Here is a 992558-nt window from a genome sequence, read left to right on the forward strand (position 1 = left end):
ATCTAGGCAGTGAAACTTTGTAATGTTGCCTGTTGTATAGACCATATTTCACTTGTATTAAATCTCCGGGAAATAAATCTTATTTCCCCAGAGCCTAGCAGTGACTGGCACATGTTTGAATGAATGAAGTAGACGGAGAATGTCAATATTCATTTATGTAATAATTAGTTAAGAAAAAAGTACGTTTCAGCATAAGAACTTCGGACAGCCCTTTGCATAAATCACACTTGACTTTTCCTGTCAGGCAAGTTGACGGCTTGTGAAATTCCTAGAAAAGCGAGGGGAGAGGACTCAGAGACGAGCCGGCGTTCCGGACCCAGCGCGGTCTGGGGACCTTACTGGGCCTGAAGGGAAACATTTTGTCGCGGAGGAGTTCGGAAAGCCAGCGATCCCACAAGTCCTGGGCACGGGGAAGAAGCTGCCCTCCAGCCTCGGGTTGGAGCTTCGCCGAGTCAAGCGCAGGCGTCGCGCAACCTGCCGCAGGGGCGGCTCCGAGGCCGGACCCGCGGGGCGCGCCCTCGCCCCACCGCTGGAGCGCCGGGCCCGCGCGGCGCGGGGGCGGAGCCGCGAGCGGGGGGCGGGGCTCCGAGGCGGCCCCGCCCCGCCTCCCCGCCCCGCGGGTCACAATGTAGGGTTAGGGCGGCCGGCGGGCGGGGCTCGGCGGGGCTCGGCGGGGCGGGGCGGGGCTCGGCGGGGGCGGAGCCGGCGGTTGGGGGAGGGGAGGGAGGAGGAGTCGCGGTGGGAGGAGGACAGCGCCATTCCGGCCGGCCGCTCCCTGCGTCCCCTCTCCCTGCCCCGCAGTGGCCCGCGAGCCGCCAGCGAAGGAGCGCGCGCCTGACGCGGCACGCCCTGCTCGCTCCCCGCCGGCGTCCGCCGTCCGTCCGCTCATGGCCCGGGCCGCGGCCAGCGAGCCGCTCTGAGGCGGGCCGCGCGGAGTCGTGGGGCCGCCGCCGTGGCCCTCGCTGTCGGCGCCTCGCCGCCCGCCCGCGGTGCCCGCGCACGCCGGCCGCCATCGTCTTCGCGCCTGGCTGGCGGGGGCGCTGTCCTGCCCGGCCGTCCGCGCCGCGCATTGGAGCTCGGCGGAGCGCGGCAGCCAGGGCCGGCGGAGGCGCGAGAAGCCGGCCGCCGGCGCCGCGGGGGCCATGACCGTGGAGCAGAACGTGCTGCAGCAGAGCGCGGCGCAGAAGGTGAGGCGGCCCCTGGCCCGGCCCCCGCCCCGGCCCCGGCCCCGCCGCCAGGGCCTCCTCCCCGCGCCCCCCGCCCCGCCGCCTTTGGGGCGTCGTTCCCAGGGCGGGCTGCGTGTGGGAAGCGGGGTGCACTTAGCGGGCTTCCATCCGCTCCCTTCTGGCCGATTGTTTTCCTGGAGCAGACGGTGCCGGGTCTTTATTGGGAGCGACCCTTACATTCCTACACTCCTCTATCTGGCTGCTTAATTAAACTTTCTCCTCCTCCTTCCTTTTTAAAAAAATAGAATAGCCACTGGTCATCCCTGATGAGCACGGTTTGTGTTTTGAAGGTGGGAGCCTTCTGGGCCTGCTCTTTGCAAAAGGGTCTCCAGCAGGACCGAATTGCCTGCCTGGCGGGGCAGGTCCGTTTACCAGGTGACTCTCTGTGGAAGTAGAGGGTTTGGTTGGTTCCTTTTCCTCTTTCTGTTTCTTTTTCCCGTTTTTCCCCCTTGAGTATAGAAACTGTCCTTAAGAAGGGAAACCTTTCTGGCCATGTTTACTCCAGGAATCTTTTGTCCCCTGAGTTTGACCTTGTTCCATCGTTTACCCTTTGCTCTTGACTCAGCCACACATTCAAATGGTCATTCACCTAAGTTAAAAGAAAAAAATCTGTTTTTGAAGCTTCAAATCTTTTATAGTGAGTAATGAGAAATGCTCATTTTGTTCTGGATTTTGCTTTCAGGATGTCAAGTGCACTATCATGGCTTGCACCATATCCTGAAGAGTAGTTGGCTATGACTTATTTGTCTTTTGGGTGAAAAGCATTTTGGGCTAAAGGATAACATTGCTTTAGTCGTGTTGGGGTTAGGCGGGTAACTGGAGTTTATTGTGAGCAGCTCCCGAAGCTGTGTTGGTTTATCAGGGTGAGTAACGAACGCCCCACCCTGTTGTAGTTTTGGCATAGTTATCTCCTACCTGTGCTTGGTTTTCGAATAGGGTCTGCTGTCCTAAAATGGACTGTGTATATACTCACAGCCTGCTAAATTTCTGCTTTCAGATTATTTTTAGAATTTTATGGTAGTACTTGAGGTAATTGAAGATGCTCAAGAATTTTGGAAAGCAAGGATAGTGCATTGTTATTTTAGGCACTTTGGGAAAGTTGATTTTGGAGCTCTTGTGTGTTAGTTAACTGTTACTGGTTAAATTTAGAAGATTATTGCAGGCTGCAGTTTATTTACAGGGAAATAATTTTGGATTTAATATTGGGAGTTAGAACAGTTTATCTGCTAATCCCCTCTATTATACTTTGAATACCTTAAACTTTAGTTTTTGATGTTGAGTATGTGATAAAGTGTTAATACTTAAAGCAGGATCTCGTGGTCATATGTATACTAAGCAATATTTAATAGATTTGGTATCATTTTTGTTTATAGTTCTCTTCAGTGTTGAGTATTTATTCAACACAGCCAATTTGTTTCAAAGTGGGAAAAGTAGCTCATATTTTTCACATCTCTTAAATTTGAACAGTGGAAAGAAGTTTGTGAGTTTTTTAAATTGGTTTTGACTAGAGTACTTCTTTAACATAGAATCAGATAATGCAGATCTGCCTGCTTCAGAAGTTTAGGCATAAAATTGTAGGATCGAGAATCAAATTACTGAAAGTGGTCTTGGCCATCAAGTTTAATTTCCTAGTTTAATGAACTCCTCCTTACACAAAGGCAGTAGTTGTTAATCCAAAGTATTACCATTGTGCTGCTGTTTTCAGTGTGTGTGTCAGATCGTCTCACTGGTAATGGGGAAATTTTTTTGGTGAGGAAGATTGGCCCCGAGCTAACATCTGTTGCCAGTCTTCCTTCTTTTGCTTGAGGAAGATTGTCGCTGAGCTAACATCTGTGCCAGTCTTTCTCTGTTATGTGAGATGCCACCACAGTGTGCCTGACCACCGGTGCTAGGTCGCCGACCACATAGGAACCTGCAAACGCCTGGCCACAGAAGGAAGTGGAGCCCGAACTTAACCACTACCCCATGGGGCCAGCCCGAGGGGGGAAATATTTTTGGAGCAGTATAATGCGTGTATTTTTATACTTCCATCAAGGTATTTATGTGTTTTTTAAAAAGAAACAATATATTTGTTTGCTTTCCGTATTAACATAGTATTATATTTTTACTCATTGGAACTATTTAAAAAATATTTGTATGGGTATAAATACTTTAAGCCATCTACTTCAAATAAATCGGTAGATTTAAATCCACCAAGCTAGTAACTAGGAAGTGGACTTAAGCTAGTAACTAGGAAGTAAACTTCAAACTTTAGAAGAAACAAAAGTGAAACTCTCTGTTTTCACTTAGAAACTTTATGAATTGTCAGTCAAATGAGGTAACTAGTGCGTATTGCATAACCAAAATTGAGCCTATTTTCTGCTCTCCTCAAAATAATTGTGTGTGTGTATGTATGTGTACAACATTAGTTTTATGTGAATAGCTGTGTTCTGGGGATTGGAACGCTTCCCTATATTTTCAAGATTCTTTTTTTTTCCTTCCAGAAGGATGACTCTTTCATAAAATAATATAATAATCCTTTATTTAAAAAAAGCATGCCACAGAACTTTCATAGATCTCTTTTCACCTGCAAGGTAGTTTGTCACAGTATATTGGTAAGGAGAGGGGCTGTATTTTCCTCTGATGTGTTCTTTGCGTGATGGCTGAAGTTTGGCCATGGCCGGGCATTGTGACATGTAGTAAAACTGCAGAGAGCTGCTTTTCTGTTTAAAGGATACAAGTGAGGTGGAGTTGGGGGGAGATTAGCTGCAGTTAAATCCTGTCAGAATTTTGGTCTTGAACATGTCTTCAGCCTTTGAGCTTGATATTTACCTAAGTGTAGGATCTTTAGATCTCAGAAATTTGATACCTAGATTCAGGTCCCAAAGAGGATTCTTTAGGGAGGCAATAGATGGCTTCGTCCCAGGGACCAAATTAATTTATAGAGTGAAGTGAGCTGGATACCATTTACATTAAATGTATCTTTCTGAGTTGAATAAAATATAAAGTTCCTAAGGGCAGGTATTTTGCCTATTTTGTTTCACCCTGGTTCCTTGAACATAGTACGTTTCAGTAAATATTTGATGAGTGAAGCAGTGAGTGAATGTTTTCTAAGAAGAATGAGAAGTGCAGTAGTTATTTTAGTTCCCTAACTGAATCTCAGATTTAGGATTATTGAGAAACAGTGAAAGCTCAAGACTGCGGACAACTGTTGGAATTTAGGCAGTGTAGTGAAAAGATGGTTGGATCTGTATCACCTTTCTGTGACCTTGGGCAAGTCACTAAATGCCTCTGAATCTTCTTTTAAAGCCTTAAAGTTAGTATGATTAGACATTAGCAGCTTTTTTAGATCTGCGTGTTCGGTGGAGCTAAGCATACATTTATTCCAGACAGGGAGTTTAAAAAAAAATAGTAGGGGATGGCAGCAGAAGGAATTTTATGGATCAACAATTTTCAGTTAATTACGGGGGGGGGAGGGAGGGGTTAGGTGGGCAGGATTAACCAATCACAGATTAACCAAATTAAGAGTTTAAAACAAAACTTGAAAAATAATACAAACTGGATTCAGAGTAAATTTCTTAGTTAAAATAATGCAGTATTTTCTAATTTAGGTTATCATCTAAAGTTATAAAAATAAAGTAGAGCCTTTCAAGGGACAGTTAACATTTTGTAAATTGCTGTAAACATTATATACAACTGATATTCCTTAGTACTAAATAGTTGGTTATCTTGTTATCAGCATATGCCTTCGTTTGGGCAGAGAGATGGGGAGCCAGCTGCTTATTCCCACCTATTCCTTCCCTTTCTCACCTCATTTTGATTTGTATACTAACATTGTATCCAGCTGCCTTAATGAATTCTCATCAGATCTGATAAATATTCTGTGAGTTTTCTTTACTTTTCTGTGTATACAGTCCATATCATTTGTGAATAATTATCATTCTGACCTCTTCCTTGTCAATATTCAGATTTATTTTTTCATTTACTATTTTATTGCTTTAGCTAAGATTGCAGAATACTCCTAGGATTGATGTTAGTGTCTGTATGTATTGTTTCGTTATGATATGGAAATTTCCCTATAGTCCTAAGTTTTAAAAATATTTTGAAATCAGATTTAGATGTTGACTCTTTATCAAATGTCTTCTTTTGTTGTTGTTGCAACAACTGATGTGGTGTTTTATGTGTCAATAAGAACAACAATTGTAATAGATAGCATTTATGGGATATTTACTATGTGCTATGTTAAGGAATTGTAATAAGAGCAACAATTGTAATAGATAACGTTTATGGGATATTGACTATGTACGATGTTAAGGAATTGTGCTGAGAGTTTTTTAGACTGTTTTTCATTTCATCTTCCTAACTGCCTTATTAGGTGAGCACTATTTTTTCCCTTCATATTGTGGTTGAGGAAACAGTACTAGAGAAGCTAAGAGCTAAAGCAGCATTTCACTGCTGGTGTGTGTGAAGGGTGGGATTTAACTCAGGGCCATGAGACTCTTGAGCCCCCCCATTATGATGGATTGCATTCTGGTAAAATCTCATGTAGTCGTGATGCCTCCAAATTCAATATACTAAATTTTAATCTGGAATTTAATATCTGTATTCTTAAATGAGATTGGTTACACGGTTTGCTTTTGTGTAGGTGGGTAACAAGGTAAAATTAACTCATAAAATTATTAGAAAGCTTTTTGTGTTTTCCTATGTTTTTGGAATTGTTTAATGTAGGATTGGGTTAAACCATTCAAAATTGGGGATATTTAAGCATTTTTTTGTCATTCAATCTAAGTACTTGCTACTTTGAAAGGTTGATGAATATGACTATATCAGGCTGACTTTTATCTAGAGCACATTTTAGATGAACTTTCCACATTTTATCTTTTTTTTAGGTTTTCTACCTCTTCCAGTGTCAATTTTAAAATTGTTTTTTAGATGTGGATTTTATTTCATTTAGCTTTCTCTCCATTTAGATATGTATATGGATCTGATGTTTTCTCTTAAATCTGTGCGTATATAGATAGATCTCTTTCTCATTCCTGTTAGTTTTGTTCTGTTCTCAGTGGTGTTTGCCAGATGTTGATCTATTTTATTGGTCTTTGCAAAATTCAGCTCTTTGTTTCATTTATAACTTTTGTCTTCTAATTTATTTTTCTTTTTCTTTAGTAATTCCACCTTTCTACTCTTTTTGATGGTAATTATTCTTTTTATACTTATATTCAACGTTTAGTGAATTTCCAATCATGTTTAATGAAAAACATTTTGGGCTGTGGATTTTCGTCAGTTTTGTTTTGAATTTGATTTTATTTTTTGTTCACTCTTTAAAAGATTTTTTTTTGGTTTACTTTCCAAGATGTTGCATTTTTAAAATTGTTAACTTTTAGTTTCCATATACTGTGTTTAGAGAACATGATTTGTAATAGTTTTAGAAATTTATTCAGATTTTCTTGGGGCCAGCACCGGGGGCGTAGTGGTTAAGTTTGTGCGCTCTGCTTAGTGGCCCAGGGTTCGTGGGTTTGGATCCTGGGCATGGACCTGCACACTGCTCATCAAGCCAGCCTGTGGCAGTGTCCCACATACAAAATAGAGAAAGATTGGCACAGATGTTAGCTCAGGGCCAATCTTCCTCACACATACAGAAAAAGATTTTCTTATGTACATGAGGTTTTAAGGAGCATGTGAAAAGGATGAGTATTCTTTGAAAGTTGTAGAGTTTGGGGCCAGCCCCGTGGCCTAGTGGTTGAGTTCGAGAGCTCTGCTTCAGCAGCCCAGGGTTTTGCCAGTTTGAATCCTGGGTGCGGACATGGCATTGCTTGTCGAGCCTTGCTGGGGTGGCATCCCACATGTCACAACTAGAAAGACCCAAAACTAAAAATACGCAACTATGTACTGGGGGACTTTGGGAGAAAAAGGAAAAATAAAAATAAAATCTTAAAAGAAAAAGTTATAGAGTTCTTTATTTGTATATTAAATGAACACAGTGTGATTTGAATATTTCATGTTTTTTTCCTTTATCTCTTAAATTCTGAGGGATGTGATATCTCTACTTTTAATATAATTTCATCAAATTCTCTTTGTATTTCTAATGGATCTAATCCAAACTTGTGTGTCTTTGCTGTTGTTTTAGTAGCATTTCATCATTTACATATATGGTGATAATTGATAAATTTTTTTATTGTCATCTGAGTTTCTGTTTATTAGTCTTGTTTTCCCTACTCAGTTTTTTTTTTTTTTTTAAAGATTGGCACCTGAGCTAACAACTGTTGCCAATCTTCTTTTCTTTCCCCCCTGCTTTTTCTCCCCAAATCCCCCCAGTACATAGTTGTATATTTTAGTTATGGGTCCTTCTAGTTGTGGCATGTGGGACGCCGCCTCAGCATGGCCTGACGAGCGGTGCCATGTCTGTGCCCAGGATCTGAACCAGCCTGCTCAGTTTTCATGGATTGATCAGATTTTCCTTGTGTCACTTCCCTTACCCTTTCTTTTTTACAGCCTGTAATGATGTAGAAATCTCTTTCTCATTTCTGCTCTTTTAATTTTAAACAAATATATCCAAACATGTATTTTTCTGGTACAGTCAAAAATTGATAATCAACTTTTCCTCCTTCCCTCTACTCTCAATAAGATAAAACTTTTTAGCTTATTTTTATTTACAGCATTCCTGATTTTGTTGGGATAATATTGAATGTGATTCTGAATGATGACTTCTTAAAAAAACAGTTCTTTTGTTGAGGTCATATTGGCTTACAACATAGTGTAAATTTCAGGTACACATCACTCTGTTTCTGTTTCTGTATAGACTACATTGTGTTCCCTGCCAACAGTCCAGTTTTTATCCATCACCATATGTACATGTCCCTTTCCCCCTTTGGCCCTCCTCCCACCCCCTTCTCCTCTGGTAACCACTCATCTGTTCTCTAAATGATGACATTTTAAATTTCTTAGGGTATACCTTATGTCAAAAATATTACTTAATTGTGTTACACATTAGCAGTTAGTTTTTAAAAGTTATTTTAACTATATGTTTTTCTGTATAGTATAATACTGTTTCATGTTACTCTTTGTTTTTATTGTTGTTGACTCTTTGTGTAAGCTTGTATGATTTCCCCTTTGGTTTTGGAATCCAGAAATTTCACTGTGTGTGTGTGTGTGTGTGTTTGTGGTGTGTGTTTATCTTTTTAACAGTTCTGCCTAGGATTTTTGATCTGAAAATGTTAGTGTTCTTCTCAGTAAAATTATTGCTTCTACTGTATTCTTTTTTTTCCTTCTATAACTGCATTATTTGAATATTAGATACCATTCATGTCTTTTCCTTGCTTCAAATTTTATTTTATAATTTCTTTCTCTCCCTTTTTGTCCTATATGCTCAGATAACTTTTCAGTTTGATCATCTATGCTAGTTCTATATTTACTGCCTCCATGGGTGGTCAGATCTTTTGGGGGTTTGTTTTAATAGTATACATTTTTAGTTGGTTCTAAAGTGCATAATAATAATAATAGAATTATAAACATTGGTTCATAATAGCTGTCCATGAAAATATTTATGAAATTTCTTATTAATTTTTAATAATAAACACACATGAACCCCCTACTTAAAACAAAAGCTGCAACTTTGAAGGTAATCTATATCTAATCATAGTCCCCTTATCCCATCCCTCTCTTTTAATTTGAGATTGTAATCATCTTGAATTCTGCGTTCATTCTCCCTGTGGTTTCTTTTTACTGCATCTCTATATGAGTTCTTGAAGGTATATATTTTTAATTTTAGTTGTTTTAACTTTAGGAACGTTTTTCTGCCTCAATATCTAAAAGATATTCACCTATGTTTTCTACTAAGAAGTTTAAAGATATGTTTGCAACACTTAAACCTTATTCCATCTTTACTTATTTTTTGTACTTGGTGTGAGATAGGGATCCAGTTTAATTTTTATTATGTATATGATTTATTGTTGTTAGTCGTAGCTTACTGAAAAGTTAATGCTCTCCCCCAATGAACTGACATGCCATCTCTGTCATATACAGAAGCTTTATGTAAAGTGTTCTTTTTTCCCCCTGCTCAGTTTTGTTCCATCATCCATTTTGTGAATAGCATCCTGTCTTCATTGCTGTAGCTTCATAATGATCTCTAGTACTGGAAAAGTAAGTGTGCTCCTCCTCTTCCAAGGTTTCATGGCACTTCATTCTTCCTTGGAAATTTTAGAATAATCTTACCAAGTTCTCTGAAAAACTCTTGTTGGAGTTTTTTATTAATTCCATTGAATCTTAGACCAATTTGGGATCATTAACATCTCTACAATATTGAGTCTTCCTATTTGTGAACAGAGTATACTTTTTCCTTTATTTAGATCTTTGTTCATTTCTCTTATTCAGTTTTAATTTTAACTGTAGAATTCTAACACATCATTTGTCCTAGATAGTTGCTAATTTCTTATAACAATTATATGTAGCATTTTAAAATATTTGTTATTGGTTACTGGTGTGTACAGATGCAACTGGCTCTTGTATGTTGCTCTTATATCAAGCCACCTTGCTAAATTTTTCTATTTTAACACTTTTCCAGAGATGATTTTGGATTTTCTCTGTAAAAGATCATACTGTGCGTAAATCATGAGAGTTTTGTTTATTTCCAATTTTTATGCTTATAATTTCATTTTTTTCTTGTTGTGCTAGATGAGATGTCTAAGAAGTAATAATATCGACTAGAAGCAGTAATAGTAGATATTGTCTTATTGCTGATTTTAAAGGACAGTTCCTTACTTTGGTACCTAAGGCATTTCTAAAGTATTTACAAGTGTTAGTTGTACAAACTCGTATGTTATAAAGAGGGTTCTATTTCTAAAGAACTAAAAGATATTGTAGTATTTTAAATTCTGATGCTTGCACGTACTTTTTCCTTTGAGTGCTGGTGACTCTTGTGAAAATTTTCACTCTAGGCATCCTGGTGTGGAAATAGCTGGTTTGTCAGCCATTTCTCTGTCATCCTAGGGCCTATAAAGTCAGGCATTGCATTTCTTTTTTATCATGGGCAGTCCTTTCTCTCTTTTCCCAGCGACCACTTCACAATCGTTCATTTCTGCCCTGATATGCTTAGTGTAAGAGTGGTTACAAGAGTCTTTCCCCTGACACTACACACACACTTACTCTCTAATGTCACAGAACTACCATTTTTACTGAAACCAAAGTGGGTTCCTTCCTGGGGAGTTGAATCAGACCCCCACTAGAAGCAGTTGTCACACAAAGTAGGGCATGTTTGCAGCAAATAGGAGGCCACGCGGAATCATTTCCAAAGTCATGGCATCCCCAACAAAGGGAAGCAGGGGCCTTTTATTTTGGATGGGAATGAATATTCAAAACAGAGAGGTGGGTATTCGCTTGCGCAGGCTCAGTTGGAAAGCATGCTTCCACATACACTGCAGGTTAAGGCAGTAAGGCCTAAGCTCCTCCCAGAGCGGATATTTTAGCATTAAAAATGAGGCAAAGGTCATAGGCCTCGCTCTTGTGCTGGGGCTCGGTCTGCTTCAGGTTGGTTGGTGATTGCATCTCTTAACAGTTAAATGCTTCTGACCCCACCCTTGAGTTCCTTGGAGCAGTGAGTCCCTGACACCATGAGCACTGACTTGCAGCAGTGGCCTGCCTTTTTCCTGCAAATATAAGTGATGAGTATGGTGACATAGCTCGTAATAATTGTTGATTTGTATTATACAGGCATACCTCATTTTACTGTGCTCTGCCTTATTGTACCTCACAAATATTGCAGGGGGTTTTTTCTTTTTCTTTTTTTTTGGTGAGGAAGATTGGCCCTGAACTAACATCTGTTGCCAGTCTTCTCTTTTTGCTTGAGGAAGATTGTCGCTGAGCTAACATCTGTGCCAGTCTTCCTCTGTTTTGTACGTGGGATGCCACCACAGCATGGCTTGATGAGCGGTGTGCAGGTCTGTGCTTGGGATCCGAACCCGTGAACCCTGGGCCGCAGAGCGGAGTGTGCGTACTTAACCACTATGCCACTGGGTTGGCCCTCAAATACTGTATTTTTTACAAGACCCTCAACCAGCAAAAATATTATGACTCGTTGAAGGCTCAGATAATGGTTAGCATTTTTAGCAATAAAATATTTTTTAATTAAGATATGTACATTGTGTTTTTAGGCATAATGCTCTTGCACACTTAATAGACTACAGTATACTGTAAACATAACTTTTATATTCACTGGGAAACCAAAAAGTTCGTGTGACTTGCTTTATTGCAGTATTTGCTTGTTGCAGTGGTCTGGATCCAGACCCACAATATCTTCGAGGTATGCCTGTTTATGAAAGACCAAATCTGGCCTCTGAAAGCCAGTTTTGGAATGTCACTATGCAGTGTGGGTAAGTAGATGATGTGAAAGTTGAATTTATAAAATGACCTCTTGCGTTTATTTTGGCAAACTTGTGTAAGTAATTTTTCTAAGTTTTCTCTCTCTTTTTTCCTCCTTGACTAACTATTTTAATACAGTTTATCTGCTTTATTTATAGTCTTGGTCTTTTGAGCCACTGAATATTTTAAAATGTACGTTTTCCTTGTTTCCTTAGCCTTGTTCAAACAGGTGTAGATCAGAGCTTATTCTTACAGTGTGATTTGTGGACTATCTCCATTTCCTCTAGTGCTTGCTAAAACTGTAGAATTCTGTGCCTCACCCCAGACCTGTTGTTTCAAGACTCTGATGGTTGGACTACTTTCTTAACAAGAATCAGTGATTCTTCTGCACTTAAAGTTTGAGGAGCACTAGTTGAAAGTATTCTTGAAGATGAGAGTGCCTTAGCACTTGTGTGAATTGATTGCAGAGGTTGAATTATTACAGTACACCCAATTTAACACGCAAGCAGAGTCTCTTTGAACACATTGGCTTTCTTACATTTCGAGTGTTTGTCCCCATCAGTGTACTTACACTGACCTGCTTTTCTGTTGTAAGGGAAATGCCGCCTCCATCAGGCTATCATGGCCACCATCTCTTGGAAACCCAAAGCTTCAGGTGCCCAGGGGACACTGGAACCCTGAACCCAAGTAGGGCAAAGTTAGTTGTCTTTTTATTCATTGAATCATATGTCAGGGAGTTGGGAAGCTATTGTATATGCTAAGGTTGCAGTCTCCCTGTTTCTTTTCTTTTTGGGGTCTGTGTGTGTGAATCATTTTTGAAAGATTTTTTTGTGTGTGAGAAACATAGCGTATGAGAACTTATGTATACCTCAGAGATACGTAATAAGATTACTGCCCTTTGTACCACCTCAGATGTGAAATAGAACATCTTATTATTACAGAAGTTTTCTTTGTGCCTCATCCGAACTGTCCCTTCCTTCCACATCCCTCTAGCTGCTATCTTGACTTTTCCAGGTTGATGTTACCATAGTGTAATTTAGAAAATATAAAATGAAAACACCCATTTAAACTGTTTTAATTAGATGAATTTTGGCATATGGAACATTTTTGACACTCCAGAAGATTTTCTTGCATCACTTTTCCCATTTAGTATCCCCACCCTCCCTTTCCAGATAACCACTGATTGGATTTCTATCACAGTAGATCACTTTTGGCTGTTTTAGGTCTTCACATAAACGGAATCATAAAAATTCCTTTTTTTTTTTTTGCATTTGACATTTCTGCTCAGGAAACTGTTTTTGAGATTCAGCCATGTTATTGCATGTGTTAGTAGTTTGTTCTTTTTTATTGCTGAGTAATATTTTATTATATGAATATTTTGAAACTTGTGTAAATATGTACCTATTGGTGAACTTTTGAGTTGTTTCCAGTTTGTGGCTTTTATGAATAATATTGCCACGTGTATGTTTGTAAGCAAGTCTTGAGTAGACATATTTGCATTTCTCTTCGGCAAATACATAGCAGTGGAATTGTTGTAAAATATTGCTAAATGGTTATTTAAAGTGGTGGTATCACTGTCCATTCCCATCAGCAATGTATGAGAGTTCTGGTTGGTCAACATTTTTGGGAGCACTTGATATTGTCAACTTTTATGTTTTAGCCATCTTAGTGAGTATATAGTGGTACCTCATTGTGATATTAATTTGTATTTCTTTAATGGCTCATGGTTTTAAAGTCTTTTCAGGTGCTTATTGGCCATTTTTGGATGATTTTTAAATATTGCTTCTCATGCATTTTCCAGTTTTATGTTCTTAAAGGATTAGCAATAACAATAGCTAGTTGTTCTTCCAAGTCTGAAAATGGCAAAAAAGTTGAAGATATTGCTAGAGTTAAAACATTTTAGGAGCAAGTACTGATATGCTCTCGAAACAAAATGAAATTGCACAGTTTTTTCTTCATTTTATTTTTTTTAAACTAATACGTGATAAAAAGGCTCACTGCTGAAGAAGGAAGGCCTTTCTCTTCTTCATACCTCAAACTAGCATTGAGTTAATCTCTTAGATAGTTAATTGTGCGCATAAGAGAAATCTCTATGATGTATACTTTGTTCACAGGGTACAAAATACTTTCACACTGTAGTTGGTTTGGAAGTTTGGAAAGGGCCTGGAGGACCAATGGCAGGTGGGAGGAACTGTGGAGAGGTAAGCAATTGGGCAAAGAAAGACTTTTCTTACAGTTTCTGGTCCATGTGAGAATCAGAAAGAAGAGGAGCTCATTTTGAACTGGAAAAGAAAACACTTCCTGTTTGCTGGGTTTTTATTGGTGCTGTTCAGCCTGGAAGTGGGTGGGGTGGGGCGAGCTACGCTAGGCCTGAGGGCAGGATTGACTTCGAGCTGAGAGCTAAGTCCTCAGAGAAGCAGGAAGGATGTAGAGGAGTAGGGAGAGAGGGACCAGGAATGAAGAGCCATTAGTGGCCAGGATCTGTTACTATGGTAACAGTAACGTGAGAACCACTCACATATACACAAGTTGATGTGTTATAATTCATGCCAGAATACATGCAAGATCAAATGTTTGATTTCTTTGAGGTGGAGCTACAGAAGCGAGTTTGGGCTGGAGGTGTGGGGCTTGCTGTGTCCTCCACTGAAGCATCTGAGCTGGTCTGCGTTTCTCATCAAGTAGGCCCCACTCTTCCCATTAGGCCTTACAGAAAGGTTCTGGGGCAGAACAAGGCCAAGGAAGAGGATTGAAAGGAAACCAGAAGTGATACCACATCTCTTAATCTCAAGTTCACGTGCCCGATGTACAGCAAGCCAAACACTGAGACATTGGTGTTTGTAGATGGAGACAGATTTTATTCGAATTGGCCAAAATGAGAAGGTGGGAAAGCCCCTGGACAATCTGACTTCCGCAATTCCATGGCTGCTGAGTGCATTCTCCTTCTTCTACAAAACAAACTCACAAATCTTTGAGACCCCTGAGTCATCCCCTCAAGTTAAACAGGAAACAGCAAATTGGTTTAATATCTACAGTGACCCTCAGGTACCCGGCTTCGGCCCAGTCCACTGCCTCAGGTTTAAAATTCCCAGTTTTTGGAGGACGGAACAGCTCTCTGCACAGGCCTCCTGGGGTCAGTGGACGCTCTTTGTGCCTGTTCTGGTCACATCATTCAGGTTCTCAGAACTGACTTTTGGGCTTCTTCCCCAGTAGAGCGGGGACTTCCAGTCGGTGAAAAGACTGCGGAACTAAGAGAACTGACAGTATTTCCGTCCTTGCTGCTGGCGTCAGAGGGAAGGCTCACTGCATCTGCGCTGTGGGGCTGTGGCTGGATAGACGAAGGTGGCGTAGCTCAGGCTGGAGTCAGCTTTGTGGTTTCTGTGATGTTTGCTGGATAGGGGCCCAGGCTTCTGGGGACGTGGGGATCAGAGTAGCCTGCCAAGGGCTGGGGTCCCGTGCGAGGAGCTGTGGTGCTAGGGCCCTGTGAACATTGATGTTGCCATTAGCTTACTTGGCCATCTTGGGGGTTGCCTCAGGCGAATTCTCAACTCAGGGTCTGCAGTTTTTGGATGGAAGTGAATGCCCTTCTGTGCGTTCTTGGCTGTGCCGGTGGTGCTCAGGGACCCTTCATACCCCTTGCACTGCTGGAAGAGAGGGTAGAGCTCTCTGGGTTTAATGTGCGAAGGGAGGGGCTGACTAACAGTGCCTCTGTTCCTCCTCTTCCGCCTGTCTTAGGGCCTCAGGGGGCTTTCTGTGGGGGCGAGGGGGAGCGAGGGTGGGAGGTGGTCAGGGAGTGTGGCCGGGAGGTACTGGGAACCTGCTGTCTTTGTCTTTTCCTTACTGACCGTTGTTATATCTCTATAGATATATCTTGTTATTGAGTTGCAGGGATTTATATATTCTGAATACGTCGTTATAAATTATAAATATATTTTTTCTCAGCATGTAGGTTCTTTTCATTTTCTTATTAGTTTCTATGAGGTCAAGTTTTTTAACATTGGTGAAGTTCATTGTACCACTTTTTTTTTTTACGGTTAATGCTTTAACAAATTTTTGAAACTTAATTTGCAAAAACTTTTTTCCTGTGTTTTCTTCTAAAATGTTTTATCATTTTAGTTTTTACATTTACATCTATAATTCATGTGGAGTCTGTTTTTGTGTGTGCTCTGAGGTGGAAGAGTTCAGGTTTATATGAAATAAATGACCCTTGTGTTATAGTTCATCTTTACTTCTGGATGCACCAGAACTTAACCATCCTGCTGTTGGTAAACTATTTGGTTATCTTTTTATGTGTTTATGGACCTTTGAGATTTTTTTTGTGAAATATACGTTTGTTTCTCTTGTTTGTTTTTTCTTTTGGGTGGTTTTACCTTTTCCTTTTTGATTTGAAGGAGTTCTTTAGTCTACAGATAATTTTTATTTTCTACTTAGATATTTTGAAAATATCTTTTCCCATTTTCAGGGTGTCTGTTTACTCCCTTTATGCTATTCTTTCATGAATGGAAGTTCATTTCAATTTAGTCTCATATGTGATTAGTTTTCTTTATTATTTGAACTTCCATACTCTTTCATTAAGATGGTCTCTCTCTCTCTCTTTTTTTTTTGGTGAGGAAGATTGGCCCTGAGCTAACATATGTTGCCAATCTTCCTCTTTTTGCTTGAGGAAGATTGTTGCTGAGCTAACATCTGTGCCAATCTTCTGTTTTGTCTGTGGAATGTTGCCACAGCCTGGCTTGATGAATGGGGTGTAGGTCCATGCTTGGGATTCAAACCACTGAACTGCAGGCCGCTAAAGCAGAGTGCTGAACTTAACCACTATGCCACCTGGCGGCCCCAAGATACTCTCTTTTATTGTCCTCTAGTCTTTTTCTTGTTTTGCCTTCAGTATTTGTCTTATTCCACTTGGATTTGAAGTTTGGGCATATTGTTTGCATAGGTGTCCAAATTCATGATTGGAGAACCAGCAACTGTATTGAAAAATTTCTCCTCCTCCTCATTAATGCTCCACCTGATGACAATATTTTTTATCCTTGAATTGGGACTTTTTAAAATAGGTCTCAGGGACTCTCCCTTGAATTAAAGTATTTTTCATTATAGTTTTACTGAAGTGTGCGTAAACGTAAACGAGGCATAAATTTATTATGTTATATAGCTCTTATGCACCAAGACCAAAACCCAACTAATAACTTAGATATAACCAAAACTAAAAAATTAGTAAAATTTGGAAGAATAGGTTAACTTAATTTTAACAGAATGGTAGTGTTTTACAGAAGCTAATTTGGCACTTCCAACTTCAGCCAAGGAAATTAATATATGTGCATCAGGATATTCTTGTAATAGTTATTGTTAAAGTTTGGGAGTAGATTTTATTGCCATTGTCATCCACTTTACGTCTTTGACCCTGGTACTCAGTTGACAGCCATTGTCTTAGAGTGGGGTTCTCAGCCTTTTTGTTGTAGTTTTCACAGATGTGCCTTCAGGTTTGATCATAGTTTAAAACTTTTTTTTATTTTTTGCTATACCTCAGTATAGTAGTCCCATTTTATCCGCAGTTTTGCTTTCCATTGTTTCAGTTATCCACGGTCAACCGTGGTCCAAAAGTATTAAGTGGAAAATTCCAGAAATAAAGAATTCATGTTTTAAATTGTGCATCATTCTGAATAGCCTGATGAAGTCTCACTCCATTTCACCTGAGATGTGAGTCATTCCTTTGTCCAGCGTATCCACACCGTATATGCTACCCACCTCTAGTCACTTAGTAGCTGTGGGTTATCAGATTGATGGTTGTGGTATCACAGTGCTTGTTTTCAAGTAACCATGATTTTACTTAATAATGGCCCCAAAGTGCAAGAGTAGTGATGATGCAATTCAGATATGCCAAAGGGAAGCTTTAAGTGAAATGGTAAAAGTTCTCAACTTAATCAAGAAAAGAAAAAAATCTTATGCTGAGGTTAAGATCTTGGGTGACTTTTATTATGCCATATTGTTATAATTGTTCTATTTTATTATTATTGTTAATCTCTTACTGTGCCTAATTTATAAATTAAGCTTTATTATAGGTATGTATGTATAGAAAAAAGCCAGTATATATATGATTTGCTACTCTCTGTGGTTTCAGGCGTCCACTGGGGGTCTTGGAACGTATCTCTCACAGATAAGGGGAGACTACTGTAATTATTGCAGTATCTCTCAAGCAGAATGTTGAACTGAACAGGTTGTGTGGTTTAGTGTAGAGTGGGATACAGATGATCCTCAACTTACTATGTTTCTACTTAGGATTTTTCGACTTTCATTGGTGTGAAATTGATAATGCATTCAGTAGAAACTGTACTTTGAATTTTGAATTTTGATCTTTTCCCAGGCTAGCGGTATGTGGTACACTCCTCTGTTGTGACGTTGGGCAGCGGCAGCGAGCCACAGCTCCCAGTCAGCCACGCGAGGACGCGATCACGAGGCTGATAACACTTACAACAGTCCTGAACCCATAAACCATTATGTGTTTCACTTTCAGTATGATACTCAATAAATTACACGAGATATTCAACACTTTGTTATAAAACAGGATTTGTGTTAGAGGATTTTGCCCAACTGTACACTAATGTGTACTATTTAGTCCTTTTTTCTGGTCACTGTTACAAGGCTCCTGTAACTCTTGAAATTTACTGTCTTTTGTATGCTAATGAGAAAACTTCTGGTTGGAGGACAAGATAGCTTCAGGAGAGGGGCTGGACCTCAGAAAAACCAACCACTGTGATTAGAGGGTTAGAACTTTCAGCCGGTTCCCCAGTCCAGGGAGGGGAGAGGGGCTGGAGAGTGAGTTCAGTCACCAGTGGCCAATAATTTCAGTCAATTGTGCCTACATAATGAAATCTCTGGTGCTTTATATACTTTTAATAAGTGCATAGTAAATGAGAGTTCTAGGATAGAACTTTGCATGTATGGTTAACTTTTTTCCTTCCTAATTTTTTCTGATGTTTAGTCTCCTAAGAATACAGAATTACATCATGAATATATTGTTAGAATACAAAAATTGCTTGTAAGGAAGTTAGATCAGTAAGGGTCCAGTTAGGACACGGAAAACACACAATAATTTGGACAGGGAAAGTTTAATACGATTCACTAGTAACCGGTGATTGGCTACTAAAGACTAAAAACTCTAAAGAAGAAAAGGAGGAGTAAATTTTGGAGCGGTCCTCCACGAGCCCCGAGGCTCAGATTCAGGTTTTGTTGGAGAGGTTGTGATTGAAGCCCACTGGATAGCGGGCAAGTTTGCTGAGGTGCTGGAGGTGGGGACACTTCTGCCAGTAGCTGTTTTATGGGTCCAGGAAAGAAAGTGGTATAGAGCATATGCTTTTTTACACCTAGCATTTTATCTAGATGAATGGAGTTTCTGATAGTCTGGAGGGTGTGTTATGTGTGTAATTAGTATGACCAAAAACTATATTTGCTGTAAGGAATTGTTTGTGACAGATGTAGCTGCTAGGAATCGTATAGTGTTGTAGTTTATTTTGTTTTATTAGTATAGGGATTTTATTTTTGGACTGTAAGTTAATTATGAAAATTTAAGTATGGAAACTAGAGATATGTAAAGATTTAATTGGACGAGAGAGATATATTGCTGATGTCATAGTTCAAGGATGTCATTTGATTCACAAAACTTTTTTTTACCCACATGTTTTCCAGAATATAGGCGCTCTAATTTAAAAGCACACTGTTCCAAAAGCTTTTACAAGTTGGGTTTTTGAAACTTAAAATGCATGTTCCCATAGAAACCATGTTTCATCATGTTGGGTTCTTATTTGGCCTGGAAATGTATTTAACTCTGTATGGACTTAGCTTATAGTGCAGTGAAACAATATTTTTTGCATGTAGAGTTTCTACTTATGATGCATTCTTTTGTCTACTAGTTAATAGGGATGGGGGATTCTCTTAGGGGCATGGACATTATGTGGATGTTAGATTGGTTGAAGGGTTGAGGTGGCAGGTGGGGTATGAACTCTGAGGTGAGGAAGGATGGAAACAAACATTTACTGAGGACCAACTATATCCATTGCTCTTTGCTACCTGTTTCCCGTAAAGCATCTCATTTCTTTACTTTTCTTCCTTTTTCTTTTATTTTGGATTATGTGAATGCTTAAAGATTGTTTGTAGCTCTGGGATTCTGTAAAAAGGTAGGAAAAGGTTTTTTAAATTCAGAAATTCTGGCATTTCTAAGTCTAAATGTAAATAGTGAAGTATAAAAAAGCACATCTTGGGGCTGGCTCCGTGGCCGAGTGGTTAAGTTTGAGTGCTCCGCTGCGGCAGCCCAGGGTTCAGATCCTGGGCGCGGACATGGCACCGCTCGTCAGGCCACGTTGAGGCACCGTCCCACATCCCACAACTAGAAGGACATGCAACTAAGATATACAACTATGTACGGGGGGTTTGGGAAGATAAAGCAAAGCAGGGAAAAAAAAAAAAAAAAGATTGGCAACAGTTGTTAGCTCAGGTGCCAATCTTAAAAAAAAAGAAAAAACTACCTGCTTCATTTATATAAAAAAAAGAGCACATCTTCAGATTTTTACACCCAGAGGGATATATGATTAATTTACTTTAACACTGACGTGCTGTTAACCCAAAAAGGTTGAGATAAACCTTGGCTCTGTGCCAGTAGAAAGTACAAGGTACCCCAGCCATTCATGAGATTGCTATTTGGGGTATTTGCAGTGGAGAATTTCAATAATATTGTCCTGTACACTCACCTTCAAGCAGGATTGACAGGACCAGAACTAAGAAAGGAAGCCTTCTGGGAAATTCTAGATAGACTGTAGGAGAGTGTAGAAAGTTTGTTTAGTAAGTGGGCCTGATTTAGGTATGCCTCTTGTTCCTGTCTCCAGTAATTAGTACCTCTTTCTTGTGGATGAGTTCAAGCCCTGTGATCTGACTTAGTCCACTTACCCTCTGTAAACTCTGCTATGTTCATTTATTCAGTCAATATTTATTGAGTGCCTACCACATGCCAGCACTGGTACTAGTTGCCAGGAATACAGTGATGAGTGAAATAGACAGACTGTGCTCCTTTTGGACTTAGAATCTGGTGATTAACCGTAGTATATTATTATAATCTGGTGAGTGCCAGGAGAACCTCTAACCTTAACAGAAGGCAACTGAATATACACAGATCTTTGAATTAGGAAGCAGAGTGGTATTTTGTAGACCCTGAATAAAAGTTAGAGGGAAGAGGAAGATGGGAAAGTAGTGCACGGTGAGGCTAGAGAGAGCCTCAGCATGCAGAGAGCCCGTTAGGCCATGATAAGGATTGTACTACAGGAAAATTCTCAGAGAGTTCACGGAATATTACATGTGAAGGGAAATGAAAGATCATGTTGTCCTCCTTAAAATTAGAGATAAAAATAAAAGACAGGGCTCGGGAAATGAAAGTTTTTTGTTTTTGTTTTTTGCTTATAGCTTTTAGCTGGCCAGGGGCAGGTTCGGGGCTTACGAAGAGCTATTTGAAGGACACGTGTACTAGGAATTATCTGTCAACGAAGTTTGGGGATTTCTTGTTATGGTGAGATAATACGAACTAGGGCAGTTTAGTGTTATCAGGTAGGCGCAGAAGGTATTTGTGGAAACACATGTGCTTATGGTTATGTACTTTAAAGGCAGTGGTGTTATTAATCCTTTCATTGATAGGTAACTTTGACCTGCTTACCACTCAGTGCTGGAAATACTTTAGTCTTTAGTGCATATGATTCGAAGTTTAAGAATGCCTTGGGATTGTCTATCTCATTGGGGTTTTTTCCTTTTTTCTAAGAGAATTTGGAAGTTTTTTTAGAGGTCTTTCTAAGAGTTGCCTTTTTTCCCCCTGAAGAGGGAGACCTTTGACTTTGTTTCTTTTGCGCTAAACCAAGTTTTATTTATATTTGGAAATGCAGTTAAAGGAACCAATGACTGACTTATGAGGCATTCACCCCTTAACACAGAAAGCTTTCCTGCCTTCTAGTGAGCAGTGCTCCAGTCTTCTCGTACCGCTATCTAAGTGTTTTACATCAACATGGTAGGAGATTTTTCTACCGCTTACATTTTTTACTGCATCTTTAATCTTCAAAATCAGGTACGATAGAGGAGAGAAAATATGGAAAGGACATGGGCTGTGGGATTTGAAAACCCTGTTTTCATTCCTGTCTCTGCACTTGTTCATCTCTTGAAGCCCGTTAGCTATAAAATGAGAGGAACTTCCTAGAGGGTGTGTGTGTGCATGTGCACATTTGCATGTGTCAAATGAGATTATATGCTGGGAACACTTAAAGCAGAGTCTGGCATACAGCAAGAGCATAATTGCTTATCTTTTTCCTTGGCCTAAACCAGTGATCCCCTTTTTTTGATCCTCAAAAAGTTATACCAATGTTAAATATTCTGTAGTCTTTACTGAAACAGATTTAAAACAGACCCAACATTAAGTAGGGTCAACTGAGGGAGGAAAGAATTTCAATGAAACCCTCTGATCTTTAATTTATATTGAAATTACTGATGTCTCCTTCTCCCTGAAGTGTATACTACTGTCTTTTCCACAGAGTAGGCACTTAAGGATGTCATCATGTAGTAAAAATTACTTTGAAGAAGGAATCTGAAGGTCTGTAGGTAGTCTTGGCTTGTTCCTTATTGATTTTTGTGAGCAAGCCACTGAATTTGCAAGCCACTGAATCTCTTTGAACATTGTGCCTTGCCCTTCTTGGTCGAGCAGTGTGTTAAACAACAAAAAATTCAGCTCAGGGGGCTGGCCTGGTGGTGCAGCAGTTAAGTTCACGTGCTCGGCTTCGGCGACCTGGGGTTTGCTGGTTTGGATCCTGGGCACAGACCTACACACCGCTTGCTCATCAAACCGTGCTGTGGCAGGCATCCCACATATAAAGTAGAGGAAGATGGATGCAGGTGTTAGCTCAGGGCCAGTCTTCCTCAGCAAAAAACAGGAGGATTGGTGGTAGATGTTAGCTCAGGGCTAATCTTCCTCAAAAAAGAAAACAAGGAAAAGAAATTCAGCTCAGTCAATTTAAAAAGTCAAATTGACTTTATTGGGCCATAGTTCTTAGCCATAAAATAAACAGGTGTGCCAGAAGGTGGCATGCTTGACTCTTTAGAATTTAAAGATCCCGTTAGCTAAGACTTTGGGTTTTTTGGAGCCAAATTAATGTGTAAAAAGAGTGTGCTGCTGGGTTGAGGATTGTGTGTGTTTTACAGTATACCTCATTGCATGGAAGTTTTCTTGAGGTTGGCAGGTGGCCTGGTGTCAATCTAACCTGTTCCGTGACCACCTTCTCCTGACAGGAGTCTTTGAGTTAGGTGATGAACTCTAACAGCCTTTAAATACTTGATCTGTGCCCATGATTTTTGTGATTTTTTGACTTCAGAGATTCCCGTTAGCCTTTGTCTACATGAAACAAGACAGACAGGTGCACCTTAATGTATCGGCAGTAACCAAGAGATGTTACTGTTCCTGGCCAAGAAAAGGCCCTGTGTGCAAAACCAGCAGTTCCCAACATTGGAACCTGAGACTGGGGAACGACTGAACCAACAGACCTCAACAAATGGGGACTGTGGACTGATTCCAAAAAGATGGGGAAGTGCACTTGCTGCTAGCAGTTCCCACCGTGGAATCTGGGGAAGGATCCCAAACAAATGGGGACTGCAGACTAAACCACCGGCAGTTCCCAACACGGAATCTGGAAACATAACCAAGGGCTAGACTTTCCAATCAAATAGGGCATTGTGGTCCAAACTGCTAGCAGCTCCCAACGTGGAACTAGTGATTCTAGACAAATGGGGAACTAACTGGAAAGCCAGTTAGATTGGGAGCTCAGTGCAAAGAGAGCCGAGCTCAGAACCCAGAGGGAACTTACCCACAGCCCTTGGAAATGGTGAGAAGGACAGTGAACTCAAAAACGGGTTTGCAACTACCATGCCTGTGTTTCTTGTTGTCCCTGAATGCCACTGGAAGTCTCCTTTAGTTCTGCTGCTGCCACCAAATCTTCTAAACAACAAAAAATTCAACTGAGTAAATTTGAAAGAGCAAATTGGCTTTATTGAACGATTCATGAATCAGGCAGCATCCTGTCTACCAAATAGAAAGGAGCTCCATAGAGTTGCAGAAAAGAAATGATTTTAAAGGCAGAGAGGGAGGGGACAAAAGGCAATTATTACCAAAGAATGCATTGTTTTAGGCAAGGTTGCCCTCCTAAGGGGAATGGAAGTGGTCTATCAGTGGATAACCCACTAGGGCTGACCAGGAAATTCTGTGTTGACTGGTCCAAGGTTATATTCCTGGGGAGCTGAAACTGCAAATTAGGTTAGGTATTAAGTCTTGGTTTTCTGACTGTGGGGCCTTAACATTAGTGACTCCATTTTGGGCCTGCTGTCTCATTTATTTATTTATTTAGGAAGATTGGCCCTGAGCTGACATCTGTTGCCAACCTTCATTTTCTCCCCAAAGCCCCAGTAGTACACAGTTGTATATCCTAGTTGTAAGTCACTCTAGCTCTTCTGTGTGGGTTGCCGCCACAACATGGCTTGATGAGCCATGCTAAGTCTGTGCCCAGAATCTGAAGCTGCGAACCCGAGGCCGCTGAAGCAGAGCAAGTGAACTTAACCATTCGGCCACAAGGCTGGCCCCTGCTGCCTTCTTTTTAACAAGTGTGAATATGTTGCACCCACCTCCTTATGCTTATTAGATATGAAATCTGTACAAGGAAGACCTCAGAGCTCAGAAGAGGAGCTCTAGACATGCAAGTGGGTTGGATCCACCTTGGATCCCAAATTGCTAGTCAAGGAGGAGAGAATCATATGCAAGACATTTTCAGTTGAGAATCAGGGTGTATCACAGACCAGAAGTTTGGTAAATAGGAAAATGCAAACCTTGAAAGAAAGACCAGGGTCTTAATCACAACAGAAATAACAGCAATAAAAACATGATTACGGGAAATGAAGGTGCAGGTTTTCAAAGACAGGAAAAGCACAGCTGTAAGATGCCAATAAAAAAGGGGAAAACCTTACAAATGAGGTGGTTTTTCTGCCATAAACTGAGAATTTTTCTCATAGGTCACCTCTTTCGATTTCTCTCCCATTTCTTGGTAACTTAGCTGAGAAAGTTCTTTCACCTTCTCTCCTTCCTGCTCAGCCTGCTTTGGCACCTTAATCCTTTTCTCTTCATTGTTTCATTTTCAGTCAAAATTCATGCAGTCATAAAACTATGCTAGAGATACATCTGGATTATTTTTTTTCCTAGGTTTTAGCTGACTTAATCGTGAAAGATAATAAAATACCAAACCATAACAAAATTTCAAAGATGTTGCTTTTCTTGATAAAATACTCAATGTTCTTATTGCACTCTGTATCGGTCAACTAACATCATAACAGCTCACTCCAAAAGTTGGTGACATACCAAAATATTATCATCACGTTCACAGATTTGTGGGTTGATTGGAGTGGCTCTTCTCTACAAGTGCCTCATTCTTCTGGGGCAAGTGGGCTTCCCAGGTCATGTTCTTCTTAAGGAAGAAGATGAAGAGGGCAAGCCCAACCATGTAAGCACATTTCGTGTTTGCTTGCATGCTGTCTGCTATTATGTCATTGGTCAAAGTGTGTCACATGGTCAAGCTCCTCAATGCAGCAAGGAAATATATGGTATCTCTAGTGAGAGAAAGGGAAAAGTTGCAAAAGGTGTGAGAGCAGAGATGGGAGAATTGGGAGTCTAACACAGGCCCTGTAATGTTTTCTGGGTTTTACATTTGTATTTACATTTCATCTTGTCATTAATGTATATGCATACTATTTTGTGTCCTACCACTTCAGCTTAATGCGATTTTGTAAAGATAACCTTCTATATAGATTCACTACTTAAAAATATACAGTTGTTTGGATTTGTCCATCTGTATCAAAATCATTTGAGATGCTTATTAAAAATACAGATTTATTAGCCTTAACTCACACCCTTCTGGAATCACAGTCTCTGGGGTGGGGCCGGGGAATCATCATTATTAGAAAACTCATCAGGTCATTCTTCTGTACATTAAAGTTTAGAATGTCTTCCTTAGTGGAAGGACAGTTGCATTTTTTTTCATTTTTCCAGCATTATAAATAATAGCCAGCGACGTTTGTACAAATGAGTAGTTTTTTGGGGTATTCAATAGTCTTTCCCAATGCACGATTGAATAATTCGCAGTTGAGGAAAATAATGCTCTGTGTAAAGGATGGAGTTTGGAGTGCTGGTGGTGGTGAAATTGCAAACAGCCTTATAAAATCTTTCAGGTATTTTATGTTCACTAAAATAAAGCATTGAATTAGATAAGGAGAATTTCTGTAAAATTTTTATACATCTTTAATTTGTAATGTTGGGTATTATGTAACTTAGTCATGGTTCTGTTGCTTAGTTATTGTTAACTTTTTAAAAGAAAGTAGAAAAGTTGACAAGTTTAAAAAGAATTTTATTTTTCTTGTATTTCAGCCCTGGAAATTTGGTAATTTGGTTCTTTTATTCAACTATTTTGATTCTTCTTGGCATTTATATGACCTTGTTTATGTACTTTATTATCTATTTTATTGTTAGATAGTCTTGGTTATCTCAACTCTTTAATAAGATTTTTATGGAAATGAAAATTCATTGATGGCGTGGCAGATACTGCCAATGCCTATGCAATATACGTTCTTTCTTTTCCCTCACAAACAGAGCCTTGATTTCATTTTCAGAGTGGCTTTGTGCGTAGCTGAAAAATACCTTTCCCAACCGCCTTTGCATTTATGAGTGTCCAGGAGGCTTTGTTCTGTTCAGTGAGGCTTTAAGTGGAAGTCACCAGAAAGGGCTTGATAAAGAAGGCAGAATCATTTGGCAGACACCTTTTGTCCTTTGCCCTTCCCTTTGTCCTACCTAGAACTTGGACAGGATGCTGGAGGAGGAGACATGGAGTGACAGACACTTGCTGAATGTCATATATAGGAATGTTTAGTGGGAAGACAGAAGGAGCTTAGCTCTTTGATATCTTGTGGGCTGTCCTTATCAGATCTGGACTGCCCACCTCCAGTCTAATTATATTAGGAAAAGACACTGCAGTATGTTGAAGCTACTATTTAGATGGGACGCTGTTAAATGTAGCTGAATATAATTTGTGACTCATATGTGTGGCTTTTGTAAAAGATATCTCGACTACGTTTTCTCAAACCTGACTTTCAAATTGCTTTTATTTATTTATTTTTTTCATTTCATTTTGTAATTTCTTTAGGACCCTTCACTTCTGAATGTATATACATTATGCATGTTTAAATTGTCAAGCATGTTTTGAAATGCACGTTTTACAATCCTGGCATCAATAAATCTGTATGCATAACATTTTAAAACTTTATATTTTGAAGTAATTTCAAATAAGTTGCAAAATTAGTACAAAGAACTTCCCATAACTTTTTTCCTGAACCATTTGAGAGTAAGTTGCAGACATCATGTCCCTTTACCCCCTTAAATACTTCAGGGTGTATTTCCTAAGAAAAAAGATATTTTCTTAAATAACTATAGTGCATTATCAAATTCAGGAATTTAATATTAATAAAATATCATTACTAAGCAGTCTGCGTTCATCTTTCTCCAGTTGTCTGAATAATATCCTGTATTGCGTTTAGTTTGAGATGTAATGTGGTCTCCTGCAGTACATTTGGTTACCATGCCTTTTTGGTCCCCTTTAAAAATCTGGAAACTTGTCCTTTGTCTGTCATGATATAGACATTTTGAAGATAGTATAATAATTATTTTGCGAAATGTTCCTCAGTTTGGATGTCTGATACTTCCTCAAGATTAGATTCAGGTTATGGTTTTTGGCAGGAAAACCACAGGTGATATTGTCTTCTTGGTGTATCATATCATATCAAGAGGCACACGCTGTCAGTCCCATTATTGGTAATATTAGCTCTGATCACTTGGTTGAGTTGGTATCTGTTAGATTTCTTCAGTATAAATTTACTTTTCCTCCCTTTATAATTTGTAGGAAGAATTTGAAACTGTGTAACTATACTGTTTCTCATTAAACTTTCACTCCATAAAATTATTACTGAGATGACTGTAAAACATTTTCAAGAAAGATTTCTGCAGATCCTTTCATTCTAGTGATGACTTGTCTTCCAGATCATATCCATTGAGCTTGCATTATGTCGTGGTGCTGTCTTACAGTTTTTGGGAACTTGTTTTGAGAAATACAGAGATGTAGGGAGGAACATGGTTCTTAATTAGGGAAGTTCAGGGAAGGGTTTGGTAGTGGGATGCTATCCCCCCAATAGAGTGTAATAGATTATATGGTACATAGACCAGTAGACTGTAAACAGATCTGAAGCAAATGGGGGCAAATGATCAATTCTGTTTAGGATCTTTTATGACACATGGGAGGATGAGATGGTCCTCTTTTTCCTCAGACAGATCGTAGGATGCCAGTGATATAATGTACTCACCTAGTGCATGGCCTGCCAAAAGCGTGTCCTTTTCACATATCCCAGGGGCCTGGATGTTGGCTGTCCATAGGGACAGGGAGAGATTACCAGAGCTGCCTCGATCTCCATCACTGGTCCCGTGCCCTAGTTAAAGTAACCCAATGGATACTTGTTTTCCTTAGTTTCTCAGGCTTAGCCTCATGCTAACCACTCCTTTTCTTGTTGGGTGGCATAAATGAGGTGGTGAAGAATGGACCAGAAATTGTTAATTCAGTAAGACTTCTTCTTGGGAAGTAATGTAGAAGTTCCCTTTTGGAAACATGAAAATGGAGTAAGGGCTCCCCACAGCATGGTTCCTTCTTCCTAAAAGAATGATTTGTTCAGTCTCTCTCAAGTTAGTTTGTTTTTTTTTCTTTTTGAAGAAGATTAGCTCTGAGCTAACATCTGCTCCCAATCCTCTTTTTGCTGAGGAAGACTGGCCCTGAGCCAACATCTGTGCCCATCTTCCTCCACTTTATATGTGGGACACCTACCACAGCATGGCTTGACAAGTAGTGCCATGTCTGCACGTGGGATCCAAGCCAGTAAACCCCGGGCCGCTAAAGCGGAGTGTAGGAACTGAACTGCTGTGCCACCAGGCCTGCCCCTGTTTTTGTTTTTCTTTTTTACTCTAGTTTATTTTGTTTTCTGTTTGTTTGCCCAAAGGTCATTTATTTTCTTGTCCTTGTATATTTTCAGATTTCAGAGTGTAATGATTTTGGTTTTTCCTCTCTTCTAGCACCAGCAGACATTTTTGAATCAGCTGAGAGAAATTACTGGGATCAACGATGCCCAGATACTACAGCAAGCTTTGAAGGTATGGCCTCTGTTTTATGACCTACAGTTGTGTTACACCCTCATCTCTACTGCCTGCCATATTTGAAAGTTGAGTTTTTTAGTTATACTGTGTGGTAGTAGTAGAGATATAGGAAAGAACTTGTATAAAGTAAGAGCCTTAGCTAACATGTACTGCAATTTTGAGCATGTTAGCTTTCAGCAACCTAATGTTCCAAGATACCTTGGAGTGACAGATGACTTCTCTCCATAGGAAACACTTTTCATGCAAAATAGGGGGATGTGAATCCAAATGCTAATGGCTGGTTTTACTCAAGAACCATGATTTTAGAGTTTAAATAGGGGCAGAGGGTGCGGGAGAGTAGAGAGAGGAGGAGGAGGGAGAAATAGAAAATTAATAGAGAGTCAAAAGCTTACATTTTTTCCTTCCAAGAAGGAGAAATAGAAACTGGCTAACATTCAAGTAATTTACCTTAAGAACATTCAACATCAAACTTTTGAGTATATGCAACAGATAAGATGCATCATTTTGTTGTATCTTATGAAGTACCCTCATTTCCACACAGAGGCACTCAGATGAGTTAAATCACATGGGTATGCACATGGAAAAGATCAAGCGAGTGAAAGATGTTCAAGAACTATATATATATATATATATATATATATATATATATATAGCTACAAAGGCTAGCAGTGAGAGCCTTTTTGCCACTGTAGGCATACACACAGCTTCAATCCTTTGGACTTTGCTCCATGAGACAAAATTATGTAATTTTTGATGTTGACACAAAAGTTCTTCATTTGTGTCTGGAAGCAATTTATCTTTTACGTGAGTGTAATCTTAATCCTCATAATAGTGATAACAACTAGCACTTAGTAAGCACTTACAGTACTAGGTGCTATTCGTAATAACTCCATGGGATATTATTTTCATCCCTTTTTAAAAGATAAGGAAACAGAGGTTAAAGTGTCTTGATCAAGATCACACAGCTAGTATGTGGAGGAGTTTGAAATAGAAACCAAGTGGCCTGATCCCAGAGCACCACACTTAATTTCTGCTTTCACTAGAGGCTTTGCTTCGTTTTGGCCTCATCAGGACAGTGATGAAGCAGTACTGTTTAGAGCATTAATGCAGGGTTTATGAAGCCACTGTAAGAATTTAGGGAGGAAACAAAAGTGTCGTATGTCGGTTTATATGATGATGTTTAGATGATTGCCAGTCCTTTCTTTTTTTTTTTTTTAAAGATTTTATTTTTCCTTTTTCTCCCCAAAGCCCCCCGGTACATAGTTGTGTATTTTTAGTTGTGGGTCCATCTAGTTGTGGCATGTGGGATGTTGCCTCAGCATGGCTTTATGAGCGGTGCCATGTCTGCGCCCAGGATCCGAACCAGCAAAACCCTGGGCTGCCAAAGTGGAGCACGCGAACTCAACCACTCGACCAGCCCCACTAGTCCTTTCTTTATTCTGATAAATATGACTAAATCATGTCTATTTTCAGAATGTACTCTTTCCATTCTGTGTCAGTGAGTGTGACACTACACTCGGTACCTTGTCAGGGCACTTTTCTTTTTCTTGACTTGGGAAACGTGTAGAATATGTTTAATTAAATAAATGTAAAGAATTAATCAAATTAATTCCTGTCCACATTTCCTTTGAGGTAAGCTGTGTGACCTTAGTTTTTTTTTTAACTTTCATTTCAGTTCTCAGTAGCTGGAAGTGAAAACAGTGTACTTAAACCTTAACTGTTGCCCGGTATAAATTTGTAAGAGGTTTATTAATGAGTTGAGTCTCTCAGTAAAATACTGATATGGAGTCTACTTTTGGGAACCACATGTCGTTGATTGATTTCAGCACTTTTATTTATTTTGAGCATCTATTTTTAGCTTCGCAAAGCAAGTGACCTTCACGTTGTGTAAGACCCTGTTGTAGTCAGCTAATTATTATATGAGGTAGTCTGTGAAGAGTACTTGGCACATGTTTTGGCACATATTACTGCTCAGTAAATCTTAGCCATTGTTATTGCAAGTTGTTTTACTATAGTTTAGTTATCTAACTATAGGATATGTTATACCTGTATTTTGGATGAGTCATTTGAGAATCTTACAGTGGTTGTGACAGATAAAGGTGAAAGCAGTGGTGCTTTTCCAACTGCACTCTTACTTTATCTCCTCAGCAGCTCCTAGAGTTGGAGTTGAGGTGGGTTGGGGACTTCATTCTTCTAGTTGTTCACTCCTTAAATCTTGGAATCATTCTAATCTTTGTCCTTCTATCACCCCCTACATTTAATATGATAGCAAATAATAGACTCTCTGCCCTTTCTCTCCTATAGTCTCAACACACAGCCAGAATGATCCTTTTAAAATGTAAGTCATACCAGGTCATTTCTAGGCAGAACCCTTGACTGGCTTCCTATTACACTCCTCTCGTATCCTGAAATTCTTAAGGCCTACACAATCTTAATGTGTTCTGGCCTTGTGTCACAGAGATAACTTCATTATTAATACCTGGATTTCCTAATGTTGTTTCAACTAGCTGTCATAGAGCTAGTGTTATATTTATTGTTAACTGGACAGAAAATATAGAGATATAACTGGGCAGGTCTCTTATTATTTTACTGTTTCAAAAATTCTTAGTTTTTTAGCAGCTACTTCCTTCTAAATTAACTTTAGAATTTTGTCCAGGTATGCTTTTGATGAGAACTACATAAAATTTATATTTAATTTGGGCAGGATTGTTATCTTGACAGTATTGAGTATTTCTGTCTAGGAGTTCTTTGTGTTTCTCCATACTGTCAAGCTTCAGAACATTTTGCTATTTTCTTCCTACAAGTCTTTGACATTTGCTTGTTAAGTTTACCTTTAGGTATGTGTTCACCCATTTTAAAGGGAATACCTTTTTTTGTTCTTATTTGCAGAAGCACTGTTTTAAATATTCATTTTTCATCCTTGTATATGGCAAGTTCCAGAAAACATGTTTTAGTTTGTTCATTTGTTTAGAAGTATAAGTTTGTGATTGGCTTTTGTTAAGCAGATATGAAAGTAATGGAAAACTGAGAAATTAGTTATAGAGTTGATTTTTACATTATATTAGTAGTTTTAATTAATAGAGAAAGGAATTACCATTGATATAGTGTTCTTTGTTTATGATGAATTTATACTATAAAATCAGAATCACACAGAATGATTTTGAATCTGAAAATGATTTTTGCTTTGAGAATTAGTTGTTATGGAAAAGCTTACATAAATCATGTGAGAATGTACAGAGTTATTCCAAAATATTTGATGTTCTGTTCTTGATCTTTGAAGGATAGCAATGGAAACTTGGAGTTGGCAGTGGCTTTCCTCACTGCGAAGAATGCCAAGACCCCTCAGCAGGAGGAGACAACTTACTACCAAACCGCGCTTCCTGGCAATGATAGATACATCAGTGTGGGAAGCCAAGCAGATGCGAGTAAGTTTACTTCTTTCTTAATATTTTGATAGGAATGTAATGAAAAATTTTCCTTGAGGATATATTAATTTTGTTGAAGCAGAGGTAAAGGACAGAAAAAAAAGACTACTTTAACCTTGGTTCTTCTTAGTGTATTTGAAAGGAGCATGTTTTAATTAGCTGCATTATATTTTTTTCCAGATTGTATTTCATTGGTATATCCTTTCATAGAGCACCTCATGGAGTATTCATTGTTTTGAAATATGGAACAGCTACAGTGTTACTCATTAAAGAAACAAAAATTTCTAGAATTTTAAATGGGCAAAATCATTTGTTTTATGGATTTTAAATGTTGGTAGAGGCTTAGTATTATTTTTGAAGATAAAGTAGTATTTTTAATTACTGATAGCTTTACCATTTAGTAGAATTTCCCTTCTTTCAATCCCTGCCCCTCCCCAAAATAAAGATTTTGGAGAAAGGTTTATTACCATGTAACAAAATAAGCACACATATATGCGCACACACAGGTACATATGGAAAATTTTATGGACTAATTTTTATTCATAACATGAATACTTTGTGCTTATATAGCACTGAGTTTTTCAAAATACATTCAGTTACCTCCATATCTCATTGTGGTGTAACTGTATTATATAAAATGTAGGTATTTATTTTTATGCATTCTCAATTAGAGAAGTTTGATTACTAACTTGTATTGGAAGAGAATTTCTGATTTTGTTTATAGACTTTCTCAAAGTTAGGAAATAACCAGGAAGAACCCATTCACATAGATGTTTATAGCTATTAATTGGCATTAAATACTGTTTAATGTTGGTTGATTTCAAGTTTTCAGGATAATCTTAGTATTTTTGCTCTACAAATGATCTTATGTCGGCTAAGCCTGGAATACTCCTACTTCACACAGATAATAGGTGATAATCGGGAGAAGTTTTATGTGTCTAAGACAGACCCAGTTGCTGTGTCCAAGTTGAAGACACACTGTGGCTTGACTCCTGTCTGCATCTCTGACTTCGTTTTCTACTGTTTTGTTCTTTTCTCTTTACACTGTGATGATGCAGAATGGCTTGAAGTTCTCATCCACCCAGTGCTATTTAATTTCTTTTGTCTTTATGCTTGCTTTTCCTTAGAAGGAATCCCTTCTAGCCTTTACCCCCAGCCTAATTTCTTCTGGCGTTGTAGGATTTAGCTCAGGAGCTAATGGCTCTAGAATGTTTCCCCTGGCCTCTAGTTTGGACCAAGTGCTTTTCCAGCACCCAGAGCATACCTGTGTCTTAATGAGTACTGTGTTATTTTAAAATTATTTGCTTGTGCCTTTCTTGCTTACCAAACATGAAGCCTAACAGGGCAAGAGACTATTGATGTTCCCATCATCATATTAGAATGTCATAGTTTCTCAAAAAGTGTTTGTTGAGTTATTTTTGATAATATGTGTAAAAACGCCATCCCCAGAGGCCCACCTCTGAAGACAGTTTGGTGGACTGGACCCTCCTCAGGGCCACCTTGGAAGCTTGTACTGAAGATGGCAGGGCCACATGAGGAAAGGAGCCCTGGTCACTGTGTCACCCCAGGAGAGTCACTTCCACCCAGGAACACTTGGATTGAATGAGGACATATTGTCTCAACCAAAATCCATAAAATGTTAAGATTGCCAGTTCATATTGATGACTCTTGAGTTGTTTGGATTGGAATCCTGGTCTCTTAGTTCATACCTTTGGGGACACCCTTCAGTCCCTGCCCTTGCTTGTCCCCAGTGACCAAACATAAGGACAGAGGGAGCCTCAGAGTAGGAAGATTGGGGAGCTCTGTGGGCAGTCCCAGGCGTCCCTGCACAGAAGGAAACTTTAAAACTGGACAGTGGGCCTCACCCAGGGACGGCCCCACCACTTGCTCTTGTGCACAGAAAGGGACATGGCCTGCCACTGCTTTGCCCCCTGAGTGTGCTCTAGGGCCAGGTGGGCCTAGACTGGCAGAGCCAGGCTGCCATCAGCCCTGTCCACCTTCCCCAGTGCTTGGAGAAGTGAGACCTCTTCTACTTTCAGAGCTCACTTAGGGGTCTGTTTCCTAGACCCTAGCTGGCTTCCCCTCCCCCAACCAACTGACCCACCCTGGTCCCGGCCACCTGTTTACTTGGGAGATGGAACGCTTCTCAGGGTTCCGAGCGGTCAGTTGTGGCCCACAGGGCACTGGCACTCAGAGGCACAGCTGCGGAGCTCTCCCCAGCCATGGAGGGCCTGCTGCCTGCCATCGCGTCCGCTTTCCAGCTGATCCTGGGGCACCTGTGGTGTGCTCTGCTGGTGATTTCAGAAAGCTTGAGCCAGAGGCCAGGTCTCCCTGCGTTCCCCTGGGAGATCCTGGTATGTACTATGGTGGTGGCTTTGATAGTAAAGACAGGACACACTTTGAGAAGAGGGAAGTCTCCAGGCGAAAGGTGTTCTGCCCGTGCTGAAGTCAGTGGAGAATGTGGGGAGAATACCGGACCTGAGACCCGAGCCGAGGAAGCCCTTCAGTGCCCTCGGGTGGAGGCCAGTCCTCTCCCTTTACGAACCTTGTGCTTGGCAGCGATGAATACAATCCTGAGCACATCAGCACTTCAGGACACTGTCGACCTTCTGGAAAAGGCTTTGAAGAGCCTGCCTCTTAAGGTTTCCAAAGCGACTGACACAAAACCCATCTTAAAAGCATCACAGAAGGATGGAGAACAACTTCAGAAGAACACAATGAATGATTTGAATGAAAACACTCCTTTTCCAGCAAGTCCATTAGTGCTCCACCAAGACATGCCGAGATGGGAGAAGACGGCACAGGAAAAGGAGGAGAAGAAAGGAAGGCTGGAGCAGTCGAACACACAAACACTGTCCATCCTGAAAGATCAGGTCGGCCAAATCCTGTCAGCGGTCGCAGTCCCGCTGCACACCATCCCTTTGCCTGACCTCCTTGACCAGCAAATGGATGACGGGAATGCAGAAGTCCAGCAAAAGAGGGAAGCAGGAAAGGGGGAACCCTCCATCCCTAAGTCAGAAGTTGGTCTGAAGGGGGTCGCTGATGATGCTGACCTCAGTGTGCCCCTTCAAAGTCCCGAAGAGGAACATCAAGAAGGAGCCAGATGGTTGTGGCAAGAAAAGCAAATGAAGGAAGAGCTTCCAGGACAAATCCCCTCCTTCCAAACCGAGGAAGCAACTTTGCAGCATGAAAACGCCGAGCTTGAAAGTGAGATTCAGAAGCTGAAGCTCAAACTTCAAATTCTGCATGAGCTACATGATGAAGAAGTTGGGCCACTTTAGAGAAAATTCTTTGAGGAGGAAAGGGTCTGCTCCGAGTTGGACAAGAAGCTCCTCAACCTGTGCTGGGAGATGAACTCCACGTACCAGCTTCGCAACCTCTACAAGAAGATGGCTGAAGACCTGGCCCAAGAAGTGGAGACGTGCACTTCCTACTATCATAAGGAGAACCTCTTCCAGATGCAAAGAGCCGAAGAAAGCTGGAGGGCAGCCGTGTTGGCGGAGAGAAAGCTTGAGGAGCTAAGAAGAGAAAATGAGCACAACAGGCAGAGGCTGGCCATGTTGGAGGCCTCGTTCCAGCCTTTGCCAAGAGGCAGTTTTCCTCCAGCTGCTCCTCCCACGGTCCCCAGAGGCCCAGAAGTGTGGGGGATCCCCTGGGCCAGTAGGACCCCCAGGAAGGAAGATGGCCCTGCCACGAGGCCTCAGGGGCCTGGGGTCACCTGCAGATTTGACTCAGCATCCACAGCAGCTGGGCCCTCAGCACCCCAGCCACGGCAGGACATCTGCACGGGTGTTCTCTTTTTAAAGGAACTTTGATTTTTCTCTTTGTAGTTTAGCTATTATTACTTAATTGATTATTCTTATTCAAGTAGATAAAGCATTCTACTGTGTAAGATATTTTTTCAAGTAAAGTTTCATTTAATACATTTCTTATCAATAATTGCTTTCTCTGTCCTTGGACCCTCTAGAATGAGACAGTAGGAGGGTTGAATTTAGATTTAAATGAAAGGTCACTATTACATAAGCCATCACTGAAGTTGGTCATGGAGATGCAGAATACAATAAAGACCATTTCTGTGTGCTCTGAGCTCTTATTAGAAATCTCCTAAGTAACTGAATATTTGCCTGAGTAAATTAGATTTGTATTAAAAACCAGGGAAAAATAAGAGAAAAAAGACCTCAACATACCATCGCTCATATTTCCTAATCTTTTTATTTATTCCCAAATTCATAGATTAATTTAGAGGATAATTTTCAGTTGTTTTTTGTTTTGTAATTTTTTTTAAGTTATGTTGTATTGTTTAAGATACTGTTTGTTGTTGAAAGTTCTCTCCATTTCATGCAGTCAAAATAAAGGTTTTCCCTTGGTGGCAATCACATATGTGCAGACACACACACACAAAACACAGCACAGATATAGAATAGTTTGTTATTTTAGTACCTAAGGAAAATGTAAAATTACAAAATTCCAGTTTGAAAGTTTTTTTGAATAAACAAAAGAAACAGACCATGCAATCCACCTCGATGTACACACAAGAATCCTAAATCCTGTACAGAGAAAAGGAGAGGTGCCTGATGTATCTGACAAAATTCCCGTTAGAAACACTTCATCCCAATGGTGCAGATGAAGAGACTGAGATGGAGCAGTTTCCGGAGCTGAGACAGGGAGGAGGGAAGGGCCGAGGATGCGGGGCTCCCAGGGGCCAGCGAGAGGGAAGCTGTTCCCAGCCCTGGGCTGGAGGGAGGAGGGGAAGTGGTGTCCTCTGGGCCCATGAGGGGCTGTCAGGGGAACAGGGAAGACTGCCCCCACCCTCTGTCCTCCTGTCCTCCCACCTCCTGCTGGAGCCTGGGAGCCCCCCAGAGGCCTGGGCAGTGCAGGCAGAGGAGTCAGCCCGGGCACAGAGCCGTCCAGAGAGGGGCCCCGAAGGAATCTGGAGAGTGACCAGCACACTGGACTCTGCTGAATCTGAAGTGTGAGGGTGTTATTGCCTTCCTTCCCATCCATTCATTGTTACACTTGGAGCTTCTGTGATGTCTTCTGCGCTGTTCCAGGTGTTGGGGATGCAGCGATGCATAAAAGAAAACAGCCCGATGAGGACTGGGGGCCCCAGAGCTTACATTCTACTGAGGGGCAAGGTCAGATCATAAAGAGCAAGAGACGAAGGAGGGAAATACGTGCTCTACAGACGATTCCTATAGGGGGATGGTAAGGGCGGTGACAGGCTAATACTCAGTGGGTGACATTTATGCTGAGATGAAAGGTAAGAGGAGTTAGCCTGGGAGGTCATGGGCAGAATGCTCCAGGCAGACAGAACAGGAAGTATAGAGACCTGAGAGGTGGCTTCTGGGGCAGCGGAAATAGGACTGAGATGAGGGGGAGGGAAGGTGGGCAGGGAGCAGGGCCCACTGCATAGATGTCTCTGTAGTGCAGGGGAGTGACACCAGGGAAGGGTGTAGACCTGGGGAGGAGACAGAGGGTGGATGGGGGTATACTGTGATGTGCTATCTACATAGATCTCTGTGGCTTCGAGACAGTGGAACGTGGGGTGGGGGAAGAGGGGGCAGCATTTTGGTGAGGGGCCTCACAGGGGTCTGCTGGGAGCCCTGGGGCTGGCACTGGGGTGGTCATCACAGAGATGGAGGAGCAGGACTGATGGGGCTGTGTTTGACTGTTCTGGGGTCTGAGAAGAGGAATGAAGGAGGACTCAGAACTTTTATGATCACACGTGTATTATATGCGGAACTTTAAGAAAAATCATAGTAAAATCTTTTCAGGGAAATCTGAAAAATAAAAATCAGCTGTGTGTGGATGTAGTACACTGAGTGAAAAGCTTTTTTCGAAGGAATAGAGAAGGGAGTAGTCATGTCCATTTGGACGTCCATGAGGTTTCGACCATCCCTGAAGGCCCTGGGGATCAGAGGGTCTCACCTCTTAGGCGCTCCTACAACAGGGGATCCCAGGGCAGCTCCAGGAGGGGCTCGAGGGCAGGGTGAGGGTTCCCAAGGGTGATGCATCCACTCCCTTAGTGGAGCCGATATGATGCTACTCGTGGAGATGCCAAGATGAATACTCAGTGGACCCCAGCAGAGCGCAGAGCCAGTGGAAGAGGAAGACCCACGGACTAGAAGTGCTCGTGGAGGTGGCGTGTGCACCCACTGCAGGCACTGTGCCCTGCTCTCTACTGTCCCTGCAGCAGGCTGGGCGGTGGGTGGGAGGTCAGGGAGGGTCTCTGGAGGACGTGGTCCTGAGCTGAATGCTGAAGGAGAAGGAGGAGTTATCCACGGTGCTTTACACACTTTCAGGGGCATATGAATCACTTGGAGATCTCGTTACAAAGCAGATCATAATTCATAAGGTCCTGGGTGGGCCTGAGTCCCTGTACTGCTCCCAAGTGATGTCCATGCTGGGAATCCACATAGAATAACAAGGATCTTGAGATGAATGAGAGGAAAAGTGTAGGGAAGATAAAGAGGGCAGTGCCATTTCTGGTCAGGGTTCTGCGCAGACACAGACAGGAAGGTACAAACAGCCTGGCAGAGCAGATGTACAACTTCTGCAGGAAATCTACTCCCAATTATCCTCTCAAACGCTGCTAACTACTTGGACGGATCCTGTCCCAAGTACACGACCTGTTTCAGAGAAGCATGAGGAACCACAGACTTGAGGTCGCTCTTGGGGAAGCCAGCCACGGAAGAGTTGCTTTAGCTTCAGAATGCTCTAGTCAGTCCACAGCCCCACGTCCCCTCACTTTCAGCCCAGACCTGGAAACCCCTCTTGACCTGTCCTTGTTCCTCGCCGTCTACATCCAATGCATCGGGCCGTCCATAGATATTTCCCTCCAACTCCCTCTGTTCTCTTCTCTCCATCTCTGCCACCACCCTCCAGTATAAACCACCACTCTCTCTCTTCCCTGGGTCACTGTCACTCTGCTGACCGTCCTTCCTACTGGGCCCAGGTCACCATGCTTCCTCCCATCGACCTCCTCTCGGCAGACACAGCAGACTCTTTAACCCATGACCTGGGCAGGGCCAGAACAAAGCCAGGCTTGGACGTGTCTGACCAAGGTGGGGCTGACTCCTGCTCTCACCCCTATGTCTCCTGCCTCTGGGTCACAGATGGCAAAGGTGGGCTCACATCCCACTGCTGTCTGGACAGCTCTGTTGGTGCTTGTTTTGTCCCTGGCATGTTATGGATAGCTCCCCTTTACACTCATAAAATGGCTCCAGTTATGACAAGAAATTAGATAGTTACAAAACTAATACCTTGCACGAGTTCAAACTTTTCCAAATAGTAGTGCAACATTTTAAAAAATATATAAGCTCATGAGAGAAATAGACAACATGATTTCAATCCAAATCTAAATGCAGCCTCGGACAGTTGAAGAATCATCACTATTTTGTCAATTTAGCCAGAGTGAGGACATCACGTTTTTGGTTCAGATGATTTCACATTCCTTCTTCCAGGCCAAATAGAAGCCATCTTTGTTTTGAGAAGCTCACAGTAAGAACTGAATGATATCAGGGATAACATAACACCAAATATGTTGGATTAAAGTCAAGGCCTTTCCAACTTATTGAGGAACCAGAAGGGACTGCTCTTGAAAATCTTTTTGCAAGAGTCCAAGTGATGTAGATTTCAAAGATTGAAATCATCTTGTGAATTATAGATAAATAATGCCTGTGTATGTTAGACTCAGTTACAAGCATGTTTTGTGGGGAAGTAAGAGATTGAGTCACACGGTATAAGGTAAAGACATGAAGTTGCTATACCCAGAAAAGGGCTCCTAGAAAGACAACACAAAGAGAAAAACAGCACAGTAGTGATCTCCTTGTGCTGGGGTTCCTCCCTGCCAGGCTCTGATTCAGTGGTCTTGGGTGGGGCCCAGACATCTGTATTTTAAATATATTAAATATGAATTAGTATCCTGGTTAGAAGCACAGCACGTTTTATTGATAAAGAAACCACAACAGCAAGCATTCTGCTCAATATGACAATTAGTTGAGATAAACCAGAAAGTCTATTTCTCTACCATTTCTTTCAAGTGGAATATAAAATTACTTAGTGGATATTTTTCAAGAGCTACACACGCATACACACCCACAATGAAAAGATGCTCAACATCATTATCTATCAGGGAAATGCAAATCAAAACTACAATGAGGTATCACCTCACTCCCGTCAGAATGGCTATAATTAACAAGACAGGAAACAACAAATGTTGGAGAGGATGTGGAGAGATGGGAACCCTCCTGCACTGCTGGTGGGAGTGCAAACTGGTGCAGCCACTATGGAAAGCAGTATGGAGTATCCTCAGAAAATTAAGGATAGATCTACCATATGATCCAGCTATTCCACTGCTGGGTATTTATCCAAAGAACTTGAAAGCACAAAGGTATAAAGATACTTGCACCCCTGTGTTCATTGCGGCATTATACACAATAGCCAAGACTTGGAAGCAACCTAGGTGTCCATCAAGGGATGAATGGATAAAGAAGATGTGGTATTTATACACGATGGACTACTACTCAGCCATAAGAAATGATCACATCCAGCCATTTGTGACAACATGGATGGACCTTGAGGGTATTATGCTGAGTGAAATAAGTCAGAGGGAGAAAGTCAAATACCATATGATCTCACTCATAAGTAGAAGATAAAAACGGCAAAAAAAAAACCACATAGCATTGGAGATTGGACTGGTGGTTACCACTGGGGAAGCGGGGAAGGGGGAGGGCAAAAGGGGTGATTAGGCTCACATGTGAGGGGATGCACTATAATTAGTGTTCGGGTGGTGAACATGATGTAATGTATCCAGAATTTGAAATATGATGTACATCCGAAAAAAATAAAAATTAAAAAAAAAAAAAGAAAAAAGAAGAATTCAATAATTTGGATAGTGTGTCCATAAAGTTGCTTTGAGATTATTGAGGAAAACTGTTGTAGAAATATAATGTGGTGATTTCATTATAATAATATTAGTATCAAAATGGGAAAAAGTAGCCGATGAATAACAATAATTCTTTTCCAGTTAACAAATTTGTACCATATTTTATCAAGTTCTAAGAAGTACAGCTGCCTTTTGGAGATAGTCTTGATCCAGCGTTTAAATTTAGTAGTGTCATAATAGTGTTTCATAGTTTAAAACTGAGAAAGTAAGGAGATGTCATGCATTTAGCAGATTCTTTAAATTATTATGGTATATTGCTGAGAAGAAATGAAATCTTTCATGTATTTTTAATTCTTGAAAGGAGTGGTAAAACGTGGGAAGGAAAGATGTATATTCAGACACAGGCCTCCTTTGAAAAGACTACCTGCGCGCTGAAGGAATGTGGAGTATTGGAGTGATGAGTGTGAGGAAGTTTTCAAGGCAGTGTTCTAGATACAAAAACTCTTTTTGAACATTTTCTTAACTTTATGTGAAACATATTTTTATTTGAAAGTTGACCATGGCTTAACTAATTCTTCAAATATGGCAGGAGTTTTTATTTTTTTTAATTCCTTGTTTTCTTTTTTAAGTAAAATGTCTATTACAGACAGGACTATAGCATAGACAGAGCCTGGCTGATTTTAAGTGTGTCATCTATTGGTTGTAGTACTGACAAAACATCTGTATTTTGACGTGAAAGTCTCTAATGCTAAATACATATGATTACTTGTATAAGCTAGAATATAACTGTTTATGACTGGGCGTCTCTTTTAGAAGGAATAAAATACATGTTTTTTTAATGACTGGAAAAATTTAGCTTTTAAACTAAAATATCCCATAGAAGTTACATTTGGGGCTTGTGGGGAAATTTTCATTTATTCATACCTGGGTACATCAGAAGATAAAGTAAATTATGTCACTTGATTTGAAGAACATATATTTTTGAACCTTCACTTAATATTCAAGAAGTTGTTACATTTTCACTAGTTAGTAGGACAATGATTGGCCTTTAGTGCATTTTTACCTTCCATTTTTGAGAGAAAAAAAGAAACATTTCAAGGAAAGCTTGTATTCTGTATCATAGAGAATTAAGAAGTGGTGTACCTGGTGTTTGATATTGTTTTGGTAACATTCTATACTGTAATTTAATACTCTGTTGAATTCTGGGAAAAAGCCCAAATCATTTAGAGTATTAACAACAATTTTAGGTACTTTTTTTCATTACTTGGATTTCCTGTCCAGATTGGATATTGTGAATTGTCAAATGAGTGCCTCCCACCTCCAGCTTAAATTGGAAATAAAATTGTGTTGGAGTTTTGCAGTAAAAAATGCAAATGCAAGGAGGTAGCAATGCAGGATACTAAGATATCGTAGGTGAACTTAAGAGTCAGAGGAGAGATTCTTCGAAGTTTTTGTGTCATGGCAAACTCTGTCATAGACATGACCATACCAGGCTTTTGCCCACTTGAAATTAAATAGTAATATTCTTTCTTTCATGATCATTAAATTCTTTTGAACTTTTTTAAAACAGGAAAAAAATAATATATGTCCACCAGAACGAGATGTGCTACAATTGAGCAATCAAAGAATGGATCAAAAGATAAGAGGGATTTGGGTAGGTAATTTTAGCAAAGAAAATAATGCCACATATTGGCTTAAGTTTTAGAGAAATTGATATAACACATTGGAATAAGTGTTAAGTGTTACCAATTTAGAATCAGTTTATTTGGTAAGGATTGCATAGAAAGTGAGAAAAATGTTGAAGTTCTGTCCTAGAACTCTGCTCGTAGTTATGTTGCTTGGCCAGCCTAAAAGTGATTTAAAGGACAAGTGACAGATCCAGGTCTAGTGCTCTCATCTCTGCTGAGAGCAGATCACATATGTTCAGCAGTTTAGGAGTTTATTAACTGAACCCTGGTATTTTTCCCACCCCCCACATTTGTTAAACAAGTAACTTCAGATAGAAAAAAATTAATGCCATGAAAGTTAAATCTCTTTTTCCGTAGAGATTTCTAATGTATAAAACTGTTTTGATGATTCACTGAAAGTTAAGGTTAAGCTTAAAAATGAGATTCTACAATGCTCTGAAAGTTACTTGTAAATGATTGCATGCAATTAGGCTTACATTCTATTACAGTGTTCTGTAGAATGACTTGTATAACTTTGTGAGTTTTCTTTAATTTTAGGGCAGAATGGTAGCCATGGACCTTTGTACTTTTTGTTGACCCATATAGAATGTTAACTTTAATTTTTTTTCACAATTTTAGTTTGAAAACATAGTAAAGTTGATGACAAAATTCACAAATGGCTCCTTTACTATTCACTTTCCCTTCTTACCACTGCTGCCATTATAATTTTAGCAGGAATTATTAAAAACAGAACAAGACCATTTGGAGCTGAGCTGTTCAATATGGTTGCCAACAGGCACATGTGACAACTTAGATTTAAATATAAATTAAAATTAAATAATATTAAAATTCACTTCCTCTGTTTCACTAGACACATTTTAAATGCTCAGTAGTAGGCAGATGTGGCTAGTGGTCACCCTACTGGACAGCGCAGATAATAGTACATTTCCATCATCATAGAAAGTTCTAGTGGACAGCACTGTTTTAGAGAATCTGAGTTCCGCAGTAAGAAGATTAGAAAAGTAGGAACATCTTAAGAGAGCTGACTGAGGGCAGAGGAGAATGGGAGAGTCAGGTAGGAAACACAATTTACATTACTTATGTCTTCTTGATTTTAAGTATTCTTTTAACGTGATACCTTATTCTATTTGTCCTTTGACTTATTAGAAAAAATTTTATATGGATAAAGCCTATGTTCTTAAGTCTTCTAGTTAGGGCCACTATGAAGATGACTCACTAATTTTTATCTCTATTCCATAGTCTAGATATCAACCTTTATTTGCTTAACAAATATTTATTGATTGCCTAATATGTATTAGATACGTTTTTAGGCCATTAGAAAAAACACAAAGTGTCAGTTTACCTAGGGGGAAGACAGACAGTAAGCAATAAATAAATAATGTCAGGCAGTGGTAAGTTCATGAAGAACAAGAGAGCAAGGTCAAGGGACAGATGGTGACAGGGGTGCGGTTGTAGGTCAGGCATGGGATATGCTATTTTAGATAGAGGATCCGTCAGGGAATGTTTCTTGGATGAGGTCACATTTATACAGATACCTGAGTGAAGTGAGGGAGGGAAGCTTGTGGATGTCTGAGGGAAATGCATCCCAGGCTGGGGCCTCCAGGCAGGAGTATATTTGGCTCAGGAGATGAATAGGGAGGACGTCACTGTGGCTGAAGCAGAATGAGTGAGGGCGAGAATGGTAGTATTCTCCCTTCTCAGCTCCTGCTGACCATCCCTATGTTCGTATTTGCCTTTCTCTCTTAAGGGCATCCCCATCCTTCTGGGGACCCAGTGATTTTATTTTTTATTAAAGGTTTTGTTTTTTTTACTGCTCTTCCTAATCTCCCAAGACAGCCATTTAGTCTGCAGTTCTATGAGTTTTTGTCTGCGTACTTTTCCTGTAGTTGCTCCTGCCCTGATACATATTCTTACTACAACTCTTCTCCAACTGTTGTTCAACACTTAACCTCCTAACTCCCAAAACAGAGTTCCTTCTGCTCATATCATTCCACTGCCTAGAGATCTTCGCTGGTGGTAAATATAAATGTGGTTATATAAAAAAGTGTTTCACCTATGCCTAGGCTTATGTAAATAAGGAAAGCAAGGAAAATCACTTTCTTCTAAAGTCAAAATCTCTGCATATATTGTAGTTCAATTAGATTATGGGCTAAGTGGATTTTTTTTGAACTAACTTGGAAGGCTTTTGTCATTTCATACACTGTCTTCATGGGAAAATGAGTTATGAGTTGTAAACAATGCATACAGTTGAAGTCTGCTTCATTGACAAGTTGATGATTGCCTGTATTTCGGATTTAGCAGAAAAATGTTTGGGAGTTGGTATTTAAGTTTTGCTCAAATGCTAACTCTTTGGAATGTACAAGATTTTTTTAGGCTGAGTGTTATGTTTTGGTATATATACTTGTCACCTTACAGAAAGAATGTTTTAATTTGAGCAGTCTTGAACATGTTGAAGATTCCTGTTCATAGGCTTTTGTAATGTGTGATTTTCTACACTGGTATCCAACTAACACTAACATGCTTGTGCCCTTGAGTTGTGTTCACACTAATACTAGAGGGAGGGTTGGTTAAAACAAAGTTTGAGTGTTTTACCAAGGTCCTCGGCTTGGTACAGATATAAAAATATTTGTAATACTTTGGTATTTGGATGGAATTTTTACATAGGCTAAACTTTTATTTAGTTTGGCCAATTAGAAATTGTTTACGCCAAGTTTATTCTATGTTCCTTTTTGAGTGTGAGCATATAAGAAAATCATAGAGGGCTAGTTTTCATTGTGAAATTGATAGTTCATTACGTGTTTTTGGAAGTCATTCCCCTAACTCCAGAAAAAGAAGAAATTCAGGTTTTGCCAATCTAGTGAAATAACATTTTATTTTCTTAATATCTGGTTTTAAAATCATATCTGTATTTAGTATGCGAGTAGGTTATAATAGTCTTTCACGATTGCTGTATTGTTCTAAAATATCTTCTGGAAAGAAGAGGATTTATGGAGTAATGGGAACATCCTGGAAAAAATTATGATAATTATAGTGAAGCTACAAATAATAAATAAACTTTCTCTACTGCTTAAGGAAAAAGTCTCAGCTTTTCAGTTAAGGACCAATAACTTCTCGCCAACCAACCTTTCTAGCATGAAAGGCTACTATTGCTTGTTTCTTCCTCTGCCCTCACTCAATACTTCTGACACCAGATATGTGAGTCTTTACCCCACACCCGACCAATTTTCTGATACCAGCTGAGTGTCCTGCAATTCAGTTCAATTCTGACACTACCTGGAGTTGGTATCGGATCCCACAGGTTAAGGGCTCAGTTGCACACAACTGCCTCCACCTAAGATGCCAGTTACAAGTAATGGGTTCCCAGGTTACTCACACTTCTCTCTAACTGGGCTACAAATTGAGGGTTCCCATGACCCCCTCCTCAAGTTTGATAATTTGTTACAGTGGCTCACAGAACTCAGGGAAACACATTTACCTGTTTATTATATAGTAAAGAATATGATAACGGATACAGATGGATAGCCAGATGAAGAGATGCATAGGGCAAGGTCTGGAAGGGTCCTGAGTGCAGGAGCCTCCGTCTCATGGATTTGGGGTACGCCACCCTCCCACCATGTGGATATGTCACTAACCCAGGAGCTCTCGGAGCCCTGTACTTCAGGGATTTCTATGGAGACTTCATCAGGTGGGCTTGATTGATTATTAATTTAATTTCCAGCCTCTCTCTCCTTCCCAGAGGATGGGAGATGAGGCTCAAAGTTCCAAGCTTCTAATCATGGTTTGGTTTTTCTGGTGATCAGTGCCCACTCTGAAGCTATACAGGAGGCCACCAAGAGTCGTCTCATTAGAACAAAAGATGCTCCTATCACCCAGGAAGTTCCAAGTGATTTAGAAGCTCTCTGTCAGGATCCAGGGTCAAAGACCGAAGATGCTAGAAGTGTCTTTATGGCTTACCTTGCTCTTTGAATGGATTGTTTACCTATGCATGATTTTGTAATACTGTGCGTTGGTAATTTGGAAAAGATTTCCTTCCAAATCTTGGAAGAATGTCTGCATCATAAAACAAACTAAAATTGTTAATATCACCTGATTTCACCAGAAATCCTTTAAGTATTGGGGAAATATCAAGCTCATAATGGTAGAAACAAGTTTTCCAAAATTCTGATTTTTGCTTGAAAATTCTGTGCTAATCATTGTCAACAAATGCTGTCATTCATTCTCCCTCATGTGACAGGTTCACTTTATTTTCGAGAAAACATCTGTCAAATACTCAAGTCTGCATAATCATAGTTTGTGGTTTGTCAGTTGTTCTTTCAAGTAAAAATAGTGTTCCATGAAAAAAAATCAGTTCAGTTGCAACTCAAGCGTTGCACTTGTGTTTTTTCTTTAGCAACAGTGTGCTTTGGATATACAGCAGAAGTACTGTGCATACTTCTTATTTGTCATGTAGAATTAAAAGAAAATTTAAATCAGTATTTGAGATTTAATAAAATTGATTTTTCCCTTTTTATCAAGGACTTAAGAGAAACTGGCATTTTTTTTTTTTTGAGTAACGAGTGTGCCTATTTGTGAGTAATAACAATGAATTGCTCACACAACTTGGTGCCACTGCCTTGATTTGTGTGCTAAGATGCAGCAGTTTTATGCATTGTTGTTTCGTATCATCAGTGCCAATATGACCACGGTAGAAAAGGCAGATGACACCTTAGTATTATTATGAGAATATATTTTACTTAAGGACCTCCTTTCCCTCATAGGGCCATAGGGGATCCCTGAGGATCCATGGACTCCACTTGGAGAACTGCTACTATGGAGGAAAGCCACTGGATTTAATAGAAGACTTAAATTTGAAGTCTCGCCGCCATTTTTTATTCTTATGATGATATACTTCATTTCTCACAATGTCAGTTATCTGTCTCTTGTATCAGATAGAGTTAAAAATATCTTGCCTTGTGTTTTGCTTTTGTGTTGCTTGAGTTACAATTGATAAATTATGAGAAAGCTCTAAGTTTAAGTTGTTGCTATTTCTGAGTGAGTTTCTGCCTTAGCTGGTTTGGTTTACTTGTCAGTCACGAAACAGTAAACACTCTAGATAGTTTCATAGAAGAAATTTAATCCAGAGGATTAGGTTCTTAAAAAAATCACTGGAAGCACTGGAGAGAGGATCTCTAGCTCAGCTTTCAGAAGTGACTCCTGGATTCTTGTGGGACTCGCCAGCCGGGGAAGCTCTCCCTCTGCCACAATCAGGAGGGTAGTGAGTGAGTAAATCAGGAGGCTGCCTCTGGGACTCCTGGGTTCAAGAACATGCTTCTGTAGCTGCAGCCCAGAGAAGAATAAGCATCCAAGATTAGGTAACTGCCGCTGAGCTATGCCCGGACATTGGAATGCAGAGTCTAGTTGCCACTTCTACTCTTATCTCTTGACATCCCTGAAGCTGGAAATTGGACACTGGAATGCCACTGTGGAACAACCCACATCTCTTCAGTCATGCTGGAGAGAACAGCCAAAAGCAGCAGGAAGAGGGCTTCCCCCTCACTCTGCCTTCCAAAGCTCATGTTAGTGCATCCAGTTGGTGGAACCTAGGTTTTATCCAGAACCTTAACTGCACATGAATTGGGAAAATAGATTTGTTTGTATCTTTTAATCTTTCCAGCTTCTGTAGTTGAATAAAGCATACTTGGAGGATGAGAGAATGGAGTCTGAGGGCTAATTGATCGTATCCCCAAAACCTGTTTTTCTGCTGCTTGGTGATTTTCAAATTGTTTCCCTTACTTCCATTATTCTCTCTTTTCTCACCTCTATTCTAGTCATTATTTAATGACAAAGGTAGTTCTCATTTTTGTAAGGCCATTTCATCCCTCTCTAGTCCTAGCTTCTGCTTCATCAATATTTAAGTTGGATTGGATAGTTATACCCCGGTGACACCCATGTTCAGCCGTGGTCGACCTGTACTTAGGTCTTGTAAGCCGGACTTAGAAAGCCTTTGGCCTGCTGATAGATCTAGGCATGCTCCATCATTTCAGTTACCTTGCTATGTGTTCTACATTTTACTTGATTGAATTTTTTTGGACCCTACTTACTACATTTTTGTAAGGTTTGATTATACTTTCTAAGAACATTAAAAAAAAAAATCTTCCATGGCCAACTATTATTTCTAATATTTTTAATATCCTTGTAAGCTACCCTTTGGAGAAAAAGTGTGGATAACAATAGAAATAGGCCAATATATGTTATTTATTTCTTATTAAATGTGGAATATTCTTCTCCAACCTCTGTATGTAACCCTATAGCTAGATGGTAAAATGCAAGCATCTTATCTCCCATCACCTACTCCTTTTTGTTTGTCTCCCTTTTATAAAATTCTAGGATTACAATGAAAAAAAATTAGTTTTTAACATGTCTCAAATACAAATAAACAAAAGGAATGCAAAACTTGTCCAAAATACCCAGAAGCAAAATCCCAACCACACAAAGATAAGGTAATAACAGATATGCTTTTTTCTTTCTCATCATATTGTTTTATAATCCCCTACTTGGCAACATATTATGGTTCTCACCATTGTTTAAACAATAATGTATTATTGGCATCTTTTGGGTTAAGGAAATTGATGAATATCTACTGGGAAATTGGTTAAAAAGTGTTTTTTCTGTAGGTGGTAATAGTTGTAGCCTTTATTCTTTGGAAAAAGAAGACTTATAGCATCAAAACTATTTTCTTTGCTTAGTGTATTTCTTTTTGTGAAATGCAAACTTTTGTTAAATTAAAATTATTTAGTAAACTGAATGATTATTAAATAATTCAGATGGTAGAGAAGTGTTTGAAATAGAAAGTGAGGGATCCTTACACTTCCTCCTCCATAACCCTCTTCATCAAACTTAGCCACTGTTAACAATTTGGCACGTTCTTCCAGACTTTAAAACAATGTGGATATGAACGTATATGTATCTGCGGTCAGTTAGTTTCTGGAACATGATTTTTGGGAGCTCAGTTGTTAGTTGTTGTACTTTGACAGACAGCGTCTAGGGGGTCGTGTGGAGGAACTGTAACGTGTGGACATTTGGATTAACTTCCAAAAGCGGAAATGCAAATGTTTAATTACGTTAATTTCAAATTGTTTTGTAAAGAAATTTTTTAGCAGTCTTTCTGCTTATTATATACTTTTAATCAGGGACTTCATAGTAAATATTGTTTCCTCTGTAATGAAACATATTTATGCCCTTACTGCTTTCAGCTATATTTCACAGAGAGGAACAGTGTTTCGAAGTATGTTCCATTTCAAATGTTCGTATTCTCTTCAGAAAGGATCTTATAGAGAATTCTGTTGGTGCTGACTTTGGTTTGAAAGGGTATAGAAGGTGTAAAATCTCCATGATAAGAATTACCTTTCATTCTGTTTGACTTTCCATTTTGAGAAAGTTAGTTTTGCTTTTCAGATGTGATTGATCTCACTGGAGATGATAAAGATGATCTTCAGAGAGCAATTGCCTTGAGTTTGGCGGAATCAAACAGGGCGTTCAGGGAGACTGGAATAACTGATGAGGAGCAAGCCATTAGCAGGTAAAAACATAATTTATATAAAGTGGATATAAGTTCTGTTTATAATAGAAATAATAATTGGCTTTAATTAATTTCAAGAGGCACAAAAATATACTTTGTTATTCTAAATAAATTATGAATATATTTCAGTATTTTTTTTATATTTTATGTAACCAAAATTTTCATTTTCTAGTTCCAATTGCATTTGAAGCTTAGATTTTTAGGACTTTGGAGTGGCATTATGGGCACTAAATTTAGGTGTATATTTTAATGTTTCTCTGGTTTTTTTTTTTTCTCCTAATCCCTTTTGGATACATTGTCCAATTCAGTTTATAGTCGTTTATAGAAGGCGTCTGCAAACATTTTCCTGTAAAAGGCCAATGGTGAATATTTTAGGCTTTGTTGGCCATATGGTTTCTGTTGTAGTTACTCAGTCTGGTGTTGTAGTATAAAAGCAGTTATAGATAATACATTATTTAATGAGTGTGGCTGTGGTCCAGTAAATCCTGATTTACAAAAGTAGGCTGCCAGCTGGATTTGGTCCATGGGCTGCAGTTTACCAACCTCTGATCTATAATATGGTAGTATGTTTATAGGGTTTATTTTTTTTTAAAGAATTAGGCAAGATTCCAAGAGATGTGATAAAATGCATCTTTTAATTTAATAAGGAAAACTTTTTAGTTTAAAGCAATTTGATCTACTGAAGGATCAAATAAATAAATTTGATTTTATCACAAAAGAATGTCGACTAAAAAAAGCTTTATAACTAGCTACAGTCATGTGCTGCATAATGAAATTGTGGTCAATGATGGACCGCATATATGATGGTGGTCCCATCAGATTAGTACCATATACCCTAGGTGTGTAGGAGGCTATACCATCTAGGTTTGTGTAAGTACTGTCTAGGATGCTCACACGATGGCGAAATCACCTAATGATGCATTTTTCAGAATGTATCCCTGTCGTTAAGTGACGCATGACTGTGTAATCTTCTAAACAACTCTTTGCCAGCAGTGATAACTCTGTCTTACTGAAGAAGAAATACATCTTTTAAGAGGTTAAATGATTGTCCAAAGGTACGCAGCTAAGATGGGTCTTACGACTCCAGTGTTCTTTTCTCTGTAGCAGAGTTGTTTGGTAGCAGAATGTGCCAGCTTCCTCACATAATTTCCCTTGGCACAGTATCAATAGTATATTTCTTTCTAAGTAATCTGAGATTACTGTATCGTAGGAGTTGTCTCATAATGCTCTGTTTAGCAAAGGCACATAATTTTTATTAGTAATACTTTTTAATGTTTTTAATGATACTTCGGAAAGTACTTTTTAAGACATTATTTTAAGACGGAAAGACAGTTAAAATTCATTATTCTCTTTCATTGCAGTTAATAGCACTTAACGCCAGTAATTTTAAATGAAAGCCAAAAATACATAAACTATCTTCAGACATTTTAGTTAGGCTTATTTTGTAAAGGATTTGGAGAAATTATAAAATTAGGTTTTGTCTTAAAGAAATAGATTGGAATGAAATAATTATCTTGAATATTATAAAACTTGACAGTACTTCAGCTTTGTTGAGAAATATTTTAATCATGAAATACATGAGTTGGATTTCATATTTAAGGGGAGTGATCTATTATGTAAAAAAGAGGTTATAAAACAATACATACTGTGTTACAAATATTATTTTAAAGAGTGTATTTTTTATGAATTTATAGTAGTATGTAAATTTTAAAAACTCTGGAAGCTTATATACCAAATGGTATCAGTAGTTTTATATTATGTGTTTTCTAATTAAAAGAACATGTACTAATTAATTAGATAATAAACAGTAGAAATAACTTAAAAGTTAAGGGATTGAAACTATTCCTAATCTGTTACTAACTTCAATGTATATGTTATATATTGTTTTAGATACTTATTTTTGTCCAAATGGAAAAGAAAATAAGATAATGCTCTTTTTTATTCTTGGTCTTTTAAATTTTAATGTACTTTTAAAATAGTATATATTTTATAAATACTTTTATTGTAGATAATATTACAGAGATTTGGCATAGTGTAATATGCTGTAAAATTTTACATAAAATTATACTCTGTAGAAGTAAAAAGTCATATTAATTTACTGTTGCTAAATGTTATTTTTTTGTTATGTGTAAGTTTTATAATTTACAGTTAACAGTGTCAAATGCAAAATAGGCAGTTAATAAGCACATATGTAAATCACATTGTATCAGTAAAAAGGAAATGTCAGGATTCTAGCTAAACATCTAGCAAAGATGTGTTTGTTTCCATGGGTTTTATTAAGGCTTGGAAGTCTAAATTCAAAAGGGAAAATGATGCAAATTATATATCATGCTTAAAAGTAAATTTAACTACTGGTTCGTTACCCAAGTTCATATGACAAAATCTTGCCAAAATAAAATCCTAGAATCATCTGACTGTGGTTATATTTCAATAGATATACTTTAATATGAATTCACACAATTGGAATACTGCGTTATTCTGTATAATTAGATGAGATAAAGCCTATCTTTTTATATCTTACAATCCTGTGTTTAGGCATTCATAAATTTCATGGTAAAATTTTTTAAGTTGAACATCTTGGAAGTGTAATTCTTAATATAATTACTCCTTAATGTCTGCATTGGATGTATTATATTATAGTTCTCTCTTGGTTGTCATTGCTTAGATAGAGAACAAGTAGAGTATGGTTAGTTGAAATTTACTAATAAGCTACATTGTGACTGGTTTGTGTCTCTGGCATATTTCTTGTGAAAATGGCTTGCCTCATGAAATGACTTTGAACTAGCTGGATAGAAGGTACGGCTAGGTTCTAGTTAAAACTGTTACAAAAAACACATCTCCAACTATTTCAAGAAATATAGTAGACTGAGACACATTTTCTAGTGGAAACAACCAGAATTTTATGTTGTTTCTGTTGGATATAAAATATTGTAAAATTTTACTAAAATCAGGGTGAAAGCAGGAACCCAAAGAAGTAAGTTCAGCACACTGAAAGTCAGTTTTTGACATGATAGTATTTGCTTGTATATAAATTGGCTTGTGTGTATAAACTTCAGTTATGATATCCTTGTTGAACGTGGAAGAAATAAGTCAAAGAACATTGTGTATGGTAAGGAACTTTAATAGGAGATCTTGCCCCTTATTAAGTTGTTTGTCAAAGGGTGACATATTCACAATAAGGGTAAGTCAGAAGTATCCCCCTCTTTCAGAACTCCTAGAGCACTACAAAGATGGTTACCTTGGCTCTGAAGGGTGCTGTTGGAGGTGATGAGACTTGCCCCTGAGAAGTTGTACCATGTTTTGCAGCTAATTTGTGTCACTTCAATGGTCCAATAAATACCGACTTGGGAATTTAGTTTTAAATGGTGTTGGATTTGTGTTGTCCATAGGTCCTGGCAGAATCAAAAATGCGTTCTCTCTCTAGGAAGTTGTCTTTCTCCTTGGCCTCAAAGAATCCCCTGCAGTAACTTTAGAAGTTCTGCAAGTTCCACGAGTCAAAATTACCAAGCATAATTGGAAAAAAGTCACTGTGAGAATCAGCAGAAATAATAGGCAGCAAAAATGCACTCATGTATTTAGATATGGTGATCGATAGAACTATAATTTAGCTTTTAAAGGAGACAAGAAATGCTTGAAAATATGACCTGACAAATTTGAAAAAGAACTGAAAATATATTCTGAAAATGAAAACCAGAATTACTGTAGTAAAAAAAAAATGTACAGGACCTAGGTTTAATAGCAGATTGGATATAGTTAAAGGACATAGTAGTAGACTGGAAGATACATGAGGAGAAATTATCCAACTTCTAAGACAGCTAAAAAGATGGAAAATATGGAGAAGAAAGTGAGTAGGTCTAACATACATTAATTGGTGTTACACACAAGGAGAGGAGAGAGTGGGTTAGGCAAAATTTAAAGAGAGAATCACTGAGAATTTTTCAGAAGTGAAAATATAACCTGTAACTTCATGAGGCCCAACAAATCCCAGTCAGGAAAATTAAAAGAAACCGTTACGCAGATTCATTATAGTGTTAGTCCAGAACACTTAAGACTGAGAAAATCTTGGGCCAGCCCTCGTGGCCTAGGGGTTAATTTTGGTGTGCTCCTCTGTGGCGGCCTGAGTTCAATTCCCAGCTGTGAACCTACATCACTCCTCTGTCAGTGGCCATGCTGTGGTGGAGGCTTACATACAAAAAGAAGAAGATTGGCGACAGACTTTAGCCCAGGGTGAATCTTCCACAGCAGAAAAGAAGAAAAAAAGGAAAAGACTAAGAAAATCTTAAAAGTTTTCAGAGAAGAAAGGTGGAATTATCCTAAAATTAGTGACAAATGAAACAAATTGACACAGCAATAAGACACATGAAAATAATAAAATGATTTTCAAAAATGAATGGAAAGAAAATAACTGCCAGAATTTTATACTCTGAAACTGTGTGGGGTAGTCTCACCAAGGCACTTTTCTTTGTGATTAAGGTTTCAAGGGCAGTTCTGAAAGACAAAGATTATTACTATCCCTCCTGTTTCCATGTTTCCTACACCCCGAGACGTGGGATGCTTATATTGCCTCCATTGCCACAAAATTTGTGTGTCCCAGTAATTTTACCTTTTTTCCCAATAATTTCCTACTTGTACCTGACTTTTCGTCCAGAAGGGCAAGTACAAGAGGAACAAAGACATTTTTATAAAATTAACAGGGACCCGTTGTGCCCTCCCACTTTGGCCAGCATGGGCCACTGTAGGGGAACTAGGTGAGCAGTGTCCTCAACCAAATAATGGTTATCTTTGCATTCTAAGACCATTCAGTTCAACACAGAAATCCAGGTATCTGAACTGGAGTTAAGTTTGGGAGCCTCCTGGAGGGTTTACCAACCAGGACAGCCTGGAGTTGCCCTTTGGAGAAAGAAAAGAGCATCATATCCAGGAATGGTTAGGGTAGAATTCTGAATTTTTAAGTTGGTCTCCATAACTCCTCTCATTTTCATTCTGATCATTACCTGGGAAGCAGCTGTGAGGGGGAGCTGCCTTAAGAATATGTGTGGAACAGGAGTAAGTGAGGGAGGCAATTACAGCCTTTTTAAAGTTGATTTATGAGGAGAATTCTAATGCTCAACAATACCAGATGTCTGGATGATAGGGAGCATAGGAGGTCCATTGACTGCTTTGACTATCATTCATTTTTGAGTGGTTTTTATGGTAAGAGGTACACCAGTGTCAGATTACAAGTGGTCTGGAATGGTTGAAAATATGAAGCATATTAGTTCTAAGGGCCAGAATTGCCTGATCAGACTGGAACAGCACCAGTGTCACTTGAAAAAGTGTCAACAATACTGAAGTACCACTGATAGTCCTAAGAAGGATTGGGGCAGGAGGGGGCTGTTCAAAGGTTTGATATAGTCAGTCTGCCAGGAGTGGGCAGCCACACCCCATACAATGTGGCCTCCTTCACCATGAGAGAAACAGGTCAACTTTTGGCAGGAGTCACATGTCTGACATGCAGTGGTAGCTTCTATGTTAGAAACAGAGAGTCCCTTAAATGGTACTTAGTATATGATTGTGGACATGTTGCTGTGGTGGATGTGATGATAGATTGAAGCAGTGGTGGCGATCTGGGTAGTGCAAGCTTGAAAGTCATCTCATTAGAGAACAGGCACCGCTGTATATCCATCACAATGGCTAAAATTAAAAAGACTGACAATACCAAGTGTTGAGCATGTAGAGCAACTGGAACTGTCATAGACTGTTGGTAGGAATGAATAATGGCATAACCACTTTGGGAAACTGGGAATTTCTAATGAATTTCAACACATACTGTGCTAGGACTTAGCATTTCCACTCCTAGGTGTGGACCCTTGAGAAAGGAGTGTAGAGTAGCTTTATTGATAATAACTAAAAACTGAGCGACCAAATATAAGAGCAGAATAGTAAACAATGGGTGGTATATCCACACAATGGAATAGTAAGCAGTATAATGGAAAACATTTTCCTGGTACTGGCAAAAATGTGGAGGAATCCTCAAAGCAAAATGCTGAGTGAAAGAAACTTGACATAAAAGAGTAACTGCTGTGTGATTCCGTTTATGTGATGTTTAAGGACAGGCAGAACTAATTTATGGTGATAGAAGTCAGGATGGTGATTATTGGGGGATGGAGAAGACGGCACTGTTGGCTGAAAAAGGGCATGAGAGGCTTTGCTGGAATAATGGAAATTTTCTATATGTTGGTCTGGGTGGTGGTCACATGGGTGTATACATATCTAGAAAAATTTCACTGAACTGTCCATTTAAGATTTCTGTATCTTATTATATGTAAATTATCCTTAAAGTACTCCTACCAAGAAAAAAAGAATATTTAGCTATGTTGATTAATAATCAATATAAAAAATTATATTTCTATGTATAAGAAAGAATGAGAAAGTGAAATTTTAAAAGCTACCATTTAAAACACATAAAACTATTAAAGACCAGGAATAAATCTAATAAGAAATGTGCAAATACTCCAAGAAAATTGTTAAATATCATTGAGACACATTAATGAATATGTAATGATTGGAAATATAGTCTATTTCACAAATTGGAGGACCGAACGTTGTAAAACTGATCAGTGCTCCTTAAATTGACTTACAGTTTAGTGTGATCTAATCAAAATACCAATAGGTTTTTTTTTTGTTCTTTTAAGACTGGCACCTGTGCCAACATCTGTTGCCAATCTTTTTTTTCCTTCCCCCAAAACCTCTAGTGCATGGTTGTATATTCTAGTTGTGGCATGTGGGACACCGTCTCAGCATGGCCTGATGAGTGGTGCCGTGTCCTTGCCCAGGATCCGAACTGGCGAAACCCTGGGCTGCTAAAGTGGAGCGCGGGAACTTAACCGCTCGGCCCCAGGCCAGGTCCCGCAATAGGTTTTTTTGAAGGCAGTCAACAAGATGATTCCCTCCACTCTCTTTCTCTCCTTCTCTCCCTCACTTCCTGCTTTTTTCTTTTCTTTTTGGATGATCTATACAGCTTAAATGATAATGCATGTTTTCCAGTGAGTATGCTGCTTCCCCAAAATGGACTTAGATAATCTAAAGTGGAATGTTTTCAACATTACTGCTATAATTCGGTTTAAATAACAGTACAAAACAAAGTAAAACAAGCAAACCCTCCCCCCCCCCCCCCCAATCACTGCAATAAAATTTCACTGGGAAGGTGAACATTTACCCTAAGTTCTCTGAACATTCAGTATGGGAGAAAAAGAGAAGCAAAACATTTTGTCGTCTTTTTCTATTGCTGAATGCCATGGTCATGACCAGTGTTGGGAAGATAAGAAAGCAGGTGATGTGTAGGGGGTTTGGTTTTTGATTGTGGCTTTTGGGGTTGCCTCTCTGGGCATTTTGTTATAAGCTGTTTCTGAGCTCTCTGAGATTTGCATTGTTTTTTGTTTTTCCTTTTTTTTCTTTCTCTCTCCTGGCAGCTTTAATGCCTAGAATATAGTTATTGCATACTCTTTACTAGTTTAAAGGCTGGCTGGTATCACTGGCTTTAGTCTGGTGAGTCCAGGGAAGGGACCCTTATGTAGAAATTGGCGTTATACAAAGTTTATGTTCATTAAACCAGTACTGGACTATAGAAGGGGTCAAGGGCTTGGGAATAGAGTAATATTTAGCTGGAGATGGGCTTTTGCTAAAAAATAAAGAGGTATAGCATCATCTAACATCTTAATCATCCATTTACTTTAAACACTCGTTTAGCCCCTATATTTATCATGTAAGCTCTAGCGAAGAAACAGATCTGTGTTTCTACCCTCCACATGCTAATGGGAGAGACTGAGTAATTAATAAATATTTTTGGGGCTGGCCCCGTGGCTGAGCGGTTAAGTTCGCGCGCTCCGCTGCAGGCGGCCCAGTGTTTCGTTGGTTCGAATCCTGGGCGCGGACATGACACTGCTCATCAAACCACGCTGAGGCAGCGTCCCACATGCCACAACTAGAAGGACCCACAACGAAGACTATACAACTATGTACCGGGGGGCTTTGGGGAGAAAAAGGAAAAAATAAAATCTTTAAAAAAAAAATAAATAAAATAAATAAATAAATAAATATTTTTGGTGCAGTGTAATAGATGTGTTTGTAAAGTCCTTCATGATCCTGGAGGAGGCGGTAGGAGGAAACCCACTGAAGCATGTTGTAAGTCCCCGGTGATACAAAGCTGAATGAGTTGTAAGCTCTAAATCAAGGAGACCACAAAGTCGTGGCATTCTTTCATCCACCATCTTTTAGTACCATAATTTCACCATATGGTGTGGCTAAGGAATTTATAATAAACCTATTTCTTTAACACCTATACTTTTGTGATAATGAATGATGTTTACCATATGACAGAATTGAGTTATATGAATAATTATATATATACACATATACACACAAAATATAATTTAGGAAATGGATATTCTTTTATTTTTGCATCTTAGGTAACTTTGAGCAGCAATGAGCAGGTATCTCTTGAGTCCTAATCAAACAGTTATTACAATTTGTACCTAATTTTACCTCTGTAAAAAAAGGGTACATAGGAATGCTGGGGAGATGGTATCTTCAATTTATATCCTTGACTTTCTTTCCCTTCCCACTTGCTTTGACGAATAGTATAACAAACAGTGCAGGCAAGCTACTTGGTCCTAGAAAGTACATTTGAGGCCATACATTCTCCCAGTCCTATGGGGAGAGATCAGGCAAGGGAACCAAAAAGTTTACGTAAGTTAGCTCATTCTATTAATGTAATGTTTAACATACAAATTTGTGTGTAAACATACAAATCAAGAGGTGTATTTTCTTTGTAGGAGAGGGGCAGAGAAGGAGGGTGAGGGAATTGATTGCATCAAAACATTAAAAAAAACCTTCCTGGATTTTAGTAATCTTAACCAGATCTAGAATAAGAAGAATATCATTATCTCAGGGCAGTCTGGATTGTAGATTTGGGTTGGGTTGTTGACATTTGTGGGCAATATGAGACCTAGTTTAAATCAATCTGGTCTTGAGGCTGAATTTCCTTTTGTTATTACTTTGTGTGACTCATATATGGATTTTAATCTTTGCAGATTGGGTGTATTTTGTAGAAATTAGGTATTCTCATGTTTTTCATAACAAATGTCTATGTGACCCATTGCCTGGTCGTTATGATGGATGTGATCTGGTCTGTTGACATTATTAAGGGTTCATTTCTTAGTGGTATTTTATTATAATAGTAGGTTAAAAATATGTAATGGTAGAGGTTTATCCACCAGGAGATTCAGGATTGAGTGTAGTTTTCCTAGACTTTTGACCAGTTTATACTTTTACAGTATGTTGTAGAATCCTCATTTTAAATGGTGATTGTACATGCCCACAGGTGCTGGTCAATTGCTGGATGCCTCTTCTCTCTCTTGTATATGACCTCTGGCACTAATTCTTCTTTCCTGTTTGTGGTATTGTTGCTTCTTCCCCCAGAACTCATTGCTTGTTTTTGTTCATTCATCTTGAATTGCCAAGATACAAATAAGATTCCTTTATTTAAACTTCTAAATGTACATGTGCATTACAAAAGGAACAAAACTTTAAAATGAAAACACTCCCGTTTATGAAAGTCAATAAGAAATTAAATATACCTTTCTATATACAGCAGTCTTTGTGTTACATATACCTTTTGCATACTGTTAACTTTTCTCTTTTGAGCATAACCTAGTTGCTTTGTACATAATCCATTGTATTATTGCTATTGTTCTGTATTATCCTGAACTGTGCAGTTGAACAGTAGGAAGCCTCTCAAGTTGGCTCTGACTTTTTATCTTCCCTTATGTTCTTGAAAACTTGCTTTCTGGCCACAGTGGGATGTTCTAGATAAATTCTGATTTTCTTCTGACCCAATTTATCTGCCTAAATACCTTCCAAGAAATTCTGGTATACTTTAGTAGTAAATAATTTAAGAGAAAAAGCCCAGGGGTGGAGGGTGCATGTGAGAGTTAATTTTGGGGCAGAGAATACTGCTGCTAATGATGGATCACACTTAAAAGTGACAGAGGTGTAACCTGTTTATTTTTAAGTATATAAGGTTACTCTGACCTTTACATTTTAACAACTGTTGTTGTTACTTACTTTCTTTTAGTATGTGGTTTCGTTGTGTCCCAAAGAAAGACTTTATTCTATATTCACATAAGTTATTTTAAGTAATGATGATTTGGAGTCCTATTACATTGTGTCTAATGTCATGTTGCAAATACTGCAGTGAGAGCTAATAGAACAATTCACTTTTTCCCCATCATTAAGAAATATAGCTGTATTATTTTGACATTGATCTAGTCGGACAAAATCTTGAGCATAAAGATGATGTAGCATGAATGAGATTATCTCAGGAAGCCAAAAAATTGGAAAAACTCATTCTTGCTGAGGTTTTTGTAATTAACATAAAATGGGTTAAGACACCTGAATATTACTTAATGCTTATTTAGAACACTAAGTAACATATGTCTTGAGCAGGCAATTTTCCAGCATGTAATTACTTGCTTAAGAGCAAGAAAAACGTCATTGAGCAAAGTAGCATTACTCTTGCTGCGTTTAGATATATTTAAGATATTCTGTAGGCTGAGTTTATTTTCAGGAGGTTAACCTTTTATTATTCTGACGTGTAGATATTTGTTTCACTAGATTTTTCGCTAGGCAAACTTTTGGGTGAAGAAGTGAACACTAAGTATTCTCTGCCTTATTTAACTGTCATAGAGTCATAGATCTCTAGAACTGAAAAGAATCCCAGAGTTTACGTTATTTAACATTTTTTATAGGCAAGGAAATTAATGGTCAGAGGAGTAAAAGTGCAGTTTGTCCAGTTTTTGATGTTTTCTTGATGATTCAAAGTAATTGTTATAAAAACTAGTCATTATATTTTAAATATCTACTTTAATAAACTGATTACTCAGAAAACTTGTCTAGGTGCTATATTCCTGGTACTAAACTTGTAATTTGTTGACATAATTTAACGTACTTTCTATATTATGTAACATTGTCTTTTTGTGTTTGAAATTTCATTTTTCTGAGGAAAACTGCATGTCTCTTGATCTGTTGGCATTGCCACTGCTATATTCTTAAAGAAAGCTAACCTCTACTTGAGTAAAGTCGGCATTAAATATTACTTCCTCAAATACGTTATCCAGAGCTTAAGTAATTAAAATAGTTAGTTTGTGATATGCTATTTCCTAGGGTACGGCACTAGATTAATACTTTATTTTTTTTTCATCATTTTCTCCCCATGGCTTAAGAGTTCTTGAAGCCAGCATAGCAGAAAATAAAGCCTGTTTGAAGAGGACACCTACGGAAGTTTGGAGGGATTCTCGAAACCCTTACGATAGAAAAAGGCAGGACAAAGCTCCTGTTGGACTAAAGAATGTGGGCAATACTTGCTGGTTTAGTGCTGTTATTCAGGTAAGGGTCTTTTTGCAGATCTTATTTGGTGGGCACGATAGCAATAGAAACTTGCTTGGGGTTGTGTTTCTTTTAAGTTGTATACTTGAAACATAACTGCAGGCTAAGTTTTAATATGCCTTTCTATCTAATAAACTAGTTTGGGGATTGCAGTATTCCCCACCCCACTCTGTTCCTTCTCCCAGTATGGAGTTTTAACAATAGAGTACTATCTGTGCTTTATTTGAAATTATTTTGAATTAATTTCTCCTCCTTCCCTGCTAAGAATTGTTGTCAGAATGTAAAGAAAATATTTTTGTATGTCTTGCAAATTAAGGGAAGGATGTAACCAAGATGTGAAATTAGAACTGCTTTTTTTGTGATTAGATTTATTTGTATATAATGGAAAGTGTTATTCGTAGAATTATAGTCATTTAAATACTATTTTTAATACAAGGAAGCATTTCATTTGAGGAGGGTATAGATTGGCAGATAATTCTCAATGTATAGGTGAAAATGATGTAAAGAATAAATATTGATGAATCAAGAATAACACATTTTCCTTCTAACTTGGGAAAGCCCTTAATGGAATGTTTTTTGAGCCCCTTATTCTAAAATGAAAAATCTTTGTATGCATAGATATCTATCCTCTTCTCAATTTGAACTAATTTTCTTTTCTTTTTTTTCTTACTCTTTTATGTGATGACTATTGCCATAATTCTTTATCATTCTCAGTTAGACATTAATAATGTTATTAGATTGCAAAACCTTAACGATCTCCTTAATCTATGAATAATAACCCTTTAGGAAAATTAATATTTATGTTTATTTTGGTAATACAGTAGAATTGTAGCTTATTAATTAGTGTTCCTGATGAGTACTTTTTAAATCATTAGATGTAGGGGCCGGCCCAGTGGCACAGTGGTTAAGTGCGCATGTTCTGCTTCTCGGCGGCCCAGGCTTCGCCGGTTTGGATCCCGGGTGCAGACATGGCACCACTTGGCAAAAGCCATGCTGTGGTAGGCGTCCCACATATAAAGTAGAAGAAGATGGGCATGGATGTTAGCTCAGGGCCAGCCTTCCTCAGCAAAAAGAGAAGGATTGGCAGTAGTTAGCTCAGGGCTAACCTTCCTCAAAATAAATAAATAAATAAATAAATAATAAAATCATTGGATGTCTATGCCACTTCTTTTTATATTAAAAATATCTCTTCATTTGTAGCTTTCCAAACCTGTATGTATGACAGTGTAAATTTTCATGTGATATTAAAGTAGCTAACTTGGTTATGTAGTTCATTTTCTATAAGGTTAATTGTGTTCTGTAGGATATTAATTTGTAATTTTACCATTTTTTCCACTTCAGTGTAATAAATTTCAACTTTTTCCCCCACTTTTTTTGCTTCTGGCACATGATACCATGCAATTTGATTTCCTTTAGCTTTCTGGATTTATGCCTCACTCTTCAATATACTATGGTAAACACTAGTTAGCATGTAGTATGTATGTATATTTCTTTTCCAAGCTATTGAAATATTAAGGAATACCTGGATTAAGCTAAATCTGTAATAATAGCTTTGTTCCTAGCCTTGATTACACATTAATTATTCACTTACCTCCCAACAATATCTAACATTTTCTTTGCTATCTTAGAGTCTCTTAGATCTTCCTGATAGGCTATCTTGCTTTACTTTACTTGCACTGTTAGTAAGGGGTTTTACATTTCATTGTCCAAACTAAATTTTATAATTTAGACATCATTTTAAAATATGAAGCTCACTATGAAGGCTGTGATCTGAGTGTTCATGAATATGCTTCGCTGCCTCTATTTGGACAAGTGGATGCTATCTCTGCACTATTATGGCCAATAAGTGAGGCTCATTGATTAGACGCTTCTCTTAGAAAACTTTAAGAAGAAAGAAAGTACTTGGAAATAATCAATATTTGTTAGAAGAGGAGTTCTTTATTTTTCCACAGCATATTGTAAGAGGCCTGTTTGAAATGATAACTAAATTAATATTAATAGGTATGGGGATCATAACTTATCATTTTCATAGGCTAAACTCCTCTCATATCTTAATTCAAATTTGAATCAGTTGTCTATCTGTTTCTATCTTAAGTGTTATTTGCTGACCTTAGATTTTGCTTTACATTTCAAATTTTTGGTGTTTTTTGGTAGAGAGCAGAATGAACTAGAAAAATCTCTTGTTTTCAAAATTTGAAGTAATTTTACTAATTTTTAAGTTTTAGATTAGTGGCTACTTAACTGGTAGCATGGCTTTACCACTCTCCTAACATAGGCAAGTATAAGGTTTTCGGAATTACTTATTTTTTCTTTTGGAGAGATTTAGACACCTAGGAGAAGTAACCTCTAACCTTAAAAATTTTGAGTTATAGTGAATTATTAAGATATTGACTTGGGGATTTGGAAAAAAATGTTAAGCGTCAAATTTTGGAAAATTGTGGATGGGAAAAAATTTGTCTGAAGATCACTTCGTGGTTTTTTTTTTTCCTTACTATAATTATTCTATTTTAAGTAGTTTTTTATTTTCATCTCTAGTAATTAAAACTTTTTATTTTTTCATTTTCTTACATTATTCCTTAATTCCATAGACATAATCTGAGATATAACAGTTTATCATCATAATTGGAACTTCTCACTTATGAAAGAAAAGTTAGGCAGGAAGTCTGTATTAGTGTTGGAAGTGTTTTATTATATTTTCCAAAGTGAGTTGGAGCTTGTTCAAACTGTGACGTAAATGTACTATAAAGTTTCAATTACAAAATTTCTCAGGGATGGAATTTACTTAGTTGGCAGGACTTGTAGGAAGCAACTGGGATTCTTTTCCTTCTAAGTATATCTACCAATTATAGAAGGTTACTGAGATTATAAACTGCTAACTTCGGAGTAGGTAGTGGGAGTAGGCTACAAAAGGTAGAGCTTTATTGTACTTGTTCTTTTAGCTATTGGGACCGATAATTTGGGAGAAAAGTGGTAGAGTATCAGAAAGGGATTATAAGAAGCAAAGAGAAGATTTTACAGAGAGTAGCTTAAATAGTCTTTTGGATGCTAGCAATATTAGCCTGACTGTCTTTAGATTGAGCATCGACCCCTTATCTAGTCAGGACTGTTTTAATCCTGTTCAAATGGAATTTTTATGTAAAAAGTACTAAGTGGGGCTACTTTCTCCACTAGGGTATCCGTGAATGAGGTAGTTATTTAGAGGTATGTATTCTCCTCTCTCTCTAGTTTGGAGTGTAATCCATAGATTCTCATGATGATCCTTAGCACCTTTCCTATTTGGATGCTTCTGAGATGCTCAGAAGTAAGGTGCTCATGCTTCTCAGTTTGCCTGGTACAGTCCAGTTTATTCCTCTTGTAGATCCACTAGTGCCTATTAATTAGTCATAAAGCCCTCTTTCATCCTTGGATAATGAAGGATATGGTCACCCTACTCATAACTCAGGTAACTACAGGTTGACTAAAATACAAGCATCCTGAGGGCAGAGAACATACCTTCTAGGTTATTGTTCTATACCAGTATATAGTACAGTGTCTGACACATTGGAGGAGCCTTTTAAGTAATTATTGAATGAATGAGTGAATGAACCAAAAAGGACCATATATTATTTATGTTGGAATTGAAGACTTTAATTGCTTCTATCACCCTAATGCTGTGTGGGATTGAAAAGATGTGGCCAGTTTTTAAAAAATCTCAGGATATCATTTAACATGTTTATTCACATTACTTGCTCTTATCTCTTTAATCTTCATCAAAGAACGTAAGTACATAGTTCAAACAGAAAACCAAAATCCCATAGCAATAAAAGGCTTACAGTGAAAAACAACAGTAATCAGCCTCAAACCTCCCTATCTCATACTCCTTACAGGCAACTACAACCACTTCTAGCTGTTTCTCCTATCTCATTTTTCTAAATGACATGCCTTCCTGCTGAGAAGAATGAGGATTTAGCTCTTTCATTTCAGCTACCTAGAATTGCCTTTCCTTTCATCTCCCAACATAACTTATATTACAAGTTAAAAATAGTCAGTAGTGTTGATGTTTTCTGTGACTTTAAATATTACACTGATTTACTACGACTACCCCTTTGAAATCTTTTGTTTTCCTGGAATTGTCAATTGCCATTATTTTTCCTTTCTGTTTTCTATATACTTGTTCTTAAAACTTTCTATATGCTCCAACATCTCTGTTATGGTCTTATCAATAATATATTTTATTTGCTCGAACATATTAGATCCATTTTTAGGGGAGTTGGGGGAGTACTTTACCACAGAAGATTGCCCTGCCTCAAATCCAGACTGGATTCTGATTCTTTTTGTTTTAAGCACTGTTGCTGGCTTTCCAGAAGCAGGTTTAGAGAAAGGGGATCCGGGAAGGGTCGATTGGGGCTCAGTTGGCGAGTTTTTACTTAATCCTCCTATTTGTAGCCCAGAATCTCATCCCCTCTCCCTACCATGACACACACTGTGACTGATTTTTCTGAACCTCAGTCACTTAAGTTTAGTTATATCCAAAGACTAAACTTTCTGTATCCCACACAAGGAGGTAGTAGTTGTCTGATCTTCTGGGTCTGGGAAGGACAGAGGGATTTAATTGCTCTGTATACAGACTTTCATCTTTTAATCAGGCCATCTACGTTTAGTCCCTACCTTACCTTGAAACTTACGTGGTACCATTTCATTTTTTTTTAAATCTACCAAGGAGAATTTATCTTGCTTCTCCTTGGTATCCTCCATTACAGACAGTTGATATCTTCCTTTGCTCTCTTGTCATTATTCTTTTTGTTTTCCACAAATTGTTTGAATTCTCATCTCTCATAGCTCTCTGCTGTTAGCAGGAGTTTAGCCAAAGTCCATTTTGGCAAGTGCTCTTCAGAATTCACATTTTAGCTTTAGACTGAATGAAAGGATACTTGTTTTCAGTGTGCATCAATCATAAACACAATTTAGGCAGTAGTGATATTTACCCTTTCCCACCCCTTTTGGAGGAATATGTTGACCACTACTATTATGACTGTGATTTAGAGTACAGAGTGTTTTGGACTTTAAAAAGTTAATCTCTATGATTTGTGTGATGGTCACAAGTTCTACTTCGGGTGATAACTTGTTAGGTTGTTCTAGACCATCTTCTTGATCATATTTTCCTGGACTGCAAAACAAAACAAAACGAAAACAAAAACAGCTTTTTGAAGACATCACATAACCCTAAAGCAGTGAGTAATTTTGAGGCTAAGCTTTGAGAAAACAAGATGTTCAGAGAGTAAGCTTCACATTTTGGGCTGATTTTATTCTCGAGGCAATTCCAGAAATAGTTGCTGAATGGTTGGGAAACTAAGCAAAGTTTTGCACAGATTTAGAGCCCTAGTAAACACCTCAGACTTTCAGTTAGAATTATAAAGGGCTGGAACCTAGGATTAACTGAGACCCGAAAATAAAGCATGCTTTATAGTTTCTGAATTCCAGCTTCATCTCAGAATTGATTGGATGAAATTGATCTTGGATTGCAAATGGCCTCACTCTTGCTTCCTGCCAGAAGCAAATGTAAATTCTTTTGGAAGATAGTATCATCATTGAATTTTCTCCAGTTTGTCGTATATAATGTCTAGCACTCACATCAGCTGTAATCAGTCATATCAGCAAATAAGATGTGTCTAAAAATTAATAGAAAATAATGGGCAATAGAAATATGCCTACAGGAAAACCTGAAAATTGAATTAATATAATAACTATTAATATGCTCAAGGAATTAAAAACCAGAATGAGGATTTTTTTCTTGATTTTATTTTTTTTATTTTATTGAGGTCTAACTGGCTTTGAACATTGTGTAAATTTCAGGTGTACATTATTATATTTCAGTTTTTGTATAGATTGCATTGTGCTCACCACCAATAGTCTAGTTTTTATCCATCACCATTCACATGTGCCCCTTTACCCATTTTGCCTGCCCCCTATCCGCTTTTCCTCTGGTAACCGCTAATCTTTTCCCCTTATCTATGTGTGTGTTTGTTTCAGATTGAGAATTTTGATAGAAAACTAAAAACTATTAAAAAAATTAGAAATTTTAGAACTGAAAAATATAACAAAGTCACAAAATCAATGGATGAATTATAGCAGCATATTAGAAACAGCTGAAGAGAGAATTAGTCAGCTAGACAGTTGGTCTGAAGAACATTTTCAGATTAAAGCCATGAAATGCAGATAAGAGCATATAAGAGATTTTGAGCATGGTGAATAGTATTAACATAGTGTATTTGTGGTTCAAGGGAGAGTGAAAAGAGAATAGGGCAAAAGTAATATTTGAAGAAATGACTGAGAATATTCAAAACCTAATGAAAGAGATTGAGCTACAGATTCAGGAAGGAATAGGAATCAAGTAGTATGGACATAAAGAATACTGTGACAAGGCATATCATAATAAAATGGAAAAAACTATAGACAAAGAGAAAATCCTAGAAGCAGCCAGTTGGAAAAGATACATATCACCTCTATGAAGGAGCAAAAATAAATCTAACAGCTGACTTCTCAACAGAAACGCAATCTTTAAAGTGCTGGAAATATTAACTGGCCATATAGAATTCTAGAACTAGCAAAAATATTACAAAAATGAAGAAAAAGCAATTTTTATTTTAGCAGATGGTGAAATAATTCACCACCAGCAGACCTACGCCAGATGAAATTCTAATGGGTGTTCAGGAAGCAGGAAAATGTTCTCCAGCGGGAACTCAGAGCACAGAAATAGGACTGGGATTCTCCTAATTTGTCCATATTCTCTTTCCAATTTAAATTCCTCATAAGAACAGCCCATACTTTGACCCCTTTAGTTATATCTCATTTCTTCAGTACTTATTACTGCTGTTCTTCTCCCATTCTACTGAAAAGATGGTTTTCTAATTGACAAATCCAAAGGTTATTTTTCCTGCCCTTACTTTACTGGAATGTGGCAACCTTTGAGAGTAATGCTCATCTTGTCCTTCTTAAAATTTGCTGGTATTCTTTGATGTGCTTCAGAATCTTCTGTGGTACTTTGTGTCTTTGTTGAGAGGCCCCTGGCACAGGTTCCTTTTAAAGCACTGTTATTCTGATACACAGCTATATGTGAAAGCCCTTGGTTTCTCTACTCCTTTTTCTTCTGTGATCTCATACTCTCCATTTCCCTTACTCTTCTTATTTTGTCTTTCTCATCGTTCCTCTGGCCTTTAAATGATTCTTTTTCCCTGGGGTTCTGATCTTGGTCTACTATTATTGTATTCACATTTTTTCTGATTTATAACGTCTGTACTCATTGTTTTAACTTGTAATCACAAGATTGTGATCAGGGCGGAGACTTAATATATTTTATTCTCTTTTGCCTGTCTTCCTTGTGTCTGGCCATGTAGTGAGTGCTCCATAAATATTTGCTAAATGAATAAATAAATGAATTATCTCATGTTCATATTGTTGCATTAAGAAATACTTCCAGATCGCAAGATAACCAAAATATTTTCCTACAGTTCCTGTTATCAGCTTTATGGTTTTACCTTTCATATTTAGGCCTTTAATCCACATCTATATCTATATATCTATATCTGACTCTATTTCTTATATATACTAGGCCAATTTTCCAAACACCTACCTACTAAACAAAACTTTGTTTTTATTTATAGTGCCACCTTTATCTATGTGTGAGTCAAGTTGGCTAACCCATCTTTACTAAGATTTAATACATCGTTGCCTCCTGTCCAGTGATTTTCAAACTTTATCAACTGTGATTCTCAGAAAGGAAGACAGTCTACATTGTAAAACACTTTACGAGTACACATGTATATAAAATATATACAAGAAAAATTTTACAAACAATATCCTGTGGTGAATTTACAGTGTATGATATGTTCTGATATTTTCCATTGCATTTTATTTCATTTTTTAAACATGTTCATCGTGATAACATTAATGGATTATAAGTTATAGTTTAAAAAACAGCTCCAGGAAACCTTCCCACGGGTGTCTTTCATATGCTCTCATTATGCTCTGTATGATCTGAATTAGAGTATCTTGGAATCATATTTCTATTGTTATAATTATATGTGTGTCTCCTTCTAGGTTGTGTGTCTCCTTGAGCACAGAGATAATATGTAATTTCTTTGCTCTGCTATCACTGAGCATCTGACTTATTTATTTATAAATAAATTTGTTTATGTTAAATGAATTAGAATTATTTATAAAATAAATTATGTATCATTATATTATAACATAATATAATAAATAATATATTATAATAATATAATAATATAGTATATAATAATACTATTATTAAATAAATTTAAATTATTATAAGTTTATTTGTGCTATATCCTGGTAGAATTGATACGTCTAGATAACTCATAGTGAACATAACGTGTCTGAAAAGTTGTAGACTTTACATTTGTTCATCTTCTATTTTGAGGAAACTGTTAAGCACATAGTAATATAAAGAAAGCTTTAGTAATATAATATGGTATGGAGTTTTATTTTTGCATTGTCCATGTATACTTTTCTGCTTTGCAACACAATAAATATTGTTAATGATCAAGAATAGTATGTTAAGATATAAGAAATTTGACTTTTTCTTGGGGAGAAAATAGTCTTTCTTATGCTAATTGCATCTGTTCTGTGTATAAGCAGCATAATTGTCAAAAACAAATCTCTAAGACCCGTCATATTTTTACTGTTTTGTTAATAGAATTTTCACTTAGTTATCTTAAATTGTTGTTCTTTTTCAGTCATTATTCAATCTTTTGGAATTTAGAAGATTAGTCCTGAATTATAAGCCTCCATCACATGCTCAAGATTTACCCCGAAACCAAAAGGTAAAATACAAAAAGATTTTTAAGCAGAGCATGTATGATATGGTCTTCCTGTATTATCTGTGCTTGTTTTAGGAGCACTTGCCCCGTCAAGTGTGAAACAGTGTCAAACTTGAAGGTCAACCCATTAATCTCACTTTAGTAATTGCTTTTTTCCTTCCTTTTGAGTTGTCAAATTTCAGTAAACTTTATAGGTTACAATTTACCATTCAAGGTCTTTCCTCAATTGTCTGCTGAAAACTTGTGTGGAAATCAAAAAGTTTTTCTATTGTTTCTGTAGATAAGCCCTTGAGAAGATTAGTTTTGCACTGGCTGTCTTTGCAGTACAAATGTATAACTTATATTTTGTAAGTTAATGTTGTTAGGCAATATAATGTGAGAGCTCAGACACAGGGCCAGCTTGTCTAGGTTCTGGCTGTGACCCTAGAGCAAGTTACGTGATCTGTCTTTGTTCAGTTTGCTTATCTGAAAAGTGTAAGTAATAACAGCAGTTATTTTATAGAGTTACTGTAAGAATCAGATGAGATAAAACACATAAAGGGCTTAGAAGGGCCTGGTACATAGTAAGTACCAGATGTCAACTCTTGTCTGTTATTATATTGTTTATATTAGCTTTTAAAAAGATAAGACTTGATTTGCATGCAGAAATTCATACTTAGTGGAAAAAAATTGCTTATGGAGATAGTATGCTTGAGTATAGGGCTTTTCTGGTCTTGTCATTAAAGAATTTGTAGCCCTATAGGGAACTAGTCTCAAAGATATAGAAGTTAAAATTTTAGGTTTCAGTAAAGTCTTGAACTTTGTGTGACCTATTGTTAGTAGTAATGATACATTATTAAACTATATTTTTCTTTTAGTGTATAATTTTGAAAACTACTTTTACTGTAAACATATGAAACATTTATAATACAAGCCAGTGGGAATATAATTTGATTTATAACTAGCTTTTAAAGCTATAATCATTGGACTATAAAAATGTCACGCTGATAAACAAGCCATTTTTAAAAGGGAACTAAGATCACCTGACAACCCCTCATACCTCCAGAGAAATTAAGAAAAACTCCTTCAATCATTACAGTTTGTACATGAAACTTTTTGGACCTATTGCTTCCTGTTATTGCAGTTTGTTATTATCAGTGGTTCTTTCTTCTGATGTCTCAGTTGAATTATATTTATAATATATGTGACATTATTTAGAATTATTACTTCTGGTTAGGTATTCATATGTATATTGACCTTTTTTTTATGTTCCGGGATTTTAGTGCTTTACAGAGTTTTAATTTCTCAGTTGTAGCAGATTTTTGGCAAACTGAATCCTTAGTATATATAAAGGATAATATCTCACTTGCAAGTGGGATTTTTGTAGGACTGCAAGATTGGTTTAGTGTTTAGAGTTCAGTGTAATTCACCGTTTTAACAGACTGAAGAAGAAAAACCATATGATCATCTCAGTAGATGAAGAAAAAAGGATTTGACAAAAGCTAGCATCTATTTGTGACAAAATCTCTCAGAAGCTAGGAATAGCAAGAAGCTTTCTTATCCTGATAAAAGCTCATTTATGAAAAATCTACAACTTATATAATATTTAATGTTGAAAGACTGAATGCTTTTCTCCAAAGGTCAGGAGCAAGCAAGGATGTTGGCCCTCACTACTTCTATTACCGATTAGACTGGAGTTCTCAACCAGTTTTATACAGCAAGAAAAAGAAATAACATGCATGTTGGAAAGGAAGACAGAAAGCTGTCTTCTTTATGTATATGACTTGACTGTCTATCTACAACATCCTAAGTACTCTCCACCTGCAAAAAGATGCTAGAACCAAGAAATGAATTCAACAATATTATATGATACAAGGCGAACACACAAAGATCAGTTGTATTTCTAAATACCAGCCGCACACAATTGGAAATTTAAATTAAAAAAATACTTATATACAATAGCATAAAATATGGAATATTAGGGCTAAAGTGGACAAAAGATATGTATGAAAACTACAAGATATTGTTGAGAGAAGTTAAAGAAATAAAGTGATATATTATGTTCAAGGATCAGGGGATTCAATATTGTTAAGATATGAATTGTCCTCAATTCAATCTATAGATTCAATGCAATCCCAGTCATAAACACAACAGGCTTTTTTATAGGAATTGACAAACTGATTCTAAAATTTATATGGAAAATCAAAGGATATAGAATAGCCATAGCAATTTAAAAAAGAAAGACAATGTTGGAAGAATTAATCCTCAGACTACAGTGATCAAGACACTTTGTTATTGGTGAAAAGATAGTCACATAGCTCAATGGAACAGAATAGAGAGTCCAGAAATAGACCTACATGTACAGGGTGAATTGATTTGAGTCAAAGTTGCCAAAACAATTCAATGGGCAAAGGGAAAATCTTTTAAACTAATGGTGTCATAGGCAGAAAAATAATTCTCAACTCTTACAGGACACTATATATGGGAAAAGAAATTCATAATAGGGTATAAACCCAAAAGGAAGAAAACCATAGGAATTCTTGAAGAAAACACAGGAGAAAATTTTAGTGTCCTGGGTTAAGAAAAGATTTCTTAAGTAGGACAATAAGAAGGCACAAATCATAAAAGAAAAAAGTGATAAAATGGACTTCATCAAAATTAAAAACTTTTAATCTTTGAAAAATTCATACCAAATGAAAAGACAAGCCACAGACTGGGAGAAAATATTCTGAAAACATGTATCAGATAAAGGAATTGTGTCTAGAATATATGCAGAACTTGTACAACTCAATTGTAAGACACATATTCTGTTATGTATTGGAACAAAATATTTGAACAGATAATTCACCAGAGATGATATGCAGATTGTAAATAGCTACATGAAAAGATGCTCCACATTATTAGTTACTAGGAAAATGCAAATTAGAACTAGAGGTGCCACTGTGTCCCCATAAGAAGAACTAAAGTTAAAAATATAAGCCATATCCAAGTCTTGTAGAATATGGACCTAGAACTCTTGTTGCATTGCCAATGCAAGTATAAAATAGTACAATGCCTTTGGAAAACAGTTTGGTTGTTTCTTAAATCGTCTACCATGCAACATAGTCCTTTCCTTCCAAGTTTTTACTCAAGAGAAATGTCACACAAAGACATGTACAATAATATCCACAGGAACTGGAACAGGTTAGTGGATAAATAAATGTAGTATAGCCATACAGTGGAATACCACTGAGCAATAAAACAGAATGAATTATTAATGTACACAGTCATATGAATGAAGCTCCAAATAATTATGCCTATTTCAAGAAATCACACTAAAATGAGTATATAGTATATGATTTGGTTTATATAAATTGCTAGAAAATACAAAGTGACCATGATGACCTAAGGATGATTTGGAAGGGGAGTGAGGAGTGAAGAAACTTTTGGGGGTAATGGATAGGTACGTTGTCTTGATTGTGGTGATGCTTTCCTGGATGTATATGAGTCTGAAGCTCATAAAATTGTATACTTTGTAATGTACAATGTACAATATTGTATATCAGGTATGCCTTGATAAGTCTGTTTAAAAATAGATAAAGAATAGTGTTTGCATAGTTTATGTGTTGGTATTTTCATAATTTAGCCAAATGCAGTAGCTGCTCTTAATATCATTTACGGTTTTGCCTTTTGAAATTCAAAAGGATTTTCTAGCCACAGGAATTGGATGGGAGCAAAAATGTTTGCTTATACTGAAGTATTTTACTTTTCAATACGCTTCTCAGCAGAATTTTACTTCATTTTCAGAAGTTAATTATTTCATCTTTGTTACTTGGCAAGTAGTCTCTCAAAAAACTGCAATGACTTAGGTATAGTGATAAATGAAGAAATTGATCTCAGGAAATTAAAGCTATTTCTGGAAATTATTTTGTAGATTAAAATTCTTAGTATTTACACTTTTAGAACCTATGTATACATGCCAAAGCTGGGGGAATGGGAAGTCCCACAGAAAAATTATGGTTTACTCGTCTATCTCATTTAAAACTTTTGTATTTAACCTTTATCATTGATGATGGAATTTATTATACTTAAATAAAATCCAGGTTTTCCATAACTTAGCACTTTTATGTCAACCAATGCACTTTGTGATTGCTGTAGTGGTATATAGTTTTTGGGTCAAATAATAACTATTTGAAGTAAATTTTGTTCTCTTACACCTGTTCCTTTTTTAATGCATTCTGGGAGAAACTGTTTCTACATTGATTATATTCTTCTGGACAGCAACTATAAACATATACACACACATTCCCTATAATTTTATAATGTTGATAACGCCAACTATGCAAACTTGGAAATTTTTTCTAATATTTAAATAGTATATATAAGCTTTATATGTTATAATTGTTATTGCAAGACCTAACTGTAGTAGGAACTGCTTGTCTGATTTGTTGCCATAAAGTATTTCACTAAGGTATGTGAATTACATTCTTTTAAAAAGGTCTCCTTCTTGTTTTAAAGTAAATTGTTTGTGATTGGTAATATTGGGTTGTTTCTGTTCTTTTTGGAGCATTTGGTTTAATCAGCCAGTAAGAATTGAATGCCTGCCTTGTGTAGCAAAAAGTTGTGGAAGAGATATGGAAGTTCTCTTTGAAAAGCTTAGAGTCTTATTGAGAAACAAAAGTCAAGGATGATTTCAAAGGAACACTAGGAGGATGCTACTTTAGTCTAATATTAGGATCTAGTCCAATTACTTATCAGACTAATATTAGTCTGATAATAAAGATCATCATATGACAGTGGCAGGTGGTGATTCATTGCTGAGTCAAAGACATTCATTTCAGTAGGAGTTTGAAGGGATCACTGACTTTGAGGGGTCTGGGAAGGCTTCATAGAGGAGGAGGGATTTTTGCTTAAATGGGTTTATTGAGGTAAAGTACTTAACGGTGCCTGGCATGTAGTTAGTGCTCATTGAATGTTGGCTATTGTTATTGCTGTCCTCAGCAGCAGCTGGGCCTTGCTGAATGGAAAGGATTATAGTAAACTGACTTGAATAAGGGAGATATTCTTGGCTGGATAATGACATGATTTGCTGTGAATATGTGGCATTTATGCTGAAATTGTGAGCTTAGCGTAGGTCGTCTACTGTTTTTGTGCTTGACTCCTTTGACACCAACACTCTTCTTTAATTATGATATAGGAGTGCTGGACTCACCCCTAATCTGTATTAGTTACATTTTTGGTTCTTTTTAAAATGAATATCTATTTCCCAGTAAAGGTTTTGTTAATCTTCACTTAAAAGTTTTTTCTTTTTTTCCAATAGGAGCATCGGAATTTGCCTTTTATGCGGGAGCTGCGGTATCTATTTGCACTTCTTGTTGGTACTAAAAGGAAATATGTTGATCCATCAAGAGCAGTTGAAATTCTTAAGGATGCTTTCAAGTCAAATGACTCCCAGCAGGTAGCTTTATTGTGGTTGTTCGTTTATTAACCATGTGTATTTTATTTAATCTGATCTTTCCATAAGCAGTTTTTTCAAAGATACAAGACAATTGAAGATGCTGTTATTCATCTTTATTAAAAGTAAGCTGGAGCTATTTAAAATATTATTTGAAAGATTTCCTTTTAAATTAAGAAAAAAGTAATAATGATCTTGAAAGTTAAGATAAATGAAGCTGTGGTTAAAAAATGATTGAAATTGATAAGTGAAAACCATGGGTAAAATTAAGAATGTTTGCAGACGTGTAATTAAAAATCTTCACAAATGTGTGCTAACCCAGTGCCAGTATAGTATCCATGCTCTTGCTATGCCTGTTTCTGCTGCAGGGAGGAGCTCTCTTAATTACTCAGAAAAGGTCTCTGAAATACATCAGCTTTCTTGTTGTTGGTTTCATTTTCCAATCTTTATGTAGTACTGCTTGTGGCTTTTTATCCATTTCTTAAAAAGAATACTAAGAATTTTCCTATAAGGTGGAAAATGTCTACAAACAAACCAACATTTTCACATATAATTTGAGAAGTCAGAGAAATTAAAGAAGGAAAACAGAAGAGAAGCAAAGAAAGTAGCTAAGAATTATAGCAACAGCATTGAATATACAGCAATGAAGAAGAAATGGGCAGAATTATAAAACGATATTTCAGAAGAGTTGCAAAAAGCCACTACACTAGTAGTGTAGTTTCTGTAGCATTGCATGTGTCTCTGTTGTGTGGCTGTGTCAGGGTGTTTAGTGGAGGGTTCTGAAAGATGTCTGATTCTGCTACTGCCTTCCCTGTGCTTTTTATTTTTTTAATTTTTAATTCTTTGTGGTGGGGAAGATTCGCCCTGAGCTACCATCTGTTGCCAGTCTTCCTCACTTTTTCCTTGAGGAAGATTAGCCCTGAGCTAACATCTGTGCCAGTCTTCCTCTGTTTTGTATGTGGGATGCCTCCACAGCATGGCTGATGAGTGGAGTAGGTCCATGCATGGGATCTGAACCCATGAACCTCGGCCGCCAAAGTGGAGTGCGGAGAACTTTAACCACTTGGCCATGGGACCAGCCCCTTATTTTATTTTTTAATTCAGCTTTTATGGAAAAGGTAAATGAACAAAAAAGGTATTCACATCAGGATTTGCTTTTATTTTTTTGTTTGTTTTTAAAAAATTTCTAACACTGTCCTAGTGCACTTCAGGTTTTGTGTTTTACTCTTATCTAACAATGCTTAACACAAGTCAAAAGAAATAATATTCCTGAAAATGATCCCAACCCCCCCATTTTAGGTGCTCCTGGTTCTAGATGTGTTTTTTATTTTTTGTAGCATTATTATTTAGTATGTGCACTATATTCTCTAGTGGCTTTGAGTATACACTTATGTTTAAAAAGTCACTTCTGTTCCTTTACGTATCTTTTCTTCTGGAATTGCTTTTTCTTTCTCTTTTTCTGGGTTACTCTCTTTGGTGTTGAACCTTTCTATAGGTGAATATTGATCTTTGGGTATCTTTTCTTATTTAAAAATGGGACAGCACAAACTTATAGGTACAGAGGTAGACTTTTCAGTTTTGTTAGAATGGACAAGGAGACAACTAGCTGCTGTGCTGTTAGCTACTCCAGAATGCCACAGTGTGAATGAATGCCTTTGCTTCACGCTAGCAGTGTAGACCCACTGGTTTTCTCATTGTTGATTCTTTTTCTCTAGAGGTCTTTAAAGTAGTTGCACATTAATTCAGGTTGGTATAGGTTTGGTTCTCTTTTATTCTCAGACACTTGAATATGAAGTACACATTAGTGATATAGTGGAATAAATCCATAAGGAAAGTAAGCCTCATTACTTTTTTAAAAAGTGAATTTATAGTTACATTTCATATTCTTCCTGAATATATCATGTTTTGAAATAGGTGAGAGTCTAGTAGGATACCTTTTTGTATATAGTGCTATTAATTTTTAATCACACCTATAGTTGCTTCAGTTTAAAACTAAAATGTTATACTAAAGGCCTCATCTTTTTTCTCTCCATGAAAACAGATGGAGTTATCTTATAATTGTTAATTTTAGATTGAATGCTAAAAAAGATAGGGATTAATTTCTTCTGAAAAGTATTGTGATGACTAGGAAACATTTTTGTTTCTTGTCAGATACAACCTTGTAAGATAAGGAAAGTTAGAGAATTTTAAAGTTATGGAAAGTTGTTTTAAGGTGTTACGTTAGTTTGCTAGAACAGCTGTAGCAAATTGCCATAAACCAAGTGACTTCAAAGCAGTAGAAAATTATTCTCTCTCAGTTCTGGAGGCTAGAGGTCCAAAATGAAGGTTCTGGCAGGCCATGCTCCCTCCAGTTGCTCTAAGGTGGAATCCTTCCTTGTCTTCACTGTCTTCTGGTGGCTTGTGATGTTCTTGGCTTATGGCAGCATAGCTTCAGTCTCTGTGTCTGTCTTCACATAGCCTTTTCCCCTGTGCGTGTTTCTGCTCCTTTTCTGTTCCGTATAAGAGTGCCCATCATTGGATTTAGGGCCCACCCTAATCCAGGATGATCTCATCTTGAGATCCTTACCTTAATTACATCTGCAAAGACCCTTATTCTAAATAAGGACACTTTCTGAGGTTCCTGGTGGACCCCTATTTAATCCACTCCAGATGGTATGGATGTTTATAACTGGCTTTTTGTGCTGAGTTTAGTTGTCTTTAAACATTTGGCTTTGGAACAATTTAAACTTCCTAGACCTTAGTTTCAACATTTTAAAGGTGAATAGGTTGGCCCAGATGCTTCTCAAAAAACTCCTAGCTGGAAAGATATAGTAAGTTTGTTTTATACTTGGGCCTATTGTGATAATTAAAGCTGTATCGCTTATACTGATTCATGTGTCTTTGACTGGGCAGTCTGAGTAGGACTGATTTACTTTTTCCCCCTGGGTTCTATGAACCTATTTTCTATGTTCCGATCACATTATTGAAAGAATTGTAGTAGTTGACGAGTACAAGTGCTACTGCCTATTCCTGTTTTTTCTATGTTAGGGGAGCTAGGAGCAAAGGAAGGGATGGCAAAAGGTGATGTGTGGGCGGGGTCTGAATGCAGACTCAGTTTGAAGTTCATGAGATGGTGGGCTCAGTAGCCACGGATTGATTGGACTCAACCTGTCCAAGTTAACAGGTACCTTAGTGAAAGTGGAAATGGCTTAAAAAGTTGATTGGAAAAGTTGAATTAAGAAAATGGATTGTGAGAAAGAATGTCTTCCTTCTAAGAGAGAAGCCAGTAATAATTCTTTATATAATGAAGAACTCTTCGGTAATATGAACCCTTCATTTTATAAAGATTCATTACAAAGCTCTTTGGTGATAATTCTTAAAAATCTCATTTGTAAGTGTGAATTTTAAGTTGTGTATATATTTTTTTTCTTTTTTTTGGGGTGAAACCCAATCACAGTGATTATCAATATAATGCTTATTTTTCTCAGATACTGATTTCATAGTCTGGTTAAGTTATAAATATTTCTTGCATTTGATGTGAAACATTTCATATGATACCTTTGTGAGCAGTCAGTAATTCTATGTTTGAAATGACTGGCTGTGTTTTGTGTTGTAAGATTTAGTATTTTTATTAGTAGGCTCAGATATCAACAAGAATTTTTCTTTCCACAGCAAGACGTGAGTGAGTTTACACACAAATTATTAGATTGGTTAGAAGATGCCTTCCAAATGAAAGCTGAAGAGGAGACGTAAGTTATCATGAAATTTAGTGATTGGTTTTTAGGAGATTGATGAATAACACTCATTGTTTTCCTCTTATGTGTTAATGTCAACAGAGAGATGGGAATGGGAGATAGGTGTATGGGAACCCAAATGTTAGCTGTATTATTGAGAAGCTGTTTGGAATTTGTGGCCACAAATGCTGGGTAGTTTTAGATTTCCACCAGAAGATCAGAATCTAGCGAGAAAGGTCTAAAAAGCGGTCCCTGAAAGGGCTAATCCCACATGCCCAGTTCTTTTCCTTAGATTCAACAATCAGTCACTTTCTATGAGAAGGAAGAGGTTAGTGGTGGGGAAATGGCAGGAGTGTTAATTCTGCCTGCTGGAGTCCTTTTACATAGAATCCTGAGGAGAGGGGTATGAAGTTCCTCCTCAGCACTCCTGAGCTTTTTATTTTCTACCCATTAGGCTGAGCCGTTAAGACTTTGGTTATTTAAAATATGTGGCAGGCCTCCCTAGAGAAAGAAATGCATACACTTTCAGGATGTCTTACTCCCACTCTCATGAGGCCACTCTCCTTATACCAACCACTGGTTCCTTTGTGTGTCTTCTTGAAACTTTGGTGGAGTGTTGAGGATTTGCCACCACAGAATCTGATGGGATCCTACAAAATGCAGAACTCAAATTAACACCTAGAATCCAGGCGGAAATCCAAGGCTGAAAATCCTCTCCCTTCTCTTTTGTCTACTTTTAAATTATGACCAGTTTCACTGTCCAATAAAAGTCATTATAACATGATCTGCAATGAGATTAAAGTAAAAAATATTCTAATTATGCAATGTTAACAACTAAGAGATGCCACAGTCTTTGAGACCTCTCTTTGATTCTCAAATTCCCAGGGAAAAAATAAGTTCCCAAATTACATTTTCTTGATCTTTTAAGATAATGTCCAAAGAAATTATACTTAAAAATCAGATTCTTTTCCCTTGTGGTTGCAGTCTAACAAAAAGAAGAGTCAGTTGTGAGTTGCTGAGTTTCTGCAGTCTCAGCTGCAAGCACGTCGTTTCTGCGTCTGAGTAGAGTGGGGGTCTACAGTGCAGCCTGCACCTCTTCCACTTGATTGTGTGCGGTTCCTTCAGTCCTTCAAATGTTCAATTTCTTATGCTTTAATTTTAGATTTCAGAGGATTATGAGAACACACACAATTAATATTGGTCTCTTACCTTTGAAATTTTGAAACAAAAGCAAAACTTCAACCCTTTAGCTATTGGCCTAACTATAATATTCCCGGAACTTAGTGCAATTCAGACTCACACTGTTGCCGAAAACTGTAGCAGAAACTTAGGATAATGTTATAAACTGAAGAAATCATCTTGGCTTTGGTTCTGCCAGGGTGCCTGTCATTGAGGGCCAGTTGGTTGCAGATGACTACCTGTGAGCTTAAACTAAGTTGGCAGAAATTGCCCAAGAGATTAATTATGGCATTAAATCTACAATATCTGAGGGAAAAAAATTCTGTTTTAGCAAACTGTCTCTATCTTTGAGTCTTGCATTTGAAAGCTGTTTCCTTTTGGCGTGTTTAGAAGTTTATGATGCTGACAGCTCTGGTCATAGGTGCGCTTCTTTCCTGTCCACCAAAACTGTTTAGTTGCATTTTCCACAAGCTTCCGTTTGCTGGGCCCCAATCCTGCACTGAGTGCAAGCTCTTTCTAATGACATGTTTTTATGCCACAGTGGTTGCTGCCATTGCGTTCTAGTATGGAACTGCTTCGGCCTGTGAGACCTGCCTCCTAAGTTAATTTCTTTCATCTCTTCATGTTAATATCTCTTCTCTTCATGTTAGTTTCTTCTGGAAGATGTCCCCATTGTATCCTGAACTGAATCTGCTGCTGATGCTTCTGAACCCTGAGTCCCAACATCCAGTGAAGATCATTCTCTGTATGATACTGCTCTTTCCTTAGCTTTTGAATGTTATAGGCCTTGAGTATATTTCTTTCTGCTTTGTCTTTCTCCTGGGTGAGATATACTTTTAAGAGGCTGGCCCCGTGGCTGAGTGGTTAAGTTCATGTGCTCTGCTGCAGGCGGCCCAGTGTTTCATTGGTTCGAATCCTGGGTGCGGACATGGCACTGCTCATCAAACCACGCTGAGGCAGCATCCCACATGCACAACTAGAAGGACTCACAACGAAGAATATACAACTATGTACTGGGGGGCTTTGGGGAGAAAAAGGAAAAAGTAAAATCTTTAAAAAAAAAGATATACTTCTAAGGTTCAGTTACAAATATATATTTTCATTCTTCTTTTAGGAAAGTTTGGCTGAATTTTTAACAGTTTAACCTGTTTCTTAGCCTCTACCTCATGCAGGACCAGCCCTGTTGATGGATGAGTTTCTTCTCTTCCTATTCTTTGACTTTTTCTGGCTTATACATTTGTTTTTTCTAACTTATTTCTCTGATATTGTCTTGATAGGTTCCTCATCTTGAGAGTTAATGAGCTCTGGTCACTGAGGAGAGTTGTACACCCTGGTTCCTCTTTGGTGAAGCTCATGTTCCTTGTACCTTTCCGTAGAGTTCTAATACCAAAAATTTATTGCACATGTTCCCTCAGTGTGAACAATATCTGTATCCCCATCTATAGTAACTGATAACTTCTCTTTGAAGTTCTTTCAGTAATTCTTTGAATCTTTTACCCTGAAATCTTTATTTCCTCCTCTCAAATCTCGCCTGACTTTTTGTAAGCACTTGATATCATATCCTGTGTTCAGCATATGACTTGCCAGTTGCTTTTTATCTGTAGTCTTAGAAGAGTGCCGCTTTCTTGTTTGCTGAATTGTTGTTCCTTCTGGAGGGGTCATTCTCTTCTGATTTTTTCACCTTTTCTGATCTAGTAACTAACACGTTATCTCCCCTTTTTCTAAAACTGTTTTAAAATAAGCTAGAACTTTTCCACTTTGTCTGAAATCTGAAGTCTTATTTGAAATATGTCCGTCTCCTCATTCGTTTCTCAGTAATTTTCTGTTTGTTCTTTACTGTTTTTGAACCACTTTGCTCTTCTTGTCTAGAACAGAGCTTTCCAGGTGGTATGCCATGGCAGGCCAGACTATGGGTATTTGGAGATGTTGATCCTGTTTGTCTGATCATGAGAAAACATGTATTTTTACGCCAAAATTCTCTGCATATATTATCTGTGTACCAATGGCATTAAAAAAATTGGGAAGCACTGACCCAAAGTGTTCTAGGTTATTCTATCAGCTGCCCTAGACCTTTGAACTCTTTCTCTACCAACCTAATTCCCAAGGGTAAAGTGTCCCTGATACAAGTTTTCTTTAGTGATTTCTTTTGGCCTTGGATATTTGTGTCAGTCTGTCTTTTCTTCTGCCTTTGTGCAAGTGGTGGATATATCGTTTCTACTATAGGAGTCTCATGTCTTTTTAATTGTTCTTCAGTTGTGTTCCTCACATTTCTGTTGGTATAAGCACAGTCTGGGCCCTGAGATTCACAGCTTAAATTCATAGTAAACAGTAGGGCCTCTGAGAGGTTGCAGAAAAAGGACAAGGTAAATAGTTTATGGAAGATTCCTACCTAAGTCCTTAGGGAAGGTCAGTGCTTACCATAGGTCAGTGGAGAGCAGGCCAAATTCAGGCAGGAAGATTTGAAAAGATTTGGAAAGAGAGTTCAGAATTAGTAGATACTCACACCAAGTTCCTTCTGCCAAAGTTACCAACCTGATAAGTCATTGCTCTTTCCATGGGGTATGTATGTGACAATACGGGGAGAAGCCAGGACTGTTGCTTTCTATATGGAAATATGAGGCCACGGAAAGGAGACTCTGACTAATAGTTACATCTAAAGATTCATAGACTTTTACGTCAAGAGAAACAATTTTTGGATCATTCCTCTCCCCCTTATAAGTCTCAAGTCCTTTTTATTATCATAGTATAAAACATAAGGTGTGAAATAAATTGTTTCCATAGAGTTAAAATGCCCAGAGATAAAGTATAGGTAGTTGGAGGATACATAGGTTTTGGAGTCAGAGTTGATTTCACTTTGCGGCTTGAGCCCTTACTAGTTGTATGAATTTGAGCAAGTTGACAGCCTACTCTACAGCTTTATTATCAGTAAAATAGAGCACTGCCTGTTATTAGTCAGAGTGGGCTAGGTAGTCCTGTGGCAACAACTCCCACACTTTAGAATCTTATATCATATCCTTAGATGTGCCCAGTGAGTGTGAGCAAGGGGCTTTGCTCATCTGTTCATTCGGCTCCAGGCTGACAGAGGTTCATTTCATCACAGGCTTCTGCAATCACCATGGCAATGAAAAGTATAGTGGTTCTCAGAGCTTCTGCCCGAAAGTGGCACACATCATTTCTGCTCACATTTTGTTGGGCAAAGCAAGTCATGTGGTCCGCCTAACTTCAAAGTGAGAGGGAATGCTCATGCCCATCAGAGGAGTGGCTTTCAGTTTTTCTCCATTGAGTAATGATGTTGACTTTGGGTTTGTCATATATGGCCTTTATTATGTTGAGGTACTTTCCTTCTATACGCATTTTGTTTAGAGATTTACCATAAATGGATGTTGGATCTTGTCACATGCTTTCTTTGCATCTGGTGAGTTGATCATGTGATTTTTATTCTTTATTTTATTAGTATGGTATATATCACATTGATTGATTTGCAGATGTTGAACCATCCCTGCATCCCTGGAATAAATCTCACTCGATTGTTGTACATGATCCTTTTAATGTATTATTGTATTCTATTTCCTAATATTTTGTTGAGTATTTTTGCGTGTATGTTCATCAGCTATATTGTAATTTTCCTTTTTTGTGTTGTCCTGGTCTGATTTTGGTATCAGGGTAATGTTGACCTTGGAAAATGAGTTAGGAAGCATCCTGTCCTCTTCAGTTTTTTGGAATGGTTTGAGAAGGATAGGAATTAAAAATCTTTGATTGTTTGGTAGAATTGACCAGAGATGCTGTGTGGTCCTGGACTTTTGTTTTTTGATTACTATTTCAATCTCTTTGCTTGTGATTAGTCTATTCAGATTCTCTATTTCTTATTGATTCAGTTTTAGGAGGTTGTATGAGTCTAAAAATTTATCCATTTCTTCTAGGTTATCCAGTTTGTTGGCATATATCTTTTCATGGTTTTCTCTTATAATCTTTTGGATTTCTGTGATGTCCATTGCAATTTCTTCTCTTTCGTTTCTGATTTTATTTATTTGAGTCTTCTCTCTTTTTAGTGAGTCTGGCTAAGGGTTTATCAGTTTTGTTTATCTTCTCAAAGAACTAGCTCTTAATTTCATTGATCCTTTCTGTTGTTTTTTTAGTCTATTTCATTTGTTACTTCTCTGATTTTTATTTCCTTCCTTCTGCCAACTTTGGGATTTGTTCTTCTTGTAGCTCTCATAGGTATAGAGTAAGGTTGTTTATTTGAGATTTTTCTTATTTGTTGATGTTGGCCTATATTGCTATAAATTTCCATTTTAGTACTGCTTTTGCTGTATCTCTTAAGTTTTGGTATGCTTTGTTTTCATTTTCATTTGTCTCCAGGTATTTTTTGCTTTCTCCTTTGATCCAACATTTGCTCAGTGGCATGTTGCTTAGTCTCCACATATTTGTGACTTTCCCAGCTTTCTTCTTGTAGTTTATTTCTAGTTTCATACCATTGTGGTCAGAAAAGATGGTTGATATAATTTCAGTCTTCTTAAATTTATTGAGGCTTGCTTTGTTTCCCAGTGTATGGTCTGTCTTTGAGAATGTTCTGTATGCACTTGAGAAGAATTATGTATTCTGCTCTTTTTGGATGGAATGATCTGTACATACCTATTGAGTCCATCTAGTCTAATGTTTCATTTAGGGCCACTGTTTCCTTGTTGAATTTCTTCCCGGTGATATATCCATTGACTTAAGTGGGGTGTTAAGGTCCTCAACTACTATTATGTTGCTGTTGATTTCTCCCTTTAGGTTTGTTAGTATTACATACTTTGGTGCTCCTGTGTTATGTGCATATAAATAAGCATTATGTCTTCTTGTTGACATGTCTCTTTTATCATTATATAATGCCCATCTTTGTCTCTCATTATGTTTCTTATCTTGAAGTCTTCTTTGTCTGATATAAGTATGGTGACGCCTGCTTTCTTTTGCTTGCCATTTGCTTGGAGTATCATCTTCCATCCCTTCACTCTGAGCCTTTGTTTGTGTTTAGAGCTGAAATGTATTTCCTGGAGGCAGCATATTGTTGGGTCTTGTTTTTTAATCAATCCAGCCACCCTGTGTCTTTTGATTGGTGAATTCAATCCATTTACATTTAGAGTGAATATTGCTATATGAAGACTTAATACTACTATTTTATCTTTTGTTTTCTGGTTGTTCTATATTTCCATTGTTTTCTTACCTTGTATTTCTGTCTTCCATTTCAGTTTGGTGGTTTTCCGTGATGATTTTCTCAGTTTTCTCTTTGTATATGCTTTGTGAATCTTTGATTTTTTATCCTGGGGTTATCATGAGGTTTGAGTAAAAGATCTCATAGATGAGATAATTTTTCTTTCTTTTCTTTTTTTATTATTTATTTATTTGAGGAAGATTAGCCCTGAGCTAACATCTGCTGCCAATCCTCCTCTTTTTGCTGAGGAAGACTGGTCTTGAGCTAACATACATGCCCATTTTCCTCTACTGTTTATACATGGAATGCCTGCCACAGCATGGCTTGTCCACACCCAGGAGCTGAACTGGTGAACCCTGGGCCGCCAAAGCAGAATGTGTGAACTTAACTGCTGCGCCACTGGGCCGGCCCTGATAATGTTTTTTCTGATAGCCTCTTATCTCCATTAGCCTATATGGGTTCTATCCTTTTCCTCATCCCCTGCTATATTTTTGTTGTCACAAATTATTCTTCTTGGTGTCATGAGTTTGTGACCAAATTGAGCAGCTTGTGGTTATTTTTGATGCTTTCTTTCCCTTTATCCTTTATTTTATAATTGTTTGCTAACCTATTCTGATATAGAGCTGCAATTTTCTGATTTTGTCTATTTGTCTCCTTGGTCAAAGCTTTGTAAACCTTTGCCTTTTTGTTTCAGGTATGAGGGCTCACTTCATCATTTCTTGTAAGGGAGGTCTAGTGGTGATGAACTCCTTCAGCTTTTGTCTGTCTGGGAAAACTTATTTCTCTGTCATATCTGAGGGATAATTTCACTCAATAGAGTGTTCTTGGCTGATAGTTCTTGTCTTTCAGTATTTTGGATATATCATTCCACTGTCTCCTAACCTGTAAGTTTTCTCAGAAATCTGCTGAAAGCCTGATGGGGGTTCCTTTGTAGATTATTTTCTCCTCTCCTGCTGCTCTTAATATTTTTCCTTCGTCATTGACTTTTGACAGTTTTAATATTATATGCCTTGGAGAAGGTCTTCTTCTTCTTTTTTCTTTTTTGTTGAGGAAGATTAGCCCTGAGCTAACTGCTGCCAATCCTCCTCTTTTTGCTGAGGAAGACTGGCCTTGAGCTAATATCCATGTCCATCTTCCTCTGCTTTATATGTGGGACACCTACTACAGCATGGCGTGCCAAGCAGTGCCCTGTCCACACCTGGGATCCGAACTGGCGAATCCCAGGCCACTGAAATGGAATGTGCGCACTTAACTGCTGCGCCACTAGGCCAGCCCCAGGTCTTTTTGCATTGATGTAATTAGGAATTCTGTTAGCTTCCTGTACTTGCATGTCCAGTATCTCCCTCAGGTTTGGAAAGTTCTCAGCTATTATTTTTTTGAATAAACTCTCTGCTCCTCTCTCCCTCGCGTCTCCCTCTGGGATGCCTATAATCCTTATGTTACTTTTCCTAATTGAGTCAAATAATTTTTGAAGAATTTCTTCATTTTTTAAAAAATCTTAGTTCTCTCTCCCCCTCCACCCATATCATTTCTAAGTTTGTATCCTTAAGCTCGGTGATTCTCTCCTCCTTAAAGTCTGCTCTATTTTTTATGCTTTCTACATTATTTTTTATCTCATTAATTGTGTTTTTCATTTCTAGAATTTCTATTTGGTTCTTTTCTAGAGCTTCATTCTCTGTGGTGAAGTGTTGCTTCTCTTCATTATTTTTATTCCTGAGCTCATTGAAATGTCTTTCTGAATTTTGTTGTGACTTGTAGAGTTTCTTTATGACAGCTGTTTTGATTTCTTTGTCAGTCAGATTGTGATCTTCTGTAACTCCAAGTTTGGTTTCTGGAGAGCTGTCGTTCTGCTTCTGTGCTGCCATGTTACTGTAGTTTTTCGTGGTGTTTGACGAATCGGTCCTCTGCTGGTGCGTTTTTGGTAGTAACCACCTTTCTTATTTGAGTACAGCTTTGGTTACTTTGGTTCTGAGCTGCTTCTGGTTGTATTTGAGAGCCTGTACTTTCCCCCTACACTGCCTCTACTAGAGGTGTCATCAGTGCCTGGGTTGTGCTGCTTGTGCCACTGATATTGCTGGTGCCTTGCTGCTTTCGATGTCACTGCAGGCTCAGGTCTTTCCACTAGGGTCACCAGGCTATGAGCACTTCTGCTGCTTCCAGGGTTGCCTGGGTCTCGTGTTCCCCCATTTCTCTCCATAGGCTGTTTACAGGCTTGGGTTCTGTTGCCCCTTAGACCCTCTGCACTGCTGCTCTTGGGTTATCTGAGGGTGCTGGCTGCACTGCTGCCAGGGGCGCTGGGTTCACAGGTGTTGCTGTTGCTATTGGGGCCTGGCTTCTTGTATGCAGCCCCATTGCTGGGAGAGCCAGTGTTGGGTTGCCAGCACTGGGTTCTGGGTCTTACATTCTACTGTGGTTCCTGAAGCCTCACGTTGCAGGTGCCACTTGCCACTGCTAGGGGAGGAGTAGGGGTAAGCCACAAGTTTTACTGTTGGCCCTGCAGTCCCTGGTCACTGGTGTCTACTGATGTGCTTTTTGAGACCTCTGGTAAGGGCACCCTGCTCCTGTGGATCAAATATGCACTTTATTTGCAGTCTTTGCTGCTGGAGAGACCAGCACCACTGCCATGGGAAGAGGAGGGGGCTGGGTCACTGGCACCACTCTGTGTCCTGAAGCCTCAGGATGTTTGTACCATCTGCCACTGCTGAAGGGGAACAGGGCTGCAGCCTCTGCTTGCCGGCTTTGGCATGCGCTGGCAGCCTGCTCTGAAACCTCAGTTCAGGACACCCCACCCCTGCCAGGGAAATTTATGTCTTGGATATAGTCTCCACTGCTGGAAAGACTGATGCCCCTGATGGGGGAGGGGGAGGGGGCCGAGTTGCTGGCTCCACTGTGACCTGGAGCCTCAGGGACATGTGCCCCTCCTGCCACCACCGGTGGGGAGGGCAGGGCCTAAGCCATGAGTGACCTGTTTGCCCTTGCAGCCTGTGGTTACTGGCGTGCACAACAGTGTTAGAATCTATGTTTTGGATTGCCACTGCCAGAGGAGAGGGAGGGGACTGCTCCCTGAGTTCCACTGCCTCCCGGAGGTCCAGTCCACCCACCTTCAGACGTACAGATACATGGATACTCAGGTGTTCTGGTGTGCTGTGCAGGGAGTCCTTCCTTGGTCACTGGATGTCTGAGTGGTTGTAACTTAGAGGGGAGAGATGAAGGGAGTGACTCACTCACCATGTTGCTGACATCACTCCTAGAGTTTCAGTTTTGCAAGATGAAAGAGTTACGAAGATTGGTGCACAACAACTTTACAGTACCAAACTGTACACTTAAAAATGGTTAAGATGGTAAACTTTGTGTGTTTCTTATCAAAATGAAAATTTTTTTTTAATTTAAGTAAAAAGTGAGTAGGAAAGTGGATTTTATCATGTATCCATAGGATTGTTGCAAAGATTAATTAAAGTACTTCCCAGCAGTTGTTTTAAGGATTACATAATAATGTATATAATGCATTTATCAAGAGACAGCACCTCTGCTTTTTTTTTTGAGGAAGATTAGCCCTGAGCTAACATCTGCTGCCAGTCCTCCTCTTTTTGCTGAGGAAGACTGGCCCTGAGCTAACATCTGTGCCCATCTTCCTCCATTTTTTATGTGGGACGCCTACCACAGCATGGCTTGCCAACCAGTGCCATGTCCACACCCAGGATCCAAACTGGTGAACCCCAGGCCACCAAAGCAAAACGTGCACTTAACCACTGCATCACTGGGCCGTCCCTCCTTTTTATTTAACAGATCAGTTTTACTAATTTAAACACAAAATCCATGAAGAAAAATCTATACACGATTGTGGATACAGCGCACTTTTATATATTAAAACCAAGATAAACTTTTGTTTTCTTGCAGAGTACAAAACATAAAAATAAAAGGTTTAAAAAATTATCAACCTCTGTTTGCTTCAAGCAAAAAAGGAAAAAACCAAATCCATGTATTAAACAATTTGGAAAATTCACAAATGACTAATTTTACGAGCAACATAAAACTTCAGAAAAGGATGGTGTAGCTCTTTAGGTACTCTGGATCACAGCTGGTGTTTGGTTCCTTCACTGGCAACGGCTGTTATTTTGGGATGGTGTGCACTCTTAGATGTAAATGTGGGAAATGACATAATTGAAGTTTTATAGAAATTTCCTTTGTTTAAGATTGGCCTTTTGCCCTTCCTGAAAAGTCCAGATAAGCGTATATTGTGCAGACTGAGAGTCCGAGATCGAAATGTGTAATGATAATAGAAAGGTCAGGTACTTGATGGGCACAGACTCTGTTAGATCCTCTGGCAAGGGCATTCCACATAGTAACTTATTTTAACCCTTAACAACACCGCTGTGAGTTCAGTTACCATTATTATCTTCAGGTGACAGGGGAGGAAATGGAAGAATGGATTTAAGTACCTTTCCCAAGTTAACACTATAAATAGCAGAGCTGAGTACAAAATAATCACATAAATTTATCATCTTGGTATATAATTGTTCTTTTAATATTTTCTCTATTATTTACAAGTCCAAAAATTATAATCACATTTATATTTTTTAACATGCTTTAGGGATGAAGAGAAGCCAAAGAACCCGATGGTAGAATTGTTCTATGGAAGATTCCTAGCTGTGGGAGTACTTGAAGGTATAGTTATACGTGTTTACTTTTAATTAGAATTGAAGTGAGATTATCTGTTAGCTCCTTTGTCTTGTTGTGACTCTTTTATTTGTTGAATAGTTTTTCATTTTACTTTGACTTACTCTGTCTAGAAGTTTGTGTTGCAGTGCTACAGCTAATCATTTATTTAGAAACACAGGATTGAGTGAATGAAAAGGAAGGTATGGAGTGCATTATCACATGCTAATTGATACTTAATGTTATCCTGATGATCTTTCCCTGGGAAGGCTTTTGTGGTTCTGTGAATTGTTGAGAGGCGGGGATTAAGGGGGAAATCGGTGGATCTTTTGAAAATAATTTTGGAGTTGAATACTGGGCTTGGTATGATGGTTGCTGTTTTTGAGGGTTTCCAGTCCATGAATGTTGAAAGCTGCATTTAGCAATTTAGCATAGTCAGGGTATTGGATTGTTTTGTTGATAATAAAATTCTTTAGACTTTAGTTTTCAAGAAAGAGCTGTACTCATCTTTTGAAAAATCAATTGAATGATATTACTCCAATTACCCTAAATGCCTGTTGCTTAAAATCTGGGCTTAACCAGTTACTCTCTGGTTTTCCTAACAAGGGAAGGAAACTGACTCATTAGATATACTTCAAATAATAATATTACTAAGTCCCAAAGCATATATTTTTGAAAAATTACTTTTCCTGGATGGCCAAATGCATCAACTTCTGAATGTTCATCCAAAGTGTAAAATTTGGAAAGTGGGTTTTCCTTTAGGATCTTAAGTAATGGATTTCCATGAAGTTTTGTTTGAATATAGTTTTAGTTTGGGATTTGGAAAAAGGCGGACACTAACTCAGAATTTAGTCATGCAGTTAAGAGGTTATGTTGAAGTGTCAGTATAGTTTTGTTTGCCCTAAATATTCATTATATAAATAGAGGAATATTTTACATAGTACGTTACATTCCAATTTGGGATGTCCATAATGTCACAGTGATTTTTATTTGAAGTAGAACACTGTCTCTGAAGTGGTAGAGTAGCTCTAATCAGGTGACTCGACACTATTTATAATACCCTTTGTGAGCATTTCTTCCTGTGTTATCTTGATTCTTAAAAGTGATTGTCGGGCCGGCCCTGATGGCCTATAGTTTAAATTTGGCTCACTCTGCTTTGGTGGTCCAAGTTCTGTTCTGTGCAGACCTACACCATTCATCTGTCAGTGGCCGTGCTGTGGCAGCAGGTCATATACAAAATTGGAGGATGTGCAGCAGATGTTAGCTCAAAGCGAATCTTCCTCAAGAGTGATTGTTATTAAAATACTTAATTTGTTAAACAGTGTTGAAGTCTTTATACTTGTATTAGTAAGTTGTTTCAAAGCTATTGTGCTATATAAATGTGATTTTACTACATTTCCAGTGAAATGTGTTTTCTCTAGTAAAAGTTTATTTTAGAGCACTTTCTTACTGCTTTTGCATATATCTTCCTAATGCTTTCTTATAGACCAGTGACTCTCAATTGGGGGTGATTTTCATTTTGTTTACTAAAGTACTCCCGTTGCAAAAGTTCCTCAGCTTTTCCAGAACTTCGATTCCATTGATTTCTTCCATTTTGTTCCTCAGCCCTTTTCTTCACTTCCTTCCTTGTCCAATATGATCATTCTTATAAGTGTCTAAAACTCCCTTTCCTTCATTCCCTTCTGGCACCGCCTCTGGCTATTCTCTGACCTTCATTAAGCTATTTACCTCCTCTCTGCATGTACTGAGTACCTGACTATTGCTGAGGAAAAGTCACTCAAATGGGCAAACTGTAATGGATGCTGAATTTGTAGTAGATACTGAACTTCACTGGTCCCAATCTTTTAAGCCTACCTGGCAGTCATAGTTGTTTTGTTTAATCACTGTCTTTTACCTCTTTCTCTGCAATAACAGTTTCCATCTTTTCTACTTCTAATCTGACTTCTTTGTCTCTTCATTCTCTGAGAAAGACCTTAGCTCAGATTTTGTGGATTTACCATGAAACTAATGAAACCTAATCATGGGTCCTGTCTAAGGCCCTGAATCTAATTTTGTGATTATAGTTGTGTATCGCAGTTCTTAAAAACGACTTCCTCAAATATACGAGCTTCAGGCTCCACAACCTGGATCCATTGCTAACTCCACCACTTTCATTTTGTTTGTCTCTCCAGATAATAAAGGAATTGTTCAGTCTTATATCAAAAGGATATTCCTTCTAAGTGCTTAGAATCTCATCCCTTCATGCTTTTACTCAGACCTTACTCTATCCGTTATCTTGCTTTTTTTCTGTATATTCAGCTCCTGCTTCTCCAGTGTGTCTTCCTCATCAATATTTAGACATGGTCTGGTATCTCACATCTTAAAAAAACAAAAACAAAAAACCCTTCTCCCTTCACACACTCTTTTTCAGTTAATCTTAGAGTTAAGATTCTTTAAAGAGAGGAGTGTATTTTTTTTTTATTGAGGAAACATTAGTTTATGACATTTCATGAATTTCAGGTGTACATCATTATATTTTGATTTCTGTGTAGGGTTATGTCATGTTGACCACCCAAAGACTAATTACCATCCATCACCGTACACATGTGCGAATCACCCCTTTCGCCCTCCTCCCTCCCCTCTTTGCCTCTGGTAACCACCAATCCAATCTCTGTCTCTAAGTGGTGGTTTCTTCTATTTATGAGAAAATATGGTATTTGACTTTCTCCCTCTGACTTACTTCACTTAGCATAATACTCTCAAGGTCCATCCATGTTGTCACAAATGGCGAGATCTCATCTTTTTTATGGCTGAGTAGTATTCCATTGTGTATATATGCCACATCTTTATCCATTTGTCTCTTGATGGGTAAAGAGAGGCATTTATTTTCACCTACTAACTCCCTGTGTAATCACAACATCCCACTTTTGCTTCTGTCCCGAAACCTCTTCTTAAAGGGATCTTTTTAAGGTTATTGATTTTCTACATGTGTTCAAGTCCTTTGGATCCCTCTCAGTTTGCCTATTGAACTCTGATCAACTATTAATGCTATTGACTCTACTCTCTCCTCCTTTTCCCTACTCTTTCCGTAAAAAAACTTCTATGGCACCATATTCTCTTGGCTTTTTGCATGCCTCTGTGGGTACTTCTTAGAAGTTATATTTATAGTTTCTTCTTTTATCTAAAGGTAGGCGATCCTTGGGACTCAGGTTAGGCCCTCTTCTTTTTCCTGTCTGCTGATCCCCTAGGCAGTGTCGTTCACTCCCTTGATTTCCTGCTATCAGTAAACCAGCAAGTCTTTATTTTATAGCTTCAGAGTAGAAGATTAATCTTAGTTACAGACTCATATATCCAACTCTGTTCTTAACTTGACATTACACGGGCCATTCTCAAACAATGATTGCTACTACTGCCTTAAAACAAAAGGGAAAAAATAATCCTCTGCTTTTCCTTCAGTGGTACCCCTTTCAGTGCATAAACCTCAATCCAATTGTTCATGCTAAATCTGCATATCATTCTCCATAACTTCCTTCCTCTTCTATCCCCCATCCTGCCTATGAACCAGTCAGTCAAGTCCTGTTGGTGCTCCCTATTGTATCTATGTATAAATGTGTGTGTGTGTGTAATTTTATCTGTTTGTACACTCTTATTATTAATGCCTTATTCCACCTTTATTTCCAGATAGATTCTGTAAGTCTCCTAATGGAATACCACCCACTTAACACAGAAGCTATAAGGATGTTTCAAAGACATAAATCTGATTCTGATATTCCTAGAAATAACTATTCAGTGACTTTCTGTTATGCTTAGAATATACTGAAAAGAAAATTTTTAACAGGAGCTGTTAAACTTTGTGGATTTTGACCCCCTCCCTCATTCTTCATTGTCATCTCCACATTGCTCCCCTATGCTGTACTGTCCTCCCCTTAGTTCTTCAAGCACGCAAGTTCTTTGAAGCCTTAGAGTCTTTGTGTGTGCTATTCCTTGGCCAAGAATCCTTCACAGCTCCCTGACATTCTGGCCTGGCTAACCCCCACTCTCCATTCAAGTCTCAGCGAGAATGTCACCATGCTCTGGAAGTCCTCTTTGCTCAACCGTCCAGCCCCAAAGACTAGGTTAGCTCTCTTTTTTATACCCTCTCACTGCACTCCATCTCACTGTACCTTTTAAAACACTTATTTGTTCATAATTGCATGTGCAAATAATTTGTATAATGTCGTTCTTCCAAAAGAGGCTGAAGGCTTTCTCAGCTTAAGATCCATATCCCTTTTGTTCACTGCTGTACATATTCTCAGTGTTTAGCACAGTATCTTGCCCTTAGAAGGCACTTTTTGAAAGAATAAGCATATATATATATACAAACATACGTATGTATGTATAAAATTATATGCATACGTATGGGTGTGTAGTTAATATCTGTGCTGGATATGGATGCACATGCATAAACCAACAGGAAAATTACATTAACCCACTACTCTCTGGAACATCATCATTTGGAGTTAGAATTTTCAGGTTCAGGAGATAATTTATATAGACATTTACTTTTAGTAGCTAAAAGACCATATTGAGGAACGTTAATTTAATTAACTTTCCCCCCCTCCTATAGGTAAAAAATTTGAAAATACTGAAATGTTTGGTCAGTACCCACTTCAGGTCAATGGATTCAAAGATCTACACGAGTGCCTAGAAGCTGCTATGATTGAAGGAGAAATTGAGTCTTTACATTCAGAGAATTCAGGAAAATCAGGCCAAGAGGTGAGTTTAGCATCTTCATTATTCCCCTTCCCCCAGGTCTGTCTTACAGTGCTGTAAAGCACAACTGAAGGCTTTAATTATGTAGCTACCTAATAGTTGAGCAAATACTCGGAATATGTGTTTGGATTTCATTATGGTAGTTTAGACATATTTGAGAGACCCATGCACTCAATACAGTCTATAATCTATGTTAAATTCTCTCACAGTTTATCTCAAAATTTTCTGTTAAAATCCTTCCTTAGTAGATTGTTCAGTCTTTTCAGACTTCTTAATCAAGGTACCAGTCATTACAGCATGCTAGTCCTGGAAGTAAAGAAGAAAAACACTGATGTTAAGGTGGAATTTTATGAAGACATGTTACTTACATCAAACATTATTGGAATTTGTTCATGCCTAAATAGGCAACATGAGACTCCTTTTTTTTGTAAATTTGCTGTATAATTGCTTGAAGGGCAGATGGAAGAACTTGCTTTCTCAAGAAAAAAATAATTTAAAAAATATGTTATAAACATATTTATCTTTGTCCAGTGGTCTCTGTTTCGTCACCCACCTCTGTCTCTCCATTCATCTCTCTAGCTCCGTCTGTATATCAATCCACCCATCCGTACATTCATCCATCAGAGAGTGTTACTGTAATAGAAAGCAAAGGACAAATCATGTGCTCCAAACATCATTTGGCAGTTGCTGGCAGTTTGTCTGTTTGTAAGTGCCATGCTCGAGGATGGGGTCCTCTGTGTCATTCACTGCTCTGTCACTAGTGGTTAGTACGGTGACTGCAAATAGAATTATGTAACACATATTTATTGACTGAATGAATGAAGTGTCCCAGTGCTATCAAAAAGTTTCTGAGGTCTCTATCCCTGAATAGGTGCTTAATAAATATTAAGTGATAATATCTCTGTGTTTATCTGAAAAGGGACTGAGTTCTTGTATTTTTGAGAATAAATTACTTTTATCTGAATTGTGTGCTTTTTTTTAAAAGATAGGATTAACTTTTTCTTGTTCTAACTCCATCCTCATTTCCTTCTCTTCCCTCGCACACTCGAACAGAAAAAGAAATAATATTGACTATCTTTTGACTTTTTGAGAGAGAGAGAAAGAGAAAATATTTGAAGTAGTTTTTCTTTCTGCATCATAGATCATCTACTTCAGTGATTCTCAGCAGATGCCTCGGCCCCAATTCAAAGCTATCAAATCAGAATCTAGGTCGGAATCTGGTACTTTGGCATAAGAGCTCCATGAGTGATTCTGACGTAGACCTCTAATTAAGAATATTTAAATTACGCTTGTTTACTTTATTGATTGGGAAACAGATCTCTAAAGATTGGGACTCCCCCAGGATCCCATGATGGAACAAGAAAGCAGAGCCCCCCCCCCCAACCCTCGGCCCAGAGTATGATCTGCTTTCTGTTAGATAAGAGGATGGTGGGTTTGGGCAGGGGGAGGAGGGACGGCATTTTCCTTACGTTGTCAAAGTAGCTTATAAATGAAATACACTGTGGCTTATTGGTAAATGTTTTAGTAATTAATTGGTAAATAATCTTTCTCACATATTCCTAGCTTTTAAAAATGTTTTTCTTACATTGAATCTGAATTTCATTATTTAAAAAATCTAATTTGTCCTCCATCTTTGGCTTCACTCTGAATGCCCCGTAGTACAGTATATATTTTCTGCCTAGGTTTTTCTATCTAATTGAAGGAATATAGTGGTTGGTTATCTTCTGTGAATTCAGCAATTTCTAAGCAGTCTCAATTGTAGTAAATTTGATTACCTGTGATTCCTAGTACCAATTGCCTGGATTTGCCGGACTCATAGTTTCAATAATAATTCAGCTAGGTTTAAGAGACTGTCACCTGCTAGAGTAGACTATCTCAAAGTTTTTAATAATATACTTAAATTATAGTCTTATATTATTACGACCTTCAGAATAACTGTTTTATTTCTTCTTGAGTCTCTATAAAGACCAATGAGTAACATTTTAGGCTTATTTCTAAATTTCCAGTCCCTGATGGTAGTAACCTTTTATCTCTTACACTGTTATTTAGTAAAAATTGTTGATTTTACTTTGATACAGAAAACATATCTTTTGCTGAAGTAGCTGTGCTCAACCAATATAGGAAGACCTCTTGTTTCCATAATAACTCATATTAAAAATCCAGTGGACTATAAGAGTTTAAATTTCTGGAGTGATATACTAGGAGACAACTGAGTAAACTGAAAACGATCATGTGTAAGATATTACTTACAAAATATTTTTCTAAATCATGAAATTTTAAATTTTAATTAAGTAATCTGCAATTTATAGATGAGTCAAACTCCAGGAAACCTGGAGATATTTTTTGATCGTCTATTGAAGGAAAAAAATTTCAAATAGTAAATACTTCACTTCTGGTGTGGCTATTCACTACTGATAATGTGTTGTACTTTTTTAGATTATTACTATGCTTGCATAAATATTTGGATTTCATCTGTTCATACTGTCCTGAGACTTGCATTTTTTTACTGACCGCTATATTGTGAGCATTCCTTCCATGTCAATATATAGCTTTATACCATTCTTTGTAAAACCTGCATAGTATCACAAAGCTTGTATTAATAAAATTAAATTGATTTAATTCTTCTATGAGACAGTAGTTGGACAAAGATTATTTTAAAGAATGTCATTCTGTGAGTACCTGGAGCACTTAGGAGTGAAGGTTAGTTAGAAGTGGAATCTGTGGGTCACAGGGCAGACTCATCTAAAAATGGAAGGACTGCCAAATTTCCCTTCCCAAAGTTGTACTAAGTTATAATTAGAGTACTGAAAGAAAATTTAACAGAACTTGAACTAGAAACTAAATTAGAGAAACAGTCTCTACGTTTGTCATATTAGATATATGTAGATGTTATATGGGAAACTGATCTTTAAAAAGAAAAGGGCAAATGAGTGAAGATGATTAAATGACTGAAACTGATTTTTGAATTGGAATAGGAAGGTTTTGCTTTCGTGCTTAGTTTACATCTGGCTTTATTTGGTGTTCTGTGGGGTATTTGGAATGGTAGGTCTGCTTTTTCTTTATTTTTCTTGGCATTCTTGGCAATCTCACAAAAGCAAGGTATTTACAACATATTAATAGAAAAACCAGGTATTATAACTCAAAAAAATGACTACATTCTCTTTAGAAAATATTTCTATTTAACAGGTCAGATTTATAGTCGTGATAGATTCAGGAGCACTTCTGTGGCTAATGCAGATTATGTAAGTGCGTTACTCAGTAACTGCATTAATCTCTTACCCCTGTGGGATCCTTAAATAATGTAATAATAATATGTGCTTAGAGATGTGCAGAATCTAAGCATTGTTTTTACCTTTAATGACCTGTGGCTCACAAACCTGGCATACTAGTTATCTTAGAGAAGTAAATGCAGTTTTTTGTTGAATGGAAACATATTTTGAAAGAAAAAAACCTTGTTGTTTTATATTATTTAAAATTCTAGTTACATACTGCTGTACTTCTAATCTGAAAATCACAGAGCTAGATATACTCCTAATATTTTTTTAAGTGAATTTAGGGAACTTCTGGCTGTCTCTTCTTGTCCCCATCAGCTTTGGAATGAGAAATTGAAATTCTCTACTCCTGTAGTAGGAAAAACCTGTCGTCGATGTTACAGGAAATGCATTCACAACAGAGACATATTACATCACAAATTATGAACATGCTTTTGTGATGAATGGAAGCTATTTTCTGGACTTTAAATGATCTACACAGAAGCATACTTCTAATTTGGGTTATTTGATTTCTCTTGGCCTTCGTAGGTTTCCATGAATTAAAGTATGTAACTATTTAATTGTAGTGATGGCATGTGCAGTATTGCAATAAAATGTGAAAGTAATAGTTTTTGAAATCTACTTATTTATTTGTTTGAGTATCATGAAATGGAGTAGATAATTTATGCTAAAGCATCAAAAGTTTTCTTTGTGATGTTTATGGGGTATTCTTTAATTCTTAATCGTAATTTCAAGTGTGGATTAGAACTAACTAAAATTCTTGCCACTGTTATGTAAGAAGAAAATAAACTCTGCTCAAGAAATTTTAAAACTTGAGGTGTTTCTAATGTTAGATCTTTCATAACTTTCTCTAGTCAATTTCAGGTAATATCCATATAAAGCAAATTCCTTAAACTTCAGCTTTCAGTAAAAGATAAACTAAATACAACTCAGGAAATCTCAGTTCGGGTAATCATTAGCATTTTTAGAGGGAGAAATAGTTTTGAATAACTATTAGCTTTAATTAGAGAAAAGTAGCAACTTTCAAGATCTTAGTCAAATCCAGTTTGCCAAATGTGCATCATTCCTGCTTTTTTCCGACATTTGAATTTGATTTAGTGTACTCCTAGCTTATTGACATTTGTGTGGTGGCATTTTGTGGTGCTTGAAAATATCACACAATATAGTATGTGGCAATTTCTTTTTATAGTAGTACATTGCAAGGCTTATAATAAGCACTTTAAAAATATTTGTTACATTATTGTATACTTCTATATTTGTTGATTCACAGGTTTGTTCATTTCTCTTTCCCTTTAAATAAATATTGTTTATGTAAAACTTGAATCTGTTTTATGAAAATAATTTTCTTTTCAAGTGTTGTTGCATTTCACACTTAACTGAAGAGTTGCCGAAGTTTGTGGAAGAGTTGGCTCATATCAGTGAGGCATTTAATTCTTTAAACACTAGTCATTTAAAAAGATTTTAAATATAGTTACTATAAGTATAAACTATATATTTGTTAGTCATAGATGTTTTCTTAAATTAGTCAAAATTCCAATAGGAAAATTAAATTTAAAGCAGGAAAATATCAGTTTCTAGTTTTTACCATGAGAACTGTGATCATTTATGCTATAAAAATAGCTTTTTTCCTTTGTGTATTGCATCTTACAGCTTAGATTGTCCTAAGTTTTTGGCAATGTGGTTGATTGTAATAACTATTAGTAATAGTGACATAATATTGAAGAAGTCAGAACTTCAGCTACTAAGCCTTGATTTTAACCAGTGTCTCTCTCTTTGGGTTAGAAATTCTAATGTAAAGAATTATCATGGAAAAATGAGAGTTGTTAGAAGACTTTTCTCTTTCCTGCTTGTGTCTTATCCCCATTCTTGGAATTTTCAAGAAGTGTGGAAAACTTCTAGAACCAAGTTGAGTTTTCACTAAATTACATAACCAATCAATTATTTGTACCATCAGCATTGTGATGATGTATATAAAAATGCCAGTGCTAACATCTCATGCCGAAAGTTGCAATGGAGAAAACAGAAGGGAGATATTACAATTTTTTGTTGTTGTTTTCTTTCAGCATTGGTTTACTGAACTACCACCTGTGTTAACATTTGAATTGTCAAGATTTGAATTTAATCAGGCATTGGGAAGACCAGAAAAAATTCACAACAAATTAGAATTTCCTCAGGTTTTATATCTGGACAGGTATGGTTTGGAATACAAGATGACATTTTTGAAACAGTTTAGTAACCAAGTGAAGAATTGTTACTGTGTTTAAAAAAATTTTGCTTAATTTCCTTAGAATTAATCTGTGTTTTTTGCATAATAATTCCACTTGTCAAGGAAAATGGAGTTCTCTTTTTATTTAGAAAATTATAGTTGCTGGGAATAATATTCTAAGGAAGTTTAAAGAAAGATTATTTTTGTATTTGTATTACAATTCTGTCAAAATTTTTAAAAATATTATTTTATATTGTCTGATATTTTATCATAAAATTTCAAATGAATTGATCTTCTGTGGTTTTGGCTCGACTTATTATATCTATTTCCATGATATTTAGAAATACTAATGATTGCTGTTTTTCTTTGTCCTGATAGATACATGCTCAGAAACAGAGAAATAACAAGAATTAAGAGGGAAGAGATCAAGAGACTAAAAGATTACCTCACAGTATTACAACAGAGACTAGAAAGGTATTGTAATTTTTACAAAATTATGAGCTAACTATAGGAAGTCATATTTGTAGTGGCTATCTAGACTCCTTAGTTTTAAATTTGCTTTTGGTGCTTTATAGTTCTAGGAGTAGATAATCATTCTGGATTTCTATTTTGCTAGAGTAGTTTAGTTTTGAGTTTTGTTAGAAACTAAAATAATACATAATTGGCATAATTGGAAGAAGATAATTTTAGTGGTTTAAGATAAATATTCTCACTGTCAACAGGTAATACTCATGGTGCTGAAAATAGATACAAAGTGAAACTAATCAATAGTCAAAGTTTCTTCTTGCATGAGACTAAGTGTTACTCTTAAGATCTCCATTGAAACGATTGCCGACTTTTTCTCCTTAACACGGAAATGGGTCACAGAGGTTTGAAGGGAAACAAGTCATGTGTAAACTGGTGGGCAAGGGTTGCCTAGAAAGCACATCCCTGGGGAGAGCGAATGGCTGCCCCTCGCACTAGTGGGTCGTGGCGTGCATGAATATCATCTCACTCTTGTCTTAAGCTGCGGATTGTTTCCAAAAGACACCAGAGTCTAGACTGTCAAATGTTCTGTAGTTCAGACAAAAGTCTACAGGCTGAAATATGGCCGGGGAGATCTAATCTGATCTAATCCGTATTTTCTTGTTTTAGTGTTAATTTGAAAATTAACAGCCTAAAACTTTTTTATACAAAAATAATGTATCATGTTTCAATAATTTTTATTCTTAAAAGGTACCAGTAATCATACTGAAAAATAATCAGAGGTAAAAGGTAGGAGGATAATATTAGTCACTATCTTGATCATGAGACCAGATGACAGATCTAAAAATAAAAACAGGCTCAGGAGATGGAACTGTCAGTTTTCATTTTCCTATTGGATTACAACTTAGAGCATTTAAAATTTATGACAGTTTATATGCACATTCAGTCTTAATCAGCTTTGGTTTTCTTCCTTTGGAGAACATTTATTTCTTGAATGTGTATTCAGTTTTACTGTCTTCATTTGAAAGCAAAATTAATTCCATTGTTGAGGAAGATTATTGAAGTGTTTTTATCATGTTTTGTAACAGCTATTGAAAAAAACAAATGTGGTTTAGATACAAATAAAAGCATTCATACGTTTTATGGTTAACAGATATTTAAGCTATGGCTCGGGTCCCAAACGATTCCCCCTGGTAGATGTTCTGCAGTACGCCTTGGAATTTGCCTCAAGTAAACCTGTTTGCACTTCTCCTATCGATGATATTGATGCTAGTTCCCCACCTAGTGGTTCCGTGTCATCACAGACATTACCAAGGTAAAAAGTTTTCTTGATGTAAGAGACGGGTATGTTACCTATATTAACTAATAATGTAACTGATGCCTTTAAAGAAGATTTTAGAAAATGCATGTTGTGATTTATTTTAGTGGACTCTAAAAAGATTAGATTCACTTAGAAGATTGTATGTCTTTGAGGGGCTTATTTCATTGTTTCACTAGATTTTATAGTTGTGGATTGAAATTTTCATCGTATTTTTTTCTGTTCAAAATTATACTTTAGGTTGTTTTGGTATGTTAAATGTTTCAACTTTTTATCTGTGAAAATAATACTGTTAAGTTAGATTTTTTTTTCTATAATATGAGCTAGTAAATATTAGCAAGGAAGGTTTTATAATTCTAGTATACAGAAGATTTGTTTTCTTTAAGTAAGTATGATTAAGCCATTTCTACCATAAAGCCACAGTTTCATCCTTAGAATAATGTAGTCCTCATATATTAAGAATCTCATTAGGATATTTTATTAATCCACATATTTCTCTTTTTTTAAAGAAGACCTTTTCCTTTTGAAATTATAAGGCAATTTAATACTGTGTGATTGGCATAGTCTTTGTCCAAAGCTTCATTTTGGAAAGTTTAATAGTAAACATTCTGTGATTTAAAAATACAGTACAACAGAGCAACAGGGAACTCCTTCTTCAGAACTGCCAAGCACGTCACCTGCGTCAGTAGCTGCCATTTCATCGAGATCAGTAATACATAAACCATTCACACAGTCTCGGATACCTCCAGATTTGCCCATGCATCCAGCACCAAGGCACATAACAGAAGAAGAACTTTCTGTGCTAGAAAGCTGTTTACATCGCTGGAGGACAGAAATAGAAAATGACACCAGAGGTAAGAATCTTCTCACAGCATAGCTACTGTCGCCTCAGATGGATCTGTATAATGTTAAAATTGAGAAAGGAAATCACCTGTTGATTTCATCTGTAAATACTATAAAGTATTTTTTTTTTTTTTTAGAAAATGTTTTCTATAAGATAAACTAGTCTGGCTTCCAGTTTTTATGATCTTACTACCAGGTTCAGAGAGACTGAAAGATTTTCCCTAGATTGCTTAGCTGATTAATGGCATAGCAGATGATCTGATTTTCTAGTTTAGTGCTCTAAGTTTATAGCAATCTGGTATTCACAGCTACTCCATTGGTGAAACATACAGCATCCAATTTTGTACTTAGCAATTATGTACTTCCCCTGATATTTATACAATGAGTTCAAATGATAAAAAATTTTCTTTAATCATTAGAAATGTGAATTTTAATTTTCAGTCTACTTAACAGAGATTTCCAAATTTGATCTATGAGGTCACTGCCAGTCTGTAATGAGTTTTAATTGGCATGTAGCAAAATAAGAAAAATAAGGACAGTGCTCTGTGGGGCACATATGTGTGTGCACGCACAAGTATGCGTGTTGGTGTAAAGTTGTTGTCTGTCCTTTCTTGGAAGGAATTCTCCTTTTTTCTGAAGTATCCTCTTCCTACTCTACTGTTGTTAAAATGTCCTTTTTTTTTTTTTTAACGAAGTGCTGTTCATATTTTATGGTAGAGTTTATTATAACTTTTCCTTACATGTTAAAATATAATACCCTGTTCCCCAATTTTATCCTAATTTTATTGATCTTGAAAAATTAAAATTCTAGGAGCTACTGTTTTATGCCAAAAGGTTGGAATTAAACAGTAGTGGTTGTTGGATTTTAGATGCCCAACTTGACTCTTTATAGGCAATATGTAAATAAAGAGCAGTCCTAATTTAATAGAGAGTAAATAGGATGTGATGGTGACTAACAATTAGTATTAGTAACTGAAATGATTACCCTTAGTATTTTTTATATATAAGGGAATTTTTTATGTAAGAATTCATTGGCAAACCTTAATTATGTAGTGTTTCCTGAACACTGTGCTAGGTATTGGATAATTTTCTCCTGGACTTGGCAGATTGTGTTTGTTTTTATAAAATTACATTCAAAAGGATGGAAGCTAGGAAGCTTTTGACACTAAGGTAGTGGTTGAGGGAGGAAAGAAATGAATGAGTTTGATACTCTCTTTGAAGACAACTGACAGATGTAGGTCATTGACAAGAGGTAAGAGAGAGGAGGGAATCAGGCATGATTCCCTTAGTTATTCATAATGATATGAGTAATGATATGAATAGCTAAGTAGAATGCATTTTTGAAAAGGGCAGCCTAATGGATGAGCAGGTCCCCACCTCAGAGGACAGAGTAGGAATATAATGAGTACACTTTTGGCCATTTTAAATTTGAGGAACTTCAGAGTCATTCATGCAATGAGATTTTGGACCTTAATAATAGTAATTTTTTAAAGAATAGTTTTAGGAATTTTTTCTTATTCTTCTAACATATTAGTAGGAAAACCTTTAATCCCTACCTTTTAAGTCCTAGTAGAAACATATTTAATGTTAATCATTACGTGATGTCTTCTATCCTTAGATTTGCAGGAAAGCATATCCAGAATCCATCGAACAATTGAACTAATGTACTCTGACAAATCTATGATCCAAGTAAGTGAAATTTGGAGCTGGTATTATCAAAATTATATACATATTTTTATTTATCTTTATATTATTTATCTTAATTGTCCTTACCTGTTTTGTTGTAAAATTGCTGATCTTAAAGATTCCATATTAATATATACCCCATTCAGTTATATTCTCATACTGTATTTATTGCTTACTCTTATTATTATTTTACAATAAAATGCATCAAGATTTTCCAAAAGGCCTTAATATTTAAAAGAAAAAGTCCGATGGGGGAAATTATATGGTTGTTTAAGGATATTAAGATTATGGGAGAAAGTATAGGGCTCAGTAACATTTTAACTTTTGGTATACATCATATCAGCCATTTTGCAAAACTCAGCCATCAATTTATGATTGTGAACATTTAGAGAAATCATGTGCTATATATAAACATGTTCATTATAAGTTCTTTATTTGCAAAAAATAAACAGGTCAACAAATAGATGCATAAGAAATACATTTTCAAAGTTTTGAAAATCACCCTGCTTACACACCTGTCTACTTTACATGTCTTTAGCTTATTTACCTTCCCCCTTTTTTTAATTTCATAATTTAAGTTTTTCAAAATTTTAATCTCAGTCAATTTTCTCCCATTAAAAGCTGGATGATCCTATGGTATCCTCTAATCAGAGAGTTTGTGGGTTTTATGGAATGCGGTCTCGTAGACTACTTAACTGCACTTTAACTCTTCTGTTTTCATATTTAGGTTCCTTATCGCTTACATGCTGTTTTAGTTCATGAAGGCCAAGCTAATGCCGGGCACTACTGGGCTTACATTTTTGATCATCATGAAAACAGGTGGATGAAGTACAATGATATTGCTGTGACAAAATCATCATGGGAAGAGCTAGTGAGGGACTCTTTTGGTGGTTATAGAAATGCCAGTGCATATTGTTTAATGTACATAAATGATAAAGCACAATTCTTAATACAAGGTAAGAATATGAAATATATAGGGTGACATAGATATTTTTAAATAATATGACTCTCTTCTCTGGTGTGATTAGTTAAGCATAATTCACGTAGAGGGTGAGAGATATCATTAGGAAGCCCTCTTCTGTTAAGTGCAAAAACTGGAATTGAAAAGTGATATGACCAGGACTGAGAATTGGAATATATTTTGTATTCAAAGTTTATTTAGTAACTATTATAAAATGTAAATCTGACTGTTTCTTCTTGCTAAAATCCTTTTAATGACTACATCACGCGTTAATCCATATTCAAGCTCATTACCCCAACATATAAGGCCTCCATTTTCTGGCCTCTGATTGTCTTTCCAGCTTCACTTATAACCGTTGTCCATTTCAGACCTTTGTACTTTACTTGCATTTGAAGTTTTTGCTGTATTCTGCTTACACCAAATCATTTCACATATTTATATCTATATGCTCTTAGGTTTTTTATTTTTATTTTATCTGGTAATATTATTCTTTCTTTCTTCTTTTGTCTAATTCCTGCTCATCTGTCAAGATTCAGTTGAGGCTGATAAGCTTTTCTTGACCTGGCAGGCAGTCTCCCTCCCTGTGTTCTCATAGCATAGCTCTTTCGGGCACTGATTGTGCGTTGGGATTATATGTTGGCTTGTGTTTCCCGCTTTACTCTGATCTGCTCAGAGCTGGGCACCATACCATACTATGTCTTAATCTTTTTATTTCTCACATTCTAATATGGGCTTTGCATAAAGAAAACACTTAATAAAAGTTTCTTTGAAATTCATAAAGTTGATTTTCCTTTAGTATTTAACAATTAAGCAGAACTAATGAGGCAGTGGACTTATGACCGAAAGCTGAAATTTATTTTGTATGTGTGTAGTAGAAGTTGAGTAACTCTTTTAAATACTGCTTATGCAATGTTTTAAAAAATCTTGCTGTACTCATTAGTTGTGATTTAGAATTGCATGTAAGTATGGTATTGCTGCTTAACTGCTTCAGATAAAAAAGAATTTTAGTTCTATTTTCAGCTTAATTTATGAGTTATTCTCATTTTGTGATAAGTTTTACTTAATGAATAACCAAACATCTAGTATTTTCTTAAAAAAGTAGTACTATGTCAGTGTTTGAATAGCAAACAATTTTGGTTTTATATCTTGTTCCATTTTTTACTCTTCAGATTAAAAATAAAAGCTGAGAACATTACTTATATTAGATTGTCAAATATTTGCATCATTGCTTTCCTGAGTATTTGTTGGAGTTTTCTTTTAATTTTTGAGTAATATTGCTTTACCAAATGGTAATAATTCATACTTTAAATCCCATTTGAAATGCATTCAATTTTGAGCTTTGCAGTTTTCCTTTAATTCTTAATTTTATATTAGTTTTTGAAATATGATTTGCAGAGGAGTTTAATAAAGAAACTGGGCAGGCCCTTGTTGGAATAGAAACATTACCACCGGATTTAAGAGATTTTGTTGAGGAAGACAACCAGCGATTTGAAAAAGAACTAGAAGAATGGGATACACAACTTGCCCAGAAAGCTTTGCAAGAAAAACTCTTAGCATCTCAGAAGTTGAGGGAGTCAGAATCTTCTATAACAGCAGGTTAGTCCATTTTTATTAATTGTATTTTGTTATTAATATCATATTTATTATTGATGTTTTATTATAAAAATAAGATATACTCATTGGGGAAAAAAAACTTTAGTTATCTTAAAGTATGAAGAAGCCAGTAAAAATCATTTGAAATTCCATCACTCAGAGATAACCACAGGTAACAATTTAGTTTACCCCTTTGCCAGACACCACTGTATACATACAGACCTTTTCAAATTAAATGAGGTAATTCTGTTAACTCCTCCTCTGTGTATCCTGTCTAGTTTGATGGGTCTTCACCCTTCTTGACAGGAAGCTTGGAAAAGCTGTGAAACCAGCAAGTAACCAAAGCCAGCTCACTAAAGCTATCGAGGGAAGGAACTGTAGTAATTTCGTGTTTGAGCAAAATTGCATTACTGTTATATCCGTGTATATTTTGTGTAATACTATTATTAATATAGAGGATTTATTTGATTTTTTCAGAATTCTTAAAATTAACAAAATTAGTCAAAACTAAATATTTAATATATTCTAATTTAAAATGTGTGCAGATCTTAAAACAGATAAATATATAAAAATATAAATATTAAGAAAATTCTAAAATTTTTGGCTGATGAAATCAATAAAATAAACACTGTAAAAAATAGAGAAAATATGCTTTAGCAAAATTGAAAATAGAATGTCAACTGATTTTTTTTTTAAAGATTAATTTCATCATCACTGAGTTGTTAATATATTTTAAGGCAACATATTTCCTACTGTAGAAAAAGTGCTATTTTTCTGTACTAGTTAGGGAAATGAGAAGAGATAAATTAAACACAAATATTTTGCTCAAATTCCTTTGTCTCTTTTTTTAACTGACTGGATCTTTTCGGATATCCTTTTTTGGTTTTTGCAACGTTTGCATGTTTTTTTGTTGGTTTAAGGAAGCATTTTAGGTATTGGTTTAATTTCGTCTTTACTGACAGATTCCCATGCAGCATTACCTAGGTGGGTCTCAGCATTTTCATTTGAACTTTAGAAGGAATTTTTCTTTCAATGGGAGATTCACAGTACCACAGTACGGTATTGTGACTGATGCAGGCATGCACACATCTCTCCAGACCTGTAACTTGTTTTCATGTAAATTGAATAGTTGAGTCTTTGATCTCAGTCTTAAGAGGCATTGATTCAGAATTTTTAAAAGACCAAGACAATGGTATTATACCAACGTTTTGAACCTTAAATGCAATACAGTAGTCTGGTGAGCTTTATTATTATGCATGGCTGCACTTTCTTCTCATACATCAAGGACCACCACATAGAACAAGTGAGCTCTGTGGTTTCACAACAGTGCACTTTCATTACAGTGACTTTGTCCACATTAGTAGGAAATGAAATAGCTAGGCAGATATCAAGAGGTTCCTGAGCTCAAATCGCAGTGTAGTAACTACGTTATAGTTCCTTTCATTATTGAGCTAATTCCATCCCTTCATGCTTTCATCCTTGTCTTCTGTACATATCCTTCCCAAACCTGTCCCTAGAACTTGCTCCAAGATGGAGCTACGGTGTTATTCCACCTTGACTTTTATGTACTCTATTTGCATGTGGCTGTTCTTACTATTGGTAGGAGGACGGAACGGCATAATTGGCATAAGTGGTAGTGATACCTAAGCACTCAGATGAAGGTGAATCCTCTTTTCATTGGCTAAGCTCCAACTCTATTCTTGGCCCACCTGTATTTTGTGACACAAAATATTAAATTCTGTCTATACAGTCTCTTCCCCTTCATCTTGTCTGTTTCTCGTAAGACTTTCTAAATTTACAGACTTAACATATGTTATTTCTACATCTTAAGTCAAACTAATACTATTCCCCACTAATATTCCTGTCTGCCAGGACTAGCTAACTTTGCCCCACCGTTTACGTTTGTCTGTCTTATACTCCCTCTGTATAAAAAGAACCTCGTCTATATGCCACACACCCTTTTATCCTGATCATTTCTTTCTACTGTACACTTGATATGCTGCTTTGTAATTTAAAAAAAATTCAGCAGTAGGTATAAGGTGTATATTTTTATGTCTCTCTTTTTAGTATCTAAAAAAAAAACTTGAAGAGATGCAGAAATACTTCTGAAAGGGGCCAAAACAACTAAAAAATAGACGGAATCGGTCAATTCACATATAGCTGTTATGATGACCGTCTTCCAGACTGGGTTTTTAGAAAGCAGTGGCAATGCTGCCTCAGTTGGAAACGTTGTATGCTCTATAGAATTGCTAAAAGTAGGCACTTTGTTTGAGTTAGTGGAATTAGTATGTGCTAGGACAATAAATTTGGGGTGTGAGATTATCGTTTAGGAGGTTAGTTTCTATTACTATATTATCATACATATCATAATAAGAAATCCATCCTCTGTTGCAGGGGAATTTAACAGATCACAATTGAATAAGGGAACTTAGTATAATGTTTATTGGAACCACTTATCCCTTATTATTAGTAGAGAAATTTTACTTTAATACCCATGTCATCTTCTTCCTAGTTCTCTTCACAGTTTTCTATACAGTTAAAAAAAAAGTAATTTGTTTAATTTAGTATAGTGTTTTCAGAATATCAAAGAGAACCTATCTTTAAATCCCTCAGGTGTACATTAGGATTATGAGTGACTAATGTAAATAATACAAGGATATCTTGTTCATAAAATCAGAGTGATTCTTCTTCTCTCTCTGCAAATCTTCTCAGTGAAGCTGTAACATAAAAACCACTAAAATCCAATTTCTTCTGAGTGACACTTCTAAATAAGAATATTAATTTATATGGTATTAATTAAGTGAATGTTTGTTCCTCTTCTGCTAACATGTCACCAAGAAGCCCACAGGCATCACTTCTTTAGTCTCATTCATTGTCTTACTGAAACTAAGTAATAGATGATGAGAGAGTATTGTCTGGTCCATCTCACGCTACCTCCCTAAACCTACTTCCTGCAAAGGAACACTTACCTGAACCCGTATGCTTAGAGATCTAGCCAGCAATTCTCTACTATGGGTGTAGACATCAGAAATACCTGGGGGATTTTTTTCTGTATATAAACAGCACACCCCAGGTAAGACCACAAGACTTACTGGGATCAGAATCTCTGGAGGAAGGGTCTAGAATATATATTTTTAAAAAGATCTTCAGATAATTCTGAAGTGTACTTCTGGTTAAGCAGCATGGCTCTAGGCTGTATTTATAAAACAGAGAATTTACTCAGAAGGAGAGAAGAGTTTTGCCGGAGTGATTTTGCTTGTGTTACTCCTCTCTTTTTCAAAAACTATTTGAAGTCCTTACAACATACATAGCATACCCAGATTTAAAAAAAAAAAATCAGGGTAGAAAAGAATAGGGTAAAAATCATTAATGTTGGTATGAAATGCATTCCATAAGATTTGATGAACTTGGCAAAAGGTGGCATGCAGAATTGATTCTGAGTCTTCTCTACAAATACTGTCTACAAGTTAAAAGTAAGCTGATGTTCCAGGAAAGTACAGTTGTTTCCTGAGAGTGAGACTGATAGAATGAACAGTATCTTCGATATTTTCAAGTTACGTAAAGCAAGGACTGGGTGATGATTTTATCTATATTTCCAGAATCTAACATAATAAATGAGATATGGTGGATGCCTCTTGAATGTGATCACCATTTGTATTCCAAATTGAAGCCTGAATAGTACATTAAACTGAGAGGCTAGTTAGTATATGAAGTATCAGTTAGAACATAAAGAAACGGTGTGATCTCTTGAGTCCCTACCCTTTATACAGGCCGGCAATGATCAGGCTTCTCTAGGGTGACAGGATGAATAAAAACACACACACACAAAAAAGCCAAACTTTTTGTCCTACTATTGTTTTTAACAAAGATATGGAAATTGCCTAAATGTATGGTAGAGTATTAGTTATATGAGCCCTCCAAACAGAAGAACACAATATAACCAGTAAAAGTTATATTGACATGAAAAATGTCTGTTATATTAAGTTAAAAACAGTGTGTTCAGACTAATTCTTTTTGTTTGAAAAATGTGTGTGGGTAAAGTCTGCAAGTATATAATACTAAAAATATTCATGGTGCTTATCTCTGGGTAGTGGAAAGAGCTTTTGATTTTCCTCATTTTGGTTATATGTCTGTTCTACTCTTTTTTACTCTTCCAGTTTGACAAAATGAAGCCAAAACCTCCTTTCTTTTTTGTGAAGACCCTCTATTTATAATCTTCCAAGATGACTTCCCTTCCTGAGAGTATCTTATATTTCATCAAAACTGAATTATTCCCCATTGCTCTTGCTTATCGGGAACTTTCCTGTAATTATGGCTTTGCTCATGAAGTATCTTTCATTTAAAAAATGTCCTCTAGTCACTGATTCTTCACATTTTGCCTATTCTTGAAGACCTCCCTCATACTTCAGTCTTTATCAATCCCCTAATATTACCCCTATAGCAACTGTTATGTTTTTTCTCTTAATCTGTTCTCACTACCAAATTTATATTATTCTTATATTGACTTGCTTACTAGTGTAAAGGCTCATTAATAGCAAGGATTTTATTAATCTTTTGTCTGTCCTTACAGTGCTTTTACATATGCTATTCCTTCTGCTTGGAATCTTCTTCTTTCTCATCTCCAAGATAATCCTCTCTACAAATCCTTCAAGACTCAGCTCAGTTGGCATTTCTTCTAGAAAATCTTTCTTAACAGGCAACATCATCTCACGTGTGTGTATTGGGTCCACAGTGCTTCTGTAGAACCTTGTGCATAACTCTGATATTGCATTAGGTATTTTGTTTTGTAGTGGAGTATATATTTACCTGATTTTCTCGAGAGTTCCTTAAAATGAGTGAATTTTATGTCAACTTCTTTTTTACATTGTTAAGACCTAGCACAGCACTGACAATGGCACATGCTCAATAAACATTTTGGGAATGAAATTTGGGTTTTTGTTTCCAAATTCCCACATCTTGAATCATTGTAGTTTCACCTACTGTGACTATAGCATTTCTCAAATAAGCCGTGAAAGATATTACACAGGGAAAGCTCAAGAAGAAATAGTTCTGTATGGCATTTAGGCAAAGCCTTTCAGCATTACTCGTAAGGTTTTTGTACTCAAATCCCTATATGGAAGGAAACCTTGACCCTGGTGACCTAAGTTGTATTTGACTGTGTTGATCAGATAAAATTACTTTTGCTCCTAAGGACGTTTTTTACGTAGACTGTCCAGATTTCAGTGGGTTAGACCATTGTCAGTCCAGATGGATTTCTTGGCCCTCGTTGCATTAAGCTCACATCTTACTATCAACATTGATGTTTTATCTGTTATAGTAAGAAGAGACAAAGAAGGGCAAATACAAGTAAAAACTTTATCTCCAAGAAGTTTCTCTCTGGTAAGCCTGAAAGCAGCTGGCTTAAGCCACTTATCACGAAGCAAGAAGCCTGCTAAGCTGAAGGAGTAGCCTCAAATTTTTTTTATCTTATTCATCATGTGAGGGCCCTGAAAGAACATTGTATTCCAAAGTGAGGAAATACAGAAATGAAGACGTTAACATCTTTTAACTGCTCTCCTTGATACTCACATTGTAAACATTCCTGCCTCTAGTTTGCCTTTTCATGGTATAGTCACCTCCATCATCCTAGTTACTCATGCCGAAAACTCAGAGTCATCTTCACATCACTCTCCAAAGCTTTATGTCCAAAATACATCTCGAATCCAACCAATTCTTTCTACCTCTCTTGCTATCTCACTTATCCAAAAGCATAGTCATCTCTTGCTCGTATTGCTCTAGTACTTTCTAGTACCTTCACTGACTTCTAGTTTTAATTTCCTCCTTAATCTAGTCTTCACAGTGTAGCCAGAATAATTTTTTTAAACTTGCCACATTGGCATTGTATTTAAAATGTTTATTCACTTCCTTTTGCTCTCAAAACTTTTATGTGACTACAAGGCCGTTAATGATTTTTGCCTCAGCCTGCATCATCTCTTGGTGTCTCTCTCCTCCTGTCCTGGAGTCCAGCCACACTGGCCTTTGCTCACATCCAGCTCATGCTCACCACATGGGCTATTCATTCTTCCATTAGGCAAACTCAACCCATCATCTTTCAGCTAAAATGTCAGTTTATCTCATATCACATAATCTAAATTACCCCTCCCCCATTTGATTCCTAGAGTATATTACTGTAATGTTGTCCCAATTCATACGTGTGATTCTTTGGCTAGTGACTTTCTCCATAGGTGACTATTAGCTTCATAGGGGCAGAGACTGGCTGCTTCATTTACCTCAGAGTCGCCATGTCTAGCCTAGTGCCTGGCACATAGTTAAATGCTTAATTAAAATTTATTGGATAGATTAGTGACCATGAATGCATGTTGAAATTATAGTATTTCACTTTGAATAATATTTCTCTTTGAGATATTTTTTAAATTAATCATTATTGGAAAAGTTGACAGGGGCCCTGTTATGTCCCACCATTTGATTGAGTTTAAGGACTTACCAGTTGATTGAGCTTAAGGACTCACTTAATGAATCCCAGTAACATTGTAGAACATTTTAGTGCACTTTCTTATTCATCATATCCAATCATTAATTATTTATAAAATTCACTTGTTCCATTAAGCTGTTGTGTGCTTATTATATGCTAGGTGTTGAAGAAATAGCAAAGAAAAGGGAGAAAGCATTCCTGCTTTTAAAATCCTTACAGTCTAGCAGGAGATATGGGCTTGAAACAAATACTTAGAACAATAATTATGTCATAATTGTGGTAAGTGCTATTAAAAAGAAAGTATGTTACTTTAGAGCAGTGGTTCTCATCTCAGAGTGATTTTTCCCCCGGGAGACATTGGACAATACTGGAGAAACTTCTGGGTGTCACCACTTCAGACACTACTACTGGCTTCTAGTGGGTGGAGGCCGGGATGCGTAGGACAGCCCTCCACACCAACGAATCATTTGAATCAAAATGTCAGTAGTGCTGAGGCTGAGAAACCCTGCACTAGAGGTGGTGTAATCAGGAATGCTTCCATAAGGAACTGGTATTTAAACAAAAGGATATATTGAAGTTATTAATTGGGGGAGTGAGAGTGGGTGAGCATACACGCAGAGGGAAGAAAATGAGGAAAGATCTGAAGGTTGGAAGGTAAACCTCTTCTTTGATGTGTTTTAGATAAGCTGAAGAAAAGCTAGTGTATGTCCCTTTTTGAGCAAAGGGCAAAGGACAGAAGATATGTTGGAGAGATAGGCAGAAGCTCACTTATGTAAAACCTTTGGGATTGTCTAGAGAACACCTAGTGGACGTTCAGCATACATTGTTGCATCTGTGGCTCTGGACCTCAGAACACAGGTAGTTGGTATAACTTTGTGAGTTCTTTGCAGGGCTGGTATTTGAAGTCTTGAACTTATACTGATACCATTTTGCCAAGTTCTTTTTCCCCTAACAGCGCTCAGCTACCAGAGGGAAGTTCAGAAAAAACAGCAAGTTGGCTTCATTCAGGGTTAGGGTTTTGTCAATTAGTTGTGAAAAAGGACACCGGGGCCAGAAAAACAGCTCCTGTGCTCTCTGTGGAAACTCAGACTAGGATTGTTGTACAAACCACATTTTTTTTTTTTTTTGGTAGAATTCTAATGATTTTCTAAAATGAGATTTTGGTACTTATCATGGCAGAAAAGTTTACTATGAATTCTTTACTATATACTGTAATGAGTACTTTCTTCAGTAATTATTTGACTACTTTTGGATGTGATTTATTTATTTATTTGGTAAATTCTGGGGAAGGTGTTGTATATTGAAGGATATATTACTTTAAATAGAAGATTAAAGTTGATTATTGTATGACTTCGAATTAGAAATAAATAACAAATTCATCTTAGTATAGACCCTCTGTGATTTATATTAGATATACAATTGATTCTTTTCTTGTGAAGCACAAGCAGGAGAGCCAGAATATCTAGAGCAGCCATCAAGAAGTGATTTCTCAAAGCACTTGAAAGAAGAAACTGTTCGATTAATTACCAAGGCATCACACGAGCATGAAGATAAAAGTCCTGAAACAGTTTTGCAGTCGGTAAGAACTTTTCTTTTAGCTCTCTTAACATAGTCATGTTCACGTTTCCTAGCAGTGTAATGGAGAACTACCCATCTGGAAATCAGGAGACGGGGGGCCTGGGGGTGGCTCTGCCGTGAACGTGACCAGTGAATGACAGGGGGTGTCACCTAACCCCTAGGCTGTAGTTTCCTCAGCTGTAATTTTTAAAATGCTTCTCTTTTGAGATAAGTTTCTGTCTTCCTGTTAGAGAATTATGAAAAATCATAATCATTGGTCATTTGATTTGGAACTTAGAAGTATAAAATTTAGCATTATTTCTCATTTCCCTCACCCCTCCCTCCATCTTTAGTCATACTACATTGGAATAGTTGGAAATGTAAGGTATAATTTTCATTGTTCCATGGAGTGTGTTTAACAATAAAATACTAGATACTGTATGTTAGAGTATTATTAGCAGGATAAATATGATCTTACAAGATGGTTTATCCATATTTCAGTAGAGCAACCTGTACAAAATTGTCATTATAATCCTTCGGTATTATAGTTCTCAAGTGTGTCTTTTTATAGCAATGAATTGAACACGTTGCTATCAAACTATGTTTTCAATGAGTATGACATTCTGAGAGATGTTATTTCAAGAATTTTGTACGGCAAAACCATTCAGTTGCTTAGTAGTTTTTTTTTTTTTAATTTTGTTAGTGACGACGAGCAGCTCTAATGCAGGTTTCATGATAGCCAATTTTAGTATTTGAAGATTGCACTCCTGGAGACCTAAATAGAACAGGATGTATAATTTTTCAACACATAATTTTCTATTTAGTGAACTTAATCCCAACAATAACCTGCTAATTGCAATGAAGTCTTTAATATGATAAAACCTTTGTTAACCAAATGTTCAAATAATAGGGTATTCTGTTAATTATGTTTTGATCAGTGAAATAATCAGAAATTACGTTTTTATTTTACTTGCTGTGTGAAAATTTTTGATTATATATCATCTTACCATAAAAAACAATATGTTAATGTAGAGTAGGTTTTTTTGATTATTCCGAATTTGGCAAATGCTCTAGAGACTCTAAGTGAACTTGAGGTGAACGCCTGCTAACTCTAAAGCAGCTCCTGGAAAATGCTTCTTTTCCCGGATCTGGGATGTCTACTTCTTGAGGGTGATAGAAGAGGAAGACCTAGGGAGAGAGAAAAGCAGAGAAGAAGATACAAGGGAGAAATAATTTTGCCTAATAGAAACTTTAATTTGCCGGGACCTTTGCAAATTAAAATTAGGCCTGCATAATGGTTAATAAGTATCATTCTTTTAACTGGCATCAGAAAGCTAAAAGCATTACTTAGCTTAATGTAGAATCGTGATGTTTTTAGTTTGGCTAATCATGTGTAATTTAAATTTGTAGAAATCAGTGCTTAAATTTTGATTGCTTTTAATATGGACATCATTTTATAAGCTAGCAACCTTCCGCGCTTTCCTTGAGAAAGGAGGACGGCATTGAGAGAATATGACAGACAGCGTTTTCTATTTGGCTTTTGTTCTGGAGAAGCACCAGAACAGTTGGCCCCACTGTCGGAATAAATCCTGCAACATGTCTTAGAAGACGTTAGTCATGGCTGCCTGTTAATCGTGGCTGTCTGAAGCAGCCTGTGGTTCTTGATCTCATGGGCAGTTGCTTAGGAGCATGGTAACCACTTACTGCGTTTTCTCATTTAAAGGTATAGTTTAGAAACTAATTCCATAGATGAAAAGAGTCTTCAGACTTTGGGATTAGATAGTCCTGGGTTTTTGAATATTAGTTTTACTTCTTACTAGCTATGCAGACTTTAATAAGTTGCTTCATTTCTCTAAACCTCACTTTTCTTTTACATAAAATGGAGGTGATTGTGGGATTAAGATCATTTTTTTGAAAGTGCCTAGCATGTAATGTAGACACTAAGTAGCTGTTAGTTTTCTTCTGTTACTTAAATCCTAGTAATTTCACAAATATCCAATATATTAAGTTCCAACCTTAGTGTAAGAAGAACTCCCTGGAAAGCATGGAATCACAGAAACCATGGAGAGAGACTCTCCAGATGTTCAGACAGCCTACTTTTTAGAAGAATGTCTTTAATTTTAAATGAAATATTTTAGAAAATTTGAAAAATGTAGAAGAGTGTACTCCAAGAAAGAATCATGCATAGTCCCAGTACCCAAAGTTAATCACTGTTAATATGTTTTCTTTCGTTCTTATTTTTATATATGAGTTCGGGATTTAGTTTTGTAGTTGAGTTACTATTGCATATAAAATTTTATATCTTGCCTTTTCTTCTTTTAATCACTTAACATTTTAACGTAACCATTTCCCTATGTTAAAAAAACTCTTTGTAAAAAATATTTAGTGGTTGAGTATCGTTCCATTGAGTGATTAAATTCTTGTTTACTTACCCATTTCCCTGTTGTATATTTGTTTCTACTTTTGCATTATTATAAATAGGCTGCTAGAAATGAAACTTTTTCCATATTTCAGGTTATTTCTTTAGAAATAGATTCCGCATAGTTGAATTACTGGTTTGAGCATATTAAGGGGGCCAGAAGGGATGTAGTTATATTAAGCTTTCTAACAGTTCTTTTATGAGACCACTTTTTTAAAACTCGCATATTTAATGGATTTTAGGCAATTAATAAAAATCTTTTTATTTTAATAATTTTTGCAACTATTAACTCTAGAACTTATTTTTAACTTTTTCAAGATGTTCAAAGATGCCTTTGTTAAGATGTTCATCTAGGGCCCAGTAATAATAGAAAAAGATAAATACACATTTACTTTACTTCCGTGAATCCTTAAATTCTTTATATGAAAAAATTTTGTGGTACCTTAGGGTATCTAAACTTGATAAATGATGCAACAGAATTATTATATGCACCAAAAGTTTTCTTCCCTTTTTTAACTTTCACCCATATAACTTGTCAGTATTATGCTGTTGAAACTCTTCTGTGGTAACTGGAAAGGTTTATAAGACATTTATTTCTCCTAAGTGCATTTTTTGTTCAAAGGGAATATGTTGTTTTGTAAGATCAGTATTCTAAGTAATACATTTTCCAGTTGCTACTTGGCTTAAATTTATATTTTCTCTTCTTAAGATCGTATTGTTTTAGGTTGGTTTGCTTGTGAGAAATTTTTCACCACAAAGACCAGACAAATTTCTTAATTTACCTGCTTATATTTCACTCCTGTGAATGGAGACCTAGTACAATTATTCTTCTCTCCTGTACTAGAAGGATTAAAAATCCTTAATTAAATGTCATAGGCCAAGCATATCTCTATAGGATATATTTGATAGTAATATTGGGTTAGAACTATTTAAATGTAAGCAGTTTAAAGTAGCATCATCATATAATAATATTGGTAATGCTTGTCGTTTGTAGAACAGCTGTTATGTACCAGGTATTGAGTTAGCAGAATATTGTCTCTCGTGATCACAACAAACATGCAAGTTGGTTATTTCCTCTTGAAAAGTTGAGGACTCAAAGTAAGGAAACCTTGTCTAAATATGTTATGGTTAGCATTTCTTTTAAAAATAATAATGTCAGTCTTGACCGCTAGTTTTACTTTATGGTTTAATTAAACTCTTTCTGCATTTGTGCTTTTGGAAAGTAAGAAAATGTTCTCATCACTAAAATCTACCTATATTTCAAATTAAAATAAAACCCCTTTTGTCAAAATTGAAGTTTATTTTGTTTAGGAAAACTTTTATGATGCAGATTCAAATTAAGCAAACGGCTTTCAAGCACCTTAAGTACTTTCAAAATTTGTTTATAGGTAAATAGTGAATCTGCTAGTTATAAATCTATTCAGTAAAATAAGTTCTTTTGAAATCTGAACAGTATTTTGAATGAACCATATTAGTGTCTTTGAGTGGACTTTGCTGGATTTCATACTGGCTTCCACTGTACTAATGATTAGTGAAATTCGTAGAATTTGTTAACAAAGAAAAAATGAAATAAAGCTGATTGAGTTGTTAAAAAGGAGATCACTTTCCAACAGCTTTTCCAAAAGTGAGTTATTCATTGGACACTTACGATATAAATATATCATCCAAGAATCTCATAGGCTGTACAGAGTGAGGTAACACAATAGAGTATGTATAATAAGTGGATATACAGTGGAATACTAGAAAGGATAGGTGAAATCATAAGAAAACCTACAAATTCTCCTGGGTTCAGAGGAGGTCATATCTTATTTGAGGGAGATATCAAGAAAGGCTTTATGGAGGTAGTGGAATTTTTAAAGAATAAAACCTTCAGCTGTAAAGACAACAGTAGGAAATACGACTCTAGTGTTTTTTAATTTTTAAGGATTTGGAGTCCAAAATGCTTTGTAGAAAAAAGTGAAAGTTTAGTGGTTGCGATGTAAAGGGAGAGATGTGAATCTTGTATTATTACTTGATTAGTGCATCTGCTCCTGATGTTCAATTTGATGTTCACTTTCATGCTAAGCAGGTGCAGGTATTTTTAAAAGACTCGAGTCTATACACTTAAACTTGGTGCTTTCGTTGTTCTCCTTTCTAATGTTCATACTAATGATTTTCTTCTGCAGAAACCTGAAAATACCACAAGCCAACCACCTTCTAACCAGCAAGTTGTAGAGGTGGCGATCCCTCATGTAGGGAAATTTATGATTGAGGCGAAGGAGGGGGGTTATGATGACGAGGTATCTTTATTATAGCCCTCTGCACTAGTCAGAGCCCTCTGCACTAGCCCTGCTTATTTTTTGCTGTTTAACACAAGTACTTCGGGCATGTCTGCACCATCACACTTGTGTCTTTTGCTGCATAACATTCAGCTTTGCCACCCATGGTCTGAAATTACCTTACTGATTGCTAACAGAACTTTGGATTTCAAATGAAAATTTAAGTAGAAAGCTTATGGAATTTTTCAAAAGAATAATTTTGTGTTTTTAGAGTTTATTCTTTTATGCAGACATAGGATCATTTAACTCTCAGGTTGGTAGATTACAATAAGGTTTAATTAAATAGCAAAAAGTTTGAGCACTTAAAAATAATTTTTATATTCCTTTTCTGTTTTACTTGAATTATAATACTTTGCCCACCATTTCCTGCCGGAAGATCCTACAGCCTGATTGCAAACAGATAATGGATATTGTTGCTCCTGCAACCTTGAGTTGTGAATTGAATCAGCACTACTGAATGTCTACCAGTGTTTTATACACTGTGGCACCTCCATCTCAGTTATTCTTATCTCTTCACTGTTAATTCTCATCTGCTTAGCTTTCTAATAGTGTGGAGGCGTTTTTGCTTCTCATGATATGTTCTTGAAAATCCAGAGGAACATGTGCTGTTGTCCTGGTCTCATCAGCTTTTGCTCCTCCTTTTCCATTTTTTCCTTAAGACTCTCATGTTTGATCTTTTCCATATTTGCGGGCAGGCCAGTAAAGCTGTTTCTGAAGAGTAACAACAGAGAAGACCTTGGATTCTATCATTTGTTAGTTTTTACTGGCACGGATGAGAATTGAATATATATTAAATAGTTTTTTCCAAATAACTTTTTTTCAGACTTATTCCAAGATTATAATTAAGCTATTGTATAAGAGTTAATCGCCAAAATTGGAGGTGTCATAAGGTGATTAATGTTACTGTGCCAGTGTGAGAAAGCACGGGCCATAAAGGGGATAAGTAGCAGGTTTGTGAGAGAGGAACTGGTCGGAAGGATGTTCTGAAGCAGAGAATGTTAGGTATATTGCAACTCTCAGTGTATAATCCAAAATAGGGGTAATAGGTTCAGTGAATCAGAAGTAATGGATGCAGTCTCTTGGTTGCTGTGATACAATAGCTTCATAATGCCTTCAGTTTTGCCACTTTGCAGATATTTAAAAGTTACTGCAGGGGCCGGCCTGGTGGCGCAGCGGTTAAGTGTGCACATTCTGCTTCTTGGCGGCCCGGGGTTCACAGGTTCGGATTTTGGGGGCGGACATGGCACCACTTGGCAAAAGCTATGGTGTGGTAGGTGTCCCACAAACAAAGTAGAGGAAGATGGGCACGGATGTTAGCTCAGGGCCAGTCTTCCTCAGCAAAAGGAGGAGGATTGGCAGTAGTTAACTCATGGCTAATCTTCCTCACCCCAAAAAAAAAAAAAGAAAAGTAAAATTGTGATTAATCATTTAGCACTATCTTTTGTGCAAGTGCTTATGCTGTTGGCAGAGTTCTGTGTTGTTGTGTTGTTTTTTTTTTTTTGATTTGTTGGAGCAACAGTTTAACAGTGCATGTGCCTTGGAACTTTTGAAAATAAGTCACACGGATATGGGGCTGCTGCTTCTGGATGTTTAGGTTGTATGATTGTGCAGGAGTGATGAGCCATCAGGCAGAAGTGGAGTTGAAATTGAGCTCATGCTGAGCTCCCTAAGCCTTAAAGAAGAGGCATCTTTGTAAATAAAAAGAGTGTTGCTTTTTCTAAATGGTTCTCTCAGAAAGCAGCACATTTTTCTAATTTGCTTATCAAGAAGGGGGTACCTTTTTAAAATTCTTCAGTTCTGAGAGGATGCCTTTTTGCATTGTGCACAAAGGCACCATATGAGCTTGCTGTGGCCCTGTGTGGATGATTTTGAAAGATACTTACATGCATATCAGATCACATTTGCTATAAACAAATGCAACGTTTGATTTATATATAGTGAAAAACAGAAGACTTTTAACTTGCATGTAAAGAAGTTATTTTTGATTTTGGATTTTTTTTATGTTAACCATTCAAAAACTCTTACTTTAAATCCCTTGTGGCAGATCATGATGACACCGAACATGCAAGGTATTATCATGGCGATAGGTAAATCCAGGAATGTATATGACAGGTGTGGCCCTGAAGCAGGGTTCTTTAAGGTACAATTAACATTTTCGTTTTATTTTCTTAGTTTTTTTAAATTAAACTTCTTAAAATGTTTTATTTCCTTGAATTAAATTTGACTTTGTGTATAATTTCTGTTTTCCTTTTGTAGCCATGGCCACCTGATGTTCTGGGGGTTTCTTTTATGCATGAATTTGACTGATTTTTTTTTTTTAATCCAGATCATTCAACAAAACAAAGCATTTTGCTCTAGTTACCCTAATAGTGCACTTCTAATTTGTTAACAGAAATTTAAATTGTATTTTTATTTGAAGGAAATAAAGGCTATTGATGAGCCAAAGTACAAACTTGAGTGATTGCTTCTGGTAGTATTTATTTTCTCCTCATTGGTTGTACTCTTAGTCTACAATTACAATTGTAATTGTAAAAAAAAAAATACAATATTTTTATTTAATTAAATTTAACTAAATTTAATTAAAATATATTACAATATTTTTATTTAATTTTTTTATCATTTGGTACTAAATTGCTTTCTTCATTTGATTGCTTTTAAAATAATTTGTTTATTTATAACCTTTTCATATTTCATATTCACTGTTTTCCCCATAATTAATTTTTGATACCTAGTCATTTCAAGATATGTGAGACCGTCAAGTTGATGCATTATTCCATAGCTAGATCTTTTTTCTCTCTAAAACCAGATCTTTATACTGTTTTGAATACAATGTCATTTGCTTTTACAGATTCAAAAGATGAAAACACTATGTTTTGTCATTTTATTTAGATTAACCAAAATCTTCCAAGTTTTTTTCACTCTTTCCCACTTTTCAGTGTTTGTTTTTCTAAGAAAAATCCCCCCAGCTTTATTAAGGTATAGTTCACTATAGTAAGCAACATGCTCCCTTTCTTGACATTAAAAATAGAAAGTTTTCCCTTAGTTTTCTTTACTTTGCCATCATCCAACTTGATCTTCACGACACTGCTTATTTTCACTATTTCTTTCAGTACGTAGTACAGAACAAAGGCCCTGTGCATCGTGGCCTCCTACAGTAAACGTTTCAGCTTGTTAGGATTCCAGTGACCAACCATCCTCGTGTGCCTGAGACTCAGGGATTTCCTGGGATATGGGACTTTCAGTGTGAAACTGTGGAAGTTCTGGTCCCAGGATGAGTTGACCACCCTGTTAAGATCTCCTAAGGAGAGGATGAAACACTATCTTATTAAAAAAAAAAACTTTTCTGTTTAAAAATTCATCCTTATTCCCAGATAGTCTACATTTTTTTTCCTTAAACAGCACTGAATGTATGTCTTTTAAAGTTTTCATCTATTTTTTGTGGAAAGGTTATCTATTGTTTACAGTGCCGTTATTTTTTATCAAGTTGGGCATCATGATGTTAAATTGGAAATCTCACTTTTATTAAATTAATATCTGCATTTATTATAAGGAGCCAACTAATTGTACGTACTACAAAGAGCAGTCACCCCGCCTCTCCCCGCCATGGTAGTGGCTTTCCATTATTTTATCTAATCCTCCTGCTGTTAAGTTAATTCTGTATCTTTAAGTAGAATGCTTTGTTTTTATGATCCTTAGTTTACATATTTCCTGCTGAATTCCCTACTATGGGATGTGAACGATGAGGATGAGCCCTCTGTCTTGCCCTGCCCACATAGACACACTGACACATACACAGTTCCCATCCTTCCCTCTACATACACACACACACACACACACACACTCAGACCTACATGTAGAATCTTGTCATTTTGATTAATCACAATTCTCAGTTTGTATTTTTATTTCTGTGTATGCTACTCAAAATTGAACTAAATCATAAACTCATAAACATTATTACTGTTAATTTTTTTCCCACAGTTTTCATTTTCCTTGGAGTTAGTTGTTTTGGTGTTTGGTTTGCTTAGTTTTCTGTGTGTATCACTGATTCACTTCCAGACTCTCCACCATTGGCCTAAATCTCCTCTTATTCTGCTCTTTGTCGATTTTTCTTCTTGGGGAAGTCTGTTTTGGAGCTTTGTGACCTGCTCCAGTCTGCACTGGTTCTCCTTGCCTCCTGGTGTGTAACTAATATCTTGAAGTCTTCTTTCACCATCACCTGGGGGATGCCCTTTGCATTCTTTATGTATTTTCTGTATCTCATTTATTTCTCTTTTTGGTTTACTTTCTGATTGTGAGACAGCCACAGATCTCTCTGAAGTTTATATCTGCACATTCTCACCCATCTGTAATTGAGAAGTATATGTGTGTGTATTCTTACATAAACATTATCAGTTGTTTATAATTAATGTGTGTATTTCATATAGGTAAATGATTAACCTTTGAAAAATTCTAGCTGGTAGTATATGATTTTAGAAAATTTGTCATGTAAATAACAGTAATATATACAAAATGCAGTTGTTCAGTAATACAGTGGTATCTAAAATAAAATTAAATAACCGCAGTCTCTGCCACTGCCTTCTTATAACCACTCTTAACACTTGTGTAGCATCTCAGGTTTTCCTTTTGTTTATACAAATATGCATATATAGAGAAATTTTTTTCATTTTTAAAATTTCACTATTCATTTTATTTGTAACATATCACTCTTATATATTGTGGCATTCTTAATGTTAAGACAGTATATCTACCACATAACCTTTACTACCTGCATTTAATATTACATGGTATAAATGTAGTCTCATTTGTTATATGTTACCCTTTTTATGGACGTATGTCCTGTGTTTTTTCCTAGTCAGCCATTTCTCTTTGAATTAGTTTATGGTACCTTTTCCCATAAAGAAGATTTAAAAATACTTTGCTTTCAAATCTTTTTCCTCCTTTCTGAATTCTAGAGTTTCATTGCTATATAAAAAATTTTCTTCAACCCAAAGTATTATAAATTTTCTGCACTACTTTCTTAAAACACTTTTCTTAGTAAATTTTTATTTTATAAATTCAGATGTACACACTGTTTACATTTAACTCACTAGCATTTTATTTGAGCTTTCTGCATTCTGTATTAATAGAATAATGTGTTTTTTTCTTTTTTCTGCTGTCTTCATCAGGTTTGATATTATGCTTATGTTAACTTTAATAAATGAATTTGAGAGCCTTCCTGTTTTTCTTATACTCTAGTGTAGTTTACGTAGAAATTATTTGTTCCATACGAGTAAGTTAGAACTCACTTTAGAACTATTTGAGCCTAGCCCCTTCTTTTGTTGCAGTTTTTGTTTTTTAAAGCTTGGCACCTGAGCTAACATCTGTTGCCAATCTTCTTTTTCCCTCCTTCTCTCCAAAGCCCCCCAGTGCATAGCTGTATATTCTAATTGTGAGTGCCTCTGGTTATGCTATGTGGGACGCCGCCTCAGCGTGGCCTGATAAGCCATGCCATGTCCGAGCCCAGGATCTGAACTGACTAAACCCTGGGCCGCCAAAGTGGAGCGTGCCAACTTAACCACTTGGCCATGGGGCCAGCCCATGTTTGTAGATTTTTTGACAATTTTTTTTTCGGTTCCTTCTACAGTGATTGGCCTATTTAAATGTTTTATGTTTTCTTGGTAATTGATTCTAATCAATATCAGCATTCAATATTAATACACAATATATGTATAGCACAATATCTAACTTATGTGGCTGCTTTTGTCTTCTTATTTCCCTAAATTAGATATTATATATTTTTAGTTTTTATTCTTTTTAATGCTCAGTTTATTATGAATTGAGGGAAAAGAGTTTATGTATCTTCTGTCACATTATCAAAAAAAATCCTTGTTGAGTTTATTTTGTATTAGCTTTTTGGCTATGAGAAGAAGCTTTTCAACTCTGTGCCTGTTTCTAAATATGGATTTCCTTATGTATTATGATTAGACCAATTTTTTAAATGTTACGTATGTTTGCTAGTGATAAAACCGTTAACTTTGTTACCAATAAAAAGATAAGTTGGAGAATGAAACTTACATCTGGGTAAGTGGACTTGCTGAGGTTTACCCTCCATTAGGAAGAGTTACCAACCGCTCAGGCACTGTTACTATTTCCATCAGAAGCCCTCCCACATGGAAGTCTGCCCCATAAAGATACAATATAGAAGAGTTAATAGATAGGCAGATCTGGAGAAATAAATGAAGAAAGACACTGACTTGGATTCTTCACTCAAATTGACTTTATTTGTTAGGATTAGTTTCCACTGTTAACAGAAAATCTCCAAGTAATAGTGGCTTAAAGAGAGAAGTTTTTGTCACGTAAAAATGAAATCCAGAGAAAGGCAGTACAGGGCTGCTATGATGAGCAAAAATAAAAGCCAGAAGAAAAAAAAAGGAATGAATGTTCTCGAAGTAGTAGTTGCTTGTGTGTGTGTGTATCTGGGGGTGGAAAAGGGACGGTCATATCATAATTGTGGCATTAGTGTAACTTTTTTCATTTACTTTGAAAAACATTAAAATTTCTTTTTTGTACTTTTTTTGGTCTATACCTATTAAAGTGCCCTTAGAATTTTAATGTCATAATATTTTTATATTAATGAGACTTTAACTTACTGGTTATTTTAGTGCTTCATAACAGTTGTTCCCAGTTGACATAACTTTATCACTTTTTTTACTTTCAAAATGCCTATTATTATTACCCCTTTGTTTACTCAAAAGATATTAAAATATATTTACTACAACATAAAACATGCTGAAAAGTACACAGTGTGTGAGTGTACAGCTCAGTGAATTATCACAGAATAAACATATCCATGTAGCTACCAACCAGGCCAAAGAATAGAACATTACAGTACTGCAGAAGCTACCTCTGTTTCTTCCTCCTGTCACTACACTCTCTCCCTGCTCAAAAGTAGACATTATCTGGACCTTTTTTTTTTTTGCTAAGAAAGATTCGCCCTGAGCTAACATCAGTTGCCAATCTTTCTCTCCTTTTTTTCTTCCCCAATGCCCCAGTTCATAGTTGTGTATTCTAGTTGTAAATCCTTCTAGTTCTTCTATGTAGCCACCACCACAGCGTGGCAACTCACAGACGAGTGGTGTGGCTCCACACCCGGGAACAGAATCCAGGCTGCCAAAGCGTAACGCGCCAAACTTGAACCGCTAGGCTAACAGGGCTGGCACTCTGTGGACCTGTAACAACATAAAAATAAGTTTTCCTATTTAACTTTATACACCTGGAATCTTTTACTTCAGGCCCTTTTTTGTCTGGCTGCTTTTACTCAAGAACATGTTTAGAGCTTCATCTCTGTTACTAGGTAGAGTTGTAGTTTGCTCTTTCTCATTATGGTATTCCGTTGTATGAATACACTATAATTTTTTTTTCCATTCTGCCGTTGATGGACATATTCAAGAGGTATTTATTACCTGTTTATGTCAAGGCATTGTCCTAAATCTAGAGGCTGTAACTGGGGAAATGATGGACCGAGTTCCTGCCTTAATGAAGCTTATTTTCTAGTGGGGAAGAACACACTAGTTACAATATAGTCAGTACGTTAAAGGAACTCTTTGACGTGGGAGAACATATGATGGGAAAGCAGAGCTGGTATCTCGAGAGATTCTTAGAGAAATTGATGTTTAAACTAATAAAATAGACATATACCAAAACAAAGAGTATAAACGTTTATTTCTCACTTTGTAATTCTCACTCCGTAGTTAGCTTCTATTGTTTCTTGTATAGCCTCCTACATAGAAAAGACTGACATTCAGTATGCATCCATACATTTATAGCTTACATAAAAACAGAAGTATTCTCTTTCCACTGCTTTCTTCTTCAGTACTTCTTTTTTCATATAATATGGTGGGTGATTATTCGTTTCAAGATTTGTAGATCTATCTCATTTTTCATGGCTCCATTTTATGTCCTATTGAGCTTACTAAAATTTACTTAAACATTCTCTTTTTAAAGCAGGGCATCCCAGTTTTTTCCATGGTATGACAAACGTAGGAAATGATAATGTATGTACAAAAGTGATGGACCTTCTAGGCACCATAAAGGCTGATGGATTAGTGTCTCAGTATGCCTATAACTTAATCATGCTCTAGGTTAGGAAGCTCTGTCCCAGACTAGTTGTTACCAGCAAGGGCTCTATGGTTAGATGCCTAGGTTTAAAGCCTAGCTTTGTCACTCAGTAATTGTGTGACCTTAGGCAATTTACTTAAATTATCAGGGCCAATTTTTTCATTTATAAATGAAAAGTTATTGAGAATTAAATGAGATAATCCATGTAGAGCTCATTGAACAGTGTCTGTCACGTAAGAAACACTCAAAATTGTTAGCTATTATTAAATTCATCATTTCCATTGTTTTTGCTGGATATTTGGGTCATTTCCACTATTTTTCTGAACATTCTTATACATGTATTACTGAAAACTTATGTAAACATAGCAAAGTAGAATTGCCAAGTCAAAATGCTTATGTATTTTAAATATTGATAGTATTTTCTAATTGCCTTCAAATAGTTATACTAGTTTGTACTTCCATTGATGGTTATCTGAAATCCCACTATTTTGTGTATTTCTTTAATCTTTCCTGAGGGTATCTTTTTGTAAGTTTTTTGGTAGTTGATATTTATTATGTTAACTGCCTATTCATCATGTTTGTACATTTTTTATTTTGAGGGGATTTTTGTTTAAATGAGCATTTGGTCTGCTAAGAAATTTGATTCATCTATAATTTGTAAATTGTATTTTGTGGTTTTTTGTTTAGATTTGTTTTTGGTCTTTTTGTGCAGAATTTTAAAATCTTGTAAAATTTATCAAACATTTATAAAAAATTTATAAAATCTTATTAAACAACAATATTTTCTTTATTGATTGATTTGAGGGGCTGTTTGCTTCTAAAATTATTCAAGTCTTTAATTCTAGTATTTTCATGATTTTACTTTTTGTTTAGATTCCTAGATAGGGGATTTTACTTTTCTCCAAATAGAGAAATCTTCAAATACTGCAAACGTAAAATTTTGATTAATGCCATCCTTTTTACACTGGCTTGAAATACCATCTTTATCACACAGTAAATCCAATTTATAGGTGGGTCTGTTTGGGTCTCTCTGTTCCACTGATGTTTTCTATGTTTGAACACCTATTTACATTATGGACCATTTGTAATGTATTTTGACATTTTGTAGGAAAAACACTTTCTCATTTTGCTCTTATAAACAAAAAGTTGGCAAGTCTTATTTTTCTTTTTTGATGACTTTTAGAATCAATTGCCACCTTCCCAAGTCTTTTCAGAATTTGATTGTACTTGCATTATATTTATGCTTTAATTTAGGGGGAGGTGGAGAATTAGGTTTTTAGTGTTTTAAATCTTCCCCAAAAGGAACATGATTATGCTTCTTCAATATTTGGTCCTTTGTTATGTCCTTTACTAAGGTTTTATAATTTTACTTCACAATGGTTTTATACCTTTCTTGTTTAATTTACTCCTAGATGTATAAAACTTGTTTGTTTTTATGAATTGAGTCACTAATCCCCACTTTTTCTACTAGGTTATTCGTACGGTAGGTAGTGGGAGAGGTAGTTAGTTTTATTTATATTGTACCCATTTACCTTACTGAACTCTATGTTTTCTAATAATTTTTCAGTTGACTTTCTTGATTATTTCAGTAAACTGTCTACCAATAATTACCTCATTATTTGGATAATTTTCATTTTACTTTTTATTTCATTTCTGGTTTTATTAATGTTGACTCGACTTTTCAGAATATACTTAAATATTAAAAGAATGTAGTAAGCTCCTTTGTCTAGTTTCTGATTTTAATGAGAATATCTCTAGTGTTTTATTATTAAATATGATGTGTAATATTTGTTTTTTATAGATCCCTCTTATAAATTTAAAAACACTTTCCTAAATTCATAGTTAAGAGTTTTCTTTTAAACTGATTGATGTTGGAATTTGGAAATTGTTTAAGGCATCTGTTTGAGATGCTGAACAGATTTCTCCGTAATCCTTGGACTGTAAAGATCATTGTTTGTTTGTTTGTTTTTTGCAAATCATTGTAAACACTATTCCTGTATATACTTCTTTGTACACAGTTTAGTTTATCAAAAATAGATATGGGTGTTGGCATCTATGTTCATAGGTAAATTGATCTATAGTTTCTTTTTTTATATTTGTCAGTTTTTGATATTCAGATTATACTAGCTTTGTATATCCCCTTTTTTCAGGCTTTGGAGCAGTTTAGATATCATAGAAATCATCTGGTCCTTGAAGATTTGACATAGCAGCACAGCTCTAAAACAGTGTGGGCCTGATTCCTTTATTGGGTACAGATCTTGGGCAACCTTTTCAGTTCTGTAGTTTTTCTGGGTTTCTGCAGTTTTTATAACTCTTAAAGCAATTTTGGTAATACATATTTTCCTAGATGATTATCTGTTTGGAGAATTATGTGACTTGTTTTATGTCACAATTAGTAAATGGTATACCTAGCTTTCTGAATCTTAGTCTGGTCAACTTTTCCTTAGATCTAACTGCCTCCAGAGTATATTGTATGTTTGTATGTTTCCTATCTTCTAATGTATACAAATGGTTATATCACAATAAAGTTTGTAAGGAGTTACAAATTTAGAATATGATTTGGAAAAGTTGAAAAAGTCTAGGTTGATCTCATTTGGATCTTTAGAACTGAAGATTTCAAAAGAGAGAGGGACTTAAACTAGTCTTATTGAATTGGTCATCTGTAGATAGATGAGGAATGAACAAGAAAGGGCATCCTGCATCCAGAGAACTTAAGGAAAAAAAACGCTTGTGCATCTGTGTGGGGTCGAGCCTCACCTAGGTGGAAGGAGGTCTTTGTTGAAGAGGAACAGGAAATAAGACTGAATAGGTAACATATAGAGTCTGATTAGTAGGACCTTGTTAAAGGTCTGGTGAAAAAGAAGTTAAAAAATTAAATGCAAAGCAGTAGCATCACCTAATGACCAGTATTACATTTCGTTTTGTAAATGTGTGGTGGTTTTATTGCAGTATCTGTGACAGGTGACTTAAATAATTACCTTCATAGGCAGCCACAAGGTATGGAAAGGACAAACGTAGTTCTAGAAGAGGATTCTGAGGGAATAGTATGAGTCAGATTTAACAACTCAACAATGTTAACTTCTGTCAGAACAATAGATAGTGTAGACCTCTGCTAAATATACCAGCATAAAACATCTGTTTAAAATTTGAAGAACTAGATATGATTGCAGTATATCTTGAAAACTTCTTAAGAAGAAAGTTCATAAATAAAAAAATATTGAGAAATGAATTTATGTTGATAAAAAGTGTTGTTTTTTTTTTACTCCTCGAAATTTAGACATGCCTTTCTACCTCTGCTGGTTTGAATACTTACAGAATGTAACCTTGTGAATTTACTTGTGAAAATTAGGAGAATCTTAAATAGAGCAAAATCAAGGGATAAACATAATCTTAGAGTGAAAGAGGATATATTTTCCAGCTCTCTAATAGAAATCTATTTGCTATTTATAAAAACACCACCGCCACTGTTTTGAAAGTAGGTGGGAAAATGGATAACCATTTAGTGTAATTCCTTATCTCTAAACCTACAATACTATTTTAAGAGACTCAATACAAATTTATTTTGTTTCGGTCATACTAATTTTCACCAAAAGCATGATGCCTGAAATATTTGAATATTCAAAAAATTTTGTAATAGCCTATGACAATCATTGTAAGGGCCATAATAACGAAGAACAATTATTGATTATTTTTATTTTACGTTTATTCTCAAATTCAGTCTGGTTTGGTTATTAAATGAATATGTGCCTTATTTTTCAAATTGGGAAAATAAGAATATTTCAGAGAGTTCTAAGCAAAGCTTATGTGTGCTAATTAGGTATGCAGCACGTGAGCCTTGATAACCTTATGTGTCAAAATATAGTTAATTTTCATGGCCGTTGTTAACCAAAGCAGTAAGACTTAAGAATGACATGTATATCCTAAAAAAAAAAGTTGGAATAATTTATTTTAGCTGTAAAGTAATTTTGTTACTCTATTTATAATGCTAAACTATATAGACTTATTAGCCTTCCTTTTAATGAAATATAAGAGTATATAACTAGATTATTTCATTTAATGTTTGTTAGTTACATTCTCTTTCTTTTATAAAATACAGCCACATAGGTGTATTTGGATGGCCAATAATTACTTAAGAAAGGCATGCATTTTTTAAAGAAACGCTTTCCAATAGAATGGATTTTTTGTAATATATTTTGCATGTGGTCCCAAAGTGTTTTATGGTTAATAGAATTTGAATTTAGATATAAGTCTAATATAAATGAATTTTTTTTAAAGTATTATCTTTAATCATGTGGGCTTCTTGTACACAGCGGTATTTGATGTATAACTCTCTATATATTTCTATGTGAACAAATATTTTCCAAATCATTTGCTCATGTGTGGAAATATGTATTAGTATTTATTATTTCCCATTATAATTAGTTGTAAATTCTGAGGTGTTTCTGTTTATAAAGAAAAAGTAAGCTCAAGCATTAAGGTAGTAATAGTGGTAATATTCATTAATAATTATTACACTAATAACATGCAAATATTTTTGAAGCAACAGGGAATTCATCCTGTGGTAACTACAATCTCAGGGTTTTCTTTTTCATCCCTTATTCCTGGGCTATTCAGCTAAAAGTTAACTGTAGTAGTATTATGCACTCAAGAGCCAGCCATTTTCTTTCAGATAGGAGTATTCTAGGGAGCTGTATTTCAGCCCTGGAATTGGAATGTTAGAGATAGACATCAGACTGACACTGGAAAGCGTCTGATAGGAGGTACTTAGAATCTCAGTCTTAGGATGCCTCTGAGCAGACTTTGACCAGACTCTGATAAGTTTTACGCAACTTCGCCTGGTGAGCTTCTATGTATCGTTCAGTTTACCACTTCTCTGTGTGGAAACAAAAAGATCATTTATACAGTGAAGGGGTAAGGAGGGCATGTGTGGTTAGCTTTTAGAAATTCTTTTCAACTGTGGAACATGAGACAGTATTCTTGGGTGCACTACCTTGTTTGTAATACATTAAAAGGAAAAAGGCGCGTTTGAATGCAAGAATAATTCAAGTTATCATATTGAAGGATTTTAATCATTATAATTAACCAAAATTGACATTTTGTTGCATTTTCTAGGCAATTAAGTTGGAGTATTCAAGATTGGTTAAATTGAGCCAAGAAGACACCCCACCAGAAACAGATTATCGTTTACATCATGTAGTGGTCTATTTTATCCAGAACGAGGCACCAAAGAAAATCATTGAGAAAACTTTGCTAGAACAATTTGGAGATAGAAATTTAAGTTTTGATGAAAGGTAATTTGAAAATGTGAATGTGATTTGTATGCTCAAGTTGTCCTTGTCTTTTTATAGCTCCCAATACAATTTTTGACTGTTCATTTTACGTATATACAAAGATATAATTTCAATAAATACAGCACAAAATTTGACTTCACTTAATTTGAGCAGTTGCTGTCTAATTCCTCTGGAATTTATAGTCATGACCTTTAAAAGTTTGACTGCAAATAATTTAGACTGTTTTAGTACGTTTTAATTGCAAGCCAAGGTGCTGAGCTAAGCAATATAAGGATACACAGAAGAGTATAATATAATCACTGTCATTTAAAAGGGGCTCAGTATTTTACAGAAATAAAGAATTTCTCAATCTCTGCACTATGGATATTTGGGGGTGAGATAATTCTTTGTTGTGGGGGCTGTCCTGCAATTTGTAGGGTATTTAGCAGTGTTCTTGATCTCTACCCTGTAAATGCCGGTAGCACTCCCCCAAGTGATAACAACCCAGAATGTCTCCAGATATTGCCAAAATTCCCTTGGAGCAAAACCACCTATGTTTGAGAATCACTGGAGAAAAATATTTAATCATATGTACAAATGAAGTAATTAAACATCTTCTGACATAAAGAGAAGCCTTAGAATGTTGAAATTAATTGTGGTTTACCCAAAAATGTTTTCTTTTAGAAACTCCTATAAAACTATTTACTAATGTTAAAAATTAAAATTAAATCTAGTTAGTATACGGTTAAGAAAATTAGACCTGAGGTAAAGATCCAAAGTATTAAGAGTTATTTTAGAATACAGAAACGTTTATTTTATCTTGGAGTTCACTGTAGTCACATTTTAATTCTGAAGTAAATGATTATCCTTATATGAATGTCTTAAAAATGCTGAGTTAAAAATATGTGTAGTGGAAGAGAATATGGGGAAAAACAAAGCATGTAAGAATAATTCCTGCCTCACTGTGTATCTGCTGTGAAGTTTAGGATTAAGTGAAATAATGCAAGTAGATAGTTTTGAGTAAGATCTAGTAGACAGGAAAAGCTCAGTGAATGTTGGCTATTGCTGTTTTCACTATTAGTAGTATGGGCATCACTTATTTTGTTACATTTAACTACAGGGAGCTCAAAAATGTGACAGATTATGACCCTCATTATCTGGGTTGTCAGTGCACTATATTCCAATGAATATATGCTGTTGAACTTGGGGAAGATATTTATGGAGTTATCACATTGACTTTTCAAAGTCTTGCAATTATTTGTTCTAGGGACTGCAAATAGTCAATTTATTTTGATAACCTAATTTCTCTTATACTTAAAAGACAGCTTAAGATACATGTGGTAACTAAATATATTTTGTGTGGATTTCTTTAGTAATGGTTCTGATCATAAATCCATTAGAATGTTTCCTTTCTTACCTAAATTGACGGCACATATTGGAGTCCTTTTTACTATTTATGAATAATGCCTTTGGGGGAAAATAAGATTTCATGTCTCTTGAGCTTGCTTATGGATATATATTTTTAAAAATTTTCATTTTTTTACTTATGCGGTTGTTATTATTAGAATATAATTTAAAAGCCATATGTAAATATAACATGGCAAATTTGAATTAGAATTATCGATGCTTTCTTCTTTATATACTTTGTAACTATCGAACATTGGTCCAATAAGCACACTTTTCACTTAAGGTTATTTAGGAGCTATCTCTTCAAAAAAGTATGTATTGCTCAGTGACAGTGAACTTCATTGTCATAAGTGTTGGATAGTTTAGCTTTATGCCACATACATTTTTAAGTTTTGATGGATTTTGCTTTTGATTTAGGAATAATACATTTCTTTTATTTGAAGGTGTCACAACATAATGAAAGTTGCTCAAGCCAAACTTGAAATGATCAAACCTGAAGAAGTAAACTTGGAGGAATATGAGGTAATGTGCCTTTTGAGAGAGTGAACTGTAGACTGAGGAATTCTGTAGTTCACTGATCTTACTTTCATTTCAGCTCAGCTGTGCACATGAGAAAATGAGGCATAGAGGGGTGGAGTCACCTGCCCAAAGTGTTCACAGCCAGCAGGTTACAACTTGGTTAACAGAGCCTGCGTTCTTAAATGCCATAGTACACTGAAGCCAGGCTCTATTTTTTCTTTGTTTGCTTCATCAGATATTTTGGGGGGAAATTAAAAATTTGTTTTAATCATTGTATGCCGTGTGTATTTGTCATTATTGGACAGTGTTGTGGTGTGAGAGAGAGCATACATATGAACACTCATGCTCGTGGTGATTTTTTTGCATAGAATTCTCTTTGTGTTAACTTTGGCTTTAAAATTAATGTTTTTTTAAAAATTTGTGGATTCAAATACCTAATATTTCTTCTAACTTTTAAATTTAACTTTACACATTATCTTTTTGAATTTATAAATCTAGTAAATTTTTAGTTGATTTCATGAATGCCTTTGATTAATGTTTGGTCCCATTTACAAGCTTAATTACTTTAGATTTCCTTAAACAATTATTGTAATTCACCACATTAATAAATAAGAAAGGTACAGAAAACACTCATTTTTGATGCAAACCCTTAGCTAGCCTGGAATACAAGGTAGCTACCTTAATCTGCCGAAGAGTGTCTCAACAACAAAACTATAGCAAATACATAGAATTGTAAATATTGAAAGCTTTCCTTTTGTGATCAGGAAAAAGACAGGGACGTCTTCTATTCAGAATTGTACTGGAAGTTCAAGTGGGACAGTAAGATAACAAAAATAAGCAAAAACTAAAGATTGGAAAAGAAGTAATAAAGTTATCATTATTTGCAGATTTTATACCTAGAAAATACAAACAAAATCTACAGATAAATTTATTAAAACCAATGAGAGCTTTGCAACATGCAAACCTATGTCAAATATCAATTTTATTCCATTATGCCAGTAACAATCAGAAAATTAAATTTTAAAATAACGACACCATTTACAGTAGCATCCAAAACTATGGAGTACCTAGAAATAAATTTAACAAAAGACGAGCATGACTTTAGGAGACATTAAAGAAGAGCTAAATAAATGGATATACATATCATGTTTGGAAAACTTGGTGTTGTAAAGATGCCAGTTTTCCCCAAAATGGTTTATTGATTCGGTGCAGTCCTGTCAAACTACTAACAAGTTGTTTTATGGAACTTGATAAGCTGATTCAAAAATTTTATGGAAATGCAAACATCTCAGTCTAGCCCAGACATTCTTGAAGAAGAACAAGATAGAAAGCCCTATTCTACTAGAAGTCAAGACATACAATCTTAACTATTATGCTTCATAATAATATTAGCATAAGAATAGGTAAATTAGAATAGAAAATCTAGGAACATATCTACAAATAAATGGACACATGACATGTGCCAGGGATGGCAAGTTAATTGTGTACCCACTCTACCCCTGTCGCCAAGATTCAGGTTTCGTGGGACTTGATTTTTAATTATGATTTGATTCTTCAATCTTTCCCCAAAGGTGCTTCATTAGGTTGGATTCACCCTCTTTTTATTCTGAAAACTTGTCATGCTCTAACTGCAGAGCCATTAAATCTACAGGGATTTACATGTTTTTGGATTCTGTATATCCTGCATATCTTTGCCTTGCTCTAAGTCAGAGGTCGGCAACTTTGGCCCATAGACCAAATCCAACTCGCCACCTGTTTTAATAAATAAAATTTTATTGGAACACAGCCATTTGTTTACATATTGTGTATGAGTGTTTTTACACTACAGAGAGCTGAGTGATTAAAACAGAGACTGCATGGCCTCCAAAGCCTAAAACATTTACTGTCTAGTCCAGTAAAGTAAAAGTTTACCTTCTCACAACTTCTAAGGCAATTGGAATGACAAGAGAGTGGCAATTTGAGTACTTGACCCAGGGAAGCTAACTTTATACTTGCAAGACAAATTTTACCTTCATGTGTTACTGAGGCTTACTAATAGTGTGAAAAGTATTCCTCAAAAAATTAAAATTAAAAATTAAAAAATTAAAATGTTTTGTATTCGAGGAGGTTGGCCAGTAACAGGTCTATATGTTATTTACTTTCATTTCCTTATAATAATGTGTATGTAAAAGCTTTAACACTTCTTATGAGTGTCTCTTTCAGGTTAATCCTTTATTGAATTTTAGTTATGATTTTCCTTGAATCAATTTTTATTAAATACGTTAAGAAAAATTTTGATTTTGTTATTTTCTGGAGTTATAGGATGTCAGTTCTGCATTGTTTTAGCCCTGTTAACGTGCCCTATAATTGGCTTTTGTGGAGGGAGAGGCAGGTGAAATGTGAAATGCTTCTATCTTTTCACCTTATGTCAGGTTAATAAACTATTCAGCTGCCACATTTAAAATCAAATTTAGCAAAATTAAAAGGTCAAATAAATTTATTATGATATAACATTTTTCTTTTAGTTCCTTAAAAAATTCTGCATCAGATAAGTCTTCCAAGTTGATTCATATTAGTGTAGTAACTCCATTTACCTCCTACATTCAATGTGATGTAGATCTCTAATGATATTTTAATCATATGCTTTTATACCGAAGAATTTTTGAAAGAGAGGTAACCTGGTTGATTATCGTGACTTTGTATTTCTGTTGTCTTCTAGTGAGATCTTTGTTATTTAATTCCTCACCAATGTCTAATAAGTTTTATGTCTATTATTATACTAATAAATAGTCTCGTTTGTCAGAAATTAGTCTTGATTTAGGTCTAATTTGTCTTAATTTTGAGCTCTTTTCTTCTTTTCGAATAGTTATCAGAGCCATGTATTACTTTATAAACGGTTTTAAATCTTACTCTGCATACTTGTGATACTTCTCTCACCTGCAGGAGTGGCATCAGGATTACAGGAAGTTCAGGGAGACGACCATGTATCTCATAATTGGGCTGGAATATTTTCAAGGAGAAAGGTAAGCCAGCATGGACAAATATGAAAAGAGCTTAATTTTTGTACTTAATTGTATTTAGATATGATCTCATCTGTAGAAAAGATTTTATTCACAGTGTATATTTTTTAAAAACTTATTTTAGTAAAGTTGTAGATTTACAGAGAAATTGCAAAGTTCATGCAGAGAGTTCCCATATACCCCACATGCAATGTATTTTCCATTTTAAATTAAATCTGTAGAGTTGACATTAGTGTCTGTTTTTATAGCTCTCAAACACTACAGTTGAAGCTTAGGATGAAATGGTATTAGATTGAAACCTGGATGTTTGCTGGGGACCAAAGAAGCTGTTAGCCCAGCACATGGAAGTCTTTGTATTCCCCACCGTCTGCTTTCAGTCACCAGCCTTTTTCATACTCTTTCTGAGTCTAATCTTGGCTTCAGATCAGATAGTCCATTCTGTCTCTCTGTCCAAAGTTCCAGTTACTACAAAAAATATAGCTGTAGAAGACTGATCACGTCTTTTAAGTATTCTGACTGCAAACACATTTTAGGTTATTTTTTATTTAAATTACAGATATTTTTAAAAGTTTTAAAGGAATTTCTGCTTATTAAACTATAATATTGTTACTTTATTGATATTTAGTATTTTTTGTTGTTAAGACTGTAATTTACCATTACAGATTATTCACTAGTTTGCATTTACTTATTATTCACATATTTCTTAATTCATATCCTTTAGCATTAATTTACTTAACTAGTGATTTTGGGGTTTTTTTGGAAAGTACTGTATTTCAAATATACTGTAATATTGCAGTCAGGTAAAAGAGATAGGAATTTTTTTTCTTTTCTTTTCTTTTTTCTTTCGTGTTTTTTTGTTATAAAGTGTAAGAAACCTCCACTGAGGTAATAATGCTATGTTTTTTTTTTTTAATGACTATATGTACTACTACTCCTAGAGCTATATTGTCCAACATGGTGGCCATCAACCACATGTGACAATTTAAATTTAAATTAGTTAAAAATTTTAAAACTAAAAACTTAGTTTCTCAGTCACACTAGCCACGTTAAGACTGTTCAGTAGCCACATGTGGCTAGTGGCCAACACAGATAGAACACTTGCATCATTGCAGCAAGTTCTGTTTGGATACTGCTGCTCTGTTCATTGGACAGTGCACAATGCCATCATTTTTACACTTATCAAAATTTTAACTTTATCACACAAATTAAAAGTAATGTTATTACTTGGATACAAATTATTAAAGTCCTAGTCATTCTGTAATCTATAAGATAATTCACTTTGGTCACTGAAATAGAAAACTGTTTTAATCAGTAGCTCCATTTATGAGTTATTGTTTTGGTCAAACTTTTGTTTCTTTAATAGGAATATTCAAATTCACTTTAGGATATCCAAGATTATTTTTTCTGAGAAAAATATTAATATGATCTGACAATTAAACAGAATGTCTAAGATCAAAAAGGCATTTCCATTTTATAGATAAAGAAACTAAGCATCTATAGACATGCAATAACTTTGTGAAAGTCACACAACTAACTAGGGAGGAAAATTTAAAGGGAGACCTCTGTATTGTATAATTGAATGAAATCAGGTAATTACAAAAAGCATTCACTTATCTCAATAAAAATTAAAAAGATGAAACCGTCACTTTCTTGCTCTCTGCACTCCTTCTGCATGAGCTTTTCCTAGTTAACATTTGTTGAAGGACTTTAAGACATAACTTGGAAGTAAGATTAAATTTCATAATTTGCTTATTATCAAATATACTTGTTTGGAATGGGAACATTCTAATATAGCAAATGTTTATTAAATTGGAAAAATCAACTAGAAAATTAGTAATGGTGACAATATTTATGGAATATTGTAAAAAGAAGTGTTGTTATACTTTAAATATAGCAGTTAGCATAGCTAGCAGCATAGAAAATATTGCCAAAAGGTTCTGCCAAACTTGTTTTTAATGAGAACATAACACTTGAAAGCCTTGAATAGAATATTTATTGATGGGCCGTTGTCAAGTCTGTGAGTAGTGACATGAAATCATGCTTTAAGGAACCATGATTTTACAGTAGTGTAAGTGAAGATAGTCTTCCCAGACGTACATGGTCTTATTTTATCTTAAGTAAGAAAGTGGTAACAGGAATGCTGAGTCTTATTCTGAGTTCTGTGAAAATATGTTTGTAAGCACATTTAAGGTTGACAAATATGGAACATTTTGTGTACCTTGGTAGATGATTGGGACGAAGTCCTGGTTTCAGAGCTGTTTTCAGAGAGGCGACTCAGGGCCAGAAGGGCAGGCACAAAGGGCATTCGGGAAAGCTCTTCTAACAGGAACCTCAATCGCTGTAAGAGAAGGTGTAGACGTGCCAGCAGACTGCCTGACTGAGTAGCAGAAAACAACATGTAACATTATTTTCACACCCTACATTTTTTTTCCTTCATAAATAAAACAATCCTTAGCTGAGATTATGCATTATTATTTCAAAATAAAATTTCATGCTCTTAAGTTTTCTCAAAAACAAATTCCTGGCAGAAGCCATTTTTTAAAATGTTGACAATTTATTTTTCATGAAATAGTTTCAGGTGTGTAGTTTGATTTGTCACAAATGTGTACATTAAGTTCCTATAATTCTGTAGTTAACATTTGGAGTAGAAAAGTGATTTATATCTGAGGACATGAAATTAAATAACAAACAGTAACACTGATTGGCAGGGTAACCTAGAGTTTTAAAATACTGTTTCTTTACAACAGTTTACCTTTAGGAAGTTACATTTTTCTGAATTAATCTATGAGAAGATATAATTGGAAAAACTGACACAAAGGAGATATCTTAAAATATCTTTTATATTTGTTATACAAATATGTAGCTGTATATATTTTTTATGACAGCATGTTAGGAGAAGGATAAGTATTCTAAAGGCAAATATAACACTCAGACATTTTTCCCCTCCTCCCGCTTTAAAGCCTAGTTTGAACTTCATAACGTCTGGACTTATATTAATATAGCTTGTTAATATTACTTATATTCCATATAAAACAAAGGCCTACCCCTGTGAGCCTTCTGTGTTAGTGTTTTCTTCTGTGTGTTTGTGTCTCACCGGATTTCCCAGGTTGAAGAGCATTCTTTCCCCTTCTCCTCCTGTCTCCTCTGGGTATTCTCCCCTTTGTCTGTTACATTGTTCTCGGTGACTAGAACTGAGCCTGCACATAGAAAAAACCTGACTAAATGGTCACCAAATTACCCAAATGGTGTTTGTGATAAAGAAGCAAGTTAACCTAATCTTTTCTTCAAACAAAAATGACGTTATATTGTTAAAAAAGTAGATTATTGACCTTCACATCAGTCTTAATTTTGAGTCTAGAAGGAAGACATCAGGAAAATAAATATCAAAGAAAAGAGAAGGAACTATTTGAATTCATCAATTAGGGCCTTTTTCTCCCTGTCTTTTCTTAATTCCTGGCTCCATTTTTTTGTTTGTTTGTTTTTTTCTTTTAAGACTGGTCTCAGATGCAGCTGTTGCTAAAGAATACTCTCAGGCATATAGCGCATCAGACGGTATTTTTTATTGTAATGTTGTTCTGGATAATCAAAATTTAAACCTATACTTAAAATGTTTTATAATTGTAGTTGACTTTTTTCTTACGAAGATGAAATACTAACGCTTCGTATTTCTCAATTTTTAAGGTATATAGATTCCTTGCTGTTCCTTATCTATGCTTATCAGAATAACAAAGAACTCTTGTCCAAAGGCCAATACAGAGGACATGATGAAGAATTATTATCACATTATAGAAGAGAATGTTTACTAGTAAGTTTAATGTACACAGTATGTGCTTGCTTTGTCATTTTGTCTTAAATTGGGCAAATTTTCCAGACTCATATATAAGTGATTGACTCTAAATTCTGGTGGGGTAAGTGTCATGATGATGTCTCTAATTTGGATCTGTTCCCTTAAGATGGGAGAATACACTCAATTCTTTATCCCCTTCTTTATGGATCCTAGTATTGCAGATGATAAACCAGAAATGTTCTTGAGATGGGATCAGAATGATTATATTTTTATATTTAGATTTCTTCTTCGTTCTACCATTCCCTTTTTTGATAGGAGAGGAGAAGCTGCACAAAGCATGGAGAATTATCATTATTATTCCAGAAAAATGATAGATTTTTCTGAGTTTTTATAAACAGCAGTGTATTTGGTGTACATAATGTCAAAGGATTCATTGAAATACAGTATCCTTTTTTTCACCTAATCATTGGTATTTTTTTTCCTCAAATATTTTCACTGTCTATGTGCTGAAATAGTACTATTGTTATAAACTTTAACAAATCTACTTAGCAGTTTTTTTTTGCACCAGTTTACTCTCTAGATGTCTGGAGTATTTTGTTAGTGTTCCTTGAGTCAGCTAACTTTTATGTATAAAAATCACAGCTTCGGTCTTTATACTACTTTTTTCTGATTAGATCTCATTCTTAGGTAACTGTTAAAATCACTCTATTCTACATTGTGAACTCCTAAGTTGCGATTTTTTTTCATTAAAAAAATAGAGACATATATTTAAGAGTGTATGATTTTTGAAACTATATAAGTTACCTGGTTTAAGTGTACTTTAAGTGGGTATGCTGGTGAAATGTTTTCTTTCAATAAGACTATATAGTATGTGCTAACTGTAGTCTATAATACGTCTTTAAAATTTTTAAATGGGAATATTAGGTGGTTGTGAGCTTATTTTTTTCTCATCTGATTTTACTGCATTTGAGTGTGTCAACTTCAAAAGCAAATTTGCCAGTTATTTTATCTCAAAATTAGTTTATTTGGGAATAGCCAAAAGAATTACAATTTGGGATTTGCGTGCTATGGCAAACCATAGGCAAATTCAACAAACAAAGCAGGGGAGCTGTCTTTATAGAGAGAAAGGGAGGATAGGGAGGGGCTGTTCTAAACGAAAGTCTGTTCGGGGAAAGTAACAGTTCAGAGCAGCGACAGCTTCTCATTGGCTGAGCTGTGGCATTTCTCATTGGCTGGGCTCTTGCTAGTGGGGAGAGAAATATTCTTTCAGTAGTAAAGTAGTTTTACTTCCTGCCAAGACCCCAGCCTCCCTCTCTACCTGGTTGGTGTAATTGACAATATATGAAAGGGTGTGAGAGCTCCCCCTAGGGGCCTTCTCGACTCCAATTCAGTTAAGAATTTTTTTATTAGTTTCCAAGAGTGTATTTTAAAACTTTAATTGTTGGTGGTTTGTTTCCATCGAGGGTGGCATTCTTAATTTGGCCAATTTCAAAAGGTTTTTAATCAACTACCGAGAAGGAAGACCTGAATTATATATATTTCAGCCTAAAAAAATGTGAAGTTTTATATAAACATATAAAATCTTACATTGAATGAATTAAAGCAATTTTTAACCTAAAAGCATTGAAGGCTTGGGATATGGAAATATTTTGGTAAAGCTGTTTTAAACATAAATGCAACGAAAGCTTGATGGTTACTTTAAAATTTTAAAAAATAGTAGGCAGTTTCTCTTACTATTTTTTTATACTAAACCAGCGACACGTAGTTTGTTGTTTTACACAAGGATTTAAATGAAACCTCTTGAGGATTATTGTAGTGTTCCTTTCAGTTTTTTTCATATTCAGTATTTACTGAGTGTCAGATTCTAAGGGATACAAAGATATGTAAGACCCATTTCATATACTCAGAGAACTCAATATGGTGGGAGATGTACACAAATAACTTTTATATTCATAATAAGTGTCATTATGAGAAATATGCAAAATAATATTCCTGGAATTGTTGGGGAGAACCTTAAGAGATAAGATGAACACTGATCTGGATCTTGATGGATAAATAGGAATTTTATGCCTTATAGAGAAGAGAGAAGAACATTCCAGTCAAAGGGACACCATATGAAAAGGCAAGGAAAGTATGTGACAGGAAATGAAGATAAATGCATGTGACTATGTTATGAGGAGCAAGGGTAGGTGGAAGTGATGAAGCTGACAATACTTGTTGATGTCAGACTCTGAAGAAGCTTATGTGCCATTCTCATGAGTTTGCACCATTGTAAATTTGATTAGATTTGACATGATCAAGTTTTCAGAAAATAATTCTAGCATTAGTATACTAGAAGATGGACTGGAAAGGAGTAGAGACTGAAGTCGAGCACCCTAGAGGAGACAGACAAGGGAACGAGGATGAGAGCCTCCACTGAGGCAGAGGTACAATGAGTATGAAGAAGAAGATATAGAGGATGCTGAGGGAAATGAAGTCGAGGGACTTGGTAGCTGTTGGATGAGCGGAAAGAAGGAAACAGAGTCATCAAATCTGCCTGACATTCTAGTTTTGTGTTTGGCTTTAGGGACTCTAAAAAGAGGATGACTAAGGTTGGCTTTGGATGTACTATATTTAAGTTGATTTCAGGACAGGTTTTGATTCAGTGAACTTAACATTAAATTTCTTAATAAGAATAGCAGTTAATATGTCTTCGAATGCGTATTGTGAGAATTATACTAGATACTGAAATATGGCTTAATCCTCTAACTACTGTGTAAGGAAGGTAATGGTATCCCATTTTTCATATAAAAAAATTGAAGCTAAGAGATTATTTGCCCAAAATTAGATAATTTCTTAGTGACTAGTTGGACTTTGAGCATAAGCCTCTCTACAAAGTCAAGATAAATTGCACAAGAATGATTCAATATAAATATAAGAAAGAATATAATTTTTGTATTTGAAATACGGCTTAAAACTGATTTAGTTTTAAAAAATAAAAATTCATATTTATCATGCTATAAATGTAAGATTTCAGACATAAACTCTTAAATAATATAGCCCTTATTATACCTGTGTTCGTTATCTATCTCTTTTATCTATATTTCTTATCTCGTGGATTTCTCTCTTCTACTAGATCAGGGGTCAGTACACTTGGCTTCTGCTGCTCTGCCTATCACTTGTTTTTGTAAATAAAGTTTTATTACAACATAACCATCCCCATTCATTTACATGTTATATATGGCTGCCTTTGTGCAACAATGACAGAGTTAAGTAGTTGCAATGGAAACTATAATGGCCCTCAAAGCCTAAAATATTTCCTATCTTGTCCTTTACAGAAAAAGTTTGCCGATCCCTGTACCAAATTGTAAGCTCCATGAGAATTTTTTGTATTAATTACCTGGGTACCCGTGCCTCTAGAATAGTTGCTGGCCCATGGCATGTACTCAGAATTTTTTGAAGAAATAAATGAATTAATTGATTACTTTTATATTTTTGTATCAAGAAATACGACAGTACTTATTCAGTTGACATTTAGGGAGATGCTGATGAAGAGTTTTTCAAAATTACTATGGAGTATGAATTTCTTTACTTTTAAAATCACTTTGAGTGTTTATCAAATTTTAGAACTAGGGGAGGTTCACCCCTCGAGAATAAATAAAAAGTGACTCCTTTAGGGATGATCAAAGTAATATAAGCTGAACATGAACTTTACAAACATGACAACATTTCCCCACTTTCATTGCTTTTGTTTCTCTTGCTTTGTGCATAGCTTTTTCTAAGAAACTTTCTGTGCTAGAATAGCTGAGATTGCTTTTCCTGATTGTCATTTGTTCTGGTACTGTTTGTGAACATACATATTATGTTGTCTTCAGTATCAACACTTACAAGTGTTCTTATTTAATTAAAAAAGAAAACAAACTTGTTCTTTTTCTCATTGCATCGAGAAATTAAATGAGCAAGCTGCAGAACTGTTTGAATCTGGAGAGGATCGAGAGGTGAATAATGGTCTGATTATCATGAATGAGCTTATTGTCCCAGTGTTGCCCTTGTTATTGGTGGATGAAATGGAAGAGAAAGATATACTCGCTGTGGAAGATATGCGAAATCGATGGTGTTCCTATCTTGGACAGGAAATGGAATGTAAGTTTAAACAATGATAGTAGACACCTGAGTTATTGGGATTAAAAGTAGTTTAAAATTAGGTGTTATTAATTCTAATCATTTTTATATTCTGTAATATTTTTACATTCACATCATTACTTGTTTTTCTTATTTACAAACGAAGTTGTGCACGCTGCCGTTGCCATTTATATTTTCCTCTTCCCCCTAAATGGTAATTACTTTACATATTTTGAAATGAAACATCAACTGACCACTCCAAGTTAATAAATCATTTTGAAGATGGTGATTATGCTCCCTCTCTCTCCATCTCAGTTACATCTGATTGTTTGTATTTGCAGCAAACCTCCAAGAGAAGCTGACAGATTTTCTGCCCAAACTGCTTGATTGTTCTACGGAGATTAAAGGTTTCCATGAGCCTCCGAAGTTACCTTCCTATTCCACGCATGAACTCTGTGAGCGATTTGCCCGAATCATGTTGTCCCTCAGTCGAACTCCTGCTGATGGAAGATAAACTGCACACACACTTCCCCTAAACACACTGTATAAACATTTTTTAGTTCTTAACCCTTGCCTTCCTGTCACAGGGTTTGCTTGTTGCTGCTATAGTTTTTAACTTTTTTTATTTTAATAACTGCAGAAGACAAAATGACTATACAGACTTTAGCCAGACTGCAAACAATAAAGCTGAGAATCGCATGGCGCTCAGACTTTGTTTTACCCAGAACTGATGTATAATTACAAATCTGATTGATCTTATTATGGCAAAACCATGCTTTTGCCACCTTTCTGTTACAGTATTACCTTGCTTTTATCTTTTCTTTATCTACAGCTTTCCATTCAGTCTGGATCCTTCCACGACTACAGCCATTTAAGTGTTCAGCACTGTGTACGATACATAATTTGGTAGCTTGTAAATGAAATGAAAGAATAAAGTTTTATTTATGGCTACCTACGTGTTTGTAAGCAGGTATATTGTATGCTAGTATATTATTTTAGTTATAAATGAATTTTGTCTGGGGATTGTTTAAGATTGGGTGATGAGTAGATTAATACAGACTTTTCATTTTGCTTTAATGTTAGCACATTGGAAATTTACTAAGTATTCGACACTTAAATATATCTATATTTTTGACTAAGTTGTTAAACTTAGTATGGCACCTAAACCTGTTTTGTGTTCAAATCAGGTTTTCACTGAAGTGAGCGGCTGATATTTAAGTCAACCACACTGAAACTTTTAACCTTTTCTTAGATTAATCTTTTATTTTTTTATGTATTTACAGATAATATAGCAAGGTGATTATTTTAAGAGATACTAGAAAAAAGTACTTGAATAAGGGCTATTTAATAGTGAAACTTATAAGAAACATATATATGTATATATACACAAACATACACACACGTGTACACACACACATATTCTTTATAATGGAGGACAATGTTTTGCATTATATAATCATTCTATTTTTGTAAGTTGTATACCACTTTAATTGAAAATGTTCTCTACTAATCAATGCTGTGAAATGAAGTTGATATTGTTGAACTAGAGGTTCCAAGAGTACCTTACCTGCTTTTCATAAAGGGAAAAGCTGTAGAACATTTTGTAGATGGAACTGCTGTTTAAGATTAATGAAGTAATATTGTGAATGAAAATCAGTGCTTTAAAGCTAATCATGTTACCAACAGCCTATTTTTGAATTTATAAAAGTTTCTTTATAAATGATACTTTGTTAGCATAGTAAAATATATCATTATATTATGCGTATGTTTTGTTATAGCGTCGCCAAAACTAGTGCTCTTTATAAGTGCCTCTCACAAAAGATCCTGGATGGATGAGGAAGAAGAAAATATTAAGCTATTATATAATGCTCCTTATAAAGGTATCAGTGTACTGCGGAGGTATTATTGACAAGGAATTGATACTATTTCTTTTGTAAAGTTAGATTTTTGCATAATATAGCTGTCAAAATGTGTTCTGGTTTATATTTTAAATTCTCCCCTGAGTAGAATTAGTATTTTGCATTGGTTTTCAACTTCTGTCAAAAATTTTAAAACTTTATTCACGTGTATCATCAAAACGTTTGTTAAATGTCTTCAGTATTTATGATATTCTACTATAACGGCAAAGTTGTTTGTGTTTGTGTGTATAATTGACCACTGAGACACAAGTGCTCAAACACCACATGGAAATTTCTCCTTTCACAAGGCACATCCAGGGAACATATGTGGCTCTTGTGCTGAAGGTACGTATTCTTATTATATTTACTTTGTATTCATTGCTAGTAATGAGTCTGAAGTCCTTATGAAGAAGTGACCTTTTTCAAGACCTAGGGAAACAACTTGTTTTTATATCAGCTTTTAATCTAGAGATTTAGGTCAGTGAAATTTCCTTACATTATTTACTGGGTTAAATATAACATAGCTAGGAATTTAAACATTGAAACCTGATAGAACTGTTGACCACACAGGTCTCACTTTGATTTAAATGACTCTCATTTTGATTATTACAGTAGCCCCTTCCCACCCCACAAAAGTTACATTTTGAAATAATTTAGGGCAGAATTCAAATAGATCAAACTTAAGACTTGTAGGAACTTCTTATGAACACTGTGTTTCAGGAGACTGTAGCCAGGAGTGAACCCCTGAGATCCTGTAATTACTTTTCAGATTCATTAAAATACAATAGTGAGCATACACTAAATCAGTAGCTCTCAAAATGTGATTTCCTGACCAGTGGCTGCAGCATCATCTGGGAACGTGTTAGAACTGAAAATTTTTGAGCCCCACATCAAAACTATGGATTCAGAAACTTCAAGTTTCATCAAGTGTTTTAACAGGCTTCAGCAAGTCCTTCAGGGGACTGACGTCTGCTCAATTCTTGGAACCACCCCACTAAATAAAACTTTCAGTAGCGTTTTATACACCTTCCACGGATGCTGTTTTAATTCCATTCACTTATCCCTTGTTTGTTGGAAGCTCTTCAGTATTTCCCTCACTTGCAATTTCAAGGAAGTAACTAAAAATTCTTTTGCTTAGTTTTAGATTTATTGAGACTAAGGTGTATTTTCTCCTCTTATATCTGCTTCTCCAGAAGTTGTCTTTGTTTATGATTCAGAATTGTTGACTTCTGCCTCTCCGTCCTACTGTCATCCCCAAAAAGTGCAATCACTCAGATGCTTTTGGGAGTGAGTTGGGATGCCCTTATCTAGTCGTTTTTTTAAAAATTTATTTTGTGTCATTAAGCAAATTAAATATCATTTGTTGTGTCCATCATAACTTCATCCAAAGTATGTGTATTAGTGTGTTCAGGCTGACATAATAAAATACCACAGACTGGGTGGGTGGCTTAAAAAACAGAAATTTGTTTTCTCACAGTTCTGGAGACTGGAAGTGCAAGATCAAAGTTTTGGCCGTTTTAGTTTCTCCTGAGGCCTCTTTCCTTGGCTTGCAGACAGCAGCCTTCTTGCTTTGTCCTCGTGTGGCCTTTTCTCTGTGCACTTGTCCCTCTCTGTTTCTCTTCCTTTTCTTTCTTTTTTTTGAGGAAGATTAGCCCTGAGCTAACTACTGCCAATCCTCCTCTTTTTGCTGAGGGAGACTGGCCCTGAGCTAACATCTGTGCCCATCTTCCTCTGCTTTATACATGGGATGCCTACCACAGCATGGCTTTTGCCAAGCAGTGCCATGTCTGCACCCAGGATCCGAACCAGTGAACCCTGGGCTGCCGAGAAGCAGGATGTACGAACTTAACCGCTGTGCCACCAGGACAGCCCCTCTCTTCCTTTTTGTAAAAGGACACCAGTCATAGTGGATTATGGCACTGTGCTTATGACTTCATTTAATCTTAATTACCTCTTTAAAGACTCTATCTCCAAATACAGTCACATTGTGGGTAAAGACTTCAACATATGAATTTGAGTTTGGGTAACACAATTAGTCCACAGTATGTAATGGCCCACTTTATATATCTCCTTTCCAGACACAAAAGTATGATTGTTAGCATCTTCCCTTTAGCCTCAAGGTTAGAGTGCAAATCTCTATAGTTCTGCTCTTACACCTGCTTTATTGTTTTCTCTCACTTTCACTTTATTCTAAAAACTGTATTAAAGTTATAGTATACCAAATTAGAAATTACTCACAATACATTCATCTAATCAGTTCACTGTGTTTTCATTGAACAAATCTTTGCTGAATGAATAAAGTGGTCCATGTTGACTTGTCTTTGTTCATGTGTTTATTTCATCGCTTTCACTTAACGTTATGCCATGGATCTGTTTTATTTTGCTAGTGTTTTTGTTCTTACCTACTCCACATCCCTTTTCCATCCCCCATTCCACCCTCAGCCTGGAGGTAGTACTGTTAACCATTGTGGCTGCGTATTTTCCATGTTATACAGCGTATACACGTAAGCAGTGGTTCATGGTTTTTATGGGCGAAGTGGAGCAGAAGGGGAGAGGATCACTGCTTTTACAAAAAGGAAATAACCGTCTAGTTTACACATCTTTTCTCCTTCACCCTTCTGTACTTTCTAGCCTCCAGTTCCTCCTTTTTCTTATTAGCTTTGATAGAGGCGAGTTACAATAATCAAATAATAATAAATACTGTAACACTAATAATAAAAGTAAATGAGCCATGATTGAAGGAACTGTGTATGCAATTGAATAGACACGTGCACTCATGCCAGAATTTCAAACAGCCATATTCATTCCATGCACAGTTCTTCTCAATGACTATTTCAAACCGTTACTACCATCCTCAACCTCCAATTCAATGCCAGCTCTCGTAAAACAGGATGATCCTGTTTTTTCATTGCCTTTCCAACAAAATCGGTGGTATTGGGTATGATCCCCTTTAACTTTGCACCTTCATACCTGTAAATTTACAGTTAATTATTAGGAATCAGGATGCAATAAGGAGATGCACGTTATTGATAATCCACTGTTATGAAGAAAATATAAATAAAATCAAATATAAAATGAACATAAATTTAGTTAAAACCTCATCCATTGCTTGGGGGACATATTTGTCATACAGAATTCATTCAAAAAGCTCACTTTTTTTGCCTTAAACTAGCCCACAGCCTGTACACCATCAGATTGTCCCTTAGCAAATGGTTCTCACATCTTCAGTAATCTTGGGCTGCATTCGTATTCTTAACCCTGGTTGTGAATCAAAAACATGAGGGGTGTTTTCTGAAAAAGATGTCTAGGTCCTATTGTGTGGATTCCTAAAGGCTTTTTTTAAAGTGAGAACTGGTTTGAGAACATTGGGTAGGTGTTTCTCCAACTTAATCTTTCTAAGAATCACCGGTAGCTCTACCCTGAGAGACAAGTTGAGCCTGGCTAAAGTAGGGTGGAGAAATTTGCTTTTTGCAGCATTGGGCATCACATGAAGAGGCAGGGGTTAAATTTGCAGATGGCCCCCTCAGCTGTGGCGCATGCCCATTTTGTCATGTGCTCCAGCTGAAGCTGCGCTCAGAGGGTTTTCAGTCCTTCACTTACTGGATTTTTCTCCCTCTCCTCTGAGAGGTTGAAAGTACAGGCTCTAGAACTGCACTGCCTTGGTCCAGGTCCTGGCTACTTCCTACCTGTGTGTGGACCTTGAGTGAGCTCTTCAGCTTGTCTGTGTCACAGTTTCTTCATAAGTTTACGGTATAACCTTCTTTACAGAGTTCTTTGGTGGAGTTTTTTGTGGGGAGGGGATTGTATAGTAAGTGGGTTTCTATATATAAAACTCTTAGGAAACGTCTGCCACTTAGTAAGTGTTCCATGATTGTCAGCCCTTTTTACAATTTGTCACTATTGGTTACTCCTGATTTTCAGTCTTTGCCATCCTGAGGCAGGCTTCTTTGGGCTACACTCATTCCTACCTGCAGTCCCTGTCATTTGCTTTCTGCTCCTTAAACATCAGTGTTGTCGAGGTTCTGTAGTTGGCCCCTTTCTAACTCTTCGCCTTTCCTGGATGGTCATGTCTACTAGTTCGTCTTCCATTGCCTGCATGCTGATGATTCACAAGTTGGTGTGTCTAACCAAACCTCCCTTGTGAGTTCTAGACTTGTGTGTTTCCAACTGCCTGTTCAACGTACAGACTTGGATGTTTCACAGGCACTTTAAACTTTGCACATTCAAACTGACTTCACCACTTCTTCCCAAACCTATTTCTCTTATATTCCCTTGGTGAATGACATAATAATCCAGAAATGGGGAATTATTCTCAATTCTACTTTTATTTCCCATTGATTAACAAGTGTTGACAAGTCAGTTTTTTGATACCTTCCTACTGCATCCCTTCACTACTGTTATTGATGAGGTCTCTCATCTCTTAATTTGGACAATTGAGTCCGGCCCCGAGTGGCCTTTCTGTCTTTCTTCTTGCCCCTACAATCCATCTTCCACACTGTTGGCGGAGTAATCTTTCAAAGAAATTTTACATGTCTGTCTTCCATTGCTGGACTGAGCTCCTTTCGAGGGAAATAGTGTCTCGTTTTTGTAACCCCAGCACCTGTTTAAATATCTGGCAACTTAATAGAGGTGCCATCTTGCGGGTTCGCTGGCCTTCCAGTCACCTTAGACCTGCATTGTCCAGTATGATAGCCGCTAGCTGCGTGTGGCTGTTTAAATTTAAGCCAAGTAAAATTAAAATGACTTAGTCATGCTAGCCACATTTCAAATGCTCCATAGCCACGTGTGGCTATTGGCTACCGTACTGGACAACATGCTTTAGAACATTTCCTTTGCAGAAAGTTCTGTTAAACAGAGCTGCCCCAGATCCTTGCTGATATAGACATCTTCCTCTGTTAACACTCCCGAAATATTCGAACACCCTCCAAAGTGCTAATCTGAGCAAATCGATCTTGAACATTTATGTCTCTTTATCTTGATCCTGCTGTTAACCCCTTTACTACATCTGCTCTTCAGATAGCACCTCTAGCAGCACGTGTCCAGTCAGGAAAGCCCACACTAAGTATTTCAGCAGAAGAGCTGTGGTAGAGGCACTAGGGGGTGACCCAGAGACCCTAAGTGCATGATGCAGCTGCTCTTCTTGCGGGTGGGAAACAAAAGGGGAAAAGTTGGGCTTACCAGAGCCTTGGAGCTCCACAAAGGGGGTCCCCATGGAGTTAGTATTCAGACCTTTGAGGATATTTGCCAGCTAACTGCTCTTGCTACTTCTGAGGGATGCAATGAAGATAATTCTAGAAGTTCTGAAAGTAGTTGAAGACTGGAATCAACTGACATTATTAGGTCAACACTGGTAGGAGTGGCACGCAAAGATGAAGAAGTCAGTCTTGATCTCTTCCTGCTTTCCAACTTCCCTGTAACGCTTCATAGTGGCAGAGCCGAAATGGGATGCAGCGGTCACAGGGGTCAGGGAAACGCAGTCTGCGGAGTCCCAGCCCCAGCATCACGGAGTGGAGGGTTAGAGTGTCATTGGAGCTGAGAGACAACAGGTAAAGAAACCAACACACTAGCTTCCTCTCCAGATTGCTTTTCTATCCAAAGATCTTAATTCCTAAAATGCTAACTACTGAGGAATGTATTTGTAGACTATCTCTGGGACCTCAAGAGTAAATGCACTAGTTCTGGTTAAAATCTCGTTGCTCTTTTCTATCAAATGAGACCTGTTAATGATGCTATTTAGTGCTTTATTTTTTAAATCAGCAGTGAAGGGAAGTATAGATATATATAATATGCATCATGCCCATCCATTTGTTCACACATTTGTGTGTGTGCCGCATGCCACACAATCTGCCAGATAGTACATATATAAAACAAAATAAACTTAAGTAGTGAGACCAAAGTAATAATCCATCTAAATCCATTTATCTACCCAGAGTTAGACACTGTTAACATTTTTGTGTTGATGCCTCTGGACGTCTTTCTATGTGTATGCACACGTACGCACACACACACACCCCCAACTATACCTAAATGGCTTTCATAAAAATTTTTAAAATATAGTAAATGTAGACGTATTTCCAGGAAAGTGTGTTTAGATCTGTCTTACTGCTCTACAGTATTTGAATTTAAGGAAAATGTACTACAATTTATTCCTGGACATACAATGTAGGCTGCTACTTATTTCTATATGTTTATTATTGTTATGCCTTTTGTCTTTCTGCTAAATTTCTAGATGTGTAATTTCTGCCTGAGTTACTGAGTATACAGATTTAAAATTTTGAGCTAAATTTTCAAACTGTCCTTCACCAAAACTGTTCCAGTTTACACTGCCACCACTAGAGCATGAAAATGTGTTTCTTCACAGGTTCAACAACATAGAATATTATCAGCCTTTAATATTTTTCAGTGACAGCCAAAAGTTTACTGTATTTTGTTTTGTCTTTAGTAAGCATTAGTATATTTCAATATGTTAATGGCTGTTGGTACTTATTGTGTACTTAACTACCTGCTTATGCCCTTTGCACTTTTTCTTTTAGGTGTTCTTGTTTATAAATTTGCAGTAGCTCATATTAAGAATCGTTAATCATTTATTAGACACATTGCAAGTACTTTTCCATCTGTCATTTTAAGCTTGCTTATGATATTGTTTTATGACTTCTTATGTGATCAAATCTGTTGACCTGCTTTATAATTTCTGCCTTCAATATCTCATCTAGAAAGAATTTTCCCTGTCCAAGATTACAAAAATATGCATGTTTTCTTCTATTTTTATGATTTTGCTTTCTGTGTTAAGTCTTTAATGCAGTTGGAAATTATGCTAATTTAAAAGAGTGAGGTAAAGATTCACAAATTTCTGCCAAGATGATCTAGTTGTCTACCACCATTTATAAAATAATTTCTCTTTTCCCTTACTGATCTAAAATGTAATCTCCACTAGATAATAAATTTTTATATTTGATATTTATAAAACACTCTATTCAGTTCCATTTATGTTTTTGTCTGTTTGGCTACCATTACTAATTTAATTACTGTTGTTTTAACATTGATTTGAAATATTTGTTTTATAACAATACTCATTCTCCTAATACCTCATGTTACTTCCTAACACACATGCCCTTAATACTTTTTTCCAGAATTTTCTGTATTCTTTTACAGATAACTTTAGAATTGTTTAATCTTCCTTCAAATAAAAATTCTATTGGCATTTTGATTGTAGTTACATTGGCTTACATAGATTAGCATATGGAGAAATCATGGTACGTTTGTAATATTGAATTTTCCTATCCAAAAGAAAGTTTTATGTTCTTTTATTAGATTCATATGTCCCTCAGTAGAGTTTCAAAGTTATTTTCATTTGTCTTTAATTGTAGGTATCTTAATGTGTTTTAATGTTTTTGTGGTATTTATGAATGAGTTTCTTTTTCCCACTTAAAAAAATTGTTTTCTAATGTGATATTATTGGTATAGAATGGAGCTCTCTGGATTTTTGGTCTCAGGACCTCTTCACACAATAAAATTATTTAGGACCTGAAAAAGCTTTTGTTTGGGCAGGTTATCTCTGTTGATATTACCATATTAGAAGTTGCAATTGTAGAAAACAGTAATTTTAAAATGATAAAATAACATTTGTGTTAACAAAAATAATATATTTTAAGTGAAAAATAGCTAAATTTTCTACCTGGTCTTTTTAGAGGCTGGTGTGCTTAAATCACAAGCCTGAGTGTTGAAAGGACATAAAGTACTAATTATAACTCCCCCCCTTACAATAATTATGAAAATTATGCTGTACTCTTCCATGCAACACATAGAATTAACTTAAAATTTGGGCGAGCAAGCACTAAAAAATTGATTATTTAGAAAAGAGAAATCATTTTTCAAAGTAGTCATTTAATTTCTTAGAAAAATAAAGATGGTCGAAGTGGAACAGTGTGGAACTCCAGTATGCCTTCAGTAGTGCTGGAAATTTCACCCAATCTGACACCTGCTCTTGGCTTGGGTCGCACTTCCCTTACACCAGATTTTGGAAATATCTCCAGGAAGAAAATTTACCTGGTGTGCTTCACTGCCCTTAAGTGTTTCAACCTTGCACTGTCCATTGTCAAACACTGAAAAGAGTTGCTTCACATATTTTTATCCAGTTTTCTGGTCATTGATGACGGGAAGGTTATTCTGATGCCAGCTGTTCTGTGAGGGCTAAATCATAGAAGGCTAGAAGTCTTTTGGAAGATAGCATAGGGGAGTTTCTTTAAGATCTTCAAATAACGAGATTTCTTAACACATTTCTAACAGAAAAAGAATTACACATGAAGGAAATTTTTGATGAAATTAACCACATTAAGAATTCTGTTCGGGGGCTGGCTCCGTGGCCGAGTGGTTAAGTTTGCACGCTCCGCTGCGGCGGCCCAGGATTCGGATCCTGGGCGTGGACGTGGTGCTGCTTGTCAGGCCACGTTGAGGCGGCATCCACATCCCACAACTAGAAGGACCTGCAACTAAGATATACAACTGTGTACTGGGGGGGTTTGGGGAGATAAAGCAGAGGATTAAAAAAAAAAAGATTGGCAACAGTTGTTAGCCCAGGTGTCAATCTTTAAAAAAGAAAAAGAATTGTGTTCATCAAAAGACTCCCTAAAGAGACTAAAAAGACAAGGCAGTGCAGTGGGAGAAGATATTTGCAACGGGCAGTAATAAAATCATATAAAGCATAGTCTTATGGCTTGCATGAGATAATTATGATGACATGCTTTCTGAAATGTTCCCAGATCTTTTTTCATTTAAGGAAAAAGCAACAAGGGTAGCTGAAGAAAACCCCATGGCATCTTTCAATGAAATTAATAACAGGGCATTCTCATAAGCCACAAAATACAAGTGGATGGATCCAAACTACAAATAATTATAATATTTTTGCAAGACTTTGGCAGGTTTAGCAGATATGAGGAGGTAGCAGAGTAAATAAAAGGAAGTTCTGTGCGTCCTAAGACCCTAAGAAAACAGAAATTGTAAATATCCATAAAGCAAGAAGACACCAATCTGGAATGTTCTGCAAGTAGGTCTGAGAACAACTAGCAAAACAGAAGGCTCCTCTGGCTTCAATTTGTGGATGAATACAAAAAGACATGACACGAAGATGTTGCAAAAAATCAGAAGGTGCTGAGACAGCCTAACCCTCAAGGAATTTAAAAATGCTTAAAAGCAAAGTTTTCAGAAGGTCAGGTATCTTCCTGAAGAAAAAGCTGCTGGGAATAGAAAGTAGTTGAAATGGACCTAACCCAAAACTCTGTTAGTCATCTGACCTCCATAAATTCCTACTCTTACTGTTGTATCATACATTCCTGGCATCCCCAGAGATTGGTATCAGTTCAGATACAGTGTCCATCATGCCTGAAATGCCTGATTATATCCTTTCCCCAATGCACAGTCACCTTGGTAAATGGGCACAGGTCCCTTTAGGGAAAAGTTTTGACTTAAGAGTATGGATACTTCTGCTGCACAATTGGGAATTTTCTCAAAGGGACTAGCTCTCCCTTTCATTCAAGAGGCTCTGGGGCTGCAAACTGGCTCAAGTCTTGGAATTGGTTGAGACACCATGACTTTTCATTTTGATGATTCAAGTCAAACTTCTATTCAACAGATTTACAAGCTTTTCTTCTTAAATAGGTTACTTAGCTACTTCCTAGGGCACCATAACAATTAGACGTTGCCAAAGATTAAACCTTCCAGTTATCTTAGTTGTGCTGCCATTAAAGTTACCATGCCCACCTTGTCTAAGCTAGTTCAGTGGTACTACTTGACCCCTACCTCTCTGGGATCCTGGTATTCCTGGTGAATTTCTGGGAACTGATTTTGAGGGCAGCACTTCCCATTGTCATTCCTGGTGCACAGGGAATATCTACAAGATCTCTTCAAGGATGCTGGTGATCACCAATATATTTCCTAAGGATTTGATGAAGCAAGTGTCTTCTGCACTCTCCAGTGAGCATAGCAAGTGGGCGAGCAGGTCTTACATAATAAATCTACTCCAGCATTACAATCTCCATAAACTTTTGGATGACTACATATATGGTATACCAAGCAAGTTATTGCATCTCAACTTCATTCATTGGCAGCCACTTATGAGTCCAAGTTTCAGTCAACCAACCATGAAAACTGACAGAGCTGCTGCTAGCCATTGAAGCCAACATCTGAATATAGAGTCTATGCTTGTGCTTCCGTATCAGTAGATTCAGCCCAATCCAACATCATATTCCCTTACCCTGATAAACATTCATTCTCACACATAGTCCTCAGATTTCTCTCAATATAAATTGGCAGAATTTTGCATTACTTTCAATGTGTATGGTGTCTCCTCTTAGGTCACACTTTGTAGTTTAACCCTGGAGCCTGCTGTGACTTGAGTCTGAATGTAGTCCTACAAACAATGAGAAGTGCTAAGTGGGAATATTGAAGAAGATCAGTTCCCTACAGGACAGCTATTTCAGGTGAGGCCATTACTGGTTCTTCAGGCAAGGGAAATCTAACCTCAGACAGGAGAGGAAGGCTGCTGTTATTGACAAGGTTCAACAGAACTTTGGGGTTAAAGATCCTCAGCTTCATTGGCAGTTGCCCATGTGTTCCCATTCCAATTTTCAACGCCCCACTCTTTCACAATCTGTGACCTAACTTTAATGCAAGAGATCTTGCAATACTATGAATTCAGTTTCTTTTTTAATTCAGCCACTCACAGAATTAAACTTTGGGTATGGTTTTAAAAACACCCTTGTGGTTAAGAGACAAGGGTTTCATTTAGGACAGTTGCAGAAACTTTCTTATTCTTTACTCCAACTTTGAAATGGGAATTTAAGGACTTGAGCTCATCATTTTCTTCCTTCAAATTCTTCAGTGCACTTTGAAGCAACCAGTCAATCCGTTTATATTCCAATTTTCAATAAAATATGGCAGGAGCTACATAGTCATTCAAAGTCTTGCCTTCTATAGGCATTTAATCACAGGTGATTTCAGGTGATAACTTAAGTCCCAATTTTGTCACTGCAATCCATGGACTACCAGTATCCCCTTTATGATAAGCAACATTAATTCATTTTTATCTAATCAGATTGGAGATAAAAGTTATAGATTACCATATTCAAGATTCTGTTACCCTGTAACCAGTTCTGATACCAATAACTACATTCATGAGGTTAAATGAGGGAAGCAGAGCTACTGTGAGTTGTGAAATAAGACAGTTAGAATAAATAAAATTTACACAATTGTTGGAGGAGCTGAGAGATGAAGTTCTAGGACTGAAGTTGGAGAATCAGAGAAGTTGTCACTGACCGGTCAGCCTGAGAAGCTAAGCATGCCCAACTGCTGACGTGGGACTCACAAGAGGAGGCTCATGGGGAGCTCTGTGAACATGTGTGCCCTGCATAGCTACTCCTCCTCCCATGAGGATGGGCCTGGGCCAACTGATGGTCAGCAGAGTGAGCAGTCAGACAAAGGTCTAGGTGGGGAGTGGAGGAGAGCAGGTACCAGCTAGAACCGATTGGCACCTCTGCATGTGTCAGTCACCACATCTAACTAAGGGCCTTCAGGGAACAAAGGCTAATTCTTTACTTCTAATTTCCTTATCTTGCAATTCTTTTGGCCAATGCTAGCTAGCAATCATACAGAAAAGGAGATTATAGGAAATGAACTTACAACTTTAACAGTTGACCCAGTTTGGGCTACCACAGTTCAGGCCATGATGAAGGCATAGAAGAAAAACATAGTCACAAAGCAAAAAAAAAAAAAAAAAAAGCAATGATTAAAAAGATTATATATATATTTACACAAATATATGTATATATATATATAATAAGAAAATGCCTTAGAATCCAATTAAAAAATGGACTTGAACAGGGCTTTACAAAAAAATATATCCAAATGATTGATAAACGTGGAAAAGTGTTCAACCTCATCAGTAATCACGAAAATGCAAATTAAAAACACAATGAGGTACCACCAAACACCCACAAGATTGGCCCTAAAAAATTAATGTTTGGTGCTACCAAATGTCAGCTGGGATGTATATGTAGCATTAGGAACCCTCAAATTATACTCGGGAGTGAGTAAATTCGTACAACCACTTTGGAAAAGTGTTTAACATTATTTAAAACATCTGAAGTTATGAGTACTCTATTCAGCAATTCCAAAGTATTTTTGCTAAAGATATTTGAGTACATGTGTATTAGTTTACACACACAAAAATGTTCTTAAAAGCATTATTTATACTACCAACAACTAAGATTACCATATAAGGCAGGATAATGATAACTTCTCATAGGGAGGAAAGGTGTGATTTGAAAGGGACATCTAGGAGGTCTCTGGACTTGCTTCCAATTTCACATGATTTGATATGTTTTAATTTTCTATATGTATATTTCTCTCTACATATATTCTATATGTATATTTCTATAAGTTTGCAGCTGGAAATGTAAGTCTGGACTTGAAGCAGTATTGTCCCCTAGAGATATAAACTTGAGAGTAATCAGCTCTGAGACGCAGTTAAAGTCAAGGGAATTCATGATATGTATACAATGATGTAGAGAGAAGAGAAGAGGGCCCAGGACTGAGTTCTGAGGAGCATTAAAAGGTGCTATGTTGGAGGGAAAACCAGCAAAGGCTTTAGAGAAGAATATCAAATGAAGTAGGAAAGTCTGGTGTCTCAGTCCAGGACGGAAGAATTTTTCTAAAAGGAGGAAATGGTCACCTATAATAAGTGATTCTGAGTAAAATGAGGACAGAGGGCAGGTTATCTTGACAAAAGTCATTTCAGTGGGGTGGTGTAGAGAGAGGCATGCAGAAATGGCTTCAAGAATTCAGCGGGGACTTAGACTTCCAGGAACATGGCTGACCACGCAGCTAGAAAACACTCCCATTAACAAGATACTTACAATATTGGATAAAATATTAAAAGTTTTAATGCATCCCTTAGACTGGGAAGGAAACGAAGAATACTCTCAACAGCCAAGAATCAAGAAAGCCTGAATTCATTTTGACCAACTATGCCAAAAAGAAAACTGAATTACTTTTCTAGTCTCCCCATAGAAAATATTACAAAACCATTAACATACGAAGGGATGCTGCCAAAAATATCAGAAAAAATATTATTGAGGTGACTGGGTTTAATTATATTTGTTGGTATTTGTCATATTTTTATAATTTTTGCTATTTATTTTCCTATTCTAAGTAAATATTAATTTTCTTACATAATTTTATATTTTTCATTTAGAAATTCCTCCTTCCACCATAAACTGTATCTTTGGGTCTGTAAAACTTAATCTCGGCCAGTAAGCAGAGGAAAGAACATAAAACCCAGGACCCAGGCAAAAAGAAAAAGCATCAGGAAAAAGGGAGAAAACCTTCTCCCAATGAAGACAGTAAAGAAACGTCTTTTTCATCCTTTCCTGTGGATGGAGGGAGGAATTCACAACCACAAGCTGCTGACCTGGGGATCTGGGTTTGAGGCTAGAACTGCCATTGCATACATGTTCTAAAAAATCTCAAGATGAAAACTTCTTCGTTTGAAATGACTCCAGGTTGGTAGTAAGAGCAGGAATCTGGTAGTAGCAAAATCGAATACTTTGTAGGTCAAGCAACTTACATTACACCCAGAAAGATTGAAAATAAAAAATGAAAAGTCCCTGAGGAACATGGTTTTTAAATTGATTTTATATAAGCCATGGACCAAGAGGTAAATACAGATGTTTGCAGAAATTGGCATAAAGAGTCTTTTCAGATGTTGATACTGGAAAACAATTTTTCCTCTGTTTTTGTGGCAGTTACACATAGGCAAGGAAGAATTTTAGAAAGGCAGAAGGATTGAAGTAGAATGATAGATTGGATCACATTTATTAGACTGATAAATCTTCCAATAAACGTGGCCTTAAGATACCTTTAGAACCTCTCTCTACTCCCAGGTTGAGGTGGACACAGAGAGGAGGCCCTCAGATCTCCTTTCTAGGGGATGCTTGCTGGCAGGTCTTTCAGGGTCTGCCTCGGTGCAGAGGGCTCCTTCACTCAAGGGCATGCCCTTCTTGGGGTCACCCACAACCGAGATCCCATGGATGCATGGAGTAAATGTCAGGCCATTTTGGCCCAAGGCAGGGCTGTATATGCTGCAGAGTTCTCCACCGGATTGGCCAAGACTTTGCTCCACACCAACTCGGCCTCAGTGTGGGCTTCCAGAAAAACCCAATCTGTGACACACATTCATCTAATTAGATTTGACTGGGTTTCTCAAGTATATGGATGCAAAAATAGAACCAAATTCATCTTATAAGTAATTACGTCTCGTTATAAGTTAACAAATTAGTGTTTTAGTTAATAAGTAAGTCTATTATCAGTTTCATTGATCCAAACTAGTTCATCAAGGTATGTCATCCTGGCTAATAGTGAGTACCCAAAATAGCAGAGAAAAATGGTTGAACTAGAGGCTCCCCTAATATGAAAATTTACTAATAATTTTGTCAAATGTCTCTGTGCCGTCACCAGTGTGTGTATATTGGACCTTCTCATGATCACTTTATTGATAATTTAAAAAATGCTTATGGTTGAAGAAGGAATAGTTACACTGAAATAATTTGATTGTTGTCTTCTAAATTCCCAGTAGGTGGTGTCATAATACTGTATATAGGGAAGAGGGTTTTTTTAATAAAGTGGAAAAAGAAGAAAACACTAACATGCTTGCTCAAATACATGTATTTTCGTTTTAAAAGTTTCTAACTTTTCTTCTAAGATGACATTATTATAAATGCCTTAATTATCTATAATACGTTTCTTCAATTCACATTTTTACAAGAAAGTATATACTAAGTGACAACATTTTATTCTTTTATTCTCTAGAGTTATACAATATTACACAATCAGTCGAAGAATAAGATTACCAAAAGATTTCCCCCAAAAATTTCCCAGGATCTTTTTTTATTCTCATATCTTAGACATACAAAAACAAAAACTGTTCTTGTCCTGGAAGTCAAACAGGAATGTAGGACCTGTTATATAACCATTATTTTGCACCCAAAGTGTTTTCTAGTTTTAGCTATTCTCTTTTATTTATTTATTTATTTATTTTGAGAAAGATTAGCCTGAGCTAACATCTGCTGCCAATCCTCCTCTTTTTTGCTGAGCAAGACTGGCCCTGAGCTAACATCCGTGCCCATCTTCCTCTACTTTATATGTGGGACGCCTGCCACAGCATGGCTTGATGAGCGGTGCATAGATGCATACCTGGGATCAGAACTGATGAACTCCAGGCTGCCGAAGCAGAACGTGTGGACTTAACTGCTGCTCCACCAGGCCGGCCCCCTTTAACTCTTCTTTTGAACTACCTATGTCATAAATAATTGACATTGCTGGAAATCCAGCTATTTCTGGTTGGACTGAATGTAGTCTTAATTTTCTTGCCTCACATGTCAGTAATTCTTGTATTTGCTTTGGCAATACGATACACACCCTAAGATAGTTATAACTCAGAGGATAGTAGGGCCTCTGTGTAAGGATGACTGTCAACATTCCATGTTTTTAGTGTCTCCCCAGCTAGATTATATACCCTTTGAGGATAGGGCCCATGGATTTGTGTTTGTTTGTTTTTCGTTACCACCACAATGCCTGTTTTACTATACAAAATTATATAGTAGATGTTTGGTAAATGTATGTTGAATAAATGTGCTATTATTTAAGTTTAAATAATTAGCTTCTCCTTGAAATCTTCCTACACCTTAGAGATTAGGTGTCTACAGTGTGAGATCTATTATTTTGGGAATTTGATGCTTGTGATACTTCAGCAGTCTGGAACCTGAAGACGTGTGCTCTCCATGGGGTTAGTCTTTAATGGAATGATATAGTTTTCTTGAAAATATTATACATATTTTACTTATTTTTAAAACTGTGCTAAAGAAGTTGAAGCATTTTTAACTTTCTATTGTTTTCTGAAAATTAAGAAATTAAGGTGAGATAGTTTTAAGTTAAAAAAAGATAGCTTTACAAATACTGAGACATCTCATTAAATTCAAGGAAACGTTAAACACTCAGGCCTTTGAAAAGGAAGAAAGTATGGGAATCTCAGGGACTTCGCAATAAGAATCCATTGACTTTCCCTGGGCAAGTTGCTTCTTCACTTTATCATGGAATGTAGTGGTTTGAGGAGCCATTTCCTGAAGGCTCTGTAGGAGCTCTCTAGTTTGACCCTAAATTGCAATGGCCTCCAATGTATAAAAATAATATTTCTCTCTGAGAGCCAAGACCCATTACTCTAGGTGTTATGGGCTGAATTGTGTCCCCTTAAAATTCAAATATTGAAGTCCTAACCCCGAGGTACCTCGGAAGGTAACTGTATTTGGATATAGAGTCATTAAAGAAATAATGAAATTAAAATAAGGTGACTAAGTGATTAGGGCCCTAATTCAGTACGACTGGTGACCTTATAAGAAGAGGAAATTTGTGCACAGACATGTAGAGATAGAAGACCATGTGAAGACACAGGCCGAAGATGGCCATCTACAAGCTAAGGAGAGAGGCCTCAAGAAAAACTAATCCTGTCAATACCTTGGTCTTGGACTGCTAGCCTTCACAATTGTGAGAAAATAAATTTCCATTATTAAGCCATTCAATCTGTGGTACTTTGTTATAGTAGCCCCAGCAAACTAACATGGTAGTCATATGGTAGAGGATAGAGGTGCTTTTGGTCCCTTCCATTGGTGAAAATGTTCTCAAACCTTTCCTTCCTTAAAAATGAAAGTGACATTTTGTAGAATGCAAATCTGGGCACTACACACAGCGGTTGGCTCAGCAGTCCTGATTCTAATCAAGGTGGTCTGTAGCAGCTCGAGGAGTCCAATATACTCTTCTTTGAATTCCAGAAACCTAGTAGGAAGTGAAGGTTCCTTGAGGTTAAAAAAAATAAATTCCCCCAAATAGATTCAGAAACCCAAGGTCAAGAACTAAAATTTTGAGTGGAATTTTTATTTCTGGGAATGGTACAATCAGTTGCTTCGGAGCAATCTTTTCTGTTGTTTTTCTTTTTTAAAGAAAAAGCTGCACAAAATAAAGTACATATATCTATGTGAAGGCATTAAAGAAGTAGCCAAGGAACGAGGATTGAGGATTTGCGCACGTTTGAATCCAGGAAAGAATGGAAGCCAAGGTAGATAAGCCGAGAATCAGGTGCTGCTTTTCTCTTCAATGCTTTTACCAGTTCCTAAAGAGGCAGCACAGATATGGGGAAGCTGAGCAGCTGACTCATGGGGATGAAGGTATGGGGTGGAGGGATGGGAGTTCAGGACCCATATCTGAAGAGAGACTTTGGAAGAAACCTTGTGCTGTCACCTTGAAGCGTTATACTCTAAGAATACAAGTAAATCTCTTTGTATTCTTGATTTCATGTTCTTTGGATAAATACCCAATAGTGGGATAGCTGGATTGTATGGTATTCCTATTCTCAATTTTTTGAGAAATCGTACTGTTTTCAATAGTGGCTGCGCAAGTTTGCATTCCCACCAGCAGTGTATGAGAGTTCCCCTTGCTCCACATCATCTCCAACATTAGCTATTTTCTGAGCTGTTAATTATATCACAGCATTACTCACAAGAGCCAAGACATGGAATCAACTCAGGTGCCCATCAACTAATGAATGGATAAAAAAGATGTGGTATATATATGCAATGGAATACTACTCAGCCATTAAAAAAGGACAAAGTCATGCCATTTGCAACAATGTGGATGGACCTTGAGGGTATTATGTTAAGCAAAATAAGCCAGACAAAGACAAACACCATATGATTTCACTCGTATGTGGAAGATAAACACATGGGTAAGGAGAACAGATTAGTGGTTACCAGAGGGGTAGGGGGTGTGGTGGAGGGCAAAAGGGGTAAAGGGACACATATGTATGGTGACAGATAAAAACTAGGCTATTGGGGGTGAACACGATGCAGTCTATACAGAAAGTGATATATAATAATGTACACTTGAAATTGCACAATGGTATAAACCAATGTGACCTCAATAAATAATTTAAAATAAAAAGAACAAATGTAAACAAAAATGGGCCCTCAAAGGGACTAAAGCCCAGGTTTGAATAATTTCAATGACTGATGAGATTACCGTGAATTGGAGTTGCTACCACACCTAGCCAAGCTGCCTGCCAGAAATAAAAGTAAATCTTCCATGGGTAAAGATACATCATGCAGAGCCTGAAATGGTCTCTTCAAACTTTACATATAATATCCTGCTCTCAAGCAAACCAAATCAGACAAAGCAAACAAATACAACAAAAACTAGTGTAAGAGAAGACATGACTTTGAATTTAAATGACAAGGAAAAAGTCATTAGAAAAAGATACACGGAAGATCCAGATCATGGAATGATCATACAAGGACTTTAAAATAACTGTGGTAAATAAATTCAAGGAATCAAATAGAAAATTTCCAATGGCAGTTAGAGATGTAAGAAAAATGGAGAGCAAAAAAAAAAAGGGAAATATATCAGAGAAGAAGCACTTCTGGAATGGTGGATCAGAGACCTCTGAAAATATATTTCTCCATAAAAACTATGAGAACTTTAGAAAAAATTATCAGAAACAACTTTCTCTTTTGAAATTTTTGAAATTAATCAAAAGATTGTGACAATCTGACAAGTGTTTATTCATGAAAAATGACAATCTTGATAAGAAGAGTGAACTCTCTTGCATTTTAACTTGACCTATTCCTATCTCCTCCCCTAGCTCCATGGTAGCCTTGAAAACGGGCAACTTAATAACTCCTAAAGGAGAAAGAATGGGTTTGGTACTCTCCAAAAAGCCCCATCCCCAGATAATTACTACTTCACCTGCCTGGCAGCTTCCTGGAAAAGCCCTCTTCAAAGGGCTTATCTTTATTTGAACGAACTCAGGACTTGCTCAATGGGAAAGGTCCTATGCCCAGAGCATTTGTGAAGAACAATCAGCAGCAATTATTTAACATCCAGGTAGCTGACAGAGGTGGTAATACCAGTTGGGGCAAACAAGAGGCTGGCGCAAAAACGTAAAAGAAAAATTTGGAGAATGAGATGTCCATATGGGGTGTTTAAAAGTCCTGGCATATTCCTGGGGATCTAAAAGGTCACACGTGTGGCAGGGCTGTGGTGTGCCCAGACAAGGAAAGACCAAAGAAGTTCCTAATCTCTCACAGAAAGGAAACCAAGCCGAGTATAGTGGTCTTGCTAAATTGAGAAGACAGGGATTAGAGTACACAGAGGCTGAATGGCTGGAAATTGTGGCAGCAGATACTTGAGAGGAGGTGGACATTTTGAGTCTGTTCAGAGGAAAGATGTGGATTTTATCTTCTTTCTCTGGCTCTTTCCCTTCTATGGTCTTTTCTCGCTTCAGTGGTATTTTCCTGGCATCAGTTTTCTGGCCCTACACCCCCCATAAACAATACGATTTTTCACAAGTGCCTCCCACCACCACTGGATGGCCTCAAAGACTGCAATTAACTTTAGGCTAAAAGTGATAGAAATAGGTGCTTACTTCATTCAGCTCCACTACCTTCCCTTGAGGGTGTATTCCACATCTAAACCTGTCTGCTTCAGTTCACTTTCCAGTGCCTTTTTGTATTAGTCCAAGTTTTACAGTTTCTTCCTGGGAGGTGAGTCCTCTGATATGCCATTATTCCACCATTAATGGAAACCTCTGATTGAATAATCTCCAGAGTTCTGAAAAAGTTGATACTGATTGATACTTAACTTGTAAGCGTGTAACATCTGTAGTATACACTCTATTTACTCTGAGTCTAAAGGTACTGGTAAGGTTGACATTAATTTGAACCAATAGAATGTAAGACATAAAATATGCCCAGGTCCCTAAGTTAGCATAAAGTGCCTAGCCTGCCACCCAATAGACAAGAACAACACTGTACTCCCTGCCTCTCTCTGGAGTACGTTGATCTTGCTGTAAACAGTTATGTGAGGTCATTACAACCACCTGCTGCTGCTTGGGTAGAGAATACTTGTGAACAATGGATCAGCTGGGAATAAACAACAGCCAAAGGAAATAGCATGTCTGGCCAAATAATGGGCACAAGGTAGTGCATCCCTTCCCAGTCTATCAGCTGTCATACCTTGTTTGCTTAATTGATTGATTGCTTAATTATCTTGGTGAATCAAAATAAACGTATTTTGTAGCAATATGTTATTTTCTTGATTATTTCTTTTTTTTTAAATTTTTATTTTTTTCGGATGTACATCATATTTCAAATTCTGGATACATTACATCATGTTCACCACCCGAACACTAATTATAGTGCATCCCCTCACATGTGACCCTAATCACCCCTTTTGACCTCACCCCTCCCCCCTTCCCCAACGGTAACCACCGGTCCAATCTCCAATGCTATGTGTTGTGGTGTTTTTTTTGTCGTTTTTATCTTCTACTTATGAGTGAGATCATATGGTATTTGACTTTCTCCCTCTGACTTATTTCACTCAGCATAATACCCTCAAGGTCCATCCATGTTGTCACAAATGGCTGGATTTCATCATTTCTTATGGCTGAGTAGTATTCCATCGTGTATAAATACCACATCTTCTTTATCCATTCGTCCCTTGATGGGCATCTAGGTTGCTTCCAAGTCTTGGCTATTGTGTATAATGCCGCAATGAACATAGGGGTGCAAGTATCTTTATTTCTTTGTGTTTTCAAGTTCTTTGGATAAATACCCAGCAGTGGAATAGCTGGATCATATGGTAGATCTATCCTTAATTTTCTGAGGATACTCCAAACTGCTTTCCATAGTGGCTGCACCAGTTTGCACTACCACCAGCAGTGAACAAGGGTTCCCTTCTCTCCACACCCTCTCCAACATTTGTTGTTTCCTGTCTTGTTAATTATAGCCATTCTGACCGGAGTGAGGTGATATCTCACTGTAGTTTTGACTTGCATTTCCCTGATAGCTAATGATGTTGAGCATCTTTTCATATGCCTGTTGGCCATCTGTATATCTTCTTTGGAGAAATCTCTGTTCAGATCTTTTGCCCATTTTCTAATTGGATTGTTGGTTTTTTTGTTGTTGAGCTGTATGAGTTCCTTGTATATTTTGGATATTAACCCCTTATCTGATATGTGGTTTGCAAATATCTTCTCCCAGTTGTTAGGTTGTCTTTTCATTTTGTTGATGGTTTCCTTTGTTGTGCAGAAGCTTTTTAGTTTGATGTAGTCCCATTTGTTCATTTTTTCTTTTGTTTCCCTTGCCCGGTCAGACATGGGACTTGAAAATATGCTACTCAGACCAAGGTGATAGAGCGTCCTGCCTATGTTTTCTTCTAGAAGTCTCATGGTTTCGGGTCTTACATGCAAGTCTTTAATCTATTTTGAGTTAATTTTTGTGCGTGGTGTAAGGCAATGGTCTACTTTCATTCTTTTGCATGTGGCTGTCCAGTTTTCCCAACACCATTTATTGAAGAGACTCTCCTTTCTCCATCGTATGCTCTTGGCTCCCTTGTCGAATATTAGCTGTCCATAAATGTGTGGGTTTACTTCTGGGCTCTCAATTTTGTTCCATTGATCTGTGTGTCCGTTTTTGTGCCAGTACCATGCTGTTTGGTTACTATGGCTTTGTAGTATAATTTGAAATCAGGGAGTGTGATACCTCCAGCTTTGTTCTTTTTTTCTCAGGAATCCTTTGGCTATTTGGGGTCTTTTGTTGTTCCATATAAATTTTAGGATTCTTTGTTCTATTTCTGTAAGAAATGTAGTTGGAACTTTGATAGGGATTGCACTGAATCTATAGATTGCTTTAGGAAGTATGGACATTTTAGCAATGTTAATTCTTCCAATCCAAGAGCACGGAATATCTTTCCATTTCTTTGTGTAGTCTTTGATTTCTTTCAACAATGTTTTATAGTTTTCAGTGTACAGATCTTTCACCTCTTTCGTTAAGTTTATTCCTAGGTATTTTATTCTTTTTGTTGCAATTGTAAATGGGATTGTATTCTTAATTTCTCTTTCTGCTACTTCATTGTTAGTGTATAGAAACGCAACGGATTTTTGTACATTGATTTTTTATCCCGCAACTTGACTGTATTCCTTTATTATTTATAAAAGTTTTTTAGTGGACTCTTTAGGGTTTTCTAGTTATAAAATCATGTCATCTGCAAAGAGTGACAGTTTCACTTCTTCTTTTCCAATGTGGATCCCTTTTATTTCTTTTTCTTGCCTGATTGCTCTGGCTAGGACTTCCAGTACTACGTTAAATAAGAGTGGTGACAGTGGGCCTCCTTGTCTGGTTCCTGTTCTTAGAGGGATAGCTTTCAGTTTTTCTCCATTGAGAATGATATTTGCTGTGGGTTTGTCATATACGGCCTTTATTATGTTGAGGTATTTTCCTTCTATACCCAATTTATTTAGAGTTTTTATCATAAATGGATGTTGTATCTTGTCAAATGCTCTCTCTGCATCTATTGAGATGATCATGTGATTTTTATTCTTCATTTTGTTAATGTGGTGTATCATGTTGATAGATTTGCAGATGTTGAACCACCCCTGCATCCCTGGAATGAAACCCACTTGATCATGATGTATGATCTTTTTAATGTATTGTTGTATTCGATTTGCTAGTATTTTGTAGAGGATTTTTGCATCAATGTTCAGCAGTGATATTGGCCTGTAATTTTCTTTTTTTGTGTTGTCCTTGTCTGGTTTTGGTATCAGGATAATGTTTGCTTCGTAGAAGGAGTTAGGAAGCCTCCCCCCTCTTCAATTTTTTGGAAGAGTTTGACAAGGATAGGTATTAAGTCTTCTGTGAATGTTTGGTGGAATTCACCAGGGAAGCCATCTGGTCCTGGACTTCTATTTTTTGGGAGGTTTTTAATTGCTGTTTTGATCTCCTTACTGGTGATCGGTCTATTCAAATTTTCTACATCTTCTTGGTCCAGTTTTGGAAGGTTGTATGTTTCTAAGAATTTATCCATTTCTTCTAGATTATCCAATTTGTTGGCGTATAGCTTTTCATAGTATTCTTTTATTATCTTTTGTATTTCTGAGGTGTCCGTTGTAATCTCTCCTCTTTCATTTCTGATTTTATTTATTTGAGCCTTCTCTCTTTTTTTCTTGGTGAGTCTAGCTAAGGGTTTGTCAATTTTGTTTATCTTTTTGAAGAACCAGCTCTTGGTTTCATTAATTTTTTCTATTGCTTTTTTAATCTCTATTTTGTTTATCACTCCTCTGATTTTTATTATTTCCTTCCTTCTGCTGATTTTGGGCTTTGTTTGTTGTTATTTTTCCAGTACCTTTAGGTGCACTTTTAGATCATCTATTTGGGATTTTTCTTCTTTTTTGAGGTAGGCCTGAATTGCCATAAACTTCCCTTGTAGAACCACTTTTGCTGTATCCCACAGATTTTGGCATGTCGTGTTTTCATTTTCATTTGTCTCCAGGAATGTTTTTATTTCTTCTTTGATTTCTTCATTGACCCAATCATTGTTCAGTAGCATTTTGTTCAATCTCCACATTTTTGTGGCCTGTCTGGTTTTCTTTCTGTAGTTGATTTCCGGTTTCAGACCTTTGTGGTCAGAAAAGATGCACGGTATTATTTCGATCTTGTTAAATTTATTGAGACTTGTTTTGTGGCCTAATATGTGATCAATCCTGGAGAATGTTCCATGGGCATTTGAAAAGAATGTGTATTCTGTGGTTTTTGGATGGAATGTTCTGTATATATCTACTAAGTCCATCTGGTCTAATGTGTCCTTTAAGGCGAGTGTTTCCTTATTGATCTTCTGTTTGGATGATCTATCCATTGGTGTAAGTGGAGTGTTAAAGTCCCCTACTATTATTGTGTTACTGTCTATTTCTCCTCTTATGTCTGTTAATAATTGCTTTATATAGTTAGGTGCTCCTATGTTGGGTGTGTAGATATTTACAAGTGTTACATTTTCTTGTTGGATTGTTCCCTTTATCATTATGTAGTGCCCGTCTTTGTGTCTTATTACAGTTTTTGATTTAAAGTCTATTTTGTCTGATATAAGCATTGCTACCTGCACTTTCTTTTCTTTGCCATTTGCATGGAATATCTTTTTCCATCCTTTCACTTTCAGTTTGTGAGTGTCTGTAGGTCTGAAGTGTGTCTCTTGTATGCAGCATATACATGGATCTTGTTTTTTTATCCAGTTGGCCACCCTATGGCATTTGATTGGAGCATTTAATCCATTGACATTTAAAGTAGCTATTGATAAATATGTATTTATTGCCATTTTGTCACTTTTCTTTTTTTTGGGTATTTTAATGGTTCTTCTCAGTTCCTTTCTTTTTCTCTTGCTCTCTTCACTTGTGGTTTGATGGCTATCTTTAGTAATATGTTTGATTTCTTTTGTCTTACTTTTTTTCCTGCTTGTTATAGGTTTCTGGTTTGTGGTTACCATGAGGATCCTATTTAATATACTATGCATATAACAGTCTATATTGAGTAGCTAGACTCTTTAGCTTGACCTCTTTCTAAAAGCTCTACTTTTTCACTCCCCTCCTCCCACATTATATGTTTTTCACATCATATATAGTCTTTTGTTTAGTGTGTGTCTATCCATTACCCTCTTGTCATTGAAATAGGTAATTTTAGTACATTTGTCTTTTAACCTTCATATTACCTTCACAGGTAGTTGATCTGCTGCCTTTACTATACTTTTACCTTACAAGTGATTTTATTGCCTGTTTTTTCTTGTTGTTGTTTTGGATTTTTTTGATAATTTTTTTTTCTTTTATCTCTATTTGTGGTCATTACTTTCCCACTTAAATAAGTCCCTTCAGCATTTCTTGTAGAACTGGTTTCTTAGTGATAAACTCCTTTAATTTTTGCTTGTCTGGGAAGCTCTTTATCTCTTCTTCCATTCTGAATGAGAGCCTTGATGGATAGAGTATTCTTGGTTGTAGGTTTTTTCCTTTTAGCACTTCAAATATGTCATGCCATTCTCTTCTCACCTGTAGGGTCTAGGCTGAGAAATCTGCTGACAGCCTGATGAGCTTCCCTTTATATGTCACTTGTGGCCTTTCTCTTGCTGCTTTTAGGATTCTCTCTTTGTCTTTAATTTTAGACATTTTGATTATAATATGTCTTGGTGTTGGCCTCTTTGGGCTTCTCTTGTTTGGAGCTCTCTGTGTGTCCTGAACTTGGATGTCTGTTTCCTTCCTCAGGTGAGGAAAATTTTCCTCTATTATTTCGACAAATAAATTTTCTGCCCCTTTCTCTCTCTCTTCTCCTTCTGGGACCCCTATAATCCCAATGTTAGCATGCTTGATACTGTCCCAGAGTTCCCTTACACTGTTCTCATTCTGTCTAATTCTTTTTGCTCTTTTCTGTTCTGCTTGGGTGATTTCCTCTAATCTTTCATCTTGTTCGCTGATCCATTCTTCTGCTTCCTCTACTCTGCTATTGAGTCCCTCTAGTGAATTTCTCATTTCAAGTATTGTATTCTTCATTTCTGATAGCTTCTTTTTTATATCTTCCAATTCTTTGCTGATGTGCTCACTGTGTTCATCCATTCTTCTCTGCATATCTGTGAGCATCCTCATTACATTTTGTTTGAATTCCTTGTCAAGGAGGTCACTAGTTTCTGTTTCACTTAGTTCTTTTTCTGGTGTTTTGTAGTGTTCCTTTGCTTGGAAAGTATTCCTTTGCTCCTCATTATGCCTTTTCTCTGTGCTATTTTCTTTGTACTAGGTGAGTCGGCTATGTCTCCTGATCTTGGAGAAGTGGCCTTATGTATGAGATGCCTTATGAGGCCCAACAGTGTGCTTCCCTCTCGTCACCAGACCATAAGAACCAGGAGTGACCCCTTTGTGGGCTACTTGTGTTCTTCTGCTGTGGCAGGGTTGCTCCCACTGCAGGTACCCAGGGAGTCTGATCTTTCCTTCCCTGGCCAGCTGTTTGTAAATCCTGTTTGGAGGGACTTCAGCACTGCTGGCTACAAAGTCTATTAGCACATTTTTATTGCAAGTGTCCTCTTAATTGGGTTGGTACCCAGTGTAGCTGGTTGCTAGGCTCAGGGGCTTACAGTTGTGATAGGCCTGAGGCCAACAAGGCTGATGTCAGTTCTCTTAGGAGTGCAGCTGAGTGGGGCTAGCCCTTGGCAGGGAGGTACTCAGTTGTTTCAGGCTTTGGAAGGTGGGGCTGATCCTTTTTATGGCTATTTGTGAAGCACAAGTCTTCCACCGCTGATAAGCCTCACCCCACTCTGGACCACATACACTGTCAACACAGTCCTGGTCCGTGCACACTTCTCCACCCCCTGGAGCGTACCCCACTGCCACACTGCAGAGGCCCCCACCTCTGCCCCAATGCCCCCCACAGTTCACCTGGTCCTCACACAAGCCCTGCCCCACAGAGGCAGACACCCTTGCCTGCCTGTAGAGGATCAAGGCACTCAGTCAATGCAGGCTGAAAAGTAGCCTGAGGGCTTGCTGTTAGGTGGGGCCAGTCCCTAGGGCGGGTTGCCTGCCTTGGCTGAACTGGATTAAATCTGTGCTGTAGTGGGTGTGGCAGACCCCTGGGCTAACAGCCCAAGGGATGCACCTCAATGGCCCCCACCTGTGTCTGTATCAGCACACCTGAGCCAGCTCAGAACAACAGCCCCCACCAATGTCTCAGTCTCAGGAGAGGATCCTCCTCTCACCAAGATGCCCCCAGAGCCCACCAGATGAGTCTTGTTTCACCAAAGGACAGTCAGCCTTCTCGCTGGTGATTTTAGGTTGCTGCAATGAGTGAATTTGTGCGTGGGCCCTTTAAGACCCGGATCTTTTTGGCTTTCCGCCGATAGATAGCTTTTCTGGGGTGTCCTCGCTGCAGTTAATAGCCAGCAAAGCCAGACAGTAAGATACCCCTCTCAGTTGGGCTGAGTCCGAAGGATGGTTATAGCAGTACTGCCCCCGCTCCGGACCTGACTCCTCCAGGGAGGGCTGCGTACCTTAGGGTGGCTCCCGCCTGGCCAGCTGAGAAGCTCCGCTGCTCCCAAAGGTGGCTTTTTTCCTCTCCGGCTGGAGTTACTGCCTCTTCTGCTTTCGTCAGGACTGTCCCTTGTCGTGGGGGTTATTTTTATCCAGTTTTCAGTTTTCAATCCAGGGTGATTCTTCCCAAAATTCTTGTAACCTGGTTGTGTTCGTGGGAGGAGGCGAGTTCAACATCTGCTCACAGTGCCATCTTGACGAGATCTCTTGATTATTTCTTTTAATAGGCATCCTCAGATGGGTCTTTGCTGTAACCTGAGGTGGAATCTAAATTCAGAGTGTACACTGAAATTTATTTATTTATTTGAGGAAGATTAGCCATGAGCTAACATCTGCTGCCAATCCTCCTCTTTTTTCTGAGGAAGACTGGCCCTGAGCTAGCATCTGTGCCCATCTTCCTCTACTTTATATGTGGGACACCTACCACAGCATGGCTTGCCAAGTGGTACTATGTCTGCACCCGGGATCCAAATCCTGGGCCGCTGAAGCGGAACGTGCATACTTAACTGCTGCGCCACTGCGCCGGCCCTACAGTCAAATTTAATAATTGGCAGTTGGCTCAAGTACAACAGTCTAACAGCTCACTCCACTACTCTAGCTACTCAGTAGTTTAGTTCTGTTCTTTTTTTTTAACTTTCAAAGTTAAATATTAATCATTAATAACATACATACAAATTGTTTTATATTTATGGACAAATTTATAATTTTATTTGTTCAATATTTCTTATGTTCCAACTGTCAACGTGTATCCATTTTCTCCTTATTGCAGTACATCTGAAATTCCTTTAGTTAAGGTGATAAACATTCAAAGGTTTTGGTTTCTAAAATACCTTTTCTTCATTCTTGTTCCAGTAATGGAGTTTGGCTGGGTACATAATTCTTAGTTGATACATGTTTCCTCTCAACACTTTAAGGTCTTTCTACTGTCTTCTTTCTTCCCTTGTTACTGTTGAAAATTCTATCGCTAATCTAACTGTCATCATTCAATCTATCATGCCTTTGTAGGTGGTCTATTTTTTCTCTCTGATGTCTTTAAGATCTTCTTTATGTGTTTGGTGTTTGCATTTTCACTATAATTCTTCCAGTTCTATGTTTCTTGTATTTTTCCTGTTTGGGATATATTGGCAGATACCTTTCTTTCACACAACCATTGAGGGACTCAGGTTCTTCCTTTTTGTGTCTCAATGAACCACTTTTCATAGTCTTAATCCAGCCAGCAGAAGGGAAAAGAGACTGTTGTGGAGGCACACTAGCTTCTTAATAATTTGGCCCAGAATGACATATATCAGTCACTTCCACCCACTTTCATTGGACAAACCCTAGTCACATGGTTACATCCAGATGCTAGTGGGGCAGGTGCTCCATAATCTCTCTTTTTCTTTCCAGAATACATCATTTTTTTTCTAGAATACATTTGCCCTGGCACCAAGGGAAATAGCCCAAAGTCATTCAGCATTACATCCAGAGAAAAGTCAAAGCTCTTTGGGTGATGCTCAGTGCAGTAGGCTGAATGATGGCCACCAACAGATATCAGGTATAATCCCCGGAACCTACAAATGTTACCTTAAAAGAGGTCTTTGCATATGTGATTAAATTAAGGATCTTGCCATTGGAGATTATCCTGGGTTATCTGAAGGAGATTTAGATGCAATCACAAGTATACTTGTAAGAGAGAGGCAGAAGGAAAATTGAGACAGACAGAAGAGGAGAAGACAGAAAAGGAGAAGGCCATATAAAGATGGACGCAGACATTGGAGTGAATGGTCACAGCAAAGGAATACCAGCAACCACCAAAAGCTGGAAGAGGCAAGGAATGGGTCCTCCCCTAGAGCTTCCAGAGGGAGCACAGCCTTGCCAACACCTTGATTCCAGCTCAGGGAAACTAGTGTTCTATTTCTGGCCTCCAGAAATGTGGCAGAATAAATTTCTGCTATTTGAAGCCACCAAGTTCATGGTAATTTGTTACAGTAGCCACAGGAAACTAATATACTCAGACAGCAACTCCTCACGACCATTCGAGCATCTTTTTTAAGTGGGTCCTAAGGACAGTGAAAGAAATTAAGTAGTCACCAGACCTTCTTTTTTCTTCTTGGAGAAGAGAGAACATTTTAGCCATAGATGCCACATTGCCATCGATGATATTTTTGATCTGGTGGGATAAAGGTTGATAGTAGTTCACCATGGGAAATGCACTGGGGAACATACAAAGTAGGTCTGTCTCTTCAGTGTTCTTTGGAGTTTCCAAGTTCCCCTTTTAACATATAGTTAGCTCACAGGAGACTAAGTTTATCAGACTTTCAACTATTGTAGTCAATTATTGTTTGAGTGTATTTCATCTAATACTTACCTGCTAGCTGTGGTGCTTAAGGAATGACAGACTTGATCTCAGTGGTCTATGTAGTGGAAAAGTGGTTTGAGCTCCCAGTATCCTTTCACCCTACTTAAGCTAATATCATCCTGATTTCCATTGAGTTAATTAATTCTCCCAATTTTTGCCATTTTGGTGAGACTGAAAATCACAATGCTCTCTCTTCAAAGCAAGGAATGGGCATGTGAGTCAGCTGGAGAAACTGGGCTTGCCCTCTGAGGACTCCGACTTTCGAGTTGAGAGACTTAGGACAGAAGAGAGTTCAGAGCTCATTACTTCTTCCAGTTGTCCTTGACAGAATGATGGATGGCATGCCTGCTGCATGGAACTCCAGAGAAGCTCTTGTTCCAAGCCTTTCCTCAGCCTGACTCTCGACTTCCTGCCAATTTTGTAAGCTGCCCAATAACATTAAAATAAATTTCATACTTGCTTAAGTTGGACATCATAAGTTTCTGCTAGCAACTAAATAACCTTAAATCTACAGGAAGTTATAAAACTAAGTTCTGACATCTTGAGAGTATTCTGCACCTGGAGGAGGGGAAGGGAGGGCACCTTTAATGGGAAAGTTGTGAAAGGGAATGTTACCCTACATACATATTTATTTGGCTAAGGGCAAAAGTGGCCCTTAATATCTCTAAATATTATCTCAGTTCCTTTGATCCAAGCGCTTTTAAGTGTCTACATTAGTGATAGGGAGTAGCCTTCTGTTCTGGTAAGTTCAGAGGTGTTTTAAGTTATGTAATCTAACGTGTATACAAATCTACTTCTTTTAAAAGTACGTAGTTGATCTCATTTCATTTGGCATTTTTACTGATCGATACCTACATGCATATTTCAGTAGCATTTCCACTGAAGGAAATTTCGTTTCAAACAGCAGAGATAAACAAATTAGTTTGATAATATTTCTTAGATAGTTTATTTATGTTGGCAGTAAGTGGGTACTTTAAAAATAATATCTACTTAAAGAAAAGTTGTGGGATCATATTTTCTCGAGATATTGCTTAGAATTTCCTACATTATAATGTCATGAGTTTTTTTTGAAACAATTTTGTATTTGTATTGACAGTTACTATTGAATTTAAAACTGAAGGTATCATTATTCAGGGTCCAATCAGAAGATGGGAATCACATCACAATTTTAACAAAGAAAACTTAATATAAATGATTAATAACTATAACCAATCTAGATTACCACCAACAGAAAAAACTCTAAAGAATAAGGGAAGAACAGATATAAGGAGAAGCCATTCCCTCTAGTCCTGAGGCAAAGCACCAAAAGAAGGAACAAGTCTGGAAGAGGTACTCCTCCCCTCCAGTGGAGAAGGTGTGGCCATGGCCATGGCCCGTTGGATGGTGAAGCTCTCTGAGGGACATCGCCAGCCGAAATTGCTAAGAAGCCACCTTGCGGGTGCTTGGAAGACTGTCCATAGGGAAATGCTGCCTCATGGAATTTGCTGGGAAGCTGCCCTCTGAAGTGCCAGAGGAAGTTGCCCACAGGGAGGTACCATTCACCAGAGCTCACTGCTGGATATTGTGCACCACAGTATCAAGCAGACAAAACCATCCTGGAACAAAGCCTCTTTTTCCTGCAGTGTTTTCTAGAGCCATCTGTTGACAACACTTAACATTATGCCATCTGAAAAAAGAGAAATATTCACAGGGTCCAGCTCCAGTATCACAAGCAAGGCAGTAGAAGGTGGATTTGAAGATGAGAGGTAATCAATTGATAACTGGCGCAAGGTAAGTGAGATTACTTTCTTTTTTCTAAGTGAAAGCAAGGGATTTTGCAAGACTTGGAATCCACTGATTCATCCATAAGGGAAATCAGTCCTCAAGTAGAATCTTACATAGGGCTTCATAGAGGTATTTAAACTGCAAAAACAAGAAGATAGTTCATGTTTAGTCTTTGGAATATTCTGTTGAAATATTTAGGTACATTTATGCAGTGAAAGTACTGGAATTCTCAGTTTTAGCCTGTGAAAATGCTCCGTTGGAAAATAATTTTCTTATAAAAGAGACAGCCTGCCCACAAACAGTCCATTTCCTAAGGGGAAAATCTGTGGTTTCCTAAAAATTGAGTTCAGATTGTATTTGCATGGTTAGAGCCAAGCTGGTTTTATGTACTGCTGAATCATCTAAGACATGGAATTGTATTCCATCCAACGTGATTGGATGGGAATGAACAGGCCATCTCTGAGGCTGCATGTACAACACGTTGTAAACTGTAAAGTAGTGTGTAAAAGCTGTTCCAGAAGGATTTCTGTTTCGACTTTGCTTTTTCTAATGTCATTTAACTCCCATAACATTTTTCCAGTTCAACTTGCAGAAATAATTCTCAAAAGCTGTTGAAGTGCCATGGCAGAGCACAACAGGTGGGCCAATTTACAATTTACTCTTTTATAACTCTTTGACTATGGGAGTTTACTATAAAACAACAGATTCGAGATATCATCTGTAAGAAAACTAACTCCTTTCCAAGTGGATCTGAACATTATTAGAACTTCAGATAGCTCTTACCCCCCAGGCATTTCTCCAGAAATCCTGGCATTTCATACCACCCTTGTAATGTTCTGAATCATTATTGTCCAGAGTTTGTTTTGTGGTGTTTGCAGAACCAAGCAAAGAAGAACTAAATTGGAGCAAGAATTTGCTATTTCCCAGGATATTACACAGAAATATGACTGAATCCTAAAAATCTGAAGGAAGGTTTTATACATTTGAGCTTATTTTTGTGCTAAGATTTCTAGAATTTACCTACTAACATAAAGATTAACCATATCTCAAAGTTAATTTATAAAGGTTTAAGAGTTTCCAAATATCATTACCATGTTTTCCAATCATGCACAATCAATTGTAATTTAAGCAGAAAGGAAAATACAGCATGGGTGAAGCTCAAATGTTTGCATCTCACATTTCTGTCGAAACCATATAGCTGAAAGGGTAGATGTCTCAGATACTGGAGAGTGGAGCTGGGCTGCTTAGCATATAATGTTTTTGTAAAGTTTCTACAATTGTGTTATCTAATTAAGTAGATTCCCCCTCCTTAAATTAATTCCCCAAACTCTTCATCTCTTAATTACTATAAATACTAGTTCCATTTTGCTTGCAAGTAATTTTCTGCTTCCTACATTTTTGTGGTTTACTCATTTGGAAAGAATTATAATTATTGTACTCTACCTCAGATAACTCTGCGATACTACAAAGTCCAGGGTAGAAAAGTCCCATTTTCTGTGTTTTGGGCAATTTTCAAAAACCCTGTTCACAACACAGTCAGATGGTTTTATTTGTTTTATAAGACAAGGAACAATTCCTTACAAATATGGTAACGTTAGAAATGCTGCGTCAGAGAAGAACTTCATTCTTTTCTTCCATTCTTTCTTCCTTCTTTTATTTTATATCCAAATTGAATACCCTCCTTTTTTTAATCTAAGAAGACTCATCTGTGAGATTCACAAATCTCCAAATAAAACCAATAAAATTGCAAAGTGATAAATTCATCTTTTTACATTTGTTTAAATGGAAAAGTTAGTCATCTATGATTTTTTTTTCTCTTGAGATTAGAAACCAGGTGAAAGGTATCATGTTAAGACAAATGACCACACAGTTGAAGCTGTCCAATGGTTTTGAAACCCTAGAAGGATCTGCCAACTCCTCCTTTTAAGAGTGGGAGGTTTATGAGAACTTTTACAGTCCTATCTCAGAGGAAAAAAATTCTATAAAAAGCCTTGTATTGCTTCTGAATCATGATATTATCTCATAAATAAAGACAATAAAATTTGACTATAAAAAGCAAGAGAGAAGAAACAGCATTTGCAGTGAAATGGTATCTTCAAGACTATCAAATTTGGTAAAATAATTTTGGGCTTGTTTTTCAAGGAACTAGATACTGAGAACCCTGTAAGGAAGGAAAGTAATTCAGAGCAAATAGAAATTAATTATTTAACTTAGAGTTTGATGGACCGCTTGACTGGAGTGTGGGGTACCCGGATATTTGGCTAAGCATTATTCCTGGGTGTGTCTGTGAGAACAGTTCTGCATGACATTAGCCTTTGAATCGGTGCACTCAGTAAAGCAGATGGCCTTCCTCAAAGTGTATGAGCATCATCCATCCATTGAATAGAACAAAACAGGCAGAGGAAGGGAGAATTTGCCCCTTCTGCCTGATTGCTGAGCTGGGACATTGGTTTTCTCCTGCCCTTGGTCTGGGACTTACACCACAGATTCCCCTGGTTCTCAGGCCCTCGGACTCTGACTGAACGACATCATCAGCTTCCCAGGTCTCCAGCTTGCAGATGGCAGATTGTGGGACTTCTCAGTCCCCATAATCTTGTGAGCTAATTCTTCATAATAAGTCAATCTCTCTCTCTCTGGACATATATACAGATATATAGATATAGACATATAGATATACATACATACAGCTATATAGATATAGATAGAGGTATATAGAGAGATTTATAGTATCTCCTATAAGTTCAGTTTCTCTGGAGTACCCTAACATATGTTCACTAGGTTCCATTCTCACAAATAATATTCATAATTATGTTTGACTATATTTGAATAATTCTAATTTATAAGCAATTATGTATGTAGGCACTTGTAAGTGATTATGAGGTGTATGTGCAGGGCTTGGAAAGAATGGTGAAGGAGAACATGAAAATAAATGTTTGTGGACAAATGAACCCCAATCCATAACTCAGTTGACAGTGGTTTCATGTGTAGACGGAGTGAAACATGGATGCTTTATCACCTGATTCTTAATTTTTTAAATCTAATTCCAGTCTCACTTGTAAAAAGCCATCAGTATTTGTGGTCATCAATTTCTTTATGGTTCTTGGTGTTAAGTGACCATTTTCATAAATACATTTCATTAAAGGTGGATTATAATTCATTAGATGTATTTTACGTGAGCTTTCCACTTCACTGAGAAACTAACAGTTATAGTAAATCTGCCAAATAAGAATGATATTAAATTCCTTGTCAGATAATTCCAGCATCTGTGCCATCTTGGAGTCGGCATCTATAGATCTTCCTTTCTCATTCAAGTTGAAATTTTCCTGGTTTTCAGTATGATGAGTGATTTATGATTGCATCCTGGACATTTTGAGTACAATCGTGTGTCACTTAAGGACAGCAATACATTCTGAGAAATGCATCATTAGCTGATTTTGTCATTGTGCAAACATCATGGAGTGTGTGTACGCAAACCTAGATGGTATAGCCTACTGTACACCTCAGCTATATGGTACTAATCTTGTGGAACCAGTTATATATGTGGTCCGTCATTGACCCAAACATTGTTATGTGGTGTGTGAGTGTATTATGTTATATTAATCTTTTGTTGTAGCAGGCCTCCTCTGAAACTGGCAAAGGATGTGGGAGCACGTCTTCATTGCTGCTAGGAGAGGGTAGAAATCCAGGTTTCTACTAGGCCTCTGTTGACAGCGTGATGTCGGGTGGGTTGTTGAGGGATGCCGCATTACTTCTGGGTGGAAGTGAGAATTGAAGCTTCCCACTAGACCTTCACTGATCTCCCTGGCTAGAATGCCTGTTTGTTGCTTCCTACATGGCTTCCACTGACATGTGGGCAAGGGTACGAGCAGCCTCATTGCCTCTGGGCAGTGGTAAGAGTTCTGACTCTCTACCAGGCCTTGTCTGACACCGCTGAAGCATGGACAGGGAGGGGGGCTTTATTAACACAACGTAAGGGTAGAAGTTTAGATTCCTCATATGGTACCCACTGATAGAGGAGTAGGGTGAGATTCACTAATGCTTCATGGATTTGGACTTCCCAACTCCTCACTCAGCCTTCTGTGCCGCCGTACCGACAGATGTGGGGCATGGAGGGGTGCATCTTCGCCTGGGTCAGGGGAGAAGTCTAAAGTTCCCACTAGGCCTTTGCTGACCTGGCAGGTGGGGTGGCATGGGGCAGCAGTTTTTTCTGTGGTGTTTGTTTGGAGTTAAATTGTTATTGTGTAGGCTGCCCCTTTCCTGGTCCTTTGGGTAGAGAAAAATGACTTTTTATTGAGGCTTAATTATCTATATCCATTAGCATTTCCTGCTTGCTGGCTTCTTTAGCTCCAAATCTGGGATAAATGAGGCAGAAAGAAAACCCAGGGATCTCATCACGGTGTCATTCCTTGAGTCCATAGTCCTTAGCCAGTCTGTCTTCTTCTCTCCACTGTTCAGAGCCTTCTTTTGTTTGTCTAATATAAGCATCCAGGATATTTGGCTGTCCTTGGTGGGAGAAATAGGAAAATGTGCCTCTCCTCCATCTTTCCAAAACTCAGAATGATTTTTCAGTGACCAGTAGTAAAGGGATTAAAAGAAAGAAAGAAAGAAAGAAAGAAAGAAAGAAAAGGCTTGAGTACATGGGAGTGAGATGGAAGCAAGTTACTAAGAAAGCCAAAAGAAGTGGGAGAGGGGAGACAGGGATTAATTTGCCTAAATCTGGTGAAACAGCACATTGGCTGTTGTAACCAGCATGTTCCCACAATAGTATTTCCCAGCTGCGGCCATACTGTCTACAAATATGCAAACTTACCGCCATGCTCTCCCCTAGGACGACGAGACGTGAATGCACAAATCTTTGGGGAGAAAGTGTTTGAAGCAATAGTAGTCTGGCTTCTTAGACCTTCCTCCAGGATTCTTGCCCAAGTGCTGGGCAGACCCGGCACCAGTGTGCCTGCCTGCTTGCTTGGTTATGTGATAAACAAGTGCCATTTGTTTATTTTATCTTTTTTCTACCCATATGCAAACTTTACTTCTCTCATTATGGTTTCAGATGAAAGCAATGCAAAGCTTGGTGTTGCCAGAAATTCCATTTAAGACAGAACTTTGTGGTTTTACCAGACTTGTGAGTCCTGAGATTTTATTTTAACCCACAGCCCGTAACCTCAAAATATCCCAACCCGTGCAAATCAAGTTGTTTTTGGAAGAAGGAAGTTCTCCAGAAGCCCAAAAATCCCCTATCCTTCAGTTCTCCAATGTTCCATCATTGAAGTCACAATTCTCATATTTATTACATGAGAATTATGTCTGATTTTCATTTCTTGCTCTCTTGGCCAGCTAGAGTGAGACTTTGTACAACATTGATTGATGTTTAAAACCAAGACAGAATCATGACTGAGAAACCAGTAAAAAAATTATTTTAGGAAACTTAACACCCAACATATCACCTGGGACCGATGTTGGAATTTACTCTGCATATTTAATCAGGAAACTATAGTTTATCCAAGCATGTGTGAAGTATATGGTTTGAATATGTGCTCCTATGCTCCAGTTTAAGGAGTGAGGCAGACCCCAGAAGAATTTGAGGCAGTTGGCCATTTTCCTAAGTATCTGTGTCCTACATCAAAAACCCTTGTGATTACTTTCTGCAGACAGTGAGGAGGTGAGGAAATGTGTCTCAGGACAAGAACTGGACTTCAGCAGCCCATGGCACTAACTACTTCCTAGAAGCAATGCAAGGGGAACTACACTCGTCTTTTCACATATTAGCACACCTAGATGGTTCCAGGGGCACATGAGCAACTTCATGAAAATATCTGTGGAGAATTACAGAAACTTGCCGTGGTCTCTGTCTTGTTCTGCTATCTCAGAATGGGTCCTGCTTGAAGGAGGGAGGGTAGCTCCACTGGGTACTTGCATCTTGGGAGAAAAATAGAGATTCTTGGTCCTGCCCTACAAGAATTTGTACCTCTGGATATTTCAACACCTAGGACACTGACTGGCATATGTAGCAGGTATTCAATAAACATTTGTGCATTGACCAAATTCTTCACTATCAAAAATCATTTTCAAGTATCATAGTTCCCAAAATTCTGAGTAGGACTCAAGCTAATTACTGAGACCCTAAGAGATAATGCAGGTCTTAGGCATGTGGTCCATTTGATGGAGGACCGCAAATGTTGGGAGATAATATTTGGAAATATTAATAAAGATTGCTCCAATTTTGCTTTGGTTTGTACTCTTTGCTCTTCTCTCAGTCAGCTAGAGCACTGCTTATTTATTTTCTTACTTATTTCCAAAATACTCAATTAATGATATTTTAATCTCTTCAACATGGTTAGAAAAAAGAAGTATTTGATGAGTAACACAAGACTTTCTGCCTCCCCACCAAAATAATAAAGATTCTTGGAGCTGGGGGAAAGAGGGGAGCAAGATGGAGAAGCAATGAGTGGATAAATATGGGGAGTCCTTTAGAAAAGAGGGACGACCTCTCTCCTGGGTGAACTCAGGGGGTCATTCAGACGCTCCAGATAGGTTTGGGGGATTGGAGTGCAAATGATGCCTGTATTCTTTTCCCCAAGTGCGCCCCATGAGGCATCAATGTTACAGAAAAGAAGCCACTGTTTAACATACCTAATCAGATGTGTCTGTGTATTATTGAGGATGCACTAGCCTGTGGCTAAGAAACACACAATCTACTAATGGCGAGACAAAGACAGAAGTTTATTTCTTGATCAATAACAGTCCTTGTGGGTGTTCCAGATTATGACTCTCTACTCTATCATTCAGGAAGCAAGGTCTTTCCCAGCTTGTATCTCTGCAGCCTCTAGGGCCTCATTTGTCTGTGTCATGACAATGGAGGGGGAAAGAACAAAGAGGAGCAGGAGTGGCAGTTTTAGGGGCCAGGCTGGAAGTGGCCTGTATTATTTCTGCTCGTATCTCATTGGTTAAAACTCAGTTACGTGGCCGCGTCTCCCAGCAACAGAGGATGGAATATTGGCCCAGGAAAGAAACAAAATGGATTTAGGTGGAAACATCTCTGCTCAACTTATGATAACACACTCTTTCCTCACATCCCACGTTGGTACCTGAGAAGTACAAATATCCCGTAAAACTAAGAGGATCCAGAAAGTAACAGAGATGATAGCCTCTCATCCTGTAAGTCTCTGTGACTTGTGTGACGAGGAACACCCGAAAGATCCTATATTCTCTGAAAGGAAATGGGAGGTAGCCTAGAGAGAGCATGAATGAAGGAGCCTTTTGGATGGGAGGGGCCAATGACTTAGCAGTGAGCTACCTGGACAGAAATCCACATATAAATGTGGATTTCTCAGGTGATCTCAGGAGATGCCAGCACATACAGATTATAACACAAGGGCCATATGCCCAGTAATTCCCACCCATCGCAGGATTTGAAATCCAATAATAAGACAAATGGATATTTAATGGATATTAAATTTTTGTGACCTGATTGCTTGGAAGCTTATGATAGAAAACAAATGGAGTAATAGAGAGATAAAATTGTGTTTTGTTCACACCTGAATTTTTATACTGCACTTTGTATTACAATTATCATTTAAATCATATTGCAAAAGAAATTAAGGCTCTATTAAGTTTTTTTTGAATACACTAGTCTTCCGAATGCCTTCATTGGCTTCTGAAAAACTTAACTGACATAAATAGCCATGAAAATTACATGAAATAGTCATCTCCCTGAAAGTACGTTCTTTATTGCATAATAAGTAGCATGTAAGCTGTCATGTTCTACTCGGGTTCAATTCCTACGCCTACTATGGAATAGCTTTGTGACTTTGGACAAGTTACAAAACCTTTCTGTGCTCCTGTTTTCTCACCTGTAAAATGGCAATATTGAAATACTTAACTCTTAGGATTGTTGTGAGAATTGAGTGAGGTCAGATATTAATGACAGCACAGTGCCTAGTGGAGAGTATGTATCCCGTAAATATTACTTATGATTATTTGTACTTCTAGAGATTTATGTGTGCTCTAGCCACTGCCTGGAATGCTTTCATTGCCACCTCCCACTCCCACCTGTCTTCCTTTCTGCTGAAATTATTCCTGTTCATCCACTCTCATAAACTCATACCATATATCACCTTCTTTTCAAAATGACAACCATTCTCTCTTGTCTGTTGATAAACCACTTTCTACCTATTTTATTGGGAATGATGATGTTGATGAAATAAGAAGAGCAACTATTTTTGTTTTGATCACTGATTTTTAACTACGTTATCATGAATCTTCAAACTCCCGAAAACTCTTTCAATTATGTTTTATTGTTTGCATTTTATGGATAATACAACTGAAACTTTGAGAGGGTAACTAACTTATCCAGCATTATATTGCTAATGAGCAGTAAATCTAGAATACAGATCTAGGTTATTTGTTTTCTATTTATCACATCACCTTGCTATTATTTCTTGCCTGGATGTCTCCTTCTGTGATCCCCTTGATATTAGGAGGAATATTATTCATCTTTGAATCCCTAATGTCTAAGTCAAAAAGGATTAAATAACCATGAAACTGATTATATAGCATCTATTATCTTAAAGAATTTTATGTCAATTATGTATGTCTGTGTGTGTCCATGTGTGCATATACGAATATCAGAGGAGAAAGAGTACTAGACCTGTTATCAGCAGACTGATGTTTAGTTCCTACTGGATTATATTAGTTATATGATTGTTAGTTACATATTTTTAAAAACCTTCAATTTTCTCATGCCTCATTTTCTCCATCTGTAAAAGAGGATCTGGGAATTGCCAAAAGATAAGACCACCACTCAATATCTGCAAAATAAGTGCCAAAATTACAGCATAAGCAGGGGAAAGCTCTGATGGTTAGGCATAATCTTGTAGAACAAAGCAGATTGATAGCCATTAGGAAGACTTTGTTTTGGGTTGTGCTTGTTATAGAAGTGGGAGTGGGTTGGAGTCAATCTTAGAAGCTAATTTCATGTTGCTGATAGAAGCAGAAGTAGGGCGGTAGCATTCCTGGAGCCTGTTTTGTCTTGTTGCAGAGGTATGTTCACTGAAGCGAATTGTCCCTGATCAAGGAGACAGATTGAAAACTAATTCTGCCGCTACCATTGCTGTAGAACTGTCATTGATGGATCAGACAAGTTTAAAACCAGTTCTGGCACTTATATGTTCCCACGACTACAGAATAATCAGTATTTCCTCTGGAGTCTGGGCTGTCTTTATTCTCGAACCCTCTTTTTGTCCTTCCTAAGCCGAAGCTTCAGAAGAAAACACAGGGCACTGACAGGGGCAAACCATTGTTGTTGATTTGCCTTAAAGGGAGGGCATGACAACATCGGAGACTCTAGAAACAGATGGTAACACAAACAATTATAACAAAAAGTTCTATAATAGGGGACTGGAAGGCACTTTAGAACCACGATAGAGTTTTCCAACTCTGACCAAGAAAACAAGTCTCAATGACTTTCTATATTTACCTTTTTCAATGTACTATTTTGACTTTTTAAATAAACTTTATTGGCAAATAAGTACATACAACGAACTGCACCTGTTTTAAGTATACAGTTTTATGAAGTTTTTTTTTTTTTAAAGTATGCTATTTTTGGTGAGGAAGATCGGCCCTGAGCTAACATCTGTTGCCAATCTTCCTCTTTTTTTTTTCTCCTCAAAGCCCCAGTACACAGTTGCATATCCTAGTTGTAAGTTGTTCCAGTTCTTCTACGTGGGACACCACCACAGCGTGGCTTGATAAGTGGTGTGTAGGTCCACACCCAGGAGCCGAACCAGCAAACCCCAGGGCCACCAAAGCAGGAGCACAGACTTAACCATTTGGCCATAAGGCTGGCCCCAGTTTTATGAGTTTTGACAAACGTATATATCCATGCAAACACCATTGCAATCAAGATATAGGACATCTTCATCATCTAAAAATGCTCCCTCCTGTCCCTTTGCAGTTAATTTCTCCCTATTCACCCCGAACCCCAGACAATAACTGATCTGCTTTCTGCCACTATAGTTTAGTTTTGCCTGTTCCAGAACTACAAATGAATGGGATCATACAGTATATACACTTTTGTGTCTGGGTTCTTTTGAGAGCATAATATTTTTGAGATTCATGTTGTTGTGCATATCAGTAATCTTATTCTTTGGATTTCTGAGTGGAATTCCACTGGACACATGCACAATCATTATTTGTTTATCTGTTCAACAGTCGGTGAATATTTGGATGATTTCAAGCTGTTATTTTAAATAAAACTGTTATAAACTTTCATTTAAAAGTCTTTTTCAGACATCTGTGTTTTTATTTATTATTAGGTAACATGGTAAATATACGTTTTCCTTTATAAGAAATTGCCAAGCAGTTCTCCAAAATTGATGTGCAATTTTATACTTTTACAACATGTTTGAAAATTTTCATTGTTCTACCTCCTTGTCAACACATGGTGTTGTCTGCAGTTTAAATTTTACCTATTTTTTAGGGTGTATGATGATATTGTATTAAAGTTTCAATTTGTATTTCTTTGATGATTAATCGCGTTGAGCATCTTTTTGTGTTTATTCAGCCACTCATATATCTTCACTTATGAACAGTTTATTCGAATTGCTGCTTTTTAAAATATATAGTTTTATTTTACCCTCGAGTTACAAGAGTTCTTTCTATATTCAGGGCATGCTTTGCTAGATAGGTAAATTGCAGATATTTTCTTCTAGACTGTGATTTGCATTTTGACTTTGATAATGGTGTCTTTCTGAGAGCAAATGCTTTTACATTTGATGAGGCCTTTTTCTATTTATATCTATGATCTATTTTAAGTTAATTTTTCTGCATAATGTGAGGTGAGCATTGAGAGTAGTTTGTTCTAAACTGATACCTAGTTGTTTCAGTATTGTTTGTTGAAAAAAACGATCCTTTATTGAATTACCTTGGTATCGTTCTTAAAATAAATCGATTATATATGTGGATCCAGGTGTAGACTTTCTAGTCTATTACACTGATCTATTTGTCTTTTCTTGCTCTGCATACAACACTGTCTTAATTCCTTAGCTTTCTGGTAGGTACCAAAATCAGGTAGTTTAACAATCTTTCAAAGTGGCCCTTTTTTTAAAAAAAAAATTGTTTTGTCTGTTCTATGTCCTTTGTATTTTAATACAAATTTTAGAATCTTTTCCATTTCTACCTCACACTGCAAGTCATCTTGGATTTTACTTGGGATTCTGTTGGATCTATACATCAATTTGAGGAGAATTGACCTTTTGACAAGATTTATTCTTCCTACCCATGAATATAGTCTCTCTCTCCATTCATTTAGGACTTTAGTTTCTCACGTCAGTATTCTGCAGTTTTCAATATTTGGGTTTTGCTCATGTGTTGTTAAATTATTCCCAAAGTATTTTTTTTGTGATAACTATTTCAGAATACATTATTTAATTTAATGTGACAGATCATTCTTTTTCCTGAAACTAAAATGCTGCCTACGAGAGTATAATTCTGACTCCTATAGTATGTTAAAGAATATTTAGCGTGTCTCTATTTGCATGTACTGCCTGATAAATAAATTCTCCCAGGTCTTTCTCTCTTTCCAGGAGACTTCATTCATATAGTATAACTTGATATCTTTTAGGTTTTACTAGTGGGAACACATCAGTTAAGCGTTATGTTGGTTTCTGTTTTCTCTTTAGTCTGTACAAGGAAGGTGGTATCATTAGAACTCACATATGAGAAATGCAAGCACTGAGATCAGAAGGCAGTATTGGTGCTTGTGCAATTAATTAATGATTTTTAGAGTATCAACAATAGGATAATAAAACAATTAATAAATAAAGCAACTTTTAAAATAGTCTAAAGAACTCGCAGGGGCTCTGTTGTTGAAAAACTGACCTAGACTGCACTGGTGTCTATAGCAGAACATAGAGCGTTTGTCTACATGGAATGGTCAGTCTTTCCTTGCACTGATCTGATTCTGAAATATACTAATTACTTGGTAAATCATCTGCTGACCCTTATTTAGGTTGTGCGATTTGTATTATGAAAATCACTCCTACAGAAAAAATAATGCCACTTTATTATCTTTTTGCTACACATTCTCAGCTTTTTTGCCATAAAATTTCTTTGAACTAAATTAATTTGAATCACTGCCCTGTCATTTACTCAGGAAAATTATGTGTCTCTGTTTCCTCATTTGTGGAACAGAAATAATAAAACCTGACTCATGAGATTGTTGTAAGGACTAAAGAGAAAGCGTTTGAAAGATCCTGTGACGTAGAAGATGCCAGAAGTATTAGTTTCCTTCTTTTTTTGACACTAGTGGGTAAGTAATAGAAAAAAATGGTTTACCTGATTTTGGTTAGATGTAATCAAGAGTTTGTCTCTACAGATTCAGGAATGGATGAATTTTAAAGTTTTGTGTGTATTTTTAAAAATTATTTAAGGTCTTTATTAATTTAATGGCATAATAGGACAATTTCACTGATATAAGCCCTATTTTGGATATCCCCACTTCGATACTATTTCAAACACTTTCCAGGCACCATTTAACTCACTCAGCTGAAGAAACTTGCATGAGCGGACTGCCGAAGACTTTTCCTCCCGTCGAATAGAGTTAACACTGACTGGGCATAAGTGCCTCAGAGCAGTCCGGATCCTGCAGGGTAAGGGAGAAGAGCAATCCCTTAACCACGGCACAAATTCAATTATAATTGTGTCTTATATTATAAGGTGTAATTAGGCAAAAATTAGGTTATGATTTCAGTTTATATAATTGCTTTGGTAAAAGATATAATGTTTGAGCTAAGTACAGCAATTGTTTTTTCTGGGTTTTTGTATTCTGATTTTCTGTTATAGTTTCTGCTTCCCATAAGTCGTTTTCTGTCCCCCTCCCCCCTTTTCCAAGTCACAATACACAATTTTTCATGTAATTTCTGCATAATTTCATTTTCTATGAAAGAGCAAACAGCTCGGCAAGGAAGAGAGAATTACAATAGCAGCCTTTATTTTTAGATAGTGTGGGCAAAACCGAGAGGCACTTCCCTTTCAGCGCTGCTTTGACCTCAAGTCACTTAAACTCTTCCTGGAAACAATTTTGTGTCAATTTACCCACATAATGTGAACACCATCCAAATTGAAAATGTTAAATCCTTAATGTATTTAGGAGAATGAGACTCCCTAGGTAGTTAGGAGAATAAAACAAGGTGGTGTTTCTATAGTATGATTAATATTCAGAAGGATGGCCAATAGCTCTATGGTATTTTGTAGTCTTTGATCAAGAAAAGAGGCCGATAAGTTGAAAGTTTTTGTCTTGCATTTCTAAGCTTCCTCACATACTGTTCTTAGCTCCTACTGACCTTGAGTGTTGTTTGTTGGAATTGCCATGTAAAAATAGTATGCACACATAAGGATGTGTCTTTTAAGCTATTGATTTGCTAGAGTCATTCAAAATCCTTGAGTTTGAGAAATAACAAAGGAAATTACCGAATTGTAGCTAATAGGTATTTTCCGGTTAAAAGTAATGGCTACATTTTTTTTACTGGTGTCTTTTAAAAAAATCTTCTCTTGTTTAACACAGTTTTAAACACATTACTGCAAACTTTAAATACCAGAAACACAGCATAAAATATATTCTGTTTGTCCCTCCTGAAATTCCAATCATATCTAAGTAAATATTTTCTCTCTTTCTAAAATCATTTGACAGAACACAGTCCACTGGGTTCTGATTCACTTCAATGTATTATCACAACCTTGTTTTTAGAGGTTATTTAATATCCAAGAACCAATGTTCTTAAGAAGCTTTTTTATTTGTTTTTTGGTAATCTATTTTCCTATTGAGTAAAACCTTAAAACTCCTTTCACTAAAGGACATTTACCATAAGACTAAAAAATTATTTGGTTCCTATTCAAACCCAGAAAAATGAATTATGAAGTCAGATTTTATTCAGTTATTTCATAGTTATAATAATATATCAAATTAATTCAGCCTTTTTTAGATTTTAAAATACTTTCGAAAGTGTTCCTTTTTTTAAAAGTCTACACATTTAAGTTTTCTGTTGTGATTATGGCCATTTTGTCACAAAGAAATGAAAGTGTTGGCCTGTTTGTGGTCACATAGTCCTGATTTGTGGAAAAGAGTGTCCAGGTCCTCTGATTCTCAGCTCGCCTCTTTCCACAAGACTTCACTGCCAAGTCCGACCTCCACTCATTCTTGTTGCATGGCTTTCTTTTCATGTCCCCGAGTAAGCAAGGGTAACACAGCTCTCTGTGTTTTTGCAGCTGAGGGAAGTGAAGTGAAGGGGTCACGAGGGTCGAGATGACAAGGGAACTCTCAGCACTTTGCTCACCAGGCTGCAGCTTAGCCCTTCCCGTCCTGCTGCCTTTGAAAACACACTTCTTGAGAGTAACTCCTTCCATTCCAAGTGTTCAAAGGTGGACAAGTCTTGGGGAGTTTAATAAACGTAAAAGGATTATCAGCTTCACGTGAGCAGTTTGCAAAGGATAGTAAGAGAAAAGAGTGTGCATTAATGTGTCTCTTATGGGTGTTCAGGATGTGGTGACAGGTAATGAAATGATCCAAGTAATTAATCAATATCTACGTGGACAAGGGAGATGACTAATGCTTAAGAGGGTGATTAGTGGTTACCCTATCTAGCATTGTCTGAACTATTGATTAGAATGGTTTCTTCATAAATACAAGGGAGGGCTTATTAAAATTCCTCCACAATCACTTTCAACCCAAAAACTATTGTTAGGAAAGCATTTTTATAAAGCTAACAAAAATCAGACATGTTGATGGAACTGACTTATTTAGAATGAACAGTACAAAAACAAGCAAAAGAAATGTGTGCTATTCTGAAACTAAAGCTCAGGCAAAATATAAAGTGAGAATGATCAAAGTGTAAAACTGCTATCTCGACCAACTGTGAGTCACTTCACGTAACGTTTTTTGTTGGATTTTAGGATAAGAATCCCTCCCGTTTGGGTGGCAATTTCGAAAGCAGCACTTTTGTCCCAAGAGATTTCTCTTCTAGAAATATACCATTAAACTGCGTGCCTAATGGAATCAGTGCTGATAAGTTTAGAATATACCATATCATTGTTGTACTTAATAAAATTCTGTTTTATAAACATAATAGCAAATCTCAATAACCAAACACTCGTACAATATCCTATGCAATTGAAATCTTATACCTTTGAACTAATGGATACCGTTTAATAAAATTCTAGCAAAAAGTATTGTTTTGATGAAGAACACCTTTATATCCATTCACAGTACTTTGCAATTTATTTTTTTCCATGTAGTATTTTATTTACTGAATGATCAGAATATAAATGCTGTGGAAAACAGAAGTTTATGAAATTCACTGGGCAATCCAAGATAAAGTTCACTTCTTTTCCTCCTCACTTCTCCATCCATATATTTTTGTCCAAATCCTTCCAAGAAAAAGCCTTCAGGCTGAACTGAAGTTGAAGAAGAAAGGTAGAAAGGGTACAGCTGACAAGAAGCCTCTGTCTCAGCATCATTCCTCGTATGGCCCTTCATGTACCACGCTTCATTCAGATAAACGTCCCAAAGCGCAATTGCTAGGTTGTATGGGAGTTACATGTTTAGTTTCATAAGAAACAGCCAAATTGTTTTAAAGAGTGGCTGTATCGTTTTACATTCCCACCAGCAATGCATGAGTGATTCTCTCCATGGATCCTCATCAGCGTTTGATGTTGTCACTATTTTTTATTTTAGCCAGTCTGATAGGTATGAAGTGATATCTCGTTTTGGTTTTAATTTCTATTTCCCTAATTGCAAATGATGTTGAACTTTTCATGCACTTATTTGCTCTCTATATATGCTCTGCAGTGAAATTTCTGTTCATTTTCTAATTGTATTGTTTGTTTTATTACTGTTGGGTTTGAGAGTTGTGTGTATATTCTAGGTATTAATCCTTTGTTGGATATGTGTTTTACCAAAGTTTTCACCTAATCCATAGCTTGTTTTTTCATCCTCTTAGAAAGGTTTTTTAACACAAAACTTTTTTTAAGTTCAATGTGGTCCAATTTATCAGTTTGTATATTTATGGATCCTACTTTTGGTATCAAGTCTAAGAACTTTTTGTATAGTCCCAGATCCTGAAGATTTTCTCCTAGGTTTTTTAAAAAGTTTTATAATTTTACATTTAGCTTTGTGACCTATTCTGACAATTTTTGTATAAGATGTGAGGTTCAGGTTGAGATTCAAACTTTTAATAATAGATGCCCCATTGCTCTAGCACCATTTGTTGAAAAGTTTCCCTCCATTGAATTGTTTTTGTACCTTCGCAAAAAATTAGTTGGCAGAATAATGTTCTGTTATATTGATATATCACATTTATTTATCCATTCATCGGCTGATGGACATTTGAGCTGTTTCACATTTTGTTTCTGCAAATAATGCTGCAATGAACACTTCTGTACAAGTATTTGTGTGGACATGTGTTTTAACTTCTCTTGGACATATACTTAGTGGTGGAATTACAGGGTCTCGTGGTAACTTTATGTTTAACATTTTGCAGAACTGCCGAACAATTCTCCAGGAGGCTGCATCATTTTACACTCTGACCAAAAGTGTGTGAGGGTCCCAATTTCTCCACGTATTAACCAATGCTTGCTATTATCTGATTTTTTCATGACAGCCATCCTAGTGGATGTGAAGTAGTATCTCATTATGGTTTTTATTTGCATATTCCTAATGGCTTATTAATGTTGAACATCTTTTCATGTGCTGGTTGGTTATTTGTGTATCTATCTTCTTTGGAGAAATGTTTATTCAGATCCTTTGCCCATTTTTTACTTGGGTTATTTGTCTGTTTATTATTGAGTTATAACAGCTTTTATATATTTTGGATACAATTCCCTTATCATATACATGATTTACAAATATATTTCTCCCATTCTGTGAGTTGTCTTTTTGCTTTCTTGGTGATATGGTTTGCAGCACAAAAGTTTTTAATGTTGGTGAAGTCCAATTTATCTAATATTTCTTCTGTCTTGTGCTTTCATGGCATATTTCTGAAGGTTTTGCCTATTCTAAAGTCATGACGGTTTACTCCTATATTTTCTTCTAAGAGTTTTACAGTTTTAGCTCTTACATTTAGGTCCAGGATACATTTTGAGTTAATTTTTATGTATAGTGTAATGAAGGGTTCCAACTTTACTTTTTTGCATGTGGATATCCAGTTGTTTCAGAACCATTTGTTGAAAAGACTTTCCTTTCTCCATTGAATGATCCTGACACTCTTGTTGAAAATCAATGAACCATAAATGTAAGGGTTTATTTCTGGGCTCTCAATTCTACTGCATCAATATGTATGTCTATTCTTAAGCCAGTACCACACTGTCTCGATTACTGTAGTTTTGTAGTGAGTGTTAAAATCAGGAAGCGTGATTCCTCCAACTTTGTTCTCCTTTTTCAAGATTGTTTTGGATGTTCTGGATTCCTTTCACTTCTACATGAATTTTATGATCAGCTTGTCAAATTCCAAAAGAGAAAAAAACAACGAGGATGTTGATAGGGATTGTGTTGAATCTGTAGATCAATTTTTGGAGTATTGCCATCTTAACGATATTAAATCTGTGCCAATTGATTTTTGATAAATGTGCCAAGGTAATCCATCTGGGAAAGTCTGGTCCTCTCTGTAAATGGTGCTGGACCACAGACCTAAATGCAATCACTAAAACTATGACACCTGTAGAATAAAACATAAGAGGAAATCTTCATGACCTCAGGTTAAGCAAAGATTTCCTAGATATAACATCAAAAGCATAATTCATAATAAAGAAAATTTGATAACTTGGACATAAAAAAACTAAATAAACCTTAAATGACATCAAGAAATTGAAAAGACAAGCCCATGGGGAATACTACTATAGATACTGTCTCTCTGTCTGTTTTCTTTAATGATTGCTTCTTTTTTGTTTGGTATCTCTGAGTCAAAAGGAGGGCTGATTCCTTTGTATTGCCTGAAGTTTAACTCTCTCATTAAGCTGTCTTTTAGTCACTGACATACATCAAGTGATTCTCCACCTGTATATCCTTGGTTGACTCTTTCTTGCCTATCTGTCCCCTTAAAACAGATTAGTTTAATATTAATGTTTGAACAATGTTCAACACAGCTGTGTTTTAGCCCCTTACATCCTGTTATCTTCCCATTTTTGTAACTATGGGCATGGTTTGAATAGAAAGTGTGAACTGCATGTTCCAAGGGGATTAAAAAGGTCAATTTTCACAGATGACTGTTATGCTTTGGATTGTCACAATAGTCTTTCTCCAAATACCTGTCACTATAGTCACTACCCGACTGTCCATCACAATCGGTACATGCCTCCGGGGCACATATTTAGTCTTTGCTTAAAAATACAGCTCGATAAAATTTCTTATGGCTATAGAACACTCAGTTCTCTTGGCAGTAGTGATTTTCCACCTATTACGTACTGCTTATTACTGAATTTCAGTGGATCTCTACACAGGCCTTTTCCTCTCTAGTTTCACTTACTCATTTTTATTCTCAATACTACAACTGATATTTTTCTTACTGCCAACATTTTTATAGGTCCAACTCCATAGTTTTAACTTATTATAGACTAAAAATGATAATAATGAAGGATACTGAATAAGGTCACAGAGGAAGGGGCTTCAGTATGACATTTTTCTTTTCAATAAGCAATACAAAATAAAATATACATGAAAATTGTGTGTTCTTTCATTGTATTCTTATATTCTCGATTTAAAGTACTTATATGAAATAATTTTTAAAAAGCTTAGCTGATTTTCATTATCATTTCATGTCTTTAATTTTGGACGTTCTTTCTTAAAAGGCTAAACTTATGTGGCAGGAGGGTGTGATAGCCATGACTTAAGCCAAAGGTAAGATTCAAAATGGTGGCTCCCTGGTTATAGTTTATTTGCTCTAACTAGGATGATCATGATAATAATGATAATGTTGATGATGATGATGGCTTTTGCTGTGGAGGAGTACAGGCATGTTGTTCTTGAATGGCATCCTGGAAACGCTTTTTCAGAATGACAGAGACAAGAACACTATTCTGGAAACTTAACTATAAAATAGATAGCAAACACCAGAATAAGGAAATGCATGCTATATATTATAAGTTGATTGTCTCAAATGGCAACATTTTTGGTGTGCCTTTATATCTATCTCTATTTAATAAAATTAGCACAAATTAAATTTTTCATCAGATAATTGTCTTAAATCAATATACAATTCAATCCTACCGGGTGTAATATGAAGTCATTCCATTTCAGAGTGTACCCTGTCAGAAAGAGAGGAGAGGAGCAAATTTAGTAGTTTTCACTTTATGACGCTATGCTGGTAAATGATAACTCTACCCCCCGTTCCACCACCCACAACCCCACTTGGGGTCTGAGGGTTGTGGGAGATTACTTCTGTTGGCAGTGCTGTCATCCAACCACCTTATTGTTACTTCTCTCCTAAAACATATAGTGAGTTGTGAATAATACAAAAACTTCAATGTTTGCTCACCAAAGAGAAAATATGAATTATAATGAAAACCCTCAAGATATGAGGCATTCCTTGCATGTAATCCTTGCACGTAAGAAGTAGTTGAATATTTCAAACTGTTGTTAATAGTTACTCATTAAAATACATTAATTGTTTTTGACTAAGGCCAAAAGGATAATACATTAAATTTAATGTAAATGGAGATTGATTGTAATGGAGTATATTATGAAATTCTGTCTGTTTTTCTTCAAGGAATAACTGAATAGAATCAGAGATTTTTCTACTCTTCTTTTAAAAAAGTAGGACTTTTAGTTAAAACAATTATTCTCAACCCATCTCATCCCCTCCCCTATCAGCAAGCATGCTGGACAGTAGAGCCGGGACTAAAGAACCTGAGTCTTGCATTTATTCACAGATGATGATGCTGACACTATTGATGCCTGTGAGACAGGCTAGATTAACAGAGTAAGTTCAGAGAGAAAAAGTATTAACCAATACGATGGATAGTTATTATAGAAAAATCTTTGTATTTAACAACAAAAATATACTACACATTTTCTTGTGTTTTGGTCATGAATACTTATTATTCCTCTATCATGTTGGTTTGAGGTATAACTTGAGTTCCATGAAATACGTATTTGTTTCTTTAACAGGCTGTTGCTATGAGAATGGCTTAAACCAACAAATTACCTCAGATGGTGAGGCTTGAAAACATTAACTTCCTTAAACCACAAATAGATAGTGTACAAATAAATTTTGAACAATCAAAATATTTTTATAACTTTAATACTTTGTCTTTGCAGAAATAAATGTTCACTGTAGAATATTTAAAAAATAAAATTAAGCAAAAGAAATCCCTAAAATTGCCCATAATCCCACTACCCAGAGATAATGACTGTTAACCATGTCTTCTATATCTTTGAAGTTTAAAAACATGCACCCACATCTCTCTAACAAAACTACAAGTTTTGTACATATCTTATTATATCCTACTTAAAAAAAAACTTTGATTAAATTCAAGTATTTCTGGACCTCTTTTGCCTTTGGGTTGAGATGTGGATACGGTAGTCTCTCTCATTTTTCTGGCTTTTGGCTTCACGTTCTTCATAGAACCTGAAGTCTTGCTCAAATTGCAACAAAGTCGTGTCTGAGAATATTGTAGTGGTTACTCCCTTTGTTCCCAAGATGTTCTCTGGCGTTCCTTGCTGTGCAGTCTCTGGTGTCACCGTGTCCTACTGGTACTACTGTATCCCACCAGACTGTTGCAGAGCATTACTATGCCCACCAGTCTTCTCCATTGCTCCACTGGGCATTTCCACTGATGTCATGGGGTCTTGCAGGGCAAATTATGCAGGAAGTTCAATGGCACAGCAGAAAAGTCTGCCTTTGCCTTCTTTGTGTTATGGTCTGTTAGAGGGATATGAAAAGAATGCTGCTCTACCCCAGGGCTGTGAGAGGGAAATGGTAAACAATCCAGAGTAAAGACATTGGATAGAATGCAGCCATTTAAACCGATACGTATCATGACCATGCCTTTTATACTGTTAAATGGCCGAATCACGTGTATCCTCAGGCCTTGTGAAGTTGGAGGCACCTGCTGCTCTGAAGGTGCTCCAGGCCCTGACTCAACACAGCAGAAGAGAGTGAGCAGAACACTCATGTGTTGTGAAGAGAGGGACTCTATGTGACGACAAGGAGATGACACAAGAGAATTTGTCCCAACTCAATTCTTCCCACTGAAATCTCCACCCCTTCTCCAACACTGTGGCCCAGCTGTCTCTGTCTTGTTTTTGACATTTTTCACATCTCCTTTTCCCTGGGGGTGCAATGAGAATATTAGGGGAAACCAGAGCATCCTCTACAGTGTGCCTCGGTTAATGTAGACCTTAAACCTTACCTGAAAAACGCTCAGGTTGTGATTTGGAAGTCAGGTTAAATAATGGTTTGTTCTCGCGTGCTTTCCATGGATCTCTGCAAAAACCTTTATATAGTTACTTGCATTTCTCCTTCCAGGACGCCACGTTCCTGATGATAATGATCATTGTGCTACTGTTTAGAAATACATTTCCCAGACTTTTCCCAGATATTGGGATATAGTGGTCTGGGTGGGTGTTAGGAGCTTCCCAGGAGACATGGATCATCAGGCAAGTTTGGGAAACATTTTTTCACAATTCTTATTACCTTCCCTTTGTTTGCAGACCTCAGTTTACAGCCCTGGCTGGACTTTAGAATCACCTGGATCTTGCTCCCAGAAATTCTAGCTCCCTTGGTCTGAGGTAGGGCCTGGGCATGGGAATTTTTTTAAAACTCTTCTGGTAATCCCAATCCTCAGTCAGTTTGAACAACCATTACCTTAGGAAATGCAAATACCAGATGCTTTTGTAGGCATAGCGCTTGTTCTACTGGGAGTATCCTTTGGAGCATCTAGTATAGAGTTTTCAGACTGAGATTGCCTTAAAATTGAAATTTGCCAGGAAAATTTGAAGTTCTTTTAAAAAATGATTTTTCATAGTTTTTTGAAATAAATTGCTGTTTCCTTCATTTCTCATGCCTTAACATGCTGAGTTTCAAACTAACTTTGTTTATCTACTACGCCTCCAGCTTTAAAGAAAAAGTGGTCATGTTTGCTTGTTGTGTTTTTAAGTATGAAACCATGTGATTACATCCATTTTAGGATTTGGGGGATGAAAACATGTCTGAAATAGCTGCTATTTAGTTTACAGCCCCAGGCATATCTTAAAACATGCAAACCCACAATGAGGTGATTTGAGGACTGATTTTTTCCACTTGCTGTTGTTGGGACCAAGTCAAAATTTGCCTGTCTTTGAATGAGCCCGATGGATGTATTTGCTCTGGCATTGCTAGCCAAACTAAGACTAGCACTTTGGGCAAGAAGCTCACTACATTTATTCTTACTGGTTGACAGTTTTATTTGTGGTCCCTATTTAAAATGGAGAAATTGAGCCCAGCCCTTAAAGCTTTGGCTTTGGCAAAGCTGCTTTGGACAAGATACAGAAGGCTAAAGGAGAGGCTGAAACTTTTCCTTAATAAACCTTTCCTTTGTACAGTTGGCAAAGTGTAACCTACTAAATGGTGGGCGTGTTTGAGCTAGAATTTCTTTACCAGTGAGCACACTAGCTCCTTGTCACTGACAGTGTCAGTACTTTTCAGCCACATATCCCAGAAGAACCTCCTTAAACTTTTGAAGTTTTAGAAATACTAATTTTTGGCTTTGGCTGATGTGTGGGGAGCCATATGTGGCTTCATAGGTGTTTGATAGCTGTTTGCAAGCTTTTTTCTTCTAGGTACAACTTAGAATAATGAGTCAACAAGTAGAAAATGTTAAAAGATAAGCTCAAAGTGAACAACTTTTTTGTAACAATGAGAAAGAAAAAGTCTTCTCTAACTTTTACAGATTTCATCCTGGTATTCCTGGTATAGGAATGCCAAGGTCAAAATGGTTTAAAACAAAAGACAAGGGAAAAAATGTCACTAGTGTATTGAAGGGTTTCCCAGAAAGTAGACTGGCAGCAAATAGGAATGGCATTGGGGAAGTAATAAATATTGCATTCAATTAAGAATTAGTTTTGTGTCTTTATTGAGACATAAAGGGACAGTTAGGGAAAGGATTTTATGAGTATGACTCATAAACTGTTCTGTTCTCTCTCAAGAATTCAAAAGATGTTCATTTTTGGTGGCATCCTATATACGCAAGGTTGACACTCATTTCACCAAAACCTATCTAGTCGTACTTCCCATATATCCAGACTAGTCCTAGAAGAATGCTGGGCTTACCAGACACTTGACAATTGTGAAGTCCTAGGCCCATTTCCTGTTCTTAGCAAGGTGACCTGGGGATCTACCAGCAAATCTTCCACTTTTTATGGACATCAAATGAGTTATGCCAAACTCTACTCTATAAATAACTATTGAAAATATGTGATCTTGATAACATTCATTCAGTGCTCTACAAATACTTATAAAGGGTCTGTTTACTAGGAGCCAGGTACCCTTCTGAGTGCTTGGGATAACTCAGTGAATGTAACAGATAGAAGTCACTTTCTTGTGTAGATTATATTTCAATAGGGAAAGGGAGAGACAACACCCAACGGAGATAATAAATGAATAATATAGTACATTAGAAATTGCTAAGTGTTATGGAATAGGGATCGTGCAGGGATGGGGCAATTCAAGGCAATGGAGGCGATGGTAGTTTGCAGTGTTCAATAGAATGGTCAGAGTGGGAGTCTTTTAAAGAGCAAAATGTGGCAAAGACTTGAAGAAGTTGAGTGAGAGAGCCATCTGGGTATCTGGGGGAGGAGAGTTCCAGACAGAGGGAAAGGTGTCCTGGAGTATGGAACCATGAGTTCTAAGGTTCAAAGGTATGAAAGGAACCCAAGGGTTAAAAAGCAGCTGATGTCGTGTCTGGCTGGATCTTAGGGGGCAATGGAAGAATTACAGGCAGAAGGCAGATGATTGGACATTGTTTATGCCACGTGAAGGCGTTTAGACTTTATTCTGTGAGGGTCAGCTCATCTTCTATACAAGGAGTCCAGAGATGGGGATCTTTCATATCCGCTAGAGACCTTTGGACATAGGAGATGCCCAATAAATGTCTAATGAATAAAGACATGCTTGGTTATAGAAACCTTCTAATAAGAAAGAGGTGGAGGAACTATAAGAAATGTAAATTCTTAACCGTGCATACAAAAAAGAATATTGATGTTAACCTCAACCAGAGGTGTCTTTTTCCTCAGAATTTTTTTCACAAAAAATTTTATGAGTGAATTATACATCTATAAGTAGTTTCCTATTGCTGCCATAACAAATTACCATAAAATCAATGTCTTAAAACAACACAATTTTATGACCTCACAAATCTACAGGTCTTATGTCCAGATTTGCTTAACAGGTTTGTTTGCTCCGGGTCTCACAAAACTGAATCAAGTTGTCAGTGCCCTGGGCTCTTATCTGGAAGCTCTGGGGAAGAATCTGTTTCTAAATTCAGGTTGTTAGCAGAATCCAGTTCCTTGAGATTGTAGGGCCAAAGTCTCCATTTCTTTACTGGCTGTGAGCTGGAGTTTTCCTTTAGCCCCTAGGGACACTTCTCAGCTCCTTGCTTGTGGGCCACTGCATCTCAGAGCCAGCAACATGCGCAGTTGAATCCTTGTCTTGCTTGGAATCTCTCTAACTTCCTCTTTCTGCTACATCTCTCTTCTTCCTTCTCTAATGCATCTCTATAACTGGATCTTCTATCTTTCTCTTCGCGGGATTGTATTGAGCTCACTCAGGTAATCCAGGATAAACTCCCTATTTTAAGGTCAACTGATTCATAACCTTAATTGCATCTGCTAGCAGTGCCTAGATTAGCGTTTGAATAACCATGGGATGGGAATCTTGTGTTGGGGGGGAATCTTTGGAACTATGTCTACCTCAATGTCACATCTTGGGATAATTCATGCCCAAATATCAATGGCCTTTCTACAGCAGGACAGAGCAGAAAAGTCCTCCATAGGGTTAGGTGGTAGCACAAACCCTTCTCTAGGGAAGAGCTGACATAGGGGAAATGACTCAGATACAGATGCTGATGGTAAAAGAATGATACGTTGGAGGGCCCAATTTTTGAGGAGTGCTACAGTCTAATTTTAATTGCAGAAAAATGTCATTTTCCAGTTGGATCAATAGAATAAACAAGAAAACAGCAAATACTGAGAGCCAAGTGGAGAGGTGGTCATTGTTCATATAACTGACCTGTCGATAGGCCTAGGTGCTCCTTGCTAGTCAGGGTTCAGGACAGGGCTTCAGTCCTTAGGCAATAGAAGGCTACACGGGTGGCATGGGGGATTAGGCAGGGAACAGGTTAAAACCATATCTTAGGGTCAGTTACAGAATGGAAAGACAAAGAAAGCAGAAGTGTAATAATGGCAATTTATGGACAAAAATTCAGCTGCGTGCAACTGCTGATGGCAACAATTTCTGGCTCTCATTTGAAATAAACAAAAAAGCCTAACAGTTCCTCAATCATTCCATATGAATACAAATGTCTGGTCTAAATTCTTCTGTCTCTAGGAAATATCCCAATTCTCCCCTTGTCAATGCAGTGACATACTTGATTTAGTGTATATCAGGGTCAATATCTTCCTGTTTCAGAGATGGAAGAGGGCACCATCCCTCAAACAGCTTTTGTTATATTGACATTAAAGCATTGTTTTATTCCTATTGTTTTACTTTTTCCATGCATTGTCAAGAATTTAAGGACACACAATATGAATGCATACAGATACTTACAGAGTTAGAATAAAAAGGACATTTTTTTCCCCCTTCCTAGCTGTAAGTACTTTAAAACATTTGTTTTTGGTCTGGAAAAAGAGAATTTCTCTTGGTAACCTAGAAGAATTCTTGGACCTGGGAGGAAAATCTTAATTGGTCCTTAGGGGACAACATCGTTGATAAGCATAGAGAAGCAAAGTGAAGATTTTCAGTGTTTGTTTTTAGGGTTCTTTCCTGGGGCACATTTCCTGAACTCTGCTTTTTTGTCTTTTGGCCAAAGACTTTCATGGCAGATATCCACTCATTAGTTGGGTGTGTGGATGGTGGGGGCAGGGGACAGTTAGGGAAAAGGTGATAATTACTAAGTAGCATTACTCTGTTTTTAGTCAACTCGCACCTCTATAATGAGCAAGTTTCTCCCTCACATTTTTCCTCCCACTAGCTGACCTGGCCAAAACTTAATCTAGCAGATGATTGAGTGTGGCATTAGCCAACACTGTCCTGCTTCCAGCTTCCTGTTGTGGGCCTGCTCTCCTGGGTTTATTATAATTCAAGTCTGGTTCTCCTTCAGCTGGCTCACTACCCCAAATATTGCTTCAATTGTGATATGGACAGGCCATAATGTGAGTTAAGTCTCAGAAACATCAGAAATCCTTCCCTTTATCCATTCACTGATGGTCTCTGTAAAGTACTTAATGACCTGAATTTGAACCCATGCATTTTGATAAAAAAAATGGCAAGCAATAGGATATATTGGAGTATATGAGGAAGCCATTTGGTGTAAATCTAATTCTTCCTGACCTTGTTTTTCCAAAAGGGCCTGATGTGGCAGTTGAGCGTGCATGTAGTTCCGCTTTAAGCATTTGCTGTGTACCAAAGACAAGAACAAATACCCTTAAGATAAAGATGCAACTTCCCCCACATTGGTATTTCCTTAAGGATAAGCATCTTTCCCTAGGCTAGGAATTGATTGCTGTGCCCACCCTGTGACCACCAAGCTCAAAACAACAGATTGACTACCTGCTGTGTGCATCAATCTTTGTTCCAACAGGGCAACCTCATGACTATAGTAAAAGGGACATTTCAATCATGTGTGATACATGCTCTTGGACAGCATACAACCACTCTGTACACCTCCACTTCTTTGATTCCCTTCTTTCCGTGCGGAAGGAAGGCCCTGGGCTAAGCTAGTCCTCAGATCTGGCTCCTAATAAATTCACCCCAATTTTGATTTATAGATTGGTTATGGATTATTTTTGTTGACAAATTGTACCAGGCAAAGGGAAAACAAATGCCTTAATTGGTGTTGACTAATCTTTTAGATCATCATGTAGACATAAAATGCTGTGCATTTTGATGTACATTATTGAAATTTTTGCTAAGAAAAACATAAATCGATGTAATAATGATTACGATTAGTGTAGCAGGTAGTCAAAGTAGAAGAAAAACAATAGAAAAAGGACAATGATCAAATTTTTTAAATACATGGGAGAATATTAAAGGGGTATTGTCTCAATGTGTTGCTAGCATTACCCAGGGATCCAGGTCCTGCCTGGTAGCCAAGAGAGGCTGCCTTTGTAAATAACGTCTGGGTTCATAACCCAATGAGTGGGCAGTAAGTACTAAGTAGGCTAAAGTTAGGGGTTCATTCTCCCATAATTGACCATAGGTTATACCCTTATTCCAAAAATTGAGTTTAAATTATATTCTATTGGTACAAGGCTATGTATTGATGGTTCAGCACAATCTACCCCAAATTCTGGAGAAATTACTAGATGCCTCTTATTAAGAGTGGACTAGTGATGTAATTTTCATATTCAGAGGTCAGTGTGGGATAATGGACTTGTAAGAGGTAGAAAAAGGGGTACAGCTGGCCCTCTGGAAGTTTTCTGATATGGTCACCATGTTCTAGTTTGGAGGTCTAGAATGTATATAATGGCTGTTATCTAAACTAAACTAAATTCACAGGAGTCTAAGGCATAGACTGGAATGCCATTGTTTTGTTTCTTTTTAAAAGATGCATGTTCCTTCCGTATGAACCAGATATGATGTCGGTAGGCTATCCTGTTCTTTACATATAGGCACCTGCAGCCAAAACATAACTGGAAGTTTGCTTAGTGAGTATAGAGTCAGAATAAGGAATTTATCCTGGACAAGAAAACTTTAAATACTCCTCTCCCCTGTAGACAGGGCCTTGCTAATGTGGTCCTAGTGTTCTAGCCGAAGGGCGAGATTCTACTGAAGACTCTGGGTCAGGCTCAGTATCTCTTACCCCACTCTTTTAAAAAAATAGTCTATTTTGGCTAATTCTCTTGTTGATAACTTTAAAACTGTGTTATTAATATTGTCTATTCTCAACTCAAATTTGGTCATAGAATTCCTCTCTTGATTAGAACACTGGTGTTTGGTGAATTCCTGTCAACTATACATTTTGCTTAGTTTGATCAGTTAACATACAGCCAACTTTAGTCATTGTATGTTGATTAAATTGGGTTAATTCTGGCAGTGAGATGCATTATTGTCACCCCCATGCTTAAGGCTATAAGCAAATGACAGGTCCTTAACTTAAAAGACTTCACTTAGCTTCTCTGTGACCATGCTCTTTACCTTTAGAGCTGTAGTGACACTACGAGAAGAATCTGACCTCCTATCTGTTACCTAATTGCTCCCAGCCATAATAATATTAGGCAAAGAAGTTCCTATTTTTTCAAAGAGCCTTAGCATATTTAAAAGAACTCTGTAAGAAGTTATAGAAAGCTATTAAATGAAGGATTTTATTATATAACTTATTTATTCACTCTTTTCTAGTACTATTATTTAACTGCCAAGAAAACTATTTTTCCGTTAGATATAATAGCTCCCAAAGAAATGGAATATATCAAATCATGGCATCACCAGAGAATTAAAGGGCTTTAACTAAAGAGAAATCGTTACGAGATTATAAGACACGAGATTTCTCATTTAATTTTTTTCCCACGTGATTCCTGTCACTTCATATAATGAGACTTTTTTCTTATAATGACTTTTTAAAGTTGTGATGGAAAGAGATAAGATAGCATCTTATTTCTTATTTCTTAATATAGTTGCTTCATCTGGTGGTCGTGGTGCTGGGATTTCCCGGTGAAGGTGGGAGGGGTGGTTACATGTGTGGTCTCTGTTGATTGCTCATCAACAATCAGTGTTAGTGCCTCTCTGGCATTTGCGAGACTCATGCTAATCTTACGACAGTACCTTTTTCTGCTTCTTATTCTTTAGGAGTAAAAAATTGGAGTTATTCCATACAGTGCTTATAATTCAATCTCATAACTCCTACAAGAGGTGCTTCTACTTTCTGTCAGAAAATATAGACATTTTATTTTATGCACAGCTATAACTCTATTGCCACATTTTCATTTGGTTAAAGATAAGAAATAACTGCTGTCCATATTCCAAATATGTAATAGATTGCTTTGGGAGATAGTCACTAGAAGCATTGGAACTCAGGTTAGGCAATTTCTTTGATGAAATCAGTGAACGTTTCTTTAATCAAAACTTTCCAAAAATTTAGAAAAACTTTTGCCACGTTTCATAGATGCCGTGAAATTATTACATAATACACTGGAGGAAAGAAATGTGAAAACATTGGCAGTCATCCACAAAGAACAATATATAACTTTTCATTTTTTCTTCTCTTCTGTAAATTTTAGTATTTAAGATTTTTCATAATGAATAATTTGTAGTCACTGACTGGTAAGCACAATGGCTTATTCAATACCCATTTCTCTCTTCTTCCATGTGACTAGAACCCTGATTTGTGGAGGATGCCAATGTTCCCAGCTCCATTATCTATCTAAGCCACACATAGCACTTATTTCTCCCTTTGCCATATACTGAGTTTTAGCACTCTATTGTACCTAAAAGAGACCAGGTGACCAAATTTCAGCAAATAAGATATAAGGAAAATCCACTGATGAATTTGGGGAAAGATTTTCTTGAAAGTGAGAGGTATATCTGATGCTGCCTTCCTTTTCCCTTTCATTGCCTAGAATGTAAGCACGACTGTTGGAACTGCAGCCGCCATTTTGTGCAGCAGGAGGCTACACGCATGAGGGGAAAAACCTCACTGTACTAAGGATAGGAGAACAAAGGCTGGAAAGAGCTTCTGGCCTTGATGTTATCCTAGAGTAGCCAGCCTAAATCCAGCATCAATCTACGCACAGACTTCTTCTTACATGACATAACCGAATCTCTGTTTAAGGTACTGTGATCTGGGCCACTTTTTTCTTTCCTAGCATATTGCCTTCCTAACTGATGAACTAAAATAGCTAAATAAGCCTTCAAAATGAATTATTTTTAGGGCATTATTATTATTAGTTCTTACTTTGACTCCGACTGTAAACAAGAGCTGTTGACCAAATTATCAAGGAACTTGGTGAGTCTTCATAGGTCAATTATTTTGTGAAGAGATTTAAATAATAACAAGAAATAAAGTCTTCTATATTTACATACAAATTTACCCTTGCAGCACTCTTCATTCTTATGGGTACACAACGTTTCATCTGATTTTTTTTTTTCTTCTTCCTGAAGGACTTCTTTAATAGATTTTGTGCTATAGATCTGCAGGTGATAAATTTTTTCAGCATTTGTACATCTGAGAAAGTCTTTATCTCGACTTTGTTTTGAAAGATAGTCTCACTGGTTATAGATTTCTATGCTGTTTTATCTTTTAGGACCTTAAAGATATTGATCCACTGTCTTCTGACTTCCGTTGATTCTGATGTAAATCTACTGTCATCTTTAACTTTATTCCTCTGTAAGTGATGTCTTTTTCTTTTTTTTCCTCTGGCTTGCTTTAAGATCTCTTTATCACTAGTTTTAAGGACTTGCACTATGCTATACTTTGGTATACTTTTTGTTTCTTGTTTTTGGAGTGAATTGAGCTTATTGGATCTGTAGGTTTATAGTTTTCATCAAATTTGGAAAATCTTCAGCCATTATTTCTTCAAATATTTTTTCTGTCCCCTTCTTCACACATACACATATACTAGGCTGATGAACTCGTTCTAGAGCTCATTGATGCTGGTGCAACTCTCTGGTCATCTATGAAGGGCTCATTTTTCATGGAATCAGTTATTTAAGGTTTTCTTGCATCCACTGCTCTCCTCTAGCCCCATCAAAATATATAGTTTTTAATGTTATCTGGGGTTTTTTCTTGTTATTACCGTTGGAGAAAAGGTCTTCCATATCCTTCAACATCTAACTGAAGGTGAAAGTTCATTGGTCCATATTAATGTTGCCATTTAATACCACTCAAAGGGCAATAGAAGGTGGATGTTAGAAAATAATCATCTTTCCTACTTCTGGTAATTTTCAGAAAGTTGGGGTAAGTGATTTAAAATTCTGCTGTTGAGAGTTCTTAATTTTCTACAAATTTAGGTCACTGTGCTATAGGGGTTATTTTTATTCACTTTGGGATTTTTATTTACTCAAAATGATTTCATTCATTGGAGAAATGAGATGTGAATAATTAAAATTTTGAGAGAGGACTTGATAAATAAGAGCACACTCCAGCTCTAAAAATTTCTATTATTCCCTAGCTGACCCTGTAAATATTGGCGTCCTTTAGATTTCTTAGATAGATAACCTCCCCCCCCCACCCTTTTTTTTTCAAGGAAAGATTCACCCTGAGGAAACATCAGTTGCCAATCTTCCTCTTTTTCTCCCTCCCTAAAGCCCCAGTGCATGGTTGTATATCCTAGTTGTAAGTCCTTCTGGTTCTTGTACATGAGCCACTGCCACCGCATGGCAACTGACAGATGGGTGGCATGGTTCTGTGACTGGGAAATGAACTCAGGCTACTGAAGTGTTGAGAAGGCCAAACTTTAACCACTAAGCCATCAGGGCTGGCTCCCCACAAGTGTTGTAAATCTTTCTATATATGTTCACAAAAACATGTAAATTTTAATTATTATTTTTTTAATGTTGATCTTTATAATCAGTTATTATCTTTTTTTAGATACAGAAAATATAAGACGTTTAACTGAATCTACTCTGTCATATATGCACACTCTCAACTTCCTTCTTGTTTAAATTCCTTATTTGAACTTAGTGGAACTTCCTGGTTTCCATCAATTACGGACAAATATCTGACCTCGTGATGATTGAGCAAAGTAGACAGTTAACTGAAGCAAAGGCTGAAGGAAGCTTTCCTTAGGCTGCTTTTTTAGAATCAGAAAATTACGATCTTTACTGTTTTAGTCAATGTCCTTTGACATTTTATCAGCATTCAAGCATATTATTATTTCAGCAAAAGCAATTACTTCAATCACCTAATCAACCTCACTAGCTTCAAATTAAAGGAAGTGTAAATTATCATCCTGTAAAGTTTTAGGAGCTGCCCTGGGAAGAAAACGAGGAGCAGATTTCTCTCTGAAAGTAGAGGCAGTGGTCGACTTCGCTCTTCCTTTTCTCTTGGGTCACTGTTATTCTAGTCCTTCAGAGGGCCAGATCTCTGGATCGCCCATAGAGAGGTGACATCTTACTATTCAGGAAGAAAACTATGAACTACTGGATCATCTTCCTAATAAGCCAAAAGTTGGTTTCTATGGAACCAATTTAATCATTTGAGAGTTTCAATTAAAAATGGAAAAGTCAGGGGCTGGCCGGTGGTAGAGTGGTTAAGTTCATGTGCTCTGCTTCAGTGGCCCAGGGTTTGTAGGTTCAGATCCCAGGCATGTATCTACACACTGCTCATTGAGCCATGCTGTGGCAGCATTCCACATACAAAATCGAGGAAGATTGGCACAGATGTTAGCTCAGAGACAATCTTCCTCACTGAAAAAAAAGAAAAACACAAAAGGAAAAGTCATAGGAACCATTAGACAACACTTCGAAAATCAGTATTTTTAGAGGGTTCCATCATCATTTTCACATTTGGAATGGTAGCCTGAATGTAATCTTTCATTGCACATTTTAACCTGTAAAGTCTTCTAGCTTTTCTCCAAAGAACATAGAGTCAAACTACAGACAGTCTCCAGTTTTCCTAAATGTAAGCATCTTGAAAAACCAGCATGAAGGAGTATGTCTAATTAAAGATAAAAACCCACACTACTGTTTTCTTTTTTACAGTGTGCAATCTCAGAGGCACAGTTTAGGAAAGAGATCTCAGGACACAAAATTACCGTTTAAAGAAATTTATTCATCCTCAAATTCCTCCTCTGCCTCCCATCCACGTGTTTTCTCATTTGGGTTTGGATTAGTTCAACAAAGTGGACTCTGCAATCTACAGGAAAGGAAGTGTCAGCCTTGGGTGTGGTGCCAATAGAATGCTCCTGAAAGGTTCTGGCTGTAAGCACCTTCTCTTAAAATCCAGGGGGACTTCACTGGTCTCTCTTGTCGGTGGAGGGCTTGTACTTCGGCCTCGCGTCCTGTTTCGGAAGGTGCATTGCCCATTGAGGTGACTTATCGACAGCTTACAGGGAAAGTTATTCTGCAGTGTGTTCAAGGTCATTTCCCCGATTAATAATTCTCTGGAGGCTGGAATTTGAGCTCATCACTCCGTTTCCAGAAGACTGTTACTTGATGAGAAATACTGAGAAACATCCTCAGACGTTCCGTCTCCTGGCAGATTCCCATCGTCCTCTCATCTTTTCTACAAGCATATAAATGCTATCCATCCATATAATATTTTTACTTATTCTCTATTATTGGCATCAATTCATTTTAATAACAATAACAATAATTATTATTATTAATAATCAACATTATGAAACTATCATAATCACTTCTATAATTATAATTAGTATCTAAATAATAAATTTGATTATTTAATGTCATTCAACACATTACTAAATTGTTGCCATATAATCTTATCCCAGATGTTAAATCTTATAAGAAGAGATCACTTCTGGAATATAAAAAATATTTTATTAATATATTTAAATTTTTTATATTAATAAACTTTTTCTGAGAGATTCTGATTCTGTGAGGGAAAGGAATGATCATATGATCACTGAATTCTATTCCTGGAAACAAACTAACAAGTCATTTAGTCCCAAAGGCCCTTTATTACAAATGAAGGAACTTAGGTGACTGACTACTCCTCATTTATTAATGAAACTATTAACAGGAAATGCAATTTTGAAGGAAAGCACAAACTGAATGCACAAAACTCTTTCCAAAGGGTAAGCCTTCACAAATAATTGAATGCTAATTATGAGTATTCACTAAAATCTGGTTAAGATTGAAAGAGTTAATTTTAGGATTCTCTCAGGAGAATTTTTAATAAAGTCTTTAGGGTCATAATCACCCCAGAATGAACTCTGTACAGAATGAACATGTAGGCCCAGCCGGTTACAGCGCAGACTATGTTTAGAGAAGTGGATTTGCTGTCAAGTGGAAGGAAGAACACAGGATAGAATTGGGGCATTTGGCTTCTGATTCTGCGTTTATCTTTCTTTGTGCAATGCAAATAATTAAAGAGAAAGTGTGTGCGTGGGTGCAGGGGGTACAGGTGACATCTCTGTACCTTCCGTTCAATTTTGCTGTGAACCTGAAACTGCTCTAAAAAATAAAGTGCGTAAAAAAGAGATCAGTAGTTGTCAAGGGCTAGGGGGGAAGGGAGATCAGTAGGCAGAGCACAGAGGATTTTTAGGGCAGTGAAACTATTCTGTATGATATTCTAATGGTGATCCATGTCATTACACATTTGTCCAAACCCACAGAATGTACCACTAAAGAGTGAACCCTAATGTGAACTATAGACTAAGTATGATAATTAGGTGTCAGTTCAACAATGGTAACAAAGCTATCACTCTGGTACAGGATTTTAATAGTGGGAGAGGCTGTGCGTATGTGGGGCAGGAAGCATACGGGAAAGCTACAAAGATTTCTGTACCTTCTGCTCAATTTTGCTGTAAACCACTCTAAAAAATAAAGTCTATTTTTCAAAAAAGAGAGAAAAAGTAGGAAAGAACTGATAAGCTTTGTTATTATTTTAAACTCAAAGGAAGGCATGGAACTTTTATTAAAAAAAGTTTTATATCACGATAGATTTCTATTTCTGAGAACTTTTCTATGAGGAGAATTTAGGTTAAATATAAACCCAAATATTTAATTGGACTTTAACATATAATACCAAAACATATTATGGGTTACCCTGTGCAGCATATATATTTAAAATAATTTAGATGTTTCAAATGTTCTAGGAGAGGATTGTTGAAGTCAGGCTGAGAAAATGAAAGGATTGATCTCTTTGGGCACCGTCTCATAATTTCTGTGGTTACAATGGTGCTCTTTTCTTAAATAAAGATTTACAATAAAAATGATTTATTTCAAAGTTACTATTCATTTATTTATTTCTCCTCTAATGAAATATTTATTGAATAATGGAATACTCAGGGACTTCCCAGATTTTGTGAGGCAAAAAGATGCAATGGCTCAGGGCCAACCCAGTGGCGTAGCAGTTAAGTTCACACGTTCCACTTTGCTGGCTCAGGGTTTGTGGGTTCAGATCCTGGGCATGGACCTACATACAGCTCATCAAGCCATGCTGTGTTGGTGTGCCCCATACAAAACAGAGGAAGACCGGCACAGATGTTAGCTCAGCGACAATCTTCCTCACTGAAAAAAAAGAGGTGATGGCTCAGTGTTTGCCTTTAATAACTCATCATTGTCATCAGAGCAAGTCAAGGACACAATTAAAATGCAGTCTAAGAAGTGCTGTACTACAGGAACAGTCCTATAAGGGAGACTCTGAGGAAAGGGATGTAAGCCAGACAGAGGTAAGGGAAAAATGCTTCCTCTTTCTGAATAGCCAGGGATATTTATGACTTTGGACTGATAAATGCATAGATCTCAATCATGCATACTTGAGCTCATGTGTTTCCGTTATTCATGTGCAAACTCCTTAAAGAATGGAAACCCATCTTCTTTCTCTATAATATCTAGCACAGTGCTTTACACAGAGTAGATATAAATGAAATAATGGTACACATAAATTGCTTTCCCCTTACACTTAATATATAGAAGATACTCAATAACAATTCGGTTTCTTTTCACTTGAGAGCTGGCATATAAATTGTAGCATGCATAAATTTCATGTCTTTGTATGATTTTATTTTCCTGTTTTGTTTTGTTTATTTCTAAAAAGAGTAAATTATGAGGAATTTCCTGGATTGCTGAGGATTAAAACCTACTTCTTTGATTTTAATAATATTGATAAAGTATGAGATTTGTTCATGACTGAAAATAAAAATAGATTTTTAACATATAAAATTCAAATTGCAATCATGAGGAGTTTCTTGGATGTGCTGGTGATTAAAAGCTGATTTTCTCGTTCTAATAATATTAGTAATGTACTGAGATTCGTTTGTGACTGAATCTAAAAGTCAGTTGTCTTTAACTTACATAAAATTCAAATTGCATAAGCCTTGGCAGAATAATGATGGTATAAAATAGAGTGTCTGAAATTGCAACCTGTCCTTTTATCTGACTTGTGAACCTTTATTAATATGATCTTATCCACTAGAATGTCCTATACAAACATCCATTTGTCAAAACTCAACGAGCACACTTTTCATTCTTGAAAGCTGCCTAAAATACTATCTTCTCTAGACAATACCCTAGAAGTAAATATTCCCTTCTCCGAACTACCACAGTTCCCTGGTTCTTTTGTTCCTGACTTACTTATCATAGTCTACTTTGCTTTTCTGTTTATTTATATGTACATCTTACTGTCTAATCTGGATTGTAAATTCTTTTCAAGGCTAAGAACGTGTCTTATTCACTTCCTGTCTCCAGTGGTGCCCATCTCAGGGCATGTGACAGGTCTTCACCAAAGTTATGGAATAAATAAATGATGAGATATTGGAGGATTTCCACAGGTAAAATTCCGTATATTGCGAGTAGTTAAATACTAAATTGAAGATGCTAAGGCAGTTTAAAATTTTTTTCCATACTTTTGCTTTAAGAGTCATATTCCTCTAACCTAGATTAATTCTTATTATGATACTTTTAGGCCTTAAGATCAAAGGTCCAAGTTCATAGTCTGAGCTGACTTTTTACGGAAAGCTTTTGTTGATGAGAGCCTGATAATGATCTTTCTTTCCTCCTGGCTTTGCAGACAAATAACTGACTCTCTCTGTACTAATCTTTTCTAGATGATTTGCTCAGCGAATATATGGAGGAGAGCGGGTTCCAGGTAGCATGCCAGCACCTGGTATTTATAAAGAAACAGACGTTTACCTTAGCTGGCAACTTTCATCATTAATGCTTATATTTCAGCATATATCAGTCCAGTAAATAATAATAACGACAATAATAATAATTTTAAGCCAGAGACGTAAATGTGTTTCACTCTTTTTTTCTGCCGTTTCCAGTTGGCTGTCGTTTATCCAGTAACTTTCTCATTTAAAATATTGTACTTTCTTGTCTTAGATATTCCTTTTCATTCTTTTTTAGATTTTTCCTGTTCTCTGCTATGATTTCCCCCATTCATTCATCATGTCCATATTTTTCCTTAAGTCCTTGCACATATTTATAATAGATGTTTAAAATTCTGGTCTGCTAATTCCAACATCTGGGTTATTGGGCTGGGGGATTAATCTATTATCTGCTTTTTCTCCTCAGAGACTCTGGGTTCTGTAATCTTCTTCTGGAGAGTGCTGATTTTTGTTCCAGTAGGCAGTTAGTTAACTTGACTGGATTTGAATTCCAAAATCTGTCTTCCCAGAAATGGACAGCTCAGTTCTTTTAGCCATCCCAGCTGCTACATTTGACACAAACCTTGACGTTCCATGTTGGAGGAGGTCATCCAGACGATGTGACCACGAGTTGACCCATGAGCTGGGCCTGGGCAATGGGAGGCTCCTCACCGTCTCCCCTGTCTTTGGAATGTGTGTCCTGCCCGCTTTTGCTGCACTGGGAGCCACCACAAGGACAGACACAGCCTTGAGAGAACAATGTGTTATTGGGACCATCTGGACAGTGTAGGCAACTGAACCCAGCTAAGGCCTCTATATAAACTCTCAAGATTCTGGATGGCGGTGCAGAGATCTACTCATCTTGTAGCACCCAAGACAAGCCTCCTAAGTTCCCATGTTCGTTAAAACTGCCATCCACCAACCTGGAGAGATCTGCTTCTTTCTTCCGTCTCTCATTCCCCTCCTTGTATGGGGGCCAGCTTTGGACTTCACCGCGGGAACTCCTGAGGTTGTGAGCCAGCAGTTCCTCATCTCGCACCGAGGCACACCCAGGGACCAGCCAAGAATTTTGGTAAAGTATGTATGCAATACTGAGGATCTCCCATTCGGTGGTCTTTGATTTTTCCCCTCTCAATTTTCAACTACTTGGCATCCCAAGCTTCATTCTCTGACTTTTGAAGCCAGCAAGTCTGAGCCTTTGCTTGAGTTTTGGCACCATCATACCCCACCCCTAGTGTCACCTTGTGACTGTCCTCAATGAAAAGCTGTGTCAACAAGGATCTTACCTGGTGCAGCTCCTTTCTTGCATGAAAGAGTCAGACGCTCGCCACTTTCTTCCTGCTCTTGATCACCCTCCAGATTTTCCTCAGAGTTATTTTTTATATTTGTTCAGAATTTTGAATAGTTATCTGTAGATGAGTCCAATATAAGTGACTCCATCATTCTCAAAGAATAAATTTATTTATGAAGATTCATATTGTGTTTCATCCCTGAAAAGGAAATTCGAAACAAGGAGAGTAAAATAGCTTAAACTCTCTGTGAGTGACTTTATTATTAGAGGAGATATAAAATTAACCCAGCAGAAATGCTCTGCTTTCACTGAGGAAAATTTAGTTTTATTGTGATTGGTATATAAATTAGAATTTAGCTATTTTTTTGGATTAGTTTTATTAACATATGTAAAAAATAATTGACTTTTATTAAAGATCAGAAAGAAAAAAGCAATAAATAAAGCTAATAATCATTTACTGAATGCATACTGGTTTTTAAAAAGTCACATTCCAGTTTACAAAGAGAATACAGAATGTTTCTTGTCTTTCCAGGTCCTCTTCATCATTCAGTTAAAAAAAAAATTAGCCTGAGATTTTGCAAAGATGGAGGCAGTGGCCTAAATTTTAATTCTCCCTGAATCTTCCCACCAATACAGAGAAAGAAAGCCAACTGGAATGTGGCAATCTGAAAACAGAAATCAAAGCTGGAGGGATTTCTCGGGATCTAATTTCCCGGTTAGTGCCTGGGGACCGCTGTAGGGTCTGGACCTTCCGAACTCTTGACACTAAAACATGGAATCTCTCTTCTAGGTCAAAGCCTTGAACTAGAAGGAAATTCTGGGAGTAGAATCCAAACTGAACAGGACAAAGTCAACAAGTCCAAAGGAAAATGTTGCTGCAGGACTCAGGAGATGACAAACTTATTCTGGAAAGTGCCAGATAGTAAACTTGCAAGCTTTATTGTGGGCCACATGCATTCTCTGTCACATAGTCTTCCTTCATTCTCTCCTCTCTCCCTCCCTTCTTTCTTTTTTTTTCCCCCCACAATGTTTTAAAAATGTGAGAAACATTCTTAGCTTGATGTCCATATTTGTTCTATAGGTGGTGGTTTTCCTGTCTTAATCTAGGTTTAAATGATCAAGAGAAGCAAAGGAAGCCCATCTCAGAAAGTAGGACCCCATATTATTGTAGGCACTTTGCAAAAACTACAAAAGAGGGAGCTGTAGAGCTCATCCCTTCTTTCAGAAAGGACCTGAACTCATTTTACTTAAAATTAGGTGTTAGAAAAAGTAAGTTGAATCTCATACCAATTTAACATAGGAAAAAGGAGAGTATGGAGTAGCAGACCGTCCCTACAGACAAGGAAAATAAGAGAGAAGCCCTCAAAGAAATGAAACCATAACTTATTTCAAAACAAAATACATTAGGACTATAATGTGGAATATGAATAAACAGCATAAGCTACAATGACGAAAATGGAGAAATACACTACTCTGAAGAAAACTGATAGCAAAGTGTTTTCGAATATATGTATGTAAACTGTTGAATCCTGATTTCAACTGTCTAATAATGTGAGCATAAGAAAGTAAGCTTCCCTTTGTAGTTTCTTATGTCTTAGGGAGGATCTCTGGTTTTGTAAAAGATATAATCTAACTCTGTCTTAATTCTTGTTCCTTCTCTTACCAGGTCTTTTGTCCAAGAGGGAATCGCCTTTTCTTTGAAGCCATCCATCCAGTGGATGTATTAAAACGGTAGAAATTTATTTTGTGAGTAACTTTACTAAATAGAGCATGATAATAAAAATAATATTTATAATTTCAGAAGTTACAATAAATTAATCCTATTTTTAATAAGTAAATTATATGGGTGAGATGGATGTTATGTCTTACTCCAGGGTTGTTTTGATCAAATCTCAAGGGGTGATTAAATCTACTGAAATTCATCAAATTTATCATTTGTCTGAAAGATGACCTTTTCTAAACTACCGAGTGCACTTAATCCATTATACGAATGTACACCATTCCGGGAGGAGAGGATTTCCATTTTCCTAATATTACCCTTCTTGCAATCAATGCTGTTCTCAAGAGGATTTTTGTTTCATGGACTAGATGTTCTTTGTAAATTCTCAACATGACCTAATATAAAAATCAATGCATCTTTAGGTAAGTTCATTTCTATTATTAGATCTCACTGTAGCTTCATGCTAACGTGTTTTGAAATATAAGCAGAGCCCTACCACAGGGCACGGCTTTTTCCTGGTAATGCATTAAATTTCGTTATGGTAAAAACCATTATAGTAACAATAAAACACACCACAGATTTTTAAAAAGTCTCTCAGCTCCAGACGATTGCCAACAATGTTTTTGCTTTAATGTTCTCATTACAATATTAGTCTTAATTAAGTTAAAAAGTGCTTTTCTCCAGGTGATGTCTCTGTGATCTTCCCTTATGATAACAGAACACAGATTTTCTGGCTCAGCAAGGACCAAAGGAAGCTCTTTCTGTGACACTCAGGTGAGGAGGGGTAAACAGCTTCTCTGGAAGCCCACAGCAAAGGAGGAAAGCAGAGCAGTGTAAGCTGCGACACTTAGGTGATAAATTAGCACTAGGAATTTATTTTATGGAGTAAAGAAATGATGACTAATTCTGTATTTTGCATATTTATGAAGGAACCTACCAAAACTAAGGAAAAGGTGCTAACACAAGTCCGGGAGCAGTTGAAGTCTGTTTTATTTTAGTCTGATTCTGACGGAGGAGGTGATTAATTATCCTGCAATTTGGTTTTTCTAGCTGTAATAATTAGAACATTCCAGCACCAGGAAAGAATTTAGACAATCTTTGAAGTGGTTGTAGAAAGATTTGCCTTAGACTATAATTTTTCTAGAATCTAGAGCACACAGAACTCTTCAGTGACTGTGTTTTCTATTGATCTTATTCTCCCATCAGAGGACAACTTTCTGTAATTCTCATGTGTATTTGAAGCTGTGTGGCTTTCTATTGATCCCTCGTGTTTTTCATTATCTGTTAAAAAGTCTCACTTTCATATTCTAGGCTTCTTCATTTTGTACTTAATTGAAACGGTCATCTTATGTTTTTCAAGTTTAGCATAGCAAGGAAAGAGAGACTTTGGAAGCAAAACCATTCCTATCTATATTGAGGAGAGGCGTGAGTCAGCAAGTGTGCAGGAATTCTTTGGGCCTGAGCGCAGTGCTAGTCAGAATGGTGCTCTCACAGCAAGCTGGAAAATGGTGTGGAGACAGTTATGCAACACAATAGAGAAAACCAGTCTTCAAAGCTTCATAGAAAAATTTCAATACTTAGTTTGAAGTATTTCTAGAACAACAGACATGCTCAAAATAACTGCTTGTAAAAATGGTCTTTAAAGACAAGCAAGTAATTCTTGGGTTGTCCACCAATTTGGATAATTAATGCTCCTATGTCTTTTGATTAGAACTGATTACAGTTTTATGCCATTGTTGAAATGGCATGGTTTCTCATTGGTTGGTGTCCTGTCGTTAGTGCTGTAACATCGCTTTGAATCTTAAAAGCATAGGTATACAGAATGTACCTTAAATTTCCATTGCTTAATGCAATGAGCAGCATTTTAACATTTCATATTTTCTTGTTTAAGAGAAAAGCATTGTACAAATCATAGCCCTAATGTTACCCACTCATGGGAGATGTGGTACAATATTTTTTATCTTCCAACAGGTTTAAAGTAAGGAGGAAGATCTCCACGGCTGTCTCAGGAGGATGGTGAGTCTTCTTGTGAGGAAGTGGAGTGAAAGTGGTGAGAAGCTCTTTCAGTATCTTCAAGAGTCCTTGGGTTTAAGGTTTCCTTCTCTGAGGGGAGTGGAGATTCCAATGACTGTCCCTTCTTGTATTCTTCCCCAGCTTTGCATCACAATAGGCTAGTAAATTTTCCAATATGATACAATTTGTCTTGATCTCGTGAACAAATAAATAAGGAATAGAAAAGATTATTGCAATCTATTACAAATCTATAGAGCATGAAACTTGAGGACTACAGCCCATCCAGTGAGAGACCTAGATGCTACGAGACCTTCAGAAGCTATCTGAGGGGACCTTTTATTCAGTGGAGAGAAGATAAGAGTAAGCATCAGGAGCCTGATGATTTTAATCCTAAACCTGCCAATTGCCAGTGACATGACCTTAGGAAAGATCATCAACCTTTCTGGGTCTCCATTACATGGAGAATCAAACAAGGAGATTTCTCAGGAAACTTTCCATTATAACATTCTGTGAGTGGTTTTTATTCATTATATTGTTACAAGAATTGTATATTTTAGGGCTGGCCCAGTGGTGCGGTAGTTAGGTTTGCATGCTCTGCTTCTGTGGCGTGGGGTTCACTGGTTCGCATCCCAGGCACAGACCTTTGCACTGCTTAACAAGCCATGCTGTGGCAGGCGTCCCACATATAAAGCAGATGAGGATGGGCATGGATGTTAGCTCAGGGCCAGTCTTCCTCAGCAAAAAAAGAGGAGAATTGGCAGTGGATGTTAGCTCAGGGCTAATCTTCCTCAAAAAAAAAAAAAAGAATTGTATATTTTAGTTTATAAGAAAAGATCACATTTTTGTTTTGTGCAGTTCACCTAAGGAAATTTATAGAGAGATTAAGACTCAGGCTAAAACAATTCTAGAAAGTTAGGCCACTTTTCTCCATGTCTCTTCTGGACTCTATAGAAATATTCAAGAGACTGAGGAGAGAAGACCAAGAAGAAAATCGGTGTTCTTCAGCTACAGATCTTTTAGTGTCAAAGAATTATTTAACATTTTGAAGGTATTTTCTACCAGGAGTCTTGACTGGTCATGGAATGTTATTAAATTCATCATTTTGCTGGAAAAAAAATAATTTTACACTAATCAATGTTCTTTGTTCAATTCCTGGACAAAAATCTTAGCTCTTCAATAACAGGCTTTTCTAATTCTGTTTTGTAATTGCAGTAAGGCATCTCTGAGGATTTATCTCTACTGATGCACGCCAGCAGTATGTGGCCTTTTCTTGAACTCGTCAGAATTGTGACTTTTCTTTGAACTCCTGGCTGCTTGGCGCTACTGACCTTGTTGCTCGTTTATAACTCGGGTGCCATTTATCACTCCCAGACTTACAGATATTGTTGTGGAAAGAGACTGAATGCAATCATTCATGCCATTGCCTCTTTCTCGTGGTGCCTTCCAGCTTCCTTCCTTACAGGATAACTGATAGGGAGAGATTAGTGACAAAGCTGTAATTCTATTGAGGGATTGTGATGTAACTGTATCATAAACCATGAAGTGAGACTCCAGAGGTTTGAGATCACGAATGCTGAGATTAAGTTACAGCAGCCGCAGTCAATCTCTGTCAATATGTGTCTTGTGATGGTTTGTAATCTGCCTGTAAAATATTAGCTACCTGTAGAAAATAGCTTTTTTTCTGGTATTGACTTTATTGTATAGCTTCTGCAATTTCAGAGCGTAAAAGAAATATTGATTTTTATTTTTACTAATACATACATTTAGAGAGCATTAAGAAAACTTGCTCTTTTGTTTGGTGATACTTTTTTTTTTTAAATTGAGGTAGAATTGACATAATGTTCTGTTAGTTTCAGGAGTACAAGGCAATGATTCAATATTGTGGTAATACATGTTTTAACTCTGTGAAACTTTTAGGAGGTTTCTCATTTACCACTTGAAATATTTAGGTTTTAATACTTTGAACTTTTTATGAGCATGTAAAATTTTAAAAGAGAATTTATCGAGGTGAAATTCACATAGTAAAATTAACCCTTTTAAAGTAAACAATCCAATGGCCTTTAGTACGTTCACAGTATTGTGCAATCACCACCACCAACTAGTTCCAAAATACTTCCATCACCCAAGATCAAACTTCGTATCCATTCAGTGGTTTCTCCTCACTCTCCTTGTCTCCTAGCCCCATGTGTGAAATTTTCAAAGTGAAAATAAATTAATTGACTTGATATATTGTTTATTTAACACTTAGAAGGAATTAAAGCCATTATTTTTGAGTTATCCATATCGTTTCAGTTATTTATGCCTTTAGCAGCATTTTCTAAGTGATATCCATATCATTTCATTTTTGGGGGAGGAAGTTGTCCATATAACACAAATTTATGGGAGTATTAATAGACATTATTTATTAAGTGTGCCAAAGAAACTGATTAAGCTAGTATACACAGATTTCCTTCTGGCAGGATTTTCAGAAACCTTTTGGATGATAATAAAATTTGCTTCTCTTTAATCTGAGCCATGGTATACAGCATTCCTGAATTATTTGCCTCATTTTTTGTGGAGCATCCTGAGCCTACTGTTGAGATCCGTTCTTTGTCAAACAATAGTCTAGCCCTAATTATGACATGATTAGAAGATGTATCAAGAAATAGGAGATTTTTCACTAAAGTAATTTTAAAAAATATGAATCAGAATTTTAAAGCTCATGCTGACATCATACTCTTAGAAAGAGCAAAGGGCTGAGATTCAGGATTTCTGGAATTTCTTCTAGTAAATCGTTTTTGTACATTATCTGTATTTCTATCAGTAACCCTATCAATAAGTATTATTGTCCTAATTTTATAGATGAGGTAACTGAAGTGCATGGATACATTATTTACCTTTAACCATCTGAAAATATTTTGGGATTAAGTGACTCACCCAATATCTCACAGTAGTAAATGGTGAAGTAACGGTTTGAGTTCAGATGCCTGAGCTTACAAATCCTGCAAACTTCCTTTTTACTCTGCAGCATCACTGTGCAAGCATGAGCTTGGGCCTCTCTGGAGCTTAGTTTTCATATTTATAAAAATGAAGAAACTGAATGACCTCTAAGCTCTGTTCTAGCTTCGAAATTCTGTTGCTTAAATTCTGTACTATTTCACAACCTGTCTAAAGGCTTAGTTAAAAAAAATTATATCCCTATATTTGGAATCTCAAGATCCCAATAAAAATGTTAAAATACATTCCCAAATAAATCAACAATTATGACAACTGACCTTGATACAAACCTTCCAGAACTCAGAATAAGTTATAGAATCAAGGGAGGAGCTCTGCTTTGCTTTTATAAATATAGTTAAGACCAAGGTAAATACATGACTTGCCTTAAGCACTGGGGTGTCTTAGCCATAGACTGAGCTTTCAGAGAGGGTGCGTGTGTGTTTCCCTTCACCTGGCCATCCTTGTTCATCAAATAAAGGAGTCAATTCTGGAGCCTAGGTCTGTATCCAGGTGGGAGGAGAGAGAACATCAAAAAAAGACCCACCACCTTTAAATCAACTCATTTGTTATTTTATTAGAAGAAAAGATTAGAGTGAATAGATTTAGTCAAACCTCAAATGACCAAATGGATTTTATTTTATCCCCAACTTTAAAATATTTTTTGCCTATTTAGAAAGATCAGTGTTTCTTCTCCTTTTTGTAAACACGTGCATCTCAAAAAAATTTCTCAAATTTCCCTTCCCTCTGATTATGATAAACCATCTTAAAGTTGCTGTATCATATCCATCTTACTACTTACGAAGAAGCTTTCATAAGCTTTCTGTTCTATGATTTGTATTATTTATTATTATGATATGACAAATTACTTTTTGTTTGCTTTGTAAAATTTCAAATAAATATCATATTAAATATGGTTTTCAAACGACAAACCTCTCTTTCCCTCACCTTTCACCCTGATAGTCTATATTACAAATCACCAGTTGAATGTGACTCTTTCCAGGATAGACAGTAAATTTCTGTTCTCATTTCATTTTCATAAGAAACATTCCATTTTTAGATGAGCAAACTTAAAACAGAAAGTCTGCGTAGAAGAGAGTTATTTGGTAAATCAGATTGTTGTGGATTAACTGGATCACAATAAGAATGGGAATAAACTCTCAGAAGATTTAATTCTTTCAACGATAACAGATCTCTGACATGTTCTTGAAGACAAGTGGGCTTTAACTTCACATTTGACTTTGATGGCTATTAAGAGTTATCTTTGAAAAAAAAAATGGAAGCTTCATAACTCTTCCCGAAGTCCTCTCCTGATCTTCTGATACTTCATCATTTGCTTTGGAGTCAATTGTCTTTTCTTCAATTGTTAACTAGAGTAAACTCGCAAAATTTTCCTTGTCAGTTTCTGTGCGTGTAGTAAATGCAGTCCTCCAAAATTACTTTCATGGACTTAATGAAATCTCACATCTTTTGCAAAATTCATAATTTCACTTAGCAATCAATTTCCACTGTCATATTTTCATGCCTCCTGAAAAGGAATTGATACACTGGTCCCATTAAGTGGTTGGTATGATGGGTAAAAATGGAAGTTAGCATCAGGTGGGAAGGAAAGTTTTGAGTAGAGTCTTTTGTTTTTATTTTTGAGGAAGATTAACCCTGAGCTAACATCTGCTGCCAATCCTCGTCTTTTTTGCTGAGGAAGACTGGCCCTGGGCTAACATCCATGCCCATCTTCCTCTACTTTATATGGGGGACGCCTGCCACAGCATGGCTTGCCAAGCGGTACCACGTCCACACCCTGGATCCAAACCAGCGAACCCTGGGCCGCCGAAGCTGAACGTGCGAACTTAATGGCTGCACCACCTGGCCGGCCCTGATTTTTGTCATAATTTTATGAAGATTTTATTCATGTTGTGTGGCTTGCTGACAGTAGTAGGTCAGAACATAAACATCTAGATGTCACAGACACCTTTTACATCACAGGTCCTTCTGGAAAAATAACGTGTATGTAATGTAATTTATTCTTCATATTTGAATATTTTATTCTAATAAAATTGCTTCTCTTCTTGGATATCTCACCACTATCCAGATTAAGCATTTGATTTCATTTGTGAGCCCACTCAAATATATCCGTCCCCCAATCCCAAAGAGAGAGGCATGAGAAGTATGCCACTAGGGTCACTAATAACTAGCTCTTGAATGTATCCTAGGGCTCACAGCTTACCGACTATAGAATATGTCAAACACTTCATATAAGTAGCGCTGGATTTTGACTTCCTGTCTATGGGCAGGCAGACTACAGCTCAGCAGTACCTGGAGGTCTATAAAACCCCTTTAGGAACATGTGGCTGGTTCTGACATAGCGAATGGATCTATGCAAGGACTCATAAAATCTGAATGATTTATCCAAAGCAAACCCTAGGATATTGCCCCCTCTGGTCCTTTCTACGTGGTGGAGGCATATAACAGGCTGTCCTTGCTTTTCACAAGAGGATGTCCATGGAAATTGTCATAACTTATTTCATTGTCAAAAAGATTGATTTTTCCCATGGGGACAATTGTAATAGGGAGTAGGTGTTGTATTTCTGACCAAGGACCCAAGATAAAATTAATCAGAGCCAAATATACAGCTATAAAAGTCTACAATAATTTAAACTAGCAAAAGCTTGCTCAAAATCATAGAATAGGGAAAAATATACTGAACATATCAGTTATATAAATAAAACTTTTATTATAGATTTGACTAAAAACGTACAGCTAGCTGTGATAAACACTTACTAAATGACTGTTTTATTTGTTTTCCTAAAAAGTAGAAAGTATTCTTTCATATGATTTGTTTTTTTCAGCTGGCTTTAAAAGCTGTCCAGGGAAATTTGAATCAATGTCTTATTTTTCTTTCCACACTTTTTTCTATAGCAAGCAGATGTGTTCTGCAAAAATAATCTACAGTTTCTTTTCTTTTGCCAAGCCCAGCGTATCATTAAATATTGACTGAGACTTCCAAGGGTATGAAAGTTGCATTAGGGTAGTGGTGAAGATTACCAAAAGCAGGTAGTCAATGGACAGCAAGGGCCTCATACAAGAATATTCAGGGTAAGTCCCTTGAAGCAAATTTTTGTGCTTCTTAGTGGGGGCAATGTCAGCTTTGCTTATGGCATGTTCAGGTCACCCCAGCGCTCTCTGGTGATGGGTTACTTCAGAAGGCCATGAGGATAATGCCTTCCTGTAGGCATTGGCATTTCTACTCCCCACCCTCCTTGCAGTTGAGTACCTTGGCACCAGCCCAGTATTTACTCCCTTCCCATCTTGGGGTGGACTACAGAGGGTTCTCTGTGACTGACCCTCATGAGCCAGAGGCATTCTGCTCATCTCTCCTGGCCTTTCAGTGCCATACCTTCTCTAAAACGTAAGTATACTCCTTGTCCAGCACAACAACTTGTCTTATGCAGCCAAACACACTCATTCTAAAAAAAGGATTGGTGCACAATAAATGAAAGGGGGTGTATGAATTAGCTTCAGAGATCATTGTACATGTTAAACCACTCAAGTGTGGAAAGAGTGTGAAATTGGAAGCCTGGTGTGAAGGATAGAACTCTAGACTAGAATTCAGAAAAGGTGTGCTACTGACGGTTCTGCGACTGATTTGCTGTATGTCTTCAGGAAAATGTTTAATCTCACTGCATTCCATTTTCCTTAACTGTAAAGTGGACCGACTTTAACGTCCATGATTGTATGTTTATAGATTGGATTTGCCTTTGCTCCCTATGCCATATCTCAACTGGTACATGTCAAACATACAGACTGGACTGAGTAGGTATGAATACTACATTCTATTCTTAGCTACCTTATGGAATTCTTGTCTTGTTTATATCAGTTGTATTAGTCAGGGTTTTCCAGAGAAACAGAACCAACATATATATATATATATATATATATATATATATATATATATATAGCAATTCAGCATTTTGGAATTTTTAGAAAATTGAGTAGTATAGATAATCAAATCCTCCAATGAAAGCATAGCCTTGTTTGTCTTAGAGAAAACATCTTTAAGAGTGATTTCAGTTGTGATTAAAGACATAAAATTCTATCTCAAAAGTAATTATGACTATTTTGAATGTGAAAAGAATTGTCTATCAGAAAAAGCCTTACATTTCAACTTTCCTTTGACTTGGAGTACAAATTCCAAAGGAACACTAGTGAGATCTTCTTTTAACTTAAGAATATGTTTAGATGTGGGTATTATTAGTATTGTAATTTATTCTTCTACTTTTTGAATATATCTGCATATATTTTACAATTAGGATGAGTCGGTACTTTCAGTTATGGAAAGTTAAAAAAAAACATGAACTAAAGAGAGCTCTGATTCTTGCTTCAATGAAGGTGAGATATTTTCATTTTCAAAGAGGAGAAAACTCATACTGTGAGTAAATTTCACTTGTTCTGTATGCATAGCAAATAAGTTTTAGTAAAGGAATGATGATAAACTCAAATTCAACATGTTTGAACCTCATTTGTTTAACAGAACGATGATATTTTGTACTACACTCTCTAGTGAGGTATGAATTCATATTGCAGATGTACAATTAAACTAAATATGTAAATTTTCTTGCCGTTTGTTAAGACTAGACATGTAAATCAAACAAAATTTCTTTAAAATTTGTCTTATTATACAAAGTTATGTCTTTCTCTTTATTTACTTTAAATATTGTGATTTAGAGCATACGGTTAAAATGACATTCAGCGATATGTATTTCTCAGTTTGTTTCTTTTTAAAAAATTATTGAAACAAAATATAAAAATGGAGAATTCAGGCAATATCTGTTTCTGGAAAGTTTTAGAATTGGTTCTCGCTTATTTGGGCAGACTTAGATATGCTTCTGTCCTTCTAGATGAGACTTCTAATTTCCTAACAGCCCAGTAGAAGATATGATGACTTTTGAATTCACCCAAAAGAAGCCATCATAGAGTAGAAAAAAATATGCTCCATGAAGGCTCACGTTTCAAGAGTGGGGAATAATGAAAATCTATAAAAGCTCCTTAGTGACTCACTATAAAGATATTTCCCTCCAGTTTTTGCTCTTCAGCTAGATGTTTAAAACAATAAGCAAAAAAAATTCTCCCTCTCCCTGCCCCCAAAGAATTATTTTATGCAAGCCTCACTCACTCGATCAGTAAATTTTTATTGAAAGCCTAACACTGTGAGTGCCAGATGCCATGGTATATTATAGCAAGGATATGAAGAAACAGATAAAAACACACCTTGCCTTGATTTGGGGAAAATATTATGATAAATGCTGATATTATAAGCAGGAATACAGTGCTGTAGGAGCAAAGAGGTGGGCAATAAACTAACCTGGCTTGAGTGAATCAGGAAAGGAGTCAGAAAGCCTAATGAGCACATGTTCATGTTAAAGTCACAGAACTTTAGAACTGGAAGGGGATTTACCTAATCTACAGATTAGGTAAAAATTTAAAAGTAAAAGATTAAAGTGCCCAGTACAAAGTTGAAACTTTTCACTGATTTATTCAACAAATAAATATTGAGTATCAACTATGTGCCCAGCACAGCTCTAGGCACCAGATTAATACCGTTCAAATAAAAACAAGCTGACTGGACTAAGAATGTGATAAAGAAGCTCCTGAACTAACCCTTCTCCCACAGATACATCAAATGTACAGCTACACGTGGAGTAATTACCTGTGAAAGAAATCCAGAAACTAGCTGAGTGACTCCTACACATTAGGTGAACGAGAAAATACCCACATCAAAATGGGTAGGAAATGCTGACACACACTCTCATCATAAACCCTAGCCCTGGCACAGTGCCTCCAAGAGACTATCTTCAGCTCTAAGGACACACATAGACTGAAAGTGAAAGGATAGAAAAAAAATACTCCATCTAAATGGAAACCAAAATACCGAGGTAGCTATACTTACATCAGACAAAACGGATTTTAGGCCAAAGAACGTGACAAGAGACAAAGAAGGTCATTATACGATGATAAAGGGATCAATTCATCAAGAAGATATAACATTAGTAAATGTTTATGCACCCAAGATAGGAGCACATAAATATATAAATCACACATTAATATAATTGAAGGGAGAAATAGACAGCAATACAATAATAGTAGGGGACTTCAATACCCTACTTTCAACAATGTATAGATCATTCAGACAGAAAATCAATAAAGAAACATTGAACTTAAACTACATGTTAAACCACATGGACTTAACAGACGTTTATAGAACATTCAATTCAACAGCAGCAGAATGCATATTCTTTTCAAGTGCACATGGAAAATCCTCCAGGACAGATCATATGTGAGTCCACAAAACAAGTCTCAGTAAATTTAAAACTGAAATCATACCAATCATCTTTCTTGACCACAATGGTACAAAACTAGAAATCAATTACAAAGAAATCTGGAAAATTCGCAAATATATGGAGATCAAAAACACGCTCCTGAGCAACCAATTGGGTCAAAGAAGAAATCGAAAGATGTCTTGAGACAAATAAAAATGGAAACACAATATACCAATGTTTATGGGATGCAGCAAAAGCAGTTCTAAGAGGGAAGTTTATAGCAATAGATGCCTTCATAAAGAAAAAAAGGATCTTGAATAAATGATCTAACTTTACATCTCAAGGAACTAGAAAAAGAACAAACTAAGCCCAAAGTTATCAGAAGGAAGGAAATAACAAAGATCGGAGTGGAAATAATAGAGACTAAAAAAGACAGTAGAAAAAATAAAAAAAAAAAAGCTGGATTTTCAAAAAGATCAACAAAATAGACAAGTTGTACGTATGGAATCTTAAAAAAGAAGTTGAATTCATAGAAACAGTAGAAAAATGGTTGTTAGGGGCCAGCAGGTGGGGAAACCAGGGCGAGGTGAGTTAAAGGGTCCAAGCTTTCAGTTATTAGATGAATAAGTTATGAGGATCCTATGTATAATCTGGTGACTACAGTTGATAACACTGTATTGTATAATTGAAATTTGCTAAGAGAGTATAGCTTAAGTATTCACACCACAAAAAGGTAAATAGGTAAATATGTGAGGTGATGGATGTATTTTCAGTGGGGGGAATCCTTTCAAAGTGCACATTGTGCACTTTAAATATCTTACAACCTGTCAATTATACCTCAGTAAAGCTGAAAAAATAATTAGAACTTAAAAAAAGACAAAAAGCAAAACAGAACAGAAAATTCCTGCCCTCATGGAGTTTACATTCTAGTGGAAATGAGAGTCACACAAGTAAACCAACAGTACATCAGATGCTGATAAGTCAATAAGTGCTAGGGATCAGCTATACAGGAAATGGGTATAGAGATTATGAGGGGTATTACAATTTTAAATAATTTGGCCAGATAAGGCCATTGAGCAAGACCTGAGTGAATTGAGAAAGCAGCCATTGGAGATATCTGAGTGTATTGGGGGGAGTATTACAAAAGCATTTCCAGCCAATATAAGGACCCTGACATGACATCTTATCTGTAGCTTCTAAGAAAAGCATTGGAAGCCAGTATGGCTGGAGAAGCATGCATGATGGGGAAGCATAGAAAAAGAGTTACGCAGAAAACGGGGAGTTAAAACACACAGGATCTTATAAACAATTGTAAATCTTGTGAATTCTGCTCTCAGTGAAATGGAATATAGAATTGTTTTGGGTAAAGAAAAGGTAAAATATGATATATATTTTAAAATGCTTCCTCTGGCTTCTACTTGGATATAGACAGTGAGAGAAGAAAAGAGATTCATTTAGAGCACTGTTGCAATGACCCAGGTGGACAGTGATGTGCCATGGACTAGGGAGGAAGCAGCGGAGGCAGGGAGATGTGGTTGAGCTCTGGAGATATTAGTAAGGGTAGAATTAATAGGGCTTGCTGAAAGAATGAATGTGAGGTATAAAAGAATGAGGAGTCCTAGAGGATTCTCGGGTTTTGGGCCTGAATAGCTCGAAAGACAATGAAGATGAGATGGGGAAGACAGTCTACAGAGCAAGTCTGCTGTAACCAAGAGTTTGTTTTCAGACACATTAAGTTTGGAATGCCTAATGGATGTTCGGCTGAGATGTAAAGTAGGCAGTTGGGTATGAGGACACTGGGGAGGAGAGAAGAGCTGGAGATTTGAATTAGTTGGTCCGCAATATATAGATGATATTTAAAGCTTTAAGATAGATTGAGAACCAGACAGGGAAGGAGCACAGAGAGGAGGTCCAAAGATTGAGTGCTCAAGGTTTGCTCGGAGCCTGGAGCTTGGCTAGAGAGGAGAGGCCAGCGAAGGGGATTGAGAAGGACTAGCCCCCGGAAAGCTTTAGCCTAGAAGTGAGTGTAGAAAGTGTGTAACGAAGGGAGGAGCGATCGCACTACTGCCAACGGCAGCCAAATTCTGCTGAAGCACCGAAGAAAATGAAGCCCTGGAACTGGCCATTTAACGTGGGGCCACACAGATTACTGGGGCTTTACGCAGTCCTGAATATTTAAAGGAAAAGGCACCGATGCAGGACTGGGAATGCTCCCAGTTTATCTTTAATAGGGTCATGACTTTCTTTCACTGGAATGGAAGGATGTAATTTTTGAGTTTCTTGACTGAATCCATCTTCAGTCTCTTGACTGAATTTTGAGTGTCTTAGCTGCTTTTTGATTAGTGGAAAAACTAAAGCAGTTGTTCTCAGTCTTGGCTGCCCAGTAGAGTCACCTGCAGACTTGAAAATTGTCAACGCCCAAGCCCCATCCAGGACAGATAAATAATACTGTCTGACTCATTCTGTAGTTTTTGAGAGCTCCCTAGGGGCTTCAAACCTAAAACTAGCCTGAGAACTACAGAAGTAGAGTAACTAGATAACAATGAACAGTGAAGATATTACAGTGTACTAGGGCATAGACTTTTTTTTACCGTGTCTCAGTCTAATAGAACCCTAGTCTAATAGAACCCTAATAGAACCCAGTCTAGGAGAAGAAGACCACTGCTTCACTGAAATACGTGCAGCATAGCATGTCCCGATTTATTTAATTTCCAAAGATAATTTAACAAACATTTGTTTTCATTAGGGAAGATCTCAAGATGATATTTGCTGAATCTTTGCAGCTCAGAAGAGGGAATTTCTGAAAAAGCAACAGGCAATTAAAAAGTCAAATCTTCTGGACAGACTATTTTGCAGCAGGGAAATTAAATGGGAGGATTTTAGAAAGGTTGGGAAAAAAAAGAGAAATAGATCCATATAATAAATGGGTTCATCTATGGAGAAGTTTTTCTAACTCTGAACAATTATAGAAATATAACTGTGCTATAATTGGTTGACGATTAGCTACCTTGCTTTGGGGATCTGATTTACAAAGTGTTTCTACCATATTTTGTTATTTACCTGTTTTTGTTGCCGTTGTTGTTAGTGCCCTCCAGTTGACTCTGACTCCTAGCGTCCCTGTGTACAGCAGAGTAGAACCTGCCCGGTCTTCTTGTGCCCTCCTCTACCTTCCAGTGCTGTATCAGACAATACTCTGCCGCTATTTGCAGGGCTTTCATGGCCAATTTTTTCAGAAGTGGGTGGCCAGGTCCTTCTTCCTAGTCTGTCATGGTCTGGAAGCTCCACTGAAACCTGTCCATCATGGGTGGCCCTGCTGGTATTTGAAATACCATTGGCATAGCTTTCAGCATCATGGCAACACGCAGCCACCATAGTATGACAACTGAGAGATGGGTGATATGGTTCTCTGTCCAGGAAGTGAAATCTGGCCATAGGAAGAGTCCCCTTTCCAGCATAGCAAAACTCGGACGCAGATTTGGTCTTCCAACTCTGAAGTCTCTGCTCTTCGCACAGTTGTTGGCTAATTTGATGAACTAAGCACCAGTTGAGGCCATAGGGAATTTATCAATTATACTGAAAGCCCTGGACATCTCAGAGTTCCTGAACGAAATGTATTCTTAACTCAAAATTCAGGAATCATAAAGAATTCTCCATATTACACAAAAATTAATATGCCATAATTTTAAAAACTACAAGAGTACCTCAATTTTCATCTGGCCTCTAGCTTGGATGTAGTTTATGCATCTAATGAATGTGATGGTTAATCTGTGAAACTGTGAATTTTCATATATCTGGGAGGAAAATGTTTAGATTGTTTTCATCTTCCAAATGCTAAAGATCAACCCTGGAAATTTCTGTAATGTTCCCTCCTGTTCTGGTTGATGACCTTTTTTTCTCTTTAACCATATCCATTTCCAGAGTGCCGTGACTCCCTTCGCTACGGTGTTCAGCTCTTCTTTTCTTTCCCTTCTCTCTACCCGGTTTCCTTTTTCTCCTTTTGCTGTTTCTCCATGTTCTTGGAGATAAGATTTTGCCCCTATTTATTTCCTATTGTGCATTGGTCCATGATGTACTTAGTTGCAAAATCAGCTAACTGAGACTCAGACAGCATTTTTTAAAAAGAAATAGAAGAGAATATAAAATACCAGAGTGTATAGCATGTAGTAAGGATACTTATTGTTTTATGAAACTTTTTTCCATTTTATAATTTCACATACGTAAATATATAATGTTTACATGTATATAACTGTGCATAATACACACATACACATGTATATAGATACATACGTACATATATATGTACATATATATACTTGACCATGATGTAAAATGTATTTGTTGTAAAATGTACATGACTACATGTAAAACGTAGTCACAGTAAAAAATTAAACGCCACTGGAGTAATGAGTGCTAAGGACTTGATAAAATTGTGTGGAATCATTTTGAGTAGCATGTTTTAAAAACTCAACCAAGCATGGGCCATAAGCCAGGGATTATGACTATTTTCCTTATGGTGATTATTTGTTTTAAAATTTTTGTGGTAGCACATTTGGCCTTGTTAACACATTTGCTATAATGTTCATTCACATTAAGTATATTCAGGTTGGAATGGGTTCAGTTCACAGAACAATCCGGCCCTCAGGAAAGAGGTGAAACGAGGGGAGATTTTTACGTTCATACCTAAGAGCCCGTTAGCTTTCTCCTCTGGGAGCTGCTTTCCACCTCCTTATCCGTGCACTCTCCTACACAAGATGTATTTAAAGGCCGTTTTCATCACGAAAAAGTTCCTTAGCAATAATTTATGTACAACTTACTACTAATAAATGTTTAACATGAAAACGCCGGGTGCGGTCTTATATCAATAAAATTAGAGTGTTGCCCACTCTTATTTTGGAATTTCATGTTTCACTCTTTTTTCTTTACCTTTTTTCCCAGTAACTGTTGTGAGAACAGAAGTGAGACGTATTATTTAACTTCTTATTTTGTATTTAAGAAATCCACTTCAGAGTGTTGTCTAAAGTAAAGTGGGTAAAAACTCTATGTGCCAAATAAGTGATTATTTTTAAAGCTGGCTTAGAGATAATCAAGAAGTTACTGAGAACCTGCTGTCTGGATGGCAGAGTAACAGTATGCTGTAATTCCTACAATGTAAATTTGCAATCTGGGATGAAATAATTTTATGCAAAATAACCATTAGAAGACTAAGTACTACAAGACAATATTGAGTATAGATATTTATGAATATGTACCCTTCATTAGCCCTGGTCCACCATTCCCAATTGCCACCAACCTCATAAATTCCTTGAACATGTGCTGGCAATGAGCAAACATAATCCATTATTATACTGGTGTACTCAAAAGACTGTGCTCAGACGGTGGATTTCCTGTGCTCTTGAGACTCAATAAACATCCAAAGAAACCACACAGAAACACAGAATGTGAGAATGTGAGGAGCCTGAGACCCCATTTTAGGAATTTGGACACTGTGACCAACGTCCCAGAGGCTCAGGGCCTTAGCCACAGCTCCGGACTAGGTGGAAGAGAGATCATCCAACCCAGGGCTTCTATATCTGTTTGAGTGTTTCTTCTAGTAGTAGTAGTTGTTTCAGATCTCTTGAAATATACCCAAATAGGCTGTGATCATGTGCTCCCAAGATAAGGCCACAACCAGACATGGCCAGTCACAAACACAAGTCAACCGTGTAGTTATATATCCAATCACGAAATTTCATACAAATGTATGCATTCTACATAATCTATCTAAATGTTTCAATTATATACAATTAGGTAAATCTTATGTGCCAGGGAGGTGAGCTGTATTTTTACTCTGATTGGGTGAGCTCTCAGACACATCACCACATACCTCTAAGAGTATGTATATGCTCTACCTCTTGCTACCTTAACCTCTCTGTGTTAAAAGAAGACAAAAGAAAAGAAAATTAGTCATTTCACTTCATTGCAAGATGACACTTATTGGGTTGTTGTGCTTAAAATAGAACTTCCAGTCTCAATCATGTCAACCTTGTATCGCGTGGTGCTCTTTAAATTTGTACAGGATCATGATAAACCAAATTAAATTTTAAACTGGTACAGTACACTTTAAAAGTATATTTGGTTCGTATATCATCTCCTACCCATTTTAGTTGCTATGTTCTTACTCTGTCTTGATTTCAGAGAACCCAGATATATTTATATGATTCACGGAATCTCTAATAATCTGCACTTGGAATGAACCCATCCATCACAGAAGATGCCCTTTCAAAGTTGTATTGACTTGCAACTATCTGTACCAAGCTTTGTTTGTAAGTCATTACTAACGTTTTTAGTAAGTTTTAATTTTTTATGAACTGTTTTTAGTGGCCATCTAGGATTTCAAATAATGCGGGGAGAACAAATGAGTTATGATGTGATTCTCAGGGCTAAGAAATAAAACAGATGCTTTTCAAGGTTCTGTCTATGGTGTAATCTCGAGCCAAATCATAACAGCCTGAATCTTTTCAAAATGTTTCTGAAATTCAGGACTCACATAGTGTGCTGTACCTCTATCATATCACTCATCACACTTTACTGGACTACCTTGATAATTGCTAGTCTCTCGTAAGGGCCCTTATCATCTACGACCTCAGACCAGGGCCACCTTTTCATTGCACTGTCATTTGCACCTGATATAGTACCAAGCACATTACAGGGATAAAGCAAATATTGCTGAATTAAGGAGTGGTACTTTGACTAGTGGTAAGATTTCACTTATTTCATTTGTATGGTGGTTGGAACATAATGTTATTTCAATAATACAATATTTAGTCATTGAAAACAACAATACTTCGTGTGTATTTTTTTTAGACTTATTTCTTAAATTATCTAAAAAGCTCTGACAGTATCTAGAGTGTCCAAAGGACAGAGCTAGCTCTACTGTAAGGTGGACTGATCAACAGAAAGCCTGCATGTGTAAGAGCTTCTGAGACCTTTTATGATACTAGTGGGACATGCGCTTCAGAATATATGCAAAATTTATTCCATATATTCTATTTAAATTTATTGGTCTAAAAATACAAATATATTTCAATACTATTTAATGTAAGATGGATAGTAGAACATGTGCGTAACTTGAAAATAAGTATAATACATTGGGAGAGTGCTCCATTTTTGGTGACAAATACAAATATGTGATGTAAAAAATTTTGAATGTTGCTGTACAAGACTACCATTGATACAAATCCAGAATAGCAAAATGATGTGAAATACTAAGTTGTGATGCTTGAAACGTGTTACTTCTTCATTGACATAAATGCAGATGATGTAAACCATACATTTTAAATATGCATGTGTTTTGAGCTAACTTATAGAGATAAAATTGTAGAAAAATTCCGGAAACTATAAGAAATCACAGATACACAGAGAAACCAATAGAATTGAGGAACCTACAACACAGGCGAAGTAGAAAGCCAATGAAAAGTGAGATTTCTCAGCAAAACTCTGGATAACTCACCAAATCAGCATTGACAAGGGCTTCCCTAGACCTAGTGAGGGTGTTAGTGGGACAATTTATTGGAAAATGGCTATACGGAGCTGGAGGGACCAGCTGCGGTGTGGAGATGAGTGGTTATCAACAGCAGCAGTGGAAGCTAGGAGACAAGAGACTATAAACTTCAAATAGTGAGGGAAAATAATTGTTAATCTAGAATTACATACCACTTAACCTTTAAAGGAGAAGGACAAATTAATGATTTTTGTAGACAAATAAAAATGGAGAACATTTCACACCAGTAGATCTGCACTAAAGATGAATTGAATTCAAAGGAAGATCTAAGATGCAAGAAGGAATGGTGAGCAATAAAATGGAAAATAGCTGTGCAACTCTAAGCAAACATTTGCCATACGAAATGATTACAACGTTTTCTAATTGATGGGGTGAAAATCAAGAGAAATTAGTATGGAACAACAGGAGATTATAAATTGAGAAATGACTGCTTAGCATGAAAGCATTCTGAGTTCCTTTATTCAGGAGCAATATAAAAATATTGACTAACTTTAGTATTTAAGTGAAAGACACGTTACATTTTCTAAGAAAACAGCCAGTAGAGTAGAAATACAATGTTTAAACACAAAAACGTGGAGGGAAAAAAACTTGGATTTTAAATGAAGTGATTTAACTGTTAGTTAAACATGCAAAACTATAATTCTGACAGTAGAGGGCAGGGTATCCTTGATACTGTGTTGATAATTTCTTGAAATTGCAACGCATATCTAATGTTATCCCTGAAATCGTATGTTTCATGTATCCAGCTTATCTTATCTGTATACCTTGTTTATGCTCTCTGGGCATCCAAATTTTTTTGCCCAAAAACGGTAATAAGTGACAATTCACATTAATGGATCAGTTTCTTTAGAGCAGGACTGTGAGAGAGGCAAAAGAATATTGAGAACGAGCCAGCCCACACTATGGAAGAAGAACCACATTTATTTTATTCTCTCTTATTTTATGGCAGTTTAGTTATTGAAGGCATAGACTTGAGTTTGAATCTTGCTTTACCACTTTCTAGATCAGAGGCTGGCAAACCACAGCCAGTGGACCCACCCTCCCCTTCTGGGTAACACAATCATATTCACTCATTTAAGTATTGCCTGTACGTGCTTTTGCGTTACACAGCAGAGTTGAGTAATTGTGACCGAGACCTTATGATGGGCAAGTCCAATGTTTACTCTCTGGCCCTATAAGAAAAAGTTGGCTGATCCCTGTTCTAGATGCATGATCTTGGCCAAGCTCCCTAAGAGTTTCTGGGTCTCACTTTTCTAATTAAAACGTGAATCATAGCCTCTACCAAGTTGGGTTTATGTGAGGATTAAATGTTACTCTGTATGAAACCTTAGCATCATAATAGGATGGGGAATAAGTACATCTCAAAGACCAATAAAACCATAATCATATCCAGGAAACATAAAATAGTGTGTATTTCCTCCTTACTAAGGAATTGGTAAAAACCCTTGTAAGAGAGTCAGTCGCTGGTTATGTTTGCTCAAGAATCAGGATTCTTTTTGCGTCGTTTCATTTCTGCGAGTCTCTTTTCTGTGTCCCATGTAATTCTAGCCGCCTGCAAGCCTGTTCTGACTGTCCCTTCTTGTAGCCGACCCTTCCTTATTATTTGTGGAAAAGTTTCCGTGTCTACATCTGGAATTGCTCAAAAGTCACTGTAAGTACTGAGTCTTTGTTAATGGTTTGTTCCCCTCCAGAATGCTTTCCAAAATGCCTGCAGCCAGGGACTTTGAGCTCGTTCTATGAGTCTTTCCTCTCCGTTTGCAAGGGCTCACAGTTTTGCTCTTACTGGTTTCTCAGTGGAGAAGAGAAAGGTTTTCTCCTGCTTGCTCTTGGGCATGAAGACTTTTCATGAGTTAAAACAAGTTCCTTGTTGGGCAAAAGTATTTCAGTCCAGCATGTCTAAACATTCTAGACGGGAGCACATTATGGCTTTTCTGTGTTATAACTGTATGTCTAAAATCAGGTGAACTACAAATATGTAAAGACTTCTTTCGTCAATTTTGTGATTTCCAGTATTTTCTTAACATACTGTTTTCCAGATTGCAAGTAAAACATGCACAAATTCTAGGAAATTTAACAAATATAGAAGAGCATGAAAGAAATTAAAAAATTTTCTCCCTTGGTTATGGCACTTCTTGTCATATATATATATATATATATATATACACACACACATATATATATTCCTCTCTCTGTATATATATATTATAATTTATATGGTAATATACCACATCAATTGTATGCTTTAATATGTCCTGTATCTTGTTTTACTCAATATCGTCCTATAAATAGTTTGCCATGTCGTCGATTTTTGCAACACATTATTTCAGTCTGCGGAAATACCATAATTTATTTAAACATACTCATATTGGACACTTAGAGAGAGAGAGCAAATTGTTACAACTTTTCTAGAGGGTTATTTATTAATAGAATTCAAAATATTAAATTTAGATACTCTTCAACATGGAAAATTGCATTTCTGGGAACTTCCCTAAGAGAAATAATAGAGCAAACTCACTCAAATATGTGTACTGAAATGTTCACGTTAGAATGTATAATAATGAAAATAATTTTGCAGCCTAAATGTCCATCAGCAGTAGATTGCATAAATAATTACGGTGCGTACTTCCAGTGAAATGCAATGTGGTTAAAAGTGAAGGGGCTCATTTTTATTCATGTACATTAAAATTGTTTATGTTGTTTTAAGTAAAATGGAGCAAATTAAAAAATTGTTTACCAGGTCCTAGTTTGGTTTACACACATATATACGAATATGAAAATCTGGGAGGACATACTTCACAATACCAACCGTAGTTATCTCTAAGTACTGGCATTGTGGGCGACTGCTTCTTCTTAATTTTTTCTTTGTGGCATTTGCCAGTGATCCATAGTTACTTGTGTGATCAGGGAAGAAAAAAGATAATTACAAAAAGGAAAAGCAAAGGATTTGTTAGGTATGAGCCTCGTCATATATCTGTGTCAGCTTATTTACAAAAGTGGAGAGGGTATTGGAAACATTTTATTTCTTAGTGGAATCTTTGTTTTTTTTTTTTAATACCCACAAAGCTTTGTGATTATTATACTTACAGTTCAAAGGCAGTAGGGAAATATTTTTATGCAAAAATCGTTGGACCCACGGACAGATAGGGATATTAGGACCGCTCATACAGGGTCAACAGTCTTAAGGCTAGAAGTACATGCTTCTAGCTATTGGTTAATATGATTTCTCCAGAAAGCCGCTCAATCCATGGGATGAAGGAAGGTAAGGAGGAGGAGATTGAGTAGGAGACCTCATGTTGCCAATGTTAAGAAATCCTAGAACCAAGAGAGAGGTTATACAACTTTCCCCACTTCTTACCTTTTCTTGTTCTCCAGGTAAACTATGGGGCTAGGGCAGTGCATATATATCATTAAAACCTTTATTATGGCCATCAAGAAGCCTTGTCTCATTCCTGATTCATCTGTAAATAGCTTTTGGACTAACTAGAGTTTTAAAATTCAAACCAAACACGACACATCCTTGGTAAGAACTCCTAATTCTAAATCTGTGGTTTTATATATCTATCTATAAGCACAAAGATATATGTCCGTATAGACACACAAACACATATATGCATTAGACCTTAAGAAAATTTGTGAAGTTTATGTCAATATGCTCTCCCTTCCTCTAGTCATGTATCATGATGTTTATTTCATAATGTTGTAGGGAAAAATAGAATTTCATTGTTTTCCTTTGCATTTCTTTGATTACTAGCATGGTTAAACATTGTTTTCTTCTCCTTTTTGGACCAATTTATTTTAAAATTTTTGTTACAATTCTTTGCCCTTTTATTTATTATAGCACAAGTTGGCAAACTATGGGCTGCAAACCAATTCAGCCTGCTACCTATTTTTGTAAATAAAGTTTTATTGAGACACAACCATGCCCGTTCACTTATGTATCACATTGTCTATGGTTTTTTCTTGCTACAACAGGAGGGCTGAGTTGTTATGACAGAAATTGTGTGGCCATCCAGGTCTAAAATATTTACTCTGATTCTCTATAGAAAGAGTTTATGGGTTGCTACTGGTGTTTTAGAGAGCTGGTTTTTAAAAAATGCTTTTATCAATTTGAAGGCGCTATTTATGTATTGAGGATTTTAACTCTTGTTTGAAATATTTCTTACAAATATTTTATTTGAAGTGCTTTCCTCACCTGATCAGGCCCTGATGATTTCCCTCTCTAAGGGATTCTTATTCCCTCTTTTCAAACCCCCGAACCTGGGGCGCTGGAATGATGAATATAGCGGTCGTTAACCTAGAACGGCTGCCACCATCGTTTTACTGTGAATAATGGAGGGGCCAGTTTATTATCTGGGTCATCAATTTCTCACCAAAATGCTTATAACCCTCATTCTTGACCTAGATGTTAAAGAATACCCATTTCTGAGAATCATTTAGGATGCTTCTATTTGAGTTGAACCTTGATATCCTAGTTATGATAAAGCTTTGAAGCTGTAAGGCAATGCCTTATATGGACTCTTAACTGACCTTTATTAAAATGATACCTTCTGTTTTATAACATTTTAAATCTTTCCTGAGTATTTTTATGTGGCTTCACTTGCCTTTCCCCTTTGTACTCAGCTTTTTTCCTCCATTTTTCCTGCCCCTCTTCTTACTATTTCCTGCTAGTGACTTTTCTTTGTTTAATAATCTGTTTTTCTGTGATACTGGATGATACTGTGGTATCATCAGTTATGAGGGAGTTTTTTTTTAATTAGGAGCCAATTAGATTGTATGTAGCTTTCCTTTATATCTTATTAGTCATTAGCTGTTTTCATAATTGAAGAAATGGGTCAAACTCCTGCTCGCCATTCATACTTATGATACAATCCAATTCTTCATTTGACAAATGTTTCTCCATCATGGTGACCAAATAATGTTACTGTGGCTTATCTATGTTTCCATGTTTATCTGAACTTTAAAAATACAGGGAGACAGAAATAACTAGTCCCCACAATATTCAATTTTCTTTTCCTTCATAGGCATGTGTAAAGATTTTCCAATCTCCCTTGCCATTACAGTAGGGCATATGGTAGTTAACCATGTGGACTCAGGCTGTAAGAGGAAGTGACATGTGTTGCCTCAAGTCTGAGGCATTGAAGTGTGATTACAAGTTCCTCTTGACATGGCAATCTTAGGAGCCACAGGTAGAGATGGCAAGGTTGAAGACAGTGGGGCCAATAGCCTAGTTCCCTGAGTGACTATATGGAGGAGAGTTCCTTCATAACTTACACAATTCATGTGAACGAGAAATAAATCTGTGTTATGATAAGCCACTTAGATTCTGTGGCTAATTTGTTACTACAGTATAACCTCATCTATTCTGACTAACACAGAAATTAGTTTTGGAAATGAGAGCTCTGCTATAATAAAATACTTGTTATCTACTTGAAAGACCATGGACAGGCAGTGAGAAAAATGATCCTGGAGGAGATCAGGAAGAAAAAAGAAAATGTATGTTATGTGGTAGTAAAACATTTGATGAAACCACTGAATGTCAGAATTCGGAAGGAGGATCATACACCTAGCTTACCATTAGTTCCTGAGTAAAAGGGAGAAAACAGAGCCACAGTCGTGGGCGGACTGCATTGGCTATGCTTGGCAAGGTATTAAAAAAATATAGATGAATTTGGGGAAGAATTGGCTGGTTCACAAGCAAAAATGAGAAGAAATAGAGATGATCTAGAAATGTGGATGCCTACACTATTGGAAAAGCCAACTGCTTCTAGACCCAAACTATAAATAAAGAAATCTTACAGAGGCTTTAAGCAACAGTCAACAAAACATTTCAGTTGACAGTAATTAAGACAGAAAAAGTTCGAAAAGTGAGGTCTTCGCACCTGTTCTTCCAGATAAGCTTCAGGTGGTGCCCATCAAACTGAGTGAAAAGGACAGGGGTTGAGAAAACAAAGAGCTGCTGGAAACTTGAGAGGTAGGTATTGAAAAGGGTGGGTGTGGTTACTGGCACGTGGAACTGACTGGAAACAGAGAAGAAGGCTCTTAAGTACTTGAGAGAAATGTACTGCCAAAGAAACCACAAGCCTGGACCAAAGGGGCCTTTGACTGTATGAAGCTGAAAATGGCCTTTGTGCGCACAACCTTCTATGAGCAAGAAGGAGCCTGAGGAAGCTGTGCAGCCCTGAGGAGACTAATTAGCAAGAGGTACAAAGAAGAGAATGGAAAAGGAAAGAACCATCCTGGGAGGGGACTGAAGCCACACGCAGGTAGGGAGCCATCACCGGGTGTGCTCAGCAGGACTTTAGAATTATATGGGCTGCTGATTCTGTCCCATTTGTCCTTCTAAAAGTGAGTATATAATTGTAATTATCCTGGCCCGGTCACACCTTCGTTTATTGAGAGTGTGTGTGTGTGTGTGTAGGGGCAGGAAATTTGGCTTTTAAATTCATAGGTCTTGAGACCAAGAGAAGCCATACCTGAGTTTGGTTAAGGACTATTGAACCTCACCTAGATACGGTGGACATTGAGATTCAGGCCCTGACTGGTGGGCTTCGGGCCGTCTCCATGTGACTGGGGGAGTATGTGTTATGTGTGGAAGAAGAGGGAACTGAATATTGATGGAATAGAAAGTGATAGAGATTACTAATCTTCACCATAATTGATTCTTTTTCCTTTGCTTCCAACTCTCCTAACATCCCTTGAGTTTATGTTGGGGATGTAAGTTGCCAATGGACTGTGAACTCTGCGTCTCTTCAGAGCAGCTATGAGTTCTCTAAGCTTTCTCCTCCCTTGCCATGGCAACAATGAGGCATCACAAGATAGTGAGGTCTCCATCAGCCCAGGTCCCCAAAACCCCGTATAGAGAAGAAACCTCTGATAACCCAAGTCAGACATTTATTTTGTGCAAGAAGAGAACTTTCGTTGTGCTAAACCTTTGAGATTTGGAGTTAATTTTTTTTAATCAACCTTATAAAAAGTTTTCTATTTTGAAAAGCTTCCGTGGAATTTTTTGCAGTAAACATTGGTGTAGACCACTTAAATAAGAAACCAAAATCTATCCAGAATAAAGACAGCTTAACATAGGTTCAAACGAAGAGAGAGCTAAAAGCTTCTGTTCAGCAAATTCTGACGCCCTAAATCTGTATTTCATGCCCCAAACAATTGCTCCTAAATCACGAGAGGTAAATTATCTGATTCAAAACACATCCCATTTTTAACATTTTAACCACCCCAAAAGACTGATTAATACTGTGTGTATTTTCTTTTTAGTACAAGATCCTGGCTTCATCTATAATTATGGACAGGTGGAAAGCTACATAGCCCCTGACTTAATGAGGCTGGGCTCATTTTCGAAGTTAATAGATTTTTACCTAGGGACACCACAGTAACTTGTTAAATATTTTACAAGAATCTGAACAACAGCAGTGTTTACGTTAAGGAAATAAACCATTCTCTTATTTAAAAGTTTCAAAGGACATGAATCTGCAGTTAACACCAACATGAAATGAGTGCAGTTTTAATGTGCGATGATGAGTCAAGGACTTCTATGCAACGTATGACTACACCAGAATATTTATTTTTCTGCTTAATTATTGGTACAAACTTTAATGAAGGATGGGGTTTCATAGGAAAGGTTAATGACAGTGCTAAAAACGGAGAGTGTTCACTGAAGGAGAACTTGGGAAACTGAAACTTAGTTTTATAGGAACAAAGAAAGATTCAACAGATGAAACTGAACTGTGTTTCTTAGGAAATGCACACACAGACATATTTTTGTTTACATAAATTATCATTTCTAACTGTGTCATATATGACAATGTGAAGAATGTCAAATTTACATATTTGCAAAATAAAATTAGCACATGAAATTGCCTGAATAATAGATATTCCCCAGGCTTTTCCGTTTAATTTGCTAATGTTGAGTCTTATTTTCTTGTTTAAACTCAGCTCCTTCTTGAGTAGTCTATCTTTCATCTCTCTCTCAAGCAGACTCAGATCTTGTACTCGACCTGCCCACAAATATAAGACAGATGGAAATAAATAACCCACTAGAAAATCCACTTGACGTGAGTACTGCATTTTACGTCTTAGAGGACTGAAAATGGGTCTTACTTTGAAGTCAATGAAGGACTATATGACACTTAGAGAAAATAAATCTTTTTTTTTTCATCCAGCTGGAGCTCTCTGGCCTTCAAACTCCATGCAATGGCGAATTTATTGATACTGTATTTGCAAGGTTGATGTTTCATTTCTAGGAAAAGGATGTCTACTACAATTGGATTATATGGTACTTTTCTGGCCAGAGAGGCCTTCTAAAGTGTACTTTATGTGGTAAAAAGGAAAGTGATTATCATTCATTTGTAGGAGTAGGTTTGTATTGCTGCTTTTCAATCTGAATTCATAAATGGCTTTATAATCCCAATATCCATGCTAATAATGATTATTGTAATAGACCAACAATATTATTTTTTATTCCATGAATTACATTAATTGCAAGTCATTTGAATGTATTTTCTTGTGAGGTGGGATGTTTCTTTCCTTTTCCTGGCATGCCCCAAATTCTCGATGTAATGATATTTCATTAAGAATAACTATTTTGTTGAGATGATTTAAATGAATTTCTTTGTTAGAGTAATAAAGGCTTAGTGATCCACAGTCTTTAAGTATTGAAAGCAAAAGCGAAATATAGTGGAATTTGGGACAAATATTCCTTCAACATTTTTACCCTAAAACTTGAAATTAAAACAACAGATAATGACAATTAGTGAGTCTGCTAAAAAAAAAACACTCTGTGGAAATCACCTGAGCTTATCTAATTTCTCTGCATCTTTGTGTGTTTAGTGAGGAGCATCTCTCTATTTTTTTTTTTAAAGGTTTTATTTTTTCCTTTTTCCCCCCAAAGCCCCCCCGGTACATAGTTATATATTCTTCGTTGTGGGTCCTTCTAGTTGTGGCATGTGGGACGCTGCCTCAGCGTGGTTTGATGAGCAGTGCCATGTCCGTGCCCAGGATTCGAACCAATGAAACACTGGGCCGAATGCAGCGGAGCGCACAGACCCAACCACTCGGCCACGGGGCCAGCCCCAGGAGCATCTCTATATTTTTAAGATACTCGAGATAGTTTCCCTTTGAGGGCTATTTTATCCGTGCTCCAAACCCCAAATAGAGCCTGTTAACTGATGAACCTGAATACTGAAAGCATAAATACAAATTAAAACTTCTCTCTCTCTCACAACCAAATCTTTCCACTCAACTAACAAAAATAAGCAAAAACAACATGTTTATTTTCATTTAGAAACACTATCAGAATTAAAACAAGTGAACCAAATGCCACTGTTCCTTGAACTAGAAGTCATTTCTGAAACAATTAATGGAAAAAATGACCTGGTTTAATAGATTACTTGAGAGGCTCAGAATATGTCACTTAGGAGTTTGGATATATTTAAGTGAGTGAGGAATGCTAAAATTGAAGTAGCTAAAAGATGTTTTCTTACCTCCGTAAGATACTTGACTCCCTGCAATGTGTTCTTCCTGCTCTTAGATAATCATGTGAGCTAACCGTTCACGCTGCTGAGACATTTTGAAAAATGTATTTTAGATTGCTTTGGGAATTCAATTGATAATTTTTTTAGATGCTTAAAACCAAGTGCAGGGTTGTGGTACATCTTTAAAACACAGCAGAGTATTCATAAAAATAACTAAAGAATCAGTAAATAATACACGGGAAGAAAACATTAGAGACGTTTCAATTACTTAGTTTATGGAAGACAAGTTTATGTTGCCAGATGTCACTGAAGGGCGCTGAGGAGATTTAGGTTGAACATTGAAGAAATCTTTCTGATTGTGAAATGGATTGTGAGCAGGGTGTGCTTTCTCTCTGTTTGTGGTGGGGGTATTAGTAGAGGCAGTGGTGGTATTAGTGTAATAACGTCTATCGAGTGTTTGCAGTGTGCTGCGCGCTGAGATAAATGCTTTACAAGAATTCCCATTTAATTCAGTCCTTATCACAATTCTGAAGTTCATTTTATCCTCATGTTACTGATGAAGAAACTGAGTCTTAGAGAAGTTCACGTGTCCGAGATCACGCTAGAGGGTTATGGAGCTGAGACCAGAGCAGCCAGGCTGGTAAAAATTACTTGAATTCTCTGGATCTTGGATTTTTCCTATATAGAATGAAGATAATAAGACCCATCTCTTATGATATTTCTAGCGGAAAATGAGGTAACACGTGTGAAAGCACCTAACACACGTTTAATGAATATTATTTATGCTCCTTAATCAACTATGCACATATTGCTCAAACTCTGTCATTTATAACATTGCATTTAAATTATGCGCATATCCTATTACTCAACTATGAGCTCTGGGAGGAATTGGCTGGGACCCTATTTTATTCCTTCCATGTCTCCTTATCTTGCACCTAGTACATGCTCCAGGACATAGGAAACATGTAATGAATGTTTGCTGCCTCTATGAAAAACGAGTGGGAGCTGGAGCAAGGAGCACATCCCTCTACTGTTGGTTGGAAGGCAGTTGGACAATGCAGTTTGGATTTTAAAATAGACTTGCTGTTTGACTCAGCGATTTCATTTCTTTAAAAATGTATCCCAAGGAAATAATGACACTTGTGTACCAAGATGTATTTTCAGTTATAGTCATCAAGACATTGTCTTCAATAGGGAAAAATTGGAAATGTTCTAATTGTCAGTTTAAAAATTGTGCAGCAGGCATACAAAGGAATAGTGTATAGTCATTAAAAGTGATGTACAAATGCACTTAGTGGTGAAAGAGTCTCATGATCTATCTGTTGACAAGTGTAAAAAACTGGTTGTGCAACTATATGATCCTCTTTCTGTAATACACACACACAGCAGGCCCAAAATGGAGTCACTTGTGCTGAGCTCACATCACCGAACCAAGGCCTAACTATAGTCTTGGCTCTCCTAGAAATGGAATCTTAAACCCTGTCAATCAGGACTCGCTTGATCAGCACTAGTTGGGTAATCTGCCTGATGGACCCCTGACATCCCCTAAAGGAAAGCAGCTTTGCAATGACCAACTTGCTTTTTTGCCAATATAATTTCCTTCTTCCTGCTCTCTTCTGTCTATAAAAGTCTTTCATTTTGTACAGATCCTTGGAGCTCCTTTCCAGCTGCTAGATTGGACGCTGCCCAATTTGAATCACTTTTTGCTCAAGTAAACTCAAAAATTTTAATACACCTTTATCTTTTAATAACACATATGCAAGAATACATACATATTATAAAAGTATATAAATAAACAATTAACAACAGCTATATCTGGGTCAAGAATCACAGGCTATCTTTATTTCCCCACACTTTTCTTTATTTCTATGAATTATTTTGTAGGATGCACATTTTTTTTTTATTTGAGAAAACTAAATTATTTTAAGAAGCGAATGGCATCATTATCAATAGCAGGACTTTTGCTTAGGACCTCAGCCGTAGACCGTGTTTCAGGTTTTTAAAATCTTGAGCAGATGATCTTAGAAGAATCGTTCAGTATTACGGAGTGATAAAAAACAATGCCTTTTAGGCTAGTGGCCTCTTTTTGGTTTCTTTGTAAATAACTAAGCACAGGAACTTTTCCGCAGTTTCTCAGTTTACTTCTTGTCTACCCTTTGTGCTTACATGAGGTCAGAGATACAGAACTTCGAATCTCTGAGACAGAGGATTTGTTTGTGTGGTTTAATGATGGAGAAAGCCACAGGATATATTTGAAACCTCTCTGCTAGATCAAATGACAGAATTCCATGGCACTTCCTTCTGATCTTTTAAAGATATGAGTACACATTAATATTAAATGGACAGATTTATTTCTGACTGTTTCAGAGAACTATTGACAATGGAACACTTCGTTCTATGCATTTGGCTGTAAGCCTATTGTCGGAAGGAGTTGTACAATAAAAAGTAAAAAAGCATTTCTATGTTCCATCAGTGGGGAGAATGGAGCCCTTGACAACTGTCCTTTGTCATGGTGGATGGAAAGAGATGCAGAAAGACGGACCCAGGTAGAGGGTCAGTAAATATGGAAAAGTGTATATATGATGTAGGAGTGTATGAATAAATGTGACTCCAGAGATCAAAAGTGAGATCACAATATGGAATTTCAGGAAAACCACCCTCTTGGGATAGCTACTGAATAATTTTTAAACCTTCATTTTTAATTTGTAGGAATTTTAAGGATCACAAATAGGTCTCTAGTAGCAAAGGTTTGGGCAAAATTGAAGTTGATTGCCCTGTCCCTTGTCCTTGAAAGGGAATTGGTTTCCTAGCTTATTATGATCTTTGCAGTTGAGAATTCCAAAATGAAGCGAAGCCACTAGAATACAGAGTAACTGAATGTGGCCCGGAGGAATTTTGCAACATGGCAGTTATCATCTACATAATTCCATTTTTCTTGTCAAAGACTGTAATTGCAGTTTTTATAAAACTTCTCTTTCTCACAAATAAACCTTCTATGTGAAGAATAAAAAGCTTAGTTTTGGGTGTTAGACCTGTGGGCTTCAGTCCTGGAGACCACCGGGTCTCTTTTAATGTGTGAAATAAAGGGGATTTAGCCTACGGTAGGGTCTGTGGTTATTCAGCTCCTCCAAAAGTAGCTCTTGACTTTGATTTTGCAAAACACATTAATATTAATTTTGTTGCTTGAACATTTGCTTTTCATATAACAGAATCCACATGCTTGGTTAAGGCCAACATATGCTGTGTATTATGCAGGTTTATCTGTTCCTGATGATAAGCGCATAAATCAAATCTAAATTAAGGCAACCCCACTTTTCCCCTACGCCATGATATTTGGGGATGAGGTTGTTGGCCAAGGAATCATGAGTAAGAATAAAATACTTTAGCTTATTGAATGTGATGCAATATATTTAGAATCCTTTGTGAGACATTCTTAGTGTTTTCAATAGTAACACCATTACCAACCAGCAACTCTAAATATTTCCATTATAAGTGTTTTGCTTTGCAAATCTTTCTACTAGTTGAACAGGAGCTTACAAGTAACATGGAATTAAAAAAATTAAATTGACTTTAAGTGTTGGTTGGTTTTAAAACGTTGGGATACCAGGATACAGCATTAATAAAATGCATATTTCAAAAGATTCGGGGGACATTTTTATTCTTCCTGTCTTCAGTGGAATAAAATTTTGGTCACAACAACATTCAGATAGGTGTCAGGACATTTCTTATGTGAAAATGGCATGTTAACTTCAGAACTGAAGGAATATGAGGAAACATCTTTGTTAGCAGTTTCTTAAATTGTCTTTATAACCGAACCACGTCTTTTTATATTGAGCTGCTGTGAAGTGAGCTTCTTGCGACAATTTCTCATGCTTCCACAGTCTTTATTCAACATGGAAATATTTATCGAGCTCATAAATGTGATCCACCGTTCATTGGAGACCATAGGCCTGGTCTCAAGGCTCTCGAACTCCTATCTGAAAGACAGACATTTTGGCACAAGCGACTTGTCAGACAGATCAGTATATTTAAAGCTTAGTTCAAATATTACCTTCTCCAGACAGCTTTCCCCTATTCTTTTTGTTTGCTGGTTCACTGGTTTGGTTTTTTTTTTCCTGAGCTGAAAAGCCTCTTCTCTGCCTGTCAACTTTCATGGTCGTTTTTATCTTTAAGGTTTGGTTGCAAGAAACAAATTCATTCAGGTCATCTAAAAGTAAAGGTGAGACTTGTATAGGAATCCTTACTGCCTGGAAAGGGAATCTCCTCAGGCATAGATCAGGCGTTCTGGCTCCTTCTCCAGCTTGCCCTGGGGCTCAATGGTTTCTCTACTTGACATTTCTGTTCCTCTTCTTTCTGACTTCCATGGCCTTGGTGACCGGTTGCTCAGCTTCTCCACATCCTCCCTTACTGCCCCTACTGCTGGGTTTCTGCTTCTAACTTCCAACATAAGGCTGAGTGCTTTCCTCTCCAAGGCAGTGCCTCTCCAGGAGTCACAGGAAGCCTAGGGAATGCTCCAGTACAGTTGTCCTGTAGCTTTCATCATCGCTGGCACTCGGATCAGCATCTCTAATTAGAGAAGCAAGACCGTAATGCAGATCTGGTTCCTCTGTGAATGCCTAATAAGTGGAAGGTGAATATTTTGTTTATAAACAATTATACTTGTTTATATTGTGTGTGTACAGATTAAAAAGAGTGTCCAGGATCTCTGTTTCTGCTAAAGATTGTCAGAAAGCTGGAGACAAAGAGCATAATGATTAGTCAAAATGGGTTTAACATTGGGGCAAAAATGCTGTCTACTATTCTTTGAAATAGAAATAGAAGTATTTCTGCCTGAACCATTGGCAAGATACTTAATTTATCGGAAGCCTTTATGTTATTAAAACATGGAAAATAGACTCAGTGAATTCTATTAAGTCCTTATCATAACTGATTTTTCTGTATCTGACAGTGTTGACCACTCTTCTCTTCTTCACCCTTTCTTCTTTCTTGGCTTCTAACCATCACTCTGCCCTGTCTCTTCTTTCCTCTCTGACTATTTCTCCTCAGACTCCTCTGTTGGATTCTCTTTTTCTGCCCCCTCTCCAAGTATTTGTGTCATTCAGGCTATTGTTCTTGGACGTGTTCTCAATTACACAACCATCCTAACCAACATCATTCTTTCTCATGGGATCATCAATCAGCCGTAATCATGAAATCTATGTTCCATCCTCAACTTCCATACTAAGTTCCAAATTACAGGACATTTCCAGTTGGCTACACACAGGTGTATACAATCCTGCCTTGCGAAGTAGAACTCTTTGTCTCCATCTCTCAACCCTGTCACTACTTCTAGTTTTTGTATTTCTTATGCCAATGAGCAGTTCTAACTAGCCACTAAGTCAGAAAGAGTGAATGATTCTCTACTTCTCTCTCTTAACCCCCAGAATGAATCAGTCATCCTCTTGCCTAGTCTACGTACTGCTACCATAGTTTAAAACTTTCTCATATTTCACATTACTTCTTTCCCCTGCTTTAAGGATCATTCTTCTGTATTCTACAATCCTTATTGCTGCCAGAGTGAATTTAGTAGAATATAAATATGTCACGCTACTCCTCTACTTAAAATTCTTTAATAGCTTCCCAATGCCTACAGAATCAAAGTCCCACTCATTTCATGTGGCATCAAAGATTGTCAGTGATCAGATTCCTCCTCTTGCCTTTGTTCTTATCCTTCTCTTTCACATGTTCCTTCCCTCATCTGTGCCTGATATAAACGCACATAAAGTAAGAAGATTTGGTTTCTAGAGAAGATTAAATAAAATCCAATATTTCAATATTCCAATGAAGACTGCAAATTAAAATTTCCACCTTAAAAATTTTATATTAGTCGCCTATAAACTATGTTGAATTTTTGCCTCTTGCAAAACACAGAGGAATATTTTTATTAAAGATTACCATAATATCTGGCTTGCCAGTAGAAGGGGCAACATGTACTTTTAGTTTTCAATTGATTAAATGAAGAAGAAAATGTACTTGTGCTGTGATCTGTGAAATAGATAAGAGATGTAAACTGCGTAATTTGAATCATATGATCAAATCTTAACAATATACGTGTACTCATATTAACTAAGAATTGACTTTTTTTAGGTTGCTTATTAAAAGAAAGAAGGCACTATATGTTTAAAAAACTAAATGGAATCCAACATTTCAGTGCTGTTTCTGCTGACATCAGAGGCTATTTGGGAGGCAAATATACCAATTAATGGCAGGCTCTGTAAGAAGAATTGGTAGAAAAAATGGATTGGATGAGAAAAATAGTTGTGGTCTTAAGTGTGTAGGATTTTGAATTAGATGGTTTGTCAGAAAGGTCAGAAGTTGAATTTAAACTATTTACAGATGCCTTTGTTCTGTTTCTACTATGTCATCAAAATATGATTTTTCTCTTCTATCATATAAGTCCCATGTAGCTAGCTAGAGTGATTATTAAAATTTACCAAATTAATTTTAAGATTTTTTTCCTATTCAGTGCCTTGTACTTTACATAACTGGTAAACTTTAAATGATTAGTGTTCTTCTAAAGTAAACATTTCACAGCAAACAAAAAATTCTTCCCTGGGACATATAAAACAATCACTAAAATGGTTGCAGGGAGAAAAGGTCAATATTTCAATCTCGTTTATTTCAGCTGGCATAAAAATGAATTGACCAGATTCTCATTTAGAAATAGTATAATTTATCAAGTGAGCTATGCAAAAACCTTTAAAAAAGTTAAACAACTAAAGATGTTCCGTCTATCTGACAAAATATGTCTATTTATAAAGGTCTATCTGATAAAAAATGAATTATTATACGACGATATAATCAAAACATAAAGCAGAAATGGAAACAGTGTGTTCTTTTCTCTTGTTTGCTTGTTTTATTTTTTCATTTTATATATCTCCTTTGTCCATCATGATGTATATTTTAAGTCTGATTGCTCTTAGCTATTTTCATTTCCTGAGAAGATTTTTTAGTTTGTTTTGTGTATTTCTGAATTATGAAGTTTTATTATTTTTCTGTCACTCTTCCATGTTTTTTCCCATAAATAAAATTATGTTCAGGGTAATAAAATGCAAACAACTCTTTCTAACACGTTGCATCAGGAAAAAATATTGCTCTATGTGAATTTAAAATTTGGCCCAGTCCATTCCAAAGGCCTGAACAGAAAATGTAGGCAGAAATATAGAGGCTATATGCACTTCAGTAACCCACAGCTATATTACGGTTTTGTACTATGTGTATTAGTTTCCTATTCGTCCCATAACAAATTACCACAAATCAGTCTGATTCTAACGTTCATAATTACTTATGTCACCCTGTTGGAAAGGCCAAGGATTAGGATGGATTAGTTTGTCACGATAACTATGGTTACCTGGAATTGAGAGCATCAAGATCAATGCCATGTATAAAAAATACCTGTCCAGTTGAGAAGTAGGAGCTGTCAGTGTCTGGTCTGGGGACTAAAGGGGAAAACCCTGAGGGAGGACTGACTAAAAGGTAACATAACGTGATGGCTAATTCCGTTCTGGCCTGGAGCCTAATGTTTGTGGTTGACTGTTTCTAGAACTATTAAAAGCACTTGACGACTCTTCTCAGAATGAGAGAAAGATCCCTAGGAAAAGGTGCTTACCCCTCATATCATAGACCTTAATTTAAGCAAGCCAAGGAGTGAAAGAGATGTCCCCATAGGACCCAATGTTTAGTGAGCCACCATTCAACACAGAATCATCAAATTACAGAAGTTTGATGCTAGAAGAGATTTTGGAAGACGATCTTCTCCATCGTCCTAAATTTGTGCAGAACATGCAGACTAGGGAAGAAAAAAAGACTTGCTCAGGGTCCAATTAAGCGTTGTAATGGACACACAATAGCAAAGCTACAGCTCTGCTATTTCCCACCCTCTGTGTCCTCAAAAGTTCCTAACTTGTTGACTGTGACTGTGACTATGGACTCTATATACTATTTATATGTAATTGTAGTCAACAGGTTATGAAGCATATAGAAAGAATTTTTATATCATTCTCACAATATACCTTTATAATTCTTAACTGGAGTAGCCAAAGTCTTACTTTTCTATCCCTCTGATCCTTTCTCTGCTACTAATTTGTGTAATTTGTTCTGGGCTGAATGAGTGCTTTGGCTTCAAGACCCTAGTTACTGATGACAGAACTTCTTAGTCTACTTCTGCGCTCCCTCAAAGTAGAATTTGAAGCACCAAGTCTTTACCAGCTAATAGCATTGACGTTTTGCTCATGTGTTCAATGAATATCGTGGTTCTTCTCTGCTGAAGTTCTCTGCCTTTCTACCCAGAATGCACTATGTCTATACTTGTGTTCCCTCTGGTTGCTTCAATCTCACGATGGGCTTGGTGTTCCAGGTCGTGAGGGTCACTTCCTAATTGGAAAATAAATCAAAAACATCCCTCCCTCACTTAACGGTGTGATGTTACTTTTCATGTATCATCTTTAAAGTATCTTCTGAAAGAAGAGCAGAGGGGGCGTTGTCATGTGATCACTTTATGTCCAATATTCTGGAGGCTTTATGTGCTCAATATAGAGAAATATGAAATTTAGAAAAATAAGCTGATTAAAAAAACTGTAGTCGTGCTCCCCAAACACATTTTACTCTTCACATTTTAACATATTTCCTTTCAAAGTGTTTGATTTGACTGTAATCTTAATACTTTCATGAGTTTCTATGTTGTTTTTCAACTTTGCAACACAAATATCTATTCCTTATATTTCTAATGTCTGCATGTTACTCCATGAAGTAAAATTTTCATAACTTATATGGTCATTTTCCTCAAGAGTTGGAAATACTGTTTTCCTAATTTTACTTCTATAACCATCTTTATGCATTGAGTACCCCTACCCCTATAGTTAGGATAATTCCTTAGAAGATAGTGTCAGAATCTATGTGGTAGGTTGCAAAATTGGCCAGAGTTCTCCACATCTCCTGCACTGAAACCCCTTTGCAGTGTCATTTTACAGCTTCTCCCATAAAGAAGTAAATCACACTACTTGGTATTTACACAAAAGAGTTGGAAATTTATGTCTCCTTAAAAACCAGCATGTGCATGTTTATAGCAACTTTATAATCGACAAAATCGAAAACAACCAAGATGTCCTTCAGTAGGCGAATGGATAAATAAACGGTGGTAATTCAGACAATGGAATATTATTCAGCAATCAAAAGAAATGAGCTATGAAGCCACAAAAAGATGTGGAGAGTCCTAAAAGCATATTACTAAGTGAAAGAAGCCAATTTGAAACGGCTTCCTGCTGTATGATTCCAAATATATGACATTCTGGAAAAGAAAATCTCTAGAGACAGTACAAAGATCAGTGGTTCCCAGAGGGAGGGAGAGAGGGGAAGGATGAACAGATGGGACAGAGGATTCTGAGGCACTGAAACTAGTCCCTGTGATAATGTAATGGTGAATACCTATTATGCATTGGTCAAAACCCACAGAAGCATCTGACATAAGAGGGAACCCTAATGAAAACTAAGGACTTGAGCTCATAACGTTGAATGTGTCAATATTGGTTCATAAATTGTAACAAATAGACCACACCAATGCAAGATGGTAATAATAGGGAGAAAGAGGTGGGCGGATATGGGAATTCTCTGTACTCCCTGCTCAATTTTTTCTGTAAACCTAAGTCTACTCTAAAAATAATCTACTAGTAATACAACTTTTAAAAATAACTGGTAAGGTAAAAAAAAGATGCTTTGCTGCTCTGTTCGGGTTGTTGAAATCAGCTCATGATATGATCTCATTACCATATTCTCATAAGATCAACCTGTCACAAGTGCTCTTGTTGCATTTTCCGAACAGTTTTTGCCGGGAAGAATCTCCTCATGTGCCCTCAGTTGGTTGGGCCAGTGGTCACTGGTGTCCCCACTGGCTTTTGGGCAGGTTTCTCTTGTTCAGTTGCACTAGTAGGTGCAGGTTCAGAAGATGCCATCCTTAATGCCGGAGTGATGGGTATAGGAGCAGAAGTGGGAGCCAGAGCAGGGACAGAGGTGAGGGATTGAGCCACAGCTCCTGGTGGGGAGGAAACAGCTGGAGCAGTGGTGGCAGGATTTGACCTCTGGGTTGTCACTGGGGTTGGTGGTGTTGCTGCTTCGGGATTATAATTTTTGAGAGTAGTATCATCATTAAGGGTTTTGCCTGTAAAAATTAATCTTTGTCCCTATAACTAAAACGCATCATTCACCTTCAGTGCTTTTACCACAAAGCTGCAGCCAACACCGACACGTCTAGTCTTCTGCACTTGGCTGCATTCTGATACTGTGGCAGATCCAAGCGGGATCCAAGAGGGAATATATTTCAGTGCTGAAAAGAAATGCGCTGTCAGATCCTGAGAAGACGTGGAAGAACCAGATGAAAACTGGACCATCTCTCCAGAAAGATGCCCTTGCGTCCTTGACACACCTTCTGAAATTCCTCCAGGGGCTGACAGTGGACAGCAGTGCTTCTCAACCCTTGTACACATCACGGCCTCTGGAGAAACGGGGCCATGTTTATAGCACAGCGGGGTAAATCAAAGTGGGTTTGGAAGCAACTATACAGGGCTTCGTGAAAACATTTACTTTGTTTATATCATATCATTATAATCAGATAAATAACATACACATATCATAAATGCTATAACATATTGAGTTTTTATAAGCTTCCAAATGAAGTCTTCTCAAAAATTAAAAAAAGACATGGAGGAGACTGAATTGCATGTTCCTATGTGAAACAAACTAATCTGAAAAGACAACGTATGTATGATTCCAACTATGGGATGTTTTGGAAAACACAAAACTATAGAGACAGCTTCCTTGTGGCTGTCAGCTGGGGGCTCCCTGAGCTTCGAGAGCCTCTCTCTGATCCTTGCACTCGCTCCTACATCTCAGAGACGGGAAAGTCAGGGCGAATCCTTCTTGTTCTGGAATCTCTCTGACTCTCCGTCTGCTGCATCTCTCCTCTGCTTCCAGCCTGAGAAAGTTGTCTATCTCAAGGGGCTCACGTGACTAGACGGGGCCCACCCAGAGAATCCAGGATAATCTTCCTGTCTTCTGGTCCATAACCTTCATCATCCATCTGCCATCTATTTGCCATTTGACAGAACGTACACACAGGTCCCTGGGATTAGGACCTGGCCATCCTTAGGGCAGCACAGAGGGGATTATTCAGCCCCCTACATGCAAGGTTGTTAAATTAGCAACAAGGCACGGTGGTTGCACAGCCAAGCACAAGCCCCTGGACCCTGGGAGGTTCTCAGTTGACTGGAGTAGGATTCTTGAATGAAAAAATCAGTTAAGGTCACTTGCACAATAAGGAAAACTAAATGATACCAAATCCTTAAACTTTTTTTTCCCTGGAAAAGCCATTTAATACAATATCTTTAGTAGCTTATGTTGCGAATATTCACAAGGAAAAGAAGACACATCTTCTTTTCTTTATACCCTAGGTCCTGTCAGAGCAACTGCTTCAGGATGTGCATATTTTGCTGAGATAGACACAGGAGTCACACTCACTCTTCTCAGAGTTTCTTTTCAGGTTTTGTAGAAGCATTTCCAGAACATTCGTCATGTTAAATTCTGGCTTTCTAACCACTGAATGCTGTGATAATAGAGCCTCAGAAAAAAGAATCATGCTAAAAAAGCGTAAAACACATGTTTAAAGAATTACATGTGTTATTAGAAATTTAATATTGACTAATAATAATCACAAAACTTGCTTCCTTGTTAATGTTCCCAAATCTTCCATATTACACATCTCCAATCAGTAAGGAAAAGGTTCTTTTAATGAATATCACAACCAAAACATTTAGCGTTAAAATCACAAATAATGTATTGTTTCTCCTGAAAGACAAAGGAAAATTGGTGCTATTTAATTATCATATTGTTTCCATGTTTGAGAAGCCTGTAACTTTAGGAAACTAAGGTTACCACAAATGAGTAAAGATTGCAGCCTCTTTCCACAAGGGTAGATAGAGAAGATTTTTATTGCCCACAAAAATAGGGAAAATAATGTTAGTCACCAAGTTTAGCCTTTTCTTGATGGTGTTGTATTACTGATTGATTTATTGATATTTTTATTTAGGTCACATTTATTTATGATACCTTGTAAGTTTCAGGTGTACATCCTTATATTTTGTTTTCTGTGAAGACTACATCGTGTCACCACCCAAAGTTTAATTGCCATCTGTCACCATCCGCTTGTGCCCTTTTACCCCGGAATATGATTATTGAATGAAAAAATTAGTTTGGTTCATGCACACAATAAGGAAAACTGAATTATACCAAAACCTTAACAGAAATAGGCAAAATTAGATAAACTTATGGAGATACTGTCTTCATTTAAGTGCCATCTCAGAAAGCTTCTGTTCATAGAAACCACCAAGATACCCATTTGCACTTTTAATGTTTCCACTCACTTACCTCTCAGTTGTCAGTAGACCATTATAATATATTCATTACCTTGCAAAGATGGCTTTTAAATGATTAGTGAGTTTGTCTTCTCAAACCACTTTTGAAAAAAGTACCATGGATGGTGCACAGAATCGGGGAATCAGGTGAGGCTGGAAATAGGTTACTGGAGGAAGGCTTATGTACAAAAGGACCATTTACAAAGGTGTGGGTGCAGGAGAACATCAAGGCATGGTGCATGGTGCCCTAGACAGAATAATGGCCCCAATGATGTCCACCTTCCAATCCCCAGAGCCTGTGAGTGTGTCCCCTTCCATGGCAAAGGGGACTTTGCAGGGGTGATTAAGGCAAGGGTCTTGGGATATGGACATTTTCCTGGATTATCCATGTGGCCCCAAAGGAATCACAAGGGGCCTCATAAGTGAAAGAGGGAGGCGGCAGGGTCATAGAGGGAGAGCGGTGACGAATGGTAGCAGAGATCAGAGAGGACAGAAGGTGGCTGGACTTGAAGATGCAGGAAGGGGCCACAAGTCAAGGGATGTAGGTGGCATCAAGATTCTGGAGAGTCAGAAGGAGACTCCAGAAGGCACCAGTCCTGCTGACACCTTGAATTGAGCCTAGTGAGACTGATTTTGGACTTTCGTCCTCCAGAATTGCAAAATATTAAATCTGAGTTGTTTCAAGCCACCAAGTCTGTGGAAATTATTTACAGCATCAATAAAAACCAATAGGCAGTAATACAGGGTCCTTACCGTCCCACTGTCACTACCTACAGGCCTCAAGGAGCCAGGGAAAGAACTAAGAGAATTCTGAGTCAGCTCTTAAGAGGAGCTGGGCCTCCAGCCAGAGACAGAGCCAGTGTGAGGCTACGTTTTCAGGAAGGAGCCTGGAGGTTCAGTGCTTGGGCTCACACTCCTGCCCCCTCCAGTCTCCTCCAGGGCTTCCCCATTGGTGAATCCAAAGGGAGCTGGAGGGATGTGAATCTGCTTTTGGCCAACATCCTACAGGTCAGCAGCAGATAGCAGGTGGGGAAGGACAGAGAGTGGATATGAAAGGACGAACTGATGACATCTTAGACCAGTGGGTCATGAGCTATGAGAAGCAAGGGACCCGAGTGCTGGATCAGAGGAGGACACAGGTCCTTTCAACATAGGTCTGGAGTTGATGGCACACAGCAGCAGTTCCCATCTTTACTGAGCATCAGACTCATGAGAGGGACTTGGAAAAAACAGAGAAGCCCAAGCTCCACCCAAGAGCCACTGAATCAGAGCCTGGCAGGGAAGGGCCCCAAAGGAGGATGTTACTACCACCCTGTCTTCCTCCTTGTGTTGTCTTTGGAGCCGTGTCTGGGCATAGCAACTTCATATCTTTACATTCTAGCTTCAGACTCAATGTCTTACTTCACCACAACATGTGCGTGTATCAGAATTAAACATAGGAATCATTTGTCTATGATTACAAGATGGTTTCAATCCTTGAAGTTTGCGTTAGTTGGACTTGTGAAAACATTTTCAAGAACGGTCCCTTCTGGTTCCACCATAAATTGGAAAGTCCTTGACTTTAATCCAATATATTCAGTATTATGTTACCTCACACACCATTCAATTTTTATTGGGACCTTCTCAAAACAAAGATGGCTTCTATTTGGCCTGCAAGAAGGAATGTGGAATCCTCTTAACCAAAGACGTGATTTCTGCATTGTGGTTAAATTGACAAAATTGTGGTGTTTCTTCAACTGTCCAAGGCTGCATTTAGATTCAGATTGAAATCATGTTGTCTATTTTTCTCATGAGCTTATACATTTTTCACAAATGGAGTACTTCTGTTTGGAAAGTTTGAACTCAAGCAAGTCATTCATTTTGTGACCATCTAATTTATTGTCATTAACTGAAGCCATTTTATGAGTGAGAAGGGGAGCTATCCATAATATGCCAGGCACACACCAAGCACCGCCTGAGCTGTCCAGGCTGCACTGGGATGTGTGCTCACCCTTGCCGTCCATGACCCAGAACCAGGAGACAGGGGGCTGAGGGCAGGGGTCGGTCACACCTTCATCACATGCATGTCCAAGCCTGGCTTCTGTCTGGCTCTGCCTGGGTCATGGGTGAAAGATTCTCCTGTGTCTGCCGAGAGGAGGTCGACAGGAGGAAGCATGGTGACCTGGGCCCAGTAGGCAGGACATGCAGCAGAGTGACAATGACCCAGGGAAGAGAGAGTGGTGGTTTGCCCTGGAGGGTGGTGGCAGAGATGGAGAGAAGAGAACAGAGGGAGTTTGAAGGAATAATCTATGGATGGCCCAATGCATTGGATGCAGAGGGTGAGGAGCAAGGACAGGTCAGAAGGGGTTTCCAGGTCTGGGCTGCAAGCGAGGGGACGTGGGGCTGTGGACTGACTAGAGCATTCTGAAGCTAAAGCAAGTCCTCCATGGCTGGCTTCTCCAAGAGCGACCCCAAGTCTGTGGTTCCTCATGCTCCTCTGAAACAGGTCCTGTACTTGGGACAGGATCCGTCCTTGTAGTTAGGAGCGTTTGAGAGGATAATTGTGAGCAGGTCCCTGCACAAGTTATACGTCACTTCCACCAGGCTTTTGTAGATTCGTGTCTGTGCCCGGGCGAACCTTGGCCAGAAGCATCCCTGCCTCCTTTTCCCCATAAACTTTGAAAGATCTATTCCCAGCAAGGACATCACTGGGGAGCAGTGCAGGGAATGAGACCCACCTGAGACCTGAGGAATTAGAATCTCCCCTGTCACCAGATCTCCAAGTGATTCCTGTGCCCCGGAAAGTGTGTAAAGCACTGTGGATAACTCCTCCTTCTCCCTCAGCATTCAGCTCAGGACCACCTCCTCCAGAGAGCCCTCCCTGACCTCCCACCTGCCACCCAGCCTGCTGCAGGGACAGTTAGAGAGCCGGGCACAGCGCCAGCAGTGGGTGCACACGCCACCTCTACGAGCACTTCTAGTCAGTGAGTCTTCCTCTTCCACTGGCTCTGCGCTCTGCTGGGGTCCACTGAGTGTTCATCTTGGCATCTCCACGAGCAGCATCGTATCGGCTCCACTCAGGGAGTGGATGCATCACCCTTGGGAATCCTCACCCTGCCCTCGAGCCCCTCCTGGAGCTGCCCTGGGAGCCCCTGTTGTGGGAGCGCCTGAGAGGTGAGACCCTCTGATCCCCAGGGCCTTCAGGGACGGTCGAGACCTCATGGACGTCCAAATGGACACGCCTACTCCCCGCTCTGTTCCTTCGAAAAACAGGCTTCGCACTGGGTGTGCTACATTTATGCCCAGCTGACAATTTTTTGGGTTCCCCTGAAGAAATTTTACTATGATTTACTTAAAGTAGCACAGACGATACACAGATTATCAGAAAAGTTCGAAGGGTTGTTCTTCATTCCTCTTCTCGGAACCCAACAGCCTAAACACAGCCCCATCTGTCCCGCTGCTCCATCTCCATGATGACCACCCCAGTGCCAGCCCCAGAGCTCCATGCAGACCCCTGTGAGACCCCTCACCAAAATGCTGCCCCTCTCCCGGCACCCTGCATTCCACTGTCTTGAAGCCACAGAGATCTATGTAGATAGCACATCATACTATGTCCCCAGCCACCCACCCTATCCCCTCCAGGTCTAAACACTCTCTCCGTGTCACTCCCCTGCACTAGAGAGACATCTGTGCAGTGGACCCTGCTCCTGCACCCCTCCCCCTCCCCCTCATCTTAGTCCCATTTTCTCTGCCCCAGAAGCCACCTCTCAGGCCTCTATACCTCCTGTTCTCTCTGCCTGGAACATTCTGCCCCTCACCTCCCAGGATAACTCTATCTTTCATGTCAGCATAAATGTCACCTCCTGGATGTTACCCTGTCACTGCCTTACCATCCCTGTATTGGAATTGTCTGTAGAGCATGTATTTCCATCCTTCATCTCTTTCTCTTTATGATCTGACCTTGCCCCTCACTGGAGTGTAAGCTCTGGGTCCCCAGTCTTCATCAGACTGTTTAGTCCATCACTGTATCCCCAACACATGGAACAGTATGGAAGACATCACAGAAGCTCCAAATGTAACAAAAGCATGGAAGAGGTGTCAGAACCTCCACGTGTAACAAAGAATGGATGGGAAGGAAGGCAATAACACCCTCACACTTCGGGTTCAACAGAGTCAAGTGTGCTGGTCAACCTCCAGATTCTTTCAGGGCCCCTCTCTGGCCGGCTCTGTTCCCGGGCTGACTCCTCTGCCTGCACTGCCCAGGCCTCTGGGGGGCTCCCAGGCTGCAGCAGGAGGTGGGAGGACAGGAGGACAGAGGGTGGGGGCAGTCTTCCCTGTTCCCCTGACAGCCCCTCATGGGCCCAGAGGACACCACTTCCCCTCCTCCCTCCAGCCCAGGGCTGGGAACAGCTTCCCTCTCGCTGGCCCCTGGGAGCCCCGCATCCTCGGCCCTTCCCTCCTCCCTGTCTCAGCTCCGGAAACCGCTGCATCTCAGTCTCTTTATCTGCACCATTGGGATGAAGCGTTTCTAGCAGGAATTTTGTCGGATACATCAGGCACCTCTCCTTTTCTGTGTACAGGACTTAGGATTCTTTTGTGTACATTGCGGTGGATTGCATGATCTTTTACTTTTGTTTATTTAAAATAATTTCCAAAATTGAATTCTTTTACATTACATTTTCCTTTTGTACTAAAATAACAAATTATTCTGTACCTGCCCTGTGCTTGTGTGTGGGGGGGAGGGGGTGTGTGTGTGTATGAGATTGCCACCAAAGGAAAACTTTTATTTTGACTGCATGAAATTGAGAAAAGTTTCAAGAACAAACACTACCTTACACAATACTGTATACACTAAAACAAAAAAATTACAGAACAAAAACAATGAGTGTCAATTATCTAAAATTATCCTCTAAATTAATCTATGAATTTAGGAGTAAACAAAAACATTATGAAATATGAATGAAGGTATGTTGAGGTCTTTTTTCTCTTATTTTTCCATGGTTTTTAATACCAATCTAATTTATTCAGGCAAATATTCAGTTACTTAGGAGATTTCTAATAAGAGCTCAGAGCACACAGAAATGGTCTTTACTGTATTCTGCCTTTCTATAACCAACTTCAGTGATGGCTTAAGTAATAGTGACCTTTCATTTAAATCTAAATTCAACCCTCCTACTGTCTCATTCTAGAGGGTCCAAGGACAGAGAAAGCAATTCTTGATAAGAAATGTATTAAATGAAACTTTATTTGAAAAAATATCTTACACATTAGAATGCTTTATCTACTTGAATAAGAATAATCAATTAAGTAATAATAGCTAAACTAAAAAGAGAAAAATCAAAATTCCTTTGAAAAGAGAACACCCGTGCAGATGTCCTGCCGTGGCTGGGGTGCTGAGGGCCCAGCTGCTGTGGATGCTGAGTCAAATCTGCAGGTGACCCCAGGCCCCTGAGGCCTCGTGGCAGGGCCATCCTCCTTCCTGGGGGGTCCTACCCACACTTCTGGGCCTCTGGGGGCCATGGGAGGAGCAGCTGGAGGAAAATTGCCCCTTGGCGAAGGCTGGAACGAGGCCTCCAACATGGCCAGCCTCTGCCTGTTGTGCTCATTTTCTCTTCTTAGCTCCTCGAGCTTTCTCTCCGCCAACATGGCTGCCCTCCAGCTTTCTTCGGCTCTTTGCATCTGGAAAAGGTTCTCCTTGTGATAGTAGGAAGTGCACGTCTCCACTTCTTGGGCCAGGTCTTCAACCATCTTCTTGTAGAGGTTGCGAAGCTGGTATGTGGAGTTCATGTCCCAACACACGTTGAGGAGTTTCTTGTCCAATTCGGAGCAGACCCTTTCCTCCTCAAAGAATTTTCTGTAAAGTGGCCCAACTTCTTCATCATGTAGCTCATGCAGAATTTGAAGTTTGAGCTTCAGCTTCTGAATCTCACTTTCAAGCTCGGCGTTTTCGTGCTGCAAAGTTGCTTCCTCGGTTTGGAGGGAGAGGATTTCTCCTGGAAGCTCTTCCTTCATTTGCTTTTCTTGCCACAACTGTCTTGCTCCTTCTTGATCTTCCTCTTCGGGACTTTGAAGGGGCACACTGAGGTCAGCATCATCAGCGACCCCCTTCAGACCAACTTCTGACTGAGGGATGGGGGGTTCCACCTTTCTTGCTTCCCTCTTTTGCTGGACTTCCGCATTCCCATCATCCATTTGCTGGGCAAGAAGGTCAGGCAAAGGGATGGTGTGCAGCGGGACTGCAACCGCTGACAGGATTTGGCTGACTTGATCTTTCAGGATGGACAGTGTTCGTGTGTTCGACTGCTCCAGCCTTCCTTTCTTCTCCTCCTTTTCCTGTGCCGTCTTCTCCCATCTTGACATGTCTTGGTGGAGCACGAGGGGTCTTGCTGGAAAATGAGTGTTTTCATTCAAATCATTCGTTGTGTCCTTCTGAAGTTGTTCATCATCCTTCTCTGACGCTTTTAAGATGGGTTTTGTGTCAGTCACTTGGGGAATTTTAAGAGGCAGGCTCTTCCAAACCTTTTCCAGAAGGTCGACAGTGTCCTGAAGTGCTAATGTGCTCAGCATTGTATTCATCGCTGCCAAGCACAAGGTTTGTAAAGGGAGAGGATTGGTCTCTACCCCAGGGCACTGAAGGGCTTCCTCGGCTGGGTTCTCAGGTCCCGTATTCTCCCCACATTCTCCACTGACTTCACCGCGGGAAGGACACCTTTCGCCTGGAGACTTCCTTCTTGTGAAAGTGTGTCCTGTCTTGACTATCAAAGCCACCACCACAGTACATACCAGGATCTCCCAGGGGAACGCAGGGAGACCTGGCCTCTGGCTCAAGCTTTCCGAAATCACCAGCAGAGCACACCACAGGTGCCCCAGGATCAGCTGGAAAGCAGATGCGATGGCAGGCAGCAGGCCCTCCATGGCTGGGGAGAGCTCCGCAGCTGTGCCTCTGAGTGCCAGTGTCCTGTGGGCCACAACTGACCGCTCGGAACCCTGAGGAGTGTTCCATCTCGAAAGTAAACAGGTGGCCAGAACGAGGGTGTGTCAGTTGGTTGGGGGAGGGGAGGCCAGCTAGGGTCTAGGAAACAGACCCCTAAGTGAGCTCTGAAAGTAGAAGGGGTCTCACTTCTCCAGGCACTGGGGGAGGTGGACAGGGCTGATGGCAGCCTGGAGCTCTGCCAGTCGAGGCCCACCTGGCCCTACAGCACACCTAGGGCACAAAGCAGGGCCAGGCCATGTCCCTTTCTGTGCACAAGAGAAAGTGGTGGGGCCGTCCCTGGGTGAGGCCCGCTCTCCTCCTGTTTTCAAGTTTCCTTCTGTGCAGGGACGCCTGGGACTGCCCACACAGCTCCCCAATCTTCCTAGTCTGAGGCTCCCTCTGTCCTTATGTTTGGTCACTGGGGATGAGCAAGGGCAGGGACTGAAGGGTGTCCCCAAGGGTATGAACTAAGAGACAAGGACTCCAATCTAAACAACTCAAGAGTCATCAATAGGAAGTGTCAATCTTAACATCTTATGGATTTTGGTGGAGCCAACATGTCCCTGTTCAATACAAGTGTTCCTGGGTGGGAGTGACTCTCTTGGGGTGACAAAGTGACCAGGACTCCCTTCCTCATGTGGCTGTGCCATCTTCAGCATAAGCCTCCCAAGGTGGCCCTTAGGAGGGTCCTATCCACCATGTCATCTTCAGAGGTGGGCCTCTGCAGAAGGCGCAGGTCCTCTTCTGGCTCTCTCGCCACCTTTTCTTTCAAGAAACCACTTCTTGCTGCCATAGTGTTCCTGACAGGCCCAGGGTTAGACCATCGACTCCATCCCTGGGGTTCTGCCATAAATGGCTGGCCCCTATTCTCTTTATACAAAGGGAAATGAGAGAATAGTCACCTAAGTCCTATTTGAAAGTGTTGAAGGATATCAGGGCTCAACACCCCTAAGGTTGTTGAAAGGACACAATGTGGGTTTGGGGTCAGCAGTTCTTCCCAGAGGACGTCAGACTCCTTTCATGGCAGCAGCAGGCAACTCTGCAGCTGCAAGTATTTAGTCTTTAACAAGGATAAAAAACGGGTTCAAGAAACGTTCATTTCTTCCCAAGGACCAAGCCAATCCTAAAGAGTGAAACAGACTTAAAACTACTACTCAGAAAGAAGTCCAGAATATGGTAATGAGTCAAACAGTAAGATGCAAAGTAACATGTGTAAAGAGGCTTCCAGAAAAAATTCTGGAATAATAGCCCCTCCCCACCCCCGTGTATTGGGAAGATGGAAAAAGGGATGTTTATGTTTGTTGGGGACGACAGGGTGGCAGTTTGGGGGAGTATAAGACAGCTGTATTCCTTTCATATTGCTGCTTTCCATAGCTTAACCATGGGGATATGTCCTGAGAAATGCATCATTAGGTTATTTCATTGCAAACAACATAGTGTGCACTTACACAAACCTGGATCGCATAGCCTACTCCACACCGAGGCTCTATGGTATAACTTATTGCTCCTGGGCTACAAACTTGTATGGCATATTACTGTACTGTATACTGCATGCAACTGTGACATAATCATTATTTGTGTATCTAAACATACCTAAACATAGAAAAGCTACAGAAAAAATATAGTATAAAGCAGAATGTGGTACACCTGTACAGGGCACTGACCATGAATGGAGCTCACAGGACTGGAATTGCTCTGGGTGAGTCAGTGAGCGAGTGGTGAGTGGCTGTGAAGGCTAGGACGTTACTGGACACCACTGTAGACTTTATAAACACTGTACACTTAGGCTACACTAAATTTATAAAAAAAAATTTTCTTTCTTCAATAACAAATTAACCTTAGCTTACTATCACTTTTTTACTTTTTTAAAGATTTTTTTTTCCTTTTTCTCCCCAAAGCCCCCCAGTACATAGTTGTATAGTCTTCGTTGTGAGTCCTTCTAGTTGTGGCATGTGGGACGCTGCCTCAGCGTGGTTTGATGAGCAGTGCCATGTCCGCGCCCAGGATTTGAACTGACAAAACACTGGGCCGCCTGCAGCGGAGCACGCAAACTTAACCACTCGGCCACGGGGCCAGCCCCACTATCACTTTTTTACTTTATAAACTTTTAAATTTTTTTTAACTTTTTTCCTCTTTTGTAATAACACAGCTTAAAACACAAATACATTATACAAGTGTACAAAAATATTTTCTAACTTTATATCCTTAATCTATAAGATTTTTTCTATTTAAAAAGATTTTTTTTTTTACTACAAACTTTAAAAAAACTTTTGTGTTAAAAATTAAGACACAGAAGGGACTGGCCCTCTGGTTAAGTTCATTGTGTTCACTTTGGTGGTCCAGGTTTGTGGGTTTGGATCCCGGGCATGGACCTACACCACTTGTCAGCCATGCTGTGGCAGTGACCCACATCTAAAGTGGAGAAAGATTGGCACAGATGTTAGCTCAGGGCTAATGTTCCTCATGCTAAAAAGGAGGAAGATTGGCAACAGATTTTAGGTCAGGGGGAATCTTTCTTACCAAAAACAAAAGAGAGGAAAAAAAAGGAAAAACTATTAAGATACAGAGGATTGCTAGGAAGATGGTGACATAGAGGGACTCTGAACTCCCCTCCTCCCACAGATACGGAAAATCTATAATTACCTGTGGAACAATTACCTCTGAGAGAGAACTGGAAACTGGATAAAAAGAACCCCCACAACAAGGGACAGCAATGACAGAGGTGGAAGAGGCAGAAACACCCCTCTGCTGAGGAAAAAATACCACATTCTAGCCACAGCGCTTCAGAGATGGGAGCAGTCTTACGATATGAAGCTTTTCCTGGAGGAGCAAGGGATCTGAGTGGGAGATCTAGGCCACAATAAGAAGGCTTTGAGTTAAGCACACCTGAGGTGAATTCTGGATTACTTGGCTTTGCTAGCTATTAAAACTAACAGGGAATACGCCCAGAAAAATTACTGAACATAAGAGACAGAAAAGCCTTCTCTTAAAGGGCCCACGTACAGATTTACCCATTCCCGAAACCAACTCAAAATCACCAGAAAGAAAGGTGCATTGTCCTTTGGTAAAAAAGACTCACTTGGTAAGCTCTAAGCATATCTCAGAGAGGTAGGAGGCTGCTGGGCCTGCCTTCCCAGGGACAAAGACACATGTGGCAGCCATTATTGTGACCCAGACCAGGCCTGCTGACACAGATGCTGGCAAACGCCATTGGATACTACCTCTGGCTCATTAGCACAGGGGTTTGCCCCACCCACTAGAGCCCCAATTTAATCCAGGTAAGCCAGGTCCGGTAGCCTGCCCTAGGGACTGGCCCTGCTAACCAGAAAGCCCTCACGGAACTTGTGGGCCCAAATAGGTAGGGCGTGTGGGACCTCTGCAGAGTGGCAAATGGTTCTGCCTCAGCAGGGCAGGGTGTGTGCAAGGGGCTGCACTGCATTGGTCGGGTGTGTAGGCCCATGGGCAGTGGGGTGTGTTGGCCAGAGCAGACTTGTACCACTGACCATTTCAAACAGCCACACAGAGAATCTGCCCCAACTTCCAATACCTGAAACAAGTGTGTGCTGCCATGCCTTGGGCCAATCCCACCCAGCTGCACTCCTGAGAGAGTTGAAAACAGCATCATAGGCTAAATGCCTAGAAAAATGCCCTGAGTCTAGTGACCAGCCATGCTGGGAGCCTGAGTCAGTTAAGAGTGAAACAGCAGCAGGCATGTGCTAATAGGCCTTGCAGACAGCTGTGCTGGGGCTTGTCCTGCCCAATAAAGTGACTAAAGTGACTGTTGCAGCCCCATGCAGCCTTACAACCAGCCAGCCCAGGGGATAGCCTAGCCTATCTGTGCACCTGGAGCTAAAGCAACACTATCACAACAGAAGGGCACACATAACCCCCACACAGGAAATTCCTGGAACATTTGGAACTGATGACAAGACGGAAGCCCATTGCTGGGCCCCATAAGACATCTCTTATATTAGACCACGTTGCCAAGATCAAGAGGTGTAGCTGATCTACCTAACACATAGATATAAGCACAGAGAAGTAGGCAAAATGAGGAGACAGGGGAATATGTTCCAAATAAGGGAAGAAGACAAATCCTCAGAAAAAGAACTAAATAAAATAGAGATAAAAAATCTACTTGATAAAGAGTACAAACTGTTCACTGATCTTGGGAGAAGAATAGATGAACACAGTGAGAACTTCAACAAAGAATTGGAAAACATTTAAAAGAACCAATCAGAACTGAAGAATACAATAACATAAATGAAAAATTTAGTAGAGGGAATCAACAGCAGATTAGATGACACAGAAGAACAGATCAGCAAGCTGACAAAAAAATAGAAGAAATCACCCAAGCTGAATAGAAAAAAGAAAAAAAAAGAATTAAAATGAATAAGGTCAGTATAAGGGACCTCTGGGACAACATCAAGCATAGTAAAATCTGTTTTATAGGTGTTCCAGAAGGAAAAGAGAGAGACAAAGGAGCAGAGAATATATTTGAAGAAATAATAACTTAAAACTTCCTTAACCTGGGGAAAGAAACAGGCATCCAGGTATAGGAAGCACAGAGAATATCAAACAAAATGAACCCAAAGAGGCCCACACCAAGACACATTATAATTAAAATGTCAAGAATTAAAGATAAAGAGAGAACCCTAAAAGATGCAAGAGAAAGGCAACAGGTTACATACAAAGGAAACCCCATAAGGCTATCACCTGACTTCTAAGCAGAAACTTTTAGGCTAGAAGGGAGTGGCATGATATATTCAAAGTGCTTAAAGGAAAAAACCTAAAGCCAAAAATACTCTATCCAGCAAGTTTATCACTCAGAATGGAAGGAGAGATAAGAAGTTTTCCAGACAATCAAAAACTAAACAACTTTTTCACCAATAAACAGTCCTTACAAGAAATGTTAAAGGGACTTATTTGAGTAGAAAAGAAAAGACCACAAACGGAATAAGAAAATTATCAAAGAAAAAAATCACTGGTAAAGGAAAAATACGGTAAAGATAGCAGATCAACTAACTAAAAAATTAATACAAAGGTCAAAAGACAAAATCACTAAAAATATGTATCTCCATGATAAAAGTTTAAGGAATACACACACACACACAGAGAGGTTAAATATGATATCAAAAACACAAAATTTGGAGAGAAGGGGCTAAAACTGTAGGGCTTTTAGTAAGAGTTCAAACTTAAGAGACCATCAACTTAATATAGACTGCTTTTTACATTGGTTATTCTATATGAACCTTATGGTAATCACAAACCAGAAACCTATAATGAATATATAAAATATTAAGAGAAAGGAACCAAAACATAATATTAAAGAAAGCCATCAAATCACAAGTGAGGTGAGCAAGAGAAGAAGAAAAGATCAGAGAAGACCTACTAAAACAACCAGAGAATAAATAACAAAAGACAGTAAGTACATTCTTATCAATGGCTACTTTAAATGTCAATGGACTAAGTGTGCCAATCAAAAGACACACAGTGACTGAATGGATAAAAAATAAGACCCATATATGTGCTGCATACAAGAGACACACTTCAGACCTAAAGACACTCACTAACTGAAAGTGAAGGGACAGAAAAAGATACTCCATGCAAATGGCAATGAGAAGAAAACTGGGGTAGCAATACTTACTTCAGACAAAACAGACTTTAAAACAAAAACTGTAACAAGAGACAAAGGAGGGCACTACATAATGATAAAGGGAACAATCCAACAAGAGGACATAACACTTGTAATTATCCATGCACCAAACTTAGGAGTATCTAAATATATAAAGCTATTATTAACAGACATAAAAGGAGAAACAGACAGTAACACAATAATAGTAGGGGACTTTAACACTCCACTTACAACAATGGTTAGATCATCCAAACAGAAGATCAGTAAGGCAACATTGGCCTTAAATGATACATTAGGCCGGATGGACTTAGTAGATATATACAGAACATTCCATCCAAAAACCACAGAATACACATTCTTTTCATACGCACGTGGCATATTCTCCAGGATAGATCACATATTAGGCCACAAAGAAAGTCTTAATAAATTTAAGAAGATGAAATATACCAAGCACCTTTTCTGACCACAGCAGTATGAAACTAGAAATCAACTATAAGAAGAAAACTGGAAAAGCCACAAATATGTGGAGATTTAACAAAATGTCACTGAACAACTATTGGGTCATTGAAGAAATCAAAGGACAAATCAAAAAGTACCTAGAGACAAATTAAAATGAAAGTATGACGTGTAAAGTTTATGAGATACAGCAAAAGTGGTATTAACAGGGATATTTATAGTAATACAGGCCTACCTCAACAAATAAGAAAAGTCTCAAGTGAACAATCTAACAGTGCACGTAAAGGAACTAGAAAAAGAAGAGCAAACAAAACCCCAAATCAGTAGAAGGAAGGAAATAAGAAAGATCAGAGCAGAAATAAGTGAAATCGAGACTAAAAAATCAATAGAAAATATCAATGAAACTAAGAACTGGTTGTCTGAAAAGACAAACAAAATTGACAAACCTGTAGCTAGACTCACCGAGAAAAAAGAGAGAAGGCTCAAATAAATAATCAGAAATGAAAAAGGAGAAATTACAATGGACACCTCAGAAATACAAGGGATTATAAGAGAATACTATGAAAAGCTATATGACAACAAATTGGATAATCTAGAAGAAATAAATTCTAAGAATCATACAACCTTCCAAAACTGAATCAAGAAGAAATAGAGAATTTGAATAGACCAGTCAACAGTAAGCAGATCAAAATAGTAGTCAAAAACCTCCCATAAAACGAAAGTCAAGGACAGACGGCTTCCCCAGTGATTTCTACCAAACATTCAAAGAAGCCTTAATACCTATCCTTCTCAAACTCTTACAAAAAATTGAAGAGGAGGAGAAGCTTCCTAACTCATTCTACGAGACCAACATTACCCTGATACCAAAACCAGACAAGGACAACACAAAAAAAGAAAATTACAGGCTAATATCACTGATGAACATAGATGCAAAAATCCTCAACAAAATACTAGCAAATTGAATTCAACAACACATTAAAAAAATCATACACCATGATCAAGTGGGATTTATTCCAGGGATGTAGGTATGGTTCAACATCTGCAAATCAATCAATGTGATACACCACATTAACAAAATGAAGAATAAAAATCACAGGATCACCTCAATAGATGCAGAGAAAGCATTTGACAAGATACAGCATCCATTTATGATAAAAACTCTGAGTAAAATGGGTAAATAAAGAAAGTACCTCAACATAAAAAGGCCATATATGACAAACCCACAGCTAATATACTCAATGGTGAAAAACTGAAAGCTATCCCTTTAAGAACAGGAACCAGACAAGGATGCCCACTATTGCTACTCTTACTTAACATAGTATTGGAAGTCCTAGCCAGAGCAATCAGGCAAGAAAAAGACATAAAAGTGATCCAAATTGAAAATGAAGAAGTAAAATTGTCACTATCTGTAGATGGCATGACTTTATATATGGAAAACTCTAAAGAATCCAGCAAAAAACTATTAGAAATAATAAATGAATACACCAAAGATGCAGGATACAAAATCAACATACAAAAATTAGTTGCATTCCTATACATTAACCAAAAAACAGAAGGAAGAGAAATTAAGAATATGGTGCCACTTACAATTGCAGCAAAAAGAATAAAATACCTAGGAATAAATTTAACCAAAAAAGTGAAAGATCTGTACACTAAAAACTATAAAACATTGTTGAAAGAAATCAAAGAAGACACAAGGAAATGGAAAGATATTCCATGCTCATGAATTGGAAGAATTAACAAAATAGTTAAAACGTCCATACTTTCTAAAGTAATCTACAGATTCAATGCGATCCCTATCAAAGTCCCAATGACATTTTTCACAGAGATAGAACAAAGATTTCTAAAATTTATATGGAACAGAAAAGACCCACAATATCTAAAGGATTCATGAGCAAAAAGAAAAAAGCTCGAGGTATCACATTCCGTGATTTCAAAATAGACTACAATACTATAGCAATAGAAACATCATGGTACTGGCACGAAAACAGACACACAGATCAATGGAATAGAATCAAGAGCCTAGAACTAAACCCACACATCTATGGATGGCTAATTTTGACAAGGGAGCCAAGAACAAACAATGGAGAAAAGAGAGTCTCTTCAATAAAACGTGTTGGGAAAACTGGACAGCCACATGCAAAAGAATGAAAATAGACCATTATCTTACACCATGCACAAAAATCAACTCAAAATGGATTAAAAATTTGAATGTAAGACCCGAAACCAAAAAACTCTTAGAGGAAAATATAGGCAGTACACCCTTTGACGACAGTCTTAACAGTACCTTTTCAAGTACCATTTCTACTCAGACAAGGTAAACAAAAGAAAAAATAAACAAATGGGACTACATCAGATTAAAAATCTTCTGCACAGCAAAGGAAACTATATGCACAATGAAAAAGACAACCTAACAGTTGGGAGAAGATGTTTGCCAAAAAAAAAGATATATCCAAGGATGCATTAATATCCACAATATATAAAGAACTTATACATCTCAACAACAAGGAAACAAACAGCCCAATTGAAAAAATGGGTAAGAGATGAACAGATATTTTTCCAAAGAAGATGGCCAATGGGCACACGAAAAGGCGATCACTATCACTGATTATTAGGGAAATGCAAATCAAAACTACAATGAGATATCACCTCATTCCCATCAGAATGGCTATAATTACCAAGACAAAAAATAAGTATGGGAGAGGGTGTGGAGAAAAGGGAACCCTCATACGCTGCTGATGGGAGTGCAAACTGGTGCAGCCACTATGGAAAACAGTATGGAGATTCCCCCCAAAAAATTAAGAATAGGGGCTGTCCCCGTGGCTGAGTGGTTAAGTTTGCGCACTCTGCTTCAGCGGCCCAAGGTTTCCCCGGATCGGATCCTGGGCGTGGACATGGCATTGCTTGTCAGGCCATGTTGAGGTGGCATCCCACATGCCACAACTAGAAGGACCCACAACTAAAAATATACAACTATCTACTGGGGGGATTTAGGGAGAAAAAGCAAGAAAAAAAAAAGATTGGCAAGTTATTAGCTCAGGTGTCAATCTTAAAAAAAAAAAAAAATTAAGAATAGAACTATGATATGATCCAGCTATTCCACTGCTGGGTATTTATCCAAAGAACAGGAAAACATGAATGTGTAAAGATACATGCACCACTATGTTCATTGCAGCATTATACACAATAGCCAAAACTTGCAGACAACCTAAATGCCCATGAAGGGATGAATGGATAAAGAAGACATCGTATATATACACAATGGAATTCTACTCACTTTTAAAAAGACAAAATTGTACCATTTGTGACAACATGGATGGACTTTGGGGGTATTATGCTAAGTGAGATAAGTGAGACGAAGATAGTTAAACACCATGTGATCTCACTCATAAGTAGAAGAAAAAAACAACGAGAACTGTACAGAGTTCCTTGACCTTCCAGCCTTCCAGGGACACTGGGATCTAGGGCCTATGTGAAAGAATATGTCTGGGTTTGGGGCCAAAGATGGCTACTTCCACCCTAACCCCAAGACACAAGTTACTAAGACAATGTCCTACATCATGTTCCTTGTCTGGGCTGGCCACCCCGACAGGCACCTGACCGGACTATGGAAACATCCCATCGGTGGGAACAAAAAGATAAAAAACATCCCATCCATGGGAACAAGAAGAAATAACTCAAAGTATCTAAATGTCTGAAACCCTGAGTCAAAACCCAGAAAACACTAGAATAAAAGGGAGTCACAAGCATAGAACAATTGGGAGTCTCACTGAGAGAGGACGCTTTGCCTTAGACCCGGACAATTGGCACTCCCGCCCGCCGTACAAACTGTTGGGACTTCCCGAGCTGATTGCAGTGCGGATGTTGTAAGTACCTGTTTGTTGTTTGCTTCCCCGCTCCTTGTTCCTTTCCCCTTTATCCCTGCTCCTTCTTCTGTTCCCCTTTATCAATAAACTCTGATTGCTTAAACAACCAGGTAGCCTTGGCAGTACCTGTCATTCCTCGCCCTTTGCGGCTGCAGACAACACCACACAAACACAGAGACACAGAGTTTAGATAAGTGGTTACCAGAAGGGAACGGGAGAGTGGGAGGGCAAAAAGGGTGACAGGACACATGTGTATGGTGATGGATGGTGATCAGTCTTTGGGAGGTGAACACGAGGCAGTCTACACATCAAAATATAATCATTTACTCCTGAAATTTATATAATGTTATAAACCAATGTGACCTCAATAAAAAGAATTTTAGTTCAAAATTGATCATAGACCTAAATGTAATTGTTAAAACTACAAAAATTTTGGGAAAAGAATTATATCCTCAATAGTGGGGAAAAAAGAGAACTTGTGACTTGATTTGACCAATAAAATACAACAGAAATAATAATTGCACCGGGTCCAAGCCTGGGTCTGAAGAGGTCTTGCAGCTTCTGTTCTGATTCTTGGAATCCTCTAGCTGCTGTAACTAGCTGCTGATGGATGAGAGGCACCTAACCATTTGCCCCTATTGCTCTAGCCAATTGCCAGGCAGCTGCTTCTAGAAGCAGGGCTGCCTCACTGACGGGCAGCTGTGGCAGATGCACAGAGCAGCCCAGCATGACCACAGAACTAACCAGTTAAAATGATAATAAATGGTTGTCATTCTACATAACTAAGTTTTGGGGTGGTATTTCACCGCAAAACTAATGCATACAATCTATTTGGCCAAAAAGAATGAACACTTTGAAGCCTTGTAATTCGTGTTGAAGACTTGTTTTCCAAAACCTTGGTATCAATTTTCTACCCTCTCCAGCCAGGGTTATCATTATTGTAAATATTTGTTAGTTGGATAAAAGATAATTAGCGTTTTTAATTTTAAGTGCAACATTTTAAAAGCTATTTTTTCCTCATTCTGATGATATAGTCACTATTTTAGATGTCATTTCATTGAAACAAATCATATTTCAGAGTGAATTTTTTCCCAAATTACTTTCTTCGAATTGACATATTTGTCAGGTCTATTTCCTCTTAAAGGGTGCAGAAATGCAGCCTCGATATTGATTTTCAATTTACTGGATAATAAAAGTTTCTTAAGATATAACCCTCTCCCCTCTCAATATTTTCAGTTCAGAAACTTCAGTTAAGTTTGTTATATTGAAGTTTCCCCTAGCCTCATTTGTGTTAGACGTTAATCTTAGAGACTACGACTACTCTAAGCTGTTAAGTCAGGTGGTCATTCTTGGCTCAGAATAGAAAGCAAGAAGGTAAGATACTTATATTCAAATTAGAAAATTTGCTCCTGGGTCAAGCAGATGTGCAGAAAATATAGAGAAAGTAGGGCCACTATACTCGTGAGACTTGAGTGTTGTCATCGCCCAATGCTTTCTCATTGCTTCCAGAATGAAAGCACAAATGGCATCATTTATGTTGTTTTGGCTGTAGGTAACAGAAAACCCACTCAAGCAGCACTAAATTCTCAGACTCATTGGTTGGCTGATGTTTAGCCAATTCATACAGAATATCTATACTAGTTTTTTAAAACTTGAAATATGTTTTCATTGATTGCTAAAAAGTACAATAGTAATGACCATAAGTAGTAAAATTAATTAACAAAGAGAAATTTGCTATAAAATTTGTCCATGCTCTCTACGGCCACAAAAGCTCAGTGGTGTGCAAGAATAAACTTTATTTATCTCATGATTTTGAAGGATTTAGATGATCTCATCCGAGCTCAGCCGATCTCAGCTGCGTTTGTTCACATGGTTGCTGTCAGCTACATGTCAGCGAGGTATCTTTTCTGATCTTGCCTGGTCTCGCTCACATCTCTTGGGGATGGCCCTGGCTTTGATAACTGGAGTGACTCAGCTCTGTCCCACACATGTGTCATCCTCTAGGAGGTTAGCCTAGGTATGTTCTCATGGTGAAGACAGATGAGTGAGCACATGCCCAATCACACGGATGCTTTCAAACCTCTACTTGAGTCACATTTACTAATATCACATTTGCTCAAGCCAGTCACTTGGTGGAGCCCAGAGACAGAGGGGGATGGCAATACAAAGTTACATGGCAAAGGCACACAGCTATGGAGAGTGGTGAGTTACTGGAGAAATAGTGAGGCCATTGATAAAATCAAACTACAACAAACTCATGAATTCAAGTTAATTGTCATAAGATGCCAAAATATCTATTGACAAATAGTCCTTTTCTTGTGAGATCCAAAACATCTGCAGTTCCACCTACCAGGTGGACCTCTGTCATGGTGTGCAGCGTGTGCATTCTCTAAAAAGTGTTCTATGTTTTAGGAGAATCAGCATTTTATCATTGTCTTCTAATTAATGAGTCACCATTGCTTTGAAATACACACATCCCTTACTATAGGCATCGACAAGGATAGTGAGAGTTTGGATCGTAACAGACATTTGTTTTATAAACACGCTTCTTCAGGCCCTATGAGACACAGCAAAGATTTTATGAAATAAAATAATTAACTGCCTCCTGGAGCATCTTCTGATGCTGGGCAAAATTAGAAAATCCCAGAAAGTATTTTTATAGTGTGCAAGAATTAATTCAAAAGAAAACAAATAATTCATATTTCTTGAATGAAGAACAACGTGAGTACTGCAACAAAATTTATAAGAACAGTTATGCGCTGCATGATGATGTTTTGGTCAACAATGGACTGCATGTGTTTGTCCCATAAGATTATACTGGAGCCGAAAAATTAAATTGGCTAGTGACGTCATAGGCATCATAACATCACACCTGGGTGTGGATGAGGATGACACTGAGGAGCTCCAAGAGGTGGTTCCAGAACAATTGACTACTGAGGAGCTGTGGGAACTGGAAGAGGAAAACACAGCTGAAAAAGATGGAAGAGAAAACGAAACTACAGGAGAAGAAAAAGAAGAAAAACCCCAAGAAAGCCAACAGTGAAGGATTTAGTAGAAGCTTTTGCAGCCTCAACAAGCTTCTTAAAATTTTGAAAACATAGACCCCAAAGCTGGAAAGTTTTCATTAATAGTGAAGAATGTTCATGGTGCGTTATCTGCTTACAAGCAAATCTATGATGAAAAAGAGAAACAAACCAAGCAAACCACCATGGACATATTTCTAAAAAGAGTGACACCGCCTCAAGAGTCTCAGGCAGGTCCTTCAGGAGGTGTTCCAGAAGAAAGCCTTGCTATCATAGGAGATGACAGCTCCGTGTGTGTTATTGCCTCTGAACACCCTGCAATGGAGCAAGACATGGAGGAGGGAGACAGTGGTATTGATGACCTTGACCCTGTGTAGGCCTAGAAGAATGTGTGTGTTGAGTCTTAGTTTTTAACAAAAAAGTTTAAAAAGTCAAAAAAAATTAAAAATAGAAAAAAGCTTATAGAATAAGAATATAAGGAAAGAAAATATTTTTTTACAGCTGTACAACGTGTTTGTGTTTTAAGCTAAGTATTATCACGGACTCAAAAAGTTAAAAAAATCTAAAAGTTTGTAAAGTAAAAATGTTACAGTAAGTGGAGGTTAATTTATTATTGAAGAAAGAAAAATTTTTTTATAAATTTAGCGTAGCCTAAGTGTACAGAGTTTAGGAAGTCTCCAGTAGTGTCCAGGAATGTCCCAGTTCTTCACAGTCACTCGCCACTCACCCACTGACTCACCCAGAGTGACTTCCAGTCCTGCAAACTCCATTCACGGTCGGCGCCCTACACAGGTGCACCATTTTTTACCTTTTATATCATATTTTTACTGAACCTTTTCTATGTTTGGATATGCTTAGATGCACAAATACATATCATTGGGCTACAATAGCCTACAATATTGTGTACCGTAACATGCTGTACATGCTTATAGCCTAGAAGCAATAGGCTATACCATAGAGCCTAGGTGTGTAGTGGGCCATACCATCTAGGTTTGTGTAAGTGCACTCAACGATGTTTGCACAACTGGATTGCCTGACGATGCATTTCTCAGAAAATGTCCCTGTCGTTAACAACACATGATTGCAGCTTATAGTTGCTTTGGAGCATTGAAAAAATGTTAAATTTTTTTGTCGATAAAAGTTGGAAGTGCTAAACATATGTATTTCACCAGAATATTAATCATGTTCCATTAAAGCTTGTGGTTCAAATAAAGAAAATTTGCAACCATCAAAGGAAGAAAGTCATCAATCAGTCATCAGTTCTGTTTCACGTATTATCACGTCAATAATTATCATGTAATAAAACATTTGAAATAATATCAACTTCCAAACATATTTTTCAAAGAACATCAATCAATAAAAAACACTTAGAAAGTACCATAAGAAGTTTGTCTATTTTATATTAGAAATATTCAAACATTTCTAGAGAGAAAGCATTAATATAATTTCACAAAAATAATAACACTATCTGTGCATGTTATTGTAATCTAGATTTATGGCTGCACTTGTGGGGAAACAATTATTTTGGAAAGATTTTGGAACTTTGCCACTTTTTTGGAAAACTCTGCAGCAGACCATAGAATTTCAATCATCATTGACGAGGCTTCAATTGTTTCACATAAAAGTGATAAACAGTTACTTAAAATATAAAATTCAAGATTGAAGGTAATCTTATGGTTTCCATTGATCATGGAACTGGAAGGAATATCCAAATCAATCTTTACTGTTGGTGCTCAAGAAAAATAACTTAAATGAGAAATAACTGCGTGAAAATCTTCTGATGTGTTTTCACATCATTGAGTCAATGTAATATGAAGGAGAAAGCCTGGAGTTTAAGCCAAATTTTATAAAAATTTCTGGATGTTTTAATTTGGCACTACATTGTCACAGTCAACTATTTCTGGATGAAGTAATAGAATATTTAAATAACACCTCATTAAGTTCTTTTCTTGAACTTTATTATCATTTATTAGATAAACAGAGAAAATAAATGACTTACTAACTTGTTGGGAGTTGACATAATGAAAACTGGAAGAGTATTTGCACCTCTCTTGGCAGTCTATCCCACTAGAACAGCAAACGTGATTTGGAAATTTTAAGTATTGAATATTCACTATAATAGAAATTGTGAAATGGGAATAATTAAGAACTTGGAAAGTAGACTTTTTTTCATAGACTCAGGTTTGAATAATGATAGTCTTACAGCTTTCACTACTTTATTTAGTCTTACATGAAAAAAATTGTTTTGTTAAAGCTGGCAGAGTAATGCACAATAACAATGACTAAATCTATAAACTAAAGAAAGAAAGTTGGGAAAGAGAACAAGATACAGAAATGAAGGCATGTGCTATAGCATTTGAAGCAAAACAATTCCAATGAAAAGACTATTACATTCACCGATAAGTCACATAAAATTGATATCACAAGTGAAGTATTTAATAAACTTCAAGTTCTTTCAATTTATTACGTCTTGACTTCTTTTCAAATGATATTAGGTTTATTTATGGATTGAAGATTAATAAAAGAAAATTAGGCTAAATAATTAAATATTATATTTCAGTAAATAATTTTCATGAATTAGTAATAAACATTTAATACATAAAAACCACAGTGTATTATAAGCTAGAAATAGTTTGAATACAATTTTTGTTAGCTTAGCAGAAATATAGAGAGGATTCAATATACCAAATTATCTTTCTCTGTTTAGATGATGTCACATAATAACCACCAACTTTGTGGGGAAGTTTGGGAAGAAGTTGGTACAGTTTCTTACGTCAAATTATGACTCGAACAGAGGCATCATTTAGCTAGAAGCAGCCATATCAAAGAAAAGATCATGACAGCACTTTCTAAAAATCAAGAAACAATTTAGAAGTTATTAGAATGATTTTATGAATGACATGTTGTGAGTTATATTTATGTTAAAATGTATACCACTTAATAAGCAGCTTCATAATATATACATATTTATATATGAATAGTTTATATGTTGGTTTATACATACATGTATATTATAGCATACAGGTTGTTTCATACTTTGAGTATCACTCTGCTGATCGGCTCCTGTGCCTGGAAGTCCAGAGACAGGAAGGGATTTGGGGCAGGTGTAAGCCAGTGTCTCCACTTGTTTCTCTCTCTGGTTCTGCTCTCCTCTACATGGACTTTGTCCTTCAGCAGTAGAGCTCCCAATTGGTAGCAGACTGGTGGAAGCAATCCCATGTGGTCATCCTTGCACCACGACAACCTGGGAGAGTATCTTCCAGTGGTTCTCTCTTGGAAGCAAGAAAACATCATCCTCGTGAGTCCATGGGAAACCCTTGCATCTTGTTCCAGACTGGGTCATATGCATCTTCCAAAGATGGTCTCCTTGGCCAGAGGATGTCATATGCATCCTGGCAAAGGCTGAGTTCCTGAACCAGCCCTGGGTCAGTGGACGGCATGCCCCCAGGCTGGACAGGTCCAGCCCTGCACTCTGGGTGTTCCAATGAATAGGGAGTTAGGAACAGCCGCTTGTCCTATACGATGCAAACAATGTAGATTATCCTGGAGCACCTTTAACTCTCTGTGGCCAGCTCCTCCTCCGAATATCTAGCTGTGTGCCCTGCTGCATTTCTCTGGGCACAGTAAACCCCAAATCACTCTGAACAAAGTACAGTTCCCTGAACCAATAGGGCAAAATAAAGTTTCTAAGCCCTTTTTCCTAAGTCACCTCAACCTGGAATGATGCTTTCCACTTCCAACCCATCAAAATCCGCATGCCCTCTCTTGTCATGAAGTTGATTTTCTCTGTGATCTGAGACTGTACGACTCAAAGTGACAAGATAAACCCTTTAATTATGCAAAGTGAAATAAATTACGCCTGGAAAAAATCGAAGGTCAGTTAGATCTGCGAGCAGGATATTAAATGCTTGGTTTAGTAATGTCAATCGAGTTGAGTTTTAATCTCAATTGTTTCCTTGAATAAGTAGAAAATGGTTTTCCTAAGAAGGAAATTGAGATTGTACTAACTGTGCCTAATGTGGGATATTAAAGATGGGACATCTAGAACTTTGAGAAGTAGGCTGTGAACTGTTGAGGTTTCTTTGGAGTTTCACTTGGTTGTCCTGCTGGAGGGGTTGTCCAGGGAAGAACTGAGTCCACTCTCGGAGTGAATTAGTTAGGAGTGCGGTAGGGGGCTACTTCTAGGTATAGCGCAGTCCATGCCGCTGTCTGGTACTCAGGTCATTCACAGTAAATTTTTGAATGAATGCCTTGTTAAAAATATGTAAAATTTTTTATCCTCTTCCTCTTTTTATATACACAACACCAAATATGGTGTTCCGCTTCCTCTTTCCCCACATAATTGGACAAAACCATATTGCCTCCGATTCTCTAATCTTGGGTGAAGTTCACCCCCCCAATCAAGTCCAGGTGTGAAGGTATTGAGAGACAAGAGTCAAGTTTCAAGAAATGAAGTGTAGGGCTGGCCAAAGCCTTGGGGGCCCTCCCTCTGTTAACCATTTTCTCTGCTACCCAGTTTTCCAGCAGTTAACCGGTTAACCAGTTGAGATGTAAATCTAAAAGACCTCCTGTGGAAATAAAACAGTGGGAATCTGAAGTTCTAAAATTTGTATTAGCAAAGAGTCTAAAACACCTCTGTTTACATTGTCTTTGTTAAATGAATCAACAGCATTAAGCAGCTCTAGAGAATGTTTGCCCAGAAGAAGTCCATATTTTTAGCAAACTATCAAATGTTGGATACAAATGAAAATCACCCCGAATTCAACCATATGCATTTCTACTACGTGATTTCCTTCCGGACTTTTTGCAAATTTATACTTTTAAACATATTTAAAAGAATACTGAAATAATTTACCTCAAATTTTCTCTATGTGTGTCTTAAAATTTTCTTCTTGGTTGCTATGATCTTCATAATGATTATTAAGAGTAACCAATCTTTCAAGGAGTATCCTTCAGTTTCTTACTGCCTTAATAACCTTGCAAGAAACAAATTAATTCATTAAGATTCTCTTCTCCGTTTGAATGTATTTCCTTAGACTAAATTTCCAGAAATAGGATTACTGAATAACAGGTTCTGAAATGTTTTATGGCTCATTATAGGAAATGCCAAACTTTCAAAAAAAGTGTTTTAAGCAATTTACATCTCATAATACAGTATGTTTATTAGTTTTGTTGTTCTCCAGCATTACGTATTACATTTAATTAAAATGTATTTGTTTTTTACTGTCCCACTTCTAGCCTCACAGCAGATCATAAGCTCCTAGAGAAATAGTACTATGTATTTTTTGCTCAACTTTTAATTTTCTATAGCACTAGGACAATGCCTAACACACGCTCATAAATGGTAAATATTTGCTGCATGATTTGAATTAATAATGAAATCTTTTTCACAGTTACAGGACATGCCAAATTACTTCATGTTTTGGCGAATCGTTTCATTGTGATTTTAGCATTTTTTTTAATTAACTGAGACCTGTGTTCCCTATTCTTAGTGTATTTTTTAAAAAGTGAAATGCTGCATGATTTTATGTGTCATCCTTCTGTGTTACCTTCTCCAGATTCGACCAATTTAAAGATGTTTTCTGCCAATTTAATTTTTTATTTAATTTTTACTTAATTTCATTTTACTAAGACCATAAGCAATTATATCACTGAGTTTACAGTTTGCCTTTCAGATACAATCGAGGCTAAACATTTTAATTTTTTTTTTTTACTAAAATAGCGTTCTTTATTTTGTAAATTATTTGCTTATGACTTTGCCCATTGGTAGCCTGAGTTTAATTTGTAAAACAATAATTATCATTAAATTTTAATCTATTCCTGTTACTTTCCCCTCTTGATTTTTTAAAACCTTTTTGGATTTTTATTTATGGTTATGATTCAGAAATTTCAAAATTTTATATAGTTTCATTTGTTTTTTGAGGGGGAAATACCTTTTTTCTTAGGTAGTTCAAACATTACTGACTGCCCCTTCCTTTCACCACTCCATGATGGCCTAACTGTCTGGTTTTATGTTATTTGAGGCATTGTGGATATTGCTAATGTATAATAATATATAATGTATTTAGATGTATTCAGGGATGGACTATATTTTTTGTGATAATCTGAACAAATTTTTTCCAAGACTTGCAAAACTATTATCTAAGCATATCTTAATCAAAAACGTTTTCTTTTATTTTAATGTATGGTTTAGTTTTTCGTTTTCCCAATTTTTCAATATTCTGTAATGTGTTGATTTTTGTACCATACTGTTTGAGTGCATGATTGCCATATATTTTAATATCTGATAACTCTAGTCCTCTCATTTTTGAGACTATTCAGAAATACTCTTTACTAATTAATAGTCCAAATAAAATTTGTCATTTAAATGTTGTGGTTCAAGAACGAGCTGACAATTTTGTTGAGTTTTTTATTAAGCATTCATACTGCTTTAGAAAAGGACCAATATTACGCAGACTGTCTCTTCCCATCTGGGAACGTGATATGTCTTTTCATTTAGTCAAATATCGTTTTATTCCAATAAGGCTTTCTAGTTTTTGCAAAGACCGTCATATGTATTTCTCATTGGATTTTTAAACCATGATTATAATTTTAGTTAATATTGTGATGAGACACATTGTTTTTTACTATCCTCCTTGGTTATTCAGGAATGCTGCTGAGTATTATGTTGTTATCCTGTCTCGTTCTTATACTTAATTACATCTATTATTTGATTTCTTTTTTTTTTTAAGATTGGCACCTGAGCTAACATCTGTTGCCAATCTTGTTTTATTCTTCTTCTTCCCAAAGACCCCCAGTACATAGTTGTATATTCTAGTTGTGAGAGCCTCTGGTTGTGCTATGTGGGACACCACCTCAGCATGGCTTGATGAGGGTGCCATGTCCACACCCAGGATCCAAACTAGTGAAACCCTGGGCCACCAAAGTGGAGCGCAGGAACTTAACCACTCGGCCACAGGGCAGCCCCTGATTTCTTGATAGTGATGTGTCTCTTCGTTTCATTTCCTTTCAGTATATGGTGACAGCTGCTTCAGGATAGACATTCTTTATCATGACAAATAATCAGATGTTTATTTCCATTTTCATTGGTTTTTGTTTGCAAATAAGCTTTGAATTTGAACAAATTTCTTTTTAAAGATATTTATCGAGATTATTACATTTTTGCACATATTTCTTAAATTCTGAATTGACATCCCTCTATGGAACAACTATAGAATTTCTGAGCTAAATTTTCTAGATCATGGTAAATTATTCTACCAGTCTACTCAATCCTGTACACTGCTTTTTTTTTCTAATTTGAAAAGAAGCAGAAGGGAAAATAGCTGCAATGAAAGTTAGAGGCTTTACTCAAATATTTAACAGCTTAGGCAATCTATTTATATCTAAGAGTTTGCCAAAATGCTTGCAACAAGCTCTATCTGCAAGGCTTGCTGACTTCTGGCATTTACTTAAGGGTGATTAGAAAGGGATGCCCAACATTTCCCATGGCCTGGTCAGTTTTCCCAACACTCTTCTGCCAACACTCTTCTGCCTGAAGTAGCTGTCAGGGCATTGATGGGATTTGGAGGGGCGTTCTCATAGTTCAGCCTGCACACTTACACTTACTCCTTCTTTGACCATACAACATCTCATCCTTGTTGTCAGCTCTTTCTCTGCTTTATGACGCAGCTTCTTCAGAAATCAAAACTTTAGTGGCGAGGGATGGGTAATCACAGCCTCAAAAGGGCATCTACAGTTCTAATACTTTCGTTTGAGACTTTCTACCAATCTTCCTGTTTTATGGGTTAACCCCATGTCCCTACTCCCCTTCCTCTAGAGAGAGTGGGTACTTTCAATTCCTGAGTCTTTCTAGAGTTTTATGATGTGAATTGGTTGATTTATCCTGGCTTCTCTCCAAGAAGTCACTTAGCTTTCTGTTACTATTATTCCATCCATATGTCTTCCAAAATTTTATTGCCTTACTAGAGTGCTTTTATTTCCTTTATCATTTTCTCTGTCTTTGTGGATTAATGCTTTTATTTTTTTAAACTGTGTAAGAGCCTTTTTAGTCAGGTTTGGCGAGGAAACAGAGAAAGTATGTCTCTACCATGTTTTTCAGGAAGTCTCTGTTACGACGTATTCTTACACTGTCTGTGGTGGACAGAGCCAGTTAACTCCCTGGCATCAGGGAATTTACCCACTGTTAGAACTTCCGATTTACCAGCTATGTGGTTTTGAAGGAGTAGGCCCTTATTGACCCAAACTAATCATCATCACTGATGGCGAAGAGAGTGAAGAATCTTCCAGTTCTTGGCTTTATTTCTCCATATGGAGCGATTTCAGGTGGAGGCAGATTCTCTGCTCCTCACTCAGTCTTCGTATGGAAAAACAATGATAGCTGCTTGTGAGTTGGAAGAAGAAACGGAGTGTTCTCAACTGGACCCTTTTCTCTCTTGTTAGATTGTTTTCCCCCCTGCCGCAGGGCAACGTGGATAAACTTAGTGGTACAAGCTTTGCCTTACCAAGGGTCTCCAGAGATCTATGTTGAACTGTGAGCAAACCTGTTGGGCTACAATCTAAGCCATGTTCTCTATTCAGCTTATCAGTAAAGGGACTGATATTTTGCTCTCCATATGTCTGTCCTCTGGGTTTTTTTTTTTTTCTTTCAGTTGTTTCTGAACTTGGAAAGAAAGAGCTGTTGTACATTATATCAACTCTTACCCCCACTCTTTAAACAACAAAGAAAATGAACTCAATCAGTTTATTCCTATTCCCCTATGTAGCGATGCTTGGTTTAGTGATGGACACAGAGGCTGGTTCTAAGCCATTAGTGTATGGCACTCCTTTGTCTACGTGGCTAATCAGGGTCGTGCAGCATCTAAGCTTCTATAGAGTGAGGACCATGAATTTCTTTTGATATTTTTAGTCAAGAGATGTTGGCCTTTCCTCTGGTTGGTTTTATGAGAAGACATCATACTGGGACCAATTGCACCTATTTTGTACCCATGACAAAGCCAGACTGCACATAAAGGAGGAATTCAGATCAGAGAACTGAGACAGCACCCAGATGGAATTCTACCTGAGGTTCACACTACTTCTAGACTTTTGATTTATGTGGGCTAATAAATTTCTTTTTATGCTTCAGTCCTTTGAGGTCGTTTCTCACCATTAAAAATATTATTACACTGTTGAATTTGCTTTTCTAAGATTTCTGCAGAATTTTCACATTTGTGAAAATGTGACCTCTCAGCATTTTATAGAATGTTAGTGTAATGCCCAGTCTGCTTCAGCAGAAACACTGCTCTAGGGTTCCGACTGACTATTAACTCACTAGGCAAAATGAGTTTCATCCAGGACTAAGTTTGCTTAGCTTTGAGACAAGCTATGTGGCAGGCCACACTGCATGAGTGGCGACAACAAATTAGAGGCCTTGGGCTTCCTGGGTGTGTCTTTTGATATGCTTACTGAATTGCCGAATGAATGTGGTCACCTCACTTCAGGAAAGCCATATGATCTGTGGATCCTTTCAGCTTTCATACCTTGAAGATGTACATGATGTCCTCCTCAGATATACGTGACATCCTCCTCAGATGTACATGACTGGCCCCCATTCACCAGTGCATCAGAATCTCGATACTGTTACTTGTTACTCAATAAACAATGCCAACAATGAGGTGCAAGTGTATGGTCTGGAAAATAATAACCTCGGATGAATCCTCATTGATCTTGGGTCTAGTATACTTCTATGATTTCTCGAGTTACAGTGCAAGGAGGATTTTAATAAAGATTAAATCCTCAGCTGTCTCTGAGGCTAGAAGATAAATCATAGAGCTTTTTTCAACTTTCTCCTTCAAATTAGTGTCCTATGAATATCAACAAGAACCAAAATCACAACAACAATATATGCTGGATACCAAGTAAAGTGCTGTACATATTGTTGTAAAATAAAAAAAAAAAATTTTGACTGGCATTTGTCTGCAGTTCTTGGGGGCTAGCCTCTAAAGCTGTGGAAGTTCCCAAGTGATAAGAGTGGCTTTGTTATTCATGGTGAATAACAAAGTGATGATTTATGCCAATGAAGCGACTTGTGGAGAGCCCCTAGATAATTTGTGCTAGCAAGATGACTCAAGCTAGGGGCTGGCCACTCCAGAAAGACCAACCATGGGATTAGAGGGCTGGGGCCTTGAACCACATCATATCAACCTGACCTCCAGGGAGGGGAGGAGGAGCTGGAGACTGAGTTTAATTACACGGCCAATGATTCAATGATTATGCTTACATAATGAAACCCCAATAACATCTCTGGACACTGAAGCTCACATGAACTTCTCTGGGTAATGATATTCGACAAACATTGTTACTCATCAATGTGCTGAGAGGATGATGTGTCCTGACTCCATGGGGAGAAGACTCTGGAAGTTTCATTTCTTTGTGTGGGAATGGACCCTCCCAGACTTCCTCCATGTGTCTCTTCTTTTTGCTGATCTTGATTTGTATCCTTTTGCTATAATAAACCTATAATTTTTAATATAACAATTTCCTGAATTCTGTGAGTCAGTCTAGCAAATTACTGAACCTGAAGGAGTATTGGAAATCCCCAAATGTTTAACCAGTTGGTCAGAAGTCTGGGTGGCCTGGGAACCCTCAAGCTCATAGCTGGTATCTGAAGTGAGAAGAGTTGTGTGGAGGACTGTGTCTTTAACCTTTGAACTTTAGCCTAACTCCTGGTAGTTAGTGTCAAGTCATTGCACATATCTATTCAATCTCTTAATAGTTCCATGGTGTGAAGGCTTTATTATTCTTCTTTTACATAGGTTAATAAGGCTTCTGGGACAAATAGCATGTTGATAATTGCTAAATATTACATTTCACCACTTTGCTTTTTCATGGTTTATGTAATGAATTCCTTTTCATAGTCTTTGAGAATTTTTGCAGCAAAATGCTTATGTGAATTTTACTTCTTATGTATCTTTTAGAAATGGATGTTATTTCGATTAGTAAAATTTTACTTTTTTGTTAATTTAAATTCTATTTCTTTTAAGTTAAAACTATTTGGAAGATTTTAAGGGAGTACAGTTGAATAAACTTCAAGGCTTCCAGAAGACATAGATTCAAAAGCTAATGACTGTGTTCAGCCAAGCTAAAAATCTTTGGAGCTCTAATTCCTCATTTCTGAAAATAGAGGTAATTATACATATATCAGAATAGTGTGATGAAGAGGCATGAGATAATATATGTAATATATCTAGAAAAAAAATGCTAGGTCCATTCCCCCTTTAGATTCAAATAACCTTAAAGTAAGGGCAAGCAATCTGCATATTTTTATCAGTATAATCCTTTTAGGGATGGTAAAGTTGTAGAATCAGATCTATCTCCTCTCCACTCTTCCTCAGGGGTTAACTTTTTCAGTGGGCGATATAGTGTCAGAATAATGTATGTGAGTCAGTGTGTGTGTGTGTATGTAAGAGAGAAAGAGAGAGAGAGACTTAAATTCTTGTTTTGAAATAATTTCCTAACAGAAGGAGCTTTTGTAAATACTAGCCTAAGTTTTTATTCATGCAGCTTGTTTATTCCCAAAAGCCTTAAATGCTTGGTGGTCACGGACTCACAGATCTCCGATTATAGGAAGTACAATTGACTAAGGGCGCCAGCTTCAGCAAAATCTGTTGCACGTCTGTGATGAGACCACGCTTCCTAAGAGCTGCCCCCAGCCGGTGACTGAGCAGCACAGGGCTACCAGTCTCCTTCCTGGGAGACGGGGGACCCTCTAAAGGCCATTTGGCTCCAGCACTCCCCTCTTGGTTTACTGCTGCTTTTTCTTTCTTAGTTTACTGTGTAAATTGCAAAGCAGAACTGCTTCTTTGAAAGATGATGATGTACTTGGGCGGAGTTTGGGGAAAAGCCTCTTTGAAATCCTTTGAAATTAATTATCTTGGAATACAGAGTTTTTATTTTTGTTTGTAATCTGTATTTTTATATTTTAGTGGGAGAAGGAGGTCACAAGGAGTCAGAAAAGAGCCCAAGTAATTCCCTGTCCTGGGTTGTAGCCACAAGGAAATGCTCTACGCACCATCCCTTTTATATAAGTACATTGATTTGTGAGCAACGTTAGCTCTTGGTGTGGTGAAAGTGACTATTTTCTTGCCAGTTACGTCAGATTAATGAATATTTCTGAGATTTCAATATTGTTGCCTCAGGGTCTTATAAGTATTTTTCCATGATGTGGGTTTGGGAGGGTAGAAATAACCTCCCTTTTCTTCAGCTAACCCAGGCACACCTGGAACACGCCCTTTTGCCACAGATCTGCGTTTAGATGTCATCTGTTAATGGAAGGTGCAAAGTCTTTTGACATTATTGTTGTTCTATAAATGGCTGCTTTTATAGATTTAAGTAACATGCCTAAACTTATATTTAGCAGCTTCCCAACTTCAGAAATAAATAGTATTAATTTGCTCTATGGAATTTTGGACAGTAAGCACACTTATATTTCCTCTTATCTGCCCCTCCCTCCCGCAACATCTCAAACTTTGTTGATAAGCTCTGAGAGTTGAGCCTCAGTTTATCCAGCTAAAATTATCATTTTCAAGTTAAATTTTATAATATACAATGTACCCTTTTAATGTTAGCATTTTATATTATAACCATTTTCACACGATCACTACTTTTAAAAAATGAAATCAATACTTGATTGCCACTGTAAATATTTCTTTTTGCTTATTTATTTATTTTATCCTATGGGGAGGTAGAAATAAGACATAAAAAGTCAGCCCTGTCTGTTGAGAGGTATCTGTGATAAATAGATGATAAAGGGAGCAGAGCTACGGGGTGGGCACAGGGTAATTGGGAGGATGGTCACTTATACTCTTCGGTAAATCATGGCATTCTCTGACCAGGGCATCTCAAAGGTCCTCTGAGCCTGAAGAATTATCCTTTCCATTAAGTCGATGTTGTTACCCTCAAGTTAAAAAACTACAGACATCCCAGGAAATTATCACCTGTGAGACAACCACCACCCGTGTCTTTAGATTTTGTAGATTAAATTCCCTGGAAGTAAGCTCGAGCTCCATCCTGTCGACATAGTTGCAACACATTTATTTTCTTTCCTGCCTCTATCCAGTGACCCCATGGCCACCATTTCATACTACTGAATTGTTAAGTTCTTCTCAATTTATATATCAAACAACACGATTTACACTAAATATCTGATTTAATTTTCCTGGACTCCTGCCTTAAAATCTAAACAAACAATTCTATATAGCAAATTATTACAGATAGTTTTCGTATCAACTTCTAAAATTATTAGTTCTGTATTTGGATTCATTCTTAGATTTCTTCACAGAGGTTTTTTCCCCCCATAGGAAGGAAATACTCAAGATATATACAAGATATATAGTTCCTAATTTCCTGTATGTTTCAATCTTTCTGTTGCTTTATTAAGTAAATGTCAACTGGGATGAGAATAGAATTCTGGAATCATACTCTCTCTGTCAATGATCTCTAGTTGCTATTCTATCTTCTGGCACCTGATATCATATGTGGGGGAGTCTGGGCCCTGCTTGATTTTTGTCCTTAGTGAGTGTTTTTTTGTTCTGCCAAGTTTCCAGAAAAGGGCATGGGTGAATGTGGACTTCTGGTGAGTCATGCTGAAGAGCAGAAGCTTGTAGAATCCTTAATTTAGTCTTAAAATTTAACAATTTACCAGACTCTCTAGATTTTGTATTTTGTCAATTTTACCTACTATACCAGAATGCTTTTGATCTGAATATTCATACACTTTTCACTCTAGTCAGGATTTCATCTATTATATGTTTGATTATTTTTTCAGTTCCATTTGTCATATTCTTTTTTTCAAAAACAGTAATGGTAATTTTTGTCACCACTTTATGCCTTCCATATTCATATCTTCTTATAGGTCTTTATTTTTATTTTTGTTCCTCTTTGTGTTGTAGAGGATTTGGTTCAATGGATTAGATTTTATGCAATATTGACTCTGTACTTTTTATACTTCAATGGCTATTTTCAGTTCTAATACAGTTTTTTTTCACTTCCTTAAAGTATTTTCTTATTAAGTACGGCAGAGTTACAGTAAAGGTCTCAAATCTTATGTGTATAGCCAGATGGATTTTATAAAGGTGTAAACCTGTGGAATCACCACCTAAAGACAGCCCATACTTTGATCTCTATCACTATAGGTTAGTTTTGCCTTTTTTTTTTTTAATTTTTAAAGATTGGCACCTGAGCTAACAACTTTTGCCAATCTTTTTTTTTTTCTGCTTTATCTCCCCAAATCCCCCCTATACATAGTCATATATCTTAGTTGCAGGTCCTTCTAGCTGTGGCATGTGGGATGCCTCCTCAACGTGGCCTGACGAGCGGTGCCATGTCCACGCCCAGGATCCAAACCAGCGAAACCCTGGGCCGCTGCATCGGAGCACGTGAACTTAACCACTCGGCCACGGGCCGGCCCCTAGTTTTGCCTGTTTTGAGTTTCACATAAAAGGGATTATACAATAGGTACTCTTTTGTGTCTGGCCACTTTTGCTTATTATTATGTTTTTGAGATTTTTGAATATAGAAATAGTTTATTCTCACTGACATCTAGTATTTTTGTATGAATTTATTTACCCATTTTATTATTGATGGGCATTTGTGTTGTTTCAAGTTTGGGCCCATTAAGAACAAATCTATGCACATTCTTGAGATGTTTTGCTGCCCATGTGTGTGCCTTTCTAGAGATGAGATGACTGGATCATAGGGTATATGTACATACGGCTTTGGTGGATAATATCAAACAGCTTTCAAAGTAACCATAGCACTCTATTTCCCCATTAACAATGTATAAGCGTTCCACTTGGTTTGCATCCTCATCAGTGATCTTTTCCATGGCAGCCATTCTTTTGGTGTGTAATGATAGCTTATTGCAGTTTTATGTTTTCCCCAGTGAATGATGATGTTTAGTAGATGTCATATTTTTACTCACCATTTGGATATATTCTTTTGTGAAGTGTCTGTTCAAGCCTTTTCCTCCCTTTTTAATTGGGCTGTCTTTTTCTTATTGATTTGAATGAGTTCTTTATCCTTAAATTCTTCTTTCTAGCTCTCCCTTTTTGTGAGATACTTTATTATCTCGGTTTCCATATCTTATTTATACAGGACCCTTAAAATATTTAACTGCATTGAAAGATCAAAGCAATCACTATTTGCGATTCCTTCTGCTTTTGGGGTTACATCTTCACAGGCGAAGTCTTCATCTTTGTACCTGTAAACAGTGTGCCTCCCACCGTAGCCGAGCTGTGGACTGCATATGTGTGTGCTCTGCTCCCCCCACCCCAAGTTCATATGTTGAATTCCAATGACCAATGTGATGGTGTTTAGAAGTGAGGTCTTTGGGGGGTGATTAAGTCAAGAGGGTGAAGCCCTCAAGAATGGGTTTAGTGTCCTATAAAAGAGACCTCAGAGAGATGTCTTGTCCTTCTGCCATGTTAGGTTACAGCTAGAAGGCATCATGTATGAACCAGGAAGAGAGCTCTCACCAGACGCTGAATCTGCCAGTGCCTTGATCTTGGACTTCACAGCATCCAGAAATGTCAGAAATAAACTTCTATTATTTACAAGCCACTCAGTCTATGGTATTCTGTTATAGCAGACAGAACAGACTAAGACAATCCATGTAACCAAAAGTGTGGCTAAATTTTCCTAATTCTGCCTCAGTTCAAAAGTGTGTGCCCCACCTACCCCCTCTGTTTCCCCTTTTCAGGTAATTGTAAGAAGCATGATCAGAATAACACTCCATCTATTATGTGTCTGAGGGTGGCAGGGGAATTGAGTGCAATCTTATTTATGTATGGTTTGTATATTTTTCTGCAGCAACTGCAAAGAAGGCTGACTTTAGTTACCTGTGCATGGGGCCAGTGTCCACATCTTGGTTACCCTCCCTGTCTCACAGAGTGGACTGTGGAGTACAGGATCCAGTCTCTCCCACTGCATTCTGATCTTGAGTTCAAGACCAGCCACTAGAATCTTCCCTGTTGCAGCTGCTTAAGGCAAATACTGGGGCTCCCTGGACCACAATCTCACTCACAGAAATTGTTTCACTCGCTTTGCCTGTAAAGCCCTATATCCTCCAGTGATGGGCTCTAGGGTGCTGTGTTGGAGTTGACATAGGATTCTTTTGTGGACTCAGCACCACTGTCCTCCTTTCCTACAACCCCCAGATCCACCGCACAGTTAAATAACTTTTCCTTTGAAAATTCAAAACACAAATGGACTTCTTATAACCCAGGAGAGGAAACTATTTGTCCTGAAATGATTTCTTAGATGAGGAGCTCTCATCTGTTATTCTCAGGGACAAAAGGTCTTGTTAAACCCCCTTCCCTCAGACACATACGTCTAGGTTTGGCCACTCTTGGGGAGTGAGGGTGCCACCTCTCCGGAGGGTCGCTGCCTTCCACAGTGTTTTTTTTTTTTTCCTCTGACATCTGGATTGATGAAGAATTGTGAGGGAAAAAACAGCATTTAATTATTGGAGACCACTTGGCAGGGCATGCTAGTTCTTTACACCTTTTGCAAAATTTTTGTGTCAGTCCTACTCTTTCTCTGTGTGCACTCTCTGCTGGGGACCTGCACTGCTCAGGATTATTTGGTTCTATCTGTCTCCAAAATAATGTTAGTCAACCTTCTTGATGACTGTCCCTGTTTATCTATTCTTCCAAGGTCATTGGAGGATCCTCCTTAATCATTTCGCAGCTTGTGGGACATGGGGAGCAAGTGCAGCCATGGGTAATCACAGGTGAAGAAGCTGGGCTTTGAAAACTGTTCCTCTGTGTTCACAGGAATTATTGTCCTCAGATGTCTTGAGTTTGGGGGAGGGGTAGCTATCTCATTAGTGGGTGATTTTCTGGATTCCAGTTCTTTCACTGACTGCCCTGGAGAGAAAACCCCTAAAGTTTATGGATTATCTTTTTTGTTTAAGACCCCGTGTATTTGTCCCGATGTCTTTTTCTGTTCTTTGCCTGCAGGTGTAAAATTTCTCCAAGTTGGTTCTTCTTTCTAATGACTTCAGACTTCAGCTTGCCCCAGATCTTTCCTCTCAGGCGAACATGGCTCCTTCACAGTCATGAGACAAATCCAGCCTCCTGCTGGGGTTCTGGGTTAGAGAATGGGCACATTCTCCTCTTGTGCCCTGCCTTCGGAAGGCTGTTGGTCAGAGGTGGTCAAGAGGGGCCTGTCTCTCCTACGTCCTGTGTAACATCCCCTTCTCTTGTTTTTCCAAGCTAGTGAATATTAGTGAGCTTCATTACAACTTTCTCTACTTATTTGCCATAAAATTTAAATCCTTTCTTGAAGAAAGGGGTTGCATTTCAGCTTCCCCTATTTTTTTTCAGTTTAATCCAAATTGTGCTGTACCTGATAAAATCTCCTGTAAATTTGTGGCATGTGGTTTTAATCCTTCCACTATTAGAGGGGTTTCCCTTGCTCTTCTGGCTTCTATTTGGTCTTTTCAGTTAATTTTTGGCATAAGGTTTTTTGTAAGCCAGTTCTTAAATTTCTGTTTTTCCCAGAATTCCTTTCATTGGTGACCTAAACAACTTTCTGAAACTTTCGTAGCTGGACACCTTTGGATGATGGCTTATCTCAAATATGTCATTGCTGTTCCTATTTTTTGGTGTCCTTTTTGATGCAGTTTGTTTTTCTTTAATTACTATCTTGCAATTACTACTAAGTGTCAAAATAAATGAGTAAGAACGAGAAAGGAGAAGTAAATGAGAAAAAAAATGCATTCGATATCACTTCACTCCCATGCTCTACTGGCAAGACAATATTTCAGGGTTATCTCATCCCCACCAGGATTCTTCCTAATCCCCTCCCTGCTGGTCTGAGATTATTTCTTGCACACATAATCCCTCGTGGGTCTCATTATTGCTGCAAACTACTTTAGAATAAATATTTTATAGTCTGAAGTGTTAGAGAAGTGTTAACCAAACTGCTCCTGGCAAAGAAAATGAAGGACATTTGATTTGAATACTCTTTAAAATTTTTCACCCTTTTTTGCTTACATGCTCTATTTTGTTGAAATCAATATACGTATAGGCAAAATCTGTGACTTTTTTCTACATTGAAAATCATTGTCTTTTCTGAACACAATATCATATAATTCTGTGGATTTAAGAAAGATTATAATAACACAGTAGCATTTGTATCTTAATTAATTTCTAATTCTTTATGAACACTAAGGAATTGTGGTTGGGGAAATTTCACTAAAATGAGTCAAATCTTTCTCCCATCTTTGTCCTGTTTTTGTTGTTGCTATTGTTTTTGTTTTGGGTAACTTTTGAAAAAGTTTCATCCAGCCTCCTTTTGGTAAATCAATGAACTTTATACCTCTCTTAAATTATGGTGTTTTACAATTTGAGTTTTTTCAAAAGACAACCTTATTTTAACATGGTGTAAGTTAACATTACCAGGGCGTTTTCCTGTTTAGTAGTTTCCAAGACTTTTATGTTAGGGTGGCATTGATTCCCACAACACACTTATCAAGGAAGTAGTGGAAACAGCCCTTGAGACATGAGACATGAGACAGCCACCCCTCACAGGGCTCATTTCTGAGACCACATCTCACTCACAGCCTAAAAGGGCTTAGCTCCAATGGCCACAGCTCCCTGTCCCACAGCGGATTATCTGATGATGGGCACTTGATGCCAATATGATTCATAAAATTTCCTCTCCAGGGAATTTGGAATCAGGTAGAGACTAAGTCCGTTAATTGTAGGCGGTTGGCCTAGACGTACGCAGATTTTCCTTCGTTTCAGTATAGCCATGTTATGGTGCATATAAAAACCTAGGTGAGCAGCAGTGCTGCTTTGTAGAAAGAAACGGAAGCAAATGCAGAAAACGATGTGGAGATGAGAAACTAGGTGGTCCCTGACTTGCTGTCTGATAAATTCCTATATTTTTTCTTATTTTTTGCAATTGTGTTCCTATATTTTCTGCAATCGTCTTCTCTGTATCCTTGTATCTTTTTGAAAATCTAATTTGAGTAGGATTTTTTCTTTCCAAACCAAATGGTTTCTGACAAGGACAACCTTAAACTAGGAATAAGAAATCATGTGTTCTAGTCCCAGCTGTGTCATAAACTTGCTATGGTCTTACTATGAAGAGCTAGGTTTTTCTTCCCTCTCTTCCCATCGTGTTACTCATAACCCTGCTACTTTACTTATTCTATACACTGCAATTGTTTATTTTACTGTCCTTCTCTTTCACAAAAGGGGATGGTTTCATTCCTCTCTTCTTAGTGTCCTCAGCACCTAGGATTGTGGTTGGCACACAATGTGTGCTCAACAAATTTTTGTTAACCAGTAGACTAACCACCACTATGTGGAATACAAGTCACTTTGCAATTCTTGGATGCACTTTGCTCAGAAGGAATCTGAACAGAGAATTCCTAAAGTTTCAACTACTTCTAAAGTTTTACCATTGATCTCCAGGTTCCTTTTGTTGACCTGGACATCTGTTGAATTTTCTCTTCCTGTCTTTAGTGTTACTTTCTTGTCTATTAGGAAACAAAGTGTTTTCAGTATTTTGGATATTCTTTCCTTGTTTCTCTCTCACACATGTTTACATATGTGATTACTGTTGTTGTTAGTGCCCTCCAGTTGATTCTGACTCTTAGCGACCCTGTGTACAGCAGAGCAGAACCCTGCCCAGTCTTTTTGTGCCATCCTCTCACCTTCCAGCACTGTATCACACAACACTCCGCTGCTATTCACTGTTTTTATGGCCAATTTTTTCAGAAGTGGGTGGCCAGTTCTTTCTTCCTAGTCTGGAAGCGCTGCTGAAAACTGTCCACCATGGGTGACTCTGCTGGTATTTGAAATATTGGTAGCATAGCTTTCAGCATCACAGCAACACGCAGCCACCACAGTATGACAACTGACAGACGGGTGGTGTGGTTCCTTGACTGGAAAGTGAACCCGGGCTGTGATGGTTGGAGCACCAAATCTCAACCACTAGACCACCAGAGTGATGTTATCACTAGAGGTGGTTTAAATAAATGTTCTAGAGTTACTTCCTTTACAAAAACCTATTTTATGGATGATGAGTATATGAGATAGAGAGAAAATATAAAAACCCTCATATACTCATCCCCCACTTTCCATAATTATCAACACTTGGCTAATTTGACCTTCTCTACTCCTCACACCCTGCTGGATTATTTGAAATAAACAAATCTGAGACATCATATCAAGTTATCTAAAAATTTTAGTATGCGACTCTAAGATTTAAAAAGTCACATTGGTTTGTAATAATTTAAATATTAGGAAGTGAATTTCTTCTCTTTCTTTCTTTCTTTTTTTTTTTTAATGCTTTTTGGTAAGGAATGTTGGCCCTGAGATAGCATCTGCTGCCAATCCTCCTCTTTTTTTTTTTTCTCTCCAAAGCCCCAGTACATAGTTGTCTATCCTCATTGTGAGTCCTTCTAGTTCTTCTCCGTGGGATGCCATCACAGCGTGGCCTGATGAGCAGTGTGTAGGTCTGTACCCAGGATCTCAACCAGCAAACTTAACTACTATTATTACCGGGCCAGCCCCAGGAAGTGAATTTCAAATACTTAGACTTTAGCTATGGTGCTTAGCAATTTCCAAATGTAAAAACTAAAATTTGATTGATTTTAGGAAAATGGCAGTGATTTGTAGCAAAAAGGCAATTATAGTTAAAGTGTATCAAATATCTTTTTATTATCCTCTTAGTCTCTTCCAAGTCTTTAGTCTCTTTTTTCTGCACTTGGCTGAGATCAGCGGAGAGCTGAAACTCCTTTCCGTCTCTATACATTCCATTCTGGTGATATGTGACAATTCCCCAAAAGTTACGTCAAATTTAAACTGTGTAGCAAACCTTATTCCAACATAATAATGAGGATTGATGTTTCGCCGGGCATAGTCCTTAAGTATTACTCCAGAAAGTCTTGCTCCAGCTGTTTCCAATTATTTTCATTTCATATGTCATGTTTAACGGCAGGGAGGAGAATATTGCTAATGTTTTTTTCTTGGAACATAACCTGTCAACCTGGTGAAAATATAAAGTTTGACCAGCTGAGCAGGGATCCTTCAATTTAACATCCTAAACATATTAATTCACTTAGCAAAAGCATAACAGGATTAAGGAATCGATGATAATTTCCATTAAGAATGGGGATATGCAGCACAGAGAAGGGGACTAACAGCACGTCCATGTGATGCATTCATAAAATGTTAAAAAAAATAAATTTAGACGTTAGGTCGTGATGATTGAATTCTAATGATGTATCTTGGGACTGAGGATAGACATATGCAGGCTGTGTCCAGGCTTTAATGTTATATTTCATGATGTAATATTCTATATTGAGCCTGTGTTTGTGACACTGGAATGAAAGGAGAGCTTTCTCTGCGAGCTGAGTATAAAATAAGCTTTCCATTTCTCTGATGGTCGTCCCTGAAGGATTTTACAAAAGTTGCTTTATGACCTTGGAATTGGATGAACGTGTCCAGGACCCAGAATGCTTTTTATTAATAAGAGTTTGAAGAAATCTTCTTCCATTATGAAAACAACACTGTTTTTAATCACAGGTACAAGATTGTTATAGAATCAAAGGCAGAGATTATAATGGTGTAACAATCTTAGAATGTGTAACCTCAGACAGGTTTTGATGTTTCTCTGCCTTTAGTTGTTAAAGTACTTCTTTCTATAGCATTGAATCTACCAGATACTTTCTTCCCTTTTATTTCTTAGCCAATAATTTGTTTCCTAGCCTTTTAAATTTACTCCTCTTTGCTCTCTTACACAGCTTTTATAGGGTAGCATCAACTTAAAAGCTGCCATAAAGTACTTTTAATTTTTCCATATTTTTATTTTCCATACTTTTAACAGATTGTGAGCATGAACTCTAAGTCAAATTGAAACTCATGCATTAGAGTTCAGTACAGGTTAGCTTAATTTATCTCTTGTGACATATGGACGGCTCTCCGGTGAAGACAGTGGCCATTTTCCTATCTTATAATCTCCGTCTGTAGCAACAGATACTCCCCCAGCTTTTTTTCACTGCACACCTCAAAAACATACTATATTTTTGGATTATGAGACCTCCCACTGTAAAGAAGTATGAAATAAAAAATTTTTGTTGAAATGGGAAAGAGGCAGATGTAAATATCAGAAAGGAAGATGTCATTGTTCTTCCTCATGCTTAGGTATCAAAAGTGGATGCTTATTAACAAATAAAAAGTAGAGTGTTTATTAATATATAACACGAACTGAGTAAATAAAATATTTTATCCTCCTACTAACATAGAATTTCCACTTCTGAATCTAAGGAAAAATACGTAAGGGAGAAAAACTGAAACACAAGTAATTGATTGCGGCATCTTTACGATAGCAAGAAGCGAAAACTACTCAAATGTTACAACTGAATGGTTAAGTAATGGTGAAGTAAATTTTGGAACATGTATTTAATATGCTATTAGTTACTCGTTTAAAATGACAGCAAAATTATGTAAATTTTATGAAAAATGCTAAATATAATATATTTACTATTACATAAAAATGAGATCTATGCAAAGCAAAATAAAAATGTTAAAAAAATTTATAAAGTATTTACAGTGGTTATGTTGGGTAATAAAATTATGGATAGTCTATTTCTCCTGCTTTCTCTCATTTTGCAGGTTTCTGTTACGCAAAAGTAACGCTACCATGTAAATTGTCTTGGAGAAGGTTTAACAACTTAATGTAAATCAGTGCCATGCTGTAAGGCTGATCCAATCCACGCGACCTCGGACAGCAGCCCGCTGCCAGCAGGAATATGTAGCTGTTCAATTATTTTGAGATATTATATAGTGACTATAGTAAATGTTAAAGAGAGAATCCAGGTGGGAGGATGCACTTATTCATTGTAAAATTTAACTTTTTTATGATACAACGTTGGGAGCAAAATGACAAAAATAGTCTCTGAGTTTTGGATAATCAACTGACTTACACACAATCTATCAGAGCATCATTTCTTTGTAAGTGAAGGTCATCAGTATATCTTCCATGATCGTTCATTTTACAATTGTTTTCTCTGGTATAATCTATGTAGCTGCAAAATAGTCAAATATTAAGGGTTATACAAGTCAATCTATAACATATAATAGTTTTACTCTCTTGCATGTTTTTTGCTATCTTAACTCTGAGTTTGCTTAAATGGGTTAATTATGATATTACATTTTCTCCTAAATATTATCTTCTGTATAATTTGCCTTTAAAATGTTATTCATATGTAGATGTAATATTTGAAGAATTTATTTATAGAGAAGTAGAAGTAGGTCTTTCACAAATACTATTACTAGAAATTTATGTATTCACACCTTTAAATATATTAGGTTTAATATATATTACACTTGTTACATACAGATGTAGAAATTAGATATTATTCAGAAGATGGTAACAAGCTATTCCCCTCTCCTGTGATGCTAGAATGAGTAGAAATGGGGTAAATATGTAGCAGAAAGGATTCTATTACACACTTGCATCTAGTTTGGGGACAATACATATTTCAGTGAAGTGATGTGTATATGTGTGTGTGTATAAAATTGAATATAGAATATAGAAATAATTGGCTTGAGAAATTCTATCTGGGAACACATGTGTCCTAAATTGGCATGTTCATATATAGAATTTTTCTTTTATGAGCTCATAAATTGAGTGTAAAATGCTAGAGGCAGTATATATTCACATCTTGCTAGGTAAAGGGAAAATAAGATATATCATGTTTGGTGTGCTTTTTCTTTTTAAATTTTTAAATCATAGCTTGGTTTTTAAGCACACAGATTAAAAAGATGAATTAGGCTGTTCCTTATCAAGGAGACAGAAAACGTTCACAAAGACCCTTAAAACAATGCTTTCTAAATTGGTAGTGTTCTTTGGTCAATATTTAGTGCTACTTTTTAGGTAATCCTTTGAAGTTATAAATTTGTTAGGATTTTACTTTACTCTCTATAGTGATAAAGAAATGAACCAATGATATAAGTTTATATTTCATCTTCCTAAAACTAACTTTACCTAGAGACTTCCTTTTGGTTCTTTGTTTATAAGCACATTAGCTCTTATTGTGAAAAAATCTATGTATGAAAAATATTTTATATACACAGTCAATGCTATAAATTATTAAAAAGATGAAAGTTCAATACTAATCTATATAATGCAAAAATATATTTGTATTAGTTAGCGTTAAATCTGTCTATGAGTAACAGAAAACTCCAAATAATTATAGCTTAACCAAGACAGGAATATATTTCTCTCTCACATTCAATAAGTCTAGAGGTCAGTTCAGGTTTGTTTTGGTATTCCAAAAAAGACTTGACTTCTTTCTAGCTTGTTGTTTCACTGTATATAGCTTCCCAATGGAAGGTTAAATCTTTGATCCAAGATGGCTGCTGGAGTTCCAGCTATTCTATCTGCATTCCAACCATCAGGGTGGAAGGAGGCAACCAAGCATACCACTTTCCCTTAGATGCACTTCCTGAAATTTTCGTAGAGCACTTCATCTCATATCTCATTAACCAAACCTAGCCACATAGTCACACCTGACTACAAAAGAGACTTTGAAATGCCATCTTTATTCCATCTGACCACAAATCAAGCCAAAAATCAAGATTCTCTTACTGTGGTAGACAGAATAATGCCCCCCAGCCCCCAAAATATTCATGTCTGAATTCCTACAACCCATAAATATGCTACGTTACATGGCAAAAGAGACTTTGCTGAAGTGATTAAGGATCTCCAGAAGATTATCCTGGGTTATCCAGGTGGGCCCAATGTAATCACAAGGGTCCTCATAAAAGTGACACAAGAAGTTCAAAGAAGTAGTTGGATGGCAGAACCATGAGTTGGAGTGGAGTGTTTGATGATGGAGGAAGAAGTCAGGACCCAGAGAATGCAGGTGGACTCTAGAAGCTGAAACAGACAAGGAGATGGCATGTCCCATGGAGCCTCCAGAAGGAACCAGCCCCACCAACACTTTAAGTCCCATAAATTTCATTTCAGCTTCTAACCTCCAGAATGGTAAGAGAACAAATTTGTGTTTTTTAAGCCACCAAGTTTGTGGTAAATTTTTCCAACAACAAAAGGAAACTATTGCGCTTGCTAAGGAAAGGGGAGGAATGAATATTCAGCCTGTTAGCAGTCTGCCATACATTTTCCGTGATAGGGACATATTTTTGGCCCTTAGATCTGAGTTGTTTTTATATTTGGATTCAGTGGTGTCATTGGTAAATGAGTAAATACTCTAATCTGGTAGTCTGAGTACTTAGGTTCAGTTTAAGCACTTTGTGATTAGTTAAGTGCAGCAATTGAGTAGCCCCTTGTGCTCTGGGTGAAGGCCTCCCTCAGGTGCTTTGTTTAGTATCTGCATTCACATTCCTCAATCCCAGGCCAACCTAATAGTGAGACCTAGAGTCAAAGCCAGTGAGAGAGCTGTGGCCATAGAGAGTCAAAAGGCTTGGGTCTGGTGGGAGAGGAAGACCAGAGAAGTGGCCTGGAGTTTGATGTCTGTCTCTTTCTCTTAGTAGCTGATGGCGTGCTTCCCAGACATCTCCTGCTTTCTGCCTGAGTGCACCCTCCATTCCCATGACCATCCCCAGGTTGATGGTTTCTGTCTGATAATCTCACCTCAAATGCTACTCACTCATTTTTTGGGGGGATTTTGGTTGTCATTCTTGACCCCAGATTATTCCCAACTCAGATTTGATTTGGTGAGTATTAATTCTCCATTGTTAATTTAAGACTTGTCCCTGTGGTAGGCAGAATAATGGACTCCACAAATGTCCATGTCCCAATTCCCAGAACCCAGAAATATGTTACATTACATGACAAAGAGGAATTACAATTGCAGATGGAATTAAAGATGCTAATCAGCAGATGCTGAGGTTCTTCTGGTTTATCTGGTTGGGGCCAATGGAATCACAAGGTCCTTAAGAGTGGAAGAGGCAGATAGAAGGTGTCAGAGTCTAAGAGAGATGTGATTAGAGAATGGTCAGAAAGATGCAATGTTGCTGGCTTTGAAGATGGAAGAAGAGGCCACGAGGCAGTGAATGTGGGTGGCCTCTAGAAGCTAGAAAAGGGGGGAAATAGATTCTTTCCTAGAGCCTCCAGGAGGAACACAGCCTTGCCAACACCTTGACTTTAGCTCACTGGGACCCATTTTGAATGTCTGACCTCCAGAACTGTAAGTTGATAAATCTCAGTTGTTTCATTTGTTACAGCAGCAATTAGAAACTAATACATCCCCCTACCTACTTAAAAATGTTCTCAGCCTTTTTTTCCCTCTTCCCACCACCATGGTATACTTACCTTCGAAATTCTGAATCTTGTAAATAGAAAAAAATGATTTTAGTCTATAAGCTATTTAGATTAGTGCGTTGATTATCAGGAGACTGAGGGAAATATACATCAGGTACATATTTTGGGCTGGACACCAAGAAAGATATTTTAACATGTTACATCTTTTAATCATCACAACAACAGTCTGAAGTAGGTTTGATTTTCTCTGTTTCATAGGTGAATAAATTTCACCTCAGAGCAGAGAAACCGAAGTTCAAACCTGTGCTTCCTTCCCATGTCTGTGATTCTCCCATTATATTAATTTAGTTTCTATTTTATTTAATTTCCATTTAAGAAATACTCATTGCTAATTATTTTAGGGAGAAGTAAATGTGGAGAAATACTATAGTCTCTGTAATTTCATATTGAAGGGGGATGCTAGAAATTTTAACACTTCTTAAATACTGTTTGAGGAAGTGTCTACATGATCTTAACCATCCGGAAGAATGTGAGGAAAACAAGTGAATCAGCCAAGGGTTCCCAAATACCTGTACATTTGGCATCATCTAGCTAAATGACGCATATGCTTGGTGTCACTTAGTTTTTTAACATTTTACTTGGTTATGTTTGTTATTAAAAATACAATTAAGAAAGGAAAAGTTCTCATTCCTTTCCCCAATTGCCTTATCAAAGAGTTTTATCTACTCAACACATTGGTGGGTATCCTCCCAGATATTTAAAAAATTATGCCTATCAATACAGTGTACGCACACACAACTGGAATTTTGCTTATAGTTCTACGGTCTGCTTTTGATTTCCACTTTAGGGTATTTTGTTGATATTTTTATATATGATATGTTGATATTTTTATATTTCAAGGTGGTATAATCTTGTAAATATTGTGAAGAAATCATCAGTGTGCTCAAAATCTTGTTCTATTTCAAGAAAATGTTAAGATGAGTAAAAAGGTAGAAGTACATATAATTTATTTAATGTTTCATCTCCAAATTCACTTATGAATTACAATGCTACTAAAGATGGTGCTACATTTAATGTTTATTTTTTGGCAAGTTTTTATTGGCTGATATTAGGATTACATAAGTAAAGATTGTGTTTTATTAAACATAATAAATTGTGACTTTAAAAAGTTAAGAGAATTTTTTTTCTCATCTTATAAGAAGCTACTTATGGCCCAGCAACTGAACACCTGTCAGAAATATGAACTAGGAGAGTGGATACAAGGAGTCATCTTCTAAGCCCAAAAGGACCTACTCTACTTCTCAGGAGAAGGTCAAAGCAGGATACTTCTGTAGGGTGAAGTGAGGATATTCAACTTATAAGGCACAGGGCATAGAAAGGAGAGCAGAATCTTCACCTCATGTCAAAGCAAGGCTCAACCCAACATTATTTCTGAAATATAAGAAAATAGGGCAATGACAGGAGAGATCTCTGAGATGATTGCCCTCAATCTCTTTACCTGTTGAGTCATCCTGCTTGAAGCTGGCTTGTTGCTTCTCTATATCTACAGTGCGGCTGTTGTGCTGGGATCTCCCCTCACCTACTTTCATAGGTTTCCTTCACTTCTCTTCTGTATTGGGGTCCCTGACTCTGCCATCTCATATTATCCTCTTTTTGGTTTTCTCTTTCATTTTGATGAAGCTTACCTTTCACTTTTATTTTTTCTACTGGTGTGTAACACTTATACAGTAGACTGCTGAAATCTTAAGTGTACATCTTGGTAAATTTTCACATGTTCTTAAATTTCCAGATTCAGATATACAACATTTCCTGAACTCAGAATGTTCTCTGTGTCCCTTTTTAGTTAATATCCTTCTCCACCCAAAGTAAACATCATTCTGACCTCTATCACTATACATGAGTTGTGCTTGTGCTTGAACTTCATATGAATGGAACCATATAGTATGTATATTTTTATGGCTGACTCCTTCAACTCAACATTTCATATGTGTTGTTGAACATGGCAGTAGTTCGTATATTTTTATTGCTGTGTAGTACAATTATTTTGTCCGTTATACTATTTATGAACATTTGGGTTATTTCCCAAATATTCTTGTACATATTTTCTGGTAGATATACAGTTCTATTTCACTTAAGTATATACCTTGAGGTAGAATTATGGGATCACTGGATAGATATATGTTTACATTTAGTAGATCATTTTCTAAAGTATATGTACCTATTTACACCCCAGCTAGTAAGGTACAATAGTCTCCACTGGTCTGCATTCTTGAAAATACTTGGTATTGTCAGTCTTCTTAATTTTAGCTATACTGGTGGATGTGTACAGTCATGTGTCTCTTAACAATGGGGACACACTCTGAGAAATGCATTGTTAGGCTATTATGTCATTGTGGAAACATCATAAAATGTACTTACACAAACTTAGATGGTATAGCCTACCATCTAGCTTAGGCTATATATGGTAGGCTATATATATGGTAGGCTATATATGGTAAGCTATATATATGGTAGGCTATATATGGTAAGCTATATATATGGTAGGCTATATATGGTAGGCTATATATAGCCTAGGCCATATAGTACTAGTCTTATGGGACTACCATTATATACGCAGTCTATCATTGACCAAAATATCATTATGTGGTACATGATTGTAATATATCTCATTATAGTTTTAATTTTCATATCCTTGATGAGAAATGATGATGAAGAATTTTCATGTTTTTTGGCCACTAGTATATCCTCTTCTGTGGATTGCCTATTCTAATCTATTTCCCATTTTTAATTGAATTGCCTGTATTTTTTCTTTATTTATTTGGAGGAGTCCTTTGTATATTTCGAGTATGACTCTTTGTATATATTGCATGAAAGTTTTGTAATTTACTGGTATAATGCTATTTCTAACATCCTATTTATAACTTTCAAATACTTTTATTATCTGTAGCTGTGTTCCTTTCCTCAGTGCTAATGGTGGTGTTATGTTCTTGCTCTCTTTTCATGGTCAATGTTGCTAGGGCTTTATCAATTTTAAATATTATCAGTGAGTCAACCTTTTTCTTTGTTGAGTTTCTCAATTTCATGACTGCATTTCTTTCTTTCTCTTTTCTTTCTTTCCTTTATTTCTCCCACTTTCACTGGGATTAATTTGTTTTTATTTTTCTGGCTTCTTTGAATGAAAGCTCAAATCCTTCTGAGAAAGGAGTATTAAAATTATCCACTGTGATTTTGTATTTTTGTATTCATCCATTTCTTCTTTTAATTCTGTCCATTTTTCTGTAAATGTTATGAGACTGTGATATTAGATTAACATAAATCTGGAATTGTTGTATCTTCCTATTGTGGGAGACTAGAATTGGCCACCCCAAGATATGTCTCTTTGGTATGAGGCTTATTTGAGGCTGACTGCTTTTGATAAACTGGGACAGGGAAGGAGGCTCTGCCCTTTGTTAGGACACATTTACATTTGTAAGGTAAATCTCTATCTGTAAAGGTGCCTCCCTCTCTGCACCAGGAAGAAGAAAGGAGATGACCTTGTCTCTAGAAACTCTTAATCAATACCAAAGGCAAGGACTTAAATCTGCATTTTATTGTGCTTGTCTGGTAACCTCCTGTAACTGACTTCCCTCCCCCTCCCAACATTGGCATTTCTTTAAGGATTAAGCATCTTTCTTTAGGTTAGGAACTGATTGCTGCACTCACCTGTGACCACCCAGCTCAAGACAATAGACGCCTCCTGCTACGCCCTCCGAGATAGCAGACCACTATCTGCTGTGTCCATCAAGCGCAGGGCAATCTCGTGGCTATTGTAAAAGTGACATTTCAATCATATGTGAAACACCCTGTTTGGGGGTATATAACCACTCTGTGCACCCCACTTCTTCGGTGCCCTTTCTTCCTTCGGAAAGAAAGGCCCCAGGCCATGGTTCCTCATAAAGCTTTGTTTAATTATCTCTTGCTATTCTGTCTCATGTGAATTTAATTCATTCTCCAGCCAGATGAACCCACATTTGGGAAGAGGAAATGTCTTCCTCCCTTACACTATTGAATTGACCTATTTATTATCATAAAATGTCCTATTTGTCTCCCTTGAATTCTATTTTGTTTGATATCATTATAGTCACACCAGTTTTTTTTTTAGTGTTCCAGATATCTTTCTCTATCCATTTACTTTCAATTTGTCCCCATCCTTATATTTAAAGTTTATGTCTTATAAACAGTATATAGTTCAAGCATGTTTTTATGTCTAATCTGGAAATTTTTCAGTTGAATTTTTAGTGCATTTGCATTTAATGCAGTTACTGATACAATTGGTTTTTAATCAACAATCTTGAAGTTGTCTTCTAGTTGTTCACTTTGTTTATTATTCCTTCTTTTGCTTAATTGTGATTTTTTATTTCATTCATCTTTTGACTAGCTTTTTAGTTACCATTCTTGTATTAACATTTTGTAGGTTGTCCTGCATATCACAATATAATCTCTGAATTATTACAGTCTACATGAACTTAGTACTTTTACGACTTCCTCCATCAAAGCAAGAATCTTATCACCGTTTAATTCTATTTATGCCCTCCTACCTTTGTGCTATTGTCACCATACATTTTACTTTACAAATGTTTTAAATTCCACAAGCCATTATTGTTGGTGTTTTTAACAGCCAATTATCTTTTATAATTATTCACATATTACTCTTCCCAGTTCTTTCATCAATGATGATTTTCCTTCTGCCTGAAGAACTCCATTTTGTATTTCTACTAGTACATATCTGCTGATGTCAAAGTCTTTTGTATATCTTCAATGGTGTTTAATTTGCCTTCATTCTTTGATGGATATATTCACCAGATATAGAATTCTAATTTGGCAGTTTTTTCTCTTTTTTTCAGCACTTTAAATGTGCATCCCATTGTCTTATGACTTTCATTATTTCAATTGACAAGTCAGCTGTAATCCTTTTTGGCACTACAATGAAAGTGTTTTCTCTTTGGTTTTGGTTTTTAATGGTCAGACTATGATGTACCTGTGTGTATTTTTTATGCTTAGTTTTTGTACGATTTTTTGAATTTATGAATTGGCTTCTTTCATCAGTTTGGAAAATACCTGGTTGGAATGTCTTCAAACAATGCTTCCACCCCATTCTCCTCACTTTCTGGAATTCCTATTACTTTATCTTAGATGTTTTCAGTGCCTCCTATGTTCCTTGCAGTTTTGGTCCTTTATGTCTTTGTGACTTGTCTTCCAGTTCACTAATCTTCTGATCTATTGTTTCTAATATTTTATTAAACACAAATTTATTCTCTATTTCAGTTCCAATCTTTTCCAGTTCTTGAATTTCCATTTTAATCCCTTCTTAATGGATGCCTTGTCTTTGGTGAAATTCTCCATGTTTTCCTCTAATTTTATGAAAATATCAATTGTATTGTTTTAGAGCACCTATCTGTTAATTCCACACCTGAATCAACTGTGGGTCTGCTTCTATATTATGTTTCTTTTTTCTTCTTTCTTAGTAAATTTGTCCTATATTTTTAAAAACATGTCTTGTAATTTTCTTATTGGATGTGGGACATTTTGGGTGAGAAATAGAGCTGTTGATCACCATGGTCTGATCTAAAGTTAGTTTTAGGGTTTATTATGGCTGTTATATTTATTTTTACCCTTAATCTTAGGGAAAAACCCTTAGTTCTAGGTCATGGCTTGTACCCCTCAGATGAGATCATAACCCTTCAGAATGCTAAACAGAAAACTGAAAATCCTATATGTTAGTGGAGTTTGAACTTCCAACTTTGTCTTACCAGTATCACTCATTGGCTGAAATATCTGTTCAGATTTTCAGTTTCCCAGCTGCTATTTTCTTCTGGGTTTCTTGAATTTTCACCTTTCACATGTACATGCATGGTCTAGATGTCAGTCAATGACTCAAAGGGCAATTGGATTTTGAAGCTCTTTTATCTGTTATTTTTTCTTCTCTGTGATCATACTCCTCAAATTTTAGTGACTCTATCAGCTCTAACCTTGAATTACACTTCCTTAGCCAGTAAGACTACTATTTTCTCCTTGAGCTCTAATCTACTGCACCACACATTAAGAAATACACTCGAAAAGAAAGCTGTGGTGAATATGGAGGCCCTCTAGTATACACTTCTCTTTTCTCAAGGATCATGGCACCTCAATTCCTATATATGTTGGCTTTACTCTAATGCTTTCAACAGTGACTTTCTATATTCTGTTCAACTCTATAATTATTTTCAGGAGGAGCATTTGTTCAGTGTCAGCTACTCCATCCAGAGCCAGAACTAGATGTTCCTGTCCTAAGTGTTTAGAAGCTCTGCACTAGTATGCTGTGGTGTGAAAACATGTTCACTTATTTTGCTGGGCACTTAGGGAACTCTTCCTGCAGACTCATATTCTCTAGTTCAAGAATATTTTCTTGAATTATGTCATTGACGGTTGTCTTTCTTTTCTTTGTTTTTATTTCTCTTTCTAGGGATTCCTATTATTTGAATTCTGCACTTCCTGAAACTCTCTTCTTACTTTCTCATAGTTTCTTTTCTGTTGTACATTTATTTGTCTTTTTATCTACTTTGTGAAAGCCTTTCCTCAAGTTTAATTTCCAACGTCTTTTTAGTTTTTCTTTATTTCTTTTTTTGGGCAGAGGAAGATTGGCCCTGAGCTAACATCTGTACCCATCTTCCTCTATTTTATGTGGGATGCCACCACAGCATGGCTTGATGAGAAGTGCTAGGTCTGTGCCTGGGATCTGAACCTGCAAACTCCAGACCACTGAAGTAGAGTGTGCAAACTTAACCACTATGCTACTTGTCCAGCCCCTAGTTTTCATTTTTATTATTGTGAACTTAATTTAATTTTCAATATTTTAGGAGGTGTTATATAGACATTCTTTTTGTAGCATCTTGTTACTATCTCATGGATGTAATCATTTTTCATATTTTTCTGACAACATTAATGATAGTCCTTTAAAAAGTTTTATTGCTCTGGCATAGTCTTGTTTCTTCCATTTGCTTCTTTTCTTGTTGCTTATTTTATTTTCTGTCTTCAATGCTATATTGTCCATGTCTTATATATTTGATTTTCTGCTTAAGAGTAAGAGATAGGGACTACAAAGCTGTTGGAAGCTCTGAGTACATGAATAAGTCTTATTATCTGTGAGTTTTACTATATGTAATGTGACTGGTGAAATTATATTTGGCTAGTGCTATTGTTATATATGTTACTTAGGTTATGCTATCTGCTATACCTAGTGGAGCCAAAATGTTTAACTGCTGAAATACACTTAAAAATTTTTTCTTGCTCATATAACAGTATTGAATTGATAATTATGTTGGAGAGCATCCCTTCCACACACAATCATTTAGTGGCCTAGACCAACAGAGACTTTGCCATCTTTACTATATGATATTCAAGGTCACCCTGGAGGTCATCTACATTTCAAGCAGATCAAAAGGGAAAGGAACATGGAGGAGAACTATGTGAAAAGGTTTTACGGACCTGCCATGCCTAGAAAAGATGCATATCAGCTCTACCCATACCCCATCACCATAACTTTGCATATACATTTATAGGGTGAGGGTAAATACAGACTCTTCTGGGCAGCCACATCCCAGGGACAAATCCATACCAGGGAAGCAGATGATAATTTTTGGGATATAGCTAGCCATCACTTCTACAGTGTAGTTTATTTTATTTTATTTTTCTTGCTAAATCAGTTTGCTCAGAAAATAAGACATGGAAGCTAGCCTTTTGAGAGACAACCTAGTTAGGGAAGAAAAGAGTGAGAGAAGAATCTCAGTGTCTAGAATGCATGCACTGACTTAAAGCTCCTCTTTAGGGTATGGGAACCCCAGCCTCAATTGTGCCAACTCTGGTTTACCTTCTTTAGATAAGCCTTCAGTTTTCTGCTCTATTGAGGGGGGAATTTGCACACACATGTGGAGTAGGGGAAGAGATGAACGGATTTAACTTCTTTGTGACATAATCTAGACATTTTCTTAATTCTACCCCTTTCTATCTCCATTTCTTAAAATATCTGGTGCTTCTGATTCTTAAAACTTTCTTAGGATCGCTTCTGGCTTTATCTACTGCTGGCTTAGGATCCAGTTTTCTTAGGTTGGGGAGTCAGTCATCAATTATCCAACTTTCAAAATTTAGTTCCACTTTTCAATATTTTGTTTTCTTTCCAGCTTTCAATACTTTGTTTTGTTTTCCTGTTTTGTTCTCTCTGCTACCCCCATAAAGAAAAAAAGAATGCCTTTTCTGTAGTGTTAGTAAGATGTTGAGATCAAATCTGCCATTTTAACCAGAAGTCCATGGGTATAATATTTTGAAAGTAATAAACAAATACATTTTTATCTCTGCAAACCATATTTGCCATGTTCCTCTATAGCCATTCTGCCTCTTGGCCTCAGTGAAAGAAGGATTTGTGGGTGCCACTTCATGAAGGAGGAGGATATGATATAAAAGGAAATCTCTATCATATAAGAACAAAAAAAAATAACCCATCTGACCTCCGCAAGTATGGGAAGAGGAAGACAAATGAAAGAAGAAGCAAGTGATCAGATGTATGTGTTTGCCTTTGTTTTCCTTCCTCTGGGCTGAAGTCCCAAGGGAGGTGTTTATTAAATATACCACTAGATAAACTTGGTGATGCCATTGTGGGGGAGGGGAGGAAACTTCCCACAGCTGCAGAAACTGACTGGAATGAACTGAGAAAATTATAATCCCCTTTGAACGCTCAGATTCATGTTCGGATTCATGCCAGAACAACACGGAAGACGTCAGCAATCCTTGAGTGAGGTGTCAAAAAATGAAGGTCTGGAGATAATTTACCAATTACTTGTGACCAGATAGAAGATGTAGGCATTTTCACACACCATGGTGGATAAATGCGGTGAGGCTGAGAGGGTTGTTTTTCCAACAGAAGCCTGATGCAGGCATTAAGAGGCTCCACAGCAGGAGGATATTGTGATCAGGGAAGAGTGGTAACATGCACGGACCTCCACTCTGGGAGCCAATACAATGCTCCAACAGGCCTGGTAGGATCAGCTACCCTACCTCGGTGAATCCTACACAGGGGTCCGGAGACCAGACAAGGCACACATTCAAACCAGAGACCACCAAGGACACAGTTCCCCATTCCTCAAAACTACAAGATCTCTAAGTCCATCCCTTTCTCATCATTTTGGAGGAGAGAAGGATTAAATTTAAAACCTCCATTTTTGCAAAAGATGGTGTTTATTGGTTTTCTATCACTATTGCAACACAAACTTAGTGGTTTAAGTTTAAAACAACACAAATATGTTATCTAACAGTTCTTGAGCTTGAAAGTCCAAAATGGGTATCTCCAGGCTAAAATGAAGGTGTTGGCAGAAAATCCACTTCCTTTCCTTTTCCAGCTTCTAGATGCTGCCTACCATCCTTGCTCATGGCCCTTGTCTCCCACCTTAGAAGTCAACAGCATGGCGTCTCTCTAACCCTTCTTCAGTAGTCACATCTCCCTCTAAGTCTCTTCTTCTGCTTCCCTCTTCTACTTTGAAGGACCCTTGTGATTACTTTGGGACTATACAAATAATTTAGGAAAGTCTCCCCATTTTGAGATTAGCTGACTAGCAACCTTAAGTCCATCAGCAACTTTCATTCCTCCTTGCCATGTAAGATAACATATTGACACATTCTGGGGGTTAGGATGTGGATAATTTTAGAGAGCTGTGATACTAACTACCACAGAGGAAATAACTCAAAAGAGACTATTGGAACCATAAAAGAATGAGATAAATTAATTGGCAAATTTAGTTTCCCCTCCCTACTCCCAACTATTCAGTGGGATGGGCATATGAAGAAACGATCACTTTTAAAACGGAGAAGCCATGTTTCCTTTGGACATCTGTTCCGTAGTGTGAATAAATTTTTTACTTCACTCCATGCAGGTTATGAGATGCAATCTGATAATTTTTTATTAGTCACAGATTTAACAACCATTGCCTCAAATAATTCTGGATTTATCCCATGGCTCAAGTAGAACATTTCTTTCTTATTCATCCTGGATGTTCAAAACAGTTTTTACTTTGATGAAAATCATTACCCAAAGACAGTGAGATAGCTCTGCATGCTTGGTGACCATTCTCAGATGGAAAGTTTTCATTTTACTTTCCAAGTTTTCTGCTCTTCCTTGTATATAGAAAGATAAATAATAGTAATTATAGAGCATCCTGTTAACAGTTGCTGTTACCTGTGGCTGTTTTTTTCCTAATAGAACATTTCTCTTTATGTGATTATTCTGCTTGTTCTTTTCCATTGGTATTTAGATGTCATGATTTATTATGATTTTTTTCATAAAGTGCACCTTTAATAAACAATCCTCATTAAAATAATTGGGAACTTTGCAAGAGAAACAAGCTATTTAAAAACTGAAGTATTAAGTGTCATTTCACAGAGGATGCACTGTTAATTTTTTTGAGGTTAATATAAATGAAATCACTCATAACTATGCTCTAAAGAGTATCTTTTGGAAACAGATTTGTACACTGGGTGATCCAAAAGTGGCACCTTTCAAAATCCTATGTTTCTCGCATCCCATAAAGATGATCACTATGAAAGAGTTCAAGCATTGCTCATTTGGAATCCAAAACATACACACTGAACTTTTAAGCAGTGGGTTTGTGGGCACAAAAGCAGTCAGATATTTAGAACTATTCTGATAATTAACATCTTCTTTTGTCATCTAGGTGCTTGTCATTGTGTAGACAGAGACATAAACAGTGGTTTCTTGACTTTGATTACACTATGAATATTTTCCAAGTTTATTAAAATGGCTTGTGTTTTTTTTTTAAGAATGAGTTAAATCAAGAGACTGTGACAAGTTGCTTTCTAATTTATTGGTTGCATCTCTCTCCAACATGGCCCTCCGTATCAAATGCCTTGTATTATTTATAAGGTTAACCTGATTGGCGCTATTCCACATTCTTACAGCCAGTTTGTGCTGACTTGACTCTTTGGTGAGATCATCATGATTATAAGTCTAAGGTTATGCTTTTGATCTTTATAAAGAAGTTTGCTTACTTCCATCCTGGGAACACAGATAGCACTCATATTCTCCATACAGTTATCTTATAAATGCATGTCTTTGATCCCATGGGAGGAGACCATAAATTCCTTATCTTTAGTAAAACTCAACCAATTAAGCATACGCTGACAGCAAGTCAGAACTGTATTTTTAATAAAAGGTGGTAATGTGAAAGGTGGAAATACACTAACTAGTTACTAATTTTCTTTGGATGTCATGTCTAAAATTAATGGTTTCAATTTCTAAGATATAGCTTAGGTCTAAGTTCTCCACTAAAATGATTCCAAATAAGGTTTTATTCCAAAATTATTTTGGTTTGAGTAGTATACTAAAATCTCACAACTGCATTTTGTATTTGGGATGTGAGAAGAATAGTAAAGCCTAATACTAAAATACTACAAAAAACACAATGTTGTTTTTAAATATATCTGATAACTCAATCTATGACAGAATGTTATAGTGGGAAGTAGGAAGCCTAACTTGCCTGATTTAATAAATTGTATTACTTAAGCAAGACCCCTTTATTTTTAGTGCTCTTTGTTTACAAATCCCTGTTTGTTTAAGGAGGTCAGATACGGACCATCCACTAACCTTGTTAATAAAATTAATACATTCATCAAAATCCTTAGTATATCAGCGAATTTCCAAGTGCATTCTATATGTTAGTAGACTCTAACTGTATATGATTTTATGAGCGTTTGTCCTCTGTTTTGATTTTTACTTAACAAAATGGATAACTAGCAATCAAGTATTAACTCTTTGATTTTCTTAGGCTTTTTTGTGCAATGTCAGATCAAAGGATTGGGATGACTAAGTAGAAGAATTGCACATTCTTACCAAAAAAACGGACAGCCATGATCGTGTATGTGTGTATTTATATGTGTGTGTGTGTGTGTGTGTGAGAGAGAGAGAGAGAGAGAGAGAAAGGCGATTTGTGAGGTCTATGTATCTCAATTTGATTACCAGTGAAATTTTTGTGATCTACTTGAAGATTTAGAAAAATTAGCCTTTGATAGGAAAACTATCAACAAGGTGAGACAAGTAGCTTCTTAGGTTTTTCTTCAATCATCTAGAGAAGAATCATCTTACATTACATATAAAGTAACTAATTTACATCTTTAATGTCAGGTGTTTTGATTTCAATGTGTGTAGCAATGCAGGAATACAAATGTAGCATTTTCTTATATTCTTTGTGTACTTTTATTGCTGAGCCTTGTGATCTCTTTTTGTAGGAATTTGCTTCACCCATCCCTCCTATCGAAACTTGATTTTTTGGAAGGTATAGATAGAAGAGATGTGCTTTTTAAAAAAAGCGTGCTTATAAAATGCAGAATCAACTTGAATACATTTTATGATACAAATCTTGCAAATACTAAAAAAACATAAATTGATAAAAATAACATTATTGGGATTCTTTCTCTCTAGTATGTGTGAATTATGTGTCACATACATGTGTCCATATGGATGCAGATGAATTACTAGTTGTCTTAATGTGCCTACTGTAATGATGAATTCCATTCCTGATTAGAGATGATGAGCTAAAAATAAAAATATACCAACACATATAGGTAAACATTGGTGAAATTCTACCTGAGGAAATAATCAATGCTTAAAGCTTAGCATTCTGATTTGGAACAAGAAATATGTAAATTATAAAAAATGACAAAATACAGAGCAGCTAAGCACATCCCATTTGGGTGATATTCTATGTAGCCATAAAACAAAATACAATTTTATTTATCTGCAAAGACTCGAGCCAGAAATCTCCATTTTGAAATGCTTATTTCTTTACAGTGTGGCTGAATGGCCATGAACAATGCAAATCAGTATGACTTTCTAAGTTCATTATACTTACACATTTTTTGATAGGTTGTCTACCCAAATCCTTTATTACACAAGGAGGTAAACCCCCAATGAATCCCCCAAACATCTTCTTTTCCTGATCATCATATGCTGCCGTTCTCCCCCCAGAAATTAACACACTCTGTATGCTGAATCTTGCCTTTTCATCTCCTGCTGCAGAATCAGTGGTCATAACAGCTATTCCGTTCATGAATATGTAAATACAACATGCATAAAATAAAAAAAAATTAGTGGGCGGTTCCACTGCAGATCATACCCAACTCTGTTTAACTAACACACGACAAGCAAAAGATTTAATTTTTCAAGCATTTTGAGCCAGCGTTGCAAGGAATGCTATAATTACGTAACATGGAAATACGTAAATGAAACATACGCGGGTGCTTAGGACAGTTGGGCTCCTGATACCTCGTCATCTGTGCATGGCTATGGTGATGCCTGGAGATTCATTTATGACTTCGCCCCGATGCCTAGTGACAAGGAGAAAATGCTTTAGGTCCTCACTAACCTTTTCTTCGCTGACCAGGTTCAACTCCCATACCTCACCCCAGTAAATGACTAAAACAGTGTTTAAATTATGCATGCATACATGTATACATGCATACACACACGTATAGTCGTACACACACTTTTTTATTTTGAAAGGGAGAAATGGCGACTATATTCGCTGAAGTATTCTAGAGGAAGCTTTAAGCTTTGGGAAGGAAATAATTGGGGGATTTTATTATTGAAATAAGCAAGCATGTTCTCGCATATTTTTACGGCATGCATGCCTATGCGCGCCACTCTGTGCAAACGGTGCTACCGCAGCTTGTGCGCGGTAATTAGGTTGATGTAATTACGGTGAAATAAAGGCAGCCACACTGATAATTTCACAGTGACTATTAAAGACATATGTGCCTTCCAGTGTACAATAAATGAACCTGAACTGCTGTCAGGGGCTAGGGGGACAGTGTGGCCAATGCACCTATTGTGTCCCTGCTGCAGAAAGGAGCCTGCCGATTGGCCACTGTCTGCAGCACATAACACTGGCTGGTTATAAAGGACTTGTCTAGGGGAGAGCCTTGTAGGTACTCCATTGTCTGGTAAAGTTCATATGACTGCATTCTTTTTTTGCAAGGCGGGTGGAGGGAGAGCGGGGAAGGACGGGGTGTCAGCTCAACTGTAAAAGCTGCACAGATTTTTTTTTTTCTTTCTCTCTCTCTGCCTCTCCATAGATCGTTTCTGTTTCATGCCCTGTCTCATTTCGCATAGCTAAAAAAGAATGCTAATTAAGATCCCTTGTCTTAACCTGAAAATAATGACTCGGATATAATTAGAAATCCGGTGAGAGTTTAAGATTCTGGTAAGGGACCAAAAACATCAGTTACGGTGCTTAGGAGGGAAATGAAGAATTATTTTTCTGTAATCAAGGTAAACATGGGCGAGGGGGGTTCCCCCTTATCTTTTTAACCAGTTTTAACCAATGATGTTCTACTGCAGATGAGAGGATACTGTATTTCAAAAACTATTTTAGCCATCAAATTGAAAGGACACAAATCAGTAGCAATAGAAGCCTTCTTAATCCTCCTTAGGATGCAATTCAGATGAAAGAACTGCTTTTTTTTTTTATTTTTTCTTTTTGTATGTGTGTGTTATAGATGGATCTGAGAACGCTGTCTGGGCTTGGTGCCAAGCGCTGGTATTTCACAGCAGCGACCGCCTCACAGACGAGCTGTGGGAAGCAGGAGGGAGACACTCTCTTAGGGTGCCACTACTATGGAGACACAGCTGGGCTGAACAAGATTTGCTTCAAACGACAACAAGGGAGACAGAAAGTATCTGGTTCAACCGCTGCCCAAGCAGGCAGGCACCAGAAGAGCTAGCAGCCAATCCGGCCATGCTCGAAGCCAGTTCTGCAGCTCAGCCAATCAGTGACATCACTGGTGAGAAACTCATTTACATCATGCAGTAATGAACTTTGTTTAACATAGCCTCCCCCTTTCCTGTTACCCCCTCCCCATATTAGAGCCTTCCATTAATTATTCTGCTGGCATAATTTAAACCACTACGCAAAAATGTGGCTACTTTCTCTCTAATGACTTTTACCTTTTTTCTCCCTCCATTGGTGTCTGCTGTCACTGAAAGTGTCTGGGTGCAATTCTATTTTGCTTTCACCTTGCAAAATTATCTTCTCTTTCTTCCAAAAAATCTTAGAAAAAGTGAAATCTTTGTTTATTTTTTCTGACGCCACTCCCTTCTTAAGAATAGCATGCTTTCTCCAAGCTAGGATTCAGAATTGTACAAGGAAATAGAGAATAAGGGGGTGTTTTGCCATGGAAGTTGCGATTTTTCCAAGCAATCTGCATCTTAGAGCTTCCTGTAATGTTTCCAGATTTTTATGCTGCAGCGGCCATTTTACATACAGTGTTTTATCCAAAAAAGTGCTTATGTGCATCTGTCACACGGAGGAAAGTTCGCTCTTGTTATATTTCATTCTTCACTGCTCTCAGCCAACATGTCATTTCATTAATGAATAGAACTGAGGTCATTTCTGGACAAATCTCTCTCTTCCCATCTCAGCACAATGCACCTGATTTGCATCCATTTACTAGAAAAACTGAATACAAGAACCAGCTTGAAAAGAAGTTAAGGGACTAGCTTACATATTATTTCAAAATATGTCTCAGCAGTTATTTCTCAGAATGCGTAATATTTAACATCTGCCTTAGTGTTTCTGTAAAAATGCCTGATCTCCATTCCCAATGTAATACTTTAGCAAATTTATCGGTTTGTTATATAACCAAAACAGACCAAATGAAATAATATTCACGAATGAGTTCATTTATCAGCAGAAAACCTTTGGGAACACAATTTTGTCTTGTACGTTTGTGTTTAGTTTGTCAGGGATAAACTCATTTGTTCTGTAGATAACTTACAAAGGCTGGAACATGTGGCATGTGAAGATTTTCGGGTTGCTTGAGAGAATCCCAGAGCAGAAACTGGGTCACACTTAAATGCGATTTCTCTTAAACCATATCTTTATTGCATATTGGCGTTAAAGGGATACAGTATCTAGAAGAGAAGGCAGAGTTTCATTGTCTTTTTTAAAAGAATATTTTGAATATTAATTGTTCAAAGACATGGAATTTTAAAAACATCGACAAGAGTTTCATAACAGGGCACGATTCGTTTAAGAAGCTTAAAGAGTACAATGATAGACATAGACACTTTTTAAACCATGTGAAGGATTTAGACGCTAAACCACGGCCCTTTTAATTCATGAGGCATTCCATCATCCCGTCATCAGTATTCAGGGAGCGACTGTCCTGAATCAGTCATGAGCTCCCCTGCTGCAGATCCTGTAATTTGAATCATGTGTAATAATATATTATCCTACTGGGGGCCTTCTTTCAGTAGGAGAATGGTTTATACATTCTGCTATAAGAGAACTTTTGGCTCTGCGCCGACTCACAGCCATTACTCACAGAGGCAATCATGATCGTCTTCCTTAAGGAATAACATCTGTACGACCTCCTGAGCCAAAAATCTGCAACCTCCCCCACATTCTGAATTATGATTTCTTGGAATTGGGACCACTTGACAAATCTGAAGTAGAAAAATGGACGGTTTAAAGGAATGGATCGCAATTTTATTAAGCATGCCATGTGGCGAAAGCACAAGCCCATTTTTTTGAAATGATGGAGAATAGTGAAGAATGGGGGCCCAAAATAGACCTAGATGTGTTTGTTTGGTTTTTAGACACAAGCTGAAACGTAATGTGTTTTATGAAGACATGGCTGCCTTGGTGTTTTTCTCTGGACATCCTAGCAAGGTTCTGTGAAGGGTGTGGCAATATGGAGGGATAAGTGGAGGGAGGCAATGGTTGTGAAAGCAGAGAAACCTTGTCTCGGCACTGTGATATATCAGCAACCATTTGACCCTGGAGTTAAAAGTTCAAGGAATGGCTCTGACTCTTTCTCTTGTTCTGACTTTGATCAGATCGTGTAATTTCATGTTTTTCCTTATCTGGGACAATTAAATACACAGCCAGCACAGAGATATTCTCTCTGCGTGCAATACCCTTCCCCTCCTCCTTTTATTTAACATTCGAAATCCTTCTTTGCTTCAAGGGCCAGGTTAAACGTTCGTTCTGTGAAATCTTTTCAGATCGTCTTGGCCAGAATCTCTCACTTCTCCGTCATTCTCTTTGTGCCTCCATTATTGTGTGGGGCACTCAACATTGCTGTAGGCCACATGCATGCATATTTTGCCACTAGACTGAAAGCCCCTTGGGGACAGAGACCACGTTGAATTCACCCTCTACCCTCAGCTCTAGGAATAAGGAGTTGTGCTCCTGGGTTTTAAATCAAAGTTCTAATTAATGAGTTCAAAGGACATCGTGAATTGTAGAGGAAGGGTTTGCAAATTCCAGAGATAACTATGTTGTTAACTATTACCACTGGATACCAGTTGGTGTCAGTTTTGCCTTATTGATCTTATGCTTTTCATTTCACTGGCCTTTCATTATAAAGCTCAGAATAAACGGTTGCTGCATTATTTTTCCTAAATAACCAGTTGTAGAGAAATGTAACTCTTTTTATTTATCAAATATCCCGGAATTAAGCCAAATCCGTTTGGTGTTTTAAAACTTAAAAATAAGTGAAATTGATGTAGATTAATTGCAAAGCAGCCATGATAAACAAATTACCTTATCAAGCTCTACTGTTAATGATATGGAAGAATTAAGTACTTGGAAGAGGTAAGCAATTAATGTTGGATGTTGTAATGCTGTATAAAGCATAACAGATCAGGAAATATGGAATCCCGAGTCTTATTCTTAGTGCTATAATTGAGATGGGTATTTTTAATCTGCAAACTAATACAATAACCTTTTAAGAGTGTATTTCTATATGTTTTTGATATAATCTGATAACATCCTGCCAAAATATGGTTGATTTGATACTACTCATCTATTGAGGTTTATACTCTTGGCTACTGTACTACTGCTAAGTGGAGATTCATTCCTTTACAGACAATGATATTCTTCGTAATATATTTACAAGTTGTATTTAGATTTTAAAAATCCTATTTCTGTTTGCCCAGTACATGTTATAATAAGGGAACGAAATAACTAGAAAATATATGCATCTTTACTTTTTGTATCTGAGAAAATAAAAATTTTAGCACTGGAAATCAGCTAACGTCCAGGTTTTATAAAAGTCTTAGAGAGGAAAAGTGTATTGTCCAAAGTATGTTCTATCAACTTCCTGGGACATCTGAGACTGGGGCCGGAATTCAGGAAGACCGGTTCAATATTCTTTCCACTTGACCAAATACTCTGTACTTTTAAAAGCAGCCACATAGGATCATACAATTTTATGGTGCTGATATAAATTACATTCACGTGTAGGATTCCTATTTTAGGATTGAAAACAAGGGAGATTGGAGCTTATTGAGGTGTATTTTTTCCCACTACCCTACAAGAACATAATCATCATTTATATCAGTATTATTTAAAATAATTTTGGTTTTGATGAAGAAAGGTGGAAACCTGATATGTGGGTTCACTTAGTAGTGGCTTTGACTTCAGTTAACACGAATGTTGTATCTTAAATTACAGAATTGAGTAAATAGATTTGGGTGGGGCCAGTTTGAACTCTTTTAGTTAACCAATGAATCGTGCTGTTATTAGTGGTCTTTTTTTTTTTTCTTCCTGTTGAAGTCTCCAGTTATCTCATTGATGGTATTTCCTTCTAGCCCAGTATTTAAAAATAGAATTCTGAACCTTATGAATACTGAGAGATGAAGTGTGACCACTTAGGGAACAAATGTTTCTCAAAGACAGTAAAAATAGTAGGAGGCTGTCCAGCTTCTTGTGTTCAGAAAATGATATTTAAGAACTCAGAGAATAATTGAGTAAATGTGGAGCATCTTAATTAAAGAAAAATGTTACTTTATGTCATGGTTTGAGACAGGGTAACTGAAGACCATTTGCATCTGAATAATATTGTTGTCTTTTCTAAACTTATTAAAGTAGTGATAAATAAGACTAAAGTAATGAAATCCTTCCCTTTTTGTTGACCATTTTTTGTATTATAATCATATGATCCTTATTCCAAAATTAACTCTTGAATTAAGAAAGTGGGGATAACTTGGGACCTATGCTTATGCAATAACACTATGGGGTTTTTGATTGTAAGATGGCAAAGGAATAGATGAATCCAACCTAAGAAGTTTAAATATTCTAGCTTTTTATTCTACTTAGTCCCTAAAACATGCTCAATATCAAGAGCAATATCAAGTACGTTTAGGAGCTTAATGAGTATTTTCATGACATTGGTGATAACATGTCACTGTTAGTGGACAATGGCACTGCTGTATAACAGGTTGCTGGCACAAGAAGAGGAACAAAAGGATATGGGTTAACGGCTAATATCCACTGAGGATGAGTTATACGCCATATGCAGGCATTATTTCATTTAATTCTCAAGTCAATCCATTGGTATCGTCTTCATTTTACAGATGAGAAAACTGAGTTTCAGACAGGTTAAGGAACTTGTCAAAATCACATTACTGAAAAGCAACAAAACTGGGATGGAAAACAAAGATTCTGACTTGAGATCTCATATTCTTAATCATTGGGCTCAAATTGAATAATCAGCACTTGCGAGTTTGCTGTTTGGCTGTAAGAACAAAATTTTTTTCATATATTACATCCAGAAATAGTTTATCTGGTTCATTTTTTTAGATGTGCACATATATTTTTACCTTAGTATTTTGTAAATGAGCTTGAAAGCTATGGCCCTAGCTATAATATCTAGATTCATATTTTCCTTCTATTTTTCTATTTATGCAACAATTCAGAGCACTTAAGGTAGAGCACGCAAAAGCAATTTTGAAACAGTAAAGTGCTAGATGAATGTAAGGTCATGATATTATTAAAGTGCCTTTTAAGTCTGAATTACTAAAAATGATTATTAGACTAAATGTTTCCATTTCCTCTTTCCTCTAGATATATGGCTTATTAAATATGTCACCTGTTTTATGAGAAAATTAATGCTTATTGATTTGGCAATTACAGAATGTCACTTAACAGTCTCACTAGATCCTGACTATCCAGACATTTAAGGTATCTTAGCATCTCTGTCCTGGTTACACATCTCGTGTCTGCAACCCACTGTAATCCATGGGATGCTGAAAGAGAGGAGTCTTGCAGCTCTTTACTAATAAATCCTATACCTAACGCTACATTTTCTAGTTTTTACCTCGTGGTAAGGACTAAGGGACATAGTCAACAAGTTGTTGAATCAGTTTAATTTTGCAAAGGCAAAGGGAAAAACAGAAGTGTGGGTAGTTTCTTCCCTTTCCAGATGAATCATTGTCCACGTTCTTCCTCAATTTCTTTACCGTTTCTTTCTCAAACATGTCATGTGCTTACTGTATGCTAAAAACTCTGCAGACAATAAACCTAGCCTCTTGAACTCTAGTTCAACAGTGTTATTGATGTTGATAATGGAAATACTACATATCAGTATAAATTAGTACATAATTACATTTAAAGTGTTTAGTCTTGTATAATTTATGGTCCCATCTCCTCAAAAAATCTAGAAAGGCAATAATTTTGAGCTCTATGCTTCTCTTTTGAGTCTACTGCACTTTATCTGTGGTTCTTCCATAATCCTGACACCTAGAACTCAAGAGGATGCTCCTTGGGAGGTCTAACAAATGCAGGCAGAAGCAGGACCATCTGTGCTCAGAAGACACTGGGCTCACTGATGTGCTTTCCAGGCTCATTAGCAGTTTTCAGGGTCACATCGTGATTTTGCCTGTGCCCTACATTATCCTCTGCTGCAATTAGAACTTGATAATTATTTTTTTTCCTCCCAAGACTTTGTTACTTCAGTCTTATTAACAATTTTTTTATTTGTGGGCAAGAATCAAGGTCCATGTAGCAGCTTCTCTCATTGCTTTCTGAACTTCCCTAGAAAGTACATCACTAGTAAAGTGCTTAAGATGTTTATTTTCACACAATGAAAACCAGAGCTGATAATGAGGAAAACAATGCCAATTATGTCTTGTGATGACTTAGCTCTACGGGTCAGGATGGAAGGGTTGGGGCACAGGAATCTCTGGCCAAATGCCTGCATCTGAACCTAGACTCTGTCACTGACTAGACTCATAACCTGGGACAGCTACGTAACTTCTCTGTGCCTTGGTTTTCTCATCTGTACAGTAGTACCTACCTTACAAGATTGTGAATTCTGTGTATTTTGCAAAGGAAGGTAATATAGAGATGGTAGTCTTTATTCTTCAAAGTGCAGAAGATGGTTGGGAGTATGTGTGTGTGTGTATTTAAATAAATATCAACATGGTGTAATTCCGTGCTATAATAGAGATGTGCTCAGGCTTGTGTAAATACTTTTGTTTATTGAGTCTGCTCCACCTCTTCAATCAGTTTTTTCTCTTATTTGAACAAGTTATCAAACTGTTGTTATGATATAATTATCAGTTTTATTCTACCAAATATTGGTTTCATTTTCCAAGTTTTTAAAAAGACTGTATAATCTTTCAGTGATAGCAGTATGATTTTACAATTACTAGCAACTAACAGTGTTCAATTCGTTGATTCTACTTTTTCTTCCCTTACTGGTTGGATGCATCAGGAAAAACAAATGTCCTAAGACACATGCAAAAATGCATGAAACCACTGACTTTGTTTTTTTTCAGAGCTCTGTAGTAGAGCTAATATTTCAGACCATGGTACCCTCGAATGACCTAGTCAGTGGCATTCTATCCAGAAGCTTAACCCACAGTCCAAGTGTCTAAGGCTCATGAATCAGATAACTGAAACATAGAGGGCTTTCCTATAGCAATCGTACGCTCAAGAAGAAAAGAAATGGATTCTAATCAGAAGACCTGGATTAGAACCCCATGTAACTTCTCTAAACCTCACTTTTCTTATTATAAAATAGGGATAGTTATTAATAATAATGACCAAGAAAGATAACTGTGTGGGGTAAATAAGGGGACATGTGGAATAATGGTATGTTTACTCTCTCTGGTGGCTTTGTAAAGCCTGTTTGAGCATGTGTTTCAATGTCAATAAGAGCAACATGATTTCAATAAAATGTCAACCTCTAAGGGGACAACCTCTAGTATTATGTGTTCTATAGACGAGAGAATAAGCTTGCTTTTATTTACATTTCAAATCAAAACCCCCATTAATTTGACTGATTTGAGAGGAGTGTGAATGCCAGTTAATTAAATCAGATTGTTATCCTAACCTGGGAATGACTGAGAATAAAGATAGTTGCATTTTAAAAGGAGGTGCAAGAACCTCTCTCTCTCTTTCTCCAGAGGACCTACCGTACTTGAGTAGAGAAGAGAATCAGAAAGTGTTTCCAGTAATTGATGCAGAGGGAAGTTCAGAGGCATACAGATTTTTAGGTGCAACTGATTGTCAGGAGTATCATTAAGGCAAATGATACCACACAGAGCATCATATTTGAACTCCCATGTGCCAATTTTATGATGGTCTATAATTTTATCTCATCTATTAAGTTTTTTTTGTTTTAAGGTATTTTTTTTGGTGAGGAAGATTGGCACTGAGCTAACATCTGTTGCCATCTTCCTCTTTTTGTTCTCCCCAAAGCCCCAGTACACAGTTGTATATCCTAGTTGTAAGTCCTTCTAGTTCTTGTGTGTGGGATGTCGCCCCAGCATGACTTGATGAGCAGTGTGTCGGTCCGCGCCCAGGATCCCAACCGGTGAACCCTGGGCCACCAAAGTGGAGCGCATGAACTTAACCAATAGGCCACCAGGCTGTCCCCTCATCTATTAAGGTTTGTTACTACTTCCTTCAAGCTCTATCCATATTTTTTCATGGTGTCAATAATAAGGATGGTAATTAAATGAACTTTGTCATGATATCTTGTAGGTGTAGATATTGGTTAAACTGTGTGTATAAGAAAAACAAAGAAATTACCCATTGGTTTTGGATACCTTATAGTAATATTATATTTTAATAAGTCCTGCTCCCCCTTTTCCTTTTAAACAGTAATTAGCTAACATCCCACTAAACACCACCAAAAATAGTGTTGAATGTCAGTGTCATTGTGCATTAGGATCTAATTAGCTTTTCAGTTCTTAAAAGCTGTTCATTTTGCAATAGAGTCAAATTTTGCCATTACCATGCTAGCCCTGGTGGTCTCAGATTCTTTAAAAATTACATTAAATTTAGTTATGTTTTTAGCTCTGTTATTTAATAATGGATTTTCTGGAGGTGACTGGGGTTTTGCCACCGTAGAAACACATCCTTTCACTAGATATAGACTTCAGCATGGAGTCTGTTAAAGAGGCCATACACCCTGTTTCCCCAGCAACACTTCTATTTAATGCTTGATACCCCAGGGTAGTTATTGAGGATGCCCTCTTCCATTTTCCATAGTGACTCATTTTAGGTTAGAAATTATGTGGCCATTCTATAATATAAAGCTAATTCCTGAATTTTTTGGTAAAATTATATTTTCAATAACAGATATTCTGATCTGTTGTCTTCAACATTTGTACAAAGTTATTTGTACCTTGTAGATCATGCAAACAGAGGTTTGGTTTTGAAAGTATGGTTGCAACAGTGATAGGCAATTTTGTTGACATGTGTTAGACACGCAATGAGTAGTTCCTGAATTAAACTCTCTCATTTGAACATCAGGTTTCATTAGTGCTCTGGTCTCCACGAGTAGCAGGAAGGAGCCTAGGATGTGAATTCATTTAACGAATATTGGCACTATCTGTGTGCCAATCACTGCTATAAGTAGTGAAGGACGCAGCAGTAAAGCAAACAGAGTCCCATGCTCTCAGGAAGCCTTTGTTCTAGAAGTCCTTTGTAGAGTAATAAAATATATTTATTAATTTATACTGATAAGCTTTGGCTCTCTTATACAAATTTCTCTGACGAAAGGAAGGCTTCATTTAAAAAGCAGCTGTTCTTGGTAAGACTACTCCAGGATGTAGGCTGACTTTTTACCATGAATTCCTATTGGATATGTTCTTTGTCTTCGCTCAATAGCTTACCTGACTTCTAAGCCCCTCCTGGAGTTGATGGTGCCAGTCGCCCATGATTTTTATGTCACAATTTAGTAAAGAAGAAGCTCAGAAAATCAAATTCCTCATAGTCTTGATATCTTCCTGTGTTCTACCCAACACGTAAATGTACATGGAAAACTTACTTCATTTGGCTTTGAAAACTTTTATTTTTTCTCACTGAGAAGGACAGGTTATCGTCGTTTTCTACAACATAACCAACATATATACTTCATCTCTTCAAATGCTTCCTGGAGCTTTTCAAATGATTTCAGAGAAAGCACCTTCTCTGGTTAATTCAGCTCTTCATAAAGCCCATGAATATTTTAAAATTTTAATGACTTATGGGCATAGAAGAAATAATCAGCCATTTGTATACCAAAGCATACTTATTCAAAATGAGAACAATCTAACAATCGTATCATAAAATCAGGACCATTTAGTGCTTCAAATAGCTTAAGATGATCTAGTTTAATTCCCTTATTTTTCAAGCGGGCACAGGCCGTATGGAAAAGAAGGGGCGTTTGACTTGCCCAAGTTCACAGAGTAGTCCGTGGCAGACTCAGAAAAAGAATCAAGATTTCTTTTATTTTGCTTTTTAAAAAGAATTCTGATTATAAAAGTAATATTTTCCCATTATAAATTTTGAAAATTCAAGAAAGATATGAAAGAAAATTAAAATATATAGCTAACTTACTCCATATAAGTTACCATGGTCACACAAATGCTATTTAAAAATCTATACATCTTTGGAATAATATTGAAGTTTCACTTTATAAACAATTTTATATCTTGCTTTTAAACACCAAAAGAAGCATAATATTATCTGATATTATATGAGAAATGTACATTTCGATTAAAAATAAAAGAAGGAGATTATATAGAAAAAATCCTGGATTTTTGAATTACAAATTTATAAATTTTAATGAGATGATATAGGATAAATTTAGAAGTATGAATACCTAAATGTCATTTGATAAAAATATTTGTTTTGGGGCCAGCCTGGTGGCAAAGCGATTAAGTGCGCACGTTCCACTTCGGCAGCCCGGGGTTTGCCAGTTCAGATCCCGGGTGTGGACATGGCACCACTTGTCAAGCCATGCTGTGGTAGGCATCCCACATATAAAGTAGAGGAAGATGGGCACGATGTTAGCTCAGGGCCAGTCTTCCTCAGCAAAAAGAGGAGGATTGACAGCAGATGTTAGCTCAGGGCTAATCTTCCTCAAAAAAAAAATTGTTTTGTGGTAAATTCAAGTGAGATATACCAAAGTGACAATGCTATTAGAGACGCAGACACGGGGTCACACTTTTGAGGAGTGGTATGTCTTTTCTCCACATGCATTCTGGATTATATTTTCTCTTACATCCTCAAGGAACTTGCTCCACTAATTTTCTCCTTTATCATCATCTCTCTTTCGACCATCTCTTTCTTCTTAGCGTTCACAAATGCCCAACTTTCACCCATCATAAACAGACAAACAAACAAAACAACCACACCCACCTCCCATAAACCTACCCCCTCCTTATCTCTCACTCACCTGTCCTATTGCTGGACGGGAGGTGAGGAGAGCTGGACAAACAGTCAAACTGACTTGAGACAAGTAGTGTAACTTCTCTCTATCGTAGCAGAATCGACAGTTTTATCTTTTAGAAAACATAAAATGATTTAGAAACTGATAGTTTTATTAAGTGATTTATGATCTCTTTCACCTCTAAAATTAAACGAATCTGAGGGAGAAGAGAGGAAACAGCCCTCACAAGCACTTTTTAGTTATTATTTTTAGAGAGTTCTAGACTAACTCTAAATGTGTATTTGACATAGTGTCACTGCAATTTGCAGCCGTGATCTCATTTCCACAACTTATTTTGAGCTGTTTCCACTCAGGTTTAGTGGTGCAAGGAAGGTAGTAGAGTCAAGTTATTTTAAATAAGATCAAGGAAATAATCTGTTTTTAAATGAAATAAGCTCTTTGTGTTTTGAGCACTGGACCTAAAGTTTATTAAACTTGAAGTTACTCCAAAATTATTTGAATGAGAATAGGAATCAGAAGAACTCAGTTCTACTGCTAGTTATGACGCTGGCCATTTACGTGACATTGGAAAACCAATGTTTATTGGTACCGTGATGGAAATGAGACCAGATAAGGTCTTTCAACATTTGTTTTTTCCTTGTTAGAAGTGGAGTCCTTTCTTCAAATAACATTGAGTCAGAAGCCTAAAATATAGAATAGACAAAACTTCCACAGCTTTTGTGGGATTAGGGATGGGACCCTAAAGCCTTACCCACTCACCCCCTCACACTTCAGGTGGTGCCCCAGGTATTTGGTGGCGGCCTGAGAGTTCCGTGGGACTGAAGCCACTGGAGGCGATAATCGCTTAGGTTCCCTAGAACTTGAAATTAGACTATTATTTTGTTTTCGTTAGCAGCTAATAAATAAATAGAAATTAATTCTCCACTAGGTGGCAGTAGATCAAATCTCTGTTCTAATAGTTTCAACCAACAATCTTCAGTCCAATATTTAAGCACATATTTGGATTACTTATAAAACTTTCAGAAGAATGCCATTTTCTCATATTTTACACTTTAAAATTATTTTTCAATCTCTTACTTTGCTCTCACTTGGTGTCCTGTGTTCAAGACATTGTAGAATTATTGGTTAGTCCAGTCTCTATGATGCCTGGTAAAAATATTACTTGCTCTGGTCATGGGAAGTATTTAAAAATTGAATAATATTCAAATAATACATTTACATGAGCATCTAAATTTATTAGTAAGACACTTTTGATTTTCCAACTTACTAGAAGCCTAATCTTTAGCCCAAAGGTGATGGTGACCTGGTTGCTCATGTTTCCTGTCCCATGCCACCTACCCTCTTCCTCAGCATTGAAATTCCGAGGATAATGGCAGTCTGCATTGGGCGGTGTATTAACATTGCACTGAGGAGGTGCTGTCAGATTCTCTTAGGTGGTGGTGTTCGTGATAAGGGTAACCAGGAAGTGAGGTAGCTTAGGAGGTTGCATTCGTGCTTGCAAGGTTGAATGTCTAGTAGCTTATGGAAGGACAGAACAATGACTCCTTCCTTCAGGATTCAGCAGGCTTTCCAGGACTAACAGCTCTGGTAACTTCAGGCCAACATTGAGCCAACCCCCCGCCCCCCAACAGCCCCCGAAGTTGCCCTCTACTCCTCTTTTTTGGCATCACTTTTCTACTCCCCAGGAGAGAAGTGGTTGAGTCAATTCCCTGTAATCTTACATAGATCACTCTTTATGGAGAGTCTTTGACTACATTTCCTTAAAGCTGATTGGATCCTACTGGAGGCAGCTCATACATAGACAGGTCAAGGTAAAAGATCAAAGGTTTTGCCTGTTTTCCAGGTGAAATTAATAATAGCTCTCCATTTTACTCTCAGAATTTTCCCAATTAGGATGATAAATTACATGATTACCTGAATACATAGCCATCTTTGCCTTGAGCACTAATTTCTGTTCTTCAGGCCAGGGTCACGTGGCCCAAGATTTAGCTAATTGAGAAGAACCGCCAGAGGATACTTTCTTAAGAAGGAGCTGTGGGGCACAGGCATCTAGAGCTGTATGGACTGCCAATTACATAGTCCTTAGAAGAAAAGAAAAGAGAATTTAAAGAAGAAAGCTAACTTTAAATTCAAGTTGCTACCTCATTAGTTCAGTTTTATCTGCTAGATACAGTCTTTTTTTAATGCATTGTGGAAAAGAGAATATGATTTTCGTTAATAAGGATATTGTAAACCCAGAAAAGAATTTAAATGGCTTGCCTGTATTACATTATAAATATCAGAAAAAAATCCAAAATTAGAGCTCCGAAGACGGTTAGTTCACAATCTCTTATGCATAAGTCGTAGATTGAGTCTTTTAATTATCACTCAATAATGATTCACATCATCACTAAATGTATGGGACGCAGTTATCTTTCCATCGAAGTCATTACCCCAAATTCTCTTAAATAATCATATCTTTAGATCCTTAAATGCTCTTTTCCCCACATTAGTCCTCTCTCATTTTAATTGAATACGGTTAATACAGCAAATCATAGATTGCAAAGCCTTTTTTTGCCCTCAGAACAGGTTTATAATGAACAAATATTAAGTGACTGTTTGAAATGTTTCACCAAAGAGACTGAGTGCCGCCTTTCAAAATGTAAAGAGTTTTTTTCAGAGAGGGCTGCGAGGAGCTTTTTGCCTATCTGTATGTAGAACACCTGAAAGAGAGATTAGAGTATAACCTGAGGCACTTTGTTTAGAAGAATTTCATGAATCTTTGTTTCTCTGCTATCAGACTGGGCTCCTGAAGACCTTTGTACACAGCTTTTTCTCTGCAAATCATTTATTTCACTTATGGTCTTTTGGACATCATCCTGCTGAGAGGAGGGCAGTGAACGAAACAGCATCATAAATGTTACTGTTTTACTTTGAGTAGATAAATTATAGAAATAGCTACTTGTTTGGTTGAAAATGGTTTTTTTGGTGAGGAAGATTGGCCCTGAGCTAACATCTCTGTCCGTCCTCCTCTAGTTTTTGTATGTGGGATGTGGCCACAACATAGCTTGATGAGCGCTGCATAGGTGCACGTCTAGGATCTAAACCCATGAACCCCAGGCCGCTGAAGCAGAGCTTGCGAGCTTAACCACTACGCCAGGCCAGCCCCAACAAGAGTTTTCATAGCCCCTGGAAATTAAGTGGCACCATTTGACTAGTTCTGACCAATGAGTGTGATCAGGTCACCAGAGTCACTTCCTTGAATAGCCTCGAGGAGCCAGTGTGCCCACTCCCCATACTCTTCCAGCCATAGTAGTGGGGACCATGTATTGAGACAGCAGAGCCCCAAGGCGGACACAGCCTGGATTCCTGAGACTCTGCCTACTAAGGAGCTATACCGAAGTGAAGTAGAGTGAAGTGAAATATTCTGAGTACTAAGTGAAGTACTTTTATGTCAAAAGTCACTGAAATTTCAGAGTTCATTTGCTACATAGTGTAGCCTGGCCCTTCTTGACTAACATAGGGAATATATGAAGTTTGGTTTTGTAATTTAATTTTATTTTTCGGACTGAGCTCAGTCCTTACCATAACTGAGATTCTGTCAAGCAAGTATTGAGTGAGAGAGGTCATTACTTCAAAGTACAATAGTCATGAAATTAGACTATCATAAAGTAGTTTTTAATTTGACTAAAATGTGGAAAACTATCCAGAACCTGTAGGATTATTTTAGCCACCAAATATAATCTATAAGAAGAATCCTTATAAGAAGAGAAGGAAAAATCTACAATATTTTATATTATGTTTGTAATATAACCTTTACATTAATTTGTGGTTTAAAAGATCAGTTTATAATTTTATAGTTCTCAGATTTTATTTGTAAAACATTAGTGTTGTGGCTCTAGAAAACTAATGAAGTTTCTATGACACATAAGCTCTTTCAACATAAGAACATCTAATTGCTTATCTTATAGTCATCCGGGTTTGCTTGGACCCAGTCTAAGCACGGCGTCTGGTAATTCCCGATAGCATCTCCTTTCATTAAAAGCCTGTGTTGAATTGAATGATATATTGTATTATATGGTCATTGGGCAAGACCGATGAACAATAGTTTGGAATACATGTATCTGGGGCAGCTAAATTTCCTTTCTCAGTTCTGTGGAATATATCACTGCATGAAAAGAACATATATGGGGATGTTAGATGCCAAGTCCAGCCCACAAAAGATTTTTAAATCCATAACTCAGCTAACCCATAGAGATTAGTAAATTAAAAATAAAAATTTACAGGTTTTTGTGGATTGGCTCAGGCTCCTAATCATCATGTACATAAAACACCTCATTAAATGAAAAATGTGGTCTAGTTTCCAATAGCTAGCTTACCAAGGAGCTTTAGAACACAGCTACTTTTTCATTTGGGCGTAAACAGTGGTTTTTAAATGTAGCTTTTATTATTAGCAGTATTAATATTTTATTTTTTATTATGGAAAACTTTGAATATATGAAAAGTAAGTCACTGTATATTAAACTACCATGTAGCTGTTGCTTGAGTCCAAACAACCATCAACCGGTGGCCAGTCCCATCCTGTCCATAACCCCATGAAATGCCTTCCTCTTATATTACTTTCGAGTAAATTCAGACATCATATCATTTTTTCCTTACACATTTTAGCATTTATCTCCAAATGATAAGTACTCTTTGATAAATGTGGTTTTATGTGTTTTTTATATAATAGTATATGTTTAACAGCTATTTCTCAAAATAGGTCTGGGTTGAAGTTGAACATGTTGGCATTGAGCCACACTAAATGGATACTATCTCTTGGACTAACGGTCTCCCCATTTCACCTTTAGCAGAACAAATTACCTTTAAACATTCGCAAAGTAAACTTTAAATTTCCCTTTAGACAATTTAGCAGTATATGTACACACTCCAGCCCTGAGATCAAGGAGCTGTGAAGATGTGTTCCGCAGCTGTCTCCCTTTGAAGTTTTCCGCTCTGACACTTCAGATAACAGTGGAACTTAGCTTTCCCGGGAACTAAGCGGGCTGCTCTTCAAAGAAGAGGTGAATACCTTAGGTTGACAGGTTAACTTCAAGAAAGGTAATCCTAATAAATGGAACTCACGGACAATGTTAGGAGGACTCAAAAATGCCTTTTATTGGCCTGTTTATTGACACTTGGGAGCAGCCGCATGTTATAAATGAATCTCACTTTCTTTGTGCTAAAATCATTCCCGTATAATCTTTTAATAGACTTAGCAGGATTTGTAGGAAAGGAAAATTTTTCCCTTTCTGTTTCGTACTTTAGAATATAATTAAACTGTGTCTCTGGTTTGTTTAAAAAGAGAAAGACAAACCACATTTTTTTCTTTATTTAGCAAGTATGTAATTGAAAGAAAAAAGGAAGGAATTTATTTATTTGGTCCAGAGTATATTTTTAACAAAATTAGAGAAATTTGGAAGTTTGCAATAGATGGTTTATATATTGTATAAATTTCCTTGAATTCATATATTTGTGGGGTTTTTTTGTATGCAAATGATAGAAAATGATTAAGAAGATAGAATAGTGTTGCTTCCGGGGCAGCATTAAAAATAGGATTTATCTTGGGGTCTGCCTGGAAGCATGGTGGTTCAGTTCACATGCTCTGCTTCAGCAGCCCGGAGTTCACGGGTTCAGATCCCGGGAGTGGACATATGCACTGCTCATCAAGCCATGCTGTGGTTGCATCCCACATACAAAAATAGAGGAAGATTGCCATAGATGTTAGCTCAGGGTCAGTCTTCCTCACCAAAAAAAAAAAAGGTTTATCTTAATGGATTACTAGTCTTCCTTTTTTTGTCTCTTGTATCAATGGCATGTAGGTGACATTTAACTTAATTTAAACATTTGATTTAGATCCCAGAGCAGATGTAAGCAGCATATTAAAGGGATTGGTCCTGTTTCCACCATGTAGTTGCCATATAACTAAGGTCAAACTCTGGTTCTCTAAACATGTGACGGTAGTAATAACATTTAACCTATAAAGGCACTATAAAAATTAAATGGGATCATCTATGTACAGAGACTTTTTAAAACTCAGCTCTATTTTTGTATTTATATACAATAAAATACTCAAATTTTAGCCGTACATTTTGTTGTTTTGACAAATCCGTACAGCTGTGTAACTAACACCATAATCATGATAGAACATTTCCATCACCCCCAAAAGTTCCCTCGTGTCCTTTTGTGATCAGTCCCCTCCACTCACCTTCAGCTTCTCTCAAGCACTGATCTGCATTTTCTCATGATAGTTTTGCATTTTCTGGAATTTTATATATATGGAATCATACAGTACGTAGTAATTTATGTCTGGCTTTTATTTACTCAGCATAATCCTTTCGAGATTCATCTACGCCATTGAGATTTGAGATGTCAATAGTTCATTCCTATTTATTGCTGAGAAGTATTCTGTGTTAAATGAATATACCATCACTTGATGGACATTTGGATTGTTTCCAGTTTGGGGCAATTAGAAATAAAGCTTTTGTGGGCAAAAGATTTTAACAGACACATAGCCAAAGAAGATAGACAAATAGACAGTACTTGCATAAGTCTTTGTGTGGACATAGTTTTTATTTACCCTAGGTAAATGCCTAGAAATGAGATTGCTGGTAAATCCACGGTTAACTTTTTAAGTAACTTCCGAAGTGTTTTTTCAGTGACTGTACCATTTGCAATCCTTCCCACGATATATGCACCAATGGCTCCATATCCTTAAAATTTTATTGTCAGTCATTTTTAGAACTTTTAGCCCCTGGGTGTTGTTTGCTAATGTTTTGTTTGGGGTTTTTAGGTCCATGTTCGGGAGGCTTATTGGTCTATTCTATGTATACATGTATGTATTTATTCATTTATTTAAATATTGTCTTTGGTTTTCATATCAGGGAATTTGGGCCTCATAAAGTGAGTTGAGAAGTATTCTCTCCTCTTCTATTTTCTGGAAGCATTTGTGTAAACCCGGTGTTATTTCTTCCTTAACTGTTGGTAGAATTCACCTATGAAGTTATCTAGGCAAGGAGCTTTATTTCTGAGAAGGATTTTAATTGACTTCAATTTCTGTAATAGTTAGAAGGCTCTCCAGTCATCTATTCCTTGCTGAAGGAGCTTTGGTAGTTTGTATCTTTCAAGGAGTTAGTCCATGTCCTCCAAGATGTCAGCCAGCATATAGCTTGTTCATAATCTTCCCTTCTCATCATTTTAATTTCTGTAGGAGCTATATTTATGTCCATTCTTTCATTATTGATATTGATTATTTATGTATGTTCTCTTGTTTCCTATGTGTGGTTAATGCTTTATTAATTTTTAATGCTCTGTTCAAAGAGCCAGATTTTGGTTTCCTTAATTTCCTGTATGTTTTTCTCTCTTTTTCTTGATTTTTAAACATAGTTTTATTATTCCTATTATTTTTATTTTATTATTTACTACCTTTATTATTCTTATTATTATTCCTTCTCCTTACTTTGGGTTTAATTTGTTTTTTGACTTTGTGTTTCTTACAGTGGAGGCTTAAATCGTTGACTTTATATCTTCTTTAGTGCTATACATTTTCCTTTAAGCACTGCTTTAGCTGCATCCCACAAATTTCTACAAGTGTTGTTTTTGCTTAAAATGATGTTAAGTTCTATCTATTTTTCTTCATTTTTTTTAAAGTTCTATTATTAGTCTGTCCATGTTTAGGCTTGTTTATATATGTGGATGAATTGATTGCTTTATCATTATAAATTCTTTAAATTATAGTCCTTGTTATAAGGACTGCTACGACTATAGCCACTCAAGCTTCTTTTAAAAATTTGTTTGCATAGTATATTTTAATCCTTTTGTTTTTGAAATATATTTGTTTTTATGCTTATAGTTTCTTCTAGACAATATCATAGTTGAGTCTTGCTTTTTGATTCAATCTGATAATGTCTGCTTTTTCGTTACTTTGAAGTATTCAGACAATTGACACAATATAGTTTTATTATAGTTAGGTTTCTATCTATGATGTTTCTTTTTTTTCACTTGACCCATCTGTTCTTTGTTTCCCCTCTGTTTTTCTCTTTTCCTCTTCCTTCTTTTGGGTTAATTGAGTAATTTTTTAGAATTATTTTTATTTCACTATTGGTTTTTATCTCTTTGTTTTATTTTTTACTGTTTGCTCTAGGGTTTAGGATTTAGATCTTTATGTTACAAATAATATTACTTTCAAATAATATTATACCACTTTTGGTGCATAATAAGAACCTTACAATAGCATACTTCTATTTCCCAGCTCCATCCTTTGTGTGATTTGTGTTAAACATTTTATTTCTCCATATGCTACAAATACCACAATATATTTTTAAAGCACTAAATTGCTTTTTAGACAAAAATATGTATATTTGTCCACCTGATTGTCATTCCCCATGCTCTTTATTCCTTTGTGCAGATATTGATTTTTTTCTGGTGGGACTTTCCTTCTGCCTAAAGGTCGTCTTTTGAGATTTCTTGTAGTGTAGTTCTGCTGGTGATTAATTACCTTGGTGGTTGTTTTTCTGAAAAAAGTCTTAGTTTCTCCTGAGTTTTGAAGATATTTTCTCTGAGTAAAGAATTATAGGTTAGCAGTTTCTTTTTCCTATTCAGCACTTTAAATATTTCTCTCTGTTGTAATTATTATCTTTGTTTCTTCGTAAGTAATATGTCTTTTTTTTCTTTGGCTGCTTTTAAGATTTTCAATTTTTCAGTGACATTCAGCAATTTGATTTTGTTATGCTAACTGTGTTTTTCTTTACTGGGGATTTGTTGAGCATTGTGAATCTGTGGGTTGATAAATTTTATCAAATTCAGAAGTTTTGGTCTTTATTTCTTCAAAAAATATTTTCTGCTCCCTCTACCTCTCCTACTTCTGAGACAACAGTGACATGCAAGGTATAATATATGATAATTTCTCACAGGCCACTTCTCTGCTCATTTATTTAATTTTTTTCTTTTTAGTATTTTTCCTCTCTGTGCTTCACTTTTATAGTTTCTACTGCCATGTCTTCAATTTCACTAATTTTTTCTTCTGCAATGTGTAATCTGCTGTTACTTCCATTCAGATATAGGATTTTCCATCTCTAGAAGTCCCATTCATGTCTTTTTTTGTATCTTCTATTTCTCTTATTATAAGATTTATCATTTCTTTTCCTTTATCTTCTTGAACATATGGAATATATTTATAGAGCTATTATAAAGTACTTTTTAATAGTTCTAAAATTCACGTCATTTATGAGTGTGTTTCTATTCTTCTTTATATGGTCATATTTCTCTGCTTTTTTTTACACACTTGGCAGTTTTTTACTGGATGCTGTATTAGTTTGCTCAGGTTGCCATAACCAAATACCACAGACTGAGTGGCTTAAACAACAGAAACTTATTTTCTGACAATTCTGGAGTCTGGAAGTCTCAGTTCAAAGCCCGGCAGACTCGGTTCCTGGTGAGGCTCTTTGGCTCTTTCCCTGGCTTGCAGATGGCTGCCTCCTTGCTGTGTGCTCACATGGCATCTTTGTGTGTGTGCAGAGAGAGAGAGCAAGCGAGCTTTCCTGTCTCCTCTGGCGTTTATAAAGACCCTAGTCCTATTAAATCTGCGCCCTACTTTTATGACTTCATTTAACCTTGATTACCTTTATAAAGGCCCTATCTCCCAATACAGTCACATTAGGGGTTGGGGCTTCAGTAGATGAATTTGGGAGGAGGGGTACATAATTCAGTCCACAGCACATGTTAAATATTGTTCTTTTTATATTGTTTGTACCTTGATTTTGTTGCACTCCTTTAAATAGTGTACATCTTTATTTTGGCATAGAATTAAGTTACTTAGAATCAGTTGGATCCTACCTAGGTATGCTTTTAAGCTGTGTTAGATGCTTTATTCTCGGACCAGTATGTATCACGACTAAGGTGATAATCTGAGAATTCTACCCCGTGTCATGAGTGTCATGAGGAATTTTCACTCTAGCTGGCAGAAACACAATTTATTCCCAGCTCTCTGTGAACTCTAGGAATTATTTTGCCTAATCCTCTGTGGGGTTCTTTTTCCAGTCTCTGATAGTTTCCTCTTTTGAGTGCATAGATCAGTACTTAGCCAAAACCTCACAGGGAATCCATTTGCACACTCCATATCTCCCTGGGCATGTAACTCTTTGCGCAAATTCTAGCCTCTCTGGCCTCTCCAAATTCAGTCGCTGCCTCAACTTGGAGAAAGTTCCAGGCTCCCTTTGGGTTTATCCTTCCTGCTTTTGGCCTGGAAACCACCTCTGAGCTGTAAACTGTAGCAATCTTAAGGCTCACCTTGAATGTTTCCCTTCTCTTATGTATCACAATCCTGCATTACCTCTTATTTTATATATTAAAAAAAATTGTTGTAGCATATATTTTGTCTAGTTTTCTAGTTGTTTAATTTGGGAAGACAAATTCAGTTCTTGTTATCTTGGTCAGAAATAAAAGTCCTATAAAAGAGTTTCATAAACTGTCGATTCCTGTACTATAATCCATCTTACACTTTGTGAGAGATGCCTTATAATTGATACATCCTCATAACTGGTGTCTCTGCGTCCATGTCTCTTCCCTCTAATGTGTTATGCATGTAGCTGTAAAAATGGTCTTTCTAATGTGAATATTTGGTCATGTCTCCACCCTGCTTAAAATCTGTCAATGACTCCCTCAAGGTGACCTCCAAGGTCATTAGAAATGTTTGTACATCTTTATGACTTTGCCCCATCATCGCTTGTTGACCTCATCTCATGCCCTATTCCACATTGCACTTGATTCTTCGGCCATCACGAGGTACTTCCTGCTTGCTCTCTCCTCCCTGCCTTTGCACATGCACATTGCCATCTGTAAAAAGGAGAAATATAAGGACCTATTTCATAGGAGTTTTGTGAGAATTAATTGTCTTAATAGATGTAAAGTACTTAGAATAGAGCTTGGCACATGGTTAGTACTCAATAAATGTTAGCTATTGTTATCATTATTATTATTAATCAAAGAGTACAAACTATGTACCCTATGGAAATATCAGTTCCTAAGAGATATTATTTATCATTTACAATATATTTTTAAGTAAATTATTCTTAGGTTGCCCCAAATCATCCATAGTGAATTTAAAAAAATAATTAAAAAATGATAGGAACAATTATCTGTGAAACATGACTATAGTTTTCCACATTCAAATATATTTAGCACGATAATTTTCTTTTTCTTTCCAAATCATTTAGCTCTTTAGACATCAGTATTTCTCTGATAGATTTCAGAAGATTTGGTGGAAACAATTTGGTAAAATTCTCTTTTGACTGTTACTGTATTTGCTCTGTTATCAAGGAAGTAAAGAACTCTAGCCATATATACATACTTAATGTTTATTTAGTGCTTTAATATTGATTAAACTCTTGTACACACACTATTTTACTTACTTCTTCATAACTGCCTTATTTTACATATGAATGTGACATATCTAAAGGCATTAAAAATGGTTGTTTTAAAATAAGATTTCCCATCAGTATATTTGCATTTTGATGCTCATCACTATTGTCTTCTCAGGAGGAACAGAATGATATTTCCCTCTTTCCCAACCGATTTTAGGTGGGTGCTCACCTCTCCTTCTCCTCACTCCCAGAGAGAAGTGAAAATCACTTTTATGTTCCAGCATGGGGGAAAAAAAGGAATTGCGGGACAGGCTAGGCCACCTGAGAGAAAACGCCAAACAGGTTTTGATTTTGAATTTCTTAGCTCTTGAAGGAGAATTAAGCCATCTTGCCATAGAACAGGAGCAGGCGAATCTTCCAGAAGTGAAGAACAGAAGTCCCACTACTAAGAAGAGGAATATAAATTTCTCCAGGCTGGCGGGTAAAGAAAGGTTTTAGGTGTTTAGAAGCAATGTGTACCTGCTTGAATAAGGTATCATGGAGATGGTAGAACCCATTATGGGGTTAACATAACATCATGTGTACCTGTCTTTGATGGCCTTCCAGGCTGAGATTGGCAAAATGTAAGTGACAATGGATCTGGGTCAAGTACTGGCAGTAGTGAGACCTGTAGTCTGAGACCTGTGGGCCTCCCTAGCTCCCGGACCACACAAGCCTGAGATTCTTTATGATCTTGTACAATCTCAGGGAGGTTGGGGAAAGCCCAAGACCTGGATCACTAATGGACTTCCCACAGACTCAGCTATTGTGGTTATGATTTGAGGTTAATTTTGTTTTAAAAAAATAATTTAGAATACATTACTTGTTCTGCTGATATCACAGAACAATTCATACCTAGTAAACATATCTAAATATTTTTTTAAAGCTAAACTTATTGTTTAGCTCTCTTCCCAATCACAGATTCTTGATAAGTATTTGTTGAATGAACAAATGTCATATTCTATTTTGATAAAAATAATAACTATAATACTAATCATAACTAACATTCCATGAGTGTTTACTATATACTGAGCACTAGACTATGTGTTTATGAATGAACCATGTGTTTATGAATGAACCTCTTTTATTCTCACAACAAACCAAGTTGGAGCAACGATTTTTATCCCCATTTTAAGGATGAAGAAACTGAGGTTTAGAAACATGTTACTTGCCCAAGGTCATACAGCTAATTAGAGGATTAATGTAGACAGCTTGTCTCCAGAATCCAGTCTTAATCACTAATTGAGTGGCTTATTTTAGCCACTTATGAAAAATCAGTTTAGTAGCCTTATTGGTGACAATACCTGGCACATGTTGTTTGGTTACATAATACAATTGAAATTTTTCTTTGAGTAGATCACTTTTCCTTAAAATTGTTGTAGCAATCAGTATGCTCACTATTTTTCCAGTCAAGACCCCTCCCATCTCAAATCCTGAAATCCATGCATAGTTTTAGAGCAAGAGAATCAGTGTACAATTTTTAGGCCCAATTCTTGGGAAGATCTCTCCCTCTAATGCTCCTCTTCCTCCCAGTTGGTAAAGTCTGGCTCCTTGCCCCTCTTTGGATTCTCTTTTCAAAGACAATGGAAAAGGAAATAGCTTTGGGTTTTGTCCAGTGTTTTCTTGAGGCTTGATGCTATTATCTGTAGTGAGGACATCAATAACTGTGAAAATAGAAGTGGTTATTCATATTGTCATTTTTTCTTTCTAACTCTCTTGCAAGCAACGTTTTTCACTGTGTGAGTTTGTCTGGGATGGAGAGAGCTGTGGCAAAACTATGGTCGCCGCTATCTTTAATGGAATGGAAGGATAGATATTTACATTGTGATGCAAAATAAGTAATTTCCAACATAATTGAAAAGAATTCTGTTGCTGTGCTTATTCCACAGCTGATGATTAATATTACACCTCTATAGCCAGAGGATCTTTACTATGGATGGTCTTGGCTGTGGTCCAATGACCCTAAACAAAGTTGGGAAGTATGATGCTTGAGATTTGCCATTTTTCTTCCCTTTTTTACTTCCTATCATTCTTTTCCTCTCTCCTTTCCTTCCTGAGGAATGTGTGTGCACATGCATGTATGTGTGTCTATTTCAGTGTGTGTGCATCTCTTAGCAACGTCCTTTCGTCTCAACCTCCCTAATGCATCTGGAATTCATCACCCTCCCTCCATCTCTACTGTTTCTATTAACTTCTATCATTTCAGCTTGAATAGTAACCTCTTCATTGGTGTTTCTACTTCTGCTCATCTTCCTCTATAATCCATTCTCTACACAACATCCAAACAAAGTTTCAGAAATGGAAATATGATCATGATGTTGCCTCCTGCCTAAAACCATTTGGTATCTGCCTGAAATTCATAATGTGTCTAATCTTTATGATCTTGCTCCTGCAAACATATTTAGCTACATTCATTTACTAGATCAGCAGCTTTGTGTTTTTTGATCACAGTAAGGAATGCATTTGCATCATCATTCAGTAGATATGCACAGACATAAACACACACACACGTGCCTAAAACAAAACTTTTACAAAAAATACTCACCTTTTCTATACACACACATAGGCACACACGCGTACACATGTCATATGTATTTCATGTATGTGTGAATATTTAATATCTATTTTCCCTCACTACACAGGACCAGGGAATATATTTGTTCTACCTGTGTACGGCCTTGTTTCCTAGAAAAAGTGCCAGGCACAGAATAGGTACTCAGGGATTTATGGGTTTATTTTTAGGAAGATTAGCCCTGGGCTAACATCTGCCTCCAATCCTCCTCTTTTTTGCTGAGGAAGACTGGCCCTGAGCTAACGTCCATGCCCATCTTCCTCTATTTTACATGTGGGAAGCTTACCACAACATGGCCTGACAAGTGGTGCATGGGTCTGTACCCAGGATCGGAACCAGCAAACTCCAGGTCACCCAAGAGGAACGCGAGAACTTAACCACTGCACCACTGGGCCAGCCCCACTCATGGTATATTTTTTGAGTGAATATATATTAATCTTTGAACTTTATCAGGAAACAGTTATCTCCAAAATACCACTCAGTGACACTGATTTGGTGTATAAGTTCAGATATTTAGGTAGAATAATTGCTAAATAGAAATTATCTAGGGAGACCATACAATTAAATTTCTTTCTTTCTCTGATGTCTTTATGAATCAAGAATATTTCTTTTGAATTTTGAAGTCTGATTTGGTGAAAGTCTTTGTCAAAATATATCTTAGCAAGCTGACTGTTAATTGCCCTTGGAATTTGTATTACAAAGTCCATTCATTGCTTTTCTTCTTTCTATTGTATTTTTAAAGAACTTCATTTTGAGTTACTTTTAATACATAAAGAATCCTTTTTTTCCCAATTTTTACTGTTATATTTTAAATAGAAGCTATAAGTTAAAGCAACGTCTGTAAAACCATGTTATAGAGAAGTTTCTCCCTGTAGTTTGCAATGAAATAGTTTTCTAAAGGCAAAGTAAGGCTCAGAACATGTTTCCAAATTCTATTTATAGATGTTGTCATTTTATGTGTTAACCACAAGTAATTCACACTTGTGATAATTTTCCCTTAAAATCTGTAATAGTAGCTATTTCAGGGACAGAGGCTCACATATTAGACATTTTAGTGTAGAGTACAAGATATAAGGAAACAAGCTACATTTTGAAAATATTTATGTGTTGTTTTGTTTCAAGGAGAATCACGTTTCTTCTGCCTCCACACAGAGATATATTTTTATTTATTAGACAAGATTCATCATTGTAAAATCCATTAAGCAGTAACTGAGAGTGTAAAAGCTTTAGGTGTCAATAGAGGATGTTTGGAAGGCTGAAGAAATGGGACTCTGGGCTGCACAGGTAGGATTCAGGAAATTTGAGGACGTACCGGGGTCGGGTTTAAGGTAGAGTCATTGTGATGCTTGATAAAACCATCTAGTATTTGTGACTGGTGTGGGATTGCATGAACTTCCTACCTAGGATATTTGAGCTGGCTGTTGAGCCTTTTAGCTCTCAGCGTTGGATATAATTTATATTAACCTCAAGCACTAAAACCAAATGCTTTCACATATTAACCATTTGGTGGCCCTCATACAGTCCAGCTTTAGACGAGGACTTGAACAAAGGCAAGTGCATCATTCTAATCCTCAGAGACGGCAGCACATAGCAGATGTGGAGATTGGTTTCCTAAAGTCATGAATTATTTGTGTTTCTTGATATCAATTGTGGTTATTGTCTCTTCCAAAATCATTTAAAAGAAAAATAGGGTTATTTCTCAGTGCTTTTTATAAGTAAAGAAAAGATAGAGAGGAAAACAGACTCAAAAATTGATCCAGTTGGGATCCAGTCCTTGCATTTTGCTACTCAACCCTTGAACTCATAAATGACACGAATGATTAGTTAAGAATCAACTGGATTGCAATGAAGAAATTTTAAAATAACTATGAAAATTTGAAAGAATTCTTGAACAAAGGTTGTTTTTCTGTGAAAAAATTGTCTACGTAAATTGAAAGAATTTATTGCATACTTTTCTATTTCTTGCCCAGCCCTTAAATTTCTATTTCCCAAAGATGGTTTTAATTTTTACTTCTCAGGAATGTATAGGAATAATATTTTTTTTTCAGTCAAATGCCTTATATTTGTGACCCTCTCCTGGGTTAGATTACATTGTTAGTGCTATCCTTGAAGCATGTAGAAGTCTTGGCCACTTAGTGTCAAGAGGTAAGCTTGGGTCAAGTCATTTAGAGAAAGGGCTAGGCTACTTATAATCTAAGAAAAAGGAAGTCAAAATCTCAGGTATTTCTATTTGAAGGTGTGCTAAACTTTATCTCTGCAGCCTGTGGCTTCACTAAGTAGTATTGGGCGGTTTTTGGCAAATGTCGTTGTGTAGACATCATGTGTTTCGTCTGTATACCACTGTGTCTTATTGCCTTGGAAGTTCCCCTTTCCACTCCCCTCCACTCATATTGGCACTTTGGTAAGATATAATCCCACTCACCATATGGCCTCTGTTAACACAGTGATGAGTGTTCGTCAGTGGTGAACATCTTACCAAATTGATATCCTTCTCCTCGATTATGAAATTGAGATTGAGACCATTTCAATTTTTCTGAGTACCTGGGTTGGGACATGTAAAATTCAGAGGCTGTCTAAAGCTATAGTTTCTTACAGGCAGACTGGAGATGGAAAAGTCAGTCTACGGCAAAGAGGAACAGAAAGCAAATGAGCAGAAAGGAGAAGAAATGAGCAATATTAAAAGTGCAGAAAGGGAGAATGAGTCCCTGCTTGAGAGTGGATAATCTAGCAAATAAGAGACAGTCTTGAATTGGGCAGCAGTAGATGTGGTAATTGTAGTCATTGGTAATGACTCTGATCTTGTCAGTTTACTAATTTTGGTGGCTAACACATTATGTTCGTGATGACGTGCTTCTGGGGCTAGCTGTTATACTGGAAGCTTCCCAGTTCACCAGGCAGCTTCCTATTGTAGAAGCACGGTGGTTTCCTCCATGGCCTACTCCTGAAGTGTGGCTTTATGAATTCTTCCTGAAAGTTCAACCTAGGGTGTTTTTCTCAGTCCTCCCAGTGGTTCTGTAAGCAATTTAGCACCTTGTAATAAATCATTTGGTTCAAAATACAGAGTGTGGATTCTGTTCTCTGCAACTGAATCGTAACAAATACAATAAGTAAAGCATTTAGAATACTGCTTGTCACGTAGTAAGCACTTGAAACGTGTTGGGTGATATTATAATTATTATACACATTATTCATATGTGCTTGAGAGTCTTTGGTAAACAAACAGACAAAAACCATGCTCGCATGGAACTTATATGCTAATGGAACGAGACAGACGATAAACAATAAACAGAAAAAAGTAGGTACATTTTATACCTTGTGAGAAGATGATAAGAGCTAAGAAAGAAGATTTGGAGGGGATGTTTGTAGCATTTAATAGGGTAGATGATCACAGTAGATGACATTTGAGCAAAGACTTGAAAGAGTTTCTGTTTTTTATTTAAATATTGTTCCACTATACAGAATTAAAGATGAAACTAATTTCTCTTAAATATTTTACTCATAATGAGCCTATATAACATTTAAAGAAAATCCCATCCTGCTATCATCTTTGTTAAGTCATTCATCTTCTTCAGATGATAACTGACAAATAGGCTTTAATACAAGTCTGTTCCCCAAATTGACCTGCACAGATTCTCAGGAGGTAGGACTTTCCTTTCTCAGACCTCACGTAAATCCAGAGTGATTGAAGAGTGGGTTGAAATCGAACAAGGAATTGCTTATAGATTAGAGTTGCAGAAGTAACATTTTAAATGTTGGTGAGCATCCCAATAATAAGAGAAGAGAATTTCCCACAGGATAAGAGTTTCAAACAATTATGAGTTGCAAAAGACCTCAGAAATCATAGATTTAGAACATCTTCAGAATGCATGAGTCTCTTCTATAACAGGAAGGCTCATTCCTTGAATGAATAAATGTTTCATGAGAGATTCACAAAGACCTATGAACATGGAGTCTTTACCTTCCTCGTTCTGGCCACTCTGTATTTATTTAGCTGAAGTTTTCACTAGATACTTTTGCCCTTTCATCACACATCATGTGACTAACCAATGTGGAACTGGAAATCCACTATAAACTGTTTTTCATGCTCAGTCTACTGTGCCTTGCTATTCCCTTGCAGCTTTGTTTTTCAAATTCTGTAGTTGAATTCTACAATCTTTCCTGTTAAATTTCATCTTGTTAGATTGGAATCAATGTTCTGACTATCGAATCTAAGCAGGTCCTAACTCTTTTATCAAATAAGCAATTTTTTTGTCTCCCTCTTCGCCCTCTTTAAGCTCTCCTCCATTCCTACTAATGAACTCTTCGTGGGACTAATGAACTCTTAAATGTACCAAAGCAAAAGACAAAATCTGGCAGTATGCTTCCAGAAAGATCTCACTGACTGCTGGCCCATTGGTCCCACACTCGTAGGAATGATCATCCAGCCATTTACACATTTGATGGAGTAAAAAGCAATGTGCCCATTGAGTTAATGAACTGCTTTGTGGTTTACTTGTGCGCATTATCTATAGCTTTTCTTTTTTGGTTTTTGTTTTGGTCTTTAAAACAGAATCACATCGTGAAGCTTGAAATGCTACTATTAGGATTAAATGAGATAAGTTAGTTAAATGCCTGGGATAGAGTAAGTATTCTGTGAGTTTAAGCTCTCCTCGTTTCTCTCTTTGCCTGTCTGTTTTCTTATTAAGCTGACACTGCGCAATCTTGTCTACAAGAACATAATGATTAAATATCTTTCTGAAATTTAGATCATATTGATCATAATATTTCCCTAGCAAATCGTAAGCTTTTGAAGTCGATATTTTAATGTGGCCATCCTTCTTTGCCTGACATCAAGCCCAATGCTGCTGCACAGAGCAGAGGGTACAGCATGCTCTAGGAGTAGACCTTGTCTCTGAGGTCAGACAGAGCTGACTTCCAATCCTGTTTCTAGTCCTCTGCACCAGCTCCTGAACTTCTCTCAGCCTAAATTTCTATACCAATAATGGGATTAGTAATAGTTTTCTATTCAAAGACAAGAGCACAATGCCTGGCATATTGTCAGAATTAAAATTGCTTTCAATTTCTTTATCCTCTGACATATTGGTGAATAATTGTTATGAAATGAATGAATGAATTTCCCTTCTTGAGTAACATAAAACCTAAGACGACATAATAGCTTTATGCTAAAATTCGTGTTTCTTTTATTCCATGAGCTCAAATGTGGTCAAAATTATATCACAGGTAAAAATTTGGGCCATCATTTCATCCACCTTCTTTGATCATTCTCATTCTACGCGTAGTGCCCTGTGCTGTCATATGGTCCAATTGCTTTCATTCAATTCCCAGTTTGGGGAAGCAGCAAAATTGACACCTGACCTTCTTCATCTTGACTTTGCTTTCTGCTCATTTCATAGCTCAGTGACTTCTGAGACCAAGGTAAAGGTAGAATTGTAAATTTTTTATTACTATATAGTCAATCTTTGAGATTTTCAATGTTATAGTATGAGGAAAAACATGTTAAATATATCGTCTTTTTTCTTTCAAAACTTTTACTTACTTTCTCATTATACGCCAATTTATTATCAACTGAAAAAGTGTTGTAAGGCACCTAATCTCAGAGCCTTGTTTATTTTCTGATTTATTATTTTTGATTTTTTTGAAAAATTAATACATGAACAATTAGCCATGCAATGAGAATAACTCTTCCTCTTGCTATAGTCCCTTCTCCTAGCAAAATAAAATAAAAATTTATTAGTACCAGAAAAATGTAGTAGAAACTCAGCAGGTCAATCTAAAATACTTGGCCAGACAATATCAGACATATATAGTGTTGGTTTTCCTATCAAATTTCTACAAACATATACTTAAGAACCCCTTTTAATGATATTCTGTTCCTGCATAAAGCACTTTGTATTCTGAGTACTTTATTTATTTATTTATTTATTTTTAAAGATTGGCACCTGGGCTAACAGCTGTTGCCAATGTTTTTTATTTTTTTTTTTTCTGCTTTATTTCCCAAACCCCCCTGGTATGTAGTTGTATATCCCAGTTGCAGGTCCCTCTAGTTGTGGGATGTGGGACGCCGCCTCAACGTGGCCTGACGAGCGGTGCCATGTCCGCACCCAGGATCCGAACCCTGGGCCACCGCAGCGGAGCGCGCGAACTTAACCACCCAGCCACGGAGCCGGCCCCTTTTATTTTTTATTCTACATTTATAAAATAGTACCTCATTTTGTTTGTTTATTTGTTCATTTTTAAATAGAACTCAAGCAAATAGATTGCCTTGATTCTTATAGAACCTGAAGTAAAGAAAGCAGGAATCAGATGGAAGAGAGACTAAGATATATTTATCAATTTAATTGAAGAGACACTATAGTCAGGTTGTTTAACAAAATGGTTTTAGAAAGCACATGTCATGATAAACCATAACGGATATCTCAATCTGGATACCATCTTTGAAAAATATTTTTTCCAAAAGTCTAGGGAATTAGCTCATTCTCCATTAGTGTTTTTGTTGAGTAAGAAGTAGGAATTAAATACATTAATTATGATTACAAACTGGGAGACTCCTTGTTTGATTTAGTGGTTGTAAGAACAAAGTTCTTGGGGCTGGCCCAGTGGTGCAGCAGTTAAGTTCGCACGTTCCGCTTCAGTGACCCGGGGTTCACTGCTTTGGATCCCAGATGCGGACATGGCACTGCTTGGCAAGCCATGCTGTGGTAGGCATCCCACATATAAAGTAGAGGAAGGTGGGCAAGATGTTAGCTCAGGGCCAGTCTCCCTTAGCAAAAAGAGGAGGGTTGGAGGCAGATGTTAGCTCAGGGCTAATCTTCCTCAAAAAAAAAAAAAAGAACAAAGTTCTTTAGAAGATGTTATCCTCCTCTAACAATAAGAAAGAGGGAGAAGTGAGGAATATATGGTATTCAAGCAAAATCTGAGCTCATTCTTATTTGATTTGAAAGTCAAGCCAAAACCTGTCCAACAACTCAATGAATATTTTATGGCCAATATTTTCCGACTTTTTAATTTTCTGTCTTAACCAGAAAAGGACTTGATTTTGATCTAACGAATACTTAAAACTCCAAAGCGAATGTAGACAAAATTATGAGAGTTTGTGTATTTTCCACAACTTTTTTTTTTTTTATGCTGAGGAAGTTTCACTCTGGGATAGCATGTGTTGCCAACCTTCCTGTTTTTTTGCTGGAGGATGATTAGCCCTGAGCTAACATCTATGACAGTCTTCTTTTATTTTGTATGTGGGTCACTGCCACAGCATGGCTGAGGAGTGATGTAGGTTCGCACCCAGGATCCGAACCTGCGAACCCAGGCCGCCAAAGCAGAGTGCACCGAACTCAACCACTATGCCGTGGTGCTGGCCCCTCCACAGCTTATTTCTTCTTTCATCTACATTTTAAATTAACTTAATTAAATACATCTCATTCCTTCAATCATTTAGTCAACAAATATTTATTAAGCACCCACAATGTGCCAGGCACTGTTCTAGGCACTGGGAATACAAATAGGGAAAACTCTTTGTCCTCATGGAGCAAAGAGGAGGAAGAAAGGTGATCTCATGTACAAGTAAGACATATAACAAGGGCCCGGCCCTGTGGCCGAGTGTTTAAAGTTCCGTGTGCTCCACTTCAGTGGCCCAGGTTTGTGTTTGGATCCTGGGCGCAGACCTACACCACTCACTAGCCATGCTGTGGCGGCATCCCACATATAAAATAGACGAAGATTGGCACAGATGTTAGCTCAGGGCCAATCTTCCTTAAGCAAAATAAAAGAGGAAGATTGGCAATGGATGTTAGTTCAGGGCAAATCTTCCTCAGGAAACAAAAATAAACATATAATGAGTCAGTGGCTGATAAGTGCTTTGGAGAAAAATAAAGCAGGGAAGGGGGTAGGGATCAGGGGCTATTTCAAACAGGGTGATTTGGAAAGACTTGAGTAGAGACTTAACCGAGATGAATGAGAGCCATGCAGCTCTCAGGAGGAAGCTTTTGCAGGCACAGGGAATAGCAAGGACACGATCTGACACCAAAGGGTGCTCGGCAAGTCTAAGTAACAGCAAGGAGGCCAGCATGGTGACAGAGAAGAGCAACTGGAAATGGGCTCAAGCAGTAGGCAGGATCCAGTCTTGGAGGATCCTGTAGGCCATTGTGAGCACCTTGGCTTTTATTCTGAAGGATTTGAGGAGTGACTTTCCTTGACTTATATTTTTGAAGAATCACTCTAGCTGTTGTGTTGAATATAGACTACAGGGGCAAAAGCAAGAGTAAAATTAGGAAGATATACATATATATGTGGTTGATCCTTCGTATTTTCAGGTTTTACATTTATGAATTTGCCCGCTTGGTAAAATTTATTCGTAACCCCCAACTCATCCACAGACATAAGCATGTTCAGCGTCACAAAAAATTTGAGAGTCACGATGTGCCTGTTCCCATCTGAGATCAAGCAAGAGAGCTCTCTGCTTTCTTCTTCCGGCTCTCAGACAGCAAACACATGGGGGTTTTTGGTGGTCTATCTGATGCCATGTTTTTTGCACTTTTGTGCTTTTTGTTAGTGAGTTTATTGTTTAAAATGATCCCCATGCCTCGTGCTGAAGTGCTGTCCAGTGTTCCTAAGGGCGAGAAGGCTGTGATGTGACTTATAGAGGAAATAATGTGTCAGATCAGCTTCCTTCAGGCATGAGTTATGCTGCTGTTGGTTGTAAGTTCAGTATCAATGAATCAACAGTATGGTACATCCAGAAAAAGGAAGAGGAAATTCCCCAATCTGTGCACGAGGCTGCTCTGGAAAGTGCTGAAGTAACATCTGTAGTGAGGGTTGAAGTTGCGGAAAAGATGGAAAAGTGACTAAATTTGTGGATTTGTGAGATGACAACCAATAGAAAAAAGCCTAGTGGACAGCACTGTGGCGAGGCTAAAGGCCAAAGAAATTTACCGTCACGTTATCCAGGGTCAGGAAAACGTGAAACCCTTCTCAGCTAGCGTTGGCTGGCTCACACATTTCAAAAGGCAACATGGTGCGAAAAATATTAAACTTGCAAGCAAGGCAACTTCTGCAGATCAGGAGACTTGGGAATTTAAAAACACTTGCTAAACACTGTAGAAAAGGATTATCTAGAAGAGTAGCTTCTCTATGTTGACAAGACTGGCTTGTTTTACAATGACATTGACAAACAAACCTAGATAACGCAAGTGTCTGCCCAAGCATCTTGCTTTATGTCATTCAAAGACCAAGCAATTCATTATTTGTAAGAAATATATGTTAAATAAGGTGTCTTTACGCAGAAACACACATAAAGCAAGGTATGTATTGATCAGGTGACAAAAATGAGACCAGAAACTGGTAGGAACATAACTGTGTGTTTCCCCTAGGAGCAATGGTTTCATATTTGCTAATTCAGCGTTTACAGTGACTTTTTAGGACATAACTACCACAAATAATGAGAATCAGCTCTGTGTATGTATGTGCTTGTGTGTTTGTATGTGTGTATTTTATTTATATAAATTTATTTGTGTGTGTGCTATGGACTGAATCATGTCCCCTCAAAATTCATATGTTGAAACTCTAACCCCCAGTACCTCAGAATGTGACAGCATTTGCAGATAGGAACTTTAAAGACGTAGTTAAGTTAAAACAAGGCCATTAGGGCGGGCCCTAGTGCAATCTGACTGGTGTCCTAAAATTGGGAGATTAGGACACACAAAAGTGACATCAGGGAGGCCTTGCACAGAAGAATGACCATGTATGAAAAGGCAGCAAGAGGCTGGCCATCTGCAAGCCCTGGAGAGAAGGTCTTAGAAAACCCAACCCTGCCAGCACCTTGATCTCAGACTTCCAGGCGGCCCTAGCAGACTAACAGGATATGTGTCAGGCAAATTACCTCAGGAGCTTGAACCAGGCGTGTGTTCCGTGGTGGTAGCTTGGACTTTGTGAGATGTGGTTGAATTGGGGATATATTTTGAAAGCAGAGCTGAGACGAATTGTTAGAGAATAGAAAGACAGAAGTTTGCATTCATGGGTAAATATTCCCCTATTTTGTTCTCTCCGACTATTCCATGTTGTATCATTTTTTTGAAGAAAAAACCAAAATCTTATAATGTGAAGGAAAAGAGACCATCCTAGTTACATCATTGAAACATTTCCAGAGTAATCCACAAAAGTATGGTGTTGTTTAGGAAATATTCTGATGCTGTTTGTGATAATACAGAATCTGAATGTTCATGTCTGAGTTTCAATAATTTGGTGAGGAAAACTTAGTTCTGAAGAGTTAAAAATAGTTAAAAGGAAAAAAATGATTTCTTATTTCTTTATTAATATTGTTTTCTATGGTTCTCTCTTAAGAAGAAATCAAACTTAATTGCCCAAACTGTAATTAAATTCAGGAATGAGTGAGTACGAGTTAATTTTTAAGACTTACTGATATATTTACTGTATTCATGACTAAAATTACCTGAAAGCAAATTGGTTATTGGATATTAAGTCTGTTTTAGGGAACAAAAGGGTTCAAAATAAATATGCTAAACTTTCTTTGCATTGTATATTAAAGCTTATTGTTTTTAAGGTCTAAACAACTCAATGATAATTACGTAATTTAGAAAATGTGCTTCAAAAAGTAATTTCTGCCCATTTTAGTTGTGCTATTAAAGTACTCGATTTCATTATTTGGATTTGCACTTTGAAGTAATAAAAATATATTTTTGTTAGATAGTATCTTGGGGCGATTTTTAGGAGAAAGATGTTTTCATCTACTTATTCAATTCACACATTTTGTTTTTAAATGCAATCTACATGTCTTGCTTTAACAAGGAACCAAATACAGTCTTAAATTTGCCTTTGTTCTCTTATCTCAAATTATGATTGTGACTCATTTTTGTATTAAGAGGATTAGATTGCTAAGCTATAAGATGATTTTCATCATAATTGCCAGCATTCCAAAGCTGTATTCTGCTCTCCATGTTCATATATGTTTTTTATTTGTTTCATCATATTTCATTTCTTTTGTAGTAAGGGAAAAAAATCCATCGGAATTCACTAAGTGTCTAACCCCAAATTTACTTTGGCTAAATAAATGGAACAATATTTTTAGCGCAGAATGGTAGTTTCCTAACAGGTTCTTTTTTCTTAGTTGCTTTTTAACATAAGTTATCAAGTACTTACGAGAGCTCAGCTGTCAAAATTGAAAACAAGACATGTTGAGGAAAGAAACCAAAGCAGCAAGGGAGTGGAAACCATTTCCAATTCCCTCTTTAACTTCCCTTCTAAAAGAAACTAGGATATCCCTTTAGGCCCCTATGCCACACCCTTTAAGAAGAAAAGTTGACCAGCCATTTTGGACTTAGCCTTTCAGCAGCAAATACTGGGACACAGTCTTTCACTAGGTTGGAGAATGTCAGGAGAATGTTAGAGTGGAGTCAGCAGTTGAAAGGACGCCTGTTTGTCCACTTAAATGGAACTTGTAACACTGTGAGGAAGGCCCTCATAAGAGAATTACCAGCTCTTATAAGCTGTGGGATGAGAGAGGAAGAAGCAGGGAAACCTCGGCAGGTATTCCTATCCTAGGAGATTCAAGACTTGAGTCAGCATCGAGACTGATTATTTGTGGGATCAGAAGCAGTTCAAGAAGGCGTCCATGATTTATCCAGAGAGGGAAGGAACTGCTGGGAAGTAACCTGCTTCTAAGTCTTAGATCAAGGCTTTTCAGGAAAATGGCAGTATTTTCCCAGCAAGTTCCAAATCTTGGAATATTTATTTGATATGCAACAAAATTGATTAAAATGTCTTATCCATGTTATTTTGAGGAAGCTTAATTCCACATGGCTAAATGTTATTTAGAATAAATTTTTTTTATAATTTTAGTCTGAATTTAGACATCATCTCCTTTTTGCTATTAGAGCTAGCTCTATTGACGGCTTGTTCTGGTTCTTCTACCCTGAATTATCTCTCATTTCGACTCTAGAACAATTTGCTCTGAAAGTTAGACTCATCATCTGATGAGTTACTATTCATTCCTTTTCTAAGGTTTATGGGTTTGATTTACAACACTTTACAAATTAATATGCATTTTTTCATTTGAACTGTCAGGACTTCATTCTGTGAAAAAGATAGGAGATTATTATCTTCAATATATAGATAAGGAGACTGTCATTCAAAGAGAATCTACGACTTGCCTTTGGGGACACTGCTGATGAGAGTGGGATAGCTGGAGGCAGGACTTGCCTGGTTCTTTTGACTTCCAAGTCTTTCACTCTTTCGATTAACATCATGTTACCTTTTAAAGCAATTGAAACTTAGGTATTCTGCAAGAAGGAATTCTCTCAAGCTTATCAGTCTTGAATATGGCCATGAATATCATAATTCTTGATAAATGATACTATGCACATTAAAGTAGGCATATGTGAAAGTGGATTACATCTCTACAAACACAACATAATAATGGTATTTAGTTTAGCAAAATAACCTTAATGTAATTATATATAATTTAGAAATACTTGTATTCAAAATTATTACAGGCCAGCATTTCTCTTTTTTTCTTATAAAATTTTATCTCTTGGGCCAGCCCTGTGGCCAAATGGGTAAGTTCGAGTGCTCTGCTTCAGTGGCCCAGGGTTTCACCAGTTTGGATCCCGGGCACGGGACATGGCACTGCTCACCAAGCCACGCTGAGGTGGCATCCCACATAGCACAACCAGAAGGACCTACAGCTAAAATATACAACTATGTACTAGGGGGCTTTGGGGAGAAGAAGAAGAAGAAGGAAAAAAAAAATAAGATTGGCAATAGCTGTTAGCTCAGGTGCCAATCTCAAAAAATAAATAAATAAATAAAAGATAAGAAAAGCTTCTGTATTAAGTAGACCATGATTTTACTGCTTTGAACAGAGACCAAATGGACAATGGCTTACACAAGACAGAAACTTTATGTCCCTCTCATATAAAAGTCCAAGATGAGAATCTGTTGTGACTGTGGGGACAGAGAGAGCAGAGAAGGCGGCTGCAGGGAGGGGATGGAGAGAGAAGCTACACTCCTTGAGGTCATCTGGAGCCTCAGGTTTCTTTTGTATTTTGACTTTACCATCCTTTTGAGTGTTCCCCTTGTCTGCATAGTCAAAACTGGCTCACCATTGTATCTACACTCTGGTACAAGGGAAAGGAAGAAGAAGTTGAAGAAAAATAGCTTCCTTTCAAGGGTGTGTCCTTTTCTGCTTACATTTCACACCATTTATGCTCACTTCCAGGAGGCTGTTTCTTATTTACATGACTTCTCTTAACTGTCATGCATTCAGCTAAACCTTTGGGGATTCTGTTACTAAATGAGAATGAGGGGATGGATATTGGTTGACAAATACCATTCTCTCATTGCCTGATCACCCATATAACCATGAGCTATGTTATTTATTTTTTGGTACATTTAAAATATGCTTTTCTGGGGCCAGCCTGGTGGCGCAACAGTGAAGTTCAAGAGTTCCATTTCGGCAGCCCAGGGTTCACCAGTTCAGATCCCAGGAGTAGACCTAAGTACTGCATGTTAATCCATGCTGTGGCAGGTATCCCACATATAAAGCAGAGGAAGATGGGCATAGATGTTGGCTCAGGGCCAGTCTTCCTCAGCAAAATAAAGAGGAGGATTAGCAGTATACGTTAGCTCAGGGCTAATCTCCATCAAAAATGAAAAATGAAAAATAAAAATAAAATATGCTTTTCCCATCCCCACATAAGATAATCCAAAGTCTTTTTAAGTTATTTGATCCAGCTCAAAAGATGTATAGTTCCCTCCATGGGTCAGATAAAGCTAATTATGATCTGGCAACATATAAACTAAAGGAAGAGTTATTAATCATTCTTTCCTGACTCCACAGACAAACTCTTGTACAGTGGGGCTCGATACCCCAATAAAGCTTCTTTTTTCAGAAAAGCAAAAAATATTATACAAATAAAGTCACTGGTTCATTAGATGTATCAAATCCTGCTAAGCAAGAATTGTAGATCTTCCTAAATTGGTCATCGCTATTCTGCTTTCTTGGGGTAACTATTTTTTTCTATTGTCCTCCATGGCTCCTGGATTTTCCATCTGTGAAATTTTTTGTCCATTAATCCCCCTGGCCACATCTCAGGCGAGTGTTGGAATGAATGCCCTTCTTTGGAAAAATACAGATTTCACAGTCCATTTCCTACTAGTTTGGATTTGGAGACCTGAAAGTTGCTTTGACAGTTGAAAAGTCACAGCCTTTTGGTAAAAATCCCTTGTGGTTCCCTTTAAAAGACAATTTACATAAAAATGTAATAGTCTGAGTCAGTTCCATGTGCAAGTAAGCACAAGCAGAGATTTTATCTCACCATAGATATTAAACCTGAAATCTCTTGTTCACTTGCTTGTCTTGTATGGGTCCCAACCCATAGCTGACATTACAGCTGCCATAAAAAGTGAGACAAATTACAAAAATAATATTTCTAAAGGTATAACAGAATAACAAGGACTGGATATCAGAGAGAGTAGAACCATCCTGAAGTGATCTGAAGACCACTACCTGCTTTTAACTCCTTAGGGGCACTGGCTGATTCTGAATGAGGTCGGAGAACCAGCCCAGCCCAAGCAGAGGGCTTCTGCGAGAGAAAAAGGAATCTACAAAGCTTTTAGTTATCATGGAAAGCTAAGTGACAAACTGTGAACTTGAGAGAATTCTAATACATGGCTGAGTTCCAAGGCTATAGAAGAGGTTGAGGAGTTAGGTCAAAAGGCAAAGTGAAATTTTCTGTAGACTTGTGGAGATTAAGAAAAAAAACCACCAAAGAGAGAGGGTGGTTTACTCAAACACACAATTAACCTTCCCCTGAATAGCAGTGTAATGATTTGAAGGTCAAGTGGCTGAAGAATTGACCTTGAAAACTTTGAGAGCAGAGCTTGATCTCCCAAGTTCTTTCATGGATGAAGGAAGAATATTTGCCAACTTTCTGTCAAAAAACCAAGGAGGCCATGCCTGAGGAGGAGTCAACCAAGAGGTAAACTGAGTCTTAGCAAAACTTCAACCCAACCACGAGAGAGTTCAATTTCTAATTAGTTGAGATCATCAGTTCCTCATTAAATGTACCTAACAAAGGAAAAGGGCAAACCCTTTCTGATGGAAGATAACATCATTTGAAACCTCTGTGGTTCTTTTAGCACAATTTCCAACATATAATAAAAATTACTAGACATATAATGAGGCAGGGAATGACTGATAATCAAGAGAAAAAATAGATAATCCAAGTAGATGCAGAGATAATCTAGATATAGGCAGTAATGCAAAATTTATTATAATTAAAATGTTGATGAAAACTGAGGAATAGGTAGAAATAAAATGCAAGGATGTAGAATTTCAATACAGAACTGTTATCTATGAAAAGATTCAAATGGACATTCTAGAGCTGAAAAATGCAATTAAAATATCTAAAAATAAAAATATTAATGAATGGTTTTAACAGCATCTTGGGAAAAAATGAGAGAATAGTAAACTAGAAGGCAAGTCAATAGAAAATACCCAAACAATAACATGGAGAGAAAAAAGAATTTAAAAATAAAATCAAATAAGCTTGTAAGAGATGTGTTAACACAGTCAAAAGATAACCTAATTAAAGCTACTGTGAAGCCATCTGGAACAACAGAGGCAGAATAACCTTTTTAATTGGTCTTTCCTGCCCAGAACACACTGGATTGTGACTGAAAGAAACTTGAGGGCCGCCTCCTGCTGTTTGAGACACAAGAGGTGGTCAGCTTTTCCAAACCAAGTGAGGCCCTAATTAAGTTCTCTTCAGTCAATGTAAGTTGAAGGTAGCAGACTGAGAGAAACACATTTTAGTAAAGCTGTATTCTCTTCAGTCTCTTCTTTCAAATAGAGTAACTCTTGCTAAGTTTATTTCTCTTAGGCCTCTTTTAAAGTGGCAAGGACGAGCCAACAAGCACTACCATTTTGACTTTTTCTAATGACTTTTTCTAGAGCTGCAGTGTCCAGTGAGATAGCCACTAACTGCATGTGGTTGCTTAACTGTAAATTAATGAAAATTAAACAAAATTTAATACTCAGTATCTAAGTTGCAGTAGCCACATTTCAAGGGCTCAATAGTCATAGATGGTTAATTGCTATTGCGTTGAACATCACAGATGTAGAAGTTTTCCACCATTTTCTGTATCTATATGAAAGTTGTATTAGACAGTGCTGCTCTCAAGCTATAGATTCAGTAATCGTAGTTTTCCTCCTAACTTTAACAAATGGTTACCATAAAAAGAGTCACCAGCTTTTCAGTGGGCAACATTTGCTACATTAAGAGCTTGAATTTAGAGTAATTGGCCAAGGATATATCATTTTTATTGAGAGTTAACTGTCAGAAACTACCATTTCTTGAATGTCAACGTTTCAGGAGACAAATTCTTATATTATTTTTCCCCTGTTGGTATAAGCAAGGATGCCACTTTTATCAAATCCCCGTGAGGATTGAGTTTGGTCATGGTGGGGTGGGGGACGTGTCTCACCATTCGGCAGGTAAATTTTATTTAATCTGTTTCAGATGGCACCCAGGCATTCTACTGTGTGTGGTGTCTCTAGGTCTCCTGTCCTTCTAGTTCAGCCTTGCTGTAGCGCAGTCCTCCATTCTTTTGGAGAAATTAGTGGGAGTTCATCACTTGATTGTGTGGAGACAGAAGGGACGTCTAGGAATCTAACTGCTCTTCAGATAGACTTTCAACCAGTTCAGCGATCTTTGTTCTCGCTCCCTCTCCGTCTCAGGGTTCACGAGGTCTGATGTTTCTGAGCCTTTTCTTGGCATACAGTGCACTTGGTATTTGGTACATATATTTGGCTTTCAGATACTTCCATTTCAGGTTTCTCCTATTTGTTCCCTTTCACCGCTTGCCTGCTTTCTTTCCAGCTTCCTTTTTTCATTGAAATCTCCTATCTGCTCCTTTCTCCTCTCCAGTTTTTTGTCCACCTCAGCAATCTTCCCCTCTTTTTTTAACCCTTTCATAGACATTTAATGGAATTTTTTTTTTTTTTTTGAGGAAGTTTAGCCCTGAGCTAACTACTGCCAATCCTCCTCTTGTTGTGAGGAAGACCGGCCCTGAGCTAACATCCATGCCCACCCTCCTCCACTTTATACATGGAATGCCTACCATAGCATGGCTTTTGCCAAGCAGTGCTGTGTCTGCACCCGGGATCCGAACCGGCGAACCCCGGGCCGCGGAGAAGCAGAATGTGCGAACTTAAGTGGTGCGCCACTGGGCTGGCCCTGGAATTTTTAAAGGGAGAGGAGGTAAATAAACATGTTCACTACTCCAGGTTTAACCAGGAATCTTGCATTACTTTATCACTGAGCTGTGAATAACAAGCAAGTTAAAATTTTTTATCAGTGGGAACTGACATATATTGTGTATTTACTATGTGCCATGAACTTATATCCTTTAAAAATATGTAAAATTCTATGCCATAGTTGGTATTACACATATGAGAAAGCCAAAGTTACAAAAGATCACATCCTGGAGGTCCCAGCACTTAATAAATGACAATCCTAGCAGTTAAACTGTCTGATTTTTGTCCTGCTCCCTATCATATCATGCAGTAGTTAAAGGCACTGTTTATCAAGGCTTCCTGCTTGGGTTTGAATCCGACATATATGCAATGCAGTAGCTGTATAACCTTCTACTTAATTTCCTTGTATCTCACTTCCCCTGTGTGTACAATGTTGATAATAGTAGTATCTAATCTCATAGATTTGTTGAGAGGATTAAATACATTAATATAAGTAAATGGTTTTGAACACTCTGACATACACTAAGTCATTGCTAATTGTATTATTTTACTGCCCTATCTCAAGGGACAAGTGACGTCACTTCCTCTTATGAAAGGTCTTTTAAATCTAGAAAGTGGGACATTGAAAGTCTGATGTCTATTTGTACTTTTCATGTTGTCTTTCTAGAACTTTCTATGACTAAGAATTGAACATGGAAGAACTGTTACTGAGTGAGCTAATGAAAGAGAAACACTCTGATTCACTTTACTTTTCAGGGGGAGATAGACCACATAATCTCTGAAGATGGCCATCATGCTATGACTTTTTAAAAAATCCTCTAGATTAATGATGGTGGTTTTCCATCCTATATCCATTCCATTCATTCCTATTTCAAAAATCCTTCTGCTTTTTATATCCTCTAAATTTGATTTAATATCCCTAGAAAACATTCTCCCTATAACAAAGTTGCTTTAGAACCCTAGTTTTCAAAATGTTGGTGCACAGGACATGAGAAGTAGTTGTGGGAACTTGAAAACTATCCTGAAACAACCTCGTTGCCTGCTTGGCTTTTCTATTTCAAACTGAATCCAAAGCAATCCAAGCCTGAGTGCCATCAGCCTTTGGCACAACTTAGCTTCTTAGTTCTATGCGAGAGTGAATCATTTTTTAAACACTCTGACAACCAGGGTATAAATCTTTTAGTTTAAACAGGTGACCTCATGAATATTTTTTCACCCTTTGTATGTTAGAGAAAAATATTAAAGGCATTGAACGTTAAACCTTTTTCTAATCATTAAAACTGGAGGGGGAGAGACTGCAGATCCATGCTCTGTACATGTGTTTGAAAGTTAATGAGGAAAAGACACGAGAAAATACTTTATAGGCTTTGCTGAAACCAAAGCATTTGGAGCATAGTTCAATACATTTTGCCAAATCCCAAATACAGCTGGGTTCTCTCAGAGCTCTTTTAATTGAAAGCAGATTTCTGTGCTAATTCCGTAATGTGAAGAGAGCTCTAACTGTGTACCTCTTTCCTGAAAGTAGGGCATTATATCTGCAGTGACCAGTTCTAGTATCAACAACTTCTTAGCAAATTTTTTGTTATGATTCAAATAATATCGGACTCACAAATTTCCAATATTTTTCAGTCAAATTCTTACCTTGTTGTAGTGTTTTATTAATAGATTTTAATTAATGATTAAATATATAAAAATAAAATTTATAATCAAGCTCGCTGGGTATTTTGTGTTTGGAAACTATAAAAGTAGAATTTATCAAAAGAACTGAAAATAGAAAATCGTGCATATTAGAAAGTAAAAGTCGGCATTCTGTTTTAGTTCATAGAAAATGAGGGAAGTTCACTTCTTTCGTAAGTTTGCAAAGTTAACTAAATTTTTAACATTTTCATATAATTGAGAGAAAAAGAATGATTATGTTGAAATAAAAATTTGTACATATGCACTATATATTTATATACAATTTATATCTATATAACATATATGATACATTTGAAAAATTTATATACATATTCCGTTTGAAACTGCTAGTTCTGAGTCACCAAATGTGCAATTTAATATAAATATAATGAAAATACAATTCTTCAAAATGTATCTGTTTCTAATACCTACATGCCTACTTTAAATTTCAGTACATTTTGTCCTTAATAAAAACAATTAATATTATTAATAATTTGAAGCAATCTCATTACAAGGTTTTATAAACAAAGCAATAAAATATTTTTTTTAAGAGTAACTTTGAGGCATTGTTTCAGATTGCCTTACAATGGCCATTAGGTATTAGAAAAAGGAATGCAACATCTAGTTTTAAATTCAGCTCTTCTCGGGGCTGGCCTGGTGGTGCAACAGTTAAGTGAGCACGTTCTGCTTCTCGGTGGCCCAGGGTTTGCTGGTTCAGATCCCGCGTGTGGACATGGCACCACTTGGCAAAAGCCATGCTGTGGTAGGTGTCCCACATATAAAGTAGAGGAAGGTGGACACGGATGTTAGCTCAGGGCCAGTCTTCCTCAGCAAAAAGAGGAGGATTGGCAGCAGTTAGCTCAGGGCTAATCTTCCTCAAAAAAAGAAGTTTAAATACAGCTCTTCTTTTGATAAAAATCTAAGCAGTCTGATAAAAGATAAAATCATATTTGAAATAGTTTTACATTCATTAAACAGTTTGTAAGTTGCACCTATTCAGTACTTTTATAGCAATAAATACTTTTATAACAATAATCTATACCAGATAGCATCATCATGATTTGCCAATCTTTCTATCCTTTGATAATAACATAATTGATTTATGTTGACAGTGTTATCATGACTTGGAGTATTTACCTAATTTTAATAGCACAATGAAAAAGCTGTTTTAGGGAAATGCTGGCACTTGCTAAGGAGGTTCTATAAAGACCATTTTCATTAAGAAACAAAAAGTCCCCCGAAGTATTGCCCCAGCAATGTACTTTGAGAAGATGGTCGTTCCCGGTTATTGTGCAAGGCAGCTACATAAAGGGTCTGTGTATGTATCAGTCTGTTCCCAGGATCTTTATTCTTTTCTGTTGATCTTTGTGTTACTCCCTGTGCTCATATCACAGTGTCTTACTATTAACATATTTTATAAGTCTTAATATCAGTCAAGGGGCCAGCCCAGTGGCACAGCACTTAAGTTTGCATGCTCCATTTCGGCAGCCTGGGGTTCACCAGTTCGGATCCTGGGTATGCACCTACACAGTGCTTATGAAGCCATGCTGTGACAAACATCCTACATATAAAAAAAGGAGAGGAAGATGGACACGGTTGTTAGCTCAGGGCCGATCTTTCTCAGCAAAAAAAAAAAAGAGAGAGAGAGGAGGATTGGTGGCAGATGTTGCCTCAGGGCTAATCTTCCTCAAAAAAAGTGTCAGTTGAGCAAGCCCTGCCATGGTTTATTTTCATACAAGCGTGCTTAGCTATTCATGGTCGTTAACATTTTAGAATCAGCTGTATAGTCGAAAATTCTTTTGTGACATTGTTTGGTAATACATTGAAGCTATAGATCAATTTGTTAAGAATTGACATGTTTATAATATTGAATCTTCTATTCTATGATCATAGTATATCTCTCTATTTATATAGATCATCTTTAATTTCTCTCAATAAAGTTTCATCATTTGCTCCAGAGGATTATTGTGTATCTTCTCTTAGATTTATTCCTTATTGCCTAATATTTTTGATGCTATGGTAAGTTGTACCCTATAAAAATGTTTTTTAATGGCTGATATTTAAAAACAAAAGATTTTGGTGTGCTGATTTTGTCGAGAATGACCTTACTAAACTCTTATGAATTCCATCAATTTGTAGATAGTTTCCATTTTCTGTGTAAAAATTTCTATCATCTACAAATGTTGACAGTTGTCAGCCCAATATAATACTGTCTCCTACACAGAGAATTTGGTTGGCTTTTGCTACATGTCTAGGGGTGCTAGAAACCCTAGATTCTCTAACTCAATTTTAAGGCTTACCATTTTCTGGGCTCTTGGTAACGCACAGCTGAGCCGCAGGTATGTACAAGGGCTGGGCTATTTCTGGTTCACCTGTACTCCTGGGGAGTTGTCCTTTGGAGTTGCAATCTGATGTGGGGAGCGCTTCTTAGCCCAATACAGTCCAACCTTTGGGACCTTGAGCTCCAGGGTTTGTATTTTGATCCCTGCAAGGCTGCTAAACTGCAACTTAGTGTCTCAGCTCTTTGTTTTCATGTAGCAAGTAGCTGCAATCCAAAAGCAGCCATGAATGCTGGGTTTGATTTTATGAGTTCCCATCCCCTCCTGGGTCTCAGCCCAGTAATTCTTCATGAATTTAAAGGTTAATTGACGCATTAAATAAGGTTTATTTTTAATATTTTATCTAGTTATTTTTAGTTGTTCTCAACTAAAAGGCTGGTCCAAATTAACTAGGCCATCTTCAGCAGAGGTTTCTGATATTCTCTAGTTTCCGAGTGATTTCACATCCACAGAATGGGTCATTGGAACAAGGAGGATGGAGCACATTACCACTTCCTTAGTCCTCATACACATCAGGGGATAAATCTAGTCCCACTGATGATAATGAGTTCAGAAAAGATGTTACCTTATGAAATCTATTCACTTAAGATCAAATGTAGCTGTTGAATAAGTCAGTATTCTGTATGCATATAAAAGTGTGAATTTTATAAGTTTTATCATATTATTTCCAATAAAATATTTACAGACTTTTTGTTTGTTTCCCCTGCACAATGCTTGCCAAAAAGGCAGAGAACTTTTTTTAAGGAAATGCAATTGAGTTTGTCAAGTACATCATTGGAGAGACTGTTTAGTAATTTTAAATTTATGCAAGATGTTAGAAACTGGAAGGCAACTGGTGAAAATCTGTTTGACCACAAGGTACACACAGTGTTAACTGGCGAAAGGTAATATTTTAAATTACCAAAAATTAAATTACTAAATACTAACTCACTTATGTGAGAAGGTAGTCAGACATATTATTAAATTATTTGGATTGTCAACAGTTTAAAATTACAAACAAAAGTAATAATTACATAGTATGTCCTCAGGTAACCAGAAGGTTCAATTAAGTACAACACCAAATTATTGATAATAAATTTTACTATCTATCTTAATCGTCTTTCTTTGTTCTTTCTTCTTCATCAAAATGTAGGTTATCTAAATGCCTGAAAGGAGATTTTTCCTTTTGATTTTTTGTTAGTCCTGTTCTATTTTATGTCTATTTGTTTTTTTAACACTCCATAATTTTAAAAGTGGCCTGTTAGGAGCTGAAGTGCATGGAATGCAAAATGGTCCTTGGATCAATTCAGTATTGTAACACCAAATCTTTGAAGTCACTTCTATATATGACATTTGTATTCTATTCAGCAAATGCCATGCTATTTACTATTCTGTCTGTTGAAACATTGCATAGTCACAAATGACATGCATTTCTCAGAGGAATAATAAATTTCATATTATTTCATATGAAATAAAACAGATCAAAATACTTGTACTCTTATATATCAAAGCTGAAGTCACTTTTTCTCTATCAGTTCGTTGTACAGCTTCAAATGCAAAGAGGAATGCTAATTCGTGAACTAGTAATTTGGTAGCAGTCATCTTCATGTGCATGTGTGTGAGGAAGATTGGCCCTGGCCTAACATCTGTGCTAATCTGCCTCTATTTTGTATGTGGGATGCTGCCACAGCACGGCTTGATGAACAGTGTGTAGGTCTACACCCGGGATCCAAACCAGTGAAACCCAGGCTGCCAAAGCAGAGTGTGGGAACCTAACCACTATGCCACCAGCCAGCCCCTGGAAGCAGTCATCTTTTCTCTTCCTTATCTTCCAGATATTTGCCGATGTCTGCTTTGTGCTTTCACAGTAACCTCCATTTGCACCATTCTTTACTTGACTACATCAGAGAAATGGGCACGTTAAGAGTTGGAATTATTTCTCTCATTTTGTAGTAAGAAAACTTCAGGGTGAGAAGTTGAGAGTCACGTGACTGTTCAGCTTCAGGTCTGATGCTCCCCCCCCAGGACCTCTCAATTGTTTTTCCCCCTAACTTTTACCAATTTCTCTGTCTCTCCTGCATTACTTTAGAGATTTCAGTTCATATGGAATGATCTATACAAATTATGCATTGATGTTTTGGGGAGATTCCCTGAAATTTCTGTTGAATGAATGATATAAATGTAGCACATGAGATAATTTTAATGTCTTAGGTAAATTCTTTACCATCAATTACTTTCTAAGAATTGATTCATCATTTTCTGCCTTTCGTAATGATCATAGTCTGACTCTGTAGGTAACAAGGTTATATTTGTAATTTAACCCTTCATGAAACTCCTGGGAGAATATTTTACATCTAGTTCACATGGCCTAGCAACGTTTTAAATTTGATTTTGGAGTGCTCTAACCAAATCTTTGAGAACTGTAACTCGAGGTGAAACCTACGAGCAGTAAGTCGTTCACGTAACCCAAAGGCTTATTTGGTTTTGATTAGTTTTACTAGACTTCATTTGGTTTCAATTAAACCTTCAGACAGGCCAGTAACTTTAACGAAAAATGTGGGTTTCTCAAGTTAGAAAATAATTCTTTTGTGTGGAAGAGTGTAATGTTTTCTTCACTGGAACTGAAATATCTATTCAAAGACAATTCCAGAAGATTTCATAATCAGGATGCATACAGTGAGATATTTGTATCTGGAACTGTCTCATGTTATGATTTTGAATATTTATTCTCTTATAGTCTTAGATAACAAAATGAAAATCAGTCTATATGCTTCCAAAACAATAATGAGAAACATTTAATTATGCAATTGTAATAGCATTTTATATTCAATTGCATATCGTGGAAAGCAATTTGATTTTAAAATAGCATCTCTTCTAGAGTTCAGGGGCTATTTTGATTCATTTGCTTTATAAAAGACTTTAATTTCAATGTTACATGATCATACATTGTGTCTAAATGAGACCATGTACTTAAGTTCTAAGTCTTTTATTACCTAGAAAATAATCTGCCAGTATAATATCTCTGGGTATTAGTTAAAAATAATGGATAGCATTCATTTGAGAAGGGAGAAGGAACAGCACATCAAGCAGCACTCCCTGAGGTTATAACTATATTATTTGCCTTAAAAAAGGGAAATGTGATCTTTAGTCCTTAGAGAAAAACCTCAGGTGTAAGTTCTTCTATATTTTCTGAATATACATTTCACCCTCAACAAAGTCCTTTGGCCTCCTAAAATTTTATCGTTAAAAATTCTATGTTGGGCAATAAAGACAAATACAAAACAAACTCAAAAGTAGTGCTATTGGTGATAGAAAATGTAAATTTCTCTTTGTTTAGATTCATGACTTCCTGGCATCAGATCATATTGACTTTTTCCTAGAGGCATCACCACATACCCCATCATCTGTTTAAGGTTATGCCAAAAAATATTGCAGCTGTAAATACAGCACACATGTACAAAAATTAAGCATAGGAAGTTAAGGACATGGTCATAATGTTATTTTATATTCTCAGTATCAAACGGAGAAATTAATTAACATTCTGCTCATAAATAACGTCTGTAGAATTTAAAATTGGCAGATACATTTGTTCAAAAATATAGGAGAATTTAACATTTACTACCCTGAAGCCAAGAACAGATCACCTCTTAAGTAAGTGTCTTCCAACTCTGTCATTCTAACACAGCAAATATTTCATATTTACAAGTTTTTTTAAAAAAATTGAACTCTTGAAGGATTGCATTCCAAGATTTAAATATCCACAGCCTCCTCAAATATTTTTGTTGAGGGTTGTTTATTAATACCTTATGTGGGGACATAAATTAAAATTAGTGACATCTGGCATGCATGTGAATACAGTCTTTACATATTTCATGATATTTAAATAAATAGCTTGGGATAAAAAAGCATGGACTTTGTATTTGGACTGTGCAGATTTTGGTTTAGGTTCTGCCATGAATTTATATTGTCTTTTCTGGGTTTGTTCTTTCTGGGCTTTACTTTTCTCAAATGGAAAGTACTAGAGGCTCTCAATGGTTCTTTCCAACTTGAGCATTCTACTGGTTTAGCTTATTTTGGCTAGCCTAGAATTATACATACTTTATATTTCTAGTATGATGCCATGTCAATTTTGTAATGATTTTTGACCTTGTAACTTTTAAATTCATCTTGAAGGAAGTAAAACTAATTATGCTGGTAAACATGTTTATTCAATATTTTACTACTACTTTTAAATGAATAGATATTATCTTCTCTATAAACCAAAATCTACCTATTAATCGATTAAAGTGTGCTGAGGAGCTCTCGTTTTATTTTCTAGATACTGGTCAAAACCTCAGTTTTGGTCCTAGGGGTGAGAAATTTAAGATGAATAAGATATAGGCTTTGACGTTAAATTCAGTTTTGTTAGACAGAAAGACAATAAGCAAATAAACAAAATACAGTGCAATAAAAGATTTATCAGTTCAAGTTTTCGTTAGCAGTAAATCTCAATTTTATTGATATGAGATTAATCTCATTAGCAAAATTAAGGTGGTACTTCTTTCAATGCATAAAAAATGGAAACTGTTTATTTAAGAAATGAATATGTGTTATAGATTTCAACATGTTCATCAGAAGGTAGATTGATATAACTATTTCTTTTGACGTATAGCATAATATAAACTTGAACATGAAAAGCTTTTTGTATTGAATTTTCTTGTCTTGAAAGAAAAGAAACAAGAAGGTAGTCACCAACATTTTTACTAGAGCGTCAGGGGTGCATCTCAGGAACTACTTACATGCTGTCTTCAAGAACTGCAATGATCATCAAGATAAAGAAAATGCACTAGTGAGTAACCATGGGAAACAGAAGGTGTTGATGGCATTCACCACAGGTATGCACTTGACCACTTATTTTCCTGGCTGGATTAATGAAAGGATGCAGAACCTGGGTTTTCTAAAGGCAGAAAGATCCTCCCAACATACCAGTGTAGTGAGATGAAAAGCAACTGTACACTATCTTCCTGTCCTCTCTTGTTCTTGGTGGTAGTTATATAAAAAGCTTTACTCTTAAAAAAATTTAAGGTTTCGCCAAGTCATGGGATCAACTCAGGATTTTGTTATAACCCAGATTTTGGATAACTAAACTTTGTTAAAATGTCCAGTAGACTGAATTGCTTCTCTGGCTTCTAACACCAACCACTGAAGCCAAGAATGCTTGAGTGGAAGCAGGCAGTCACCGAAACACAATGGGATCCATTCCTTCATCCTGGTTTTAAAGAAAGGAGCATAAAAATCAAACATCTTAGCCTAGAAAGATTCACAAAACTTTTTCAAATACCTGTGAGGTATCTCCATACTTCGTAGCTCAACATGTTAGTCCATCTCATTCACACGAGGAGATTCTCAGCTCTAAGGACTCTCACTTGAAGAGGATGGACTAGCAAATAGGTATAGTCTGGTGTTTGTCTTTGATAAAATCTTTTCAGACAAGAACCAGAGTGCAATGGCTTTTGGAATAGGACTTCTGGAATAATGTGAAACAGTGAAATATAGGCTGACTTTTCTTGACCTCCCTAGAAAGCTAACTAAGGGTATATATTTCTGTATTGCCTGAAGAAACTTTATTTTTTTCCTTTAAGAAATCACAATAAAATGCAAGGTATTATAATGAGAAATATCTGTCCCTTTGTCGATTTCAAAGGCTTTGGAGACATTAGTATGCTAACCCCACATATTATTTGGAGGGAGTGTTGAACTGGGAGCTAGAAGGCCTGAATTCTTGTCTTGAATCTGTCATGTGATCCTTATGTGATCTCAGTCGTACTCATTCATCTCTTTTGGAAGAGATCATTAATGCTAATCAAACATTCCTTGTGCTCAGCAACATTTTCTAGCATCTCCTGTGGTGAGCTTGGAGTCACGACAAAAGCTGGACATTAATACAGGGGATGTTTCTCATTTCCAGTGTGAGGGAGTTAAGTGAACCAGGGTGAGTTTTCAATGATCTCTGTCATCTGCAAAGCAGTAAGCGAAGGATTTCAAATGGCAAAGTTGCAAGATGGGACAAGGAAATCTCTGAGTTGTAAAAAGTGGAGGAAAGCTTCTTGCTCATTATGACATGGGCAAGAAGTAAATCTTTGTTGTGTCAAGCCCTTCAGAACTGGGGGTTGTTTTATGCCATAGCATAGCCTATCCTATGCTGATTAGTATTTGTCTGGAAGTCATAGTAAACTGAGGGGTTTGGAGACTTCTAGACTCTGTCCCAGATTGAAATCATGAGATTCTCTTGGAGCATATGGCCTTCATTTTACAAGAGAAAGAATAGAGAGATTTGGAAAGAATTGACTAAGGTCACAAAGTAAGATCGGGGTCATATTGCAAATGTTCTTCTCTGAGACCCTGTTGATTCATATTCCCCAGCAATTTCCCCACAGCCCAGGAGATTAACTATGGGACCTTTAAAACTGGGCCTTAGAAAATGCCCAGTTGACTCTTTTCCTCTCTGGTAGATTTTGTTCACTTAGACATGATGTCATTCTGTGATGCAATAGCATTCAAGGTCCTGACTTTCAACCCAGGGATTTATCTATCAGAGTATAGTGTCTGAGGATATATATTATATTGTGTCTATTTTCAACTGGCAAAAAAAATCCCACCTCCCTCTTTAGTTTTAAGAAAACCTTATGAAAACCTTATGGTACACCTCAAAGCTATTTTCAGACCACTTGAATTAAGAAACTTAATGCATTTGTAACGAGTTGGTAGTTTCTTGTCTTTGGCAGCCAGGGTGGACATGATTATAGTCACAATGGTCAAGCATCAGAAGGTAAAATATAATACACGTGCATAAATATTAATGAGGATTCAATGAGTAAATGTCTGGATGGTGCTTAGCACAGAGCCTAGCACAGAATTAATAATATCTAGGTATTTGTTAAGTAAAACAAATAAATATGATGATGATGGACTCTGAGAGTTAGGATCTAGTTGACTTCCTATCTAATTTTCCTCTTGTAGAGCCCCAGATATCAATATCCAGTTTCTATTTGGCCATTTTTGGTGCTAGGGAATATGGCTGTGTATTATGTGGTGATATATGTTTACTCAGGACCCACCATTATCCAGTTAAAGATGAGAAACCAGGCTCAGAGGGGTTAAGAGGCTTACCCAAGGTAAAAGAGTGAGTAAGGCCCTCCAGTGCCTGCCTGGGAAGTGCATAGTCTTTGCAATATTATTTTCCCTATTAGTAGGAGTATGAGTAGCAGCACCATGTGATTTGAGTATGGTAGTCCACAAGTTCCACTCTTAGTTTTCCAAAAGGTGGGAAGCATTTGAGCGAAGACCGTGGGCTAAGGCAAGTCCCCACCACGAAGAGCATTTTTTATCCAACTATTGATTCAGCTATTTAATAATCCATGCGACAATTTTGTCTTGGGGTCACATATGTTTTTTCTCTGACTTTTGTCAAGTTTTTTCCTGATGGATAAAGTATGTGTCTCAACAAGCATCTTAAAGGCAAGACCTGGCACACAGAGACTGTTTGTTGGTTATATAAACACTAAAAGAAGGCAAGTAAAAGTGAGTTCAGCATAATTTGGACTTCGCTAGATACTCAAGTATGTGAAAGCTTCTATCACTACTATATTTTGCCTCAGGGATATTTTGGTTTTCTGCATTAGGAAAGCACCATATATCTTAGTTCACTGTGGCTTGTAATTTGCTCACACAGTTATGTCACTTATGTTCTTACCGTTTACTAGAAATCTTTCTGCCTTCCTCTGTTTCATAGGCAAATCCTAATTCCAATCCCTCCTTCTACATCACTTCTGCAAAATCTAATTTTTGCTTTGTTTTCATTATGCTGACTAAAGTGTACCTTGCCGCCATTGTATTCTAAACATAATCCCCGCTATAGTCTCAGAGATACTCATTATAGTCTATATTTGCCTTACGTTAAAAATGAAGGACTATGTTTTTTAAAATAACCATATTCTGTGCATTGTTATTCTTAGCAACTGAAGCCATGTCACTCTTGCCTATTTTTTAAAAAAACATATCATTAGTTTCCTGGGACTGAATAATCTCCTCTTCTCGTTGGTATATTTTTCCAACCCCAATATGATTATAATTTTCCTCCATAAGCTTTCCAATTCTTTCTCCCCTTAGGGTAATATAATGGGATAATTATGTGGAAAAATGGAAGGTGTGTTGGCTTTGGGTTTGAAGTCCAGCTTTACCACTTGGTACCCGTGTGATACTGAAGAATATATTTAATCTCCCTGAACCTCATTTTCCTTTTGCGTGAAAGGAGAATAATACGCAATACAGGATAGAGATCAAGAACACAGACTCTGAAGCCATGATGCCTAGTTGGAAGCTTGGCTCTGCCATTTACTGACTGTATTAGCTTTGGCAAATTACTTAACTGTTGGTGGCTCAGTTTCCGCAGTGGAAAAATGGGGAAATCACAGTATCTACCTCATTTGGTGAGTGTGAGGAACACACACACAAATACATTTGCTTTATCTTTCAGATTGTGATGGAGATTCAAAATAAAGCTTGATGTATTGGCATTCTGTAAGGGGTAGTGGTGACTATTATTTGTGTATCTTGGCACTTTGACTGTAGTTCGGGAATCTGTAAACTTTTTCTGTAACAGGTCAGATAGTAAATATTTTAGGTTTTGTGAACACTACTCAACTCTGCCATCGTATAGCAAAAGCAACTGTAGATAACATGTAAATAAATGGGTGTGGCTTTGTTCCATTAAAACTTTATTAAAAACAGGCTTCAGGCTGCCTTTGGCCCACAAGTCATATTTTGCTGACCCCTGGTTTAACTGATGGTTAACATGCAAATTTGATGCTACCAGACAATTACATGTTTTCTTCCCAAATTGCACATGCTCAATCTCTATTGCTCTGTATTGGTGCTTTGTTTCTCTTCAGTGGTCTGAAACATTTCTGTTTCTAGTTGTTTGGCAAACAAACTTTCCTACCTGTGTGCCAAAGAAGAGCTCAGTTTTACAGTGTTAATTTGGACCTATTAAATGGAATTAAGAATAATGTTTTAGAATCAAATCTGCTCATAATAAGAAGAGCTTCTCGATTTCCTAATCATGATCTCTGTTGAGCTTGGAATCTTCTGATTTTGCTTTTTCCAGAAAAGTGTTTGAATTCTGGTTCTTTCCTCCAGGGTCTTGGGCTCCTTCTTCACAATGCTCTATCGTATGCATAGGTCACATACTAAGAACAATGGTCAGTGTGCTGGGTCTTAATTTATTCCTCTTATTGGAATCTTCGTGTTGACATTAACTTATTGCTGCCCAAATACTGGCTTTGACCTAGCTCTAGGCCATACTTTCTAAGTATAAACCTCTAACCTTCTTCATGTGGAATTTCAGTTGGTGAAACTGAGTTTGGAGGGCAAATTCCAAAATAAAAGCATCTTTAGATTGGCATATACTGCTGTGGTGGGCAAGTTAAAATGCCACCAACTACAGGGAGCATGATTGATCGAGAGACTCGGCTGCTATGCCTTGAAATCCATCACTGCTTTTGCATCAGGCTTTCCACAGGCTGCTTGCAGCCAGTGACTGAGTGGGCACTGAGGCAGGCCATTTTCTGGGAAATCTGTGGCTCATCTATCAGGCAGCTTTGGCTCAAGGCCTCCTCAATAAACCTTGCCAAACTCTTAGAACCGCACTGCTGTATAAGGTGCTTCAACCAAATTGCCTTCCTTCCCTCTCTACGTTATCCAGCCAGACCTACATCACGTGTGATGGCCCTTCCCACTACACGTATCTTCCTGACCATTTCCCTCACAGACATTGCCCTTAATAAACCACTTGAACTGCTAATTTTGACTTGTGGACTTCTTCTAGATAATCTATCAAATGGCAAGCCTAAGTTAGAAATATTATTCTTCTATCACCTTTTGGCATAAGCAATATTTTTTAAAAGGCGTGGAGACTGAGCACTGTTCAAAAATCCAGAAAACACATAAGCTTGGAAAAATTCCATTTGTCTTTGGGGAAGCAAGATAGAATAAGAAGCATATTGTAAAGGACAAGTGAAGGTTTCGTTGAGACTCTGGTCCTAAGAAGATTCGCAAGAAATTGCAGGATTAGCCCCTTGTAAAATCTTGTAAGAATTGAAGGATCTCCCCTTCCTTTCCTCATGGGAACTCATCAAGATCCAATTGTTTAAAAAGCATTGATTACCATTCATGGAAACTCTACTATTCACCAAGCATTGTGAACACTGTGAAATGGAATGGAGATATCCTAGTAGTATCAATTCCAGCTCGCCAATCATGTCTGACAGGAGGAACAGCAGACTTATGCTGTATTTCCCAAATCACTCTGTCATTCTTTCCTTAGGAAATTTATTTATTTTGACAGGTCTTCTAGATAGGGAAATTATGTTGATTGTTATCTAATAGCTTTACATTTTTGGGAGGAAAATCCTTTTTACTGTGCCTAAAGTAAAAAACTTAATAGTTGTAGCAAAAAGTAAAAGAGTTTATGATTAAATAAGTGAAGATACAACATACAAAATTATATGTTCGTTATGGTTACCATAATGTTAACATATGTTTTTTTGTTTGTGTATACAATGGAAAGGAAGATAACAATACTAATAAATGATATTTATGTTATATTAGTGGGACTAAGTGATTCTCTTATTTCCTAATTTTTGAAGTTTTGTCTTATATTGAGTATTACACTTTAAATATTAAACTTTAAAATCTAATAAAAACTTAAACATTGAGTGACAATACCTTAAAATTATGCATAGTAATGCATATAAATAAGAATTTTAAATTATTTTGAAGGTAATATTTCTTTAATTTAGCCAATAAAATATTTGGCTTTTGTTGATTATTAATTAATGCTTAGGTAATTTAGAAATAGTAGTTTATATATATATGTATCATTATGTATCATTCCTAGATAAGTAAGATACTAACTTTCTCCACGCTTTGGAAAGCTCTGTGGTCTCAGTAATTTTAATTATTCTACAACAAATTTTATTGAAAAACTTAAATTTTAAATATACTCAATTCCACTCTGATCTTTTCTTATTCTGACATTTGCCTTTGGAACAAGATCCTCGAATTGAGTCTTGCTCTAAAAAAGGTTAGTAAATTTGGATTATAAACTGAATCTACGGTTTCTCTTGGCTAATATTTTAGTGTAAAAATAGCCAAAAGACATATTTCATGGTGTTTCACACCTCATAAAACACTTTCATTACATTATCTCATTTTATCCTCCCAAGATTGTTGGAATACATGGGAGAGTTATTTCCATTTTACCAGATGAGTACACACTATTAATGTGCAATAGAACCAAGGTTTAATCTTGGTCTGACTCCAGGTAAATCAAAATCAATGGCAATCAAAATGTAAATGAAACATTAATATAAGAATGTATGGTAGGAATAAACACACGGGAGGGAGTAAAATTTAACTCGGCTGTAATCATTAAGTTGTGCAATCTTGAGGGCCTTGTACTAATTATGTGAGTCTCGATTTTTTATATTGAATTTTTAAAAGGTTAAAGAATATTACAATAGTGAGGAAAATATAAAAATAGAAACTTTAGCCATAATTCCACCAATCCAAAACAAATATGATCATTTTGTGTGTTCACTTCTTGTCTTTTTCCTTTAAGCAGTGATGACTACATGAAAGGCATAATACTTTTCATGACAAGGCCTCACATGTTTGGAGAGAATGCGACTGGAGTGAGATGCATAGATCCCAAAGCGTAAAGGAACAATGCTTTTTGTCGTTGGGTGAGGTATTTTCAGCGAGTGGTTCTCTCTCCTCTCCCCTCTCCATGTCCGCCTTCATCAAGTCCTCAAACCTAGGATAATTTGCATAACCTCTCCCTCTTTTTCTCTTTTCTTTACTGATCTTATTGTTTCCCAAGCCACTACTGCAAAACATTTTTATATCTCGCAAAATTTTGGACTTGGACTTTGGGCTAGAGTGATTCTTGTACTCCATATGGAATTGACTGGGGTCTCTTGATGCCATTCAGCTGGTGGCCTATCTGGTCTAAAGATTTTCAAGGCAACTTCACTTCCATGAGGATGCCTTGGTGAGAATAGCTGGCAGGCTGAGCTCAGCAGGGTACCTCTCCCTGTCACTGTAGTTTGCTGTTTCTCCCAGTGCTCTCTCCACAGAGTGATTGGACTTCATTCTTGGAGGTTCAGGCTCCAAAAGATCAAGGCAGAAGTGGCCAGCCCTTTGCAGCCCAGGCCTGGAACTGGCATAGTGTCGCTTCTGCTCTGTATTCTGTTGGTCAAAGCAGGCACAAATTTAAAGGGAGAGGAAATGAACCCATCACTCAGTAGGAAGAATATCAAAGAATTTGCTGCCATCTTTAACCTTTCACACTCCTCAACATCTGACCTCTTAATAATGCTGGAGTATCTCAGAGCTCATTCCCTAGATATTTTCTTTTCAATTTGCCTATACTTTTTATGAACTCATCCAGTTTCTTGACTTTAAATATCATCTGTTATGACTTCCAAATAATGCATTTCCATATTAGACACCAGAACTCAAGACCCTTAATGTCCAACTTTATATGCAATATATCCGGTATACTTTCTCAACTTGTGCACTTAGATCTCTAACAGACACCTCAAAATTACAGTGTACAAAACTCATCATTTTCGCCCTCAGAAATATTTCTCCTGTAATTTTCCTCTTCTTTTCAGTTCTTCAGTCCAAAATCTTTGAGGTCATACTTGACAATTCGCCTTCCCTCATCTTCTACATCCAATTCAACAGAAAATTCTCTTGGGACTATGTTCAATCTATGTCCAGATTCTTGCTACGTTGTGCCACCTTCAGCACTCACTTAGTTCATAAGACTGTAATCACTTACCTGAGATACTGCAGCAGCCTATTAGCTGGTCTCTCCTCTTCTGCCTTTATTTTTTAGTCTATTTATAAATTGGTTACCAGGCTGATACCTTACAAATGGGAATCTGCTCTTGGCATTCTTCTTTTCAAATATTCCAATAGCTTCCCATCTCATAATCAAAGCCAAAGGTCCACTATGACCTCTAAGGTCCCACACATCCTGTCCTGCACAACATCCCTGACTTTCTCTTTTGCCATTCACCCGTCACTCACCGTTTGAAGCTAGTTATCCTTTGCTTTTCCTCACACAGGCCAAGCAAATTACCACATCAGGACCTGCAAGAAGGCTTTCCTCCCTCATTTCATTCAGGACCCTGCTTAGGGGTCAACTCATTGGTGAGGCCATCCCTGACCTCCCTGTGTAGCCACACCTTCTAGCTCAGGTCTCCCCAACTCCCTTAATATCTCACCATTTTATTTCCCTCCATTGTGCTCATCTCCATCTGCTGTTACCGCCCCTATTTTTATTGATCCCTCCCTATCAGAATGTGAATTTCATGAAGAGAGGATTTTGTTAGATTAGCATCAGGTTAGAGTTATATCTCCGGTGCCTTTGGATAAAAGAAAGAATCAAATTATTTTGTTTTAATATGTACGTTCTCAGTTATTTATTTTGCAGAATGTACTATGATATTTTTGCCTTTCATAATTTTGGTTAAATTTAGACCTCTTTTTTTTTTTTCCAACAGTTTCAAGCACTTGACTAGGATTGATCAGGAAGTATTTCAGCCTACTAATTAAGAGCCCAGTATCTGGGCATCATAAGACTGGGTTAGAATGCCACCTTGGCCACTTACTAGCTCTGTGACCCAGGGCAAGTGACCTAACCTCACTCTAGAAGCATTACTTCCCCTGTCTGAAAAATGGGGAAAGCAAGAATACTTATTGCCCAAGGATGCTGCAAACATGAGATGAAGTGACACAATTAAAGCGCTCCACCCACTGTCTTGAACAGGGTCGGCACCAGAGACATGCGGGTTGTTATTTTTGTAATGTCAAATATCATAATTAGGGAAGAAACAAAATATTTCAACATTTAGTCTTTTCATGCAATAACTCAGATTTAAGTTATGATAAAGTATAAAGCTAAAATTTAAACCAGTTTGGATAATTTATTAGTAAGATTATCCTGGGTATTCTCTGTTTATTATCCTAATGAGTGAGTTTTATTTTCAAATTTTCTAATTGGGCCCTGCTGTCTTATAGAATAGCTATAAATTTTGGTGTATCATGTATTTAAGCCTTTTTTATTCAACTTTTAAAATAATTTCCTTAGTGTCTTTGGCTTTTTTAGAACATACCTCTATCATCAGGATATTATGAAATTGTGTCTTTTCCCCCCAAATATTTATCTCTTTCGTTTTTGGTCATTGACTGTACAGTTGATTAAAACAAATTATTTATATTGAAATGTATTTTATCATGTTATTTTTCATTTAGAAGTGTATCTGGAGTCATCAATGAAAAAAGCCAACTGATTATTTCAGTATTACTTGTTATGCTGAGGTAAACAGCACTCTGTCATTTATAAATATATTAGGAATATTGGTAGGTTCGAGAATATTTTATTGCTTATTTCTCGATAGGAAACGTTATCTAATTTTTCTAAATTACTATATATTATTTGTATAGTACGAAAGCTTACTTTCGCTTTTCAAGTTAACTTAAATGGAAAAAGCTCATTTGTAAATGGAATAGAAAATCACAGGCCCATTTTAGAATGCATTTTAAATTGTGCTAAAAGAATGATGACAAGACACCACCATAAATATGATTGTGTGAAATTTCATAAGGAATATGATATAAATACTAGCTTTTATTAGCCAGTGGAGCCAGACACCATCTGGCTATAAGAACAATAAGGGCATTACATATGTTTAAAATAAATAAAGATTTTAAAGAAACATTTCCCCATCATTATTAGAACAGCTTTAGATTTCATCAAATATTGGTTTACATTTAGATGTTCCGATATTTCTTGTTTACTTTTACTCTTTGAAAATGGACAAAGTCAAGAATGTGAATCTCTTTTCTTAGCAAAGCTGTCCCTTCTGTGTCACCTTCCCTGCCTTGAAAATCGTATTTGTCAGGCCGGCAGTGACGATAACAGCACGCCCAGACAACATGGTAAACCATCACACCCAAGTGCTTTCTTGTGGTCTTCCTTGAGTTCTGAGTGATACCGAAAGCTGATAAGATGGGTTTTGTTTTCATTCTTCAAGTAAAGGAGTTAGTATGTGGTTATGCCTAGCAGAGTACCTGGCAGTTAGTGGGTGAATTGAATAAACCTGGATTTAAAATCTGACTGCACCTACTGCTAGCTGTACAATTCAGGGAAATTTGCTGAGTGTCTCATGACCTTAGTTTTCTTGTGCATAAAATGGAGACAATACCTACCTCCTGGAGTTGTAGTGCAGAAATAATGAGATTGTAGCTCACAAGTTCCTAGCCCAATAAGCTCTCAAAAACCGTACATTGTTGCTTTTATTATTTTTTCCTTCTTCTCCTTCACTATTGTCTTTTAGATTTTTTGTCCTTTTTAAAAAGATATTGGCTATGTAAAATTAACTAAAATAAATCGGCACATAAATTGACCAAATGCTTCATTTTTAAATGTCCTGTGAATGTCCCACTGTGTCTAATTAGTATCTCAATTGTAGTTGTTAATAAATGATTTATCTTCATTTGGGAGAAGTTTCATGAGAGATTAAAATCTCTCATTGTTAATAATAGTGAAATCTTATATTTGAAAAGAAAACTTTTAGGAAAAGACATTGTATTACACTTTTTAAGAAATACACAGGTAACCAAGATAGTGCCAGAGGTCATTTCCAACTTCAGTTCTCCTCCCAAGAAGACCAACTCAGGTCTCATCTCAGGGAAATCACTAGAGGAAGCTGTGAAGCATGATCAGTGGGGATCAGACAGAGAAAGGAGATCAGGGTTTGCAGCAGTCGTTCTCAGACTGTGGCAGACTAGGCTCCTGTTTGCAGTAGCACCTGAGCAGAGTTACCAGCCAGCAGCTCTGCTCACTGGCAGAGAGGAGCTGGTGACCCCATCTGGCCAGGGAGCTCATTTGGGAGTTCAGCCTGATTTGTATCCCCAGTCAATGGGCATACTGGCCATGGAGCATATCCTATGGCCCACCTGGACAGGGGATCACAACGCACAAGTGCTTATGGGATGCCACAAAAGCAATTCTAAGAGGAAAGTTTATAGTTACAAACACGTTCATCAAGAAAAAAGATCTCAAATAAACAACCTAAATTACACCTCAAGGAACTAGAAAAAGAAGAACAAATTAAGCTCAAAATTAGCAAAAAGAAGGAAATAATAAATATTAGAACAGAAATAAATGAAATAGAAAATAGAAAAACAATATAAAAGATTAATAAAATTAAGAATTAATTCTTTGAAAACATAAACAAAATTGACAAATCTTTAGCTAGACTAACCACAAAAAAAGATAGAGGACTCGAATAAATAAAATTATAAATGAAAGAGGAGACATTACAACAGATATCACAGAAATGCAAAGGATCATAAGAGACTACTATGAACAACTATATGCCAACAAATTGGACAACCTAGAAGCAATTTGTAAATCCTAGGAACATACAACCTACCAAGACTGAATCATGAAGAAATAGAAACCCTGAACAGATCAGTATGAGTAAGGAGATTGAATCAGTAATCAAAGATCTCCAGGGGGCCAGCCCTGTGGCCAAGTGGTTAAGTTCACATGCTCCACTGCGGCGGGCCAGGGTTTCGCCAGTTCGGATCCTGGGCGTGGACATGGCACCACTCATCAGGCCATGTTGATGTGGCGTCCCACATGCCACAACTAGAAGGACTCACAACTAAGATATACAACTATGTACAGGAGGGATTTCTGGAGATAAAGCAGACCAAAAAAAAATCTCCAAAAAAAGAAAAGCCAAGTGGCAGATGGTTTTGCTGGTGAATTTTACCAAACATTTAAAGAAGAATTAATGCCAATCTTTCTCAAACTCTTCCAAAAAAATTGAAGAAGAAGGAGCACTCCCAAACTCATTTTATGAGGCCAGAATTACCCTGATACTCAGCCCAGAAAAGGACATTACAAGAAAAGAAGACTACAGGAGAATATCCCTGATGAATATAGAGGCAAAAATTCTCAACAAAATATTAGCAAACTGAATTCAACAGTACATTAAAAAGATCACACACCATGATCAAGTTGGATTTATTCCAGGGATGCAAAGATGGTTCAATATCCACAATTCAATTGATGTGATATACCATATTAACAAAATGAAAGATAAAAATCATATGATCATCTCAATAGAGGCAGAAAAAGCAATTGACAAAATTCAATATCCATTTATGATAAAAACTTTCAACAAATTGGTATAGAAAGAATGTACCCCAGCGTAATAAAGGCAACATATCACAAGCCCACAGCTAACATCATACTCAATGGTGAAAAGTTAAAAGCTTTTCCTCTAAGATCAGGAACAAGACAAGTGTGCTCACTCTCACCACTCCTATAAATGTAGTACTAGAAGTCCTAGCCACAGCAATCAGGCAAGAAAAAGAAATAAAAGACATCTAAATTGTCTCTGTTTGCAGATGACATGATCTTATATATAGAAAATCCTAAAGACTCCACCAAAAAACTCTCAGAACTAATTGACCAATTCAGTAAAGTTGAAGGATGCAAAATCAGTGTATAAAAATCCATTTCATTTCTAAACACTAACAACAAACTACTGAAAGAGAAATAGAGAAAACAATCCCATTCACAGAAGCATCAAAAACAATAAAATACTTAGTAATAATTTAACCAACAAGGTGAAAGATCTGTATACTGAAAACTATAAGACATTAATGAAAGACATTGTAGATGACACAAATAAGTGGAAAGACATCCCATGTTCTGACTGAAAAATTTAATCTTGTTAAAATGTCCATATGACCCAAAACCATCTATAGATTCAATGCAATCACTATTAAAATTCCAATGGCATTTTTAATAGATATAGAACAAAAAGTCCTAAATTTGTACAGGACCACAAAAGACCCTGAATAGCCAAAGCAGTCTTGAGAAAGAAGAACGAAGCAGAAGGCATTGCACTCCCTGATTTCAAACTATACCACAAAGCTATAGTAATCAAAACAGTATGGTGCAGGCATAAAAACCAACACATCCCAATGGAACAGAATTGAGAATTCAGAAATAAACCCATGCATATACAATCAACTAACAAAGGAGCCAAAAATACTTAATAGGGAAAAGATAGTCTCTTCAATAACTTGTGCTAGGAAAACTGGATATCTGCATGTAAAAGAATGAAACATTGTATTAAACTCGTCATGTTTAAAAAAAAAAAAGGAATGCAACTAGACCTTTATCTTACAGTATGCACAAAGATTAACTCAAAATGGACTAAAGACTTATGCAAGACCTGAAACAGTAAAAATCCTAGAAGAAAACGTGCAGAAAAATCTCCTTAACATTGTCCTTGCACTGATTTTTTGGATATGACACCAAAAGCACAGGTAACAAAAGCAGAAATAAATAAGTGAAACAACACTATAAGTAAGTTGATTTTTTTAAAAGTAGCCCCAAATTTAGAGTGTTCAGAGGAGAACTATGACAAAAAAATAGTAACACAGGGTCTATATCCCAATGTATTTAATTAATTAATTCAATGTGGAAAAAAGGAAGTAGAGAGTCCTTAATAAAATACCTGCATTAAAAGTACCTGGATTTATAGATTACTTATTTTCCATTGAGAGATGATAGAGACTTTAGGAATTAAATTAGAATATAGAGATGTGATGTGACATAAGGAAGGTATTCCTGATCATGATGTCTTTAGGTCACTACAATATGGAATGCATAATCAGAATGTTGGGTTTTGCTTTAGGTTCTAAAAGCAAAATCTCTGCGATCTTTTGTTTTTGTCACTCTTTTGCTCTCAGAAAGGGAATGAATTAAACCAAGGCTCACTCTCAGTGACTCACAGCTCCTTGTTCCTGGGGCCATCCACCAGGCCCTGTTAATTCCCCACATCTATGTCTGCTTGTGGGCCTTTGGTTTGGATTTCTGTATTCTAGGGTCTTTCCTCCTTAAGAAAAGTATCATTCCATTTCCTTCCTGGGGCTATCATAGAGATTTCTTTACCAGAGAGAAGATGGAAGGTATCTCAGTGACCTTTGGCAGGCCAGTGAATACAAAGTACAAATGAAAACTCAAGGCTTTGGAGGCTGGCCCGGTGGTGTGGCCCGGGGTTCACCTGTTCAGATCGTGGGCGCAGACCTACACACCATATATCAAGCAATGCTGTGGTGGCATCCCACATAGAGGAACTAGAAGGATTTACAACTGGGATATACAACTATATACTGGGGCTTTGGGGAGAAAAAAAAAAAAGAGGAAGATTGGCAACAGACATTAGCTCAGGGCCAATATTCCTCATCAAAAACATACTGAAAAAAAAGAAAGAAAGAAATAGTACTACCTAAACCAGAATGAATTTTCACCTCTCAAATCGAAATCTGAGTTTATGGATTAGTACAATTGGTTTATTCTCTAGGGAAAGAAATATATTTATATACTCACTTGTGAAGTTGACTCTACATCTTCCATTGGTTCTCTTTTCTTTTTTTTTAAAGATTTTTTTATTCTTTTCCTTTTTCTCCCCAAAGCCCCCCAGTACATAGTTGTATGTTCTTCGTTGTGGGTCCTTCTAGTTGTGGCGTGTGGGACGCTGCCTCAGCGTGGTTTGATGAGCAGTGCCATGTCCGCACCCAGGATTCGAACCAATGAAACACTGGGCCGCCTGCAGTGGAGCGCGCGAACTCAACCACTCGGCCACAGGGCCAGCCCCTTTCCATTGGTTCTCTTAAAGTTCATATTATTTATTCATACTTTTGACGTCGGAGCTTGGATTTTCCTTATCTCATCTTAAAATAGAAAATATAATTGTCCTTTTAAAATATTTTAATCTTGAGATCAAAAATTTAAAGCACTTATACAAATTATTTTTTTAGTTAAAAGTATGGTTATTTTTACACAGATGTATTTAGTAGATAAGTATATTTTGTAAAGAAGCCGCAGGTTTCAAAAGACAACTTTAGAAAATCACAATGTGTCCCCTTAAAGAGATAGTTGTGAGAATAGGATAGTTACTTGCAGGATTCATGCTAAGATTTAATACCAGTAGCATACATTTTAGGAGATTTTAAGCAGAAATGTTGCAAAAGAAATAGTCTTTCTGTGTTTAAAAAAAGAAAAAAAAGAAATCTTTTATAATTACTTAGTCCAAATAGAGAAGAAGCCCTAAGTTTGAATTCATGGCATATTGCTATAATACGCTATTAGCTTAATCCTTCATTTTCTTGTCAATTAAAGACTTATCTTTATTCACTGATTCACTTATCAGTAATTCGCTGGGTATTTCAAAGCTGGTTGTTAAAAATCCCTTTGTTTATGGCAATAAGGCACCATTCATTTTGTGAACTTTATAAAACCAACCTCTGCCAATTTTGCTCTTTGAGAATAGCTCTAAAGATGTGTTCCCACAGTAATTACTTATTCCAGAGATGTTCATTAAAGAATGAAGTAAGAGGCAAGTGTTGGAAACAATTGTATCCCACCAAAGCCAGCTTTACTGAGCACCTTCCCAGCATCTACAGTACTTACAGACAGTAAAAAAAAAAATCTTTGGAAAATATTATACGAAATTTGTACTTTTGAGTATGATTGCATCTAGTGGTCCAAAAGATACAGGGTATTGTTTTTGCATGTTTTTATTTAAATAAGAGATTCAGCAAAAGGTTGGGGAAAGCTGGGATGCTTTTGAATGTGGGCCCAGCTGTCCGTCATCCACCTGCTGTGAATAGTATGGATCATGCTAGTGTCTCTGCTCTCTATTGCCTGCTTACTCACAGCGCCCAGGGTGTGAAGAGAAAGGAGGGGGGTAAACCTCAGTGAAGCCAGCCAAATTTGAACGGAGAAAAAATAATAATAAAAAAGATGGCTTTGGAGTTGTGTACCTCTGTTAGAATTGATTTGTTATTGTGGGAGAGTAGTAAGAAGAGTTTCAGTGTTTTATTTGCTTATCAGAACCTGAAGCGCTAGAATGTGTTTAGATATCGCACTTGTCCTGCGATTACAGTACAGCCCCTGCTGAGCCTTAATGGGTAAAGGAAGGGAGAAAATTCAGAGCAAGAGAGTGAGAGAGAGATTTTGTGTACTGGCCTGTCAGGGACACATCTGAATTGATAAACCCATTCCATAAATGAAGGTTTATTTATTTCTATTACATAAGAAAATACAACGGAGCAAGGAAGGAAATCAGAGAACGTGGGATTGGGTGCATTTCCTAAACCTTCTAGGAGCTAAACGAAGTGGATACCCATCATTAGTAATGAGCACATTCTTTGTCTGAATGCTAATAAACACAGCCAAATTAGTTTTCTAAGTGCTTGGAAACAGTTTTCCGTTTTTTTGGCCTCCAGGCTTGAGTTCTTTCGGCCACACTATTTTTTTCCTTTTTGTTAACTCATCAATCATCAAGATTTCAAATATAAATGTAGCTTGGTTTCATCAAAGCGAACGCATTTGGTGTCTTGCAGTTTAAAGGAATTATTTGACTCTAAAATGTCTTGCCTGATACGTAGCGTGATAATCCTGAGGATTATCCTTAGCAAAGGAGGAATGCTGCAAGGCATAGTGGGACTTTTCTGGAGCATACCTCAAGAAGGTGAGATCCCTGTATCAAAGTGTCTAGGAATATTTACTCAGAATTCAGGCTGCTGGCATTTGAGATCTTTTGAGAGATTATAGAATCTCTCTAGGCCTCAGTTTCTTCATCTGTCCAATGGGAATGCTAACAATACTTATCTCCACTTTTTTCATTTTCTTAAATGTAGATTAAATGAGATTCCCTATGAACAACTCTAAGAGATTGCCTGGCCCGTAAGTGCTCAGTGGATGTTACCTATCATTATTATATACATAATTACTATTGCTATGACTAGAGCACCTTTTCCATTTCTAATTACAAAATAATTTATATACCTGTTATGAAAAATTTCAAAACATTCAAGTCATGCTGTGGTAGGCGTCCCACATATAAAGCAGAGGAAGATGGGTGCAGATGTCAGCTCAGAGCCAGTCTTCCTCAGCAAAAAGAGGATTGGCAGCAGATGTTAGCTCAGGGCTAATCTTCCTCAAAAAAAAAAAAAAAGAATCCAGTGTAATACAACCATCTAGATGTGTCCGTTATTAATATAACTCTCATATGCCTTTATTAAAAGGAAATACCATTCTATATAATAGATCTTTTTTTTTTTTTTTTGAGGAAGATTAGCCCTGAGCTAACATCTACTGCCAAGCCTCCTCTTTTTGCTGAGGAAGACTGGCCCTGAGCTAACATCCGTGCCCATCTTCCTCTACTTTATATGTGGGATGCCTACCACAGCATGGCTTGTGAAGCGGTACCATGCCCGCACCCAGGATCCCGGCCGGCAAACACCAGGCCGCCAAAGCGGAACTTGCGCACTTAACCACCGAGCCACCGGGCCAGCCCTATATAACGGATCTTAACCTGTTTTGTTTTTCACTGTCAGTTCATGGACATCTTTCCATCAATAAATACAGATGTACCACTTAATTTTTAGCGTCTGCATCACACTTCGTTGTAGTCCATTATTTAAGCAACCATCCTCAGCATCTGAAATGCTTTTTGTGATGTAGACCATAAGAAATGCTTTTAATCAGCACGTTCTCACTAACTGCCCCTGCCTGGTTGGCTGTCTGATAAAATTGACTGGAACCTACTTAATGCTTAGATCTGGATCCAGCCCTGCCACCTACTGGCTGTATGACCTCGGGCAAGTTACATAACCTCGCTGTATCTCATGTATTTTTTTGTTTGTTTGTAAAATGGCAATGATAAGAGTCTCTACCTGACAAAGTTATTGAGCAGAATCAGTTAGTTAAAACATGTAAAGCTTTGGGGACTAGTTTCGGTATATAGTTAGTATTTGGTAACTATTAGCTTGAGGCTCTGTAAAATCCTGGACTTCCTCCCAAATCATCAAAGAAAAATTACGTTACTTCTTTGAACTAGGTAAATTCTATTTGCAAACTTTCCAACATTTCACTGTGATATATGTGTTTGCTTTGGGATGTTTATATGTGAAAATATGTATTATCCTGCAAACTCAAATGCCCAAACCATGTTGGTTAGAAGAGAGTTTAATAAAGTTATTTTTGGACACACTGCTCACCGAACAATTTTGAAACAATCACCATTGGACATTAGTAACTAGGTTAATATTTCGCAACTTTTATTTTCTGTCTTAATGTAACTGAGGAATAGGGGACACCTTGTCAATGACTCAGGCTTACTACGCATGTTCATGCGTGCAGGGGTGAGGCCCCGGGGACAGGAAGCTATCCCTCCTTTTTAGGAACAGAATCCAGGGGAGTGGTAACAGCTGAAGGGATTCTGAAAAATTGTCCTCCCTCACATGTTGTGATATGTTACTCCTGCAGTAACCACCCCTTCTTAAATACCTAGATACGGCATCCTTATTAGGTAATTCTGGAACAATCTTACCTCAATAAGAGCTTTCCAACCTGCTAAGGCCCACGGCTAGGGTATGAACACTCTGACATTGACCAACTTCCTCTGCCCCCCAGCGATCAGGCAGGGTACGGCAGCTAGAGCCCTTGGCCAGGCCATCCGCACCTTCACTGCTTCCCCCAGAGGGTCCTAAATCAATTTGTTTTTTTTAATGCCTTGACTGAAATCGTTGGAAAGCATCCTTTTAAGTGCCGCTTTCTACTGGCTCTGCTTGCTAAAACAATGAGCTACAGACATATGAGGGAGGATGTTCATATGAATTTTCCTCATTAGGCAGATTCATTTGCACCCTTGCTATACCATAGCATAGGTTTCGAGCACACAAACCAGTGTTTCTAAAAGTTAGAGACTCATGGACCCCTGGAATGCATCCACTGACCCAGTTTGAGAACCATTGTTCTAAAAATACAATATGGTAGTTAGTGCTCAGTAATGATTGTAAACACAAATATAAATTCTTGCAACTGAAAACATACAGAAAAACCTGATTGTAACCTAGCCATTGGGATAAAAAAATGCAAATATTAACATGGCTTTAAGAAATGATCAAAATGAAGCAACAACATTAAATAATTCCTCTAGCAATGTGAAATCCTCTAAGAACATAACTATGTAGACGACAGGATAATATTCTAAAGCAAAGGTCATCAAAATCTGGTCCCCAGGACAGCAGATCAGCATCATCTGGAAACTGACAGAAAAGCAAATTCTTAGGAGCCACCTTAGATTTACTGAAACGGAGGATCTGGGGGTAGGACTCAGTCATCGGCATTTTAACAAGGTCTTCAGGTAATGCTGATATGCGTGAGTTTGAGAACCACGCTTAATGAGACCCACTACTTTTCCAGTCCTTACACACCAAATGAGTGCTGTCCTTCATCTACCTTAGGAAACAATACCCTATTTGAGTGAGGCTGCTGCTACTTCAATTCTTTTCAAAGAATTTGTCTCCAAGCCAGTTTGTAACTAAGCAGAAATTCAGTTTCATTATTTTACGGTCAAATCTCATTAAGCAATTGCTCACAGTACCTGTGTGAGTTGCAGATTTGACTTTGTCCTGCAATGTGGACAAAAATTTGAAAGCTTTTCACATTGGGAGTGACTAGTCTTCAAGGAGATGCAATCACAAAGGTTTTTTTGAAAGCTTAATATTTATTAAAGAGCCCTTGATAAATTGCTTTTGGAACTTGTAGGACATTCTCTACCATAATATTATTGAGCCTCCAACTCTCCCTAATTGGCCTTTGGTCAGAAAAGTTAACCTGATGACTGCTTCATTTGTTTGACTTTCCTACCTCCTGAGTCAGAGTTAGAGCTGGCTTTGGAAGAAGGCTGGGGGTCAAGTGCTTGCTGGAGTAAAACCTTTTTCACTGGGAGAACTCAAAGCCAAAACTTTGTGTACCCACCTCATTGCCACACTGACTTGGCTACTGATTGCTGTGCTGCTATGAAATCCTGTTTCAAACACCTAATTCATACCTGGGTCTCAAGCTGCTTCTTGTCTCAGAGCAATTATGGTGGCTGAGCTGTCCAAGAGGAGAAAAGGAACACAAGAGCATAAATCTTAATCCTGCTCGTTCCTATCATTTCATCCATCACCAGCATCCTGTTCGGAGGATTTAATGGCTAACTTCAAGTGAGTCCAGCTTTCATTCCAGAGTTCCCAATCTGGCTTTTGCTATAAGATGTCCAAGATGACCCCCATTTGTGCAAAAGGAACACCCTATGGAGGAATAATCTAGATTTTCCACTGAACCATAAATGGGCCTCGCATCTGTCTCCTGAAGTTCTCTCCCAGGGCCTTTGCAGCCTGAGGCTTCTTCCATAGTCCAAGTGAGGAGGGCAGGAAAGTGCGGGAACATCCTGATGGCTGGAGGAAGAGGGATGCTCAATGTAACGCCCAGAAAATGGAGCACCCACCAGGGATGTGGTGGGCAGAACCAGCCTCATCAAGCAAATAGAACATAAAACTCTGTTGCCACATCCCGGGGCAAACCAGTGATGAGATTTTAATGAACAAGCTTGAAGTGACTTATCACTTTGTAGGTACCTTTCCCATGTTAAACGAAGTAGAACATGTCTTATGTTTCTGTTAACCTACTTTTTTTTTTACTTAAAAATTTACCATAAACATCCTTTTTAGGTCACAAATGTTTCTATTACAATATCATTTTCTAAGATTTCATAGTATTCTCTTGTTGTTCAAGATAATTTATTAAAACCATCCTCTATTGTTTAAAATTTTTATTGTCTTTATTTTTTTGGACCAGATCCTTTTTAATGCTATCCCATGAGTACTTAGAATCAAATCCCCAAATATCAGCAGGAGCATTCACATTATTTCATTTGTAAATTTTTAGTATTTTTTTACAGTAAAGTGTACCTTTTTTCTTTTAAAGATTTTATTTTTTTCCTTTTTCTCCCCAAAGTCCACCAGTACATAGTTGTATGTTCTTCATTGTGGGTCCTTCTAGTTGTGGCATGTGGGATGCTGCCTCAGCGTGGTCTGATGAGCAGTGCCATGTCTGCACCCAGGATTCGAACCAACGAAACACTGGGCCGTCTGCAGCGGAGCGGGCGAACTTAACCACTCGGCCACAGGGCCAGCCCCATAAAATGTATTCTTAATACATTTAAATCACTCAAAGCCAAAACTGTATAAAAATATATCCAAAGTTCTTCTCCTGCTCTGTTTATTGGTTTATTTTGTATACTTCCAACATTTTGTAATACAAATATAATCAAATATGAATATATATTTTCCCTCTTTTTTTCCTCTGACAGAGGTAGCAAACTATAAATACTTTTCTGTATTTTAAAAGAAGTGGTGTAATATATCCTGGAGCTCTCCACATTAGTACATAGATTGTGTGTATATAAATAATTTTTATAATTTATATATTTTTTCTTTGGCATGGAATAGTCACCGTGTGGAGAAACTACTCCTCTATTGTTGACACTTGGATCACTTCCTGTCTTTCGCTACCACAATGTTACAGTGAATAATCACATGTTTATCATTTCATACATGTGTAGGAACATCTGCTCAGATTTCATGTGGACAAGGTACAATCCATTTTACTTTATTTTTCTGCAGCATTAATACTAAACTCCTTTCAGAATCAAAGCATGTTAATTGACCTTGTTTCATTTCTGAAATATAATAATGTAGACATTAATTTCAGGAAGAAGTGTAACAATCTGGGCATCTCCAATGCCATTTATCATCCTGTACTTCTGAAAAAATATATCTTGGTTGACTCCAGAGTATTTCAGTCTGCTCTTTGGAAAAAGTTAATATGTAGGGCAATTTAACTGTCAGAAATAAACGTGGGGTTTTCTTCCATGATCTTCCACAGGTAGCAAAGGAGAATTAGTGTAGTTTAAATGTAGAGATGCTTCTAAAATTTAGATTTGCTCCCCCGTGTATCTGCAGTCTTATTAAATCTCTTATCCAGACTATATCTTTGAAGGGATTTATAAAAAATTAAATATTAATTAAATTAAATATTCTAATCTGACTTTACCCAATATTTTTTAGTATCTACTTTTTTCTCTGATTTTAATTATGAGCATGTCAGTTACTTTACGATGGTATCAAATAACCTATAGTCTTGTTTATTTTCAGTAAAACTTTTCAAATTACTTAAAGGTTAGCATAACCTAGCACTAATCTGTATTCACAGGCAGTGATTTTCAACCTTAGAATCGTTCACATTAGAGTCACCAAGGGAGCTTTTAAAAACTCAAATAACAAGGCCACCACAGACCAATCAAATGTAAACATTTGGCGGTAGGCCCTGGGTCGTAGCATTTTTTAAATCTCCCCAGGTAATTTCAGTGGATAGCCAAGTTTGAGAATCATTGCTCTAGTGGGAGAAATAATTGAAAGATTTTTGTCCATTGTTCCCCCAGTTAGAATTTATTTCAACCTGCTTTTCAGAAAGTATCCATTTTGTTAAGTTTTGAATTGAAAATCAAAATATGAAGAATTCTTTCTTTTTATATTTGATAGGAAAGGAGTAAATTCTCAATAAAAGAAATTGAATTTTGTGCAAAATTTGTCTTCATCTTGGTGTGTTGAAGAGAGAAGTTTATAACTTTCTTCAGATTTTCGATGTATTCCTTCTGGAGTAGAGAAGAAATTGGCCATGGGAAGACATGTGGTTAGCTATTGGTTTGCACCTGACCTTATTTCGTAGAAAGGCAAAGTGCCCCTCTCTGAGGCATTTCTTTCTTTCTTTCTTCTTTTTTTTTTTTTTTTTTTTTTGTGTGTGAGGAAGATTGTCCCTGAACTAACATCTGTAGCAATCTTCTTCCATTTTGTACGTGGGATGCCACCACAGCGTGGCTTAACAAGCAATGTGTAGGTCTGCGCCTGGGATCTGAACCTGCAAACCCAGGGCCACTGAAGCGGAGCACATGAACCCAACCACTATACCACCAGGCTGGCCCCTGTGAGGCATTTCTAATATAAAGCTGAGTTGTGCATAAATTTTTCTGAGAAATAATTTTTCACTCAAATGTATGTAAAACTTTAAAAATTCTGTACCCAGGTTTTATTAAAGTAAACTAACCACAAGCAAAAGTGGGCAAGTTAGTTGTGATTCAAAAACAATCTCAGAATGTGGATAAAGCTGGAAAGTTTTTCTCAGTTCTGATGGATATCTCATTCCTATTCCTGGGTGAACTGAAAAAGAAAATGTAGACAGTTTGGAGAAGTTTATCCAGCTGTGGAAGGTATTTTGATGGGCAAAAACTCTCCTCTGTCTTGTTAAGTAAAGAAGAAATGGAGACTTTCTAGCAAAGAGAGAAGGTAGTTGTCTTGAGAATTTGGGGCTAATTTCTTCCTAAATATCATTTCTTATATGTGTACTTCTGAGAAACTACATAGTATTTCAATTTGAAGAGATATGTCACAGTGGCTAATGGGAAGGGAAAGATAATTTTATAAGAACTTTTTGGGGAGAATAAAATCTGGATTTCTGATTCTAGATTTTGTTTTTCCATGCTTTTGCTACTACTAAATAACATAGTAGATAAGAAATAATCATTGGATTAATTAGTATCTGCAATGTTTTATTATATGTGACAATAGAAAATGTTTTGTTATTTTTTGATTTTCTTAGACTCTTCTCAAAAATCTTACAGGCTATTCTTTTTCCCATCTTTGTGAACTGGATATTTTACCAGAAAGATTATGTCTAAAAGCCTAAAAGTTTGCATATTACCCTTTTTAAGTTACTGCTTCCTCAAACACTCTCTAGAGGGAGTTTATATTTTCGTTACAAAAGAAATTACATTTGCAAGGCAGTGTATTGCCTGCTATGACAGTTAGTCTTCCATTCAAAGGATGTAATGTTTCTGACTTTCAGTGGAGGCCTCAAACTGATACCCATTACCGGACAACATGTACTGTTACTTTTAATGAATTACATTTGGTAACTGGGTTCTCTTTTGAAAGACTTCTTGATGTGTGCTTTCACCTTTCAAATATTTTGGCCTGCCATTTAGCCAATGATTTCACCCTTTTTGTTCTCCTAGACAGGGTAATTTCATGAAAGTTTTCCCACATGGCCAAAATCTGTATTAGCTATTTGGTGTGCTGTAAATTTAAAAGCCAGTAGTAGGTCCTCCCACTTCTTATATATACAAAAAACAGATGCAGCGATTACACTGTACTGTTCCTGGCTAAAGGAAATTTAGATGTAAGTGTATGGCCTTTATATGTATTGGAGCAAAGTATGTCATTCTTTCTCATTTCTCTTAAATGGATGTTTAATAAAATTGCTACTTATCAAAAGAGAAACTCCAGAGGAAGACTAAATAAATGAGGTGATCTTTTAAAAGTTAATGAATGAGGTGCCTTGATCTATGGCTCCATTATACTCTTTTCATGGCTTCACAGAGCTCTTAAAACACAAGATGTGATAGAAAGGGTAGGTAAGCTAATTTCAACATTGCTTTAAAAAGTAGGCAGTGAAACACTTATTAACTTTACGAAGAGGCTGAGAGCAGAAAGTCCTTTATTCTGAAAGATAGGATGATGCAAAATGTAACATGCAAATGAATTTCCTTTTTAACATAATAAATATTAAAATTGAACTGTTCAAAGTGAGTAAGGCTATAAAAATTGTCTGGCAAAACAAAAAAACAAAATACAATAAAATATTCTTTTAAATTTATGGTAACTATTATTGAGATGATACTACCAGTATTTCTATTTACCAGAGATTTTTATATCTTCACGAGCATAGTTTTATAATTAGTATAGATCATGCTTTCAGTGCCACCTTATTTCACACTGGTAATTCTGAGAGTTCTTTAATTTATTTTGGAAGCCTATACAACTGCTACTAAACTACTAAAATATACAAAACTACTAAAATATCCCAGACTTAGGGCTCTTTGTTCAGTCATAACAAAAGCCAACTTGAGCTAGCTTAAGCCAAAAATATATTTATTAAACAGCTGCTGGATTGTCTCATGCAATCTAATAACAAGAAAGTGGCTTGATCTTTAGCAGAGGCTGGAACTGGATCCTTAATGCCTGCTGAAATATTTTCTCTGTCTTCCATCTCTGCTTCTCCCTGTGTACCTGTCTCATCATTTTTCCTGTGCCAGACTGCGGATTCCAGTCCTCAGTGAAAGTGGAAAGGGTCCCTCCACAGTCATAAGTTTCTATCTACTTTCAAAGACCTGAGCTAAGCTAAAAAAATTTTTCTTAATTCTAAATTCCTGGGAGAAGGAATTTGACTGAGCCAGCCTGGGTCAAGTGTCCAGCTGTGTCAAGTCAGCTGTGACTAGGACAGAGAGTGTCACTGAGATCCCAGGGACCCACCCCTGTGCACAGTGAAGACCATTCCAAGAGAAGAGCAACTGACAAAACATCCCAAGCAATGTTTATTACAACCTTGTTAGATAAGCAGTTAGTGTAAATGTAATTTAATTTTCCCATCGTGCCAAGTAGGTTAGGTACCAAAAAAAGTGCAGCTTTTAAAATATAAATAAGATAGTATTTGTTCGTTGAAAAACATTCTCTTGTACTATATTAACTACTTCATTATACCAGAAAATCCTGAAATTCTTATCTTGATATTCCATAACTTGATCAATTGGCATTTATTTCTTTGGTTTGACTATGCTTAGGGACCATTAGAGAAAAAGCGGAAAAGTAAATTTTGGATTTGGACTTGTCCTAGTTCCAATATCAATAAAGTAATTTTAAAACGGCATTAGGTAAACTGTAAAATGTAAGGTACACAAATGCCATTTTTTCAGGTAAAATGTTTTTCAGAATATGAGTATGTAAAAGGTGAATTAGAGATGATCAAGTCCAAAACAGCTTCATATGTGTAAATAAATAAAATGATGCTCAGAAGGGTGAAGTGTCTTATTTAAAGTTACAGAAACTATTGAGTGAAAACTTGTGGTAAGGAGCCATATCTTTTGATGCTCAACCTTATGTTAGCTGCTTGTCCTATATATTAAAAACAAAAAAACAAATCTGTCATGCTGTTACCAATGAGATGTCCCATTCAGGAAAGAGAGTCTTGGGGGCTTTAAGAATTATCAGTGTAATGTTTACCCTCATATAAAATTTAAACAATCATTTGCTTTACTGATTCAGAATACTTCTGGTAAATACTGAAGTTGAGAAAGATGTACAAACCTATCAGAATTTGGGGAGGCTTCTCATGGAGTCTGTTTTCGGCTCATTCACAGCTCTACATTAATTAAGAAAATTGTGAGTACTATGCAGAAATGACTTCACAGAGTACCCAAAATAGCTTTATAAATAAAGTGCATCCAGATGACTCTTTTTTATGGAAAATTGATATTTTAAAACTTACTTTACCAGTTAAATTATTAAAAGATGAGCCCCTTTCTTTTCAAGAATAATTATGCTTTTGGTATGATTTATTTATTGGTAGTTGCCTTTAGCTTGGATTTTGAAGTCTTCCATTATAGTGAGTTAATAAAAAGAATAAATGCTGAAATGTTTTTGCTAGAATTAGCAAAAAATCTTTTCCTATTCATGCTCTCTATTTTAAGCATAGATGATTTGTGATGGCGGCAATGGTTTCCAGTAAGGCATTGGCACTTAAATGGTGGTATTAACACATTGTGGTGATCCGTAAACTTTTCTTCTGTAACTCCAGTGCTGCTTAGAAAAGTGATTTTGCAAATGAAGGCCTTGAGTAGAATTCATTCATTTGTACGTTTATTTTTAACATCTCAAATTACCTGCATAAGAACATTTAAGTGGGGGTTGGCCCAGTGGCATAGCGGTTAAGTTCACGGGCTCTGCTTTGGCAGCTCGGGGGTTCCTCGGTTTGGATCCGGGGTGTGGACCCATGCACCACTTATCAAGCCATGCTGTAGAAGGTTTCCCACATAGAAAGTAGAGGAAGATGGGCACAGATGTTAGCTCAGGGCCAATCTTCCTCAGCAAAAAGAGGAGGATTGGACTGGCAGTGGATGTTAGCTGAGGGCTAATCTTCCTCAAAAAAAAAAAAAGGACATTTAAGGGTACTCATATACAGGCAAAAGGCTGAATGTTGGAGAAAAAAACATTAGATTAAGCCTTACGATATCTAACTCCTTCTCTCCTACCACGTTTCTATGAGCCACTTAAACTACTTTATTTTCCTACACCTTATCTATAAAATGTAGAGGTTAAGTTTAAAGAATATCTAAGATCTCTTCTAGCTCTAATAGCTTATGTTTCTATGATAAATGTTAATTGTATATATAAACATAAATCCTAACTTATTGGATGAAGGTAAAAACTAAATCCCATTCTTTTGAAAATTCAAATTAACAAACTATGTATGCCATTGCCTCCTATTGTAAGCTACCTCTATTTTTTCCTTCGTATCTTCCCTCTTGTGGAATTCCAAGAACTCAAGAAAGGTTTTCAAAACCAAGGTTTAGCAGAGTTCTAGCATCCTAGAAACTACGATGTAATAGCTGCTGGTCAATGTTATTTTCAGTTCCTTCCCATACTCATATTCATAATATTCTAACCATCAAGCAAGCAGTTTAGAAGATTTGAAATTAAAAAGAAGAGAAAAGAGGAACATGAAACACTATTTTTAGCTATGAGGAAGGCCACTATTTTTAAGGAGAAAATAAAGAGCTGACTCTCAACTTTTAGTGCAGAGATGATCTTGCCCCCACCCTCCCACTCCATCCCCCACAACAACCGGCCCTTAAGATTTGTTTTTTCTGAATGAGTGCAGGAGAAAGAAACTAACACCATATGGCATTTTCAGGTTCAGGAATAAAAAGTAAGACAAGAATGCAATATTGGAACAGACTCTCAGGGCTTAGGAGATGGGAGCTCCAGATGTAGTGCAATATACCAATTTTCCAGTGATCTTCACTGTCTCTTTATCTCCCTACCTTTTCTTTCAATATCTGTAAATTGAGGAGTCTGAGCTAAATTTACTGTAAGCTCACTTTCAACTGTAAACATATTGCATTCAGGATGTATATCCATTATGCACCCGTAAATAGATTTTTTTTCTGCACGTAGTTACAAAGTTTTTAATCAGCAAAATAGTTTTTCAACACCTTTACCCATTATTATCCGGAATATGGTCAGGAAATGCAAATACCTCAAATATTTTTTAACCACATATTTCAAATGCAAATAATTCAAATATTTGCTTAAGCAAACTGTAGAAAGAAATGTGACCTTTCAGGTGCTTTGCCTTTCCTGTGTTATTTTCTATCCTTTGTAAAGCATTATTAGCAAGGGTTGTTTTTAAGATTAATGCCCAAGTAAGTAAACTTTTACCTGGGGATAATTACTAAGAGAGGAACATTACACCTTAAAACAAAACAAACCAAAACCATAAAACCGACAAAAACAAAATAGGAAAACTCTTCATAAAAAATAAGTTAGAGTAATAATTCATAATATGTGAAAAGGCAAACACGAATTATTTTCACGAGGATAATAAACAAGTCAAGATTGGCTCTTTTACGATCTCACTTAAGCTGTAACATGTGCTCGTGCAAAAAGATAGTCCTGAATGTCCGAGCCACAAAAGGGGGCCGGCCTACTTAGTTTATTTCTAAACTGTCAGCTTTTTTTCTATTCTTTCAGTAAAATAAACTGTTTTGCTGAATAAGAGGGTTAAGAAAAGCCCTGAGTGAGTCTCTCCAATTTGTTTCCACATTCTGAACAGTCAATAAAGGAATTTATTGCCTCATTAGGCATTTTGAGTAGATTTCTGGAAACCTGGATGACGTAAGACAGAAAAGTAACCAAGTAAGATGTTTTAAAAGTGGTTGCAGCTGAATTTGGTTTAGAAATTGCGAGTTGCCTGTTAGACTGGAATGACGTAGCGATTTGTTTCAAGAAACAGTGCCAGGCAGTGGGCTGGTTTCAAGGAGGAAACTGTCTACTTTCAGCAAGTACCGAAAAATACTGTAAATACTGGTACTAAAAAAATACTGTAAGAGGATAGAGGCAAGATGAGTAGAAGAAGGCGGTGGTCTCGTAATGAGATCCAGAGTGAGATTCCTAGAAATGAAAACCATGGGAGCTGGGTCATTGAGAATGGATGGGAAGCATATAGCCAGCAATTCATCCATGCGATGTTGCACTTGACTTCTGCTCTTCTACGCCCTTGCCCATTGTTTAGCAGACATTTAGCTCTAAGTTCAAATGTAGATACTTAAAGTCAGACCTGCCTCAGACCAACGCATCTGTAACCCCTTTCCCTCTGCTTGCGGCTTCACAGACTCATTAGTCGTCAAGCGAAGGTAGGTGCTTTTCCCACACTCTACTTACAATAATCTTCCAGAGTGAGAGGGAACTTCTCTTTGACTTCTTTAAAAATGGCTGAAAACTGAAATGGCAGTATCTAAAGTATTTTTCTTTTTGGAACAAAAGAATATTGAATTCACCTTAAAATGTAAACAATTCAGGAGGCAAAAACTCGTAGAAAAAATGATTTATTAATAAGTAGCACACAATGACTTGCTTGCCTATACTAATTTTCTTTTTGTACGTTTAGCAGATAAACACATTAATCATGATCAGTCTGCACTATATCAAAAGAGAATTTGATAAATTAATCACAACCAGCCATAAAACAGGAAGTTTCAGGGAATTTTCCAGGTACAAGCAGTGAAAATATTGGTTTCTCATAATGAAAAAAAATGTGTCTGTATGTAGTATGTAATATATACCATATAGAGAGTATAATTATACTATATATATGACATCCTATTAACAGATTTAAGTTTTCATAAATTTGCACAATAATGGAATTAAAAGAAAACAAAGATTTCACCTGAACTCTCTTCTTCTGTTGTTAATCAAAGATTTCCAGCCCTGTTTCGTGTACTTACTCTAAAAGATTCGAACCTTAGGAGAGATCTTGGGATGTAAAAAGAAGGAAGTATTTTCTCCATCATCAAATCTTTCAGTTATCCCAACGGACCAACAAGTTGCTCCCAGTATTCAATACCAGTATTGAATATTTAAAAATAATGTTGAAAGAGAAAAAAATATCTGATGACAAGATACTAAGGGAGAGACATTGGGAAAGGAGGCCTGGATTCTTGTCTCAGTTTTGCAAATCTCTCTGGACACAGTTTCCTCATCTGTAAAATATGGAATTTGTCCTGGATGACTTCGAATTGCCCTTGAAGTTTTAAGAATCTGTAAATCTAACTTGGTGGTCTGGAGGAAATTAAAATCCACTTAAAACTTCAAGGAAGGAATTAAAAGCTGCGAAACGGTGCTGTTCCTCATTACTCCCCTTCTCATTAACATTACAAAAGTTCCAGATCTGAGACCCTGCCAAATGTAAAGGCCTGCTATTTTACATATATATTCTTCTATATCCAATTATTTCTCCCTAAGAGAATACAAACAAGTTATTTTTTAATGATTATTTGTTGACTGTAATCTTCATTGAGGTTCTCGTGAGTAATTCCACTCAACAAATGTTTAATTAACGGCTACTGTGCATTGGACAGTGAGCAAGGCATTAGAAAATACCAGTACCGACAACAACAACCCTCTCCCCAAAACAACAAGGGGCTGGCCCGGTGGCATATTGGTTAAGTTTGTGCTCTCCGCTTCGGAGGCCTGGGGTTCACAGGTTTGGATGCCAGCTGTGGACCTACACACTGCTCACCAAGCCATGCTGTGGTGGTGTCCCACATATGAAATAGAGGAGGATTGGCACAGATGTTAGTTCAGGGACAATCTTCCTCACCCAAACAAAACAAAACCAAAAAACAAAATGACAAATGGCCTTTGGTTTAGGGAGCTTAAATTATGCCTGGTACCTAATAGTTATTCAGTGAATATTTGTTCAATGATTAAATGAATGTACAGAAGGAGACAATTAGAGCATAGCATTCGAAATACGTGTAGACAAATATATATATTTACATATAATATATGTGTAGCTATGCAGAGGAGTAGGAAAAGTCTTGCTTAGAGGAGTCATGAAAATATTTAGAGAGTAGCTGACATTTGAGCTGAGTAGGCATTCCAACAATAAATAAGATTTCAAAAGCACATTTTAAACAGAGCTGGCATACCAGTTTAAGAATGTTTGGGGTTGTTGAACGTATGTATTGTGGGGAAGTGTTGCAGATTATAGGAAGTGAAGATGGAAAGGTGGCTGGGACAAAATTGCCAAGACTTTTCTTAATCCCAGGCTGAGTAGTTGAAACTTCGTACCACGAGTAGTTGTAGTAGTACTATGAATAAAGGGGAGCATGTTGTTTGTGAGGACAGGAGTGAGATGACCAAGTTTGTCTTTGCGACTTCTGAGCCTTCGAATGTGCCCAGAGGGTCTGGATTAAACCTTTTAAGAGATTCTCTATCTTTTTCATCCAAGTTCAGCAAGGAAATGAAGTCAGTGTTTACCTTCTAAAGTAACTTACTTTCTGTTAGTAATTTATGATGTTTAAACCACAACGTGGAGCACATTGAGTAGGCCTTTTCAAACGATACATCCCCCTTCCACTTTCTGGAGATTCTGCTATGTCTTTGGTCTCCCTCGTTCTCTTCTCCCCTGATTGTTTCTAGATTTGCAAATACACCTGTGGGCCCAGGTACTGTTCACACCATAACACAAACCCTAAAGGCATAGAATTATAACCAATTTTATAAGCAAATAATAATAATAATAATAATAATAATAGTATTGAGAACCAGGAAACATCAACAGTGTGAGTAGCCAGTTTTGGGAGATAATGTTACCTTCTCTTCCAAGATTGTTTTGAGGGTTGAAAGAGTTAATATTGAGTGTGGCCTGACATATAATAAGCAGTCCATCAATTGTCATTGATGTTGTTATTATACAGCAGAGGAGGTTGGTACAAGCTGTGTTCACCCTTTATGATGCCTTCTTTCTGCCGCCATCAAGTGACGCTCTGCTTTTTGGAATGCCTTTGGTCCTCCTCAGCCTCTGCGACAAAGAGCACACATTCTTCTCTTTGCTGATATTTGTATTTTGATAAGATTCGATACCTCAACCTGAAAACACCGGCAAATCTCCTCGTGTTAAATCACCACTTGCCAAATGCCGACATTTTTATTCTATTTTCTTGTCTTTTCTGTTCTTAAAATGGTAACTTTCCTCTCTGTATCTGCTTGCTGCCCATGCGTTTGTTCAAGGAATTGTCTTGGATGCTCTGATGTTTGGCAGTTCAAGGACTATCAAGTCATTCACTTATCTCAACACATTCCCCAATTTGAAAGAAAAAGAATCTCATTTTTATTAATGCTACTTTATAGATCATCTTATTTTTATAAGACTTTATTGATCTTTATGGGTCTTTGGATTTAGTTAAGAGTTACACTTCCTTTTTAACTTGTGGAGACCAGATTAGGGTTGAGCTAAGTTAGAAGGTTGCAGTGTGGTGTAGAACATTAAGTCCTAGGCTAGGCTGAGAGCCCTGAAAACAACCTGGCCCTCTATTCACTTGAATGGGCTGTTTGGGAGGCCATTGTGTCTCCTGCTACAGTAGCTCCCTCCATCACCAACCTTGGCAGAGGTGTTTTTTCGGACCTATCTCGATTACGCATAAAATAGATCTAAAAAATGCTTTAGAAGGGAAATCACTGCAAAATGCAAGCTATTCTTGATATTACACTAAATTTAAAAATGATCCAGGAGGGGCCAGCCTGGTTGCGTAGTGGTTAAGTTCGTGCACTCTTCTTTGGTTGCCTGGAGTTCTCAGGTTTGGATCCCAGACAAATACCTAGCACCGCTCATCAAGCCATGCTGTGACAGTATCCCACCTGAAATAGAGGAAGATTGGCACAGATGTTAGGTCAGAGACAATCTTCCTCAAGCAAAAAGAGGATTGGCAACAGCTGTTAGCTCAGGGCCGATCTTCCTCACCAAAAAAAAAATCCAGGATTTTAAACCAAAGTAAGAAAATGACAGAAACAAAAAGAAAAATCTGTGATTGCTTTTTATTGATCTTATTGAATTGCCAAGATCAATTGAAATGGAAATATTATGAGTAATATTAATATCATTTAAAATAATGAGATATTAAGAGACTATTTGTTTTCATCATTTTATGGAAGTAGATTTTTGCCCCCTCTTTCAATAAAACTAAGCAATCTAACACATCTTGCATTACTGCAAGAAAGTTGGGTTAGTATTGCTAATCGTATAGTCTTGTGGTTGTTCATCTGAACTGAGCTTTCAGTATGCTTTAATTGTATTGAGTAAAAGTAAATTGCATTTATCTGAGCTTTTCAAACATGAATAGCTTTCCAGGATTAGATAGACCCTGAGGCCCTTTGGCCTTCACATTGCTCTGAATACCGAAATTTTTTTTTTTTCCGGCTAGTTAAATCATCATTTGAAACAGAGTTGCAAGACTAACATATGGGCTTTGGGGTGGTAATAGATGCGTCATACACCAACAACGGAAAGACCCCATTACCTTAAATAGGGTGAATTTGTGATAGGAAAGGCGAATAAATAAAATATCAAGTCTGGGGGCCCCTTTTAGACTGTGTCACTCTCCATCTAGGAAAATGTTGCAGGTAAATAAAATCAGTTCTTACTGAATAGTAAGTATAATATATGCAATTTATTGTTATTACAAACAGTTTTTATTGTATCTGAAGAATTCCGCAGAGGGCCATTAAAAATCCATTATAGTGTTTTTAGTTAGCGATCTGCTCTGCTTCCCAAACCATGCTCATTTTATGCAGTATTAGACTTATAATATGCATTTCTATTTCATGCCTGGTTCAAATTCTGCATGCTTACAAATAATTATCTGAAAGGGTTTTTGTTGCCTTGTGGGCCATTTCTTAAAAGCACGATATAATTTATTTGAGTAAAATATAAGAATGCTCTGTAGGAAAAGTTCTCTTATGTAAAAGCTCAATTTAAACTTAAATGAAGGGTAAGGTTTTATTTGCAATGATTAAAGAAACTTACATTTCCCATAGGAAAGGTTTCATAGTCAGAGTATTAATAATTGAATTTGATAACGACATCACCGCTTACCTCCAGAAAAGTGGGTTCTCTTCGCCCTGCTCAGGAGTTTCCTTGACTTCCCAAGATGTCCCCACTCTTCCACTTGGAATTCACGGTCTGAGCCTCAACTTACATTTTCACGTCTTTTAGCTATAATTACTTTTTCGCATAAATCCTTCTTGCACCCAGACTCATCTTCCCAGTTATGTGTATTCCACAACGTAATTTTTGGATTTTTCCTTATACTTTTTCTTTCATGAACACACCCTTTACTGTCTAATTTTTCTCCTGTCCTACAGGTTCAGTAAAATCCTCCTTTCTCTATGAAAGCTGGCTGGATGTGGGAGTCTTTTTCTTTCAAATAAGATTACACATCTACTGTCTTAAACTGATGCATCTGTGGCTAGAGCAGAAGGGGAGGGTACACCTATTGAATGACCATAGTTTTCCGTGGATTTTGCTAGATGTTCTATATTATATGTCTCATTTAATTCACATAGCAACCAGGGAATAAGGAACTATTGTGCTTGTTGTACAGGTGAAGAAACAGGAGCCTAGTGAATTTAAGTAACTTTCCCAAATTTTCTCTGGGAGAAAGCAACAGAGCATAGATTCGAAGCTTTCTCTCTCTCTCTCTTTTTGTTTTCCTTCTTTTTTTTTTATTGCGGTAACATTGGTTTATAACATTGTAGAAATTTCAGGTGTACATCATTATATTTCGATTTCTGTGTAGATTACACCAAGTTCACCACCCAAAGACTAATTACAATGCATCACCACACACATGCGCCTAGTCACCCCTTTTGCCCTCCTCCCTCCCCTTTTCCCCTCTGGTAACCACCAATTCAATCTCTGTCTTTATGTGTTTGTTTGTCATTTTTATCTTCTACTTATGAGTGAGATCATGCAGTATTTGGCTTTCTCCCTCTGATTTATTTCACTTAGCATAATACACTCAAGGTCCATTCATGTTGTCACAAATGGCCGGATGTGATCATTTCTCATGGCTGAGTAGAATTCCATCGTGTATATATACCACATCTTCTTTATCCATTCCTCCCTTGATGGGTACCTAGGGTGCTTCCGAGTCTTTGCTATTGTGAATAATGCTGCAATGAACATAGGGATGCATGTATCTTTATGCATTCGTGTTTTCATGTTCTTTGGATAAATACCCAGTGGTGGAATAGCTGGATCATATTGTAGTTCTAGTCTTCATTTTTTGAGGAATCTCCATACTGTTTTCCATGGTGGCTGTACCAGTTTGCACTCCCACCAGCAGGGTATGAGAGTCCCCTTCTCTCCATATCCTCTCCAACTTTTGTTGTTTCCTGTCTTGTTAATTATAGCCATTCTGACTGGAGTGAGGTGATATTTCATTGTAGTTTTGATTTGCATTTCCCTGATAGTTAGTGATGTTGAACGTCCTTTCATGTGCCTGTTGGCCATCTGTATATCTTCTTTGGAGAAATGTCTGCTCAGATCTTTTGCCCATTTTTTAATTGGGTTGTTAGATTTTTTGTTGTTGAGATGTATGAGTTCCTTGTATGTTTTGGATATTAACCCCTTATCACATATATGGTTTGCAAATATCTTCTCCCACTTGTTCGATTGTCTTTTCATTTTGTTGATGGTTTCCTTTGCTGTGCAGAAGATTTTTAGTTTGATGTAGTCCCATTTGTTCATTTTTTTTATTGTTTCCCTTGCCCGGTCAGACGGTGAAAATATGCTGCTAAGACTGGTGTCAAAGAGCGTACTGCCTATGTTTTCTTCTAGAAGTTTAATGGTTTCAGATCTTTCAAGTGTTTAATCCATTTTGAGTTAATATTTGTGTATGGTATAAGGGAATGGTCTACTTTCATTCTTTCGCATGTGGCTGTCCCATTTAACCAACACCACTTATTGAAGAGACTTTCCTTTCTCCATTGTATATTCCTGGCTCCCTTGTCGAAAATTAGCTGTCAATAGATGTGTGGGTTTATTTCTGGGCTCTCGATTCTGTTCCACTGATCTGGTGTCTGTTTTTATGCCAGTACCATGCTCAAATCTTTCTCTCTTTTACATCAAAACCTGTGTTTTGTGCACTCAGGTGTTTTTCCCTATGTGTGTGTCTATTTCGTTTTCCCATCCTTCTGACAGCAGGAACTCTGTAACGAGAATTCTTAATTTTTAGGTAGCTGTCACATAGCTGATCACATAAAGGGCCTCAATCCTGCATTTAAGTCCTTGAATAACTCAAATGCGATGTTGTCCTCTATAATGTTTTTCCATTTTTACTCGTTTAAAATGATGTGTATATTCATAATTGGAAATGGTATATTTTTTCCCTGTAAGCAAAAAAGAAAAGAAAATATTCCTGTGGATAATGATGGCACTTCCAGGAAATTTTGCTCTATTTTTGAGTTGGTCATGAACACAAAAGAGTTTATGTTTCCCAAGTTTCATTTTTATTTAATACATTTTATTCTCTGCATGGTTGATAATATTTCTTAGTTTATACAGCTTTGTGTTCTCCTAAAGGCTGAGACCCATTTTTCTCAGACCATTTGATTCTTCATTGGGGAAAAAAAATCTTCCAAAAGAGTACATGGACTTGAACTAAACTTAGACGCACTTAAGAAAGTCAATGTTTAATACATTACTCTATATTTGGGATCATTTAAAAAGAAATCCAGTTTAAAAAAATTCAGATGAAATAACATGTCTGAAGATAATTCCCAGACCTAGCCTATTCCTGTGTAGAGGGAACAAATTGAAAGAAATTCTTTACTGAACCCATAAATATTGAGGTAACTTGTAGAATTACTGACAAGCAACTCAGAAGCTGCTCCATAAATATTGTCCATCTATTCTTTATCATTTTATTCTAATCCAAACTCCTAATAACTGGGGAAAAAAGCTTTAGATGATTGGATAATATTTCTTCACAAAGTCAGCATAAATCTCCTTCTATAATACATTATGAGACAAGCAGGAGCCTTCCGATATTACTTATGGTAAATGAAAAAATTTATGCTGGTTCTTTTGTCAGCCATTACATGTTAATTGTGTAAGATTAAGGTAAGAGCTGTAGGAAATTAAAACAAAATACAGAAGGCCTGATTCATGGTCTAATGGGATTTGTGCTGTAACAAATGAGACAAGGCACTGGCAGAGATACACATATACATAACATCTCAAGATAGCTTAAGAGAACTACCCAGAAAGGCACAGATGAATTCAGTAGAAACTGGGATGGTCTAGGGTGGTTGGGGAAATTGTTACCTAGGTGGTGCAATTTGAGAGGAGTCTTCAAAGAAGGGCAGGGTTTTGTTAGATGGAAAGCAGGCAACACGACAATTTGGGTGGGAACAAAATTGAAAAATCAAGTTGCAGAAGTGGCTGAGGCAAAATATGTTTGAAGGAAACATCAGAATGACTAAAATGGAAGCTTTGTTCAAATCACAAAGTCATGCTTTATTTTTCTCTATCTTTTTCTCACTCACATCCATCAGTGGACCACTGTTTTTAATTAATCCAGACTACCATGCTTTAATATCTCTGCATTTTATCAGTTGTAAGATATAAGCTTTGAATTCTTGCACACAAGTGACCCATTCCTTTGAGGGTCTGATCACTCGAAAGGATCCACTGATCTCAGCTGCTAGATGGCCGATCACTTCCCTCACCATGAAACATCATCCTGTCAGGCTATGTCCTAATAGCATCAAAACCTTCAGCTTCTTGAGAAGCTAAACCAGGAGTGTCACGGTTCACTTCCACACATTCTCCAGCTGTGCCTGAACAGCTTGATTTCTCATCCATTTCATGGTGAAACAGAAATATTGTCAGAAATTCTTTTTTTCCTTTGAGCTACCAAGATTTTGGCGTGTATTTTTATTGGTCATTTCCTGAAAGTATTGGAGTATTTGACCATCCTAAATCACTTATCTGAGAACCAGCACATCTCAGAAATGGTCTGAGGCCTCTCCTTTGATTATCAATAAGGATCACCTTTAGAGGAGTCAAAGAGGAGACTACACTGAAACAGGAATTTGTCAGGTCCCTGTTGCATGTTTTTAATTCACACACCCACGTGGCTACATCCAACAGAGGTGACCTGAATTTTCTCCTTTGATGCCGCATGCCATGAATTCCCATAGCAGGTCAGGAACAAAGAGGGCATTTGAAAGCTTTTTTCTAACACTGCCTTAGCAGATACTGATGGATTGTGTCCCAGGAACACGCTCCTGATTTTAGAATCACAAACATCAGTAGGACCGAGATGCTCGTAGAGGCTCCAGTGGCTTTGATTTCTCTTGGGTGGTCAAAACACAGCATGTGTGATATTTTTACAAACTATGGTTCACAAAGCACATAGTTCTAGAGCATTTTGTTTTCATTATGTTCGTGTCAATGGAAACAGTTGTGCTTCCTGATGTCTTACTGAGATGGCCTTTTTGGTAATTTTAGGCCACTTTCCCAAGGATACTGAATGCTGCCTGACCCTTATTCCTGAGGAAATAGGCAGGACTTGGGCTGACCTGTTGTGGATAACGTACTTTCTCTAAGAATGGCAGAGGGAAAAACATCAGACTAGGATGCTCTCCAGAAATAATAATGGAGAATCTCTTCCTGTTTTGTAAACTCTTTGTGCTTTGCTCTCTGTGTGTTTGGTGGGAATATTATTTTTAAAGGGCCATTATACTGTGAAAAATGTTATTTTGTACTAAATTTGCTTTAGAGTTAAGGAAGATAAATAAGACCTTATTATTAACAAGTTTATAAAATCAACATTAGTATACTTAGCGGAAGTTTTTGAATGAATGCTAATTCGGAATTTACAAGTCAACATTTTTTTCTCCAGCAGTTTTATTTAGACTGCCCATGGTGATATGAAAATGGGAATGAATAGCAATACCAATCCAGTGCTTCACCTGAAGAAAATTCAGGATCCTGGAAACCAGGTAAAAATAATACTTTAGGAATGCACATTCCCTTTATTTAAAAAAACTATTCTCTTTATCAAGTTTGATCTAGAATTTCCTTCAAGAAACTATATTTACTATCAAATTCAATTTATAATTTGTTTACAAATATTACAATTAACATTTCATTTCTCTACGAAGAGAAGAATGTTTTACTAAAACATGCATTCATGCATTAATTCATTAACTTAAAGTTAGATCAGTAATATTATCTACTTTTGTGGAAATATTTTAAAGAAAAAGAGGACATATGACTATTTGATTTGACTTGTTATAATTTTAAGCAAAAGAAATAGGTTTAGGTTAAATAAATGTAATGAGTCTTTAAAAAATAACCTTTATTTTTACCAAATAAATATATGCACACATATTTAAAATGCAGATAAGTTTAGAGATTAATAATCTAAATAAATAACCCTTTGGCACCACTGCAGGAAGGCAATCACCATCAACTTCCTTCAGTTCTATTTTACGTCTGTGTTTTCAAATAATGTCCATACAGCCATCTCATGATTCCTCAACTTAGATTTTATTGATTTGCTTTTTGTTGCTACAAATGAACGTTTAAACTTAAAATCCCAAAATTCTTGATTCTGACATTGTAGTTATATCACTTTAGTTTAAATCCATATCTAGATTTTTACTTACTAAGACTATACAAATAGTGTTTACTGCCGAGCCTGATGATTTAATTATATTCCCCTTATTGCAGAGTTTTTGTTTTTCCTTGAATTCGTAAGTGCTTCATTTATTTATTAATTGTTTTGCCCAGTTCTTCCTCCTGCTCTACTTCTGTCTTCCTTCCTTATTCCCTTCCTCCCTTTCTTTCTTTCCTTTTTTTTGCAAAGTGTTCCCCAAAGCTTCAAAATCTTTATAAAATTCTTCTCTATTTAATTTTCAACACAGGCAAGTTGGTCAAACAATCTAGCAATTTGTAATATTTTTTTCTTCTTCTTTTCCCGTGGAGAAATCCTTTCCGGAGCCTCTCTCCTTCCCATTTCATCTTGTCTGGCTGCTCTCTAAAGCGTCCTATCAAAAGAGGTCATTCAGGGTTTCCTTGGCTGTCATCCTGCAAAATTCATTTTTCCATTTTATGATGTTGTAGCCTCTTCTTTCTAGAATTTATATCCTCCTTTTGCTTGGTGTTCTCTCTCTTCTTGCTGGAGCTCGTGTTCTGGTAATGTTTGGAGAAAAGTTCTACAGGTGATAAATAACTTAGAAACTTGCATGTTGAGAAATATCTTTATTCTACATGGTACAAGATTGAATCTTTGCCTGGAAATAGACTTATAGATTTAACATAATTTTCACTCAGAATTTTAAAAGCATTCTTCCATTATCTTCCAGCTTCCAATATTGTTGTTGAGAAGACCAATGTCATTTTGATTCTGATCATTTTTTCTATCACCTCCTTTTCTCACTAATAAGCTTTTGAGGTATCTTCCTTATTTATAGTGTTATAGATTTCACCAGAATATGCCTTAGTATGGGTCTTTCTTCATCCTTGGTCTTGGGGCCCTCAATGAATCCTTTCAATCTGATAATGTCGATTATGAGAAATTTCCTTGTATTATACTCTTAATAATTTCTTTACTAGAATTTAATCTCCATTTCTCAAATTACTCTCTGTGGAGTAGATTATCTCCATTGACCATCTACTTTTAGAACATCTTTACTTACCTTTATTTATGTGTTTGTCTTTTTGAGTTTACTCTTTATTATCTGTTAACACTTTTACTAAATTTATATTTTTGGTGCTCATATGTTAAATTTATAATTTTCCTTCTTATTCTCTATTTTCTCACTCTTTTTTATTGTGTCCTGCTTTGCTTCACCAAGGCAATATCTTTTGTCATATTTGGGGACATTATTATTATTTCTCTGAAATTTTATTCTGCTCACTGCATATTCTCTATTTCTCTGAGTTCCTTCATTCCTTTCACTTATTTTGCTATCTGTTTTTTCCTTGAAGGATTCCCAGTGGTGATCCTTGACTTTCCAGTCATATTTTTGAGGGAGGCACTAAACACCTAAGTAGGATCTCTGTGCACGGGAGGGATGCTTGTTGGCAGCTGGGCTCCACTTTTGATCCATTGGTTTGGCAGTTGGCTTTTTTGGTGGATATGACACGTTACATCTGTTTCTGAGGTTGCTTTTCTCTGTGGGAGTTATTTACTCAGGAGAAGAATTCTTAGTCTTCTATTTGGGGATATAAACACCCTGGGGCTTAGCTCGGGACAGCAGGTGTACACAGTTCTCAGTGGACGTAGACTGTCACGTAACCTTTCAATTGTTTGTACATGTCCCTTCGCTGTCTTTTGTGCTGTAGATTGCAGTCATTCTGACTCAGTTTCTCCAGATACCATTACTTTCCTTTAGGAGTGAGAAGGGTTAGTTCCCTGGCTCCTTTCCAGTAGATGGGTGACCATAGATAGGTGTCTAACTGGTCCTCTTACAGTCTTTCAAACTATCTCTCTGTTTTCAACTCCTGGCCTCAACCCCACCTTTGACAGTAACTGGATGTTCCAACGTCTGAACTTTTCTTAGATGTTGCTATGTGACTGTGTTTGTTTATTTTTAATTAGTATCTGCTATTTATATTCGGTTCATCTTCCTTTTACTCTGCTAAGTCAAATGCCACTATTCCATGCACTTTCTGTCTTTATATATTGTGATTTAGAGTTATAAAAGTCTTCTAGTTTTAGAAAATATTTGAGCTTGTGTGGTAGGCTGATAACGGCTTCCAAAAATATGTCCACGTCCTCTTTCTCAGAACTGTGAATGCTAACTTATTTGGAAAAAGGGTCTTTACAGATGTAATTAAGTTAAGGATTTTGAGAGGAAGAGATTATCCAGGTGGGCCCTAAGTGTCCTTAGAAGAGACAGACAAAGGGAGATTTGACAAAGAGTGATTTTGAAGTTGGAGGTAGGGATTAAAGCGATGTGGCTACAAGCCAGAGAATGCTAAGAGATAGAGGAGCCACCAGAAGCTAGAAGAAGCAAGGAACGGATTCCACAGAGCCTCTAGAGAGAGCACGGCCCTGCCAAAAAGCTTGATTTCGATTTGATTTGGAATTTATGTTGAACTTCTGGCCTCCAGAACCATAAAAGAATAATTTTATGTTGTTTCAAGCCACCAAGTTTATAGGAATTTGTTGTGGCAGCCACAGAAAACGTACACAGTTTGTATTAGAGTTTGTTTTTCTCCCTTAAGCTTTGTGATGATTTTGAAAGGAGAAAGAGGTAGAAGGATATTTATTTCACCTTCTTGAACCTGAAATCCTTTAATTCTTTTACTTAGGATAGTTTTATTTCTTGTAATTTTATTCCTGCCGTAAGGAGTGTGCCTACTTTCAAAAGTATTAGTGCTTTCCCAGATATGGAATTTCAACAGTGTCTCCATTTATTCCTCTTCTCTTCTTATTACACAGTGTCTCCTGTCAAATAGGTCTTACTTCCTTCTCTCCTTCTCCTTTTCTTTCATTTTTCAATAACCAATCAATTACCTACTTAGTGTTAGGCACTGTGATAAGCTTTGGGAATATAGAAACCAATAAAGCAGTTTTACTGCCCTCCGCGAGCTCACCTTCTATTGGTATAGAAAAGGAACAAAAACAGCATTTGACCGGTGCAAGACATAAAACCAAAACAGAAGTGAAAATCAACAGCTAAGATATGACACCATCAGTGCTAAATTAGAGGTAGGAGTGAAATGCTGTGGAAAAACAGTGAATAGCCCTGTTTGACAGAGGCTCAGAGGATTTACTAAGTAGTCCTTGAGCAGAGTCTGAGGGGATGAATTGGAGTTTTATGAAGAGCTAAATAGGGGAAAGGCATTTTATGGAAAGGAACTGCCTCCGAAGAAGGCACACACATGCTAAAAAGCATGGATTGCTTGAGGCTGGCAAGACATTTAATATGCCTGGAGCATAGATTAAGGATGGCAGAGGGGAGGGTCATGAGACTGGAAAGGTTGGGAGGCAGATTGTGATGAAAATTTTTTTGCTGTGTTAAGGAGTTTCAGTTTTTGTTATTTTGGAAATGGGGGAAAATGGGCTTTGAGCAGGTAATTGGCATGGTCCATTAGGAAGAAAACTCTGGCAGCATTCTGATCATTCTGATTATCCCGCTGATGAAGAGAAGCTGGGAGGTGGGTTAGGGGTCTCTTGTAAAAGACCACGTGAGCAGTAGATGACAATGACCTGAGTCAAAGCAGAGGTCATGGACAAAGATAAGAGAATGGAATGAGAGATAATTATGAAGCAAAATTAGCAGAGTGATGGAATTTCTACCATCAAGTAGAAGTGGTAAGTGCAATGCTTGCAGTCACAAGGTGCAATTGGATGCTAGGGGAAAAGGTCCATTTCCGTCTGGGCAAGGGCAGAAGAGGTGACAACTAAGCTGAATCTTAAGACAGAAGGAACAAGTTATTTGAAAAAGAGGCACAGGGAACCAGATTGTGGCAGCAAGGCTCTCCAAACACCAGAGATGATCTGAGCAAAAGCATGGATGTGAGAAACAGATTGGCTGCTGGATCAGCGATGAGTGGTGTGGAATTGCTGGTGTAGAGAGTCTCGTGGGAGGTGAGGTATGAAGGACCAGTCAATGGAAACCTCTGGTTAGCTTCCCTCATCCTTTCTTTCCTTAAATGTTCATTCTTACATTTATCCCAGCCTTTATGTCTGGAACAGTCTTTTGTCCACTGCTTATATTTTCTTCTTTTTAAAATATACTCAGAGCTTCTATCTGTCAGGACAGCCATACCAATTTCTTGTTCTTGGGAGAAATTTGTTTAGGTTTCTACTCATTAAAAAGTTATATCCAACTGTTTTCTCCGTTTATAATACAACGTTCATTCATTCACATATTTAGCTAGTAAAATGGAACAGCCAAGACCCTGTCCATGGCTTCCATTGGAATTCAAGCACACTGACTTGTTCTCTGGTTTGACAAGTGTTAAAGAAAAAGACAGCACCTCATATCAGGTCTTCACAGTTCTCTGCACTTACAAGTATCCTGCAACATTTGACTGTTTCTTCTTCAGCTTTGTTTTTTGAAAGGAAAGGGAGCAAGAAAAGAATGAACTTTGTAACATGTAATCTGTATAATATATCCCAAAGTGCTTTAGCTCAGAAATTTACATAACTTTTGGAGCACATGCCATAGTTAGAATCAATTTCCTCTCCTTAAAAGCTTCAAAGTAAATTTATTTAGCTAAGAATTGGGGACAGAACAACAAACATGGCAACAATTCCCCAATCTAATTAAATAGCAGTTAGCATCTGAAAAGTAGTTCCTTATTGAAAATTTTAGAACTGGAATCACAGAACTTTATCTGCCTTTGTGTTCAAGAGCCCATGATATCCTCTTCTAACTGGAGGTCTGATTATTGGAATATAGGATCAAATTGCTCAGGAAAGTCATATGCTGTCTAAGATTAACTCTTTAGGATTAACTCAATAGTATAAATTTTAATAACAACTCTGGCAACCAGAGTTTTGGGTACAGTATCACAAGGGTTTTAGAGCCAGTGTTTTCAGAATATTAACTTAAATTTGGCGCCCCTGATCCTAGCAGCCTTGCCTTTCTTGGCAATATCCTCTGACCCACAATTACCCATGGATGGTCCCAAATATCCTAATCTAAAGCCTGATGATAGTTGCAGAGAGGTGAGAGAAATCTTCAAGAGTACTATATTTTATTTTTGTAAGAATTTCCAGATGCAGTATTTCACCCATATTAGAATTAGTGTCTTGGTACCAAAGGGGTTTTTGGCACCAAAATCTCCAAGGAGGAGGAGGCACCAAGGAAGGCTACAGGGAAAGATAACTTTGGGTAGGCTGGCTGTCCGCACTCCTCAAGCTGTAGCCTGTAGCCTGTTTTTCACTACCTGCTCATGAAAGCCCTGGTTTATCTCAGAGACATTCCTCTGTAAGTGCCAAATAGTCTCAACTCGCGTTCTTGCCTGAACTCTGGCACCCTATGTGAACCTTAATATGCTAGAGCAGATTTGCTTAATGCCTCTAATTTCTTTTCCTTGACTGAACTTGTTACCATTCTCTCTTCCTAGGTCTGTGTCTGGGGCCCAGGCAGGTTTAGCTACAACCACCTTGAGCATGGCTTGGTTGGATGGAATCTGTTACAGTGAGTGAGGGCTCAGGGGGACTGCTCAGTATCCCCTGTGTGATAACTTTAGCCCTGGCCTCACGGAAGATCTTCTCCTGAGGAGCTCAGCACTTGCCCCTGATACAGTTTCCCATGGGATCAGACTTCAGCTTTTACCTCTCGCTTTGCAAGACACGCGACCCATCCCAATTTGTCTTAGTTTGTGACTTGTCCCCATTTTCCAGTAATTTGTAAATTTCTTCAATCTGATTCAAACTCATACTTTCCAACCGATCTAGCTTTCTCAATCCCATCTTCCATCCTCTCCAGTCCAATTAGACTACTTTCTGTCTTCTATTCTAACGCCTCTACTTATATCAATATAGCAACACGTCAGAAGCATTAACACACATGTATTTTGTATCACCTCTTCAGGAACTATGTTTTCTCTTTCTTCCCAGCTCCCATACTGGTCGTTTGTTTATTTTTTCAAATTATGCCAGTTCATCTAACTCTCTCTTTCTCTCTCTGTTTCTATCTCCCTTTTTTTTCTTTCCATTTCTAATCCCCATATTTTACTTCCTTTACTTGCTTCATTGTTTTTGTTTTAACAAGATCTTAAAATGATAGCACCCAGACCGTATTCTTTACATATTTAGTGAAAGAGCAAAAGTTGTTGAACTAGATGCTTTTGGCCAACCTGGACTCTTGCTCCTCAGCATGAGATTTCACTGTGTTCAGCTTTCATTTTTCATTAATGACCCATTCTCTGTGTAGAGTTCTCTGTTTTCTTTCTCTCCTTCCTTCTTTTTCTTTGTTTCTTTTTTCAATCTCATTCAACACCTTACTGGCTCACGCATCTTGCGACACACATCCTAAACTACAGAGAGACACTTTCTTGCTTTCCTGCTGCTGCTCCAATCCTTTGGGACCCATACAGACAGGGAGGGTCTCAGACATGAGTTATTTCAGACATGAGTCTGGGAAGATCTAATTAAGGGTCAAGTAGTAGATGCTGTGGGAGGGCGTTTGTCACTGAGCGAAAGAGATGACTCTTGCCATATGCTCTCAAAGGAGAAAACAAAGGCTATATACATACATGCACATGGTTTTACGTCTTCTCTTAAATTCTTCCGATAGGTCTAAGTAACAGCGTAGAAGCAGGGAAATGAAAGGGAAGAGGAAAATTTCAATTATTCATAAAAGAAGAATCATTCAAGTATTGACCAACTAGATTTGAGAGAGTAAATAGTCCAAAATAAGTCAAAAGCTTCAAGATTTGTGATAAAGAGAATGCTGGAATTAATAATACACCTAGAATATTTTTCTTTCATAAAAGAAATAAGTTAAATTCTAAATAATTTAGAAAGGAAATAAAAAAGCATAAAAACGATGCATGATTCTGCCATACAGTGATGACAATTGCTATCAACATTTCAATACCTGCTCCTTTTACTATATTTAAAGACTCCCATTTTTACAAATCTAGAATCATATCTCATCTGGAGTTTGTTTTATTCCTGCTTTGGCTTCCATAAAGCTCATATCTGATAATTCTTCAAAATGATGATTTTAAATCACTATATAATACTATATCATAAGAATTGATATACTCATTTTCAGTTTTGTAGGCAATTATAAACAACCTGATACAAAAATGTTGGTCTTTCTCGCTGATAAATTTCTTACGAAAGAGTCCTTGACTTTCTTACAAAAAAGTCTTTGATCTAGCTTATTTTTGATATAATATTACTGAAAATCATGCCCACCTCAGAGCCTTTTCACTGGTAGCTGTTGCTCTGGAAGTTTCCCCTACACATTATCATGTAGGATTCCTACATTGTGCTCTGATTGTTGCCCAAATGTTATCACACAAAAGAGACATTTTCCTGAGCACCTACATAAAATGTCATCTCTGCCACCTCCAAAATCATTCATTATCCCCTTATCCTGCACTATTTTACATCTTAGTATTCAATAGTTCCTAATATTTTACATTTACATGTGTATTTGCTTATTCTCTCTCTCTACCTCCTAGAACCTAAATGACAGCAGAAATTCTATCTGTTTTGTTAAACACTTTATCCCCAGTGCCTCAAACAGTGCCTGGCACATAATAAGTGATCAACAAATATTTGTTCAGTGACTAGATAAATAAAAAGAAAATGCAAGAATCTTGGCACATATAAACTGGTTGCTTTCCAGAAAGTTTGTTCCCATTTATATACTCATAAGAACAGAATAAGCCACTTTGAATATTTATTTTAAAATTGTCAAATAATAGGAAAAGTTTATACCATAATCTCAATGTTGCTTTAGTTTTCATTTCTTTTATTTCATCTTTGAATTATTTGTTCCTCTTCTTTATATTTTTCATTAAGGTGTTTGTCCCTTTAAAATAATCTACAAGAGCTTATGTGCATAGTGTGCTAAATTTTTTCACATTATTATCAACATTTTCCCTCTTCCATAGCATACTTTCAATTTTCCTTATGTTTTATGACATCTTAGATAAAAAATGCATGGAGTCAAATATTTCAGGATTCCTTCCAGCGAGCTCATCTACACAGTTTCTATAGACTTCAACCTTGCCTCTCTACTTTTTTAGCTTTGTCATCCATATCACCAATATGATTTTTCAGTGTCATTTCTTATCCTTACTTCACTTTTTTCTTTATCCATCATACTCTCTTTTCTTTTTAAATGTGTGTATTTCCATTTTATTTTCTTGTTTTTATTTTAGGCTATTTCTTCCTTCTTGTATAGTGTTATAGAGGTCATGTCTTCCTGAATTCTATTTAAAGTGCCTGTTGTCACCTATTTTAATAGCTGATATATTCAGTTATGGCTCTTCTTTGGATAATGTTCTTTTCCCACTTTCTCTGTCGTATTTTCCTATAGGCCCTCATTTTATATTTGTTTTCTATTTGCTCAATGTTAAATTAGCCTAGCTCGATCTAATGTCATGGATGACACCAGTTGTATTCTTACCATCCACTTCTTACTAGCTAAAATCCATTTATGCTCGTTAAATTCCCTTCCTGTCATTCTAGCTGCGTGACAGGTAGGGTACAGAACTCCCAACTAGAGACTAGGAAGCATACATGGAGTCTAACTTTTCTCTCTAAAGTAAGGTGGCCTCCTATGTCCTAAACCTTATTGTTTCATAAGCATTAAAAGCCACAATTCCTATGCACCTCATTCCACCATCTTCCTACCTCTTCTACCACCTACCTTGCTTTCACTAAATTTGGGGGCATGTAATATGTCACATGCCAGTCCCTTTTCTCCCTTCCTGTTTTTAGGTACCAATGCCAAAACAGGAAGAGATGGTGCTGTGAGAATACTACTCTGTGTATCCCAAGAAGCAGCACCTTCTACTGACACCCAATGAAATTACGGCAATCCAAGTTTTCTGTGGAACAGGTCCATGAATCTGAAGGCAGTTAATAAAGAAATGTTGAAATGCTTTCTTGACTTTCACGTGAATAGAACTAGTTTGTCTCTGTGTATAGACCCCCATCTAATGTTTTTTCTTAGTCCAATATCGTTAGCTTTAGGAGAATGATGAAGAAATTGCTTCAGTTAATTGCAGGCTTTAGGATTGTTGTAAGGTGTGTTTTTCTGTGTAGATGTTTTAACAGAAAGTTCACTGAAACCAACTTATGATGGCAGACTGCTAATCAGATGTCTAGTAAAACTAGAAGTTTGATAGTAATGTTTTCAAGCCTTTCATTTTAGTTCATCTCTTCCTCCATCCAAAAGAGAGTACCTTTCAAAGCATTGCAGATGAGTAGGGAAAAATGGATAGATGTAGAACAGAATTAGTGTGAGAAAGGTCAGTGCCATATAATAAGTGACTAATGTTTTGTTATTATGTAGTGCTCAGAAATTGTCTTTATAACTTCATATAGAAATACTGTCTCCTATCATTTTTAATGACTTTTTAATTCATTGAAACATAATTTCAAATTATTTTCATATTTATTATGTAGTCTAACAGCATTTCTAAACAGCATAATAGGGTTTTGGCGGTAAAATAGGATTTTGGTAAAATCTGAGCTACTGAGATCTCTTTCAGATTAGATGAATTTAGCAAAAATTATCTGCAATGTTTGATTCAATCTCCTTGATATCTAGCATAGTAAACTTTTTCCCCATAAAATGAAGATAGGAATGAGTGGGGTAAAGCAGACAACCTATTTTCAGTAGCATTGTGGTAGTGATCTTTTCTTTTCTCTTTTAAGGATTGGCACCTAAGCTAACATCTGTTGCCAATCTCTTTTTTTCTTCTTCTCAAAGCCCACCCTCCTGGCCCCCCAGTAAATAGTTGTATATTCTAGTTGTGGGTCCTTCTGGCTTTGCTATGTGGGATGCCGCCTCGGCATGGCCTGATGATCCATGCTAGATCTGTGCCCAGGAACTGGTGAAACCCTGGGCCACAGAATTGGAACATGTGAACTTAACCACTCGGCCATGGAGCCAGCCCATGGTAGTGATTTTTTCAATGTAAGATACCACACTTTTACAAAGGGGATTATTTTCAAAACCTGTGTGTAATTCAGAAATGTCTGTGGTTGTTTTGGTCAACTGGCTATAAAAAAATACATTACAGACTATGAAATCACCAAAGTGCTTTCAAATGCTGGTGTATTTTTTATGTTTTATGTAGGTTATTAGTGACTTTTTTGCACTTCTCAAAAAAGTCCTTTGTTTTGTATATGCAGAAGTGCTGTTGCAATAGAGGCCAGATCCTTGAGGTGTATGACTGTAGACATCTAATGGATAAGACTGGTGGCCTTGTTGACTCTTAGGAGTTAATTCTTAGTCTTAAATGAAGGAAACAAAAAAATAAAACTTGTTGTTCTTCATAACAGATGAAAATGGAACATGGAACTATAAGGTGGCGTTGAATCATAGAATTTCTAAAGACTACGTATCTCTCAAGGAGTAATTAGAATTCTTGATGTTCTGCATATCTGTTGGCTAAAGAGCCCAAAGTGATTTGAATAATGCCTGTTTTCAATATATAAAACAGCCATGACTGAATCACTAAAAGATCTTAATTATTATTATTATTATTATTATTTTTATTATTTAACTTATGTTGTTTTTAAAGCTTATTTAAAGGCAATGCCAATCTCCTTTTCCAAACCTGTCAATGACTCCTACTGTAGATTGGAGAAAGTGGAAACCCCCAATTACTGCCATAACCCCCTCCTGTAACTGATTTTAATACCCTTATTACTACAGTTTTCAGAATTGAGCCTCTCTATCAGATAGTATTACCTAGTCCTGTTTCTCTCATCTGTCTTATTCATTCTTGCATTTTTGGTTTGTTTGCTTTATTTAAGTCAGTACCCAATTTGAGGACAATTCAATTGGCCAAGTAAAGGCTGATGAGCTAGAAATGCTAAGTCCAGCATCTGTATGGAATATTCCATTCCTGTAGCCTGCTGCGCCGATCATGTTTTGTGGTGTCACCAAATAATTAAGGGGAGGAAATGTGGGTGTGGCAAGTCCATTTCTGAGGAGTGGCTGTTTTGGGGGGAAGATTGTGTGTTACAATCACTATACAAGCATATGCCCCTTAATTGGGTTGTAGTACTCAAAAGAATGAATTTATTTTAAGTAAAATTGCCTGATATTTCTGTGTCCTTAACTTATTGATAATGATGGTGGTTATTATTTTTAAAGTGTTTTCAAGGGGTAAACAATGTATGAACTGTAAACAAACTTGGAGTTTTAAAAGATTGCTTCTCTTTAGCATTTTGTTTATTTTCTGATGTTTTGAACTCTCATTTTTTGATATATATCAAAGAAAGAAAGCATTTATCTGAATGAGAGAGCAAAATGAAATTCTAATGAAAGTAGGAGAATAAGAGAAATCTTGACATTAAGATATATGCAGTCTTGAAAGAGTTTAAAATAGTTATGCCTACCTCCCAAAGTGGTGTGATTTTGACTTCCTCAGGCATGGAGAACTTTGTTTATGGTAGTTTAACTTTGCAGTTTGATAGAATGTCAGTGTCTTTAAAAAACTAAAAACCTAGGAACCCGGATGATTAAGTGATATCTACATGTGTATGATAGATTCGTTATTTTGTCATTTCTATATCCCCAGCTTGAAACTTAATATAAAAGAAATGCTTTGCTGCTTCTTTCTAAATCCTGTTTGATCCATCAGGGGAAAAATATATAGTTTTGGATTGTTTAATAGAAAAAAAAAATCTTTGACTGAATTAAATAGTTACTCCTGCAAAGAACAAACTTAGAATTCACCTTCTGTCTATTTCGTATCTTCAGCATATTTCCTATTAAAAATCTTTCTAGATTTCAGTGTCTGCTTGGTTTGGGTTATCTAAGCTGTAATAAGCAGCCTTGGGACCCCTGAAGGCACACCCCACACACTTATGCTGTGTGACCTAAGGTCACAAGTAATGGCTGCAAGCTAATTGATTGAGAAAGGCTTGTCTGGCGGGGCCTCTTTGCTGTCCTCCCGTAACATTCCGAAGTTCTGTGAAAGAGGCACTAGCAGCTCAGCCTAGCAAGGAAGGAAAAGAGAGAGGAAGTTTCTCTGCGTTCTCATTACACTCTGAATTCCCTTGTACTGAGCTTCTTTCTCTCCACCCACTTCTCACCAAGAACTCCTTCACTTGAAGGTGAACGACTGAAAGCCTGATCCCAGAGAGTTCCCCGAAAAGTGATCCGAGTCTTATTGAACCGAAAGAACAAATCACCTACTTCAGGCGGTGGGAAGCGTATGGAAATGATATTAGAAGTTCAGCAAAGTGCACAGCCGCATAATACAGAAGCCAGCACTCAGATTGACAGGCAAATAAGCCAGCTCGTGGAGGGGCCTCTGGGTGGCAGCTCTGGGCTATTGGGTGTTGGAGAACTATAGGCAAAACTGAAATGGAAAAGGGGCAGAAAATAGCACACTTACGCTACGCAACCGTGGCTTTCGCATGGTGAGTGCAGATTTAAGATATTATTTAAAAGATACTTTCTCTGTTGTAAAACAAGAAATCTGTTGGGTTTTGAGGGAAATTAGAGCAGGAGCATTTCTTAGAAGTTCTTAGGTGATTTGGTTTTGTTTCTGCTTGATTTCACATTAAACTTGGCCATGCTCACAGAGAAATACAATATTTGCATTGTCTGGCATGTCCTTTTTCTTGAAATTGTCCTTTTGTTTCAATCACGCTTCTCTTCAACCTGAATAAATATTGTTTCAGGCAAATCATGTGTGGAATAGATAATGAAGGAACAACGGTGTGACAGAATATTTGTAAACATTTCATTTAGTCCAACTTTGTGTCACTTCTCCATGTTTTGCCACCTTATCTCAGGAATATATAGCAGAGTCTGTATGAAAAGGGCTTTGTTGAGAATTCCTGTGAGTTAAAGGGTCAGGGCCAGTGCGTTATCTGACTGCCAGCAAGACTCACTGGGGTGTCCTCTTATTTTTAACCTAAAATAGGAAAAAAACGTGCATCTTTACATATTAAAAAGTAAGTGTGCTTTGATTCCAATAATTGCCTTCTTCTAGTTTATGTGTGTTATTCCTGGCAGAGCATTGTGTAAACTTCTTTTGAGCAGCAGTGTGCAAACTTCTTTTGTTTCTTTTTGTCTTGTTAGCTCACATTTCACTTTAGAAACTTTGAACATGGATTTTTTTTTAATTATCTTGAAACAATACTGAGAAGTTTTTATTTCAGGGCAAATACCTTGGAAGTTAGGAGGTTTGCTTTTCCTCGAAAAAAAATATACCTCAGAAAGTAAATTGTGCTTAATTCTTAGTTTAGCCGTACTTATAATCCTATTTTAAATGTGCTTCTTATTAAAAAGAAAAAAATCAGAGCCTACAGGGAGTATTCCTAGAAATGCTATAGAAGAGATCCTTCTGCAAAAACTGCAAATTCAGTATTACGATTTTAATAAGTGACAAAATATTATTGCTGTTGTTGACTTTGTTTAAAAAGCAGTTTTATTAACAAGGTGACTGTGTTAGATGTTACTAGATGGATGAAGTGAAAAATGTGTCTTCCAGACTGATGGTTTGATAAAATCCGAGGTCTGTGTGGTTACTGTGTTTCGTATTCATTTCAACTTTTTAAAGAGCAGCTCTATAATACCAATTTTGAATCACCATTTAAAAAATAAAATTTGCTAAAGTAAGCTCCTTATATTTTGAGATTTGTAGCTTCTGTTTGCTAAAGTCAATTAATAAACGGAAAAAATATATTGGAGTAATTGTGAAGCTATAAAACTTTACAATAAAAAGGAGGAAAGCTTTTAAGCAAGAGCGAATGTGTTTTTGCTTATAAGGCAATTTTGTAGCGTTGCTTAGTTCTTCTTTTCCAAAGATTTATGGAAAACTATCAACTGTTGCAGACCTAAGTAACAGTCTTGACTTTAATGCAAAAACCATGCATAAGAAAGAAAGATAATTATTGTCCAGCTCTTCCTATGATTTGATACAAGCTTCTTTCAACAATTGCAAAATGTGACTGACAAATCCTTTTCTTCTTAAGAGAACCAGTTCATTATGTTTGTCACCTGTTACATTCATTCTTTTTTTGCCCACATACACCGTCCCTAGCTGTTTATTAGTGCTTCAGAGAAGTGAAAACCATTTTTGTTTTTTGAGAGAGAGAAAATGTTGAAGTTTTCATTGGCATGAACCTTTTGAGATTTTAAAAATTATATTCTCATCAAAATCTCCCAACGTGTCCTTAATAAGGTCTTTTGTTATGATCTTGATATGAACAGGCAAGAGAGGGCATGTCAATTGTTTGGGCTTTTCTTTTAATATGCCTCAGTGTGTAAAGTTAAGGTGTGGCTGAGGATTTATGAAACGCGTTGCCAAGAGGTCAGTGTTTTGAAAATTTCTCCTCTTGGTATCCTGATCATAAAAAAAAATGATTACCAAGGGGTAACCTCTTCCTTCTAAACCAATCCAGAGACCAGAAATCAAAGGGAACTTCATTATTTTCCTTGGGTATAAAGTCTGACCACAACTCAGGAAGTTACTACGCTGTGGGGAGGAGCTGCAAAAGAATGGGGTTCTCTCTGATGGAAGTGCATAAATTGTGATAAACAAAAGATAAAAACAACTACTGCTTAATTTTCCTAATGTTTAATCTTAAACTACTATTTTCAATCTTTTCTGTTCATATTTACTTATTGATGCGTTACTGAGGTGAAGCCATCTTTTAAAAACTGAAATCAACCATAGCATTATTTTAAAACCATGGCTTTAAGAAGGTATATGTTTTCTTATAAAAGGCTAATTTTACACAGAAGTTTAGATTATGGAGTAGATTAATATGAAACAATGGAAATAAGTTCACAAACTAATATATGGTTACTTCTCTTATTTATATATAAAACTTATTGGTGATTCATTGTCCTTCCACTATATTACAATATTACACCAGATTGGAGTGTGTGTGTGTGTGTGTGTGTGTGTGTGTGCGCACTTTTGCATTTGCATTTATGAGCTCACAAAGAGGGTAATAGAGTGGCCTGGACATATGCTAGCGTTATGACACTCTTTGGCTTACTTCCTTAATTCTTGTGGTCACTAAATTTCAGGATTTTTCTGTACACTTGCAGCAGTAGACATCTGTCATGGTGAAGGTATGTCTTCTCAATTGAGGATGAATATCAGTTTTGCTGTATTCTTTTTACAGTTACGGTCATCATTTGTTTTTAAAGATGATTTATTCTATCAAAATATAGGGCAGAATCTATCAGGTTAGATTCTATCATCTCTGACAAATTATGAGTCCTCAAAAGGCTGTCCTAGAGACTGGCAGGATGGTTTTTATTACTCTTGTTACACGAAAGAGAGCATAGTGGTTGTTCATGTTTCTAGATACTTTGATCTTAAGACTCACATCTTTCTTAAATTATGGAAAACTCCAGAACTTTCTTTTCAAATATTGCTTCTTTTACCGTTAGCTCTAATCTCTTTTTCTGGAACACTCTAGTTGATGTATGTTGAAGTTCTACACCATATCGTACATATTTCTTAAATTCTCTTTCACACTATTTTATATGTCCTTCTGTGCTGCATTTTTTGGTAAATTACTCAGAGGTATCTTCCAGTTTACTAATTCTTGTTTTGACTATGTCCATTCCAGAATTTTTTTCAACTACATATTTTTTTCCTGGGAATTCTAATTGATTCCTTTCTCATGACCGCTTTTATTGTTTCATCTCTACTTATTTTCTTATAAATTGTATTGATGTTATTTCTTACTTTGTCTCTTCAAGGATACTAACAAGCTTGAAATTCTGAAATTGATCTATTATTTTTTTGTTACCTGGAATGACTTCATTGACTTTTGAAAAATTTTGCTGGCGATCTTTTTATATGATTTCATGTCTTGGAATTTTTGTTTTCAGGCTCAAGTTGAGTGAGAGAGACTTGAAAAAATTCTCTTTCTCTGCTAGTCGCATTCCAGTCCTATGGTCATAGAGTTGGCCCTGCATGCTCTCCACCCCTAGCTCAGAATCTCCAATAACGGGGATATCGTAGATTTAGCCACCAAGTCAAAAGGCAGTTTGTTTCAGGTGCTGACTGCCAGAGGATGGCAGCTGCTTCTGGCCTCCCTGTGTCAGCAGCGCCATATAAACCATGGCTCCAGGCGGGTAGTAAGTTGTTGAGCTTCCTGTTATCTTACACTCAGGTTTCCATCAATGAACTTGGCACTGATTTTCAGTCATTGTGGGGCAAATGTGGTACCCCAGTTGCCTCACAGATATAGGGAAATTCTTGCCTCTCATTCCCAAAACCAGCTGGTACACTGCCGCTCACCCTCTGTTTCTATTCTATCTCTTGTCCACAGAAGTATTTACCTTGTTTTTACATCACTTTTACATGATCTCATTAAATATTTTGTCTATTATTGTTATTCATTGGAAGCAAAGGCAAGGGGCTCAAACCAAATTCTTACAATGCCATTTTGACAAGTTTCCCAAACCACGGGCTTTGGAATCAGAAAACGTGGGTTCAAACGCTGACTCATTTATTAACTGCGTTACCTTAGACAAAGCCTTTAATTTCTTGAAAGTCTCACTTCTTCCCATCAAAAATACTGACAGCAATGCCCATTTCGTAAGACTGCTCATTCTAAGCATTGAATGAGATAATGGTGGAAAGTAGTTAGTCCTGTGCTTACCCATGTTAAGTGTGCAAACTCTAGGGGGAAAGCAACGAAAACCAAAACAAAACCAGATGCTACCAATTAGGTAGTGAATAAATGGCAAGAGAAGTGCAAAATAGACTTTGTCTGTTGTATTCTGAGTGAACACAACATTATTATTTTGGATAGCTAAAGCAAATTTCTAAAGATGATTGTCAAATGTACTAGTTTTCGTGTTTAACAGGTAGGTAAGCGTTCTGTACACTAATCACAGACCTTAGTAAGTGTAAGTGAATATATTTCAGAGAACTTCAGTAAAACAGAAAGCGTTTTGCAAAATGACCTTTTTGTTGTGGTTATTCTAAATCCTTAAAGCTTACGCATAGTAGGAGAGTGGTGAAGATAAGTGGCATGAGAATGTGTTTTTGGCTTGTTCTTTTTGCTTGATTAACAGTTATATATAATATATTATATGTATTTAGATAATATATATTTATATAATATGTATAATTATATATAATACGTATAATTTATATATTATCTAAATATATATATACTACAGTTTCACCCTATAATGGGTTTCTGTAATAGAGAAAAAAGGAGGGGGGGGTCTTTTGTAAGGGTTTTAGATGGTCTTGTTTCATAGTTTTGTAGCTAATTTGTAATATTAATATCTTTCCAATATTAGTATCTTTTCAAATCATCTGTTTTTATGCACCAGGGTTCAAGTTAACGGTATTGGCAGAGGGTATGTTTGGCTGCGTCAGAAATGAGTTTCTGAAAATCAACAGGTTTTAAAAGATGAAGGACGTTGAGGATGTAGATGAAGCAGCAACAGCAACTTGAAATTAGTGAGTCTGAAAACAGAGAAAATAGAGACAAGTTTCTAAGAAAGCTATTGCCAATATGTCCTCGAGTAGAACATTTATGAAATCAACATTTTATTTTCCTTTCTTACCCCTGGTTTCCCTCCACCACGTTAGCTCTCTCTTTCATTTCTATTTGTAGGAACATCTTCTGCTCAGTCCTTAAATATTCATGAGCTTCCGTGCTCTTCCTGGGCCTTCCTTTCTTTTACCATCTCCCTCCTTTGTTCATCTCATCCATCACCATGACTTCAGATACCATTATTAGCCAATATCTAGCCTGTTTCTCTCTGTCAAATTTTAAACCAGTATATCCAGTTAGCCACAGGTACTTCATATTCATCATTTCTGCATTTCTACTTCTAATCATTTCTCTGATCACATCTACACATTTCTTATCATCTGACTGGCGTTGTGAGCCACTTCAGAGTTGTATTACTCAAGGACGATGAAGCTGGGGTGTGTGTTCAAAATTCCTATTTGGCATTCATTGAGGGTTACTCCTGCAGCCATTAGTTCTGGAATTCTAGCTCACCTCATGGAAGCCCAAGCATATTCTTGGCTAGAGAACACCCTCAGGCAGAGAGTGGCAGGTGCTTGCAGTAAAATTCCCTCCATGTGTAAGGGCAATATGAATGCCAAGGGTATATGAGTAGAAGGCCAAGAGCCTCTACATTGTACCTTTAAGAGGCATTTAAGTTGTTTCCAGGTGTTTGCTATTTCAAACAACTTTGCAAAGAACATCATGGTATATGTCCCCTGTGAAGAGTATTGAATTTTTCTTAGAGTATATATCCAAACGTGGAACTGCTGTGTTGTGAGACATGTGTGGTCTCAATGTTACAATTCTCCAAATTACTCTACTAAATAGTAAAATCACTCTTCAAAGGTGCTGTGCAAATTTCTGCTTCCACCAGCAGTTATTAGAGTACCCTTCTGCCCACGTCTTAGCCAACCTTTATTATTGCCCAATGTTTCAACTTTGGGATATCTGTTGAGTACAGCAGAATGTTGCAATTTTTCATTTTGAATCTTTTCGATTCCTAACAAAGCCAGAGAGATTTCTAACGAATATCTGAAACTAGGTGAGCCATGGAGACCTTAGTCTTGGAGAGACTACTATGTGCTACTCATTTTTTTATGTGAATACCTCTTTATTTATTACCGATTTAAATGTCCTCTTCAGTTAATTGCTTGCTTATATCTTTGCCAATTTCTAACTAGTTTGTTTATCTTTTTCTTATCAACTTTCTGGCGTTCTTTATTCATTGCTTCCCATCTCCTCCACCCTTCCTCACCAAAGGTACCTTCACAGAGCTTTTTTTTTTAGCGTAAAGCAAATAAACACATAGAATTTTATCCTCTCTCATTATTTACAATATTTTAAGCCACGCTTTTGTCAGGTACTGTACTGTGGAGTTATTTCAAGATATGTAAGGAACTGTGCCACATCCTATGAGGGATGAAAACATGAACATGATACACAGCCTACCCACTGAAAGCTTAGTCTCACATAGGACATTGAGAGAGTTATAAAGCCCTATGGAAATTCAGAGAGAAGATACTTGTTTTCCAACTGGAAAATTTAAATTCTTCATAATTGTTAAGAATTATGCATCAGGAGATACAATTTATTCCTACACCACAGGTTTTTTTTTTTTTTTTTTTTTTTAACCCAGCATCTTAAATATCAAGTTTCCTATAGCCACGGAAAGTTTGAGAATTTGTAATTAAATAAAATGAATGTTAAGGACCTATAATATATTAGGCACTGGGACAGATATTAATGGGGAAGTAAAGCAAACAAAGCAGATAATCCTTGATTTCATGGGAGATAGGGGCTGAGAGTTAAATAGCAATTAGGAAAGAGTGAATACAGTATAAAAGGGCATCCTGGGAGATAGAGCATACTCACTGACAGAGTGCCTGGGTTTCAGGCTGCAGTGTGTTTGAGGAGTGGAGATAGCCAGGTAAAGGCAGGGAATGTTCCAGAAAATGAAAGAGTATGTGTGATATTATGAAATTGAGAGTGTAGAGTTTGAGGAACTGCAAAAGTTCAACTCACATGGAGCACAGAGCTCTAGGGGTGGTGGATGGTTGAGGAGAAACTATAGAGATAAGTACGGGCTCACTCCTGAAAGGCCTAGTTTGGATTCTATCCTAAGGGCACTAGGGACCCATTGAAAGAGTTTAGTAAGGCTTCCAAATGGTCAGATATTGTCTTTACCTAGATAGAAAAATATCCTGAGAGATGAGTGGTAGTTAAAACCATGACAATCAGTACTATTTCTCAAAAGATTTCTTGATCTGGCCACCATAGTTACTTAGAGGATTCAAAAATAGGTTTCAGGTTGTCTATAAACTGCCAATATTTATATGCAGTATTTAAATGTATATACAATTTATATACACGTAAATTCATTAAATTCTCAAATTTATCATTGACTGAAAAATTCAACTATCACTAGGTTAAATTAAGAACAATTGTTGATTATTCAGCCACAAAAAAGAGAAGGAAATCCTACCATTTGCAACAACATGGATGAACCTTGAGGGCATTATGCTAAGTGAAATAAGTTAGATCAAGAAAGACAACTACTATATCATCTCACTTCTGTGTGGAATACAGAAAAACCAAACTCATAAAACAGAGAACAGATTAGTTATTGCTCGAGGAAGAGGGAGGGGCTGGGGAAATGGGTGAAGGTGGTCAGAAGGCGCAAACTTCTGGTTATAAGTTAAATACGTCCTGGGGATGTAATGTACAGTATGATGACTATAGTTAGCAATACTATATTGTATATTTGAAAGTTGTGAAGAGAGTAGATCTTAAAAGTTCTCATTGCAAAAAAAAAATTGTAACTACGTGAGGTAATAGATGTTAAGTAAACTTACTGTGGTAATCATTTCACAATATATACATATACCGTATCATTATGTTGTACACCTTAAACTTGTACAATGTTATTATGTCAATTATATCTCAGTAAAACTGGAAATAAAGAATAGCAGTTGGCCAGAAAAGAACCTTTGAGAAAATCAATATTTAAGGAGCAGATAGTGGAAGAGAAGTTCAAAAGGAGATAGAGAAAGAATGGGCAGAGAACTAGCAGAGAAAATTGTGGAAACCAAGTGTGTCAAAGGCGTAGTAGCTCTAAGAAAAAGATCCAAAATAAAGTCCCTTGTATAAAACAGAAGTTTATTTCTCTCATATTACATGCCAGCCTATCGATGCTAACGGGGCCATTCTGCTCCTCAAGGTCATTCAGGAACCCAGGATCCTTTTGCCTTGACACCTTGGTTGGGTTTCAGGCAGATGTGAGCTCATAGAGGAAGAGAGAAAGAACCAAAGTTCAGGGACAACAGCCTGTCTATAAGTTGAAGACAACCTGGAAATTATATATGATATTTCTGCTCTATTCTGCTCATCTAAATTTAGTCACACAGCCACAACTGAATGTGAGAGAAGCGGGGAAATGTAGTTTCTACCTGGGAGGCCATGTTTTTAGGAAGAGGTGGAGAACAAATTTGGGGGGAACAACCATCAGTTGCCACGGCAACTTTTTAAGTTTTAAAAAAAATACTTAGTGATTAGATAGGTTTATATGTCCATTTAACATATTTATTGAGTGATTACTATGTTTCATCATTATTTTATGTGATAAAAATACAGACATTTTTTAAAACTCTGCTACCAAGTAGCTTATTCTAGAGATATAGGTGCTAAACAAATTAGCAAATAAATATGAGATAAAATATTAGGAAATAATAAGTACTAAAGAAGAAAAATAAAGTAAAAGAATAGAAGTGCTATTTTTAGAGAGATTAGTCGGGGAAGATCTTTTATATTAAAAACTGAAAAGGATCCTTTGAAAGACAAAATATTGAAATTTCCCTCTTTGGAGGAGAATTTGCATTTGAGTTGCAAGCCTAGAATATTGTTTGAAATAGGACAAGGAGAGTTGCTGATTAGAAGGAGAAGCAGAGTTAAAGGAGAGTTATCATTTTAATGAGTTTGGGGAGAAAATTGACCATGATTACAGCCTAAAGAGAGAGTGCACGAAAAGATGAGGTTGTTGCAGGTCCTGGTGCTGGAAGGAGAGGCATGATGGTGTAAGTAGTTCATAGGGGATGGCTCGTTTTTCCCTAAATAAGAAGTCAGGAATGCTCTGGAGAGTGAGGGTGGTGTGGGCTGTGTCAGGTTCTTGATAAGAATTATGAAGGTAGAGAGTTGTTGTGGAAAACAACCAGTAAATATGAGAAGCCCCAGTCTAGAAGATAAGAAGTGTTTCATGAAATTGAATCTGTGCTGGGATTTTTCTGGGTGTGGGTAGTTGAAGGGTCCACTTAGGCAAAAGAAGGTGGTAACAAGAGGGGTTTGGTGATGATATATAATGTCTTTTCCACGTAACAAAAGCAATAGCCCTTAAGAAGAGAACTGACAGGGGAACCACATACCAAGTTCTAGATTATACTTGAGTTTGTAAAGTGACTGAGAAATGTGATTCAGATTATATTTTTTGGGACAAGTATTTTTTTTAATTCAATATTCCAAATTCCAAATTTTTAATTTAGTTGACTTTCTTATTTTCATTCTGTGGGGGTTGTTGTATACGGTTGTAAATTCACTGTCATGAAATTTGTTATGAAATTAGGAAGACAAGTCATAAAAATATTAAGAAACTAAGACCTTAAGTGAATCCCTATTACATTCTTTCATTTGGTTTTCCTTTAACATCTGCCAGTCCCTAGTGGACTTCCTGTTTTTACTTCATGTAATAACTAGGGAAATGAAAATTTCTGGGGGAAAAAACAACCTACAGTTTATAAGCTATTTATGGATAGAGTTCCTTTAGCATCCTATGGGTCATCTTCTATATTCCATTCATCCATAGATGTTACCTCACACAGCACTCAGCCCTTCTTCGAATAGTATGTTTTTATTGATAACTCGATTCTAATTTTTTTCCATTTTTTGTCCTTTATATGAGGATATTTGCATATTTTCACCTCCATACTCATCTTTTTATTTGGAATGACATCATATATAAAGAAACCATGGCCAGAGCTATCACAATTTTTTGCCTTTTAAAAGTAATATCTTGACATCCTGACATTTCCTCTTCTTTCAAGCCTTTTAGTTTTTAGCTTTTTATAAAACTATTCACATTCCTGTTAATTTTCTGGGTCTCAGATGACTCCAGGATATACTTAATTTAGACATTTTGAGATGTTGTTATTTGTTTTTCCTTGTTTCCAAGCAAGTCCATTCTCTATTTTTTCTACGGAATGTTATTCTTTATTATTTATTAGTTTGTCTTTCTTCTAAGGGTGCAAACTGTCTTTATGATTTTCTTCTGGCCTTTCATTTGCATTATTTTGTTTTGTCTGGCTTCTCTTATTTTTCTTTCTGGAAGATGTAGTCGATTTCTGCATTCACATCTCATAGTTTGTTACTCCAAAGTCAAATTCTTATTTGCCTTCAGAATGTTTCTTTCATTACTCTACTTGTGTTACTGTTTCTTGTTGCTTTAAAGTTCTCCTAAAAGATACACAGACTCCCCTCAGCAGAAATTTCACTCCAATTTCTGTAAAATATCTCCCTCAACAAAGAAGAGGTAAACCTCTGACCCTCGAAAGTAAATATGATATTCTTTGACACCAGTCTTTTCTATGTTAAATTTCGATATCTTATATCCACTGATAATTGGCTTTCTTATTGTTCTCATCTCCTCAATCAATATTTTCTTGTCAGTCAGATGAAAATTAGTAAGATTAGATTTCATATGTTCTTGAAGGCAAGGATCACAACACATTGTAGCAAGATTTGTACAATCAATATTCACTTGTACTATTTACATGCTAGAAATTACATAGGGGAAAATGTCACAGGAATATGACTCAAATCCTCTAGGTTTAGAGCACTTTAATCAACATTTAGAATTCTTTTCTCTTGTGGATAGAAACAATGATCAATGCTTACTAAATGTTATTAACCTTTTAATCACTGTTATGCATTTAGCAAATCAATTTAATTATTCATTGGGTGATTAGAAATGACTAGCTGTAAACAGAAATTTAGAAAAGCGATATTGACACTTGATACACACATACATATAGATTGATAGATAGATATAGATACAGATACACACATTATAGAATATTATATTTCATATTCATCCACATAAATTACTGAAATACTTTGAATTAGATCAAGTCAAAATGAATTCTGTGATTTGGAGATTCCAGGACACATTATTAAAACGAAGAAACCAGAATGTGTACTCCTTGGAATTTGTTTTAAAGATTACTAATGCATCATGTAACTTTAGAATAATATTAATATTTTAGAGAAATTTGGGAGATTAGCTTTCTTTGATGCTTTTATAGCCAAAGAATTCAAGTTTTTAAATAGGCAAAATTTTGCATTCACCTTAAATTTTGGAGCATCTAATCTTCCCCTTGCTTGCTAGACACAGGGATGCAAAGACAACTAAGACACAGCTTCCTCTGTCAAGAAGCTCTGGTATCATTTTGACCCTGGAAGTGGCATACATCAATTCCATCCACATTCTGCTCTTCAGAACTCAGCCACATGGCTATACCTTGCTCAAGTGAACCTAGGACATGTGGTCTATGTGTGTCTCCAAGAAGAGGCCCAACCGCTTACTCAGATATCACACTTCTATTGTACATACAGCTCTGAGTCAGGTGCTATGGAAGGTACATCCATAACCAAGGCATACTTTCTGCCCTCAAATTCTTAGATAGAACTATACATAAGTAAATGTTAATGCAAGGCCAGTTGTATTAGGTTTTATAATAGAGAGATAAAGAGTCTTTTCCAAAGGAAAGACTTTCTGGAAGAAGCAATATTTGAGCAGAGCTGGAAGCATAGATAGGGGCTCACCACCAGGCAGAGATGGAGGGTCCTGCGGGAAAAGTGACATGACAACAGACAGCTATCAGATGGCTAGAGATGAGAGCCTATGAGAAGTACAGAGCTAAAGATGTCTGAAAGATATTTTGGAACCACCACACAACAGACCTTAAACACCCTGTTTGTAGCTCAGGAGCCATTTCAAAATCTGCAGCATATGTTCGAGAAAGAAAGCAGTGTTTAGAACACATCGGAATGGAAAGAAATTAGAGATGAGAGTAGCAGGAAGCTACTTGCGCTAAAGCAGGGGGAATGGAAATGAGAGAACAGTTAGGCAAAACATTTGAAAAAAGTGGATTTGAAAAGACTTTGAGATTGTTTCTATGGGTGAGTAATCCAGAGATTTTGTATTTCACTGACAGAGCGTTCTGCTTGTTAATCCTTGGGAATTATTTGACGAGTTCCAAAGAGCACTTACAGTTGATCTCGTTAACTAAGGGACTGTTAAAACCTGCCAAGGCAAGAACTTGTTCTGGTTTTGAGCAATGCAATCTCTGGAAGCCTTGAACTTGAGAGAACCACAACAAAGGTATCTTCTCTTACAGCCACAAATTACCATAATTTGACAAACAATTTCTGAACAAGAAATAACATAAGATAAATCACTTCCTCCTCTTTAAGCTCTAACTAGGCAAATATATTCCTTTTATCTTTAAGTGTCTTCCCTTGACCCAAATCCTCACTCGAATTCTCTTCTAGACTTACAGTCAGAATATTTTTGAAATTATGGGGAAAGGTAAAAACTTGAAGAGAGTTTGCAGGTTTCACGAGTCCTCTTAGTTCTGGTAGACTTCTGTGAAGGAAAGGGTAAGACTGGAGTGCTTCTCAAGTGGCATACGCAAGTCTCCTCCGTACATTCAGGAATATTCATTACCTAAAATGCTCTCTGGAATGAGGGTTTGAGGGCCTCTCTTCCCCACTTTTGTGATGAAGAGGAAGTATTTAAATGTTTAAGGAGTAAAATAGCCTCTTGAACTCCCATCAGACTTGCTAGCAACAATTTGCCAGATGCAAAACATCAAATAGTGTTGATGGAAAATATTTGAAGCCTGATTTCCAGCTGTTCTACCCTAAGAATATTTTTCCAATAGCTACTGAAAAGATTACTCTTCCAAGAAGATAGCCTAACCGGAGTCAACACCCCAACAAAGTACCTCATCTATTCCTGTAGAGAAGAGGCAACAGAGTTTAAATGACAACCATAGGGTTATAATTAATATGTAACTTTTAGATTGATAATTTACTTAAAATTATTGCAACTTTCAGAGACATCATCTTACTTCAATTAAGCATACATGCTGTGTTTAAATAAGTTGAGACTGCCAATTGGAAATACAGTACAGTAGCAAAATTCAAATGAAGGTGTGTTAGTTATAATAAAAATTTCAGGAGCCGGCCCTGTTGCCTAGTAGTTCAGTTAGCAGGTTCTGCTTTGGCAGCCCTGGTTCGGTTTCTGGGTGTGGACCTACACCACTTGTCAGTGGCCACGCTGTGGCATTGACCCATATACAAAATAGAGGAAGATTGGCATGGATGTTAGCTCAGGGCAAACCTTCCTCAAGCAAAAAAGAGGAAGATTGACACAGATGTTAGCTCAGGGCATATCTTCCTCAGCTAAAAAAAAAAATATCTCATAATATGATTCTCAAATGGATTTCAGTACAGTGGGTAGTATTTGCTCTTGAAATGCTTTGATCTAAGGTATAGCTTTCCCTTTAATAATGGATGAATTCTCAAAATATTAAAAAGAGAGGGATAGACATCCTAAAAGTGTCTGGGGTTGCGCCTATTAGTTCATGTTCATTGATGGTATTCAGAGAGCAGGGAGAACTTAGATGAAGTGAGTGGAAAAAGGGCTGATTTGTTATCAGAAGATGTGGGTTTAGCTCAGGTTACTTTCTTATTGGCCACAAAACTTGTCTGAGTTCTTAGTTTTTATCCATGATAACTGCTCTATTCACTGCATAGAGTTATTCAGAGGACCAAATTATTATGTTTCAGCACACAGAGAGAGAAGTGTAACTCACCCTGAGATCCCCCCAGTATTTTCGTGCTATGATGGCCTGACTCTACTGACTGCATCCCCATGGCCTGTGTTTCGTCTTTCTGATCACTCAGAGCTCTTTGCGGAGGAGTCCTGGTACCCAGTCTACCAGTCTCCATTTTCACCACCTGGGAGGGTGATACAGTTTCTGTATTTCAGTAAAGTAAAAAACTGGAAGAGTGATAAGGATAAGGAAAGAAAGAAATCGATTTTATCCTATAATCAGTTGCTGCCACAGGATTTCCTTTTCCCACATTGGAATTCTCGTTGTATCATACCGCTCTACTTCAAATCATCCATTAATGCTTTACAAATCTCTCGGTATTTGACTCAGTGTTTCTTCAAAGCTATCTCGTGTACTAGAATCTGTGATTTGAGGATTAGGCTGAAAATGTGTAATAATCAGGTGCTCTTCTTAAAGTTTATTTACTGAGTTCAAATAAAACCACAACTAAGAATACTTTTGAATTTTTTTTTTTTTTGGTAAAATAAAGTTAATTCCACTGACTTTTAAAAAGTATGCAATTGAAGGGAAAATTGTTTGTTTGTTGATTTTTTTTTTTTTTTGGTATTCCTCATCACCATTTCTCCTTCTTTGTAGGATCATACTACAGAAGGGCTAAGTATTTAGGGTATACAGTTTATCATTTAAGTAAAGCAGCAAATATTAAAAAAAAAAAAACAATAGAAAATGAGGAGAAAAAACAAGCTCTGAAGCTAAGTTTCTGTGTATAATAACTGGGTGAATCTTTTGGAGTACATTGGGTAGTTACAGGATTTGATATGTAAAAGAAAATTTCAGGGCCGCCCCATGGCCGAGTGGTTAAGTTCACACGCTCCGCTTCAGCGGCCCAGGGTTTCACTGGTTCGGGTCCTGGGCGTGGACATGGTACCACTCATCAGGCCATGCTGACGCAGCGTCCCACATGCCACAACTAGAAGGACCCACAACTAAAATATACAACTTTACTAGGGGGCCTTCGGGGAGAATAAGGAAAAATAAAAAAAATAAATCTAAAAATAAAATTTCATATAGACATGATTTGAAGAGGCCAACAGATTTATGATTAATATAAAACATTTCTCGATTAAGAATTATAGGCACACATTAGAGTAAGAATAATTAAACTTTATCAAGTGTCTCAAAAATCCTAAATGATCTGGTGGGTCATCGGCGAAAATATTAGGATGAATGAGTGTGTGTGCCAGTGTGTGTTTGCTTTGGCTTGTTTTTCTATCCTTTTGCAACTCCTTTAAGTGATAGGAGGTATTTTCTGGTTCTTTTCCAGAGGTGGGATTTTCATTCACCTGCGTTTTCTTTTCCAAAAAAGGGATGAAGTTTCCTGATGTGTATGGAAAAGATTAAACATTTTCAGTACTCTTTTATAAAACTTTTCCCTCGTTTGTCAAAAGCAATAATATTGCTATCATTCAGAAATGGTTACAATAATGTTGACACTTCACAGATAAGAACAAGATTATTATTCATGGGAAATTTACAAATGACTGTTGACTCCCCTCGTTTGCTAAAACAAAGCAAAATTAATGTTTGGACCTGCAGATCTAAGGTAACTGTCTCCAGCTTAATAAGTATCAGGAAGAAGATGAACTGAATGGCAGGAAATACAATCTAGCAGTGACATTTTTGTTCAATTATGGAGGAAAGTTCCAACGGAAATGTTGGAAATACAGGCCCTTTGGATAAGTGAAATCCAGCTGGATGAAGTGCTAAATGACATTCAGTAAGGATTTAATACTGCTCTAAAAGGAATGCTTCCTGTATCACTTCTAATTATTTAATGAGTGGATGACTGGGCTGAAACTTTGAGAGTTTATTGTCAGTTTTAAGTAAGTTGGGCAGGTCAAGCTATGGAAATTGGACACGTACAGTAAATGAAATTATTTTCTCCTGGGTGAGATTTGCCTGCTTAGGAATATAAAGCATGTTCTGGAATACCCATAGGCCTCCTAGTTGCATTAACACTGAGGACATAGTAGTTGTTCAGCAAATACATGTTAGTTAAGTTGAATTGTAAATGTGTATATAGTGGAATCTTAAATTATGTTGGGAAAAGGATATATTGTTTTAGTGAAACACATTTAGTCATAGTACAAAGCCTTAGATCTGCTGACTTCAAATATATCTTTAAATCAGTAGAAATGCGGAAGAAGATGGCAGGCTAGAAACGCTGGGATGATAACTTAGATTTGATTATAACAAGATTGAGCTAAGCAGCTGTTGAGATTGGATAATGATATGTGAGTTTCTCATCAGGCCTGTAACATGTTTCCACTAATACAGATTAAGAATGTCTGGATGAACTATAATTATCCCTGTGGCTTTTGCATAACATAATTAGGTCTTGCTAATGCAAAGTACTTTTATTAAGTGAAAAATGATGTTTCAAAAGTTGTGGAAATGGCCACAAGAACAATTCAACTAAGGACAGAAACATCGGCACTCATAATCGTAATGTGAGAAGAATATTTCTCTCTTTTTGTTACATAGAGTTTCCAGATTTCAAAGTCTTGTTTACATGACAGAAGCAAGAAGGATGGTTTCAATTACACTGACCCTCTTGCTGGAGCTTGTGCACCAGGTGTCCAGACCACAAAATGGAAAATGCAATCTTTGTCTGCTTTACGTAAATACGGTACTGAGATCAGCCTGTCTTTTAAGTGCCTGATTGCTGTTTAATTACAGAGAATGTCTCTTTAAACAGAGCAACCCGACAACAACAAAAACACAATAAAGAACTCATTTAGAGCTCCCTTATCTTTCCGATTAGATGGGAAGAATGTGATGTATCTGCTAACTTTATGTAACCAGGTTTATTAAATGGTATTCATTACATGTTTCATAAATACTACCTTAAAATATCCAATGGGAATGTTTATGCTGATCACTAAAAGCTAACAAAACTATGAAGGTAAAGTATTCCTGTCCATTCCCATGGCACTTTGATATAAGGATTTTAAAGCAACTGTTATGTTGGAAAAAGTGTTAAATCTGGAGTGAACAAATGGGAATTCAAATTCCAGCTCTGAAGTGTTGTGGCAGGCTATCTCTAGGCGAGTGTCTTCACCTCTCTGAGCCTCGATTTATCCTCAGTAAAATGAAGCTAATAATTCCTACCCTAGTGGGCTGTTGAGAGAATTAAACGAGATAATTTATATTAAGAATGTTTTTATTGAATCTGATTTTGAAAGGTAATTCACAAGAAATGTAGAAGGGTAAGTTTTCTTTCATCTCAAAGAAAGGAGAGAATATGAAATAGATTAAATGACATTTTTGAGGAAAGTACCACATTTGAATTTATCTTGTATTTATAAGATTGTGAATTTATCTTTAACTACAGAATAATTGTTTCTTCTTCATTTTATCTCCTGTAAGTGAATTATTTAGCTATCTCTTCTCTAATAACACTGAGAGCAGGTGAATACTTTTAAATATTTATATCATACTTCTAGAAGTATTTCTCAATTATTTTCTTCTCCTAATCCCTTTTTTGAATATTTGGAAAAGTGTTTTCTCTTTTATTCTCGCATTTCACACCTAGTATTTTTGCCTTCATTTTATTAATTGCATTTGCATGACCTGACACATGGGCCTGCTTTGCAAATATATATAGAGCAGTCCTAGGTACTATGGTTAACCTGAAATCAGTTCGTGTCCCTTACTTTCTGCAAATAAGTTCTGGCTTAGGTATGTAGGTGATTGACAGGCCCAGACATTTATATTACTAGGTCTTTTTTTCCCTCTGTGTTATCTAATATGACCCTTCCTGTTAGCAAATAGTCAGCACCCTAATATTCCCTTCCTCACCATCTAGCCCTCCTGCACCCTTATGGAAAAAACATCCTTGAGATGTGGCTGAAAAAAAGTGTGAGAACCAAATGGTAGCATCAATTTGGTCATTGAAACTTCCTGCCATTACTCCCTATATACCATTGTACTTCCGGTCAGAGGTTCCAGTAATATAACACGGATATTTGTTTTCCACCAGCCCACATTTATTTGGGACACTCCATGAGAAGGAGAAGTAGGATGAGGTAGATAAAGTGATAAAAGGGAAAAGAAGACCACTATCCTACAAGTAAGCTACTTTATTTTATAGTATGGCAATAAATATAAAATATAGAAAGCAAGATACGAGCAAATGGCAAACATATTGCAAACTATTATTAGGAATGAAGAACTATTAGACTTTTGAGGAAGTTCTATTTGTACTTAATCTATTAAGACTAAATATTTGTTTTGAGGTAAATTATTTTACCCTTTAAAAATACATTCGTGCTGTATAGCAAGTGAAAATGAACTTAAAGTCACTTAAAAAGAGATTTCATTTTTTTACCGATACCTGTATTCAAGGGTAGTCTTATTTAATAAATTCTCATCATTAACCAAAGATCTATTGTTCTACCAACCAATTGTTCCTATCTGCTGTGTAACTTAAGTTGGTAGGTATTAAAGAACTGAGATGATCAGAATTTAGTTGAGTTCATCAAGGAATTGTTGAAGGGGAAATTTTCATTATATTTTTAAAACACATTTAATGACTGGCTCTTTGTGCTAGTGCTTTCATACTTAATTATCACAGTTATTTCAACCTGGAGACTGGGAAACTGAGGCTGAGAAAGATCAAGTGCCTTGCTCAAAGTTAATTTTTCAAGTTCATTGCTCTTTGTAAGTACACCGTAAGGAGGACAGATTTCTAAGAAAAAGAAAACTTGCTATTCTTTTTCAAATCTCTTATTCCCATAAGAGTTTTCTCTGACATTGAAGAATTTGCAATTACTGATATTCTTTCATTAGATTTATTCTTGGGGGATATTGCTTACAAATAAAGCTAAATTAATATTTCCAGAGGAACAATATGGAATATCTTATAGGCACATAAATTCACTGCATTTACATCTGTCTCATTCTTTTAAACAGCAACATGAGAATCCAAAGTATGGATATATCATAGTACATTAAAACATTCCCTTATGGTTGGATGTTTCTATCGTTTCCTCTCCTTCATGATTTTAAACACCCCTGTAAATAAATACCACTATATACACCTTCTTTTGCAGAAGTGGAATTACTAGTTAAAAGCTGAATTTTAGAATTACCTTCAACAATTTTCTTGACAGTTTATACTTCTACCAACAATGTTTGTTAAGCGTCACTTAGGAGAAAATGCAACACATTGAACAATACATATTATTAATCATATGTAAAAAACTACATATGTAAATGTGTAGGATAATGACTTGACTGATGTATAGATCTTCCTCAACTTACAATGGGGTTACGTCCCAATAAAACCATCCTCAGTTGAAAATATCTTTAAGTCAAAAATGCATTTAATACACCTAGCCTACCGAACATCATAGCTTAGCCCAGCTCACCTTAAGTGTGCTCAGAACACTTACATTAGGCTACAGTTGGGCAAAGGCATCTAACGAAAAGCCTATTTTATAATAAAGTGCTGACTATCACATGTAATTTATTGAACACTGTGCTGAAAGTTAAAACAGAATGGTTGTCTGGGTACAGAATGGTTGCAAGTGAATTGGTTGTTCACGCGCGTGATCACAGGGCTGACTGGGAGCTGTGGCTCGCTGCCAGCGCCCAGCGTCACAAGAGAGCATCGTACCACATAGCACAACCCCGGAAATCGATCAAGATTCAAAATATGGTTTCTACCAAATGCATATCACTTTCAAACTGTTGTAAAATTGAAAAACCGTTAAGTTGAACCATCCTAAGTTGAGGACCATCTCCTACACTAAACACTAACCTCTGAGGAGGGGCATAAAAACTGGGGAAAAGAAGGAAGGAAACTTTTTTATAGCAAATAAATGTGTTTGACAGTTTTTTGTTCAATTTGACAACTGGATATTTTTTTACAATGAAGATGAGTTTATATACTGCTATGTACTTGAAAAATTAAAACTGGGACTCAAGTGTAATCAATACAGAGGTACAAAGTAAACTGTGAAAGCATCAAATCGAAATTTCATAGCTGTAATGTGATGGCATCCTGATTCAGATATGTCTGGGTGTATTTCATGGTCTGAGACTCCTCATAGGCACTAGCACGTGAACTTATTTTTGTAGGTAACAGTGGTAAAACAATAAAGCCGTCTCAGTCTCCAGAACAAATTATTTTCATCTGTACCACTGGATAAGTGTGGTTCTGACTCAACCACATGAATAACTTCACATGTGTTTTTAAAAATCCCTATTTGCTGAAGCCCTTCAACAGCTCACATGCTTTGCCTATCATTAGTTTTGGCAATAAGAAATAGGACAGCTAACAGAAATTTAAGCTGTATCTAGAAATAGTGCCGATTGAATTTAAACTGAATATGCAATTTATTTTGATTACTTTCTTTCTTCCTAAATTCTGAAGTTCAAAGTTTAACTTGGAATTCTTTTCTCAAGTTTAGCTATAGCCAAAGTCCATGAAATGGCTTATGTCTGTCAATAGTTGACCTAACAGATTTGTCCTGCGTGGATACTTTGCTCTTGTTATACTAGGCTGTTTATATATTGTAGGTATGTTATTTTTCAGTGGATTCTTCTTTAAAATGAGATTAGAAAATCATGGGGAATTTTAACAATTATTTAGAAGTATTAGGGGTTTTTGTACGGTTTGGGGATAAATCATTTATTCAGTAATTCATTCATTCTTCTTCTTTATTCATTCTTCAATAGCATCAATCATTGAACGTCAACCATGTCAGCAGGGTTATCAAGACAAGCCCAGTATAGTGAGGCTAGAAGCAGGAAATCAAAGAGTTCCATAAAATACTAGAATTGCTATGTGAGAACTTTATGCAAACCAGGAAAAAAATAACCAAGAGGAACCCCTTCTACCAGGCCCATCAAAAAGTGTTCATTTAAGTGGGGAAGCTCCAGCAGAATCTGGATGGACAGTGACAGGATTATTCATGGGCTTAGATGGAGCCATATTTCTGACAGGAAGCAGTTTGAGAGGAGAAAAAAAGCATGAAATGACATGCATGGTACATGCTTCTGCTGGAGCATGCAGACAGAGTTTGGTGAGAGGTAAGAATGAAGAGAAGGCAATAACGCGGGGGTCAGACCTTGGAAACCATCAGAAGACACATTAAAGTCCATGGACTTTTTCCTTTAGGCAGTGACGACCTTTTAAAGAGTTTTAAGCAGGAAGCAACTGAGTTGTATGCTTTAGAAAGAGATCTTAAGGCCAGAGTGGTGGGGATGGACAGAAGACGAGTTGATGCAGCATACATTAAGGAAGTAGCCTTGACAAGTCTGGGTCAGTGATCAAATTTGGAGGATGTGGAAAATGCTGTAGTATGGGTTGGTTCCCAAGCACCTGTCTTAAGTTAATGGGTGGATGGTGATGCTGTTCACCAGTAGGAATAGGAGGGGAGGTTTGGGAGTGAAGGAGCTCAGTGTTTGGCTATGTTTTATTTGAAGTATATACTGGGGTTGCCAGGTGGAGATGCCAAATAGGCAGCTGACCATGTGGGCCTGGAGGGCAGAATACAGGAGTGGATTAGTAATATAGATTTGTTGGTCGTCAGCATTTAATAAATGGAGTGTTAATATTACTCAAGGCAAAACCTTGAGAGGACAGAGAATCAACTTAAGAACAGCAATGTGCAGAAAAGTAATATTTAAGAGAAAGAGGAGGCAGTAAAGGAGCTCACCGAACACAGCGTAATAAAAACAAATGCAAGAGTTCAAATGAACAAGTTCATGTTCTTTGTTGAGGAGCTTAGGTATATTAACTAGAGAGAGTCACAGGGTAGAGAGATGTATTAATTGTCAAAGTAAGAGACACCTGAAAATTATTAATGATTTGTGTGAAATGAGGTGGTAGAGTGAGAGGCTGAGAATATAGAAGATAGGAGAATTACTCATGAGGCATCTCAACAAGGTACAGCATGGGGCCGGCCCAGTGGTGCAGCAGTTAAGTGCGCACATTCCGCTTCAGCAGCCCCGGGTTCACCCGTTCGGATCCCAGGTGTGGACCTCCACACTGCTTGTCAAGCCATGCTGTGGCAGGCATCTCACATAAAATAGAGGAAGATGGGCACGGATGTTAGCTCAGAGCCAGTCTTCCTCAGCAAAAAGAGGAGGATTGGCAGTAGATGTTAGCTCAGGGCTAATCTTCCTCGAAAAAACAAGAAAGATGCAGCAGAAATGGAGAGCTGGCTATCATCTTTATTATCAAGCAAATTGTGGTAGATAAAGTAGAAATTATGGTATTAAACAGGACATCTTGTTAACTATGATCTCAAGAACAAGAATTTTTAAATCTACATAGGCAGAATGGCCAAAATAGTAGTCTTCCCTCCCATTCTCCTTAGACACACCCTTCCGATAAGGGCACGAGTGTCTACCACCTTGCTCAAGCCAAAACCCTGAGTCATCCTCAATTTTCTTTTCCACAGTTCATTATCCAAACATCTCTTTTTGTCCGCTTCCACTACTGCGTGCTAGTTGAAAGTGTCAGTATGTTATGCCTGGACTACAAGAGCAGCATTCTAAATTTTTTCCCCACTTATCTAGAGCCACTCCACCCCCTCTCAGCCATCCATTCTCCACTTAGCAGCCAGAATAATATCATAAAAAGGTTAATCAAGTCACGTCATTTTCTGGCTTAAACTCCTCAATAACTCATAATGGACATGTGGTGAATGATGATTACTGTCATCATTACTAGAATTTTCCTTCCCCTTTCACTTTTAGTTGTCCCTTTTCCTTCCTTTAACTCTATCATAGAAAGCCATTATTAAAAGAAATTGATCATCTTATATCAAAGACAGGTAACTGCTAGATTTGTGGCAGATATAGTCAGCATCCATGTGGCTTGTTTCTGTTATAAACATTTGACCTCTAGTTAAAGTCTTGTTTGAAATGAATAGGGGTAAAACATTGTTCTATCACTTCTGTTTTATTTGACTCAATTCCCAGTAATAACTAAGATAATACTTAGAAAAGGCAATCTTTGATATTTTTCCTAACCAGATGACAAATAATATTCATGCATGAACCATGTGTTTCAAGGATATGAATCACAGCGATATTTTTTAAGAAAAAAAATTGAATAGAGGGGGAAGACCCTGATATTTGATATTCTGAAGAATTCAAATCTCACGATGAAGATTTATGCAATGGCAGTGATTAGGAATAAGAGCATAACATAGGACAATAAGCTCAGAAGTTTTTCTTAAAAATGCACTAAAGTTGGGGCTGGCCTGGTGGCACAGTGGTTAAGTGCACACATTCCGCTTTGGCAGCCCCAGGTTCGCCGATTCAGATCCCTGGTGCGGACATGGCACCACTTCGCAAGCCATGCTGTGGTAGGCGTCCCACATATAAAGTAGAGGAAGATGGGCACGAATGTTAGCTCAGGGCCAGTCTTCCTCAGAAAAAGAGGAGGATTGGCAGATGTTAGCTCAGGGCTAATCTTCCTTGGGGGAAAAAAGGCACTAAAGTTACTTCTAGAAGTGGAAGCCACTTCAGAAAAATCTGTAGAGATCTCATCTACTGGAAAAAATTTACTCCAAGGAAGGAAGGATGAAGTTGGCCAAAGATAATGGTTATAAACCTTGGTAGTGCAATTGATTATGATTTTTAAATGTTATAATTCTGAAAAGATGGTATCCTTGTATTGTGAAATTGGTCCCTAAAAGCAGAAGACACACATTTCAAGTTCAGACATTTCTAGTGAGTATAGAGGTACATTATATATGTAATAATACATTATATATTATAGTACTATATATGTTAGATTTTATTTTTATGATATCTGCCATAAAATGCTCCTTAAGTCCTAAGTATATAAAAATAAAATAAACTTTTCTTAGCTTAGTTATGAAGTTGTGAAAGACATGGACTTGTAATTAAGGGACATTAATCAGGTTCAGTTTTATTGAAAATCAAGCATGTGACCATGGGCCAAGCTCTGGTCTTTTACCTCCTGAAAGCGAAGGGAGCAATTCTCCTCAGGCCTCCTCTGATGGGTCCATTCTATGAGTCAATTCTTTTTGGTGAAATGATTCGCTATTATAGTCTATTGGATATCATATTGAGGGAGTTTACAGGGACTCTGAAGGTTAACTGTGCCAAAACAGGAGCATTCCAGAGTGTCGAGACAGTAGCCACATTCACAGACTTTGGAGTATCTCAAGGGAGCCTAACTGGTAATCACTTTGTACTTAGTAACCATTCTTCATCTCTCTCTGTTTTAATTTTAGGCAGAACTGTAATTCTAGGCAGAACTTGGGCTCATGTCTAGTCCATTATTTTTGGTTCTTTGTTTTCCATGTTTTAATAGATATTTTTATAATGCAGAAAACATCCTAACTGCCTCATGTGAAAGTCATTCTAAAATAACATTTCCAACATTATTAAGATAATGCAACTAAAGAGGAAAGCAGTTGCTTATATCTTATTGGTAGAAGGTATGAAGACAAATGCGTGAGAAATGTTCCTTAGTAGTCTCGAATTCAATCTTTTATGTTTAAACCACATCATTCCATTTTGCAAATGCCTACTATAAGCAGAAGGCTGGACTCAGGGCTAAATATGAAACAGTAGTTAAGAAATGATTTGCTGAATGGATCCCAAGGCCTTTATTCTGCTCTTCCACATGGAATCTGTCTACTCATTTGCACATGGGGAACTTTTAATCTCTGCAGCATGTTTTTGAGCTTCACACTCAGCCTAGAAGTTGACACAGATTCAGATCAGTAAGCAAATAAAAGATTCCTTTTAAAACATTCAATGGAAAAAAATATGTGTTCCTTTCAATTATTGAAAGATTTATCTTTGCACAAAATGTCTATCTACGTGCCAAAGATATTCAGATGTTTAGCTAAGTGTCTTGTGGGCCAAATATATCTCAAAGGTTAAAGAAAGAACATTCACTGGAAACCAGGCTTGGCTCATTATGGAAGTGCATTCTAACATCCCACTGTCTTGGTTATAAATGCGTTCTCTAGCATTTATAGCCAGCCCTGGTGGTCTAGTGGTTAAGATTCAGGGCTCTCGCCACCAGTCTGGGTTTGTTTCCCACTCAGGGAACCACACCACCCATCTGTCAGTTGTCTTACAGTGGCGGCTGCGTGTTGCTTGATGCTGTGCCACTGGTATTTCGAATACTATCAGGGTCACCCACGGTGGACAAGTTTCAGCAGAGCTTCCAGACTAAGACAGACTAGGAAGAAGGACCCACTTTCGAAAAGTTGGCCATGAAAACCCTGTAAATACAGCAGAGCATTGTCTGATACAGTGCTGGAAGGTGAGAGGATGGAGTGAAAAGACTGGGTGGGGTTATGTTCTGCTGTCCACAGGGGCTCTGGGAGTTGAGATCGATGCAACGGCACTAACAGCATCATTTACATGGATGGAAACGTATATTCAATACATTTAATGAATCAGAATCACTAGAATTAAGCTTCATGAAGGCAGGTCCTTTATCGATCTTGTTCTTTAGCCAGTGCCCAATTCAGTGCCTGGCATTATACCAAAGCCTTAATAAATGTGTTTTAAAATAATATCATGGAAAGAGCATAAACTGACGCCTTCAGACTTAGCGTCTGGTCATAGTACTGCCCCTAAGCTAAGATCTTAGCCAAGCCATTTCTCCTTCGTTGGGTCTCATTTTGTCATCTTTTAAAAATAAGGATTTTTTTGGATTGATGAGGGTTGTTCTGGTTTTAAAAAGCACTTGGCAATTGTAGTATTCTATCTGAACAACCTTGTAATCACTGCCTTAAAACAAATTCATTTCCCCCGGTGATGTAATTGCTAAACTTATCAATTAGCTCTCCTAGTATATGGACTTTAAAAATTCAGGATATACATTTCCTCTTATCACACTGAAACCTTATAATGGATTTTCTCTCCCAGAAAGTTTGCATTAAAAAATAGCAACATAGTGGTGCAGTCTCCTGACTTGTTTTAAGGGAAGTATCAAGCCTGAGTTCTGAAGGAATTATTTCTTTTATCTGCAGTGTGGTTCTTGCAGGTCAGAGCTGAGGTTGAGAGCAGGCTGGAACTCCTTTCCCTATAGGTGGTGTATTAACAAATAAAAGGGCATGCCACTTCCTGAATTTAGACAATATTCATATTACATGAAAATTACCAGTCTGAATGTATCCTTGTGGAAATCTCAAATAGGTATGAGTCAAAGATCAGACAGAGTTAATATATTATAAATGATGTATAAAATATGTTTTACTGATCCTCCTCAATTTTTCACATCTTCAGGAATTTTACTGGGATAAGTGTCCAGATGGAATTCAAGCATTCTATCCAAATGGTAAGTAGAACTACTTATTATATAGCCATACTGTATTTGTTCATTGGTAATTAGTAGAATTTTCTGAGTATTGAAATGAGAAACAGGAATTACTGTTCTTCACTCATATTTTGTCTTAGAAAAAGCAGAGTCACTAAAGAATTTGTGTTTAATTTTTAAATTATTATACTGTATGCAAATATATGGCATGTAAACTTGGGGACGATTCATCGCTCTCCTCTAAAATCTGGAATAAAGCAAAGCATCTGAAAATTAATTCATCTGCTCTAGCAAACATATTTTGTAAACAATATGTAGGTAGGATTATATATAGGGATATACATATAAAATTCTTTCCCCAGATAATTATTAGTATTTATTTTCTTATAGTAAAATACAAAAAATATAATTTATGAGCTTCAGTAAATATGTAATTAACTATACTTTAAAATGATATTGAACTCTGTACCTCATACGTTTTGACAACTTGGTAGACCAGGCTAACATTACTTTGGAGATCATCTTCATTAAGGGTTTATTTTTTTCAAGTTTTGAGATCAGAGAAATGAAGTCATTCTTCTTGTTTATAACCACTTGGCAGAAATTGAGGACTATCACCCTTGAAAGTTGCTGCTCAAGTTTGTGACAATCATGGTGTCAGCCACAAGGGCCCTATGTCTCTTAACACTGTTGAATATGAGGGAGATGTCTAAAATACAGAGTTCTACATCTGACCTCATGACCCAACTGGAGGCTATAAAATTGCATTTATTATTGTTTCTCATTTCACATGATATTATCTTTACAATGAACAGAGATTAAATGAATATAAATGCAAATAGGAACAGAATGACAATATTCCCACCACCTAAACATAACCAGTTAATCCTTTGTAAAAACTGATGAATATTTTCAGTATATAAACCCACAGCCTATTGTAGGAATTCAAAAAATAAGAGTGAGGATGATGCAAAATTTAGATTCACCCCATCTGCCCCCAAATGTCTCTGTAGCCTGGGTTTGAATTTCTGCTCTCTTCGTGACCTTGGGTAAATCCTTCCTTCTCTCTGGCCTTCCCTTCCTCATCTGCAAAATGGATCAATTAATTCACACCTAGCTGATCAGGTTGTCTTGAGGATTAAATAAATAACATAGGTTAAGTGCTTAGCACAGTGTCTCGCCCATAAGTGTTAGATATTACAAAACTGTCCATTTGATTTTAATTTTTTTGTAAAGTTAGAAAAATAGTATTAATTTGTGTCTCTTTTTGTATCCTGATGCCTCATTTAGCTCTTTATTAGTTGTAATTATTTTTCAGTTGGTTTTTTTATGGTTCTTCGATGATTGTCATTTAAGTATGATGTTGACTGTATAAATTTTATTCTTTTTCGCGTTAAGAAGTTATCCCATTCTTAATAAACCAAATTAGATTATCAGAAATTTCTCTTGATGTTTATAAATTTTGAAATATATAAATTTTTTTTGAGTCTCTTGAGGGGATGGTTCGGTTTTCCTCTGTTGACCAGTTGACCTCCTAATTTTATGTTATCCTTGCATAGCTGGAAGCTTATTATTTTATTGCATACTTTGTTCAATTCCTTTTTATTTACTTAGGAATTTGGGAGAATGCTCCATAGTGAGGATGTTCTACAGCGTTTTCCATTGCTTGCTGTCTTTTTGCTACTATTATAAGGTTATATTCACATTGGAATCTCTACGTATTCTCTGTGGATATATTTGATATTGTGAATATTATATATTATATATATTATCGTTTTGAAAAAACCAGTAAAATAGGCCACAGACTCCATTGTGAAGGTGGTATTTGCAATTCTAAAACATTATTTCACCCATTTTTCTTTGAATTTTATTGGAATTCTACTTATTGTGGTAATTTTCAATCTGACATTTTCAGAAGTATTGCTATTTTATTAAGCCTTTTATTTTATTAGCATGTATTTATAAATTATAGCCTTCTGGTTTGAAAAATTATTGCTAAATAGGTCTGATACACTACCGTCTCTGATTTTCATGTGTTTTTCTCTGTTTTTTCATGGATTACGTGTGTCAACAATTTGTAAATTTTATGGGTTCCTTCAAAAAGCCAAAACGGGAATGATTTACTCTCTTCCTATTTTTCTTTTTTCTAATTTAGTAATTCTGCTGAATATCTTTTCTATTTCTCATTCAATTTAAATTCTGAGATTTATTTCTATCAAAATGTGTCTAAATGTGTCTTTGGTAGTTTACAATAAGTTGAACATGATCAACTTTTTAATTATTTTGGGAATGTTTGGAAACAATATGTAATTCATGTCCTATCCTAAGTGAATATAGTCCTATCAATTTAATATAAGTAATCACATTGCTCAAGTTTCATGTTCGTCTATTGGGTCTTCTGGACAGAGAGGGGGCTAGCTTCTTCGTGAAAATTTGTATAAAGCCCAAGTGATCCATTTGGATTTATGCCCTGGGCATGAAGCTACCAAAGATAAGCTAGTGAGTTATGTGAGAAGAGCTTACTCAGGAAGGTGATTCTTTTGGGAGTGAGGAAGATCAGCTACAGAAGGGTAGCACTCGGGCCAGAGGGAAGAAGAATCTGTTTAGATCTTGCATTCCCACTTTCAGGAATCTGAGCTTTAGAAATACCCTCCTGTCTTAGAAGGAAGTGTTCAGTGTCCTTGTTCTTTCCCAAGGCTATTCCTACCATCTTCCACTTCTCCTTCATCCAGCATATTTACTCCCATCAGATTTCCTTTTCAGTACTTTTGTGACCCTTTGTGACACTAACCTCTTAAATGTAACATGTAATGACTTTCTTGTCTGGCGAGTATTATCGTTGCCCTTTGCTTTCTTTTTAACTACTTTACTATAACTTGTAAAAGCTAAGATAAATTTCTACCAGAATTTAATATTCAGCATTTATCCAGCCATCCATCAAACATTTATTGAAATTCAACTATGTGTTAGGCACTATGCTAAGAAGTAGAAAAAGCTGTCCCCCTACCGCGGCTAGAACCCTTCACCTCTATGCTAAAGACATCTTAGTCTTCTGCTTGAACAATCCAAGGTTCAGTATCTCCAACTGGCATTAGTACATCTTTGATTTGATAATCTGACGATACCTAAAACTTTAATGAGCTCAGTCTTTATCTCTAAACTGCACCTCCTACCATTTCCTGTCCTGGTTGATGGTTGATAGTAATCTATGCAAGATACCTAATAGGCTCTCAAGATACAGTATAATCTTTATTGAATGAATATTTTATGTCATAGTCTTTACTCTGTCCTATCCCTAACCAACCTTCATCAAATTCCTATTGATCACATCATTGCATTTATCCCAAACTTCTTCTCTTTATCTCTGGATTTATTGCCTTAGTTTTAGAACCACAAAATCTATTCCTTGAATTTTTTTATAAGCTCTTAATTATTTCTATATTCTTCCCTCTCTTGTTCATCAACCACACTGCCATCAGAGTTCTTCCTAAAATTTGAATGTGATCGTGATAGTCACACATTTAAAAATTTCAGTGACTTAGAGGAAAAAGCCCAAACTCTCTCAGCGTGCCATTTGATTTTCTTCACAACTTGCAAACAAGTTTCTCTCTTCTCAATTTATTTGCCATTCTCTGTGCCTACTCCCCTGAATCGAATCCCCTTTGATAACAGTGTATTATGGCTTCTTCATATTTAGACCATTTCCTGATGCATGGTTTCAACCAATTTTTGCTGATCACTATTTTGAGAAGACACAGGTTTGTAATAGGTAGGAGCTTGTGATCTCCTGGGTGGGTCAGACTGAGGATATTGTCTGGTTTGCTAACTTACAGAAGCCTTTGAAGTTTTGTATTACCGTAGAAATAGGAACCATATATGTGACTTAGAAATGACCTAGTCTAAGGTATGTTTTCTGGGTGTTAAGTTGAGGCTTGAAGTATTAGAGACTTATTCAGAATTATAGTAAGAGTTCTTTAATCCTCTGAGATTGACTGCTTCCAAATCTGTGATGGCTAAAGTAAACAATGGTTTGCATCCTGAGTGGCAGTTTAAGAGCTGTGATAAACTGTAACTATTATATTATACAATTATATTATTCTGATTTGATTCAAAATGGTTGTATATATGTACCACCAAATAATTCATCTCCAAGGCTATATTATTATGATTTTTTCCCAAATGTTCATGGTGAAGTGTTTATATGTGTAGTTTTCAGTGTTTTGTTGTTTTCTTTTTTTGAAGCACGTAAATGGATACTTGATGATTCAACTCAAAGGATAGGGTTGAGCTGGTTAGAAATAAGAGAGTCATGAGGGTGTCATGGAAGATTTGAGATGGAGAAATTGACATCAGATTGAATGAATTTAGCAGCTACTTCACACAACTTGGCTCAAATAGCAATAATGTCCCCTTGTCTTAATCACATGACAACAGCAGTCAACCTAGATCTTCCCTATCATACTTTTGTTTAGTTAAAAATTTTGAACCAAATGGTAAGTCTGTGTAATTATCCCTTTTAAATTTTAACTTCTTGGTCTTAGCCATTTGTTTCCAAGTGTCAAGAATTTTTTCCTCTTAAGAGTGTGATTTGTAGTATTCCACGCATATTGTTAATGACACAGTCTTTGAACAGTTGATAGATTGTTTTGATCGTTTCAATAATTAAGGAAACTAGATTGAGTGAACTATGGCTGCACTGATTTACCAACAATTGATGAAGAAAACATTAGTCTCAATTGATTTAGTCACTATCAAGATATTCTTTTCCTGTATCTTGGGAAATAAAGACAATCTTCAACTTCCTAGTTCTATCAGCAGGGGCAAGGAAGGAATTTTGCTTTGTAGTTTTGTTCACATTTTATGAATTTCTCTTGATTTTATAGTTTTAAAAGAGTTATAAGCTCTAGAAATTTACATTTAGTTTTATATTTAAACTTAGAAAAAATAATTTAGGGCCACACTGAAGGTCTGAAAACACTTTTTTCTTCTAAAAAGGGGCCCTACTTGTTCAAGGTTGAGAAACATGACATAAGCGCTAATAGCTTAAAATATCTCTAGTTTTCGAAATGTTGAGAGAGTCTCTATTGTAAAAGGGGTGATTTCAATTATGTAGAATCATAAAATTATAATTTTATATATCTGGTTGGGTTTTTTTAGAGCATCTAACCTAATGCCCACATTCTGTAAATAGAGTGCGAGAACAGCTGAGTGTATTATCAAGTTCATGGAGCTAGTCAGTGATAGAGGGACTATGACTCTAGTGATAAACGTATACAAGTAAGCATGACAAAGCCTTTCAGGATAGCTTCAAATTAGCTATAACAAGGGAACTGGGTCAAATCCGACTATATATAGGAAGAGTTAAAATAACTCTCTCAATATTAAAAGTAAAATGAAATTTTGCTTAATGTAGGCTTTCTTGATTTTTAAGTAAATAAAATTCTGAAATCGCCTCTATTAAGTACTTTTGTGTAGATAGGTAATTATAGTTAACAGTAAAAATTAACCATGATGTATTTTCATTGCAATATATTTTGAATATTAAATATGATTGGAAATGCTATTATTTTTATGTGATTCGAAGGAGAGAAAGCTCTTTCTATTAAGTCCTTTGAAAGAAGTATTTTAAAATTCTATTTCAGAGTAAAAGTTATTTCAGATGTTGAACATGATGCTTTTGTCACATAATGTTGTAAAATATGAGTGATTTTAAATAGAAATAGGTCATTCATCAGATTATACTTAATTGATTATGACTAACTCTAATGTAAAGATTTTTTTTCTCATTCCTATTACTTCTTTCTCAAAACATAATGCTTGTTTCTGTATTTAGACTTATTTTAGTCTCCTTTGTCTTTCGTGAGAATTACCTGATTGCTTGTCTCCCACAAGTGATGTGCTACCAGAGAGGGCTCATCCTTGTGTATATCTTTCTCTCCCTCTAGCGACATGTATCTCAACCTTGGTTGCACATTAGAAACACCTGAGAAGGTTTTAAAAATTCTCAGGAATATCATTGTAACTTGACTGTGGTAATGTTTTGCATCTGTCTACCTCCGTCAAAACGATCAAATTCTATGCTTGAAATGTGTGTAGCTTTAAAAAAAGTAAAACATACACACCGCACAACTCTCCAATCCACCTATTTGTGTGTGTGTGGGGGGGGGGATGCTCAGGTCCCACTTGGGGAGATCCTGATTTAATTGGTTTTAGGTGGGGCTCAGTTGCTGGTATTTTTTGCATCTCCCCAGGTGATTCTAGTGTGAATCCAGCATTGGGTTCTTCTGCTCTAGCACTCATCAAAGTACTTTGTATAGGGTTAGTCTTGAAAATAGCTATTATCGTAGTTTAATTGAATGCATTTCTTTCTCCTGTTCTCTCATTCATTCACAAGTAATGAAGCTTGCACACATTGAAAAGCCTAGTGGTGTATAAATTATGCCACAGGAACTCCAATAAAGTAACTATTCTCCAAACAGTCTTATGCAAAATGGAGATATGCCACAGTTCTTTAGGCAAACATCTTGACTAAGACACATCATAAAACCACATCTATGTGGTAAGTTATGGTCCATTTTGAACAAAGACTGACAAAAATTGACAAAGGACCTATTTAAAGTATAGAATTTAAGGCATAGTTTTCATCTTATTAATGGTTAAAGGATCTATTTTTCTGGAAATTTCTATTTTATATGATATGTCACAGTTTACAGAACACCTTCGCATATATGGCATATGGTCATTGACTAACATCTGTTTGTATTTTGAGCATGGTCTTTAATATTGACATTCCCAGATTTTCTTTTTTATGTCTGATTCACTCCTTTAAAATCAATTTATGAATAAAAATTCCTTACAATTTTATTGTTGTTTTGCTTCTAGACAACAGTTAGGTTTCGCTAGTGTCACCATTTTTGTCTGTGCAACAATATTTGTGCAATTAATTTACCATTTAATTTAATTTTCCTGTTATGAAAACAGATTGATAACTGAAAAAATCAGAGTGCTGACACTGGTGGTTAGAACTGTAAGTCTCAAAAACAGAGAATAACTGAGATGAAGAGGCCATCACAGTTTGTGTCTAACATGCAAAGTGCCGGCAAAAGGGTTATTGTATTTACTTTTAGTCCTTTGGGCATAACTTGTATAATTTCAACCTTTTGGAATTGATATGTTTTGTGAGTCAGAATATTCTATGTTATGCTGCAAGAATAAGTTATGCCACATTCCATCGGTTTATCTCAACAAAGCTTTACTTTTCACTCATGCTATAGAACAAAGAGGACTCTGCATGTTACAGTTATTGGAGCCCAGGCTGATGGAGGACCATCTTGGCTGATGTAGCAGGGAAAGAGGCACTGGTGATTGGCTCACTAACTCTTAAAGCATCAAATCTGATCACATTTCCTTGGCCAACATGTCACATGGGCACAGCTAGTTCAAAAGGAGTGAGAAGGTACATCCCTACCATGTGCCTGGGAGAGAGGAGATTTGGAGTATTTGTAAACAAGCCCTAGCGAGTACCACAATCATCTTCTACTGGATGAGATTCTTTTAGGAATGACTTATTTATGATCCCAGATGACAGTATATCCTTTCCTTTCCAACATAAGCCTGTATTGAAAGGAGGGTATCACTCCTTCTTACACAGAGAAGCTGAAAACCAGAGTGCCCGGACAGGGTCACTGTTTACCCACAGCTAGTGAGAGGGACATCAGGTTTATTATATCTTTACAGCATAATTGTTTCTCCACGTGTTTCATTGATATGGAGTCTGTGCTGTATTCTGCTACTTGATGCTCTTGGGTCCTTTTGCACAACCTATTTTTGTAAACAAATAAAGAGCCAATTTATGATAAACACACATTCTTAGGTTTAAAAGTATAAATTTGTAACTACTACTATTCATTTGTCTCCTATATTTTCCTTTTGACATTTTTTTAACATCAAAAATTATTCTGGCCTTTAGTCTATCTTTAGATTTTCACTAGAAAATTATATTCTATGAAGGACAAAAACAAAGCAAACTATTGCCACCAGGGCACCACTGTTATATCTCTGGGAACTAGTAAGATTTAATTTTGGTTGAAATTCCAGTATTTCAACCAACAATATAAAGAAACAAGAACAACCTGCTAATGGATAGTTTCTAAAGGGACAGGAAGGAAGTTTTTTCAGTGTGCGAACCTCAACCAATGGGGAGAGTTATTTAATGTAATTATACTGCGCTGGAATATTGGCATTTATTATTTAATTTTAATAGGAATAAATCAGAAGACCTAATGAATCAAATATGATTTATAATTATAATTTTTGATGTAAGGCTGTGAGTATGGGCTTAAAAGATCCAGAGATCATTCATAAAAGCTTGCAGAAGCAAATATTGTTGGACAGATTCATAATGTATCAGGTTTTTCAAGTTCATTTTCTATAACTTTGAAAAGAAGCTGTCAAATGAGGGATGAGTCAGGTTTTCTTTAAGACCACCATTCTAATTTCCATGAAAACAATGTGGTTCAAAACTACAAATTGGGCTGCCAAACTTTTTCTTTTAAATGTTTGATGTTTGGGGGAACATGTGGATTCCATCATTCTATTCTCCTCATTAAAGAACGCCAGCTTATAAAGTGCTTTCTTATGATAATTTAGTGTTTGAGAATCAATGGAAAAACAGTTTTTCATCAATGTGAGATAGTAACAATGCATAATATTCACCATCTGATGCACAAGAGCCGCCTGTTCGTACAAGATTTTGCCGCTAACGTAGAAGTCTTAGAGGGTCCCCTCACTGTAGAAATATGACAGCCAAGATTTCTGAAATATAAAGTCCCAGGCATTTTGTACTCAGGAATCTGACTGTATCACAACACAACAGTGAAACTCTACCATGAGGAATGCTTTAGCTCCATTTCCTCTTCCTTCTCCGTGCCCCTAGGACTCTCCTACCTATATCCCTTTCTTGGACTGATCTCTGAAGTCTGTGGGAGATAACTTCCTCCCATTGCTAGCCAGCAGGGGGGCCCATGTTTCCTTGTTTTGGAGCACAGAGTATTTGTTCTACCCTGTTTACAGCCAGCAGGGACCCTTTTCTTCCATACAGCGTGCCTTTTCATCAGCACAGAGGGAGATTCCAAATCAGGAGTGATCTTAATTAAATGTTTTCTGTACAGAAACACCCATTCCACAACCTTTGGTGTCTTGGAGGTGTCCCTCCCACCTTCTGCCTTGGTGAGACTGCAGACAATAGACCTTATCACAGAAAACAGGATAAATATTTACCACGGCACAGAAGATGTTTAGAGGACCTACATTTATTTATAATTCATTTTTGTGAACATGTTTAATCGTGTAAGGTGCTGTCAAAACTCCTGGCTGAAATATTTTCCTCTATAATATTTTCAAATAAGATCACATCCCCCAAGAAAATGATAAAAATGCATTTAAATATCCAGAATAAATATTTAGAGAATATTTATTTTAGGGTTCAGGTATCAAAGAATATCTTATGCTACAAAATGTTATTGTAATACTCGTCTTTTAGAGGAACTCGTAAGTTTATTAGCCCTATAATGTTTACATTTACAGATACAATCCATTTTATATTTCTTAGTGGTGTATGAGTATGAGGAATAAATGAAATGGTATGAGGAATAAATGAAAAAGTGACCAGATTTTGGTTGGCTTAATTAATAGTGAATTTTTATCTTAAAGATTAAGATAGAATTTCTGAATCTTTCTCTGTTTTTAAAATTACACAATTAAAAGTACCCAATTCAAATGTAACCTCTACAATGCCATTTTTTGGGTATATGAATAGAGCTGAAAGTTTACATTTGCTTAGTTGTGAACAAATTATATTCTTCTATTATGTAAAAAACAGAAATGATTAGGTAGCTAGCTAGTACCTAATTAGTAGATTATTCACAAGTTTTAGTAAAATGGATTTTTTTTAAAGTATAGAAGGCATTTGAAATATTTGAGTAGACATAAAAATTAGAATTTAGTGATTAATCTTATTCTCTAAAAAGCACATATCAAGAAACAATTAAGAGAAACTAAAGTTTTGAGATGGAAAATTCTATAATTATTAATTGTTTAAAGAAATATTTTATCCTAATGAAATAGAAATATCTATCACCATAAGAGAAAGGTCATGTTTAGATGAAATACAACTTTTATTTAGATGTAAATTCTCATTTTTAATTATAAATACTCATAACTTTTATATGTTCACTTCAGTGGATTGTTACTTATTGATTTAATAATCACAATTAAGAAGTAAAATACTATTTTGAAGTGGAATTTGCCAACAAATATGTTGTATTTGCCAGTGAAGTCATCTGTTGAAGAGCTGTGAACATATGTGCATGATTTTTCTCTTATAGTTTTTGAACTTTAAGGTTAAGTGCTTGTTTCTTTTTATAAAATAAAAATTAATAAAACAATAATTTGCTAAATCGTTAGAAACTTTTATGCTTGGATAGAACAACTTTCCAAAATTTAGTTCTTTTAATGACGTTCTAATGTTTTAAATACTGATTTAGTGTTTACACGGTGAATGATGAAAACTTCATGGACACATATATGGTCCTGTGGTTTGGGGGTTGTTTTTTGTTCAAAAGGCATTGTTCTATGTGAATTAGACATGCTTATTTCATATTCTAATTCAATGTCTATAAAGCCTACCTTTGTTTAATTCTCTGCTCTCTGAGGTTTTCTCAGGGGGCAAAGAAATAGAAAGTCACTCCTCTAAAAGAGACATTTCCTGAAAAGAATAAAACACCTTTTGAAACGTTAGTGAGGAACTGATATTTTAATGCCCTTTATGATGTTTTCTAAATTAAAAGAAATTTTAATTAAAGGACTCTGTGGTTATTTTCTTTTTCCAATCTCAAAAGCAGTTGAATTAAAATTAAATATATTTGAATCTACACTTCCTACTATTACAAAAGGAAAGAAATGGTTATTATTACTGAATTTGGAGATTGTTTTTTAATGTAGCTTCTTGTTTAAAAGAACTTGTTTCCAGTCATAACAACTTGGTTATTCTACATGCATGTAATTTCTTGTATCTTTTAAGGAAGTCCATATATAATAGATAAAGCATCCAAGAACACAAACCTAATGAAAAACATGCTTTTGTTGCGATGGTTCCACTCCAGTAACCTCGGAAATGTTGGCAAGTAATTTGAGTTTCAGTGATAAGATTCTGCTGCTGCCAGTGATGGTTCTGGCTATTTGATAGTCTGAGGGTTTTTTTATAAGAACAACTTACTGTTTACAGAAAGCAGAGGTTTTAGGAGATGTTATCTGCTCCCCCATGCTTAGGTTCTATGTGTTCATTAATAAAAGGTTTATTCCTGTTTTGGAAAACAATCAATATATTTTTTAAAGAACTTTTAAAATGTAATTTTTTTAAAAAGGCTCTATTGCAGCCTTCTAAATTATGTCTTCTATATCCATTTGGTATTGCTGAATAACTAAAATTTGCTTTTTCTTTTTCTGCTGGAAATTTGTAATTTTCTTAACACATTTTTTCTGCTCTGAGTAAAGGTAAATAAAAGTCATCAAAATATGGTGTCTCAAAAACAAAACTTTTGAAAAGTTTCAACTTTTAAGTTGCCTAGTTATTTGTAAAAATTTCTATCTATAATCTTATTTTTGGTTACTAATAATCTTGCAGAAATAATTGATAGCTAAAATATATATTTAGTCCAATAGAGAAATTAGCTAAAAAGCAAAATGAGAATAGCAACAAACTAAAGACTGATTTAGCTGGGTTCTATTGCCCAGCTAAGAATGTGAGCTGCCACTAGCTAGGTGTATGAACTGCACACATGTCATTTAACCCTTTGGGGTCTCAGATTTAGCATCTGAAAATAAGAAGATTGGATAAGAAATCACAGTACCATTTTCTAATTCCAGATGCCAAGCTGCAACATCAAGTCTTCGACTTCTTAATATTATAATAAAGGACTTCAAAATGGTATTCCTAGGATTTGGTATGAGCATGTACACTAAACATTGATACTTTGCATTTTCATTTTGAAAATAATTAAAAATAAACCCTGAAGGATAATTCACTATGTTAAATTCTCAATTTATAAAGGTTGATATTTTGAGTTTTAAGTAAATGAAATGTGAAAGTCCCAATCTTATCAGTTCTGTCATGTTAGTGTAGGTTTAAATGCTGTGACAATCCACATCCAGATTTGGACAAAATTATTTTCGACCATATTCTGAATGTTTCATGAGAAGGAAAGATTATGGCAAAATTCATTTTATAGCAATCTTAAAAGATTAAGCTTTCTTGCTCTTTCAAGGATAAGATAATTTCAGTATCAATTTAAAAACAATTAATACTTTTACCTAGAAAGATGGACATTAATTTGAATTAATAATAAAAAACATATTTATGTTGTTTTCTCTATATTGTCATTCCTTTCCTGAAGACATACTGTCTTATGCCAACTCTCAGAGCAAAGACACAATTAATGGTACAGATCCTCCTCAACTTACGATGGGCTTATGTCCCGATAAACCCATCGTAAGTTGAAAATATTATGTTGGAAGTGCATTTAATACACCTAATGTACCGAACATCACAACTCAACTTAGCCTATTTTAAATGTGCTGAGAACACTTACATTAGCCTAGAGTTGGGCAAATCATCTAACACAAAGCCTATTTTATAATAAAATGTTGACTATCTCATGTAATTCATTAACACTGTACTGAAAGTGACAAACAGAATGGTGGTTTGGGTGCAGAATGGTTATAAGTGTATGGGTTGTTTACCCTCATGATCGTGTGGCTGTCTGGGAGCTGCTGCTGCTGTCCAGCATCATGAGAGAGTATTGTATCACTAGCCTGGGGAAAAGATCAAAATTTAAAATTCAAAGTACGGTTTCTACTAAATGCTATTGCTTTTGCAACATCATGAAGTCAAAAAATTAAAACAAACCATCGTAAGTTGAGGACTATCTGTATATGTACTGTATAAGATACTGATTCAAGAACAATTGAATACACATCAGGAAACTTATGTTTTATTGATACTCAAGCTGGTTAGTGATGACTTGATGTATAATTTATTTAACACCATTAGCTATTTAGATATATATTGTCAATTTGCTTTGTGGCAATATAATGTATCTTGTATGGCATGATTTTCTGAGGGCTTTCATAATATTAGGATATTATAGAAATATCTCAAGAAAATACTGCCCTTTACCAGAAGATAAAGTTCTTACATCTATACTATTGGAATGTAAAAATGGATAGGAAATACATGACAAAGAAAATATTTGTGATGGGATCACTTTTTTAAAATTTGTAATTTCATTCCAGAAGTTCTATATCTAATATTTATTGTCTTTTGTCACTTGTGAACATCTAGAGTTGTTTTCTTATTGGCACTTTTAGATATTATTCATCAATTTTCTGACAAATTTTGATGTACTTAATTTATCCTTATAGTTCCATTCTGTGATGTTTTCCTACACAAACAATCTTTCCAATCATGTTTAGAGTTCGCCTCTCTTCCAATTTTCTCTCACATTATCTTTTAATATAAAACTTTAGTATAAATTTTAATATCATCAAGTCAACACACAGAGTTTCCGTTCATCTTTGTTTCTTCTATCACTTGCTCTACTTAGATGAAAATCATATAATCAAAAATGTCAATATAGTGCCTGTATCACAATGTCCCTCCACTGAAACATTTAGTCTAAAGCCATGCTCCACAAACCCAAGAGTAGAATAGATCTATATCTCATCCTCATGGTAATTCTCAATGAATAATGTGTAACTGTTCCAATTGATGCATTGAACAGATAAAGATATTTCTTGGAGAGTTAAGTCAGTTGACTATGCTGGCCAGTTCTGATAGAAATTTGTTCCAAATCTGTGAATTCTTATTTAAAAAAAGAAAGAATACTGTTTTAATAGTCTCATAATTTTAAAAAGTATCATCACTTTTGATACAACTAAGATTAACTATTTTTTCCCATGATTTTCCAATGGCTTGCTGTTTTTTATATTTTGCAGTATCTATTTTATATGCCTTACACACAATCGTCACAAACTTTGTTTCTTCTTTGTCAATCTTATAGTTTTTTCAATATTTATGTGCACAGTTTACAAGAACACTTGGAATGAAACGTCTTTGCTTTGCTCTCTCTATTTAAGATGCTTTATCTCAAGCAAGCTCTACATTGCTAGTGAAATTAAACTTCATTAAATGGAAAAATTCTCTTTAATTTTCCAGATAGCTCATTTTACAACATTGTTAGTGTTCTTGCCTTCATACAAGCCAACTGAATTATATGGGATACAGTTGTCTGTTTTAAAAGCAAAAACAAAAAACCATGGATTTAAAGAGAATTATCACGAAGGAGCTTGTCTCATTATGCCATCAGTTTATCATAGCTAAAATACCTCAGATAAGATAATGCAGTAGGTTTCTGCTTCCTAGGGACATTAACACTAAAATTAAATATGGAAGAAATGAATTCCAAGCATTCGATGTGAATCCCAGGGTTGAGACTGAGCATTTTAAGCCATTGATAGAAGTCAACTCGAAACCATAAATCAGGAGACTTAGGATTCTACTGTGTCCACTATGATAGAGCTTCTCAAACAAAAGTGAGCATAAGAATCACCAGAGCAAATTACTCAAAAAACAGAATCTTGTGGCCGGCCCCATGGCCAAGTGGTTAGGTTCACGCATGCCACTTTGGCGGCCCAGGGTTTCGCCAGGTCGGATCCTGGGCGCGTACATGGCACTGCTCATCAGGCCATGCTGAGGTGGCATACCACATGCTACAACTAGAAGGACCTACAACTAAAAAAAATATGCAGCTATGTGCCAGGGGGCTTTGGGGAGAAAAAGGAAAAATAAAATCTTTAAAAAAAACCCAGAATCTTCAGTCAAACCCCCAGAAATTGAGATTTTTAAATATATCTGAGTATGTCTTTTAAATTTACATTTCTTAGCAGCCCGGTGTGATTCTTATATAGGTATTCCAAAGACAATGCTTTTTAAAAACAATATTGTTTAGAGCATACATCTTTAGGCATGCATTTTTTTATCATTACAAATCATGTCTTTTATACAGAAAAAGACACTTAAAGAAACTCTAAACTGTCACAAAATCACATATTATCTCTTAAGGAATAGCATCTTCAAAAACAGAGACTTAATGACTGCCGCATTCTTGAACTTGAGCACCAATCTTTCTGTCAGCAATTTTTGTCATTCTCTAGTACTATTTTAGAATGCACTATTGTAGATTTTTCTGAAGTGATTCAGATTTCGACCATGTTTCCTGCTAGTACCGTAAATAATAATAGACGTGTCACAGAAATTTTAGGTACTTCTAGAATCTTGACTATATTTTCCAGACTCCCACTTATATGAAAATCTTTTTCAAATTGTCCCACTTTGTGATTCATACATTGTGATCACAATAGCTAGAAGTAAACCAGTATAGAACCATAATATTTCAGAGCTTAAAGATGCCTCAGTGGCAACCAGAACCATATGACAAGGATTCAGTGTCTGCAGATGAACAGCAGCAACAAAAACAATGATAAAAATTTTTCATCTCTTGATAGTAAAAGCTTCTCTCTAGATAATAAAAGCTTGGGGTGGGGGGAGCCTACTGTTTAACAGATACATACTTCGATGCTTATGGATAAAATAATGTGATACATGGAGTTCCTTCAAAATGACCTGGGTGGGTAAGGGAAGTGTATGGAGTATGAATAAACAAAACTGGTCATGAACTGACCATTATCGAAACTGGGTGATGGGTACATGCAGACGCATTTCTCTAAGCTCTACTTCCGTACATGTTTGAAATCTTCCCTAATAAAACGTTTGTTTTTTTTAATGAAGAAAAGAAAAAAAGGCTGTCTCAGAGAATGTTGGCCAATATGGCCTTCATGGGGTGAATACAGGATGCACAGTGTTGTCAATCCTGGAAACAGTCTTTCCTGTTTTGTAGGATATGTGAATGAAGAGTTGATATCTTCACCAAGAGGTGACACCTAAGGATTCTGGGTAAATAAATGTATAGACCCTTGTGTACAGACCTGTGTATAAGCAACTTTTGTATATAGGTAGCTTTTGGGAACTTAGCTATATATAAAAACGAACCTGTGTCAACAGTTTGGATTTTTTTCACATGTACATTTAGGACTTTTTCTTTTGATTGATTAAAGTTGCATATGCTAAGTATGTGAATGAAAAAATGTGAATATATGAATGCTTTCTTTAGCAAGGTGCTGGGCACAAATAATGTCCTAAAATATCACAGAAAGCAATACTGAATCATGTTTAAAAGCAGTCCGTTTGTTAGTTAGGAATTCATGTGCAAGTAACAGAAGATCCTACTACAGTGGCTTAAACAGAAGCATTTTTACTTGTCTCACATGACAAGAAGCTCTGAGATTAGGCCGCAGGGTTAATATAGAGGCTCAAGGACATCCTTAGGATTCCAGACTCTTTCCCTCTTTCTGCCCCCTGGTCCATACTGGGGACTTTTACCTCATGCTTGCCCTTTCCCGTTATAGAAGATCGCTGTGCATCTAGGTCTCATGTTCTCCTTGACTGTGCAGGAATGAAGTAAAGAAAAAAATGGGCAAAAAGCAAGACTCTTCCCTTAAATTGGGGAAAAGATGTCCACTTCTTCCTACATCTGACTGGCCAGAACTGTGTCACTTTGCCTGCTCTGGCAAAGTGAGGAAGCTTTTTTATGAGAAGCTGAGGAATTGAGTAATTGAACCTGGGAACATCAAGGACCCAAAATAAATCTGACAGGAAAAAAGTAGGAATTTATATTGTGTACACAACTGGAATTGTCTGCTACAGCTGGTGTTTGTTTAAAGGAAAAATGTATCCAAAAGACTCAGAACAATTGATAGAGGCGTAAAGAGATCATTCATTATTTGCTTGTAATGTGCAGCATTGACTATTTGGTAGTCTGTATTATTTAGAAGACATAGTCATGAGTCTTCATGGTGGCCCTCTCAGCCATGCATGACGATAAAACGGGTGCTGCTGGCTAACTGTCATAAATGAGTCTAAACTAATAAGAAAAGTGAAAACCTTCAGTTAAATCTTGGGAGTATAATGGTGGATGAAAGATGGTGACAAACCCACAGAAACCACTAGAAGTTTAATTAGTGGCACTTCAGTGTGGCAGCAGTCAGTGGACGAAGATCACTGTGTAACTGACCTCCGTACCATTTTTATCAGTTTAAATATGTAACAGACGTTGAGGAAGTCCTGAAGTTGCAGCTACTCCACGTCTGAGTGACTCATATGCTATCCCTTGTCCAACAGCAGACAAATAGTAAGCTGCTGAAATAATGGGAACCCTCAACTACGTTTTCTCCTCACAACTCTAGTCACCATTGGGACCTCCAAAATTTAAGTGTCTCTGTAGTGGTCTACGCTAAGTGGTAAGGAAGTTGCAGGAAAAGGAAGTGTCAGTGTTCACGAGCAGAGCTTCCGCTGGCAGCACAGAGGGACCAGGCTGAGGTGAGTGGAACTTCTCCCTGGCAGTCTGTTGGAATTCAGACTGGTTTGGAATTAATCAATTTGGAATTCATCTTGATTATTCCTTTTATACCATAGTTTAGTTACTTTATAGATTAAGATGTTTTTTGTGCCTAATCCTAGAAAGACATCTACCCTGTATTCTGTGGAGAGCATACACTTATTCTGAAGAGAATAACTGACAAATCTCTCAGGAGAGATTTTCCACTATAAAATGTAAAAGTCATTTTGCGTGATGCATAAATCAACATTATAAATATTTTACACAACAGTCATAAAAACTCAAATAAATGTTAGTCATACTTTCATATATGTAATATCTGTGTTTCTCATATGTCCTAACCTCATTCTATAGAAAAGATGAAGGTTAAAAAAAAGGCTTCAAAGGAACATAGAGTTGGAATATACAGACAGGGTCTTAATGGAAAATGAGCACAATAACTGTGGAAAATACAACAGATCGTTATAACATTTAAAAAGACCTCTTGTCTATATTAAACATAGACTCCATTTCCTAATTACATATTTACATTGGAATGGAACAGATGATATTGTTTTTCCATTGTTTGAGCAATTTCTTTGTACTTAATTGATTTTTCTTGTGTCTTCGTTATCAGTTTGTCAGACAGCATGCAGTTTATTACTTTTATGGAGCTCAGATTTTCCAACACAAGAGTTGAACTTCTTTGCCATAATTTTATATCATCTTACTTCAGACATATCTATCTATCTATATATATGTGTATAGATAGATATAGATATTGTGTGTGCATATTTGCGTCATTATGTTTCCTACAAAATGAGGCAATGTTTTACATAATAGTTTTAGGTATTCTATAATTATCATTTGGACTAGAAATGGCAAACATTTTCATTTGAACACATTTTTCCAATCATTTTTCAAATCTATATTTGTGCTGATCCCAGAGTGCCCAGATTTTCTCCCATGGAGCTTATATAACATAACCAGGCTAGGCAAGAGCCATTATGGCACAACTGGATAGCCTTTATTATGTATTTCGATCGATGATTGAAAAAAACCTTTTTGAGGCTTAATTTTAATACTCTCTTATCATTGTAGTAGGGCTGTTCTAGCATTTTTCTTCATCTGATTGTCATTAACTAGCGCTAAGCCATTTCCTAGAATAATAAGGGATCATTGGGAGTTGCATTAACTCTTGAGGCTCTATGCAACTTCACAAACAAGAGCCTGATGAATTAGGAGCAACTGCTAAGAGTACTGGGGACCAAGTGGGGAATAGCGGTTTTGTCAAATTCCCATCGATCATACAGTTTATGAAGAGTGCTGAAGATCCCACTGTTTGTCATGGTGTGCGTGGTAGAAACGTAATATGGTCTTTAGTATCTATGGGTCTTCTTAGGAAGTACAGAAAACTTTGGATTTTGCATTTCTCTCAGGAGGAATCTCACTAACCTCTGAAGGAATGGAATGTGGAGTGAGGCAAAGATACCCTCATTAGCTGATACACAATGAGGGTTCTAATGTTGGCGTGATCGTGCGTGCACAAGCTAATTCCATTCCACCCTTATAGAAGTCAGCCAAACTCCATTGTACATTCAGGAGCGTTACAATAGCTTCAAGCAAATCTGACTTATTTATCTAATTCCCTGTGTATCATAAAAAGAAAAATAATCTAAGACTTTACCCGGAAGAGCTTGCCATTCCAAAATATGCAGTATTAATATCTATGAAACTATGCAGTTATCATCACAGTTGCTTTGGTGTTTCTTTTCGTTAATTTGTTCCTATGTCCTGATTTTACATATTGGAATCATAGTGTAGAAATAATTTTACCATTTCCCATACAAGGGGGCTATTAATCTTTATGAATTTCACTCCAATTTAGTCATTGCCTTCTAACTTTTTACTACTTATGTGTAGTGTTTATATGACTCTGATAATTATGTACAAGATAGAAGAAAGAAATGTGTGTTTCCATAAACTTGTGTCTGAGATTGAGCCTAAAAATGGAATCTTTACTTTGGAACAGCTTAGGCATTTTTTATTTTTTCAAAAATAATTCTTAGAAAGATTCAAAATATTCTGCTTCATGCCTTGTACCTCATGGAAACTTAAGTGCGTTTTGAAGGTAGTGAAAGTTTTGGTATAACAAATGCTGTAACAAATCACTCACAATAACACATTTTCATATTTGTATGTTATATATCATGTATCTACATACCATATGCACACATGACACACATGTAATATACACACATGATACACATATATATACATAGGTGGGAAGAATGTGTGAGTATATATGTATATGGAGAGAAAAATGGTTCATAACACATTTCATGTTGAAATCTATTAAGTACGATAATACAAAACCATGATACAATGACATGAAAGTAAAGAGAAGAGAAAATTTAAAAACTGAAAAACAAAAAGAAAATTTTAAAACCATAAATAAAGCCCACTATGTGCTTCTGCATATTTATGAATAACTAATACTCACTGTCATTATATACCAATTAAAAATGAGATTCATGATATCATGAATATTGTGTTTATTTTAACTTTTTAGAATATGGAGTTCTGACAGATAATAGATTATATAAATTGCCTTTTATGGAAGTTTAGTTATTAATGATCATTTTTAGGGTACCATCCAGAGAGATTCAACACTCTGCTATAGTTGATTTAAATTATAACTAAGATTATAAAATATTGTCTCTGTGAAATTTGAAAGACTGTACATACTAGATTCACCATTGAAGTCTACTAGAAACTCTGGTGCATTTGTAGGTCCAACGTGAATTGATACACTGGTTCAATTAAAAAACATGTAATTCAATCCCTGTTCCATGCCACTGGGATTCATATTATGATAATATATCATAATCTTTGAAATTAAATTAGGGTTATTCTTTTATGATAAAAATTAACTAAAGTGCATTAGACTATTTCTGAGTGTCCAACAAAACTACACATTCTTTCGTTTTACATAATTTAAAGTAATATTAACAATGTCAATATTTGGAGCTAAATTCAAATCATTCTAATTATACCTAAAACATGGTATTGCTACTTACTTCTTAGTTTAAACTCGCTTTCTTTAATGTGACATTCATATTAAAATATAATCTAGACAATGCTTTGAGAGATCTACTACTTCTAAGTTTATTTCCATTCTGATGATAATTACCAGCTTCCTTGAGACAGAAGATGCGATCACAGACTTCACAGATACTTAGTAATTTCCAAGGATAAAATTTAAAAAATCATTTAAATTACTAGCTTGTCATTTGAGTTATACCACTCCTTGGGAAGCACAGTGTATCACGTACCGTTGAAGCATAACTTTCATTTGAATAGTACTTTAACATTGCATTTTAAAATATTTTAACCACCAATGCTAAAAAGAAGATGTTCGGTACCAATTTTTAAATCTCTGGACTGTTTCACATGGGGGAATATGTATTTTCAAGGGTAAAGAAAAGAAAAGAATTTTCTTTCCATATTCTCTTAAATTCTCATTAGAGAGCAGCAGACTCCATTGTAATTATTCTTTAACCGTCGTTTCTGTTTTCTTGGAAACAAAGGTGCCCAGACTGTAGCATCTGTAGCTGTAGGTCTTGTAGGACAGCTTTATGGATGCCTTCCATTGGTATCCTGGTTCACTGTCAGGTTGAGAGACCTGATGGAGACACCCAGCACCTTTGCAGGGATTTCAGTATCTATCACAGGCTTTTTCTACAAGTTGATGTCATTCTAGTCTCCACACCAAAAATGTATTGGTAAGAGCATTGGACGTATCACTTATGGTTAGCATTTCTCTTTGCTTCTAGTGTATAAATTCATGAAAGATCACTTTGAAGAACTGATTCATTGAGGTTATGTGTGTGTGCACCTCTGTATAGCATGAAATGTAATATTGCTTTAGCATACTAATTTTTATTAAACTTGGGAAATGATTGAGATCTCTTTAATAATTTTGAGACATATCATGAATACAGGCATGGCTTATACAACCATACAAAAATGGCTTTTCTCCCCACCTTTTGTGTTGGTAACCCTCTTTATAATAAAAAAAAATATGATTTTTTTAAACCAAATTAATCCAATTAAAAAAAACCCCTTTGATCTTTTATTCTCTGTGTTATTTTTCTTACTGCTGGTGCAGAAGCAGTTTTTCAATTCTTCTATTTATTTTTATAAAGATGGATAAATTACTTATTTTTTTTAAATTTCCTGTTTCTGTTCCTATGTTTAGTGCTACCATGTAACTTACTTTGTGTGTGACAGTTGCCAGAATAAATAGTTCCAATAACAAGATGGCTGCAAATATGTTTGCCATGTTATCTTTATTAAGTAATTTCTTAAAAAATCGTTTCTTGTCAAATTGTGCTTGGTACCAAATCATCTCTATGCTTTCCTTCCAGTGGAACACCTAAATTAAGTGTAGTTCAGTTTACACCTTCTGGGATGTTCTGAGTGGCAATTAGTGGCTTAAAAATGGAAAGTTTTGTGATTCAAACTTAGGTTTTCTCAGACGTGGGATACATCAAAATAGCTATTAACACAATGGATAACCTGTCATAAATTAGTGCTCTTAAAATGTCAGATTTGTTAATTTCATGGAAAGAAAGATTTCAAAAATAGCTCAAGGAAAGAAAGCTAGTCAATTTCTTTCACTGCAGATGTAATAGTTTATCCATAGAATAAATAGAATTTGTTTCACTTTGTTTGGAGATTTGGTGGGGCGTGGAATTCATTCATTATGTCCTAGCCTGATCTTGGACTGACTTAGATTTCCTTAAAGGCAGAAGGCTTCTAGAAATAAACTAGCTCCCACATATGATGTTTTGATTCCTTAAAAGTGGTTCCATATGAATGATTTTGTGACCCTATCCTCTTAAATATTGACACTCTTCTAAGATATATTTTTTAAAAGAAATGAAACTCTTTTTAAAAAGTCTTCTAGTTAGAGTAAAAAAAAATTGTTGAATTAAATAGCAGGTATTTATTTAAAATATTCTGTGGCTTTCTTCTTTCATAGTTAAATTTAAGCATTGCTAAATATGACTTTGGGAGAGATTGTCGGGAAAGATGATATTAAATTTTGCAAATATTATTTGTTATGATGATTTGTGCTAGCATTTTGTAGTTATAGGCTAAAACACAAGACCATTTAACCTTTGTTGCTGGATATTGCTATATGGTTTATAGTAGTAATGATATAGAGAATTTCTTAATCTTTTTTTTTTGAGGAAGATTAGCCCTGAGCTAACTACTGCCAATCCTCCTATTTTTGCTGAGGAAGGCTGGCCCTGAGCTAACATCCATGCCCATCTTCCTCTATTTTTTTATACGTGGGATGCCTACCACAGCATGGCTTCTGCCAAACAGTGCCATGTCCACACCCAAGATCCGAAGTGGCGAACCCTGGGCCACCGAGAAGCAGAGCGTGCAAACTTAACCGCTGCACCACCGGGCTGGCCCCAAGTATAGAGAATTTCTGCTATAGAGAACCACTGTTAATGATGAAAGTATGTCATGTCTCTCAGGATTGTGAGATGGAAAAAGACTGGGAAACAGTGAGCTATGGTATTAGTTACTGGTAGTAGTTTAGAACCTTATCTCCTAGGATTTTTGTACTTAATAGGGAATTACTGAACAGCAAATCTCGAACTCTAACCTAATGGACTAAACTAATAACAGAATTCCAGGCCCTGTGGCTGCCTGAAGAAGGGAGGCATTTCGGGGCTCACATTGCATTTTGGTCCTTGCCACCGAGATCACAGTGGCACATGTCCCTGCATGCTTACTGGATTAAGTTATGAGATTCTGGGTCCAGCCTCTAGGCAACACATACATAAAGTAGCCTTAAAAGCAACACCCTACCTTTGCCTCTGGATGCTTTCAATTCCTAATGTTGGTCTTGGGGAAGCAAAGGTTTTGATCATCCATGTTTTATGATTAGATACCAAAAATCTTTCTTTCTATCTGATCTCAGATGATACATTGCCTACTAATAAACAGACTAACCAGTGGCAGTAATTTTGATCTAGTATTCTACTGTCATTCTCGAACAGTTTAACTGTATGCGTGATAATTCTACTATATTGCTTACTATTCCTGTTTGGTTTCCCTAATGTTGCATATATTTATGTTTATCTCTAGATATACATATCTAAAGCATTCTTTTTAATGCCTTCAGTACAAAGACATATTTAAACATATCAGTTCCAAGAGTTTGAATTATAGCAGCGCTTGTAATAGCATTTTACATCTCAGTTGATATCGACTTTTTAAAAATACTTTTGCCTCAAAACCATTTGTTTTAGATCATTTGGCAGTTTCTTTACAGTGAAAACTGAAAAAATTTAAAGTTATTAGAAAAACATTTCCATTAAACTGGGTCTTCTTCAAGCTGCAATCATATGGCCTAAAACAAGCTAATGGTTAACCAGGTATTTTCACATTTTTAGTGCAGGCAGTTGGCTAATTTTATGAAAAGGAAAAACCAAAACTTTTTCTATGATTTGGCTTCATTTATTACAAAAGATTGCAACATAATTGAAGGAAAATGAAAACTAAATGAAATAATTAAATAAGCAATCTAATTTCTAGGTGTTAATTCAATTCTATTTCTAATCAATTTTCTGTATTTTAAACTTCATTTGCTTTCTATCTACTTCTTGCCTGCAGGCTTAGATGTCTCAAATTGTGGGATGGATACATCCCTGAATACTTAGCATGATGACACAAGGGAAAAATGCCACTCAGAGAGCCAGACTAATACATTTAACAGTTATTCCGTTATTTGGGGATTGCAAACTCCAGATGGCCATGTCTAGTTGATTTGATTGTCTTTGTCTGTAAGTTAAAAATCTGTACTGTGAAACTGTATGACCAGAAAACGATAAATCTTGATTTACTAAAGATGATTTTATTGCTTCTGAGATATTTTTAAGGGAAAGAGAGGGGTAGTGTACCAAAATGGAAACATTGAGCAAGGTAAGTGAAAACCATTTTAATGTATCTTGGTCAGTAAATGAAACCAAATTTATAGATATAAAATATATTGACATTTATATTGATGCAGTTACCACGTTTCTATGTCTTCCACCAACACATTTACAAATCTGTACAAAAAAATATTTAACTGAAGAATTCACTGAATTGGCACCTAAAAGCCTTTTCTATAAACCATGGGGTCAATTGTCAGTCCCTTCTTGAATGATTGCTTATCTCTAAAGCTAACAGGGCTGTTCTTGAAGCTGAGAACATTTTTTAAAGGCAGAAAAGATAAAGGTACATGGGAGCCTCACCGCTAGCATTATAGTAAATATCCTCCAGCATAAGTGATCAGGATATTAAATTTATGGTAATTGATTTTAACAGTTTTTGTCAGAAAAGTATTTTCAAATATGAATAAGTAACTTCTCAACCAACTACTCATCTTTGGCAAGTACTTATATTTGAATAAATTAAAAGATTTTTTTTAATTTGCTTTTAAGATGTCATTTAAAAAAATAGATGAACCTCACAAGCCTTAATGGATTTCTTACTAGGACACGAACCCTCCATAAAAATTCCACTGTAGCTTTTTGCATCTTTGAATTCACATGACGTTATTATTTAAATTAATCTTGACCATCTTTTATTGTTCCTTTTGAAAAAGTTATATATATGGAAATAATTTATGAAAATTTCAACTGCTTAGTTCTAAATATTTCTGCTGACCAAGACTGTAGAGACTAGGGGACCTTTTTAAAAGATAATCCCTAACAGATTTCCTAGATGCCTCCTTACTACAGATCGCTTTATAGGAAAGCTAGCACTCACAGTTGAGTAATATTAATGTGTTCGCCTTTTTTCTCTTAATCCAACTGAATTAAAACATAAATGGAATGGCAGTTCTCCCCATCGTTTGCAATATACCTAATAGGTGACCAATTTCTAAAGAGTGGCCTGATCAACTGTACTAAATATTGGATATTAAATCAAGCTTTCGTATGTGTGGGTGTATGAATTATCACTGCCCCAACTTCTTTATAGCACTGTCCAAAGACCTAGTTGTCTATACTCTTTGGAGTTTTGGTGCATACCTTTACCTCTCTGTGGCGAAACACACACCCCTCAATTGTATGATTGCACATGGTAGCAGTCTCCCTTATCAATATCTTGAAGACAGATTAAGTGAGGCTGGATTTGTGGATATTGCCTTTAGTCCTGTCAGAGACCCATGCCCTCTCTCCTTTGGGAACCTACGCCACTCAGCATGAACACTTGTGCTCTCCCACCCTCATGTGCTATTCCTGAGTGATCAGAATTCAGGGTTTCCGTTATTTATTGTCTTATCGTTCCAAGGACAGGAAAAATCCATGTTTCTCAATTATCTTGAAAACTTCCCAAACCCTTTACTTCTATGTGATATTTACACAATTACTTACTCTGAAAGGGCCTACCTTGTAATGCTACCGTGTCTGATAGTAAGCTTTTGCTCTTAATTGTGACAGTCTGAAAGCTTATCCTGAAAGCTGCTTCCAGAGAAATCTAATTATTCTTGGTTGGGAATGTTCTTCTGGTGATACCACTAGCCTCCTGGGTACTAAGCATGTCTGATGACGGGTGATTCATAAGCACAATGTGACATTTCCCAATGAGCTGTTTTGTCACAGGTTATCCATTTTGTCAGACGTGTTATTTCATCCCGAGCTTTCATGTGACTATCATGTTGCTGGGCAAGCAGCTGAGAGTGTCGCGTTGCTTGTCACAACCATAACACCCCTTGAATCAGAATACGTAATTTTCAAATCAGAGCCTGTGAAATTTAAATGAGGATCTCACCAAGTCACAGCTAATTTCTACCTTCATTCCTTAGTAACCTGGGGCCCAATGTATGAGCTTTAGACTGCCGTATATGCCCCTGCAAATACGTTAAATCAGTGGAGGCACATAGGTTCTCCGTGGGGCAGGCTCTGTTACCTGCTCTTGTGTCAGGTTACTGTGGGATGAGTTTGAAGAAAGCAGTCTGTTCAGATGACAAACCGCTTGAATCAACTGTGACAAATGCAGGAAATTCTGCTTTTTTTGTACAATTCTAGTGTTCATGCCACCAGTCTTGCTTTCTTCACCTCCCACTTTGCAAGTTAGTACATCTATTAAAAGATGAATCTGCAATTTCAGTATCATTATTTTGATACAGTAACTTAATTGCATGTGTTCTATAAATGCAGAGGAGTTGAAGATTAGAAACAAAATTCCAGCGTTAATACAGTACAGGTATGAAAACCATTCTTAAAAATAGCTCACTTACGTAACTAATTTTTAAACAAACATTAGAAATCAATTAGAAATATCTTCTCAAGATAGAGTTCTCTTTAATTAAGTTATTTTGAAATTAGCTAGTAAAAGAGCATTTACAGAATTTGAATGAGATGAGAAGTTAATTTTAACACATTCCCTCCTATTAGTATTTGGAGTTCTCTTTTAAATTTGTTTTCTTTTTACTTGCCTTATTTGTTTTATTTGTCTTCTTTTAAAGTGATTATATACATATTTATATACATATACATACATAGAGGTGTGTCTATGTGACAATAAAATTAAACCAATTAATTCTTGAATCAACATAAAGAATGTAGAAAAGGAAAGATCACAAGGAAAAAAATAATAGTAAGCCCTGCATTTATCTAAAGTTTAAAACTAAAACTTAGCAACCAAGGGTAATATTTTAACAGAAATGACTAAGTGTTAAAACCTAGAAAGAGTAAGTATAAGCATATTCACATTTAAAATTTAGAAAGTAAGAAGAGACGAGATTGGTACACAAGAAACTGCTAATATCTTCATATTTCACAGTAAAGAATCATACAGAAACGTATCCTTTAACATGTAGTTTTGAAAAAGACAATCAGCTTGCTTCTTAAGATTTTTAATAATTTTTTTCTTAAGAAAAGGAAATTTAAAGAAATCATATCTTTCTTGATAAAGAAGTATTAGAAGTTCATGACTGTCTTTGGTTTCACGTCAGTTTCATCCTTTTGTTACACTCCATTGAAATTAAATTTAATATGTTAAAAAATGGCAGGTAGAATGATTCAATATTCATAAAGATAACATTTACCATTCACCCATCTATCCATATAAATGCATAGAAAGATGTCTGAAATGAAGTTACCCTACTATCGATTTCTCTTTCTGCATGGCAATTTTTGGTATTTGGAAAAATTTGCTGTACTCTTTATTTCTCAACAAATAATGTTTTGAGTTCTTTATAGTGAGCATGACTTCTAGTAAAAAATAAAATAAATTTATTTTTCTTTAGAAATAAATGCTAATAAATATGCTAGGATGTTATTGGTGGTTAATTCTGGGTGGTGGTAATATGTGTGATGAATGACTTGTTTATTTCTTTGTACAATTCAATATCTTTTTAATTTTGGAAAATGTAAACTTTTTAAAAATTACAAACCATAAGACATTGTAGAACGTACTATTGACAAAAAATAGTTTTCCAAGTAAAAAAGAATTGAGCAAATTGTTTTCATAATGTGGGGTTCTGTTCTGCCTGTTAGTCAGTAACCCCAATGATATTTCCATTCCTTTAAGGAACAGATTTTGAACCTTAGTAAAGGAGGTGGAATTTTCCATGAGGATAGAATTCATTAGGGCAATATCTGCATTCTAAGAAAATATCATCATTTTGGTCGTACTATCTTGTGTTCAGGCTTAATTTCCTGTCAAGTAAAAAGGCTGAGTTTTAAGAATAATTCACAGATTTTTCTGTCCATAGATTTTTGACCAGTAAAAGTATATTCACATTAAAGGACTAAATAAGATGCATTATAATTGCAACAGTTTTTAAACTTTTCTGAAACATGTATAATTCTTTTTTCCTTTTGAAAAGTAAATTTCACATAGCTTAGAATAAGTAAGTCCATATAACTTTACAAGCAAAGCCTCCAGGAGTTTCCAATATGTTGATGCTTGAGAAGGAGAGTGCTTGCAGGTGTACCCCCTCTCTACATCATATATTATCTTATCAACATGGTCTAATGTCAAAGAGGAAGTGTGGAGTCAGTACTCACAAATGAAATATTTATCAACCTTATTGAGTTTGAAGCGAAATTTGGGAAGAAAGAGAATGAAGTACATTTTAGGAATAGAAATGGTCAAGTACTTAAAAAAATATTTTTAGAAATAACTGTCTTCAATGTTTACATAGAATGCGCCTTTCTGAGCCTTATTAACTTGTCCTAAGTATATCAACAAACTGATATATACCTAATTTAGAATTGATATACTGTTACTTAGTAAGAGCGGTAATTGTTCTATTATCCTTTTGTCCCAGTTCTTTGCATAGGTCCTGTCACGTGGTGGGGTGCCACCACATGTGAAATAAGTGCTCGTTGAAAGTGGAATTGACAAATGCAGGAAAATGATTGATTCCAATGCAGGATTGCCTATTATTTTCAAATTGTAAGCAAGTCAAGGATGTGGCCTGATCTTAATTTACTATAGCTTAAATGGGTAACTGAAAGACTGTTATAATAATCTATTAAAAGATAATTCTTATAATTATGACCAATATTAAATATTAATCTATATGCCATGTGTTTTATTAGCAGAGACAAGGAATATATCTTGTTAGTCTCTTGGACTCTCCGTAGGTTACTTGAAACTGTCTTCATTAATACACATCATAAAGTGAAAAAAGTTGACTAATTTTTCACTTTCCAACACCAATTCTCTTTTTGTCAGTAGACTACATTGATGAGATAGTCTGTTTTTTGGAAAGGGTACTTGACTTCAAGTAGTAGTTGTGGGTTTGAAGGTCTCTGCAGTCCATTTGTAACGTTGTATCAAGGGTGAGGGGCCATCTGAGCTCTTGGGGTTTGTTTCCTTATTGTAAAATGGTGATGATATTATCTGCCTTTTGCAACTCTGAGAGTTTTTATAGGAATAAGACAAATTAATGAATGGATTAAAAGAAAATTATATCCCAGAGTAGGTTCTTTTGACTATCAACAAATCTGGGTAAATACTAACTTTTTCTTATTTCCATGATTCCCTTTCACCAGTCAAATCTATTTCCACTTTTCCTTCCCTCCTCTGTTTTCTTTGGTTCTCACTTTAGAGGGTAACATTCTGTTTCTTTGCAGAGGTGCTCCCAATTTCACTCCCTTAGTCAATTACCACCCCCTCAGGCCTATGTCTATGGTATTTTCTCTAATAATTTTAAATATTTAGCTTTCATTGGAGTACTTTTCCCATGTATTTTTTTTTTTGAAGAAGAAGAAGATTAGTCCTGAGCTAACTACTGCCAATCTTCCTCTTTTTGCTGAGAAAGACTGGCCCTGAGCTAATATCTGTGCCCATCTTCCTCTGCTTTATATGTGGGATGCCTACCACAGCATGGTTCTTGTCAAGCAGTGCCATGTTCACACCTGGGATCCAAACTGGCGAACCCGGGGCCAGCGAGAAGCGGAACGTATGCACTTAACTGCTGCGCCATCAGGCTGGTCCCCGCCATGTATTTTTAAGTAAAATAAGTTCTACTGCTGCATACATTGATTACTTTTAGATAAAAGTTCATAAGTTTGTGGAAGTCTTTGAATGGGAACTAGTGAGTCAGGCCTGAAAGGAATTTTATGAATGGATAGGACAATTCTTTCCCTCTAATGAAAACATTGGATATCTCACATTTAGTTTCTATTGACTGCTTTCTGACACGGAAATAAACCAATCTTTATATTATGCAGGATTCCTGCAGTGGTAAAATCAAGAATATAAATCTTCCCTTGTGATTTCTATTTCTGTGCCTTTCTCCAACCTGAAGAAACCCTAAGCAGGTTTTTAATTAAAGTAATGTGAGCCACTCAGTGTATCACCCCTTTTATGCATGATCAGGTTACCTGAGTATATACTCCAGCTCTCTTGTAAACTCAAATTTTATGGATTGGTAATAAAATCCTTCTTTCCAAGGTTTGCAATTTTATTTCCACCTTAAAAAAAGTGGCATAGTCTTTGACAGTGCTTATATAAAAATGTGCAAAGTGTGAGTAATTCACATAAGGACATTTTAGATTGAGTTTGCAAATGTGGACTTTTAAAAGCCTCTTTTGATTTTTCAGCCTGTGTAGAAAATGAAGTAATACTATATTTTTCCTATGCAATTTATGTTTGATAGGATTTTGTTTTCATTTACCTAATTTGAAACTTAAAACTAAATTGTGGATTCCAGAGGAAATATTTTAGATTTCAATCAATGTTTCATTGTACAGAGCGTTAAAACCCTCAATCTTCGGAAGAAAGCCCTTAAAGATATCAGTATATGTTAATATTATCGATGTTAGCCCCCCATTATGCGTGTTACCATGCCTAAGCACAGGTGGTCATACAAGATGGAGCTTAAGAGTGTGGGGTTGGAGAGAGACCAACCTCTTCCACTAAATGGTGTGATGACCTTGAACGATCTTTCTAAGCCTCAGTTTATTCATCTGTAAAGGTGAAAATAATTCTATTACCACTTTTTAGATTTGTGATTAGAGATAATGCAATTAGTGCAATGCCTGGCACAAAGGAAGCACTCCAAAATGTTAACTATTCTTATGAATTATTCGTTCATACTTCAAATTACTAAAAGCCTTCCTTTTGGCTCAGTCCTAAATAGGAGGCCTCAAATATTTTAGAAGATGTTCTAGGAACTTCAGATTTGTGTAACGCACAGTGCACTAACCAAAGTTTTGTCTGTGGTCTTACACTAATTGAGAATGCTTTAATTGTGCTTTCAATTAGGTAAATTTCGATACCAGGTCTGGCCATATCCCCAATTGGTTCAAGAAATTCCTTGCATTTTCTTTGTGTTCTGCCAGAGGAGATTATTATGTTTTCTCTACGATGTTGTTTTACTATTCTGGTTGAAGGCTGTTGTGTAGTATGCTAGGCTTTTAGATGGCTGGACGTTTACCTTTGCTCTGGGTTGGCTGAAATAGTTATTCATTTTTCTTTTTTTCATATATCCTTGGACAGCTTCGTTGAGTGAAAATTAACAGTTTGAAATAGCATTGATATTTTTAAATGTTTTCTTCACACTATTTTAAAACACTATATATATCAAACTACGTATAAATATATATGCATACTACTATTTGTATATAATATAAATATATATATTTAAAATATAGGTGTCTACTATTGATAATGAAACATGCCATATATATGCAGTAGACACCTGCTGATTTTAAACAAGGAACTGAATTTAAGAAGCAGTTTTCTTAAGAACTGATTTTTCTTTTGATAAAGCATGAGTCATTCTTATAACTCTCAGTGATGCAGGGCTAAACTGATCCATTTTTAAGTAGAGATGCTGAATGATGGAGACGAGCGATGAGCACTTGGCTTAAGACAGACTATTTGCGCTCCAGGCACAGAAGGCATTCCTTCTGAACTGAGAACTATTATTTAAGTCTTTTATTCATGTTTTTTCTTTATGAGATAGGCTTATGGGCCTAAACACCCCAACAGTGAGCGATTGGACACAAATATGTTTTTCATTTTGCTTGGCCTTAATTTTCTTCAAGTAAATTGAGTTGTACTTAATTTACACAGAATACTGACGTTTATATTATGTAAGTGTCATAATAACAAAGTTAAACTGAGAGTTAAACAAAATTCACCCTTCTCAAGCTTTCTGGAACTGTCTCCCCTAAAATCACATTTTATCATAGGGTTCTTTATCAAATAACTGGTCCTCGGGGAGCTGAATGGATTGAGCGGAAAGCTGTCAGAATGAGTTGGGGAAGGTTTCTCATAGGATATAATAATTGAGCTTAGAGAAGGAATTTTCCAGGTGAAGAAAGGAGAAATGACAGTAGAACTACAAAGACTGTAGTGCAGTAGTTGGGGGCTGGAACTAGCGATGAAAATCCTATCAGCTGGAGAGTTTTCAACTTCCAGTGTTAGAAGGCACACTTCATACTACCTTGAGCAACAGTAATAAAGACACCCACATATAGTGGATCAAACAAGGTGGAAATCTACTTCTGTTTCATGTAAATGTCTTGAGGAAGGTAAGTTGTCCAGAGCAGGCACGAGGCTCTGCTCCATGAAGACATCCAAAGTCCCAGAGTCCATCTATTTTACTGTCTACAATTTTTCCAGGCTGCATGTAGCTTCCTGAACTGTCTGTATGTCATAGATACAATACAATATAAGCAGGAAATAACCATTGTTTGCTTTTTTCTTTTCTTCACAAATCCTATTTTGGAGACACCTTTAATGTTTCCTAGGAAATTTATGGTTCTACAAACTGCTGAGAAATGCTGCCTTTGATTATGGTTTATCCATAGTTTCCAAACCTTTGGTGTCAGGAAAATGCCTTAAGTTTGTCACAGCACTTCTTTCATATAGCAGGCCCTCAGAAGAGGAAGTCCTGAAAGAGGAAAAAATTTTTCAAAAGAAGATAAGCAAGAGATATTGAAGACTTTTTGTTTTTTTATTAATGTTATGATAGATTACAACCTTGTGAGATTTCAGTTGTACATTATTGTTAGTCATGTTGTGGGTACACCTCTTCCTCCTTTGTGCCCTCCCCCCCCCCTTTTCCCTGGTAACCACCGATCAGATCTCCTTGTCAATATGTTAACTTCCACCTATGAGTGGAGTCATATAGAGTTCGTCTTTCTCTGACTGACTTATTTCGCTTAACATAATACCCTCGAGGTCCATCCACGTTGCTGTGAATGGGCCAATTTTGTCTTTTTTTATGGCTGAGTAGTATTCCATTGTGTATATATACCATATCTTCTTTATCCAATCATCAGTTTCTGGGCATGTAGGTTGGTTCCACGTCTTGGCTATTGTAAATAATGCTGCGATGAACATAGGGGTGCAAGGGACTCTTGGGATTTCTGATTTCAGGTTCTTAGGATAGATACCCAGTAATGGGATGGCTGGGTCATAGGGTATTTCTATTTTTAACTTTTTGAGAAATCTCCATACTGTTTTCCATAGGGGCTGTACCAGTTTGCATTCCCACCAACAGTGTTATGAGGGTTCCTTTTTCTCCACAACCTCTCCAACATTTGTCGCTCTTGGTTTTGGATGTTTTTGCCAATCTAACGGGTGTAAGATATTGAAGACTTTTATACAGATTTGGAGTTATAATTTCATTGACTTTCAAGAATTTAAGGATTTAGATAATCTTATGGGGAAGATTGTAATTGTAATTCAAAAGGAAGCGTCTCAACAAAGTTGCCCCCAAGTGATAGTCACTGTCTGGACTGAAATAAAAGGAACTAAATGGAAGGATTGTGTTACGGTTACTGTCCCCAAACTTCCAAATCAGGAAGGTGATTTCTTCATTTGAAAATCAGATATGAATTAATATTGGGGTGGATTTGGGCATCATGCACTAGATATTGTTTGGAAAGGCAATTCATAGGACCCTAACTGAACTTTTGGACTGTAATGGAGGTCATGTCAAAGTGCCCAAAGAAATGAAATTAGCAAAAGCAAGGGCTCTTACTAATGTGATTTTTACTAAGGGAAACCAAATGATTGAAAATTTAAGGAGAGACTGAACTACGTCAGCCATCGAATTTACAATATTGAGAGAAAGCATACATATTTCCAATGAGGAGAGGGTAAATTAATTTGGACTTTTTCAACAGTAGGAATAAAAAGTGTTAGATTGCTGTCTTCAAGTCATTAATATTATTGTTGCTGTTTTGTGGAATGACTGCTTGTTTGTGCTCTGGCAGTAGATAACCAGTAAGGAGATTTAAACATAGGAAGTCATTTTTGAATGAGGAAAAGACAGAGTATGTCTATTTGCATAACCTCAACAGAAAGGGATACATACATATATATATATATATATATATATATATTTTTTTTTTTTTTTTGAGGAAGACTAGCCCTGAGCTAACTACTGCCAATTCTCCTCTTTTTTTTTCTGAGGAAGACTGGCCCTGGGCTAACATCCATGCCCATCTTACTTTACTTTATATGTGGGACACCTGCCACAGCATGGCATGCCAAGTGGTGCCATGTCCGCACCCAGGATCCGAAGTGGCGAACCCCAGGCCACCAAAGTGGAATGTGTGCACTTAACCGCTGCACCACCGGGCCGGTCCAGGGATATATTTTTATAGCTAGTAACACTGCTTATTGACATCCATGGGAGTCAACCAAATAATGTTCTAAAATCTACCCCAGTTTGTTAAAAATTTTATTTGAAAATAAATTTTGCACCAATTTTGCCAGTTATTTTTGTTGAAGCTCAAATTTCAGACATTTCTTTAAAATCTCAATGTGAATATGGAAGACAATAACGTGAGAAAAAAGCTATCTACCATGTGAACGGCTTGCACAAACCCTGTGTGATACACTTTACTCCTGTTAGCAGTGATCTGGGGGGAGTGATCGAGCCTCCTTTTTGCAGACGAGGATTTTTAAACCTAGACATATTCAAAAAGCTGATGCTTTCTCGATTCCAGTGCAAGAATTTGAACACACATCTGTGAGGCACCTACCTCCCAAAGCTCTATTCTCCAGTGTTACAAATTTGCTAAAATTCAAGTGATGTGAGGAATATTTCTTTTAAATGATGCTTTAGGCGCATATCCATATTATTTTATCACATAAGAAGGGTTGTTATAAAATTATTGAAAATAAGGCTTTCATTCATTCAATGATTTGTTTTTGACTGTATTAATAAAATATTTATGAAATGCCATTGAAGAGCCCTGCTACATGCTGGGGATACAGTTGTGAGCAAAACAGATATGATTCTTGCCTTCATTGATGAATGACTCTTTGGGGATCATTGGGATTATGCGCTACATGAGTAGAACATCTAAAGCAACAAGTCAGTGGATGACGTATTTTTTTCTTATTATTTCTCAAATGTGAATTAAACATATCTTGCAAAAAGCAGATCTGTAATGGTTCCAAGGAATGCATATTCTCATAGAAAAACAGTGTATTTACTTTAGGCCCCCAAAAGTCAATCTTCTGGTTTAAAAATGTTTTACATCCTTCTGCCCACACAACACCAGTCCCTGGGTACGTGCATGCATGCACATCAGCAGGACACAAACCTACCCAGATAAACAACGTCATATAAACCTAAACGTGAAAGGACAAAATTGTGCCTGTGGACTAGGCTTTCTGAAAGGTCAGTACTATTATTTAATTGGTTAACATTATTATATTCTATGTTTTATTTTCTTATACTTAGCAATTTTCAAATTGTAATATCACCATGTTATTACTTATCACACGGCTTATTACAGTTATTACTGGGTATTTTTATGAATGTCCAAGAACGATAGCCCTTTCATAAGACTTAGTGACAACTTTCTTTCCATTTTTAAAAAATGGTGCAAAATTTGTATTTTCGTTGCAAAATGCCAACCTCTTAAATAAATATAACTCCTTATTTGACAAGTGGAATAAATCTGCTAAAATAATGTGGGGCTAACGTAGAAAACATTTCAGTGTTTAGTGTTAATTTTATTAAAAGAAAGTCAGAGTACTTCATATATTTATAACTATCAATCTTGCCAGAAAAATTTAACTGAACCATTATAATGTATCCTGTACCTTTATAGATGTTGTCGTTCAAAATCATGTAAAAAACTCACTTTTCCAGTCAAGGTATCATCATATAGTACGCAAAAAAACCACGCATATAAAACAGACCAACATGTACATTTTAGAGAAGAAAAAAACTCAATTGTCATTCCAAATGGGTAATTTCTCTAGAGAGAAAAATGCTGAAGAACACAATAAATAGAATTGAAAAAATCAAGCAACATATAAATATTAGTTTTTCAAGTCAGACCATAAGCACAAAAGGAGATAGCAAAGTGAGATTTCAATTCAGGACTAAAATTCTCTTAAAAGAGAATTGAGAAAGAGACAAATTAAATTTGGCCTTCAATTTCTCCAGGAAATGCTACAATGTTTGTTATTTAAAATTTTGCTGATGCATCTAGTTTAAATCTATTCATATGTCTCATCTGAGGTCATAGCCCTCCTGGGAGACAGGAAGATAACAAATATTTCTTTTCTTCAGAAAGTGTATTATCATTATTCTAATTGGAATTATGATCATTTGATGAAATTCAATTAGTGCTTATTAGTAATGAGCCCAAAAGAGAATGCAATCTAACTGGGCATCGAATTGTCTAATCTTCTTAAGCTCCATCATACTCATGCAGGGAAATAAAGACTGGGAAAATATGATGATGGCTGAGCACAGTGTTTCCAGAAAAAACAGACTATTCCCTTTAGAGCTTATTGTATCTTCAGGCTCTAGGGGAAAGAATAAGTTTATAATTTATTGCACATTGATGGTCAAGGAGATCGCTTCAGAAATCTTTTTTTTTCTTATGGTGATGCCTGTGTTCTAGCTACAAAATTTAATGAAAATTTCTCGTGGAACTGTGCCACTCTCTAAGAGAGGCTGCTATCTAACAACCAGGTATGAGCTATGTGCAACTCCAGGGTAATGAGATTGGTTATATGTCTTATGTGTTTTCCATTCAAACATGTTTAAAAATTTTGAAGTTTTACAGAATAGTCTATTCATAATGCAGAATCACCCAGATTACACATAGAACACTTAAGTTGTCATCAACATGGGATGATAATTTAGTGGGCGCAGCTCCTTTGTCATGAGAGAATCATGTACCTCAGAATCTAGATCCCTGAAAACTCACAGCAAGAGTCTAATAATACATTAGTTATCAAGTGAAAACGTTAAAATTGAGAGTTTGTGTATAATTAGCCCTTTCAAAGACTTAGAATGAAAGTAATCTACTGAGAAAAATGTAATACTTACAAGAGATTAAATGAACACCTACCACACGTCAGGCATTGCTCTAAATGCCTTACATTTAATGTTACAACTTGCCAATGGGTCGTATATTTTCCTTTCTATTTTACAAATTTGTAAATAGAGTCCAGAAGGTAAGCTCTAAAGTCACATAGCTAGTTGTTGATTGAACTGAAATATGAACCCAGGCAAGCCAACTCCAGAGTCTGTACACTTAACCTATAGCTATACTACTAAGTAAACTGTGATTATCATAGATTTTAATTATATTCCAAAGGTCTTAGGTAAGAGAAGTATGGAGCTAAGATAAACAATTGAGTTATTGATGTACACTGACTATGTTCAGCTGTTTTGGATAATATGACGAGTTCTGAGCTCCATACACAACTGTTTTTCTGGGGAGGACATTTTCAGCTGCTTCGCCTCTTACTTCTGCTGTTTCAATACAGTTACTCTGAGTTTCCTCATAGGTACCAGAGCCCGAACACAGCCAGCTTGGCCAGGGCACTAAAATTCTTGTTATGCTCTCTCCAGGGAGACTAGAGCCAGCTCCTTTATCCTCTCATCCCTGAATACAGAACTGTTCCAGAAAATTCTTATCACTTGAACTTCAATGATTAGTTTCTGGAATTTCATTGTGCCTGAAGCCTCCCCCTGTCAATGTTCAACCCTTGTGCTAGATCTTGGGCTCCAGTTCCTGTTGCATCTGGGCCAATCTCATGGAATCCCATTGGAACATGCTGCATGAAATTATCAATTACCCAACTTGGAACTTCTACCTGAAGTGTGGTCCTTGTCGCTCTGTGTTGGCTTTCTCTGTCCAGGCTCACCTGACCGTGGTACTGACATCCCAACAGGCTTTCGTACACAATGGTGTGCTAAACTGTGATCACATAGCAAAATGACTTTTATACTAGGAGTTCTTAACTTGATCCACAGTGTGGCTGCAGAAGCTCCCTAGAACCCAAGCATTGTGTGCTACATTCTATGTGTGTTCAAAACACATTTTTTTTTCTGAAAAGGGTCTCAAGTTTTGATTTTTTTCTCAAAGGAGTCTATAACCCAAAAATATTTAGAACCATCACTACTAACAGATGCAAAGAAAAAGAGTATAGAGATTTATTTTTTACACCCTTTAATTATTAATTTTTCTAAAGAATATGTGCCTAGAATTAATTTTCACATGTTCAGAGGCCATATGTGGTTAGTGGCTACCATTTTGGACAGCGTAAGTTTATAGCAGTAAGTGATCTTTTATACATACAAGTCTAAAATACAATGGCAGAGAGAAGAATTCCAGTTGGGTTTTGATGGTTTATGAGAAGCCAATGCTAAGGATCAGATTAATAGTAGAAAAATGTCTACTGAGAAGATACATTTAAAAATTATTTTAAATATCTGACAATAAGAAGTGCTGGTGGATTTGATAGCTTTTTTAAAAGTGTTAGAATCAGTAAGTATTGTTATAAAGCCAGTAACAAAACATACTAAATAATTGGTAAATATAGCTATGAAGACAAATACCAATATTATGTGTCATAATTAGTGGTTTCAAAAAAGAAGACAGTAAGATATAATGTACTTGAATGTACCTCCATTGAGTAAACAAGATAAAACAGGGTTTCAGTAAAAATTGATAAGCAACAAAATTAAGTAGATTAGAAAGTATCTCCGCCACGGTACAAGTAGAACAACGAATATTTCCCAAAAACTGTTAGAATGCACAGGATAAAATAATAAAAGTGAGGAAAATGCAACACTTCCCTAAATATTAGTAAATAAGGAGCATCAGGAGAAAAAGAAAAAGGAATGAGTGCTGATCAAACTGCTAGATCAGTGGGTATCCTTATGAAGACTGTATTTGCTGAATCAAGTAGCCCTCAGCTCATCTTGTGTGTGCAAACCTTTAACTTATTTTTTTCCACTGGTGACCTTCCAAGATACTGTTCGACAAACCTCTTAGCAAGCACATTTCTGACGTGTGCAACGTTGAGCTTGAATCTCACATTGGAAAAACATCTCAATCGTGCTTGGAGTCATAAATTATGGTAGTAAAATTTTTGTATTTAAATGTTTTGGGGAAAAACACCAATTCTAACTCCAGTGAACAGTGTAGGCTATGGCTCTTCATATTTGTAAGAAACCTAAAACCAAACTGTGATGTGTTCTCCACTATGCTCTACTACTGGGGGTACCACCCCTTCTAGTGGCCTTATTATCTGACCTGAAATGCAGGGTCATATTTGGGTGTGTTCTATAATGCAAATAAATGCCTCACATTAAAAGATATTTGGGAGGGGGGCCAGCCCCTGGCTGAGTGGTTAAGTTTTCGCGCTCTGCTTTGGCGGCCCAGGGTTTCACCAGTTCGGATCCTGGGCGTGGACATGGCACCACTCATCAGGCCACGCTGAGGCAGCGTCCCACATACCACAACTAGAAGGAGCCACAACTAAAATATACAACTATGTACTGGGGGGATTTGGGGAGAAAAAGCTATTAAAAAAAAGACATTTGGGGAAAGCTCTTGTCAAGATTGGTTGAAAGTATTATAATTAAAATCAAAGATTTCTTTGAACAAAAATATCATTTGCTGAAAGAGAAAAGAAGATTTTGATCGTTCATTTGTTGCTCCCTTCTTGTAAAAGGGTCTTTGCCCCTCATTTTATTAAAATCTCACAATTTCTTAAGACTCATGGTCTTAAGAAACTATGTAACAGAAACCAAGAAATTTGTGAAAGCAGGCAAAGGAATCATTATGCTTGAAATAGAGTGAAAGAATTTTTCTTTCAAGTAATTTTCCAACCTACCAAATTCCCAAACTTTTATGTCAAAGAAAATACCAAGAAACTATCATCATTACCACCAACACACACACACACACACACACACACACACACACACACACACACGGAAGGGCAAGAGAACATAGGGAGAAAATGAATAAATGACCAAGATCTTTATATAGGAAAGCAAGGGAGTTTGAATTGATAATGCTCACCTCTTTGCTCAATCCATCAGGTTTTTGAAAAAATGGGCTTTGGGGTCCACACAATGAATTAGTATCCATTCTCTTCCTCTTATTTGCTATGCCATGTTTGACAAGTCACTTACCCAGTGCAAGCCTCAGTTTTCACATCTTCCAAATCTGGAGAAAATAATAGCTCCCTCATGATCTGAGATGAAGATTTTATCATGAGTCTTCTTAATCTTTTCCTGGAGGTAAATAATTTACTTAGCACACAATATGCATGTAAAAAGCGACAGTCAAAACCTCAATAAATATTATGTGTCACACAACTAATAATTCCCAGGATATAGGGGCTCAGTGTTAGCTGCGATGATTTGGGTACTGATGATAGTTATGTTCACACCTGTTAAATTATTCTTATTAAATTAGGCATCATTTAAACTACCCTTTCTATGAAGTGGGTGTATTCTTTTGTTTCTTAAATTCTACTTCAACTGGTTATCTTGTATTTATTTTGTTATGTTTCACATATGCCATTCAATTACACCATAAGCTTATACACAATACCTATGTAACCCATATTTTAGCAAGTTTCATATTTCATAAAGATAATGAAACTTTGTCATTGTCATCTATAAATAATACTTTTTTCTTCCATAATCTAAAAATTTTGCCTTAATTTTGGCTAAAGAATTTTTTACCAGAACCCTCTATATTTAGAGCTTACTTTTGAATTGTAGCTGTGGGAGTGTAGGGGAATATGTTCTGTCAAACAGAATCCAACAGAGCTGCCTGGACTCTGCATTTGAGTCTGTTGTGACCTGATTCTACTTATTCTTGACACAGCACACGAGGTCCACAGGCCTTGGGACTCCTTGGGAAGCAAACATCTCTAGAGTTAAATAAAGCTCAATAAGCCACACGGATGGGATGGAATTCTTCAACTATCTGCATACTCAAAAATAAAAGAGTGGCATCCTGGACAAATGCATATTGTGAACTGCAAGATTCAAAATATTTCGAAAACAATTTGAGAGTTTATTTTTTCCAACCAACAAAAAAATCCTGTGAAAATTCAGTTTTGAAATTTTGGGGAAACCTTTGTGTTTTAACCATCTCACCTGCTGTTGGATTTTATCCAGCATTCACTTCTGATGTTACTTATAGCTAAACTAGTACTTTGATTCCATTGGCAGATGCAATTATTTCTGAAAAGTGATAGACTATTGAATAAAATTACATTAGCAACATTAATATTACAATTTAGAGGCAATAATTTTTTGTGGAACTGTGGCAAGGGTATAGTTCATGTGATGCTTGTGTTGAGTAGGCACAGTTTTAGTCATTTTAGTCCAAGTTCAGCAGCTTCAATTTGGAAGAATGATATCTCATTTTTCCTTATAATAGTTATACTATCTTATAAGCAAATTAGCTCATAGAGTTTCGTTTGAAATAACTAGTTTAACATTGTATACTGTAGATGCATGAAGATAAACCAGAATAAGATTTTAGAGGTTTTGTCTGACCCTTTATATTTTCACATATAATGTATTTTCTTACTGAAATGAGAATAGAGGGCAATATTTAAATTAATAGCAAGAGTGGGCCACACTTATAAAGCCTTCACTATGACTGTTAAAGCAATGTATAGTAGTAGAAAAGACAGAAATGCAGCTAGAAATAGAATATCTTCTTTTATATGGCTCCATGGAATTTTTAAATGGCTTCAAAATATTCCATCTAGAACCTGCTGATGTGGTGTGTTTTTGACAATTATTATGAGTATTTTGATAACTTCATAATCTTTATGGCTCAAATAATCACTTTTCAAATTTTTCTTAAAATACCCTTAACCTTCTTTCAACTTCCATTTTTAAACAAAAGGAAGCATATTGTTTCCTACAACCATGTTGGTCCATTATCAGAGCATCAGCGATAACTTAGTAACACAGTCTCCTGTCTGAAGAACACTCTCTGAAAATCCTTAAGCATCACTCTATCATCTGTATGTTTTATTTATAAATTAATCATGTGGCAGAAGTCTTTATTTTTCCTTAAAAGTCCTTTAATAAGTGGATTTATTCTACCAATTAAATTTTAATATATTTGAGTGCAAATGTCATATTCTCATATTTCTTTATATCTCTTATGATCAGTCAACATTTTCCTGTTTTATTTGATTAAGCTAGACTTTTTCACATGCACGGTGCCTATTTTGACACAGTATTAACAGCAACTAACATATCTTGATTAATATCCCAAACACTCTTCTGGAGAGTGTGTAATAATTCATTTAATTCTCACCCTAATCTGTTGAGATTACGCCTGTTTTACTGATGAAGAAACCAAGAAGGATTAGCAATTTGTCCAAGGTCACTCAGCTAATAAGAGGCCAGGCTCTGAACACCACAGTCTCGTCCTAGAGTTCCATGATTTTAACTTCCTTTGACTGTCTAAATCCATCTTCCTAAATATGTGTCTCTACCCAAATCTGAACATTCCTGAAAGAGCAGTACAGAGAGAAATGAAAAAGGAAAAAACTGAATGAAGAGAATAAAAGTGGAGCTGTGCCACTCATAAAGGTCATGTAGTCATTTATCGTAAACTTCCTGATGTCAGGATGAAAACAAACTGTGGTAACACACATACCTCCTGTAATGTGAGTGGAGGACTCCACCGTTGCTTTTAAAAGATCGTGTAACTGAAGGAGTCCTCAGAAACAGCCTACCGTCAGGACAAGATACGGCTCCTTCTCATACTGAACTTTGAAGAAATTTTCAGGCATTATATTAAAAAATCATTCTGTGAAGGTGATTATAGGAAGGAATTAAGATTATGTGAATCCTTGGTAATGCAAATTGGTTCAGCCACCATGTAAAACAACATGGAAGTTCCTCAAAAACATAAAAATAGAACTATCATATGATCCAGAAATTCCACTTTTGGGTATAAATCCAAACGAAATGAAAACAGGATATGGAAGAGATTTCTGCACTCCCATGTTCATTGCAGCATTATTCACAATAGCCAAGATACAGAAACAACCTAAGTGTTTTCATTCATGTGTAGATTCCAAACAATCTACATGTGAATAAGGAAGATGGGATATATACACACAATGGAATATTATTGAGCAATGAGAAAGAAGAAAATCCTGCCATTTGCAACAAGATGAATGAACCTGGAGGGCATTATGCTAAGTGAGATAAGCCAGACAAAGACAAATACTGCATGGCATCACTTTTATGTGGAATCTGAAAAACACAGAAGTCAGCTCAGAGAACCAGAAAGTAGAAAAGTGATTGCCAGGGACCCTGGGGTGGGGAAAATAAAAGGTTGGTAAAAGGGTACAAACTCAGCTATAGGATGAATGAAGTCTGATGATGCAATGTAAAACACAGCGACTATAGTAGATAACACTGTATTGGATAACTGAAAATTGCTGGAAGAGTAGAACTTAAATGTTCTCACCAACAAAAACAAAAAAGAAAGGAAAAAAAGATAAATATGTCAGGTGACGGATGTGTTAATTAGCGGGACAGGGGGAATCCTTACACAATGTAAACATATATCAAATTATCACAATGTGCACTTTAAATATCTTACTATTTTGTATGTCAGTTATACCTCAGTAAAGCTGAAATTTTTAAAAAAGAACATGTGAATACAAATCTAGACTTCCGGTATCTTAATTGAACTGAAAGAAGTTTAGGGGGCCTGGAAAAGCGTGATGATAATGAGAGTGACCACAATAATGATGAAGATTTGTACCACGTTGCTAGCAGCATCTACAGTTTACAACCTGCTGATGTCAGTGATGTTACTGCCATTTTGCAGCCCAGGTTACTGAGGTTTGTATGGGTTAAGGAACACACGAGCTCAAAAAACAAGTAGGTAGCTAAAGCTGGTCTGTACCCAAACCTTTACTCTAAAATCCATGCTTTTCCTCAATACACTGTAGATTTTTTTCTTACCTAGGTATTTTGAAGGAAAATGCCTCTGTGAGAAATTAAACATGATGCTCTCTAGTTTCGGTATATAATCAATAATGCCGGTTACAGACAGATTTACAGGGCTGACCCAGTGTTGCAGTGGTTAAGTGCGCACGTTCTGCTTCTCGGTGGCCCAGGGTTCGCCGGTTTGGATCCCGGGCGCAGACATGGCACCACTTGGCAAGCCACACTGTGGTAGGCGTCCCACATATAAAGTAGAGGGCACGGATGTTAGCTCAGGGCCAGTCTTCCTCAGCAAAAAGGGTAGGATTGGCAGCAGATGTTAGCTCAGGGCTAATCTTCCTCCAAAAAAAAAAAAAAACAGATTTCCAAGCTGTCCAGCAGGTGGGTGGTAGACTTAACACCTTACAACAGAAGCACGATACAGATTGAGGTTCTTGTCCGCCTCACCTAGCTCTGGAGGAAAGAAGATAGGTGAAGCAGAACTACCCTTAGAATGCAGTTCTGGGTTTATCACAATTTGCTGTTGTTATTGTTGGTTTTAATATGTATGCTAATCTGCTTGGGCTGCTATAACAGAATACCAGACTGGGTGGCTTAAGCAACAGAAATGTGTTTTCTCACAGTTCCGGAGGTTAGAAGTCCATGATCAAGGTGACCACAAATTCCATTTCTGGTGAGGGCTCTCCTCCTGGCTTGTAGACCTCTGCTTTCTCCCTATGTCCTCACTTGGCCATTCTGACAGGTGTATGTAGGAGGGGAGAGAGAGAGAGAGCTCTCTGGTGACTCATAAGGACACTAACTCTATCAGATCAGAGCCCCACCCTTACGACCTCATTTAACCTTGATTACCTCCTTAGAGGCCCTGTCTCTGTATACAGCCACACTGGGGGTTAGAGCTTCAATATATGAATTTTGGAGGGACACAAATTTTCCATCCATGGCAACATGGAAGCGCCAACTTGTCTCTGGGTTTAGCTGGAGGCTGCCTAAGAGCCTTATTAAACCTCATATCATGGAACCACATTGCTATCTATATTCTGAATGTAAATACACATGTCTGGATTCGAGTTCCAATTGCTTCATCTCATTACCACCTTCAGGCTATTTATTGGAAGCAAGTCCTCTCTCTGTGCCTCACAGGGTTTCCAGGCGGATGAAAGCCCTATGGTTGCCACCTTCCAAGACTCCTGGTAACATGCATGTTCAACTTGGCCTCTTCTTACACCCTATTATGGAGTGCAGGAGCCCATGGAAATCAGTGGGACACATTCCTTAGAAAAAGAATGAAGAACCCTACTCGAGAACTACACCAATATTTTGAAAACACATATTTTGAAAAACAAACTCTTAAAAGGAATTCACCAAACCCTTAAATCATGCTTCTTGGAAAATATCCATCACAATAGAAATCAAGGTTTGGTAACACAAATTGTGTGCTAAAATATTACTATTCCTTTGGGAATCAATGAAAATAAATGAATACATTAAAATTTTGACGTGATATAATTCAGTAACACAATCTTATGAATAAAAATTATTGAGTTTCACATAGCCCTACTTAAAAATTAAATTCAAGGAGCTGGCCCCGTGGCCGAGTGGTTAAGTTCGCGCGCTCTGCTGCAGGCGGCCCAGTGTTTCGTTGGTTCGAATCCCGGGCGCGGACATGGCACTGCTCATCAAACCATGCTGAGGCAGCGTCCCATATGCCACAACTAGAAGGACCCACAACGAAGAATATACAACTATGTACTGGGGGGCTTTGGGGAGTAAAAGGAAAAAATAAAATCTTTAAAAAAATAATAATAAAAAAATAAAAAAATTAAATTCAATACTGCAAAATTAGCTTATTGAGTAATTATTACATAAAAGAGCAATATATATTTCAGATCATTCTCCATTTCCTAAAATAACTCTTTTCACGTATTTGTATAACTTTGCAAGTATGTCTTTAACATTCATTGAATTACTGACTTGTATATATTTAAAGATTAATTTAATCTAGTTATATTGTGAAGAACAGGAGGAATTTCTCTGCTTCCAGAAACAGTATAATACATATTAATTATATAACTTATGCCAATGCCAAGGATAATACTGAAATTTATTTTGTATTTGCAGTTCCATTGTGTCTTTAAGGAATTTCTAAAGTCATAATATCTAAATAGAATTCTGTGAGACACTGGGATGTTTAATACAAAACTAAGTTTACTTTTGTTTTGAAAATTTATCAAACTTTGTGATTTAAATTTTATGTAAGAGAATTCTTTGAACTACTGATTCCTGTGTTTCATATACTAAAGTTATACCTGTGGATATAGAGCATATGAATGTGACTTTGTTTTGGATAAATTGTATGAGATAATACATTTATATGACTTTATTTATGTGAGTGATGGAGTCATTTTGTGTTCCTTTTACTTTGTTTGTTTTTAAGAAACTCTATGTGTGTGTGTCTGTGTATTTTTATCTTCACAAATATTACCTACTGACATTTCTAGATATATGGTGAAATAAATTTGCATTATATTTAGTCAAATCACATTTATTTATGTATTTTTTAGAAATGTTTGTTTTTTAACGGTATTCAACTTTTTTGACACATGCAGTTACAGGAAAGAAAAATCCAATGAAAGATACCTTGGAACAATTTATGTGCAAAGAGTTTAGAAGTTAATCTTGCTTTGTTGACCAAAATAAAATAAGGAAATGAAGATTTCATAGGGCCAAAATGTTAATTAGAGCAGAAAATAGAACTTTTTATTCTGAAATGGACCTGAGTGTGTTAAAGCAATTTGAAAACCTGAAGCACAAATTCTGATGCTATTTCAAACTTTTTTATTCCTTGTAAAACCATTATCAACTGAAATGGAAGCTAAGTGCATTTAAAGACTTTTTGAGTAGAAAACAGTAGATTTCCTTCAGGAGCTACTGGGTAAACTTTTTTTCATTTTTTTAAATAAAATAGATATTGCTTACTATTCATGATAAGGGTGAATAAAAATGAAGCACTTAGTTTAAAAAAATAGACTGCAAAGAATGTAATACATTCACTCCTGAGGTACTTAAGTCATTTTTTGTTGTTGTTCTTTTGTTCTGTAATTGATTGCTAGCACCCCCTTTAACCCACCTTAAAGGGCAAGCAGGAAATTCATGTTTTCGTTCATCAGCCCATCCCTCTGAAAAGCGTTCGATATTAAAACAGTTTGCAAGGAGCAAAAGCAGAGGAAACAAGAGGCCCAGCTAGCCTGTAGCAAGGTTAGAAGACACACGCAAGATTGCCTGCAACACACATCGAGTCTTGTTCCTGTCCAGTATTTGCATGGAGATATCCAGTTAATTAGGGTATGACTCTGTTCTTCGCTTTATATGTGACCTTTTATTATATCTGTGGCTCTCTAGTTCATGTGGTGTCATAAAGCTATGGGAAAGTCTTTCCAGCTGTTTGACACAAACTGGAAAAAATTAAGCATTGATATTTCCTTTTGCCTGAAGGTTTTTACAGCAGCAAATTACTGCAGAGGCAAAGTTGATGTTGTGGTAGATTTGCTGTGGGTGTCAGAATGTTTCTTTTGTCTTTTAGCTCCCCGCCTTCCCTGATGATCAGGTGCGACCAGGAGAGTTGTGAAGAGAGGTGGGGTGGGGGTGGTGGGGGGGTGGTTCAGGAGGAGGTTACATGGCAGAATTCCCACGAATGCTGGCGAAGGATGAAAAAGATAAAGAAATCTTGTTTTTCTGAACTAGAGGATTCTCTGCATGACTTCCCCACGGTTGGGGTGATGAGCATTCAGGCTGAGATTTTATTAACAATTCATATGGAGATTGAGGGCAACAGAGGAGCAGATTCTCACATCAACTTGATCTGTCCATGAATGCACTTCTCTGTTTGCCCTGACCCTGCATGGCTTAAGACACTGCCTGTGAGGCCAGTGTGCCAGACACAAAGAAAGAAATGAAAAGCAAGCACATTCCAGGAGTCTGCACAAAAGAGCGAGCATTTTCTAGTCGTCTCCCCAGAGAGGATCTTATCTCCGCGTGGCCAAAAACCTCTAAAATGTTTATTTGTGTACCTAAAGTTTGCAAAGCTATGTGGCTGTTTATTAGGCAATAGTTTATAGTGATGTTTTGTTAGGTTTTAAAGTTTTGTTTTTGGAACTTGTTGAAACTAGAAAAATATTTGCGAAGGTACATTTTCTGAAGTTTAGCTTTTTAAAGTCACTGGCCTTGAATTGTTTTTACTTTATTGATTGGTAGGTACCTTGCAAAATGAATCCTTTTCAGCTTTAGAAGCAGCTAGAACCACATTTGGAAGCTTGATTTGACTTCCCGATGACTGTAACACTGTAACTCTGAAACCTGTGGCAGGGCTAATGCCGGAGATGAAACTGACATGGGGGCACAAGCCCGGACATCCCCATGCTCATCAGCACAGACCACAGTGCTGCGTTACAAAAAGAAGCAAGTGGAGAGGAAAGTTTGAGGAGACAAAAGTGCACAGGGAGACTAGGAACTTTTAACATTGTAACATTTCTACAATTATCGGCAGTTGGCTGTATTTAGTTGTATTACAACAGGATACTGACAAGCTATCACAAGATATTTCTCTGCAACCTAATATACTAGATTTTATTGTTTAACAAATGCACACTGTGGAAGTATGATGTATTTAGGTTTAGGGGATAAAAATTTGATCTACATAATTCTGTTGCTACATACATGTTTCCACAGATGCTTAAAAAATCTGAAAGCCCAGATACATGGACTCTTGAATTTTACATACGTGTTTAACTGTTCAAGTTGTTTCAAAACTTATGGTTCATGAATTAAATAACCAGTAGAGGAATGCAAGCAAATGCTATTAATTATGATAGGTTTTGTTCCTTTCATTTTATAGGGGTTTTATTTCCATGAAATTAACTGTTGTACTTAGGCTAATTGTCAGTAATTGGTGACAAAATCACTTCATTGTTTTTCTATAGCATGATACTAATTAGGATCTCTGCAGTATTGGCTCAGCCATGTTCTGTGTCTTACCTTCTGTGTTAAATCAGTGGTAGATAATATCTAGTGCAACTTTTTAAAAGAATCTATGAGATAAATTGTTTCTATTAATAATTAAACAAGTCTTTTAAACAGCCTGTTAGAAATTAATTTTAAAACATTGAAATTGAAAGGAGCTTTTATTATAGGTTTAGTTGGTTTCGTGAAACATAACTGATCTTTGTGATTTGAATTGAATCCCTTGGAATCATCTATAAAATATCACAATTACAAATTTCAACTGCTTAGCCACACGCATTTTCATTATTCTATTTGTGTCTGCGACATTGAAATTAGCATTGCTAAAAGCACTTTTGTAAGATGTCACAGGGCTAGATGGCCATGTCTTTCTTTTCATGCCTGATAGTTACATTGATTCTCATAAAATATAGAATACTATTTATTCTTGTTTTCTAACTAATTTTTTCTGTTTTGTTTTGCCACACGAGAATGGTTTCTGAAGCACTATATCTCAAATGAAAATATATACAAACAATTGAGGTTATAAAAGCTTGGTTTTATGGGTTTTTTCCAACATAGAGAAGTATGTTCCTGTAGGTCATAGGTTATGAAGAGAGAAAATGAGAGAGTATGCTATTTTTTGAAGTGAGGTTTAATGCTGATGAGAGAAAATAGTATAACACTACCTGTCCCACGAAAACAATTGTAGCCAATACTGCTGTGCTCATTTTTTTCCTTAAAAGAATTCTTCTCAACTGATTCCTCTGTGATTGTTATGAATTTGTAAGTTCCAAAAGTTATCTAATACTTTGAAGTATAGCCTTCTTACGTTTTCCTTATTCTAAGATGTTTCAGCAATCAAGTGTATTTTGCAGTTTACAATGTCCTCAGTTTGTTTCAAATGCATCCATAATGTCTAACTCGGGGCTGAGTGTTTCACAATCATCCTGAAAAAAGTTTTTAAGAAGGATTTAGAAAAATAATTGCCTATTAAAAGGTGAAGATCAGTTTGAGCAGAGAGAGAAGAAACTAACTGAATGCTGAAATTGAAAGCATTCATTGTTAGCACGACACATACGCACCAAATCTGAAATCAGAGAAAACTCACGAAATACGGATCTTGGCAAGGGGAATTGTTTAAATTTTCTAAAGCTGTCAGCCCGTTTTCTCTATTTTTTTTTTCTGTTAAAGAAAAACTTCAAATGGAAAGCTTCACCTTTTGTACAAAGTTGAAATGTTTCATTATTACAGGATTGTTCTACACTGTACAAAACCAGAACAATTCAATAGCTTTCAGAGGGGGGGACATACAAATGAGAATCTTTCTGTCATTTTAGAATGTCCATAGCAAAGTGCAAAAACTATAAAAATCTGTGGTTGTTTCCTTGAGAAAAGAATCTTTTGATTACAGCAGTGGTTTGAATACCCATTCAGGCTCTTTTGTAACATGTTGTAATAAATGCACATCTCCTAAATGAAGAATACTCTGAGGGGACAATGCACAAACATTAACTATGTTTAGATGCTGCATTTCAATAGGTTACCCCATAGGATAAAACAAAGATTCTTTTTCTCTTCTTTTCTTTTTTATACTCTAGAAAATAAATTCCCCAAAGTAAAATTCAGTTTGTTCCTTTTCCATCTTATTGGTGTATATCCAATATGTTTTCTTGTTTCTTGTCAGTTTCAAATATATAGAATGTGAGAAATGACCAAGTTAGAGACTGTCTTTATGGTTTAAGAATGATGAAGTTTTATAAAAGTTACTTAGGGAAGATCAGTTTCCTCTTTTATTCATGCTGCCTTATCATAGACTCTGGAGAGGACCACAGGGTGAGGTTTTTCTTTCTTGAGTATTCTAAACGTTCAGGGAAAACACGAGAGAAGGAACTGGGACTTTGGTAATATCATGAGCCACATCCATGGGCATTTGAATCCTATAGGAAAAAAACTAATAAATCCAGTCTGCTTCTCGCATAATCATCCTTGACAACCATGTAGACACTGCTGGGTCCAGCACGGGTAGCAGTCAGCATTTTTGACTGCTTTGGCCCCAGAAGTCTTTTATAATTGTAATCAGTTTCTTCATCAGTCCAAGCTGTGCCAACACCCCTAATTAGCCATCGCCTTATTTTAAAAATTAAAAACAACCCCCACACAATAACATCAACAATAGGAAGCACCCTACAGCATTTTATGTTCTTCGTGTGAACTCTCAGTACAAACAGTTGCGTTTAGCTCCTAGCCTCTGACCTATATGGCATAGGTGGGGTTAACACCAATTTCCCCGAAGGGAGGTGTATGCGTGTCAGGATGGCCAGATCCCACTCTGGCGCTACCAAACTCTGGTGTGGTTTATTATATTTTGATTTTTTTTCCCCAGTGATGTGCTTGTTCATAGCAGAAATAGCCTTATTCTCTTACTGCTAAATGTATTGCCCACTAACCGAAGTACACAGCAATACACGAAATAAAAAATGACCGGAGGTAGAACATATTTGTTCCAAGCTAGTTTTAGTTTATGTTGGTTAAATAAGTTCCATATTCCATGAAACTTGTCTTTTCCCAAGGGTTAAGCTCCTGCTGCATTTGGAAAAGTGGGCAATGACTACATAAAAAGTATACATCATACTGAAACAATATAGTAAGCCTTGAGGCGCTTTAAGTTTTACCTACTTTAGAATGTACTGAGTGACAATTTTTTGGCTTACAATATGTGCATATATGTATAGAGAAGTCTATTACTCTTCCTATTCCGTCCGCATTTTCTGGGGCCTTATTCTGTGTTGTGCAATGTCACAATCTGTCATCTGGAGGAAATTTACATGATATCAAACACAGGCCTCAACAAGTAAAAAGTGGATGAAACAGGTTCATTAATGCATGCCGTGTCCCTTCCTAGGCAGGCAGCCATCAACTCCTGCTTCAGGTGACCAATGTCTACAGGTAAAATGAAAAATTATATATGTTTTGCCCTTTGTTCTATATGACCTGTTGTTTTCATTCACAAATAATGATGGAATTGCAAGCTCATTTGCTCTAGAATCCAGGAGTAACCTGTGACTAATGATCATTTTGCAAATTACCTAGCAACCTACCAGCTAGGAAAATAATGTTCTCTTCTTTTTAACAGCAAAGACAGGCTACTTAAGATTTTATCTCCAAGTATTCACCTAGTAAATATTCCAGCTCTAAATCGTGCTCTGGATATATCTCTGATTTTCTCTTTACCTAGGATGAGATGTGACATTTATATTGTGTCATATTAATATATCATTTTTGAAAATAATTTAAATAAAATAAAAAACTATAAAGAAGTCGGGCACTAACACATGCTATAATCTTGCATTATTATCTAAAAGAATAAAATTATATAGAGTACCTGTGCTGGTACATATCTTTCATAAGGTGTCACATGGCAACGGAAAGAAGTTGTATGAAGACAGAGCCGTCACCTATATCTAATTCAAGTTTAGAATAATGTAGAGAAAATTTACTGGAATGAAGAAAAGAACCCTGCCTTTTTGGAAATTGAGTTAAAGACATTTATATTTTAACATACAGACTTTTATTGTAGGGATAACTTCTAATAAGCTCAAGATGTGGGACATTAAATGAATTATTACAACATGTAGCATAGAGTGTGCCCCCCTTGTAAACTGTCCAAGGTATAAAAACACCACAGCAGGCCACGTGATTGTAGTTAACACATTCAGAGTAAAGCAAATGGAGGCAATTCTTAACCTCCATGGTTTTCACATGTGCAGGTTTGCTCTTTGGTTTACTTCTTCCTGTGATCGATTCCCAGGCAAAGCCAGAGCTCTTCAGGAGAAGGCTGAGATTATAACAGTGTCAGCCCCTGCTTTTAGCAGAGTGATGAGGTTATCAATAATGCATTGGAGATCTCAGGAACCTTGTACGCACGGACATCACAGCTGCCTGGCATTTATTGTGGGACTTGCAGATTTGAGCTGAGATGTCACCACATGCGCTTTTGAGCCTGTGCCATTGATGCATTCTCCAGAAATCTTGGAGGCACAGGGAGAGCTGTTGAGATTATCTAACTGAAACATTGCATGTGAGGAGGTGATTTAGGGGTGAGAATACATCTATGAAATTGCTTTTTTAAAGAAGCCTATTCAATACTCCTTTAATAACCTTTTGTCTCCCCAGCTCCCTTCGAACGTTTATAAGTTTTGTTGTTTCTCTGACAAGTTTATTCATATCCTAACAGCTTGCCTGGCAGCAGGGTTCATGTTCTATACTTGGGCTTTCTGGTCACGGTAGTGGCTGAGAGTAATAGAGAGGGGGAATAAGTGAGTGTGGAAATGCAAAGCTGTCTCTTGTTACATTTTATCGATCTCATTCTGGTGTCATTCAATTAAGACAGAAATGTGATGGATAGTCTCTGCACAGATTCCTGAGTTGCTTTCCATCCCTTGCAGATAAAGCTTTTGTGTTTTATTTTTTTTGAGGGGGGAGGGGTGGAGAAAGGGCATGGGCAAGTGGGAGAAATCAAAGATGCTATGTGATCTGAATTACAAATCAACAGCTCTCCAAGGATGCTCTAAAATGTCAAGCATACCATGTTTATATTTTCACTTATTTTCTCATACGCAGAGTAGTTCTGTTGATGTGTGAGGTGGGTTACTAGAATTTAGGGTAGGGTCAATTCTTGTTTATTATTTTCAAAGGTTTAGGAGCTATCATCATCCACCTACTAGCCCAAGATAATTAAAGATGAGCCACATGGAAAAAGACTTGAGTCCAACTCATGCCATTTTTGAAGTCTGAGAGAATGAGAAATTCTTTTCTCATTTTTTTTTGGGGGGGGGAGGCCTGTGATTCTAGCTTGATTTTCTGCAAATAGATTTTAAAGCTGGTAAAATGAAAATGATTCATAAAGTTCTTTTTTTAGTTTATAAATAAATCATTCTGATTATTGCCTGTGCTACAAAGAAGTATGCTATCGTTTAGAACTGTATAAATTCTAATCCTTACTCTTGGTGACGTGCTTGTCCTTAACTATATCACTCCCTCTATATTTGCTGCCAGGCTTATAGTGACAGTAATAGTAATTCATGAGTGTGAGAATCTGTAAAACTAACTGCTCATGTAAGCAAAGTGATTTATTTTTTTTTTAAGAAATTAAAATAGTTACTGCAAACACATATCATAAAAGGTTATGCTGAGCAAACTCCCTTGGTTCTCCCAAAGCAATACCAGATTCAAAATGGACATTCAGGATTTTCTAATCAAGGTTATGGCTTCTGATAATTAATATAAACTGAAAGGCAGTGTGGAATGAAAATATAAGTAGGCATTTTAATATCAGACCAATATGATAATGTCCAGCCTCCGCTATGTCCTTGGTCTGTGATCATGGATAAGATACATACATCCTCTAGTTTAAACCTTATTTCTTTATCTGAAAAAGTGAAAGAGCAGAGTTGCAAGATTAAGTATATGAGAGTGGCTACTTCACGCTTGTCCTGTGTACTTGGCACATGGGAAGTATCAAACATAGTTAGTTTCATCCTGAACCCCCCCCTTTATGATTTTGACACTGAGTAATTCGATCCTCTAAACTTCCTCAGTCATTTGGGAAAGGAATGTAAGCAAAGAAAAATAATACGGTAGGGCCCTGCCACGGTGAGTCAAAATTTTTCCAGATCCTAATGCACAGAAGCTAATTTACCAATCAGTGTGGTATTTTATTAAAGAGATTTCTAATTGTTCACCAGGAGTTTGTCCTAGAACTTCATTTAAGGAAGGAATTCCATGTATTAGGTCTTAATCTAAGTGGTGTTTCTCAAAAATGTTTTAACTATTGTGGTTTAAACCCTAAAGTTAAAGAGCAGCAGTAAGTGAAAGCTGTTATTTTCTAATTTTACAAAGGTTCAGGGCACCAGGAAATGATTTCGTTGGGAGTTTAACCGATAGCTCACACTGTAACCCACTCAGTAAGCTAAAAAACCCAAAATCTTGTATTTCTGGTACATGCACAGCCTTATAGGCATTGTTGAAAGTTAAACGTACATATGTGGGATGAGATTTGGCTTTCTTCATTTTCTTTTCCCCTTTTGAGGTCATGCCCTTTTAAATAGGGTGTTTCAAGAAAATCGTCTTCATAAATCCAGGCTTCCCTCACATGTGCATCAGGGCATAATTGGCATCTTTTTAAGGAAAATACATCTATAAACAGTAGGTAGTAAGTAAAAGATTTTTTCTTCATGATCAAAACGTAATAAATATTTACAGTCTTTTTGGTGAAAGAGAGCTTGTATCCTAAATTTTGCATGTTTTTTTTTTTTTCAAGCATCTACTTTGTGTGTGCTAAGGCTGCTTTATGCATCCTTTCTGAAAACTACCAACGCTTTGGTTGACGATATAATGTGTTGACAGATTCCTACAGACTCACAAATATTCTGCACTCAGTCAGCATTAAAGGGGACTTTATGCAGTTTTGTGTTTGTATGAGTAATACAAGTCCTTTAACTCATTTTATAAAAGGTACTCCTTGACGTCCTACGGTAATGTTCATTTTACCCCCAGTAAGGTAGGAACTGCTCTGATGTGTTCTCAATTACCTTCTGAGGTAGGTCAAGTCTAATCTGGGGGTGGGGTGCTTTTCCGCTCTCTTGGGTCCAAGGAGGTGCTACTGAGAAACAACTTTCTAAGATGCACCACATTCTATGACTGACGGAAGAACTTAAAATATTTCAGAAGGTAGAGAAAAAAAAATTGCAAGTAATTATAATTTACAGAAATAGAGACCCAAGACTGGGATTTTACCCTAGACGTTTTAACTTCCCATGTTCAATTCCAGGAGAACACATAACCTAATACTTGTAGCAATAGCGCCTTCTCTTAAATTCTTAAAGAAGTGCTCTCATCGCAATTTGCGAGATAGTTAAGCACCAGCTGTCAATGATATTTTTTTCCTTCCAAAATATTTTTTGCTGCCTTCAGCTAAATTGAAGTCCTTGTTGTTGTTTACCTTCTATCTCTTTATAGGTTCTCTTTTCATTAAAATGTAAGTACTGTGAAGTAAAAAACATCGCAGATGATCAGAGAATGTTTTTGAAGTAATCGTGCTGACTCGATACGAAGGGTGTCCTCAGGAAATAGAATGTTGCTGTGTTGTCTCCATCCTTATTTTACGTTCATCACAGGGATTTAAAGGATCATGCCATCCTTAGTCCCCAGCAGCTCCTTCTCTTCAACATTCACACTTAACATCACAGATTACAGAGTAGACATCTTTACTAGCCTGCAGTCTTAAACATCTGGTCTACATTTATTATCGAATTCACATGATGTTCCGGGCATTTTGTTGAGGGCAGGGTATGAACAACTTTAGACTGGTAAACTATATACAAGTTAATGTTGATTTTTATTATCACTTTGTGTCTATCATTAAGTTTGAAGAATTCTGATCTGTATCTCTCTCTCTGGGTCTTTGTCTCTATCTTCTTCTTCCTGGTTCTTAAAGAAACAATATCCTTTCTGCATGGCTTTCCGGCCATAACAACATGGTGTAGAATGCTTCCTCAGCAGTCCGTTACCACATATCTTAAATAAATTGTTTTTTTCCAATTTAAAAATCTTTCTTAATAGTATTTTTGTTAGGGTTTCAGCCTAAGACAACTTCAAATTGATATGCTCCAACTGAAACTCAGCTGCAATTAAATCCATTCGCCATGTTGGTTTATTCTTATTCTTTCTCCCCCTCTCTCTCTCTCTCTTTTATTTTTCATACTTTACTCATGTCTTCTTCTCTAATTATGTTGTCAACTCTTTGAAGTTATAAAATTGGAATTTTAGACTCAGTATGAATTTGGGGCCCATAAAAGTTGTAATTGTTCAAATCAAAGAGAAAGTTTAGGACATGTCTTTGTCTTATGGAAAAATCTAGATGCCTTATTAAAGGATCAACCTTATCATCTTGTCTTGGAGTTACAGGGCATAGGTCCTTGCCTTATTCATCTTTATGTCCATGGTGCCTGGCACACAGGAGGAGGTCAATGAATACTTGTTGAAATAACTGTGAATCTTTATGTCATATTTGAAAATATTATTAGCAAAAGTTGAGTTAAATTTCATCTTCCCAAACACAGATATGCTGAGTATTCATTCTTCTGATCATGAAGAGAAGTATAAATGTTTATAACTATGTCTAGACAATTCTCTCTTCATTGAGATTCTATTGCTCTAGAGGAAAGAATCAGAGCCCTATTTTTCTGTTTCCCCTTAGACTATTTCTATGCAGTTAGAATTAGCATTAATATTCTCCTGCTTTTTATGTTGGAAGGTACAAGCTCATTTGCTGAATAAGATTCTTTTTGAGATTTCCTGGTGGTCTGCTACACATCAGAATTTGACAAGCCATTTTGGTAGTGGAAGCTTAAGAAATACTATGGTAAGAATATGAGATATACCCCGAAATCATACACACAAAAACATACTCAAGAAGAAAAATAGAAATTCTCCATGTTGACAAACCTTCTTACTATACTTTCACCAAGGTCTTTTACTGTTTTTCTCACCAAAATCCAATTTATCCCTGTGGGTTTTTTGTTTTGTTTTCAGTCACCAATGAGTACAATATCAGCTATTTGACTGTCCACTTGAATTACTCAGTTTAGTATTGAACCAAATTTGTCTCTGAGCACTGGGCACAGCAAGCATTCTAAAAGATGGACTTATAACAGATTGAATCAAAAGCGTGGGAAAGGGAGGTGGAATTATCTGGACAAGTTGATCAATGGGAATAGATGTAAAACAGAAATGGGGCCACTCTGCTTTCAATTTGTGACTTGAGAAGAAGACTTTTGGTGTTTCTATGTGTAATTGGAGAAGTCTTAAAATATAGACATGCACTTCTTGCCTCATTTCCTGTCATGTTAGACCTTTCATGTTTTTTCCAGTAAAACAGGTTCATAAAGACGAAAGCTCGCTATTTTAGGCTGAACCTCAAAAAGGATCTGCACCTCAGATGGGCCCAAGTGTTCCAGGGCTCTGTTGTGTTTGGTCAGAGAACTTATTTGATCATTTTACTCAAAGATGATAAAGTCCTTGAAGCTTAACTCTTACAAATTCAAGTTTATAACAGACTTGCATATAGAAAAAAGCAAACTACCATGGATACATGGACACATATTTGCTGGTCAAAAGATTTCCTTCTCAGTATAATAGACAATTTAGGAAACTATATTAGTGCTTGTATGACCCTTACAAATTATAAAATCAAAATAAAAGGTGCAATTAACCCTAATGACTATCACCAGATAATTATCACCTAAAGTTCCAATTAAGTGGAGAGGAATCCTCAACTTGGTTGGAGAATAGCTTCTGTCAAATAGATTCTATGTTATTCTCCCCTTTTAGTATTCATGCAGGATCGTCACTGTTTACAGGTAAAATAAATAATAGGAATGTTAATGTACTTCAAAATAGAAAATAATAACTAAAAAGACTAAAACTCCAAAGAACAAATCGGTCACCGACAAACCAAAGCATTTCACTGGCTGGCACAGACGTATATTCTGATCCTTTTTGTCTGTTTTGATTTTGGCAAGCAGCAGTTTACCTATCAAAGTTTCAAATACAAAATAAAGTTGGATTAGATTATCTGTAATATCGCTTCCAGAGTTAGCGGTTTATGATTTCATAACTATATGACAAAAGTCCTCAGACAACTATACTATTTTGTATCCTTTCTGAATTTTGGAAGGCAGCTTTTCACATTTTTTTGGTGAGGAAGGTTGTCCCTGAGCTAACGGCCATGCCAATCTTACTCCAGTTTGTATGTGGGATGCCTCCACAGCATGGCTTGATGAGTGGCTTGATGAGGTCTGCTCCCAGGATGCAAACCCATGAACCCTAGGCTGCCGAAGTGGAACATAAGCATTATGCCACTGAGCTGGTCCCTTGATTTTGTTTTTTTAATCAACAAAAATGAATCAAAGACATCTTATGTGAGCACCTGAGCACCATGCTCAGCACAGAGTGACATGAGTGTACCAAAGACATCACTTCTTACCTTAAGCAGCTGGCTATCCCACTAAGTAGAAAGCGTGTAGAGATAAAAGGAAAGCTAAGAATGGTAAGTCAGTTCTAAGTGCTCAAGAAGTGATACAGATGATACCTTCTTTAGAACTTCAGGAGAGATTGGGCTCTGTTCTATATGGCCTAGAGCAATCAGAGAAGGCTTTTGGAAGAAATGTGTTTTGAGAGTAGTTCTGAAGGAAAGACAGAAAAACCAACAAAAACATCTCAGTGAACTCTGTATTTCTGCTTCCAACCTCAGGACCATAGGAAAGACCACATTTTAGATGGAAAAAATGGCCCCACTAAAGATTGCTCCTGGGCTTCATAAGGATGATCTATGAGCAAAAAAAAATATTAATATTCATTGCATGTTTCTTCTTTGGCTGGACTTAATTACTGGTTTGATGATCCAAATCAAACTATGTGTCCCAACAAATAATTAGGTAGGTATCATATAAAACAATAAGGGCACTTTTGTATTTGTGAGTGACTAGATATGTGTAGGGAGACATTTTTTTCACATCTTGCATAAATCCATCGGAAGTATTTATCTGCCAACAATTTTTAGATTTTTTCTGATACAGTTGAAATGTTATAGACTCAAAACAAGAGAGAAACATTTATAAAACACCGTAAGAAGTAATATCTATGAAACATGTATGAAACATTCTTCTTAATTTCACATTTATGCACTCTGGAAATCTTGCTTCTTTCCAATTTTCCCTGTCTTGGTAAATGGCATCAACATCCATCAGTGTCTCAAGTGTAAAATCTAGGTGTGATCTTGGATTTCTCTCTTTTTCTGACACCCACATCCTTTCCATCAGCAAGTCTTGCCAACTCGATTTTCAGCTCTGTTCCAATATAACCACTTCTCCCTAGCTCCACAACTGCCACTTTTCCTTGAGCCACTGTCATCTCCTGTGGAGGCTGTTGTAATGGCCTCTAACTAGTATTTCTGTTTCTAGTCTTCTCCCTCTGGAGTTAATCTTCCACACAGCAGTCAAGGTGATTTTTCAAAAATGTAAATTAGATAAAGCCCTCCGATGGTTTCTCATTAGAAAAAAGTCCCAACTCCTTACCCTTGCCTTCTTGAGCCTGCGTTATGAGATCTCTACCTACTTTCTGACTTCATCTCCTACCACTCTCCCACTTGTGCATCTTGTCCTAGTGATGCTGGCCTTCATGAAGCTCCCCTAGCAGGTCATGATCCTTCTAGCCTGGGACTCTCTTCCACTCAACCTTCATATGACTTTCTCCTTACTACATTCACGCCATTATTAAAATACCACTTCCTCAGAGGGACCTTCTCTGACCTCCCAACCACTACTTCCAACTCACTACTCTCTATTTCCTTACTCTGATTTGTTTTGTCTCATAACTTGTCGATATCTGGACTCATATATATTTATATATTTGTTTACTGTCTCTTTCTCTCATGTAAATCCCATAAGAGTCAATATTGTCTCTCTTGCTTGTCTCTAGCATCTAGGAGAATGCAGGGCACATAAGAAGTATTCTATAAGTATTTGTTGAATGAATTTGTTAAAGAAAGTGGAACACTATTTGCAAGACTTCATCTAAAGGAGGGAGAACATTTTCTGTAGCCAGGAGGGACCTAGATTTAAATCTCAGTTTGGACAGAGGCTTACCTTCTGGACTTGGGGAAATCACTAAACACCTGAATTTTCTGTTGTAAAAAATAGGAATAACCCTACCTATCAGGCTAATTTGTAAAGATTAGAGATAATGAGCATCATGAACCAATAGGTGGCCAATAAAGGTTCACTGATAATAATAATAATCATAATAAAGTAATAAGATTGTGTCTTGAATTATAGGCCAGTCTACTTCACCAAAGAAGCGTAAAATGAAAACACCCATCCCTCAATTTATTATCAGAAACTTCTATTAGACTCTTGAATATGCCCCTTGAGAAATGGAATGAGAGCTACAGCTTGAATAGTTTAAATTCAGATAGGACAAAACAATGAAAACTACACAGGAGAGAACAATCTTACGTTGGAAAAGAAATCGATCCAATGACCTAATGTCTCTTTTTATTATTTCTAGGGACAATGTGTATGTTTAATTCATGGAGTTCTTCACTGCTTCTATGTTGGAATACACTTAGATGAAAATTGCCCTGCTATCAACAAAATTGGATTTAAAAAAACACACCTAGGATTTCAGTATTGAAAAGTTTTTCTATGCAATATGTTAAAGTTCATTGACTAGAATCATCCCACTTGCACTTTGTGTGAATTATAAAAAGGTGCCCTTTCTTCTGTGCAGAGGACACGTACGTGTGCAGGTGTAATTGCACTCATGCTTGTGGTTTGGTAAGCAGAATACAGGTGGGATTTCAGCCTCACTTCCCCCCCCCCCCTTGCCAGTATCCCTTTTAGACGGCACAGCCCAAAAAGCCACATGCAGGGCCCCTGTAAATATTAGATAATGAATCCAATGACAGAGAAGGATTCTGAATAGAGTGAGCCAAGATAGGTCCATGGTTCCAGCTCAGTTATGTTTTCCTTCAGCTGGAAATTTGAACAGTATGTAGAATAAAAGAAACATATGGTTTGTACAACAGAAAAACAATTATAATCATGTCATATTTAATTACGGATCATTGATTATTATTAACCCAAACACTAAAAAAAATTGCTACCCAAATAGCATGCTTATCAATATTTAAGGTGAAAACAATGTTTAGATAAATTTGTGTGGAAAGGAGATTAGGGTAGGAAAGGGAGAAGTGGATCAGGAACCGGGTTTGAGTAATGCCTGCTTCTTAGTGAGTGCCTTCAGTGTTTAATTGAATTCTGTTGATCTTTACTGAGCACTCACTTCACTGGTGGACATTTCAAGGTGTAAAAAATATGTGTAAAGAGTTTTAGACCTTATGAAAGCAACAGCTGGGAGCAAATATCAGTGTGTGTATCAGGGTTCAGTCATATTGAGGCCTTCCTGACAAAGAAGGCAGGTCAAAGGAGGAAAAGTCTACACACTAACAGGTGGGTCAGAGAAGTTTAATGGGTGAAGTGGTCTTTCATTGGAGCCCATGAAGGGCAAGATCACTCTGTCATTTTACGTTATATCCTGGCTATTTGCATTAAGGCTGGTCCTTCAAATGACTGAAAGAACAAAAATTTTCAGCTGCAGGGAGAAAAACACGAACAAAAGTAGGGATGGAAAAGCATAAGCCTCTTCAGGGAGCAGTAGATAATCCTCTTTGGCAAGAGGGCAGGGAACATACGTGGAAAGAAGGTGGCGAGTTGAGGTTCACAAGATACAGAGGAGTCATGAGTAGACTAGATTCCAGAGGGGTTTGTTTTTTCTGCTTTCCTTTCTTTTTTTAAGATAATATATTTCCTTTAAAGGCTTTTGAACATGACCAAGTCTATAATTTATAATGAGTGGTTTACCTTATGGAGGTAGAATGGATCATTTGAGTCAGGGAAAGTAAGAATGGAATTTAGGAGGATATTCTTATGTAGTACTTTCGGAAGCAAAGCAAGAAAGACTTAAAGATACAAGTCAAGATAATGAGGGGCCCACTCAGTGTGTAGTGGTTAAGTTTGTGTGCTCTGCTTTGGTGGCCTGGGGTTCGCTAGTTCAGATCCCAGGTGTGGACCTGCTTATCAAAATATTAATGCACTGCTTATCAAGCCATGCTGTGGCAGCATCCCACATATAAAATAGAGGAGGATGAGCACAGATGTTAGCGCAGGGCTGATCTTCCTCAGCAAAAAAGAGGAGGATTGGTCGCAGATGTTAGCTCAGGGCTAATCTTCCTCAAGAAAAGAAAAGGTGAGGGGCCGGCCCAGTAGCACAGTGGTTAAGTTCACACGTTCCACTTCTCGGCAGCCCGGGGTTTGTGGGTTCGGATCCTGGGTGCGGACATGGCAGCAATTGGCAAAAGCCATGCTGTGGTAGGCATCCCACATATAAAGTAGAGGAAGATGGGCATGGATCTAGCTCAGGGCCAGGCTTCCTCGGCAAAAAGAGGAGGATTGGCAGTAGTTAGCTCAGTGCTAATCTTCCTCAAAAAAAAAAAAAAAAGAAAGAAAAGGTGAAAAAAAAAGTGAAAATAATGAATGTGAAGATGTGGCATGACTTGGAAACTGTTTGGATGAAAGAAAAAATGGGGAAAGAAGGGTTAAAGAGGACTCTGACATTTTGTCCCTGAGTAAATAGAAAAATGGTTTTGTGAGGAATAGATTAGGTAAAGCTGAAAGACATGCTTAGGACTCAGGGAATTCATAAAATATTTTTCTTAAGAACAAGGACAAGCTGGTCTCTAATGTAAGCAAGTCTCCATTCAGATTTATGGTGGATTCTTACTCCTTTATAACTTGTTAAGATAATATTAATTCTTGTTTATTCATTGAGCTCCAAGACATTTTATGTAGTCATATATTTATTCACATATTCCTTTTATCTGATATCATATAATTTAATCAGAATTTGATTTACAATGTAAATGGACTCATGCATTTAATCAAGAATAAGTGAAGACGTAACACTGAATTACAGCCCTTTAAGGCTGTTATTTGAATACCTATTTCAGATATCTTATATATGTGTTTCCCTTTTAACTCTGCCCTCACAGTGAGGATTTACTTTTTAACTTTTTATTTTGAGACAGTTTTAGACCTAGAAATGTTATAAAATAGTACACAGAGTTTCTATATATCCTTGACCCTGCGTCCCCTAATGTTAATATCATATACAACCATAGTCCAATTATCAAAACTAAGAAATTAACGTTGGTGCTGCTGATTGATTTTAATGCTATTAGTCTTTCAATCGTCTTTATAAAAATTAAAACGTAAATAGAAAAATATTATCGCCTACTATTTCTGTTCTCTGAATGCTATTTTAAGCTTTCAGCCAGTGAGAGCTTATATGTTGGACTGTGTCCTATCTACACTGCTAGCCGATGATTTTGAACACAACTTACTGCAAATGATCTTAGCACTTTATCATGGATTCCTTTTATGCTATTTATTTAGGGTTCCAACAAACAATTTTGACCTTTTTTAGGCAACATAAATATTTTCAAATAATAGCAGAAAATAAAAAACAAAAAGAAAAGCAAAAAAAACAGAAAAAGTATTGCCAGGTTGCTGGATGTAAAATGTCAAGTTTAGTAGTGGCTGGAAACACCAGCAAGGAGGTCGTTAAGACAGTGGAAACAGATCAGTGGTCAATTAAAGATTGATGGAAATTCTTTGACATTATTAAGGGCATTATTCATATCCCTGGAGTCTAGGAGGGGTGACCAACAATCTGCAAAGAAAAGAAAGTGAGATGTATGTTCGGTGAGAACTTTTATACCCCTCTCATAGAAATTTCTGAGGTGCTGGGGTTTTGGCCTGGCATCGACCTACTCCAGTTAGACTTCTAGCCTTATTTTACCACCCACCCTTGTCAAATACCCTCATCCACCCAATTACTCAAGCCAAAAATCCAGAAGCCATCCTTCACCTCTCTTTCTATAATTCACCAAATCTGATTCATCAACAAGTGCTATACTTTTACCTCATAAATGTATTTTTAAACCATCCTGTTCTGTTCATCTCAACTGCTACAACCCCCAAATGTCACTCTCTCCTCTCACACCAGAATCATACAATAACACACCAACTGTTCTCTTGGACTTTATCCTTCTCTTTCTCTAACCTCTTCCCCATAAAGAAGCTGGAATAATATTTTTAAATCATAAATCTCATCATGTCACTTCTCTCATAAAACTTTCTGAAGCCTTTCCATTGCACACAGATTGAAAACTGCTTTTTTAGAAAAAGGCCCCAAATACATACAGTCAATGGAATATTATTCAATGCTAAAAAGAAAATGAGATATCAAATCATGAAAAGACATGGAGGAACCTTAAATGCGCATTTCTAAGTGAAAGAAGCCAATCCGGAAAGGCTACATACTGTTCGACTCCAACTGTATGACATTCTGGAGAAGATAAAACTATGGCGACCATAAAAAGGTTACTCTTTGCCGAGGGTTAGGGAGGAGCGAGGGATGAATAGGCAGGGCACAGAGGATTCTTTAGGACAGTGAAGCTATTCTGTATGATACTAGAATGGTGGGTACATGTCATTATACAATTGTCCAAACCCATAGAATGCACAACACAAAGAGTAAACCCTAACGGACTTTGGGTGATAGTGACGTGTCAATGTAGGTTCATCAGTTGTGACAAATGTACCATTCTGGTGAGTGCTGTTGACGATGGAGGAGGCTATGCATATGCAGCAGGTATTGGTAAATCTCTGTACTTTCTACTCAGTTTTGCTGTTTACCTAAAACTGCGCTAAAATATAAAGTCTATTTTTAAAAAATGGCCTAAACGCCTTGCATTAACTGGCTGCTGCCTATCCTTCTAAACTCATCTCTCCTTTTGCCCAGAGCAGGTCTGCTGCAGGCAAAATGTCCATGGCCCAGGAAGCGGAAGAGAGAACCTTTTCTCCTTCCCACCTCAGGCTACATTCCTCTTCCAGCATCTTCCCAAGGCAGTTTCTACTGCACAGTATCAAAGCTGCTGTAGGGAGAAGGAAGAGTATCAGGAAGTTCTCATTTCCCTGTTATTGTCGTAAGTGGGCTTCCCACTCTCTAGGGCAAGTAGTTGTCTAAAACTCTTAGGGTGCTTTTGGAGGCACAGCTGCGGTCCCCACTGGGAACACTTGACTGCACTTCCTGTACATCGGGTAATAGATTTTCCTCTCATAGCTGCACCATCCTCAGTTTGCATTTTTTGGAATATACTCCACACAAACTCTCTCATGGAGTCCACCATCTTTCCAAGTGCTTCCGTAGGCAGCTTCTCTTCCTGCTTGGAATGACATTGGTCCACGGGCCATACTCATGCATTGTTTGCACCAACAAACTCTGGAAATTCAAACAGATACAACACTGTAGGAAGCTCTCCTTTGATCTGACACTGAAGCCACTGGCTCATCCGTGTGTCATTTATATTGTCCAGGCAGGAGTCAAAGGCAGTTCCACTCTGTCCCCCACCTTCAGCTCTCCAGATGGTCCTACAGAAACCCCCTCACTAAAATTAATTGGAGGGGCAGGTACAGTGCTCCCCGAAGAAATCTTCAGAGAACCCTCTAACAACTCCACATTCTGAGTCTTTTATAGTTTCAGCGTGTTCAGAATCACTTACTTTGAAATTACTACAAGGAGATCTGTCTCAAAACTCGCTCTGTGATCTGATATATACAGTTACCTCAGTAGAAAACTTTTCGTGTAATGCATTGATATGGTCATAAAATAGATAAGATCTTATATAAAGTGACAATTTTAACTCTCTGGTTTTAAATTCCATTTATCAAATTGGACATTTAAAAGACATTTCAGTTCATAAAACATAAGTATAGATGACTCATACCGAAAAACTTTTTAATGGAAACCAAAATATTGAATGCCTTTACAAAACTGCCTTCTCAACATTAAGTGAAAAATTCTACATGTAAGCATATTAAGCATTCCTTGCAGCCTTATTTTCATCTTATACATGGCTAAACATAAATCTCCAGAAAGGGATGGATCTATATGTTATTCTTTTAAGACGTGCAACATATTTATTTGGGGAGAAATTCACCAAAGGGAAGCCCCAATTAAAAATGTCAGCTACAATACTTCCATGCTAAGTTTACAGCATGTTGCAATTAATCATGTGTTTTAATATCTAGAATTTACAGTGCTGTAATGATCTGTCTTTAAGGGGATGAAAAAGAACAATAAAACGTGTGATTAAGGATCAGTCAGCAGAAACACCTTGTAATTTAGCTTTATAGTAGTGTTTTATTAATTTCAAAGTTGTGGTTTTGGCCACATCTTGTTAATAATGATTTCATCTGCTTATCCAATCTTTAGCACCCCTTTTGGTTTTAATGCTCAGATTTTATCCTCCCCAAATAGATCTAATCAGTTAACTTAAAAATATTCTTAAAACTTACATGATATTTTAGTTGAATATTCTTGGTATTGTTCAATAGAAAATAATACCTACTTATTTGTAACTAAAAGCAGTAACCTCTATATGTGCATGATTCAATTCGTTCAGTTGCTAATAAACTGAAAAGACCTGATTCAAGCCTTTTAATGTGTTGTGACACTCTTAAACTTTTCAGTTAAATATTTAAGCAGCCAATATAATTAAATAAAATAATCTCATTGGTGAATTATTTTGCTGTGTGAAGAGGCAAGCTTGGGTTGCAGTTGTTCTTCATAGAGAATGTTACATAGATTTGTTTCCAGAATCACATACCTCACCCGATCACTAAAGTAACCCAAGTTAGTGTTGACTTTTGGGGAGGTGCTTGTTTCATTAGATTCTGGGAACAAAAAACACAAACTAATATCCCCAAGTATGTGGTTTTCAGTCAAGAAAAATTAGGAGGCCTGAATTATTCACCAAATAATGATACAGGAATTATTTCTTTTACTGAGGAAGATTCACCCTGAGCTAAGATCTGCTGCCAATCTTCCTCCTTTTCTATGTGAGCCACCATCACAGCATGGCCACTGACAGACAAGTGGTGTAGGTCTGCACCCAGGAACCAAACCTGGGCTGCCAAAGTGGAGTGTGCCAAACTTAACCACTAGGCCACCAGGGCTGGCGCAGGAATTGTTTTTTGGTATTCTTAAGAACTACTGCTTAATACCTTGGGTTGTAATTGATGGTCCCAGAATTTAGAGAGGTTAAAGAAAAAATTCTTATCTCAGTATCTCGTTCCTGATTGTGCACTGCCCTGGGAATAAGATCTAAACTCTTTGCTGTGGCCCCTAAGTTTTTGAGCCGTGAGTTTCCTGCCCTTTCATCCCAGCTTCTTTTGCTAGAGCACAGCAGCACTCGTGCCCACTAGTGCTTGTAATATGCTGAGTCTCCTTCCGCCCGGGATCCCTCACACCAGCTAGTTCTTTTAGCGGAGAAACTGTGTGCTGTCCTTCTCATGGCTAGGTCATTCTCATTTTTCAAATCTCCTTTCACATATTACCACTGGGCCCTTTCCAAGATGACGTTTCCTGACTCTCCTCTCTATGTAGGAGATTTCTCCTCCCCACTCTCACTATTCTCTGTCATAGCACATAAGCATTTTTTAAAACTTTGTAATTGCTTATTTAGCCCATGAAACATTGCTAAATAGATAGGCAACAAATATTTGTTGAATGGATTACTGTCCTCAAAACCTGGGAAAGCACAAAGGTAATTTAAAAATGTTAGTTGAATGAATGAATAGGCTTAAGACCAAAGGACTACTTGATATAAAACATTGCCGGTATCTGTTTCGCTTATGAGTTATTTCAGAAATGTCTTTTTGAGAGCTGACTTCTATTAAATGATTTGCATCCCCAAAGAACAGTTGGCAGTTACTGCAAGTTTTCAGGGTTTGTTGTATTAATCTTTCAAACTGTATATAACTTTTTTGGTCCAACTCCATGGAAGAAATAATGCTCTCCAGAAGTACTGTCATGTTCCAATTTTTAATCAACTTTTTTTAAAGCAAAACATGGGCCTACAGTTCTGTCTTTTCCACTTTCAAATAATGTTTCACAATCAAATTTACACAACTGAAGTATATTGGCTTTTGATAGCAAAGATTATATTACTACCAGTATGTCAATTATATTTTTTATTTCACTTATTTATTTATTTATTTTTGAGGGAGATTAGCCCTGAGCTAACTGTTGCCAATCCTCCTCTTTTCGCTGAGGAAGACTGGCCCTGAGCTAATATCCATGCCCATATTCCTCGACTTTATATGTGGGATGCCTGCCACAGCATGACGTGCCAAGTGGTGCCATGTCCACACCCGGGATCCAAACTGGTAAACCCCGGGCCACCAAGGCGAAACATGTGCACTTAACCACTGTGCCTCCAGGCCAGCCCCACAATTATATTTTTTAAATTATTAAGTAGAAATTGAGAAGCGTGAGCCAGAGTACTGGGCTCCTAGCTATAGATTTGAATTTGAGCCTTTGCTTTGAGGAATAATATTGACTAAGACATATTGTTTTCCCAAAACCACAGTAACACATATTTTCTTCAATTAGAGAACAGTATAGCTGATAGTGGGGGTTTCACCCCAATCCCCGGTTGATTGATTTCACCCCAATCAAGAATGAAAGCATACGAAGTTTTCATTGCCTACTGAAGATACATTATAAGTATATTTAAAATGCACCTATGATTTTTTTGACACATGAAATATTGTTTAAAGTTTTGACATTAAAAACAATGTATTTTAATTATTTACTTTTATTTATTTATTTACCTTTGCTGAGGAAGATTTGCCCAAAGCTAACATCTGTGCCAATCTTCCTCTATTTTATATGTGGGTTACCTACCAGCACAGCATGGCTGATGAATGGTGTAGTTCCATGCCTGGGATCTAAACCTATGTACCTGGGCCACCAAAGTGGAGTGTGCCAAACTTAACCACTATGCTACATGGCTAGTCCCTTAAATGGTTACCTTTAGTGGTTAAATTTGTTATTCCAAGCTTATTACTTTTACAAAATGTAACACATCCAATGGAAAAGTAATGGTAAATTATATTGATTAAATTTCTTTAAAATCCCTTCAAAATAGAAAGTATCATGTGTTACAGTGGCCCTCCCTTATCTGAAGGGGATACACTCCAGGACCCCCAGAGGATGCCTGAAACTGCAGGTAGTACCCAACCCTATATAAACTATGTCTTTTCCTATTCATGCATGCCTATGATAAAGTTTAACTTACAAATTAGGCACAGTAAGAGATTACCAACAATAACTTCTCTTTCGCATATCTGAATTGCCGGCATCACTACCCTTGCTCTTTGGGGGCATTCTTGGGTAAAGTAAGGGTGACTTGAACACAAGCACTGTGACACTGCAAAAGTCCATCTGATGAGCACCATATACTAGGTGACTAAGGGGTAGGTAGTGTGTACGGTGTGGATACGCTGGGCAAAGGGATGACTCACATCCAGGGTGAGACAGAGCAGGATGGCTCAAGATTTCATCATGCTCTCAGAAGAGCGTGCAATTTAAAACTTGTGAATTGTTTATTTCCGGAAACTTTCATTTAATTATTTTGCACCAAGGTTGACTGCAGGTAACAAACTGTGGTAAGTTAAGGGAAACCTCAGATAAGGGCGGACTACTGTATATCATTTGATATATGAAGACTGAGCTTCCGTGAACAAATTTTAATGTAAAAAAGAAATCACATTTTAGCCCCATTTATTTTTCAAAAGTTAAACAAAAATCAAATGAAGGAAATCCAGCTAGTGTCTCTGATCTTCCTTTAGGAAATCCTACATTCCAGACAAACTTGGATAGAATATGAAGGATGAGCCCAGTTCTCAACTTTCAGGAAGTTTCTCTCTCATTCAGGAGAATACACATGATGGAATTGTATATAAAACTTTATAAAGAAAATGTTACATACCATGTCAGAGATGCAAGTTTAAAAGCCATAATTTTTAGGAACTCCCTGTGTAGCTCCCTAAACATTTAGAAACAACATGACCGTTAAAATCAAACCTAATAAACATATAAAAATTAGCACATAACCTTTCTTAGTTTGCTTGCCTGCGTTAAACATTAAACTGACATCCATCTTCCTTTTAAGTTTTGGCCCACCTCCTTGGAATGACTTCTCTGCTTTTGAAGTGATTGTATTATGAATGGCCCAAGATAACCTTTACTCTAAAATGGCTTTGTCTGCCCTACTCCATCCTGGTGTCGTCTGAGTTGCTGTCAGAGGCTTGGCCTACCTATCTTTGACCTCCAAGTTCTGAATTTTCGCGGGGGCCAGAGCATGATTCGTGCAAGTCATCCATGAGTGTGGTGCCTGCTCAGTCTAAAAAGGGTAGCCTGGCAGGTAAATCAGAGAGCAGGGAATAGAATGAGATGTTCTCAGTGGCAGAGACCATTGAAAACAAGGAAATACAACTAAACAGTAGCCCCATTCACAGCCATCCAAGGTCATCAGAAATTGAGTTCTGGAAGTGGAGAAGGCTGTCTTCTAGACAGGAATGGTCTGTCTGTCTGGAGACTTCGACATTGGGTTTATTGGCCTGTGCTTATTTATGCAAGAAATATAGCACTAAAGACACCCCTTTCTGCTCAGCAACACTTAGGGCGCTTTGGAACCTGTGGGAGCACCTTCACATCTCAGACCTTATTTATAGGCTGTGTTTGAGGAAAGCTGAGCCGTAGGAACTGCTTCTTGTCACCAGAAAGGAAATTTCATTAATAATAGCTACATTAAACACCTTACTGAATAGTGACAGAGAAGCATGTCCTCAGTTTTGCAGAAAGAACGAAATATTGAAACTAAATTTGGAATTGTATTTTTCTAACTGGAGAAAATTTTCCAAACTCCCAAATTTCAAGATCATGCAATTTTCATAAATGACATAGTTTTTTTTGATAAAACAATCAAAAATGACTTGATTTCAATTTGAATTAGTCCTGTTATATCAAAGGGGCAGAATGCATTTTGAGCGACAGATGTATTTTTAAAATTGTATCTGAGAGAATTGTAAATTGTGTTCTTCTGGAAGACTTTCATTTACTATATGTTTGAGGAAATCAGGGGACTATGTAAATTGAAATGCTCAAAATTGATGTGAAAATGGAAAATATCCTCATTTATAAAATAAAGGGAAAAGAATCCATTCAACTGCCATTAGTGTTGGCATACGGTGATTTATCTTGTGTTTTCAAGTAATTTACAAACATGAAGATTATCCTAGTTTTAAAAAGCTTTAAAAATAATTGACATGATGATTCTGTTATGTTGAGATGGACATATTTCTTTTGTTTACTGAGCCATGCTTTGTGCAAGAAATACCTACAAACAAAAATCTTGATAATTTTGAAGCAAGACAAGATTGATCAGAATAAAGTCATTTATTGAGAGATGAGAGGAAGGTGGCATTTGAAATAGGGATTTTGTATTTCAAGGTAGAATTTTCGGTGTTTGTAAATTTTTCTTGAACTATAAAAAGGCTGTATAATAATGTCTTGCTCACGTTATACTCAATGTAGAAAGAATCCTTCCTTATAAGGTTTTTATTGTTTAAAAAGAATGTTCTTTTTAATGCAACTTTGACAGAGATTGTACTCAATTTTTGGTTGGATCTTATGTTGTGATGCCAGCTTAGGCAGTTGCTTTAAATGACCATGAGGACTAATTACAAAGAAAACAATTCACCAGGAGCTATATCAAATACAGCCCTGCAAATGGTATGAGCTTTTCCAAGGATCCATATTGTCCTTGGACTTGGCTGTTGTATTATACTTTAAATGGAATTGATTGTGTGGTTGTAATGAAAGTAACACATTGATTTCTATCCAGTGTTACAAAGAGTAAATAGAAAAATGTTCCTGTCTTGACCTGCATTCATAACCGATGGGACTTGCTGGCTTTCGACCCAATCCTTAATAAGAGATAAGATGCAAATGTAATAAAACTGACTTCAAAGTTTAAGGATCTTTTCAATGCTCCTCAAAGATGTTTCTGGTTGCATTTAGATGTGTAGTATTGATTAGATCACAATCGCCTAGGAAATGTTACTTTCTTTAAATGCTATTCATAATTTATCATGTAATTAGCATTCGTATGTGCCTTTATAACCATATCAAGATTATTGAAGTGGAGATTATAACATAGTAGCATACTTTTTAATTGTCCTTAAAATTGAATTGCCTTTTTTTAGTTATTTAGGTGAATGATGATGGTTTAACTGATTCAGCTGATTATTTTTGGTTAACAAACATTTTTGGGCATGGAGTAAATTTTTACATTGCAATATGTTAGGAAAAGCGTAATATTAGTAGATTGTAGTAGCATACTGTAGCCGTGTGTTTTCTGAAGGACTATGCCTGCTGAATATTCATTCAGAATTATCGTTGTATAAGATATGAAATGCTTGTTTCCATTAGTGAACTCTTAGCCTCTTTCTTCCATTCTTTTCTTGATAATTTAGAAGATAATCAAACATGAGCATTATAATTACATTTTTGACTCTAGTAGTCAGGATTTTACAAACGTTTTTCCCTATTCACCTTTTTGTAAGTAAACTCAGCCCCACAAAACAAGGAATTTAAAATATAAAGTACAGTTGGTAACTTCCCTTTGCTATAAATGAAGGAATGCAAAAAAAAAAAAAACCTAACAATTCATTTGTAAGCAACAGTTTCTTCACACATTATGTGACTTTTTTGGGATTTGTTTTATGTTTTGGGTAAAACAGTTTAGTATAATGATGCCTAGATGAGACAAAACAAAACAAAACAAAATTAAAAAAAAAAAACTAACACATTTGACTGCTGATGTTTCTCAGTTGTAGCTTCCAAGAGCTCTCTTTCCTTCCCAGCCCACTTGATACCCTGCAGGTTGTGGCAGACAATTCACAGGAAAAGCTTAGACATCGAGCTTGCACGCTTCTTGACTCCATTTTAAACCTTTTGTTCACACCAGGGTGGCATTTTTTCACACCGCATGTGGCAGTTTTGACTCCTATCCAACTTGTCTTATAAAATCAAAGTCTGTGATTTTTTTACATTCACGGGGCTGCTTCCTGCACTGCTACTGCTGTCTGTGTCTTTCCTAGTGATTGGTGCAGAAGTTTATAGCAAATATGTTTTAGGGAGGGAGGGAGGAAGAAGGCAACATGAAAAGTGTTCTGGCCCGAAACACAGGAAATAAATTTTGAATAAAACAGAGGTTGACTCTGCAAAGATCATACATGAAAATCACATATACTTACCTCTATTTATTTCTATTATTTTTTTGCAGCACCATGCTGAATATGCAGGTTAATTTAAAGATATTTATAATGATATCACTTTCAGGGTTGCATAATGTTATTTTTTAAAAAGCTGTCATGTAATTGCAAAGAACAAAATCTCATCCTCAGATTAATACAATCATATTCCCATAATATTTTATAATATTCAGTGAGTGCAAATGAATTTTACTTTTAGATATGCTCAACCCAACACACACCACTTGATTTTAAGTTCAACCATGAATCAAATAAAACCTATTCTTTAAAAATTTATACTGTGAATTGCAACTTTTAAATAATTTCTGTATGAACTCATTATTCTTAAAGTTTTCTTCTTTCTCTTATGTTTAATTAAAAATATCACTTTAGTCCTCATTCATTTCATTCATGTTTTCTAACAACAGATTACACAGATATTTCAAATAAATCATATGAAGCAATATTTGTGAAATAACAACAAAAGTAGAAAATTTTACCAAATGCAAAAGATGTGTGCACTGGCATGTTTCTACAGAGTAATTGCATATGAAAACTGTGAATAGGAAATCTGTAGATGATCTGGCAATAGTAAATATATGCATTTTTTATACTTTTCCTTTGAAATTCTTCTTTTGTTTAAAAATTATGTTTTATTTTTATTAACAAAAACATGTAAAAGAATATTCTCAAAATTTTCTCTTGATGTGATTTAATTGAGCATTCTTTTGTAAGGGGTGTAGGAGAGATTTATATTTTAATCAACATTTTGACAATAATAATATGATTTCTAGCAATTTCTGGAGTTACAGAGTAATCACATTCTTTTATTTTGAAATTACTGCTTTTTGAACAGTAACAATTCAATCACAACATACAGAGAAATGAAAAATAGATTAATCGAAGCAAAGTTTTAATGCAGTAATAAGTATTTATTACAGTGTTAACAAATTTTAGGAAGAAAGAATCTTATTGCATATTTTATTCAATTTTTAGCTACAAAGCCAACTTAAATAAGTGAAATCATTTTTGTTAATGTGAGTTGTATATTTGATATACAGAAAAGAACCATATTATTGCACTTTAGTAAAAAATATATAAAAGAAATAGATGTAGATTATAGTTTTTATGCCTTCTTCCAGGGAATACCTACAAAAATTCTGTACATCTGAATTATTCACTACAATATTTGAAATATGAAATATATCCATTATGTTGAGAAAGACCTCAATTTCGAATTTAGATTTTTTTTCCATTTTCTGGAATAACAAACCATGATTGACAAGAACACAGCAGAGAAATAGCACTTTGTTGTAAGCTGTGTAATAGCAGATCTGCCAGCAGACAGGACAACCACTTACTTTTCCTTTTACAGATAGAAAAGCACTGCAACTACAACTCCTATAAAGTATTTGAAAATAAAGCAAAAGAGAAAAATTTTCTCAGGAATAGCTAAGTCCAAATGGTTAACGTAAATAAAGCTCTATTTAAAGCCAACAAAATGCAGTACATTTTGTAGTCTGGAATTTTCTTACAATGCACAGATATTTATCAAGTACAATTTTTTGCCTGTTGTTTGGTTAATTTAAAATCTGGCCTCATGAGAAGGAGAAAGCAAAAAAATTATATTTGAATCTAAAAATTGTATAAAGATCAAATAAAAGCTTTGTCATTAAAAATAAAGCAAGCAATTGAAAGCAAGTAAACTATCCAGATAAACACATACCTATTTAATTAAAGTTTAGGATTAAGCCCTCATACAAAATAAATGACATCTGAAAATCTAACAAACCATTTGAAATTAAGAATATGAAAAAAGACAAAAAAATCATTACCTAAAGAAATGTAAGTGAAGTTTATGAAATAAAATTTACCTACTTTTGCAGCTCATGTGTTTGTTGAAAATAAGTATGAGTTTATTTCATGTGCATGCCAAAGAAGGTAGAAGTCTATCTAATGCGTCAGTTTTCGTTATCTAGTACAGCAAACCCCAAGTTTTATTGCTCCAAGTTTCTTATTTCCTACTCTCCCCGCCTTCTCCCTCCGTTTCTTCAGACTATCTTCTGTCCAGCATATCTTCTATTTGAGATGAACAAAATAAGACCCCCAAACAAACACACACAGAACAGCCACCACCCAGCTGAAGAGAAATAGGATTTCTGCTTTGGCTTGTCCTTATATGTTAATAAAATCAGCTCATACGTTCTGCCACCAAATTCAGCTTGGAAGTAATCCTCCGCTACTTAAGGCTGGATGAAAAGAGTACTCATTGTGAATTATGTTTCATCTGTCACAATAACCTTCTTTATTCTGTCATGGACCTCCCCTTTGCCCGTGGCAATCAGAGAAAATAGGTATGCCTTGAAGTATGAGATAGTGGTTTCTTAAAACAAAACAAAACAAAAACTGATGACACACAGACAACGCCTGCTAAGCAATATCCTGAAGATAAGCATATGAGACATGTTGAAGTGACTCTGATTTTTTAAGAACTTGGTAAAAGAATCATTTTAGAACGAGCAGGTGGCATAGTTGCCATTGGTTTATTGTTAACATCAGTTATTGATGACAAGCAGTGAATTCTAATTGTATTAAAAATGAAATGTAAACAACGTATTTTCATATTGTATACTTTCTAATCAAATCATGTTAGAAGATACACATTATAAATATATGGTGTTTATTTAACATGCCAAATCGCAGTAATAAATTTATGTGCTTTTTAAGGATATTTCAATACTTCAGACTAACATTTTCACACATTTTGAAAAGGGAAAAACAAAGAACATTTTTTTCCATTAACAGAACTTATAAAACATTTTGTTTAACTTAAAATCAATGTGATTATTTGACTTACTCTTACAAATCATTGAAATTACCTTGAGGCAGTTCAAGTTCACCTTTCTGGAATTAAATCTGTGACATGATAGCCATCATCTAATCATCTTCTTAAAAAGATACCTCAAATTTTTGGCTTACCAGCTTGCAGTTACACTTCTAGTTACAAATGAGTTAGACTAGGAGACCTTAAAAAGCTACAAGAAAAAAAACGTAATTGACAGAAAAGAAAATACTCCTTCTAGTACCAAAAGGAAGTCACTGCTGATGAAGTAACTCAGACCGTCATCATAAGAGTTGGAGAAAATAAAAGCATATAAATAATTTAAGCTAACACGAAATTCGTAAAGTCTGAAAAAAAAATTCTTGAGACTAAAAGGAAAACCTTTTGGCCCACCGCACAGGTTGGGCACAAAAGTGCTTGCTAAGCTATCTATTTCACACATGCAACGACAGAAGGTTCGATATTCATTCGATCGATGAGTGAAAAGGCACAATGGCAAAATCAGACAGACTTCTTTTCAAATACAGATCTCCAATGTCCCCCTACAGTCTACAGATGCACGGCTGGTGGTGTGGCTCAGACGGAGCGAGGGTTACATCAAGGCTGTTCTGTGGACCGTGCAAACAGTCTAGACCAATGACCTGCAGCGTCATGCCCTTTGAAGAAGAGGCAAGTTCGGTCATGATGAAGAAAAATCAAGGCGTACCCCTTTTAACAATAGGGAGCAGCTCGAGGCTGCAAAGAGGTAAGCAGGGGTAAGGAGAAACCGGCATCTGCTTCCATGGTTACAGGCCAACTATGAGAACCTTGCTTTTCAAGGGAGTCTGTTCTCAGGCTCCCTCACGGGGTATGTCATGTATTAGAAGCAAAGGCAGGTTGAGCTGAAATCCGCATAGTTATTTCAGAGTAAAATGATACGGAGCACATGGCTGGCAGAAAAAAAAAAGTCACATGACTGTTAAGAACCAGACTTGGGCTATTTCAGAATAGAATTTTTTTCTCTTAGACCAGTTTTAATAAACATAGTAAATTTGTATAAAACAAACAGCGATGATAAACATGATTTTCATTTCTTGGGCTCTTATACGAGCAGAGGTTGAGGATCAAGATAATACCCCTCACCCCCAATGGCAGGATCATACAATCTATTGTTAATATAGCTTTATTATGGATATTATTTTAAAATAGTTCCCTTTTGTGCCGGAATATGACATCGAATATATGTTCTTATGACCCTCTCTCTCTGACCTGATTCTCTTTGATTTCTTACTCTGGATTTCCCCATGTTTATGGTTATTTCTGTGGTTAGATCTCACGAGGAGAGGTGGAAGGTTTGGTCAGAAACTTCTTCGCTGTGGTGTTACCATTGTAAGGAAGTGCGGGACTTCCTCTGCGTTTTGAAATATACTTACGGTGAATTCAAATCTGTGTCAAAACCATTAGCTTCTGACAACTGTTCTGTTTCTAACTTATGCATTTATGTTTTATTCATTGCTTGATACATTAATGAGTCTATAGATTCAAATATGAAAGTGTTTTTTCTTTTCTGTGAGATGTTTACTGTTGAAATTGAATTTTGTGATATGATACGCTATCAGCTGATGCTGTTTGAATAAAACTTTGACAAATATAAAATGTAGCATATTCTGTATTATTCAGGATAGACCTACTGTAATAAGTACACAAAATGCAGACATATAGATGATTAACATAGATAAAACTTTCCTCTAACAATGTACCGTAACCCAATATTAAAAGAGCTCATACTTGCTTATCTTTCAATGACGTACAGTTAACTACAGATGTTCCATGCAATTCATCCTTTGAGCAATTTTTATTTGCAAGTGTGTTGTTAAACTTAGGGAGCGAAAAAGCAAAGAATGCTTCAAAGGGCAAGGCCTAAAACAACTTTTATTAAATTTATTTTTGAGAAGCTATGTATGTTGCTACAAATGAGCCCCATGTGGTCCTGTTGTATGTAGATGTTCATTGCAAATACTTACCTTGAAGGAAAATCACCTTGTAGCTTTACAAAAGCAATTAAGTGTTGGTGACCGCGATAGCAACAATTTTGTGCCCTCAATCGAGAAATCAGGAGATAATTTTCCGATGTATTCCTCCATAATTTTAACTTGTTTTGAGCTAGATTTATGGCTAAACGTATGCATGTGGTTTTGTTACTTTCAAGTGTTGAAATACATTCTTTTCTCTGCTTTCATGGTGAGAAAAGCATATGGGGTAAATGAATTATTGAAGTGTCACTATTTTAGTATAATACTAATTCATACACTATTATCAGAAATAAACGTTGTCTTAAAGCAGTCATGTTCTAGTTTCTTTAAACAATTTAAAGACTGCTAAGATAATTCAACATCAGAGTTTCTTTGATGTAACAACAGACCATACTTGCTGCCAAAGGTCAAGTGTCAGTTATTTCTTCTGTGGAAAATCTACCTGCCAATTCTCCAAAGGAAAACAAAACAAAAGTAAATGCACTAAAGTTTACATATTGCAGGCTAATTTGTGCGTTGTGGTTAAAGGAAAAAGAGGTTATGGCATGAAATCTGTTGCAAAATAGTTAGCTAGTTTCTTGATTTTTTTTTCCAGTTAACATGTAGCCATTAGTCTTACTCTTGTGTTTTCCAAAACATGTCCAGTTTTCTGAATATTTATGTGTGAACATAAATTACACTAACTTGCCAAATGTGGATGTATGTAAACACTTGGAGATGCTCTCATAGAATCAGATTGATAGTTATTAAAATGCTATAAAGTTAACACATTAATATGCAGAGAGGACATTTAATATTGAGTACTTAGGGGAAAAAATGACAGCTTCTTTCCTTAAGAAAGGTTCTCCATATCAGAGACATTAAATAGTTGGGTAATATGTCCATACTACACGTGGTTTGCAACAAAAACTCCACTCATATAACAAGATGTGTTAGATGTAGATATTTCTTAGAATTAAACTTTAGAATAATTAGTATATTTTGCCCTCCTCACGGCAAAATCAAAAAAGAAATGTTAAAATTGGCCTTGCCTAATGGAGCATTTACCCTTATAAGTGAAATGAAAGGACTGAAACTTTTCAAGGCCTTAGTGTCTGATAGTGTTTTGAATATAGTAGCTGCTCAATAAATCTCTCTCTACTAAATGAATAAACCTGTGATTACATCAATGAAACAATTATCTAAAAATAATCCAAACTCATGAAAGACGGGACAGAATCTCCTCTACTTATTCATGTATCTTCTTTTTTTTTTTTTACCTCTTTCTTATGACCTATATAAACAAATGAGTACTTTTTGTTGGTAATCTGTCATTACTGAATGCCTACTACGTGTCTGGTGAGACTAGAATTGTGTAACCCCAGAGCCACATTTCCGAAATGGGAATCTCTGAAACACTGTTACTCTGGAAGATGTTACTAGGTATTCTGGGACAAAAAAATCCAGGAGTCAAATAAATACGAGAGGAATGCTATATTAACAATGTTAAATAGATTTCTTATACACAGTACTTTTCAGGGCATTCAAAAACTAACGTATATAGTGCATCTCTAAGAGGGGCATATACTTGACACCATTTTCCAAAGTTACTGTGTCAATTTTTTCATAAAGTACTTATTAACTTATATGTATGTATGTATTAAATCATTTTTTTCCATGAAATACTTATTAACTTAATATGACCGAATTTCAATGATGTGCTGAAGCCGGCTAAAACCAGCTTGGATGAGCCTACTGAAACTATCCCTTCCTGAACCCCATTTTTAAGAGACATCATTTTGTTTGCTTGAAATCAGCCATGGCAGAAATATTTGCACCATAGAAATCAGGAAATACTACACATCAGGGCCTTTTCTTCTTCTTTTTTTGAGAACCAGTTGTTAAACATCTACCAGTACACCATTGCCTAATTTCCTCTCTAAATCCGTCTTTGTAGGTAAATTATGACTACTAAGAAGTCAGTAAGTTCAGAAGTTTTCTACCCATCACCCTGTCTAAAATACAATACTGTTTAAATCAATTATGAAGATTAGACGTAAAAGAGAGGGACAACCATGGAAAATATGACGCTAATTTTTTTTAAAGATTTAGCTTTTATATCAGGAAGTCATATACTTTATCTTTCTGACTTCTCTAATATACCTGGATAAACATCCATGTTTATTCCTTTATCCATTTCCTATCAAAATATTTATATACTTTGATATATGATTGCTAATCATTTCTAAGTGAATTCCTGACAACAGTTCTGAAAATTGCCAGACATCCCTTAAACGTGTCTCTCAGACTCACTTCATTATCATTGAATTTTTATAAAATTGAGACAAGGTATCTTGAAGTAATTTATACTTTTGTACATATCATTTAATTACAGGCATTTATGAGACGTATTAACCCACTTGACCTCTTGGGTGAAATTATTAGGAAGAAAACAAAAATGGCAAGTCTATGAATGGAAAAACTGAAATACACATTCTTGACAGACAAGCCACTTAATTCCCAGCTGGGCTTTTGCCTATTGAATTACTGTGAGTAGGTTATAGGTAAAATCTCTTAATACAGGTCCATTATAAGTATAGATATTTGGTTAAATAAGAAATGATTTAGAATCAGGAATGGATTATTTTTTGGCCTTATTGCTTGAAGAAATTAGTTCTATGGTGACACGTTTGGAAGGATCTCTGGGATCTACTTTGTGACAACATGTGCGATTATTTATGTTACGGTTCTCATTTACCTCCCCAGTCACATGTACCCAAAACACTGTGCACTTCAGTTTATAAGGCCCTTAAATTAGTTAATTAATCTGAGTGTCTATTTTGGGGCCAAGTATTGTGCTATTCATTGGGAATTCAAACACGATTAATACATGGTCTAGGCCCTTCTAGAGCCCACAGTCAAGTGTGAGAATAAAGCAGTTTTAATGTGTTGCTATCATGAAAGAAAACCATCTGAATATAGTTCTTTTTGTTTTAAATCTAATCTAGATCCCTAATACAAATGCCAAGAATTCTCCTCCCAGTTTAATCTCAGAATCTTGTATACTTTCTGAATTCTACTCTCATCACATAATAAACATTGGTGCATCACAGAGAGCTCCATATTCACAATTACAATTATGAGCAGCACAGCCAAGGTGGCAAGGATATGATTCTTACTATAGACCTAAGTAAAGAGCGAGTGAAAACAGGCAAATTACAGAAACTAGCTGTACATCTTATTTGTAAGCACAAGGAAGCAGTTCACATGGAGTCGAGATTCTCAAAGGACACTTCGCCATTACCTTAAGATAAACACAATCAATTCTAAACCCAATGTAAATTCAGGCCTTCAATTTAGACAATCTTGTGTGCGGGTGTGTGTATGTATGAAATATGTGTTTGAATACTTATTGAATAAGATGTTTCTTGTAGTTAGAAAAAATCATTTGAAAATACTAATATGATGCTTCTGGGACCCTAAAGCCAATTAAAAGTCATCCAAGGCTTTACTTTGTCACTATATCAACCATATTGGATGTAATACACAAATTTTAGTATAATTTTAGGAAAAATCTCTTCCCTATGCCACATAACCTGAAACTCTGCTGTCTTTCAAACAGTGCTTCATAATTTTGAAAATATATTAATGGAAAACATTTATTTACACATGAAAAATTTTCAAATGAATTGTTTGATTTTAGGTATTTCATGAAAATGCCATTAATTTTTGATAGATAATTTATAAACACTGTTTATAAACTTATAAGCACTGTCGTCTTTCAATTTTAGTAAGAAAAGTCCTTTTATAGAAGCTATTTTTCTTTTTGATAACACAAAATTGTTTTTTAAAAATTTCTATCTAGAAAATTTAGTTCATCTTTCTCAACATAGCTCAACTATCCCCCCTTTTGTAAGTATTTCCTTTCTCTCTGGAACATCTTTGCTTCCTGCCTTTCCCCCCTCCTGATCCGCTAACCTTCTTTTCTCTTCTGTTCTCGTTATATTTTTACTAAGGTAAAAATAATAACAAAAAAATAGACAGCAATGGGAAAATTTTAAAATATGTGCAGAAATCCTGACAATCGAAAGCTGTAGTAATTGAGTAAGGAACTCAGCTCTGAACTTTCAGCCACTTTTTAAGAAATGATTTGTCTGAATCTTAAAAATGTAAAATGAAAACAACCTCTCACCCTTCTGAAAGGGGAAATGAATTTCCCACTCCTGTCCCTTCTTTTATCTGAGGCGTGAGGGGTATATGTGTTGATAATAAACTATGTTTAGACTCCATTATTACCTTGCTTTCCAAAAAAGTATTGTCTATTATTACTAACATAAGATCACCAAAGCAATTTCCCTTAATTAACGTATCACAACCTTCATATGCCTGTTGAGTATCAAATCCATTCTCTTTAGCTAGTGTGTGTGTGGGGGGGTGTGTAAAGACCCCTAATGTTAACATGTGTTGAAATAAGCATCTCTCAACACATTGTTTTTACAGATGGATGCCAACTACTGTGCTTTCCATATCATTCTGTGCTCCTTTTAGTATTCTTTTTTCTCGAAAATAGGATAGAATCCCTAAGATGCCCAACAAGCCGCTCAGTTTTGCTTTAATTAAAAAGAGGCTTCCTTTAAATATGTTTTTTTCCTCTAAGGGCCAGTATTCATGGACTTAAACTATGTTCCTTTCTAATTCATATTTGTTATCATGTATCTTACATATTATCATTTACTAATATTGAGTATTGTTTACAATAATAATATTTTCTTTCTTTCCAAGGGTAGCATTTCTATATGACTCTTCTATTGCTATATATATCATGCTATATATCTATATTTATATATCTATATATACATTAAGGCAGACAGATTTATATCCAGTTTTATACCAGGTAAGCAGTTAACTTTAAGATTACTTCAAGGGGCCAGCTCCACGGCTGAGTGGTTAAGTCTGCGCGCTCCGCTGCGGCGGCCCAGGGTTTGGATCCTGGGCGCAGACATGGCACCGCTCGTCAGGCCACATTGAGGTGGCGTCCCGCATCTCACAACTAGAAGGACCTGTAACTAGGATATACACCTGTGTACAGGGGTGGGGTTGGGGAGATAAAGCTGAAAAAAAAAAAAAAAAAAAGATTGGCAGCAGTTGTTAGCCCAGGTGCCAATCTTTAAAAAGAAAAAAAAAAACATTACTTCAAGTCATCGAGGGACGTTGTTCATATTCAGAGTCTGACTCAGGTGTCTAGCGTGGGATCTGAGATTTTGCATTTCTAACAAGGCCCCGGGAGTGGCAATGCTGCTGTTCTGTGGAGCCCAGAGTATCCAGGAGTTAGAGGACTCCTAACAAGGAGTTCCAGTTTGACTTGGCCCCTGATTTTGAACTTGACCTAGACTTAGCCTTTTGATCTTATTCTTTATCTATCAAATGGGGGAGAATCTTGTTTCTCCTGCCTCTTCACAGAATTTTTCTGTGGTTCATGTTAAATTATTTAGGAAAGTGCCTTATAATGCAAGAGCATGAGGGGAGATAATGCAGACAGATATTTCCTCTTACCCTTTGAATAGCATATTTTATACTAATAACCTAATTTCTATTGGTGTCCGCCCATTTAGCTTGAAACAATGGAAGGTTTAAGGTAATCTTTCAACAGTTTTTCATCTTCGTTTACCCTCCTCTTTTTGTTCATTCATTCATTTATTCATTCAACAGGTATTTATTCAGTAGCTTCCGTGCACCATGCATTGTGCCAGCTTCTGAAGATACAATTGACTCCTTCTCCTTCTGCTTTTCTTCATTCTCTCAAACAATTTCATTTACTGATTTCATTCTATGCTGGATATCTCTCGTATCTTCCCTTCTGCCTTCAATAGAGTGTTGAAATTATTCATCTGAAGGTTACATTTTTTTCTCTTTGAATCAGTTTTATCCAATTCCACAAATATTTACTGATTCCCCACTTATGGCAGATTCCCTGCATAAGGAACATAAAATTGAAGTTACGGAAGGGACAGTCTTTTTATCCAATTATTTGTATTCTATTTGGGGAATGGGATATTTAAGCATTCCTCCAGTAACTATAGTACAAGTCAGGATGTGACTGGTGTCATCAGACTTTGAAGGATGCTTGAAAAGTGAAAATCACAGCTGATTTGAGGGGTTTGCAAAAGACTTGTTAAAGATGGCTAAATTGTGACAGAGATGAGAGGAAGAAGAAGTTAAATATTACTGGTAGAACAAAGCATACTTTTTCCTCTCTTTGCTTTTATTCATGTTGAATGACTTGGGCAAATGGTCTGGCATGGGTGAAAATGTCTTAAAACATTTTGTAAGGTATGTGTGCAGTAAAGCTGGAAATTCTCATTGGAGTCACGTTGATGGCTGTGGATGCCAGAAGTCTGTCCTTAGTTTGAGGGGCATGAAGGAATCTTTGAAAGTTAATGTTACTGTTGGCCTTCCTGCCATGCATTCAAAGTCAACCTTTAATTCAAGTCTATGGAATTTCAATGCAAGTCAACTGTATGAGGTGAGTCCATACTGAGCAAACTGGCAAACTCCAGTTTTGCCAGTTTTCATCAAGGCAGCATAGCACAACTCACACAATATAATGACCTGTGTGAGGACACCTGGCTGCTGGGTAAGCTTCGTTCACTTACTTGCTAGACTGTTGACCTTAGAAAAGGCGTTCACTTCTGTGAGTCTTAGGCTCTTTTAGTTAATGATTGGAATAATAAACTCTGCCTATTTTTGAAGGTCAATGTGAGAGATAAATATAGTAAATAAATTAGACAACGTAAACTTTGAAAGTATAATGGTCTGCACAAATGTAAGAATTCCCCCTTGACTTTTTCTATTCCTTCCTATCCCTCTTCAGGTGGGGCATTGGAGGGGGTGATCCTTTCTGCCTCCTTTTCCTTTAAATGAAATATCCTCTTTTTACTCTGTCATTTTAGGACTCTGTGCACTTTTTGAGAACACAAGAAGCAATTGATTTGTTTTAACATTTCTTTTTTAAAATCCTCCTAAAATCATCCACAAAGCTGCTCCTTTTCTTTTATCCTGTACTAAATTATGTTGTCTTTCTGACCTTAGCTTGAATATCACCTCTTGAAATATCCACCACCCACCGGCCACCGCACTCCCACGGACCCCTCACCATCCTCCTTTATGTGTTTTATGGCACTTTTCATTACCTGAAATTACCTTCTTCATTTATTTGCTTGTATATTGTATGTCTCTTTAGTCAATAAGGTTTTATTGGTTCATTATGTGACAGTGTCATAGGAACTGGGGATAGGAACGTGGGAACTGAACCAATGTGTGTGCCCTTAAGGAGAGAGACAGTAATAAATATTGATAATAATAATATCTATCTATAAGTATAAATGTCAGGTGTTAAAAAGTGCTATAAAGAAGAATAAAGCAAGCTGAGGGATTAGAGAGGGAATGCTGTTATGCCATTTTATGTCTGATGTTCGGGCAGGGTCCCTGATTTCATGCTTTTTATTCAAAGACCAGAAGGAAGTAAGGGAGGGGCATATCCAGGGAAAATGTGTTTCAAGCTGAGAGAACTGAAAGCACAAAGGCCCTGAGGTGGAGGCAAGCTTGGAGTGTTCAAGGACGAGTGAGGAGCCCAGGGTGGCCGGAGGGCAGTGAGCAAGGCGAGAGTAGTAGGTGGTGATACCACAGAGCAGAGGACAGCCCTGGGCATTATCCTGCAGGCTTTGGAGTGTGTGTTAAGATCTGAGATTTTGCTCTGAGTGAAATGTGAGTCTCTGGAAGGCTTTGGACTGAGGAGTGATGTCATCAGATTCGGGTCTGCCTGTGGTGAAAAGGATACCAGCTGAGAAGGGTGAAGGAAGGGAGAATCTGTGGTGTGTTGGAACTCACTACTGCTGGCTCCTGGGAAGCCATGGTGCACATCTCTGCCTGGACATGTGGTCATGACATGTCACTTGAAGTTAGGCATGGTGGTTGACACCATTCCATGTGGTTTACACCATGGAAGTCTGCAAAAGCTGTAAATTAGGGAGTCCTTTTCCTTGTTTGTTTGCCCCTCTTTCTCTCTCTTGCTCTCTCTCTCTCTCTTCTTCCTTCTGTCCTTCTTTCCTTTTATCATTCCTTCTTTCTTCTTTCTCTTCTTCTTCTTCCTCCTCTTCTTGTCCTCCTTTTCCCTGTTCCTTTCTTCCTTTCCTTTTTTCCTTCCTTTCCTCCTGCTTCCTTTCTTTCTTTGCTTCCTTTCTTTCTCTCATTCTTTCCTTCCTTTACTTTCTTTTATAACATTATAAATATTTATTATTTATAAGTAAAGTTGTTTATCAACATTTACCAGCACATCTCTGAGGAGAACATTAGGAGATTGTTCCCACAGTCCGAGTGAGAGATGGTGGTGGCTTCGATTAGCCCAGGATGGTAGTGAAGGAGGTGATAGGAAGTGCTCAGATTCTGGAAAGAATCTTCAAAGGAAGCATTGACAAGCTTTGCTGAATGACTGAGAAAGGATGCATCAAGGATGGCTTCCAGGTCCTTGACCTGAGTAATGGAAAGAATGGCTGTCATTGATTGAGATGGAAATGGCTTCAGGAGGAGCAGTTTTGGGGGTGAACGTCAAGAATTTGGTTTTGGAGATATAAAGATTGAGATGCCTATTAGGTCTACCCAAATGGAGGTATCATGTAGAAAGTTGGGTATTTGAGTCTGGCTCTCAGGAAAGGAGTCTGGGTTAAAGATATCAATTTGGGAGTCATTTGTCAAGGAATGGTATGCCCCTGCTCTTCATAATTTAAAAGGGGACTAATTGCATACCAGTTTTTCAAAGTTTTCACGCAGAGCAGAGAAGCAATGTCAAGGCATAGCTATTGCATTTTGTTGAGACTACTGACTCAGATGTTCTCTTGATACCTTTTTTAATGATATAATTTCAGCAACTAAGTAAAATTTGCCATGAATTGATTGAGATCCTACTTGCTCTTCTCCCAATTCAATTTCATACTTATGCCATCACTTCTCAAAATCTGGTTTCAGGACCCAGAAATGCCTGCATGAGAATTAAATGAGTGTATTTTAAAAAGGTAATCTCCCAGACTCAAGTACTAAGCCTGTTAAATCATGTTAGTCCCAGGGCCCGTCTGCCTTGGAATCTGCATTGTAATGAATACTCTTTGTCATTAGTATGTGAATGAAGATTTGGCCACTCCTGTTCTAGTGTGTAAGTTTAAAGTAGAGTATCTTTTTATCCTTTTTTAGACTCTCCCATTGCAAAACATCTTTAATAATTGTTTACGTCATTTACACAGTTAAACCTGTCCACTCATATTCTTGCTTACTTAGATTAGAATAGAATCGATTTCAGTCTTTAGTTAGATAACTCAGCAGCAAACCCAAATTTAATCACTCCTTTATTTTTCTTGCAAGAAGCATAATTTTAGGATACACCACAACGTTAGGATATATTGTTTGAACAGAAAACCTCAGTTTCAGTTGTAGATACTGAATTGCTGTGGTAATTTAAAAAGCTTGCTAAATGTTTCTCATTCTCCCCTGTGCTGGTTCATGATAGAATTGTGTTGCATTTCCTGGTCCCCTTGCGATTTAAGTGGAGCCAGAAAAGGAATTGAGGCCAGTGAATTTTGTATCTGGGGCCAGAATATTTAACCACCAGTGTTCCTTCATCTTTCTTGAATCTTTCCCAGTAAGTGAGATAGAGGCTGTCCTGTTATCCTACTTAAGCTAAGTTACTATGATTGGCAGAGCTCCACTGCCAACCTGTAATGGACATTTAGTAAGAGTGAGAAATACGCTTTCGTAATTTGAAGCCACCAGGATAGGGGTTGGCTCTTACTGTAGCACGATCTACCTTCTCTAGCCAAACTGAGTTACTTGGCCCTCAGTAATCTCCCCTTCAGTAGGCTGATATTGGGAACTGATGTAAGCTAACTTGTTCTCTTAACAGACATCAGGGATTTGTGTCAATATTTTAATCTTTGACGATAAGAGATAGGTAGGAACTATGTCTCTTCTCTTACAGCTTTGCTACCAGATAGTTTATTTAAAAAATAAACAAAACAAAAACAAAACCCAAAATAAGTTACACACCAATTTCTGTAAACCTACAAACTTTTTATCAACAATCAGAAAATCCATCCAACAGCCGTTCCAATAATCTGGGGTTAGTCTCAGTTCTCTGGTCTTTTCAGCGTGCCATCCAGCACCCTGTAGGAGAGGTTTGCTGCTGAGCAAAGGCAACAGTGTTCTGGTAGCAGGAGCCCCTTCAGTACTGGCAGGCAAAGAAGCCCCCTAAGCTGAGGGGTGAGGAACAAATTAAGTAGAATTCTAGATCTAAGGTGTCAAAGATGTTAGCCTCTTGGCCTTTTACTGGGATTTTTATATTTTGTTCATACAATGAGGAGATGATTGCCCTGCATTTCTAGCCAGTCACACATCTTGATCACCACTTGTCTCATCAATGAAAAACTGTCACAATCTTTCGTAAATTACCAAGCTCCCACATCCGGTCGCACAGACCAATATTTGGAAGTTTGAAGCGTTAGTCACAGTTACCCCTGGAGTGCAAACTATTGATTTGTGCAAACTTCAAATCTTAACCAACCTAGGGAGCAGATCCCCAATTGGAATTCTTCAAATTTTAACTAATTTTTTTAGTTTGTAAATTAAAGGTAAACTAATATACTTCATACTGTACCTACTGGAACATTTTAAAGTAAATTACAGGCACTAAAATAATCATAGATTTTTGTTTATTTACCCTTACATTTTGTACAGGAGTACAAAAAACCATAAAACTGAGCAAAAGCTTGCATTATTTTACTTAACAAATACAGATGTATTAGTATTTGATTTTAATAGTTTGTTTCAGACTTTGTAAAGTTCTCTATTTCTATAGTTCCTTCAGTATTAAACAGATCAAGAACTATTTGTAGTTACTTAAACAAAAATATATATAATTGAACTGTTTATATATTGTGTAGAATTTTTTCAAACAAAAAAATAGACTATATTGGCTTAAAATGAAAATCTTGAAACACTGGGTTATAAGTTGAGATTCTGCTGTCCTCTTTCTGCATATTCATGGTCTGGAAAGGAAACTAGTCTTCCTTAATGGTTTAGTTTCCAAATATTTTGCCAACTATAAATGAACTGGGTCAGTGGAGGAAAACATTCGTTCTACAGCCTACATGAATATTCTGCTGTTTGAAAAACTGGACTAGCCCATCAATCATTTTGTTAATATTTGTAGATTCTCACAGAGTTGGACTAAAACTTGTAAAACCTCATCAGTAAGCATATGTTTTCCAAAATCTTCATGTCATTTGAAATTCTTTCAGTTACTATTATGGATAAATAATTTCTGAAAGCCTATGAGAACAAAGAAGATTGGTAAGGAAATTAGTTGTAAATAAAACAGATAAAATGACTTGTTTTAAAACATTTCTAAAAAACTTGGAATAGTGTCTTAAATATTAACATTTTAGATATGACTTATTTTATGATTTAATATTAACTTTTTAAAATAAAACTGTATTTAAAAAGTAGCGTTTCACTAATAACCCCTATGACTGAAAGAATGTTTTTTTTTAAAAGTTATACATATTCAACAAATTAATTGGTGGTATTTTGTATGTTCACCCATATGACAATCTTTTGTCTCTAAAGTATTTATGGTATTGTGAAAATAACAACTATAACAATAACAGTAGCAAGAACACAATTTGACTTCAAAGTCAATTTATGCAATCTTAAATTTGGCTGACCCGTTTTAATATTTTTATTAATTTGACTCTTGTGACTTTTGATTTTTTACAAGTTGTGCATTTCCAAACTTAGAAAGCAGATCTATAGTGAATTGGATTGATTATTCCTAGCAAAGTACTTTATTAATATTATTGATCTTAGTATTGTGCCGTGGTTTTTAGGGAATCCAAGAGGATGACTATTTTTATTACAGGGAAGATAGTTCCAATTGACAGACTTTAAAGTGAAATATATAAATTCCTTAGACATCCCAGTTTAATAAGGCTATTTTGTTTTTAAGGGTTTTTTTAATAAATGTAAACTGAATACTTTTAATCTATGGTAGTTCTTAGAATTTTTTTTAAATTTCAGCTTTATTGAGATATAATTGACATTTAAAATTGTAAGATATTTAAAGTGTACATCGTGGTCTTCTGATATACATATATATTGTGATAGGATCCCCTCCATCTAGTTAACACATTCATCACTTGACATATTTATTTATTTACTTATTTATTTGGTGAGAACATTTAAGTTCTACTTTCTTAGCAAAGTGCATGGAAATTTTTAATGATGACCGTATCTTCATTTATTTCTTTTCCTTTCAGGTTATTGATCATTAAAATGGCATTGTAAAGGGATGACTCAGAAATAACAGTAAGTCAATTATTTGAAAGACATATTTTAATACTGTACTGTAATATATCATGACATATTTGGTGATTTTTTTCCCCTTTTAATTTTGTATGCTAGGATAGGGCATAAAATGTGAGCAGAACTCTTAGACCTCAAAGTAAATTTTTACGTGAAGCCAAAATATTTTTAACTCAACTCTGCTAGTCAACAATTTTTGGATTTGGCAAGTTGTGGTACAGTCCTATTTTTGAGAAAAGTCAACAAAAATATTTCCCTTCTAATTCAGTATCCTTTTTTCCCCTGAAACAGTTTTTCCTTTCGGTGCAAATACTTATGAACTCAATGTTTTTACAGTAACAATAATATATTCTGTTTCTTTTGCTGTGCTGAAAATAATTAATGTTTATGCTGGATTTCAACTTTTGTCAGTCAGAAGATTTACTTATTAAACCAAATGAAATGGGGATGATTAGAATGTTTTCTTTCTTTATTGAATTAGATGAGCCGTTAGTACTACAGTTACGTCTGATACTTAGATATTACCGTTGTTCTTTCAAACCTTGAATGTTAATGTATTTCATAATTTTAATAAACTATTTTCATCAGCCGTATGTTTTCTTCTGAAATGGACATAAATCATATTCACTGGGCCAGAGGAAATATTTTGCCCTTTTCATGATTCATTAGGATAATTTAAAATATCCGTTCTGGCTAAATTATTAACCAATACTTTAATAAAGTGCTATTCTAATGCAACAGATTTACTTCTTCTGACATTAAGATATACTTTTTGTTTATAATATTTCTCACCCAAAGTCAGCTGTTACAAAAATATACTAAGTAAAGATAGCCTCAGAAGTAAAACACAGGGAAATGATGTTAAATGAAAAACAACTGATGAATTTAAACATGCATATATATGTGTGCACACACAAATACACATGGAGATTATATGGGTATATAATAATATATCATTATCTATTTTATAGATATATAATTATATATTTTATAGGTATATGATAATATATAATATATGTAAATAAATTACATAAGTATACATAAGTAAATTACGTAAGTATATGTCAATATTTAAATATATATAATTGCATAGATTATAATTGTAAAAGTGATACGTTGTAAAACTCAAAACAGATATTAAAAAAAAAAACATATAATGAGAAAGTTACTAACCATTTCCTCCTCTTGGTCTCATTGCCCCTCTCAGAGGTAGCCAATGTCTAAGGGGGGATGTGCCCCCTACCTCTCTCATGTGAGCTCCTCCAATCTCAGAAAGCACAGATAAATATTTTTACATCTTTTTTGTTAGAAAGGGGTATTTTCGCTTTTTCTGTTTGTTTTTATGAACTACCAAGAACATTGCTCTTCAGCTGGTTTTTCATAGCTATCACTCACATAAATATACATAATACTCTGTATTACGACACACTAACTTTTAATTAAAGAAAATAAAAATGTGGGTATTCAATGTCCTCCTTCTGTCACAGCCCGAAATTAGAAGGCACTGATATTGCCATGAACAGCAAATCTCAGTGACATTTTCACTCCAAAACAGCCAGAAGAAAATGACGGGGAGGCCTCCATTAGGGCAGGATATCAAGACTTAAGGAGTGAATAGTAATTCGGTAAACTGAGTTCTTGTACTGAGCTGGAGTGGCCTCGTGTTATCCATCTCTAACACTATCTGATCCCCAAAGCAGAAGACGTGCTGCTCTGCTCCAATGTCCTGGCTGCATTCTTCAGACGCCACATATGATGAAAAGAAAAGTCACATTATAAAACCTTGTGTGTCAGTAGAAAGGAAGGAGTTAGGGGATGGATTTGCTATTTTTACTAACCTTCCATCGCTGCTTCAAAACATTCAGAGTTCTGTTTAATTAAGATTAGGCATAACAAGGAGAGCAAAAATAAATTAAGCCGTGGACTTATGCAAATGAACATAACTCAAGAAAATAAACATAGTAAAATAGTATTTGAGAGTCAATAACAATGAAAACATTATTAGCAGTTTTGTTTAGAATGACACAGGTCATGAGAAAGCTTATATATATTATATAAAATATGATATGTCATTTGTATTCATCATTCTTATATATGTTACAAATATACTGATAATACTCACTTTATGTTGATGTTATGCCTATTACAGATTTATATATTCTATATATTATACCTGTCATACTGATAGATGCCTCTGACCTCTGCCCTCTTAAATTTTGTATAGAAAAAATATTCTTCTTTTACAAAATATAAATCCTAGCACAACAGCATGACAAAGCTAGATTGTGCTTTCTAGAAGCTTTTCAAACTAACAAGTTTTTAGAAGTCTCCTTGTGAGGATACGTTGTGTGTGTGTGTGTGTGTGTGTTCAGCGTTGAGTCTAGATTTGGAGTTAGTGTCGATCAGGCAGTTTCAGCCCAGCTGAAACGTGAAGAGAAAATTGACAAGAATGACCCAATTCAATCCATCAGTATTTCTTGAGCGCTTAGCCGGTGCTTAGCTCTAAATGGTGGATCCACCACTCAGTGAACGTGAGTCCCGACAAGCATGGCTCTCACATTCTAGTGGTAGTGATGGGGGCAAAAGCAGGGCAGACATTAAACCAACAACCAAACAAATAAAAAATATTGTACTATTTTTAATAGTGTCAAATAATGGGAAGAAAGATGAAGTTGGGTGGGAGGCTAGGGGAAGGATATCTTCTATTTTAGGTTGGGGAAAGCTTTTCTGAGTTGGTAGCATCTGCAGAGAGAGCTGAAAAGGAGAAAGTGTCTGTTTACCATGCAGGTCCCTGAGAAAGAGCATCCCAGGCAGAGGGAAGAGCCGGAGTCAAGTTCCCAAGAAGAGAGAACACATTTAGCAACACCAAAGAGGCCTATATGGTGGGAGAAGGCCATGTAAGCTCTTGTTGGCTATGTTAAGAATATTGGGGCACCAGCCCTGGTGGCCCAGTGGTTAAGTTCAGTGCATGCTGCTTCAGCAGCCAGGATTTGGTTCCCGGGTGTGGAACTACACCACTCATCTGTCAGTGGCCATGCTGTGGTGGCAGCTTACAAACAAAAAAAGAGGAAGATTGGCAGTAGATGTTAGCTTAGGGTGAATCTTCCTCAGCAAAAAAAAAAAAAAAGAAGAAGAAGAAGAAAAAAAGAATATTGGATTTTTTTTTCCTAAGTCAAATGGGAGGCCACCCATCAGAGGCTTTTGATTAGAGATGTGAATTGATTTACGTTTTTAAGAGTGCATTTTGCTGTTCTAAAGAATAGTGTGATAGAAAAGTGGGAAATCAGTTAAACCCTTATTATAGTACTTTGGAAGTGTAGATTTGTATCTACTAGGTGCTTTTAAAACGAATGATTTGAATACCATGGTGTTTGATTTATAATTTATTTAATCCTTGCAACAGAATGGAACATTATGTATAGAATCTTTAGAACAATATTAGCATATAATAGGTTATATGTAAATACTGACTATTATCTTCATCCTCTTGTTATCATTGTCATCATTAGCATTTTCAAGAGGCATAATAGATATTCACAGGAAAAATGATAATCCCCTCAAATGTTCTTAGAAATATGATCTTTTGCTTGCCAAAGTCAAACATAAAGGAAAGAATTTGGGGGTGTGCTATACTATACAAAGCTGTTTAAGAATCATATGTGTAACAGTCAATGCTTTATTCATTCTAAAGTTACTGCATAAGTTATAATTAAAACCTAATTTTTAAAAATAACAGCTAAAATAAATGTTTGCATTATTTCCACTTATGTTTTTAAAATTAAGTCCTAATCAAGCTTTCCCCCCTTCATTCACATGAAAATTTGGTCCCCAAATGTAAATACGTACTTTCATTTTACATTGACTTTTCTGAGCACCAGTTAATCCTCAGCCATGACTGTCTTCTGTGTACTGTTATTTTGCATAATTTTGTTTTAATACTCAGACTAAATTGATGCAGATGGCACACAGACATACACAACGATGTGTAACACCAACCGTATTCTTTGAAATCCACGGCTTAGCACGTGAGAGGGGCGTATTATTGAAAATAGTTCTTTTGTCTCTTTTTCAGCTTATTGCTTCTTTCGTTTCCTGAGGACTCCTTTTTAACAAAGCGTTTATGTGGTACACAAATCAGTTTTGTGCAGTTTATTTTTATGTTTTTGTGCAGTTTGTTTTGGTTTTTAGATAGGCTTTTTTCGGTTTCTTTTTGTTTTTAAGCCTGGCAGAATGACAATAGTCCTAATTTTAATGTGAGTTTCAAACACTGATTGATATTTTAAAACATACACTTTTGCTACGGTAACAAGACAAACAAACAAAAACAGACCATTAAGGCACGTGAAGAAATACTAGTACAGATAGAATATTCCAGCTTTCTGATCTAGGTCTGGCGACCCAATTTATATATTTTAGAAACTTAGGTATATTCACCTAACTGGTGTGTACATAAACTGGATTATTTCAATATAATTCACATTTTATACCTTAAATTAGAAGGAAAAAAATATATTTAAAATCATAAAAGCTATTAGTAACATTCCGAAATATAAAATGACTCTGTGCATATTTCTCTTTTAGTAAACATTTCCAATTTAATGATAAATGAATTTGCATGTCTAAGGCCAAATCTGAAATAGTCTAATGCTGAAATTCAGGCCAGTCTCGGCTGAATTATCTGTGATTAGCGAATAAAAATGGACACTGAACTCCTTTTTAATTTTAAATGTAAAATCTATGTTGCAAAAGCTAGCTTGACATACATCAAACACTTTCAAAATGTGTGTATCAATATTATATAATATACTTTCATAATCTTTATGGAATGATCATGAAATTAAATTAGTGGTCTTAGAAAGTTCATATGACAATATCCAAGCAGAATTGAGATCTCAGACATAAAAACCTAATTCAGGCCTGTTTGCCATTGGCCTAGCACTGAAGTGCCTCCTGAACGATGTCACCATAGAAAGCTGTTTGTTTGGTCTTTCAATCCTGCTACCAAATGAGCGTACATAGCTCAGCTGATGTCTAGAAGCTGTTGGATGGCACACAGAGAGACAAGGGTTCTGCTTTTCTTTCTAATAGTATAAATTGCAATTGTTTAATCTCGAATCTGGCCCTGGAAGAGAGTATGGTCATCAGCCTCAATCTTGGGGAGGGTGAGGGGATTAGAGTACTGTCGAGGGTGGAAGAGGGATGCAGAGACAAGGAAGGCAAAGGCCTAATGGAGTCCCTGCTGGGAGAGAGGAATCAGTCTCTGGGCCCTGGAGCATCAAATCTTGAGCACCATCTTGTGCTGCGTGTAAATCCGGTATTGAAATATGTCTTTTTCGTACTACACAATACCTAAATGAAAACCGACTATAGTATTCTGGATAACCAAAGAAACCAAATTTAAAAAGAAAAATAAAAAATTCTGCCTTTGTTAGACTGATCAACAGACCCCAGGTTGGTCTTCAAGTTGACCCCGTCCTCAGGGATTTTCAAGGGTAAATTGACTAGTCTTGGCTTTCGCTGTGTGTGGTTGCCTGAAATCTAAGTAACTCCTAGTAGATGCAACTTCACTCTGCTAGGAAGCCACCCAAAGCAGCGCAGTCCACAGTGCAGTCTGTGGACCAGGCCCTTCTGAGAAGGGTCTGAGACCAATCAGAAGACACAGAAGTATGAAAATTGAGAGTACGCACGTAGAACATGCTATAAAAATTTGACGGAGTTATTTTGAGTCTGTTGACTCAAATACTAGAATATGGCTGTTGTAATGCTTTTTAATTTAATTTTTAATTTTTCTAGTTATTCACTTTTATTGTCCATGACTATTTGGGGAAAACAATAGACCGGCTCTTCCCCTCAGTTAGCACTTTCACAATTTTAACACAGATCATTATAGGACAAGTCTGATCAATACTAAAATGTATTTCTACTCTCCGGAAACATCGAGACTACAATTGCCTAGTTATGTCCCCAAAGGAAATTATATTTTGATTAGTAAACTTCTTCTTTTCTTTAAGATAATTGTTAAATATTTATGTGAAAACATTCTGAATGCAAGAAGTTATATTAATAACACTAAATAGAAGGTCGATAGAACTGCATTTATAAAATCCTATTGTCACTTCACTATAAAGCCATTTTCTCCTCACTATTATTGCTTAACTTTTATGGTATGATATTTGCATGTGGGACTCTTTAAATATTTATTAGGAAAAAACTTAATAAAACATGAATTTATCAACCTAGGTTGTGATTTCTCGTGAAAATCTTGAATTTCTGCATTTAGAAATTATACACGTATAGTCTTTGATAGAGAAAAAAATAGAAAAATCTCCTTAAAAACTAGAATAATGAAATGATTTATCGATAGTTATGCTAGCAAAGTATCTTGTTTTAGCAACCACTTGTCTATTTTCAAACTCTTGCCAGTGAAAATTATTTGGAATAGCTGATTCTTACAGCTAGGGGTAAGAGATATACAAACAAGACTGCTTTTAATCTTGGAAGCAAGCAAAATGAAATTTAAACATAGACATCAATAGAGAAAAGTGTTCTCTAATTTGTCGCTAAGTCACTGCTCCCTATATTAAAACCAGCAATTCATGAAACCCTCACACACAGAGTCATTGTTTGCTGGGCATGTGGCAAGCCTGCGGTTGCTTTATAAAGCGTATTATTAAGTTGCCGTTACTGCCATCTAGTGGCAAGAAATAATCCCTGCCGCTTGTCCAGGATTGTGTGTAAAGCCCTAAGGTTCTAGGAGGAAAGAGAAAGCTACGGTTTGTGTGTATCGTAGGACGTAAAATAGCAACTGGAAGACACAGCCTGATGGATATTGAAATATAAGAGACATCTATTCACTGAATAAATTAAGGAGGTGTGTGGAGACAAAAAAGGGTGGGAGGGGATGCGTGCATTTGTAAGATTCATGTTGTGTAGAACCAAAATTCCATATAAAATGTTATTTCCCACCGAATATAGTGAGGTTACATGAACCAGGGCATTTTTTTACTTGCACGCTTCTTTTACTTATTGGAATGGAGATTAATTGTTTTGCATATGCTCATTGTCTTAAAAATTAAGAACTTTAAGAAAGTTCTTTTCAAACTTTAATGTACCTACAAATCTCCTGGGAATCTTGCTATATACAGATTCGGACTCTGTATCCCTGGGGTAGGGCCTGAGACTCTGCACTTCTAACAGCCTCAGGGGATGTCCACGTGGCTATTTATGATCAGGCCATACTTTGAGTAGGTTATCAAAGGGAGGAAGTCCAAAAATGAAGAAAAACCCCAGAGTATACTTCACTGTGTGTTATCTTGTAGCGTACAGAGCAGATCATTCAATGGCCTGGGGAGTCAGATTGCCAAATTCATTTCTTGCCTTCGTTGCTTACTATGTATGTAACTGTGGGCAAGATACTTAACATCTCTAAGAGTCAATTTCCCCATCTGTAAAATGAAATAGCAGCCATACCAGCTTCCTGCGGTTCTCATGAGGAATACGTGAGCTAAAAAAAAAAAAATCTCAGAATGAACCATATGGAATTGCCCTTTTTATAGATTAAAAGCAAGCATCCAAAATTTTATATAGTTAAAACTAAATGTGTAAATTGTGTAGCATAATGTCTAGCACCTAGTGGCCGATAAACGTTAGTATCGCCAAATGTCATTAAGTAAAATGATGGACACATATGAATATACTCACACCCCAGAAAGCTTCATTCAATGAAAAGAGAATTTTGAAATTTCCATAAAAGAAGACTGATATAAATCTGTGAAAGATGTTACCTTGAGGTTTCATTGAAGGATAAAATAAATATGAAAAAATTATCAATTTTTCTGTAAAGAATTCCATTTAGGTATGGGAAACAGAAAGAATCACACTAGATAAAGAAATATTGGGATTATTTACTTTTGTCTTTTTGTATTACCTGGAACTAAGCCTAGAATGGAAGGGTAATGCATTTATTTTTTAGAGCAGTTTTAGGTTCACAGAAAAATTGAGAGGAAGGTATAGAGATTTTCCACATACCCTTTACCCCCTCACATGCATAGACTCCCCCATTTTCAACATCCCCCACCAGAGTGGTACGTTCGTTACAATTGATGAACCTACACCGACACATCATTATAAAACAAAGTTCATAGTTTATATGAGGATTTGCTCTTGGTCTTGTGTACTCTACGGGTTTGGACAATGTATAATGACATAAATCCACCCTTATAGTATCATAGAGAATAGTTTCACTGCCCTAAAAATCCTTTGTGCTCCACCCGTTTATTCTTCCCTCTCCTTTAACTCCTGGCAACTACTGATCTTTTTACTGTCTCCGTAGTTTTGCCTTTTCCAGAATGTGATATAGTTGGAGTCATATAGGATGTAGCCTTTTCACATTTTCTTTCACACAGTAATATTCATTTAAGTTTCTTCCATATCTTTTTATGGTTTAATAGCTCATTTCTTTTTAGCGCTGAATAATATTCCATTGTCTGGATGTACCACAATTTATCTGTCTGGATAATGTATTTTTATTCAGCATCGAATTCCTACAATGCAGCAGCACATATAAAGCATGAGGACATAAAAAGGCAATGACTGGAGAAATGTGATAATATTATAAGCCTGTTGTGGGGAAAATAGGCCATGAAAATATCTACTGTTTTCTAAATTATTAGAGAAAAACCTATTTTATATATTGGAACTCTCTGTCATGTCTTATGCTATAAATATTTTTACATGGTTTAATAAGCTATGTTACATTCCTGAGTTGTATGCTGAATTATAAAAATATGTGATAAATTATCCATATTTATAAAGTTTTGCTTCAAAAATAAGATTTTAGCCTTGTGATTGGATGAAAGGACAATATCTTTCATTTCCTAACTTTAACCCTCAGATTTTAAGCTTTGCCTGAAATGTACTTATTTTTGCTTTTATGAAGTGTTTTGGTAAACTGAAGAAAAGCACGTAAAGAATTACAAAAATCTAAAATTTTAAATTATACGTTAGAGTCAGGGTTAGATGTTATTACTAACTTAAGTTGATGTTAATTGGTATTTATATGTGCTATCAAGTGATAGATATATTTTAATTCTCTTTCTGAAAATTCCCCCTTTCTCAAAACTTTGAGAGTTTGAAAACTTTCAACCTTTTAATGGATATAAAAGGTGAGCTACAAACCAGTTTATAATGAAAGTAATTTTTATTGCCATGTAGTTTAAAAACTAATGCTCTAATTTGCAAGGATAGTGGCAGGAAGAATGTAAGCCAAGGTAATCTATTCAGTGTGGGCAGCATAATGCAGTTAAATTGTTAAACTATATTTACTGGGTTATGAAATTCAGGCTGACATTATATAAAGGGATCAAGAAATTATTGAATTCTATTCCTCAAAGATCCAATAACAATGCTCTTTTGTAGCAAAAGGAGGCTTACCTTCTGGGACATACACAAAAGAATTGAAAGCAGGAACTTGAACAGATACTTGTTTATCTGTGTTCCTAGCAGCATGATTCACAGTAGCCAAAAGGTAGAAGCCACCCAAATGCTCATCAATGAATGAATGGAATAACAAAATGTGGTGTATATATTCACTGGAACATTGTTCAGCCTTAGAAAGGAGTGAAATACTGATACATACTACAGCATGGGTGATCCTTGAAGACATTACGCTAAGTGAAATAAGCCAGACACAAAAGATATTGTATGGTTCCAATTATACGAAGTACCTAGAATAGTCAAATACATAAAGACAGAAAGTAGAAGTGATTACTGGGCCAGGGCAAGAGAAAAATGGAGAATTATTGCTTAATGCACACAAAGTTCCAGTTTGGTACTGTGAAAAGTTCTGGAGATATATAGTAGTGATGGTGCACAATGATATGGATGTACTCAATGCCACTGAACTGCGTACTTAAAGTGACTAAAATGACAGGTTCTGTGATATTGTGTATATTTTAGCACAATAAAGATTCTAAAAAAGGCTAACAAACTCCCAGGCAGCATACAAGGTAAAGGTGTTTATTAGGAACCATAAAAGTAATCAAACAAAAAGAATTAGTCTCTTCTCATACCTGCACACCTACATTTAAGTGGGAATTTATGTTTACTACATCTTAAGAAATAAAAAAATAAAGTGATTTGGTGAGGGTACTGTTAGCTTTATCTACAAAGTTCAACACTCCCCAGTCTGATATGATAAAGAATGAGTAAATATAATCACAAAAATAAACGTGGAAAGTAAGGCAGGAAAGCAACTACGTGCATCCTCCCAGACGATGTTAATTAGCACTCAGTGTCTTAGTTTCCTTTTTATAAAACTAAGTCAGTGTGGGAATTAAAGGCATTCATCATCATCTCAGGCACGTAGTAAGTTCTCAGTGATGGATGGTTATTATTGTGTTTTCTGCTGTTGTGCGTGGTGGTGTTGTTTTAGCTTTCAAGGTGGAGAGATATAAATTTGATATAAATAACGTGTTCAACTAAATACAGTATTGTAAATATATGGAGAATGGAGTCATAAAAATGAGCTTCAGAGGCTGGTCCAGTTTCGTAGTGGTTAAGTTCACACTCTGCTTTGGTGACCCGGGGTTGGTAGGTTCAGATCCCAGGTGCAGACCTAGCACCGCTCGTCAAGCCATGCTGTCACAGCATCCCACATAAGATAGAGGAAGACTGGCACAGATGTTAGCTCAGGGACAATCTTCCTCAAGCAAAAAGAGGAAGATTGACCACAGATGTTAGCCCAGGGCCAATCTTCCTCACACACACACAAATAAATAAAAAGAGCTTCAGGATAAAATACAAATATGTGAAAATAGATTAGACACAAGTGTATATACTAGAGGGTCACTCCTTCCCTCTGCCCCCAGTACTATGAGAGAAATGGCATTAATAATAATGTCATCAAATACTCTACACAGCCATTTTCAGCTTACTCTACGCAGTTTCGTATATGACCTTATTTCACCTTCACATGAACCTCTCTGAAATTCCTATGACAAAATATTACTTTAAAAATTCCCAAACTAAAGCAAAGTCACAATGTAAGTGACACAGTGAGGACCAAGCATCACATCTTCTAGCTCTAAGTACAGCCTCTTCCCTTAGGTTCTGCTGCGTATCGTTCAGTACGGATGGACCAAGTATTGAAAATCTTGTGTTTTCATCACATTGGATTCTTAGTCCCTGGGTTTATTCAAGAAAGAAAAATGGTGACAAAGAATCCATTAATCCACAACTAATGTTTTCTTTCGACAGAAATTCTTGGACATAGGTGCTCAAATGAATTGAAAGTCATACTGCTGTTTAGCAGCCTCAGTTTTGACAATCCTGTGGGGAAGATACTCTAAACTTCTGCAGAAGTTTAACTAAAATAATTCTATTTTTTTTTCAGAGGTTAGAAGTATTTGATATTTATTTGATATTAACTTGGTCATAGTTTTTTTTTTAATTATTTTATTGAAGTCATATTGGTTTATAACTGTGTAATTTCAGTTGTACATTATTATATACCAGTTTCTGTATAGTCTTCATCTTCCCCATCCCCAATAGTCTAGTTGTTTTTGTTTTGTTTTGTTTTTTGCTGAGGAAGATTTGCCCTGAGCTAACATCTTTGCCAATCTTCTTCTATTTTGGATGTGGGTCACCACCTCAGCATAGCCGCCAAAAAGTGGTGTACATCCATGCCCAGGAACCAAACCCAGGCCACCAAAGCAGAGTGTGCCAAACTCAACCACTAGGCCACGAGGCCAGCCCCACCAATAGTCTAGTTTTTACCTGTCACCATACATATGTGCCCCTTTCCTGCTTTCCCCCTCCCCTTACCCCCTTCTCCTCTGGTAACTACCAATCTGTTCTCCTTATCCGTGTGTTTGTTTATCTTCCACTTATGAGTGAAATCATATGGTGTTTGCCTTTCTCTGCCTGGCTTATTTCATTTAATGTAATACCCTCAAGGTCCATCCATGTTGTTGCAAATGGGACGATTTTGTCTTTTTTATGGCTGAGTGTTATTCTATTGTATATATACACCACGTCTTCTTTATCTATTCATCAGTCGATGGGCAGTTGGGTTGCTTTCATGTCTTGGCTATTGTGAATAATGCTGGTATGAACATAGGGGTGCATAAATCTCTTTGAATTGTTGATTTCAGTTCTTTAGGTATACTCAGTAGTGGAAGAGCTGGGTCATATGTATTTTGATTTTTAATTTTTTGAGAAATCTCCAAACTGTTTTCCACAGTGGCTGCACCAGTTTGCATTCCCACCAGCAGTGTATGAGGGTTCCCTTTTCTCCACATCTCTTCCAACATTTGTTACTTTTTGTCTGGTTAATTATAGCCATTCTGACAGGTGTAAAGTGATATCTTATTGTAGTTTTGATTTGTATTTTCTTAAAAATTAAAATAATTCTTATCCCTAAATCTTACAAGTGTCAGGTATGAAGCTGGCAGCAAGAGTTGAATTATAAACCTCTTACAATGCCACCATGGAGAAACATAATGGTGTGACCACAATTTTGAATATCTCCTTTTTAAATTTTTTCTGTGCATATGTATTTTTCCTCATACCATTTTCTTTATGCAGTGCATGCATTGCCTGCCTTCCTATTCCAGATTACCTAAACTTTAGTAGATTCATTTTTGTTGCTCTTCTCCAAAGTTTTGCTTTACGGAGATGCAGGCAGATTTTTGCTCTCATGGCTCCTTCTAAAATTATGCATGTTTGGTCAGTGTTCTGGGCTGAAACTCTGATCATCGGCATTGCTTCGCTTTAGAAAATGGCCTGGTTCAGTTTTATGTGGGAACATTGTATAACTAGATTGCTGTGTTAATATAATAAGCTAGTGAGCAATGGTTTAAAGATCCCATTTATTGTACAAAAGCTTATTATATTTTGTTTTCGTACATCTTTATAGGGTTAGAATTTTTTTGATTATTGGCTTATAGAGGGCATGTCCTTTGTTTTGTTATTGCAACATGCCACCTTATAGTTTATTATTCCTCCAAAGGAAATGGCAACTTTGTTCTTTAAAAAGACCTATGTAAAACCTAAATGACTTCACGTGCTTTTAGAGTGCTCTATTTTCTGGACAGATAATGTAAAACTGCATGTGTATAACAAAACTTGCTGTAGATATTGACTCCAGGGACCAGCAACAATTGGCTTCCTAAAAAAGATGTATAGTTAACTAAAGACTGAGCAAAAATTGTCCTTGAAATTTAGAATACATTTAATGCAGTCTTATAAATCATCAATGATCTGTGTAGCTGATGCCAGAAAGAAAAAAAGAATAAAAGATTAGCTTGAAAAATGGACTTTAGGTAAGATCTTAGGGAATAAAACACACAAGCAAAATTTAGTTCTTCAGATTACTGATGTAAAATACTGCTGGATAGTTTACTAATTACATGGCACTGGGGACAATAACAAGGGTCAATGAAAATGTTGTCACCTTTTTTATTTACTGAGTTCATAATAGTTTACATCATTGTGAAATTTCTGTTGTACATTATTTCTTGTTTGTCACCACATAAGTGCTCCCCTTCACCCTGTGCCCAACCCCCACCCCCTTCCCCTGGTAATCACTGAATTGTTCTCTTTATCCAGGTGTTTGTTTATATTCCACATATGAGTGAAATCATATGGCGTTTGTCTTTCTCAGTCCAGCTTATTTCACTTAGCATAATTCCCTCCAGGTCCATCCATGTTGTTGCAAATGGGATGATTTTGTCTTTTTTATGGCTGAGTAGTATTCCATTGTATGTGTATATACAACATCTTTATCCGGTCATTGGTTGACGGGCACTTGGACTGTTTCCATGTCTTGGCTATTGTGAATGGTGCTGCAATGAACGTAGGGGTACATATGTCACTTTGGATTGTTCATTTCAAGTTGTTTAGGTAGATACTCAGTAGTGGGGTAGCTGGGTCATATAGTATTTCTATTTTTAGTTTTTTGAGGAATCTCCCTACTGTTTTCCATAGTGGCTGCACCAGTTTGCATTCCCACCACCAGTGTATGAGTGTTCCTTTTTCTCCACATCTTTTCCAACGTTCATTGTTTTCTGTCTTGGTAATTATAGACATTCTGACTGGTGTAAGGTGATGTCTCATTGTAGTTTTGGTTTGCATTTCCCTAGTATTTAGAGATGTTGAGCATCTTTTCATGTGTCTGTTGGCCATCTGTATATCTTACTTGGAAAAATGTCTGTTCATATCATCTGCCCTTGTTTTGATCGGGTTGTTTGTTCGATAGACTTTTAAATATTTGTTGTACAAATGGTAAAATGCTTATTATAAAAAATAAAGAATGCAGATAAACAAGAAATTGAAAAATTGTTCATAATCCCTGTTTTGAACATAACTATGCACATTTCGGTATATAACTTTTCATACATTTTTCTATACATATATTTTTTTACATATATCAATTGGTCCATATTGTATGCATTCTTTTGTAATTAGCATTTTTAACATATATTGGAGATGATAACTTTTTGTGTCAATAGTTTTTGAGAATTTTGAGCATAATTTTTTAATAAAAAGCAATGTACTTAACATTTAAGAGTTTAGCTCCTTCCTGTTGATTTTACAAAATATCTGTTTGGATATGGTAGGAAATGACCTTCCAACTTAGTGTTGTTTTCTTGGTAACTCCACACAAGCTCCTAGTATGCAGTCTAGATGATTGTGGGTGTCACCTTTGAGTAAGGCATCTCTGTTTAAGCCATGGGCCTCAAACACATTCTAGAACCAGTGCGAACACAAAAGATTGGGCATGCTTGGGAGCTGAGGCAGCTGAGGTATAGAATGTAGAACACAGAAATAGGTCTGCTCCAGAAGCAAGTGAACAGGGGCTAGAATACTTCGATACAGGAAGCATGAGCTCAGGCAAAGATATCAAACATTCGAGAAGCATAGATTGTCAGAGTGAGCAGTACTCCCATAAACTAGAGAATAGCTAAGGAGCAGGATCTAAGAACTGTGAAATGGATATGGGTCAAAATAATAAATTTAAAAAGTCCTTGATATACATTAATTGTACTAATATTTAGTGATCATGGAATAGTTTTCTACACTATCCCTAGCTTCAAAAAGCTTGTAATCTACATGCCGTAATAAGATATGAATGTCGTGTCAAATATATAAGCTGTGTGGTCCAAGAATAAATGCTATAGAAACATATAGTGGAAAGGTACTTCTTCCTTTGGTGATCTGGAAATTTATGATGATAATACCAGCTGCTATTGACAAGTGTTTTATAGAGCTGATCTAATTTCATCCTCACAACAACACTATGAGATAAGTTGTTATTGTCAGGAAAACAGTGTGTGCGGTGGTTATCGTCTCGGAGCCGGAATGTCTGGCATTGAATCCCAACCACTTACTGTTGTGGCTTTTGGCAATTTATTTAACTCTCTGTTTCTGTTTTCTCATTTACAGAAAAGAAATAATGGTAGTATCTATCCCATAGACTTATTGTAAAGGCTAAATTTGTTAATAGACATAAAGTACTTAGAACTAACTCTACAAATGCTGGTTATTATTATTAGTTTCATTTTTCGTAATGAAGAAATTAAGGTTTGAACAATTTAGGTAATATACCCAAGTTGCAGGCCGTGAATATTGGCCAGGGGTCAGGTCCAGCTCTGCCCTCCCCTGAATCTGAGTTCTTAATTTCATCACGTTGACGCTTCAGGCTTTTAGCATGAAAAGAGTGAGTCAAAGATAGGGATTTTGATCATGGATGACTAGAATCATTAGTGAAAAAGAGTGAAGAGATTTTGAAAGTTTCTTTGTTGCTATTGTTGTTGTTTTTGGAAGGAAGAAAGGTTCACTTTAAACTGTCTTGAATTAGAACTGGTGCCCAGGCATTCAGGGTGAAATATGTAGCTGTAAGCTAGAAATCCTGGACTAGACCTCAGGAGGGAGTAGGAACAGAAGTTGAAATGAGGGGGATGTATCTGTGTAGTCTTACCAGTGAATGCTGTGAGAGTAGAGAAATTAGAAGGGAGACAATATTTAAAAGCAAAAAATGAAAAAGGCCAAGGTTAGAAGTCATTGCCTTATTGACCATGGGAAGAGAAGCTACTGAAGGCCTCAGAGCTGAAGTTGACAGAGTCCAACTGGAAAGAGGGATGGCCTGTTAGCATGGAAGAACAAGTCCAAGAATTTCCATAAGGATAGAGTGGAACCTCCCAACTATGTGAGTGCAGAGGAAAGGCATTTCCAATCTGTTGATCCTGAAATTGCTCATGAGGTACAGGCCTCACTGGTTTTGAAGTGTCCAGCACAGTTTATTTTTCTTTTCAGCCGGTGGGAGAGGTAGGGAGACGTAGGGTGGGAGAGTACTATTTTTAGAGCCCGCAAATATACTGAGTTCCTCTTTATTTCGGTCCATCTCAGGCCTGTAATGTATTTTTCTGTGAGTGTCTTGAGCCATGTCACTCATCTGGAACTGTGGTGTGAGGGTCAGCTTCATCTGGTCTTTTCGTTGGATGGAAATGTGCTGTCTTAGAACTACCACATTGTCTCTCTTTCTGACCAGACTTTATTGAAAATACTAGAAATCTGGAAGCAACGGAACACGAACAGAGAGCTTTTTAACCCACACTTTTAAAATACTAGCCTCATGTGACTGTTAAAATTCAAGTTGATTAAAATTAAATGTAAGATTCAGTTTCTCAGTTGTGATCTACACATTTCAAATGTTTAATAGCCAAATGGCCTTTTGACCATTGTACAGGGCGGTGAAGAATTGTGGAATATTTCCATCATCCCAGAGAGTTCTATGGGATGGTGTTACTCTAGATCGAGTCTATCTTAAGATTTCTGTGATTTTTAAATAATCTGATAGTCACAAGACTAGTTGTCACATTGTGGAGATTGTCAACCCAAATAAATAGCAATAATAAACAACAATCAGTAGCAACAACAAGATTTTTTTCTTTACATCTGTTTCACTAATGATTCTTGTCATCTATGATCAAAAATTATCATCTCACTCATTTCATTCATAAAAGTTTAACTTTCAAAAAAACCCTTTCTGCTTGATATTATCCATAAGATGATCACGTACCAATAACTTGATCAGTCTATCGCTGTGATATAGAAATCCTATTTAAAAGCTAATTAGTACCTCAAATAAAATGACTAAAGGAGCATAAGAATTTTTTTATGAATTATAATTGAACAATTCCAAATTTGGATTATGTAATTACTGTTTTTGATTCCCTTTGAAAATGAAAGAAAAAATGTCTCATGTAGATAGTAACTGGAACTTCTATAAGATAAATATGTTTTCTCCTATTTAATAAATATTGATGTGCATTGAAGAGGAATAAGTTCTACTTGTCAAAATGACATTTGAACAGTGATTTTGATTAATACTAGGAGAGGTAGCTCATTGTAGCTACTACGATGCTTCCAGCTCGGATCACATGGAAGACCTGCCATCTGCCGATGATTGGTGTTTAGCTTTACAAATATGCAAAATACTGCCAAAATACTATACCTTGACATGTTATTTGATGGCCTCCATAATTTTTGCTAGTATATTTTCTTTTTAATATGAAGATGAAACGATATTTTTGCATGCTTTTTTAGGAATCTGAAAAATATATAGTAGTAAAGCAGTTTTTACTTAGACGCAGATATCATTTTAAATTTGCATCATTTCAAAGGAGAGAGGAGGGTTTCTATGTGTGTATGCAATATAGATTTTGGCTTTTCTTAGTCATGGATTTCCAAATATGGTCTACCATAAATTCCTTATTATTTCTTCTTTCTGTTTATCAAAGACAACAGTCATTTATCTTTCCTAGAAATTTTGACTTTCAGTTTCATGTGGAAAGAGCTGGGAAATCGGGGTTCTTTTAGTATTATATAGACATTAAATATATGGTAAGCTCTGGTTGGGGAGCAGTTTATAACAATTGGAACTAAACTTTAGCTTCTAGAAGTTAATAATGATGGTGAAATAACAATTTACTTGTTGATCTTTCTTAAAAAATTTTTTACAGAAAATTATAGCAAATGTTTTAATAAAATTAATTCTACTTCCAACTAAAGTGTCGGAATAAATCTACTAATGTTTATTTTGTAGCCCTTAGCTAAGGTGTGCCCAAAAACCAAATAGGATAGTTAAACAATAACAGTGTGGATTTTCTGTAATAGGAGGAGAGTAAGCTACAGTTTTGGAGGGAAACATCTAATTCTGGTGCAAAAAAGGAAGCTAGAGTGGCTGGCCTGGTGGTGTAGTGGTTAAGTTTGTACACTCCGCCTCGGCAGCCCGGGGTTCACAGGTTCAGATCCCTGGGTGTGGACCTACATACTGCTCATCGAGCCATGCTATGGCGATGTCCCACATACAAAATAGAAGAAGATTGGCACAGATGTTAGCTCAGGGCCAATCTTACTCATACATACAAAAAAGAAAACTTTAATTTAGAATCATATGAGGTATGTTTGAAGGCACTGTTAGATTTTCCTTATAAGGGAAGACACTGAAAATTTTCAACATTTTGGTGAATGTTGCTATAGTAATCTCTTTTGGAATTTCTACTGTGACTAATAAGGTCATTAAATATCAGATGGTCATGGTAGTAGTATTGTCATAATCTTTAGTTTTAGCTCATTTAGGGGTTAAATATAATTTAGGGATAAAAATACAATTTCCATAGAGCTAAGGAAATCTTGGGTTTGGGGATAGCTAGGTTTGTGAAAATAACATCAGTTTTGGCGTCAGACTGGCTGTGGGTTGGCAGATTCAATTCTAGTCCTGACATATACCAACTACAGACACTTGCCTAATTCACCTTCTCTGAACCTCAGTTTCCTCAAGTAGAAAATAGAAATGTTACATCGCCAGACTGCCAAAAGTCTCAAATAAGGAGATACTAGAACAATATCACAATATATGGTAGAGTAGAATCTCAATAGATGTCAGCTGCCTTCTCTTTTTATCTCCATCTTATTCCAAATTGTAGTTATCTTCTAGCACCATGTTGATTTTTAATGCAAACAGAGACCAAATTTTAGCTATCATCCAATTCATCCATAATCATTCAGCCAGTCCCTGTACAGTTCATAGAATCATAACAGCTTAGGCTTGGAAGGGCCTTAAATAGCATCTGGTCTAATCTTTTACCTACAGGCAGATGGTCTTCCAGATCATGTTTGAATATTTCCAATACTGAGAACTCTCTACTTCACAAGACAACCCATTATAGTTTTTAGAAATTTAACTGGGATGATGGCCTAAAATCTGTTCCTGTGGTTAATCAAAACCTTCTTCATATCTGAAAACAGTTATGTTACTGTACTTTGTCTTCATATGTGAAGCCCACTCCACTTTCTTGAGCCCTGTTTCATGTAAATTTTCCAGACTCTTTAGTACCCTTCTAATTTCTGCTTTAAGAGTACTATATTGTTTCCATGAAGTTGTAAAGTCAGCATTTTTCCCTATAAAATACTGTTGCTCTTTACTTTCCTAATCCTAATAATGGCACCAACCTTCTCCTGGTCACACAATGAAATACAGCAGAATCCATCCAGGCCAAAGTCTTTTACATATACTTTCTAAAATAAAAGTCCTTGAGTTAGTGCATTCTAATAATGTGAAAATAAAAGAAGTCCCAAAGCATTCCCATTCATGCTCTCACAAATATGTATTAAGTACTAAGGGAAACAAAATGAAAAGATATTGCTTTTGCTAAAGAACTATGAGCCCAGTTGGGAAGCCAAGAAAAGAAAAATAATTCAGTGGGATAAATTCTGTATTGTAGTATTTCTCAAACTACTTGTGGTGAAGGAGAGTATTTTTTTTTTTAATCCTTACATACTAATATTTTTGGAAAGTATAAGAAAAATATATTACTAGAGAAAGTCAAGTAAAATAAGACATTTAAGATATGATTGTGTATTTTTTATTGCTTTATTCTATAGATTTAAAAATTATTTTGTTCTAAAGTTTCTAAATTCTTATCTTAATTTCGGTACTTCCTTTGTCCTGGAAAAGTAACAGAGAGTTTGCTGACAGTCGCTGGCCTGAACTCACACTCGGAGTTCTGCCTGGTTGAATGTAAATCAACATTCAACACATTGTGTCTGGTTGAATGTAAACATAAGGCACAACTGGGTCAGGAAGAGGGGACTGGCAGACCCTGGAGATACCTGTGGGTACCAGAGATGCAACAATGAACAGGCCAAAGTCTCTGCACCTTGAAGTTTATGTTGTATTAGAGAAAGACCGATAGTAATGAACTAAAACATATAGTATGATGCAGGGTTATAAATTCCATAGAGGGAAATTAAGCCCGCAAAGTGGATAGGGAGAATGTGTGTTGGGGTGTCACAAGAAAAGAAATTTGAGGGCGTTTCTTTTGATTCTTGGTGTAACAGGGTTTTTTTTCCCCCATGAATGAATGTTTAATCATTCTTCTATTGTGGTGATTATATAAGATTAATTTCTGCAATCTGCTAATGTGTAAATTATAAAATTGGATTATCTGATGGAGAATTAGCCTTTTATTTCTAGGGTAATTCTTTATTTTTTAACACATTAATTTTAATATTTTTATAACATTAATATATATTTTATTTTGACCGTTGATTTTTGTTTTAAGATTTCTCACCTATGCTTATAAATGAGATTGATTTTATTTATTGTACTATTCTTGTTGGTCTTATTTTCATATTATATTATTATATTAACTTTATTATTTATTAACTATATTATTTATTAACTTTATAGAGTGAATTGGATAGCTTTCTATGGCTTTTTTTTGTTAATCTGTGAAGTATTTTGTGAACAATAGAGAATGTGTGTTCTTTGAAGAGACGTTAAAATTTACCTGTAAAACTGGGTGAGTTTTAAGTGTTGCTAAGTGTTATCATCCAGTTCACTATTTCTTTCTTTAACCAGCATCAAATCTAGAATATTTCTTACCTTTTGAGGTTCCTATTTTAATGACTATATTATTAATTACTAATATTTCTGTTTATGTTTCATACCAACCTATTTTGTTCATATCTGCAATTGTATGCTCTTATTAAATGACTATTATTACTAAGCATATTTATTTTTAGTCTTTGTTAGGTTGTAACAGAAGATAAATTTAATCTAAATTGAATTAAACAGAATTAAAATTTCAATTTTGAGGTTGTTTCAATTTTGAGGTTGTTGCTTGTCTTTTCTATCTTTATACTTGTCCGCTTGTTTAGGTACATAGGTTTACAGGCTCGTTTGAATGAGAGGCCATGTTATGGGATTTTCCTCCTTCTGATCTCCCCTTGTCTCTATTCTCACCAACTTCCTGTCAGCACTTTTGCGGTTGCCTCACCCAGCTCCTCCCCCCAATTTAGGTTGGAAACCCATTAACCTATTCGGTAGCTTGGTTTAATTTCTGATTGAATATCTCTCTGTATGCTCATTAACTTAAGTCCTGGTCCTTCTGTAAAGTTAAGCTTTAGCTTTACCTTGTAGAGTTAACCCCGTAAACAGATTTTCATTGAAAATCTTAAAGATTGTCTTGTTTCGTTGTTGTTTGTTATTTGCTCTTGTTCAAACCTCTCACAAAACAAAGGAGTTTTATCCCAGTCCCTGGTTTCAAGCAAGGAACCTGGCTGTCTGTGGTCCCACAACTCATGTGGAAGATTTCTGGTTCCCCTTTCTACCATGAGTGGCTCAACTCCTGGCCACCTCTGTTCCCTTTCAAACTGTGGACCTAACCTTTCAGCCCCACTTGGTAATTTGTATTTCTCTTTTGGTTTTCATGCATTGAGATTTCAGCTTGTTTTTGAGCCTGGCTTTGTCTTCTGGAGTCTTTTCTTCCTACAGTTTCTTTACCTTGCTATGTGTTTGAAGTGGTGGAAATATATCAAACCAGAAATGCTGTGCCATCTTGATGTGAATTCTCCTTTTCCTAGAATTAAATCTATAAAAGTTTTCTTTAAAAATGATGTTTTATTGGGGACTACCTAAATGTATTTTCTTCAAATAAAAACTTATATGTATATATATAACGAGATGTTAAATGGGACTTTTCCTGGTGAACTAGACATTTGAATTAGGCCTCAAATCTAAGAACAATGGTATATGTGCCCACACATTCTTAGGAAATATTCTAGACCCTCAAATTGGATGCCAGAGAAAGTAACCTGGCTGTTTGATCTTTAAAGAGGTAGTCTTTGACCACAAGAATCTACAAAAGCAGCCCATGAGACATGGCACTGACACAAGTTACAGCTGTACTAATTAAGACAGATCCTCTCTGTCTTAAGCTCTCCTCCGTTTCTCTTCTCTAATCGTGAGCCAGCATAGTGAGTGGAGAAAAGGAATTCAAGCAATGAATTGGAAAGAAGTCACTATGTACACCCTTCCCTCTTTCTCTACCATTGCAACTCCTGAGCCAGAGTCAAGCCCAGCTAGAAGAGATAAAAGTATCAGACTGGACTGTAAATGTTAATGCAGGAAATTGTCTACAAAAGCTATGGATCCTCCCAAGATTTTTTCCAGGAAGAAAATATGTAGATTCAGAGTAGACTAGGATGAACGGAAGACAGTGGTAAAAAAATAAATAAATAAAGTTGGTTTATTTTGGACTTTAGTTCCTACTGAGTCTGGCTTGTTCAATAAACCTGGTCATAAAATTTTATATTAGACCCTTTTTGTACGTTTTCCTTGTCATTATACTTAATAATGCAGCATTGAAAATCTTAAAAGAAATGGATACTGGTTTTGAAATATTCATATGTATACAGACATTCTGATTGAGGCAAAAGGTTTAATGAAATCAAACCCTCCAGACTTTAAATTGCAATCCAATTCACATGAATACGAATGAGCTTAAAAGTAATACTGCATATGTATAAAAAGTCAAATAAGGGAAATATAAATCAGAAGCTATACTTGTATCTGTTTAATTTTAAGCCATGATAAAAGAATTGCTCTGCTGTGGCTCATTAACACACTACTAAAAAACAAATCATAATTTTTTTCCGTTTTATGTAACATTTTATTTTGCCTGATTATGTGTTCTCATAAAATAGACCTCTGTGACTTATATAAATGTGAAAAGGAATTATTTCTGAGAAATATTACTGGAAATAGGGAATTGTCTTAGGTAAACTAATTTAGAATTGCTAGGAACTTATATGGAGATTAATTTATCACCATGTAAATTGATAACATATACATTTAACTTTATAGCTTTGTTGTTATTATTCTGTTTCTTATGTACATATCCTAATACATTCTTTGCTCACTTTCTCTTGTTGTCTGATTCCATTCTCTTGACTCTCTCTAAGATTTAGATAAATTGAATGTTATTAGTGGTAGTGATCTAATTAGAATGTTTTTATGAACTCCATAAAATATTACATTTCTAGAATAAATTATTCAGTATATCACTCAGGCCCCCCAAAATTAGCTTCAAATCCAAATCCTCTCGAAGCAGTATTGGGCCATACAGAATTGAGTGATATTTTGATATTTACAAATATTAATTATGAATGTAAGATTTAGAGTTGGTAACTAAATCATAATATTAGTAATGTTAAAGATCTACTTGCTTATTGTAAAATTAATCAGCATAGTTTCTGTTGTCAAGTATCTGCCAACAAAAATAAAAATAAACATGAATTTGAGCATATAAATACATGAAGATCAGCTGAAAGTGCCAGACTTAGGAAGAAATGATTATACATGAGTGAATATTTATACTGTATAGAACTTTTTTATATTAACAATAGGGACTGGGTACAGATGTATAATTTGGTCTTTGCAGTTAATATTGTCTTTTAATTTCATTTACATGTGATATTGTGGAGAAATTCTGACATTTTAATCAGTCTTCAAGAGATGTAAAAGAAAAGGATTGAAAAGCAGATTTGAATAAATATTCTGTATTTACCATTTTTGAGAGCTTCATTTTGAGCTGCATAAAGCTTTGTCATCTAGAATACTTCTTACTAAAACTTTCCCAGTAGCAGTAGATTGACATTAACAGGGAAAAAATAAATATAATCCATTTCCCAAGACATTGAAATACACTAAATGAGGTAAAAAATGTAAAATAATTTTGAAAATTTAAAACGATATTGAAATGTAAGTTAATTTTATCTCAGTCGTCCTCATCATCATTGTTATTGAAGAAAAGCAGATTTTATACACCAGAATTATTTATTTTGGTTTAGATTAAAAGCTGCTTCCTGACATATGAATTGACTCTTGAATCTACTTTTCTGAGATATTATTGACTGATACAAGTTGATTAAATTTTGTAGTAACTCAATTACAAGTTTCATAGCTGATAAAGCCTTAATGTAGATTATAATTTTATAATATGAATCGACATTTCTCTAGTGCTAGGCAGCTTCCGAAATGCTTTCATAAGCATTATCTCTTTGGACTCCTACAATAATCTTTGCAGTAGGAAATAATACCCTCTTTTATAGTTGAAAAAAAATGAAAATGAAGTTTCAGAGAGATTAAAGCACTTAGCTATTAGATGGCTGCATCAGAACTCAGTTCATGTCAAGAGAGGGAGGATATAGTCAAGGTTAAGAGTCTGGACACTGGAGTCAGAAGGTCTGAGTTCAAGTTTGGAATTTCCGTTTTAGTAGTTGTATGCCCTTGGGCAATTACAAAATCTCTGTGTGTCTCAGTTTCCTTAATCAGTTGAATGGGAATAATAGAAGTACCCTCCTTGTTGTGAGGATTTAAATGAGTTGGTAGCTGAAAAGTGCTTTGAATGCACCTAATATATTTTTAGCGGATACCAATAAATGCCTGTTGATTGCTGTTAATTAGTACCAATTCAACCTTGAGATTCCAAGTTGCAGATGTCCTCGTCAGACTCTTTCAGCTTTAGTAAGAGACATCTAACTTAAAGTAGCTGAAGCAAAAAAAGGTGAACTATTGGAACACTGAGTTGGGAAGGTTACTATAGTAACTCATACATTTAAAGGATGACCTGAATCTCAGATCAGATGGCACTGGAGATTCGGTTCTTTCTCATTCTGTATCTCCATCCATTCCTCATTTCTGCAGCCTCTGCTTCAACCTCGTAGGTTTGCCTCATTCTCTTCTACAGTGGATGGGCTCTGTCCAGGTCAGTCCCAAGGAAAGACTTTAGTTGGCTCTGCTTAACATTTGTGATCATCCTTTTTTCTTCTACTCGTATTGCTAGGGGAAATGGGGATGCCTAGTCATATGCTCATCTCTGTGTCTAGCAGAATGGTTTGTTATCTAAAGCAATTGAATGAAAAAATATGCTGGTCAGAAAAAGAAAAAAAAAAAGGGAAACAAAAAGATACGAAATAATGCACCATATTTGACTTAAAAACTAGGGGAATAAAACCCTTTAACACTTACATTAAACACTAAATCTGCTGTCTAAGGTTTTCATTTCACTTCAAGTGATTATTAGGCCTTGATACCATCATGCTGGCCAGCACCAAGCAGAGGCCTCTGAGCCCCGCCTGGCATTTGTGTGCAGGGGAGCATATTTACTTACACGATTTTATATCAGCAGACAGACAGGCTGGTGATCGTCTGATTTCAAAAGCAGATCTGTGTGGATATGTCGCCACGTAATCAATGATACATTTACCAGACACTCATATGTTATATTAAGATGACAGCGGAAGCTTTACTCTGGTGATTGCACAAACTGAATTTCCAAGCCTAACTACATTACTTTGCTGTAATTTGTCACCAGAGTAGCATCCCCATATCACCTTTGAATAAGCATTCATATTGTTAAAATATTTTAAAGTCATTCAAAAGTATAATTTTCAAAGCATGAAATTTGAATAAAATATTTGCCAAGCCCTGCTAGCACCTCTGTGGTTTCCGGATGATACTTTACGAACCACCAATCTATATAAATATCAGGGAAGGTTGAATTATAGAACTGCTGAATTAAAGAGTTGATTTGGAGTAATTGAAACTTCACTTCAAAGAAAAAGAATTATATATTTAACAGCACAGTCTTCCTAAGTTGACACATACTTCAAGTTCTTCCTCACTGTGCAACTGGTTTAATGCTTAAACACCATTTCTGCTCTATATTTGGTAAGAATTCCTCTTGTATTATGTAGTTTCCGGAATTATCGTCTCTATCCAAACTTGAACTCATCACCAGTCCCCCAAACTTGCTCTTCCTCTTATTATTTCTAACTCAGTAGTTGCCCAAGTTTGAAGCCTAAATGAAGTCTTGACCTCTCTCTCAACTCCCTAATCCGTATTTAATCAGTCATTGAAACTAACTTCTAAATAATTCTTAATTCTATCTAATTATTTATATCAGTACTTTCGCTCCCCTAAATTAGGCCGCCATCTCTCTACTGAATTACTGAAACAGTCATTTTATTAGTCTCCTTCCTTTCAGCCTTACCTCCTCTGATCCACTCTTCATACTTCAACACAGTGATCTTTCTCAAATGGAATTCTCATCATGCTTAAAACTGTTCAATGACTCCACTGCACTTAGAATGAATCTTCATTTCTCAACTTGGGCTTCTAAGCCCTTTGTGATTGGTTCTTGTTTAGCTCCCCAGCAGCATTATGCTCTGGATCTGAATTCTTTCAAGATACAATCCAAATAGTGCTAAAATATTGGTTAGAATCTTAGTTCTTCTGATTTTCATTCCATAGCATCTTCTGGCTAAAGTATTTCCTCAGTATTATGCAAGTGGTTGCATCTTAACAAACCAACATATAATAAATATACAAGGGTTAATAAAACTCTTTTATTTATTTATTTTTGTTGAGATATAATTGACATATAACATTATGTAAGTTTGAGGTATATAGATATATTGCAGTATGATTACTACATAATAAGATTGTTTAATATAAAATATGCCTACTTTCACATATTTAAATTCATTGATTAATTTTCATGTCATTATGTTATGAAACAGACACTGTTTTTCTCCTCTGGAAGAATACTGATGAATATAGTATATAGCTAAAAATGAATACGCAGTTTGGACTTAGTTAAAATTACTTCTTTTTATGGCCATCTCTTTTTGTTATAGCTGAGAAGTCTTGGTGTTTGCGTGTCACTTTTCTTTGTTAATATTAATTACTGCTTTGTGGCACAAGGCTTTTCAAGAAAATGTTTTCAAATAGTAATTGTCTTTAGTGTTCATTCTATTTTTGTTTTCTTGTCATATATAAAGCAGCCTTCAAGTGCGGTCTCTGGAGATACATGGTCAAGGTGCTGTTTCAATAGTTTAGAACAGTCTATTCATTTTCTGAAGTAGGAAGGTCAGTAGTAGAACCAAAGTGTATTAAACATGGGACGTGATACTCTTTCCTTGTAAAGTCTCAGTGTAATTTTTCTCATTGATCATTAGTAATCACTCAAGTTCCCCTGCATTTCCTCTGGTTCTTGTAGAGATAAACACGCTTTTAATGTAAATAAAGAAAATACACGTCTCCTCTGAACCTTTGACTGTTGATTCCTTGGAAAATGAAGGCTGATGACTAAATGCAGCTGCAAAATATGTATGGATGCAGTACACTTTCTGCTCTCTTGGCTTCGCTGTTTTGCCCTGTATCTGGTGATGGTGTGTAGACACTTCATAGCGCAAGATTTTCCTAACTCCAAGTACAGATCATTCTTTACTCTTTTAGCTTTATTGCTTACAAACATTTCAACTCATCTCTAATGACACTTGTTTAGTATTTTAAAGCATAACGTGACTAAGCAATGAACTGTTAACAATAACTCAAGGCAAATATAACAAAAGGTATTATATTGTTTCTGATCTCGTGCAACCAATTTCATTTGAGATGGATTGAAATTTGTTGGTAGCCTCTCAGGTCTATTTCAAAATTTATATTATAAAGTGTTTTGAAGAAAAAGGAAAGAACACCAGAAAAGAAAATTAACAATGTCTTGGGTAATGCTATTAGTGGAACTTTCCTTTCTCATCAATGCACTGTAATAACTAATGATTTTTTTTCCTATTTACCTGGAAAAGATAACCCAAATGCAAATTATTGAATTATTGTAAAATGAATTATTGTTATTGAAAAGAATTTTTAAAACATAGATAAATTGGAAGTACTCATAATTTCATCACCTAGGAAAAAAAATTAATTTTGGATTTGATTCATTCTAGTCCTTTTACAAGTAAATATTTATATACTTAATGGAAAAAATGAGGCATATCTTATACTTTTGCACCTAACACAACTACATGAATCTTGTTGAGCATTGTTCAAAATTCTATTTTAATAGCTATATAATTGAATGCTTAATGGTGTATAATCATTTATTTTATTATTCTTCAGTTTTTGAACATATCGTTTATTTCCAATTTTCGTTATTACAAATAGAACTTCAGTAAATATATGCATATAATGTCTAAATTTCTACTTCTTTAACATAGATTAATAATACCTAAAAGGAAAATTACTATTTCAGATGTAAAGTTATCAATATCTTAGCATCTGGAAAACACCAAGTGTATATAGTCAGAAGGCTCAAATTGTTACCCTGATACAAATAATATAATGTATTTACACTTTACTTTTTCATGTATATTTATTTCTTATGTCTCATAGAACAGTCCTTAACTGTTATGTATGGACTGTAAAGGTGCAATGCTCCACTCTTGGTATAAAGAGACCCTAGAGTTAAGATAATTGACTACAAGGACTGTCTTCTTGACCAGAGTGTCTATGAGTCACGTCCAACCGATTGGTTAAATTGTTTAGAACTGCTCACAAAGTTTACATAACAGATTGGCTTGGCTTCATTTAATTTGTTTCAGAATTTCTCAGGGTATCTTTATTACGTTTTTTTTTTTTCAGGTTCTGTTGTACCTCTGTTAAATCTATTGACCTAAATAGATTCAGTTAAAAATATATTAACAGCATGGATGATATCATATTTGTTTTTAAGGATCAGATGATTTTTGATGACATCACTTAACAGTAAGATGGTAGAATCTAGCACTGTAGTACATAACAAGTTCTAGTATTGGGTAATCTTTTTGGAAACAAGGCAAGGATCCAGAAATTCGGCTTCTGAAGTTGGTACTATTAGCATTTCCATTTAAGAGTTCATCTGACTACAGGCCAGGGATTTCTAGCTGTTGATCAATCAAGGTAGAACCTATCAATTTTCCTAGAGGAGAGGGATGCTTATTTTAAGAAGAAATTAGCTTGACAATGATGTACATTTTATAAAAACGCCTATGCCCAGCGATTGGAAGAGTGGTCCTGATGCGTTTGTAAACATACAAGAAGATAGTTATGGCTGAGGCAGTGGAAGCAAAGGAAAGACTAATAGGACAAAAAGTCAGAGAACTAACAGGATGATGTCTTGTAAGGTCTTGGCTACCTTAAGGATTTGGCTTTTACTCTGAATCACTTGGTACACCATTAGAAGTTTTGAGCAGAGAATTTACATGATATAATTTACATTTTAATAGCGTTATTTTAGATACTGAGTTAAGAATAAGAAGTAGGGAAGGAAGCAAGGGCGGAAATTGGATGACCTGTTGGAAAACTACTTCAACAAACAATTTGTAAGGTGATGGCACATTGGCCCAGGTTATTAGCAGTGGAGACGTTGAGAAGTGGTAAATAAATTTTGGAGATAGAGCCAAAATATTGTTGACACATTGGGTAGAGTTAGGGATGCCTCCAAATCTTTTAGCCTGAACAACCGGCTGAACATTTTATCATATCCGTATGTTGGAGCTGCAATCATCTAAATTGAGAATAGATATGGTGGATCAGCTTTGGGGCAGAAGATTATGATACAGATTTAAACATGTTAGGCTAGGTGGCAATGTTTAGTGGCATTCTATTTGGAATTTAGAAGAGAGGTCCATGTTGGATATATGTTTCTGGATTTTGTCAGCATGTAGAGAGTATTGAAAGCCATAAACTGAATCTGATTACCATCATTAGGTTCAGGAAACAGTAAATAAATAGGTAAAAAAATTTGTTGTATATAATCATATTGTTTTGTCAAATAGACAATTGGAGAAAACAAGTTTTGAAAAAATATTTATACTGTTCTAGATTTCATGCCGTTATTACATAGTCCCATAATCTGACATGGATTTATAATAAATGCTAACATGAAAGAGTCATCAAAAACAATGGTAAGATTTAGAATTATATTATTTAAGTTATTCAAGGTTCATTTTTTTCTGTACCTTCTATATTCATTTTGAGGTGGATATACAGCCTAATATAATTTTCAAACTTTAGGGTTTTTTTAGTTTTGCTTTCTTATCTTTCTCATGAGCAGCACCATCCTGCCTGTAATTTTCCTGAATTTATGCAGTCCTTTCCAACTGGGGTGGAAACATACATATGAAGATGAATGTGTGAAGAATCTCAACCCACACACCTAACCTCCTTGCCCACCCCTACCTTAAACCTCACGTCTGTAACAGCTCTCTCTGTAACTGAAAATATGGCTGGTGAAATGACTGGCTCTTCCACTACTGCAGTTATCAAAGTCAAAAGTACAGTATATATTAGAGAACAATCTTTAGTTTCATGGCGTTTGGCCCCTAAATTTAATCCATAATTTTTTGTGCGTGATTGAGCGTACTACAGAAATTTTCCTTCCTTTTTCATTATTAGATGTTGAATATGGAAGTTCAGGATTAACAAATATGCCCAGTATTATTTAGTTGGTTTGTAGTTATAAGCTTGTTTCTAAAGTGCTTTTAAACATATTTCCTCATTAGATATGAGGAAATCTCATAAAATCTATGTGAAAGCAGCAGAACATATGCGGTACTCATTTATGCACTTTAAAAAACAGGTTCATGGGGCCGGCCCCGTGGCCAAGTGGTTAAGTTCGTGTACTCCGCTGCGGCAGCCCAAGGTTTCGCTGGTTCAGATCCTGGGCGCAGACATGGCACCGCTCGTCAGGCCACATTGAAGTGGCATCCCACATGCCACAACTAGAAGGATCTGCAACTAAGATATACAACTATGTACCGGGGGGATTTGGGGAGATAAAGTGGAAAAAACAAACAAACAAACAAACAAACAAACAATCTGAGGTTCTAGGTCCCGGCCTGGTGGTGTAGTGGTTAAGTTCACATGCTCTGTCTGCGGTCCTGGGTTCACAGTTTCGGATCCTGGGTGTGGACCTAGCACTGCTTGTCAAGCCACGCTATGATGGCATCCCACATAAAATAGAGGAAGATTGGCATAGATGTTAGCTCAGTGACAATCTTCCTCCCCAAAAGAAGAAGAATAATAAATAAAAAAACTGAGGTTCTAAATGTTTTGGCCCTATTTGAGTTACAGAGCTGCATAATGAAATGAGAACCCAGGTCTTCTGTTTCTACCAAATATATATGTAGGCATATGTGCATGGATGCACACCTGAGCATTTGGGAATGTGTATACATTTTAATGCATATCCATGTGAATGTGTCTCCTCATGGCCAGACAGATGGTAATATATATACTGAAATATGTCAAAGAAGAAAATTATATATTGTTTTAATAGCTAAACTGTTATTATTTTATGTTACTCTGGAATCTTACATCAGTAAGCTTACCTATTAAGTCATTAAATTCAAAATACTTATTTAGAAGATATAGAATTAATAAAATAATCAATTATGGCAGGTTATATTTAAGTATTCACTTAAAGACCTAGATTTATAGCTGTGTGTTTAAAAAGTAGTAGATTACACCAATTATATATGTAAGCAAACCTAATCTTTACAGAGTTGCCTGTGAAGTGTAGCCGTCCACTTGAACGTCCTGTCTGATAATTCAAGAGTAGTGTCCAACCTAAATTTAAATTTCATTTACATTAAATAAAAGCTCTAAAATTTACATTTTCTTTAACTCTGTGGTATAACCCTTTTTGAAAACTGCCATTTGGTTTGAAAGTTAATTATGGCCATTCCACAATTGACTGACACTTGAGACCACTTTTAGTTTTGAGATGGGAAGTAACAGTATTTTCTTTTAAAGATTCTTTTATGTTATGAATGAATCTAATGTCTTTGAAGAATGTCAGTGTCTTACATAGTTGAAAAAAAGGAAAGAAGACCAAGATTGGCTCTACAAATTTAATCAAATCCTAATGAGATTTCTTATTTAGTTTTGTGTAAATAAAACTACGTATGTAATTAGTGTTGAGCAGCATATGGAATCCATCAGGAATGTGTTTTTATGTGTGCATCTCAAGGACATCTGAGGAATTTTGCTTGCAAATATATCTTTTAGTGTAACCTGCTGCTGCAGACTGTAATGTCTTAAAATACTTCACAGATGTCTATTTCTTCATGTGTTTTAATAATATTTTCCCCCAAACATTTAACTTGATGCTTTGAACTGTGCTTGGCTGTCACTTGGCCTATACCCTTATTAAGTAATTTAAAAATGTTTAGTACCATTTTATTTATTATATCTGTAAGTGAACTTACGCAAGCTCCGTGCCTGACACTGCATATGCATTCAATAGAAGTCTGCATGCAGAAGGAAGGAATGAAGTCTTGTAAAACTTGAAGATTCTCCTGTAAAAATATCTGCATCTTGTGGACTTTTATAAATCTGGTATTTGAAAAACACATTGGCCCTACTCAGTTTCAGACGTTAGGTTTTTAGCTTGGCACCGGGTCCCTCCCACTCCCATACTATTCCATTTTGTTGGAATTTTACTGTGCTGTGTTAGCCATTTGTGAAATATGGAATAAAACTTTAAATCTTGAGATCCTGTGATTAATAGAGGAATATGCGTCCATTCGAGGTGAAGATAACACCCTGTTTTGATCACAGAGGAATGTGATAGTCATTGCCTGATTTGGTGGAGGATTTGAGATGTGATAAAAATAAAGAAATAAAAGATTACTATCTGAATAGCAATTTATAAATAAATTTTATATGTAAATATATGAAAGATTATCTAGATTTAAATAATAGATTCCAGATGAGTTATATGCGGATCACACCCTGATACTTTTGTAAAACACAGAGTCATTGTCTAAACGGAATCACTGCCCCCTCACTTGTCACTTTGTCATGTAGAGGTCATTCCTAGCAATGGCGTCATCTCCCAGATATATAAATGGCTAACTCACTAGGGTGTGTGTAATCTATTGTAGGACCTTGATTTTAAAGAAGCGAGAGACTGTCCTCAGAGTCCCCAGCCTTGAGTATGTGCTGTGATGAGTATTTGAAAGGGGAAGGGCTGTGAAGACACATCACAATTAAGCGTGTGTTATTTTTCCATCCAATTGACACTAAATAATATTAGGATGTGGATCCTAAGGAGTCTTGAAGGAACATCTTGAGAATTAAAGATGTCAGACGTTTCCTTGAATAAAGGAAAGGTCCCGGTTCCTCATTCTCTCCTTGTTTTTCTCTTAAGCTTGTTGAGGGAATAGTTCTTTGTCTTGTATAACCTCAGGTAATGTAAGCAGAGACTCAAATTCTGACAGATGAGATTTTATATCTTTATTTGTTTAAAGTTGTATTCATAATGGTTGCATGAATGAGTAACCTTGAGGATAATGTTGCCATCATTTTTTTGGGTGGAATGGAAGCTGTAAACAAGCCTAAGACATGGTCTTTTCCCCTAGGTTTTCTTAGACCTCTATATGTTAGCACAGCTTTAAGTAAAAAAGTAACTTGAGGAAATTAATAACCCAATTAACACCATAAACTAAAGGTGATAATAAGAATGTTCAAACCTAGATTGATTCTAACTGAATCTCAGACACTTAAACTTACAGATTTGGGTGCGAACTGTTAGGTGGCTGAAATAAATGAAGACAACAGGAACAGTGACAATTAGAACGTTGGAAGGAACCCAAAATTCAATCCTTTAGTGACATGTTTAATATTGCAGGGCATGTTATTGGGATATATTTCACGTCAAAGTGCTAAATATATTTGATCATTTCCAATGATCTTTTCTGCCATCATTTCATAAAATGTTCATGTGTGAAAACTGCATTTCGCCGTACATATTTGTATGTTCTGTAAAATTTGAATCCATTAATTAGGATGGCTAGGTTTGAATAATCTTTTTTTTTCCAGTTAACTGTACTGTCTAGTTTAAATCTAGTCCAAACTAAGAAATAGACCCAAACTCCAAAATAATATATTTAGAAAGACAGTGTTTTTAGAATCCAAATGTGGTTTTTTTTTGGATCAAATTTGGTATTAATTTACAAATGAAATTTTGAATATGCGCAATATCCAAGTTTAAAAGGTTTTCAATGTTTACTAGATCTTAGAAGTTTTTTTCTAAGTTCAATTTCAGAGAAAACTAAACAGAACATTTCTTCAAACAATTTGAAAAGACTTTTTAAAATATAAATGAAAATATTTGGTATATAAGTAATGAGCACACCAGTTTAAAATTATTTTAGAGCTTTTATTTTGCATTCTTCTATAATTGCAAGAGGTTCATGATGTATCATTATTATAATAAGTATTATAGAGGAAGGCAGTTATAAGACTCACTTTTAATCCATGCATTATAATGTACACAGCTATCATTTAATGGAGGCTGTAAATAGGAAAGTTTAGAGACCTAACTAAAGATGTCCATATATCAAAAAAAAAAAAATTATCAGCTGCTTCTTTTTAAATGAGAACTTCACATTTTCCAAAAACAAGTTTTGTATGTGTGTAAGAGTTTTGTTTTTTTCCCTAGTATAGAAGGAATTGGATGACCATCATTTGGAAACAAGCTAAAATATAGGAGTAGTATAGTATATGTCATACAATATCAGAAAAATGAAGGACCTGTTTTATTCCACAGGTGAATTGAAATACAAGAGCATATTAATATAGTAACATAATTTTACCACAGTCTGATTACCCTCTGAATTGGAGTATCTAAACAAAATGGGAAACCCACATCTATTCACAAGAGACTAGAAAGATTGGTTCTAGGAGTGTCTGCCCTGCTTCCTAATACGCTCTATAGAGATGAAAGGAGGACTTTGTCACAGATAATAGTTAATGATTGTGATGCTGTGTGTTGAATATAAAATGTCACTATTTTACAAGTTAAAAACTTTTCTAACTCAATTTGTAAAATCAGGCAGTGTTGCACCTTCAATAAAAAAGTATAAAATTCTTATTGATTGGTTAAATTTAGTTGACTTCTTAATCTTGATCATTCTGGCAACTTGTTTTTGATGAATACTTTGAGAAAAATATGTAAATGCATTCAAATTGCACCTTAAATTTCAGGTAGGCGTAATTTAATAATATTCCAAAAAAAAGAAAAAGACTAATATAATCTTGAGGTATTTCTGACTACTCAGAGCTGAGGATAGATAGGTTAGTGGATAGGAAAGTAGAAATTACTTATTCATCAGCGTAAATCTGGTACTGAAATATACCATGACATAAAGCAACTTTGAGTAAATCAATTTATGACTCCAAGTGTTCTCAATTATAAAGTTATAGTGTTGGAACTTCACAATCATTTAGCCTGCTTTCAGTTCTTTTATAACCATTTTAGGAAATGGTGATTTTGTTTAAAAAAAATTATTGGCATAGAAAACAAAGAATTTAGGATAACTTCCACAAAACCTCTCAATTTAGATCAAGGCAATCATTTAATATACACATAAAACATAATTCAAAGTCTGTGTTAATTCTTGAGACTCAAAGCTGTATGTCCAAGAAATGTGGACCCATGACTCATGGATTGTCAAACTTGGAACCAGAGTAGTGTTTTGTACCAACTAGTCCCTGCGGAAATGTTCCCTGTGGTCTCTGGATGGAAGAGGCAATCAAACAGCTGGGTCCTAATAGTCTTCTAAAAGATGGATCAAGAAGCCGCATCAGCATAGCTGATCGTTGCCTTTTACATTATCTTTGGGATGAACAAAACCCTTGGGCCTGATTGGCAGCTTCTTCCTTACCTCCCTCCACTTCAAGGCTTGCCACGAGACAATTCCCAAAAGCCCTGAATGTGCTTCTTATGCAGAGAGAGGGCTGCAAAGGCCTTTGCAAGCTTCATCCAGAAAAATACAAGAGTTGTGAAACCATTAACTGGTCATAACTAAAGTATTAGGAATATAGTGAAACTCTCATTCACCAACTGAAAAGCCATAGGAAAGAATTTTATATACTTGTAGATAATCTTTTTTATTTATGACATATGAATTCAAATCTTTCAAGCAGAAAATTCAGTTAAGTGAGATCCACTGGCAGTTGGAGTTCAAAGTCAGTGAGCAAATGGAAATCATTGCAGCATCTCTCTAATTTCCCTTGTGAACATTAGACCACTCAAAATGTGTCACATAATTTACAGTCCCTTGATAGTAATTGAATATACACATTGAGAGCACACTGGCAGAACACTTAAGGAAGATTGAGTGCAGGAGGACCTTGCTTACGTTATTTTTGGCTCTTCCATGGGTTTTGCTTTTAATTTTTTTCTTGAGATTAATTTCAATTTGATTCTTCCATCCTATCCAAACAAAAGCTTTGGGAAAAGAGATTAACAGCGGCATCAAAGAAATTGTGATTTTTTGTTTCAGAGACCTTGTAATGCAATGACAGAAGAAGGACAAAACGAAATCTGTAATTTACCATAAATAATTTTTAAACCGCAAGAGTAGTAGAATCAAGCAATAATTGAGCAGAATGACTTTGGAGCTATTTCCTAAATGTAGAGTAGGATTTTCCAAAATTTAATTTAATATTTTTATTTTAATATTCAATATATCCATTGATATTTGGAGAAATGAGATAATTTTATAGTTAAAAGTGTGAAATACAAAATTATCTTTCTTTGAACAGTAATAATTCTAAATCTGTGTGTTCCAAGAGATTTTTAATCTTAGACATATATTTCATCAAAAGTCATTCTTTAAACGGTTTGTTGGCCGTGCAACATGGAGTCTCCTTAGGTGGTAGTCATTAATATTTAAGAGGCTACAGATCAAAGGAGTAAAGATTTCAACTTGATTTTACAAAGACTTCCAAATATTCCAAACTGGTAATGGAGAAATGAGACCTGACGAAACAGGCTATTTGAAAAACAGTTTTGGTTTTCTTCCTTTCTCTCCTTCGTCTTCTCCTTTTCTTCTTCCTTTTCCTCCTGCTCCTTCTCCTCTCTCTCCTTCTCCTTCTCTCTCTACATCTTTTTTCTTGGAGTATGTTTGTGGTATCCACCAAAGATTGTCCCATGGATCTCTATTTTATCATTATACACACACACGTGTGTGTGTGGAGAGATATATATATCTTTCCAGGTTTTTCCACTCTTCCCTTGAGTCCAATGATGTCCCACTCACCGTGACTAAATTAACTTTTTTCTGGCCACTAAGATTTACTTCAATAAATTACATTTTATTGGGAAAGTTGGAAAAAATAAAAGTGGTTAACAAGAAAATGTTCATCAGTAAATATTTTCCCATGCAGAAGATAAATGAGAACATATGCAAGTAATTTAATTAATAATCCAAATTTATTTCAGTATTGACAAGGGAAAATTCCTCTATCTTAAGATAATTGTAGGTCTTTTAATTTCAAGAATACTACATACAAAAAAGATTTTTTTAAGACACAATATTTCTTTTTCTCCTTAACATGCAGATAATCGCGTGTTCAAAGATAATTTTTTTGCCTTTGGAGTTAGAATGAAATACAGTGAAGACACAGACCCATAAGAGATTTCAAAAGCAATCTTCTTATTTTATTTACCTATTTACTTTCTCCATTATCTTGCTTGATTACTTTCACTTAAATCTTGTTTTTATCTAATCCACCTTATCCCTCTTATCTTTGAAATCTTGCTTTATCTTTTTGCCTTTAAATTAATCTGTTTTATTTTTCCTTTTCCTCAAGTCTTTTGTGATACTTGGTAACCTTCTGCCTCCAAACCAAACTGTCTCTAGTACTGCATGTGACACAGTACCCTATTAAATAATTTTACATATTATTTTGCTTTCCATATCATATCGGGGTTTATATGGTAGTTGAATGGCATTATTTGTGATATTTATAAATTAGTAGAGATTTTAAGATTTTTTGCGTGCTGTCCGTACAGAATTCATAATAATTAAGGACAATAAGACCAGAAAAATTAGAAGAAAATGTCATCCTCCCTTTTTTTTTAACAAAGACAAATCTCTCCTTTTTAATCATATTCATTCCAAAGGCTTCACACATTACAATCTTTGATAGCTGAAGTTTAAATGTATAATGCGCAGTATAAATTTGAAAAGTAGCCACCATCTTCCATTTCCTTTATCTTTGGAAAAACTGTGGCATCTCATTTGTAGAGATTTGCAGTAAAAATCAAAGACAGCATAGATTTTAAACCAAGTCAATTATTTCTATCCCTATTTCCTGTTACATAGATTGCATTGATTCTTTTCATAAAGTTGTGACTATGAGCCAAGGGAGGCATGCAGCAGTGGCTAATGCAAATTGTAAATATAAAACATCCAAAAGAGGAGAAAACGATGTTCAGATAAACCAAAAATAAGCCACATTTTATTTTATAATCTGTTTTATATTTATAAAAAAAAATAAAAATGAGAAAAAAGTTATAGATATTTTTAGCACGATACAGTGCCTAAAGGCTATTGTCAACAACGTCAACACTGTTGAATGGCAAACACTGAACGGACAAGTGACTCTGTTTCTGTCAAATCCTACTTTCTATCAAGATGTTATGTCACTCTCGGCTTACTCAGACCTCTTTCTCTAATCTACTATGAAATATGGAGACTCCCAGGAAGGAACTAGGAGAAAAGTAATATCCAGCACCTTAGATGAAAGGCATGGGCGGGCTTCCAAATGTTTTATAGACTAAAACTTCGGTTCACTGAGATCAAAGCAGTTCACAAATCTCAAATGTATGCATGAAGATTTTATACTAGATTTCTTCAAACAAGATAAATCTATATCTCATATATACATGCTTTGTGAATAATAGAATAAAGTGAAAATATGAAATAGGCTTCGTGAAGGCGAAGCTAATTGCAGCAAGAAAAGCAAATACAAAAATAAAATAGGGAGCACAAGGGGCTGGCCCTGTGCCGCAGCTGTTTGCACGCTCAGCTTTGGTGGCCCCAGGTTAGCCGGCTTGGATCCCAGGTGTGGACCTGCACACTACTTGTCAGACCATGCTGTGGCAGGCGTCCCACATATAAAGTAGAGGAGGATGGGCACAGATGTTGGCTCAGGACCAATCTTCCTCACCAAAAAAAAAAGAGGATTGGTGGCGGATGTTGGCTCAGGGCTGATCTTCCTCAAAATAAATAAATAAATAAAAGGGAGCACAATAATTGACATTGCTATGGCAACATCTAGTCCTTAGTAAGAAGTTAGTGACCACTGACATCTTTCTGAGAACCTGTGTGCTTTTGTTCTCTCATCCATCTGATCAATAAATACTTACTGAGTATGTGTCACTCTAGGTTTTGGGGCCTAACTACTCATGGTTCCATGCTCTCTGGGATATTATAGTCTTGTAATGGTAAATGTATTTGCAAAATAACAGAAGAAAATCACTCAGGGGCTAAAAGATTTTTTTAGTTATTGTTGTTTTTGCAGTATGTGTGAAATGAAGGGACCTATGTTATTATCATATAATGTGATTTTAATTAAGATTGCTAAAGGTGGGGAGTTTGATTCAATTCCAAGAAGTGTGGGAGAGAATGTCTCACTTCAACTTAGTGACGAAGCCTTATTTTTTCATTTCGTTTATAAAGAACTGCTTTCCTGTAGTGGTAATCAAAAACAGTATGCAGCACAGACAGTGCATTATTCAGGTTAATTTGGGCCTGATTATGCTGCAGGAATTAGGTGGCTATCAATTATAGCAGTATTTTGACATTTGTGTAAAGAATTGTGATATGTGTCCATATGTTCTAAAATTTAAAATTTCACAGAAAAACAGGTTGAATAAGAGTTTTGTATACTCCAATCAGCCTGAATTTTTTGGTATCTGCATATGTGGGAAGGTGAGTGAACATTTGCTTATCAATAAACCATCATTCATCTTTTCCCACCGCATTGCTACTGATTGGTAATTTCTCCTCCGGATGCTGGAAATCTCTTACTGAGTCCTATGAAGGACCGTTAGGGAGCCAGAGACATGATGTGTCGGGTCTACGACCCACTAGTCCACGCTTCTGGAGAGCACCGAGCCTCATTAAGCAGAACTCAGGTCTCTGGGGCTGCAGGTAGAGGATAGACTGGCGTAATTGAGGTGAACTATTGGGTTCCGGACAAAGGTCCCCCTGGAACTTAAGACAGCATTTTGGATTCCTTAATGGTAACCTTCAAGACACAGTGAGTAACATATGCATATATGTGCAAATGCACATACACACACACAAGTTACATAAAGATAAGTTTTTCATCCTAGAAATAATAATAATAGTGAAACAATGGCAAGTCAGAAAACTCAAATACTTTCAGTAATAAACTTAGAATGTTTCACGCACTGTTTTCAGTGCCTAATATATTTTAGCTAACATTATCTTCACAAAAACTCTGCATTAGGTTATAGCATCACTTCCATCTGCAGATGAGAAAACTAAGAAACAGGGAGATTAAGTAATATGCCCAAGGATACAGAACTAGTGTTAAATTAATTAAACAAGAAGGCCATTAGACTGAGGCAGCTTTATGCCTTGGTAGCCTATGTAAGCAAACCAGAACCTAAGCCTGAAATGCCTCAAGCTAAAGAAATCAAAACCCAAAGACAGCCAGGCACAAAGAGCCAATTAGACTTCCCCAAATAAGGCAACCGCTTGAGCTGTAGCCAATCAAAATCACTTCCTTTCTTTTCGTCTGCATCTTCTCTATAAAAGTCTTTCCCTAGCTCATATCGGTGGACTGCTCCTGACCACTTCTGGTTTCATGCTGCCTCTTTCGATAAAATCAATTTTTACACAAACTTTTAAAATTTTTGATGTGCCTTGGCTAATCTTTTAGGAGTAGTAATTGAAGAGCCAGAATTTGAACCTGAATAATCTGATGCCAAAGTCTGTGTGCTTAATGTCCTTAATCACCAATCACTCCAAGCTGCCTGATGGTTCAACCTCATAGTAAAATTTGAGTCTTTATAATAAGTAGTTGAATAACCTAAGACAGGGGCTCTATTTAAGTGATTTACAGACTCTTTGAGTGAAAATGAAAAATAATTTTAATATCCATAAATTCTCGTGGACATAATTACAAGATTCAAGATGTTAGAGAGTAAAGTAAATAGGATAAAAATAGTTATATTTAAGAAAGAAGATTCTATTAAAATTAGTCTCTAAAAGAAGGACATCATTGGGGAAAAGAACAGAAAAGAGAAAGTTCAAGATACTAGAAGTTCATCAAATAAACAATTCTCTATCTCAAGAAGAAATTATAACAGTGCACAGGAAAGACAAAAAGAGTAACAAGATACTAAATTGGCTATAGTCAGAAACCTGAAAGTCAAATGCAAAAGCCACAAAGAGTGGAATCCAGGCCAGAACCCCAAGAAAAAATAGCGCAATGAGAAAGACTTGGCAAAAAGCTAAATGAGAGAGGAGATGCAACCATAACGAAGCCCTAGTCATGGCATACACAAACACACCAAAAAAACAAAAAACGCTTAAAGCAGCAACAATAACAAATACTCTAGCTGCTAAAATTAGGTGGGAGTACAGCCTCAATTGTTTATTCAGTTTAGAAATTACCATACTTGCAATGAGTTTGCGTTGAAATTTACTTAGCAAAACTTTTGTCAACATAAGAAAAAAATAAGGTAAACATTTAAGAAGAAACTTTCTCTTAACATTTTGGGAAATGTATTTAAGAACTAACAGTTGGTATACAAATCACAAATTAGAGATCCTGAATGAACTACTGAATTAACAGATTCTCATTTGTTAAGCTAAAGTCAATGATAATGTAACCAAACTCAATGGGTTCCTCTCTTGGTGATTGTGAGTCCGAAAAGCACAACCAAGGCAGAAGGAGGTGAACAAAAGGTTTATGGCTTGCACAAGCAATGGAGAACACTGGCGGTAGCTCTCAATGCAGGGTCTCCCCAAGCTCAGTGCCGGTAGACTCTTTAAACACAAGAGAGCAGAAGCTACAAGGTTTATTTGTAACGACTGTGTAACAACTGTATTCATTTAGGGTGTATGGGTGGCAGGTAAACATGCTATTACATACATTGCATCATCTAAAAATGCTGTTCAGAGCCTCCCAGAGGAGAAGATAGGATGCTAATGAGTTTAAGGTAACTTTAGGACGCAGGGGGCTGGAACATTTTGCAGGGGTCTTGCTGCAAACATGTAAGTTTCTCTGCAAGATAGCAACATCTGCAAAAGGGCACAGCAACTTCTGCAAAACAGAACACATAGTTTCTTCTGAGAAACATTTGACAGACCATGTTAGTTGTTGACCAGATCCTCAGTAACCCTTTCTTTGCTTGGTTCCTTGGTCACAATAAGTTTAATGAAAACCACAGCTATATTGAAGGAGGGAAATTCTACATTTGAGTCTTTTTATAATCAGACAGAACCTAATCAATGAATATGCATGACATATTGCTGTATAGATCTGATTATATGCTTCCTGGTTTTGCTAAAATGCTAAATATTTTATTCTGCTCTTAGACTCTAACAATTGAATAGTAAGACTGCCTGTCCATAATTCAAATTTAATTGTCTTTAAATCCTAATCTCTAAATAGTCTCTGTTAAATAGGATGCCATTGATTCAGTGTCTATATCAAATCAATGACATGCAATCAATATCAGAGTTTCAGGTTTGGCCAGGAGTTCTCCAATAAGTTCATGTCAAGTATAATTCTTAAAAATTTCTGTATATTTTTAAATTATCTCAAAATCTTGAATTTGAAACCTTTGAGATTCTACAGGTCTCAGGCATGGGAATTTGCCTGGGGGAATAGAAGGAGGAAAGCATGAACCTGGGTAAGTAGATAATATGATGCTTCAGGTTTATTTCTCCTCAGCTAATATTTATCTCTTTGACATGATGAAGGGTAGATCAACGTTGACTGTAAAAACAAGCACGATTAGCGCTCAAGCAGCATATGTTAACACTGCAGCAGCCTGATGATGAATGAGTTGTATGTAAGTGATGCCAACACCTGTTCTTGATGATGATGATGCATGACGCCTAACCCCAGTGGAGTAATGAGCACTCAGATACATTGGTTCACATCTCACCAACTACAGAGGTTTATGGAGGAGATCTGGTGGCACTCTCACTTTCTATCTCTTTCAATCTCTTCTCTGGTTACTTCTATATTCATTCATTCATTTATAATTTCACTGTTAGTGTCAGCTTTGAGCTATGCATATTCAGATATATGTGGTCTATACCTGTCACCATGTATTAGCCACATTGGACAATATTAGGTTACCCCAAATCCTAGGTGACTAGCAAGTGTGCTTCCATACCAGAATAATCCCTTCTAAAATATCATTGTTAAGTTATCTTACTTGGGTCTGATGTCGACTGAAATTATTAGGCATCTCAACTAGATTGACTCTATTTGAGGATGGCTGAAGTGGTTATTAAATTATGATGTTTTATAAAGAAAATCCCAAAACAAAGTGAGAATAACTGAACATATGTGAGTGTGTGCTCTGTAATTAATATAAAAAATACTTAACATAAGTATGAATGTTTCTATGTAATGTAACAAGTCATAAACAATATAGTTTTGATATTGTCTTCCAATATGGTTTCACCGAGGAATAAATGATCTTGTACCTATGCAGAGCTTCCATACCATTTAACTTTGTTACGTTATATATGGTTCCATGTCCCATGTGATGTTTCTATTAATATGACCATATAATGTGAATTACTTATTCTATCCTTAATTTTTGCCTCATTTTACTTCTGATCACCCCTTTCCTCTTTGCTTCAAAACCTACTTGACAGAATTTTCTTTCCTGTCCTGAATATAATTTCTTTACCTGAAGTTAGATCATCCCTACCTGAAGGGATTTCTGCATATATTATTTCCTCCTTTTGTTTTTTTTTGATGAGGAAGATTGACCCTGAGCTAACTTCTGTGCCAGGCTTCCTCTATTTTGTATGTGGGATGCTGCCACAGCGTGGCTTGATGAGCAGTGTGTAGGTCCATGGCCAGGATCCGACCTGTGAACCCTGGGCCACCAAAGTGGAGTGTGTGAACTTAACCAGGATGCCACCAGGCCATCTTCTCCTCCTGTTTGTTAAACTCTTTAATTCTTACTTTCCAACTGACACTTTTGCTTTATCTCCAAACTTACTCAGAGCCTTCCATTCTTAAGGAAAATTTTGTTTCCAATTCTTACTCCTATTTTATGACATTCTTCCTTTAATTGGCCAATTTCTCAAATAAATGACCAAACTCATTACTTTTATGTCCTCATACCTTTTTTCTCTCTTAACTCACTGAAATTATTAAGGAATGTCAATATTTCAGGTTATGAAACAATTTACTCTTGGCTATTACCATTTTCCTTTATAATTTTGCTTAATACTTAATGACCCGGGAGTAGGTTCCATGAAAATAAGGACTACGTCTGTTTTATTTTCCAAAGAGGCTTTATGGAGTAGATGACAAGAGTGTGGGCTCTGGAGCTAGACTCGCTGTGTTCAAAATTCTGTAATTCCATGTACTAGCTGAATGACCATGGGGAAGTTTCTAACCTCTCTGTTCTAGTTGCCTCATTTACAAAATGTCAAATAATAATATATAGTTCATAGAGCTGTGGTGAGCAAAAATGAGTTGATATACATAAAGAATGTGTGAAGGGCTTAGCACATAGTAAATGTCCTATATATTTTAGCTGCTGTTGGTATTATTTAACTATTATTTTTGCCACCTCTCTAATCCCAGAAATTAGCACTGTGCCTGATATGTATTAACTTTCAACCAATATTTTGTGGATGAATGAATGAAATGAATTGATGAATGCTACATTTAACACAACTGGTATTGCCACATTTTTCAACATTTATCTCCTTTGACTTCCAAATCACTAAAAAATTACTGCTCAACATATCGTCTTTACCCATGAAACAGAATTTCATTTCCAACTCCTCTACGTTAGTCAATGGAAAAACCATTCTGCAAGTTACATCCAGGGAAAAGAGAAGACGTGTAGGAGAGACTGGAGATGAAGTTATTCCTGCAATGGCTTCCTCTCCAAACTTCTATTTTTATAACATTAAAATCCATTCTCCACACAACAGCCAAAATCATCATTTAAAAATATGTCAGAGCATGATTTTCTCACTTAAAATCATTCTGTAGTTTCCTAATACACTAAGAAGAAAATCCAAATTCCACATAGCCTAGCCAATAAGACCCTGCTTGACCTGGCCCTGCCTATTTGTCTGAGCTCATCTGCAACTATATGTCTTGGCTCATTCCTGCCTTTGACATTTACTATTCCTCCTTGCAATGCTTTTCCTTTGAATTCTCATTTGGCAAACATCTTATCATTCTGGCTCTGTTGAAATGTCCTTTATTCAAAGACACCTTCCTTGATCCTTCCCCTCCTCTCAAGCCTACTATACTTTATTGTTTTATTTTTTTCATATCACTACCTGAAATTATCTTGTCAATATGTTTGTTTTTGTGTGCTTCTTATCATCTGTCTTTCCCACTAGAATGTAAGTTCCGTGATGACAGAGACCTTACCTGTCTGATTCATCATTTTGGCCCACTATCTGGCACCTGATAAATTATTATTAATTATCTGTTAAAATGCATTCATAAATGAGGCTAGAATAGGAGCCGTATCACAAAAAGCCTTGTGTGTCATGTCATAGAGATGGAATTGTATCCCAAAGGCAACAGAAGGCATGAAGAAATGGTAAGTAGAAGACTGGCATATGCATTTAAGAAAACTTTACAGACAAAGACATATCTGAGTTATCACTTGAAGAGCAGGTGAAATTTGGAAGGGGGGAGAGGTACATTCCAATGAGAGGCCCTGGAACGATAGGATGGTCAATGATGCCGTAGGGATGATGTGTGTTCCGGGTAGACTGAGTAAGTGGATGAGTTTACCTATTGCAGAAGTTTCCTTGAGCTACTAGTGGTAGAAACATTGAAATGATGGAGAGGAATCACAGTGTGCTGGTTTGCTTGGCAATGTGATTTGGAATTGTCTTCTAACAAGCGGTGTTCTTTGAAAAGTAGAGATCAGCATGATGAAAATCATAAGAAAAGTCATCCTGGGTGTATCAAAATCTTTCTGGTTCTTTAGAGACAATTTAAGGACTACATCCTATGTGTGACCCTCCCTGATGGGAATAGTCTGGTCCAGTCCTTTCATTTTACATGAACTCAGATCTAAGGAGATGGTGACATCCTTGAGATCACAAATAATTAATTTAGAGTGAAGATGTATAACAAATATTCAGAGGATAATATTCTTAAACTGGAATCCTCAAATTTAAGGCAGTATTCAAATAACTTTTTTTAAACAGCTCCATTTCCCATCTAAGATTTTTTGATAAAAGGAATAGCAACAGCTTCAAAACTGCCTCACTGGTTGATTTTGAATTACAAGCATATTTCATAGATATTGCAGGTTCGGTTCTTGACCACCAAATAAAGTGAGTATCACAATAAAGCAAGTCACATGAATTTTTTGGTTTCCCAGTGTATATAAAAGTTATGTTTATACTATACTGTAGTCTTTTAAGTATGCAATAGTATTATGTCTAAAAAACAATGTACGTACCTTAATTAAAAAATACTTTATTACTGAAAAATGCTAACCGTCATCTGAGCCTCCAGCAAGTCATAATCTTTTTGCTAGTGGAAGGTCTTGCCTTGATGTTGAAAGCTGCTGACTGATCAGGGCGGTGGTTGCTGAAGGCTGGGTGGCTGTGACAATTTCTTAAAATAAGACCACAATGAAGTTTGCTGCATTGATTAACTCTTCCTTTCATGAACCATTTCTCTGTAGCATGTGTTGCTATTTGATAGCATTTTACTCACAGTAGAGCTTCTTTCAAAATTGGAGTCAACTCTCTCAAACCCTGCCACTGTTTTATCAACTACGTTTATGTAATATTCTAAATCTTTTGTTGTCATTTCAACAATCTTCACAACTTCTTCACCAGGAGTAGATTCGACCTCAAGAAACCACTTTCTTTGCTCATCCAGAAGAAGCAACTCCTCATCCATTCAACTTTTATCATGAGATGGCAGCAATTCAGTCACATCTTCAGGCTCTGCTTCTAATTCTAGTTATCTTGCTATTTCCACAACATCTGCCATTACTTCCTCCACTGAAGTCTTGAACCTCTCAAAGTCATCCATGAGGGTTGGAATCACCTTCTTCCAAACTCGTGTTACTGTTGATATTTTGACCTCTTCCCATGAATCACAAATGTTCTTAATGGCATCTAAAATGGTGAATCCTTTCCAGAAGGATTTCCCAGAAGGATTTCAATTTACTTTGCCCAGACCCATCAGAGGAATCACGATCTGTGGCATCTAGCACCTTACAAAATGTATTTCTTAAATAATGAGATGTGAAATTCAAAACTCCTCCTTGACCCATGTGCTGCAGAATGGATGTTGTGTTAGCAGGCATGAAAACAACATTGATCTCACTGTGCATCTCCATCAGAGCTCTTGGGTGACCAGGTGCATTGTCAATGAGCACCACATTTGGAAAGGAATCTTTTCTTCTGAGTAGTAAAATCTTAACAGTGAGCTTAAAATATTCGGTAAACCATATTGTAAATAGATATGTTCATCCAGGCTTTGTTGTTCCATTTATAGAGCACAGACAGAGTAGATTTAGCCTAATTCTCAAGGGCCCTATGATTTTCAGAATGGTAAATGAGCCTTGGCTTCAACTTAAAGTCACCACCTGCATTAGCTCCTGATAAGAGAGTCAGCCTGTCCTTTGAAGCTTTGAAGCCAGGCATTGACTTCTCCTCTCTAGCTATGAAAGTCCTAGATGGCATCCTCCTCCAGTATAAGGCTGTGTTGTCTGCATTGCAAATCTGCTGTGTAGGGTAGCCACCTTCATTGCTTATCTTAGCTGATCTTCTGGAGAACTTGCTGCAGCTTCTGCATCAGCACTTGCTGCTTCGCTGTGCACTTTTATGTTATAGAGATGGCCTCTTTCCTTAAATCTCATGAACCGACCTCTGCTGGCTTCAGACTTTTCTTCTGCAGCTTCCTCACCTCTTCAGCCTTCATAGAATTGAAGAGAGTTAGCAGCTCACTCTGGATTAGGCTTTGGCTTAAGGGAATGTTGTGGCTGGTTTGGTCTTCTATCCAGACCACTACAACTGTCTCCATATCAGCGATAAGGTTGTTTCACTTTGTTATCATTCATGTGTTCACTGGAGTAGCACTTTTAATTTTCTTCAAGAACTTTTCCTTTGCATTCACAGTTTGTCTATTTGGTGCAAGAGACCTAGCTTTCCGCCTGTCTTGGCTTTCAACATGCCTTCCTCACTAAGCTTAACCATTTCTAGCTTTTGATTTAAAGTAAGAGACACGCAGCTCTTGCTTTCACTTGAACACTTAGGAGGCCAGTGTAGGGTTATGAATTGGCCTAATTTCAATATTACTGTGTCTCAGGGGATGGAGGGCCCAAGGAAAGGGAGAGAGACTGTGCAATGGCTGGTCAGTAGAGCAGTCAGAACACACATAACAATGATTAAGTTCGCCATCTTATATGGGAACAGTTTGTGGCACCCCAAAACAATGACATTAGTAACATCACAGATCACCATAACAAATATAGTAATAATGAGAAACTTTGAAATATTGCAAGAATTACCAAAATACGACACAGCGACAGAAAACGAGCAAATGCTTTGGGAAAAATGGTGCTCATAGATTTTCTCAACGCAGGGTTGTCACAACCTTCAATTTATAAAAAACGCAGTATCTGAGAAGTTTAATAAAGTGAAGTGCAATGAAATAAGGTATGCTTGTATATCATTTACTAGGTATTCTTTCTGTGATGAACTTAGTGACCATCTTAATCATAGTGGAGATTTAGGGATAAAAACGTTGATTCAGGCATATCTGTCAAACTAAATTATCTTTGCCCTTTAAAAAATCTTTGTGGGGGATAATAAATAGTTCATTTGATAACAAATATTCACTGTGGAAAGTTGTTAGGGGCCACCCACACTTTGTAAACAAATATTGCAAAACTAACATCAATGTTTATGTTAGCAATTTAAAAAATTTTATTGGAACACCTGTGGAGTATAAAGTAACAAAAGACTCAAAATAGAACATTCTTCCATTCCATTTAAAGGAGGGAAAAAAAGACACATTAAGCACTTTATTACAAGAGCAAAGGGATTTTGGACATATTTATTATGTGCAAAGGAATTCCTTGACAATGAATGTTCACTTGCCCTCTAACAAACAGTGTCCAAAATAAATTTATACTGTCTACAATATTTATTGTAATGCTCAATTTAAATTCTTACACAAGAGAACTAAACGGATTAACTAGAGACACTGAAAAATCTCAAGTTTAAAACAAATGAGAACCACAAATTATTTGAAATCTTCCTTTCGACTAGCATTTTAACTAAAGATTTTTTTAAAAATTGTGTTTTCCTGGTTTACTTTGTTGCATCAATTTCTTATTTGATCCTTCACTTTTTCCCAAGGGTATAGAGCTATGATTTCAAATGTCATTTGGAGCGTCTGAGATTTTTGCAACATTAATATAGTAGTTGTAGACATATGACGATCAGTGTGCAAAGGTTGGAACTCTTGAAAAGATTTAAAATCTCTTTATGAAAATCGGCTTTGGAGAAAAAAATGATTATGCAAGTTTTAATAGCATGAAGCGAATGGCTTTTTTTTCTTCTGTTTCGCGAGGCCCCCTTTACTCTGTCCCAAGTGTAGCTATACACAAAAACAATACAATTGCCTTAGTTAATATGGGCTGCTGTAACAAAATTTCAAAGACTGGGCCCCTTACACAACAGGCTGGGAAGTCAAGATGTCAGCAGATTCGGTGTTTGGTGAGGACCTCTTACTGGTCTGCAGAATGATGCTTTCTTGCTCTGTCTTCACATGGTGGAGAGAGAGAGGGCTCTGGTCTATTCCTCTTCTTATAAGGGCAGTAATCATATCTTCAGGGGCCCCACCCTCCTGACCTCATCTAAACCTAATTACCTCCCAAAGGCCCCACCTCCAAATGCTATCACATTGGAGATAAGGCCTTCCAAACATGAATGGGCATGGGGCGGGCAGACAAACATTCAGCCCATAGCAAGAACCAAGCACATATTTTAAGTTTTCAAAGCGTTTTAGGTCTTTCATCCAGTTTGACCTTTATATGAGAAATAGTGCAGAACCTTGTCCCCAAGAGACTGAGGACTCTACCACTGAGTGATGTGGTTACCATGGAAGGGGTGAAGACAGCTAGCTGCGCCTAGCAGACCCTGGGCCTGATTCTAATGGAGAACTTTGGCTTATATTTATTTTATATTGGGCTTTCTAGTAATATGTAATTTAATCAAAAAGTTCTGCTATTCAAGTTAAATGAAACAAACATTTGAAAACCACTGGTACAGTGGGGAAAGAATTAAGCAGTAGTACCTCATCTGGGATCTGGTCTGGCCAGCCTTTCCATCCGAGGTTGTGTAATCTTGGGCACATCTTGGAACCTCTAGAAGCCTGTCTTTCTCTTGACAAGGCTTTCTCATAGAGTTGCTAGGGGTAGTAAATGGCTATGCACTTCACATTGAGCTAAAGGAGGCTATGGGCTGGGTATTGAGCTAAAGGAGTCTACGGGCTGGGTATTTGTAAGCCTTGGCATTTTACCCGTCTTATTTTTGTAAGGTAGATGACTGTGATGAAAATGAAGATGAGATCTGTGTCCATCATTGTTTACTATGGTCATGACACAGAGTAGATGGTTAATAAATATTTTGTGAATGAATTAGTAAGTGAACAAACATAGCAGCAGTAGAAATGGAAAGTTGTGAATAGATACAGACTCTTGGTCTTAAAACACCACTGAGAGTTGGCTAACCCAAAGTGGCTAGAGGATACTTTACTGCTGTCTCACAGGCCTGTATTCCAGTGGCATCAGAGCTGCCAAGATGGTTAACAGGCCTACACTCCTTTGGGTTTGGGTGTGGAGACGAGAATCTGCTGGGGGAAATGGCCCTTGAGCAGAGTCCCTCTGGAGCTGTTGTGGAGCGGCTGTTCCTTACTGATTACATATGACTAGAGAAAGACCATGTACAGTGATAAATCAGGACAATGGTATGAAGTTTGGATATATCTGAAAAAAAATCTTAGACTATTCAGTGTGCGTCAAGGGAGTTTTCCATCTAGCCGATAATTTTTACTGCCAAATATAGTTTAAGGCATACCTATTCTCAAAGGGGACTTAGCTGTCTTTTGTGGGCCAGGTGAGTGGGTCATAACTCTAGGAGCACTCAAGCTTCTTCTTTGATGGTAATTTGCTTTCTGGCTCTTCCCTGGGAGTAGAATCGCCTCTGAACTCTGGCCTTTGTTTTTCTGTCTTCCGTTTGCTGTTCTGCCTCACTTGTAACGAAGAGAATGGACATCTTCCGTAAACGCGCACCTCTAATTTCAACGTGCATCTTGAATAGTCCCCCGAGGTCTTTGTCAGTTGTATTGATTGTATACTCCAGGCAGCCAAACCAGTCATATCCGAAGCCCTTTCCATGATTACATGACATTGATAATATAGAGTTCTGAGAACTTGTGTTTTTTAATCTGTGAAATAGACATGAGGCTTGAACCTCATATTCATATGTCACATTCACCTTCTTGAGAGTTACATTAGCAACAATACACACTATACTGGACATTACTGAATCGTACCCATCTTGGATTGCATGTTACTTCTGCTTAGTGCTACAATCTAAATTATCTTTTACCTTTCTCCTTTTCCAAGTACATATAACTGTTATGGAGCTAAACTCATTATTCATTAGGCATTCCAAATGCTTTTATCAGAAGAAAATTCTCCCCCAAAATAACAGCATATATCCACTGTATCGCATTTTATCTTTACCTTTGTGTTTTCATCAAAGTCTTCTAACAGCCATTAGGGGCTGTGATCATCATCATCCATATTTTATAGATGAGGCAAAGGAGCCCTAGGGGGTTTAGATGACTTGTCCTGTATTCTTCTGATAACAAATATTGGCTTTGGAAAGTTCTTAGGGGCCACGTACACTATGTAACCAAATGTCACAAAACCAAAATCAAGGTTTATATTCACATTTTTAAATTTTATTTTATTGGAACTCCTGAGGAATATATAGTAACAAAAGACTCAAAATTGAACTTAGCAGAGTGAGGACTAGACCGTGTTCCTTGGCTCTAAGGAACATTCCGGCGTCCTTGTCATCTTCTCCTCAAACAACCTTTCCCTGATAACTGACCGACTCACTCTCACTTTCAAAGAGCCAGCTCTGTTAGCCAAAGGAAAAGATCTTTCAGTATAATTTTCTACATGACCACCTGTCTTTTTCCATATTTAGACATAATTTGTGCTGCTAAATAAGGTTGCCCCCTAGCCATTCAGACTAAACTCTGAATTTCAAACAGATTCTTTGTTTACATCTGCCTTAAGTCATTAGTTCTGAGGATGAAAAGACTGGTTATTTTAAGTACAAAAAATTTGGTAAACAGACGAGAGAAAACTTTTCCCTCTTTATTTAATGCCCATGGGCGAAACCTCAGGATGTTGCCATTTGAATTTCACTGCCATCCTGTCGTAGCCTTTCACTAGATGAGCTTTCCCAGCTTGCTCATCGATGAAGATTGGCACCCCAACGCTGTAACCACGGGGCCCACAGATGGCGGCCTGCCAGCACCACATCTGAGGTACCCAGGCTTTGCAGGACTCGACTGCTTTCCATTCCTGCTCTTTAGCGGGTTTCCTCCTTCACCACCTCTGAGAAAGCCACAGTGTCCAAAAGAAGGAAGCTGTCCAGGGTCAACAGTCAAGGACCTCTGCAGCCTCTCACCACTTTCCTTCCACCCTACCCTCAATCTGTGAGTCAAGAATCCAGAATTTTTTTTTAAAAGATCTTCCACTAGACCAAGCCTTGCCCACGCTTTTGGCTTTTCTACCTGCTGTTAAATTTGGGGAGAAAATATTTCCTTGTATTATCCTGTTTCCCCTCTTTTCACCCTGCCCTAGACTTATTTAAGTTTCCTCCCAGAGGTGACGCAACACTTTACACTGTGTGTTAACCCAAGACTCCCTCTCTCCCAGAATTTCTCACTTTGCTTGAAAGAAAGAAAAATCATTCACTAACACAAAATAGCTATCTACTAGTTAGCATTCTTTGTGACTTTTTATACAAATATGCAAGATATGTATGTGTGTGTGTATACACACCAAAAATGTGTATATGAATGCATCTGTGTATGAATACACAAGCACTATACACACGAATATACAAGCATATATGCATCTTTGATTTTGTTAGATTAACAGCTATGTTTAGTCTCCTCTTCCACAGGCTAGCTTCTGGTAACATTTTTGATTCAATGACAGAGTTGTAACAGCCTGTTCATTTAGTTCAGCGTCATTCCAGTTTTTGAGAGAATGGCACTATTCTGACTTCACTCTGGTGATTTAAAGATTTAACAATAACTCTGCTACACTAACTGTTTTCTTTTGTATCACCTCAGAACTAGAAATTGGAAGGTTTAAATGGTGAAGAGACAATAGACAGAGAATGTGGTAACCATTTTTGGGTGCATGAATATGTTATCCCGATCATGGGGAGACTTGGAACCAGGCAGTGCGCCTAGAAATAATGGAATAAAGTTGAGAGGTCCTGTCTGCATTCTTTCACCTATTAGGAAGAAGTCAGAATGTAAAGGGCCCTTAAGCATATTTATTCCACATAATTCAGAAGTAGCCTAAAATCTTTGCAATAAATCTGAGAACAGAGAATGTAACCCTAAAAAAATACTGAGGGAGAGACAATAGTTGTATAGGTCTTTGCTAAGCAAACAGTGGAAAAATTTGAGTGAATAGTATATTATAGGTATTGTTATTAGACTTGAGAAACACCAGGATAATTAAATATTGTTCTAACCCTGAGAAACCTCACATTCTGATTTAGGAGAAAGAGAAATAAATAATTACAATCCAGACATATGACCCAAATTCTTGAAAATATTGAACAAGAGCCATTGTTGGGAAAGTTGCAGGATTCTTTCCAGAAAGGAGTTATATTTAACCTTCCTATGTGTGATTGGAGGTTCTAGGGCAGCCCCCCAAAGCAGACTTCCCCACTAGGTTCCAGCGTAAGATGTGTCTCTTGACTAGACTCTTTCCTTAAGAATGCAACTTGGGGCAGCCATTTCTGCTCCCGCCTGAGGGCTGCTAATTTTGAATACTTATCCTAGAACGTCATTTTTCTCTCAGCTATTACTTTTATATTGTTATCTCTTGGCTTCTAACTCATTTCTGTTTTGTCTACCCATTACAAGCACAAGGTGATAGCTTATCCAATAATTACCTTTGTAAAACACTTGTCAGAGATTTTAATAAGTCTGTGTCTGTTTTCTACCTTCATATTTATGGTTTTTATTCATTTTCAGGGTGATTATGTTTGTCAAGCTATTGACCTGTGTATATCATAGAGAATATGTGCTTTAATTACCCTAATTCTATTAATAAAAAGTGGTTTTGGTGATACTGTTTGATGAAGACCATTAAGACATTTGTTGAAGCGTTGCTGAATTAGAAGCTCTAGTGGAACGTGTGCCATACCTATCCAGGATTGACATTTCTTCCCTCACCATCTGTAAGAGGAACTTTTAACTTTGAACATTTTGAGCCCTAGTCAGAAAATGTCATTGAAGTGGGTTTTTGAACAAACAACAGGAAAAATTAGTTGAGGAAAAAACCACTTTAGACTAAGTTATTTAAAGTTTTCTGAATAGTTAATTTAAGCATACATAAATAATTCTTTAATTACAATTAATTTAGAGCTACATAACTGCTCTGTGATCCTGACATTTGCAACTAATTCTTCCATTCAGGGTATTGATAAAACATTCAACCAGGAGCTGCTAAAAGAGACAAAAAAAAAAGAAAAAGTCACCCTTTCCTGTATCTATATGAAACCTTGTTTCGTTTCCTGTTTCTGTGTCCCCAGCTGGTCCTCTTTCTATGCCCAATGCCAATCCTTGTCCTGTGACAGCATCCATGGAACTGACTATTTGCTCACATAAAACTTAATGTACTTGATATATTAATCACAAAAAATTCACTCAGAGTGCAATTGCTTAAAGCACATTAATTGCACTTTTTGTTTGTTTGGTGTCTTTGATTCCTATTAGCTACTGTAAAAAATCATTTATGTGCAATTTAAAGAGGACTGTATCTTTTTCTGATCTTTCTAACTAACTCTTTATAGCAGCTGTTGGAGCCATGGGGCAGAAGAGATAAAAGACAGGAGAGGGCATACCCAATAAACTGCCGTGAAGATTGGAGGAAAACTTCCTCCATGTCTAATTGAAAAATCATCCCCACATTACTTAGAAAATAAGCAGAGAGTAAATTGACTTCTATGTCTGGATAATTCATGTCCATGTAAATGTGTTTTCAACTAGTTTAACTTTTTGAAAATCTAACATAACTACAGACTTTTACTTTTTCAATTTTATTGAAATGCCTTCAATCAGATATTGTCTATCATAAAATAATAACGAAAATAATAGTTTTATACAGATCAGGCACTGTTATAAATATTGACGTCTAAAAACATAATACAGAACCCAATTGATATCAAATGAATTATCATATTCTGTATTGTACTAAGTAATGCGACATGAAATTTGATGGATTAAAACTATTATTTCAAGCAAAGTTTTCATCTTATAACTGGTTTGGGGAGTGACTATTGATTAAGAAGTATTTTAATGAACTTCTAGTTTCTAAGGTGAAATCTGTGTCAGTCCAGAGGACATGGCTGTCCTTTGTGGTTATAGGCTTTTCTATTGCAAAATCGTGCTCATTTATGTAACTAGGGACCCTTCCCTTTAAAAAGGACAATTACTACAAGATGGCGTGTTTAGAGTGAAGTGCACTGTGATGCTCTGTGCCTGATTGCTGCCCTGTCTTAAACAAGAGGTATTAAAAGAAATAAATTCCAAGTGGTCTCAAGAGGACATTTTGACTTATGCTTCTGAACCTTTGTCACCCAGCATAACAAAAAGGCTGGTTAGTTGATATTGTTTCAACATCAGAAAATCCACAATTTGATTGTTTGCAAACGCTAGCTTCCCAAATACCCATTTTCCCTTATAAAGAACTCTTCCCCATTGAAATAATTGTCTTTTTATATATTGCAAATTAAAATTTAATACTCTTTGAGGATAACACCTCTGAATATTATAACTGTAGAGAATTGAACTGTTCTTTTTATCCCCACCCCCCAATCAAGACTTTAGCTACATAGAATTTCTTTCTTTCTTTTTTTTTTAAAGATTGGCACCTGAGCTCACAACTGTTGCCACTCTCTTTTTATTTCCTTTCTGCTTTATCTCCCCAAATCTCCCCAGTACATAGTTGTATATCTTAGTTGTAGGTCCTTCTAGTTGTGGCATGTGAGATGGCTCCTCAACGTTGCCTGACAAGCGGTGCCATGTCCGCGCGCACGATCCGAACCCGTGAAACCCTGGGCTGCCACAGCGGAGCGCGCAAACTGTTAACCGCTCAGCCCCGGGGGCCGGCCCCCAGCTACATAGAATTTCTAACAGTTGGTTAGGGGAACGTTAATAATAGCCACGTCGACTCATACTTTGCTCATAAAGTGCCTTTTAAGATGAATTTATAATTTATATTTACTAAATGTATTTGTTTTTTAGGAATAGTGTTTCACCATGGATTTTAATTCCAATTATGGGAAATACATTTATAAAAGTTATAGATGGTATTTTTATTAATCTATATTAAAATAGTCTTTATCAAATGGTTCTTAAATGATTCCTTGAAAAAATACACATTGTAAATGGGTAACTGGTGAGAGTGTGAAGTGAAAACAGATTGTAAATGATTTTTGAAGGTTAGCCCAGGTGAATAAGTATACAGCTGCTGAAAGTTTAAATAAAGAAATACAAATACACACTTTTAAGTAAAGGACTCCTTTTCCTTCATAAAAGAAAGGACGTCAAGTGGTAGATAATTTGCTTTTTAAGGACCTGCTTTTCTCCCTCCAAAGTGGATGGATCAACATATACCAAACAAAACTATCTCCTCTGTGTTCCAACAAATATTTGATATGTAGCCAAAAGTTGTTTTTATTGAGTTGGTTTTAAAATGTGAGATGAGAAATGCTGCCTTTCTGATTACGACAAGAACAGGGACTTTTGGTATCAAAACAAGTTTCTCTAAATTGTGTTCTACCTAGAATTAGAACAGATTTATCTAGGACACATTTATTATTCTCTCTGGAATACAAACATGTGATTTCAAATTTGACATTATCCCTTTTAACTTCACCTTCCTCTGCTAAAACATCCTCTCTCCTGTTCACGACACAGGTAGCTTCCAAGTGATTATTTGTTCATAAAGATTTCTCAAAGTATCTGACTGTTTTACCATTAAGCATTTACACGTTAAGCCTATTTTAAACTTCGTGGTTGGTATACACTTTTAATAATAGACGTTTGTGGGGCCGGCCTGATGGCGCAGTGGTAAAGTGCGCGCATTCCACTTCCACGGCCTGGGGTTTGCCGGTTCAGATCCCCGGTGCGGACATGGCACAGCATGACAAGCCATGCTGTGGTGGTGTCCCACATATAAAGTAGAGGAAGATGGGCACGGATATTAGCTCAGGGCCAGCCTTCCTCAGCAAAAAGAGGAGGATTGGCGGCAGCAGTTAGCTCCCGGCTAATCTTCCTTAAAAAAAAAAGATGTTTGTTAAATGGAGGTATATGTTTTAACCCTTTTTTTAAATTTATCTCTTCCCTTCATTGTTTCCTCTTTTCTTTCCTCCCTTTCTTCCTTCTTTTTCTTTCTTTCTTTCCTGCTTTTTAATTTTTTGCTTGTTGGCTTTTCAAGTAGCATCCCAAAGATTTCTACTTCAGTGAAATTATTCTGGATGTTTTCATTTGCTTGGTTTCTCAATGTCTTTTTTAGATACTGTAACATTTTTGTTGTTTGACTTGAATTTTTTGTTGTTGAAAGTTGATCTGAATGTGATCTATTAAAAATGTAAAATTAAGCTTGCATTACATGAAATTCTATGTATGGATGTTATACTTTTTAAAATGCCATAAAACAATATAGCTTCATTCATTCTACTGGTAGCCTTTAAGAATGCATTCCTTAATTAAAAAGAGAACATTTTAGACATACCAATAAAAATGCTGAGCATCTTAAAATCTTAAAATGTCTAAATACTTGGCACTTACTTCTTGAATAACGTTCAAGATGGTTTACATATTTTAAATGGTCATAACTCTTCTCAAATTAGGCATGGCTTAAAATTAGCCTTTATACTAGTTTCTCTTTTATACTTTGGTATGAAATTTTCATTACTGATAAATGTCCTTACCATTTTAGTTTGGTTTCTCTCTGGTTGTCAGCATATTGCAGCCCTGAATCATATTTGGATTATTTTCAAAAACTTTTTTCCAAGGACATGATTTTTGAAAGTATGTTTTATTCCTTCAGATTTTGAATTTAATTGATAGAGACTATTTTGGAATGAAAGGGAGAAAATGGAACCATCTTATGACCATTGTGTGGTCATTCCAAATACAAGTATATTAAAGATCCTTATTTCAAGAAACTATATATTCTTGCTATTTGAGGATTAAACTTTACAAATTCTCTTATGGGAAAAAGTATTATGCCTCTGGAAATGGTTACTTACCATTTATTAGAAAAATGTATCATATGTCATGTATTTTAATCACTGTAAGGAGTTTTATTCCCAGTAAAACATCAGAATGCCCTTAGAATTCTAATATAATCACATGCTTAAACTGTACCACAGGCGTCCCACATGCTTACTCCTCAGCATTCTGAAAGTCTCAGCCTAGGGATGGAGGCACTCAATAGTGAGAAAAAAATTATGAATGGGCAAAGGCACAAACTTAGTACTACCATGAAAATCTCTTGAGCAAGTCTAATCTTTATAGATTTGAGTTCCAAATTTTGAGCAAGCCTCAGAGTATGTGTTAAGACAAGGCAAAACTCATCATCTTTCTTTCTTTTTTTTTTTTTTTTAAGATTGGCACCTGAACTAACAAATGTCGCCAATCTCTTTTTCTTTTCCTGCTTTTTCTACCCAAATCCCCCCAGTACATAGTGGCATATTAGTTGTGGGTCCTTCCAGTTGTGGCATGTGGGATGTCACCTCAGCATGACCTGATGATGGGTTCCATGTCCCCTCCCAGGATCTGAACTGGTGAAACCCTGAGCCGTGGAAGCGCACGAACTTGACCACTTGACCACATGGCCAGCCCCTTTCTTTAAAGGCTTATTTTAAGTAAAAATATCTGAATTATTTTTTTCATAATAGGACCATCCCACAAAAATTTAGCTTAGAGTATATCTAGTAGACTTAATTATAGTAAACAATTAGAAATAACCAAAATGTTGGACATTGTCCTGGGTTTTGGCAATGCAGAACTAAAAGAAAAAGACAAAACCCTCTGCCCTCGTGGAGTCTGTATTTTAGCGTTGGAAGTGGGCAATAAACAATATATGTAGGTAAAGTATGCAGTGTGTTAAATAATGATACACAATAAAGAGAAAAAATAAAACAGGAAAGAGGTGTCAGGCGAGGATAAAAATTCTAAGTAACCAATGAGGGCCTCATTAAGAAGTTAACTCTTGAATAAAAACTTGGAAGATGAGAGGGATTAGTCACGCGTATTTCTGGGAGAAGAACATTCTAGGCAAGAGGAACAGAAGCTATTTCCTTCACTAGAGGTGGCTGCCCACACAAGGTTTGCACTTACCTTTCAAGGTGACAAGTAGGGAGCAAGAAGCAAACACTCATTGCTTGGAGAAGAAAGAAGGCCTCACTTTGTTTTAGCAAATCTGTTACTTTATATTCTAAATAATATTATCTTATATCTAAGAATTCCAGTATTTTGAAATAAGTACTATTGCATTCTGGTCATCAAAATTTACTGAAAACTTCTTCTGGATACTATGACAAATGATATTTCTTCCTCAGGAGTTTGCATGGTAATAGTGGAAAGTGAAGATTAACCAAAATGGTGAGGGAAAAAAATGTAACAGCAACGTGGAGAGAGTTGGGCTGACATTGGATTCATTCTCATTAGGACCAAGAACAATCAAATCCAGCATTTGCCCTGAGACTCAGATATTTCTAAAACATTTCATTGTCTAGATAGAGGAGGCTATTTCAATTAAGTAAATTATTATTTGTGTGGAAGGACCTGATTACAGAACTCTGTTAGAAAAAGGCTGGGTTTTTATTTTTTTGATACTAAAAAACTCCTAAAACAAAAAGTTGTATCAAAACATACATTATGCTTTCTTTTGAAGGGTATATAGTGTCTGCCATATGTTTGAAAATTCTGATCGTATACGTGAGAAAGGATAATCTTACTTTTTGTTAATTGAGATAGCTATAACCAAAACTAATTATGATCATGTAACTAGCTTGATGAAAGTGCCAAAAAAACTCTTAGTTAACATACATATGATTAAGAAATATAGTGGCAGATATGATAAATAGCCTTAAACTCAATCTCTATTGCAATTGCAAAATATGTAGTTCTCAATGAAACGATCTGATGACTATACATTGGCATGGTGAAAGGAAGTTTGACGTATTAATGTTTTTGGCTGAATGTGATCCTTTCTGTTGACCCAGATCCTTGTGCTGGGCATTCACATACTTTCATTTCTCAAACGACAGAATCATAGTATGATCTGCGTAGAAATCTCTACTCTCTTTTATATCCAAATACCTGAAATTACAAACCAATTCCAAAATATTGACATTATATAGTCAAATTAATGGATGTGCTGTCTTATGGCCGGCTTGTAGTAGGACCTAGTGATCTGGGAAGTACACAGATATTTTCAAACTGCTACTCCATTTCTTATACCTTAATTTCTTTGAAATTTACCCAGCTTTCCTGATTTTCCATTGCAGTGTTTCTTTTATTTTAGTGTCAACATCATCATCTAAGCAATCATTTCTAATGGTTTAACCATATTATAAGATGAATAAAATTCAGGTTTCCCACTAACAAAATAGCTTTCCCCCAGAGAAGTTGGCAGAGAAGGACATATCTGCTCATGAACTTTTTCCCCACTAATTTCCACTTTATAAGTAGAGACATTTTCCCAAGGAGAGAAAATTTTCCAACAGACTACGTTAATTGAAAAAGTTGAAATTACAATGATTGAAACCAGGAAATTAGCATTGAAGCAATTCTATTAACTAATCTGTAAACCTAGTCAAGTTTTCTTAGTTGTCTCATGAAGGTCCTTTTTCTCTGCCCAGGATCCAATCCTCAAGTCACTTTAGTGTCCTCCAATCTGACATCTCTCCAGTCTCTCTTTGCCCATCCTGACCTTGACACTTATAAAGAATACTAGCTAGCTATGTTTTAGAATGTCAGTTTCAGGTTGTCTGATATGTAAGCAGTAATTATATCCTTTGAAAAATGTATTCATAGTCTTAGGAATATTTGTGAAAATTGTTTGGGTGGAAAACATTTGTGTTTCCAAATGCTATGTTGCATCATATCCTTACTTTCCATGTGGTAAGCAAGAGCATTTGGAGACACAAGGCATATATTAGAGTTTAAAAAAAGAAAATGTCTTATTTTCCTTCCTGGCAGGTGTTTTGTCCTATATTATTCCCTTTGAAAGATTTATAATGAGATCATGTTCCAGAGCTCTGTAGGTCTCTGTTGACGTGAATATGCGTCTTTTATCAAAAAATATTTTTTTAAATATGAAAGTATTTTTTTAAGTCACACTCATTACATGTTTTCTTTCTTAGTAATTAGTAGGTAGGTAGTTTGGGCAACTTGAGATGCTGAATTTAAGTTTTCAAAGTGATATATTTGTTGCCCTGGCTAGAAAATCTTAGTCTTGATTGATGCATCTCTTCAATGAATATCATAAAGAAACCACATTTAAAATGCACTACTTGTAAATTGGTATTGTTCAAGATTCTTTGATGTATTTTGCCTTCCTCCTCTCCATTTTCTAATGTGCCTTTCTTTCTGGAAAACTTTCCCCACCCTGCTTTTTCCCCAACTTCCCCACTTGTTTTGACCATTTCCTGCAATGACCAATTTACCCTCAACCAATCTGCAATCTGGTTTCTCTGCCCACCACTTCACTGAAACTGCTCCCTCACAGGGTGCAAGTGACTTTCAAATAGCTGAATCTGATACATGTGTGCATCATTTGACAATGTTGGCCACTCTCTTCTTTTGCAAAACGCTTGCTTTCTCTTACTTGTGTTTAAATGTAAGCATTCTGTAGGTTTATTCTCTAGCCATGCCATGCTCACACTCTGGGCTATCTCAAAGGCTGCCAAAGCTTCAGTTAGCACCTTTGTGCAGGTGACTCAATCTTTACCTCTAATTTGGGTATCCATCCTAAACCTTAGATCTGAATTTCCCATAGGTACTTCAAGCTCAATTAGCCATCAAACTAAAATCATTAATTCCCCCTTGAACATGAATTTATTTCTCGTACCCTTACTCCTGGACTTGGGCTGAAGTTCAACCCGCTCATTAGGTTCTCCCACCACACTTTGTTTTCTGCCTCCTAACCCAGGCAATTCTCTTAATCTGGATTGTTCTTTCTCTCCATGTTTGTACATGCTGATTTTCCATTTAGGTACAGTTCAAATTCCACCTCAGTGTTGCCTACCCTGATCAACTCAAAAACAATTAAAGGACTCTTATGTTTGTAATTAATTTCATTGTTTCATGTTTCATCATGAGTCGTAAACATGTCTGTATTGCTTTCCTCACTGGATTATAAATCCTTCAAGTGATCTTCGTGGCCCTTATAGCCAGCTGGTGCCTTACTTACATACTGATTTGTTAAATTGACTTGAAATGAATCACCCCTGGTTTGTTGTTGTGGTGGTGGTGATTTGTTTTGTTTTATTTTCTTTCGTCAGCCCTGCAAACAGCATGCTCCTCCCAGGGGTGATAATGCTACACTGTAACACAGAGACCATTGGCCGTTCTTTTTCATTCATTCATTCATTCATTCATAATACGGCAGGAAAAATTAGAATGAAAGCAGCTGGAAGTCTCTAGAAAATAATATAGTCCCTCTCAATCACTCAGAGCAATATCCTGGGCAGTTACTAAAGTAAAACTGTTTTTATCAAACCCAATATGTTGATGCAGGAAACAATCACGTTATTTGCCATTTACTGTTGCTCGATTAGTGATCTGCATATCAAAAAGGGATCTGTTCTGACACTTCGTTTCTGAAACTTAATGCTGTGTTTGTTTAATTTATCTAATTAGGACCTCTTAGCACCTCAAATAGGTGCTTAAAAAATAACACCACCCAGCTGTAAGCCTAGGGACAAAAGAATAAATGCAAATTTAACACTTTTCAAAGGTGAATCTGCACATTTTGATGTCTTGACAGAATTCAATAAAAATCAAGTGTTCTCAGATACAATCAACTAATTTGTTGAAAGTAGTTTTAAAAAATTGACCATTATTTGAGGAAATATTTGTATGTATATGCATAAGTACAATCTTTTATAATATAAAAATACTTTTCAGGAGCTTGTTGCTGCTTCTGAGATAAGGAAAACTCTCAACGTCAAAATGTGAGCAGAGGAGAGGATGAAATATGCAATATGGTAAGTGACTTGCAAATAGACCAAGTTGCTAATGCTCCATTGTGTAGCTATCATTTGTAAGTTGCGTACATATAAAATGCACAGTATGGCAGTCTCTATTGCTGGCAGTTGTGAAATATGACCACAGCTGAATCGAACTTTGTTCACTCCTATAAGCTTATTTTGATGAACTTGGTGTAAAGTTGGTTGACACCCATGGCGGGTGATTTTAACTCTGATTTTTAATCAGGAAGAATTCAAGATTGCTTTATCTGACTAGAACACCCATATTTGTGCTCCTACAACCATGGAGTTCCTTAAGATGACATTTAGGATCATAATACGGGTTTATAAAATAGTAAAGACTTTACAATTCCTTAAAATTTGGTTATCACTTTAGGTTATCCGAACTATTCAATGTAGACATGTAACAGTTAAATAAATATATATTGATGCTTAAAGGGCTTTTTATTAGTTTAAAAAAACAAGTTAGTTTTACTTAGTTTACAAGATAGTGTCTTGGGTTGTTTTCCTTTCTTGCTGTGTTTTCTATAATGGATATTAGATGCATGTTTATTACCAAAGTTTCCATTTCACTTATCCTATTCAGAAAACCCTCTGTAGGGCTTCTCAGAGAATGAGTGATAGAGGGTTGGAAGAGCAAAGGAATAACAGGGGAAGAGAATTCCAGAGTCATTTCTGGGGCAGGAGCAGAGACGTGCTGCTGGCTCTCTGCTCTGCTTCTCCCCACCCCATCCCACCCCACCCAGTTCCAAGAAAATACAGCATGTTTACTATGACATGGTGGCATGAACCAGATTTTTCCTCTACTAGTCAAATTTCAGAAACTATTAGTAGATTGCACTTATTTAGTTTGGGCCATTCTTTTAGACTAGAACTCCTTAAATTAGGATCAAAGAATAAGATTTGTATAAGATAATCAGTAATCCCTCTCAAATTATGTGCAATATAATGTGTGTATTTTCCTTTTTTCTGTGAAGATGATCAATGGGTTTTATCAATATTTCAAGGATCTTCATGCCAAAAAGAGTTTTTATATAATATGATTCTACCTATTTATTAATTAGATGAGTAGAATCATGTTAGATGTGACTAAAATGTAGATGTGATTAAAATAAAAATTTTGTAGGAAGTGTGGAGTTTGGGGATATATATTTTTATTAATATTCCAGGTGGTGTTTACTGTACAATTTGCACCTTCATGACTCCTTTTTAATTATAAATGTTTTTAGAGGAATAAAAGCTATTCAAAAGAGTTTTGTTGGTACTTTCTCTTTCACCCTTCTGTGAAACCTGAACCAAATTTGAATAGTTATTCTTGCAAATAAAAATATATAAAAATCTCCACTCATGTTTGTTTTATAATCACTTTACAAACCCTTACATAGACTACTAGTTATCCTCTGACTAAATGTATACTTTTAAAAGACACATTATTTTTTAAATATCTGCTGTTATTGGCCTCTGTTATATGAATGTTTATCTCTCTTGCCTCCAGGGTTTTCTTTGCTTGTGTTGTTTGTTTATTTGGTTTCGCCCACAGTTATAAATTTAAAAAAACACTTCTGACCTAGAGATAATTTTTCTTTATCTTAGCTGAAGATTCTGGAAATTATTTGTTCTACCTCCTGCACAGTATTCCTGTGCCTGCTAATGTGGACATTGCCTCCCTCCTCCATTTACACTCATAAAGATATTTATTCTTTGGTATTCCAGCAGCCTATTTTATTTTCACTCACCTCTCTTAACAAAGATTCTCAGTTAGCCTGTGTCTGTACCAACTGATAACTCATTTTATCTTTTTCACTAAATATGTTAGTTATAAAGAAATAGCCCAGATATTTTGCTTATTTCTTTGGTGGGGGAGAGAAGAGGATATGCTGGTTTCTTTCTTTTATTTTTTTTTTAAGATTTCACTTTTTTCCTTTTTATCCCCAAAGCCCTCCAGTACATAGTTGTATATTCTTTGTTGTGGGTCCTTCTAGTTGTGGCATGTGGGACGCTGCCTCAGCGTGGTTTGATGAGCAGTACCTTGTCCATGCCTAGGATTGGAACCAACGAAACACTGGGCCACCTGCAGCGCAGGGTGCGAACTTAACCACTCAGCCATGGGCCCAGCCCCAGGATATGCTGGTTTCTGATGAGCCCAAGAAGGCTTCCATGTTAGCCCATGTCCCCATTTGATGGTGAATGTGTTCCCCACCTGGAAGATATCTGAAGCCTATTAGCTTTAGTCATTGTGCCAGAAGTATTGTTTTTGTAATATTTTTTCTTGTCTTAGTGAATCTCCTTTCCAGAAGAAAAAGTTGAAATTTAATAAGATCAATGTAGAAGGCCAAAAGTTGCTCTGAGTTATGGTGTTATTTCTCAGCCAGATGCTTGTCTCTTCTGCCCAGCTGCAAAATTTCTCCAAACACAGGGGTCTCTTTAGTGCCAAGGGGGATAATCAGGAATCAGTGGAAATATAGCTGCTGTTGCATGGATGACCCCACTCACACTGACTTCGTCAGCAAGTTGTCCTGAGAATCCTCAGAGGAATGCTTCGCCTAACCACCTATCCCAACATTTAGGATTTACTTTTAAGATGGTTAGTTACTATTTCTTGAACATAAGCTTTTGGCCAGAGTAACTGGAAATTTGAGTTTATTAAACTTTTACATACTTAACCGTGGTCTACAGGGTATTTTAAACTCAACTATTTGGCTTCAGATCTACTTTCTTACCCCCCAAAATATACAGTGTGAAATGTATGAGAAGTAATTGGATAAAGTACCTTTGCCAAGTCCTTGGTATCTTATTTCTTCCAGACAATAGAGAAAAAATATACAGTATTCCCATGATTAAACACACTAGACATAGCTATAAGCTTGAATTTCTAAGAAAATTAAACAGAAATAATAAGTTGAAACGTAGGTCCCCAAACACATAACATAATATATATAAATGTGTGAAAACCTAGATTGAGAAAAAGACAAAACATTATGGAATAGTGAAATGACTGACGAGACACCACACTATGGAATAGTAGGTAACTTTTCAAAAAGACTATGGTAGGACTGAATGTTCTGACTTGAAAGGTTTTCCATGTTATATTCTGGGGGGAAAAATGAAATGAATCAAGTTATAGCATAACATGTATGCTAAGATCTCTTTTCTTATAGAAAAAAACTATATCAATCTTATAGCCACACATACATATATACAGAAATATAATTTTAGTCCATTTGTTTTAGGAAAACAAGACAAGTGTGTATATATTTCTTTATGCAGAGAAAATGTCTTGAAAACACATTCAGATTAGTAGTTGGAACAGGGAAACAGAATGATAAAGAAAGGAAAGAAAAGCATCTTTATTTTTATGCTTTGTATACTTCCGTATTGAGATTTTTTTAACCTCAAGAAGGTATTACTTTTATAATTTTAAAACAGTCAGCTATGATATATTTATTGAACAATTATTCAAATGTTTCCCTTATATGACCTGCTGCTTGATGGTATTCTGCTTAGCAATGTTTACTGGAAAGTCCCAAACAATTTATTTAACAGAAATAAATGAAATAGTATTGGGTTGGGGCTGTATTTTTGGATTACATAAAGCTTTATTCTGATAAGAATCTATGTTGTGTTTTTCTCTTCCTATTTCACAGCAATTAGGGTGACTCACTTTCTCTTTCACCTGCTGGTTAGAATTTCTGAAGAAAATACTTGCCATCTGTCTTTATCTAGTCAGTTCACCATCTCCCCACCAGGGGTGTCATTCATAAACTCATCAAAGCCTGACTTGAATGCTCCTACAACTACTCTGGACCACCCCTTAGAGGAGGTGATCTGGAAGTAACACTACTTCTTATCGTTCCTACTGGCTACAGTATCTTATTCACCAGCCTTGGTCCAGGTTAATCTAAGATACCCATAGAAACTGATTTGCATTCCGTGTAAGGCAATCTTTCAACATTAGTGTAACTCGCACTTACTACTCCCACACCTTCCGTTGAGGAGTGAGCTTGAAATACTATCAACATTCATATATAACTTACTTTTTTAACCAAAGAACATACATATATTATGTCATATACTCATGCATTGATTTTTAAATACAGTATACCTACTGTGTGATCCTGGGCAAATTTCTTAAATTCTCCAAGCCTTAGTTTTCCACATCTGTTAAAAGCAAGGAGGTAAAGATACCCAATCCATACTATTGTTTTGAGGACTAAATTAATTATTGTATGCAAAGTACTCAGAATAGCATCTGGCACAGAAGAGTATGAAATAAACATGAACTATTTTGATCATTTATAGAAAAATATAAACCATGGTATTCCTTATCAATAAATATTTTAAAGCAATAATTGTTAATAATAAATATATTATAGATATTGATGTGTTTTGCATTGATGGCTTGATGCAAATATCAGTAATTACTTATAAAAGATGCCTAACATTTCTGAGAAAGACATTCTGATCAATAGTAGCTGTTTATGACAGGTTAAGTATTTGAATAAAAATAATAACAATAATGGGGCTGGCCCCGTGGCCGAGTGGTTAAGTTCGCGCACTCCGCAGCAGGCGGCCCAGTGTTTCGTTGGTTCGAATCCTGGGCGCGGACATGGCACTGCTCATCAGACCACGCTGAGGCAGCGTCCCACATGCCACAACTAGAAGAACCCACAGCGAAGAATACACAACTATGTACGGGGGGGGGCTTTGGGGAGAAAAAGGAAAAAATAAAATCTTTAAAAAAAAAAAATAATAATAATAACAATAATAATAATAATAGAAGTAGATCATTGTGATGCTTCCAAATGCACCGTTCACATGTTAAATATATGATAAATTATTAAAGAAGTAGAAAATGTAACCCTGAATCTTAGTTGAATGATATTTTTTCTCATTAGAGATTTAAAAACAGTCATTAGCAAAGGAGAATATTAAGGGTGTAGATACTGTACTGTCAACATGGGCAAATGAGGAAGTTGCATTTGCCTTGGGAAAGACAGTCATTGCCTTACTTTAATCCCTATCTGGAAGTCAATTTATGGATAAGTACCCATGCAAAGAAGGAGTTCCATATTACTGACCCAGCAATGTGAGAGAGAGGGAAGTGGGGGGAGGAAAAGAGAGAGAAAGAATGAAAGGAAGGAAAACTAGGAAGGAAGGAAAGAAGAAAGCAGGCAGGCAGGCAGACAAGGGAAGAAATTTGAATATAAACAAAGAGGACTCAGAAGATTTCCAGTTCAACACATCTCCTTTGTGTGTTCCACAAATTAGATTGTCAAGAACTCAGCTTCTCTCAGAAATTTAGGCTATTAGCCATCTACAACTTACTTTGAATTAATTTAATCAGATTATCAGATTAGGATTTTGCTTAGAGACTGCCAAAATCAGCCAGCCTGAGGAAACTGGAGTTTTGATTGAAAAGTGGAACCGACAGGAGTTTGATTGTGACGCACAGGGCTGCTGCTCCAGGAGGAGGCATGCGGGTGTCCAGTGGGCGGGGAGAGCCTGGGACAGCCAGTGGGCCACATGGGACCCTGGATGCCTGAGGCTGATTAGGAGAGTTTACCAAAAGGTGAGAAGTTTCCCAAGACAAACAGCACACTTTGCACTTTGGCCCAGATCCCTAGCGGCGTTGCACATTCTTCGTATCTGCTCTTGTTACATTTAATCACAGCGATGTTATTTGTGAGATTAGAGGTACCACATTCTCTGAGAGGACAGCTAAAGATTATGACTTTATACCTGCATATCTGTTCAGTTTTATGTCTCATTGGTTTTGCTTATAAACTAAAATGTATTATATTTTGGACCTTTGCCCTGAAAGGCTAATGTAATATTAATCATCTTTTTAGCAGACTTGAGGTTTTAACCCTAAAACCTTATCAGTATTCCATACGTTACACTTCACATGGGCCTTGTGAAATATAGACTAGATACAGCAGAACTATAATGGACTTTCATTCCTACGATGAAGGATTTCAGACTTCTGAAGGTTATAAATTTGAAATATAATATGTGTCATGATGTGGGAAAGTTCTGGCTAGATAAATATGCAAGTCTGTCTGTCGTCAATGCCTTTTTTCCTGAGAGACCTTCATTCCATTTCAATAAATTGTATTATCTTCAAGTTTTAACAAAAAAATAATTATTAGGATATATATAATGTGTTGGATATCAAATTCAGTTTTTATTACCATGATTACTTTGTTTTAGATTCCAAAAAATTGTAATAACTGTAAACATGTAAGAAGTTAAAGTTCCATGAACCCAAAACAGAGGCTTCAGAAAGAAAATAGGGAGATCATAATAAAATTCATTGTGATTGCATTCAAGATAAAAAATTTGTATTAATTTCCTAGGGCTCCCATAATAAAGTACCACCATCTGGGGGGTTTAAACAACAGAAGACTATTCCCTCACATGGCTGTAGGTTAGAAGTCTGGAGTCGAGGTGTCAGCAGGCCATGCTCCCTCTGAAAGTTCTGTTCCACTCTTTTCTTTTGGCTTCTGGTAGTTGCCAGCAATCGTTGGTGGTCCTTAGTTTGTACAGGCATCACGCCAGTCTCCGCCTCCATGGTCACAGGGTGTCTCCCTGTGACTTTGAGTCTTCACAGGCTATCATCCCTCTATGTGTCTGTCTTTAAGATTCTTCTCCACTTCTTAAGGACCCCCCCTACTCCGGTAAGACCTGATCTTAACTAATTTTTCTGCAATGACCCTAATTCCAAATAAGTTCAGGTTCATGGGGACCAAGGGGTTATGACTTGAACATATCTTTTTAGGGGCCACTATTCAACCCAGAAAAAAAACTCAAATGTAAGAATAAACCAGATGATAGACATGTTCTTAAACCATGTTAAAGGAACAAACATTTCAAAGAAAATCACTTAAATGGAGTGTTAAATTATTCATTTATCATACTATTCTCAAGCCTGTTACTCAGAGTATGAAATGACTCAAAAATGTCGTCTACTTTCCAGAAACTAGTTTCTTGCTGTACTTGAATTTGTATTTATTCCATAGACTTCAAACTATTTTAAATTAATCTGTATACATCTATATTTTTTATGTAATTCAAGTCTTCTGCTTTATTTAACATTAACTATTCCACTCAGTAAGTAATTCATAACACCTAGGAGTGCTTACTCAATGCCAAAGACTGTGTGGGTTACTGAGAATGGAAAGAAGGAAGCATAGTTCCTTGTTTTGAAAGTCTTGGGAGAAGACATATAAAAGCAAATTACAATAGACTTTTATGTTATTTTGAAGTATTTATTGTACTAGGGAAAGGCGTAGAAAGAGTGTCAGACTAGACTTTGGTCAGGAAACAGTCGGGAAAGTCCTAACAGAGTTGATATCCATGCTGTCTCCAAAGAGAAGACAGCCAAGTAAGCAAGGGAAGGCGTTACCACAAGTACCCAGATCAGGGAGAGAAAGAAAACATGACAATGAACCTAGTTTTTCCATTGATGGTATAATGTGGATAATTTGCAAGAGATGTTATTAGAGAGCCAAACAATGATTCTACCACAAAGAACACTTAAAGAGTAAATGCCCAGTATATACTGAGCGCTCAATAAATATCACCTTAGAGACAGTTTAGATAGTAATCAGGAGCGTAGGCTCTGGCATCAGATTGTTTGAATTTAATCCAGTTCTCCCATTTACTTGAACAATATTTAACCTCTCTAAACCTCAGTTCCTCATCTGTAAAATGGAGACGATAATAATGGATTCGATTCTTCGGGCTGCCATAACTTACTGCAAATTGAATGGCTTAAAATAACAGAAAAATATTCTCCCCCCAGTTCTGATGGCTGGAAGTCACAAATCAAGGGGCTGGCAGCATGGGTTCCTTCTGGAGGTTCTAGGGGAGAATCTGTTCTATGACTTTCTCTTGGCTTCTGGTAATTGCCAGCAATTTCTAGTATTCCTTGTCTTGTAGATGAATCACTCCAATTTCTGCCTCCATGGTCCCATGGCATTCTCCACGTGTGTCTCTGTGTGACACATGTCACACATATCACAAATTTCCCTCTTCTTATAAGGATAGCAGTCACATTGGATTTAGGGCCCACCTCATCTAAACTTGATTACATCTGCAAAGACCCTATTTCTAGATAAGATCACATTCAGAGGTACAAGGTGTACATGAATTTTGGGAAGAGTATTCAACTCAATACAATAGAATGTATATCACTGGGCTGGAGTGAGGATTAAAGGAGATAATTCATATGACTAATTTAGCAGAGTTAGTGCCCAATGTTGTCATTAGTGCTGTGGAGTCAATTCTGACTCCTAGTGACCCTGTGTACAGCAGTGGGGAACCCTGCCTGCTCTTTTTGCACCATCCTCTCACCTTCCTGCGCTGTATCAGACAGTGTTCCACTGCCATTCATAGGGTTTTCATGGCCAAATTTTTCAGAAGTGAGTAGCCAGGTACTTCTTCCTAGTGTGTCTTGTTCTGGAAGCTCTCTTGAAACTTGGCCACCAAAGCTGACCCTGCTAGTATTTGAAATACTGGTGGCATAGCTTTCAGCATCACAGGAACACACAGCCATCACAGTATGACAACCGATAGATGATAGGCAGGTGGCGCGGTTCCCTAACCAGAAACGACCTGGGTTACAATGGTGAGAACACTGAATCTTAACCACTAGACCACTAGGGCTGGGCTAGTGCTCAATGCACTGTAGTTATTACTGTTGCTCTTTATTTAACATCATTCTCCATTGGTTATTTTTGAAGCATAATTATAGGAGGCACATTCATAGGAACTTGATATAGAATGCTAAAAATTGGGGTTTTCTCAGAAAATATCTGCACCTGCAGACTTTTTATTAGATCTGCTCACTTATTATCATGGGGCTCTACACATTTTTTTCCTATGGAAAAAGAAACAAAAAGTGAAATGATTTTTTGTCTGGTAATTCTGGCACAGTATCACAAATTCGTAAATAATCTAGCTATTGTTAGTAAGTATTAGAGTAAAACATAGCATTATTGTTTTAAATGCTCATCCATCATTGTGTTATGAAGAATGTAGCATGAAAATTCTGTTTCTTAATACAAGAAAGGAGAAGAAAAAGAACGTAACATCTTAGGGAAGAATTCCAAGTCCAAATACAGAGCTTGTGATATAGCTTGAGTAAGAAAGTCCTCCATACTGACTACTTTTTAAAATTTATTTTAATTTTTTCCTAGCTTTATTGAGGTATGATTGACAAATTAAAAATTGTATATATTTAAGGTATATAATGTGGTATTTTCATATATGTATACCTTATGTAACGATGACACACTCAATCAAGTTAATTAACATGTCCATCACCTCACATAGTTACCTTTGTGTGTGTATTGAGAACATTTATATCTACTCTCCTAGCAAATTTCAGTATACAATGCATTAATATTAATGATAGTCACCATGCTGTACATTAGATCTCTAGAACTTATTAATGATTATAACTGAAAGTTTGTCCCCTTTGGCCAACATTTCCCCGTTTGCCCCACACCCCCAGCTCCTGGTAATCACCATTCTATTCTCTGCTTTTAGGAGTTTTATATTCCACATGTACGTGAGATCATGCAGTATCTGTCTTTCTCTGTCTGGCTTATTTCAGTTAACAGAATGTCCTCCAAATTCATGAACATTGTCACAAATGGCAGGATTTCCTTCTTTTTTGAGGCTGAATTATATTCCATTGTGTATATGGTTCTTTATTCATTCATCCAAAGATAGACACTTAATTTTGATTCCGTTCTTAGTCAGCCAGCATGTCTAATGCAATTCTTCTCAAGAATGATATGATCTCTTAGTTTTTGATCATTTAAGATGTGTTTCTGTTGCCTTTACATGTGAAACTAAATTTGGCTAGGCTTTCTTTTTTTTCTGCTTTTTCTTCCCAAATGCCCCCCCCACCCCAGTGCATAGTTGTATATTTTAGCTGTTGGTCCTTCTAGTTGTGGCATGTGGGACACCACCTCAGCGTGGCCTGACGAGCAGTGCCATGTCCGTGCCCAGGATCTGAACCAGTGAAACCCTAGAAGTGGAGTGCAGAAACTTAACTACTTGGCCACAGGGCCGGACCCTTGGCTAGCCTTTCAATTAGAATACTTTCCATGTCATGTAAAAGAAAAATAAACTCAAATGGCTTAGACAATAAGGAAATTTACTGGCTCACGTAACTGAAAGCTGTCATCGGTAGGGTAGGATAAATCTGTGTTTTAATTAGTCATCAAGATGCTAGTTATCTCCTGTCTCTTCACTGCCTTCTGTGATGTCAGTTTTATCCCTAAAGCTTGGTTCTGTCATAGTTACAAAAAGGTGACTCCCAGATATAGGTGCCTCCTTTTAACATGAAAAACCAGATCAATTATGGTCATGTAGTCCAGACCACTCTGAACCGATATCTGTGGTTGGAGGAATGTAGTACATTGATCGGCTTATATTTGATTTTCACCTAATTCTATTGGCCTAAGGCAATCATAGTTCACCTCTGATCTCTATGGTTGGACCTAAATCCTTTTATTCAAAAACTAATTTACTCCAACGTTATGTAGATATTGTTCATTTTTATATTATAGAGAAATGATGTGGACAGCCCATTTTTATTCCTATGTGGGTAAACACACACACACACTTATTTTTTCTGTTTTGATGGTGGTAAGATTTGTCTTTTAAAATTATAATTGAAACTTTTTTTGCTAGAGTTATCTAGGTCTGGATCTTCCCCCATCAATTTTGCCAAGCACATGATGAATTATTTACTTTGGCATTAGGCTTGAGAAAGGTCTTTTCTATTCTGTCTTTGATATCTTTGATTTTTTTATTTGTTCTGATATTTCACAAACATTAATTATCCATGAATTATCTTTTCACTTTTAATTCTCTCTGTTGATCAATTTCTCTTTCATGATTTCTTTTTTTTCCCCTTCTTTCCTGGAACAAAATAAATTTTTTTGATCTGCCCACTAAAGTCTTTTATTTTTTGTTGTTGTTGTTGAGAACTGTTTTCCTCCATTATATATTTGTGTTCCACATTTTTCCACTCGTCTCAGTGTTTTACTCGGGAAATGTGGAGATGTTGTGAGATCTCTTCTGACTCCAGTTGGCTGTTAAACAGAGTAAGAGCAGGTTAGCAGGAAAAGAAGAAATTCGATTTCAGGAGTGAAGATGGTGTGCCTATGGGCATTTAGAAAATGGGATCTGGAGCACTATGGAGGTCTCCATGCTGAAGATTTGGAGGTTATCAACCTATTTGTAAGAGGCAATTAGATTTCTGAATACAGTGAGAAAGGAAAAAAAGAAGCTAAGAAAGGAATCTTGTGTAACACCTACATTTAAAAGATTGAAGGGCCAGCCCTGTGGCATACTGGTTAAGTTTGGTGCACTCTGCTTTGGTGGCCCAGGTTCATGGGTTTGGATCCCAGGGGTGGACCTACACCACTTGTCAGCCATGCTGTGGCAGCATCTCACATATAAAATAGACGAAGATTGGCACAGATGTTAGCTCAGGGCTAATCTTCCATGAGCAAAAAGCAAAAAGGAGGAAGATTGGCAAGATTGGCAATGGATGTTAGCTCAGGGCAAATCTTCCTCAGACAAAACAAAACGAGCTTATAAAAAAAAATAAATAAATAATTGAAAAAATTGGATAAGTGAGAAGAAAAAAAAATCTAGAAGCAGTGTCATGGAAACCAAAGAAGTAGTTTTATTACTTTAATATATACTTCTCAGGAATTTTTCCTCCACACTTAAGAAAACATTGAGTAACACACCCATGAAGTATTTAATCATTTTTTCTATTTAAAACATTTTCTAGTGCATATTTTAATAAACTTTTAATTTTAGAACAATTTTACATTTACAGAATTATTGCAAAGATGGTACAAAGATTTCCCGTATACCCCAAACCCAGTTTCTCATTACATAAGTATAATTTATGTGCCACAATTTGTCAAACACAGTTGGTACATTATTACAGACTAAAGTCCATACTTTATTCAGATTTCCTTAGGTTTTACCTAATGCCCTTTTTTTGGTTGTTGTTCCAGGATCCCATACAGGATACTGCATTATATTAATAGTCATGTTGATTTAGGCTACTCTTGGTTGTGACAGTTTCTCAGACTTTCCTTGTTTCCATCAATCTTGACAGTTTTGAGGTTTACTGGTCAACTGTTCCATAGAATCTCTCTCAACTGGAATTTGTCTGATGTTTTTTTCTTATGCTTAGACTGGAGTAATGCATTTCTTGGGATCAAGACCACAAAGGTAAATTGCCATTCTCATCACATAATATCAAAGTGGAACATTATCAAAATAACTTACCATGATGTTAACCTTGATCACCTGGCTTGGGGAAGTGTTTGTCAGCTTTCTCTGCTGTAAATTTACTCTTCATTCCCTCTCTCTTTCAATATTGCATTCTTTGGAAGGAAGTCACTATGCTTAGCCCATACTTGAGAGGTGGGCATGTATGTTCCACCTGCTTAAGAACGGAATATATATATATTCCAATAAATTATTTGAGATTCTTCTGCATGGGATAATTGTCTATTTTCTCCAAGTTATTTCTATATTAAATTATTAATTTATATCAGTATGTACTCATGGATATTTATTTTTTTCTTTGGGTTATAATCCAATACTACTTTCTTTATTTTGTTGTTCAAATTCTTCCGACTTTAGCCGTTAGAACCTCTTCCAGTTGTCTCCTGTCTCCCTTTGATATATCTTCATCATTGTTTGCCTTTTATTTTTTGGCACTTCCTTACATTTTGGCACTATAAGATGCTCCAGGCCCATTTTGCGTATTTCCTGCCAAGACCTAGAATCAGGCATTTCCCCAAGGAGTTCTAGTTCCTTTTATTGGAGACCAGTAACAGACACTAAGAGCTGGGTGCTGGATGTCCTCATGTGTACTGGAGTCATTGTGTCCTAGGCTCTCTCTGCTGACACAGCAAAAACATGCATGTAATTAGATTGTCTTTTATTTTGTTCATCAGCAGTTTATAGTTTTCCACATATATGTATTGTACAAATTTTCTTAGATATATACCTAAGTATTTTGTTTTTGGATACGACTAAAAGTGATGTTTTCAAAATTTCAAATTCTAATTTTTTATTGCTGTTAAAGAAGAAAGCAATTAACTTTTTAACAAAATTTTAGTGTATTTTTTTACCAGGTTTATTGAGATATAATTTACATATAACTGTGTAAATTTAAGGTGTACAAAGTGTTGATTTGATACACTTATGTATCGCAATGTGATGACCACTGTAGTGTTAGCTAACACCTCCATCATATCACATAATTACCATTTCTTGTTTGTGGGGAGAATGTTTAAGATCTCCCCTCTTCGCAATTTTCATGTGTACAATACAGTACTATTAACTATAATCACAATACTATGCATTAGAACCCCAGAGCTTACTTATATTCTAACTGGCAATTGGCTTTGGAATGTTAACCTTGTATCCTGAAAACTTGCTACAGTGGCTTCACTTTTTTTTAATTATTCGAGATTTTTGTATATAGACAATTCTATCCTCTGTGAATAGAGACAGTTTTACTTATTGTTTTCCAATATTTCCATTTTTATTTCCATTTCTTGTCTTATGGCACTAGCTAGGACATCCTGTGTGATAGTGAACAGAAGTGGTGACAGGAAACATCTTTGCCTTGTTCTTGATCTTTGGGGGAAAGCTTCTAGTGCCTCATCGTTGAGTACGTTAGCTGTAGATGTTCTTTGTCACTGTGAAGTTCCCCTCTATTCCTAGTTTGCTGAGTATTTTTATCATGACTGAGTCTTGCATTTTGTCAAATCCTGTCTTCCATGTCAATTAATATAATCATATGATTTTCCTTCTTTGGTCTGTTGATATGCTGCGTTACACTGATTGAGTTTTCAAATGTTGAACTAGCCTTGCATACATGGAATAAACACCAGTTGGTCATAGTGTATTATTCTTTTTATACATTGTTGAATTTGACTTTTAATTATTTTACTGAGGTTTTTTTGGTTATGTTCATGAGAGATTACAGGTCTGTAATTTTCCTTTCTTGTATCTAGTTTTGGCATTTGAGTAATTCTGACCTCATTGAATGAGTTAGGTGGCATTCATTGCTTCTAGTTTTTGGGAGAGATTGTGGAGAATTGATATCATTTCTTCCTTAAATATTTGATAAAAATCACTTGTGAAACCATTTGACTCTGGTGATTTCTTTGGGGAAAAGTTATTAATTATTAATTCAATTCATTTATAGATATAAATATAGAAATTTAGAATACAGAAATATAGATATTCATGTTATCTATTTCTCCTTGTCTATATTTAGATTGTTCTTAATCCTTCTGAAACTATAAAATATACTTGATAAAAATCTAAAAGTACCTACAGAGATTCCCCCAAAAAAGCACATTTATAGATTTAGAAAATGGAATGAAGCAGAGAATGGTTTTTAAAAACAGTACAGTGGGAATGTGAAGTCATTTTTGAAATTTTAGTCTGATTAATGAAAATAGGTTATCATCCTTTCATTACTTAAATGCACTCTATTTTTGTTTGTTTGTTTATATGTTTGCTATGTGTCTGTGTGCATTTCCATTTGTTACCTCAGGTAAGAAGTTAAAAAAAATTCTATTTTGACAATTGTATGTCAAATTATGTTTTATTTTAAATCTTTGCATATGATCTTCATGGAAAATATTTACTTAGTCACTTAAGATCATTTTCCTTATAATAATTTGAGTTGTTTCATGATCACATTCAATTTACACTTGACATTTATATGAAATTGTTTCTCCATGTTTTGTGGGTATTCTCATTAGGAAACAGGTGTTCACAGTACTGTGTTATTATTAGTATACCTTGCTTAAAGTGAGAGCCTCTGTAGTGTCATTTGCAATTTACTTTGGAGCGATAATGGCCTTTTGTGCACAATGATTATGTCTTGGATTTTATTCTTAAATGTTAACATTTCAAGAGATATATGGTCTTTTTGGTCTCAACTAGCATGGGAAATAATAAGGGAAATGTTTACAAAAAAGATAAGAGAAACTAACAACCATAATTTTGCACAAGCAATGATATATTTAGGCACTTTACGACAATGACATCATGAAGCTGCAGGGTGACATAAAATATGTCATTTTTTTTAGGGGTCAGCTTGGTGGCGCAGTGGTTAAGTTCGCATGTTCCCGCTTCTCAGCTGCCCGGGGTTCGCCAGTTCAGATCCAGGTGCGGACCTTGTCAAGCCACGCTGTGGCAGGCGTCCCACATATAAAGTAGAGGAAGATGGGCACGTATGTTAGCTCAGGGCCAGTCTTCTTCAGCAAAAAGAGGAGGATTGGCAGCAGGTGTTAGCTCAGGGCTAATCTTCCTCAAAAAAAAAAAAGCCATTTTTCACTAAAGTGCCTTTCACAGTAACTTGTTTATTATAAGTACTTTACCAACTCAGGATTCTGAAGTGCTCAACAAACACAGAGTGTTCTGTTTAGAATTGGCTGTTTGGCTTTCACTTTGCTTACTAGACTATCCAAAACAAGAGCTCAGGGCCTGTAATCTTTATCTCACACAGACTTAGGCCAGTGCCTCACATGAAGTCAGCATTAAATAGAATTTTTGAGAGGATGGGTGAATTTAAAGATGGGTGAATGCTCACATCCACGTGTGCTGGTGGGAATTGTTGCTGGGTCCAACAGTATCCTAGTTAGTGGTAATTTCAATCACCTTTTCCTTATCTCTTCTGGTCAGGTGTACTCAGTTGCTATTGGCTTCTTCTTTCTCCCTCCACTCACTCCGAATGCAGATCTCATTGACTCTTACATATAGGTTGATAACCTAATCAACAGAGCAACTATCTCATCATCTTCACAGGTTCTGCGCATTCTGCTGAACCTCTCGCGGAAGTATTATCCAAGTGTACACCAGGGAGTGGGAATTTGGAGGCCATCTTAGAATTCCGCCTGGCACGACAGCAAAAGTATTCCTGCTCTCCTGCTCGAATCCATTTCCCATCATTATCTTGTTGCTTCCAACTTCCTGTAAGTGGGGTGTCCATCCCTCAACTCTCTGGGCAAATATGGTTTCCCGTGGGGATATTCTGATTAACCTCTGACTGTTTCCTCTTTGATTGCCTTCAGTCTCAGTTCGTTTATCTTTATCCAGACTTTCTTGCAAAGCATCCACATTTCTTTTCTTTCTTCCTTTAGAGTCTCTTTCCTTTGTAAAAGTATTGGAACTCTCCCCTTACAAAGACTGTTTTTTTTTGTTTCCAACTCTTAAGATGAAATTTTCATCTAGTACCAGGCCTTGACTGGAAATTCTCCATGCATCAAAACTCTCTCGCAAAAGCAAAAGTTCACATACCATTTTTTATTGTCCTAAAGGGAAAGCTAGGCACCTATTTATTCCATTATTCTTTCCGAAGTCTGTGCATATTAACTGTGCACATACTATTATATTAGGCACCAGACAATGACTTAAGCACAACATTCCTGTTCAAAATGTGAAAACTAGAAGTATCATGGAAGAAGAGCAACTGTGTTATATTTTCCTTCATTCTTAACACCATGTATGGCTTTTATATAAAACTTGGGCATACCTGTTTTTTGTCCTCTTTTCTGGAAAATGTGAATGACGTACACTTCCTTCATAAATTACATGCTCTCTTGGACAAAATCCAACACCTGAATATAGAAACAAATTGTATTTGAACAGTTAGATAATTTTTCACTCCTTTTTACTAAGACTTGTATTAGTTTGCTCAGGCGCCATAACAAATACCGTAGACTGGATGGCTGAAATAACAGAAATTTATTTTCTCACAGTTCTGGCAGCTAGAAGTCCAAGATCAAGGTGCCGGCAGGGCTAGTTTCTCCTGATCCTCTCTCCTTGGCTGCAGGTGACCACCTCCTCTCTGTGTCTTCACATGATCTTCCCTTGGTGTGTGTCTGTGTCTTAATCTCTTATAAGGACACTAGTCATGTTGGGTTAGGGTCCACCCTAATGACGTCATTTAACTAAACTACCTCTTTAAAGTTCCTATCTCCAAATACAGTCACCTTCTGAGGTACTGGGGCTTGGGACTTCAATGTATGAATTTGCGGGGAGGGAAACACAATTCAGCTCATAACACTCAGGACGTGAACAAACTGCTTTGCACCCAGGTGTCTAAGGAGAAGACAGGAATACAGAATGCAGCGTAAGAGAAGTAATTACTGAGATGAACCAATGCTGCTACAGGAGCACCATTTTCTAGCTACGGCAGAAGTACATGTAGTGTGATGGTGGGTGATAATTTGCTGGGTAGATTGTAATAGACCGTTCAGAGAAACATGTTGACTGTTTTCTTGGATTGACAGAAAAGGACACAAAAAAACACATTCTTCCCAACATTTTATTTGATTCCATAAGAATTTTGAACATCAAACTATCCTCTATGTAGGAAGCCAGATCCAAGGAGACGGTTTTGGGATTATACATGTATTACTTTCAGAATAAGGATCACCTGTTCCACACTATTATCTTGATGTGCATTTTTAATAAATTGGGTCTTTCAGTTTATGTGCACTCATAAAACCCAATAGTTCAACCTCTCTGTAACCATCTTCGCCACTTCCTATCTGAAGAAATAACATTTTATTATAAAATTACAATTTTTCTAATTTAGACCTCTAGTTTCTAAGATAAGAAAACAGACATGTCATTTGGGGACAGGAATAGAAACAAGGTAAACTCTCTGTTTAAACAAGAAGAAAAAACTTTCTGAAAAAATTCCTGGACATACTTTTACAGTATTTCAGAAACATTTTTTTTTTTTTGCTCGTCTTCTGACTACAGTATGAACTAAATTAGTTACATTAGAAAATAAAAGTCTTAGTGGCTATTTGCCCTAAATGAAGAGACATCTTTTTATCCCAGTGCAACAACAGAAGCTAAAATCCCTAAGAGAAAAAATACTGTCTGTCTTCTCTCACCATCGTTGTCCCGAATTAGAAATTTGGTCAGGAGTAAGACTAGCTTGGTTATAGTCAATGTTATCACATTCTTCTCCACTTCTCTCTCTTTTCCACGTTGAATGACTGACTGATTTATTTTCTCCACGTATGCAATGTTTGGCTCCTGCCTGGTGCACAAGAAGATCTTAGTTATCAGATCTCTTTTCCTCACTACCTTCGAAAATTTTGATTATTACTTAAATTGTAGTTCCCCTGACTTCTCTTTAGCTTGCTTTTCAATTTAGACAACCAATGGGCAAATTTTAATGTTTTGCCGTTCAGGATATAATTTTTACACTCAGCCTAATAGCTAAATAAGCTTAGAAATTTAGAAAAGGTAAATTGGGCCACTTGGTACTTTTTCATACAAGGAAAACAAATTACTTGCGTGCTTGGGTGTTGCTTCTGGAGGAACTCGCGGGAGCATTAAGCAGTCAGTACTGACTCTTAGAATGACGTGAGTCTCTCCGCTCCTCTGATGCCAACTTTCCATCTTGCTAGGGTCGAAGAAGTCTGGGTCGGGGTGAATAGGTACCATCTTTGTTCTTAGAGGTGCGTGGTAGGGGCCTTGTTCCTGATGCACACAAAGGCTATTTCAGTCATTTGAACACATCGGAAGAGTTTAGGTTAGAATTTTAAAGAAACGTATGAATTCTCGTTCCCTTCAAATCTCAATTCTCCTCCATGATATAAAATGATCTTCTTTAAAAAGATCATAAAATGATCCCATCTTACCCGATCCAAATGCCGAACAACAAACGGTCCACATTTACCACGAGGAAGAGGGTTAAAACGTGCTCTCCAATGACAACTCCCAACCCGGAACAGATTCCAGCCAGGCAGCTAGCAGAGCTCGCTGGGTAAACGGCACAGGCCATCGTGGGTGCAGAGCTCAGAGCCGGAAAGCAAACAGCTGCTGTAGCCTGATTTGAGTTAAAATAGTGTGAGTGTTTAGTCTGGCGCACGGCTTCAGGGGAGATTGGCAGCTGGGTCAAACAAAGTCCTTCCATTGGCTCTCTTCCCAGGCAGCTTCTGCTAGTATTTAGGTACTAGTGCAGTGGAAGGCCCTTTTCTCAGGCAAAACCTAACATCTGACCGCACCCTCTCTGCTTTTTCCAAAAAAAAAAAAAAAAAGCTTCTTTTTCCTTCTTTCGTTAAGATAAATTCTCCAGTAGACAACCTCTCCCACTAATTGTGTATTAGCAATGTATTTTATCTTGAGAGCTGACGCACTGGGCTCTCGACGTGGTGTGGAAAGCAGCCTGTTACAGTGCTGGATTCATAAAAGGGTCTTTATGGTTTGTGAAAGAATATCTGTGTGCTTGGGCAGGAAACTTTTTGATCTGCAGAAAAGCCAGAAGACATCTAGGTAAGGCTACGTATCAAATCTACTTTTTTGGGGAAAAGTTGGGCAGCGAGAGTGATTCGTCACAGTGGACGTGAGTCTGGAAGTGTGCATGTTCACTTTCGGAGAAGTTTAAAAGGTACTGACGACTGTTTGCTTAATTTTTGTTTGTTTGTTTAAATCTTAAGGGAATACTGTAGTCTGCATTTTTACGATTTTGTTTTCTGCTATTGAACTGATGATAGTGGATATAGAGTTTTATTATATAGCAAAATCTTTGTAAACTGCCACAGAAAGAAAGTGTATTTAGAAGGGAAATTGACAAGTTTTAAAGAGTAATTGTACAATCATTTGAGGACAGAGGAACACTGCATTAGACTAACAAGGGTTTAATTACCAAAAAAAGTTTAATGTTGCTTCGGAAGGAATATTAAGTAAGTTGTCTTTGTCTCTTACTTTTTAATTTTAGTCTCTGATTTAGCCTGTTGGGTCACATTTTTTGTTAGTGCTGAAGGCTGCCATGAATCCCTAATGAGGCCCCTTTGCACATGATTTTGGCACTTGGCCAAAATCAACTTCCCGCGGCAAGCTTTCTCTAAAGAACCTGGAGCAATTTTTTTTTTTTTTTTGATTAGAAATCATGTCTGAAATCTGCCACAACCAGTTGTGCAGGCATGTCAAAATGACTTTGTACAGTAAATATGAAACAAGCATTTAAAAAAATTTTTCCTCGTATTGTTGCTTTTATCATTCTGAATTCCTGCTTGTGGCCACCTAAAAGACATTAGAACAAGAACAGCCTTAAAGAAGATTTACCGATTTTTTTGTTTTTCTCAGCAGACCAGAGTAGGGGTGGTCATCTCATTGAGAAGTATACTGTACGAAAGGGTTATTCAAAACACTTCAGGATAAATAACAGATGAATTCTTAAAACTGTTAATCTCTGTAAGTAATACTCAGTGAACAGTAAGTAATGGAGTTTTCTAGAAGTTTCGTTGTGCACAGAATTAAGCTTAACATTTTTTAAGTGAGATTTTTGCGGATTTGAAATATCATGGTGTTTGGGATTCTAAAAAAATGGTAACATTTATTATACACTTTTGAAAATTTATTAGCACCTTGATATTGTTTCTAACAAATATTTTAATAGAAATGTTTGGTATATAAACATGACAATAACTTTAAATAATTATATTTAATTGCTGTTTTGCAAGAAAAAAGATGATTTTCCAGGAAAGAAATTCTGCAGCTAAAAGGCACTTCCACTCGATTTTTGGAACTGTTGATTTTGATTTTACTGTAACTGAATTTTGTCTTGTAAGCCGATACGTTATTTTATACTCCAGTATTTTAAGAGTTAAAATCACAAGTTGCAATGAAATACTATAGTAATCAGATATTAACAACTTCAGATTTTATATAGCCATTTTCAGCAATATCTTTTTCGTCGTTAAAAATAGAGTATTTAAAAGGAGTAAAGTTGGATCCCGGTGGCTCTGTTTTCTTTTTAAGAAATTGTATTATCACTATCCTGAATACTATTTTGCCTTATATGTTAGCCTGTAGTAATCTAAAGTGAAACTTTATTTTTTACTTTGAAATAATCATATTTCTTTTTAAAATTTTGATGAGAATCTGATTTATTTATTTTCCGTTAAAGAAACATGGTTTAGAGCTTTCTTAGTCTGTTTTTCTTAGTTTTAGCACTGTTTATCTTCCCTTTATTATTACACAGTGTAAAATGTTGCTAATTTGGACCATAGAAAAAAGTGAAAATTAAGTAAATTTTTGCATTAGAAAATGCATCTTGATTTCCTTCAGATCAACTTATGTATTGTATAATGTCTTATATATAAAATATTTTTTGGGCATTAATGTGGACTGAATTATGATACTGTATATACCTTACTATTAGTTGCATTGAGGTATGGAGTGATTGAAATGATCACATCAGTTAACATTAAAAGACATAGATGTTATAAATTGGGAAAGGGCAATACATATCTGCTACTTATAGAAATTTATCTGGATAAGTTCTTTACTTCTATGTGAATTCACAGTTGAATTCTCATTTAATGTAATCTTTGATATTTTTTAAAAAAGAGTAATGTGTAAGAGAGATATTTCAAAATTGGCTAAAAACGGGAACATTTTATAATTCACTATCATCAAACAGGTGCAGGAAAAATAAGATAGCTTGTCTAATTCAGCATAATTCTTGCTAAAAAAATTATTTTTGAATTCTATTTTTTCAATCTTAACTCATACACATATTATCTTCTGTTTCCATTTTTTGATTTTTCAATCATTTTACTTCTTTGAAACTGGTAGAATATTTCTCTAAACTATACTGAGAAATGTTTTAACGGAAAATTTTAGGTTTTGAATTTTTTTTTTTTGGTAATTTAGAGGCCATAGCAAAGTAAGTGCCATAAAATATAGAACTTTTGGAGTGTACAAGTATGTGAGTTTATGAGTTCAGAAGAAACTTAGTGGTACACAATTATTGACAAATATTTTTGAGTTGAGGTAGAAACTAGGTATTGTGAAAAATTTAAGTTATACTTTTTACTGAAAAAGCCAGCTAAGGTATTTACTTTCTTTTGCTATAGCTACGAATTTTAATTGAGTATTACAATAGTGTAGGTTTTTTGGAAGAATTATTAGCTAATTTTCCTTGGAAAATTAATGCAAACACTGATTACATTTTGTTCATTGAGTTGACATTTTAAAAACAATATTCAGAATATAGTTACCTTTAAAAAGAAAAATATTTTAATATTTTTGTTAAATTCTATTGGTGAAAAACAACTTGAATAATTTGCTTCATTTATCATTTTTCCCATCCTTTTGGAAATATCACAGCCTATTCCATTACAATGTGGAAACTTCTTCCCTCCTTAGAAAAAGTGAAATTAATTTGTAGTTGTCAATTTAGATTATGAGCCTTTACCATTTTAAGTGTGACAGGGTTTTTGTTTCAATTATGCAACAGGCACATAAAATGCTTTCTTTTCCCCAATTAAAAGAGATATTAAATAACTAAATATCGACTACAATTCCGTATTGAAAAGAAAGTTTTAAAGCAGCAGTATTTTATCCACAGTTTTTAAAATGTGAGAAGTGTTTACCATAGGGCATTTTTGATGAGCGTTTCATCATTTAAATGAAATGCTTTCTTCTAAATGGTCTAAATTCCAGCAATGAGATAAACGTATTGCTGCATTAGATAGAACTTAATTATTGAATTTTGGCACAAATTCAGTGACCTCTGCCATAAAAGATTAGTACATGTGGGGTGAGCTCAGATTTGCAGTAACTAAAGTAGATAAGTGTAGCACGTGAGATACCAACCTTTGTTGCTTTGGAGAAAGTATATGCTAAAATAAAAGGAGACATTTTTCATGTAAACTGCCGATAATGCTATTTTGTCATTTCGTTAATACAGTAAGTCTTAAACATTAAAAAATTAATTACAGTTCTCAATGCATTCATAGGACTTTTCCCTTAGAATTAACTACAGTATTTTAATTCTTTTGTGAGATAAACAACCGTCATATTTCCAAGCAGCCAACACGTAACTATAAGTGAGATAACTAAGTAGTTTTTGAAATGTTGTGCTTTGACTTAAATACAGCTAATATTGAATAAAAAACAAACAATAGTGCTCTCTGATTTTGTCTTTTTTATATAGAAGAACAGTTGATTTGCACTTGTTGCATGTTTTTTACTTAATATTGGTTTAATTATTAAATTATCATAAAGTAAATATTGCTGTTTGATACAGTTTTTAAATATGGTAGGATTTATTTTACAAGCAACCTGACCTGTTACGCGGTTCAACAGTGGCGATTTATGTCTAGGTGTATATTCTTCTTTGAAAGTTGGGATCAGCACAGGGCCCTCATTTTTGGTGCCGAAATTTTTTCTGAAAAAACTCTGAGCTTTCTCTTGGTTATGTGTTCAGGTATGTTTGTTGACCTGAGGCTCTGCCCACCTCCTGAGACATCCTTCTTGTGAACGTTAGGCTGGAAATCATAGCAGTAGGCTGTATGTTTACTCTTATTCCATATTGCTCTGAATAAACAAAAATTTTGAGTTTTTTATTGAAAGATAGTCTATATGTATGAATCAGTATAGAGGATCATATCAAATCTGATGATTTGGATAATTTAAAGCACTGAATATTCGGCATAAGTTAGTGGCTATTTACATGTTTATGTCATAATCCTAAATATTTGATTATTATTGGTTTTAAAGACTTACTAATTTATGGAAAATCTGGAATGCCATCATTTGCTTAAAAACTGTTAATATTTGTTAATTTTATAATTGCCTCCACTTGGCTATTATTGAAATATGACATGATAGCTCTCTTTAAAAATACCATTGAGACTAAGTGGTGCCTTACTTTCCATTTCTCCCATTAACATAAGGGATCAACACGTGTAGCGGAGGGTGCTGGAAAATATTTCCAAAAAATTTTCTCTCCTGTGGTTATCGACTACTTTTATTTGCAGAGATTTTGAAAGAAGTGATTGTGTTTTTTGAATGTTTATGCGAATGTGAGGAATACATGGGTTTTCTGTGAACTTCAGTTGAAAAACTAAAATAGGAATTCAGATTGAGATTAATGACATGGTATATTTTTATAGCAACCAATTACAGCTTGCTATTCATACATAAGCAACAACTAGAAAGATCGACAGTGGGTTCTGAGAGAAGCCTTCATTGACTCTTCACTTTAGAACTGCTGAAAAAATGGTGGCCAAGCGATGGTTTGGGTCCAGTCTGTATGATCTATGGTGTTTTGCAATCATGTCCCATATTTAAATCCCCTAGTCTTGCCTCAAAGCCCCATATCACTAATCTCAGAAATTTTTATAGAGAGAGAAGTTGCAACAGAACGTACTCATTCTTGTTCGCTGAAGGGTCCGTGATTGGGGTTTCCTGGGCAGAGGCAATGTTCTTCTCTGTATCCTGATTTTTTAAAAAATCACAGTTTGGGTAGGTCAGCTCAGTCATTTGGCCAAATCAGCGTAATAACGAAGCTAACTCAGCCTTAGCAAGAATAACTAGTTTTTCATTCTTCCCTAAACCTGGGTATTTTCCTAAAGAATGAAGACAATTGTGCGTGAAATGTTGAGTTGCTAAAAACTGTCCAACATGCGTATTCTACTTGTGAGTTAATAAACTGTTTTGTACTCAGAATAGTATGTATTAACATATATGACATGTCCAAAATATTTAAGCAATGATAGAAGCAATTGTCCTGAAATTAAACTTGTGAGATTAAATTTATTATAATTCTAGTTGCGATATCATCTGCAAATTACTTTTTAAAAGCATTCCTTTTAAAATTTTTCTATTATATTCTTCATGTGGCATAATGATTTAGATGTGAGTTTTCTGCTAGTGAGCAATTTTTGAAAATTATATGTATATTAACATGGCTTTTTCTGTGGGATTCTAACCTGATCACATGTTCTTTCCTCTCCATTCCTAGAACCCATTCAGAAATATTCTCTAGAGAGATTTTTTTTTACCAACAGTCAGTTTCAGATACATTCAGGTGCCTTGGCATTCGAAAAGCTTGATGCATAGAAAATTCCTACTCTGTGATTTAGCTATTTCTAAAACATGTTTCGATTGTCAGGAAATGAAACAACAAGGATATAGAAACAAAGAATGATTTGTAATTTTGGCAGATAAAACAGAGCAATAATCAGTTCAGAATATTTATGGAATGATAACATTTTTCTATTCACATAATTTTTTTGCCAACAAATTGAATTTGGAAACTGCTATTTGTAAGCAGAAGGCAGTAATTGACTTTGGTAGTCAGTAGTTCAAACTGCCTGATATAAGATGAAGCACTATTTATTGAACGAATAGGTCTTAGATAAAAAGTAAGCTGGGAGGCTACCTCATATCTGGAATTTGTTTTAATTTTCAATACCCAAATCATTAAATATGAATTAATAGTATTTACATATTTTCCATTTTCAGAATTAACCATGTCTACTCTGAAATTTGTTCTCTCCTCTTAGATAAGTAAATAACTTAGTAATCAAACATCTTACAGTTTCCATTTTCCATCTTAAATCTTGCTCAAGATCAAACTTGCAGTAGCTCAATCACATAAAAGTCTGGATTAATAGCCAGATGAGATTATGTAGCCCAAAATGAGATTATATATAAAGCACAGGTGTTGAGTAGCATTCGTGTGGTCAGATACACACAATTGCATTGCAGGTAGAGCTTCTCCTTTCTCACTTGAGAAAAGTGCAATTAAAAGTAATTTACAGATGTGCAAATGCACAGCTGTTTTCTTCAAACTAAATTTCACAGAAATAAGCTAAATTATAATGGGTTTACCAGTCACTACATTTTAATGGTTTGTAAATTGGTTTGGAAGCATCATTACCACGTTTACTAGATGAATGGAATTAATACTTATGAGTACCTGGGACGATTTCTGTTTGGGTGGCAGAACCATTTAGGTATTGGAAATTACAACCAGACCAAAACTTACAGCAGGTTTGTGAAAACTGATTATTAAGTGTGCAGATCTATTTTGTGCACTCTATGCCCTTATACAATTTGTATTACGTACTCCCTGACATCATGCAAAATGATTCAGCTGTAGCTGGAAAAAGTGTATGTATGTGTGCGTGCATGTTCGCAAGATGGTGTGTGTGTGTGTAAGTGATCTTTTTGTTTCTATGTTGTCTAATTATAAGGAAAATATCAAGAGTAAGATGTAGGTACATTGGTAAAAATAGGGAATACTGGTAAACTGTTTTTGTGCATTGATTATAAGCCATGACCATGAACCTACATTTCTGGAAAATCAGCTTTTTTTTTAATCCATGCGTTTTACTTGGAGCTACCTATGTACTCAATAGCCATAAGCTACTGTCATTAATATTATCCCATTAGGTAAGGATTGTTCTTGACCGAGTCTCCTTGGGTTTGACGTAGACTTCTTCTCTTTACAGCTAGGCATAGTCAAGTTTTTCTAAAACCCTTCTGGGAAGGCATGTTGACGGTTAAAGGACTGAGTGGAAGGGGAGGGTGAAGGGTTGCATTGGACCAGGAAATTAAAGAGCTTTTACCCTGTGTAAGATCAGAGATTTATTATAATCAATCCATCAGTATTTCAACAATAGTTTTCTTTTCTAACAGTATTGCTAAAAAGAATTCCAAAAATTTGACCTTGGAGGGAATTAGGAAACTGACTTATTGGTTACAAGTGTGGTGATGGAACCCTTTTATCTATCCTGTCTACAACATTTTTTCAAGTGATTGACTCTTGGTATTGAAAATGCTGTACATGACCACTCATTGATGCAACGGTTCAGGGCCCATGCAGACTTCTTCATATATCTCATCTCACTTAATCCTTCAAATAACCATCAAAGGTGGGAACGGTTATCCCTGTTGTACAGTTGGGAGGCTCAAAGTGTTTAAGTAATTTTCCCAGAATTCCAGAGCTAGTAAGTGTCAATGTCGGGATTTGAAGCTGTGTCAATGGTGCTTCTAGCCCGTGCTGTTATCCGTTCCACTACATGTTTAATGATCTCGACCTTGAGAGTGTGAGGAACATTAAATATAGCCCTCTGATTTAAATGCTTTTTTTTAAACAATTGAAGAAACTGTTCTAAAAATATTCAATGTGGCCTTAGATGGTGATGGTGAGTAGTGGGAGATGCAGGCCTTTTATATAGTAAGTATTTTCATATTTGAGGTACTTTTAATATTGTTCTAAGTTAAGCAATAGCCAGTCACCAATGAAACACTTGGCATAAACAGTTTTTCACCAGAAAAAAAATAATATATATGGCCAATGATTGTGTTTCTAATGTGAGAATGTTTTGCACATCAGTGGTTTAAAGTATTAAGAGCTGTGGAATAGCACTATAGGGAAATAGTGCAATAAAACATCAGTCAGGATATTTCACTAGCTTGTTTTACTAACATATATGTTACTAAAACCAAACAGATGCACGAATTGGAGAAGCGCAGTGATTTTTCACTGTGGCCACTGGTACCATCCAGAGGTCCCAAGCAGTGCTCTCATATGGAAAGGCTCAGAATTCTTCCCAAAGTGCTTCATTGCTCTGAAGTAGATGTTTCCCACTAGATACCTTTCTTTTCCTTTAAGATTCACAATCTGTCCACATCACATGCTGTGTAGAAAGAAACTTGGAATGTATTATAGACCAATTGTTGGTAACTGTTTTAAACATTAGATTTCTAACCTCTGTTGATATGACTAACACTTAAAAGAAACAAGGCAATGGGCATAAAATGCATTTTATAAACTTGTTTATTTTATTTCAATTCAGTTTCAGGTAATGCTGGATATTATGAACAAAATATCTTGATGAACACTGAAACTTTGGTTCAATATCACTTTTCCAGCCCTCAGATATTTGATTCATTGGCTTTTAGAGCTGTGACCATTCAATCTTATTTCTTTAACTCCATTATTTTATGCAGGAGAAAATGGTGACTTGGAAAAAAATGGCCTTTCTGCTCATGGTAATAACACTAGCGCCTGGAGAGTTGGCTCTGAATACACGTCTTCCTTCCAGTTTTGTATTCCTTCCTCTACCCTGTAGTCATTTATATCCAGCTAGCAAATATTCTATTTTTCTTTTTTTTTAAACTTTAGTGGTATGGAAACATAATAGAAGGGGGATTTAGCTTCATAGTTAAATATAGAAAAGACTAATAAAAAGTGTACATAATTGAATATAAACTTGCCCATGAATTATTGTCTCTGTAAAGTCACATTATTAAAAGTTTCTAGTTTATCATTTCATCCTTGATTTATATTCCAGGGCACTCTAATTCCTTAATGAGTTTTGTTGAAATGTCTGCTTAGCATCCTTTCTGAAAAATTGGTTAGTCCTGTGGATTTTTTTTCTTTATGAGATTAAAGGGCTCTTTTTTTTTTTTTTTTTGAGGAAGATTAGCCCTGAGCTAACTGCTGCCAATCCTTCTCTTTTTGCTGAGGAAGACTGGCCCTGAGCTAACATCCATGCCCATCTTCCTCTACTTTATATGTGGGATGCCTACCACAGTATGGCTTGCCAAGCAATACCATGTCCACACCCGGGATCCGAACCAGCGAACCCCGGGCCGCTGAAGCAGAACGTGTGAACTTAACCGCTACGCCACCAGGCTGGCCCTTTACTAAAAGCCTTTTTTTCTAATGGAGATATTTAACATGCATGATTCTTAAGCATAAAGCTGTATGAACGTATGTGTATATATGCATATATCCATATCGTGATCTCACAGATCAGGATATAGAAATTTCCAGCACCCCAGAAGACTATCTATGCCTACTGATAGCTATACTACAGGTCAGGTTTAGCAGTTTTCTATTTCATATAAATAGAATGACACAGTGTGTATGCACTTTTGTCTGTCTTATGTTACTCAACATTTTGTCCATGTGATTTCTCCATTTGCATATATCAGTAGATTGTTCTTTTTAATTGTGGTGTAATATTTCTTTTTGTGAATATAGCATAGTTTATGTATCCATTTTACGCTTTTAGGTTGTTTCCGGTTATCTTTTTACATAATTTTTTAAATGTAGATCTGATACTAAAAAGGTAGTAGTCAATTTCTCTCTCTAATAGATGGAATATGAAAATAGGGTCAACTTAATTAAACTGTTAAAAGCGGTGCTTGCTTTATATGATAACTGACTCTTGCGTCTTTGAACCATGTGAATCGAAGACTCAATATTGCCGAGTTAATTGGAAATATTTTCTGAAAATGGGAATTAGTATGTATTATTCTAAGAGATGCTGAAGAAGTAGTTGTAAAATATTGAAACTTTTAACCATTATTCCTTTGCTCTTGTTATTTATTATACATGTGTAACTATAATTGTAGGTGGGCCCAAATACATCTTTTTTAGCTCAATTATCAAAATTTTGTTAAAGTCCTTGTGGATTGCTGAAATTTTCTGGTGTAAAACAAAATAAATTAAGTGATCGTCTTTGACACGGAATAAGTTGGAATGATTCTGAACAGATTTAACCTCATAATTTCACATATAGGCAAAGTGGATCCAATATTTTGACAATAAGGGTAAAGATTTGTTTGGGAGTAATGGAAATAGTTTTAGAGAGATTTTTCTCATTTTCTACGTTATTTTTGACGGTTTCACAGTTCCTATGACTCTGTATTGAAATTTAAGATGATTTACCCTATCAGGAGAACACAAATCTTACTTATAAAAATGGAAATGGTCTTTATTGTATAAAAAAATAAGATGAAATTAAGTTATTTAGATGCTATTAACCAACTCACCTATTGAGTTATTTACAAGGTTCTTTTGAGTGCACCCCCCAAGGGCTAATAAATATATTTATTACATTGGCTATATTGATGAACAGTCTAGGGTTGTCATCTGGGTATTATTTATACTTGCTAATAAGCAACTGCTTTAAATAAAATAAATAACATTAAAGTAGTATATTAAAATGTAATTTACAAAGGTCTTTCACATAATACACGCACTAACTCTGGGAGGGAGAAAATACCAGACTTCCTCACCCCAGACAGTGATGAAATTATATTCTATAGCTAGTAAAGACTGATCTATGACCTGTATTGGGATTTTTTTTCCCATTCTAACTCTATTGTCTTTTATTACAAGAAACTATATCTCTGTAAATAACGGAACCCCATATAAGAGGTACAGGGTAAACAAGTGGCTTACTACAATATTCCAAAATATTTTTTTAAAGAAAACTGATTTTATTTATATTTATTGCCCTATGAAATTCTCCTATGATCTTGAAATTTATCAACAACTTATTATTTATAATAAACAATTTGTTTTTACAAGTTTCCTGCGGGTTATATTTTAAAGACATTATAGCCCTTAAAAGCAGTAATACCACTTTCTAGTTTTTTTTTTTTAATCACCAGTTAAAATTTGGCCAAGGTCAATGATGCTTGTTATTATTTTTGACAACTATACAATGCCCGATAATGATTCTGTTGCTGACACCGGCTGGCAGTAAGCTTCCCTCTCAGACGAATTCATAGATGGCCGGTTCACAATTCAAACATGTAACGGACACGACGAAATTCCACTGCTGCGCTTCTGCTTCATTAGATGTATTTGCATCTCATGGGAAGAGAAGACCAGCTTTCTGCAATGCTTTTTTCCCATAATTATCTTAGGTTTTTAAATACATTTTTAAACGTGTGCAATGTCTCAAGGCCTCCGGATAAACAAGCTAATGTTGACTTTTAGAAAATACTGGTTTGTCATACTACTATGCTGTGTATCTTTGGCTTTGCAAAAATATGGTTGACTTCGAAGTATCGTCCTCTTTAACTCAGGATGTCACCTTGTAGCAATTGGCCTTTACTGACCCATGAAAATGGATGGAGTTGTTCTGGTCTCACTGTGGAGAAGATCAGGTTCACAGCTTGGATGGGAGAACAGCAGAAGGAATCACCTGAGAGGAAGAAGCTGATCTTAAAAAAGCAAGTGTTTATTTACATTGAGTTCATCAGAAATAGGTAGCGATCGGGAAGGAAACAACTGTAGAATTACTTCAGGATATCTTTAAAGGGCCTCCACTTAGGAGTCCTTGTCTAAATATGTTAACTTTATGGCCATTTCCTCATGAAGAATCCATTGAACTTTTCACTAGAAGCATTTTCATTTTTTTTTACACCTCAGTTAACACGTATATTCTTCTTGCTGTACTATTTAAGCAATTTTGTCTTATGTTAAAGATTTCATAGTACTCAGTTCATTAGTCCTTATTTCTGTTTTCTTGCAATTCTGTGTTTGCTTGCTTTAATATAGCTGCTATAAAAAGTGACCGTGATCATTGGAAATAAGCATTATAATTCACAAAAATAGCATGCCTTGCAGAGATACAAATAAAAATATGGTAGAATATATGCATATATTTATTATTAGTAGTAGTATATATTTTTGGTAGAATATAGATAGTATATGTGTACATTATTAAGATAACTTTATTCCTGGAAAGTATTTTATGCTTTGGGATTTCTGTCTGGAATAGTCTAAATCTCAGGTTATTTTTGGAGGGTGTATGATGATCTCCAGGAGAAAACAACAATAAATATGACTTTTTTATTAACAGTAATTTATTTTGGAACTATGATCTCTATATTCTGAAAACACTATCTTTTCGTTCATGAGTTGCATATAGAACAAGAAACAGTACATTAATAGGTGGTTATTTCTTCCTAGTATTATAGTTTTTTAAGAGAAAATGAATTATTTAACTACGATGAACAACAGAAAGAACTAAATTGTTTTTATTTCGTCTAGACTTATTGTGAAGTGACAAAGTACAAAATTTCTCTCCAATTATAACATGTTTTAAAAGCACAGAACTTGCCGTCTATAGTAGCCGTTTTGCTGTAATCACGGTTATGAATATAATTTATCAATGTCTTCTTTTGAAGGGAGAGATATCTTTTGTATCTGATGTTTCTTTGATTTTTCCTTGTCTTGTTTGTAAGAAGTACTAGTTTATGGAGCACTAAATGGCAGTTCTGGCCAATAGGCACCACAACAATACCCAAACCCAATAAGAAAATTGATGTATATAGAAGATGTTGTTCTCCTGTCCTGTTAGAACTATTTATTCCTTATTCATTGTACACCCTGATGCCCATTGGTAGGAATTAATATTCTATTCTGATACATGACTAATTTGTCATTTGAGTCGGGTTAAAAAATTAAATAAAATTCAAGCCATAAAGGACTAAAGAAATGCACATTGCCCTTTTCTTTTGCATTGTTTTTATTGCAAAACGAAACCAAATAGTCTTTTTTTGTATTGAAGTATAATTGACATATAATATCCTATTAGTTTCAGATGTCCATTATAGTGATTCCTTGCGAAGTGATCACCATGATAGGTTAGTTACTATCTGTCACCATACAAAGTTATTACAATGTTATGGACTATATTATATGACTATATCCCTATGCTGTACATTGCATCCCTATGACATTAATTTTCTCACTGGAAGTTTATATCTCTTAATCCCCTTCACCAATTCCATTTGCTCCCCCAACCCCTGCCCCATCTGGCCTCAGTTTGTTTCCTGTATCGATGAGTCTGTTTCTGTTTTATTTTGTTTGTTCATTTGCTTTGTTCTTTAGATTCCACATGTAAGTGAAATTACATGTGTTTGTCTTTATCTGACATTGCATTTAGCATAATACCCTTTGGGTCCCTCCGTATTGTTACAAATATCAAGATTTTATTCTTTTTTGTAGCTGAGTAATATTTCACTGTGTATCTATACCACATCTTCTTTATCCATTCACCTCTAGACAGATAGACACTTATATCTTGGCTATTGTAAATAACACTCCAGTGAACATAGGGGTGCATATATCTTTTTGAATTGGCGTTTTTGTTTTCTTTGGATAAATACGTGGGAGGGAAATTGCTGGATCATATGGTAGTTCTATTTTTAATTTTTTGAAGAACCTCCATACTGTTTTCCTTAGTGACTTCACCAACTTATATTTCCACCAACAGTGTACATACAAGGGCTCCCTTTTCTCCACATTCTTGACAACAATTGATATTTTTTGTCTTTATGATCATAGCCATTCTGATTGATAGGTGTGAGGTGATATCTTATTGTGGTTTTGACTTGCGTTTCCCTGATGGTGAGTGATGCTGAGCATCTTTTCATGTGCCGGTGGGCCATCTGTATGTCTTCTTTGGAAAAATGTCTATTCAAATTCCTCTGCTGATTATTTAATTGAGTTGTTTACGTTTTTGATATTAGGTTGTGTAAGTTCTTTATGTGTTTTGGATATTAACTCTCTTATAAGATGTATGATTTGCAAATATCTTCTCCCATTCAGTAGGTTGCCTTTTCATTTTGTTGATGGTTTCTTTCACTGTGGAAAAGCTTTTTAGTTTGATGTAATCCCATTTGTTTATTTTTGCTTTTGTTGCCCTTGCCTGACGAGACTGGTCCAAAAAAATATTCCTAAGACTAATGTCAAAGAGCTGACTGCCTGTTTTCTTCTAGGAATTCTGTGTTTTCAAGTCTTACATTCAAATCTTTAATCTATTTTGAATTTATTTTTGTATATGATATAAAATAGTGGTCCAGTTTCATTCTTTTGCATGTAGCTCTCCAGTTTTCCTAGCACCATTTATTGAAGAGACTGTCTTTTCCCCATGTATATTCTTGCCTCCTTTATCATAGGTTAAGTGACCATAAATGTGTGGGTTTACTTCTGGGCTGTCTATTCTATTCCATTGATCTATGTGTCTGTTTTTGTGCCAGTACCATACTGTTTTGATTACTATAGCTTTCTAGTATAGTTTGAAATCAGTGTGCCTGGTACCTCCAGCTTTGTTCTTCTTTCTCAAGATTGCTTTGGCTATTTGGGATCTCTTGTGGTTCCATAGAAATTTTAGGATTTTTTCTAGTTCTAGTTCTCTGAAACATGCCATTGGTATTTTGGTGGAGATTGCGTTGAATCTGTACAAATAGTCTTTTAAAAGGAATGTGAAATTAACTGATATTTCTTTCACCCGATGTAGCCCTTCCAGTCTCTGAAGGGCGTTGGCTATTAGGTAAATAATTCATGACAGGAAAAGATGAGCAGAAGGTATAGTATATCCATTGATCATAGTAATACCTACCTTCTCCCGGGAGTAGTAAAAATCGGTCTGCTATCAGAGTGGTTAGTCCGCCAACTACCTTCCATGTCAGGAATACACATTTCTGTATTCTTCTTAAAAACACATTCATGAGTGTTTCTGTCCTCATGAAACTTATAACTTAGTTGGGAATATTAAATAGAAATGAGCCAGCATGAAAACAATAGACTAAATTAACTGAGCTATTAAGGTGGGTTTTTTTAATCCTATGCTTTGCTTAGAAGAAAAAATAAATCAAAGGCAGCAAAAATCCCTTTGAATGACATTCTATGAAAAATACACTTTTTAAATATCATATGAGCTTGTTGGAAAGCTAACTGAATTCAACAAAAACCATTCATTGATATTCTGTGTGAAACTTACCCTGATAATGCATCTGGCTCCCAATTCCTGTTTCTGTTGCAGAACAGGAATTGACATATAATGTATGCTCAACAAATACATGTTGTATGAATAAATGAATGAAAAATCCTAATAAAAGGAATATTTGTATCTCTAGCTGGGTTTCCCCTTCTCAACACAGCTCATTTCCTTAAAGACTAAAAGACTCTTACAGCTGCTTCTGGAGCTGTTATCTTTCAATGATTCAGTTTCTTTGCAAAGGAATATCATCTAGTTAAAATTTAAGTATCCAGAGAAATCACTCTGATTCTCATATTGTAGTATTATCAGCCAATGAAATCGACAATTTCTGAGGATCTGTGTGTATGGGAACTTGCGATCATTGTGGTCCACAAAAAAATCAAGCTTGTCAACAAGGATTTCATAATTTATTTTATAATACAATTAAATATCAACTAATAACTGAGATGTAAAAACCGTACCCAGCCTATTTTTGGCCTCCTTGTATTGTATCATAATTAAAGCAAAATATTCAAAAGGTAATTATGTGGATATATGGGTAGTTATTTCTTGGGGCGTTTTTTGGACATGATATGTACAAACTATATCTTCGTAAAACTGAGAATTTTATTTTTGCCACTTATGAAGTCAAATGAATACACAGTGCATATTTTTATATTCAATTATTAAGAAATTTTACAGTTTAATGAGGATGCATACACACATGTTATAAGTGATAATGAATTGGTATAACGTCTATGTCGGAACACCTTTTAATTAGTATAGTAAGTAGAGCAGATTTCCATTCCTAAAAATATTTTTTCCCTTGATTTAATGATAATTTCTAAATCCTCCAGTTCATAGGTGTCATGATTCTCCCATTCATGGGTGCTGCCTTTAGCTCTCTATGTGCCAACTTATCACCAGGAAAACTCTTAACTAGTCCTCGGGAAGATTTAATCAACATCAACTAGTTTATTTACCAACAAATGTACACTTAAAGGTATGGAAGAAGCCAATTCAATGATTGAATTATTTCACTATATATTGCTAATACAGATATAAAACCAATGACCTTCCCCCCCTCCAAAAAAAAGATAAATTGAAGGGAATTGGGAGCAAATAACTTTTAATGACAAAAATCTTTAAAAAAAATAATACTAGCAGCTACTACTACCACCTTTCAAATCTCACCTCTGCCATTTACTAGTTATCAAATCTTGAAAAAGGCACCTTCTTTTTTTTTTTTCTTTGAGGAAGATTAGCCCTGAGCTAACTACTGCCAATCCTTCTCTTTTTGCTGAGGAAGGCTGGCCCTGAGCTAACATCCGTGCCCATCTTCCTCTACTTTATATGTGGGACGCCTACCACAGAATGGCTTGCCAAGCAGTGCCATGTTTGCACCTGGGATCCGAACCAGCGAACCCCGGGCTGCTGAGGTGTGGAACGTGCAAACTTAACTGCTACGCCACCAGGCTGACCCCAGTACTTTCTTACCTTACTTTATCTGTAAATTGGTAATAATAACAGAACTGATTTAATAGTATTTATTAAATAAAGAAATAACATTTCTTCCAATTAAGTGAAGATGTATAGAACTGAATCCTGATGTGGGAGTGAAAATGAATGAAATGAGAAAGGAAGTATATTTTTCTGTGATATTACTCTTCGTTAATGTAACATCATTGAAACACGCATCAGACTATCCAAAGTCTTGCCATCATGGAGGTCAAAACAGAGAACAATGTGGCAAGTTTCTAAGAATATTGGAAAGTAATGAATGTTGTTGGCTTCATTTTTTTTTAAATCAACATTAACTGGAGGGTATGCCAGTCTTATCTTCCATTTATATTTCCTTTTGAAACATTTCTTCAAGGAACCGTAAGCACATTAATTAAACCAGGGTAAAACTTCAAAGAATCCACTTCGCTTCTCGTAGTGTAAGTTCACATAAGAAAAAGCAATTAATTTAAAATCCAAGTTTCATATATTCTCAGCTTTCCAGTTGGGAGATGATGAAACATACGTTCTCAACTCTCTTATTTCTTTCTGGAATCAATTGTCACTTTCTCTTGGTCTTTTTTTCTGAAGTAACTAGTTATTTTGATTACTGTCAAAAGGCTAAATGGTGTTTACAATTATCTTCTTTCTCCTTCTGACGCTAATTCTATTGTTTAGTAAATTAAGGGAAAGGAATACCAGATCAAACCTAGTATGATTTTTAGCGTTTGGAAAGGAAATCAGTATTTAGCTTAATTATTGTCTTTTATGTGTAGGTCTGAATATTTATATTTGGAACAACTTTTGAGCTTAATTCAGCTGTTTAGACATGAAATAGAGTTCCAAGTCAAGTTAACTAAGTTTTCATTAAGATGTATTAGTGTCAGTGTATCTTGCCCTGCTTAAAAATATCTTTTTATACTCTATGTTTTGATCTATTTAATTTACAAAATATTTAATAAGTTCCCAATGTGGAAAATGTTATTGTTTCTAATCCAATCTCTTTATACAAAGTCCAAAAAGTCCATTTTAAGAGCAGAATAGATTTTCTTTGGATGAGTAACTCTTAGCGGGGAGCACAGTATTTAGTCTATACTGAACTAAATCTAAAATGTTTTTCCAATCTGAGCTCTCCTGCATTGTAGATACTGAAAACATCAGTGTTTCCATTCTCTCAAACTTTCACAAAAATATCAGCTCTGATGCTGTGATTTTTTTTTTCTTTTTGCCTTCAAGATCTAACTAGAGACATAAATTGGAAACAAATTGACTGAAAGGAAAAGTTAGAAAAAAAAAAAGAATGGATGCTTTGGGAAAGGAAATGACTTGGTAGTGGAGTAGTAGATAGATTAATGCAACCAGGTTTCAGAAACTAGAGGGTTGAAGTAGGATAAAGGATGCTCAGAATTCTTGAGTACAGTAAACCAACCAAACAGATAGCAGAGGGCCTTGCACAGAGTCTGGATGTTGCTTGATTTTAAAAAAAAAGAATGAAGAATATCCTTTGGTTGATCTGCAATTCTTAAGAACATCTGTATGCTATCCATCCAATGTAATAAGGAACCAGACTCATCTGTCACTACCTCCTGCCACTTCGTTCTTATAACAATGCTCTAACTATGTCTCATCAGGAAATTAAATGTCTATTCACACAGGTTTAAGGTTATTTACAAGACAGACTTCCGCTGTGCTAGTTCATCCTGCGTATTGCAGCTAGAATGTTGCAGCAATTTTCCAGCTGATCTCCAAGTTTTTATAACCCCAATTACGTTATGTACTCTTTTCCTTTTGCCTGAATTTTCTCTCAAAAATTAAGCTCACACCTCTACTTTTCTGAGTCTTTTATGACCCTGTTGCCTGAAGTTTGTTTCTTCCCCCAAATTTTGCATATTAGCTGATTAGTAATGCTAAATTGGTCTTGGAGGAACATTCTGGAGGGAACATTTCGTGGTGGTGTTTGGTAAGTTACCATACATGAGCACGTGTGATGGCTCCATAGAAATTTTGCAGTAAGATTCTGAAAGATCTCAGGAGGTATATGGTAATGAGTGAAGAATAAAGTTGAGAGAGAAGAGTGATGGCATTCTCACGGCAGGACACATTATGTAGAATTTAATATTTCTTAACTTGCCTTACTGAATAGACTGAACTTTCTCAGAAATTCCATCTTTTAAAATATGACCACCACAATTAACGGTAATTCTCTTCAAAAAGAGATCCAATATAAGCCATGCTTGGGGCCTCCAAGGTCATTTCTTGACTAAAAAACGTAGCGTATAGAATTTTAGAAATTCTCTTCAGAGTCAACATCTGTAAGCTTGAAAATGTGTATATAAAGATTGAAAAGAATAAGAAACTGATTTTGTTTAGCAACAAAAACATAGGAATTATGTATTGTGATTTTAATTGTATGTTTATTCTTTTGAAGAACAATTTAACTAAATAAGGGACAAAATTCTCATTTCAATAACTATTTTCTAGTAGTCATCAATACTTTGAAGAAATTATTATTACTAAATTATTTCAATCCAATAACTACCACTGGAACTTAATAAGGTATTCATTATTTGAGTTCACTATATAAATAAACTCTAGAATTTTTCTTTTTTGGTGAGGAAGATTTGCCTTGAGCTAATATCCATTGCCAGTCCTCTTCTTTTTTCACTTGAAGGAGATTAACCCTGAGCTAACATCTGTCCCAATTTCCCTCTATTTTTTGTATGTGGGATGCCTCCACAGCATGGCTGATGAGTGGAGTAGGTCCACACCCAGGATCCAAACCCATGAACCTGGGCTTCCAAAGGGGAGTGTACAGAACTTTAACTACTTAGTCACAGGGCCAGCCCCCGAGAATGTTTCTAAAGAAATTCTAAAAAATCAATTGAGCTTGCTTTTAAATATTTTTGCTGGTAACCATGGCAAAATACTGACAATAATAGATTTAAAATGAATATTCTGATTAATAATAGAAGTCAGAGTTTCCAAAAAAATTACTGGATGATAAAATTTTTGAAATTTTACTTGTCAGTAAAAAGTAAAATGAAGAAAACAGAGAAACAAAGATTCGCAGGATTAAACATCTATAAAAGTCTCTATCTGAACTTTCTTGTTGCCTTAACATCCTGGACTATCACATTTGTATATTAAAATGCCCAATGTTGTTTTTATGCTATTGGGGGAAAAAAGGGTGTTCTTCAGAAATCATACTTCCTCCAGCAAAAAAATAAATCAATAACTTCAGTGGGAATTGGCTGGAATATCGGCAGATTTCTAGATCATCGTCAAAATAACGCCACGATCTCCTGCACCATTGCTGCGTGTGATTTTTAAAACTATACAAGTTGTCTTATCTGACCTCTTGGCTATTGAAGGCTTCTCCTGTCCAAATGCAGTTGTGGCAATGATCAAATGCGGAATAACTTGGGAATTATATTTTAGACCTAAAACTATATGTATTTATGAAATGACTAATTTCATTTTTGGCAAAACATCATCTGAAAATGGGAATTTTAGTATTTTATGCATGTCCCTTGAACCTAGAGGTGACATTTTTCCTATTTGCTTCTATGATAGTTTATATGCTTCATTCAAAAGCAAGAACTCAGGATGCTTATTTTTAAATGTCACCACAGCTTCATATACCAAAGAAAATATTTGACTTTGCATTTCAAATCTTGAGCTGGATTTAGTATAAAACGTTGTTTGGAGATTGCATATGTTTTATTGTTGATAGTTAAACATATGCATTCAATGTATAGCTTCTTTTTTAAAAAATACGAAAGCTGCTTTAGCCTGGTGTGTCAACAGTTGAGCAAATGAATGATAGAAATACTGATTTGGAAGCAAAGAGAAGTGGGCAAACAGTCTGTTTTTTGCTCCAGGGGTGGCATTGGGAAAATAGCCTGTCGACCCAGTATCCAGACAGCTTTCCTGCTTCCCAGCGAGCTCTGATGGTTTTCTAGGCTTTAGTCTGATGAACAACTTCAGGGTCCACTCGATGTCTACCCAACGTCTTACCCCAAACCACAAATCAGCGCACAGGTCGCCCTGATTGGGCTGCAGAAAGGGATGTGGATTGGTAGGGAATGTATAGAAGGAGAAGTTATTTCTAAAGGGGTTATTTTTTATAAAAGTTATTTTTGACTTTGCTTCTCCCCTGTTTAAATACCTCCAAGGTAAAGACTATTTCTTATTTATAACTATCCAGAGTCTTGTACATACAGGATCCTTTCCTCATGAATGCTTATAGAATAAAATTCGACATTAGGAGCAAGAATGAGCGTTTTGCTTCTTGTTGCCTGCAGGGTTAAGGCAAAGCTCATGGGCTAAGTCTGGGGTTTTTGTTTTGTTTTTTGGTTTGTTGTTTTTGTTTTTGGATGAACTGTGGTGTAAAAGAGAAAGAGCAAGCAAGCAAGAAGGAGAGCAGGGTAAGGAGGACAAGAATTAGAGAGCGGTTCAGTTCATCAGACCTTTCCGTTTCAGCTTAGCTTGTAAGGCCTTTGCCACTACTCTTTCGCATCTGATTCAGTTGGTGTGAAACTCTCACCGTTTTTCACAGCACTATCCATTTGCTCATAGTATTCCACATCATGAAAAATCCTCCCCTTCTTTTCTACCTGAAAATTGTCCTCTGGTCCTCCAATACTCTGGCATCTTCTTTGAAAAATCTTCCCTCTGCCCCCAGGCAGAGTTGATTGTTCTTTTTTGGAATGGTACACATCTCTATCACAATGCTTTTCACACTGACTTACAAATATTCATTTACATGTATGTCTGCTCTCCGGCTAAATTGTCAGCTCCTTACCGTCAGGACTATTTGTTATTCATTTCTGTATTCCCACCACCTTCTATTATGCCTTTCTAGTTGGCATTCAATGAAAGGCTGATTGATCTTTCTAAGCATTAAACCAGTCTTTTAGGACAATAATATAATATATTTACAGTGAGATGACGTATGATCCCAAACAGTAGCTTACACTCTCTGCTGCCTTGTTGTTTTCCCGTAAAAGTAAGTAATAAAGAAAAAAACAAAGCACCAAATTTAGGAATGAAACAAGATATGTTTGAAAAATATAACTTTGAATAACTTGAATAAAATATCCAGGGTAGTATAAATATCGTATTAAGACGAATTGAGATTATGAATAATTTTTACACACTGTTTCTCAGGTTTTCCTAGATAATAGAATATTAAAGGAGAAAAAGCATTAGAGGATAGCTTATTCAATTACATTATAAATGTTCTTTGAATAAGTAAATGAATGAATGAAGCCCAGAGATGTTAAGTGACATACACAAGTCACATATGTTAGCATCAGTGCTAGGACTAGAACCCAGATCACAATGTCAGGTTTAAAGTAGAATACTGACTTTTAAAATGCTGTGATTTCTTTTCCTAGCTTTTATTTTCCAATAGTTTTAGACCTACAGAAAAGTTACAAAAATAATAGACAGTACATGTATATCACCTTCACTCAGTTTCCCCTCATGTTGACGACTTACGTAACTACAGTATAATTATCAAAACTACGAAATTAATATCCAATTCAAGATCCCATATTACCTTTTGCTGTTGAGTCTCTTTGTCTCCTCAGTATTTTAGTTTCTCAGTCTTAACTTTTCTTTTATGACCTTGACAGTTTTGAAGAGGACCAGGTATTTTGTAGAATCTCCTTCAGTTTGATTTTTTCTGATGTTTTCTCATGAGTACTTTGAGGTTATGCTTTTGGGCAAGAATGAGTGATATGCCCTACTCAGTGCATAATAGCAGGGGATACATGACGTCAGTGTATCTTGCTACCTTCATCACTTGAGGAAGGCGATGTCGGCCAGGTTTTTCCAATGTAAAGTTACTATTTTTCCCTTCATAATTAACATATATGTCAGTTGAGATGCTTTTAGACTCAGCTAATATCCTGTGTTTCTTCAGTCTTTTGCCCACTGATTTTAACGTTTATTGGTTGATCTTGCCTATAACAAGTATTACTATTGTGTTTGCCTAAGAGGATTTTGTGTGTCCTTCATTCCTTCTACCTTTATTCATTGGAATTCTTCTAAACAAGAGATGTTCCTTCTCCCCCATTTATTTGCTTATTCAATTATATATTTATATCATTGTGGACACATGGGTATTTATTTATTTTAGAGGTTAGAATTCAATGTTGTCATTAGGTATTTTGTTCAAATTATTTCAGCTTTGGCTGTTGGGAATTTTTTTCAGGCTGGCTTCAGTGTCTATTCAAATGCCCCCATCCTTTTCTGAGCACTTTCTTAGTTTTCGGCAACAGAAGCTATTCCAGATTCACCTTGTGTTTTTCCTGCTCAGCTCTGAAATAAGTCACTTGTCCAAGGTATTCTTGTTCCTTTTATTGGAAAATGGAATTTAGAAACCAATATCTGGGTGCTAGGTATGCTTTTTGCTACTGAGATGTTATTGCTTTCAGATCCCCTTAGTGACTATAGCTAGAGAATATATGTATTTATACTAATCCATGCATGGACATTTGGTCCTATTTATTTCTATATCTATCTGTCTATAAATATATGAGCAATTATAAGTTAATACTGATATCTCTGATTCTAATCTAATCCAATAGGGTTCATTCTAGCCTCTCCTCTTTCCTTGTTTGTAACATTTCTAACTAAAAGTGAAAAATGTGACTCTTATTATCTACAATATATTTACTTATTTGTTCAGTCCTGGTACACACTTCTAGTAGTTACAAAGTTGATAAACTTTACCCTTGTGAGAAAATAATTTACTCATAAGAGTAAAGTGATTGTGTGTGGTTCTTTTTGCCTCACAGTATCTCAAAATTTTTTTTTTCCGAAGTGACTTTGGGACATTATTTTCTTCTCCATCCCATTCATTGTGGTTATGTTATTCATTAATAATGTAAATAGGTTCATTTGTTACCTGTGTGTTCACCTCCTATCCTGGGTTATTTTAATTTTTCTTAATTTTTTAAAATTTTACCTTTCATTAATTTTTGTGAAAATTGCTATAGTTCTAAGAGACAAAACTATTTTTTGAAAAAGTTATACTTGTTGCTCCCTCTACATCCTTCCTACCAGGTTCCCATTTCCCCTTTCTTTTCACTCCTTTCTCTCTCATTCCCTATAAGTAACCACTTTTTATAGCTTCTGGTTTATCTTTTGCGTTTCTTTGCACAAATGAGCAGATATGTGTTTATTTTCTTATATATTTTCATTTCTGACAAGAAAGGTAGTTACTAGGGACACTCTTTTGCAGTGTACCTTCTTCATTGAACAAATTTTCCTGGAAAACACTACACCTCCATTCATAGAGATTGTCCTCATTCTTTTATACATCTGCATAGTACTCTGTTGTGTTGCTCTAACATAATATATTCATTGACTTTCTTGTGCATGGGCATTAGGTTATTTCCAATATTTTGCAATTAAAAACAATGCTGCAGTGAATAACCTTATGCATATGTATTTTCTAATTCTTGGAGGGATCATCAAGGTAGAGTACTAGAAGTTGGATTGCTGACTCAATAGGTCATTGCATATGTAGTTTTGTTAGGTATTGTCCAATTTACCTCCAGAGGGGTTGGACAATTTTCACTCCTACAAGTAGTACATGTGAGTTCCTGTTTCCTCACACCCTTATGAGCAGAATGTGATAGCATTAATTTTTGCCAGTCTGAGAGTTAAGAAATGGTATCTCAGTGTTTTAATTTGTACTTCACTGATTATGATGGTATTCAAGTATTTTCATATATTTGAGGGTTATTTTTTGTGAAAATTTTTGATTCAAATGTTTTTCCGATTTTTATGTTTTTGGTGTTTGTTCCCCAATTTTTAAGAGTTCTTGACATATTGTAGATATTGGCCCTTTGTCCGTGGTGTATGTTGTGAATATTTTTTGTCAGTTTTTCCATTGTCTTTGACTTTGCAAATTTTCTCCTGCATATTTTTAGATTTTTTTACTTATTCAGATTTATCAATCTTTTCTTTTTTTCTTCCAGTTTTATTGAGATATAATTGACATACAACACTACAAAATTTAAGGTGTACAGCATAATGACTTGACATACATGTATTGTGAAATGTTTACCACAATAAGTTTAGTTAACATCCATCACCTCATGTAATTACAAAAAAATTTTCTTTTCCCTGTGATGAGAATTTTTAGGATCTTTTCCCTTATTGCTTCTGGATTTTGATTCACATTTAGAAAGCCTTTTCCTAATCCATTGCTGAAGAGGAATTCATTCATATTTTCTTCTGGTATTTATATGGTTTCATTTTTAATTTTGATCGCTAATTCATTTACAGTTTATTTTAGTGTATATTGTGAGATATGGACCTAATTTTATCTGGGTCCAAATGGCTACCCAGTTGTTCCAACACCATTTATTAAAAGTTTATCTTCACTCTAGTGATCTGAGATGCCTCTTTTAACATGTGCTAAATTTTAGACTGTTTCTGGTTGTTGTATTCCATCTTTCTGGAGTATTTGTCTCCTTATGTTCCAGCACTACGTGTTTTAATTATAGAGGCTTTATAGTATATTTTAATGTCTAGTAGGGCTGGTCTCCCTTGTAGTTTTTCTTTTTTGATATTTTCCTAGTTATTCTGAAGTTTCCTGAACCTTAGTATCAACTTGTCTAGCTCCATAAAATAGCTTACTGGTGTTTCTATTGGGAGTTCATCAAGTTTGTAAATTAACTTAGGGAGAGCTCACATCTTTATAACGTTGAGTTTTCTTAGTCAAGAACAGGATATGTCTTTCCATTCGTTCAAGTCTACTTTTATGTCTTAAAAATGTATTTTAAAAATTTTAAATGTTCCACATTTCTTGTTAAATAAATGGCTTTTCTCCATCATTATATCTTTTGACTATTTACTTATTAATATACTAAGGCTATTTATTTTTTCTGTTAATGTTATATCATGCTACTTACTGGATTCTGTGTTTGTTTGAGTTAGCTTTATCATTGAGTCTCTGAGGTTTTCCTGGTATACTGTCATATTATCTAGAAATAGAGAGAGTTTTGCTGCTTCTTTAACTGTTCTTGTGTCCCTAATTAATTTCTGTCATCTGATCTCATTGACTAATATCTTAAACACATTGTTGAATATTAGCATAAATAGTGGGCATGCTTATCTTGTTCTCACTTTTAGTAGAGCTACTTTTACTGTTTCCTCACTAAATAAGATATTGACTTTTGGATTAATATATATCTATAACTTTATATATATAATTTTATATTTTATATATATAGTATCCGTCAATTCCTATTTTCTTGAGGTTTATTTAATCACAAGTGTTTAATTTTGTCAAAAGCTTTTTCAGAATCTATAGAGACAATCATGATTTTTTTTGCCTTAGCTCTATAACATGATATATGATAGTAATAGATTTCTAAATATTGAAGTGATTTTACATTCATGGAAGAAAGCCCATTTGGTCATGGTGCATTATTTTCTTAATATGGTATTGGATTCTGTTTGTTAATATTTTATTTAATATTTGTGAATTAATTATGAATGATATTGGTCTTTTGTTTCTTTCTTTGTAATGTCTTTATTTTGTTAGGTATCATTATTACACTTGTTTCCTAAAAGGAATTATGAATTTTTAAGGTTTTTTTAATGCACTGGAATAATTTCGATAGTCTTTATATGGTCATAGAAAGTATGTATAAGAAATACTCTGTGAAACCATCGGGACCTAGTGCTTTTTGCGGAGTAATTCATAGGTAACTTTCTTTATTTTTTCCTGTGGAAATTGCTCTAAGATTTATAATTCAATTGAAGTCAATTTGGTAATATCTATCTATCTAGTTTTTCCAGTTTATTTGAATAGAGCTCTGCAAAGCAGTCCTCTGTGTGTGTGTGTGTGTGTGTGTGTGTGTGTATGTGCATGTGCATGTGCATGCGTGTGTATGTGTTTTAATTTCTTTGGTTTCAATGGTTATTTCCCTTTTGTCCTTTGTTATTTTGCATCATTTTCTCACTATACTTTTTCATTGCTTTTTCTTGATCAGGTTAGCTAGTGCTTTTTCTCTCTCGTTATTTAAATAAAGAAGATTTTAATTTATTAATTAGATATGCTGTTTTTGTAATTCTCTATTCTATTTCCATCCTACAATACCTTATTTTTGTTTCCTAAACTCTTTTTCTACTTTTTTGAGACAGGAATTTAATTCATTTGCTTTCATTGTTTCTTTGGTGTTAATGAAAGTGTTTAGTGCAATGATTTTCCTTTTATCAGATGCGTGGTTTTTATTATCTTTTTTTTAATTCCAGCATTTCAATTTCTATTTCTTCCTTTACCCGAGTTATTTAATTAAAAGTTTTTTTTAATGTCCAAGTGGAAAGGCCTTTCTTTCTTTTAAAGATATATATAATTTTTTATTTTGTTGCTTTATAATTATGGAATATTGCTTATAATATTTTTACTTCAAAGTTACCAGTATTTTCTTTGCAGTTTAACATGTGGTCAATTTTTTGAAGATTCTGTGATCACCTGAGAAGAATGTGTTTTCTCTGTTCTTGGAGGGCAGAGTTTAATACATCCAGAAGATCTACTCTGTTGGTTATGTTGGTTAGACCTTCTATCTCTCTTATTTTTTGTTCTCTTGTTCTCTCTTATACTGAGAGTGGCACATTAAAGCCTTGAATGATTAGTGTTCTTCCTCTTCTTAAATCGCTTGTAGATTTTGCTTTATAAATGCAGTCTTGTGATTTCATTAGAACCTTTCCAGCTGCCTGACTCCATGGATGATTCATAAACCTTTCTCATTTAACAAAATAGTAGAATGCATTGGAATTACCTTATTGCTCTATATAAAAATAAGGTCCAATTGATTCTTTAATGTATAAATCCTCTTGACAGAATTCAAAAAAGATGTTTTATACCTCAAAATGAATTATATACCAGAAAGTACTATGAGAATTGTCTGTGTATATTATTATGAAACACTTTGTCTCAAAAATAGATTTTTTATTGTAATATTTAACGTTGAATAGTTTAGACCATTAAACTACTGACATTTCATGAAATTTAGCCCAGCGATTCCCAAACCTGGCTGTGCTTGATGTTAAGAGCTTGTCATGCAGATGTGTTGGCCTACCACTGGGAACTCAGTTCAGTATATCTGGATGTGGCCCAAGACCCATAAGCAGAAAATCTGGAACTACACAGGGATACCATTGATGTAGTCCTCTAATTTTTCAAGTCTTCTTCTTAAGCAATGTTTAATTCCTCACCCAATCACTTTGATATTCAACCTGTTAAATACAACATTGTTGTATTACATACAACCTATAACGTACAAACCTATTGTGGTGCCTTGCTGGTAAATGTCGCCTTTCTGGACCTTTGGCATTTTGACTTGGTGATCATGACACATATTCAGACATTTAAAACGTACTTAGGTTGACAACAGGCAATATTAAGACTCTCTCCTGGATAAAATATAAAGATTTCCTTAAATCTATCACTCTTATCTTCCCCCCCAAAAAAAGAAGTCACCGGAGCTGTACTCACATCTGAACCAACAGCTCTAAATAAGGCTGAAGGATGTGATTATTTAATAAATTTGTTCACACGCAAAACAAACAACTTTGTATACCCTAAGTATCTGGGCACTTAGGAAAGACTGTGAGTGATAAGGAAAATACAAAGAAGGAACAGGAAAAGAAATTATTTGGAAAATCGTGCAGCCGAACTATAACCATTGAATTCTCTCAAGCAACAGAAATATTAGTTAGAAGGTAAGCTCTAATCATTGGGGATTTTCCCAGACTTGGAATAACTAACATCACTTCATAATGTCAGGTAGGGCGATGTTCTGAAAAGTCTTTGTTCTGAGTTTTCAGTTGTTTTGCTAAAACCTCACTCAGTTTCGACTGAGCCTGGGTTACAAGATTGTTAGATTCAAGTATCATCCAAAGTGACAAATGGAAGCATCCCATCCCTGCCACTCTCCACAAAATACAAAGGAAAATAATAAGGAATATTACTGTCTATGTTGCATTTGGCTGGTAGTTTCTCGGTTAAGCTGGTAGGTGAATTATTTATCATCTCCTTTGATTGCAAAATAGACAGTATAGTAATTCAGAGGTTATTCATACATCCTTTAAGATTCATACTGAGCTTGTACATTGCATATTGACATTCGCTTTTTACAGAATTATTCTGGTATAGCTGGGGTGGAAGCCTGAAAGCGTTGGCCTTTTCTTTCAATGGTGAAATAGAGACAGAGTGAGGGAATGCCCTGCCTTAGGCTGTCAGTGTAGATCTCTGAGATGACTAGAGGCTAGGAAAGAAGTTCAAATCTGTCTTCATTTTCCAGGCCAAGGTTTCTCTGCAAAACTAATTTTCAATTTAGATGTAAATATACCCTTTGATTTCTATTTATAATGTGTAGAACACGGAGCCTCTTTTGTCCTTAGTTCAGAGTTCCTCACCTTCTGCTGTTGTAGGCAAAGCAAAAGTCAGGAGAATTAGAGTAATAGGAAAAATGACCAAGTTATTATTGCCCTGGAGAAGAGCACAGTTGGAGTTATCAGTGGGACATTTTATAGCTTCTGATGATGTTTCTATCTCCTGCATCCATCCTCCGCTAATATTCGTGTATCTTCCAAAGCAATTCTGTGGAAGATTATCAGCAAAATTGTTCATGTGCAATGAAAGCACCTTAATTCTTTGAAGGTAAAGCAAATCTTGTCAGTTTTTACTCCAATTCAAAAGATTAAAAAATACGAAAAGAGAGTCATATATAACAGATGTTAATATTAAACAAAGGAAAAACGATAAGATCTTTTCATCTTTTGAAATACAATGGAATGTCCAACCACTATTTTATTAAAATTCTTTACTATAAATAAGACTAAAGGAGAATCAATAAAATTATTTCACTTACAAGCTACCCATGAATCTCCATAAATATTTAAATATCAATTGAAGTACAGATGTTTTGCTATTCAACTGATGCTTTCCAGTGATATATACAACTCTTACCATGATATATGCAAACAAAAAATTGCCTTTATTTCAGAGTTTTGAATGTGTCAAAAATGCCCTGTTATATTGCTAAAACTGGCAAACAATTTGCACAAATATTGATTTGAGATAAGATCATTTTCATCAGATCCTGGTTCAAAGAAAGCAGACACTGCAGTTATAGTAATATTAAACACATTTTTAACAGTATTTAAGGCGCCAGTGGTTTTGAACATTGTATTTGGTACAAAGGTCCCATGATAGTGACTTTTAAGCCATTGATTCTTTTGGGCAGTAAGATCTTAATTATGATTATAAGCAACTTCGGAACTAAATTTGGTCCTGTAATTATTATTCTTGAAACATTAGCTTAGTTAATAGATGATTCAGTTTTATAATAAGCAGTGTTTATTAGGAAGATAGTTTCAGGGGTTTTTTAATTTTACCAAAAGGAGAAAGGAAAATTGTAGTGAGTCTGAGTTCTGCTGTGATTATGCTTAATTAGTTGTGTGATTTTAATAATAATGCTAGGAATAGTAATGTAGCAGTTACCATGTATTCAATATTTACTTTGTACCAGATATGTTGCTACACTTTACATTGATCCTGACGTTTAAAAATTACAGCTACTATTATTTTGAACATTGTGTATAAGGAGAAGCTACTCTCAGAAAAATTGGATAACTTCTCCATAGTTAAATTTCTTCGTAATTTATACTCATTTGTACAATGTCTGCTCTTCTGGGGTAACCTAAATCCTTGAAAAACTGCCTTGATCATGCAATGTAATCATGATATAATGCAGCAAGAGCAGTGCCAACTCTTTGGGCTTTCTGGGTAATAGTGAGGATGGTCCACTCTACTTGGGGACATCCTTTGACCCTCCCTGGGTGTAATTGGTCCGGCGTAATGGTGAGCCACTTCCTAACGGGCTTTGATTGTATCTGGTTGTCTGCTTTGCTGCAGTGTGTATTTGATGGGAGTCGCAGTGGTATAGCTACAAACGTGGTATTACAAATGATGTCATATGCAACACATGAGAGAATTATTTAATGAGCAATGACTGTAAGCTTTCTACATTGCCTTTTATTAAAAATGTGTCCTATAAAAGCCCTTTTGTATTCCGTGAGGTGATGGTGGAGTAATTATATAGTATTTTTTCTAATTGCAAAATTATGACACATTCACATAATTTAAAAACGAAAGAGATGACAATATGAAAGTCAGTAAAGATGCCACCTACTCCACATATCCGTACACACAACTGCTTTCTTCAATGTTCTGTTTTGTGCTACAGGAAAGTCTGAACATTCATTGAATTAAGTAAGCATTAATGTGGTTCCTCGTTTCCGCTTTTCATTGTAACTCAAATTATTCAGAACAAATTATGATTTTAAAGTCCCTAGCTCAGAACTTCAATTTTAAGACAATTTTAAGAAAATGTTTATATGCTCCAAATTCCTTGAATGCCAACTCTGGGCCAGAATACCTTGCTTATGACTTGAGAGTGGAACTAACTGATGTAGTCTGTTGGTTGAGATTACAAATTAATAAAAGATTCTCCAGAGCTCCTTTACATGAAGTTCATGGTCTCCAGATAAGTCTTTGAATAGGTTGCAGAGGATTCTTGAAATCCTAAAATTATATGCACATCATTGTTCGTCTATGGGTATGAACATTTTGCTAGGGAAGATATTCATGGATTTCCATCAGATTCGCCAAAGGTTCATAATGTAAACAAAGTTAGGAATTATTAATCCTCTTCTTCCCTGGCAATGCAAGTAAACTAGTTTTAGTGGTATATTTTTTAACATTCAAAGAAATTTTGCTTCAAAAGTATTGTGACTTGCCTAATATCAAGTATCTGTTTAATGGCAGTTTTAGAATAAGAATAATGCTAACTTTTGACATAGTCCAGAGTTGCTTCCCACCATGTATTTTTCTCATTAATATTATCTTGATTTTTGTTCAAACTCTAAAATGTTGGCCAGCCATTATAGCCAGAGCATTTTTTCCTATATTTTCTTCGTCTGTTAAATGGAAACATGGGCTTTCATACGCCTCCATGTTTAATAGGGGAAAATTCCAACCCAGCATTAGGCATCCAAACTCAAATTCAGCTTTTATTTCTGCTCAATTTTTGTAAGAAGCAGGGACAGCCAGAATTTTTTAAGTGTAATTTCCTGGAGGAGACCTAATCTCAGAACATTGTTTATCCAAGTCACAATATCTTTGATGTCTAATGATCTTTGATCATCATAAAGATAAATCACAACAGAAAGAGTCCATTGTATTTCCTCTGTTCCCTGACAACTAAAACAAGGGCAAAAATGAACAGAATTTTAGATATTTCAACAAGACTGGGCAAGACGTTCTGGTTAGGCCAGTAAACTAGATGATGTAATTAATCTGAGGAGCCCATTCTTCTTGCATCCTAGTAGCCATCAGTGGTTCAGCTTGCCTTTTTGTTTGCTTGTTTGCTTAGCATTCAGGTGTGGTTTCCCTATCAGGAAAATGGTATTTATCATTTATCAGTTTAAATGATAGTAACTTAGTGCTTTCCTATATGACCTCAGAAACTGTCACTTTTCTCAATGCATATATGTATATATGTGTATATATGTATATATATATGAAGATTGATTTGCTTGTTTATAATCCTTATATGAGAGATGTATTAAAGGTTTTACTTATTTTTAATTGAAAAATTGGAAGACATGATCTTTTCAAGAAAGGTAATATGCTGCCTGTTTTGTCATTATGAAGAGTAAAGTTCATGTTACATTTCATATATTTATCTAACATTTTACCACTCTAGGAGCTGAAAAATAGAAGGAAATTAGGTCAGATTTAGCCTTTATAAAAAGCATTTTTACTCTGACACACCACTGGGTGGAGTACATTGCTAGCTCAGAGTCTAATTATTACTGTATTGTAGGGTGTTTCTGTGCCAGAAAAGAAAAACTCCTAATCAATTTTGAGGTTTTGTGTGCTGTTTTAAAAATCTGGACCTGTTTAATAAAGGCTAAATGACTAGAATATAATACCAACATTGAATATGCTCTGGCATTATAATTTTCAAGATTCAATCCATCTTCCCTAGACCCATGGGAGATAAGGTTTGAAACCCTGCCTAGAAAACTCGGAGAGAATTATTTGGAAGAGGGCCATTTTATGTTCTGGTCAAAAGAGCAGCTGTAATTTGGGCTGAATTAGTGCTTTAACCCTGCATGGTAAAGCAGAAAGCTTATTTTTGATAATGGAATCAAACTGTCCCCAGATATTGAATTTGACTTTTCATTCCATGTTGCTTTGATGCAGCTGATATTGGAACTGAGCCTTAATCTTATAATAAAATGAACTTCTGTCAGAGGCACTGCGGGCTCTTGTTGTTGATAGCATTTACCTGCATTTGGCCTTCAGAACTTTATGAATGAGAATAATTTTATAAGAGATGCTAGTTCTATGTGATTTTCAGTTTTATCCATTCCTCTCTTGTCTCTTTAATTTTTTCTCTATAAATACTTGGAAAATGAAATTCACTGATCAAGTCTAAAAATCTCCAACCTTACAAATTTATTGTGCCTCAAACTTGGCAGTCTGATAAAATTACGACATTTTCATAAAGCTCTTTAGAATCTATAATTCCAAACGTATATCTACATATCTCAAGTAGAAATTTTTGTGTTCTCTGAAAGAGAAGACTCTCACTTCGACAATTCCTTTCTCTTTGTTTCTTTTATTCCTTTAATTTCATTTTTCTGCTCACAGTACTGCTTCGTTTCTTCTAAGCTTTCAGCTCTCAAACCTCGCCCTATAGCTTTCGTGCTTCCAAACCACCCCTCCTGCTCCATTTTCCCTTCTAAAATGAATTCTCTTTCATCTGTGTTTTTTTAACAACCTCATATTTTCACTTCACTTAAATTTTTTTCCAGCGCTATTAAAGATTCTTTATTTCTTCTCCCCTCCCCCCAAAGTATAGCATCTCATCTATTTCTCTAGACAGAAGCTGTGGTACACCCAGGGGAGGGACTTTCTCATACACACAGCTCAGTACTATGATGATTTCAATGGTGCCAGCATATTTTAACCACATCATTATCGTGTAGTCCCAAAGCCTTGTTCACTGAAAACACCATCTTTAAAAGGATTTCGTTTCCATTAATCAATTTTAGAACTTGAGATTCAAGCACGTACAGCATTTATTAGACTGTTCTCTACTTGTTCCCACATTCATTTCATTCTCTTGACTATCTAAGAAAAAGGAATTGTGCAAGGGTCTTTTCTCCCTCCATGCTTACCTCTCCTTTCTCTATCGCACCGAGCCCCCCCCAAGTCTATTCTTCCTTACAGTAGTTAAATCAGAGCATGCAGCAGGACGGCATTGTGTGAACTGGTGGCCACACAAGCACTTGGTATTCACTGGAGGTTTAGAAGTACAGCAGCTGCATATAAATATGCATAGTTGAGAGATTCATGATGGTGCCACCTCATTCTAGTGCTGGTTGGCTGCAGTGCAGGCGCTACAAATCAGTGAACATTTTCCCCATCCATCAGCTGCTCGCTTGCAAGCAGACAAAACACTTACAATGCCAGAAACCCACAGAGAGCTCCTTAGTGAACGAAACCTCACTGTCAGAAGATTCAAAATAGCCCTCTCCCTCCCACCCTGAACCTCCGCAGCTCTCGACCTCAAATGTCTTTTTTTATCCAATGTGGATCGCAAGCACTTAAAAAATAACACCAGGAAAGAAAGAGGAAAAAAAGGAGCAGTGATAAATCAGGGTTTTGAGGGTCCTCACGTTACACTTGTCACAAAACAAAGGATTCTTTGAGCATTAACCCTTTTAGAGAATAAAACCCATCATAAAGATGAATCCACTTATGGTGACCGTACTGCTTTATCCTTGTAGGGTTTGAGTGTTGAAGCATTTAAGTATGCAAAGCATTGTGCCGTGCTGTGGCAGACATTTGCAATTTGTCCATAGTCATTCGATGGCTTTGGGTATTGAAGGATACCAATATGATATGCTGGTATGAGAAAAAGAAATCGTAGATGTATTTAATAGTAGAAACTATGTTTTCTATCATTGATTGAACAATTTTTGCACAGGGCTCAGATGTATTTATATTGTAAACCATTCACTCCATGTAGAAATTTTAATAAAAGCTTAATTTCATTTAATAAGGATATTAACGAATCAAATGTATATTTCTTGGTGAAAAGATATAAATGTATATCTAGAGAAAGAGTCTATTTTTCATTTTTAGATGGATTGACGTTAGCAACAAAAATAATTCCTTCTTGTGTAGAATGAGTACTAGCTATTAAACAGTTTATAACACTTTCTGACAATTTACCAATCAAGTTTCCAATAATGATAATAATCAATTCAATTTTTCATTCATTTATTCATTCACTTTTTCAGTTATTTGTCAAATACCTACTGTGGCACCATGGATTAAAAAATGATGTATGATACTATCTATAGTCCCTGTTTTGAAGATGTGAATATTCTGGTAGAGGAGATAGAAAATACAGTTATATAAATGTGGACATGTGACTCTGAAATTTTGAAAAAGTCTAGTTCAAGATATGTCATGTTGAAGATACTTAGTAAATACTTGGTAACTGTATATGACACATTGATTTAAAACTTATCTAGCTGGTTAATATGTTTGGTCACCATCTTGCAGGAAACGTATAAACAAATATAGTTAAGGTAGTTGTAATTAACTATAACTATGGCTCAGAGCTGAGTGACATGCCCAAATTTTATTTGCTTGTGAGCAGCAAAAGCAAATTTGAACCCCTATCTGCTTAACTACAGAGTCTGTCCATTCGCTTTCACTAAGCCATGTTGAATTACAAGACAGAATGTGATAATTGCTCTAGTAGATCAGAGGAGGTAAAGATCACTTCCAGCTGGGATGACCAAAGAAGACATCATTAAGAAGGAGTAGCATTTGAGCAAGCCTTTGAAGAACGGGCACAGGAACAAAGCAAAACTACAGACAGGGGTGAGCCTTGGTGAAACCTTATGACTCTGGAAAGCAAGTTGCCAGGCAGACGGAAGACATGGCTTTCAGTGAAATGGATGCTGTAAATAACACCACTATTTAAATAATTGCCAACCAGAATCCTCACTTATTAGAAATGGAGTCCACAAACGAATTTATATTTCAGGTTTCAAATGAAAGTCAGTTAAACTGTCTGGATCCCAGCTTCTTCCTTTCTAAAGTAAGGCTGTGAACCAAATAACCAATGAAGGCCCCTCTAGAGAGTTCTGTTCTGCTCTGCAATACTTTCATTTTCATTTGTTTCAGAATATAAAAAAATATGCTGGAAGTAGCTGATTCAATGTATAGCAGTTATAGAACCTGTGTATATGTAATTATTCTTAGAACGCAAGGCATGTCTAGATACTTACATACCTATATCTATATGTCTGTATAAACCAGTTATTTGCATTTGATTGACTAATGTATGCTCTAAATTTAATTTCAAGAAAACTTTGTTTTTTCTGGCATGTATTTTTCCCTATTTTGCTTCCCATTAGTGTTTGAATGCAAACTAACTCTTATAACAATTTAATCAACACATAACGAGAAAGTAAACATATATTAAGCATGTGATAAATAGAAGGCTTGGGAATTATACACTGTCTCTTAGTATCTGTTTCTATATGTTGACTATTGGAGAAGATATAGAAGTTGGAATATTATATATTAATTCATCAATAAAAAGGTTTTGTTTGTAATACTCACATGTTTTTGAATAGATTCACATTTTTTCCCCTTTTCTAGCCCATAACTGAGACAATGTTCAAACCAATATTTTGGCAGTGTTTATCAAATATATATCAATGATATCAAATGAATATGTTGCGTGTGTGTGCACATGCATGCATGCATGTAAACAAGTTGAAGGAGCATGAGAACTTAAAAGAATGATACAATACTTATTTTTTCCTGACTTCAAATCTTTTTCTTTTTCTGTCAGCGTTTTGCTAATTTTCCTTCCCAAACAAGAAAAGAGAACAAAGAGAGAGAAGTGTTTTGTTTGAATTTAGGGTGAGAAGAAAATCAAACATCATTTTTCTCATAATTTTTGCAAAGGCTACTAAAGGGGTATTAGTGGGGAGCTCTTCCTTGAATAGAATTACCCGGGATGGAATTCCATCCTGCCATTGTTGCTGCCAAAAGCATTAACAGGGAACTGGATGTCGTGAGAGCCCCACACTCTTTCATTTTCCGTCTTACACTTTCTCTTATGTCTGAAAATAGTATGTTTTGGTAAACACTTATTTGGTTTCCAGTCTATTTGGAATTGGGCTGCATTTATTAGGTTTGTTGTAATGATTTGAATGAAACCTAACCTTACTTGTAGCAAACAATGCAATGCTTTGATCATTCTAATTCTGACTCTGATCTTAAGTGGAGATAGTTTAAGTTCATTTGGGTTAAATCAGTTTATGGTCAAATTGGCTAATCTCTTAACAAATATTTACTTAGCACCAACTATATTCATTAGTGCTGAGTCTTGTGAAGAGGAAAGGAAATATCACAAGTTTTCTGACCTTGATGGCTTATATTTTATTATGAGAAATAATATTAAATCCCTGAAAAGTTAACTGATTTAAGGTTTTACACACATAAATGCTAAATGAGTGATAAAGTGTACAAAGTTCTTTGGAAGTTCAGAGATCAGAAATTTACATACGTCCTGGCTTCTAACCAGGCAGTACCAGAACCACTTTTTATGGGAGAAAACTCTCAAGATGAATTTGCCCTCAGGTGCATTTTGAGCAGATGCAAATTGAAAACTACGGCTCCAGGCAATGAAAGTAATTGAAATAATTTGAGATAATCACTTAGTAAAAAGAAGATGAAACTGGAGCAATGGGTAGATTGCAGTAAATTTTGCTATCGCAACTAGAAAAAATACTCTCAGTTCAGAAAAAGTACAATCTTGTAGGTATGATCTTAAGTTAGAAGTACTTTAGTTTTATGAAGGCATTTCTTGCGGGACGCTTGAGTTACTTTTAAATAGGGTCATGATTTTTGTGAAATAAAATTGTCAAATTTATACCATGGAAAAATTGAGAACAAACATTATTTAGTAATTTCAAAAGCAGTCATGGAATTGAATGGTTATATTTCAAGAAAAGGGAATATGAATGAATACCAAGAAAGTACAGCAACACCTTAAGATTAGGACTTCGATAGAGTGTTAACTTAGCCCTTACGTCGTCCCATTTTTCTTAGGTCCCATCTATATAATCATCTATTCGAGTAAGCAACAGATATAGTAAAATGTTAGGTTGGACTTTCAAAAGATATGAATTACTTCAAGTTAGTCCACTTACCCTCTCAGTGAACTTGAAAATGTGTTTCAAATCATGTAAATCTCAGATTTCTCAGCAACAACATGTAAAATAATAATTGTTACCAAACCTACCTTCCAGAATTGTGAGAGTTCTGTAAGAGGTAAGTGAGTATGCTGTAAAAATGGTGAAGCCCACGTTTCAGACATTGTCATTGCTGGAATGTTACTTGCTTTGTTCTCTAATATTTTTCTTCTAATGTTCGAAAAATTAAATAAGTATATTTTAAATTCTACCTTTTAATAAATTTCCTGTAGACAGAAATTGTTTTACTTCTTTCATCTTTTGTTCTCTTATATAATTGATAAAAATCCTGTCTGCTATATACATTTATTATTTTAATCTGAGGTTGGAAGAGAGGGGAAGGCATATTAAAAATAATTATAAAATCAGTCGCTAGAAAAAATGTAATTGTGGACAAAAAAATGAGAAAATAACTTATAAATCAATGATTAGAATGTAATTTGTGAGCTTTTTTAATGTCCTATTGAGCACCGGATTCCAAAACGATGCTATTTCTTAAAATCCAAGTCTGTTGAAGAACAAATATCACGCCATCCTCTCACCTTCCAGCACTATATCAGACAATGCTCTGCCTCTATTTGTAGGGTTTTCATGGCCAGTTTTTCAGAAGTATCTGGCCAGGTCCTTCTTCCTAGTCTGGAAGCTTCGCTGAAACCTGTCCAGCATGGGCGATCCGGCTGGTATCTGAAATACCGATGGCATAGCTTTCAGCATCATAGCACCATGCAGCCGAAACAGTATGACAACCAAGAGGCAGGCAGGTGGTGCGGTTCCCTGACCTGGAAAAGAACCAAGGTTGTGGCAATGAGAGTGCCGAATCTTAACCACTAGACAACCAGGGCTGGCTGTCTTAAGATTAAAAAACAGTTTTTATATCTAAAACTTTACTATTGATATCACGATAAAGTGTCACATGACTGGAATATTATTAGTTAAATAAACATTCCATTGTCAGTGTTCATGCACAGAACTATATTCAGTTTGGGCCACCCAAAAAAACAGGTAATATGATGTCATCTCATCCACAAAGTGATTTTTTTGTTTCTTCTTAAGCTACATGGGTACATCTCTGGTTTGGAAAACATTGGGTTGTTCTTAATTTCCCAGTCCCTAAGTCACTCACTCACTGGTTCTCATAGACAATGCCAAGAAATTTCCACCTACGTAGTGAGGGTAACGCTTAGGGTTTTAGAATCAGACCTTGAAAGCTCAGATTCTAACTGTACCATTGTCATACCTGGGGTATGTTACATATGAGGTTCAGGCTCCTGCTCTGTGAAAATGGAGATTGTATCATTTCCTTCCAACTTTCTTTTAAAGATGAAATGGAATGTGTATAGCACAAATGAACTAGCTTGATGCCTGCCCCAGGTTGAATGTTTGGTAATTATTAGTGTGGCTATTCAGCCATCAATTCCTTAGGTCCTTATCTGTCAGATAATGTGCTAGGAAGTGAGACTATGAAGATGGATCTGACACATTCTCTGCCCTTAAGGAATGTTCAGCGTGGTGGATAAGAGAGAGAGGAGACAGACCAAAGCGTAAGCAATTAGAATATGTATAATAAGCTTGCTGAAGGATAAGCAGAGAGAGCTAGTGGAGCACGTAAAAATATCTACCTCAGGTTTGAGAGAAGAGAGCTTTGCCTATTGGTTTAATCATTTAGTTCCTTAACTATATTTATTTAATGCCTACTATATACTGGTTATTGACCTAGCAGCTGGGAATATTATGGTGAGAAGAAAAAGGGGTACTGTGTGTTCTGTGGAGACAGGTATCATCTTGTGAGAAAAGGCAGCATTCTAATAATTACTACAATAAATATAAAATGCCAACTGCAACAGTTGCTACTAAGTAACCCAGTGCTTCACACTTGGGGATGATCTTGCTTCTCCCAGAGGACAGTTGGCAATGTCTGGAGATATTTTGTATTATCACAGCTGGGGGAGTGCCGCTGGCATCTAGTGGGTAGAGGCCAGAGTACTGACCCTACAATGCACAGAATAGGCCCCCACCACAAGGAATTATCTAGCCCAAAATGCCCATAGTGCTGAGGTTGGGAAATCCTGAAGTAATTCCACCACTCCTTATGGAGTATAAGCCCATGAAGGCAGGGGTGCCTCTCCTTTTTCACTGCCATATGCCCAATGCCTAGAAATGTGCCTGTCGTATCATAGGTATTCAGTAAATGTCTGTAGGGTGAATGAATCAGTTGTGGGTGGTTATCAGAACAAGGGAATAGCATTTTCAAAGGTCTAGGCTGAGAGGAAGTAGGTTACATAGAGGAGCTATAAAAGGAGGCTAGTGAGTCTGGCATCAAAGAGAGCAAGTGGGTGGTTCCATTGAGAAAACCAATGAGAATGGGCGTAGAGATATTTTAAATCTATTTGCAAGTCTTACTCACTTTATATGTAAAACCTAAATTGTTCCTCCCAAAATTTCAAGCAGTTTCTTTTTATTCTCTTCTCATTGGAGAACACATTATACATGTTTAAGTAAATCCAACCTTCTTTTTTTGGTCAGAGAAGTCTAAAATGTACTCAGCCTATCTTTTTTGTCTTCGATGATTTCTGTTTTCCAAGTTCTCAGAATTGTGATCTAAATCAAGAGTGCCAGGGAAGAATCATTTAATGACTTAGACAAATTTGAATGTAAGAACAGATAATTCTGGGAGGGATTGGATTCCTTAAAGCAGGAGTTCTTGAGGGAGTGTTTGTAGGATGGCTGGGTGCTGGAGCAGAAATAGGATGGCTGTTTCAAAAGAGCTGTATAACTGTCTATTCCTGCCATTTGCGTCCAACCAAAAACTGGAATGCTGCTTTCTCAGGCAACGGACTCTGACTCCCCAGATTAGGCCGTGTCTCCCCTTGACCAGCTCTCCAAGCTCCCTATCATTTCTCGGTGATACCTACATTATAAATATTTTCCATTCTCCTTTACCAATGCGAGGATTCAAGAGTGTGTGACTTAAACATGGTAAAAACAATATTGATGATGATTAATTTGTGAAAACCTTAAAACGTATATTATGAAGCAGCAAAAACACCAATATAATAGAAAGTCTTTCTCTCTCTCTCTTTCTCTCCTTTTTAAAAAACAGTTGTACTCTAAGCACTTCATCCCATCTGTGATTATTGGAAATACAACTTCCCTTCTTTGGGAAGGAAAATATGCCCCATTGCGCATACATGCATGCACATACACACTCACACAGATTTTGCCAATCACTTCTCCCAAAAGTACTGTAGTAGCTGGCAGCATTTGAAGGCAAAGGGAAGCCTGGCATTACATGGGGAGGGTGTAAGTGGGGAAGTGGAGGGAAAGAAGATGGGGCATGAAGCTGACTGTTTATCTCTACCCATCTAGGGTTCCATTCTATTACTTGAAAAAGGAGGAGTGTGGGTAAAAAACAGGCAAAATTAATAAACTATTTAAATATTTTGGCCACTTTACATCAAATCATTCATGTGCTATCCACTATTTTTGTTTTTGAGATTATATTCCCATATAGTTTTGTATAGTTTGTACAGTTGTACTATGTATCTAAATAGCTGATGTAATTTTAACTAAATTCGATTACTCTAAGTCCAATTTGTAAAATTGTGTGATTTGTTTTGCTGTATCTGAGGGTACCACCTCTTTACCCCTAAACTGGAAAACCTGGAAAGTCACAAACTGAAATTTTAGAGAAAGTAGCTGAAACCTAACAGAGGCACTCCTAGCATCTCTCTCCGTTTCTGCATGGAGAAGTGTTTTCAGTCTATCGCCCACTTTTGTAGCTTTTCTGCTAGAGGTGAAAAGTTTCATCCTTCTGGTGGATGAAGGAATCTCAGGAGGAATTCTGCCCACATCATGACATTTTATAGAAGTAGACTAAATTGAGAATGGGAGCCACAATCTATGGGGTGAGCCATCCTGGCTCCCATGGAGGACAGTGATTCTTATCCTGCGTATGCACACCAGAATCACCTCACCTCAGGGGCCCTGTCAGAATGCACATGCCTTAGACCCATTCCTGGATATTCTGCTACACTGGGTCCGGAGTGGGACCTTGGCACGTGTATTTTGAAAAGACTCTTAAGTAAGCCCAAGTTGTGGATTAGAAATCACTAATCTAGGGTTTTCTTCTCACAGTCATGCTATAAGGGTCCCTGATATTTAGAGTGTTGACTATTGGACAGCATGTTAAGAGACTGCGTTCTTTAGGACAGTGACCTGCCATCCTATGAGTCTGGGACATAGGCTAACCTAACTGCCCTGCCTTTCTTCCCACGTTTTTACCTGTAATTCACATCTTAGACAAAATCGAAGCCCTGCATTTCTTGCTCATGTTTAAATAATATTTCAAAGAGAATTCCTTAAAGTGAATATCTCCAACTACTAAATTATTTTAAAGATTCTTTTTTTATTGAGGTATAATCAACATGTAACATTATGTAGTGTCAGGTGTACAACATAATGATCCAATATTTTTATATACTACAAAATAATCACCACAATAAGTCTAGTTACCATCTGTCACCAAACACAGTTATAAAATTTTTTTCTTGTGATGAGAACTTTTAAGATTTACTCTCAGCAACTTTCAAATATGTCATACGGAATTATTAACTATAATCACCATGCTGTATGTTACATCTCAAGTACTTATTTTATAACTGGGTCTTTGTAATTTTTGACCCCCTTCACTCATTTCTCCATCCCCTTACTTCCTCATCCCTCTAGCAATCATCAGTCTGTTCTCTGTATCAATAAACTTGATTTTTGTTTCTTTGGTTGGTTTCATCCATCAACGGATGAATCCATAAAGAAGATGTGGTATATACACGTATACAATGAAAGACTACTCAGCCATAAAAAGGAGTGGAATCTTGCCATTTGTGACAACATAGATGGACGTTGAGGGCATTACGCTAAGTGAAATAAGTCAGACAGAGGAAGACAAATACTGTACGGTTTCACTTATATGTGGAATCTAAAACAAAACAAACAAAATATTCTTTTCTTCTAAGTGATAAAAATTAATACAGCCTGTATGCTTCTTTGAGAAATAATAATTTAGAGAAATATTTGCAAAAGGCAATGATAATGAAGTAAATAACAATAGATCTAAATAAGTAAATAATAAATAAATGCATAACAATTATAGTTATCCCTTACAGAGCACCTTTATATATCATGTCTAACCCACTAGACTATAGGCAATTTAAAGCTTATACAGATTTTAATTAAAATGTGATTCATCTTTCTGTATATTTAAAATGGTATAGAAATGGCCTATTTTCAAATTAATATTTTATTTGTATATGCAAGAAAGAAATCATATAGCCTTGCTTTTATTTATTCAATAAACATAAGAAAAACTTTATCAGGTAATTTTAAAATATAATTTCTGCCTTTATAATGCTACTGAAACTTTGCTGTTACCTTAGGATCACCTAATAAACTCTTAATTGAAAAATGCAAGGGGCGTATGGAGTCCTTACTATATTATTGGACTTCTCTGATGCATTTGATTTGGTCATTCACCCTGTTTGAAATTCTGTTGACTTCTGTGACCGTCCCCACTCTTTCCCTTCTAATCTTTCACCATTCCTCCTCTCTGTCTCCTTTAGGAGATCCTTCCTCCTAGAAGTACTATTATATATCATTCTTGAATTTCTTATCCCTACACTCTAAACACTGTTGCTAGGTGAGCAAATAGATTCCCGTACTTTCAGCTCTTACTGGTATGTTGATGGTCCCTCCGATTTTTATCCCCAACAAAGTGACTTCTTACCTGAGCCACATATTCACTGCCCTCTGGGTGGCTCCACCAGTATCTCAAATCTCAAATTCATCTCTCAGCATTTTCCTCTTCAAATTTGTTATTACTCTTATACCTTCTATGTTAAATGGTGGCATCAGAATGAACCAGTTTTCCAAGCTGAAATTTGAGCATCGTCTGTGACTCCTCCTTCAACACCATCACCCATGTCTGACTCCTTCCAATATGGCCTCCGAAAGTTTTCTTAAAACTTTCCTTCCTCTCCCTATGTATTCCTACTGCCCTGGTTTGGGAGTCTCATCATCTCTCTTCTGAACTACTACAAAACATTATTAATTTATTTCTCCATTCCAAGTCTGGCCTGAGTAATCTACAATTGAAGAAAAATCTTAACATATTACCCCACACATACACTGAAAGACATCAACTCTATATAACAGGAATAGCAAATATAGCATCAGTGCCATGACTCCCCATTCTTGCATCTATGGAAAACTTAGTAATCAACTAAAACATTCTATATAATAAGTCCTGATATTCCCTCAGAATCCTTCTCAAACAGAAATTCAGCCACCTAGTTATGTCATATAAAATTTGGCAATAAGAGTAAATTCGCTTGCCATATTAATTAGGATAAACCCCTTAGTACAACACAGGTCATCCAGGATCTGTCCGTTGTCAAATTCTCCAGTTTCTTCTCAAGCCATCCCTCCTTCATATTCTATTCATAATATCATCTTCAATGGTAATAGTTGCTTTCTTACACCATGCTCTTTCTTCTCTCTGGGCTTTTGTGTATGCTCATGGCTGTCTCGAGGCTTTCTCTTCACACTCCCAACTTTTTGCCAATTCCAATTCCAGTTTATTCTTATCTTCCTTGTAGAGCCAGCCTCGTTCTCACCCTTTTCCTGACTCCAGTGTGGGATGATGTCTCTAATCCATGTTTCCGTAGTATCCTGTGCATATCTCTGTCAATGTCTATCATTGCTCTGACTGTGCATGGTTATCATTTTTCCAGTTATGTGTTTGTCTAACCCACTAGATGATAGGCATCTTGAAACTGAAACACAGTTCTATTATTCTTTACAATTTGGGGACAACTTTAACAGTAACAGGCACATAACCAAGCACAATATAAGATGAATTAATTAATTTTAAAAGTATTGCTGCATATGAGGAAAAAATAGATATATGTAGGAGAAGTTTTCATTATTTTTAAAGCGGAAGTCACAAACTCCTGACATGCACACCACAGCCCAATACAGTCCACCCCAGTCCACATCATTAATTTATGTTGCCAGGTTTCTGTAGGAATTTGAGTTTTAGACATCTGTGTAAATAATAGAAACGCTAAATATATCTTCTGAAAAGACTATGTATGTTTAAATAATGACTGAGTAATGGCTTCAGAGGAAACAAACTCTTTTTTTTTTTTTTGAAATTGCTCCTAAATATCTAAATTCTGGTTTTTATCAACAGTTATTATATTATGCATCATACATCAATTTTATATATTTTATATTTATTTATCCTTGCCCATGTTTAAAAGAATACGTATTGACTTGAATATTCGTGCAATATAAGTACTATTTTTTCACCCAAGGTACATAATTTGCTTTTACATGGTTGCAGAATATCTAATAAAAGTGTCTTAAGATATTTTAATAACATAATTCATACTACTTTTCTGGTCTTCTTAATCATAAACTGAAGACATAACTTTGCAGATGTGAAAGTAGGTTTAAGAGCTCTATATGGCCTGGGGAAATTTGCTATCAAAATTCATATTTATATATCAATGTACTTTTAGAATCCTCAGTCAAAAAATTTTTTAAGTTTTCTTGAACTTTTACTTATCTGGTTTTTGTAAAACGAAGCAGAAATGATTATATACTTATATAGATATTTCCGTATTGTTTGAGTCTTAATTCTTCATCAAGGTGTGTGTGTGTGTTTATACACGTTGTTTGGAAAGAATGTGAGAAGAAAGAGGCCAGAGGAAAAAGGGCTCAGTTTGAAAGTACAAATGCTGTGTAATTTGATCCAATAATACATGAGCCTTTGAGCAGGAACTGAGGTGAACTGGGTCTCATATTTTATGTGGAATGTTTTTCAGAATCATCAGACAGCACTCTGAAATATTTCTACTTGACTCACCGAAACTTCAGTCCCACAGAGTAGTTTTCTCTTTCGTGTCTGAATATAACTTAGTGACTCCTACATTTGGAATGTGTTGAAATAAAATTGTTTGTCTTAAAATATGAAACAATTATGTGTACTGGCCAATTCATAGAGATGCATGGAAGGCTCTCCAGAAGTATAATAAAGAATTGTGGGGAGAAAATATCTGTGTGACAATGAGAAATAGTACCCTGTGATCCTTGTTTCATGTCAACCAGGCAAACCAACTTCATTTGTAAGAAAATGGAGAAAGGAAATCTAGCCAAGGAAATGACTGATTCCTGGCCTTCGTCCGTCTGCGTTTTCATGTATAGGAGTACAGATTGGAATCATTTCCTCTGAATTATGCTGCAGCTCAATCCATTCATTCCTGAGTGTTTCCTAAGCACTTACAATGTGTCAGGAATGATAAGCAAACACAGAATTGACCCCGGCTTCACGGAGTTTAAGGTCTAGTGACAAAGAGAGGCAGATTATTCAATATTCACACAAACAAAAGTAAAATATTAACTGTCACACTTGCCAAGAAGGAGTACAGAGGAAGAAGCAGGGGGAGTAGCGGAAGGTTTGTCTGAGAAAGTAACTCATCAGTTGAAATTGGGAGGTTGGATATAAGTTAGCAAGGCTGTAAAAGAAAGGGAAGAGAGCTATGCAGTCTTTGTTGTGAAGACAGGCATCCTTAGGGAAGGTAGAAACCACACATAGAAATCACATGTGCCGAATTCAGACTGTTATCGGTAACCAGGTTACGGTGGAGGGAAAGTGGAATGTGTTGGGTGAAACTTTGGCTACAATAAAATATTTATTTAGCATGCAGCTTACATTCCAGAAAGGTACAGATAATAAACACTTTAGCAAATAAAGATACAATATGTTAGGTAGTAATAAATGGTATGAAAAATAAAGCAAAAGAAGATGGAAAGGTTGGGGGGATGCCATTTCAGATTGGGTGGTAAGGGAAGCCCTTCCTGAGCAGACACCTGAAGGAAGTGAGATATTGAGCTATGTCTTGTTTTATTTTATTTTTTAAAGAGCTAGAATAGAAGATAACTGAAGCAAGCATGGCAAAATGGTAATGTACATTTAATTTGGGTTGAATACTTACAGCCTCTTTATAATTTTTGATACTTCTGTACATTTGTATTTTGAAGTATTTTAAAAATGACTTTACAAAGCATACATTTCCGGTCAGTGGAAGGGAGGCTGGGGTCTACAAGGTTGTGGAAGAATCGAGGTTAGCACCAACAGCAAGGTAGCAGTTTCATGTGAGACAAGCCTGGAGAGGTGGATAGATGCTAAACCAGCAGGTCCTTGTAGACTGTTAAGAAGTTCAGTCTTTATCTGAAGAGCAATGACAAGATGTTGAAGGATTTGAAGCAGGGGTAGGAGTGATAGGATTGGATATGCATTTGGAAGAATTTAAGAATTTCCATTCAGTTAAGAAATTCTAAGCGAGCGTCTACCATTTGCCAGAGGCTCTGTGCTGGGTACGGAGAGACATAATAATGATGGGTCTCTATACTTGAAGAACTTGATGTCTAGTGATGGGTGAAATTTTTGCTATCCTCTATAGATGAACTCAGTGGTTAGGTATTTTGAGGTCTCCCTGTAAATTTTTTATTCTACATCTTTAGCAACCTGCATGTTATCATTTTGATAAAGGTTGGGCACTCACCTTGATTTTAATGGCTTTGAGAATTTTGATAACTCACTAGTTCATTTTATTAGGGAGAAAAATTTGTTTTTGTGTAATTATTTGCTTATATGCCATTTTACCAGTTTCCTATTGTATCCATGCAATATTTATGATCCTTTTCCAAATTTGAGGCTTCTGATATTTCAAGGTCAAGAAGTCCTTGGCAAAGAACAGAAGAATCATGTGAAGGGCATGTTCATTGATAAAAGAAAACAAAACACTCCCCTTGTTTAGAGTCATGTGAGAATTGGAAATTTACATCACTTGCCAAAAAGGAGATATAAAATTCAAGTATCAGTGATAAGTAAACTTTGATATTTTGGAGGTAGTGTGTGTCTTTTGTCCAAGAAACATATTCTAAGTGATTCATTATGTAAAGCCTGGAGGAAGGACCTGGAAGAAGCTGATTGAGGATGAGGAAGCAGTGATAAAGATTAACTCTGTGTGAAAATATGAAAGGATGCCAAACAATTCAAATGATTGGTTTAGGATCTTCTTCTAAACACTTTCCTCTGACTTTGATATTCCTCATTGACTGACATCATTCCTGTGGTGTTTTACCATTTTCCACAAAACTAATGTACCTCTCATGACAAATGAAGGTCATTGTTTGCCATGGAGAGAATGTGGGTATTAGTCAGACATGGTTATCCACCCGTTCTCTTTAGTTACATAGAGAATAGGACTACCAAGTTACTGCCGTGTCTCAAGTGATTTATTGACCTAGGCATAAATTTCATAGCAACTTGGACTTTGTTTAAGTAATTCAAATTGATGCCATATAGGATCAGCCACCTTATATCAGTCATAAAACAAGAGCAGTTATGTTTGTGGGACATGGTAGACTATTAAATCTTACTCTGTGGAACATCTAAAATTCAATTATCATACTATAAAAAAAATCATTGTGTCCATACTGGACTATCTATAGATGAATTTTGAGGAAGGAAAAACAAATTTATAACGAATACTGACATCTGCTTTTAAGCTCATCGTGGGTAATATAAACAATTAACTGAATCATACGTGTTGTATGCAAATGCCAAAACCATGGTGGTATTGTATCCAGTCTAATAAAGGATAACTTTATATGTCCCCAAATTAGAATTGATTAAATTTATTTGTTTGACTGGGCCAGGGAGCAAAGTGAAGAGTAAAATAAGCTTCTGAAAGATAAAGAGTGAGAATGCGAAAATCAGAAAATGGAGGGAACTTGATGTTCAGTTCTTTTGTTGTTGCTACATAGGCTCAGCCTCAAGGGAAAAAGCGAATTGCATTTCTGATCTGAAGAGCCTTTAGTGCTATCTTTCTCATTAAGAATTAGATGGGGTTACATAACTGATCATTTAACCATGCTGCCTTCAATTTCCTGAATCATACCTACTTCAGAACTTTTATGAGAGTGACGATAAGTAGTTAGGGAACATGCCTCGAAGAATTTTAAGGTATGGCAGAAACATAGAGTATTACAGTTATTATACTAGATATTAAGGATTGAGAGAATTGACGCGATGGTGGAAGGAGCCTTATGTTTTAGTCTTCAGAGGGTCAGTCCAGTGGGGCTGCAAGAATTGGGCTTTAGAGTGACAGGGACCCAGGCCAAAACCCTGCCTTCACCCCTTACAGTCTTTCTGATGTTGGGAAGTTACTTAATCCTTTTAAGTATCTGTTTTTTTATCTATAAAATGGAAATCATAATTATGAGTTTTAGCTAACATGTGTAAGTGACCTAAGATGGCGTCCAAAGCTAAATAAAGCTCATGAAGTCCCATTCTGGTGCATTCACTTTAATCAGTGCGTTCTTCTTTTCAATATTACCTATAATATGTTTGCAATCAATTATAAGGTTACAAAAATTTGCAAAGTGTATGTTGTTATCCCATTTTACAGAAAGATCTCTTGGTCACATGAGGGCATCTCAGGTTCAAACTCCATTATGGCAGGACCAAAGTGATAGCTGATAGTCTCCCGGAAGCAGTGTGACCTCTTCTTTTTGTTCTTTTCCTTCTTGATCTTCCTAATCATCCCACCTTTTCTAAAAATTTATCACCAACTCACTTCCCTGTTTCCCTGCTTTATTTCTCTTCATAGAGCTTACCACTATTTATTGTTACCTATTTATTTACAAATTAGTGTATTACTTTGGTAGTATATGAACACTATAAGAGCTTGAATTTCTTTTTTGGGATGTAAACTTCTCAATGAAAATTATTAATTATTTTGTATTTTCCAAAATAAAAGTTGGGATATTTTTAAGAATAAAATACTGTGCATTTCCTTTGTTGCAATCAAAAGAAAATACATTTAAAGAAGGTATGTGTATGTGTGGTTTTTCATTTGTTTATGTTTTCACTGAGGAAGATTTGCCCTGAGCTAACATTTGTGCCAATCTTCCTCTATTTCATTTGTGGGTCACTGCCACAGCATGGCTGACAAGTGGTATAGGTCCATGCTGAGGAACCGAACCTGCGCTGCCGAAGTGGAGCACACCAAACTTAACCACTAGGCCACGGGGCCAGCCCTTGCATGTGTGTTTTTAAAAGATGATGTTAAACCTACTTTGTCATGTGTATAATAAACATAGCTAAAAATTACACTTCCTGGATTTATGTGATTTTAAAACACAGCCCATTTTACTTGCATGGAGGTTTTTATTCCAGAAAGGTATGGAACATGACAATATGACGATCTGTCGTTGGGATGCTGTCACTGCTTGTCTCAGATCAGCTGACAAGATCTCAGCTGGGCCTCTATAAGTTGCTTAAGAACACTTCTAGAACCATCCTAATGGGCATGTGCCTTCCAACTGTCACTTGGAAAGAATGATCACTTGAGATCAATCTCTACAGCAGGCCTTTTGGCAGAAAACCAGTCATATCATTCTCTCCAAATAGAGGCTTTGTGAGGAAAAAGACCTTATCAAATTCCTTGGGCATGAAGTGACTGTTGGAACTATTCTCAAAGCATTCTATCACCATGCAAGGAAGCTGCAGCTTTTGAAAGGTCAGGAATGGCCTTACAATGATTTAGACCATCTTATGATTGTTAGTTAGGAAGTGAAGATGGTTTTAATTCTATAAAAGCTTTGGGTCTCAAGCTCTTTGTGAAAAGAATCTGTGTGTCATTAACTAAACCACAACTTCCTGATATAATTTTTAAAGAGACCAAGACTAAGAGACTTAACAGTAACCCTCACCATACCCTGGACTTGGATCCAAAGTGTAGTGCAGGTTTATTGAAACTGTAGGATACAGAAGAGTAAATTGAGTGTATAAAAGGCTACACAGAAACAGTACTTTTATTTCTTATGAACAAGAATCCATGCTTTGCTAGTAATTAATGTCAGAAAATTTAGAATTTTATAAAGCAAGCTTCATTTTTTAACCTTGTATTTATTCTTTTGTGTTGATCCAGTAGACAAAGGTGAGTTTTCAAGTAAAACTATACTACTAGTTGACATTGTTTGATTTGAATCCTGAAGAGGAGCTGGAAGCAAACCTCAAAGCGAAAAATGTAAAAGTTTTAATGCTTATTATTCCTAAAATGGCATTACTATGCTTAGTGGAAATCAAAAGAAAACATATGCTATAATAATAAAATTGGACTTTACTCATAGATATTATAGTATATATCTTAATTCATTTGCATAGCTGTAAAAAAGGGGATTTTCTGGACAATCAAAAGGCTTTTAACCCAGTTGGCCTACAGAATTCTATTTTAATAAATATGTGAAGTATAATTCCCTATATGTTCATTATGAAGAGCACGTGTATTTTGTGTTAAAGGTGTAAGGTGTAGACATTCGAAGTTGGTTGTTCCTATGTACTTTTGTATACATGCTAAGGTCTAATCTTGTTCTGTTCTTCAAATGCTTTAAGCAACTTGCTCTCCTTATAGAGTATCCTCTTGTGATTTCTTATTCTGATGAAAGAACTAAAGACTTTAGGAATGAAAGCGCTAATACATTTATACAATATTTTAAATTCTCTTGATTATTCAAACTGCAGTTTTCTAAAACATGAGATCTTTTAGTTGTTTTTGGTAGCATCTTCTCATGAAGTCTCCTCAGTGAACACAAGGAGAGAAGAGAGCAAGAAGAGAGTTTCTAATTAATTTTATATTAAAAATAGTGGCAACTTATCCACTTCTTTGTCCGTAAACTGTCTGCAAAATCTTGCCTTCCATGTTATGGTACTCTTGCCTTAAAGTGGCAGTCATTTGCACCATGTACACCACTTTGAAAGTTGTAGACGTGTCTATTTGCCAAAACCCCAATTTCAGAGCTATTAAAAAAGCCAAAACTCTAGTCTCTAGTCAAGGACATTTGAGAACACAAGATACATAATGGATTAGAAGTATATATTTCAGTTTTTAGCCATATTTGCTTGTGAACAGCATAATTGCGTCCACCCACAATAGTATGTGTATGTGTGTGCATGTATTTATTTATCTATAAAATAAGAGTGATAAACTATGATCATATGTTTTCTTATAGAAAAATGTAGGAACACTATATCCTTCACTGATTACTGAAATTTCAAAGAACATATTTCTTTGTAATCCATTCTGTGACTTTATTTCTCTTAGATATGGTTGGGTTAAGTTGCTTAAACTTTGGCACAGAAAATATTTGCCTCAGCATTCTTTCTTCATGATTTAAGCAGAATTGAAAAATTGGGGTAATGAAATCCAACAAATACATCTTATTATTAAATAATGCTTTACCTTATTGAAGACACCAGCAACTTTAGCTAGATCCACTCCAAACTCTCAAATTATTTAAATCTCACATTTTGGAAACACTTTTTGTATAATGTCTTTTTTATATCTGATATAACTTTTAAACTTACAACACTCATCCTTTCACATTCTGCAATGAAGCATGAATTATTCATTGAGTTTGTCCAGCAAGGGGAGCGGCATCTTACTGAGGCTGTGAGCTTCCAGTATGGCGCATACAAGCTGTTTCTGAGATGATAGCAGAAGAAAACATCCCCACAGCTATTGCATTGCTGCTTGCTCCATTCCCAGTCTCTTCAAATTCTAGCCTTGATAGTACAGGAGTGGATTCTGTGTTTACGTAATGTGGATTCTGTGATTGCACTTTCTGGAAAAATAGAGGTTACTGTTAGCAAAACAAAGTGAGCCAGGGGTTATTGTGTATTTTTTGAAAGCATTTACAAGAAATGGTTTAATAAGCCATTGTTATTGTTACAAAAATTACATTTTATTAAGAATCACAAATGATTGTTTTTTTTTTAAAGATGAAGTCTAGCTAGAGAGCAAAGGAGAATGATTTCATTACTGCTTATAATAATACAGATCAATTCAGAAAGGGGAAGCATTTGTTAGAGAGCAATGGTAGATTTTCTTTGTTTGAAGTCTGCCTGGAAAACAGATTTTATGTGCAGGACTACTGGGTGACTTCTTTCATATCCAGTGAGTAGTGTTATTGACAGGTTTTGTCAGCTTTGTAGCTCATGTGCTTTTTCTCTTGATTTTTTTCCTGCTTATTCTTATTGATTTGTAAGCAGCTTGAGACTAGAATCTGTCATCTAAGTCTTGGGGATCTCCCTCCACCAAGGAAAGGGGTTTTGAACAAAGTAGATACAATAAATGTCAATGACATAGGTCATTTATTCAGGCAGGAATATGATGCCTCAGCGAGAAGATGGAACTTGTCAAGAGCAGAATACACAATTCTGCTCTCTCCAATTATTTCCAATCTTGGAAGTTACAAAGAATTACATAACTTAATGCTGTGGGATGAGTATGAGACTGGCAGATGGAAATTCTACCCTGAGTTCTGTCATGAGCTAGCTATGTGGCCTTCCCTTCTTATCTGTAAAGTGAGGATGTTGGACCATTTGATTTTTAAATTGCCTTCTAATTCTAAGACTAATCCTGTTTTAATGATGGGCACTAGAATTTTCTTACGGTAATTCCCTATGCCAGGTAATATGTCTCTTAAATCTCTAGAACATAGGACTTGGTTTCACTCCAAGTGGATCTTATGATCATATAAGTTCACAAAATGGACTGCAATCTTAGTACCTATATTTCTAATAATCTCAAAAGATGTTATTAAATCTAGAAGTGATTGTTTTGTAATTTTGTTGTTTTTTCGTTGTTATTTTGTTTCTTCTTAGCAATATGGCGTGATTTTCCTTTTTTCCTTTTCACCTTTACCAGCTGTCAATAGTGAAATTACCAAATTGGCTAATAGTTGTGAATAAGAGTCTTAATCACCACATCCATGCTCTACAGAGTACAAAAATGCTCAGGCCATGTGTAAAGTTTCTATTCTAATGCTTGTGTGCTCTGTGTCACCTTCAGTGTTGCCAGCCTCACGTATATTTGCAGGTGGAACAGCCAATGCCTTGCTACAATAAGTAGACCACCCCCCAGCAAATAGACCACTAACACTTGATTTGATAATTACCTTAAAACAGTCCTGTTATTTTATTATTCTCTATGTCATCCATTTTCTATTTCTTTTTTAGGATATCCTTGAAGATTAATCAGAGAACCTTTCATTCACCCATAAAGGTAGGAAAAAGAAAATTTTTCTGGTTATAAAATATGCTGTGTTTGTTTTAGCTATCTTTCAATGATTTACTCCTCTTGTTACATAGAGATAGAATTGATGTCGCTTATTCTGAATAACTGAAAAGTATATTATACCTACCTACTTGCTAAACTTGAAATCATCCAACACATAGTGTTTAATCAGTTTGAATTTTTCTTCCATGCTATTGCATACCATTATTACAGTTTATGTTTTACTGTACACAGGGTTTATTCTTTCTTTTACATTTTTGTGTTATCCCCTCCATAATTTTAGGGTAGCTTAATATTACCACATATCAGGAAGGTAATTTTATAATATATTCATTTATATATATCAATATATGTAATATAGTGTTAGAAGCTGAGATTCTCTTGTCTACCATTATTTCGTATTTTTGTTCCTATTTTAAACCTGTAATCTTTTGAGAAAAAACAAAGTAACCATAAGTGTAATTAGCTGTCAGTGATTTAGTAATATAAATGTTAATTTGGAAGAATTTGCTTCAGTATTAGCCTTACTTATTAAGAGTGCCAGAAAATGTGGCCCCTTTCTTGGCTACAATGTATGTGAAGATAAATTTAGAATTTCTAGTCTAGTAAATACTTCTCTGATAATAGCTTAATTGTAGCTATTTCAAACCAAATTGTTTAATTGTGGTGAATCATATGCAAATTGTTCAGATGTAGGTCAACTCCCACTCTCACATTCTAGCATCTTTTCTAATTCAGGACAAACTGCTCAATGCCTAAAAGAAGCAGAACAGTACAGATTAAAAGCAGGAGACAAAAAACAAAACAACAATAAAATAAAAACCAACAGTGGCGCAGGAGTCAGAAAGTTCCCATAAAAATGGCAAGGCAGATTGCATTTATTTATACCTTAGTTGATGATCCCTTTTGCCTGCTATGTGTCTGTAGATGTTAGTTTGCTCGCTGCTCATGGGATGTGTGGCTTGCCTGGCACATCATGGTTCCTCTAGGATGCTAAGTTTCCTCATCTGTAAAATACATGTACTAATATCATTCTTGTCTATTCATTGAACTGCAATGAGGATCCAGTAAGACAAGGAATGTAAAATGAATGTGTGACTCCTGTAATCCTATATGGAAAGAGCATGTTATTTTTAACAAGCTGGGTTAGTGACAGATGTGTGGGTCACACTCATGGGAAGGAATACCTGGGTAGCTCTGGCTGAGGCCAACTGAAATATATTGCAGTTGTAGAAGCTAAAGAAATCCTTCATTTTTCTAATTGTTGCATTATAGTTCTAACCAACTGTTGCCTTCGTGATGAAGCGTTGTATCATTTTCCGGTGAATGGCTGAGATTTTATGATTCCATTTCATTTCTGCATGTTGTCTACTATACTTTCAAAGAGAAATTTTTATTTCTAGTTACTACCGCATTGAAAAATGATAGAGCAGATTCATGAATTTGTTACATTTGTTGTCTTTTTTCTTTAGGTGACTCTTGCCGATGTTTTTGGTATATTGACAGAAAATAGTGAGCCTTGCTGGTTATTGATGAAAAACTATTATTTTGGTTTTAATTCTAATATAATTAGAATTCTGCCTTAATGTAACCATAATTCTTTTATCATTCTTCTTCCCTGGAATTTGATTGTTCAAGAATTTGAATTTATATTTTTACATAATTTATGATCGTCAACATTTTCTAAAATTTATTTTGAATTAAATTATTCATTCTGGATAATTATTGAAGAATTATTGAATCAAATTATAGAATTAAAAAGTAACAATGACTTTTCTAATTCTTAGAGTGGGGAAAAATAGATGGCATATGCTATGTACTTCTTCCAATATAAGTATCTTTGTGTTTGAATTATTTAAAATCATAAAAAATAGAGGGGCCGTCCCCATGACCGAGTGGTTAAGTTTGCAGGCTCCACTTCGGTGGCCCAGGGTTTCACCAGTTCAGATCCTGGGCACAGACCTAGCACTGCTCATTGAGCCGTGCTGAGGTGGTGTCCCATGTAGCAGAACTAGAAGGGCCTACAACTAGAAGATACAACTAGGTACTGGGTGGTTTTGGGGAGAAGAAGGAAAAAAAAAAAGATTGGCAACAGATGTTAGCTCAGTCCAAACTTTAAAAAAAAAAAAAAGAGTAAAACAAAAAAATAGAATTATACTAAATAGAAAGTAATATTTCCCTCAAAATTAGCCACTGCTAAAGTTTCGGTGTTTATTCTTCCAAATTCCTTCTTCATATACATAAACATCGAGATCAATATTTTGTGTACACTGTGCTTTCATACCATATGCATGATTCTGTTTTTTAAAATTTTAATTATGAACATCCTTCTGAGTCAAAATGCATTTTCTATTTCATCCTTTTTAATGACTGCATACTAGGCAAATTTTTTGATGTACCATGATTTATTTAATAGGCCCTCCAAACTTTTTTTTAAATAGTACCCTAAAATAGAATGAAAGAAGACATTCTTTAATTACACTTTTGGCAGGCATACAAAAGAATAATGCCCATTTGTACACTGAGTCAGGAAATTAAGGAGCAAAGAAAAAGTGTTACAGTAAAGAGGCATACAAAATATTATCAAGTAAGTGCACATAAATGGTCAGGGGAAGGAAAAGCTAATAATACAGATGTTCATGCAAAAGTGTTGTAGTTATGTAAAACTAAGATTATGCTAATTTCTTCAAGGTTCACCCCAAGTGATACCTCCTTCATAAGCATTCAAGGAGACTCTTGCCTTCATCCTCATTCTTATCAGTTGTCTTACATCTCCATAACACTTTGGGAAAAATTGACCTTATCATATGATGTCACATATAAAAATTCATTTTGCATGTATCTTTTTTCCCCTACAAGGCTGTTAACTCCTGGAGGGTAATGACTGTGTGTTATTCATCTTTGAACCTAACAGATGTAAAATCAACCTTCAGTTAAATTGGATTGAAGTGTGAGAAAAGAGAGTAATCAGGTAGCAATGTTTAATCTTACCAAAATTTTATAAGGTACCACTATCTGCCTCTCTATTGTCTCTGGAGTAAATTATCGTCAATTCTTCTGATCAATGAGACACAAATAAGATAAAGAAATGGTTTCTGATATACAGTGAAAATTATTTTAAATTGAACTTTAATGATTCTTTGTGGCAGTCATGCTCAAAATCATACCTACAAGTCAAGCATTTATTCAAAATGTCTAAGTTTATGAAAAAATACTTGTATGGTGTTGAACTTTCTTATATGGTACTTCATGTGGATCTAAAAGCATTTTGTCAGCTTTAAAGCATTATACACAAGCAAGACATTATTATTATTGTTAAGACGGTAGTAAAATGGTTCTGTGGATTAAGAATATGGATGGTTATTTACAAAATAGACGTAAAGTATTAAAAAAAATTCTTTATGTGAATTCTCTCAGAAGAAAGGGAGTATCATTTTCAGTACTTTGTATAAGTTGCTACTCACACCATTTAAATGAATCTTTGACATTGTCTCAACCAGCAAAAGTAGAATTATTAATAGTTCGAATTATACTTGAATGAATGCCTGGTTCTACGTTAGTCTGAATTCAATGGTAATGTAATTTTAAAATATCTGAACAGGTGTACCAATATCAGTTTCCATTGCAGAAAAATTGAGAATTAGTGGGTATAAAGGTCTCTTGAAACTGAATGTAATGCCTAGCACATGGTAATTTCTCTCCTCATCTGACTTGCATTAAGTCAACTGGTTCCAACTCTGATTTTACATGTTTTTCACTGGGCAAGTCAGTAAGAAGGGAAAACTCTTGACCAGTCTTTTCTAAAAATGCATTTTTGAGCTTGTTGACCTTTTAAAACCCAGAGCGTGAAACTTAGTATTTCAAATGCATGCTTTTGCATTGTCTTTGTTCTCAAAGCTCTGCAGTCTTTGTTAGCTATTTGGCCAGGACTGCAAATGCAAGGACCTTCAAGACCCATACACACAACAGAAGTGAGTGCAACAAACCAACATCAGGCAGTAGAGAGTGGTGTGGACTTCTAAACAGATGATCATATGCTTAACATATGAGGCCTACTTCTACTCATTCCAGTCCAATTTTATATTCATTTGTATATTCCAGTGGCCATAACTTCTGAAGGTAGAGGGAGTTTAATATTGGAATTTTTATGTGAAATCTCATGGTTTTTGAACATTGGCTCACATTTTTAAAATTGAGAAAACAACAAACCTTGTAAAGGAGTCAGGACATGCCTTAGGTAGGTAATTTGTTACCTTTGCGTAGATACTGTGTAAATATTTTCCCAATCAATGAATGAGTCATGGACCTCTATAAGAATTGGGAAATTAAAGAACACTCTAAGCTTTGTTCTCCCTTGTCCATTAGAAGTTTCTTAGAATATTTGAGGAAGGACCATCGTCAGAGCAACAAATGTGGAGACCTACAGTTAAACCTTTTCAGTCTGTCTCTGAGTTCCAGAAGCCAGAAAGACCAGAAAGGGGAGAGCAAGAGTGAACCAAGTAAACTAAGAAAGTATTGTTAAAATGTATTATGATATGCAAAAGAATGATGGCTAAGAAACATCATTTTTGGACACATTTTTATCTGACCCCCAACTTACCTTATGCTACTAATTTGTTACTGTCTTTTATTTGAGCTTTCTGCAAATCTTTAGTCTTTTATTCACCTTAAAAGGAAGTGAAGAATAAAGATAATGGATTAAAAGGAAGTCAAATGCATGGGGGACGACAAAAATTAAAGATGCAGATCCTGTCACATAATCATTACTGAGTAAACAAAGATCCAATGGACCCTGGTTTGTTTTCCATTCTGACCTAAGATTTACTTCCTTTTTGAGATCTCTCCTGCTTTCCTTCTGGACAGACTCACCCTTCCCTCTTCCCTGTCAGTCCTTTGTTATACTACCACATATTTCACTGTACTTAATGTACTTAATCTATTTACTTACAGTTGCTCACGTGTCTCTCCTCCCAAGTACACCTTGAGACCAGAAATAATACCTTTAAAACTTTTTTGGGGAAACAATCATAAACCAGTAGAAAATTTGCAAGTGCAGTGCAAAGAACCATTTGAAAGTAATTTGCCAACCAAATGCCCCATTACCCTCAACTACGTTAGGACATGTCTCCTTACAAACAAGGACATTTTCCACATAACCACAATGAATTCATCAATATCAGGCTCTGAGGACTGAATTATGCCCCCCAATACCAATGTTGAAGCCCTAATCCCCAATGTAATGGTATTTGGAGAAAGAGCCTTTGGGAACTAAGAAAGTTTGATGACATCATGAGGATGGAGCCCACATGGTAGGATTAGTGCCATTATGAGAAGAGACACCAGAAAGCTTGCTTCCTTTCTCTCTCTCCCTGCCTTGTGAGGACACAAGCAAGGAAGAGAGTTCTCACCAAGGAATGGAATTGACTAGCACCTTGATTTGGACTTCTCAGCCTCCAAATCTGTGAGAAATAAATTCCTGTTGCTTAAACCACCCAGTCTATGATATGTTGTTATGGAAGCCGAGCTGACTGATTCTTCAGGAAATTAACATTGATACATTGCTACCATCTAATTCTCAGATCCCATTCAAGTTTCATCAGTTGTCCAAATAAACTCCAACTACTGTCCTTTGGAGTGTAAGAGTGTTTCCAAATGATGTGCCTCATTCAGCAGTCACATTTTATTAGTCTCTGTAATGAGTGTGGAAAAGTCCCACAGCCTTTCCTTGATTTTCATGACCCTGATACTTTTAAAGATTTCATTCCAGCTGTTTTGCAAGAAAGGCCTTTAATTTGGATTTGTCTGATGCAGGGACTATATTTTATGCAAGTTTGGATCCTAGGATCTAGGACAGTGTCTGGCATATAGATGATGTTCAATAAATGCTAGCTGGGAAATGAATTAGTGATTAAATACCTCTTCTGGGAAACTCTGAATCACTTGAGTAATGCTAATAACAACTATTTCAAAACTTTAAAGAGAAAAATGTAAAAACATGTGCAAAATAGGGGGGAAAACCCAACTCTGGTGTCTTCCTGTAGTGGTATTGAGGTCTGTTCTTTAATTCACTTAGTGAGCATGCATACACTAGCCACTCTGCAAAGTGAGACTAATTTCTTTAGAGAGGGCTTCTCAAAGTGTGGTCTGTGGAATGTTTCCAGTTGACACACTGTTTCTGGTTCATGATGACATAAGTAGAGAAACTAGGAATAAGCATTTAGAAACCTTTTTAGCATTTTGACAAAGTGATTCTGTTTCTGCTGAATCTAATAATTCTAAAATGTTGTATTAAATATGTTTTATTTGCCTTTTTTATTCCATCTATCTAGTAATTTATGTACATTGTATTTCCCATAATTATTGATTCACAATGGATTAGAAATTAAAAATCTGGTCATTTACCACAATTTTTGGTCATTCCCATCAGAGTAGAGTGGGACAAATGTGAGTTAAAATATGGTGGGATTTGACCTGGAACCTGAAGAATGTGTTGGATCTTTCTAATTTATAAAGAAATTGTTGTTGTTAGTGCTGTCAAGTAAAGTCCGACTCCCAGCGACCCTGTGTACAGCAGAGCAGAACCTGCCCAATATTTTTTTGCACCATCTTCTCACCTTCTTGCACTATGTCAGACAATGCTCCACTGCTATTCATAGGGTTTTCATGGCCAATTTTTTCAGAAGTGGGTGGCCAGGTCCTTCTTCCTAGTCTGTCTAATCTGGAAGCTCTGCTGAAACCTGTCCACCATGGATAACCCCGCTGGCATTTGAAATACCAGTGGAAAAGCTTTCAGCATCATAGCAACACACAGCCACCATAGTACGACAACCGACAGACAAGTGGTGTGGTTCCCTGATCAGGAAACAAACCCAGGCCACAGCGGTGAGAGCCCTGAATCTTAACCACTAGACTACCAGGGCTAACCTTATAAAGTAGAGAAATGGGCAATTCAGGCATAGCAAAGTTTAAGAGTATGCATATATGTGTGCCTGTGTGCCATTGTATTCATGCTTTTGTGTATGGGGTGGATATCAAAAGACAAGAACTTTAAAAGATGCTAAGAGCTCATGATTCCAACACTGGATGATAGCAACTCCTCCCGCATCTGATTTCATTGCATCCCAAATCATTGATTCCAGTAGTATTCCCCTCTATAGAACATTCTCTTGTTCTCCCTTTCCTTTCTGAATTCATTCTCTCTCTCAACCACCAGAAACCTAGAATTCTCATTGCTGATAAAAATGCTAATAAGTTTCTCTGACCAAGAACGTGTCCAGTGCTGCTATTACCGCTTCTAGATGACAGAGCCTAGGCACAGATTTCCAAATATTTAGATGAAGAGAGAAGAGATGTAGATAGAAAAGAGGAAAAATGTTGAGAGAAAGAATAGAGGGACCATAAGAAATAATGATATGGGAAAAAGAAAACCTGAAAGGAAGGAAATAAATGATTGCATTAAGTTTAATTTACATTGGCAACTTTCAATCTCAGTAACCTTCAATTCAGTTTAAAACATATTTATTAAGTAAGTGTCATGGACCAGACACTGGACTCGGGAAATAAAAAGAATAATAAGACACAAGAACTTGCCCTAGAGTGACCACAGTGTTTTGGGTAAGACAGATAAGCAAATGCGATTTCAGTGTAGTGATTGGGACGTTCATTGGGGTATTTGCAGGTACCCCGGTGGAGAGGTGGTAGACATACCTCTCAGGTTTCTCAGAGGAGATGATGCCCAGGAAGGGTCTGGATGAAAACTAAGCTAAATTGAAAAAGCAAGATGGTGAAAGAGCACAGCTTGATGATCAGCGTTCAATCCAGGAGCTGGCATGGTGTTGGTGCTTAATAAATATTTGTTGAATGAATGAACAACTTCATTAGTTAGAATTAGCTGACAAACTAGAGGTAAAGGCAACTTTAGGAAGGAAGGAAGAGGCAGGGGCATGGAAGCATAAAACAGCAATGGTGAGGAGCGGGAGGGGTAAGATCTGCAGTCCTCCCTAGTGGAGAAAAATTGTGTGACAGGGAGAGGTGAGTTGAGAATGGAGACGTTCAGTAGAAGCCAGGTTATGGAGACGTTTCTTGGGAATACGAAGCCCCCAGGCTTTGTCCATGGGTAACAGGAATGTGACATTGTGAGATTTGAATTGCTGTTTGATCGGAAATGACTAAGTGCAGAGGAGACAGGACAGACGTAGTGGTACTACTTAGGAGACCATTTCACTAGTCGTAGCAAGAACAGACAAAGACCTAACAGAGCAATAGAGGAAGGGATGGAGAATGGCGGACGGGCATTAGTGTACAGATTCAGGAGTCATTTGAGAAGCAGAATCAGTGGAGCTTTCACTTATTTAATGGATAGTGGAAGGGGAGGGGTAAGTCACAGTGTGAAGACAAAGGATGAAAACTGGGACAATTCCCATATTTGTGATTTGGGCTCCTGGATGGATGATGATATCCTAAATGGAGCTAACGTGTATGAGAGGATAAATAAGCTGTTGGAAAGTAGAAAGAGACATAAAAAGGAATCCAGTTTTAGACAGAAGAGGGAAGGTCAAAACTGGAGAAATGTCTGTATATATTTTTGTATGGGTGTATATGTAATATTGCAGGTATGCATATATAGCAAGGGTTCAATGTGTCAACTCTGCTGCACAGAGTCATATAAAAGCTTTACTTTCTCATTAACTTATTGCTGTCAAATTAACTTATTGCTTGAATATATCATTTGAAACTCTAATAATTCATTCCATATTTCAAAATGTACCACAGACAGAGAAAAATGCTGTAGCTTAAAACTGATTCCAGACTTGTGAAAACATCATGCGTCTCTACTACCAAAGCAAAAGGGGAAACCGTGCCAATTACATGCCTGAACCTGTTTCGGTTTCAATTACCTGGATTATTGAGGCAGAAACAACCGTTGTGCCTAATTTACCCTTATAATTGCCTTAGTTCTCTGCTTTGCCTTGCTCGTGGGCATATTTCCATGTTATACTATTATTAGAAAGGCAAATTCACTTCCTTTTTTGGTGGTTCCAGAAGAAACACTTAAAATATTCTTTACAATTCAGAGAATTAACATTTTATAAGCCTTTGTATTTAAAGAGTAATATACTAAGCAGAGGGAAGACAGTAAACCAGTAATCACTTTGTAGTCATCTTGCGATGACTCTTACTCCTTTTTACATAAAACCTCAGTGAATCAGCCTTATCAGGAGTGACCTTTGAGCACCTCCTGATTTAAGGTATCCAAAGAAACCAAATATATGAACTCTCCATATATTTGACTCAGTGTTGTAAAGGTTAGGTCTTCTGGTAACTCATGCACTTGCGGTGAAACTCAAACTGGGTTAGTCAGTGGGAAGAGAAGACCTACCCCCCCAGTCTCCCAGCTACAAATTCAGCTTTTCTATACAGCAGTCTAAAACCTAAGAATTTCAACTAAATGGAGACATTAACAGCACGGCCATCATCATATCCCTAATATTTCACCCGTAATGCCCGCTCAGTAGTTTTTTTCAATGCAGTTAATGGGAAAACCAGAATGGTAAGGTAGTGCATAAATAAATTATGATTTTCACAAATTACCTTTTTGGATTATCTTTTATACAAGAGGTAGACAAGATTTATGTGATGTCACTTCTTTTGTCCTGCAGACAGTCAGTGAAAATGGATGTCAAGTTTTAGTAGTCGGTTTTGCTTAACTTTCTAAAATATGTAGAATCCAAAATACATAAATCTAAGTTGAGTGTTTTAAAACTCACTTAGAAATATGTAACTTGATATTTAATTTAAATTCATAAAGTGTGTAGGTAACCTCCCTCATTTATTTTCATCTATCCAAGTGTTCATTCATTTGTGGATTTTATCAATGAGTATTGAGCATACACTAGGGAGTAGGCACTGTACAAAGCTTTGGAGACTCATAGGCATAAGTCAGATCGTCTGTCCTCAGAAGGATGCAATACAGATCTAAAAGCACAAGAGGACGGACTTTTAACCCTAATCTGACCCAAAAGGCTCAGGTATGGTTTCCCAGAGGAGAGGATCTGAATATGGAGATTTGAAGAGTCAGACAGATTGACAAGATGGATAAGGGAGTTCCAGGTACCCTAAACAAATATTGATGGCAGGAAAAACACACTTGAGGAATAGCAGTATGGTGCTTGGAATGCAGAGAGCAAAAGGGAGAGGGCAAGACAAGTAGGCATGTGCCGGATCACGAGAGTTTGAATGCAATGCTAATAACTTTGGATTAAATTCGGAAGATAGTGAAGAACAAACGAATACATTTAAAGAATGGGCATTCACTGACAGATTTCCATATTACAACAATCCCTGGAGGTTTTTGCAACTGTGAAAACTAAGTAAATTGATCAAACAAGAGAGATCAAGAAAGGAGAGTGATCAATAAAGAGAAGAGTGAGAAGAAGGTACAGTTGTATAGGTTTTCAAGAGATATTTTAGCTATCAAATTGACAAAACTTCACCATTTGGTGTGTGGGAGGTTAGCACAAGCTGGAAATCTTAGATGAGTCCCCAAGTTTGCAAGGAGGCTGGGTAGATGAAAGCACCATTAACTGACTCCAAAGAACAAGCTTGGGGGAAAGATGATGCATTGATGATGAGAGGTTGATGTATTCTGTGATGGAAGCAGACTATTGAATTGATAAAACTGGCCCTTGAGAGAGAAATGTAGCTAGAGTTAGTGGTTTGGGTATAATCAGTATAACGATGTAGGTGGAAGTTAATTTATTGATGTAAATGGGATAGTCCGGCAGTATATTTATGGCAAGAAGTGAACATCGCTTGAAACAATGATGAGCAGTAGATGACATGAAATTATAAATGCAGGACTGACGTGACAAAAGTTTCACCTATAATCTTAATGTCTTTGAATATTATTGTGGGATGACTTCTTTAATAGATGCCTTGTATTTTGAAAGACAAAGAGCCGAAGTCTAGGAAAATTCTTTCCAAAATAAAAGGAAGAGCTCTCAAATCTTAATATTTGTTCCATTTCTGTAAATCTTATTTTTAAACAATCCACTTTATATTTTGACTCCCGTGTTCAAACCCGTCCTGTTAGTATGAGAGCACAAAAACATGACCAAAGGTTGCTTAGCAGTCAGGATCCCACTTCTTCTTACCAGATTTTTGGTTTTTTATAATTTTATAGCACTCAACTTGTTGAAGAAGAGCAACCTTCTCCAAGAGTGAAGTTTTCAGTGATCTAACTCACTCAGCCATGGCAATGTTTTCCTGCATTAGCTCATCAGAAAGAATGCCAATGACATAAAAATAAATGGGAGCAAAAATAAATTAAATATTTGACCTTAATAACATATTGCTCAACTCCTATTTTGTTTAATGTCACCTTCACATGAATTAGCCTAATCAAAAAGAGTGATTTCATTTTCTACACTGTAAAACAGAGTTACAGAAAGGTTAAATGACCACAGAAAGAAATGTAGGCTGAGGAGGCACTTTTTTCTTTGAGAATTAAATAGATTTTAGGCAGCTATTAATCTTATAAAATGTATTTTAGGCCAATATTTTAGTCAAGCTAATATTCTACTTTTAATTAGACCTATACACATTAGTGAGATCTCTGTGAGACAACACGAGGTTGAATGCCATAAAGATGAATCAATTCCATAGACTTGAAATTTTTTAGGATTCATTATTACTCAGATTTAACTATATTTCATCATCATCTAGAGATTATTTAAGTGAATCGATGAAATTTTATCACAACTAGAGATAAAACCTAATTACTTAATTTGATAATAGCTTTTTTCTAATTTGTCTGAAAATTGTATCATTTTCATCATATTATCATAATTGTCATTTTAAAACATGTATATTGAGCCATGTTCAAGTTGTTAATAAATAGATAAAGCCTCTTTTATAACAATTTGTATTCATATTCAAAAACTGAATTTTTTTTTAGAAATTTAGGTCACAAACAAAAATAATATATCGTCATTTAAGATAATTTGAAGACCAGTCATTACTCATGAGCACCTTGGATGGGGTGATCCTTTATCAGCCCAAATTCTCACTTCTCATTCCCTTTCCTACCCATCCCTCTTCTTTCTCTGGCGAAGTATTTTCTTGAACAGACAGAGCCACAGATAGCCCTGACCCTGTGTATGGTCAATAAATATCAAGAGAATTTGGAATGCTTCCAAAAGAGAAATCTTTTTTAACAGTCTAAAGGAAGAGATTAAAAACAAAAACAAAAATAACACTCCACTCCTAGATTCTAAACTGTGATATGTTCGTTGTGAGAGTGTGACTTTGAGAATTGCAAGAAGAAAGGGCAGGGGGGAGGGGAAGGTGGAGCAGTGTGGTTGTTCAAACGAATGTTGAAGAATTATGTCATCCAAGACTGGTATTTTCATGAGTTTCTTGATGCAATATCTAATTAAAATTAGTGTTTGCTTACTTTAATATTGCTTCAATCTACTTTTAGCAAGAGGCTTGTATCCAGTTTTATGTAATATATCTTTAATTAAGTATCTAAAAATAAGTCACTCCTTAAATTTAACTGCTATCATATTTTCCCAGCTTAGATTTACATGAGCAAAAAAGAAGTTAGTATTTTTAGCCTCAACAACTTGTTGCAATATAAAAGTTTTTGTCATCTTAGGTTTAAAATAAGGAATTCATGTATTAATAAAGGAGATAAAAAAATTTTAGAAATATTTTTACAGTAAACTGCATTAAAAATGTTTTCTCTTTGTAAAAATTAGACCTTTCCTCTTCTAGCCAAATTAATTGGATCTTGACTCTTTTGAAGGAAGCGATTTTGAGATGTTTATTTTCTCATTTATCAACTTACAAGCACATCTTTCTCCTTTGACACTTTCATTCCATTCAACTTGATCTAACTCACTCTTTCCAAGATCTGTGGCTAGCTTCTCCTTACTTCTTTTAAATTATTTTAATTGAAAGATATCCTTCCTTTATTCCCTGACAGTCTCTTCCATGTACACCCATGTACACGTTGCAAAAATTGGCCTCACCACCCTTTCCAACGTAGCCATCTTTTTCCAGTCTTCTTTCTACTTTCTCCATCCTCTTCCCACCTTAGATGTGCCTACCTTTGCCTCGCTCGGTATTGCGTGGTAAGAGCCCCCCTTTGCCATCTGCACTCTGCTTTGCAAACCCACTCTGTGGATAGATGTCAAGCAGAGCAGTTTATTGTACTTCTTTGTATATAACTCTCCTTAATAGTTTATAAGCTGAATTATTTTTGTACTCCCAGAACTATACTAAATGATGACAGATATGTTCTAGATGCTCAATAATTGTTTATTGTATAAATGAATGAATAATCACATTGTTCAGAAAAAACATTTATTCACATTTTTAAACTATTTCCTTTAGGTATTGTTGAGTTTCCATGTTATGTATTTTTTTAGTTGATACCTAAATACATTCTGCCTGCTTTTATCACTATTTTAGTATTAATTCAGTAAGTATTTTCTCATGAAAATCAAACTTCTTTGTATGTAAAATTTTACAACAGCTCAATGTTTTATTTCATGTATCCATCTGACCATCACTTTATAGAAATATTTATCTGCATTTTAATTTTTCCTCTGATATATTTCTAGAAATGAAATTATCATAATCCTGCAATTTAGGGCTTTGGATACATTTCACAAAACTTATTTCCAGAAAGATAGTACCAAATTACGTTACCATGAGAAATTTGTGAGACTTCCAATACGCTTCCCTCTTGCCAATACTGGAAAGTCTTATGATGTTTAATATTTGCTAATTAGATAAGCATAAGAAAATTTGTCATTTGAAACTAGATTTCTTTCATTTATACTAGTTAGTGGATAAAGTTTTTAAATCTTCAACATCTTTTTTGTGATGGTCTTGTAGTTTCTAGTCTTCCCACTTATAAGCTCTAATCCACTATTAGAACAGTGCTGTCCTATATACTCTTGACCACGTTGTGCAGAAAATATCCATAATTCCAAGTCATTCACAAAATAAGTTCAAAATTCATCATTCAGATTACAGCCCTTTACAACCTAGTGCTTTCTCTTTCTCCTCACTAAATTTTTCAGCTCTCCCTCATATACCTTATACTTGTGTCAGACTGGTATATTTTTCAATCCCCTTCCCCCATAACATTTTTCCTCCCATTTCTACCAATTGAAATCCTACCTAAGGTTTAATATTTTGTAAATATGCGCCAATGTTTATATGAGATTTCTATCTAATATTGCATTTAATTTTCTGTTTTCTTTTCCTTAGTGTTCAATTTTACCTGAAAAGTCCCCATACTGACGTTTCAAAAGACATTTGAAAGCATGTCCTACTGTTGTAAGATTTAATTACAAAACAGTGGTCCCTTTTTAAATCTTGTGTTTTAAAATATTCTCAGGTCTATATATCTATAACTTCCTAGAAATGTTTGTCAAATTTTGGTGGCTGTCTTTGAAAAATAGCTTAAAGATATATAAATAATAAGTATTTGAACTACTTAAGATAATTTAAAATAATTTACATATGATGGCTATATTCTATATGAGTGTACATTTAAGTTTAATTCAAAAATTTTGCAGACTAAGTTTGCATAACTGTCACCAAATGGTAGTCATTAAACCCTATTTATTTTTGTAGCGTTCTTGGGGTACATGTGTTTCATTTTTGATAATCTGCCTTCCATTCAGCCAAACACATGTTTCTTCACAAAGAAAAAAATTGAGAACATAATAATCAAAATATGCACTCAGTTTACAAGTTAATTATTGATGGAAAAAATAGACCAAATAATTTAACAATCAGTTCTGTTGGCTTGTGTTTAGGGCTGTAACTTCAAACACTAGAAAATAAATGGAGTCTTTTTCTTCCATCTGTTAATGTCACCTGTCTCATTTGGATATATATTCATGTTTACATTTGCATTTATATGTGTATTTATATCTTACTTAGCATAGAAGTTGCATATAGTGGTCAGTAAATTGTGGTAATCCTTTTAATAACCGGTAGTAGGTCCAATTATATAACCTATATGTAGGAAATCAATCAATAATGTTAAAATTTTTTTGTTTTTCTTTCCAAATAACTGTCTGAAAAAGACTTGCTATTTGTCCAACTTAGGTAGAGTTTGAATTTTTTGAAGTGTTATTAATTTATGATACTGGACTAAAGGAAAGTATACTTATTGGCTTATATGAATTTAGAATGAAAAGTAATATAGATAAGATTCTCAGGTCACACATTGAGTTATCAGGATCCACAATGATTTTATTTCTTTATCATTATATTTCTACTTCTATGTTGGCTACATCGTGTTCACCACCAAAACTCTAGCTGCCATTCGTCACCATACAATGTGACTGTTTACTCCTTTCATCCTTCCCCCGTCCCCCCTTTATTAATGACTTTGTCTTAAATGTAATTATGAGTTAAGCTCTCTGCTAGAGAGAATTGATATTTTTATATTATTCAGCTTGATTCACCTAAAATAAGTAAAGTATCTTTCTGGCAAAAAATTACTTTGGCTTCCTGTTAGGCACTTTGTTTTCAGAATCTTCAAACACCTCAGTCACACAAAGTACCATTCCAGCAGTCATCAGACCACACAGATAGTACAATGTTTAATACTTGGTTTAACAAATAGAGGCATTAGCACTCACAATTTTGATTCTTTACATATTGACCGGACTCGTTAAGGCAAAAGATCAAAGACTCTTTTTTAAAAAGAAAACCTCCATGCTAGAAAAATGGGGGAAAGCTGAGTTTGAAATTAAATCCTAAACCTCATAGGTTGGCTTTTCAACAGTTCAAACCTCAATTTTTGCTTTAGCTCCCATTTGAAACGAAATGAAATTTGCCAAACCTAAGTGCTATGTGTTGCTAGCTTTTTTGGTTTCTTTGTACCAGCATTTCTCTTTTTAATCAGCTTGTCTCCTGCTTTTATTGTTTTCTTTGATCTCTGTTCTCTTTTAATTTTCCTCTTTCTCTATGTAGTCTCTTTTTCCATCACCCTTTTCCTTCATCCTCCTCTAACTCTTCAGACTTGAATCTAATGATTAGACCGGCGAGGAATCTGATACTTTTGACTCCTTGCAATAAGCATGTGTAGACAAAACTGGGAGCCTTTCTCAGTACCTTTGTCCCACTTCAACTATTTTCATAATTTATGAAACTATGGTAGACAGAATTTGAGTAAATATTCGCAGCGTATAAATTCCACCGCTTGTAATTCTCAGTACTAGTTTGGAGTGTTGTTTATCCATATGCTTACCTTTGGCAAATGTTGATTATTGGCATCTTTTCCTACTTCTCAGGGAAGTGACAGTTTCCATCTTTAAATTGCATGTTTCTAGTACTTTCATGTTATACCTCTACGAATTCCTTTTGTTTTATTAAGAGAAGAGATGTTATGTAGGAAATGTGCTCTGGAGTCATGGAATATAGAAAAGTTTGCGAGCCTAAATACACTAGGAAGTGATCTGGCTAGGTGGCACCAAACCGCAGTACTTCAGACCACACAGTGTACTTCATCAACACTATAGTTAAACTGGCCTTTTTTTTTTTTTTTAATCCTATAGCCAAAAACAAAAGAAAACATAACCCACCAAAAGTATTTTAATTTGTCACTTTTTGGTTGGTAGTGTTGAGATCCAGCACACATGCTTTAATCATAGAAATGCCTTTCTTATAGAGAAATAGAGGATGCCAACTACCTAGAGCAAAACAAATAAAAAAATTCTCAAGATGAACAGGGCATTCATGCAGACACTGAGGCAATAAGCTGGCACTTACTCATCTCAAAGGGCAGTGTCTTTCGGCCAAGGCTACCATCCTCTGTGCTTTGGAAATGGTAACTGAGTTCATAAGACTGAACTAAACGTTGCCCTTCTTAATGTGAAGAGTGTATGAAATAGAGCTCACAAATGGAATTCATGAATATAATTATGTGCAATATTGCTGGGGGGAGGAAAAAAACAGACTCATTACTATACTAAGTCAACGATTTGCGTTTCAGGCACCAGCACATTTAGTTTATTAAAGGGATGATGTGGGTGTACTCAATTCCAGGGAAGTGAAATTTCCGTAGTCCATGTTACTGAACTTGGGCTTTCGTTAAAAGGCTGCTCGGCTGGACATAGGTTAAGAAAGGGGACTGTCAGCCATCGCTTCGTTAATCGTTTCAGATTTTTCTCTAGGCGGATGAAACAGAAATATTGGTGTAACTTCTCTCTTTAATGTTGATGTAGAAATAAGTTATTTTAGAAAATTAAGAGCAGAAAAATAGGAAGCGAATTTTAAATTTAACACTGAAGTAATTTGAAGAAGTAGAAAGAAGACATTTTATATTGTGGCATTTTCTTGATTTATTTCTGTGTTTTCTGATCTTTTCTGTGCAGTCAAGTTGTGGAAAAGATAACAGTAGCCCTCTATTCTGTAAGGAAAACAGACAACACCCCTGTTTTTGGTGGGGTTTTTTTTTTAAAGATTTTATTTTTCCTTTTTCTTCCAAAGCCCCCCGGTACATACTTGTGTGTTTTTAGTTGTGGCATGTGGGATGCTGCCTCAGCATGGCCTGATGAGCAGTGCTATGTCCGTGCCCAGCATTCGAACCAGTGAAACCCTGGGCCATCGAATCCGAGTGCGTGAACTTAACCACTCGGCCACAGGGCCAGCCCCTGGGGGTTGTTTTTTTGAAAGAGCTTTATTTGAATTTGGAGTGAGAAAAGTATCAGATTTCTGGGAATAATCTTACAATGCTAAAATGAACACATCTATGGAAATAAATTGGTTGTCACAGCTCTCCTCTGTGCTTTGCGCATTTATATTTCATACACAGGAAGAACACGTTCCACTGGTTTCCCCAGATCATCCCATGGCTTTGACCTTTCCATTTTCTTTCATACGGGCCCTCACATTTCTTAATCTCTCTCCTTATGTGCCTTGAACAAATCTCCTATGCAGCATTTCTTTTCAAAGCACTAGGCATCTCACTATTTTATTAATATCGGAAATATTAATAAAGTGTATATTATCAATATTATCAAAATATTAATAATCAATACTTTCTATAAAACGTCAATATTCGTTATGCCTCCCTCTTCAAAGATAACATATATGCAAAAGTTTAGGGTCGGCGGATTAGATCGCTAAGTAAGAAGGGACAGGATAGAGCTATGTGAACTCAAGGAAATAGTGAGATTCAAAGAAATTCTAAGTCTTGTCCAGGAGAGCTTCAACTGGACCCCCGTTGCTGTTTTGTTTGGTTGGGATGATTTACCAGTGACCTCTGTGTTTTTAAAGTAGAAATTACAAAATAGCATTGTACCTTTTGATTTTAGAACGTCACTTCTTTCTAAGCCTATAAAAATTCTGCAAGAATTCCACTGGGAGCTTATTTCTAGGATTATAAGTGGCATTTAAAGAACTGTACAGGCACAACAATATACTGAATCTTTTACAAAAGAGCGAAAGGCGTTCAAAATGGTTAAATCTATCCAGTACTCATTAGAGCAGTTTAACAAGACTTGATCACCCCTGAGGTGTGTGTCATTGTTACTGATCACAGAGCTTGAAAAACTTTAATTGCTAGCTTATTTAAAGAATGAAAAGAATCAGAAAATAAAATTCCTTCAGAAATCCAAAAATAATATTTTAATAAAGAATTATTAAAGGCACGTTTATTGCCAAGCTATTAATATAGTTGTACTGATTTTTGAAGGAATAACAAAAGCCTTAAACACTACAGTATTTAGGGGGTTAGTTTCTATACTTTTGAGCAGGTGTACACTTTGAGGTCAGTAGAAATTGTTATTTACATGTCTTCCCATGGTTCTGAAATACTCTGCTACATATATGTATGGAAATTCAAAATTTATTATATACAAGAGTTTTGCCTTTTAAAGTCAGTACCACATAACAAATTTTAACTTTCATAGCAAAAAAAATTTTTGAAAACCACTTCTATTAATGGAAAAGCAAGAAGACAATGCTTCTTGAATTCAGAAGTGGGCAAGAATATGATGATCTAAGTTTTCATTGCTGTGGAAATGCACTACAATTGATCAATAATTTTTAAGTGCTTGCTGTATTTTAGTAGTTTTCATTATACTAAAAGATACCAAAGTAATTAACATAGTACCACTCCTCAAATATGTTATAATTATGGAAATGTGTCTAAAGCACACAAAAAAATTTTGAATAATAAAAAGCCATTTTACCAGGAAATGTTATTAAGGATATAGGAGTTGAGAGGGGTTGGGGCCCAATGATGACGGCAATAATAAGAGTACTTCATGGAAGCATCATGATTATAATGTTGATGACCATGTAGAACTTTGTCAGTGAAACAAAGGTAGAAGTGGAAGGCATAGGAGGAGAATCTCATGAATGAAAAAATGCAGTTTCCAGTGGATGTGACCTTTAATGAGACACTGAAAAGGTGACCCAGAAGTATTTGGTGGTGAATCACAGTAAATAAATTTAGATGAGAATGAGGGAAACAATTTATGCATGGTCTTGACATCTAGATAGAAAAGTTTTTGTTTGCCGTGGCTTGAAACAGAAATCCATAATTGATTTTCAAGCAGAGTTATAATATGATGAATGTAGCATTTAAAATGGATTAGTCCAGAAGTGGTACACAATATTTGGGTGACAGTTGAAGGATGGAAAGAGAGGTAAGAGATGGCCTAGAGTCCTGAAGGTCCGTAGGAAGCAGTTGCAGGACTGCAGGTGTGGAATGAGTCATACGCTTTTAGCTTCAGGTGGTGGAGATTAAAATGGCGTGAGAAGAGAGAAGACCTGAAGCATTTAATTTATAATAACGCTATATATCTCTATTTTAATCTTATAACTACCCTCATATGTTTCATCTGAAGGTTGTTGGTTTAGTTCTGTGAGCAAAGTAAGTTTTCGTTAATGCATTCCTTATCTCTCAGTTAAAGGCATTATTAAAGATCTACATTGTCCTATCTATACAAAGATAATACTACATGGTATTATGGATCCACTAAGAGCGTGTACTTTGAATTATTTTCCAACAGTGGCAGTAGAATTTGTTGAACCAGACGTGTACTCTCTTTCCATCCCTATTATGAACAACAGCAGGTAGTTTTGAGATTGTTAGCAAAGTTTGGTGACGCTTGTGGCTTGGGACTGAAGACTGTGTGTCTATCAAATAGAAAGTAGCAGGTACATAATGGGTACCATCCCCCAGTAGTATCAAAAATGCCATTGACTAAGCAGCTGAACCAATCTACTGTGGAGGGTAAGCTAGCTGCCAGAAAGATGATAAAAAGTTAAACTAACAGAATTTCTCCTTGAGCTCTGTCTAAGAAGGCCTTTTAACTTTTCACTAATTCTGTAAATTATCAGAATGTAGGCTCCAAATTAAACTAATAGCATATTTGATGAAGACATGAGTTTGATGCTTATATGAATCTTGTGAATGCTAAAGGAGTACATTTTCCATTTTTAATGTATTAACTCATACTGTACTTGTCAATTAGAATGCCATTTCGAGGTCATTTATGAGATGGAGTTCAGCAATACGAGCATGAGGATTCTTTCCATGAAGTGGGGAATTTTCTTTCCTGCTCATGGAAGGATAAGGTCAATTTTGTAACTAGAGTCTGAACGTTAGAAACTGTGTTGCTGTTGTTATTGCTGCAGTTGTTGTTTTGTTTGATTTTAGAATTGGACTAAGGAGCCTTAACTATTGTATACTCTCTTTTCCTATATAGCCTCTAACTTGACTAAGGAGGTCAGTTAGAGGATGTTTTTGACATATTAACATAATGTATATTGTGTTAGCAACAGCCTGGTCATTTCCATTTGTCCTGCTGTTTTAATAACTGATTTCCTCATATCAATTAATTGACAATTAAGTGAGCCAAATAAGCTGTTTTGATAGCTCAAAAGATTGCTTTGAATATGCTTTTTCCCCTGGGACATTTATAAAACTTCATACCAGGTCTCTGTGTATCTATTAGTCTATTTTTGCCATTTGTATCTCCCTAAAAAGAATGTTGTTTACCTAACAGATATTTACGGGTTGTATGGCTATAACCCGAACCCATGACCCACATATATTGCTATATATTATTTCTACATTGTTAATCGTGGAAGAATTCTAGCTATGTAAGTAAAATATTGTGTGAACTTTTTTTAATGAAACGAGTATTTTAGGGGGCTCTTTGAACCCCGTGGTTGCACCTTCTATTTTAGAAAGACATTATTGACCCATATTTGAAAATCTTGAGGAGTTTGCTCTGGACAATATAGGCCTTTTCTTTTTCAAAAGGGAGGATAAAAATTCACTTTCTGAGTTGTACTTATCTGAAGAAAAACTATATCAGAGTTTTGGTATGTTCCCAACAGGTAGTGTCGTCCTTGTCTCTAAAATGCCTAAGAAAGCTTGAGGGAAAAAAATAGATTTAAACTATATGGAGAGTTCACTGTTTGGGGCCAATTTATGTTTTTTTTTCCTGCAGGTAATTAAAACATATTCATCAATGTGGGAATTACCTACTTAATGAAAAGAAAAAAAATTCCTTGCTTGTGATGAGGAGAAGTTGTAAATAGATTAGATGGGGACATCAAGACGGTAGAAGTGATTTTGTGCCAGGATTGTGGAGGGGGAGGGCATGCCATGCTTCTTATAACACCAGAAATAGCAAATGATGAATAAAAAGTGCAGCAATATTTAGTAAGTGTTTTGATATTTTTAATGACTACTTCAGGAAATGAACACTATTGAGTTGACAAGTATAAAGCATGCTTAAGATATTAAATCAAAATGCAAAGACCAAGTATGGATTGCTCCAGATTGCACCACACTACAAGGAAATAAATGAAGTAGCTGTTTTAGATAAAGCCTAAAAATAGGTCTATTTTTAAAAATTCCAACTATGCTGAATTAATACAAGTCAAGTTGGGGTGGATTCAAACCAGGGACTTGAAATTCTTACTCCAAAATATATGAGCATGAAGTTTATCTGAAAATAGCTCATGTAGATAATTTATTTCCGTGAGAAAAGTTTATATCAAAAATTTTTAAAAAGTCAGTGTGAGAAACTATACTTAAATTTCGCAAGTTGGAACTTTCTGTGTTATAATTCAATTTTCATTCAGAGAATGTCAGAAAAAGAATCTGTATTTCTTAAGCTCTGAAAGGCACAAATATCTGTCTTACAAGCAGAGAACAAAATAGGCAAAAGAAATTTCTGGGCATCCGTGGCGCTTTTTGCCTCTAATTAACCATTTACAGTGTATTGTAGGTCTTCCAAGTAGCTTATTCATCATAGATCAACCAGTTAATTTTTTTGTTTGTTTTTTGTGTATTTATTTGTTAATATATTTTAATAATATAATTAATAATAAAATGTCTTGGCTAATCACAGAATGTATATTCTCAGGACACTCAGTAATCATCTTTTATTGGAAGAATTATTTTGCTAGACTTATTTAGATTTACTGCTTTTGTTTTAAGAAATTGTATATTCTGTCATAAAAGAGTTTTCCCCATCAGTCTATGTATGGTAGGAAGAGAAAATGCCGAGGAGAGAAATAAAATGTGGATAGTGAGTGAATGAATGACTGTAGAGTATGAAGACCTTTAGGAAGAGATTAGGAACGACTTCGTAAATAAGATGACGAGAAACTGGTAATAAAAACAAAGAGAACTGATCAAAAAACATGTTGATATAATCATAGAATACGGGATAGCCATGAGAGAGCTTATAAATGACACTCGACATTTGTACACACGTGTGTGTGTGTGTGTGACCTGAGGGGTGGAGAAGAGGGTTGGTGTATTTTTTATTCTGGATCTAATTTATTTCGTGATGCAGTTACCACAATAGTGTTCAGATTCTGGAAAAAAAAAAGACAATGAAAATGTTTTACTTCTGCAAATATTTTGATTCAACTCATCCAAGTTTATCCTAAATACATTTCGACACAATTTGTCAACTCATAATTCTTCAAGAATTGGAATCAGCAGTTGATAATAGTTGTGCATCTGTGGTTAATTAGCTCAGTTGGTTGAATCATGGAGCTAATGAGGCCAAAGCCTGTGTTTGATTCCTGTGAGGGTCAGTGAGTTTTGCTCTTTCACTGGGTCTCAGACACAGTTCAGACCCAGGCCAACCATCTCATAGCTGCATGCCGCTGACCATAAGGTAACTGGGCAAGAGAAATTAAGTCCAACTGCATACCTGGAAAAAATCACCAACTATACACAGTATCTGCTTGTGAATGATTGCTCTGTAATGCTCATGTATGACGAATGCATCAGTTCTGCACTCAGTACTGCTACAAAAGGACATACAGGAAAATTTCTGTGGCCTCAGATGACACATTGAGAAATAAATCATACTAAGAATTATCTAAAGAGAGCATGGGAAATAGACGAATTCATAACCGCAAATTGAATCTATTTCAAATTGCAAACGAAGCAAAATTCCACATGTTGATTTTTCTTCAATAGATTATAAGGGTCTTTAAGCGATCTGATTAAAAAAACGCCCTACAGGCTCCCTGGAGTTCTGAACCAACTGTGAAATAAGACAAGAGGAGGAAGAAGAGGCAGATGGAAGGCCAAAATATCACATTTGTTGTGGATAAAAACTAGATTGGAGGATATAGTGTAGACCCACAGGTAAATGGGCTTTTTAGCTGTAATCTCAAAATTAGGTAAATTTACCCACCCATTCAGACCAGAAAAACTGGGTCTCCCTTGTGGAGACCATGTTATTGCCTGTTAGTTCTTTTTGTAGGAAAGTCATCCCCTAAGAAAATAGGGCAGCAAAGGGAATTGATTTGTGCATGGACAGTTTTTCTTGCAAATGTATCGATCAGATTACGTTGCTGGGAAGACTGAATAAAAGAAGGGGGGAGGCCCTGGTCGTGTCATAGGGAAGAAAACATCGGCAGTGGAAAAGAATTCCTGCCATCCCCTAAATCACCTACACAAAACGTTTTAATTGAATAAATGACCAGTGTAAGATGAAACGTGGGGAAAATGCCAGAAACTACAACTCGCACCATGTGTATTTTGTGGTAGATAAGTGCTTGCAGATGTTCTGAGAATTAGTGTAGCTCTGAAGTGTAGTGGTCCTTCTTGATGCTCTCCCAGTTTCTGAGGTGGGTGGTTCACATGATGTCCACCACATCATGATTGTAAATGTGGTCATAAAGAAATGCTTGGATTGGAAATCTCTACCTGCCATGATAGAAAAGTCAAATTCAAAGCACATATTTTGGTGAAATAATTCATTTTATTAGTTCATTATCATTAACGATAAACTCAGCATAACTTTAGTCTAATGAGATATCCTATGAAAAAACATCTTTTAAACACTGTAAGGCATGTCTCTTCTTGGGAATTCACAATACCACAATGGCATTTCAGCTCATTAATGTTAGACTTTATTATTAAAGTGTTTCCCATACTCTCAATAAGGAACGCTATTGTAATTAGTGTTTGGTAAATTTAAGTTTGGGAAACACTCATCAAAACCATAGTGTAAGCAAATTCTTTGTAATATGACTTTGTAGTGTCTAGTTTATCACTAATGAGGAAGAGAAGATTTATCTTCCAGTTATGTTTGTTAAAAAAACAAAACAAAATAAATGCATGGTTTATCAAGTAGAAAGTGTTGCTCTTGTTGTAGAACTGACAAAACCTGTTTTGCATTTATACTCTTGCAATCTATAGGGAAAGACTCTAGGCATATGTTTGCATTGCTGCAATTGTTATTTTGAGCATGAATGACTATAGATATGCTAATGATTTTTCTAAAGCAAACTCCACAATTATCCATTTTTTTCAAATATTACTTTGGTCAATGAAGATACTCAGTTTAAACATTGGCATAAAACTGCAATTTTTTTCCAAGGAGAAAAAGCACCTTGGAAAATTAAGTTGATTATACAAGTGAAAACAACTCCATATTCATTAATTTGACAAATATTTGGAGCACCTCTTGGTGCTGGGCACTCTTCAGAGCACCAAGGATATAGCAGTCAAGGAAACAGACAAATAGCGCAGCCCTCATGAGGTTTACATTCTAATGGGAAAGCTCTTGCTTCCTCCACTTTGCAAATATTTTGAAGTAAATACCCCTCCAAATTTAAATAAATAAAAATATTTGTCTTTATGAGATTAAAAGCACCTAGATGGGTTTCTAAGCCCATTAAATAATAAAGAAGTGGGAGGATTTGTGTTGCTTAAATACATTTGTTTACTCTTTTTCAGAGAAGCAAAGGATTATAAGATTATACCAGTACAAAACCTTTTGGTTTAGAACCTGCAGAAAGCTCTCCTTATGAAAACAAGCCATTAAATATTACTCTTTTGATCCTTCTTGTAATATTTTTCTCTTCTATCCTTTTCCCTAACTCAGGAAAACTTCTAATAATCGATGCATCCTAGTCACCGTTCTTATCTCAATTCATCTGCATTGTATAACTGAATATAACTGAATTTTCAGGCATTGAAACCACAGACTAAATTAACTATAATAATTTCATAATTCAAGCGCTAAAACTCCTATGCTTGTTATAATACTCCAAATTTTAATACGACTGGCATTTTGTCCAAATAGTGTGAACTCACACTTTTTCTCTAAAGTCTATATTTTTTCAACTATCCTGTATTAATACAATTTAGAACAGAAAACTTGTTATTCCCCTAGTAAAGAAAAAATCTGACAACCTCAGATTCATAATTTTCCATCACAATACTAAGTTGTAATTACTCTTTAAATACATGCAATGCAGTTTAATAGGATAATTGTTTCTCTTCTTATGGATTTTCTGGATTTCTAATTTGCCTTAAACAAACCTGTATTACAGATTAAGTAAATATTTTAAAAAATGAAATATCAGACTACAATATATATTTTAAATAAATAAAATTTTATTTAGTCGTGATACAGTGGGTGTTTTGCTTGAAAATCTTTAAGAATCTACATTTGTGGTTTCCACAATAATTTAACCTGAGTCTATGGACAGATATTGATTAGATTTAGGTCTCAATCTCAAGTTTTCATTTAAGATGGATATATATTTGGAGTTTTGTGAAAGCTAACATTCATAGACATTTAAATTCGTATAATCCTCTTAATAATGTATGCAGTCCTATCGTTCTTTATAGGTTTAATTTGATCTTTGGAGAAGTTATTAACAAAAATGATTCAACTACATTTAAAGGAATAAAATTTAATAGCGAAGATTCTAAATTGTATAGGAAAATCTATGTGTTTTTCATAATTAGGCCTTTCTTTAATGAAAATGATCACAAAAGAACATCTTTTGGTATGTTTATTTATGATGTTGATAAAACTGGATGACAGTATAATTCAATCTCAATTCTTACTGAATGCTTTTCCAAGAGTTATCAAAAAAAGTTCAACACAATTATATGGGAAAAACAATTTTATATTTTATGCGTCTTCCTATCCGCACTATTCCCACAAGTGAGGGGGTGGGGATGAGGAAAGAGAGACAGAGACAGACGGAACCAGAGAGAAAGAGACAGAGAGGGAGAGAACCAAGAAGAAAGAATACAGCAAGCTAAAAGATTTTCTTTTCTTTTTTTTTTTTTTTTTAAAGATTTTATTATTTCCCTTTTCTCCCCAAAGCCCCCCGGTACATAGTTGTATATTCTTCGTTGTGGGTCCCTCCAGTTGTGGCATGTGGGACGCCGCCTCCGCGTGGTCCGACGAGCAGTGCCATGTCCGCGCCCAGGACCCGAACCAACGAAACGCTGGGCCGCCTGCAGCGGAGCGCGCGAACCCAACCACTCGGCCACGGGGCCAGCCCCTAAAAGATTTTCTTTTTATGAAAACAGCTTGCTTAGTGAAAAAACTAGACCTTGGATAGGAATCAGATAACTTGTCTCTAGGTTTTATATCCCAGATATATTACTTTAAGCAAGTATGTTAATCATTCTGACCTTGGGTTCACTGATTTGTAGATGAGAACACTAGCACCTGCCTGGCTTCACTTTCAAAGATGTGATGATTATCAAATGATACATACTTAAAATATAGCATTATATCAATGTACAACCATAGCAGCATCATTGATGTTTATAAGCAATGTTGCTGGAAAATATTGCTAGATGGCTTTTTGTTATTAGATATTTTCAATTGGTCATAAAACTCTGAGGTTTAAAAAACAACTATAGTAGCTGACATTATTTAATGATTACTGTATACTAGATATGTTTTAACCCCTTTAGGTGAATTTATTTATTTAATTCTTTCAACATCCTAACGAGGTAACTTTTATGTTTTCTCCTGTTGCAAAGGAGGGGAGAATGAACACAGATTGATTAAATGACTTACCCAGGGTCACAGTGCAAAAAGGGCCTCAGATTGTCTGTTTTACCCTATCTCAACATGGCAGTCTCTTCTAAAGCATCTCTCCATATGGTTTTCCAGCATCTCTTGAAACTTATCTGACCAGCCACGGGTGTGCTCATTGTGGTGAGAAGACTTCCCTCCATAGTAACTCCCCAGTCCTTAAAAAGCTCTTAAATTAAGTTGATACTCTTTTCCCTGTTACTGGCAAGCATAAATATCTGGAACTGTAGAAAGAAAACTACTTCTCCAATTCACTACTCCTATTAAAAGAAAGGAATTTCAATAATAATTTCAACAAATGATGATAGCAAAGGGAGTAGGAAGGGACAAGTTCTAAAATAAGTTCTCAAATAGGATGATAGGATCTTAGAAACGTATCCTTAGACGCTTGCTGCTGTGTATATGGGGAAAGGCATTTTGTAGTATAATCTAAGCAATAAACCTTTTGAAATGAAACATATTGACCATGCTTCCTCAACATATGTAGGAAATTCTTGTATATACACATGCACATGGTAACGTTTCAGAAGCTCAGACTGAATAGTTAAATAGATCCATTCTCCACACCTTGGAAATTTATCTTCTAGGAACTACCATTATCAAATCAGATAACCTACAGTTAAACACAGGGATCATTGCTGCATTGTTTGTGAAGTGAATAAAGCAAATGAAATTAAATAGTCCACTTTGATCCCAGCTCTGACTGTAATTTAAGCTGTATGTAAAACAGGTTGGATTTCAAGTTGTTAGATTATTTTTGAACCGAAGTTTATATTTAGCATATCTAAAAATTACTTTTAGTTGTGCTAATCTAGTCTCTTCTCTTTTCTATCTTAAAATAATATAGTAAGATGTTCCTTTTCTTTAAAATTGAAAACATCATAATATAAAGAATAGTTTTAATTATTTAATTGTAAGTAAATAGCACTACACAGACATACACAGATTCTTTTCATATCATTTCTCATTTTCAAATAATAAGAAAACACATTTTGACAAATGATGTGTGGAGTTTGTTCACTAGAAACCAATTTCAAAATTATTTTGAAAACATAGTCAAGGTACGTAGTCTGCCTTGTAGCATAATTGAACTATTTAATCAAACAAAATATGCAACTAACAATTTTATTCATGTATATGCATTACATCTGAACTTTACCTTTTTCTTTTCTATCTTCACCCCAAGGCCAGGTATGTTATTGGTGTAGATACCACACCAAAAGCTTACTTCTTTTGGAGTCTTCTAGATACCGTCACAATGAATGTCACACAAAGCTTTGCAGTACACATCCCATCAAGTACAGTATATGAGTTTTGTAACACTGAAAGCACAGAATGAATTTCAAAATATGTCACAGGATTGTTCTTAATTTCCGGGTCAGTGTCTAGGTGCACATAAAGTTTTTCTAGTTTCTGTTTCCACCCCTTATCACCCAATCTCCTCTTTGTTCTGTTCTCAATCACATTCCACTTTTAAAGGTGTATATGACTTAACTGTCATAACCTGCTGGAGGAAAAACATTTGGCCTTCCATTAAAGAAATTTTGACATGTGTTATCATTTCTACAAGATTTTAAGCTTTTTGAAGACCTGGGGCTATTTCTTACATTGCTCTTTGCATATTTGCAGTACTTATTTATTAAATTAATATTAAAAGAATGATGGCGACTTTGACACTATTATAATGCCTTGGTTATCTGGGTTTTTTTCTAGGCCACAGAAGATTAAATTCAGTAAATAAGGAGTTCCCTTCAACCTGACAGATAGGACAAGGTTGACATCCCAAAAGAGACAAAGAAAAGGAAATGAAGTCAATGATATTCAAATTATAAAATATAAATCATATGTAATATAAAATATAAATATATAAAAATATAAAGTCCATGAGGTTTAGGGATAAATAACCAAATTCTATTATATTGACCTTATACTATGTGCAATAAGCTACGTAGGTATTGAATGTTATGGCAAGTTAAGGGAGCACATTCTTTTTTTTTAATAGATTTTTTTGTGCAGTTTTAGGTTCTCAGCAAAATTGACAGGAGGGAACAGAGATTTACGATATACCCCCTACCGCCACACATGCATAGCCTCCCCCATTATCAAAATCCTCCACCAGAATGTTACATTCATTACCATTGATAAACCTACATTAACACATCATTATAACCCAAAGTCCACAGTTTACATTGGATTCACTTTTGATGTTGTACATTCTATGAGTTTGGACAAATATATAATGACATTGGACAAATATGTAATGACATCTATCACCTTTATATACAGAGTATATAAGAGGAATTTCACTGGACTAAAAGTCCTCTGTGTGCTGCCTAATCATCTCACCCTCCCCCGTAACCTCCTGCTATTAGGATATACGTGTAGGTCTTTGCATGGACGTACGTTTTCAACTCCTTTAAGTAAATATCAAAGAAGACAATTGCGGGATCATCTGGTAAGAGTATATTTAGTTTTGTAAGAAACTGCCAAACTGTCTTCCAAAGTGGCTGCACCATTTTGCATTCCTGCAGCAATGAATGGAATTGCTGTTGCTCCACCTCCTTGTCAACATTTGGTGTTGTCAGTGTTTTGAATTTTGGCCATTCTAGTAAGTGTGCAGTGGTGTGTCACGGTTATTTTAATTGGTATTTCCCTGATAATGTAAAATGTGAAGCATCTTTTCATATGCTTATTTGCTATCTGTAAACCTTCTTTGCTAAGGAGTCTGTTAAGGTCTTTGGTCCACTATTTAATCAGGTTGTTTGTTTTCTTGTTGAGTTTTAAGAACTCTTTGTAGTATCTCTGGGATAACAGATAGTAAACTGATAACAGTCCTTTATCAGGTATGTCTTTCGGAAATATTTTCTCCCAGTCTATGGCTTATCTTTTCATTCTCTTGGTGCATATTTTTTCTTGTGAAAGACTATCTTGCTCTTTTACAGAACTGGGTCACTATGTTCAACCGAAGGTCAGTAACCAAAGCCCATAATAATGACACCTAGAAAAGTAAATCTGCCTAGAAAACTAAATGTATGATAATATATTCTGTTTAGTAAGTCAAAATGTGCAGTGCTTTCTAAATATACATACTTCTATTTTAACAAATTATTTTTGGGCTGGTCTAGTGGCACAGTGGTTAAGTTCACACATTCCGCTTTGGCAAGTCCAGGGTTTGCTGGTTCAGATCCCAGGTGCAGATCTACCTACTGCTTGTCAAGCCATGCTTTGGCAGGCGTCCCACATATAAAGTAGAGGAAGATGGGCACAGCTGTTAGCTCAGGGCCAGTCTTCCTCAGCAAAAAGAGGAGGAGTGGTGGCAGATGTTAGCTCAGGCTAATCTTTCTCAAAAAGAAAAAAATTACTGTTAATACAATAAAGTTCCATTACTGAAAAATAATGTGTGGGATATTCCATTCTGTTGTAATGTCATATTATATAGCCATGTAATATATTTTTATAGCTAAGGAATGGGGAATAATAGAAGAAGGAACTGATTAAAGTGGGTTTAATTCATATACAAATCGCTTCCATTCTATTTTTCTTAGTTACACATGGTTTTTTGTGAAATAAAAAATGTTCTTAATTCATGAAGGTAACATAAGTAAAATTATCCTTGCATTACTTAAAAAAGGAAGGTTTTTGATAAACAAAATCCAATGTTACCATATAATATTATATTAGAGAAAAGTTTGTATGCAAAATATGAAGCATGAATTCTTTCTGTAGCCCACAAGATGATTCCAAATCCCATGGAATTTTCATTTCATTCTCTAAGAGAGATGAAGGAGATGTAAAAACTCGTGTAGTCAGAACAATGGCCACCAATATGGGAATCATCTGGAGAACTCCCATTATGGAATCTGGAATAAATTTAACACAATTGACTACAGATGGCTGCATATGAATAATCCATGTTTTGCTAACTCTGCCCACTCTTGGTTCATCTACATCCATTTTTAAGGAGGATCTGTCATCACACATACAGAAGATGTGCAGACCTGGAGGACAGCACCACACCAGCACAACCACAAGTTAGTAGAGAGGTTGGGGGCAATTTTATCTGATATCAAAATTATTTAAAAATATCAGTAATTGACAGTACACGCATGAGGGTAAAGTCAGGTCATATGTGACTTTTCAAAAGTAGAATGCGCCATCTATAATTGAGAACAGATACTGGAAGAAGGTTCTGGGGAGTTGTGCTCAACAGGAAACCGAGGTGCAGCTCCCTCATGCACTTGGACACTTTAGCACGTTATAAAATGGGTTGGCTCTACCTTTCTGGGATGGGATTATTAATAATTATTCTGTTTTTGTTTCTTCAAGCATCCTTAAGTTACACTTGGACTTCAGTTGAACATATTCATTTGACTACAGAGAAACACTGCTATCAAGTGATGTGGTTGCTAAAAGAGAACACTGAACAGGTGTTCTCAGTTCTGATTGTCATGCCTTCCCAGCAGTACGCCCCATATTGTCTCAGATCTGGAGCCGGTGTTGACTAGACACCTTTGGTTCATGTTTTGCCTTTTTCCTAAGGCTTTACCACTTACTTCCAGGGACGCAATTGGTGAAGCCATGTGAATGTTACTGTGTCAAGAGAGCCCTCATGGTGCCTCCCATTGAGTAGAAAGGAATACCTTGGCTGTTTATGACTTTGTTGCTTAAATCTTCTAATAAAAACTTCTATTTTGCTAAACAGAGGTTCTTATAGCCCTTCATTTGCATGAAATGTAAAATCAGTTAATATATAAGTCATGGCAACTGAATGGGCAAGAAAGATGCCAGACTTCCATGACTACCATGCTTCATATGTGAGCTTCATTTGGTATGTGAACCAGGAAATAAAATACCATGCATATTTAAGATAAATTCTCTTCTTAAACAAAGTCAAATTAATAAGATAACTAGCAATTTTACCTGTCTGCAACATTTTTAACTCCTCAAATCTATCAATTTTAAACTAGATATGATTTATCTTTTCAAACTCTTAATATAGTACTAGACCCCGTTAAAAGTCCCATGGAAGGAGAGCATTTATGACACACACTTTAAATTTAGGAGCTTGATTATTTTTCTTAATCTCCAGCCGGTTTATTTCAGGCCTTTGTAATCTGGTTTGTATGCTTTCATGGGGACGACCTTGGTACCCCAAATTCTTAAACCAGCCAAAGCCTGAAAGAATCTGCTAATTACTTGTGGGCCAAATCTCTAGATCTGAGGAGGCCCAGATATCCAAAAGCAGTAAAAGAGGCATTTTTAAAAATTACTTAGGAAAGACCCATATACTCATAATTGTGTACTATTCAGCTTCTCTGTTTTGGAAAGATAAAAATTGAAATGTACACTGAAAACTGAAATAGTTACAGCAAAATTAATGGTTAAAACTCTAAGCCCAGGCCAGTCCTGCGGCCTAGTGGTTAAGTTCCACACGCTCCACTTCAGCAGCTTGGATTTGGTTCCCGGGCGCAGATCTACACTGCTCATCGGCATCCTTGCTGTGGTGGTGACCCACATACAAAATAGAGGAAGATTGGCATAGATGTTAGCTCAGGGCAAATCTTCCTCAGCAAAAAATGAAAACCCTAAGCCACTTAAAACACTAGTGTTACCACACTTAAAAACAGCACTCTTTTCCCCAGTATGTGATGGGTAGTGTTTTGCTAGCAAAGATATCCATACATGTATGAACTTTATGCTCATGAAAAAAACTAATCTTGGAATTATCAACTAAATCAATTCACATAAATTGCTTGTAATTTGAGAGTGCTCAATAAATATTAATATTTCTCTGTATATACCTATCTATTAAAGTGTTTTAATATGACTTTTAAGTATACATATTAACTCATATCAGTAATGATAGAGCCTCATCTTACTTTATGGTCAGTATTTTAAGGAATCATGTTTATTTAAAGCTCCTTATTCCAATTGAAATGTTTTCGTCACCTCACATCTGATACGAAGATAAGGAATGCTTGTGAGTTCTCAATGAGTCTTGGTATTTAGTTGATTATAAGGGTAAAAATAATAAGCAATTTAAATTTCTACATTAATTATTTGAAGTTAGTTAATAAAAAAAGAGACCATTCTCCATCTATTCATGCTAATTTTCTAAAGAAAATGTAAACAATATTATCTGAAGACTCCAGAATATTCTTAATTTCTATGGTTTAATAACTGCTTTTGATAGTATCTTTAATTAAGCAATATTTTGTGGAAAACAGTCTTATTTTTCATGAAAATAATAATTCCATTGGAAGCCTACACTTTTACCCACATGGCCTCAGTGGAGTATTTTGACTTCAAGAATATACAAGTTTTTACCTACTATCCTTAGTCCCATCTAGGCTTTGCTTTTAAATTTCTTTTTGTGCTTGATGTGGTTTTATTTTTTCCTGACTTAAGTTTAATTGTGTTAAAAGATAAACTGAGACATATTAAAAATTTTAAGAATTTATTTGAGCAAAATTTGGTTTGAATCAGATAGTACCAAACCAGAAGTTGTTGAAGTGCTTGGATGTGCTCCAGTAGGAAGCAGGGGAAAGACCTTTATAGAGAAGACTGGAAGCAAAGCAAGGAAATTATTTGACTGGCTATAACTTAAGCCGTTGCCTTACTTTGTTGGCTGTGATTAGTTGTCCTTAGGCTTCAGTTTCTTAACCTTGAGGCAGTGCAGGCTCAAGTTTGGTTTGCTTACAAAGACTACGAAGGCATTAAAGCCACCTCCATCTAATGGCCACCTTGTTTACTTAATTTAACAATTTCAATCTACGTTTTATTGTCACGAGCTACTTTTTTCCCCTGCTTTTTGTGTGTGTGTGTGTGTGTGTGTGAGGAAGATCAGCCCCGAGCTAACTACTGCAAATCCTCCTCTTTTTGCTGAGGAAGACTGGCCCTGAGATAACATCCGTACCCATCTTCCTTGACTTTATACGTGGGACACCTACCACAGCATGGCTTTTGCCAAGCTGTGCCATGTCCACCCCCGGGATCCCTGGTGAACCCCAGACCGCCGAGAAGTGGAACATGCAAACTGCTGTGCCACCAGACCGGCCCCGCTGCTTTTTAATGCCATCTCTGCTCTCTTTGTCCCCACCAGTCACCACCATGCAAATAACACCTACAACCACAAGATAGCACACTGTTTCTTATAGCCTTTTTATTTATCCTTTTTTTCAACTTCTGGTCTAAATAAATTTGAATCTTTCAAGTCGTTTGCCTCATGTAATTTCCTCTTTTCATGATTCTCAAGACATTGAAGAGGTCCTGTAAAAGGCAGCATTATTTCTCACTAGAATTATTAAGAAATTTAAATAAAATGTGATATTGGGATAATTTATCCGATTTCCTACTTTTTCCCAAGCTCCACATTTTAATAGTAAAATTTCTGTTTGTGTCCCTTGACAACGTGAGAGAAGAAAACATAGATGGAAGGACAGTAAGAGGAAATTCCTAAATGGGAGCAGTTAGCAGCTTTTGAAATGTGGAAGATGTTCGAGAAGAAAAGAAAAAGGAAACAACAATGAATAATGAGACTATAGAAGATTCCAGAAAAGTAATTTAGCTCAGAAGTCAGCAAACTACAGACTGTGGGCCAAATCCAGGACCTGTTTTTATATAGTTTACTTGCTAAGAATGGTTTTTACATTTATAGATGCTTGGGAAAAAAAAAACAAAACATTTTGTGAGGTGAAAATTGATGAATTAAAGGTTTGTTGTCTATAAATAAAGTTTTATTGGAACACTCCCACATTCTTTCATTTATATACTGTCTATAACTGTTTTTATACTGTAATAACAGAGTCGAGCAGTTGCAACAATGACCAAGTGACCTGCAGCGCCGAAAGCATTTATTACCTAGCCCTTCACAGAAAAGTCTGTTGACCCCTGATTTAGAATATTCCCAAAGCTAATTTTCCTGGTTGATCAAATCATTGTTGAGTGAATAACACTTTGGGATTTCAAGTCCAAATAAACCAATAGGCAGCTAGTACATTCCAATTTTTCCATGAGAGTTTTCTTTACAATAACGCAAGGACAGTGCAAACAACCAGTAAATCTTGGTGTTTGATACTTAAAAAAAAAAAATTAAACCGTTTCTCTTCAGATAATTCATATGCAGTTGTAAGACATAAAATAGAGATACCACCCAGTTTTCCCCAGTGGTAATGTCTTGAAAACTATAGTACAATATCAAAACCTAGGTATTGACATGAATAGAGTCAAGGTAGAGAATATTTCCATTGCCGTAAGGGTTCGTCATGTTGCACTTTTATAGTGACACCCGCTTCCCTCCCACTCCCACCCCTGTCTTAACCACTAATCCATTTTCCATTTCTTATAATTTTATCATTTCAAGAATTTAAAAAGGAAATCATATAGAGTGTAACCTCTGGAAATTGGCTTTTTTCACTTGGTGTAATTCTCTTGAAATCATCCAGGCTGTTGAGTGTATCAACAGTTTCTTTCTTTTTATTGCTGAGTGACATCCCATGGTATGGACGTACCACAGTTTGTTTGACTACTCATCAGTTGAAGGACATTGGGATTGTTTCCAGTTTTTAGCGATTATGAAAAAAGCTGCTCTCGACATTCTTGTACAGGGGCCAGCCCGGGGCCCAAGTGGTGAACAGCCAGGGGTTTCGCTGGTTCGGATCTTGGGCGCCAACATGGCACCATTCATCAGGCCTTGCTAGGGCGGCATCCCACATGGCACAACTAGAAGGACCCACAACTAGAATATACAAATATGTACTGGGGGGCTTTGGGGAGAAGAAGAAAAAGAAAAAACAAGAAAAGATTGGCAACAAATGTTAGACCAGGTGCCAATCTTCAAAAAACAAATGAACAAACAAACAAACATTCTTGTACAGGTTTTTGTGTGAACATTTTCTTTGGAATAAATGCCCAAGAGTCAAATTGCTAGGTCATATGGTAAGCATATGTTTAGTTTTTAGAAGAATATGCCAAACTGTTTTCCCGAGTTGCTGTACCATTGTACATTTCCATCAGCGATAACATGAGTAATCCAACATCCTCACCAACGTTTAGTGTTGTCGCTATTTTTGTTTAGTTTTTGCTCTTCTAATAGGGGTGTTGCGGTTTTCATTTGCATTTTCCTAATGGCTAATGATGTTTAACATCTTTTAACGTGCTTATTTGCCATCTGTATATCCTCTTGGATGAAATGTCTCTTTACTCTTTTGTCTGTTTTCCATTTGGATTGTTTGATTTTTTACTGTTGAGCTGTGAGAGTTCTTTATATTTTCTAGATACTGGTTCTTTGTCAGGTATGTGGTTTGAAAATATTTCCTTCTCATCTGTAGCTTGTCTTTTTATCCTCTTAATGGAGTCTTTTATGATGCAAAGTTTTGAATGGTGATGAAGACCGATTTATCAATTTTTCTTTATGGATTGTGATTTGGGTGTCAATTCTAGGAACTCTTGCATAGGGTGAAATCTGAAAGATTTTGTTTTATGTTATTTTCTAGAAGTTTTGTAGTTTTATGTTATATTTTAGTCTCTGACCATTTTGAGTTAACTTTTGTATGAGATGTGATATATAGGTCAAAGTTCTCTTTCTCTTTGTTTTTTATTTATTTATTTATTTTGCTTGTGGATGTCCAATTACTCTAGCATCATTTATGGAAAAGACTATTTTTCCTCCATTGAATTGATTTTGCTTCATTGTCAAAAGTCAGTTGGGCATATATCTTTGTGTCTGTTGCTAGATACCCTGTTCTGTTTCATTGACTGATGTGCCCATTCCTCTGTTAATACCACATAGTCTTGATTACAATCAAATACTAATCTATTTTTATATTTCTTATTACTAATATATTATATAGCTATATTATATTATATTATATATTAGGTAATATACTATAATAAGTCTTGAAATCAGATGTGCCTCTCAATGTATTTTTTTTTCCAAAATTGTTTTAGCTGTTCTAGTTCCTTTGCATTTCTATATAAAGTTTAAAATAATTTTATCTATCTGGTACATATCTGGGAAGAATTGACGTTTTTACTATGCTAAGACTTGTAACCCATGAATGTAATATGTCTCTCCAGATCTCTTAGGTTTCTTTCATGAGCATCTTATAGTTTTCAGCCTGTAAATCCTGTACTTTTTTTTAAGATCTACACCTATTTCATTTTTGAGTGATTTTGATTAGTAGTGTATTTTTATTTCTACCTTTTATTTCCTTTTTTTTTCTTGCTTTGTTACATTAGCTCGAATAGAACTTGCATTACTCCATTCATCAAGTAAGAGTGGTGACAGCAAACATTCTTACCTTATTGCTGATCTTAGGGGCACAGCATTTAGTCTTTGACCATAAGTATCATGTTAACTATAGCTTCTGTTTATAGAAGGTCTTTATCAAATTGAGGAAGATTCCCTCTATTCCTAATTGTCAGAGAGTTTTCAATCATGAATGGGTGCTGCATTTTGTCAAATACTTTTTCTGCATCCATTGATATCATCATGTTAGTTTTCTTCTTTAGCCTGTTAATATGGTGAATTATATTTATTGAATTGGAATATTGAACCCGAATTGCATCCCTGGAGTAAACCTCAATTCTATTTGCTAACATAATACTAAGAATTTTTGAGTTCATATTTGTGAGGGATATGGTCTATATTTCTCTCTCTTTCTACTGTCTTTGTCTGGGTTTGATATCAGGGTAATACTAATTTCATAAAATAAATTGGGAATTTTTTCCTCCTCTATTTTCTCAAAAAATTGTGTAGAATTGGTGTTAAATCTTTTTTAAATATTTGTTGGAATTATTCAATGAAACCACCAGGGCCTGGAGATTTCTTTTTGATGGGATTTTTAAATTACAAATTCAATCTCCTTAATAGTTTTATAGGGCTATTCAAATGAATTAATTCATATTGGGTAAGTTCTGGTCATTTGGGTTTTTGAAGAATTGGTCCACTTCACCTAAGTTGTCTAAGTTCGGTGTCTAGTGTTTGTAGTCTTCCATTATTGTCTTTAGGTGTCTACAGGGTCTGTAGTGATATACCCTGTTTCATTCTTGAAACTCACAATATATGTCTTCTATTTGGCAGTCTTGCTGGAGGTTTGCCAAGTTTATTGATCTTTTCGGTGAACCAACTCATGGCTTGACTCATTTCCTCTGTTCTTTTTCTGTTTTCATTGATTTGTGCTCTTATCCTTACTACGTCATTCCTTCCTTGCTTTAGATTAATTTTCTGCTTCTTATTCTTGGCTCCTGAGGCTGGAGCTTTGGTTATTAGTTTGAGACCTTTTTCGCTTTTCTAATGTGTGCATTTAGTGCTATCAGTTTACCTCTGAGTACTGCAATAGCTGTGTCCCACAAATTTTGGTTTGTTGTATTTTCATTTTCATTCACTCCAATGTATTTTTTCCCTTGAGACTTCCTCTTTGACCTATGGATTATATAGAAGTGTATTAATTAGTTTTCAAGTGTTTGGAGATTTTCCTGTTGTATTTCCATTATTGGTTTCTAGTTTTATTCCATTATGATCAGAAAACACACTCTGTATGATTTCACTTATTTTTAATTTCTTGAGATTTGCTTTATGGACCAGGATATAACCTATCTTAGCATGTGTTTGTGGGCACTTAAAAGAATGTGTATTCTGCTATTTGTTGGATGGTATGTTGTAAAAATGTCAATTAGCTCCTGTTGGTTGATGATGTTGTTGAGTTCTATATCTGTGCTAATTTTCTGTCTAGTTGTTCTATCAATTGTTAAGAAAGGTGTGTTGATGTTTACAACTATAATCATGGATTTATCTGTTTTTCTTTTCTATTTTATCAGTTTTTACTCTACACGTTTTGCAGTTCTTTTGTTTGGTGTATACTCATTCTTCAGGGTTGTAATGTCTTCTTGTTGGGTTGTCTTTTCTAAATCATTTTATGATGTTTACCTTTTTCTCTAGTAATTTTATTTTCTCTGAAGTTTCTTTTATTTGCTATTAATATTGCTACTCCTCTTTCTTTGATTAATGTTTGCATGATATACATTTTTTCCATCCTTTTACTTTCAACTTATGTATATTGTTGTATTTGAATTGAGTTGCTAACATATAGTTGAACCACTTTTAAATCCTCTACACAGATCTCTGCCATTTAATTGATGTATTCAGACAATTTACCTTTAATTTAATTACTGATATGTTATGGTTTAAGCTTTCCATTTTGTTCTTTGTTCTCTATTTTTTTTCTCTCTGTTTTTCATTGTCCTGCCTCTGATTTCTTTCTCCTGCCTTCCTGTGGGTTACTTAAATGATCTTTAGAATTTTTAGAACTTTGACTTACCTAGGGTTTTCAGTGTATTTCTTTGTGTAGTTTTGTATTGGTTGCTTTATGTATTAGGTTATATGTACATAACTTATCACAGTGTAGTGGTGTTTTCATTTTACTAGTTCAAGCAAAGTATAGAAATTGGACATTCCTTTTTGTAGCTTTATCCTTAGACACTTATAATATAATTATCTTAAATATTTCCTCTACCTACATTTATAACTACATCAGATAGTGCGAAATTTTTGTTTTCACCATCAACTATAATTTAGAAACTCCAGAGAAGGAAAGTCTATTATTTTTACTCATATTTTTGTCTGAATTCTTTCTTTCTAAAGTTCCAAGTTTCTTCTTTTATTTCCTTTCTCTTCAGACAACTTCTTTAGCCATTCTTTTAGGGTAGATCTACTGTTGAAAACTATCTTAGTTTTCCTTCATCTGATAATGTTTTGATTTCCCCTTTGTTCCTAAAGAATATTTTCCATGGATATAGGATTCTGGAGTGACAGTTTTTTTCTTTCGCCCTTTAAAAATGTGCTGCTTTCTTCTGGACTCCATGGTTTCTGATGAGAAACCCTCTTGTCAGAATTGTTTTCCCCTATAAGGAACCTTATGTTTTTCTCTTGCTACTTTCAAGATTTTTTCTTTGTCTTCAGTTTTCAGAAGTTTGACTATGATGTGTTTTGGTGTAGATTTCTCTGAGTTTTACCTGCTTGTGGTTTGCTCAACTTCTTGAATCTGTATCCCTTTTGCTAAATGTGAGGAATTTCCAGCCATTATTTCTTAGAGCACATTTTAAACCTTGCCCTCTTTCTTCTCTCTTTCTGGGACTGCAATGTCACAAATGTTTTATCTTTTCTTATAGTTCTTATAGTTGCTTGAGTCTCTATTTACTTTTTTTAAAGTATATATTCTGTGTGTTTTTCAGATTAGGTAATTTCTATTGTTCTATCTTCTATTCCACTGATTCTTTCCTTTGTTCCCTCTACTTTTAAATTTCAGTGGTTGTATCTTTTAGTTCTAAAATTTCCATCTGGTTATTCTTTATATCTTCTTTTTCTCTGCTAAGACTTTTAATTCTTTTTTGTTTCAACCATGTTCATAATTGCTGATTGAAGCATTTTCATGATGACTGCTTTGAAATATTTGTGAAATAATTCTAATATCTCTGTCATCTTGATGTTCTCATGTACTGATCATCTCTTTTCATTCAGTTTGAGATCTTCTTGCATCTTTGCATTACAAATGATTTTCAATTGAAATCTAGATATTTGGGATATTATATTTTGAGACTCTCAATCTTATTTAAACCTCTGTTTTAGCAAGCTTCCTCTGATACTAGTCCAGAAGGGAAAGGGGGTACAGCTTTGTCACTGCCAGGTATAGGTAAAAGCCCAAGTCTCCCCACCTTGGCCACTACTGACACCTAAGTGGGAGGGCTCCTTGTTACTGCTGGATGGGAGTGAAAGTTTTGGTTACCCAGGAGGCTTCCACTGAAACCTCCCTAGCTAGGAGGGATGGAAGTGGTTTGTTTCTGCTCTCATTGTGGCCTCCACTGGCACATTACAGGGTGGGGCAGCCTTCTTACTGCTGGGCAGTTTCTAATGCCCTGACTCTCTAGTAAGCCTCCTCTGTCTAACACCACCTTAGTAGGGAGGAAGAAGGGTGCCTCACTACTCTTGGGTTTGGGTGGAAATCCAGGTTCTCACTGATGCTGTTTTCGGGGGGAAGGAAATTGTTAACTCCTGACAGGGATGAAAGTCCTATTTCTCTACTCAAACTTCTCTATACTACCCTGGGATTGGGGAGAGGAAGTTGGGATGCCTTGTTCTAACCTAGCAAGTGTTCATGCTAGGCTCCCCACTGGGATTTTGCAGAAATGAGTGGGATGGGTGTTTGTGTGGTGCTTGGCTGGAGCAAAGTGTTATCGTCCCAGTGCTTTCTGTCTTTCTAGGTTGCCACTTTCTTGATCCTTGGGCTAAAGAGAACAGGCTTTTGTTGTGGCTTTTTTTGGTCTGTACTAGTTGGTAGCTTTCAGTTGCAGCCTTCTTCAGCTCCACGTTTTGGATATATGAGGCAAAAATAAAATCCAGAGAACTCACCATCATGTTCTTCCTTGGGTCCTGAAGTCCCTGGCTGGTCTGTCTTCTTTTATCCATAATTCAGAGTCTCCTTACATTTGTTTTACATATAATATCCAGTTTTTAATTGTACCTACTGGGAGGGTTGGGAAAAACTGCATCTACTGCATCTTTCTAGAAGTGGATGTCTCCTGTTTCTTTTTCTTTTCTATTTCTTTTTTTTTTTTTCTGAGGAAGATTAGCCCTGAGCTAACTATAGCCAATCCTCCTCTTTTTGCTGAGGAGGACTGGCCCTGAGCTAACATCATGCCCATCTTCCTCTACTTTATACGTGGGAGGGCTACCATGGCATGGCTTGCCAAGTGGTGCCACGTCCGCACCTGGGATCTGAACCGGTGAACCCCGGGCCGCCAAGAAGCAGAACGTTTGAACTTAACCGCTGTACCACCAGGCTGGCCCCTCATTTTTTTTTTTTTAATTAGGAGGGCAACATACAATTTTCTCATTAGGTTCTCTAAGAAAGTTAAACAGAATTATGAAAAACTGATTGGTATATTCTGTATTAAAAAGAGAAAACTTGAGATAGAGAAATCATTTCTCTCTGTAATTTATTTTTTAATATCCATTTTTCTTCCACTTTCCATTTCTATCAGTTTGTTTCTTGACTAGTTTGTCACCAATAGATGCTCCTTTAGGACTCGCAACACTTCTATTTAGAAGTGAGATTTTCGCACTTGAAAGTTCTTACTGAATGACTTCTGCATGGAGACGTGTCTCCTCCTTCATTGTTGTTCCCTTATGCTTATCACAAGACCAGGCTACATACTAGTATTTAATAAACATCTGCTGAATAAGTGAAGGAGAACTGAAAATTAAAATTTTCTTTTCTCTGAGGGCTTACATACTTTCTTCTTGCCATGCTGAAGCATGAGGCACATATGCCTGCCATGCTTGATTCCCGACCAGGCATTTGTAAGCCTGTGCTTAGGACATTAGCAAAATTTGTCCAGAATTTTGCAATCTAGGAAAAAGCAATTTTAATTTCAGCACATGTGTAAATTTTTGTTTTATGGTTTAGAATTCTTTGTATTTTGAATTACAAACAAGAGGATAACAGAATGGTTCCCATGAGTGTATGTGTCACTCCTATTGCTCCTAAAGAAAGTGACAAGAATATGACATTAAAAAGATTGTAGGCCATTTTTAGGATGTGTTTCCTTGATCCCCGAATCCTTTTTTTATTTTGGATGATTTTCTTTTTTTAGGCAAGTCCTGGTTTGATTGTCTTTTTAAATCTTCATCCTGTATTGTGCAATGTGTATGTGTGTATACACAGAGAAGGGATAACATTAGACCATCATTTTTTAGGGCACTGAACATAATTTTAAATTTTTTGGCAAGCACAATTATACTTTAGATAACGATTCCCCCATCATTGAAACATTCTTTAATGCATGTAGGAGAACATGATTCTTTTTAGTACTACCAAATATGTTTGGTTCAAATACTAATAATACTTGCTTTTCTGCTTGTCTTTAGATTCTGCTTAAGGAAATGATGAAAGATTGAACTCACTGTACTTTTGTTAGAAAGTATGGAAATGTTTGTCCATGGGAGCTTTCGTAGCCTGCTAGAATGGAAATTCATCGGGGTGGGGGGAACCACTTCATTTACTGCCTAAGAGCTGTGGATACATTCCCTGCATCTTTCAAAGGCATCTTTCATGCCACACAAGCAAACTGTAGCTAGTGAAGGAACAGAAAGAGCACCTCTTGCATGAGCCAATGTCAGCTAACTTGCACAGCAGCTGTGCTAGGTACCAATGAGGATTACCGCCGGACCCAGTTGCAAGGTTCTGTGTGGTTGAAGAGACAACTGACTGTCTCAGGGGACCACTTTGATGGAGATTGCAGCAATAATACATCCCCACTGTTGCTAGTAGATATCACGGCCATGTAGTACAAAATCGGTGCCCAAAAAAATCAGAAAGTAATAAAAAGGAAAGAGAAACCTCAGAGATTTTACATCTTAATGTGAGAGACTAAAACAAATATCCCGGGCTTGTTGCATTCACTCGTAAGGAAAAGGAGGCAGTGGAAGGGATGCCTTTAACTGAGAAAACTTGCAGGGTGTTCAGTCTTTTCGTTTGAGAACTATTTGGGTGTGTTGTGAAATAAAGTTGCAGAGTAGGCATTCAGACCTTTATGTGCTACATTTAGTAGGAAAGATTCCCCCACCCCTCCCTTAACTACAAGAAGCCAGAGTTTTCTGTGCAAACTGAAACAGGCGTTGCAAGAATCAGATTCACTTTGGACGACTCTTCACATTCCAAGTCATCATTGCATTAGGCAGCACAATTCCATCTCTGGTTGATGGGCAGAAAAAGTGGGCAGCTTGCCAGGTAGACGTTTCCATGACTCCCAGCCCCCAAAGGTGATGCGTTTTTCAGCTAATTCAATGAAGAGTGGGCTGAACTTTGGGTCTAAACGAGACAATAGCTGCCTTCGCAGTATCAGCAGAATGGTTGATGGGAATGCTCTCTACATTTGGCAGAGAATCATGTGACCTTACGACTGAGATTTTGTGATGGTGCCAACGGAGACTTGGAAAAGCAGCACCCGTCCTGACTTTTTTCTTCTTTTCTAGCATGGCTCAGAAAATGGTGGATCTTAATACTTGACTTTAGCCAGACTCAGCAAGCGACTGAGCTTTGAAGCACAACTTCGCCTTTATTCTGGGTTTTTGGCAGGCCACCAGGAGGCTGTCCCTTTCACGCCTGATAAATTCTGCTGCTTATCTCTAAATAGGGAGAAAAAAAAGAGGAAAATATAAACAGACTATTGGGGCATAACAAGTGAATCCTAAAATTGTACGTGCTTTTTGGTGTTTTGCTTTTTCTTACTGCTGATTTTTTATATCCTTTCTGCTTGCTGAAGAATCCAAGTAGTTCTTTTTTTTTTTTTTTTTTTGGGTTATAATGAACAGGCATTTGAACTGGGCAAACAGGACGAGAGCAGCAGTGAGCATGAGATCATTGCAGCAGAGTGTAGCAACCTGGCACCCTGCCTTCTCACCCTTTTGGTTCAGGAGACAAACGTGTGCAATCCTCATTTCTAAAGTCAGCACAGCCTGGAAGAATTCCTGGTTGCTCCCACCTTCTACCATTCTGCTGCCAGGAACGGCAAGGATTGGTGCAGCTTCTGCGCAGTGCTTTGTGCCTGGAATCCCGAGAAGGAAGAAAAAGAAGATAAGCACCCTGGTCCTTTTTTCCAAGAAATAACAGGAGCCCGGAAGAAAAAAAACTCTGAGTTTGTCCTACTCCATGCAACAGTGCTGAACAAAACTGAGACGCTCCTGCTCAAAACAAAAACAAAAACAAACAAACAAAAATCCAAACCAAAACAAACCAAAAAAGGCAAACATTGGCTTGTGTAACTGCAGAGACATCGGGCTTTGTAAAGCAGCTTTGTAAGGCAACCTAACCAAATGAGCCTTCTTTATTTTTGTTATTTCAAAAATATGGCATAATTAGCAATATATTGCACTTGGTGAAATCGCACCTTTCATATCAGGTATAACTTTTTTTGTTGTTTCTTTTTAAGCCTACTGTTATATAAAAGGGGAGCCTTGAACTTTCCATTTACTCTGACTTAACTCATCACCCACTTTACTCTCATTAACTTTTTCCTTTTGCTCTCTCTCTAATCCTGATTAGTATAAAAACTTAAGGAAAAATAGAAAAATCTCTATAAAAAAGACGGTACTTTTTTTTTTGTTATACATAGAAGTTTTGGAAAGACATTCATATGTTATCTGTGCTTTTTGTTTCCAGTGTTAGTTTTGGCTATCTAAGAAAAGGGAGCATTTAGCCCTAGTTGGTAAAGAAACTAAATCTTTCATGTGCTGTGACTCATAATTTGAAATGTGAAAGAAGAAACTTTTTAAACTTCTGAAAAAGGGTCATATCGAACTAAGCGTTAAACTACTGATAGATAAAATTAGTTTGGGGAAAGTTATATTTGAATTATTTTCCAGGATTTCAGTATAGCAGAAACAGGGATAAGACGATCACATTCTCAGTGGCTAAGTAGAAAAGAAGCTTGTTCTACAATAATACTCTCTTTTAAAATATATTTTAAAAGAAGCATTTGTTTTAGAGCAGTTGTAGAGAATGTTGGAAATATCCACTAAGTATTTTAGTGGAAAAAGTACATACCAACTTGTTTTAAGTTTCAGGCAATATATGGCTCCGCAGATAAATGCATTGCATTATAATTATTTTGTCTGTTTGTAGAAGTAAATTGCTAAGCAATTTAAGTATTTTATAGCAAAACCCAGTTCTGCCTGGTTCAATGGGAAACGATTAGCAGATGTATTCTACCTATTTTAATTTTGATTAAAACTGTTTCTAAATGTGTTTAAAAACTGTTAAAAAGAGAAAATGCTTTTGAAATATCCAGCGTATATAAATGAAATCTATAATTTGCATATTACGAATTGATGCTATATTTTCCATGAAAAGAATGAACCTGAAGCAAACTTGTGCTTTTGAAATCATGTTTTATTATGTTGAAAATATATAGGGTAAACAATGAAGAAATATTGTAGAACTGATGAATTCTACTTTCTTTTTTGTTATTCTACGAAGAATTACGGGAAATTACAAACACCCTACACACTGATAACATTCAAGTAGAACATTTTATTAAGTTTATCGGTTTTTGTTCACTAATTATTTAAAAAATAGCTCTTGTTCTTTATGCTGCCTCAGCTAATGGAACGTCAACTTTCACAGCCTTAATTAACATTTATAAACCTGTTTTCATGTTTCAAGATCCTTTAGTTGAAAAACATTATTTTAAATGTTATTTTTAGGAGCCATTAATCTCTACACTCTTAATTATCTTATTAAGCTCCATGCCAAATCCGAATCTCTTTTCAGCTTGCACGAGTTCATTGTGCAAAACCTAGTCGCTTCTTTAACAGCCATGCCTCCTTTCACTTTCAAAACTGTTACTGTGAAAACAACACCAGCCAAAGTGAACGCATAAATGCAAACTATGAAACCACATTATATGTCATATGAGTAGCCTTGGGTGGGGCTCTATGAGTCTTCCAAGCCTTTTTAAAAAAAAAAAATACTTTAAAAGGTTTTGCCATTTTGATATTGTGTTCTCTTCTCGATCGTCTACCTTCATTTCCACCATCCACCCAGATGCTCCTCTTGGACAGCAGTTGTCTGATATTTCTCCTTTTGTGGTTGTTTTAGGGAAAAACTTAAAATGGATATGAGGAGTGAAGAAAGTGATCATAGGAGAAAATCATCTCAGGTAAAAATAAAAAGTGAAAGAGCAATTAATATGTAATATTTTGAAAGAAAAAAGCACTAACTTTGACTGTGTTTAGTTATAAGGATTCGTTTCATATTCTTTGTGGATCTAGCTGTTGGAATTTTCATTGATGGTTTGAGAATTTATAATATTACCTACCCTTGTGAAAAATTTTTGTCTGAGTTTGTGATCACTGTACAGTTTGAGTCCCTTTGAATATATATCTGTATAGCCATTCATATGACATAGGTGGAATACGGATTAATAGAAAGTGATTTAGGAAAAAGAAAAAAATGTAGTTTTCATTTGTCGTACCATATAAAAGGAAGTGAAATCTAGGGGTGGGAATAAAGTTGTGCCTTTTCTTAACGATCTAATAAGAGAATGAAACCAGAATATCCATTCTTACAGTTATGATAAAACCTAAAACAAATGTTGCCTTTTATTTGACATCTGAATTTATAAATGTGTTGAAATATTTTTACTACAGTTGAATGCATAATTGTTGATTTCTTACTACAGTTTTTAACAAGTATGAGAATAATTAGAAAAATAATGGTAAAAAATTATGTAGATCAAATTATCTATATAAAATCTATAAAACACATTTTATTTTCTTTATTTCAAAGCATGTAAAACACTAAGGAATTCTTATTTGGTATTACTATTTTTCACAATGAAGATATAGTTTAAGAATACTAAATATTGTGGATATGAGTGAAACGATTAATGATTGTACATGACATAATTTTGTTGCTGTTGAGCTTAGAATCTTAAAAAATGTGTATGTGACTGGCTTTCTGTTTACTCTTTGTGTGTTTAATTATTGTCTGGTGGTTTACAATTTTTTTAATAGCAATTTATTTTCCCCCAACCTGTTGACCAGATGAGAGCTGTATGTAGCCATGTGTTTTAAGTATATCTTTTTTGAAAAAGAAATTTAAGTATACTGTGTTGAAGAGACAAAATATTCTCTTTTATGCAATAGATCTGGAGTATAAATGTTAGCCCGCAGTAGTAATAATAATGCTGTTAATGGGTCATTAATTTTAGTTTTCTGATATTCGTTTATCCAACTATTGTTAATTTCAGTATTATTCCAACAATAGACACATATGTATATATTTAAGACTTTTAAATAACTTCCTGTGTTCTCTGCCTAGTCAACAAGCTCTTACTTGTTTTATGAGAAAGTTATAATGTTACCAATTCCTTGAAACCACTGACAGAGGTTTTATAAGAGTTAAAACAAGCACAGTCTAACTCTTACACAATTAGCTTAATAGTTAATTTGGTCTTAATTATAGGCTGGTAATACTACATTCATGCCTCACAATTACATAATTCATACGTGCATGTATGGATCCTTTTTTTTCTTTTAAAACTCATCATTAATTAGAATAGTCTAATTCCAAAATATTCACTATTAAAAGAAAAATAATTGTGAAAAATCTTTCAATATACTACTTTTAGAATTCTCCTGTGTATAAGCCTGTGTTTAGTTTAGCATATTTATGAAGGCCTTTAACTGGGGATATGCATCCTTAGAGCATTTCAGCACTTAAAATATTTACACTAAAGGATTGATATTGTTAGTTCCATTTCTTAACTTCATCAGATATTTACAACAAATTCTGCTTTAATAGGGAGCTCATGTGAGATGTTGCCCATTGGCATAAACCCGTAGATCCGATCTTGTGGTGAAGTGGACCTCACAAGCTCGCTTCTATGGGTCTGTGTCAGTGTGGTAATCTGACAAAATGCTATACTCAAGGCTGTGAAATAATATTTTAGTCAAACTCCTGTTAAACTCTAGTGGATTACTTTTGAGGTGATTATATTTTCCTTTGTTTTTCGTGTATACTTTAATCCTCATTTGTCTTACGAGGCAGGTTTCAATTGTCAACCACTTGTAAGGGGTTATAGCACAGCCAGTCAAGTTTGAAACCAGTATACTTTTTGCTTAAGAGTTGCTTAAGAAACTTGAATTTTTTATAACAAGGTTTGAACCAAGATCTGAATAGATCCTGTTCAGAAACTTCAGTTCACATGACAGTGGTTAGCACCTTATCAATTTCAATAAGAAAAATTAAAGGCTATAACTGGAATTATGTGTTTCTCTTGAGCCTATTTCTCTTGAAAAATGAAGCTAAATGCTGTTGACTTTTCATATTATTAATTGCTGGTAGAACTATGCCAGGAGAGATGTCAGAGGACATTTTGTATGACCTATGCTGGGAACTCAAGAGGTTAGGATAGTCTTAGTAGACACACATTGAGTTTATTGGTGTTAGAATATTCTATCTACATCCTTGCCAAGCCCTTAGGTATGTGGCCGCCATATTTGGAGGAGCTGACTGAAGATATGATAAGGAGTTTGAAGCAACATTGGAAGCTGTGTGCATCCGGGTTGAGGTAGTAGGTTGTATGGTTTAGAGTTACACCCTGGGAGTTAACTGTACAACCTTCTAGCTTTCCTTGGAGCACACTTGAGCCATCGAGGAGTTCTTCATCACTTTAATCTGATTGAGCCAATTTCTGTTCAAGAAGGTAATGTGTCATAAGTATTTTGGATAATTGATTTGAGCCTTTATTACATTAAAATGATCCTTTCATCCTTAAATATGAGATTATTCCATTTGCATCTACTCATAAACACTGGTGAGATGGTATTTCTAATAGGTTGTTACTCTATGATCAAACATTTTTAAGAACTGGTGAGTAGTGACAAATCACATTAATATCGCAGCTTTTTTAATCCATAGATTCTCAAAATTTGGCACTTAATTTTGCAAACTGATCATTGGTCTTTCTTTCTATTTTTATTGGCTGCTTAGACCCTGTAGTAAAAAAATATATATATCTGCTACTGTCAGTGACTTCCATAGCACATTATCCAAGTCTTTCTTATGACACATCACTTTCTCCCTTATGTTGTGGCTACCTATGTGCTTGTTTATTTTTCCATACTAGACTGTAAGCCCCTTGAGGGCAAAGTCCATGCTTTCTTTTTCATTGTATCCCCTGCAATGCCTTACATATAATAACTAAATATTTATTGGATGAATGAATGAAGTATAAGATCTTACTCTGTGATGAGTTCCCATTGAATATTTGAATGAATTACAACAGTGGTCACAAATCTGAGTTTTGTGTATTGGTCCAAAAATTTGCATAACTTTAATTCCCAGACTGCTCTACATCTGTAATAGTCTTGACTTGTTTTTTGACCGTGTCGAGTGTGTCTGCTCATCCTAGACATATACTTTCAAATTTAGGAGTGCTTTTTCTTTAGAATAAAAAGAATATAGAAAATTCATTTTTGTTAAGTTCACTATAGTTTATAATCCTAAATTTAGATTAAGTATATTTCTTTTGAATTTTTAAATTCCTTGATTTCCAGATGAATGGTTTCTCTTTCAGCATCAGTTTCATGTCAGCTTTTTGTATTTTGTAAATCTCCCTTATCTTCTACCCTTTATTTTTGTACAGCTATATCTGTTGAATAAACCAGAGACAACTGAACCAGAGACACATCAATAAATTACTAATAAATAAGTATATGAAGTATAAATTAAGGATTGGGTCACATTTTTGTTTGAAGGAAAGGCACCCACAATATTCCGTCTATGTAAAGCAAATGGATCTCTTTGGAGTCCATTAACGTGCTGTCATCTTTAGTGGCAGTGAATGGTGTAATTCATATAGAAAGCCTAGTTTTATAGATCATCTTTCAGTCACAGAATTAAACAGTTGTAGATATTAAATAATTGTAGATATGTGCTTTAATTGAAACTCCGGCATGAAACATTGCATACATAAGAAACAATTTTCAGATACAAATATATGTTAAGAACCCTAAGATCGTGGGTATGTAGTGATGAACTTTCTATAGAACACTCTGGCATCCAGAATATCTCAGAATCTGGAATTTACCAACAATGGTAGTGGAGAAGGAACTTTTTAATCACCAAAAGGAAGAACACGTGGGCCTTCGAAAGCTTAATACCAATTATTTCAAGCGAAATTATTTGACTAGTATGCAGAAGTTAAAGACTAGTAGTCTCTAAGAAAGAAAAATCTTTTCAGGGACTAATCGAGACAATGAACAAGAGGTAGGAGATGAGAGAGCGAGAAAGAGAGATGGAGAGAGAATGTAGAGATGAAAAAGAAAGGGACTCCTAGCAAAGAAAAAGAATGTTGTGGCTAATGGTAGCAGTTCAATACCAAGGTGGAAGAAACAGACAACTGAGTGGTAAACAGTTACATCTTTGTAAATAATTTAGCCCTTGAGAGCCTAGGATCCCTTTCCTCTGTGTGTGTATGTATTTGTGTGTATCCTAATACTTGGTGTAGAATTAGAGAGCAAGTCCTGAACAGAATAATGGGCCGAATGGAATACTACTGCCAATAAATGCCAATTTCCATGGAGTTCAGTAGAGTTAAGTACATCACAGAAGTCAACTATGATGTACAGTTTCAGGATAATCTTATAAAAATAGTATGACGAATGCTATTGGAATCATGATGTCTTATCTACCCTATCTAAAGTGAACTGATATTATAGGGGAAGAGCTGAAAGTGACAAAGATGTAGCTATGATCCATTATGTTAGTCATGCAGAAATCATCATAATTCTGAAAGGTGGAGGATGTAATTAGCATCAGTGAAAAAAATAGACTTCTCCGTAGGGTGAGAATACTACATGGGAGAATTATGCTTTCACTAGTGGTTAATAATCAATTATGCTCCTCCAATTGTGTGGGGTATTTAACTTACTATAATTTTATGAAAAAAATGGCAAATGACAAATACACAAATTGATAGGACTATTTTTAAAGAAACCAAGATTCAGGACTGCTGCTGATGTCAATATCTAGAAGTTAAATTATGTCTAAAAAACCATAGGGAAACATTATGCATTTATAGAGTTGTCCTTGAAAGGCAGAACAGCTATACAGATTAAATAATTCACTTCAGAATTTTAAGTGGTCAAATTTTACTATATATCAAGGTTTTCACATTTGGTAACAAAGGAAGTGTGAAAATTCAGAAATCAGTTAAATAGCAGTGAATTGTACTTTACTTAACCAATATCTCTTTTGATATCTTGGGACACTAAGTTGTATATGTCTCTTTATGTTAATAGTGGCTGATTTACCTTAAATGCTTTGTGGAATGAGGCAAGAAGGAGTTAGAGTAGGAAGGCAGGGTGGGAATGAAGGAATGGAAGAAGGTAAAGAAAGGAAAACCAACTGCAAAGCAATTGATTGGGCCTTATCAGAAAAGTCTAATTTAGTCCATAATATTAGCTCATAGTATTATGAACTAAATTGGCCAAAGTAACTATGAGGGAATCAGATAAATTACTTGGCAATTGGACTGAGTCTTTTTGAAAATAATCCAGCAGTACATGAGCTATGTTATTAGAATAAATGAGTCACTTTCTGTAAATAATCATTTTGTTTCTCTTGTTCCCTGTTATCAAATGCTGACTCATAAGCATAGGTGATTCCCCAAGATTCCCCAAATGATGATTCAGGACTCAGCTACCCTGCGCATTAATTCACACCCACGCCTAGCTTCTCTTCCACAGAATGAAGGAATAACACTTGAGGTCACTGATCTTGACTCTACCCATACTAGTCCCCTGAATGACCCACAGGAAACACCTGTGAAAGATCATTAGGCGAAGGCTCTAACATACCAAAAGAGCATGTATCTCTTGCGTACTAATTCCTACCACCCACGTCTACTTCCAAGCACACCTGCTACCTGTTAAGATCATGTTCTTCAAGATCTCTGTGCATCTCTTCCTAATCCACAAAACCTTTACTCTTTCTCTGAGAGATTTTCTCAGTTTTGAGTCCTCATAGCCCTTGCAACTTTCATTCCCACAGGGTTTTCACTAACTTCCATTATTAGTAGGTCCGAGTGCCCAAAGGGACTGTGACTTACATTTGTACCTCTTGCAGTGTACACACTTTTTTTTTCACTGTTGGATTGACTTGAACTTTAGATCATTTATGGGCGATGGTGAGAAGCTATACACACCTTAAAATAAACTATGGTTCAGCAGTCCTGTGGTTATCTGAGCTATTTCTAGACTCTCCAGAATATATCATTATGAGATGAGAAGTTTTTTTTAACACTGTCTATGAGGTCTTATAGGCGAGTCTTGGTTAAGCCTGTGATGTACTGTTTGAAGGTGATTTATGAAGCTAATCTCTATTATTTATAATAAATCTAAGCCTCTCGTGTACAGAAATATCTGTCTTTTTGAAACTCACAACTCCTACCATAGTACTCAGCTTATAGGATGAATTCAAGAACTCTTTGGTGAATGAAGGAAATGTTTAAAATGAAATGAAAACATTATTTGATGCAGCGGGGAAGTTCTGTATTTAAGTGGACTTCTTCAAACTTTTAAAGTTTAAAATTTAAGAGAAGTTAGGAATATCACTTTTAACTTTTGGGAAGTCTGTTTACTGGTGGTTCTTGATTTTTAGGTTGGCATTGTCTTGTGTGTGCCTTCATTTTTAATCTCACTCTACGCTATGTGAAATGTGTGAGTTAATTAAACTACCCGTGTTTCTCCTCTCTGTCTGATCACTCTTAAATCCCAATTCTTTTTCTCTTCGCTCTGGACTCTTGAGCACTTACTTGACTCCAATCATATTCAGCCTTCTGTTTCCTGGTACTTTTTGTTTAGATAGGCCATAGTAAAGTTAAATTGTAAGTTGTGTATGTAATTCATGTGTGCTTTTACTTAATAGGCACTTAAATAGTACTTGATTGAAATTAAAAATAAAATCTACATTTATAAATGGTACAAACCTTAGAGGTCAACTGGCCCATTTTCCAGATGACCAAACTGAGGCCTGGAATGTTTAATGATTTTGGTAAGGTCAATCCAGTAGTTATGGACACAGCCTAGATTTCTATCCAGGTCAATGATCTATCCAAGAAGAAATATTTTGTGTTTGCTAGCAATAGATTTATTGGGTAGTTCTCCATTGCTATCAATAGATTTGGGGGTAGTATCATTAAACAAATTTTAATTAATTAACTAATTGAAATGAGATAAGGTTTTATTTCTGAAAGACTACAAATAACAGTAATTTATCTTCAGACTCAAATATGGTAGATATAAAATTAATATTATTTAAAATGATCTTCATAGCCACTTAATTCTGTTGTTTCAAGTACAAGTGCACTCTTATTCTTCTGGGTCTAGAGAGAAATTTAGCTACCCTCTAGTTCCACCATGATATTTCCCCTCCTTCCAGAACCTTCTCCAGGGGAAAGGAGTATGACCTAGCAGTTGGTGGTTTATCTTAAGTAAAAAGGGAAGAACTATGAATTGGTGAACCTGTTAGTATTCTGTTGCTTGGGAGAATGAAAGCTAATATGAATGGCAGCCATCACTAAGTCCCACTTCAGAACTCAATTCCCTATGCCCCCATGAGGTGTGCAAGATATCATGATGTAAAACGCCTTGCAGGGATCAAAAATTTAGATAACTTCAGGGATTAGGGTCTAGGCAGCATGATAAGCCAGACTTTGAGACAAAAGGACGTAATGGGGACCATGGTAGACCAAAAGAAGGTATACTCCCTTTCAGAATAACTCCGAAATGACTTCGTCAGTCAGTCTGAATCTGGCCTCCAAGGGCAGCCAGTTTCCATCTCTCATATGAAGGCATCACGTGGTAAAGCAAAATTGCAATGGATCTGTTCTTTTGATGAACCTAACAGCGTCGTTTCTTACAGTTGACCTAGATAATTTGGACTATCTATGATACTTTCAAGTCATTCTAAGGTGTATCAAGAAGATAAATTCTTACACACTTGTAGGCTGATGCTGTTATTTCAAATAGACATGTATGGTCCATGACAGTCTAAATATTTCCTTGAATTTAATTGACTACTGAAAACTATTCACTGGTCAGGCAATGACTAACAATTGTAATATTATTTTGATGATACTTTAATGAAAGAAATGTAGGAGTAGTAGTAATTGTCGTAGTCCTAGTAGTTGTATATAATTTTAGGTTTCCGTTTCCATCTAAATCGCAATGTACAAAACAATCAAATTCTTATACTTCTTATTTCTCAACCAATTAATACTATAGATAGATGGATAGACAGCATTTTTCAAATCTGAAAAAATCAAAAGGTTCAATAAAGTGAACACAATTGAAGTTCAAGTGGTCTCATCTCCATATAAAGATAAAGTCTTACATGCAAGCAACTGGGTAGAGTTCAAGAGTAAAGTAACTGGCCTTGCTGTTAATTATATTTTATTGTGTTATAATTAAAAGACCAGTTCTGCATAAATCTGGAATTAGATCAGGTTCCTGGCCATAAAGTTTTCAATATAATTTAATCTAATGAACTTAAATTTGGCAAATGTTGACACAACCAATTGTGAAAACACTGTGTTTATAGTAATGAAGAAGACATGTGTTTGCAATTTTGCTATGTATACTAGAAACCTTCCTATTTAGTACAATTGGGATCAGTAGTTGATTACTTAATCCATAAAGATTTTTAAAGAAATGGATCTTAAAAATTAACACATACATACAACACACATTTTGTTTAAATTTCAAAACTTGATTATACGTTTATTTGCCAGTATTTTTATGTAACCCAAGAACTGTTTTTGAGTTTGGGTTGCTGATTACAAATCATAGTCATCTTTTCTTTCTGTAAATCCCATAATTCATCATTTATGATTTCTAATTTTAGTTGCTTCATGAATGTCTTTAAGTGCAAAACCAATGCAAAGAAATGTGAGAGCAGAATCCTATTTTCTCCATGATTTTGTATAATCTTTTAAAGTTGTCTTACCTACATCTAATTCTATAGCATTTTTAAAAGTGACTGAATTTTATTGTCGTTTCAAAATATTCAGGTTTAGAACATCTCTCATTCTTTTTACACTCACATTTAAATTGGTTTATATGATGTTTAATTAAATTATACAATTTCATATTAACCCAACTGGCATAAACTGGTTTGGGAACAAATGTAACTGACTGCCTGCAAGCATACAAATCACTTGATGGGAGCAGAAATACTTGGGTATTCTAGAACTTTCTGAGGTGACAGAAATGTTCTCTGCACTGTCCAGAACAGTAACCACCAGCCATATGTGGCTATTGAGCATTTGAAATGTGGCTAGTGTGACTGAAGAATTGAATTTTAAATTTAGTTAATTTTAGTTAATTAAAATTTAAATAGGTACATGTAGCTAGTAGCTAGTGCATTGGACAGTGCAGTTCTGGAAAGTAACTCACATTTACCATGCTAGGGGCATCTGCTAAAAATGTCAGATAATCTGTAAGGTGGTGAATGATTAAGAGCACTTCCTCTGTGGTTGAATTAAGATTTAGGGGAAAAATTGCTTGGGCAACGCAAATTGACTTGGAATTCGTTTTTGTTTTCTTTTGTTGTATTGGTTTGTTTATTTTGCTCCTATTTGAGTATGGATTTAGTTTGATGGGATTTTAAAACCTTATCTCAAAGAAGGAAACCGAAATATTGGAAACTGGAGAGGTTTGCAACTCTTTCTGAAGCATTCAATCAACATAAACCTAATTAGAAAGTAATGACGTCACTTCTCACATTGGCGCAAAAAAAAGAGTGTTCTTAATTTAGGATCAGAGATCCGTAGGAGTCATAGGATGAACTTGTTGAGTCTCTGGGCACTTTGAAAATGTTTATAATACTTTAAAGGTATGTGGGTGTGTTTATTTTTCTGAGGAAAAAGTCCCAGCTCTTGTCAGATTATCAAAGGAGTCCGTGATTTCCTGAAAAAGTCAAGAATAACTGCATTGGGTTACTGTTTAAAAGTTTTTGAGGTGCCACAAGTTAAGTAAGTGTTAAACTCTGATAGAACTCAAAGGTTTCTCTTATAAATATTGTAAATCTATCTATCTGTTCATCTATCATATACATTCACATTATGCAGTTTATTTATGTAATTACGTATGTAAAAAATTAATTAAACATTGTGCAACATATAATTTACATGTAATTTAATTAGTAACATATGTATAATTCAACTAATTAGCCCAACCTATGGAACACGGTTGAAGAAAGAAAGAGGATAGCTTAATTCCTTGGAAAGATTCAATAAAATTGGCTAGCTAAAATCGCTATCATATTAAATTTGAACACTCAACTGTAAATTATTGGAAAAATCATAAAATTATAGATTGACCTACCTCTCAGTTTACTGTCTCAGTACCTTTACATGTTCTTGTGTATGAATGACTGGGTCCACTAAAGTGGTGCATTATGAAATAATAAAAAGACCGTCACCAGTCCCATACCCAATGAAAGGACTTGTCTCACAGGAAAATACTGGAAAAATTAGAAAATTGTATTTTTATGTGTTTTAAGAACAATTAAGATATTTGTGTTTTAATATATTTTTTGTTTCCTTTTCTAAGTAATATTTTTGTTTAATTCGTCAACTACTGATCCCAAACACATCAGGTAGGATGGCTTCTACTGTGACAGTATTAGTTCTCTTTTGAAAGTGACAAAACCCCTGTCGGGGGTTTATATAATCGCCTACAAACGCATAAATGGTGAATCCTAGGACTTGAAACAAAGGTGTCTTAGACCAAAGGAGTTGATTTCAACTACTTTGTTACAAGGTCTCCTGTGATAGAGGCTCAGCCAACTTAAAAGCAGTGGGTACTCACAGTACAAGTTTGGAAGTAAGAGTTGCTCTCCTTCATTTAGAATGAAAGTGCAGCTCACTAGTCAAGCTGGCCAACGCTTTTTGTGCTTCCAGAGACTTCCTAGACCAGTGTTCTTTTGGTTTAGAGAGCCACACAACAAAAGTTCAATAGGCTCTTCTCTGTTTCTGATTTTTCAAAACATAGAATAGAATAAGGTTGCCTGACCTACCTAAAAACAGCAAATGTGTTTATTTCTAACTGGGAATTTTTCAGCTCACTGTGGTGAAGTGTTTATTTAATGATAGAGAAAAACATGGAGTGGCATCTCTCTGTGACTTAAATGATTACTTCTGCTTTGAAGTCTAAGTATTTCAAAACATGGGAGTGTAGTAAACCCGACTCACAGCCTACTTGAGGTTAACTGATTGATATTTGGGAAATATCTAACATTGTTCTTTATAGAATCTAGGGCCTCAGAGAAGACCTTTTTCTTTCCCTCTCCTCTGATAACATTAGCCTGACACTTGCTTATTATTCCCTGCCTCGCTCTGGGTTTTAAGACCTCTTTGAACAGTGTTTCTCAGCTTTATTGCTTGAGGGCCTGCAGGGGGAGGGGAATGTGGGACAGGAGGTGCGTGTAGTTTGAAAAACTCTTCAATATTATTCAGGTTTTCCATCTGCATAGGCACCCATTCCTATAGGCATCCATTTTGTGATATGATTTCAGAGGCCTCCAAAAAGTCACCCCTGCTCCAAAATACCCTGGTCTTTCATTTCGCATGAAACTTAGAGCACAGTTATTGCCTACCATCCACTCCCCAGTAAGAAGGGAAGTGAACTCCAGCCCTGGAGTCAGGCACACCTGAATTGTAACAAGTCTGAGTCAACCACTACTACAAAAGCTGATCTTTTCATCAGTGCTTCATGATCTTCGTCTGTAAAGTGGAAATTATGACTCCTGTATTGCAAGATTTTTGTGAAGATTAAAATATGATATGTATTTAGCAAGCATAGTGCTTGGTAGATAAGAGGAGTTGAAAAAATATAATTGTTGTGATCATCATTGCACAGATTAAATGGTGCTGTGTATTGTCTACTTATTAAACGTCCCACATGTCCAGTGCTGTGGAATTTACATGCACAGAGCCAGCCACAGGAAACACGAGGAGGTGCTTGTTTTCTCTGAGACCTCCCCCTGGATTCTGGAACATTGTGGCTTTGCTGCCTGGCTTTACTGTTTTGGATAGGCCGCATTTCAGACATTCTTCTCCTTGTCAGTCCATGGTAGACCAGAAGTCTCGCATTTTCCTTCTGAAATTATAGTCCCTCTTCATTATGTCTGAAGTTAATTCTTTTCCTTTTTCATATCATTCTTATTTTGAAAACAAGCAATTCGCCGCTACTGTGTATATACAGATAAAGGGGAGCGATAAATTGCTTAAGAGCCTTAGTTTTCCCATCTGTAAAATAGAGGTAACAATCTCTGTTGCACTTCTCCAGCGCAAAATGTTGAGAAAATAAGATGTATAATGTAAAAAAAAAAAACCTTAGCATTCTCACAAATAGAAAATTAACCCATTTAAACTTATTTACAGGAAATTTGATAAACAGACGTCTAGGGAAAGAGAAAGTAGCAAAGTATTCTTAAACTGTTCCTTCCCCAGAGAGAGGATCTTTCTCTCTGTCTCTTGTCTCTGTCTCTCTCACTGTGACTTTGTCTATCTGTTTCTCTCTGTCTCTCTGCCCCTCTCTTCTTCCTTTCTCTCTTTTGTGTACGTAGATCCTGCTTTTATTTCTATTGCTTAACTCTTTGCTTAACAGACATTCCCATAATGTCTGTTTTCATTACTACGTGAGTTCCTTTTTCAGATCTAGCCAAGTGCCAAAAGTAAGAACATTATATTTACTAGATAAATGATTGAGTTAATTAAATCAATTAATGAGAGCAACTACAGGAATGTAGACTTTAGTTCATATGAAACTGGAAGGTATTAGCTACAGTGTAATTAATATATTAATAGTCGGTCAGTCTTGGTCATCGTCTTGATCAAGTGATGCCATGGGAGGCTAGGTCAGTCCTTTAATTTCTTCCTAACAGGGTCCTTTTCTTAGAAAGCTGGTCATATCAGTATAAGCTAGGGCATGCACAACACCTGTGTGATAAGGTTGATTTACATTAAATTTGATTTATGTTAAATTTTTTACAGAAAATTGGGTGAGTCTCTATATTTCCTGATTAATTTGCATTTTTTATAATCTGTAGAAACTAAATTCAGTTTGCCATGCTAGTTCAGTGAAAGCATATTCAGTAATTTCATTGTAACCAATTTTCATTTTAGGTAATGGACAGGAGGCATTTGAACTGGGTTCAAAGGTTTGTGGGGTTTTGAACATGATTCCTTTGCTCTCTTCTCCTCAGGCTGGAGGTAGTACTACATCAGGGTATTGGCTGGTTTTCTAGAGCAGGATAACTTCCAGGGAGGAAGCAACGTAGGTATCTGAAGTTCAATGGTACAGTGTATCCAGGGCCTGATACCCATTAACCGTTCCTCTCATTCTGCCCCACAAATCTACAGAAAAGCCACACCACCTTCCTGGGTCCTGGATGAAGGCCTAAATACTCTCCAGGAAATATCATCTTTACCTACTTGGCCCTAAGCACTTATTATTCCTTTTATGTTGGTGTCAGAGATTTCAGGAGCTGGGATAGTGACCTTGCCCATTTTCAAATGCTGATTATTTTACCGATGGCTTTGAGAGTGCTGTGGCCTTCAGAGTAGGTCTTTTCAGATTTGGTGGATGGTTTTGGGGAACAAGGAAGGGAGATCTTCTTTCTTTGCTTAGTTTCATTACAAAGCATGGGCTTTAGATATAGAGTTGCCAGATTTAGCAAATAAAATTACAGGATGCCCAGTTAAATTTGAATCTTAGACACACAATGAATAATTTTTAGTAGCACTACGTCCAATAGTGTTTTCCATATTAAAGTATCTTACCCTATTTCTCCATATATGCTCCACTCCCATTAAATAAGGGAGTAGAAACTAATAAAGAAACCAGAATAAGATTTATGAAATGAAATATCAGGGAAAAACATATGAAATAATTATAATAATTCATATTAAAATAATAGAAAATTGGAGATAAACTTTTTTCCCTAAATGTTAGGGTCATGTAAAATAAGTATTAGACTGTATTACTTTACATGATAAAGAAGTTTAGCAAATGATGTTTAATAAATAGAAGCCAGTTGACAACATCAGCATAAAATTAGAGAAAAATTTGTTATAACGTCAAAGCCACGTTACGTGGTGCATTCTGTGCTATTCTAAGCAGCCTTGCATTAGTTATAACATAATTTGTTTCTTTTTGAGCGTTCTGGAGGGAAGGTTTTCCAGAAAATGAACGTTCTGGTTAAAGCAATTTCACTTCTGAGTTAATGTAAAGCATCGCTGGCTCTTCCTATGCTACGTTGCCATCAGTTACTTTAGATCTTTGTTAGCTTTTGAAACATCAATTTCCATCACTAGATGAATCTTATGCGCTTAACCTATGCTGTGTCTGTGTTTGCCCTAGACTCGGTGAATATTTTACATGACGCCTAGAGATGGGTGATACCAGCTCCCTCACTGTGTTCACACCCATCACAGTCTCACCCTTCCTCACAGCCTGATCTCTTCCTTCCTGACCATCCGGCTGCCTCCGGCTCACTGGCACCCACCCTTCCCTGTTTTACTCAGACCCCCACCAGAGCCAAGCTTCCCAGCTGGGTCTTCTCCCCACACTCATCAGCCCCAAATTCCTTTGTGTTCTTGCAGCCTTGGGCAGAGAATCACCGACCTGGAGACTCTCAAAGTGTCACCCATCAGGTCACACCAGGCACACATATGCTTGTCTACGTGTTCACACGCAATGAATCTTTTCATTTAATAAGGCAATTTGTCCTGTCAACTTGGCCCTGTTTTCTTTATTTTCTACAGAAGGACATAAGCACATAAAGATCAGGAGATTGTTTTCAAAGTCACATAGTCACTTACAAGTCAAGGCTGGAATCCAGATCCCTTCATTAAATCAATCTTTTCAGAGACCTAAGTTCTTCCTCTGTCATATGGGATCGTATGGCCACAGAACGGTGTTTTTGTGAGAATTAAATAGAATCTGGCTGAACTGGGTATAGTGGGCTTTCAGAAAATGTTTGTTTCCTCCCCCACTTTTCACTAAACTGATAGACAGTTTATTAGAATTTATGAGAAGACCTGGCATTGGTTGGGGCTAAGAATTCCATTCATTTCCAGATCTCTGCCTAGCTTGCTTTTTGACACTGACAAATTTATTTAACCTTTCTATTCCTGGACCTAGTTCTTTGCCATACAATAATGTCCTGTGATTATATGATTCTATAATTTTTCTATTTTAGAGTTTGACTTATTAATTAGCATGTAGTCATAATTCAATAAGTATTTTCAAATGATTAAATGCGTGAGTAAATGGTAGTGTCCAATGTTGTTATTATTTTCCAGCTGTTTAATGACACATTTGAAAGTAATATAGGTATTATATGGTTTCTGTGGATATTTTAAAGTGAAGTGTGGGATATTTTAAAGTAATTGGATTTTAAAAAATTGTCCCATATAGCTAAGTTAGATTTTTACTCAGTTTCCCAAATTTCATGTTGACCTCATTTAAGCCTCTGGCTTTCTTCCACCTCCTGAAGCTCCTTGCCTTCTCTGTAAGTCTGTACTCAAAGAGTAGCGTGTATTTTGTAAAAGTTTTATTATCCTGTATACACAATAAAGTTTAAATTCCCCTGCAGGACATTATGGAACTTTACAATCTGTTTCCAATGAGCCAGCATAAACTTACATCAAGCTACCCCTGCGTCTCCTGGCCCCATCTCTTTCCAGGTCATACCCGCACACCCCTACTCTATATTCGGTCACACTGGGGCTCCGTGCCCCAAGGTAGCTCATGAACAGTGTCGTGGAACGGAAGGCAATAAGGTTCATAAACACAGGCTTTGGAGTGAGCCAGCCAGAGCACAAATGTGGCTGTATCATTTTGTAGCTGTGGGGGCTGTCTCTATAAGCCTCACCTGTTTTATCTAAAACTAGGGTAATAATACAGCATACAGCTCCTGTGGGGTGAAATGAAATAGTATAATTTAAGTTATACTATTATAATTTAGAACTTATAAATTATTTAATTTATAAATTTAAATATATACAAATAATATAAATTATGTTGTAAATTGCTTGTTACCTGAAGGCAATAAGTAGAAGCTGTTGTGATGCAGTAGAGACAAACATGAAAGTCTTTGCTTATTTTGTTCCTTGTGTCAAAAAGTTTTTAAATTACTTTTATTTCTGGCAAAATTGCATTCATTCATAAAGATCTGCTTATCCCCTATATTCACATTAATATGTAGTTAACAATGTTTAATTTGCATACTCTGGCATTTCTACTCTCTTATTTCTTAATTGACATGGTATCTTTTCCTATTTTTTAGTTTACAAGAAAAATCAGTCATAAGTAATACGAATGAAGGGGACTCTGACAATCATTTATTCCAATATTCTCAATAACTAAGAGAACTGAAGTTCAAACTCATTGATAACGTATTTTTTTGCAATTAATTATATAATATCTGCTTCCCTAGCAGGCTGTGAATGTCCAAAAAGTAGAAAACTATGTCTATGTGATCAGTTTAGTATCCACAGTGATTGGCACAGGGCAGGCTATGGTGATGGATACTTCTGGAATAAGTGAATGTTGTGGAACTACTTCTGGCCAAACTTCTGAATTCTAGGTTAGTGCTTTTGTGATATTCTCTATTTCTTTTCATTTGAACTTCACCTTATTCTACAGATTTGCTTACTGAAAAGCTATCGTGGAAGGTTTTGATCACCCTGGTGTGGCCCATATAAAGCCAATCTTTACAAGATCCAGGAACTCTTCTGTGTTTTATAGTGCAATCACTTAACTTGCTTTGGAGTTGTGATGATGATGCATACTCCTAGAGGCAGGTGCAGGCAAAACTGAAGCTGAAGCACTATTATTTTTTCCTGGTAAAGTTGGTTTAGACGTGTGGATCTCCTACCCTGGACATCAAACCCAGTGGTCCTCTCTTTTGTCTAACAATTAATTGTTTCAACTTTGACTTCCTAATAAGGCCAATTGTGTGTGGATCGTGACTGTCTACAGGCCACTTTCATGCTTGTTACCTTGTTTTTTACTCCTTAATAACCCAAGGAGAAGCAGGGAAGTTATTAGGATTCCTGTTTTACAGATGAAGAAAGTGTTTGGTTTGAATTCAGATTTCCTTTCTCCCAACTTAGTGTTTACACTGCACAGTTTTGTCCCCCGTTGCTCGGTTGGGGCTGCCTTCGACCTGTGCTGAGCTATTCTACACCAGTAGAATAGTCTACACTTACTCTACCTGAGTGAGAGAAACCTAATGTTCTTCCACGTAAGTTCTAGCAAAGTGCCCAGAACAGCTATGAGCTCTACGCCCACTGAGTCCCCATCCTAAAGACCCTTTTAGTTCCTGAAAATCAACAGCTGGCAAGTTCAGATTGTGGTTTAGAGATGCACACTCTGCGTTTAGTAATTAGCACTTGAACTCAGCAATAAGCTTCAATGAGTCTTTCATTTCCCTGCTTGGAGAGAGAGATCAACAAACAGAGATAGAGTGTGCTCCAGTATCAATTTGCCAGAGTTGGAATCACTTGTTAGATGTATGGCTTTAAACAAGTTCTTTAACCTCTCTGTGCCTCTGCTGCTTCCTCTTTAAAGTGGTGCCAACCTCAAAGGTTGTGGGAAAGGGTGAATGAAATAACAAGTGTAACAGAATAGTACTTGGCTCGTAATACTCAATTGATATTAACTCCTAATCATTGTTATTATTCATTACTTTGTGAAAATTAAAAGTAACAATTCCATCCAGTCTGACTTTATCATTGAAAATATAGTTATATTTTTCTTTAGGTAAAAAAAAGCAAATTCCTTTTGAAACAAGAAATAAAGGGATATGGAATTAATTTCTTCGTATATAATTAGGTGATTTCAGTTCAGTCTATTTTCGGTGAAAGCGTCTTTGTCAATTTTGCCCATGGTGGGAAGGGAACACATCTCCTCTGGTATTATTGACACCACGTTGGGAATGTATATAACCTTCTGTTGAAAGTACGATTACAAGTGCCAGATTCTCTCTTTGTACTTGCTTGAAATTCAGCCCTTTAGGGTTATGCGTTAATAATGAAGGGTGGAAATTTGCTGTAAGCATACAGGTTTGATTTAGACATAGGTTAATATTGTTTGCCTGTAATATATTTAACATTCCAAGACGGCTTTCTGATTTATTTTATCATATCTATCGTAAAACCGACAATTATTAATCACTCCCATTTTTCTGTTAAAGCAGCTAGGACACAACAAAGCAGAGTATTAATACAGCTTGACAAGTGATAGAATTTCAAAGCTCCTTCTCAAGAAAATGGAAAATATTCTGTGCAGGCAGTTGTTAGGAAAAAAGAATCCATCTCTACGAGGTTATCTCATATAAATATTAATATTCCTTATTTGGCCATTACTTCCAACATTTCATTTTCCTAATGCACTTTTTACAAACATATAATATTATGGTCCATTACCAACCACTAATGGAGAATTTTATGACCAACTTTTGCACCAAAAACGATTATTTGCAGTGTGAGGATAGATTGGCAAAACAAGATATGGTAGCATTTAAATGCCACTTATTTTTAGTAGAAGACTTCCCTGGCCGAAAACTTAGATTGCCATCTCATGGCATCGTTATCTCCAGGCCCAGATGGGCGTCAATTGCACTTAAGAAGCATAAGGAAAGCCAATTTGATTAAAATAGGCTATTTGTTATCGTTAGGAAATTTGGGGATGCAAAAATAATGACTTGTGTAATAAATATATGGTTTGAAGCTATATTCATCCTCCAAGGTAATTAGCAATTCACTTCTTTCAGAAACCAGATTTTTCTACTGTACGCTTTTTTTGGAGAGAATAGTGGGTATAATTCTTGAGAGGTCAAACTGAGCAAAGTGAATTGTTTCATTTATGGTGTGAATATTATGGGAATTGTTCCATAGTTCATTTCATCCTCTCAATCCATGAAATTGTCCTTTTGAACATATTTTACCATCAAAATTTCTAGAAAAATACCTAAGGATCTCATCTTAGAATAACATCATAATTCTTTGTGTTTCATTTTTATTTGATATGTTGGATATCTGGATCCATTAAAGTTATTTTTAAAACGTCTTCCTCTACTGATGTTGCTGCAGTCCATCTCAAACATTAATATCTGAGGATAATGATAGTGTAAACAAGGATTCAGTAAAACAGAGAATTTACGTTTGTATTTTAAACAGTGCTCAGGATATTTGGTCTTAGTCTAGAATTCATGCACCGAAATAGAAGGGGATAATGTTTTGGAAGTTTTTTTTTTTTTTTTTAATTTTAACTTCTAGGATTTACCCATACTTAAATAAACTTTAAGTATTTATTTTATAACTAATCTCCACTGAAAGCTCTTTCAAACACTGTTTCCATGTTGTTTAAAGTGTAAATGAGGAGGATAAAACGTTTATTAAATAAAATAGGAGTTCAGTGACCCGCCTGTAGCCGCAGACCTAGTTCCGGGCTATGCCAAGAATCAAAGCTAGATTTTCTTGTTTTCTCATGTTCTTTTCACTACTCCTTTTAAAGAAGTCAAAGGTTTAGGAGAAGTGACCTTAGTATGTGGTTTAGTATCTTTACTTGTCAGCACAAAATATACTTCACTCTATTATGGTGTTTACATGAATCATCCAAAATATAAATACTAATACGACACCCAAGATGTGACGATTAATCAGAAATAGCAATAAAATGTGGCAAGCATTCATTAAATTGCTAATTCTGTCAATATAAATATTTCTCTGAAGCTAAAACCTTAAGGAAGCCACATTATACCAGTAATTAATGAGAGGTGATGCTGTTCAGTGGTAAGATGCTTCCAGATTTTTTTAAACTAATTTAGTAATATGCAATATATCCAGCAACATTAACAAGTTTCTTTGGCATCACAAAGATGAGATCCTGCTATTTCTTTGATAGAACGTTTGCTAAATCACAAAAGTGATAAGTAAGGTTATATGAGGTAGGAGATTTCTGGAAATGTAGTTCCAAAGGGAAAACTTCCTACGTGATGGAAGAAAACAAATAATTTAACTTAGAGATTTTTCCGTAAGATTTGGAAACAGGTGAACCATAAAAGATTACAAAAGCATTGCCACATGATCTTTGGAACAAGGTTAGGACATGAGGAATTTAAGAAGCCCTCCTTACACACACAGCCCCATGCCCTCACTCTTCCTGCCTGGTCTTTTCATCTCCTCCATTGCCTGCAATATTTAGCCGACATACATCAGTCTCAGATAGCACATTCTCTGAGAATCCTCCGCAGCTTCCTCAAGACTTTGGTAAAGACACTCCAGTATGTTCCTTCGCATCCTGTACTTTGCCCAACCATTGTCACATGATCAGCAGACCTTACTGCGGTTGTCCATTTACCTGGCATTATCTCCCACTAGACTCTCAACTCTACTAGGTGTCCCATTACCTTGCCCAGTGTTTCACACATGGTAAGTGCTCAGCTTTGAGAGGGAAGGGGCACGAAAGTGAACCAAGTCCGGTGCAATTCTTTATAGCTGACACACACAGGATGTCTTTTGAGCTCTTTACAGCTCCTTCTCTCACCCACATTGCAGATGAGCAAACTGAGACTTGCTCAGGCTAAGAGGTAAGAGGTCACGTCCCATAAATGGCAGAAGGAGGAAATCAAGCCCATTCTCTTTCCTCACTTATTCCTTCGTTCTGTGGTTTATGCTGAGCATCTTCTACATGCCAGACATTATGTCAGAGCTGGGGATCCAAAGATAAATAGGTTAAGATCTCCTGAAGCTCTCTGCCTAGTCAGAGAAATAGACTATAAACAGTAATTATAATACAGTGTGATAAGGGCTGTGATAGAACAATGTACTCTTGTGTGGTGGGATTTCCAAAAAAGGAATCAAGACTGTCCATATTCATTTGCTCTATTTTATTTTATTTTTAATATTGTTTTAATACCCTTTTATGTCTGAATGTTTAGTATATAACCACTCTAATTCACAAAAAGGTAGGCAGAGGCATCTGCAAATTAATGAAAGTTAAATATTGCAATACTATTTCTAAACTAATTAGTTTTCATTATTGTTCATATGATATGTTAATTTGAATATCAAACAGAGGTCTATAGAAAATCTAATCCATGATAGCTTTAAATGGCTTGCTTAGGAAAATCATTATCATTGTCATTTATATAACTTGGAATCCTAGGATAATTCTCCAGAGAGAATTATCACAAGCACATTAACCAGAATAGATGAGTGAGGAACTAGGGTAGGAGTGCAATATGGCATGAAGATGGCTTAGGGTGAGTCAGGAACTCCTAAGACTGTTCTAGAAAGCAGCTGTGTGCCTGAGTTTGGATCAGAAGTTCATCTGCTGTTTTTAAAAGTCTTTTAAAGAAAAAGTAGTTCAGTGGATGAAAAGATTTATTTCACTTTTAGTAGCTTTTAAATTATTCGTCAGAGAAAAGGAAGTAGCCACGGAAAATAGTGGTCTTTCCTGATGGCAATTAAAATGTTTTACTGAATGAATGAAAAATAGGTAACTGTCAATAAACAGCTCAAGTCTATTTGCATTACTTACTAATCACCAAGCCATTCAAAATGAAATGCTCATAAAGAACAAGCCATGAACATACCAGTTCCTGGAACGAAGTTCCTTGAAGAAAGGGGCCTTGCCCTGTTAACCTGTGTATTTCTAGTGCTGAGTAGGGTGTCTTGCTCATGGTTGAAAGGCTTCAACCAAGATGAGACAACTCTCTCAACTTCATTCTTAAATTTAAAAAGAGAATAAACAAGACAGAAATTGAAGAGACCAAAACTAAATATGAATAAAATGTAACTCTGCTCTAAAAGCTTAATTTTAGAAACCTAAGAGCAGTCAGTTGTCAGTGATTAAGAGCTAGGGAACCCACTGAGTGTTTCAAGTAATACCTGTTTCTAACTGAAGCAGCCAAACCAGGGAAAATGGGTAGAAGCCAATAACGGGGCAGTCACCCCTTCCAAGCATCTAAAGAATGCACAGTCAACACATTCCAGGAGCACCTCCCCCGCTCGCTCAGCCCAGTGACTATCCACCTCAAACCGCATTGTGCAAAAATTAATAGAGAAAAAACAAAGATGCTTTTCTGGAATTGTCAAGTTGCTCCACATCGGTAACCCTTTCTCTTGTAATTAGGAGAAATAAAGTTAGTTATAAGCCATTGTGAAAAGGGGAAAAGTAGGTACCCCAAAGTTTCCAGTAAAGGAAGTGGAAAGGTCTGCAGGGATAAACTCAGTAGCCCACGTGGAATTTGCTAGATATTTTTTCCTTCTAGTCACTCTTTATAATTTCTCGGTTAAATCCCCATCTGACCACCCTCAAATGAATCTCATGTTTTCCCAGTGGCAGAATGGAGGAGGGGGTGTTCACCTGTAGAATAAGACTACCCCACCTTCATTTAGTCATGTGAATGGCATCAGTAGACAAACCATCCTATTGCTACGTACAAATCAAGCATGTCAGGAAACTCATTCTACCCTTGATAACCAGAAGCAATAAGTCAGCAAAGTAGGTTAATTGTGTTATGTCCCTAGTTTTTACAGCTATGTAGATACCTATGGACACCCCTTAAGGGCCACTAGAACTTCATGTGTACATAGATAACTCACTCCCAGTTCCTTTACTTTCTATCGATATCATCCATATTTTTCTTACTAAACTCATAAAACTTTAGCAAGATTCTAAAAGTTAATGAGCCCCATATAACTTAAATTTCTACTGTAATAAAGCAAGATAGTTGTAGTGAGGTCTAATAATTATCTGTGTTTATTATGATTTCACAGTAAATCATGTTTTATTGTTTTACATTGTCCTTATGGAATAACACCTGTCAAAAAACATATTTGATCTCTTTTTCGCCAGAGGGGCATCATGCTTCAATCGTTTTTGGGAAAAAAACTTTATATTCTAACTTCATATTCCAGAGGGAACCTAAATTAAGATTTACTTTTCATTATGACCATATGTTAACTTGAGGTCATAATCCTGCTTTTAACAATCCCTCTCTTTTCTAAATTATAGATGCAGGAGGATAGAAGTAAGTGTTTGCTTCAGAACAAACCCTGGGCATATTTCAGTCTTGCTTTTAGGACCAATCATTTATGCAAATATTTACAAAATATTCTAAAATAAATGGCTTTTATCACTACTTGTCATGTTATTTTCTACTGAAAGTAAATTTTATACTAATTGTAGTTGATGCAGATATTTAAGGCAATACGTTCTAGTCCATCCTTTGTATGAGAAGTGGTTAATAAGACAGGTTATTTTTATGGGATTAAAGAAGAGAAATAAACTTTTCCACAAATAGCTGTATTTCTTTATATCATTCTGCCAGGTAGAAAATGTGTGTCGTTGGGTTTTACCTGCGTGGTGTTTTCCTAGTACTAAAGCTATGTAATTCTGGGGTGTTGTTGACTTTTTGTGTGTGTGTGTGTGTGTGTGTGTGTGTGTGTATATAAAACTCTTGGCATTTGTGATTTTTATCACTCTTAGGTAGAATAAATTAACTCATAAGTGTCTTTCCTTTATAATTATTTACAGAAGATATAATAATTTACAGTACAAGCCTTCCAATGAGAATTTAACTACTTCTGTTGGTCAGTTGAGGGGCATCAAGAGTTAGGAGAGAATATATCTGCAAGATTCGGAATAACAATTTGGTGTTGAAACCAGTGTGGCTTGTTAATCTAATGTGTCCCCATATGTCACTCTAGGCAGCACTTATTCCTTACCACTCATGCCTGCAATCTTGTTTTCCCATTTTTACTTGATTTTCTATCTCAAATCCCTTGCACGCGCTTGTGTGTGTGAAACATGACAGCTTTTTGAAAAATAATATAGATAGGAGGCATAAATTCGGGATTAAGTAGAATGACAGCCGTATTTTAAGTGTTCTAAATACCATACTTTAAACTTCAAAAGATATTGTATATGTTCAAAATTGGAAATTAAGATGTGAATATAGATTTTTATTTTATTTTTACTTTTTATATATATATTTTTTTAGTTTCAGTAACATTGGATTATAGCATTATATAGCTTTGGGATGTACATCTTAATATATTTCGAATTCTGTGTAGATTACATCATATTCAACACCCAAAAAGTGATTATAGTCCATCCTCTCACATGTGAGCCTAATCACCCCTTTTGCCCTCCCCCCCAGATTTTTAAATAATAAGTGCTTCATCCTAAAGCTATGAGATTGAAAAATGCATAAAATATTAAATATAATTAGCCACAAAAGAGTTACATTGGGCAGTGAACTGCAGTGTGTGCTGTCTCTCTCTGCCTAAAGATTTTGTAACCTAAATTCATAAGATGTGTATTTAAGAAATCTTAGTAATGTCCATCCAATAGAAGGGCTTGCCCTTAATTTGAGTGTGGATCCTGTTTTCAGTTCTTATCACTGGAATCGTTATTTAAAAGTTCTTATAGAGAATACAGATGAACAGGTTTCTTGGGTTTTTGAGGTGATTCTAAGCTTTTTCCCCATGTTAAATACTATGAGTTTATAACTTTACGATGCTCTAATATTTTTCAAAAAAGCAGGTTTATTATTTTTCTTTCTTAACAAAAGCTTTAAGGAGAGAATTCAGTTGATTTTTAAAATTTTAAATGCACCCACTATGCTCTGTTCCCTCCCTTAGTAACTGACTACTTTTGTAAAAACTAACTTTAATATTTAAGAAATGAAAAATCCTGGACCCTTATTGTAAAGCAGTCGGTTAAAAGAAAAGCTACTTTTTGAACCCAGCAGCTTTCATGCCATGTCTCATAAATCAAGTTTAATGTATGATAAGATAAAGCTTTACTTTGAATCATTAAAATCAATATAAGACCACATATTTTTCAGATTTCCCTGATCTTTGAGACTCTAAGGGGTTTACTCCAAGACCATGTAATCAAACCTTAACATTTTTGGTATTCTTCTTTTCTCACTGGCTGTTAACACCACAACACAGTGCATCAAAACTGGAAGATCTTCCTTAAAATGAGTAATTATATCTTCAACATTGTTCAATCATATTCTTCCTAGGGAAAAAAATCCTTCCCTATATATGTATATGTATTTCTTGACTCCGTAGTTGGCTTAGATTAATCTCACTGCTAATTTTCTTGTTCAATTGGATGAAAGGAGGACTTCAAGCATTATGTTTCTTGCAAACTAAGAAAAAGTATCACACATAAGAAAATATCAAATTTCCAATGCTTATTTCCTTTGAGCACTTGACCTGCACATATGCATGCATGGCAGCCTTCTGCAGCGGAACCAGGTTATGGATAAGACCTCTCTTTCAACCTTGGAAAAGGCCTCTAATCTATGTGAGAACACATTGTCCACACCTAGGGTTCCAAAACATACATTGGTTTAAGTGTATGGATCCAGTATTGGAAGAAAGGTAATTAAAAAAGGATTTAGAAATTGTTTTGAAGAATGCATTTGCTGCAAGGTGGCATAGCCATGTAAACATGACACTACCATCTTATGGAATGTACAAAAAAGGGGTGGCTCTTGTGCCAAATAAACATTCTTCAGTTAACGCTTCACAATATGTAGTGTGAACGTTCATAGTCTGTGTTTATCCATCCTGAGGCTGCTACTTTTAATGCCTCAAAAACTGTTGCCTGTGTATATTCTCCTTCTGGTGGATCCTGGGGTAAGATTTGATTACAGGCACGTTTTCCCCTCGAGTCTGTCTAATAAGCTAAACTAAAACCAAATGAAGACAAGATAGAAGGCATCGTACGATGAATTAAGTTGAGTCTTAAGGGCTGCAAGTAAACTAACGGCCTAATAGAATCTTTGCATTTGAACATAAAATACTCATTTTGAATTCCATAATTAGGATACTCCTATATGAGAAGTCTCCTACCCAGGATGTTTTTGGGGAAAAAGTTATTTTATTTTATTATGAGGTTTTGATTAGGCATTTTGACATCCATTGTCTATTTGCAGAGAAATGATGGCTTTTCCGAATGAAATTGACTGTATTACTGTTCTGTCCCTTTTCCTACTGAGAGACTTACTTTCACATTGTTTATTTGTTTTGTCTGTACTACTCTTACCTTTTTAAAAAATAATACACATTCCTTTTCATTAGTTCCATTTATTTAACTATGATATAACACCTTAATTTTGAATAGCTATGAATAGCTTTATGCGTAATTCTTCAAAAGGTCAATGTTCAAATGATTATGATGGTTCCCTTCTTTATATTTATTATATATTTCTACATATTCTGAAGCAAGAAGAAATGCTTATCTTTGGGATGGCTTAAGTAATGTTGCCCCAATTTCTCAGGGATATTCACATTTCTTGGAGCAGCCAAAATTCACATCACATCAGCAGTGTACAGAGTCAAAATGTTCGGTGATTCTGCTTTAAGCAGAAGGGCATATTTCCCTTACATTTTATTAATGAATCTATTTCATAGTTTTTTTCCTGTGTCTATATCTTGAATTATTTTTTCTTTGCTTATGTTAAATTCAGTTTCAAAGGCCTACTTAAAATGCTGGTGTTCACATACCTTGTTTTATGGCACTTTGCTTTATTGTGCTTTGTAGATACTGCATTTTTTACAAATTGAAGGTTTCTGGCCACTCTCTGTCCAGCAAGTCTGTCAGCACTGAGGGCTCAGATGATGGTTCGCATTTTTCAGCGATGAAGTATTTTTTAATTAAGGTGTGTACGTTGTTATTTTAGACATAATGCTATTGCACACTTAATAGACTACAGTATGGCATAAACATAACTTTTATATGCACTGGGAAACCAACACTTTCATGTGACTTGCTGATTGCGATATTGCAGTGGTCTGGAACCAAACCTGCAATATCTCAGAGGTATGCCTGTGGTTAAATAGTCCTTTCAAGCTCAGATGTTAGGCCTTGTTTGGTCCTACTGACACGACTTATTCCAATTAAACATTATCCCATCCCCTCTGAGCTTGCTGTTAGGTGGTGGTAGTAGAGGTCGGACCAGCCTCTTGCAGGAGATACAGGCCTGGACTTGGCAGATAATCCGGCCAATGAGTCTGAATCAAGTGATGGCTCTTAGACCCTTGTTGCATTCACAGGTAGTCCCAACATAGCTAGGGAAATGCTTTCTGAACTACAGACAGCTGGCCTTCCTCTCGCTGCATATATTCCTCCTTTTATCATTGCCAGCATTTTCAGTTCCATTTATTATTTTCACTGGAGGAGACAGGCCTTGTAATATTAGCCTTGTTATATATATTCTCTTATATGTAGTATATATGTACATATTACTTAGATCATATATGAATTAGATCCATTCTTTCCTAATCATTTTTCTAAAAATAAATTATTTTTAATACCAGTAGGGCTAACAGGTAATGGATCTCCTTGGTGTAGAATCTTAATCTAGAACTAAGAGATGCTCTCTGATAACCAGACCTCTAGGTATAAGAATTTTCTTTCATATTAGAAACATGGTTAGTATGACCTAAAGCTCCAACTTGTTATTACATTTATGAAATTCAGTTCTCTGGCAACTTCTTTTCTTACTCAATTTATTTTCCCTTAAAGCTGAGTTATTTTGCACTAGGGGGGGACTTAAAGGTTTTCTGTGCTCCGGTCACAACTAGAAAATGTAATGAAAATTCATGTAATGAATTTTGCATGTATAAGTGGAAAGAAGTGGGGATGCATTGTTGTTTGAAAACAAGGTTGAGCATATTTTTAAAAATTGCCATAATAAACAGAACCAACATTTATTAACAAAACACATGCTAAACTACTACCATCTAAACTTCAAATGAAGACAACTGGGTAAAATTAATAAGGTATTTTCTGAGGTCATTTCCAAAAGAAAAAGAGTCAGTCACAAAATCACCAAGTGTGGTGAATGCACCCATTTAAGAGTTTGCCTAAACGCTGACGGGAATTAGAGGAATGGCGGCAAAAAGCATCCTGAATGTAGGTAGAAATAGAGGTACACTCAACTGGTCAAGTGTAGTAGGATTTCTGTTATCCAATGGCTGCCTTAGTGATTGGGGATAGATTAGAAGGCATGTCTTCAAATTATCTCAACGCATCTGCTCAATGGATGAATAGCGGGTGATATGGAAGTTGTCTGGTAAATCCCAAGTGGAAGAGGATATAAGCCAGTGAACCAAGAGAGCAAAGAATGTGAGAGAAACATGTCTGAACCTCATATGTTGTTAAATTCTGAAGCCCTTAGTAATTTCATCTTTTTTTTGTTATGTTTATTATGTATTGTTATTTCTCCTCAAGAACAGACTGTTCTGTGACTTTTCTTTCCTGTCTTCCTATTTTTAAAAATAGTATCTAACACATTTTGTACTTCATCTCAAGGAAAATTTACAAGGTTTCTTTAAATTCTTAACTCAGTGTTTTTCAAGATAGGACAAACCCTTCTGAAGAAAGGAACACAAAGTTCCAGACATATTTGAGGTATGTAAAAACTTCGAAGTACCTGGATACTAAAGAATTGTAGACACAGCTTAGGTAACTGTCCTGAAAATTAGGGAGACCAAATGCTATCTCCTTGTTTAGAAATCCTACCTCTATGATTCCTTCAAGAAAGCGCTTTTCCGAAAAGAGTTTTGACTGTAAGGAGTAAATGAATGAATAAGCATTTTTTATTCAACAAGCTCAACTTTGTTCCACTGCTTCTGTTCCTTTGTTGTTATGATGTGTGCTTCTAATTCATGCAATACCCAACATATTTTCCTTCTGTTGAAGAAATAAGCCTTACTGAAATACTTTCCCTTCTAAACAATGTGACATATATATATTTGAAATTTTCTTGTAGTTAACAGAGATCTATGTGGGAGTGTTGTCTAGAATATTGATAAAAATCTTTCCAAATACCCTCAAGGCAACCTGAACAGGGATGGAGAGTAGTCAGAGCAGAAATAGGACTCTATTTCCCTGCACTGTTTATCAAATTTTTTCAAAATAACAAATAAAAGAGAAAAGAAGCTATAAAAATTATCCAAGTTATATGAGCATGTACTACTCATTTTACAATTTAAAAAAATGGATATCTGTGGTTTTGATAAATTATTGGTGTCACAAGTCAGCTTCCTTTAAAACTGGTTGGGATTAATTGCGAATCCACCCAATGGATCCCCTCCTACACTAGGGAGAAAGTTCCTCATTGCTACTGCTCTGAGGACAGAAGGACCAGGGTGCGTGGAAGAAACCGGTAAAAGGACCTGTACATATTATGTTTCCCTGACTCGTTCACTCACCTCCTCTTCCTCCCCATAAGTAGTAAATGTGTATTTTAGGGTCTATGTGCAAGAAATATTTAAAAAATTATTATGTGTTGGCCCGATGGCTTAGCGGTTAAGTTCGCATGCTCCACTTCAGTGGCCAGGGGTTCGTGGGTTTGGATCCCAGGTGTGGACCTATGCACTGCTGATCAAGCCATGCTGCGGCAGATGTCCCACATATAAAATAGAGTAAGATAGGCACAGATGTTAGCTCAGGGGCAATCTTCCTCAGCAAAAAGAGGAGGATTGGTGGCAGGTGTTGGCTCAGAGCTAATCTTCCTGAAAAAAAAATTATTATAAGGTCATCTTTTCCAAGGAGTCTTTCATATTTTTCATGGGTTTGTAAATCTAAAACTTTTTTGGAAGGGATATGTGAATTGAGATGACATTATTACGGTTTGGAAATTTTACTTATCTGATTCTTCATCTCAGAAGAACAGTGCCCTCAGATCTGAAAATTCCGCTAGTTGTCTCTATTTCTTTTTACCCTACTAGACCTTACGTACATCAGTCAAAGGGCAAACTTCGGATTGTTTTTCCTTTGCTCTTTGTCCTGTTTCACATCTTCAAAGTCCAGTAAATCTGTCACCACATTCCAGGTGCATACAGCCAAGTTTAAGAAATAGAAATGAATTGGGAATTTTTTTTTCCATTTAACAAAATTTGCTTTGAAAGTAGCGGGTAAAATAACCTCAAATCGATCTGTTTACATGAAAATGTGATTTTGCATTTATATGTCACCTTTTTTTCACTAGGGTTAAAGTTGCAAAATTGACATTCTAATCCAATGTGGTAGCTTAATGCTTTTTCAGATGGGGAAACCAAAACCTTGAAGCGATAAGTAGCTGTCTGTAGTTGCACAGTGAACACGGCAGAGACGAAATCAGAAATCAGAGTTTCTAAGTTTCAGTGTATTTTTTCATCTTTTTCTTTTATATGTCAAATTCTCAAATCAGAAATGCTGTGTGCTTTCAAAATTAATTTAGACCTCTCAAAAACACTTGTCCTACGATACTCTTAGGCTTACTTTTCTGAGACTTAAGTGCGTATTTTCAAAAGGTTAAAAATGTTGGAAATGTGAATGAAACAGAAACGCAAATAAAAGCTCCAAACTGGTAGATTTCTTGTTTTGATAAAATCCTCGTGGAAGATTTGGTACAAACTTTAATGTTCTGCCAGCAGACTTTATCCATTGGGATAGATATATGATGTATTGCTAAATGCTCTTTTATCATGTAATTTGAGATTACCACATGGGAGAGGATAGAATATTTTGTTGATATGTCCTTTGAACATTAATGTATTCAGTGGCTACTCTCAAAGCACCTACCAGATAAAGAAAAGTCTTATCTCTAACTGAGTTTTTAGTCGTGTAATATGTAGTCAGATCAGAAATAGATGAGCAACAAAGTGATTGATTTTGAACCAATGGATAATGAACCAATGGAAAAATGAATGATGACCAAAACTTATAAGCAAAGGCTTTAAAGAAATTGTATTAGATATTATGATTCTATGTTTGATAAATTGTAAAATTCAAATAAAAATGGAAAACATCTCCAGGCCACCAATGATTCAGTTATGCCAAAGTTACTCAGCTGTTTTAAATCCTTATAACACTCCCACTTCTGCAATGTTACATGACAGAGGAACTGTTAATAGGGAAAGAGACACATGGAGAAAAATATTGATTTAAGCGCTATTCATAATATCATCCAATTGGAACCCTTGGAGATCCTCAGCCGTTGGTAAACAGTTAAGCAAATTATAGTACATTCCCAAGGTGAAATTTTATACAGCTACTTAAATTATTAATTAGACAAACAGTAGCATGTGATGAAGTAAAGAACATGAGCTTTGGGAAGGGACAGACCTATGTTTGAATTCTTCTGTCTTCCAGAATGTTCAGAATACAAAGACGTTCTTAGAAGGGCTCTCCAGGATCTTCCTGGTACGGTGTAGACTGCCTGTGTGGCTGGGTGGTGAGAGCCAAATTCAAAAGTGCGCTCTCAGAGAGGCCAGTTTAATTGTGAGAGGTTGTGTGACAAAACACTTCAGAGATGAACTTCAAGATCAGATAGGCCAGGATGAAATTGTAGCCATTTACCAGTGGTATGACATTGCGTATATTACTTAACTTTCTTCGAGCTCAGATTCCATGTGAATAATTTGCAAATAATGATACCACTTACCTCATGGAGTCATTGTGATGATAAAGTAGCATGATGTATACCAGCACAGGACTAGATAGGAAGGGGGTATTGTATACATGGTAATTCTTGGTATTGTTGTTGTTGGGTCATTATACTAATTAAAAAAAAAAATCCTATTCAAAAAGGTTGTATTTGTTCATTTTTGTCTAAATAATTGATTTCCAGTATTACATCGAGGACCCTCTGGAACTGTGCTCCAGTCCAACTGCCTGGCCGTTTTTCCTAATAACATTCGTGCATAAGCCAGCATTTTCCCACTCTCACCTGCTCATTTCCCAAACATTGCATGAATCCCCACCTTGAAGCCTTTCCTCTTTCTCTGCCCTCAGACAAGATGTCTTTTCTCTCTAACTTTGTCTCCTCTAACAGTCTCTCTTATCCTTCAAGGCTCAAGTGGAGCTTCTGTATAGCACTCGATATTTATTGCCTCTCTCCCAGTGTTCTCATAGTACTTTGTATCAGATAGTATACTTCACATTTTCCGTGCATTATAATTTTGTTTGTGTATTAAGCTGTTTGAGCACAGAGGCCATTTACCCCTCATTTTATTAATTCTTTTAGCAACTTAGTCACTTGTACACAGTGGACTCTCACAAAATATATGTCAAATTCAAGTGACTGAAAGCTCTAGAAATAACTTTGTGTAACTCGTGGCACTCTTTTTGACAGATATGTACCATTTGAAATGCCCATTTGACTGTGATTTTTCTAATTTTTACGTATAAAATTTTCATTTATATGAGGTTGGTTCTAAAAAGGCAAAAGGTGTTGGGATACTTGACCCCAAATCACTTTTTTCCCCTTCTCACTTCATTTTAATTAATTGCACAGATATAAGGCTTATGAGTACAGTTAGATGGGTATAAGATCTTTCTGTCTAGGCTAGTTCATGGACACAGCCTTCATGTAATTCACAAGCTCTATCCTTGGCTTGCTTACTACAATCCCTATAATATCTTGGGAAATTTTTACTACTTAAAGATACGGAAAGATAAATGCATTGATTAATATGATATTCTTGGAAGACTTGTGGATCCTCTGGAAAGAAAATAGACTCGAGATTTCAAACATAATGTGTTACCATTCTTTCTTTGGAAAGGAAGACATTTTAGTTCTTTAAAACTGATTAATTATGAAGGTGGTGAGGTTGGGGGAAAGAAAAAGCCAAAACCTGAGCCTAACATGATGTAAGCTGATCTTGAAAGAGTTCCTAATTTTAGTCTAATTAAAATTTTTTTTGAGCAGCCTAGTCTGTGACTTCACCCACTGATAGCTAATATCAATCAAGCCTCAAAAGATAGACGCTCACCGTGTGGATTTTTATTTCTTCATATCTTTATAAACGTATGAACCATTTTTATAGGAATTTACTCACTGAGTGATTGAAAAGATCAATTAAACTGCAAAATCCGATATATATGTAAACTATATGTGTGTATATGTATTTGTATACCTTATATATCTATGTAGATTTTGTCTTTCCCAAAGAATTTATACCCAAATTAATGGCCACTTCCCTCCTAAACTAGAGAATTTGTCTAAACCCTTGGATAAAACATTCTAAAATGTTTCATGATATCCACTTTCTGACAAGGAGTCAGTATATTTGCTAATCCAATCAAAGAATCAAAATGCCTGATTGTAACCTTACAATTTCTAAATATTCCGATTCCTTTCTCTTAGTATTTCATGTTGGATGAATATTACTAAGATCCGACCCTGGATAGAGAAGTGACTGGACTTGCCAGAGTTTGATAAAGAAAACCTGTCAAAATTTAAAACTATCAAGGTCAGAGCAGACTTTCAAAAATTTTTATTCCTGATCATGTGCAGTGGTGAACTTAAAGATAAATCCATCAGTATTTTGCAAGTCAATGTAAGTTCCAGTTATCTTTTATGGTAAATAGAGAAAAAATTGTTTAAATAGTATATATTTTTCTCCAAATAGAAAAGAGACAAATTGGGTCACGTGTAATCCTAACTTGAAAGCATTATTTGATTTAGGAAGGCTCCAGAATATGTGTTAAGAATCTTATCTTATGAACCCCTCTCTTCACCCACCTCCCTACCTTCTCTTCATGTTCACCTTTATGTATCAAAACTGGACTTCTCATCCCTCCCTGAATATATATGTTTATTACTTTCTACTTTGTCAAGGTCCAGACCACTTCTAAATAAGTAAAACTCTTATCATTTCACCATTGAGACTGGTTGATACTTGTGTATCATTACAAACAGAAATATACATGTAAGCAAACAACTAATATAAATAAATGCTGCCTCGATAACTTAAAAAATCAATTATTAGGATTAAAAAGGCTTTGTTAAATAGCAAATATAATTCTTTAGGCTAGTTTAATGGTGATTATATTTAAATACATACTTTTAAAATGTATGTTGTGACTCTCAACACCTAGCCCAAAGAAATTGAAACTATTATTATCACACAAGTTTATATGTAATATGCTTAACAAAGGATTTGAAATATTGATGCAATACCGTGTCTTGCTGGTACTTAAGAAAGAGTCAAGCTAATACTAATGGACAAAATAATCCTTTGGCATGATAACAGTGAAATTCACAAATAGATATGGAATATTTGCCAATTTTAGACCATTTTCTCTCAGTCTACCAGTTCAAAAGTAGATAAGAATCCTCAAGACATTGACTGATTCATTGCTTATTACATTTAGTTGTTAGCTGGGCATATTGCACGATATTACCAGTTGGGGAACACCCAAGACAATTATTTTCTGCTAAGAGGCCACTCCCCTATTTTTTCTCAGCTGAAATTGTCATGGGAAGTCTATTTTGTTTGTCTTGTTATGAACAAGAATTTGTGGAACAGTTTCTTGTGTTATTGGTACAAGTGATTTTCTATTAGAGATTATGAAGAGTCCTGGATATTTTAATTTTTACAAAGATAATGTTCATATGTATAAGCGTGTGTGCATATATGCAAATATGTTACAGGTGTTTTGGAAATATTACTCATTTGAATGAATATGTAGACATTACAGGATCACAAGATTCTGCAATACATGTGAATTCAAAGAACTAAAATGTTTATAAGTAGCACTGAAAGCTTCCATTGTGAATTTCCGTATGAAACTGACTTTAATAATGCAGGAGAGAACACAGTGTGGGAGTTGCCTAATTTTAGTCCTATTTTAAAACAATGCAAACTTTGGTTGCTTAATTTTAAATGATATATTTATAAAATTAAGCTGTCTCCATTCAAGAATGTTTTCTACAAGGTTAACTTTCCCCTCTATTCCTCAAGAATATTATCTACTAGACTCTGGTTATTTCTGGATTGGTTGGCTCATATTTGAAAAAGGACAAATTGTTTCTGAACGGTGCTCACCCCCAAAGTGATGAAATTAAAAAACAAAACTTTTGGAATTTTACGTTTCAGGAGCAACAGGATAAGCAGATATATCTTGGTGTTTTTGAAATGATATGCAATAATGCGGACATTTGACCTGGAAAGGACTTAAGATCATTTTTCTGGAGAGGGGAACTAAAGAGGTTATGTGCCTTCCTCTAGATCCCACAGCTAGTTAATAACAAGAGGCGGATCTCCTGCATTTTGGTTAAGTGCTATTTTCTATTACCCTGAAGTTCTTAATCCTCACAACACTAAATATTTCATTATTTATTGCATCACATTCTTAACTGTTCCAGACTGTTTTTTGTAGTCTGTGTACACAGTGATTGACACACAAAACTCAGTCACATGTTTACAAGTGCACGAACCTCAACACCTTTATATGATTTTAATATCTAATGAGGAATGGCTACTACTGTGTGATCACCGTCTGTCATTCAATATAAAGTGAAAGTATGCTTTACTACTATTTATTTTTTTACTCATTTTAGGTAGAGGTAAAATTCCTAACCAAGTTACTGACTGTCAATCCAGGGTAGTTGAAACAGCCACATCTCTGAATAAGACGGCCAAATAATGAAAATAACTTGTTTACTTGTATATTGATTTAACTAAAGAAGGAAAAGGAAGTATATTTGTGATTTGCTTGTGTATTGTTTTTACCAAAATAAAAACTGGATTGAGAAGTTTGCTGGACATATATAATCATTTTCCCAAGGGGAATATCTTTTTGAGGGCCCTAAGGAAGAAACTATGCATTCCAATCAATATGTTGCGCATAGTTTAAATGCCAAGGATACATTTACTCTCCTGGGTTTTTATTTGCCTAAATGTACCTAACTTTTATGGAAAGCGCTTTCCATCAAGCATTGGCTGCACCAGGTTTTGTTTTGGTGAGTCTTAACTTTTACCCCATATGCAGTTCAAAGCTTCTAGGGCAGAGCGAAAGTGGCTACTGCTCTTGGGTTTCTCCTCTAGTGCCAGAACCACCACCCCGAAAGACTGCATGTGGAACATTCCTAATCCGAGTTTGTTTCTCCCAGGACTCTGGCTCCCTGGGGATTTGCCCGCCTAGCTTGATGGAGGTATTCCAGCCCTGCTTTCTTTTGGATAGTATTTCTCCTTCATTTTATCTAAATAGAGGATTATATTAGCTACACATGATTAAACTTGAGATGTGAGTAGGTGCATTTCTGGTCTGGTTTTGTTACCGGTTCTTATGGTCGATGTTTCTGCATGTAACATAGTGTTTTAATGTAACCATCTCTAAATCGCTGCAACTCCTTGGAAAAAGTTTTGAGGAACCCTAAGCAAGTTGTTCGAAACAGGCATTTAAGTGCTTAATTTAATTAGCAACTCAAAAAGTCTATACTGATGAGGATGCAAATAGCCTTTATAAGCATTCATTTCGTGAAATGAACATTTTGTAAAAGCGAATGTGGGGTTTGTAGATCCTTAGGCAAATCTTCACTGTCGGTTGAATTTATTTAAAGAGCTTTTCTGGTCACCTTTGAACCTCAATGATTTCTCCAGATGTACAGAAGTGAACAATGTAAAAATCTTGCTGTTTCAGCAGAACTGATTCCAGCTGGCTGGGAACTGGATCTGCAAGTCATTGGTTACAGCTGTGTTTCGATTTATGTGATGGTTGAAAAAATAAATTACCCGATTAGATGGCTAGAAAGAGGACTCTTTGTTTAGCCCTTGTGTGGGGACTGAAAGTGTTTATGGTGCTGTTTTCTACGCAGTCTTTGCAATGTAAGCTGGACAAATAGACTTATTCAGTGCTCCTAAGAAATGTTGCATATTCAGCTTTAATTCTTTGCTAAAGAAACTGTATTTTTTTTATAACGCTGTCATCCAGCAAATGTTTTAAAGGTCGAGCATTTAAGAGAAGCATAAGTTTTCTGTCCTACTGAGCACTGAATTTAGTAATTGAAAAGCTGTTTTCTTTTGTTTAATGTGTACTTTAAAACATCTCCTTGTCAGGCACAGGAATGGAAATATGTTTCTCTTAAATTCAAAGCTTTATAATAGCAAAATATCTGAACATAAATTCTAACTTAACCCTTTTCTCTAATGAGTTATGGCTCTTGCCACATCGGAGAAAATAAATTAATTGCTAAAGAAAGAAATATAAGCAAGCATTACTGCAAAAAATTGCCATGCCTGTGGGCCACGTAGGCGATGAGAGTTTGCCGTTTGTGAATATTTTCTTTGGTATCTAAGTAAAGTTTACAGATAGAGTAGGAAGAATCTGAAACACCGTGGAACTTTTTAGGTTAGTAAAAGTCAAAATGCTTGTAACTGTACAGTGTCTTACAACATACCCTCCCAAGAGGATTAATATAACGTTACATTGTATGAAGATTTTTTTTAAAAAAAATTTCCGAGGTGGCTTGAGTCCTTTAGTTCCTTTGTTATAAAGCTATCAGGAGTGCTAGGTTTTTGCAGCTCAACCAGTTCCACTGAGGCATTAAAAAAAATGAATGGCTAGGTGGCTCTGGAAAAGAAGGCTACAATAATGTGTTTTCATTTTTATTTTCTCAGACTCTGATTTGTAAATGAATTCAACATTTTCTTGAAAGTTTTTTTTCCAATGCTGTGTAACATCCTGAAAAGGGACAGAATTCTCAAGTGAACTTGAAAATAAGGCCAAACACTTAATCAGGTGTTACAATGTCCACCAAACTCAATAGGGATTCAGTGTGGGGAATACTCACATATGTATCATTTTTTCTAAGAAAATAGACCATTCTTTATTCATTTCCTTTCATAGGCTGAGATATGTATTATGGAGTTTAAGTGATGCAGAATGAAAAACCATAATTATCCAAAAGAAAACAAAGGTGAGATTGATCTGTCTTGAATTGGCTGACAGTTTTGCTGTGTCAGGCTATTTCCTTGATCAATGAAAGCATACCGTCTAACCCTTAGCAAATCAGTGCAATTGATTGGAAAGGATGGGAACAAAGCATGGGAATGCAGGATGCACTTGAACTTCCCTGTTCAGAAATATTTAAATGATGTTTATAACGCTTAGAAGCATATTCCTTTACTCCCATGTCATGGAAGCTTCTTCAGCCTGCATTGAAATCCTATGTAACAAAGTTTGAGAGTTTGCTGTAGCGACATTCTTCCTGAAAGAATATGTTTTGAAAAGTTAAGCTTGTCTCATAGTATTTAAACTTCTAAAAGTGCATTAATCCAGTAACAATTTCTATCACCGGGCATAGAGGTAGCAAAGTGAAAATTCAATCTTGAAAAGAACATGTATGATTGTATGATATCAAGTTTCCAAAATATACATTATTTTAATAGGAAAAGATTAAGAGAGAAAGTAAAGTATCTATAAAGAGAGAATGCTTTTTTATTTAAAATAATTTACTGTATCATTTGTGCTCCACTTCCTACCTGTCATGATCAATGGATAATGTATTTTCTTGGTAATAAAAAACCCTAGAATTTTAGCATATTTTTTCATATTGAAGAAAACTCTAACAATCTGGAATAGAAATGAACAATCAGAATAATATCTATCGATATCTTTATTCCACCTCACTTAAGCAGCCTTTCAAAATGAGTATTTTTAAGAACCAAAAAATATGTTTTTAAAGTTTTTCATAGTTGATAGAGATTTTTAAAACTATCATTCCCCTGATTTTTTTATATCTTTTTTTATTACAAATTTCTAAGATCCACTTAAGGAGGTTTTATAAGCTGACATATTTTATCCTGACATTTTAAATGCACTATTAAAGCTAAAATATGTCTATTCAATCAATGAATCCTAATTTTTTTATCCATATAGGCTAATTTTTGCAAGTAGTTATGCAAGGAAACTGTGCATTCTTCTCCTTAGCACATATACCATAACAGTTATACACATTTTTCTAAATCTTAGAAAATTACTACCTCCCTAGTTGTAAAATGAAAATATTTTGTATATTGTTTCAGATAAATGAAAATTTAAATGTAAGTAGGATAATCCCCCCAAAAATCTAGTCTAACATTTTTATATTGTGAAATGATAACATTTTTGAGATTCAGTTATTAAGTGAAATATCACAGGGACAGAGGAAAAAGACAGATCATTAGTCTTTATGGGGATAAATGCTACTGGACTACGAGGATTCCATGAGACAATTCTGTATACAAATATCTCAATAGTATGTAGTAAGGACCAATATGTGTTTCCAGTTTTACTCCCCTTCCATTGCACAAAAGTTTAGAGCTGAATTCGGCCTTGGTGATTAACTTACTCCTCCCTCCTAACAGTACAGAGGAGAGAGTTAAATGACTTATCTAAGACCATAAACTTTTTTATTTACTGAACAGGTACTAGAACCACTTTCCTGACTCCTACATCAGTTCTCGTCCCCCTTCTCAACTTTGTTTCAAAGTGATGTATATAATACCATAGTGAAAATAGTATTCTTCTATAATTGTTAGCTAAAACATAAATTATTGCTCCTTTGCCACAATATGCAAGCTCTAAGGATGACAGTGATTCTAAAATCACTTGATATCATTTAAATCCTTTCCATTTATGTCCTGTTAAAAAGCCAAGACTAGTTCTTTTCTCTTTCACCTGTTAGGAAGTGTCAACATAGCAGAAACATCCCTTTTTTGATTATTAGTATGCATAATGCTAATGCTAACTCTTGAAAAATGCTTTTCCAGATTTAAATATAATTTGATGTGCCATAACATTTCATGGTGTCTAAACTGGCCCTCATTATCTCACCCTGACTTTCTCCTGAAAGCGAAACATTCCACCAGCATCCTCAAGACCTATTCGTTCGTATGTGTGCCTGTGCAACAGTGGCCCTTATTGTCACTTTCCCCTCAAGACCTCCCTCAAGTTCACGTTCTTGCTCTAATTACCCCGTCTCAGACTTGCTCTCCTCAAGTCTCATCTCTCTGGTGAGGCTTGGAATGCAATCCCCTTGTGGATATTGATGACAGACTGGATTGGCAAGTGGGATGCACACTTGAGGAAAGCAAAGCAGGGAGGGGAAGAGGTCAGGAAAAAGGAGGGAGGGTGGGAGTGAGAGAGACTGCCAAAGAGAGTTACAATCATATACATTTCCTAAATAGAAGAGTGAACGTTAGCTTTCACATGCTAGAGTCTAAAGGATCTTCCCAGAAAGGAAGAGAAATCTATGTGATACTTCTTTTTCCAGGTTAGTTGTGATGCTTTCTACTTACATATCAAAAGAAAGAGAGAGAGAAAAGGAATTTCAGGTTGACAAATAAACCTTTTGCATCCCAGTCAAAGAATATCTGAGTTAAACACTGAATCATCCTTCAGCCCAAACACTAAACTTCTAAAAGAAAATATAGCTCAGGTGTTTTTCCTGGTTAAAAACCAGCTGGATTCTTTACCATGAAATTTTTTAAGCAATAACTCATATACAATTATATTTTACTTTATTTTCATTTTGCTTAGGATAATTAGTTCCAGAATTTGATTTGTAACTCGGAATTATCTTAACAAGATCTACAAACACACACCTTCTGGTTTTTTCCTTAGTGTTTTATTTGATAGACAATTCCCATCCAGATAATACGTATCCATTGGCATTTGATTTTTGTCTCCCCTGCCCTTTAATTGTTCTTCCGTTTTTCTTTACAAAAAAAAAAAAGAAAAAGTCCAAAACAAAAGTTGTTGGTGCTCTTAACTGCTATTCTTTCCTTATATGACTAGGATTTTTAAAAATTGCTTTTTCTCTGGATTTTTGCTACTTACACTATTACATGCCTTCTTTATTGAAAACAGGAATATGTGATATGTGCTGTTTGACGCTAAAAAGAGCATGACTGTCATTTCTGGAAAGCTTAGACAAATAAGCATCTCTCAGATTTATCCGGAGATTTAGGCCTCAGTATTTTTTGTGTCTTCTGATAGTTTTGTTATTAACAACCTTAAAAGTTAATTTCTGTATAACGCTCACCCTTAAGTAGTCTTGCATATTTCAAAACTATTGGTAGATAAAAGCACTAGATGCTCCTTAGTCAAATGAAATTCTCTTATTTTAGATCCTCAAATACATCAACATAGATTCATTCTCTTAAAAGAGACTGGAATGAAAGTATTGAGATCCAATGATCAGTTATGCTATAAACTTCTCACAAAGACAGAGTAAGTCAGCACTGTCCAATAAAACTTTCCACAAGGTTGGAAATATTTTATAGTTGTGTTGTTCAAAATGGTAACCACCAGCTACGTATGCTGTTACATACGTTTGAAATATGGCTAGAGCAACAGAGGAACGCAATTTCTACTTTTGTTTAATTTTAATTATAATTTTCACAGCTACATGTGGTTGGTCGCACCTTCTTGGAGAGTGTACGTTAAGCAAAACAGAGAAAACATTATGCAAGTAATAAAAAACCAATATATTCTGCACATCCACAAATTTTGAGTTAAAGTTTGAACTGTAGATCGTTTTTTGTCCTCCCCCTTACCCTAAACCTCACCAATGTTTTTAAATACAACTCCCATAATAACACTGATTTCAAATGGCCTTTATGAGAAATAAAACATCCCTGCCTTAGTAGTAAAGTAGAGGACAGTTGTATTAAAGAATTTCAGAGTAGTTCCTTCTTCCTTTTACTTAACTTATCGTTTGCTATACATTCAGATCTATCTTAGCAATTTTTTAAGTTAGAACAAAACTCGAGTAACATATAAAACTAATTGATCTAGCAAGACCATACTTTCATTGCATCACTTAAATATGAAACAGAATGAAATTTTACTTTGTAAATACTTTAGCCATAGTCAAAATCTTATTTAGGGATAGTTCAGTATTGGTGATTAGAAGTTTAGAATCAGAAGAGACCTTAAACCCCTATCTATGATAGTCGTAATTGAACTGATTGATTACAACATCTTCCTTCAAATAAAGATTGATTTACTCAAGTCTGCATTCCCATTGGCCCTAACAGTGGTCTTGACAGAAGCCTGGACACTGGAAACTGGCTAACCCCTGTCTAGACATAAATATTTTAAATGCCTGGCCATTCAGTTATAATAATTATTTTTCTTCAAACCTTCATTGCTCTTGATTTTTTTAACCTCCTTGGTTAATGTTTTTATGCGTTTTGTAACGTGATGTGCGTGTGTGTCTCTGTATGTAATGAAATGAGTTAGCATAGACTAGGAAAAAAAGTTGTGTTTGCATCTGTTGTTTCTGATTCTCAGGGCGGGGAGTGAGGTGCTCATGCACAGTCCACAGAGCTAAGATATCAGTAGGCCGTTTGCTGTAAGCGCATGTTCAATTATTAAAATAGTCGACATTTTATGTCTCATAGCCATAGCAAGGTCATGACATTAATTTATCCAGAGTACTGTGGGCAAATGTCTAGAAAAAAAAGTAGCATAAAGGACGCAGATGCTGGAGAGCTAAAAAGGAAAAAAAGAAAAAGAAAAAGATGAGTCTGAGCAAAAAGACTTTGAGGTGACCAGTTTAATAAACGTAGAACAGGAAGAAGTCAGCAGGCGCCTCACTGTTACCGACAATAAGTATTTTCAGCTCTGCTGTGCATGCGTTAAATTCTGTGATAGTTTTTCATTAAATTCTAAGCTGGAACACGATTCCTGAATCTTAGGTTTCTGAAGTCTAATTTTGTATTTTATTTGTTGCTTCACTGCTCCGTGGTTCTTTGCTCTTTCCTCTCTGCGCCTTTCTTCCTCTTCTTCATCATCCCCCTCCCTCTTCCCATTTCCCCGTTTCCTTTCCTCCCTCTCCTTCCTGCCTTTCTCTCTCTGCTGAGAGTGTATACTTAATTCCATGTTTCCTTCGGGTACCCACTTTTTTTATTTGTGGGGTTTTTTTCCACTCCTGAGTTTTTTTTCTTTGCCTTTTTCTTTCAAATCAGGAGCCTGTAGGAGCTGATTTTAGAGCTACATATCCTCCTGCACATGCTTCTTTCTCTTTATGGGTTGTGTGAGGTTTTCTTTGGAACCTCTGCGAATGGTTGTCCTTCGCGTTCGTTGCCACAGATCTGGTGCCAAACTGCTACCTTAGTTGGTCCTGCAGTGCTGCAGTGCATGCTGGGATCTGTCTGTGTGAGTAAACTGAAATTTCTCCAGCAGCAGACAGCATTAGAGTTGGCTTGAGAATTGCTGTGCTTCTCCTCCCTTAGTATGTATCTCTTGGATGCTGCAGAGTCACCAATGGCTAGCTCTGTCTGGCAAGTAATTCAGAAATACTGCTCATGGAGAAAGGAAAGGTAGGCAGTGTACCACATTCCGTCATTAAAGGGGACAATTGAAGAACAAAGGAACTGGATAAATACTTATATACTGCTTTTATGTTGTGAAACACTGTAGCACAGACACGGCTGTGTTCGGCCAAATATTTTATTTCCTTTTGTAACAATGCACACAGATTTTTTTCACATATGTACACAAATCCGTATTTTATGTAAACATATATTCAATCTTCAATATTGATATCCTGAAAACATTTCTTAATCTCGAAGACTTTTACATATTCATCAACATACAGCTATTTGTTATTATTTTTAAAAGTTCTAAGTCCAAAAAATAAAAAATATAATAATATCCCATTGGCTGATTTCATTCCAGCAACTTAGGATTTCAACACAGTTTAAATCATATTGATGATTCACTTCCTGGCAGATCTTATAATTCCTATGAAATGAGAGCACAGCTAATAAAAATATTAAGCAATTATTTTTATTAAAATCAAAGGTTTTTTTATTATTAAAAAGGAATGATTGATCGGTACAGATCGGTCTCACTCATGTGTCTCTTGGGCTGTTTGGGGGCCTCGTAGGGAAGTGGTGACACTCCTTTTGCTCTTTCTTCAGATGGGGGGGAAAAAATGAAGGCGTAGAATAAAGTGTGGGACTGTTAAATTGCTGGCGTTATTTCTCTCTCTCACGTGGGAGCCTGGCTGCCTGCTTCCTGAGGTGGTGGATCCAGGATGAGACTGTGTGGGAGCCTGCTTCCACAAGTGTATTTGGAGATCTGTCTTATTGATTGGGGGGAAAGGGGTGGGAGTCGGAGTGTGAGGGGAGGGGAGGACCAACTGACTACTGGCTCATTGAAGCACAAGACATTTTCTTCTGGAAAGATGTCAAACAACTGAGACCTAGCCACAGAGGAAGTAGGAAGGTAGAAAAATAAGGAGACTGTGGAAGAAATGAAGGCATTTCTTATGAGAGCCTTGGAGCTTTTCCTTTTCACCCCTTTTCTTTTTCTTTCTTTCTTTTTTTTTTTCTTCCATCATCTGACCTGCAAAGGCTAGAGTGACAGCGTCATGCAAATGCTGCAGTCCCGCAGGTCTGGGAGAGGGTGGATGCTAGACTGTGAGTTAATGTTAATGATGAGCGCAGTGAAAATACCAGCCGCTGCCACCCCCTGCACACAGAAGCGCTCTGAGTCAGCATCAGATGCTTTGCCTCGCCTCTCGCTGGGTGTCTGTATGCCTGTGCGCGCGCGTGCTCGCTCGGGCATCCGTGTCTAGCCGAGGGGAGGGGGTGGCGTGTGAGTGCGTGGAGGGTAAAAGCCAGTCAGTCAGTGAGAAGCAAAGGTACGTTGGAGAGCAACTAAAATCTGACTGATTTCCATCTTTGGAGCATCAGATGTATTCCCTAAGGAGGATGGGTCTCCGTGATGGGGGTGGTATAATTATGTTAATGTCATATTTATGGAGGGGTGAGATTTTTCATTCTAATAATTGGTTGAATGCTATGGTCAAAAATTGTAAAGCCATATTCAGTTTTAAGGAAAAGCATGGACTTATATCTAAAGACTGTTTTGCTTTTTGTGAGTGCTGCTTTTTTGTTTTATTTTTTTTTAACTATTTACTATTTTAAGCCATAACTGATTCAGTATGGAAAATCAAATGATAAAACAGAAAGAGATCTTATATAATGATGCATTACATCATGGAGCAGAATATTTAAAGTCTTACAAGGCAAAGTAAAGATCTGGACAGGGGGTGGGGGGTAGTGGTTGGAAAGGGGTGTGGTACTAGGGTGGAGGAGGGGGGGGGGCCAGTTAGCAAATATTTTGTTCCGCCTAGCTTTCCTTGCAGCTGACTTGGAAATGGATGATTCACCTGTTTTACAGGAAAACATTCTAATTCTTTCCGTTTTGTTTTTTTTTTTCCTCCTCTTTTCCCTTTTAAGATCAACCACTTCAGAAGAACCAGATTGCACTTCCGTGACCAGGACTTATGTTATGGCTGGTCCGATTGTTTTTCCCTGCGTTCTGTGCTACTAAACCTTGGATCATTCTTAAAATACAAATTCTGTTCTCGAACCACAAACAAGGCTAAAAGATCGGAGGAAATTCAGTGAATATACAGGCTTGGGATTGGGTATTTTCAAAAGTATTGAGCTTTATAATGCAGTTATTTAAGAAATAGAATCATTTTTTTTCTTATCCTGTTGCCAGCGTTTGAAGTTACATGTTTATTAAGTGGCATTGCTCAACTAGCTAGAGTATGCATGGAAATATTTGCTGTCTGAATAGTTTGGAGATTCAAAGAGAAAAATCAAGCTTCGGAGGTATTAAATTATGACATGCAAAAAAGTTTTTGTTTGATTCTTAACTGCAACAGTCTATATTTAAATCAGATTTAAAGTGTTATATGCCCTGGGCCCACCTTAACAGTTGTGCTGTATAGAAGTGGAATGGGAAACAAAATTTCAGTTAGGGTCCCATTAACTGGCATATAATCCTTCTTTAATGTAATAGAGGCTATGGTGTCGCTGTACAAATCTGCTAGAAACAGATTTTAACCCATTTTTAGTCTCTTTCCTTCGATCTAATGGAATGACTCTTAACTGTTCATTGTCTGCATTGTTTCTCATATTCTTCATTATTTTAAGGTCTGGAATTAGTCTATCAATGGTCGTCGTGAACATTTAGCTCATCCTAACTTTTATATATCATGTAGATTTCTACGTGTGTATTTTCATTGGTATTTAGAGGAAAAAGTTTGAGTGGACCCAGCTGTAATTTCTAAGCTAGCCATGTTGCTGGAAGAAGAATTCTACCGCATCTAATCGGACTTTTCCTAGTCCCTGAGACCCTAACTTGTGAGGTATTTTGGTAACATCACAAGTCAGGCTCTTGGGACCTAGGCGGAGGGGAACCAGCAGCTTTGGACCTTATTGATTGTCTGCAGTTACCACCAGAACAAAAGAACATACATAGATTCTGCCTAGGAGAAAAGAACAATGCTCTTCTTTATAATCAGCAATGTTTTCACCATGACCCACCCCCAAAAATACTATTTTCAGAACTGTACTCTAAAGTGATTACAGAGTTGCACTGAAATAGCATTTGTGTTGTATTATACCGACCATATAAAAGCAACATGAGATATCTGTGTAAGAAGCAAAATTAAAATACAAGTGTTTTAAAAATGCTTCTCTTGGTGTATTTTAAGGTGGCTAGTCTAAGAGAATAAACACCTTTTTAGTTCATAATGAAGAGAGTGGTTTATATTTATAACTTTTTTCATATGCATAGAAATATATACATTAGCTACTTAAATAAATCCTGTATATCTCCACATAACTATGGCTCTAATCAGCTTGAGGCCTAGAAAGAAAATGATTTACAATCTTCTTTCCTGACCCTATGAGATTTTACTGCTGATTTAGGAAGAATGCTAATTTATACTTGGTATTTATTGCCAGAGTTTTCCTTAGTCTTTTAACCAAATGCTTTATATGTCTTATTATAAGACATTCTCTTGTGATGAATTCAACAGTGAGAGTTAGCAATAATTAGCAAAACTATGGTACCTTTTAGCTTTTACATTTTGCTTTATATATGTCACGGGCCTATGTGAGATAATTCAGGGAACACCACCTATGAAGTCAGACTCTCTAGTTCATCTGTCAACTGAATCTGAGCTGCACAGTTTCAGTTTTACGAGAATTGTTTTATAATACGTAACTATTCCAACTATTACTAACGTGTCATATTTGAACATTATTAGCCGTTGCCACATCAAATATGTATTTTTTGGAAATAGAATCAATATATTAAATCTATTTAAAATTTGCAATAATGTTGCAGATATTAAGATTCAAAATGGAGATGAGAGATTTTCCATAATAGAAGAAACAAAGCGATTTCATTCTTTTAACTCTATTGCTTGACACGGGTACTATAAATTAAATGTATCTTCTGCACTGGAAAAATAAATTTGTGAATGTATTTTAGAATACTGTATGCAGTCTTTGTTCATATTTTCATTGGATTTGTTACAATTACTTGTGATTTGAAATATCACAGAATCCAAATCATTCGTTAGTTATATTTCCTAAAAAATTGATATTACGATATTGTAAACATAGTCTCCATCTAAATAAGGCACATAGAATATGTTTAAGCATGTATCCATACTGTACCCATTCAGATCCTTTATTTAGATCACCTATGTCATTTATCTAGAATCTCTGAAATTTTAAATGTGTGTATGTGTGTGTATAAACACGTATTTTAAAACTCTAAATGAAAAGAGGTAATATAAACAGTAAAGATTTGGGTAGTATTTACCTTTTACTTCTTTTAATCTCATTCTCATTGTAATTAAATATTTTTAAAAGCATAAGTTTCTAAATACAAAGAACTCTATGTATGTGTATCTACAAGTACACAGAACTTGATTATATTTTATAGCAATGTTTACACAATGGATCAGAAACTACTTCTTATATAAAATAGTCTCACATACAAGTGTATGTTTAGAGACACCTGTTTTAACATAATCATACATAATATGTATAAAATGTCCCATCAATTTAGTTACAAAATAATCGAAAGGATAGATGTTTGTTGGCTATAGTGATATCAGATATGTTATTTCAAATGCAATATTTTGATTTTGTGTTGTCATATTTATGAACCACACTATATATCAACTTCTATTTCATATAAGAAAGGTACCAAAGCTGAATTTAGAATGCAATGATGTTTATTTTCCTCATAAACGTAAATAAAATATATATTTTTTGCTAATCATCATACATTCTTTGAACCTTCTCTATGTAACCTGGCTATGTATAAACTCTCTTTTCTGAGAGAATCATTAAAACAGCTTTTCTCCCACTCCACAGAGGTGAGTAGAGATATAAGTGGGTGACTTTGTTTATATAAACTACTTTATGCTGTATATGAATAGATGGAGGCCACTTTTCCTGCATTTCTATCTTAGCTGTCACAGGATAATATTGTTTTAGGGCTCTATAATATGGTTTGGAAAATCAGATCATACTGAGCTTAAAATAAAAGGAAGGGTCTACAACAAAGAGCGAGAAAATCATGTGTGTTGCATACAAAAAAAGCAGTGATATTAACAATTCGATGGCTTCCTGGTTGGGAGACCAGCCTGAGCCAGACGCATATATTAAGCGCTGTCTGCTGCCTCTTCGAGCTTGCTCAATGCGGTGGAAATGAGAAATCACCTCCTCTCTGACACCAGCTTATTTTTACATGTTAATTTTGAAAGAGCAAATCACTGTTTTACATAAATATACAAACCCCAGCTTGGTTCTTTTCTTTTCTCACATTGTGTGCTAATTTACTATGAACTTCATAAGTTCTCTTTTTTTAAAAAATATCATCACTTACCTTAAACATCTATCAAAGACCAATGAAGTATTAGTTTCTCTTTTGTCTCTTTTGTATTGCTCTGTTAATATTGTGAAACACATGCTTTTAACTTTTAATCTCTGTAAGGAAAACATCAATTTTCCAAAATGGCATTTTTTAAAGCCTTTTAGGATCCATCAAGGAAGCCACTTCTGGAATTTTGCCAAATCTAAATATGATTGTATTTCATTTCAGGGTTCATAGGATCAATATCTTTCTTGCTATAAAAGTCCTTAACACTTTAATGTTCCAATGACACTATGGAAGACGTGTAGAGATATTCTTAAATCATTTAAGCATTAGGCTGCATTAATAATGTCTAGAATAGGTATACGTGTCTCAGGGGAATTACAGTACAAGCTAATTACTAATGAAATTAGAAAAGGTATACACTACCTTAATTCCTCTTCAAATGGACATGCTGGTACACATGCCTAGGCTTGGTGGAATTCACCTGATAAATATGTAAACGGTTTTGCAAGCTGTCATGTTTGGATGAGTTGCGAGAAAAGCAGGACATAAAGGGTTAGCTAACGCCCAAATTTTCTTGCCATTTACACATGCAGTGCAGCCTACATTTCAGAAGGCAGCAAGTGCAGGCATCATTTTGATTACTTGGATTCTTTTGTTTAATTTCTTACTAGACATTTAACTTAGCACTCAAATCCCACCGCTCTCTTCGTGACTGTATTTGGAAAAGGAAAACAAAATTCCTAACCTAGAGAAGTTTTAAGAAATCCTGGGCATTTGTAAGCATTTGAAAAACAGACTTTTTGGTGGAGCTCTGCAAATACACATTCAGTATGCAGGTGCTATTATGATCTGTCATCTTGGTATCTAGTTTTCTGATCGGTCAGTGACCAATTACACAGAGGCATCTATATATATAAATATATATATATGTATATGTTTTTTCCTTTATATATCTTCATTTACAAAAAATTCATACTAAAACGTTATAAAAATTGAGACACCATCGTAAAATCATCCACGACATGTTTTCAATGAGCTAGCTTCAATTTTCATTGAATGTTGCTTTTCCCCCGCATCTCTCCATATTAAATGTGGCTTTATCAGATGAAACGCATTACCAGCCAACCATATTAACTTGTATGTCATATTTCCTTTGTGGAAGTGTAAAAGCAGGTGGAACTTGAAGGTAATTAAGTGAATTTAAGATTAGTTTTATTTTATATAATCAGTCAGTTAATTCCATGCATATTTTATGGAGAAATTAAAAGTGAAAAATCCTCATATGGCAGAATAAAATTTTCATCGTTGATATAAGTAATGTGATTTTTAGTCTGTTACCTTAATAATTAATTCCTAAATAAACAAGTGTAAAAATAATCAAGGACTATATCTGTTAAGTCAACTCAATAAGAATAACAACTCCTAGGTTTCATCTTGGCCTTTTAAGGTTTTTGGGGTGTTTTGGGTTCTTTTATGTAGGTGGATTTAACCATTCCTTTTTTATAAGAAGTTTTTCTCTCTCTGTCAGTAGGTGTCTGACGATTTGTGAGCACCAAGTGACTATTCTGTGGAATCATCTTTCCTTGCCTTTGAAATTAGCTTTCTGTAGGCCATGAGTCAACAACAATATTTGATACATCCAAGTTGGTAGGTCCTTCTTGAAATTCTTCTTTGTATTTTTCTGGACATAGAAGTGAATTGTGAAAAATTATAGATTTATGTTGTGATTGTCTTTCCCATTTCCAAATACCTTCAGTAAGAGATTGGGTTGGTGTTGAAACACTATCCAACAGATGCATTTGGTTTTGTAGGATTTACTAATGTCATGTCTCTTTCGTAGTTGACTTCCTGCTCTTAGTGGGGAAGGGGGAACTAGGCTGTGGCTAAGTTATTACTCTGTTATACATCACACTAAAAGCCCAGCCTGCGCATTTGTAAACCTTGGGAGGTTTCTACCTTAGACAACATTTTTTGTTGGGGGATTACACCACGCTCGGTTGTCTTCACTTCTCTCTCTTCCTGGCCTCCCTCCACCCAACATGGAGCCCTTTCAGCTTCTTCAAAGAAGTGGGGAAAAAAAGTAGACTCTTTATTAATGGCAGAAAACAAACTGGCTGCTGGACTTCCGAGACAGCCTTCTAATAATAAAGCAGAGTAGGCCCTGCAACAAAGAATTCTTGAATGTACTAAATATATGGGGAAGCCTATTTAAATTCACCAGAGGGGCTTAGAGGACAAGCAGCAGAAAGTTTAGAATTCAATTCAAGCCATGCCAGAAAATGAACATGTACTTAAAAAAGGATTTCTGAAACAATTGTTCAAAGACATGTCAACTTTTAAAGTTCTTTCTAGAATAATGAAATTCGTACTCTAATTTCTGTGGTGACTTTTTCAATTAGAAAGGAAAAATGATTAACAGGATCTCAAAGGAATTGTATCTTAGGTTTAAAGAAAATGCATTTTCTTTCCACAGGGTGTGTTCTAGTGAGGGCCACCCAGTGCACTGACCAAAATCACCCAAATATTACAAGGGACAAAGAGTTGATGTATTTTTTCAGCGATTAGACGTATTATAAAAGAAATGTACTTCCTGCTTTGGAAGAAAGATACTCAACTTATGTGTCCTTTCTAGTTCATTTTCCCCCATTTAATTCTATGATTTATAGTATTTTAAAGAAATGTAATGAGGTAATTCTGAAAGAGCGAATTGCTGATAAATAATAGGACTATATGATGCTAAATTTGAGAGACAAAAGAAAAGATCCCTCCTTTATCTCTTGTTGACTTGAGAAAATTCTTTCCCCTTTATCTGTCAGACATGTGTACCTATGAGGAGTACCCAGATATACAAGAATATGTATTTTATTAGTCCTAACGTTGAGATAAAGAACTGCTTATAATGGTCATTTAAAGGCCAATATGGCCTTGACTCATAGATGAAATTTCTAGCAGGCATTCTCCTAATGTCTTCTTTTAGAATTGACATAGATATTGGAAAATGATGGTCATTCTTTGTGTCAGGGATTACAAGTTGTAAATAGGATGGAAACTTGGGCTCACTGGTGAGACATCTTTGTTGCCATTGTGGAGAGATCCTGCTTGAGAATGAAGCCCTTATGGAGTTCGCTAGTTCATAAATATAATTTATCCACTCAAACTAGTAAGCTGTTGATTCATTCGTTCATCCATTCATTCACAAATGTATGTCCAGCATAAAAGAAGAACTCAGTGGGGCTGGCCCCGTGGCCGAGTGGTTAAGTTCGCGCGCTCCGCTGCAGGCGGCCCAGTGTTTCGTTGGTTCGAATCCTGGGCGCGGACATGGCACTGCTCGTCGGACCACGCTGAGGCAGCGTCCCACATGCCACAACTAGAGGAACCCACAACGAAGAATACACAACTATGTACCGGGTGGCTTTGGGGAGAAAAAGGAAAAAAATAAAATCTTTAAAAAAAAAAAAAAAGAAGAAGAACTCAGTGATTTAAGTCTGCATCAGTACGTTGGACCACCATAGCCAGTTAAGACTTGACCATTTAACAAAATTTGATTGACTTTAAAATGAAATATCAGATGTATGAATATTAATTATAGATGTTAAATATTTAGTGATAAAAGTTATTTGTTGCCCTCAATACATATGGATGCAACCTGAGTCATCATTTACCAAATAACTGAACTGATTTCCATTGTTTACATTTGAATGACATTTTAATATCCAGGACTTGAGTAGACTTAATGATTGAACAATGAAATAATCCAAGTAAATTCCTTAGCACCAAGAAAGCACTCAATGAATGTTAGCTTATTTCTCCCTGTTTGGGTTTTAGTATTTGCCTTTGCTAAACAGACTATTTTTTTCATCACCAAAATTTACTGGGTATACACTGTCCCCAGGGGTGAGATACAGACACCAGCAGAATATCATTTGAGTTCCAAGGGCACTTAAAAATCATTTACCATAAATGTCTTTATCAAATGTTTTCTGAGTGCCAACTGTAGGAAAGAAAAAGAGAAATTCTGCTGTCAAATAGCTTATAGTTTACGAAAGATAGATTTCATTTATCCAAGACTTTTTGTCCTTTTTTGTATGCCTTAGCATTTTATAAATCCTGTAATTTGACAGTTTTATTCTTTTTCACATTTTATACATGAGCATTCTATGTGTTTTGTCTTATTTTCTCGTTGTAGATGAGATAACCTACCTATATACTTTCTGTTGCTTTGGACAAGATATGGGATATTGGTAGGATTTTGTAGTGCCTAGATTCTATTCATATTATTTCTATACTATGCAAAGCTTTGGTGATTACAAAACATAGCTAGACCAGGAAAATGTTAATAACTGTGGTTTATAAAAATGATATTTCCAGAATAATTGGACCAAAAGGCAGTATTTACATATGATTTCAATCCCTCTTTAAAAAAGAAGTCATAATTTAGTTTCCTTAAAAAAAAGTTAAATGGAATATAATGATATTGATCATGCAAAGTTTCATGAAACAGCAATTATGTTAATTAGTCAAAGGACCCAAATGTTCTAATTGGGGTATTCTCTGGGAGTTAACAAAATATGCAAAATAAGCTTGGGTTTTTAGACTTTTGCATCATAAATGCAACCATTGAACTTGAAGAGTGAAGTAGAAGACAGAAGACAGAACTCTAACATGACTTCTACCACTAGTTATCTTATGGAACTGCTGAACCTGTCTCATTTTCGCTTTCCTAATTTACAACTGAATAATAAAATAAAGATGTGGGGGAAGATGATTTTAAAGTGACTTTCAGGTAAAAAATTAGTATGTCATTAGATACTTGGATATGTTTCCATCCCACAGGTGACTTTTTCCGTCAAAGGGAAAGGAAAGAATAGCCTTAGCTTAAATCACTACATTAATCACACTCTTTCAGTGGCAAAATGTCAAAACCCAGCACAGACTAGTTTAAGCAAAAGAGGATGCTGTATGTACCTGATCGTCTCCTCCTCCTCCTCTTCTTCCTTCTCCCTCTCTTGCTTCTCCTCCTCTCCTCTTCCACCCTCGTCCTTTCTCTCCCAATATCTCTCCCTCTCTTTCTTTTTCTATCTCCAGCGTATTGACTTCATTCTCACATCTGTCTATGTGATGGCAGAGATGGCCACTGGCAACTCTAGACGTGCATCAAGCACCATTCTTAGAGCTTGTGATTCCAGAAGGAAAAAATAAAAAGGTTGTCTCTACCCCCTCAGCAATTTTTCTTCTCAGAAAGGCTCTGATTGGCTCTGTTTTGAAGCCACTTTCTGTCCAGATGAGAGTACTCAGATTGGACAGCCCATTTAGGGAGGCAGGATAAGACTAACCTGCTAAGGTTAATGTCAATGGCAGGAGGTGAAAGAAATTCAAAGCAAGAAAAATGTAACGGGGCTTTCAATAACCACTACAAATATCTAAATTGCTTATCATAAGGATATGTTATAGGCTTCTGTCAAATATGTTTGTCTTGGTAAACTTAGTGGAGCCTATCAACATGTAGGCAATATTAAGTTATTTAGTGCAAATGTACTCTATACAACATTGTAACAATAAAACATCTGCAGCAAATCTCAACCTTGAGTACCACGGAGATTAGTTACATTTTGCTAACATCTTCTATGATCATTTAATATGTGCACACATCAAGAGAGTCAGCATTTAGATTCATTTAGGTATTTGACATTTTAAAAAAATTATTTGGGGTTGTTAGAAATGGGAGATTGGTAAAGAAGGCATGGTGACTATATTCTGTAGTCCAATGTCTATTCTCAGCCACCACATGTTTAGGCTGGTCTGTTACAGCAAATTTGATATCCTCTCCACTTTTACTTCCAATACTAGGGAGCTATATGTCGCTGATTCTTGAAAACCTTTTATTTTGGTTGATGAATTGATTTCTTCCCCTCTGCTATCTTTAAGGACATATTTATATCATCCTAATCATTTAAAATCATATAATGGCTACAATTAGTTTACAGGTATAATTATATATGTGTGCTATATATATGTATTATATATGTTATATGTGTATTTATATATTACATATGTAATGCATATATAATTATATCTGTATATAATTGTTTATAATTATATGTATATAATTGTAGCCATTATATGATTTTATATGATTAGGGTGTTAGATCTTTATCCTTTTCAGCCCTTTTGTTTATCATGGTATGATCTGGGCAGTTTTAAACATATAGCTATCAAGAACTACTATTTAGGGATCTTCCTCAGTGAGAAAAAGATTAATTTGCTATGAGTAATGATTCTAATGCAGAACATTTTGGACTTATTTTGTGATGCAGATGTGCAACGCTATAAATATAATTTAGAGAGTTTGAAAATTGATTTTAACATTCATAATTCTTCTTCCTAATTAATCAAATTACAAAATTATGCTGTGATTTCCAGTATATTAAAATAAGGTGTTATATTTGGAACATCTGTTTATGCTTCTGTTATGAATATATGTTTCTAAATGTCTGAAATATAGATTGCTATAAATAATGTTTGTTATTTATTCTGTGGAAGTATGATACCTACTTCTTCCCATAATGCTTGTTTATTTCCCACGAAGCAAATCTTCCAGATTGTAGTTTATCATTTCCTTATCAAGATGGACAAAAAAACACTGGGGTTTTAGTTAAGGCTTGCTGATTGGTTAAGAAAAGCAATGGCTGTCATCCGCAGCCTTTCCAGACACTGTACCGTGGCTCCAGACAGTCAGCTGGTATTATCGCTTTGTCTCAACTATAAATCACAGCCTCGTAATGGCCAAAGCTGACACCTTGACGTTTTTAAGAAAAGTAAAAGACCTGATTTGAATGGAAATCAATTTTATTTCACAAATCTTGGGTTACTTCTCCAAGCCTTTTCTTGTGTCTTCTTGAGACTGATGTTGGATTTTCATGATCATCAGAGGATTATTTGAGTATTATACTTTCACTTTGTTCAGCTCTAAAACTGTATTCTTATTTCCTTCTTCACTCTCAATATGGAAAAATTGATTTTTTAAAGTTTTATACAAGAAAAACATCACCAAGAAGGGAGATTTTATTCTAACCATGATGTATTGATACTTTAAAAATATGGCAGTAGTAACAACTGGTATTTAGTTTTGCAAAATTTTTGTAAAATATCCTGCGATTTAAACATAGAATCTGTGTACACACATATCCAAATTAAGCTTTGATTAATTAATAATACATAATGTCGATTATGGAGTGATTTATTTATTTATTTATTTATTTTGCTGAGGAAGATTTGCTCTAAGCAAAAAACCACTGTCAGTCTTCCTCATTTTTTGCTTGAGGAAGATTAGCCCTGAGCTAACATCTGTGCCAGTCTTCCTCTATTTTGTATGTGGGTTGCTGCCATGACATGGCTTGACAAGTGATGCAGGTCTGCACCTGGGATCCAAACCCGTGAACCTGAGCTGCTAAAGTGGAGTGCACCAAAATTAACCACTACGTCATGGGGCCGGCCCCAATTATGGAGTGACTTTTGAACTTCAGTCAAGCTGTTCTCAAGCCTAGACTCCTCTGAAAAGTATTTGCTCTTTTATATTCTTGCACATAAAAAACAGGTTTAAGTATTCTAGAGTCAATGAGAAATAGCACGCAAATTTAGTTGTATTAGGTGGGTCAAGCATTAAACTCTGCTTCAATTTTTTTTTTTAAAGATTTTATTTTTTCCTTTTTCTCCCCAAAGCCCCCCAGTACATAGCTGTATATTCTTCATTGTGGGTCCTTCTAGTTGTGGCATGTGGGACGCCGCCCCAGCGTGGTTCGATGAGCAGCGCCACGTCCGCGCCCAGGATCCGAACCAACGAAACACTGGGCCACCTGCAGTGGAGCGCATGAACTTAACCACTCAGCCACCGGGCCAGCCCCCTGCTTCAATTTTTTTGACCATTCAACCCAAGTGGCACAGAAATAACTCCACGCTTGACTAGTGTGAAAAAATGTTTTTAGATCTTTTAGAAGCTTGACATTGAATGTTTAAAAAAATTAACCTGCTGTGTTGTCTTCCACCTTTAAGAGAACACTACAATTTCTTTAAAACTATAGATGGGAAGAAACTTCGGCTTCCTTAGTATGTTTGCTTGTTCCCTCTAGAAGAGTGATCTAAACTCAGTGAAGTCTTAGATCCTCTAGACACAATCATTGATGGAGAATTGAGGCAGCACCTCTCTCTGTCTTGTCAAGTATAGAAAGATTACCACGTGCCTGCTAGTGATTTCTCTTTATCATTTTCATTATTAGTTTTCAATTTTACCCTAATCTCGCTTCTAAACAGGAATAAGCTTTAACTACTAAATTCATTATTTTGTAATGTCCCATGAATATGTGGAATTAAGGACTTTTACTGACAGGAGACTCCGAGCCCTTAAATTTTTTTATTCGCCATCTACTCATCCATCCATTCATTCATAATTTATACAAAATAAGGCCCTATGCTAGGTATGTGGGAAACACACAAAAAAGGTAGAATTACTTCTTCAGAGGATATTATGTTCTTATGAGAAAATGAGAAAAACTAAAAAAAAAATGTTATCAAGTCAGAATGTGACAGATCCAGAAAGAATATATAAACCCAGTGTTTTGGGATTTGAGAGGAAGTGTTTACTTTAGTTGTTGAGAATCAAGAAAATTCCATAGAGTAGGCTGCATTTAGCTAGTCTGTAATAGATGGGAAAGGTTTCCAGAGGAAGTGATGGGAGGGCTGGGTTTCAGGAGGAATATGCAGCATGTGCAAATATGCAGGAGCAGGAAAAATGGGTTATGTTTTGCGTTCAATTTTGTTGGAAGATTGGGTGCATTTTTATGCCTGTTGAAGGGTAAGCTGAGATGGGCTTAAGGAAGCCTTATAATGCTCACAGGAGTTCTTCCGGTAATTGTGCAGTTTTACAGTATGGTAGACACTGGGAACCGTTTAAAGATTTGCGGGCAGATGCAAGAAGGTAATATGCAAGATTATTCTGAAGTCAGTGTAACTTAAGACTTCAACCCAGACGACACAGCAGAACCCTCAGCAAGGCTTAAAAAGACATACCACTTTTCCTGCGCTGTAAATTCTGACTCGGTAGGTTTGGAATAGAGCCCGTGCAGATGCATTTTGTTGGTACACTCCAGTTGAGAAATAGTTGAGTAGAGAATGTTGATATGAGAAGATATCAGGGATAATTAGATACAAGAAGAAACAAATAGAGAGGTAAACCAGAGGTTCCTAATCTGAAGTCCACATACCCTTGGCCTTTTGAGATTTTGCGTTCCCATGAGATTACATGAAATATTTTGAGTGGCTATCCATTTTTGGGGAAACAATGATCTAATGGTATTTGTAATATTCTCAGGGGAGACTAAAACCACCCCAAATTAAGAACCACTCAAGATAGTGTGAAAAGGAGGAGGTATATATGAGAAATCTCATAACTATATAAGTTAGATAATTTAATGGTTGAGTAGATTGCGTGGGGATACAAATTGTGGCAAGGAAGAAAAGGGTAGAAGGTGATACTAAATTTTACACTTTTTGACACTAGGAGAATGAGAATCATTATAATCCCTCTGTGGACCAGAGTCCGTTCCCCCTTGGCTCCTATTTCAGTTAATAGAACCTTGATAGCAGGCCTATTGGATTCATGGTGTGAATGTGACACCCAGAGTTAGATGTCAAACAAGTAATGGAAAATTTGGAGGTGATTACACAGCTTTGAAAATCATTCTCATGGAAACCTAGTTGAACACTTTGAAGTCAGGAACTTAGGCCTCGTCTTTCTTCTTGCTCTCTTTGGATGACTTCCATTTTCGAGGATATCTCCAAATGACCGCTGGAGCTCCACCATGTTGTGTACTTTCAGTCACTAGGAATAAGAAGAGAAAAATAAAGATGCTATGCTTCCTTTTAAAGAAAATTTCTAGAATTTTTATACATACCTTCCTATACTATACCCTTAGAACTTAGTCACCAAGTGAATAACACTGTTGGGGAGTGGGTACGTGGAAAATGTAGACTTTATTCTGGGTAATCATTCACCTGGCTAAAAACCAGAGGAAAAAGAAGAGACTAGATATGGCAGAAAAACTAGCAATATTTGTCATAATGAACATAAACAATTTTGAAGCGTTCAATGATTAATGAAACAAAACCATAATATAGGGACATTTTACGCCAACCTTCAAGCTAAATAATATATTTTGATTAGAAAGAGGTAGAAATTTCCTTATAACATCATTTTATGAAAACATATCTAATTCAAACTGAAATTCTTCTATGTGCATCTGGAAAGATAGTATTTCTAGTTACAAATTGAGTTAAACTTATTAGTCCAATGTTATTAAACCTACTAGTCTCAATCTATCTTAAACCAATTTAAGATATATTCACTTATTCCAAAGACAACTAGCTTATTTACAAAATAAATTAAACTCTTCCTGTACGATTATAACAAGTGTTCACTTTATAAAACTAGAAATTCTAAACAAAAAGAAAAGCAAGAAAAATGTATTAATCTCATCATTCAGAAAATAACTCGTTATTATGCAATGTATACCCATACCTTCTCTCTCTCTGTCTCTCTCTCATTCACACATACACTCAATATTTTTATAATCATTTATAACTTGCTTTTTAATTGTTAATACCAGATGAACACTTTCCCACGTATTACCATTTTAGCCTATGCTTATTATGTTATTGTTTGAGTATATGTTATTTAACTAGTCCATGCATAGGTGTAAATTGAGTTTCTTTCCATCATTTTTTTTCTAATATAAACAGTACTCTGATGATAAATGGACTTTCATATAATTATATATAATGATTCCTTTGGGCTATTAATTGGGACAGATGATAATGGCCTAAATGAAGGTGGTGGCAGTGGAAATGGAGAGACAAGGAGGGATCAGAGAAATATTTAGAAGATAGAATTGAAGCGCTAAGAGATTAACTGTATACTGGAATGATATTTGAAAATTTTCGACCAAGGTTATCACTTCTCCAAAATATGCTTGTTGCTTTGTTTTTCTCTGCTTATTTGATCAATGACATTTATTGCTCTAGTGGGAGAGTAGACACAATCAAGAACAGAGTCAACAGAAGATTTAAAGTGCCTAGTAGATTATTTTTTTAAACTTATACCACGTACAATAAGCTCAAAACAAACTGTTCTGATTTGGAAGAGCTAGGCTCTTGAGAGGAAAATGGTTTTATTTTTAATTCCTAAAGGACATGGCCAGAAATATTAACCTGATGCTAGAGAGTTGGATCATAGAATTTATGAAAGTTAAGCACACAGTAGAGGAGGCTTCGGGATATGAGCTAGAGATAGTTGCTCATCACACAGGACAGCTTGAAACTTTCTAGGCTGTGGGCAGTGAGGAGCCTAGGGTGTGAGGGAGAGGGAAAGAAATTGGATGTAGACAATGAACATCGCGTATTCCACTCCTAGTGTTGCAACTTTTGAGGGAGGGAAGTAGGTAACAGATTCCTGTTTGATGACTATGAAAACATAGGAGTTAGGGGGGTTATGATGCCTTCCCACCTGGAACCCTGGGAGGAGGCAGTTTTGTAGATGCCTGTAGGAATGGCAGCAAAGGAGAACTTGAGTGGATCTGAACTGGCACCCTTCCCCTCCAACCCTCAACCTGTTGCCTTCCTCCAAGAAAGCCCTTCAGCAGGACATGGGAGAGATATGGAGAAGTTTCCTTGTCTTCAAGAGGCATCAAAGAGATAGCTGACAACAGATGGAGGATGCTGTGGAGTTTCAGAGGATCCACGACACCAGCTAGAACCAAGGGTAGAGGTTTAATTAGCCAGCTTGACTCTTTGAGAGCAGCATTATATTGTTTTACTGCTGAGGGAAGAATTTCATGAATTTTCCAAGGGTGAAAGACCAACTCCAAAGAGACATATTGGCAGAGGTTAGTGAGGACAAAAAAACAGTGGGTAGCCCCAATAGAGAAAAAGTAGAAATCAGAAATGTGAAATGCCACCTTTATTATATACTAAACTCTCCTATATTCTAGAATGTTATAGCCCATTTAAAAATGGTAGATCCAATAGCGATAACTATTCCTAGATTTTTCCTTTTCCTTCCTAGTGAGTGAATTAAGAACCTTTGAAAATTGGAAACTTTTTCATTTAAAGTAGTTTATCCAAGGGCAAAATAGGATTTAGTTTTGGGGTTTTTTTTTAAGTTTCTCTCAAGACTGTATTTTCTCCTTTTGTCTTGGTCCTTAGCAGATAAGCCCATTTATTTATTCACTCAGTCAACAAACACTTTAAGTACCTTCCATATGGCAAGCAGATCTGTAAACTTAGTTTTAATTTGTAAACTTAGTTTCAGCTACAATTTATTTTATTGAATAGTTTAATGTTAATTGAAAATATCAATGCCTTTATACTGGTTGGAGCATATGCTTCACACAGTTCTTACTTATGGGTAGATACTAGGATTACAATCAGAAATAAGCAAAAGCACACACACACACAAACACACCTACTCACAAAAATATAGGAAAGATTGGTGATGCTAAAGAAAATGTGCAATGGAATAGTTTAGAAAGACTGTGCTGTGTCAAGTCATGGCACATCCCTTCAAAATCATTGACTACAAGAACATTGTGAGAAGAACAGTATTATTTCTTTGTTAGTGCTTCCAATATCTTTCCTGGGAATTCAAGTGGAACAAGAATCCACTGAAATCTGGTGCTTTGCATCATTAAGCTCATATCTGCAAGCTAATCATGTGTGATAAGGGTACAATGTAAAAGCATTTGAATCAATAGCTCTTTCAGATGCTTTTCTGATAAAATTGCTTCATTTTCTTGTCTAATTAATTAATTCGTATAGTGGAAAGATTAAGGGAAAAACTTATTTATAATAGGAGTAGCAGGACCTAAACAGTTTATTGGGCTGTATTGTTGCCATTTTTGTGGCCAGTAAGATCCTTTTAATAATCAGATCTCAGAAACATCTGTCTTAGAAAGGGGTATACTTTCTGGCTTCCATTTACTTGAAAAGGAATTAAGTTAGGGTCAGGAGTGGAGGTCAGGTTACTTCTACCTGGAAATTAATCAGAAAATTCATTTTGCCCTTTGATGTTGCTTTTCTGTCCCCCCCCCCCCCCCCCGCCGACACCACCCCAAGCACACCTTTTATCTTCTTAAAATCCTAAAGCTTCCTTTCATGCCTCGTGGTAGTTTAAAAGGATTTGAAGTTGTGGATTTCTATATTTATGTAATTATATACTGAAAATATAATAGGGTAAGGCAGAATGTTTTTAAAAGATGTGACATCTTAAAGAAAATTCACAGACATCATAAGTGACTCTAATATATTGGCAAATTTCAGGCTACATTCTTAGTCATAATTCTGCTGGAAGAAACCTACTTTCCATTTTGTCTTTTCTCATTTGCATTACTGCAAAGTTATTCACGCATATGAAATGAGTATTATTCATCTCCATATTCCTTCCTCTCCATATTCCAAACCCAATGTGCTTATGAGTTATACATAAGGAAACACTGCTATATCTGTATATTTATACATATATATCTGTGTGATTCAAATTTGGTATTATAGCTGGATAGCAAGCCCAAGTGATAATGTTATGTGCTAGATGTGTCTTATTACATCATTAATGGCATATCAAAATTGTCAAATATGTTGAAATCCAATAATTGTAACTGACAAGCTTTAGCATGATTTGTCTCCATTGGGAAGGACTGAAAAGAGAGAGTGAGAGAGAAAGGAATGTACTTCTGAATTCCTCCTCTAAAAAGTACATGTGACTGTATGGGGAGCTCTTGTTTCTTTTTCTTCAAATATTTTCAGTGAGATGCTATTATTTTCACAGTATTCGTGATAACCAGCTACTGAAGTTTTTATGTGCATAAGCCATATCATCCCCTAAATTCAGAAATCCAGAAAGAGCTACAAAGATGAACTGGCAAGCAGAAAAATGACCAACCTAGCAGGGCTTATCTCGCTGTAATGTTTGATGCTTCTTAACTCAATATTCCAGGAAATTATTTCACTTGAAAGTTGAGGCAGAGTTCACAAAGATTATTTCTCCTCCACTCTCCAGTTCTACGCCTACCTCTTAGCAAAGCAAATATTATTGCTTAATTTCCAAAAGTTTTCTCTTGGAAGTATCTCGGCATTGGGGAATAAGAGGAAAATAGAGTGACAGTGAATTTCATGGACACAGAACTCACTCCTTACAATAATGAGGTACTCAAGAATCCCCCCTCTTTGTGTCCTACTCTATCTGTGCTTGGGGGGGCATGGAAGAGGAGGAAGAGGGAGCTTATGTTTTTCTCTTTGAAATTAATTCCCAGTTAGCCATTTCCTAGTGGATTCTTTTGAAGCCCAGAGGACACTGTAATTGCATTTTTCTTTTCAAGAATTGTAGCAGATATTAAAGTGAATAGACAATGGTAAGCATGTATAGAATAACCTGGTTTTCCAGGCAGACCCACTTGTCCGAGATCAAACGGCTACAGCACATTTAGGGTTACAGTCTCCTTCCCTTCCTCCTTATTCTCAACCGCAGTGGAGCTTTTTCCAACGTTGCCATGGTAACACTATATCTGGCTGCTAGCTCTGTCGTAAGTTATTGAACTGAGACTGGCTTTTGGTTTAGCAGATAATTAGGTTCTGTCTCACAGGTTCATTTTCCTGTGACTGGGACGTGAATATGACCTACAGCTGGCCTCAATTTCAGTGTCACAGACAAAACTTTAACCCTTCCCAAGCTCCCAGGCGCTGTCCTAAGCCTTGGTTGTGAGGTGGAGGAAGTCCAATGCTATTCACTCACACCTTGGAGAGGATTACCAATTCCTCGTTTTCTTTCTTATCGTCATCATAACACTAAGATAAATATGGTCAAGGTTGTACACGTAGAGCATTTGCCAAATTAAAAATATATCAACAATATGATATACATAATTATGTATTTTATAAATAAAATATAATATATAAAACGTTCCATAGTCATTATCATCTCCCTGCTTCTTTAATAATTTTTATGTCACATCAAATTGTCTTGTGTTGCAATTTGGATTCCACAGTATTTAGATTTCAAAAAGCCTGTTCTCAGGAATATTAGCTTGATACACTTATTCTCAGCTTTCAGAACTGGCTGACAGTTGATTCACGCCCCTCCCTCTCCTTTTTATAAACCCTAGATTTTAGCTGATGTTGAAGGGTTCCTTTGGAGTCACAAGCAGGTCCACCTTACAAGGAATAACGCCACCAGTCTGCTAAAATAAAATGCCCAAATGTTCACTCAGGGCTTGAATCTTGCTAGATTGGAAAACCAGCAAAGATCTTCCCTTTGTTTAAGACAAAGAAAGAGGCATAACTTTTGGAACAGATATTGAATTCACAATACCCATGGCAACACAGAGAGCTGTAGGGTTAATACAAGAGGGTATGTCTTTCTAGGTCAAACAATAGGGAAGACTTTCAAGGATAAGACTTTCTGAAGACTGTCTGACAATTTTAGTGTGTTTCACCTAAAGGTGAATGGGAAAGGATGAGAAAAGAAGAAGGGAAAGTTGAGATCACCCTAACGAAAATATGAATTAAAGAAATTCCATAGCTTAATTGGCTGGAGAATCACATAACTATGTCAACAGAGACAGATCAAATTTGGAAAAGGAAAGACAGAAGATTCGACAATTGTACATTGGAACTAGGAAGTGTATTTGTGTGTGTGTGTGTGTGTGTGTGTGTGTACACTGCAGAGACTGTATTCTCTTTTAATCTATTCCTTCCATTCTCAAACTCTAGATGACAAGAGCATCTTGAATGGCAGCAGCCTTGGATGGCCTGAGTGAGCAGCCATGGGCTCAGAGGTGTCTCATAGATGAAGAGAACTGAGTGGAGGAGGTCGAGGTCAGGGTGAGGGGAGTTTGTGTAAAGTAAGAGAGGGAGCTGATATGCCAGGAACCCAGTTGTCACTCATTATTTTCCACTAAACTGAGCTTCTTTTAACCTCTAATCTCAAATACATAGCACCTGTTCTCTTATTGATGGTCAATGTGTTTGTTGAGTGAATGTGTGAATTCTTCCCCACTCTCTATTCCATATAGGAAGAACTAAATTAGCGCTCAGTTATAAAGAAGACTCAAGAAGTCAAGAAGTATTTTCAATCCAAAATCCTATCAACTGTTGTCTCAAGGCTCCCAGTAACCCCCGAATCCTACACATGTAGGCCGTCTCTTGCCTGCATTATTGCAGTAGCTTCATAACTTTCTTCTTCTCTCTTAATACATAGTCTCTACTATTCGTAGGAGATAGGGTGTTAATCTGAAATGCAAATCACTTGAAGTCAGTACCGTCCTCACAACTTCCCAGTGGTTTTCCATGTGATTAGAATAACATGCAAAATCCTTATTGTGCTTACAAGGCCCTGTATGACCTTGCCCCTGCCTTCTTTGGGGACGTCATCACTTTCGGCCTCTTCTTTCCTCAGCCAGCTGAGCACATGCCCACTGGAGAGCCTTGCCTTTGCTGTCCTCTGCCGGGAACGCATGGCTCATGCCTTTACTTTATTCTGATCTCTCTGCTCAAATGTCACCTCTTAGAGATACTTTCCCTAAACATCTTAAAAAGCACCTCGTTCGTTGTTCAACATCTTTCTTCCTTTGTTTCTTTATAGTGCTTATCACTTCTTGATATGATATTAGATAACAAGCAAACAAGTATGTGCCTTTCCCACTAAAATGTAAGCTCCATGTGGACAGGAGCTTTGATTCTCCATAAATATACCTCTAGTGTCTAGAACCTAGTAGGCTAGACCCTAGTAGCCTCTGGTAAATATCTGTTGAATGAATAAATGAATTAATGATTGAATAAAGAGATCCAGGTAGAGGGTCTGGGATCCCAAAGTGTGTGAGACCAGTAATGAGCGTTCCTGACATAACAAATGAAATCTTACCCTACGTGATGAAATTGCATGAGGGGATACAATAAAATTTAGGGACGTAGCTTGTATTTCTATGACTCTCTTCCTCAGACTGAGGGAAAACAAGGAAATTGAGCTTATTTCTACCTCTTCCATGCATGAATTAAACCCAGAATAAAGCATCATCCGTGTACCAAACACATCACAACCCAAGTCATTCATAGAGGACATTTTCTGTAAAAGGCCAGAGAGTCAATATTTTTGGCTTTGTGGGCCATACAGTCTGTGTCACAGCTACTCAGCGCTTCCGCTGAGGTGTGAAAGCTGCCGTAGACAACACATAAACAAGTGGGTGTGGCTGTGTTCCAATAAAATGTACTTATAAAAACAGGAAATCACACACATTAGCACACAGGCCATGGTTTGCTGACCCCTGAAGTAGAGTCTTGCCCCAGTTTCTCCTCCTACCATGTTATTGAAAGAATGCCTGAAGGACCCTAGCTTTCTTACCTGGTTCTTTTCAAAAAATGAAACAACTTGGGGAATGGCTGGCGGGTGAAACACTACTGAGGCTGGTTTCTCTTTCCTTTCTCCACTTATTTGCTCAAAGTTAGTCAGTTTCCTGTAGTAGCAATAACCGGGCCATGTTGGATCCTCCCAATGACAAATTTGCTTCTTGGAAAATGAAAGAGGGATACATAAAGTGGTGTATTGGTAAGTGTCTAACAAATGGCTCTCTGGAGGGGGAAAAAAAGACATTTACTAATTTCTGTAGTGTAAATTCTCCCACCATGGCCATTTTAAACTACTAATATGATGTCACTTAACGTGGGATTGGGGAAAGATGCATGTAGTCGTCTCCTGAATCAGTATGAGCTGGCTCCAGCCCACAGCAGGACACATATTTAAAAGCTGCAATAACTTTGCTCACTGCCATTTCAGTCTGGAGGAAGGAGTGGTGGGCTGGGTTGGAGAACTGGCTGGGGGATCTCTTGGAATGCCAATAAATAATGAAAAAGTATATAAATGTAGTGCTGTGTGTAAAACCCTCAGCTCAGTGTTTGGTTAAAAAACATAGTCGGTAAATGGTAGCTATTGTCTTCTTAGTTTAAGTTATTATAAGCATCAAAATTAAATGTTTAGCTACAGACTCAATCCAGTTTTAATGCCTTTCTGTTAATAAGGCCTCTTAACATTGAAGTAACAAAGATAAAGGAATTTTATGTAGCTATTCACAGTCGGCCTAGCTCAAGGTGAAGATAGCAACAGAATACTCCAACCAGAATAAAAGAAGTCTCCACTTGACTGCGGCTCTTCATAACGCTTCACAAGGGCCAAGCTGTGTTATATTCCTTCCGTGTTAAACAGCATGCATCTTAGGAGCGTAGTTCAATTATCGATGGAAGAATAGTGGGTTCAATTTGACTATACTCCAAACAAATACACACCACCGGATTCAAGACTAGGGATGGGCCAAGAAAAGGGTAAAGGTTTCACTCAGATTGAATTAGTAACAAAGATGTCTTATATTATTTGGCCACGAACAACATAGTTTGGTGCCAATTGAACAAAACTAGTGAAAAAATAGGCAGAGTATTGACAATGGTTTGAGTAACCAGACGCAAAATGGACATCCTTCTAAAAGAAATTAGTGAAAAAATATTTATGAATGCTGAAAGAGATTAATACACAGCTTAGTCTAAACACTCAGTATTTAGGAGAAAAGGCTAATATATGCTGTTTTGAATACTATAGAAGTGATTTTTGAATTATTTACCCTCTAGTCTCCTCCACTCATTGCCTTCAGTACAAAGTTTTCTGTGCTCCTGTAAAACGTGTGACTTAGTATTTGGTCTGTGAAATAAAGTAAGAAGGAGACTATTCCTTTTAACCTTTTAGCTAATCTTAATCTCTTTCTCTCTGTCTCTATTAGCACCTAATTCAAATATATTGGTTTTGTAGCAATTATCCTGCCCTGCTTCTTGAGGATCCTCTGTTCTAGAAAACTCATTTTAACAACGAAATACCTCAGCCCAAACCTTGCTCAGAATTCCCCTCAACCCGCAAATATTACTGAATGAGTTGGATTTTCTGTTTCGGCACGTTCTCCTGTATGTATTTTTTGCTGCATTTTCTTTTGGTTTTCTGCTTATAGTAATGTTAACTAAAATATATTTTAGATAGTCACCTTTCTTTTTTAAATCTTCTATTATGGAAAACTTCAAATATATACAAATTAGAATGAACCTCTACATGCTCATCATATGTAGAGGTTCAACTATTTGACTTTTTGAATGGGAGGAGAATTGACATCATATTTTTCCAGCTATGTTGAGATATATTTGACATCAAACATTGTGTAATATATTGTGAAATGATTGCCACAATAAGGTTAGTTAACACATTCGTCACCTCACATAGTTACATAATTACTGTTTTTTGGTGGTAAGAACTTCTAAGATCTACTCTCTCAGCAATTTTCAAATATACAATACAATAATATTGTTCACGACAGTCCCCATGCTGTACATTAGTTCCCCGGAACCTACTCATAGCTGACAGTTTGTACCTTTTGACTACGATCCCTCATTTCCCTCATTCTCCAGCTCTTGGCAGCCACCAACCTATAATCTGTTTCTATGAGTTTGTTTTTTTAGATTTCATATATAAGCCAGCCCTGGTGGTCTAGCGGTTAGGAGAACACCGTAGCCTGGGTTCGTTTTCCTGTCAGGGAGCCACACCACCCATCTGTCGGTTGTCATACTGTGGCAGCTGTGTGTTGCTGGGATGCTCAAAGCTATGCCACTGGGATTTTAAATACCAGCAGGGTCACCCATGGTGGACAGGTTTCAGTGGAGCTTCCAGACTAAGACAAACGAGGAAGAAGGACCTGGCCACCCACTTCTGAAAAAATTGACCATGAAAACGCTGTGAATAGCAGCAGAGCGTTGTCTGATACAGCACTGGAAGGTGAAAGGCTCAAAAACACCGGACAGGGTTCCACTCTGCTGTACACAGCGTCACTAGGAATCGGCATTGACTTGACAGCACTAACAGGAATATATAAGTGAGAGCATACAGTATTTGTCTTTCTCTGTCTATTTCACTTAGCATAATGTCCTCAAGGTTCATCCATGTTGTCACAAATGGCAGGGTTTCCTTCTTTTTTGTGGAATATATATATATACATATATACACACCACAGTTTCTTTATCCATTCGTCTGTTAATGGACATCTGGGTTGTTTCCATATCTTGGCTATTGTAAATGATGTTGCAGTGAACGTGGGGGTGCAGCTATCTCTTTAAGATAGTGATTTCATTTTCTTTGGATATAATACCCAACTATTCAACTTTTATCAATTTATGGTCAATCTGCTTTCATCTATACCCTCCAATCACTCATTCCTTACTTCCTGGATTATTTTGAAGCAAATTCATGCATCGTATAATATGCATGTATTTATAAATATTTCAACATGTATATCTAAAAATAGGTCCCTGTATTTTAACCACAATAGCATTATTACGCCTACAAATATTTATAGTAATTCTCTAATATCATCAAATATCACATAAGTGCACAAATTTTCCTGGTTGTCTCATTTTTTTATAATTAATTTGTTTGAATGAGGATTCAGACACGGGCCACACGTGGAAGTGGATTGACATATTTCTAAAGTCCCTTTCAATCTATAGGTTTCCTCTTCTTTTAGTTGTTTGCAGTTTATTTGTTGATGAAATTGAGTCAGTTGTCCTTTAATGTCTTTCTCATTCTGGATTTTGCTAACTGCATCCCTGTAATGTCATTAGCCGTGTTCTTCTCTACCGGTATTTCCTATAAACGGAGAGCTAGACTCAGCTCCTTTTTTGGTTTTGTTTTTACAAGAGTCATTCGTAATTTGTACATCCCACCAGGAAGCACACAGAAAGCCTGTCTTTATTGTGGTTAAGAGTGAGGATGTTTGCACTTTTATAAATGTATATTATGTTTGCATCATGTTGGACTCAGATATTTCAAACTCATATATTAGACCACTCCAAGAAGATGGTGCATTCCTGTCACTATCCTGAAAAGCAGAGTTGAGATAAAAAAAAATGAAGACATGATATGAAATATCAATTGTCTTTTTAAAATGTAAGTATGTGCCTTTGTATTGCTTGCTCTGACAATGCCTTCTACTGATTAGAATCTTAAGAGAGGGGCTGGCTCCGTGGCTGAATGTTTAAGTTCACATGCTCTGCTTTGGCGGCCCAGGGTTCATGAGTTCAGATCCTGGGCATGGACCTACACACCGCTCCATGCTGTGGCAGCATCCCACATAGAAGAATCAGAAGGATTTACAACTAGGATATACAACTATGTACTGGGGCTTTGGGAGAAAAAAAAAAAAAAGAATATTAACAGAAATGTGTGAAATGCAACTTATACCAAGAAACAGCTTAGTTTTTTATTGGATTAGTAAAACCCATATTCTGAGAGTTTTAGTCAAGAACCTAAATTTCAGTTGACTATAAAGAAATGGCAATTACTCAGGAAGCCCCAGAAGGTATATTTCATGAGTTATTGATATGACAGCGTTTAGTGGTGTATTATAATGTGGAAAAAAACGTGTCATGAAATCAATTTCTTTTTGGAGTATGCATGTAAATGTATTTTGCATTAAATTAAATTGTTGTTAAGTGTATAGTTTATGTTCTTGTGTGACAATTTTAGATTTTGTTTATATCCATTTATGTTTCATTTGAAAAGGGTTTTTTTTTGTAATTTGATTGATTTGTAACAGAATAGCAATTCTCAGGGTACATCATCAAAATTCCGTGTTGGTGATAGAATGGTTTTTCAGAGAAGGTATACTTGCTATTAACATTTGAAAGTAATGTTTCCTAGGTTACCTTGATAAGGACAAAAACTTATATGGGAAGATTTGAGCCAATACTATGTAAATTTAAATGTTATCTCCTAGAGCACTACTTTTTTTTTTCCTGGTATTTTTAAGTGAAACAAAATTAACGGATCTTTGTAAGATTGAATAGAACACCTTGACCTATTAAACATGTAAACTTGGCTTTACTAGTTGTTATGTTGAAGACATAGAGACCATAAAATAGCAGAGTCTTAGAGTTTGAAGATATCTTAGAAATCATCTGTCCTCTCTTCTGAGGGTGAAATTCCTTAACAACAGATCTGGCTTATAGCGTTCTATACTAGGAGTTAACATTTTTAAAGGTCGGGAGCTTACTACTTTCATAGGCAGCTACTGATATCTTTGGCTAGCTCTAATTTTTAGAAAGTTCTTTCTTACCTGGAGCCAAATTTTGTTACTGGAGCAATAGCAAGTATGTCTACATGACAATACTTTGAATATTTGAGGTCAGTTTTCGTGCCCCTCTTCCCTACAAATTTTTAATATGCTATAATACATTTTCAAGGATCTCTAAAATTATTGTATTATTATTATCATTATACGTCTACACAGAGTTAAGGCTATAGTCTTCCAGACCATCAAGTCTGCTGAAGATTTTTGAGCCCAACTACAAGGAGTTAGGCTCCAACTACAAAGTTAAAGAGAAAAGTCCACACAAGACCACCCTTACTTCTGACATCAACTGCAAGTTCAGCGTTTCTCAAATTCACCCTCAGTTTGGTAATTCACTAGAAAAACTCAAAGAACTAACTGAAATCTACTACACTTGGAATTTCAGTTATTGCATGGAACTGATAGCAAAAATCAGTCAAAGGAAAAGTCACAGTGCAGAGTCTGAGAGGGTTTCAAATGAGAAGCTTTCATCAGGATGTGTTCTTCGTCTAGTATTGGTGTATGACAATACACATGGAGTATTGCCAACAAGAGAAACTCATATGAGCTTCAGCATCCAGAGTTTTTATTGGGGTTTATTACATAGATATGGATTGATTGATTGATTTGCCAGGTTGTCCAAAGGGTCCACCATGAATTACAGACACTCCTATCACTTGGGAAATTCCAAGGGTTTAGAGCTTATCTCCCAGGAGCCAAGTCCAAAAGCCAGACCTCTCTTTGGGTGAAGCTAAATTTCTTACCGTGAAGTATCATTTACTATATTCGTGGACAAAACACTCCAATTCCTTAATCTTACATGAAATATAGTTTTAGATGCTCAACATATCTTGGCTGCATTTCCCTCAACAATTCTTAACTTATCAAAGTCCTCTTATGGGTCCCAGAAACTTTGGGTAACCTTGGTGATAAAAAGTATACTTCATATCACTTGTCTTCAGAAGCTATCTCTGTACTGAAGTATTTGATCCCTACTATAAAGTATGAAATAATAACTTTGGACTTGAGGGTTTGGCAGACAGGAAGAATTCTGACATTTAACAGCCATGAGACCTTGTAAAAGTTACATATTCTTTCTGAGCTTCCAGTTCCTCATAGACACAGCATTAATAATAATACTCCTTATGTTACGGGGACTAAGTGAGATCACATGTAAAATCTTTAATGTATTATAGGAACTTGAAATATTAATTCTTTTCTGGAAAAAATACTGGATGGTATGAATTTGTGTTTGAGAGGTATCTTATACAGTCTTTGCCTACCAAGTCTTCTAGACTAGAGGTATACATATGTTATTAAAAAAAAATAAAATTCATTGAATTCCTCAAATATTTATCTAAATCCAAGTGAAGTATAAAGCATTATGCTAGTGACTGAGAGAGAAAAAGACAACTTCTGCCTTCCTGGAGTGAGAACATTTTCATAAATATCTTTGATATAAATAGGCTGTATAGGTGTTGAATTAAGGTACATAACTGGCACAATAACGTAAGTGCGAGAAAGAAAGAAATTCTGCTTGGGATTATTGGAGAAGGCTTCTATAAGAAGGTGATGTGACATGGCAGGCACAGAGTAGGTGGGCTTTGATAGCACTTTTAGGAATAGTGAATAGCATTTTTCAGAATTTCTGAATGAATTTACTTGGTAGAAAATTGAATTTCACAACAAGGTGTAAATAAATTTATCACAAATACAGGAACAAAATATAAATAAAATGACAAGAAATGAGTTCTCTGCAATAAATGGCAATGTTTAAAAAAAACCAAAAATCTTTTAGCCAGAAGCTTAATCCTTCTATTAAAAATATTTTGTTGATCTTATTGGGATGTAAAAAGATTGCTTGTGTGCTTTGTACTCTAAAAACTCGGGAAACTTTACCCAATTTCTGAAATGTATTATGTCAGTTTTTTAATTCAAGGAAAATGTGGATTTTCTTTGAGGCAGGCAGTTCATTTGAGAACTGTGAAAGAGTTAAACATAATTAATTTGTTCATCAAACAATTCATTCAGCAAATATTCACTGGATGTGTTCTGTGTGCCAGGCACGGTTCCAGGCTCTGTGGGAATCTGGCAATAAACAAGTAGGTAAATATATAGAATGTCAGATGATGTAAGCGCTGTCAAGAAAATTAAAGCAGTGTAATGGATGATAGAGTGTTGGAGAAGGATGGAATTTGCTCATTTATATAAGTAGGTCAGGAAAGACCTTGTGACAGACATCTGAGCAGAGACAATTCATAGTGTGGGAGAAAGTCAGAGAGAGATCCTAGGGTGAGGGCTCCAGGCAGAGAAAATAGCCAGAGCAAGCTTCCTGAGGTTGGAGCATGCTTGGCATTTTCCAGGAACAGCAAGGACTCCAGTGTGGTTGAGGAGAATGAGAGAGGGAGAAAGCAGTGGGAGATTGCTGTAACATCGGGCTCTGTAGGCCGTTGCAAAAACTCCGGATTTTATTACTAGTGCTGTCTCTGTAACATGATCCATGTCTACCTCTTAACCCTCTGTCTTCACTTCTCATCTTTGTGGTCCCTCCGTCTGCACTGCCCAGGATGGTAGCCACTAGCCACATATGGCTATCCAGAACTTGGAATGTGGCTTGTTCAAATAAACAGTAGGAAAAAAAGTGAAATATAGTAAAATATCTCACTAATTTTTATATTGTTTAATACGTTGAAATAAAAATATTTTGGATATATTGGGTTAGATAACATTAAATAAACTTAATTGCCTTCTTTTAATTAATGTTTTTATTTTGAGATAATTCTAATTTCCCACGCACTTGTAAGAAATAATACAGAGAATTCCTGTGTTCCCTTTATCCAGTTTTGCCCAATGGAAATATCTTGCAACTCTATCTTCACAATATTACTACTAGGATATTGACCGTGTTGCAATCTTATTTGGTTTTCCTTAGTTTTAATTGTATTCATTTGTGTGTGTGTGTGTGTGTGTGTTTAATTGTATGCAGTTTTGTCACATATGTAAGTACATGTTTCCAGCACCATGTCAAGATTCAGAACAGTTCCTTCACCACAAAGATCCCTTGTGTTGCACTTTTATAACCACATTCACCCCGTTCCTATCCTCCATTCCTCCCCCAGGCCCTAACCTCTAGCAATCACGAGTCTGTTCTCCATTTACATGATTTTGTCATCTCAAGAATGTTATGTAAATAGAATCGTACAGGGTGTATCTTCTGGGAATTGGCTTTGTTCCCTTAGTATAATTCTCTGAAGATTGATCCAAGTCATTGCATATATCAATGGTTCATTCCTCTTTACTGCTGAATAGCATTCCATCATATAGATGTACCACATTTAACTGCTCACCCATTAAAGGACACCTGGGGTGGCTCTAGTTTTTGCTATTATGAATAAAGCTGCCATTAACATTCCTGTTCAGGTTTTTATGTGAATAACGTATGTTTTCATTTATCTGGGGTAAATGCTTGAGTCCAATTGCTGGATCATATATAGTATTTGCATGTTAGCTTTATAAGAACTTGTCAATCATTTATCCAGAGCACCATATCCACCTGTTTCTTTTTACTCTTTGTTAACATGGCTACTAGAAAATTTAAAATTACGTATGCAGCTCACATTTCTGTTGGACGGTGCTGCTCTGGGGTAGAGAACTGAGTTCTTCTCCACCTTGGCTTCTTCCCATATGCCTTTCTTTCTGTCTGGAGTGTGTTTTCCTTATCCCCTCACAAATACACATGAACTTCTATAGCACAGTGCCTAAGAGCAGAGTCTAAAACCAGATGGCCTGGGTTCGGATCTTGGATCTACCCTTTACCGCTGTATGATTTGTTAAGATGTTTAATGCCTTTTCCCCTCAGTTTCTCTATCTGTGACTGGAGTGATTGTAGCAGGGGATGGGGAGATTGTACTGATCTCATTGGGTTGGTGTGAGGATTGAGAGAGCTGGCACAAGTGAAGTTATTTCCTCATGAGACCATCTGACCCCCTGCCCAAGAGTAGATTTAAATCATTGTAGAGGTTTCCATTGCAGTTAACACCTTTGTATTTTACAATTAAAATTGTAGTTATATGATTATTTCATATCTTTCTCCACTACTATGTGGGCAGTGACCATGTCTGTCTGATTCAGTGCTGTATCCTCAGTGCCAGCACAGAACTGACCAAGAGGAGGCAGTTAATAGAGCATTGTTGAATGAATGAATGAGTAGATGAATTTCAATATAAGCATTTACTCATGATTTACTCAAAGTATTCTTTGACTTAATTTCTTCTTCCTTAATTTTTAAAAGTCATATATTATTCATGTTTTTCTGATTCAGATTAGAATCAGAAAGTCTCTACCTATAAGTTTTATGAACAGTGTTGACATGTGGATCCTATGTATTGTGAAATAAAAACTATTCTGGAGTAGTGGCAGAATTCAATGGTAAAAATATTGACTCATATATATAATATAATACTCTTTGGTAGTTTTGGTTAAATTGTTCAGTTTAAGGAATCATTTCACTGTTATGTTAGGAGGCCCTGAAGATTGATGGAGTCCAGGTCACTTACCTGCTTCCTTTGGCTTTATGGGCCTTATGACACCAATCCCCCAAAGCATCAGTAGGTGACATTGAGACAGAAGTACTTATTTATCTTCTGCAGATAATTTTACCTTAGTAATACCTCAGTATTCCAGTTATTTAAGCCTTTAAATAGGTAACCTCCATGACATTCTTAGGAAAGTCAGAGAAAACAACTGCACAACGTAGATGGTTTTCATTTACCCACTCATTTAAAACCCAAATCGTGCACCAGCTCTCAAGAGCACATGCATTTTTCTCTCACACACACAGACACACATTTTTTCAGTGATCCACCTTTATGTTCTCATCTACCAAGGGAGGTTACTATAGTAGAAGGAAGACTGACTTGTGGTCACTTTGACCTAAGGTGAATAAGCCTCTTGCTATTGACTCTGTGGTCTTGAAAACACCAATGAACATGTTTCATCCTTCATTTCATTTGCTAAATAATGGGAATGATAATGAAACCTACCAAGTGGAATTGCAGTGATGACTGAATCCAAAGGTCCATCTATAGATCTCTAATAAGAAGTATTTCCATATTTGGATGGTACCAGGCCATGTGCTGAGTTTCATGGACATATGCATATATGTATGTTTTCTCCAATTTTACCGTATGCCGTCAAAGGCAGGTATCATTAGACCAATGTTATGCCTTAGCATGCTGAGTATCAGAAATGCACTTTGTTAACTTCACACAGTTATGTGACAAGACTTTGTCATAAAATTATGACTCTTAAGTCCAAACTAATCAATAGAGTAATAAAATATCCCTTCTTTCCATCAAAATATTTGAGTTCAAATTTGTACTGAAGCATATCCAGGTATAAAAGAAAGATTATGATGATATTTGTTTCCTGGTTTAATGAATTTTAATACTGAGTAGATTAGAATAATACAAAATAGCATAAAATTTGCTAATATCTATTGAATGTTTACTTTGTCCCTAGAACTATATTAAGTAACTTACCAGAATTATTTTTTATTGAGATTAATTGACATATTGTGTAAGTTTAAGGTGTACAGTGTGTTGATTTGATATATTTATATGTTCCAATGTGATTACCACCAAAGCATTAACTACCCACCTCCATCATGTGCCATAATTATCCTTTCTTATTTTTTGGTGAGAACATTTAACATCTGGTTTCTTGGCAACTTTGAAGTATATGCTATAGTATTGTCAGTATAACAACACAGGTAGCCGCCATAATCATCCTTATTTTACACCTGAGGAAACAGGCTAAGAGAGATTAAATTAGTGGCTCAAGGTCAGAATGCTAGTGATTATTAAAGCCGGGATATGACTCTGTGTAATGTGAGCGTTCAAGTCTTTACCAGTGGTGCACTTTGCCTTATTTCAATAACTTAAATTGGTTATTTGTGTTAATCATGGAGAAGTTGTCGTCCCCTTTATTTTCATATGCTGTATATTTTTCAACATTTTTCGTTCACATACAGTCTGGTAAAATAAAATCATGTTCTCTCTCTCCTATGCCTTGACGTTTATTGCATTACTGTGGCCTTTATAAATAAAACAAACAGTAACAACAGCAAACCCTTGCCTGAAGTGAGTAAACGTTCTTATTGCAACCCAAGGACTTTGAGGTTCGTCATAAATATCTATATGCCAACAGTATTTAATTTTCATGATCAGGTAACTCCAGTGTCGTAGACATGAAAGCGTAACACCATTTTTTTTAATGATCCCTCCTTCTGCTACATTTTAATAGATCTATAGTTACCTCTGGAATAACAATATTACATGGATTATTTTTTCTAATTAAAATATTAAATCCTTATTTAAAGATGACTATATTTGACCATTCATTTACATATTACACATGAGTCTATATTTGGAATTTGTTAGCCTTCTCTCCCCTGTACATCTGCTCCACACAGCAATTTTTATGTGAAAATTGTTGCTTTATAGGATCATTTTGCCTCTGTGTTGCTATTTTATTATTGCTATTATATTTAATTGGAATGCTTCTATTGTGTAACCAAGGAGGGTTCTTTCAACCTGGGAACATTTGCTTCAAATAGTGTAGAGATTATTTATTTATTTATTTTTCATTTCCCTAAAATATCAACTTTGATTAATAATTATATACAGGCTTTGTTCTTCTTATCTAGGTGTCAACAGTAATTGGAATCCATATCCATATCCTACCTTGCAATCATGCTGCAAAAGGCCAATAAATTCCCGCTGAGTGTGTTACTTGTTAAATTTAGTGCATTACATTCAGGGTAATGAATAAAAGCAGTGGGCCGTTACCGTCTGGCTGGCTGAGGAAGGCTAGAACAGCCAGACTCCCCTGAGGCCTTGAGTCGGCTTAAAACGGTGACAGGCAGAATCAAGGGAGTCCCGAGCATCACAGTTCAGTTTGTCTCCCTTAATTTCCTCCACTGTAGAGACTCAGAAGGCTGTAGGGAGGTGAGGTAATGTTAGCCATTAATTCACCACACTTTCAAAAAATGAGGCATGCTCTAGTTTCCTTAACAAGAAGATACGGGTTAGATAAATAGCTACATATTTACATTCAGTGGAGAGATGAGAATACCATAGAGTAGATGTCTCCATGCAGTTTATGTTGTATATCTACATATGTCTTTTGTGTATTCATTTGTCTATGTTAAAAATGCACACAGGTATTTTTATATGAGTGAATGACCAATGAAGCAAGCCCCATAGATATATATGTACTTATTTCCATCTCATTTTTATTAAACATGCATAAACAGTTACTGAAAAAAGTGACTATCACATTCTTAAGCCTACATGTGTTCTTTCTTAATAAATATGTTCTTCATATGTACAAAGTTCTTTCTTAAACTATAGTATCATAAAAACTTAACATATACTGTAAATGTACAAATGCAGGGATGTTAGAGCAACCTGGTCTATATTCTCAGTTAACTGTTTTTTCTTGATAACTAAGTAAGAGTCTTTATTCTCCCAGCAAACAATTGGTATGCGTTGTTTCATGCCAAAGCGAGCTGACTCCCTTAGTCCTTTGATTTATTGTGAATGTTAATATGCATCCAGAAACAACTAGATTCTTACAGAAAGGAGGAAAAAATAATTTGTATGAAATGACCACTTATATTATTCTTGAATGTCTTGGAAAATTTATTGTAGAGTGTCCTTTGCTCTCCATGATAGAGCAGCTGGTTCCCGATAACATGGTGTATCTCATTAGAGAGATATTAGATCTAATTACGCAACATATAAGTGAGATCATTATAGTAACATTATCTCAATGAAGTAAGGAAAGCACACGTGAGATCTAACACTCTGCTGCTTAAAAGAATTTCTGAAAGCAAATGTAAGGAATTAATGTTCACTTCATGGTGTACGTTGAAAGATGTTGAGAGCCAGTCGTGAATCTTTGACATGTAATGGAAAAATAGAATAGAATGGTGGGTACCCTGGTTAATTCTACTGGAGCTAAAAATGAACTTCCTAGGCAAATATTATCTTTTAATGCAGACAAATTGTTTTCTAGACAAAATAAAACAGAAAATCACTAGAAGAGTCAGAGGTTTTTTTGTTTTGTGTTTATTCTACTATCTTTTTTGGACAATGCTATGTCAGAGATCCTCAAACTTTAGAGTTTGACAGAATCACAGAGAGGGCTTGTTAAATCACAGATTGCTGGCCTCAACCTCAGAGTTTCTGATTCCACAGGGCTGGGTGGCGCCTGAGAATTTGCATTTCTAAAATTCCCGGGTGACTCTGATGCTTCTGGTCCGGGTCCTATTTGAGAACCACTGGACTACGTGAAAATCATTGTAGAAGACACAACTCACATTTTCTTCTGGATTGTTTTTCTGTAAGAAGACAGTCCAAGGACCCTATATCCTGCTTGGTATTTTTCAATCAAGCTATGTATTTTGGGAAACCCAGATTCTATTACAAAGAAAGCTATCCTTAAAATATAATTAAGGCTATCTGCCTGACAAGTTCATTGGGCATATTTTAAACAACATATCTATAAACAACACATGCAATAAAATGAATAGGTATTACCTAGGCAGGGAAGAGGCCAAAAATAATGTTTCAATTCTATGAAACTAATTTAGCTCACTCTTATCTGTAGATGCTCTCTCTTTCCTAAGAGGGCTGAGTACGTTTACTAAATTGATTAATTCTAATGTACAGCATGGTAACTATAGTTAATACTACTGTACCGTATACTTGAAATTTGCTGAGTATAGATCTTAAGCGTTCTCATCAGACACATACACAAATGATAACTATGTGAAGTGATGGATTTTTTTTTTAAAGATTTTATTTTTCCTTTTTCTCTCAAAGCCCCCTGGTACATAGTTGTGGGTCCTTCTAGTTGTGACATGTGGGATGCCACCACAGTGTGGCCTGATAGCGGTGCCATGTCCATGCCCAGGATTCGAACTGGTGACACCCTGGGCCACCGCAGCAGAGTGTGAGAACTTAACCACTGGGCCCGGGGCCGGCCCCTGGATGTTATAATTAACCTGACTGTGACAGTCATTTTGAAAGTATATGTATGTCAAATCATCACATTGTACACTTTAAATATATACACTTTTATTTGTCAATTATACTTCACTAAAGCTGGAAGAAAAAATAAGAAATAAATTGATTGACGCTGTCAAACAAATTTTAAATTTTAAAAAAGTAATAATCGAATGAAGATTGTTACCATATATAAAACAGCTACTTGGCCCCTTTCATTGTAAAGTAATGTTAACTATAGCTTGAAAAGTTTTGTTAATTTGTTACATAACAATGTGTTTAGGAAGATGCATATAGTAAAATACCACCAAAAGTTCGCATATGAGTTTTGTTTTGTTTTCTGTTTTTTTACCTGTTTCTTATCTCAAGTCAAACATAATTGTTATGGTAACAAATGATGTTCAAAGGGCATTTCCAGAGAAAATGTTTCCTTGGCTCTATTTAGGTAGCCTTCAAAATCTGGTCTATATTCTGAACTCAAATATCTGCGGTTCCACAAAATAAGGAAACTTCTGTTTGATAATCTGCCTAAAAACAAAGGAAAAGATCGTAAGACCTCAAAATTGGGGTTATAATTTCAGTTTTCTTGTAGAAGAGAGCCCAAACCAAATTTATGAAACAAAATTATTAATTTTGGAAAACTGGGTTACAATCTGTTTTTCCGTGTTGATTTTAACTGAATATCTGACCAACTCCGAGAAACCCTCTTGTCTCTATTCTCACCCCAGAACAGAGCTGAACACTCCATTCACCTGCTTGTTCAAACTGATGAGACAGTTACTACAAGGATACAAGGTCTCTGTGATCATTCCGATGTGGTTATCCTAATCCTAAAGAAAGCTGTTTCCCACGATCACCTTTTAAGTACCCAGAAAAGCTTTTTCTTATGTTGTGCTACGTCCACAAGCATAACTAGATTGAAGGTTCAGACTCCGTTGACTCTCGCGTGTTCTTATTCTGGGCTGCACTCTGTAGTCACATGTAGAAAATACTGATGCCTGGGTTTCAACCAGAGGTATTTGGATTTAATTGGTCTGGTGAGTAGCTAGGACATTAGGGTCTTTTAAAAATCTCCCCATGTGATTATAATGTGCAGGTGAGTTTGAGACCAGTGTTTGCAGTTATTTCAGGTGAATCCAATAAAAGGGCTAATAACAATGAAGTTAGTGTAGGCACCTCACATTCCAAGAGTGTTAACACCTGGGAAATAGTAAAGTGTTCATTCCCATTAGTATGGGTTTCTGTGTGTGTGTGTGTGTGTGTGTGTGTGTGTGTGTTTGACCATGGCAGAGATGGGGCTATCAGGATGAAATCCGCTCTATGGATTTTCCGTAATCTTGGTGCTGATGTGTTTATGGTAACACGCACTTACAGAAGCACTCCTTAATATGGGAGTTAAGTTTCACTTGGTCAGGCTCTTATCTTCTCTGTGCTATTCTACAGTACTGGTTCTTTAACCAGAAATCCTGACAGCATATGTTGCGCTTGTCACTTTGCTGAGGACAGGAACACAGTGGTGAATGAATATGAAGGTAAGTTTATACAGTTGCTGGTAATACGCTTAGAATAATTAATGCAAATGTGAAAATCATTGGCAAAATAAAACACTTAAATCTTGTTTTAAAAACATTAAACAACAACGAGTTGGTATTAAAATATAAATTATATTGACAAAAATTAGAAAGGGAGTGTGGATGGGGCAGTGGTGAAGCAGAGTGGGAGGAGGGCAAAGGAAAGATGCACCAAGATGTGCCTCTTCACTGGGATGAGTCAGCTATACGGATGCATTCTTGGTCTTGATATTGACAGAAGGATAAGGTATAAAGAAGGTATGTAGACATCTTAGGGGGAAATATAAAATAAATAAAAAATATCAACATGATGCCTAATTACCAAATCACTGAAGAAGAATCACGTAACTAAAATCAAGGAAATAGAAGAGTTAATAACTGAGATTTTTAAAGATTTTACCCTACAAAGAGAAACTACACATTTTTTTCAAACATCTATCATTTATTTACTAAAATCGATCAGTATTAGTCAAGAACAAATAAGTGATAAGTAACAGAAATTGCAGCAATCACACGTGGCCACAATTTAATAGTACTGAAAAATAAATTTGGGGGCCAGCCCAGTGGTGTAGCAGTTAAGTTTATGTGGTCCACTTTGGCGGCCCAGGGTTTGCCAGTTCCGATCCTGGGTGTGGACCTACACACTGCTCATCAAATTATGTTGTGGCAAGCTTCTCACGTATAAAGTACAGGAAGATGGGCACGGATGTTAGCTCAGGGCCAATCTTCCTTAAAAATAAATAAATAAATAAATTTTTCAGCAAAATACTCCCTCAAATTTAAAAAAAACAATAAAACAAAAGTAATATTAATAAGCAAACCATTTTCCTAAATAACTGTTGGGACAAAGTGGAAAATAAAAACATAATCAGAGAGTACTTAGAAATCTGTTGACATTACAGCACCACATTTCAACACAGGTATATTAGCAACGCTTTCCTCAGAGGCAAATTCGTACGCTGTAGCGTTTACTACATCAACAAGAAATGTAAATGATTCAAGTCTTTATCTCAAGAACTTAAGTAGATTACAATAAACGAAAGAGACAAAACTTAGAGACGGAAGCAGTACAAATTTAGTTGAATTAGAGAAATGTAAAATCCACAAGTGAATTACACAACTTAACGTTTTTTTAAGGAAAAAATCTCATTTATCTACAAGGAATAAAAAGCAAAAAGAAAATTAGAAATGAGAAAAAGAATACAACAAATAGGTAAATGAAAAAATCATATAGAGGGTAATCTTGGAGAACTTAATTGCAATTTCCTTTATGAAATACTAGCAAATATAATTTGTATGGAGTATTAAAACAATACCCAATAATCTATCAATATTTGCCTCTATCTAGCAATATGCAGATGATTTAAATGACCAATTTATACTATTTGGCATTACCATGTAACAACATCATGTCTCTCTATGTATTCAAGTTTTCTTATAGGGCCCATAAATATATTCTAAGGATATTGCTTGCAATTTTATCTTTTTGTGCAAATTTGAACCAAATTGTTTCTGTTACATTTTTTACCTTCTTATAGTTGGAACAGAAGAGTCATAAAATTCCCTATACACTACAATTTGGATGTAAACAGAAAATGTAGTACCCATAATCTAGTCTTTCTCTCAAATTCACACCCAAAATTTGTCAGGAAAACGAAGTGTTCAATCTCTTTAAATCTACTCTTATCTGCTCTATTAGAAAATACTCAATCTTTCTGTCCTATATTTCTCCCTCCCTAAAATTTCTTCCTAAATGTTGCCTGCGAATTGCAAGCCCACTAGAGATCTAATTTTGCTACTAAGCAGAATCTGAATTCCAGTTTTGGTTCAGGTAAAGAAACATCTTCAAAAATTTCAATGTTTTTTCATCAATATTTATCATTAAATTGTGTATCGGTTTTTGAAATTTTTTATTTATATTCTTTTTACTTCATTTTATAAAATTTTTATAAAATGCCTCTTTTTCTTTTTTTACTTTTGGCAGATATGATACATTTTTGAAAAATATGTGTTAACTTACTAGAGACCTGCATTTTACTCTCTGCTACATTTTCTTACCCTGTCCTTACCCCCTGTACTTTGGTATTACTAGTCTTGGGGCATGCTTCCTCACCCCAGACACCACCCCCTGTCACCACTCCCAGTTGTTGCTGATCATCCAGTTCATTGATGTTGTGAGGGTGGAGCTGACTGACAGAATCTTTGTATGCTGGACATTGGGATATAGGCCTATGTCATGGGAACAGCAAAGTGTTATCTCAAGCTTCATTTAAAGCTGATCCAGTCCAAGCCTCTCTCCAGCTTTCATGCTCATTTACAGCTCACTCTTATTGTAACAACCCACGTCCTGTGATAGGTGATGAGGGCCATTACCAAGAGCATTAGGAAGGGCAAGCTTTGGCTGTTTGTCTTTCAGGATTTCATCCTATCATTTGTTCATTCACAAATGTCCCACTTGGGACATCTAACAGAAACTGGTATGTCAAAGATGAGATGAGCATAAATGTTCATAGAAGAAAGTAAACAAATCCAACTCTAAATATATTTTAATCATAAAAAGAATTTGGAAAATATTCTAAAATAGACAGAAATACAGGATGTGTCACAGAAAGTAGGATACACAAAGGAGGGGAGGGTAGGTTTGAAATATCAATTCAAAGTGGATTTTTGCTCTTGGCCTAGGTTGCAGACATTAGAATTCCTTAATTAGGAACTTATTATATATCAGGCGTTGTGCCTAAGAACTTTGCATATATAATTACAATGATCTTTCTAGTGCCCCTATCAGGTATGTCCTGTTATTGCCCTTCATTTTTTAGATAAGGGAACTAAAATTTGGAGAGATTAAGAAATTGGTCCTCCAGGATACACATAATAAATAGCACAATCAAACCCTAATTTTGCACCCAATTTTAAGCTCTTAAGCACAATGTTATAATGTTGTTTTGTGTTACTTTTATTGATTGCAAAAGATTGAAATCCAGTTCGGTTTAAGAAAAAGTGGAAATCGCAGAAAGACCCCAGGGGATTTCACAGAAACAAAAGACAGGAATGTAGCTGGGCCTCAGGAACATCAGAAACCAGAGAATAAATACTGTCTAAACTCAGTTTTTATCCACCTCTACTCCTATCATGTCACCCCTTCCCACCACCCCCTACTCATGCCGTCCCCCACTATTTACCTCCCCCCCCGCCACTGGCTTGCTTACTTTGATTCACGTGGTGGAAAACCAGTTATGCAAACATTGCATCTCCTAATTCAAACACCCAACACCCCAAAAGATGGATTTGACTCACTTTTGATCACAAAGCCACAAATCATGGGGATGGAAAACTTTGGCCAGGTTTGGGTCATTGCCCCTTCTATAGTGATCATTAAGTCATTCACTTAAATCAAGATTATTTTGGGAATGCTATATGCATTTGACACTGTTCTGGGTACTGGGAATACAGTTGTGAATTAGAGAAGATCTTACATTCTAGTGGGGAGAGACAGGCAATAAATAAAATATATGATAAATATCTGAGAGGCCAATTCAAAATAAATGTATAAGCCAATTTCAAATGGTATAAAATTAAAACAAGGTAATATGTATAGTGAGTGAGGGGATGGAGGTCAGCGTTAGATAGAGACATAGAGGATATTTGTCTGAGATGACATTTGAGTAGAGACCCAAATGACAAGAAGAAACCAGCCACTGAAAAATCAAGGAAGACTATTCCAGGCAGAAAGGATGAAAGGGACAAAAGCAATGAGCTGAGAATATTAGTCATCCAGGATGGCTAGAACTTAGTAAGCATTTGGGAGAAAAGTAGGAGATGAGTTAGGGGTCAGAGAGCAAGACAAGGACAAAGTCTGTATGGGAGGCATTTGAATGTTATTCAAAGTAGAAAAACTTATAGCCAGAGGGAGGGTGCACCGATTTGCCCAGTTGGGTCTGGTCCCCCTTGGGTTATATTTTAATTTAGCTCATGTTGCTGCAGCCGGAGGGCTGTAGAAGGAAGAGGAATATTTCCCATGGGAGCTGCGGTTCTGGGCAGAAAAACCAATGAACAATTCTGTTCTCTTCACAGTTCTGTTCAAGCAACTCTGCTATAAATCCCCTTAAGAGTTACTCTTCATATGTTGTCAAGCACCAGTAGCCACTATTCTTGCAAGCCAGCTTTATCTAGAAGGTTATATTTTCTACTAGTTTAAAAAATTTTAGCTTTTCTGATCTTCCATACAGTTTTAAGTCTTTTTAAAGGAGCCAGCTCAATTGGCATATCATCCAACGTTGGAAAACTATCTTTGTTATGCTGGTTTGGTGATTAGTTACCTGGTGGTTAATAGCTACTTGAATACTGTCTGTTGACTCTGGGCACTGCCTTCCAGTTTGATTTCATTGGGGGCTTTGTGTCTTAAATTTCCTATCTTCCAAGTTCTGTTATTTGCCATGCTTATTTTCAGTTTTCTTAGTAAAAACGATTGAATCCTGAGGGCATTCTCTAGGTATCTAGTAAGGAGCATTGCACAGCTGTAAAAGCAGTCAAACTAACTGAGGAAAATGGAGTAAAATGGAAAGGGATGCTCGGAGAAAGGAGAGAATTTGGAGCAAAAGAAAAAAGGACGCTATAGACAGTCAGATAGTAGTCATACCAAAAAACAAAGAAATGGCCTGAAGAGTTATGAATTACGGCAGCAGAATTAATGAGATGGAAAATTTCTCAAGCAAAAGAGCTAAGTATAGATAAAGGAGGAAAAAAACAGCATAAAAAGAAGAAAAAACAGAATAGGAGAAGAGAAAAAATTTAAAAACCCCCAAGGGCAAGGTGAAAGAGTAAAACAAAAAAACGGATAAATTAAGAAAGGGTGGATTGCATTCAAACAAATGTATTCTGTTTTCTTTATTCTTATCTTTAACTGGCTTTGCATTTCTCCGGTAGCAAAGCCAAAGTGAAAGGATAATTTTGTTTATGTACCCAATTTGCATAATTGTGCAATATAAATTACAATGCTAATTAAGGACAGCCCTTGGGCTTCTGGAATTGGGTCAAAGTGGCTCCCTGAGTGCAAGGAGGTTGGGGCATTGGCTCTGTCCCTCTCCCACCGCAGGGAAGCCGGGCAAGAGAAAAGAACCTCTCTGACAGTGTGTGAAATCTTGTCAGAATTTGTTGAAGACCCAGAACTGTACATCTCACTCTAAAACTTGGCTTTTAAAATCACCTTTGTGTGATCCGCAATGAGGCGCTTAAAAGATAAAAGTTCTCCTAAAGGCTGTGTTGGTTATCTTTTGATGAGGGTTTTTTTTTTTTCCCTGTGGTAGATAACTGACCATGAACCTGGCACGCAATATTTTTTCACTGGACTGTTGCCAGAATTGTCCCAAACCAGGTAATGACATGCTCTGCTCGGGCGCCTGAGCCTGGGGAAGACAAAAAGCTGATTTCTGAGCTTTAGTTAAATTCATGTCCTTCAAACTAACCAAGCTATTGCACCATAACTACATAAAAAAGTCAGTCCCAGAGAGTTTATTCCCTGCCCTATTCATAACGGGGCTGTAAGGTCTAAGGTTCATATAATCTTTAGCTTAGGTTTTTCAAGGAAAGAATATTTCTGAGTTCTGGTAGCGAAGGCTGGCAGAACTACAATGGAGGAGCCTCTGTTTAGGCCTGTTCTGAAGGTGGTGTTTTACAAGCTTTTTTTAGCCACAGAACCCTGTAACCAAAGGTTACATACAAAATAGAAAGAAACAGATCCAAAATCACTCAGGTTGAAGTAGGGATAGGGGGCCGGCTGTGAGTGAGCCTGGTGCCTGCTCAGGCCTCTCTATCCACTCTCCCCTCTTCTCCGCCTTCTGAGAGTTTAGAAGCCACTTCTGTAAGGGATTTATTATCTGCCTAACTTGGGTAATAGCATAACAGTTAAGGATGTTGGTTTTATACCCCTGATTTTGACTTTAAGACACCCGGAGGTTCTTTTCACTGGGATCATTATAAGAATAATTGGAAATATGTGCCCTATTTCCCATCCTACGTTACTTTATTTTCCAGAGCATTGTTTTCCAAACTCTTTCATGTCCAACCATATGAAAAAAATGGTAATATTTCTATCGAACACTGAAGTAAACTGGAGGAGAATTGGGACTTTGGACAAGGCTGCTCATGTTCCAAGGTGACTGGGGCTCTGGCCAACCCAACCCTTCAGTTACTCAAGGCCGTAGGCCCTGGTTCATGGGTGGACATTAGACTAAAGTCTGGCAAATCACAGTCAGTCTCAGGAACAATTGGGGAAGCTGGCAAAATCTTGGAAATACTGTTTGAGTATGTAGATACAACCAGGGATAAATTTTCCAACTTACTCCTGGTATATGAGACAATATGCCTCCCAATTTGCTAAAGTTAGTCTAAATTGAGTTTCATTTTCAACTACAAGAGTCCTGATTGATATATAGTTTCGTTTCCTAAAATTCAGATCTAAACTCACATTCTGGTTTAAAAATCTTCAGGACTTACTATTTCAAAAAGGATAAAGTCCAAATCTTTATCTAATTATAACCAATATATAGGTTTACCTGACACAGTCAGTTTTGGGGTGGTGTTTTCTCTCATGCTTTATTGATGACACTGTTAACCAAGAGTGGACAGGGTGGTCGTCCTGTCTGATCTGGTTAGTATCCTTTTCTTATTTTTGTTGAGCAGTCCTCAGCAGACCGGTCACTTGCTGCTCCTGGAGCTGATATAGTTTTGGGTAGATTTTCTTTCTCTTTTTCTGCTATTGCTCAGGATTTAGTTGTTCTAGCCTTCTTCTGAAGCATAAACTCTGATCCTAATTGTAAAGGCCTAGTCTTACAATGTAGATATCATAGAGAATCCTCCTTCTGATGATTGAGAGCAATTATGTATATTGAGAGCTATTACTGTAGAGCAGCTGTTCTCAAACTGTGGCCCTTGGACTAGCAGTGTCAAGAGCACCTGGGGAATTGTTAGTAATGAAGATTCTTGGGCCCAGCCTCAAACCCACTGAATCAGAAAGTCTGGGGATGGGGCTCAGAAATCTGTGTTTTAATAGGGTAATTCTCTTGCACAATAGAATTTGTGAATCATTGTCAAGGAGGGTCGGGCTTGGACCACCTTTTGGTTGAGGTCTTCCTAAAACTCTCTCTCATTACTCCAATACACTTTCCTTATGCCTTTTAAGTTTCTGTTTCATTGGAGTTTTCTCTTCTTTAGGGAACTCATCCACTCCAGGGCTGAATCTTCTCTAATCAACTGGATTTGTACTTCAACAATTTCATGCGTACCTTGTGTAGGTGACTATTGTTAGGTTCTGACTTCATTAAAATTTTCCAGGAAGATTGGAAAATTAAACTGACTAGACTTTTATTAATCACCTGCCATCATATCGTCTTCAGCATGGAATTTTGAAATTATCATATATACTTTTTTTGCCTCTTAGATTTTCCTTCTTGCTGATTTCAGGCTAGTATTAAAATCATATTTCCTATGCATAAAATACTGATGACATTATAAAATACAGTGCAATCCATGTTACACGATAAGGGGACATTGTTCTAGATTTAAACTCATGTCATGAAAAGTCCACTGAGAAAGCAAAATACATTTGCATAAGCTGAGCTTTGACTGTACTTGTGTCACAAGTAGTATATATAGAACTTGCATCACAAGTGGTAGATGGAGACAGATACAAGCCCTGTTTCGGGATTTAGCTTGCCAACTCGGGAGCCAGACTTCCTGTGCTCAGACCCTGATCCACCACTTATGAGTTGTGGGACCTCATGCAAATCCACTGTGCCTTGGATTCTCTATCTGCCTCTCACGGAGCATGTGTTCAGTAGATTTTAGCTAATGCTATAACTGTTGAAGAAACATCCTGCAAACGATGCCCACTTGTAGTAGTCAAGCAAGGTTCATATAAACTAAGTAAGCATCTATCTGTAAAAAACACAGAGACTAATATTTTGATAATAGAGAAGTGGTTGAGAACGATTAAACCCATATTAGGAGATGAAAACAATGAGTAGTTCTTATAAAATGTGCAGTGTGTCCTCAACACTCTCTTTTTATTGGACTGTGTAAGTTCTTCTTTTCTTCAGCGCCTCATTCTCTTCTAGTCCCCCTGCTTCGGAAGATGCTACCTTCATATGTATAAATGGACTAGGCTGATATGTTGTCACTTTCATGCCTGTAAGCACATGCTATTGTTTGCGGAAAGGGCTCTGAAATTTGTAAACAGCTCAAAGTTTATGTTAAGATAAGATTCTTGGTGTACACAAGTCCAAAAGAGGTTTGGCTTCTCTCCACTTTGGCTACAAAAGTCTGCCAGGAATTGGTAATTATCCCAGAATGTCCCTGATCCCTGCTTGCATGCTCTTTGAGTGTTTGGGCTTAGAATTTTACTGTCTTTCCATTTTATTTTCTATATCTTATCTTTCACAGTTACATCCATCATTTGCTTTCTAGACTTGAAAATTCACTTAAATGTAGGATGTCTGACTGTATATGCTTATTAAAAATATATTAAGTGCCAGGCACTGTTCTAGGCACCAAGGATACAGTGGTTGTTGGAGTTCTAGCCATCACTGATGCTTATATTAACCTAGAGAAATAAACCGTAATTTCCTAGCAGACAGAAACCGAAGCTTATTATATCTACCTTGTTCTTAGTAGAGTGCTGGGAACATAACTAGATGCTCAATAAAAACTCCTAGATTATTAAAATAAATATTATATTTAAAATATTAGTAACTTTTGAGGAGCCTGGTTGAAGGAAACTCGGCAAGTATAGACTTACAGAGCAGGAGATTATTTGAGCTGCAATGTGCTTAAAAGGATACCTAGTGAAAATATTTGGTTTTTAGGTGAGATAACAGAGAAAATACCTGTGTCAGTAACTGAAAATTGACTGTACTTGTGTAGCATACAGTACACCCCCAGCAGACCTAGTGGGGAGTTGTGGAAGTATTGGAAAGAACACAAAGATAGGAGTGAGAAAACCAGGGCTCTGTTTGTCACTTAGTAGCTATATGACTTTAGGCAAATCTCCTAAACTCAAAAAACCCAGGCAAAATGGCTCATTCAACCTTTCAGGAAGGTTGCGAGAATTAAAGTAATAGAAAATTTGAAAGCACTTTGATAGATTTTTATAAATGTTAACTATTTTTTTAAGCAGACAGAATCAGGTTTGGGGGAATGTGTCTTGAATGGAAAGATGGTGATGAAAATAGGGAGTCATTGGGAGAAGGGGAAACATGTCCTTGTTCACAATCAATAAGGATTGCCATGAAATTCCACCCACCAAAAAATCTAAAAATGGGTATATATACTTTGAGAATGTGTAAATGATCATCAACTTACAGTGACACAACACAAGTAGAGTTTAGACCATTATTGTATGGAAGAGTCCATTAAAAATATTTAATCTCTCTTATTCTCAAATACTTAGTACAGAAAACAAATAGGAATTTAATTATTTCTCAAGCTCCTCAGGAAAATGTCTAGCATATTTTGTAGACAACTATTTCTTGGATTATTAATTACTTTGCTGTTTGTTTTTCAGTAGGCACAAGCATATTGTGAGATGTTCTATATTTATGAAACATAACAAACTGTGAAGATAACATGATGCATTTCGGTGAGCCAAAGCAGTAGTCCAAATATTTCATTAAAATTCAGACCAATATTTTGGGTTGTATATTTATTTGTAGATAGATTTAAAAACACTATTAAAGGTACATATCTCATTGCCATTTTTTAATTTCCATTTTGAGATTGTGGGAAATGTATTAGACTGAAAGACAGCAAACACGAGAGCTGGTCCTGACATGGCCTCAGCTAGCTTGGATATGATGTCTTCGGAGAAGCCTCTGCACCCCTCCGCAAGAGAGTTAAGCATTATTCCACTGGGCCATCCTCTAATTTGCGCTCACAGCCTCCTCTGTTGTAGTTGTATGTCCACATGCCTATCTTTTGTATCAGACAGTGAGTTCCCTGATGGGGGACACAATCTTTCTCTCCTTGGTAACTTTAGCACAGGGCCTGGCACACTGTTGATGCTCAATAACTGTTTCTTAACTCAAACGCATTCAATTGAAATGCATATTCATCTTTGACGAACTCCAGAAAAATGCTGCAAGGTTTAGTTAGGACTGTCAGAAAGTCTTTTTATTTCAATTCTGATTAAGCAACAACTTGAACCCCAGAACTGCTCAGTACTTGATTTAGAGACATAGAAACCTGGTGAGTAATGCTTAGGTTTTTACATTCCTCCAAGAGTATGCTTATCCTTTCAGGGAAGGAATCTAGTGAGAAAATTCGTAGAAGCTGAATGTGAGCAAGCACAAGGAAGTGGCCCAAGTGCATGTGCGTGTGTGTATAATTTGGAGGTTAGATTGGAGAAGGTTGCATCAAGATAGCGAATCTCATCTGTGATAGTCGTTAGCAGTGACTACCCATGCCTACTCAATATCCACTTCCCCTTTCTTACTTAATAACCATTCCAATTAAGAAATGTGTCCAGGGGCTGGCCCAGTGCTGCAGTGTTTAAGTGCGCACGTTCCGCTTCGGTGTCCCGGAGTTTGCCAGTTGGGATCCCGGGTGCAGACATGGGGACATGGCACCGCTTGGCAAGCCATGCTGTGGTAGGCGTCCCACATATACAGTAGAGGAAGACAGGCACGTTTGTTAGCTCAGGGCCAGTCTTCCTCAGCAAAAAGAGGAGGATGGGCAGGAGATGTTAGCTCAGGGCTAATCTTCCTCAAAAAAAAAAAAAGAAAGAAATGTGTCCAGTTAAAAACCTTGCTTTGGCAGCCTCTGGTGCAGATAGAGATAGTCATGTGACCCAATTATGGCCAGTGGTAAAATTGATGGAAGCCTGTGGTTGGGGCTTATGGGAAAGCTTTATAAGAGAGAGAAGCTCACTGGAATGGTCCCTTATTCCCTTTGCCTCCTTCCCAGATAGATGCCTGGAGGAGCAATCATCTTGTAATCACGAGGAGTAAATCCACATTTTAAGATCGGTTTTAACAGAGATACAGAAGAAAGCTGGTGATGACCTTGAGCCACAGTACTCATCCTGATCTTCCTATCCATGGGCTTGTTGCATGACAAACAACTCCCTTACTTATTTAATTCACTGTTGGGTTTTCTTGAAACCCAACACAATTCTGATACATTTGCCCTTCCAAGGAAAAGGGAAGGACGTGGCTTCTGAAGCCTGATGAGAGTCATGTGGCCGAAACCACTCTACAGAAGCAACTCCGTCTCTGCCCATAGTGCAAGGGAATTGCCCTGAATGACATGGTGTCTGATCATTTTGTTTATTTCTTTGTTAGTTTTTCCTGAAGCCTAGGTTTAAAGAACCCATGAAAGTTGTCTTAGAGATAAATAAGTAATTTCTGTGGACGTCAATGGATACATTCAATTGCTATATGTGTGCCTAGGTTTGGCAAAAATTCAAAGAAGCAACATCCCTCATATGATATTGCTTCAGTTAAGTTTTATTTCTCCGTGGGTGTGATACATACTGCAGAAACGCAATCAGTGAACCTTGGTGATTTGTTTAAATCTTGTTCTTTGTCCTATTTATATAATTTATTGTGTCAGTGGTTCTCAAATGGTGTGCTCCCACAGCTCATCATCTGAAAATCCTTCCCAGATGTGCTGAAAGTTTTTCAATAATTTCTATATTTTACTTTTGATAAGTAAGTACACATGCCTGTGACTGGAAAACACCCTTCTTTCAATCCCAGAGGATTATTTGGCTTTGAGAAAAATTGATTCATGCCCTGCCCACACCACCCCTATTATTCAAATAGAGATTATTAAAGATCCCTGCCCTATAAATTTAGCTCACCCAAAAATGAAAGAGAAGAAGACTCTACTTTAGAGATTTATGCAGGATCTATGTATAACTCAGGTGTTTTTTTTTCCCCCATTAAGAATAGTGGGATCCTGGAATAGGTTCCATTCCTAAGTATCAAAACTAGATCATGGTTTTAAAACAAGAAGTGATGGTCTCTGTGGTGGCATTTATCCACGGAGGTGATACTTCTGGTTAGTGAATTTCAGGACTAGAAACCAGATCTGCTGTCACTTAGCTCATGGAGCAATAAAGAGAGGACTAAAACTGCTTTGAATGTTCACATGAGGAACTATTTATGACGGACAGCTATCGTTACATACATTATGTTTCTCTTTATGAATTATAGTGCTCTTTCTTGAGAAGCGCGTGCATGTATGCGTATACCCATGCGCACATATATGTGTGTTTGTTTGATTAATTAATTCTGGCCTCCTAGGTATCCTGAAGGAATAAGGAGAAATATTTATACCTTGAACTAAAGGACCTGGCTTAGCTCAACATCTATACCATCTACTTTCTAGTGTTCAATCCTTTACCAGGAAGAATAGAGTCTCAAACTAAAGTTGCATTTGCTGGACTCCTTTGCAGCTTGGTTTTTGGGTGAGATTACATTTGACCCATCAGATGTCCTCGCATAACTTTTGAAAGGTGACAGTGAAGCAAAGGTCACATGACTGGCTGATCCTGTTTATTTTTAACGACCTTTATTGGGTCATTATATATGTATATAAATACATATATTTATGTGTAAAATATAGCGTACACATTTTAAGTGTATAGTTTGATGAGTTCTAACAGCTTTATAGACTTGTGTAAACACTGTCAATATGAAGGTACATAATAATTTCCTCACCCCAAGAAGTTCCTTGTGCCTCCTCCTGGTCAATCTTCCACCTCCCAATCCAGGTAACTGTTGATCTGCTTTTGCTTACCATACAGCCCAGTTATCTTTCCGAGAGAGTCAAATAAGTAGGATCATATATGTATTCTCTTTAAGTTTGGCTTATTCCACTCAGCACACAGTTTCTGAAATTTATCCACATCGTTGACATGATAGACAGGATTCTAAAAGATGGCCTCGAAGATTCTTGCCTCCTGGTATGCACACCTTCTCTCAGTTATTCAGTCAAACAGTAATCTAGATGCTATTGTGAAGGGATGCTTCAGATGTAATTAAAGTCTCTAATAAGGTTATTTTAAGTAGAGAGATTTTGCCTTGGTGAGCCTGACCTAAGCAGAGGAGCCTTGAGAAAAAGTGAGAGATATTTGAAGCATGAGAGAAACTCTGCTGTTGGCTTTTAAAGAGAAAACTTCCCTGTTGTAAAGAAGATCTCACAGTGGGGAAGGAACAGCAAGCAACCTGTAGGAGCTGAGAACAACCCTGTGTTGACAGCCAGCAAGACCTCAGTCTTACAACCATAAAGAACTGAATTCTGTCAACAACCAGGTGAACCTAAAAGGGACCCTGAGCCTCATGAGGTCACAGCAGTGGCCATCACCTTGAATTCAGCCTGGGGAGACCTGAGCAGAGAACCCAGCTATGCCATGTGCAGACTTCTGATGTAGAGAACTGTGAATTAATAGATGGGCATTGTTTGAAACTGCTGAGTTTGTGGTAATTTGTTATGTACCGATAGAAAACAAATAGATTGTGTATATCATTAGATTGTTCCTTTTTATGAGTGTGTGAGTTATCCATGACTGCAGAACAAATCACCAGCAACTCAGTATCTGAAAACAACACACATGCATTGTCTCATAGTTTCTGTGGATCAGCAAGCTGGCTATGGCTTATGTGAATAATCCTCTGATTCAGAGTTGCTTACAGGCCTGCAAATAGGGTGTCAGCCAGCACTGGGGGCTCGTCTGAAAGTTAACTTGGGAAGGGTCCACTTTCAACCCCAATGTGATTGTTGGTAGGATGTCAACTGTTCCTTTGGGGATGTCAGACTGATGGCCCCGGATACTCTGCAGCTCTTAGCCAAAGGATGCCTTTAGTTTTTGCCTTGTGGGTCTCCCCAAGATGGCAATTTGCTTCACCAAAGCCAGCAAGGGAGAGAGTCTGCTAGTAAGATGCTATAAGCTCTAGTAATATAATCAGAGAAGTGACATCCCCTCAGCAATGAGATATTTATTGGGTAGAAAGAAAATTACCCAAGGGGAGGCAATTACACAAAACTGTGAATAGCATTTGAAAGCCAGGATCACTGGGAGATATCTTAGAAGCTACTTACCACAGTGAGTAGTACTCCCTGATATGAATATACCAGAATTTCTTTAACAATTCCATTCATTTGTAGATAGACTTTTGGGTTGATGCCAGATTTGAACTATTTAGAAAAAAACCAGCCGTTACTATGAACATTCAAAGTCTAAGTGTTTGTGCGGGCATATGTTTCATTTGTCTTGAGTAGAGCTGCAGGGTCATATAGAGAATATATGTTCAGTCTGAATGAGAAATGGCCCCAAATGTTTTCCAAAGTGATCATATTACACTCCCAACAACGTACCACAAAGTATCAGAGCTCCCATTGTTCCATATCGCCACAAACACTTAAAATGTCGGTCAGCTCATGGTAGCCATGTGAGTGGGAATATAATGATACTTATTATGGTTTTAATATGCATTTCCATAATGCATATTAGGCATGTTAAAGGTGTTAAGCATCTTTTCATATACCTAGAGGCCATTCGTATATCTTCTTTTGTGAAATATGTTTAAATAGATTGCCCATTTTTTAAATTGAGTTGTTTTATTTTTTATTATTGAGCCCTAAGAGTTCTTTATATATTCTGAATATGATTTGGTGGGGCCAAGGAGGTGTATTGTATTGCAAATGTTTTTCTCACTTTGTGGCTTACATTTTAATTTTTAAACGCTCTATTAAATAGGAGTTTTTATGTTGGATGAAATTCACTTTATCCATTTTTTTCTGTTATGGTTGATACTTTTTGAGCTATCTTTGAAAATACTATGTCAAGATAAGAAATATTATATTATTTCCAAGAAGTTTTATGATTTTAGCTTTTATTTTTACATCTGTGATCTTTTTTTTTTTTTTTGAGGGAGATTAACCATGAGCTAACTTCTGCTGTCAATCCTCCTCTTTTTGCTGAGGAAGATTGTCCCTGAGCTAACATCTGTGCCATTCTTCCTTTAATTTATATGTGGGACACCTGTCACAGCATGGGTTGGTAAGTGGTACGTAAGTCTGTGCCCAGGATCCAACCTGGTGAACCCCGGGCTGCTGAAGTGAGTGTGCAAACTGAACCACTATGCCATTGGGCCAGCGCCTGCGATCCATTTTTGAGTTAATTTTTCTTTATATTTTGAGATCAGGGTTGATATTTGTTTGTTTATTGTAGATATTTCCAACTTTTTCAGCACTATTTGTTGAAAAATACTCTCCTTTCTCCATTGAATTATTTTGTCTAAGTTATTATGTCTAAAATGAAATGACCATGTATGCATGGTCAACTTTCAAACTATTTTGTTCCATTGATCTGTATGTGTATTCTCCCACTAATACCATTGTCTTGATTACTGTAGATTTGTTGGAATCTGAGTATTCCAATTTTGTTCTTTTATCAAGTTGTTTTGGCCCTTCTAGGTCCTTTGCATTTCCTATAACTTTTTGAATTACGTTGTCAATTTCTCTCAAAAATAAAGTTTGCTGGGATTTTGGATGGGATTGTATGGAATCTATAGCTCAATTTAGGGAGGCTTGGTAACTTTTGATGTTGAGTACCCTCATCCATGATCATATGGTACCACTCTCCATAATGGTTATTTCTCAACATTAACCATAATGTTTATTTCTCAACTATGTTTTATAGTTTTCAGTGTGCAGGTCTTGCAGTTAGTTAAATTCTAATATTTTGTACTTTTGGATGCAATTGTAAATACCAGAAAAACACTTAATTATTTTTTGTTCATTGCTAGCGCATAGAAATACAATTGATTTTTATGTTGATCTTGTTTTGTGCAGTCCGGTTATACTCACTTGTTAATTCTAGTAGCTTTTTTGGTGGATTCTTTGGGAGCTTCTGCATACATCATCATGTCATTTGCTCATTAAAACAGTTCTAGTTATTACTTTCACATTGTGTGTCTTTATTTCTTTACTTTGCTCTATTGCCCTTCACTACAATGTTGGTTAGCAATGTTGGCTGTGGAAGTCCTTTCCTTGTTCCTAATGTTAGGAAGAAAATCTTTCACTCTTCAGTATGATGTTAGATGTCGGTTTTTATAGATATCCTTTATTTCATTGAGAATGTTCCCTTCTATCACTAGTTTACCAAGATATTATATCATAAATGGGTGTTGAATTTTGTCAAATGCTTTTTCTGAATCTAGTGAAATGATCTAATGGTTCTTCTCCTTTATTCTGTTAATTTGATGAATGTTAATGATTGATATTAAAAAAGTTAAATTAACTATGTATTCCTGGAAAAGCCCCATATGATTATAAAATATTTCCTTTTAAAGATTTATTGGAATTAAATTTGCTAATATTTGTTCAGGTTTTTGTGTCTAAGTTCTGAGGAATATTTGTACTTTTCTTTTCATATTTTGAATCAGGGTAATACTGCCTCATAAAATGAATTAAGAAATGTTCCATTCTCCTATAATTTTCTAGAAGAGTTTGCATAAGATTGGTATTATTTTTCGGTACATCTGTAGTAGTATTCAACAGTGAAGCCATCTGAATCTGGAGATTTCTTTGTGGGATCATTTGAAATTATAATCCCTGTTTCTTTCATCACTGTATGGCTGTTCAGATTTTCTATTTCTTTTTGAGTCAGTTGGGTCATTTGTGTCTCTTAAGGAATTTTTTCATTATTTTTAAAAATTTATTTGTTTAAAGCTGGTCGCAGTATTCACTTATTGTCCTTTAAATGTCAGTGGAATTTAAATTGATGTGCACGTTTTCATTTCTGATATTGTTGACATATGTCTTCTCCCTTTGTCTCAGTGTATTTTCCTTTGTATTTCTCCTGTTTAGGGTTCATTGTGCATCTTATATAGTTAAACTTTTCTTAAATTTGGAAAACATTTATTATAGCTTCAAATATTTGCTCTGCCATCACTGCTTTCTAGGACTTCAATTATACAGGTTTTAGACCGTTTAATGTTGTCCCACATGTCACTGAAATGCATTTCATTTGTTTTCAGTCTTCTTCTCTGTTTCATTTTAGGTAGTTTTTATTGATAGTCTTTTATTGATAGTATTTAAACTAGCTTTTCTTCTGCAGTGTCTAATCTGCTATTAATCCCATGTAGTGAATTTTTCCCGTTACATATTGTATTTTTCATCTCTAGAAATTCGATTTTGTTCTTTTTAAAAAATATTTCCCGTCCACACTATGTTTATGTTTTTTGGTACACAGCTGAACAAAACTATAATAGCTGTTTTAATATCCATTTCTTCTAATTCTCATTCTATCATTTCTTGTTCTGCTTCTATTGGCTATTTTTCTTCTGGTTATTTGACTCATTTTTCTATTTTTTTTGTGTGTCTAGTGTTTTTGACTGGATGCTGGATGTGTACATTTTACAGTGGTGATGGTCAGTAGTTGTCTTTCTTTAATGGTGGCCTTTGTTCCAGAAGGCTGTTAGGTTACTTGCCACTCATCTTGCTCTTTTTTGAAGTTTCCTTTGACTTTTCTTTGGATATGACTGGAGCAGCTTTTACTCTGGGTATAATTTAGTTCCAGTACTAAGATGTAGCTTTTTTGACACCTCTATTGAATTTTGAGAGTGATCAGCGAGGACTCTCCACACTGGCTGGAACAAACTCAAAGGATCCCCAGCTCTTCTAGTCAATTTCTGCCTGTTCTCGTGGGGTTTCATCCTGTGTGTATACATCTTATTATTCAGCTTAGTCTCAAGGGAGCCTTAAGATTTCTAATGTTCTTTTTCTGCATAACTCCTTCTCTTTGGAATTCTCATTCACTGTTTCCATCCTTCTTAGACTTCCTGAATTCCAATCTCTTTCTTCTCAGCCTGGTGAGACAGCTATGATCTGCTTAGAACATCCTCCTTGCTCAAGGTTCTAGATTGTAACTCCAGGTAGAAATCTAGAGCTCCGTAAGGCTCACCTCATTTGTTTCCATTCTCTCAGGATCACAATCCTATGTTGGCTATCGTCCAATGTACAGAAATAATAGTTTTATTTTATTATTTTCTCCTTAATTGTATTTTTAGTGTATTTTTATCTGATATCATCTTGCTGTGTTTTTTCCCCAGTTTTACTGAGATATAATTGACATACAGCACTGTATAAATTTAAGGTGTACAGTAGAATGATTTGACTTGCATATATTGTCAAGTGATTACCACAATGTTTAATTAGCATCCAGCATCTCATATAGACACAAAAAAAAGAAAAAAATATTTTTTTCCTTCTGATGAGAACTCAGGATTTAGTCTCTTAACCCTGTCATATATACCATACAGCAGTGTTAACTATAGTCATCATGTTGTACATTACATCCCTAATGCTTATGTATCATATCACTAGAAGTTGGTGCCTTTTGACCACCTTCATCCAAACAGTAGTTTAATGTACTTTTTTTAAGATTGGCCCTGAGCTAACATCTGTTGTCAATCTTCCTCTTTTTTTTTTTTCTCCCCAAAGCCCAAATACATAGTTGTATATCCTACTTGTAGGTCATTCTAGCTCTCCTATATGGGATGCCACCACAGCATGGCTTGATGAGTGCTGCATAGGTTTGTGCCCAGGATCCAAACTGGCGAACCCCAGAGCACCGAAGTGGAGCAGGCAAACTTAACCACTTGGCCCCAGGGCTGGCCTGCAGAATGTACTTTAATATGCTTTGTCCATTTTTCTATTTGCTAAGGGCAGGAGAGAAAATCTCTTTTTATTTCATCATGGAAGCAGAACTCCTCCTCCTCCTTTTTTTTCCTCCCAGCAAGCATATTTGTGAAGTTCTAGGTATTCCTGAGATTGTCTCCCAGTGTCCGAGTTGTTATTTTAATGTGTCTTGAGATTCAGTCATGGGACATCTATTTTTCTTGTGTGGCATGGATTACTGGCAATAATAGTGACTTCCTGATCCCTAGTTTACACCAAAATGGTGAGTTACTGAATGTTGTTTTAACAAGTCTTATTTTTTAACTAGTTATGGTATAAAACAGGAGGTTTTCTAACACCTATATTTCTGTCCAGGAGGCTTAAACTTCTTCAATGCAAGTCTTGAACAGTCCATTTTCTTAAAATATAATAGTGGCTCAGATTTTTCTATATGTCATCTACTTGGGGAAAAAACAGTTCCCTAAGGCTGCTATAACAAATCATTTTTGTGGCTTAAAACAACAGAAATTTATTCTCTCACCGTTCTGGAGGCCCAAAGTCCAAAATCAAGTTGTCAGCAGGGCCACATTCACCCCAAGAGGCTCTAGGGGAGAATTTTTTCTTGCCTCTTCCAGCATCTAGTGGCTTCTGAAATTGCTTAATTACATCTGCAAACGTCCTTATTCCAAATAAGGACACATTCTGAGGTTCTGAGTGGACATATATTTTGGGGGCTACAGCTCAACCCACTATAATACCTAATGAAAAGAACATCATTTAGTACTGACCCCTTGAATTTCATGTTAGAGGCTGACTAGAAACTGTGACTGGGAAATCCAACTTTCCAGCCAATATCCAGAATATAATGAAACAAAACTGCGTGCTCTCCAAGTGCTTTTACTAGATTCTTTGTACACAAGTTTATACCATCTGCTGTAGTAGTCACAAAAACATGACACAATACACTTCTTCAATGTAGTTACTGATAAATCATGAATACACAAAAAAAAGAAGAGCTCTGCTCCAGAGAGCAAACTAGCAGATGTCCAAAGACGGAAAATGAGTGATTGTAAAATGGGTGAGTATATTAGTTTAGTGAAGAAAGATCTGAAGTCTGGATTCAGTTGGAAAGGTTTCAGGAATAAGAGGGAGCTTGAGAAGGACCGTGGAGCATGAGGAGCAGAATGGAAAATACTTTAGAAGGGAAAGAGGAGATACATTAGAGTGTCCAAAGGCTCAGAAGTGGGCATGGGAATGATGTTCAGGAGGAGAAGGTGGAAAATTCAGTAATTAGGTAGCAAACTATGAATTAAATCTAGGATAAGAGCTTGACCTTTGTGATATTTTGATTTATAATAAAATATATTTGGTCTTTGTCCCCATTTCTGGCATAGAGCTCCTAAAACCCTTGGAATTTCCTAAGTATGAGAGCATCAAAGTGTCTTTTCTTATGTCACGGGTAACTTTTGGAAAGCACCTAAGGATGGCAGCTGGTTGCCAGGGGAGCCAACCATGTGATTAGAGGGTTGGAACTTTCAGCTCCACCCCCATGACCTCCGGGAAGGGCAGAGGGGCTGGAGGTTGAATGGCCAATGGCCAATGAGTTAATCAATCATGTCTGTGAAGCCTTCATAAAACACAGGACAGAGTCCAGAGGGTTTCCTTGGTGGTGAACATATGGAGATGCAGTTGTGAACATGAACATGGAAGCTCTGAGCCCCTCCCCACATACCTTGCCCTATGCACCTCTTCCATCTGGCTGTTCCTGGTGATCTAATAAGTAAAATGTTTCTCTGAGTTCTGTGATCTGCTCTAGCAAATTAATCAAACCCAAGGAAGAGGTAGTTGGAATCACCAATCTATAGCCAGTGAGTCAGAAGCACAAACAACAACTTGAACCTGTGATTGGCATTTGAAGTGAGGGGTAGTCTTGTAGGACTGAGTCCTTAACCTGTGGAATCTGATACTATCTCCCGGGAGAAAGTATCAGAACTGAGTTGAGAGCCAGCCCCGATGGTCTAGTGATTAAAGTTCCACGCTCTCTGCTTTGATGGCCCAGGTTCCCTTCCTGGTCATGGAACCACACACCACCTCTCTGTCAGTTGCCAGGCTGTGGCGGCAGCTCACATAGAACAATTAGAAGGACTTAAAGCTAGGATATACAACATGCTTGGAGCTTTGGGAAGAAGGGGAAAAAAGAGGAAATGTTAGCAACGATGTTAGCTCAGGGCAAATTTTTCTCTTCAAAACAAAAAAAAGAATTGAGTTGAATTGTACGATGCCCAGCTGGTGTTGGAGAATTGCTTGGTGGAGTGGGGAAAAACCCCCACACATTGGAGTTGGGTGCAGAATTGTAACCTTTATCCCACAAGAAATGAAAATCCACTTATTTTTGGAGCACAGGTTGTGAATGAGCTTCTCTCTTCTAGTTTTATTCCCACTTCTACCTCCTCCTCCTTCAGTTTTTTCCAAGGTAGTCTTTCTAATAGACTTTCCAATACTGTTCCAATGTAGTCTTTCCAGTTGTCTACTCTGCACATTTAAAACTCATCCCCAATCTTTTGCATTTCTTCAGTACTTCCCCCAATCTCACAATCTTCTCTCTTCCCTCCTCTAAATCATTTTCTAAAAATTATCATAGTGATTCTACTGTCATTTAGATGTACCTGTTTGCAAGTGGCCCATACACAGTACCACCCAATAAGCATTTTCTTTCTCCTTAAACCCAGAGCTTTTTGAGATGTTGATAGTACTTGAATATTCCTTTCATTAATAGGTAGAGTTTCTATATTTTATGTAGATCCAACTCTACTATAATGAAATGCAAAGCAGATTTAAGTTTGTATTTAGCAGAGATCTGTTCAAAATGTGAATGAAGGCCTGGGGTTGGAGTAGGAAACACGGAGCGTTCACTGGTAACGCTCTGGTCCACTCTGGCTACAATTACTGCCCTTACTCCAAGGTGGAGCAGAGGCAGCTGACGAAGGGGGCAGCCGTTTAAACCTACTGTTTTGTCATGTAAGTATTCTCTAAGCTCCAGCACTGGAGTATTACTCTCAGCCATTTATTAGTTCACAAGAAAAATACAAGTACATGTGCAAATAAGCATTGTATCTAGTCTTAATATTTCCAACTTAATCTCTTCTGCAAATGAACAAAAATGAGGATTAAAAGCACAATGGCCTTACAATGCTTATTTCTAATACAAGGAAAATGGCATAATCTAGGGAATAAACTGCAGTAGGTTGTATTTCTCCATTTCTCTCCCTGTGTCTCTTCCTCCACACATCACGTGACCACAGATAACCAAGCATCATGGCCATGCTTTGTTTCCCAAGCCTTACGCGTTTTAAAGGAGCACTTGAAAAAGTCCCATATGGTAGAGTATAGCATAAACCTCAGGCAAAATATAACAGCATTAACTGGCCACAATAGGAAAACCATCCCAGAGTCATGATTATTAGAAAACAGAAACAAACAAAATTGAGTAGACTTGCTAGACCAACTTTTTCAGAAGTGTCTCCTTTCTTTTTAAACAACAAAAACAAAGCAATGCAGAAAAGTTTGAGTGACCTCTGATTCTGGAGAAGGAATTAGAATGTTTTAGCTGCTCCTTCCTGCACCAACCAGCTGCTTCTCCCCGTCACCCATCCTAACCAGACGGTAACTGAATACATCCGTACCAGTAAACGGGCTCCTAGGTGGCCTCAATCTCCCACTCCACTCCCACATATGACAGGAAAGATCCCAAGGGCCTGAAAAAGAAAACCTACAATAGAGGCTAAAAGGTATTAGATTTGCTGAGCCTGTGGAGAGACAGAATTGCAAAGGTGTAAAAATTGTCTTTGAATGTGAAATGGCAAGCTGCTTATCCCCATGAGGATGAGGATTGTGTCTAAATTAATCCTGCCCCTGGCAAGAATTATAGAGAATCAGATCCTCTTCCAAATGTGGCTGTTGCAATGTACAGGACGAAGGGTTTAAGTTGGGAAGTTTAAATCATTTTCAGATTTTAGGATTTGAAACAGGGGTTGTCTATTTCTGTAAAGAGAGAGATGGTAAATATTTTAGGCTTTGCAAGCCGTATACTCTGTCACAACTACAGAAATAAGTCAGACAGAGAAAGGCAAATACCGTTATGATTTCACTTACATGTGGAATCTAAAAAACAAAACAAATAAGCAAACAAAACCAAACAGAAACAGACTCATAGAGACAGAGAATGAACTCGTGGTTTCCAGAAGGGAGTCCCGGTGGCAGTGGGGGGAAGGCGAAATAGATGAAGAAGATTAAGAGGCGGAAACTTCCATTTATAAAATAAATGGGTCATGGGGATGTGGTATACGGCATGGGGAATATAGTCAATAATATTGTAATAACTTGGTGTGGTGACAGATGGTGGATGGACTTATCGTGGTGATCATTTCGTAATGTATAAAAATATCCAGTCACTATGCTGTGCACCTGAAACCAGGAGAGTATTGCATGTCAATTATAATTCAATCAAAAAAAAAGGAAATCTGTTGTTGGAGCAGGAGGGCAGCAATAGACCATATGTAAAATAATGGGTGTGGCTCTGTTCGGCAGGTCACAGGTCGCCAACTCCTGCTCTAAAATATTAGCATCAGTTGCCAGAGCTGAGCCAAAGCATGGCTCTGGGGGGAGTGGAAATGAAAGTGGTTGATGCTGGGGTTTATTCTCAGAGAGAAATACTAAACTCCCATAGATTCTGCTAATAAACATCTCTCTAAGGAAAAAGTTTGTTGGCAAGGCAAAGGAATTCCATAGGCCTCCTTCCCACTGGACGGCTGGCCTCATGCTCTAATTTATAGCAATGGTGCAACTTGCATGACACAGAAGGCTACAATGTAACTTGCATGACACACAAAGATACAGTGTTCATCTAGCAAAGAGAATGAGTTAGGTGCCCTTCCTGCATGTGAGGAAAGAATGAAATTGTTTCTCTCAGCCAAATCAATTACAATATTTCAACAGCTTATGGAATTTTGATAGTTACACTAGATCAGTGGTTCTCAGCTGGGGGTGACGTGACAATGTCTGGAGACCCTCCTGGTTGTCATATCTGGTGGCTAGAGGCCAGAGATACTGCTAAACATCCTACAAGGCACAGGACAGTCCCCCACAACAAAGGATGATTGGGTCCAAAAGTCAGTAGTAGTGCCAAGGTGGAGAAACCCTATGCTAATGCTTTAAGAAATTCTCCCTCTAGTGAACAGAATTACAACACAAAATACATTTTCTGGAGGAACATAGAGAGCTATCACCACGTAAAAAAGTTCTCAGAGCAAAAGGCTTCCGGTAGTTTGCAAAAGGAACTCTCGTGAAAATGTTTCGTTCTTTCAAATTAATGCAAGAAGTAACAGAACATGTCACATTTTTTGATCTGAATGCAGTATCTTTCAGAATATAATTCGAAACAGTCTTGCTTTCAATTCAGGGTGTCTTTTAGTTAAATTTTCTAATCCTGACGCTGGTTATAAAATATAGGTAGGTATGTTGTGGTTTTCCAGTATGTGCATGATAGAGTCTAGAATTACTCAAGCCTGGACAATGACTGAGCTGGTTGATGCTGAGGATTGGGATTTTGGAAGAGAGGAGGCTTAAACTACGTGATAAAATAGAAGTAGTGCTTTTGTAAAGTAGTTGCAAAGAGATCGGTGGGGCCTTGGGTCTGCCTGGGATCTGTACCCTTTTCTGTTGGGAAAGCAGGAGCTGAGATAGAGTTGAGGCTGGGCTGACAGAATCAGGTCAAATTGTTCTGCTTCCTTTTGATGTGTCTTAAAATGGAGTTTCTCAGATGGAGCTCAACCTACATAACTGAGTCTGGGTAAAGGAAAAACATTCCCGCATACACACGAAGTTTCCTCCAGTAGCTAAATTTAATTACGTATGTTAATCAAGGTTACCCCAAATGATCGGGAGCTATTGAAACTTATCAAAACATCCAAATTATTCAATAACTACTGTATTAGGAAGTAGGAACTAATCAATAAATTCTCCCTTGAACAAAAATAGAATCAACCAAATTGGGTTTTTTTGCAGCATTTAAAACAAAATTCCTGCTACTAGGTGATTAATTTTTTAAAAATTTTACTTTAGGGGTTGGCCTGGTGGCATGGCAGTTATGTTTGCTCATTCCGCTTTGGTGGCCTGGGGTTCGCTTATGAAGCCATGCTGTGGCAGGTGTCCCACATACAAAATAGAGGAAGATGGGCATGGATGTTAGCTCAGGGCTGATCTTCCTCAGCAAAAAAGGGGAGGATTGGTGGCGGATGTTAGCTCAGGGCTAATCTTCCTCAAAAAAGAATTTATGTCCCACATCTGAAAATACTATATAACATATTGTACAAAAGACTTCTTGAGCTACAGAGAAGTTAAATAATGCTTTTATCAAGGACTGAGTGAAGGCAGGAACACATGGTGGGAAGCAGAGCAATGAAGCCCACTTTCACCTTGAGAGCATTTGCCAAATTATGTGAACTTGAGTATTCACTGGGCCTACCCAAGTAGATATGTGGATAAGAGACTCCCTCAAAAGACTGAGTACCCATGGGTGTACCTGCTCAGTATAAGGGTGAAATAGAAATACTGACTTCATCCCCCGGGGTGTTGCAAATGAAATCACTTGACTCAAACCTTGGAACTTGTAATCACAAACTAGCCATCAGGTGTGTTTGTGACCTGACTTTATAACCCCTTAATGATTCAAAACGATGGTGGATTAGTTAAAGATGACCTGGATGGTACAGGAATGTTACTAAAGCCAAGACAAAAATGGTATGAAGGACACTGCATTTATTCCAGAGTCCTCTATGCCCCAAATTAATCCACAATTAGCATTCCAAAGAAAATAAGCAGAAAGCTGTTAGAAATCAACAGGCAGGCACATCACTATGTGCTAGAGATATTAAAGTTGGAGGAATAGAAAACAGGATTAAACCCACAAAGTTGATAAAATTGAATTATTGAATACAAAATATAAACTATGCCTTCTAGTATATTAAAGATGTTAAAGAGAGATTTGATATCTTGAATAAACAATTGGTATATTTGTAAAAGGATTGTTAAGAAAAAAAATATAATAATTGAAATTTTAAAATGTAATAGTTATTGTCCGCTATGTGCCCAGCACAGTTCGGCCTGCTGGAGATATACCTCTACAGAGAAGAGTCGAAATCCCTGAGGTCAAAGGCCTTCAGGGACCTTTAATTTCTGGTTTGTGGAGACAGACAAATAACTAAATAAGTAAATAACATTGAATATTAGATGACTGGAGTAAATTCTATGGCCAAAAAAATAAATGAATAAATAAAAACAAAGCAGAAAAGAAGGATAAGGACTCCTGGTGCTTCGAGAGAAATGTATGCACTTGGATGCTTCTGCTGGGAAAATGAAAGGCTAAAAATTAGTAAGTTAGGCATCTGAGTTTAAAAAAGAACTTCGAAAAAGAACAACAGAACAAGCGCAAATATAAACAGAACAACAGAAATCACTTACACAGTGCTTGTTATAAACCCAATCTTCATGGATCAATTGCAGTTTTAAGTACCAGCAGTGAAAAAAGAAACCGTTTATAATAACAGCAGCAATAACAACAAAAAGGCATATAGGAGTAAATTTTACAAAATGGGTTAAAACATTATATAAAAATTACAAAACTCTTCTATGAGAAAAAGATCTAAATAAATGGTGATATTTGTCTTTTTATAGATTGAATGATTCAAGATCATTAAGATGCCAGTTCTTCTCAAACTGACTTGTAGATTTAATATAATCCTAATAAAATCCTAACAGAATATTCTGGATGGAAATTGTCAAGCGGACTTTACAGTTTGTATGGAAATGCAAAGAACAGCCAAGACACTTGAAGAAGGGCAGGAATGGAAGACTCACGCAAACATCATCTTATTATAAAGCTGTAGTAATTGACACAGTACGGTGTTAGTAATTGGATGGATAAATAAAAGTAAATGGAACAGAATAAAGAAATCAAACCCACACATATATGGCCATCTGATTCATTACAATGTTCCCAACATAATGCAGTGTGAAAGCTTTTCAAATAATGGTGCAGGTTAAATTGAGTAAATGTGGACAAAATATAAATCTTGATCCGTATGTGATAGCAAACCATCAATTTCAGTTAGATTAAAATTCTAAATGTGTAAAGCAATACTGTAAACCTTGTACACATGTTTTTCTGAATTTGGGATTTCTAATTATTACAGGTCCAGCTTCATAAATTGGACTTCATTAAAATGGAAAACTTCTATCAAAAGCTATCAGCATGTGAATTAAAAAGCAAGTTACTGTCTAGGTGAACATATTTGCAATAACTTTATCTGACAAAAGACATACATAGACTAGATAACGAACTCCTACAACGATAAAGAAAACATAAACAACTCAGTTTTAATAAATGAACTAAAGACGTTGAAGGCACTTCACAGAAGAAGATATAGAAAGAACAATAAGTACTCACACACAAACAAAAGGTGCTCAACATCTTCACTAATAAGAGAAATTTAAACAGTAGTAGCTGACAATTGGACTGACTGTGCTGAGTGCTAGTGAGAATCCAACAACTGGCACTTTTAGGCAATGCTGCTGGGACTCTAAGTTGGCATAACCACTTTGGAAAATATTTTAGAAAGATCTACTAAAGCTAAGCATACGCCTACTCTGTGACCGTAATTCAGCACGTAGGTATATCCTAACTAAATTGAGTGCATATATCTCCACAAGAGATGTACAAGACTGTGAATAGAGGCTTAGCTTAGGTTGAGTTCAGCTAAACTACTCCATAATATTGCTGCCTCAACATCCAGTTTGAACTGATGCTCGCGCCAGGCTCTCCTCCACTCCCACCCCCACAGATAACAGCCCCTGCAAAGCCAGGTAAATGTGAGTTCCTGATATGATTCCCCAGCCACCCTTGTGATGAGCATTCTCTCCCCCCTTCCAAGGTCTTCCCCTTGTATGCCCCTTAGATAAGACCCCTGTGAAGCCTACCAAAACCCTGATCCTTCTGGTTTGAGGTTATCAATCTGGCCTTACCCTGGACACAAAAGCACTCCACCTGTGGACCCCATAAAGTCATGTGCCCTGGGTCTTGCCCCCATCGCTCTGTCAGCATTCTGCTTTGACCTCCCTTGAGGTATGTTGTGTACCTCCTCCAGGACCTGTGAGTAATAAACTTTTCTATTACAATTCCTTTGCGGTCTTTTATTGAACTGTGGCTCAGCATCTGACACCCCAGGCTCTATTTAACAAATGCTAATTTAACCAAGTCACAACAGCTTATAAAAACCTAAAACTGGAGACAACCCAAATGTCCATTAATAGCAAAATGGATAAATAAATGTTGATATATAATAGAATAGTAAGCAGCAATGAAATACAAATTGAGCTCAATAACATGAATAACCCAAACAGCTGTAATGTTGAGTGAAAGTATTCATACAGAAGAGTACATAGTACATAAATTCATTTATATAAAATGTAAGTACAGGCAAAACTAATTTGTAGTAATAAATATCAAAATAGTAATTATTAGAGAGGGCATTGATAGCAAAGAGGGCAAGTAGGAGCCATTTGTGATGCTGGAAATATTCTTGATAATTACAAAGGTAGATACATTTGTAAATATTTATGAAGATGTACACTGATGACTTACGCAATTTAATACATGTGTATTGTACTCTAAGAAAATGTTTTTAAAAGGGAGACAGAGCTGGCAATTACAATGTATAGTCATAATTTGGACCCTGATTTCAGGGTCCTTTAAAAGATAGGGTGTTTATAAGATGAATAAAAATTTAATATTTATGTTTGAAGATAATAGGAATTATTATTTTTTTTTTTTTAAGATTTTATTTTTTCCTTTTTCTCCCCAAAGCCTCCCCGTACATAGTTGTATATTCTTCGTTGTGGGTCCGTCTAGTTGTGGCATGTGGGACGCTGCCTCAGCGTGGTTTGATGAGCAGTGCCATGTCCGCGCCCAGGATTCGAACCAATGAAACACTGGGCCGCCTGCAGCGGAGCGCGCGAACTTAACCACTCGGCCACGGGGCCAGCCCCGATAATAGGAATTATTAATTTTTATGTGTAACAATTTAGAAAGAGTATTTTTTAGAGACACATACTAAAATACATACAGATAAAATAATGTGATGTCTGGAATTTGTTTCAAAACAATATGGGGCCTAGGATGGGTACAGATGAAATAATGTTGACTATAATTTGATAAATGTTGAAGAGAGAGGCACATTAGAGAACTTTACACAATTCTAATTTGCATATGTTTGAAATTCTCTGTAATAAAAACTATATTTAAAAATCTTTTAGGAACTGTCAACACGTGTTTCCTCTATTAGCTACTTATTATTAAAAAAATTGAACTGAAATTCTAGAAACAAACAAGCAAACAATAACTGATAATAAAATCTCAATGGGTGAGTTTAACAGGACCTTATGTAAATCTGAAAAGAGATTTAATAAACAAGGATATATAGCTAAGAAGAAAATGTCCAGACTGACATAAGAGGTCTAAGAGACTAAAGTCTAAAAAATACAAAAAAGATCATAATTGACAAATAGGACAAAGAACAAGGTTTAAAATATGTGTAACTGGAGTTTCAGAAGGAGAAAATAGAAAGCATGGTTTAGAAGACTATTTGTGGAATGAATGCTAAGGATTTTCCCAACTTACAAAGGACGTAATACAAGACTCAATAATAATTACAAACTTCAGTCAGAACACAAAGAAAGAAACCTATTTACAGCAGCAGATATTACAACTGCTGTAAATCAAAGATAAAGTGAAAAATCTCAAAAACAACCAGAAGAAAAAGACACATTATCTTCAAGGGAGCAAAACCAACCAACCAAACAACAAAAAACAGAATTGGCTTCTCAACAGAAACAGTGGAATTCAGTAGATAAGAGAATCTTAGGCTGAATGCTGAAAGAACATAACTAACAAGCACACATCTTATATTCAATGAACATTTATTCCAAAAATAAAATAAAATAGGGGCAGGTCTAATGGAGTAGTGGTGAAGTTCGGCATACTCTGCTTTGGCGGTCCAGGTTCACAGGTTCGGATCCCGGGTGCAGACCTGCTCCACTTGTCAGCCATGCTGTGGCAGCGGCCCACATATAAAGTGGAGGAAGATAGGCTCAGGGTTAACTCAGGGCTAATCTTCCTCAGCAAATAAATAAATAAATAAATAAATAAATAAATAAATAAAGACATTGTGAGACAAAAACTGAGAGACTTTGTCACTGGGAGACCTTCGCTAAAGGAAGTCTTCAGACACATGGAAAAGCCCTACAATGGCAGCTTAAGATAGAGAGAGAGGTAAAAGCAACGGACAGTTTAAATACATGGATGAATTTAAATAAATATTCCCAGTACAAATTAACAGCAGTGATGGCTTTTGGGGTAGAAAGTATATTGAGTATCAAAATGTAAGATAACAAGGGCACATAGTTAGGGAGGAATAAATACAATTAAAGTTCTAAGGACTTTTCATTTCCCTAGCAATATCTTAAAATTTATATTAGACCTTGATAAGAAAAGTATCTGTTCTGTAACCTTTAAGACAACCAAAAGAATAACAAAAAAGCCTAATAGACGTAGAGAAATGGAATGACAACAAATGTCTAATATTCCAAAAGAATGCAACCATAGGCATCATAAATTAAATTAAAACATGAATGATATATTTAAACCAATTAATAATGTTACATTTAAATGTAACACATACTCCAATTACAATTAAAGATTATTATGGGGGAAAAACACCCAAATGTATGTAGCTTGCAATAAATACCACTTAAATATGGGTATACAAAAGGGTTGAAAATAAAAGGATAGAAAATGCTATACTTTTTGAACGATACCAAAGGAAAGCCAGAATAGCTATATTAACAAGACTTTAACACCAGAAGCATCACTAATGGCAATGAGAGTATTTGATGATGATCAAAAGTGAAATGCACCAAGAATATACAGCAATCCTAAATTTGTAATAAGGAAAATTCAAAACATTTTAAGTAGAAGCAAAACTAAAGGGAGAAAAAAATACGTCCACAATCATAATGAAAAATTTCAAAATTCTTCTCTCGTGAACTGATAAAGAGGTGTTTGACCAGATGCTAGGCTATAAAACTAATTTAAGCAAATTTGAAAGAATGGAAATCTTACAGAGTATGTTTTCTGATCACAGTGGAAATTACTAAGAAATGAGAACAAACGATAACTAGAATATTCCCACATGTTTGGAAATTATCCAGTACATTTCTAAATAGTCCATGGGTCAAAAAAGAAATCACAATTGAAATTAGAATGTATTTTGAATTAAATGATAATAAAAATGTTACATATAGAAACATGTAGGATGTATTGAAGGCTGTCCCTATTAAAAGTTTATGCCTTAAATTCCTTTATTAGCCAAGAATAAAAGCTTAAAAACTTCTAATCTAAGCATCCAACTAGCAAAAGAAATCTAAATAAAATGGAACATTAATGAAATCCGAAGACCATAGAAAGAAAGAAATAACAAAGACAGGAGCAGAAACCAAGGGGAATGGGTGTGGGGGGCAAAAACTACAATATAGAAGATTGACAGAGCTAAAAGTGTGTTTTTTGACAAGATAAAACTGGCAGTCTCCTTGTAAGATGGATCAAGAATAACACAGAAAACACAAATTGCCATTATCAAGAATGGAAAAGGGAAAATCATTCTAGATCCTAGAAGTTTAAATAACAGTAAAAATGTATTTGAGACAAGTTTATGCCAATAAATTTGACATTTTTGGTGAAACAAGACCAATTCCTAAAATTACAGCATTAGCCATTGAATACAGGGAGAATAAAAAATAAATAGCCTTATGTCTACTGTAAATTTTAATCTGTAATTAAAATTTTTCCCATAAAGAAAATTCTGGGCCCAGATGGCTTCACTAGGCAGCTCTATCAAACTTTTAAAGAAAAATTAAAATGCAAAAGACTGATAATAATAAGTATTGGCAAGGATGGGGATGGACTTGATCTCTAATAAATTGATATTGGAAATTTAAATGGGTACAAGCACTTTTGAAAACTGGCACTGTCTACTCAAATTAAATATACTCATCTACTAAATTTATACCCAATAAAATAAGCACATATAGCTGCATCAAAAGATCAGTAACAGTCAAATATTAAAACAACCCAGTTATTCACTAACATTAGATGGATAAATCAAAGTGTGCTGAATTCATACAATGGAATACTATACAGCAAAGAAAATGCACATACTCGTGCATCAGCATGAGTGGATTTTATGAACATAATTTTCAATGAAGGAAAGCAGACAAAAAGAGTCTGAATGGCATAATTCCATTTTATGAAATTCAAAACCAGGCAAAATTAATTTATGGTGTTAGAAGTAAGGATAGTAGTTACTTTGGAGGGTAAGTGATTGAAAGGCCATGAGGGAGAGCTTCTGGTGAGGGGTTGTCTTGCTCTATTTCTTGGCCTGAGTTTTTGTTCCATGGGTGTTTTCATTTTGTGAAAATTAAGTTGGCTGTACACTGAACATTTCTTTCAGTTTTTGCTATTTATTTTTAAAAGTTAATTTAAGAAAGTGATTTTTCTTCAATAGAACTTTGTATATGTGCAGTGTAATTCAGTGCCATATTGTTTTTCCTGAGTATCTTGCCTTGATTCTTTTGCTGCATTTTGATTAAGAAATCCTTGCCTTAATTCCACCAGAAGTCCTTTCACCTTCCTTCAGACACTCCTTGAAATAGCACCACAGAAGATCTTTCTTCTCCTGCCTCAATGTGTTGCTATTTTTATATTTATGGGCTATAAAATTTATATTTCTAACCATATTTTCCTGTGACTAGTGGCTTGCCATTATGTACTGTTAAATTTCTACCTTGTGTTGAGCTCATTCATTGTAAAGGATTTGTTTCACTTTGGAGGATTAAATATGGCTAAGGTTTGCTTAACTGTGTGACATGAGGCCATTAAAGGCACATGTTAGACATGCTAGAAAAATAGATGCTGTTGCTCTTCCTTCTGTTCATGGTGATGGTAATAATGGAGAAAGCCAGGAGCACAGGCTTAGTGAGAGGATGTAGAAAGCTTTCCAAGGGCTTGCCTGAAGAATGTTCGAGTCTGGTGGGCCGGAATCACTGACCTTTCATTTTGTTGAGTACCAAATACAAGCCAAGCTCTTGTTCAGTTGCTAGGAAATACAGCAAAGGAGATTACTTAGAAATGAAAGAGAAAGGAGAGAGAGAAAGTGGTTTGTGGAGACAGAAAGTATGAGAAAGAGATGTGTTTTAAAGATTTTTTTGTGGAATTTTACTAGATGGCTTACGGTTAAAACCTTCTATCACACCTTTATACGAAATACGTGGTAAAATATTCATGTTTACCATTGGCATTTTTTGGTTGGATATATACATATTTTTTTTTGGTTGGATATATTTTTCACCAGCGTGATGATCACTATTTCGAAGTCCTCAGGTTGACCATAAAATAGGTCTGTAAGAAGCCCATGGTATCTCAATTACAACTAGAGAAAAACAGTACAGAACTATTTCTTAAAACATTTCAAAATAAGATGGCCTGATTTTAAATCCTCAGCCAATTGTTTAGAAACTCTACAACTCACTGGCTAACCAGCAGTAAGTTATGTAGCCTTCAGAAGCAGGAAGTAGAATTCTTGCTTATTTCTAGTTCACAGCCTTGTCCCTGCTTCCCGTGCTCTTTATTCCGTGAATTTACCTAATTCTGCCTTTTAAAAACATCTTTATTTTCGAACTCATCATGCCTCAAAAATTGTTAATGCTAAAAATAAAAGTGCAGCTGATAGCTATTTTTAATATATTTAATGGAACTTTTCCTAGAAATCCTGGGTTAGAAATACCTATGAAAAGATCCAGAATGGTTCAGTTGGCCCTCTGTGCATCTCTTTTATTTCTCAACAATTCTGGGAAAACATATTTAAAATTCAGGTTATTTTTTCCAATCAAATTTCTAATTAAACACTCTTTTCTCTGATGCAAATTTAAGAGCCATTGCAAAAATTTATGTTTGCAAGTCCTTTAATTATTAAAATTGTAGATTAATAAATTGTTAGCTTATTTAAAAAGTTAGAGGGGCTGGCCCCTTGGCCAAGTGGTTAAGTTTGCATGCTCCACTTTGGCAGCCCAGGGTTCACAGGTTTGGATCCTGGGTGAGGACCTACACACCACTCATCAAGTTGTGCTGTGGTGGCGTCCCACATAGAAGAACTAGAATGGCCTACTGCTAGGATACACAACTATGTGCTGGGGCTTTGGGGAGAAAAGAAAAAAAAAATGGGAAGAATGGCAACAGATGTTAGCCCAGGGCCAATCTTCCTCATCAAAAACAAAAAAAAAAGAGAGAGAGAGAGAGAGAATTTTTTTGGTTTCCTGTGCTTGTTCATGAACTCTCCAGGGAATTAAAGTTTCTTATGACAAATCAAATCTTACTGACCTTCTTTGAGCCTTCTTAGAAATGTGAATGATTTGGTAGTTTGAAATTCAAGATTGTATCTCTACATTTTTTAAGGATTATTACCATGTTTTCTGAGATTCAAGATGGACAGATAAATTTATTGCTGTTGGGGAACATTTTAATTTGTTCTTGTTTTCTTATTTCCAGAAGCAAATGTCTCTCTGGAGACCTAACAATATGTTAGATAATATGTATCTTTCTTATCTTACTTGAAAATTTAATTAATTTATGAGCTAACATTGCCATAATATTTACTTGCCAGTCTCATTTTAATAACAGGTCTGGAAAAAGGGCAACTCTATTCATTTCAGAAAATAAGAAACAAATGGTTTACTTTAGAATGTGTCAGGATATGTCCTAGTTCCTTAAATAAGCTCTTAAAAATACAACAGTGAAAAGTAAATAATTGCTTATTCTATAGCTATAATGGGAAAAAAAAATGTATTTGGTTGTGATACACCTTTGTTCCCTTTTTGGCCATCCTAAATCTATCCATTTCTCAAGGGTCAACTCTGACCTCCTCTCCCCGTTCCTGGGCAGCTAGCCACACCCACAGCTGTATATTACATGACTTTGTACTGTTCAATGTAGCAGATTTTTGGGTCTTTGTCTCATCTCTTTTTTTTTTGCAGGGGGGAAGATTAGCACTGAGCTAACTGCTGCCAATCCTCCTCATTTTTTTGCTGAGGAAGACTGGCCCTGAGCTAACACCCATGCCCATCTTCCTCTACTTTATATGTGGGACACCAACCACAGCATGGCTTTGCCAAGCAGTGCTGTGTCCAAACCCAGGATCTGAACCATCTCATCTCTTTAGTTGGAAGGCAATAACAATTTATTTTGTTTCTCTTATATCTGTGTATCATCTACAACATCCTGAACATTCTTTTCCCTCAGAGATGTACATAATAAAATAAATGCTTATTGACTGATTCTCTAACACAAATATTCCTTTCTGATGACACCAGAATGATGCGATGCTATGATTAAATGGACCTCTCCATGTCAAGAGAAGTTCATAGAGTCCAGTACTCATATGATATGTTGCTTAATGTGGATCTCTCTTAAATTAACTCAATTCTGAAAGTATTTATTGAGCACTTACTATGGACAAGACACCATGTAGGTAGATAATGGGGATATAGCACAGAATATAACTGACAGAAATCTCTGCTTTCATAAAACTTACATTCCAGTGGGGATCAGATAATAAGGAGAAAAGGTAAGTGAATTGCTGTGTGTGTGTGCATAATATCTGAGTATATCTGAGAGAAGAGCATTCTGGGTAGGAAGAACAGCATGTGCAAATGCCCTGAGGCAAGATTGTTAAGGCATAGCAAGGAAAACATCACGGAGTTAATAGGGAGCCAGATGATGCAAGTCCTTAGGGAGTATTGGAATGTAATGAGAAACCATTGGACAATTTGAGCAAAGGAATGACATGATCTATAATTCTGTGAAATTCTGTAGCCTAATGACTTTCTCTTGCATTTTCCTTGGTGCTTATCCTAAAAAAAGCATCAACTTATAATCCATATACTGTGACAATCTTTCTACCGATACCGCATATGTTCTATACATGTACATTTGAGAATAGCATCACACAGATGCAGAAATAAGAGCATTTCCTCTTACATGATTGTCCAAGAAAACCTAGCACCTAATTTATAGATATTCAAATACTTTGTGTATGCCATTATTCTTAGGTTAGCACAGAACTCATTCTCTCTCTGAAACAGGCTGATATTTAAACAGGACCATTTCCAGAGAAATTTGGAGAGTAAGCAAATGGGCTTGGGTTTTTTAAAAAATAACTTTTTGTGATTATCTACATACTTCTTTCCCATGCATATATTTTTAATTCGAAACAAAAGCTATCTTTCTTGTCACCATTGTAACATATAATGCCCTTCATATCTCATCAAAGTTTAGGAGTCATTTTCACAGTTGTGTATGTATTTCACCCAAACAAACGTTTTACCAGAGAATGATGTATTACATTTATGTAATGGAATATTTTCTTTATGTTTGACATTTTTAAAAAGATTTCCATTCTGAGGGAGCTAGTTAGCAAAAGTAAAACCTTTGCATTTCAAGATGTGTTATTATTGCCAGGCTGCCTTTCATTCACAAATACTAACTTCATATATATAATCAATCAATCAATCAATCAAATTACAAAGGTTATGTGATGAACTAGGACAGCTTTTTTTTTTTTTTTTAACTTATTTGGGAACTTTTTCATCACTTTCTTCCCAGAGCATGTCTTATTAGCTTTTAGGGCATTTTACGTGTTTCCATGTAGTTCTCAGGGGATTGTCAATAGGAAAACATGTGTGACCTAATCTGAAAAATCATCTTTCTCCACAGACATCATGTTTAGTACAAGTTGTGACTTGTGACTAAGTGACTCAAGCTAAAGTATTTGGAATTCCTTGTTGGAATTATCTGAATTCCTTATAGAGGTATAGCTTAATTTGCCTTTTCCTTTGTGAACTTTAAGTGTATAATTCTGGAGCCATCTGTGTCCATGTTTACTGACATATGGAAAAATCCATTTTGCAGAAGGAAACAATAAGAATGAGAGAAACAAGTACAGATGAAAAGAGGATTTATGGACATGTATATACAGGAGTTAGAGGACAGAGAGAGAGAGAAATGGGGAGACATAGATACACAGAGAAGCAAAGAAAAACATTTATTTTCTACTCCAATCCTTGTGCTCCTGATTCATACTATTCTACTGTGTCTCTCCCAGATACATAAACCAATAAAATCCTTTTTTTAAGGAAATTTGAGATGAATTTCTGTTGTCTGCAACCAAAACAAACCTGAGATAGAAATGAATACCAGAAGTTATGTTGGAAAAAGAAGACCTTCAAATGGAAAATTGGCTGAGTTGAGGTGGGCTAAGTTACAAGGATGATTCCATTGTCCCATTGGCAACCTTTGTTACACCACAAAAAACAGGTTAAAAGTTCACCTGTTAAACAAACACATAGATAAGGAGAACAGATTAGCGGTTACCAGAGGAAAGGGGGTGGGAGGATGGCGAAAGGGGTAAAGGGGCACATGTGCAAGGTGATGGATAAAAACTAAACTATTGGTGATGAATACGATGAAATCTGTGCATTGTATATACAGATTGAAATATAATAATGTACACCCGAAATTTACACAATGTTAGCAGCCAATATAAACCTTAATAAAAAAAATTACCTGTTAGCTCTTTGGGCTTCAGGTACTTACTGAGGCTAGAGCTATAAGAGACTTGCTGGAAAATATCAGAATTCTTGGAGTAGATTTAAATCCTTTTCCTCAGTAAGGTCTTAAACAATGACACAAGTTTTTATATGAACTGGTCCATCCAAAATTAGAAAGGGCATAGCACATGAGTTTTTTGAGGGACTTTGTCATCTGTTCTTTCTCTGTCTCTCCTCATTTAGCTTGGGACAAAATATTACAAAATGGCCATTTTTCAAAAAGCATTAATTCTGTGATCCCAAATGTCTTGGATTGTTAGTATGAGGAAGAGAAGACAGAGATAAGAGGTGAAATAATGGGAAAGAAATATTTCTTAGGCCTGTTCGTATCAGGTTGAATTCTATAAATTTTAAATAACAAAATCTAATTCAGATTCATTTGAACAAAAAAGTAACTTATTGGTTTAAGGAACTGAAATTCCAGTGACAGTCTGACTGTAGATCCAGGGGCTCAGACGGAGTCCTCGTGACATGATTTCTTTCTGACTACTCACTCTGCTTCCCTCTGTGTTTGACCAATTCTTAAAGGGTTCCTCTTCATTCAGAAAGAAAAGATGGTTGTTAATAGGTCCAGATTTATATCCTCCCAGCTCCAAGTATAGAGAAAAATATCATTCCTCTTTTCTAGTCCCTTGAGCAAAACTCCAGAGTAGTCTGCTTGAACACAATTGACTTGACTTGTGTGATGTTGGGCAAATAATTTTCTCTATCTTGTCTGTAAACTATGAAAAACAATTATAACAATAACAATAATAATACCTACCGGATAGTATTTTTGTGAAGAATCTGAGTTAATTTATGTAAGACTTGGCAACTATAAAGTTCTATAAAAGGGTAAGCTTCTATAGTCCACTATGACCCACTCTTGGCTGTCCAGCACACATTATATTGTATGTTAGTAACAATAATAGTAGTAGAAGTAGTAGTAATAGTAATAATAATTATTATAGCAATTGTTTTGAGCTACCCAGAATGCTTTATGCTTCTCATCCTTGAGTTAACGTTACCAGTCAGCTTTAGGGAATTCCTCCCTTTCAGCATGTAATCATATTGGAGCTGCCAATCACAGTGCCCCTTTTCCCCAGGATTTTAGATTAGCTAAGTGATGTAGGCTGGGTCAGATGCAATACTGCATCTACTAGACACTATTATTATAAAAAATGAACATGTTTAGTCAAGAGAACTTCCCTAAAATTTTCTAAATAGGAAGTGAATGAGAGTAGCTCTTGATTCTGCTTGGATGGAAAGCTGTAAATATGTAGACGTGAAGCCATATGAGACCTTGTTTCTGCTGTATGGAGATGGTCTGAGAGAGGATTGAGAGGGAGCTATGGCACTGATTGCCCAATTCCAGTCCCTAAAACCAAGTTCTTAGTTATTTTGATTTTATTTTTAGTTACTTTGTTATTCTTCCCATTCATGTCCGTAAAGAAATTCCATTTTGTTCTTAAGCTAAGATGAGCAATGTTTCATTGCTCACAACCAGAAGTGACTGGAATAAGGTAGGATGTTATTATAGCTAATGAGTACTATACAGTTTGATAAATGCCTTATAGAAAGCAGGTCATAGAAAATTAATCCTCAGAGATCATTGGGACCAATGCTCTCTTAGTTATAAATGAGTAGATTGGTCTTAGAGAGAGTGTACTAGCTGTGATTTCAAGAAAAATCCAGCTGGCTATATCAGACAGATCTTTGAACAATGCTAATATCTAGTGTGGCAATAGATGGAGAAGTCAGGAGAAGAAAAGTGAACTACAAGCCCATGGTCCAGACTACAAGAAATTCTGGGGACTAAGTCTTACTAACCATATGCAGAAGATTAAGTTCACAAACCAAAATGTTCAAATATTACTTTAGAATGGGAGATGAACATTGACCGTGAGATATGCCATCCATCTAAGGAAGCACTCAATTGCCTGTGTGAATACAGGGATGTATTGATTAATATTGGTTATTATACATACATATATTACCTAATTCTTTATGCTAAGAGAGTCTTTAAGCAATGACATCCCAGTGGCAATCAGCACACCCAGTACCCAGACTACATACCATTCTCTACTAAATACATCAGATGCAATTGATTCTAGGGTTGAGGCAGGGAAAATACAAGATGAGCCTGGAGCACCGTGTAGTATCAGAAACTAAGAAAGTGCTCAAAAACAAAGAGATGTGGTTATTCTCAAAGGGACAGAGGAGCTAACCCAAAAGACCCCCATTCAGGTTGCCAAAGCAACAAAAAACTGTAAGCAACAAAATAAATAACTTAGTATTGGTTTATAAACCAAAGTGTAAAATAAATATACATGACTCCATATTGATATAAATAAATGATTGATAAGTAAACAGAGAAGAGACAAATCTTCCTTACAGAAGAATTCCACATGGTATATGTAGGTTCTCCCTCCTACTGGAGGTAGAGCTTAATTCCCATCCCACCCCCTGCACCTGAGGGTGGGCTAGATTTAGTGACTTGCTTCCAAAGAATAGAGTAGGGAATGGGAGGAATAGTAACTTGTTAGTGGAGAAACCTGGCAGACACTACCTTAACCAAATGATAAACGTTAACATTGTTAGTGATTTCATGTGAAATCATGTAACACCTGGTATGATGTTTCAAGAATGGTGCTTCACCTTGTTGGTATTTTTTTAAACACATAACTCTAGTCTAATTATGAGAAGATCATAAAACAACCTCAGATTAGAGGACATTCTACAGGATACCTGGCCAGTACTCTTCGAGAAGCTCATAAAAAAGAAGACTGAGAAGCAGTCACAGACCAGAGGAGGCTGGGGAAACTTGACAACTATATGCTGATGAAATCCAAGTAAAATCTGGAGTTTAGTTAAGATGTGAACAGTCATGTGCCAATGTCAATGTCTTAGTTTTGACAAATGTACTATAACAAGGTAAGATGTTAACCAAAGGAGAAATTGGCTGAGGGGGTTGACAGGAACTCTCTGTACAATCTTTGCAACTTCTCTGCAAATCTAAAATTATGCCAAAATAAAATGTTAATTAAAAAAGTAAAAGTATGTTGAATATTCTTAACAAACATTTTCATTAATTTATGAATTGTGCTTTTTGACTATAGAGATGTTTCTGTTAAATGTGATTGTGTTTGGATCAAAATACATGGAAAATACAGCAATACACTTTTTTGCTCAGTGTCTTCTTTTTCTAGCACGTCATAAAAGACTGCAGAATCTCTCCTGTAATCCCTTATTGTAGCCCCTTAATTCACAATATGTATCTGAAATTAGTATAAAGATGCAAAGGAAGCACTGGCATTTCTACTTTCATAAATGCTAACAGATGCAATGATGTGAGGTCTTCCCAGCCACAGCCAATGGGTGGTTTCATTGTTTGCTTCCCAGCATGGTCTTATTTAAATAATGGTGGCAAATTACATACAAATTTATTAAACACCTTTCACTTTTCAGAAGAGAATTATTTTTCATTAAATGTAAAGTAATAATAGTTATGTTCGTAATGACACCAACTATCCATCACAAGGACCGTATTCTTTTTTTCAATTACTGTAGAAATCCCCTTAGATTTGTGTTGAGCCTGTTGCAAAGTCTAAATGCAACATAAATTGTCTCCACATGACTTTTCCAAACCTGAGTGCAAAATAACCGTAAAATGCTACAACTCAAAGGCTCAAATCACTGTCTAGAAGAAATGTGGGGTAAAAACATTAATTAAAAATGTTTTCTACGAAGATTTCGTAGTTGAAAAGAGAGGGTAAGAGCTGCTTCTGAAATTTGTTTGAACCTATGAACTAAGCAGATTTATGAGATAAAGAGTTCAAGGTATTTTTTTTTAAAATTCAAATAAGATAATAGCAGTAGTAATTGTGGTAAAATCAAACGTTGGTAGGAAAACGATTACTAAATGTATGCGGTATTTTTACCTCTCAAAAATTATGCTGCTGTTGCTTTATTTGTCTTTATGATGCTCTGCAGAGAGTTCTTCACTGAAGAACTTGAAATACATTATATTAGATAATCTCTGAGAATTGAGTGACTAGAATTATTTGTTTATCCTGTTGCTTAAACTGATGCTACTATGAAAAATTAATTAATTAAACAAGTAAGCAAAATAAGTTGGGTTTTTAAATCTTTTCTTCATCTGGCTTGTGTGTGTTCTCAATTTTTTCCGTAATAAAAAAGTAGGGCTTTTGTAATAAAAATTATTGAAAATTATTCTTAATACACAAAATTGAATAAGACTTCCATTCACTTGAGTGATTAGCGATAAATAGAAATATTGCTCATTAAGCTTACATTTAGCTATAATTCAAGAGGTTTTGCGAACTCTGGGATTAATCCCAAATTCCAAACATATTTGGAAAGAGGATATGCTGTGTCCTTAAAAATAAGCAATACAAATTGATTTTCCTGTGTCCTTTTATTCTGTTGTTTTCTGGAGCCAGGTTTGTTGCTAGAAATTTCTGTTTCCAACAAACTTTCACAGTTGCTGATAAAAGAGCTGATTTAATTTAACTTTAAATCCAGCAAGAAAAATCTTTCTCCAAAAATCATAGGAAACTCAATATTTGAATATTCCCTCCTGACCTCCAATGCAACTTGTATAACGTTGAAATCATCATTTACTAATTTCCTCAAATGCTAAAAACATGTACACAACACTGCTGTTATTCTGTTCTTTAAATGTGAGAAATCTTAGAGAAAGTTTTAAAGAAAACATTTTCCTTTTTCTCAAACTTTAAAAAAAATTGATCACCAAAGTTGCCCACTGACTTTTTGAGATATCTTTTGGAATCACACCTTCTTTGCCATTCTGCCCATAACCAACATCATCCAGGGATTCAGCTTCTTACATCTGGACTACCAGGTGATCTTCCTGTTCTCAATCTGTCTGTTGAGATCGTCTATTGAGACAACTGAGATTGTCATCCAGCAGTGGCCCCTATGTCCACCATACTAGGACCAAGGGCCTCTGCCAGGATTTCAGGATAATCACACTACCCTTACCTATCTGCTTAACTTAACTTTCCACTTCAGTCAGGTTTTCTCTGACCCCTAAACATATCACACTTTTTCCAGTTTTTGCCTATCTCAACTCCTTCTAGAAACTTTCCTTACCTTTCTTCTATCTAAAGGCTCATATCAAGCCTTTATCCTTTCAATCTACTCATTGAGTTGTCTTTAACCCATGACACTTATGGTCCACACAATACAATTTACTATCAGTTAATGATTGCTTTTTATGTACCACTTAAAGTTCTATCCTCGAATGGATTATGAATACTTGGGTGGTTGAGGCCACGCCTTATATCCCGCTGTCTCTCTCACAGTGTTGGCGTAGTGGTAGGGTCAGTCAATATTTGGCTGAGTGCAAAAGCTATTTTAGTACCACAGGGAATTTTATTATTTATGAGTGATAACAAACATGGTTTTCTTCAAATTCTCATCTGAGATGCAAAGAATGACGAAGAGGAAGATTAAAACATCAGTACTAGTGTGAGTAATTCTCCTTCCAGGTTAGCCTATCAAAATAGGGACTTTGTGGTGTGTATGTGCAGTATATAAGGGAGTATGATGAAACAAAAAGCTCTCTTGGTTTTTACCCAGACCCTCCCATTAAGTTCAAGCAAGCAAGCAGGTTCTTGGCTAGTACCTCCTTTTCAGAGGGAATATTCTTATTTTGCAATGTGGTTAGAGAGTATGTGATAATAATATGATGGGATTAAGTATGAATTTCCCCCTTCTACTCTCAGAAATTGCCCCAAGACAACAAAGATAAGAAAAAAGAAAGCAAAATTAGTAAAATATAAGCCCCATAGCAATGTTGGCTAAAGAAGTGGTATATACAGTATATAAATCCAATACTTGGAAAAGTCTGTGTACTTGAGTTAATTTCAAGGAGAAACCAAGAAGATGAGACTCAACAATAAAACACACAGTCAAGCCATATTTGCAGGAAGCAGTCTGTTGCTGAAACAAGTGGGAATCAGAGAGTTTGAATTCTGAGCAGCCCTGCAGCTGACAATCTTAGTTGATTGAGCTAAGTGGGTGGAAGGGTGGTCATAGCCAAAGGAACATTTAACTTAACTTAACTTAACTTTCATTAATAAACAACTTGGGGGTAGGAGGAAAATATCTGCTTGCCTTGCAATATGGTGCTAACTCTTGCCTATATAAAATTTTTACAAATAGTTGCAAAACCCTCACATTAGCCAGAATAAAGTGAATAAAAAAGAGCCCAAACAAAAATAACACAAGAAAAAAATGAGATAAAAATTAAAAATCACAAATGATTACAGAAAATGTGATGCACATGTAATTCAAACAAAGAGGATCTAAATATGAATACTTGTATCCCAGAAGAAAAATAAGTGAAGTAATGTCACAGAAAAAAGTTAAAATGAAGCTGAGAGAATTAGGGGGGAATTAAATAAGAACAGATCTACATATTAATCTAGGAAAAATCAACGGAGAATGGATGAGGAAAGTTGCTTGTAATCAGACTGAAAAAAATTAAAATCAAGACTTCTGTAAGAGGAAATAGAATGTCAGGCTGACCCCACGTTTATCCAGCATCCAAGACTAGAAAATAGTGGAAAAATGCCACAAATAAGTTATGGAAAGAAATGTACACAAGCCAATGTATGTGCACATATACAAGCAATGAAAAACATTTTGAACATATAGGAACTCAGGGAACATTGTTCTCAGGAAGCTTTCTGATAGAAAACTACTCGAGAATCAACATTAGCCAACCAAGATACGAATTGAGAAACAGTACTAAATGGATCATCACAGGATTAAGCACAAATAAATCAAGTAATTATGCTTACAGAAAAGAATATAAATATTGTAAATTTGACAAAACCAAAAATGATATTAGTCATAGTATTCAGTAAGAAAAGGGAATGAGAAAGGCATAAGTAGTGTAATTACACTTAATTTTCTTATTTTAAGGATAAGAATCCAAAGAGATCATTTATTTTTTTAATTAAATTATAAAATCAAAGGTAAATAATGTAGTCAACTAAAGTTAAGTGGTAGAAACAAGGAAAGAGAAGAAGAAGAGAGAATCCATGTATAATTACATCATTGCTTATGGTAAGGAGTCAATAAGCACTGAATAAAATACAGAAGAATTCATCTGTTATTTAAAAAAATTATTCAGCCTTAAAAGGAAGGAAATTCTGACACATGCTACAACATAGATGAACTCTGAAGACAATATGCTAAGTGAAATAAGCCAGTCACAAAAGGACAAATACTGTATAATTCCATTCATATGACGTACCTAGATAATCAAATTTACAAGATAGAAAATAGAATGGCAGCTGCCAGGGGCTGAGGGGAGGGGAGAATGGGAAGTTAATGTTTGATGGGTATGGAGTTTCACTTTGGGAAGATGAAGAAAGTTCTGAAGATGGATGGCGGTGATGGTTGCACAACAATGTGAATGTACTTAATGCATTGGCTGTGCACTTAAAAATGGTTAAAATGGTAAACTTTATGTTTCGTATATTTTACCACAATTTAAAACATAATTTAAAAAAGATAAGTAATAAACTCTAATGTATTTACTATGAAGTTAAACAAGCTTAAGCTTCAAGGCCCTCTTTTGCCCAGAGTTCTACATTTTATGGTGATTCTTTTCCTGGTCTAAAGAAATTTTCACTTGCCTAGTTAATTTCATTTTATTGCTTTCTATTCTTTTTCTTAAGAAATTTCCCCCCAAGTTGTATAAGCTTTAGCTCCCACAAAACTAGAGCCACTCCTGATTTTAAAAGTAAATATCAGATAAAAAAATACACAAAGCACACACACACACAGCAAAAACAACAAGCAAATAAAAGGGTCTTTAAATATCTAATGTGATTATTTGAAAAAGTATACAAATAGAATAATTATATATATAATAACAGAACTAAGATGAAACATATCCTGATTTTAAAAACTATAAATGTATCAAATTCACTTATTAAGATGAAAACAGTCCCAATGGATCATTACAAATATTCATTTATATAGTGGATACCAGAGACTGTCTTTAAAGACAACCTGACCCAGAGAGGTTAAATAGAAAAGTATGGGAAATGTGTAGCAGACAAATGAAAACCAAAAATAGTCAAGAATCATAATGTTAATATCAGACAACATAAAATTGAAAGGAAAAGCACTAAGCAACATAAGGTATACCGTCATATACTGAATGAGAATGAAATCCACAGTGTACATTTAACAGATGATGATATTCTGTGCACAAAAGGATATAGCATCAGCAGTGAAGCAGGAAAAAAATCTAAAGAAAATGCCTGAAGAAAGGGGTATGAATGCATTAGGAGTAGGTGACTTTATTCACCTCTCTAAGTGTATAATAGATCAAGTAGTCATAAAATAAGTTCCTATATGGTAGACTTATGTACAAAATTAATGAGAATTACTAATTACATTAAGTCAACTTTATTCCCTGAATATTAATGACATGTCTAAATTTTCTAGTACCCATGGAACATTCACACTTTAGGACATATGCACACATACATACACACACACACGCACACACACCCCCCTAAGAGCTGAAACCAGAGTAGTAAGTAATTGAGGAGCTATGATTGTCCAAAGCCCAAATACTATAATCAGGAACCTTGAGTTTTGGGGAAATTAGTGACTACTTCTTGGGTCCTCACAAGATGGGCGGATAAATCTGAGAGGCCTGCACAAGGCTGGGGAAATCTAAGATATCAGTGACAGTCTTGATTAAAACAACGACAACAACAACAAATGTGCCAGCAAATGGAACTAGAAAGAGATATGCGTGTCTCTGCTATGGCTCTGGATGGAGTAAAAATAGTATTTCTTGAACATGATAAGCATAGGCCTCATTAATTTATACTACCTGAATTAGTCAAGGACCCCTCAAGTTGAGAAATTACTTTAACGTTCCATTTTGTTAGCATCCTTTGGTACTAGTAGAGGCAACTTCAATTCTCTGGAGATCCTTAATCTAGTAGCACAGGAACTTCAAAGGTAAAAGCCAGCAACTAGATTTAATAATTAACAAATGCCAAATACACAAAGAAACAAATTCCCATGGTCAGGAAACAAAAGAGGCAACAGGAAAATAATTTGGCTTATCAGATACTGGAATAAGTAAACAAGAAAATAGAAAATAAATGTGTGTAAAATATTTAAGGCAATATAACTGAGAAAAATGGTCAAGTATCGACTATAATTGCTCAAATGTCTAATTTAGTTATGGAGACTGGTGATAACTTGCCACAGATAGAGGCGTTACACTAATAATAAGTGTAGTATGCTTCCTGCCATTTGGAAATTTTTGTAACAAAATAATGAAGAAATCCAACTAAAGGGCTCTATAAACTAGACTTTGTATGGCAAAAACAAATCCTTCCCCTCCGTTCCCACTGGACAAAATTGAATTCTATTGCTTTTCTTCGAAGAGGAACTGACAATCACCTATCCAGGAAAATTGCCCTTTGAAACTACAATCTAAATACTAGCCTTCGCTTACTCTTGCCAAATTCAACTAAAAGTTGTGTAAAGGTCATTTTAACGTTACCTCTGAGACTAATAATGACAGACGGGTACACCCTTGGCTATCGTCACAGCTACTATGGCCTGGAGACACATTTTCAAGTTTTAAAAAATGGCTTATGAGTGTGTTATCTGTCCAACAATTACATCTGTTAGCAATGTACTGTACAAATTTTACAGTTGGTGAAAAAATTTAATATAGGCTTTTTAAACTGAGATTACATGGAAAAGGAAAATAACCTTTTGTGTTGTCTTCTGGGTCTCTTTCTTTTTATTTCTCTGAGTCAGCAGCATGTACAGGCTCATGTCTTTGAGTGGTTAGCCAAACTCTGGCAACATTTTGCCCAATGTGAAATTCCGATTTAACAAAGAATCTAGGGCCTTTTTTTCCAACACGTTGGCCCATGTCAACAGACTTACAAGTGACAAAGCAAAGCGCTCAAATGGAAAATCTTTAATTTAAAAATACAATCAATGGAAACCACAACTCCTTCACTTGGTCTTTGAGAAAGTCCCCCTTTCTCCAGGAAAGCATTTAATGAATTGGCTGTAGCTGGATACTGAATGATACTCCCCTCCCCAAAGTAGCACTGTAACTACATCTTGAAACCCCAACTGTTTAGATTGGCTTTTCTTAAAATACCGAACTTATCTATTAGAAGTCTGCACTGTACAGTTTTCTCTCGTCTTCCAATCTGGAAACCTAATAGCCAGATATTCTTGTCTCTGGTAGTTACAACCTGAGCATTTGACCTAGTGTGAGCTTTATAATCTTGACAGCATGACCAAAGGTTACCTCTGCCATTGAGAATACAGCAGCTGTGGCCTCACGTGTCCTAACACAGCCATGTCCAGGCCAACAGTGCTGGGAGGGCATCCCAACCAAATTGTTCCCATGATTGCTGTTTTCCTGCTGCTTCTTTCCATGCCTTTGCTTGTTTACTTGGCATCCCTATCTATTGTGCAAGTTATCAGACAGCCTTCCAGTAAGTTCCTTTCTGCTCAGACTAGACTCAGTTTCTGTCACTTGCAGTCAAGAAGCCTAACTGATATAATATCTCATCTAAAAAGTCTCAGTTAACAAGAATGCATGTCCTTTTTTAGCCATTTGTTCAATGTAACGCTGGTGAATTTACTGTTTGTAGGTACCATTTCCTTCTATCCTCATTCTCCCAGCTTTTTTGTTTCTGAGTTTGCCTATCATTGAGTAGACTGCAAAATTAAATTGGTCTGACATACACTTAGCTTCTCTTTTTCCTTGTTGCGAAGTATATATAGAACAAGGGCTCAGGGCAGAAGCCAGAGGATAATAACTATTAGGATTCAATCCATTGTCAGGTGTCCTGTGAATGCATTTCTGGGGGACAAAGTAAAAAAATATTTGAATAGTTTCATTCTGATATCAGCTGCTTAAGAAATTGCGGGCTCTATGAGGTTTAACTCCCAAAGGAAAGTACGAAGTGCAGAAACAATGGAAAAACGAAAAGTGATGGGAAAGGTTGCATATAATAAGAGGAAGTACATAAACTGTAATATTTTTCAAGTAAGATTTAACACTTTTTTTAGTGTTTACTCAGCATCATCAGGTGCTTAAGTGACTCAGATCAGGGTTTTGTAACCTTGGCTCTGTTGACATGCTGGGTGGGATAGTTCTTGATTGCGAGCAGCTGTCCTGTGAACTTAGTGCCTATGGATTCAACGCAGGCCATAATTGAGTTTTTATTTGCCCTTTCAAGGACTTAGGCAAAGCTTTATTCCCTTCGCATAGTACACACGAGATGACATTTTTCAACAGTCTGACTTTTCAATTATGGATCTTTTGGAAAGCTAATGATGTCTGTATTGTTAATACTGCCAACATTGTGTCAGTACATTGCAGAACCTGTGAATTGTAGGGTGTGTAGCAGCATCCTTGGCCTCTGTCCACTAGGTGCCAGTTGCATCACCCCACCCCTCCCCATTTATGACAAGCAAGTGTTTCTAGATGTGGTCATGGTCACCTGGCTAGGAGACAGGGGAATCACCCCTGGTTGAGAACCTTTGCTTTCAATGAATTACTCAGTTAATCCTCAGAACAAATCCATGAGATAGGAACTATCATTACTTCCCTTTCACAGATGAGGAAAAGGAGGCACCAATGTTTGGTTAGTCAACCAAACAGGTACTAAGTGGGAGAGCTGGGATTCAAACCTAGGCAGTCTGACTCCAGAATTTTTGTTCACATTATTTGTCACTTGTACCCAGAATGGTCAGGCTCAAGGGTTAGTTGAATTCAAGGGTTTATTGAATTCGTCTACATATACAATTCAGAAAAAAATTATGCATTCTACTAATGTCTTCTTTGCAGAAGCCCCCTTAGGTATTCAGTGCCAGGCAAAGATTCACAATATTTAAGCTCACATTTAAGTCATCATTTCTGGACTTCAGGTACACTTTTAAAAAGCCTTGGTGGGAAAAATATGTGGACATAAGACTTTCAAAAGTCAACATTGTTATCTTCTAAAGTGAAATTAATAGCACATAGACAATTTCAATCCCCTCCTTTAAGCGTATTAGTGACCTCTGAACTATGAGTGAACTCAGTTCCATCCCAACACGGACCCACCTCATGTTCAAGATCTTGCTTGCCTAGTGGAACCAAAATAGCAACTCAGGTTTTCACTTAAAGCTCTTTAAAGTGGAGCACCTAGAGAGCCTATGTGAGAAGAACGTGTGTGAATCTGTGCTGTTTCAGGTTATTTTTCTAAATTTCAAAGACCTTTGTTCCCTCCCACTCCCACCCCCCAAGAACATGAAGTATAGATAAGAGAAGGGGGAAAAAAAGAGAAATTTGGAGAGAGAAAGAGAGTGAGGAACAGGAACTAGGAACTGATATTTTTACTTAAATGCAGTTTTTCCCCCTTAGAACATTTTTTAATTGATAGTTTTAATTTAAATATAAAATTAAAATTTAAACATCGTCTGTAACTTGAGTTGGCAAAGTAATTAGATACATTCTGCCAAGAATTCTACTTCTAGTAAACAGATAAACAAACCTATAAAATGTCACTTTTCTTCCTAGACTCACAAACATTTTATACTTGGTACCTTAATGTATTGAAACATAATTTGCAAACCTACCATGTAAGTCTTTGTAAATTTCTAACTTGGCTAGTGCATAAGGAGCAGGTGGGATGGAGACTGAAGGATTCTTGCAAATTTGGGAGAAATGGTTCATCAGAGATGGAAATTCCAAAGAGCATGCTAAGAACTTAGTGCCTATGGATTCAACGCAGGCCATAATTGAGTTTTTATTTGCCCTTTCAAGGACTTAGGCAAAGCTTTATTCCCTTCGCATAGTACACACAAGATGACATTTTTCAGCAGTCTGACTTTTCAATTATGGATCTTTTGGAAAGCTAATGATGTCTGTATTGTTAATACTGCCAACATTGTGTCAGTACATTGAAGAACCTGTGATATTAAATATGCTGATGTAAAAATATATGTTATTTCTGCTCAGCCGTGTGCAAACAATCTGGCTGAAGTGCTGGAATTATAGGAAAATACTCTCCAGAGATAAAAGTAGAATGGAATTCTGTTGAGAGCAGTTAAAAGGCTCTCTTCTTTTAAGTGGTTTCTTGAGTATTGAGGCCAAAATTTTAGAAGTTAATTACATGAAGTCTTTCACTCAAGACTTCTTGTCAAAGTTATAATATTCTTATTTTGGGGGGTGAGGAGGACATCATTAGACATTATTTGAACAATCTTTTAGAATTTTAAAAATCTATATAAATTGAGTTTTTAATAAAATGATTGATGATGTTTAGAGTTTCAAGAGAGTGGCAATAACAGTTCTTCAGGCAGCAAGATATAAAGATCTGAGACTGAATATTTTCCATCACGTAATTACTATAACAAAGCTAGGATCATATTCTTAATGTTTATCCTTCGCAGTAAATGCTCATTGATTGGTTATGAGTGTTGGCCATTGTTCAGTATGATGGGATCCAGATGTTTAAATACAATGACAGCTCATTGATAAAATGAATTACAGTGACCGAAGTAACAAACTAAAAGCACATTCTCACAAGTAAAAGGAAAAATAAATGTGATACTTAATCACATATTTAAAATATCACTCTCCTAGATTCTTTTTTAAATATTTTTATTACTTAGTTCCAAATCCCTTGCCTAATATATCTCTGTTAGACAATAAATTCCCTTAACGACATTATTTCCCATGTATAATAATGTCTCTTTGACATTTTCAGAGAATAAACCTTATTTGGCATGAAATTAAAGTGCATGCTACACTTTTTAAAAATTTCACTTGCTGGTAATGACCAAATGGAACAAAAGTATTTGGCACAGAATAGAAACTATCTAAAGATAAAAAAATAAAATAAAACAAATGGGGAGGAAAGGTTTTATTACGAAAGAGACACAAGAAATAGCACATTTAAAAACTTTTCTATTTTAGAATAGTATGGCAATATTAATTTAGAGGTAGTTAAGAAAAGTATGTGTCAATAAATAGATGAACATTGTTCCATAGCCCATCACTATAATAAAAATATTAGAATATATCCTTAGAGGCTATTATTTAATAGAAGTTTTGTAACGTTTCAGTAAATAGCTTCACTTATATTACATGACAGAAATATTTAATATTGCTTTTCAATCAACATAAATTGTTATGGTGAGTATCCCATATGTAACTTCCATGTAATAATAATAATAATAATAATAATAATAATAAATATTAATCAATATTTAGAAAATAATAGAATAAATATAAGCAGTGGTTAGGAAAGGTAGTCTTTCTCTAGAGGTCAAATTCTGTGGTGTTTGTATTTATTGAGCCTGTTTTGCTCCTATTTCCGGGGAAATGAGTTTGATAATGGTGGGAAAGTGAAGAACGGGCATCCATCTAAAGTTAAAGACTCAAATTTATCATTATATGCTAAAATTTAAAATGAGGGTTACCTTTTAAAGTAACTGCATAATGACATGAAGACTTTCTGAAAAAATCTTTTCATACAAGGGAAAAACAAAAATTTTCTTTTTTTTAACTATAAAAGTGAGGATGGTGATAAGTGATCCAGATCCTTGGGCAAAAGGTCATCAAAATTTTGATAGAGTTAGAAACATTTTTGCACGGAGGGGAGTTTTTGGGGGGAGAATGGCAGATGCACACAAGATGATTATTAAAAACTTTGATAATCATCAATATTAACGGTGATTCAATTCTAGAAACAGCCCAAAATGTAGTAAATAATTGAGCAAACTGAGTAAATTTTTATCTTGTTTTTAAGGGGTGTTGTGACTAATTTTTGCCTGATAAACTGCTGCTGAAGATAATCTAAATGGCTCTGTAACGTATTTTAAGTTATAATATAAATTGATTTTCTTCTTTGAATGATGTATCTCCCTTGTGTTAGTTTTCTGTTGCTGTGTAACAAATTTAGCATTGTAAAACAACACCCACTTATTAGCTCACAATTTTGTATGTGAGAAGTAAGGACATGGCATGACTAGATTTTCACCTGAGAATCTAACAAGGCTAAAATCAGAGTATCATCTTGGCTGAATTCTCATTGGGAGGATGGGGCCTCTTCACAACACACATGTTTAGGCAGGATTCGCTTCCTTTAAATTGTAGGACTGAGGTCTCTATTTCTTTGCTGGCTGTCATCCAGAGGCCACTCTTAGCTCCTAGAAGCCATGTGGCTCCCTCCATCTTCAGTGCCAGCAACAGAATATTTCTCTCTCATTAAATTGCTCTCACACTTTGAATCTCTTTTGCCAACAGCTCAGTCTTTTTAAGGGCTCCCTTGATTAGGTCTGGCCTGCTCAGGATAATTACCCTATGTTAAAATCAAATTATTTGGAAACTTAATTACATCAGCAAAATCTCTTTGTCCCGTAATACAAGATCATCATGGATGTCTCATCAGATTCACAGCTTCCACCCACAAATAAGGCAGGAGATGATACAAGGGTCAGTGTCATTGGGAGTCATTTTGGAATTCTGCCTTACCACAACTTACCACTTCCTTCAGGCTCTAATCTGCTGCTGGATAGTTCATTTTTTTCTAAATGCAAATATGATCAAGTTGATCAACACCGTCACCAACATCATGTCTTCCATAAATGCTTAAAATATTTTGTTGGCTTTCATTTGTTTATCCTTGTGACAGCACACTTGGCTATTGTTTCTTCAAATGTTTTCTGCCTTTCAAACCTTCATACTCAGTGCCCCTGTTCCATTTACCTAAATTCAATCCCTTTTTAGATCTTTCTTCCCTCCAGGTTCCCTCATGTTTGAAATATTTGTTTTTCCAAACCTACTGGCTACCCCTCCACTATACAAGCATCCTGTTTGTTTAGGTTCATTAAGATTCCAACTTGACCTTATATCCTTTAAGAACCTTCCCTATCACCTTGCCCCATCCCTTCACCGGCGGTCTGGGACAGATGCCTCTCCTCTGTGATCCCACATGACTTGAGTGACTCTCCTAACATCATTCTGTGTTTTTGTTCTCTCTACTCCACTGGGTTGGGACCCTGTTGAGGAAGAACCTTTCTGAACTTTCTCCCGTATCTCATTTGTTGTATTCCTGGTGTCAGCAGTAGTGCCTGTCACCAAAAACTTTGTTGAATTCATGAAAGTTTGACATTTTCCAATTATTTAAAACATGTTGTAAGAGCTAAATAAACGGACTATTATGTATTTTGGTTATTTCAGTTACCTTATGGGTTAGAGAAGATCAACTTTTATAATCAAGTGGAAATTTGACATCCATAGAGCTAATTCAATAATTGGCTGGGTAAATGTTTACTATGTTTGTATAACTGGAAACAGGGTATTAATTATACATTTATTGTGCCAGTTAGTAGAACAGATAATGCTGGAACATGGATCAAAAGGCATGTCAACCAAAAGGACCCCATAAATGAGACATAATTAAAGAGGCAAAAAGATAAGCTTTTAATAAAGACAAATAGAAGTGTTATTTTTGCTTTAAAATATTGCAACGATCTTGGCTGCACTTTATATCCTAATCTACAGTTTTTTGTTTTAATCCATTATTTTAAGAAAGTTTCCAGGGCTAGATTATTTCTTTAAGAATCGATTCTCTTAGGTCTGCCATACACACAAAAGCATTTTTATTGTTTTTTGTTTTATCAATACTGATTAAATGGCCACTCTCCTGCCAATGACCCTTTACATATTCACTTTAACCATTTTTTTCTTTTTCATGAACAGCAAAGAAACTCTTAATTTCCCTTTGCATTATACACTAATTATATACTTTTATAGGCATTTTATCATGCATGAGTAGACACTGAAGTGTTAGCATTAGTTTTGCTAACAAAATATATCCTATAGGGCAGATGGTAGAATTATAGAGACAATTATTAAAGGAAAACAATCTGTTTAGATAATAAAGTCTCCTTTATCAAATATAAAGCACATACACGCACGCACACACACACATCACTCAAATGTCAAAAAAAATTTTTTAGGGAGAATTTTTCCATTGATACCGAAGAATAAGATGGCCCTTTACACTGAAACATTTTGAGTGTAAGCATTTGGATATGGTTTTGGAGGCGAAAAATACTTGTAAGCATCAGGATTTATAAATTAAGTGGTAAGAAATAACTCATCCGGTGTTTACACAACACTTCAGCAAGCTTCAGTAACAGAATCATATAAACCCATTGCACAAGTGTGGAAAAATCTTTAACAGTTTACACCTGGCTTCTCTCTGAATGTGTTATCAAGTCTTTCATTAAAAGGAAAGATCAGCACTGCGCCTTTCATTCAGACGCATGCTATAGTCTTTAAATAGACATTCCTTTTCTGCATTCCTCTTTAAGTAATTGACAGTTTACATTAGTTGTCAAGAGCTTGTGTTTTTACGAAAATTCTAAGTAGAATAAACATTTATAGGTGACGTTTACACATCTGAAAATATTTATTTGAGAATTGATCACACTCTTTTTAAGAGTGGTGAGTCTGAGAAAAAGTGCCTTTTCTCTTCTCTGTCTCATTTTTACTCATGAGTAATAAAGTTCTCCCAAGGATTATCTTTTTTTGTGTGAGTGTGTGAGGAAGATTGGCCCTGAGCTAAAGTCTGTGCCAGTCTTCCTCTATTTTATGTGGGATGCCACCACAGCATGGCTATGATGAGCAGTGCTAGGTATGCACCCAGGGTCTGAACCTGCAAACCCCGGGCCACCAAAGTGGTGTGCAAGAACTTAACCACCATACTGGGCCAGCCCCCTAAGGATTATCTTAATTGTAATACTTGCATTAAAAATAACCTCTCTGGATTATATTTTTTATAATTTTCTTTCTTCAAATAGTGATAACTTTGCCCTTGAATCTTTCACTCTTAGAATAAGGACAGGATTTTTCTTCTGGGAGATCTTCACATGTAATTACCAGTTATTCTTTGCCTTAATTTATTAAACTACATTCAAATAAGTCTAGTTTAAAACTTATAACTTCATATTCTACATTTAAAAATTCAATTTAAGAAATGTGATAGATGTGAAAATTATATTGATTGTCATCTGACCCAAGAAAAAGTGAAATGTTAATGGGTAGTTCTTAGTCTTGGCTATTTACTAGAAACACCTAGGGGTGGGAGGAAACTCCTCTTGTTCTGGCTGCACTTGGGACCAATTACATCAAATTAAAGTGTGGGAACTTGTCACTAATATTATTTAGAATTCCTAGAAGTTTCCAATGTACAAGCAAGATTGAGAATTATTCCTCTAAACCAGTGGCTCCCACTTTCTTGCACATTAGAATTATCTATGGAGCTTTCGAAACTTCTTTAAAAAAAATCCCAAACCACACTCCACACCAATCAAAAGAGGTAGTGTGGCACCCGAGGATCAGCATTTTTTAAATGTTTCAGATGACCCCAATGTATAGCCAACTTTGAGAACTAGCACTTTAGACTGAAAATCTGTTTACATATATCAGCACTCTACATTAGTGTATTGTTTTGGTTTTATGAGGTAGGGAGGCAGTGGGAAAGATGGCAGGAAGGAAAGAATACCATTGCAATTTTAACAAATACTATTTTGTAGATTCTGTATAGTTAAGAGCAATTTAATTATAACTTAACTTGTATAGAAGATGAAACACGTGTAACAGAGACTTTTGCATGAAAACAAAATAAAAGTGTTTAATGAAGATCTGGAAGTTTTTCTCTCAGAATCAAAAAGGAACATACGAACCCTTGTGTAATCCATCCTTTATATTTTTCACAGATGAAATATACCATAAAGGGAAGAAATGTATGTTAAAACGACTGTTATTGAACATTTATTTCCTTTCCTGACACATCGTGCCCTTTATTGAAAAACTGTTAAGTGATAGATGGTTTATTTCTTTATATCCTTAGGTTGTACAAGATGTACCATTTTTGAAAGCTCTTCTGACATTTTAGTCTGAATTGAGCTTGGATTCTTCCAAGTTCTATTACCATATAGATTAAATTTCAATCCAAGTTTTAAAATATACAGTTATGCTTTTTCCACAATCATTCCAAAGAAAAGTTACAATCAGGTCAATTTCTTCAAATGTGCAAGAATAAAAAGCTGAAATGATTATGAAATTTTCCCCCATAATCATGTTTGTCCCTATATATGTCCAAATAATTTTCGATGTAGTTCACAGTCAACCATGATACGTAGATAGATATGCCCCACATTTTGTTTATGTAATTTTTTCTGTAGCAAGTAAACTGCCAATTCAGTGTAATGTAAGAGATACATACATTTCAAAATATGGAACAAGTTAAGTTTTGAAGGTTTTCTTATTCCTTGGTGACAAGGGCTGTGAAAATTATACACTGAAATTTGGAACAAAATAAGAATTTTACTAAATAGATCCATCATGTTCCATCATGTTCTTAAACTCCTATTTCTACGTGTCATCAAAATCATCATCTAGCCCTCAAGGGGTGTTATAATTATATGGGTGTGGATACCTCTGTAGGGTTCCTACAATGCACACACACACTCTCGTGCACACACGCACACACACACTCATCATGTAAAGATTTTTTAACAACAAAATCTATTGGTTTTTGAAATTATGGGGGTAATTATATTCCTACCCCCTGATTTTAATCATATTTCAATGATCAAACATTGTACAAACAGGATTAAAACACATCCATGTTTTAATCAAGATCATTTTCCCTGTTGGAGCTATCATTTGCATCAAGGGCAATGTATGAACTCAGTTTGAAAATCGTTCAAGAGTCTAGAATAACTGTGGCAAATCATTTAACCAAGATTCTACGTGATCAGCCAAAAACAACTTGTGTCCTTGACTCCTTATGGTAATTTACTCACATACTCCCTGGTTTAGATTGGATTAGTTTTCTGCGGATAAGTATCCATAGCAGATGACTTCCCAAAGCCCTGTTGAGCACGTGACCCAGTGAATTGAGAAGCATTCTCTGTGTTAGAAAACTTGTCCTTTCATGACAATGGAAACTCTTGCTATGACCTTTAAACTTTCAGTTTGGTCTGTGGTGGAGCCTTCACTCAATCTTTGTCCCATCTCTGAGGCATACTGAATATAAATGATTGAAACACTATGCTTGTGGAACTGTGAGTAGATCTTTGAGCTACTGGATCAACCAACTGTAAATTTAACTTCTCCGCTCCCTAATCTTTGAAAAGAGACAAAACTACCTATATTGCCCCTGAATGTATACCTTAGGAATTATCCTGACTCAATCCATTCATTTTGAAAATGTTTTATCACTAGATAGAACAAGTTTTATTTGAGATTACCCAGATGTGAGTATGAGCTTCATCACTCACCAGCTCTCTGACAATGGGCAAATTATGTAATGTCTTAAAGCCTTGTTTCTTCACTACAAAATGGAAATAATGAAAGTACCCAAGAGTTTGTAGAGGCAATTAAATGGGGCAAAGTTTGTAATATACCTAACACACCAAGTTCTGAGAGTAGGCTTATTTGAAGAGCGATGAGCTAAATGATAATATTAGAGTTATAAAACAAAAACTCCAGAAAACTAAAATATTTTCCATCTTTTCTCTGTAATTGCATTGCCTTTTCTTCTTTGACCCACTTCCTACTTTTTTTCCTCACTCCTCTGGAGGATTGTGTGCTCTTCTACTCAACCCAACCATTCCATGTCCACAGATACGTACTTGGGCTATCATGCCTGAAAATATTTTAAAGCAAATGTAAAAATTTTAGATCAAAATGTACACATAATTGTTTGTGGATATTTTGGCCTCCGAAAATGCAATTTTTGTACCTATAGTAATTACAAAAATGCGATAATCAAGAAAAATAGGAACCCACATTACTGATTTATCTAAAGTACATGTATTCATGCTTCTGATGTTGTTACATAAACACATCACGACACTGTTTCAAAGCAGAAGAATGCATGACACGGCAGTCCTAGAGGGAGTGAAAGAGTTAAATGATTATTAGTATACTAGGCATGTTTCAATATAACTACTATTTTACTTTCTTGATTAATAAAAATCAATATTCATTCTTCTCTTAGAACATTTTGACTCAAGAATATTATTAGATTTATCTTGCTTTTATTATAGATATTGGCAGGAACTCATTCACCCTCCTAGAAATCCTTGCTCAGAATAACTTGAAAGTTATTTAAAGGAAAGTTTGTTGAAACAGAAGATTTAGGCATCTTTTCCCTCCATCTCATGTTTATATTGTTCTTGTATAGAGACTTCTGACCACTCTTTATCACAAACCTTTAAGGATTTCAACTACTGCTGTCTAATTGTTCAGCTCTATTACCTGTACAAATAGTTCTGTGACATCATATACCAATCACGACTGTAATGCTGTAACTGTGACATCAACCCTTAGGCATTTGTTCTTTTCATTTGCTTTAATTTTATTTTGAAAAGTATGAAAATTAGCCTTCGAATAGTCCTTTCAAAATGCTTCAATATAATCATGAGAAAAACATCAGACAAATCCCAGTTGAGGGACATTCTATAAAATACCTGAACAGTGTTCCTCAAAATGATGAAGGTCATCAAAACCAAGAAAAGTCTGAGAAAGTGGAACAGTCAAGGTGACATGACTACTTAATATAATGTGCTATCCTGGATGGGATCCTGGAACAGAAAAAGAAGATTAGGTAAACAATGGAATAAAGTATGGATTCCAGTTGCTAATGTTTCAATATTGCCTAATTGATTGTAATAAATGTACCATGATAATATAAGATGTTAGTGATAGGGGAAACTGGATGTAGGGTATATGGGAACTCTCTGTATTATCTTTGCAACTTTTCTATAAATCTAAAACTTTTTTAAAATAAAAATTTAATTTAAGAAATGCTCCCTTTCTGCAATTCATGTTCGGTATTTGATGTCAATTTGAAATCTTATAATAATGTTCAAATTCAAAGCAACAACTGGTTATTAATGTTTCAGCATGCAAAATTCCCTTGCCCTTGAAATTTGCTATGTCTTGGAGATAATATGCATAAGCAAGAAATATTTAAGAGAACAACCCAAGGGCAATGTACTATTAGGGGATAAAATGAGGAGATAAGACAAAAAAAGAAGTCTTAGCATTGAGAAGTAAATATGCAAAAAAGGGAGCAGTCTCAGAAAAATATTTCAGTGAGGTAGCATGGCACTGTCCAATAGAATCTTCTGTGATGAGGGAAATGATTCTGTGTGCTATATAATATGTGGCCTTTAGCCACATGTGCTGTCAAGTACTTGAAATATAGCTAATGTGACTAAAGGACTGAATGTTTTATTTTATTCAATTTAAATTAGTGCAGAGTTAGCACATGAGCTGAAAACATAAGCCTATGTAAAAGTTGTGTGGACATTCCATTTCAGGGCAAGGACACAGTATCGTTAAATGAAAGACACTGTACTTGTGGAACAGTGAGTAGATCTTTGAGCTGCTGGATCGACCAATCCTAAATCCTGCCCTACCTGTGTAGTTATTCTGTAAGCCAACTCATTTTCCATGTAACCTGTGGAAATTAGTTGAGATTTCCATTACTGTCACCAAAAGCATCGAAACTTATCCATAAGGGCTAAATGAGAAACATACGTGAAGAACCAGCCATTACCCAGTATATCATAGATTCTCTGAAAATGACAGCTCCTTCCCTTGCTCTCCGCTTTAACCAAATCACCTTCTTTGTATCCCTTGCAATTGTGCTTTTATGATTATGCTCCCAGCATGTTCCCTTCTGACCCACATCATCTGCTTGAAACCTTCTCACCCTTTAAGTCTGAGCTCAACTCACATCTTTTTCACAAAACTAATCAGCTCATGGAAAAGTTCCATCCTCTCAACTTCCACATTGCTTGCATCAAGTATACCTCATCTGAGCCGTACCAGTCCTGTGTACCCTGCCACTAAAGGCGTTTCGAGCAGTAGCTAGAAGGCCAGTTGGAGTCCTTGCCTACAGTGTTCTGAGTTGGAGTTGAAGGTGAGGCTCTTTTCACTTTCTGGTCTTGGACTTGGAAGGAGGGAATCCTGAGGCTACTTCTGGCCACGTCTCCTGTTGCACATGAAGGCTGAGAGAATGAGGCTTAACTATAGAGAAGAAAAGATGAAAGGAGTAACAAAAGCAGCAGGTTAGCATTCGAGACCCAGGTTCTAAAGATGGCAGATTTCCCCCAGCATGCCCTGGTCCTTTCAGCTGTCTTTTTAATCCCTTCAACTGTCATTACTTTCCAATAAGTCCTCTTTTTTAAAATATTTTTATTTTTTTAAATTTTTTGATGAGTTTATAATAGTTTATATCAATGTGAGATTTCAGTTGTACATTATTTCTTGTCTGTCACCACATAAGTGCTCCCCTTCACCCCCTGTGCCCCCCCCCACCCCATCCCCTGGTAACCACTGAACTGTTCTCTTTGTCCATGTATTTGTTTGTATTCCACATATGAGTGAAATCATCTGGTGTTACGTTTTCTCAGACTGACTTATTTTGCTTAGCATAATTACCTCCAGGTCTTTCCATGTCATTGCAAATGGAATGAATTTATCTTTTTTTAGGGCTGAGTAGTATTCTATTGTATATATATACCACATCTTCTTTATCCAATCACCAGTCGATGGGCACTTGGGTTGTTTCCATGTCATAGCTATTGTGACTAGCGCTGCAATGAACATAGGGGCACATATGATCCTTTGGATTGTTGAATTCAAGTTGTTTGGGTAGATACACAGTAGTGGGGTAGTTGGGTCATATGGTGTTCTATTTTTAGTTTTTTGAGGAATCTCCATACTGTTTTCCATAGTGGCTGCCCCAGTTTGCATTCCCACCAGCAGTGTATGAGGGCTCCCTTCTCTCCACATCCTCACTGACATTTGTTATTTTTAGTCTTAGTGATGATAGCCATTATAGCAGGCATAAGGTGGTATCTTAGTGTAGTTTTGATTTGCATTTCCCTGACGATTAGTGATGTTGAGCATCTTTTCATGTGTCTGTTGGCCATCTGTATATCTTCTTTGGAAAAATGTCTTTTCATATCCTCTGCCCAGTTTTTCATCAAGTTGTTTGTTTTTTTTATTGTTCACTTGTGTGAGTTCCCTATATATTATGGAGATTAACCCCTTGTCAGATATATGATTTGCAAATATTTTCTCCCAATTGGTGGGTTGTCTCTTTGTTTTTATTCTAGTTTCTTTTGCCTTGCAGAAGATCCTTGGGCTGATGAACTTCCGCTTGTTTATTTTTTCTTTTGTTTCCCTTGTCTGAGAGGATATGGTGTTTGAAAAGATCCTTTTTAGTTTGATGTGACAGAGTGTACTACCAATATTATCTTTCAGGAGTTTTATAGTTTCGGGACGTATCTTCAAGTCTATGATCCATTTTGAGTTTATTGTTGTGTATGGCATGAGATAGTGGCCTACATTCATTCTTTTGTATGTGGTTGTACAGTTTTCCCAACACCGTTTATTGAAGGGAGTACCTTTTCTCCATTGTGTGTTCTTGGCTCCTTTGTCGAAGATTAGCTGTCTGTAGATATGCGGTTTTATTTCTGGGCTTTCAGTTCTGTTCCATTGATCTGTGTGCCTGTTTTTGTACCAGTACCATGCCATTTTGATCACTATGGCTTTGTAGTACATTTTGAAGTCAGGGATTGTGATAACTCCGGCTTTGTTCTTTTTCTCAGGATTGCCTTTAGCAATTCAGGGTATTTGGTTGCCCCAGATGAATTTTAGGATCCTTTGCTCTATTTCCGTGAAGAATGTCATTGGGATTCTGATGGAGATTTTATTGAATCTGTGGATTGCCTTGGGTAGTAAGGACATTTTAACTATGTTTATTCTTCCAATCCTTGAGGAAGGAATCTCTTTCCATCTCTTTATGTCATTACCAATTTCCTTCAGTAATGTCTTATACTTTTCATTGCATAAGTCCTTCACCTCGGTTAAATTTATTCCTAGGTACTTTATTCTCCAATAAGTCCTCTTTTATCTTATTTGACATTAAATTTCTGTCACTTGCAGCTGAAAATATGCACACAAACCTCACCCATACATCATCAAATACCTATGTTTGTACGCATTTAAATATATGTTACAGGTAGGAATTGCTGTATGACACTAGGGTGCCACATTTCTTTATTTTTTCTATCTAATATTTAATTTTTCTCAGCACCTACTTGCCAAGATTAATGAAAAGTCAAGCCTTAGTTATTTTTCAGCCTTTTCCCCAGTACGATGGGATCATATGAAAATCCTGGGACGTAACTCGGGAACATGAAGAAGGCTGACTTCATTCCAGGGTCTGCCATTCCCAGAGTCGATTGTCCAGATCCATATGGCCCACGTGAAGGCAGATACGTCTGCTGGGACAGCTACTCTTGCAGGCCACATTTAGTCCCTGAGCCTCTGGCCTCAGAGGTACTATTTAAGCTGGAGTCCTAATCTCCACCCTTGTAGGATATTACATTGGCCCCTTTTCCCAGTCTTGGGACATCCCTTTCTGAGGTTACATCATAAGCTTGTGTATAACAAAAATAGCACCAAACTATTACATGATTAATTAACCTATACTCAGTGGGGAAAGAATCGAGAATTCTTCCCAGATGGAATAAGGCTTGAGCTTTAACTTAAAGAACTAGCCTTACGTAGTAGTGGCTTCGGAGTTTTCCTGGCTTCATCTGTAATGCCTGTATGACTTTGAACAAATTACTTGACATTTTCTTGATTCAGATTCTTTACATAAAAAATGGAGACATGAATAGGATTATGAGAAGACACAAGAGATATTGTATATAAAATGCCAATCATAGTACCTGGCACGTGGTGAATATGAAGTCAATATTAATTATTATTAACTCAGCAGAAATGCTCTCATCTGATGCAATCAAAATTGTCAGTCTAAAAAAATCCTTAAAGCAGAACATCTTATAGAATTATATATATTTATATCCTAAATTTTTTATTGTAATTTAAGCTTATAAATACATATCCGTTCATCAAAGTTTTGATGTAAGGCCCAGGCCATGTTGTCAATACAGGTATTCTAAATGAAGTCCCAAGTCATCTTCCTTGCATAAATCATGACATCCAAGATCTCTCACTCCCTATTTGGATATTTACTCCATTTCAAAGACACTTGCACAACAGGAGAAATATGGATTCCTTCTATTTTATTATAAAAATCCCCCATTCTTTTACATTTTTCATGCTTTAAATAGAGACAACTCTCTTTTTTCTACTCCTATGTTTTTAGTTTGTGTAGTATTCATAAAATCTATGTAAGTATACACATATAGTAGAACGTAAACTTCCTGAGGAAGGGATTTCTGATTTTTTTGTTCACTACTGTATCCCAGTAGAACAGTGTCCCGTGCATAGGAGGTGCCCTATAAATATCTGATGAATGAATAAATGGATGAATCCAACTGCCACTAAGTAGTTTAGGAAGCAGAATTGTGTAGGCAGAGCAGTAAGTCCGATAGGTTGTTGGCTTTATCCAGCATACTTTACAGAGAGAATGGAAACTGGTGATTAATTGGGCAAGTTGGTTAAATGGAATGTGTTAAGAGCTTCAGTGATAACATACTTTGTACACCGTGCTGTCAGGATATACCAGGTGTCACAGAATCAAAGAAAAAGAATACTTTTCCCTGCCTTTGGGGAGTTCATAGTCCAGCGGATAGATAAGTATGTTTAAAAGGTGATTAAAAAACCTTGTGATGTGTTACAATTAAAGCTTGCATGGTGTTCCAGAGAAGGCAACTGGGCTTCAGCGTGAAAGGTGAGTAAGAGTCATGAGTCTTAACTGATTAAGAAGCAACACATGCTTACTGATTCTTCCCTCTTCCTATGAGCTAAATATCCAATCTTAGTCTTCCCTTTAAGGTGTCCTTCTTTTCATTTAAATCTGATCTTTAGAAGAGAGAATTGAGAGAAGCACACTTATAAAAGAAAAAGAAAAGGTATATTTGATCCATGAAGTGGAAAACTTGTTTTTTCATGTCTTTACTTTTCTGATTTGATTTTATGGCTGGCCTTATACACGGTAATTTGTGATGAGTTCCATTAGGCTAGACTTTATTTTTATACCAATGTCTTGGCAGTCACAGCTTTTAGCTTTGTAAATTGGAGTTCTTATAGCAAGGGTATCATTTTCATGTTTCTTTACAATTCTTATTCACTAAGTTAATAAAAGCCTGAAGAACAGGAATTGGATATAAGGTGAGAGTTCTTCTACAGGTGTAAGCACTCAACAATTTGAGCTACAGCCCAGAGAAAAATGCATCAGGTGGGGATTATTTCAACTATGTAATGTTCCATCAACCACTCTAAAATTGCCTAGAAGACTGAGCTCAAAAAGCAGGTTATATAATAAATATTGATTATTCATCTTTCCATAAGAAACTGTTACGAATAATCCCATTAAGCCTATATCCATGTTTATATCATTGACCACCAAAAGTTCAATCCTCAAATGTCATCCATCATCACCTGAACACTTAAGCCTAATTTCTCTCTCCATTGCCCACCCCTCACTCCTCCACTAATCTGACCCAATATTCCATCCTCCTAAATGCTGCAAACACTTCCATTAAGTTCCTGGGAATGCTCTTTCAATCATGAGCAAAAGTGCCGACACACTCAACATTTTCTTGAGCATTCACTTCACTTTCTTGTTCTAATTGAAACGTGGGTATTTCTGAGGTCACTGCTTTCCATGAAGATCTCTCAAGCAGAGAATTCTTTTCCTCCAGCACTCCACAAATGAGACTGCCTAGAGGTGGTGTCCTCCTTGCTTCTCATTGTTGCTTCCAGAATATTTGTTTATCCCCGTCCCTCAATCAACCCAGCTCCTTCAAACCACATGCCGTCAGGCTACACCAACTGCTAGCTTTCTTTGTATAGGCGTTTTTCAAATTTCCCTCTCTCCCTCACCCATTGAAGATTTTAGCAACTGGTTCATGGTCTTCCTTTCCAAAACTACTTTTGCTATAATTCTCTGAAATATCAAATTTCATATAGAAAATTAATCTAACATCTAGACAGCTCAGTGTCTTGACCTCACTTTCAATAATATTTTTCCTAAAACCCATTTCAGCCACACAATTCTGTGGTCATAGCCTGAAGCTTGGCTTTACCTATAACAGTATTTGTAGCTTCAGCCATCACTCTCTGACCACTTATTTTTATCATTCCAGGTCTCTTAGTCTAGTATTCCATCCCAGCAATTTTGTGAGCCCATTAGAACTGCTACCCCATCGACCATCCTATCAGTTTTCCGTTGTGTACCAATCACCTCATGTCGTTACTGTCCTCTTTACCAATGTAAGTCAATGGTCAATCTCTATGATCATTCTCTAGCTTCCACCCTCAGCTTCCTTACACAGACTTTCCTCCATTATTCTAGTTGGAAAAATGCAACTTTCTGTTCTGGTACACCTGCACTCCAAAGTGAAGAAAAGCACAACTGTGCTGACTGGTCCCTCTTTTAATTTACATCTTACAACTCTAAGGTGGCTCTCTTTAGAGCTGAGAAATCGTGTTACTCATACTTTTCCTATGTCTTCGATGATTCTTTTAAACTCTACTCTCTCTTCAAATCTCAAACATCTGCTTTTACTTCAGCTGACAACTTCAATTCTTGTTTCCTTGAAAATAGAAGCAACCTTGAGAGAACTCTTTTATTTCCCTACCACCAATTTTAGCAAACTCCCTGTACCTGCACATTCTCATCTTGGAGCGCATGAGCCACCCTGCTCCTGAGACCTATCCCGCGACTTATGCTCCTGACTCCACCCCCTCTTTCCCATGTAAGGACTTTCATCTCAACCATTATTTGTCTTTCCTAAATCACCTGTTCTGTACTGTATCTTTACAATCAGTTCAAAAATTATATATATATACATTTTAAAGATAGTATAGCATTGCGGTGATGAGTGTTAGAACCAGATGGCACAGACTGGGCTAAAGTCTTAGGTTTGCTGTTTATTAGCTGGGCATCTTTGTGAAATTACTTCCCTAAGTTTTCCAATCTATAAATGAAGACAATGGTTTTATCTACCTTTGTAATAGGATTGTTGAAGTTATTAAATGATTTAATACTTGTAAAGCTCTTACAGCAGTGCCTGACATCTAGTCAGCACCCAAGAAAAATCAACTATCCATCTTTAAAAACACAAAAGAAAACTTTATTGGTGCAACATGCCCCTCTAGCTGCCCAATTTGCTTCCCTTAATATCAAGATAATTAGAAAAATGTATTTATTCTTTCTCTACTTCCCTATCTCCCATTTTATCTTGTACCCACTGAAATTGGATTTTTATTCTCAGCATACTTCTGAAGTCATTTATATAAAATTTATATGTAATGTCCGTCTTGCAAAATTTAATGTTCATTTCTCAGTCCTTCTCTTAATCTCTTAGCAGTATTTTAAACATGTTCTTTGCTAGGCTTCTAGGATACTATACCCATCTCGTTTCCTCCTTACACACTGGCTTCTCCCTTCCACTTCTTTTCATGTCTGTTTTCCTTTCCAAACTCAAAATGTTGAAGTGCCTCAGAGATTAATCCTTGGCCATCTTCTCCTCTGCGTCTTCATTTATTGCCTAGTGGCCTGATCCAGCACAACCCGAACTGTATGCAGATGACTCCCAAATTTCTGTCTCTACTCACATCCCTAGTCTTTCTTCTGAACCCTAGAATCATACTACAGCCTATTCTCCACCTTGATGGCAAATAGATCTCTCATATTTAACACATTTAGTAGCAATTCTTCATATCTCTGCCTCCAAACCTGTCAAGTAAATGGCACAACTATACACCACCATTCATCCATTGTTTAAGTGAAAAAATCTAGATATCGTTCTAAACTTTTATTTTTCCACCACTCTCACAGCCAATACATCATCAAGCCCTGTTAATGGTATCTTCAGGATATACCCCAAAGCTGGCATCTTCCCATCCACTCCATCACTAAGACGTTTCCAAGCCTTCAGCCTCCTTCTCTTAGCCAATTACTATGGTATAGCCTCCTGGCAAATACTCCTACCTCCTCTGGCTCTATTACCATTAATTCTTCACATAGCAGGCATTAGCAGGAGAATCTTTTTAGAGAACATGTGTTATCATTCCCCATTCAAAACCCTTCAAATAATTATTTCCAAACTTAGATTACAATGTCTAGTTTTCCCTACTTTTTCTGAAATCAGATTCTAATATTCTTCTCTGACTCACCTCATGTCACTAGAGTCCATCTAGCTGTTCCCTCAGGGATTTCACTCTTGCTGTTCCCTGCTCGGGACATTTTCCAGCAAACTATCACATGATTTCCTCTTTCACATCATTCTGGTATTTGCTCAAACATCTCCTTCTCAGAGAAGCTCCCTCTGACCACCCTATGTAAAATACAGTGCCTGTATTTCTCATTATCTCTTCTTCTAGCCTGTTTAATTTCTATCTGTAGCACAAGTGATTACCGGAAATTATAATGTTTGTTTGTTTATGGATGAATTTATTGCAATCTCATCTATGAGAACGAAAAGCTATGTGAAGGTGTGAAACTTATGTGGCTCATCACTTTTCCTTATTTCTAATAACGACTAATACCTAGTAGATGGTGATGATAAGTACTTTCTGAATAAATAGCTAAATTCTGATGTCAAACAGACTTAGGAATAAAAAAGTACTAGTTTGTGATCCATTAAAAGATCACCTGAGGTGGGGATTCCTTCATGCAAACAAATTTGTCTGCTGAACTTACAACACTGGTAGTTTAGATGATTGACTCAATTTTTAAAGGCAGGGGTCAAGATTATTGCATATTAGTAGCCCTATGTTTTCTTCATTGTCTGTTTCTTTGTAGTTGCTTGGTAAATTTTGATAATTGAAGAAAGAAAGCAAAAGCCTAAATTAATTGACTGGGCTGAGGCTTAGACCACTGACAAGATATGATTCTACATTTTATGCTGCTATTGTTACCTGTCTTGGAAAATGGTAACCCACAAGAGAAGACCATGCATGATAAGTAAGAGTCCTTGGTGCTAAAGATAGGATGGAAGTTGGTGGGGTTTGACAGAAAGGGAAAGAAACCCTCTTTTCCCATCTGGGTTTAAGCAATGAGAGAGTAAAGAAGATGAGACCATTGAGCTCTGATGTTATCTTTATTAAACCAGGTTGCTTATATGAATAGCAACAATGGGTTTCCAAATATTGAAACTTGTAATTATCCAGTCTTCCCATTTACACTCAGAGTGAATAAATAAAGACTCTCACACTGAGGACCTCCCATGTCAAAAGTTAGGCAAAGAAGTGTATTGTAAGCTTCCTGCAGGCAACTGACTCTATGACCAGTTTTTACTAAAAGATCTCCCCATTGGAATTCAGTTCTCCACTTCTAGGGAGGAGTGAGTGAAGGAATGGAGAAAGGTTATGAGTTTTATGCTAATGAATGTCATTCTGCATGGAAATAGAAAGAAATTAGTATGAAGGTTTCCCTCAGAATAGGTCCCAAATTGTGGAAGACAGAATGATATTCCTAGCCTATGGAACTTGTGGATAAAAATAGAGGTCCAAGCAGCCTTCCTGTAGTGAACTGAGTAGGACACAGAAATATTATCAGTGAGAGGAAAGGAAGTCAAAGATCATGTCTGGAATTGTTGGTGACTTTACTATCTGGGCATTTGTCTTTTTGAACATTGTATGTACCAATTATCTATTGTCACAATAATACTGCAGTCATAGCACCACAAAAGAAACAACCACAAACCGCCATGGTAAACAGCAATAATTTTTCATCATGCTTGCATCTGCAGTCAAGTAGGGGTCCGCTAAGAGTCTCGGCTAACCTTGGCTGTGCTTGCTCAGATACCTGGAGCTCTGCTGGCTGTTGGCTGACGTAGGCTGGCTTCTGCTGGAGTAACCAAGGTAACTAGGTATTTGTCATGTGCCTCTTAAGCTCAGTAGGCTGACCAGACTAACTTCCGGCAATGGCAGAGACATAAGAAAGAGAAACTGAAAAAAACAAGATTTCTTAATGTCTAGGTTCAAAACAGGTACACCTTCACTTCTGAATCAGTCTATGGACCAGAGGAAGGCATCTGGTCAAAGTCAGAATGAAGAGATCGGGAATTGCACTCCTTTTCCTCAGAAACTGCAAAGTCACTTGGCAAAGAGCATGGATGTAGCCGGGGGGAAGAATTGGGCCACAGAAGAAAGATGCGCAAATAGCTAAATTACAGCTGACTTCTCCTTACTCCTAACATTTATAACATGTTCAATATACTATCAATATCAATATATCCAATATACTACCATCATCATCTCCTGGATAATCACCGCTGTGTGAACATAACATCAAATACATTGTTTAGAAACAAACTTCTTTTAATTATAAAGAATTTGTCACCTCACAGCTATTCTCTATAAGAGGTGGAGACACCTCTTGGAGCAACGAGAACTCAAAATTCCTGATGAGTCCTAATGAGGAGGTAATCATAGTCAGGGTCAGCTCATGCAGAAGAATATAAACCAAACCCAGTAAGTCAGGAAACTACCCATAGGTCCTAAAGAGGGGGTCACAATCGAGGCACAGGATAAAGAGGAGTAAGAAACCCTGTCTAAGTCAGCTTGGCAGTCACGGGTAACAGTTCAGTAGCTCAGCTGCAGGAGAGATGAATAGGCCCAAGGATTTGAGATTCACACGTGTGAAGCAGGGAACCAGACTGTCTATGCCGAGGAGAAACCAAGAATCTTAAACAGGAAGCGTTGGTATCTCTGGTACCCTCAGACCTCAGCTCACATATTATAATCCCTTCACCTTTTAAGTGACCTGCTTCGGAAAGAGTCCCCACACATACCTTGTAGTTAGAGTTTACCTAGAGATACAGAAAAAAAGTGCTGGCTAAGAAAATGTTAACATGAGAAAGTTCAATTTGTGTACGAAAATTAGAAATGCATTCATTATAGACGAGACAAGAGGATAGAAAAGAAGGTAAAGAGTTAATAAAAAGAGCCCTAGAAAAGAGAAAGAAAGATTAAAAGACAAGAGGAACCAATGATGAGTAAAAGAGTCATATGAAACTATAGCATTAACTGTTTTCTTCACAAGTATAAAAAAATAGGATCACACGTTGACCTTTTATTGCTTGAATTTTTCTTATTGACCATGATAGGGAGGGGAAATGATAGCAAAGGCTTAGGAAAGTGGGTCTCAAGGGGATTTAGACCACCATTTGGCCTGAGACTGGTTCTAAACTTGAGTATGCATTTTATAAAGCTAATAATATTATATATACCCATTGGGTTAATGTTTGTTTAATTCCAGTAAATTTGTTTTATATCAATGAGTGTGTAAAGCAAGTGTATAATGAGAATGTATTTTATCCATGAGTGTATGATATGGGTATGCAGTACAGTAAGGTTTATGGCATCAGTGGGTTAAATTACAACTTGCTTCCTTTGTCCAAATGAAATCTAGCTAAAACCATCAAAAGGCATGGCCAGGCCATTGGAATAGAAGACAGACAAAAACAGCAGCTCTTTCACTGTATCAGCAATATTTACTCTGAAAACCTATCTAAATAATTTAACTGCTACCTATGTCATACGTAGAAAAAAACTAGATTTATAATACTTTCTAGGCCAGAGAATGTAATTGAAATTCTTTAGTGATCTCTGTCCAGTCTGCACCATCCAATTCACTTTCATCGTAGAAGAAACTTACCTGGGTCCAAAGTCACTGGTTTAAGTCCCTAGGTGTATTATGAGACACAGAATGTTAAACTCAAAGGCCACTGTCAAGTTTCTGATAAAGGCTTTTGTCATAGGAATTCCAATTTTGTGGTTAGAGTTATTAACCAGTAGTGTGGAGATTTTGGCTCTCACTCCCACGCTTGGATTGCTGATTCAGTAGAAACATGTTACGACCAGGTTCCTCTGGTAATCTGCCTGAATTCTTTCTCTATAGCATTATTTTGGCTTAGTCTATTGAGAGAAGTTATTCTTGTATGTTGCTTCCCAAGGATATTAATGTACTTTCTCTTTCATGTGTTTTCTTGGAAATGCAGCCTGTTGAAAGAAAGAAGTGCCAACTTTTACTTTAAACTTATTTCACCTAAAATCTATAAAGCGTCCATCTCTTTGAAGATTGTTATGGGTTTATATTTCACTTTCGTAAGCTGTGTTCTTCCAGTAAGGTCGCTACTATTTGCAAATTAATCTTAGACTTATAAAATAGAAGTCAAAGTTGACAGAACCTTAAACAGCATCAATTTTCTCTTTAATAGCTGTGTAGATCAATTGTAATGCTAGATGTATCCTGACATTATTTAATCAGAATTTATTTTGCTGTTTGGGCAATGCCTGAGAATTCATATGCAAATTTTCCATTTTGTAAATTTTGTAAACTAAACGTTTCATTTAGGTTGATTTGGATGAGCATAAAAGAGAAGCAGAACTTTTCAAATAGGGAAATGTGTATTTACAATGAAAAATGGGCATCCTAATCCGTGATGGGTTGTCCAAGGAAAGATCTCGTCTTTGCAATACTCCCAAGCCAGTACAGCTGTATGGTTCTGTGGAAGAGGAGATGTATTGTTTTCATTATATTTATTTGTTCCACAGATGATATTGAGTAACTGACATGTGATAGGTATTGTGCTAATCACTAAAATTAGGGTGATATGTCTTTTTACTCCCAGTGTCCGTCACAGAACCCTATCATGGAGGATGTTTAAAATGATTGTTGTTATATTGTCTCTTCTGTGTTTGATATCACTATATTATTATACAAAATTGAATTTGGGGGAAAATTCCACTAAAAATCATGATGCGTTATAAAGCCAAATAGAAATTTTCTCGTGACTTGAAGTTATTGTGGAATGTTAGTGTGCCTGTACTTCTTCATTTGAGTAAATTATTGAGAAGTGGCTGAACTGCCTTAACTAATAGCTTGTGGTTTTTCTCCCTATGATTGCCCGAACTGACAGTTTAAACTTATGCTGGTTTGTTTTTGCAGGACTGGACCTATTTCGGCAGTCCTATGGTGAGATTTGATAAGTGCGAGAAAATCTACCCTGTTCCCAAATACTTTCATCACAGCTCTCAACTTCTGTCTTGGAGGTTATAGCCTTCACTCCAAAATTTTGTTTTGAAGTAAAAGTGCTCTAGAAAAGAAGTTTATCTTTTATTAGTCCTTAATGCAGTTATAATGCGTCAAGGATATAAAGAATACAACATAGATCTGCAGAATTTTTAAAATAGTTTTATTGAAGAAAGCTTTGTATGAGATTGTTTCACTCACTTTACTATATGGTTTGATGAGATTTGAAAAATGCATTAAGTGTGTAATCATCACTGTAATCAAGATACAGAACCTTTCTCTCACTTGAAAAAGTTCTCTCTTTGTATGTGATTCTTTGCGTGTGAGCCATTTCTCTGGCTTCTCTTTATTTTTTAATCACTGGTTTTCAGTAATTTGATTATAATATGCCACGATGTGGTTTTGTTTGTATTTATTCAGCTTAGATGCTCTTTTTGAATGTGACCATTTTTTAATTTGAAATATTTTGATTATTCTTTCTTCAGATCTCACCCCTCCCCACCGACACTGATTCCAATTTGATTTGTGTAAGACAACTTAATATTATCTGACAGGTTCCTCATGAACTAAACTTTATTTTCTTTTTTTTCTCTCTTTATGCTTTATTTTGGATCGTTTCTACTTATATGCCTTCAAGTCCACTGATGTTTTCTTTTGCAATTTCTAATCTGCAATTAATGCTTCCAATATATTTTGTATTCAGATATTGTATTTTTAATCTCTAGAAGTTCTAAAGTTCTGTTCATTTTTATATCTTCCATTTCCTATCTCATCATGTTTTCTTAACGTCCTTGAATCTATTTATAAAGTTTATACTAAATGCTTAAAGCATTTTTATCTTATCATTCCATTAATTTTTGTCATATCTGGGTCTGTTTCTGTTTTTTTTTTTTCCTGGTTATGGTTCATAGAGTCCTGCTCTTTTGCATGCTGGTTATTTTTTATTAGAGGTGAGAAATTATGTATTGTGTGGTTCTGAGTGGTGATTTTTTTTCTTTAAATAGTTTTGAACTTTTTTCTGGCATGGAGTTAAGTTACCTAGAATAATTTTGATCCTTTCAAGGTATGCTTTTTTGCTTTTTTATTGAAGTTTTAAGCAGACTTTACTGCATAGGCCTGACTTTTCTGAGGACTGTGTCCAGCGCTGCATGCATCATGAAGTTTATCAACTCTGGCTGGTGGGAACGCAAATTCTTTCCAGCCATAGGTCAGCTCCACAGAATTTCCAACTTAACATTTTCTGGTGGGTGTTTTCCTTGGCTTCATGAAATTTTATTGCATACATTCTAGATTTCTATTCAATCAAAGACTCAAGAAGATACTTTTGCAGACCTCCAAAACTCTGTGTGTGTGCATACCTGTATAAGTGTATAACCCCCTCTTTTTTGGGATATTCTACCCCACAAAATTTAGCCAACTTCCTCCCTTAGCTCTAATCTGTGTCTTCAACTCAGCTAGATTGTGAGGCCCTGTTTGAATTCCCCCTTGACGCACTGTGATTCACAAAGCTCCCCTGAGTGTAAATTGGGGAAATTTTAGGATTTACCTGACTTATTTTCCTAATCTCAGAGATCACAGTTGTGCATTACCTGTTGTCCAATGTGTGAAATTGGTTGTCTTTTATATTTTGTCCAATTTTATAAATGTTTTTGGCAGAAAGATAATTCTCATAGCAGTTAATCTTTCCTGGGTAGCAGTGGAATTTCAGGTGAGTTTTGATGAAAGTGACCATAAGACTTCTAGGGGAGGGAATATGGTCCAAAGGGGTAAAACTGAGTAGAGAATTGAAGCAGAGAATTCCAGGAAACCAGAATATAACAATAAAAGGCATTATGGATGAAAGAAGCAAAGACAAATTTTACTTGCTGCCCAATTTTTCATGGAAAAATTTTCTATTTTAGTTACGTCCACATCCATGGAAAATTCTGTGGAGCATTCAGGAAAGCTCTGTAAAGAATCATTACCCCAAAATTCCTCTTTCCATCTTCTGAACTGTTGCAGGACGTGGAGTCTGGATCTGGCCTTAAAAATCCTAAGACTGAGTTCTGGTTTCTCCTCCTCCGTCCCTCTGCTGCTGCTTTTTTTCGAGCTATGTTTTTTGCATCATCTCTCTGTTCTTGTTGCCTCTAGCTCCTTGCATTCAAGATGTACAATAATCTGGCAAGGTTTGTCGCTGCTAAGCTTACTATTACCACACTTCAGCCTATTTATTCTCTAAGAATACTCTAAATTTATATCATACTTTTGCAAAGGGCTCTCCTACACGTATTTGAAAACGCAACCTCTGAGATGTTATTTTCGTAGCTTCAAATGCCACCTATATAGTGAGAATTCCCAAAGCAGTATGTCTGTCCAAGATTTCTCTCCTAAACTTCAGATCTGTACATCCAACAATTTTCTGGACACTCCCTCTTAGACAAACTCAATATACTAATATGAGTTCATCAATTTTTTTTTAACCAAATCTTTGTTAAAGGCAATTGCCCTTGAGGATAAAGACTATAAAGTAAGGACATGAAGGGTAAAAGATTGCTGGATTTCATTACAAGCACTTTAATATCTTTTAAAAATACATCCATTGATTACTTTTATAGAATTTTAAAAACATTAAAAATAAACAGTGAAAAAGGAAAATCTTGTTTTCTGTCTCGAGAGGCAAGCACATCCCAAATGAAATTAGGGACCTGGCTCTGTGGGGAAGCACAAAGCGCTGAAGAGTGTTGAACCCCATCCATGGATGACACCGAGGGTGGGGATATTTTCTCCTTTCGTGTTGACTTTCTCCTTCCACAATAGTGTGATGTAAAATAAATTTCTTCTTCTTCTTCTTTTTAATTTAAATTATTTTCTAAACTAAATTCCACAGCAAGGAGAGAAATCTTACCATCTTTTATATAGTCTATTTTGTAATGAACTTTGGCAAAAAAGAAAAGTTTCTAAGCGTTTAGGTAATAAATCATATGACATGATTCCTAATGAATGATGGGCAATGATGAAAACCATTCCTAACGTGTGGTGAGGCTGATTGTTTTCCCTCCTTTGGTTTATATAATTAAATTTAAAACATCCCTGCAAGGTGAAGGGAATTATACTTTTAATTTTTTAATCTAATGTTGAGCATATTCAATTAAGGCTGTCAACACCACAGAGTTGATTCTGTACCTGCTATTTGGAGACCTGCTATTACAGACCTTGAAGAAAATTATGCTCTGATTTATGAGGAAGATTTGTATTATTAACTGTACAGAGACACAAAGGAAAGGCTGAAGATTAAGTTGAAGAACTTAAATGTTCGCTCTGAATTTACCTGCTTCCAAAGACCCAAGTTAAGTGACTAAGTGTATTTTAAAGCACATGTGGTAATTGATTCTGTTTGGTTTAGATGAGACACAACTTCGACTCTCTGCATTATGACTTCGCTTTGAAATATTTCTGGCGTTGTACTGCTTCAAATAGAGTAAGGAGAATGGATAGTTCATCCCGAACCATTTTCTCCCTGTAGTTCTAAGTTACAGCAAGCAGTACATCTTAGCAGTCAGACCTATGACTTGACTGATACTGTACCTTCCCCTTTATTCTCGTTTTTAATAAGCTCACATACTTGTGGTCACTGTATTTCTGCCCCTGAAACTTTTCTTCCAAATAACAAACACTTCTGAACTGGTTAGATTTCCTTACAGTTGACTCTTACCCACACATTCTTTTATCTTTATTCTTCTGAAGCCAATGCAAGCAAATCAGTGTAAATGGATCCAAATAGTGCCATCTTCTTTTAAAAGAGCCTGGCCAATTGTGACAAATGTTTTATGCTGATATTTTTAGTTTCCATTGGTACATTTCTATTTTTACTCTAGATTATAAGGAAAACCAACCATATGTTTGACATTTATAACATTTGAGAGTCAAAATAAGTTATTTTATTTTATTTCAACCTACAAATAAATGACAATAGAAGTTCATTTTCAGGCTTCTAAAGATTGAAAGTATCCAAATATTGCTTTTAAAAATGTCTTCAAAAAATCACCATTAAAATTAGTCATGGCATGTAATAGTTGAAGAATTAATTTGAAAATTCAAAACTGGAATGTTTGCCATGGGAGACAGAAGAATAAATGAGGAACAAGGTGGGTGTGGAAAGGGGTAGGAACAAGATCCTTTGTATGTCATTTTGATTTGTAAGTCATATGATGTACTACGTATTTGCAATAAACTGAAAGGCTTGTGGTAGTCGCATTAACCATTAACAAAATGGCTAAAAATGAATGGTAAGCGTTCACTCAGTGGTCCAAATTGTGTAACCCAGACAGAATGTTGTCTATTTTAATGACAATTGAGAGAGTTGTAAAAATTACACAGATTTTATGAAACAAAGAGAATTTACTACAGAACAGGAGATCCTCCAGAGGTACAGGTTGAAGGAAATATTTGAAAAGGAAAGACACAACAAGAGGAAGCAGATGACAGTGACGGATGTTTTCTAAAGAGCTGTCACATCATTCTCTGGCTTCTGCAGATGCTGTTGGAACTAATCCTGATGATGAGTGATTTTACTTCAGCACTATCTGCAGATCAACAAGGATTCTCTGGTAAATAAAGTTTTTTTCTGTCTGTTTTTTCTTTTTTTCATTGAACACAATGCCTTTTGCCATGGTGAAGTGAAAAAGAAGTGCGTATTGCAAATTCAGCTTAACAGTGAAAGACTTGCAATGCACTTATTTTTTGCTGTTAGTTTATGAAATAGTTAGGATTTACTTTTGCTCCATTTTTAGTTAAAGCCTGACATTTTAATATATGTAAAATAATAGACATTTAATATATTCTTCAATTGACCTTTATGATGTGTTTATAGATAATAAAATATTTCTTGGAAGACATAGTATTCATAAATTTTTGGACTACTTATCGTATATCCATATTATGTAAATATATTAAATACCACAATGTCTTTTTTATTCTTTATTTTGTGCTTTTCAGAATTTAAGCTATAAAATCATAGAAATATTAAATCAGAGCAGGGCCGGTCATAGACATCGAGGTAATGTTTTAATGCAATGTAGCACCTCATCCAAACATACTGCCTTCTAACTTAGATTTATGAAAAACATTAGAGGATATTAAGTTGAAAATCACTCATTTTTCAAATGAGGAAATTTAGATTGATAAAAATCTAGCAATTTTCTTAACATCACCGAACTAATTAAGAGGTGGAACACCAAAATGATATTTTCTGTCTTTTTAGCCCAGTATTCTTGCTTTGAACTCACAAACCCAACTTGCTTTTGAGAAATTCTTCTAATGATTATGAAAATTCTGATATGCATTTGAATCTATCTAGCTGATTTTAAGGCATCCTCCTGTGTTTTGACATCGGGTTTAGTTAAATTTTTTTTTTAAGTCACAAGAATGTTGACTAGTATTAGATATAGGAATGCCTCCTGGACATTCCAAGTTCAGAATTAAAGGATAGAGTATGAGGGGAGGAATCACAGAGGGGCCACCCTGAAAACACTTCTAGAGCAAAACAAAACAAAGTAAACAACAACAACAAAAAATCAAGAATGAAAAAGACTTGGAATACAAAGGAAAATGGTATGCAAAGAAACAAATACAACATATATTTAGCACCAACTAAATGTTGATGTATAACACTGACTAATTAAACTGGAACTAAAAAAGCGATGATCTGGACATGGGTGTTTGTAAGAGTGAAGCGAAATAGGAGGCAAATGAAAGCATGATAAAATTCTTGCCTTATTTGGGCAGAAGGAAATAGGAAGAATTGAAATAGGATATATAATTTCCAAATCACCAGATGAATGCAAAGAAACAATGGAGACAAATACAATAAAAATATTGAAAATAAAAGGATGGAAAGCAATAGACAAGGCAAATATTTGTCAAACCACTGTAGGTTGAGCAATATTAATATCAGATAAAACAATATGTAAGGTTCAAAGATCCAAATAGAAAAAAATTTTATGGTGAAAAAAAGTTATGCTGATGAAAACATAAGAGAAATTAAAAACTCAATGATCATTAATCAAAGACTTTAACATGTTTTTCCAAAATCCACGGAACAAACTTCTCAGTCATTTTCACGTCATGCAATAGCTTTATGTGAGATAAATTTAGCTTTATTTAGATATATTTATTTATATATATAAATTACTCAAATACATTAGAACTAATGTTTTTAACATGGTAGACTGGACCTAAATACAACACCTTAGATTGCCCTTATCTTTTATTCACATTCAAATTCCTGCCATTTGGTGCCATACTGAAGTAATGAGTTCTAAAGTTGTTGAAGTGTTTGCTAGTATTTCTGGCAATGAATTGAAGGGAAGGTATGAGTGGGCAAGGACAAACCCTACTTCAGAAATTTTCAAATTATAATGAACAATTTTTCATTCTTTCTCAGAATGTACGCAGCATTCATGTGAATCTGTGGACTAACCAGATTCTTTACAAAGAAAGTTTTAGAAATATGTAACAAGAGCTATGACTGCCAAATAATTCTAAATGAGAAGCTCACAGTATTCTTCTAGTTCTAAAAATACTAAGAAATCCTTCAGTGTTTCAGTTCAAATTTTCCTCATGCTAATTAGATAAGATTTTAGTCTTAGAAATGACCCTACTATGTTCTATTTTTCATTTAATTGGCACATCAGACCTTTATTCATGCTTTAATGACACAAAAGAATGGCAATTACAGCTATTTCAATGAAGCCTCACTCTTGGGCTCCATGCCGCAAGACCATTAGAGATAAATCAGTTTGTGAGTCATCGTATGCTTGTGGTAATTAAGCTCCTCTTCAACACTGTCCCACATATATCTTGTTCTGTGTCAGGACAAACTCAGAATCAAGAATATCTTCCACCAAAACAAATGTCACCCACATTGGAAGACTAACTTGACTGGAACATACACATTTTTATCTTGAGAAAACAGCTCTCCACAACATAGATGATTGTCCCCATGATAAAATTCCCATTATCGTGGGTCACACCCTTGCATTAATGAGTGTGCTATTGGATTTAGAAATACTAACAAATTGATAGGCTTAAGGTCTTTAAAATATTTATTCCTGTATGTGACTTTACTGTTGAATTATTTGAGTAAGTAATCCATTTATGAGTAATTTTTCTCACAATAAAAACTTTCCAATTAATACAGTGAACTTAGCCCAGTGCAGCTAAAAAGTAAAAAAAAATAATTTCCAATCAAAAATCTAAAATATGTATCTCCATTATTATTTTTTTTTTTTTAAAGATTTTATTTTTTCCTTTTTCTCCCCAAAGCCCCCCGGTACATAGTTGTGTATTCTTCGTTGTGGGTCCTTCTAGTTGTGGCATGTGGGACGCTGCCTCAGCGTGGTCTGATGAGCAGTGCCATGTCCGCGCCCAGGATTCGAACCAACGAAACACTGGGCCGCCTGCAGCGGAGCGCGCGAACTTAACCACTCGGCCACGGGGCCAGCCCCAGTATCTCCATTATTTTTGAAGAAAGTGAACTGTGATATAATTTGATAGAGTCTTAGGTAGAGACAATTATTTTTTTGCCTGAATAGACAATTTGGGGAACTTTATAAAAATATTAGAAAATAGATTGCCCGGGTATAAAATTGTTCCTTTAAAAAAAGTGCGTACACACACACATGCATATACATGCAATACATTTAGTTTCAAATAGTTTCACATAACCCCACACAAGGAAACCTGTTTTGATATTAAAATTATTAAGAAGCTCGTTTCTAAAAAGCCTTATAATTTTCAAATTGTAAAAGTCTGAATCTTGTAGGGTAAAGCAGCCTTGGCAGATGGGTGGAGAATGAAGAACAACACACAAAGCCAAAAGAAATGATTGGAATGTGATTGCCTTTTGGACTTTGTGCAAACACACAGGGTGACGCCTACAGAGGAGGCTGCAGAAGGAGAGAGTATGATAACAAATCAAATTTTGCTGTTTTATACAAAAAAGCAATTTTATAACAATGTGAAATAATCATGAATTTAGTTTACAGTTTGGTCAAGAACAGTTCACCTTAAGTGCTCTCAGATATTTCTCTTGCCCTTATCACCTTAACTGGTCACTCGCCCAGAATGGGTTGTGTTTACAAGTCATGAGATGCTTCTTCCATGACTTTAGTGGCCTCTAAACTCAAGTGAAATTTATATGTTTAAGTCTTGTCCAAAGTAAATCACATCTGTTCTTTTGGAAACTGTGGCCAATTTAAAACATTCAATACAAAATGAGGACTAAAAATGCGTTAGCTGGCTTAGCAATGCAGAAGAAAAGGATGTGAAAGGATATACAATTTTGACATTATGGACATTATTCCATTATTTTTGCAGTTGTAATATCAGCAAAAAGTACTAAAACTGAAACTTGGATGCATGTCACCAAGTGGCAGAGCTGTTTCAATCATAACTGTGATTGAAGTGGAGAGAACCATTCTTTCACTCTTATAACAAAAATAAATTCTTCATTCTAACTATGAATGAGAATTAACAAGCAAAGGTTTCAGAGACCTGATATTAAGGAAATTGTCATTAATTATAAGAAAGCTTATTACACAAATGGAATTGTAATAAATTAAACCCAAGTCAAAGAGCCTTGAAGAGCTAGAATATTTACGTGAGTATTTTCCCTTTTCTGTTTACTCCGTATAACACGCTGAAACATGTTTGTTATTTTCTGATTTTTTTCCTGTTTATAGTATTTTCTTACATAGAGATTGAAGGCTGAAGAAAATGTTCTAGTATTATTTTTGGTAGGTTAGTCTGTGTTAACAAATACACCCCAAAATAGATAAAGGATCAAAAACAATATTAATGTATTTCTCATACCCTTCATAGTTCAAGGAAGGGGCTGCTTTTCAGCTAGAAGCTCTCCTCTTGTGATAATTCGGGGGCCCACACTTCTTTCATCTCATGACTGCCAATCCAGAGGCAGGGTTCTTCATTTTCTTTTGTTTGTGCAGGAAGGATTTGCCCTGAGCTAACATCTGCTGCCAATCTTCTTCTTTTTTTTTCTCTTCCCAAAGCTCCAGTGCATGGTTGTATATCCCAGTTGTAAGTCCTTCTAGCTCTTCCATGTGAGCCACCACCACAGCATGGCAACTGACAGGTGGGTGGTGTGGTTCTGCAACTGGGAAATGAACCCTGGCCACCAAAGCAATGAGAGTGCCAAACTTTAACCACCAGGCAGGCCATCAGAGCTGACTCCTGGGTTCTTCATTCTTTTTGCTTTTATGCCATGGGCCCATCTTTTACTCTGCTAAACCCTAAGGAACCTGGGGCCGGCCTGGTGGCCTAGTGGTTAAGTTCTCGAGCTCCACATTGGCAGGCCAGGGTTCGCGGGTTCCAATCCTGGGTGCAGACCTACACACCACTCATCAAACCATGCTGTGATGGTGTCCCACAAACAAAAAATAGAGGACGATTGACATAGATGTTAGCTCAGTGACAATCTTCCTCAAGGAAAAAGAGGAAGACTGGTGATAGATGTTAGCTTAGGGTCAATCTTCCTCACCGAAAAAACCCCCCAAAAAAACTGCATAAAAAAACTCCTAAAGACCTTTTTGTAAGTAGAATATTTTTAAATACACAAATGTATGGGATTATAAAGGAAAGCAATTTTATTAACATGTTTATAAAAATGTGTATAAAATGAATTTGATGCAATAAATATATGTACTTTTTAATTGGCATTAAATAACTAGATCTAGCAACACAGCTCAAATAACCACCATAATTTTGAAGTAGCAATGAGGGTAAACAATATTTTGAGATATCTGCAGTAGCAGAAATGTGATATGAAATATCTGTGATTTGGACTGGTGAGCAAGTCTTAAGTGCTATTAATGCTCCTGGGATTTGTTGATTGCCATCATAAGTGAAAGAAATGCTACCTTTCAGTTAAAGGCTCATTTAAAAATATAATCTGTTCACATCCAAGTTTATGAACCCCTGAATCCTGTCCACAAGCCCCTAAGGGCTAAGAACCTCCACCCTTGCCTGCTCCAAATGAGCAAGAGAGGAAAGTGAGCTTGGAGGATGTCTTCCTCCTTTTATAAACTTCATCCCCAAAATGATGTACCTGACTTCCATTGGCCAGAATTCCGTCATTTAGCCACATCTAGCTATAAGGGAGATGATGTGAGGTGAATATAGATTTTTGTTAGTAGCAAGCAAACAGGATTTATAAGATATCTGTAAAAAATCACTCTCTCCAAATCATGCTTGGATTGGGACATTGTAATTCATATGAATAAGTCAAGAAATACTTAGTCATAGGACTTATCATGGAACCTGCACTGTCCTAGGTGCTGGGGATACTGTTATCAATAGCTAGACAAAGTCCTTCTGGTCATGGAGATTTCATTCCTGTTGACTAAAGGAGGGGGAGAGAGATGTACAACCAAGTAAGTATATGATAAGTCCTGTGGTATGACAGATACCATCTGAGATCAATAAATATTTCCTTCAAGATTCTTGAGTCAGGTCTTCCTATGTCTTCTTTTAAGTCATGTCAAATATTCAGAGGGTCACAACTATCAAAAAGGGGATCTTGGTCCTGGGAATGGAAAGGGCTAAACCTAAATAAGGCTACCAGATTCTCAGATTCAGGTGCATGCTAGGGTAGTGGGAAGGGAAGGTATAAATATGTGGAAAATATTTTCTAGTAGTCCAGTCAATTTACAGACCCAAAAGAAGGAGTCCAATTTAGATCCCGTTAACTCCTTAGCTCTTTAAAATGGTCTTTTCCTTGTGTTTTCTACCCTGTTAATATTTTTGCCTCTTAGTTTCCATACTGTTTTTGATTTATTGGTAATCTTAATAAAATGTACTAGCAAATTAAAATTACTATTATAGTAATGTCGTATATGGGGCAAGTATTATTAGCTAACACTTGAACATTATATTTCCAGAAATAAGTTGACTTTTTACCTAACAACAATACATTAATTATTCATGTGAATATATATTCAATATAAGTTGCAGAGAAGGTAGATAAGTGCCCGGTAGAACCCAAACAAAACCTGATAGTAACACTGAGGAGGAAGAGAAGAATTCTCCTCAGAAATCAAAAACATTTCTAAGTGGAGGGAAAGTTTGGGCTGGAATTTTGGGAATGGATAGTATTTCAACATCTAGAGGCCTAAGGAAATGGCATCCTAGAGAGAGCACTGTGAACAAGGCAAAGGAGAAAAGCATGTTCTGGAAATGATGAATGTCCTGGGTTGACTGTAATACAGGCTTCACAAAGGAGAATAAAACAGGAGTCAAGTCTGTGAAAAGTTGTATGGATCAGATCATGGATGACCTTGTTCTGCCAAGCTTTTGGTATGTACACACACACACACACACACACACACACACACCTGGTAAGAAAATAATGTGATGGTAGCACGAGGAAGAGAGAGGAGTGGGAGAGACTGGCTAGATCCCTACTGTGAAATCGAGGAGAGAGTGGATGAGTTCCTGAATAAGCCATTGGCTACAGAAAGGGAAATGAGTGGATTAACTTGAGAGATAATTTAGACTTAGAAATAATAGGTCATAGAGCCAATTTGTTTTCATGAATAGATGAGAGGGAGGAAGATGAGGGAGTGGTTTCTGGTTGGTTACCCTAGAGGATAATGATGCTGTGTAAACTATGGTGGAAAACAAAGGCAGTGGGGCAGACTGAGGGAAAGAAGACACTAGGCTCAGTTTGAGACATTTTAGGTTTGCCGTATGAGCGAGACGTGTCTTTTGCACTCAGAGAAAGAGTTGAAGGTGTAAGTCTGAAACTTGAGAGGCCGGGGGTTTGTGTCATAGATCTCCTGGGAACTATTTGGGAAGTATGAGTAAAATCAGTTAGGAAAGGACTGTCAAATAGAACATCAATCAATTTTAAATCATCTAGGAAAGCAGTTCCACTGAGCAATCGTGACCTTCTCATGTAGCTGCAATTTTTTAAAATTTAACTGAATAATAGATGAGAAAAGAGAAACATCAAAAGACTCGTCAGAACAAGGTTTTTAAAATATGCCCTGCTATAGTTTCAGGGATGAGATTAAAGTAGAGTTTTCTTTTCTCTTTTATGTATTTACTTTTCTTTTAAAATTACGACAAATGTGTCATTGTCAATAGCTTCACTTAAATATTGAAGAACGATTCGGGGCCTCTATGAGTAAATGACTCAGAAACCAGAATTGGGTCACAAGTCCATTCCTAAACCAATCACTCTCAAGGAGAATGGGATTTTTCCTTGGACCATCATTCTCTTCCTGGAGGAAGCAGGATTTACCTCATCAAGATATCTTGATGGGAGTGGGGTACTTATGTGTGTGTTGGGGTGGGGGTAATGGTTACCCCCCAAAAAATCAGGATTCTCCTGGAAAGAAAGGAGGAGTGGCTATTGTGAAGGGAAAATGTAGTGTCCATTATATCATGATTATTTGGTTAAGTGAATCAATAGCAATAATAACAACAAAAAGTTTGCATTTCAACCTCTATTTTTGAAAGTTGTTCTAAAATGTATTAGTTCTTTTTACTTGAGTGAATAGAGTTTACAAAGGATTTTGCCTCTAGGGTTATGGTTTCAGATTAGCATGAATCATCATTACAAAAACACGTGTAAAAAGTGTAGAGGATTGAATCGAATACAACATCAAGAAATATATTGGATGATGTTTTCATGAATTTTTATGAGATATGTATAATATTTTAAGAATGTAAGTCCACAAGGGAAGGATGTTATTTGTTTTGTTCAAGGGGAATGTCTAAGCGTAAAACAATACTTTATGCCTAGTAGGCGCTCAACAAGTATCTGTGGAATGAATAAATGAAGAAAATAGTTATATCACCTTAGTTGTGATTTTTATCCCTCTCTGAAAAAAGAGAATTCTCTCTAAAGCAGATATTTTATATCTGATTATTAGGTATTTCATTTGCCCTACTTTTCCCTTTTGTAATGTTCTTTCTAAATTTAACTATACATGTCCTTCTCTTCTGCCCTTCAACTTCAACCAAAGTGCTGGGTTTAGTCATACTGGCTTGTTTCCCTTCTTGGCTTTCAAAGATCCTGGTATAATTTCTTTTGAGTGGGCAGAACTCTGTTCTTTTTGATAGCCAACTTCTCTGAACTCCACTTTCTAAGAGAAGTCCAAAGACTCATTGTACTAGTTTTCAAGCTTGATACAATTAGCTTCCTAAAGTTGATTTTCTTAATCTTGCTGACATTTCCATTCCTTTCCCTTAGGGAAAGGAATTCAATTTCGTAAACTTGTGATTGTTTCCTCAAGGTTTCCTTCTGCTATTAGAAGCCCATCTAATTTTTCCCTGTGAGCAAGTATTAGATTGATGTCTTCCCTAGGAAATGTTACCTCTATCACAGAAAACTGTGCTATCAGATCATGCTCCTTCTGAACTGCTCTGTCATCATTCTCATTTGATATGAACCTGTCAACCCATAGCTTTATTTAAAATTTCTTTAAGTTGACTGAAGAAAATCTTATGAAACTTCTTTTCCTGGTTTTAGTGATTTACATGATTTATATTAGATTTAGAATATAGTTATTTCATGTATTCTTAGCATATTAACTTTAATTCAGTTATTCTTCCCAAACAATTCCATTATTATACCTTTGTTCTGGATATATGAAGGCATTAATTTCACAGATAATTATGGAATGCTCTCTATTTCCTAAGTCGGTTCTCCAGTTTCATGTGCTATTCTCCTAGTTGTCATGTATTTTGATAGCATCTTGACTCTGGCCCTGAGATGAGACCTCCGGATTCTCCTGACTAATTCTATCATTCAAAAGTTACATCAGAGCCTATTTACATAGTTGTATTATTATTTCCTTATAAAGGAATATGGTAATATAATGAGACATTTTAAATATATTATGTGATGGTCGCTGAGACATATAAAAGTCACTGTTCACAGTGGACAATTATATAAAAATAAAAACATCAAAGAAAGGGAACAAATGACAGTGCCAGAAAAAGGATAAAAATCTTTAATTAGTTTGTATTAGAAAGAAAAAATAGTACTCACTTCGGCAGCCCGTATACTAAAATTGGAACGATATAGAGATTAGCCTGGGCCCTGCGCAAGGATGACACACAAATTCGTGAAGCGTTCCATATCTTTTTGGGCACATGTGTCGTGATGGATTATAATTAGTTTTTGGGTGGTGAACATGATGTGATCTGCACAGAGTTTGAGGTATATTGTGATGTACATCTGAGGGCTATATAATGTTATAATCCAATGCTACTGCAATAAAAAAAAAGAAAGAAAAAATAAGTGATAAATGATTTGGTGAGAGCATAGGGAGGAGTTAAATGAATGATTAAATCTATTTAATGGATTAAACAAGAAGATATTGGATGACTAAATAAGATTAGAAAATGATCATTTTATAGAAACTTAAAAGTGCCTCAAATGATTTTTCATTAGTTCTTTTTATTTCTTCAACTAATATGTTTTGAGTGTGCTTATGTGTTAGTTCAGAGAACATGAGATAAGTAACATCTGGTCCTTGCCAAGAAGGAGATTACAGTCTTGGAACAAGAGATAGTTTATATAAGGCTTTGTTTTCTCTCTTTTATTGCATGTCTATGATAGAAATCATAATGAGTATGATGGGAATGTGAAGGAAGTTTGGCAGAAGAGTGAATTATCCTTAGGAATATGAGAAAATGAGTCAGGGGTAAGAATATCTATTTATACGTATTTGTAAGGCATCCTGAGTAAGACTGTGCTGATTGCACAAAGGCAAGGACATTCCATTGCTGTATAGTACATCTCAAGCATAGAATGTGGGAGGAGAGGGTTAGAGATAACCACAGGCGAGACTGTGGATATTTTCATTGAAAGTTCAGCCTCCGAAGCACAGAAATCTTTGGTTCTTAAATAAGGATGCCCAGGCAAATCATCAGGACACTGGGTTGGAGGATGGCTGGCATGTAATTGGGCCGTCAGACCATGAGAGAGTGAAAGACTGATTTAAAACAGGGCATTTGGAATTAGAAACTTCTGGCATCACGAAGGGCCATAGCTTATAGCATGGATCAGCAGTATGTTTATGGTGAGAAAAACGTCAAACGATATTTCCTTTTGGGATGCTCCCTCTGTGTATGATGCTAATCAAGATACTTCCTCAGTGGTACCTTCATCTACCCTAATATGTCCTAAATGTTCTACTGAGTATCTTCAAATTAACTTCAATTAAATGCTTGACTTGTTTTGAACAGTATGTATTAAATTCCTTAAAAGAATCAGATGATAGCTTTTGTTTGCTTCAGTAATTTTTTTGAAAGGTATGTGGTTGACCTTTATGGAAGATCATTAAGAGAAAACATCTTATGATATTCACATTCAAAGAAACACATGTTAGTATCTCCCAAACTAAAAGTGAATTCTGGGTACCCCTAAACTCTACATCATATTTCAGTTATGTTCCCATCTCTCTCTAACCTGTTCAAAGCAAACCTTCTCAATAGGGTTATCTACATTTGCTGTCTCTCCTTTCTCAGCAACTATTCACTCTTCAACCTACACCAATGTGGCTTCATCCCCAAGCATGGTCCATAAGATGCCATTTAACCCACTCTTGTCAAGGTCACTTACAATCTCCAGGCTGCTAAATCCAAGGAACATTTCTCTGTCCTCATCTTACTAGACCTCCTAGCAACATTTGACAAAGTTTGCCATTCCTCCCTTCTTGAAACACTTTCTTTTTGACTTTAATGACACCACACTGGACATAGCACCCATATTAATGATTATGAATGATAGATTTATATTTTTCTCTTTACCATGGTTCTAATTTTCTTTTTACATTTCCATTTATGCTTATGCCTTATTTGTGAGGTACCTTAAATCCGTGTGGGAAAAAGAATGCATATAATTAAGATAAAATATTAAATATGCAATCAATAATATTGGCTATCTTATGGTTAAAGGATGTCGTAAAGCAATTCAAAGAACCTATAACCATGGACCTAGTCAAATAGAATTGCATGTGTAAGTACATTATCTAAAAAGATATAATGTCAACAGTGTCAAATAAAGAGAATTTATACATATATACAGACTACTTAAAGATGCACATAATTCCTATGAAATAAAGAACTAGAGAGGATGAGGGCAACAATAGAAATCGGGCTCAAGAAAGACTAAGAGACAATATACAGTTGAATTCTCTTTCAAGTAAAAAGAGTCCATTTACTTAGGAAAAGGCCCTCATTAACCTTGAGATTCAGTAGCAGCTTCTATGAAACATTCCTAACCAGAAAACATGGAATAGCTTATTAGTATGGGCCAGTGGTGTAATCACAGAACCACTGGATGGGAGTCAGAACAGGTGGATTAAAAATAATGGTGTTGCGCCTTAGCTGTCTAGGGAATGATTGGGTTAGACCTGTGCAGGCAAAGGAAGCACAGCACTTATACAGTTATTAAAATAAGTATCTTGCTTTTGAATACATTTCAGAGGGAGATTATTTTATAAACCAAATAGTAAGTGAAAATTGGCAAATGGAAAAATTTTTTTTACCAATACATGTCTCTATATAAAGGTGAATTCTACTGATTTTCAAAAAACGTGGACATGGAATGTTGACAGCTTTTATTGTGGCATTTTACTCTTTCTGAGGAGATGGTTATGCTCAAGTCTGAAAAGCCAGTGAAATTCTTGGTTGAGAAAAAGATTTCATAGAAATTAGAGGCATGGTCATGGAGTTTGGACAGCAAGTATCTCTTCCTTGGATGGCTTTTCTAAGATTAAAGATTATGCCAAAGATAATAAAATAGCTGTTTGCTGAATAAACATAGGATTAAAAGTTTTCTTAAGTTAAAAAGTAATAAATCGATTTAGGAGAAAAAGGGTAATTAAGCAATGAGTATTTTTTGGCTTAAAGTTTATCAATGTGTAGTATGTATCAAAATTCTTGTTTTAGTTGCTGATTTTCACCTCAGCAATTCTACCTCTAGCAATCAGTCCAATGGAAAAAATCAGAAATAGGCGCACAGAATGATGGAAGAATAATAATTGAAGTGCCTGGTTCTCCCTACTCCCAGGGCAAACCTTGGACAAGGACTTGTGTTTGTGTGGTAATACCAGGACAAAAGAATGAGGGACAGGAAGACTGAGGGAAGGAGAAAAAGCTATAATAAGTGACTATTGTAAAGGTCACCAGCTGGGGCGTCATCCCACCTGGGATCTCCTCAAGAGCCCATTGAATGATTCTCAGAATTTTTCTCTCAAGGATCAACTGGGAGAAGCGTTCATCCATGAGAGTTCATCTTCTCTTGGTTGAGGGCTGCTCTGAAGGCATCACCTCTGTTCTCCATCCCCTTACAGTCTTCATGGATTAGGGTCATTTCTTGGGCATTCTTGACCTCATATTGGGAGAAAGACATCTGCTTTAGGAGAGATGCTGTCAGCCCACAGAGAATTAATGCCCAAACAAAACTGTCTACTACAGTTGTTGCTGGAATCAATAGTGAGGTCTAGAGCATAGTGGTGGGGCATCAGAGGCATTTGAAACACTAATTATGTCGGGGGTTTTTTTTTGAGGAAGATCAGCCCTGAGCTAACTACTGCCAACCCTCCTCTTTTTGCTGAGGAAGACTGGCTAACATCTATGCCCATCTTCCTCTACTTTATACATGGGACACCTATCACAGCATGGCTTTTGCCAAGCAGTGCTGTGTCCACATCTGCGATCCGAACCGGTGAACCCTAGGCCCCCAAGAAGCAGAAGGTACGCACTTAACCACTGTGCCACCGGGCAGGCCCCATGTGGTTATTTTTAAAATAATATTCAAAAAATTGGAAATGACCAAATAAACCAAATATACACAAAAGTGGACTTTGGTTATTATAGTGTATAAGCTATATAGTGTTTAGCCTATGTGACAAAATATTTTGCAGCCACTTAAATATGTTTTAGAAGAATATTTAATGCTTTGGGAAATTGTTCATAGCATTAAGTTAAATAGATAATAAAAGATATTACAGGTCTTAATCATTTATATATGCATAAACAATTTGAAAATATATATTGACATATTAACGGTGGTTATTTGTGGGTAGTAGGATTATAGGTTATCTTCATTTTCTCTTTTGTGCTTTTCCATATTTTCTAAAATTTTTACAAAGAACATGTAGTATTTTAGTAATTAAAAAGTCAATGCAAAAAAAATTCCATTGCATAGAATTCATCCTATATTCTCACTGTCCAGGAGTTTATCCAGGTTTTGTAAACTATGGATTCACTGTAAAATCTTTTTCTCTACCATATGTTCAATGTATGGCCAAAATGCCCATTACAAATTTGACTGCCTTTGACTTGGTGGTGCAGTCTCAGCTCAGGTCTCCCCATCTCTCATCGACTGACCCTACAAAGCAACACTGTGTGCTTGGAGTTTCATCAATGTTTCAGTATAGATAAGAGCATATTCACTTGCTCAATTGAATTATTTCTCTTGAAGCAGCCAATAGAAACAGAAGAGCCAGAAATGAAAAAGAGTGTTGAGAAAAATTAATCTGCCATTCAACACAAGTTGTGTTACAAAAATACTTACGGAATTACTTATTTCCTGAGAATGAAACAGTGTCCTGTACTGGAAAATTGTAAAGGAGGCTTTGAGGTTACTGATACTCCGTAGTCACTTAATATGGACCAGAACCTGATGTCATGTGACAACACACTCCCAGAAGGGATGCTGTCCTCTCTGGTTTAGTTCATGCTTCTTTTTTCAAGAGCCTCACATATTAAAGAACTGAGAGTTGAGAACATACAGTTTATCTGAACAGGTTATATTTAAGGCATGAACAACAGTGGAAAACCTAGCAGATGGATCATGGTTAAGCTAGTGAAAACAACTGATTTGGGAAGCAGAGAACTTACATCATAGCTGAAAGCAACAAAATGCCAGCTGTAACCTGCTGAGAAAATAGCAATGGCAGAAAAGAAAGAAACTAATCTGGCTTGTAGTAGTTGGCAATGGAGTTGCTTTTTTCGAGCAGAGTTTAGACTAATAGAGAACTTAAGGGGAAAAAAAAGAATTAGAATTTGTGCAGATTGAAAGTGTATCTCAAAAAATTATCTTCAAATATTTGAAAGAATAGAAAATATTACTTATTTATCAAATGGACTTTTTCTTTCTGCTACATTTTATTAGTTTTACAGAAAGTTGACCATTAGTAAATCAACATTGCATATGATAGAAATTTTGAAAAGTTTCAGGAATCAGTACTTTATCTTGATAGTATTATCATATTGGAAAATTTCACTTCTTTATGGAAACCTCAAAAACTATGTACCTTTGACAAGGACACCCCTTCCAGTCAAAATTATGAATTCATTTATTCAGCAAATATTTTTTCACATCTACAAGATACCCAATATCATAATTGACTCTGAAGACAAAGATGAAAAAGGTGGACATTTTTGTTATGAACCCCCAGTGTAGAAGAGGAAATCAATGATGTAAAATATAACACTGTGGCACCACTTGCAAATACAAGGGTCAGAAAGAGGCCATGGAGTGTAATGGCTAAGCACATGGACTCAGGAGGGATTTGCCTGTGTTTAGACTCTTCTTTTACCACCCACTTACAATCTGAGTACCTTTGGACTGGTTGCTTAAACTACTTCTTCGTTTCCTCATCTATAAAACAAGGATAATAATAATGCATTTACCTTTCCTAATCTAAACGATTTAATAGGATTCATGCATATGCAAATCAAGATATGTAAAGAACAGTGTCTGGTGTGTGTTAGGTGTTATGTCTCAGCTAATGCCATAAAAAACCTAAGGATTAGTGGATAAGTAAAGGAGAGAATGTTGCTGGGAAGAATTTGTCAGGAAAAGATTAACAGAAGAAGCCTCTAAAGATGATTGACAGCTATATCACTCCTGGTATTTATCCAAAGAACAAAAAACCATTAATTCAAAAAGATATATGCAACCTTATATTCATTGCAACATTATTTGAAACAATCTAAGCACCCATCAATGGATAAATGGATAAAGAAGATGTAGTATATATATGTAATGGAGTACTACTCAGCTGTAAGAAAAAAAAAAATGAAATCTTTCCATTTGTGCCAACATGGATGGACCTTGAGGGCATTGTGCTAAGCAAACTAAGTCAAATGGAAAAAGACAAATACTGTATGATGTCACTCATATGTGGAAGATAAAAACAACAACGAACGAACACATGGACATGGAGAATAGATTGGTAGTTCCCAGAAAGGAAGTGGGGGGTAAAAGGGCACATGCATATGGTGATGGATGGTGTCTAGACTTTGGGTGGTGAATATAATGTAACCTTCACAGAAATTGAAATAGAATGATATACACCTGAAATTTATATAATGTTATAAACCAATGTGACTTCAATAAAAAAATAAATAAAAAATAAAGATGATGGAGAATTGGTGAGAATGAGAATGTGATCTAAAATTATTCTAGGTAATAGAAGTCATTTTTAAGCAAAAAATAGTAATAAAATGCAAAAAACTTAAAACTGATTTTGGAGGCCGGCCCCATGGTGTAGTGGTTAAATTCAGCACACTCTGCCTTGGCAGCCCAGGTTTGTGCGTTCAGATCCCAGGTGCAGACCTACACCACTTGTCAGCCATGCTTGGCAGTGACCCAAACACACAATAGAGGAAGATTGGCACAGGTGTTAGCTCAGGGCTAATCTTCCTCAAGCAAAAAAAAAAAGGAAGGCAAATCTTCCTCATACACACACACACAAAACCTGATTTTGGTGGCTTGGGTGGATCTTTGTGTGATCAAGACTTTTTACAGTATCATAGTAATGTATATTGCAGCTGGCTGTCATACTCAGAAAATCTAAGGCCCAGATTAATTTTTACTACTCCTATCTTTACAATGGATTTCTACTCTGCCTCCAAACTGCATATTTCTCAATAAATGTAATCGGATATTTTCAATGTTTCAGCCACCTGGACAGTATCTAAGTAAACATACTGACTTTGCTTCTAAATATGTCTGTGGTTACTGACGAGTCATTAAGAGACTAGATGATTTTTCTTAAATTTATAGGAATTGGCCCCAAGAACTTCAAGTGAAACGTATTAGATTGAAAGCTCCTTGAGGGCTACTCTTATGTGTTTTTCATTTTAGTGATGCATTCAACAGACACCCCAGAATGTGCTAGGTATTGTACATTTTAATGTAATAGCTGCTGGTGAAAGTGGAGCTAGATGTGGAAAGGGTGTTAGAAGAGTGTAGTTCATGCTGTACTGCTGTCTGGAGTTAGGTCGATAGGTTCTGTATATGTTTTACTACTGTTATCTTTCTTCAATTATTTTCAGTGATTGTGGGATTGGTATATAGAAAACTAAAAGAAAACAGACCTTAATTTGGACCAACCACTGATGATTACACATGTAATTAATGGGGAAGACTGTTTGCTGGTATTTATTTTAGAACCCATCCCATCCCTGCCAAAGAAAATGGCAGCGCTGAAACTTCACATTTTGAAACAGCCAGTTCATTTGGCTGCCATGAACTTGTGGCTGTAATAGATTTATTTGATTTTTTATACTGCATATGTAAGAGTCAAAATTTATACAGGGCAGAGAGTTTTATTTTCATTTGATAATAGCTCTTTGGTTTTGATATAGATTAAATGAAATCCATGGCGTAGACTCTGGGATATGAAATCATATGTCTTAAAATATATTTAATTTGTGTTTCCCCATACTGTTGAGACATTTCAGTAGCCCAATAGATACCACAAGTTAGTCTAATGAAGGCCGTGGGTGACTTCCATGCCATAGTCTATGGAACTCTGACATGTTCATAATTAACCAAAGTCTGGGGATTCAGTTCTAAGTCGGTCTTTTGCCCAAGTATTCAGTTCTTGAATGTGATTAAGAAGCTGAATTTTATTTTTGAGAATTTGGCTTCAGTTCCTAGAAGCCATGCTACTGAAATCATTTGGTTTCTAAGCATTTTTTTATGGAGGGGATAATTTCCATAAACTGGTATGTTTTTTAGAGATATTTCCGCTCAATATTCTGTATAACGCAATTCTTTCTACAGAACATTCTCTTGCCTTTGCATGGCTGATTCTTCTTCGCCTCTCAGATTTCAGCTTAAATATCACTTCCTAAAAGGCTTTTCCTGAAGGATCTTTGTAGCTTCCACCAGAACATTTCCTACCTCAAATTATTTTAAATCATTGTGATAAATTTATCATATATGATACCTAGCATTAACATATTTTTAAATGCCCCCAAAACAAGGAAATTGTCAACTGTTCTTCTTGTTTTTGCTGTGTGTAATTCAGATAATTATTTATCGACATTTTGAAGTTGTTTCCCTTTCCTAACTCTGTGGAATGTTAGAAAAGCTTAATAAAAACAAGCAAATTTGTCCCAATTTTCTTAGCTGAATATACAAGGTCAAAGCAGCCAGCATTTGTTTATATTTAGTTGTATATTAATGTTTACAGGAAGATTTTCAAAAGAACAAATTTTCTTCAAAGCCTCTGATAGTACTTTTTTGTGTGAGGAAGGTTGTCACTGAGCTAACACCTGTGCCAATCTTCCTTTATTTTATGTGGGATGCCACCACAGCATGGCTTGGTGAGCAGTGCAAACTCTGGGCTGCTGAAGCGGAGCACAGGAACTTAACCACTCGGCTACGGGGCTGACCCCTCTGATAGTATTTTTAAGTCCTCTTTTTCTCCTTTCTCTCACCATAAACTCAGTGCAACTATACACCTTCTCTACTCCAGAACTCTGGGGATCTGCTCTTGATTGTCACACAAATCTCTTAAATTCAACAGGTTCAAAACTGAACTCATCTTATACCCTCCAAACGCTGCTCCTAATGACTCCTCCTCTGATATGCCTTATGTTGATTCTTAGTATCATCTTCCACCATCTCTGAGCCAAGATCTAAGAATGGTGCGGAATTCTTCTCTTTCAATCCACCCCTCTCTAAGTCACCATGCATATCTCTATATATTTAGGTATACACAAATACCTATTTATCTGTAATACTTATAAATACCTGTCTGTTTGTAATATCTACCTGTTTATCTATCTACCTATCTATCTATCTATTGTATATTTGTTTATGTACCTATAAGTCTATTTTGCTCTTTAATAAAATTCAAATCAGTTCCTTCCTCTCCATCCCCACCATTTTTGCCATGTCCCGAGTTCAGGTCATTTTTTGGTCTCAGTTACTGAATTCACATTCCTGTGATGCCACCTCCAGTTACTTCTACCAACACAGAGTGATTTTTCGTAAAAGTCTCTCTCTTCTGCCTAAACTCCCTCTATGGCTCCTGAATGACTTCATCTTAGGATGAATTACATCTTAGGATAAGATACACAACTCTTCCTGATGTTGCCCTTGCTACTTTTCAGTTTTATCTTTTCCTTTTCCCCACTTTGAACTTTACACATAAAAATGCAGTACTGCTTGTAATACCAGGATGTACTCTTCTTGCTCTTCTTTTCCACGTCTCCTGAATGTTTGCACATTCATGCTTTCTCTGTGAAACGATCCGTGCTTTACTTGTCCCAGTGAATTACTGCGTGCCCTTCAAAATTCAGCTAAGTTATAGTTTCATCTGAAATGAATTATCAAGCCTTTCATTTCAGGGAACTTCTTCCTGTTCCCATAGTGTTGTGAATATCCCTGCCAGTATTTATTTCTCTGTATTTACTGTTTTTTAAAATTTTTCTGCCTCCTCCACCTGGCTTTGAGCTTGTTTAAGAGAAAGAGTATGTTCTTTATCTAAATCTCTGGTATACAGCATGATGTCTAGCCCAAGATATACGCTCAACATATGTAGGTGAATGAAAAAAAAAAAAAATAGTCATGGAACCAAGAACACTGGCTTCTATTTGAAAAAATTCTGCAACTGGGAAAAGGAGATGTAAAAGTGATTGGTACGCAAAATTTTGCCTCAAGTTCTGCTTTCTGTGTGTTAGGAAATGTTCTCAGAATTTTTTTTTTGTCTGTGAATGCATTCGGTCAGTGCAATTAGCCTAGGAGATGAATGCTATTATTATTCATTTCCATATCAGGAAGTTGAGACACAAAGGAATTTATTTACCTAAGAGCATGCATTTTCTTAGCCTAGATTCCTCAGAAAGCAGAGTCTAAGGCAAAGAGTTATGTGCTAAAATTTTATGAGGGAATGCAAAACCAAGGGAGCAGGAGTTAGAGAAAAGGGACTGAGACCGAGAAGGAGAGAGTCAACATAATGTAGTGTTACTGAGCCGATCAGTACTTGATTTCAAGTGCAAGTGTTCTGGATCTCTCAGGACCATCTTCTGAGAGGCCTTATGATGAATGCATCTCAATACTGTCCATTGTAGGAGAGGAAAAGGGAAGAATTATCCATGGGCTCATGGGTCCTATTGGTCAAATGTTTTTCCCACATTTATTTCAGGATTGGACAAGCACGTTGTCGAAAGGATGCCCTGGCATGGTATGTGTTTTCACCCACAGGAATGCGCCAGAGAAGGAGGCACAGGAGGCACTGCAAGGGAATGACTCAAGCTAGAGTTGATTTGCTTCCCTCTGAAGCCTTTTGAAGCCTGTGTATAGATCACTGCTGTAGCAATGGCTTGGATGAAATAGCAGCCAAAGGCCCTGGAGAAGGTATGGCTGAAAGGATCTGCAGAGGGGCATAAGAAAAGCCTGATATTTCCCTCTAATAAATGATAAAACCCTTGTCCAAATGCTAGCAGTCTGACTGCAGATCCTATAGTCAGTGTTGCCCTCCAGCCTGGGCAACAGTGGACCTTGCCCAGTGCTTTGGCAGGACATATGTCACAAAGACACACAAAAAATAAAGTTGTTAAAGAGCATATGGATGCCTCTGTTTCTGGCACAGCACCACCTACAAGCCAAAACATCTTCTCTCTTGACTCTATACTGCTTAGGCCCCAGGAAAATGCTTCTCTACATCTTGCATGCTGCATCTTTATCCAAAGCCATGACTGAAGTTTGTTGAGCTGCTGACATAGAAGACAGACACTGATGCAGAGTATGGGGAGGATTGATCAGCTGAAGCACCTAGGCAAGAGGAAAAGACAACGGAACTTGACAAATCCATCTCTCAGATAGCATGACTACAACAAATTGTTACCTAATATAATATAATTTCTCAGCATTCCAAATCCCAGCATGGGGAAACACCATGAAGGAACATATTTGCAATAGTTGTATGAGGAATTTAAGATTATTCTCTACATGGACAGCTGGATTACTATTGAATGTTAGAATAGTGAATAGCCTTATTTTGATAAAATAAGGTTCAGTTGCATTTTTTAAAATTAAAAGTTCAGCCACATCTAAAATCTAGACTTAATTATGTTCATCCAGTATAATTTGTATTCTGCCCATACTTTCAGAAGATAATATTGAATGTTTTAGAGAAGAAATAACTTTCTGAAGCACATATGAGAGAGAATTTGATTATAGTTAACTTTTACATTTGCTTTAATATATACTTCTTGATGAAAATAATTCAACTATTGTGAACTCTGAATATAATTAAATATTATCATTTTAGCTCTTTACATCATTAGATGCCATTAGAACACAACTATGTGAAAATCTTAGTAATAATAGCACAATTCATGATTTTGCTGAAACAAAGGCACAGATAAATTTATGGACTACATATATAATAGTTTATGAATCACATATGTTCATTTTATGCTTATCCAGACATCTTCAGGGGCCGGCCTGGTGGCGCAGTGGTTAAGTGCACATGTTCTGCTTCTCGGCGGCCTCGGGTTCGCTGGTTCGGATCCTGGGTGCGGACATGGCACCGTTTGGCAAAAGCCATGCTGTGGTAGGCATCCCACGTATAAAACAGAGGAAGATGGGCATGGATGTTAGCTTCAGGACAAGTCTTCCTCAGCAAAAAAGAGGAAGACTGGCAGTAGTTAGCTCAGGCCTGATCTGCCTCAAAAAAAAAAAAAAAAGATTTATCTTCAGCCAGTCAACAGAATATCCACCCATATGCGTTAATAATTGAATTTAGCGATCTCCGGTATTTGGCTGACTCAGTCATTCAAAAACAATAGATTTAATTATATTTTCTAGATTGTTATTATTCGGTTATATACGATAAAATATTTTACTTAACCGTTGGTTAGTTAGAAATATAACTTTTAAATATTTAGATGTAATGTATGTTTGCTCCTATTTGTACTCTTGCCCCAGACTCCACAAATGTTAGGGGTGGTTTTGCACGTTTATAATAAATGCCTATATTTTGCTTTACCACACTGCAGCCCACACCATTCCAGTACAGTATACACTCAACTCTATTCTACTCCTACACCATACTGCCTCCCTATTGTTTCAGGGATGGGTCCCGTTGAGCAATCCATTCCAGTTAAACGGTTGTTACTAAATTGACAAAACTAAGATGGCATTTTAGCCCAGTTAAACTATTGGCACTGTGTTTAAATGGAATACGTTTAACCATCCATCTCCAAATATGAAAACAACTATAGATGACAAGGACTAAATACTCCAGCCTACAGTACTGTAGTCCATAATGCTTTTAGCTCTTAAGAAAAGTACTATTCAAATATCAGTTGTCTCCTCCGACCCCTCACAGGATTTCACTCAAGTCATCTTAATTGATTGCTCCTCTTGTGAAGGAACCCTGCTTTTCCTCTTCCCTGACTGAAAGAATAACTCAGAGAAATTGCCTGATGCTATAAATTTCGTAAGGCATTTGCTTATTATCTTATTTTTGTATAAGACAAAATACTTTCTGGACTTGTAGAAATTTTACTGTGTAGTGCTAAAAAGAAGGATTGTAGTTTTACTGGTATTTGTATACTCTCTTTTGAATGGATTTCCAATAAGGAGCTTCTGGGGAGGCAGAGGTAATAAAAAATTCATCATTTTTTACCTAAAATGCCATCCCATCTCTACTTTTCCCTGTTGAAGCCACAGACCCTGGTCAGTACTTTTCAAAGAGATACTGTTGTTTTGATACTTAGGTTTTGTTTCTATGTTTTCTCCCCATAATTTCAATTTTGCCATGTTGTACTCAATAAAAATTGGAATATTATAAGATATTCTATTTTTGATCTTCCTGCAAAGGCCAAAGGGGAAGATGTGGCTGCTAAATAACCATCTTGAGAGGGTAACTCTTTTGGTAATAAGCCCATCTGAAACCATAAGGTAATTTAAACATGTTTTGGTTTTTCCTATCAACTATATTTTTATCTCTGATTTCCTCATAGCAATCTCCTGTGATATAAATTTAGATATTTTGTATTTCCATATAGTAGAGATCTTTTTTGTTTTTAATCTTTTATATATAAAAACTAAAACAGGGGCCAGCCCAGTGGCGCAGTGGTTAAGTTCTCACATTGTGCTTTGGTGGCCCAAGTTTCGCCAGTTTGGATCCCGGGTGCAGACCTATGCACTGCTTGTCAAGCCATGCTGTGGCAGGCATCCCACATATAAAGTAGAGGAAGATGGGCACGGATGTTAGCTCAGGGCGCGTCTTCCTCAGCAAAAAGAGGAAGGATTGGCAGCAGATGTTAGCTCAGGGCTAATCTTCCTCAAAAACAAAACTAAACTAAACTAAAACAAAGCCTCCCCATTACTTCTTGGTTCTTGTAAAATAAGATTTGGTTATTCAAAAACTCTATTTTCACTTACAGATTATCAACTTATTGTAGTATATTCAAAGTTAAATTCAGAAATGTGGAATACAGTCTTTTATATATTCTCTGAAGTTTTCTAGCAGAAGTTTGTATAGTTCAGGTCCATTCATATGAGATAGCAAAGCCACTTACAAGTTAAAGTACTTTAAAAATAATTCAAATATTCACTCTTAAGTATCCATGCAAATGAGACAAAAGATTGTCATAATAATTAAATATTTATAAAAAATCCGCTCTGCTTTTTGTGGCGCACAGATGTGTTCTTAGTGATAAATCCCGATGTGGGAGGGAAATGAGGTGCTCAGGCATAACAGCTTTCTCAATGCCAGCAACTCCGCATCTCAGAAGATGTTCTTATGAACTTGACCTGAGCCAAATGGAATCAGCAGGACAGCTGGGAGGTCGCGCACATTGGTGAGGGCAGAGAATCTCTCACCCTTCTGGCTGAGTTAGTTCTACAAATCAAACTTCCTACTACAATTATTTGAGAGTTGAGTAAGAAGTCATGACATCCAGACAACATATTTCCTACAGAATCCTCTTTGGTGCCAGAAGTCTATACAAATTTCCTTCCCCAAGACAGATTGATGCTCGTACTCATGCCAATTTCTGACACGCACTTGACATTCTCGAGCTACAAATAATCAGGCTATTTGGCCTAAAATAAAAACTTTTCAAAGTAAATGAAATAATTTCTTTGGAAAGTTTTAGAGTAGGGAAAGTCTACTCTGTGTGTGTGTATTGTTGTTGCTGCTGCTGCCCTATGCATCTCGTTTCTTTTTAGGTTGTAAAATAACTTAACATCCAGTATTAATATTTATCTTAAATATCTATCATTGCAGTTATCTAAAGTGGCCCCTTTATCTGTGGGGAAAATGACTGCAGATATGTCCTAGAAGTGGATTGTTCTTTGCAAGAACACATATTTTGAGAGCTGGCAACCTCCTGTTAAGGTCAGACAGCTTTTAAAGTCAAGTGGAAGAATTAAATGGCTGTGAAATATTTAGAATGCAAGTTGATGCTTAGAAATTTGCAAATGAAAGTACTTTCAGAAGAAGCCAAAATGTTTTACTGAACTCAAACAAAATAAAATATTTTATCTTTTGGTAGTAAAAGGATAGTCCATGTAAAGTGCAAAACGCTTGAAGTGATATGTTTCTAGGGCCAAAGAACAGATTTATTTATGAGGAGTTTGTAGAATACGACAATTTACTCTACTGTGATAGATTTTTCATGTGGTGGTTTTCAATGTATAAGTGCAAAGTATTTTCTAATCCAGAGTATATGGAACATCCCAGAATCGCTAGCTACTCCATCAAATAGCATGTGTTCTGGACACATGGAAAAATCCACCAAGTTCTCTCTTCTATACCTCTGTGATTTGGACACAATAAATCTTTCCACTTGTACTGCCCTTTCATCTTTTCTTCAGTCATGGAAACTCCTCATTCAGCAACAGCCAACTCCAGTATCATCATTGTTAGCATTTGGAGCCTATCTTGACTTCTCTAGGCTAAATGAATTCATTTTTCCAAATCAAACATTTATAATTATTTGATTATAGATATTAAGTTCATTTTTTAGTATACTTTATAATTATTAGAAACCCCAAACCTCAATGTCAAACCATGTATTCTGGGACAGGAGAAAGCATTTGTGTTCCTTTCTATATCCCCAAAACTTTTGCAATGCATTTGGGTGTAGTATGTAGTTGAATCACAATTGTTGAGTCATTGCTGTGCCCCTGTACACATTCATTCACTCCACCAATCTATTTCTTTTTCTGTTTCTCTCACTCACCTACTCTTTTCCTTGCTCCCTCTCTAGATTTCCATCCCCAACTTTCACTCATGCTACCACTGGATGCAACTCAGTTCACAAACTCACATTAAGATATCCACTTGGAAGATTTAAAAAAGAATAAGTTACAAAATTCTTTTACCTAGCTTACTTTCTAAGGTTTCAGATAAGACAGTTTTATAAAAAAATGGTGAAAAACCTACTATTTCAGATGATATAATCTAAACCACACACAGACAAATATTATGCAATATGTATTCTAAGAGAAGAAAGGTGGGTAAATCTAAATGTGACACTGAAGGGCTGAATTTACACTCTTTTCCTCCAAAATATCCTGAATGGCATCAATCAGTGCCTGAGACCCTTGGACAACCCATGGACAAGTGGGAACACACCTGTCAATTTGTGTATTAAATTTCTATAAAACCTGATTTCTTTCTTTTTTATTTTAATATAAAATAAATATAAATCAAAGCTCTATTTTATTTGTTATATCACATTGGAGATCATTAGTCTAAAAAGCTTCTCTTTAAATATCTGTATTGTGCTCTGCAAAGGCTATTATAGAGCTATGTTGAAAACATCCTTATACGAAAGTACAAGGAGGTAGAATGGAAGAAAATGCAGAACAAACAGAATTTTTCCCAGTGGTTCTTTTTTTTAAATCTCTTGTGGCTACTAGTTTTTTAAACAGCTTTATTTGAGATATAATTAATCTACCACATAATACACTAATTTAAAGTGTACAATTGAATGATTTTTAGTATATTTACAGAGTCATTCAACCATCATCACAATCAATTTTAGAACATTATCATCATCCCACAAAGAAACCATGTACCCATTAACAGCCAATCCCCATTTCCCCCCAACTCCTGTTCTCCCCTGTCCTAGCCCTAGGCAACCAGTAATCTATGTTCTCTTTCTATATGCCTATTCTGGACATTCCATATAAATGGAATCATAAAATATGTAGTTTTTAATGGGCTTCTTTAAGTTAACGTGTTAATTCATCCATATTATAACATGTATCTGTACTTCGTTCCTTTTTGTAGCCGAATAGTAAGTATTCCATTGTATGGATATACCATGTTATGTATGCATCAGTTGATGGACATTTGGATCCTTTACACTTTTTAGCTATTATAATGCTTCTATGAACATTCATGTACAAGTGTTTGTATGGACACATGTTTTCATTTCTATTGGGCATGTACCTAGGAGTAGAATTATAGGGTCATATGGTCACTATGTTTAACCTTTGGAGGAACTGTCAGACTGCACCATTTTACTTTTTCTACATTTTTTTCCTACCAGCAATATACGAATGTTCCAGTTTCTTCAGATCCTTACCAATATTTGTTATTATTTTCTTTTTGATTACAGTCATCCTAATGGATGTGAAGTGTTATCTCATCTTGGTTTTGATTTGTATTTTCTTGATGGCTAATGGTGTTGAGAATCTTTTCATGTGCTATTTGCCCATTAGTGTATCTTCTTGGAGAAATGCCTATTCAGAATCTTTGCCCATTTTTAATGGGGATATTTGTCTCTTTATCATTGAATTGTAGAAATTCATTAAGTATTATAAATACCAATCTCTTATCAGATATATGATTTGCAAAATTCCTGCTATTCTGTGGGTTGTCATTGCACTTCCTTGATAGTGTCCTTTGAAGTACAAAAGGTATTGTTTTTGATGATATCCAATTTATCAATTTTTTTCTTCTGTTGCTTGTGCTTTTGGTATCATAGTTAAGAAACTGTTGCTTAATCTAAGGTCATAAAGATCTATTTGTAGGTTTTCTTCTAAGAGTTTTATAGTTTTAGCTCTGATAGTTAGGTCTTTGATCCATTTTGAGTTAGTTTTACTATATGGCGTGAGTTCTATTTGTTTTAAAATATTTAGTATCATAAAAAAGTATTTATTTGGTCTTTGTTCCTGGTTCCTGGCACACAGCTTCTAAAAGTCTTAAAATCTCCTGAGTGATTTTTGTATGCTAATAATATGACCAATGAGTGAGGTTCCCTGGATAGCTTCAGGATCAGGGCTGGTTTCCAGAAAGACCAAGGATGATTAGAGTGGGAACATTCAGTCCCACCTCACAGCATCCAGGAAGGGGAGAGAGGCTGGAGAGCAAGTTCAATCACAAATGGTCAATGATTTATTCAGTCATGCCTATGTTATGAAACCACCGCAAATACCTCTAAGTGTTGGGGTTCAGAGAGCTTCTGAGTTAGTGACACAATGATGTTCTTTGGAGGATCATGTGCCTTGAGAGCACATGGAAGTTCCATGCACCCATCCACTCCCCTATACCTTGCATTATGCATCTCTTCCATTTAGCTGTTCATGAGTTGTATTCTTTATAAGAAACTAGGAAACAGAAGTAGAGTGTTTTCCTGAGTTCTGTGAGTTGTTCTAGCATATTATGAAACTTAAGGAGGGGTTTGTGGGAACCCTCAAATTTATAGCTGGTCTGTGAGAAGTACTAGTGGCCCCTGGAGCTTGCGATTGGTATCTGCAGTGGGGGAAGTCTTGTGGGACTAAGCCCTTAACTGGTAGAAACTGTGCTAACTCCAGATAGTAAGTGTCAGAATTGAATTGAATTGTAGGACACTCAGTTGATGTCAGAGAATCAAAGAATCACAGAAGTATAATGTAATGTTGTTTTGACTGTTATTAGAAGTTTTCCATCCTTCCTCCTTCTGTCTCTCTCTCTCACTAAAGTAAATTAAGTCCCACAGTAGAAACAGCAATACATAACAAAATCCATTTGCTCTCCTATACTTCCTAGCCCCAACACAATTAAGCGCCAGTGGATCTTTGAGCAGCTCAGGCAGTGAAAAGCCCATCCATGATTCTCCAGTCTCTCTTTCCTGTTGCTGAACTTTAGAAGATCTTTTTTGAGATGTCATACTGTCCATCAGCCCAGTCCCTGAGTGATTATGTGGAGTAGAGGCCTCTGCTGACCTATGTTAGACATATAGCATGAATAATATGTACACTTCTATTATGTTAAACCATAGCTTTTGTTTTGTTTTGTTTGTTTTGGCTCCCATAGAATATCGCAGCCTATCCTAACATAAGTCTTTCTACTAATAACTTTCCTTGAGCTCTTCAACTATTAAGAGGTAGCTCAGCTTTCACAGAGTAATTTGATGTAACTCCTTCCCTCTGCTTCCTAAACAGAATGACCTTAAGAGTATAATTTTTAGATTACAAAATGCCTTACATAAGTTTACACAACTTTTCTACCTGATATTGCTGAGTTAAGCAGAGTTGTACCAATATCCAGACTTTATAGATAAGGAAGCTTGGATTTACAATGGTTAAGGAAATTAATCACTGAACATTGCATGCCCATCCAGCAGCAGATTTGTCAACAAATCTTAGTCTATTTCCTCCTGGTTAATACACTTTTGGCAATCCTGGCCTTTCAGGACTCCTAGGGCTTCTCTTTCTAAATTGTTTACTTATAATTTTCTATGTTTCTGAATAAACTGAGTGTTTCATATTGTTGGCTCATTTAAGATATTTCAAACAAATAATATATTCAATCACAGTATCAGTCCGATAGATAATGATTGGATTTTTTTCTCAAGCCTTTTTCAAAGTTTGTATGTGAAGTCTTAGAGAATCAAGTATGATCAGTATGATCATGGGCCATAGGTTGGTTACCATCATTCAACGTAGTTTTTAATATAAATTAAGTATTTCATTTCTTGCAGTGTCCTTGTCTGGATTTGGTATCAGGGTAATATTGGCCCTGTAAAATAAGTTTAGAAGAGTTCTTTCTTCTTCAATTTTTTGGAAGAATTTGAGGAGGATTGGGTTTATTCTTCTTTAAGTGTTTCATAGAATTCACCAGTGAAGCCACGTGGCCCAGCGCTTTTCTTTGTTAGGACGTATTTGATTACTCATTCAGTCTCCTTACTCATTATTGGTCTGTTCGGATTTTCTACTTCTTCAGGACTCGATCTTGGTAGGTTGTATATTTTTAAGAATTTATCTATTCTTTTAAGTAATCTAATTTGTTCACATATAATTATTCATAGTAGTCTTTTATACTTCTTTGTATTTCCATGCTATCAGTTGTAAGGTCTTCTCTTTCATTTCTAATTTTATTTGAGTATTCTCTCTTTTCTTCTTAGTCTAGATAAACATTTGTCAATGTTGTTGGTCTTTTCCAAAAACTTTTAGGGGCCAGCCTGGTGGCTCAGCAGTTAAATTCACACGTTCTGCTTCTGTGGTCTGGGGTTCACCAGTTCGGATCCTGAGTGCAGACCTACGCACCACTTGTCAAGCCATGTTGGGGCAGTCATCCCACATATAAATTAGAGGATTATGGGTACAGATGTTAGCTCAGGGCCAGTTTTCCTCAGCAAAATGAGGAACATTGGCTGCAGATGTTAGCTCAGGGCTAATCTTCCAAAAAAAAAAAAAAACCAACTTTTAGTTTTGTTGATCTTTTCTACCAAGAGGTTTTCCAGCCTCTATTTCATTTATTTTTGCTCTAATCATCATTATTTCCTTCCTTCTGCTAGCTTGGAGCTTATTTGTTGTTTTGCTAGTTTTCTGAGGTGTAAAGTTAAGTTGTTGATTTGAAATCTTTCTTTTATCTGAATGTAGGCATTTATTGCTATAAAATTCCCTCTTAGAACTGCTTTGCTACATCCCATAAATTTTAGTAGGCTGTGTTTCCAAGGAATAAAAGACATCCAAATTGAAAAAGGAGAGGTAAAATTGTCTCTGTTTGCAGATGACACAATCTTATATTTAGAAAACCTTAAAGACTCCACCATAAAACTGTTAAAACTAATAAACCAATTCAGTAAAGTTACAGGATGCAAAATCAACATACAAAAATCAGTTTGCGTTTCTATACACTAACAATGAACTATCCACAAAAGAAATTAAGAAAACAAGCTCATTTACAATAGCATCAGAAACAATATAATACTTAGGAAGAAACCTAACCAAGGAGGTGAAAGATCTGTACACTGAAAACCATAAAACATTGATGAAAGAGATTAAAGAAGACACAAATACATGGAAAGATATTTCATATTCTTGGATTGAAAAAACTAATATGGGCAAAATGACCATACAACTCAAAGCAATTTAGATTCAACGCAATCCCTATCAAAATTCCAACATTTTTCACGGAAACAGAAAGAACAACCCTTAAATTCATATGCAACCAAAAAAGACCCCAGATATCTAAAGCAATCTTGAGCCAGGTGAACAAAGTTGGAGGCATCATGATTCCTGATTTCAAACTATATTACAAAGCTACAGTAATCAAAAACACATGGTACAGGCATAAAAACAGACACACAGATCAATGGAACAAAGTAGAGAGCCCAGAAATAAGCTCATGCATATATGGTCAATAATTTTCAACAAGGATGCCAAGAACACAAAATTATGAAAGAATAGTCTTTTCAGTAAACACTCTGGGAAAACTGGGTATCTGCATACAAAAAGAATGAAATTGAAAGGTTATCTTACACTATACACAAAAATCAACTCAAAATGGATTAAACACTTAACTGTAAGACCTGAAATTGTAAAACTCCTAGAGGAAAGCATTGGGAAAACCTCCTTGACATTGGTCTTGGCAAAGATTTTTTGGAACTGACATCAAAACACAGGCAACAAAAGCAAAAATAAACAAGTGGGATTGCATCAAACTAAAAGCTTCTGCACAGTAAAGAAAATAATCAACAAAATGAAAACACACCCTATAGAACGGGATAAAATATTTTCAAATTGTATATCTGATAGTGGGTTAATATCTAAAATATATAAGCAACTCCTACAACTCAATAGCAAAATAAATAAGGAACCGTGTTAAAAAATTGGCAAAGGATCTGAAAAGACAGTTCTCCAAAGAAGACATATTAATGTCCAAGAGGTATATGAAAAGGTGCTCAATATCACTAATCATCAGGGAAATGCAGATCAAATCACAATGAGATATCACCTCACAACTTTTAGAATGGCAGTTATTCCAAAAAAAAAAAGGATAGAGGGCTGGCCCTGTGGGGTAGTTGTTAAGTTCTGCGCATTCTGCTTCAGCAGCCCAGGTTCGTGTATTTAGATCCTGGGTGCTGACCTACACCACTCATCAGTAATGCTGTGGCAGCAACCCACATGTAAAGTGGAGGAAGACTGGCACAGATGTTAGCTCAGTGATGATTTTCCTCACCCAAAAAAAAAAAAAAAAAAAGGAAGTGTTAGCGAGGATATGGGAAAAAGGGAACCCTGATACACTTTTGGTGGGAACGTAAATTGGTACAGTCACTATATAAAATAATATGGAGGTTCCTCAAAACATTAAAAATAGAACTACAATATGATCAAGCAATGCCGCTTCTGGGTATTTATCTGAAAGAATTGAAACCAGGATCTTGAAGGGACATCTGTGCTCCCGTGTTGACTGCAGTGTTACTCACAATAGCAAAGACATGGAAGCAAATTAAATGTTTATTGACAGATGAATGGATAAAGAAAATGTGGTATATATATATTCCATAGAATATAATTGAGCCATAAAAAAGAAGGAAATCCTGCCATTTGTGACAATGTCATACAGAGAAAGACAAATATGTATGATACCACTCATATGTGAAATCTAAAATAGTCAGACTCATAAAAGGGGAGAGTAGAATGGTGGTTGCCAGGAGTTGGGGGGGGGGGGAAATGGGGAGATGATGGTCAAAGGGTACAAAATTTCAGTTATGCAAAATCCATAATTTCTGGAGACCTACTAGATAGCGTAGTGCCCACAGCTAACAGTAGTATATTTTATGCTAAGAGAGTAGATATTATGTTAAGTGTTCTTACCACATGCACAAAAAATAATAATAATAAAGGGGGTGGGAGAAAACCTTGAGAGATGATAGATATGTTTATGGCCTTGGTGGTAGTGATAGTTTCACAGGTAACTACTTATCCCCAAATTCACTGAGTTGTATACTCAAATCTGTACAGAAGTATGTCAATCATACTTCAATAAAGTGATTTAAAAAAATTAACTATGCAATTTCATAAATCTAGTAAACATTACATTATACTGAAACTTTACTACAGCAAGCCTCTTTGGGTATGGTGCCTTAACATCTGCAAGCAACACTGTGATGCAAGTTGTCATGAGAGGGTTCTTTTATAAAGACCACATGACAGCAACATTAGGATGGGTTTGTAGAATAAAGTTATGTATAGAAAGGCATGGCACTATTCCACAAGACGTGGGTTCTTCTTACCCAATATCCACCCAAATGGTGAAGATAACATATAATTAGTTTGAGGTATCCCTTTCTAGAAGGTTGAGTATTCATGGTGTGATTATAAAATATTGTGTCACCACACAGTATTTGAAGGATTAAACTCCTTATAAAACATTTAATATTCAATATTAAAAATATTAAGTCTAATACTTACAGACCTTTTCTTCCTTTCCAAAGAGACAAAGAAGGCTGGCAAGAGGAACAGTAGTTTATATACTTTGCTGTTCTGAGATTTACTCAATACTGAGTTACCATGTGACAACAATAAGTGCTACTCTAGCACAGGGATTGCCGAGCAAGGAGGCCAAGTGGGTTTGACAACTTTCTCACTTAATGGGCTAAACAATGTATTCGTGAGCTTAGCCCTTGAAGATACAAGTGCAACACAGTATGTCCAAAAGCTATATACAGTGAGATGTTAATAGTTTGGGACTCGCTGAATTAAACAATGCTTCTCTACTGAACTGCTCCTCAAAATGTTTCATGTGTGTTTTGAATCTCCCCAAAGAAGATAGAGCCTGAAATGTCTCTAATGTCCTTTGGCAATACAAGGTTATTCTTGTGGAATATCTATGGTGGAACATAATTTGAGAAGTGTAGAGGTATTGAGTATAACTCTGAGCTAGGAATAGGAATGCCTTAGATACTCACAGTTCTGAAACCTGGGCAAGCTGTTTGATTTCTGGACTTCAGTTAATAATCCTATTCCTGCCTGTTTCATGAGGAGGGGTAAGGAGACCAAAAGATCCAGAGGGTTAGGATTTTTCATATCCATCATCATATGCCCGTCACCAAGCATAGTGCTGATATATGGTGCACATTCAATAAAAAATTATTGAACATTTCATAAAACAGCATATTTATATACATACTATGCATACATAACTGGATAATTATAAAGTGCTTGACAAATATAAAATACTAGCTCATAATATTAGAATGACTCATCTTCACTTGAACATAATTTCTAAAGTTTTATCTCTGTCACTATAATTTTGGGTAACTCTTGATTTTTTTTGTTCTTGTGTAAAGATTCTTATAATTAGCCACTCCTAATGACTATTATTAGTGTCAAATATTGCATCAGCAATAATCTTGGAAGGAGAACAGTAGTAGAATATGAAAAAGTATAGGAGGGGCTGGCCCAGTGGCGTAGCAGTTAAGTTCGCGTTCTCTGCTTCGGTGGCCCGGGGTTCGCTGGTTCAGATCCCCAGGGTGGACCTATGCGCTGCTTGTCAAGTCATGCTGTGGCAGGCATCCCATATATAAAGTAGAGGAAGATGGGCACGGATGTTAGCTCAGGGCCAATCTCCTTCAAAAAAAAAAGTATAGGAAATGAATGATAGGAAGAGAATTATATTATATAATGCTGTTAGCGTTGAATCTGGTTAGCTTTTACATGATTTCTGTTTGGATCAAGAATGACTTCAAAACACAGGATGGAACATTTCTGTGGCATACCAGGTTACTGACAGTGACATAACTATTTTAAGGTACTAAGAATAAATTTAGATAGTGACAGTAACAAAGCTTATAGTCAAAAGAGTGTCAGCAAGAGCTGGGATTTCTTCTAACATGGCTTTTCATTGGAACAACTCCATGCTTTTATTACTTCCTTCACTGCTACTCTTCCACTAGCTGCTTAGAATGCACTTACACATTTATTTGCACTGTTAGATTTCTCAATTTTTATTTCAATAATCTTGACTTGTTTCAATTTAAAAAAAGAAAAGAAAAAATTGTGCAAAAATAAGACCTATGAAGCTCTACATTTTGAGCAAAATGTTGGAGCCAGTTGAAGGGTTTTTGTAGAGATTCATCATTTCAACCTGAGTAAAACTGCCTTCCAGATACCATATGTGATGTTCCTGAGAATGTTTGGATTTTAACCAAATCAATGAATATATCTATTAGGAATTCAGGACCAAGTTTGTGAAGGCAGCATGTATTTATCCCAGAAATAAATCTCTGAAAAAGTCATCCATGTGTGCGTTATACCTACAGGGATGTAATTGACTGATGAGTTGTGCAGATACAAACAAACAAAGTGGTTTTGAAAGTGAGAACACAAATTAACATCTGATTTCAAACATACATTTATATTTCTTTTATATTTCATTACTTCAAATCAATTAAAATTCATGACAATGGAAATTGGACATTGTTGAAAAGAGGAAAAATAATATCACATTGTTTTTTCTGGTCCAAGGCTGAAATAGACTTGTGCAACTGTGGGCAAAAAAAAGGGCATTCAGAGACTCTCAACAGGCATGCTTCAATAGGACATCCTACTGTTCTAGAAAATGCCTCAACAGAAAGGTCAGTTTTTAAGAGATCATTCAAAGGAATAAGCCAAACGTAAAAGAAATTTGTCTGGAATCCTAGGTAATCTTATTTTTCTCCTTCTGAGTTGATTCTGTTTCATGTCAGAGACACACTAGACGAGTGGATATGAAGACAGAGAGCGACTCGAGCTTTATTGGCTGATCCATCACAGCCATTCTCAGTAATGTTTCCTCCATGGTCAACACTTCACGTAGAAACCATGATATGAACGTTGCCAGTGAGAGATTTGGAAAATGCGCCACATTGATGATTTACTCCCCCCAACAACTCCTACAAGAGTCCATCAAGATACTGTAAGAGAAGTTTTGAGCAAATTAAGATTCCCCTCTTTGCCTCCCTGTTATCCTATTCAATAGCATCCTGGCATTTTACAAAAAAGCCTTTGATGATAAGTTTTGATTTAGCATTCCAAGTGCAGAAAGTATGTTAGGGAGTTTTAAATAGAAGTCATTTACTCCTAAGTGTTCAGTGTATTCAGAATTTTCTTTGAATATTCCATTGTCTACAAGTGCAGCAGGTAACAAACTAGAACTGTATGCTGATTTTAAAATGTTAAGAAAAACAAAAGATAAATTTTCTCCGTATAGCAATATTGTGCTTCAAAAGAAAATAAATAATTCTGATTCTTGTCCCTGCTATTTCTACCACATCATGCTTCCTAGTACCACAATGATAATTTTTCCATACACTATTATGGATATTGGAAATTTGTCATATGCCTTGCTCTTTTGGTTCATTGAACTATAAGATTTATCTACTGTATTTAATATTCAATGATAAAAACTCCCCACATTGTTCCATGGCTACAGGTCTTCTCTTAGAGTTTGCAGATACAGTCATGTACCGCATAATGACGTTTCGGTCAATGCTGGACAAGATACACCATGGTAGTCCTCTAAGATTAGTACCATACAACCCAGGTGTGTGGTAGGCTATACCATCTAGGTTTGTGATGATGTTCTCATAACCATGAAACTGCCTAATGATGCATTTCTCAGAATGTACCCCCATCATTATGTAACACATGACTGTATGTACATATCTGGAATCTAGATAGCTACATATCTACATATCTAGATTCCAGATCTCTCTACTTTCACCCCCATTCCTTTCTACTCTCATTCAAGAAAGAAAGCTGAGAGAATCCAAAAGTCCATTCTACAAAGGCTAAAATGAGGTGCCACATCATACCAAGACAACTTCAACAAATTTCTAGTCACTCTCACTGGCTATATTCTTTTTTTCACTTCAGTCTAGCCAGCAAACCGCTCTCAAATATTTCAAAAACTTAACTTTCATTGCTTACTCACTTGAAGAACGTGCCCTGGACTGTCATTTCCTACCACATCATGTTCGCATACATCAGACTGACTTCAGCTCTCTACACAAATAATGTAGCCACATGTGTCCCACTCTTCTAGAAAAAACAGCAGTCTTTCTAAAAGGAAAACTTTTCCTCTGCCTTCTCGCTTCATTGGTTATGCTTATTGCCAGTTCTGAGATCTTGCTTTTGCTCCCACCCCCCAACCAGGATGTTTTCCTTTTTGTCCTTTAACTATTTCAATAAAACTGTTATTGGGAGCTGGCCCAGTGGTGCAGTGGTTAAGTTCACGTACTCCACTTCAGTGGCCTGGGGTTCTCTGGTTCGGATCCTGGGCTCAGACCTACACACACTTGTCAAGCCACGCTATGGTGGCATGCCACATAAAATAGAAGAAGATTGGCACAGATGTTAGCTCAGCGACTATCTTCCTCAAGCTAAAAGAGGAAGATTGGCAACAGACGTTAGCTCAGGGCCAATCTTCCTCACACACACACACACACACAAGCAACTGTTATTAATGACTCATCTCTTCCATGAAGACTTCTCTGAATATTCCTGGAAACAGGACAAAGCAGCCCTCTCTAATGTGAGGATTTCACATAGAGTGAGTAATGCATAGTTGGTCACTTCATTAATGGCTAAGGTTGTCACGACTTAATTTTCTCTTTCTGTATTTATGGTAAGCTCTTCATGGGACCATGTCCAGCTAATAATGACGTTGTTACTTTTGGTCCCTACTACTGACTACATAATTAGGAGGATCTCCATATGTGTTTTACTTTAGCAAAGATGTGACTTATCTGAGAAGAAAAGTAGAAAGGAAATCTCTCTCTTTCTGCCTCTCTCTCTTAATGAATTGCACAAATATTGGGTCAGGCAGACAAGAGCCACCTATGTAATTTCAGACTAGTTATTGACTGGTTACTGAAATGCTTTAAATCTCAGTTCCCTTGCAGGACATTTGGTCCTGTCCAAAACATCCATCAGACATTTGGTCCCTGCCAAAAAGTTCTTGATATCTAGCCATATTTGGTCCTGTCCAAATGTCTATGGAGACATGGATCCATGCCAAAACATCCTTGATGTTTGCAGGACCATTTGGCCCTATCTAAAATGTCCATAAGATGTTGGATCCATGCCAAAAGGTCCTTGATATTTGGTCCAGTCTAAAACCATTTGGCATGGACCAAATCTGCTCATGGATGTCTTAGACAGGGCCAAACGTCATGGACCTTTTGGCATGAACCAACTCTACTCATGGACGTTTTAGACAGGACCAAATATCAAGGACCTATTGGAATGGACCGAATGTCTTATGAAAATTTTGGACACGACCAGATGTCCACTAATCCCGATATCTGATTCATGCCTGAGAAAGCTACAGTGGACTATGGCTTAGATCCAACTCATACTTGGAAATCTATAAACTAAGAGAGAGGCTAAATAGGAGATCAAAGGGAGGTGATTTCGTTTGTTGGAACAAGGGATGATGCACGAATCTGGCTGTGGGCCATCTGGAAGACAGTCCTGGTGTAGAATTATCTTATGTCTTCCAACATCTATCTTGGGGCTTCTGGAGGCATGAGAAAATCCTAGGGGAAGGATGTTCAGCTGGTGAGTAGTAGCTGAGGCAGGAGTCAAGGCCCTGGAATAGAAATGTGTCTGTTGGGACCAAAGAATCATGAGAGAGATTGACCAAAGAGAACATTCAAAAAGCCCCTTAAAGCAACCATGAGGACCAGGGTCAGCTTTAATCATGTGTATGACCTTCCACTAAGAGCTGTCAGCTTTAACTATCTGCCAGACCAGAAAGCATAAAGCTACCTAGGTATTACTTCTTGTCGCTCTCTCCAATTTTGATCCTGAAATGCAGCTGAGCACTGGGAGAGATGGTGAGCAGGAAGGGAGAAGGACCAGAGCCTGTGAGTCCTAGCCTGAAACCGGTGCCAGCTGGTGGAGGAGTTAAGTTGCATGTTAAATCAGATTTGGAATTTTCACTATTATACCAGACTAAACATTCTGGTGACAAAATCAAGCCTGTGTTATCAATTTAAAGTAATAGGTGGATCTCCATTTACCTAATAATGAGTGGAAAAGCAGAGGAAGTTGTCTGAGCATTCCCTCCAGGGACAGGAGAAGGTTATACCTTCCCCCACGATCCCATTAAACTTTATTCAGTGATCACAGAACACATGCATCATACTTGTCGACATACTGGTCGCATCTTTATTACACATTCAATTATCGCAATGTTTTACGTAAAGTACTATCCAAATGTTGGAAAGGAGAAAACTAAGGAACACAGAGGTTAAGAGACCTTAGCAAATTAATAAATGATAGCACTAGAATTTAAAGCCAGGTTTGTGGCTCTTAAGGTTTACTCTTTTAATAATTAGACTGATTCCCTCTCCTAAATTAGAAAAAAAATGCCATTTATTAAGTACTTCTCTATGCCAGAAATAGTGCTAATGGCCTCACATATATTATCTTAACATTTGGTTTTGTACAAAATACCCATAAGACATTTGGTCCACGCCCAAAAGTCCTTGATATTTGGCCCTCTTCAAAACAATTTGGCATGAATCATATATGCTCATGGATGTTTTGGGGAGGACCAAATGTCATGGACCTTTTGGCACGGACCAGATATCTTATGAACATTCTGGACAGGACCAAATGTCCTGCAAGGAATATCAGTCCTTTGCGTCCCCCTTATGTCCTTATCCTCCCAACCACAAAAGGGAGGGGGGACTCATAGCAAGGGAATTGCTCCCTCTGAAGAGATATCTTCACAAATCTTTCCTTTCTAACCCTCTTTTTAGACTGTTGATCTGACTGATGGGCCCAAGACACATGGAACATGTTCTTATGGCCACCTTTGATATGAATGTAACCCTTCATATTGAGTGAGCAGGCTGCCTCCTGCTCTCTTTGGTATCCTAATATCTACCCTGATATCTGTCATGTTGTACCTCAGTCAAAATTCATGAGGAAGGAAAACTGAGGAGGAATTCTATTATTATTTACAAAGCATAGAGCAGCACCTGGCACCAGGACTGGCTACACAATTTGCTGGGCTAGTGCAAAACAAATATTCAGGTCCTATTGCTCACAAATTATTAAGAATTTCAAGATAATGCTAGCAGAGCATTAAATTACCCATCTAAGTGTGGGGCCCTGTGTGACAGCGCAAGTGACATGCCCGTGAAGTTGGCCCTAGAAAACAGACGGTAGAAATAGTCATTGGTGTTAGTCCTTTGATGCATATCCCACATAATCCCACTTTGCTCAGATGTGCCTGACTGGGCCTAGCAGCACTGAGATCTTCCTGATAATCCATTACCAAAGACCCCGCTGCGGCACATTTGTGCACAGTTCTGAGCTGATTTCATGCTGCAACAAAAACTAGTCCATTTAGATCAGAACAGACTTTCCCAAAATTAACTGGCTACTTCCCTGATAAGGAAACAGGGGCTTATTAACATCCTTTGTAATTTATTTTTCCCATTTCCATTCAGCAGAAGAAAGCAAACATATGTGAAAAGCATATAAAGAACTACCACCTATGCTAGTGGCCTCTTTGTTTTAGCTTTGAAAAAATAACTGAGCAATGAGACAAAAACAGTGTCCTGTAACCAGGAATATTGAGGGTGAGAGTACACTGTGCTATCCATCAAAGTACCTAATGTGTGCCATTATTTCCATTAAAGTATTTTGTATTGGGAGAAAATAAGACATTTCTTAGAAGGGGGTGGTTTGCCTTTCTAAACCAATGGCACAGAATCTCACATCCCGGAGGTAAGGTTCAGCAGGAGCTCATCGAGTCAGCGTGGAGATTCAGACACTGCAGGTATCATCCATCTCCGTGACACATGCAGAGCCTCATTGTGCGGCTGCCAGACACCGTCGGCTGAGACGAGAATGTCACAGAATACAGAAAAGGAAGCCATGCTGTTGGGCTCGTTATTGCTCTTATCTATGAATAGCTCCAGAAAGCAGCTCTGGGGAGCATTATTCTGAGATGAAGAAATGGAGATTTGGTCCACGGCCATCAGAACCGATGCAGGCAGTCAAGGAGTCAAGTGAAGGATGCACAGGGGATGCAGAAACTCTAGGTGTTTCAGTGATGACAGGACTGCGTTTTTTGCAGAGCAATATTTTTGATAGAGACGCTGAGTCAGATTAGCTGCCTCCAGAGACTGATGGTATTCCAACCTCTCCCATTTCTCAAATTCTAAACCAAAAAGACAAAGAGTGCCCAATAAGAAAGATATCACTCAGTCATCATTGGAAAAGGCAATTAAAATGGCAGTGCGCATTTCGAGGGGGGCGGAGTACAGAGCAAGAAAGACTCGTTACAGTTCATGTCTAAGGCTTCCTCGCTGATTGAAAAAGAAAACAAGGAGAAAAATATAATAGGTCATTTGGAACAGGCAGAACGCACAAGGACAAAAGGCTTTGCACAGATAAACATAGCAAAAAAGGAATGTATGGTCATTTGAGGTTCGATGGCCAATCTCAAATGAGGAGCATTTGGGGCTAGGTCAAACCTGTATCTTATCACACCTCACTGCCATATATGAGGATTATATGGTTTACTGCTATGTTTTGGGATATGTGATTTGACCTGTGACATCTAAATCTGCATATTGATTCTTCTTAAAAGGCTCTCATACTATGTAAGGATCCACACCTCCCCCTGCCCAGCCCACCCCTCTTTTATTTTAAACAGGACTTCTTTTAAGAAAGAGGTCAGTTAGTGCAAAATCTGTCAGAAGGCATCTCAACCTGTCCTCCAGTCTCCAGCCAGGAACTCCCTGGAAGGAGGCCATGCAACTCTCATTATTTGTTAGGCCATGGCCTATTTTTCCAGGCTGTTGTATAAGACAAATCCATTGCCTCATTCCTCATAGCCTCTCTCTACAAAGGAAAAAAGCAGACAGATCTTCCCAAACTCAGACAGAATATTGTGCACAGCCAAGTGGGCTGAAAAAGCATGCTGCCAAATTGGCTAGCACAGCTCCACGCATCGCTCTCTTTCCAGAGTTTCAGCAACAACAACAAAGATGCTGACCCCCGATAAATGAAACCGAGAGAGCTCCTATGCGTCTATTTGGGTAGAATCAGGACTCTAAAAAACACGCAAGAGATGTTGCCATCAAGCCTCAGTGGTCTTCAGAAGTCTCACAGTGAGGTCTGGTAATCAATGTATATTTTTTTAAAATAAAATCTGAAACAGAAAAACTTCATGTCAGAGAGTTGAATGCTGAAATGACCTAAATCGTTACCACCTACAGCACAAGTTATTTACACACACAGAAAGGTCCCAGGTCGAGTTCTACTGCTAAAGCATTATCAACATTCCTCACAAGTGTGATATGATCACCATAATCCTAATAAATAATTAATAATGGCCACGCTTTATGAGTGTTTACTAAGTTTCGGGGGCCGTGAGAAGCCCTTTGCATGGCTTATCTTATCTAATTCTCACCACAACCCTGAAAGTATTCCAGCTTCACAGATGAGAAGACTGAAGATCAGAGACGTTTAGATACTTGCTTCAGCGAGTAACAACAGAGTCAGTGCTCCGTGTCAGGACGGCTGACGCAAATGTCTCCCACTGTGAAACGGCTTCCCATATCCCTCAGCTGCCCTTAAAATGAACAACCATCGTCTTTGCATCCTCGTTGGTTTCATCAGTACTTATATTGTGTGGAGTAATGAACTTTCATAACAGCTGATATTTTTTCCCTCAGAGAATTAAAAATCCCAAGGAGGATCTTCTTTACATGGGTTTAAGTTTGAGGGGGAAATATCTTTGAGATTATCAGCAATTAGGAACGAATTGAAACAGATTAAGGCACTTCAGGTATTTCTCCTCTCCTAGCAGAATTCCTTGCCCACCCCAGAGGTTGATTTCTCTCTCTCTCTCTCTGTCTCTCTCAATTATTTGATCACAGCACTCATTATGCCCATGCTACACAATGTGAAGGATGAATCCCATCTGCCCTCTTTTTTCCTAGACCAATAGCATGCATTCAGACTGTAGGGACCACATTCCCAGTAGCTGCAGGGCTTCTGGTGGTGGTCAAGAAATTGGAAACTCTACAGCTTGAAAACACTCCATCAAGCCATTCAGCCAGTGGCATTTCACATAATGCTACATGATTAAAGACCATGAAGGTTAAACATTCTAACCAGACACATATGTCTAGCAATGGTCTTTTGAAAACCCCCATTCTGAGGAACCATCTGGACATTCCAGGTGATCTCCATGCCTACTGATGGGGGCCTACTCCATCATACATAATAGTTTGTGTAATCCAGCAGAGAATGTATTTGATGGCCTCTTTTGTTTTAGCTTCTTTAAGAAGAGAGCCAAAGATTGACTTCACTTTCATCAAAAGAATATTGTTACACATAAATAAGAATGCCCTGGCTTTTAAAGAGTGATAGGATTTAGAACTTGTTCCTGAGCAGTGTCAGGCTTTAGATTTTAATTGAGACTCTGAAGACTGAGAAGACTCAGAGAATGGATGCTGGAAATGCCCAGGGATAAGTTTCAGCTGGACCCAAGGAATGCCCTTCTAACAGCAAGAGCAGTGCAGGATTTGAATAGACTCCCTGGCTCTCAGAGAGTGACATACTCATAAAAGCAGAGAGTCAGACAAGATCTTAGTAGCTGTCCCTCCAGAAGACTCTTTAGACAGAGGAGGAAAAGGTCACAAGACTGGGAGCTTGAAGACCGAACCTCAGACTCTTGGACTTCAGATTCACCGGACAGAGAATTTTCCTCAAAAACAAACTGGATAAGTTCAAACAGAAATTGGATTAAAATCTATCGGGGATGCTGCATTGATGATTCAATGTTTAGGTAGGAGAAAGTGGGTCAAGCATTATTTTTCTTGCTAATAGTCTATGGTATTGTAGCTCACTGCCTGGGATAAGTGGTACAATCCTCGTAGGGGACAATATACCAGAGCACCTCATGATTCTTCCCCCATCCTGAGGGTATATGTGGACAGAAACGTCATCTGTGATGCAAAAAAAATAGGATACGTCCATGAAAAATCACTTCAGTAGAACTCTACCTATGTGCATGTATGTAGATATGTATGTATGTATATGTACATATGCATATAGTCATATATACGTATATATGTACAACTTTGTGTGTGTATATATGTATATAAAACTCTGTGTTTCTACACAAAGTTGTGAATATAGAAACAAAATACAATGTCGTCTTGATCATTTTATTAAATTATCTAAATAAACATTGTGCTGTTACAGTGTTCCCCCATTTCTCTTTTAGGAAGTAATTTCTTTTTTTTTTTTTGAGGAAGATTAGTCCTGAGCTAACATCTGCTGCCAATTCTTCTCTTTTTGCTGAGGAAGACTGGCCCTGAGCTAACATCCATGCCCATCTTCCTCTAGTTTATATGTGGGATGCCTACCACAGCATGGCTTGCCAAGCCGTGCCATGTCCACACCTGGGATCCGAACCGTCGAACCCCGGGCCACCAAAGCAGAACATGTGAACTTAACCGCTGCACCACCAGGCCGGCCCAGGAAGTAATTTCTTAACACATAGTTTTTACTATGCAGTATAAGCTCTTCTAAAGAATGTTAAATTTGATTGGGAACTGACTGATTTGTGAGATGCGGAATAAACTTTTATAAAATGTCTCTGAAATGTAATGCTTTGCAGTGGACCACAGCATTCATCGATTAATATTTGAGGTTTGGAATCTTCAAAACAAACTCCAGAGGTCGATGCCATTTTGCGACGTGCAGTTTTCTGAGTCGTGAATCTAAAGGTCTGTATGCAAAAAAAGGGGTCACTTAAGCAGATAAATCAGACTGCCCACCAAACACTTTTTCTGAGACTCAATTGAATTCGGCCAAATGTTTTTAAACTTCTGTTCTTTGACGTTATCAGCTAAACAGTATTTCTCATTAAGCATCTGAAGGATCACTTAAAGATTTCAGCAATGCTTTATTCCATTTTATGTGGACAATTATAGGCCATGTTAGCCGTCACAAATTTGAGGTTTCTTGAACAAATACAAACAGCCCTTGTGGAAGTCCGGGGCCTGATATTAATTTTGTAACAAAAGAAGAAAAAATTTAGGACAAAGAGTATAATCTTGCCAGAGTTTTTAGTGTTTTATTTAAACACACATACCACATCTTTTACTATTCTTTCCTTGAAAAGTCATTTATATGACTCGTATCTCTTTGCACATAAATTTTGAATGGGCAGCAGAATCTTGCCATTTCTAGAACTCACTTAGAGTCAAATTCATCCTGACACTTAGAATGCCGACTAAACCTAATATGTCATATTGTCAATTTATACTTAAATTTCTTTTTCTCCATTATGCTACATCTTCTAGATTTTGCCTACTTTTTTTCATAAACTGACCACAAAACTCTCTCCTAATATAAATTTTCAGTGAATATTACATTCTGTATATTTTTTAAAATCTGGATTTTCCTAGCTCTGGTCAGATTTAATTGTACTTCAAAGAGGAGCTGCCGAAACCCTGGCAAGATGCACTAGATCAAGCACAGAGAGAAGACCCAGAGTCATAGATCTGGATCCTGAAATGCCCGATCCCACTTTCTTTGCACCATATTCCTGGTTCTTTTTCCTAGGTGCTGTTGGTTGTCAATATCATCAGCGTCTCCATGTATATTCTCATTTATCTTTCCTGTTTGGCCAAGAAGACTATTCTCCCCTGTTTTCATTTCATTGTGCCATGCCCAAAGCAAGTGTGGGCTACATCAAGTTCAAAACAGTAAACACTGTATCATCACCCTCTCCATTCTCCTCAGCTGAGAAATAGGACCTAGACCCAGATTTTTTAGATATCCCATTTTGGAACTCATTCAAAATACAATTTGAAGCTTCAGAATTTGCGTAGTCACTAAAGAAATTTATTCTGTAAGTGACAAATGTAGAAACTATATCAGTTCATTCTATAGTTTTCTAATTTTAAGGGGGAAAATTAATTATTATTTACTGCCTGTAATGACACAACTTGTGCAAGATAGCAATGTTTTAATGCATTTGACTACACTTGTTTCTTCTATTATGCCTTTCTTTCTCCTGGTATATTAGAGTGAGAAGTAAGGATCAAAGCATTTGGAGATTTTTTTTTTCCCCTTATGTTTGATATCAGATGACATTTTATATGAGTAGAGCTGGATCCTGGTTGTTGTGTAACCAATGATCCAAAGGATGTTGATAACGTAGAAATTTCCCCAATTGGTTTCTTTGTTTTTAAAGTAAAAGGGTAATTTAAAATATAGCTAACTTTGTTTCAGTTTTTGATATTTCAAATAATTACTATATAGAATAGGACTCAAAATGGTTCATTGAATTGCCTAACCCTGACACTGCTAGACCTTTCGAAAGTGGATGGCTTACGCAGGTACCAGGATAAAGACTTGATAATATGTATTATCTCCCTGGAAGTTGGTACACTTACGTAAACAATGGCTCAAAAGCCATCAGCCAAATCGAAAGTGAACTAGTATAGAAAGTGCTGAATGAGTCTATTATGCGTTATTTTAGCTGGGGTAATGAATATTGTATGATCCCTTAATGTTGAAGTAGTTTTGTACTATTTTGGTGTCTATTATTCTTAGAGAATACTTAAGTAACGTAATGGAGCTAAGCTTAAATGCTAGTTTACTGTTTAGGTCATTATTTTTCCCTTTTTTGCCTGCACTTTGGATTATATAAAATCCTGCAGAGGCAAGAAGACACTTTCAAGATACAATAGAAGCAACGCTAACTTTAGAGTGGATCTTTCCTGGGAGGAACACAGAGCATTTTCACTCATGATTTCTAATTATAGGGCAGGTGATCAAACATCGCCGAATGTTTTCCTGGAAAAGGCACCATAAATAAACATTTAATCATTTTATAGATGAGGAAATTTAGAGATCATAAGATTAGGTGACTTACTTAGAACTAAATATATGTATGAAACTAAGTATATATATAAATATATATAAAACTAAAATATATAAATAAAATTAAATATACATAAGTAAAACTAAATATATATAAATACATATATATACACATAACTAATATATATATACACATATATATATAAAGAGAAGGGAAGGGAACTAGACATTAATTATCTATTATGTTCCAGGAATTGAGGTAAATAGGTAAATGTTTCATAAAAAATACCCCATTGACCCTCCCCTGCTTGATATCTTTTTCCAAGCACTAAACCCTTATAAAATTCCAAGGCACTGTTACCAAATCATTTCTACCATAAAGACCGTCAGCTATGTTCCCAGCTAACCAGACAAAAGCATGGAAGCAGCAACTACTTTTATTTCTTTCCATAACTCACTAGGGAGCCTAAAACCTGTCCGAGGCCACTGAGCTGGTAAGGAATTCCACTGACATCCATTCAGATGTCTAGTAGCTCCTCCTTTCTCTCTCATCTCTGCCTCTGCTTCTTTCCCCACTGTCTCCTTTTGTCACGGCCACATCTATCAACAGCTGTTCAGATGATGCTCACTTCAGTTTATTATTTATTTAGGAGTTTCGTCTTCGAGGATAGTGGATTAGAGTCGATGCAGTCACCTTCTTCCTAAAACAGCTAATTCATCATCTTGCTACACATGCTTGGACCCTTTTTGCACCTCATTATTGTGTGTGCCCACCAGTGGTGATCATTCTTTCCAGCCTTGATTTTCTGCATTTTCTGGAACTAGTTTTCTTATTCACTTTTCCCAATATCCATCCTTACTTACCTACACAAATGCAGATAAATTTATATCTACATTTTAAGGACAGATATGAATGTAATTTTATAAGAGAATGCCTTTATAATTCAACATTCCCACTTATTTTGAAATTAATAAAATACGTACATACCTCATTATTGTCATTTTTATCTTATATTACAACTACATGTTATCTGCTTAATGTTAACCCAACCACCATTTGAATTTATCTATCGAATTAAAGCTTTCAAAAATGTGTTGATTTCCTTTCAACAAAAATCAAACTTTTGATATTCAACTTGTCACCCTTAGGTCTCTACTATGTTTGGAAATCTGCTTTAGACTGGTCTCTTTTTCTGTTTTTAGCAGATATCATCAAAAAAAAAAAAATCTACCCCTTTCAAGGGAGTCTTATGCAACAGACCAACATCCTCATGCTAAATTAGTGGGCGAGTAATTCTAGAAGCAGTGTGCTTTATTTGATGACAGTTTTTAAAGTCATGAACTGCTGTTTCTCTATGGCATTTGCTTTCTTTTTCCTTATGAGTTTAAAAAATTCATTTTATCTTCTTTTTGATCTCAGTGATTTTCTCTCTATCCCCCATGCTACATATTGTCACTCTAAGCCATGTGTCTAAATGACAGTGCTCCCCAAAGATCTAAAAACTTTAATTTTTTGGTTATAAGATTAGATTTTATTTAAATAAATCATAAAGGAACTTTTATGGTTCATTAATCATCCTCCTCCCCTTTCTCTGTTTCTGATCCCATTCTGGCTTGGGGAAAAGTCGTATGCTAATAAGGATTATAATTAGATAAGGACACGTGGTAGAGTCTGCGATTACTGAATGATGCTTACATATTATTTCTTTCTGAGTGGTGGCTAAAGCAGCATAGAGTGATTCCTAGGTGAAAGACCAGATGAATCTGCCAGCTATCATTATTTTAATAGGAACAAGCTCCCTGAGAAAAACACTTCCAGCCACTTCCCATCACAAAGTGCATACTGAATATAAAGAAACTTACTTTTACAAATCAAGTCCCCTGTTTTGCTTTTCCTGTTGTTGTTGTTATTAATATCATTTTATCCCAGGAAGTTCTAGTATTGAATTCTAATCCTTTAGAGAACTTGAATATAAGCACACAGATACATAATACCTCTGCTTTGAATAATCTTATAACTAAAACTGAAGTGCAACAAGTTTAATGCTAAGAATAATCGAGAAGAAACATGTCAGACAATTGGAAACACCCACCCTGAAGATCATGTAGAACAAAGTTTTAGGTGTTCTATAAAATGTTTACAATATTGCTTGCAATTTTGTGTCAATATACAAAGATCTAGGCATAACTGGGCTATAATTTATTGAAATCACGTCATAGTTACACTTTGTTAGCCCTTTCATATCACTCCAAATAATCCTCACACATTTAACAAGGTCTCAAATTGAAACCCAGGAAATTCAGAAAGTTGCACTTAGCTTAGTTTGATTACAAACATCTGTCGCTGGCATGCACCAGGCCCTGCTTACCTGTGTCTCCAATTTAGCACTTTGGGGTAGCTGTAAATTGCCCCACTAAACAATCAGATAAAGCTCAATCATCTAGAAACATTTTTCAGGTTTTGGTTTTAAATTTTAGTAGAAGTTAGCCAACTGTTTCTGTTTTTAATAACTTGATGATTTAAACGTTGCAAAAGTTCTGTTTAGGGAAATGTTAGCATGAGGGAAACTCCCATTCTGATGGGAGCTATTAAGTTTTTACTAAGGTGTTGTCAGTCAGTCCCAGTTCAGTAAAATAACTTCATTTTAAAGGAAAGTTTATATAACCTAAACTCAAAGTTAGTAATGTCAAACATGTTGCTCAGAATTTGTTTTACTCCCGTAATATAATATTCACAGCCACCCTGAGAAATGTGTTCTTTGATCGCATTATAGGGTTAAAGAAAATGAGGCTTAGACTAGTTAAGTAACAGGCCCCAAGGCATCACCAGCTGCTGCTGGGCTTGCCCAGGATTGACTTCAGGCTATTCTGCCTCCACAGATGTAAGTCTAGGTTAAATGCATTGATGTCTCTGTTTTCTTCTACTCTTTTCTGTCTTTGAGAGAACTGGTCAACCATGCAAAACCTCTCCATGTATTGTCATCTATAGAGAGTTCTCTCTTCTGAAATATATCAAGGGCATAGATTATTTTAGGGATTTTTTGTTGTTGCTCCCATAGCCTCAAAGCCTAGGCTTTGCATAGTGGGAATGAGGTATGTTTTGCTACTTGACCAAAATACCTTCTGAAGCAACTAGTACGAATTTTTCTTAGGAGACAGAGTGAATTAAATGCTATCTAACCACTGTAAATGCATTTCAATAGGACAACAATTCCAGGTCTACTTTTACTCTCTACCATGTTTTGTTTAGCAAAAAACAGCTAAATTAGAATTAAATAACGGGCTGTCTTTTCTTTCTCCTAGTTCACGAATGTGCCCTTGACTTGTGAAAGGAGGTAAAATATGAGCGGAAACCTGAAAGAAGGAAGTCAGCTGCCTGCTGATTGAAGATGGGATGTAGCTGACTCATTCGGAAACTCAGTAGGAGGGTTGCGTTTTTTTAATCATATAAATTAGATGGGTGCCTATTTTTGCTGTAGGTGCTATCCTGGTGCTTTCTGATATTTTGTGACAAGGCAAGCGGACATCTACAAGGATGGAGTGCCCTATATCTGTCTTTTATGAGGGACACTTGGAGCACAAACCCGCTAGCCCTCCCTGTTGGTTGGGAATCACACAGAACTTTCAGTTGTGGTTTCCAACTGTGGATACCTCAGCAGAATGCCAGCTATTTGGTTCCTGGAAAATGGACTATAAGTTTTAATGTTTTCATTCTGCCATTGACATGTATATTGGAAATTTGTTACTTGTGAACCGCAAGAAAGAATTGCATTTTATGACTGTCCAGATAAATAAAATTAAAACACAAATTACCCCCCAGAAACGAGACTCTTTCTTAGCCAATGAATTCTTTCAGCAGTTGACCCTAGAGGGAACAGGATAATGTTTAACCCATAATCATGCTTTGAAATTTGCCAACTGTCCTGTCCCTTTGATCACTCTAAAGCGAAATATGTTCCTGTCTGTTTGAAAGAGAACCAGATACCATGTACTTTGGTTACGGGGCCTATGCTTGGTCATCAGATTCATAATGAAGCTTTTTAAAGTACAAAGAAATGACCAAAAAAAAAAAAAACGTGTTGGAAATTCAGGAATTCGTACCTGAAGAAGAGATAAAAAAAGAGTATCTTACAGATGGGTACAAAGACTCACAATATACTTGTGACTCAAAGAAACTAGTTTTCCCTCAGAAATATTAAATGTTCGGTTCTTTTATGCCACTGAGGAAGAAATTTTCCACAACTGCTCAGGGGATAACTTCGGTGATTATGAGAAAAATAATTAAACTTTTCTCAGAACTGTCCTGAGGGACCATTAGGAAGAAAAGTTTTATATATGCTTGTATTGCTAGAGATGCTGAAGTGAAGAGTGTTTGGACGAGCCTCAGAGGATTCTTAAGGACACTCGAGCGTCTCATCAGTGGACTACAATACACAGACTTGGACATGGTGAAGAACCTATTTGATATGAAATCTCACTTCCTGGATAAAAGCGCTTGAAAAATCTTTGACTTGACTAGTTTTTCAACCTTTAACTCTTTGGTATCCTTCAAATAGAACTTAGTTCTTGATGGGAAAAATATCAAAACATTCAAGAATTCAAAAATATTCCATTTTAGAATAATTCATTTTTCCTCACAGATTTAAGAAACTTATTCATAAGATGAAATTAGTTAAACTTTGGAAGTTAAAGCAAATAGAAGCCCGTATACAGGCCTAGAGTAGCATAAAGGAGTCTAGAAGTTAACTGTTAGACATTTAATGTCTCTCTTTTATTTTTTTATTATTTTTTAAATTTTATTTATTTTATTTATTTATTTTCTTTTTAGCTTTTATTTCTTCCTCTGACCCTCATCTGGATGGACACTTTTACAAGATGTTCACTCAGATATGTGTTTAAAATACAGCTATATTGAATTTGGACATAAACAGGAAAAGCTGTACTATTTTTGGCAAAAGACATAGTTAACTAAACTAGCTATCAATGCACTCCAGAATAAGGGGTTGGGAGAGATTTTTCCAGTGGGGAGAAAATGGCTGGGCTAAATGATTAAATTCTTGTATTTTATTGGTGGGTTCTACTAAGCATGTTTAGTACATTTTAGATGAATAATTTACTGTTATTTTACAAGGATTAGAAGTTTCAGGACAGTTCAGAGGAAAGCCTATTTCCTATGAGGTTCCTGTTAGCTATTGCTACTTAACGAATAACCCTGAAACTTTGCAACTTAAAATATAATACCTCACAATTTGTGAGTTAAGAATTTAGTGAGAGCTCAGCTGGGTGAGTCTTCTGATACATATAGTGTTGACTAAGGTCACCCAGTGCTATTCAGCTGGCAGACGGGTTTGGTTGGAGGGTACAAGACAGCTTCATTCACATGTCTGATGCTATAGATTAAATGTTTATGTCCCCTAAAATTCATATGTTGAAATTCTAACCCCCAATATGATGGTATTTGGATGTGAGGCATTTGGGAGGTGATTAGGTTATGAGGATGGAGCCCTCATGAATGAGATTAATGCTCTTCTCTAAGGAGCTCCCTTGCCCCTTCTGTCACATGAGGACACAGTGACAAGATGGCCATCTGTACAGCAAGAAATGGACCCTCGCCAGAAGGTGAATCTGCCAGTGCCTTGGTCTTGGACTTCCAGGCTCCAGAACTGTGAGGAACAAATTTCTGTTGTTTAAACATAAGCTACTCTATGGCAGCCTGAATGGTCTAAGACGTCTGGTGTCTTAATTGGAATGCTGGGTTCGTTAGGACTATATCACCTAGGTGTGGCCTCTCCATAATGCTGGTCTCAGGTTAGTCAGATTTCTTAGGTAGCTCAGGGTTTGCAAAGAGAGTATTCCAAGAGACAAAAGCTGGAAGCTTCCATTTTCTTAAGGCATGGGCCCCCAAACTAGCACATCATTATTTCGGCCATGTTTACTTAGTCAAAGATTAAAGGGGAGAGGACATAGCTACCACTTCTTCGTGGGAAGTATTTCAAAAACTTGTGGCCATCTTTATTTTGCCATGCTTGTGGCTTGTGGTTACTAGAGTCAAGTAAATCCGCCTAATGAAAATCTACATATTCTTAGCAACCTGGTATGCAGTCCCAAGTAGTGAGCTTTGTTACTGAACATATACTTTTTATATTTCGTTTTTAAACATTCCTAATTCGATAATAAACAAATACAATGAGTAAAGCTTGTTTGGATCCTTAGTTGAGAAAACCAACTGTAAAAGGAAATTTAGACAAGAGAGGAAATTTGAATATGAACTGGGTATTTCGTATGGACTGGGTATCGAGTAATTTCTTTAGATGTGATAATCTGGGCACAGTGTAGCTGACTGGCTCTGGATCAAGATCTCTCATGAGTTTGCTGTCAAGCTGTAGGTAGGAGCTACATCTCAGAATTCAACTGGGGCTCAAACATCTGCTTTTAAGCTCACTTGAGTGGTTATCGGAAGCTTCAGTACCTTGCAGCCTGTAGAACTGAGGGCTTTATTTCTTCACTATTCTACAGGGGCCTCGCCACAGGGCTGCTGGCAACCTGGCAGCTTGCTTCCCCAACACAAGTGATGAGGGGGTGGGGGAAGAGAATATTACAGATGGAAGGTACAGTCTTTTAAAAACAGAATCTTGGAAGTGCCGTCCTGTCTCTTCTAAAATAGTCAAGCTCATAGAAGCAGAGAGTAAAATGGTGGTTACCAGGGGCTGGGAGGAGGAGGAAATGGGGAGCTGTTGATTGGTGGGTACAAAGCTGCATTTATGCAAGACGAATAAGCCCTGGAGATATAACGTAAAACAATGTGACTACAGTTAATACTGTATTATGTACTTGAAATTTGCTAAGAGCATAGATCTTAAGTATTCTCAGCACACACACACTAAAGGTAACTGTGAGATGATGGGTATGTTAATTAGCTTGACTGTGGCAATTTCACAATGTATACTTATAGGAAAACATCAAGTTGTACGCCTTAAATATATATGATTTTTATTTGTTAATTATACCTTAATAAAGATGGGGAATAAAAGATAGGAATAAAAAGAAGTGAACCAATAAGCCCAGCCTACTCAAGGGAAGGGGATTACACAAGGCTGTGAATAGTAGGAGGCAGAGATTTTTGGGGGCCACTTTAGAGGCTGTCTGCCACAGTAATAAAGAGTGATCCTAATGATATCAATGTAGATATTATGAGGGTACTTAAATTCTCCCAGTTCTAAATTTTTGGAAAGTTACAGTTACTATTATATATGTTTATATCAATACACATACACACATATTGCAGTAAGCACTCTATGGAATACAGAGATAAATGTCATGGAACCTCAACTCTAATAGTTTCTAATATAACACGTGGGTTATCTACTCCTCAACTGGAAACATGTTACTTTAGGAGTTCAGGTAAATATAGGTGCCTGTATATATTTCCCATAAGGCAAAATGGGATATGAAAAAATACTTTTTTTCTTACATGGAATTAAGTCAAATAATGCCTTTATATTTGACATTGTTTTATAAGTGTTCTAGAAATAATAAATATTAATAATAATATCATATTTAAGAATTGATGTTCTTAGCTTTCACCAACAAAACAATTTTATTCTTAAGATATGATAATTGAAATATTTTTTAAATATGCAAAGGTGAAAAATGTAAAATGCTTTTACATTTCATATTTGTTATAATAAAATTCAAAGGGGAGGAGTGATGATAAACCTCTGCAAAGCTTCTGGAAAAATTCATTGCAGATATGATCCCGTTTGTTAAGTAAAAAAGCAATTAAATTAAGATAATTAACACAAAATGCCCATGCTCAGTAGGGTTACTTTATATTAGATTATAATTGAAAATTGACATCTTCTTACCCAGCATACTAACCAAGGGCTTTTATTTCATCTTGAGAAGCTTACATATCAGTATAAATCCAGGGATTAGAAAACTCTTTGTAATTACATAAATCGCCTCTCTAATATCATGTCAATTTAAATGTTACATAAAGATAGAGCAAGAAAACTAAAAAGTTAAAATAAATAATCATTTAACTGCTGGGGGAAAGTCCATATAAAGGGCACATTGTGTCCTCTACTAAGAAAATATCAGAGTTTCAATTCTTTATTGATCAGCCCGTTTCCATAGTGTGAAATCCAGTAAACTCTTGAACTACACGAATGGGAACAGATAAATTCAAATGTCGGAAATAAATATCGTGCTAATTCTTGGATCCAGATACAAATATAAAACATTTGTTATACCATTATTTTGTTTATTCTGCACATGAAATTAAATCTGTTTGTTGGTAAAGTGCACTTCTTATAGTACATAAGAGTTATCCTTATGTGTCAGCACTACTGTTGCCTAAATTTGTAGTCAATCAAGGTCACATTTAAAATTATTGCTCTACAATTTCAACAAAAAACAATTGAGAAATAGTTGGGTAGATAAAGGGTTGACTGGTTAGGTAAGAGTTAATTGCCTATGCAAAAGATTCTTAGGTTAGCAGAGAATTTCTAATGGTTTGTGTAGGATAAACATAAAAAATTCATCATTCTGATATATAATATCCACTATTCACTCATCTATGAGATTCCAACAAACATTGGTTAAGCACTTAATATGTGACGGATATTGTAATAAGCAATCTGTGGAATACAGGGATAAGTGAAAAGATAAATACAAAGACAATATTAGAAGTGATCCTTGAAGCACAATACAGATAACGTCATGGAGCCTAACCTCAAGTCCTGTATATTACAATATGAAGGTTATTTATCTTCCAATTTGAAACTTATATTACTCTTTGAAGCTCAGCTAAGAAACTATTAGGGGAATCTCCCTGCATAAGTCAGTACATAAGTTCCCTTTCTCCTCCTGGAAATCATGCAAAAGACACAATGATAATAAGGACCTCTTTAACTGCATTCTCAGGGAAATTAGAGAGCAAAATTGAAATGTATGTATTGAGAAGAAGCTACAAAGAAGAAATTGTAGAGAATACTATGGGAGTTATAGAATTGCTTAGTGGCAGCATATTTCATAAAGCAGCACCAGAGCTATACTTCCTGAAGGTGAGTGGTTCATTGTGAATTGTGGAACTATAACTCTTCTTTGCAGTAACGGGGGTGGGAACAGGTCTGGGCAGCCCTGATGGCAATCCTGCCTCCCTCCCCAACCTGAGGTGTTTGGGATGAAAGAAACAGAGGAGAGAGGGCTAAAGAAACACTTCCCAGAAGAGAAATTTTAGCAAAAAGCATTCTAAAGAGATATTTGTCAGCAAAGGAGAGAGAAGTTGGATTTTGAAATCTTTAAGAATGTTCTGGAATATTTAACCCTACAGAAACTTCCTGAAAATAGCTTGCCTAGGAAAACTCCAACTCATTTAATGATGAGTAATACAAAAGGAGCTAGAACAGCATCTATACAAAAATAATATACCACATGAAGCATAAAACATATCACAGAAGAAACACATTGCCATGGTGCCTATGAAAATCGTGAACAAATATTTTAGCTTGAACTAAAATAACCAACCTCATGAAATGAGAGCCTCTGTAACGTTAAATTAGAAACGCAAATAAAGAACTCAGGTAATTGGGAGTTCTCGTCAAGATGGCGCTGTGAGCAGACGTTGAACTCGCCTCCTCCCACGAACACAACCACGTTACAACAATTTTGGGAAGAATCACCCTGGATTGAAAACTGAAAACTGGATAAAAAGAACCCCCATGACAAGAAACAGTCCTGACGAAAGCAGAAGAGGCAGTAACTCCGGCTGCAGAGGATAAAAGCCAACCTAAGGTATGAGCCCTCCCTGGAGGAGTGAGGTCCGGAGCGGGGGCAATACTGCTATAACCATCCTTCGGACTCAGCCCAACTGAGATGGGGGTCTTACTATCTGGCTTTGCTGGCTATTAACTGCAGCGAGGACACCCCAGAAAAGCTATCGGCCGAAAGCCAAAAAGATCCAGGTCTTAAAGGGCCCATGCACAAACTCACTCATTGCAGCAATCTAAAATCACCAGAGAGAAGGCTGACTGTCCTTTGGTGAAACAAGACTCACCTGGTGGGCTCTGGGGGCATCTTGGTGAGAGGAGGATCCTCTCCTGAGACTGAGACATTGATGGGGGCCGTTGTTCTGAGCTGGCTCAGGTGTGCTGATACGGACACTGGTGGGGGCCATTGAGGTGCGTCCCTTGGGCTGTTAGCGCAGGGGTCTGCAACACCCACTAGGGCACAGATTTAATCCAGTTCAGCCAGGGCAGGCAACCTGCTCTAGGGACTCGCCCTACCTAACAGCAAGCCCTCAGGCTACTTTTCAGCCTGCATTGTCTGAGTGCCTTGATCCTCTACAGGCAGGCAAGGATGTCTGCCTCTGTGGGGCAGGGCTTGTGTGAGGACCAGGTGAACTGTGAGGGGCATTGGGGCAGAGGTGGGGGCCTCTGCAGTGTGGTGGTGGGGTATGCTTCAGGGGGTTGAGAAGTGTGCATAGACCAGGACTGTGTTGACAGTGTATGTGGACCAGAGTGGGGTGAGGCTTATCAGTGGCAGAAGACTTGTGCTTCACAAATAGCCATAAAAAGGATCAGCCCCACCTTCCAAAGCCTGAAACAACTGAGTGCCTCCATGCCAAGGGCTAGCCCCACTCAGCTGCACTCCTAAGAGAACTGACATCAGCCTTGTTGGCCTCAGGCCTATCACAACTGTATGCCCCTGAGCCTAGCAACCAGCTACACTGGGTACCAACCCAATTAAGAGGTCACTTGCAATAAGAGTGTGTTAATAGACTTTGTAGCCAACAGTGCTGAGGCCCCTCCAAACTGGATTTACAAACAGCTGGCCAGGGAAGGAAAGATCAGACTCCCTGGGTACCGGCAGTGGGAGCAACCCTGCCACAGCAGAAGAACACAAGTAGCCCACAGAGGGGTCACTCCTGGTTCTCATGGTCTGGTGATGAGAGGGGAGCCCACTGTTGGGCCTCATAAGGCATCTCATACATAAGGCCCCTTCTCCAAGATCAGGAGACATAGCCGACTTACCTAGTACAAAGAAAATAGCACAGAGAAAGAGGCATAATGAGGAGGCAAAGGAATACTTTCCAAGCAAGGGAACACTACAAACACCAGAAAAAGAACTAAGTGAAACAGAAACTAGCAACCTCCTTGACAAGGAATTCAAACAAAATATAATGAGGATGCTCACAGATATGCAGAGAAGAATGGATGAACACAGTGAGCACATCAGCAAAGAATTGGAAGCTATAAAAAAGAACCAATCAGAAATGAAGAATACAATACTTGAAATGAGAAACTCACCAGAGGGACTCAATAGCAGAGTAGAGGAAGCAGAACAATGGATCAGCGAGCTAGATGAAAGATTAGAGGAAATCACCCAAGCAGAACAGAAAAGAGAAAAAAGAATTAGACAGAATGAGAACAGTGTAAGGGAACTCTGGGACAGTATCAAGCGTGCTAACATTGGGATTATAGGGGTCCGAGAAGGAGAAGAGAGAGAGAAAGGGGCAGAAAATTTATTTGTTGAAATAATAGAGGAAAATTTTCCTCACCTGAGGAAGGAAACAGACATCCAAGTTCAGGAAGCACAGAGAGCTCCAAACAAGAGAAGCCCAAAGAGGCCCACACCAAGACATACTATAATCAAAATGTCTAAAGTCAAAGACAAAGAGAGAATCCTAAAAGCAGCAAGAGAAAGGCCACAAGCGACATATAAAGGGAAGCCCATGAGGCTGTCAGCAGACTTCTCAGCCAAGACCCTACAGGCGAGAAGAGAATGGCACGACATATTTGAAGTGCTAAAAGGAAAAAACCTACAACCAAGAATACTCTATCCATCAAGGCTGTCATTCAGAATGGAAGGAGAGATAAAGAGCTTCCTAGATAAGCAAAAATTAAAGGAGTTTCTCACTAAGAAACCAGTTCTACAAGAAATGCTGAAGGGACTTATTTAAGTGGGAAGGTAATGACCACAAATAGAGATAAAAGAAAAAAATTATCAAAAAAACCCAAAACAACAACAAGAAAAAACAGGCAATAAAATCACTTGTAAGGTAAAAGTATAGTAAAGGCAGCAGATCAACTACCTGTGAAGGTAATATGAAGGTTAAAAGACAAATGTACTAAAATTACCTATTTCAATGATAAGAGGGTAATAGATATACACACACTAAACAAAAGACTATATATGATGTGAAAAACATATAATGTGGGAGGAGGGGAGTGAAAAGGTAGAGCTTTTAGAAAGAGGTCAAGCTAAAGAGTCTATCTACTCAATATAGACTGTTCTATGCATAGTATATTAAATAGGATCCTCATGGTAACCACAAACCAGAAACCTATAACAAGCAGGAAAAAAAGTAAGACAAAAGAAATCAAAGATATCACTAAAGATAGCCATCAAACCACAAGTGAAGAGAGCAAGAGAAAAAGAAAGGAACTGAGAAGAACTACTAAAACACCCAAAAAAAAGAAAAAGTGACAAAATGGCAATAAATACATATTTATCAATAGCTACTTTAAATGTCAATGGATTAAATGCTCCAATCAATTGCGATAGGGTGGCCAACTGGATAAAAAACCAAGATCCATGTATATGCTGCATACAAGAGACACACTTCAGACCTACAGACACTCACAAACTGAAAGTGAAAGGATGGAAAAAGATATTCCACGCAAATGGCAAAGAAAAGAAAGTGCGGGTAGCAATACTTATATCAGACAAAATAGACTTTAAATCAAAAACTGTAATAAGAGACAAAGACGGGCACTACATAATGATAAAGGGAACAATCCAACAAGAAAATATAACACTTGTAAATATCTACGCACCCAACATAGGAGCACCTAAATATATAAAGCAATTATTAACAGACATAAGAGGAGAAATAGACAGCAACACAATAATAGTAGGGGACTTTAACACTCCACTTACACCAATGGATAGATCATCCAAACAGAAGATCAATAAGGAAACACTTGCCTTAAAGGACACGTTAGACCAGATGGACTTAGTAGATATATACAGAACATTCCATCCAAAAACCACAGAATACACATTCTTTTCAAAGGCCCATGGAACATTCTCCAGGATTGATCACATATTAGGCCATAAAACAAGTCTCAATAAATTTGAGAAGATCGAAATAATACCATGCATCTTTTCTGACCACAAAGGTCTGAAACTGGAAATCAACTACAGAAAGAAAAACAGAAAAGCCACAAAAATGTGGAGATTGAACAAAATGCTACTGAACAATGATTGGGTCAATGAAGAAATCAAACAAGAAATAAAAAAATTCCTGGAGACAAATGAAAATGAAAACATGACATGCCAAAATCTGTGGGATACAGCAAAAGCGGTTCTACGAGGGAAGTTTATAGCAATTCAGGGCTACCTCAACAAAGAAGAAAAATCCCAAATAGACAATCTAAAAGTGCACCTAAAGGTACTGGAAAAAGAACAACAAACAAAGCCCAAAATCAGCAGAAGGAAGGAAATAATGAAAATCAGAGCAGAAATAAATGAAATAGAGACTAAAAAACCAATAGAAAAAATTAATGAAACCAAGAGCTGGTTCTTCGCAAAGATAAACAAAATTGACAAACCCTTAGCTAGACTCACCAAGAAAAAAAGAGAGAAGGCTCAAATAAATAAAATCAGAAACAAAAGAGGAGAGATTACAACAGACACCTCAGAAATACAAAAGATAATAAGAGAATACTATGAAAAGCTATACGCCAACAAATTGGATAATCTAGAAGAAATGGATAAATTCTTAGAAACATACAACCTTCCAAAACTGGACCAAGAAGATGTAAAAAATTTGAATAGACCGATCACCAGTAAGGAGATCAAAACAGCAATTAAAAACCTCCCAAAAAATAAAAGTCCAGGACCAGATGGCTTCCCTGGTGAATTCCACCAAACATTCAAAGAAGACTTAATATCTATCCTTGTCAAACTCTTCCAAAAAATTGAAGAGGAGGGGAGGCTTCCTAACTCCTTCTAGGAAGCAAACATTATCCTGATACCAAAAGCAGACAAGGACAACACAAAAGAAGAAAATTACAGGCCAATATCACTGATAAACATTGATGCAAAAATCGTCAACAAAATACTAGCAAATCAAATACAACAATACATTAAAAAGATCATACATCATGATCAAGTGGGTTTCATTCCAGGGATGCAGGGATGGTTCAACATCCGCAAATCTATCAACGTGATACACCACATTAACAAAATGAAGAATAAAAGTCACATGATCATCTCAATAGATGCAGAGAAAGCATTTGACAAGATATAGCATCCATTTATGATAAAAACTCTAAATAAATTGGGTATAGAAGGAAAATACCTCAACATAATAAAGGCCATATATGACAAACCCACAGCAAATATCATTCTCAATGGGGAAAAACTGAAAGCTATCCCTCTAAGAACAGGAACCAGACAAGGATGCCCACTGTCACCACCCTTATTTAACATAGTATTGGAAGTCCTAGCCAGAGCAATCAGGCAAGAAAAAGAAATAAAAGGGATCCACATTGGAAAAGAAGAAGTGAAACTGTCACTCTTTGCATACGACATGATTTTATATCTAGAAAACCCTAAAGAGTCCACTGAAAAACTTTTAGAAATAATAAAGGAATACAGTCAAGTTGCAGGATACAAAATCAATGTACAAAAATCCGTTGTGTTTCTATACACTAACAACAAAGTAGCAGAAAGAGAAATTAAGAATACAATCCCATTTACAATTGCAACAAAAAGAATAAAATACCTAGGAATAAACTTAACAAAAGAGGTGAAAGATCTGTATGCCGAAAACTCTAAAACATTGTTGAAAGAAATCGAAGAAGACGTAAAGAAATGGAAAGATATTCCGTGCTCTTGGATTGGAAGAATTAACATTGTTAAAATGTCCATACTTCCTAAAGCAATCTATAGATTCAACGCAATCCCTATCAAAGTTTCAACAACATTTTTTACAGAAATAGAACAAAGAATCCTAAAATTTATATGGAATAACAAAAGACCCCAAATAGCCAAATTCCTGAGAAAAAAGAACAAAGCTGGAGGTATCACACTCCCCGATTTCAAATTATACTACAAAGCCATAGTAACCAAAACAGCATGGTACTGGCACAAAAACAGACATACAGATCAATGGAACAAAATTGACAGCCCAGAAGTAAACCCACACGTTTATGGACAGCTAATATTCGAAAAGGGAGCCAAGAGCATACGATGGAGAAAGGAGAGTCTCTTCAATAAATGGTGTTGGTAAAACTGGACAGCCACATGCAAAAGAATGAAAATAGACCATTCCCTTACGTCATGCACAAAAATCAACTCAAAATGGATTAAAGACTTGAATGTAAGACCCGAAACCATAAGACTTCTGGAAGAAAACATAGGCAGTACGCTCTATGACATTGGTCTGAGCAGCATATTTTCAAGTCCCATGTCTGACTGGGCAAGGGAAACAAAAGAAAAAATGAACAAATGGGACTACATCAAACTAAAAAGTTTCTGCACAGCAAAGGAAATCATCAACAAAACGAAAAGACAACCTAACAATTGGGAGAAGATATTTGCAAACCACATATCAGATAAAGGGTTAATATCCAAAATATATAAAGAACTCATACAGCTCAACAACAAAAAAACCAACAATCCAATTAGGAAATGGGCAAAAGATCTGAACAGAGATTTCTCCAAAGAAGAAATACTGATGGCCAACAGGCATATGAAAAGATGCTCAACATCATTAGCTATCAGGGAAATGCAAATCAAAACTACAATGAGGTATCACCTCACCCCAGTCAGAATGGCTATAATTAACAAGACAGGAAACAACAAATGTTGGAGAGGGTGTGCAGAGAAGGGAACCCTTGTTCACTGCTGGTGGCAGTGCAAACTGGTGCAGCCACTATGGAAAGCAGTTTGGAGTATCCTCAGAAAATTAAGGATAGATCTACCATATGATCCAGCTATCCCACTGCTGGGTATTTATCCAAAGAACTTGAAAACACAAAGGCATAAAGATACTTGCACCCCTATGTTCATTGCGGCATTATACACAATAGCCAAGACTTGGAAGCAACCTAGGTGCCCATTAAGGGACGAATGGATAAAGAAGATGTGGTATTTATACATGATGGCCTACTACTCAGCCATAAGAAATGACGAAATCCAGCCATTTGTGACAACATGGATGGACCTTGAGGGTATTATGCCGAGTGAAATAAGTCAGAGGGAGAAAGTCAAATACCATATGATCTCACTCATAAGTAGAAGATAAAAACGACAAAAAAAACCAAACAAACAAGACACATAGCATTGGAAATTGGACTGGTGGTTACCGTTGGAGAAGGGGGGAGGGGTGAGGTCAAAAGGGGTGACTAGGGTCACATGTGAGGGGATGCACTATAATTAGTGTTCAGGTGGTGAACATGATGTAATGTATCCAGAATTTGAAATATGATGTACATCCGAAAAAAAGAAAAATAGAAAAAAAAAAAACAAAGACAATCAGTTGGAAATTCCCTGGAAACTCAGAAATGTATGGTGATTTTTTTTTTCTTTCCGTAATAGTATTCCCTGGGAGGTAGCAGGAAGATGGCCCTCTAAATGTACACTGCAATTCTTCCTGAGTAATCACAACATGTCATAATATCAAAACTGCCTGCATGCAAGTGCGTGTGTGTATAAATGCGCCTAGACGTACTTTATTATAAGGAAGTATTCATGCTCAGGACTCCCGAGTTCAACTGTGATTCATTGTCTCCAAAGACACTGAAGCATATCACATAATTTAAACTGTGAATTCAGCAATAGATATGAAACACCTAAAAAACATGCATATCTTTTGGCCTAGCAATCTGCAGCAAGCAATTTAAGACAAGAATTTGGAAATATTTACACAGATTTAGCCATGAAGATTTTTGTTGTAACATTGTGAAAAATTGCAAGAGATGGAAAAATATCAAATTGTCTGTTCATACGGGATTGGTTAGAGAAATTGATGGCCCCTTCATACAACGGAATTCCATTTTTAAAAATCATATGACAGGAAAAGATGTTTACGTTATTGTTAAGTGAAAAAAAAGTAAGTAGCAAAATGGTGTGTATATAGAATGATCCTATTTTGTGTGTATATTTAAATACACATGTGTGTATACATATGTGAACATATAAAGTCTGGAAGAATATACATCAAAAGGTTAACCGTGTGTATCTCTGGATTGTAACATTGTATGTGAGTTCGAATTTCTCTATTTTGCTTATTTTTATTTTGGGAGTTCCTCACCCCAAATATATATTATTTTTGTGTAATTAGAAGAGAACAACAGGAACAAAATTTTAAATATACAGGGAAATGTACTTAGAGAACATCTAATCCAAAATCCTCACGTTGCGGAGGGGGAAACTGAGGCCCAAAGAAGTTATGCAGTTTTCCCAAGTTCCTACAGTTAGCAATGGCCAAATTAGCACCCCACCTCCAGGGCAGAGTTCTTTCCACCAGACCAGGCAACCACCACTCTGGGAATTGTGTTTAAAAATTCCAGCTGAAATTCCAAAAGTCCCATGCACCCCTATGTTCATTGCAGCATTATTTACAATAGCCAAGACGTGGAAGCAACCTAAATGCCCATCAACTGATGATTGGATAAAGAAGATATGGTATATATATACAATGGAATACTACTCAGCCATAAAAAAAAGACAAAATCCTCCCATTCACAACAAAATGGATGGACCTTGAAGGTATTATGTTAGGTGAAATAAGCCAGACAGAGAAAGACAAACTCTGTATGATTCCGCTCACAGGTGGAAGTTAAACATAGAGACAAAGAGAATTGATTGGTGGTTACCAGGGGAAACGGGGGATGGGCGGAGGGCACAAAGGGTGAAGTGGTGCACCTACAACATGACTGACAATAATGTACAACTGAAATTTCACAAGGTTGTAAACTATCATAATCTTAATAAAAAGTTAAAAAAAAAAAACTCAGGTAAGAGATGTCAAGAAATTTTGTGAGCTGAAACATGAACTGCATTACCTCAGAAAAGAAGTCGAGGAGCCAGTCCAGCAGCGTAGCGGTTAAGTTTGCACGCTTCGCTTTGGCAGCCCAGGGTTCACAGGTTTGGATCCTGGATGCGGACCTAGCACCACGCATCAAGCCATGCTGTGGCAGCATCCCAATACAAAGTAGAGGAAGACAGGCACGATGTTAGCTCAGGGACCATCTTCCTCAAGCAAAAAGAGGAAGATTGGCAACAGATGTTAGCCCAGGGCCAGTCTTCCTCACACACACACACACACATACACACACACAAGTAGAAAAAATAATTGCAGAAATAAAAGATGAAGGCCACAAAGTATGGTCACTAAAAAGAGTAGTAAGACAGAGACTAGCAAAATGAAAACATGAAAGATAAAGACTTAAAAATAACTTAAAATAGTTGCTATTTAAATTAGGTGGGAGTGTCCCCAATATTTGCATTATTGGGGTCCTTGATGAAGAAAGCAAAGGAAAACAGAAGAAAAAGATATTTAAAGGTATAATTTTTTAAAATTCATGAAAGGTCACAAAAGGACAAATACGTATAATTCCACTGATAGGATGTATCTAAAGTAGTCAAATTCATGGAGACAGAAAATAGGGTGGTGGGTGGTGGGTGCCAGGGATTCGGGGGAGGAGAGAATGGGGAGGTTCTGTTTAACGGGTACAGACTTTCAGTTTGGGAAGATGAAAAAAATTTTGGAGATGGATAGTGGTGATAGTTACACGACAATGTGAATGCACTTAATGGTAATGAACTGTACACTTTAAAATGGTAAATTTGATGTTATGTATCTTTTATGACAATAAAAACAATCATGGAAAAGGACTGATCTTTTCATAACAAAAAAGGAACACCTTATGTCATAAAAAATTGACCTAGAACAGGCCAAGACATAATCCATTAAAAACATTGGACAGTAAAGATAGAGACAGGCAAAAGTATCACAACATTTTAAGGGGAAAAACAAATCAAGCTGGTCTCAGATTTCTCCCCAGAAGCTTCCAGTACCAGAAGTCAGTGGAGCAATATCTAAAAGATACTTAGGGAGAGAAAGCATGAACTATAGATTTTGTGTTCAGACAAGCCATAGTGAAGTATAAAAGTTACAGATAATTATTTTAAACATGCAGGAAACATGGAATTTTATTCCCAAGAGACATTTTTAAGAAAACCACCAGAGGAAGAGAATTCAGCTAATTAAGGAAAAATTGGTGAAAACATGATAAGACCTGGAAGAAAGCACTGAATATATGTAACTGCAAAACAAATCCGAAGATTAGGGTTAAGTGAGAGCAGGCAAGAGTACAGTCCCTGGCAATAAAGAAATAATGAAAGGAAAAAAAAGGTAGGGGAAAGACTCAAAGAAGAACTTCCTATTGTCTCTTCTGAAATATCTGGAAGCCAAAGAATATCATTTACAAATGATAAATAAAACACAAATATGTACAATATAATATTTGTAATATCATATACACATGTGGGGTGTGTGTGTATATATATTCACCCATCATCACAATAAGCAAAAAATCAGTGGTTAAGATAACAATCTTTAATTCTCAAGAATCTGCAGTTTGGCTGGGGCAGCTCTGCTTCAGGAAGCAAGGCTGTGGGTCCAAGTCTTCTCTTCGCGCTTAATCATCCTTTTGCGGGCAGTGGGCTAGCTGGCCAGGGGTGATCCTATTGTTATGGCAGAGGCTTAGAAAACACACAAGCCCTCTTGAGTCTTCCCATTGGATAGAGCCCTCCAGAAATGGGTGAAGGGCTAACTTCCAGTTATAAAATAAATAAGTCGTGAGATGTGATGTACAGCATGCTGATTACAGTTAATAAGACTGTATTGCATATTTGAAAGTCGCTGAGAGAGTAAATCTTAAAAGTTCTCATTGCAAGAAAAAAATTTTGTAACTATGTATGGTAACACATCTTAACTAGACTTATTGTGGTGATCATTTCACAATATATACAAATATAGAATAATTATGTGGATATAATTATGTGGTACACCTGAAACTAATATAATGTAACCTGTCAATTATATCTCAATAAAAAAACCCTCACTTTTCTGAGCTCATCTCTTTCTTGTAGTACTTTATCTTATGTAGCTAAAAGCAACCAAAATATGCTTCTGACATTCTGTCTGGAACCATCTTCTGCAACTTTCCATTCTGCCTGGGATTATAAGATCATTGGGTACACTTAAAAATTTTCAATTTATAGTAAGAGACAGTTTTACCGAATGTTTTGAGACTGTCTAACATAGTATGTTAGGTTGAATAATGCCTACTCAAAGATATCCACATCCTAATCCTGAGACCTGTGAATATTTTACCTTGAATAGCAAAAGGGTCTTTGCAGATGTAATTAAATTAGGGATCTTGAGGTGAGAAGACTATCCTAGGTCATCTGGGTGTGCCCAAAGTAATCACAGGTGTCCTTATAAAATAGAGGCAGGACAATCAGAGTCAGAGAAGGTAGTGTGATAGAGAGAGATTTGAAGATACTACTCTGCTGGCTTTGACAATGGAGGAAGGAGCCATGGGCCTAGGAACGCAGGCAGACTCTCGAAGCTGGAAAAGGCAAGGAAACGGATTCTCCCGTACAGCCCTCCTCAGGAACCAGCCCTACCAAAATCTTGACTTTAAACTAGTGAGAATAATTTTGGATGTCTGACTTCCAGAAGGGTAGGATAATAAATTTGTGTGGTTTTAAGCCACTAAGTTGGTGATAATTTGTTATAGAAGCAATAGGAAATGAATGCACATGGTTTATCCCAAATTTGTATAACTTATTTTCTCACCAATTTTCCAACCTCCAGTAATAAATATGACACAAACATTCACTGGGGAACAGAGAAAGTGAATTAGCTGGACCGCAAGTTTTGCTTATTGTCTCATCTACCTGAAAGTTAAATATATCATTTAAATTTTGCAAGTCAAGTAATATAAGTTTATGCATATTTATCAGTACAAAGGTAAGAAAGATAATCAAATGTTGGAAGAAAGAGAGAAGGAAGAGAAGAGAAAGAAAAATGTGCCAATTTTCTTATTGTTAGAAACTAATAATCATTGTCTAAATCAGTTAAAAAAGGGTGTTAAGATTATAATTAGGAAATAAGCAATAGGGCAAAAACTCAAATATTCCTAAACATTAAATGCATGTGTGCATGAGCACATGCGTACACACACACATGTGCACATGCATACACACACACGCACACACACATCCCATACATATGCCCAAACCAAAGAAACTATATAGTGATAGTGTACAAAAAACATTTGGGGAAAAAAACCCCAGAAAACATAACAAGATAATATGAAAATAAAAAGATGCGCCAGAGTACACACCACACAAATGCAAATAAAAAACAGCAGAGGTGTGATTTTATTATCAAATAAGATGGAACTATGGTGAAAAAAAGAAGTGGTACAAAAGGGAGAACTTTACAGTTATATAAGGTACAGTTCACAATGAAGATGTAATATTTATAAATATCCATGTACTAAATAGCATAACACCATTATTCAGAAAGCCAAAATTATAGAATATTCAAGCAGAAAATGTAGTAAACACACCAGCAGTTAAACACACAGTTATTTAACTGAATCCAGCAAATATTTATTGAGCTCCCACTAAACCCTGGGGATATAGCAGTTAAAAAAATAGGCAAAGACTCCTTCTTCTGTGTATCTTGTAGTGTGAAGAGACAAAAAGTAAAATATACAATATGGTAGAAGGTGATTGGTTCTATGGAAAAATTAAACAGTGGGGATATGTGTTTCAATTTAAGTAGAGTGGGCAAGGGAGACCTCAATGAGATGGTGATTTTAAGTAATGTTTTGAAGGAGATTACCTGGATAAGGGAGTGTTGAGAGAGGAGCTGATAGGAAGTAGGTAAAAAGAGGCAAGGAGTGGAAAGTAAACTTTTCACTCTACCCCTTTTATAAATTTTGAAGTATGTGGTTATAGTAACGTTTCAAATAACTTTAAAATATGTATGTAGAGAACTGGCATGATTTGAGGAAACAAACTCAACCATGAGACAGAATATTTGGGTTTTGGTTTAGGTTCAATTAGTAACTTGCTTGTGACTGTGGACGAGCCACTTAATCCCCTGGGTTTAGTTTCTGGATCTATAAAAATGGTGGGGCTGGATTAGGCAAGCTTCAATTTCCTTCCTTCTTTAATATTCTGTGGGTCTGCGATTTAATACAGTGATCACCTAACTGTGGACTAGGAAAATAGTTTTGGAGTCTAGCCATTCTTCAACCTTTTTATCAGCATTTTGTCCTCTGCTTCGCTGCAACATGCAGATCATGAACAACTGTTTTTTCAATTCTAAAATTATATAGTTCAAATCATGTAAAGAATACATTATTAGAAAACTCATAAAACAGCACTTTTTCAAAGAAATTTAAAACTAAATGACAATGGGGAAATTCCCTAAAAAAATAATACCAAATGGTCCTTTTAAGACTCATTATTATAGTAGAAAATCATTAATATATTTTAATATATATTTAATGTAAATCTATAAAAGTTACCTTTTGTAGGTTGTGATATGGCCTTTGGGTAAGCCCCAGGAAATTGATATTATAAGATTAAGTTCATTTAAAACTGCGAGTGAAATATTTCTTCCTCTACATCATTTGGCAATTCGTGATGTAATATGTTATATGTTAGTCTTATAGTTATGTACCTACATTCTGACTCCTGTCTCTACGTTTTATGAAATTAACTCCTTAGAGCAAGATCTTTCTTGCTTCTTTGGTAACTTCCACAGCACGTATTATAGGGCTCTGTACAAATATCTGCTCAAATATGGTTCTTTCTTGACAGACCCATGATAAGAGGAAAGACATGAGGTGGAAGGTGAGAGGCAGCCCTCTTAGAGGATGATGACTTCTAAATTCTCCTCCCCTGAAGTAAATGAGCAAATAAAACTACGCAAAATATGCAAAGTCTCTCCTGTACACTACTAGATCAACATCTCTTCCCAAAGAGAATGAATGTCCCAAGTACGAAACCCTTCCATTTATACAATGAAAATGTTTGCATGACCACAAATAAAATAATGGTATTTTTTGCTCTCTGATCCAATGGGGATTTGATACCCAAAGATTTCCCTTAATAGCAATGGAAGGATAACTATGGCATCTATAAGTAGCCTTTGTCTCAAAATGGAGATTGAATGAACTTTCTTGAGAGCAAGCCTACAGCATATAGTACAATCTCCATATATCCTCTGGGAACGTGGAATATGGCTGGTGTGCCATTTTGGTACAGTGTCTTCATTTCTTCTTTTTGTTTGTTTGTTGAGGAAGATTCAATCTGTGCTAATATCTGTGCATTGTGATCTTCCTCTATTTTTTATGTAGGTCACCACCACAGCATGGCTGATGAGGGGTGTAGGTCCATGCCCAGGATCCCAACTTGTGAACCCAGGCCACAGAAGCAGAGCATGCTGAACTTAACCACTACACCATGGAGCTGACCCCTCGTTCCTTTTTTCATTAATCTAAATGTACTCTTTGTTTTCCAAAGACACTTTCCTGAAACTGTGACTTTCTTATCTAGGAAATAATAAACGATTTCAAATCTTGCACTGCAGTCGGAATCAGCATTCCTTAAATAAGTGGTCCCACCTATTCCCTGCTTTTTCCTCATACATGAAAGTATATGTTTTGTGATTTTTTGCATCGTTAACTCCTATGAAACTGTATAGCTCCCTAAAATCATAGCGGTAGAATTGAATATTTTTTAACCAGAGAAAGATTATGTTAATAAACTCTAGCTTCAGATGGCATAAAACTGCATCTCACTTCTTTGTAGATCTGAAACAGCCACTTTAGCACAAGAGCCAACAGAAGTTTGGGCCGCCCTACTCAGACGAATTCTGTCCTAATTATCCTCAATTATGGATATCACCTGTTTTGAATTTCTTACTCTTACTCCTTGACTAATTTTCCATTATAGAATTTATGTTTGCATGTAGCATATCAATGATATGTAAAATGTATCTAAATATTCTCTTTCTATTTGTCTTCTCTATTCTTTTTTGTTGTGTTAAATTACTATATTATGCCTGTGTAAAAACCTATTACAACTATATCCAAACTAGAATAATGTCATATAAGGTTATTATAAACAATTCCAAAAAATGTAATACTGCCATAATGATTTGGTAAATTATTTGTCCTTCTCTCAAGTTTGTATAAGATTTTCACTAAAACAAAACAAAACAAAAATTGTGCCTCAATTTGTTCAATTGTATTTCTTTTTCTTGCTCCCAGCATTCAGACATGTCAGAAAATTGAACTACAAAATATCTTTATTTGGATAAGTAGCTTTGTAGGAAAAAATGCTTTAAAAAGCATGATTCAGATCAGTTGTTTTGGGAAATTGAAATCCTACCAATTAAGAAATTATTGTTTTCATTTCTGAGACATAGCTGAAACTAAAATGCCATTTTACAGTGCTAGTAAAACTGGACAGGAGTTGATATAAGAAACAAAATCAGTCATTTTCCAAAGTAGACCAGAAGCAAACACAATAAAAGTTGAACTGAGATAAAGAATATTAAATATCATGTTAGATCCATAAATGAATCATGACATTAGTCCAAGACAAATACAAACTGAAAAACGTGTTTGCTGGATATTCTCCTAATGGTTCCTTTTCTTCTACCTCCACAGAAAATTGTCCTGGTTTTGTTGCGCAAATGATATTTATGCAGGAAATCTTTACGATGTATATTTCCAGGCTCTTTTGGATTTCAGCTTAGGTCTCCTGGTGTTTCCAGCGGTGATATCACCTTTGAGACATTGGTTCACTAATATTTTTTATCACTTAAAACCACTCGGTACTTCCTGGGATCTTGCATCCCAAAACTGATGAGCCGGCTTAGCAAAATCACAACTGATCACCAACCATTTTTATCTCACAGGACACACGAATTAACAAAAGACTTCCCCCGGGGATTCCACATTGTCTGAAAGAGAACACAGCCTGTCTGGAACATCTTCATGCCAATCACTGAGTTCATCTAAAACCCCTAGGGCAGAAGGGAATGAATTCTTGAACCTTCTTTGCCTCTGAAGTTGCAGAGGTGGTCTGTTACAGACTGAGGGCCCCTAAACAGCCAGACCAGAACAGTCTTTGAGACCCACATAAACTTCTTCCAGGTCTGTTCATTCCCAATTCAACTGCTAAGTGCAAGACTCTGGATTATGTGCAGTGGAAGTATATAGAAGCAAAAACTGCAGATCTTGCCTGATGGACCAAACAGTCTGAGACCAGAGGTAATAATTCTATACAAATATCTGGATAAATGGTGAAAACTAAACTCATCCATTTGGAGCCATCTTCATTCTACTTGGACCATAACTTGTGCCTCTCTCAAATGTCTCTTATTTTAGTAATGGTACCTTCCAAGACAGATACATGGCAACTTTCCTAACTCCTTCTTCTATCTTTGCCTCTCTATGGCTGCTTTCCATGTTTCGGATCAAAAACTAATCTCATTTTCCCCCCTAAATAACTATCTGACCAGTTCCTCTCACCCCATAGCTTCTTCAAAATGACATTTCTAATATGCACATGTGATCATATCCCTTATCAGTAACCTACAAGCTGAGCTCCAAACACTTGTGTATAGAAGATAAGGCTTTTGCCATGTTACTCTTCAGCGCCTCTCCTTTCTCACTTCTTACCACTTTCCTCCGTGCAACTTAAGTCATTCTGAATTATTTAGTTGTCCTCAAATATGAGATTAAACACGTGCCTTTGCATGTGTTCATCTGTCCGGAAGGCTCTGTGCCACCTCGCTCTACACCCTGTGTGGTTCTCTGTAAAGTCTCGTTCACCCTTCATTCTCAGTCCAAGCATCTTTTCATCTGTGATATATTTCATAATGCCATAGATAACAATAAAACCATTTATTCACATAACAGCATCTATAGTTCTATACTTCCAGGACCTTTTCAACATGATGTTTTATTTGTTTTCATGTCTATCTCACCACTAGAGTGTGAACATCTTGAGGGGAGGAACAATATGAGCTTTTCTGTCGTCCTGGCCCGGCTCTTATTGCAATACTAGACACATTGTAAATTCTCAATAAATATTGAATAAAAAATACAATATAAAGTAATAGTCCAGAACAGCATGTGGAATATTCCATAACTATAATAGTTATATTGGAGTTGAAAGAGTACCTCCAGCTGAGAAAATCAGGAAAGGCTTTATGGTGTAAGTTATACTTGAGTCAAACATAAAAGAATGCATAGAATTTACAAATGTGGAAATGAAAGGGAGAAAACAGCTTGGGGAATGGAGTGATCAAAAACAGAAAGATGAAAAATATTTCCTATTTGTGAGGAACCGGCCTGAATAGAGAATGGGTGCAAAATGAAGAACTATAGTAAGTAAGGTGGAAAATTCAGCTTGAAGAATAAGTTGTTAGAGGTCCTGAATATCTGGCTAAAGAGCGTAAATCCCTGTTTTTTTCTCAAAGAAATAAAATATGGATATATTGAAGGATTGTTGTCTTTACAGACACACAAACACACATATACATATTCTGTCAGGAAAAGGAATTATAATAAATTAAGTAGGAAAGTTAAGAAAGATATTATGGAAGTTCACATACAAAGTTTTTCTCTAGAAACTGCGGATATTTTAAAGGATAAGTCATTGCTACTGCTAATAGTCATAGCTATGGATATAGATACAGATACAGATATAGGTATTGACATAGAGAGTCTAGTAAATATAAGGCCAAGAAATGAAACAGTAGGATGTTGATAAGAGTGTGGAAGAATGGTTTGGACAACCTGAACTCAGATAATTGCAATTCAGAGTGTACAAAATTCTAGGAGAGACAATCTACGTAATTCAGCATCTGGTTAACAGAAATGCATGTAGAGGAAATGGAAAAAAGAGGGCAGAGAGAGATGTGTCAAAGAACCCATGGATTTGGCATCTTGGCATCTTTTATCTATTTTCTTATACTATTAATTTGCTTTCTTTGCATAAGCTGCTCAAGTTTACCGAAGGTAAGGCCCTTCATTATCTATTTTGAAACCCCACCACTCCACAGAGGGTGTGGTCAATTTTGGATAATCAACAAAACTGAATTGATCTGACCACAGCTGGATAGTTTACGTGACCTCCAGTCTGCAGCTGCTGGCATCTACAGCATTTGACTGTTTTCTTTGAAATTTGGGTCTCCTGGGCCAAGGCAAGGGCATGGCTATGTTAGACTTATCTGTCTGTGGTTTATCTTATGAATGCTGGTCACAAATCAAATCCAGACATTGTCCCTTTAGAAGACCTAAGACTCTAACAGTTAGCTTCAAAGTTCTTATATAATTCAATGGCTTCCACTGTTTTGTCTTACTGCACATAGGAAAAAAAAGTGCCAGCTTGAGGAAGCACTGTCTTATTGTAATAGTAAATACACTGCTTTATGCTAAACTTAGTGAGACATGCCATGTTTGCCAACAAATTATTCTTAGCAAAAAATAGCAACAATTGTGCATCCATATCAAGCTCCAAAAAAAATACTGTATTTATCTTTGTATAGTGAAATGTAAGTTTAGAAAACCAAGAGAATTAAGACACTGAATCTTTTATGACCTCTTTATTGTGTCTTCTTTTTGTGAAAAACAAGCTGTGCTGTATAAAGTGTTACCTCAAGAAAAAAGGAACGCCAGAAATATGTGCTGCTACCACTTTAAAAAAATCCTATTAGCTACTATTTACAAGTTTGATCCCTTTCCTTTCCAAATGGTTTTTATTATAATTTAGACAGATAGAGAAATTACTCCTGGAATATATCAATCTTAAATACTGCCTGTTATGTCTAGAATAGCTATTACAAAGCTTTCTAAAAATCCTTGTAATTTCTAGGGAGATATGAGGACTGTCTTAAACCAACAATTTTGGCTCTTCTTCCATTCTTTCCTTAGCAAATTCTAAAGTAATTGGAGTGCATTCAGCCAATAATGATTTAGCTTGAATTTTTAAAATATCAATGTTTTTAGGGAATTGTCTTTCAGTGATGTGGGGCATTGAAAAGAAACTTGTGAATTACTACTGTTCTTTTCTATGTCTATCCATGACAGGACCTACTGTTCCTACGGCTAATTCAGTCAAAGAAACCATTTGATCTGCATGTTGGACCAAATGACCAGTGGTTTGACTGAGTTCACAGCCATCGTGGCTGCTCTGGCGGTGTGTGTCCACCCAGGCTTTGTTTGTGTGCTGGCAGTCTCTGCACCGAGAACACACAGCATATGCCAGGTGGCCATGTGTCTGAGGCAGAGGGAAGGGAGAACAAAGCAGAAAAAGCTTCCATTTGGACAGAGATGCTTTAAGCCATCCGACTGCCAGTAACATATTAAAGAGAAAAGAAAATGCAATGATGCCTGAATATACTCAACAGTAAACAACTTCAAGCCTGAGATTCAGATCACAAATCTTCCTCTGCTGCTGCTGATGAGCTCAGCTTGAGCGTGGCTGCAGGAGACAAAGAAACTTGATCCAAGAGGAAAATAAGAAGAGATCTTCACACCAATTTTAATCTATCTCAGATGTATGTTTTAAGAATCTATTGTATCATAACCTTTGTATTATGTCAGAAGTCTGTTCTGTTGAAGGTGAGGATGGGGGAAGAAGGTTCTAGAATGGCAAAAACAAGAACTTTTTGTCCATTTCTTTCCTCTTTATCTCTACCCTCCACTTGGCACTTACATACTGGCACCACCATCTTCCCCACAAACTGCAGAATAGAGTGGGCAGATGCTAATGCCATCTCAGAAGTGTTGGGGCCACAAAATATTATTTTAGAAAGGAGGTAGGATGGTGTGGGTTTCTTAAAAAGTGGAATGGATAATTTCTCATATAAAAGAAAGTATTTCTCCCCTTGCCTGCACTGTGCTTTAGGATAAATAAAATGTCTTCTCTGCATCATTTCCCCATCACTCATGTACTGAGCAGCTGCTCTGGGCTAGGTGGTATGCTAGAAGCCCTACCTTCAATTCCATCTTCCCATCTTCCCAACAAAGCTACTAAGCCCCATTGTGTTCATCTTACAGATAAAAACACTCACATTCAGAGCAGTTAGTTAACTTGCCCAGACTCACTCAGCTAAATTAGTGCTGGAGAGATTTAGATCCAAGGTTATCTGATTCCCAAACCTGTGCTGATCAACGTCATTCATAAGTCAGTCAGTTTGTAAGGGTCTCTCGGGTGCCCTGTTCAAGCTGTGTCATTTAATCAACACAAAAGGAGTCCTCTAGTGGAGTATTATTCTCACTATTTCAGATATTAGAAGACTAACACTCTTAGCAGCCAGGTGGCCCAAGGCTGGATCAAAATTCAAACATGGGTCAATCTCAGTATATACCTCAATGCTAGTCTGAAAGCTCTATTGACCTGACCCCGAGAGCACATAAAGAGCTAGTTCCACTCTTCTTGAAGGTATCATGTCATCTTGAAATTTACAACATTGATGTAAATTTGAATGACTTTATCAAAATAGGGCTCCGTGTATTTGAACGTGTTTTTTCTCTCTGCCAACAATGCATTTCTCTTCTTTACATCTGACAAATTCTTTCCATTTCATCTTTCTCAATCTGGTTCTGATGGATGTTTTTTGAACACTTTTTAATCCCATGAGACAGAACTGGTCGCTCTCTTGCTGGTTCTCCAACAAGCGCTGTTTTCGCACCTGGATGAGGACATTTTGCCATGTTGTGCTGGATTGCTGTTTGTCTCTACGTGTGGCTCCTCCAGGCAAGTTGTGATCTCCCAGAGGGCATGTTTTGTACCCTGTTGACCTTTGAGTTTCCAGCACACAGGTCAGTGTCCTATCATAGTAAGTATTCAAAAATATTGGCTACAAGAACATATAATTATACAATACGAGAGTGAGAAGCCATCAGAAAAATATAGGTGTGTATGTGTTTGTGTGTTTAAAAGACAGCGTGGAAAAGGAAGAAATGCCATTTATATTGAAGGGACAAAGTGCTATTACCTCTTATCTGGCTTTTAAGGGGATTTTGCTGTGCTAAAAATCTTATATTCGTAGAAAAGCGTTACCTGAGCTGCCAATGCCATCTAAGATTATTAAAAGAAGGAGTTTAAAGATCTAATTTACTTTTTGTCATGCACTGCTTGCTATTTGCATTCCATTCTGGATGAACATTGAAATGAGACAAGCCTTTATCACCTTTGTGTCTGGTCACGTCTGCTTCCCGGTCTCCCTTGCTAGCACGTCGCTGCAGTGCCAGGCTGTAAACACAGCAGCAAAATGGTTCAGGAAAAGAAAAAGAAGAAAAAAGAAAGCTGCTTTGGCTCATAATTGGATGAAAATATATTTAATGAAAACATTTCTATTGGTAGCAGGCTTTGTATAAATTCTTCTTTTCCTTGTAATTAAATTTTCTAAAATGCAGACATTTGGCCTTAAGGATCACATGGATGTAAGTTTGGCACCAGATCAGTACAGCTTGCTTGCCAAGCTTAAAAGGGAAAATATAATGGGAAAATACTGTAATTTTATAGTTCTTGTAAAAATGAGGAAATCACAACCCGGACAAAAACCCCAACTACTATGTCCCTATATCTCCCCACAGAGAGACCAAGATATATATTTTCATTTTTGAGGATGACCCTAGAAACCTATTTGGGGTTTATTGTAGTTTACCCCAGCATAACTATAGATCCATCTCCGCAGACAGATGTGCAGAACATGAACTTTATGTTCATTGGCTCAGGAAATGGAGCCGAGAATTTCAACTCATTTCCATTTTTATTATGTAGTATGACTTTTGCTTCTTTGTTCTCTCATAATCAACTTCAGTCCCCCTGAAAATTCCCTAACTGATAGCTTCTAACAGGGTTAGACTGTGTGAGCTGAATCTTGACTTGTTTTTGACTGCCTTATCCACGGACGCACCTGACATACTTTCTCTCGGTGGAACAGCAAATTGGATTTTTCAAGAGCAGATGAAAGGTACAATCTCCTTCTAATAAAGTAAATATGATACCACTTGTGTATGGCAGAATCTTTTGAACTGAATTAAAAGTGCATTTTTGAGGTAGTAAGCATAGGAAACTCAACATCTACAACCTTGCCAAAGAATAAATTGCACTGAGCTCCCAGAGGTGGTGAAGAAGACTGTGTCTGAGCGTGTGCACAGGTTCTTCCTTTGCCCACAGAACCCATTTCCCTCTCCTCTCTGGCTTCTCTGTGCCTGTGATGGTTAATTTTATGTGTCAACTTGACCGTGTGAAGGGATGCCCAGATAGCTGGTAAAACATTTCTGGGTGTGTCTGTGAGGGTGTTTTGGGAAGAGATTAGCATTTGAATCAGTAGACTGAGTAAAGCAGAGAGGTGGCCCTCCCAGGGAGGGTGGGCATCATCCAATCCCTTGAGGGCCCGAAAACATTAGAACACCAGCTTGTAGGAAGGGCAAATTTGCTCTCTCTGCCTCAGCTGAGACATTCATCTCCTCCTGCCCTCAGACATCTGTGCTTCTGGTTCTTGGACTTTCAGACTCAGACTCAGACCATCAGGTGTCCCATCTCATTCCAATCTCAGGCCTTGGGACTCATACGGAATTATAACACCAGCTTTCCTGGATATCCAGCTTGCAGATAGCATATCAAGGGACTTCTGGGCCTCCATACCATGTGAGACAATTCATATAATAAATATCCTTTTATATATATGTATATATATCCTATTGGTTCTTTTTGTCTGGACAACGCAGACTAATACAGTGCTTGTACAGATTGTTGCTGGGAACTGCATATCCTTGGATCTCCTGCAGGTTGACCTTCAGTTAGGTTTGGCCAATGAGAGCATCAGCAGAAGAGTGTGAGAGGAGAGAAAAATCTGCATTTACTCTTCCTTTCCTCCCTGCTTTGGTTCCACAAATGTGGCAGTGGCTGTATTCCTCTACAACTAATGTTTTCATCAGAGAGATCTCCTCCATGGTCCTCACTCCAGTGGTCCACCACAACTTGGTGTCCTTCTTATATCCATTTGGCCCTTGGAGTGCCAAGGTTCCCTCATATTACCATTATTTGGGTGCCTCACCAACTATTGTTTGCTTTCTTATTCCTGTTCACGATTCTATATGCTATTCTTTTATTCAAAACTTTTTATATAAATCATTTAAGATGAATCCAGTGTCCTGCTAGGACCCTAAATGCTAAAGGAAGCAATCTTTTTTTTTTTTTTTTTAAGTAAATGGCCACTTGAATAAAATAACCCAGTAGATAGCCATGAGTTGATTAATTGGCTTCCAGTAGGAAGGACATTGTAAGTAAGGTTGTCTAACTACCTTCACCTTTGACATCCATGGCAAAGACCGAGAGAACATGAAACAACTAAACTCTGCATCTTCTAAGAAAATTAATAGAGCTGTCAAAAACCTTCCAGATTCTTTAAGGAATCTGCTAGATCGAGTAAAAATGATTTCATATCAATGGACACATAAGGGGCTGACACATTCTCCTGGCTGAGACACAGCATCAGTTCAAGGAGGAAGGGGATAGAGAAGACCCAATAAAACCTAATCCCCTTTAACTTTAAGTGGCAAGAGCAGGCTGGATTCCAGGACATCTTAGCAATAGGGAAAGTTTTCCAGGACATCTTAGCAATAGGGAAAGTTTTCTAGGACATCTTTGTGCCCAGAAAATAATCAGTGCTCAAAAATGATCTGAACATTCAGGAGGATAAAGAAGTTAAAGTGTCTCCCACTGGCCAAATCTAGCCAATTTGAAATCAAAATACATAATAATAATCAACCCATTGAATAAAGATGAGAATCTTTGAGTTCTACTGAAATAAGAAAGACAGAGAGAAAGAAAGAGAGAGAGGAAGAAAGAGAGAGAGAAAGGAAGGAAGGAAAGAAAGAAGAAAGGAAGGAAAACCTTACAGTAGAATATTTAATAAATATATAAGGATGGAGTTGATAATCTTTAATAATCAATGAACACCAAAAGAGTAGGTGAAAATTTGATGAAAAAAGGATATTTCATAGTCTAAAAGAATCTCACCACAAATTTTTCTTAATTACTAACGAAAAAATAGCAACTTCACCATGAAGCAACCACCATGAAGATACCACTAAGTCAGAGGATCAAAGTTAGTATCTTTAATATAGGACAAAACACCATCATGTGCCTCCTGATAGGATGTGCTAAGAACACAACATCATTTTTGTGATATTCTTGCCAAAGCTGAATGAATGACTCCTCTGTTAGCTCAGTGATCTTGATGCAAAGAAACCATCCTCACTGTCACGTTGCTTACCTCACAGAAATTTCAATCTCACACGTTGGAAAATACATATGTGCTGAAATCTTATAAAATGAAGCAGTTAGAGAGGAATCTTCAAAGACTGTTGGCATTCCAAAGGCTGTGCCTCAAGGCACAACCATAAAACTTAAGACTGTGAAAAGAATTTAACTAGAAGAAGGGGCTGGAGACATGACCATTAAGAAAGAGAACAGAAATGGAAGGCAGAGTGGACTGACACAAGACCATAGGTCTGTCTTTAAATCTTTTTTCTTCTTGCTTTGACTATAAATATTCCAGATCTTCTGTTTAGACATAATATTTGATTTCATTAAGAATCTATCGCAAGCCTATGAAACATTTTCTTTGTCCTATTTTTCTTTTTTCAAGCTCTCTATTGTTACATTCCACTACCCCATTTATTCTATCAGATATTTAACCAAGATTTTTAAACTTAGCTCTTGATTTCTTTATTATTACCCAAACATTAATGTCTCATTCAATTTTAGATCCTAGTTTTTGGTGAAATCCCTTCTTACATCAGTATTGATATTGTCAAGAGGTTTCTGTATAATTTGTATTTCCTCTTTTATCACTGCAATTGTTTCAACATATTGTATATTACTCCTCTAGTTTGGATGTCTGTTTTTGAGTATGTACACTAACTTTGCTACTACAAATTCCAGAACTCTTTAACTTAATCCAAAACCCACCAGAAATAGATTTTAAATAAAAGCAGAAGGATTAGGATCTTTCAGATGTCTTTGTTTTTTTTTTTTAGATAATGAAATCATATAAGACATTGGGCTTTATTTCCACCTTTGGATTTAGAATGAGAGGTGCAATCATACAGCTGAGGGCTTTGTTAGCAAATACTGAAACATTTATAAAAATATTTTGGTTCATATACTTTTTTTCAATCACTATTCTTGACACTTCTGTTTAAAATGAGATTATGGGGATGTTTTCTAAACATTATTCTTTGGTGTAAAATAGATATATTTAAACAATTTAAATATATTTATATAAATGGAAGCATACCCTTGTTTATGCTATAAGATAAGGGCTACAATCAAGGAAGATTTCAAATCAAAAAGCCTTGGAAATGGAATACAATAAAAGAAGCAGATGCCACGAGCTTGCTAATTCTATTCTAATATAGTGGTTATTCAGGATTCCTTTATTTTTATTCTTTTGGAAACTGTTAGAGACCCTGCAGCTCCGAGGGACTTTTCCACGGTGGTGCTCGCATGTTCTTGTTCCTGTAGATGTTCTTGTCCATACCCTTTCTCACACAACCTTAACCTCTAACTCTTCCTCCTGCAAAACAATTCTCGCCTCTTCTGAGAACCATCCTTGACCAACCTTTTTCTGAAATTAGATGAACTTCACCTGATCCTCTCTTGCTAAAACCCTATAAGGCATTCCATCCTGCTTCTCAAGTTAGAATTTTCTTTGAGAGCCTTCTCATGCTCAGTATTTTTGAAATATGCTCATGCCAATGGTGTTCTGATTACCTTTCTTCTACTAAATATACTATGAGTGGGCGTATGTTGGTATATGCATAGGTTTGTGTGTGTATATAATAAAAGAGTTTGTCATGATGCTTTAAAGTGAATGAAGTATTTAACCTCAATTTTCCATTTAATCATTACAACAAAGGATAATCCTCCCCCTGCCCCACTGCGTGTTACAGAAAAGAATGTAGGGTCAGGCATGATAAGGTGGGAAATGTGGTGTCAGAGAGTAGAAGCCTCTCCAAGTAGTTGGGTAGATGGCAGTCCCATTTCCTAAGATAGGGACTTTAGGAGTAGGATAAGTTTGAATAAAATGTGAGCTGAGTTTGGACATCCTGAGTCTGAAGTCACTCCTCTGAGACATCTAAGTGCAGATGCAAATAGTTGGATGTATGGTCTGAGGCTAGTAGTTAGATCCCAGAGATTGGAAGCCATCAAAAAGATGGAGTTGAAAATCTTGGCCCAGGGGTAATCCCACTATGAAGACTAGTTTAAAAATGAATCATAATAGCTCAATGTAGCCCAAGGAATTTTAGGTCATGCAACACCCCACAGATAGGCATAATATGTCAAACCTGGTACCAACGTTCTACTGAATCATCTTGCAATGGACACAGTTGCAAAGGGGCCATAGCGAAGGATTGGAATCATGTTTATATGAGCAAACCTACAACATGCTTAATCATCATAATCAATTTTCCTTTCCCACAAATTATAAAGATTCTCTAAGTTGGTATATTTCCTCAATCAAGTATGATATTTCACTTCAAAATTTGTGAAATGGTCACCGGTATACTTTTGTAAGTTATGGGCCTACAACTACTAAAATAATACATGATTATGTCAATTATTTTTCATTTCCTGTTCCAATATCTCAACCTACGTCAAGGATTTGACCACAGATTGAATTCGCTAATCATCCCTTAAGAGACTAGGTTTCCATTTTGGAGAAGCTTGAATCTCTGACAAATAGTCTAATTAACTGATTAATCTATCTCATAATTCCATCAGTTCCTAAGTCAGGATTTAGATGGCTCATTTGAAAGAGTTCTCCGTAATATTGGAATGCTTCTACTGACACCTCTATCCACTTACTGTATCCTCTATTTAATCCTGCAATCTCCCAGTTGCTTCCTGTTGAGATCTTGGATCCTTTGGTTTTATTTCCATTTTCTTTCAGGTGCAGCTTGAGGTAACTTTTCTAACTCTGTGGTGAATTTTGTCCCCTTACAGCAAGTTAAACTAATAAGCCTGCAAATATTTCACATAAATAACTAGGCATACTCTTCGCAGAGTGTACCTCAACCAGCAATCAGTGATAACAGTCTCTCTGACATGCCTAAGGCTGAAGGCTATATTCCGATAGGGAATAGTATCTATATAGGAGACTTATCAAAGGCTGAGATTTCTCCCCAGAATGTAAGAAAATGAGTTTCTATAAGAACTTTTCTTTCAGCCTATAACATTATTTCATTAACTTTTACATCAATTTCAAAAAAAAATCACTCATTTGCAATATTTTAAACGTCTTTCTTTTCAGATTATAAAGGCAAAACAATTGTGCAGAATCGTGCACTTTTTCTACAGAATCCTTTGATCTCATTTCATTTTGCAAAGCCTCATGAAGTCTGTGGGCTCATTTTGCCAGTGGTTTCCATCCAGACCTAATCAGACAAGGTCCCTCGTAGTGGTCAGGGCATTTCCCTACTCCTTATTTCAGTAGAGTTTCTAGCTCTTCTTTAATATGTGTATTACTTCCTCCAAAATTCGGCTTGCCTAACAGGTTCGTGTTTATTCTGTATGGCCAACCAAAGGAAGCAGAAAAGCCAGAATTATATTTCAGACTTTTCCCAACTGTCAGTTTTGTACTCAAACAAACTAGTCATTGCTGTCCCTCAGAAGGAAAGCTGCCTCTCACATATAAAGAGCCTTCCTCTTGGAAGATTCTGTGTCTTAAAAGGTTGTTTTGAAATGTTGATGTACGATATAAGTAAAAAAAATTCTCCAGGCAGATTAAATGCATATATAAATTTATAATAGCCCACTGACTCCAGTTGGCAGAGTTATAGCTTTAGGATAAGTGGCAAAACACTTTCCAAAGAAGTTGGGAGACTCTTTTTTGTTTTTCTGCCAAGTCCTCCCCATGAATCTCGCGCACTGACTAATGCATATGCTTGTTTGTGTCAGGTTCCAAGGAATGGTCTCTATTGAGGCTGGTAGGTGAGAAGACTTGCAGTCGAAGCCTGCTGGAAGTCTTGACTTAGACAGGTTTTGGCTTCCTCTATATTTTTAATGAGTGTCCTATTGTGCATACATCAACATTAGCAAAATGGCAGCCCTGCAGCTTTTAATTCATATTCAGGAAGCTCAAATATGAAATATGTTTTATAATTTTAAAATGTTCATTATGAAACAATACATACATATTGTTTAAAAATAAGAAATGAAGGAATGAGATCCCCACTTCAGCAGTTGTTTCTAATCTTTTCTAGTAATTACTCTGAATAGCATTCTTATATCTCACCTTTTCTTATTGACCCATCAATATGAGAAAATACCTGTTTGCTCCCTACTGTGTAAATGAAAAGTCAGAATTCCGAAATTCCTTCTAACTCTTCCTACTGACCCTCCCCCTTCTATCAAGTAATTTTGTACCTTCTACATTATCACTGTTCATTCTAAGTAATCATTATTCAATGCTGCTAAATATTCCATTATATAAATATACCATAATATATTTATTTATTTTCCTCTTATGGATAATTGGGTTGTTTCCTGTTTGGGGCTACTATGAATAAAGTTAGGGAATATTATTGTACATGCTTTTTGTTGTCATAGCTCTTATTTCTATTGTGTATATAACTCAGAGCAAAATTGGTTATAAATTTATTTTGCTTTGGTATACCACCAAAAAATTTTCCAACAAAGTGATTATCACTTGGAATATTAATTTGTACAATGTTTTAGAATTCTCCTTGATTCATACCCTCATTAACACTTAATATTTCAGTTTTTAAAAATTTTAGTCATTCTGCTTCGGATGTTGTGTTATATTGTGGCTAAAATTTGCATTTAGCTGATGACTAATGATTCTGGCTACCTTTTCATATGCCTACTAGTCGTTTGGATATCCTCTCTGGTTAAGCAACTGTTCAAGCATTTTGCTCATTTAAAATTTTTTTCCTCATTGATTTGTCGGCATTCTTTATATATCTGGCATATGAGTCCTTTGATTTTATACATATATATATAAAATAAATCGTTATTTTCTCCCATGTGGTAGTTTGACTTTTCACACTATTATTGTTATCTTTTAATGAATAGAATGAACTAATTTAAATGAAGTCCAATTTATTAATCTTTTCTTTTATAGCTAATAATTTTTGTCCAATTTAAGAAATTCTCCTACCACAACATCATGAAGATTTGCATCTAAAATCCATTGCAAATTCAATTTTATGAATGGTATGACATAGAGTACAGATTAATTTATTTTTAAAATGGATATACAATTGACACAATCATTTATCAAAACAATCACTTTTTCCACACTGAATTACTGTGACATCTTTGTGATAAATCAAGTCCCATATGTGTAGGTCAGTTTCTGGATATCTTATTATGTTCTATGGGCCTATTTGTGTATTTTTATGTCAGCACCGTACTGTTTTAATCACCGCATTTTATAAGATTTGATCTCTGCCAGCACAATTCAGCCAGGAAAGTTTTAAAGATTACCTTGCTATTATAGGTCCTCTGAGTTTCCATATACATTTTAGAATCAGCAGGCCACTCACCCCCTCCCATTAAAAAAAAGAGAAAAATATCCTTCTGTTATTTTGATTGAGAGAACATTGAATAAGTAGATCAATTTCAGAAGATCTTACATTTTAATAATATTGAGTCCTCCAATGCAAGAACTTGTTCTATCCCTCCTTTTATTGGATTAAAAAATTTTTTTGTCAGCACTGTTTTATTGTTTACAATGTAGAGAACTTGGATGTCTTTCATTAGAATTATTTCTAAATATCTGGGAGCTTTATTTGTGCTACTTAGTGTTTATTCATTTCTTTCTTAATATTTGCTGCTAATTTATAGAAATGGAATTTTTTTGTATGTTTTGTATATTGATTTCTTATTCTGTAAATTACTAAACTGACATCAATTCTAATAATTTTTTCAGATTCTTTTGGATTTTCTAAGTGCAAATTCATGTCATCTGCAAATAATGATAGATTAAAGCTTTTTTCCAATCTCTATCTCTTTATTTTCTTGCCTTATTGCATTAGCCAAGCTCTCCAGTCCAATGCTGAATAAAATTAGAAATGGTGACAATTGTTGTTTTCCATCTTTAGAGAAAAGATAACAATACTTCCTACTAAATAATATGTTCACTGTAAGTTCTTTCATGAATATATTTTAATAGATTAATGAAATTCATTCTACTTCTAATTGGCTAAGGATTTTGGTCATGAATGGACATTGAATTTTACTGAATGCTTTTTCTAAATGTATTAAGATGATCACATTGTTTTTCTCCTTTGTGATATTAGTGTGGTGAATTACACTGATTTTTTAACATTAAAAAGCAACTTTGCAATGCTCTGATAAACCACACTAGGTTATTATTTACCATGTTTTTACATATATGTACAGGTTCAGTTTGCTAATATTTTGCTCAGGATTTTTTGCAAAGGTGTTCATGGGAGATCGTGGCTTGTAATTTTCTTTCATGGTCAAGTCCTAATCAGGGTTTGCTATTAATGATATGCTGGCTCCATGTCATTTTTGAAGCATTTTTCATAGAGCTTGATGATTTGACAACATAGTCTCTGACTGCCTAGGCTCTAATTTCAGCTCTATCATTTACTGGCTGTGTAATTTTGACCAAATAACTCTAGGCATTGTTGTCAGAAATCTCAGCTTGTACTAGCTGTAGGAGACTGGAAAAATTATTATTTATATTAAATTTTTAATTCATATGTGAAAATCGACCTGTATATATTAAACATAATAATAGGACTTACTTTATAGGGTAGTTGTGAGAATTAAATGGGACAATGTAATGTATTCAATAACGTATGTAATGCATTCAGTACAGTGCCTGGTACAGTAAGCCCTCAAACATTAGCTCTTTATATAGGTGATAGATACAGAGTAGATAGGTAGATAGATAAGAGATACAAACACACACATACACACATGGTTGACTGTGTCAGTTGGACTCTAAGCGTATGTTTAATCTGTCATTTTATTACCAAATCTGGACTTTGGTGTCGCTGCCCATTCTTTTTCTCTACCTGCCAACTTAATACTTACAGCCTTTTCTTAACTGTAATGGAAAAAACAACTCTCACTTTCAGTGTACCTTACATGATGTATGTTAAAGATGGCCGCTAAATCTGCTTTGATTTGTCCGTTATATTAGCCGAGGTTCTCCAGAGAAACAGAACTAATAGGATGTGTATTTATATAGAAATAGATTTATTATAAAGAATTGACTCCTTCAATTTTGGAGGTTGGTAAATCCAAAATCTGCTGCCTGGGCCAGCAGGCAAAGATCCAGGACAGTCAATGTTCCAGTTCAATTCTGCTGCAGAATTCTCTCTTGCTTGGGGGAAGCTAGTGTTTTTGTTATATCTAGGCCTTCCACTGATTGGATGAGGCCCACCCACATTATAGAGGGCCATTTGCTTTATTCAAAGTCCACCAGTTTAAATGTTAATCTCATGCCAAAACATAAAAACACCCAGAATAATGTTTGACCAAATATCTGGGCACCCCCATGGCCCAGCCAAGTTGACACATTAAATTAACCATCATACTCATCAACATGAAAACATGCAATTCTCATTTGAGAAAGAATCTTGTTATGGATTCTGGTTTCTGCTTTTCAGGCTATAAAATGTATTTATTATTTTTGAATATTTATTTCTTATTTTAATGGGATTTAGGGATTTAGAAAAGTTAAATATGTACACTGAGTCCTCCATCTTGGACTAGAAGTTTCTGTTTTTTAATCTTGATTAGGGAAGAAAATGGTTTAAAAGTATAGCATCTGTGGGCTGGCCCTGTGGCATAGTGGTTAAGTTCGGCATCCTCTGCTTCAATGGCCCAGGTTCACAGGCTCAGATCCTGGGCATGGTCCAACACCACTCATCAGCCATGCTGTGGCAGTGACCCACATATAAAGTAGAGGAAGATTGTCACAGATGTTAGCTCAGGGCTAATCTTCCTCAGCCAAAAAAAAAAAGATAACATCTGAATTATTATTACAAAGATGAGGGTGATTGATAGGCTTCAATGGGCAAAGTACATTAAGTCTTTTTATTTAGGTAAAGGAAGTGAGATTTTTAATTGTATGAAGCCAGTTTCACATAACTAGAGGTTCAGCTGCCATCTCCAGTTGGAAATGCAAGCTCCTCTGTCCTTCAAGTTTCCTTTTTGTGGATGACGGTGATTGAGCCAGATGAGAAAGGTGATGATCGTTTTGGTCATAGAAAGGCCAGCTAAGGTCCTGCTCAGGGTGAGGGTGGAATGTTCTTTATTCCCTGTGGCCCAGAATTGACTACCACAAACTATAACTCAAATATGTCAGAACAATAGTGTTTCTCATTCTTGGAATAATTATCTCTATCTCTTTTAGCAATTCATGAGCTAAATATGGATCACTTCAAACACAATCACGAGCAAATATAGCAGACTTACCTGAATCAAACATCACTTCCAGTCATCTCGGGGATCTGGCCATCCCAAGTAAGATGATAGGAATTCAGGACCATCTAAAGTCCTATCTCCACAGCTCCCAATATTGCCAAGAGAATAAAACACGGTGAAGAATACTATGTTGAGTTCTGCTTCAATTTATGTAAAAATTGGGGAGCAATAAACATTTGTATGCATATCAGTGATTCTCTCTTGGGATAAGGTATTGGGAATCTGCAGGGGAAGAAAGATTTTCCTTTTATTAAATTCTCATTTACACATTTGATTTACATTTTACCATGTTCATATAAATTTTTTTCAATTAAATGTTCCAATTAACTTTAAAAAATTTATCTCTTTCAAGAGTGAAGATTTTTTAAAAGAAATTGATGTGATTGTTCTTTCTGTGAATGAGTGATGGCCTAATGAGATTACCCCTTTACCTTTCTACCAAGAGAAGCAAGAGATAGCAAAAGGAACATAAAGGAGGAGGCAATACAAGATCCTGATTGTAGATACCACTAGTTTCCAGCTAGTAACTTCTCCTAAGTATCAAGTAGACATGTAGGTAAGTTTCATGACTCTTGGATAAAATGGAAATTATACAGTTTTTAATTCTTGGAAAGGACTTCAGAATACATATGCTTCTTTAATGCAATGGAGTTCCTGTGGTTTGAAAAGGATCAGCACCTACTGCAAGGTCTGATTCCCATCCCAAGTAGCTGATTTATTTATCTGGTTGGATCTGGCTCGAGTTATCAAGAAATTATCAAAACTTAGTATTTAGAGCTTCCAAGTTCACAGAACTTTGCAACTGGACTCTCTTCTAAGCTTTATTAGATTTCTTTACTGGAAAAAGAAGTTTATATTTTAATATTATTTTACATGTTTTCTTTCTTTTTTTTTCTGTCTGGTCTACTGGAATAAATGTCTCTCAAGAAAACCCAGCGAAATTTCAAAACTAGACCGTTTGTCTTGATGCCTGTAGGAATTTCACTTAACAAAAATTGTCCCCCAAATTGTATTGAAATCTTTCCAGAACCAGTAGAAACAGAGATGCCTCCTTTTGCCTATGCTTCCAGGATTCCGGTATAAAACCGCTGCCATTTGCACTGTACGCTAATGACAAGCTGGATGTTTGCATGAAAGCCAATATGTTCTTTCACTGCTTTTTGAGACAAGTAATAATCAGTCTGTCATCAATGTCATGCTGCAATCAGGCTTTGACAAGGTTTGCAAATAGCTTGAAAGGAATTGCTCATCCCTGAACACTGCAGATCAAAACCAGACCTGAACAAAAACTAGAAGTCTGCTGCACGTCAGCTGCATGGTCTCTGGGAACGTGCTGTGCATAAGCAGAAGCAGCAGCAGAGGGAACAACCGAGCCCTAATTCCACCCCCCTCCTCTACTTCTTATTTTTTTTTGAGATCTTCTCTTGGCCACCAATCCTGGGAACCAGATATTCAAAACCATGATGTAGCCACCTGAGATGCCAGGTCTGATGGGAAGTATTAGTTGTATTATTCTGGAAAAATGATTGGAAAAGCAAGTAACATGTCCATCTTAAGGTGGGTTGTTCTCTTAACTCATGGGCTGGAGCAGGCAGGATTTCTGATCAAACTCAGTACTTCCATCAGTGAGGGGATGTGTGCACAAGGAATGGAACCATCGACTGCTTTCTCTTCTTCTCCTCCCTTCCTCAGCTCTTCCCATCCCCTAGAGGGGGTGAGATGTGTGTTATTTTTTCACTGCTGCTCCTGATACTTGTTAATCTGTAGGCTTTCACAATCATAAGAAAAGAGTTCACCTTATATAACTTTGAGAATACTTATATAAGTTCAACTTATAAAACTTTGAGAACAAGATCTTTGGGAGAAAAAATATAAATTTAGAAGTGTCAGCTGGTCACAGGTCTGCTCAGAGCTTCAAAACATATTTGCACTTCATATTTGTATAAATAGCTGGACAGCCAAATGACATATGGACTTGAGCATTCATGAATTATGCCTAAAACATGAGCATAAATTTGAGGTGTGAATTAATTGTTGATTTTATTTTAGCACAAGAGAAGAATTTAGTTCAGTTATTTAATTCAGTTGTTCTGGACAAGGAATCCTGAAAATCCGATGCTACTGAGAGACATTCAAAATGAAATGAAGATGGTTATGAAAGGAAAAAAGCAAATGCATCAGAAGTGAAAATTCCACATGCCAAAAAGAAAGGAGATGTAAAACACAGTTATTATCCTATTTCATGTGATTACAGTCATTTGAGACTATAGGCAATATAGTCTTAAAAAGAATTGTCCAATTTGGCGTCTACTTAATAAATCTATGCTGAGCACCATAAAATTGGCTCAGTACCATGTTAGAAATTATGAGAGATAAGTATAGTGTATAAGAATTAATCCCTATTTTTTCAAGGAGTTTATAATCTGGTTAGGGAGAAGATACCAATGCATGAACATATAGCATTAACTTTTTGAAAGTGCATAATATAAGCAATGAAATATGAGACAAGAACCGCTCTTGAGCTACACCAAGGACATGTAACAAATATCCATAAGCAATTTCTTCAAGCCACATTTGTACATCCCCCAAATTTCCCAGACTTCTGAGCTTACTTGTTATGACTGAACAAGTCCCACCCTCATGACTACAGGAAGTCCAGACCCCATCTCTCCTGTTTCTGAGGTCCCCACAATGTGGGCTGCACTTATATATCTAAGCTGTCACTTGTCACCTGTCAAATTTTACTAGAGAGCTGGGATTCTTCAGTGACTGCCTATGTCCATCCGATCATTTGATCTTTTTGCTAAGCCTGTTCCATCTAGTCAATTTCACCCCAAGACATGGATATATACCCATGCTATGACTTTCCTACAGCAATTTACCTGAGATTGTGTTGGTTTAACAAATTGAACTGAAGTCTTAAGGATTGCATCAAAGAATTACAATGCAGAAATAGAAACTTAAAATCGGTTACAAAGTAGCATGTCTCCTGGAGTATATCACATATGCCTGCTCTTTGGCCAATCCATAATGCAAGGCCTGTCTATCTTCCCCTGCAATCGGAGACTCTTCTCTCGCATTTACCCAGATCTCCAACATCCTTTCTCTGGTTTCCTCAGTGAAAATCTCAAAACCAGTTAAGAAGGTGACACCTCAGAGGTGTGGCCCTGTTCAGAATGAAGCCAGACTTTTATATAATTGATAAAGCCCTTTAAACCGTCTCATCTCAAACACTTTCTACAGAGTAAGCTTGGGGTCTTATTAAGATTTGTAACTCTGATGCACTGGAGAGGAAAACAATGCCTTATTTCTGGGCTTCTAATAATCTAATATGATTAGCAAGATTAGGTAGAGCCTGAAAACACCTGTTCTTCACACTATAATCACTAATATTCAAATGAGAATAAAACCTAGATACTATTGGTTGAAATCTGCTCAAAAATACAGTAATATTTATCCATTTTTTAATATTACTCTCTCAAATACTGTACAAATCTACCTTACATTTCAAATTGCTACATATCTGTAACTGCTGAAAGAATGTATACAGTACGGGTATGATACTTCCAGTGGAAAGAAAGAATTTTAGATCATCATCCACTTATGATTGGAGCCCAATTTTTAATTGATAGTTAATTTTTAAAATAATTACATTCCCGACAACTCTACATTCTTTTTCTTTAGTTTTTTTTAATTCTTCTCCCCAAAGCCCCCCAGTACATAGTTGTATATTCTCGTTGTAGGTCCTTTTGGCTGTGGCACGTGGGACGCCACCACAGCAAGGCCTGATGAGCAGTACCAATGTCTGCACCCAGGATCCAAACTGATGAAACCCTGGGCCGCCGAAGCAGAGCGTGCTAACTTAACCACTCGGCCACGGGGCCGGCCCCAAAACTCTACATTCTTATGCAATGACAAAGTTCAGTGTAACAAATTGTGTGTACCATTTAACAGAAAAGTTTTTCAGTTCCGAATATGTAATGTTGAGGTCTATAAATAAACATTGATTTTTTTCCCTACTTCCTAGATTCATCTTTGTTTCCCTTTCTATGATAGTACTAAAAAATTGAGTTAACCTAGAATTCTCATTAGAGAACTCTCTCGCTTATGGAAAACCCAACTGTGATTGCAATTTAGATATTCTGGAGAAGTCATAAGGCAGTCATATTCTAAAATATTAAATATGAGCATCTTTGATTTAATTATTGTGCTTCTCAATTCTATTTCAAATAGCTCAGTCAGCTTTGAAAATACCCAACGGATAACCAGTTGTTTTAGGAGACTCAGAGGTAATTGAGACAGCATCAAGGACAAAGATCTGTGGCAGCAACTAGAGAACTCCTGGTGGACTCACATTACTCCACTAAACCATTTGTTCAACAAATCTTTACTGAATGCCTGGTAGGGAAGGTGTTGTGCTGGGAGCTAATGAGTCAACAATGAACAAGAAGGCCAAGTGTTAACCTTCAAGGAGGCTATACGATAATCACAGAGACAAATGATGAGCAAAGACACAAATAAATAAATAAAATAATTACACATTGTATTGAGTGCAAGAAGGAGACAGTGTTATGATAAAGTGAAAAGAAATTGAAATGTTCTTAAACATGCGAAAAAAGTCTAAACTTCAAAAATGGAAAAGAAATATAAATCAAAACTACAGTGACAGTGATTTTTACCTACCTTATTAACAAAGATTGAAAAGTTTGATAGCACATTCTATAAGTAAGAATGAAGGAAAAGGCTATCTTGATTATGAATGTAAATCAATTCATTTTATACAGAAAGTAATCTGGCAATATCTATCAATATATAAAAACATATATCTTTTGACTCATTTCGAAAATAGGAACATGCCTATAAATTTTTTCCCATTTGTACAAAATGGTGTCATGTACAAGATTATTCATTGCAATTTGTTTGTAGTAAGCAAGATTGAAAAACATCTAAACATCCATCAACAAAACACCAGTTTAATAAATTAAACTACATATATATACATAAATTAGAATGCAATGTAGCCATGATACAGAATGAGAACAGTTTTTTGTCTGTTTCTTCGAAGATATGGACCAATCTACAAGGCTGTTAAGTGAAAACAATCGAGACTACATCGTTTGCATACTATGCAAAGAAGAATGTGTATATTTTTGTTTGTATGTGCCTAAAATATCTCTGAAAATGAAGTGGGAAGGAGAGCTTTTTCAATGTTCTTTTTCCATTTGTATCTTTTTAATTTTGAATTATGTGAATATATTATGTGTTTTAAAATATTTAAATATTTTTGTAAAGGTAAAAATTCCCAGTAGTATCTACTATGGGATTCACATTACTAGCTTTATCAGCCATAGGGGCTGAGAGCAAAGTTCTTGAAAAAGTCATTGATTAACGTCAGATCCAACTGGAAAAATATACACTAGAACCTATTAGGTTTAACCTACTGTGCTCTCAAGATATGAAGTTAAAATATAGACCCTATTCTCAAGAGGATATCTTTCAGTGAGGAACTAGATATTTCGATAAAAGGCGAATGGTGATAAATGTAATTAGTAGGAGTAAAAAGACTTGTCAGTTTTACTATACCTTTCAAAATTCTTCCAGAGCTACCATGAATACTGAATTTAAATAATTACTAAAAATTTCTAATATTATTTATAAAATACTGTTTCTTTGCTATAAACCCCTAAACTACTGTGGGACATACTCTTCAAACGTTATCGGCATATATATGATGAAAACCATTCATTCAAAAGATATGGAAAAGGAATTCTAAAGAAACCTGCATTGAGCACCTATTTAATTATATTTATTGTTAAGAGTATACAAAAACTTCTTCCAGTCAGAAATTGATGTTTCCCACAGAAATTACATAGAATAGACTCTGAATGACATGGTTAGCAGATAAATTAACCACTTTAAAATAACTCTTGATCTGTTCTATCTATTTTCTACTATGAACCATTTCAATTTCTACTCAAAACTGTATTAAGTAGTTTTGAAAGTACAATGATGTATGTAAACTACACGTTTTTTGATATTGTTGTTTAAACGTGTGCAAGCTTAAGACTAGCGGAAGATCTATAATATCTCCCAAAGCAAGAGGAGAAAAAGTAAAAGCAGATATGAGTACTCAAAATAGAACTACAAGGTGAGAAATCTGAATGTCATAAAGAGTGATGCAATAGCAAAACATACAATCAAATAAATCACTTACATTTTGCCTTCTCCTGAGAGGTGGATCGAGAATTTGTGGAGCTCAAAGCGTATATAATCAGAGAGTGGATTTTAAAGAAGAATTGTAATATATTTACAAATGCAAATTTAGATTCAGGGCCTTAGAAGGGGCCCTGAAGCTTAAGCTTCTTTTCCTTTGAAGAAATCCACTCCGCTCTTAGCAAATAGAATTTTCCTTAAACTTCATTCTCTGCTTTAATCTGAATATTTATTTGGGGAAGGGGCTGTACATATCAATAAAGTCATAGGTAATTAAAAGAAATTTTCCTTCTCCCTGTCTAGATTACACTCCTATTTTTTTAAGAAAGTAAAATTAAATCTGCCATGTCAGATCCAGAAGAGACCAGAAATTTCCACTCACAGAACATAGCATCTTGCAATCCAATTTACATACTGTTCTTTTAGCCCACGTGTGGAAATTCAACAATGATCTTTTTCATTCCTCACAAGTGGTTTGCAGGAGCAGTTCTGACAATTAATTTTCCCACCACCGAGCATTTATTAGTATGAGAGAGCACAGCTCTTTGCCCTCTGAGTCTCCCTCCTTTCAGTCTTGACTGCAGAGATATGCTGAATTTCCCCTGATAGTAAGAAGAAGGCAGACATTTCTAAGTTTTCTCTCTTTCATTATGCTGGGTGGGGGCTGGGGGTGGGAACCAGCTTCGACTAATTCCAGTAACCACGTTATCTAACTCTCAAAACAGGGGAAATGATGGGGCAGAGAGGAGGCAGAAGTTCGGAGAAGCATCCCCTGGTTATTGTTGCTACGGCAACTGCTATTTGGCATCCTCCAAATAGTCATCGTCTGTCACACTTGGGGTATAATTCACAGGCATGCAACACATCTGAGTGGATTGGAAAAAAAAGGCAGGGAAGGGGATGAAGACTCATGTAAATAAATGAGAGAATTTTAAATAGTCACATAAACAAAAGTGTCTGACTACTATTTAGGAAGAAGAGAAAGGATAGGCATAGGAGGAGACAGTTTTGAAAATATAAGTATCACTGCTAAGTATTAGTGCTTCTCTTATCGCACAAATTAGCCAGCCTCTACCCATTCCCAATAATTGTCTACCCATCTGCCTCCTTTTATAATAATTCCTTCTTCCTTCAAATACTAGTCTTCTGTAGTATGACTTCAAACCAAGTATATGCAAAGATTCAGATGTCATTTTCCCTTTTACAATCCTTAAGAGAGCAAAGAATGTTTAAAAATACTTCCTCATTGTTTACCAGAATGTCTGACTCAGAAGCAGGCCCGGCTTTGTTATAAGAGAAGATAAAGTATTTATTACTCAAATAATCATTCACAAAAGCTTACATGAACCCTGAAATACTCTTGGCTAAGTCAAAGTTGTGCAATTCATTTTCTTTTGTCTTCATTTCTTAAAGCAAGTGTGTCTGCTTAATCTTTCTAATCACTGTTTCTTCTTCTCAACGTTATAGGAAAGTTATTTTATACATCTTGAAAAAAAAGAGGGAGCACTGCTCAAGTCATATAACAAGAAAGAGAGCCTTAAAAATATCTGTCATCAAAGTCACATAAAACCTTAACAGTTTCAACCTCCTCTTAGCATTTGCTGGTGTCAGCATCATAAAAATGTGAAAGAAACTCATATCAATGTATCACATTTACAAAATGAGTTTAATAGCAAATGCATTTTTGGAAGTAAGTGGGAAGAAGGAGAAAGAATTTTAACCAAATTGCACTCAATGAATAATAAAAAAGCTTAATGGATTCAAAAGGAAGGGAAAAAAATCAGAAAAAGCCACTGTTGGTAATGGCTTCACCAAAAGCTTTTCTTTTCCCTTGAGAGAGAATTGCTCATGTTCTCTTATGAAAGCCAAACATATACTTTCATATAACCAAAATAATAAAATTAGACACCAAAGTAAATAAAGAAAAATAATTATTTAATTACTAGGCTTAACATTGCTTGTTGATTCAACCAAATCAGCCAGGTTTCAGTATTATTTCACATGTTTGTTTTTAATGGAATCCCTCCAAATTGTGAATCAATATATTAACTGCTGGGAAATCCAGGGAAAAGATAATCATATAAGGTAGCCATAATAAAAAGGATAGTTTACTTTTGCTAAGCATTTATTATCTGTCAGACACTATCATATAAACTTTATACAGAATAACTCATTCAGTGCTCACATTATAGTTATGAGGCAGACATTGAATTAAATTATTCTTATTGCACAGATTAAGGGATTAAACACATAGAAGCTATGTAACAGGCTCAAATTAATATAACAAGGAAATGCCAGTACCAGGCTAGAACTTGTGTTTTTCACCTTTTTTACAATAGTGTCATGAACTGTAGGAATTTGATTGGATGCCCACTCTCCACATGGATCCATGATCTGTTTTCACCTGGAGTTCCCCCCCCCCAGGTCTCTTTTTACACCTACATTTGCGTTGAACCCCAATTGCAGCTGAAGCAATTTAAGAGGCTCCCTTATGTGTCCTCAGCGCTATTCTTCCTCTGGGGATTCTCTATTGACATCATTTTCTACCACTTCCTGCCTTGTTTCTAGGGCTTAAATGCCTTGGATATTGAGCCATTTGAATTTGCATTTCCTATGCTGTGCACTTAGGGAGTAGGTTGCCTGAGAAATACCTCCTCCCTCCCTACCGCACATACATGCACACACACACACAAGGGAATATGCTACCCTTGATAATTCTTATACTTATTTCTCCAACATTCAGAATAGAATTGCCCAGAATAACATGACTTGTACCCTGCTATAAAGGATAAAAGTCTCATGGGAATAAATTCTGAGCCTCTTGAGAACAATGACTAAGTCTTGCTGATTTCTTTATCCGCATCCCAAATAAATATCTAAGGCTATTCCTTATGCACAGATGATTTCAATAAGTGATTGTAAATTAAATGGGATCATATGCCAAAAAACTAACTTTTTAGTTCACATTAATGAGTATACTAATCAGGCTAGGCTAGGCTGTGTACTAACAAGCACACTCAAATCTCAGTGGCTTTTCATAACGAAAGTGTAGTTTTTACTCCTTGCTCATGCCTTGCAGGTTATCATGAGGACTCTGCTCATCATAGTCATTCAAGTTACAGGTTAATAGAGTTTCCATCTCAACACGTGATCCTATGTGGCTAAGGCAGGAAAAGGGGGAATTTGGCAAAACATATAGCTTCCTTAAATTTCTGCCCAGAAATGACATACATCATTTCCACTCATGTATTATTGGCCAGAGTAAAACAGTATAGCCACTCCTAACTTCCAAAAGTGTGGGGAAGTGTAACTGTCCTGTTGACCAGGAATAAACAATAAAACAGAAATCTGTGAACAGCCCTAATGAGCATGGCAAGGTACATGCTCTTATGCCCTTTCTCCAGAGTAGCCCCTAACATTAGAGCAAATGTGGTTACTTTAGCCCCAAAGTTGTAGGGCAAACAGTGGGGAGAGAAAAGGCAATCATAGGAAGTACAAACATAAAGGATCTATCAAATTCAAGTAGGGTGGCACAACCACAGAAAAGAAAGTGAGGAAAGAAGACTGCAAGAAAGCAATCAACATGAGCAAATTTTATTTGGGGGCAAGAACCTAGTCTCTGTGGTGAGAGTCTTAGAGAAAGTTGGTGTCTTAGTCTGTTCGGGCAGCTATAACAACAGTATTGTAGACTGGGTGGCTTAAACCACATTTATTTCCCACAGTTCTGGAGGCTGAAGACACCAGCAGATTCGGTGTCTTGTGAGAGCCTGCTTCCTGGTTTCCAGACAGCTGTCTTGTTGTTGTGTCGTCATGTGGCGGAAAGAGAGCTAGAGAGCTCTCTGGGGTCTCTTTAAAAGGGCACCAACCCCCTTCATGAGGACTCTACCCTCATGATCTAATCATCTTCCAAAAGCCTCACCTCTGAATACCATCACACTGGGGATTGGGTTTCAACATATGAGTTTTGGGGGAACACAAACATTCAGTCTACAACACCTGGATATTGTACATACTTCATAAAATAAGACATGGAAAGAGATTAGCAATGAATCAGGAAACACTGTGCCCTACCCAGTCTGTCCCTGAGTGAAACAAGAATATGACTATCTAAATTCCATTTCCTCTCTGACATTTGTGAACTTTATGAAGTGAAGTCTTCTGATTGTGCCTAGCCTAAAACCTCTTGATGTGTTTGCGCTCGGAAAGGACAATAGTATATCTGAAAAAATAATAATATAGTGTATTGAATTATATATGTATATATATATATAGAGAGAGAGAGAGAGAGACACTAAATGAATCCAAACTCATAAATAATTCCACTCGTAAAACCTCCCAGTAATGAATACAAGTTGTGCTTACTTTAAAAAAGGTGTTATCAAGATGCAGTATGTTCAAATTTTACAGTAGGAAAATCATTTAATCAAAGGCCAGATTCCTACCTCCTAGTGCTATGATTCACACATGGCATCGGGAGTCGCTGGTTCCAAGATCATTTTCCCAAAGAGTGAGCATATTACAGGAATCGCAACGGGTAGGAGACAACTCCTTCTTCACCCAATCAGTACTTGCTTTATAAAGTAATGAGAAAACACGGCAGATAATCTAGAAAAAAGAACAAAATGTAAGGTCAGCCTATGATTACTTTATACAGTCAATTCTAGTTATTTGATTTTTCTGTAGCACGAAATCTTTCCATTGAGCTTCATGTGTGCTCTGCAGATTATTTCTGAAATATATACCAGGAAATTCAAGTACTCTAGTAATGATTTCCAAACATCAGAGATTCTTCCAAAAGTGTTATTGGATCCTGTACCCTGCCTTACAGTGTATATCTATATTATGTTTACTCTTGGACATTCAGACATAACTGAACATTTGGGAGAGTATAAATGGAACAAGACTGAAAAACATCTATTTGCATGAAAAGCAAAAATTCTCCTAGGAAAGAGCTATTCTTGAAGTAACATGGATCCTGGAACTATGAGTTTGACCTACTTATAAGTTGTTGGAAGGGAACAGAGATTCTGAGTACAGTGTGATGACCCTTGCAAAGATCTGATGCTTGTCCACGTCCTTGCATGCATAGGTGTATGTTAGGGAGAGAAGCCTAAAAGTATACTAAAAAGGTGCATTTGCTGAGCTCTGTTACACATTAGTGCCCAAGAAACACTGTGTTTGAACCTCACAGAAAGGAGGGGACTTTTCTCTATAATCTTCTCCTTAATCTCCACACAACTTTGGGATCCCATGAAGCTCAAGGAAACACTAAGAGAGAATGTCTCTGCCCAGCAGAGCAGCAAGACAGACTACCACACTCTGAAATGAAAAAGTCATGCCAGTGCATGTTATACCAAGAAGAGGAACGATAGTGGCTGTTTTGCTTTCATAGTGGAGGCAGCCAACAGAAAGGAGATGCTGGATCTGGGTAGTACATGGCAAAGAAGGTGTCCATCACACCCAGGGAGCAGCTAGGACACCCTCCATGACTGATGGAATTGGAGCAGTCATCAAAGAATAAATTTCTCTAGCCAAAATAGGGACAAGGGAGAAGTGGCACAGCATTCCAGACCCGAGGACACCCAGCCTCTGAGAGTGGCCATAGCAGCAAGGAAAGACTATGCCACACAGAGCAGTGTTTGGCATTGCCCAGTTATGTCTCTACATGTATGCTTGCTTTTGAACATTTGACAGGCCCTTGGAGACTAATATATATGAGTCTAGAGTCTTTGCAGGAAACTAAAGTACATGCATTATTAGTAGATGAGGGTGATCACCCCTCTTTTTTAATCATAAACTGGTGAGGTTGAGAAAGTTCAAATTTCTTAGTGTCACTATTTTCAAACATATAGGTAATTTTGTATTAAAGTACACTGCACACTTGTTAAGGGCAGTTCAAGGGGCAATTTAGCTCTCCCATAAATTGTTTTCAAAGCATACTAGAGGATGGAAAATGTTTAGAAATGCTATATTTTGAAAATTGATCCTCAACATGCTACATGGATTTTTCTTAGCTTAAGTCACAAGGAGAAATTCTTCCTTACCTAAGTGTTTGTGCTTTCCATCATCTGTGTTTCAATGATCTTTTGCCCTGATAATTTATTTTCTGAAATATTGACAATCGTTTGAAAATATAATTACTCTAATTTTCTACGAAGAACATGCCAGGTCAACAGTTGTTCTTGAGCTTTCTTTGTTCTTTTCTTGTTTGTGTGTGTGTGTGCCCACATGCACTCGCTTGCATGCATCAAACACTTCGAGCAGTAACATCTCTCAAAGGAAGCCACAATTCCAAATAAGGGGGTGGGAAAAGAATTTCTGAATCTCTTGTGAAGTAAGAGTTTGAAAATAAGCTCTCTCTATGTATAAAGTGATTTCCTAGGGGGTTTGCATATAAATGTTTGTTGAGTGATGGAAGCATATTTTTATAAATTTGATTCGGGATTAAATTTAAAGCTCACCTGGTCTGTTATCCAAGATGATGCAAAACTTGCTTCTACATTCCCCAACAGACAAATTCAATCTCTAGAACCAAGAAAAGGCATGGGTATCACTATATCCTTTAAACCTTTGATTCCAATTGTATACCTTTATCTGAAGAATTCCTACCTATATTGAGTTGAAAATTTGCCTCTCTGAAATATCACCCATTAGGGCTAGTGATTTTCTATGAAGAATCACAAAGAAAGTCTACCCCTAAACTACGTAAGATAACGTCAAATATTTTAAAGCAGTTATTATGTGCTCTCCTAGGGGTCTCTTTTCAGTTTAATATCTCCAATTTCAACCATTTGTTTTATACCTTTCATCAGTTAGGCCATTCTTCCCTCTATTTCATTCAATTTTTCATGACCTTCTTAAATTGTGAGCCTTAGAATTAAATGCAAATTTCTAGATATAAACTAATTAATATTCATGGTTCTCTCTTTCAGTAAAGATTTAATGAGTACCTATTATAAGCCAGCTATTGTAGCAGGGACTAGTGGTTAACAAGACAGATAGTCTTTACCTGCTTTAGGAGGCTTGGAGTCAAAGGTGGTGCTGAGATTGTGATAGAGATAACCATGTTAATACTAAATTACAGCTGTCGTAAGTTCACGATCAGAATTGGGTGAATGAAATGGCTTTCTCTGGACATTATATTTATATTACAAAAATCTAAAACTATGTCGGTATTTTTAACATCCACATAAAAATTTTAATTGAAATAAAATTAGTCGTCCTTCATGTTTTCACATAATTTGCTAATAAGATCAGTCATTAAAATAGACACATCTGATGTTGAATTTCTAGAATGTGTAAAAGAAGCAAAACCAGAAAAGGAAAAGCCAAAAGGAAAAAATGATGCAATATCTTTAGATTTCTGATAAATTGTAACAAAAAACAGCATACACTTTCACAAAAAAGAAAAATAAAATTTCAGAAAATATATACTTAAGTAGCAAAGAATTCTGTTTTTCCTTGAGACAGCATTGCCCATAGAAAAAGTACCGAGATAAAAATTAGAAAACTGGTTATGAATCCAGATGGTTTAAGCTAAAATCACTTATTCTCCTTGAGGTTTAATATTTTTATAAGAAATACAGAATTTAAAATTTACGTTCTTTTCTGATTATATCATGAGTGCTAACTTATTTGACAATATTTTGTGAATAATATAAGGTAATGTATGAAAGTACTTTAAAAAGACTAAGCCACAATGCAAAGGTAATTATTTGTTTTGACAGAGGAAGGATAGAAATTATGGTTACAGCCAATACGGAATAACAGGTTTTGGCTTACTCTCCCACCATAAACAGCTAAAAAATGATATTGTGGTGCACAGATAGTGAAGAGCTGTGATCCTTAAAAAAAGGGAACATATGCTAGGTGGACCCCATATTACTCCAGCTTCCTGTCTGGGGACTTTCCAAACTGAGCCATACAGAAGTGAAGACAGATACAGAGTAATGGCATTGCTGGGTAGACAAAGAGACATGAGGAAGATTTGGGGCTGCTCTGGTGGCTGAAATTTATGAGACAGGATACTGAAAAGGAGTGACATACACAGAGAAGAGAAATCCAGAAAACTACTCTTTCTTGATTCTTTTATGAAATACTTAGCTGCATTTGCACAGGTTGTGACAACATGGGGTCTGAAAGAGATCTGAATGAAAGTTCTAGAGGTTTCTCAGTTCTGAGAATACTAGAGTTCTAACTAGTCAGCATAGATAGACTTCACTGAAAAACCATTAACTTTCATTTTAGACTTCAGAAAGACCAAGTTTTAGAAGTAGGGCTATTCTAGACATACTTAAGCCTTAACAGGATCAAGCTTATCTGTGAGTAAATTAACCACTTGCCAGAACAAAATTTAATATTTTTTAAAGGAGACTACATAATTTGGATTTCAGGAATGTAAAAACCACAGTGTCCAGTATACAAACAAAAATGCTAGCCATGTGAATAAACAGAGAGAAATAAAGAATGGACAGTCAACAGACATGCTGACATGACACAGATAGAATTATGAGACAAGGACATTGATATAGCTATGATAAATACGTTCAAGGATTTAAAGGGCAAAGTGGACATAATAAATAAACAGAAAAACTTAGTAGAGAAATGGCAACTACAAAAAAGATGTTCTAAAACTAAAAAAAAATACAGTATATGAAATGAAAAAAAATCACAGATTGGGCACTGCTGAAGAAAATATCAGTGAACTGAAGACAAGCCATAAAAATTATGCAAACTAAGCACAAACTGTAAAAGAATGAAAATAAAAAAGCCCTCGGTCATCTATAGGTCAAGATCAAACAGAGATAAATATGTGTAAAATTATTTTTTAAAATATCAGCGCAAGTATCCAACAAAATTAAAGAATGACAGTTCAAATAAACACAGATAAAAACACACTTGGCACATCATTGTCAAATGGCTAAAACTCAAGATAAATAGAAATACATTAGCAGCCAAATGAAAAAGACACATTGTATACAAGAAAAAATATAACAAAGAAACTGCTGATTTTTTAAATAGAAAACTATATATTACAGAGGACAATGGAATAACATTTTTAAATTCTGGAAGAAAAAATATGTCAATCTGGAATTCAATACACTGCACAAAAGAATTCTTCAAAAACAAATAAGAAAACATTTTTGTTAAACAAATCATTCAAGAATTTTTCACCAGCAGACTTAAAATTCAGTCAATGTTAAAGAAAGTTCTTCTCAAGGGATAGATCCCATATAAAAATAAATTTATTTGAAAGAATGAAGAGTAGGAATGATTAACATGTTTATACTTTCTTAATTTTTAAAAAGACAATTGACTATTTAAGGTAAATAGTAATAACAATATATTTTGAAGTTATAATATATTTAGAAGCAAATGGTATGAAACAAGAGCACAAAAATAGAAGAGGGTAAGGGAAAGTATATTATCATCAGATTCTTACATTAGATAGGAGGTAACAGAAATTACTTTGAGGCAGATAGTGATAAGTTAAAGATGTATCTTACTTTTAAAACAAAAATAAATGAAGGAGAGGGCCCAGCCCTGTGGCCAAGTGGATAAAGTTCTGCACACTCTGTTTGGCAGCCCAGCTTCGTGGGTTCGTACCCCCTAGGGGACCATTCCACTCACCAGCTATGCTGTGGTGGTGTCCCACATACAGAAAAATAGAGAAGGTCTGGTACAGATGTCAGCTCAGCGCTAATCTCCCTCAAGCAAAAAAAGAGTAGGATTGGCAGTGGACGTTAGCTCAGGGCAAATCTTCCTCAGCAAAAATAAATAAATAAATAAAGGAAGGAAGGAAGGAAGGAAGGAGGTGTACTTGATTATATAATATAGGAGATAAAGTGAATTTCTAAAAGTACTTGAATAATCCAACTGAAGGCAATTTATTTAATGAAGCAGTAAACTCATGATAGCAAACGATGGGGAAAAAAGAAATAAAGAACAAATGGTACCAGAGAAAATAAATAACAAGATGAAAACTTAAACCTGATCATAATCATAATTCTATTAAATGCAAGTAGACTAGACGCTCCAATTAACAGACAGATAATATCCAATCTGCCAGAAACACAGAAAATGCTCAGCCCCCAATATGGCATCATTGCAGGAAGAGACCAAGAGCCACATAGTGTCAGTCTGACAACATTAGGACCCCTTCACCCTGACAGTGATTCATCTTGACTGAAATTGACATATATTCTGTGCAGCTTTGCCTTTTCTGCTTCACAGGACCTCAGCCAGTACCAATATCCAAGAGCTTACAAAGCATTATATCTACAACCACAAACATTGCATGAAACAAAAGGACTCATTTTACAGCAAATCATACGGCAACCCACACACTACAATAAGATCCACTGGTCCTGATGCATATAACACCACCCAGAAGCTGCCAGACTGGCTTGCCAATAGAGTGGCTAATTGAAGTTGCAACTGAAGCACCAGCTCAGATATGTTAGTATGTGAGGATGAGTACCACCCTCAAGAATGCAATTCACAACCAATATATGGTGCTATGTCTTCAATTAATAGAAATCATTTGTTCAGAAATAGACGTGAAAGTGTTTACCTGTTTACCATCACTTTTCTTAACCCATGCTTCTGGGCCTTGCAACACTGAACTCTGCAAAGGCGTTTGGAGATCCTGGTTATCCAAATGGTTAACTTTTCCAGCTGGTGCTAGCAAAAGCCTCAATAGATTTTAGCCTCTTGATAATGCCTGGGCACTCTGAACTCACTCCAAGAAACTAGCAGAAACATAGAGAAGTCACTGACCTAAAGGGGTAATTGTCCCTAATTATCACAAGGAGATAGAGCTGCTATTAAACAGTGGAGGAATAAGTTTGTCACTCAGATGACATACTTAAACATTTTTCCTGTCCCCTTTGCACGGACTTACCAGTTAAAGAATGAGTGTTGCAGCCGCATGCAAACCATAGCATGGTTACCAGGGTATCAGGAACTTCAGGTATGAGGTTCTTTGTTCTGTCACCAAATAAACCTCCTAAACAAGTTGAGCTCCTAGCCAAAGGTGAGGGGAATCTTGAATGGATAGTGGAGGATGGAGATGATGAGCATCAGTTGTGAGCAAGTGCCTGGCTTCAGTGGGAGAGGCTATAGTTAATCCCACTAAACTTCCTTTTACACATTTCCTCTGGGAAATGAGGTCCACCAGAATCCTGATGGATCTGTTCCCAGAAATTTTATGAAGCAAGTGGATCCAAGCGGCACAAAGGATAAAATATAGTGGATGCAGTCTTGTGCAACCTTACCCAGAGCTTTAAATCTTCCTACCTGGACCTTTAACATGAAGGAATTATTCTCCTAGCTGCTGGAAGTGCTGCTGTCAGATAGCTCTCAGATGTGAGCCCTCTCTGCAAATTACTCTCTGCTAAAGAGAGCCACCTCGTCTAAGGCCTCCTAGTGCAGCCTGAAGACAACTGATTGAAACAGGGCCATACGAATCCAGTCGCTCTATTTCAGGACAAATTTGAAGGTCTCCCCTGGATTTTGATATTCCCATTAGAATCAGCTGATGCATTTGTTGTGACTGCATTTTAGCCCAACTTCTCCTTCTGACTAATCCCACTTCCATCACTTTCACGATAGGTAGGTATTTATCCAAGAGAGCACTCCACAATAAACTGCCTGCTAGTTAACCTGTCTCAGAGTCCTACCTGTAACACCTATGCACAAAAAACTGCAAAAACTTTGCTGAAAAAAATTAAAGAATATCTAAATAAGTGGAAAGATATATTAATAAATCGCAAAGCTCAATATTGCTAGGACGCCAAATATTCCAAAGTGTCCTTTGAATTTAATATGATCCCATTAAAAATTTTTGTAATTTTTTTTCATAGAATTTGACAATGTGATTCTAGATTGTATATGTAACTAATAAGTATCTGAATGGTCTAAAATGGTCTTTATGAAGACAAATTTGGGGGATTTACATTACTTGACTTCAAGACTTAGAATAAGGTACATTAATCAAAATAATTTAGATTGGCATACGAATGAAAAAATAGATTCAATGAAACTAAAAAGAGAGTTGAGAAATAGACCCAATATGTATGCTCAATTAATTAATTTTTAACAAAGGCACTAAAGCAATTTAATGGAGAAGGAAAGTCTTCCTACCAAATGGTGCTAAAACAGGCAGACACATATGGAAAAAGTGACCATTGATCCCTACACCGCTACCTTACTTCACACAAAAAAGTTAATTCGAGATGAATCGTAGATCTAAGTACACACCCAAATCACAAAGCTTACAGAAGAAATCGTTGGAGAACTTCTCCAAGCCCTTTAAGTTTGCTAGGTAGTACACAAGATGCATGGACCACAAAAAGAAAGAAAAAGATAGATTAGATTCCATCAAAATTAAAACATTTGCTCATTTAAAATCATCTGTTAAAAAAGTAAAAAGGCGAGCCGCAGTCTGAGGAAAATATTCAGAACATGTGTAACTGGCAAAGGAATTGGATCAAGAACATATAAAAACCTCTTACAATTCAGTAACAAAAATAAAAGAACCAAAAGTTTAAAAGTTGGCATAAAACTTGAATAAACGCCTCACAAAGGAAGATAAGGAAGATATACAGAAGGTAAGTGCATGAAAAGTGCTCTGCATCATTAGTCATTGAGGAAATGCAAATTCAAACCACAATGATTCACTTCACAAACTAGAATGGTTATAATTAAAAGTGTTTGACAACCTAAAGTACTGGCTTTTTGGAGCAACCGAAATTCTTATATAGCTGGTGGAAAACTGTTTGGTTATTTTTTATGAAGTTAAACATATATCTATCCCTTGACTTAGCAATTCCATTCCTTGGTATTTGCCCAAGTAAATGGAAACATATGTCAAAAAAAAATTTCTAGAAGAGTATTCAAAGGAGCTTTATTCATAATAGCTAAAAGCTGGAAACAATACAGAGAGTCATCAACAGTAAAATATATGTAGTATATTCACACAATGGAATATTACTCAGTAATACAAAGAACGACCTACTTATACACTCAAGAACTTGGATTCCAAAAACATATTCCATTTATATAAATTTCTAGAACAGACAAAACTAATGCATCATGATAGAAAGCAGACAATAATTACCTTTGAGGGATTAATTAACAGGGAAGACAAAGGAAGAAAGCTTTTGGGGTCATGGAAATGTTCTATCTTGATAGGAGTGTGTGTAAAATAGGTGTATGCATCTCTTCATACACTCTAGAAGGATATGCATTTGTCATAACATCTACACTCAAGATTAGTGTATTCCACTGTACAAAAATTATACCTCAAAAAAAAAATGGGTGTGAATGATATGTCAGGAAGCTACTAAGGGGCAACATATTGCAACATTTCTGGGAAGGTCAGAATCAAATTATAAGTTGGTTGTTTTTAGTGACCACATAACTCAATTTCGTCTTCTCTTTTTCCTTAGAAAATATTCCTCTTTTTCTCATCAGTCAGCAAATATTTGGTGAGCATCCACTAGATATGAGGCATTATAATCTCAGGTTTCCTA

The 992558-nt window shown here is 36.4% G+C and overlaps 2 protein-coding genes, 6 long non-coding RNA genes and 4 other non-coding genes across 47 annotated transcripts; all 12 read left to right on the forward strand.

Annotated features, from left to right (window-relative positions):
• The first annotated feature begins 677 nt into the window (after nt 1-677).
• Nucleotides 678-148581, forward strand: USP25 (ubiquitin specific peptidase 25). 6 transcript variants are annotated; one of them, XM_023629890.2, is made up of 26 exons: nt 679-1187; nt 28771-28848; nt 32132-32276; nt 50286-50409; nt 61671-61833; nt 70569-70655; nt 75931-76068; nt 79717-79793; nt 90740-90813; nt 95390-95538; nt 100871-100998; nt 101392-101487; nt 102632-102793; nt 103424-103650; nt 105258-105328; nt 106053-106281; nt 107682-107882; nt 115791-115930; nt 120493-120606; nt 122690-122785; nt 133855-134033; nt 135863-135941; nt 138861-138940; nt 142619-142742; nt 146651-146846; nt 147167-148581. In XM_023629890.2, exons 1-26 carry the CDS (start codon nt 1143-1145, stop codon nt 147337-147339), a joined length of 3375 nt encoding a protein of 1124 aa, XP_023485658.2. In that variant the 5' UTR covers nt 679-1142; the 3' UTR covers nt 147340-148581. The 6 variants fall into 6 exon arrangements, with proteins under 6 accessions (XP_070108535.1, XP_023485658.2, XP_070108534.1 ...); XM_070252434.1 differs by lacking the exons at nt 120493-120606; nt 122690-122785 and adding an exon at nt 42734-42817 and having other exon boundaries at nt 678-1187; XM_070252435.1 differs by lacking the exon at nt 50286-50409 and having other exon boundaries at nt 714-1187.
• A 30771-nt stretch (nt 148582-179352) lies between these two features.
• On the forward strand, nt 179353-224289 carry LOC106782630 (uncharacterized). Of its 3 annotated transcripts, XR_011432953.1 has the most exons (8): nt 179353-179811; nt 180386-180443; nt 217182-217831; nt 218578-218760; nt 218836-219791; nt 220450-220539; nt 221737-221781; nt 222991-224289. It is a non-coding gene; the product is annotated as an uncharacterized lncRNA (long non-coding RNA). The 3 variants fall into 3 exon arrangements; XR_001379876.3 differs by having other exon boundaries at nt 218836-220539; XR_011432954.1 differs by having other exon boundaries at nt 217182-217826; nt 218682-218760; nt 218836-220539.
• On the forward strand, nt 209614-212411 carry LOC138920926 (uncharacterized). Its single transcript, XR_011432955.1, has 2 exons — nt 209614-209811; nt 210284-212411. It is a non-coding gene; the product is annotated as an uncharacterized lncRNA (long non-coding RNA).
• Nucleotides 224290-240109: 15820 nt separating the features above from the next.
• On the forward strand, nt 240110-261215 carry LOC138920932 (uncharacterized). The gene is made up of 2 exons (XR_011432985.1): nt 240110-240256; nt 258332-261215. It is a non-coding gene; the product is annotated as an uncharacterized lncRNA (long non-coding RNA).
• Nucleotides 244738-246894, forward strand: LOC138920931 (uncharacterized). Its single transcript, XR_011432984.1, has 3 exons — nt 244738-244868; nt 246592-246668; nt 246777-246894. It is a non-coding gene; the product is annotated as an uncharacterized lncRNA (long non-coding RNA).
• Nucleotides 261216-321313: 60098 nt separating the features above from the next.
• Nucleotides 321314-934996, forward strand: LOC138920927 (uncharacterized). Of its 29 annotated transcripts, none has more exons than XR_011432956.1 (9): nt 321314-321598; nt 411427-411526; nt 450921-450972; nt 542306-542354; nt 606103-606182; nt 679644-679689; nt 726740-726800; nt 776756-776871; nt 934477-934996. XR_011432956.1 is itself a non-coding variant. In XM_070252394.1 (5 exons), the coding sequence occupies exons 1-5, from the start codon at nt 625396-625398 to the stop codon at nt 934500-934502; spliced, it is 456 nt and encodes a 151-aa protein (XP_070108495.1). In that variant the 5' UTR covers nt 625262-625395; the 3' UTR covers nt 934503-934996. The 29 variants fall into 29 exon arrangements, 4 of the variants coding, with proteins under 4 accessions (XP_070108496.1, XP_070108494.1, XP_070108495.1 ...); XR_011432959.1 differs by lacking the exons at nt 321314-321598; nt 411427-411526 and adding exons at nt 424485-424623; nt 528504-528700; XR_011432962.1 differs by lacking the exon at nt 776756-776871 and having other exon boundaries at nt 934477-934602.
• Nucleotides 728467-728547, forward strand: MIR99A-2 (microRNA mir-99a-2). Its single transcript, NR_033057.1, has one exon. It is a non-coding gene; the product is annotated as a microRNA mir-99a-2 (primary transcript).
• MIRLET7C (microRNA let-7c) lies at nt 729209-729279 on the forward strand. The gene has a single exon (NR_033053.1). It is a non-coding gene; the product is annotated as a microRNA let-7c (primary transcript).
• On the forward strand, nt 771001-772020 carry LOC138920929 (uncharacterized). Its single transcript, XR_011432982.1, has 2 exons — nt 771001-771166; nt 771768-772020. It is a non-coding gene; the product is annotated as an uncharacterized lncRNA (long non-coding RNA).
• On the forward strand, nt 772660-772729 carry MIR125B-2 (microRNA mir-125b-2). The gene has a single exon (NR_033054.1). It is a non-coding gene; the product is annotated as a microRNA mir-125b-2 (primary transcript).
• On the forward strand, nt 894803-894906 carry LOC111770869 (U6 spliceosomal RNA). Its single transcript, XR_002804303.1, has one exon. It is a non-coding gene; the product is annotated as a U6 spliceosomal RNA (small nuclear RNA).
• A 5767-nt stretch (nt 934997-940763) lies between the features above and the next one.
• LOC138920930 (uncharacterized) lies at nt 940764-954863 on the forward strand. The gene is made up of 2 exons (XR_011432983.1): nt 940764-940968; nt 954639-954863. It is a non-coding gene; the product is annotated as an uncharacterized lncRNA (long non-coding RNA).
• Nucleotides 954864-992558: the final 37695 nt, after the last annotated feature.

This window comes from Equus caballus, chromosome 26 (genome assembly GCF_041296265.1).
Source record: "Equus caballus isolate H_3958 breed thoroughbred chromosome 26, TB-T2T, whole genome shotgun sequence".
Lineage (NCBI taxonomy): Eukaryota > Metazoa > Chordata > Mammalia > Perissodactyla > Equidae > Equus > Equus caballus.

Excerpts from the sequence above, each read along its gene's own strand:
- USP25 (XM_023629890.2), top strand. The coding sequence starts at position 1,143 with ATGACCGTGGAGCAGAACGTGCTGCAGCAGAGCGCGGCGCAGAAG. Across the intron at positions 134,034-135,862 it reads AATTTAAGTTTTGATGAAAG|GTGTCACAACATAATGAAAG; the intron begins GTAATTTGAAAA and ends TTTTATTTGAAG. Across the intron at positions 135,942-138,860 it reads TAAACTTGGAGGAATATGAG|GAGTGGCATCAGGATTACAG; the intron begins GTAATGTGCCTT and ends TCTCACCTGCAG.
- LOC138920927 (XM_070252392.1), top strand. The coding sequence starts at position 625,396 with ATGTATTTTATCTTGAGAGCTGACGCACTGGGCTCTCGACGTGGTGTG. Across the intron at positions 637,065-679,643 it reads AAGAAGCTGATCTTAAAAAA|GATATCCTTGAAGATTAATC; the intron begins GCAAGTGTTTAT and ends TTTCTTTTTTAG. Across the intron at positions 679,690-711,045 it reads CCTTTCATTCACCCATAAAG|GAGGATCTGTCATCACACAT; the intron begins GTAGGAAAAAGA and ends TCCATTTTTAAG.